Source organism: Zalophus californianus, chromosome 3, assembly GCF_009762305.2.
Source record: "Zalophus californianus isolate mZalCal1 chromosome 3, mZalCal1.pri.v2, whole genome shotgun sequence".
NCBI lineage: Eukaryota > Metazoa > Chordata > Mammalia > Carnivora > Otariidae > Zalophus > Zalophus californianus.
Genome location: NC_045597.1, coordinates 88,868,052 through 90,021,484, shown reverse-complemented (window position 1 = coordinate 90,021,484; position 1,153,433 = coordinate 88,868,052). Strand labels below are relative to the sequence as shown.

The window sequence follows — 1,153,433 nt, the reverse complement described above, 5'->3', positions numbered from 1 at the left end:
TCCACATTTTGAAATAATTTGTAGTTTACAACACATTTTGATATATGTCATATAATTTACAATCTCATAATAGCCTTATGGAATATATGCTACTAATGTTTTTTGTTATCATTTTCATTTATGATTAAGATTAGTGAATTTATGTATCTGATCAAGGTTTAGCAGGTAATAAATCATATAGGCAGGACTTAAACCATACCTTTTAATCTAAATTCAGATTTTTTTCAAAACAGCATAGATCCTGACAGAAGATGTTATGTAGACAATCTGAGATGGAAGTTTTACCCATAAAATATTGGAAGTAAACTGTGGCTACAATAATCAAAGATTTCCATAAAAAATTCCTATTCTATGCCCCTGCTATAATTTGATGGGTTTTGAAGAGTAAAGCTTTTTGCCATAAGCAAAAATAGGGGAGGATAGTGGACTGGAAAAGTTAAAGAAAAATTAAACTCATATTTTGATCAAAATTTAAACCTTTCATAACCAAGATATGTGTCATTTCTGACAAAATATGAAATTAAACTCTGTAACGATATAAGTGGCATATTACATAAAATTGTGGTGCCTAGTGAAAGTGGCAGTAGATTTTGTAATCTAGTTTGGAAAATGACAAATTTCATATAATAGCATTTTCTCTGTAAAAGATAAAACTGCATAAACATAAAGAAAAAAAAAACAGTGCTTAAAAATCCAGAGTAAAATATTTAGCAGATATAGTCCATTGCAATCAATAAAATATTTATATACAGAATCTGTTTTCCTATTTGACTCAAATACATACTTGTAGCACATACTATTTTTAATGCTCTTATTTCCTTTATTATAATTTAGAACTTGCTCTGCAGGTCAAATGGCAATGTGTTTTTGAGTTTTTCTCTCCATTATCTCCTCAAAATAAAATAAAATATGGAGTTTCTGATGTTAAATGCCTCAGTCCAGCAGTTAGAAATTTTCCCTAAGGAGAGAAAAGGAAAGAAGTCAAAGAGAAAAAAAGTCAAAGTTTTACAGAAGCATGTATATATTTTCCCCTGAAACCTAATGGAACAACACTGGCAATATGGGTATATGAGCTAACTCTGATCTCTTAAGATGCAATTATTCATGTATTTGTGTACTGTTTAAATAGATTTATTACTCTGATTTCCAATTCCTAAAACTTTCAGGCTCCTCACAGTTGTATTTAACACCTTCCAGTTTAGATGCTGGTGCATGTTAAGAATTTGCATCCATTCTGGATTAAATAAAAACCTGATAAAATATGATAAAGCATGTCAGACTTCCCACCATCCATCTCCACAAAATCACATAACCTCATTAGACATGTTTAAAGGTTAATCACTGATATTCTCTCTGCCTTAAAATACAAATTGGTAGTTACCAAAAAAAGATATTTATAAAAATAATATTTCATATGCATACTTCATTCTTTTTCCAGCTCCTTTGTATCTGTCTAATTCACCTCCACAATTCACCATAAGAACTAGAAAAAGTATCTCAGTTCCCATTTGACACATACAGAAATTGAGGCCAGGTTCATGGCAAAGTTAATAACATGTATCCTGATACCAAGTTCAATGTATGGCAATTAGCTTCTGTATAAATTATTAGAATGATGAAGAAGATGGGTGAAAATATTGATAAGAGCAAATGCTGAAGTGGATGAAATAATGATGAAAATTAGTTGGAACTCTCATAAATGACTGTTGACAAAGTGAAGTGTTATAGCCACTATGGAAATCAGATGGCTTTCTCTTATAACATTTGACATACAGTTACCTTATAATCCAGCAAGCCTACTCCTGGGTTTATCCAAGAGAAATGACAACTTACCTTCACACAAAAACGTGTACATGAATGCATGTAGCAGCTCTATTCATAATCATCCTAAAGTAGAAATGGTGTAAATGCCCTCCAACGGTTGAAAGAATAAAGTATGGTCCATCTATACAAGGGAATACTACCAAGTACATCAGAAAAAAACTACTGTTGTATACAATTTACAATGAATCTCAAAGTTGAGTGAAAGAAGTCCATTTCAACCAGTTACACATTGTGTGTTTTCAATTATGTGACAGTCCCCAAAAGGAAATACTAGTTGGCAAAAAACAAATAAGTAGTTTTCAGGGGTTATGAGTGGGAAGGATAGTGCAACTACTAAGGATAACATGAGGAAGGACTTTGGGTTGATGAAACTGTTTTGATTCCTGACTGTGCTGGTGGCTACAGGAATCTATAGGGTGCTGAAATTTGTCAAAGTATATTTAAAAAAATCCATTTTATCATAAGATAATTTAAAAGCTATTATTAGGGGCACCTGGGTGGCTCAGTCATTAAGCGTCTGCCTTTGGCTCAGGTCATGATACCAGGATCCAGGGATTGAGCCCCATCTTGGGCTCCCTGCTCAGTGGGAAGCCTGCTTCTCCCTCTCCCACTCCCCCCGTTTGTGTTCTCTCTCTCGCTGTGTCTCTCTATCAAATAAATAAATAAAATCTTTAAAATATAAAAATAAAATAAAAGCTATAATTAAAAAATAACTGCATTTTTTTACCACTGCTGTTCAACATAGTACTAGAAGTGCTACCCTCAGCAATCAGAAAACAAAAAGAAACAAAAGGCATCTGAATCAGCAAAGAAGAAGTCAAACTCTCACTCTTTGTAGATGACATGATACTCTATGTGGAAAACCCAAAAGACTCCACCCCAAAATCGCTAGAACTCATACAGGAATTCAGTAAAGTGGAATGATATAAAACCAATGCACAAAAATCAGTTGCATTTCTATACACCAACAATGAGACAGAAGGAAGAGAAATTAAGGAATCAATCCCATTTACAATTGCACCCAAAACCATAAAATACCTAGGAGTAAGAATAGGAATAGACCTAACTGAAGAGGCAAAGGATCTATACTCAGAAAACTACAGAATACTCATGAAAGAAATTGAGGAAGACACAAAGAAATGAAAAAAAAATGTCCCATGCTCATGGATTGGAAGAACAAATAATGTGAAAATGCCTATGCTGCCTAGAGTAATCTACACATTCAATGCAATCCCTATCAAAATACCATCGACATTTTTCACAGAGCTGGAACAAATAATCCTAAAATTTGTATGGAACCAGAAAAGACCCCAAATATCCAGAGGAATCTTGAAAAAGAAAACCAAAACTGGTGGTATCACAATGCTGGACTTAAAGCTATATTCCAAAGCTATAATCATCAAGACAGTATGGTACTGGCACAAAAACTGTCACATAGATCAATGGAACAGAATAGAGAGCCCAGAAATGGACCCTTAACTCTATGGTCAACTAATCTTCAACAAAGCAGGAAAGAATATCCAATGGAAAAAAAGACAGTTCTTCAAAAAATGGTGTTAGGAAAATTGGACAGCCATGTGTAGAAGAATGAAACTGGACCATTTCCTCACACCATACAGAAAAATAGACTCAAAATGGATGAAAGACCTAAATGTGAGACAGGAATCCATCAAAATCCTAGAGGCAAACACAGGCAGCAACCTCTTCGACCTCGGCCACAGCAATTTCTTGCTAGACATATCTCCAAAGTCAAGTGAGACAAAGGCAAAAATGAACTATTAGAATTTCATCAAGGTAAAAAGCTTTTGCAAAGGAAACAGTTGATAAAACTAAAAGACAACTGACAGAATGGGAAAAGATATTTGCAAATGACATATCAGATAAAGGGCTAGTATCCAAAATCTATAAATAACTTATCAAACTCAACACCTAAAGAATAATCCAATCAAGAAGTTGGCAGAAAACATGAACAGACATTTTTCCAAAGAAGACATCCAAATGGCCAACAGGCACATGAAAAAGTGCTCTTTTTCCAAAAAATGGAATCTTGCCATTTGTAATGACATGGATGGAATTAGAGGGTATTATGCTAAGTGAAATAAGTCAATCAGAGAAAGACAATTACCAAATGATCTCACTGATATGTGGAATTTAAGAAACAAGGATCATAGGTATAGAGAGGAAAAAATGAAACAAGATGAAACAGGAGAGGGAGACAAACCATAAGAGACTCTTAATCATAGGAAACAAACTGAAGGATGCAGGAGGGGAGGGAGGTGGAGGGATGGAATAACTGGGTGATAGACATTCTGGAGGGTATGTGTTGTAATGAGCATTGGGTATTATATAAGACTGATGAATCACAGACCTGTATCCCTGAAACAAATAACAAATAATACATTAAAAAATAACTACATTTAAAAAAAAACTGTGTATGGGCAGTATAGGTCAAGGCAAATTTAATTGATTGTCTAGTATATTTTGCCGGAGTAAATATATCTACAGTATAAATAACAAAAACAAATTGAATATTTTTTTGGTCAAATTTGGAATATTTTTTAAAACAAGTAAAGGAAAATTACATAAATGATATAATCAGTGAAGTATCATTTTTAATCATAGTCAGTATTTTCCTGATATCTTATGAGACTCCAGATGAACCTTTTTAACCCAGATAGATGGCTGTCAATGTAGGTGTTATGCATTCAAAATAACCCACATTTGGAGGGACTATGTTCTTTACTTTTTAAAAATCCATAGCTGAACAGTTTTAAGAGAATTTGTCACTGATGCTGGGAGAGAAGCTAGAAATAATATTCTCAAAGAAGCAGATTCAAAATAATAAATAGAAATGCCCTGAAAGATTGTGGACTGATTAAAGAAGAATTATCCTCTGTTCTCCCCTCCAGGATTCTGAAATTTGCAGCAGGTGCCCATAAATATTGAAGACAGATTCATGAATTCCCCAGGGGCATTCATTCACAGTTCTATATTATTTCTGATTAACATGCTAATGAAGAGTGATCTAACTCAATAGTAATATGTTAACATTCAGAAAACAAACTGATAATATTCTGTGGATAAATTCAGATCTCATTTAAACGGTTTCCTTTCTATCAGATTATTTTGGGTCAACAAATAATCAGGTAGAAGTTGCTTCATTTGTGGCTTTTAAATTATAGTTTTTAAATGCACAAATAATTGAGGTGAACAAAATCTACGTTATAATATTGGGGATTCATGGAGCACCTCGGTGGCTCAGTCCTTAAGCTTCTGCCTTCAGCTCAGGTCATGATCCCAGGGTTCTGGGGTAGAGCCCTGCATCAGGCTCCCTGCTCTGCAGGAAGCCTGCTTCTCCCTCTCCCTCTCCTCCTACTTGTGTTTCCTCTCTCCTCGTGTCTCTCTCTGTCAAATAAATAAATAAAATCTTTAAGAAATAATAATAATTTTGGGGATTCAATGGGATAGATATCTAAAGAATGGATTTACTAATAAATGATAGAAAGGAATACCCCACCAAAAAGCAAACTTCTGTGGACTTAACAATTTTATTAATATATAATTCATATGACATACAATTTACTTATTTTAATATACAGTAAATTATAGCATATTTACAGACTTGGGCTTCCATCACTACAATGTAATTTTAGAACATTTTTAATGTTCCAAAAAGTAATGTTATGTCCATTCGCAGTAAGTTTCCATACCCCCCACCCCAAGGAAATAATTAATTTACTCTTCATCTCTATAGATTTGCCTGTTGCAGGCAATGTGTGAACATGTGTTTTGTGTGAATATATGTTTTTGTCCTCTTGTATAGATACTTTAGAGTGTAATTTCTGGGTCTTATTGTAACTCTGGGTTTAACATTTTGGGAAAATATCAAACTGTTTTGAATGTACCATTAAAAATGGTACCATTTTACATATGTACCAGTAAATTCTAAGGACTGTAATTTCTCCACATCTTGCCAACACTTATTATTATTATTATTTTTAAATTTATAACCATTTTGGTGGGTGTGAAGTGGTATCTCATTGTGGGTTTAATTTTCATTTCTCTAATAACTAATCATATTGGATTATCATTTGCTAATTGGCCATTTTTTATTGTGTTATATGCTTCCATATTATTAAGCTGTAAGCATTCTTCATATTCAGGATATAAGTCCCTTCTTAGATAAATGATTTCTAAGTATTTTCTCCCTGTCGGTGGATTGACTTTTCACTATCTCCTGCTGGACTTTGGAATGCAAAAGTTTTACATTTTGATGATCAAGAAACGTAAGATGTATGCAGACTATGCACATTAAAGGGTCATGTAAATTCTAGTATTTTTGTAATTTCATATTAGACCGAATTATGAACACAAATGTCTATTCTTTAGTATGAATTTTGTGCTGAGCTAAAAGGTAGTGTGTGAGCAATAGTGAACTGCTGCTGCTACAACACATGCTGATGAGGTTTTAGTCCAGCTTTCTGGCAGCTTTATTTTCACCTGTATAACTGTGTGTCTGTCTTATTGAGACTCCTAAAATCAGGGGATGGTGGAGAAAAGAAATGCGGAAATACTTACAGCTCTTCTAGTATTCCAGTTCTCTCCCTTCCACATGTGAAGATTACACTCCTTCATCCTTCTAAAGCTCTTCCCATGTCATGTGAACAGAAGCACCAACAGCATTTCAACTGTTTGTTAATAATGATTATCATGTATTTTTCCTTTTGCCATGCAGGTTAGCAATGTTCTAGAGAGACACTGTCCTCACAGACTGCGTTCTAGACTGAAGATGACATGGAACAGAGCCCCCAGTTCACTTTAAATGGACATGTGTAAGAGATAATCCTTTGTTGCTTCAAGAAACTGAAATTTCATAGTTGTTCATTTTTGCAGTGTCACCTCGCTTCCCTGACTTGGCAATTGCAAAATATATTAAGCACACATCTCCCATGGCAATGAATCATATTTTCTTACTATTAAATCGGTATTTTATCTCAATTTTGCAAATAAGAAAACTGACATTTTATAGGTTATAGTGCCTTGGGCATTTTAGTAAATTCCCCTAAACCTGACTTGTCTGAATTTAAAAGCTCACATTCCAGGGGCACCTGGGTGGTTCAGTCGTTAAGCGTCTGCCTTTGGCTCAGGTCATGATCCCAGGGTCCTGGGATCGAGCCCCGCATCGGGCTCCCTGCTCAGTGGGGGGCCTGCTTCTCCCTCTCCCACTCCCCCTGCTTGTGTTCCCTCTCTCGCTGTCTCTCTCTGTGTCAATTAAGTAAATAAATAAAATCTTTAAAAAATAAAAAAAATAAAAGCTCACATTCCACAAAACTCTGCTTTCTGGGCCCATGAGTATTTATGGAAAAAACAACACCTAGAATCACCATGACTGGAAATTCAAGTGCTATTACTATGTTTTGTTTTATCTACTTCCATCTCTTAAAATAACATCTCTGTTACAGATTCCTTAATTAATTTGGATCCAGATATTTATAAAATTGGATTTCATATACTAGAGTTATGATCCCCTATCCAGAAAACAAACAAAAAACAACAAAATGAAATAAAAGCTGTGTTTTGCAGTCTATTTTAAAAAAAGATTTTATTTACTTATTTGTCAGAGACAGAGAGAGCACAAGCAGGGGGAGCGACAGGCTGGCAGCGAAGCAGACTCCCCGCTGAGCAGGGAGCCCCATAAGGTCCTCGATCCCAGGGTCCTTGCATCATCACCTGAGCCAAAGGCAGACAGAAGCTTAACCAACTGAGCCACCCAGGTGTCCCTGCAGTCTCTTTTTTGATGAAAAACATATTAGACTTAAATTAAAAACACAGGAAGACAAGAAGCCTATTTGGCTGAATATTTCATTTGCAGACAAATAAAAATCTATAGAAATTTAAAAGTCAGTGAGGCCTGCACAAGGAATTAGAGACACTTGAACTCCAGATGCATATAGGAAGCAAAGCAGAGAGAGCAGGAAATCAAGCACACTTAAAGCACTAAGGCAAAGTCTTTCCCCCAAAAACCAAGTGCAGGATCTCTGACAGTTATATGGTTCTGCCTTGTGATTGATGAAATAATATGTACTATCAAAGAAAATTCTGTTACCTGTGTCACGAGACTTTATCGTATCAAGAAATAGATTGTAGGATTTGTGTTGTTGTTTGGTAGATTTTGCTTATTTTTTTACACAAATTGAAAGAAGAAGCTATGAGGCTGTCTGGGAGACATGCAAATTCAATGACTGAGCTATGTGGGAAAAGAGGAAAATATTCTGTGCATGCATGTGTGTATAGGCATGCTGTGTGTGCTTGTGTGTATGTGGTTTCTTAGAGACATATTTGCATGCAGACAGAAATGGAGATAGAGTGAGCACAAATCTAAAACCACCACTTAGGAGGTGCATTTTGGGGTGGAACAGATGTGGGAAGAGAGGTGGGAGCAGTTGCCTTAATCCCATTATTTCCCAGTTAAGGAGAAGCCTGCAACAGGGAAAGAACATGAGTTGGGAATTAGGCTTACTCATTTTGAATCCTTTTTGTTTGTTTTTAATTCATCTGGCAAAGTAGTTTACTTCCTTTGCAAGTTCGTTGTGCAAATTAAAAGAGTTCATCTTGTAATATGCCTGGCATAATGCCTGGCACAGAATTTACACTTACACAAGTGCTTGGGCAACAATGGTTATTATAGATGAGAGGACAGTCACACTGAAAGTTTCATTTCCTCCCCTGTAAACTAATGATAGAAATATTCTGCTGGTTGTAGTGAATACATTGAGTAATATGTGTAAAATGGCAGATAGCATTAGCCACTCTCCCTTTACAAGCACACACACACACACACACACACACACACACACACACACACACACAGAATGTTTTACTTTTTTTCCCACATAGCTTGATCATTGAATTTAAACTTATCTCAGATAGCCACATAGCTTCTTTTTCCAATTTATGTAAATCAAATGTTGCCCCTATCATTAAACAAGAAAAATCCTTTCCAAGGGTAATATTAAACTTTATGTGACAAATAAATAAATTTAGGTCTTTTCTCAGTTTATTGCTAAATTCAAATTTTCTGACAAAAGCAAAACAATACAAAAACTAGGAGGTCTTCTTAGAATAATCCTGGCACTCAGAGTTTTATACAAGTTTGGCCATAGCATTCTGCTCTCCTTCTTCCATTTTGTGCTAAACTCTCATCTGAACTTTTAGTCCTACCAGTTGTATCTATTTACCTTTCTTATACATGAATCACACATTGGACTTCTGAATGCAAAGTTCTGTTTTACTCTACCCTCTGTGCTTGCAAAGCTCTCATGTATTTCTGTGACTTGTTCACTTGACCATCCCTTCTTTCCCTAACCAGGGAAGGAATAGCAGCAGTGGGAATGCAGTCACCACTATATCTTGCAAAGAATAAAACACAATAATTGACATAACCTACATGATAAACATATGCTTCGATATAATTTAATTTTATCTTTGGATGGGGAATCATATATGTTAGTCCTTGTAAAGTCCTGATTAAAAAGACTTTGTAATCAGAATCAATCAGGTTTTAATCCCAGCTCTGTCACATATTAGATGTGTGTCTGTGAAGAGAGCTGTGGAAACCTCAATTTACTTATCTATAAAATGGGGATACTAGCCTTTAGCTCTACATTCTATTGTGAGGATTAAAATGGATGAAAGACCTCCATCCATCAAAATCCTAGAGGAGAACACAGGCTACAACCTGTGTTCCATCTAAATCCTAGAGGAGAACACAGGCAAAAACCTCTTCGACCTCAGCCACAGCAACTTCTTCCTAGAAACATTGCCAAAGGCAAGGGAAGCAAGGGCAAAAATGAACTATTGGAATTTCATCAAGATTAAAAGCTTTTGCACAGCACAGGAAACAGTCAACAAAACCAAAAGACAACTGAGAGAATGGGAGAAGATATGTGCAAATGATATATCAGATAAAGGGCTAGTATCCAAAATCTATAAAGAACTTACCAAACCCAACACCCAAAGAACAAATAATCCAATCAAGAAATGGGCAGAAAACATGAACAGACATTTTTCCAAAGAAGACATCCAAATGGCCCACAGACACATGAAAAAGTACCCAACATTGCTTGGCATCAGGGAAATCCAAATCAACACCTCAATGAGATACCACCTCACACCAGTCAGAATGGCTGAAATTAACAGGTCAGAAAATGATAGATGTTAACAGGGATGCAGAGAAAGGGAACCCTCCTACACTGTTGGTGGGAATGCAAGCTGGTGCAGCCACTCTGGAAAACAGTCTGGAGGTTCCTCAAAAAGTTGAAAATAAAGCTACCTTAGGACCCAGCAATTGTGCTACTGGATATTTACCCCAAAGATACAAATGTAGTGATCTGAAGGGGTAGGTGCACCCCAATGTTCATAGGAGCAATGTCACAATAGCCAAACTATGGAAAGAGCCAAGATGTCCATCGACAGATGAATGGATAAAGGAGATATGGTATATATATACAATGGAATATTAGGCAGCAATCAAAAAAATGAATCTTGCCATTTGCAATGACGTGGATGGAACTAGAGGGTATTATGCTCAGTGAAATAAGTAAATCAGAGAAAGACATGTATCATAAGATCTCACTGATATGAGGAATTCTTAATCTCAGGAAACAAACTGAGGGTTGTTGGAGTGGTGGGGGTTGGGAAGGATGGGGCGGCTGGGTGATAGACATTGGGGAGGGTATGTGCTATGGTGAGTGCTGTGAATTGTGTAAGACTAATGAATCACAGACCTGTACCTCTGAAACAAATAATACATTATATGTTAAAAAAAAAAAAAGGAGATAGTAGGAAGGGAGAAATGAAGGGAGGGGAATTCGGTGGGGGAGACAAACCCTGAGAGACTATGGACTCTGAGAAACAAACTGAGGGTTTTAGAGAAAGGGAGATGGGGGGATGGATGAACCCAGTGAAGGGTATTAAGGAGGGCACATGCTGCATGGAGCACTGAGTGTTATATGCAAACAACGAATCATGGATCACTACATCAAAAACTAATGATGTAATGTATGGTGACTAACATAATAAAATAAAATTAATTTAAAAAATAGTCTAGTTTTTGATGTAGTGTTCCATGATTCGTTGTTTGCATATAACACCCAGTGCCCCATTCAGTACGTGCCCTCTTTAATACCCAGCACCAGGCTAATCCATCCCCCCACCCTCCTCCCCTCTAGAACCCTCAGTTTGTTTCTCAGAGTCCATAGTCTCTCATGGTTCATCTCCCCCACCAAATCCCCCCCCCCTTCATTTTTCCCCTCCTGCTACTTTTTTTTTTTTTTTAACATATAATGTATTATTTGTTTCAGAGGTACAGATCTGTGATTCAACAGTCTTGCACAATTCACAGCGCTCACCATAGCACATACCCTGCTGTATGGTGAATAACATAACATAATAAAATTTAAAAAAAGAAAAAATAGTCTATTGTGAGGATTAAAGTATGATTTTCTAACATGTCTAATCTGCAAAGTGCTGTTCAGTAACCTGGATTTTACCTTTGACAGATGAAGGAACAATGCTTAGGTAAAATGATAAGGTCAAGGTCACACAGCTTGTTAATTACAAAGTCAAGAGACATAATATCTAATCTCCTTTATAAGATTACTTCTTGCTGTTCAATTTACATAAACCTGAAATTTTTCCTCATGTGGGAGCCAATCTCCTTTTTTTTTTTTTAAGATTTTATTTATTTATTTGACAGGGAGAGACATAGCAAGAGAGTGAACACAAGCAGGGGGAGTAGGAGAGGGAGAAGCAGGCTTCCTGCAGAGCAGGGGGACCAATGCGGGGCTCGATCCCAGGACCCTGGGATCATGACTTGAGCCGAAGGCAGACGCTTAAGGACTGAGCCACCCAGGCGCCCGGAGCCAATCTCTTTTGTGCTGCCAATTGAAGTTTATTTATAGTCTGACCTAAAGAACCCTTATTTTTAAATTGCTTAGTTATTTAACGTATTACATTTACAAGATTTAATTAATATCTTAGGTATCCAAGTTTATAATTTGGATTATATGTCATTGTTATAGGGTGACCATATGTAACTATGGTCCAAAACAGGACACTTTTGATAGTGAAAGATGGTGAGACTGGTACTAAGCCAGATGGAATGTCAGGACAACTTATGTGGAAGGGAACTGTTCTGAGCAAGGTAGAACACATAATTACTCCATTTTCAGAATGAGAATAAGATCAAGGTGGCAATCTTAGAAAAAAAAAATAACACAACTTTAAATAAGTCTAATAATACCTAAATTGAATGGAAGATGTAAGAAAAAGAAACACCTTGGGTGAATCATTAACTTATAACTATGATTATTATTCTGAGTTTTGTGAAATGTCCTAGCTAACATATTCGATAATATTATCAAAGAGCAATGTCTATGTCAGTTACTCAGTAACAAATGGGCAAACTGTTTCTTCAAAATGTACTAATGAATCTTCAATGTCATAAGCTTGTGCAAGTTAATTCTCTGACATCAGTATCTGGGAAGTGTGCATATGTGGGTTGGGAAATACACCGTTGTTTAAGAGATGAGCAGAAAAGTCATCTTAACCTTTAGTTTCCTTCAAGTTTCCAGACCTTACAATGTGCTCATAAAATGACTAAATCTCTTTTTATTTTTTCTTTAATTAGAAAAAAACACATCTGTGCCTCTCAGTGTCTGGCTTTTACAGAGCATATGTGCTCATGTCCTCAATATCTTGGGCACTGATTTGTCATGAGAATGAATTTTCTAGCTCTCTTCTAGTAACCTCTTTGGCTATTACTGACTTTGTAAGAGCAAGAAAAAAAAAACATTTTAAAAGTCAAATAGTTAAATCTTTGAGATTTAAAAATCACAATGCCTGTACATAAGAAAATTGAACTAATAAGGGTGACCTAAAATAAATATTGTTTCAAAATTATCATAGCAAGTTTAATTAACTAACATACACACATCCACCATTGCCTGATATATATCTTTTCAGAGAAATTGTGTGGATATGGTTTTCTGCCCGTGTTTCCTCCATGATGAAGACTGACCCAAAGTCTGTCTTATTCACTGTCATCTAAGGCCCTAATCTTGAGAGTCACTTATGTATTTGTTGATGTGTGAGAATGAGTTAATGCAGTGGGTGAATTACAGAGTTCCATTAGGGATGGCTATAGTTGAAAACCCACTCCTTTCCTGTATCGAACTTGGACAGGAGTTGCTTTGTGAGTCAAGCCAGAGTTTCCTCACTGTTTTAGTCACTCAATAAACACGGTTTTTATTCTCTTCCTGAACAAGTTACGCCCTGCCCAACCTATCCCCTAGGCTTTGGGGCATGATCTACTACAGTTGACAGTTGTCAATGAAGCATATAATCTGTGTCCTAGACATATTTAATTGATCCTTGTTGGAAGGAAGGAAAAATTAAAGAAATAAAATTAAAACAATAGAGAAAACAGAAAAGGACAAATTCTTATGTGACAGGACTTTTGTATATGTTATTTCACATAATCTTCACAAAATATTTTATACTCTTATAATCCCTTATTATATATTAAATATTAATATTATAAAATATGTATGATGAATGCAGTATTAAAATGCTAGAGATCCAGTAACTTCCACTTTACACATGAGAAAACTGGGACTCAGAAATGTAATGAGCACTGGGTGTTATATGCAACCGATAAATCAAAGAACTCTACCTCTGAAACTAATAATGCACTATATGTTGATTAATTGAATGTAAATAAAAATAAAAACAGAAATAAATAAATAAATAAGGAATATTAAGTGATTTGCCTAAAGTTATACACAAGTTTACAATATGCAGAAATTGTATCTGTCTCATTCAGAGTCATACTCTTGTCAAAATGCCGCTTAGCTTTTCCTAGGAAAAGGCACATTGTGGATTAGAAGTTCTGGAAGCTTGGAAAAACAGATGCTAAACTGAAGCAACTAGAAGAATAAATGAAGATTTACTAATCTCTCCCACCTGATTCTTCATCTTGTCACTGACAGCACAGAACTTGGGAGGTCAAGCAAGATCACTCAAAAAAAAAAAAAAAATCCGTATGTAACTTTGGGAAGTAATCTCTGTAATTCTCTTTTGTATACATGGATTTGGCAATATATATATAGACTCAACAGCTATATTTTATCAAGTTTTGCCCAAAAAAAGGAGGAAAGAAAGAAAAGGGAAGGGAGGAAGAAAGGAAGGAAGGAAGGAAGGAAGGAAGGGAGGGAGGGAGGGAGGATGGAAGAAAGAAATCTTTCCACTGTGGTATTCCCTGGTTTCCTCCAGAGCTTGGAAGCATTTTTTTCCCCAACATCTTATGATTTTATGCTTTCTGCAAAGATCTTTATTTGTTAAGTGTCTAAGAACATTTGCTTATATAAAGGGAGCCTTAAAGTATTAGATATTAAATGTTTGCCTGTTTTAGAGAAACATGGATCTTTTGGAATAAGTAGTTATGCCACCAGCAAAAAAAAAAAAAAAAAAAAACATATTGAATAATAAAATGTTCACAGTGCCCAGTATTTTTTGTAACTCTAAATTTATTTATAGATTTTGACTTTCTAATAGTAGTCAGTGCATCTCGGTTTTATGGCATGCAAAGGCACCCAGAGGGATAATTCATTCTAATCATATTTAGCATCTTAGAAATAACCACACAAACAAATCAGCCAGCCCCTCACATTGTAAACACTGGGTAGACAGATGATTACATTGCTAAGTTATTTTACCTTGAAACTAATTCTCACTGGCTGAAATGCTGATTTCTTTTCTACAAACTGCATTTCTTTCAGTGTAAAATACATTTTTAGAATCTACTAACTTTGAGACAATGTTTGAATATCTCTTTTTCTTTTTACATTATTGATTGGCCATACAATCTGTCTAAGAAAGGACCAGATATTTTATAATAAAATTTCAGGTAAGTCCAAAAAAAGTGAATGCATGTAAGAATAAAACAGAATAAAAATAAGGAAGTAGGAGAAAAAATATGTTTAAATTAAATCACATACATACATCTTTAGTTATTTGCCATCTCAAAAAAGAAACCCAATGTGTTATATAGTTCCATAGGAAAAGTAGATAACTCGGTCAGAGCCTGTAAATGAAATCCCTCATAATCTTGTGTACTTCATCATTTTTTTGTTAGTTTGTACCAAACACCTGTGTTATAACCATATTTATAATTCTCAAAATTTATCTTCTTAAATAAGAATCATAAATAGAAGGGAAGATGGCATATTAATTAATTTATATATGTATTTCTACTACCAAATACAAAGGAAGCTGTGCCCTTTTTTATTTGCTGTTGTTGTTATACCTCCAATACAGTTTCTTGAAAGGCCAAGGAGTGGAAACTGTTATTGAACCAACCCCAAAATAGGTAATTATATGAGAAAGATGCTCATTAGAAACTGAGGCCATAGGTAGGGCAATGCAGCCAAATAATGAAAACCTGAAAATGAGGAAGCCAGGGAAATGGAAAACCTAATTCCACTCGCCACCTGCACTCTAATTGGCTGTCTCCAAGTAGTTAAACCTAACTAGAAGTTGGATGACCTAGAAGCTTCTGCTACAGCCCATAGAAATCAGCCCACCAAGATACAGAACAGCATGATCAAGGGTGGAATGTGGATCCAGTACAATATGGAAATGCAAAGTTAGAAGAATAGCCTAGACACTCATCAAGAATTTCTAGTTGGAAGGATTTGTCCTAACAAATGTAATGATTTCTTATAAAGCTACAGTAATTAAGACAGAATGGCACTGGCATAAATTAGGTAATTAGAGCAATGGAACAGAATTAAGAGATTAGAAACAGATTCATGCATAGGTAGCTTTTTGGAGCAGTAAAAATAAGATAATATTTTCCATAAATGGTGTTGCAACCACTGGATATAGTATGGAAAAATTGAAACTTTTATTCAATGCATAGTGCAAAAAGACTGGAAAGGCTGAAAAAATATTCATATCCAGATTGTATAAGTAATATCTTTATATCAATGAGAAATAGACAATCTAATTATAAAGCAGCCAACATCCTTAAAAATATACTTTATAAAATCTGGCTGCTCAATTAGCTGAGCAGTATATGAAAAAATACTCAAGAATCATTTACCCACAAAAACAGGAGGGGATGGAGATTTTAAGGATCAAGATACATGTTGGTGGTTATACATGTGGGAAGAGTCTAATAGTTATCTTGCAATTACTTCTATTTTCTCACTGAAATAAGAAACAAAGTTAATGGCTAAGAGTAAGGATAGTGAGAGGAAGTGCCAGAATAATTTCCTAGAAATAGCCTATCAAGACTGAAAGAAGAGACAGAAAATCTGAATAGACAAATAACAAGGTGATTGACTCAGTAACAAAAACTCCCAAACCAAGAAAAGCCCAAAACCAGATCCTTTCTCAGATGACTTTTATCAAACATTTAAAGGAGAAGGAATCTGAATCAGAAAGAAAGATTCAAAATTGTCTCTGTCTTCAGATGACATGATCTAAAAATAGGAAACCCTAAAACCTCCACAATAAAATTATTAGAATTAATAAGTAAACTTAGTAAATTTGCAGGATACAGAATCAACACACATAAATCAGTTATGTACACTAACAACAAACTATCTGGAAAAGAAATAATGGAAATAATCTCACTCACTATAGCATCAAAAACAATAAAGTACTTAGAAATAAATTCATTCAAGGAGATGAAAGAGCTGTACACTGAAACCTATAGGATATCACTGAAAGAAATTGAAGAAAGATATGAATTAAGAAAAAATAAAAAATAAATTGAAAGATATATCATGTTCATAGATTGGAAGAACGAGTGATGCTAAAATGTCCATACTACACAAAGCCATCTACAGAGTCAGTGTGATCTCTATCATGATTCAATCTTTTTTTTTTTCAGAAATAAAAAAAAATCCTAAAACCTGTACAGAACCACAAAATATGCCAAATAACAAAAGCAATCATAAGAAGAGAAACAAAACTGGAAGAATCATGCTGCCTGAATTCACACAAAGCTATAGAAATCAAAATAGTGTGGTACTGACATTAATATAGACACATAAACCAATAGAATAGAATATAGAACCCAGAAATAAACCCATGAATATACAATAAAGTAATGCTCAACAAAGTTGTCAAGAATATCCAATGGGAAAAGTTAGTCTCTTCAATAAATAGTGTTTGGAAACTAGATATTCATATGCAAAAGAGTGAAACTGGACCACCGAAATAGGCTAAATACTTAAAAGGAAGACCTGAAACCATAAAACTCCTAGAAGAAAACACAGAGAAAAACTCCTTGGCATGGGTCTTGGCAATGACTTTTGGATGTGACACTAAAAGCACAAGAAACAAAAACAAAAATAAATAAGAAGGACTACATCAAACAAAAACCTTCTGCACAGCAAAAGAAATGATCAATGAAATGAAAAGACAACCTATTGAAAAAGTACTTGCAAATTATATTTCTGATAAGAGGTCAATATCTAAAATGTATAAAAGCCTCATATAATTCAATAGCTAAAGCCAAATAGCACAATTTTAAAAAAAATGAGCAAAATACTTGGATAGATACTTCTCAAAAAAGATATCCAAATGATTAACAAGTACATGAAAAGGTGCTTGACATCACTCATCATCAGGGAAAGGGAAACCAAAACCCAGTGCAGTATCACCTCACATCTGTTAGAATTGCTATGATCAAAATAGAAGAGACAACACATGCTGGTGAGGATGTGGAGAAATAAGAACCCTGTGCACTGTTCCTGGGAATGTAAATTTGTGTAGCCATTATAGAAATCAGTATGAAGTTTCCTAGAAAGCTAAAAACAGAACTAACATATGATCCAGAAATACTACTTCTGAGTTTATATCTGAGGAGCTGAAATCACTGTCTTGAAGAGATATGTGCTCCCCCACATTTATTGCAGCATTATGTACATGAAGCCAAGACATGGAAACAACCTAAGTGTCCATTGACAGATGAATGGATAAAGAAAGTCTCTCTCTCTCTCTCTCTCTCTCTCACACACACACACACATACACACACACACATATCATTCAGCCATAAAAAAGGAGGAAAATCTGCTCTATGTGACAGATGAACTTTTTAAGCATTGTGCTAAGTGAAAAACTCAGAGAAAAACAATTACTACATGATCTCACTCATATGTGGAAAGTAAAAGAAAGCAGGTCATAGAAATAAAGAGTAGATTGGTTGTTGCCAGGAGTGGGAGTGAGGAAGAAATGGTTTAATGTGGTCAAAGGATTTAAAATTCTGGTTATAAGATGAATAAGTTCTGAGAATCTAAGACACAGCATGATGACTATAGGTAACCATACTCTATTGTATCCTTGAAAGATGCTAGGAGAGTGGATCTTAAAAGTTCTCAACATATACACACTCACAGGAAGGGTTAAGTATGCGAGGTATCAGGAGGCTTAACTATCCTTACTGCGGTAATCATTTTGCAATATATACGTATATAAAATCATCACATTGGACAGTGGTGCACTTTACATATACACAATGTTACATATTAGCTATATCCCAATAAAGCTGAAAAAAATGAAAAGAAAGTACTCAGCTTTTGAGAAGGTTAAAGAGATGTGGTTTCTTCAAGGGAAAGCAATGTCAAGGTTCAGGAAATGTTCAAAGTGAATAAAGAGGTCCAGCGTGCTGATAACTCACTGGGTAGAATGCAGTCACATAAGAACATGTGAGTGTGATTCAGGGACGGTAACAGTGAAATAATGGTGGCAGCATCAAGATAGAATTTTAAGCCAGAGCCAGAAGGAGATTTTCCACTGCATTGAAAGTATCCTATGAATTAAAGAGGAATCCTAGGTGATTCCATATATTTGAGCTCGAGCCTCTAAATTAATACTGTTATTGACTGAGATGAGAAAAGCTGAGAGAATGACAAGATAGAGAGGGGTATAGGAATAAAGATTTGAGCATATGGACTTTTAGATGCCTATTGGCAGGGAGTTGCTGAAAAGCAAATGGGTGCAAAAGGTCAAGAAAGCAGTTGGCGGCATCAGCATATATCCAGAGTATATTTTTACATTTTTTTATTGTGAAATATACTTATAGAAAAGGACATAAAATCAATATGCAAACTTAAGCAGATATCAGTAAAGCAAATACCCATTTGTCACCCTTCAGATAAAGAAATGGAACATTGTCAGAACCCTAGAGTCCCCCTACTCTTGATACCCTTAACTGAACCTCTCTCTCACACCAACCAGAAGAAAGCAAATTCCTGAAATATGTGATACTAAATTACTTGTTTGCTTTATAATGTTCACATCTGTCAAGGCACTTCTAAACAACATAAGTTAATTTTGTTTTTTGAAATTTACATGAATGGAATTATACTGTATGTATGCGATTTAATTTTGTTTCTTTTGCTCAGTATTAGTCTAGCCAAGACACTTAGGTGATAGAAGGCATCCAAATGGGAAAAGACAAAATAAAATTATCTCTTTTTGTAAATAACATGGTCTCATATATAGAAATAAGAGTCTCTTTCTTGGTTTCCTTCTCTCTTTTTTCCCTTCACTCATTTGTTTTATTTCTTAAAACCCACATATGAATGAAGTAATATGGTATCTGTCTTTCTCTGACTGACTTGTTTTGCTTAGCATAATACAATCTAGTTCCATCCATGTCATTATAAATGACAAGATTTCATTCTTTTTTATGGTTGAGTAATATTCCATTGTGTGTGTGTGTGTGTGTGTGTGTGTGTGTGTGTGTGTGTGTGTACTATTTCTTTATCCATTCATCCATCGATGGACACTCGGGCTGTTTCCATAATTTGGCTCTTGTAGGTAATGCTGCTATAAACATCAGGGTGCATGTGTCCCTTTGTATTAGTATTTTTTGTATTCTTTGGGTAAATACATAGCAGTACAATTGCTGGATCATAGGGTAGTTCTTTTTAAATGTTTTGAGGAACCTCCATATGTTTTCCAGAGTGGCTGCACCATTTTGCATTCCCAACAGTGCAAGAGGTTTTCCCTTCCTCTGCATCCTTGCCAACTCCTATTGTTCTTGTGCTGTTGATTTTAGCCATTCTGGCAGGTGTGAGGTGACATCTCATTGAGGTTTCGATTTGAATTTCCCTGATGATGAGTGATGTTGAGCATCTTTTCATATGTCTGTTGGCCATCTGGATGTCTTCTTTGGAGAACTATCTGTTCATGTCTTCTGCCCATTTTTTAACCGGATTGTTTTTTGGGTGTTGAGTTTTATAATTCTTTATTATTTTGAATTTCATCTATATTTTCAAATCAAGTTCAAAATATTTATAATACAATCTTTTTAATTTGCAAACCATTTTATCAATATCCTGTTTTTTTTCATTCCTGGCATTGTTTATTTCTGCCTTATTTCTTCTTTATAGAAGAACCTTGAAATTTAATGTCACTTTTAAATATGTCTACTTTTGGCTTTGTTGATCCACTCCATTATATTTGTTTTCCATGTCCTTAATTTATATTTTTAACTTTATTAATCTCTTATGTATAGTTTGTGTTTGTACTGCAGTTCTTTTTAAGGCTTTTAGAAGTGGATATTTAGCTCATTAATTTCAATACTACTTTTCAGATAAATACATATAAGCCTAATTATTTCCTCTAATTACTTTTAGTTGTATCATATAAGTTTTTGTTCACAATATTTTTGTCATTCATTTAAACATATTTCCAAAATTTATCTTTGACACATAATTTATTTAAAACTTTATTTTAAAATTTCCAAATAGGTGCACCTGGGTGGTTCAGTTGGTTAAGAGACTGCCTTTGGCTCAAGTCATGATCCTGGAGTCCTGGGATCAAGTCCCATATTGGGCTCCCTCCTCAGCAGGGAGTCAGCTTCTCCCTCTGACCCTTCCCCCCTCATGCTCTCTCTCTCTCTGTCTCTCTCATTCTCTCTCTCAAATAAATAAAATAAAATATTTTTAAAAATAAAAAATAAAATTTCCAAATATTTGAATCTTCCTAGTTATTTTTTTAGTTTTTTTATTTCTATGTCAATTGCATTGTGATCAGATAACATGTTCTATATAATTTAAAGTAATTGAAATTTACTGAGACTTGCCTTATGACCACTGTAATAGTTTTTGTAAACATTTAGTATGTGCTTGAAAATACTGTGTTTTCTACACATTGTTGAGAAGCAAGAGCAAATAGGAAGACAGCACCCACTATCCTCTTCTTGGCAATAAGTATTTAGATAAAGAAGGAAGAGATTGCAAATATGCATATTGATCACCAGATTCAAGAGGCAGTTCACAGGGCTCTACCAAGGCCATATGTCAGATTATAAGAAAGTAAATTTATATTATATTTATGTTTATTATTATATTTAATTACGTAGGGGTTTTAGGCTGCATCACTGATAAATAATCAAGAGATGGGGTCCAAGTTGGTAGACCTTCAGTACAAGACAGCTAACCTTGGCTCTTAGTTCTGTGCCACCGCTTAAGCATTCATGGTTACAGGATCCCTGACATGATCAGGAAGCTAGAGTCCAAGCCTTGCTTTTATGAATCTGTGATATGTTGAACCAATGGCTTGAGCCTCCAACTTTAGAATTCTACCAGAATCAGTTGCTTTAGCACTTCAGCTAAAATTTATTTGCATGGAGTTCTGCAGAAGATCAGTTGTCCTTAGACCAGCCTAAAGAACTCAGTTTTGAAAAAAATGACCCACATGGATCCACATATGGTATGTCAAGTTTAAATTTGCCTTCTATATTGATTTTTTTATACTGGGTGATTATTTTCTGCTTATTCTAACTTATTCTCTGTGTTACTGAAAGGAGTTTTTTTTTTTTTTTAGATTTTATTTATTTATTTGAGAGAGAGAGAGAGTGCAAGCATAAGCTAGGGGAGGGGCAGAGACCCTGCTGAGTGTGGAGCCTGACATGAGGCTTGATCCCAGGAGCTTGAGATCATGACATGTCAATTAAGCACATGAAAAGAGTTTCAATGACATTGGCTGACAGGGTTTTCAAATTAACCTATAATCATATAACACTGCACACCTATTAGTAAGGCTAAAACAAAATAGTGACAACAACAAATACTCCAAGGATGTGGAAAAACCACATCCCTCATACATTGCTTATTGGAATGTAAAATATAACAGCCACCTTGGAAAACAATCTGACAGTTTCTTATAAAATACATAATTGGCATTCAAGTCAGAGAAAAGAAAACTTTTTTCATAAACTTGTGCACAAATATCTACAGGAGCTTTATTCATAATAACTCCAGACAGGAAACAACCCAGTTTTTCAATACATGAGAGCTGTTTAAATTATTCTTTAAGACTGTAGTACATTCATATTTTGTAATACTACTAAGAAATAAAAGGGAATAAATTACTGATACACACAATGATCTGGATAAATGGACAGTTAGTTATGTTGAGTAAAAAAAGACAGCCCCAAATTAACATATATTATTTCATTTATGTAACATTCTTTATTATTAATTATTTATTTCTTAATTCAGTATAATTAACTTGCAGTGTCATATTAGTTTTAAGTGTACAATATAGTGATTCAACATTACTCAGTGCTCATCATGATAAGTGTACTCTTTATCTCCTTCACCTATTTCACCACCCCCCTACAATCTCCTTCCCCTCTGGAAGAGGGTATATAACATTCTTGAAATAATAAAATTATAGAAAATTATAGAAAAATAAAAAAATAATAAAATTATAACAAAGGTTTGTGGTTGTCATGTCTCATATAGGGGTGATAGCAGAAGGGTAGTGAGTTTGACTAAAGAGGGGAATCCTGTGGTAATGGAAATGTTCTATATTTTGACTGTATTAATGGGAATATCCTGATTATAATATAGTACAATGTAAGATGGCATTATTAAGTAAACCTAGGTAAAAGGTACATGGGATCTCTATTATTTCTTGCTCCAAGTGAACCTACAACTATCTTTAAACAAAAAGTTTAATTTTAAAAAATGTAGGAAAATAGAAGGGAGGATTGAGAAAGATGAATAAGTGTTTTAAAATAGCAAAGAGCAAAAGAAATTATTAATATACTTGAGACCTTTCTCTGAAAAATACAGCATAATTATTTGATAGAACATATTTGAGCTGATCTTCAAATGTATATAGGTCCCAGATGATCAACAGAATCTCAAAAAGGAACAAAGTTGAATTACTCACACTTCCCAATTTCAAAATTATTACAAAGCTTTAGGAAACACAATAGTGTAGCAGTGATATAAGGATAGACATATAGAACAATGTTAAGTGTTCATACAAGGGTGCTAAGACCATTCAGTGAAGAAAGCCAGTCTATTCAACAAATGGTGCTGGGACAACTGAATATCCACATGCAGAAGGGTGAAGTTGGACCTTCTCTCATACCATATACAAACAAACAACTCAACATGGATCAATAACCTGAATACAAGAGTTAAAACTAGGAAACTGTTAGAAGAAAGCAGAGGAATGCATCTTCATGACCTCACATTTGGCAATGGAATCTTAGACTTGACCAAAAGCATGAGCAATAAAAGAAAAAAAAAACAAGATAAATTAGACTTCATGAAATTTAAAAACTTATGTGCATCAAAGGACATTTCAAGAAAGTGAAAAGACAGCTTACAAAATGGGGGAAGATAATTTGCAAATCATGTATTTGACAGACATCTTACTCTGGACTGAGTATTGTATTCCAGTGTCCATTACATGGTATTTGCAGGTGCAGCCTTTAGGAGATATTTAGGTTTAAATGAGGCCATGAAGATGGGTGGACTCCTGTGATAGCATTAGTGTCCTGATCAGATGAGGAAGAGACCAGAACAATCTCTCTTCTTCATGTGAAAATACAGAAAGAAGGCAGCCGTCTGTTAACCAGAAAAAGGGCCCTTGCCTGACACAGAACCTGATGGTGCCTTGAATTTGGACATCCTGGCCTCCAGAATTTTGAGAAATAAATGTGTGTTGTTTAAGTCACCCAATCTGTAGCATTTTGTTATAGTAGCCCAAACTGACTAAGACAGCTCTAGTACCTAGAATATATAAATAAATTGTACAGCTTAACAAGAAGACAGAAAATTAAGAAATTGAACATTTAGTATAGGAGTTAAGTAAGACATTTCTCCAAAGAAGATATAAAAATACTCAACAAGCCCAGGAAAGGATGTTCAGCATTATTAGTCATTATGGAAATGCAAGTCAAAATCACAATATGTTAACACTTCACACCCACCAGAGTAGTTATAATAATATTTAGAAAAATAAAAACAGAAAATAACAAGTTTTGGTTAGAGCCTGGAGAAATTAGAACCCTGTGCACTGCTGATAGGGTTGTAAATTAATTCAGCTACTACAGAAAATGGTTTGGTGGTTCCTCAGAAAGTTAGACACAGAATTAATATGGCCTAGCAATTCCATACCTAAATATGTAACTAAAGGAATTAAAAACATTTATGCAAGTAAATACATGTATGTACACTTGTGTTCATAGCAGTACTATTCACAATAGCTAAAAAGTGGAAATGGCCCAAATGGACATAAATTTTATGGATGTATCAACAAATCATACTGTATTCATACAATGAGATATTATTCAGCCATGGAAATTAATAAAGTACTGATACATGCAACAACATGAAAGAATCTTGAAAACACGCTAAGTGAATGAAGCCTGAAAGTCACATATAATTCTATTTTTATGAAATATCCAGAATAAGTAAATCTATAGAGATACAATACACATTGGTGGTTGCCAGATGCTGAGGAGAGGGTGGAATGGTGAGCATGTGCTTGCTGACTGTGGTGTTTCCTTTCAGTGTAACAAAGTCTGGTAATAAATACAGCTGATGGTTACACAACATTGTTCACTTTAAAATCCTTAATTTTATGTTACGCATATTTCAGCTTAATAATTTTTTAAAAGATTTATATGAAACCTACCAAAAAAAGATATTTCTAGTGAAATTTAATTTTTTGAGGCGAGAGACCCTTTGAATAGATTGTAAAAAGAAAGAAAGAAAGAAAAACAAAGCACAATAAGAAAACTGCAATCCAATCTAACTTGTGAATACTAATACAATACAAATAAACCCAGAATTACCCTGGAATCTCCAGCTGTATATTAAAAACATATTAGTCTATGACCAAATAAGATTACTTTGAGAAATTTCTGAAAATATAGGAAAACTCTTAAAAATAATCAGTTTAACACACACAAAAATACAACAATATACTTAATCATGGGAAGTAAAAATAATTGCATTAACAATTCGAATAAGAACATATTTTCTCCATTGATGTAACAAGATAAGAATATAAAATGAAAGTTTATTTACAGAACAGAAAAACAGGAACAACAATCTATTTCTTTTCTGATAATGTGATAATATAGAAAAATCTAAGTAAACCAGCTGAAAATTATTACAAGAAATAATATATATTATTAAAGGGCCAGATTCATTAGGAGGGCCATATTTTATGTAATAATTTTCTTTACACTAAATATTGAAAGAAGAAGATAAACTTTACAGCCCAGCAAAACATATCTGTGGGCAAGATTTAATTCTCAATCTGATAATTGTTAATTTTTGGCCACATGATAGTTAACATTTTTCCTACATTATAACTTACAAATTTGAGATTTAAAAATATTATATAATGTTTATAAATCGATATTGTGTCAGAACCAGTATTTATATCCTTATCTTTCTGAAACCAAATCATGGGTTACAATTATTAATCTAACTTCTAGCAAGAAATTATTAAAGAGGACTGAATAATGGGTATTCACTCCTGTGTACCTATGTAATTTTAAGAGAAAATAAACATTTGGAATCCTACAGAAAAAAAAAATCCACATTAGTGGTAGTGTTTAGTCACCAAATTCCTCCTTCCCTTCCTTTCTTCCTTCCTTCCTTCCTTCCTTCCTTCCTTCCTTCGTTCGTTCCTTCCTTCCTTCTTCCTTCCTTCCTTCCTTCCTTCCTTCCTTCCTTCCTTCCTTCCTTCCTTCCTTCCTTCTTCCCTCCTTCCATCTCTCCCACCTTCCCCTTCTTCCATCCTCCCATTTCCTCCCTCCTTTCTCTCTCTCTTTCTCACACTCTGTTACCATCTCTATCTCTTTCTCTTCCTTTGATTTTTGTGAGGGAGGAGTTCTTCAGAAGAACTGCTCTAGTCTAGGCTGATGAAAGTGTACTCCCCAGCACTACATAGTCACACATAGCCTAAAGTCATGCAAAATATTCAGAGGTTACCAAGAAAGAATGATAGCAATTGGGACAAATGTAGAGAAAGATGATAGTGGATTGTTTATCAAAGCCAAAAAATGAAACTGAAAATTCAAAGTATAAGCACTTTCTGAGACTTTGAAGAAATGACAAGAATGTTATCTTAGGGTGTGCTAAGTGCCCTAAAAGTCCAAGAATCAAATTTAATGGTGCAGGCAAGTCATGCCTTTAATGTTCATACTTTTCTTTAACATCTTTCCAGTTGCTGTGTTATGAGACTGTACTTTAGTGAGGCCAGGGGCAAAAAACTTGTGCAATTAATGCAATTCATCAAGAGATGGAAAAGAGCCACTAAAAAAGTATAATTACCTAAATACTTGCCAGTGATATCATCTTTGCTACAGCAGTATTGTTCAAGGAGATGAAAAGAGCCTTAAGCGAGTTCTACAAAATTTGTGACAAAGGGAAAATTCAGGCTATAATGCATTTTATTGTAATAAACAGACCTCATCTAAATTAAATTAAATAAACAAATAAAATAAGAATTTTTGTCATACCATTTATCAGAACTGAATTCTAAAAGAAGATAATTCAACATATCTGTCAAGTACATATCCAAAGTATTAATTTTTTCAAAATTAAAATAGATATGTTTTTATGATGAAGAGGTTTTACATTTATCTTTCTACATGTATCGGTCTCAGAAGTGGAACAGTAGTGGTTTACTTGCCATCATGAAAGATAATGATATTAGCATATTTGCATTCCTTGCACACTGTGCACCCCCACACCTATTGGTTTCATGGGCATCCAATGGGATTATTTTTCTCCAAAAGAATGAAATTTAAATTATTTTATGACATATGGCTATTATTTTAAGAATTAAAATGTGTATTATGTATTATAATATATCATAGATATAAACTCAGTTTCATTTTTAAATGTACAACGTATTTTCTGTAAGTCATTTCACATACAAATTCCTGCTCCTTCTGAATAGGTTTCATGATCAAGCTTGAAGTGCTTGTTGTTCATTTTTCTCCATTAAAAACCAATAGTAATAAAGAGGAGAGGGAAGAGGGTGGAAGAGTAGGGGATCCATGTTTGATCTGGTCCTTGAATTTAGCTAGTTATCTATCAAGTCATTCTGAAAACATGTGAATTCAACCTGAGATATAAAAAAAAGAAAAAAAACAAGAATTTTGCAATTCTACAAGTAGAAAAGTGACTTTTTGCAAGCATGAAAAGCCTTCAGGGAACAAAAGCCACATAGAGCAACGTGAAGCAACTTACACTGAGCCTGGCCCCCTGGCAAGGGGTGATGTAACTCTACCCAGGCAAAGACACCTGGAAATCAGTGTAACAGGCCCCTCCTCCAGAAGATCAGCAGGGACATCATAGGAATACCAAGTTTATGGATCACTCAGAACTGAAAAACTGCACTAGGGCAAAATAGGATATAGAATTTGAGGTTTTTTTCTCATGGGTCTTAATCTTCCAGTTTAAATTTTCTTTTTTCTTTTTTTTCTTTTTAACAAGTTTCTTATTTTATTAACTCTTTTTTTAAGCCTTTTTAAAATTTTCATTTTTACATTTACATTGTGTAGATATATACTTCATTTTCAGCTTCCTTTCAATGTATTCAATTTTATCTTTGTATATATATGTTTTTCTTTCTTTACAATTTTGGGATTTACTGCCTTCTAACAAGCAGACTAAAATATACCCAGGACCAAGTGGATCACCCTGTTTTGTCCACCTGTGAGATTATATCCCCCCTACTTTTTTTTTCTTTTCTTTTTTGGTTTCTGACCTCTTTGGACTTGTCTAGTGTGTATTTTTCTGGGGTTATGGCTGATATTTTTGATTTTGTTCCCACATTTATCTTTTCTTCTCTGGACAAAATGAGTAGAAGAAGAAATTAACAACAAAAGAAATAACCAGAAGTAATGTTTTCTGCCATAGATATAATCAATATGGATATAAGTAAAATATCAGAACTAGAATTCAGAATAACAATTATAAAGTTACTAGCTGGGCTTGAAAAAAACATAGAAGACACTAGAGAATCTCTCAATGCCGAAATAAAATCTAACAAGGCCAAAATTAAAAGTGCTTTAAGTGAGTTAAAGTCTAAAATGGATGCTCTAACAGCTATGGTAAATGAGATAAAAGAGAGTCAGTGACATAGAAGACAAAAGGAATGAAAGGAAAGAAGCTGAGGAAAAGAGGGAAAAACAACTAATGGATCATGAGGAGGCTTTGAGAAGTCAGCAACACTATAAAGCAAAACAATATTCAAATTATTGGAGACACAGAGGAAGGAAAAAGAGAGACGGACAGAAGGTATATTTGAGCAAATCATAGGTGAGAAGTTGCTTAAATGGGTGAAGGAAACAGGCATTCAAGTTGAGGAGGTACAGAGAACCCCCCTCAAAATCAATAAAAATAGATTGACACCTGGACATAAAATAGTGAAGCTTGTGAATTTCAGAGATAAAGAGAAAATCCTGAAAGCAGATCGAAACAAGAGGTCTTTAACATACCAGAGTATGAACATTAGATTGGCAGCAGACCTATCCACAAAGACTTGGCAAGCAAGAAAGGGCTGGCATGATATATTCAGGATACTGAGAAAAACATGCAGCCAAGAATACTTTAACCAACAAGGCTGTCATTCAGAATGGGAAGACAGATAAAGAGCTTCCAGGATAAACAGAAACTAAAAGAATTTGTGACCCCTAAAGTAGCCCTGCAGGAAGTATTAAAGGGGATCTTGTAAGTGAAGGGATAGCCCATAGACCAGAAAGACACCAAGACAATATACAGGAACAGGGACTTTATAGGTAATATTATGGCATTAAATTCATATCTTTCAAAAGTTACTCTGAATTTAAATGGGGTGAATGCTTCAATCAAAAGATACAAGGTATCAGATTGGATAAAAAAGCACAACCCATCCATATGTTGTCTACAAGAGACTCATTTTAGACCCAAAGATACCTCCAGATTGAAAGTGAGGGGGAGAGAACCATTTATCATGATAATGGACATCAAAAGAAAGCTGGGGTAGGAATCCTTGTATCAGACAAATTAGATTTTAAACCAAAGACTGTAGTAAGGGATGAAGAGAGACAGTATATCACACTATCCAACAAGAAGATTTAACAATTATAAATATTTATACTCCTAACTTGGGAGCACCAAATTATAGAATCCAATTAATAACAAAATTAAAGAAACAAATCAATAACAATACAATATTAGTAAGGAACTTTAACACCTCACTCACAGAAATGGACAGATCATCTAATCAGAAGATCAACAAGGAAACAAGGGCTTTGAATAACACACTAGACCAGATGGACTTCACAGATATATACAGAGCATTCCATCCTAAAGTGACAGAATACACATTCTTCTCTAGTGCACATGGAACATTCTCCAGAATTGATCACATACTGAGTCACAAATCAGGTCTCAACTGGTACCAAAAGATTAGGATTATGCCCTGCATATTTTCAGACCACAATGCTTTGAAATTGGAACTCATACACAAGAGGAAATTGGGAAGGAACTCAAATATTTGGAGGTTAAAGAGCATCCTACTAAAGAATGAATGGGTCAACCAGAAAATTAAAGAAGAATTAAAAAAAATCATGGAAACAAATGAAAATGAAACACAACTGTTCAAAACCTTTGGGATGCAGCAAAGGCAGTCCTAAGAGGGAAGTACATAACAATACAAGTGTTTCCAAGAAATTAGAAAATCTCAAATACACAAGCTAATCTTACACCTAAAGGAGCTGGAGAAAGAACAGCAAATAAAGCCTAAACCAAGCAGGACAAGCGAAATAATAAAGATTAGAGCAGAAAACAATGAAATACAAACCAAAAGAATAGTAGCACAGATCAATGAAACTAAAAGCATGATTTTTGAAAAAAAATAATAAGATTGATACACCCTTAGCCAGACTTACCAAAAAGGAAAGAGAAAGGACCCAAATTAATAAAATCATGAATGAAAGAAGAGAGATGGAACATATTATGAGCAACTATATGCCAACAAAGCAGGTAATCTGGAAGAAATGGATGTGTTCCTAGAAACTTATAAACTACCAAAACTGAAACAGGAAGAAGTATAAAACCTGAAAAGACACATAACCAGCAAGGAAATTGAAACAGTAATAAAAAATCTCCCAACAAGTAAGAGTCCACGGCCCAATGGCTTCCCAGGGGAATTTTACCAAACATTTAAAGATTTAATACCTATTCTTCTGAACCTGTTTCAAAAAATAGGAAGGGAAGGAAAACTTCCAAACTCGTTCTATGAGGCCAGTACTACCCTCATCCCAAAACCAGGCAAAGACCTCACCAAAAAGGAGAATTACAGACCAATATCCCTGATGAATACGGATGCCAAAATTCTCACCAAGATACTAGCCAATAGGATCCAATAGTACCTTAAAAGTATTATTCACCACGACCAAGTGGGATTTTTTCCTGGGATGCAAGGGTGGTTCAACATTCAGAAATCAATCAATGTGATAGAACACATTAATAAAAGAAAGGACAAGAACCATATGATCTTCTCAATTGATGCAGAAAAAGCATTTGACAAAATACAGCATCCTTTCTTGATTAAAACTCTCCATAGTGTAGGGATGGAGGGAACATACCTCAATATCATAAAAGCCATCAAAGAAAAGCCCACAGCCAATGTCATTTTCAATGGGGAAAAAAACAACTTTTCCCCTAAGGTCAGGAACATGACAGGGATACCCAGTCTCACCACTTTCGTTCAACATAGTACTAAAAGTCCTAGCCTCAGCAATCAGAAGACAAAAAGAAATAAAAGGCATCTGAATCAGCAAAGAAGAAGTCAAACTCTCACTCTTTGCAGATGACATGATACTCTATGTGGAAAACCCAAAAGACTCCACCCCAAAATTGCAAGAACTCATAGGAATTCAGCATCGTGGCATGATATAAAACCAATGCACAGAAATCAGTTGCATTTCTATACACCAATGAGACAGATGAAAGGGAAATTAAGGAATCAATCCCATTTACAATTGTACCCAAAACCATAAGATACCTAGGAATAAACCTAACAGAAGAGACAAAGGATCTGTACTCAGAAAACTACAGAATACTCATGGAAGAAATTAAAGAAGGCATAAAAAATGGAAAAAAGTTCTATGCTCATGGAATGGAAGAACAAATTTTGTTAAAACGCCTATGCTACCCATAGCAATCTACACATCTAATGCAATCCCTATCAAAATACCATCAACATTTTTCACAGAGCTGGAACAAATCATCTTAAAATTTGTATGGAATCAAAAAAGACCCCAAATAGCCAAAGTAATGATGAAAAAGAAATACAAAGCTGGTGGCATCACAATGCTGGACTTCAAGCTATATTACAAAATTGTAATCCTCAAGACAGTATGGTACTGGCACAAAAACAATCACATAGATCAATGGAACACAGTAGAGAACCCAGAAATAGGCCCTCAACTCCATGGTCAACTAATCTTGTATAAAGCAGGAAACAAGATCCAATGGAAAAAGGATAGTCTCTTCAATAAATGGTGCTGGAAAAATTGGACAGCCATGTGTAGAAGAATGAAACGACCATTTTCTTATACCATACACAAAAATAAACTCAAAATGGATGAAAGACCTAAATGTGAGAAAGGAATCCATCAAAATCCTATAGGGGAACACAGGCAGCAACCTCTCTGACCTTGGCAGCAACAACTTCTTTCTAGACATATCTCCTAAGGCAAGGGAAACAAAAGCAAAAAATGAACAATTGGGACTTCATCAAGATAAAAAGCTTTTGCACATCAAAGGAAGCAGTCAACAAAACTAAAAGGCAACCTACAGAATAGGACAAGATATTTGCAAATGTCATATCAGATAAAGGGCTAGTATCTAAGATCTATAAAGAACTTATGAGTCTCAACACCCAAAAAACAAACAATCCATTAAAAAATGGGCAGAAGAATAGCTACAATAAAAAACACAAGAAATAATAAATGTTGGCCAGAATGTGGAGAAAAAGGAACCCTTGTGTGCTGTTTGTGGGAATGCAAACTAGTACAACCACTGTGGAAGACAGTATGGAGATTCCTCAGAAGATTAAAAATAGAACTACACTATGGTCCAGTAATTCTACTACTGGGTATTTGCCCAAAGAATACAAAACACTAATTCAAAAAGATATAAGCACGTCTATATTTATTGTAGCATTATTTAAATAGCCAAATTATGGAAGCAGCCCAAGGGTCCATTGATAGATGAATGGATAAAGAAGAGGTGGAATATATACACAATGGACTATTACTCAAACATAAAAAAAGAATGAAATCTTGCCATTTGTAACTAAATGGATGGAGCTAGAGAGTATAATGCTAAGTGAAATTAGTCAGAGAAAGACATCATAAGATTTCAGTCATATGTGGAATTTAAGAAACAAAATACACAACAAAAAAAGAGAAAAATAAATGGACTCTTAACTATACAGAATAAACTGATGGTTACCAGAGGGGAGGGGGTGTGGGGGACGAGTGAAATGGGTGAAGGAAATTAAAGGGTGCACTTATTATGATGAACACTGAATAATGTATAGAATTGTTGAATCACTGTATTGTACACCTGAAACATATAACACTGTATGTTGACTACACTGGAATTAAAGTAAAAAATATACTCATCTCAAAAAAAAAACAAAAACAAAAAGAATTTGGCAGAAGACATGAACAAATATTTCTCCAAGGAAGAAGTACAAATGACCAACAGACACATGAAAAAAATGCCCCACATCACTTGGCATCAGGGAAATACAAATGAAAACCATGAGATACTATCTCACACCAGTCAGAATGGCTAAAATTAACAAGTCAGGAAACAACAAATATTGGCAAGGATGCAGAGAAAAGGGAATCCCCTACACTGTTGGTGGGAATGCAAGCTGGCGCAGCCACTCTGGAAAACAACATGGAAGTACCTCAAAAAATTAAAAATAGAGCTACCCTATGAACCAGCAATCACACTACTAGGTGCGATTAGGTAAATACTAGGTATTTACCCCAATGATACAAATGTAGTGATCTGAAGGGGTACCCGCACCCCAGGATTTATAGCAGCAATGTCCACAATAGCCAACACGATAGCTAAACTATGGAAAGAACTGAGATGTCCATCAACAGGTGAATGGATAAAGAAGATATGATTTGATTATATATATAGATAGATAGATAGATAGATAGATAGATAGATAGATAGATACAGGGATATTACTCAGCCATCAGAAAGGATGAATACTTACCATTTACATCGATGTGGGTGGAACTGGAGGGTATTATGCTGAGGGAAATAAATCAATCTGAGAAGGGCAATTATCATATGGTTTCACTCATATGTGAAGTATAAGAAACAGTGCAGAGGATCATAGGGGAAGGGAGGGAAAACTGAATGGGAAGTCATCAGAGAGTGAGAAAAGGCATAAGAAACTTAACTATAGGAAACAAACTGGGGGTTGCTGGAAGGGTGGTGGGTGAGGGGATGGGAAAACTGGGTGATGGGCATTAACAGGGGGGCATGTGATATGATGAGTACTAGGTGTGATATGCAACTGATGAATTATTGAACTCTACATCTGAAATTAATGAGGTACTATATGTTGCCTAATTGAATTTAAAATTAAAAAAAACAATGGTAATAAAGCTATTGGATCTTTTCATACTTAGGAATGTCTTTGCTGGGGGTTCACATGTGTACAACTACTTAAATGCATGTGGAAATCTCAGTTCAACACAGGTATCTCTTCAAAGCTGTACATTCTATTCTACTTCATTCTGGAATATGAATATGATGTAATTGAATAGAAGTCTGGGAACAGCCTATATTTGTTTTTCCTTTTAGTCCAGTCTCAATATTTGTAGGATTTTTTTTCATTATGCTTAAAATTAAATACTTTCTCAAAAATATAACTTCATACATGTTACTCCTACTTATCCTGGAGAATTACTAGACAGTTTATGAACAAATTCTGTTAGTACATGAAATTTTTCTATTTTATTTGGGAAAATTGTTCTGTTTATTATTATGTTCTCTGTTGGAGAATCTCAAACTTCATAAATTTAACTTTCTATTGTCTGTTTTCTTTGAGATACTCTCCTTGAAATCACTAGTGCTGATGCCATATTATATTCTGTGATCATATTATCTGAATATGTGAGTTGTTCTATTTGCTCACATAAATATGTTTTTTAAAAGATTTATTTATTTATTTTAGAGAGCGAGCATGCACAAAGTTGGAGAGGGGCAGAGGGAGAGAATCTTCAAGCAGACTCCCCATTGAACACTGAGCCAGATGTGGGGGTTCAATCCCATGACCCTGAGATCATGACTTGAGTGGAAACTGAGAATCAGACACGTAACCAACTGAGCCACCCAGGTGCCCCACAAATAGATGTATTTTTAGTCTACATTCTTAACATTGTAACTTTTCTCTATTGCTTCACAGTGTTAAGATTTTAGTTATTTTCCTTTAGAGAGTAACATACTTTCTGCCTAAAGTTATATTCTTTTCTAGAACTGAATTGTCCCAAACTCTGTATGGTTCTCTGAAAAAAAATACACCTTTTTTAAAAATTTTCTTTTTTGAAGTGATTTTTATAGCTCCTGTGGATTGTTTATATTGTTTGTTCATCTCTGAGTAGAAACATATCTAACCAAGTCTTCCTTTTTCTCTGAAAAGATTCTTCTAGGCAACTTTGTTTACCATCATATCACTTCAGTCTCCCTGGTGGAATAAAGGTAAAGGGCAAGTGCCTCAGATTTCTTATATAGGGCTACTTACCACCTGTACCGCCAGAAGCTCAGCCGTTCTGTAGCTTGCCATAACAGAAGTTTGTCCCCTGCCTCAGAACAATACAGTGTTGGTGTTCCTGGTCTGAGGTAATCAAGGAATCTTGGCCTCTTCCATCTTGTAGCCATAGGATTCTCTAGGGCCCAGCTTTTTTGTTTTCAAACAGCTAGCAGCAGCAGAGGAGGATATGGAGAAAATGCCTTGGTGGAGAATAACACTCTTTGCATTTGCTAGCATTTAATTAGATAACCTATCCCTTTAGTCACACTTAGAAATGGGGGAGAGGGGCTGGTAAATGTTGTATCTTCCTGGGGAGCTTCTTTGTATGTCTATTTACCAATATATTGGAAGGGAGGGGTACACATGCTGATGGACAGCTTCTACTAAGGAAGACAAGCCAAAACCCGATCCAGTCACAAGAGCCAGCTCAGAGTTCAGGCTTTCTGGGTGATGTGCAGTCCTCTCATTCAGTTCTGGGTGTGGCTTGATATGTCATTTTATCCCTCACTGTCAAAGTAGGAAAAAGACAAGATGGACTACAATAACCCCTCCTCCCCCATTCAAAGAAGGGAAGAATGTGTCCATGGTGAGTTAAATACCTGCCCGGCAAGTGTTATGAAGACCCCTGCCCTGGCAGTGGGGGAAGTTCCTTGTTTGGATGCTGCTTCTGCTCCCTGGGACTAACTATTTTGTCCAGGTTTCTCCAAATGCCCTTGGCACTGCCTTCTGGATTGAAATTCTTTGTCTTTCATGTAGCGCTTTCCAAGGTGGTTACTGGGGAGTATGCATTCTTTGGAGGACATACAGCCCCCTATTTGTACCATGTTATTGTGCAACTGTTTTCGGCTCTGAACACACCCTTCTACCTTCTGCTTTGTGATACTGATGCTGGCACTATGCAAGCCACAGTTCCGCTTTGCCAGCTGGCTCCCTGTTCATTGCTGCCGATAGGGGCAGTGAAGGAAACCTGTGAGGCAGAAGTAGCAAGAAAAAACATTCTTTCCTGTCTGTACCCCAGGAGTGTTTCTTCACCACAGCTGTAATATTCCTTCTTCCTGCTGAATCCCTAGAGTTTGGCATTTGTCCAACACTTGCAGATATAGCTAAGTTGCACATCCCTCAGAGACACAAACATCAGCCCAGCAGTTCCTCCACCTCACAGGTATGGAGCCCCTCCTCGAAAAGCTAAGTTTTAATGATTTCAACCTTTTTACTTTGTTCCTCCAGCTCTAGGGATAATAGCTGCCTCCTGAAGTGACTGCCTCTAAAAATATCTTAGTCTTGTCTCTTTTTCATCTTTTTAGTTATCCAGCTAACAACTTTATATCTGATGAGCAACTCTTTATATTGCATTATCTTTGTTAAGATGGCCCTAATGATTTCATCCTGCTGACTAGACCATAGCTGATGTAGACATGGGTACCAGAACAAGTACTAAGAAGTGGAAACTTGAAGATGGGGTTGGGCATATTAGTTGGGGTATATCCTCGGGTTTGAACACAGCATTGGCTCCTTGCCAATGGGTAATCAGATTTTCCCTAATCCATGGAATATCATGGGACCAGTATTAACCAAAATTTCACCCATAGTTATTATGATAAATGAGAACTAAAAAAATTGCCTTGGGTGACCAGGGGGTTGCTGTTATTCATCAGTTATGATGACTACAAGACATGGCATGTGACAGATTTTTATGATTATTATGGAGCATTTACAGAAAAATTACAAACTAAGGTCATTAGACTCAAGTCACAGAGAATGAGAGTGCTTCTAAGGAAACCCTAAATTCTCCCTTTTTTCTTTTTTTTAAGATTTTATTTATTTATTTGACAGAGAGAGAGATAGCAAGAGCAAGAACACAAGCAAGAAGAGTGGGAGAGGGAGAAGCAGGCTTCCCGTGGAGCAGAGAGCATGGGCTTGATCCCAGGATGCTGGGATCATGACCTGAGCCAAAGCCAGACACTTAACAACTGAGCCAGCCAGGTGCCCCGTTTTTTTTTTTTTTTCTTTTTCTTTTTTCTTATAGACAAAGTAATAGTATTTCTGAAAATGATACCAAATTTAATTGTGTCGGTTATAGAATTACAATGTAATCCGAATTCACAGCCTTGCCAATCTTTAATGTAGAAATTAGAGCATGTCTGAAACTTAGAACAAGGACTTCTGGTTCAATTCAGATAAAGCTAAGAATCTTGGAAGTCCAACTCACTGTAACTTTCCATTGACATAGAGGCACCTTTCCCTAGCAAGTCTGAGAAAACTAATCTTTTTCTTTAAAACCTTATAGTAAATTTATCTAGGGCAGATGCTTTATATAGAAATATCAATTATCCCCAAGAGCCCATCCCAAACAATCTTTGCTCCTATTGGCCCCACAACTATGGTAATATCTTAGCATGTTCCAGGAGTCAATTACAAAATCTGATCTGGTAAGGAATAAGTTACACATCCAAAGTATTACAAGATTTTATTGATTTAATTAAGCAGAAACTTCAAGAATATGTGTATTGTCATTCAAAAATGTTAGACTGAGGAGTACAGAATGCAAAACTGGAACAAATGTTTTTTGTTTTTTTGTTTTTTATTTGTTTTGGTTTTAACTTCAGGTTTTTATATGTGTACATTTCCTAGAGATTCTAGGAATGTGTTCATTTCATTTGGTTAATTGACTGAGCTTGGCTTAGCAATAACTGATATTCAATGAGGTTGAGATGTTAGAATTTCCTTTGCAAACATGGAGGAAGATATCTAACAGCTTAGGGAGATAGAAATGTCAGAGAGGATTTTTCATATGCATTCCCTTACCTCACCTCCAAAGAGAGCCCAGAGACCACTCTCCTCAGTAAGGCATTGAAAAATCTGGTAGCGAGGGAAAGCTCTAGGGTGCTGTCCTGTCTTGGCCAGGAATAATGATGGCAAAGGCCACCATTAAACTGCCTGAATTCAATGAGAGTTATAAAACCTCAGAGTAGCAGAGGCCAAATTATAATGTTTTATTATTAAAGATAAGGCAGGTGTATTTATCTGAATGGTCAGAAAGTACCAAACAGTTATCAGAATGTTTAACTGCAGGATCTTGATCAGTAGCTCATTTATGACAGTGTTCCTAGGAATGAAATAGATGGGTATTTCCCTTCTGTAATGGGAAAAAAAATCTGTCCAGTGGCCAGAAACATGAACTGATCACCACAATGAAGAGTCACACCTTTTCACCCTATTTTCAAATCTAACCCAGTTTGCAGTTTTCATGATTGAAGGAAAGGCTGATTTCCCTTGAGTAAACCTCTGCAGTTCTGTCACTGTAAATCATCTCAGCCTTCTTCTGAGAAATTTATAACTAATTACTTGAGTAACTGTGTCTTAGAGAAAAGGGATATGTAGATTTTTTTATGATATGTAGATTTTCTAAGAGATTACTAGACACTAGTCCTGTGTCACTAATCCCTGGGTACTGAGTCCTAGCCACTGTAGTCCATGGTTTAAAGGGCGGTTATGGTGGAGTTTTGGTCAAGTCCAACTAAGAGTGTGTCATGCTCCTAGTAGGTCTGCATATCCCTCCTGTGGTTATTTCCCCACTTACTGAATATACACTTGGAATGGCCATTCTTAGAAGACAGTAGAATGCTCCCATTAAATCACAGGATTTTCTACAAGGCTCACGTTCTTTTTGGTAATCTATTTCCTTCAGGAACAATGTAGGCTTCTGATCTATTTGCATCCTATCTGTTCAAAATCCCAGGACACACATTAAAAGTTATCACTTAGACCTAAACAAAGCTTTCAAATGTTTTTGTGCTTCCTTACCTTATTTAGAGGGCTGAAATAAGTTAAGAGGTGCTATCATAGGATCATCTAAAAGAAATAGGCTATAATGAGGAGACATTACCCTTAATCTAATCTGCCCTTCCAATTTATAGAGGGAAAATATTTTATCAAATATTTTACCTATTTATTATCATAGGCCACTAAATTTAACATCCGTGATTTTTTTTTTTTTACTCCCTACCTGAGGAGAGGGTATGAGGAGCAGGGACTGTCGAGCATACAACTCTATTACCCAGAGTCCCTGGCTATGCTGTCACTGCCTGGATTAGGAGCTAGAAAAAAGTGTGTATTGTCTGAAAGCCAAAGAAAGCTGGGGCTCCTGGGTGGCTCAATCAGTTAAGCATATGCCTACAGCTCAAGTCATGATCCCGGGATCATGGGATCCAGTCCCGCATCAGGCTCCCTGCTCAGTGGAGAGTCTGTTCCTCCCTCTCTCTCCGCCCTTCACCCCTGCATATTCTCTCTCTCTCTTTTAAATAAATAAATAATAAATAATAAATAAATAAATAAATAAATAAATAAATAAATAAATAAATAAAATATAAAAACATAATAAGCCAAAGGAAGCTGTGTCCTACAGGAAGCTAGAACCACAAGGAGTCATCCAGGGGAGAAAGTGTGCTCTGCAGGAGCCTAGTGCCCTAGAATCATGAAGAAACAATCCTTTCTTCTTCCACTGATCCTCATGTGCTTTCTATTGCAAGGCTTGACATTGTGCCACTGGCACAAGAAATATTTGCAGGACCCTGCTGCATTACAACAAAGCAGGCAAAAGCATCAATTTATAGTTGAGAGACAAAAAGTGGCATAGCTGGCAGTAACGCATCACCTCTATTCATGTAACTCTTGCAAAAACTGGTCAGTGACATGGTTACATTCAGATAGGAAGGGACTGAGAAAATGTGCTTTCTGAATGGGCAGCCTTTTCTCAATAAACACTATGCTCTGGGACTGAGAAATGGATTTTTTGTGGAAGCAACCATTTCTGGTACAATTCAAGTTATCCATGCATTTATCAGCTTGTTGGGGATTGAGAGTATATGAGACTTAGAGGTTTTTATTTATGTTCATTCTATTGAAATGTATGATAAATCAACTGTGGATTCAGCTTGCTGATATTAGGAGCTTCAGAATCACACTAGTATCCATTTTCCTGCTTTGGTGTGAGTCAATCTCTTTAGTGAGAAGTTGAGAGAGGAAAAAATCAGAACCTCTATCCTTTCTGATTGAGAACTAGCATGTAGTTCTCTTTGCTGCTACAGCAAAGTCTGCAGTTATGAAAGCGGTTCCCACTAAAATATTTTCTGGTTCTACAAGAGCTCCCCACTGACACTGGACTCCCCTATGTACCATCCTTGATGCCAGTTTTCGTACTTTCATACTGAGGCTACTAATCATTTTTCTTAAATCCCTACACTGACTTCTTGAATAATATACTCCCTCTTAAGAAAAAGAATTATATTCCTAATAAAGTTTTGGTCCTAATTTTCCTTATGTTTGGTCACATTTTCAGATTCTTGGGGGTTTCCTGTTTTAAAAGTCAGTTTAATTATTGCATTATTACTAGGAATTATTTACTTACTTTCAATTAAGTTAATTCAATGAAAAGCTAATTGTGGGACAGAATTGTATTAATTGTTGTTAAGTTTGTATATAGAAGAAAAGTAATCCTCAATGATCTTATAATACAGAAGGATCTACTATTAATTTTAAGGGCATGTCTTTATAGTTCCTTTTTCTGTACAATTTTAATATATTTTAATTTATGCTAAAATAAAGTTTATCTTTTTAAAAGTAGGATACAATATTAAATCCTTGTAAACATAGATTGTAGTGTTTGCATAGCAATTGCTAATATTAGTATGCCATGTTTGAAGTAGTCACTCTACTACATTTGGAGTTTGTATTGGACCTGATTTTTCTCTATTATGCCTAACATTGTGATAGGTTTACAAATAAAGCAAAAACAAATACTGGTTCCCCTAAATTAAAATCATCTAAAAACAAATTAACAAGTGTCAAATTTCAAAATTAAAAATTATGAAATGTTTAGGTCTTGATATATATTGACAATTATTTTCTAAAATAATTTTTCAACTTGGAGTGCCTGAGTGGCTCAGTTGGTTAAAAATCCAACTCTTGATTTTGGCTAACATCATGATCTCAGGGTCGTGGGATTGAGCCCTGCATCAGGCTCTGCACTCAGCAGGGAGTCTGCTTGAAATTCTCTCTCTCCCTCTCTCTCTGCCCCGTCTGCCCACCTCCATGCAGTCTCTCTCTCTCTCTCTCAAATGAATAAATAAATCCTTAAAAAATAGTAATGATAACTTTTCATTTTAATAAGAATTATGACATCATTTTAATGAAATCATCACCAGCACTAACACATGTTTTAAATGTCCACCTGCTTGAACTGATATTGTCAACTTTGTAATACACTTTGCACCCATTATCATCCTAAACACCTGCTGTTAGAAATTTCTATCATGTAACATTGCAACTATCTATCTCTGAATGTCCCCATCTCTCCCCATTTGTTTGGGAGATTATCTCATATCTTTTCTTTAATATTGATATTTTTTATTTCCTCCCTGAGAAGTAACTAGGAAAATAAAACTAGTACTTCTGACATTAGGTGTACTTGATTTTTTCATATGTAAGGAGTCTTCTGATACTCTTGATATTTAAGAATGACAATGTTTCCTATATGAAATTCTATGTAAGAATAAAAGAATTAGCTGTGTCCTGAAAAAATATATAGGACTCATGGTAATGACACTGGGTTTGTTGGGCACCCGTTTGCCAAATACTTGGTAGAAATTATCATATTCAAGTTTTAAAATTACTTTGAAATAGTGTTAACTCGGGTACGGCATATGCTGTTTTCACGGATACCCACATTCAATGAACTCAACAGAGTGTAGTAGTCATCAGCTTCTTAGCCAACATCCACAGTTGGCTCATATGCTTGCCATTGACTCACTAGCAATACATCTTATAACCTTCAATGACTCTCAGCCAGGGAATGATGCCACCTTTTTTCAGGAAATAATTTCTACCGCATAATGTCACCCCCCCTACACAAAACAAAACAAAACAAAACAAAACAAAAAACAAACACTTATGATTCTTTCAGCTGGCTAAGTGGATCCTCTGTAGGTTCCTCCTGGCTTACTCTGCCACTACTGGAGGGTCAGTTTGGAAAGATGACCTCATTCACATATCCAAAAGTTGCCACTGTCTGTTGGCCAGGGAGTCTTGGTTTCTCCTTCATATGGACTCTCATACTCAGTAGGTTAGTTTGCTTCTGTCATGAAGGTCTTAGGACAGCATTTCGAGAAATTGAGAATAGAAGATGCAAGGCCACTTAAGATCTAGTCTCAGAAACTGTCTAACACCATTTTTGTTAAATTGTATTGGTCAGTCAAGGAGAATCACAAAGGCAGCCCACATCCAAGGAGTGGGAATTCCAATCCTCCACCTCTGGATTGGAAAAGTGGCAAAGTTACATTGAAATGGCCATGAATATCTGATTGGAAAGAATTTGTCACCATATTTTGCAATCTATCTTGGAACTTGTCTGACCACAAATATTGATATTTCTCTCATTAAAAATTCACTCACAGGACCCATAAGTTTCATCCAATTATGGTATTGGGCTCAAAAATCCAGTACCTTATGATCTGAATCTGGCTCATATACAGATGAGGCTTCTTGGGTATAGCTCCTCTTGATCCAGAAACCTATAAACTAAGAAAACAAGTTAACTACCTCACCCCCGCTTCCCAATACACAATGATGGAATGGGACAGGATAATCATTAGAGATTCACATTCAAAAAAGAAGAGTAGGACAATGTAGTAATCACCAATTTATAGCAATTTGGAAATTCAGTCAGACACATATTGCCAGTTCTCTACTCTGAGAGCTTGGTATGATTCTTGATAAAGACCTTTTTTATTCCCTCTAGGGGTACTTTTCTAGTGCATTTTTCCAAATACCTCTTGCCTCTTCCCTCTTGAATCATCAAAGAGATCTTTTTTAACATAAAAATAGTTTAATTTATGACTGCAGTATTTTCTCAGCATACTTTCTGACCATATAAATTTGGTGAAAAATGTCTCTTTTTATTTTGAACTATCTCAGTTTATTTTAATGTAAACTGACACTGTTTTCAATAATACAACTCTATTTTGAAGTATGTGGGTTTCCTAGAAATCTGATTGTCATTTCCCCATGCCTCAGTAGACACATCCGTAATTGTTTTGAAAACAATCATTCTACTTTAGGCCATGTGTGATGTTGCTGTGGGGTTACATACTATGTTTCTAATTTTATAAACACCTTTTTAGCTGTAAATTGTTAGTATGCCTTTCTTAAATTTCCCAGAGTGCTTAATAAAGAGCTTTCTGCTTTGTTTTCAATTTCTTTTTTTTTTTTTTTGCCTCAGGGTTTATTCTTACTTGGGAATCTCTTCTGGGCTGACATGAGATGAGAAACAGCTTTATTTCCAATTCAAACATATGCTGGATCTTCTCGATATTTTTCTATATTCTGCTTGAGAACTAAACATTTCCTTCATAAGTTCATTTCTGTTTCACATGCCTTATAATAGTAATTCAAAAATATTCAGCTGCCACTTTCAGTAGTGTGCCTGGAAATCTCTATAGCCAGTTTCATGTATTTGTTAATTACATGTCCAATATTCCACACTACCATAGAAGACAATTCACCAATTGTTCTGCCACTACTGAGCACCAGTTTCCCTCTTTCCAGTCTCAGAGAACAAGTTTCTCACCACTTTTCCAGCCTCAGTGCATTTTCTGGTCCCACAGTGAATACCACATTTGAGGTGTCTGTTCAGCCAGCACCACATTTCCTGATACCAACTATGGTAACATATATAAAAGCACCTCAAAACTCAGTGAATTAAAACTGCAACTACCATTTATGTCTTCACAATTTTCCATTTGGTCTTAGGCTTAGCTGGGTGCCTTATCTCTGTTCCATTTGGCTCAGTCATGCATTCCTAGTAATTGGCTGGAGCACAAATCTGCTATTCCAGCTGGCATGACTGCCATGCTAGGATCTTGTTGTTCCTTTCTCTATTCTTGGGTCCTTTTATTCCCCAGGGCTTTTCTTTCCGTGGCTTTTCATCTTCAAGGAGATTCCTTTAAATGGCATCTCAGAGCAGTAAAAGCAAAAACAGTAGCTGTAAAACCACTTGTGGCCCAGGATTGGAATTTTCACAATGACATTTTAACATTCTACTATGGAAGGAAGTCATGGATCAGGCCAGCTTCATTGTGGAAGGGCAGTACACAAGGGGGTCAATTTAGCAAGATGTTGCCCTGGAACAAGGGACATTTTATAGTTCTTTAGGAGATATATAGATCTATCTATCTATCTATCTATCTATCTATCTATCTATCTATCTATCTATATATGTATAGTTTTAAATATCCTTCTAGAGATTACATAAATAGGGACAATTCCATTATAACCAATTCCTAAAATGGCTAAGAATATTAACCAAGTAATCAAATATTTGTAGAGAAGAATAGCATAATGGTTAAAATTATAAGCTAGAGATGGAATGCCCTGCATCCTCGGTTGTCTACTTGTTGTTACATGCTTGTGCTTATTGCTCTTTGAGTCTCAATTTTTTTTTTTATCTGCACAATGGAATGGGAAAGCTAATAACTATAACCTATCTTATAGATGAAATGAAAAAGTTTGTAGAATAGTTTCTGGCATAAGGTAACCTTCTTCAGCTATACATTGTACAAGTGTATGCTTAAACTGGAAGTAGATGAGAGGAAGCAAAAACAAAATTATAGCTGAGGGTTTAAATGTTTTGATAAATGTATTTTCAAGATCCTAGGGAAGCTCTAACGTGGGGCATGCAAAGAAGATTGGGAGCACCGCTCTAAAATATGAGTGGGAATAAATGGAAGGAAAAGTGGCACCGTGGAACCCTGGGAGAAAAACCAGCTTGTGGAAATGCAGGGCAGGGAAACTAGTGGGGCAGAGTCATGGCTTAACAGCAGGGGAGGATCAGGGATGAAGGCAAGTGTCAAAAGGGTCCTGTGGCCTTGATAGAGTATTTCCCTCCCCTCTCATATTTATGGAGAGCTATGGATATATCTTATGTAGAGTAATTTCATACATAGATTTGTATTTTAGAAGAACATCCTGTCAGCAAAGTGATAAAGGATTTTAAAGACCCTTGGAAATAGAATCTCTGTAACCTGGTGCCTGGTTGGATGGTGCCGTTTGCAAGTGAGAAGAAAGAGTTGACGTTTTAATGTATAAGAAAAGATTTTTATATACGTACTGTTTCTTGGTAACATAGCTGCTGCATAAAATGAGGTATATGTGCACACTTATGAATATGAAAGAGTTTTCCAAAAAGTAATACAAGCCTACAGGCATTTATACAAAATCTTGAAATACATAAAGCTCAAAAAACAAAAAACTTTCTTTTGACAACAAAAGCTCACTCTACTTGACATTTGTGGTAAAACTGTGACCGATATGTAGTATTTATTATTAAATTTTCCCACTTAAGTAATAGTTATACCTTTGCGATTTATTTTTTAATACAGGGTATATATATTATAAAAATATATATACTGTATTACCATTCTAAAACACAATATATGTATTTATATGTATATGAATTCAGAAATGCTTCTGGTCCCAGGAGTTTCTGACAAAAGATTATGTCTCTGTGCTATATAATTATAAGAATTTAATAGCATTATTATCCAAGTCAGAGCAAGAAAAGCAGTCAAAATATCAAATTAAATGCATTTCAAATGGAGAAAAGGAATTATTTCTATACACCTTACATCATCTAGAGCCAGATATAGTTAATTTCCAATCTGGATGACAACACCAAATTCTGCCTAACCTTGTTACATTTAATCATGACTCCAGCAAAGCAGTTTGAATAAACAAGTGTGTTATGACTGTCATATCTTGTTAAAAGGAGATAAAAACACAGAGCTGGGAGAGATCACTGCATATGGTCAGGAGATTGTAAAAGAAAGTACTAACTAAAAACCAGAAGAAGAGCCCACAGCGTTTTTCTCAAACCATCTGCTTACAAACTGGCACTCCAGTGCTTGCAAGATCATTATAAATTTAGAAAGATCCCTATGTATTTTCATATCATTTAAAATAGTTAAGATGTCATTAATATAGGGAAGTGTTTGCAATGATTGCATGCAGCAGTCATGACATGAGTCAGACATGGGGCTCAATCCCAGGACCCCAAGATCATGACATGAGCTGAAAACAGACACTTAACCAGCTGAGCCATCCAGGAGCCCCTGACTCTTCTGAAATTTAAAAGGTCTCAGGAGAATGGACCTGAATTGCCTTCAACCCATTTTATATCTTTCATGGCACCTGTGACTTGCAGGTTTGGCATCAACAACTCTTCCTGGTTGTATTCATTTTTGACTTTCTTCTAGACTTTTGAGGGATCAGTGAAGTCACACATAGGCTGTTAACTATTAATAATACCTGATATTCACCTTATTCATCTTGGTCAGCCATGACCATGTGAGCACACACACGTTTTTCTAAGCGTACATGAGATTTAAGGTGTTTGTGATCCCTCTCTTGATGTACCAAAACATTTCCAATTTCCCTATTAAAGTAGCTTATATTGAGTCCCATAACATACTATAATTTTATTCCATCACATAAATTTTTCTTTGGTGGGGCACCTGAGTGGCTCAGTCAGTTAAGCGTCTGACTCTTGGTTTCAGTTCAGGTCATGATCTCGGGGTCATAAGATTGAGCACCATGTCTGGCTCCACATTCAGTGGGGAGTCTGTTTGAGGTTCTCTCTCCCTCTGTCCCCCCCGCCAAAATAAATGAATAAATGTTTAAAAAATTTCTTTGGCCTTCTAGAATTAATTGAACATATCTTTCATAGATAAAAATATGGGATGACAGATGCATATTATGCTATCAGAGACCAGTCAAATCTGAGAATCTCCTTACATAACTTTCTCATATGAATTGGCTAGATAGAACATTTTTGAGGCATCATTTTGCTCTCAAAATTTATAAATGGATTCATTGCTTTCCTGGAAATCATGCTGTGGAGAAGTCTAACATCACGGTGGTGTCTCCTCTCTGACCTTCTGTTTGTGCTCATGCTTAAAGAACTCATTATTAACCTTGAAGTTCATGGCTTTCACCAGGATTTATATGTTTTCAAATTTGCTGATGTGTGCAGTGAAACAATATTACCAGGAAATACATCTGAAAAACAGTTTTCATGGTCTCATAATTTGATAAATGGATTATACTGTATCACCATTCCTGAAGAACTATGGTACACACTAACATGTCAAGCTGTGAAAAATACTGCCGTCAAGAAACCTGGGGAATCCTGGCTCTATCTGATGTTCTCCCAACTCTTTTAAATATTCAAACACTTGTTTCCTATCATTTTTAGCCACATCCATGAACTAATCATTCTTTTTTAAATTTTTTAAAACTAATCATTCTTTTAAGAAATCTTTTGTAAGTATTAGTACCTTTAAGTAATTTTTGATACCTTTTTCAATATATAAATCCCCATATTATGTTTCAGTGGAAAAGTTTTGTTATACTGCATTATCAATTATTGTTTCTATTTTGGTCTTTCTTATACCTTCAGCAACATTTGACATCCTTTTCCTCTCCTGTATTTCCAACATCATTTCCTCCTTGTGTGTTTCCATAACGTTCCAAAGTTCAACCCTAAAATCACATGGATCAGTCAAATTTCTTGTTTTTTTTTTTATTTTTTAAAGATTTTTTTTTATTTATTTATTTGAGACAGAAAGAATGAGAGAGACAGAGCACATGAGAGGGGGGAGGGTCAGAGGGAGAAGCAGACTCCCCGCTGAGCGGGGAGCCTGATGCGGGACTCGATCCAGGGACTCCAGGATCATGACCTGAGCCGAAGGCAGTCGTTTAACCAACTGAGCCACCCAGGCGCCCCAAATTTCTTGGTTTTAGACAACAGAAATGAACTTTTCACAAAATTCAGCAGAAAGGGTATTTGTATAAAGCATATTCAAATACTGAAATTTCTCCCTGAAGCAATGAGTGAACCAGACACAAAGAGTTTGCAGGAACAGATGGTAGCAAAGCACAGATAAGAATATGACCAGAGACCATCTGACGTAGACACTGCATGACCACCCTGGCCACTGGACACTCACCTGGGTAACTGTTGCCAATGCTCCTGGACATGCAAGAGTGTCCTCTGGGGCTCTGCTCTCCAGGACTTTTGCTGCCACACTACTGAATCCTGGATCTACTAGAAATCTCTCCAAAAAAAAAAAAAAACCCTAACTTTTCTATGGGGCAATATCCCATTCAAATTCCTGAGCCATGCTATCAACTTGGCTAACTTCAGCTACATGACCTCACTACGTGGCAGACACAAGAGGGGGGGATATAGACCCTTCTTTAAGAGGAACAGGGCTTTGTCTCTCTCTCATTTTGAGATCTCTCCAAATTTAAGGGGTGCTTTTTGATGAGGCAAAGACACACACAGCAATGTCCATTAAATCACTAATTTGCTTTTTGAATTATCCTTTTTAAGGATATGTGTAATGTGAATTTTTTATAATTATGTTGATGCATATTGATTTTATAACATTCTTTATATTATCTAGCTTATTTGTTTTAAATTTCTGCTTGCCTTTCAATTAACTTTTCACCTCACACTGTTATCCTATCTTATCTCTCATTTTGTAGAATCCATGCTCCATAAATTTGACTAAGATAACAACAGATGCTGTTTAAAGTTTACTCCTCTTCCCTACAGTGAAGCTCTTGAAAAATATGTACTTCTGCCTTTTATTGTTATGTTTTGCCTCTTTGACATAATTGAAGATTTCCTTTGGTTTAATATTATTTTTTCCATCTTCATTCATCCTCTTAAAATGAGATAACTGTTAAGATTTAGTGTCTGCTCCTAAAACAAAGTAAGGATAATTGTCTTTGATATGTCACATTTACATTTAGATGTCTCCTCTTGTATCTGTGGCTGGGGAGCTGATTCAGCAGCCCAGGATATGTACAAAGGGCCAGAGTCACAGGGAATTGACCAAGGGAAATTCATGACCCCTGCCAGGTACCAAATCTCATGAGGCTTATATGCTTTCTTGCCACTGTCATCTTCAGTATCAAGGAATAGCATGTAGTCTTTCTGAAGAAACTCTTGTCATTTCTGCAACCTCCCATCAAGTTTGTTTGGTGACTTCCTCCCTGTGCTAACACCTGTCTCAACAGAAAAGAACACTGTCATGTCTCCAAAGATGCCACAGGGGGCCATTCCATCGTTCATGGATTCATGACTTACTGAATCCTGGGTTTACCTGGATTATTTTGCACTCATTTTCCAAACCCATTCTTGAAAATGCCCCCTGCTGCCATCTAAAGGGCAAGGACATCCCACTTTTTCTCCATCAAGAGCCATAACTGATACCCTCCTTTTAGGTGGAGTCCATTCCTTAGACCTCCCCCTCAATTCTGACTGTCATTAGTCCAAGTGCTACTGCCTGTTCACCAGGGCAGCACATTTCTATTCTGGGAAAAATCATTCTCTTGCCTCCACAGCCAACCAATTCCATGGTTTTTATTCACTGAATCCAAGTAGCACATTCTCCAGATATTTCAGCCTCCTCTCTCCATTCCAAACTCTAGAGAACTCATGAAATCCAGAACTTTTTTTTCAGTTAATTCCTGTCTTCATAAAGAAAGAAATGGTCAACTAATATTCGACAAAGCAGGAAAGAATGTCCAATGGAAAAAAGACAGTCTCTTCAACAAATGGTGTTGGGAAAATTGGACAGCCACATGAAGAAGAATGAAACTGGACCATTTCCTTACACCACACACAAAAATAGACTCCAAATGGTTGAAAGACCTAAACTTGAGATAGGAGTCCATCAAAATCCTAAAGGAGAACACAGGCAGCAACCTCTTCGACCTCAGCCGCAGCAACTTCTTCCTAGAAACATCACCAAAGGCAAGGGAAGCAAGGGCAAAAATGAACTATTGGGATTTCCTCAAGATAAAAAGCTTTTGCACAGCAAAAGAAACAGTCCACAAAATCAAAAGACAACCGACAGAATGGGAGAAAATATTTGCAAATGACATATCAGATAAAGGGCTAGTATCCAAAATCTATAAAGAACTTATCCAACTCAACACCCAAAGAACAAAAAATCCAATCAAGAAATGGGCAGAAGACACGAACAGACATTTTTCCAAAGAAGACATCCAAATGGCCCACAGACACATGAAAAAGTGCTCACCATCACTCAGCATCAGGGAAATCCCAATCAAAACCTCAATGAGATACCACCTCACACCAGTCAGAATGGCTAAAATTAACAAGTCAGGAAACGACAGATGTTGGCGGGGATGTGGTGAAAGCGGAACCCTCCTACACTGTTGGTGGGAATGCAAGCTGGTGCAGCCACTCTGGAAAACAGTATGGAGGTTCCTCAAACAGTTGAAAATAGAACTACCATACGATCCAGCAATTGCACTACTGGGTATTTACCACAAAGATACAAATGTAGGGATCCGAAGGGGTACGTGCACCCCAATGTTTATAGCAGCAATGTCCACAGTAGCCAAACTGTGGAAAGAGCCAAAATGTCCATCGACAGATGAATGGATAAAGAAGAAGTGGTATATATACACAATGGAATATTATGCAGCCATCAAGAAAAAACGTCATTTGCAATGACGTGGATGGAACTAGAGGGTATTATGCTAAGCAAAATAAGTAAATCAGAGAAAGACATGTATATGATCTCACTGATATGAAGAATTCTTAATCTCAGGAAACAAACCGAAGGTTGCTGGAGTGGTAGGGGGTGGGAAGGATGGGGCGGCTGGGTGATAGACATTGGGGAGGGTACGGGCTATAGTGAGTGCTGTGAATTGTGTAAGACTGTTGAATCACAGAGTGTACCTCTGAAACAAATAATACATTATATGTTAAAAAAAAAGAAGATAGTAGGAAGGGAAAAATGAAAGGGGGTGAATCAGAGGGGGAGATGAACCATGAGAGACTATGGACTCTGAGAAACAAACTGAGGGTTCTAGAGGGGAGGGGGGTCGGGGGATGGGTTAGCCTGGTGATGGGTATAAAGAGGGCATGTACTGAATGGAGCACTGGGTGTTATACGCAAGCAATGAATCATGGAACACTACATCAAAAACTAATGATGTAATGTATGGTGATTAACATAACATAATAATAATAAAAAATCATAAAAGAAGAAACTAATGATTTAATGTGTGGTGATTAACATAACATAATAATAATAAAAATCGTAAAAAATTAATGATGTAATGTATGGTGATTAACATAACATAATAAAATTTTTAAAAATCAGAAAAAAACAAAATAACCAATGAAAAGCAGAGTATCAATATTACAAGTGTGAAGAAGAAATGCACATTGTTGTTATGTATGATGTGCTCTGGTGGCATTCCTATTCTCCCTTCTTTGCCCTCGTGTACTATTTAGGAAATACAGACAAATTTCTGTGCTATGTCTTCCCCCAAACACACACACAAAGGCAAAGGAAGTAAAACTGCTTTTTAAAGATCTATCCTATTATTAAAGAATATATTAAAAATTTGAGAAAAAAAGAAATTTCAGTCCTTATCCTTTCTCAGAGGTAGTGGTATATGAATATCACCTGTCTTTAGTTTCCAGTAGAGAGAGGATTATTTTCACATTCTTATTTTTTATTGCTGCACATCTACTTGCTCCCAAGCTTTCCCCACATTTGGATCTGTATAAACTTCTCAGCATTCTCATTGGATTTCATACATTTCCTTCCTTGTAAATAAATTGCAATTTTTAGGCCTTTGATTCTTGACTTTACTAGTTTTATATATATATATATATATATATATATATACATATATATATATATATTTTAACATTCACATTTACTTATACTTCAATATTTATGCCAATTCAGAAAAATTACCTTTTTACTGTTTGACTTAACTGTAAATCATTGGATTGGCTTAGCTCAGTCTTACAGACCATTGTGACATTTTCTACACTTTGTTTTCATTGTTCTGATAATTTTTTAAACAACCTCTACCCTTGCGTTTTGCATTTCAGGCTTTCTTTGTTTTGCAGTTCAGGCTTTCTACATCCTTCTAGATTCTTGATGAAAGTGCTAAATATAATAGTGACAATGACAAAAGTGCAGGCCATGTCATAAGAGCCCTTCTTCCATGCGTTACATTTCTAGTCACCACAATTACTACCTTTCTTCACCTTATTTCTAAGAGTGGTTTGTAATGTGGTAGGTTTTGATTATTAATAACTTTGGTTAAAGTATGATAGAATTTTCCAAAAAAATCTTCCAAATGTTATCTCATCACAAAGGAAAAAAAATTAATGACTCCATGATCTTCCTTAGTGAGTTTAACTTTCTTTTCTTAGTATGCATAAAAAGCAGTATCAATAACTTGTCTAGAACTCTATTGTTTCTGCATTCTAATTTGTGCCATGTGTTCGATACATCTGACTTTTATCATGATTTTTTATTGAAGTATAATCGATATACAATGTTCCATTAATTTCAGGTGTGCAATATAGTGACTTAAGAACACTATACATTATGCTATGCTCACCACAAGTGTTTTCATGATTTCTTAAAAGATCAGACCTATAATATTTTTATTGCTTTTTTTAAAGTAACCTGGTACAGAAGCCCTCGGGTGGCTGAGTTGGTTAAGCATCCGACTCTTGATTCACCTCAGATCTTGATCTCAGGGTTGTAATTTCAAGCCCCACATCGGGCTCCACACTGGGCATGGAGCCTACTTAAAAATAAATAAATAAATAAATAAATAAATAAATAAATAAATAAATAAATAAATAAAATTAAAAAAATAAAGTAACCTGGCAGAAAAAACAGTTTCATATTTTGAAACTGTTGCAATATGATGTCTCGATTATATAGGTGCCAGGGATTGGTTGTTTTTAACTGAGCAAAATCTTCTCTGAACAGAAATAACCTCACCTAGCAATAAACATTTTTTTTCCTGATAGAATACAATATTGATGAAGAAGCAAATTCAGTAGTTGTTTTTCATGGCAAAATGGGGTAAATTCCAATGATTCCACAATCTGACCTGATCATTCTGAACATAATTGTTTAATGAAAGATCAGTTTAGAATCTTTTGACATTTTAGAATGTACAAGATGTTCTTAATAGAGTCATTGTGAAGAATTAATCCTTTGAAAAAAATGTATGTTTAATTCTTGGTCACATTGGGAAGAAGGAAGAGAAATAGGATGGCTGAAGAAGGCCATTTAGCAAAGGTGTCATTTCTAAGACTTTAAGGAAAAATAACTTTATGCATTACTTAGTTGATTATTAGTTTCATTTTTAAATTGGCCAGTAAATTAATACAAGGCATATTATAAACTACAGGCAAACTTCAGTACATTTTGTGGAGTGTGCTTTTTGGAAAATTGTTTTTTTTTATTTTATTTTCAGTGAAAGCAAATCCTCAAGTAGGCATAGCCATGAGCAGCCACAATACACAGGCTACTTAGCATTAAGCGTTTCTGGTTCAATTTAAAGGCAGTTTGTGCTTGTCCTGCTTTCTGCAAAGTTCCCAAACTAAGACAGTGGTGGGCTGAAGTACACAAAGGAGTGAGACTTATTTCATTTTCTATTTCTTATGGAAAATTAAACATACTAAAATATTTAGGAAAATGTATGAGCATTCTTAGGTTACTAGATCCTTCTTTCAAAAAGAGAATAAGTACATGAATGTAGCATATAAGTAATGAAAACTTAAGGATCTAGATAAAATATTTAACATATCAAATGTTGAAAACAATTATTAAATACAGAAAAAAAACATCAAAACCGCTGCTAAAATACTGACCATTGAAAAATCAAAGTTGAAATATCTCTGAGGTCAAACATAACCATTAAGTTAGAGACATCACTGGAAACATAGCTATGGGCTAGATGTGATGAATGGACAGAATAGCAGGAATTTCTGAGTGGACTTTTCTTCTAGGTATGGAGAAGGTGTGGAGAGAATGGCAGAAGCAGCAAGGAAATAGTTCTGAAAGACAGGGGATCCCCATCCTCATCATTTTCACTGGTTCCACCAGTGAGAGTCTGCAACCTAAGCTAACATATCCCCAGTAAAGGGTGCTTTAATTTTGTTTTATTTTCATACACCTATATATAATTATTCATATCAACAAATATGTGGGTTTTTTTGAAAATCCTGTGAGTATTAACAAGATTATTGGTAAGAGTATAAAATTAAAATAATCTAAATGTCTAACAAAAATATATTTCAGCATATTTACTCAGTGAACTATCAGGCTGTGATTCAAGTCAAGTGGTTGTTCATATCTGATAATAATTACATGTGAAAATATTTATGATGTGTAATTATAAAGTTAAAGTGGTTGTGTTTGGTTATCAAATTATGATCCTTTTTGGTTTGAGGATACTTATCCAGTTATGTTAACAAATATCTAATAAAGTATGCAGTAGCAATACAAAAAACATAACACATTGAATGTATATTATTAAATAAGTCAGTCTGAACAAGCAACATGCTTTATGATCCCAACTATATGACATTCTGGAAAAAGCTAAACTATGGAGACAGTAAGAAGATCAGTGGTTGTGAGGGTTCGTGGGTAAGGCATAGGAAGGGAAGGATGAATAGACCAAGCCCAGTGGATTTTCAGGGCATTGAAAATACTCTACATTACATAATAACAATGGAGACATGACATTATATATTTGTCCAAACCCATAGAATGTGTAGCAGCAACAGGGAACTGCAATGTAAATTATGGACTTTGAGTAATTTTGATATGTCACTGTAAATCCATCAATTGTAACAACTGTACACTGGTGGGGAATGTTGATAATGAGGGAGACTATGCATGTGTGGAGGCAGGGCATATTTGAGAAAGCTTTGTATCATCCTTCTAATTTTGCTGAGAACCTAAGACTGCTCTAAAAAAAAACAAAGATTTAATTAAAAATGTTAATACAGATTCTGTTAAAGCACATTAGTTAAAGTAATAACTCCAGGTACTGTTCCAAATAAACCCCCAAGCCCTAGGGTTGAAACATAATCGAACATTGCAGTAATTTAGACTATTTTTAGCAATAAATAACATATTTATAAGACAGATAGCAACCAACTAACATATGTATTTAGATCTTAACATATTATAAGTATTCTACATATTCTATCTCCAATTTCAGTACTTCATGCCAATATACATTATTATATATTCTTTATAAATATGAAAACTAAGGGTCAGAAAACTTAAGTAACTTGCCCAAGATCATATTGCAATTAAATAGAAAAGCCTGGATTCAAATCCATATCTGTGTGACTCCAAGTTCACTTCCTTTTCCACATGGAACGTTCATCCATCCATAAGCCAGTATCGTCATAGTAAAAATGAAGAAACTCAAGGTGACATTGCTCAAGACTTCATTCATGATGCCTTGAGAAAGAAGAAAATATATCTTCACTTTGTCCAATGTTGGGACCTGTTTTCACAAAACTTCAAGCCCCCCACTATGAGAAGGTCTCCATCTGATTAGCTATCACCATCTCCTGATTTACAATAGCCATTAGTTGGGGCAAGTCACTTTTACAGGCATCTATGTTCCAGTGAAGTGATCTGTCCATGGCCATATATAATTATAGTCCAATTGGATCAGGCAAGGACCATCCAACTGCCCAGACATTCATTTTATTATCAGCCTTGATTTGAGCTTTAATTAAATAATAATTTATTCAGTACCTCCTTCAAAGCAGCCTGCTGCGATTAATACTCATACATCACTTCAAGTGTCTATACATACTGTGGGAACTCAATAAATGGCTCTGACTAACTTCATGCCTGGTGGAAAGAGAAATATTGTTGAGGCAGTTGAGATGGAAACAAACCCAGTTGTGTGATATGCAAGATTGAATCAGTTGATCTTTTCATTAGTTAACACAGGGACACAGCTAGGCATCAAATGAGAGGCAACAGTTCAAAGCCATGTAATATCAGAAGCAGCTATATACCCCTAACTACTGTGCCCACTGGCTTATTTCCCATGTCCTTACAAAGATCAGCTATGGCATTTTCACAAACATGCTGGCATTTGACATAGCAGGCTTCCCTGGGGCTAGTTGCATGGTGACCCTGAACTGAAGCTCCATCAGCCACTGCAAGATAGCACTCTTTCCCCTAAACACTGGAATCCACACAGGAATGGCAAAAGCATGCTGTTGACATATAATAACATCATGCCATTTATTTCTAGGGAAAGGAGTTAAGATATGTCTGCAGTGGAGGGAGTTCACTAGCTCCATGCACACCATCTGCATTCTACAGATAAGGATATAAACACCCAATTATAAATAAAACATAAATAAAACAAATGAAGGTAGCCGGATCACATGCACACCATACATACAAAGGTACAAAGCATGAACCATTATAACTGAGAAGTATAAATGGCAATGAATATTTAAGAAGGGACTTACCTATATCAATGGGTCAAATAGATAAAAAGCCAGTGATTTATCACCAAAATGATGCTTGGGTAAATATAAAACACCTAAGAATGGATTAAACACAAAGCCATCTCTACTTGCATCTTTGAATTCCTTGCTTCTGAGAGAAATAGGGATTATTCTGCTCCCTCATCTCCATTCCCAAAATCTCCCTTACACTCTCCTTCAGCCAAAGGCAACTATGATTCCTCTTCCTGTGGGCACACATCTCATATTTCTGCTCTCAGATTAACTAGCAGGTTCATTTAATCATAGAGTTTCATGAACTTTCCCTTAAGAATTGAAGCTAAGGGATAATGGGAACAACACTGGATTCCTTTCTTATGTGAGAATATTTATATTTATATATATTTTTTTCTTTTTCAGAAATGGAGCCAGGTTCTTTTCCTAACTAGACAGCTTTTATAAGCTCCTGAGGTTTATCCAGAATTGCAAAGCTGTGGAGGTCATTGTAAACTATAGAGACTAACCAGGATGTATAATAATGATGGTGTCTTGCCAAGCTTCATGACAGAAGGAACCGTGACAAAGATTTTTTGGAATCCATAAGCACCAGTAGATAATATTTTGTAAGTACAGGGGTTCTCCAAAAGTTCTCCCTGACTGTTATTCCCCATTTTGGTAAAGGAAAACTTTAGTTCACTAGCTGTTTAAAGCCAAAAACCCAGAATTACTTTGATTTCTTTCTTTTACTCCTGCTATACATTAAAACCATCAGCAAATACTGTGAGCTTTGCCTTCAGATTGTGTTCTTGTAGGCCAACTACTCTCTAACTTCTCTGCTACCAGCCTAATTGGAGCCTCAGTCATCCTTTGTCTGGAATGTTGGCAATAACATCTAAACTTATCTCTTTTCCCAACATGGCCGCCCTGCACTCCTTCTCAACGTATGACCTAGCACTATTCTCTTAAAACATAAAAGAGTTATTATATTATGGGATCCTTTTGCTTAAAAGCCCTTAAGAACTTTGATTTCATTTAGAGAAAACACAAAGACCCGATTACGGTCGAAAAGACACTAAATGACCTGGCCCCTCCCTACCTTTCTGTCTTCACTAATGTGGCCTTAACTCTTCTTTGTCACCCTATTTAGACTGGATTCCTATCACAGGCAGTCTCCCACCTCAGTGCTTGTTTGTATTTTATTCTCTCTCCTGGGACTTTGCTATAAGAGTAATCTGCACATTCACAGTTTTGTGCAACTATTTATTTCCAGTCGATTTTCATCATTCCAAGCAGAAATTCAGTACCAATTACACAATATCCCCTTCCCTCCAGGACCTCATAACCTCTACTCTATTTTATGCCTCTTTGAATTTACCCCATGCAAATGGGCTTATACAATATTCAACCTCTTCTGTCTAGCTTATTTCACTTAGCAAACATTTTCAGGGTTTATATATGTGTTTGTAGGTGTCAGAATTTTATACCCTTTTAAGGCTGAATAATGTTTCCTTGTACACATATTTCACATTTTGCTTATCTATGTATCTGTTGTTGGCCGTTTGGAATGTTTTCAACTTTGGGCTATTGTGAGTAATGCTGCTATGGACTTTGGAACACAAGCATCTGATCAAGTTCCTGCTTTCAATTCCTTTGGGTATATACCAGAAGCTGAATCACATGGTAATTAAATGTTGAATTTTTTGAGAAACAGCAAAACTGTGACACCCTAAGCATTCCAATTTCTCCACATCCTTACTAAGGTTTGGTATTTTCCATTTTGTTGATAATAGTCATCCTAAGGGCACCTGGATGGCACATTCGGATAGGCATCAGACTCTTGATTTCGGCTGAGGTCATGATCTCAGGGTGGTGAGATGGAGCCCCGCCTGAGTCGGGGTCCGTGGTCAGTGGGGAGTCTGCTTGGGATTCTCTCTCTTCCTCTCCCTCTGCCCCTCCCCCCTTATGTTCACTCTCCCTCTAAAATAAATAAATAAATATTTAAAAAAAACGATAATAGTCATCCGAATAGGGATGACATGGTATCATATCATGGTTTTTATTTTCATTTCCTTAATGACTAGTGATGTTGCACATCTTTTCATGAGCTTATAGGTCATTTGCTTATCATATTTGGAGAAATATCTGTTTACATTCTTTGCCCATTTTTAATATGGGTTCTTTGCTTTTGCTGTTGAGTTTGAGGAGTTTGTATATAGCCTGGATAATAACATTTAATATATATAAGATTAGAAATATTTTCTCCCACTACATTGATTGTTTTTTTCCCCGATATTGACAATGCCCTTTGATGGCCTTTGATGCACAAACTTTTTAATTTTGATGTGGTCCGCTTTATCATTTTTTTTTCTTTTGTTGCCTGGGCTTTTGCTGTCAAAGCCAAGAAATCATTGCCAAATTCAATTTTATGAACATTTTCCCCCATGTGTGTATGAATTTTATACTTTTAGTTTTTATTCTACGGTTTTGATCTATTGTCATCTAAGTTTTGTGTGTGCCATCATGTAAGTGTTCAAATGTATGCTTTTGCCTGTAGATATCCAACTTTCTAAGCATCATTTGTTGAAGACTGTCCTTTTTTATTGAATGATTTTGGTACCCTTGTTGAAAATCATTTGACCATATATGTGAGGTTTATTTCTGGTTTCCCTAATATATTTCTTTGGTATATGTGTTTTCTTATACAAGTACCACACTGTATTATCTACTGCAGCTTTCTAGTAAGTTTTGAAATTTAGAAATGTGTGAGTCCTCCAAATCTGTTCATTATTCTAGATATTTTTTAGCTACTCCAGATCCCCTGAGAGTGAATTTTAGGATTTTTTTTTCAATTTATATACAAAATTCCCAATGAGATTTGATAAAAATTGAATTGAATATGTAGATCATTTGGGGCAGTAATTTCATTATAACACTATTCAATCTAATCTATGAGCATGGGTTATCTTCTCATTTATTATGTCTTCTTTAATTTCTTTCAGCAGTGGTTTATAACTTTCAATGTATGCCTTTTCAATTCCTTAAATTTATTCCTACAGTTTTCATTCTTTTTGGTGCTATGGTAAATGGAATTGCTTTCTTAGTTTACTTTTCAGATTGTTTATTGTTAGTGTTTAGAAACAGAACTGACTTTTCTGTTTGTATTTTGTATTCTGCAAACTGGCTGAATTTATTAACTCCCACATTTTTTTTAACGGCATCTTTAGGGTTTTCCACATATGAGAGCTGGTCATCTGCAAACAAAATTTTAATTACTTAATTCCAGTTTGGAAGTTTCTTTATTTTTCCTTTTCTTTTTTTCTCTTCTCTTCTCTTTCTTTTTTCAGCTAAGTGCTCTGGCTAAAAATTCCCATGCTATGTTGAACAGAAATGGCAGAAGTGGACATCCTTGTCTTATTCTTAAACTTGAGGATAGCTTTCATTCTTTCACCACTTTGCATGACATTACCTGTCAGTTTTTCATATATGATCATGTTTAGGCTGTTTTCTTCTATTCTTAGTTTGTTGAAAAGTTTTATAAAAAAAAGATGTTGAATTTTTGTCAGTTTTTTTTCTTCTTTTCTTTTTTTTATTATGTTCAATTAGCCAACATATAGTACATCTTTAGTTTTTGATGTAGTGTTCAACGATTCATTAGTTGAGTATAACACCCAGTGCTCATCACAACAAACGTCATTTTTTTCTGTATCAATTTAGAGTATAATGTAGGATTTTTATCTTTAATCCATTAATGTACTATATCACATCTATTGAATTCCATATGTTGAACCTCCCTGTGTTATAGGAATAAATACAACTTCACCATGATTATAATCCTTTTAACACACTGCTGGGTTGGTATGCTAACATTTTATTAATTTTTAAGTGAATATTCTTCAGGATTTTATTTAAATTTCAGTTAGCTAGTGTACAATGTAATATTAGTTTCAGGTATACAATATAGTAATTCAACCCCCATACAACACCCAGTGCTCATCACAGCAAGTGCATTCCTTAATGTCCATCACATATTTAACCCATTCCCCCCAACCACCCCCCACTCTTCCCTTCTGGTAACCATCAGCTTTTTCTCTATAGGTAAAAGTCTGTTTCTTGACTTGCCTCTGTCTCTCTTTTTTTCCCTTTGCTCATTTGTTTTGTTTCTTAAATTCCACATGTGAGTGAAATGATAAGGTATTTATTTTTCTCTGACCACCTTATTTTGCTTGGCGTAATACTCTCTAGCTCCATCCATGTCCTTGCAAATGGCAAGATTTCATTCATTTTATGACTAAGTAATATTCCATTGTGGGGATTATATATATATATATATATATATATATATATATATATATATATATATATATCACGTCTTCTTTGTCCATTCATCAGTCAGTGGACACTTGGGCTCTTTCCATAATTTGGCTATTGTAGGTAATGCTGCTATAAACATCAGGGTGCATATACCCCTTTGAATTAGCATTTTTGTACTCTTTGGGTAAATACTTCATAGTGCAATTGCTGGTTTGTAGGTAGTTCTATTTTTAACTTTTTGAGGAACCTCCATACTGTTTTCCAGAGTGGCTGCACCAGTTTGAGTTTCCACCAACATACAAGAGGGTTCCCCTTTCTCCACACCCTTGCCAACACCTGTTGTTCTTTGTGTTGTTGATTTTAGCCATTCTGACAGGTGTGAGGTGATATCTCATTGTAGTTTTGATTTGTATTTCCCTGATGATCAGTGATGTTGAGCATCTTTTCATGTGTCTGTTGGCCATCTGAATGTATTCTTTGAAAAAATGTTTATTCATGTCTTCTGCCCATTTTTAATTGAATTTTTCTTTTTTAGGCAATGAGTGTTATAATTTCTTTATATATTTCAGATACTAACCCTTTGTCAGATACACCATTTGAAAATATCTTCTCCCATATTGTAGGCTGCCTTTTAGATTTATTGATTGTTTCCTGTGCAGAAGCTTTTTATTTTCAACAGATGGTGTTGGGAAAACTGGACAGCAACATGCAAAAGAATGAAACTGGACTACTTTCTTACACCATTCACAAAAATAAATTCCCAAAATAGATTAAAGACCTAAATGTGACACCTGAACCATAAAAATCCTACAGGAGACCACAGGTAGTAACCTCATTGACATCAGCCATAGCAACTTCTTTCTAGATATGTCTCCTGAAGGAAGGAAAACAAAAACAAAAATAACTATTAGGACTTCATCAAAATAAATCAACTTTCTTAGGGGATATTGCTCTATAGTTTTTGTCGTTGTTGTTGTTGTTGTTGTTTATTTGTTTCTCATGAAATGCCTTTGTGTAACTTTGGGATCAGATCAGGGTAATGCTGACCTCATAGAATGAATGAAAAATGTTCTATTCCATTCAATACTTTGGAAGAGTTTGAGGAGGATTGGTGTTAAATCTTTAAATGAAGTGAGACTATTTGGCCCAAAGTGTTTCTTTATTGAGAGGTTTTGATTACTGATTTAATCCTTTTACTATTTGTAGATCTATTAAAATTTTATATTTCTTCAGAGTTTAGTTTTGGCACATTGTATTCTTTGTATTTTTCTAGGAACATGTCCATTTCATCTTTGTTATCCAATGTCTTGGCATAAATTTGTTTAAATTATATTCTTAAAATCCCTGTTAATTCTGTTCAGTAGAGAAGTACTAACTTTTATTTCTGATTTTATAAATTTGAATCTTTTCCTTTTTATTAGTCAATTTAGCTAATGGTTTTTAAGAATACTGTTGTTCTCTTCAATAAGACAACTTTGGTTGTATTGATCTTTCTCTATTGATTTTCTAATCTCAATCATATTTATCTTTGGTGTAAGTTTTATTTATTTCCTTTCTTCTGCAAGCTTTGGTTTTAGTTGGCTCTTTTTTTCTTCTAGTTCATTAAGGTGTAAATTTAGGCTTAACATATGTATTTACAGGTATAAATTTCCTTCTTATCACTACACTCACTGTATTCCATAAATTTTGGCATGTTGTGTTTTGTGTTTTCATGTTATTTGTCTCCAGATATGTTCTAATTTTTCTTGTGATTTTGTCTTTGACTAATTGGTTGTTTATGGTGTGTTATTTAGTTTTCACATACTTGCAAATTGTCCAGTTGGTTTTTTTTGTTGTTGTTGTTTTGTTTTTTTCTGCTGTTGAATTTAGTCTCAATCCATTGTGGTCAGAAAAGATACTATATAAGATTTCCATGTCTATAAATTTTTTGAGATGTGTTTTGTGGCCTAAAAATGTTAGACTTCTTTGTGGCCTAACTTGTTTTTTGCTCTTCCTGGAGAATGTTTATTGTGCACTTGAAAAAAAAAGTGTATTGTTGGTAGAGTGTTTTATGTATGCTTACTAGGTATAGTTTATTCATAGACTTCTTTGATCCTCTATTTTCTTATTGATCTTCTCACTAGATATTCTATTCATTTTTGAAAGTAGTGTATGGAAGTTTTTTACATATTACTGTAGAATTCATTCTCCTGTCAATTCTATTTTTGCTTTATGTATTTTTTGTTCTCTGATATCTGATGCATTATTATATCTTCTTGGTGAATTGACAATTTTTTAATATAAAATATCCTTTTGTCTCTTAAAAATATTTGATATAAGGTTTATTTTGTCTGATAGTAGTATAGCCACCACAGCTGTCTTTTAGTTACTGTTTGCATAGAATGTCTTTTTCATCCTCTCACTTCCAATGTATTTTATCTATTTAAATCATTTTGACCTGTTTAGATCTACAGCAGTTTCTTGTAGATAACAGAGACTTGGATCATGAGCATTTGTGTATTCTACCAGTATTTGCATTTTTACTGCAAAAAAATACACTTTTACATTTCAAGCAATTACTGATATGGAAGGAATTAATTCTTTCATTTTGCTGTTTGTTTTGTGTATGCTTAATAGTTTTTGAACTTCATTAAGTCCATTACTGCTTTTCATTTTTAGTTGTTTTCTTTTTTTTTTTTATCAGTGATACATCTTGATTCCCTTATCATTTTATTCTATGGATATTCTATAGATATTTAGTTTCTTGCTACTATGAGGATTACAAATAACATCCTGAAATTGTATCAATTTATTTCAAATTGATGCCAACTTAACTTCAATTGCATACAAAACTGTAATTCTATTCAACTATGTCCCCTACCCATTTGTGTTATTGGGTATAAAGGTATAACCCAAAATTACATTTTTATACATTATGTGTCTAATGACAGATTTATAATTATTTTACAAATTTGTAAATTCTATAGTACATAAAAAGTGGAGTTATAAAACAAAATTGCAACAATATTCACTTTTTTATTTCCCTATGTATTTACTTTTACCATAGATCTTTTTATATTTATACGGGTTTGAATTAATTTCTAGCATCCTTTTATTTGAAGTTGAAAGATTTCCTTAGCCTTCTTATAAAGCAGGTCTAGAGGTAATGAACTCACACAGCCTTTTCTTTATCTGGGACTATCTTAATTTCTCTTTCAGTTTTGAAGGACAACTTTATTGATATAGAATTATCAGTGACAAATTTTTGTTTCTTTCTTTTGTTTTTGTTTTTGTTTTCCCCTTCAAGATTTTAAATATATTATTCCACCCACTTCCTGCCTCCAACGTTTCTGGTGAGAAACTGACTGAAAACATTATTGACAAACCCTTTTATGTGAGTTACTTATCTCTGGCTGCTTTCACGATTTTCTCTTTATCTTTGATGTTTGACATTTGGGTTGCAGTGTGCCTTGGTGTGAGTATCTTTGAGTTTATTCTACTTTAGATTTGTTGAGTTTGTAGAATAGTGTCATTCATGTAATTTGGAAAGTATGCAGACATTATTTTTTTGAATATTCTTCTGCCACCTTTCTCTCTCTTTTTTTTCCGGGATTCCTACAATGTATATATTGGTCTGTGCTGTGGAATTCCACAAATCCCTTAGGCTCTCTTCACTTCTTTATTATTATTTTTTTTTCTTTTTGTTGCTCAGATTTGGTAATTCCAGTTGTCATCTTATTTCATGTTTGCTGATTCTTGCAAATTCTCTAATATTCTTTTGAATCCCTCTTATATAATTTCCACTTCAGTTATTTGACTTTTCTGTTCCAGAATTACTTGTTGGCTTCTTTTTATTATTTTTATCCCTTTACTGATATTATCATTTTGTTCATACATTTTTCCTTCTTTGTCCATGTCATCCTTTAGCTCTTCAAACACCTTTAACACAGTTGTTTTGAAGTCTTTGTCTAGTAATTCCAGTATCTTAGTTTTCTCAAGTATATTTTCCATAGATTTATTACATTACTTTGAATGGGTCAAACTTTCTTTTTTTTGGGGGGGGGTCAAACTTTCTTGTTGCATTGTATACATTACAATTTTATGTTGAAAATAGGACATTTGAATCAAATTCTTCCGATTCTAATGGGTTTGCTGTTTTAAAAGTCACTGTATAAATTAGCATGAAATGGAAGCTTCTTGGGTTCAATATTCAGAAAAAAAATCAATTCCTACCTTATTTATAGTCAATATAAATAGAGGGTGGATTAAAAATCTAATGTAAGGGGCGCCTGGGTGGCTCAGTCAGTTAAGCGTCTGCCTTTGGCTCAGGTCATGATCCCGGGGTCCTGGGATTGAGCCCCGCATCAGGCTCCTTGCTCTGTGGGGAGCCTGCTTCTCCCTCTCCTCCCCATTTGTGCTCTCTCTCACTATCTCTGCCTCTCTCTCTCAAATAAATAAATGAAATCTAAAAAAAAAGAACCTAATGTAAAATATAGAATCATAAAACATCAAGAAAAATTTTGTAAATTGCATTGAGTTTGTACATGACTAAGATATTAGTGAGCAAGACAAAAACTCAGAAGTTATGATTTGACTATATAAAAAACTAAAAGAGTTGAACAGCAAAATGTAAAATAAATAAATAAATAATAAATAACAAAAGCTATATACTGGAAGAAAATACTTTCTTCCAATAGAGCTAACACATACTAGAATTAATATCTAAAATTTATGAGTTCTTCAAAAGAAAAGAAAGGCAACAAATAAACCAAAAGATAAATTGACAAAGGATAAAAACTGACAATTCCACAGAATAAAACATACGTAAGGCCTGAATATGTGAAAAGATGCCCCATTTTACTAGTAATTAAGAAAGAGCAAATTAAATTAACAAAGTCTATCCAGATTGGTAAAATTTGTCAAAGTTTGGTAATATTGAGGGTTGTCATGGGGATGTGGAAATAGAGTGGCTATTTCATAAATTGTACATGCAGAGTAAAAATTAGTTCAGCCACTTTGGATTTTCAATATGCTTAGCCTTTGACTTAGAAATTGTATTTTTCAGAGTTTGTCCAGAGAAATATGTATGCAGATAAACATGGAAATAATCTATGAGAGAACAAACTGAACATAGTAAAATAAATAACAATATAGCTATTGTTAGGAATAATGAGTCATTAAAAAGAATGTATGAAGTTTGTATATATTGAAACAGAAAGTTAGGTAAGCTTTATGTTAAAAGCAGAGTGACAGTGAAATACAAATGCTGAGATTCATGTGTGCCTAGAACAAAAATGTTTGGGAAAATGTAGTCCTATTAACTGTAGATATCTTTATTTTTTTCTCTCTCTCTTTTTTTAATTTTATTATGTTATATTAGTCACCGTACAAATGGAGCACTGGATGTTATACAAAAACAATGGATTGTGGATCACTACATCAAAAACTAATGATGGGGACGCCTGGGTGGCTCAGTCAGTTAAGTGTCTGCCTTCGGCTCAGGTCATGATCCCAGGGCCCTGGGATCTAGTCCCACATCAGGCTCCTTGCTCAGCGGGGGGCCTGCTTCTCCCTCTGCCTGCCACTCCCCCTGCTTGTACTGTCACACTCTCTCTCTCTCTCTCTAGCAAATAAACAAATAAAATCTTAAAAAAAAGCTAATGATATATTGTATGGTGTAAATATCTTCAAAATTAGTGTTTGAAGAGAGGAAATGGGCTTGGGCAAGTAGGAAGAGAGCTGATGGAGAATTATTACTTTTGCTCCACATTTTTCTGTATTGTTCTTAACATAAGCATATATCTATCCTGTAATGAAAATGAAAAAGCTGAATAATATAAAATATTATCTAATGATAGGTATGTACTGCACATTAGGAAAGGACAGAGGCCATCTCAAACTGTCAGAAAAGAAGTTCCTAGAAAAGTTGGTTTAAGTAAAAAGAGCAGAGGGGTAACATTTTCTGAAAAGTCTGTGCTCTACAAACAGGCTTTAAATACTTTTGATTAGTATGATTATTAAATACTGTAGACGTGTATATCTACATGAGTATATGAGTATATGAGTATAAATACTATAAATATCCTAAGATCACGCTTGCCTGTATCCTTGAATTGTATCAGAAACTTCCATATGAAATACAGAATTTGTCTATGAAAGTATATATGTGTGCTTGTGAGTGTATTCATGAATTTAAGATTAGAGACTTAAAAATATATATTGTTTATTTATCACTTACTGATGAGGCAGAACTTCAAAGTATTTCCTCTTTAACTTGTGCTCTCTACCTTACTATTGCTTGAGGCCTGCTGATATTTATTTCCAAATAAATTGTGGATATAAAACAACAAAGAAATGATGTTTTCCCTAGATATGCAGCAATTGAAAAAGACGCTTTTGATCATTTTGGAAAAAACTAAAATTCTTCTGTCTCCATTAAATTTGATTTTTTTTTTCCTCTAAGGCCTTTTACAGTGTAGTTGTAAGATTGACTACCAATAGCTCTCCATAGGTGTATTTATTGAATTTAGCAGTTTCATTTTGTTGTCAGAAATGTCATAATTGTGAAAAATGGCAAAAATATAATAAAATATAGATAGAAACGGCCTGATCCTGTCATCTCTGGAAATGTTTTTTGTAGGCCTTAAATTTCGATCCTGACTCTACTTTGGTCTGTTCAGTGTTGATGGAACAATGAAATGCAGACCTTACTAGCCAAGGAAAATACTACTCGAATCATCAGGTAGGTGTGTGGCAGGCAGCCATACAGGAATTTAGGCTCAATAAATATAAAAATCCATGCAAAGGGAGAGGCAGGGAACCCCAGAACACCATTGCTGTGGACAGCATCTGTTTATTTTGCCAATGGCCAAAGGCAAGTTCAAAGCTCTACAGCTCTTGAGAGAACTGAATACACAAGATTTTTCATTTATTTCAATAGATCTAATCTAGAAGTCCTATCTGTCTCTTAAACTCAGTTTCTAACCAAAACTGCTTCTCTATTGCTGGAAAAGTAATTGTTCACAGTAACTCTTTTTTAGTTAAGAATTTTTCAAAGTACTAGCATATCAGAGCTATGTAGTATCTGCAAAGATTAATAAATTATCTTCTGTGTTTTAGAGATGGGGACACCTACATGCAGTAGAGGTTACCTGACTTGCCTAGATTCATAGCAAATTGGTGGCAAACATGAGACCATGCCCAGGGTGTTTTCATTCACAGTCCAGGGCTTTTTTTTTTTTTTTTTTGGAACCATGCTAGTTTATCATAATGAAATGTAAATTCCAGAAACCATTAACAAAGAAGGGGAAAAAGAAGAAGGTTTTATATGAAACAAAGGAATGGACAGAGAAGGAGAGAAGAGGGCATGAAGGCGAAGGGAAAACAAGATTGAAAATAAGATGAAATTAGAGAAAAAAATGGAATCAAAATTAAGTAAATCCATTATCAGGTGCTGTTAAAATAATGCATAGAATATAAAGGTTCAGGCACCATTCCCTAAGATATAATCCACTCCAAAAACCTGTATTGAGGATCTACTATGCTGTATGAAAAGATACCAAAAGAACACAAAAAATTAGGACTGTGGTATGCCCACCCTAGCAAGAAAGTCAGACAGCAACCTTCTGTCAATTCCATGTCAAGCTTTTCCAAATAATCAAGTTAGTTTTTATAACATAAAATGTAAAAATGGGGAGGGAGGGAAGGAGGGAGAGAAAGAGACAGACAGACAGAGAAACAGAGAGAGAAAGAGAGACAGAGAGGAATACAGAAGGAAATAAAGCTGTTTTTTTATTGCACTCATTTGGAATTTGTTCAAGTAATATTAATTTAAATTACATAAAGCACAGAAAATTTTGGAAACAACCACATCCAGTCGGAGGAGAATAATGCAACCATATTAGACAAGGAGTTACTAGCAGGGAGTGTTCAGGATTCCATTAACATCAGTCTAGAAGGTTTATGCAGTGTAGATTAATGCAGTGCATTATTAAGTGGAAATCAGTTCAGAGAGCTTCTACTGTAAATGACCAATAACCATATGTTGCCCTTTCAGCTCTAGCTTTCTGAAATAGTTCTGGAAATGAACTCAGTTGGGAGGCATTCTTCTAAGTGATTTAAAAGAATGAATTTAGAAGCCTCAAATGTATTCTGGCTGTGAATAAACCTTGTTCTAAATCCAGAAAAGATAATTTTCTCCCTTCGAGATGACACCTAAGTGTGGGAAACCTCATCTTCCAGCCGCCAGTCAGAGTGAATTCAGCGCACCATCAGCTAGGATTATAGGCTCTATGTCTGGCATTCTTTCATATGATATCTGTAAGATGTGAGCCAAGCTTTTCATAATGTTTTTCTCCAAGTTTAAGGCAAAGTAGCTAGGTCGGATGTAATATGAGTTGTCCAAAATTATCCTTTTGGATCACTGAGCATTCTTGGTGATAGAAAACATAAATTTGATAAAAATTAGCTCCAAGTTTCTGAAGAAACAGATAAAAACCAGTATTTTTCAGGATCTGATTACTACGTCCAAATATGCATGCATCTGTGTCCACAGATGTGTGTGTTTATGTGCACATTGCTTGTGTCCATTTCTTCATAAAACCCCACTCTAAAAATTGAAAGAAGCTAAGCAATAATTGGAATAAGTACTCATTTTATAAAAATGTTCATTAAATATTTGCTGAAATAAAAGCTTCATATGTGTACTTGCAGTTCCACTGAAACATACTTAGCTCTCTAGGACCACATTAGTGTAAATAACTTGGGATTGATGCCCACCATTAATCTTGGCTCACCATCCACAGGAAATATAATTGAAGGACAAGAAAGCTTAAGAGGACACAAGTCCATACAGGTATTTGTACTGGACTCTTCTTACTTTACTCATAATCTTCTTTCCTTCTCTGATCCAGTCCCACCCTATATTTGAATGGAATTATTATTCAACTATCAATCACAGAGGGCCTACTATGTGCCTTTTGAGTATTTGAATAATACATATGCATTTTAATTTTTAAAGCATTTTTGATACATTTCTTATTTTCTAGATAAGGGGGAAAATCAATTTAACTAGGTCATAAACAACTGTGACTGGAAACATCTACTAACTCCAAAATCCATGGTTTCCCAGATTGAGTCTTATGTCCCCAGGGGACATGGGATTTCCACTCACTGTTTTTTTTCTCTAATTTAATGCATATGAGTAACTTAGCTTAATGCTAGCCTTTTGGCTAGCTCTATTTCTTTCTTTCTTGGTTCTGCAGAATTAAGTTAGTGATATACAAATTCATATGCAATTAGGGAAAAGAAGACACTATGTGCATTCTGAGATTTCCTTTTGTTTGTATAATAAGCACAGCTAAATTCCTATATATATATATATATATATATATATATATATATGGATGCTGCAGGAAAAGGCCACATCATGATGTTTTCATACAAATAATTCAAAAATATTATGCTTGGGTTGGTGTTCCTAACCCAGTTTTGTCCTGTAGATCTCCAAATGGGAGTCCTAGCTACAAAATAGGCAAAATAATTCATCAGAAGTAAAGAGATTAATGGCATGTTTTGGCTTCACACTTACTCCTATGTTTAACATTCAACAAATATACATAACTGCCTCCTAAATTGGGGATGGCACCATGTCCAGGGTCTCAGAATGGCTACATTGTTTGTATGGAGGTTTCCTCTAACCCTGGGAGCTGCGTTGGTCAAATTTAATTAACCAGCTGTGCCACTCTTTCAATTTAAAAAATAAGTTTCAAAAAAACAAAAGCATCTCTTTCCAGTCTCTCGTTTATTTGCTGTTCTCATATTAATATTAATAATATATTTTGTGCATGATTGGGTACTATCCTATCCAAATGAAGATGATTTCAGGAATTGTGCTCTTTCTGTTTATAAATGGATGTTTTTGATATATTTAAACAGACTTAGATATTTCTGTTCATTCACTGCCCATTATTACTACTTTTTAAACAATGAATTATGTTTTTTCCATATAACAATAGAAAGCTTCCTTATGTCAAAATGCACTATAAACAAAGGAAATTAGGAAAAATATTTGCTAACATAATAAAATTAATATTATTAACACAATTTTACAAATCAGGAAGAGACACATTCCTATATTAAATGAGAAAAAGACAGTGTGTGACACACACACAGACTCAAAGTAAAAAAGACCTAAAACATGAAGAACCATAAAACCTCACTAGAAATAAAAGAAATGCAAATTAAATAACAGTGGGCTTCTCTTTCTCTGCCAAATGAGCATTTATTCAGAGTGATGCTCAATGTTGATGACAGTACAAAAAAAAAAATCTTTCATACCGGTTTTAACAATCAATTTTAGAATGTTTTAAAACTGATCGGTTGGGCGCCTGGGTGGCTCAGTTGTTAGGCGTCTGCCTTCGGCTCAGGTCATGATCCCAGGGTCCTGTGATCGAGTCCCACACCGGGCTCCCTGCTCAGCGGGAAGCCTGCTTCTCCCTCTCCTGCTCCCCCTGCTTGTGTTCCCTCTCTCGCTGTGTCTGTCTCTGTCAAATAAATAAAATCTTTAAAAAAAATAAAAAAAAACAAAAAAAATAAAACTGATCGGTTTTTACACTTCCTTAAAATCACATAGATTTGGGGTGCCTGGGTAGCTCAGTGAGTTAAGCATCTGCCTTCAGCTCGGGTCTTGATCCCAGGGTCTGGGGACCAAGCCCCACATCAGTTTCCCAGCTCAGCAGGGAGTCTGTTTCTCTCTCTCCCCCTACCCCTCTCCCCAGCTCATGCTCTCTTTTGCTCTCTCTCTCTCAAATAAATAAATAAAATCTTAAAAACAAATAAAATCACATAGATTGGAAAAGTCTCTTATTTTTTCTTTATCAGCAGTATTATCCAATTTTTCTATGATAAATATGTATCCTTTTTTATAATTAACAATGTACATACATGCATTTTTTAAAAATTTTATATAAATGGAAGGGAAGATGAGGAGAAGATGTTCATTGTTTTCTTGTTTTATTGTGGTAAAATACACATAACAAAAATTTTACCATCTTTTCCATTTTTTAAGTAAACAGTTCAGTAGTATTAAACAGATTCATGTTGTTGTGCAACTACCACCATCTGTTCCCATAACTCTTTTCAACTTGTAAAACTGAAACTCTATACCTATTGAACAGTAACTATACATCCCCCTAATACATTATTTTTTAAGATATTTACTAAGTATCTGCTATGTGCCAGGCATTGTGCTAGCTACTGGATATGCAGTGTAATTAAGAAAAATCATCTTTGCTCTCATAAAGCTTAAATCTAATAGAGGGCTTCAGCTCTGACAAGTAAAGGGCATGGAAGTCATAACTCATATCCTTGTAAGAAATAGCCAGATGAATGGAAAATCTCTGACATTTCTTGGATCCACCAGAAAATTATAGCTGCAGGGCAAACTTCCACCTCCAGGGAGTCACAGCTGAGAACTACTTAGGTGGAACAGAAGCTACTGAGGAATCAACTAATAGGAGCATTTGATTGGTAATTTTGATAAATAGCTGGAAGCTGAGTGTAGGATTAGTGTGAGAATGAGAAACTCTTGACGCTACAGTCTAAAGGGGGCCCCTACACTTTCGCATGTTTTACCTCCAGACACCCCACCAAGTTCTCACAGTGAGAATTTTAAAAATGTACCAACCTTTGTGTGGATATACACCATGAATTTTTAGCTAGAACACCAAAAACATGATCCTTCAGAAAAAATTAATAATTTGAATTTTAGTAAATTTAAACCTTCTGCTCTAAGAAAGAATATTATTAAGGGAATGAAAGGACAAACCACAGATTCAGATAAATTATTTGCAAATACATATTTGATAAAGGGTTTGTTTCCAGAATATAGGGATAACTTATAACTCAACAATAAGAACATAAATAACTCAGTTAAAAAATGGGCAAAAAATATTTAACTAAAGGTGTTGTACAGATGGGAAATAAATATATGAAGAGATGTTTGATATTGTTAGCCACTAATTAATTGCAAATTAAAATAATAGTTTGACACTGTAGCCTATTAGAATGGCTAAAACAAGCAAACAAACAAAAACTGGAAATACTAATTGCTAGCAAGGATGAGGAGCAACAGTAACTCTCATTCACTGCTGGTAGGAATGAAAATGAAAAATGATGCAACCACTTTGGAAGGTATTTTGGTACTTACAAAGCTAAATGTAGATTTACTATATAATCCAGCAATTGTCTTCCTATTGATTTGTCCTCATCTGATTTGAAATCTTGTGCCCAAAAAGAAAAAAAAAAATCTGCATACAAATTTCTATAGCAGCTTTATTTATTATTGCCCCAAACTGGAAGCCACCAAGATATCTTTCAGGGTATTGGTTACTGATTCACTCTCCTTATTAGATATATGTACATTCAGATATTCTATTTCTTCATGATTCATTCTTTTTTTTTAAGATTTTATTTATTTATTTGAGAGAGAGAGAATGAGAGATAGAGAGCACGAGAGGGAAGAGGGTCAGAGGGAGAAGCAGACTCCCTGCTGAGCAGGGAGCCCGATGTGGGACTCGATCCCAGGACTCCAGGATCATGACCTGAGCCGAAGGCAGTCGCTTAACCAACTGAGCCACCCAGGCGCCCTCTTCATGATTCATTCTTGATAGGTTTTGTGATTCTAGAAATGTGTCCATTTCATCCAGGTTACCCAATTCACTGGCAAATAATTACTCATAGTGCTGTCCTATTTTTTTATTTCTGTAAAATTGGTAGTAATATTCCTAATTTCACTTCTGATTTTAGTAATTTGAGTCTTCTATCTCTTACTAAATCTAATTAAGTTTGTCAATTTTATTAATCTTTTCAAAGAACCAATTTTTGGTTTCCTTGATTTTCTTTCCTGTTTTTCTATTCTCTATTTTACTTACCTCTGATCTAATTGTTATTTCCTCTCTTCTGCTACTTTGATTTTAGTTTGATACTATTTTTCTACTTCCTGAAGGTACACATTTAGGTTTATAAATTGAGATATTTCTTACACATTTCCTTCTTAGAACTACTTACACTGGCTTCAGTAAGTTGGTATGTTGTCTTTTATTTTCACTTGTCTTAAGGCATTTTCTAATTATTCAGATAATTTTTCTTCGATCCATTCATTGTTTGAATGTGTTGTATAACTTCCATATATTTGTGAATTTTTCAGTATTCCTACCTTTAGATATCTCATTTTATGCCATTGTGATATAGAAAGATACTTTGAAAAATACCAATCTTTTCTAATGTCTTAAGATTGATTTGTGCTGTAACACATGGTCTCTTAAAAAAATGATCAATGTACACATGAGAAAATTATGCTTGCTGCTGTGGTTTGGTGGTGTATTCTGTATGTGTCTGTTAGACATGTAGTGTGGTTAAAGTCTTCTATTTCCCTATTGATCTTCTATCTGGTAATTCTATCCATTATTGAAAGTGGGATATTCAATGTTTATGCAGAAACCTCCATTTCTCCATTCAGTTCTGCTAGGCTTTGCTTCCCAGTCATTTGTATTCTAATGTTGGGTGTATATATTTTTATAATTCTCATATTTTATTGATTACTGCCTCTTTGATAAACATACAATGTCTTTCTTTGTCTCTTATAATAGTTTTTGACTTAAAGTCTATTTTGTCTAATATTAGTATAGAGGCCCAGTTCTCCTGTGTGCCCTCTCTTTTACTATTTATGTGATGGGTCTTTTTCCATTCTTTCAGTTTTAACCTACTTGTGTCTTCAGATATAAAATTAGCCCTTTTGTGAGCATTATAGAGTTGGATTTTTTTAACACGTCATCAATTTAAATTTTTTGACAGAGGATTTTAATCGATTTACTTTTAAAGTAATTACTAATAAAGAGAAGTTACTTTTGCCATTTTATTATTTTTTGTTTTACATTTTTTTTGCCCCTCATTTTCCTTATTACTGCCTTCTTTTGTGTATAGTTTTTTTTTTCCCTAGTGACAAGGCTTTTGTTTATCTAGGAATGACTTAAATTATTCATTATTTTTTCAAGAAAGTTTCCCGGGATAGAGAATCTTTTTTTCTCCCCAATAATTTAAACATAACATCACACTGTCCTCAGGCATTCAAGGTTTGCTAAGAAATCTACTGATAATCTTCCTGAAGATTCCCTTTTAAGTGACAAATCACTAGTCTCCTGCTGCCTTCAAGATCTTCTCTTTGTCTTTATTTTTTGAAAGCTGGATTATAATGCATCTTAGTGTGAGTATCTTTGGGTTTATCCCACTTGGATTTCATTGAGTCTCTTGGATTTTAAGATCCATCTTTCCTTAATTTGAAGATGTTTTCTGCCATTATTTTTTGAAATAATCTGCCTGCCCTCCTCTCTCTCAGATCTTCTTGTGAGACTTCCATAATGCATGTATTGTTCTTTTTTTTATTTTATTATGTTATGCTAATGACCATACACATTAGTTTTTGATGTAGTGTTTGCATATAACACCCAGTGCTCCATTCAGTACAAGCCCTCTTTAATACCCATCACCAGGCTAACCCATCCACCCACCCGCCTCCCCTCTAGATCCCTCAGTTTGTTTCTCAGAGTCCATAAACTCTCATGGTTCCTCTCCCTCTCTGATTCTCCCCTTTCAATTTTTCCCTTCCTGCTATCTTTTTTTTTTTTAAACATATACTGTATTATTGTTTCAGAATTACCAGTCTGTAATTCAACAGTCTTACACAATTCATAGTGCTCCCCATAGTACATAACCTTCCCAATGTCTATCACCCAGCCACCCCATCCCTCCCAAGCCCCAACAATCCAGCAACACTCAGTTTGTTTCCCGAGATTAAGAATTCTTCATATCAGTGAGTTCATATGATACATGTCTTTCTCTGATTGACTTATTTAGCTGAGCATAATACACTCCAATTCCATCCACGTCATTACAAATGGCAAGATTTCATTCCTTTTGATGGCTGCATAATATTCCATTATATAAAACATATGTGTTTTATACATATACCACATCTTCTTTATCCATTTATCTGTCGATGGACATCTTGGCTCTTTCCATAGCTTGGCTATTGTGGACACTGCTGTTATGAACATCGGGGTGCATGTACCCCATTGGATCTCTACATTTGTATCTTTGGGGTCAATACCCAGTAGTGCAATTGCTGGATCGTATGGTAGCTCTATTTTCAACTTTTTGAGGAACCTCTAGACTGTTTTCCAGAGTGGCTGCACCAGCTTGCATTCCCACCAAAAGTGTAGGAGGGTTCCCCTTTCTCTGCATCCCTGCCAACATCTGTCCTTCCCTGACTTGTTAATTTTAGCCATTCTGACTGGTGTGAGGTGATATCTCATTGAGGTTTTGATTTGGATTTCCCTGATGCCGAGCGATTTTGAGCACTTTTTCATGTGTCTGTTGGCCATTTTGATGTCTTTTTTGGAAAAATGTCTGTTCATGACTTCTGCACATTTCTTGATTTGGTCATTTGTTATTTGGGTGTTGAGTTTGATAAGTTCTTTATAGATTTTGGATACTAGCCCTTTATCTGATATGTCATTTGCAAATATCTTCTCCTATTCTGTCAGTTGTCTTTTGGTTTTGTTGACTGTTTCTTTTGCTGTGCAAAAGCTTTTTAAGTTGATGAAGTCCCAATAGTTCATTATTGCCCTTGCTTCCCTTGCCTTTGGCAATGTTTCTAGGAATTCTTTCCTGCTTTGTCAAAGACTAGTTGACCATAGATTTGAGGGTCCATTTCTAGGCTCTCTTTTCTGTTCCATTGATCTATGTGTCTGTTTTTAGGACAGTACCATACTGTCTTGGTGATTACAGCTTGGTAATAGAGCTTGAAGTCTGGAATTGTGATGCCGCCAGCTTTACATTTCTTTTTCAACATCCCTCTGGCTCTTTGGGGTCTTTTCTGGTTCCATTCAAATTTTAGTATTATTTGTTACATTTCTTTGAAAAAAGTGGATGGTATTTTGATAGGGATTACATTAAATGTGTAGATAGCTCTAGGTAGCATTGACATCTTCACAATATTTGTTCTTCCAATCCATGAGCATGGAAGGTTTTTCCATTCCTTTCTGTCTTCCTCAATTTCTTTCATGAGTATTTTATAGTTTTCTGAGTACAGATTCTTTGCCTCTTTGGTTAGATTATTCCTAGGTATCTTATCGTTTTGGGTGCAATTGTAAAAGGGATCGACTCCTTAATTTCTCTTTCTTCTGTCTTGTTGTTGGTGTATAGCAATGCCACTGATTTCTGTGCATTGATTTTATATTCTGCCACTTGACTGAATTCCTGTATGAGTTCTAGCATTTTGGGATGGAGCCTTTTGGGTTTTCCACATAAAGTACCATATCATCTGCAAGGAGTGAGAGTTTGACTTCTTCTTTGCCATTTCGGATGCCTTTTATTTCTTTTTGCTGTCTGATTGCTGTGGCTAGGACTTCTAATAACTATTTCGAATAGCAGTAGTAATAGTGGACATCCCTGCCACATTCCTGACCTTAGGGGGAAAGCTCTCAGTTTCTCCCCATTGAGAATGATATTCACTGTGGATTTTTCATAGATGGCTTTTATGATATTGAGGTATGCACCCTCTATCCCTATACTCTGAAGAGTCTTGATCAAGAAAGGATGCTGTTCTTTGTCAAATGCTTTTTCTGCATCTTTTGAGAGGATCATATGGTTCTTGTCTTTTCTTTTATTAATGTATTGAAACACATTGATTGATTTGTGGATGTTGAACCAACCTTGCAGCCCAGGAATAAATCCCACTTAGTCATGGTGAATAATCCTTTAATGTACTGTTGGACCCTATTGGCTAGTATTTTGGTGAGCATTTCTGCATCCATGTTCAACAGGGATATTGTTCTGTGGTTCTTTTTGATGGGGTCTTTGGTTTTGGGATCAAGGTAATGGTGGCCTCATAAAATGAGTTTGGACGTTTTCCTTCCATTTCTATTTTTTGGAACAGTTTCAGGAGAATAGGTTATTTCTTCTTTAAATGTTTGGTAGAATTCCCCTGGGAAGCCATCTGGCCCTGGGCTTTTGTTTGTTCGGAGATTTTTGATGACTGCTTCAATTTCCTTAGTGGTTATAGGTCTGTTCAGGTTTTCTATTTCTTCCTGGTTCAGTTTTGGTAGTTTATACATCTCTAGGAATTCATCCATTTCTTCCAGGTTATCTAATTTGCTGGCATGTAGTTGCTCATAATACGTTCTTATAATTGTTTGTATTTCTTCGGTGTTGATTGTGCTCTCTCCTCTTTCATTCATGATTTTATTTATTTGTGTCCTTTCTCTTCTTTTTTTGATAAGTATGGCCAGGGGCTTATCAATCATGTTCATTCTTTCAAAGAATCAGCTCCTAGTTTCGTTGATCAGTTCTACTGTTCTTTTGGTTTCTATTTCATTGATTTCTGCTCTGATCTTTATTATTTCTTTTCTCCTGCTGAATTTAGACTTTATTTGCTGTTCTTCCTCCAGCTCCTTTAGGTGTAGGGTTAGGTTGTGTATTTGAGACCTTTCTTGTTTCTTGAGAAAGGCTTGTATTGCTACATACTTTCCTCTTAGGACTGCCTTGGCTGCATCCCAAAGATTTTGAACAGTTGTGTTTTCATTTTCATTGTTTTCCATGAATTTTTTAAAATTTTTCTTTAATTTCCTGGTTGACCCATTCATTCTTTGGTAAGATGCTCTTTAGCCTCCATTTATTTGAGTTCTTTCCAACTTTCCTCTTGTGATTGAGTTCTAGTTGCAGAATTTTGTGGTCTTAAAATATGCAGGGAATGATCCCAATGTTTTGGTACTGGTTGAGACCTGATTTGTGACCTAGGATGTGATCTATTCTGGAGAATGTTCCATAGGCACTGAAGAAGAATGTGTATTCTGTTGCTTTGGGATGGAATGTTCTGAATATGTCTGTGAAGTCCATTTGGTCCAGTGTGTCATTTAAAGTCTTATTTCCTTGTTGATCTTTTGCTTAGATGATCTGTCCATTTCAGTGAGGATGGTGTTAAAATCTCCCACTATTATTGTATTGTTGTCGATGTGGTTGTTTTTGTAATTAATTGGCTTATATAATTGGCTGCTCCCATGTTAGGGGTAGATATTTACAATTGTTAGATCTTCTTGTTGGATAAACCCTTTAAGTATGATATAGTGTCCTTCATCTCTTATTACAGTCTGGTTTAAAAACTAATTTGTGTGATATAAGGATTACCACCCCAGCTTTCTTTTGGTGTCCTTTAGCATGGTAAATTGTTTTCTATCCCCTCACTTTCAATGTGGGGGTGTCTTTGGGTCTAAAATGAGTCTCTTGCAGGCAGCATATTGATGGGTCTTGTTTTTTATCCAATCTGATACCGCTTGTCTTTTGATTGGGGCATTTAGCCCATTTACATTCAGGGTAACTATTGAAAGATTTGAATTTACTGCCATTGTATTGCCTGTAAGGTGACTGTTACTGTATATTGTCTGTATTGCTTTTTGGTCTATGTTACTTTTAGGTTCTCTTTGCTTAGAGGACCCCTTTCAATATTTCTTGTAGGGCTGGTTTCATGTTTGCAAATTCCTTAATTTTTTGTTTGTCCTGGAAGCTTTTTTATTTCTCCTTCTATTTTCAATGACAGCCTAGCTGGATATAGTATTCTTGCCTGCATATTTTTCTTATTTAGTGCTCTGAATATATCATGCCAGTTTTGCCAGGTCTCTGTGGATATGTCTGTTGCCAATCTAAGGTTTCTAAAATTGTAGGTTACAAATCTCTTCTCCCAAGCTGCTTTCAGGATTTTTTCTTTGTCTCTGAGACTCGTAAGTTTTACTATTAGGTGTTGGGGTGTTGACCTATTTTTATTGATTTTGTAGGGGTTTCTCTGTGTCTCCTGGATTTTGGTGCCTCTTTCCTTCCCCAAATTAGGGAAGTTCTCTGTTATAATTTGCTCCAATATACCATCTGCCCCTCTCTCTCTTTCTTCTTTTTCTGGGATCCTATTATTCTAATATTGTTTTGTCTTATGGTATCACTTATGTCTCGAATTCTGCCCTCGTGATCCAGTAGTTGTTTATCTCTCTTTTTCTCAGCTTCTTTATTTTCCATCATTTCGTCTTCTATATCACTAATTGTCTTTTCTTCCTCATTTATCCTAGCAGTTAGAGCCTACATTTTTTATTGCCTTTTTGATTTCGACTTGGTTAGATTTTAGTTCTTTTATTTCTCTAGAAAGGGTTTCTCTAATATCTTCCATGCTTTTTTCAAGCCCAGCTAGTATCTTTAAAATTGTCATTCTGAACTCTAGTTCCGACATCTTACTAATGTCCATATTAATTAGGTCCCTGGCAGTTGGTACTGCCTCTTGTTCTTTTTTTGAGGTAATTTTTTTCCATCTTGTCATTTTGTCCAGAGGAGAAGTGATGAATGAGAGAACAAAATGTTAATAGGGTAACAACAACCCCAGAAAAATATCCACTAAACAAATCAGAAGAGATCTGAAACCAGGGAAAAGAAAGGGAAAGAAAGAAAAAAGAAAAGAGAAAAAAAGATAATAAAAGAAAAAACAAACAAACAAAAACAAAATATGATTAAATATGATCAGGCTGGTGCATAGAACAGTGCCACACTCTAGATTTTGGGTGTATTTTGGTCTGTTAGAAGAAAGTGCCTCCCAAAATTTTAAAGAAAGTAAAACTTATATTGTACAAAAATAAGGATTGATACAATTCATTGATACAATGAAGGGATGGAATATGACTGTAAAGATGAAAATTATAAAAGATTTTATAAAAGGAATTGATAAGAAGTTGGTTTAAAAAAGAAAGAAGAGGATTAAAAAAAGAAACAAAATGTGATCAGGTAGGAGACTAGGACAAAGCCATACACTAGAGATTTAGGGTATATTTTGGTCTGTTAGAAGAAACTGTATCCCAAAATTTTAAAGAGAGAACAACTAATATATATATATATACCAAAAATTAGGTTCAGTACTATGAAGGGATAGAATATGACTCTAAAAATGTAAAATAAAAAAGATTTTTTTTAAGAAAAAGGATTGATAAGATGTTGGTTGAAAAAGGGAAAAATAAAAATTCAAAAAGAAAAAAAAAAGAAAATAAAAAAATTAACTTTGAAAGACTAAAGAATCATGGGGAAAAAGCCATGAATTCTATGTGCTGCATTCCCCTATTGCTGGTGTTCTGCCATTCTCATTGATCAGTAAACTTGGTCTTGGCAGGCTGTTCTTGCTGATCTTCTGGGGGAGGGGCCTTTTGCCGTGGTTCTCAAATGTCTTTGTCGGAGGCGGAATTGCTTTGCACTTGCTGGCGTCCTGGCAAAGTAATCTGCTCGGGTTTGCTCTTGGGAGCTTATGTTCCCTGCAAGCTCTCCCTACAGCTTTGGAGGACAAGAGTGAAAATGGTGGCCTCCCAATCTCCACCCTGGAGCCAATGAGCTCCCAGAGAAAAACAGTCAATCACTCCCTTCTCCCTGGTCTCCAGCCGCATTCCGTGCTCACCTGGCCTGTGACCGAGCATTTTTATCTCTGGCACACTACCCTGTTTGGAGTCTCTAAACTCAGCAGATTCCTGCAGTGCGCTCCCACACCGTTCCTCTCGGGGGAGGAAGGTGAGTCTCCTCGGACCAGGCACTTGTTGGGTCCCTGCTGGAGGAGTAGTGGCCCAGCTGTGCTGCGGATCACAGTTTATGGCAACCCCGAAGTGAGAGTCCACTCCTCTGCTCCGTCTCTGTAGTCAGCTTCCCCACTCCGATACCTGGGAACTCTGCCACACTCAGGCTCCCCTGGTCTTCCTGTGATCCTGAGGGTCCTGAGACCACACTGTCCCACGAGGGTTCCACCCCCTGCTTAGCCACTGGAGCGACCTCCATCAGTGGAGCAGACTTCTAAAAGTTCTGATTTTGTGCTCTGCTGTTCTATCACTTGCCAGTAGCAGCTGACAGAGGCTCCCTCCCCTTGTGGTCTATCTTCCTGAATACCACCTCGGATTCACTTCTCCACATGTCCTACTTTCCAGAAAGTTGTTGCTTTTCTGTTCAGAGAGTTGCTGGTATTCTTTTCTTCAATCTCCTTTTGAGTTCGTAGGTGTTCAGAATGGTTTGATCCCTATCTAGCTGAATTCCTGGGACCAGACAAAATTTAGGTCTCCAACTCCTCTGCCATCTTGCTCCTCTCTGTATTGATCTTTTTTATAGTATGCCGTAAGTCCCTTTTTTTCTCTTCTTCACTCTTTTTTTTCTTTCTGTCTTTAGCCTCAATAATATTAATTTTCCTGTCCTCAAGTTTACTAATTATTTTTATCTGACTACTCAAAATACTCAATTATTATGCTATCTTAGCTCCAGATATTCTGTTTGGTTCATTTTATCATTTCTATTTCTTTGTTGACATTCCCATTTTGTTCATACATTGTATTCCTGATTTCCTGTAGTTCTTTTCTATGTTTCCTTTAGCTCTTTAAATAAAGTTAAGACACTTGTTTTAAAGTCTTTTCCTGGTAATTTTAATGTCTATACTTCCTCAGAGTAGATTTTTATAAATTTGTTTTGTCCGTTTGATTGAATCATGCTTTCCTGTTTCTTTGTAGTGTTTGTGTGTGTGTGTGTGTGTGTGTGTGTGTGTGTGTGTGTGTGTGTTTAGTGAAAATTATTGATTGAGAAAACAGTAGCCACAGTTCCTAGTTTTTGCAGATTGGTTCCATGCCAAGGCAGTCCGTCTCTGGCTGGGCCTTCTCTAAGCCTAGGGATCCCAATGTTTGGGAATATTTGAAACATTCCCAAATATGTTCTGAACATAATTTTTTTACTGTGTCTGCATGTATCTTTCTTAATTTCCCCATATATATGACTGTTTTTGAACAACATAAATGTCAGATATCTCAGCCCAGCATCTCATGGCATCAGATGGTCAACTGTATTCCTCTAACCATTATCTCTTGATCTTTTATTCCAGGTGTCTGCAGTGCTCCTATAGCTCTCATGACGAGGGGGTGTTTGCTTTTCTCTGCTTGAGATTTGAGTTAAGCATGCCAGAAACTTGTCTTTCAGGAAGCACTTAGACATGTTAAAACTTTGAAAATAAAGTCTGATTGGCTCACTACTGTTGAAAGGAACTGGGTTATCACCTTCTCCAGAACAAGGTTATGCCTTACCACACTGAGAAATTGTGGGGCAAATGTGAATAAAGATGCCACATTTTTTTCCTTTTATTTTTAAGATGGCTTTTTCTTTATCAGGTATTCAATTGGTTATTATACACATTTCACTGTTTGCCAGAATTTCTATCACATTACCTCAGCCGATTTCTTATTGTTTTATGGTGTTTTCATGGGAGAATGAAGCTTTAGAGCTTCCTTGTCCATCATTTTGCCATCACTTCCCCAATTAGCCTAAACACGTGTCCTGTTACTGAAATAATTATGAGGAAGGCATTTGCCAAAACGTGTCGCTACTGCTGTGTGTGTGTGTGCGTGTGTGTGTGTCTATATTTCTAGCAAAAGCACATATGGAGTTGCAACAAATTACATTTATGAATGGAAAGATGTGATCTTTTGTTGTACTTCTTGTTGGAATGTTCAAGTCCACAACCATTTTTTTTTAAGTACTAGAGAAGTGGCCAGGCATTGTGCTGGGAACAAAGTATACAAGGGGAGATAGGATCAAATTAACTTCTAAGGTGTTTCATAGATTAAAATTAACATCTGAAGATTTCACAGGCAGATGAACACATTTTATTATAGTTTGAGAGCTGCCACATAAGGAAAATGTACAGGAGGTGGGTATGAGGGGATAAGGAGGAAGTCCTTTGTTTTGGTTAGTGTTGTGGTAATGTCAGGAAAGAGTCCCAGAAAAGCAATACCTCAACCAAGTTTGAAATATAAATCACTGTTTTTCTTCAGAGTTTATATAGGGTCTGCTGACAAGAAAACAGCATTGCAAAGGGCATCTGTGTTGAATTTAAGAGGATTCACTTATTTATTAAAAAGTGTTTATTGAGTAGTTACCATATTTCAGGCACTGCTCTAGGTGTTAGAAAGGCAGAAGTAAAAAAAAAAAGAAAAAGCAAAGTACCCAAATATATAAAATTTAAATTCTATTTGAATAGAAGATAAAAGTTAGTGATAACATTCTCCTTTGGTTATCAGGAAACGTTTTGCTGAGGAAGTAATACTGAGAAAAGTCTTGCAAAAAGTGAGGAAATAAACTATATGAATATCTGAGGGAAAATTAACACTAACTGAGAGTACCATAATTGTAATGATTTTGTAGGTGACGTATCCTTGGCTCATTAAAGGGACAACAAAAGTTCTAGGTGCCAGAAATAGAAAGTGGAAGGAAATGAAATCACTGAGGTAAGCAGGTCACATAGCACCTTTTTGGCCTTGTTGTGTTATAAGTCTGAAAGTAGACCATAATCATGCCATTGTACTGTGGAATTGGTTGGGAAATTGGTGGTCAGAGCAATGGAGTGGAGAGTTAGATAAAACTCACACAGCAAAACCTGAGTAGCTGGTAGTCATTCTGAATTTACATGGAAATATTCACATGCTTAGAAATACCATGTGGACAGAGGTCAGCTGGAAGCAAGCAGATCAGCCAGCAAGATATGTGTGTGTGTGTGTTTTTTTAATTTTTATATTTTATTTATTTAATACATATTGATATCCATATTGATATTTATATACATACAGAACTCTTTCTATCTCCCCACCACCCCCCACACACAGCAGCAGCACTTAAAGATGCTTTGAGAGTAAAGCTTTAGCCTCCCAAAGTTTTCTTTATTTTTTTCTTCTCTCTCTCTTTGGAGCCTCCTACATTTCCATGAGAATTCCCAAACCCTTTCTTATCAAGATGAAATCTTAAGTAATAATAGGGTCTTTGCTATATAAATGTAGGCTCAAATCCAATATCTAATTGCACCATACAACTATATTGCCACCCAATAAATTCTTCTTGGTTAGAAGTCCATGAGCTGGAATTTGTTTTACTGTGAACCTAAGTGGATAATGGTTAGGATGTGAGATACAGAGCGGTGTACATTTTCTACTGGCAGATGAAACACACAGTTAGTATACCAGCTGAACAAGGATACCAAAATAGTGAGAATTTTGTTATTAAAACCTCCAGGGGAAAATATTTTTTAAATCTGGTTTAGTCTTAGTCTATTTATTTGGATATTTGGGGGATGGGTAGGGGAAAGATAAGATTATTAATCGTTTTGTCAACTTGTGGCCTCCAGAGTCTTTCCATTGGTCTGATACAGTAACGAAAATGCGGACATGGAAGCAGCAGATTGAGTGATAATACAGAATGAACAAAACCTGTGTTTGGAAAAAGTAGCCTTGAAGAATAAAAGACAAATACATTCCTTACAATACCAATTAGAAGGAAGAGAAAATACCTACTAAAGTAGAGAGATTAAACTAAACAGCTGGCCCAATCTATGTCCCCAGGAATATTGTTCAAAAGAATACTAAAGCATGTATAAAAAAAATTAAAAACATGTTCATGTCAGTTTGAGACACTCTGAATATAATAGTTATTCTTTATTTTATTTCTTACTAAATATGTTTCTCAGCACTTATGATATGCTAATGACCATCCATGTGAACAGGCAAGTTGGGATAGAGAATACAGCATTTCCTCTAATAAAATTACTATCATCCTGATTCCCTGGGAATATTCATTAGCACCCGTTAAAAGTGGTATCTGCAATGCCAAATTTGAGAAATTTTTGGACAGATAGTGTTTTTCTAGAAATGGAAAGCTAGTTTTACCCTTGCAATCCTCTACAAGGATGAGGATTCTTTTGGAATAGACTCTCTCCTTAGAGCAATTTACCATTAACTTCTTTTTCTTTCCCCAGCTTCACTGAGATATAATTAACATTGTGCAAGTTTAAAGTGTTCAGTGTGTTGATTTCATGCATTTATATATTGCAAAATGATTACCACAGTAGGGTTGGTTAACACCCCCATCACCTCCCATAATTACCAATTCCTTTTTTTGGTGAGAACAATTAAGTTGCTGCTCTCTTAGCAACCCTCAAGTACATAAGACAGTATTGTTAACTATAATCACCCTGCTGTATACTAGTTGGATTATCTGGATTAGTTATCCAGAATTTATTTCTCTTACAACTGGATGTTTATAACATTTGACCAACATTAACATCTTAAGCTAGTTTTTCTAAAATTTGGTATTTATTAACTGAAACTTGTATTATTTCTAGCATTTAATGAAGGCTGATACTATGTATTTTATTAGGAACACGAATTTTTTTATAAGTTGCATGCCTCCTCTTGTTGTACACATTTATAAATAAAATGCCTGCAGTTTATGAAAATATACATTGTTAAGATTGGTTTAAGGTAGTCACGGTTATCAATTCCTAGAGCTATATATAAATGAACTTTAAAATATTTTTGCAGAATTAGATTTCCTATTGCTGTTCCAGTATAATTGCTATCCTGTAAACGTATAGATTTTTTTTTTTTTAATTCTCTGGCATCAGTAAGTTCTTACTTCCCTAAAATATAGGAAGAGGGGTGTAATGGACCCAGAGTCTTTTACCTGGCTTTAGGAGGGTGGCCAAGGAAAAAACAAGCAACAAAAAACAAACAAAAAAACCCACACACCAAAAAAAAAAAAAAAAAACGAGGCACACACACACACCACCACCACCACCAACAACAACAACAAAAAAGAAAACTGGTCAAGAACCACTAATTCACAGTTACCACATATATGCCTGTATGTTAGCCATGCTGGAGAATATTCCTGAAATTCAAAGAGGTCCTTCTCAACTGTCTTATCTATAAAGCTGCACCTACATTCTCTGTCATCATGCTTGCTTTTCCTCCTCTTTTTTCTCCCCAAATACATGTCAGTACTTGCAATTTGCTTATTTGGTTTTTAAATTAATTTATTTTCTCATCTCCCTTTTTAAAGCAAACTTTATATGGATGCCTTACTCTGTCACATTTATCACTAAACTCCTGGTTTCTAGGATAGTGACTGGCACAGACTAGAAAATAATTACATACATATTTTGCAGGAAGGATGAACGAGAAAGAGGAAGAGAATAAAGAAAGGTGAAAGGTGAGAAGGGAAATTAGAAACAGAAGGAAGGAAGAGAAAAAGAGAAAATTGAAGGGAAAAAGGGACAGACACAAGTAAAGGAGAAAAAGGAGAGAGCAAAAATCGTCAGTGTCTCATACTTTTTTGTACACTGGTAATGCCCAGCATAATATTTAGCACAGCATCTTTCTTATATAGGCCAATAACCTGAAAATAACCTGAAAGCAAGACTTCAGTATCTTGCTCATTGCATTTCTCCCTTGTATTTTGCATTCAACATGCACCAACTCTTCAAGGCTCTTCAATTTTATGATGTCTTTCCCCTTTTCTCTCCAATCCTTTGCTATCCTCCTCTTCTAGGTCTCTTTGTACCACATAAGCCCCAGAAAGATGGCCTTTTAACAAGTATCCCTTCTTACACAAAATCCAGCCAGGTTATTTGTCCTATAGCACAGATCAATTCATGCCCATTCAAAAAAAAATTAAAAGTCCTTAATTCTGTAGAGAATAGGGCTGAGTCTTCTTATGCTCACATCCAATAGATTTTTTCATAAAACTACCCACCAGATTTTCTACTTGATTTTTTACCAATAGTGGTAAAACACGTGGGCTCTGGACACAGACAAAAACAAGCAAACAAAAAGCCTACTCTGAGGTCATGTGGTTTGTTTTCCATGCTTCCAACTTTCACATAGGAAAGAAAATGCATATAAAAGATGTACCTCTATTACAAAGTTGTTGCCATGATCATGTGCTGGATCTCTGGATTTAGTGTATGAAGGGGGATTGTCAGTAATTTATATCTGATTCACTCCATTAATAAGTCTCAGCATTAGAAAGAAACAGACACTAAATGCACGCCAAATGTTCTCCAAGCCCTAGACATTTCAAACAGTGGAAAGGCACAGTCCAGGAGTCTCTTTTAAGTGTCCCATAGGTGTGATTTTCTTTGAGTTGTATAATCTCTATCCAGTCTGTTTGCTTAAAGAAAGCTGGCAGTTCCAGAGATAATTACCAGCCCAGGGTGGTTCTATAATCCTTTCTCAGTCATCATTTCTTTAAATAGGCTCATTTTCTTCCTAGATATTCTGTTTGTGTTTCAGAATGGAATTAGTTTTCTATTTTTAATAGTCTCAATATTTAGGAACAATTTATATAAAGAGCCCTTAAAATGAATACTGAATTCATAAAACTCAAATCTATAATATTTAAAGAGGCCACTTGCTTTTATTTTAAAGCAGGTGTCACAAAAAGAGCATGGGCACTTCTGCTTTCAAAGTCAATTTCTGCTTTGTATTATCTGTGATGTCTGTGCATGGCTTGGTTCATTGTGTGAGCCATGGTTTATCCATCAGAGAGGCAGGAGTTATAATTATATAATAATGGGCTTCTAAGACTCTACAGAGCTCCAAGATGATGTTTGAAGAAGTAGGAGGATGATCAGTAAACGGTGACTATTATAGTCATTAATTTCAAACATGGGTTGATTTTGAAGTACAAAATATCTTAGCTAATTTGGGTCAAATGATTTGCTTTTCCTTCTATCAGTCACGTTTTTTACACAGATAGAAGACATTGACAAAGTGGGAGGTTAGAATATCAGAGACAGAAAACTAATATAAAACTCATATTTATTCCTAATATTTAACCAAGCTGTGCACAGATATCAAAGATAAATTATTCCTTACTGACTTCATACCAACTTTTTATTTTAAATACTTTATCATCATGTTTATCAAGTTATTTAATATTGGATTTCCACCAATTTTAATAAGATTTTTACGTAAATTGTCTCATTGAAGCCACATTGATTTCTGGAGAAAAGAGGCTAGCTTTAACATGCCACTTTGTAAAGGCTTCTTTGCCCCTAAATCTCTCCAAATCTATGCTGCTTATAATCCTAAACACTCAGTGACTAGATTCCTATACTCTTTCTCTTCTTAAATTTGAAAATATTTTCAAGAGCTAGGTATTGGTCAAAAGTATATTTCTATGAATTAGCAGATTAGATATCCAAGAACACAGGATGGCAAGTGATAGTATAAAACTTATCAAAGAACTCAGTGCAAAGCAGTGTCTACAAGCTCAAACTACCTCTTACTTGCATTCAATTGTTGACACATATGATGTGGGTAAGCAAGTACAGAGTTGAGGGAAGAAGTCTCTCTGGGAATGAGTCATGCAAAAGACCCCAAAGAGAGGTGGGTCTAATCAAGAAATACATTTTATATTAATTCTGATGGACAGGGAGAGGTGGGAAGGATTCATGGGCATGCTGTTCCTCTAAAGGTTTTTCTCAAATGAAGATAAAGAGTGAGAGGCAGAAAGCTCTTGTGTGTACCTCTTGGACATCATTTCTAACAGTCACATTGATAGTCTTGACTTTTTTTTTTTTTTTCTGGAACAGACAGGAGGCAAGATTGCTAAGGTCCTTTCTATAATGGCCTAATCAGTACATTTCAAGTGTCATTATAGTGAAGTATCAAGTATAGAGGGAGTTCTATAATTTTCTTTATTAACAGACAAAGAAATAGGAAGGATAAGTTTAAAATCTCTGCTTAAAGAATGGTAGAACTGAATGAATAATGGTACAGCTCTGTTCATGCCTGAATTGTACCTCTGGGAGTTTAATTTCACTGCTTTTACACAGTGACCCTTTAAACTATAAAAACTGAAAAAAAAAGTCTCTTTATATCACATTATTAACCCCAGAGAGCTGCCCACGTGAGCCCAGAATGGAGCACAAAGAGAGCAGCATTTATGTTGAAATTTTGTCACATTAAAAGATTTCAGGCTGATTTGGGGAATTGTCAATTTAGAGCTTAGGTCTTCAGCTGCTGAGAAGCAGGATGAGCTGTCAAGGAATTGAATCAGGAATGGAAGCCAAGAGTGATTTTACAGATGGAATTCAATACATACAATCTAATACATATTACTTGCCCATCCAGCGAAAGACTGATCTGCACTGCATTGGATACAGAAGGGAGCAGGATTGGACAATCCAGTAGGACACAGTAGTGGAACCCAGCCTGGTTGGAAAACCTGGCTCCCCCCCCACCCCCGCCCGGAGGGAGCTCCTTTCACTCTGAATGCATTCAACATTGTATCACTACAGTTTTTCTTCTGCAAGAATTACCTACATACCTTTCACAACTGTGGTGTGTTTTTTTAAAAATGTAAGTCTAGACTAGAAGGCTTAAATTTAAGCCTTGCGAGTTAAATATAATCTACGGGCTTCTTTTGTTTATGTGTTTGCTTGTTTAATTGAATCCTATTAGGTGGAAAACTCATTCTTTGTTTAAAACATCATCATTACTATTCTATCGTTTTCCATCATCCAGTGCTGAAAGTGTGTGAGTGCAATTCCCAATAGATTATAAGCTCCTTTATAGGAGTTACATTTTTGGATTGTGATTTTAGGTTTTCCATTTTTAATTGTTCACAGGCATTAAGTACGTTCACATTTTTTTAGCAACCATCACCACCATCTATTTCCAGAATTTTTTTTTATCTTCTCTAACTGAAACTCTGTACCCATTAAACACTGACAAACAACTCATTGTTCCTTTCTCTTGCCCCTGACAAGCACCATTCTACTTTCTCTCTATATGGTTTTTATTACTTTAGATATCTCAAATAAGAGGAATTATTGTACCATTGTGATTGGTTGATTTCACTTAGCATGATATCCTTGAGGTTCATTGATGTTGTAGAATGCATTAGATTTTTTTTTAATTTTAAGGCTAAATAAAATCCATTGTTTTATATACCACATTTTGTTTATCAATTCACATGTTGATGGATACCTGGGTTGTTTCTACCTTTCGACTACTGAGAATAATGCTGCTATAAACATGAGTGTACAACTATCTTTTTGAATCCATACTCTTAACTATTTTAGGTACAAGCCTCAAAATGAAATTACTGAGTAATATGTTAATTCTATGTTTAATTTTATGAAAAACCACCACACAGTTTTCCATAGCAGCTGCAACATTTTACATTCCTACCAGCTGTAGGCAACATTTCCAATTACTACACACACTCAACAAAACTTATTTTCTCTTCTTTTTGGTCTTATAATAACCATCCATCCCAGTGGGTGTGAAGTGGTATCTTGCTGTGGTTTTGATTTACATTTCCCTAATGAGCAGGGATATGGAGCATCTTCTAATGTGCTTATCAGCCACTAATATATCTTCTTTGGACAAATTGTTATCTGAGTCCTTTGCCCACTTTTGAATTTTGAGTCCTTTGCCCACTTTTGAATTTTGTTGTTCTGTTGAGTTTTAGAAGTTCTATGTGTATGCTGGATATTAATTCCTAAAAGACGTGATTTTTAAATGTCTTCTCAAATTCTAGGAGTTGCCTTTTTAATTGGTTTATATTGTCTTTTGATGTGCAAAAGTTTTACATTTTGATGAGGTCCAATTTGTCTATGTTTTTCTTTTGTTGTCTGTGCCTTTATTGTCATATCCAAGACATTTTTACCATATCCAGTGTCATAAAGATTTCCCTGTCTTTGTCTGATGGTTTTAGAATTTTCGTTTTTACATTTATGTCTTTAAGCCATTTTGTGTATAGTGTAAAGACTCATCCTATTTTTTTTTTTTTTGCATGTGGATATCCAGTTTTCCCCACACCATTTATTTAAAAAGATGTTCTTTTCCCATTGAATGGTCTTAGAACTCTTGATGAGAATCACTTGCCCATAAATGTAAGGCTTTATTTCTGGGCAATCTATTCTATTCCATTGGTCTATATGTCTTTTTTATTCTAGCACTGCACCCTTTTGATGACCATAGCTTTGTAGTAAGTATATAAATCAGGAGGTGTGAGGCCTCCAACTTTGCTCTTTTTCAAGATTGTTTTGGCTACCTAGGATTCCTTGAGACTTTATATGAATTTTAAGATGGATATTTCTATTCTTGCAAAAAATATATAATTTTTGATAAGTTTAGTATCGAATTTGTTCATTTGGGTACTATTGACATCTTAACAATATTAAGTGTTTCAACCCATGAACATAAGATGTCTTTCCATTTAGTGTTTACCTTAAATTTTTTTCAAGAACATTTTATAGATTTCAGTGTATAAGTATGCTCCTTGGTTAAGTTTACTTCTAAGTATTTTATTCCTATTGAAGCTCTTATGAATGTAATCGTTTTCTTAATTTCATTTTCAGATTGTTCACTGTTAGTGTATAAAAATGAAACTGAATTTTTTGTGTTGAATTTCACAGAATTCATTTATTATTTTTTTTCCAGTTGTGTGTGTGTGTGTGTGGGTGTGTGTGTAGAATATTTAGAGTTTTCTGCCTATAAGATTATGTATTTGCAAACTGAGATAATTTTACTTCTTCCTTTCCAATTTGAATTTTTTTAATTTTTATTTTTTTGCCTAAATGATCTGGTTAGAATATCTAGTACTATATCAAATAGAACTCAAAAGTAGTCACACTTAACATTGTTCTTGATCTTAGGGAAAACATCTTTCAACTCTGATGACTGTGGGATTTTGCAAAAATTCCCTATATCATGTTAAGGAGGTTTCCTTTTATTCATGGTGTATTGAGTAGTTTTTGTTTGTTTGGTTGGTTGGTTTGTATGGCTTTTTTTAAAAATTAGGATAGGGTATTGAATTTTGTCAAATGCTATTAGTTTTAATTGGTTGTAGTGTTAAGTCTTCTATATCCTTATTTTTTTTTAAGATTTTATTTATTTATTTGACAGAGACAGAGACAGCGAGAGCAGGAACACAAGCAGGGGGAGTGGGAGAGGGAGAAGCAGGCTTCCCACGGAGCAGGGAGCCCAATGTGGGACTTGATCCCAGGACCCTGGGATCATGACCTGAGCCAAAGGCAGACGCTTAATGACTGAGCCACCCAGGCGCCCTCTATATACTTATTTTTTAACATCAGTTTTGTTCATTTCATAAATAATATACATTCACTGCAGAAAACATGGAAAACAGAAATTTATATAGTATAGTCATTGTTAATACTTAGGTGGATATTTTTTTCTGAACTCAGATAAACATGACACTATGTTGTACACAATATTGTGTCACATGTTTTCATTGATACTCTGTCTGGTTGGTCTATCCGTTATTGAAAGTAAGGTATTGAAGTCATTTTCTATTATTGTAGAGCTGTCTATTTATCTCTTCAATTCTGTCAGGGTTTACTTCATATATTTTGGAACTCTAATTTTTAGTATAAGTACAATTTTAATTGCTATATTTTCTTAGTTAATTTACAAATTTTAACATTAAATAATGTCTTTTTCTGTCTCTTGCTACAGTTTTTGACTAAAAGACTCTTTTGTCTGATGTTAGTATAGCCATCCCTGCTCTTTTAATTAGTATTTGCATGGAGCTTTTTTTTCATTTTTTCAATTTCAACCTATGAATGTCCTTAGATCTAAAGTTAGACTCTTGCAGACAGCTTGTAGTTGGGTCCTATTTTTTATTCATCCATCCAGTTACATCTTTTGATTAGAGAATTTAATCCATTTACATTTAAAATTACTGCTGATAGGGAATGAACTTACTTTTGATATTTGTTATTTGCTCTGTGTGTGTCTTTTAGCTTCTTATCCTACATTTCCTCTATTGCTGCTTTCTTATTTGCTTAAATTTTTTTGTAGTGACATATTTTGATTCCCTTTTCATTCTTTTTGCATATAGTCTATAGATATATTATTTATATCATAAAGATTGGCATATAGATTTCATATGACAATCTAAAGTTTTTAATCTCTATTTTAAATTGATACCAAATTAAGTTAATTGCATATAAAAACTTTACTGACAGTTCAACCTCCCCTGCACTTTATGATATTGATGTCACAAACTACATCATTATACATATGCACCCATTAATAGAGATTTTATAGTATTCTATACGCATTTGTCTTTAAAATTTTGTATAAGATAAAATGTGGAGTCATAAATCAAAATTATGATTTTACTGGTTTTTATATTTGTCCATGTATGTATACCTTTAACAGAGAATTCATATTTTCACGTGACTAACAGTCTAGTTTCATTTCATTTCAACTTGAAGGACTACATTTAGTACTTCTAGTAGTTCAGGTGTAGTGGTAATGAAAACCTTCAACTTTTATTTATTTTTAAAATGCTTTAATTTCTGTTTGAAGGACAGTTTTGGCAGATACAGAATTCTAGGTTGATAGTTTTTTCTTTAACTCACTTAACATAGATCACCTCAATGCCTTCTGGCTTCCAAGGATTTTGTTGAGAAATTTGCTGATGTTTCTTAAACATCACTTTTTTAAGTGACAAGTTACTACTATTGTACCTTTCAAGATTCTCTCTTTGCTTTGTATCTCAAACTGTTTGATTTTAGTATGTTTCTGTGTGGTCTCTTTGGGTTTATCTTACTTGAATTTCATTGAGCTTCTTGGATTTGAAAATTCATGTCTCCCCTCAAATTTGGGATGTTTCTAGCTATTACATTCAAATAGTCTCTGCCCCTATCTGTCTCTGTTCTCCTCCTACCATAATGTATGTATTGGTTGACTTGATCATAACTCACAATCACTTCATCCCATATTACTGTTCTTTTTCTTTTTTTTCTTTTCTGAGACTCAGTAATTTTAATTGTCCTATCCCCAGTTTTTCTTATTCTTTCTTCAGCCTATTTGATCCCTCCCTCATGAATGTTTAAATTGTTATTGTATTTTTCAGTTCCAGAATTTCTATTCACCTCCTTTTTTCAAATAATGTTTATCTTTTTGTTGACATCTGTTTTCTTATGTAATTTTCATGATTTTCTTTGATTCTTTATCAATGTATTTCTTTAGCTATTTAAGCATACTAAAGCAGTTGTTTTACAGTATTTGTCTAGCAAGTGTGATGCCTGTGTTTTTTCAGAGATGGTTTCTGGAGACTTTTTTTTTTTTAATGATTGTGGATTCAAATCCCAGCCACTCCATACTTACTGTGTAATTTTGGCCAGTTACTTAGATTCTTTCTGCCTCAGTTTCTTTTTTTTTTAAGATTTTATTTATTTATTTGACAGAGAGAGACACAGCGAGAGAGGGAACACAAGCAGGGGGAGTGGGAGAGGGAGAAGCAGGCTTCCTGCCGAGCAGGGAGCCAGATGCGGGGCTTGATCCCCAGGACCCTGGGATCATGACCTGAGCTGAAGGCAGATGCTTAACAACTGAGCCACCTAGGTGCACCTCTCTCCCTCAGTTTCTTAACTATGAAATTGAAATAGTACCTACTTCATAGGCTTCTTCTAAGGATTAAAAGAGTTTAAAATTTCAATGTCTCCTAAAGCACACAATAATGTTCATATATATGCTAATTCATAATATACTTAACGTTTTTGTGCAAATTCTTCCTTTAAAAATAGATTTCCCTGTCTTCTTTTTCTTAACTGAAAGCCCCTCTGACAAATCTGCCAATAAAAATTATCTTTCACTCTTCAAGACTTCTTCCTGAAGCCTTCCCTGATCCCTTATTGAAGTCCTGATCTACCTGCCAATCCTAGTTTTTCTTCTTTAAGACTTCACTGCTGCATGACTTTCTCACAGTATTGCTCTTCCTCTTCATTTACTAACTTATTTTAAAAATAGTTCCTAATTGATTGAAACCTACCTTTTTTCCAGATACTATACTTTTGTTACCTAAATAACTTTTTTCAATGTTTCTTATTATGTTCAGTTAGCTAACATATAGTACATCATTAGTTTTTTTTATTATGTTATGTTAATCACCATACATTACATCATTAGTCTTGATGTAGTGTTGAACGATTCATTAGTTGCGTATAACACCCAGTGCTCACCATAACACATGCCCTCCTTAATACCCAATCACCTGGTTTACTCTTGATTTCAGCTCAGGTCATGATCTCAGGGTCCTGAAATCAAGTTCCACATAGGGCCCCATGATCAGTGCAAGTTTGCTTAAGATTCTCTCTCTCTCTCTGCCCCTCCCCTTGCTCATGCACTTTCTCTTTCTTTAAAAATAAATAAATAAAATATTTTTTAAAAAGAAAATGGCTACAGGGGCACCTGGGTGGCTCAGTCATTAAGCGTCTGCCTTCAGTGCACGTCATGATCCCAGGGTCCTGGGATTGAGCCCCGCATCTGGCTCCTTGCTCAATGGAGAGCCTTCTTCTCCCTTTCCCTCCTCCTTCTGCTCTGCCTACTTGTGCTTCTCTCTATCTCTCTGTCAAATAAATAAATAAAATCTTAAAAAAAAAGAAAGAAAGAAAATGGCTACATACAAATGATAGGAAAGTTTGTGGAAATTTTATTCACTCTTAGCACATGCCCTCCCTCCTGTGGTATGATGAAGAAGCCCAATTCCTGGTTCCCTCTCTTAGACAGGAAGGAGCAGAGAAGAGTTTATTTTCAAAAATCTAAACTTTCCATGGTGTGCCTTAGGGACTTGTTTGTTTTGCCTGACTGGGAGCTTAGATAAGGAAAGGCAACACAGCTCAGATTTCAGGCTGGGAAAGTCCACGGAAAGAGGAGGTTGACAACACCATCTGTGACAGCTTCAGGAGGACTATAAACACATGAAGAAACCTGAAACAAGAGACTGTGACTAGAGAAATACAATCAAACCCGTAAGGCCCTGAGAAGGAATTGAAGTTAGACTTTGGGAAATTAAGATCTTTAAAAGCCACTGTGTACATGAGGGATTTTTTGTAAAGCACACACAGTCCTACACAAGATGATTCTGGAAAAAAGACATGAGACAATCTTAAGCCTTCACCCAGAGTTGATCCCAAGGTTACAACATGCCCCTATTCATTAGTGAAGTTCTTTCCTGCCAATCTGCTAAGACTCTAAGAGGTGGCTGTTTTCCAACTTTGAAAGAAAACATCTTCAGGCATACAAAAAAGCAGGAAAATAGAAATCATTTAAAATTACAGTCATAAGTGATATTTGGTAATGATTGTAATTGTTTATTTAAATTAAATTAAATTTAAAAGTTAAAGTTTCAAAGAACAGAGAGTCTGGCCTGTTTTGTTTTTGATTTGTTTAAATATTTATTTATTTATCATTTGGAAGGAGGGGCAGAAGGAAAGGGAGAGAGAATCTCAGCAGACTCCCCATTGAACATGGAGCCAAACGTGGGGCTCAACTGTGATCATGAGTTGAACTGAAACCAAGGGTCCAATGCTTAGCCTACTGAGCCACCCAGGCACCCCTGGCCTGTTTTTGAATAAACTTCAAAGTGGTCCTTTGAACAACAGTTTCACAGAAGAAGAACAAGTGTTGGGTGTTTATATTTAGCTAACTCAGAAAGAATTTAATTCTACCTCTGACTGCCCCCTTTAATCTGGTTACTTTGTCAAGTCTACCCAACCCCAACATAATTCAGTTCAGTCACCATTTGGCATTGGCTCTTTTGCCAGGCATCTACCATTCTGCTTGGCAGTGAGGGTTCAGCAATGACTGCACATACAGCATGGTCTGGCAGACCCTCTAGTCTAGTAGAGATAAGCATGAAGATTTTCTGAGCAATTGATATTTGCTTTAGTGTAGAAGGATAGAGATATTTACAGACCAGCTCTGGAATCAGTGAGAAGTCCTGCCTCCTCATGCTGCTCATACAATCTCTGGGCTTCTGAGATGCCCTAGATTTCCATATTGTAATCTGAATATTTCTTTTCATCTAATGTTTAGGTTTTGGAGAAACTTGACAAGGCAGAACACAACTGAAGAACTTAATTTATCTGATAAACATTCAAAATTCATTATAGAATTTGTGAAACATATTGTAAGGTTATAGTGAAATAGGTTAACTCCGATGTTAATTTCCCCATTGTTATAGCCTATAGAGCATTCTTCACACTCTCATTTTATTCCCTGTAGAAATGTTCCTAATTTCTATATATCCCCAGCAATATGATAGTTTTATGTTTATTCTGATTCTGAGGTTTTTTTTTTCCTCCTGAATACATTACTAAAGTGTCAACTCATGGTTATATTCCCAGTGGCCCCTTTTCAATCAGCCCTGCTGTTAGGCTTTTTCTTTTGACTGCCACTGAACTACTCAAAACTTAGTGATGTGAAGAGATTATATTGCAGTAAATTCAATATTAGACATTTCTATGATTAAAAAATCACCCTTAAAGGTGGTTTAAGATGGTGGAATAGGAAAATCCTGAGCTCAGCAACTCCAGTGGACACAACAAATACATAGCTATATATGGAAAATTTACTTCAAAAAGAACTTGAGAACTTTCCGAACACCTGTTCTACAACAAAGGATGGAAGGACCACACTGAGATAGGTAGGAGAAGCAGAGAAACATTTGTACTCACAACTCCACCCCTGAGGTAGCAACCCACAATTTGTAAGAATCTCAAAAAACAAACATATATAAATGGAGTTTCTTCTACAGAGTAACACCACACCAGGAACTCCAACCCTCAGTTCTCACAAGCCCCCAAAACATCTGGCTTTGGAAAGCTATGATTACATTCAAGAGCTGTAGAGAATGAAATTTCTGCTCTTTCAATTAGCAATAATCGTGCCTTGGATAAACCTCATTGGCTACGATACTGCCACTGCTCAAAGCTAAGTTTCTGCTCTTTAAGGGCTTGTGTGCAGACCCATTTCCATCAGGACCCAAGACAAAAAGCAGCAGTTTGAAAAGAGCCTAGACTGTAAGTAAAGAAGAATCACTTGCTAAACTGCCATAGGGGCAGAAGTCTGTTGGGACTCTCCAGAAACAGAACTCTGGTAGATGACGTATTTCTGGGCCCCCTCTACATTACCAGCACTGAGGTTGGTGGGCACCATTTTTGCACCTTCACTCTAATGACCTAACAGCAGCAGGTGAATCCTCCTGCTCCCCCCACCACTCATGCAGTATTTCAGGCATGGAGAGTGAGCAAATCCACACCCCCTTGCTGCTTGTGCTGCTCCAACTGGCACAGCAAGTGAAGAGACATGTCCTTCCCCACCACACACCACTCATGCAGCCCCAATGGATAGATATAGCAGGTGAGAAGTCCTGCCTCCCCATGCTGCTCATGCAATCTCAACAGAGCCAACAAGTTCACCAGCCCACATAGAGGACTCCCCTTGAGTATCCAACTCAAATCACTAGGGAGAATTTTATTGCTGGACCACACAAGTTGTAAACAAGCAGAGTGAACACAAGAGAAAACCAAGCACTATGGAAAGGTTAAATGATAAGGAACATATTTTACACAGAGCCATTCCTTCAAGACAAAGAGAGAGAGCTGTTTCACATAATACACAGAAACACGGAGAATCAAGCAAAATGAAGAAATAGAGAAATATGTTCCCAATAGCACCTAAATGATACAATAGAATGGATCAGTGACCTAGAAGACAGGGTAATGGAAATCACTCAAATAGAACAGGAAAAAGAAATTAATAATAACAATAATAAGATCTTAAGGGATTGGTGGGACATCATCAAGTGTATTAACATTTACTTTATAGGAGTCTCAGAGGAGAGGAGAGAAAGAAATGGGCAGAAATCTTATTTGAAGAAATAATGGCTAAAAGCTTTCCTAGCCCAAGGAAGGAAATAGACATCTAGCTTCAGAAAGCCCAGAGAGAGTACTAAGCAAGATGAATCCAAAGAGATCCACACCAAGACATATTATAATTAAAATGTCAAAAGATAAAGATAAAGAAAAAAACCTTATAAGTAGCAAGAGAAAAATAACTAATACACGGGAAACCCTGCAAGACTATCAGCAGATTTTTTCAGTTGTGACTTTGCAAGGACTCAGTCCTGGGGCTCCAGGATCATGATCTGAGCTGAAGGTAATCACTTAACCAACTGAGCCATCCAGGCACCTACCTTATAAGAATTGTTAAAGGAATTTTTTTAAGCTACAAAGAAAAGGATATAACCAGAAAATATATGAAAGAAAAGAATCTCACTGGTAAAGTAAATATATAGTAAATGTATTGGATCTAACCACTTATATAGCTAGCATGAATGCTAAAGGCAAATATAGTGAAATCAACTATAACTATGATAAGTAAAGGATATACAAAATAAAGAGATGTAAAATATGACATCAAAATCATGAAATGTGGGTGGGGGGAGTAAAAAGCAGTGCTTTTATAATGTGGTTCAACTTAAAATAGACTGATTGTATTATATATATTATATATATAATATTAATATATATTAAATACACTACATATTATTATATATTTTATATTTATATATTATACTATATATGCTATTATGCTATATTATATATATGTGTATATATATGCATATATATATATATAATTTGATATTATATACGAACCTCATGGTAACACAAACCAAAAACCTATAATAGATACACAAAAAAATAAGAAAGAAATCTAAACATAACACTAAAGAAAGTCATTAAACTGCAAAGGAAGAGAGCAAGAGAAGAATAAAGGAATGAAGAAGAACTACAAAAAAAAAACAATGAAAAAAATACATATATATTTCATTTATATATATGGAATGTTATATTACTCAGCCACAAAAAATGTATGAAATCTTGCATTTGTGACAATATGGATGGACTTAGAGTGTATTGTGCTAAGTGAAATAAGTCATACACAGAAAGAAAAATAGCACATGATTTTATTTACATATGGAATATATAAAACAAAACAAATAAGCAAAACAAAACAAGAACAGAAACATTGACAGGGGGAACAGACTGATAGTTTCCTGAGAAGAAGTTGGAGGGTGGGTGAAATGAGTGAAGAGGTTCAAGAGGTACAAACTTTTAGTTATAAAATAAATTAGTCATGGGATGTAATGTGTAGCATGGGGGATATAGATAATAATTTTGTATTAATTTTGTATGTTACAGAGGGTAACTAGACTTATAAGGTGGTCGTTTTGTAATGTATATAGCTGTCAAATCACTGTGCTGTATACCTAATACTAATATAATACCACATGTCAATTATACTTCAATGAAAATTTCACTGTCATTTCCCAAATTCGAAGTATAGATTCTTGCATGTTCTCTCCTCCCCATGTTTCAATCCTCTCTTCTAATCCCCAGGCTTCAGTACCCATTTCTAGTTGGATGATTTGTTCATATATGAATCTTTGTTCTTTTGTCTAGACTAGAGATAACTTAGGCTCCTAGAGTTTTATCTGCTCCCCCAAGCATCATTTAATAATATTTCTAAAAGAAAGAGAAATTCTGGGCACTAACTTCAAGATGATATACAGGTTTACTTTTCTACAGTATGTAAGTAAACAGATGACTTAACAATAACAGTCACATATATACCTTGTCTCCCAGATGGACTCTATATTCTTTGTGAATGATATTCATATTTTAAACTCCTTTGAATCCTATATTTCATTTAAAATCGCACTCTAAACACACTACTCATGGAAGGCGGAGAATGTTCTGCATGCTAAGAGAACATATGTTATCCTTTTGGTTGCAACAGCAGAATGTAGGAGGTAAAATCCTATAGAAAAACAAGCTTTTGAGTTAAGTTCTATTAGCTGTTTATTGTATGAATTTGGGGTAAATCATTTAACTATTCTGCACTTTAGTGTCTTCATTAGTCAAATTTATTCTATATGTCTCAGAAATGGGAGAATTAAATTAGGTAAGAAGTCAAAATACAATTATGTTTCTTTCTTTCTCTTCACTGTATATAGTTTTGTGAATCAAAAAAAAGTATAAAATGAAAAATTTTAGGTGCTCATCATGGCCATCAAGCCAATGTAAAGGGAAACTTTTGGTTGAGAGTCTGGGTATTATGTCTTTGTTGCCCTTCAGCCAACTTGCATTCACTTCGGACAGCAGTGTGTTGATCATGTTTCTAGCTTCTGTAAAAATGATGTTTTAACATCTGCCCTACATGGATATGCTGGATACACTTGGTCTGGGACAACATGATAATATGCCTCAGTTTCCTGCCCTTGACTTCCTGTCTCCCTTATGGTTCTCTTCCTCCTCAGGAGCCCTCCTCTCAAGGGCATAATTTTCAAATACAAAATCAACCAATCCAGAATTCACACCCCAACCACCTCCTTTATCAGGCTCTCAAACTCCAGCCACTATACACTTATACTAGGTACCAGACAACAGGGGACAGCTGCCAGGCTTCAGAAAGCCTGTTGAAATTATTCAAATTAGCCAATGCTAAAACTGCTTACACTGCCTTACCTGTTTTTCCTGCATAAATCACAACTAAAGCTCTTAATCACAGTTCTCCCTTTTTCTTCTGCCTTATACCAATCCTGGTGATTCCCCTTTTGCTCCATGACCCCCTTTCACCCCCATGCCATGATATTCACTCCTCCCCTTGGGATCTGTGAGTAAGCAAACTATCTTTTTAATGACAATCCTCTCCTGATCTATTGTTCTTACTATACCTCAATTTTCTAGTAATACACTTTATTTTAAAACATACTGTCAGCATAAACCAGTGAGGTACCAATGGGAGCCTCTAATTCCTCCTGTGCCATTAAGCCAATTAATCCAAGTTGACTTTTTCTCTTAACTAGATTTCTGAAAATGAATTAGATTGGCCTATAATTATATGATTTATTTCATTTATGAAGAACACTCAGTATTTGGTTTCTTGTTGGATCTTAATATTGTTATTTTTATTATTTTTGAATATATAATGATCACACAGGCTCTAATGGAACTCAAACACCAGTAGGGGAGACACACACACGTGCATGCATGTGCACACACACACACACACACACACACAAAACAAAGATGTGGGTATATGACATACCAGAGAGTTGGTTTAAGAAGAGCTTTGTTGCTTCTCTCTCATCAACCATAGAGTCTTCTGGGAAAAAAAAAGAAAGCAACAAAATATGTATATTCTTCTAAAATCCACAGAAGTCGGCTCAACTGGCATAGTTTTGATATGAAATTTGATAATAGACACATTTATACTGATTAGTGACCAATCTCCCATGTTAAACATAGTTGGAGAGAAAAAAATAAGTATCTAACTTAGGAATAATGCAATATTAGGATACTGAAGTTGAAAATGGAACTAACTGGAAATGTAATAAAATATTTCTTCTTTAATGTATTGGAGAGATATTATAGTGCATGTAATATATGTTCAAAGTGTAGGAAATACCATATCATTCATTTGTTCACCTATGAAATATTTACTAAGAAGCTACTGGTTATGCATATATGGGATATGATGAAGAGTCAGAGTTCCCATGTGAAGGCATTTACAACAGAAGTGAGGGTATCATATAGAGACAGACACATCAATACAACACAAGGACAGCCACACATAAAATGTCTTGAAGGAAACACCAAGAAGGGAAATTAGAGTAGACAGAGAGTCCTAAAGGCCTTCTAAAGGAAAAGATACTTGAAAGGAGTCTGAAAGAAGTAAATGGCATTATTCTCACTGAGATTCCTGGTACACCTAACACCTAAGCAAAACAGACAGTCTGAGAACACAAGGGAATGAGAAGACTAGGAATATCTTCTAGAGAAATTTTTATATAGTTTGCTAATCAGAATCTTAGCAACTTATTCTTCCTTTTATAGATAAAGATTTGCTGAGACCTGGGGAGGTCAAGTGACTTGCTAAGGGCTACACAACTAATTAGCTCCTTAGCCAGAACCAGACTTTCTGCCTCCTAACTCGACAGCATGTGGCAGAAACTGAAGCCAAACAGAAAAAGTAAAAGGGCTATAACATAATGGTGAGGTATCTTAGGGACATGTTCTTATCCTGGAGTCTTTTTCAAGGCTTTGTGCTGCCAAATGTGTTTGGGAATAGATTCATTTCCCTGTCCCCATGTATTCTCAGAAGGTTACATGCAATTGACCCTACTAGGAGAAACCCACAGGTGACAGGAAAGCATCACTGCAAAGAAATCAGCTCACATATGGTGTCACTAAATAGAGAAAACAAAACTTTAAATCAAGGTTAGAAGAATTTTTTATTTTTTTTAAAGATTTTTTTATTTATTTGACAGAGAGATAGAGAGCCCAATTAGGCAGAGTGGCAGGCAGAGGGAGAGGGAGAAGGAGGCTCTCTGCTGAGCAGGGAGCCAGACGTGGGGCTCGATCCCAGGACCCCAGGATCATGATCTGAGCCGAAGGCATCCACTTAACCAACTGAGCCACCCAAGTGCCCCAGAAGAATTTTTTAAATAGTCAGAAACTTAGACAACAAATATCACATTGACTTAGTAGTTTCTTCTCTCATTCTTTCCAGAATATATGTTAACACAATAGAAGAAGATATTTTTTTCTTTCTGTTTTTGCCTACATAGGGACAGGAAGTATAGCTTTAGTTTTGTTAGTTGTGTCTTCAAAAAGCTAAGGCTAGTACATAGTTTTCCCTTACATAAATAACACTTTTATTAATCATTTAAAGCAGTCACTCAGAAAATAGTGATTGAGTACTTACCAGTAAGACTTGCATTGTGCTACCATTTGAGATAGACCATTATTAAGCTCTCTCTTCATTGAGAGCTTAATATCTCTTATGGTTGGAGGGGGAAAAACATAAAAACCAAAGACCAGCCTGTCTCTCAGCCTGTGAAATATCCCACCTCTATCAGCCTTAGTTGGGTTTACTCTAATGATTGCTTTAAAATTCAACTCAGGCATCACCCTCTCTTCCTTTTCTTGGCCTACCCTTCCCAAAATGTGTCATGTGTTCTTCTGTGCTCTTGACATCAGTCTTATGTATTTCAATAGTACTAACTGAATCAGACTGTGATCATAGGTGTCTTTCTTTCTCATTAGATTGTTATCTCCCGAAGGTCAAGAAATATATTTTATTTTATTCACTTTACATACTGAATAAAATAATATAAAGTGTTGTAGATGTCCAAACAATGATTAACTGAAGAAAATTAAACACCTGCCCAACAGCTATACAATTTATATAGGTGGGGATTGTGTCATATTCATTTTGGCATCTGAGACAATTCTGAGCTTCATACAGAGTAGGAACTCAATAATTTTGATGAATAAGTGTGAATGAATGAAAGGCAAACTGAGGCGGGGAAATATTATATGTAACTGATAATAAAGAAGAAAGATGTTAATGTTAACTAAAACAACAACAAAGGAAGTTTCTAGATAATGAGAAGGTATTAACTGAACCTTGGAAGACCCTAGATTTGGATGGACATTCAAGGAAAGGGTCAGGAACTTCAAGTGGGAGATAACTAATACAAAGATATATTAGTGAGAATGAACCCAGAATATCTGAAAATTGGTCGATTAGAATATTGCCATATGGGTTGGGCAAATATGAACAGGCAAATCTACACAAGCTTCACATGCCATATCTTACAGGTCCTTAATGATATATTATGAGAAACATTAAATAAATACAGATTAATACTTACATTTTAATCAATCAAACACAGTTATTGCCTAGTGATGCAATGACAAGTTTCTACAACAGTCTTTCATGAGGTTAATCTCTACTCTTTTAATTAACACTAAATGGAGATACAGATTTGTTAATAGACTTTTCACACTCCACAAGATGTAGCAATGTGGAAAATTAGCAGTTAATAAAACTTCTTTGGCAATATTATCTAAAAATACATAAGGTTTCATGAATATGACCTAGACACCGATATTTTGGTTCAATCATGTAACTTCTGTTAAAAGTCAATTAAAGAAATTTACCAGACCAGAAGATTTTGACCTTGCCTATCCATGACTATATGATCTGACTAGGTTATATCCAAGGATATCGAGTAACTTCCTCCAGAAAAGCCAGCATATGCATTGGAACCAGATGAGTCTCCTTTCAAATACCCACTTCACGGCTTTCTATTACAGAAGATACTTAACATGTTTGAGATTGATTCTCATCTATAAATACCTACTTTGTGATACTCAGCTCAAAGGATTACTGTCAAGATTAAAAGAAATAATGTATATAAACTGTTGAGTATAGTATCTGGAAAATATTGGCCACCAATAAATGCAATTATTTTTCATAATTCATTTATTTTATTTATTATAATTCACTTATTTATTGACATTCATGTATTTCTCCATTCATATATTTAGTCTGATAACTATGTGTGTTTAGTTCTGTTGTTATGTGCTAGTGATACATCACTAAATTGAACAGACAAAATCATCCCTACTCTCCTTTGCTTATATTCTGTAGGGGAGAGGGAGAGGAAATAACAACCCCAGTGAGATAAAGAAGTAAACCATATAGTATCTAATATAAATGGTAATTACTGGGGAAGGGAGATAAAGCAGGGGAAAAGACAAGGAGTGTCAGACACAGAGGGGTTACAATTTTAAATAAGGTAATCAGCGAGTGACTCCCTAAAAACTGACAGTGAGCCCACACTTTTAAGAGGATGAAAGAATGAGCCATTCATGTGTCAGAGAGAACATTCCAGAGAAAAGACAATGCTATAGAACTGGGGTTAGCCAGACCTCATCCAAAGACAGCAAAGAAAATGGTGTGGTTGGAGCACAGGGAGCTGGGGAAACCTGAAGATGACTTCAGAGAGGGAGTGGGGACAGACAGTTAAAAAATCAGTGGCTTTGGCTTTATTTCTGGGTCACATGGGAAGAGTGGAGGAAACTGAGCAGAGAGGTGGTGTCACCTGACAGCTGATAGGTTTTAATATGGTGGTTCTGGCTGCCTTGTGAGAGCAGACTACAGGGAGCAAGAACTCTAGTTATGATAAGGGTGAGGACAGTGGAAGGACTAAAACGGGTCAGATTCTGGATATAGTGCAGATATACTCAACATAGAATATGAGAAAAAGGACAGTGTCAAGAGCGACAGCAAGGTATATTTGTCAGGGCAACTGGGTGTCTCAGTCATTTGAGCATTTGACTCTTGGTTTTGACGAAGGTCATGATCTCAGGATCCTGAGATCAGCCCCGCATAGGGCTCCACCCTCAATGGGGAGTCTGTTTGAGATTCCCTCTCTCCCTTTGCCCCTCCTCCCACTCACATGCTCTCTCTAAAGTAAGTAAATATGTCTTCATTAAAAAAATAAAGTGATAGCATGGTCTTTGGTCAAAACCACTAGAAGAAAGGAATTGCCTTAAGAGGTATATGGAAAACAGTGGAAGAAAAAATCACATCCTTCTGCAGCCCTCCTGCCTCCCTCCCAAAACTGAAAATTCTGCAAAAGGCTATATTATGTCTATATTTCACCTGTATCTCTAAGAGGTCCAGAAAAAGTGCTGGTCTCATAGCCAGTGGTCAATACATACTTGAACAGTACAAAACTAACTTTTGTTATAGTGTCTCTATGGCACCATACTATGTGCCATATACACATAAGAATCTCATAAACATTATTCCATTTAATGTTTGAAGTGTTCGTGACATTGTTTTATTACTATGTAAAACATGAGACTCTTGATGATCTGTCTACACATTCCATTAAAATTGTGAGTGACTTTTGGCATCTGAAGCATATGATGTTATTATCGAAATGTTTCCCAGAACCATAGAATCAGAAGTTTTTGTTTCAAGCCTTAAGAATCTGAATTTTTAACAAGGGCATATGATGATATTAATACACTCCCAAATTTTAGAATCACTATTTCAAAGCATAGCTGGCTGAATGATGGATGATTGTAAAAGAATAAGGGGATAGTATAGGGTGCCTGGGTGGCTCATTTGGTTGGGCGACTGCCTTCGGCTCAGGTTATGATCCTGGAGTCCCGGAATTGAGTCCCACTTCGGGCTCCCTGCTCAGCAGGAAGACTGCTTCTCCCTCTGACCCTCCCCACTCTCATGCTCTCTCTCTATCTCATTCTATCTCTCAAATAAATAAAATCTTTAAAAAAAAAAAGAATAAAGGGATAGTATAGATGATCCTCCCTATTAACCATAATTGCACTCCATTATTGCTATAGTTCTAGCCATCACTTTATTTTTATTGCAGATATATGAATATGGATGTCTCTAGAATATATCTGCATATAGCTTATTACTTTATCACTGAAAAGTTGTGTCAATGTAGGTAAGTCACAACCTCTAGAATAATGCATTCTAGATTTTATAAGATTATATGCAAAGTGTCTAAACCACACCCTCTATTTATAGGTGAGCAAAAGTAATTGGCTTACCAGGTAAGATATTGTTCTTTTAGAGGAAAAACACTTAAACCCACAAGTGATATCAGTTCTTGATATCATTTTATAATAATCAGTGTTTAATAGATAATATTGGTAGTTTTTTCTTTAATAACAAAAACTTTTGACAATTTCAACCTGAGAGAAGGCATATATTTTCTTTTTAAAAACATCAGAATTGAGGATTGACTTTTGGGGGAATAAAGAATTCACTATAAAGAAACAGAAGGGAATTATTACTTAAATAAAATTAAAAAAACAGGAACTATATTTAGTTTTGTTATTCAAACTGCTTGTTAATCATTCCCTGTCTACCACCCACCATGCTCACTCATTGTTGAATTAGAAAACCATAGACATATCCTGGCTGCAGATTTAGCTCTGCAAACAATCCAGATAGTTTTGATAAAATTAGGAATTTAATGAAAGTTATTCTATTATGCTCACCAATGGCAGTCTAAGATTGGAAGATTGAGTACAGTTTGTGCCTGTGGCATCTTTTTCGAGAGTTAGATCAACTTCAGCAATGATTTAAGTCCTTTCCTGTACATTATAGTTTCCACTGAACTAGATCTTTATACATTCACTAAAGCAGACTTTTCTAATTTGTGTTCTAAGGGACACTAATTCCAGATAATGCCCTGAGGTCAAAAGAATATAGAAAATATGTTGTCTCTTAGAGTATAACATACAATCTAGCAAAATAAAGGGTCTGAGACATCCTGCAATAAATGAATATGTTTGATTTTATTGAACTCAGTGTTACCCAATCTTATTGTATCATGGAATCATTTGCCACCCAACAGGGCAGCAAAATGGAATATCATGAAAAGCACTTGAGAAGCACCATTTTTAGCTTAATTTACAGGTAACTTTGACTGTTAAGTATCAGAAATATGCTAGAATATATACAGTTGCCATATCACTTCAGAACTACAGGGATTTACCAAGTATTACTTCTCAAGATTAAATGTTCTATAAACTTATCATACTGCGTATAGTCACTGATTCTACTATGTTCTAGCCACTTTGGTAGGCACTGGGGATGCAGTAGAGAATATAATTTCTCAGCAAGTGACAAAAATAGGGGAAGGGGTGACAGTTGACAGTTAACAGCTAGAGTTGTGATAAGGTTTAAAACAAATAATGCATGTGAAGACCAGTGTCTGGCAGTTGGTGTATGCCCAACTGTTATTTTCTCTCCTTTCTTCTTCCCTCAATATTGAGAAGTAGCAATGCATGAAGAGGTGAGCAATAGACATTAAAAAAGGTCTTGGTAAGAGCTTAGTACCAACTCTCAGAGTGTGTCTATGGAAAATAAGCAGAGAACTCAAATTCAGAGGTGGACATAAGGTGGATACAGAGTAGACTCAGGAGCAAAGATATGTGCGTGGCAATGTTGTCCCAAAAAGGACTGGAGGTAGCAGTTTGGGGGCAGGAAGGAAGCCCTGTCATCCCCATTCCTTGCCCCCCACCCTAGTATTAGAAAAAAGATGAGATTTCTAGTCAAGGATATTAATAAGTGAAAAAAGAGAACTAATTTTGTGAAAATGTAGCAGCCAAGCCAGGAAAGGTAATCTTCCATTTACTGAAAGAAGAGAAGATGATCAGTGTATGATTCACATGGGCTGACCTGATATGGAGACCATGGGTACTAAGTTGCAATTTCCTAAAAGTCCAGAGTCAATCAACATCATGCCTGGGACAGAACTCCAGGTAGGGGACCAAAGGACCTCCAAGCCATTTTGTTGATGTTGATTTGTTAAAGCATATCAACTGGCTCTAAGATCTGTGACTGTCAACCCATCAGGAGAAAAGAGAAGTCAAACAGTCCAAAACAATGAGCTCTAAACTTTTAGACTCTAAGTTGAAATGAGAGTAGTTAAGGTTATAAAGAAAAGTCAGGGTGGGCAGAGCAAGATGGCGGGGGAGTAGGAGACCTGGATTTCGTCTGGTTTCAGGAATTCAGCTGAATAGAGATCAAACCATTCTGAACATCTATGAACTCAACAGGAGATCAAAGAAAAGAATAACAACTCTCTGAACAGAAAAGTGACCACTTTCTGGAAGGTAGGATGTGTGGAGAAGTGAATACGAGGCAATATTCAGGAGGATAGATGGCTGGAGCGGGGGCCTCTGTCAGCCGGTTCTGGCAAGTGATAGAGCCGCGGAGCACAAAATTGGAACTTTTAGAAATTGTCTCCACTGAGGGACGTTGCTCCAGTGGCTAAGCGAGGAGTGGAACCCTCATGGGACAGTGTGGTCTCAGGACCCTCGGGGTCACAGAAAGACTGGGGATACCTGAGTGTGGCAGAGCCCCCAGGTATCGGAGCAGGGAAGCCGGCTGGAGAGACGGAGCCGATGCGCGGGCTCTCAGCTCAGGGTTGCCATAAAATGTGGTCCGCAGCACAGTCGGGCCACTGATCCTCCAGCAGAGACCCAACAAGTGGCAGATCTGGGGAGACTCCCCTTCCTCCCCCAGACTCCACACTGACGGGTGCCAGAGATAGAAATGCTCAGCCACAGGCTGGGTGAGCACGGAGAGCAGCCAGAGACCAGGGAGACGGGAGTGACTGACTGCTTTTCTCTGGGGGTGCACTGAGGAGTGGGGCCCTGAGTTCTTGGCTCTTCCCGGGTGGAGATTCGGAGGCCGCCATTTTCACTCTCATCCCCCAAAGCAGTACAGAAAGCTTTCAGGGAACAAAAGCTCCCGAGAGCAAACCTGAGCAGATTACTTAGCCCGGACCTGCAAGGGTGGGGCAATTCCGCCTCTAGCAAAGACATATGGGAACAACGGCAACAGGCCCCTCCCCCAGAAGATCGGCACGAACACACAGCCAAGACCAAGTTTACTGATCAATGAGAATGGCAGAACTCCAGCGCTAGGGGAATACTGCACATAGAATACATGGCTTTTTTTTTACCATGATTCATTAGTCTTTCAAAGTTAATTTTTTTAACTGTTTTATTTTTGAATTTTTCTTTTTCCCTTTTTCAACCAACATCTTACCAATCTCTTTTAAAAAAAATTATTTTTCATTTTTAGAGTCATATAGTAACACTTCATAGTAGTTACCCTTATTTTTGGCATATATATATAAGTTGTTCTCTCTTTAAAATTTTGACATACGGTTTCTTATAAGAGATCAATTCCATCCCTTCATTGTATCAACCCTTATTTTGTACATATATAAGTCTTTCTTTTTTAAAATTTTAGGAAGCACTTTCTTCTAACAGAAGGGAAGTTCTCTGCTATAATTTGCTCCAATATAACTTCTGCCCCTCTCTCTCTTTCTTCTTCTTCTGGGATCCCAATTATTCTAATGTTGTTTCTCTCGAATTCTGCCCTTGTGATCCAGTAGTTATTTCTCTCTCTTTTTCTCAGCTTCTGTATTTTCCATCATTTGGTCTTCTATATCGATAACTCTTTCTTCTGCCTCATTTATCCTAGCAGTTAGTGCCCCCATTTTTTATTGCACCTCATTAATAGCCTTTTTGATTTTGACTTGGTTAGACTGTAGTTCTTTTATTTCTCCAGGAAGGGTTTCTCTAATAACATCCATGCTTTTTTTAAGCCCAGCTAGTATCTTTAAAATTATGATTCTGAACTCTAGGTCTGACATCTTACTAATGTGCGTATTGATTAGGTCCCTGGCATGCAGTACTACCTCTTGTTCTTTTTGTTGAGGTGATTTTTTTGTCTTGTCATTTTGTCCAGAGGAGAATAGATGAATGAGAGAACAAAATGCTAGCAGGTTAACAACATCCCCAGAAAATATACACTAAACAAATCAGAAAATACCAAAAGTCGGGGAAAAGAAAGGGAAAGAAAGAAAAAGAAAGAGAAAAAAAAGAAAAGGAAAAAGATAAAAACAAACAAAAACAGAACAAAAGAATAAAAAAGAATATGATCAAATATGATTAGACTAGTGCATAGATCGGTGCCACACATTAGACTTTGGGTCTAGGATAAATGAGGCAGAAGAGAGAATCAGCAATATAGAAGACCAAATGATGGAAAATAAAGAAGCTGAGAAAAAGAGAGATAAACAAATACTGGATCACGAGGGCAGAATTTGAGAGATAAGTGATACGATAAGATGAAACAACATTAGAATAATTGGGATCCCAGAAGAAGAAGAAAGAGAGAGAGGGGCAGAAGGTATATTGGAGCAAATTATAGCAGAGAACTTCTCTAATGTGGGGAAGGAAACAGGCATCAAAATCCAGAAGGCACAGAGAACCCCTCTCAAAATCAATAAAAATCGGTCAACACCCTGACATCTAATAGTAAAATTTACAAGTCTCAGAGACAAAGAGAAAATCCTGAAAGCAGCTCAGCAGAAGAGATATGTAACCTATAATGATAGAAACATTAGATTGGCAACAGACATATCCACAGAGACCTGGCAGGCCAGAAAGGACTGGCATGATATATTCAGAGCACTAAACGAGAAAAATATGCAGCCAAGAATACTATATCCAGCTAGGCTGTCATTGAAAATAGAAGGAGAGATAAAAAGCTTCCAAGACAAACAAAAACTAAAGGAATTTGCAAACCCGAAACCAACCCTCCAAGAAATATTGAAAGGGGTCCTCTAAGCAAAGAGAGAGCCTAAAAGTAGCATAGACCAGAGAGGAACACAGACAATATACACTAAGAGTCAGCATACAGGCGATATAATAGCACTAAATTCGTATCTTTCAATAGTTACCCTCAATGTAAATGGGCTAAATGCCCCAATCAAAAGACACAAGCTATCAGATTGGATTAAAAAACAAGATCCATCGATATGCTTTCTGCAAGAGACTCATTTTAGGCCCAAAGACACCTTCAAATTGAAAGTGAGGAGCTAGAAAATATTTACAATGCTAATGGACACCAAAAGAAAGCTGGGGTTGCAATCCTTATATCAGACAAATTAGATTTTAAAACAAAGACTATAATAAGAGATGAGGAAGGACACTATATCCTACTTAAGGGTCTATCCAACAAGAAGATCTAACAATTGTAAATATCTATGCCCCGAACATGGGAGCAGCCAAGTATATAAGCCAATTAATAACAAAACCAAAGAAACACATTGACAACAACACAATAACAGTGGGGGACCTTAACACTTCCCTGACTGAAATGGACAGATCATTTAAGCAAAAGATCAACAAGGAAATAAAGACTTTAAATGACACGCTGGACCAAATGGACTTCACAGACATATTCAGAACATTCCATCCCAAAGCAACAGAATACACATTCTTCTCTAGTGCCCATGGAACATTCTCCAGAATAGATCACATCCTAGGTCACAAATCAGGTCTCAACCGGTACCAAAAGATTGGGATCATTCCCTGCATATTTTCAGACCACAATGCTTTGAAACTAGAACTCAATCACAAGAGGAAAGACAGAAAGGATTCAAATATATGGAGGCTAAAGAGCATCCTACTAAAGAATGAATGGGTCAACCAGGAAATTAAAGAAAAATTTGAAAAATTCATGGAAACAAATGAAAATGCAAACAAAACTGTTCAAAATCTTTGGAATGCAGCCAAGGCAGTCCTAAAAGGAAAGTATGTAGCAATACAAGCCTTTCTCAAGAAACAAGAAAGGTCTCAAATAAACAACCTAACCCTACACCAAAAGGAGCTAGAGAAAAAAAGGGAAATGAACCCTAAACCCAGCAGGAGAAGAGAAATAATAAAGATCAGAGCAGAAATCAATGAAATAGAAACCAAAATAACAGTAGAACAGATCAATGAACTAGGAGGTGATTCTTTGAAAGAATTAACAAGATTGATAAAACCCTGGCCAGACTTATCAAAAAGAAAAGAGAAATGACCCAAATCAACAAAATCATGAATGAAAGAGGAAAGATCACAACCAACAACAAAGAAATACAAACAATTATAAGAACATATCATGAGCAAATATATGCCAGCGAATTAGAAAACCTGGAAGAAATGGATGCATTCCTAGAGAGGTATCAGCTACAAAAATTGAACCAGAAAGAAACAAAAAACCTGAACAGACCTATAACCACTAAGGAAATTAAAGCAGTTGTCCAAAATCTCCCAACAAACAAAAGCCCAGGGCCAGATGGCTTCCCAGGGGAATTCTACCAAACATTTGAAAAAGAATTAATACCTATTCTCCAGAAACTGTTCCAAAAATAGAAATGGAAGGTAAACTTCCAAACTCATTTTATGAGACCACCATTACCTTGATCCCAAAGCCAGACAAAGACCCCACCAAAAAGGAGAATTACAGACCAATATACTTGATGAACATGGATGCAAAAATTCTCACCAAAATACTAGCCAATAGGATCCAAGAGTACATTAAAAGATTATTCAACATGAGCAAGTGTGATTTATTCCTGGGCTGCAGGTTGGTTCAACATCTGCAAATCAAACAACGTAATACAATATATTAACAAAAGAAAGAACAAGAACCATATGATCCTCTCAATAGATGCAGAAAAAGCATTTCACAAAGTATGCCATCCTTTCTTTTTTTTAATTTTTTATTGTTATGTTAATCACCATACATTACATCATTAGTTTTTGATGTAGTGTTCCATGATTCATTGTTTGTGCATAACAAGCAGTGTTCCACACAGAATGTGCCCTCTTTAATACCCATCAACAGGCTAACACCTCCGCTCACCCTCCTCCCCTCTAGAACCCTCAGTTTGTTTTTCAGAGTCCATCCTCTTTCATGGTTCGTCTGCCCCTCCGACTTAATCCCCTTCATTATAACCCTCCTGCTATCTTCTTCTTTTTGTTTTTTCTTAACATATGTTGCATTATTTGTTTCAGAACTACATATCTGTGATTCAACAGTCTTGCACAATCCACACCGCTTACCATAGCACATACCCTCCCCAATGTCTATCACCCAGCCACCCCATCCCTCCCACCCGCCACCACTCCAGGAACACTCCATTTGTTTCCTGAGATTAAGAATTCCTCATATCAGTGCGGTCATATGATACAAGGTATTTTCTGATTGACTTATTTCACTCAGCATAACACCCTCCAGTTCCACCCACGTCACTGCAAATAGCAAGATCTCATTCCTTTTGATGGCTGCATAATATTCCATTGTGTATATATACCACCTCTTCTTTAGCCATTTATCTGTCAATGGACATCTTGGCTCTATCCACAGTTTGGCTATTGTGGGCATTGCTGCTATAAACATTGGGGTGCACATACCGCTTCGGATCCCTACGTTTGTCTCTTTGTGGTAAATACCCAATAGTGCAATTGCTGGATCATATGGTGGCTCTATTTTCAACTGTTCGAGGAACCTCCATACTGTTTTCCAGAGTGGTTACACCAGCTTGCATTCTCACCAAGAGTGTAGGAGGGTTCCCCTTTCTCTGCATCCCCACAAACATCTGTCTTTTCCTGACTTGTTAAATTTAGGCATTCTGACTGGTGTGAGGTGGTATCTCATTGAGGTTTTGATTTGGATTTCCCTGATGCCGAGCGATGTTGAGCACTTTTTCATGTGCCTGTTGGCCATTTGGATATCTTCTTTGGAAAAATGTCTGTTCATGTCTTCTGCCCATTTCTGGACTGGGTTATTTGTTCTTTGGGTGTTGAGTTTGATAAGTTCTTTATAGATTTTGGATACTAGCCCTTTATCTGATATGTCATTTGCAAATATTTTCTCCCATTCTGTCGGTTGTCTTTTGGTTTTGTGGACTGTTTCTTTTGCTGTGCAAAAGCGTTTTATCTTGATGAAATCCCAATAGTTCATTTTTGCCCTTGCTTCCCTTGCCTTTGGCGATGTTTCTAGGAAGAAGTTGCTGTGGCTGAGGTCGAAGAGGTTGCTGCCTGTGTTCTCCTTTAGGATTTGGATGGACTCCTGTCTCACGTTTAAGTCTTTCAACCATTTGGAGTCTATTTTTGTGTGTGGTGTAAGGAAATGATCCAGTTTCATTCTTCTGCATGTGGCTGTCCAATTTTCCCAACACCATTTGTTGAAGAGACTGTCTTTTTTCCATTGGACATTCTTTCCTGCTTTGTCAAAGATTAGTTGACCATAGAGTTGAGGGTTCCTTTCTGGGGTCTCTATTCTGTTCCATTGATCGATGTGTCTGTTTCTGTGCCAGTACCTTACTGTCTTGATGATGACAGCTTTGTAATAGAGCTGGAAGTCCGGAATTGTGATGCCGCCAGCTTTGCTTTTCTTTTTCAATATTCCTCTGGCTATTTGGGGTCTCTTCTGGTTCCATACAAATTTTAGGATTCCTTGTTCCATTTCTTTGAAAAAAGTGGTTGTTATTTTGATGGGGATTGCACTGATGTGTAGATTGCTCTAGGTAGCATTGACATCTTCATAAAGTTTGTTCTTCCAATCCATGAGCATGGAATGTTTTCCCATTTCTTTGTGTCTTCTTCAATTCCCTTCATGAGGATTTTATAGTTTTCTCAGTACAGATTCTTTGCCTCTTTGGTTATATTTATTCCTAGGTATCTTACGGTTTTGGTGCAATTGTAAATGGGATCGACTCTTTGATTTCTCTCTCTTCTGTCTTGTTGTTGGTGTATAGGAATGCCACTGATTTTTGTGCATTGATTTTATATCCTGCTACTTTACTGAATTCCTGTATGAGTTCTAGCAGTTTTGGGGTGGAGTCTTTTGGGTTTTCCACATAAAGTATCATATCATCAAGTGTGAGAGTTTGACTTCTTCTTTGCCGATTTGGATGCCTTTCATTTATGTTTGTTGTCTTATCGCTGTGGCTAGGACTTCTAATACTTTGTTGAATAACAGTGGTGATAGTGGACATCCCTGTCATGTTCCTGACCTTAGGGGAAAAGCTCTCAGCTTTTCCCCATTGAGAATGATATTCACTGTAGGTTTTCCATAGATGGCTTTTATGATATTGAGGTATGTACCCTCTATCCCTATACTCTGAAGAGTTTTGTTCAAGAAAGGATGCTGTACTTTGTCAAATGCTTTTTCTGCATCTATTGAGAGGATCATATGATTCTTGTTCTTTCTTTTCTTAATGTATTGTATCACGTTGATTGATTTGCGGATGTTGAACCAACCTTGGAGCCCAGGGATAAATCCCACTTGGTCATGGTGAATAATCCTTTGAATGTACTGTTGGATCCTATTGGCTAGTATTTTGGTAAGAATTTTTGCACCCATGTTCATCAAGGATATTGGTCTGTAATTCTCCTTTTTGATGGGGTTTTTGTCTGGTTTGGGGATCAAGGTAATGGTGGCCTCATAAAATGAGTTTCGAAGTTTTCCTTCCATTTCTATTTTTTGGAATGGTTTCAGGAGAATAGGTATAAATTCTTCTTTAAATGTCTCATAGAATTCCCCTGGGAAGCCATCTGGCCCTGGGCTTTTGTATCTTGGGAGATTTTTGATGACTGCTTCAATTTCCTTAGTGGTTATAGGTCTGTTCAGGTTTGCTATTTCTTCCTGGTTCAATTTTTGTAGTTAATACATCTCTAGGAATGTACCCCTTTCTCCCAGGTTATCTAATTTGCTGCCATAGAGTTGCTCAAAAGATGTTCTTATAATTGTTTGTATTTCTTTGGTGTTGGTTGTGATCTCTCCCTTTCATTCATGATTTTGTTGATTTGGGTCATTTCTGTTTTCTCTTTCATAAATCTGGCCAGGGGTTTATCAATCTTGTTAATTCTTTCAAAGAACCAGCTCCTCGTTTCGTTGATCTCTTCTACTGTTCTTTTGGTTTCTAGTTCATTGATTTCTGCTCTGATCCTTATTATTTCTCTTCTCCTGCTCGGTTTAGGCTTTATTTGCTGTTCTTTCTCCAGCTCCTTTAGGTATAGGATTAGGTTGTGTATTTGAGACCTTTCTTGTTTCTTGAGAAATGCTTGTATTGCTATATACTTTCCTCTCAGGACTGCCTTTGCTGTATCCCAAAGATTTTGAACAGTTGTGTTTGCATTTTCATTGCTTTCCATGAATTTTTTAATTCTTCATTTATTTCCTGGTTGACCCATTCATTCTTTAGTAGGATGCTCTTTAGCCTCCATGTATTTGAGTTCTTCCGAATTTCCTCTTGTGATTGAGTTCTAGTTTCAAAGCATTGTGGTCTGAAAATATGCAGGGAATAATCCCAATCTTTGGGTACCGGTTGAGACCTGATTTGTGACCTAGGATGTGATCTATTCTGGAGAATGTTCCATGGGCACTAGAGAAGAATGTGTATTCTGTTGCTTTGGGATGGAATGTTCTGAATATGTCTGTGAAGTCCATTTGGTCCAGTGTGTCATTTAAAGTCTTTATTTCTTTGTTGATCTTTTGCTTAGATGATCTCTCCATTTCAGTCAGGGAAGTGTTAAAGTCCCCCACTATTATTTTTGTTGTTGTTGTTAATGTGTTTCTTTTGTTTTGTTATTAATTGGCTTATATACTTGGCTGCTCCCATGTTAGGGGCATAGATATTTACAATTGTTAGATCTTCTTGTTGTTTAGACCCTTTAAGTAGGATATAGTGTCCTTCTTCATCTCTTATTATAGTCTTTGTTTTAATATCTAATTTGTCTGATATAAGGATTGACACCCCAGTTTTCTTTTGGTGTCCATTAACATGGTAAATTGTTTTCCACCCCCTCACTTTCAATCTGGGGGTGTCTTTTGTTCTAAATTGAGTCTCCTGCAGACAGCATATTGATGGGTCTTGTTTTTTAATCCAATTTGATAGCCTGTGTCTTTTGATTGGGGCATTTAGCCCATTTACATTAAGGGTAACTATTGAAAGGTATGATTTTATTGCCATTTTATTGTCTGTAGGTGACTGTTATTGTATATTGTCTGTGTTCCTTTCTTGTCTATGCTGCTTTTAGGCTCTTTCTTTGCTTAGAGGACCCCTTTCAATATTTCTTGTAGGACTGTTTTCGTGTTTGCAAATTCCTTTAGTTTTTGTTTGTTCTGGAAGCTTTTTATCTCTCCTTCCATTTTCAATGTCATCCTAGCTGGATATAGTATTCTTGGCTGCATATTTTTCTCATTTAGTGCTCTGAAGATCTCATGCCAGTCCTTTCTAGCCTGCCAGGTCTCTGTGGATAATTCTGTTGCCAATCTAATATTTCTACCATTATAGGTTATATACCTCTTCTCCCAAGCTGCTTTATACAATACAGAAAAAAAACAGAATATGATCAAATATGAACAGGCTAGTGCATAGATCAGTGCCACAGACTAGATTTTGGGCGTATTTTGGTCTGTTAGAAAAAAGTGCCTCCCAAAATTTTAAAGGAAGAAAGACTTATATATGTAGAAAACAAGGATTGATACAATGAAGGGATGGAAGATGACTGTAAAGATTAAAATTATAAAAGATTTTATAAGGAATTGATAAGAAGTTGTTTGAAAAAAGAAAGAAGATGTTTAAAAAAAAAAAGGAAAAAATGGGAGAGAATGTGATCAGGCAGGAGACTAGAACAAAGCCATACACTAATGATTTAGGTATATTTTGATCTGTTAGAAGAAACTGTATCTTAAAATTTTAAAGAGAGAACAACTTATATATATATGCCAAAAATAAGGGTAACTACTATGAAGGGATAAAATGTGACTCTAAAAATGAAAAATAAATTTTTTTTAAGAAAGGGATTGATAAGATGTTGGTTGAAAAAGGGAAAAAGAAAAAAAAAACAGTTAAAAAAATTAAGTTTGAAAAACTAATGAATCATGGTAAAAAAAAGCCATGAATTCTATGTGCAGTATTCTCCTAGCTCTGGAGTTCTCCCGTTCTCCTTGATTGGTAAACTTGGTCTTGGCTTGCTGGCTGTTCCTGCTGATCTTCTGGGGGAGTGCCTTTTGTCGTGGTTCCCAAATATCTTTGCCGGTGGCGGAATTGCCCTGCCCTTGTCGGTCTAGGCTAAGCAAGCTGCTCAGGTTTGCTCTCAGGAGTTTTGTTCCCTGCAAGCTCTCGGTACAGCTTTGGAGGACCAGGGTGAAAACGGTGGCCTCCCAATCTCCACCTGGAGGAGCTGAGAACTTGGGGCCCCGCTCCTCAGTGCGCCCCCAGAGAAAAGCAGTCACTTCCATCTCCCTAGTCTCTGGCCGCACTCCGTGCTCACCCGGCCTGTGACCGAGCGTTTCTATCTCTGGCACCCACACTGTGTTGGGTCTCCAAACCCAGCAGATCCCTGCGGTGCACTCCTGTGCCACTCCTCCCCGGGGAAGAAGGGGAGTCTCCCCGGATCTGCCGCTTGTTGGGTCCCTGCTGGAGGAGCAGTGGCCCAAATGGGTCGCGGATCACAGTTTATGGCAACCCCGAGCTGAGAGCCCACGCCTCGGTCCGTCTCTGCACCCGGCTTCCCGCTCCAATACCTGGGAACTCTGCTGCCCTCAGGCACCACCGGTTTTTCTGTGACCCCGAGGGTCCTGAAACCACACTTTCCCGTGAGGGTTCCACCCTCCCCCCGCTTAGCCACTGGGGCGACGTCCCTCAGCAGAGCCGACTTCTAAAAGTTCCAATTTTGTGCTCCACGGCTCTATCACTTGCCAGAAGCGGCAGAGGCCCCCTCCCCCGCCATCTATCCTCCCAACTATCGCCTCGGATTCACTTCTCCAAACGTCCTACCTTCCAGTAAGTGGTCGCTTCTCTGTTCAGAGAGTTGTTGTTACTCTCTTCTTCGATTTCCTGTTGAGTTCGTAGGTGTTCAGAATGGTTTGATCCTTATTCATCTGAATTCCTGAGACCAGATAAATCCAGGTCTCCTACTCCTCTGTCATCTTGCTCCGCCCCCCCAGTACAGCATCCTTTCTTAATCAAAACTCTTCAGAGTATAGGCATAGAGGGTACATACCTCAATACCATAAAAGCCATCTATGAAAATCCTACAGTGGATATCATTCTCAATGGGGAAAAGCTGAGAGCTTTTCCCCTAAGGTCAGGAACGCAGCAGGATGTCCACTTTCACCACTGCTACTCAACATAGTGTTAGAAGTCCTAGCCACAGCAATCAGACAACAAAAAGAAATCAAAGGCACCCAAATCGGCAAATAGGAAGTCAAACTCTCACTCTTTGCAGATGATATGATACTTTATGTGGACAACCCAAAAGACTCCACCCCAAAACTGCTAGAACTCATACAGGAATTCAGTCAAGAGCAGGATATAAAATCAATGCACAGAAATCAGTGGCATTCCTATACACCAACAACAAAACAGAAGACAGACAAATTAAGGCATTGATCCCATTTACAATTGCACACAAAACCATAAGATACCTAGGAATAAATCTCACCAAAGAGGCAAAGGATCCGTACTCAGAAAATAATAAAATACTCATGAAAGAAATTGAAGAAGACACAAAGAAATGGAAAACCTTTCCATGCTCATGGATTAGAAGAACAAACATTGTGAAGATGTCAATGCTACCTAGAACAATCTACACATTCAATGCAATCCCCATCAAAATACCATCCACTTTTTTCAAAGAAATGGAACAAATAATCCTAAAATTTATATGAAACCAAAGGAGACCCCGAATAGCCAGAGGAATGTTGAAAAAGAAAAACAAAGCTGGCGGCATCACATTACAGACTTCAAGCTCTATTACAAAGCTATCATCATCAGGACAGTATGGTACTGTCATAAAAACAGACACATACATCAATGGAACACAATAGAGAGCCCAGAAATGGACCCTGAACTCTATGGTCAACTAATCTTTGACAAAGCAGGAAAGAATGTCCAATGGAATAAAGACAGTCTCTTCAACAAATGATGTTGGGAAAATTGGACAGCCACATTCAGAAGACTGAAACTGGACCATTTCCTTACACCACACACAAAAATAGACTCCAAATGGTTGAACCTAAATGTGAGTCATGAGTCCATCAAAATCCTAAAGGAGAACACAGGCAGCAACCTCTTCGACCTCAGCCACAGCAACCTCTTCCTAGAAACATTGCCAAAGGCAAGGGAAGCAAGGGCAAAAATGAACTACTGGGATTTCGTCAAGATAAAACGCTTTTGCATAGCAAAAGAAAGTCTACAAAACCAAAAGACAACCGACAGAATGGGAGAAAATATTTGCAAATGACATATCAGATAAAGGGCTAGTATCCAAAATCTATAAAGAACTTATCAAACTCAACCCCCATAGAACAAATAATCCAGTCAAGAAATGGGCAGAAGACATGAACAGACATTTTTCTAAAGAAGACATCCAAATGGCCAAGAGACACGTGAAAAAGTGCTCAACATTGCTCGGCATCAGGGAAATCCAAATCAAAACCTCAATGAGATTCCATCTCATACCCGTCAGAATGGCTAAAATTAACAAGTCAGGAAATGACAGATGTTGGTAGGGATGCAGAGAAAGGGGAACCCTCCTACACTGTTGGTGGGAATGCAAGCTGGTGCAACCCCTCTGGAAAACTTATGGAGGTTCCTCAAACAGTTGAAAATAGAGCTACCATACGATCCAGCAATTGCACTACTGGGTATTTACCACAAAGATACAAATGTAGGGATCCGAAGGGGTACGTGCACCCCAATGTTTATAGCAACAATGCCCACAACAGCCAAACTGTGGATAGAGCCAAGATGTCCATCGACAGATGAATGGTTAAAGAAGAGGTGGTATATATACACAATGGAATATTATGCAGCCATCAAAAGGAATGAGATTTTTGCCATTTGCAACAACGTGGATGGAACTGGAGGGTGTTATGCTGAGTGAAATAAGTCAATCAGAGAAAGACATGTATCATATGACCTCACTGATATGAGGAATTCTTAATCTCACAAAAGAAACTGAGTGTTGCTGGAGTGGTGGTGGTTTGGTAGGGATGGGTTGGCTGGGTGATAGTCACTGGGGAAGTTATGGGCTATTGTGAATGCTGTGAATTGTGCAAGACTGTTGAATCAGAGATCTGTACCTCTGAAACAAATAATGCAATATATGTTAAGGAAAAAAAAAAGAAGATAGCAGGAGGGGAAGAATGAACGGGAGTAAATCAGAGGGGGAGACGAACCATTAGAGATGATGGACTCTGAAAAACAAACTGAGGGTTCTAGAGGGGAGGGGGATGGGGGAATGTGTTAGCCTGGTGATGGGTATTAAAGAGGGCACATTCTGCGTGGAGCACTGGGTATTATGCACAAACAATGAATCATGGAACACTACATCAAAAACTAATAATGTAATATATGGTGATTAACATAACAATAAAATATTTAAAGAAGGAAAAAAAAAGTGAAGTCAGGAATAAAACCAAAATGTTAGAGTCCCCCAAGACAGCCTATTGGGCCTGTTTTCTGCTTTTTATCCTGGGTGTCCTGGGTATGCACCTGCATGAGTGCACACATGCGTGCACACACACACATTAGCTACACCCCCATGGTAAACTTTAAGCAAGTTACCCCAACTGCAGTAGATAGTGTCCCATGAAGGGGTTATATGTAAACTTAGTGACGTGAAGAATTATTTTTTAACATATAGATTGTTGGCAAATTTTTCTTTTTCTACCAAAGTAGGGGACAAGGCAGATTTTTACACATACCTACCATATTTTCTTTTCTTGAAGATATGTTACTGTATCAAACAGAAGTTGTCAGGAAAAAACTCTTGTTTTCTAGGTTTGCAAAATAAATATGATTTGACATTGACACATTTCTATTATTCTCTCTCTCTTCTAGTTTCTATATTTATGGCTCAGGTTGGGGAGAGGGGATCTAGCTACTACCCCCAACTTCCTAAATCCCTCTGCTTTGGATGTCTACTCAGGCATCTCCTCTTCATTGATGCATCTGTTTTAAAAGTTCTCTTCCTCTTCTCCCACTCTCAAATGCTCATTTCTTTGGTAAGGTGTTATAGAGAAATATGGTTGATTAAAATAGTTTGTGTTAAAGTGTGAATGACTCATAACTTATTTGGTGCACCAATGGGTGTTGCATCTTAATGAACACCTTTCTGGCAATGATAGTGGAAGTAAAGTATTTCATATGAAAAAGAAGAAGAAAGAACCTGCCTAGAATTTTCTAAACTTCATTATTTAATACAAGTGTTCATTTTTAGTCTAGGTATTGACAGCTGGTATGAAATTTGAGGTACTTTAAAGGAAAAGAGAGGGGGATAGAATTTGGGTCTAGAATGATCTATATAATCACTTTAATTCTGTTTTATTTGGGCTTCTCATAACTGGCTTTACCAAGAAAAACTTCTGCGAGAAGCAAACATTAACAATTCCAACAGAGCAGTGAAACTCTAAGAAGTACAACTAATGGAGAATCCATACAGAAATAATGAGCTATGAGTTTCAATTCTTGTCAAGCTAATGCTGCATCCTTATGACAGAAACACTAATCAAGTTTAGAACATCCGGTTCATTTCCAATTGTTTTCTTAAGTAACCAAATTAGTCACCCATACAATATTAAATCTCTTGTTCATTATCCATAAAATGTTTTGCTTTATTTTTGGATAGAAGTTGCTGAAATTAAACAGAGAGTGACACATAAAGCTATAACTAGTTTTCCTGTAAATGGATATCTTAGTATGGCATTTATTTTCCCTTTCTCAAATGCAGTTGACTTCACACACATCATAATTCCTGCAGGGAATTCAATCTTGATACTCAAAACAGAAACATTCCTGCAAGTTTTATTGCCCTGTATTATCTAGTGTGATTCTCATCTTCCTGAAAGTTCAGCCACTTTGCTAGGTAAAGGACCAATCCTCTTGAATTGATTATCCTCTCGTTAATTTAAGCATGAGTGTGCATGTGTAGGTTGGATATTTAATGGAGGATCAGACTGAGAGCTGGGTCAGAATCAGGACTATGACTCCATATACTGAAACTAAATCAGGATCTGATTCTTTGGGCTATCACAGAGCATACTGGAGATTAAGGGGAAGGAGGTGAAGTGGATGGCAGAGAAGGAAACTAAGTTTTTGTAATAGGCTTGAAATAGATGAAGAAAGCTTACAAATCAACCTACGCTGCAAATAGAGGGCAGGACCGACCTGGTTGGTGCAAGGGATATAGTCAAAAGAGGGTGTCCTTTCTGCAAGGCCTCCAGGGTCATCTTGGAGAAAGGACCAGGAAACCCTGTATGTCTGATAGTGAGGCAAGATTACTGCTCAGAGTCGACGATTACTGCACCTTTGTAAATAATATAAGCAAATTAAAGGTATAAACTTCCATCGTATATCTATGATGACTTTCCAAATGACTCTCTCTCTGAGGCTGTACTTCCTGAGAAAAGGAATGGTTAGTCATAAAGAGAATTTCATACAAGCTGTTTCCCCAGGTCGTAGATCAACTACTTGGAGAAGAGCTATTTGTTGACTTCAATACTCATATCTGTCATGTTCAGCATCTCTCTTCACAGCACAGGATAGTGGCAGCTCTTGTCCTCTTTGTTTACTTGTTCTTAATGTTTCATGTCCTTACCAGATACAGTCTTTCTTTAGTTACATTAAGCTTATCACTTAAGCTATAACCAAGTAGCTGTGTCTATCCATTTAGGAAATGCTATGAGTCTTCCTAGGTATTAGGAATTTACTTTGGAGAAATGGCAACAATATTTACTTTATCTCCAAGAGTTTGAAAAGCACTTACTTTTATCTCCAGATGTTGCTTTCAGCGGCCCAAATCCTCTAGTTAGTAAACAATGTTAGAGACACTCAGAGTGGCCAAATCTATTGATAGACTACAGGGTGCTCCGTTTTGGACACAGAAGTTTAATGAGCAATATCATACACTGCCCACTGACCTCATAAAAGCATCAAATATCATTAGGCTTTAATTTGGCAGCCCCTCTGCAGGGTTGATTGCCATGAGAAGTTCAGAGAGAACCTCAAGCTATTGGATTATGCTGGAAAATGTCATCCACAACTGGTAACACCATAAAATATGCTAACCTCAGCTGGGCCCCACTGAACCTTAATATCCCTTTTATTCATCTCCAGTTGGCTTCTCAACATACCTCTGGCAAAGGGGTTTCACTATTTCCAATGCTAAAATCCTCTCATTCGCCACAGATGGAAAATTTACTAGCACTTCCCCAAGACTACCAAGGCCTTTCTATATACCTTTTCTACTTCAAAATGATCTTCCTTGTCTATTTTATCCTTCCTTCAATCCTTCTTTTCTCTACCTTCCTTGGTTTTTCTGCTGTTTCCTTCCATTTTTATTTAAATTTAATAAGCACTTACTCTGTGGTTTCTTAATCCAGGGGTTTATAATCTAATGCAAAATCCCTTCTGTCTCAAAGTAAATGCCCCTCTTCTTTCTAAAATGAGAATTAAAGACTTAAATTAGGTGTAATTTCTTCTGAGAAGTGTTCTCTGAACTATCTAGGCTGACTTGGATTCTCCCTTTCTGTGCAGTCAGAGACCACATGCTGACTCTTAGCAAATTCAACTGTAATTACCACTCACTGTTACATGGCTGGCTCCACTCACTTGTGATCTCTTTGAAGAGACTAGCTGGCTGCCTTTGGTTATTCTTATGCTTTTTATAGCATCAGGCACAGAGCAAGTTCTCAACAAATATGTGTTGGATCACTAAAACACACACACAATCAAGCAAAAATTATTTCTGATCCTTTTCTATGCTTTGTTCACGAACAAAGTATTCCCTGTCTTTACCTGGAACACACCCCATATTCCCACCATCTTCTTTTTTAGCTCAATATATGCTTATCCCCCCCGATTTAAAAAAAAAAAATCTTCCCAATCCTCCTAATAACTCAAAATATACTTCATCACTTGGGAGCATAATTTCTATTTGTTCTCTCCACTTTATCACCTTTAATTCACCATTCTACTCCAGTGGCTTCTCAAACTGTGTCTCCCAGAAAGGCATCATTGACATCTCCTGAAAACACATTACACATGCAAATTCTTGGTCTCTATCTAAGAACTAGCAGATCAGAAACTCTAGGGTGGGGCCCAGCCATCTATATTTGAATAAGTTCTCCCAGTGATACCAAAGCATGCTAATGTTTGAGAGCCACTGTTTTTTAATTTTTCCCCATACGATTAAAGACCTTGATTTTGTTGTCAAATTAAATGCAACTTTTTAGTTTTCTTCCTAATGGATATTTAGAAAACATTCATAGAGTTCAATAATACATCATATAGTATAAACAACAACATACAGTTAAAATAGTACTTAGAAGAAAATTTATACCATTAATTGAAATTATTAAAAGATTGTTTCTTATTTTTCTCCATAAGTATTTGGAGGGTCTTTTTTTTAAAGATTTTATGTATTTATTTGACTGAGAGAGAAGCAGGCTCCCTGCTAAGCAGGGAGAACAACATGGGACTTGATCCCAGGACCCTGGGATCATGACCTGAGCTGAAGGCAGACGCTTAACCGACAGAGCCACCCAGGTGCCCTAAAGTATCTTTGTTTCTAAATATTTGAGGAAAGTTTTTATTGGTTTCTAATTTTATTTCATTGTGATCAGAAAATAAGATGTATATGAATATCCTTTGTTATTTTTTGATATTTTCTTTGTGACCTAGTACATGATCATTTTTCCTTTTGTGCTTGAAAATAATGTGTTTTCTATAAATTGTTGGTTATAGTTCTCTACCTATGCTGTATTAGGATTGATGATATGGTTGTTAAAATCTTCTATAGCCTTACTAGGTTTTTAGGTTGTTGTCATACGGAAGTTAATATTACTGACACTAATTGTGAATTTGTTAATTTCTACTTCAAATTCTGTTATTTTTTACTTTGTGTAGTTTAATACTATATTATTATGTACATAAAATTTTATATTTCTTTATATTTTATTGGTACATTATTTTTAGTATTTATTCCCCCACTTTATCTGTAAATGTATTTTGCCTTACTATTATTAATATAGCTCTACTAATATCTTGATCATTATTGAATTGTTAGATATTTTTCCTTTTATTTGTGTGTGTGTGCTTTAGAAGAAATTAGTAATGTGAATTCAGTCAAGCTTAACGTAAAGAAAAAGCATTCTAATTTTAAAAAAGTGTCTTTTTGGTAGGGGTGATATAAAATGAAAAACAAGGCATTATTATGGCAAGAGGAATAAAAGTTAAAAATAGTATGGAAAGATGGGGAACCTGGGTGGCTCAGTCCAATAAGCCACTGACTCTTGAGAGAGAGAACATGCATGCGCACAAGTGCACATGAGTGGAGGAGAGGGGGGGGAGAGGGGAGAGAGAATCTTAAGCAGGTTCCGTGCCTACGGTGGAACCCATTGAGGAGGTGGATCCCATCACCCTGAGATCATGCCCATGCATGTTCTCTTTCTAAAAAAAAAAAAAAAAAAAGTAGGGAAGAGATGGGTGTGCTAAAAAATGAAAGTGCTGAAATAGAAAAGAACCTTGAAATGATTAAAGTAAAGGCAGAGGAAAAAGACAAATAGATTAATAGAAATAAACTATAAAAGACGTCAGGACAAAGAAGAACTGTATCCCAGGTCCTGGCACTTCAGCTACAAAGAGCACTGAACATTACCCCTTGGGTGTGGTGAGGGGTTCCCCAGTTATTGGAGCTGTTCCTCTGGAGCAGGGTAGGGAGGACCCCAGAAGGGACAGCAGTCACAGATAAATGAGCAAAGTAAAGACAAGTACAGGCAATTTTTATGAGCTGTTGCACTATCAAAATAATAATGATAAAAAAATGTTTAAATCAATTGGTCATAAAAATTAACTCACTTATAGGGAAAACACAAGTGTAGTTTGCAGGAAGAAAGTGGAATGACATGGGAGGAGAGAATATTGTGGCAAATAATACTCCCAGTCAATCTTTCTTGACTGAAAGAGGACATGAAAGTTATAATTAATGTATAACAACTTGGTAATGTAGACAGTATGAGTGTAACTTTCTTTAAAAGAAATAAAAATTGGGCGCCTGTGTGGCTCACTCGTTAAGCGTCTGCCTTCAGCTCAGGTCATGATCCCAGGGTCCTGGGATCGAGTCCCACATCGGGCTCCCTGTTCAGCGGGAAGCCTGCTTCTCCCTCTCCCACTCCCCCTGCTTATGTTCCTGCTCTCGCTGTTTCTCTCTGTCAAATAAATAAATAAAATCTTTTAAAAACAAAAAAAAAAAATAAAAGAAATAAAAATTGTTAGAATCCAACCAACCTAAATGGCTGTGGTAAAAGTGCCATCTTAACTACAGAAGATAAGAAGCCACACGTCCAAGTATCCAAGCAATTTTAAATGGCAAAATAAATTTATATTTAGCCAGGTTTTCCTTATATATGTAAAAAAACAACATAGAGACAAGGCCAATAACACAAGAAATCAGAATATGCCACATCTGATCTATTTTTATAATGGCTATATTGTGATGACCTAGGAAAAATATAAGCCTAAAAATAAATGCCTGAGGAATGAAAAAGCTACGGCAAACAAACAGGCAGTGAATATTTCATGCCCTGAGATATTGAAATAAGTTTAAAACTATCTGGTAATTACACTTACAAGAAAGAATGCAAATGTTCTGAAATCTAACAGGGTTAATTTTTTTTCTTTTTACTTAACTAAAAAAATATAGAGGTCAGAGGATGGAAGAGGTGAAAAATCTTATGGTGACTATTTTTTCAAGTTCTGAGGTAGGCAGAAAATCGCTGTATGTAAAATTTAAATATGTAGTAAATGTGTAATCATTGTAAATGGAAAATACTAATGCTTTATAATAATTTTTCTAATTAAAGAGGTATTTTAGAAATTGATATTTCTTGCTTTGATTAAATATTTATCTTACATTTATCCATTTTTAAAAATTCACCTTTGTTTTGTTATTTTCAAATTGATGATATATATGAAGTGATAAAATTATTTCTAAATGCCTGTTAAGCTACTTATGAATACTTATAAATCCCTTTCTGTATCTACCCATAATAAGATTTTTGGAATGTTAATAATAATTTATGCTAGATGATGGCATTTTTATCCTCTCGTTTTCTTTTTCTGTACTTTTCAATACTGTTGAGATTTTGTTGATGTTGTTAATAAGGAGCAGGAGCCAGCTTTATAAAATTACAGTCTCTTAATTTTTATGAAATATAATACATTTATTATAAAATAAATTTTGAAACCACAAAAGAATGCAGGTATTTTGTATTCATTCTACCTGGTACCCAATTTACTTTCTTAGAAAATCCTTAGCTCCCCTCCACTGTCTTCAGTATAGAACTGGGGTGACTCCTTAAGCCACAGGCAAGTCTGTCAAACCCACTTCATCTCTCCTGGTGCTAAAATATGTCAATTGGCTTTGAGTTGGTGAAATTAGAATATACATATTGAAGTGACTGCATAGCTGCAAACTCTATCCCACTCATTTCTTTAAAACAAAATGAGGCTTTCATTGACACAAGTCAGTTATTCATGAGATGAGCTCACCCTGGCGGAGAAGATAAAAGATGATGTAATTTCTGATCCAGTACCCTTGAGGTGATGGTAAAGAAGTCATTGGATGCAGGCACTCTGGAAAACAGTATGGAGTTTCCTCAAAAAGTTGAAAATAGAGCTACCCTATGACCCAGCAATTGCACTACTGGGTATTTACCCCAAAGATACAAATGTAGGGATCTGAAGGGGTACATGCACCCCGATATTTATAGCAGCAATGTCCACAATAGCCAAACTATGGAAAGAGCCAAATGTCCATCGACAGATGAATGGATAAAGAAGATGTGGTATATATTTACAATGGAATATTATGCAGCCATCAAAAAGAATGAAATTTTGCCATTTGCAATGACGTGGTTGGAACTGGAGGGTATTATGCTGAGAGAAATAAGCCAATCAGAGAAAGACATGTATCATATGACCTCACTGATATGAGGAATTCTTAATCTCAGGAAATCCACTGAGGGTTGCTGAAGTGGTGGGGGGTGGGAGGGATGGGGTGGCTGGGTGATGGAAATTGGGGAGGATATGTGCTATGGTGAGTGCTGTGAATTGTGTGAGACTGTTGAATTACAGACCTGTACCTCTGAAACAAATAATACATTATATGTTTAAAAAAGAAGAAGAAGAAGAAGAAGAAGATAGCAGGAAGGGAAAAGTGAAGGGGGGGAAATAGGAGGGGGAGATGAACCATGAGAGACTATGGACTCTGAGAAACAAACTGAGGGTTCTAGAGGGGAGGGGTGTAGGGGGATGGGTTAGCCTGGTGCTGGGTATTAAAGAGGGCACGTATTGAATGGAGCACTGGGTGTTATATGCAAACAATGAATCATGGAACACTACATCAAAAGCTAATGATGTAATGTATGGTGATTAACATAACATAATAAAATAAAAAATAAATAAAAATAAATAAAAAGGAAAAAATAATTTAAAAAAAGAAGTCATTGGGTGTCATGTAAGCAATAGAAAATGCAGGATTGGGTGGGAGCTCAGGGTTGGCACTATACATTAGGGAACATGAGAGCAGTGGACTCACTCTAAGTGAGACAAAGCTGTCCAAGTGGTTTGTGGGAGTCAAGCCGGGTGCAGAGATTCTCCAGGGTCCACCAGCATGGGCAAGTATCACAGGATGTTATCATTATTTTCTGTTAGCAGCTTCTCTTCCACAGTCATTGAAGGGCAGAAGATCCTATCAAGACTGCCATGGAGTACTGTGTGTAATTAACACATATAAATTAACACCAGTGCAAAGCAACTGTATTTCTACCAGAAATTTCAAATGTTAGGTTATTCTTTCACGTCTTGTGGTATATATACTGGTTTTAATGTTTCTTTCAAGCTCTGTAAATCTGTGTCAGGATAATCAAAGAGGAAAGCACGAATGTATATTTCATTCCACTGAAACATGTATATAAAGGTCTCAGGCATTCTTGGGTGTTGACTGAAAGTTTCATATTTACTAGGAAATCAGAATGATAGAATCAGGATTGGTGAAGCAGAAAGTTTCCCAGATGATCCTCTTATAGACCAGAATGTTACTAAAAATAATTACTAAATAATTCAGTTGTTTTGTTTGCAGCTTTTTTCTTTCATCACTCCAGCTTAACATTTTGCCATACTTCATGGTACTTAGTAACTTGGGCTCCAAAAATAATAGCAGAAAATGACACTACCATTTGGTGGAGCAAACATGGACATTAGGAGAAAAAAAAATAAAACCGAATGAGATTCAAATACCAATTCCACCATTTAATGGCTGTGTGACATTAGGAAAGAAGCTCACCTTTCCCATTACAGTTTTCTATGTAGCAACATGGGGTCATGCCCATCACACACAGGGGTTGCAAAGATGATATGTGTGCAGAGACCTTAGACTGTAGTAAGGGCTTAATAAGTGAAAGCTACTGTTGCAATAGATAGCAGAAAAATTATATTTTGAAAGTTTTGCCCCTTTAAGTGATGCATAATTTGACATTCCAAAATCCTTATAAATTTTAGCATTTTTTTATTAGCATCCTCATTTCATTAGCAGATGTACTGTCATCGGCACATGCTGCTATTTCTTAGGTAGGAACATTTGCTTTCAGCTTATTTGGCTGACATTCTCAGTTATATCCTGACTATGATCTCACATTCTGTCCCTGAAGTACTGAGCACTCAAAAGCACACTCGTTTTTTTGCATGAAACAGACATGAGTATAATTGCACAGTTGTTGATGACATAAAACAGTCATCAATATGGTTTATTCATCTAATCCAAATAAGTTATGTATCCTGGATTAGATTCAACTAGATAAATCTCCCTTTCAAACCCAAATTCTTAAAACAATTTGGATAAAGAGTAAAGCACAGATCGGACCACGTGTTTCCCCCTGTTTGCAATTTCTCCTCCACTGTAACTCAGCTTATACCTGGAACACCAATGCTTCCATTCAATAACATCTTAAAAATTTTAAAAATACCCATGTGTGAGGCAATGTGTTAAATGATGTATATACATTAACGTATTCAATCCTTACAACAATCTTGCAAGGTTAGTATGTCTGTTTTAAAGTGAGAAAATTGAGGTTCAAAGGGTTTATATAATCTGTCAGATATCGCACAGCCAGAAACCAGCAGAGCTAGACTTTAAGTTCATGTTTTTCTGACCCTTTAGCCCCAGAGGTTTTATAGTACAGAGCACAGCAAAATTATGGTCACTAAAACATTGTTTTCCCCCCATATAATTTTCCAATCAAATACCCATCACTGACTCCTCATTGCCTAAGAGGAAAAGGTCACATGTTTAGATCGTTTATAATCTTAACTCAAACTTTGGTTCAGTTTAATTAAATTACCTATGATGTCAAAGAAGGCAACCTGTCTTCTGGCAAGCCTGTGTCCCTCACTCTAGTAAGCCCCTGGTGTTCTGAACCCACTCTGGAAAGAAATATGTAAATCAAATCTATCTCAAGCCAGGATGACTCAGATGATTTCACAGGGAGAAGGACCTACAGAAAATATTAGGAGGCAGTAATTAAGGACATCTTTAGAACACCATATAGCTCCCTATTTTATTTCTTCATTTTTCTTCTTATGGTGAATACTTCCAATGTTCTTTTTATCTACAATAGCTAGGGCATTTTTTTTTTTTTTGATATGGAACATGATGCAAGATAGAAAACACAATCTTTGGCGCTAATAACTTTTGATTCATTTCGAATTTTCATTAAGTACATAGTACAGGCATATGCTAGTTTTGATGGAGTGCATGGTTAAATTAAATACTTCCTTTTGTTTAAGAATGGGATACGAAGACAATGTCATTATTTATTTATTTAGTATTTTTTAAAAGATTTTTATTTATTTATTTGACAGAGAAACACAGCCAGAGAGGGAACAGAAGCAGGGGGAGTGGGAGCGGGAGAAGCAGGCTTCCTGCAGAGCAAGGAGCCCGATATGGGACTCGATCCCAGGACCCTGGGATCATGACCTGAGCCAAAGGCAGACACTTAACGACTGAGCCACACAGGTGCCCGACAATGTCATTATTTAGACAAACTGTTTTCAACTATGGGCATGCTTGCTTGGCGCTAGATGCTCCTTTAAGCCACAGTGAAAGGGCTGAGAATGAGAGATGGCATCCAAAAGCAAACTGACCATACAGAAATAGACTCACTTCTAGTCAACCCCCAACTGGGTCCCACATTCATTCCAATTATGAATTTCAATTTTGGAATTTCATAAGTTGACTTCATCAGAGTAATTGATGATTGGATTCAAGTGTACTTACGTAAACTGAATTTACTTGACTCACATGTATAAATTATACTTCAGGGTGACTTTTATAATTGAAGTTTTTTTTTTCCTTTCCTATGACTGAAATATTTGTCCCACATTCAAGTCCCTTCCCTTCTGAAGTCAGGGCCTCTGAAAATTGAATTCACAATAAAAATGTTGAAGCAAAGGAAAATAGATAGTCTCTGGGTAATATTTATTGGATCTATGGTAAACTTTGTTGAAAAAAGTTTTCTCCACAATAGGATATACCACCATGGGGCTCAGAATATCTAGGCCAGGACAGTCCCCTGTATTTTTATAAATAATTACCCCTGTAATGATAACACTGCTTAAGAACCATTTTACTCATTTCCTTTTTTTTTTCTTTGCAGTTGACTTCTGCAAATGACTGGATCTCACTCCCTGTGGAAGGAATCTGTGGGCATCCACACAGTTGCCCTGATGGAAAGGGGTACCAGTGTGTGGGTGGGTGTTCACTGGTAGGAGAGAATCCAGGCTTGTTCTACAATAGCTCGTCTCATTCTCTACCTTCCAAGGGGACTCCTACTTTGTGACCTTGACTCTTGAACTTTTGCCATGAAGAATAGAATGAAAATACCAAAGGAAGCAGGTCCCTGAGAGTACGTGAGAGCCAGGGCTGGATGAGTTTTTCAGCCCAGGTGAAACCATTCACCCTGTAAGAACTCCTTACTTGACATGTAGCATGCACTGGCTTTATTTGAAGGGAAAACAATTGGATTTTTAAAAGCTTACAAAACAGGACTATTTTTGTTGTTGTGAAATTATGCATCTTTTCTATGAAGAAACACAAATAGAACACATAAATTTGAAATTCTATTTGATTTCTAGACTTAACAAAATTAAAAATTAATCCTCTATTCATTTTTAGCCTGATACTACCTTACCATTGCACTTGTCCGGTACAGCCCACTTTTTCAGTGTACTCAATGCATCGTTTTGTTGTTATATATTATTGCAAAATGCATATGTTGTTTGCACACTTTTTAAATTTATATAATATTATATTAGATAATACATAATTTCTTTGAATTTTTTAATCATTTATGCTTTCATTAGTGACACTAATGTAATGCAGCAAAAAAAAAAATACTCTTAAATGTTTACTTGCCCATTCTCCTGGTTCTAGCCATACAGATTGCTCCCAATTCTCAGACACTATACATAATTCTCCAATTAACATTTTTGTATATATTCCTTTATGGACCTAAGTGAAAATTTATTTGATGTATATACACAGGGATATATTTGAGATATATACCTAGAAGTGGAATTGTCAAGTTAAAATATATGCATATATTTAATGTAACTGCCAGTACCCACTGCAAACACTGGGCTTTCAGCATCTTTATAATCTTTGTCAGATTAATAGGTTACAACCTAGTGTTTCAATAGGTATTTTAATATTAGATGGTGTTATTTTAACTATCTTGATAATTTTTATTTTTTATTATTTTTAAGAATTTTTTAATTTATTTTATTTATTTGAAAGAGAGACAGAGCTAAGGAAAGAGAGCACAGGCAGGGAGAAGAGGGAGAAGCAGGCTCCCTGCCAAGCGGGGAGCCAGATGCGGGACTCGATTCTAGGACTCCGGGATCATGACCCAAGCGGAAGGCAGACGCTAAACCGACTGAGCCACCCTGGTGCCCCTATCTTGAGAATTTTTAACTGAATAATGTAGGTTACGGTTTTATAAGGACTACAACTCTATACTTCCAATTAGGGTAAAGCAAACAAGGACAATTCTAGTCAAGGGAAAGTTTGAAGCCTACGTTTAACTAGTTTTGGTTTGTAAGATAAAAAGAAGGCAAAAGTCAAAGAACTCAAGTAGGCAATTGAGAGCTTAGCATAGTGGTTTTCAAACGTATAATGACCAACATACCATTTCATAATAAATGTTTCATAATGCCCCTTTACTATATTCAGGTGGAACTTACAGGTAATGTAACTTACCAACACAATAGTTTTAAACTATTGCTCTAAGACTAATATAAAGGAGAAACAAAAAGAACGTAGTTTATAATGAAATAGTATGCTTTTCAACTTGCAAATGACCAGAAAGCCCTAGTAAAGGAGACATAAACGAATAAATGTTTGCATCTGTACACTGAATGATAATGAAATGACAGCTCTAGAAGCTGCCTGAAACAGGTGTATTTTATTAGCAATTCAAATAGTACAACATTGTTGCTCATGATGTGCTTTTCCAAAAGAGTGAACAATTCCTGGCAGCATTCTTAACAACAACAACAAAAAGTAAAATCTTGCCTCAATTTATAGGTTAGTTGCATTCATGAAAAAAGTTAGAAATATTAAAACCATGAAAAACAAAACCCTATGTTTTCTAAATGTAAAATGGATTTAGCTTCTAGGCTCAAAATTTTTGAACAAGTTTTTCCTCCTGTATGAACGCCCATTCAGATATTTGAAAATGATGCAGAAAGCAGGGTAATTCATTCTGGGGGATCTTTCCATGCTCTACTATGTTTGTCTTGCCCATTAAACCACCAGCAACACCCCTCGATAAACCAAAACATCCCCCAGATGTGGAAAACTATTGGCCTGGCTGAGTGATGCTTGAAATCAAATCTAAACATGTCATTACTATTTTAAGTGTGGTTAAATCTTCTTAACCTAGCAAGTCACTAATCAGTTACTGTTCAAGCTGAGCAAATACCAACATCTAATTGCTCAGTCTAAATAAATCACGTACAGAAAACCAAGATGTGTGTATGAGAATAAACAACTAAATTTGTTAAGGTCAGGGTCAACATCTGTCTTTTCATCTATGATAGAAGTAATAGTTGCCAATAATAGGGAATATAGCTTTTTGATCTATTCAGGTTTGGTTTCTAATCTGATTCTCTCTGTAGGATATAAAATCAATCAAGTTACATATCCTCTGTAAAGCTCTGACCCAACTTGATAGACCGGGTTGTTGATATTTGAAACACTGTGTTGTTTAGTACAAACAAAATAATATATGCACTACCATGCCCCAGAGAAGACAGCAAATGAAGGTCACTGTACTTCCAATGATAGATAACTATTTCTGCAGGTGGACTTCATGTCATTGACTGCAGGAATTGTGTCTGCATGGCTTCATCTCAGTAAGTATACAATGAGTTCTGTGGATTGATCCACTTCTAACTAATTATAGACAGAACAATTTAAAGTAAATTCTGCTTTAGAAGCTCTACTTTGTATTGACACAAAAGAGAAAAAGAAAGATTATTGAGAAGAAATATTTAGCAAGAAAGAGGGCAAGTGAAACTTTTTGAACACTGGGGTTAGGTCTTTGCTCCCTGATTCATTCTGTAGTGTTTCATGAGTCTTTGGAAGGCTGAGCAACTTGAGTTTCACATTAGATGTCTAACATCTCTTAAAACACTGCACAAGAAGGATGACATTCCTGCAGTTGTTCTTCATTCTCTAAAGCATCCATTGTGTGTGTGTGTGCGTGTGTACATTTAAAGTGCATCTGTCTATTTAACTTTATGATGAGCTTTAGATTTTTAATGTATTTAAGTCTCCTGGCTCCCTTATGTGGATTCTGTTATAGTGTGCTATTTAAGAATTTATTTTTTTCAAGTAATCACTTCATCTGTCATATTTCACGTATCATATGGAGTTGGTCCTAAGGTTTCATCTTCCAAAACTCCTTTTGAGAGAGCACTCTTACACAGGAGCTACATTTTAATATTTACCTACAATGCCATTTAAACGATTCATACATTTTAGAGCAACAGGAACAGCTCCAGCAAGCACATGGACCCTTTCCAATAGTCTACAATCCATTGATGCAATGCAATATCATAAAGAGAGTGGTTTTCATCCAATTTCCCCTTTGGGAACTAACAACAATAGCAAGTTTTGTAAAGCATTTATGTAGTGGTTGGAGATCCTGAGATGAAAAATGTAGGGGAAGAGAAAAGCATTATAAGTGAGTACGGTGGCTTTTATCTTTTAAAAGTACAGTATGATCTTTGCTTTCTGCATCTCTTCAGCTGGGCACGACGGTATAGGGGAGGAGTGTGGGAGTGGAGAGGCACACAAGTGTAAGGAAGGGAGGCGGGCACAGGGAGATGAAAAGAGAAGTGGAGGTTCAAAAGCTTTTTTCCAGACTACAAAACAAGAAGCTTCTTACCATTAGACAAATTTATGAATGAATTTGATGCTCTTTTATCTTGTTGTTGCTTTTCAACCGTTGAGAGTGTTTAGGGGCAGACACAGCTGTCTGCACTGAGACCATCTGTTTGTTTTAACAGAACACTGCATTCAAAGCCTGCCCAATATCAAGAGTTCAGATGGTCTTCTGCCTTCACCTGGAGCGGAAAATAACCCAATCTCACACCTCCACTGCTGCAAAAGTATGTGACTAATTATGGGACAGAGTTTCTGAGGCAAGGCCACATGTAGCTGAAAATGTAGAAAAACAGGATATTAAGAGCCTGAAATTTGGATGAAGATACCAGTATTACCGAAGAAATTCACTGCAATAAGACCAGATTGGTCATGAGGATAAAAAATAAAAATAGAATGTACTTTTGAACTGGTAAATGGGAATGTCAAATTTAGAGAAATCAAGTTAGGCAAATCTTGGGACAAGGGAGTTTCGGCAGATCTATCGAAATCATAAAGACCAGAAGTATCAGTCAAAATAGAAAGGAAGAGAGGAAAATCAAATTTTTACTCCATACAGATGGCTAGACCCTGTGCTAAGGCCTTTGTTTTTAACACTTCGGTGGTCCTCAAAACGTGGCTGCATGGGCATTGCCTGGGTTCTCTGCATAATTGCCAATTCTTAGGTTCCACCCCACACCTGGACTCAGAACTTCTAGGGCAAGCCAGGAAAATTCTGCCTTAACAAATCTTCAGGAGATTCTGATGTGCCTCCAATTTGAGAAACTCAGTGTTAATTTATGTAATCTTCACAACAGCTCTGCAAGCTAAGTATTGTTTAGATTGATTTTTAAAATAAGGAAGCAACTCAGTGAGATTAGGGAACATGTAAAATGTTCACATCAGGGCCAATTTTCACACCCAGATCTGTCTTACTTTTGAACCTGCTTCCTGTCTGATATTTCCCACACTGTTTCCCAATAGGCACTATAAATATCTGGTATGGATGTAAGAGGAGGAGAGGTATTATATAATCAACCAAGGTATGAAGGCTCAGTGAAGAGGTAGTAGGAGTTAGGCAAGGAATTAAAAAGTTTAAGACTGTAAGGGTTTTGGATTCTGACAACAGAATCCTTAGAATTGGGTACCCATAGTAAAAGATTAGAACACATTACCCACAACAAACATCCAAACACTGAGCCCAAAGCCCTTCTGAACCAGTATCTCTCTGTCCAGAGTAATGATTTTCAGTGTGCCCTGGACTATCAGTATTACTTAGGAATTTGTCACAAATTCAAACTCTGTGCCCAAGGAAGAGTCTCACATGGAGCAGAACAGCCTTTATCTTAGCAAACTCTCCAGGAGACCAAGATGCATGCCGAAGTTAAACTACTGAACTGGAGCCAAAATTGGGCTCTGAGTCAAGATGTCCATCGACAGATGAATGGATAAAGAAGATGTGGTATATATACACAATGGAATATTATGCAGCCATCAAAAGGAATGAGATCTTGCCATTTGCAAGGACGTGGATGGAACTGGGGGGTGTTATGCTGAGTGAAATAAGTCAATCAGAGAAAGACATGTATCATATGACCTCACTGATATGAGGAATTCTTAATCTCAGGAAACAAACTGAGGGTTGCTGGAGCGGTGGGGGGTGGGAGGGATGGGGTGGCTGGGTGATAGACATTGGGGAGGGTATGTGCTATGGTGAACGCTGGAAATTGTGTAAGACTGATGAATCACAGATCTGTACTTCTGAAACAAATAATGCAAAATATGTTAAGAAAAAAGAAAAAGAAGAAGATAGCAGGAGGGGAAGAATGAAGGGAAGTAAGTCGGAGGGGAGACAAACCATGAGAGACGATGGACTCTGAAAAACAAACTGAGGGTTCTAGAGAGGAGGAGGGTGGGGGGGTGGGTTATCCTGGTGATGGGTATTAAAGAGGGCACATTCTGCGTGGAGCACTGGGTGTTATGCACAAACAATGAATCATGGAACAGTACATCAAGAACTAATGATGTAATGTATGGTGATTAACATAACAATAAAAATTTAAAAAAAATATTGGGCTCTGAGTGAGGACAGAAGAGAGGTCACAAGGAGGTAATTAGTAATTCAGTGGATTGGATGAGCAAAGAAAGTGTAGGAAGCAAGCCAGTCTAAAACGTGGGGCTGCAGGAAAGAAAAACAAGGAACCTACAGAAAAGCAAGATAGGCCTAGGGAAAAGAGTTGGGGCACATCAGTTTTCTTTTCCTCTAGCATCTTCTTTCTGCTTGATCAATGCAAACTATGTGTCAAAGGGTAATTTATTCACTGTTAGTGAAGCAGTTAACGGTGTCATTATTTTGTTCTGAATAAGATATTATACACTTATTATTTTATGTATATAACAGAGCTTGAAATTAACACTATCATCAGACTGAGACTCACGGACTTTGCCTCCAGCCCTGGCAGGAAGTGTCCTTCTATAGAGGGAGTATCCTCTATCAGTGGGGATGCTCCCAGAGTTGCTGCATGATAGACTCAGAAACAATTAGGTTCCTAAAGCCATTATCATTTTTTCTATTAGAGCTTGTTGTCAAGGTCTGTAATCATCATTTTTCAGTTTATGAGTTTATTTTCCTGGTTAGTGAGGTTAGTTTTAGGAAAAGGAACACGTCTGAACGACCTAGCTCATTATGGAGTAAAATAAACATAAGCGCTCCACCTTGGATCCTTTTCTATATATTCAAGTAGGGCTATTTCCCCCAAAACACAGACCCTAGCCACACTTTGTAATTTAAGAGGTGATATAAAATCAAAACACAATGAGATTTGGCACCAGGGGAATATAGATCTTTAGCACATTAACAAACTAGAGTGCCCTGAGGAAGTTTCTTGATTCTTGGAGCCTCTCTTATCTCAGAAGTACATCAGGAATAATGAAACCTAACATAACCATTGTTTGAGGTAGCCAAACATGATAACAAATATAAACAGAATGGAACAAAATAATAGCTAGCTTTTACTGAGCACCTACTCTAATATACACTTGCTCAAGTTATTTTTTTAAATTTTTTACCCTAGACCTTCTCAAACATTTCCACTATAATAACTTTAATAGCAAAGGGAATAGAAATGATACCACAACAATCCAGAGACAGAGCCCAACATGGCCTACAGATAGCATTAAGTTTGTATGAATACATGTCTTTTTGTGTTAATTTTTATGTGAATTATAAATGTAACTCTGGAATATAATCCTATTTCTTTTTATTAAAATATTTTTTAATTATTTAATCCAAGTAAATAAGTAATCAGAGATACGCTACTTTTACCCCTGGCTTCAGTTACAATGAATGGTAACAAAAACTAATTGGAAAGCAGAGTGTGTCTTTCTTCCCAGGGACTTGGTGAAAGGCTTCCCTTGCATTATCTTGTTCAATAATTGCAATGATCTCATGTGGTGAATTCCACTGTTATTCCCACTTTATAGTTAAAGACAATGCACATTCAGAGGTTAAGTAAACTTCTCAAGATTGCAAATGTTGAAAGAGGTCATAATTTGAACCCAGGTGGTCAGCCTACAGACATCAGGTTCTATCTCACATCCCAATGGAGGTTTTATTCTCCTTTGATTTATCTTCTCACCTATACACATTTATTTCTGAGTTCTACGTAGAACTCAATTGTTTTTCTAGGGTCTATTTCATTTATTCCTGTTCTATTTTTTCCATTCCCTTCCTTCTGCTACCTTTTGTCTTAGTTTGTTCTTTTTTTAGTTCCTTGAGTTACAAGGTTGGGTTGTTTATTTGAGATCTGTCTTAATTCCTAATATAGGCATTTATAGATTTAATCTTCCCTCTTAGAATTGTTTTTGCTGCATTTCATTAATTTTGGTATGTTGTTTCCGTCTTCATTTGCCTTAAGATTTTTTTCTACTTCATAAGGAGTATATTGTTTAATTTCCACATAATTTTGAGTTTTTTCCATTTTTAAATAGATAAAGTTAGTAAAATTTTAGCTACACCAAGAAAAAAAAGATAGAAGCCTCAAATAAAACTATAGGTGAAAGAGGAGACATTACACCAAATAGCACAGAAATACAAAGGATGATAAAAGATTGCTATGAATAATTACACACCAACAAATCAGATAACCTAGAAGAAATGAATACATTCCTAGAAACATACCTGAACCTGAATCATAAAGTAATAGAAAATCTGAAAGACCAATAACAAGTGAGGAGATTAAGGCAGTAATCAAAAACTTCCAAACAAACAAAAAAAAAAGCCAAGGCCTGAGGCTTCACTGGTGAATTCTACTGAGCATTTATAAAAGAATTAACACCAATCCTCCCCAAATTCCTCCAAAAATGAAGAGCAAGGAATACTTCCAAACTCACTTAATAAGGCCAGAGTTACTGTGAAAAGAAAGCCAGAAAGAAAACTACATGTCAATATGCCCGATGACCACAGGTACAAAAATCATCACCAAAATACTAACAAACTGAATTGAAATACACATTAAAATGATCATATATCATGATCAAGTGGAATTTATCCTTGGAATGCAAAGATGGTTAAACATACACAAATCAATAAATATGATCCTTAACAGAATGGAGGATAAAAATCACATGATCATCTTAATAAGATGCCGGGAAAAAAAAAAAAAAAAACTTGACATAACTCAACATGCTTTCATGATAAAAACTCTCAACAAATTAGGTACAGGAGGAATGTACCTCAACATAATAAAGACCATAGATGACAAGTCCACAGTTAACACCATAGTCAAAGGTGAAAATTCAGTTTTCTTTTTTTTTAAGATTTCATTTATTTATTTGACAGAGAGAGACACAGCGAGAGAGGGAACACAAGAAGGGGGAGTGGGAGAGGGAGAAGCAGGCTTCCCGCGGAGCAGGGAGCCCGATGCGGGGCTCGATCCCAGGACCCTGGGATCATGACCTGAGCCGAAGGCAGATGCTTAACGATTGAGCCACCCGGGCATCCCAAAACTCAAAGTTTTCTTCTAAGATTGGAAATAAGACAAGAATGCTCACTGTCACCACTTCTACTCAATATAGCACCGGAAGTCCTGGCGAGAGCAATTAGATGGGAAAAACAAATAAAAAGCATCAAAATTGAAAAGAAAGAAGTAAAATTGTGCCTGTCTGTAGATGATGTGATCTTATATATAGAAAACTTTAAGGGCTCTGCTAAAATAAATGTTAGCACTAATAAACAATTTCAGTAGAGTTGCAGAATAAAAATTTGACATGCAAAAATGAATTGCACTTCTATACACTAACAAGAAAATATCACGGAGGACCATAGGGGAGGGGAGGGAAAACTGAAGGGGGAGATATCAGAGAGGGAGATGAACCATGAGAGACTATGGTCCCTAGGAAATAAATTGAGGATTTCAGAGGGGAGAGGGGTGGGGGTATGGGTTACAGGGTGATGGGTGTTAAGGAGGGCACATGTTGTGATGAGCACTGGGTGTTATACGCAACTAATGAATCATTGAACACTATATCAAAAACTAATGATGTACTATACAGTGGCTAACTGAACATAATAAAAACAAAGAAATAAAAGGTATACAAATTGAAAAGAAAAGAAAATATGCAAAAAAAGAAATTTAGAAAATAATCCCATTTATAATAGTCCCAAGAATCATGGAACACTACATCAAAAACTAATGATGTAATGTATGGTGATTAACATAACAATAAAAAAGTTATCACAAAAAAAGTGTATCAGAGGGGAAAAAAAAAGAAATAAACTTAACAAAGGAGGTGAAAAATCCATGAAGTGAGAGTTTAACCTCTTCTTTGCCAACTTGAATGCCTTTTACATCTTTTTGTTGTCTCCTGAGGCTAGGACCTCTAGTACTATGTTGAACAACAGTGGTGAGAGTGGGCATCCATGTTGTGTTCCTGACCTTAGGAGAAAAGCTTTCAGTTTTTCCCCATTGAGAATGATATTTGCTGTGGGCTTTTCATACATGACTTTTATGATATTGAGGTATGTTCCCTCTATCCCTACACAGTGGAGAGTTTTAATCAAGAAAGGATACTGTATTTTGTCAAATGCTTTTTCTGCATCAGTTGAGAGGATCATATATTTCTTGTCCTTTATTGTATTAATGTGATGTATCATGTTGATTGATTGCCGAATGTTGAACCACCTTTGCATCCCACAAATAAATCCCACTCGGTCGTGGTGAATAAGCCTTTTAATGTACTGTTGGATCCTAATGGCTAGTATCTTGGTGAGAATTTTTGCATCCATGTTCTTCAGGGATATTCATCTGTAATTTTCCTTTTTGGTGGGGTCAGCCACTCTGGAAAATGGTATGTAAGTTCCTCAAGAAGTTAAAAATAGAGCTACCCTACTACCCAGAAATTGCACTACTAGGTATTTACCTCAATGATACAAATGTAGTGATCCAAAGGGGCACCTGCACCCCAATGTTCATAGCAGCAATGTCCACAATAGCCAAACTGTGGAAAGAGCCAAGATGTCCATTGACAGATGAATGGATAAAGAAGATGTAGTATATATATGCAATGGAATATGACTCAGCCATCAGAAAGGATGAATACTTACCATTTACATCAACGTGGATGGGTATTATGCTGAGTGAAATAAGTCAATCAGAGAAAGACAATTATCATATGGTTTCACTTATATGTGGAATATAAGAAATAGGGCAGAGGACCATAGGGGAAGGGAGAGAAAACAGAATGGGAAGTCATCAGAGAGGGAGAAAAAACATGTGAGACTCTTAAATATAGGAAACAAACTGAGGGTTGCTGGGGCAGAGGTCAGTGGGGGCTGGGGTAAATGGTGATGGGCATTAAGGAAGGTACATGATGCGATGAGCACTGGGTGTTATACAAAACTGATAAATTATTGAACACTACATCTGAAACTAATGATGTACTATCTGTTGGCTAATTAAATTTACATTTTAAAAAAAGGAGGTGAAAAATCTGTTCACTGGAATGAAATTGAAGATGACACAAATAAATGGAAAGATATCTTTTGTGTTCATAGACTGGAATAACTAACATTGTTAAAATGCTCATACTAGCCAAAGAAACCTACAGACTTAATGTAACCTCTATCAAAATTCCAATGTCATTTTTCACAAAGTAGAAAAAATAATATCAGAATTGATGTAGAATCATAAAATCCCTGAATAGCCAAAGGGATCTTAAGCATAAAGAACAAAGCTGGAGTCATCATGCTTCTTCATTTCAAAATATACTACAAAGCCATAGTAATCAAAACAACATGTTACTCACATAGAAACTGGTATATAGACCAATAGAACAAAATAGAGAACCCGGAAATATGTCCATGCCTTTATGGTCAATTTATTTTCAACAAAGTTGAACACAAGGGATAAGGAGAGTTTCTTTCATAAATGGTGTTGGGAAAACTGGATATCAACGTGCAAAAGAAACTCTTATCTCATAGCATATACAAAAATTGACTCAAAATGTGTGAAAGACTTACATGTGAGTCCTAAAAATTTAAAACTATTAGAATAAAGCATGGGGGAAAACTTTATGACATTGGTATGGGCTGTGATTTTACAGATATGACCCTAAAGTCACAGGCAACAAAAACAAAAATAGACAAATAGTATTGTATAAAACTAAGACACTCTGCACAGTAAAGAAAATAATCGACAGAGTGAAGAGACAGCCTATGGAATGGGAGAAATATTTTCAAATCATACATCTGATAAAAATTAGTATCCAAAATATATAAGGAATTCATAAAACTCAATAGCAATAATAAAAAAAGAACAATTTGAAAATAGGCAAAGGACCTGAATAGATATTTCTTAAAAAAAGACATATAAATGGCCAACAGGCATATGAAAAAATCCTAAGTATCATTAACTTCAGGAAAATACAAATCAAAAAACAGAACAAGAGATAACCTCACATCTGTTAGAAACTAAAGATAAGAAACTGTTAGAAATTAAAGATAAGTATTGGCAAGGATATGAACAAAAGAGAGCCCTTACAAATTGTTGGTGGGAATGTACATTACTACAGCCATTATGGAAAACAGTATAGAAAATTTTTAAAAAATTCTCAGAAAATTTAAAAGAAATACAACTTTTATGATTCAGCGATACTACTTCTGGATATATATCCAGAAGAAATGACATCAGTATCTTGAGATATAAGCAGTCCCATGTTCATTGCAACATTATTCACAATAGCCAAGACATGGAAATCAACCTAAGTGTTTATCACATTTGCAACCATATGGGTGAAACTTGATCACATAATGCTAAGTGAAAGAAGCCAGGCATAGGAAAAAATGAACAAACAAAGCAAACAAAACAAACAAACAAACAAAACCCTGCATGATCTCACTCATGTATGGAATCTTTCAATTTCATAGAAGAGAACAGAATGGCTATTTTGAGGGGCTGTGTGGGGGAAATGACAGATGATCAAAATATACAAAGTGTCTGTTGTGCAAGATGAATAGATCCTGTAGATTTAATTTACAGCATGATGACTACAGTTTAATTAAACTATATTGTGTACTCAGAATTTACTGAGAGTAGACTTTGAAAGTTCTCACCACACACACAAAAATAACTATGTGAAGTAATGAAAATGTTAATTACCTTGATTGTGGTAATCATTACATGATGTATACATATATCAAAATATTTTGCAAAGTAAATATATACAATTTTTGAAAGTTATATCACAGTAAAGCTGGAAACTAGTTTTTCAAAATCTTTCCGTATTCTCCATTCTCACCACTCCTGCTTTTGTTTAGAATTTCCTCACTCTGCAATGAATTACAAGTAAGTAAGCAGTTATTATAAGTTAATTATTTCTATAATTGAAGATGGTAAAATTTGTTGCATAATTCATAACAAATAACTTGATAAGTAATAAATAGTACAATCTAACACCAAGATAAATACTTTATACATAAAAAGGCCTTCAATAAATGTTTGCTGAATTTAATAAAAGCTTGTAAGGAAAGCAAGTTAATAAACTAATTTAGTTATCTTAGAAGAAACTACCATATAGAATTATTATAGTAACTGATTGTAACCCAAATATATTTTTTAAATAACTTCCCAAAGTGCCTTAAATTCCTTCAATGTAATTCAAGCTGGTCATTCACTCCACCATTCATTCTTTCATTTATTGAACATTTATCTGCTGAAACATTTATCTATGCTGAATCCAAGAAATAAAAAGGAGAATCAAACACAGTATTTGCCTTTCAGAAATCACAACTTGGTTAGATTACTGATATAATTTGTTTAATTGTTTTGTGATCTAAAACGAATGAAGCTATTTTTACAATCGTTCCACATAATAAGTTGGTTAAATGAGGAGGATTTGAAGTAGGCTTGTCAGATTTAGCGAATAAAAATAGCATGCAATACATTTGAATTTCACATAAGTAATGTATTTTTTTTTTTTTAGTGTAAGTATGTCTCATAAAACCTGGGCTATACTTACATAAGATATTATTTTTTTTAATCTGGAATTCAAATGTATCTGTGTGTCCTGTATTTTATCTGGAGACCCTAGTTCGGGGGCTTTTATAATCACGTTCCCTTTTTAATAGAGTTGTAAAGTTGTACAGAAAGAAGCAGAGCCCACTGAAGCCTCTTACCCACGGTGCACAAACCACAGAGTCTCAGCACCTTAAACAAAACTAATGAGGTTTTGAGACCCTTGTATGAAAGCCATTTTTCTCCAGGAAAATTATATACCCTGTCAGACATATTTTCCACTCAGAGAGCAATAGTTTTCTCATTTAAGTATGCCTGTCAGGGATGCAGTGATATTTTTAATATCATATTTCACTCAAGGATTTCAAAGTACTTTAGAAATAATTACATTATTAATGCCTTTGTGACCCCCCGTGAAGTAGCTAGGGGGCATGTATTATTTATAATTACATTATGGCTGGAGAAACTGAGATAAAGAAAGGCTTAATGGTTCGATCAAGGTCATGGAATAAATCACCAGTGAAGCCAAGCACAGAACTTACAACTGGGTGAGTAGTACAGTTCTGTGCACTTGGCGGGGGGGGGGGGGGGGGGGGGCGGGGGGGGAGTGGTCACCAGGGATAAAATTTGGTGGAGGCTTTGAAATAGAGGGGAATCATAATCACAATAAACTGGGATTATTATGTATGTTCTTTCCTTGTCCCTGCTCCTCTCCTGCCCCATCCTGTCGCATGGCAGGTGACATGAGAGATAAAGAACTTCAGGATGTGACATGATCTGTGCTCTGGTCCTCATTCTAATCAGATGAGGGAGACATTAGAACCAAATAAGGTCAGTTTCAGTACTAGCCTTGTCACTGAACTAGTTGTGTAACACCTAACTCGATGTGCAACCCTGAGACAGCCACCAAAGTTTTCCAGCTTCAGGGTCCTAATCTCTATTATAAAAATATTACTATCAATTTTGACATATTGTGCCATTATCAATGTGATTCATAAAAGACTTAGCAAATTGTGAATAAATATTTTGACCAAATAAGCTAAAATCAAATATTTACATAATTTCTCCTTTTCTCTGGTTCTTGGTTTCATCAGAAGAGGAAAATGATGACATTAGGAACAGATGACCTCAGAGATCTTCTCTGGCTTTAAGATAATATGACTTTATGGATTGGAAGCTTTGGAAAAATCATGGAGGTTCACTTTAAAACAATGCGAGGTCTATAAGCTGTTTATTAAATGACTTCAATTCTGTATGATTCTGGTGCAGTGATGCTGCTACTGATAATCCATGTGCAGGGTGCAGGTATCGTTCTTTTACACACACATAAGCACCCTCTGATAGCTTAAGGTTTATTTTTGACATTAAATAGAACCCTTTTTTAATCTCAGAAAGCCCTCAAGTTAGGGTATTTACATTCAAGCTGTGGCTGTAAAAAGCAGGGTGTCTCTGCCTGGAACCAATTTCTCTGCATGTTGAACAACCCAGAAACAGCCTGGACTTTGGAGATAGACCTTCATTTGACCTTGGGTGGGACAGTTAACTGCCCTGAGCCTTGCTCAGTTACTTTTATATATGAAAAGATGTAATATGATCTAACTTATAAGTTTGTTATAAGAATGAAATGACACAGTAAAAATGTTCTCTTACATAACTTTCCATTTTAATTAAATTTCCAATGAGATGAGTTGGAAGACCTCCTTCCTATATGCAGGTCTTTTCAGGGACACTCTAGCAATGAACAAATATAGAACTGTATTTTTTTAGAGATTCATTCCATTCATCCATTCTCTCATTCATTCATTCCTAAGAATGTTCTCGTTTTTTTTATTTAAAAACAATAGCAAGTTGTTACAAAGAAGGGCATTTTCTCAGAACTAATATATGTTATTTTTTTCTTAACAGTTCAACATTTGGAAATGCATGCTTATAAGATAAAGTATCCTTTAATTTTTCCATTATCAGTCAACTAATCTACCCACAATTTGAAATGTCTTCTCAATTTGTAGTGATGTGCCAAATGAGAATAAGAGAAAAAAGAAAAGGTAGGAAGGTACAAAATTGGTAGCAAGTTTGCACACATATGCATGCATGCGCACACCCACACACACACACTTAAAAAGAAAACATTGTATTGAAATAACATATTATTTTAAGTAACTGCTTACAAAATCTAGAATAATGATTCGCCTTTCAAATCCCATTTCTATAATCTTACCTACCTTTACTCATGCTATTTCAGCACCTCCCACATCAGATAGAACTCCTGTCTCATGTGGGGAATATAGGCCTGACTGTTTACCAGGGCAGCAAAACACAAAATTGCATAAGACGATCGTCTCCCATGTGGCACCATGATCCCTGGGCCACCCTGCTTGCCACATGTGAAGGCCACCCTCTCTCCCCTTGTCAGTTTCCTAGCTGTGACACCCAGGTCGATCAGTCCAGCTCCATCCAGTACCACTCTCATCCATCTTATGCTCCTTTCCACTGCTCTGCTTTCTCACTTCATGGCCAACAAACTATGAGGACTTCTTCTACATGAGGCTGGTTCATGCCTCTGTGCTTTTGCTAGTGCTGCTGTCTCTGTTCCTGACACCACTCCCAACACTCTTCATTTCCTCTGATGCTCCTTTACTCAGGTTCTATTATTTCCATAAAGACTTCCATGGCCCCTTGCGCTGGCCTAGACACACTTTCTGTTGTGAGCTGCGATCCATGATGCCTCAGTCAGAGCACCTACTACCATATTGACTGCCTATGAGCTTAGGAAGGTCATGGCTATGAGCAGCCACGGTTTTGTTTGTTTTGTTTTGTTTTAATTTCTGAATTCCCACTGCCTGGCATGTGAAAGCTAAATATATGGTATATGAGTGAAACACTGGGTTCATGAAAGAACATATTCATTGATGTCTTCCATAGAGAACTCTGTAGCAAATCTGTAGGATGAGCAGGAGCTTATGAAGAGGTCCTGCATGAAGAACTGGCCAAACATAAGTAAAAGCAAGAGGATCATGTTGAAATGAACCAAAAAGTCTTTCTCAGGAGCCTGGGTGTAATATATATGGAGAGTAAGTGTTTGGCGTTGGAGGCAGAAGCCAGAAAGACTCAAGTACAAAAAGCAGTATGTGTGCCATGAATTATAAGAAATCACCTGCAGGGGCTCCTGAGTGGCTCAGATGGTTAAGCCTCTGACTCTTGGTTTCGGCTCTGGTCATGATCTCATGGGTTGTGAGATCCAGCCCCACATCAGGCTCTGTGCTCAGTAGGAAGTCTGCTTGAGCTTCTTTCCCTCTGCCTCCCCCCACCACTCTCTCTCTGTCTCAAATAAATAAATATTTAAAAACAAAGAAATCATCTGCAATGTGGGTGTGATACATGTACCTGCCTCATAGGTATGTTTCAAGAATTCAAGAAATGCATTTAAGACACTTAGCATGGTGCCTGGCTCCAAGAAAGCAGTCAGAAAATGCTAATAATAATAATAACTATTATATTTTTAATTATAGACTTTCATGAAGATGCCCTCTGTGCCTAAACTTTCATGATATCCTATGGTAAATCTATTATATCCCTTATTAGTGATTTAATGATCTATTGATTGAAAAAATCCACTTGCCACATATATATTGAGTGCCCATGATATCTCAAGCACTCTTCTTGGTATTTATTTTATCCCCTATGTGATAAGCTTTTTGTGACTATATTTTTTATTGAAGTTAACTGACATAATACATTAGTTTTGGGTATACAATATAGTTTACTTATGTACATTATTAAGTGATCACTACATAAATCTAGCTACCATCTGTTACCAAAGTTGTTACAATTTTATTAACTATATTCCCTATGTTGTACACTGCATCCCTGTGTCTTACTTATTGCATAACAGGAAGTTTGTACTTTTTAATTCCCTTCCCCTATTTTGCCCACCAACTCCCCCTCCCCCTCTGGCAAGCATCAGTTTGTTCTCTGTATCTATGAGTCTTTCTCTGTTTCTCCTGTTCATTTGTTTGTTTTCTAGATTTTGCATATAACTGAAATCATATGGTATTTGTCTTTTTCTGTCTGACTTCTTTCACTTAGCATAAGTTGTTGCATCCACGTTGTTGCAGATGGCAGGATTTCATTCTTTTCATGGTTGAGCAATATTCCATTGTATATATACATACCACATCTTTATCATTCATCTATTGATGGGCAATAGAGACTATCCAGTATGATTAAGAGTTTTCTTTTTTTTTTTCCCAAGAGGTTCCTAGTTTTCCCAAAGTTGCGAGCAGATCACTAAGATTCTCTGACATTTCCAGGGTTATTATCAAAAAAGGATCCCAGTCTTTGCCTTTGCGGGAAAACAGGATCACACTGGATGAAAGATGTGTGTGACCTTTCTTGAATATTAATTCACAAATTTGTGTTAGTGTCTACTATGCGTTGGCAATTTCTTAGGCACAAGGGATAAGAATAAAAAAACCTTGAGAGAATATAAAAGGGGCACCTAACAGGAAGGGAAGGAGTGGGACAGGAATACTTTCCTAGAGGAGGTGATGGCTAAAATAAATTTTGAAAAAATTTAGTGTTAATGAGATAGTAAAGGAGAAGTTTTCAGGAATAAAGAATAGTGCTTTGAAGGCAAAAGATATAAAACAGCAAAATGCACTGAATTGATTATCCATGCATAATTTACATGTTTAACTGCAATATGCAACATTATTATATACATCCATCTATCTATTTTAGACAATTAGATTTAAGAGAGGTGAAAATCCAAAAGAATATATTTTGATGCATAATGCCCATATTTATTATCAGTCCCAATTTCTTGATGAAGCAATTTGACCTGTAATAACTTCACTCCACTTATCTCTCTAGCTTCCTACTTCCCTCTTCCCTAATGCTAGTCATTAATTTGGATGTGGGCATATTTTTTTTCTATGAAGGACCAGATAGTAAATATTTTAGATTTTGTGGGCCAAGCAAACTTTGTTGTGACTACTCAACTCTGTTTTTGCGTGAAAGCAGCTATAGGCAGTACACAAACATATGGGCATGGCTGTGTTCCAGGAACACTCTTTTCATGGACTCTGATATTTGAATTTCATGTAACTTTCACATGTTATTAAATTGTATTTTCTTTTGACTTGTTTTTCAATTATTTGTAAATGTAGAAAAGTTTGTTAGCATGTCGGATGTAAAAAAACAAGTGACAGACTGGATTTGGGCCTCAGAACATAGTTTACCAGCTCCTGTTTTAGAAAATTATTACAACTTCATGGTTCCAAGTTAAAGCAGAAGGCTGCTGGCATGGAATTTACTCCCAACTCAGTCACTTTATTAACTTTGTCATCTTGAACTTGTTAGAGTTTTAGTAGCTTGCTTGAGATCATCCCCCTATAGGTGATAGGGAGTCATTTAAAGATTTTAAACAGGACAGCAGTGTAATATGATTTGCATTTTAGAAAAGGCTTTTGAACTAAATAGTGGAATTTAAACAAGAGGGGGCCAGCTGGATAAACAAAGGATGGTTAGGAAGAATTATAAAACAGATTTTATTCATTTTATTAGCTATTCTCATTGTTATATCTGAAATCAGAATATACTCTATTTAATTGTTTTATGTATCTATACTAAACTTGCTATGTTCTTTTTTCTAATGTCATTTACAAATATGTTGTATTTTCCATTGCAAAGTAATTAAAGGTCAACTGTGTGTGATGACCTTGTGAGTATCACATTTGATAGGAATGGATTCAGAACCTGTGAACTGCAAATAGGAATGCTTTTGTAAAGCATTTTTACCAGGAACATGGACCATCTGTTTCCTTGGGTGATACAGTATCTCAGCCCACAGTGTGGTTCCAAATGAGTAATGGAGATTGGTTTTTACAAGTCAGCTTTATCTGTTGCAGCAATGATTAATAGCCCCATGGTCCACCTTGCTTACAAAAAGGGAGAAACATGTGAAAACAATTTTGTATCTGAGTGAGATGAAACCAAATTTTGCAAATAAGATTAAAGTCAACATACACAGATGCCATTGAGTTTGGAGCTTTTCCTTATCATTCTGCTTAAGGGAAAGAATGTGGGCATTGGAGACTTTATGTCTTGGGTTATGAAACAGATTATGCCTTTAATGTGGCCTCTGACAAATCACCTAACATCACTGAACCTTCATTTCATCTCTGTGAAATGAGGACACAATTACATTTCTTATGCCGTTTGAGTAAACATTTATCATTTTGCATTTATAGGGTCTAGAATATGGTAAGCTACAGAATATTCAATAAGGTATTTAGGGTTTTTTTGCAATGATCTGTGTGACGGTGAGGGTGTGTGTGTGCGTGTGTGTGTGTGTGTGTGTGTGTGTGTGTGTGTGTTGGGCATACGCCTAACTCCATTCCAGTCCAAAAAGTTCTTATTCTAAATTAGCTCTCAATTGGGACCCAATGACCTTCATGTCCCTGAAGCAGACTTTTTCTCCCCACTTACTTTATTTAACTTTTAAGCACTATCTATTATTTAAAAAAATTATACCCCCTTGGCTTCTTGAATACCACATTCTTTTGCTTTTATTCCTATTTCTCTGATATCTCTCTCTCTCCTTTTACTCTCTCTCTCTCTTCCTCTTCTTTTTTCCTTCAATAAAAGGCCATTAAACACTGGACCTCTTTAAGGCTCAGTCCTAAGGCATTATTTCTTTTATCCTGTGTTCTAACCCTAGAAAACATTATTTGTGCTCATGATTTAAAATGTTGTCTATACCCAGATGACTTACAATATATGTCTCTAATGCAGAATTCTCTTTTGTGCTCTAGAATTAATTAAAACCTAGTGATCACATGATACCTCTCTTTGGTTGACTAATTCATCAATTTAAATTCCTTCAATCTCAGTATGTTTGCTCTGTTCCCTATAGTGTTGTGACAGTCTTTCTGTTACACAACATCCCTGATACCTCTTGCTCTCTCACCCCACAAACCCCATCCACCATCAAGTTTTATCAGTTTTTCTCCCCAAATATTTTTATACCAGGGTTTTCAACCTTAACACCATTGATCTTTTGGGCTGGATGATTCTATATTGTGGGGTACTATCCTATGCATTGTAGGAGGCATAGCCTCATCCCAGACCTCTACCACTAGAGGTCCTCCCAAGTTCTGACAAACGAAATTACTCCAGACATTGCCAAATATCCTGGTTTGGGAGTATAGAGCAAAGTTGCTTCCGGTTGAGAATCATGGTGTATCCATCCATTTCTGTCCAACTCACTTTGATCCTTTAGACGAAGCTTGTATCTCCCTTCACTGGATGGTGGAAATAGCCTTCTAATTGGGTCCCCACATCTACTGTTCTACTCTCTCCTTACACTGTAGGGACAGTTTAGTCTGGGAGTTCACAGTGTGAGTGCTGAAGTCTGATAGCTGGAGTCCGCTCTGCCACACTTTTGCTGTGTGAATTTGAGCAAGATAATTGCTCTATTCCTCAATTTCCTCACTCTTACAGTGTGGATAACAATACAAACCCTGTAGGGAATCATGAGCATCCAAAGAATAACACACACATAGTGCTCAGAACAGTGTCTGGCATAGGGTAAACTCTCAATGAATATTAGCCATAATAGAATGATCTTTTGAAAATGGAAATCGATAATTTAAACTCTTTACTAAAAAAAAAAAAATATGCTGCATTCAATTTCATGGCTCTTAGGATTAAGAAAAAAAAAAAAAGAGTCATTAACATGGCCGACGGAGGGCGCCTGGGTGGCTCAGTTGGTTAAGCAACTGCCTTCGGCTCAGGTCATGATCCTGGAGTCCTGGGATCGAGTCCCACATCGGGCTCCCTGCTCGGCGGGGAGTCTGCTTCTCCCTATGACCCTCTTCCCTCTCATGCTCTCTATCTCTCATTCTCTCTCTCTAATAAATAAATAAGATCTTTAAAAAAAAAAAAACATGGCCGACAGAATCACCTGACATTTTCCCTATGTATCTCTCTAGTCTAAGGTTGCACAAAGCTTCCTCTTGATACCTAGCCCCAGATGCTTTGTTTGTATATTTTTCTTTGTTTCATGTTTTGTATGTTCATGATACAAGTATCATTAATACTTCAGCCTCAAAGTCTTTGCACCTGCTCTTCTTTCTGGATCACCTTCCTTCCCCTAACCATATACTCATTGCCTCAATAACCTCTACTCTTCCTTGTGTTTCTGTCCAACCAATCACCACTTCTTCAAGGAACCTTCTCGGGTACCCATGACTAGATCCATTGTCCTTATTTGACCAGCCTATAGCCCTTCATACTTGCTTTTCACATTTACTAATTTGTTTCATGTGATTCTTTGTTAAATGTGCACTTTCTCCACTAGACTGTACACTCTTTGAGAACAAGTTTCTTTATTGATTTTAGTTTTGCTTACTTATTAGATCCATGTGCCACATAATTCATGCCTGGACTTACAGACATTCAAGAAATATTTTGTGTTTAATGAAATATATAATTTTATAACTGATTAAATGACTTTATAGTTATAAAATTAATGTATGTTGCTTTGTAATAAAGACAGATGTCTTTGCTAAGTTTCCTGAGAAAAACAAAGACTGAGAAAAAGCCTTACATATAGGAAGTTTATCCAAAGATATATTATCCAGCTGATTACCACTGTGGGCAGCTATGATCCTGCTAGGGAACCTATAGAGAAAGCAGCTGGGAATTACCTAGCCAGTTAATAGAAAAGGGGTCATTTATCTACCAGTTACTATTGCCTATGCTCACATGTCCACAGCATGAGTACTAACTTCCTCATATACCTGTTTTTTGTTTTTTTGTTTTTTTCCACATGCACCAAGAAGCTGAATGGATGCCTGTGTGGCAAAATCAGAGAATATATAGAACAGAAAGCAAAATAGCTGAAGAGCAAACACTGATGTCTAATCACTTCAATTTATATTTCTAGTATTTCTGTGAAGTCACATTTTCATGTATTTATTGGCTATTTTCTTGTTCATACTATGTGCAAATGAGTTGCTTGTCTTGTCTATTCACAATTTTAGCAGATCTTTTCTAGAGAGATAATGCAATCTCTTTGTCTCTCATCTTATTTTAATATAGTCAAATCTGGTAGTTTGTGCTTTATACATTTTTGGTTCCTTCTCTTGCTTCCTGACACCAAGGGAATAAAATAATTAGATTTTTTTTCTAAAAGGCTTATACAAGATACGTTATCTTTTTTATTCAAATATTTGATCCACTAAGAATTTATTTTGGTGCATCTAAGCAATGCATGAGTGATTCAGATCTTTCTCATCCTTGGCAACATTTGGTTATGACTATTTTTAAAAAGCCATTCTGATAGGTGTTTAGTGATATCTCATTGCAGTTTTAATTTGCATTTCGCTAATAGCCAACAGTGTTGGACTTTTTTATGTGTTTATTCATCAGCTGTATTTACTCTTCCATGAAATGTCTGTTTATGTATTTTTTTTCATTTCCTAATTGGATTCTTTGTGGATATTTTTTTTTTCCTTTCCTATTTTTTTTAACACTGTTGAGTTTTGGGAGTTCTTTATACATTTTAATTACTAGGTTATTTTTGCTGGATATGTAGTTTGCAAATATTTTCTCCTACTCTTTAAGCTTGCCTTTGTCCATTTAATGGGATAATTCACAAAGCAAGAATTTTTAATTTTTTGAGGTCTAATTTATCACTTTTTCCTCATATGGATCGTCCTCTCCCCTGAAGTACTCTCTACATTCGCTGTTTAGATTCTCATCAACCACCTCAAAATACAAACGTATAGCTCATAAATGCCATTAGTTACTATGTAGACCTCATTAGCTCTTGTTTTATTTCCCTTGTCTATCAATGATAAATAAAAGTTTATGTATAAACAATCCATACATTCATTGAGATATGAGAGACCTAGAAAGAATTCCACGCCATTGTTGAGCCATAGGGTTATACAGCACACAGCTAATTCTACTCAACCAGAGGCATGCGGTTAGGGACAAGAAAAAGAAAAAAAAATGTATTAACACTACATATCTTAACCAGATTATAAGTAACTATTAGAAATGTCACGTAAGTATTAAGTGAATGATCTAGTGAAGATAAGTTGTAGACATTTAGAGTGAAAAGATTATTGCTAGGATAAATTATCCAAGAAGAGAATCTGTTTCATTAGATTCAGGGTTTAGAATATTAGTTTTCCCATCATTCTACCGTAGAGTCAAATACAATCTTGTACACGAATGAAGTAACCCCAGCATTGATTTCACATTTGAAGAAATACTAGTAATGAGGATGAACACAAAGGAGTAGAGGAAATAGGAGATTCATGTTGCCTCTCTGAGAAGAATAATCTAGCTCAGCACACAAAACCTAAAGGCTGTGGGAACTCTAGGGCCATTCTAAAAGTGTTGTATCAGTTGGAGAGATAAGTATTACATTTCACAGAGAAAACAATACAATGAACCTTGTTAGTAAGTATAAGAGATGAATCTGAAAGAGTTAAGGTGAACTTGTCTTCAAATAGCAAAGAAGGAGTAAGACCTGTGGCTGAAGTTAGATTCAGTTGGGGAAAATTGTTTAAGCAAAGTTTCAGGGGTAAAGGGCACAAGAGCAATGGCTTTAAAACTGAAATCAGGCCATTTAGTAACTTGGCTTCATTTAGCTTAAATGCATTTAATGAATATTTCTCCAATTCCAGCTATGTGCTTGTCAGTTACTAGACATTGGAACTATGAAGAGGAAAACCACAGTAAAGGTTGTTAAATAATATTTTAGTATATCAGAGGAGATGATCAGCTAAAAGTAGTAAAAATCCAATTATAATGACAATGTGCAATAACAGAAATTGTAAGAGCAAATAGTTTCTATTAATTAAGTGGATTATAAGCATGACTTTTAATGAATACAAGAGCCTGGTATCTATAATCCCTTTTCTTTTCTTTTTTTTTTTTTTTATGTTATGTTAGTCACCATACAGTACATCATTAGTTTTTGATGTAGTGTTCCATGATTCATTATTTGCATATAACACCCAGTGCTCATTACAACATGTGCCCTCCTTAATACCCATCACCAGGCTCACCCATCCCATCACCCCCCTCCCCTCTGAGACTCTCAGATTGTTTCCCAGAGTCCATAGTCTTTCATGGTTCATCTCTCCCTCCGATTCCCCCCTTCATTTTTCCCTTCCTTCCCCTAATGTCCTCCATGCTATTCTTTATGTTCCACAAATAAGTGAAACCATATGATAATTGACTTTCTCTGCTTGACTTATTTCACTTAGCATAATCTCCTCCAGTCCCATCCCTGTTGATGTAAAAGTTGGGTATTCATCCTTTCTGATGGCTGAGTAATATTCCATTGTATATATGGACCACATCTTCTTTATCCATTCGTCTGTTGAAGGGCATCTCGGCTCCTTCCACAGTTTGGCTATTGTGGACAGTGCTGCTATGAACATTGGGGTGCATGTGGCCCTTCTTTTCACTATATCTGTATCTTTGGGGTAAATGTTTATAATCCCTTTTCTAAGTGAGAACAAAGATTGTGTTAGTTTTACTTTCTTGACACGACCTGCTTTACTTGCCACTCTCATAATTCTTCCTGGTCCTTATGATGCATATGTTCCAAACAATATTTTTTTCTTGGGGTTTGCAAACATCTTTCCCTTGTTCTCTCTTGCATCCACCGCAATCAGGTTTTGTGGAGAGCTTGTGTCCACAAAAGCTCTCTCTGTCTTTTCGTTCCCTATGGACCTTTGATTACTCCAGCACCACTTCCTGAAAAGGATATCTTTATTCCACTGAATTGCCTTTGTACCTTTGTCAAAACACAGCTGAGCATATTTAGGTGGGTCTATTGTTGCATTCTCTGTTCTGTTTCACTGACCTCAGTGCCTCTCCCTCTACCAAGACTACCTTATCTTAATTAGTCTAGATAAATATTAGGTCTTCCATAAGAGTAGTGTGATTTTTCCCACTTTACTCTCCTTTTACAAGATTTTCTTTTTAGTTACTCTAGTGCCCTCTCATATAGATTTCATATAAATTCTAATGTCTTTTCATATAAACACAATCAAAAATTTGTTTTTGTCTGCAAAAGAAAAACATCTTACTGGGATTTTAGTAGAAATTGGATTAGGCTTATAGATAATGTTGGGGAGAATTGGCAGTATGTTGAATCTTACCTATAAACATGATATTTCTCCATTTGTTTAGGCCTTTTCTTTCTTTTAGCAGCATTTAATATTTTTCAGCATGCATATCTATATATATTTTGTTACGGGTATACCTGGCTATTCCATTTTCTTATAATGATTGTAAATGGTATTTTGTTTTTTTAACTTGATTTTCACATGTTTATTTTTACTATATAGAAATGTGTCTGGATTTTGTGTATTGGTCTTGGATGTTGCGACCTAGCCAAACTCATGTATTCATTCTAGAATTTGGTTTTTACAGATTCTTTGGGATTTTTTCATGCACACAGTGAAGTCGTCTATAAATAGAAGTAGTTTTTATCTCTTCCTAATATGAAGGCTTTTAATTTTTATTACCTTAATGCAGTGGCTAGAAATGTCGTTACTGTGTTGAATGAGAATGGTGAGAGCAAACTTCCTTACTGTGTTCCCAACGCTAGAAAGCATTCAGTCTTTTGTCTTTAAGAGGGATGCTATCTTTAGAATTTTTGTAGACACCCTTCAGAAAATGGAGATAATCTCTCTCTATTCCTAATTTGTGGAGAGTTGCTCATTATAAATAGGTTTTGACTCTTGTCAAATGCTTCATCCACATTAATTCACATGTGCATATGATTTCTCTTCTTTAGCCTGAAAATTAGTTTATTTGTTTTTTGTCTGCCATAGATAATTTTATATCACCTTAATTTTTGAAAACATGTCCAATGGCTAAACATCTAATGTTTCTTGCCTAAATTCCCTGCCACTACCTTTTGGCTTCTACTATTTCTGAGTAGAAGACAAACATCTTTATTTTTGTTTTCCTGAATGTCATGTGTCCAATTCCTTGGCTGATTTATAGATTTTCATTTTATCTTGGGTTTTTAGAAGTTCATCTCTGATGTGCCTAAGTAGTATTTATCTTGTTTGGAGTTTATTGCTGCTCTTGGATCTGTGGGTTTATTTCCTTCATCATTAAAAAATGTATATCTCTATCCCTCTCACATCTCCTACTGGGACTTTAATTGCAAGTGCGTTAGGCCATTTAATATTCTCCCACAAGTCTCAGATAGTCTGTTTGGTTCTTTAAAATCTATTTTGGGGGCACCTGGGTGGCTCAGTCGTTAAGTGTCTGCTTTCGGCTCAGGTCATGATCCCAGGGTCCTGGGATCGAGCCCCACATCGGGCTCCCTGCTCAGCAGGAATCCTGCTTCTCCCTCTCCCACTCCCCCTGCTTGTGTTCCTGCCCTCACTATCTCTCTCTCTGTCAAATAAATAAAATCTTTAAAAATAAAATAAAATAAAATAATAAAATAAAATAAAATAAAATAAAATAATCTATTTTGGTCTTCATATATCAGTTCCATGATCCTTTTTCTTTGTTGTGTCTGGACTACTGTCAAGTCTATCAAATGACTGTTCATTTCTAATGTATTTTTTTAATTCTAAAGTTGTCATTAATTATTTTTTGTAGTTTCCCTTGAGTTGCTGAAATTCCTTATCTGATCCTATATATCACTTTTCTTTTCCACTTGGCTTTATTATATAGTTACCATAGTTACTTTAAAACCCTTCATTAGGCTGCTGTCCAGCACCAAGGAATGGTCTTGGATGTTTTGTGAAAACTTCTATGACTTTATCATTTATTCCTGAGTCTCTTCTGTACTGCTGCCTGCAGTGTAAGGTCCATAGAAAAAACAAAAGTGCTGATTGTTGTAGATTCACTCTGTGGTCAGGATATCTGGGAACTCTCATTCCTCACACAAGACCTCACAGGGTCATTTAAAGGTAGGCCTTTTCTTCAATTCCTTCTTTTATGATTGCTCCTTCTGGCTCTGAACCACCCATGGGTCTCTAGACTCCTAAGAACAGCCTCATCTGTTCAGAAATTTAGCTCATTTATGTTTCTTTGTGTCTTCTGCCTTCTGATTAAGTATCTTTTTGTCATTTTAAGATCAGTGGGCCAGTCTTCTGCAACTTTTTATAAATTAGGAAAAAAGGTCCAGAGTGATCTTTTAAAATAAAAATCTTATCACAGGATTCTTCTCAAAGTCTTTACAGATAACCTACTACTAGATAGCTTATCTTCTCTAAGCCAGAACCAAAATCTTTAGAACTTTCTTCCAGACCAGTAAGACCTGAGCTTCTATTAACTGTCTGATCTCATTTGTTCCTAGTCTCCTCACGACTAACTCATTCTGCCCCCACTGATTTCTCTGTTATTCCTCTGACACACTAGGCACATTCCCAAATTTGCAATCATTTCTCCTGCCAGGAATACTCCTGGCCAATACCAGCATGGATTACCCTTGACCTCCTTCAAATTTAAAAAACAAAACAAAACAAAATAAAACAACCACAAAACAAGAGCAACAAAAAGAAAAAAAAAAGGAAAGAAAGGGAAAAAAATTTAAAAAGAAGAGCCTTCTCACAGTGATTTTTCCTGACTACACTATTTAAAATCAGACCTCCCCTTCTTTGAAATGTATTTGCTCTTCTTCTTTTTGCTTTCATTTTCTCCATAGCATTTATCACCTTTATATATAAGGTAGTGTAGTGTATGTGAGGGGTGTGTGTATGTAATTTACCAGTTTATTATCTTCTTTCCCCAACTGAATGTAAGTTTCACTCATGCAGGGATTTTTGCCTATTTTGTCTCTGCTGTATCTACAACCCTTTAAACAATGCCTGCATGTAGTAGGTGTTTGATAAATATTGTAAAATGAGCAACTAGTTAACACATAGTTTGAAAACATGATAATGTCTTACATGTCCAAACCTTATTCATTATAATCTGGTTAGTCATTTGTGACCACTAAAGAAGGCCTGAGTTTTAATATGACATTGTGAACAAGGAAACACCCTTGTCAACTTGACAAATTAAAGCTTCTACTAATTTTACTCTTACTGAACCAGTGTGCCTGATTTGTATGTATAACTGGATATTTCCTTAGAAATTCTTTTTTTTAAGAGTTTTTATTTATTTATTTGAGAGACAGAATAAGATAGAGAGCATGAGGGGGGGGAGGGTCAGAGGGAGAAGCAGACTCCCTGCTGAGCAGGGAGCCCGATACAGGACTCGATCCCAGGACTACAGGATCATGACCTGAGTCGAAGGCAGTCGCCTAACCAACTGAGCCACCCGGGCGCCCTGGATACCTCCTTAGAAATTCTAGGAATACTGAGGAGATTAATGAGGTAAAACATAAAGTATTTTATTTCCTCTTAAGAAAATATGCTATGCGTATGTCTGTGCAACCTACATAATAGGTAATACAACCAAGTAAGTAAGCCTCATGATCAAACGAAGACATACAATTGATTTATTCGGAGAACTTAAACCGACTTTTCAAAAACCTAATGAATGGAAAAATAGAAACTCAGGAAAATAATCCTTAGTAATTTTTCCCACATTTTACATTAAACTTACAGGACTACATGAAGTATTCAGATTCATTGGGATAATTCCTGACTCCATGTTTTGCTGCCCTTAATTTGTTTGATGCGCCTCGGTTGCCTTGACACCTAGCCTCTCCATGTGAGAATGGTGGCTGGATTCGATTTCAGAGCTCCTATGGCTGCAGCAGGGATCTCAAAGAAGTGAACTTTGACATCAGTAAGTCCTGGTTTATAACCCAAGTTCCGTATGTTACTAACTGTGGAACTTCCTCTAGCTCCAGTTTCTTTATCTGAAAGTGAAATTATTGACCTTGTAGGACTAATATGTGGATTAGTAATAGCAGGTGTAAAGAATTGTGCACATCATAGGGACTCATCTGATGGTAGCAGATGCTGTCCTAAATGTTTCCTATGGAGACATGTGCTTATACTTAGTCTAAGAACAGTACATAGAGGCTAAATATGCAAATATTCTGGCTATAAGACTTCTCCAACTCTTGAAAGACCTCTGAGCCTTGGAGGCAAGCTAGAGATTTTATAGGACTGAAGATACATGATGCTTAATGTATATTTGTGCCAACAATGAAAATATAAACTAACAACTTGGAGATGTTTTAAAATATAATTATTTTTAAATCATTTTATTCATGATTGTAGAAATATTTATGCCATATCTATAATTATAATAATATATACATATTATTAAATAACATGTGTTCTGTAACATATAACTTATAATATGTAAGAATCATAATATACTAACATGTAAATAAATATACATATATACATAATATGTTATATATAATTATAACATAAAATGTATATTTCTTATACATATTATATATAATATATAATAATATATTTAAGAAAAAGAAATCATGTGTACATTAGTTAATATTCACTGAGATTTTTCTAGGCTCTTCTATACATAGGAATCATCAAAACACATCAAAACAACCCAATTCTGTCTAGCAAAAGAGGAGGAGGGCATACTTGAAGAGTAAGTGGAAAGCAGTGAAGAGGGGAAGGAGGCTGTGCCAAGTTAATGCACATACCACACATATGTTCATGTGAGAAGAAAAAAAATGAATTGAAATGTGAAAAATGTGCAGCTATAGACTTTAAATACGTTTATCTTTGCAATTTGTCTTCTATCAGTGTCCTTATTTTGCCTATGAGTAAACCAAAGAACAGAAAGCTGAAGTATTTGTCCCAGTTCACACAACTAGTAAGTGGTGGAGTCAGGTACAAACCCAAGCAACAGGACTCCACACCTTTAAAACCAAATATGCATTTAAGACTATCTATATACTTACATTTTTATTTTTTAGAATATCAATAAGTAAAGTGGTATATCATTGTCTTCCTCTCTTTGTGATTGACAGTGTTTATTAACATATTAAGGCTCTCTGTAATAAAAATAAACCATTTAGCTTTAACAGTTAAAGAAACAAACTTATTTATGTGTGGAAAGAATAAATATTTCCTTTCTTCACCTATCAAGAGTCCTCCTCAGTATGGTATTTCTTTAATAGTACCTTGGGGAGTATGACTTGAGGTCATTCTCAAATTAGGACCCAGGGGTGATGCCAGCAAATTTCCTTCTACGGGAAGATTCAGCACACTAATTAGCTTTGTGGCACTGGTAATACCTTCATTCATTTCAGACCTTCCTTGGCACCTTTTCTGACATAGTCCTGATGCAGATGTAATTTTTTGTTTCCTTCTCAACATTGGTCAAACTGGGGAACTTTAACTTACAGGCTGTGGGTATTATGCTACAATGTTTTTCCATTAAGTAAACCCAATTCTAAGCATACTTATCAATAAGAAATATGCAGGAAATATTTCAAATTCAGGGTTTAATATTTGGCATGTGTTAAGATTCCTAGTTGAAATTTTGCAAAAGAAACGTTGAACTCAAAATAAGTCAGCCTGTTGTCTAACTGGGAACACACTGGGTGTCTGGGAGAACAGTCTAAGCTAAGTCAACAGTTTGACTTAGCTTCCCACTTTCCTCTAAGCTAAGTCAATTTGCAGCTTCTGTTGCAAATGAGGCAGAGGGCACAGCTGACAGAGTGGAAAGCAGTGAAGGGCGAAACTATACAATTTGTGCATGCTCATCACATGTCCCTGTAAGAAGAGGAAAATGAATGGGACTGTGAAGATTCACATGGCTAAGTTTAGAAATCTGTCTTTGTTCTTGGACAGGTCATGTTACAGCTCAGTGCCTCAGGTTCTTTATCTGTAAAATGGGTTCCCACATTTTTCTGTTTCTACTTTTAACTTGATAGCTTGTACTAGAGAACACTTTGTCTACAGGTCCACCCTAGTTCCTTCTAAGAACTTTTAAGCAACTTACCAAAAGTGTGAATAATTAAGATAAAACAAATTTTTAAACTCAAAGAAAAGTCAAAATGAAGTATTCGACCACAGTGAAAGTGAGCACATAGAAACACATGCATGCAGCAAGGACTTGCACAATTCTTAAAGATGGACTATTAGCTTAGTTCAGAATTTCCTAGAAGCTAATGCCAATAGAACAACTGGAGGTCACAAGTTTCATGTTGTCAAAAGCACCACTTTCTGGTGCTTTGAAGCAGGAAGGCATTTTTAGTGAAAGTATGTGGAATAAAACAAGTGCAGGCTCCCTGCAAGGGGCTGCACACATTGTTCTGGCAACAGCAGGAAATTGGTGCATGATCCAGCATCACATTTCTGTGAACAGCTCTTCAACCTGTATTCTCTTGCATCCATTGTAAACATATGTGGCAGATTTGATGACATCTCCACAATTAATATACTAGACACAAGACTTGCAAAGCAGCTATTTCTAATAAAATTGATCACAAAATTCAGCTCTATATTTAGTTGTTGTAATTGTTCAAGGTCACTGGTTGAAATCCCTAACGACAAGCATATTAACTTGGGTTTATTGCTCAAATAAACACAGGCAGCATGGCCTCTACCAGCAAAATGTTTCTGATTTGGAGGAAAATAAACTACTTGACTTTAAATACCATTATGGACACTTAAGAGAATGCTTAAGTGACCTTTATAGTTTAGTATGCCCTTTATTACCTATGCTCTGCAGGAAATGTGCTTTCTCCACTCCCTGTTTTAAGAAAGCAATAGTAGAGAGAACATTCCACCTGCTGGTCTTGTGACTCTGATCTTCCCTGCTCCCATCACAGGATGCTCAACTGTATGAAAAATTCAATGGTGTCTGACTTGTGTATGTACTGATAATTAATATTGAATTTATTTTATTCCTTTAAGAAATACTCACCGGGTGGCTACTATTCCAGGTACCAACCTAGACATCGAAGAAGAAATAGAAAGGCCATGGTTATTATCTAATGATGATGTACTTTAAACCTGTAAAATAGACTGTAAATACTAGTTACTATTGTTATTGCTTACAGACAATGCTGATGTTTTAACTAGAACAGGAATAATGGAGATATCAGATCTGATTATGAGTAAAGTTATGGTGATTAGTATCTCCCAAACTCTTCTCATCTGCTCATTGGTTTGGAAAAGTGGATGGCAAAATCTATGCAGCTACAATTTGCTTGAAATGTAGGAATCTGTATCAGAGATGCCCATGAGATTTCATTTCCTTTAAGATATATCTGAATTGTTCATATCCGTTCATAAACAATTCAGTAGCATTGTGCTAGGTGATCTAATATATACAAAAAATTACAGAACATACTCCATATCCTAATTTGATGGAATAGATATAGTCCCTTTAAAATGTTAATTATGAGGAATTATGAAATTACTTATTTATCAGAACGTCCTGTGGAGTATATCATGACTTCCTCTATGTATGGAAACTTTTTGAAATAGTCCTTCCTTGCTCTAGGCAGATGCAACTTTATACTAGGACACACAGTTTGAGTAGCCAGCATGCACTGGGCTGCTTTTCCCACTCACCCCACTGGCGGGACAGCTTTGGACAGGTCCCAAAATACAGGGGAGTATGTGCAATCCTGAGTTAGTGCCACTAGAGTGGATGCCAGAGTAGTAAAATATTAATTAGAAAATCAGTAAAGCAATATTCGTCTTAAGATATTCAAAGAAGAGCTCTCTTTGGGCTTTTTTTTTTTTTCTTTCCAGGAAGACTTTATAAAAGATGAAGAAAAAGTTATTGCATTTTGAAGAATAGGTAGGATAGTCACATAGGTAGAAAAAACCGTAGAGATACTTTCAGTTGGTTAGAGGAAACAGAGTGAGCAAAAACTATGAAGATAGGACAGGGAATTTGTGAGAACAGCTGGTAAAAGCCTTTGGTTGGAACTCTTGTATTGAGTGTGAGAATGAGGATAAGAGAGGAAATGCAGCTTGCTGCCAGCTGACAGAGAACTTTGAATATTAAAATAAAGAATTTAAACTCTACCCTTTAGGCAACAGCAAATCATTGAAGCATTTTGAGAAAATGATTGATATAATTAAAAGGAATCATTTTGGAAAATAGCAGTACAATACAAAAGAATTTTTTCCATTTAAAATGAAAATCAGTAATGGTTGCTCCTGAGAAATGCTAAACTGCTGATAAGGTAAATAAAATCATGACTAATTCAACTACAGTGAGGTAATGAGTACGGAGGCTTCAGTGTACTTAAATCTAGATTCCTTCCATGCATATAGTGCATTTTGCAATTATATAAGTGTATATGTTATAAAAATGATGTCACACTGTGCATAATATTTTAAAGATACTTTGTCCTTGAGCCAAGTAATATGGATTTATACATTTATAAGGAGCATATTGAACTGCATATAAGTTATACACACACACGTGTGTGTGAGTTCAACTTAATTATAAGCAATAGAAACATAAACTGTCATTTGTACCCACTGTGAAACCTGGAAGAAGACTGAGGATCTGGACACAGGCAAACTTCTACCACAACTGACTAAAAACAAAGAATAAATAAATTCAGAAAAAATATTGGGTTTGAAAAATCGAAAATAATTCTGGATATATAATTGAGATTTAAAAATCAGAAGAAGAAATTATGAACACCTTCAAATAATACATAAGCCAAAGGTAAAAATAACAGTTTCTATCAATGTATCATTATAAATTATCTACACAAAAATATAAAAATCTGATATATCCAAAGCCATAAAAAAATTAAATCAGCAAGCAAAAGTTACCGTAAAATATTATTTGTTAGTTCAAAATGTTTTATAAGCTAGTGTTAGGAAACCTTCAAGAAAGTAGTAATTCCTACATTGTACATTTTATTCAGAAAAACACAGTATGAATATTTGTTTAATAAATAAAAGGAAATGGCTAACAAACTTTATAAGGATAGAATAAGATTTAAATCAAACAAAATAAAAATAGTTAAAATATATAAATGTTAGACCAACTCTCTTCCTGAAAAAATGCATTAATAATAATTATAAAAATAGAAAAAACATAACATTTCAATTATAATAGTTTATTTAATCCTTAAAAATCCACTGTGAGTTAAATGATATTATTTTACTTTTTATAAAGAAGTGACCTAAGTGACAAGGAGATTAAATACTTTTGCTCATGTCCCACTTACTTTTGATAGAACCAGGTAGTCTAAGAAAAATATGTGTTTCTACTCATTTTGTTATATTTCACTTCCATATTAAATAAAATATGCTAAATCAAACACAACAGTATATTTGGAAAAATATTTTAAGTTCAAATAGGCTTTATCCCAAGCATATGATGTATTTCAAGAAAATATAATATATTTATGTAATATGTATTATTAATAGATTGGGGAGAAAATGTAATTGTATCAATACATGATGATAAAACACTTGATAAAACCCACAGCTAACATCACATTTAATGGGGAAAGACTAAAAGTTTCCCCCTAAATTCAAAAACAACACTAGGATGGCCACTCTCATTACTTCTATTTAATATTTTACAAAGATTGTAGCCAAGGCAATTATGCAAGAACAGAAAAAAAAAGATATTAAGATTGGAGAGGAGGGAATAAAACTCTATTTTCATATGACATGATCTTGTGTATAGAAACATATAAAATGTTTCTCAGAAACGTATAAACATGTAAGAAAATTTAGAGCTAATAAATAAGTTCAGCAAGGTTTCAGGATACAATATCAATATACAAATTTAGTAGTGATTTTATACACTAGAAATTAATAATCTGGAAATGAAATTAAGAAAGCAATTTAATTTACAATAAGCAAAAAATAATAAATTAAGTAGAAATAAAAGAAGTACAAAACTTATACAGTAAAAATTATACATCACTGAAAGAAATTTTAAAAATACTAAATACATAAAAAGATGTACCATATTCATGGACTGGAAGATTTAATATTATTAAAATGGCAATCCTGTTCAAATTGATCTACAGATACAATACAATTTCTATCAAAACCAGCAAGGTTCCAGAATAGCCAAAATAATAATAAAAAAGAACAAAATTAGAAGACTCACACCTCCTGAATTCAAAACTTACCACAAAGCTAAAAAATTAATTCTGTGTGTTATTGGATTAAGAGTAGACAAATGAATTAATGGAATAAAAATCAGTGTTCAGAAATAACACCATACATTTTTTGGAAACTAATTTTTGACAAGGGTGCCAAGACAACTCAGTAGGAGGAAGAATAGTCTTTTCAATAATTAGTGCTAGGGGACAGCTAGTAGTCTCATGCAAAGAATGAAGTTGGACTCCTACCTTACACCATATACAAAAATTAACTAAAATATTAAAAAAAAACTATAAGAGCTAAAACAATAAAACTCTTAGAATAAAACAGATGTGTAAATATTTGTAACCTTGAATTAGGTAATGGTTTCTTAGATATAATTCCTACAGCCCAAATATACAAAGAAAAAACAGATAAATTAGATTTCACCAAAATTAAAAATTTTTCCATCTCAAGGGCACTATCAAGAAAATGAAAAACTATCCACAGAAACAGTGAAGATATTTGCAATTCATATATCTGATGAGTTTCACATCCAGAATATATTACGAATTCTCATAACACAACAAAGAGACAACCACCCAATTAGAAAATAAGGAAACGAGTTGAATAGACAATTCTCAAAATATACAAATAGCCAATAACGGCATACAAACAGGCAAAACATCACAAGCCATCAGGTAAATACTTATTAAAGCCACAGTGAAATGATACTTTGTACCCATCAAGATGGCAATAGTCAATAAAGTCAGAGAATAAAAAGTGTTGCCATGTATGTAGAGAAATTAGAATCCTCATCTATTCCTTGTTGAAACATAAAACGGAAGTGATGCACATTGGGGAGGATATATACTATGGTGAAAGCTGTGAATTGTGTAAGACTGATGAATCACAGACCTGTACTCCTGAAACAAATACTACATTACATCTTAACAAACAAACGAAAAAAAAACAAAAGAAAAAAGATAAATAAAAATAATAAAAAATAAAATGCGTTTAAGATTTAAATAATTCCATACCTAAGAATTTATGCTAAAGATATAATCAAGTATCTGTACAAAGATTAATCTGTAAGATTGTCAATCATAGCATTATTCATAGTAAAATAATTGAAAAACTAAATGTTCAATAAAAATGGATTAATAAAAAAAAGAAACATAAAATGGTGAAGCTCCTCTGTAAAACAATTTGTCAATTCCTCAAAAAGCCAAATGTAGAGTTAGAATATGACCCAACAATTTCACTACTAGGTATATATTTCTAATATAATTGAAAACATATGTTTACACAAAGAAAACCATGTATATGAATGTTCATAACATTATTCATAATAGCTCCAAATGGAAACAACTCGGATGTCCAACAACTAAGAAATGGGTAAACAAATTGTGTTATATCCATACAGTGGAACACTGTTTAACCATTAAAATAAATAAAATAGTATATGCGCTACAATACAGACTAATTTTTAAACATTATGCTAAGTGAAAGAAGCCAGACATAAAAGGCCACATATGGTATAATTTCATATAAATGAATTGTCCAGAAAAAGCAGATCTAAGAGACTGAAATCAGACTAGTGGCAGCCAGGGCTGGGGGAGGGAAGAATTAAGCATAACTGCTAGTGGATATGGAGTTTTTCTTCTGGAGTAATAAAAATATTCTGAGCATTAAATAGTGGTGATAGTTATACAACCTTGTGAATATACTAAAAACCAAATAAGTGCAAAAACCATAAACTTCAATAGGGTGAATGTCATGGTATGTGAATTATATATCAAAAAAAAAAAGATGCCAAATCTAAATGTGAAGTGTGATTCCAGATTGCATCATGGAGCAGAAATATAAATTTTGCTCTATCAGACATTTTTGAGACAATCTACAAAACTTGAAATCTGTACTGTAGCCAATAGCATTGTATTAATATTAAGTTTCTAGGGATAATTTGGGGAGCTGCACTGACATACTTAATGGGAAAGGAGTACAGTGATTGCTGCCTGCTCTCTAATGAATCAGAAAGAGAATAATAAAATTGAATGTGACAAAATGTCAGCAATTGTGGAATCCAGGTGAAGGACAAAAGGAAATTCTTGGTACTTTTCTTGTCATTTTTATGTAAATTTAAAGTTTTTTTTTTCAAAATAAACATGCTTGCCATAAAGTCAAAAAACAAGTGGGAAAAAAAAAGGAAAGAAAAAAAGAAAATTTATCTAGTAGCATGTGGATATGGTCCTTTCTAAAAAGAGGAGATGTTGAATTCAATGATTCTTTAAGGTTGCTGGAAGCTTTGTCAGCCTGCTGTTAGCAGTAAACTCATAACATGTTAGATTAGCTGTTGAAAAATAATGTCCACTATTTTGTTAAGGAAAAACAAGACAGTTACCTGATGGACTTATAAAATTAATTTTACTATCAATATTTGAATTTGTTTACATTGGTGAAGTTTATAAAAGATTGATGATAATTTTGTGATTCAAATGAACTTCACTTGGAATTCAAGAGAAATGAAACGAATTATGGATTGATAAAATATCACGATTAAATATTGATACAGTGATTATGTTTACATTTCCTGACTTTGCTTTATTTTACTTATTAGTAGTGTTTCTAAATCACCAAATATTAATAATTTATTTTCAAGTCTCAGTTTTTTCCCCTAACTCTATGAATTATTGCATGATTGTTGACATAGCTTTAAATTTCAATTTTTCATCACAAGATTATAGTAGATATTCTGAATGTGTTTGTAGTAAAGCTGAGAAGAAAGTACAGATGATTAAAATAATTCATTTTTATCTACTCTCAGATGAAAATAAAAATTCATCTTCACTTTCTCTCCATTAGCCATACTGATATTTCTCTTACATTGAGAAATGTCTGACCGTCAGGGAAGTGGATTGACACTGAAAGACAAAAGAGAGGACATCCCAGTCCTGCCCAGCACTTTTAGGTCACCAGATGTGCTCTTGCACTGAATATCTGGCACCTCAATCCTTCACAGCTTTAATCTGTACTGCATACCCTGGCCTTCCTTTCTCTCCATTTTTCTCATTTTTCCCCACCCTTCTAGCTTCTGAACTTATTTCTCACCAAAGGCATTAGAAGACACTTCATAACTCACACTATATACTTATAATATTCCAGGGTTTGAGTTAAGCATCACATCATGTAATCCTCACAAACATTATCTCATTTTTTTTCTGACAAAAAATAAGGCAAAGCAGATGGGTTTCCAATTCTGTCAGCGTGGAATAGTCCCATTCCTCATGGATCTTCCCCCACACAAGGAAAAAGGCCTGCACATAAAGCAACAAACAAGCATGGGAAGTCTCTAAAAGGTGGGAAAAGGAAAACATGCTGCTTTGAGAATGGAGGACTTGAGAATAGCATAGCAGGGGTTCCCTGGATTACTTGTTGCCCTACAGAAGCATCCCATCTTGAACCACCAGTAGGAAAACAGGACAACCCAACATTAGATGTTTTCTAGTAATCTGTTTTCTACTCTAGCTAAATACCAACAGAAAAACCAGGATGTTGCCTTCCCTCCCCACTATGGTTTCATTGGGACTGAGCAAGAAGCTGATGGTTTTTCTTCCACTTCATCCTCTCTTCTTCCATTCTTCCTACCCTCCCAAGCAGGTAGAGTGTTTCTCAGATTAGCTCCATTTAATTTAAAGTTCCTGAAAGAGAATTCATTGGGCCTAGATTGTTTCTCTGGAGAATTTTACCAAACATTTAAAGAAAACTCAATACCCATTTTATACAATTATGCCAGAAAATAGAAGAGGAGGAAACACTTCTCAAGCCATTTTCATGAGGCTAGTATTATTTTGTTACCAAAACCAGACTAAGACAGTACAAAAAGAAAAAAAAAAAAAAAACTCTATGGATAATATCTCTCATGAACTTAGATGCAGAAGTTCTCAACAAAATATAGCAAATCCAATCCAGCAATGTGTACAAAGAATATACATATATGATTATCAAGCAGGATTTATTCCAGTTATGCTAAACAATGTTTGGCATATGTTTCAACATTCAAAAACCAATCTTTATAATCTACCATCTATATAAACAGACTAAAGAAATCTTATGATGATATCAATTGATAAAGAAGTAGTATTTTACGAAGGGGACTGAGCAAGATGGAGGAGGAGTAGGAGACCTGGATTTCATCTGGTCTCAGGAATTCAGCTGGATAGAGATAAAACCATTCTGAACACATATGAACTCAGTAGAAGATCAAAGAAAAGAATAGCAACAACTCTCTGAACAGAGAAGCGACCACTTACTGGAAGGTAGGACGTGCGGAGAAGTGAATCCCAGGCGATATTTGGGAGGATAGGCGGCGGGGGAGGGGGCCTCCGTCGGCCGCTTCTGGCAAGTGTTAGAGCCGCAGAGCACAAAATCGGAACTTTTGGAAGTCAGATCCGCTGAGGGACGTCACTCCAGTGGCTAAGCGGGGGGTGGAACCCTCGCAGGACAGTGTGGTCTCAGGACCCTCGGGGTCGTAGAAAGACCGGGGGTGCCTGAGTACAGCACAGCTCTCAGGTATCAGAGAGGGGAAGTCAGCAGCAGAGATGGAGCCCAGGCGTGGGCTTTCAGCTCGGGGTTGCCATAAACCATGATCTGCAGCACAGTCGGGCCACTGCTCCTCCAGCAGAGACCCAAGAAGCGGCAGAGCCAGGGAGACTCCCCTTCTTCGCCCAGGAGGAGCGGCGCGGAAGCGCACTGCACCCATCTGCTGGGTGTGGAGACTCCACACCGAGCCGGGTGCCAGAGATAGAAACGCTCAGTCACAGGCCGGGTGAGCATGGAGTGCAGCCGGAGACAGGGTACACGGGAGTGATTGACTGTTTTGCTCTGGGGGCGCACTGAGGAGTGGGGCCCGAGTGCTTGGCTCCTCCAGGCGGAGATTCGGAGGCCACCATTTTCACTCTTCTCCTCCAAAGCAGTAGGAGAGCTTGCAGGGAACAAAAGCTCCCAAGAGCAAACCCAAGCAGATTACTTAGCCGGGACCAACAAGGGCAGGGCAATTCCACCTCTGGCAAAGACATTTGGGAACCACAGCAACAGGCCCCTCCCCCAGAAGAACAGCACCAACAGCCAGCCAAGACCAAGTTTACCGATCCAGGAGAACGGGAGAACTCCAGCGCTAGGGGAATATTGCACATAGAATTCATGGCTTTTTTACCATGACTCATTAGTCTTTCAAAGTTAATTTTTTAACTGTTTTTTTTTAATTTTTCTTTTTCCCTTTTTCAACCAACATCTTATCAATCCCTTTTTTAAAAAAAACATTTTTATTTTTCATTTTTAGAGTCATATTCTATCCCTTCATAATAGTTACCCTTATTTTTGACATATATATATAAGTTATCCTCTCTTTAAAATTTTGAGATACAGTTTCTTCTAATGGATCAAAATATACCCTAAATCACTAGTGTATGGCTTTGTTCTAGTCTCCTGCCTGATCACATTCTCTCACCTTTTTTTTTTAAATCTTCTCTCTTTCTTCAAACAACTTCTTATCTTATCAATTCCTTTTGTAAAATCTTTTATAATTTTCATCTTTACAGTCATATTCTATCCCTTCATTGTATCAACCCTTATTTTGTACATATATAAGTCTTTCTCTATTTAAAATTTTAGGAGGCACTTTCTCCTAACAGACCAAAATACACCAAAATCTAGTGTGTGGCACAGATCTATGCACTAGTCTGATCATATTTAATCATATTCTGGTTTTTTTTTTTGTTCTCTTCTGTTTTTGTTTGTTTTTATCTTTATCTTTCTCTTTTTTTCCCTCTTTTTTTCTTTCTTTCCCTTTCTTTGCCCCTGGTTTCAGGTCTTTTCTGATTTGTTTAGAGTATATTTTCTGGGGACATTATTCCCCTGTTAGCATTTTGTTCTCTCATTCATCTATTCTCCTCTGGACAAAATGACAAGATGAAAAAAATCACATCTGCAAAACAACAAGAGTGGTACCGTCTGCCAGGGACCTACCTAATACAGACATTAGTACGATGTTGGACCTAGAATTCAGAATCATGATTAAAGATACAAGCTGGGCTTGAAAAAAACATGGACGTTACTAGAGAAACCCTTCCTGGAGAAATAAAAGAACTAAAATCTAACCAAGGCAAAATCAAAAAGGCTATTAATGAGGTGCAATAAAAAATGGGGGCACTAACTGCTAGGATAAATGAGGCAGAAAAGAGAATCAGCAAAATAGAAGACCAAATGATGGAAAATAAAGAAGCTGAGAAAAAGAGAGATAAACAACTACAGGATCACGAGGGCAGAATTCGAGAGTTAAGTGATACTATAAGATGAAACAACATTAGAATAATTGGGATCCCAGAAGAAGAAGAAAAAGAGAGGGGGACAGAAGGTATATTGGAGCAAATTATAGCAGAGAGCTTCTCTAATATGGGGAAGGAAACAGGCATCAAAATCCAGGAGGCACAGAGAACCCTTATCAAAATCAATAAAAATAGGTCAACACCCCAACATCTAATAGTAAAACTTACGAGTCTCAGAGACAAAGAGAAAATCTTGAAAGCAGCTCAGCAGAAGAGATATGTAACCTAAAATGGTAGAGAGATGGGCAACAGACCTATCCACAGAGACCTGGCAGGCCAGAAAGGACTAGCGTGGTATCTTCAGAGCACTAAATGAGAAAAATATGCAGCAAAGAATACTATATCCACCTAGGCTGACACTGAAAATAGAAGGAGAGAGAAAAAGCTTCCAAGACAAACAAAAACTAAAGGAATTTGAAAACACGAAACCAGCCCTCAAGGAAATATTGAAAGGGGTCTGCTAAGCAAAGAGAGAGTCTAAAAGCAGCATAGACCAGAAAGGAATACAGAAAACACACAGTAACAGTCACCTTATAGGCAATACAATGGCACTAAATTCATATCTTTCAATAGTTACCCTGAATGTAAATGGGCTCAATGCCCCAATCAAAAGAGACAGGCTATCAGATTGGATTAAAAAACAAGACCCATCAACATGCTGTCTGCAAGAGACTCATTTTAGACCCAAAGACACCCCCAGATTGAAAGTGAGGGGGTGGAAAACACCATGCTAATGGACACCAAAAGAAAGCTGAGGTGGCAATCCTTATATCAGATAAATTAGATTTTAAAACAAAGACTGTAATAAGAGATGAAGAAGGACACTATAACCCACCTAAAGGGTCTATCCAACAAAAAGATCTAACAATTGTAAATATCTATGCCCCTAAAATGGGAGCAACCAATTTTATAAGGCAATTAATAACAAAAACGAAGAAACACATTGACAACAATACAATAAGAGTGGGATATTTTAACACCCCCCTGACTGGAATGGACAGATCATCTAAACAAAAGATCAACAAGGAAATAAAGACTTTAAATGACACACTGGACCAAATGGACTTCACAGACATATTCAGAACATTCCATCCCAAAGCAACGGAATACACATTCTTCTCTGGTGCCCATGGAACATTCTCCAGAATTGATCACATCCTAGGTCACAAATCATGTCTCAACCAGGACCAAAAGATTGGGATTATTCCCTGCATGTTTTCAGACCACAGTGCTTTGAAATTAGCACTCAATCATAAGAGTAAAGTCGGAAAGAACTAAAATATATGGAGGCTAAAGAGCATCCTACTAAAGAATGAATGGGTCAACCAGGAAATTAATGAAGAATTAAAAAATTCCTGGAAACAAATGAAAATGCAAACACAACTGTTCAAAAACTTTGGGATACAGCAAAGGCAGTCCTAAGAGGAAAGTATATAGCAATACAAGCCTTTCTCAAGAAACAAGAAAGGTCTCAAATACACAACCTAACCCTACACCTAAAGGAGTTAGAGAAAAAACAGCAAATAAACCCTTAACCCAGCAGGAGAAGAGAAATAATAAAGATCAGAGCAGAAATCGATGAAATAGAAACCAAAAGAACAGTAGAACAGATCAACGAAACTAGGAGATGATTCTTTGAAAGAATTAACAAGATTGATAAACCCCTGGCCAGACTTATCAAAAAAAAAAAAAAAAAAGAGAGAAACGACCGAAATCAACAAAGTCATGAATGAAAGAGGAGAGATCACAACCGACACCAAAGAAATACAAACAATTATAAGAACATATTATGAGCCAATCTATGGCAGCAAATTAGATAACCTGGAAGAAATGGGTGCATTCCTAGAGAGGTATCAACTACCAAAATTGAACCAGGAAGAAATAGAAAACTTGAACAGACATATAACCACTAAGGATATTGAAGCAGTCATCAAAAATCTCCCAACAAACAAAAGCCCAGGGCCAGATGGCTTCACAGGGGAATTCTACCAAACATTTAAAGAAGAATTAATACCTATTCTCCTGAAACTGTTCCAAAAAATAGAAATGGAAAGAGAACTTCCAACCTCATTTTATGAGGCCACCATTACCTTGAACCCAAAACCAAAGACCCCATCAAAAAGGAGAATTACAGACCAATATCCTTGATGAACATGGATGCAAAAATTCTCACCAAAATACTAGCCAATAAGATCCAACAGTACATTAAAAGGATTATTCACCATGACCAAGTGGGATTTATCCCTGGGCTGCAAGGTTGCTTCAACACCCGCTAATCAATCAACGTGATACAATATATTAACAAAAGAAAGAACAAGAATCATATGATCCTCTCAATAGATGCAGAAAAAGCATTTGACAAAGTACAGCATCCTTTCTTGATCAAAACTCTTCAGAGTATAGGGATAGAGGGTACACACCTCAATATCATAAAAGCCATCTATGGAAAACCTACAGCGAATATCATTCTCAATGGGGAAAAGCTGAGAGCTTTCCCCCTAAGGTCAGGAACCCGGCAGGGATTTCCACTATCACCACTGCTATTTAACATAGTATTAGAAGTCTTAGCCACAGCAATCAGACAACAAAAAGAAATCAAAGGCATCCAAATCAGCAAAGAGGAATCAAACTCTCACTCTTTGCAGTTGATATGATACTTTATGTGGAAAACCCAAAGAATATACCCCAAAACTGCTAGAACTCATTCAGGAATTCAGTCAAGTGGCAGGATATAAAATCAATGCACAGAAATCAGTGGCATTCCTATACACCAACAACAAGACAGAAGAGAGACAAATTAAGGAGTTGATCCTATTTACAATTGCACCCAAAACCATAAGATACCTAGGAATAAATCTAACCAAAGAGGCAAAGGATCTTTACTCAGAAAACTATAAAATTCTCATGAAAGAAATCGAAGAAGACACAAAGAAATGGAAAAACGTTCCATGCTCATGGATTGGAAGAACAAACTTTGTGAAGATGTCAATGCTACCTAGAGCCATCTACACATTCAATGCAATCTCCATCAAAATACGATCCACTTTTTTCAAAGAAATGGAACAAATAATCCTAAAATTTGTATGGAACCAGAAGAGACCCCGAATAGCCAGAGGAATCTTGAAAAAGAAAAGCAAAGCTGGCGGCATCACAATTCCGGACTTCCAGCTCTATTACAAAGCTGTCATCCTCAGGACAGTATGGTACTGGCACAAAAACAGACACATAGATCAATGGAACAGAATAGAGAGCCCAGAAATGGACCCTCAACTCTATGGTCAACTCAGCTTTGACAAAGCAGCAAAGAATGTCCAATGGAAAAAAGACAGTCTCTTCAATAATGGCATTGGGAAAATTGGACAGCCACATGCAGAAGAATGAAACTGGACCATTTCCTTATACCACACACAAAAATAGACTCCAAATGGTTGAAAGACCTAAATGTGAGACAGGAGTCCATCAAAATCCTAATGGAGAACACAGGCAGCAACCTCTTCGACCTCAGCCACAGCAACTTCTTCCTAGAAACATTGCCAAAGGCAAGGGAAGCAAGGGCAAAAATGAACTATTGGGATTTCATCAAGATAAAAAGCTTTTGCACAGCAAAAAAAAAAAAAAAAAAAAAAACGGTCAACAAAACCAAAAGACAACCAACAGAATGGGAGAAATATTTGGAAACGACATATCAGATAAAGGGCTAGTATCCAAAATCTATAAAGAACTTATCCAACTCAACACCCAAAGAACAAATAATCCAATCAAGAAATGGGCAGAAGACATGAACGGACATTTTTCCAAAGAAAACATCCAAGTGGCCAACAGACACATGAAAAATGCTCAACATCGCTCGGCATCAGGGAAATGCAAATCAAAACCTCAATGAGATACCACCTCACACCAGTCAGAATGGCTAAAATTAACAAGTCAGGAAATGACAGATGTTGGCGGGGATGTGGAGAAATGGGAACCCTCCTACACTGTTGGTGGGAATGCCAGCTGGTGCAACCCGTCTGGAAAACAGTATGGAGGTTCCTCAAATAGTTGAAAATAGAGCTACCATACGATCCAGCAATTGCACTACTGGGTATTTACCACAAAGATACAAATGTAGGGATCTAAAGGGGTACATGCACCCCAATGTTTATAGCAGCAATATCCACAATAGCCAAACTGTGGAAAGAGCCAAGAGGTGCTTTGACAGATGAATGGCTAAAGAAGAGGTGGTATATATATACACAATGGAATATTATGCAGCCATCAAAAGGAATGAGATCTTGCCATTTGCAACCACGTGGATGGAACTGGAGGGTACTATGGTGAGTGAAATAAGTCAATCAGAGAAAGATATGTATCATATGACCTTACTGATATGTGGAATTCTTAATCTCAGGAAACAAACTGAGGTTTGCTGGAGTGGTGGGGTCGTGGGAGGGATGGGGTGGCTGGGTGATAGACATTGGAGAGGGCATGTGCTATGGTGAGCACTGTGAAGTGGAAGACTGCTGAATCACAGATCTGTTCCTCTGAACCAAATAATGCAATATATGTTAAGAAAAAAAAAGAAGAAGAAGATAGCGGGAGGGGAAGAATGAAAGGGAGTAAATTGGAGGGGGAGACGAACCATGAGAGATGATGGACTCTGAAAAACAAACTGAGGGTTCTAGAGGGGAGGGCCTGGGGGGATGGGTTAACCTGGTGATGGGTATTAAAGAGGGCATGTTCTGCATGGAGCACTGGGTATTATGTGCAAACAATGAATCATGGAACACTACATCAAAAACTAATGATGTAATGTATGGTGATTAATATAATATAATAAAAAAATAAAAAAAGAAATGCACTTGTAATTAGCACTCAGTGTTATATACAAGTGATGACTCACTAAATTCTACCCCTGAAACTAATACTACATTTTATGTTAAGTAATTTAAATTTAAATAAAATCTTGAAAGAAAAGAAAAAAGATAGAAATATATAGACAGGAAATAAGTAAATAAAACTGCTCCTATATGCTGATGGTATGAATGTATATTAAAAATATATAGGGAACTAAGAAGAACCAGAGTAAAACCCTAGAACTAATTAGTAGTTCAGCAAGGTCATAGGATACAAGACCAACACACAAAACGTAATCACATTTCTATATACTAACAATGAACATGAAAACCAAAATTAAACACACAATACCATTTGTAATTACTGCATAGCAAATTAAAAACATAGTTGTAAACTTAATAAAACATATATAGAATCTGTATGTTAAAAATTAGAAACTGCTGATAAAAAAAATGTTAATCTAAATAAATATGTGTTCAAGATCCATGGCTCTGTCAATTCTCCCCAAGCTGATCATTACATTATTGCAATTCTTATCAAAATCCCAGCAAGTATTTTTGCAAAGATAAACAAATAATAAAATCTACACAAAAAGTCACACATCTTGCAATAGCTAAAACAAACTTAACAAAGAAAAATATAGTGGGAGGAATCTCTGTACCTAACATAAGGCCTGATATGTATCTACAGATATATATCAAGGCAGTGTGATGTTGGAAGAATAGAAAACACATAGGTCAATGAAACAAAACAAGATAACCCAGAAGCAGAACCATACAAATATGCCCAAATGATTTGTTGTCAAAAATGTAAAGAAGAAAACAAACAAACAAACAAAACACAATTCCGTGGAGGAAAGCCTCTTAGCATCATGACCTGAGCCAAAATCAAGAGTCGGACAGAGCCAACTGGGCCACCCAGGTGTCCTCCATAAACAAAATTTTTAAAAGAACTTCAGCCTAAACCTCACATTGTACAAAAAATTGATGCAAAATGTATCCCAAATTTAAATGTAAAAGATAAAATTATAAAAGTCTTAGACAAAACTAGAAAAATATCTTAGGATCCAAGATCCAGGCAAAGATTTCTTAGACTTGACACCAAAAGCATGATCCATAAAAGTAAGAATCCAGCAGTTGTACCTCATCACACTTAAAAATATTTGTTCTACAAAAGACCATGTTAACAGGGGAAAAAAAAAAGTGAAGCTACAGAATGGGATAAACTATTTGCAAATAACATATCTGACAAAGGACTTTTGTCTAAAATAGACCCAAAAAATCAAAATTCAATAATATGGAAACAATTCATTTAGAAAATGGGCAAAAGATATGAATAGACATTTCACCAAAGAATATATATAAATATAAAATAAGCACATACAAATATTCAACGTCATCATCAGTCATAGAAATGTAAATTAAAACCCCAATGAATTTTCACTTTGCACTTATCACAAAGGCTGAAATTAAAAATAATAACCTCAACATCAAATATTCATGAGGATATAGGAAAACTAGATCATTCATATGTTGTTGGTGGGATTATGCAATGGTACAGTGATTCTGAAAAACAGGTTGTTAGTTTCTTATAAAACGAATTATGTAAGAACCAAATGACACAATTGCATAATTGGCCATTTATCCCCAAGAACTGAAAATTTATGTTCACCCAAAAACCTGTACACAATTATTCCAAGCAGATCCATTCATAATTGCCAAGAACTGGAGATAATAAAGACATTCTTTAATGGGTGATTGGTTAAATATCCTGGGGTTCAACCATATCAGGGAATACTACTCAGTAACAAACTCCTGATGCACACAACAACTTGGATAAATTTCTATGTATTTTCTGAGTAGGGGAGAAAAGCCAACACCAAAAGTTTATACATCCTATGATTCATTTATATGACATTCTTACAAATTAGTTGTTGCTGGCGTTCAGGGACCAGAAGAGGGAGGTGGGAAGAAGATGAATGTAGTGCTAAAAAACAACAGGAAAAATCCTTGTAGTAATGGATCTGTTCTGTGTCTTGACTCTATCAATGTCAATATTCCAGTTGTGATATTTTACTCTAGTGTTGCATGATGTTACCATTAGGGGAAACTGGGTGTATTAGTTTTCTAGGGCTGCCATAACAAAATACCACAGACTTGATGACTTAAACAACAGAAATTTATTTTCTTGCAGTTCTAAAGGCTGAAATTCTGAGATTAAGGTGTCAGCAGGTATGGTTTCACCAGAGAAGGTTCTGCCTCCTCTCCCCTTGGCTTGAAGATGTCCACCTTCTCCCTTTGACTTCACATGATCTTTCCTCTATGCCTGTGTCCTGATGTCCTCTTCTTATAAGGACACCAATCAGACTGAAGTAAGGCCCACCCAAGGGATCTCATTTTAATTACCTATTTAACAACCCTATCTTCAAAACAGATACATTTTGATGTATTGAGTGTTAGGGCTTCAAAATATGAATTCTGAGGGACACAACCCAGCCCATAACACCGGGTAAAGGGTATGTGTATTTTTATGAATTATTTCCTGTATTATTTCTTATAACTACATGTAAATTTGTAATTATCATCTCAAAATAGTTTTATTTAAAAATAATGTGAATCATTATTATACCTCATTCTATTAAGAAAATGATTGGAACCCAGAGCACTGCAGTTACTTTGAAGTTACAGGCATTGCAAGGTATCAACAGGCTATGATTTATGTATTCCATTCCATTGAGGTTTTAATAGATATCTAATAAGTATCTGGTGTGTCAAGTGGCATACTAGTTTTTTAAGATATAGAGATGAGTAAGAGCTAAGTAGCTGTGATGGTTAATTTCATGTGTCAACTTGAGTGGGCTATGGTATGCCCAGATATTGGTCACATGTTATTCTAGATGTTTTTGTTCTTAGATACCCATGATGGTGTTTTTAGATGAGATTAACATTTCAATTAGAAGACTGAGTAAATCAGATTGCCCTCCCTAATGTGGCTTGTCCTCATCTAATCAGTTGAAGGCCTGAATGGAACAAAAAATCTGATCCTCTCCCAAGTAAGAAAGAATTCTTTCTGTCTGCCTGACTTCAAACTGGTATACCTGCTTGTTGTTTTTTGTTTGTTTGTTTGTTTGTTTGTTTGTTTTTTGTTTTTGCCTTTGTTCTCAAACTGAAACATGGGCTCTTTCTAGGTCTGCAGCTGGTAACTTCAGACTAGAACTATACCATCAGCTCTCCTGAGCTCTCAGCTTGCTGACCCACTTTGTAGATTTTGGGGCTTGCCAGCCTCCATAATTGTGAATCAATCCTTATGATAAAACTTTTTATACACACACACGTGCACACTCATGTGCACACATGCACACACACACACACACACACACACACACATCTCCTAATGGTTCTGTTTCTCTGAAGGACCCTAGGCAATACACTAATTCAGTGTCCATAGTATTCTCTTCAAATGGAAGATTGATTTTCCCACACTCAGTTCTCCAGGGGTTATCTCTTTATCCTTGTCTCACTTAAGCACACCTGGGCAGTGGAGTGCTGTAAGTTTCTCAAGACTTGGCTCCCTGAGGAATTGCATACAGTTCTTAGATACTCTGAGCACTTGAGTCCATCCTTTGTGTTGGCTGTGACATTATTCCTGTAGTGTCCCACTTCCTGTCTGGAATGAACATCACTGGAAACATGTGATTCAAGCTAAATTCTCCCCATCAGAGCCCGGTTTGAATGAAGCTCCCTGAGAGGACATATACACTGAGCGTGTTTATGCGGTATTGCCAATACCTAGAATAGCATATGTTTGGAAGTCACTAGGTAGAGAGACGTAAATAGAAAGATAGATGATGATAGATAGATAGATGGATAGATAGATAGATGATAAAATGATTGCTTGATAGAGTGATAAGCCCTATCTATATTTTGAATGAATAAGTCTTTTTGCATATAAGCAAATTTATATCTAGAATGAGTTTGTGAGTCATGTTGAGTCTTATCTAGAAGTAGGTGTGTCAAAAAGAGGTTGCAGGTGGCAGATAGGTACTTTCTTCCATAGGCTATTTTATTATACTAGGTTCCAAAAGGACCAATGATTGTACCCTCATCCAAAGCCTTTCTTCTTTAGTCAATGATATATGCTGGCTTTGAAAACAGGACAGTTTTCTGCCTCAAACAATTTTGGTCCTGTGTGGCATGCCTGCCTCCATACTTGCTCAATGTTATTTTTTTTTTTTTATCAGTTAAAGGTTTGTTCAAGTTAATTTTTCCAGAGGTGAGTTGTCAATATTTGCAGAAGTCCTAAGAGGAACAAGTTAGAAGCGGGGCACTGTGGCACTATGAAACCAAACACCCTAGAGGGGCATACATACGTGAAATGTTTGAAGAGCACACTTCATTGGAGTGCCTGGGTGGCTCAGTTGGTTAAGCGTCTGCCTTTGGCTCAGGTCATGATCCCAGGGTCCTGGGATCAAGGCCCATGTTGGGCTCCCTGCTCAAGGGGGGCCTGCTTCTCCCTCTCCCTCCTCCCTTCCCCCTGCTTGTGCTTTCGCACTCTCTCTCTCTAATAAATAAGTAAAATCTTAAAAAAAAAAAAGAACAGCACACTTCATCTTTCACAGTGCGCTCATACCCGCATTTCTCAATAACCATGGGGCACATCATACATCATCCATATAACATTCCTCAACTACGAGACACATTGACTTGCTTGCCAAGAGCTATGATTGCTCTCTTTACTATTCTAGCACTAGAGTAGCAGGATTCTTTGATTGAATTGAGGTAACCAGTCTCTTTAATATATGTTTAAGAAATCCAGCCCACAATCTTATTTAGAAATCTCCTGAGGCAGACAAATAGTCAAGCATATGATTCTTCCTTTTCCCTTAGCAATCAAAATGGTCATCATTCAAGATTCCTTACAATAGGATGAGTGAATGTCAATATTATTTTTGCTACAATGTCGCTGTATTATTAATAATCATTTCCTGTGTGCTGGGGCTGGCCCAGGCTTGAAATCTGTGAGTTGTTCTGATGAGAACACAAAATGGGAGTGGGATGGGGAGACTGTCATTTGCTTAGAAAGTGTGGCTGTCCAGAGTTGAGTACATGGATCCTGGAGGAATAGATTAGGATTCAGAAAACAGAAGTTGTCGCAACAGTAACTGGGGGAGTCTGTGAGGGAAGATAGTGTGTCTTCATTTTTCTCTTCTGTCCAAAGTTGATAACTTCTATAATCGCCTTCTACTTCTTTTCCAGTGCTTCAAATTTAACTGTCCTAACCCCTAAACCTAATCCAATTTACACACTCCCTCCCTGACAGAAAAAAAATAAAATAAAAAGAATTGGCAAAATATTTCAAACATACAGTTACAGGAAATAATATAACAAGTACATATCAGGTAGATGTGACACATGTTTGCCCTTAGTAATAATGTTTCCAATTCTTCTTTGAAAGAAACACAACAGTTGAAATCTTCTTTCTAACTCGAAATTGACATTTCCCTCCCATGCCCTCCCATGCCCTCCAGAACAGCAGGTGACTGAAGCTGGTGCTACCAGCTCTCTGTATGTTTAATAATTTTACTCCATATATAAGTTATACAATCACTGTAGTATTATTTGGCGTGTTTTGAAACATATAGTAGTGTAAATCTCTCTATATGTTCATTTGCATCTTCTTTTCTGTAATGTTTCAAATATATTTTTAAAGATGAAAGGTGCTTGCATTTCCATCCTTCTAAAATGCTAGTGCTATCATGTAAATCCCTGGATATAACTATTCAGAAATCTTTCTCACAACATGAACTTAAGTCTTTCTAACATGGCATAAAAGACAAGGACAGTAATTACATAATTGATATCTAAGTCCTTGGCCCTGGGTCACAGTGTTGAAAAACATTTTGTAAATGGATAAATGGCCTCCTGTATCCAACTTACATGGTTAAGTCAAAGAGTAAATGAAGCAATGGAAGTGTAATTGCTTTAAAAGGCTCAAAGTTCAAAATAAAAAAGGTCATGTGTACACTCTCAGTGGCTGAAATAATAATAATAATAATAATTAATAATAATAATATTGCTGAAATCATATATCCTTACTGCACTGTGTGAGAATTGCTCTCAGCTTTCTTACCCCTGCAGCCAGGTTATCTGTGGTGCTACAAAAATATATCCAGGATGAGAAGCAGATCCACAAAGATGCTTCATAGTTGCACTGCAATATCACTCATTATTGACTCTATGGTGGTGAGGAAAATTCCTGGTAAAGTTGGCACTATTTTCTTGTACTTTAGATTAAAAACAGTGCTAGACATCATGTAATTCTGTTTAGATGTTTGTATCGAAACATATCTCACTTTTGATTGCTTATAAATCTTAGGGTATTCTCATATAATTCTCATTAATTATGAGAAAAACAGTCACAATTTGCACACTCACTCTTGCTATGGACTCCTGGAGACCCACATTTGCACTATCTAATTTTATAGCTGGACCATGTTTTGAATGTTTGCAGTTCTGCAACCAGTACTCCTGCCAGCAACTTGTCTTCCTCTGGCAGACACACCTCACTTTCCAGTGCTTGCTTTTCATTCCATATGAGTTTTAATTTCATTTTGTAGTGATTATGGCTTTGAAATAAACATGTGCCTCCACTTCCCCACAGCCCTTCTGCACAGATTATACCTTCCTTTAAGTAGCTCCTCTTCTTCTCTTGGGTGCCTCTCCTCAAGCTTACCCTATGGTCTATTCCATGACAGGTGTGCCAGTTTTAAACTCTTCTCTCTCACCTTCAAACCTGCAGTTTATACTCTGCTGTGTGATGCCGGAACCGAGTCTCAAAACCACATTGAAACTGTACCAGCAGCTTCCTGTTTGGCTCTTCCCATAGGGAATGCAGAGGACTCCGCAAGGTCTAGAGAGAGAAGAGACTGGCTCCACCTCTCCTCTTCCTGTTCCTCTGAGGATAACACCAACATTGCTTCTTCACTTTGGCGGCTGTGGTTTACACTAGGAATAGTCATTTAATTCAATTTTCAGTGTTTCCAACATTTACAAGACTAGTGTCATGGTATCCCCTCAGGCCCCCTCCTCAGATGTCTCAGCCACAGGGAACCTTCAGAGACACCAGTTCTGGCCTAGCCCATTCATAGCAATTGGAGTTCAGCACTGCGGAGTTCCTACTCCAGGTTTCTAAATTTAAATAATCCCAGCTCCATCTGCTTTGCTTAGCCAGCCCTAGAGGTGGCAATTACCTCATCAAAATCTTAGTGTTCTCTTTCTACATTTTTAATTTTTATTCCTAGTTAATTCTTTATAATTACATTTTTTCCTCTGATAAGATATCTAATATGCTTTCTATCTCCAACCTACACTCACCATGATTAGGGAAATTAGTAAGAGTAATCTCAGGAAATAGACCAACAAAAATGAGATTCAGGGAGGGTTTAATGTGAAGCTGTGTATTTCTGTAAAAAGCAAAATAGTAGTAAACATTTTTAGCCTCTTGGGCCATAAAATCACTGTCACAACAACTTAATTCTGTTATCACATGATGGAAGTTCTATGTAATATGTAAATAAGTAGATGTGGCCAAATTTGACCTATTGACTATCATTTGGAAAACCCTGGTTAATGGAAAGAGATCCAGAGTGGATTCTGGAGACAAAAGGTCTAGGCCCGGGATGGTTGAAAACAAGGTCTATGTCTATGACCTCCTCTCAAAAAGCAGAGTTTGGAGATCAAATATCTCAGAACTCTTCTTCATCTCTGTATTTCTATGAGTTTAGAATTATTCACTTAACTTAATTATGTATCCATGGGTAAGATTTGGCACAAAAAAATGGCTGTAGTAATTAACAGTAATTGTAGGAGCTCCACTGACCTGCTCCCCAGTAAAACTAGAAAAATAATGACAAAAAAAGCAACCATTTAAAGTCTTTGGAAACAGTCTTAAAAGTATACTGCAAATGAAAAATATATCTATTCAAGCAAAGCTACTAAAATTCAGTAAAAACAGAAAGAGTCTGTGGTATTTGGGGGAAAAAAAAGACATTAAGGGAGAAATCTGGGAAACTTGAGAATATATGGAGATTGAAAAACAAATTCTTAAGGGGGCGTAGCAAGATGGCGGAGGAGTACGAGACCTGGATTTCATCTGGTCTCAGGAATTCAGCTGAATAGGGATGAAACCATTCTGAACACCTACGAACTAAACAAGAGACCGAAGAAGAGAGTAGCAACAACTCTCCGAACAGAAAAGCGACCACTTTCTGGAAGGTAGGACGTGCGGAGAATGAATCCGAGGCGGTATTCGGGAGGATAGATGGCGGGGGAAGGGGGCCTCCGTCGGCCGCTTCTGGCAAGTGATAGAGTCACAGAGCACAAAATCGGAACTTTTAGAAGCCAGCTCGGCAGAGGGACGTCGCTCCAGTGGCTAAGCAGGAGGTGGAAACCTCGCGGGACAGTGTGGTCTCAGGACCCTCGGGGTCACAGAAAGACCGGGGGTGCCTGAGTGCGGCAGAGCTCCCAGGTATCGCAGCGGGGAACCCGGCTGCAGAGACGGAGCCGAGGTGCGGGCTCTCAGCTCGGGGTTGCCATAAACTGGGATCCGCGGCACAGTCGGACCACTGCTCCTCCAGCAGGGACCCAAAAAGTGGCAGATCCGGGGAGACTCCCCTCCCTCCCCCAGGAGGAATGGCACAGGAGCACACCACAGGGATCTGCTGGGTTTGGAGACTCCACACAGGGTCGGGTGCCAGGGACAGAAATGCTCCGTCACAGGCCGGGTGAGCACGGAGTGTGGCCGGAGACCAGGTACACGGGAGTGACTGCTTTTCTCTGGGGGCGCACTGAGGAGCGGGACCCTGAGTTCTCAGCTCCTCCGAGTGGAGATTGAGAGGCCACCATTTTCACCCTGGTCCTCCAAAGCTGTACCAGAGCTTGCAGGGAACAAAAGCTCCTGAGAGTAAACCCGAGCAGCTTGCTTAGCCCAGACCGACAAGGGCGGGGCAATTCAGCCTCCGGGAAAGACATTTGGGAACCACGGCAACAGGCCCCTCCCCCAGAAGATCAGCAGGAACAGCCAGCAAGCCAAGACCAAGTTTACCGATCAAGGAGAATGGGAGAACTCCAGCGCTAGGGAAATACTGCACATAGAATTCATGGCTTTTTTTTTTTTTACCATGATTTATTAGTTTTTCAAAGTTAATTTTTTAACTTTTTTAATTTTTCTTTTTCCCTTTTTCAACCAACATTTTATCAATCCCTTTTTTAAAAAAAAAAACATTTTTTTATTTTTCATTTTTGGAGTCATATTTTATCCCTTCATAGTAGTTACCCTTATTTTTGGCATATATATATAAGTTGTTCTCTCTTTAAAATTTTGAGATACAGTTTCTTCTAGCAGATCAAAACATACCCTAAATCACTAGTGTATGGCTTTGTTCCACTCTCCTGCCTGATCACATTCTCTCCCTTTTTTATCTCTTTTTTTTAAAATATTATTCTTTCTTTTTTCGAAAACTTCTTATCTTATCAATTCCTTTAATAAAATCTTTTATAATTTTCATCTTTACAATCATCTTCCATCCCTTCATTGTATCAACCCTTATTTTGTACATATATGTCTTTCTCCCTTTAAAATTTTAGGAGGCACTTTTCTCTAACAGACGAAAATACGCCCAAAATATTGTGTGTGGCATTGATCTATGCACTAGACTGATCATATTTAATCATATTCTGTTTTTTTTTGTATTGTTCTGTTTTTGTTTTTATCTTTTTCTTTTTGTTTTCTTTTTCCTCTTTCTTTTCTTTCTTTCCCTTTCTTTTCCCCTGGTTTCACGTCTTTACTGATTTGTGTAGAGTATATTTGCTGGGGACGTTTTTAACCTCATCGCATTTTGTTTTCTCATTAATCTATTCTCCTCTGGACAAAATGACAAGACAAAAGAAATCACCTCAGCAAAAAGAACAAGAGATAGTACCATCAGCCAGGGACCTACTGAATACGGACATTAGTACGATGTCAGACCTAGAGTTCAGAATCATGATTTTAAAGTTACTACCTGGGCTGGAAAAAAGTGTGGAAGTTATTAGAGAAACCCTTTCTGGATAAATAAAAGAACTAAAACCTAACCAAGCCGAAATCAAAAGGCTATTAATGAGGTGCAATAAAAAATGGGGGCACTAACTGCTAGGATAAGTGAGGGAGAAGAGAGAATCAGCGATATAGAAGACCAAATGATGAAAAATAAAGAGGCTGAGAAAAAGAGAGATAAACAACTACAGGATCACGAGGGCAGTATTCGAGAGATAAGCGATACGATTAGACGAAACAACAGTAGAATAATTGGGATCCCAGGAGAAGAAGAAAGAGGGAGAGGGGCAGAAGGTATACTGGAGCAAATAATAGCAGAGAACTTCCCTAACGTGAGGAAGGAAACAGGCATCAAAATCCAGGAGGCACAGAGAACCCCTCTCAAAATCAATAAAAATAGGTCAACACCCCGACATCTAATAGTAAAACTTACAAGTCTCAGAGACAAAGAGAAATCCTGAAAGCAGCTCAGGAGAAGAGATATGTAACCTACAATGGTAGAAATATTAGATTGGCAACGGACCTATCCACAGAGACCTGGCAGGCCAGAAAGGACTGGCATGATATCTTCAGAGCACTAAACGAGAAAAATATGCAACCAAGAATACTATAACCAGCTAGGCCTTCATTAAAATTTGAAGGAGAGATAAAAAGCTTCCAGGAAAAACAAAAACGAAAGGAATTTGCAAACACGAAACCAGCCCTCCAAGAAATATTGAAAGGGGTCCTCTAAGCAAAGAGAGAGACTAAAATCAGCATAGATCAGAAAGGAACACAGACAATATACAGTAACAGTCACCTTACAGGCCATACAATGGCACTAAATTCATACCTTTCAATAGTTACACTGAATGTAAATGGGCTAAATGCCCCAATCAAAAGACACACGCTATCAGATTGGATTAAAAAACAAGAGCCATCAATATGCTGTCCACAAGAGGCTCATTTTAGACCCAAAGTGACCCCCAGATTGAAAGGGAGGGGGTGGAAAAATATTTACCATGCTAATGGACATCAATAGAAAGCTGGGGTGCTAATCCTTATATCAGACAAATTAGATTTTAAAACAAAGAACGTAACAAGAGATGAGGAAGGACACTATATCCTACTTAAAGGGTCTATCCAACAAGAAGATCTAACAATGGTAAATATCTATGCCCCTAACATGGGAGCAGCCAATTATATAAGGCATTTAATTACAAAAGCGAAGAAACACATTGACAACAATACAATAATAGTGGGGGACATTAACACCCCCCTGACTGGAATGGACAGATCATCTAAGCAAAAGAACAACAAGGAAATAAAGACTTTAAATGACACCCTGGACCAAATGGACTTGACCGACATATTCAGAACATTCCATCCCAAAGCAATGGAATACACGTTCTTCTCCAGCACCCAAGGAACATTCTCCAGAATTGATCACATCCTAGGTCACAAATCAGATCTCAACTGGTACCAAAAGATTTGGATTATTCCCTGCATATTTTCAGACCACAATGCTTTGAAACTAGAACTCAATCACATGAGGAAACTCAGAAAGAACTCAAATGAATGGAGGCTAAAGAGCATCCTACTAAAGAATGAATGGGTCAACCAGGAAATTAAAGAAGAATTAAAAAATTCATGGAAACCAATGAAAATGAAAACACAACTGTTCAAAATCTTTGGGATACAGCAAAGGCAGTCCTGAGAGGAAAGTATATAGCAATACAAGCCTTTCTAAAGGAACAAGAAAGGTCTCAAATACACAACCTAATCCTATACCTAAAGGAGCTGGAGAAAGAACAGCAAATAAAGCCTAAACCCAGCAGGAGAAGAGAAATAATAAGGATCAGAGCAGAAATCAATGAAGTAGAAACCAAAAGAACAGTAGAACAGATCAACGAAACTAGGAACTGGTTCTTTGAAAGAATTAACAAGATTGATAAACCCCTAGCCAGACTTATCAAAAAGAAAAGAGAAATGACCCAAATCAACAAAATCATGAATAAAAGAGGAGAGATCACAACCAACACCAAAGAAATACAAACAATTATAAGAACATCTTTTGAGCAACTCTATGGCAGCAAATTAGATAACCTGGAAGAAAAGGATGCATTCCTAGAGATGTATCAACTACCAAAACTGAACCAGGAAGAAATAGAAAACCTGAAAAGACCTATAACCACTAAGAAAATTGAAGCAGTCATCAAAAATCTCCCAACATACAAAAGCCCAGGGCCAGATGGCTTCCCAGGGGAATTCTATGAGACATTTAAAGAAGAATTTATACCTATTCTCCTGAAACTCTTCCAAAAAATAGAAATGGAAGAAGAACTTCCAAACTCATTTTATGAGGCCACCATTACCTTGATCCCAAAACCAGACAAAGACCCCATCAAAAAGGAGAATTAGAGACCAATATCCTTGATGAACATGGATGCAAAAATTCTCAGCAAAATACTAGCCAATGGGATCCAACAGGACATTCAAAGGATTATTCACCATGACCAAGTGGGATTTATCCCTGGGCTGCAAGTCCGGGTCAACATCCGCAAATCAATCAACGTGATACAATACATTAACAAAAGCAAGAACAAGAATCATATGATCCTCTCAATAGATGCAGAAAAAGCATTTGACAAAGTACAGCATCCTTTCTTTATCATAACTCTTCAGAGTATAGGGATAGAGGGTACATACCTCAATATCATAAAAGCCATCTATGGAAAACCTACAGCGAATATCATTCTCAATGGGGAAAAGCTGAGAGCTTTTCCCCTAAGGTCAGGAACGTGACAGGGATGTCCACTATCACCATTGTTATTCAACATATTATTAGAAGTCCTAGCCACAGCAATCAGACAACAAAAAGAAATCAAAGGCATCCCAATCGGCAAAGAAGAAGTCAAACTCTCACTCTTTACAGATGATATGATACTGTATGTGGAAAACCCAAAAGACTCTACCCCAAAACTGCTAGAACTTATACAGGAATTCAGTAAAGTAGCAGGATATAAAATCAATGCACAGAAATCAGTGGCATTCCTATACACCAACAACAAGACAGAAGAGAGACAAATCAAGGAGTCGATCCCATTTACAATTGCACCCAAAACCATAAGATACCTAGGAATAAATTTAACCAAAGAGGCAAAGTATGTGTACTCAGAAAACTATAAAATACTCATGAAAGAAACTGAGGAAGACACAAAGAAATGGAAAAATGTTCAATGTTCATGGATTGGAAGAACAAACTTTGTGAAGATGTCAATGTTACCTAGAGCCATCTACACATTCAATGCGATCCCCATCAAAATACCATCCACTTTTTTCAAAGAAATGGAATAAATAATCCTAAAATTTGTATGGAACCAGAAGTGACCCCTAATAGCCAGAGGAATATTGAAAAAGAAAAGCAAAGCTGGCGGCATCACAATTCCGGACTTCCAGCTTTATTACAAAGCTGTCCTCTTCAAGACAGTATGGTAGTGGCACAAAAACAGACACATAGATCAATGGAACAGAATCGAGAGCCCAGAAATGGACCCTCAACTCTATGGTCAACTAATCTTTGACAAAGCAGGAAAGAATGTCCAATGGCAAAAAGACAGTCTCTTCAACAAATGGTGTTGGGAAAATTGGACAGCCACATGCAGAAGAATGAAACTGGACCATTTCCTTACACCACACACAAAAATAGACTCCAAATGGTTGAAAGACCTAAACGTGAGACAGGAGTCCATCCAAATCCTAAAGGAGAACACAGGTAGCAACCTTTTCGACCTTAGCCGCAGCAACTTCTTCCTAGAAACATCGCCAAATGCACGGGAAGCCAGGGCAAAAATGAACTATTGGGATTTCATCAAGATAAAAAGCTTTTGCACAGCAAAAGAAACAGTCCACAAAACCAAAAGACAACCGACAGAATGGGAGAAAATATTTGCAAATGACATATCAGATAAAGGGCTAGTATCCAAAATCTATATTGAACTTATCAAACTCAACACCCAAAGAACAACTAATCCAATCAAGAAATGGGCAGAAGACATGAACAGACATTTTTCCAAAGAAGACATCCAAATGGCCAACAGACACATGAAAAAGTGTGCAACATCGCTCAGCATCAGTGAAATCCAAATCAGAACCTCAATGCGATACCACCTCACACCCGTCAGAATGGCTAAAATTAACAAGTCAGGAAATGACAGATTTTGGCAGGGATGTGGAGAAAGGGGAACCCTCCTACACTGTTGGTGGGAATGCCAGCTGGTGCAACCCCTCTGGAAAACAGTATGGAGTTTCCTCAAACAGTTGAAAATACAGCTACCATAGGATCCAGCAATTGCACTACTGGGTATTTACCCCAAAGATACAAATGTAGGGATCCGAAGGGTTACGTGCACCCCAATGTTTATAGCAGCAATGTCCACAATAGCCAAACTGTGGAAAGGGCCAAGATGTCCATCAACCGCTGAATGGATAAAGAAGAGGTGGTATATATACAGAATGGAATATTATGCAGCCATCAAAAGGAATGAGATCTTGCCATTTGCAACGACGTGGATGGAACTGTGGGGTGTTATGCCGAGTGAAATAAGTCATTCAGAGAAAGACATGTATCATATGACCTCACTGATATGAGAAATTCTTAATCTCAGGAAACAAACTGAGTGTTGCTGGAGTGGCAGGGGGTGGGACTGATGGGGTGGCTGGGTGATAGATATTGGGGAGCCTATGTGCTACGGTGCACGCTGTGAATTGTGCAAGACTGTTGAATCACAGATCTGTACTTCTGAAACAAATAATGCAACATATGTTAAGAAAAAAGAAAAAGAAAAAGATAGCTGGAGGGGAAGAATGAAGGGGTGTAATTCGGAGGGGGAGACGAACCATGAGAGAGGATGGACTCTGAAAAACAAACTGAGGGTTCTAGAGGCGATGAGTGTGGGTGGATGGGTTAGTCTGGTGATGGGTATTAAAGAAGGCAAATTCTGCATGGAGCACTGGGTGTTGTGCACGAACAATAAATCATGGAACACTACATCAAGAACTAATGATGTAATGTATGGTGATTAACATAACAATAAAAAAATTAAAAAAAAAGAAAGAAAAACACATTCTTAAATAGCCAATGAGTCAAAGAAGAAATCACATTTGCTCAGTCCGTGATCTCAGGGTCAGATGGAGCCCTTCATTGGGCTCTGTGCTCAGCAGGGAGTTGGCTTGAGAATTCTGTCCCTTCTCCTTCTGCCCCTTCCCCAACTCATGCATACACATTCCCTCTCTCTCTCAAATAAATAAATATATCTTAAACATTTGGAAATAAGAAAATACTTTGAGATAAATGAAAATGAAGACACAATCTCCTAAAACATGTAAAGATATACATAAATCAATGTAAATATCTATGGTAATAAAGAAGAAAGCTCTCAAAGTAGTAACCTAATATTTCACCTAAAAACCTGGAGAAAAGAATAGCAATTTAAAAACTAAAACAAGCAGAAGGAGAAGTAATAAATGTTAGAGCAAAAATTAATGAAGTAAAAATAATCAATTTAAAGAAAACTGGTTCTTTGAAAAGATCAACAAAATTGACAATGCTTTCACTGTATTGAAGACTCAAGTAACTATGAACAGAAAGGAAAGAAGGGCCATTACTAATGACCTTACAGAAATAAAAAGAATCATGAAGGAATACTGTAAATAGTTGTATGCCTATAATTCAGATAATTTAAATAAAATGGGTAAATTTCTAGAAATATATAAGTTACTGAAATTTGACTGAAGAAGTAGACAATCTGAGTAGACTGATTAAAAGAACGGATTAGGAATCATAACTTATCCCAGCACACACAAAAAGCCACCCAAAAGGTTTCACTGATGAATTATTCCAAACATTTAAGAAGAACTAGTACAACTTTCTCATAATATCTTTTATTTTAAAGAAGATTTTATTTATTTATTTGAGAGAGAGCAAGAGAGCATAAGCAGGGGGAGCAGCAAAGGGAGAGGGAGAAGCAGGTTTCTACTTGGGGCTCGATCCCAGGACCCTGAGATCATGACCTAAGCCAAAGGCAGACTTTTAACTGACTGAGCCACCCAGGCAACGCTTTCATAATATCTTTCAAAAAGCAGAAGAGGAGTAAATATTTCCCATCATTTTATTAGGCTGCTTTTACCTTGCTATCAAAACCAGACAATGACATTACAAGAAAAGAAAACAACAGACCACTACCACTTCTGAGTGTAGTCTCAAAATTCTCAGCAAAATATTAGCAAACCAAACTAGTATCCTATAAAAAGAATTATACACCATGACCAAGTAGGAATTCAAGTTTGCTTTAATATCTAGAAATGAATTAATACATCATATCAATAGAATACAAAAGAGAAGACACATGTTGATCTGAATAGATTCAGAAAAGCCATTTAACAAAATCCAACACCTGTTCATGATAAAAAAAACTCTCAAGAAACTAGAAGAAGAAAACATCCCTAACCTGCTAAAAGGCACATAGGAAAAACAACAACAACAACAACAACAAACCATACACAGCAAAAATCATACTCAATGCTGGAAGACTGGCTTTCCCCCATAAGTCTAGAAATAAGACAAGGATGTCTGCTATCATCATTTCTATTTAACCCATCCATTGTAGATTTTAGCCAAGCAACTTAGGCAATAAGAAGTATTAAAAGTCATCCAGATTGAAAAAGAAGTGAAATTATCTCTATTTGAGGGTAAAAGAATCTTGTAAGAAGAAAATCCAAAGGCATCCACTAAAACATTAGAATTAATAGATGAGTTCTGCAAGTTTGAAGGACAAGGTCAGTATACAAAAACCAATTTTATTTCCATAAACCTGTAATGAACAATGTGAAAAGGAAATTAAGAAAACAATTCCATTTACTATAGTATAAAAGGAATAAAATAATTAGAAGTAAATTTCATAAAAGAAGTTCAAAACTCATACTCTGAAAAGCATAAAGCTTTGTTTAAAGGTATCTTTAAAATATATTAAAAAAATGGAAAAATATTCTACATTCATGGACCAGAAGACATCAGTGTTAATATGACAATAGTTCCCAACTGTCTTCTTTGTAGAAATTGACACTTTGATTCTAAAATTCATCCAGAATTGCAAGGGACCTAGAATACTCAAAAGAGTATTTTAAGAAATAATAAATTTGGATGATTCACACTTTCCAATTTTAAGACTTACTACAAAACTACAATAATCACAAAACCATGATACTGGCCTAAGAATAGACATATGGAACAATGGAATCGAAGTGAAAGTCCTATTGTAACACTTATATTTATCATCAACTTATTTTTGACAAGAGGGCCAAGAGCATTCAATGGGAAAAGAGCAGTCTTTTCAACAAATGATACTAAGACCACTGGCTAGCCATACATAAAAGAATGCAATTAGATCCTTACTTCATCCCACATTAAAACATTAACTCATATGGATCAAAGGCCAAAATGTAAGAGCTAAAATTAAAATTCTTAGAATAAATCATGGTATTTAATCTTCATGACCTTGGGTTGGACCTTAGATGGGTTCTTAGATATAACACCAAAAGCAGGAACAACAAAAGTAAAAATAAATAAATTGAACTTTATTACAATTAAAAACATTTATGTTTCAAAGGACACTATAAAGAAAGTGAAAAACCACCCCACAGAATGGAAGCAAATATTTGTAAATCATATCTGAAAAGAGACTTATATCTACAACATATAAAGAACTCGTACAACTCCCAATAAAATCCATATCAAAGGGGAGAGCAGAGTACAGGTTTCCAGTTATGGAATGAATAAGTCATGGAATAAAAGGTACAGCATAAGAAATATAGTTAAATGTATTGTAATAGCACTGTACAGTGACAGGTGGTAGCTATGCATGCGGTAAACACAGCACAACATATAGAGTTGTTGAATTGCTATATTGTACACCTGAAGCTAACATAACATCATGTGTCAACTATAATCAAATAAACATTTAAAAAATAATATATATTTTGTTTTTTTTAAGATTTTATTTATTTGACAGAGAGAGACACAGTGAGAGAGTGAACACAAGCATGGGGAGTGGGAGAGGGAGAAGCAGGCTTCCTGCAGAGCAGGGAGCCCGATGCGGGGCCTGATCCCAGGGCCCTGGGATCATGACCCAAGCTGAAGGCAGACGCTTAACAACTGAGCCACCCAGGTGCCCCCAAAATAATATATATTTCAACACAAAGACACAAAACATGCAGATGATCTGAATAAATATTCCTCTGAAGATAAATTGCTGGGAAGTATGTGAAAAATGTTTGACATTATTTGCCACAATAAGATACTATTTCACAAGAACTTAGATGACTAGAATCAAGAAGTAAGATGATAGCAAGTATTGGCAAGGATGTGCATCACACTGGATACCTGGGTGGATCAGCCAGTTAAGCATCTACCTTCAGCTCAGGTCATGATCCCAGGGTCCTGGGATGGAGTCCCGCATTGCGGGGCGGGGGGGGGGGGTCCCTGCTCATTGGGGAGCCTGCTTCTCCCTTTGCCTGCTGCTCCCCCTGCTTGTGCTCTCTCTCATAAATAAATAATAAATAAAATCTTAAAAAAAGAAGAGAAAAAAAATGATGTGCCTTACTCACTCTGGTGGAAATATAAAATGATGCAGCCACTTCTGCAAGTAGTTGGCAGTTCTTCAAACAATTAAACATCAAGTTACTGTGTGACCCAACAATTTCCTTCCTAGAGAACTCTACACCCAAAGGGAATGAAATATGTCTACACAAAACTTTTACATGAATGATTATAGCAACATAATGACTAATATCCAAAAGTTAGAAACCACTGAAATGTCTGCTGAATAATGACTGGATTTAAGAGATGTGGTATATCCATATGAAGGTATATCTTTTGGTCATAAAATGGAACGCAGTACTGATACATGCTCTACGTTGATGACAACATCATAAGTGAAAGAAGCTAGTAACAAAAGACCACATAATATATGATTCCATTTATATGAAATTCCTATGAAATATGAAACCTATAGATAAAGAAAATGCATGAGTGGTTACTTAGGACCAGGGCAGGATGAGATAAGGAAGTGATAGCTGGAGTATATGAGGTTTCTTTCTGAGGTGATGAAAATGTTCTGAAATTTGACTGTAGTGATAGTTGAACATCCCTGTGAAAGTACTAAAACCATTGATTTGTATACTTTAAATGGATGCAATATATGGCAGGTGAATCACAGCTTGATAAAGTTGTTAAGATATTAGCTGTGATGGGAATCTGGACAGAGGTCTAAGCAAAAGGAGTTACCTTAAATCATTGCATATTCAGTTAGCTTATGTGGTTTGTTGTAGTCTTTGAATCCGGATGACTTCCGCAGTTCAGAAGACTCAAAGCAGGAAAAGAGTTGAGGGTATCTAGGAGGTGTCATTTTGATCCACTTAAAGGGCATTTGATCTTCTCGGTGATAGGGGCAGAAGTTGGGGATAGGAAAGCCTGTCTTTTTAACCCGCAGCACTTGAAATTGTTGACTGCTTCCTGGCTTGTGTTGTGTGAAATGACGGACCCCTGGTCCATTTATGTGGGCTTCAGAGGTCTGCATGATCAGGAGCTCTTTGCAGAGGCCGGACCAGATGCCTCCACAAACTGCCAGAGGGTATGCTGGCTGCTATCCCTCATCTTTTCCTTCTATTCAGAAAACCACCACTGCCTTTTTCTGTAGTTACCTCCCTGTCAAGTTTTAATAGACTGCAGTATTTGTTAGGCCTTGTGAGCTGAATCTTATTTCTCCCTGGGAGTTAGATAAACAAAACTGTCCACTTTGCTTCTCTTCCCTATCTGTGTCTCCACTCTGCCGGTCATTTCCATTAACTCTGGCTTATAAGACATCCACTGCTTTGCTTCTGGCTTAAATTTTCCTACAATTTAGTAATATTTGGGCAGTGGCCCCATTCTGGAATGCTAACCGGTACATAAAATGCACTCTGAGATGCTTTAACTAATGCAGTCTATGAGGAGGAGCCAGTAAGCCTTTAGGATGGGGACTTCATCTTAATGATTACCTCTGCAGTCCTCAGGAGAATGACTGGCTCATGGCAGGCTTTGGGTGCATACGTGATGAACAGAACTGAGATTTTATCAAAGGCTTGACAAGAGGAGTGGGGCAGTTTTTTGGGGCTAGTGAGTGTTGACAAGATTCTCAAGAATCACACGCCCGCTGTATCTTTACATGAATAGTTAAACCTGACCATGTTACTCCCAGATATAATTACAAAAGGATTCCCAGACTAAACTTTCATTGTGTTTATTTTTTCTGAAACATTAGAGTTACCTACAACTGTAGGGATCCAACATGAGACATTATACTTTGTGATATTTCTGAACATTAATTTCTTTTCCTGTTGTGGAGTCTTGGATTACATAGCTATGGGCATTCTAAAAATCAATCCATCAGTGAATAAAAATGCTGACATTGTTTTACCAAAATTGCTTTTGTAATTAAGGAGTGTATGTTTTGCCTCAAATGTTTCCAAACCAAGGAAATAGCCTGTGGGGTAAACTGGGACATGGGTTGCATTTTCTCCACCAAATAAATTAGTATAAATGAGAAACTGATAAAGTAATTCATTAGAAGTCAACTCTAAAACTCCTAATGTTCCTTGTGACTATGAATCCAAATGCTCACAGTCTATTTTCTCAGCTCACATAAGAAAGGCAATTAAAATTAACTCCTGTAAGCTGTGACCTGCTAGGTTTTATGGCTCTGAGGCTGGACAAGCAGACTATTTAATGGTAAAGAGAACCTACTATGGAATTCCACACACTTTGAGTGGAGTCCTGGATCCACTATTTATTAGCTGAATGAACTTGAAGAGTTTTACTTTTCTGGATCGCAGTAGTTGAATCTATAAGATGAAAGGAAGAACAGAACCTTTGGTATAAAGTAGTTATACGAATTAAACAGAGAATAAATATAAAGCATTTAGCACAATCCCTGGCACGTGTAAAGCATTCATGAAATGTCTGTCATTATTATCATTCCTTGGACAATGTGCAAAAGAATATTCAATTTAGTGCATAAAAGTGACTAATGCAGATCATGAGAAGTGAGGCCATGAGTGAGCACTTTGACCACCTTTATTTTGGTTTCAAAAATAATAATTTTTATCATGAAACATAGTCATTTCTCATTAAACAATTTGCTTAATAAATGTAGAAATACAGAAAATATATAAGTAAAACTTTAAAAGGAAGAGTCCCACAATTTGAAGAATGTAACTGTTAATGTTTTGTTATATAACTTTTTTCAGCCTTCTTGGGGGTGTGTGTGTGTTACAGTTTCATTTTGCTTTTTTTTAAGACTTAATGTTTCTTAGAGAGGTTTTAGGCTTAGAACAAAATTGAGAGAAAGGTACAGAGATTTCCCATATATCCTTATATCCCCCACAAATTCCTCTCCCATTATCAACATCACTCACTAGAGTAGTACATTTTTTACAACTGATGAACCCTACCTTGATACATCATAATCTCTTAAGGTTATGTTTATTTTTTATTTTATTTTTTTAAAGTTTATTTTTTATTTTTTTAAAGATTTTATTTATTTTATTTGAGAGAGAGAACGAGAGAGAGAGAGCACATGAGAGGGGGAGGGTCAGAGGGAGAAGCAGACTCCCCGCTGAGCAGGGAGCCCGATGCGGGGACTCGATCCCGGAACTCCAGGATCATGACCTGAGCCGAAGGCAGTCGCTTAACCAACTGAGCCACCCAGGCGCCCGGTCCACAGTTTACATTAGGGTTCACTCTTGGTGTTGTATATGGTATGGGTTTGGACAAATGTATAATGTTATCTATTCTTCATTATGGTATCATGTAACCTATTTTCACTGCTCTAAATAGCCTCTGTGTTCTGCCTGTTCATCCCTTCCTGCTCCAGTCCCAACCCCTGGCAACCACTGGTCCTTTTACTGTTTCCATAGTCTTATATTTTACAGTATAACATATAGTTGGAATCATGCAGTATATAGCCTTTTCAAATTTGCTTCTTCACTTAATAGTATGCATTTAATGTTCCTCCATGTTTTTAAATGGCTTGTTAGGGCTGAATAATATTCCATTGTTTGAAAGAACCACAGTTGATTTATTTATTTACCAACAAAATGATATTTTGGTTGCTTTCAAGTTTGGGTAATTATTACTAAGGCTGTTATAAACATCCATTTGTAGGTTTTTGTGTGGACATAAGTTTTCAACTCCAATAGGTAAATACCAAGGAATATGATTGCTAGATTGTATGATAAGAGTATGTTTCATTTTGTATGAAACCACAAAACTGTTGTTCAAAGAGGTTGTACCATTTTGCTTTCCCACCAGCACTGAATGAGAATTCCTGTTGCTCTACATCCTTACCAATATTTGCTATTGTCCCTTTTCTGGATTTTGGCCATTCTAAATAGGTGTGTAGGAGTATTTCCTTGTTCTAATTTGCATTTCCCTGATGACATATGATGTGGATGTTTTGAAGTTTTGATCACACTTAATATACATCTTTTATTTAATTTCCCAGGATTTTTGCAAATTCCTCACAAAGACTTTTTTAAGAGCTTCTGATTAAAATGGGTGGGAGAGCACAGAGGATTGTGATTAAAGATGGGCTAACTTTGGAATCAGGCAAACCTGAGATCAGATCCTGGCTCTGAAGCTTTCTATGAATGAAGATACTCATTACTTTTAATGTCCAGTCTTAGAATAAAATGTGGTTAGCATATAATTCTAAATTAAAGATTCATGGGATATTTAAATGAAATAGTACATTTATTTTTATTTATTTTAAAGATTTTATTTATTTATTTGACAGAGAGAGACACAGCAAGAGAGGGAACACAAGCAGGGGGAGTGGGAGAGGGAGAAGCAGGCTTTCCGCTGAGTGGGGAGCTTGATGTGGGGCTCAATCCCAGGACCCTGGGATCATGACCTGAGCCGAAAGCAGACACTTAACAACTGAACACCCAGGTGCTCCTAGTACATTTAAAATATATAGTAAAATTGCTTGCTCAAAGGACTTTTCTAGTAAATAACAGCCATAATATTTATCGTAATTTAAACAATTATGCCCTATCTCATATATCCATTGCTTCCTCTTGCCCTCCCAGGACTTTTTTAGTATTTAATTAGCAACATGATGACTACTTTTGCACATGAGGCTTTTTTACGATGTAGATTTTTTTGTTAAAGCTGCAGGACTTTTGGGGGGCGGAGCAAGATGGCGGAGGAGTAGGAGACCTGGATTTCATCTGGTCTCAGGAATTCAGCTGAATAGGGATCAAACCATTCTGAACACCTATGAACTCAACAGGAGACTGAAGAAGAGAGTAGCAACAACTCTCTGAACAGAGAAGTGACCACTTACTGGAAGGTAGGACATGCGGAGAAGTGAATCCGAGGTGATATTCGGGAGGATAGACAGTGGGAGAGGGGCCCTCCGTCGGCCGCTTCTGGCAAGTGATAGAGCCGTGGAGCACAAAATCGGAACTTTTAGAGGCTGGCTCCACTGAGGGACGTCGCTCCAGTGGCTAAGATGGGCGGTGCAACCCTCGCGGGACAGTGTGGTCCCAGGACCCTTGGGGTCACAGAAAGACCGGGGGTGCCTGAGGGCAGCAGAGCTCCCAGGTATTGGAGCGGGGAAGCCGGCTGCAAAGACGGAGCTGAGGCGTGGGCTCTCAGCTCGGGGTTGCCATAAACTATGATCCGCGGCCCAGTTGGGCCACTGATCCTCCAGCAGGGACCCAGCAAGCGGCAGATCCGGGGAGACTCCCCTCCCTCCCCTGGGAGGAGTGGCGTGGGAGCGCACTGCAGGGATCTGCTGGGTTTGGAGACTCCACACATGGTCGGGTGCCAGAGATAGCAACGCTCGGTCACAGGCAGGGTGAGCACAGAGTGTGGCCAGAGACCAGGGAGACGGGAGTGATTGCTTTATCTCTGGGGGCGCACTGAGGAGCGGGGCCCCGAGTTCTCAGCTCCTCCGAGTGGGGATTGGGAGGCCACTATTTTCACCCTGGTCCTCCAAAGCCGTACCAGAGCTTGCAGGGAAAAAAATCTCCTGAGAGCAAACCCGAGCAGCTTGCTTAGCCCAGACCGACAAGGGCCGGGCAATTCCGCCTCTGGCAAAGATATTTGGGAACCACGAAAAGAGGCCCCTCCCCCAGAAGATCAGCAGGAACAGCCAGCAAGCCAAGACCAAGTTTACCGATCAAGGAGAATGGGAGAACTCCAGTGCTAGGGGAATACTGCACATAGAATTCATGGCTTTTTTTTTTTTACCATGATTTATTAGTTTTTCAAAGTTAATTTTTTAACTGTTTTTTTTTAATTTTTCTTTTTCCCTTTTTTCAACCAACATCTTATGAATCCCTTTTTATAAAAAAAACATTTTTTTATTTTTCATTTTTAGACTCATATTTTATCCCTTCATAGTAGTTACCCTTATTTTTGGCATATATATATAAGTTGTTCTCTCTTTAAAATTTTGAGATACAGTTTCTTCTAACAGATCAAAAAATACCCTAAATCACTAGTGTATGGCTTTGTTCTACTCTCCTGCCTGATCACATTCTCTCCCTTTTCTCGTTTTTTTTTTTTAAATCTTCTTTCTTTTTTCAAACAACTTATCTTATCAATTCCTTTTATAAAATCTTTTATAATTTTCATCTTTACAATCATCTTCCACCCCTTCATTTTATCAACCCTTATTTTGTACATATATAAGGCTTTCTTCCTTTAAAAATTTAGGAGGCACTTTTTTCTAACAGACTAAAATACGCCCAAAATCTAGTGTGTGGCACTGATCTATGCACTAGCCTGATCATATTTGATCATATTCTTTTTTTCTTTGTCCTGTTTTTGTTTTTATCCTTTTTTTTTCTTTTTTTTTTCCTCTTTCTCTTTTCTTTCTTTCCCTTTCTTTTCCCCTGGTTTCAGGTCTTCTCTAATTTGTATACAGTATATTTGCTGGGGACGTTGTTAACCTGTTAGCATTCTGTTCTCTCATTCAACTATTCTCTGGACAAAATGACAAGATGAAAAAAATCACCTCAGCAAAAAGAACAAGAGGTAGTACCATCAGCCAGGGACCTACTCAATACGGACATTAGTAAGATGTCGGACCTAGAGTTCAGAATCATGACTTTAAAGATACTAGCTGGGCTTGAAAAAGGCGTGGAAGTTATTAGAGAAACCCTTTCTGGAGAAATAAAAGAACTAAAATCTAACCAAGTCGAAATCAAAAAGGCTATTAATGAGGTGCAATAAAAAATGGGGGCACTAACTGCTAGGATAAGTGAGGGAGAAGAGAGAATCAGCGATATAGAAGACCAAATGATGAAAAATAAAGAGGCTGAGAAAAAGAGAGATAAACAACTACAGGATCACGAGGGCAGAATTCGAGAGATAAGTGATATGATTAGACAAAACAACATTAGAATAACTGGGATCCCAATAGAAGAAGAAAGAGGGAGATGGGTAGAAGGTATACTGGAGCAAATAATAGCAGAGAACTTCCCTAACGTGAGGAAGGAAACAAGCATCAAAATCCAGGAGGCACAGAGAACCCCTCTCAAAATCAATAAAAATAGGTCAACACCCTAACATCTAATACTAAAACTTACAAGTCTCAGAGACAAAGAGAAAATCCTGAAAGCAGCTCAGGAGAAGAGATATGTAACCTACAATGGTAGAAATATTAGACTGGCAACAGACCTATCCACAGAGACCTGGCAAGCCAGAAAGGACTGGCATGATATCTTCAGAGAACTAAACGAGAAAAATATGCAGCCAAGAATACTATATCCAGCTAGGCCTTCATTGAAATTTGAAGGAGAGATAAAAAGCTTCCAGGACAAACAAAAACTAAAGGAATTTGCAAACACGAAACCAGCCCTCCAAGAAATATTGAAAGGGGTCCCCTAAGCAAAGAGGGAGCCTAAAAGGAGCATAGATCAGAAAGGAACAGAGACAATATACAGTAACAGTCACCTTACAGGCCATACAATGGCATTAAATTCATACCTTTCAATAGTTACACTGAATGTAAATGGGCTAAATGCCCCAATCAAAAGACACAGGCTATCAGATTGGATTAAAAAACATGACCCATCAATATGCTGTCCGCAAGAGACTGATTTTAGACCCAAAGACACCCCCAGATTGAAAGTGAGGGTGTGGAAAACCATTTACCATGCTAAAGGACACCAAAAGAAAGCTGGGGTGGCAATCCTTATATCAGACAAATTAGATTTTAAAACAAAGAATGTAATAAGAGATGAGGAAGGACACTATATCCTACTTAAAGGGTCTATCCAACAAGAAGATCTAACAGTTGTAAATATCTATGCCCCTAACATGGGAGCAGCCACTTATATAAGCCAATTAATAAAAAAAGTGAAGAAACACATTGACAAAAATAAAATAATACTGGGGGAATTTAACAGCCCCCTTACTGAAATGGACAGATCATCTAAGCAAAAGCTCAACAAGGAAATAAAGACTTTAAATGACACACTGGACCAAATGGACTTGACCGACATATTCAGAACATTCCATCCCAAAGCAACGGAATACACATTCTTCTCTGGTGCCCATGGAACATTCTCCAGAATTGATCACATCCTAGGTCACAAATCAGATCTCAACTGGTACCAAAAGTTTGGGATTATTCCCTGCATATTTTCAGACCACTTTGAAACTAGAACTAAATCACAGAGGAAAGTTGGAAAGAACTCAAATACAGGGAGGCTAAAGAGCATCGTACTAAAGAATGAATGGGTCAACCAGGAAATTAAAGAAGAATTAAAAAAATTCATGGAAACCAATGAAAATGAAAACACAACTGTTCAAAATCTTTGGGATACAGCAAAGGCAGTCCTAAGAGGAAAGTATATAGCAATACAAGCCTTTCTCAAGAAACAAGAAAGGTCTCAAATGCACAACCTAATCCTACACCTAAAGGAGCTGGAGAAAGAACCGCAAATAAAGCCTAAACCCAACAGGAGAAGAGAAATAATAAGGATCAGAGCAGAAATCAATGAAATAGAAACCAAAAGAAAGGTAGAACAGATCAACGAAACTAGGAGCTGGTTCTCTGAAAGAATTAACAAGATTGATAAACCCCTGGCCAGACTTATCAAAAAGAAAAGAGAAATGACCCAAATCAACAAAGTCATGAATGAAAGAGGGGAGATCACAACCAACACCAAAGAAATACAAACAAGTATAAAAACATATTATGAGCAACCCTATGCCAGCAAATTAGATAACCTGGAAGAAATGGGCGCATTCCTAGAGATGTATCAACTACCAAAACTGAACCAGGAAGAAATAGAAAACCTAAACAGACCTATAACCACTAAGAAAATTGAAGCAGTTATCAGAAATCTCCCAACATACAAAAGCCCAGGGGCAGACAGCTTCCCAGGGGAATTCTATCAGAAGTTTAAAGAAGAATTAATATCTATTCTCCTGAAACTGTTCCAAAAAATAGAAATGGAAGGAAAACTTCCAAACTCATTTTATGAGGCCACCATTACCTTGATCCCAAAACCAGATAAAGTCCCCATCAAAAAGGAGAATTACAGACCAATATCCTTGAACATGGATGCAAAAATTCTCACCAAAATACTAGCCAATGGGATCCAACAGTACATTAAAAGGATTATTCACCATGACCAAGTGGGATTTATCCCTGGGCTGTAAGGCCGGGTCAACCTCCGCAAATCAATCAATGTGATACAATACATTAACAAAAGAAAGAACAAGAATCATATGATCCTCTCAATAGATGCAGAAAAAGCATTTGACAAAGTATAGCATCTTTCTTGATCAAAACTCTTCAGAGTATAGGGATAGAGGGTACATACCTCAATATCATAAAAGCCATCTATGGAAAACCTACAACGAATATCATTCTCAATGGGGAAAAGCTGAGAGCTTTTCCCCTAAGGTCAGGAATGCGGCATGGATGTCCACTATCACCACTGCTATTCAACATAGTATTAGAAGTCCTAGCCACAGCAATCCGACAACAAAAAGAAATCAAGGGCATCCAAATCGGCAAGGGGGAGGTCAAACTCTCACTCTTCGCAGATGATATGATACTGTATGTGGAAAACCCAAAGGACTCCACCCCAAAACTGCTAGAACTCATACAGGAATTCAAGAAAGTAGCAGGATATAAAATCAATACACAGAAATCAGTGGCATTCCCATACACCAACAACGAGACAGAAGAGAGACAAATCAAGGAGTCGATCCCATTTACAATTGCACCCAAAACCATAAGATACCTAGGAATAAATGTAACCAAAGAGGCAAAGGATCTGTACTCAGAAAACTTTAAAATACTCATGAAACAAATCGAAGAAGACACAAAGAAATGGAAAAACGTTACATGCTCATGGACTGGAAGAACCAACATTGTGAAGATGTCAATGTTACCTAGAGCAATCTACACATTCAATGCAATCCCCATCAAAATTCCATCCACTTTTTTCAAAGAAATGGAACAAATAATCCTAAAATTTGTATGGAACCAGAAGAGACCCCGAATAGCCAGAGGAATCTTGAAAAAGAAAAGCAAAGCTGGCGGCATCACAATTCCGGACTTCCAGCTCTATTACAAAGCTGTCATCCTCAGGACAGTATGGTACTGGCACAAAAACAGACACATAGACCAATGGAACAGAATCGAGAGCCCAGAAATGGACCCTCAACTCTATGGTCAACTCATCTTTGACAAAGCAGCAAAGAATGTCCAATGGAAAAAAGACAGTCTCTTCAACAAATGGTGTTGGGAAAATTGGACATCCACATGCAGAAGAATGATACTGGACCATTTCCTTACACCACACACAAAATTAGACTCCAAATGGTTGAAAGACCTAAACGTGAGACAGGTGTCCATCAAAATCCTAAAGGAGAACAGAGGCAGCAACCTCTTCGACCTCAGCCGCAGCAACTTCTTCCTAGAAACATTGCCAAAGGCAAGGGAAGCCAGGGCAAAAATGAACTATTGGGATTTCATCAAGATAAAAAGCTTTTGCACAGCAAAAGAAACAGTCCACAAAACCAAAAGACAACCGACAGAATGGGAGAAAATATTTGCAAATGACATATCAGATAAAGGGCTAGTATCCAAAATCTATAAAGAACTTATCAAACTCATCACCCAAAGAACAACTAATCCAATCAAGAAATGGGCAGAAGACATGAACAGACATTTTTCCAAAGAAGACATCCAAATGGCCAACAGACGCATGAAAAAGTGCTCAACATCCCTCGGCATCAGGGAAATCCAAAGCAGAACCTCAATGAGATACCACCTCACTCCAGTCAGAATGGCTAAAATTAACAAGTCAGGAAACGACAGATGTTGGTGGGGATGTGGAGAAACGGGAACCCACTTACACTGTTGGTGGGAATGCCAGCTGGTGCAAACCCTCTGGAAAACAGTATGGAGGTTCCTCAAACAGTTGAAAATAGAGCTACCATATGATCCAGCAATTGCACTACTGGGTATTTAGTATAAAGATACAAATGTAGGGATTCGAAGTGGTTCATGCACCCCTATGTTTATAGCAGCAATGTCCACAATAGCCAAACTGTGGAAAGAGCCAAGATGTCCATTGACAGATGAATGGATAAAGAAGAGGTGGTATATATACAGAATGGAATATTATGCAGCCATCAAAAGGAAAGAGATCTTGCCATTTGCAATGATGTGCATGGAACTGGAGGGTGTTATGCTTAGTGAAATAAGTCAATCAGAGAAAGACATGTATTATATGACCTCACTGATTTGAGGAATTCTTAATCTCAGGAAACAAACTGAGTGTTGCTGGAGTGATGAGGGGTGGGAGGGATGTGGTGTCTGGGTGATACACATGGGGGAGGGTATGTGTTATGGTGAGCGCTGTGAATTGTGCAAGACTGTTGAATCACAGATCTGTACTTCTGAAACAAATAATGCAACATATGTTAAGAAAAAAGAAGAAGATAGCAGGAGGGGAAGACTGAAGCGGAGTAAGTCGGAGGGGGAGATGAACCATGAGATACGATGGACTCTGAAAAACAAACTGAGGGTTCTAGAGCGGAGGAGGGTGGCGGGATGGGTTAGCCTGGTGATGGGTATTAAAGAGGGCACATTCTGTGTGGAGCACTGGGTGTTATGCACAAACAATGAATCATAGAACACTACATCAAGAACTAATGATGTAATGTATGGTGATTAACATAACAATAAAATTTTTTTTAAAAAGCTGCAGGACTTTTTTGAAGCTCTAATTCACATTTTGCATATGTCTGGCTGCCTTTTTACCGTCACAGTAGCAAAGACCAAATAAGTATGTGGTTTTATTCCCATTAGCACATAGCCAGTATGACATCACAGACAGACATGATAAAGTGTGGTCTAGAATCCAAGCATCTTGGTTTCCAATTCTTAGCTCATTCTATTAAACTCATTCTGTATAGCCCTTGCAGAAGGGCAGATGATTTTTCATGCCTTCCTGTGTGGCTCATAGCAACCTGAGATCTCTTCCTCTTCTTGTAAGTAAACCACTCCTATTGGATTAGGTCCCCACCCTTATGTCCTCATTTAACCTTACTTACCTACTTAAAGATGTTATCTCCAAATGCAGTTACACTGGGGGATAAACCTTCAACATATGAATTTTAGAGAGGACACAATTCAGTTTATAACATATCACTACATAAGGCTCAAGAGTATTCTATACTTCTATGAAAACATGGTCAAAATAGTGTTAGTACATTATGGCACAATAAAAAAAAAAAACATTGTTTTAATTTCATTGGATTATATTTAGTTTTTATTTTTGTTTTTTGGCACTGTGTACAGAGGTCATAAAACAAACAAACAATACTGAAAACTAAATATTAGACATCAGAGTTCTAGAAAATCTTTTGACATTCTTTCCATTGGGAATTCCTCACTAGTTGCCTCTATATGCACAACCCTGATTTTCATCATTGCCGGGCTCCTCCTCTCTGACTCTCCTCTGAATCTAGTGCTCAGTTTTCCATTATTGCTGACCCTCCCTAAGCCTTGTCTCGTCTCTGATTTGAAAAAAGTGAGCTGTGTCCTGCTTTCAGTGTCTCCACCAGACCTTATGCTAAATAATTGTCACCTTCCATTCACTACACAGGTTCTTAGAGCATTTTCCTAAACAAAGAGCCAAATACGAGAGAAAGGAATTAGTTCCAGCCCTAGCAGAGGGAAGGTGATACTGTCAACTTTGATTTTCTATGGATTTTAAGTCGATAAAATGGTGATTGGAGACAATACAACTGAGGCTTAGGGTTGCTTTAAAAATAACTTGAGAAACTCTGGGGGCACTCTTAACCTGGGGGTTGAGTTAAGCATGAGACTCTTGGTTTTGGCTCAGGTCGTGATCTCAGGGTCATGAGATTGAGCCGTGAGTCAGGCTCTTCTCTCAGAGCAGAGTCTGCTTGAGATTCTCTCTCCCTTCCCCTCCCTCTGCCACTCCTGCTCTTGTTCTCTCTCTCACTTTCTAAAATGAAAAAAAAAAAAAAACCCTTAAAAAAACAATTTGAGAAACTCTGAAACACAAAGGAATATGTCATATTGTGTAGAAATAAAACAAAAGTTTCATTCTTAAGCTGTATGATAAACTCTGATATTTTCTACTCCATTGCATATGCTGTTTTGACCATTAAATGGTTTTACAATCTCAAATGGGTTGTGACCTACAGATTGGAAAACATTAGCTTAAGGACATTAAATTAACAAAAATCCAAGGGCTACTCAGTGTTGGAGACAGAATTCCAACATTAGCTTCTCCAGATTGAAAGCCTGTACAAGCACTATTAAAAACATGAAAAGTTTATGTCTTCTCCAGGGGATGAACAATGTATTCATGACTCTGCAGGAGTTTTCAGTGGAAGCAGTTCACAGAGAAGTAAAGAAAGAGTTTCCACCCTTTACCCAGAATTTCTCATGCCTGCCTGGGAGGGTGACTGGCTTCTTGAAATGGGAATGCAGACGTGGTTAGGCAGTTCACTTTGAAGATGTTTTCACAACTGCTCTTTTAAAGCAGTTTTATAAAAACTCAATGCTGTCCTTAGAACTGTGATCCTTGCACAGGGGTGATATCATAGCTCATTAGGGTTGTGCAAGTTTTAATAAAAAGAGGAAAAACTGCATGGTGTACTTAATGCCATGAGTTTAATACCATGATAAGTACCTACATAGATTTTTTTTTTCTCTCCATTAGAACTGCACCAATCTTGGCTTAAGTATACATGCATACACATAACACACACATACACACAAAACTATCTCACAAATAAAAATATTTTATCCCCAATGTCCAAAGGCCAAATGGAATATATGTAGCAAATATTATGGAATAAGGCAGAAGTAGAATAGGGGCCAAGAATTTAGGACAGAAATTGCAAATAGAAATAGCTCCTTTGCTTTGTCCATACTTCTAAACTAAGAGCTGCTTCTAGGGCCCAGCCCCCACAGTGACAGAGGAAGCACTCACTTATGGAGATAACAAGGAGACAGACTCCAGCTTCACCCACACATCTCCCACTGCCCCATCACTGAAATATGAAGGACCACCTATAGTGGTTTCCTCTCCTGGGTTAGATTAGACATTGACCCTGAAATGAAATGGCACTTAAGTCACAAAGGGTGGTCTCCATGGAACAGTGGACTCAAGACAACATGAACACCATTTGGCAAGAATGGTACAACAGATGGGATAGGCAGGAAGACATAAAGGAAAACATATATATGCCATAACATTTCAAATGTCAAGAATAGGCTTTTCTATTTTCTTTTGTCTCTTCACAATAAAATGAGAGAGATTCAACAAGTCATCCCATATGACCCCTCAAATGATGTCTGAAGCTATTCCACCACATCATCCCAAACCAGCTATCAAACTGGATGTGGTGAAGAACCCTCACTGTTTAAAAAAATTCAATCCCGCTGATGGATTTTGTAAAACACAAATCAACCTGGAGAATTTGTTCATTTTAATTTCCATAAAATATCTAAACACTTATCTTATTTTCTCTACTTATCTCATCTTGGACTGTTATAAAAAGTTACAGCACTCATGCAACTTTGTTTGAACACCTCCAGCATTACCACAAAGATCACTCTGTCTTGAGACAAGGTGATTGCATTTCTGCACCTTCACAGAGTGAAGACCATGTGTCAGGCATTCAGCTGGGTGAAGGAGATACAAATCTTAGTAAACAGGATCTGTGTGGAGGGGTTCTCAGCCCAGCCCAGAAACGTGAAGGTTTGGGGAAAACTCCAGAAGAAAGCCTCCAGAGCTGTCTTGGAAGAATAAGAACTAATCATATATGATACAGGGAAGTTCTGTTTTGAGCAGAACAAACAGCATAACATAAACATATATTTTCCTAAACATATGAAAACATTAACCAGTATGCAAAAAACTACAAGCAGTTTGGTGCACAGGAGTTTAAAAGCTCTCAGTCCCTCTACACACACATACACACCTCTCTCTCTCTCATATAGAGGCATATTGGTCTCTCTGTAGCTTCTACTTGCTGATCCCAGTTATACTTGTGGGGGCCAATATCACTTAGGGATTTTATCATCGCTAAGGGCCAAAAGAAAAGAGAGAAAGAGAAATGGGGGGAGGTATGGCAGGAAGGGAGCTAGGACAGAAATAAAGGAAGCAAGAAATCTTAAATTAAATTGCTCTAAAAAAAAAGAAAGTGAATTGTGTTAAATCTCACAGAAAGGGCAATATTTTCCATTCCTCAAATCTCCCGTCAATTTCTCATTGGTTTAATTAGCTACATTTCCTTAATCTAATCATTCTGCCAGAGCAATGTGGGCTATGCATACAATTGGAATTTCGCACATTCTTCTCCTAGAGCTGTCTCCAGTGAATCCCACCTAAATCACATAATTGCTAATTAGAAAAGAGAATTCTCTGAACAAAAATCAGGATACATTCTGGAAAGGAGAATGGATATGGGTCAGGGCCAAGTGAGGGCCACAATAGGTCTCCCAGCATGTTCTAACCCTTCTTACACATGGCAGGATTGCAAATATTTGAAGCATTTTTGAGCATTCCTTTGGGTTAAATTAACACAGTGTCTTTAAATGCGCCCTATATTTCAGGTTCCCTCAATATCTTAGTGACCATATTTAAGAAGATAAGTATACCAAAATATCTCATGTTTAAAAAAGGAGAAATGGAAACTTTTCAGTGACTTCCTGGAGGCTCTTAGAATCATGCTCACAAGGTCTAATGTGACCCAAAAGGCCCCCCTGATAAATCTCGCCCCCACATCCAAACTCTCCTCTGCCATACTGCCTCTTAGCTCGGACTATTCCCACTATTCTCGCCTGGCTGTCCAAGTCCAAATCCTCCCCTGCCCTGGACCTTGTGCATGTGCCTTTCTTGTGCTCAAAACACTCCTTGTGCCCCCATTTGCCTAATCACCCCCCAACTTCACCTGTACCTAGCTGATCTTTGATTAGCTCAGATTCGATGTCCCCTCTTTAGAGAGAGTACCTCTCCCCCTCCAGTCCAGGTTCAGTCTTTCTAGTATATGTTCACACTGAGTTCACTCACACTCTTTTGCTTTCCTCTTTTGTAAAGTAGTTGATAAGAATTGTAACTACATAATAATTGTGATATCTCACTCCCCACCCCCACCCCCGGATGAAAGCTCTATGAAACTAGGGAACCTGTCTGTTTGGTCTTCCTAGACATAGTATAGTGCTTCTCCATATTTGCCATGTAACCAATATTTGCAAATGAGTATGAGAATCTGTCAACTAACATTAATAAGAAGTATAATTTCCTGAGTACTTACTATGTGAATGTTTAGAGAACAATATTATGAAAAATGAAAGACAAGATTAACTAACTTGTCTAGGGGGACACAGTTTAGCAAGCAGCTGAGCTGGAATTTGAAGAGTGACAGCTCAATCACAGAGTGCATGTACTTATCTACCATACTCTGCTACCTCTCAGTTACTAATTGTAATAAAAACCCAACACCATCAGAAAACTAGAATCATGGCTCTCTTTTCCCCAATCTGGACTTAAGCCTCTCTGACTCTCACACTGCTTCAATTTATTTAACTTTCCAGAGCCTTTATTGGGAAAGGAAGGATGGGGTTTGGATCAGAAAATTGGAAGCCCATGTCCTGGAAAGTCTTAACAATGAAGTGACCTATGGAAACAGTACTCCATCGCTTCCCTGGCTGCCCAGAGCCTTGACTCTGGGGACAAAGTCCATGAGACAGGCAGCTCTGTAACTTCTTGTTTTGGGGACAGGAAAGCAGGGAAGGCAATGTTCTGCAATCTCTGGCATTGATGGTATGGAACACTAAAGGTATGATGAGACTTCAGTCCCTCAACATTTCCCACCATCATCATTGCTAGCTTCTATACTGAGGATTTTATATCATCCCTTAGTTTACGGGGTAGGAGAGAAGAGAGATTCTACAAGATGGCCATTTGATCCCACCGGGAGAAATGGCCGTCATGCAACTCTGCTAATCCCCTAATACCATAGATCAGACATTTCCCTTTTTTTTTCACATTTTATTTTGTTATTATTTTTTTCATCATGATCAGTGTAGTTTTTACTCCCCATAAACTATGTCCCCCATCCACCTACCCACCTCCCCTCTGGTTACCATCAGTTTGTTCTCTATAGTTAAGAGAGACTTCTTTTTTTTTTCTTCTTCTTCTTTTTAAATCGATGGATTATGCTGAAAACACAGAGCATAAATATGTGAGGAGGAAATTTTGAAACATTCTCTTGCCTACAGGAAATATAATTTCTTAGAAAAGGAAATCATTTTGTTTGGGGAAAATGCCTGGATAAGCTGTGGGGGAGGAAAGGAGAAGCCTGAAGTTGTGAATGTTGGCAGGAAGCAAATAAGAATAGGAAAAGCTCAAGGGCTCCGCTCCACAGCATTGGCACACTTGCTTTGTGCTCAGTGAGTGAGGGACAAAGGCTGGGGGGAGGCTGAGAAAGATGTGTGCAGTGGTGAGAACAGGAGGCACTTGAAGCTGGGTACTCTACTCTGCAGGGAGAAGCAAGTAGAAAAAGGCCAAGTAGAAGGCTGACCGAAGGCCATTTTAAACCAGAGGATAATTAATGTTCCATTTGGGGAGTTTTGCACAGCTGTGATGGGCATCTGCCCCCTCTTACACCTCACCTCAATTCCAATAAAGTCTACTGCACACACATACGCCATAGTTTATATTTTTTGCATTGTCTTTTAGGTTGTGTCATTTTATCTGTGATAAAGTATGGAAAGGTGCAGTTTCCTGTCTGGAGTGAGCAAGAAACAGCATGTGCCAAAGAACAAGACATAGAGATTTAATTAGGAGGAAGTGGGGAATTTGAGGCCCAAGAGCCTGTAATTTGATGCCAGCTAGAATTCTAGAAAATTACAGACGAGAATTTATATTTTTTTCAGGTTTGGGATTGGTCCATCTGATTCTGTTTAGATGTCCAAGTGACCAAGATCTCTACCTTACAAGTGAATTAAAATTAATGATTGTTTTATGCACACTGACATTGCTTTGTCCTACTTGTCTGCCCACACTAGAACCACAGTAAGGTTCCAGGCTCAGAAGGGACACACTGTATTTACACACTCTGACTATGAAAGCCTGTTGAGAATAAAAGTGTCAACTGAAGCATTCTCTATCAACATGCTGATTGTTGGTTAACATTTAGCTATACACACATACAGGGCAGTATGGCTACTGGAAGATAGACATAAACTTTGAACCTAAGTGTGCCTGTCCAAAACTCCAATCGCTATTTACCAACTATACCTCAAGGTGATCTAAAAACAAATTTTAGAAAACGAAAAGCTTAAAAGTATCATTTGAATCACTCACTTTGAAAAGAGAGAGGAGGCTTAGTCACATTCACCAGCCTAGGAAGATCAGTGTCCAGTAGGTCCAAAGGGGTTGTTTTCTTACTGACGCAAAGCTAAACATAATGAGAAAAGAAGAAAAGCAACTTGGAAATCTTTTTTTTTCTTTCTTTTTCCTTTTAGGAAAAAAGGAAGTTGGGAAATACATCTACTTTAACTTCTTTTTACTCCCCTCTACCTTCCATCCTGTGACCAACTTGACAAAAGTTTCTCATTGACTGTTTTCATTCCTGAAAATAATTATACTATTGTTGTAGCATGGAGATCGAAGGTCTACATTTTGGTAGTGAGAAGGAAAGAAGGAAGGAAGGAAGGAAGGAAGGAAGGAAGGAAGGAAGGAAGGAAGGAAGGAAGGGAAGGAGGGAGGAAGGGAGGGAAAGAGTGAGGGAAGAAAGAAAGGGGGGAGGACTGGAGGAGAGAAGGGAGAAGGGAAGGAAGGAGTAATCAGCACTCAGATCAAGAATATCAACAGTACCTCAGAAGTCCCCTCAGCCCACCTCTGGGTTACTATATCTTTCCCAAGAAATTAATAGGCAATTTTGCCTCTTTTTGAACTTAAAAAAATAAAAGCATATGGTATATCTTTTTATTCAAAATTATTTTCTTGAGATTCATGTGTATTGTAAAGTATGATTGTAGTTCATTTATTTTCATGGTAATAGGCTGCTCCATAAATATAAAATTCATTAATCAGTTTACAGTTTACAGACATTTGAGCTGGTCTCTCTCTCTCCCTCTCTCTCTCTCACAGCTACTGTGATTAGTGCTGCTATAAATATATTTGCATATGTTGGAGAACTATTTTATTCCTTACCTGGAGTTATGTGACATTATCAATTATAACTTCATCTCTCTTCCCATAATACAGTGGCTTCACAAATACATTATTATTTGATGATTTGTCTTTAGCATATGATTCCCTAGAAAATTTGTTATCAGCTACATTTTATGAAAACAAAATTTGTGTCCTTCTTAAAGATGTGATTTTTGGCAACTCTTTTGTTCTTAAGGATTCTCTAAAAGGTGGCAGAATGCTGTTCTTACATAAGGATAATTGGCAGCTAAAGAGCATTACAAAAGATATGAGTCCCAGGAGTGATTTATTTACTCAGGCTTTGCTATAAATTAAAACACCATGGAAGAGTGAATACTATCATTCTAAAGGTAGATGTTAGTTAGAAATAACAGGAATAATATGATAATAAAATCATGTAATAATAATAATGATGATGCAAGCTAGAATTTATTGAAATAGGTAGCATGGCACAGTGGTCAATAGAAAGGGATTGGACCCAGACTTCTTGGTTAGAATCATAAGTCTCAATTCTGCCACTTTCTAGCTATATGAACTTGTTGTGCCTCAGTTTTATTATGTGGGATATGGAGAGTAACAACAGGACCTATTTCAGACGCTGTTGATTAAATGAAATACCATGTGTAAAGGACAAAGACCAATGTTTGAAATAGAGGAAATGTTGCACATGTATTAAGATTTATCACTGGGGCACCTGGGTAGCTCAGTAGGTTTAGCATCCAACTCTTGATTTTGGTTCAGGTCATGATCTCTGGGTCATGAGATCAAGCCCCATGGTGGGCTCTGCACTCAGCGGAAAGTCAGCTTGAGATTCTCTCTCTTCTCTCCCTCTGCCCCTCCTTTCTCTCTCTCAAATAAATAAATTAAAACTTTAAAAACAAGAGTTATATTATTATGATTTTTGAGCATGTATACACATTATTTCTAAATCCTTTTATAACCTCTCAAGATAGCTATCACTATCCCTAAACTTATACAAAGTGCCTTTTTTTCTAATGTCATATTTAATTTTCTGGTCTGCTGTGCTTCATATGGTTTCTTTAAAAAAAGTATCATGTATCATATGTCATTAATGTGCCTTTTTCAGTGCCTCTCTTTACTGGATACTTTCCACCTGCATTGTCTCAGAGCATCAAGGGCAATTCTAGGTGGAATTTTCTTATAGCCTGCTTTACAGATTGAGTTATGAAGGCCCATATAAGTTAAATAACTTACCCAAGGCAGTCTGGTCTCAGGAATTCAGCTGAATAGGGATCAAACCATTCTGAACACCTACGAACTCAACAGGAGATCGAAGAGGAGAGTAGCAACAACTCTCTGAACAGAGAAGCAACCACATACTGGAAGCAAGGACCCAACAAGCGGCAGAGCCGGGGAGACTCCCCTTTCTCCCCAGGGAGGAGCGGCGCGGGAAGGCACCACAGGGATCTGCTGGGTTTGGAGACTCCACACAGGGTCAGGTGCCTGAGATACAAACGCTCGGTCACAGACCGGGTGAGCACGGAGTGCGACCGGAGACCAGGAAGACGGGAGTGACTGCTTTTCTCTGGGGGCGCACTGAGGAGCGGGGCCCCGAGTTCTCAGCTCCTCCGGGTTGAGATTGGGAGGCCATCATTTTCACCCTGGTCCTCCAAAGCTGTACCGAGAGCTTGCAGGGAACAAAAGCTCCTGAGAGCAAACCCGAGCAGCTTGCTTAGCCCAGACCGACAAGGGCGGGGCAATTCAGCCTCCGGCAAAGACATTTGGAAACCACGGCAACAGGCCCCTCCCCCAGAAGATCAGCACGAACAGCCAGCAAGCCAAGACCAAGTTTACCGATCAAGGAGAACGGAAGAACTCCAGTGCTAGGGGAATACTGCACATACAATTCATGTTTTTTTTTTTTTTTTACCATGATTCATTAGTTCATCAAAGTTAATTTTTTAATTGTTTTTTTTAATTTTTCTTTTTCCCTTTTTCAACCAACATCTTATCAATCCCTTTAAAAAAAACATTTTTTATTTTTCATTTTTAGAGTCATATTTTATCCCTTCATAGTAGTTAGCCTTATTTTTGGCATATATATATAAGTTGTTCTCTCTTTAAAATTTTGAGATACAGTTTCTTCTAACAGATCAAAATATACCCTAAATCACTAGTGTAAGTCTTTGTTCTACTCTCCTGCCTGATCACATTCTCTCCCTTTTTCTTTTTTTTTTAAATCTTCTTCTTTTTTTTTCAAACAACTTATCTTATCAATTCCTTTTATAAAATCTTTTATAATTTTCATCTTTACACTCATCTTCCATCCCTTCATTGTATCAACCCTTATTTTGTACATATATGTCTTTCTTCCTTTAAAATTTTAGGAGGCACTTTTTTCTAACAGACCAAAATACGCCCAAAATCTAGTGTGTGGCACTGATCTATGCACTGGCCTGATCATATTTGATCATATTCTGTTTTTGTATTGTTCTGTTTTTGTTTTTACCTTTTTTTCTTTTTTTTTCTCTTTTTTCTTTCTTTCCCTTTCTTTTCCCCTGGTTTCAGGTCTTTTCTGATTTGTATACAGTATATTTGCTGGGGACGTTGTTAACCTGTTAGCATTCTGTTCTGTCATTCATCTATTCTCCTCTGGACAAAATGACAAGACGAAAAAAATCACCTCAGCAAAAAGAACAAGAGGTATTACCATCACCAAGGGACCTACTCAATACGGACATTAGTAAGATGTCGGACCTAGAGTTCAGAATCATGACATTAAAGATACTAGCTGGGCTTGAAAAAAGCGTGGAAGTTATTAGAGAAACCCTTTCTGGAGAAATAAAAGAACTAAAATCTAACCAAGTCAAAATCAAAAAGGCTATTGATGGGGTGCAATAAAAAATGGAGGCACTAACTGCTAGGATAAATGAAGCAGAAGAGAGAATCAGCAATATAGAAGACCAAATGACAAAAAATAAAGAGGCTGAGAAAAAGAGAGATAAACAACTACAGGAACACAAGGGCAGAATTCGAGAGATAAGTGATACGATAAGACGAAACAACATTAGAATAATTGGGATCCCAGTAGACGAAGAAAGAGAGAGGGGCAGAAGGTATATTGGAGCAAATAATAGCAGAGAACTTCTCTAATGTGAGGAAAGAAACAGGCATCAAAATCCAGGAGGCACAGAAAACCCCTCTAAAATGAATAATAATAGGTCAACACCCCAACATCTAATAATAAAACTTACGAGTCTCAGAGACAAAGAGAAAATCCTGAAAGCAGCTCAGGAGAAGAGATATGTAACTTAAAATGGTAGAAATATTAGATTGGCAACAGACCTATCCACAGAGACCTGGCAAGCCAGAAAGGACTGGCAAGATATCTTCAGAGCACTAAACGAGAAAAATATGCAGCCAAGAATACTATATCCAGCTAGGCTGTCATTGAAAATAGAAGGAGAGATAAAAAGCTTCCAGGACAAACAAAAACTAAAGGAATTTGCAAACACAAAACCAGCCCTCCAAGAAATATTGAAAGGGGTCCTCTAAGCAAAGGGAGAGCCTAAAAGCAGCATAGATCAGAAAGGAACACAGACAATATACAGTAACAATCACCTTACAGGCAATACAATGGCACTAAATTCATACCTTTCTATAGTTACCCTAAATGTAAATGGGCTCAGTGCCCCAATCAAAAGACACTGGCTATCAGATTGGATTAAAAAAGAAGACCCATCAATATGCTGTCTGCAAGAGACTCATTTTAGACTCAAAGACACCCCCATATTGAAAGTGAGGGGGTGGAAAACCCCCTGGGATTTATCCCAGGCTGCAAGGCTGGTTCAACATCCACAAATCAATCAACGTGATACAATACATTAACAAAAGAAAGAACAAGAATCATATGACCCTCTCAAAGCATGCAGAAAAAGCATTTGACAAAGTACAGCATCCTTTCTTGATCAAAAGTCCTCAGAGTATAGGGATAGAGGGTACATATCTTAATATCATAAAAGCCATCTATGAAAAACCTACAGCGAATATCATTATCAATGGGGGAAAGCTGAGAGCTTTTCCCCTAGGGTCAGGAACGCGGCAGGGATGTCCACTATCACCACTGCTATTCAACATAGTATTAGAAGTCCTAGCCACAGCAATCAGACAACAAAAAGAAATCAAAGGCATCCCAATCGGCAAAGAAGAAGTCAAACTCTCACTCTTTGTAGATGATATGATACTGTATGTGGAAAACGCAAAAGACTCTACCCCAAAACTGCTATAACTCATACAGGAATTCAGGAAAGTAGCAGGATATAAAATCAATGCACAGAAGTCAGTGGCATTCCTATACACCAACAACAAGACAGAAGAGAGACAAATCAAGGAGTCGATCCCATTTACAATTACACCCAAAACCATAAGATATCTAGGAATAAATGTAACCAAAGAGGCAAAGGATCTGTACTCAGAAAACTATAAAATACTCATGAAACAAATTGAAGAAGACACAAAGAAATGGAAAAACGTTCCATGCTCATGGATTGGGAGAACCAACATTGTGAGGATGTCAATGCTACCTAGAGCCATCTACACATTCAGTGCAATCCCCATTAAAATACCGTCCACTTTTTTCAATGAAATGGAACAAATAATCCTCAAATTTCTATGGAATCAGAGAGACCCCGAATAGCCAGAGGAATCTTGAAAAAGAAAAGCAAAGCTGGTGGCATCACAATTCCGGACTTCCAGCTCTATTACAAAGCTGTCATCATCAAGACAGTATGGTAGTGGCACAAAAACAGACACATAGATCAATGGAACAGAATCGAGAGCCCAGAAATGGACCCTCAACTCTATGGTCAACTTATCTTTGACAAAGCAGGAAAGAATATCCAATGGAAAAAAGACAGTCTCTTCAACAAATGGTGTTGGGAAAATTGGACAGCCACGTGCAGAAGAATGAAACTGGACCATTTCCTTACACCACACACAAAAATAGACTCCAAATGGTTGAAAGACCTAAACGTGAGACAGGTGTCCATCAAAATCCTAAAGGAGAACACAGGCAGCAACCTCTTCGACCTCAGCCGCAGCAACTTCTTCCTAGAAACATTGCCAAAGGCAAGGGAAGCAGGGGCAAAAATGAACTATTGGGATTTCATCAAAATAAAAAGCTTTTCACAGCAAAAGAAACAGTCCACAAAATCAAAAGACAACCGACAAAATGGGAGAAAATATTTGCAAATGACATATCAGATAAAGGGCTAGTATCCAAAATCTATATTGAACTTATCAAACTCAACACCCAAAGAACAACTAATCCAATCAAGAAATGGGCAGAAGACATGAACAGACATTTTTCCAAAGAAGACATCCAAATGGCCAACAGACGCATGAAAAAGTGCTCAACATCGCTCAGCATCAGGGAAATCCAAATCAAAACCTCAATGAGATACCACCTCACACCAGGCAGAATGGCTAAAATTAACAAGTCAGGAAACGACAGATGTTGGTGGGGATGTGGAGAAAGGGGAACCCTCCTACACTGTTGGTGGGAATGCCAGCTGGTGCAACCCCTCTGGAAAACAGTAAGGAGGTTCCTCAAACAGTTGAAAATAGAGCTACCATAGGATCCAGCAATTGCACTACTGGGTATTTACCCCAAAGATACAAATGTAGGGATCCGAAGGGGTACGTGCACCCCAATGTTTATAGCAGCAAGATCCACAATAGCCAAACTGTGGAGGGAGCCAAGATGTCCATCAGCAGATGAATGGATAAAGAAGAAGTGGTATATATACACAATGGAATATTATGCAGCCATCAAAAGGAATGAGTTCTTGCCATTTGCAACGACGTGCATGGAACTGGAGGGTGTTATGTTGAGTTAAATAAGTCAATCAGAGAAAGACATGTATCATATGACTTCACTGATTTGAGGAATTCTTAATCTCAGGAAACAAACTGAGTGTTGCTGGAGTGATGAGGGGTGGGAGGGATGGGGTGGCTGGGTGATAGACATTGGGGAGGGTATGTGCTATGGTGCGCGCTGTGAATTGTGCAAGACTGTTGAATCACAGATCTGTACTTCTGAAACAAATAATGCAACATATGTTAAGAAAAAAGAAAAAGAAGAAGACAGCAGGAGGGGAAAAATGAAGGGGAGTAAGTTGGAGGGGGAGACGAACCATGAGAGAGGATGGACTCTGAAAAACAAACTGAGAGTTCTAGAGGGGAGGAGTGTAGGGGAATGGTTTAGCCTGGTGATGGGTATTAAAGAGGGCACATTCTGCATGTAGCACTGGGTGTTATGCACAAACAATGAATCATGGAACACTACATCAAAAATTAATGATGCAATATATGGTGATTAACATAACAATAAAAAATTAAAAAAAAATAACTTACCCAAGGCTTTACAGCTTATTAGGTAACCAAATTGTTGTCTTCTTTCCTGCAGGCCAAGTGGTCTTTTCCTATTTCTTGCTGCCCCCTGCGGCTTAATGGAAAAATTAAGTCTTCAGTGAGTTTGAGTATTATGAACTAGTCTTAATACTCTGAGTTAGTTGGGTACTGATGTTCTAGATCATCATTTCTGGACTGCCACAGCAACAAAGTCTTGCCCAAATTGTCAGGCCAAATTTTGATTTCGAATTTTGGTGATTTGAAATGCCATAACTAGTAGAGAAAATAAAATCAAAACAATGCATATGATGACATGAATATTTTTGTCTTTTCTGTGCAGGATTTTTAAACTATATTGAAGCTCACATCAGTTATAACTTAAAAAATAGTTAATAGTGAATTAAGAGATTCTATTTCTGGTAAAGATGAGTAAGTGAGATGTCGATGTGTCTCCCACTAAATGCAACCAAAAGTCTGAACTGAATGTATCAAGAAACCATCTGAGAACTGTAAAATAAATAATGGCAGAAAGATTATGGTCAAAAGTGTGATGTTTGGTGCTATTACTGAACTGTCAGTAAGTTTCTCTTTTTTATTTCTTTCAGTTTTTCCTAGCCTGGAATCAAAGACAGCATGCTGCTAAGAGTGTACACCCAGTGTGAATGGAAGGAACTTCAGAAGAATCTCTTTGTATAAGTATTGGGACAGGGAGTACATATGGGAAAGATATGATAAGAGAAGACCCACTAATTTTTCGTTGTTCCCTCCTAAGCTGGCTCCTGGGCAACTCACAGGGGCACAGAAGCACCAGCTACTTGGAAGACACCTAAAATTCCAAGACAGAAGTATCCATGGTCTCAAAAGGGGGCAGGGGATCCCTCTTGTCTAGAGACAGAAATAGTCACAGAACGTTTATGACAGAATAAGATTACGTCCAGGTTTTGCTGTCAGGAAGTCAGAACATGGATCTCCTGGTACAAGAAAGTTTCAAGGAAATTAGAGAAGAGAGACATTTCAAGAAAATGATCTCATACGGTTGTGTGTGAACGACAGAATTCCTCCTCAATCTGTGCATGCATCCATCTATACAACACACCAAATAGTCTGGGAACTGAACTAAAGCACCAACCACCACTCAGGTCCTAGACTGGCCATCGAGTGGCCAGAGGGGAAAAATCCTGAATAAAACAACCAAACCTCTGAAAACTGATCTGACATGGGCGTTGGAGCCCTCAGGCATGGAGGGACTTGGCTGCTGAATGTAAGGCAGGCGATTGCCTACTAAAACAGAAAGATCAACATTGTCAATAGGACTCTGAGACTCATAGTATCTAATAATAGACAGATGTAATCCATAACTTCTCAGTCTATGTCAGCACAGGAAATCTTGACATCTGGCAAGGGTGAGAAAAACCAAAGCAACAGCAAACTGATGTCAACTCTGAGATGACATAGATGTTAGAATTATCAGGAAAATATTTTGAAGCAGCTATTATTAACATGATCCAAGAAGTCAGGTTGGATGCTTTTGAGACAATTGAAAAGATATAAGGTCTCAGAATAAAAAATAGAAAATAGGAAAAGAAACAAAATAAAACATTTACAAATGAAAAATATAATAGCACATTAAAAAATACTGGATAGGCTCAGTAGCGGATGGAGATACCAGAGGAAATAATTTGTAAATTTGAAGATACGTCAATAGAAATGATCTACTATGAAAGAAAGAGGTGGGGGAGAATGAAAATATTAACAGAGCCTCAGGGACCTGTGAGATAAAACCAAAGATCTAGCCTTTATGTTACCAGAGTCCCAGAAGCAAGGAGAAAAAGCAAGAAAAGCAGGGTCAAGGGAAAAAACAAATAAATAAAGGAATAATGTCTGAAATAAGATGGCAAAATATCTGAATTAAAAGATGTAAATATGTCACTGAATCCCAAGCAAAATAAATTTAAAAATATCCATTCTTTGATACATCATGAGACAACTGAACATTTTAAAATATATTTTAAAATGTGAAAGAACCTAAAGAAAAAATAAAGCATTACTTATGGGGGCACAATAATTCAAATGGTTGTGGATTTCTTAAAAAAAAAAAAAGACAAGAAGGGTTAAAACAGTTTAACATTTTTATTTTACTTTTTAAAGATTTTATTCATTTATTTGACAGAGAGAGAGAGAGAACAGAGGGAGAGTGAGAGGGAGAAGCAGACTCCCCACTGAGTGGGGGCGCCCGATGCAAGGCTCGATTCCAGGACCCTGAGATCATGACCTGAGCTGAAGGTAGCCAGATAACCAACTGAGTCACCCAGGTGCCCCCAATTTAACATTTTTATTTTTATTTTTATTTTTATTTTTTTATTTTTTTTTAAGATTTTATTTATTTATTGGACAGAGAGAGACAGCGAGAGCAGGAACACAAGCAGGGGGAGTGGGAGAGGGAGAAGCAGGCTTCCTGCTGAGCAGGGAGCCCGATGTGGGACTCGATCCCAGGACCCTGGGATCATGACCTGAGCCGAAGGCAGACGCTTAACGACTGAGCCACCCAGGCACCCCCCCAATTTAACATTTTTAAAGTAGTAACCAGAAAGAGCTGTGAACACAAAATCTCTATCTCTCAAAAAATACCTTTAAGGAATAAAGGGGTAATAAAGAAATTTTTAGATAAAGGAAAAGTGATAACATTTGTTAGCAGCAGATCTGCTTTATAAGAAATGCTAAAGTGGGGGGGGGGGGCCCTGGGTGGCTCTGTCGGTTCAGTGACCTACTCTTGGCTTAGGCTCAGGTCATGACATCAGATCGAGCACCCAGTGATTCCGCACTTAGCGGGGAGGTTCTCCCTCTGCCCCTCTCCCCCTTCTCTCTCTCTCTCAAAAAAGAAAAAAAAAAGTGGTCTAAACACCATGTCACAGTGGATAGATAAAAGGATGAAATTATACACTGTTTCCAAGAAACTCACTATAAATGCAATAGTAAAAGTAAAGGACAGAAAATGGTATAGGATGCAAAAACTAATGAGAAGGAAACAGAAGTGATGGGAGATAATCTCCCTGGGTATTTTGCATTTCTGTGCCTCTTGCAAGCCAGACACTGACTGACCTTTGTTTCAAACTATTTTTTTCTATAGTGAATGGTCTTGGGAGATAGACACAGTGTCTTACTCTGAGCCAAAAGGCAGGCATATCACTGTCAATCTTGAAAGATGAGTGTGGTCTCCACTCAGGCTTCCTTACCTGGAACACAAACTGATGCTTATGCAAGTGTCCTCTGGCTCCCCTCATGTCTTCCTGTGGGAATGGGGGTTTGGGAACCTGAACCTAATAGTCTGGATACTGCAATTTCTGTGAGACATAAATTGCCCTTAATCTCTGACTCAATATTGTGTTTTCCATCAACATTCATGGAACTGTGGCAAACTATTAGCTTGCAAGTAAAATAAAGTCTCAGATTCTCACAGCTCTTGACGTGGAATGGCTAATTAGTATGAAACAAAGTATACTTCAGAACAAGAAAAAGATTAGGGATAAAGAGACATCTTACATAATGAAAAGCATGTCAGTTCACCAAGAGGACATATGGATCCTGAATGATACAGAATAACAGAGCCTCAAAATACATGAAAAAAAGCTGATAAAACAAAAAGGGAAAGTGAACAGATGTACAAGTATACTCGGAAACATCAATATTCTTCTCATTAATAGATAAAATCATATTAGAAAAGATATATAACAACTAAACAATACAATCAACCATTTGGAACCTTGTTGACATTCACAAAACACTCCATATAACAACAGCAAAACACAAATTATTTTCATGTGTACATGGAACCTTGACAAAGATAAACCATATCTTGGGTTATAAAATATCCTTACCACATTTAAAACACTTAAAATCGTATTTCAAGTACATCACCTGAGTATAATGAAATTAAGCTGAATATTAATAACAGAAAGAGATATGAAAAAAATCTCCAAATATGTGGAAATGAAACAACATTTCTCAATGATCCATCAGTCAGGGGGAGGAGTTAGGGTGGGGGTGGGAAGGGGGGTTGTGAATGGAACCATATAGTCTAAAAAGATGATTAATTTTCTTGTATAGAAATTTAAACATTTATAACAAAAAGGTGAAAAACCATAGCTACTGTAGACAAAGAGGCAAAAATATATCCATTATTGACAAATTTATTTTTAGCCAGTAGCCATATCACCTTATATGGAATTTTGAGTCTCTGTAGAGCATAGCACACAGGTATCACCCCTCTGGAAATGGCCAAAGGAGCAGTGCTTCCGGAGTTATAATGCAGCTTTAACTGATTACAAGGGGACCTGAAGGCCTAAGGTAAATTGAAAATGGCAATGTTAATCAACAAAATATCGGTACATTGAATACACTTGTGAAAGCACCCATTATTCTCATGGCAAAGACCTTATTTATGTATAAAATAATAAGAATGGAGGCTCTGGAGAAAACAGAATACACTACTTACTGGCTTATGATCCTAAACTGTTACATAAAATCCCTGAGCCTTAGCTTCTTCATTTTAAAAATGGGGCTGATAGTAGTAACTATTTCACTGAGCTGTAGGAAAGAGAAAATTAAATCTGTATCAAGTGCTTAGAACAGGGCCTGAAACAGTAAAAAGTCAATATATCTTAGCTGTTACGGTAAGCTGAATAATGCCTATCAAATATGTCCACATCCCAGTCTCCAGTACCCAAGAATATGCTACTTTTCATGGCAGAAGGGACTCTGTAGATGTGATTACATTCAGGATATTCAGAGTATCCTGAATTACTCAGATGGGCCCAATGTAATGGCAAGGGTCCTTTCCTGCAAGTGAAAGAGGGAGGTCTGAGGGTCAGAGTCAGAGAGTTCAGAAGATGCTCTGCTGTATACTTTGAAGTTAGGGGAAAGAGCAAAGGAATCAGGTGACCCTTAGAAGATGGAAAAAGCAAAGAAATGGGTTTTCCCCTGGAGAATCCAGAAGGAGCACAACCCATCGACACCTTGGTTTTAGCCCAGGGAGACCCATTTCAGACTTTCAGTATCCTTTTAAAATTTCAATTAAAAACCCACTCCAGGTAAAACTGTCTTTTTACCCTTACAAAAATAAAGATCTCCTATTTTCTTCCCCTTAAGTGTCTTCTTCTGTAGTAAAACGAGTCAAGTGACAAATGACAGCATCATAACAACCACCACCCCACCCTCGCCCCAGGTATGAGAAATCATGCTTCCCTAGACCTTTTCAGGAAGCAGGGCCCAGTTGGGCCAGGATTCACTGCTGCTTGCCACCTGGTGGACATTTGCTCTCACTACAAAATAATTTCAAATCCCTGCTTTTAAAAGCATCTCTGATCAATAACTTTAAGTCCTTGTCTGTGTTTTCTGCCAGTGAGTAGAGATCTACTGACAGGAGGACAGCTATAAGTGTACTTCATTACCCCTTACTTTGGGAGAAAAAAAAGATCTATATTCAGTAAGTAATTAGATGCCTGGCAGTTACAATTTCTTAGATGTTCTCAAAGACCCTAAATACTACCCAGTGGATCACTATCGCTGAAACTTGCATTTCTCATGGCTCTAAATAAAAATGTTACTACCTGTTGATTATTTTTTCAAAAACGATTTCATATCCTCCAGTAGAGCCGAAGTATTCAAAGTCTATATATTTCAATTTCCTTGAACAAACCCAAACAAGCCACACCCGACCCTTGACCTAGATCCTCTTTATGTGTCCATTCTCATCTTTGATCATTTTTTAAATTTTTTTTATTGTTATATTTGATCATTTTTTCAAACTTCATTACATCCATCCTTCATAGGATCCCTTAGCCATAGTATATAATTCATAATTGCCTGCTATGGACTGAATGTTTGCAATTCTCCCCAATTCACAGGTTGAAACTTAATCCCTAATGTGAGGGTATTTGGGAATGAGGTCGCTCCCACTTAATTCTGTGGAGGTAATTAGGTAACAAAAGTGAAGTTATCAGAATCATAAGGGGATGAGTGCCTTTAGAAGAAGAGATAGCAAGCAAGAGTGTTTACTTCCTCTCTCTCTGTTTTCAACCCTACAGCAATGTGTCCATCTGCAAAGCAGATGTGATTTGAATTCAAATTCAAGTAAAGTATCGCTGCCTCAATCCCATCTGAAACTCTGTTTTATTTATCATACTTATTGAAAATACACTTTTGAGACTTTTTATAATACATCTTGAAGGCATTTTTGCCACATCCCATTGAAATTCTAACCTCTTTAGAATGGGGGTGGTACTTTCAAGACATTAGTTATTGTTAAATGTGCCTATCAACAGTGACAGGCAGCTGAAGGTAATGTTCTTTGGGAGGAGAACAACATGGGGAAAAGGGACTCAAAAATAGAGAGAACAGAATATGAAAAGGCAAAAGTAGCAAAATAGTAAAAACAAATATTTCTAACAACACAGCTTTGCCTAGCAAGAGATCTTCCTCTTGCTCAAGGACCTATAACGAATATTTTTTTTTTTAAATACAGACATGAATTCCATTCAATTCAAATTAAACTGCAACTTCTTCTACTTCTAAAGACTTGAATGAGAGAAAGTTATTCATACTCTCTGTGCTTCAGCTTTCATAATAAAAAAAAGGGGACACAAAGTGTATTTTGTAGGGGTTCTCTGGGGTATGATACACACATGATGCTTGCCTTGCACGATGCTGGAGTGAACAGCAGAAACTCAATAAATGGTATGCTATAAATCCCTTCTGCCCTGTGCTCAAGGCTGTTCATGATGTGTCAGCAATCTATCTGATATTTTGTCCAACTTCTTGCCAACAACAGAGGTTAACATCCATTTCCTTTTTATTTCTTCATGCATTTGACCACCGTAACTTTCCACATGCCATTCCTGTATCAAATGTGCCAAGCAGATAACTCCCAAGCTTTCCTCTTAACACAGAATTGTGCATGGATTTTAGAGAGAGCATGGGTGTTGGGGTGTTCATTGCAATTTGGGGTGAAGAAACAGGAACATTTCCTTGTTAATTGGATTTTGGAAACCTCTTACTTTGCCAACTAAATGTCTGGCTAAGTATATGCTCAGGAAGTTTAGACTATTTCACATTTATTGGGTGTCTTCAATGTACAAGGCTCAGAGCTGTTTTGTCTATCATCTCTAGCATTACAGGGAGGAAAGTTAACAGTTAAACATTATACTACATTTTTCTACAGTACCTTTCCATTTCACCAGAGTTAAGCTCTGAATTCACTTAAATGGTAAGTAGCCTGAGCACGGACATATATCTGTTGCCCAAAAGAAGTAGACTACATTCCAAGAAACTCTGACATCAACTCGCAGGAAGAAAATGTTCCCTAGGTTGAATTAACCATTGCCATTGTAAGGCTGAAGCACAGAGATACTTCAGGGGCCTTGGTTTTTCATTAAGAAATCTGCTGATGGAGTTTGGTTTGGCCTGAGCTTGAGCTCAGTGCTCATAATATCCTGTTCTAACTCAAAATCAAATATAAGTCAATCAAAAATTATTTTGGGCCTGCACTATGTGCAATTGCTAGGAAGGCATGATGGGGATGCAGTTAAGTCTGATAATGTGCCTGCTAAGCTGCCTGCATTCTCACAACACAACTAAAAGGGCAACTCCATGTACAACATCTATTTATCCCAATTTAGGGTATTCATGTACTCGGGGTTGTCTACCACAATTATCATCCTAGGATGATAACCGTGTGGTACCATGGACACATTCTTTTAAAGAAATTTTTAGCTTCTGAGTCAAACTTTTGATGAGTTTAACATTACCTTAGAAATATACTAAACAGCTAAGGAAATCATCAGTTGGAATTACATAATCTCTCTCCCTCTCTCAAAATGTACTGAGTTCATAGAAAAATACAAGGAAATCTATTCCCCAAACCCCAGTACATATGACATGTATACACACGCATATGTGCACACACACACACATACATATTCAAATAGAAAGTATCTGAAGGGCACCTGGGTGGATCAGTAGCTTAAGCATCAGACTCTTGGTTTCAGCTCAGGTCATGATCTCAGGGTCCTGGGATCGAGCCCTGAGTCAGGCTCTGTGCTGGAGTCTGCTTGTTCCTCTCCCTCTGTCCTTCCCTCCCTTCATTCCCTCTCACTCTCTCTCTCAAATAAATAAATAAAATCTTTTTTAAAAAGTATTTGAAAATCCTACATGTGGGATACTATGACAAAATTGGATTCATCTCTGAAAACTGTTCTGAGTCCTTTGCGAGGGCTAAGTGCTTCTATTCTAGTGCTTCCCTAGCATTCTGTGCCTTTTTCTATCAAAACAAGAATTATATTTAATTATTATTTATTTTAGCATAAATATGCACAGGCTCCTATATTTTGAGATCATAGCTATGTTTTATTCACCTTAAGTTCTCCTCAGCAAATCACACAGGATTTGGCATACAGGTTGTGCTCAAGAAATATAAGTAAAACTACAAGTGAAAAAAATAAATTCAATGTTCAATAAATGTTAGAGACATTAACCACTCATGAAATTTTGAGGGTAAGGTAATCAGTGTGTGATGAAGTTAGGAAGGACATATAAAGGAGATGAGAATAGGTTAGCTGTTAAGGATTTGTGAGGAATTTATATTCATCCATGTTAAGTTTAAATGGCATTTTGAGTTCCATTTTTTTTTTTTAAGATTTTATTTATTTGACAGAGAGAGACACAGCGAGAGAGGGAACACGCGCAGGGGGAGTGGGAGAGGGAGAAGCGGGCTTCCCGCAGAGCAGGGAGCCCGATGTGGGGCTGGATCCCAGGACCCTGGGATCATGACCTGGGCCGAAGGCAGACACTTAACGACTGAGCCACCCAGGTGCCCCTTGAGTTCCATTTTTAATTCTTAATTTATCCATTCACTCAAACATATATATTGTTTCTTTTCCATACCAAATCTCATAGTGAGTCCTAGGTTTACAGAAACAAGTAAGGGAGGCTCTTGAGGATAGGAATGTATCCTTAAGAAATGTACAAACTAACAATTGTATTTGTTGGACAATGACATATTAATTTAAATAGGTTCCTATTTAAAAACCCAAAGAAGAGGAAGTATTATCTTTAACTGATGATGTGAAAACACCAAGGCTCAGGGAATTTAAGTGATAAATCCTACACCCGAAAGGGCTTAATTTGGTATTCAAACCCAAGACTTCCTAGCCCTGAAGCTGTTTATTTTTTTCTACTACTTCCATAAACAGGAAGTTGTGGGTAGGTAAAGGGAACTGAACCGAAAGCCAGTGAGAAACATGCCATTTCTATAATAAGGTATATAGTAGTGAGCACCAATTTTGTTTCAGGAGTGATACATTAGGGATATACTTATTGACCACCCTGAGCAGCTCCTCCTGAGCAGCCAATTTAGGTGCCAAGGCAGTTAAAAATAGGTTCTCTAGACATTTTCTTTCGCTCTAGCTCCAGGAGCTGACCACATACTTCACCTCACCCCCAATTAGTTCTCAGTACAAAAGCACTTTGGCTACCAGCCATTTCTAGAACCAGGGAAGCAGACTTCAGACCCAGCCTGAGCATAATTCCAAAAACAACACCATAAGGGGAATGATGTGGAGTGGAGAACGTGGGCCGGGTGGAGAGAGGTCATCCGACAGCATCATCCACAGTTCATTTGCCGTTAATAACAAGGCAGCCTGCTTTCCTGGGCCTGCTCCAACCTGCTAATAGGTACTCTCTGGGGATGGTCTCAGCCCTCCTCCTCCGGCAGAGTGGAGCCACTGCCAGGGCATCTATGGACTTGACCTCTCATTTCTAACAACAGGACTCTATAGAGTTCTAACCTTTGGGCACTCCTCCATTCCAACGGAAGAATTCTGGCTTCCTGGCCCTTCTTGTCTTCTGTATTCCTCATAAATGAAGACATTTAATATGTCATTCTAATTCTCTTCTGTTTTCCGTTTAAACATTCTCTTTATTAGAAGCACAAGAAATTGATTTAACTAAAAGGTTAATACCAGAGCAATCTAATCTTCATTCCCCACCCTTCTCATCTGATTTATCTGGAGTTGTAGCATACATGAGAAATCACACAGAAGGAAAAGGGAAAACACATCAGGCTAGTTTTATAACTATATAAATCAAAGGACAGCTGGGGAGGGCTTGGTATAGTGAACACCGCACTTTGAATGGAGATTTTTAGATTTATAACTCAGCAAGAATCTCATCACAAGGTACTTTGGACAAGTCCCTTCCCTTTCTACAGTTCATTTTTCTGATCTGTTAAATGAGTGGGGTTTTCCAAACTTGCCTAATTATGAAGATCATATAAGATACTTGTCAAAAATAGATTTCCAGGACCCACCTCAGGTGAACTAAATCTGAATCTTCAAAGAGGAGGAGGTCACCTTAGGTGTTAATCATGGTCAGATGAGCTCAGAACACTCTGGGCAAATGGGTCCTGTGCTCTTGTCCATCTCTGATATCTTGTCCACATCTGATCGTGATTCTAAGGTACTGTTACATTGGGTTATAAATAGAAACAGAATCAAGGGTTCAGGTTGTTTTTTTTTTTTTTCCAAAACGCCTTTGAAGGTGCTAGGATACAGAAGCCAGAATGCTTATCCAGGTCATGATCAGCCCTATAAAAATTCAGAAGACAAACAATTTATTGTATATCCTCCCCAAACTGCCCTTTATACATTCACCACTCTTTCTCTGTTGCTTGCCTCTTTGGCCGAGATGCTATTTGGCCCAAAGCTGACTCCTGCTTTATCTAGACTGCCCATCATGTCTGCTCCAAGGACTAGTACCCCCTTCTCCCAGCCATCCTTCCCTTTCTGTTCCCTATGAAACTATTCTCAGCTCTGTCTCACTAGACAGTATCTGAGAACCAATTAGTATTTATATGTTAATAACTAGTTTGGGTGTAATGTATTTCCTCAGGCAGAGTATTTGCATTTTAACTAGATATATCACCTAAACTTGAAAGAATTATTCTCTGTTGGAATTTTGAACAACATGCACAATCTGGTGTGGAGATATTTGGGGCCAATGGGTTGCTTCTGACATGCTAAATCACAACATACCATCATGGAAGAAAATGCATTAATGGGGCTTTATTTTTTAATACTTTGATGTGTATAGAAGATTTAGCTACTAGGCTAAAAATCTCTCTGCCTCATCCACATGGAAAGGAATTTTGAAAATTTAATAAAAAATCCATTTAGCCCTTTCTGATATTACCAACCAAGCTACTCCCCTTGCCCCCCAGTAACGAGCATCCCTAAACCTTAGCTTTTTCCAACAATGAAGTCTGATTTTCCACAACACAAATCTAAGAATAAATTAGAACCTTATGAAATATGTGTATCTTTGAAATAGAAAGGAAATATGATTGTAAGTGTCAAAACCACAGGTAACCATGTTTGAAAATAATGTGGTGTACTTTTTTTTCCATAAAGCTGAATGGACACTCTTGATTTTTTAAACAATGTTTGTAACATTAAGATCGAATGCCTGAGGATTTTCCTATGTACAGAATAGAAAACAATGGGAGGATAATGTTACTGGGAGAGACAAAATTTAAAGGAATATATTTTCACCAGTATTCATCTTACAAAGTTCACGTAAAACCTGACAGGAAGGCCAAGCACAAGTGTTTTTTGGTTCTGTAAAGAAATGCACAATGTCTCAGTACCTAGGTTCTAAACACAGACTCCCTAGACTGGAATGGTGGCCTGCCACTTTTAAACTCTGAGTCCATGGGTAAGCAGATTGATACCCTATGCCTTAGATTCTTTATTTATAAAGCATTAAAATATTACCTACTCAATAGGATTCCTGTGAAGAATCAATGAGATCATGCATATAGGAAGCTCAGAATAATTGTTTGGCACCCACTTATCACGGAATGTTAGTGACAAGTGTTATTATCATTACTCAACAGGCTTTTTACCCGGAGGAGTTATTAACTGGGAGCAATCTTTGCAAATCGAAGTTCTTAATTCCTGTCTATCACTTTGATCCCAATCATGACCAACTTCCTTACAAAATGTTGAAAAATAAAGGAAGTCTCAAAACCCTTTTCACCCTTAAGGCTTAAACCTGGCAGAGTCTTGTCCTAAGCCACATGCTCTAGGCCTTCTCTCCCTTCAGCCTCGACCCAGCCTGGCAGGATCCTTCCTGATCTTCCCTTCCCAGCCCCTTACAAGTCAAGAAGAGAAGCCCCAGGAGAAGAGCAAGAAAACTCCGTCTCCTTGTCCCCTACAGCTTCCACCAGTGAAAAGTGTGGACCAGAATATTCATTGGTGGTAAATTTGTGACTTTAATTCTCCATGTGTCCATTTTCATTTATTCCTTATTGCTTTTAATGTGAGTTAAATGTGTATCCTTTGAGAAGTCAATAACTATTGAGAGCCAACTTTGTGGCAAGCACCATCTTAAGAAGTAAAGGTATATTGATGAAAAAGACAAATAGGATTCTCACTCACTGACCTTGATAGTAAAGAAAGAAAATATATTTTTTTCAAAAAAATACAAATGATTAAACCATCATAGGTATGATAAGTATGAAAAAGGAACAGTAGAGGTGGTCTAATATAGTCAGGATAGTTGAGAAAAGAACATATAAATTGGACATGGTAAAGATAAGTCGCAGTTGACAAGTTGGAATAAAGAGAAAAGCCATTTTGGGGGGGTGGAGCAGGATGGCGGAGGAGTACGAGACCTGGATGTCGTCTGGTCTCAGGAATTCAGCTGAATAGGGATCAAACCATTCTGAAAACCTATGAACTCAACACGAGATCGAAGAAGAGAGTAACAACAACTCTGAATAGAGAAGCGACCACTTACTGGAAGGACAAAATGACAAGACGAAAAAAATCACCTCAGCAAAAAGATCAAGAGGTAGTACTGTCTACCAGGGACCTACTCAATACTGTCATTAGTACGATGTTGGACCTAGAGTTCAGAATCATGACTTTAAAGATACTAGCTGGGCTTGAAAAAAGCGTGGAAGTTATTAGAGAAACCCTTTCTGGAGAAATAAAAGAACTAAAATCTAAACAAGTCGAAATCAAATAGGCTATTGATGAGGTGCAATCAAAAATGGGATCACTAACTGCTAGGATAAATGAGGCAGAAGAGAGAATCAGCGATATAGAAGACCAAATGATGGAAAATAAAGAGGCTGAGAAAAAGAGAGATAAACAACTACAGGATCACGAGGGCAGAATTCGAGAGATAAGCGATACGATAAGATGAAACATTAGAATAATTGGGATCCCAGAAGAAGAGAGAAGGGGCAAAAGGTATTTTGGAGCAAATTATAGCAGAGAACTTCCCTAATGTGGGGAAGGAAACAGGCATCAAAATCCAGGAGGCACAGAGAACCCCTCTCAAAATCAATAAAAATAGGTCAACACCCCAACATCTAATAGTAAAACTTACGAGTCTCAGAGACAAAGAGAAAATCCTGAAAGCAGCTCAGAAGAGATATGTAACCTACAATGGTAGAAACATTAGACTGGCAACAGAACTATCCACAGAGACCTGGCAGGCCAGAAAGGACTGGCATGATATCTTCAGAGAAATAAACGGGAAAAATGTGCAGCCAAAAATACTATATCCAGCTAGGCTGTCATTGAAAATAGAAGGAGAGGTAAAAAGCTTCCAGGACAAACAAAAACAAAAGGAATTTGCAAACACGAAACCAGCCCTACAAGAAATATTGAAAGGGGTCCTCTAAGCAAAGAGAGAGCCTAAAAGCAGCATAGATCAGAAAGGAACAGAGACAATATACAGTCACAGTCACCTTACAGGCAATAGAATGGCACTAAATTCATACCTTTCAATAGTTACCCTGAATCGAAATGGGCTCAATGCCCCAATCAAAAGACACAGGCTATCAGATTGGATTAAAAAACAAGACCCATCAATATGCTGTCTGCAAGAGACTCATTTAAACCCAAAGTCACCCCCAGATTGAATGTGAGGGGGTGGAAAACCATTTACCATGCTAAAGGACACCAAAAGAAAGCTGGGGTGGCAATTCTTACATCAGACAAATTAGATTTTAAAACAAAGACTGTAATGAGAGATGAAGGACACTATATCTTACTTAAAGGGTCTATCCAACAAGAAGATCTAACAATTGTAAATATCTATGCCCTAACATGGGAGCAGCCAATTATATAAGCCAATTAATAACAAAACCAAAGAAACAGATTGACAACAATACAATAATAGTGGGGGACTTTAACACCCCCTGACTGAAATGGACAGATCATCTAAGCAAAAGCTCAACAAGGAAATAAAGACTTTAAATGACACACTGGACCAAATGGACTTCACACACATATTCAGAACATTCCATCCCAAAGCAACGGAATACACATTCTTCTCTGGTGCCCATGGAACATTCTCCAGAATTGATCACATCCTAGGTCACAAATCAAGTCTCAAATGATACCAAAAGATTGGGATTATTATCTGCATATTTTCAGACCACTTTAAAACTAGAACTAAATCACATGAGGACAGTTGGAAAGAACTCAAATACAGGGAGGCTAAAGAGCATCGTACTAAAGAATGAATGGGTCAACCAGGAAATTAAAGAAGAATTAAAAGAATTCATGCTAACCAATGAAAATGAAAACATAACTGTTCAAAATCTTTGGGATGCAGCAAAGGCAGTCCTAAGAGGAAAGTATATAGCAATACAAGCCTTTCTCAAGAAACAAGAAAGGTCTCAAAAACACAACCTAACCCAAAGGAGATAGAGAAAGAACAGCAAATAAAGCCTAAACTCAGCAGGAGAAGAGATATCATAAAGATCAGAGCAGAAATCAATGAACTAGAAACCAAAAGAACAGTAGAACAGATCAACGAAACTAGGAGCTGGTTCTTTGAAAGAATTAACAAGATTGATAAACCCCTGGTCAGACTTATCAAAAGGAAAGAGAAATTACCCAAATCAACAAAATCATGAATGAAAGAGGAGAGATCACAACCAACACCAAAGAAATACAAACAATTATAAGAACATATTATGAGCAATTCTATGCCAGCAAATTGGATAACCTGGAAGAAATGGGTGCATTCCTAGAAACGTATCAACTACCAAAATTAAAGCAGGAAGAAATAGAAAACCTGAACAGACCTATAACCACGAAGAAAATTGAAGCAGTCACCAGAAATCTCCCAACAAACAAAAACCCAGGGCCAGATGGCTTCCCAGGGGAATTCTACCAAACATTTAAAGAAGAATTAATACCTATTCTCCTGAAACTGTTCCAAAAAGTAGAAATGGAAGGAAAACTACCAAACTCATTTTATGAGGCCACCATTACCTTGATCCGAAACCAGACAAAGACCCCATCAAAAGGACTTACAAACCAATATCCTTGTTGAACATGGATGCAAAAATTCTCACCAAAATACTAACCAATAGAATCCAACAGTACATTAAAAGGATTATTTACCATGACCAAGTGGGATTTATCCCTAGGCTGCAAGGTTGGTGCAACATCTGCAAATCAATCAACGTGTACAGTACATTAACAAAAGAAAGAACAAGAATCATATGATCCTCTCAATAGATGCAGAAAAAGCATTTGACAAAGTATAACATCCTTTCTTGATCAAAACTCCTCAGAGTATAGGGATAGAGGGTACATACCTCAATATCATAAAAGCCATCTATGGAAAACCTACAGTGATTATCATTCTCAATGGGGAAAAGCTGAGAGCTTTTCCCCTAAGATCAGGAACACAGCAGGATGTCCACTATCACCACTGCTATTCAACATAGTATTAGAAGTCCTACCACAGCAATCAGACAACAAAAAGAAATCAAAGGCATCCAAATTGGCAAAGAGGAAGTCAAACTCACACTCTTTGCAGATGATATGATACTGTACGTGGAAAACCCAAAAGACTCCACCCCAAAACTGCTAGAACTCATACAGGAACTCAGGAAAGTAGCAGAATATAAAATCAATGCACAGAAATCAGTGACATTCCTATACACCAACAACAAGACAGAAGAGAGACAAATCAAGGAGTCGATCCCATTTACAATTGCACCCAAAACCATAAGATACCTAGGAATAAATTTAACCAAAGAGGCAAAAGATCTGTACTCAGAAAACTATAAAATATTCATGAAAGAAATTGAAGAAGACACAAAGAAATGGAAAAACGTTCCATGCTCATGGATTGGAAGAATCAATATTGTGAAGATGTCAATGCTATCTAGAGCAATCTACATATTTAATGCAATCCCCATCAAACTACCATCCATTTTTTTCAAAGAAATGGAACAAATAATCCTAAAATTTGTATGGAACCAGAAGAGACCCCGAATAGCCAGAGGAATCTTGAAAAAGAAAAGCAAAGCTGGTGGCATCACAATTCCGGACTTCCAGCTCTATTACAAAGCTGTCATCATCAAGAGAGTATGGTCCTGGCACAAAAACAGACACATAGATCAATGGAACAGAATCGAGAGCCCAGAAATAGACCCTCAATTCTATGGTCAACCAATCTTTGACAAAGCAGGAAAGAATGTTCAATGGAATAAAGACAGTCTCTTCCACAAATGGTGCTGAGAAAATTGGACAGCCACAAGCAGAAGAATGAAACTGGACCATTTCCTTACACCACACACAAAAATAGACTCCAAATGGTTGAAAGACTTAAACGTGAGCCAGGAGTCCATCAAAATCCTAAAAGAGAACACAGGCAGCAACCTCTTCGACCTCAGCCACAGCAACTTCTTCCTAGAAACATCGCCAAAGGCAAGGGAAGCAGGGGCAAAAATGAACTATTGGGATTTCATCAAGATAAAAAGCTTTTGCACAGCAAAAGAAGCAGTCCACAAAACCAAAAGACAACTGACAGAATGGGAGAAGATTATTTGCAAATGACATATCAGATAAAGGGCTAGTATCCAAGATCTATAAAGAACTTATCAAACTCAACACCCAAAGAACAACTAATCCAATCAAGAAATGGGCAGAAGACATGAACAGACATTTTTCCAAATAAGATCCAAACGGCCAACAGACGCATGAAAAAGTGCTCAACATCGCTCGGCATCAGGGAAATCCAAATCAAAACCTCAATGAGATACCACCTCACACCCATCAGAATGGCTAAAGTTAACAAGTCAGGAAAGGACAGATGTTGGTGGGGATGTGGAGAAAGGGGAGCCCTCCTACACTGTTGGTAGGAATGCAAGCTGGTGCAACCACTCTGGAAAACAGTAAGGAGGTTCCTCAAAAAGTTGAAAATAGAGCTACCATAGGATCCAGCAATTGCACTACTGGGTATTTACCCCAAACATACAAATGTAGGGATCCGAAGGGGTACCCCAATGTTTATAGCAGCAATGTCCACAATAGCCAAACTGGAAAGAGCCAAGATGTCCATCAACGGATGAATGGATAAAGAAGAAGTGGTATATATACACAAGGGAATATTATGCAGCCATAAAAAGGAATGAGATCTTGCCATTTGCAACGACATGGATGGAACTGGAGGATGTTATGCTGAGTGAAATAAGTCAATCAGAGAAAGTCGTGTATCATATGACCTCGCTGACATGAGGGATTTTTAACCTCAGGAAACAAACTGAGTGTTGCTGGAGTGGTGGGGGGTGGGAGGGATGGGGTGTCTGGGTGATAGACATTGGGGAGGTTATGTGCCTTGGTGAGCACTGTGAATTTTGCAAGACTGTTGAATCACAGATCTGTACTTCTGAAACAAATAATGCAATATATGTTAAGGAAAAAAAAAAGAAGAAGAAGATAGCAGGAGGGGAAGAATGAAGGGGAGTAAGGCGGAGGGGGAGATGAACCATGAGAGACGATGGAGTCTGAAAAACAAACTGAGGTTTCTAGACGGGAGGGGGTTGGGGGGATGGGTAGCCTAGTGATGGGTATTAAAGAGGGCACGTTCTGTGTGGAGCACTGGGTGTTATGCACAAACAATGAATCATGGAACACCACATCAAAACGTAATGATGTAATGCATGATGATTAACATAACAATAAAAAATAAAAAAAGAGAAAAGGCATTTTATTTAGAAGATATAAGGAGGCCATGTGAAGGAAAACATAACATTCAAAAGCATGATGCACAAAAGGAATGGAGGACAAAGCAAACATGTACAGAGAGAAGCAGAGCCAGCTCCTTTATGGCCTGGGAGACCATGTTAAAGATGTGAATGCCATACCTATGTGGTATTTGTCAAGAAGCTAGTTTAAATTAATCCCTGTCTCTCAAAGATTCCTCAATTTATTTCTTAGTCTTCAGGATCTCAAGGATATCTGCTCTTCCAATATTGTAAGGCTGAATTTCTGGAATCACTGTTCTATTTCTGCTTGACACCTGAGCCATTCCTTCCTGAGATGATGTTTTTTATTTTTTCTGCAATGCCTTTCCAAATGCATTCTGTAAATATTAATTCCCCTCTGATATATTAGCTCATATATGGATCATTAAAAATGCCTCTTGACTTCTTTCCCAGTAACTAATCTCTGCTATTGTAATGCAGCTTCCATTTCCCTACCTGATTAAGATCATGAAAACACAATTCTGATCCCGTTTATTTTTTAAGTATCTTCATATATGACAAGAAGAGCATTTATGTAATGAGTATCCATTCCATTCTGTGCCAGACGTGGTTTCTTGTGTTATCTCATGTAGTCCTTATAGCAATATGATAAATAATCACCCTATCTAATTCATAAGCCTCTCAGATATAGGGATGCTGAGCAACTTTTTCCAAGTTAGACAGTATTAAATGGCAGGGCTAGCCTTGAGGCTGTGGACTGCCTTGATTCCAAATCTCATTTTATTCCCTCCCATGCTTACCCCTGAAAGAGTTAAATGATGGATGCAATCTGTAAACTCTAAGCAATTAAACCCACTGGAGTCCTGTGAATGGTTCAGATTTTGCTCACTGCAGATACGGTTTGTCTGAATTAAAATGTCTGAGTCCCAGGCATCTTGGTGTCCTTAAAATCACTGCAATTTAACACATCTTCTAGATATATTTAGAATATCAAATTGTAGGATTTTTTTTTTTTTTTTTGCTAGCTTTTGTCCCATTTCTCCTTAATAGAAATCTGGCAAGGATAAGTTTGGGTGAAAAGAGGGAAGCCTCTTTCAAGTGCAAAAATGACACCACACCACAAACTACAACCTGATGATCACATTATTAAAAGCCTTAATTTAAAGAACTGGTAGAAATAACACTAAGGTGTGTGTGTGTGTGTGTGTGTGTGTGTGTGTGTGTGTTTGTGTGTGTGTGTTACAGTTTTTATTTAATTGAGAGAGAGAGAGAGAGAGTGCACAAGCAGAGGGATGGGCAGAGGGAGAGAGAGGATCCTCAAGGAGAGTCCCCACTGAGTGCAGAGCACCTACTGAGTGAGCAGAGCCCAACACAGGCTCAATCCCAGGACCTAAGATCATGAAATGAGCAGAAGTTGGAGGTTTAACTGACTGAGCTACCCAGGAGCCCCCCCCCGCCTTTTTTAATGTAGCAATTTTGTCTCACTCCTTTTCTCATTTCTTAATTCACACTGCAATACTTTTAGATTTTTTTTTTTAACAGGCAATGCTGTTGTTTGGAACACTCAGTTCACACTCTATCTTTTCCAGTTCTTTCACACTTCCAGAAAAACTTTGCTTAAAACTGCCATTTATATGTCTTAGATCTTAATGTACTACATCTCCTCTTCTGAATTTTAATCTCTTAGTGACTATCTTTCTGAAAAAGAAATATCCCAAAATAAATATTAAAAAATAATCAGCCAATCTGTGCTCACTCAGAGTGTCTGAAATGTAGTAGACATGTGTAATGTTTATAAATGAAACAAAATAATATGAGCTATGATTTTCTGTGACCACACCATTGAGCCAGTCAGCCCTTGTTTTGCAAACTAATGAGAACTGGTCATTTCAGGTTTAAATTTTTGTTCTGGTTTAAAATAATAGAAAACTATAGAAAATGTGGAACATTCAATAAACTAGAAAAACCCCATCAACAAAAGATAAATATTTTCCACTTTTATGTTCATATATTTTAGAGAGCTGCTAATAAATATTGCACACATGATGTATATTGATTTTCTTCTTAAAAATACAAAGAGGTATTTCTAATATCTTTGCAAATATCATTAATGAGTATCATATTTTAATCCATCATGCATTAATTTACTTAACCAATCTGCTATGGTTAAGCATTTATCTCTCTTTTATGTTCTTGCAGGGTAAATACAACTCTGGCATGCATATCTCTCTAGTGATATTTCCTTAGAACTGATCCCAAAATTGGTATTTCTGAGTTAAAGTTTAGTGCTGCTTCCAAGCCTCCAAATACACATTAGAGAATATTTTCCAAAATGGTTGTACAATTTTAGGATTTCAACAGTGAATGACTGATAGTCATTTCACTCTAGCAAATGCTGAGGTTGATTAGAACATGGAACATCAGTTGGAGAGCAAGGTGGCAGAGGAGTAGGAGACCTAAATTTCATCTGGTCCCAGGAATTAAGCTAGATAGGGATCAAACCATTCTGAACACCTATGAACTCAACAGGAGATCTAAGAAAAGAATAGCAGCAACTCTCTGAACAGAAAAGCGACCACTTTCTGGAAGGTAGGACGTGCGGAGAAGTGAATCCGAGGCAATATTCGGGAAGATAGAGGGTGGGGGAGGGGGCCTCCATCAACTACTACTGGCAAGTGATAGAACAGCAGAGCACAAAATCAGAACTTTTAGAAGTCATTTCTGCTGAGGGACGTTGCTCCAGTGTCTAAGCGGGAGGTGAAACCCTCGCTGGGACAGAGTGGTCTCAGGACCCTCAGGGTCACAGAAAGCTGCCATTTTCATTCTCGTCCTCCAAAGCTGTATGGCAATCTTGCAGGGAACAAAACCTCCCCAGAGCAAAGGAGAGCAGATTACTTAGCCTGGATCCGGCAAGGGCGGGGCAATTCTACCGCCGGCAAAGACATTTGGGAACCATGGCAATAGGCCCCTCCTCCAGAAGATCAGCAAGAAGGCCCACCAAGACCAAGTTTACTGATCAATGAGAACAGGAGAACTCCAGCGCGAGGGGAATACTGCACACAGAATTCATGGCATTTTCCCATGACTCTTTAGTCTTTCAAAGTTAATTTTTTTTAAAGATTTTATTTATTTATTTTGAGAGAGAGAATGAGAGAGAGAGAGCATGAGAGGGGGGAGGGTCAGAGGGAGAAGCAGACTCCCCGCTGAGCAGGGAGCCCGATGTGGGACTCGATCCTGGGACTCCAGGATCATGACCTGAGCCGAAGGCAGTCGCGCAACGAACTGATCCACCCAGGCGCCCCAAAGTTAATTTTTTTAACTTTCTTTTTCTTTTTCTTGTTTTTTTTTGAATTTTTATTTTTCCCATTTTCAACCAACATCTTACCAATCCCTTCTTTAAAAATCTTCTTTATTCATTTTTAGAGTCATATTCTATACCTTCATAATAGTTAACATTGTTTTTGATATATATATATAAGTTGTTCTCTCTTTAAAATTTTGGGATACAGTTTCTTCTAACAGACCCAAATATACTTTAAATCTTTAGTGTATGGTTTTATTCTAGTCTTCTTCCTGATCACATTCTCTCCCTTTTTTTTAAAATCCTCTTCTTTCTAATTTCAACCAACTTCTTATAAATTCCTTTTATCCAATCTTTTATAATTTTCATCTTTACAGTCATATTCCATCCCTTCATCCTATCAACCCTTATTTTTGTACATAGATACGTTTTTCTTTCTTTAAAATTTTGGGAGGCACTTTCTTCTAACAGAACAAAATATGCCCAAAATCTAGTGTGTGGCACTAATCTATGCACCAGCCTGATCATATCTGATCATATTCTGGTTTTTTGTTTGTTTGTTTTTATCTTTATCTTTTTCTTTTTTCTTCTTTTCCCTTTCATTTCCCCCAGCTTCAGGTCTCTTCTGATTTGTTTAGTGTATATTTTTCTGGGGTCGTTGTTACCCTATTAGCATTTTGTTCTCTCCTTCATCTATTCTCCCCTGGCCAAAATGACAAGACGGAAAAAATCACCTCAAAAAAAAGAAAAAGAGGCAGTACCGACTGCCAGAGACCTAATCAATATGGACATTAATAAGATGTAGGAACTAGGGAGTTCAGAATGACGATTTTAAAGATACTAGCTGGGCTTGAAAAAAGCATGGAAGACATTAGAGGAACCCTCTCTAGAGAAATAAAAGACCTAAAATCTAACCAAGTCAAAATCAAAAAGGCTATTAATGAAGTGCAATAAAAAATGGAGGCTCTAACTGCTAGGATAACTGAGACAGAAGAGATAATTAGTGATATAGAAGACCAAATGATGGAAAATAAAGAAGATGAAAAAAAGAGATAAACAACTACTGGATCACGAGGGCAGAATTCGAGAGATAAGCGATACCATAAGACGAAACAATATAAAAATAATTGGGATCCCAGAAGACGAAGAAAGAGAAGAGGGGCAGAAAGTATATTGGAGCAAATTATAGCAGAGAATTTCCTTAATTTGAGGAAGTAAACAGGCATCAAAATCCAGGAGGCATAGAGAACCCCTCTCAAAATCAATAAAAATAGGTCAACACCCCGACATCTAATAGTAAAACTTACGAGTCTCAGAGACAAAAAAAAAATCCTGAAAGCAGCTCGGGACAAGAGATTTGTAACCTACAATGGTAGAAATATCAGATTGGCAACAGACCTATCCACAGAGACCTGGCAGGCCAGAACGGACTGGCATGATATCTTCAGAGCACTAAATGAGAAAAATACGCAGCCAGGAATACTATATCCAGCTAGACTGTCATTGAAAAGATAAGGAGAGAAAAAAAGCTTCCAGGACAAACAAAGACTAAAGGAATTTGCAAACACGAAACCAGCCCTACAAGAAATATTGAAAGGGGTCCTCTAAGCAAAGAGAGAGCCTAAAAGTAAAATAGACCAAAAAGGAACACAGACAATATACAGAAACAGTCACCTTACAGACAATACAATGGCACTAAATTCATATCTTTCAATAGTTACCCTGAATGTTAATGGGCTAAAGGTCCCAATCAAAAGACACAGTTTATCAGATTGGATAAAAAAACAAGACCCATTGATATGCTGCCTGCAAGAGACTCATTTTAGACCCAAAGACATCCCAAGATTGAAAGTGAGGGGATGGAAAACCATTTACCATGCTAATGGACACCAAGAGAAAGCTGGGGTGGCAATCCTTATATCAGACAAATTAGGTTTTAAACCAAGGACCATAAAAGGAGATGAGGAAGGACACTATATTATATTTAAAGTGTCTATCCAACACGAAGATCTAACAATTGTAAATATTTATGCCCCTAACATGGGGGCAGCCAATTATATAAGCCAATTAATAACAAAATCAAAGAAACACATCGACAACAATACAATAATAGTGGGGTACTTTAACATCCCCCTCACTGAAATGGACAGATCATCAAAGCAAAAGATCAACAAGGAAATAAAGACTTTAAATGACACACTGGACCAAATGGAATTCATAGATATATTCAGAACATTCCATCCCAAACAAACAGAATACACATTCTTCTCTAGTGCTCATGGGACATTGTCCAGAATAGATCACTTCCTAGGTCACACATAGGGTCTCAACCAGTACCAAAAGATTGGGATCATTCCCTGCATATTTTCAGACCAGAGTGCTTTGAAACTAGAACTCAATCACAAGAGGAAAGTCAGAAAGAACTCAAATACATGGAGGCTAAAAAGCATCCTACTAAAGAATAAATTGGTCCACTAGGAAATTAAGAAGAATTAAAAAAAAATCATGGAAACAAATGAAAATGAAAACACAAGTGTTCAAAAACTTTGGGATACAGCAAAGGCAGTCCTAAGAGGAAAGTATATTGCAATATAAGCCTTACTCAAGAAACAAGAAAGGTTTCAAATACACAACCTAACTCTACAACTAAAGGAGCTGGAGAAAGAACAGCAAATAAAGCCTAAACCCAGCAGGAGAAGAGAAATAATAAAGATCAGGGCAGAAATCAAGGAAATAGAAACCAAAAGAACAGTAGAACAGATCAATGAAACAAGGAGCTGGTTCTTTGGAAGAATTAACAAAATTGATAAACCCCTGACCAGACTTACCAAAAATAAAAGAGAAATGACCCAAATCAACAAAATCATGAATGAAAGAGGAGAGATCACAACCAACACCAAAGAAGTAAAACACATATAAGAATATACTATGAGCAACTCTATGCCAGCAAATTAGATAATCTGGAAGAAATGGATGCATTCTTAGAGATGTATCAACTAGCAAAACTGAACCAGGAAGAAATAGAAAACTTGAAAAGACCTATAACCACTAAGGAAATTGAAGCAGTCATCAAAAATCTCCCAACAAACAAAAGACCAGGGCCAGATGGCTTCCCATGGGAATTCCATATAAGAGACATTGTTAGAGAACAATTTAAAGAATTAATTTTTTTAATTTAAAGAAACATTTAAAGAATTAATACCTATTCTCTTGAAACTGTTCCAAAAAATAGAAATGGAAGGAAAACTTCCAAACTCGTTTTATGAGGCCACCATTACCTTGATCTCCAAACCAGACAAAGACCCCATCAAAAAGGAGAATTACAGACCAATATCCTTGATCTACATGGATGCAAAAATTCTCACCAAAATACTAGTCAATAGGATACAACAGTGCACTAAAAGGATTATTCACCATGACTAAGTGGGATTTATCCCGGGCTGCAAGGTGGTTCAACATCTGCAAATCAATCAATGTGATATAATACATTAATAAATGAAAGAATGAGAGCCATATGATCTTCTCAATAGATGCAGAAAAAGCATTTGACTAAGTACAGAATCCTTTCCTGATCAAAACTTTTCAGAATATAGGGATACAGGTTAAATACCACAATATCATAAAAGGCCATCTATGAAAAATCCACAGCAAATTCATTCTCAATGGAGAAAAACAGACAGCATTCCCCCTAAGGTCAGGAACACGGCAGGGATGTCCGCTATCACCACTGCTATTTAACATAGTTTAGAAGTCGTAGCCACAGCAATCAGACAACAAAAAGAAATCAAAGACATCCAAATCGGCAAAGAAGTCAAACTCTCACTGTTTGCAGATGATATGATACCTTATGTGGAAACCCCAAAAGACTCCCCCTCAAAACCGCTAGAACTCATACAGGAATTCAATAAAGTGGCAGGATATAAAATCAACACACAGAAATCAGTGGCATTCCTATACACCAACAACAAGACAGAAGACAGAGAAATTAAGAAATTTATCCCATTTAAAATTGCACCCAAAACCATAAGATAGCTAGGAATAAATCTAACCAAAGAGGCAAAGGATTCATACTCAGAAAACTATAAAATACTCGTGAGAGAAATTGAGGAAGACACAAATGGAAAAATTTTCCATGCTCATGGATTGGAAGAAAAATATTGTGAAGATGTCAATGCTACCTTGAGCCATCTACACATTTAATGCAATCCCTATCAAAATGCCATCCACTTTTTTCAAAGAAATGGAACAAATAATCCTAAAATTTGTATGGAATCAGAAAAGACCCCAAATAGCTAGAGGTATGTTGAAAAAGAAAAGCAAAGCTGGTGGCATCACAATTCTGAACTTCAAGCTCTATTACAAAGCTGTAATCACGACAGTATGGTACTGGCACAAAAACAGACACATATATCAATGGAACAGAATTGAGAACCCAGAAATGGACCCTCAACTCTATGATCAACTAATATTCAACAAATCAGGAAAGAACGTCCAATGAAAAAAAGACAGTCTCTTCAGCAATGGTGTTGGGAAAATTGGACAGCCACATGCAGAAGAATGAAACTGAACATTTCCTTACACCACACATAAAAATAGACACAAAATAGTTGAAAGACCTAAATGTGAGACAGGAGTCCATCAAAATTCTAATGGAGAACACAGGCTGCAACCTTTTCCACCTCAGCCACAGCAGCTTCTTCCTAGAAATATCGCCAAAGGCAAGGAAGGGAAGCAAGGGTAAAAATGAATTAGTGGGACTTCATCAAGATAAAAAGCTTTTGCACAGCAAAAGAAACAGTCAACAAAACCAAAAGACAACTGACAAATGGGAGAAGATATTGCAAATGACATATCAGATAAAGGGCTAGTATCCAAAATCTATAAAGATCTTATCAAACTCAACATCCAAAGAACAGATGATCCAATTAAGAAATGGGCAGAAGACATGAATGGACATTTTTCCGAAGAAGACATCCAAATGGCCAACAGACACATGAAAAAGTGCTCAACATTGCTCGGCATCAGGGAAATCCAAATCAAAACCTCAATGAGATACCACCTCACACTGGTCAGAATGGCTAAAGTTAACAAGTCAAGAAACGACAGATGTTGGCGGGAATGGGGGGAAAGGGGAACCCTCCTACACTGTTGGTGGGAATGCAACCTGGTGCAGCCACTCTGGAAAACAGTATGGAGGTTCCTCAAACAGTTGAAAATAGAGCTACCATATGACCCAGCAATTGAACTAGTGGGTATTTACCCCAAAGATACAAATGTAGGGATCCGAAGGGGTACGTTCACCCTGATGTTTATAGCAGCAATGTCCACAATAGCCAAACTGTGGAAAGAGCCAAGATGTCCATCCACAGATGAATGGATAAAGAAGAAGTGCTATATATATATATACAATGGAATATTATAAAGCCATCAAAAAGAATGAAATCTTGCCCTTTGCAACGACGTGGATAGAACTGGAGGGTATTATGCTGAGTCAAATAAGTCAATCAGAGGAAGACGTGTATCATATGACCTCACTGATATGAGGAATTCTTAATCTCAGGAAACAAACTGAAGGTTGCTGGAGTGGTGGGGGGGTGGGAGGGATGGGGTGGCTGGGTGATAGACATTGGGGAGGGTATAAGCTATGGTGAGCGCTTTGAAGTGTGCAAGACTGTTGAATCACAGACCTGCACCCCTGAAACAAATAATACATTATATGTTAAAAAAATAAATAAATAAAACAAGAAGAAGATAGCAGGAAGTGAAAAATGAAGGGGGCGGATATCGGAGGGGGAAATGAACCATGAGAGACTATGGACTCTGAGAAACAAACTGAGGGTTCTAGAGGGGAGGGGGTGGGGGGATGGGTTAGCCTGGTGATGGGTATTAAAGAGGGCAGGTACTGCATGGAGCACTGGGTGTTATACGCAAACAATGAATCATGGAACACTACATCAAAAACTAATGATGTAATGTATGGTGATTAATATAACATAATTAAAAAAGAACTTGTAACATCTTTCATTGATCACTAGTTTATAGTAAACATATCTGGTGTATTTAGTATTTTGTTAAGTGCTGGTATTTTTAATATGCTTACACATGCAATATTTAATTCATGGTGTCTTAAAAAAAAAAAAAGATGGAGAAGCTCTTGTTGGACTCATGAATAGGTGGAGCATTTGAGGCCAATTACAATAAATCGCCTAAGGTCACTCAGTGGAGGAGCTGAGAGTTAGGTCACATCTGCAATGCTCAGCCTGGTCCTTTTCTTTCTAGCCCATCAGGCCTTGTCTTAATGAGCACCTCTGTGCATTCTGTGCAGACAAGAGTCACACTTCCCTACAGCATTAAGTCAGGTGCATGGCCTCCATTTAGCTACTATGTTTCTGTCAAACACATCCATTATGATGGGTCCCGCTAAATCCTTTAAGATTATGTCCAGGGCCATATTGATATAAAATACTGCCAAGAGCTGAGATAACCCTTTAAATTATTGGGCCATTTACAGAAAGAGGAAACTGAGGAAGAGACATGTGCCAGATTCATAACAATCCAGGATACTGGTTCATGTTCATCACTGTTAGTATACCTCATGTGTACATGAAGGAAGTATAGCACAGACCCACGTGTGTGCCTCACACACAGCACAAACCAATCATATTGATTTTCTCAGGTTTCCCTTCGTATTGTCTTCCTTGGACACACATTGTTACTTTGAACTCAGAAATATGCAATAAAATCTCACTTCTACCTCTCACTTCTCACAACAGGCCTCCTCATCTGTAGCTTGATTTTATATCATGAACATTTTATGCTAACATTTTAATTAATGTGTTCATCATCAGTTGTTTTCTTTTGCTCTATGATCAATCCATTGCTACATTTTGAAATTATTTTTAGACCACTAATGGATATAACAATACTAAAGAAAATTTTCTAAAAGGAAATTCTGGCAATGTTTCATCCTAGCATGCCTCTTTCAATGTTTGTCCATATGTACATTATATGTGCATATTTTTAAAATTTTGAATCTACCTTGTATGCTAATTTCCCTTCATATGTCACGCAATTTGGGGCCTATATTTTCTCCATAATTATGGTTTGTAATGGCTGTGTAAAATTTCGTTGTATTTTGGGGTGCATGGGTAGCTCAGTTGGTTGAGTATCAGACTCGTGATTTCAGCTCTGGTCATGACCTCAGCATAGTGAAATTGAGGCCCCCCTGCCCCATGGGGCTCCATCCTGGACATGGAGCCTGCTTGGGATTATCTCTCTTCCTCTCTCTCTCTCTGCCCCTACTCCCCAGTTTGCGCTCTCTCGTGCTCTTTCTCTCAAAAAAAAAAAAAAAAACATTGCATGCAGTGTTTGCTTCAGCAGAATATATACTAAAATTTCATTGTATGTGTATACAAAGATTATTTGCTATACATCATATTGAATAAGCAGACTGTATACATATTTTACTCTTAAAAAGAAAGCTATAATAAATAATAAATATCCTTGTGTATTTTTAGGATTCTGTATTTAAGAAAACTTCCTCATGATAAGTTCTATATTTAGAAGATTCTCCCCAAGGCCACTTCACAAAAGTGACATCACAGGGTAACAAATTATGCACATTTGGCAATTCTTGATCTGTATATCATAGTTACCTTCCCAGAGGACAGTGCTCTTTCTATTCATTTTTTTTCTCCAAGTTTTATTTAAATTCCACTTAGTTAATATATGGTGTGATATTATTTTCAGGTATAGAGCTTAGTGATTTGACACTTAGAACACCCAGTGCTCATCACAAGTGCCCTCCTTAATCCCCATTACCCCACCCCCCACCCACCTCCCCTCTGGTAACCATGAGTTTGTTCTCTAGAGTTAAGAATCTACTTCCTGGTTTGCCTTCCTCCCCCTCCCCCAATATTCATTTGTTTTGTTTCTTAAATTCCACGTATGAGTGAAATCATATGGTATTTGTTTTTCTCTGACTGACTTATTTCACTTAACATAGTACAGTCTAGCTCCATCTATGTCATTGCAAATGACATAGATATATATATATATCTATACTCTAATTCTTTAGAGTTTTCTGTATATAAGACCATGTCATTCTTTTTTATGGCTGAGTAATATTCGCTTTTCACTAGACTGGTCCCCAGGCTGCTGTGACTCAGAAGAGAAAGCCATCTGAAACAATATGTTTTCCTAACCTTTCATACTTTGAGCCCAGTGAGACTGGAGAATGCGTGATAAGTAGGAGAATGCCTTCAAGAAACAATCAACCCTTTTTTTATGAAAATGCTAGAATCTGGACCAAATGTTGGATTTGACAATTTGCCCACAGCTATATACACAGACCATTATTTCCTATAGTAGGTTTTGAAGAAGACATATCTGTGGCTATTGTTCTACTCACCTAATCCTTTAACATTTCTATATGTAGTCTATTTAGAATTATGTAACATGTTAACTATCATGGGGCCTTAGGGACAGTAAGTGTTTGCCTAGTTCTTGTGTAAAAGATCATGTCTTAAGTCACTTAAGTTCAAAAGAATATTCTGTGAAAATTATCAAGGGAAACCTTACTAAAGTGGACACAGGAAGCTAAAAGGGATAGTAGTGTCACTCAGTGTCAATTAAAGGAAGGACCATCAATTACAGATCCCAACGGGAGAATCATCAACAGGAAAGAGCCATCACAGGCTCCAACAGGATAGATGTACATTGAATTTTCTACAAGAAATCAACTACCACTGCAATTCAGTCAGTGAGAAACCACCAACCCTTTTAACTTTTGCTTTTCTTTATGAACTTTCATTCAAAACAACCCTTCGCAACTTCCTCCTTATTCTCCATAAAATAGCATTCATCTCCAGTGGCCATTCGACTTGCCTTAGTTTGCATGTTCCAAATTGCAATTCTCTGTTATTCCCAGCAGGGGGTAGAATTTGCTGGTAAAATAAGTCACTTATTTTTCAAGGTTCACAGTTTTATGTAGTTATAAACAATGAAAAGATCTGTAGGTTGGTCTTTAGCGTTTAAAATCTCTTCAAAGAAATGACTTGATTGTTTGCAAAATCATTTTCATAATTGGCCAAAATCTACTTCTGTTGCTTTGGGAATTTAAGAAGTTGGGGAAAACACGACTGGAATTAACTTTCCTTTTTAAGTAGCTCACTGAACTAGCCAAACATTGGTTGCTGTGTTCCCATCCAGGCTGAAACTACTATAAGCAAATTTGAAGGGAGGAAACCAAAAATATTATTGCAAATAATTAAAAGTTAAGACATTCAAAAATTGTGTTTTTTTTCTATTTCTTTACAAAAATGCCATTGGAATTTTGATAAGGCTTGAATAAGTCTGTAGATTGCTTTGAGTAGTTTGGACACCTTAAAAATATTAAGTCTTCCAATACATATGAACAGGATATCATATATTTATTTATATTTTCTTTAATTTTAAAATCGATATTTTGTGATTTTTGTGTACCAGTATTTTGTCTCTGTATTTAGGTTTATCCCTAAGTATTTTATTCTTTTTGGTGCTATCGTAAATGAGGTTTTTTTCCTAATTTTATTTTCAGGTAATTCATTGTTGGTGTATAAAAAGGCCAATTGATTTTTTAAATTTTTATTGTTATGTTAATCACCATACATTACATCATTTGTTTTTGCCAATTGATTTTTTTATATATATTTTGGTTTTATCCTGCATCACTGTTGAATTCATTTATTAGTTCTAACTCCCCACCCCCCCACCCCACTGTGGAGTCTTCAGAGTTTTCTGTATATAAGACCATGTCATCTGCAAACAGGGACAATGCTATTTCTTCTTTCCTGACTTGAATGCTTTTTATTTGCTTTTCTTGCCTAATTGCTCTGGCTAGAACTTCCTATACTAAGTTAGATAAAAGTGATGAGAATAGGCATTTTAGTTTTTCACTATTGAATATGATGCTAGCTGTAAGCTTTCATATGTGTCCTTTATTATGTTGAGGTAATTTTCTTTTATTTCTAATTTTTGAAGTTTTATCATGAGAATATATTGAATTTTATCAATGCTTTTTCTGATCTATTTAGATAACCATGCAGGTTTTATCCTTCTTCTGTCAATGGGGTATATCACATGAATTCGTTTTTGTATGTTGAAACATCTTTGCATCCCAGGCTTAAATCCTACTTGGTCATTCTCTGTGATGCTTTTATTGTGTTGTTGAATTCAATTTGCTAGTGTTTTGTTAAGGACTTTTTCATCTACATTTATTAGTATACTGGCCTATTGTTTTCTTTTCTTGTAATAACTTAGTTTGGCTTTTGTATCGGGGTAATGCTAACCTCATAAAATGAGTTTGAAACTGTTCCTTGTCAATTTTCTGGAAGAATTTGAGAAAAATTGCTGTTAATTCTCTTTTATTTATTTATTTATTTTTGACCATATGGGTATTTTATTTTTTAAATTATGTTATATTAATCACCATACATTACATCATTACTTTTTGGTGTAGCGTTCCTTGATTCATTGTTTGCATATAACACCCAGTGCTCCATTCAGTACATGCCCTCCTTAATACCCATCACCAGGCTAACCCATCCCCCCACCCCCCTCACCTCTAGAACCCTCAGTCTGTTTCTCAGAGTCCGTAGTTTCTCATGGTTCATCTCCCCCTCCGATTTCCCCCCCTTCATTTTTCACTTCCCGCTATCTTCTTCTTTTTTTAACATATAATGTATTATTTGTTTCAGAGTTACAGGTCTGTGATTCAACAGTCTTATACAATTCACAGCACTCACCATAACACATACCCTCCCCAATGTCGATCACCCAGCCACCCCACCCCTCCCATCCCCCACCACTCCAGCAACCCTCAGTTTGCTTCCTGAGATTAAGAATTCCTCATATCAGTGAGGTCATATGATACATGTCTTTCTCTGATTGACTTATTTCACTCAGCATAACACCCTTCAGTTCTATCCATGTTGTTGCAAAGGGCAAGATTTCATTCCTTTTGATGGCTGCATAATATTCCATTGTGTATATATACCACTTCTTCTTTATCCATTCATCTGCTGATGGACATCTTGGCTCTTTCCATAGTTTGGCTATTGTGGACATTGCTGTTGTAACACGTAACCCTTCGGATCCCTACATTTGTATCTTTGGGGTAAATACCCACTAGTTCAATTGCTGGATCGTATGATATATGGTAGCTTTATTTTCAACTTTTTGAGGAACCTCCGTACTGTTTTCCAGAGTGGCTGCACCGGCTTGCATTCCCACCAAGAGTGTACGAGGGTTCCCCTTTCTCCACATCCTCTCCAACATCTGTCATTTCCTGACTTGTTAATTTTAGCCATTCTGACTGGTGTGAGGCAGTATCTCATTGAGGTTTTGATTTGGATTTCCCTGATGCCGAGTGATGTTGAACACTTTTTCATGCATCTGTTAGTCATTTGGATGTCTTTTTTGGAAAAAGTTTGTTCATGTCTTCTGCCCATTTCTTGATTGGATTAGTTGTTCTTTGGGTGTTGAGTTTGATAAGTTCTTTATAGATTTTGGATACTAGCCCTTTATCTGATATGTCATTTGCAAATAATCTTCTCCCATTCTGTCGGTTGTCTTTTGGTTTTGTTGACTGTTTCTTTTGCTGTGCAAAAGCTTTTTATTTTTATGAAGTCCCAATATTTCATTTTTGCCCTTGCTTTCCTTGTCTTTGGCGATATTTCAAGGAAGAAGTTGCTGCGGCTGAGGTGGAAGAGGTTGCTGCCTGTGTTCTCCTTTAGGATTTTGATGGACTCCTGTCTCACATTTAGGTCTTTCAACCATTTTGAGCCTATTTTTGTGTGTGGTGTAAGGAAACGGTCCAGTTTCATTCTTCTGCATGTCCAATTTTCCCAACACCATTTGCTGAAGAGACTGTCTTTTTTCCATTGGACATTCTTTCCTTCTTTGTTGAAGATTGGTTCACCAACGATATGATACTTTATGTGGAAAACCCAAAAGACTCCACCCCAAAACTGCTAGAACTCATACAGGAATTCAGGAAAGTGGCAGGATATAAAATCAACACACAGAAATCAGTGGCATTCTTATACACCAACAACAAGACAGAAGACAGAGAAATTAAGGAGTCAATCCCATTTACAACTGCACCCAAAACCATAAGATACCTAGGAATAAATCTAACCAAAGAGGCAAAGGATCCATACTCAGAAAACTATAAAATACTCATGAAAGAAATTGAGGAAGACACAAAGAAATGGAAAAACGTTCCATGCCCATGGATTGGAAGAACAAATATTGTGAAGATGTCAATGTTACCTAGAGCCATCTACACATTCAATGCAATCCCTATCAAAATACTATCCACTTTTTTCAAAGAAATGGAACAAATAATCTTATAATTTGTATGGAACCAGAAAAGACCCCAAATAGCCAGAGGAATGTTAATTCTCTTTTAAATGTTTGATAGAATTTACCAGTAAAACCACCTAGTTCTGAGCTTTTATTCATATATATATGTATTTAAATCCTGATTTAATCTCCTTACTAGCTACAGGTCTGTTTAAACTTTCTGTTGATTCAGGATTCAATCTTGGTAGGTTGTATTTTCCCAAAATTTATTTATTTATTTTAGTTTATCCATTTTCTTGGTATGTTATTGCTCATATTAATTTCTTCTAATCCATTTTGTATTTCTGTGACATCAGATTTAATATCTCATCTTCATTTCTGATTGTATTTATTATAGTCCCTCTCATTTTTCTCTGTCTAGCTAAAGGTTTGCTAATTATATCTTTTCAAAAAACCAGCTCAGTTTTATTGATTTTTTTCTATTCTCTATTTTGTTTATTTCTACCTTTTGTTCTTTTATTTTTGCTCTTCTTTTTTATACCTTTCTAAAATTCACAAGGAACCCAAAGGATCTTGAATAGCCAAATCAATTTGAGAACGAACAAAACTGAAGGCATCATATTTTCTGATTTCATAATATATTACAAAGCTAAATTAATCAAAACAGTGTGGTGCTGTCATAATGACAGACATATAAACCCAATAAAACAGAATAGAGAACACAGATATAAGTATGCACATATATGGTCAACTGATTTTTGACACGGATATCAAGACTATACAATAGGGAAAGGATAGTTTCTTCAACAAATGATGCCAGGAAAACTGGATATGCACAAGAAAGCAAAACAAAACAAAAAGCCCAAAAGAAGAAAGAAAGAAAGAAAGAGAGAGAGAGAGAGAGAGAGAAAGAAAGAAAGAAAGAAAGAAAGAAAGAAAGAAAGAAAGAAAGAAAGAAAGAGGAAGAAAGGGAGGAGGAAAGGGAGGGAGGGAAGGAGGGAGGAAGGAAAGAGGGAAGGAAGGAAGGAAGGAAGGAAAGAAGGAAGGAAAGAAGAAAGGAAGGAAGGAAAAAGGGAGGAAGGTAGGTAGGGAAGGAAGAAAGAAAAAGAAAGAAATCCTTATTTCATACCACACACAAAATCAACTCAAAATAAATTAAAAACTTAAATATTAGATTCCTAGAAGAAACTGCAAAACTCCTATAAGAAAACGTAGGGGGAATGCTTCATGACATTAGCCTTAACAATGATTTCATGGATAAGACACCAAAAGCACAGCCAGCAAAAGCAAAAATAGCCAAGTAGGACTAAATCAAGCAAAAGCATCTGCATAGCAAAGGAAATACTCAACAGATTCAAAAGACTTCCTGTAGAATGGAAGAAAATATTTTTAAACTGTATATTTGACAAGTTAATTTCCAAAATTTATAAGGAAATCCTACATCTCAACAGCAAAAAATCTAATAACCCAATTTAAAAAACGAACAAACCTGTTTAAGAAAAGTTTAAAAACCCAATTCATGGTTAAAGACATGAATGGACATTTCCCCAAAGAAGACATACAAATAGCCTACAGATATATGAAAAAAATTCTCAATGTCACTAATTATCAAATTCAAATCAAAACTGCAATGCAATATCATGTCATACCTGTTGAAATGGCTATTGTAAAAAAAACTCCAAAGACAATAAATTTGATGAAGTTATAAAGAAACTGGAACACTTGTACACTGTTAATGAAACTGTATAATGGTACAGTCTCTATGAAAAACTGTATGGAGATTCCTCAAAAACCTAAAAAATGGAGATACCATATGATTTAGCAATCCCACTTCTGGGTATTTATCCAGAAGAACCGAAATCACAATCTTGAAGAAATATTAGCACTCCATGTTCATTGCAGTGCACTCCACAATAGCTAAGATATGGCAATAACCAAATGTCCAATGACAGATGAATGGATAAGAACACACACACACACACACACACACACACACACACACACACACACACACACACAGACACACACACACACTGGAGTATCATTTAGCCTTTAAAAAGAAAAGAAATTCCCATTATGTAACAATATGGATGAACCTTGAAGACATTATACTAAATAAAATAAGGCAGTCACAGAACAAATACTGCATAATTCCACTTCTATGAAGTCTCTAAAATGGTCAAACTCATAGGATCAGATAGTGGAATGGTAGTTACTAAAGCCTTACTAAAGAGAGGGGAAAAGGGGGGAGGGTGTTGATAGTCAATGGGCATGAGGTTTCAGTTATGCAAGATGAATAAATTCTGGAGATCTACTGTAGAACATTGTGCCTATAGTTAAGAATACTGTCTTGTGTATTTAACATTTTCTTAAGATGGCAGATCTCATTTTGAGTGTTCTTACCATAATAACATAAAATTTAATAGATTTTAAAATATTGCCATGTCATGTATTCCCATTCTCTAATAGTGATATCTATAGTCTCTTCTAAGCCTAAACATAAAAATGATTTTACTTCAGCTTAACATTTTGTCTTCTGCACTCATATCCCCTTTCTGACTAATCAGAAATATAAACAACATTGACATATTTACTACTACATATACTACTTATTCTTCTCATTGTGTCTGTATGCATCCCAGGCACAAAATATTTATTCTAGTTTACTAGAAAGGTTCATATTTTACCCAGCACATGGCACACAGACTCATAACTTTGGGCTTTTGCTTTCTCCTGAAATTCCCTCCTTTGCTTCCATAACAGATGAACTTTTGCTCATCAGCTCTGGATTAAAAAAAAAAAAAAATTGTCTTGCTGAGTTTCAGGAAGGCAGAGTCCATTTCTTCCTGCTCTAGCTTTCCCTGATACATTGATCATTTGGTATATATTTAGTGGTTATGGTGTCTGCCTTACTATCCACCAGTGGGAGCAGTTTGGGAGCAGAGAACATGGCTTATTCATCCTATAGCTAGGGCAGATTTCATGTTGACCTGGCACCTGGTAGGTGTTCAATATGTTTGTTGAATGTATAAACTCCAAATGGTTTGACTCCTCCTATCACAGACTAAACTCCACACAGTAAAACGTCTAGAACTACATTACTCATGGAGTCCTCAGGACTCTGATGACACATCAAAAACATCAAACATGTCTATGGAAATTGCCCAAAAAGAAAATATGTGTCATTTTTGATCAATGTCCCCAGTGATCTACTGCTGTGCAGAATTGACCCATGTAAGCAGAAATCGGTATAATTTCATAAGTCTGATAATAGAAGCAAATAGCCTGCATTCCTAAATCAGTCTAAGTAGGGAAATTTGAACTTTGGTAAATTAAACCAAAGTTACCAAGGTCTTTAATATCCTTCTTAGTTACAACACATTATTAAGTATGGTATCATCTTTCCCTGTTTCACTCTAACACATTTGGTCTGGGCTGGCTTCATTTTTTGTTTAATAGTAGAACAAATACCATTACAGAGTTATGCAAATGGTTCAAAATTGTGAGCTGAAATAATTAAAGTCCCGCATATGAAAAGCTTGATCAAGATTAAACTGTATATAAACTTTATTCATACACACCTTTTCCCCAAAATCTAATTGAATTCTATCCAATCCTATAGATCTAAAGTTGCACACTAGCAATTCATAGACTCATGCTGAATCATGTTCTCATTTTCAACCAATGAAAAATTGCTAGCAAACCAAGATGTGGATTTTGAAACCCATTAATCAGGTTTTCTAACAAATGAGGGGGGGAGAAAAGATGGTAATACCATTTTACATAGAATTCCAAGAATATGGTAAGAACATTCTTGAGAAACCAACTAAAGTTTCTCCATTCTCAATACAGTTATGGACAAAATGCTTTCTGGAGTTTTAAGTGGGATGACTCTTTCCTAAACCAGGAAATATCATCATACCAAGAAGAGAGAATTGTGCATTAAGAAGTGAAGATACAGAGTTAGTAAATTCCGAGCAATGGAATTTCCTTGAGAAGTATTTGTCTAGTAAATTCGGCACCAAACTTTTGAACTGATCATCTATAAACTTAATCTTCCCCAATCTCTAGTCATTTTGACCAAAATCACTGAGCTACAACTTTTTGCTTTTACTCTGAAGTCCTCTTTAAAAAAAAAAAAAAAGTCCTCTCTAAATAAATTGTTTTCCATCTGTCTTTTTCCCATTATAAATTTTTAAGACAGACTTTATTATGCTAGCTCATTCTGGCTGTATTGAAAACAAATTCTTTTTGAGGATGAGGTATCATCATTTTGATTCTGAAACTTTCTATTAATTCTTCAGAAAATAAGTCATTGTCCACCAGAAACGAATTGTCAGACAAATATAAAACACAGAAAATTTGCCTTGCGCACATTCTACAGTCTTGTTTCCCCAGGGAAATATGTTTATTGTTGATAACTATGATATTGCTATCCCTATGAAACTTTGCTATGTGAAAGACATTGAATGGTCCCAAAGAGGACTTGTTGGAAGTTAAATCAACATATTTAACAGCACCAAATTGTGAATAACAATAACTGTTTCATGAGCACTTCAAGCACTAAGCCCTGCATTTCATTTGTAAATTGTCACAACCACCTTGTCATTTGGAGCCATTCCATTTTACGGTTAAAAAGAATTCAAATAATTTGTCCTCTATCATATGTCTAAAGTGAGATGAAAACTTAATATATGACTGATATTCTGGACGCCAAATCTCAAACCCATAAGCTTATTTCTTTGAGCAAGGTGGTAGATGATGTGGTAAACAAAGGCAGAAGAAAAATTATTAAATTTCCTTAGTACCTACAGCCCACTGAAAGTCTTGAAACAGGCAGAGGGACATTCCTCTAGGGACTCAACTGCCTCGATGTCCACACCTTGCTAAGGGCAAAGGCCCACTAAGCCCAACCCCCAACCCATCCTGTAAGTCTGCTTTAACATGTAAAAATTCCTTCAGAAATTATCTTTTATCTCTAAACCCCCAAGATATGTGTTGGTAATCACCCCCTAAGCAATGGCCCACTGATATACATCTGAAGAATCTCATGACTAAGGTCTTATTAGATGGTAATAAATGACATTTTCCCAACAATAGCTAGCCCCCTCAAGGTCTTGGAAACCTTGTTTCCAAATTCCTCAGATTGTTAAACTATCCCTAACTGCCTCCCAGCTTGAGAGCACATAATGGGCCGCTCCTCATGACCCTGGTGCAGCTCTTTCTGCCCATGGGTCCTGTCCCCATGCTTTAATGAAATCACATTTTTGCACCAAAGATGTCTCAGCTTCGAACCCTGATGTCTTTCCTACATCATTAGAGATATCTAAAGTGAACACAAATGTTGAAAAGAGGAGTACACATTATCTCCTTGTAACTACAAATGTATCTCTGAGAAATGACCTGACATCTGAAGCCAAATAACTGCAAAATATGAAACCATGAGTCACTTCCTTCCTTTAAAAAAAATAATTAAAAATCCCTACTTTACCTTTACTATCTTCCACAACAGACATCAAACCCATAACAATCTTTCTACGGGCTGACTCTCAGCTAAATCACTTTTGCATTTGGAGACCACTAGTAGTTCTGGTTGTCTTCCTCCTAGCCATTCTGCTCCCCCCATTCAAGTTCCTTAAACACACCCTCCTCCTCCCAAAGCCCTCAGATCACTTTGTAAGTTACTTTCCCTAGGAAACTCCCTGGCCTCAAGAGAGGTCAAGCACTCTTCTAGGTGTGAGTTCTTAGCATGTTGGATTTGTTCTCCTTGGCATGTAATGCAATTGTAATTGGTTGTCAGACAGGGACAAAATGCAGCTCTCCCTTGACTTATCTTTTTTTTAAGATTTTATTTATTTATTTGACAGAGAGAGATAGCGAGAGCAGGAACAGAAGCAAGAGGAGTGGGAGAGGGAGAAGCAGGCTTACTGCCAAGCAGGGAGCCCAGTGCAGGGCTCAATCCCAGGACCCTGGGATCATGACCTGAGCCAAAGGCAGACACTTAAAGACTGAGCCACCCAGGCGCCCCAATCTCCCTTAACTTATGATGGGGTTATGTCTTGACAAACCCATGATAAGTTGAAAATATCATAAGTCAAAAATGTCTTTAATATACCTAACCCACACCGTATCTTAGCCCAGCCTAACTTAAGCATGCTCAGAACACTTATATTTGCCTACAATTGGACCAAATCATCTAACACAGAGGCTACTTTATAACAAAGTATAATATATAAAGTTGAATGTCTCATGTAATTTATTGAATACTATACTGAAAGTGAAAAGCAGAATGGTTGTAAAGGTATAGAATGTATCAATTGTTTACCCTCATGATCACTTTGCTGACTGGGAGCTATGGTTGACTGTCGCTGCCTAGGATCATGAGAGAAGATTGTTACCATATTATCAGTAGCCCAGGAAAAGAGAAATTTGAAATTTGAAATACCATTTCTACTGACTGTCACTTTCAGACATCATAAAATGAAAAAAAAATATATAAATTGAACCAACTTAATGCAGGAACCATATGTATAATAAACCATGAGTATTCATGAGCTTTCACTGCTATTCTATGCCTGCCACTTTCTGGACCTTCCCTTATGTTGATCTGGAGTTGGATGGATCAGGAAACTAGAGGAACTGTAGAAGGTTATGGCCATAGAAGGAAGGGGAGGAGGGACACAGAGTATGTATTGTTAAGTAAATGGGGTAAATTTTTAAAAAATGCTAAAAGTAAAATGTATATAGGAGTTTTTTTTTTGCCATTATATAACTTTGAAAGTATGCCACAATAAATACCAAAATGTAAAAACCAAAAGAACAACAACAACAAAAAACAAAAACATGCAGTCAATAAACAACAGGAGATTTTTAGAAGATAATCAAAATTGCTCAATAATCTCCAAAGATTAAAAGAATGAGAATGAATGCATTTTATACTTCTAAGGGAAGTGAAATAATGTGAAGATCCAAAATCTACACATTCAACACAAAAGTTTTTTTTTTTTAATTAACATATAATGTATTATTTGTTTCAGAGGTACAGGTCTGTGATTCGTCAGTCTTACACAATTCACAGCACTCACCATAGCACATACCCTCCCCAATGTCCATCACTCAGCCACCCCATTCCTCCTACTCCCCTCCACTCCAGCAACCCTCAGTTTGTTTCCTGAGATTAAGAGTCTCTTATGGTTTGTCTGCCTCTCTGGTTTCATCACGTTTCATTTTTCCCTACCTTCCCCTATGATCCTCTGTTTTGTTTCTCAGATTCCTCATATCAGTGAGATCATATGATACTTGTCTTTCTGTGATTGACTTATTTCGCTTAGCATAATACCCTATAGTTCCATCCATGTGGTTGCAAATGGCAAGATTTCATTTTTTTGATGGTTGTGTAATATTCCATTGTAGATATATACCACTTCTTTATGCATTCATCTGTTGATAGACCTCTAGGGTCTTTCCCTAGTTTGGCTATTGTGGACATTGTTGCTATAAACATTTGAGTGCACATACCCTTTCAGATCACTACATTAGTATCTTTGGGGTAAATACCCAGTAGTATACTGTTTTCCAGAGTGGCTGCACCAACTTGGATTCCCAACAGTGTAGGAGAGTTCCCCTTTCTCTGCATTCCCACCAACATCTGTCATTTCCTGACTTGTTAATTTTAGCCATTCTGACTGGTGAGAGGTGGTATCTCATTGAGGTTTTGATTTGGATTTCCCTGATGCTGAGTGATTTTGACCAATTTATCATGTGTCTATTGGACATTTGGATGTCTTCTTTGCAGAAATGTCTGTTCATGTCTTCTGCCCATTTCTCGATCGGATTAGTTGTTCTTTGGGTGTTGAGTTTGATAAGTTCTTTATAGATTTTGGATACTAGCCATTTATCTGATATGTCATTTGCAAATATCTTCTCCCATTCTGTCGGTTGTCTTTTGGTTTTGTTGACTGTTTCCTTTGCTGTGCAAAAGCTTTTTATCTTGGTGAGGTCCCGATAGTTCATTTTTGCCCTTGCTTCCCTTGCCTTTGGCGATGTTTCTAGGAAGAAGTTGCTGCGGTTGAGGTCGAAGAAGTTGATGCCTGTGTTCTCCTCAAGGATTTTGATGGATTCTTGTCTCACATTTAGATCTTTCAACCATTTTGTGTCTATTTTTGTGTGTGATATAAGGAAATGGTGCAATTTCATTCTTTTCATTCTTCTGCATGTGGCTGTCCAATTTTCCCAACACCATTGTTGAAGAGACTGTCTTTTTTCCACTGGACATTCTTTCCTGATTTGTTGAAGATTAGTTGACCATAGAGTTAAGAGTCCATTTCTGGGCTCTCGATTCTGTTCCATTAATCTATGTGTCTGTTTTTGTGCCAGTACCATACTGTCTTGATTACAGCTTTGTAATAGAGCTTGAAGTCCGGAATTGTGATGCCACCAGCTTTGCTTTTCTTTTTCAATATTCCTCTGGCTATTTGGGGTCTTTACTGGTTCCATACAAATTTTAGGATTATTTGTTCCATTTCTTTGAAAAAAGTGGATGGTAGTTTGATAGGGATTGCTTTGAATGTGTAGATAGCTCTAGGTAGCACTGACGTCTTCACAATATTTGTTCTTCCAATCCATGAGCATGGAACGTTTTTCCATTCTTTTGTGTCTTCTTCAATTTCTTTCATGAGTATTCTATAGTTTTCCAAGTACAGATCCTTTGCCTCTTTGGTTAGATTTATTCCTAGGTACCTTATGGTTTGTGTGCAGTTGTAAATGGGATCGACTCCTTAATTTCTCTGTCTTCTGTCTTGTTGTTGGTGTATAGAAATGCAACTGATTTATGTGCATTGATTTTATATCCTGCCACTTTACTGAATTTCTGTATGAGTTTTAGCAGTTTTGGGGTGGAATCTTATAGTTTTTCCACATAAAGTATATCATCTGCAAAAAGTGAGAGTTTCACTTCTTCTTTGTTGATTCGGATGCCTTTTGTTTCTTTTTGTTGCCTGATTGCTGAGGGTAGGACATCTAGTACTAAGTTGAACAGCAGTGGTGATAGTGGATATCCCTGCCGCGTTCCTGACCTTAGGGGAAAAGCTCTCAGTTTTTCCCCATCGAGTATGATATTTGCTGGGGGTTTTTCATAGATGTCTTTTATGATATTGAGTTATGAACCCCTTATCCCTACACTGAAGTGTTTTAATCAAGAAAAATGTTCTTTGTCAAATGCTTTTTCTGCATCTATTGAGAGATTCATATGGTTCTTGTTTTTTCTTTTATTAACGTATCGTATCACACTGATTGATTTGCAGATGTTGAACCAAACTTGCAGCTCAGGAATAAATCCCACTTCGTCGTGGTGAATAATCCTTTTAGTGCACTGTTGGATCCTATTGGCTAGTATTGTGGTGAGAATTTTTTCATCCATGTTCGTCAGGGATATTGGTCTGTAGTTCTCCTTTTTGATGGGGTTTTTGTCTGGTTTGGGGATCAAGGTAATGGTGGCCTCATAAAATGAGTTTTGAAGTTTCCCTTTCATTTCTATTTTTTGGAACAGTTTCAGAAGAATAGGTCTTAATTCTTCTTTAAATGTTTGGTAGAATTCCCCTGGGAAGCCATATGGCCCTGGGCCCTTGTTTGTTGGGAGATTTTTGATGACTGCTTCAATTTCCTTAGTGGTTATAGGTCTGTTCAGGTTTTCTATTTCTTCCTGGTTCAGTTTTGGGAGTTGATACATCTCTAGGAATGCATCCATTTCTTCCAGGTTATCTAATTTACTGGCGTTGCTCATAATATATCCTTATAATTGTTTTATTTCTTTGGTGTTGGTTGTGATCTCTCCTCTTTCATTCATGGTTTTATTTATTTGGGTCATTTCTCTTTTCCTTTTGATAAGTCTGGCCAGTGGTTTATCAATCTTGTTAATTCCTTCAAAGAACCAGCTCCTAGTTTTATTGATCTGTTCTACTGTTCTTCAGGTTTCTATTTCACTGATTTCTGCTCTGATCTTTATTATTTCCTTTCTCCTGTTGGGTTTAGGCTTTATTTGCTATTCTTTCTCCAACTCCTTAAGTGTAGGGTTAGTTTGTGTATTTGAGATCTTTCTTGTTTCTTGAGAAAGGCTTGTATTACTATATACTTCTCTCTTAGGACGACCTTTGCTGCTTTCCCAAAGATTTTGAACAGTTGTGTTTTCATTTTCATTTGTTTCTATGAATTTTTTTTAATTCTTCTTTAATTTCCTGGTTTACCCATTCATTCTTTAGTAAGATGCTCTTTAGCCTCCATATATTTGAGTTCTATCCAACATTCCTCTTGTGATTGAGTTCTAGTTTCAAAGCATTGTGGTCTGCAAATATACAGGGAATGATTCCAATCTTTTGGTACTGGTTGAGACCTGATTTGTGACCCAGGATGTGACCTATTCTGGAGAATGTTCCATGTGCACTCCTGAAGAATGTGTATTCTGTTGCTTTGGGATGGAATGTTATGAATATATCTGTTAAGTCCATATTGTCCAGTGTGTCATTAAAACCTTTATTTCCTTGTTCATCTTTTTCTTGATTGGATGATCTGTCCATTTCAGTGAGGAGGGGTGTTAAAGTCCCTTACTCTTATTGTATTATTGTGTTTCTATGTATGATGTGTTTCTATGATTTTGTTATTAATTACCTTATATATTCGGCTGTTCCCATGTTAGAGGCATAGATATTTAAAATTGTTAGATATTGTTGTAGTGTCCTTCATCATCTCTTATTATAGTCTTTGATTTAAAATCTGATTTGTCTGATATAAGAATTGGCACCCCAGTTTTCTTTTGATGTCCATTAACATGGTAAATTCTTTTCCATCCCCTCACTTTAAATCTGGAGGTGTCTTTGGGTCTAAAATGAGTCTCTTGGAGACAGCATATCAGTGGGTCTTGTTTTTTCATCCAATCTGATACCCTGTGTCTTTTGATTGGGGCATTTAGCTCATTTACATTTCAGTTAACTATGGAAAGATATGAATTTAATACCATTGTATTGCCTGTAAGGTGACGGTTTCTGTATATTGTCTCTATTCTTTTCTGGTCTATGTTACTTTTAGGCTGTCTTTTTGCTTAGAGGACCCCTTTCAATATTTCCTGTAGGGCTGGTTTGGTGTTTGTAAATTCTTTTAGTTTTTGTTTATCTTGGAAGTTTTTTATCTCTCCTTCTATTTTCAATGACAGCCTAACTGGATATAGTATTCTTGGCTGCATATTTTTCTCATTTAGTGCTCTGAATATATCATGCCTGTCCTTTCTGGCCTGCCAGTTCTCTGTGGATATGTCTGCTGCCAACCTAATATTTCTACCATTGTAGGTTTTAGATCTCTGGTCCCTTGCTGCTCTCAGGATTTTCTCTTTGTCTCTGAGACTTATGAGTTTTACTATTAGATGTCAGTGTTTTGACCTATTTTTATTGATTTTGAGAGGGGTTCTCTGTGCCGCCTGGATCTTGATGCTTGTTTCCTTCCCCAAATTAGGGATGTTCTCTACTATAATTTTCTCCAATATACCTTCTGCCCCCTCTCTCTTTCTTCTTCTTCTGGAATCCCAATTATCCTAATGTTGTTTTGCTTTATTGTATCACTTATCTCTCTGATTCTCTCCTCATGATCCAGTAGTTGTTTATCTCTTTTTCTCAGCTTCTGTATTTGCCATCATTTGTTCTTCTATATCACTAATTCTCTCTTCTGTCTCCTTTATCTTAACAGTTAGAGCTTCTATTTTGTTTGCACCTCATTAATAGCCTTTTTGATTTTGACTTGGTTAGATTTTAGTTCTTTCATTTCTCCAGAAGGAGATTCTCTAATATCTTCTATGCTTTTATGAAGCCCAACTAGGATGTTTATAATTGTCATTCTGAACTCGAGTTCTGACATCTTACTAATGTCTGCATTAATTTGGTCCCTGGCAGTTGGTACTTCCTCTTTTTCTTTCTTTCTTTTTTTTTTAGATGAGGTTTTCTGTCTTGTCATTTTGTCCAGAGGAGAATAAATGAATGAGAGAAAAAAATGCTAAAAAAGTGCTAAAAGGGTAACAACAGCCCCCCAAAAATATACACTAAACAAATCAGAAGAGACCTAAACAAGGGGGAATAGAAAGGGGGAAATAAAAATATGATCAGACTGGTGAATAGAACATAGCCACACACTAGATTTTGGGTGTATTTTGGTCTGTTAGAAGAATTTGTCTCACAAAATTTTAAAGAAAGAAAAACTTATATATATACAAAATAAGGGTTAATGCAATGAAGGGATGGAATATGACTGTAAAGATGAAAATTAAAAAAGACTTTAAAAAAAGAATTGATAAGATAAGAAGTTGGTTGAAAAAATGAAAAAAATAGGAGGATGAATGTGATCAGGCAGGAGACTAGGACAAAGTCATACACTAGATTTAGGGTATAATTTGTTCTGTTAGAAGAAACTGATTTTAAAATTTTAAAGAAAGAAAAACTTATGTATATATAGAATATGACTGTAAAAATGAAAAATTACAAGGATTATAAAAAAGGAATTGATAAGATGCTAGTTGAAAAAGGAAAGAAGAAAAATTCAACTAAAAAATAGAAAAAGAAAAAATAAAGACAATTTAAAAAATTAACTTTGAAAGACTAAAGCATCATGGGAAAAAGCCATGAATCCTATGTAACCCAGGGTTTTGCCATTCTCACTGATCAGTTAACTTGGTCTTGGCTGGATGTTCTTGCTGATCTTCTGAGGGAGAGGCCTTTTGCAGTGATTCTCAAATGTCTTTGCCTGAGGCGGAATTACACCACCATTGTCAGGGGCCAGGCTAAGTAATCTGCTTGGGTTTGCTCTCGGTAGCTTTTGTTCCATGAGAGCTTTCTTTACAGCTTTGGAGGACCAGAGTGAAATTGATGGCCTCTCAATCTCTGGTCCTCGAGGAGTCGAGAACTTAGGGCCCCACTCCTCAGTAAGCCCTCAGAGAAAAGCAGTCAATCACTCCTGTCTCCCTGTTCTCAGGCCGCACTCCATGCTCACCCAGCCTGTGACCGAGCATTTCTATCTTTGGCACACGACCCCATGTGGAGTCTCCAAACCCAGCAGATCTCTGTGGTGCGCTCCAGCACTGCTCCTCCCAGGGGAGGAAGGGGAGTCTCTCCGGATCTGCTGCTTGTTGGGTCCCTGCTGCAGGAGCAGTGGCCCAACTGTGCTGCAGATCACAGTTTATGGCAACCCCAAGCTGAGAGCCCGCTCCTCGGCTCTGTCTCTGCAGCCGGCTTCCCTGCTCCAATCCCTGGGAGCTCTGCCACACTCAGGCACCCCTGGTCTTTCTGTGACCCCGAGGGTCATGAGACCACACTGCCCTAGCAAGGGTTCCACTCCCCACCTAGCCACTGGAGTGACATCCCTCAGTGGGGCAGACTTCTAAAAGTTCCGATTTTGTGCTCTGCTGCTTTATCACTTGCTGGTAGCTGGCTGATGGAGGCTCCCTCACCCCGTGGTCTATCTTCCTAAATATCGCCTTGGATTCACTTCTCCATACATCCTACCTTCCAGAAAGTGGTCGCTTTTCTGTTCAGAGAGTTGCTGCTATTCTTTTCTTCAATCTCCTGTTGAGTTTATAGGTGTTCTGAATGGTTTGATAACTATCTAGGTGAATTCCTGGGACCAGATGAAATTTAGGTCAGCTACTCCTCCACCATCTTGCCTCTCCCCAACAGAAATGTTTTTAACCCAATCTAATTACCATCAATAAATCTACATATCCTGCCTAGATTTTCTAAGACTCGAGTGATTATTTTGCTAGTCAGCTTATCCCACAGTATCTGATACATCAAAGGGTCTTGATAAAAAAGAAAAAAAAATATCTGAATGAATAAACTATATTACATCCTCCATTATATAGTACTTCTGTACCTTGTATTCTGCTCCTGTGTTGCACCTAGTAGACTCTATCAGGGGTCAGTAAAGAGTCATCTAATAAATAATTTAGACTTTGCAGATCATATAATTTCCATGGAAACTTCTCAGCTCTGCAATCATAATGCAAAGGCAGCCTTAGATAACATGTAAACAAATTATCTAGGTTGTATTAAAAAAAAAGAAAAGAGAGAGAGAAAGAAGGAAGGAAGGAAGGAAGGAAGAGAAAGAAAGAAAGAAAGAAAGAAAGAAAGAAAGAAAGAAAGAAAGAAAGAAAGAAAGAAAAAGAAAAAAAGAAAGAAAGAATGGAAGGGAGGGAGGGAGGGAGGGAGGAAGGAAGGAAGGAAGGAAGGAAAGAAGAAGAAATTATTTGTAGACTCTGAAATTTATTTATAGGCTAAAACTTTGTAGACACTGAAATTTGCATTTCATGTAATTTGAAAGTGTCGTGATACACTACTCTTTGTTTGATTCTTTTCAGCCATTAGAAAATGTATAAAAAAAATTCATAGCTTGTGTACTGTTCAAACACAAACAACAGGCCAGTTCTGAACTATGGCCTAAGGTTTCCCAAACCCTTGTCTCTATCATTTTTTTTTGTTTATATACCAATCATCTTTCTTAAAATGTATAATGCTTTTGAACAGTTACTATCTATGTAACCCCATCATCTAATTATACATCGGTAGATTTATAATTGGATCCCAAATACAGATGTCATGTGATTTAAACCAAGACACATTCCACTTAAATGAATTCACATAACTGACTCTTAATGCAAACATCCCTATTTTAACAATTTTGAATGGAAAATGTCTTAAGTCATATGTACATATTATTTTGACCTTTAAAGAGAGTTTCTTTTATGCTGAAACAAAGGAAAAATTGTATTTACGATATAGCAAAGTTCCCTGCAATTTGAAGGCATTTATCTTCATAACTATGCCACAATTTCCTCAAAATCGCAGATTATCCTTAATTAAGCTAGTATGTGCCGTTTCTAAAACAAGGCTAGAACAGAGAAGACACTTAGTAGATAGTGATTGACACTATCTGACACTTTATACCTAAAGTAAAAATGAGGCTATACAGAAAAATATAGAAAAAAATACAGAGTCAAAATGTCTATATCACTACACATATATGCAACATTGAAGATATTTTTTTCTAAATTCTACAGGTTTGAGTGATTAAAAACTCTAAGTTTTGGGGCGCCTGGGTGGCTCAGTTGGTTAAGTGACGGCCTTCGGCTCAGGTCATGATCCTGAAGTCCCGGGATCGAGTCCCGCATCGGGCTTCCTGCTCAGCGGGGAGTCTGCTTCTCCCTCTGACCCTCTTCCCTCTCATGCTTTCTATCTCTCATTCTCTCTCTCTCTCAAATAAATAAATAAAATCTTAAAAAAAAAAACTCTAAGTTTTTCATTGAAAGTGAGAGGTGGCATATTTAATTTTTAATAAAGATAAAAATAATTAAGATAATGGATTTTATTCAATATGTTTGATCATAACTTTTATTATTCTTGGTCATGCATGATTTCTTAGTGGACATAATGTCAGAGAAAAATCGGAGGAAAAATTTAAAGTCATCAATAGATTTGGTTTTATTCCATTACCCTCTTTAGCATCCTCTCTCCACCCTCCCCCAAATGAACAATAATCCAGCAACCTACAAAATTTCCCAAGCTGCTGCTTCAAATCTGCTCTGGGTTTTTTTCTTCCCACTAGTCGACACACCCCCTGCTGGCTCTAGGCTAACATTCATTCCACCTTATTAGAAATACCAATAAAAAGCAAATTATAGATGTTTTCGACCGTATTTTCTATGCTGATTTAAATGCAAAAGGGACAAAAGGACATAAATGCTAAGGATTAGGTTACATAATAAAATAATCTTTTGAAATCAGCCCTTTCTCCTTCCAAATAAATCTATTTCCTGAAAAATATACCTTTAGGAAATGTTAAAATTTTGTAGAAGAATTTTCATAGTAGTGCTTACCACAGGTCTTATGTTCAGATGTCAGCCTGACTTACTTAAAGATCAGGGGAGTACCTGGAACTGAAGAGATTACCGCTGCTCTTCATTAATTTTCTTTAACCAAGTTAGTAAGAGCAAGTTGGCTTTAGAGACAGCTATTCCCTGAGAGACAGAAGCAGGGCAGTCGTAACCCAAAGAATTTTTTTTTTTATAGTAGAAATCAAATTGTTGGTCATACTGGAGATCATATGAGCAAGTTAAATGGCATATCTTAATTGTTTTTATCTTTATTAAAAAATAAATATGCCACATATGCCACACACACACACACACACACACACACACACACACACGATTAATAGATGTATTTCATTTCTAAGCATTGGTGGTACTAGTGAGGACATGCTATACCTAAACTCTGGAACCAGAACCTCTGCATTTCAGCGCACTAGCTTTGTGTTTTGGACAATGTTACTTAAATTTCACGACCCTCAGTATCCTCATCTGCCAAATGTAGCTAATGATATTTCCTTCAGAATTTTGCCATGAATTCTAAAAAGAGAAAACAAAGTCACAATGCCTACTGCAGGTTAATATTTAATACATGTCCTGTTTTCCTCTAGAGAACCTAACTAGCAGTGGCTTGAACAATACGGACATTTATTGTTCCAGAGTAGAAGCAACTCAATATTGTCATCAATACCCATGACATGTCTGTTTTTGGCCATGTCATTGTCCGGGCCATCCCATCATATTCCCAAGCTGCTACTAGAGTTACAAACCTTATGCCCTCATGAGATATTGACAATGCAGTGGGGAAAGCTGCAGGGACAACAGGATTTTTATTCGTGCTCCTCTCCCTCTTCTGAGAAGAAAAGCTCTCCTTCCCATTGTATGTTATTGGTCAGAAGTGGGTCACAAGGCAAGTACCAGATGATCACTCTCAAAGTGAAATGTACTTGTAAAGGCTTAGTCAAATCGTGATTCCTTGGATAGTCTGTTTTGCCATCAAGGAAGAAGTTGCAAATGGTTGTTGGTCAAGAAACCAATGATGTCTGTCACTTCAGTGGGCTTGAAAACTATAGATTTAGTGGTTTCTCTCCTATAAGCATCCATTACTTATGTTTGCATACATTATCTCCCTATCTAGAAATTGAGAGAAGTGTAAGAACCTTGAAGACAGGACCAGGCCAACTCTTTCTATGGCACCTATTTAATCAAAAGGAATGATACATGTCTAGGCACATTAACGTTGCTCAGTAAATTAATGGTGGTTGATTGAATTATTGTGATGCCTTTAAGCAATGAATTATGTATATTTCCCATAGAATGGGTAAAGTTTTTAGATACTCACATGTATTTTTACTCCAGAGATGAACTGGCAGATAAAATGCATGAGAAATCCAGTGGTTAGAGACTGAATAAATGGTCTTCTTTGGACTAAGGCATGCTATGTATAACTTGTGCCTATATAATAAAAATGTTTTTACATGTATAATTCTATTCACCATGCCAAAATACCTAAGCCAGAAATTATCATAATTTACAGATGTGGAAGCTGAATCTCAAAAGATCACATTATTTACTCGAGTTCTCGTACCTAGTAAGCTGCAAAGTCAAGGCTAATGTTCAGGTTTTCTTTCTTTTTTTTTTTAAGATTTTATTTATTTGAGAGAGAATGAGAGATAGAGAGCACGAGAGGGAAGAGGGTCAGAGGGAGAAGCAGACTCCCTGCCGAGCAGGGAGCCCGATGTGGGACTCGATCCTGGGACTCCAGGATCATGACCTGAGCCGAAGGCAGTCGCTTAACCAACTGAGCCACCCAGGCGCCCAAATGTTCAGGTTTTCTGATTCTAAGCTCAGAACACTTTTCATTAAACTCCAAACAGGTTTGTCCTGAAACATGATATATACCACAAATGACTTCTCAGGGATGGTAAGGAGGACTCCCCTCAGAAAGAGCCAGAACTAAGTGAAGAAGAAAGATCTTTTTCTTGACATGTGTTTCTGGATGTGCCATGCCTGGGATTGTACAAATATAATTACATACATACGTTAGAGGGTGAATTCCTCCCCCCAAAAAAATAAATCCAAGTATTTGGAAATATACATCTAGGAAAAATGAACTTTAAAGGTATTAACCTAAACTGCATTCTTGTTGATTTTGCATGTAATTGACATCTTGATTTGCAAAGTAAAGAAGAGTAAATGCCCTCAAAGGAGCCTCTGAATTCTGGTACAATGGGTGAATAGGGGTGAGGGTAGGGGGTAGATGTAGCCTTTTAAAAAGCTGACAAGGCCTTTTTGTAGCTAATATTATTCATTCATCAGATTTTTTTTTGAAAACCTAGATGTATGCTGAAGACTCAGAATTGAACATTCATTGATAAATTACTCCTGTGAAACTACTCAGAGTTAGGAAAACATATGTGAACAGAAATATTGCACAGTAATCACTAAAGACTTCAAGGGAGTTGTGGTAGCTGAATTTGGAGTGGGATGGTGAGCAAAAATTAGCCATTTAGGATGAAGTAATCCATAGAAGGAAGAAAGAGTAATATGTGTAAACAGCAAGAAATATTACCAGCTGAGAAACATGCATTGGTACATAACATAGGTACTTGAATAACAATCTTCATGGCCCAGGGTGACTCAAATCCCTTTACCCCCAAAGAGACAACCACTTCATTATGCCAACTGCAAGTTTTCTTTCCCAGAGTAAGCAATCTTTGTCAACTTAAAAACTCCTATTGCACTTATTATCTGAGCCATTTGGCGCTTAATCACATGCTAACTTGTATCGTTACCTTAACTTTTTAATGTGTTTACATCATACTTTCCCAGATCATTTCTAGCTCCATGAGAGCAGGAACAGATTTCCTATTTCCTACATCCTACAAGTGTAGCATGTTACTGGCCCCATGCTCCAAAAAGGAAAAAAATTAAAAAAAAAAGAGAGAAAAAGAAAGAAAACATTTTTTTAAAGAAGTAAGGGTGAAAGGAAAAATATTAAATTAACTTTCTGCCACATCAATACTTTTAAAAAACTCTATTTTAAAGATATGAATGGCAGCAGAAATCATCCTTCCATCTTTACAACAAACCATAAATATGTGAAGTTGAAATAATCTAAAAATACTGATACTCACAACAGTGTAACCTATTGTGACCAATGCCGACTCTTCCCCCATATGTTACAGGTACCCACATGTCACAGTGAATTTGACTTATTAGCTCTCTAAAGATAAAGGAAAAAAGATGAAGAGTTTTCATTTTAAAGTGCCATATGGGTTGGGGCCATTAATCCTGTATGATAGTTAATGTGTCAATATCTGTCTCCTTTTAGGATCGCATCTGTAAAATGGAGATGACCAAACATTCTTGCTACATACCTCATAGGAGGATTACAAAACCAATGAGGTAAACCACTTGTTGAATATTCCAAGGCTAAGATTCCAGCAGATGAATGTTCCTTTCTCCTCTATTAAAGGGAAAGAAATAGAAGGGCCCGAGGGAAAATCAAAGGGACATGAACATCACATCCTGTCCACTTCATTCGTTTTTTAAGATTTTGGACAAAAGTTTGTCTTGAGAAGATGTTCAGATTTATCATTCTAAAATGCAGGCATTTGAGGATTTCAATTATCCGTTTCCCCCCATTTCCTGTTAACAATCAATCTGCTCTATCTATCCATAATTTTTAAGCTTCTTCAAAGCAAGGCACTCTTCAAGTATGAGTTCTTCTTCTATATAAAGTAACATGGGGGAAATGGGGCAATTATTCAGCTTCTACTCCAGCATTTGAAAGGTGGATTTATCAGACTAAAAGGTTTACAAAAGAATTTCAAAAGGTAAATATCAATCTGGCTGAGAAGAGTCTTAACAGTGATTAATATTCTACAGCTAATAAAAACTTGTTGGCAAAATGCCCCCAGAAGATGGCATTGTTTACACTATTGTCTAAGAGGAACAGCTGTTTACCCCTCACTCCATTCAGAGCTGCAGTATTCTTACTGAAATGTTAACAAATCTTAGACAAATGTCTGCTGTTTAAGGCTCAAAGTTGCTCTGAGAACAGGTGTATTTGAGAGAGAGAGAAAAAAGCTACAACTGTAAATAGGGCTTTAAATTAGGTGCAATTTATATAGTATACACTAGGTTTGCATATGGGCATCTAAATGCAGAGTTCCAATACTTACTAATATCTAGAAGATTATTCACAGTTTGGGAGCTTCATGTAACAATTTCCCTGATTGTCTTTTAATATATATTTTGAGCACATTTTATTGACATAGATAGATTCAATTTTAGGTCGTTGTGACAGGAAATGAATCCCATATCTTCCATAATTAAAACAAATATTTTATTTATCTAAATAGTTTTGGATTGGTGCAAAAGGTGGGATGATGTCGTGGAGCATTAAACTCAGCGAACAAAGACTTGTATTCCCTGGGAATCATTTTCCCATTTGTAAAAAGAGAGGTCTTAAAGTTTTGGCAAAGTTATGGAGCTAAAGGAAATCTCACACACTGCTAATGGGGGAAGGGTGTGAATTGCTAACATCATTTTATAGAGCAACTGGAGAGACCCACTAAAGCTGAAGATAAGCATTCCTTATGATCCGGAAATTCTACTCCTAAGTACATATTTGAGAAATGCTAAGGGACAGGTGCAAGAGTGTATAGTTAATGTTGAGGGGAAAAAAAAAAAGACTCTGGAGAGTTGTCTGGTGCCTCAGTCAGTTTGGCCTTTGACTCTTGATTTTGGTTCAGGTCATGATCTCAGGGTCTTGAGCTCCAGCCCCACATAGGGCTCCAATACTGGGAATGAGGCCTGCTTAAGATTCTCTCTTTCCCTCAGCTCTGCCCCCCTAAAAAGAAAGAAAGGAAAAGGAAAAAACAAACAAACAAAAAACTGGACATCATCTGTAGATTCATAAGCAGTAGAATTAATGAATAAATTGTGGCATATTTATAAAATGAAATATAATACAGCAGTTAAAATGAAAGAATTAGCACTACATGTATCTAAATGCATAAATTCAAAAACTATAATGTTGAGTAAAGTGCAGGTGTAAAATGAAACATTTATATATTAATTAAAGACAACCAAAGTGATACCATATATTGTTTAGGGATGTAAATATGTGTGGTAAATGTATAAAAACATGATGTATAAGAATGAAAAAGAAAGTGTTTGCTTCTAGGTATGGTAGGAGATAAATGGGATCAGGCAAGAAGGCAAAAGCAACTTAAATTATATTTGTACTATTTTATTTCTTCTAAAACATATCTAAATGTTAAAGAACATACAAAGCTGGATAATGGTGCGTATTTTTTCTAGACTCTAGTATGATCAAACTAGCCACGTAGGTATTTTTAAACCTGAAATGCTCAAAGGCCACAGATGGGTGGCAGCCGTTTGGGGTCCTCAGGAGAAGGAAAGACAGGCCTGATCAGCTTGACTTGGAACACCAAGGCCCCTCCTTACTCAGATCCCTGCCAACTGGGCAGCTTTTTGGATCATCGGAAGCTTTGATCTGTTGTGATTCACCATCTCCTGGGGATGGCCCTTCTTCCACAGGTAAAGCCTATGCTGGAGAAGTCTTCTGGTTGCCCAAGAATCTAGTAGCTAACATAATTATTTTCAGTTAGAAGCTTATAGACAAGGTGCACTGGGGTGGCTTAGTTGGTTGCTTTTGGCTCAGGTCATGATCCCTGGGCCTTGGAATTGAGCCCCACCTTCCTGCTCACCAGGGAGTCTGCTTCCCTCACTTCCTCTTCCCCTCTCCCCCTCTGCCCACCACTTACTCCCTGCTGTGCTCTCTTTCTTTCTCTCTCAAATAAATAAATAAATAAATAAAATCTTAAAAAAAAAAGCTTACAGACAAGAGGGTCATTGTAAGTTACAGATGAAAGGCCCCTCAGAATTCTTTTTTTCTCTAATAAAATAATGGTGTTACAAAACCAATTGTCATTCAACTACCTTTTAGTATTCCAATGCAGTGAGTCCAGCTCTAACCAAAACCACAAAGTTAACCTCAGGATTCATGCAGAAGCTGCATGAAACCCAACTCAATCAAGACCAAAGGTTGTTGTCAAGACTCTATAGTGTGAAATAAGTCTGTCTGGGCGCTGATGCTGCAGGGGGGTGGGGGGAGGAGAAGAGGAGACATCAACTTCCTCTGAAGTGACTCTACCCCTAATTTGATTGTAAGCTTCACATAGGATAGATCATTATGGTCCCTCCTTTTGTTAAGGTTTGACAGCTCTCTGACAGCTTCCAATAAAAACAAAATAAATTGATAGGGTAAAGCAGGAGAGTCCCCAGATGTAAACTAGAAGCCAAAGACAGAACCAGAGTTTCCAATAGGAAGCTTCTAGGAAGAAATCAGAACTATTCTTTACCCCCTTTTAAAATTTAAATCCTTCCATGGGAGGGGGAGGGGGGAGGCGGGCTCAGATCTCCAATCTTTGGAGCCAACAAGGACCCCCACCCTGACTCGCATCATTTATCACTGAGAGACCTAATTTGTCTCTCCCTCTCTCGGGAACCTAAAGCCCTGGACACCTTGCAGTACTCGCCCCAAGCTACGTGCCAGTAGCGAGGAGGGAGGCGTGGATGTGGTCGCCCTGAAAGTGCGAACGACTGGAGCGAGGCGCAGGGTCGAAGAGCAGGGACGCGGATGTAACGTTAAACAGCTAAATCAGAAATCCCAATATCAATACCCGTCAGCCTTCCACGGTAGGAAACAAACACGGTGGAAAAAATCGCGCATCACTCAATAATTCGTCTTCCCTCTCCTTTCCAAAAAAAAAAAAAACAAAAAAAAAAAAAAAAACAAAAAAGGCATCTCGTTAGCTCGTTGCCAAGCTTTCCATGGGAAATTCGCTCTTGCTGATGCGTTCTGTCTTCCAACTCCTTTCAGCATCCCTCGGGCAGCGATGTTCTTGAAAAACCTGGTTGAAATGTCAGTGCTTCTTCGCGGTCCCCCGAGCTGAGGCAGGGCGGGAGGCAGAGGAGGGGTGGAGAGGGGAGGGGAGCGAGACGCGCCCACGGGAGAGGGACCCCGGCCCCCGGGCTGTGGAAGCGCACGAGGGCCTGGAGCAGGGCGCCCGATGCGCGGCGAGGACCCGCCCAGGCAGCTCTTATAGGAGAGCGCGGGGCGGGCCTGGCCGGGGGCGGTGCCGCGCGCCCAGCTCGCCTATAAGGAGCTGCCGGCCGGGGTGCGGAGTCCAGCGCCGGCGGCCGAGGTGCAGTGGCAGTCCGCCCGGCTCGGAGCCTGGTGTTGCAGTGGGGTTTGAATTTGTACCTTTAAGGAGCGGGGAGAGGAGGAAGAGGCGGGCGAGGAGGGCGAGTACAGCAAGCGGCAGTTGCGGGGACCGTAGCTTCAGCCGCAGCTCCGAGGCAGAGCCCGCTACGCTTTCGGTGGAGCGTCTGGACACGGGATGGAGTGAAGCCTCGAGTGCCTCTCCTACGGGGGGTGGGAGGGTGTCAGGCGGTGCCGAGGAGAGAGGGAGAGAGAGAGAGAGAAAGAAGAAGAAGCCGCGGCTGGCGCCTGCGAATTTGGGATTCAATCGGGAGGGACCGCTTACTCGGGGGAAATGGATTCTGTACCGAGGCTGACCAGCGTTTTTACTTTGCTGTTCTCCGGCTTGTGGCATTTAGGATTAACAGCGACAAATTGTGAGTACCAGGAGCTGGGGGCGGGTAGGCGAGGTGGGAATCGCTAGCGTTGGGGAGAGACACTCAACTGTCCAAGCATGTTCAATTGTGTCTGCTCTGGGCAGAGGAGAAGGGGGCAAATGCTGATTGGTGTGGTTCTATCACTCAAACCATCCCAAAAGTTAGCAGAGCTAGGATGAGCCAGCCCCGCTGAATTTCCTGCCCTTCTCCCCGAATCGCAAAGTTCGGGGAGAAGGGAAGGTTCTCTTCCTTAAGCCTCATGCCGGGTCCGCGTTCTATGCCTGCCTGGTCTCAGCCACAGCTTTTCCGGAGAAGGGCCCCGGGTTCAGATTGTATGCACTGAGGGCTGAGCTTCTAGGGAGAGAAAGATGCTCCCAGCCACCGCACTCGGTGACAGTGGCTCGTCTCTGAATGCGGCTGCCTGGGATTTGCAATATGCCCAGTACCTCACTAGACATGGCTTTCAGCTATCCCCTAGGCAGGAGGCTCCAGTTGGGGTATCTTGCAACCAATAGGCATCGGTTTAATAGGGTTGGGAGTTTTGGACTAAGAGTCATGGCCCAATGTAGTCAAACCACAAGATCAATGGCTGCCCCTGTTACAGGAGGAAGAGCTTTGATGCACACTCCACCCCCAAAATCTTTGTGCCAAAGAACACATAATGAGTATGCACTAAGTGTTCACTCTGTCATCCAAGCTCTAACCTCAGCAAGTGCAGGGCATTTAATTTAATAGGCAGGAAGGCTGGACACCTGGGGATCTGCCACCTGCACTGTGTATTTAAAGAACCCAGTTCGTCAAAGTTGAATAAATCGCTAGAGCCATCAGAGGTTCAAGCTCAATTGCTCAGCTGCCTCTCTAGGCAGAGAGAGGGAAGTTTTTCCAGCTTGGAAACTCCTAAATGAGAAAGAACGCAATTAAGCCATCTGTGTTGTTTCCAAAGATGGTTTATCAAGGTTCCTTGAGTTTCTGGGCTTGCTCTTCTGTCTGCTAACCCCACGAGGAACCTCAGAAATGCTTAACTGTATTGGAACATAACATCACTCTTAGAGAAAGATAGGAAGACTACTTTGTACTTGGGAGTCGCCTTACATTCCTCCCCACCCTCTTAGGTTCTCTTGAGTAAGAGATACTCAACCAGAGTTTCACCTCAAGGGAAGACAATTAGACAAATGTTGTTTCGTGAAAATGGTTCAAAGCACAACCAGTGTTTCTGTGATTGGAAGTTTTGGAGTTTCAGAATCTATAGTTAGTGGTAATGCCTTACAAAGATTTTATTAAAGTTTCTATTCTAAAGGAGTGCTGAAGAGGTCAATCTTTCTAAAAGGGAGAAGCCAGAGGGACTTAGTGTAGAAATCATTTCAGAGAATAGGTAGGAAAAGGTTAGAATCTGATGTTTCTTTTCTCTTTCTCCTCCTCCTCCTCCTCCTCCTCCTCCTCCTCCTCCCCTTCCTCCTCCTCCTCCTCTTTCTTCTTTTAAGTGAAATTGTTCCCATGGTGCTTTGGAAAAACATCTAAGTGTTTTAGTTAGAGGAAGTTAGGCAGGTGCTGAGCTAGCCTCTCTACCTCCTAAAACACTAGAGGTCAGTATTGTCCTAATGATGCAAAGGTGTAGCAGTGAAAGAGCTGTTTTTCCTTTAGCACATTTACCTATCTGGAAATAGTGAATATTTTGAAGATCCACAAAGGTGGGGTGGAGAATAAGGGTAAAATAGATAGAACATATTCTATAGGAATATGGTTGGGACTTCCTTATGTAGCATCTTTTCTTAAGAGCAAGAAAAAAAAATTGTAGAATGTCAATTTCTGTAAATTAATTGAATTATGGTTAATATGTTGTAATAATGCTCATAAAACCTAAATGGCGTGGATTTAAGGCTCATGCTTATCATTACTGATGCAGCAATAAAGCTAATTCTCAATATTTAAAATGAAACTTTGTGATAATGAGGTTTAGTATTTCATCAGTGACAGTTTAATTTCCTTATTTCCAATCAACATTTCAATTGAATGAATGCTACTTGCTAAATATTTTGGTGTCAGTGTTCTTAAAGAATAATGATAAATGTTTTTTATTATGCTGAACAAAATGTATTAATTCAATAGCGTGGCAGCAGAAAATTACTTCTCAACTCAGTTTATCTTGGTGGTCTTCAGATCCTGTAATGCAGAGCCTCTAAGGGAAAAACATTAGCATTCCACAATTCGTCTAGACTTCAACTGTCTACATACTTTATCCATTAAATTTAGGGCTTTGATTTACTATTTATCTATAATTCATTAACGTTTATATGCATGTGTTGAGGAAGATAAATCTCCTTTCAAATAGTCAGTTTGTATAAGTATACAGATTATTTGGAGAATTTTTTTTCAAGAAGATTTTTATTTTTTGAGATAACATTTTATGTCATTTGTGAAAGTATCCCAAACGTGGTTTATTTACCCAAGACGCTCCATGGTATGCCTGTGAACTTTGTTCAAATAAAAACAACTTTTAATTGTTTGTATTATTCTAATAATAATATGTTGTTATTACTATTGTTGCATGTAGAATGTGTATGTGTGTGTGTGTGTTTAATTTTCTTATAATTTGACCAAAACTTGGGCATTTGTCTGCAAGAGAGAAATGAATGCTTACCCAATTATAGATTTGATAAGTTTCTAATTAAACAAAATTAAAGTCAGGTTAGAAGGCCAGCTACAGAATAGATATTATGAATCTGTGCGGAGAACAAAATTATCAACCAGTAATAAAAACTCTGGAAATTCCCCCATTCCAGATTTTCAGGATATTAAGTAGCTACAGCATTTCCTTTGGGTTTACCCTGAGGGAATTAGTTAATTTTGAATGTAGCTATGATAGGCCAGTGTTAAATGAAAAACCATTTTACATATAATATCAGCTCCTTTGACATAGGAAGAAATGATGTGACTTGATAGTTGGTTCAAGTTAAACTAGGGGTTTGAAATGCTGACGTGTTTTAGCCCTGGTTATGCCACAGCTAACATGTCAAATGTCCGTGCAGTTAAACAACTTTGCCGTGCTCACAGGCTTGGGTATAAAACAGCAATTGAGATATGTGTTTTCTCCCAAACAGAACAGCAGCTTGGTATTTTACTGAGAAGATTCTTCAAATATTAGGTACGATCATGCAAGATAATGACTATGATAATGCAAGAAATTGCTTTCAGAAGATAAGAACAATGCATGGGATACTTACAGGGTCACTCTTCACTTTATTTTTGCCAATAATCAGATGTTATGTGATTATGACTGTCTTAATTTTGACCCAGTAAGTCACTTTGATCTCCAAGCATCTTAACTGTTTGGTGCTACATATCAGGTTCACAGAGATAACAGCCTTGAGAAAGAAATCAAAAACTCTTTATTCTATGATGATGCCTTTCATCACAGACAGAACCTCATGTAAAATATATGAGGATGTCAGTCATATTATAAACATCTTTAAATAAAGAGATGCAATATACCTTGAGTCATCTGAAGCTTATGCACAAACCCAATCAATAGGTAATATTATAAATAAACAAATATCAGGCTGACTTTTTTCAGCAGGAAAGTGTTTGTGGAATACTTTTGTGGCAATTATAGTCAGCAGAAGTGAAGGATGCACTATAATGCTCATTTGAAGAGAGTCCTAAAGATTTCCCCATGGTTGAATGGACTTATCTTTGACAATCCATGTGAATTCTCTTTCCCTTCTATTCCTCATACCCCCCATTTCCAAACCAGATTTCCACTATTGGAACATGTAAATGAAAAACTAGAAGAACAATGTCCACACCAGGGTACAGAATTATGAGAAAATTACTTTCCATTAGAATAACCTCACTCCAGCCCCTATTCTCATTCAAATGAATGACTGTCTTTTAAGTTGAAGGTTTCTTTTTTTTTTTACCCCCCCCCACTCTTCCCAGTTGCCTCTTCTTTCTTTGGTAGGACCCAGTTTCCTTACCTACATCGCTTTACTTTTCAGTGCTCATTTGTTACAAAACAAAGTATTATGATATCATTTGAAATGTTCCTAAAAGCTTTAGTTGCTGATCCAAAGCCCTTTAGTTTGTATGCCAGAACTTTGCTGAAATATGGCTTGTATATACAAAGCTGATTATCCTCACTAGTTAGGAAGACGGGAAGAGAGTCTACTTGCCACAAAGATCATTATATAGTAGTCATTCATTCAACGGAATTTTGGTTTGAAGATTCACTGTACTCATTTGGAGCTAGTAATGACATTTTTAATATGTAAGGGAAGATGTCTTCATTCATCAAAATTCTGACACTTTCTAGAAAGTGTCCTTGTGTAGGTTATCGACTTATCCTAATGATTGTGGTGTATTAATTAAAGGAGTTGGATCAAATGGTTATTAAGGTCCTATCTAGTCCTAATGTATTTTTGTCTTTACTGATGTTACCTACTTACTGGTCATTCCATTTGGATACTTCTGGGATGGTTGTACTCAAAATTGTTAAGCAATGATATTTAGAATAACAACATAATAGGGTCTTAATTCCTACTAACTGCTGTGCACTTTGTATCTCTCACTTCCTATGCTATGTGCACATAATTTGGCAGGGCAGTACATCTAGGTAGACTTTATTAAATTCAGTTTACAGATGAGTAAATTTAAGGTTAATAGAAGTTAATAATTTTCCTAGGATCATAAAGCTATGCAATGAAAAAAAAATATCAGGATCTGGACCTCTATCTCCAAAGATCAGAGTCTGCAAGATATGAAATTATTCCCATGCATTCAGTTGGGGGCTGTGTGTGAGCTGGCAAGTTGCCTTGGAATCCCTATGGTTAGTCTGTATAGCTCTATCCATAGCAAAGGGCAGGGAGGTAGCAGTTGCCACCAGAGCCAACTCCTAAGTTATAGCTTACCAAAAAAAAAAAAAAAAAAGGAATGTAGATTTAATGCAAGATGCCTAATATCACAATGGTCAAAAGTAAGAGGCCTCATATCTGGGTGAGCACCAGATGCTTTAATTTCCTTTTACAAGTTTCAGTAAAAAACTGGATAGGGGAAGGGCATAGCCTTGATAAAGACTTGTGACCACACGCGCGCACACACACACACACACACACACACACACACACACACACAACACCATGGACGCTACCTCTGTTGGCATCATGTCTTCTGAGTCTCTAGATGTCAGACCAAATGTATTAATTAAATAGTAGGTATGAGCTCCTTCTCCCTGCACAGGACTGCTCCTAATCTGGCCCTGCCTACTGCTCTAAACTGCATGTCTGCCATTCCGGTCCTGTCCCCTAATTTTCATTTAGGGAACTCCACGTTCTACAAACAAGCCATGCTATCCTCCATCCCCCTTGCATTTATTTGCGTATGTTATCTGCTTGATCTAGTTACCTTTTCCAATTTTTACACACCTTCACTTTCTCCCAGGTATACACACACACACACACACACACACACACACACACAGAGGCTTTCCCCATACTGGGCCAAATGGCCCTATGTATGACTAAGTATATTTCCATAGCACTTTCTTAGAATCCGTGTCTCCCCAAGTAGTTGCAAAGCTCCTTGATTATCATATTTCATTTCAATGTCTATATTCAACACAAAAAACACTGGGTGAATGAATGGATGAGAGAATCAGTGAATGGTTTCTAATTAAGAATTTTCATTTCTAAACAAAAAAATATATTTCTATGGCCCAACAGGGGGGCTAGAGTCTTTTTAAATATATTTGGTTTATTTTGTTTTTAACTGGCAAGTATTACTTATTATTGTTTTGGAAATGCTAAGAAGATCTGACCTCAGTACCAAGTTTGAGCTAATTTAATTAACTTGCTTTTGCAATTTTAACGAACATTTCCTATATAGGTGAAAATACAAAAATATATAACTATAAAAATCTTTCTTCATAGCCCAGAGTTCAGTATAAAAAGGAACACTTTGAATGCTTTTTAATAGGGTGTTAGTAGTAAATTACTGGAAAGATTGTGTTTTATTGCAAACCGACAACATGACCGTGATAACACTGTCCTGAGCCTCTGATATCCTCTCTCTAAGCTGTGGTTGGAAGATTTAAGTGTTAATAGTTTGTGTGTGTTACTCATTTGAAAAACTTATTGAAGAAATGTGTCCCACCTGAAGGCTTTCTTTCCTAAACTCCAGTTTTTCTAGAAATAGGAGAAATAAAGATAAATAAGAAGATACAGTCTACGATCTTAAGGAACTTTGAAAATGGACATCCAAAAAATATATCTTTAATCATGTCAATGTGATAAATGCTGTAACATAGATAAGCGCAAGGTATAACATGAGGCATCAAATGAGCATCTCAAACTGGCTGGGGCATCAAGGCAGGCTCTTGGAGGGAAGTGAGATGGAAGGTAGGACTTGAACAAAGTCAGACTTCACTCACTGGAGAAATGGGGAGAGGTTCTCACAGGCTTTTTGTGTGAAGGCTTAAGGGTGAGATGTGTTGTAGTGACTACTTGAGGGAGCAGCTTATAGGCAGAGGTTTAGAAAAAGAAATGAGAGAATTTGGTAAGTGGGGGTGGAGGGTCTTATTTTTACTGTTCAAGCTATGAAGCTTCATTGAAGGATTTTGTATATGTAATTAGATAATACAGAATCAGATATTTGTTTAAAAAATCATCATGTGAAGGATAGACCAGCCCGGGCCAACACTTAGCAGTGAGAAAAACTAGTTAAGAGCTTATCACAATAACCCAGGCGATAATAAATAAGAGGCTGAAGAAGGAGGTTTCAGAATCTGCAAAGGTCACAAAGAACCAGAAAGAAAATAATGGCCAAGTACATTGAAAACATAGGGATATATAAACTAGTAAACTCACAGAAGGCACAGATTTGTGGTTAAAATATATTCCATAGCTGCTCCCATTGTTTTTGACAAATGAGAGCTATAGATGCTAGAAAAGGTGCTCTGTTCTCTGAAATGAAGTTCTTCTCTGGGAATACCAAATAACCATATTCTCAGAGCAGTATATTTCATATCTGCATGACACTATATAGCATATGCTGTCTGTATCCATCATTCTGATGCATCTTCTAGTCTGTAAATTATGCCGATTTTTGTCAGCAGAGTGAGAACTAGTCATTAAGAAATGTGTAATTAAACTTCAGTGTTTCTGTTCTTGATCCCCTTCTGGCAGGGGGTAAACTGGGGATCATTCCTACTATCAGTGGTTGCTCTTTGGAAAGAGAAACAAGGGGAAGTTGTGTGTGCCACGTTGATCTGCTATCATTGGTAATTGATTTGCCGGCATAAATTCCATGTCTCTACATTTCTAATTGCTTTTGTGCATATTCTTGGGGGTTGATTAATGCCATCTGTTCACTGGATCAGCTGAATTGATTGAGTTTTAGAGGATGACAACAGTAATGTTGAAGATAGGGGAAAAAAATGAAAGCGAAATGCTAAAACACACTCATGATGTATATTATTTTTAACTATCCACCTTTGGAAACAGAAATATCCCTTTGAAGACAGTCCAAGGCAAATAGCAGTTTAAAGACATTCGCCTAACAGACAGATGCTTGTAGGTGTTAGTCTAGGCCACTGTTTGCTGAATATACACGTTCAGCTCTCTCCCTCTGCACCCCCTGCCCGGTCCCTCTCTCCCTCCCTCTGGCTTACCCTTCCTCCCTTTTCCACTCCTCTCTCTGTCATGTGGCCATGTATTTTTGGTATTACCATTGGCTCTTCTCTGAGCTCATGATTGTGTTCAGATGTGAGAGGAGGGGAGGAAAAAAAAAAAGTCTGTTGGATTCAAGTGTTTCCTTGTTATAAACTACGTGGGCACAGTCACCAAATGTGAAGCCTCCCATCAAGACCTATTCTAAGGGTAGGCCTGACAGGGATCTGCCACCCACAGGACACTTGGGAAAGCCCACTTGATTCCAACACCCCCTACCCATCTGTCCCCAAACAACTCTTTCGCCAACTCCATCAGTGCCCCGAATCTGTAAATATGGGGGAAAGCCTTTCAGTGCATGGAGCTAAACCTTAAGACACAAAGCCCCACTGGGAAAGAAAATATTGGGATGCATATCCATGCTGAACTGTTCTTGACTGAGAGGAACAGACCTTTTCCACAGAACAAAGCAAAACAAAAAGTTAATGGAAGAGAAGGTGCTGGGTATCTGAAGGAGACGGAGAGAATGTTCTGAGTGGGGGAGGGCAAAGAATAGGGATGTTCAAGGTGTCTAAGACAAGTGTTGCCAACTTCCTGATTTTACCCAGGACCTTCCATAATCCAAGCAGGTGGGAAATGGGGTGGTGAAGGAGAGTGGAAAGGGTGTAGGTCACAGAGTTCTGGGTTGATTTAATTCTCACTCAGTGAACCTTTCCTATGGATATTAACATGGACCTTGTAGAGTTAATACGAGGATAACATGAATTACTCTGTATAAAATGTACATGATGTGGGAATTAATAGTTAAACCTGTTATAATTGCTAATGAACCTCAACACGGATTCTCTCAAAATCAGTTATAATACAAATTAGGGCAAAGATGTTTCCATTCTCAAGCAAAGGTAGACGAGCTCACTGTCCCTTCTTCTGGGTGAGCAGACAGCTGAGCGATTGCCCAGGCAAATAGAAACTTGTTCTCATTTTAATTCCAATGTCAAGAGGACTGTGGGCAGAATCCGTCTCCACCTGACAGAAACATGACTGTCTGGATTCTTCATTTGATTCCTGAGCTCTGTCAGAGTATGACCACTGCTTCTGGGCCGTGGCCAGTGAACCTGCTCGCTGAAAAGCTCACAAAGGGAACCCCATAAGAGAGTGGAACTAGGGTGTTCATCTAGAAAATTAAGGAGAACATCTCCAGAAAAGTGAGCAGACCCTTGCAGATAATGTCAGCATTATCTGCTGGGCAGAGTATGTGTGAAGTATTCCCAGTGTCTGAAGCAGGAGGCTCAGGCAGGAGTTTGGGAGAAGGTTCCTCTCCTGTACCGCTGAATCCTGCATTGGGTGGATAAATAATAGACATGCTCTTGTTAATGTTGAGTTAAAAATCAGGTGCTGGTACAATGGTTGGTGTATTATAAGTGCTTCTTCCATTTTCAAGTGAATCATTCATTCATTCATTGATTCAAAAAATAGCAGCCTTTCCTGTTCCCAGATCTTTTCTCTCTGCTTCCTTGTCTTCAGTGTTTCTTCCCCTTTGTCCCAACTCACCTGCTTCCTGACACTCCTTCTTTTTCTTTCTTTGTCCCCATCCCTCCCTTTTTCTACTCTTTTCCTCTTCTTTTCTCTATCTCTGCCTCTCTTCCTTCACTGGGCCTGTCTCAATCAACATTTACTAAATGACTCCTTTTTATGTGTTAATGCCGACGCTAACACTTTTCAAACTTTTCCATTTAAGTGCCTCTCCCTGGAAAAAAATAGAAAATAAATAAAGAGTGCAGGAAAACCCAGGAGATTATGGATTCCCCCTCAAGTAGCCACTGAAGCATGTAATTTCTTGAATTTGTGTCTTAAGCTCTCAGACACATTTGCATTCTGCTCTGCATTATAACCATGTTTATATTACCATAAAAAATAGTGTCCCAAGACCTCCAATTAAAAATTGATGGGCAAAGTTGATTCACTTAACCCATGGCAGAGGGCCACATATGCCCGGAGGCTCAGGTCTGAGCTTTTGAGCTCTCTCTCCCTGCATATGCCTTCCAGGTTTCCTACATGAAGAACAGCTCTCCTGTCTCTCACCTTGGAACAACAGCAGCTTCATTTGCCATCAACTGTGACCGGTCTGTGAGCTGCACATTACGATTAATCAGTAATGGAAGGTGAGAAGGGATTTTCAGTTCACAGGAGGAAAGAAAACCCACAAGCCTACGAAGTGAATGGAAACGGAGCTGTTTGGAGGGGCTGTGGGCAAACAGTCTGCGTAGCCCCCTCCAGGTCTGGGCTGCACCCCCTACAGTTACCGGGCAATGTTCTGCCACATACATGGGGTTTACCTTTGAGTGAATGAGCTCTGCCAGGTGACAGGATTGGGGTCAACAGGGGCAGATTCTTTCTGATTGGAGACAGGCTGAGCTCACCAGGATATTAAAAGAGAGATTAATGCCTCTCATTCTACAACAATCAGGAACCTTTTGACACAATCAAAAGAAATGAATCCAGAAGATTGGAATGTTGGAACACTGGAGATTAGAGATAAAGTGAAGTAATGTGTTTCTTCATTAGCAGGGTTTCCAAACCTCCACCCAGTGCCAGGGGTGGTACCTTATGAGGGCTCATTCTTTTTTTTTTTTTTTAAAGATTTTATTTATTTAAGAGAGAGAGAATGAGAGATAGAGAGCACGAGAGGGAAGAGGGTCAGAGGGAGAAGCAGACTCCCTGCTGAGCAGGGAGCCCGATGTGGGACTCAATCCTGGGACTCCAGGATCATGACCTGAGCCGAAGGCAGTCGCTCAACCAACTGAACCACCCAGGCGCCCATGAGGGCTCATTCTGTTCCTAACCACAGCCATCGTCCTCTCCATTATAGACTGAGGATGTGCTGGCTTGGATGGTCAGGTTATTTAACCAAGATCAAATAGCTACGAGGTGGTCTTCCTGGGATTATAGTCCATGTTTCCCCAACTGCAAAGTCTGTACTTGCTTTCATTCTGCTTGCTGTTTCCTTGAACCCAAAGCCAAGGCTGAGCCATCCTTGAACTCAAGTTGATGCTCAGCCTTGCAGAGCAAGCCTTCTCTCTGATCCAGGGTGAGAAAACCCTTGTCAGGCTAGACCTACAGATTCCTCCCGGTCTGCAGGTCATTTTTTCCTAACTTTGTGGGCCATCCTTTCCCCTACATCCAGAAATCCCTGTGGCAAACAGCTCCTGTACATCTAACCATTTGTAAAAGCTGATTGAATTACTCATTAAAGCTTGTGCCATCAACTCTCTCTGGCAGGTTTAACAGGTGCATACCCAGGACCATTATTCTTTGCCACAGACTAGGTGCGATGATGAGCATCTGCCCTGCTGTTCTTGTAATGTCTGCTTGATAGAAGAGGACCGGCCGTTATGTGAACTTCCTTTTATCACAAGCTGTGTGGACAGCCAGGCCAGGCAGCGGTTTGCTTTATTCTCCAGCTCTCCTGCACTTGTCGCTTCGATCTGGGCTATTGCTTGGCTCGGCTGTGAGGTGTGTCTTTGTGTGTCTCCTTTGTCCTCTTTTTCAGCTATTTTCTTGTCTCAGTGCAAAGTAACTCATCTGATGACCAGCACCCTCTCAGTCTTGCCTCTTTTCCTCTATCAGTGGCTGTCAGGAAAAGAAACAGAGAATCCCGAAATAACTCACGTGGAGGCAATTCATAGATGCTGTGTTCTAGCTCTCAGAAATAATCAGTGTTTCAAAGAATGAGGCCTTAAATATTAAAACTTATTTCAGGAGCAGGAGTTTTTGGCTTCCAAAATGAATTCTTACATAGACTTTCTGGATGCAAAAGAAATGACAAAGATTGCTGTTTGGGGGAAATGGGGCGAGGAGGTAGAGAATTCCACTGCTCGATCTACTCTGATTCTTCATAGACGTACCATGTGAATGAAGCCTCAGCCTTAACTGCAGGAATCTCTAAGTTTGTAATTGTATGCAGATGTGATTAGGCATAGGACAATTTTGAAGAAGAGGGGGAAGTGCCTTCCACAGTAGCCAACATTTGGCTGGAGTGCCAGCAGCAAATCCGCCTTGGGCGCTCACCACTTGCATCTGCTTGCAACAGTCAATGATCTGCTGTTGAGGTTATGAAATATTTTAAATATTATCTCTGCCCAGGTGCCTATTTTTAACCCCTTGAAAATTTATTTTTGTCCTGATGCTATTTTATAGAGGTCTTAGGACAAGGGAACCTTATTGGCATTTATAGATTGGAAAAGAGAGTAGCTTATCCAGGACATGTCTTTTCATTTTGATCTCCTCAGTGAACAGTCAGTAGCTCTTCTTATTAAAATATATATATATAATTTTGTGAGGGCCCTTGAATTATCCACCTCCATCCCAGATATTCCCTGGGGACCTTCTCAAAAGACGGGATTTCATGTTAGCCATACAGAAGGCAAATAGCAAAATAACTACTTGCTAGATTGAATTAAACATAGACACTTTACATGAAACCCAAGTGCAGACAGCAAGCCTGGATGAGGGACAGGAATAGAGGCAAATCCCTGAATGTGGCCCTCAGTTCACCATGTGTTGATAGAGGCATAATCTCATGCCTTCTGCCTCTTAAATTTCGTGAGAAAAATAGACCTTCAGTCTCCACCGGTGAGGCCTTCTCAGTGTGCTCCCTAATGTTAATTAATGTGGCTAGGAGTGGTAAAGGTACACAAATTAAATAAAATTGTTGCATGTCTGGATTCAGCCTTGGTTCCTGATTCTTATTAGCTTCTTAATTGTAATCACATCCTTCTGTGTTTGCTTACAGTTCCATACATTAGAAAATCACGTTGCATTTAGATCTGCACTGTATTTATATAGGAAAATAAAACCCCTAGTGAACTCCAAATGCTCTTGCTCTGCACGCTTAATAGAATTTAAGATAATAAATAATTTAAGATAATATGTATGCACACACATATGTATTATACATTTGAGTTTCCATTCATGGTTAATACACCAGGTAGAGTTTTACATGTGTATACACTCTATGCAAACTGCCTATTCTGGCAAATGTCAAAATTTATTATCCCCCAAGTCAATATTGATTTGGGTGTCACCTTTGTGAATATTTACTTCTGTAGATAATGAATTGAAATGGGCATTTGGATGGAAATTAATATCTATTTATTTTCTGAAATCGAGTATGTTTTGCCGCAAAGGTGGACAAATACTGGAGGGAGGCATGCAGACATGTTCCACTGTAGCTGCTCTGTTTCAGGACAGTGTTCAAGTAAGCATCCTTTGCATTCCAATTTACTGTGGTTATTTTTTTTTTTTTTTATAGTTCTTTCACATGGTTCCTTTACCTAATGGACAGAAAGCAAATCTTCAAATATATTCAGCTTGACATTTTGGTAACAGAATCGGGAGATAATGATACTTGAGCATATAGATAAGTATACATGGGATTAATGAACCCCTTGGCCTTGGAATTTATTTAGGCCAAGATACTATTACCTGAGAAACACAAAGCTCCTTCAACAATGATATAATTAAATGAAGAATACAGGAAGAGACATAAAATTATAAAGGGGTTCTTTTGGTTTTGAGATACTGAGTTTTTGTCTTGAAATAACCTTATGAGACATCATGTGATTTGAAGCCTGCGTGTGTGGGTGTGTGTGTGTGTGTGTGTGTGAAATTCTTGCTTCTATAAAAGTTAGTACCACATGTTTTGGCACCTTTTAACTATATCAAACCAGGTTAATATTCTTACTAAAATTATGAGTCTACAATAGAAATAATTCCTGTTGTTCTTGTCATCACTGTTTTATCAATTTGGGGTGTTGAGTTACCAAATACACACACACATACACACACACACACATGTTGATTGATGTTCTAACTTAATAAGAACTGATAAGACAAATGAAAGTATAATTGTGACAGGTGCTGTGTGCTGCCTTATATGCATGGCATCTAGATATGCTTTTCTATACAAATATTCACCCACATTGTATTCCTGATTTTGTCCTTTATAAACAAGATGGATTAGTTTAGCTGTCATGTCAGCAAATCTTTTCCTGCCGTTAATGGTTTGATAAAAGATCTGGACTTAGGAAAGAATATCATAATTAAACACAGACCGTGGCTTAGTAGTCAAGGGAATAAACCACTGTGAAAATTCATTAGTAAAGTTAATCCAAGAAACACTGGAGCAAGTGAAACAAAATCAATTTAAGGGGAGAATGTATAACTCTATTGATGTTCTCAGCCTTCTTGATACATTGTTTGGGGTAAAGATTTCTATGTTTTCTGTATAAATATCAATTTTATTGGAAAATTCCATTTGACTTATTGGGTTCCTGTAGCTAAGTGTTTTGTGACTTCATTGGGGAAATGATGTCATTTTGTATATGGAGAAATAAAAATACCTCACTTGGTGTCCAATGAAACTCTCATTTTACACACCTTCCAATTCTCATTCCAGATTAGAAATCAAAGCCAAGATGACACCTCTGCTTTTTTTTGTGCTAGGAAAATTTAATTCCTAGAAGAAGCCAAAGACATTGGGAGGTTCTTTTGTCATTGTTTACATGTGCTTTTGCACACACGCCTACATGAGACACATAAGTGCTCAATGTCAATTAGTTTAGTTTACGCTTCTCTTTAAAAAAAACAAAAATCATCCTGGTTGTGTAGATCAGTAGTTCTCAACTGGAAGTGGTTTTGCCTCAGGAAACATTTATCAATGTCTGGAGATGTTTTCAGCTGCCCCATCTGGAGTCTTGCTATTGCATCTAGTGGGTAGAGAAGTGGGGATATTAGTAAGCATGCAACAATGCACAGGAATGCACCCCACAAAAGATAAGCAGATAAATATCTAGCCCAAAATGTCATGATAGCCAAAGTCTGAAAAACTGTTTAGATTTGTCAGTTATTTATGGAGCATCATGTGTTAATTGAAAAGACAACACACACACACACACACACACACACACACACACACACACACGCACACACACACACTAAGGCTTTCTTCTAACATCTAGCTCTTAGAAAGACCTTTAGAATGGAAGATGAAATATCCTGGTCCGGATTTTGCCACTTACTGGCTGTATGATTTTGTGCTCATCCTTCCACATTTTTCCCAAATAAGGATAATGATATCTGCCCTATCTGCTATTGTAAATAACAAATGAGATAAGTAGTGTCTTTGGAGAAGCTGCAAATGCATATTTTTGATATATTGATATTTAGTATAAATTTTAAAATAAATTTATTTATTTATTTATTTATTTTAGTTTTTGGAGAAATAATGGTCTGGCTGTACTGTCCTGGTAGGCCTTAGATAAACAAAGGCTAATAGGGGGAGATAGAGGCACAATGTGAATAGGGATGAAGGGGACGTATCCTGGACTGGGAATGGCAAGATAAACCTCACACCATTTTTCTAATTACCTTGTGGTTCAATTTTAACTCTTATCTTGAAAGTCATCTGGTCATGCCCCCTTAGTCAGAGTGTCATGGTGCTATCATGCAGTAGTGAAAATCTCTTTCATAGCAAAACATTCTCTAATTTTTTTCCTTTTTTTTTCTTTTTAAAGCACCCTCCTCTGGCACACATATATATTTGGGGAGTTCTGGGAACAAACAAAAATTTCCAAAGTGGTCTATGGAGGTGCTTCCTGACACTCAGGAAAGGCAATGAACCAATCTATTCAGATGACATTTTCTACTTCAACTAGCAACTCAGAGATCAGTTAGATAAGGATTCTGGGTTTGATTGCTTATCTGCTCCGATCAAATCTTCAATTTTTTAAAAGCAATTAAAGCAGATATACAGTATTTAATTTGCCTTCTCAATGGAAATGGGATGATTGGCCTTGGCCTCTACTGGATGTCTGCTTTTTGATAAAAGCTTGTTATAGAAGTCAGAAAATGCAGAATTGGCAAAGAGACCTTTGAAGTTATATAATCCAGTCATAACCTGTATAACCTATGTAGATCTCCACATTCCCTATGAGTATTCCAGACAGTTGGCAACTCCACTGTACTTCTTTCATAGGACTGCTCATTTTCCTCCCCCCAAATTATAATTAATAGGGCATCCTTTCTTTAAGCCTACCTCCATGCACCACCAAACCACTGCCCTTAGCTCCGCTCACTGGGGCATCTCAAACCAAGTGCCCTCCTTCTTCATCATGATTTTTCTGCAAATCCATAAGGATGGCATCTCCATTTATCATGGTCTTCTAAACTCTTCTTTTCCTTTATTTTTCCTACTGCATGTTTCCCCCTCCTTGCACTTCCCACCATCATGTTCCCTTATTCTGTACATACTCTACTTTGACAATGCTATATTTAAAATATAATGTCCAGGGGGAAAATATAAAGTATAATGTCCAGAATAGAATGCAGTTATTCCTCCAGACTTGTCTTACTGATCTGTGGGAGCCACAGTGTGATGGCCATTAGGAAACTTGGATCTCAGAGGAGATTCAGAAAGATTTGACAACATAAGGCTTTCAGTCGAAAATGAATCAAGCTAACAAGCACCAGATAGCTGTGTTGTCTAAAGGCCATCAATATCTTTTCTTTCTCCCTCTCACTGCTTTCACTTAATTTGCCCTCCATTGATATAAATGGTTCTCTTCACTCTGTTCAAGGATATCTTGCAAAAGTTTTTCTTAGTGGTTCCTCCTAAATTGAGTAAACTAGAAACTCTCATCTTAACCTCTATCTTCAGAGATCTCCACAGTCCAGTTCTCAACTTCTCTTCTCTGGACTTCGTTACTATTTCTTTCCTTTAAACCCTTAAAGCCTATACAATATATATTACGTTTTTATGTCGTCTCTGTTTATAGTACTAGTAGCTACCATGATTGACTGCTTACTGTGTGCCAGGCCTTGTCATTAACATGCATCCCCACTAATCGGCCCCACTACCTTATATGGTTAACGTTTGCTAAGAAACTTACAGTTTAGAGAGAGGGCTGAGTAATCTACCCAAGTCCATACAAGCATGAAGCAGTTGACCTGAAATCCAGAGCTGGTCTGTGATTCCGAAGCACTTTATTCTTTACACTGAGAAGAGAATTTTAGACCCTTGGTAGGAGCTGAGGTCCTAACAGGTTCTCAATATATTCTGACTGCAGGAAATCACATTCTGGTTACTGGAAGAAATTACACTCTTTCCCCCCCAATTTTTGGAATACAGTTCCAAACTATGAACTGATTTTTGCTTTTAGTGAAGAAATACATTCAACTTCTGAGTATAAACCATGGCTACTTTGGCAGTGGAAGACAGAGAATCCCACCAGCAGAACCTTGGAATGTTCTGCTCTTCCAAGGCCATGTTTATGGAGATGGTGTCTGTATTGACCCCTAGGCAGTAGCCCCCTCTGTGATTTTACTCTTGCATAAATTTTTCATAAAGCCCTATGGTTGTTCCTATCTCCTCTACTGTCATGATGCTGGATGCTGTGAAATGATCACAGCATTTTGGGGGACACATATCACTCAGGGTCACCTCATCTCTGAACCCAAGCTTCTCAACTGTGGCTTTAGCTCTACTCACACCACAGAAGGAAGCAGTGATAATGAAGAAATACACACACTGACACACACACGTCAGTTTGTTTCCTGGAGAACAATTCGTGCAAAGGTTAAGAAATGCACATTATTTTAATATTAAAGAAAATACAGATATGTTCTGGAATAGGATATAAAATATCATGGAATTTTCAAATGAAACCTCAGATCTCAAACATGTCTCTGGCTTTAAAATGTGTATCCAGTCAAGGTTTATCAGTTCACCCTTCTCTGATTTCTGGACTCCTTAGGGAAAAACTTGGTAGAGTTTCCCTGAGTCCATTTCTCTGGGCCAACATTAAGCCTTTCAAGCTTGGGCTTCAGTTGAAAATGTCTTGAAACACTGTTTTCCCTCCTTTAAGACAGAGTTACTAGATTGTGTTTACATTCTGTTACAAAAGAATAACATTATAGCTGTGTGTGACTGATTTCTCCTTACCTTCTGATAAAAAGGCACTGTGTGGGTAATGATAATATTAATACTCTTTTTATTCTAATATCCATTTTTTAATTTTTTAATTTTTAAAAATATTTTATTTATTTGAGAGAGAGAGAGGAAGAGAGCTTGAGTGGGGTGGGGTAGGGCAGAGGGAGAGGGAGAAGCAAATCCCTCGCTGAGCAGGGACCCCAACTCTGGCTCAATCCCAGGACCCTGGGATCATGACTTGAGCCAAAGGCAGAAACCTAACCAACTGAGCCACTCAGGCGCCCCTCTATTACCAATTTTTAAACATATCTCCATTACTGGCTTTATGTGTTAGGAAAGAAAGTGGAACAAAGTGATATTGACAGAAAGCCCATATTTCTGCCCCAGCTCCCCACCCATCCCACCAACCTCCTCACAGAAAGTCTGGCAGGGACTCTGCATTAGCACTCTTCAGGATTTCCATTTTGTGTTTAAAAGGTGCTGTGAATCCCCTGAAATTGTGCAGGAATTGCCGTGTTTGTGTATGCATCTGTGCATTTTTCTTGGATAAAGGGCTTATATTTCACCTGATTTCCAAAACACGTCCATGACCCAGAAAAGATGAAGAGAGATTTTGAGAGCCTCATTACCCTGTATGCCCTCAGGGAGAGGAGGATGGGAAGGTCTTATTCTAAATGCCAGTGATTGTGAAATTTTTCTAAACGTGCATGAGTGGCATGTTCTTTCCCAGCTTCTGACAGGATGGGTGTGAGCTCTGTGGGGACTGGCTGGAGGGTGTGGAGGGGGGGATCTGTGTGAGAAGGAGCCCCTCAAAGGGGAAGAGCCAGGCAGAATCTTAACAGCAAAGACAAAGAAAGGGGAACTTTGAGATTTCACAATTTTGCCAGTGGCCAAATATGCACATGGCAAACAAGTGGAATTTATACAGATGAACATTTTTATTACTAAGAAAGGAGATTTTAAAAAGAACTTATTCAGAGCCTGTCCCTTTGTCTTTTCCAACCCCTCCCCTGTTATCCCTTCACAAAAGAGAAAAAGACAGAAAGAAGAGAACAGCTTAATGTCTAGCATTTGCAAGTCTCTGAATATCCACCTGAAAACAGCTACCCCCCACGGAGATATCACTGAACCTTAATCATTTCCCATTGCTTGAAAAGAAAGATGGCTGAGGTATCCATTTTTTCCTTCAAATGTCAGGTGCCCACAGCAATTAACTAATCACACTCCTACCAGGTCAAGTTACAGAGTGAGGTACATTTCATACAAGAAAAGAAGACAATTGGGTCGTTAATGCTGAGGGAACTTTCTAGAGACAGAGAAATGAAGAAAGGTTTTCACAATAGGCAAAGGCTCCCCTGGAGTGTCTTGACAACCCCTGAGTAATCCTGTGCCTTGAGACTCAGAAGCCAGGAAATAAGGGTTGAGGTTGGGTTGTAGCCTTGGGCACACATTTTTATTAGGTTAGTACTGGAATGGCCTTTAAAATCTTCAGTGTAAGAGATTTCTTTGATACTGAAACCTCAAAAATCCCTAAGACTAAGCATTGGGAGAGCTGCTTGTTCAAATCATCCTTCCCCAGTATCTATCATGGCCTAAAAATTGAGTGTTATTATGTGACAGCAGTAATATGAACAAAGAGGGTGAGGAAGACCTAACATTTATGGGACATTATAGACCAAAACAATCCTGTCATTTACATCTGCTAGCACACAATCTTTGTAATAACCCTGCATGCTAAGGATATGTCTAACCTGAGTTTACAGACATGGAAACAGAGGCACAGAGAGGTTAAATCACTTGTCTGAGGTCACGCAGCTAGGAAGTGGAAATGCCAGCTCAGGCAGTCTGGCTCCAGGGCCAAAATCTTTGTGTCTGAGGTTGGGTTATGATCTTTATTCAAAGAAGGAGAAAATGAAGCTAATCATTAGTGACCATCATTAGTGGTGAAGAAGCTTACCCAGGGTTTATCACTGGTTCACAGAGAGCTTGGCTTTGACCTAGGTCTGTCTGGCTGTTCATGACTTTTCCCGTGCAATATTCCTTCACAGAACGTGGTTCTTGCATATCATTATATGGAAATTCAGCCCTAGAGGGGCTACTGGTTCCTACTTTTGGTGCCTGAACATGGGGCCAAGCAGAAAGGCTGTAGCTCAGCTGGACTCTGTTAAGCCCATGACCCTGGAATTCCTGGGTCTCTTGTGCATTCAAGAGCAGTCAGTGACTCAGCTATGCAAGGTGTAAGGAAGAGGCTCCTTACTCAGAAATGTGGAGTCTTCCACAAGCCAGCTGCTCTCCCTTTTCAGCCCTATCTATCAAGCCCCTATTGTGTGGGGTCAGCATGCAGTAGTGGTAAAGAGCCAGACCTTGCAGTGTGATACTGTAATGAAGACAAAATATTATTTCCTCTACATGTCTAGGTTTTTGACTAACCCCTACAGCCCCATAATAAAAGACAGATTAGCATGAGCAAAAGACCCCCAGAAGTTTAATAACATAACCCCACATATACGTGGGAGATAGCAGGGAAAACTGAGTAACTCCCCAAAATGGCTCAAGCCTTCACCATAAATACTTTCTTCAGCTAAAGACAAAAGAAAGGTGTTGGGGATGGGAGAGGCCAATTATGGGGAAGGGGTCACCGGGAAAAGCACAGTAAACAAGGGTAAAGTGGCTGTGCGGATTTAATTCTTTGCCATCTTCATTGATAAGCATTCCCAGAATTTTAGCCCTCTTCCTCTTCCTGGAACAGAAAGGGAGACACCCTTGCAAATGGAGATTTTTCCTTATAATTGTGACTGTCTCTTTCAAGAGGATAACCTCTACTGGGTTTCCAGAGCTGCTTCTGTGTCTGCTGTTTCTTAAAAATAACTAGCTCAAGATAATCCTTATGCAAATAGACATATTTGGGGGTAGCATGTTCTGCTCCCCTTAAGCACATAGAGGTCTGGATCGGAGAGGCCCATGGAGCTCTGTTTCTGGAACTCTCATTGCTTTCATACTGTTCCCCAGCCCTGCCTATAGGGAGTGCATGTGCACATATGCGAGGGTGCTTACACCCATCTCAATCACAGCCATTCCCAAGCCTATGCAGAAACTTTCATTTCTTTCTGTTTCTCTGAGTCCTTTATGCATTTTTCTGCCCGTATTACTAGTTTTCCTGTTATGCATGTCTCTAATATCCCCACCCAATAGATTGTTCCTTGAAACTAGAACTACTTACTCATCTTTGTACTAGTGGTCATCGGCTCCCACTAAACTGGCAGCATGGGGTAGTGAAGGCATGCTTTAAAGTCATACAGACCTGGGGTCAAAACCTAGCTCTACTCTAGGAATGCCACCTTGGGAAAAACCTCAGGTAAAATGAGAATTCCTCTCCTCTCCCCGCTCACATTTATTGAACGCATCCCTGCCAGATACAACGCTCATTTGTCATTTAATGATGACTCTTTCCTTTATCTCTGCATCTAGTAAGTGCTCAGTAGTTTTATTGGTTCTTCCTAAGGTACCAAGAATTAAAGTTGTAGTACTTTTGTCTGTCTCTAATTTCTATTTAGAGGTTTGTTAGCTGGGTCAGGGCACAGGGGTCCATGGACATCTGGGAGGTAGATGCAAACTTCCTTAAATTATGTGTGAAGTTATTTGAGTGTACTGTTGAATTCATCATACCTTCTAATGGGGACAAGTTAAAAAATGGTGAGGTTAATAAGCCTTCCTCTGGTGCCACCACAGCCCTCTGGGTTTGTCTTCTCATTCCCTCTGAATGTCCTGCAGTGACATAGAGGGAATGTAGTAGAACATTTATTGTCACCGAGAAACCCCCATCTCGGTCTTTGGAGGCAAAAAATGCCAACGATTTGAGAAGATATGGTGCTTTATTTGCATCTCATGAGTCAAGCAGAGGTGGTGGTAGTTCCTGCATAAATCTTAAGCTAATGTTCAAAGATGACTCTGGTGTTTATTGGCAACCTAGTCAAAAGTGTGGTGTATAATTTTCACCCTTCAAAGTACAGACCTGTATTTTTCAAACCAGAATAAAATTGTCAGGCCTGCTGTATTTTCTGCTAGATGAAACAAAATTATAAAAACATAAATAAACAAACAAACAAACAAACACATGCTTAGGGGTGAGTTGTATCTGAGTTTAAATGTGGGCTCTGTTATAATCTCTAGATTGGGAACTTCCTGAGCTTCATCAAGAGGATGACGATAATATCTACCCTTTATGATTAAGGAGAGAGTTAAAGGAGCTACCTTTTACAATATACTTTAAGTATGGTGCTTAGCTTCCAGTAGGTGCTTACCTAGTAGGAGAGATTCTTGGCTTAAAGTCTACGGGCTTAACCACTAGGCTGCACTGCCTTGCTTTGAGAGATAGTATTAAAAACAACTGTGATTATCAAGAATAAATAATTAGGTTGTGTTAGTAAGATCTTAGAAACGAAGGCAGATTGGGGGTCACAGTAATAAATATGCTTGTGGGGTGTCTGGACCTGTCCTGACAAACTCCCTAGCACATTTGGTCACCTTCCATCTGCCCTTGCCTCTGTGTGCTACTCTTTCTCCTGATGCGGTGCCTTTGACACACCAGTAAGAATGTTGAACAGTTTTGGGCCCCCAGTTCCTCTCAGATTTCAAGGCATAGCTCTGGACTTTTATGGAGACTACTTTTGAATGAATTTCAATTTCTCTGAAATATCAATCTCTCAAAATGTCTGCAGCTTTGGTTACACTTGGCACATTCTGCTCCGGCACTGGCAAGTACTGAAATAAAATTTATAGGAGGAACCAGCTCAGAGACACAGTCTCTCTTCAGAGTGTGTTATTTCTGAATGAAATAGGCACCAGGAGAAAATCAGCAGTGCTTAATCTTAGGCATGTGGAAAGTTCTCCTGGACTGTAACATGTTAAATGTCCATGGTCAAAACCTGAAAAGAGAAGTGTGCACAATTTTTCAGTTACTCTAACTTTACAGACAGCTGAGGTAGGATAGGACCAGGTATAATGGCATGTGACAAAGTATTTCCTGGTGACATTACAGCCTATGTGTGCATCTACAAGAGTGAGGCCTTACCAATGACAAAACCTAGTTTTCTTTCCGTCTCTTCTCTCTTCTCAAAACAAACATGCACACACACACAGTCCTTGTAGATAAACACCAAATGTCTCACTAGACACAAAGACATAGTTCAAAGTTTAATTGTTTCTGGATAAAGACCTGATGCAAAGACTCCCCCTAATAGAAGTGCTTCTGAGAGATCCTTCACTTGGCTCCTCCCGAGTGCTCGGTACTGCCTTTCTTTTGCCTCTAAAGCACTGTGTTAATAGCAAGGGCAACTCTAGGGTCGTACCATTTATCTAGAATATATTGAAAATCATTGTTGCCTCTGGTGCTGTGCTATGGATTATGGGCATTCTTTTTTGGTTCCTGGACTCAATTCCAATGTGGGGGTGGGGTCTTCTACACACAACACCAAGCAATTCTCAGACATCAACAGGGTGTCCAATAATTCAACTCAAATCTGACACTCTGTACTGGAGATAGCATCAGACCCCACAGGTTAAGGGTTCAGTCCTACAAGAGTGCCCTCCCCTCCCTTCAGAGCTGGTTGCATGTCTCGGATGGTTACTTGTGTTTCTGACTGATGGCTACAGATTGGCAATTCCGATGGTTTCCTCCTCAGGTGTGATTAATTTACTAGAGTGGCTCTTTGAACTCAGGGAAACATATGCTTTTTTTTTAATTTATTTTTTTATTTTTTTTAAATATTTTATTTATTTATTTGAGAGAGAGAGAATGAGAGATAGAGAGCATTAGAGGGAAGAGGGTCAGAGGGAGAAGCATACTCCCTGCTGAGCAGGGAGCCTGATGTGGGACTCCATCCCAGGACTCCAGGATCATGACCTGAGCCGAAGGCAGTTGCTTAACCAACTGAACCACCCAGGCACCCTCAGGGAAACATATACTTACAGTTACCAGTTTATTAAAGGGCATGAATCCACAGCCAGATGAAGAGATGCATGGGGTGAGGTATGGGGAAAGGGCACAGAGCTTTCATGCTTTCTCTAGGCACAGTACTTTCTGTAATATCCATGTGTTCATCAACCTGGGAGCTCTCTGGGCCCAGTCCTCCTGAGTTCTTATGGAGATGTCATTATATAGTCATCATTGAGTGTCATTGGCCATTGGCTGATTCAATTCCAGCCCCTCTCCCTTCCCTGGAAAGGGTGATTAGGACCCAAAATTACATCCCTCTAAGCACATGGTTGATCCTCCTGGCAACCAGCCCCTGCCATTGGGTGGGCTCCAGAATTCAACTTCATTAAGAATAAGATGCACATTTCACCTTCATGGCTCTGAAATGTTTTCAGGGACTGTGGATGAACACCAAAAATATCTGAATGTGCAAATATATATTTCATATAAATCACTGTATCACAGGCATTTAAAATGGTGTATCATGTGGGCCCTGATCTTAATGACCTTTTTACCTCTTGAATAAGCTAAAGCTAATTTTAGCAATAAATTATATACTTTGTAACAGGGGAACAGGGAGGATTAAAAAGAGTATTGATTTGGGGATTACATAGATTTGAGGTTGAATTCCAACCCACATAATCTACATAAATGTTGCCATGGTGCTCCAGTTGTTTCATGTGCAAAACGGTTGTGATAATGCCCATCTCACAGAGCTTTGGGAAGGGTCAAGTGAGACATCCAGTTTACCTGCCTGACACAGTCACTCAGAAATGTTAGGATTGTTTTGCTTTATTTTATTTTCTTGTGGCATTCGTTTTGCAATGGAAAGTAGAACAAGGTTTCTCAGACTATCTGTGATGAAGGACCAGTCCCTCCTACATCTCTCCTTCTGGCCCCATCCATCACAGACTAAAATTTTTGTAAAACACAACAAAATGGATTACTGAAAAAGTTAAATGAAGAAAATGCCAAAGATATAAAAAAAATACAAGCCAAATTTTTACCATTAGATTCCACATGGAGAAAATTATGCAGCCAGGTTGCTATAGGTTTCTAAATGCTCATGGGGGAAGTTCTGCACCTATCCCATCCTGGACTGGTAGCAGAGGGTCCCTGGGCCTGACATGGTCTGCAGTGGGGTCTGCAGATCACACTTTGAGTAGCACAAACTGAAAGAGAGAGATGGTGTCCTTAATGTGATTAAAAGTGGAAATCACTGAGTTACTCTGTTTGAAACCTTTATGTTATGCTAACATATCCAGAGAGACCCATCTTCATTTGCAAGTGATGATAAAAAAACTGACCCAAGGAAGTAACCATGCACACACAGGTGTCAAGGACAAGAGCAGGGGACTACTCGGAGGATAGTCACCAGGCACAGCAGGAGAGATGAAGGAATTAGAGACAGCCGGGGCTTTCCACTTAGTCCCTTTCAACCAAGCTTCCAGGTAATCTTAGCACAGAGGAAGTGGAAATTAATGCATGTGTTTCGACGTGCAGAACTTTTTGTGTTTTATAGATTTTTCATTCCAAAGATTCCATTCAGTAATTATTAATGATCCTTTTGCTTTCTGGAGGGGGTGGAGATCAGTGGGCCTATGGTGTGAGCTTCCGTCTCCTGCCTATTTCAAGGGCCTCTTCCACTTGAATTCAAATGATCTAAATACACATTGGTCTATGCCACGCCCCCCTCGGCAGCTTCAAGACCCCCGAGGCCTGGTCCTGGCTGACCTCCGCTTTCCTCTGAAAGCACTTGCCTGGCATTCAGTGTTCTAATTGTTCTGAATCCTTGGCAGTTCCCTGTCCACACCTCACTCCTGCATTCCTGTGTGCCTTCTTTTGTTCATGCTTTTCCCACTGTGTAGCCCAGCATTGACCCCTCCTTGTCTGCCTGACTTCTAGTTATCCTTCAAGAACAACTTCAGCTGTCCTCCAGAATGTCTGCCCTGACTCTCCCTCCCTCATTCTGAGTGAGATGTCCCTGCTCTGTGGGCCCTTTCTTTCCTCTGCATACCTTGCCTGCTGAACCGACCACATTATTCTGCCACCATCTGTTTGTTCTCATTTCTTATTCATCGACAAATGCCCAATAAATGTTTGAGAAGTGACCATAACTGAGGTAGCTGTCATGGCCATGTTGAGAGGCACTCAAGGATAGACCTGCATACTGATAAGCCAAAAACCATAATTTATTGAGCAAATTTGGCTGAGGCAAAGCAGAACCGAAGATCATCAGATTCACCTATCAGTTAAATATGTAATCAAGGCAATCTCTGTACGCGGCTCTTCTATTTCTTTGCCCTCGTTCCCCTTTGACATAAACTAAATACTTATACATACATTTTAAGCCAAATTAATTGAGCACTATCAGTCACCAGCACAAAGGTCTCCACTTTGGGGCAGCAAAGAGCATGAGAGATATTAGGATCTGTCTAGAATAATGGAGAGAGCCCCCGGGTTTGATCGGAATTTTGGCCTTGCTACTTTCAAGCTCAACAGATTGTTGACCTTTCTGAATCTCTGTTTCTTGAACCAAAAACACAGAGTAATAACCTATGTCAAAATAGGGTTATTTTGAGGGTTAAGTGGCATGATTTACATAAACACCTGGTACGGTGTCAGACACAATAAATGGTAGCCATTATGATTATAGGCAACTCTTTATTTATATTCTCTTTAAAAGCTTGCTTTATGTTACTCTGTTATATCATTTCTTATAGTCTAATGTTGCATTGCCAGAAACAAAATTTAGGGGGAATAAACTTATTATTTTATAAGTTTAATGGGCTCCAGAATTCAACTTCATTAAGAATAAGATGCACATTCTTATTCATTAAGACTAAGATGCACAGCATGCCTTTACTCTTCTTAAAATCTTCTCTAGCGATTATAATAAACATTTCATCTTAGGAAGTATTTCTTCACCTTTCCCCTATAATGAAGATGTTAGAGAATCTGAGTTTTACCAAATTGTGGAACTCCTGCTGAGGAACAAGGATTAAATGAAACAAAGGCAGGAAAAGATGCCAAATGACTTACTGGAGGAAAAGGGCTTCATACTGGCATCAGAGAACAGTATAAACTGGACAGGGACAGGGATCATGGCTACAGACACAGAGACAGATGCCTCACCTAGCTTAGAGGACCACTAAAGATGCAAGAGGGCCAATAAAATTCCTCCATTTGTACATAAAAAAAGAAACATGTACCCTTTGCCATCTCCCATGAAACTATGTGCTCTTGGCTTTTTGTCCGGATGCTTGGATTGTTTTTCTTTTTAACTTATGTGTATGGGGGGAGGAGGGATATGGGCGTTTGGAAAGTGGGAAAATGCTTTTGGTTTTTCCAGGAATGTGATGTGGTAGAAATATTAAGCAGGGTTAAAAATATTAAAGAATGTATTATAGCTGATGCAGTAGGGTCCTTGGGCTCCTGGGACCCTGTTTTCCAGACACCAGGAAAAGTGAAGCTAGATCATGCTTCAGAAGGAGAAAGGACTGCAGTGACTTGTCCAGGTGGACCAGCTGGCCATGGGCATCACTCCACCTCCAGTAGCCTGGCTGGAATTTGCTGGAAGCAAGACTCATGAAAAAAGAAGAGACAGACAAAGAATACAAAACTAATTTGAAAAGATAAATGGACCCCTATGTTTATTGTAGCAGTATTTACAATAGCCAAATTATGGAAACAAACCAAGTGCCCATCTATACATAAATGGATAAAGAAGAGTAGTATATGTATATACAATGGAATACTACTCAGCCATTAAAAAAGAATGAGATTTTTGTCATTTGCAACAACATGGATGAATCTAAAGAGTATAACACTAAGTGAAATAAGTCAGAGAAGGACAAATACTGTATGATCTCACTCATATGTGGAATTTAAGAAACAAGACAAATGAAGAAAGACAGAAAGAGATAAGCCAAAAAACAGACTCTTAAATATAGAGAACCAACTGGTGGTTGCCCGAGAGGAGATAGGTGGGAGGAATGGGTGAAATGGGTGAAATGGGTGAAATGGGTGAAATGGGTGGGGGCAATGGGTGGAATAAGGGGATTAAGAGCACACTGATCATGATGAGCACTGGGTAATGTATGGAATTGTTGAATCACTATTTTGTACACCTGAAACTACTATAACACTGTATATTAACTACAGCGGAATTAAAATAAAAAAATAAATAATAAATAAATAAAAAAGAGGGGGGTAGAAAGCCCAAGGAGGGAAGGATGCACAAAATAAGTTTAAATACCTTGGGATTTTATTGCCGCCCAAATCCCAGAATTATCGCAGTAGATCCTGGCCCCAGGTATATTGGTAGTCTGAGACTATTCCTTATAGCTCTTAGAGCTATGAAAGCTACATAACGCACTTCACCAAAGTTCTTTCTTTCCTTTGGTTCATTGGTAAAATTACCTTTCCTCATTTAGATGAAAGAAGTATTTGACTTCTCAGTTTTCTTCCCTACAACTGCCCCAGCATTGACTCCTTTATTTCCAGAAATCATTTCTGCCATTAGGACAAAGAGAGTAGCTCTTCTTGTTGTATGCAAAAGGGCACTCGTTAGAAAGTGATTATTGATGATTTCCCACTAATTATGTACCTAAGAAAGTTTATGGACTGGAACCAGATGGGTGGGTGGGAGTGTGGACTTGGAAGCCTCTGCTTCTTACTTATGTGACCTTGGCCAAAATGAGCATATTGCTACCTATTTGAAGATTAGATAGAGTGTATGTAAAGTCTCTTTCCAACTCAGACAAGGAGTCAACCAATTTATTTTTCTCCTTTCCACGACATCGTGGGATATAGCTGAACATGAACATCTTTAAGCCTAAAGCAGGACCCTTAGTGAAGTAAATAGTGATTGTCTACTTTGGAAACACTTGACAAAGGATGAAGTCCAACTTCTTCAGCTAGACTGGAAATCTTTTCAGGAGCTAAGAATCATCTAACTCCACTCTCCAACATTCCCCAACAGTATCCCTTTCCTCTTCATAACTCCTTCAACACTTCCATGTTTATTTATAGCCTTTAGCCTTTCCACATTTCTTGGTTGCTCTTTCCTCTTGCAATATTTTTCTTCTTCTCTTCCACCAGTTCACATTCTGTTGAACTTTTAAAGTTTCACCTCCAACCTCACCCTTTCATGAATCCTCCCCAGAATGTCCTCATGCAGCTATTCCTAACTAGTGTATGTGATCCTCCTGGTGGAACACAGAGCTTGTCTAAAGTGGACATCAGGTTTTGCCATAAATTGCTGAGAGTTACCTGACCATGGAAAGTGAGGGCATTCCAGGTCCTTTGGCCCCTTCCTGAGCTGGACCATTTAAACTCCTTGGCCTTATTTCTACATGCCCTTGCTAACCCACCACTCAATGTCCTCTAAGGGGTTATTCACATTTTCATTTCATTTTATTCCAGCTCCTATTTTTACCACCAGATCTCATTATTTTCAGCAAATGTCTCCTAAGTCAGTGAGAAAATGGAAAAATAAAGCCCTCTCTCTGGGGAGACCTTCCTGAACTCTTCCCGTCCCTATCTAGCAAGACAATATTTGTGTCCTTTATTCCTTCTCCTTCACCATTCAAATGTCTACTGTAAGGGCTCCGAATTCCACTCCCCTGTGACTGTACAAATAAACACGCATCTCTCCTACACCTTCTTCTCCTCCCTCTCTACTGTCTCTTTCCCCTTTGAATGGAAGCATAGTTCTATTCTTCTTTCTCAATTTAACATCCCTTCATCTCATGTTGTTTTCAGACACCAAGTGTTAGAAGGAATCATTGATGTGAAATGTCTCTTGTCTATCACCTGTTATTCACCCTTCCACTTGTTGGGCATGAGTCCCCTGACATTTCCTTCACAGGCAGCATGTGATAGAGGATGGGCTATAGGCTTCCAGACTGAGCAGAGGTGAGGCTGAAGTGAGACTTCTCCTCTCATGGGCCATGTGACTGTGGGCAATTTAATAAGTCTCTTTTTTGTCTCAGCATCTTCCATAAATCTGGAGTAAGCATGCTGTCATGTAGTCAGGGTGAGAATGCAAATGATAACATCATCAGGTAGAACATAGAGGCTCTTGGCACTTTGTGTCTTTATGAATCTGACATCCCATAAGAATTTTCACACTACAGAAAGTCTCTTTTGGAATTCACTTTACTTCACTTTACTTATTACCTGTCTCCTAATTTTTCTCCTTTTTTTTTTCTGGTTATTCCCTCAATTTTTTTTTTTTTTCCAAGCTACTATCTTCTATCAAACATTGTCTTCTCCAAAACTCTATGGATGCCTTTGTTTTCCTTGCTTTTTTGTGTTCTTTACTCATTCGGACTCTGACTTTAACTGATATTTAATAGTTTGACAATTTTTAGATGTTCATATCCAATGCTGATCTCCTGAGCTCTGTTACATGAACTGACATCACAATCTGGAAGAAGCGTAGGCAAAGAAAGCTCACTCTGAGCTCATCTCTCCCTAATCAAGCTCCCACATTGTCCTGTCTTCCCTCACTGTATGATAGCACCACTTTTCAAGAGTCATCCTTGACTCTTTCCTTTTCTTTGTCCCCTACATAAATTAACAAGTTCAGCCTTACTTAATGCATGTATCACTACTTACCTGGATTATAGCAATAACTTACTAAGGAGTCATTCTGCCTCCCATTTGCCTAATGTTTTTTGAGTGTCCAAACCAATCTGCAATTTATTTTACCAAAATGAAACTTTAAGTGGATAAACATGGCCAAATTTCCCAGTTAAAAATTTTTCAGGAGTTCCTGCTTAATAGAGGATTGGGATGCTGGAAGTACAGAAGTACCAGAAGTAATATAGCCTGGAGTGATTGTTTATAATGCTGATTTCCAGACTTAAACTCACAGTATTTCCTGGCTGGGTGATATTTACACACTAAAATTTGGGAACAACTAACTCCAGAATAAAGATCAGATCCCATAGAATGTTACATAAGGCTTTGGATAATTTAGCCTCTGACTGACTTTCCAACCTCACTGTCAACCATCCGGCCATATCACTTACATGCTCATCACATGGTCTAATCCTTCATTCCACTATAACTTTGTATAATGTCAGAGTCCTGCCACTCCTGGTTCACATTCCACATTTGTTCATCCTTCTAAGACTAGCTCACCTCAATCATCTTCCCCTTAGCAAGGCTTCCCAGAAACTCTTTACTCACCACCCATTCAATCTGAGATAAATGTCCATCTTTCATGCTTCCGTAATCCAAGGCATCATTAGGTCACAATCCCTTTCCTTCTTCTGCTATCCCCAAAGTCAACAATAATTTTTGCACATATATCACTGTCATTAATTGTTTATTTGTCTGTTTTTCTCACCAGCCTAGAAAAGTCCTAGCACTTGAAAAAGATGAATGGCATGTATTAGGTCCTAAAATATTATTTGTTAATTGAAGAGGTTTATCTCTTTCAATCAATATGTCTATTGGCTGTCTCCTACCAGTCCTGTGGGCTAAATCTTGTCTATCAGTGACCTTCCGAAATTCAAGTAGTAACCTTGTGTGGAAGGTTTTCATCCTCCTCTCCAGTTCTGCTACTTCTAAGCAAGTGCTTTTGTAAGCTGCTTCCCGCTGATACAGTCTGCCAGGGATATTTGACTGGCCTTGTGCCTATTCCCCTGGTATTGTGAAAAGTAAATTATTGTCCCACCTGGTGATGAAATTATTTCTTATTTCACAGGCTTCTTTTTTAAGTCATAGAAGTAAAATTATTATAAGGAATATTATTGCCAACAATGTTATTGAAATTTTAGGTGCTAATGTATTTATTGTTCCTTGTTTGTGTGATAAGTCATGGAAATAAAATGTATTTTCAGTAACACTAGTGCATTTTTAATTTATTATATTTATTTTTTACTCTTACCTTAAGTAGTAAAAGTTACCCTTAGCAGTGTTACTAACATTTTCAAAAACTAATGGACTCATTAGATTTGTTTGTATTTTAAAGTCATGACTATAAAACGGATTCACTGGTTTTTTAAAATGATGTATATACATCACATTCCTGTGAGCAATAAATAAAATAATGGAAAGCCTCTAATCCTATGAATATCCTCAGAAAATTATGCTTTTGTTTTTTGTCCCTAAAGGGAAACCATGCTACACTTAAATGAGCAGAGCCTTTCAAATCAGACTAGGTTTGGGTCCTGGCTCTCTAAGCTATTAGCATGATCTTCAGATTTTCCTTCTATAAAATGGAGGTAATGATATGAACTTTGTAGGGATGTGGTAGTGTAGGTAAAAATAACCCGTAGTGCTTATTGCTTATTGTGATACCTGGCACATATCAGGCACTCAATACATATATTTCCTGTCTTTTTATCTGTTTTCTATCATGGTGGGGGGCAGACTTGTTTTTCATAGATCCATTAAGGAGCTGAGAAACCACTATTTTGGTGGCTCTGGCACTGCTTTGTCAGCCTTGATTATCTTCTGTCTGTCATCAATGTAAAATTATTCAATATACCTGTGACTCTGGTCTCTCAACAAGATGCAAGTTTGTCAAGGACAAGAGTCTATGAATGCCAACACAGAGTGTGCTCAGTAATAAAAATATTGGATGAATGCAATAAAAAATGCAGGAATAGCATTATGTAAGGGAGGCGACATTGTGCTTGAAAAAAATAATTCTCCTTCTCACAAACATGGTTTTCTTAAATAATGAAGTTACAAATGGAGATGCTTCAGATCTTTTCCGATTCTAATGGTCAATAACTTGTAAGATGTTTTTCTGTTGTTGACTGATATCCATAACTTTTAAGGCTCAACACATATGTGTAGCTGAAGGAGGGTTTTATTTTATTGTGTGTAGGGTGGCCCTCTTACCTTTCCTGAACTTAAGCACAAAGTGGAATTAAAGGCTGAGAGATACCAGTACAAGAAATCCATTGACTATGAAGACATCTGTCATGATTAATCAGGCTAAGCAATTCTCAATAAGGAAAGCATGAGTGAGTTTGTTTTGCTGCAAAGACATGCCCTGATCACATTAATTTGGGAGGCAGCTGGAGGTGGCAACTTACCAGGGGAAAACAGATTGGGGGACCTATGAAATTATTCAGATGCTCATAGGAGACTCTTCCTGTAATCCACAGGCAAGCCTATTCTTACAGCTGAGAAGCAGAGTTATAGAAAAGTCCTGTCAGAAATTGTAACCCCAGGTATTCAAAAGCATGAACACAAGGAGTCTACGTATGAGACACCTGTGTGAATGCCTGCCTTATGGGCTTATGTGGATAGGGAAGGGCCTTCAGGGGACAGAAAAATAAATAAATAAAAATAAATAAATAAAATTTAGCGCTGGGCAGATTTTATTTTGAATCCTGGCTCTGCCACTTTCTGGCTATGTGAGCTTCTGCAAGTCATGTGAATTTGGTGTTCACATCTGTAAAATAGAAACAATAAGCCATACTTCACAGTTATTATAAGGATTAAGTGAGACCAAATTCTTTTACATGTGGTTGATAAAAAGGAAAGTCCTCACCCTACCCACTCCTATTTCTAGGTAGTTAGGAATATGATTTAATAAACATTTAAAAGTTCTTTACAAAATTATCTCCCCCATAATCATATAGAGTGCCAGAAATTTTCACCATGGTCATTATGCTCTTATGGTTAAAACAAGGAAGCTCCTTTTTAAAATGCAATACTCCCCTCAGGGGAAAGATGACATATTATAACATAATAATCTTTAAATTCAGATAAATATTTTGGTGGCATCTGGACCTCCAGTGGGCTCTTAAAAGGCTTGGTCTCAGAGAAAGGAAAGTCTGGTGATGAGGAAGTAAGGGCACATTAGTAACATAGGGGATTCTCTGGATGCTGCCCCAAAAGTCAAGGCCCCCAAATCCATAGAGATTTATCATCCAAGGTGTGGGGGTAATGAGGTTTATCTTGCCTCACTGGGAACCTTGCTGGTGTATATGCCATATGCCACCCTTTACACCTCCAGATTGAGTTCATCAAGAACATGAAAAATTTCCATTTCATCTTTGTATTGCCAGTGTCTAGAAGAGAGCCTGATACAGAGTAAGTCCTCAATAAATATTTATCCAATTAGGTCAAAGTGAGACTTCTATATAGAAGAAGACTCCAGCAGAGATCCAAAGACCTTAATTTACTTTAGAAAATGAAAATCACAGCTAAGCATAGTATTCCTCAGAGACTACAGCAATAGACTTTCATCTGGAACCTCATGGATGGTGTTTTTCCAGTTCTTTTATAGTTTGTTTTTTTCTGATATTATTGTCACAGATGTTTCTCAGTGCCAGGAGCTTCAGGTCCACATTTTTCCTCCTGGAACACAAGACCTTTTAAATCTGACTCTGTCCTCCTTAGACAACTTTGTCTGCCAAATTTTATTCTGGTCTTTCTGGTGTCTTCATCTCATGCTTGCTCTTATGGTCCCATAATTCAAGTCTGTTGTGTCTTTCCTTCTCCCAAAATGGCCTTCTGCCCCTACCTCTGGTCCAGCCTATCTAGGTCATCACAGGGCCCAACACAGCTGTCTTCTCTGTTTTCTCCTGCACTTAACCAACCCCATGCCATTTCACATTTCCTTAACTCATCGCTTCCCTAATTGATTTGTGTGTGGCTGCTGTACCTCTCAAAATAGATTAGAGAGGAATAATGCCTACCTGTGGAGCTGTGGTGAGGATTAAGTGAGGCAACAAATGAGACAAAGTTTAGCTCAATAAATAGTTCTGATCTTCCTCCTTTCCTTCCTTAACTCTTCACATAGTGTCTTAACATCATCTAGACTTTGGAGATTGTATATTTCAACATACAACAAAAAATACATTCTACAGCATTGCTTCACACAATGTTTCACATCACAGAGCACAGAAAATCAAAATTCAGCATGGACCCCTAGGTAAAGGCAAAGGCAGCTCTTGGTCATAAACAATTGGCCAGAGACTTGGTCCATCCCTGCCTTTCTACTCAAGAACTGAGAGAATTAAGGCTTTGGTCCTTCTGTGACCCAATGGTGGCATACTGACCACTAGAGTGCTCAATGGCTGAGAGCAGTACCTCCCTCAGAAATAACACTGCTATTGAGAATGCTGGCTTTTACCTTAAGTTGAACCAGAGTTTTCCTCTAAGATCAATGAATCCTTGTTTGGACTTTCTAAAACAATTATAGAAATTAAGTTTAAACCCCTCCTCTTCCAAAAAAAATATTTTCCACATTAAAAACAAAGAAAATTCTCTCAAGGTGCTCACCCCCCTTATCCTACAGTTTGGAAGCCGCATAGCTTACTCTGGAATTCCACGGTTAGTACAGAATCCCACAGCCACTCCAAGAGCCCTGCAATTACTCCAGAACCCCAGAGTTAATCCACAGTCTCACAGCTACTCCAGCAACACCTCATAAAATTCCATTTTCAGACCTCTCACATCCCTGGCCCATTTTCCTCTGTGTTTACCATGCATACTGCTTTCTCATTGGATAGAGAATTTATTGATATAAGCAATTATTATATTGTCCAGGAGTGTGTTTGGCACTACAGTAACGTCTCTGTAATTTCCTAGAACTGTGTATACAGTGTAGGGAAATGGCCTGCCTTCTATGTGAGTCCCTATCCAAACATCACCTCACTGGTAGCTGGGACCCCATTTTAATCAACTGTTTTCACTGGAGTACCTATTACAGTCTCTAACACTTAGTAGGTGCTCAACAAATGCTTCCCAAACTCAACTAAGAATTCTCATAGCATGTGACATGGTTAAAGATGGGGTGGGGGCCACAGATTTAGAGCTAGAGGAGGAGAAACTTCTATACTGTACGTGTAGGAAATCCTAATACTGAATCGGAGCCAAGCTGAGTAGAATGCAAAAAAGATAGAGGCTTCTTTGTTCTGTGGGGGTTTTTGTTGTTGTTTTTGAAGAAACTCACAGAGGGTTCTTCTGACATCTTTCCATGGAGGAGCCAGAATTCATATTTATCTCTCCACATTGACAGAAAGGACTCTGGGAGGATGTATCACATTTACTCATTTGTGAATTCATCTAATTAATGACTAAAAAGAGTTCTAATCTTAGTGATGAGAGATGCAGGTTCTTACGGGGTTTTTGTTTGTTTGTTTTATTTTGTTATGCTTTTGTTTCTTTTTCTGGGTTCTAATGTTTTTCTCTTAGTGGTTGTGTTGTAGCAGAAAGATCAAGAGAAACTTGGGGCCAGTCATATCTTTTTTTTTTTTTTAATTCTCCATAAAGCCTAAAAATGATACAACCAAAGTATAAGCTCAGAAGTACTAATTTATGAATCAGTAGAAATCACAACACATAGTAAATGGTCATTAGACTCTGCACTTGGAGTTACAAGATCATGTCATACTTCCAGTTTCGTCATGTCCAGTTATGTCCTCTTAGACCAGTTAGTGTACATTTCTAAGTGTAACTTTCCTGTTTCTTAAATAGGAATATCGATTTAGATAATTCCTAAGATTCCTTACAACTTTGGTATTCTGATGCTAAATTCTATAATTCCAATTTAAGTGACTTCAAATGTATTTACTGAAACCTTTATGTTTAGCAAAACCAGCCACAAAATAAGAAGTTCTGGTTCCTGTTCCTACTGAGTTATCATCTGGAAAGAGAAGTTTAAAGTACAAGAAACATTAAATGAGAATTAGGCTCAGCTTGATTTACAGTACTCAACACATGTTTCTCACATTCAGCACACACTCTTTAAGTTCTTTTATATGCCAGGCACTACAGTAAGTGCCTGGAATACAAAGGGAAAAAAAAGACAAAGTCTTTGCCTGGATATAGTAACACAAACAGGCAGTTATTCAAATAATTGTTAATTTCAATATAAGCCATTTAAAATATAGCATTCATAATAAGCATAAGATATAAGAGGATTATAAAGGAGTAGGCTTTCGAGGTTACCCCTGTTGTATCCTGTGAGATGGGATGGCTTCTTTTCAATAAGATGAAATAAAAATTGCAACAAAAAATAATCAATTTATGCTTCTTTTCCATTGGCTGTAACTTCATCTCATGCTCACTTACAGCTGTAATATAGACTTTAGTTGTGTAAACTTAACAGAAATCTATTAGAGGGTTGGTAAGTCAATTATATCACTGCCACAACATGGTCTTATCCTGGGCGGGACGAGGGGGGAGGGGAGGTTCCCATGATTAAAATCTGGCAGCTATGCAGGATTCATTGGCTGAATAGAGTAGGGATAGATGTGGGAGATGTGCAGAGGAGTAATTTTGAGCATAGCATACCAGTTAGGGAGCTACCAAAATCATCTAGCCAAGAGATTAGAGTCTTTGTTAATATGAAAGCCATTAGGATAGAGAGCAAGGTCAAGATGCAGATTCTGATCCAAGAAAGAGTCAGACAGAAATAAACCCAAAGAGGTCTAGGTTGAGAAGAAGGTATGGGGAATTTTTCATTTCCAGGCTTGATGGACCTCACATCTCAAGACATTAGTGAAGCTGTCAAAGTAGTAGGGAAAATCTGGGCATAGGACATGCCACACTGGGTAAATAGTTTAAGGCAAGTATAGTATTTTCATACAAGTGCTAGAGATTTTGTTCAGGGATGGATAGGAATATTGCTCATTTGGGCCAATGAGATGCAAGGCAGAATCTGCCAGTTTTTTTGGGAAAGAGAAGCTAGGATCTTTCTCTTGCTGGAAATGACAAGAAAATATGTTGTTCCCAGTGCTGCAGGAAACTATCTTATAAGCACTTATAAAACCAGACTTAGGATGAAGCTGATGCTTATAGAAAGAAGGGAAGTATGGAAAGAAACTACCTATTTGATTATGTAATGCAGTGGCTAAATCAATTAACTTTAAGACTATTCTCCCTTTGGATTTCTGGATATCTAAGATGAAATCCTCCTGCATTGTTTAAGTGCATCAGAATTGGGGTTTCTACTAAGAGTAGAAAGCATAAAACTGATACTGTGAACAGGCCCCACACTGGTATTAAAGGTCAAGAATTAAGAACACTGTCTGATTAAGTTCGATAGTTGTAGGGTTAATATAATTTGTTTTTCAGGTATAGTAGGAAGAATCCAGGCAAGGATCCATAGGCCTTCCTTTCTTTCATTCAACATGTCCAATCAATCACAAATCCTGTCAAGTCTGTGATCCTCCTATGTCTTACTTTGCTCCAGATCTAATGAGGCCAACCCAGTGCCAATGGTCACCTTTGCACACCAGGATCACTACTCCGCTGCAGGCTCCTTACTGGTTTCCTATATCCATCCACTTTTCATTCCTCTACTTTATTCCCTACCATATAAATCTGACCTCATCATTCCCTGGCTTAAAGAACATTTTCAGTGATAGCTCATTGCTCATTGATAAACTCAAAACTCTTTAAAATAGCTTATGAAAATGTCAGTAATCAGGTTTCTGTCTACTAATCCTACATCATTCATTATTCACCATTCCTCTATCTTCCATGACTAGATTCTGGGTTTTAGCCATTCTGAATCTCTTTGAAATCCTACTAATACATGTGAGTCCTCACATGCTTTTAATCTCCAGACATGCTTTTCACAGGGAAAGTCAGGCATGTCATGCCCTCATGGCATTCTGACTCCTGACATTCTTCGGGTTTTGGTTAAAATGTCAGTTTTTGTGAAAATTCTCTTCTGACTCTAGTTTAGATTGCTTCCTTCTGCTAGAAATTCTCATAGTACTGTATGCACTTTGTCCCATTCTAGTATAATTAGTTGTTTGTTTCTATTCATTCCTGTAGGTTCTAGTATGTCTTGTTCACAGTTGTAATCCCCAGTGCCCACCTACAGTGAGTACTCTATACTTACTGAAGAGATGAATCATTTGAGGCCACGGGTAATCAAGCAGACAATCCTTAACAAGGCAGTCATGTTAGGGCAGACACAGACACTGATGATAAGTAAAAGTGTAGTTTGGCAAAAGAATAACAATTCATTACTCAATATTCTGTCCTAAGAGTGAGCAAATGACAAGCATTAAAAAAAAAAAAAAATATATATATATATATATATATATATATATATATATATATATATAACACACTGGTAAGTTCCCAAAAGCAGACCCTGAACCATGTCATTACTCCTGGCCAATTTCTCTCCAATTGTCCAACCTGGTCCCTATGTGCTGCAGAGGTAATTATTCAACCCAATTATGTGGATACTTAGAACTGGAGAACTGCCCGCAGTCAAAGGTGAGCCTATAGTGTCAGTATAGAAGTGAATGGGTCACAAAGAGCTGGGGTCAGAAGCCAACATGACTAATTTCAAGCTGTGTTACTTTGGTCAAGTTTCTAAAACCCCCCAAGTGTCTGTTTCCACATCTTGAAAGTGAAAGAATATTAATTCTTCAAAGAGTTGTACAAATGCAGACTTTGTATGCATAACAGAAACTATAATGCACTGAAAAATGAAGCTTGTCATTAAAATAACACAAAAGATCCAAATTTAGAACACGGGAAGAATGGCAGTGGCAACCAACAGAAATAGGAATTCAAGTGCTGAGCAATAGCCACTTTGTCTCATGGTTGGTGTTCTCAGTTTAACATGGGTGAGCTACAATCCACAAACTAGATGACTCATAATCAAAAGTAAAAAAAAAAAAAAATCCAATTTAGTTCACAGTGTTGATACTAATGTTAGTCTCCGTCTGGAGGTTTATCAGCTTAAAGTCCATCTGCTTTATAACGCTAAAAAAGGACGATGTATTCACAGTCTGATTTCAGTTTCAAATTGAGAAATACTTTCTGGAGCTATTAACAGTAAATGGATACGCTCTCGAGGTAGAATATCAAAGTAGCCACTGCAACAGTCAGAGGAATGTCTCTCTGCTACTGCTTGAGTGCTTGGATCCAAAACTCTAAACTCAGCTACCATGGGAACTGTGGTGGGTGCATCAGGGACTGGGGGTGGGGGAGCCTGCTGGTAAGTGGGGTGCAGCATGACAGACAGCGTTTCTTTTCTTCTTATTCCTTGAAGAAGGTTATGGACAGTAGATATTCCCGCTAAGCCTCTGGAATGCTTGTGTTTAATCCCACTTTAGCTTTTTTTTTTTAAGATTTTATTTATTTATTTGTCAGAGAGAGAGACAGAACACAAGCAGGGGAAGAGGCAGGCAGAGGGAGAAGCAGGCTCCCCGCCGAGCAAGGAGCCCGATGTGGGACTCGATCCCAGGACGCTGGGATCATGACCTGAGCTGAAGGCAGCCTCTTAACCGACTGAGCCACCCAGGAGTCCCTCACTTTAGCTTTGAGCAAAGGATAAAACCAGTTTACTTTTGGAAAATTGTCACAGTTCTTGAAATTTAAGATAAGCTTTGTTGTAATATTTCGTTGAGATTAGGATATGCATATTTAATCTAGTGATGAGTTTTTTTCTCTTTGAAGACTTATTAAATTAGTGACATTCCATTGAATCAATGGCATCTGAGCATTGAATGAAAATGGCATATACTCTTCTGGTGGCCAAATTGCTCATCATTAGGAGAAGATACAATCCTTTTATTGTGCTCGGGAACTTCGATGAGGAGACACGTCACCTGGTCAGTGTTCCTATATCCCTCCTCTGTCTTACTTTCTTGTCCTGAACGTACTTATAAATGGCACTCAACCCAGACAGTTTTTAATAAAAATACTTGTATTGTTTTCTCATTATTAAAAAATCAGGACATTGGCAAGCACAAACAAAAAGCAGATGAAAATAAACACTAGAAACCCACTACCCAGACAAAACTATGAATCATGCCTTGGACCATATGCTTATGAATAATTTTTATGCCCTGTCAAAATTATTTAATGGTACTGGGTTTTTAATATTTCAATACATGTGAAGACATTTCTAGGTCAATACATTTGTTTATAACCACATTTTAAATGGTCAGATACTATTCCACTATGAAAATATGCCACCATTTGTAACCAAGTGCCCCAATTTAAGTGATGACACTATGTTGTAATAGTTCTATTCACCTGTTTGTGTAAATTATGAGCACCTATAAGACAGGAGACTTGTCTTATTCAGATTTTTATTCCAGCTGCCTTGTACTTGTAGGTACTTGATAAATGTTTTTGGATTTGAATTAACTCTACAAACAAGAAGATACTTGGGATACAAAATCCAGGAAGATAAGAAATTAGTTTCCTATGGCTGCTGTAACAAATGAGCACAAACTGGATTTCTTAAAGCAACAGGAATTTATTGTCTCACAATCTGGAATCCAGAAGTCTGATATTAGTATCACTTGGGCCAAAAAATGAGGTGTTGGTGGCAGGATAAGCTCCCCCGTCCCTGCCCCAGAGACTCGAGGGGAGGATTTGTTTCTTGCTTCTTCCATCTTCTAGAGACAGCCAGCTTTCCTTGGCTGTGGGGCTGCATCTCTCCAGTCTCTCCGTCTGAAATCACACTGCCTGTGCCTCTTCTGTGTGTAAAATGTCCCTCTGCATCCCTCGTATGAAGGATAAAGGTGGTTGCATTTAGGTCCCATCCATGTAATCCAAGATAATCTCTCCATCTCAATATCCTTAACTTCATCACATCTGTGAAGACTCTTCTGTTTTTTTGTCCTATCAGGAAAATTTACAAGTTCCAGAAATTAGGACGTGGATATCTTTTTTTTTCTTTTGCGGAGGAGGATGTTTTTTAGCTCACCATTAATAATACACAAATTCAGCTATAGCTTTTAATCATAGATTATATTTTTGAAGGAAAAGAGTTCTTAATATTTGTTATGTGCCTGGTATTGTTAATATTATTCCAAATTGTCATTCGCTGTGGGCAAAGCACTTTGCATAGTGCATCTCATTTAGTCTTCAGAGCAATGCAGACATTTCGTCTTTTGTCTGTGCAAGTTCAAACTGTGCAAAGCGGACTCAATGGCCAGTGGGGAAAAGTACAATTATTCTGTGGCTTTTTAAAATTTTTTATAAAGATTCTATTTATTTATTTGAGGGAAAGAGAGAGAGTGAGCACGAGACAGGGGGCGGGCATTAGGGACAGAAGGAGAGGGAGAAGCAGGCTCCCCACTGATCAGGGAGCCAGACTCCGGGGCTCCAGTGCAGGACCCTGGGATCATGACCTGAGCTGAAAGCAGCTGCTTAACCAAGTGAGCCACCCAGGTGCCCTTGTTCTGTGACTTTTAAAAATTACTTGCAAACATTAAAAGACATTCTCATAGTTTTAAAAAGTATAGGGAAAATAGTTAAAATAATAATTAGCTAGCATACTTTATTTTGAAATACTAGAAACACAGGGAATCAATGTGTTTCTTCTTTCTTTGCAAAAAAACTTACCAAGAACAGTTGGAGCAGTGTTAGCCTTCTTCACTCTACTGCTTATAGTACGAAACAGGCATCTTTTCCATGCCTTGGTGGATTGACAAACTCCTTTCTCAGTTTGGATCAGCTTTTAACATTTTATTGTTTGTCATTTCAATGTTGCAAAATATCTCTGAGGGTCTCTTATTTATGTATATATTGAAGTATAGTTGACACATGATGTTACATTAGTTACTGGTGTAGGACATATTGATTCAACAAGTCTATGCCTTATGCTGTGCTCACCACAAGGGTAGCTACCATCTGTCACCATTCAATGCTATTACAATATTGTTGACTCTATTCCCTATGCGGTACGTTTTAACCCTGTCACTTATTTATGCCATAACTAGAAGCCTGTACTTCCCACTTCCCTTCACCTATTTTACTCACAACCCTACCCCCTTCCCTCTGGCAACCATCACTTTGCTCTCTGTATTTATGGGTCTGTTACTGCTTTTTATTTGTTTTTTAAAATTCCACATCTAAGTGAAACCATATGGTATTTGCCTTTCTCTGTCTGACTTATTTCACTTAACATCCGACTCTGAGGTGTTCCTTAATATGGCTTTTTCCATCATTGTCACTTCCTCTGGAACAACTTCATCTCATTTATCATGACACCTTTTCTTCATTTATGTTGATAAGTTTGCCTTCCGTAGAGTCCTCTGGCTTCATGTGGAGTCTCTTGAAGAGCAGCATGTCAACATTCCCAAGGGCAGCTCTTGGCTTTATAGTTCCATTCACATTCAATTTGCATTTCATTTCCAGTGTCACCACTTTTCATTTCTTTACCACACTTGCATTTTTGTTGCCCAATTTCCTCCTTCAAATACCCACATTTTTAAGATATAACCTTCCTTGTATCACTGGAACAAGGAAGAAACACAGTCATCCTCCTGGCTGTCTTCATGTGAACTAAATAATAGGCACAGTGACTTTGAGAGACATGATGCGATTGGCCTTTGACCACACTGCCCATCTGTTATGTGTGTGATGATGTGAGGACTCAGGAGCTAGTAGCCAAGTTTTGGCTTTATGCAGTTACTCACACTTAATATACCATGGGAACTGAAATTTGAACCATGTCATTGGAGGACTTCGTTATTTACTTAAATGGTGGTAAGTCAAAAGTGTGCATGCCAGAAACATGCAAAGTGAGGATGCTTCTGATCTGAAGTGGGGACTATTATTTTGCCCATTTTATGAAAGAGGAAATTGAGCCAGAACAGATTAAATGATTTACCCAAGGTATTAAGTGGTAAAGCCAGAATTAAAATCCAGGCAGCTTCACTCCTTACCACAGCTTCACCTTCACACTTTTGAGCTTCAGCCTGAGTCCCATATCCACAGCCTTCTCAACAACCAGATAAATTCTGATGGCTAATCTCAGTCACTTCTGCCTCTTGGGGACAATAGTTCATTCTGCAGCAACTTTATTTCAGCAAGGACCCAATCTTCTGCTATTATTAGAGCCTCCAGCTTCTCCATTTTCATGAGCAACTATAGTGTATGTATGACAATGTCCACATTTGATGTTTCTTCTTGTATCCTCCATCCCCTGACTGTGCCCACTTGTTTGAAAACTTCAAGCTTGTCCCTCAGTCTCTTCCTTCAGTTAACTGTATTGGACCCAATGTCAATTCCCCTTTGGCTCTTGTTTCTTTTCCACAAACACCTTCTTGGTACCTTTGATGTTTCCCCTCACTGATTTCTGCCAGCAGAAGAGAAATACATGCAACCCTCTTTTCTTCCCAAGTAGTTCCTTTGCATTTTTCCATTTTCAGGAGAGTATACCAAGCCTCATTCTCTGACTACGGGTTGAAATAAGCCTGAGTATTTGGGACTGGAAGGAACCAAAATAGTGCACAATTGTTGAAAAGACTGAAAGAGATAAAGCCATCTCTTCTGTTCAGATAGCTAGCATCTACGCTTTTCACGATGCCAATGTGACCAATGTCTTCTCTGATTTCATTACCATTTTCCAGAAAGAATAACAAACTAAAAAGATTAGGGCTTAAAGGGGGGATTAGTGTTTGTTCCTAAGTGGTGATGCTAGAGTTGGAGCCAGCATAATATAGAAGAAACAGCCGCAGGTATGAGATGCACAGGCCAGCTCCATCACCTAACATCTCTGTGGCTTAGGGAAAGGCTGAGCATTTTAAAATCTCCTCTATAGGGGCACCTGAGTGGCTCAGTCATTAAGCATCTGCTTTTGGCTTGGGGTCTTGGTCCCAGGGTCCTGGGATCGAGTCCTGCATCGGGCTTCCTGCTCAGCGGGAAGCCTGCTTCTCCCTCTCCCATTCCCTCTGCTTGTGTTCCCTCTCTTGCTGTGTCTTTCTCTGTCAAATAAATAAATAAAATATTTTTTAAAAATCTCCTCTATAAAGAAAAGCTCAAACTCTCATTAGGCAGTAAGAATTAAAAGATGGTTTATGTAAAGGTTCTTGTTATGAGGACTTAGAGAATGGGACACAGTGGCATGCATACATTATGCACATTTTTTTCATTCATTCATTTATTCATTTAGAAATATTTTCTCATATCCCCCCAAATCTGTGCTCCAATAATTCTTGTGAGCAAGTTCATAGACCAGCTTATTAACTATATCCTGGGCAGCATGCTTCCAAATGACTTTGAATATAGCCCTTTCAATTTGACAGGTGTAGCCAGAGAACTTCAATTAGAATTATAAACTTGGGAAGAAATCTTTGGCAGTAGCTTGTCCTACTAAGCCAAGCTACTTGACAATCCACAAGTAATCTCCCAAATTCACACTCTAGCTCTAGTTTCCTGATATTTATGTTGTCACAAATTATTGAGAGACCTTGCTTGAGAAAGCCTTATGTATACCTGTAACCTGATAGCAATATCTGATGAATATGCATAGGTAAGGGTATATTGGCATAGGTTCTGGGCCCTATAGAACCCTAGAGGTTCTGCAGGAACCCCCCTCCCCACCTTTTGTCACCCAGGGTCTGACCGAAAGCCTTTGTCCATGTTCTTTCAGGTTCGTATCTGTGTTTAGTGTCCTCTCAAACGTAGTCATGCCTTGGGTTTGAACTGTCCTTCTGACTCTGATTAAACAGATGGATAAAATGAGATTTTAAAGATCTGATCCCGGCTTTAGAGAAAGTAGGTTGAGTCAAGCCAGATTCTTTCTGGCTTGTAATACAACTTGACTTGAATCAACCTTTCAGAGTTAGGGGTTTGATACTGCTCTAAAAGGATTCTGAGCTATACCATCAGGATATTTTGAGTGTATTCGGACATGGTTCTCCATTTCCTTACAAAGCCCACTGCAAGTTTACATGGTGGTGGGGAGGGTTGAAAGAGCAAGGACAATGGAGTCAAACATATTATTTGTTGAGTTAGCTCAAGTAATGTATGTTGACTCCAAAAATTAAATGTTAGAAAATATAGAGAAAAAATAAAAATGGTAAACAGAATCCAAAATTCTACCCATAAAACGGCAACTACTCTTTAAATTGTAGTATATAGCCATCAAATTTTATTTTTTTATGGTCATGTATACCTTACTCATGTAGACGATATATTTACAAATAAGATCATAGTCTACATATTGAACTGTAGCCTGTTATTTTTATTCAACAATATGGTATGAACATCCTTCTACATCTATAAATATATTTCATATTTTTATGGGTTCATAACAGTTTATTGTGTATAGGCACAATGATTTTGTTTGCACACATCTTTAATTATACCCTTCAGAGAAACCCCTAGGAAAAAAATTCTGGATTAAATTCTATAATATTATTCTAAGCTGCAAAGGGCTATGAACTGGCCTGGGTTTGAATTTCAATTAATTTGCTATCATTATGATATTTGTTCTTAGTTTGACACTATTTTTGTCCCAACACATTGGTTTTACCCTATATATAGTGACAGAGTCTTCAACTAGGAACACTTTTTATTATTTGATCAATTATTTGATATGTACTGTGTATTCCACTAGAGATAGAATATACTTCTGTCATTTAGTTCTCTTCTCTTAATTCATGTTACACTGATGGTAGAGATTGAGACAAGGATTTGGGTGCAGGTAGTTTATTTGCGAGGTGATCCCAGAAAGAATGAGTAAGGGAGTGGAAAGAGTAATATAGAAAAGAAGGGGAAGCCAACATAAAGGACAATGGCCTGGTAGCTTCTATATGAAATGGGGATTCACTTCTGTGGTATCTCTGTGAAGAGAATAATTTCCAATTGTCTGTTCTGAGGACAGGAAGTTGGGGATTTATTCACCATTTGAAGATTGCCTCTTCGGGCATTAATTCCTCTGAACATGTAGGAGATCCAAAAGCTCAGGAAAAGACACAAGGCTGGACTTAGAAATTGAGACTCCATCAGTGTAAGTCTGAGCTTAGATAAATTTGTCCACTGCAGTTGTGGTTGAACTTCTGAGTAGGATGTGATTTCCAGCAGCAAAATCATTTGCTACATTATTCCAAAATAACAGACAAGATCTCAGAGAAATTAATTATTTTCCTGAGAATACTTGGATAGTAATTGGCAGATACAATCTTCAGTTCTGGTTTCCTGACTCCTGGTTCTTCCCATCATACCACATTGCCTCCAAAAATTGCTAGCACTTTATGCTTGTGTGGGAGCTCTAGGCATTTTGCTCTCTTCCATAGCTCCATTGGGCATACCACAGTGGCTTGCCCTGAGCACCATTCATCAACTTCTAAATCTCCTATAACTTCAGTACTTGGACATAGGGTCTTCATCTTTTTTTCTTTTGCAACCCCTAGTTTCCCACATAGTAAAGATAATGTGCTGTGTATTTTATTTCAAGCAGTGGTTTGCAATATATTGATGGGTTGTGAAATTAGTTTAGTGGACCTCATCTAGAATTTTAAAAATGAAATAGATGAGAAAAATGTTGCAAGTGCATGGGTTCTATCATTTCAAAAATGTGTGTGTGTGTGTGTGTGTATCTACAAGGAGCTTATTTCATATAACATATCTTTGATAAGAAACTTACTTTGGTGCTTGATAATGTTTAAAACACCTGGGGTGAAATTCCAGTGCCACTACACATTACTTGGATGTGTCTTATTCTTCCTATCTATAAATATTACCAACCTGAAGGGCTGTTGAGGAGAATAAATGGATTACTATATATAAAGTGTTAAGAACAGTGTCTGGCACATTAAGATCAATAGGTAAATGTTATTATTATTTCAAACATTCAATCAATCCATGAAATTTTTGTGCAATCTTTTGTTCAATATGGAACAAGGGAGATGAAAATCATCAACATTTTCAAGTGTTTGGACAGACATTATTAGGATGGAATTAAAATAAAAATTTCCTGGGGCACCTGGGTGCCTCAGTCAGTTAAGCCTCTGCCTTTGGCTCAGGTCATGATCTCCAGGTCCTGGGATCGAATCCTGTGTCAGGCTCCGGGCTCAGTGAGAGGTCTGCTTTCCCCCTCCCTCTGTCTCTTCCGCCTGCTCATGAAATGCCTCTTTCTCTCTCAAATGAATAAATAAAATCTTTAAAAAAATAAAGCATAAAATAAAAATTTCCTGCAATCTTCCAACTGTTCCTCATTAGGAAATGAGGAACTATATACATATATATATATATAATACTACATACACAGTATTTATTAATGTGTTTATTAATTTAAACTGGGCATACCTTAAGAAAATTAATGTAAACATTTTACATCAGCAAGCTAAACTCCATTCAAAAAATACGCATTTTGTCCAGTATCCTGGAGGATAAATAATCTGTATAATATGGCCTATGTCATAAATAGTCTTGCAGTCTAAACAAATAACTCTTAAATTGTCATAAACTAAAACTGAATTATACTTTCTAGCTCAGAAAGAACACTGTAAACTGGGATTCTTGACTATGACCTCAAAACCTTGAATAAGTATGGGTGTGCTCTGTTTTTATAGTCTAAGGTAGTCATTCCTGAATAGAGTGTACATCAAACTCATCTGGGGGGTTATTAAGAGCAGTTTCCCAATTGCACTGGACCAATTGTATAGGAAACCGCGAGAGAGCCCTCAAATCCATTGTGTAAATAGTATTCTTGGGAGGTGACATTGGATCCAAAAATAAACAGTTTTGAGAATTGAATTTGCTGATTGCTCTTTCTTAGGTTGAAATAATGTCATTGCGATTATTTTTAGTACAACTGCAACAATTATACAATAAGTTGATTTCCACGGGTCCTCCAAAACCAACCTCAGAAAATCATGGATCTTAAGATCCTGAAATGTCAAGAAAGGATCAATTTTCAGACCTTTTCCAGAAGGTCAACTGTGATAAGAACCTTTCTTCCAACATCTCCGATGCATTTTGTTAGATCTGACTGGACTTATAGTGATAAACAGCCATGTGTTTCTAGTGAAAACCTACAGTCGCCTTCATAATCAGCCTCCAAAACTGTCATAGTCATGAACCATCTATACTCTTATTTACTTATAGTTTTCTTTAAAAAATGTCTTTTAAAAACTGGATATATTTTAATAGAGAATGTATATATCCTATTTTAAGTGAAAAATTGTATTATTAGATGTACTATTTTCATTTTTCTAATACATATACATATGAGAACATAACAATTAGCATGAAATATGTTAGTTCTCATACCACCTAAAATCGTCTGTATGAACCACCCTTTGGGAAACCCTCTTTATAAGTAAGAAGAAATAAGCTCCCATTTGTCTTGCCTAACAGCCCTTCAAATACATATACCTGCTAACATTTCTCCTCTCCAGGCTAAATTTCCATAATTTAACTACTCCTCATATGAAATGACTTCCTGACTACTCTCTATCCTATCAACCTTTTTTAGCTGCTCTCTGGTTTGTCAAAATAGCTTTTAAAATGTAAGGTGTTAATTTATGACTTGTCTTTGGAAAATATAAGCATTCCACTATAGCTTCCTTTCCTGCACTGCAAACCTAAGGGACCCTCTTCTGTAAAGTGTAAAGGAATCAGTGGAATTTCTTACAGTGCAGGGAATTTCTCTGTTTCTTCGTTAGGGGATCGGATAGTGAGAGTTTGCCTTTATATGAGGACATTGGGCGAAATATCAAATGTACTTTTTCCAGTGATAAATACCATAAGGCAAATATCCCACACATTCAAAATTTTAATTATTTTTTTAAATTTTGAGATAACTGTAGATTCATAAGCAGTTGTAAGAAATAATACATAGAAATCTTATATACCTTTTACCGGTTTTTCCCAATGGTAACATCTTCCAAAAACTATACATCACAATAAGGATAATGACATTAATACAATCAAAATATAGAAAATTTCTGTCACCACAAGGATCCTTCCTATCACCCCATTCAAGTAAAGTTCCTCCCAACCTGAATTTCTCCTTACCTCCTGGCAACCACTAAAACCTTTATTCCAGTAATTTGTGTCATATCAACAGGGGTAAATGAATGGAATCCTACATTATGCACATTTTGGGATTAGCTTTTATCACTTAACGTAATCCTCTTGAGATTTATATATCAATAATTCTTCCTTTTTCATTGTTGAGTAGTTTTCCATGTTATGAATGCACCACTCTTTGTTTAACCATATACCTATGAAAGGAGAATTAGGTTATTTGCAATTTTTGGCTATTACAAATAAAGATGATATAAAATTCAAGTGCTTGTTTTTTGTGTGAATGTATTTTATTTTTATTTCTTTGAGATAAATTCTCAGAAGTACAATTGGTGGGCCATATGGTAGTAGCATATTTACTTTTTGAAAATGCTGCCAAAATGTATTCCAGATGTCTGTACCATTTTACCTTCCCATCAGCAATGTGTGAATGATCCAATTTCTCCACATCCTTGACAGCATTTGGTGTTGTCACTATCTTTTATTTTAGACATTCTGATAGCTGGGTAGTGAGATCTCATTGTGGTTTTAATCAGCACTCCCCTACTGCCTAATAATGTTGAACATCCTTCTTGGGCTTATTTGCTATCTGACTATCTTGTTTGGTGAAATTTATTTTTATATCTTTTGCTCGATTATAATTTGTTTACCCACTATTGACTTATGAAAGTTAGTTGTATGGGGTGCCTGGATGACTCAGTTGGTTAAGCGACTGCCTTCGGCTCAGGTCATGATCCAGGAGTCCCTGGATCGAGTCCCACATCAGGCTCCCTGCTCGGCAGAGAGTCTGCTTCTCCCTCTGACCTTCCCCCCTCTCATGTGCTCTCGCTCTCTCATTCTGTCTCAAAAAAAAAAAAAAAAAAAGAAAGTTAGTTGTATGTTCTAGATACTATTCCTTTATTGGATGTGTGGTTTGAAACTATTTTTTCTCACTTAATAACTTGTTTTTCAAAACCACTATGGGGTATTTTGTGGAGAAGTTTTTAATCTGGATGAAGTCAAATTTATCTTTATGAATTATGCTTTTGATGTGAAGTCTAAGAACTCTAATCTTAAATCCTGTTGATTTTCTGCATTTTTTTAAAAGTTTTATAGTGTTTTGCTTATATTTAAATTTATTTAAAAAACAATAAATTAATTACTAATTTATGATCCATTATGAATTAATTTTTATTTACAATGTGAGAATTTAGTCAAGTTAAGTTTATTTCATTTTGTTTTGTTTTGTCTATGGATGTTCAATTTCTCCAGCACCATTTGCTTAAAAGATTGTTTTTTTCTCCATTGAGTTACTTCTGAGTCTTTGTCAAAAATCAGTTGGGCAATATTTGCGTGGGTCTATTTCTGAGTTCTTTTTTTATTCCATTGATCTATATGTTTATCCCTTCACTAATGTCACTGTCTTATTTGCTAAAGGTATAACAAATCTTGAAATTGACTAGAATGATTCTTCCCACTTTGGTCTGTATTTTTTGTGTGTGTCCAAAATTGTTTCAGCTATTCTGATTCCTTTGCTGTTCTATATAAATTTTAGAATAATCTTGTCCATATATGACCCCCCCCAAAAATTGCTAGGAATTTAATATAAATTGTGCTAAATCTGTATATTGATTTGGGGAGATTTGACATCTATGCTATGTTGAGTCTTTCAATCCATGTACACTGTATATAACTATCTCTCCATTTTATATAGATTTTCTTTGATTTTTTTCATTGCTGTTTTGTAGTTGTCAGGATATAACCCCTGTTCATGTTGTTTTTTTTTTTTAAAGATTTTATTTATTTATTTCAGAGAGAGAGAGAATGAGAGATAGAAAGCACAAGAGGGAAGAGGGTCAGAGGGAGAAGCAGACTCCCTGCTGAGCAGGGAGCCCGATGCGGGACTCGATCCCGGGACTCCAGGATCATGACCTGAGCCGAAGGCAGTTGCTTAACCAACTGAGCCACCCAGGCGCCCCCCTGTTCATGTTTTGTTAGATTTAAATGTAACTACTAATTTTTGAGTGATTACTAATGGTATGGTATTATATTTTTATTTTCATTTTAGTTCATGTGTTCATTGATAGTATATAGAATATGCAATTGATATTTTATGTTGATTCTGTAATCTCATTGGACTCACTTATTAATGCTAGGGATCTTATTTGTAGATTTTCACCTCTTTGCTCTGGCTACTATTTCCAGCATTATGGTGAGCAAGAGTGGTAAGGCCCGACATTTTTGCTTTGTCTCCCATCTTAGGGGGAGAACATTTAGTTTTTCACCATTAAGCATGTTAGCTGTAGGTTTTTGTCAATGCCATTTATGAAGTTGAGAAAGATCCTCCTCTATTTTTATTTTCTGAGAGTTTTTGTTATGAGTGAATGTTACATTTTATGAAATACTTTCACTTCATTGATTTACATTATTATGTGATATTCTTCTTTAGCCTATTTATACATTAGTTTACCTTGTTTGATTTTCAAATATTTAACCAGCTTCACATCCCTGAGGGTGGAGGAGGGAAATTCTGGTCAGTAATCATATACAATTATTTTTATATATTGCTGAGTTCTACTTGCAATTTTTTTCTTAGAGATTTTTGCATTTGTACTCATGAGGAATATATATGTATATACACATATAACAACTGTTATGTAGGGATTTCATATATGCTCATATAAAATTAATATAAAATAAATAGTGAAGAGATTCCCTCTTCTCTATTTCCCAGAAGAGATTGTGTAGAATTGATGTTGATTCATCTCTAATCCTTTGGTAAAATCCTTCCCTGAAACTCTCTGGGTTTGGAGATTTCTTCTCTGGGGGAGTTTTGAAAATTATGAATTCAAGTTTCTTAATAGGCATAGGACTATCCAAATCATATATTTCATCTATGTTGAGTTGTGGTAGTTTGTGTTTTTCTCAGAAATTGACCATTTCATAAGTTTCAAATTTATGAGATATGGAATTTAAAAATATATCCCCTTATTCTTTTGATGTTTGTAGTGATAGCCCCTGTTTCATTTCTGATAGTGCCTCTTCTCTCTTTAATTTTGCTAGAGTTTTCTCAGTCGCATGGATTTTTTCAAAGACTTAGCTTTTTGCTTCATCGGTTTTCTCTGATTTTTTTTTTCTTTTCAATTTCTTTGATTCATGCTCTTTAATGTTGTTGGTAGTATTTTTTATCCTGTCATTTCTGTACTTTCTTTTCTCTCTTTAAGTTTTCGAGGTTGGAGCTTATATTATTGATTTGAACTCTTTTCTGAAGCATGTAGTTAGTCCTCTAAATTTCCCTCTTAGCCATATGCCACAAACTTTGACATGTTGTAATTTTTTTTTTTTTTTTTTTTTTTTTACTCAGCTCAATATATTTTTGATTGTCTTTGAAACTTCCTTTTTGACCCTATGGATTATTTAGGACAATGTTTTAGAAATTCCAAGTATTTGGAGATTCTCCTGTTTCTTTCTGTTGCTGACTAGTTCTATTCCATTGTGGTCAGAAAACAGGCACTATTTGATTTTAGTTCTTTTAAATTTGTTGTGGTCTGCTTTATTGCCCAGCATATGGTCTATCTTAGAACTTGAAAAGTATATATATTTGGCTGTTGTTGTTTGATGGTGTTGTGAAGTTTTTCTATGACCTCACTGATATTCTGTCTTGTTCTATTAATTATTTAGAGAATGGTGTTAAAGTCCCCAACTATGACTGGATTTGTCTATATCTCCTTTTAGTTCTGACAGTATTTGCTTCACATATTTTGTAGTTCTCTTGTTTGCTATGTACAAGTTTATGATGCTATATCTTTTTTGTGCATTGACCCTTTTATCATCATATAATATTCCTCACTGGTTGTGGCAATTTTCTTTGCTCTGAAGTGTACTTTATTTATATTAATATAGTCCTTCCTGTTTTCCTTTGGTATTTTCATAGTATATCTTTATATTTCTACATATATATTTATATTTATATTATTTATATTTATATTTTCAACCTGCCTATACTGCTATAGCTATAGTAAGGTTTTATAAACAGCATAGTTTGGTGACGATATATAATCCACCTTGTTAATCTGTCTTTTGATTCGTGTATTAAAACCATTTATATTTGATTTTAACATTGATATATTAGGGCTTAACATTTAACATTTGTTTTATGTTTTCTTGTCTTCCTGTGGATTACTTGAACATTTTTTTGAATTCCATTGTGATTTGTCTATAGTGCTTTTAAGTGTATTTCTTTATATAGCTTTATTAGTGGTTATCTAGGTGTTACATTATATATAAGTAATTTATCAGAGTCTATTGGTGTCATCATTTTACCAGAGTAAGTGAAGCATGGAAAGCTAACTTCCTTTTAAGTTCCTTTAGTCTCATCTATTTATAATATACTTATTTTAAATATTCCCTTCACATATATTTAGAACCACATAAGACAGTGTTAAGATTTTTGCTTCAATTGTTAAAGATAATTTAGAAAACTCAAGAGGAGGAGAGCCCATTGAATTGACCTACAGTTTTGCTTACCGTGTTATTTTTTTTCCTCTCTGATGTTCCAGGGTTCCTTCTTTTATCATTTTCTTTCTGTTTAGATAACATTGTCTAGTCATTCTTTTAGGTAGATCTGCTGGTGACAAAATATCTTAATTTCCCCTTTTTCTTTATTTCCTCTTGATTCTTTATTTCCTCCTAATTGTTGAAGAATATTTTTGCTGGGTTAAGGATTATGATTGATAGTTCTTTTCTTGAGCATGTAAAAAATATTGTGTCACTTATTTTCTGGCCTCTGTGGTTTCTTTTATTTTTTTAAGATTTTATTTATTTATTTGACAGAGAGAGAGATAGCGAGAGAAGGAACATAAGCAGGGGAGTAGGAGAGGGAGAAGCAGGGTTCCCCGCGGAGCAGGGAGCCTGATGTGGGGCTCGATCCCAGGACCCTGGGATCATGACCTGAGCCGAAGGCAGACGCTTAATGACTGAACCTTCCAGGCGCCCTGGCCTCTGTGGTTTCTGATGAATAAAATGTTGTCACTTTAATTGTTTGTTTGTTTGTTTTCTTTATTGGTAAGGTGTCATTTTCCTCTGACTGCTTTCAATAATTTTTCTTTGGCTTTTGTTTTGAAGTTTAATTAGGATGTGCTTTGATATGGATTTCTTTGTGTCCATCCTATCTGAAGTTTACTCAGCTTTTTGAATCTGTAGATTTATGTCTTTTGCCAAATTTGGGAAATTTTCATCTATTATTTCTTTGAATTCTTTTTCAGCACCACCCACTTTCTTTTCTTCTCTTACGGTCATGATACAGGTGTTAAATGTTATTTATAGACTCTAGGTCACTGAAGTTCTATTTTTACTTTTTTTTCAATTTATTTTCTGTTTATCAGATTGGGTAAATTTTACTGGCCTTTCTTCCAATTTTTGATTCTTTTCTCTGTATCTTTTCTTTTTTAAAATTAATTAATTAATTATTTCAGAGAGAGAGAGAGAGAGCACACACAGGGGGAGTGGCAGAGGGAGAGAATCTCAAGCAGACTCTGTGCTGAGGGGAAAACATGATGCAGGACTTGATCTCACAACCCCAAGATCATGACCTGAGTTGAAATCGATTTGGATGTTTAACCAACTGAGCCACCCAGGAACCCCTCCTTTGTCTCTTTTCTTTTGCTGTTGAGGCTATCCACTGAAATTTTAATTTCAGTATTGAGTTTTTGTAGTTTAATATTTTCGTTTGGTTATTTTTCTGTCTTCTATTTGTTGATAACTTTTTTTTGCTGAAGCTTTCTAATTTTTCATTTGTTTGAAGTCTATTCATAAATGATCATTGAAACATTTTTATCATGGCTGCTTTTAAATATTTACCAGATAACTCTAATGTATATCATCTTGGTGTTGGCATCTATTTTTTTTTTTTTTAATTCAGTTTAACTAAGAAGTTCTTGGTATAATGAGCAATTTCCAATTTAAACTTAGATGCTTTTATATTATGTTATGACACTTTTGATCATATTTAAATTTTCTGTTTTAAGTGGCTTTTTGTGACACTGTTTTGTCAGTCAAAAGGAAGAGCACCATCTCATGGGAATGTAGAAACCAAGGTTTCTCTACTCAGCTTCCAAAACTGGCACCTGACTCAAGGGCTCCTCATTACTGGTAGGCAGGGGTAAGAATTCTGGTTCCCGAGGTGGTGCCGCTGAAACTGTGGGTGGAGAGTTGCTTCCTGCCATTGGGATAAAAGTCCTGGCTTCCTAACTGGCCTTCTTTGATCCCACCTTGGTGCCTCATTATAGTCGGATAAGGGTGGAAGTATAGTTTTTCCACTTAGCCTTTGCATGGGAGAAATGGGGCCTTGTTTTTTCCTGTGGTTTTTGGCTAGAACAAAGTAGTTATTGTCATTAAGTTTTCTGACTTGCTAGGTTGCTCTTTTCCTGGTCCATTGCCTGGAGAAAACAGGCTTTTGCTGGGGTGTTATTTTGTTTATCCCTATAAACATTTCCTGGTTGCCAGCTTCTTCACCTCCATGTTTGAGGTATGTGAGGCAATGAGAAATCTCAGGGCACTCACCACTGTGTCCTTCCTCAGGTTTCAAGTTCCCTAGCTGGTCTGCTTTTTTCTCTCCAACTTGTTTTAGTTATAATGTCCAGAATTTTCCATCGTACTTAGTGGGAGGAGTAAGAAAAAGTATGTCTACTCCATCTTCTTGGAAGCTGAAGACCCCCAGTCTTTTTTAAGTGCAAAAGGAGAAAACAAACATTTTGATGGATTACTATATCCCAGGCATTTGACTTGCATCTCATTTCATATTTTCCCCACTCTCCTTGTGTTTTCCCAAGTGTACATATGAAGTGTTCTGGTTCCAGAAAGTATAAGAAACTTGTCCTAGGTCACACAGATAGAACATGAAATAGCTGGAATTCAGGGCCCTTATGTGGCTAATTTACCAGCCTATGCTTTACTCACTATGTTTTGTGCCCTCTTTCAATGCTCATATATTTTCAGAGTAGCAAAAGCTTTGTAAAACAGTTTAGCAGAAATCATTCTCCAGTGTTATAATAACTTTGTGAAGTCAGTTAGAGAAGGAATTATTAATCAAAATTATAGAAATTTGAGAATAAAGAAACCTAAAAGGTAATTTAATTTTCCCAAAGGGTAATTGTTTAGGTTCAAAATATGTTTCCTAATCCAGATCTCCTTGATCCATGGTGCACCTTCTGCTACAACAAAGGGACAGTGAATTAATCCATTAATCCAATTATTTAATTGAACACAGCTTAGTTGAGCACAGCTCTACAGAGATAATAGAATGTTTACAAAGGCGTTGGCTTCCTGGAATGTTCTGACCTCACCTGATCCCAGCCTTTGAGTCCATTCATGGTCATCCTTCAAATCTCAGCCTCCAAGCTATGAAGCATAACCACAGCTACCTTTGTACGTATGTCATTATGATGGTCATCTCATACTGCTATGGCTTCTCTGTGAATCTGCCTTTCCCCCTGAAAGCAGGGTCATTGAGAGAAAACTCAAATTTCATCTTTACAATCCTAGCACCCTGTACTGGCCTACCATCACATGGTAAGGACTCAAGAAACAATATTGATTGAATATATGGATAAGGAAAGAAAGCATAATTGGCCCAATCATATATTTGTGTAAAGGTATTTTGTGATTGTTTTATGTAGTAAAAATATACTGCCTACGTTGAAAATAATTGGAGATGATTTTAAAACTACACAAATTATCAGCCCCATCATGCTCTAATTTTTATCTAATCTTTCTCAAAAAAAAAAAAAAGAGCCAATTACTTTTGATGAGAATGTTTGTTTTTTTTCCCTGGTAAAAATACCAATAAGAAAACCTGCAAAGCGCTGCCCGAGCATAAACTTTCTCATAGGATTATATTGATTACTTTACCTAGGGTTAAAGGTAAAGCCACTGATTTTCCCCATTATTTATCAAGTATTTTAATGATTAATTCCTGTATGTTGAACAAAATCCCAAAGGCTAGAGTAACAAAAGAAGAAACATATTGTATGGACCTTCCTTTCATGTTATTCACATTGTAGTTTACATGGTTTCTATTGGAGAAAATACATGTTTTCTATTGAAGAAAAAAATGAGAGGGGAAAAAAAATAAGACTGGAAATGGAGCACTGGCTTGTGTAGGGTATGTTACATAAACACAGTGGTAGCCCAAAAAGGAAAAGAAGGAAATTTGCATTAATTGCCTACCATGTAGTAGCCATGATTCACAACACCTTAAATGCTATCGCTCAGAAAAACCCTTCAAAATAGGTGTCAGTCTCCTTTTATACATATGAGAAATCTGAGACTTTGGGAAGCTGAATAACTTGCTTAATGCTACACATTAACTGAAAGGGCCAGGATCAAATGAGGTTTGAAATAAAATCTATTCTCTGTAGAACACATCAAGCCCATTGAGCTGAATAAGCAGTGAGGATGTGATTAATAATAGGTATTTTAGAAATTAAGAGAAGAATGAGCAGAAAAGGGAAGAAAAGAAGTCTGTATAGAGGAAGTGTGGAGATTAAGATGTGTAGGGTTTGGATGCATGGAAAAGAGAAGATGGAGGAAAGGCCTGGCCAGAGGCATGAAAAGACCCTTCAAACAAGGAAGAGCAGATATGGATAGAGATGCATGGGAAGTGAATGAGGCCTCTCTCAGGAGGGTCTGATCATGAACAGAGGCCTATAAATTGGACATGATGGAAAGACAACTAGAAGGACATCAGAGACTTTTGGTCAGAAGGGTGGTATAATTTTGTTCTGATTCAGTGGCTAACATGGCAGTTCAGGCAAAATGGCTCAGAAAAAATGCATATTCCCAGGGAGGAAGAACAACTAGGGACAGGGGATATTTATCCAGGCCTGGTTTCAGAGAGGAAGGAAGGAGGGATTGTTGCTGGGAAGGATGCCCCCCCCCCCCCCCCCCCCCCCCCGCTGGATCTAGGTAGGGACTGAATGAGAGGGGATGGCAGGCATGACTTGCATAGCTCACACCTGCCTGGTTGTTAGAGCAGGAGAAACACGTGGTGGGGAAAACGCCTGCAGTTGTGACCTCGCCACGTACTAGTTTGTGATCTGAGAATGTTATTTTACCACTCTAAACCTCTTTATGGGTCCTTCATCACTAAAATGAGAATATAAGACCCATACCACAGGGTTACTAGCAAAATAAATAAAATATGTAAAGCACCTGGACCGTACAGCCTCCCAACAACGGCAAGTTTATATCCTTGGATGAATGGTGGAGCTTTTCACAGGGAGAAGAAACACAGAAGAGTGGGCAGAAGTTGAGCGTGACTTGGGAGGCCTGATTTGTGTTTGTGTAAGAAGCCCACACTCATTTGGAGGGAGACACTTGATGTGGACCCTAAGGTAGACCAGGGCCCCTAATCATGAAGTCAGATAACGGTCTCTTTGCCCTAAGATTCTCAGGTAAAAATAGCACAGAGCTGTCTGTGCCTGTGATACTGCACATGGCATCTGCTGAAAACCCAAAGTAAGTCTAATACATACCACCCCAAGCCCCAGGGAAATGTGGCGCCTTCTGCTTTGCCTATGGCATATCCACGGCTTCTGTGCCATTTCAGTGTCAATCTGGGCTAGTACCCTTTAGAACTTAGATGAATAATAGTCACTACATCACTTTTTTTTTTCTTTTTTATTAAGGGTTTATTTATTTTAGAGAGAGAGAGCAAGAGAGAAGGGGAGGGAGAAAGAACAGAGGGAGAGGGAGAGAGAGAATCTCAAGCAGATTCTGAACTGATTGTGGAGCTCCATCTCATGACCCTGAGATCACAACCTGACCCCAAACCAAAAGTTGGGAGCTTAACCAACTGCACCACCCAGGCATCCCAGTCTCTACATTACTTATAATGCCCTCTTATATTTTTTATCATATTATGCTTTCTGAACTCCTCCTCCTCCTCCTCTTCCTCCTCCTCCTTCTTCCTCCTTCTTGTTCTTCTTCTTCTTGTTCTTGTTGTCTTCTTCTTTCTTTCTTCTTGTTCTTCTTGTTCTTGTTCTTCTTCTTCTTCCTCTTCTTTTCCACCATCTCTGGGCCTTACAATTATCCTCTTGCAATGCTAGGCTGTATTATATAGGGAGGTAAACTAAGCCACAGGAAGGCGAAGGGATTTGGTTGGGTTATAGAATTGTGGAGGACACTGAGGATCCAAAGAAATGAGAGTCATCACCTGTCTCAGGGGCTGGCAAACATTGTAAAGGGCCAGCTAGCAAATATTCTAGGCTTTGTAGGCTCTCTATCCTGTCTTTTACCTATTCTCCTCCCCCTCCTCCTCTTTCTTCTCCTCCCTTTTCTTTGATAATTCTTAAACTTAAGAAAGATAAAGAAAAAATACTTTAAAAACTTAAAGATCATTCTGGCTTGCAGGTTGTACAAGCCGAATTTGGCCCAAAAGCTACAGTTTGCCAACTCTGAGCTAGTTCAAACATTTCATTTGATAGGTGAGGTAACAAAGAAATAGATTTAGTGAGGTGTCCATCTGATGAGGTGATGGTCAGCTGGCTAGAGAGTGACAGAGCTGGGCTAGACCCAATGTTTCCTTGTCACCATAATTCACTGTCTTGGATACTTGCCAATTGTGGAAATAGTTACTTACCTATTTAAAGTCCAAGTAGGACCACTTGAAGGGCCATTGGGGATTGGGACAGCAGGCCTTGCTTCTCCCCTTCTGTGCCTGTCCTCATTAATCATTTCCTTATACAGTTATTCATTGCCTTAGGCCACATAATATTTGAGGTTGTATACAAAAGCACAAATAACCCAAATTAATTGAAAAAAGATGAAGCTATCACATGAGGCACAAAATAAAATAAGAAAATAAGAATGTCAAAAAGATTAGCAGGAGGGAGTTTTGCCTTGAACTTCGGAGTACTTATTGCAGAGTGAGATTCATGGTTAGTCACAAAAGCCCATGTCCAAAAGATTAAAAAGAATCAGTTGTTTGTTGCAACACACATTTTCATAGTTTTGCAATTCACCGGGAGCTCCACATGAAGAGTGCAGTATGTGACAAGTGACCCAGGCTGCAGGGAATAGAACTCCCTGCCCTCTGGCCTTTAGCCTCGCTGCAGCTGTAAGGTTTGAGATAATGAGGAGGAAGGTGGGGCGGGTGGTAGTTAGAAGAGCATACTCCCACCCCTCTGGCTGTGTAACCACTCTCCTTCTGGTCTGAAGACTTTATGAGCCAGACCTTGTCAGAAAGACCATCTCCAAAGTGGAGGAAGAAGGATAATAAAATATGGGCCAAGCCAAAGCCTTCCACATCAAAACAATTCTTATTATGGGCAGAGGCTTCACGGCCACTCATTGTTTTCATTCAAATTACCAAACACTCTGCACATAGTAGGTACATAAAGCTACTGGATTTCTTGTCCACTCTGTCCTGATGTCCACCCCTTCCCAATCTGTCTGAGGGTTTTCAGTGTTTCAAGACAACATTTACTGATGTTTTCACCTAGTCTCGTGACTGTCCCATCATCTTACTGTATGATGAGATGAAGGCCAGTCTCAAGTTGGCGAGGCCCAACATGCACATCTGGAAGCATCTGAGATGTTCCTCCTGAGTCTTTGCCCTCGCATACACAGTTTCCTCCTCTTTCCATGGGCTGCTTCCTTCTCAGGGGACATTTGTTTATTCCTTCTTTGTTCCACTTTCTCAAGCTAGGTGCATGCATAATCCCTCATCCTAAACCAATGTACTAACCATTTGGAGCCTGTCTGTCCTCTAAGCTCTCATTTTCCAGGCATTGCTTTATCCCATCTGCTCCTTCTCAGAACCATAGTCCTTAGTTTACCTTCTCCATTTGGATATCTTGCGGTTTCTCCAAGATTTACACCTCAAGTTATGCTGTGCAAACAGGCTGGGAATGGTAATGGAGGGGGCGTGTCATTCCTTCAGTGGATATTTAGTGAACGCATTTGGGGCTCTTGGAATATAGTGGCAAACAAGGCAAGTATTAGTGATCCACTTATAATTATAGAGAGCATAATTCATTTAAGTATTTTCAGGCTTGTACATTTAATTATCCCCCTATCAAAGTAGTGAACTAATGGGGACTTTACTTTCACTTACCATTTCAACAACGTGAGCTCACTTCTTTGGGTAGTCAGTATCCTTCTGTTCCCATTAAACACCTGGTACTCCAACAGTCTTTCGTGATGTTCCAGGATATTTGCAGTGCAACTTTATCTCCACTCATAGAACAAAGGGCATCATCTCTTGCCAACATAATCCTTGTCAGCAAGTGGGAATAGGATTAGGGAAAGGAGGCTTTTCAGCATAGCACAAATCCAGATTATGCAAATGGCTGGATTTCACAACATCTTCATTTTGTTCGTGTTTTTTTATTTCATAATTATTATCACATAAGAGGCTGGAATTTTTTTCTTTTTTTTTTTGGCCAGACTATGCCCTGTGGAATTAGGTAAGCCCGTGTTGAAATCTTATTCCGGTGTATTCTTGCTATGTGGTTTTGACAAGTACCTTGACCTTTCTCCTCCTCCATGTCCTTATCTGTGACATGAGAAATAATAATAGCTACCCTAAGGCCTGTGGTAAGGAGAAGTAAATAGATGTGAAGTCTCTAGTCGAGGCTAGCATGTGATCAATGTTCAATAAATGGTACCTATTATGATTACTCACTGTAGAATTTTGGCTTGCATTTTGAAGGAGTGATGATTATTTCAGCGTCAGCGGCTCAGTACTGATTTGGTATCAGATGAATGCTTGATGATTCTCTGTGAACGCTTGAATATGAATGATTAGACGGTAGATGTTCAGGTTAGTGGAGTAGAATATGGGATCTTTTCCTTTTAGGGAAATTGTGCACCCATAGTCACATTAAAAATTAAAGAACATTTGACATTGTAAAAGGGAAAGCACAACAAAGCCACAGTCGGTATTTCATCTTGCTAAATGTCCACTTTGGACTTCTTATTTTCACACTCTCTCTAATCTCTGTATACTGGTATAAGATAGGGGAAATAGCTCATGGGATATCGACCACAATAATAATCGCATTGCATTTACATGCCAGCTCGATGGGGGTGAAAATAAAATGTTTATTTCAACTCAGCTTTATTGTACATGATTTGTATTACTGATATCACAGCTCCAGTGTTGAAAACCAAGCTTGGAAATTTGCAAATGCTACTAAATTATGGGGAACAACAAATAATGAGGTACAGTGCATTGTGATGGAGGAGAAATTTGCTCATTTGTGCACCTCAGGCTAGCAGAGAGCTAATGGATGGCAAATACAGTTTGGTGTAGATAAATGTTGAATAATGAGTTTTGAAACACAGACTAAAGAGAAGTGATGCCTAATGAATTGGAAGTCCTTCCGTACAATGAACCAGAGAAGGTTGGTGAGTTATTAGAGGGGATGGTCTAAACTGAAAACTCAAAGTGTACCTCCTTTGTAGAGAATGGCAGGAGTGGTCACCAGAAGGAAGGAATGCTTTGGACAACTGGCATTTCAGAGAATAGAGAGAGCAGGGACTTTGAGTCAGGCCTATGTGAATTTAAGGCCTGCTCTGTCATTTTCCAAACTCATGTGATTTGGGACAATTCTATTCACCTAGCCAAACACTATTTCCCTCTGATAATAGGAATAGTAATATCTACCAAGGCTGTTGGTATGGTGTTGTTAGTTGAGCACTGTGTAATATGCCTCAGCTGAGCGGGCATTCCCCACATCCGATACAGGGTAAGTTAATACATTTATCACAAAAGTGTTCTTGCAGATGGTTCTAAAACTTTATATTTTTTTATCAATATATTATAAAGCATTTCAAATAGATGGAGGTATAGTATGTTGAGAAGGGAGGCTCTTTTTCTATATTGTCAAAGGCACCATAGGAAATAATGGCAGCCCCAAAAATTACATGGTTCTAGGTATGCATAATGCCTAGTACAAGGAAGTACAAAGTGAGGGGCCATTTTGGGAATGAAATGTGGGCACAAGCTCTAATGTGTCAGGATTGACATTGCCCACCAATAAGATGGTGGCATCACCAGGGATCTATGTGGGACTATGGAATATTACAGGGTAAATGAACCCATTGAGTGCCCCAAGACCAATCAACCAGGTGTATCCTGACTGCCCTCCTTCTTCACAATCCTCCCTTTAAATGCTGCAGTGCAATTGTCAATTTAGCTGTCTGGTCTTTTCCTGAAATGTGAGCTTCTTGCAAGGATGAGGGCAAATCCCAATGTCCCTGTTTCCACAGGAAAATACCTGAACATATTAAATACTGGTTTAATTGTTTCCAAATCAGTCGCGAATGAATCTTCTGCTTCTTTCCATTGGAAATAAAATAATACTGCTAGGGTTAGTTTTCTTTTTTCTAACGTGTCTTTTTTTTTTTTTTTTCATGTGCACCTTTTTTTTTCTCCTCTTTATTTTTGGTTTTGTCAGCTTTTACTGAAGGCCCATTATGTGATAGTCATTGTGGTAAACACTCTTCTGTCCTTATTTTATTTAAACTTTAAAACAAACTTATAAGATAAATACATCAGCCCCATTCTCCAGATGAAAAAAATGAAAAAAAAAAATTGAGGCTTAGAGAGGAAAAGAATAACTGCCCAAAGTTGCAGAGTCAGCAGATATCAGAGCAGAGACTCAAAGCTGAATCCACCTGTGCCCAAACTGCTCTCAAACCCTACTCCTTAGGATCCTTAATAGTCTTGCTCTGAGCCTTCTCCCCACCCTGCTCTCCAAAATCACACCAATATTTTCCTGTTAACATTGACCTACACGTGTTAAGTATTTGTACCTCACTTTGTCCTATTCCATTGTGTATATATATATATATATATATATATTTAAAGATTTTATTTATTTGAGAGAGAGAGAGAGAAAATGAGAGAGAGAGAAAGCACATGAGAAGGGGCAGGGTCAGAGGGAGAAGCAGACTCCCTGCCGAGCAGGGAGCCCGATGCGGGACTCGAACCGGGGACTCCAGGATCATGACCTGAGCCGAAGGCAGTCGCTCAGCCAACTGAGCCACCCAGGCATCCTCTATTCCATTATATTACTCCCATATACACTCAGTGGCCTGTGAGTAATTCAACTTTCACTAATTGTCTCTAGTTCCCATTTGTGTTTAGATGAGTAACCTACCTAATCGGTCTTAATTTTGTCCCATTTTATATCTACCCATCAAAACACATTTGTGTGGGGCATATGGGGACCCTGCTAAAAGAATTACAAGGAGTTCCCTTTGGGCAAGAATTATGCATGAGAAAATTGAGTTTAGTTTCATCACTCTCATGCAAAAACTTCCATTGGATTCTTTCTGCTGATTTCATCAGTTCCATTGCTTGCAAGTTAGGAGCCTTTCCTTTGGGGTCTAGACACCATTTCCAAGCATATTTCTTTCATATTCCCTGACATAAACTCTTGTGTGACCCTCCCTGATTAACCTATTCTTTTCAAGGATAGGAAGCATGTCCTGGTCATTCCAATGAGCTACTTGGTGAAATTTATTTACAAGTATGCATGGATTGTTTTCCTCTCTGTAACCCAAATAAGCCAGATCTTCTCATTTATCCACATTATTTCTCTGGCTGGATTGTCATTACACTTCTCTGCCATCCAAACATGACCCATACCTCCTCATAACTAGAATGTGGGTGTTCTTTTAGAGCTAATGGAACATGTTCATGTATATTATCTCACCAAATTCTCAAAATATCACTCTGAGAAAAACGTAGTAAGCATTTTTATTTTCCAGGTGAGGCATGTAGAGGTTATGTGACTGGCCCAGGGGTTGCCAAACTAATGTTTGGTTTTCTGACAGAGCTATTCTGATTCTAAAGTCCACCTTTTAGAATTCTGCCATGCTGCCTCTGCCTGGTTCCAGCTGCACCATGATACCTTTGCTTCTAACCACCCCCTCCTCTTGACTTCTTCATCCTCTGATGACAAATACAGGCATCCTCTTCAGTCCACCAGTGTTATGACTGTATGAGCAACCAAGTAAGCACACAAAGTAAAACAGCGTGCATGTTTTGCAAACACAGATTAAAAACAAGTCCATTCCTCTCCTATATTCTCCCACCTTCACCTTTTAATCAAGCTTCTCTTTGAAGACATTCTGGCAATACCAGAGCCTATGTTGTCTTACCGTGCCAGTAACACTTAACACATACCACCCTGCAGTGAATGATCAGGTCCTTCCCCTCCATTTTCTCTTTGCTTTACCTAAAGAACAGGGGAGATAACCCTAAAGCACATATCCTAAATTGGGATAGTGGAGGAGGATCTGAATAATTTAAGCCATTAATAGCAATTAAATTTACTCACTACTTACCATCTCCTAGAGATGGTTCTAATGATATTTTGTGTATTGAGTCATTTAACCTTCACATCAATGCCAAGAGGTGATGTACTATTTGTATCCCCATTTTACAGATGAAGAAACTAAAGCACAAGTAAAAAAATTCTTGTCCAAAGGCAAAGCTAGAGTTGGGATACATATTAAGACTATTCTACCCTAGAGGTCTGTGCTTTAGGCACCTATCTGTGCCTAGGATAGGTTAGAATTGAAAGAACAAAAAATAAAACCAAAAAGAAAAAAAAAAAACTAGCAAGATGTCAACTTGGAGAATGGCTTAGAGCTCTACGCAAAGTGATTTTATTCCTTTGTGAAAAGTCAGAAAGGGGTATAAGATGTCAGCAGCCCTATGGCAGCAATTTCACATGTGAAAGGGAATCAAGTGTGTGTCAGCAACATTGGTCTGAGGACACTTGGCACCAACTGCCCCATTAGCAGAAGTAATAATAATACCATCTACCATTTATTGACTAATTCCTAAGACTTTTGATGTCTCCCTACCAGATCCTTTGTGCAGCCCTCAAGAACCTCCACAATTCAGAACCGTCTCACTTTTTCAGACTCCTCTCCCACTTTGTCCCTCCTCATGCCATAAGCTCTGATAAAAACATGGTGTTCACTGCTTCCACTGCACCCTAATGTTTGAGGGCATTACTTATGCTCTTTTTTGCCTGAAAGGACCTTCATGTTCTCTGTGCCTGAACAACTCAGCTCAATTCAGCTATAATCCAATCTAGGAAGTCTCCTCTGGGCACACAGGTTGGAGTGAGATCTCTTTCCTCTGACCTCTAGAGCACCAAGTCCTCACATTCGTCTGGATATTTACTTATTGTAAGGATCTTGTCAGTTTGTATATCTGTCATTAACCGTGTAGCAAGATCCTTGAGGGCGAATCTGCTGTAATCACTTTTGTGTCCTATCATCTAACACAGTACCTAACACATGCTAAGTATGCAAAAGAGACTCAATTATGTATCAGATCCAAGTATGGTAACTTGAATCCAGCTCTCATCTTAACAGAGCCTCACGAATGTGGCATTACCAAACCAACTTTACACATGAAGAAACATAAGCTCAGAGAAATCAAAGAACATATTCAAAATTGCATCTAATAAGCAATACATATAATAAGGAAGTGATAGAAACAGGAAGGGCTCAAACCTGGTACCAATCAGTCTGGCATTGGTTCCCAGGTTAGCACACTGCACCACACTGACTTTCTCCCCACAAGTGAGATGAGTTTGGGAAACTAAGCAAAAGAATCATGAATCATGAGAATCAATGGAGCTGATACATAGAATAGGAGGGCAGCTTTTGAAAGACTTATAGGCATTCCCTTCTTATCACCCGTGGTTTAGCTAGGAAAGGGGTGTGCCTGTAGAACTTGGCCAAGCCTAATTCACAGTAGTAAGGAGGTAAGAGAGCCCTGGGATGGGCCACATTAATGATGTTCCTCATGAAAATGAAAATAGTCATAGCTAATATTTCCTATCACGTACTATGGCATTGATGGTTTTAATTGATTTACATGTATGATAGATTTCCTTTATAAAACAGGTACTGTCCTGATTTATTAAATGAGAAAACCAAGAGAAATTAAGTGACATTACAATTTAGATGTGCTAAGTGAAAGAACCAGATTCCTAAACTCAAACTCAGACTGTCTGACCTCAGATCTTAAACCCATGACGAGAGAATCCTACACTGTCTGACTGGGGTTGACCTCTAAGGAGGTGCTGACTCTGAGCTATGTCAGAATCCCAGACAAGGGCAGACAAAGGATGATGCCACCAGACAGGGCAGGATGTATTTGAGGTGGATTCAGAATTTGCACTGGGAATTCCCAGCATGCATTGCAGCTTCCTTTTTAACACAGGACTTGACTTGGGGGTAGAAATGCTAAAGAGCAAATCTGGATAAGGTATTACTCTGATAATGGAATAGATCCCAAAATTTTATTTGAAAACTTATTTAATTCAGCAATTTGCTCACTCTAGTCCTTATAAATCCATGGACGGGAATTCCTAGGGACTGTGCCAATACACCTCTGATATTTGAACCAAGACAGAAGCAGCAAGTCAATGTTATCATGGAGTACTTAAATGGCCACACCACACTGATCACTTATTTGAGGCCTTTTTGCAAATAGAAGTAGGTCAATTGTATTAGACATGTGCTTTATTTAACATGGATCAGTAGTTCTGTCTCAAACCAAGCATAGCTTCCTTATGCCTTCTCTCTCTCACAGGGTAGTGGGGTCCCTGGCGCATATCCCTGTCAGACCACTGCCAGCTCCCGAAACAGTTGCTTACATCTTCTTGGATCCACTGCACATGTTAAAGACAACCATGACCTCCCTGTAAACCGAACCCCTTATAAACACTGAGGCTTCCTGATCTGTTCCGCCACCATCCAAACCAGAATTAAATATCAAGGAAACAAAATACATTGTACTTTTTAGAAGTGACCTTTGAGTTCTCTTTTGCAAATATTAAAAACGATGCCACAGGCACAGAAACTCATCCCAATCTCTTGGGTCACTTTTCAGTGAAATAAAAAGTAAGTAAACCTCTACATGAAACATATGAAGAAAGTACAAAACTACTGGCAAAAATTGCTGAATAATAAAATAGAGAAATTTAAATCATCCTCAGGGGATAATTATATCCTGGACTCGGGTTGACTTAGCAGATGAAAAGAGCACAAGGCAACAAGGAAAGCGACCAGGGTCTTTATCCTGAGTCTGCCCAACCATTGGCTTTGTGGCTGCACCTCAGGCAGCCAGCAGACTCTTTGGTGTTCAAACATTACTCTTCTGCTGCAGAGAAATGGTAATAACAACAGAGGTCACAGAAGTGGACCTGAATGCATGAGAAAGCCCACTAATCTGTCTCTGTCTCTCTATTCTCATTGTGTTAATTCAAATGGAGATCATACCCCACTCCCCAGTACCAAGAATGGAGTTTTCTTCTGATGGAAAGTTGATCTCTCCACTGGTGCTCTGGAAACGGACTCCCATTCCCTTGGGGAAATCTAGCCTGGGAAACTTACTGAACTTCTCTAAACTCTGGACTGACTATCTATGAGTTTGGATTTAAAGTATTATCTACTTCACAGCACTGTTGTAATGATAAATGAGGTAAATCAGGTAAAGCACTTGAAACAGTGCTTGACACATTCAAAATACGCAATAAGTATTAGCTTTTATTATTTCTGGCTCTTATTACTCCACATATAAGAAATTTCTAAAAAAAATTTCAGGTATCTATCATCTTAAATATGTATATATGATATAAACATAGTATGTTATATATATAGTTATATATATAATTTATTACATAAAATTATTATTAAAATATAACCTATGAGGTTTCTTTTCTTTTGGATTGTACATATAAGTGAGATCATACAGTATTTGTCTTCCTCTGACTTATTTCAGAAATAGCTTTGTATAGCTTGCTGTGGTAATCTTTTTACAATATATGCGTGTAGGCCTCAAATTTTTACAGTGATATATATCAATTATATCTCAGTAAAACTGAAGAAAAACTTTAGTTAATCATAGTAATAAATATAAAGGATATAGATCTTATCTCTTTAGACACTTCTCCTCCTCTAGCTACAAGCTATCTTATTTCTTCATTTTCTTGTATAGCCAGACTTCTTGACTAGGTCCTTAGCATTGACAATCTTCTTTTTTCTATTTTTTAAGGCAAAATAAAAATATAACAAACCCCGTGTAATTCTTACTCAGATTCTCAATTATCGACTCAAGTTTCATCCAGTTGATCAATTTCCCATCTTGTGCATCATTTTGAAGCAAATTACTGACATATAATTTGCCCTTAAATGTCAGTAGGTGTCATTGAGAGGATTATTGTTTCTATTTTTTTAATTTCCATTCATTCATCTAGAGGGGTACACTTGTCCATTCCAGACATAGTTGTGATGAACAGACTGGTAGATCATTCTCAATTCTCTGGGAAGTAGTGTGTGATTTAGCCATTCTGTTTCAATTGCTTCCTTTTTTTTTTTTTTTAAAGTTTTTGGGTTTTTGTTTTTGTTTTTCTAAGCAAGGTAGCTACAGTTTCCACATTGTCCAGTCTAATGGAAATTTTTCTGTCCCAACTGTATTTGATTTTCTGAGGCCTTTTAATACTTTACAGTGAGATAGGGCTAAACTAACATTAACATCTGAGATAAGTTACCTAGCCTTGTTAACGTTTATTTTTTTAAAGCTTTAAAATGGGGGAACGTTATAAAGCATCATATAACATAATTCTTGGCATAAGTACCTACTCTATGAGAAGTAACATTATTAATACTATTTAATTTTCCATTTGGCTTCCATGGTGCCTCACCCTCTTTGTTTACTTCCTACCCATCATATCTTCAAATCACTTCACAGCCTTAGGCTTTGTCAAGGTTGTATTGACATTGGAACCTGGGCCTTATTTCTTGGCATTCTACATAATTATCTTGGGGGAGCTCAGAGTCATTGCTTTAGCATCAAGTCCATGTATATGGCCTGATTCTCTTTGGCCTGGTTCCCCTTCATTCGCTCTCAATGGGTACTTCCACTTGGATAATCTCACAAGCTCCCAATTTTTTTTTTAAGATTTTATTTATGGGCACCTGGGTGGCTCAGTCGGTTAAGCATCTGACTCTGGCTAAGGTCATGATCCCACAGTTCCAAGATGGAGCTCCAAGTCAGGCTCCTTGCTCAGGGGGGAACTTGTTTCTCTGTCTGCCGCTCCCCCTGCTTGTGCATACTCACTCTCTTTTACACGCTCTCCCCCTCTCTCTGACAAATAAATGATCTTAAGAATATATTTTATTTTTTCATTTGAGAGAGAGAGAGTGAGCAGGAGGGAGAGGGAGAGAGAATCTGAAGCAGACTCTGCACTGAGCAGAGCCTGACTTGGGGCTCCATCCACAACTGTCAGTTCATGACCTGAGCCAAAACCAAGAGTCTGATGCTTAACTGACTAAGTCACCCAGGTGTCTCCACAAGCTCCCAAATTAAACATTCTCAAGTAAAATTTGTCACCTTTCACTCCAAACTACTTCTCTATGAATTATCTCGGTTATCCCAGTAACTTTACTGAATCACATATGCAGCATTATTTTTTGTGCTATACTTGGGAAACAGGGATGAGAAAAAAATATTACTTTGATTTTCTTGCTAATGAATATTTCTGAGGACACAAGGTATTCCTATACCATGTTTTTAATCCTTCACCCTACCATGCTAGCATTGCTTATGCTCAGTTGTCACTGTGTATTTGCTTCTTCCCTCCCACAGACTCACAGCTCCTTCTAGGGAATAAGTTTTTATTTTTTCTAATCCCAGTGTCTAGCTCAGTGCCTGGCACACAGTTTCAAATTAATTCCCATATTAGATTATTTTTATGTTATTATGTGAAGTTGAGACCTCACGTGGGGAGACAATGGCAAAGTCTGGTTTCTATAGCTTTTATAGCTGTGGAAAGCACTTGTGAATGCCTGGGTTAATTGCACTTTCAAGGTAAATGTAAAAAAGAGATAAGGCTAGAGGTAATTCATTTGGTTAAAGATGGAGTAGCTCCAGTTTTGCCATCATCATCATCAACCTTCAATTAAGAGAAAAATATGCATGCTCATTAGCTCCTTTATTCTCATACAATTTATTAAATTGTATAGATTCAAACTCATCAAAGTACATGTCAAATATGCTCAGTTTTTGTATATCAATTATAGCTTCAGAAAGCTATTAAAAATAAATAAAAGAATGGCAATAAAAACTCCACTTAGTATAGGAAAGCCCATTAATTGCAGTGACAAATGTTAACAAAATTTTCTCCTCCCCCCAAAGAGATTGAGAAACTGGAAGGAGAAATGAGATATGCATATAAATGAGTATATGTGAAAAGCATCCTCCATTGAAGAGAAGTGGCAGGAGTTTTCAGGGAGCAGACAGAATCTCAGATGTACAAATCAGGGGAGGCAGAGTGCCTGGGTGGCTCAGTCAGTTAAGCATCTGCCTTCGGCTCAGGTCATGATCCCAGGGTCCTGGGATAGAGTCCCTCTTCAGCTCCCTGCTCAGCAGGAAGTCTGCTTCTCCCTCTCCATCTCCCCCTCTCCCTTGCTCGTGCTCTCTCTCTCAAATAAATAAATAAAAGCTTTAAAAAAAATCAGGGGAAGCTTGGAAAGTGAATGTGAACTGGCTTTCAGCATAGCAGGAATGGCAACATGCAGAAATAGGCATGGTGGGAGTAAATGTGAAAATCCATGTGTGAGCAATAAAATGAGAAAGCAGTGGATTCAAGGATGCATGTATGTTTGCCAACAAGTGGGTATTTTGGTATCATTGGAGTGGAGGAGGATCCACATGGAATGAAATGGATGCTGAATTTTGATGCAGAGGTTGCCTGGCCTGTGGATGGTTTTGAGTACCATGTGAGGGATGTGGATCTTGGAGGACTATGGAATATACACATTATGTTTGGGGAGAAGAGTGACAATTGTGATATAAGCGACTGCCTTCGGCTCAGGTCATGATCCTGGAGTTCCAGAATCAAGTCCCGCATCGGGCTCCCTGCTCAGCGGGGAGTCTGCTTCTCCCTCTGACCCCCCCTCCTCTCATGTGCTCTCTCTCTCTCATTCTCTCTCTCAAACAAATAAATAAAATCTTTAAAGAAAAAAGAATATTGTGTATTATTTGCATGTGTATAAATGCCCCAAATAAATGTTGGTTTATTAGCTTAGGATAAATAAATTAAAAAATATATATATATATATTCAGTCATATGTATATCAGAATTCCCTACTCTATGGTATATAGTTATCTATGGCAAAGTGCAATAATTTTCTACAGTTTTGTTTTATCCTCTGGACCCCATCCCCAACACAGGCAGCGTGCATTCCCATTTGGAGGGTCTGATACTTTGTATAAATAAGAAAGGCTTTAGAAGTTATATTCGGTTTCCCAGACCTGATAGGAATTTTAGTCTATGATTTTCTCAGTGAAAAAACAGAACAAAACAAAACAAAATGAAACATAGTAGCTTATCATACTGGTCGCTTTATTTTGTTGGGAGTAGGGTTGCTATTGTCCTTATTTTTATTTATTTTTGAAAAATTAATACAATCATGTTGTATACTGTTAGAAATGTATATGAAGATGGGGAGATAAAAGTCCTCCTGACATACCTATCTCCTACAAAATCAGGTCCCCTCCCTGGAAGCAACCCAATCTACAATGTACAGTTCAGAGATATTCTACAAGTATTCAAACATATATAGATATTTTTAATACACACGTATTGGTATAAAGATGAATTGTTTTGCATCTTGCTTTTCTCACTTAACAACATATCTCTGTGATCCTTTCAGATCAATGCATATAGAACTTCTTCATTCTTTGTTAGGATGCAGAAAATTACCTTGTGTAGGTGTATTATCATTTCTTTAACCTGTCTTTCACTAATAGCCGTTTAGATTGCGATTAATCACTGCCATTAAAAACAATGTTGCAGGAAATAACTCTGCACATTCCACAGTTTGCAAATGTTTGAGTACATGTATAAGAAATTTCTAGAAGTGGGGTTGCTGAGTCAAAACATATGAACGCTTGCTATTTTTAGAGATAGTGCCAAATTGTCCTCTAGAGAATTTTTACCAATATATACACTCCAACCAGCAATTAAAAGACTGGCTTTTTCCAAACACTTTCATGAAGTAGTTTTATTAATCTTTCTGATCTATTCAAGTCTAATTAAAGAAAAAATGGTATCTTGCTCTAATTAATTGGCATCTTCTCTCAGCTTTGCTTTATCTGGATCCTTTAAATATTAATATGTTTGGTGTTCATGATTGTCATTTTCTAAATATTCAGCATTTTTTAGTATTTATTATTCACTCTTTAACATGGGAGTTGTTTTAGCACATTGTTGTCTTTTGCTGTTTTTTCTTGTTGTTATTCATTTTCCCAGTGGAGGAGTTAATTGATTTCCTAGCTTTTATATTGATTCTAGTTTTGCCCTGTTGTGATCACAGAATATGGTCTGAATTATTTCTGTTTGAAAATATATTGAGAGTTTCCTAGTGGTCATTTATTTGGAATGCTCTATGGATCATCTGAAAAAAATATTTACTCACAGTTATGAAGTTACAAAGGTTAAAATAGATCTATTACACCTGCTTTTTAAATTATATTATTTCAGTCATCTATATACTTCTTTTGGCCAACTTGATATTTCATGAAATGAAAGAGGGGAATCACATTCTACTATCAATTTTTTCTGTGTATTTTTCCACAGGCCTTCATTTCTTTTTCTTGATACATCTTCTTTTTCTAGGAATTAGGCCTGCACAGATGTAGGAGAAGTGGGGAAGTGAAGGGCAGCAGCGAAAGTGGGAGGGAGTGGGAGGGTCAGAACGTCAGAAGGTGCCCCCACGGACCAGCCCTCCTGAAACCCCAGTGCAGAAGACAGTGGAGACTTTCAGACACCTCTGAGGAACCATCACGTTCAGTCACTGAAGTGGGACTGAAATGGGAGCTCAGGGAGAACAGAGCAGGTGGCCTCATCTAGTGAGCGCTTCTGTGGGTCCATAGTCAGCCTCTGGTGATGTGCTCAGGATTGGACTTGATAGTCAACAGGGCTAGCAGTGGGGAACAGCTGGATCTGGAGAGGAGGACATTGAAGACAACTGGAGCCCATACCACCTGTCTGTCTTTAGACCTAACCATGAAGACCTTCCAGAGGACACCTTCTAGTCCACCTCCCAAATCCACCTGATGTGATCCTTCTGACACAGAGAGCCATATAGGAAAGGGAAATCTGGAGAAATATTATTTCCTGACTTAACAGGATTGGTTCAGTACAATACAGCTCACTTTGCTCATTATCTTATTTTTAAACTCTAAATTATTTACTATAGGTGTGTCTCTCATATACAATATAAAATTGGGGTTTGCTTTTGTCCAATTTTGGAATGACTTTTTTTTTTCATTTAATAGGTGAGTTTAGCTATATAGAATTTATTGCATGGCAGAAATATTTTTTGTTAGTTCCTCAAATATTTTCCATATAAGTTTATTCCTTGTAGCATTAGAAAAATACTTCTCGAAGTAGTCTATAAGTTCTCGGCTTAGTTTTATTTATTTGTTTATTTAAATATTTTGTTTATTTAAGATAGAGAATGAAGTGGGGGGGAGAAGCAGGCTCCCTGCTGAGCAGGGAGCCAGACACAGGGCTTGATTCTAGGACCCCAGGAACACAACCTGAGCTGGAGGCAGACACTTAACCCACTGAGACACCCCTTGGCTTTGTTTTAGTGACGTATCTGTTCGTGAGTGTGTGTGTGCGTGCACGCGTGTGCAGGCACAGGAGCAGAGTGGATATTTATTCTGAGTAATTTGGAAGGCTAACATCTTTGCTCTAGTAGTTAACTCTGGAGCAATGATTTTATATAATATCCTTCATCCTCTCTTTCATTAAAGAAAAACCTCTGGTTATGATCTGATTAGATTAATATTTCCTCTACCTCACACTTACCTGTCACCACCTGATCTTAGTATATTATGTGCTCTTTCTCAGTGTTTACATTTATAACATTAAATATACTTATTCCCCTATTACTTGAGGTTTTGGTGTTTAACAGTAGTCTGTAAAGAATGACTTCCTCTCACCTTCTAATACTTTAGCCCTCCTAAACTTTCTTTTTTTACATCTCTCTCTGTACTGTTAGTGTTTGTAACATAGTTTGCATTTCTTTTTTTTTTTAAGATTTTATTTTTTATTTAGAGAGAGAGTGTGAGTGGGGGGAGGGACAGAGGGAGAGAGAATCCCAAGCAGACTCTGGGTGGGGCGCAGAGCCCAACGTGGGATTCCATCTCACCACCCCAAATATCATGACCCCAGCTAAAACCAAGAATAAAATTAGCCCAACTAACAGAGTTACCCAGTGCCCCCATAATTTGCATTTCTTATACTGTTGCTTCTTAATGCTTTCATGTCATTTCTCAGAAAAGAAGAGGAAATGCCTACTTCACTCTGTCTACACACACTAGAAGCACATGGGTAATTTTTAATATGTTCAAAATAAATGATTCCCAAATTTGATCGTTTAGATGATATTAAAACCAGTTTATCTGCCACAAAGCATGCTGCTTGCTGCTTTTAGTCACATATAAGTTTGTGGAAACTCTGCAGTGGTGAACCACCTTTTCAGTACAGATATAATAGCGATTTCCTTAATACATTTCAGAAACCAAAAAGTAATCAGAAAATGTGTTTTCCAAGTTGAGGTCATAAAGCTCATGCATGTGCCTTGCAGGAGATTTCCTTAGTCTCTTGCTTCAACCGGTGTCCTCTTTATGCGCCCACAAGTCTAAAAAACCGGATTATTACCAAATTCCCATCACATTAAAAGCACAAAATCAGAATTTTCAAGAAATGTATCGAGTAAAGCTTACATCCTGGCAGAAAGCTAGGAGATCCCAGGAAACATAACAATACAAGGTCATCAGGACCAGCTTCATGATTATGCGCCAGTGTGTTCACACAGAGCCCCATCCCCAGAAGAATTTCTACTTGGGTACCCTCAAAATTATTAATAACCTTACCTTTGAATTTATAATTTGTAAGTAATGTCTAATGGGACAAAGAAGCATGTGCAGGGGGCTTAGAACCTCAGCTCACAGATGGATTTTGAGCTGCCAACTCTCCCACCCACTGATGCTCTAGGCTCCCACTCCTGGCATCCACATAGGTACAGCTGCCACCCTCCACTCATGGCAGGACTGGGGCACACACATGAAGAGAGTTAGGAATAAACACACATTTCATGGCATCTTGAGGTAGGGTATGACAGAGCTGTCCCTGTGCCATGTGGGTAACATGAAGGCACATTACACAGGTGACTCAGTGGAGGCAAGCCAAGTATATCCTGGAACAGACTTTCTGATCCCTTAGGGGTTGCCTACCTGCCATAAATTGGCATGCATGCCCTTGGGAAGGGAACACCAATTTTCTCACTAAGGCCTGGGCATAGTGCATCTGTTAGGCAGCTGGAAGGAGGGGTAAACGGACAGCTGGTGAACCCACGAGCACCTGTGAGAGTCTGTACTCACCCAGCAAGTATCCCTTTGCCTGGCATAGTGTGACATTAAATAAAAAACACTGTAACAGGTCAAACACACTAGGAAGAAAAGAAAATATGTGTATATGTATTTTTAGCACTTTTAATGGACCTTTTTCTGTTTAATTTTTAAAGAAAGGACACAGATTTTTATTTTGCGATGGCCTTCTCAAAGCATGTATTCAGCTCTGCAAGTAGTTTAGGTACAAGACAAACTGTTTTACTAATGGTTCTAACGTTTACTGCTTAATTCCATGAAATTATAATAAGTGCTCAAAAACACTATTACAGGTTACATTCTGGACCCTGAACACATGGAGAGGCAGGAATCAGGGTTTTGTTGTTTGCTTACTTCAGTAGGTCCAGTCATTTGTAGAACAACTCTCCAGGTTTTGATTGTCTTGCTGTCAGCTCAGTGGAAGCATCTGGATTCCTATTTGCGTCATCTTCCCATTAAATCATCTGTACATATGCATGGACTTCCTCCTTGGAACTAAGCACAAGGCTTCCTATTTGGGAGTGGGCGGGATATGCAAGGATAGGTAACATGCTGAACAGAGATTCCACTTGTGAAGCTCTCTGTGGGCTCCTACTGTCAGTGAATCCACAGGCATGTAGTTGGCACTATGTTTGGCCCTGGGAGTGGGGAGATTAAGACAATAAAAAAACTTTGTTGTCTTTGGGAACTTGGAGTCAAACTGGCAGCTAAGCACATATGCACATTAAAGAAAAACAAACAAAAAATATAATACATTCATGATGCTGTCAAATGAGCTATGCTGTCAAAGAGCTACAGGAAAGAGAAAACTCTGCTTTTCGAACACCTGCCATACACAGGGCACAGTGCTAGCATTTTATATACATGATTTCATTTCTTCCTTCTACCCACCCTGAGAGATGGCTATAGGTATCTTCATTTTACAGACAATGCACCTGAGTCGCATACCACTTAGGTTGCTCCCCAGGGTCACACAAGTGGTTGGCATTCCACGGCAGATCTATGTGACCTCAAAGCATTCTACTTTAAGAGTGTACCTCCCAAGGACAACTGTCTCTACTTATTCGGTACATTTACCGTTCAAAGAACTCTTCATCTATTACCTCATTTGATCTTCACAAAGGCCCTTGATAGAGAGCTCACCACCAGAAAGGGGAGCTGGGGACATAGAGGGGGTGAAAGACCCAAGTTCATTATCCATTCACATGTGTGGCTCCTCTGATCTCCCATGATCTCTACTTGTCTGGTAAATGAATGAACTGAAAAATGACTGTATAATCAAAGTGCAATTTGTCCAGAGTGGTACTGTATGAATAATTTATGTAGCATAAATACTGCTGGATGGAGCACTTAACTAAACCCTTGATCAGATGCCTGTTATTATCCGGCTGGCAGACAATCAAAAAATGAAATGAAATTTGGGCAAATTCCATACACACTTGGGAAAGGCCAGAGAGAGCAAAGGAAGAACAGAAAAAAAAAAAAAAAAAGAGGGGGAAGTATTGAGAGTTTAAAGTGAATGTAGATTTCTGGGACTGCTGGAAGCCCATTATGAAAACTGGCTAAAGCATCATAGCATATCTTAGAGTGAAATTATGTGTAGTGACTGTGATTGCAGATCAACCAGAGCCTCCTTTCTGGCTATGAGATGGGGTTGGGTGTCTCCTCCATTTTCTGCCTGTAGCGACTGATTCTGACATTGTCCCCGGGCTCCATAACACCCGTACACTGATAAATAGGAGTCTGTTATAGTATATATTTGACAATTCATGGAAGATAAAATTATTGATCTGAGGCCCTCAAATCATAGTACCCTCACCTCCTGCTCCATGAGTGATGTGGATACCTGGAAACAGCCCTCATGAAGAAATTACAAGATGCCTGAAACAAAACCAGAAGGGCAGCCATGATAAGAAATACTGAATGTTCAAAACTCTGAGGCCCTGGGCAGATGATACATTGGGAGTGTCATAAAAATTTCTGTAATGCCATATTGTCTTCTTTCTGGCCTTTGTCCACATTAATCATAGAGTAAGTCTCTCTTCCAAGTAATAGCTTTAATTTCTGACTTCACAGTTTCTCCAAACCCAGAGCTCTGAGTCACCAGCCTGTGTCTGTCCAGGGATTTTTCATCACTGTGTAGTTCAGCACACCCACTGCTATGGTGCTGCTCAGTCCCCTCCCACTTCTGTCCCATCCCCAGAGACATCCCTGATAGGAGACAACACCTGCAGTGATTTATTCCTCACTGAACATCAGAGTCCCACCTACTGGAGTTTTCTGGAATCTTGTGCTGCTATAATATAATAGTAGTATCTGATGTGTCTTCCCAAGGAAATTTAAACATCTAGAGGGCTAACACAGGACACGTCTTTTCCATTCAGGTTTTTGTATGTAAACCTGGCTTGCCCAGTTGTCAAGCTAAAAGAACGAACCAATACCTGTCACTGGCTGGCTTCTTTAATATTCACAAGGGTTATCTTCTAGTTCACTCACTTTGGTTTGTCATTCCTTGGTATTATTTTCCCTAGTTCTCAAAGAATGATTTCCCATTCTAGTCCCTAGTACTGCCTTAGATTTTCCTTGAGTTGACTGTGTACCTTGACCTGATGTTCAGATCGGATCCAGAGCTCTGTCTCAAACATGAAACATTGTTCTCCCTCTGATTAAAAGCCTCAAAATTCCATCTATGAGATGTTCTGACCACCTGCCTTGCTCAAAGGACCCATGTCATCTGAGCCAGCTTGTCACACTCCTTTTAAAGAGGACAATTAAGTTTGATGTCATCTTTCTTTACAATATAAAAATGCTTAGCTTAATGATGTCATTAGCTATGTAGGTACCATTCATATCAAGGAAAAAAAATATCACTGCCACCCAAAAGACCTAGGCCCCCATACCACCTCCTCCTCTTCCTAAAAGACAAACACCTCCCCTGCTGTTGTAGTAACCATTTTCATGTTTGTTTGTTTGTTTTTGTAGTTTTATCTATGCAGAAAGCATCCTTAAGCACCGTACCTTTTTAACTCTATAAATAGAATCATTTTGTATTTGGCTTCTTTTGTTGCATATTATTTTCTTTTGAGATCTTTCAAGTTGTTATTTGCAACTGTAGTTCATTAATTAATTTCCAATAGTAGTTAGGGAAAGATTCACTAAAGAAGATTGCATACACAACTGCCAGAGGGTCTAAATTTTTTTAAATCCTGACAGTATCAAGACCAATAATATCAGGTGCTATCCTGCCAGTGGGAATATAAATATATACAGACACTTTGGAAACCAGATTGCTAGTACATATGGAAATGTGAGATGTGTGCATACCCATGGCCTGTGACTTAGCAATTCTGCTCCTCGATCTCCAACCCCCAGAAAGGCAGACCCAGTTTATACCAAGCATCATACACAAGAATGATCATAGCATTACTCACAGTATCAAAAACTGGAAACACTCCAAACAAATCAAGAGTAAGAGATATATTATTACATTCATACAATGAATTATAATGTGTGAGAAATCTTTGAGTTTTAAAGCTTTTTGTGTATCTGGGCTGCCTGTGTGGCTTAGTTGATTAAGCATCTGCCTTCAGTTCAGGTCATGATCCCAGGGTCCCGGGATCAAGGCTGGTGCTGGGCTCCCTGCTCAGTGGGGAGTCTGCTTCTCTCTCTCTCCCTCTCCCTCCGCCCCTCCCCCACAATCGTGCTGGCTCTCTCTCCAATAAATAAATAAATAAATAAAATCTTTAAAGTTTTTTTTACGTACTTTTAAAAAAAATTTAAAACTTTTTTTTATGTACTTTTCTGACAGGTGTTATATTTCTCACAAAGACAAAAAATAAAACCTTCATTTAACAAATTTAAGTAGAAGGAGCACTCTACACCCCCATGCTGGGTAAATAAACTACTAGGTCTGTTCAAGTCGGCCCATTTTTCTATTGTATTATATACATTTTTTTTTCTATTTATCGGAATTCTATATAAATTCTAGATAGAAGCCTTTGGTCTATCATGTGTCACAAACATCTCCTCCCATCCTATTGTTTGTTCACTCTTTTAATTAAGTTCAAACAGAAGTTGTTAATTTTAATGATTTAGTTCAGCAATGTTTTTCTTTACAGCATCTTATATCTTATTTAAGAAATCATAAGATATTCTGTCATCTACAAGCTTTATGTTTTACCTTTCACATTTGTATCTATCATCCTTCTGGACTCTATTTTTGTGGGTGATGTGGAGTGAGGTCACATTTTCTTTTATTTTTTCCAATTGTCCCAGAATCGTTGAAAAGACCATCATGTTTCCACAGCTCCACTGTGTCACCTTTGCTATAAATCAATTGTCTACATGTAGGGGTCTATTTCTAGGTTTCTGATTCTCTTCCACTGGTCTATTTGTCTAACCTTGAGCCAATATCACATGGTCTTAATTATTGTAGTTATAATAATTATTGATAGATGAGGGAACAAGTCCTCCCACAGTATTCAAGAGCAGCATTAGCTGTTGATGTTTTTTGTTGTTGTTGTTGTTTGAAATTTCCATATAAATTTTAGAATAAACTTGTCAAGTTCCAAAACAAAATGACTTGCAATATCGGTCAGGATTACACTGAATCAATAGACCAATTTGGGAATAAGTGACATCTTTAAAACATTAAGTCATGAGCCAATGAATTTCGTTTGTCTATCCCTCTCTTTTCATTTATTCAAGTCTTCTTGTATATTTCTCTCAATAATAGTTTTCTACGTAGAAGACTGTACTTCTTTTGTTAGATTTATTCTTTTAGGTATTTTGTATTTTTGAGGCTGTTATAAATTGTATCTAATTTTCAAGTATCTTCTCCTAATTATTTGTTGCCAGCACACAGAATTAAGTGTATTCTAGTAAGTTGACCTTGAATCCATCAGCCTTGCTAACTTCATCAATCCTAATCATTCACCTATGGATACATATTTTTTATGTATATAATTATAGCACACATGATTAATGGCAGTTATATATTTTCCTTTTTGATCTTAATGTTTAAATCATTCTGTACTGCATTGGATAGGTCTTTTAGTACAATGTTCAGTAGAGGTGAACAATGGGCACTCTTAATTCCTGATCTCAAAATAATAGCTTTCAAAATTTCATCAGTAAATATGATGTCTGTTTACATTTTTTATAGATTCCTTTTATCAGATAAGGAATTTCCTTTCATATATGCAATATTCTCTATATATATATGTAATTGTCAAGTGCTTTTTCTACATCTAAGAGGATATTTTCATTTTTTGTTTATATAATTAATTCCACTGATTAATTTTCAAATGTTAAATCAACCTTGCTTGCACTCTAAAATACATCCAAACTGCTCATGAGTAATATTTATATATAAATATTTATATTATATATATATATACACACATATATAATGGAATGGCATGAAACTATGATAATAGTATATGATTATTATGGTGTTATGTCATGACATATAAAATCAAGATTTATATATATCCTTTTTAGATATTGCTAATTCAGTTTTGAATGTATCTCTGCATTTGCTCTCAATTAACAAAAATCCAAAACAATGAAGACAAATGTTGACTTATTCAAAGGGCTGGTTTCTTTAGGTATAAATAAAGAACTGACAGGAAGGAAAATGTGAGAGCAGTTACTTCCAAAGGAAGGCTCAGACAAGACTGTATCTCGGATTGTGGGTCCTATCCTCTGCTTTTAGAACAGAGTGGACAGCAGGAGTTCAAACTAGAAAATGTTGGACAGGGGGCACTGCCTGAGAGGGTGTGAGTCCTCCCACCTCAGCCCGCACAGCAGGAGCACATGACCTGTTACTTTCCTCAGGGTTGCAGGAGGACAGGGGGTGACTTCTCTTCTGCCCGGTTATTGACAGAAAGGAATTTGAGAGAAGGGAAGAGGTGACAGGAGCTGTGCTAGTAGCTGGGAATCCTCAGTTTACTTAATTATATCCATGTACTCGGTCCCTTGAGGTGAGTGTTGTTGCTCTCCACTTTGGTGGCTCAACATGGGCTTCCTGGCTGTTCACGGAGCACCACAGGTACTTAGAGTTCTCTCAAGACGGTTGTGCTCCTCTTAGAAGATGAACTCTTTCTTTCTTACATGATTTAAAATGTGTAGCCCAGAACTTCTAGACATTTTGGGCTGTTTCTATTATGAATTTTGCATTTGTTTATTAATAACTGTCTAGTATCTGAGTTTCTGTTAACACTACCTTAAAGAATGGCTATTCTTCAGGCTCAATGTCCCCTGTGACCTTCTTCCTACATCATCCTACTTAGTTATGTATTTCAGGGTTGCATATATTTCCCCATCAAACTTGGTTCTAAATCCAGTACAGCTTATTGCAACAGAACTAGAATCTCAGGTGAGAGAAGGCAGGCCAGGACTTTTAAGAAAATGAAACATGGTTACAACTATTTATTTATTTATTTATTTATTTATTTATTTATTTATTTATTAAACCATGAGCGACTCTGGACTCCGGGAACCAAACTGAGGGTTACAGAAGGGAGGAGGCTGGGGGGATGGGGTATGGGTATTAAGGAGGGTACATGTGGTGATGAGCACTGGGTGTTATATGCAACTAATGAATCACTGAACACAACATCAAAAAACCAATGATGTACTATATGCTGGCTAATTGAACATAATAATAAAAAAAATAACATTACTTGTGAGTTAAAAAAATAAAAAGAAAAAAGTAAACATGGTTACTATTTTATTTATCTATCTATCTATTTATTTATTTATTTAAAGATTTTATTTATTTGACAGAGACCGACACAGCGAGAGAGGGAACACAAGCAGGGGGAGTGGGAGAGGGAGAAGCAGGCTTCCCGCGGAGCAGGGAGCCCGATGTGGGGCTCGATCCCAGGACCCTGGGATCATGACCTGAGCCGAAGGCAGACACTTAACAACTGAGCCACCCAGTCGCCCCTATTTATTTTTTTTAAATGGTTACAGTTTTAAACACAAGTCTTTGGCATGTTTTGCCAGTGTTTCCATTTTATTGCCCTTAAATTTCTAAGAGATTTCTTGAGTTACTTCTCCCCTACCTGCTTCCCCAAAGAGTGCTACAGACTAACAGTATCAACATAATTCTCAAAGTGTTGCTTCAGCATTACCTTCTCCTTACTTCCTTGTGATTTTCTGGTTTGGCTTTCAGAGGATGCAAACCAAATCAACAATTTCAGTCATCCTAGGGCAGATATCTGAGGCTGACTCTTCCCCTTTACCTAAAGCTTCACCTCTTCTCGAAACTTCCTCATTCCACTTTCCCAGATGATATTTCTCTATCACTATTTAGCATACTATATATTTTGTTTAATTAACTTATCCCATCTCCCTTCCCTTACCAGAATATAAACTCTATAGAGGCAGAGATTTGACTATAGGTATCCCCAATGCCTAAAACAGTACATGGCATTTATAGCATATACTCAAAAAATATTTGTCAAGATAATTTCGTCAATTTAAAACAAAATGCATTGAATTCTAAATTATCTAGGCTAGTTTGGGGTGAGGAATTAGGTTGAAGGATGGGAGAAAGGAATATTCAAACAATCTGTAATGAAATATACTGATTCAATGAGTATTTAACACTAATCAAATAGTACTCTCATCCCAAGAAGGACTTGTCCCAGAGAAGTGAATATACTTCTGTAATATCTATTCCTTCAGGAACCTTTACTGATCTTATCTCCTATCTTGTACTCAAGCACAAATCTGACTAAATCACTGAGAGCAGTGGTCCTCAAATGCAAATTCTTTGTCCCTGCCCCAGGGTGACTAAACCAGAAACTCGGAGAGTGGGATTCTTTTTTTTTTTTTTTTTTTTTTTTTTTTTTTAATTTTTTTATTGTTATGTTAATCACCATATATTACATCATTAGTTTTTGGTGCAGTGTTCCATGATTCATTGTTTGTTCATAACACCCAGTGCTCCATGCAGAACGTGCCCTCCTCAATACCCATCACCAGGCTAACCCATACCCCCACCCCCCTCCCCTCTAGAACCCTCAGTTTGTTTTTCAGAGTCCATCATCTCTCATGGTTCGTTTCCCCCTCTGACATACTCCCCTTTTCTTCCTCTCCTGTTATCTTCTTTTCCTTTTTTCTTAAAATATGTTGCGTTATTTGTTTCAGAAGTACAGATCTGTGATTCAACAGTCTTGCACAATTCACAGCGCTCACCGTAGCACATACCCTCCCCAATGTCTATCACCCAGCCACCCCATCCCTCCCACCCCCAACCATCGGAGAGTGGGATTCTGAGCAAACGGGCTTTAGGCTCCCCAAAGAGTTCTGATTCATGCTCAAGTTTGAGAACCATGCTCAAGATGGAGAATTCTCTTCTTTAAAAAGAGAGACCCCTGCTTTATCTTAAAATCGTCATCCTGTTTCTGTTCTGAGAGGGGATTTAAAAAAAGAAGATCATGACTATGCAACATATTCATATAAATATGTATATGTATACACACATTAAATACGCACACAGGCATTTAAAAGCTAAATGTACATCCTCCACTGTTTTGATAATTGAAGAGCGTTAAAAGCTGCAATACCTGCCTCAGATTGTCATTTGTGCAAGCTACACGTCTTGCATTCAACTTAGAAAAGCTGACAAGTTATTCTCAGGCCTGTCCCTTCTAGAGGACACCTCTGTCACAGGGCTGATTGAAGGGATAGGAAAGAGGGTGCAAAAATAATGAGGCTTATTTCCCAGTCAGGAAGTGACATGACAGTAAGCCAGTTTGCTTCTTAAATCATAGTGACTAGGTCTACCTGGGGGAATTCTGTGCTTTACAGAGAACATGGAAGGAGTGTTTTGGAGGGGGATAAGGGTAGTGGGTAGTGGAAGCTCAAAGAAAAATAGCTCTCTGATAGAGCTCATGCTTCTTCATCCAAGCTGCCTATTCTATGACTTATGGAAACCTGGTATTGATACTTTAGGGAGATGAGTGGGGTGAGGAGAATTGATACGTGCTAAATGCCCACTATGGACTGAGTGTTTACATGTGTATCTCAATCTTCATAATGACGTATTGTCTAAAATTACATTTCCATTTTAGAGAAGGAAGCTGAAGTTTAGAGTGACCATACAATTTGTCCAGGATCATAGATCTAGTCAATGGGGTCATTCATATAACAATTACTGTATGCTTATTGTTGAACACTCTAAGGCAGTGATTCTCAAACTTAGAACCATCTCAAGGGCTTAAAACATACTCATAGGTAGGGTCCAACCTATAGTTTCTGATTTAATTGTTCTGTAGAACAACCTGGGCATGGGAATATTGAAAGGGTCCTCAGATCACTGGACTACACAGCCAGTTTGAGGACCTCTGCTCTGAGGATAGAGCATCAGCTTTAGTGGATGTCAGAGTCTAATAAAAGTGACAGATACAGCAGTTATGGTATAGAGCCAGACGTGGTGTCTAATAATAACAGTGACCTGAAGGTGCCATGGGAGCACACAGTAGTTGCTCCTCAACCAGGCTACTCATCACTGCCCAGAATGTAAGCAGACTTACTAAGAACAGAAAGACAAAGAAGGAGAAGGGACATTTGTGGCAGAAATGGAGTTTACATAAAATGGGGAGGAACAAAAATGAGCTAGAGAGAACTAGTTTGGCACCCTTGGAGCATGAGGAAATGACAGGTGAGGGGAAGGAAAATAACCAGGTCTGGGCAAGTATTTCTAAAGAACTTGAGGCATAAGCGGTATCTTAAAAGATGGATAGAATATGAAGAGCCTTAGAGGAAATGAGGTTAGATTTAGGAGAAACTAGAGTTATGAAGAAATTAGGAATTATCTAATTTGATCAGCTCATTTTACAAATGAGGAAGCTGAGGGGCAGAAGTGTTAGTCAACCTGTCCCAAGCCAACAACCAAATCATGTCAGGGGTAGAGCCCCCATATAGACTTGGGAGACTTCCAGGCAAGTTTCAACCACTGAAGTGCCATCAGGAGAAGTTACATTAATGAAAGCAGAATGATCCTTGTGTGTCTGAGTGAGAATACTGGTTTTACAGAGAAAAGTAGACACTAACTGAATGGAGACAAATATGCTTTTATCTTGTTGTATGACCTCAAAAAAGTCCCCAGGCATGCATTCACCCACATTCTGGTCTTGTTTCCAAAGATGCTTTTATTATTTTTTTAATTTTTTAAAATACAGGTGTACATGGGAGGTCTTATGTGTTCAATCTACTCTCTCTGACTTCAGTGTGGTATAACTTAATAGATTTTAGGAACACCATAGTGGATTTGGGATATTCGGACCATCCAATATGTTCCTAGTCTTTGCTACCTCCATCTTACTGGCAGTGTTTCTTCACCTTGAAAGGATGGGAGCTTTTGGTATTGGTGCTCCACCCACTCCACACACACACACACACACACACACACACACACACACACACACACAGGTGTGCAAATACATCCATGGCCTTTGCTTTGAATTAAGAGTTTTCATAAGCCTCCCGTGAGTATCTTAACTCAGTCTACATTAGGTACAGACTGACCGTTTAAAGCACATTTCATCAATGCAAATCATTGATGAAAAAAATGCAACACTTCCTTCCCAGCTGGTTTTCTAGCACATTTTTTCATTTTCCTTCCCTGCTTCACATACTTATTTTCATCCCCGAAATATTTCAGAGGTTTTCTCTTTCTCTGTATTTTGGTTTCATTTAAGTCTGCACAGTCAACACAATTACTGCTTATGTCTGGCTTCCAGGACTTTTATCATTATTGAGGAGAAATGCAAAACCAAAAGCACATGCCTTTGTGGTCAAATGCTGAATTGGGCTTTAAAAGAGTCTACATTTGAGAAAGTTCTGGCATATCTTGAGTCATGAGATGTTACCAGAGGAAATGAGGTAAGGAACTCATTGTCCCCATGCCCCAAACCAACCTGAATTATCCAAGGCACCGAATTTTTACAACCCCCATCAGGACCTGAAGCTTTCCCTACCACTGCAACCCCCATGTTGATCTTTCCCTTATCTGAACAGCAGCTGAGTATTATAGTGTGTACCAAACAATTTAGCACTTAGTGCTAATTAAATGAGGTTAAATAAAATCACTTTTGTAGAAATGCCTGCTGTGAACTATAGTAGACAGATGCATGGGACTATTACCACCATTAATTAGGTTAATTGCCTTTTGTACGTTCATTCTTTCTCTTTGACTCTTTTGTAAGCTCTCTACTGGTTTATATCAGCTAATTCATGGTGGAAAGACAGAAGATGCTAACTATCTGTGGATTGATGAAAGATGGAATTTCTTGGAGTGTCTGATCCATGGCTCCTTATAGAAGGTAGTCTCATTTCCTCTTGCCACCATTTTCTCCTTGAAAATTCTCGCTCATCCCTGCAAAGAGAACGATGCCAGAACTCTAGTCAGCTATATTTAGACAGCCAGAAATGAAATAACTGTAACATGATTGATAACCTTAAGTCCAGGGAAATGATATTACTAATTAAATCGTGAAACATTAGGCAGGCTGTCAAGCACAGATATATTTAAAGTCATAACAGCTCTTGCTTATTTTTACAGTGTTTGCATATTGAATGATTCCGGTAAAATTATTCCTATTTATCAGACCAAGTATAAAGTGCCCATTTCCATGGTATCTGCAAGCATAACAGGCAATCTAAGAGAAATCAGGGTCCAAGAGAGCAATACAGAGAACTAGTCAGGTTCTATGAATCTGAGTGTCACTCAATTTTGGAATTAGAAAATCTAAAACTTTATAACATCTAGAAACAAAGCGTGTGGGTGAGATAAGGTGGAAGGGAAAGATAGAAGTAACCAAGCTACAATTTACTGAATGCCTGTTTTGTGCCAGGCTCATTCACAGATTACTAACCTTACCAGTCCCATTTCACAGATGAGAAAACCCAAACACAGAGATGGGAAAAGGAAGAAAAAGCAAACAAAGATCATCTTCCTCATATGATGCAACTAACAAGGGGCAGACCACACTTCAAACTCAGGGGTCTCTGAAGCCAATGTCAGAGCTCCTTCTGCTAGTTGAATTCCACTTCCTCTGAAGGATCTTCCTTCCATGCTTGCTACCTTTATATCTCATAAAACCCTTAAGTTTGATGATAAGAAAGGCTAAGAAAAAATTATCTCACATGAAAGAGTAGGTGAGGGTATAACTCTTCTTCAGAAGTGACCGCATTCATGAGTTAAATCCTTTTAAGGGATAAATCTCTAAAGCCAGGGAGGAGTGAAGAGCACTTTGTGGGCTCTAGGGTGAAGCAGAACTTTTGTCCCACTGGCAAGTCAGACAGAGGATGGTGTGACCACTGACATACTACTCCTTAATTAGAGGAGTCCTTGCCCCTTCTCTAGAATGGGGTAATGATACCTACTTTGATTGTGTTTAAGAAGATTGAATGGAGATAATGGTAAGATATCTACAAGATGAGAAAGGGAAGGGGAAGAAGGGGAGAGAGCTGGACTTCCCAACATTTCCAAAATTGCATTCCTGTGAATGTTTGCTTATTCTCTGTTTAAAGATGGCCTTTGATATTGCATATTGTACAAATTTTGGCAAACATAATAGGCACATCCTGCTCCAGCACAAGGTATTAGATTGAACATAATAAAATTGTGGTTTAAGATGAAAGTCCGAAAATCATGTTAAATAGGATAAGGAAGCCTTAATTGAAGCTCCAGCATCCAGATAAACCTCTTTATCTAGGTTTGTTATTTTCCCCTCTGATCTGGAGGGAAGGAGGACCCCAGCTGACCTAGTTTACATTCATTCTAACAGGCTTTCTGTCACTGTTGCAAATGAGTAAACAGATACTGTCCCTAATCCTGAGTGCTGCAGAATCAGAGTGAATTACATGCACAGAGGTAAAGAAAGGTCTTCTGGCATTAAATCCCTGTCTGGGACCTCATCTTCATTCCATTTGGATTGTCAACTTGCCAAATTCAAGGCTACAAGCTATTGTTGTGATTAGACTTTGAAAACCTTCTTCTGATTTCTCTATTTCTGTGACAAGGATTTGCTACTTAAAATTATAAATTGCAAATATATTGCCAGGGTCTGGATCTGATCATCTTTCATTTCCTCCCTAAGCTCCAAGAAATTGCTTTTGTTTTCAGTGTTGAATTTGGGTGGTTTTAAAGTGCTAATTCTGATATGAGCGAGCAGGGGAGGGAACGAGAAGGAAGTGCAGACCCTTTTGTCCTTGGGCAGCAAGGGTCCTTCCCAAGGCCAGTGCTGCGTCTTTGGCCCGACGTGACTCTTAGCCTCAACATCTACAGCACTGCTATGCAGACTTCCATCCAGTCACCCATCCCCTTCTTTTACCCAAGCTGATTGTTTCACATGCAATGACTGCCTTTTGGCCTATCCATGCAGCGGCCATATACTTTTGAGGGTGAAAGGAAAACAGTTAATTATTATGCCTGAAAAAGATGCATAAACAGATCCATCTGGGCCAGCCAGGATATCCTCGTCACCTCACTTATGCTACCCTCCTCTCCAGTATTCTCTGACACCCCCCCCAAATATTCATTGTGAGCCCCAGGTTCTACTTGATATTTAATCCTTTCGTTTTCTGCATTTTTTTAATACTCTGAATATATACTTTATCTCAACAACTAGGCTTTTAACTTCAGCATAAAGACGTTCCTCCTTTAGTGCCTAATAAAGTGTTATGGGGTGGTCAGAGTAGACTTTCAAACACTGAATAAATAAATACACATCAATTAAAACTATTTTGGATGGTTTCCGCATTTTTTTTTTTTTTTGTAAATGAAAAAGAAGAAAGGTGTTGCTGGTATAATAGTAGCAATCCCCAGAAGGATAAAAATGCCAAGAATAATATTCATCATGTTCCCATAAACATTAGTAGCAGCAGCTGCTTTTGAAGTTTGATTTCTTCAGAAAAATCTAATAACTAGGGTACTAGTTGACCTGTTTTCTATTAATATGAGTACCTGTGTTTTAGTAAAAGGAGCACTGGCCTAAGGACATGAGTTGACTTGGATTATAATCAACTCTGATGGAACGGCTGTGTAACATTAATGTGTTATTTCAAGTTGATGGGGCTCCACTTTTCTGATCTCTTTATTGGGTTAATAAAGCAGATCTTTTCTTTTCTCTAATTCACAGCCATGCTGTGATGATGCATTTGATACTATGACCATTAAGATCACATTCTAAATGGGAGATGCTTTATTGTTCATCCTATATAGGAAAGTCGTAGAATGTTTGTGATACAGGACAATTAGTTATTCCTAACTTCACTTGCAGATAAGGAGGTTAGAGATGAAGGGTTAAAAAAGATGACCACTTTTGTAACTGCCAGAGCTGGGATTCAATCTCAGGCTCATCGTACTCTGTAATCAGGAACTGAATTGTGTCATTGCTTCAGCAAACCCAACCATTTCCTGATGCGTAAGTGATTGGAAGGTAATAGATTGGAAATTGATCTCAGGACTCATTTAGCTGCAGTGGTTCCATGCAGATTCAATCCAAATGTGTTTTTGTAGGTACAGCTGCAAGACATTGCTTTTATTTCTCTATTGAGGAAAGTGGGTGGTTTCTATGCAGAAGCTAAATGAAAGCCTTTTAGAGGAAAAGAAAAAAAAAAAGTCCCACCGGTATCTTACAAGCATTCCTTTGTTTACATAGTTTTCCTTCCCACTACACACGTTTTAGAAAGTGATTCCATCTCTTACGAACCGCCCCCCGCCTTTTAGATAAGCAAGGACAAGGACAATGTTTCATTTAGCTTTCTGTTCTGATACTGTGCCTCAAGCACAGGCACGTCAGGGTTATGTGTAAAGATTGGATGAAAACCAAGGGTCCGGTCCTTTCCAGGTAAGACATCAAAGCGGCATGAGCAGAAGTATATTCATAAGTATCTATTTAGTCTATTGAAAGTTTAGTCTATTGAGTGTTTACTTTCTTTGAGGGGAAGAAAAGGATTACTTAGGGGTATCCTGCTCTACCTTGGCAGAATAAAGGAGAATATTTAAATGTGCTATACAAGCAGTGCCATTAGGTTGAAAGGAGCCTGTTTTCAGAGCACAACTGAGCAAGAAAGATGTTGACACACCCAAAGGGCACTGAAACATCTCCCATGGCCATAGTCAGAGGAGATGCTGTAACAGAATGGGGGTCTCAGAGAACACAAAAGCAGGGAGGTAAAGCTAGAGAGACACAGAAGAGAAGCAGCCTTGCCCAGAGTCAGCCAAAAAAGACTGGGGCTGTATCAGTGATCAACCATCAGGACCTGAAGAAAGAGGCAGGCATCCAAACTGTGAAGAGGCCACACATTGAATCTCAAGCGTGCTGGTGCTGAGGCTATGTAACAATTATCTTGTTCCTGAGTAGAAAGGCCTGGATTTGTGGGCAGAACCTATTGCTTCTCTGTTACAGATTGCTGACTGTAAGAGCCCACAACCTTGCAGGTGGTGCTCCCTATAATGAATGGGCATGGTCACTCTCAACAAATCCTTCTGTTGGCTTCAGGAACTGCAGAGTTTATGGCTTGTGTTATTATAGTTAGATATTTGAATATAGTGTGACATGCCCAGCTAATAGAGTTAAGATTTTCTTGCACAGATAGATATTCCCTATGGAATATGGTCTTACTGTGACTTGCATTTATCTGGCCATATTACATAATATACTTCCAAATCAGTCATCTGACTTTTCCATTCAAATGATTCGGTGAGATAAATAGAATCAACTTTATTGACCCCATTTTATAGATCAGCTGCTTGGTTAATTATTATTGCTCCTGGCAATATCCAAATATTCAAACCGCATGAACATTAAGTAATTGTGATAAAATAGTAGTAATGCTAAAATAACAATGTTAACTAATAACTAATATCTAATGAGCACTCACGATGTGTCAGGCACTTGGCTAACAATTATCTCCATTTCTCCCCTGTAAATTAGAGATATAATTACTGTCTCGTCAATTTCACAGGGCTGTTGAAGAGTTAGATGCTGTAAGGCATGGCCAAGTGTGTTGGCATGTTAAATACCACTCAATAATAAGTGTTCACTTATCAGCCTGTCAACTGTACAAACACACTCCTCTCCCTTGCTCACTGAATCAACTGTCAGTTTTACTTTTCTCAGGGATCTCTACTTACATTTCTCTCTTTAACTCCTTAATAATGATACCAATAGAGCAATAAGAGGGAGCATAATAATAGTGCATTTATTCCATTGTGGAAGCCTGTCTGGTTTACAAAGCATTTTATATATTTGATCTACAAACCATCCCTGTGAAGAGGATAGATCAGATATCATAATCCTCATTTTCCAGAAGACGTGGCAGAAAGGCGGGAAGACTGACTTTTCTAATTCACGTCAGTAGCAAAGTGGAACTCACACCCAGAGTTTTGTCATTCTCCTCCACAGCTGCCTCTGCTTTAAGTGCCTGTTCCTCTCCCTTCTAAGTCCTTTTTGTCCAGAAAAAGTGCCTGGAAGAGTCCCTCAGCCTTCTTCAAAGCTTCTTACATCAACAGCTTCTGCAATGTCACTTACTGCCCCAGGTGATCTGAGCTCCCAGACAGTCTGGAGGAGGCTGTCCTACAGTGATCATTTCTTGTGCTACTTTTCTCTGGAGGACCTGGTCACACAGATGGGGGCCCAGGGGTCACATCACTCTCTCTACATGAAATGCTCTTACCATGCTTATCTTGATGGAGTGTTAGAAGATGCAGCTCAAGTGTTTCCTCTCCTGTGAAGCCATTGCCAACAATCTTTCTTCATCAAGCCCTGCTCTCTGGGCATCCCTTTTGTACCCAGCACTGATTTTTCTGTGAAGCTGGGCCATGCTTTCCTTCCCTCACGTAGTCACAGATCTGTCCCGTGGGGTACACTGTGGGGTCCTTGAGAGGCGGTACCACACCTTAGCTTGTCTGCGTGTCCATACTCTAGCACAGTAGATGCCAAACCCCCGGTAAATTTTTGAAATGAATGAATAGAAAAATAAACAAACCAATACATAAAACCTGCTGTCCCTGTTAAAGAACAAAGTGTCTTTTGCTCCGGTAAATGCCCTGTGCTCTGACTGAAGCTGAAATGGTGAAAGCAGGCCCCTCTTATGTCGTGGGTCCTTAATTGCTGTTCTTCCCCGCAACATTACCAGTGTAATGTGCTAATTCTTCCTACATGTCACCTGAATGCATTTTCAAGTGTGTGTGAAGCCTAATTCTGGTTTCACTCATTTGTAAAGACTAAAGGTGAGATGTTGTGACAGTTTCACCTCCGTGAATCGATGAGTTTCTTTGGGGTTCATTCCACGGGGCCATTAGTTACCCCCTCTCACCCTTATTCTCTTCCTGTAGTGAAAAGGAAAAATTACAAGGACAATGTGACTCTCTCCATTAAAGGGAAAGAGGTGAGACGATTAAAAAATGCTTCCCAGACTAATTAGCTCAAGGAAAAGAAAAGGGGGGGAAAAAGATGTGTAAGTTTTCCTTGGCATTTACATTAATGAACTGGGGTTCCAGACGGTAACCGTGGGGTCTATTAATAAAAACTAGTTTGGAAACAACATTGTAGTGGGTTCTTTTATATGGCAATCTCTTCTTCAGAATGCTTCCTATTAGTAAAATACCCCCCGCAAGGGGTCTGGCACAGTGCTATTTCTATCGCGTAAAATCCATATTGTCTACTTCTAGTCAATAAAACACACTATCTAATAAAACTCAATTGTGCACGGTCCTGGGGCCTGGGAATCATGTAGATAATTGAAATGAAAGACACAGAAATAAAGAAATTGGCTGTAGTCAATAGTTCTAACGATCTGCCCCACCTGGTGTTACCTGCCTTTCTCACCATTCTTTCCCGATCTTAGCAGCCAGTATTCCTCAACAGTCCCCCTGACCTGACCATACCCCAAAGCTGCATCCTTGTGGAAGGCTTGTTATATTGCAGAAAGAGCGCTGAGTTTCACAATCAGACCCACTAGATTTCACATTGTGATCTTTCCTCTTCCCGGGTGTGTGAGCTGGCATTTTATGCCCTCATTTCACTTCCTTCATTTGTATAATTAGGATAAAAATATCTACCATAAGATTATTGGGAGAATTGAATTAAATTGAAAGGGACAAGGGCTGCCAGCAGGACTCACTCAGCTCCATCTTAATTCCCATTTCTTTCCCTTTGAAGCAGAGAGGTCCTCAGTAGAAAGGCAAGAGGGACGAGAAGAGCCTCAAAAACGCAAAAATTGTATAATCGTTTTCTGCATGAGCTAACGGATGGCCAGGCTTTTCACCTCTTCTGAAGCTTTATAATTATAATTTTCTGAGGATTCATATTTGCAGGAGAGTAGGGCATTTCCCAAGCCAGCTCTAGTTGAGGGCCAGGTGTGTATCCAGAAAGCAAGATGAATGCTGGCGGCTGATGATTCAGCTTCGCATCGAGGCTCAGCCATGGAGAAGAGGAGGAAACTGGGCAGTCTTACACCTCTTCAGTTCTCAATCTTTCCCTGTATGAAGTGATGTATGCTTAATGGCCTCCTTTGCTCTGTGTTTCTATTATGCCTATCTACACTGGATTGGTAAGGAAGGGCTTGAAGAGAGATAAGAAAAAACATGAATGGACAGCTTGAAGGGTCCTAAAAATAACTTAAAGCATATCTTGCAGATATTGTAGGTTTGACCTCAGAGCACCACACTTAAGTGAGTATTGATATAAGGCAAATGAAATGAATTTTTTGGTTTCCCAGTGCAAAAGTAATATTTATGTTAGTCTATTAAGTGTCTAATAAGCTTATTAATCTATTAATTATGTATAGAAAAACAATATACACACTTTAATTAAAAAATTCTTTATTGCTGAAAATGCTAACCATCATCTGAGCTCTTAGTGAGTTGTAATCATTGATCACAGATCACAATAGCAAAGACAATAATAATGAAAAAGTTAGATATATGGCAAGAATTATCAAAATGTGACATAGAGACACAAAGCAAGCAAATACTGTTGGGAAAATGGCACTCATAGATTTGCTTAATGAAGGATTGCCACAATCCTTTAATTTGTAAAAAAAAAAAAATTATCTCTGAAGCACAGTTAAGTGAAGTGCAATAAAGCAATGTTTGCCTCTATATTTGTCAAAGGGATGTCTCTTTCCCTGTGAAGCTGCAAATATGAGTCCCTCTACTGACTTTCCACTCCTATTCCTTTCTCTACACCTACTATACACACCAACATTTAGATCTGCACCTTTACTCACATCCACATCCATGGATGAAGAAAAATCCTACAAAAAACGAGGTATGGAGACCGAGGTTTTGTTTGTTTTGTTTTCTTTCTAAGTTGTTTACACAGACTGTGATTCTTGTGTCCTGTAATTCATGCTGCTCTTTGCCCTACAGATTTCATTTATTCTTATTTCATCCTCTAAATCTAGGGCAAGCACAGCTTCTCTCATGAAGATATATCGATGGCCTTGATCTTTATTTATCATGCAATTCTCTGAACTTCTGCTAATGTATCATGGTGGCAGCCATGAACCCTAAATCTATATGAACTGACTAACATTTGATGAGAATTGCTGAAATTGTGTCATAATCTGTGGCATGTGGTCTTCATGCTTAGATAATCTGTTGCTCATTTCCAATTAAATACAGTTCCCCATTTTTAAGGGTATAGTCTTATCATGTAATAATCTGAGGCTTTCAAGGATGGGGGCCATGGGCGTTCCATCCCAGTCCTTCACATTTTGAGCTTTTCCATTGCTGCATGCTTAGGGTGACTGGAATGGGTAGAGGAACTAACAACTGGGGGAGAAAGTGAAACAATGAGTGCCAGCCATAGCGCAAAGATATGCACCTGTGCAAGCGTGTGTGTGTGTGTGTGTGTGTGTGTGCGCGCGCGCGCGCGTGTGTGTGTGTGTGTGTGTGTGTATATGTTTGTGCTAGAAACCGACAGAATCAAGCTGGAATGCTGGAATTGCTGGCTGGGAGCAGTGGACCTCTTTTATACACATTGCTTAGATTAACAGTCAAGTCCTCTAGGAATTGTCCCTTCATCAGGAAAACTGTGGCCATTTTAAACAACATGCTTTTCTTCCTATGTGCTCTATGCCCTTTTGCCACTGTATATCCTATAGTGTGTCCTTTGGGGATGCCCTGTCCCAACTTCTTTAGGGACTTAATCATAGCATCCTCTATGAGGGGTGACTCCTTCTTATCTAGGTTGGGTAAGATGTCCTTCTCGTGGGTTATCCTGTCTCTTATTTTATTTTTTCTTTAGCATGACTCATATTGCATTCTATGTGCATGGCTGTCTTCTTCACCAGGTCATGAATTCAAGGGTCAGATGGCCCTTTTCATCTTCACATTCCATTGCCTAGAATAGGTTCCCCCTCAACATTGACATTCCATCAGTGTTCTTTGAATGTGTGAATGAATGAATAAACAGATACTTAAAGCCACCTATTACACTTTATGATGTTATTTTTCCTCTGTTAATTTTTTTCAAATTTTCTCTTCATGTTAATTTTAACCAGATTTTATTTGTACATAAAAGAAAGGAAAGAAAGAAGGAAAAGCTTGATTCTGGCTGGATCCACACATGGCTTGGTGTAAAGAAAACCCCACTGAAATCTATTGACCATGAATGGTAATCTAACAAAAATTCTGAGCCCATTCACTAATTATGTAGCTTTAATAGCTCAGAACAAAATCACATGAGTGATGTCCAATTCTAGGGAAATTTTTATTCATAAATATTCATGCTTTGAACACATACAAAAGACATGGCTCTTTTGGATGCTTTAAGAGAATAAAAGATGAAACTAAAACCAGTCTATAAGTTTAAGAAGCTTATACTCTGTAAGGAGAATCAGGCAGGTGTGTATATCAGTGTTATTGCTAGGTATAGAAATACTGTCCAAAGCTTTAGAGATTAAGATGAATTTGAACTTGCCACTGAAGATATGGCAAAACATGCGGAGAATTTGGTGGCCATTCTGGGTTAAAAGAAATCACAGGATCATGGTAACAAGAGGGTTCTGAGCCTGGAGCCCAATATTGTTTTGCTGAAGTAAACAGCATGTGAAGAAGCATCCTGGGATAGAAACCAGAAGGTAAGCCAAGAGGATACCCTGCCAAGGACTTCTCTGTCCCACTTAATCCATATTTGGGGGTCAATTCAGTTTTGATGGATTTTGTGGAAAACTTCAGCAGTGAACACAGATTTCCTCAATGAAAAATGAAGAATTGAAAAACGTTAGCTCCAAGAGAAATGTTAAAGATTATCTATTGCATATGAGGAAGCTGGGGGAGTGAAGGACAAAGGCCCCATACCCCCCTCTCGATGTCAGCATCTCACAGGAGATTGTGATCAGTGTTGGATAGAAGCCAGGTACTCACTAGAGATGAAATGTCTCTTTGCTCCTTTTCCCTTTGCCTCTTCACTTGTCCTTTCCTCCACAATAGCAACCAAGGAAGAGCAGAGGGGTGAGCATATGCCAAGGTCTACTGGTTCCTTAAAAACATTTTTGTCATGATTCCATATGGAGCAATTATCAATATCTTGTTTTCTTTCAAGGTTCTTAAAATCACCCAACAGTAGTGCTCTAGAGGATCTTGCATTCTTAATGGGGCAGTATTGAAAGAAGTTTTGATGTGAAAGTTATTTCATATCACAGCATATTTGTGACTTTTAGGGATAGGTAAGCATGCCTTTTCATAAAGACCTTAAATTCTGTTTCTTTCACTTAAGGGTTTCTTTAAGATTAGCCATTTTGTCCCTCAACTGCCATACATTGAAACTTCAACTGTTCTGGCATTGTTGGAATGTCTGGAGCGATAGAGGAAGCTGGGCTCTACTCACAAAACCAAATTGAAGAATTAGTCCCTGAGGTTGAAAGAAAACCTATTTAATTTGATTATTGACAGAAGAATAAGTGGCTCTATTACTTCAGACTAATCTCCTTAATATGGTGTATATGAACCCACATGATTTGATTCTCTCCAGCTGCTTCCTTCCCTCCAGTCTCTCCCTTTCATCTCTCTCTCTCTCTCTCTGTCTCTCTCTCTCTCTCTCACACAGCTGTGTGTCAGCTCTCTAGAATTACTCATAATTCCACAAGAAGCTATGTTCTGCCCACCACAGCAAAGGTTTCCTCTCCAGAACACTTTTTTTGCATAACCCCTATTAGCCCTGTGGGATGGCATTAGGGTGCCATATACTGTGATGGGTTCCTTTCTACTTCACCCCTACAGCTCTTCAGACTTCCTTTCTTCCTGGAAATGAACCTGTCATAGTAATTATTCATTTACTTATTTTATTTTTTTCTTATTAGGCTAAGAGCCACTTCTAGGTAAAGGCCATGATTTTTATCTTTCATCAAGAAATCCTAGCATATTTCTAACACAATAAATGGTGTAGAATAAAGTATTTAATATAAAAACTTTCTATTTCTGCACACCACAACACACATGCACACACACACAGAGTCCCAAGAATTGAGGAACTCCACAAAATGCCATCTGATCATCTTCATGCCATTGAGCAAAGACTTATTGTTAGTTGAAACATACTAAAGATGGGGCACCTGGGTGGCTCAGTCATTAGGAGTATGCCTTCAGCTCAGGTCATGATCCCAGGGTCCTGGGATCGAGCCCCGCATCAGGCTCCCCACTCTGCGGGAAGCCTGCTTCTCCCTCTCCTGCTCCCCCTGCTTCTGTTCCCTCTCTGGCTGTCTCTCTCTCTGTCAAATAAATAAAATCTTTAAAAAAAAAAAGAAAAAGAAACATACTAAAGATAAGAGAAGTTAAAAGAATCTCCTGACATACATCCAGCACCTGAAAAAGTAGTGGGGTGGTTTGCTCTGTGACATTGCTTCTCTTACTGTAGCCTTTTTTGACTACCCTTCACCTCTTCAGAGGAAGAACGATGAGGTCTCACTCAGTGTTAATACTCAGAGATAGTATAGTTGTCACATGAGGAAGGCTTCAATTTGCTCATGTTCAGTGTTCTCTTTAGAGTGGCAAAGGAGACTCTGGTCTATAATTATCTACTTCCTTCAGTTTCTCATTAGTACTTGCTGTTGCTGAATAGAGATAAGTCTATTTTTGAGAATTCTGGTCCCAATCATTGTTATTAATTATAGGGAGGATTTGATGTTTTTAAGTATTTTTAATGGAATTTTGAGCTTTGGATTTCATGGGATGAATTGCAATTTAATACATGTTGCTGGTGACTGTAAATCGTACACAGCTGACACAAATTTTTATTGTTGGTGTGTTGAATTAATAACACCTTGCTGTTGTACAGCAATTTTTACTTTAAAAGGTCTTTCATGAGAACTGTTTTATCTTCAGAATAGCCCATTTAAAGCAGTAGGGGAGAGGTCACCGTACCCATTAACAAAGAGAAAGGGAAACTGAGGAGCAGAGGAACAGATGGGTATTTGAAGCCAGGAAGCTGGTGCCAGCTCTCCTGACACCTGGGCAGGTGTACTTTCCACTGGAAGCTGCCACTTTGGTTTGCTTCCTAGTTGCTAAATGCCCAGATCCTTAATGTGCCAAAATCATTCATCTGCTAAGTTTTGTTCCAAGGCATGTGCATGCGCTCATGCACGTGTGCACATGCACACACGTGCGCGCACACACACACACACACACACACACATACCCCACCTCTCCTGTTGCTTCCTGAAGGAGGGGTAGAACTCAAGTATATTAGAAATTTTTCAAGTCAGATTCAATTTCTTTCAATGGTAATAAGCTTAACATCCTGGCCCTTTCAGGTAGGAGTCCTACTTCTAGAAATCTTCTCTAAATAGAGACATGTGAGCTGATTTTGATGTTCATCTCAGAATTATGAAAGCAAATATTTGGAAAATGGACTCCAACATTAGATGAATATTTAAATAATTTATATTGTATCCAAATGCCAGAATTGTATAAAGCTGTTAAATTTCATACTTACCAAGAATATTTCGCAAAGATGGGAAATGCTTTGTGACTGAACCTTAAATAAATTAAGAATAAATAAAAATAAAAAAGATACATCAAACTGTTATTAGTATTGTCTATCATAGGCTTATGGATGATTTATTTTCTTCTTTCTTTGTTTTAGTTATAACATTTTAAACTTATCATTTGAGTAATAAGAATTTTATTTTATTTTATTTTATTTTATTATGTTATGTTAGTCACCATACAATACATCATTAATTTTTGATGTAGTGATCCACGATTCATTGTTTTCGTATAACACTCTGGGCTATTTATCAAAACAATAAACTAAACTAATGTATTCTTTCATTCATTGTGTTTTATGGAGCTCCTCTTAGGGCCACTCTTCTAAGGAGATGGGGTACATCGATCCCTGCCCCGTGGAGCTCACATTTGGGTGATTGGGAGGTGGGGGGTGCCCAATTCAGATAATTAACAATAAACATACCAAATAAATGCCATAGCATTTATTTATCTACAAACATTTTATAATGCTTTCTCTGTGCCAGGTGCTACTAGTTCTAACTAATTAGGGGATATGAGAAATACAAGATACAGAGTTTTCAGGTGAGGGAAAGTTGCAATTTAAAAACGTGGTGATCAGAGTCAGGCTCATCATCAAGAGGGTCATAAAATAAATGAGAGCCTTCACCAAAACAAAACCCCATTTTTGAGACCTTGGCAACAGGTTTGTTTTCAGAATTTTTTAAAATGTAGAGGAAGAATTCAATTATGACTGCATTATCTGTATTCAGAACTGTCTTTGTATTGTATGCTAACTAATGCTCCAGTGAGGTCTAAGGTAGTATTCTTTTTTTAAATCTTTTTCCAGTTTTTATTTAAATTCCAATTAGTTAACATACTTTATAATACTAGTTTCAGGTGTAGAATTTAGTGATTCATCATCTTAATACAACATCTAGTGCTCATCACAAGTGCCCTCCTTCATACCCATCACCCATTTAACCCATCCTCCTGTTCTTTTTTTTTAAATTATGTTATGTTAATCACCATACATCATTAGTTTTCTTAATCAAACACATTAATATTTCTATAGGAAAATACATGAATTTTCACACAAAGTGGAATAAATAAAGAGTATGTTAGCCTACATTAGTTCAGGTTAGGTTTCTTCATCAAATGAGCTATAGGAAAAAGTGGTTTAATTTCAGATCTTTTTGGATTTCAGAAATGTAGACGGGGTTGTGAAATTATAATACGCAGAGTTTGGTTGAAGCTCTGCCATCTGAAATAACCCTTCATAGTTATTGCCATAAAACTGCACCATCTTGTTCCAGATGTCTTTCTGACAAAACTGCACCCTTGGGGTAGACTTGGCAATAGTTCAGATGTTAGTAGATGAACCTGGAGCCCAGGTGGGCCAGGCTTTGGACCAAAGAGAATTCCTGCTTTGCAAAGAGGCTTGAGCTAGCCTACCTCCTTGATTGTTCTCTACTTTAAGAAGATCCCAGTCCATCAGAGCATAAATATACTGCATAATCTCTTGATGCCTGTCTTCAAGAGTGATTATTCCAAAGGGAGTACACTGATACAGATGCTGGAAAGATGTTGGGTAAAAAACACCCTTTGCCTTTGTGAACGTGATCTTGATACATGTGAAGGATTCAATAAATATGAGTTAAAGGGATTTTTGAATAAATGAAGATGCCTGGCTGCATGCACTTCCACCCATGCTGCCCAAGCCTTGCCCCACCCCAGGGTCTCCCAGTTTAACTGTCTCATGTCTTCAAGGGTTATGAGTTACTTTAATATATTATTTACTGTTCAAATCACTCCTAGTAAGCATGCTTTCCAAAACTTCCAGGACATTGCCTGATTTAAATATTCTCACTTAGTTTTGGTTTACATATCCCAAGAGCTAATTCAGAAAATAATTTACCATGGAAATGCCATGAAGCAAGGGACTTGTGTTGTTCTTGTTCTGTTATACCCTCAGTTCCTTAAATTGTGCCTATAAAATAGTAGGAATTATACACACACACACATACACCACATAGGGAATAAATTAATCTTATCAACAGTATTTCTTGAACATATTGAATTCTTATAAAATTGTGGGCAAATATACAATTTTTTTTTAAGATTTTATTTATTTATTTGAGAGAGAGAGAATGAGAGATAGAGAACACGAGAGGGAAGAGGGTCAGAGGGAGAAGCAGACTCCCTGCCGAGCAGGGAGCCCAATGTGGGACTCGATCCCGGGACTCCAGGATCATGACCTGAGCCGAAGGCAGTCGCTTAACCAACTGAGCCACCCAGGCGCCCCAAATATACAATTTTTAACTTTTGTTAATCATATGCACTGTTTTCATGGAACACTTCAAGGCTGTGAGTGTTCCATTAAATTCTTCTTTATTTCGGCCAGACCACATAACCCCCTTCAGTCTGTCTGCACACATATCTCCCACTCTACTCCACCACTTTTCCAGTAATTACATTACTTTGAGTCCTTTTTATTTTTTTTAAAGATTTTATTTATTTATTTGAGAGAGAGAGAATGAGAAAGAGAGGGTCAGAGGGAGAAGCAGACTTCCTGCTGAGCAGGGAGCCCAATGTGGGACTCGATCCCGGGACTCCAGGATCATGAACTGAGCCAAAGGCAGTCGCTTAACCAACTGAGCCACCCAGGTGCCCCATGAGTCCTTATATATTACATTTAATTTTGATAAATGAGTAAGGAGAGAATGTGGCGGTTTAGACATTACATTTCGATGCTTATCATTACAAAGAAGACTTAAATGCAGGAAGGAGAGGAAATAGGACTTTGCTACCATGTGATCCAAGGAAGTGCCTGTCACAGAGGAAGCAGACCCAGAAAAAGACCAACTTTATTCTGATGGTAGTGAAAATGGAGGTTGATATCACAAACAAGTCAGTTTTATGGCTGCCTTATCTGGATTCAGAACTCTCTTTAAGATGTGTCACCAAGGCAAACAGCATGATTTTCTATATTACTTCTCCATGGCTAAGAAATTTTCTTCAAATAGAAGGAAAAATAAACAACAACAACAAAACTGAACAATTTTTAAGGGCCATTATGAGTTCTGAGAGCTGCATGGGATGAGTAGTGAGAATCCAAGGGAGAAATCATGGCATCCAGGCAGCCTGCACTCTTTCTCCTTTTGTGACCCTGACTACAAAATAAAATCCTAGAGCTTTAACAGAACCAACAAACACTAGACAACTTTCATCTGGTGAGGCCACCTGTGCATCTTTTGTTGCTGCCTAAACAATCCCCTTGTCATCCATGAACAGCAGAGAGGCAGACTCTTGGCCCTCCCAGACCAATCCTGCTGGCAATGAGAGGGTCCTGACTTTTGGCTTTTAGGCAGGTCTTGCTGCTGTTCAATAATCTCTGTGTTAGCAGTTGAAAATCTAAGCTTCTGTCTCTTGTGATTAACTCTGTATCATTCCAAAAACTCTTCGGAATGGTGGAGTGGGGAAGGAAGTCCTTAATTCTCTCTACTTTAAAAAAAAAAAATACTGTGGAAAGTAAAGGACTTAACTCCCAATCAAAATATCTATTTTTTTTCTACAAGGGCCTGCAAAATTTATCTCTGATTAAAAAAATACAACTAGAAAGTATATGTTTGCTATGATATCAAAACATTTAAAAATTTTGGCATCTATTATATTTGTCATTGTGTTGAATAACTGAGACTTGAAATATAGTGACCCATAGTTCTAAATGTGCCCAATGTGTGATCTCAGCTTCAACTTATTAATTTAATGCATTCATTTACTGCCTTCCTTAATGGAGGTTGTAGTTCCATGCCAGGGTTTCTGCCAGTAACTTATAAATTGGCTATAAATATGAATTATAGGATCAAATAATCTTGATATTGGATAGTGGATACTGAGTAGTTGTTACTTAGCACCCTCTCCCTCCCCCAGAGAGCTCTATGTCCTTCTTTTGATATATCCAGGTCTATTCTTTTTTTAAAATGCCTATTTAACAACTACTGCTTGCCCAGGTGTTAAGCTCTGTGCTGGATATCCACAAGTGAGTAACAGAGAATCAGGATGTGAGAAGTTATTCTGCAGGCAGCACACAGGGAGTTCCAAGTAGAGGACTTGATCTGGAATGGGATGTCCTAGCTAACACCCCAGAGTGGGACAGAAAATGGAAGTCTCCAAGAGGAGGAGGAACATATATCAAGAGCTTTAGGAGAAAGAGACTTCCATGGAAAGAACTCCAGGGTGACAAATAGATTGTTGAGTACAACGGGGAGAGGCAGTCCATGACTCAGGGTGAATTGGTCTGGAGCACATACTGGAAAGCATTGTGGCTGATATCAGGAGCTTGGGCTGCATCTTAAGAGCAATGCCAAGCCATGGAAGGTTTCTAAACAGAAGTGACAGAAACACATTCACCCTCCTGTGTCCTCTAAGCGCATCCTTTTTTGCCCGCTCACATGGTCACTGTCCCTTCTCCGACCACCCTCTTGAGCACCCAGGACTTGTTCAGTGTTGCTAACCTTGCCAGGAGGACTTGGAAGAATGATGAACCAAGTTTAAAAATCTGTTCTGCCACTTACTGGTTGTGTGATTTTCGACATTGCGTTGCTAAGATGTTCTTCCTTAATTGGACCTCCTAATGGGCTACTAATTAAGTCTATGTTTCAACACTTTAAAAATGTTCTCCTCTGTTGTCGTTGTCATATGAATTTCAATTAAATGTCTTAACTCACTGGCCTTATGCCCTTAAGCGGATTGCCAAGATGAATTCATTTAAAACTATGTATATCTACATTTTGAGACTGCTGTGTCAGAAATATAACCCCTAGGACCTAGGTTTATGAAGTTGTCTCTTATAGATAACGATGCACCCTTGTCTCTTCAGCCTAAATAATCTCGATTTATCCTTCTGCCTAGGTGGGCAAAGCTCTCAGACACAGGGATCAAGAACGCCTACTGTTAGCATGCACATGCTCTGCAGGTGTTTGCACCAAAGGTACATGTGTCCTCAGTCATATAATGATGCATCAATTGTCTGGTGAACATCTGATGCTTACTGTTATTAGGAAAGTACCACTTTGTAAAGGGTAGGTGAGAAGAAGTGGGGCAAGGGAAATAAATGCATGGGACACCCACTAAAAGCACAATGGCTAGGTGCTTCCCATGTTGTGACTCAATGAGTTAAACTTGACCAACATTATGTGAAGTAGGTGGTGGCAGGTGCATCTTATAGATAAAGATGTGGAACCTGAGGGGTACAGCAACTTGCTGAATGCACTCTAGCTTATACAAAACAGTGTACGTGTGTAGGGCAGTCATGAAACAAGGTTTGTCTGACTGTCCCATTCATGCTCCTGATGTGAGTGTTTCCCCCTTGAAGTGACCCAACAATGAAAGTAGATCATGATTTAGCTATCGTTTACTGAATGTATACTACATGTCTGTCACTGTGCTAAGATATTCTGTTCACTATCCCATGGACTCACTTACCACAGAGGTGGACGGTTCTATTGTTATCCAAATTTTGCAGATGAAGGAATTTGAGACCCTGGCAGGTGAAGCCAAGAGCCCAAGGCCTCAGAGTTGTTAAGTAGCAGAGCTGGAATCACCTGCCTTTTGCCAACTTTGTTCTTAATTGGTCCACCTAAGCACAACAATATAATCATTATATACATCATATGGAATTAAAATTGATATATCCCTCAGAGTTGATCCCTGTTAATAAGGATCAGAGGAGATTTTGTTGCGGGAGAGGGAGGCAGGTATGGAATTAGTAGCTGGAGAAAATACAGAAAGGCAGAGAGGAAAATGGAGGGCATTCCAAGCAAGACATCACAAGGCAGGGTGTAGGAGAAGAACATGACAGATTTGAGGAACCTTGAAGAGAACAGACAAGCCAAGTTCTAAATTTCAGTTTTGAAGAAAATAGCTGGTAATCCTATCCTATAATAGCGTGTACTGCTTGGTAATCATATTTCATATTTCTCCTCTAGTTCCCTATTAAAAGAAAGTTGTAACTCAGAGACAGGCAAATGAAAATCATCCTCATTTATCAACTTTGGTTTCTATGGAAACTATTGGTGAGGCTCTGTACAAAATCCTGGAATCAAGGTCATCTAGACCATCCCTGGGGTTAATTCCACTTAGAATATTCCAGGAGTGATTAGCCAACCTAAAACTACTCAGGCTAAGGCTGGAAGTTGAGATCAAGATTACTGACAGATTTATAAAAATTTAACCCTTCATACCATAATGACATGATTTAAATAATTCATACCATCCATTGATTTTCTGAAGAAGAGAGAAAGGATAATGACATTGATCACAAAGTAGAAAAAATAGAAAACTAGACAAAAATATAGAGACAAAATGTAGGGAGGGTATGTACAATAAATGCTGCTTAATAAATATTTAAAATGATAGTCTTTATCATTTAGAGAGGACATAGAATGCTGGCTTAGAGTGTGACCCCTGGCATCAAACCATGCTGGACTCAGATCCCGATTTGGCTGCCTGATAACTGAGTGCAATGCAACAGCTAGGTAACCTTCAGAACCTTCCATTTTATCTGAATATTTGGGATATAGTCCCCCTTAGTTACGAGATTTGCTCGCTGGTTGACTTTCCTCATTGTGGTGTGGGCTTCACCAAGCCCAAATGAGCCTAGTTTGGATTCCCCCAGAGAAGACTCTGAGATAGTTATTCAGCTGCAAGGAGTTTGTTTGGGAGGTAAAGGGAACAGCTGTAGGGGGCCTGGAAGTGAGACAGAGAAGAGAAAGAAGAAAATGGGTATTAACTAATGGAGGTAGGGAGAGGTGGTGGGAACTTAATTCCACTAGAAAAACTGTGAGGCCTGATTGTAGAACACACACCTCAGATTCACCCCTCTATGGGATGAGTGAGTTCCCATCCATCCTGGTTTGAGGTATACTTCCAAGGAACAACAGTGCTCTGGCACTTCTGGCCTGCCATGTGTTGTGTAAAGAGGACTCTCATGGGAACACAAAGTCTTCAGATGGTGAAAAGCAGTTGCTGCAGTGAGACGTCTGATGTGTTGAAGTGTTAGGGGTGAGGGTTATGGGTGGGCACCACTAACAGCTGCAACTCTCCCTACCTCAGTGCAAAGAATTGGGCCTCCAGTATTTGCTCCATTAATATCTGTCAACAGGGCGACAAATAAGATGAATTCATTCTCTAGCCCTGTGGTTCTTTATCTGGTTGCACACTGGAATCAGATGGGGAACTTTTAAATATCCTAATGTCTAGGCTCCACTGTGGATCCATTAAACCAGAATCTGTGGGGTGAGACCCCAGTCTCAGAACTTTTAATATCTGGGACTGAGAACCGCTGCTATTGTTCAAGTAATGTGTGAATTCTTTCTATAAAATCCTTGACAGGTAACCCATACAAGCCTCTTTTTGAAATACTTCATGAAGAAAGACTTTGCTATTCTCAGAAGCAAATCATTCCCTTTTCTGATAGAACTAATTGTTCCAATGTTTTTATACTTATGTTGGCCAAAACTTGCCTCTGTACCTTCCATCAGTCATCCTAGCTCTGCACTTCGGAACAATGAAATGAGTCTATTCCATTTTCTACATGACTGCCCTGTAGATATTCAAAGGCGGTGATAATGCCCCAACTTGACCTTCGTTTTTACACTCTGAACACTCTTAGCGCTTTCAACAACCACTATTCAACCTCCTCTAATCATATTTGAGTTTGCCAAGTGGAACTTTTATCCTTTGGAATTCTCAAATGAACCCATGATCTATGTCTGCACATGGAAATATAAAGAGGACCATGTGTTAAATGAAGTGTGTGTGTGTGTGTGTGTGCATGTGTGTGCGCATGAGCATGTGTGTAAAATGTTATAAATGATGGGTCCACTTAAATTATATCCACTTTAATTGGATTATTAGGAAAAATAGGATTTTCACTCTTTCTTTCCCATCTCCCAGAAGCTGCCTCTTCTAACCATGTTTATTTTTCTCCCTTGGCTAATTTGTTTAGAGACTTCAATCCTTACATTTCTTTTCAGCGTGATGCAGATGTATTTTTAACATGCATAACAGGGATAGAGGAGAGGGGAAGGGTTTACACTGAGGTCTGTCACCCTTTTGGATTCAGTCCTTTTGGATTCATGAACTCAATCAATTAATTAATTAATTAACCTTTGAGAGAAAGAGAATAAATGGCTGTGGTTTTCCAGGGTAAGCCATTGTTAGCTCAGTGACCAAGTCCACTGAAAATTTGGAGCAAGAGCAGTGGGGCTTCTTCTGGACAAGTACAATGGGAAAAGCTTTTGCTGCTCTAGAGACAGTGTGCTTGCCTGGCCACGCTCTCCATGACACACAACAAGACTCCAGCTGGCTTTGGAAAGTGCTTCTAAAAGAAGGTTTTGGGAGAAGTAGATTTGTGCCAGTTAATGTAACATGATCTCAGAAAACACAGACAAATAAAATTGGCAGATGACTGCAATCAACAGTCTCTGTCTGTAAATAGGATTGAGACTTGAAGACTCTCATGGTCAAGTCTGAAAAACAGAAACAGGTAGTTGGGTATACTGGCAAGGCTAAGGGCGGATGGTAGGAGGACAGTAGAGATGCTTCGAGAGCAAGAGGATAGACTTGAATCAGAAAGGCAGCACTTTGACCCCAGATCCGACATGATCATCAGAATGACCTGAGGGTGATCTTGCTTTCCAAGCTTCAGGTTATGCATCTTTGAAAGGAAGGAAAGTAATGACCAGTAGGCCAATGCCCAACCACGCCCAGCAATTACTGTAGGAATGGCAGATCTGATGTCTGTGTCAGGCCCAGAGTAGGGCCCACTGAATGTGAGCATTTTGCCTAATCCTTAAGAGTCCATAGACCTAAAAACTCTGGCTGGGGCAAACCCTAGCTCCATCAATGCCCCCAGCAATGTGATTGATCCAGGAAAGTCCCTTATCATCTCCGTGCCTCAGCAACCTCTTCTGTAAAATAAGATGACAACAAAATCAACCTTACAGATATTGTGAGGACTGAGTGATCTAATATGTATGCAAAGCTTATGGAGCAGAGCCTGGTGCATAATAAGCATGCAAAAGACTTTGCTAGTATTTAAGGATCTGTCCCCAAGTGTTCCCATTAGTTCAAAAACCTTTGAGGCTCAGGTCTTTTTTTTTTTTTTTTCAAGTGTGAAACAGAAAGGGGGCATTAGAATCATTTTTGGTGATTCTCTATTTATTGCAGCTTTTGATAAGTTGCACTGGGAATACAGTTTTATGTTGGGTCTTGCTCACAGCTGTCTTCTTCTTAAGAACGGAGCCTGGGTCTTACCTTTCCAACCCAACAAGGTTGGCATTTGGTATTTCTTCCTATTGATAATGTGAACCTGAATTGCCCCTTTTAGGTGGGAAGCAGGTATTCTGGAGGTATGTTGCATATGGCCAAGAGACTGTCTGTTGATGACTGAGGCAGTGAGCTGTCTTCAGTGCCCACAGGAATCTTCCAGTTCACCCCTTCACACACACACACACGTCTCCTCATTCAAGTAAGAACTCCTTATAGTGGTCAGCACAGATCTGAGATGAAAGTTTATATGAAGTGGCTCAGAGACACATATATTTTATGGGTTTTACTGCCTACTCTCCACAGTCCTATTGGGAACAGCTGCTTTTAACATTGACATCGCACTTGTGACATTGTGTAACTCTTGGGATACAAAACTCATTTCAGGGTAAAAAAATCTGAACATTGTTGGTTGGTTGGCTTTTCCACTCAGATTAAAAAAAAAATGGGTGATAACTCACTTTATGAGTTGAAGTTTTGGAACTGTTCTTTTTGATCAGGGGTCCACAAACTTTTTCTAAATTGCCAGATAGTAAATATTTTAGGCATTGCAGGCCATATGGTCTTTGTCACAATGATTCACTCTGCTGTTATAGCAGGAAAACCATACACAATATGTAAATGAATGGATATGTCACTGTTCCAATAAAATTCTATTTACAAAAATAGGTGGAAGGCTAGATTTGGCCCGTGGGTCATAGTTTGCCAACCTCTGTACTTACTCAGTGAAAACATCAGTGTGAATATTCTGTCCCTGTTTTGTCACTAACCAGCCCTGAGGCCATAGTGAAGTAAGTCATTTAACCTTTCTGGGTCCCAGGGTTCCTCATCGGAAAATGAAGACACCGAACAATGTGCCTTATGTTTCCTTCTACAGCTAATATGTGATGTTCTGTGATTCCAGTTGTGACACTTCAAAGGCTTAGCTGAATCCCAAGCAGACAAGGATAAAAAGGTTATGGTCCCCTTTTGAAAGGCAACTGTCACATTTGAGTTCATTACCAAATATCAACAAACCGCATGTCTGCCTATATGAAAGAATCAAGGATTCTAGGGATTCCACAAGAAAAAAAAGAGTTCATCCAGGTTTTGAAGGACTTGAAGGATACTTATCTGGAGGGATGAATACATTTGAAGAATGAGGATAGGAAAGTCTACCACTTATTTAGAGCTTCCCAAACACTAAACGGTATTCCCATTTTTCACAGAAACTGTTTATGGAGATATCAGCATTCCTAACTGAAGAAGCTGAGACTATGCACAGTCAGGAAACATACACTAATCACTTTATACCAAGTAAATGGCAGAGCTTTGAATCCATATCTACTAAATCCCATGTTTTTATCATGTCAGATTTTCCTAAGCTAATGGAGAAAAAGGCAGTTATTGCCACCAAGGAAATGAAAAAAACCCAAAGCTACGGTGGGCAGGAGCAGGCCAACATTAGGGTCATTAAATTAACAAGCTGGGTACCTCTCTTCTCCAACAATCAATTCCTCAGTGGTAGATATCACATGTTTTATTTCTCTTCTCTCCAATGGTGTCTTTACCATTTTTTTTTTTTTTTTAAGCTTGAGAGCAATTGACCATGGTACATAAGCAACAAACTATAAAAACTGAGCATGCAGGTGAGGAGAATATTGGCATAATCAAGTAAAACTTACAACAGAGTTAATTTGACACACACCTAATGATATACATAATGCAATTTTGAGGCATGATAATTAAGTATAAATGGTAAGCTGTGACATAAATGACTTCAATTAGTATTGCTTCTGCACAGACAGGCCCTGTGTTAAATTTTACTTTTCTCACTTTGTTGGTTCTTTGGCATTTATAAATTATCATCATTGTTGACAGAGTTTAAAATTGGAGAATGTGAGGCTTTGGGAATTTGTGGCCAAAGGCCATATTTATTTGATTTTATGTGTTTGCTTATATTTTTTGTTTATATTATACACTGTCAATTTCACAAAGGCTTTGCGGATTATCTGCAATGGCCATATATAATGCAACAGGAAAATATATAAATTCAATGATAAACAAAAAAGCAGGATCAGAGGAAATATCAATGAGAAAAAGAAATCTAGACCATGAAAGAGGCTAAAAGTTGGCTATGTTTCTTGGAGCAATGGAGAGATGATAATAACTTTTGTGAACTGAGTGCCTAGTACATCATATATTCTAATTATCTTAACAACTCTGCAAAGTAGATATTCTAAATCCCATTTTACATACAGGTCAGAGAGACAAAAATATGTTTACTAAGTTCATTCAGCTAGTAAATTAATAGAGCTGAGGTGAAAACTCGGTCTGCATGAGCTCAGACTCATAGTCTACTTTGCTGGGTAGGAGACCAGTGGAGGGGAGACAATGATGTGGGCGATGATGAGACTGGGATTTGGAGGAAATAAACTGAATCTCAGCATCTAGACTAGTGAGGAAGTCAGGCCAGAAGTCAGCTGCCTTGCGAGGTTCATGCACATATACATACTAATGGGCGCCACAGGAAAAGCCATTCTGGAGACTAGGACTTAGCAGGCACTCAGCGTTTATATAGTGATTTATCAACAGAAGTGGATGTCAAAAAATTCAAAAAGGTATTAAGTATGTAAGTGTCAATTTACTAGCATTATTGCATGTTCATTTTAGTTTGGAGCACTTCCTTACTTTAAAGAGACTGCTATACTTAAAAAAAAAATCTTGAAAGGAGATTTCTGTGCTTATTGCAAATGTGCAGGGAAAACAAAAAACAAGAAACAAAACAAAACAAAAAAACAACTAAAGGAAATGGTAACTGCCTTACATTGAAAAGGGTTAATAATGCCATGGCCTATGACCACCCTCCAATTAAAAAACAAACAAAAAACAGACAAACAAAAAACCAAAACAATAACAACAACAAACATTAAACAATCTTGATAATTAAATTTCAGAAATCTTTCCAAAATTCGTCCATAGATTTAACAGATGATTATGGGTGATTAGAAAATGTCTCAAGGTGAGATGACATTTGAAACGTATACTTATCTTGAGATTTCAAGAGTTAAGAAAAAGTGAGCAAAGGGAAATTACTTTTTTAAAAAGTAGCAGATGCACACGTCATGTGCAGTCACTGTGAGGGTACAACATGCCTCTCTGGAGTCACAATGAAGTTCTGTGCCATTGATTTGAATGGCCTTGGACAGCTCTTCACTCTTCTGTACACATGTTCCAATCTGTAAAAATCCCTCCAAGTAAAGATTACATAACATAGGGAACTTAAAAGTTCACAGCACTGAGTCTGGCACATAATAAGTGCTCAATAAATATCAGTTCTTTTTATTCTGAATATTGAATGAAAGGAAGGATATGTCTATATGGGGAGCAGGGCACTGGATTTGGGATATGTAAATACGTCATTAAGAGTACTTTTTGTAGCCAAAATTTTAGTTGCTCTTATCTCCCTCCTTATAAAAGTATTATTTTTGTTTTTTGTTGGTTTGTTTGTTTAAAAGATTTATTTGTTTGTTTGTTTGAGAGAGAGAGACAGAGAGTGAACATGGGGGCAGGGGGTGGGCAGAGGGAAAGGAGAAAATTTCAAGCAGACTCCCTGCTGAGGGCAGCCTGATGAGGAGCTCAATCCCAAGACGCTGAGATCATGATATGAGCCAAAATCAAGAGCTGGACGCTTAAGCGCCTGAGCCATCCAGGCACCCCTAAGAGTATTATTTTTGAACGGCAACAAGAAAAATGCTTAAAAAACTCACATTAAAAGTAGTTAGTCCATATTGCATATTTAATTTGTACTTTATTGGCATTCCTCCATTTAATATTTATAACAAAATTATGAGGTAGTTCCTCTTATCATTTGCATTTTACAAACAGTAAATCAAGACACCAAGAGGCTAAATGATTCACCAGATGGTGAAGGTGTCAGGGCTGGGCTTTACACCTACATGGTCCGATGTAGCTAGTTTGACTACAGGTTAGTTTTACTCAAGTTGTCCACACTAGGCAGATAAAATCTTTATCATTGACTTGGGAATGTTGGTGCTGTTGTTAAAATTGAAGAAATGTGATTATCTGTGTTTATTAAAAAACTGTCTTACTCTCTCATCCATAGTTTGAAATGAAGGGAGAAAAGTAGAAATAAAAATAAAGGTAAGATAATTAATGCCCCCTCCCCAGGATTTTATGTAAGATTAAGAAAATAGAAAAACACTAATTGATTCCATTTTGAAAACTAAGCTAAGAATTATTTGGTTAATCTATGACTATATGGATTAGTAACTATAATAATCATAATAATCACAAATGTACCATAGAGTGTATTTCAAGGATGCATCTCATGCAGGCTACCATGGCTTCTGCTCCTCCCTGCACCTCCTCACATTGTTAAATACTACTAACCTGGTAGAAACCCCAAAGATAAGCAGGGCACTTTGAAACCAAGTGTTCTGTAAGGTAAATGTTACCCTTCAAAGTTGAGAATAAAAAGAGGGAGCTCAAGTTGCTAATGCGAGTGGACTTCCAAAATATTATTTAACTGTCAGGTTCTTGAACTATTCCTATGATCATAATACATTTGGAATTATGGGATTTTAAATCTGGGGACAGCCCACAGGGCTTGTTTGATACCATTTATCTTCTCATTTCACAAGTGGGGGGACAAAAACCTAGAAATGGGAGCAAGGGGAACTAAGGGCAGAGCCAAAACAGAATGAACATAGCATGACCACCATGTTTGCTATTTCAACCATACCACACCGGTCCCAGCTCCACTCCCCAGGCAGCAACAAGGACAGGGACATGCGGTCTCAAGGCCTAGGAAGTCTAGCTAGAGAAGTAGTTCCTCTGTTTGTATCAAGTCATCATCACAGTCATAAATCAGAAGGAAACTATCTTAGCTGTCTACCACAGAGAGTTTCCATTTACAGTAAATGTCAAGATGGGATCATGGTGCCTTGAAGAGTCAGGCATTGGGGGGAGGGGTCTGCGTCTTATCTGCATGAAGATACTTCAGGACAGAAATGCTGGTTGTCAGGGCCCATCACTGATGTGAACCTAAACAAGAAAACTCTATTTACCTTCCCTTCTTAAAGGTCAATAAAAGCAATATTGACTTTGCTTAAAGCTCCCATTTTGAAATCAATGTAGTTTCCTCCCTTACATGTGTACTACAGAAAAGCCACCACCTCCAATGACAACCCTCAAAACTGTATATCTCTCCCTCTTCTCTTCTCTTCTCTTACCTCTGTCTCTCATCTCATTTTCCAACTTAAGGAGAGGAGAAAAGAAAATAACATTTATTCTTCTTCCATAAAAAAAAAAAATCTGTCTTTTATCTTCAAGTTATTTTCTCTGCATGAATCTTTGACATAATTGGAATCTCTCCTAACAACATTCACAACTTAATTATTTTTATTCTCTGTTCTAAGGTTTCTTACTCTACTCTTCACTTACTCAGTTGGAATCCACAAAACGTTTCTTTTCTTACATCTGTGTTTATTCACAGCATTTGTTTTCAGTGGATTTCAAAACATGACTGTTCTCCTTGTGTTTTGGCTCTGAAAACATCAATGTGCATGCCAAATGTTAGAGAATGTACCTGGATCCTTGAAATCACTTGGCCATTCATGAAAAGAAATTTATGCAGGTCAGACTTACTCAGACAGCATTCTAAGTGCTTAGATACAGCTGTGAACCCAGCAATAACCTTGCCCTCATGGAACTTATATTCCAGTGAGGGAGATGAGCAATAAGAAAATACAGAGATAATATACTGTTAGATAACTCTATGTGATAAAAAGAGGAAAAACTCAACGTAGAGACTCATTTTATTTTATTAAAGATGTATTTGTTTTAGAGAGAGAGCACACTCACTTGCGAGCAGGGAGAGGGACAGAAGGAGAGGGAGACAAGCAGACTTCTCACTGAGTGGGGAGCTCAACTTGGGGCTCAGTCCCAAAATGCTGAGATCATGACCTGAGCTGAAATCAAGAGTCAGATGCTCCACTGACAGAGCCACCCAGGCACACCAGGCACTCTATTTTAGATAATGATTTATAATATCGACTCTTTGAGGAAATGATATTTGATCAATAAAGTGAGGGAACAAGGTTTGGAAGAAGAAAATTTTCACTGGAAAGGGCAGTTCATGAGACTAAGACACCCTTGGTTAATTGGAGGAACTTCACAAATGCCAACGTGATTGGAAAGGCAGAAAGGATAGGTAGAGAGGGAGAAGAGGGCTAGGCAGGGACAGATTATATAGGGCCACATAAATCTCATGAAAGAATTTGGATTTTATTCTAGGTGGGAGGAGAAGCCTTTGGGGTTTAAAAGACACAGTTCAAATGTTCTCAAGCACACCTAGGCAACACCGTAGAGAGACCTTACTGGGGAAGAGAGAGGCTGCAGGTTTGTCCTAAGCTATTGGTGGGTGGGTGGAAGGGTGAGTAGTGAGTCTATATAGGGGAGGGTACAGGTGGACTGTGCAGCATGAAGTGTGGTGGGGCCAGACAGAATTGGGCTTGCACCTCAGATTGCAACCTGTGCTTGGGCTGACTTAATATCTATACACACTTGGACAAGGAGCTTGACCTCAACTGTGAAGTGTAGTACTGTTGCCTACTCTGCAGGGATATTAAGAGCCATCATGATATAATACAAACAGAGCATGGGGAAGAACAATTTTTTTTTAAGATTTTATTTATTTATCTCAGAGAGAGAGAGCATGCGTGTGCACTAGTGATGAGGGAAGGGGTAGAGGGAGAGGGAGAAACAGGTTCCCTGCTGATACTGGGCTAGATGCCAGGACCCTGAGATCATGACCTGAACCAAAGGCAGACACTTAACCAACTGAGCCACACAGGAGCCCCTGGAAGAGCAATTCATGTAATTAATGTAAAAGGCATATTCTTTTGAGTCAACAGACCAGGATTTGAATCTTAGTTTAACTAGTCATACTTGCTGGGTGCATGACTTTGTTGTTGTTGTTGTTTGTTTGTTTGCGTTAGTTAAGATTTTCCCCTCCCTTAAAATATGTGTAAAATTATATCCATCTTGCATTGTTGTTTTGAGAATTAAAGCCATGTGTGGAAGCACCTAAGGTAGGGTAGATTCAATTTAGTACCCGCATGATTTTGGACTGGTTACCTTAATTTCTCTTTCCTCCAGTTTCTTCTTCTAGAACATGTAAATGTCTGATGTTTGTGAAGATCAAATAAAAGAATACATCTGTAACGTTTACCAGAATATAGTTTGTGTTAAAAAAATGCAAGATGATATAATACTTAACATCAGCACCTTCTTTTCACTGCCGTTGCCCCATGCTTATGAAACAAATTTTCTTGCTGAAGATCTAGTGTATAAATGGCTTTCGATGCACAGCCTAATGGATATCTGCAATCCTCTTTCTCTGCCTTTACATCACCAAAACCTTGAGAAGTGGAATAGCATGCTAGCTCAAGGACACTAGACAGAACTTGAAATGATCTTCGTCTGCCTCTGTCACTACCTACCTGCCCATGGAAGAGACCCTTTCCATCTAAGTACCATTACACCCATTGGTGTCTTTCATTCATTTATTCCACACACATTCAAGGGTCCATTATGTTTCAGGGCACTAGACAATGAAAAAGATGCTAATAATAATAATAATAATAATAATAGCAATAATAATAATAAAAGCAAGGATATGTGATATCTATCTTGGAAATATACATAGTTCAGGGCAGAAGTCCCAATCTAATGGCCCGTAGGTGTCTCATGGATGGTCCATGCATAAAGATGTTTTATTATCATTTCCCAGATTTAAAATCAGGGATTTTTTTTTAACATTAGGAGCCCCAGTCTATTGACTTTTCTTGTAAAAATATGAATATTTTACAACAGTTATATGCAGCAGTATAGCAGCTGTCTCTGTCCATGAGGCATGGGCCCTTCATTAAGACACAACCCCAAAAACCCCTATTTTCTTTTAACACCCAGCTCCCTCTTTCACCCATATTACCCAATGGGTACACAGGATTCTAAGTGTGAAACCTTGGTTGACTGTAAGAAAGAATGTGATATAGACATGGAGACTCTCCAAAAATCCAGGTCATAGAATTCATTTTTTCTGGTTGAAACATGAATGTTAATTTTCCAAACAAAATTCTCCAAACAGCCAATTATTTGGGCTGTGATTTGCCTGCTTTGCTTCATCATCTATTGCTCCTATGGCTTAACTCTGTGAGCTTGTAAATAGGACATGGATTGAATTACACAGACTGTTGTTTTGTTTAAAACTGATGTGCCATAATCCTGATTAAAGCATCATGTGGGAGATTTTACAAAAATAATTATATGCAGTTCTCATTAGAGAGAGTAAGAACCTAAATCGCATTTAATGATCTAAAGCTTGGAACTCGTTACACTTACTTACCTCGGGGTTTGAGTACAGGGAGCCCAAGGATGAGGAAATGGACATCACTGCCCTGCATACTTGATCAGGTCTTGGACCAACAGAAGAGCTTAGGCCAGTTGATATAAAAATCTTGTCTGGCTTCATTAGCTATCATTTAGCTAGTTATTGCCAGTTTTCCCTTTTACCTTGCTCTCTTATTGGCTCCCAATTTTACTTATTCTAAATGGTGGTGGCAGTTCTACTATAGTGCCTGAAACCCAAGTTAATTAACAAAAGCCACCAAAAGAAAGAAATCTACTATTTCCAACCCCTGGAATTTCTTTCCGGGAAGTGTTGGCCACTAGGAGGAATAAATGGGACAACCAGGACATACGATTAAAATATTTACATTAACCAAGATTACACCATTGGGAGTGATGAGGGGTCTGCAGAATCCAAGGAATTCCCAAGCTTGAGACACAGCCTACTCCCTTTGTCTTTGGACAAAACTTCCTCAATTTCCTCTCTAAACCTTCTCCCAAGATGGAGTGGGCAGGTCAAGTACTGCTCAGTTCCTATTTCCTGTTCCTTTTCTCATTTTAGTGTTACTTGCAAATGGAGGCAGTCTCTAACCAAGGAAGCAAAACCATGGCCCCTGGGAAGTTCAAGGCTAAGGCTTTGGTTCTACGTGGTCAAACACCAGTGGATTTTTTTTTTTATTCATCTTGTCTCCTGTATTTATGAAGATAAAAATTCTTCATTATTCTCCTTATATTTTGTCCCATTATCTCCCTTAAATTCTTCAGATTAACACATTCTATTTCGTAAACTATGTATCATATCTCTCTTTCTTTTAAAATAAAATATTTCTAATTAATACACAAGAATACCCTCTTAAGTTTCTCCTCCCACCCAAAGATTTACATTTAAGTGAAATTCTATAGTTTATGGTAACCATACACAATTCAGGAAAAAAAACAAAAATCTTGCTTCTGCTCTTCAAAAAATGTTTGACAGGTGGTGTCCGTTTAATATATTTCCATATGTGACTGAAGAGTTGCAATCATAAGAGATTAAAAAAAAGTTTCTCTTACACTCCAGAGCCCATTTTTACTTGGCAGTTTCAACTCTACTTATCACTTAGACTTGTCAAGTCAAAAACAAAACAAATTTTTTAAAAGGTTCCCACTTTTCTCCACACTGGATAAAAATTCCTGAAAAAAAACCAAAATTTTCCCCACTTTTTTTTTTTTTTAAGCATAAACACAAGGTAGCAAGTTTGTATGTGGAGAAACTGATTTCATTACCGTGTAGTCTTTGTAGGATTCTGAAAGCAATCACAAGGTGGTGGAGAACAGATTGTGCCTTTACATCTCCAGTTAGGCTGGTGGCAGAGAACCTATCCAGGCTGGACCTTCAGGGGCAGCTGGGCTTCTTCCATGCAGAGTCAGAACTCCTCTGAAGTACAGGAGGACCAGCCCAGTCCTCAAGAGTCCAGAAAGGTCAGACACAGAGAACTACTTTCCCTTTCTGCGTGTGGATTGCTGACATCTGAGATTTGTTGAAGGAAGAGGAAGAAAATCCCAAGTAGTGCAAGGCCAAAGCAGGCAGTCAAACACATCTATAGCAAAAAGAAGAAAAGGAGGGAGCAAGGAAAGGAGGAGGAAATGTAGGGAGGAAGAAGGGAAACAGGGCCAGCAAGGAGGAGAAGACTAGAAGCATTCTAATTTTCAGCCTTTTCTGGGTGTGTGATCTGGGGCCAGGCAGTTCCTTGCTGCAAAAGAGGCAGAGATGCCCTAAATTTATGAAAAGATCATTGGTTTCCTTCATATCTCCTGAAAATTGTTCTCATTGTAAATTATTAATCATATCAAAGAGCAGAAAGCTGTTTTTTTAAATTATTAAATTATTATTGACTATATTCCCCTATGCGTCACTTTTCATCCCCGTGACTTATTTATTTTATGCCTAGAAGTTTGTACCTCTTAATCCCCTTCACCCATTTTGTGATTCCCTCCCCCCTTCCCTCTGGCAACCACCAGGTTGTTTTCTGTCTTTATGAGTCTATTTCTGTTTGTTTATAAGCTTGTTTTGTTGGCAAGGGCTCTTATGTTTACAGTGCACAATACAGAATCGACGGGACTCTAATAATTTCCTAAAAGTTTACACAGAAACCAGGCAAAGAGTGTACACAGCCCTTGGGCTCTTGAGGGCAAAAGGGAAACTCTTGACTGATAAAACATTGTTCCCAATTTTCAAGATTTTCTCAATATAGGCTCTGTTTGTTTGGTACTAGTCATGACACACATAGGCCTAGTGTCCCTAGACCCAAATAGCTCAGTTTATGGCGCAGAAAGTCCTTTTTCTACTAAACTTTCAGGTTTGGGTTGAGAGAGCCCTTGTAGCAAATCTGTCCGGATATGGTAGAAAGAAAGGGTAAGTTAAGAAATGTTGTCTTGATTTTCTCAGAAGTCTGCCAGAATATCCTGTGTGGGATGAGATTTGACCCACATAGAGAGAAGAGCAAGCAAAGGAACAGCAACTGGAATTGCTTAGCATCATCTGTATTGCGGGAACATTAACACTCATCACCAGCTGCCTCAAATCCTCTGCATAAAGAGATGGAGTATAAATAAATACAAATAGCAATTATTATTATCTTTACCATTGAGTGATGCATATTTCTCACCCCAAACCAAGCTGAGCATTTATACATTAGTAAAGACTGTGAATTGGGGATACGGACTATCTAGTGCTTTGCGGTGGATGCAAACTCTTAAAGATCAGTCGGTGAGACCTTCCCTACCACCCAAATTGCATACCTGATCACATTGCCCTCCTCAGTGGGATCCAAAGAGGCCCCTCCACCCCAAAAGCCCACCTTGGAATCAACAGGCCGGCTATTTCTATACTCAGCTCTGCCTCCTTCCCCTTTTCTTCTTGGTTTTCTTCACTGTTTTATTTACATTCGTGTCTTCTTTCCACCAGACTGTAAGCTTCCTTGAGTGTTGAGGTGGACATTATTGATTGCGCCCTTCACAGTATTACTCTTCTGCAATGGGAAGATATCACGTAAAGCGCTGAGGAGGTAGTGGGGGGCTTTCTGTCTTTCAGTATTGGCTGTGGTGGTTGGTATTCCAGTGGGGCTGAGCTTTAGACTGGCATGGGGAAGGTAGAGATGCAGGTCACAGTGCAGCACTAAGCAAGTGTCCACTCACACAAAGGATCCATGGACGCAACTAAAAAGACGAGTCCCATTCATCCATAAGGGAAAATTAATTGTGAGGATGAAGGATAAGCACAATAAAGAAAAGGCCTCTCTTTGAAAGAAAACTTTAATATGGGCACAATTTCTGTAAAAATCCTCGACTTATAGATAGAAACTGCAAAGACGACATTTGTTGTAAACTTTCATGGAACACTGGACAAAATATAGTTATTAATTTTTAGAAAAATGATAACTAGTAACACTGTGGTGCATTTCCCACTGGAAAGCTCCATTTTTTTCTTTCTTTTTTTTTTTATTATGTTATGTTAGTCACCATGCAGTACATCATTACTTTTTGGTGTAGTGTTCCATGATTCCTTGTTTGTGCATAACACCCAGTGCTCCATGAAATGCGTGCCCTCCTTAAAACCCATCACCAGGCTAACCCATCCTCACTCTCCTTTCCCCTCTAAAACCTTGAGTTTGAAAGCTCCCTTTCTAAGATCCAAGAACACTAGCCCATTAGCAAGGATTAGAGTGCCCCAGCAATTTAAATATAGTGTCCAAATATCCCTATTTTGTTTTTGTTTTCAGGGTGCAGACCAAGATGATGGTGTATGTAGAGCCTTTACTCAGTTTTAGGCTCAGCATTAACTCTATAGCTGATATGAAAGAGAGTTGTGGGACGGCCATAGCGTCTGGTTCCAGAAGTCAGGGTCACTTTGAACTGAGGTCCAACACTCACCACATCACATAGATCTGGCTTGCTCTTTTCGTCACGTGGGAAAAGATGGCAGGCAAAACCTGGTCAGGAGCAGCACCAATGGAAAAAAATCTCTGTGTAGCGAAGGCCAAACTGACACGACAGGGTATTTAAGGGAGCCAGGTGACATCTTCACACTTGGGAGGGAGAAAAGGCAGGGCAGCAAACCAGGACAGGCATGCTAACAAGTGATCCCGGGTCTGAGGACCGGAACAGAGAAAATAAACAGAGGTAGGTGGCATATGGAAACAGTTATGAAGGAATCTGCTTTAAAGCTTCACATGCCTTAAATTTTCACTTTTTTTTTCCTGAAAGAGTTGACTTTTTTTTTTAAGATTTTATTTATTAATTTGACAGAGAGACACAGCGAGAGAGGGAACACAAGCAGGGGGAGTGGGAGAGGGAGAAGCAGGCTTCCCGCCGAGCAGGGAGCCCGATGCGGGGCTCCATCCCAGGACCCTGGGATCATGACCTGAGCCGAAGGCAAATGCTTAATGACTGAGCCACCCAGGTGCCCCGAGAAAGAGTTGACTTCTGTTTCAGTCGCTGACTTAACCTTTACATTTCTCTCTGAGAGTTACCTTGGGAGAAGCCCAATAAGATTTGACTTGTTCATCTGGCATGATTTAGTACCTGAGTTAGCTTTTCAGAAATCTTGCCAATATTAGCATTGTGTGCAGACGCTTTTCAAATGAGTGGTGCCCTGGGACACTGATGGAGATGGCACTATTAAATCATACAGCAGTGTCCTCTGCCACTCTGAAAGGCAGACAGTGGGGCAGGGCTTCCCGAAGCCATCCTCCGCTTGACAACGGGGGCTCGTCCCAGAGTGTCCTCAGTAAACTTCCATGGCAGTGAGGAGCTGTGAGGTGAGTGCAGGGTGGAGACAGGGCAGGGTCAGTCAGGGTGGCTGCTATGGGCCACAGTGAGCTGTGAAGTGTCTCCCATAGCATGTGGACACCCCCCTCCGTGGCAAAGAGTGACTGAGGGCTGAGGTGGACAAAGGATTGATAAGAAGACAAAGGATTGGTAAGGAGCATGGGAGGACATGCCGCCTGACACAGAGTGTATAGAAGGGCACAGTGGAAAGACAGAGCTCACAGACTTTGTGGCATGCCCCTTCCAGTTGAATGACCTTGAGTCAATTATCCAGACCTCCCTGAATTTCAGTCTCATCACTCTCAAATAAGAAACTCAGCAGGCTCCTGTGGCCATGTTCCTATCCATTTGCATTTGAGAAGCCCCTTTCTTCCTTTCTGACTCCTCTACCCCCACCATCTAGGTGGACTTCCCTATCTCTAAGTTGCTGGGAACTATAGCAACAACCCCATGTGGCTGTCACTCAGATAGAAAGACAGTTATTGCTTTTTCAAACCAGGATAGAATTACAGCAGGGATATATAATGTTAGCTTCCATCGAGTAATTTCAGATATCGTGTTGGTTCCTCTGCCTTCCACAAACGCTCTCTTTCCCTGCCCACTGGCCTGACGCTACCTCTTCTCCTTGAACAAGGTCAGATAAAGGAGCTGCATTTAATTCATGTTATTTATTGAACACACAAATTACAGTATTCCGATTTGCCAGCTGCAAAGTGCCCTTGCAGTTTTTGATCATTGGGGGGCTGACATAACACGATCCCTGCCCCCCCTCAGCACACAGCTAATTTGAGCTGTATTCTTTAGACGTGAAAAAGGTGAAGGACTTGTGACAACAACTCCTGGCTGGACACCAAGAGTCACTGAAAGGCAGAGGAATGGTGGTGAAGGCTGTCTGGCTTTAAACAGGCCTCAGCAGAAATCTTGGGATCATCGAGCTAGCTAGAGCTGTCCTCGGAGGCCAGATGATACATACTGTTTTTGCTTTTATCTCAGACTCTTGACCTTCTCCTATTTCTGGTTTTGGAATTTATTGTTTCCCTGGAGTTGGGGCCTGTCTACTAGAGCTAAAGACAAGGTGTCCTCACCATGGTGGGCATTCAGTAGAGTAAAAGTCAAGCTGTTCTGGTACATGTGGTAAATGCTAAAACAGGCCTCTCTGAGGAAATGGTCTAGAACGGTTTTCTGTCAGCCAAACTTGGTGGTGGTTCATGTTCTTTATCAGCAAAGAGCAGCACAATGACCTCCCCACCTACGTGCAAGACACTGTCTCTGCTGGCCAATTTATCAGCCCAGTAGCTTGCTATGTTCATTTGTTGTTGTATGCTCAAAGCCTGGTCACAGCATCTACCATTAATGACACCAAAATGTTTAATAACAGTAATTACTGGTTAACTGTTCTATTTACTTTTCTCTATTAGGATTTGATTCAATATCGTTTACTATTCTTTTTTCCCCCCCTAAGCACTCAAAATTTCTATATGCCATTTCCTCATGTTAAAAACAAATTATCTAGAGGAAGGCTGCATTTCCCTCTCAAAACAGCAGGGAAAATGGTAGGAATTTTTAAGTGTAATGGGAAACATATACACAATGAAATGGGCATTATTATTATTGTTATTAATTTGGGGTAAGCTGTTAAATAATGTTTTTGTATTTTTCAGATTATAAAGGTAACACAAGCTCAATTTAGAAAGTTTATAAATTACAAAAAAATTTAGAAAATACATAACACCTATAATGGAATTTCCGAGAATACCTTAACATTTTGATTCCATGGCATTTATTTTGCTGTGTTTTTAAATGCAATCTCTCTCTCTCTCACTCTCTCTCTCTCTCTCTCTCTCTATATATATATATATGTATAGATGATAGATAGATACATGATAGATAATAGATGATAGATAGATGATAGATTAGATAGATGATATAGAGAGCTAGAGGATAGATGATAGATAGATGATATAGATAGATATGCATGAATTGTTAGCTTTAGAATATACACTTGTGTATGTACCACAGAAATGGAAACTACATATACATATGCATATATATATATATATATATATATATACACGTGTGTATTCATAGAAACCCACATGTTCGAAATTCAGTATCTTGATTTTTTATACTTTATCTTATATTATGATCCTCTCCCCTGACATTAAATGGTCCTCAAAACTAAATTTTAAAATGTTTTTAATTTATCAGAATGCAAACTCACACACTTGAGTCCTCGAGGCTGAAAATTCTGTGTCCACAGGAGAGTTTGCTCTGTCCTTCTCCTTCCGTTCGGGAACCTTTCTCTTCGGATCTCTTCATTGCCCGCTCCCCCATCCCTGGTCTAAAAGAGTGAGTGTGCCTTCCAGCATGTGCTCCGGGAGACTTCAGGCCACTAAAACACAAGGAGATATTTGGGCTAAATTCTGGAATGCCTTTGCAATAGTGGATTAAAAATCCTTCCTACTTTCTATGTCAACTATTCAGATTTTTTTGTTGTTGTTGTCGCTGGTAATGATTTATTTTTCCTTATTGTTCCCCTTCTTTGGCAGCCATTTTTGTCACATCTTATCACGTCTGTGTACATGGAACAAATGCCTTTTCTTTAATATTGCCTCCCTTTTGACTGAATCCGTTATGTGTATAGAAATTAACACCCTCACCCAACCCAGGCCTTTGCTAGGATATAAATCAGTTTTTAAAAATTCTTTCTTAGTGTCTAATTTCTTTCTTTTAAACACAACTGTTGCTTTCCACTAGACCTTATTCATATTCTTGATATTATCATGCAGTTGCTGAGATTAGAAACTGGAGTATCATTCTAAAGTAGAGTCTGACCACAAAATTTAGGGGCTAGTTGGTGTTTTCCCCCATACTGAAATATCCTATAGTTATTCTGACATCTAGCTTAATGTTACAGTTTTAATATTCCTTGTACACCACCATGTAGCTTGTGTTCCACTAAGACCACCAAATCCACTTTGGTCTCATTCCCTTAGACATAGTACTTATTCTCCATCTTAGGTTTGAAATGCTTTTGTTACTGTGATGCTGGTGGTGGTAGTTGTTTTCATTTGTTTTAACTCCTGACATTAAAGCAAACTTTTAAGGTACATTTTTCTTTTTTAGATTATTGGTAGTTTGCTCATTATCACAGGATTGCTATAATTCAGAAGTAGATCTCCAGAGCAGTAGTTTGAATTAAAAAAAAAAAAGGATGTATAAAAAAGCTCTCAAATTTTAGGGCTCTCCCAAGAAAGACTGTGTCAAAATTAGTTTCTCACCCAACCCAATCCCCTCTTACTGTTCCTTGTGCCCCTGGCCTGGCACACACATGCATCTATGCTCACTCTGTAGCTTTAATCAGATATTAGGACAGTCTATACCACAAGATCAATTTTACATAAGGGAATGTGTGCATTCTTTTTTCTTTTTCTTTAATCACAAAACAATGACATCCAAATGTTTCTTAGAGTGATTACATTATTGTCAGAGACTGCATTCTACAAAACCAGGAGTGATCAACATTCCAGATGAAGATGCTTCCTTTAATTATATGAAATGTCAGTCTGCAAGTCACATGGAGAGGAAGGGGGAGTTTTATTTCAACTCACTCAAAGACAGATGCACTTCCAGCTTCCAACTATTAAAATCCAAACCCTGTGGCTCTAGCAGAATTAATAGGATTCCGATGCATTCCTGATAGGTTTGACTCCTAGATTTCAGTGGTTGGCGCCATGCCTGTGCTTGATGCTCCTCATCTGCTCATTTCTGCTCCCCTAGGACAAGGCTATTTCAGAGTACACATTTTATATTTTCATCAAAACTAGTGAGGGTGTCTCTGAAAAACAAATCTGTGGTATTTTTTTTCCTGCCAATGTGATTTGGATGATTTCACAGTAAATAAAAGAGATGAAAAGACATGATTTGAGAAACACTAAGACTATAAATGGGGGGGGGTGTTTGGTTTTTGGTATCTTTTCCAACAATTAATTTCATGAAAGAATTTTCTGATAGTTTACAAACAATGCATGAAAATGCACAATGGTCTTTGACAGGACTTCAAAGAGCCTGCAGAGCTGAGATGATTTCCATCACAGAAAATCAATTTCCTGTAAATGGTGAAGAAGCAACGATTTTAGGCCAACATCAGATAGGATTCTCGAGAGTCTATTTTCTGCTTGTTTTCTGGAAGCACTCAATGGAAATTTGAAATAGATATATTGTACCATCTTTTAATTTCTCCTTTTTCTTTCCATCATATTCAGTGATATCAAATTTCATATTTTATGTATATTTTTAGACCTAGTTTTCTTCCACAAAGAATGTAGCACAGTTAAATACATATTGGGTGTACCCTCTTTTCAGTCTAAACATAAGTGCTAGTGAGAGATGGAGAAAAGATAAATGTGCACTAATAAGTCCCAATTACTGTCCCCCACCAATCTTCCTGTTGTCAGGATCGTAAATCCTAAATCATACAAATTGAAAACAAAATGGGGGATTTAGAAAACCTTACCTAAATAAGGTTAAAATCACATTTAGTGGCACCTGGTGCCTCAGTTGGTTAAGTATCTGACTTAGGTTCAGGTCATGATCTCAGGGTCCTGGGGCGGAGCCCCTGTCAGCCTCCCCATTCAGCGGGAAGTCTGCTTCTCCCTCTCCCCCATCCCTCCTCCCGCTTGCACTCTCTCTCTCTCTTTCTAACTTATGGTTTGGAAATGTTTACCTTTTCTGGGCTCTGGATTTCAGGAAATGAAAATTGCCCCCCTTTTAATTCTAGGGCTTGTGTAAGTAACAGGAAATGCCCTGCTCTGCCAGCTCATTTCCTCTTATTGTTCATTTTCAATGGGCTCCTCAGCTACATTTTTGTGCCACCCTCTTCCCTCAGATGTACTGGGCCTGGTAAAAGCCAGCAGCTTCCATTGGAAAAGAGCTGGGTTGGAGATATCAAGAACTGTATGAATTCCCCTTCTGTAAGGGAAAGTGAAGGGGAGTTATAAAGAAACTAGAAATTTTCATCTACCAAAGTCCAGGCATTTAGATAGATACATTAAAGGAAAACAAAAACAGACCTTTTAAAAAGATTTCAATGTAACTTTATATTTCATTTAACTTAAATATTTATTTTGTATTTCTATTTATATTTTAATGTAATTCTATATATTTTATAAAATCCTTGACGTTTCCTTGAATAGTTGCAGCAATTAGTACAGTGCCTTGCTTTGGGAGCTCAGTGAAAAATTATTGAATGAATAAAGATAGAGTATAAGAATTTCTGTGTTCCAAAGAGTGATTTTATTATATTTCTGAGTCAAAGTTTATAGTATGTAGGAAATCCTTCCCTTGCACATAATCAAGCTTTGGCAATTTAGGATCAATTTAGTATATTGAGCATCATGAAGATATTCTAGGAATATGTTACCTATATGCAAAGAAACCTATATGCAGGTGTTCCTTTTTCCTTCATTCTTTTGTTGTTGGTCTAGAGCTAGCTATCATCTATATCTCTCAATACGTTTTCATACCAATACGTTGGTCTAGAGCTAGCTATCATCTATATCTCTCAATACGTTTTCATTCTAGAAGCATTTGGACTCTTTGATCTAGCAAACAGGTCAGTGGGGACAGTACCTTGGCAAGTTACTTTGTTTTATGTGTTCTATTCTTTTTTTATGTAATGAAAGTCATATATCTGCCTGCATCGCAAGTTTGTGGTAAGAAGCAAGTAAGATTATCAATGCATTCTGAGATGTAGAAAGTGTTTTATATTTATAAGGCAGTATTATTTACACAATTGTGATCATAGTATTAGTTAAGTGGTAGACCTATATTAACAAACAGATTAGGATGCTCTTTTCCACACCTTCTATCTTGATCAAATCAGTAGCTGTTTTGGCTCTTAAGATATTTTGAGATTTGAAGTTGGCTATGGGACAGAAGGGTATGTCATAAATCTAAAAAGAAAGTCATTCAAACAACTAAGTACAGTTTTGACTTGACTTTAGTTATGTATAATCTAGGTAGATTCAAGACTACACCTTTCTAAGTATGATTCCTTCCCCAAGGAATCGGATTTAAGAACACATTTTTAGCCATTACATTTTCTCTCATTCTCCCAGTGTGACAGAAAAGTAGAAATGTGTTTGTTCCTTATCTGCCAACATAGTATTTATTTATAGGAACACATTTATCTGCCCTGGAAATCACCCTCACGTTCTCCTCAAAGGAAATACCGAAAGGTAATTATCTCAAACACAGTTATATATTCTTCATTATATGTAATGGTTGGTGAGATTGTAGACAGTATCTCATTTAGTTCTCAAAGTATTTCTCACAGGGAGATAAATTACACCAATTTTAGAGATGAAGAAACTGAGACCCAGGAAGATGAAGTAAGTCACTGAAACTCACAAGGCTGTCAGGAAATTCCAATTGGACCCCAAGTTTCTTGGACTGCCAATCCCATGCATCTTTGCTTCCCAATTCTCTGGGAAGCTTAAAGCTTGTATCACTCAAATTAGGCATGTTGACTTTGGCACAACAAAGTCCTGGAACCTACTTCATCACTGACAAATCCAGGAAATAATCCTTCTGCCTCATCCCTCTGGTTCTTTAACCACGTGTTTTCACCTAAGTATTTGCCAGTTGCTTAAAAGCGTGTCTACCAAAATTCTCTAATGTGTTTACACTTGCCAAAAGTCTGCCATTGTAACGCTACCTTCACATTCTTACATTTAAGTCATTCTTTATCTCCAAGATACTAACTTTCCTCTGACCTCATCTTCTGCCTGTGTCTTGAGTCCCAACAGTCTCAGGGGTGCTGTCTTCTCTCTTCCTGCCAGAAGCTTTCTGCCATTTTGTTCCCTACCAGCAAAATTTTTTCACTTTTGCACTTCCAAATTTTCTACGCTTAAATTTTGCCTTCCTTACCATGAAACCTCTGCATATTGGATGCAGAAATTTTGTTACTCATTCTCATAAGTAGCAAAGAGGTAACAAATCAATCACTCAGTATGGAAGATGCTCTACATTTTGCTTATTCATTTTTGTGACTTGTGCTGGCCTTTCAGTATTTGGCTTATACATCACTTCTACCAAGAATTCTACATGATATATATGTCACTGATATCATCAGTATGATTTAGACTTTTCTTCTCTACAGCCATTTATTTCTATATCCCTACTACTGGACATAGTGATTAGTGTTTTATAAACATCCATTAATGAAAGAATGAGTGAACATTTGGATGAATGAATGAAATATATGTCCATAAATGAGAGGTTGCTTTAAAATTCTCTATTTCTCTGATCCAATTTATAATGTCACCTCAAAATAAACACATTGTCTGCTAATTATTTTATGGTAACCTTGAAACCCGTGAAAGATTTTCCTTCTTAACTACTTTCAATAAAGAGTAAAAATGTCTATTTTCTTTTGAAATATGTTCAAGTCTTATGAAAAGTTGAAAATGAAATGTACGTTCAATGTGTTGTAATCTAGTAGAATCAATTGATATTGAATTTATGTCGCTGTGCTTCTTCTGGGTTGAATAGCTGCCTTTCAGAAATCATCATCCATTGCATTAATCAATCTAATCAAATAGTAAATCACAGTCAATCCTTTCTCACTTGACAAATGTATGAAACATAGTTAATGTATTTCACTGCAACCCCACATGGTCTATTTCTATTTTTTTTATAAAAGGTTATAATGAGGTTGACTTAGTTTATTCATACATTCATTCAACACCCCCCCCTTTTTGGTGTAAGGTACAAGGAACTTCTCAAAGGCTGAGGGTGAAGAGATAAAATATAACATCCACCCCCTCAGATGTTCACTATCAAGGTAGAGAAGTAGATAAGTAGATAATTACAACAGATTATGTTATTGGGTCTAAGAGAGATAGATACCCAGGATTTTATGACAAAGAGCAGAAGGAAAAGCCATGTGGATCAGGGAATTGGGAGGATTCCAGAGAAAGTTATATTTTTGCTAAAGGTGAGATGCTGGCAGGTTATGGAGGTGAGGGGGGTTGAGGAAGCATTTGAAGGAGAGAAAGCAGTCTGAGCAAAGACAAATAGACAAGAATGACAGAGACATGTTTGGGACTGAAAATATATCAGCTGGATGAGAGGAACATTGGAATTGCATATCTGAGAGAAGGGAAGGCAATACAGCTAGAAATATATGCAGGAACTCCTTCAAAAGGACCACATGTGCCCTTTCCAGCATTGTCTGGGGGAGGGAGGTGGAGTTATACAGAGGAGCAGTGTGATTCAGAAGAGCACTCTGAAGCAGCACTCTGGTAGATTTGTCAGATAAAATATGATTAAATTCCAGATAAATAATGAATAACTTTTTAGTATAAGCACATTCCAAGTATTGTGTAAGACATACACTAAAATGTTCTTCATTGTTGACCTGAAATTCAGCTTTAACGGGGTACCCTGTATTGTCACATGTTCAATCTGACAGCCTTACTCTGGTGGCAGAGTGGAGAATGAATTGAAGAAAAAACAAGGTGGTAAGGACAATTTGGGGGATAGGTTACTAAAAATCTCGAATTACCTTTTGAGCCACAGTGGCAAGGGGGATGCCCTGTGCTAGATTTCAGAATGTGGGCCATCTTGTGATGGTTACTGAGACTCAGAGAGGTACAGCTTGAAGAGAAAGTTGCCTTTAGATCTTTAGACCTTATTTGGACGTCAGTGGATTTTTGGAACGAGTAACTTTACTGGCCAGGGTTGACACATGATCCACTGGGGAGATTGTGGCATGTATGCATGCCTGCCTTGAAGACTGAGGCAACATAAATGCTGTGGTAAGGAAACCAAGGGATACAAAAACCCAGTGTGCTATCTTGGTCTTAGGGAGACATTCTCAAACATGTATCATATTGGTGTTTTCCTCTCCTACTCACCATCTCACATCTATACCCAATGGTCTCATAGTCAGGGATCAGTTATTATTAACCCAAACGGACAGATAAGGAAATGGGCATATGTAGAAGGACTCTGCCTTCGATCACCATTTGCTATTCAAATTCCAGTTGTAATGCCACATTTCCCACGAAAATTTTCATTGTTTGCAGTTTACTCTCCCTGCCACTTACAATGTTAGCAATTTTATTTATTTATTTATTTATTTTTAAAGATTTTATTTATTTATTTGAGAGAGAGAGAATGAGAGATAGAGAGCACGAGAGGGAAGAGGGTCAGAGGGAGAAGCAGACTCCCTGCTGAGCAGGGAGCCCGATGCGGGACTCGATCCCAGGACTCCAGGATCATGACCTGAGCCGAAGGCAGTCGCTTAACCAACGGAGCCACCCAGGCGCCCAATGTTAGCAATTTTAAAAAATATTTTATTGTTTTTAATTAATCTCTATACTCAGCATAGGGTTGGAACTTACAACCCAGAGATCAAGGGTCACATGCCCTACTGACTGAGCCAGGCACCCCAATGTCAACAGTATTAAGTCCAACATAAGGCTGCTCTCTCTGATCTTATTTGATTTCATCTTATGCATTCATATTGCCAGTCACTAGCCTATAAGCTGCCAAAAGGCAAGGGCAGATTCTCAAATTTATCTGGAAACTTCTATAGTAGCTTAGTGCATGTTAGGCATTTAAAAGGCTCTTAGTAAATGTTTCATTATTAGATTAGCATTGGCATAGCCAGAAATAAAACTTTCTTGATTTGCAGCCTTTTTCTTTTCTGGGTTATCCTCATACCCCTTTTTTGTTCCAGCATTTGTAGAACCAGGCAGACATATGTTTGTGATCAGAGCAAACACAGAAACTGTAGGCCCAAGTACTATTCAGAAGTTATTTCATTTGCCCCCCAGAATTAATGCAGGGCTGGGTCTCAACTGCACTAAAGGGACAGTGTCTATGTAAACTGCACGAGGATTCAGTTTAGATGAGTGACAAAGTGAGAGGTCTATACCTGGCCTATGCTTAGCCTCCTAAGGTGGCTTCCTCCAGCTCTTGGATCCTTTCCACCAGCACTAGAGGTGTGACTTTAGTCCTCCTTGGTCACTACTCAGGTTCTAGAAGTTCTGAGCTGGCAGGGCACCTGGGTGGCTCAGTTGGTTAAGTGTCTGCTTTCGGCTCAGATCATGATCCTGGAATCCCAGGATCAAGTCCTAAGTCTGGCTCCCTGCTGAGCAGGCAGTCTCCTTCTCCTTCTGCCCTTCACCCTGCTCGTGCCCTCTCACACTCTCTCACTCTCTCAAATAAATAAATAAAATCTTAAAAAAAAAAAAAAAGAAGTTCTGAGCTAGGAAACAGTGTGAGCAGGGTCCCTCTGCATGCCAAATGGGTCTATGCACCAACTAGTTATCTGTCCTTAACTAAAGGGCCATTGCTTTACATTTATGAACATATTCATTTTATTTATTTGTTAATATAGGAGCATATGTGTATACACCTCTAAATAAAATATGTGCAAAGTACATTTACTATATATTATATAGAACAGACATTTTCATCCTAAAGTGTAATTCAGAATTCCCTAGAAGACTTGTTAAAACAAACTTTCTGGATCTCAGGATTTCTGATTCAGTTAGTCTGGGTGAGGTCTGAGAATTTGCAGGTGTAACAAGTTCCCAGGTGATGCTGATTATACTAATCCAGGACCACATTTTGAGATCAATGGGTATATAGTCTTATATTTTTTGTGCATGTGTCTTGTACACATTGGTTACATATGCATGCATCTCTTCCATAGTTGTGTATTATGAGTAGAGACAAATTAGTATACATATGCTTATCTATGTATGTAAATATACACACATATAAATATATACAAATAATATGCATATTCATAACATTGTTTATATGTGAATATAAATGTATGCAAATGCATATGCAAGTGTATAAGCCCAAATATATAATTTTATTTATTTATATAGATGCACACACATTTTATACATAAAAATATGATCATAAGTATGCTTGTAGGTAATGCTTACACTGTGTGTGTGCATGCGTATATTATCAATGTGTCTTTCCCTTTTACAACAAAACCCTTAGTCAGTCAGACATAGAACTTCATATTTTATGTTAAACTCATCATTAGAAGCACTGGGTTAAGTGTTCCAACCTGAGGCAGAGATATCTTCATGCTGGTCCTCTTAAACTTTATTAGTGGGATGATCTTTTCAATTTCTCTGGAGTCTCTTACACATGTGCCATATTTCACATATGTAAGTGCTGAATTAAACAAGCTCCATGTTCTTTTAGAACCACTAGGGCCCTCCTGTGAACTCAAATTTCAATCATTTCACTTTTTTTTTTTTTTTTTTTTTTGCCTTCCTTTCAAGAGATAGTGCAGTCTTTCTGGCATTTAACTGGCAAAATTAATGAAAATGTAGTACAAACTCCATGTGCTGTGTGCTCCTGGGTCCTATCTCCTCCCTCTGCTGACAATGTCTGTTTTTGTCAAAGGCAAATATTGTCTCTAGAGGAGAAGGAAATGAGAACCGTGAGTTTTGAGGCCTGATGCTTAGGAGGGCAGAGGTAGAAGTGAAGGAAATGAAAGCACCAGGTTTACCAGACTGCATGAGGCACTCGGTATAATAATAGGTTTTCTCTACTCCACCCTTATCCTCCCTGCTCCAATGTTCTTCCAATACAATGGAAGAGAGGAAGGAATAACCTGGAAGAAGATAAGAAAATGCAGAGGGAAAAGATTTCTCTGCGTTTCTCGAATGTGATCATGCTCTGCTTCTATCTCATGACACCATATTGCAATAAATATTGTCCTTACCGTAGAACTATCTGAGCTGAGCTTCAGAGTCTTGTAGTAGCATGCTCAAGGACTCTCAACTAAAAGTAGAAGAGCCAGAATTTGAATGAAGATCTGTCTGATTTCAAAGCATAGACCCAGAAATTTTGATTAGGGCCTTCCTGAAACAATATGCAAGAGAGGCCCAGATAATAATTCAATATCCCTGGGAATTTATCAAAGTACACGTTTGCCCATGGGAATGAGAGGAGCAATAGGAGACCTACTGGAATTGTGCATTTTGAAGTAGGAAAATAAACTTGGGATATGAGTGATGGGAGGGTGGGTATGTGTGATGGGCTGTCAGCAACAGTGGTTATCAAATACAATGTGGTGCATTGGCCAACGGGGATTTTCTTTGGTGTGAAGTCTGAAGTTCATGTACTTTTACGCCCATAGCTTTAATTGGGGTTTGGCTTGTGATAAATTCACAATAAACAATCATTGAGTTAATTGCCAATTTGAGTTGGCCTTGTTTAAAGGTAGTCTCTCCTGACCTGTTCTCTTTTAACAAGGGATAATATTTTATTTCATAAAATGAGATAATTTGAATGTAAATAATGCAGAGAGAGAAAACATTGACTCAGCACCTGAAAGTATAAATAATCAATGGAGGACTATCTTCTGAGATTATGGTTTATTAGAGAGGTAGAGAAGGACACTGAATATCCCATCAGGGAGCCAGAAGAGGCACAAAAATGAAAGAATCTAGTGGTATCAGGTAAAATGTTCTGATTTCACTAATGTTTTGGGAGGGATCTGATATTTTGAGGTGACTTTAGACAAAGGAAAGGTGAGGGGTGGCTTTTGGAACAGGGAGATCTATGGATAGTGGCTTTCCTGGCAGTCTCTCTATCTGGGTACCTTGCTTTTAGACTCTTCACTCAAGCATAAAGGATATCTATCATTGACCCATGCAGAAACAAGAGATCCTGAAGGTAGAGAAAACACTGAATCAGCTAAATTTGTGCTTCCAATGATACTGGGGGAAGTTTGGAAATCAAACCCTCTAACAAAACCCAGAGTAAATCCTCAAAATTAAACAACTATTTGAAAGATTTATTCTCACACATACACACAAAAGGGAAGTAAGAAAGAAAGAGAAGGAGAGACATAGAATTATTTCAACACCAACCAGAATTAAAGAGTATGCCTTGGACCTTCTGCTGTCATGAAGAATGAGATTAGTTGTGGCCTGAGGGATTTTACATCTGGATGTCTTAAAGTCTGGTCTAGATGATTGAACTCGAGACCATGTATAATAGGATTTCAGTATTTTGGAGATTAAGCCTTTCATGAGTTCTTTATATGTTTTTTTCCATCAAGCATCAAACTGAAATGAACAAAAATGTTTAAGAAATGCATATTCTAATCATGTACATCCTCTGGATGATTAGGAAGTGTCATTTTAAATTTTAATTCCTGTTATTCATACAAAAAATATTTGTTGAGCACTTGTGTCAGGTACTGTTTTAGATGCTTGAAATATAGGACGCCTGGGTGGCTCAGTCAGTTAAACGTCTGTCTTCAGTTCAGGTCATGATCCCAGGGTCCTGGGATTGAGTCCTACATCGGGCTCCCTGCTCAGTGGGGAGTCTGCTTCTCCCTCTCCCTCTGCCTGCCACTCCCCCTGCTTGTGCTCTCTCTCTGTCTCTGACAAGTAAATAAATAAAATCTTTAAAATAAAAATTCTGGAGATACACCAGTAAAGAATGCAGAAATCTTTGACCTTGTGGAACTTATAATCTGGTGGAAGAAAATAAACAAAATAAATCTGTAAAATATGTAATATTCTGGACACTTTACATCAAAAACCCTCATAAAGTCTTCTCCCAGGCTTTGTTCGTCAGGGTGTCTCCAGCAGCCATTGTTAATCTTGAGAGGAGTGAAAGCCGTGTTGTCTAGAATAGTTCTCACACATCTGCTCTGCAATTTCCTTGTCCCTGGACCCTGGACAAGTCATTGATACACCCTCAGCCTCAATTACTGCAGCCCTAGTATCATGGTTATTATATTTACCTTAAAATTATTGAGAGTTTTATGGGAGATAATGTATGTGGAGAAATATGAATATAACTAGTGATGAGGGGAGCCCTGGGTAATTGTCATTAACACATTTTTATCAACATAATTAACTCAGAATAACCAAGGAGAAAATTTCCTTTTATCTATCTCATTTTGTTTTGTCTTGTTTGTTTGTATTTAATCGGCTGGACAGAGGTCTATATCTTAAGAATTGGCAGGACACTTGTCATTAGGTTGTTAATCAATTCCAAAGCACCTTGTAAGGTCACTGGATTGTTATTCTAAATTTATAAGTGATAATGAGCAGGCACCACTTCCATACCTGGCTTTCCGTAGGCCTTTCATGCTCCCTTTGAACATGTCTTTTAACCTCATCAAGGCTTTTGCATCCAGAAAATTAGAAAAGAATACCAACTTGCCTATTTGTGGGAACTTAGAATTGAAGCTTCTCTCCAAAGAGGAAAAAGAAATACAAAGTCTTCATGCTTGAATTAAAATTATAACCTTCATGGGGTGCCTGGGTGTCTCAGTTAGTTAAGCGTCTGTCTTTAACTCAGGTCATGATCCCAGGGTCCTGGGATCAAGCCCCTAGTCAGGCTTCTTGCTCTGTGGGGAGCCTGCTTCTCCCTCTCCCTCTGTCTGCTGCCCCTCCCACTTGTGCTCTCTAACTCTATCAAATGAACAAATAAAATCTTTCAAAAAAATTACAACCTTCATATGTTTTGCTAGACCACTTTTCCTAAGTGCCCTTAAGGGTAAGCTTTCTCTCTCTTTGTTCCATAATGTGTATGTTATTTAAAGAATTTATTGCTTTGCTGATCTGAATAGGGATATGATATGAGCCACTATTAAGCTAACTATTGGTAGCAATGATCTTTATGAGAAAACTTCAAGGGTATTTGGAGAAGTCTAACAGTACCTGTTTTATGAGTTAAACACAACAGTGATAGTAACCAACAAGAAAATAACCATTAAGAAGGAGGAGGGATTAGTGTAGTTTCAAATAACACACTTTCCCCATGTGTGAGCAGAACTCAACTGACACCACACTGGCCCCATGGACAGGATCAAGTATCCCTAATCTTAAAGTCAGATATATCCCTTCCTTGCAAATAAACACTTCTTAGTGTATCAATTAATCAAAACTGTGTGTAGCAAGAGAAAAATAAAATCTCAATTAAGATACTTGCACTCTTTGACAACATGCAATTCCTGCAGGATATCCACTTCTTTGAAGCTGCTTCTTTTTCATTAAAAAAGAAATGAAGATGTAGCAACAGATGCCCATCTCATTACTAAAATCATAAGATATCTAATAATTAATACCACTGTTAATAATATATACATAAATATTACATGTCTATGTGTGTGTGTATATATATATATGTAAATTCCATGTCTTTGTGGGCTTTGTTCTAAGTATTTTCTCCATCTTTCCTCATTTATAAAAACTATTGGCTATGTGTTATTTTCCGTAACATCAATTTTTAAAAGATTTATTTATTTATTGAGAGAGAGAGCGAGCACATGAATGGGGGTGGGGAGAGGCAGAGGGAGAGAGAGAGTCCTCAAGCAGACTCCTCAGTAAGCACAGAGCCCCAGGTCACATGGCTTGATCTCAGGATCCTGAGATCGTTACCTGAGCCAAAATCCAAAGTCTGATACTCAACAACTGAACCACCCAGGTACCCCTCCCCCTTGGCATCAGTTTTATAACTCTTCTCCTGCTCTGGGATGATACCACTCAACAAGATGTTTATTTTCAGCCTGCATCAACATTGGATGAAAATGGTACAAGCTTGACTTTTTGTGACACAATTTATTGGAACTCAAAAAGTTCAATACATACTTGTACTTTTTGTGGATTTTGTTCTATTTTTGTTGGTGTCTTTAGAGAAATGTTGGTGTCTTCTTAGAGCAATACATCTGGGTTTTCTGGGTTTTCTGACTAAAGGCTTGAAAAAGACTGAGTGATCACTTTATTCTACCCATTTCCTTAGGCCAACAGATATGCATGACACAGAACTGGATATATATATATATATATATATATATATATATATATATAAGCTTTTTTGGTGTGTGGGGAAAACCTCAAAGGACAAGGATTTTATGAACTGCCTTTGTTGTGCATTTCAGTTTGTGCTTGCCCCTTTGGGTTTTTGAACCTCCATGTTCCCACATATGCTTCTTTCATTGAAGAAGTTGTACTTGTGTTCTTTTTTTCTCTTTTGAACAAATTTATAAAAATGCTTCTAGTTCTTGAAAAAAAAATTAAGTAGGCTTCATGTCCAGCATGGGCCCCAATACAGGACTTGAACTCATGACCCTGAGACAAAACCTGAGCTGACATGAAGAGCCAGACACTTAACCATCTGAGCCCCTCACGGGACTCCAGTTCTTGAAATTCTTGAAAATACTCCAGTTTATGATCAATTACAAAACTGTGACATTAGCATTAACCAGTGTATTAAGAACAATTCAAATGTTTGTATCCCATGTCAGCAATCCCAAAATCTCTAACTTCCATCACACACTTTCAACTCTCCTCATGTCAGCCCAAGTCAGAGACTACAAAGCCTCAGCTTTAATCTACTCTACAAAATCTTCTGTATAAGGATTTATACCCTTATGAAGATCAGTAAGTGCAACTGTTATGTGATTATTCTTCCATTTAGAATAATTGAGATTGCATTAAATTGACCTTTTAAGTTTAGTTGCTTTTCCAGTTTGAAAACACAAGACTACAGATTCATAGCCCAAATGTTCTGTTTTCCAAGAGAAATATAGTAAAAAGGAGGGTAATGTGGCTTATATCACATGGCTTCTTATACACAAAGTGAGGAATAAAATTCAGGTTTCCTCTTTCTGGTCTTAGTACCATTACACAATTTTTAGTCTTTAAGTTTTTTTTTTTAAATACATTACTAATAATTTGTTCTTAATTCCCCTTTCTTAAAAAGAGGCATAATCCTCCAAAAGAAAGTTTTATCAGTATAGTGTTTAGAAAAGCCATATTTTTTGGCAAATGTTGAGGTTGATTGAAATGGAAGTCTCAGGGGAAATCCGGCTTAACAAGTTAGTAAAGGGCAAGTGTATTTATTAGTATGAATGATAATTGTATTCAGACTGAAGAACAGATGCTCTCCTTCCACTGTGGAGTGCTTGATGTTATGAGAATCCAGAGGTTAGTCCCTATTGAGAAACTAGAGTTTCTGGTTTTAAAATCTGGATAATTTGAGTCAGTATTCTAAACATTAACCACTGCTTGGGGCGCCTGGGTGGCTCAGTCGTTAAATTTCTGCCTTCAGCTCAGGTCATGATCCCAGGGTCCTGGGATTGAGCCCTGTATCGGGCTCCCTGCTCCGCAGGAAGCCTGCTTCTCCCTCTCCCACTCCCCATGCTTGTGTTCCCTCTCTAGCTGTGTCTCTCTCTCTCTGTCAAATAAATAAAAACTTTAAAAAAAAAAAAAAAAAAAAAAAAAACATTAACCACTGCTCTGAAAATGGTTCTTTTGCCTAGGTTACCTTTTCAAGTTAGAAGTGGTAATGAACATAGATTATATGCTGATTTAAAGGCTATTAACCAGATTTCTAAAGGCAAAAAAAAACCCTATTTTTTTCTTTTATTTCATTTTATAACTAACAGCTCTGACTTTTTTTCCTGAAGCAAAATAAACAAGGATGAAAGTATTCATTAGTACATGTAAATCAATAGCTTTAGCTCACATCTTTTTTATTCAGAATGAAAATTTTTGATGTATCCAGATGTATAATGGAAGGTCATATGTATTGTTAAATCAATATATTTTTATAGAGTCAAACTAGACCCAGAACTTGTTCTATTTCTTAATCCTCTAACATTTGAGTGTCACCAAAGAATAATTTTAACTCTCTGTAAATAAAATTGTCCAAGACACATCCCACTTTTCAACTACTGTTGAGGTTTAAGAGACTTTATTTCTAGGTATGAATGCATGTACCTTTCATACTTTGCTATATTGGAACAAGAGTGACTCTGGTTTACAATAGAAATTAATTATGTTTAAATAAGTAGAAGAGATGTGATATTTTATATTCAGACAGTGAAATCTCCCATTTAGAGTTAACCCCTCATATTTATATGTGGAATAAAAAAGAAAAAGAAAAAAATCGTTTTTTAAAAGATTTATTTATTTATTTATTTATTTTTTATTTATTTATGAGAGAGAGTGCAGGAAAGAGAGCTAAAGACAACAGGAGCAGGGAGGAGAGGGAGAAGCCGGCTCCCCGCTGAGCAGGGAGCCCAAGTGGGGCTTAATCCCATCACCCTGATATCATGACCTGAGCCAAGGCAGATGCTTAACCTACTGAGCCACCCAGGCGCCCTGAAAATAAATCTTTTGCAAGCATTACATAGTTTCCTTGGATGTCCTAATATTTGAGGAGTTATTATCTGAAGTCTCTCCAGTTGATACTACTTGGAAGAGAGGTTTATATGCCTTTGGGGCCTTCACTGGATAGAACATACAAGATAATGGAATTATGCCTTTGAAGGGAGCTATAAGGAGAACCAGAGGCAGAGCAAAAGGATTCAGACTCAACATTTATACATTCATTCAACAGAGAGGCATGGGTGCCCATGAGACATGAAATCTGTACTGGAGAACAAGGAGAAGAAAATGCAGATTTCATCAAAAGAAGGAAAGATATGGACAAATACATTTCTAAATATGGCAGTGTAATAGGTTAGATGACACAGGCAATCATAGAAGAATCCCTAAAACTGACTGGTCTGTCACCAGAGGGTTTAAACCCTTTTGGGTAGGGCGGTGGTTGGAAAGATGCCCCCTTCAACAAGCAAGCAGAGGCTTGTTTGCTCAGGCTCCACCCCCTCCACTGCTCTCCAGTTAACTTCCAAGGGTACCCCCTTCCTTCTTCCATGTCCTCTCCTGGGAATGTGGTGGCAATGAAAGACTGAGCAAACAGCATCTACTTGGGATATTGAGGAGTTATTCAGGCAGAGTGGGTGACTAGGATTTTCAGGAAGAAGAACAGCATTCCAAGGCCAGGGAGACAGGAAAGAACTGGCCCACTCAGATAACTGAGTTACTTGATGTGCCTGGTGGAAAAAAAAAAAAAAAAGGAAGAAAATGGAGGGATCAGGTGAGGAAAAGCTCCGGCAGGGCCATAATTGATGCCATAGTTGATATACTAAGGATTTGACCTGTTTTTAAAAAGCCATGAGGAACCATTGATGAATTTTAATGTGAGTTACATAAAAAGACACAAAAAATAAACTGCTAATTTGTCACAGGAAGATTACAAAACCGCCTTCCTTAGGGTGCTTTAATGAGCTGCAGTCACTTCAGTTTTGGACCTTGTGTACTTGGGTAGGTGACCTGTGATGGGGAATCTGTGAAGTTCTTTCACTGCTGTGAAAAATAGCTTAAGTGTTGAATGGAATGCTTTCTGCTGGCTCTGCATATCCACTCTCCACCCTTCCCTGGCTCTGGCCCTGGGGGCCTAACTAACTTCGTCAGTTGTTCTTTCTCTATGGCTTGGCTGGGATCTGTCCCCACAGGCATGAGGAGGAGACACAGGGCTGAGGGAGAATGTGGTCAGAATGTTTATTTACTGCACAGTCCATTCCTATTCCCTGCTACCCCAGCTGGCTGCCTGACCTTAGAAGAGGCCCTCCCCACTGCCCTCATTTTCACTCCCCACTGCCCTTTGCAGCCCTTCCTGGCTTACCCATGCACATCTTCCAAGCTGACCTCTGCCACTATGGATGACTCATGGTACTCTGTCACCCTCCCCACACTGCAAAGGCAGTCCTTTTGTTATATTCTCCTCCATGCATTTCCAAGTGCCATCTGCTTCTTGCCAGCACCCAGACTAAATAGTGATGTCTAATTACATTTCATGTCTAAAATGTCAAAACAGAACTCCACAATGCTCTACCTGTAAGCATCTGCATCATCTCAGTTTTGGCAACTCCATCCTACCAGCTGTCAAACAGAAGATCTCAGAGCCCCCCATACTGCAACTACCCTTGTTCTCCTATGTACCACATATAATCTGTTAGGAAATCACATTGGCTCTATCTTTGAAATGCAAGCTTGCCTCTTCTCAACCAGCCTCTTGGGTGCCATTCAGGTTGGCACCATCATAGTGCCTTGCCTGGATTAGTACTGTAGTGCCTCACATGATCCCCTTGCAGCTACACTGGCCTTCTGATAGCTTATGCCCAATATAGTAATTGTACAACTGAATCACAGTATAATATAGAACATGTCACTCCATAAAACCTCCCGCCACTGGCTCTCCTCCCACTCAAAGTGGCCAAAAAGGCCCTCATGATCTGGCCCATGACTGCACAGACCCCTTGTTCTGTTCCTTTCTCCCTCAGTGTTAGCCACACCACCTACAATCTGCTGGACTTTGGTCCATCAATTCCCATACCTACTTATCCTTCCCTTAGATATCCTCTGGGCTACCACCCTCAACTCTCGGTAGATGGTATGGTCACAAGAAGCCCTACCCTGACCACACTATTTAGTACTGTACCTCATTTCTTCCTTCCCTAGCACCCTTCCTCCTCTTTGTCTTGTTCTACTTTTTTTTGTTTGTTTGTTTTGCAGCATGTATCATTTTGAAGCATTCATGTATTAGTTCCCTAGGGCTGCCATAACAAATTACCAATAATCAGGCAGCCTAAAACAACACCAATTTATTGGCTCACAGTTCTGGAGGCTAAAAGTTCTAAATCCACATGTCAGCAATGCCATGCTTCCTCTGAAGTCTCTAAGGAGAGGATCTATCCTTCTCTCTGCTAGTTTCTGGCAGCCTCAGGCTTTCTCTGGTGTGTGGAAGTGTAATTCCAATTTCTGCCTTTGTCTTCATGTGGCCATCTCCTCTCTGAGTCTTTGGGTCTCTATGTCATCATATATATTTTTCCTGTGTGTCTGTGTGTCTAAATGTCCCTCTTTTTAGAAGGACACCAGTCATACTGGATTAAGGCCCATCCTCCCTAATTACCTTATCTTCACTTGATTAAATTAAATTTTCATGGGTCCCTGGGTGGCTCAGTCATTGAGCATCTGCTTTCGGCTCAGGTCATGATCCCAGGGTCTGGGGATTGAGTCCCACATTGGGGGGGGGGTCCCTTCCTCAGTGGCAAGCCTGCTTTTCCTTCTCCCACTCCCCCTGTTTCTCTTCCCTCTCTCACTGTCTATCTGTCAAAAAAATAAAATCTTAAAAAAAATAAAAAAAATTAAATCCTCAAAGACCCAATTTTGAGTAAGTTTGCATTCACAGTACTGTGGATTAGATCTTCACCAGATTTTTTGTGTGTATGTGGGAGGGGAGGAGGGGACACAATTCAACCTATAACACATAGTTTTCTTATTTATTGTGTGAATTGTTTATTGTCTGTCTTCATGGGCCAAGAGTTAAGATTTCTCAGAGTAAGGATCTTTGTCTCCTTTATTCATTAATTCTAAGTATTAAGTCCACTGATCAAGTATCTAAGGTTGTGTGGGCACATAATGAGTGCTCAATAGATATCTGTTGAATGAAGGAAAAGTCTGAGTAACAGGCTATTTTACAGATAAGTGTGAATGGAATTTTATGCTATATAGAAAAAGAAAAGTCTCGAAACTCTGGATTGGCAACCTTAAGTTTTGAAAAGCAAAACACTTTGCTTAAGATTGAAAAAGACATCGGCTTGGAGCAAGATTGTGGAGGAGTAGGAGACCTGGATTTTGTCTGGTCTCAGGAATTCAGCTGAATAGGGATCAAACCATTCTGAACACCTACGAACTCAACAGGAGATCGAAGAAGAGAGTAGCAACAACTCTCTGAACAGAAAAGTGACCACTTTCTGGAAGGTAGGACATGCGGAGAAGTGAATCCGAGGCGATATTCGGTAGGATAGACGGCGGGGGAGGGGGCCTCCGTCGGCTGCTTCTGGCAAGTGATAGAGCCGCAGAGTACAAAATCGGAACTTTTAGAAGTCGGCTCCGCTGAGGGACGTCACTCCAGTGGCTAAGCGGGAGGTGGAAACCTCGCGGTACAGTGTGGACTCAGGACCCTCGGGGTCACAGAAAGACTGGGGGTGCCTGAGTGCAGCAGAGCTCCCAGGTATCGGAGCGGGGAAGCCGGCTGCAGAGACGGAGCCGAGGCGCGGGCTCGCAGCTTGGGGGGGGCCATAAACTGTGATCCACGGCCCACTCGGGCCACTGCGCCTCCAGCAGGGACCCAACAAGCAGCAGAGCGGGGGAGACTCCCCTCCCTCCCCCAGGAGGAACGGCACAGGAGGACACCGCAGGGATCTGCTGGGTTTGGAGACTCCACACAGGGTCGGGTGCCAGAGATAGAAATGCTCGGTCACAGGCTGGGTGAGCACGGAGTGCGGCCGGAGACCGGGGAGACAGTAGTGATTGACTGCTTTTCTCTGGGGGCGCACTGAGGAGCGGGGCCCCGAGTTCTCAGCTCCTCTGGGCAGAGAGTGGGAGGCCACCATTTTCAACCTGGTCCTCCAAAGCTGTGCCGAGAGTTTGCAGGGAACAAAAGCTCCTGAGAGCAAACCCGAGCAGCTTGCTTAGCCCGGACCGACAAGGGCGGGGCAATTCTGTCACTGGCAAAGACATTTGGGAACCACGGCAACAGGCCCCTCCCCCAGAAGATCAGCACGAACAGCCAGCAAGCCAAGCAAGTTTACCGATCAAGGAGAACGGGAGAACTCCAGCGCTAGGGGAATACTGCACATAGAATTCATGGCTTTTTTACCATGATTCATTAGTTTTTCAACGTTAATTTTTTAACTGTTTTATTTTTTTTTAATTTTTCTTTTTCCCTTTTTCAACCAACATCTTATCAATCCCTTTTTTAAAATAAACATTTTTTTTTCATTTTTATAGTCATATTTTATCCCTTCTTAGTAGTTACCCTTATTTTTGGCATGTATATATAACTTCTTCTCTCTTTAAAATTTTGATATACAGTTTCTCTAACAGATCAAAATATACCCTAAATCACTAGTGTATGGCTTTGTTCTACTCTCCTGCCTGATCACAGTCTCTCCCATTTTTCTCTTTTCTTTTTTCTTTTTTTTAATCTTCTTCTTTCTTCTTTCAAACAACTTCTTATCAATTCTGTTTATAAAATCTTTTATAAGTTTCATCTTTACAGTCATCTTCCATCCCTTAATTGTATCAACCCTTATTTTGTACATATATAAGTCTTTCTTCCTTTAAAATTTTAGGGGGCACTTTCTTCTAACAGACCAAAATACACCCAAAATCTAGTGTGTGGCACTGATCTATGTACTCGCCTGATCATATTTGATCATATTCTGTTTTTTTTTTTTGTTTTGTTCTGTTTTTGCTTGTTTTTATCTTTATCTTTTTCTTTTTTTCCTCTTTCTTTTTTCTTTCTTTCCCTTTCTTTTCCCCTGGTTTCAGGTCTTTTCTGATTTGTATAAAGTATATTTGCTGGGGATGTTCTTAACCTGTTAGCATTTTGTTCTCTCATTTATCTGTACTCCTCTGGACAAAATGACAAGAAGAAAAAAATCACCTCAGCAAAAAGAACAAGAGGTAGTACCGTCTGCCAGGGACCTACTCAATACGGACATTAGTACAATGTCAGACCTAGAGTTCAGAATCACGACTTTAAAGATACTAGCTGGGCTTGAAAAAAGCGTGGAAGTTATTAGAGAAACGCTTTCTGGAGAAATAAAAGAACTAAAATCTAACCAAGTCGAATCAAAAAGGCTATTAATGAGGTGCAATAAAAAATGGGGCACTAACTGGTAGGATAAATGAGGCAGAAGAGAGAATCAGTGATATAGAAGACCAAATGATGGAAAATAAAGAGGCTGAGAAAAAGAAAGAGAAACAACTACAGGATCACGAGGGGAGAATTGGAGAAATAAGTGATACGATAAGACGAAACAACATTAGAATAATTGGGATTCCAGAAGAAGAAGAAAGAGAGAGAAGGGCAGAAGGAATATTGGAGCAAATTATAGCAGAGAATTTCCCTAATGTGGGGAGGAAACAGGCATCAAAATCCAGGAGGCACAGAGAACCCCCCTCAAAATCAATAAAAATAGGTCAACACCACGACATCTAATAGTAAAACTTAGGAGTCTCAGAGACAAAGAGAAAATCCTGAAAGCAGCTCGGGAGAAGAGGTATGTAACCTACAATGGTAGAAACATTAGATTGGCAACAGACCTATCCACAGAGACCTGGCAGGCCAGAAAGGACTGGCATGATATCTTTAGAGCACTAAATGAGAAAAAAATGCAGCCAAGAATACTATATCCAGCAAGGCTGTCATTGAAAATAGAAGGAGAGGTAAAAAGCTTCCAGGACAAACAAAAACTAAAGGAATTTGCAAACACAAAACCAGCCCTAAAAGAAATATTGAAAGGGGTCCTCTAAGCAAAGAGAGAGCCTAAAAGAGGCATAGATCAGAAAGGAACACAGACAATATACAGTCACAGTCACCTTACAGGTAATACAATGGAACTAAATTCATATCTTTCAATAGTTACCCTGAATGTAAATGGGCTGAATGCCCCAATCAAAAGACACAGGCTATCAGATTGGAATAAAAAACAAGACCCATCAATATGTTGTCTGCAAGAGACTCATTTTAGACCCAAAGACACCCCCAGATTGAAAGTGAGGGGGTGGAAAACAATTTACCATGCTGATGGACACGGAAAGAAAGCTGGGGTGGCAATTTTGATATCAGACAAATTAGATTTTAAAACAAAGATTGTAATAAGAGATGAAGAAGGACACTATTTCTTACTTAAAGGGCCTATTCAACAAGAAGACCTAACAATGGTAAATATCTATGCCCCTAACATGGGAGCAGCCACTTTTATAAGGCAATTAATAACAAAAGCAAAGAAACACATTGACAAAAATACAATAATAGTGGGGGACTTTAACACCCCCCTGACTGAAATGGACAGATCATCTAAGCAAAAGATCAACAAGGAAATAAAGACTTTAAATGACACACTGGACCAAATGGACTTTACAGACATATTCAGAACATTCCATCCCAAAGCAACGGAATACACATTCTTCTCTAGTGCCCATGGAACATTCTCCAGAATTGATGACATCCTAGGTCACAAATCAGGTCTCAACTGATACCAAAAGATTGGGATTATTCCTTGCATATTCAGACCACAGTGCTTTGAAACTAGAACTCAATCACAAGAGGAAAGTTGGAAAGAACTCAAATACATGGAGGCTAAAGAGCATCCTACTGAAGAATGAATGGGTCAACCAGGAAATTAAAGAAGAATTTAAGAAATTCATGGAAACCAATGAAAATGAAAACACAACTGTTCAAAATCTTTGGGATACAGCAAAGGCAGTCTTGAGAGGAAAGTATAGAGCAATACAAGCCTTTCTCAAGAAACAAGAAAGGTCTCAAATACACAACCTAAGCCTACACCTAAAGGAGATAGAGAAAGAACAACAAATAAAGCCTAAACCCAGCAGGAGAAGAGAAATAATAAAGATCAGAGCAGAAATCAATGAACTAGAAACCGAAAGAACAGTAGAGCAGATCAACGAAACTAGGAGCTGGTTCTTTGAAAGAATTTACAAGATTGATAAACCCCTGGCCAGACTCATCAACAAGAAAAGAGAAATGACCCAAATCAACAAAATCATGAATGAAAGATGAGAGATCACAACCAACACCAAAGAAATACAAACAATTATAAGAACATATTATGAGCAACTCTATGCCAGCAAATTAGATAACCTGGAAGAAATGGGTGCATTCCTAGAGATGTATCAACTACCAAAACTGAACCAGGAAGAAATAGAAAACTTGAACAGACCTAGAACCACTAAGGAAATTGAAGCAGTCATCAAAAATCTCCCAAGAAACAAAAGCCCAGGGCCAGATGGCTTCCCAGGGGAATTCTATCAGACGTTTAAAGAAGAATTAATACCTATTCTTCTGAAACTGTTCCAAAAAATAGAAATGGAAGGAAAACTTCCAAACTCATTTTATGAGGCCACCATTACCTTGATCCCCAAATCAGACAAAGACCCCATGAAAAAGGAGAATTACAGACCAATAACCTTGATGAACATGGATGCAAAAATTCTCACCAAAATACTAGCCAATAGGATCCAACAGTACATTCAAAGTATTATTCACCATGATCAAGTGGGATTTATCCCTGGGCTGCAAGGTTGGTTCAACATCTGCAAATCAATCAACGTGATATAATACATTAAGAAAAGAAAGAACAAGAATCATATGATCCTCTCAATAGATGCAGAAAAAGCATTTGACAAAGTACAGCATCCTTTCTTGATCAAAACTCTTCAGAGTATAGGGATAGAGCGTACATACCTCAATATCATAAAAGCCATCTATGAAAAACCTACAGTGAATATCATTCTCAACGGGGAAAACCTGAGAGCTTTTCCCCTAAGGTCAGGAACTCGGCAGGGATGTCCACTATCACCACTGCTACTCAAGATAGTATTAGAAATCCTAGCCACAGCAATCAGACAACAAAAAGAAATCAAAGGCATCCAAATCGGCAAAGAAGAAGTCAAACTCTCACTCTTTGCAGATGATATGATACTGTATGTGGAAAACCCAAAAGACTCCACCCCAAAACTGCTAGAACTCATACAGGAATTCAGTAAAGTAGCAGGATATAAAATCAATGCACAGAAATCAGTGGCATTCCTATACACCAACAACAAGACAGAAGAGAGACAAATCAAGGAGTCGATCCCGTTTACAATTGCACCCAAAACCATAAGATACCTAGGAATAAATTTAACCAAAGAGGCAAAGGATCTGTACTCAGAAAACTATAAAATACTCATGAGAGAAATTGAAGAAGACTCAAAGAAATGGAAAAACGTTCCATGCTCATGGATTGGAAGAACAAAGATTGTGAAGATGTCAATGCTACCTAGAGCAATCTACACATTCAGCGCAATCCCCATTAAAATACCATCCACTTTTTTCAAAGAAATGGAACAAATAATCCTAAAATTTATATGGAACCAGAACAGACCCTGAATAGCCAGAGGAATATTGAAAAAGAAAAGCAGGGCGCCTGGGTGGCTCAGTTGGTTAAGCGACTGCCTTTGGCTCAGGTCATGATCCTGGAGTCCTGGGATCGAGTCCCGCATCGGGCTCCCTGCTCAGCGGGGAGTCTGCTTCTCCCTCTGACCCTCCCCCCTCTCATGTGCTTTCTCTCTCATTCTCTCTCTCTCAAATAAAGGAATAAAATCTTAAAAAAAAAAAAAAGAAAAGCAAAGCTGGCGGCCTCACAAGTCCAGACTTCCAGCTGTATTACAAATTGTCATCATCAAGACAGTATGGTACTGGCACAAAAACAGACACATAGATCAATGGAACAGAATAGAGAGTCCAGAAATGGACCCTCAACTCTATGGTCAACTCATCTTTGACAAAGCAGGAAAGAATGTCCAATGGAATAAAGACAGTCTCTTCAACAAATGGTGTTGGGGAAATTGGACAGCCACATGCAGAAGAATGAAACTGGACCATTTCCTTACACCACACACAAAATTAGACTTCAAATGGTTGAAAGACCTAAACGTGAGCCAGGAGTCCATCAAAATCCTAAAGGAGAATACAGGTAGCAACCTCTTCGACCTCAGGTGCAGCAACTTCTTCCTAGAAACATTGCCATAGGCAAGGGAAGCAAGGGCAAAAATGAACTATTGGGATTTCATCAAGATAAAAAGCTTTTGCACAGCAAAAGAAACAGTCCACAAAACCAAAAGACAACCGACAGAATGGGAGAAAATATTTGCAAATGACATATCAGATAAAGGGCTAGTATCCAAAATCTATAAAGAACTTATCAACCTCAACACCCATAGAACATCTTATCCAATCAAGAAATGGGCAGAAGCCATGAACAGACATTTTTCCAAAGAAGACATCCAAATGGCCAACAGACACATGAAAAAGTGCTCAACATCGCTCGGCATCAGGGAAATCCAAATCAAAACCTCAATGAGATACCACCTCACACCAGTCAGAATGGCTAGAATTAACAAGTCAGGAAACGACAGATGTTGGCGGGGATGTGGAGAAAGGGGAACCCTCCTACACTGTTAGTGGGAATGGAAGCTGGTGCAACTACTCTGGAAAACAGTATGGAGCTTCCTCAAACAGTTGAAAATAGAGCTACCATAGGATCCAGCAATTGCACTACTGGGTATTTACCCCAAAGATACGAATGTAGGGATCCGAAGGGGTACGTGCACCCCAATGTTTATAGCAGCAATGTCCACAATAGCCAAACTATGGAAAGGGCCAAGATGTCCATCAACCGATGAATGGATAAAGAAGAAGTGGTATATATACACAATGGAATATTATGCAGCCATCAAAAAGAATGAGATCTTGCCATTTGCAACGACATGGATGGAACTGGAGGGTGTTTTGCTGAGTGAAATAAGTCAATCAGAGAAAGACATGTATCATAGGACCTTGCTGATATGAGGAATTTTTAACCTCGAGAAACAAACTGAGATTTGCTGGAGTGGTGGGGGGTGGGAGGGATGGGGTGCCTGGGTGACAGACATTGGGGAGGGTATGTGCTATGGTGAGCGCTGTGAATTGTGCAAGACTGATGAATCACAGATCAGTACTTCTGAAACAAATAATGCAATATATGTTAAGAAAAAAAAAAGAAGAAGATAACTGGAGGGGAAGAATGAAGGGGAGTAAGTCGTACAGGGAGACGAACCATGAGAGACGATGGACTCTGAAAAACAAACTAAGGTTTCTAGAGGGGAGGGGTTCGGGGGGATGGGTTAGCCTGGTAATGGGTATTAAAGAGTGCACGTTCTGCGTGGAGCACTGGGTGTTATGCACAAAGAATGAATATTGGAACACTACATAAAAAACTAATGATATATGGTGATTAACATAAGAATAAAAAAATTTAAAAAAAGATTTAAAAAGACATCAAACCATGAAAATTTTCACTTAGAAAGCAGTACCTCACTGGACATGGTGGATCCACATTTTACTCTCATGATATATTTTCCATATTTTACAACCTGTTCATGTAATTTGAAACACTTATTTTTAAGTGAATCCATGTTGCTTACATCTCTGAATTTCAGACCTGGGATTTGACTCTTCAGCAGATGGTTGATATGTACCTTGGGGAGGAAGGCAAGGTGGGAGGGTAGAGGTGGAGACAGGAGGTACAAAACTCAGCCATGAGCATGCTTCAGCAATAAAGGGAAGTAAGATGTGGCAGGACCCTGTGTGACACTGGCCTCACCGCTTTCCTCCACTTCTGGGTCATAAGTGGCTTAATCAAGCTTAGCCAGGCATCTCTCTGCCTATTGCTCTGTGCCTGTTTGCTGCACATGGACCCACCTCTCACTCCTCCTGGGCCTGTGGGTGCATCTAGATCCGTTCGTGGGTTCCAGGACACAGCTGTTGGAGCATCTCTTCATTTCAAATTGCTGCCCAACCTCTCCCCCAGTTTGTTCTCCTGAGGGCTACTGAGGCTTTCCAACACTTAATGTATCAGCACACTCTTCACACTGTCCCTAGATGATTCAGTCAGCTATGGAGGAGCCGAAGCAGGAGCAAACAGCTGTCATATATATTAATGAAACTCGAACTGCACATATTACAGATATAAACCAGGTCCCTCATATATGGGTGCATCATGTCTTCATATAACCCAATAGGGTCTGGATCTTGAACATGTGGTCATTAGACAAAGATGCATTCACTGGGCCTCCATAGGCTTCCTATAGTAAGTAATTTCAAATATTTGAAGATAGTTCACATCAATTATTAAACCAGAGGATAAAAGTCTATATTACTTGTAAGTAAAAATGTACCCATGAAAAAACTTAGAATAGTTTTTATAAATTTATAACAATGATATGATAATAATATATAATATACAAATATGTGCTATGCAACATAATATAACATTATATATAACAGTATACACAACGTAATGACATATATATGACATATAAGATTATCACATTATAATGATAGTTCCATTAATTCATTACTCCTCCAAGAAAGGATTTTTTTTCAACATTAGACACAAAAAGAAAAATTAATAAATGAATGACAGGAGGCAGAAGTTATCTGGTGTCTCAATTCAGTAAAGGATTGTTGTAAAAATATATAAGGGTCCCTGCATACCAAAAAATAAGGCCTGAAAGGACAACCATTCCAATAGGAATAGGCCAAATATAGATCATGGGCACTTTTAGAAGAACTTAAAAAGCATAAAAAGCATCTGAAGAAGAGCTCAATCTTTTTAAAGCTCAGTAATGTAAATTTAACCAACAATAAGACGTTACTTAATGTCGATAAAACTGGAAAGAAGCAGACACCTGAGTAAGGTCAAGGGTTGGATGGACAAGGTGGCCATGGCAGTGTGGGCTGGTGTAACTTTGCTCGGGAGCCAGCTGTCGAGGATGCTCACTCCACTGTGATTCCACATTCCTGTCCTGAGCGTGTTGTCCTAGAGAAAGTCTCACTCAGGTCCATGGAGGCATGCTCCTGACAATATTTGTTTTAGTGCTTTTTAGGATGTTAGGGAGCAGGTGGGAGGTTCGGCACCCCTTGCTGCAAAAGTGGTTGGGTAAATATGGTCAGTGAACACCCTAGAGCAAAGGTAAGCACACTTGTTCCATGAAGCGTCTGGAAGTAAATATATTTGGCTTTGTGAGCCAGAGTGTCTCTCTTGCCATCGCTCAACACTGACACTGTAGCATGAAAACAGTCTCATTGACATGACCCAAAGAAGTGGATATGGATGTGATCTACGAAATAGCGTTTACAAAAATAGGCAGTGGGTTGTATTTGGCCTGGACTATAGTTAGTCCTTTCCTATATGACTAACTCTGTTTATAAAATTGTGTTAAATATATACACATGGTAAAAAAAAAAAAAAGAAGTAGCAAGACTCAATATAATAAAAGATCCACATTAATCATATATGAGTGAGTGCTTCTGGGGAATGGAGAGAAAATAAGGGTGATATAGCAAAGACTGAGAGGTGGGGCAGTGATGAAAATGAACCTAGAAATAAGGAATATCTCAATATTTTGTACTTAACATTCAGTTTGTTTTTTCTAAACAAGGGCAAACAAGCTACAGTTTTGAATAAGGAGCTTTAATTTGCTCACAACTTCCAGAACTGAAGTACATGTAAGCACAGCCGGGTACCTGCTGTGGGTTAACAGGACACGTGGGCCACTGCTTTGATGTTGTACCTAACTGCAGCGGGGAATTGAAGTACTTCGTGCAAAGTCATTTTTAGTGCCCTTCTTTTGAAAAATAAATGGCACTAGGTAAAAATAGCAGCTTTTTTTTTTTCTTGATCAGGAAATAATAATTTGAAAAATGCCCAAGGGGAATAGAAAATTGTCAGGCTGCATGTACAATGGCTTAAGTTGTTCAAGATATCACCTCTGATAAAGAAGAAATGGAACTCTGTCTTACAAGAAACCAAACTGTGTCGGTATGGGAGATGTGGTAAGGGAGAAGCGTGAAACAATGGTTAAAAGCAAGGGATGGGAGTCAATTTGGGATTCATATCCTGGATCTTCCACTTTCTAGTTAAATTATTTAAACTTGGTCAGTCTCTGTTTCCTCACGTTAAGATAAAGATACCTTGGGGGATTGTTTTAAGGGTGAGAAGCTCAAATAAAAAAAAAATAGGATGGGCATACAGGAATAACATAGTAGTACTCTTATCATGGAAGATGTATTAATTGTTTGTATGAGTAGCAATTCCTCATTTCTGTCTTTCTCCAGGTTTCCATGCAATGATTGTATACTCATTAACAGGGAGATGATTGTTGCCACAAAAGTATGGTGTATTTTATAGAAGAACTACCAACATATTGTCTTGAACTCCAAAGCATCTAAAAAGCATCCCAGTTCCCTTTGTAAAATATGCACAAAATATTTTTATTTTTTTAAAGATTTTATTTATTTATTTGAAAGAGAAAGAGGGAGAGCACAGAGGGAGAGTAAGGGAGAAGTAGACTCCCCACTGAGCCGAAGGCAGATGCTGAGTCACCCAGGTGCCCCACTCACAAAATATTTTTAAAGAGATTAACTCAAAGAAAACGCCATGTTAATAAAGTAATTAATTAATTAGAAAATTAGTAAAATGCAAAGGAGCACACCATGATGGGTGAAGGTCACCCAGGGTCATCCATGACTCCTCTGTCTCAAAAAGGGAATAACAAGCTGCAGACTGTCATCTGCTTTAGTCTTTTCCAAGGACTAAAGTTGCAAGACTTGGAGACAATGTTGACTTTTCCTAAAGATTCAGCCCCAGCCCAATTCCCAGCGTCTTTTGGCACTGACACAGGTAGTGAGCACATACCCACCACCAAGCCTCCAGGTGAAATGATAGGTGGTCTGGATAAATGGCATTAATGCAGAGTCTCATGTTCCCAAATCTGTTCTAAATAACATATATATATATATATATACTCCATTCTCACGTTAAATATTTATTTCACCTCTAAAATTATTTTTTATTAAATTGAGAGTTTATTTAAAAAAAACTTTAAATTTTGTGAAATAGGAATAATAAACAGTGCATACATATCTATATGCTCACCATCTCAATTCAGGGAAAATGACATAGTCATCATGTGAGAATCTGCCTGTGGACCTCCTCTCTGCAGTTCTTCTCTTTCTTCCACCTGTGTAAGTATTCCATGTCCTGAGAAGTTTTGTGTTTATCGTTCCCTTGTTTTTCTTTAAGAAGATTTTACCACCTACACTCTATTTTTGGTTTTTGTGATTTGAAACTTCATATGAATAGATTAAATCACCATATCTTCTTCCACATCTTGACTCTTCACTCAGTATTATTTTTTTAATTCCATAGATGTTTTTCGCAGGTAGCTTTAGTTTACTTTCCACGTGGAATGATTTTCCTTTGCAACAATACACAACTGTCTATCCTTTCTGCTGTTAGTTGACATTTGTGTTGCTCTGGGTTTTCTGCTATGCCATGGTGAATAACTTTGCACATGTCCTCGTACACTTGGGAAGACATTTGTTGAGAGTATGCACTGAGCAAGGGGATTTTGTGCTCATAAATTGTGCATGTCTTTAACTTTGTTGACAATATCAAGTCATTGTCCAAAATGTTTGTACTAACTCACAAGCAATTTGTAAGCCTTCCAATTGATATTTATCCTCATCAAAACTTGTCAAAAATTTTGTTTTGTCTCAAAATGGAGAGTGTTAAATGGTGTTTCGTTTCCATTTTCATTTCCCTAAATACTAATGAGATTTTGTTGTTGTTGTTGTTAAGTCTATGAGCCATTTGAGTCTTTTTTTAAAAGATGCTCTCCACATATTTTTCATTGGCCCATATGCCTTTTTAAAATTTATTTGTAGGCATTATTTATATATTCTGAATTCTATTATTTTGTCAGTTAGATGGTTGTCAAAATTACCTCCCAATCTGGGGCTTGTATTTTTACTCTGCTTTTTATGGATTTTTTTAAATGAACAGAAGTTATTAATTTTTATATAAGGGATTTAATCCTTCATTTCTTTGATAATTTGAATTTCTTGTGTTTTGTTAAGAAATAGTTTTCTACCTCAAAGTCATAAAAATGTTCTCATACTATTTTATAAAATATATTTTTTTAGTATTGTCTTTTACATTTAAATCTTTAATCTACCTGGAATATATTTTTTATATATGGAGTGAGAAGAGGTTTGTCCAATTTCATATATTTCCACATGAATATTTTTTCAGCACCATGAATTGTAAACTCTGTTCCTTCCCTACTGACTCACATGACCAATTCTATAATAAATCAAGTCTCCACATATTTCAGGGGCTGTGTCAGTTTGATTGATTGATTCTTGATTTATTTATTTATTTTTGGATTGGTATTATTCTATCTCATGCCAATACTCATACCACCTTAATTACTACAGATTTTTAAATAATGATTTATATATACCAAAGCATTTTCACTCAGTTTATGTTTCTTATTTGGGAATATCTCAGCTATTGGGCTCTTCTAAATAAATGTTAATATCAGCTTGCCAGAGTCATAAAAGGAAGGAAGGAAGGAAGAGAGACAGGAGGGAAAGAAATTCAGATGTGGCTTTTAGGATTGATGTTTCAATAAATTTATAGAACTCTTTAGAGAGTAGTACAATTGCCAGTTTTATAATACTGAGTCTTCCTAATTTCTCTCTATTTACCGGGGTCTTTTAAAACATCTTTCAAACTTGTTTTATAATTTTCTCACTGTTTTATTACATTTATTGCAAGCTGCTTGAGACTATCATAAACTTTGTTTTTAAAATCATATTTTCAATTATTTGCAGCTGGTGTGTATAAACACAATTGATTTTTGTACATCGATTTTATGTCTAGCAACTTGAGTGCTCCTATTAATGCTAATAATTTCTATGCAGATTGTTGACAGTTTTGTTCTAACAATTTCTACATAGACTGTTTATGGTTTTCTAAGTATACATTCATCTCACAGCAGATAATGAGGGCTGTTCTCCCTCCTTTCTAATGACCAAAAATTATTTTCCTCTTTCTTGCCGCTCTGCGTAGAGTAAGAACTGTTCACAATGGGTATGTTGGTCTTGTTTATGATCCTGGAGAAATGCTTTCCTGAGTTGATCACTGAGGATCGCTTTTTCTCTAGGTTTGGCATCCATACCCTTCTATTTTAATTTGCTACAAGTTTTTGTCAGGAATAGATGTTGAAATATTTTTACTGGGTAAAGAATTTTGATATTTCCTATATATTAACCAATCATATTATTTTTCCCCTTTTATACCTTAATTTCATAAATCATTTTTAAAAACTTTCTAACATGAACAGTCTTTTTTGTTTCTTAAGAGTTTATTCATTTATTTTAGGGAGAGAGAGTGTACAAGCAAGGGGGAGGGGCAGAATGAGAAAGAGAAGAAGACTCCTGCTGAGCAGGGAGCCCAACACCGGGGCAAGATCTCAGGACCTGGATCAAGACCTGAGCTGAAGGCAGATGCTTAACCGATTGAGCCACTCAGGTGCCCCTAACATGAACAGTCTTGTCATGTTGACTATTGCTGAACACTCTGTAGGATTCGCTCTACTTGATCAAGCGCTGGGCTCTCCTTAGGATTTGCCTGACATGGCCATGCTGATAATCTTTAATACATTGCCGGATCTGCTCTGGATTCTTCCCTCAGTGGTGATGAGAGTGGCCTAGAACTTTCTTTCACTGTCTTTGTTGAGTTTCAGTAGTTTCTGTTAGTGTCAGAGAATTAGCTGTAGGGTTACTTCATCATTTATGCTCTGGACAGATTTATGGAAGACCAGAATGATTGTTTTCTTTGTTTGTTTTGTTTTGTTTTGTTTTTGATAATTTGGTAGAAATCTGTTAAACTATCTAATACACACACACACACACACACACACACACACACACACTGATTATGTAACATTTTCCCAAGATATTTCCCTTTAACTGGGTTTTCAAATTTACTGGCATAATGTTCAGAATATCTTCTTAATAACTTGAAAATCCCTTCTGCACCTTCAGTCACACCGTATTTTCAACCCCTAGCTTTATTCAGGAGCTGCAGGCATTTCTGTCTGATCTTGAATTTCTTACCCCTCTACCTGGGTCTTGAACCTCTTGTCCAGAAATTGTCCACGCTCCAGCTGCTTCCAATCTGCTTCTCTAACACCTAACTACTGACTGAAACCTGGATTCCCCGCAGCTTGGCCACGCTGTCTTAAGGATCCCTCTCTATCCATCCTGTGGAGCAGGGCCCTCTTCAAGCTGGACCTTCTCTGAGGCCAAAAGCCCTCTGGATTCAGTCCATGCAGTATCAACACTTTTCGCAGCATCTATTTTGGCTACAGACATAGGTGGTGACCTGCCTTGCTTCATTTTTCTCCCTTTCCTGGACTTCTCCTTCATGACTGCTGAGAGTAGACAAGCATGGCTTAGAAATAAAACTCAATCCTGCTACTATTCATATTCCAAATGATCCTGAAAGTGAGAAGTTTCTAAGAAAATTTATGTCTGGAAAATTAGTGTTTCTTTTATTCTTTCCTTCCTTCCCTCCCTCCCTCCTTTTTTCCCTCCCTCCCTTCTTCCCTCCTTCCCTCCTTCTTTCCTTCCTTCATTCTTTCCTCTCTTTCTTTCTTTTTTTTTGTGGGAGGGGCTGTGAAGCTGCTGAGTGATTTGCTGTAGGGCAATGATCAGCAGAGATTTGAGTTAAATATAGATTCACTTACATTTTGGAATGCTTGGCTCTTTTTTTTAAGATTTTATTTATTTTTTGACAGAGAGGTAGAGAGCACAAGTAGGCAGAGCGGCAGGCAGAGGGAGAGGGAGAAGCAGGCTTCCCACTGAGCAGGGAGCCGGATGTGATGAGGCAGACGCTTAACCGACTGAGCCACCCCTGGAATGCTTGGCTCTTTACAACAATCATTTCAAAATGAGTCAAAAAAGTCATTTGTATTACTACTTTTTATCTTCTTTTAAAAGCTAGTGTACTGTTTAATGTTAGTTGTAGTGCCAAGCAAATCAAGAAATACCTTTATCTTAAGTCTATGAGAATTGAAAGAAGAAAAGGAGAGGGATAAATTTTGGATAAAATTTTGATAAATTTTGACAAAAACCCAGAGATATCTGTGCAATTCTATGTGAAACAATTTATCTTGGTCAATTTTTAAGTTCCTCCTCCTCCAGTGAATACATAGGTCCATGTATTTCTTGAAACATCTTTCAGCCCATTCTTCCTCTAGAGGGGACCATATTGGATCTTTTTTATTAGTCATGGAGGAAAGAGTGCAGGCATATGTTTTCCACAGGTCAGCAGCCTACAGAAATGAAGACATGTATCTCATCCTTCTATGTGACATCAGAGTACAAAACAGTATCTGGCACTGGCATAATAGTCTTTAAAGATAACTAAATTGGGATGGCAGATAAAAATCTTCAGGGAGAGCCTTCCAAAGCCCTCTTTTAAGTAGGTGCACTACTTATAAACCTAGCCAAGAAAAAATACAAACATGATTAAAGTATCCCAATTTATAATTATGAAAATGATATTAATCAATCAAGTAATCAGGAGATATTTGACCATAATTGCCTTTGGAAAAAGAACAAGAATGAGCAATTACTAAACCCTTACAATAAATGAAGTCCTTTATATGTTACCACATTTAATTTTCCTCAAAACAATCACACTAAAAAAGGGTAATTATCTCATTTTATGCCAAAGGAAACAAAGTTCGTAAAGGTTAAATAAATTATTCAGAGGCATACCTCTGAAACCCTGTTCCTTTTACATGATACCAGTCCCCCATGGGGCTCACCATTAGGCTGGATTACAGAAGCATGTGTAGGTCTCTTCCTGAGGCTGAACATCTAATTGGGGTGACAGTAATTATCATGTGTAGCCGTAAGTGACAGGAACTACCCATACCCTGGTTCCAAAGCAGGGAACAAGAATTCGATCAGTATATTCAGGGATGGTATTTGAAATTGAGCCAAAAGATTAGGACTTTGCATACTTGGATTTGCTCTCAAAAGTCTACTATATAGTTTTACAGAAGCAATATTTTAGGACACATTCCATATTCCATAGTATTGTTTCACCTGAGGTACCAAAATTCGCAAAGAACTGTAGACTCAGCCCATTAGTCTCATCATGAATATTGTTTTCCCTTTTCCTTTCCCTTTGCCCCAAAACAGTGTTTGCATAATTGAGGTCTGATCCATTTATTTTATCTTTTTAAAGATTTTATTCATTTATTTGACAGAGAGAGACACAGAGAGAGAGGGTACACAAGCAGGGGGAGTGGGAGATGGAGAAGCAGGCTTCCCGCTGAGCAGGGAGCCCTATGCGGGGCTCAATCCCAGGACCCTGGGACCAAGACCCCAAGCTGAAAGCAGACGCTTAATGACTGAGCCACCCAGGCTCCCCTTAGGTCTGATCCATTTTTGAAAAGAAATGTATTGAAGCATATTTTAAAGATCTATGTTGTAACATAAAACCGTCTGATTCTAATTCAAATATTCATATAATTATGTGTATGCTCTAAATTTCCAGAGATAGCTAATATGAAAAATATTAATATAATCATTTAAAACTTTTTCAAGGGCTCCTGGGTGGCTCAGTTGGTTAAGTGACTGCCTTCGGCTCAGGTCATGATCCTGGAGTCCCGGGATCGAGTCCCACATCAGGCTCCCTGCTCAGCAGGGAGTCTGCTTCTCCCTCTGACCCTCTCCCCTCTCATGCTCTCTCTCTATCTCATTCTCTCTCTCAAATAAATAAATAAAATCTTTAAAAAAATAAAAAATAAAACTTTTTCAAATCAAGGGAGAAGGATGTATTCTATCATTTAATTAATGTCCCTATAATTCTGGACTGAGGCTTCTCCCAGTTTCCTATTCTCAAGAGGACTGTTACAGTGATAATTCAAATTCCATTATAGCTATACTGGAAATGGATTGTGGGAGTGTCACCGAGGCCTCACAAAAGTGATTCAATGGCCATCCTTAGAGCTTTCAGAAAAAGGGCTTGATTTTTACATGCTGGTTTCATGTTAGTATCTCTTCAGTAGTATAAAGTTAAAGCACAAAAACTCATGCAGGTCTGTGAGTGGGAACCTGCTGGTCAGGTGAGGCTGGACTCTAGAGGAAAGAGAAGGGCCAGTTCAGGAGCTAAGTTTGTGTGCCATCTTTCTGGTTAAGCCAGTAGACAGAATCTGAGGGTCCAGAGCCATGTTGTATGGGAAGATCCTCAAAAGCCAAGGTAAACTCCTGTGGAGGTCAGAAAGTTCAGGACATCAAAATACTAGAGGAGAACATAGGCAGTAACCTCTTTAACATCAGCCACAGCAACTTCTTTCAAGATACATCTCCAAAGGCTAGTGAAACAAAAGCAAAAATGAACTTTTGGCACTTCACCAAGATAAAAAGCTTCTGCACAGCAAAAGAAACAGTCAACAAAACAAAGAGGCAACCCACAGAATGGGAGAAGATATTTGCAAATGACACTAGAGATAAAGGGCTGGTATCCAAGATCTATAGAGAACTTCTCAATCTCAACACCCAAAAAATAAATAGTCATGTCATAAAATGGGCAGAAGATATGAATGGACACTTCTCTGAAGAAGACATACAAATGGCTAACAGACACATGAAAAAATGTTCATCATCATTAGCCCTCAGGGAAATTCAAATCAAAGCCACATTGAGATACCACCTTACACCAGTCAGAATGGCAAAAATTGACAGGTCAAGAAACAACAAATGTTGGAGAGGTTGTGGAGAAAGGGGAACCCTCTTACACTGTTGGTGGGAATGCAAGTTGGTATAGCCACTTTGGAAAAGAGTGTGGAGGTGCCTCAAAAAATTAAAAATAGAGCTACCCTATGACTCAGCAATTGCACTCCTGGGTATTTACCTCAAAGACACAGATGTAGTGAAAAGAAGGGCCATATGCACCCCAATGTTCACAGCAACAATGTCTGCAATAGCCAAACTGTGGAAAGAGCCAAGATGGCCTTTAACAGATGAATGGATAAAGAAGATGTGGTCCATATATACAATGGAATATTACTCAGCCATCAGAAAGGATGAATACCCAAATTTTACATCAACATGGATGGGACTGGAGGAGATTATGCTAAGTGAAATAAGTCAAGCAGAGAAAGTCGATTATCAAATGGTTTCACTTATTTGTGGAACATAAGGAATAGCATGGAGGACATTAGGAGAAGGAAGGGAAGAATGAAGGGGAGTAAGTTGGAGGGGGAGACGAACCATGAGAGACTATGGACTCTGAGAAACAAACAGGGTTCTCGAGGTGAAGGGGGAGTGGGGATTGGTTAGCCTGGTGATGGGTATTAAGGAGGGCATGTACTGCATGGAGCACTGGGTGTTATATGAAAACAATGAATCGTGGAACACTACATCAAAAACTAACTATGCAATGTATGGTGATTAATATAACATAAAAAAAAAAAAAAAGGAAACCTCAGAGTTGGCTTTTGGACAGGAGTCTGCTTCTCCCCAGGTTGCCAGTCTCCTGAATAAAGCTCAAATTCCTTTCCCATAAAAAAACAAAAACAAAAACAAAAACTAATGATGTATTGTATGGTGACTAACATAACATAATAAAATTAAATTAAAAAATGAAGGCATTAACTGCTATGGAGAGATTATATTTGAAAAAGAAATAATAAAAAAAAGAAAGTTCAGGACAGCAGGAGGACTTATATCTTGAGATGTCACAGAAGACAAAAATTCTAAATTTCAGGAGTGTGAAACAAATTAGTTGCTGTGCCAGGAGCAGAGGCAGTAGAGTGGACCTCACTCTAAGTCAGTAATCACTCTCCTTTTACCTCCTCCATGTGTCCAGTTGGCTTTGTAGACCCTGGGTATATAGTTGTGGGTTTGACCAGGATAACTCTAAATTCCAGGTAATAGAATCTCCGAAAGGGATTTGGATGAGGTCTTCCTGAGGAAGTTTTAGTAGTGGACCTTTACATACGCCTACTGATTTAGTTAATTTTTGGTTTCGATATACTCTCACAAGTGTTGTAATAGCACTTGGCAGAGTGTATGTAAAGATCATTTGTATTTTTTCTAAAGATTCCAAGATTCCAAGTTCGGTCAAGATATTGAGGAAAAATGAACAGAATGAATTGAAGGGTCCTGGATTAATTCTGCAGGATGGTAATAAGGTATTTATTGCTAGCAGTCACTGGACAGATTTAGGCACATCCAAGCTCTGTGACCTTGGGCAAGTTACTTAAATACTCTGAAATTATTTCCTTATTAAACCAGAAAAATAATTCCTAATTCATAATTAGTATTAGGAGGAAGCAATGAGGTAATTAATGTAAATCCCCTGTCACAGTATGCTGTTGTCTGAATTCCATAAGTAGTGTATTCTGTTGTAATGCTGGTAGTTACAGCAACTGGAACAGTATACAGATGGCCTATGTTGCAAGGCACTTTGTGATAGGAAAGGAAACTTTATCCGTATAACTTTTCCATGCTGATAATCTTCCCTTCTCTTCATCTATCATTCTTTTTTCTTCCACCATGGGGCGAGATAGCTTTGCCAAGCACTCTCTGTGTGTTAGATAGATTCCAGAGGTCCAAATCAGCCAGTGGGGGCGGTTACATGAAATAGTAAAATGAGATCAAGCTACAAGACAGAGGTCACTTGTGTCCTAGGGCTTTCTTGACCCAAATGTGGCATCAGAGATCTGGGAGTTTGATCTTGAATCAGGATCTATTCCAGGGAGTAGTACCCCAGGAAATCAAAAGCAGACACCTGGACTGTAATAGGCCACAGAAACCATGAGGATATTGAAATGGGGTTAAGTACTACAGGTAAATGACAAAAGTAGAATTCCATCAGGGTCCAACTGTTTTGAAGGCACAGACACAGCAGGAAAAAATAAATACTATCCAGTCCAAACATCAGTACAAATTAAACATGAACAAATGACTAAATTTTTTCAACTTGTCAGTATTCATATAGATTCAGTCCAAGTCTGTGTGGCAAATATAGTATTTAGTATCAAATGGCATGCATTCACATTTTCTTAGTACACTAAATTTACTCCCCAATTAAAATTCCATTTAAACAAACCAGAATGCCTTCCTCGCACATCATAGTGACTCTAAGGAACTAGACTTTGTGACCCAGTTCATCAAAATGCACTTGAAAAATTCTGTCTGGAACTCTCAGACCAATGCTATGCATTAAAGGTTTTATTTTTTTCATTCTGTCTTTTCTCTTCCAAGACTTGACTCATAACCACTTGAGATAGAGCTAAAGCTGACAGAGAAACTGAAAATCCTCTGCCTTCTTGCCCGCAGGAAATGCTTGGCAGGAGATTTCCAGGCTGTGCTGTCATCAAAGCTAAACTTAACCTTGTTCAGGAAAAGAACCCTTCACTTTCAAACCAACTCCTTGTCAGACCCATTCAACTTGTAGAGTACAATGTTGGGGGGGCGGAAAGGAAGGAAAAATAGCAATGAATGCATTTCAGTTTGTTTCAGTTTGAGGATATTGAGTCTTGAAATGATGACTTCTCATGTTTTGCAATGACATTAAAGTTAAATGTCTTGGTTCACGGCCACTTACCATTCCCTTCATCTCCATTAATCTTTGCTCACAGTTTTGAAATATACCACTTTCTGTCTTGAGCAATGAAATGAAATTTTCCCAGGGTTATAATTGCTTTCCAGTGTGTCTTTTCTCATGTTATTTGACTGCTAAAGATTTCCTCCAAAATGGGAGATATTTAGTGAACACAGTACAATGTATTTCCCTGCTATTTTTAATCTGTTCATGCATAATTTGAAGGGTGGGGTATGGGGAAAAATGGAAATTGAACTCATCTGACCGTGACAGATTTGCAAACCCTGAATACAACTCAAACTTTATCGATGCTTTTAAATTACAACACCAAATACCTGGACATGTCCATATAACATTTATAGCATTTTCTGTCTTCATAGCTACAGCCAACATTTGCTTAAGAGTCACAATTTTAAGTCAGGATGAGCAAGAAGAGCATTTTATAAGGAAAAGTAGAACACGCTGAAACATTTTGCCTGGAACAAGCTTTTATTTTTAGCCTGTCCCCAAAAAAATCATTATCTAGAGGCCTGAAATGTCTCAAAAAATCATTATATTTGAGTGCCTGGCAGGTCATCTCATAGAGTCCTGCAGGATCAGATCATATTTGGTATCAGATGGGTAAGCTCTCTGGATCACAAAAACAATTGGTAAAATAGATTGTCTATTGGAACCTACCCCTTTTTCTGTATTCGGATGAGCAAACATTTTCTAGAGATGTTTTAACAAATGGCACACCACACTTTGATCCAGTAAATTATATCCAGGATTTTTATTGAGTTATATAAAAGATAGCATTTCCAAAATTGAAATCTGGTAATCTGAGGGGCTCAGAATAATTAATATCTGTCTACATATAATAAATGAAGATTTTCTCTCTACTGCTGTATCTTGGATATGTTTTGTATGAGTGATAGCGTAGAGAGGGTAGCAAAGAAAAAAGGGCCAGATTTGAGACTTAGCTCTGAACTCTGCTTGGTACCCTCCCTTGCAGTGAGAAAATTATTTTTAGAAGAGAATAAAAACATAAGGTAGAGCCATCCATCATCAATTAAAGGGAACCAGCTGGTAAGCAGGGACCACTAATGCCAGTTAATTGGCCACCCTTGCCTAGTGTCCATTCTCAAATCCTAAAAGCAATATTAAGTGAGGCTTAGTGATAAAATAAGGGGGATAATCATTGAAAATGGGAAGTATTTTCACTTCAAAAATTTTAGGATTCAAGTTTATGCATTCTCTAAACATCATTTCCTTACTCAAAATCCATACAGGGGCTTACTGGATAATTATAATGTTATAGTTACCATTAATTGAGCACTTTTATCTACCAAGCATTATTTTCTCTGTTGCTTGTTCATAAAAATCCTAATTTGTCACAATCTCCCTGTGGAGAATAAGCATCTCCATCACCAGTTTCCAGAGAGGGAAAGGATTTGTCTAAATGTACCAAGTAAGTTTGTAGAACAACCAAATGGACAGGCAAGGTGATGCGACCCACAGCAGTAATGTTTTTATTCTACTTGATACTTCCACACTCATTGGACTTACACGGTCAGGATCCCCTCCATATTTACTGGTCTCCAAACCTTGCTTTCTTTACCAGCAGCATTGGGGTGGTGGGCATGTTTGAGGCTAGAACAAGTACTTTGGAGAGATGTCTTTGTCTTCCCAGCTAACACTTGTGTGTCATTGATAACTGTGCTTCTCACCTGTTAGATGGCCAACTTTATGGCTATCCTACTCACCTGAGACATCTTTTCCCAAAGATTAATTAAAAAGGGTATTTGAAAAATCACACACAGATAAAAATAGTAATGATGATCTTATCAAAGTTCTCTTCAAGCACTCAATTTTGATTTCACTGCCTTATATGACTTGGGCAAAGTCTTTACTGTTGCCCAGACATTTCCCATTTTAGAAAGCTGCCCAGTTCCTACTCAGATTTTTAATCTGGATTTAAGACTCGCCTTCATTTATCTAAGATTCTATTCAACAAATAATTACTGAACTACTGATCTGTGATCATCACTGTGAAAGGCAATGAGGATAGGAAATAAGACATGGTCCCAGCTCTCAAAGGGCTTGATGCCCCAGATGCAACAATATCATCAAAATAAAAGCCCGATGCTGTGCTAGGTCCTTCTACTGAGGTGGAGTATAAGACATAAAAGACCCCCAAAGGAGGAAGCACTTCTCTCTGCCTGAAGAGATCAAGGCATACTCTGGGAGCATTTGCATCCTGTGCAGGGAACAGGAGTTGAGGGGTGGGCAAGAGGAAGGTGATGTGGAGGGCATTCAGGACAAAGTCACATATAGAGGGGCACAGAAGTATGCACAGCATGTCCAGAAAGATATCAAGAAATTGGCAATTTCGAGCACAGACTGAGAAATAAGGAGTGCTAGGAGATAAAATAACCAACAGTCTGATTATGAATGGATATAGAGGGGCAAGGAACTAGAATTGTCTGAAAGCATGAGGGAACTAACTACCTCAGGTCAATTTGATGTTTCTTTTTTACTGAACATAGTACTCACTGCTCAGTTCTCTCTTTGGACAACTGATGTGTCATTTTATAACATTATATGACTTGACATGTGATATGTGTGTGTGTGTATGTGTGTGTGTATTATTCCTATGACACTACTTCTTATATTTATTGAAAAAGAAGATGAAGAGTGTTAACTCTACTTTGGAAATTATTTTAATGTGTGGAAATTCATCACTGTTTTGCTTGATTTAAATTTGTTAATTTTAGAAACTGATTTGTAAGCTTCCAGGTCTCTAGAATGACAAAGCAGAAAGTCATTGAGACCAGAAACCTTGAAGTTATCCTTTATTCTTACCTCCCTTTCCATGCACCAAGCAATGATGATTCTTATATGATGTACCTCAATTTCCTTACTTTTTCTCCATGCCAATTGCCATTGTTTTAGTTCAGGCCCCTATTATCTCTTCTTTACTATTTCCATAGGCCTTGATTGATTCTCTCCTCTCACTACTCTGCACCCATCCTTACCCCAGACATGCATGCACGAATATGCTCCATTCTCTATGCTGACACCAAAACAAACTTTCCAAAATACAAATTGGGGAGACTCTCTTGCCCAGAGCAGTGTTCTCACATTTTTAAGCTTCTGATCTAAAGGCACAAACATGGCAGGACCATTTTTTAATGTGCTTAATTTTTAAAAAAATAAGTCAAATATAAGGACCAGAAAGAAATCCAAACATTTTCTACAGCCCCATTCTTTGTAATGTTATCTAAGAGCTATGCATCATGTTCCTCTTAAAACTCACTGGTATATGGGCACCTGGGTGGCTCATTTGGTTAAGTGTCTACCATCTGCCATCAGTTCCAGTTGTGATCCTTGGGTCCTGGGATTGAACACAGCATCAGACTCCCTGCTCAGCGGGGAGCCTGCTTCTCCCTTCGCCCCTCCCCTTGCTCATGCTTTTTCTGTCTCTGTCTCTGTCTCTGTCTCTCTGTCTCTCTCTCTTAAATAAGTAAATAAAATTAAAAAAAAAAAAAGACTCACCAGTATAATGGACCAGAGAGCATGATGCCTGGCACATTGTGCTTAAGAACTGTTATTGAATGCAAGAAAAAAAAAAGTGATAAAACTTAGAAAGTGTACTGGGTTTGGTCTTGGAGCATAAGTAATGCATAAACAGAATAGCTCTTGGTACAGAATTATCTCAAGAGCCCTGAAATGCTGATAAAGAAGCAGTGTTAAAACCATCTTGATGGGAAAAGTCTAAAATACATAATAAAGTGTAAAAAATGTCATTTGTCAAATGCAATGACTGCAACTGGAGAGGGTGAGCTTGAATCTGAGGTAGAAAGAGTGACAGCAAGTGAAGGAATGAACACATATCTAGCCATGTGCCAACCACTGGGTTAAATATTTTACATGAATTGTCTCTTTTTGTTCTCATAACAAGCCTGTGTATACTTATTATCCCCATTATACATAGAGAAGACTGAGATTAAATAACATCCCGAAGGATGTATAATTAGTAAGCTATGGAGTCAGGATCTGAATTCAGACTGGGCTGGAATCCAATGTCTGGGCTCTTTCCAAATATACTACAGTCTCCAACTGGTCCAGAAAGAACACACACACACACACACACACACACACACAGAGCCAGATTATGATCTTGAAAGACTACTGATTCTGTCTCTGGGCTGTCATTATTTTTTCATCTAAAAGACCAATAAAGATCAATATTTGTTCACATTATCCATGTTTATCCCATCCACTCATAAATGGTTGGCATCGACCTCATTGGGTTGTGCTGTCAGCCAGCTGGCCAATTTCCAACCCAAGCCTATCTTTTTTAATCAGGCCTTCTCCCTCAATTCCAATGAGCAGATTGATGACACACAGAGATGTTGGTGTTTCCTTTAGAAACTCTGTGCCTATACCCATTAAAGATGAAGAGGGTTTTGCAAATGTCTAAGGATTGATTGATCTGCACTTTAAAATCAGGGTTTTCAGAGTAACCAGAATTTTCAATGTAATTTAGAATTACTTGATGCAGGATCAGGAGTAGCTACTGGAAGTTTAGCTTCATTGTATTCAAAGAAAGAATAAATATCTACTGAAAAAGACACAGCTCCAGAAAATAAATTTGAGCATTGAATTGGCAGAAACACTATCTTCATAATTCTTCATTTGTCTCTATTCTTTCACCTTAATATTCCATGCATAATCCTTTAAGCAATGCACTTTTTAAAATAAAAAGACATAATCTGTACTTTTAATTTTTTAAACCTGTGATCTTATTTTTCCTATTTTCATAATCTTCATTCTATATATCCCACTCATTCAATTTTTAGCTTTACTTAAAAACCTAATAAATTCCAAACCTGATTGACACTGTACTTTGCAATGATGTGTGTGTGTGTGTGCTGTGAGTTGTGTGTAATGTTGATAGGTGTGTTCTATGTGGAGTATTGATAGTTGCGGATGGGAAGAAAGGAATAGAGGTGTATAGAAAAAAGTTGGATTTAGATTTTTAATAGGTAAAATTTAATTATTTCAAAGTTTCGCTTTTCTTTATCATTTGCTTTTAAGAATAATCTAGTCACCAATATCAGCTTCTCATATTCAAGAAATTTCTAATCCTTTTTATTTATGAATCTTGCCTTTTCTACCCATCAAAGATTTCATGTCTTCTAGCTAAGCCAGCTCCTCTATGAAGCAACATTCATAATCCTAAAGGTTTAATAACTTCAGCATATTTGAATTTAGACACCACAAGTCATGTTTTTGGGGGTCATGGTTCTTGTTCTCTGATGGAAGCTGATCTCAGCAACAGGCTTCTTACTCTTGACTCTGCTGACTGGATCTCAGTTTCTGATTCTTTGACCCCATCAATGACACCCTGACCTTATGCTCAGCTGGGACCTCTTATGTGCTCAAAACACTCTCTTTGTTCCTTCATCTTTGTGATGCCACATCTGGAAGCCAAAGTTGAGGCTAACATACTAGTAGGGCTTGGCGAGAGAAACACGTTGAAAAGAGGGGTTTAAAACTGATGACTGAATGAGGATAGACACAAGTGGTAAACTGGGAAGGTGGTTGCAAAAAATGTAACATGGTGTTCAAAAAACCTGGTATGGGACCAAGTAGTGGACAAGCGAGAGGAAAAAAAATGAGTGCAAATCTGAGAGATCTTTCCTTCAACAGTTTATTCAACAAATATTGAACATAAATGTAGTACTGGACACTACGTGCTAGAGTAAAATAATATCCTCGCTCTACCAGATATTTGTATGCTTTACATCACCCCATGATTAGTATGTATATCATATGCCTCACACATGAGGGACTTAAGAAACACTTCTTCAGTTAGATTGAGTCATTGATAAAATCTATTTAAGGTTAGAATAGAAAAATAAAGTGGTCAATTGTGAACCCAATATTCCTAAACTGAGAATCAAAAAAAAAAATCCATCAGTGGCAGTCTGGGGGTGAAATGGAGTAATATGAGAGGAAAACAACTTAGAAAAACATATTTAGAGGGATATTTTGAGTTTGGGCTAATTATGGGACGTTCATGTGGGGACATTCTTAAAAATCCAAGAAGGGCTAAATTCACATAAGACAGTCAAATGGAGGACTCGCCCCTGCGCATCTAGGAGGCATTCCTGCTGTCATTTTTAGGAATTGGAAGCCAATTTTCAAACAGACAATATGCAAAGAATCACACTGACCTTGGTTCAAAGCCCAGCATAGATATTGACTAGAGTGTGAAATAGACTAAAACCCTTGTGGCTGCCTCATCCAAACAGTAGGAATGATGGTTTCTCTCTTGTTGACATCCTAGACAGACAGCTGTGCCAGAGGCTGACACTGCTGCCTTGCTGGTATACTTACTGTGTTTGATTATGACATAGTCCTAGCAAACCACTTACAATTGAACGACAGTACCTCCAAATCAAATCTAACATAAAATTGTGAATAGAATTTCTTTTAAGGTGGGAAAATATCCCAGAGTTCTCTTGTCAATCCCTAGACAGGACTAGCCTCTCCTCCTAGAAGCTCCTGTAGCCTGCTGGCCCCCATCCATCACCAATCACCAGGGCAGCACAGCAAGTGGAGTGCCCATCTCCCCCGTTTGAGGAATTTGCTCTAATTGCCTTTACTACCTTTAAAGCCTGACAGACACTCAGATGCTGAGAATGCGCCTCAGTTAAGGTTTGTTGATTGAACAAATGAACAATAATCCCTGCCATTTACAGTTGAGGAATCTGAAACAAAGAAAGGTAAAATGAGAGCATGTTCACAGGGAAGGTAGAAGAGAGCCCAGGATTCCTGGATCCCAGGTCAAAGGTCTTTTGCATGGAATTGTTCATAAATATAAGGAGCTTCTTAAAAATATATATATCTATATATAGATATCTATATATAGATTATCTTTCAACCCAAAGTAGATGCTTGGTTTCTTGAGCTCAGGAACTGTGTCTTTGACTTTAATTCTGTCTTCCTACAACAAAGAGCACAACCATGTGTATTCAGCAGGTCTTCAAAAGGCAGAGGCTGCATTAAATTGGAGATGGATGTCAGGACAGAGAAAGTTTAACCTTTTCATGACTCATTTTAGAGAGCCATGTTTCTTGTTCTGTTCATTATGAAATAATTTATTTTTTAGGATTTCATGGTGGAAAATGGGGACGGGGTCAGATTCAAGAGTAATATTAGAGTATTTATTTTTGTTGTTTACTAAGTGAAATTATAGGTAGCAAGGGGAAAAATAAATGAAGCTAAAAGCATGAGTTGTCACTTCTAAGCACTGTTGTAGGCACTACACAAAATGCATGCTTTATGTCTTTTAAACAAAGTAGGCCATTAAGTGTGCAATGCTAAGAGGAATTTTATCTCACCTATAAATACAAGTGAATCTTTTAAGCTCCAAATCCCCATATACAGACAATTTACTGTGGTAATCAAGATGATACTCACAATTTAACTTTGGGGCCATCTGTTACTCTATTGGTAATTTAATAATAATGAATAAAAATATATGTTGGTAACAAAAAATGATACTTAAAGTAGAATCATAAAGAGTTAATGACAATTTCTAAAAAGCTGTCTAAATATCATATTTACTCAAAATTCTCTTTTGTGCATTTACCTTTTAATTAATGATAGAAGACCTTTGGTATATAACTGTACATATATATTAAAGAATGAAAAATCCCCACTTCTTCATACTGAAAATATCAGGTAAAATGCTTGACTTGAGGAGCCACACAAATATTCATAAAGAAACAAGTCACTTTTCTTTTTCTCTTCTTATTTTTTTAATCCTCCCTTTATTTTTTTTTCTTTTTGGTATTGAAGGAAGAAATAAGAAGGCAAGAAAAACAGAGAAAACATTCAAATTCTTTTGAAAATCCTAGGCTATTCTTCACTGTTTTTTTTTTTTTCTTCTGTTATCTAGGAGATGCAACTCTGCCCTTCCTTTTGCACAAAGAAAGTTATTCATTAAAACAAATGTTATGAAAAATAATGTAATAATGATTACCGGACTTATGCAGACATGGCAGGTAACTCTGAGCCAGTGGTCACCATCTGGGAGTAAGGAAATCTGAGCTTTGGTCCAGGCTAGTCCCTCAGTGAACTGAATAATCCTGAGCAGACTCATTATCTCCCTAAACCCTGAGGTCCTCATTTGTAAAGTGAAGGGCTTGAATTTCACCACCTCAGAGGTTCCTTGAGTTTTGGTATCCTCTTAGTCTATGAATGTAAGGCTAAGTCATTTGCAAATAAGAATGGTGTTGTTCAGCAGTTACTGATTAGAAATAGCTGAGCTACTTTCCATCATACTCATAGGCATGGATTTTTGTCTGCCTGGGCATGGGGTGGAGTAGGAAGTGGCCTTTACCTTATAAAGGAAAACAGTAAAGATGGCAAAGAGGTTATCTGCTGAGGAAAAATGGAGAATTAATAAGTCACACATGAGTTTGCATTTTTTAATAATAGCCTTTTAACTTTATCTCCTTTTTGCAAAAAAAAAATCTTTTATTTTTTTAAAGATTTATTTATTTATTTGAGAGAGAGAGAGAGACAGAGCACCCGAGCAAGAGAGGGAGGGGCTGAGGAAGAGGGAGAGAGAAGTGTGGAGTCCAATATGGGGCTTGATCTCAGGACTCTGAGATGATAACCTGAGCCAAAACCAAGAGTCCAACACAACCAACTGAGCCACCCAGGCAACCCTGTGAAATATCTTTTAAAGACAAGCCCCATCCATGGGCTTTTTAAGAGTGTGTTTTGAAAATATTCTACTATGCCAATGCATCCATCAAGTGTGGAAAATGATATTCTAGTAAAATTATGAAGGTCTGTCTCAGGTTGTGTGTCCTCTTGAAAGCCTGACTTTAGTCCCTTAGTGTGTTTTCCCCAAATTTCAAACATCCCTCTGCCCACCTGAGTTTCTTCACCCTTTCCTCTTTCCTCATGTAAATACAGATAAACATCCACTGCACTTTTGGAGGAACTGACTGTTGGATTTAGTGTTGTGCAGACATACTGTCAGAAGGCAGAGATATGAGTGGTGCCTAAAATGTAATGACAACATGGGTTTGCTTATTTAAAGCCTGCAGGAATGGTGGAGCAGATGGTGCTTTGTTTCTTTCCTTCCCAGCCATGTGTTTGGTGTGATGTTGGCCCAGTCTCGGCAAGGCTGCTGATCCACAGAGTGGGAGGACTGCCCCATACAATGTTGTTCTCACTCTCCGGTGATTCTTCACCCCCTCGTTTCCCCTCCATTTCATATTCTTCTTCTCATCTGGCCCTTTGTCAACCTTTAGTGCAAAATAGCTATTGGTGACATCAATTATTGAGTAGGTATTGTGACATAGAGACAAGGTCTCAGAAATAAAATTGTTGAAAAGGTTGTTCTTGATTATGGCAAATATTACAGACAATTATTATAGTGCTTCCTGGTTTTATTCTGTGCTTTACCCTTTAAAGGGGATTTTCCTCCATATTTTCCCATATCTTCTCATTCTTTTCTAAGACGATTTTGTGGCTGGATGTGTAGAGATGACAGTCTTGATTTTACAGACAAAGGAGATACTGCTTAGTACATATGACTGTATTAAGTGGAGTCACCAAGGCAAGAGAAGAAACCAATCTAGAATGACGAGCTTCTAGCTTTAGCCTTCCTGATAATTTCCACTATTCCTGATGGTCCCAAATCATGAACTAAAATATGTATAAACTGTTCTCATTTATGCTAGATCATTTCTCTTCTGCTTTAAGAATAGGACAGATGTCTAAAAATAATGCACTCTTTTGGATTTAGAATGGTTATACAGGCAAATTCCTAATTCCCAATGACCAGGATTAATTTGATTAGAGGCCTGGTTTATTCTCAATTTAGGTGACATTGAGAAGACAGAGGGAGCTACGTACTAGCTGGGGAGGAGAGGTGTTTCTTCCTTTCCAATTTGAAATTTTCCCATTATTTTCACTTTTAGGGGTAGGACAATATTCAACCATGTTATCTAAAAGCCATTCTTGCAATGCATTGAGTCTGTGATGAGAGGAGTCCTGAACAATTTCCTTTGGACCTTCCCTTTAGCACAGATCTTTTACAATGGGTTTACTAATTTCCAAAGTGGAAGCACTGATTCCATAAACTGAGATACAAGGAAGGAACAATTTGGAAGAGGAAATGGCTAGTGGGGAAAATGGCAGTTGGGGTCACGAGGCCAAGAAGCTTTGGAAGCTAATCTCTCCCTGAGGCCAGCAACTTGTGAAAGGGAAGACTGCACAGGGCTGGAGGAGATGGAGCAGATCACTTGCCTAGATGTCTATAGAGTTGGGTCCCCATTTTACTGGCTTGGGTGTAACCCTGGTGAAATTCTCGTAAACCTTCTAATCAGATTTACTTATTATTTATTTATTTATGTATGTATGCATTTATTTATTTATTCTTTCTATTTCTCAAAGGTCTCTGAGCTCTGTGAGGTCTGAGATTCAATTTTACTCAATTCTATCCCCAGTGCTTGTCCAAGATCAAGCATAAAGTATGTCCTTATAAATACTTTTTGGACTGAATTAAATTGAAACAATTCAGTCTCTTCTATTCCTACTTTAGGAGAAACATAAGGTTAGGGGCACAAAGCTCAAATGTCACTGGCAACATCTTAAAAATATCCTAAGGACCTAATAAAAGTGGTAACATTGCATTATACATGCTATATGTTTAAGGAATACTTAAATGCTATAATAAACATGGTACTTAAAAAGAATCTTAAACTTGCTTGTGGAGGTGGGTGTCAGATGGGTTGTGAGCTATCAGAAGTAGTGTGAGGAGTGTTACCTGAAATTGGAAGATGGTTTAACTACAGATGCAGAGAGGTGTGGCTCCTAGCATAGCTGCGAAGTCTGATGTGGTGTGGTATTTGTTGTGGGCATGTGTACGGGTATAGTGTATTTCCATGGGGCTCAGTTCGACTGAGTTCAGTTTCCTATATTCACCTAATGTTTCCTGATGATGAGAAGGGTATAAGCAAATGTAAGATCTGAATCACATCCAAATTGTTTGCTAATATATAAATAGTGTAACCAATCTGTGTTTCCAAATAAACATACTGGAAGTGTGTATGCACCTCCCCTCACCTGCATCTTATGCCTGGAATAAAGTGGCCCTGAGCTCTGCTTTCTTTCTTTCTTTTTTTTTAAAGATTTTATTTATTTATTTGAGAGACATACAGAGAGAGAGAGAGCACAAGTGGGGAAGGAGGGAGAGGGAGAAGCAGACTCCCCTGCTGAGCAGGGAGCCCAATGTGGGGTTTGATCCCAGGACCCTAGGATCATGAACCAAGCAGAAGGCAGACACTTAACCAACTGAGCTACTCAGGCACCCCGTGAGCTCTGCTTTCTATTCGCAGAATGACCATAACTGCAGAGGTGTCCTTGCTATGATTTTTAATGTCATTCCTCTTAGTGAGGATCTGGCTCTATTTTCTGTTTGTCAAATACCTAAAAATATTTTTCAAACATTTGTGTTTGGGGAAAAACTCAAAATACACTTTGCCAGTTGATTTTTTAACACATTTAACAAACAAAAATTCAATCCTTATGTTTCTCATTAATTTCCCTGGAGTTAGATGAAATAGTCCTCTCTTAGAATTTTCTAGATAAACAAAGAGCCTCCTATCCAATGTACATTAAAAAAAAAAAAGAAACAAATCGGTTTTCTTGAGAGCCTTTAATACATGAAGTTTACCTTCAAACTGAATGACATAAAATCATGTTTGAATGAGATATGTCTAGATTCAATGATATCATTTTGCAATGTCCTGAAAAGTCAGTTGTGTACAAAATGGAAAAATAGGAAAAACATGTGGGTACTGTTGTGTGAACTAAGTCCTTCCTTCTTTCTTTCCTTCCTTCCTTCCTTCCTTCCTTCTTTCCTTCCTTCCTTCCTTCCTTCCTTCCTCCTTCCTTCCTTCCTTCCCTCCTTCCTTCTTTCCTTCCTTCCTTCCTTCCTTCGTTCCTTCCTTCCTTCCCCGTCCATTTCTTTCAACAAACCTTTATTGAAGGGTTATTATGTATCAGATTATTTGCTAAAGTCCCACAAAAAGTGTGCCATTTAGTGTAAAATGCAAACAAATGAATGGTTACAGAACATTTAGATGACCAGTTTGCTATGTGAAGAGCAGGGTCCTGTGCATGAGATTGCATGGTCAGTCTGGAGGAACAGGTCTATGTTGTCAGGACCACATCTCTCCCCATGACCCCATCCTGTTCCACATTTAGACAACATCAAAGAAACCTTAAAGATACTCCTGTTACATTAGGGAAGGGTAGAAGGACTGCTTCTGAAATAAATATCAGATTCAATATTGTACAAGATCGAGGACTATTCTCCTTTACTTTGTGGAATAGAAATTAGTTATTAGACTTAGTCTTTCAATTTCCAAAGATTTTCACACAACTGGGAGTGAGACATTCTAAACCATTCTATCCATCTAGATACACCTATGGCAGGAGTCCTCAGGGACTGAAGATGGGAGAACATGTAAACTATTGTATCTTCCCTTCAATAGTCTCCCTTCTTCTAGAATAAGCTCAAAAACCATAAATTGAAGCTTTGTTCAAGTGATTGATTAAAGGAGCAGATGATAAACAAATCAGTGAGATTTCTGGCTACACTATTTTCTAGCGTTGTGACCTTGGATACCTTTCTTAACATCTCTGAAAGTCAGTGTCTCCAACTGTGAAAGAAATTTATACCTGTCTTTCAGGACTGTGAGGAGTAAATGAAATAGCACATGGAAACAAGTGGTACTGGCCTTGTTCAGAGCAGTAGTTAAAAAATGATGGTGGCTAATGCCATGATTCCTCTCTTTACGGGCTATATCTTGCTAATAGAATTTGCTTTCTTTCTCTCTTATCGTTATAGACAACTGTGATGACCCGTTAGCATCCCTACTCTCTCCAATGGCTTTTTCCAGTTCCTCAGACCTCACGGGTACTCATAGCCCAGCTCAACTCAACCGAAGAGTTGGTGAGTAAGGTGACTGAAACTCTAAAGGCAAGCCCTGAATAAGCACAGTGTGGGGAAATGGAAGAAAGAGAGTGCTTCCATTCACTGGGATCGTGTCCAAGAGCACTGTTCAGAAGAAGAATGGGAAGAGAGGGTTAAAATGGAATTAAACCATGTTTCCCTATGCATAATGGATATCAACGTATGCTGGTTCTTATCTCCCCAACCCACAATATTCTTCTCTGATTATTATGAGAGGCCTTTGTGAAATTAAGTTTTTTAATTGCTTTCTTTTTGTATTTCATGTATCTAACATAAATAGCTGCCAAAATATATTATTACAGTAGCATGTTTATAATAAACATGAATTAAATCTACTGATATATTCCCTTCAATAACTTCAAGTAAGAAAATGCAAATAATGTGTAAGCCTACCAGCTAGAGATAGCTGTGGTTAAATGTTGGGTGTGTATCTTTACAACATATGATGGAAGTAAGAGAAGACGACACTTAACTGATTTCTTACGTGAAATGTCTTTAACAAATATAATGTTGGGTATCTAGATAGATATATTTTTAATCAGATTTGGTTGACTTTTATGATATATATATGTATATGTACACATATACATATATATATAGTTGTATAATTGAACTTTTTACTTTTTAAAGATTGTTAAAATTTATTTTTTTACTTTTTAAGATTATTAACGTCTGATTATATTTGTATGTTTTTATATCTAGGGAACATTATAAACTCTTTTTCAAGTTGAGAAAAAAAATGGATACACAACTTTAAGAGGTATACTGATCTGTTAAGAGTTCATATTAATTAACCCTGACTATATCTTCTCATTGATAATATGAGGCCCATCATATTAGTAAGTTTTCCAGTATTGGCCCATCTTTGCATTCTGGAATAAGCTATAACTGGTCATTGTGTTATAGATATGAAGTGCAGAATGATTTTACTTTTTCTTTTTTTTTTAAAGATTTTATTTATTTATTTGAGAGAGAGAGAATGAGAGATAGAGAGCACGAGAAGGAAGAGGGTCAGAGGGAGAAGCAGACTCCCTGCTGAGCGGGGAGCCCGATGTGGGACTCGATCCTGGGACTTCAGGATCATGACCTGAGCCGAAGGCAGTCGCTTAACCAACTGAGCCACCCAGGTGCCCTGATTTTACTTTTCACCATTTTATTTTTCTAACTTGTTGACATTTTGATTTATAATTTTGAATTTTCATTAATCATGAGGGTGATTTGGAATTTTTGTTTGTACATTTGATATTTGTTTTGTACTACATTTCACAGGTATTCTGTTATAATGGGATCAGTAATTTAAGTTAGCAAGTTGTATGGTTGTGTTAAGAAAGGAGTTTAAGAATGCTAAAAGAGACTCTTAACTAAGGGAACAAACTGAGGGTTGCTGAAGGGGAGTTGGATGGTGGCATGGAGTAACTGGGTGATGGACATTAAGGAGGAGTATGTGATGTAATGAGCACTGGGTGTTATATGCCACTGATGAATGACTAAATTCTACCCCTGAAGTTAATAATATACTACATGTTAATTACATTGAATTTAAATAAAACATAAATTTTAAAGAATGCTATTCTAAAGGAAAAAGAATAACCAATCAAAGACCCAGCAGGAAAATATTAATAACAATTGTGTACTAACACTACCTTTTTGCTGAATACCATGGGCCAAGAATTTTATAAAGCATTTCACCTATATTAAGATATTTTTCTTCAGAAAGATACTAAAAGATGAGTAGTATTACCTTTTAATTTCAGATAGGGTTGCTGAGGCTCAGAAAAGTTGTGTAACTTGCTTAAAACCACACAGTTAGGAAGGGGAGATGCTTTGATTCAAATCCAAGTCATTCAAAACCAAGTTTTGCTCCTAACCACCCCATGAGCAAATTGGTTCACTAACATGGGTTAAAAGGGCTATATTAGAAAGAGACTTGGAAACAAATTGGTCAGGGTTCGAGTCCTGTCTATGGCATTTGCTTGCCAACTCTGTGATTGTCTACAAATCACCAACCTCTTCTTGACCTCAGTTCTTTATCTGTAAAGTGAATAAGTAATGCCTGCCTTGACACATTATGTGCAGACGGAGGGAGAATTTCACATTCAAAAGATACTTCTCACTGCAGGGTAGAGAGCTGGACTGGAGCAGGGAGGTTCACTTGCCATTTCAGGAAGAAACACAGATTGGAAGATTTTAATATGGTTTTCCGATGGGGCATCCAGGGCCAGAGTTTTTCCAATCCCATCCAACTGTACATTGACAGAAAGTCATTACTGCCTAGTAGCACCTGGGCAGTTTCTGGGGAAGCTCTGAGTCTGATCATATGTCAGTTTGTCCCCTAGTGGACAGATATTGACAGAGCACAGATGTCTCTGCTCCAATTTATTATAATTATCTTGCTCACTAGGGAATCTGTGTGCCTGAGCCCAAGGACAGCATGAGTGTGTGCAGAGAGGATGTTGACCTCTCTTTCTTCTCCCAACTAGAGTCTAAATCAGGAAGGCCATGCAGGAAATTCACTCTCAGAAAGTTGAGATACATTGGCCTAGAATTCATCCTCTAGCAAACCTGCCAGGGCTGGCAGCCTCCCCTTCACTCCCTGGGTCCAACCATTGCCCTCAGGGGGAATTTAACACAGCCTCAAGGAGAGGTTCGATCACTGGTTCTTATCCAAGAGCTGTACATTTGAATCACCTGGATAGCTTTATAAGTAACACTGCCTGAGCTCATACCTCAGATATTCTGAATTAATTGTCTGAAATGGGGCCCAAGGGTGGATATTGATGAAGTAAAGAAATACAAGCTTTCCAGCTGATTCTGAAATGCAACAAGAGTTCCAAACTGCTCGGTTGATGAATTCATAAATAAGAAATGCTTCTATTAATGTTTATTGAGCACCTACTATGTGCTAGGCACTCTGTTAGAACTGCAGCACATAGTTGGCAAAAATAGGCACAAATACTATTCGTAAAGAGTTTACATGGATAGTGTGGGGGCGGAGCAAGATGGTGGAGGAGTAGGAGACCTGGATTTCGTCTGGTCTCAGGAATTCAGCTGAATAGGGATCAAACCATTCTGAACACCTACGAACTCAACAGGAGATCGAAGAAAAGAATAGCAACAACTCTCTGAACAGAAAAGCAACAACTTTCTGGAAGGTAGGACGTGCGGAGAAGTGAATCCGAGGCAATATTCAGGAAGATAGACGGCGGGGGAGGGGGCCTCTGTCAGCCACTGCTGGCAAGTGATAGAGCCCTGGAGAACAAAATCTGGAATATTTAGAAGTCTGCTCTGCTGAGGGGCGTTGCTCCAGTGGCTAAGCGGGGGGTGGGGGGGTGGGGTGGGGGGGTGGAACCCTCGCGGGACAGTGTGGTCTCAGGACCCTCAGGGTCACAGAAAGACCAGGAGTGCCTGAGTGCGGCAGAGCTCCCAGGGATTGGAGCGGGGAAGCCGGCTGCAGAGACAGAGCCGAGGCGTGGGCTGTCAGCTCGGGGTTGACATAAACCGTGCTCTGTGGCACAGTCGGGCCACTGCTTCTCCAGTAGGGACCCAACAAGCGGCAGATCTGGGGAGACTCCCCTTCCTCCCATGGGAGGAGCGGCGCGGGAGCGCACCGCAGGGATCTGCTGCCTTTGGAGACTCCACATAGGGTCCTATGCCAGAGATAAAAATGCTCAGTCACAGGCTGGGTGAGGATGGACTGTGGCTGGAGACCGGGGAGACGGGAGTGACTGCTTTTCTCTGGGGGCGCACTGAGGAGCAGGACCCGAGTTCTCGGTTCCTCTCAGGCAGAGATTGGGGGCCGCCATCTTCACTCTCATCCTCCAAAGCTGTACGGGAAGCTTCCAGGGAACAAAAGCTCCCGAGAGCAAACCCAAACAGATTACTTAGCCTGGACTGGCAAAGGCAGGGCAATTCCTCCTCTGGCAAAGACGTTTGGGAACCACGGCAACAGGCCCGTCCCCCAGAAGATCAGCAAGAACAGCCAGCCAAGACCAAGTTTACCGATCAATGAGAATGGCAGAACTCGAGAGCTAGGGGAATACTGCACATAGAATCCATGGCTTTTCACCATGATTCTTTAGTCTTTCAAAATTAATTTTTTAACTGTCTTTTTTTTTTGAATTTGTCTTTTTCCCTTTTTCAACTAACATCTTATCAATCCCTTTTTTAAAAAAACATTTTTATTTTTCATTTTTAGAGTCATATTCTATCCCTTCATAGTAGTTACCCTTATTTTTGGCATATATATATATATATATATATATATATATATATATATATATATATGTTGTTCTCTCTTTAAAATTTTGAGATACAGTTTCTTCTAACATCTCAAAAATTACCCTAAATCTCTAGTGTATGGCTTTGTTCTAGTCTCCCGCCTGATCACATTCTACCCCCCTGCCTTTTTTTGAATCCTCTTCTTTCCTTTTTCAAACAACTTCTTATCAATTCCTTTTATAAAATTTTTTACACTTTTCATCTTTACATTCATATTCCGTCCCTTCATCGTATCAGCCCTTATTTTGTACATATATAAGTTTTTCTTTCTTTAAAATTTTGGGAGGCACTTTCATCTAAGAGTCAAAAATATGCCCCAAATCTAGTGTGTGGCACTAATCTATGCACCAGCCTGATCATATTTGATCATATTCTTTATTTTGTTGTGTTCTGTCTTTGTTTGTTTTCATCTTTTTCTTTTCCTTTTTTTTTTCCTTTTTCTTTTTTCTTTCTTTCCCTTTCTTTTCCCCCAGTTTCAGGTCTTTTCTGATTTGTTTAGGGTATATTTTCTGGGGATGATTTTACCCTGTTAGCATTTTGTTTTCTCACTCATCTATTCTTCTCTGGACAAAATGACAGATGAAAAAAATCACCTCAGCAAAACAACAAGAGTGGTGCCGTCTGCCAGGGATCCACTCAATAGGGACATTAGTACGATGTTGGACCTAGAGTTCAGAATCATGATTTTAAAGATACTAGGTGGGCTTGAAAAAAGCATGGACGTTATTAGATAAACCATTCCTGGAGAAATAAGAGAACTAAAATCTAACCAAGGCAAAATCAAAAGGCTATTAATGAGGTGCAATAAAAAATGGGGGCACTAACTGCTAGGATAAATGAGGCAGAAGAGAGAATCAGTGATATAGAAGACCAAATGATGGAAAATAAAGAAGCTGAGAAAAAGAGAGATAAACAACTACAGGATCACGAGGACAGAATTTGAGAGATAAGTGATACGATAAGATGAAACAACATTAGAATAATTGGGATCCCAGAGGAAGAAGAAAGAGAGAGAGGGGCAGAAGGTATATTGGAGCAAATTATACCAGAGAACTTCTCTAATGTGGGGAAGGAAACAGGCATCAAAATCCAGGAGGCACAGAGAAGCCCTCTCAAAATCAATAAAAATAGGTCAACACCCCGACATCTAATAGTAAAACTTACGAGTCTCAGAGACAAAGAGAAAATCTTGAAAGCAGCTCAGCAGAAGAGATATGTAACCTAAAATGGTAGAGAGATGGGCAACAGACCTATCCACAGAGACCTGGCAGGCCAGAAAGGACTAGCGTGGTATCTTCAGAGCACTAAATGAGAAAATATGCAGCAAAGAATACTATATCCACCTAGGCTGACACTGAAAATAGAAGGAGAGAGAAAAAGCTTCCAAGACAAACAAAAACTAAAGGAATTTGAAAACACGAAACCAGCCCTCCAGGAAATATTAAAAGGGGTCCGCTAAGCAAAGAGAGAGCCTAAAAGCAGCATAGACCAGAAAGGAGTACAGAAAATACACAGTAACAGTCACCTTACAGGCAATACAATGGCACTAAATTCATATCTTTCAATAGTTACCCTGAATGTAAATGGGCTAAATGCCCCAATCAAAAGACACAGGCTATCAGACTGGATTAAAATCAAGACCCATCAATATGCTGTCTGCAAGGGACTCATTTTAGACCCAAAGACACCCCCAGATTGAAAGTGAGGGGGTGCAAAACCATTTACCATGCTAATGGACACCAAAAGAAAGCAGGGGTGGCAATCCTCATATCAGACAAATTAGATTTTAAAACAAAGACTGTAATAAGAGATGAGGAAGGACACTATAACCTACCTAAATAGTCTATCCAACAAAAAGATCTAACAATTGTAAATATCTATGCCTCTAACATGGGAACAGCTAATTATATAAGGCAATTAATAGCAAAAGCAAAGAACACATTGACAACAATACAATAATAGTGGGATATTTTAACACCCCACTGACTGGAATGGACAGATCATCTAAGCAAAAGATCAACAAGGAAATAAAGACTTTAAATGACACACTGGGCCAAATGGACTTCACAGACATATTCAGAACATTCCATCCCAAAGCATCGGAATACACATTCTTCTCTAGTGCCCATGGAACATTCTCCAGAACTGATCACATGCTAGGTCACAAATCAGGTCTCAACCAGTACCAAAAGATTGGGATTATTCCCTGCTATTTTCAGACCACACTGCTTTGAAACTAGAACTCAATCACAAGAGGAAAGTCAGAAAGAACTCAAATACATGGAGGCTAGAGAGCATCCTACTAAAGAATGAATGAGTCAACCAGGAAATTAAAGAAGAATTAAAAAAATTCATGGAAACCAATGAAAATGAAAACACAACTGTCCAAAATCTTTGGGATGCAGCAAAAGCAGTCCTAAGAGGAAAGTATATAGCAATACAAGCCTTTCTCAAGAAACAAGAAAGGTCTTAAATACACAACCTAACCCTACACCTAAAGGAGCTAGAGAAAAAAACAGCAAATAAAGCCTAAACCCAGCAGGAAAAGAGAAATAATAAAGATTGGATCACAAATCAACGAAATAGAAACTGAAAGAACAGTAGAACAGATCAAAGAAACTAGGAGCTGGTTCTTTGAAAGAATTAACAAGATTGATAAACCCCTGGCCAGACTTATCAAAAGAAAAAGAGAAATGACCCAAATCAACAAAATCATGAATGAAGGAGGAGAGATCACAACCAACACAAAAGAAATTATAAGAACATATTATGAGCAACTCTATGCCAGCAAATTAGATAACCTGGAAGAAATGGATGCATTCCTAGAGATGTATCAACTACCAAAACTGAACCAGGAAGAAATAGAAAACCTGAACAGACCTATGACCACTAAGGAAATTGAAGCAGTCATCAAAAATCTCCCAACAAACAAGTGCCCAGGGCCAGATGGCTTCCAAGGGGAATTCTACCAAACATTTCAAGAAGGATAATACCTATTCTCCTGAAACTGTTCCAAAAAATAGAAATGGAAAGAAAACTTCCAAACTCATTTTATGAGGCCACCATTACCTTGATCTCAAAACCAGACAAAGACCCCATCAAAAAGGAGAATTACAGACCAATATCCTTGATGAACATGGATCCAAAAATTCTCACCAAAATACTAGCCAATGAGATCCAACAGTACATTAAAGGGATTATTCACCACAACCAATGGGATTTATCCCTGGGTTGCAAGGTTGGTACAACCTCCACAAATCATTAACATTATACAATACATTAACAAAAGAAAGATCAAGAATCATATTCCTCTCAATAGATGCAGAAAAAGCATTTGACAAAGTATAGCATTCTTTCTTGATCAAAACTCTTCAGAGTATAGGGATAGAGGGTACATACCTCAGTATCATAAAAGCCATCTATGATAAATCCACAGTGAATATCATTCTCAATGGGGAAAAGCTGAGAGCTTTCCCCCTAAGGTCAGGAACCCTGCAGGGATGTCCACTATCACCACTGGTATTCAACATAATATTAGAAGTCCTAGCCACAGCAATCAGACAACAAAAAGAAATCAAAGGCATCCAAATCGGCAAAGAAGAAGTCAAACTCTCACTCTTTGCAGATGATAAGATACTTTATGTGGAAAACCCAAAAGACTCCACCCCAAAACTGCTAGAACTCATACAGGAATGCAGTAAAGTAGCAGGATATAAAATCAATGTACAGATATCAATGGCATTCCTTTACACCAACAATAAGATAGAAGAAAGAGAAATTAAAGAGTCAATCCCATTTACAATTGCACCCAAAACCATAAGATACCTAGGAATAAATCTAACCAAGGAGGCATAGGATCTGTACTCAGAAAACTATAAAATACTCATGAAAGAAATTGAGAAAGACACAAAGAAATGGAAAAACGTTCCATGCTCATGGATTGGAAGAACAAAGATTGTGAAGATGTCAATGCTACCTAGAGCAATCTGCACATTAAATGCAATCCCCGTCAAAATACCATCAAGTTTTTTCAAAGAAATGGAACAAATAATTGTAAAATTTGTATGGAACATGAAAAGACCCCGAATAGCCAGAGGAATGTTGAAAAAGAAAATCATAGCTGGCAGCATCAAATTCCGGACTTCCAGCTCTATTACAAAGCTGTCATCATCAAGACAGTATGGTCCTGGCACAAAAACAGACACATAGATCAATGGGACAGAATTGAGAGCCCAGAAATGGACCCTGAACTCTATGGTCAACTAATCTTCGACAAAGCAGGAAAGAATGTCGAATGGAAAAAAGACAGTCTCTTCAACAAATGGTGTTGGGAAAATTGGACAGCCACATGCAGAATAATGAAACTGGATCATTTCTATATACCACAGACAAAAATAGACTCCAAATGTTTGGAAGACCTAAATGTGAGACAGGAGTCCATCAAAATCCTTGAGGAGAACACAGGCAGCAACCTCTTCGACCTCCCCGCAGCAACTTCTTCCTAGAAATATCACCAAGGGCAATGAAAGCAAGGGCAAAAATGAACTATTGGGACCTCATCAACATAAAAAGCTTTTGTACAGCAAAAGAAATAGTCAACTAAACCAAAAGACAACCGACAGAATGGGAGAAGATATTTGCAAATGACATATCAGAGAAAGGTCTAGTATCCAAAATCTATAAAGAACTTATCAAGCTCAACACCCAAAGAACAAATAATCCAATCAAGAAATGGGCAGAAGACATGAACAGACATTTTTCCAAAGAAGACATCCAAATGGCCAACAGACATATGAAAAAGTGCTCAACATCGCTCGGTATCAGAGAAATCCAAATCAAAACCTCACTGAGATACCACTTCATACCAGTCAGAATGGCTAAAATTAACAAGTCAGGAAACGACAGATGTTGGCGGGGATGTGGAGAAAGGGGAACCCTCCTACACTGTTGGTGGGAATGCAAGCTGGTGCAGCCACTCTGGAAAACAGTAAATAGGGTCCTCATAATGCTGAAAGTAGAACTACCATATGATCCAGCAATTCCACTAGTGGGTATTTACCCGAACGATACAAATGTAGGGATCTGAAGGGGTATCTTTACCCCGATGTTTATAGCAGCAATGTCCACAATAGCCAAACTGTGGAAAGAGCCAAGATGTCCATCGACAGATGAATGGATAAAGAAGAAGTGGTATAGGTGCCTGGGTGGCTCAGTTGGTTAAGCGATTGCCTTTGGCTCAGGTCATGATCCTGGAGTCACGGGATCGAGTGCCACATCGTGCTCCCTGCTCAGCGGGGAATCTGCTTCTCTCTCTGACCCTCTTCCCTCTCGTGCTCTCTGTCTCTCACTCTCTCCTTCTCAAATAAATAAATAAAATCTTTTTTTAAAAAAAAAGAAGTGATATATATATATACTGGAATATTATGCAGCCATCAAAAGGAATGAGATCTTGCCATTTTCATTGACGTGGATGGAATTGGAGGGTGTTATGCTGAGTGAAATAAGTCAATCAGAGAAAGACATGTATCATATGACCTCACTGATATGAGGAATTCTTAATCTTAGGAAACAAAGTGAGGTTTGCTGGAGTGTGGGTGGGTGGGAGGGTGGGGTCGCTGGGTGATAGACATTGGTGAGGGTATGTGCTATGGTGAGCGCTGTGTTGAATCACAGATCTGTACCTCTGAAACAAATAATGTAATATATGTTAAGGAAAAAAAGAGAAGTTAGCAGGAGGGGAAGAATGAAGGGGGGAATCAGAGGGGAAATGAACTATGAGAGTCGATGGACTCTGAAAAACAACCTCAGGGTTCTAGAGGTGAGGGGGTTGGGAGGATGGGTTAGCCGGGTGATGGGTATTAAAGAGGGCACGTTCTTCATGGAGCACTGGGTGTTATGCACAAACAATGAATCATGGAACACTACATCAAAAACTAATAATGTAGTGGATGGTGATTAACATAATAAAAAATTTTATAAAAGTTTACATGGATAGTGTAAATTAGCATATAAGTAATTAATAGCTAACATTTGTTGTTAGTGATAATATTGATATTATTATTTTTATATATGCAATATAAATAATGTGCACATATATAGTAGGATAGTTAGATAGCCAATTATATGCATATAGTTATATATATACACACAAAGTAATCTTTTTTAAGAGTTTTAGTCTCTTTTTTTTTTAAAGATTTTATTTATTCATTTGAGACACAGAGATACAGAGAGAGAGAGAAAGCATGAGCAGGGAGAGAGGGAGAAGGAGAAGCAGGCTCCTCACTGAGCCAGGAGCCTGATGTGGGGCTCGATCCCAGGATCCTGGGATCATGACCTGAGCCGAAGGCAGACGCTTAACCATCTGAGCCACCCAGGCGCCCCCACACAAAGTAATCTATAAAGAGGTGGATGTATACAGGGTTGGAGACATATATATATATATATATATATACACATATATATATATATATATATTCTCCTTATAGTGTTTTATTAATTAACAAATTTATTCATTCATTCATTCATTTTTTTAAAGATTTTATTTATTATTTGAGAGAGAAAAAGCATGAGTGTGGGGAGGTGCGTGATGGGAGAGGAAGAAGCAGACTCCCTGCTGAGCAGAGAGCCAGACCCAGGACCCCGATATCATGACCTGAGTGGAAGGCAGATGTTTAACCGACTGAGCCACCCAGGTGCTCCAAGTGCTGGATATTTTTTTTCATAACATACTCCATCCATTCATTCACTCATTCATTCATTCACTTCATTCATTCACTTATCACAGTAGTTCATGAATTCCTTCTACTCTACCCCATTCAGACTTCTGTATGTTTATAAAGAAACTTCCTGGTATGCCACCCAAGATGAAATCCAGGTTGTAAAATCTTGACTTTCATGAAACTATGTCTCCCTCATATGGAATGTGTTCAACAGCATCCTTGTATCTATTCACCTTTGAGCTATTTCCCAAAGAGGAACTTTCCTGCAAGTCCTGAGCACCATTTAAAACTGCTCACTCCTGGCAACCATATACACCTTTGGCATACATGTAACATAGGTAACGAAGGACCACTTTACCCCTGTGTGTGCTCAGAACTCAAGCATGCACATCTCTGACCTATACACAGGAAGAAAGGCTGTCCTACTAGTATGTTTGTCATGTCAGAAGCAGAGATCAATTCAATAGTTGAAAAGAAGACTATAGGAAAGGTATGCTGATGAACATCCTCAGACCGAGTAAAGCAAATGTCATGAGTTCTGTCGGTGACAAAGTAATCTTTCTAAAAAAACAAAAACAAAAACAAAAACAAAAACAACCCACCCTTGGAAACAGCCTTTGCCCTGAGGTACTACTATGGGATCCAAAGTCTGGGCAACCCACCAAACTGGGAGGGAGATTGGGTGGTTAGTGCCCGCTTTAATAGTGTTCACACTGCTATCTCATCTCAGAAAGGGATTTGCCAAATAGAATTTTTGTTCTCTCCCTCCACACATCCTTCAACCCTTTCTCATCCACACACAAAGAAATAAAAAGCAAAAAAAAAAGAGACCTAATTACTTTTTAAAAAACACGACAAAATACATTAAATGGGGGGTCAGATCACTATTAACTTAGGTTACCAAGTCAATCTATATAATTGTGGCTTAGGAGGGATCTGACTTTGTCAAATGTGATTTGTTTTGTGGCAAGAAAGCTTTTGATCTGGGTTTTAAAGTGAGCTGGGCTGGAGAAGCACTTACTGTCAGCAGGAAGTGCAGAGCTGGTGGCACAGCATGAAACCACCGAACTGTGGGTTAGACCTGATCCAAAGTGAGGGGAAGGTTTTAAGTTACTTTATATGATTAAAGGGCAAATAAGAATAGACATCACTGGCCCCGTGAAAGGAGAGGTTTGTATTTTTCTTTCCCCATCCCTCTTTCCCCCATGCACCGTTTTGCAATTACTTTTACCATTTGTACCTTGAAATTTTAATCTCTCTTCCTCACTTGATATATTTTTTAGATGTCTGCCTGTGTGAGCTGAGATTGTATGTTTCTGGCATGACAATTTTGTTGCCATGGAGAATCTGATTTTTTATGTCAAGGCCTTTTTAGCTTCCTGGGCTCGTGGACAAGTGAAGAGGCTCAAAACACTTGCCCCCATTTGGCACAGATTCCGTGCACACTTTTTTTTTATTTTCTCCTTGGGCAGCACTGGTTGCAAAAAGCTAAGGACCCCTGAAGGTCTTTGGAAATTGGTTTTCAGTTTGGTGTCACTGGTCCTTCTGTAAGGAGAAGTGGATTTGGAACAATTCAGGCATCAGGGTTCTCGCAATTGCCATGATATCGGCTATCTGGGGACTTGTTCCAGATAGCTAGGTGACAATCCTGAGGGTCCAATTTCACACACAGCACCAAGATGCCTGCTTGCAAATGACAGCACCAGTCTCCCATCTGAATTGATCGAGCCAAGAGTGATATGGATATCATTGAATCTGTTTAAAAAGACAGTGAGACATGCAGAATTCTGTCACTGCATTTCCTCTTCTCCACTTGAAGGGTTCTTTCCTTGTTTTCAGCTCTTTTCCTTTCTTTTCTCCTGCCCTCACTCTTCCACACCCCCCAGCATGACCAGCGTCAAGTTCTGTGCTTTCCTTTGTGGCCTTCTGCTCTCCTCACTACTTAAAGTGTGGTCTCTGTGTGGATCCTCAGGCATCACCTGGGAGCTTGTTAGAAATGCAGAATCTCAGCCTCTGCCCCCAAACTTCTGGTCAGAACCTGTGCTTTAGATACAGTTGCATTTACACAGTCCAATTTGATCTTCTCCTCCTTCAATCCTTAACTTCTGTGCCTTTTTCAGCTCTGGATCTCAGAGATGGGTGCCAGGGGGATGGGAGGAAATCAAAGTTATCTAAGTTATTATGAATAAGAAACAGTGCTCGAAACCAAGAAGTAGAAACTTAAGCTCTATTTGTGTCATTATATCAGTACTCTGAGTTGGTAGCATTCACATTTTTAAGGATGAGGAAATAAATTCAGAGAGGTCAAGTCACTGACCTAAGGATACACAGCTAATTATTTGGAATTGAATCTAGTTCTGTCTACCCCAGGTTAACTAATATCTTTATTCACGTTGATTTGAGATCTTAATCTGAGTAAAGGTGGGGTTGGCATAATAGTCACCCTTTTCAGGTCATTTTGGCAGTTCAAGTGGTATTACCAGTATTTGAACCACAAAGACTGGATTTTCAGGCATCAAGGAAAAAAGAGAGATATGTGCCTCCCCCATGCCCCTGAAATCATACTATGGCCTAATAGGCCTGTGGGCAAAACCCTGACCTAGATATTTAAACAATGCCCTAGGCCTCTTCTCTGACTAGGACAGCAATAGATCATTGAGAGGTACAGAATAGAAATCTTCTGCTATTTAACTCTTTTTTTAAGGTTTTATTCATTTATTTGTCAGAGAGAGATATAGCAAGAGAGGGAACACAAGCAGGGGGAGTGAGAGAGGGAGAAGCAGGACTCCTGCAGAGCAGGGAGCCCAATGCGGGGCTCGATCCCAGGACCCTGGAATCATGACCTGAGCCAAAGGCAGACGCTTAACAAGCCACCCAGGTGCCCCGAAATCTGCTATTTAATAGGAGCCTTGGGACCCTGTCTCAATGTAGACAAATCCAATGTGATGACCCTATCTCTCTTCAGCTAGGATAACTGCAAAACACAATGCTGTTAAGAGTGGAAGAAGGAATCATGAACACTTTTGCTCACTAATAATATAATTCAGAGCTTCTAAACATCAACATTCGGCAAAATGAGAGTGATAGATAAATCCATGTAATTGACCCTTTACTTTTTCTTCTGGTAGCCGGTCACTTCCTTTGAAATGCCAAGCTGAGATTATTTCTAAGTAGCACTCTGTAAAATGCTAACTCAAGCAATCACCTATGTGATACCACTAACACTTCGCTAAGAGACAAGATCTTCAGTTTACCAGTTCACTGCTTTTAACTTAAAGCATTGTAACTTAAAAAATATAGTAATGCAACTAAGGGCAGTGTAATTAATGACATATATCCATCTAGCGATTGACAGTTTACCTGTATTTGTAATGAAGATCACACCCAAGTGGAAATAAGTTGTATTTGAATAGCATATTGTATGGTGGATACTTTCGCTTTGTCTAACCTGGAGTAGTTAGGTAGGGTCTACTCAATTCATTTGTTTAAAATCTATCTAGAAATCTTTCACTTAAGACATTGTGGAAATGCCACTAAACAGATGAGCTAAGGATTATTAAATCCACCATATGGAGTGAAAATGATAACATATAACCAACTCCAAGAAACCAGAAAACAGAAGTTAATATAAACAAGCAGTTCATCTTTCTCCAGGATTCCAGTTTGGATGCTCAATATTCTGTGGTGGTCCCTTCCTTGGAGGCCCGTTTCAAGTGTCTCAAACTAAACTTCTCTTAGTTAGACTTGTCTGTGCAATCACTTACTTGTGTCTGGACTTTATTTTGCTAATCAATGTACATGTTTCGTAAAAATCCAGATTTTATAAGAGAATCCATGTCATTTGTTTTGCTAAGGACTTGCTTCTAATCAATTCCTTCCACAAAAGTATTCAGAGCAATTGGTATTATCCCTTAAGATATTTCTGGTAGGGTAAATTTGTATGCAAATAACAGAAAACTCACTAGCTTGAAAAAAAAAACTCAGTAGCGTGAAAAATATTAAATGATTGAAGCTAGGTGCATGGAAATTGAGAGGTGTCCATACTTCTATTTCTTGAACAGCACAGTAGTCGCAAGGGTGTTCTCCCTGGAATAGCTTATTAAGCTAAGTATTCGGTTTGTGAGGTTTTTCTGTATCTGGTGCTTTATTCTACTTTTTTCTAAAGGAATAAAAATAAAATTTATTACCCTACATCAAAGGAAGTCCTCAGAGCACAGGCTCCAGAGATGGTGGATTCAGTTCAACAATGCCATCCTCAAGAGCCACATCCTTCTCCAGCTAATATGCCCACCCAACATCTCAGCCAGACTCAACAACATTCTGGGAAACAGAAAGCATAGACTCCTAATGCTTGCTTTTAAGCCATCAAATTTGATTCTTTAGAACAACAGCATGCTGAATATCACCTCAGAATTTGTTAACAAAAATGTAGATTGTCTGGACTTATCCCAGACCTGCTGGACCAGGAATTCTGGCAGTAGGACCTAAGAACCTAAGAACCACTGATTCTGATGTGCTCAGGTTTGAGAACCATGGCATAGAGCTGTGAGACACTTCCAGGACCCAAGCCTGCCTAAACACTCAGCTTTCACATCACCAGCAGTTTTTCCTCTGTCCAACTAGCCATAATTGGGTCATATGTCCACTCCCGGACCCAATCACAGTCAAGGGTGATGGAATTACCTTGACTGGCTTTAGACTAATAATCTGGTATGAAGTAAGAGAATAACTATTTTTCTTCTTTCTCCTCTCTCTCTCTCAAGCTAGATCTCCTAAAATTTTGATGGGTTATGTTGCACATCTTCCAGTCAAAGGAGTAACTTCCTAATGGGCTGAACTGATGCCAGAGTTAATTTTTGGAACCCAAAATGAAGCTTTTGAAGTAGCAATTAAACACATTTTTATTTAACCATTTTGTGGCCATAGTCATAAAACCTTTGAGTAGACAAATATTATCTTGATCCTTGATTCTTGCTAGAGTGGACACTTAACTATATTATTTTTATAGAAATAGAGAAATTACTTGCCCAAAGTCATGGAGTCAAAGGTGACTCTTTCAACTCATGCACCAGACTTAGACTAGGCACTGTCTTTCGAATAAAACTGGCCCAGGAAACCAAGATAAATGCAGTATATGAGTTGTGCAAAAAGTATGCTGCTCATGAGAGAAAAGTTTTAAGTGCTAATGCCAACAATATGAGATCTGCAGGTTTAAATGACTTTCAATTCCATTGCTCCATTTTCCCTTCAAAAATCTTCGGAGACTCATTTTTTTCTCTATATGCCTAAAAATAGGAAGAGTGTCTTACCTTGATCCTCAATCTTTTATACTGCTTTACTCATGGATGGAACTCAATAATTTTATATCCATTAAATGAGGAATAAATAATCCACTAAAAGCTCCCCCAGGCCTGAGCAGCCAATGTGTAGAGTTAAATTGTATTAATCTGACAAATTAAATAGAACTCAGCTTCCACCACTTTATAAGAGAAATTCTAGAGCAGTGCTAGCCAATAGAAATTTCTGCAAAGATGGAATATTCTTTAGCTGTGCTATCTAATAAGGTACCCATGAGGTACACATGGCCTTTGAAATGTGGCTAGGGCTACTTAAGAACTGAAAATTTAAGTCAAGCTAATTTAAATTTAAAGAGCTATATGTGGTTAGTAGCTCTCACATTGAACAGTATAGTTCTACAGTCTTTTCTAGTTTTATATACATGACCTTCTCACCTGGGTGTTTTTGTGTGTATGTGAATCAAGCCTTGACCTGCAAGGGGCATAAATGTGAGATATCCTCCCTGGGACTGACCTCCAAACTTTCCAAACCCCAAATGCCCTCCTGCTGATTTCCCTCACTTCCTGTATAACTTCTGAACTGTGAAATGTGCATCCTGATATACTTTTCTGATCAATGAAGGCCTTAATGGCTCCACTCTTCACAAGGGAAGTACTCACTGTAGGACATCACAGCTGAACTGAGTAATGAGCATTAGAACCCTTCAGAGTAATAACACAGCTATCTCCGATAAACGCAGACACACACGTGTGTGAACAAGTATACACACTGTAACAAGGGCTGTCAGAGCCCATATCTCCTGGACCTCACCACTTTCAGTACAAGGACATCAGAAAAGCTGAGCTGACATGGGACTTCCAATTTAAATTATTTGCAGGGGAGTGATTTCTAGAGACAGGTTGCGAGGGAAGAAAGGGGCGGGGGGAGCTAGCAAGAAATGTGGTCTCAACTGAGGCCTAGCTTCCTTCTGATGCCAAGAGGAGGTTCAGGACCACAGATTCCACCATAAATATCAGCCATGTCTTGAGACAATGGGATTGACTTTTGGAACTTTGTAGCAGTCCACCACTGGCTGAGATGAGAATGGGGAAGTGGCAGCTTCCTGGGCAAGCATGCTTCTGTTTGGCAAAGGGTAAATCTCTGGAGAAGAGGACAGACAGTTCTAGTTGTCAGCCTGAATGCACAGTTGGGGGATGAATCCATCTGCTAAGGAAGACCAGCGGGGAACCTTGAGGCTATTCCCCCAACATAACCACTTTCAACCCCAACAACTACACCTTCCCTACTCTACCTGAGGGCTCTCTTTCTGCCTGCCATGTGTTTCAAGCAATACTTGACTGAGTTGGGATATATGTATGTGTATATATATATATATATATATATATATATATATATATATATATATATATAATATATATTGTGATAACACTTGAAATAGAACCCTAAATTGCATCCTGCACTGATGGGTTGAAGCTCATCCACAGGTAGGCTGGCTTGCTGATGTGCCAAGGATTGGCGCTCCTTCCTTCCCTGTCTCAGCTCCATCTGCCTAACCCAACTTCCTGGGGTCAATTCCCAAATAAACTACTTACACTCAAATCCATGCCTTGTAATTGACTTCTGGGGAACCCAAGCCAAGAGAGCCACTGTCACCCTGACATTACTCTTGAGGCAGCCTCAGTTATGACTGGATCTGAATCAGATCCCGATTCTACCCTCCCTTTCATGAGTCTCCTCTTATGATCCCCTTTGGTTTTCTCTGAAAATTGGCCTTAGTAGGGACAGTTCAGGTTTTCCAACAGGTTTTTATCTGTTTTGAAACCCACAGGGTGTTTGGTCAGGTTCCCACTTTCTTTTACCCCAAGAGGCTCCTTATTGCCTAAATAAATATGCAGATAAAAGTATGGGAGCCCTGGCCAGGGCTGGCCTGCAACACCTGGGTCCTACCACACCTGCCCAGTAGCAGAAGGATGATGCCCAGGCTTCCAGCCAACATCCTCACCAGCCTTGGAAATCCCTGCCCAGCCACAGGTCCTGTTATAAATGGATGATAACAACTCTGTGCATGGAGGAGCAGGAATCCCTCCTGAATGCTGTGTGCAAGTTTGTGACCCCACTCTTACCCATACTATATAATGTTAAATATTTATGGGGCAGTGTCTCTCCCTTTCTCATTACTATCTCTTGTCCCTGAAAAATCTTGAAACTTTGCTTACATAGGCATCAAATATTTAATAATTAATGATGCAGCTAGTAATTCAAGCTAACCTCCCAGTCATTTGTGACAATGTGCTTGTAGCTTTTTAGGGCCTTGAGTAAATCTGGGGAAAGGCACATGCCTAAGAAACCTATTCCCTTGTAGGGTTTATTTTAGGGTTTTTAAAAATGGCTGTGTACTTTCAACAGATTAGGTGTGAAAATGCTGTGTGTGTGTGTGTGTGTGTGTGTGACTATTCTAGTTCCTGTTGGTCTTGTACTAAATTGACTCTCTTTTTGAATTGTAGTTGTAAAATTTTGCTGAGCAGAGGGCTATATATAATCCATTTTGTCCCCATTTCCAGTGTGCGACATCAATCAACTCTTACTTCCTTTTCTGAGTTAGAAGTGGAAATAAACTATAGAAATGATCCTGAAAGTATAGTGCCCTTCAACAGATGAATGGATAAAGAAGATGTGGTCCATATATATAATGGAAGATTACTCAGCCATCAGAAAAGATGAATACCCAACTTTTATATCAACATGGATGGGACTGGAGGAGATTATGCTAAGTGAAAAAAGTCAAGCAGAGAAAGTCAATTACCATATGGTTTCACTTATTTGTGGAACATAAGGAATAGTATTGAAGACATTAGGAGAAGGAAGGGAAAAATGAAAGGGGGGGAATTGGAGGGAGAGATGAACCATGAGAGACTATGGACTCTGAGAAACAAATTGAGGGTTTTACAGGGGGTGGGGTGGGGCGATGGGTTAGCCCGGTGATGGGTATTAAGGAGGGCATGTACTACATGGAGCACTGGGTGTTATATGAAAACAATGAATTGTGGATCACCACATCAAAAACTAATGATGTATTGTATGGTGACTAACATAATAAAATAAAAAAATAAAATAAAATAGAAGTGGAACTAAGTGTAGAAACTGAGGAATTCCTCCATTTTCTACCAGTTATTCTGTTTCATGCTTAGAGCCTACCCTATCATGTGAAGTGAGGAATAAGCATCATGGTATAAAGGGCTGAGGAGGGAGCTGCTGGGAGTCAGAAGATCTGTTTGTCTTGTCTTAGTTTAAACCTTGTTTAGAATTCTCCATGAGGATAATTTTTTTAAGATTTTATTCATTTATTTGACAGAGAGAGACACAGTGAGAGAGGGAACATAAGCAGGGGGAATGGGAGAGGGAGAAGCAGGCTTCCCACCGAGCAGGGAGCCTGATGCGGGGCTCAGTCCCAGGACCCTGGGATCATGACCTGAGCCAAAGGAAGACGCTTAACGACTGAGCCACCCAGGTGCCCCATAAGGATAATTTCTAAGACTGAAGACACTTGTCCCCAATGAAACCTCAGGAAGGACGAGACATCAGAAGGACTGGGTTGGAGAACAGTCTCTCACCACCATAAACTGGTTGACCCTTTGAGGCTGCTTTATTCTCTCATAAATCGAAGTTAAAAATATATTGTTGATTGCTATGGGAATCGGGTGAGATATTCAAAGCAAAATGTGAAGTGTGAATCGTGTTTCTCATGAGAATGGCTATTTTGGAAAAGAGAAATGAGCAGGGGAAGGGTTTTCTGTCCATCCTCTTCAGAGGTGGTGTTGTCAAGTGGTTAAGTGTTTGGGCTCTGGGTCCTGGTTTTGTGGGTTCGAATCCCTTGTTCTGCCACTTACTAGTTGTGTGATCTTGGAAAAGCTGTCCAACCTTTCTGTCCTCAGTGTCACCACCTTTAAAATGGGCATAATAATAATATCTATCATATAGAGCTACTGTGATGGTGAATGAGTCAGTGTGTGCCAAGTACGCAGGGTGGTGCTGAGCAGTTAGCAAGGACCACCCATCAGCTAATAGTGTGTATGAATGAACACTCCAAGGGCGTGCAGGATGGGGGTGATGAGAAGGAGCAAAAGGGTTAACTGGGGGTGTAAGTAACTATTCAAGCAAGAGCTGACGTGGATATTTCTCAATTCACAATTTTTCAGATTTCCTTGGCAATTGTTAAGTTTGAATTTAACTACACATCTGTGTTTGGTGTGGGGAGTTGGGGGACAAATGAGACAAGGGTGTCCATTTTTAGGGTCCAGAGGTAATTTCAGGTTGTTATTTTTTGTTACTGTTGTTGCTGATATCAAAAATAGCATGTAGGATTTAAGCTATTTTGGATGACTACATAGATAAATAAAACAACTCTTACCGGAAAAATATTAGAACTAAAATTGTAGAAGCTGTCTCATCCAGTTTTTCCCAAGCCACTCAGCATATCAAGAACAACTTTCTAAAAATCAGATTCCCAGGTTAGGCCCTTGAATGAGTTATCAAGGAGAAAGCCAAGAACGTGTACTGTCATCTTCACAAGCCCTCCAAGGTGTTTCTGATGATTGAGCCCCTTGAAGAATTTCTCATCCAGTCTAACCTCAGGAGCAGAACTATGTCTTGAACCAGGTCTCTTATGGCTTTCAGTCTGTAATTTCCTTTTCCCATCTTCTTCCCAAAAGTGACATAAGGCAAATGTAGTGTTCAGGACTTGGGATGTGCTAAGATATAGTGTGGAAATCATTCAGGACCCCATGTCTGAAAACTATTGGAAAATTCTAGATGATATTAAAATCTAAAGTGAAGTTAGTTTTCCTTTAAAATCTTCCCTTTAAGAGAATTTAAATTATCTTAAATTTAAATTGAAGGGATTATGGGAATTGCAGTTCATAATCATTGATACCTCAGCCACAATTACAGACAGCCCTGCCTTAGTTTACACCTTTGATTTGCCAAACACAGGTATCTGTGTGTATGTTACATCCCCAATTTAGAGAATAATTCAGAAACAGAAAGCTAGTGTGGGCATGGTGTGTGTTTAGAGTAGCTGCAAATAGTATCTTTAGGCTTCTCTCATCATTTTGAAAACACATTTATTGTTTGGTGCAAGGAACAAAATGTTTTCCATAGCAACCACGGCAACCCTGGATGCCTGGCCTATTAGCTGTAATGCAGGGAACATCTTCAACAGCAGGGAAATAATTCTTGGCAATTATCACCCAGATAGTATCCCTTTGTTGTAAGAGCTTAGTCTGAAGCTTCTGGGTTTTTTAAACCCAGAAAATTTAAAAATTTTTAAAATTAAAAAAAAATTTAAACATTTTTAACTTAATGTGTTAATGCAGGTGAACAGCAACAATTCCATTTCGGTTAATTTCAGGGTGATTAATAAGCCAAGGATTTTACTGTGGGCAAAAGGAAGATGCGATTTTCTTTGGACAAATTTGAAGAAATCTTCTAGCATTAACTCTCCCTCTTTTGTTTTGTCTTGTTTTGTGGTTTGGTTTGGTTTTTGGTCAGTCTACTCTGATTTTATGCTTTGCGAGGTGACAGGGAGAGTTCCTTGTCATTTTGTTTTTTCTCTTCCATTCTTAACATAAATTCTTATCATATATGAGTATGAGAATAATTAGAATAAATGAAGAAAAAATCTTAAAGCATGACTAGGAAGTCTGGCTGTGGATTATTGAGGATAAAAGAGAAATAGTTAATGTTTGAGGGTTTTTATTTCAAAAATAGTGATGATCACATAAAAAGTCACAAGTTCTCACCAGCTGTCCAATTGCTGTACATATTCTTTATGCAATAAATCAAATAAATATGAATAATGTGAGTCTCCATTTATATAAGAAAGACATGCTGATAATAGAAAATATGTTACAGGCAAAAGCATAAAAGGATGAAATCACTCATATTTTTATCGCTCAGAAGAAATCACCATACAAATTTCTCTTCTATCATGTTTTAACACTGTTGAGATAAAAGTTTATACAACCTTGCTTTTTTTCACTTAAGAAGAAAGAAGGCTCGGGGCGCCTGGGTAGCTCAGTTGGTTAAGCGACTGCCTTCGGCTCAGGTCATGATCCTGGAGTCCCGTGATCGAGTCCTGCATTGGGCTCCCTGCTTGGCAGGGAGTCTGCTTCTCCCTCTGACCCTCCCCCCTCTCATGTGCTCTCTCTCTCTCTCTCATTCTTTCTCTCAAATAAATAAATAAAATCTTTAAAAAAAAAAGAAGAAAGAAGGTTCATAAATGGGCAGGAGGAGAAATTGAATGGAAATAAAGAGTAGGCTCAGAGTCATTTTGGACTTTTTAATTTTTTTTTTAATGTAAAAGCTCTTCTTAAGCCTCCCTGTCAGTTGTGAGAAGTTGAGAGAAGGTAGTCCAGACTGGGAATTGTGGACAGGTTAGTGAAGAAAGAGCTGGTTGATAAAAATGTCCGGAAGGATCTGGCATGTCAGAATCTCTGCTCAAATGCCTCCTCCCAGTGCCTTTCCTCTTTATTGATTTTATGGGTTTTTAGAAACCTTTTTTTTTTTTTTTCCTGCTACATAATATTCTCAAAGAGCTATGCTTGAATCCCAAGTGTTAGGTGTTCTAAACTTGCTGGATCGCATTCTCCTGAACTATATAATGGCAATTGTGCTATTTATTTCACAAGATATTATGTATGTTTTAAAGTAGGCTGAACTGCAGTATCAAAAAAATTCTAATGTTCAATGTCTTTTTTTTAAAGATTTTATTTATTTATTTGAGAGAGAGAATGAGAGATAGAGAGCATGAGAGGGAAGAGGGTCAGAGGGAGAAGCAGGCTCCCTGCTGAGCAGGGAGTCCGATGTGGGACTCGATCCTGGGACTCCAGGATCATGACCTGAGCCGAAGGCAGTCGCTTAACCAACTGAGCCACCCAGGCACCCTCTAATGTTCAATGTCTTAAACAACATAGATGTTTAGTTCTTGTTGATATTATTATTTGGGTCAGGCATTCAAGTAGACAGATGCTTTTCTTCATGTGATGATATGGGATTCCAGGATGTTTCCATGTTGTTGTTTTGCCATCAACTAGAGCCTTGGTGCCAACTGCATCCATCAGTGATAGAAGGGGAAACAAGTGGGGAAGAGACCAGTTGGCTTGGAAGTGGCATGTCTTCTTCCTAGTCACATTTTGATTGGAGAGAACTTATTGCTGTGGCTATAAGTATAATAGGATGGAGAGAGAAATGAAATGAAATTTCACATCTACCACAGAAGAAGAAAAATGGATATTAAGGAAATCAGCCATATCTGCCACTGTATCCACATCTTGTGAAACACTTAATAAAATACATTTCACAATAGATGCTGAGCATGTTCCTTCTCTTCCTGTCCATGAATTTCAGTCTTCTCAGGAATGTGAAAAAAAAAAATCAAACAAAAACTTAACAGTGGTAGCTATTAGGAGAGAATCAACACACAACTTGTAGTATGTGCCTATGACTAAAGTAGGGTCCACCTCACATCCTCCATGTCTTGTGTCTACATGTCCACTTCCATTGATGATAGGCTTTCTGCACTGGGGAGCCAGGACTCAGAAAATTTCTCGATTACCAAGGAGAAGTCCCATTGACTCCTTCTGAGATAGTGAGAAAGTAGACCGGGACATTACTAAAATGATTTTCAATGACATAGCTTGAAATCAAAAGGGATTATTGATTAAGTCCTCTAAATTGAAAATTTAATTAACTCCCCAACTTGATACCCTGAGCAAGGTGCTTCACAAAGGTGTTGTTTCTCTCTCATCCCCACCCATGGCATACACATTCTGCCTTTCCAGGATTCCACTCAGTATTTGGAAGATTTATGAACTCTTGGGTCACTAAAAATGATTATTGACTTCGTTATTCCTATGTGAAATGAATACAGAAGACTGAGGCCACATGTCTTCCAACTGAGCAAGAGCTAATATTGATCTTCTGCAAAGTTCCAGGGTATCAAATAATGAACTTCTAGGGCCCAAAATTTTTGTCCCCTGTAAGAATATTTTTGTGTGTCAAGTATACTGAATCCCACGTAGATCCAGAAACGTGGTACACTGTCTCATGTCCCTCTGAGATTTTATGTATGCTGTTCCCATGTCCCTGTCTGATCTCTCCAACGTTTTCTCTCTTTAACCTTGTTTGCCTGCAACATTGTCATACCTGCTTCTTCAGCTCTACTGTCTCATCATCACTGTCTCAAGGCTTTTCTGATCACTTACTGAGACATTATGTCCTCTGTTTTCCTGTCACATCTTGTGTTTGCCTTTCATAAACCTTCCCATCACATCACATTGAACATTTTTATTTGCATGTTTTTCTTTCTTCAGTACCCAGAATGCTCCAGGTGCTCCGTGAACATCGGTCGAATGGATGAGACAGAGTCAAAGATATAGTCAATGATCTTTGATCTTTGTATCCACAGCAAAAATGTCTGGGCCATGGTAGAGGGAGGGATGAAAGAGTAGAGAAAAGAAGGAAGGAAGGAGATCTCAGTCAGGCAGAAGATAGAAAGCATGTTACAAGATTAAGGCTGTAAGAAGATAAAAATAAAAAAATAGTACCGGTTATACTAGGAATCCAGAAAATGGGAACGAATGCCCAAGGAAAGACAGGAGGAGTTACAGAAGGAACAGCGTGGGTTCAAGATGAATCTTGAACCATAAAGGAGAATAGGATGGAAGAGGAGAATGGAAATCAAGCCACGCAAGGACGAGCAGGGCACAGTGGGGGGTAAAGACATCTTAGCAGCACACCATTTCACTTCTCTTTGAGAGCTGAGCATTGCAGCCATGTGGGATGTTACTACTGCTCTCTCTCTGATCTTCTTCCAGGAACTGGTGGTTGGTCTCCAGCAGATTCCAATGCTCAACAGTGGCTCCAGATGGACCTGGGAAACAGGGTAGAGATTACAGCAGTAGCCACGCAGGGAAGATACGGAAGCTCTGACTGGGTGACGAGTTACAGCCTGATGTTCAGTGACACAGGACGCAACTGGAAACAGTATAAGCAAGAAGACAGCATCTGGGTAGGACATCTTTTCTCTTCCAATGAATGAATCTGAGATGTAATAATGGTAACCAGTGAGCATTTCTATCATTTTCCTCTACCCAGATTCTTGGTAGCTTAATAACTGTGGAGTGTCCATTCAGAAATAATTAGATGGTATATGAGTCCTATCTCCAGCATGGCTCCAGTTCCAAGGGAAATTAGGATGCCTGTTGCAAAAAAGTTTCATGTTTTCCTCCTCTTCTGGTAACTTAAGTAATTCACTGACCGGGTCTCAATTCTTCATCTATAAAAACAGAAGGATACTGCAAGAGTCTGATTGTTAATGAGAATGTATTGATTTATTGGGTATGTATTTATTTACTCACTTGTTCATTATGTACCAGGTACTTCGCACACCTCCTAATGACCCAGCGAGCTCAGTTATATAATCTGACCAAAACTGAACAATCCGTAAAAATCTCAGCATGAGAATCTGTAGTCTGGTCTGACTTTAAAGACACTGTACTCAATAGCCTCTATTCAAGATTTGAAAACAATTAAAAGGTTTAAAAAGACAAGACAAATATAAAATGTAGAATCATTCTGACATTAGAAACAATCTTCGCCTAGGAAGTGAAGGACAGTGTGCTCCAAGCTGTGAAAAAGAACTTTCCGCCCCCACCCCAAGGCCCAAACTCTTGAGCTCCGGCGTAGTGAAAGCTGTCCCCAGACTGAGGTTAGAAAGGGAGGCCAAGGCACAGAGCAAGAGGCACCTGGAGGAGGCACCAGAAACTCATGCACTAAATAAAATAATGCATTACTTTACATTGCTTACAATTTAAGGAAAAACATCTCCAAATATTTATTTTTCCCTAAATGTACATAAGATTGAAGATTTGGCAATTGATAGAGTAGTCTGTCCTTCTCATATTCTCCCTACTTGTTTTCCCCATTAAATTAATGCCACCTATGGTTTCAAATTGCTGTTGTCTATATTTTTCTGTGTTGGCCCCACCAGTTGGAAACAGATTTCTATTTTATGTTCATCGTTATTTGATAATCGCCATACTCATCAATATTGCTAATTGAAAATAATAGTAAACTGAGGATTGGGATTAGTTATGGCAGATTGAATCTTGAGAATACTATTATTATCATCTTTATTCTGGGTTGCCTATAATATTAGGTTGTAATATTTACAGAAAGCACGGGTTTTCTTCATTTTAAAAATTGGATTTTAAGGGGCATCTGGCTGGCTCAGTCAGAACAGCATGCAACCCTTGATTTTAGGATCGTGAGTTTGAGCCCCACATTGTGGGTAGAAATTACTCAAATAAATAAAACTTAATTTTTTTAAAAGGCTTTGTGGGGGACTATTCTATTTTTTCACTCAATTTTGAAGCCTCCATAAATTTTTACAGGTTTTTGTTTTCTTTTGTTTTGCTTTTAGTTTGAAATGAAAAATAAGCACACCTTCCATTTTGAAGAACAATTTTAAGGTTTTATGTTGACTTGAGAAGGACAAATAGATGTGGGATTATTTATTTTCTTTGACATTTTCAATCAGAACCAGTTGTTTTTCAGAAAGAATTGCAGTTTTGAATTATTTTGTCTAAATATTTTTATTGAGGTATAACTGATATGCAATAGTATATTCATTTCAGGTATACAACATATGATTCAACATTTGTCTACATTGCAAGATGGTTATCACAATAAGTCTAGTTGCCATCTGTCACCATACAATACAATTGTCCGTATAATATCATTGTCTGTATTCTCCATGCTGTACATTACATCCCCCTGATTTTTTTATTTTATAATTGGAAGATTGTACTTCTTGATTTCTTTCACCCATTTTGTCCATACCCCAAATCCCTCCCTTCTGGCAACACCAATCTGTTCTCAATATCTAAGAGTCTAGATTTTGTTTCTTTTGTTTGTTTGCTTTGTTTTTTAGATTCCACATGGTAAGTGAAATCACGTGGTATTTGTCTTCCTCTCATTGACTTATATTACTTAGCATAATACCATCATGGGCCATCTTTATCCATTCATCCATTGATGTACACTTGGGTTGTTAGCATATCTTGGCTATTGTACATAATACTGCAGTGAACATAGGGGTGTGTTATTTTTCTGAATTAGCATTTTCATTTTTTTGATAGATATCCAGTAATGGAATTGCAGGATCATATGGTCATTCTATTTTTAATTTTTTTGAAGCATCTCCATGCTGTTTTCTATAGTGGCTGCGCCAGTTTGCATTCTCAGCAACAGTGCATGAGTGTTGCTTGTTCTCCACAGCCTTGCCAACACTTGTTATTTCTTGTCTTTTTGATAATAACTACTCTGACAAGTGTAAGTGATAGCTTATTGTGGTTTTGATTTGCATTTCCTTGATGATTAGTGATGTTGAGCATCTTTTCATGTACTTGTTGGTCATCTGTGTGTCTCCTTTGGAAAAATGTCCATTCAGATTTCCTGCCCATGTTTTAATCAATTTTTTTTATTGTTCTCATTGAGTTGTATGAGTTCTCTCTATATTTTGGGTATTAGCCTGTTATCAGATATATGATTTCCAAATATCTTCTCCCATTCAGTAGGTTGACTTTTGGTTTTGTTAATGGTTTCCTTTGCTGTGCAGAAGCTTTTTAGTTTAATGCCCTATTTGTTTATTTTACTTTTGTTGCCCTTGCCTTTAGAGTCAGTTCCAAATATACGTACACACACACACACACACACACACACACACACACACACACAACTGATGTGAAAGAGCTTACAATTCATATTTTCTTCTAGGATTTTTATGGATTTGGGTCTCACAGTCAAGCCTTAAATCTATTTTAAATTAATTTGTGTGTATTTTATAAGATATTTGTCCAGTTTCATTCTTTTGCATGTAGCTCTCCAGTTCTCCCAGCACCATTTGTTGAAGACACAGTCTTTTCTCCATCATATATTTTGCCTAATTTTTCATAAATTAGTTAACCATATATGCGTGGGGTTATCTCTGGGCTCTCTATTTTGTCCCATTGATCTTTGTGTCTGTTTTTATGCCAACATCATACCATATTTTGATTACTATAGTTTTGTAGTATGGTTTGAAATCAGGAAGCATGATGCCTCCAATTTTGCTCTTTCTCAAAATTGCTATTTGGGGTCTCTTGTGGTTCCACATATAATTTAGAATTCTTCTTTCTACTTCTATGAAAAATGCCATTGGAATTTTGATAGGAATTGCACTGAATCTATAGACTGTTTTGGGTATCTGGACATTTTAACATGATTAATTCTTCAAATCCATAAGCATGAAATATCTTTCCATTTCTTTCTGTCCTCAGTTTCTTTCATCAGGGTCTTATAGTTTTAAGTGTCTTCCACTTTAAGTCTTCCACTTCTTACATTAAATTTATTACTAGGTATTTTGTTCCTTCTGATGCAACTGTAAGTGGATATATTTTTTTTTCTTTCTGATACTTTGTTACCAGTTTGTAGAAGCACAACAAATTTTTGCACATAATTGTTATGCCTACTGTTTGCAATACTATGTTGAATGAAAATGGGGAGAGTGGACATCCTTAGGAGGAAAAGCTTTCAGCTTTACACTGTTGAAAATGATATTAGCTGTGGGTTTGTTATATATGACCTTTATTGGGTTGTAGTCCCTTCCCACTATACCTCTTTGTTGAGAGTTTTTATCATAAATGGATGTTAAATATCATCAAATGGTTTTTCTGCATCTATTGAGTTGATCATATGATTTCTAGCTTTCGCTTTTGTTAATGTGGTGGACCACATTGATTTGTAGATGTTGAATCTTGCATCTGTGTGATAAATCCCACTTGATAATGGTATATGATCCTTTTAATGCATTGTTACATTCAGTTTGCTAATATTTTGTTGAGGATTCTTGCATTTATGTTCATTGGGGATATTGGCCTGTAATTTTCTTTTTTGTGTTGTCTTTGTCCAGTTTTGGTATCAGGGTAATTAATGCTGGCCTCATAAAATGAGTTTGGAAGCATTCCCTGTTCTTTACTTTTTTGGAAGTTTGAGAATAGGTATTAAATCTTTGAATGTTTGGTAGAATTAACCAATGAAGCTATCTAGTCCTGGACTTTTGTTTGTTGGAAAATTTTTGATTGTTGATTCAATCTCCTTACTAGTAATTGATCTGTTCAGATTTTCTAGTTCTTCATGATTCAGCCTTGGATGAAACTAAGTTTCTAGGGATTTTACCATTTCTACTAGGTTGTCTGATCTGTTGGCATGTAATCGTTCATAGTAGTCTTTAACAATCCCTTTTATTTCTGTGGTATGAGTTGTAACTTCTCCTTCATTTCTGATTTTATTTGAGCCCTTTCTCTTCTTTTTGTGGTGAGTCTAGCTAAAGGTTTGTCAGTTTTGTTTGTCTTTTTAAATAACCAGTTCCTAGTTTCATTGATGTTTTCTATTGTTTGGGGGTTTTTCTTCGTTTGTTTGTTTTGTTTTGTTTTTATTTCACTTATTTCCACTCTGATATTTATTATTTCCCTCTTTCTACTAATTTTGAATTTTCTTTCTTCTTTTTTTTTTTTTGAGTTCCTATAGGTGTCAAGGTAAATTATTTATGTGAGTTTTCTTTGTTTCTTGAGTTAGGCCTGTATTACTATGAACTTCAGTCTTGGAATCTCTGTTCCTGCATCCCATAGATTTTGGCATGTTATATTTCTGTTTTCATTTGTCTCTAGATTTTTTTCTCTTTTGATTTCCTGTATGATCCAGTAGTAGTTCACTAACAAGTTGTTTAATTTCCATTCATTTGTAGTTTTTCTAGTTTTCTTCTTGTAATTGAATTTTTTTAGGATTTTCAGTATTTATTTATTTATTTATTTATTTATTTATTTATTTATTTATTTGAGAGAGAGAGAGAGAGAGCTTATGAGTGGGGCGTGGGGAGAGGAGCAGAGGGAGAGGACACCAAACAGACTCTGTGCTGAGCATGGAGCCTGACTCAAGGCTCAATCCCATGACCCGACGATTATGACCTGAGCTGAAATCAAGAGTCGGATGCTTAACCAACTGAGCCACCCAGGTGCCCCTTGTAATTGAGTTCTAGTTTCATACCGTTGTTGTCAGGTAAGATGTTTGATATGATTTCAGTTTTCTTGAATTTACTGAGATTTGTTTTGAGGCTTAACATGTGAGATACCCTAGAGAATGTTCCATGTGCTTTTTATAAGAATGTGTATCCTGCTGCTTTTGAATGGAATATTCTATCTATACCTGTTAAGTTCTTCTGGTGTAATGTGCCATTTAAGGCTGATGTTTCCTTATTGATTTTCTGTCTGAATAATCTATCTATTGATGTAAGTGAGGGTTAGATTCCCCTACTATTATTATATTGCTGTCAATTTCTACCTTTAAGTCTATTAATATTTGCTTTGTATATTGGGTGCTCCTATGCATGGTGCATAGAATTTTATGTTATATCTTCTTCTTTTGATTCTTTTACCATTATGTTCTGCCCCCTTTCTCTTTTAGCACAGTCTTTGTTTTAAAGTCTATTTTGTCTGAGCATAGCTACACCAGCTTTATTTTGTTTTCCATTTATATGTAATCTTTTTTCATCCCTTAACTTTCAGTCATTATTGCTTTATCTCTGAAGTGTCTTGTAGACAGCATATAGAGGCATGAGGCTCACATGAGACTGACCCAAGCTCATACTGGTGGTACGAGAATACAAAACTTCTTTCTATTTCTCCTTTATCGCACCTGATTATTTTTAAGTTTCACAAAATTGATTTACTTTTTTTACCTTAAATGTAAACTTTATTGTAAAAGTAATGTTAAGCCCTATTGTTTTATTCACACGTCGCTAAAGTATGAGTGAGAACATAGCCATAATATCGCACTGTGTTTCTATAGTGTATGGATGGAACTCAAACTCTGAAGCAGCATGCCCATCAAAGAGAGGCTCAGTATTTTGCCAAATGTACATATGTAAAATATGACTTGTGCTTAATATTCATTATTATTTCCACAAGATTATACTGCTGGATGAATAGATTACATTGAGAAGTTTTATTTACTCATTTTAAATTTAAAATTAAAAGTAAGATTATAGATTTACCAGAATTAAGCCTGATAAACAAGATGAGAGCAATGGCCAAACAAGAGATTTTTATAAAACTCTCTAAATTTTTCTATTTAACTTTTCATAAAAAGCCAATACCTAAAAACATCAATATCAAGTACTGAATTAAGGATGATGTATCATGGAAGTAGAGAATCTCTTGAATGAGACTTTCACATGGTCTTTTGAAGATCTTCAATTTTCAGATGATATGGAGTTTACAAATTCAGATGACATTGCGTTAGCAAACAATACAACTGAGGGCATGCCATGGATGGGAAATCAATTTACCAGTACTCAAGAGATTTATTTTATTTTACAAAGTTCATTCAGAATAAGAATCCTGAAAATATATCTATCTATACAATGTACAATATCAAATATTCATGCCCTAAAAATCAATTTGAAGAATTTCTGATCTGGTACTGAATGTAATGTTCATGAATGAGGCTGCCAAGCAGCCGCTTAGAGATGAATCATGATTTATGAACAAGCCAGAGTTCCCCACTTCACTAAATAATCAGGTGTGAAGTTCTCGGGGACAAACTTAGTGATAATTTTAGTATCTTAGCAGATTTAAAATCTCTTCCTGGTTGGCTTGTAGACATGCCAAGAAAATACAAATATTAAGATTCTAACTCTGAGCAGCAACATTAGCCCTATGTTCAGTAAAGTAGATAAATGTATTTGGAACAAAGGGACTTCTAATTAAATCCACACAGACCAAAGTCCCATTACCACTCATCTGGAAAGATAGGCTCATAGAAACACTTACTGTCTCAAATCTATGCCTGAATTACTACTTCAGTTCTGAGTCCCTCCTATATGGACCACTGGGGGAGACAAGAAGCTTAACATAGTCCACCTATGTTTCCCACATACAGCATGCACGTGTTCTAAAAACACATTGCCCTCTATGTGCATTGACATGTTCCTTTATTTTCTGATATTTGTCACTCTGAAATTTCAAAGACAGCCACTTGTGCCTGTGTTTTAGTATATGGTATCCTATTTTTAAATCACATTATCCACATTGCTCATGTATGTGTACAAGTCAGTTAGGATCCTTTCCTCTTCTCACCTAAGATAGAATGTCTCCATCTTTTGATCTATTATAAAATTTCAGGAAAATTTTCACTTGTCTTTTTCTTGAGGTCTTTTGCTTTTCCCCCCACATTTCTGGGTAAATCAACTGTGCCAGGTGCATTAGCTATAGATGCAAAAGCCTTATATGATGATTCAATAATATATGTTTCATTTTCAATATCCTTTCTGATGGCAAGTTTCATACCCATTCCAGCTACAGCAGCATATCAGGGTAATGTTTTTAGTTAATGGACTCACAAGTATTTAATAAGTTCTTATTAGGACAGGGTAAGAAGCAAGTGCAAGAATCCTCAACCCATAATTTAGGCCCTGCCAGTACATGCTAAATATGCATTTCACTCATCTCAAAGTTAATTTCCATTGTCATAGCTCCGAGATTCCACCACCCTTACCAGATTTCTTGGATGTAAAATATGATATATGTCACAATTCTCTTACCCATTTGTATCCATGAACTTCACCACCAGAAACCTACAGTGTACAAAAGACAAAGCCGAAGTCCCCAAACTCATCTTACACCTGATCTCCAGTCGCCCATCTCAACCGTGTTTAGTTTATAAATAAAATTCTTTTTACTGAGGCATATTGGATAAAATATTTGCCTTTTCTGACTACTTTTACACATATATGAAAGTGTTCATAAAACCTCTTTCTGTAATTCAACTCTAAGTCCCTCCTTCTTAGAGATTTTAATGTTACCTAGAAATTTCAGTAACTTTTAAACCTCTCCTACTGCATTTTATTTGATGATGACAGAAAATAAGAACTGGAACCAATCTATAAGAATCCCAGATTTTTCAAATTTCTCTTCTAATCATTTGCTCTTTCCTCCCTAAGTTTAATCCTATTATCGATGTTAAAGCTCTATTCATCTTTGTAGAAAAACTTACTCTACTCATCTTTTCCAGAGATAATCTAATGAGCCCCTCTCAGGTATTGGTTTTAAACAAGTATCTGTTGTTGGTGGATCCCTCAGTATTGACCATGAAGATATTAGTGGTCTGTTTTACCTACAGGTTTGCTCACTTCTTCCTAGTCTCCATTTAATTAGTCATTCACAATCAACCTCTGCTGAATACAGGTCATAGATTTTGAGATGGCTGCATTCTAATCAGTCTTCATGCCATAATATAGGAAGGTTCCCTCATGAAGGATGCAAGGACCACAGTGATATAGACCACTGGGGGAGACAAGAAGCTTAAAAAGTTGAGGTCATGACTAAAGCAAGGAACTTTGCAGTTCTGGCACCTACAAATGAAATAATATCAGTTCAGAATACATCCAAAGGGTTGTAGAGAATTGAGTTGATTCCTCTGGGGTCTATATTCCAGGAGGCCCAATGCAATGAAGGGGCTACTCTATCCAGCACTCAATATGAATAGGCACTTGGCTAAGATTACTGAAGATATTGTCTAATACCTTCTAAATAAGCTAAATGAATTGTTTCTATCTTAAGGGGGAAAGTTGAGGTTTAGAAGGGCCAAGGAACTTGGTCCGTATCACAGAAGTAGTAAAGTGATGGACCAAGATGCAAACCCAACTCTGTTTGTCCATAAAGCCTAAGCACCTAAATCACCAGATAATACTTTAGGGTAGTGGTTGATGGCATAAGAATTAAAACCCAATATTCTCAGACAAGGGGCTGGTGCAAACTGGGCTGGAATCAGGGCACATTCTGGTCCAGTGGCTAAGTAAGCCTGCTAAGTGAAACCAAAGTGGAAATTCAAGTTTCATTTGGGCTGAACCAGCATGGTGAGCCTTGGGGGAAATCTTGGTGGACATGGCAATGCCCAGAAGGTATCTCTAACATATGACATCTTTAAGGTATCCCTAACACATCACGAGTTTCAGATTCTTCCTGCTTGGCTCTACAGTCAGCGGTATGCTCAGAAAGAGGTTTAGAACTAGATTTCTGGCCTATGTCTTCTGTTGATGATTTTGCAAAACAGATCATCAGAACTGGAGTTGGGAGAGACTGATGTATACAAACTCAAAATATGTCTTCCTTGAGTGTTAATGCATTGAAACCCAGTTATTTGCTCATGCAACGGGTAATGAAAATGTCTACCTCTTCCCCTACAGAATGGTCTTTCAAATCTTTTTTTTTTCCTTAAGATTTTATTTATTTATTTGAGAGAGAGTGTGAGACAGATCAAGAGGGAGAAGGAGAAGCATACTCGCCACTGAGCAGAGAGCCCAATGCAGAGCTCAATCCCAGGATCCTGGGTCCATGACCTGAGCCAAAGGCAGATGCTCAACTGACTGAGCCACCCAGGCATTCCTCTTTCAAATCTTCTAACAACTGGAGGCTTTGATTCCTTTCCTTCACTGATGCAGTTTCCATGCCAGTAGACCTGCTCACTGATAGCCAATAACACATGACAGATTCCACCCTCCTCCCTAGCCCATCACTCCCCTCTGAATATACTGTATATTACTGATAATCAGCTTACAGTTTTCTGAAAATCATGTTGCCTCTACCCAAATCCATCAGGAATCTAGTCCTTTATTTTAGAATCCTTTGGCCTGTATGATAAGGTGGTCTATGATTTCCTATAGCTTTATGGAATCCATCTTAATATAAAGGGCTTGCATATGTTACCCAATAATTTTCTCAAACAGATCAATTGAAACAATGGACTATACATTAAGCTCATTATTCCCCTCATTTCACCTTGAGTGACTTCTGAACTCTGGGGCATGTTCTCTGATCTTTATGATTCATACACATTTATTTTGCCAATTTGGTCTAGAACCAAATTGAGTTTGGTTCTAGAGTATTGATCACTGTTTGATATAGTATTTTAAGCCTACCAATTTCAGAAAACAATTCGAGAGTGAGAATCTCATGACCTTCAACATATATCTTTTAAACTCTCATTATACGCCAGGCAGTGTGCTAGGTGTTAGGCATAAAAAAGGGGCTTTCGGGTGTGCTTAATCCCTTCCATGGATGTGCAGAGCCATCAAGGAGAAGGTAAATGACATTGAAACAGAGCATGTGTGTACAAGCAGCACTGATGGCCATCCAGGAGCATGAAGCTTCAAGAAGGGGTGCTGGTGAGTAGAGAGTGCAAGGGACAAAGATGAGTCCAAAGGGCAGGGACCACGTTCAAGTTGCTTTGGCTTCCCAGCAACTACAGAAGCCTGTATGCCTAATACAAACCCAAAAAATATAGGAAGGGAGGAAGAGAAAGTCATAGGAAGGGAGAAATATTCACAACAGGGTAAGTGCTATAAGTAAAATCCGAAAGGAAGATGTATAAAATATAAACAAATTATTAAAGGAAGATGTATAAGATGTATCTGAGATATGCAGAATTAATAAATTTAGATACAAGATTTCCCTGGTCAAATCTATGAGTTAAACCTGGAGAGCAAGGCTGGCTAGATATTGTGGACTACTAGCACGCACATATCTTCTTTAGCTATAGATCAAGAAAGTAAGTCATTATGTCTTTATGTACTTTGTTTTGATGGGTTTTTTTCTGTTTTTTTTTCTTGGTTGTTAAATAACAAAGACCACATATAAGAGAATGCCATCAAATATTTTTTCAAGATTTTGTTAATGGTTTTCTCCTTGGCTCTCTCTCATATACATATAAGCTTTTAATGTAGATATTTATTTCATAGTTGGTCATAACTAAAAGCGCAGTTAAGAAGTTAGCCTCTGGTTAGAATGTTGCCTCTGACTTAATGGAGACCACTGGTGAAAAAGTGAGACCAACAGAAACAAAGAGTGAAGGGAAATGTGGAGGCTTTTGATTAGAGTCACATTCCAGTTTCACAATTGATTGCTTATATGACCTTGAAAATATCACTTAATTTTATTATAATGATTCTTCCCATCCATAGCAGGCATATATCTAGAAACTTCGAGGCCTTTTGCATCTCTTCCTCTATACTTCCCTGCTTGGAATCCTTGGTTTATGGGCTGCTCTGTGGATTGTAATAAGAAAGACCTGGCAATAAAGCCTGAGCTTCACTAGGGATCCAGCTTAAAACAAACAAGGCCCCCTCAGAGTTTGATATCTCCTGTGAATCATCCCCATAGTTTTGTTCTGAGCACTTTTTGTTGACCTTAGATTCTCTTATCTCTGGATGAGGCTCTGCAGTAAAGGGAAGAAGGAACAACTGGCCAATCGCATTGTGCAAGCAACAGCTGGTCTTTACCCCAGAATCAGCAGGCTTCCCTCCAGCCCTCTGACTCCACATGAGCCCATGAAAGTTCCACAATGATGCCCATCTGTTTTCCCTTCTTAATGTTAGAATTTGCCAAGTTGTTTCAGAGAACTTCCCAACATGGGGTCTAGCCTCTTTAAGGAGTAAATACTTTCACACATTTACACATGTGGCATTTAAACACATCACATGGACAGGGAGTCAACATGTAGTCTTCAGGATTAATATTCATGTGGACACTTTCTCGGGGAGAGCAGATGTTTGCAGTCTCCTACAAACTGGTTGCATTTGTAATGGGATGAGGTCCAGCAGCTGATCATCAAAAGAAGGGGGGTAATCTGGTCAAAATTAATTCTTCTAAACCCACTGCTATTAAATTAAACTTATTGTTAAAGTCCTTAGCAGTTCACAGGAAACTTCACTTATAAGTGTATTTCCGATATATATAAACCAGTTAGGTTTTGGAGACACCCACCTTAGATTTGGAGAAATTGAAGTCAATATCTCAACTTTAACATGTAGCAGAGCATTAGATTTTTTATGTGACTATATTGAATTATTTTAGCAAAGTATAGTGATTGAGGGGAAGAAATCTAATTAACTACATTTTATTCATTTAGTCTTTAACTATCATGATTTTTTTCCTTTTTTTTCCCTCCTTTGATTATATCAGTCCTTGAAGTTTGGCAGCTCAAAATTCTGTTATGGCTTTGATAAATGATTTAATCCATAGACGTCTCAGTTCCCTCCTCTGCAAAGTGGGTATATGAATGTTCTTACTTAATGTGGTCTGTGAAAGCTTCTCAAAAATAAATGTGCCTCAAAATGTCCCACAGAGCATAAAGGAAAGATTACTGGGCCCCACCTGCCAAGCTTCTAATCCAGTAAATTTGGGATGGAGCAGAAAATTTACATTTGTTAGGAAATCCCAAATAATCCTGGTGCTGCTGGTCAGGGACCTTACTTTGAGGACCACCATGTAAACTGTAAATGGGTTAATGTGTATAAACTATACACAATGCTAAATAAATAAAGGTTAGATATTACTATCACTATTGAAGGTAGGTGTATGTGAGGCATCTGGTGAAGATACCCAGAGGAAACTGGCTCTCAGTTTTCTTTCTTTTGAGCTTTGTACACAAAATGGAAAGCAATCTTAAAAGTCTTTTTTTTTCCCCCAATAAACTAAATACTCAGTGGAGAAAGTAAGATCTCCTTGTGGTTACAGCCAAAGATAGTTACCCACCCAGGCTCATTAAAAACAATTAGCTGGGAGTCCTGGTAGCAGACAGAAGAGCTAGAGGAAGAGCCTGGGGGAGTTACTGACGCCTAAAGAAAAAGGCTCTGGGCCAAAGTCTGACGCCCCGGGTGCCTATTTGGCTCTAGTCAATGGAAGGATTCCAGGCCTGGCAGGGACCTCACGGAGGCAAAGAGTCTCTCAAGTGTTCTTTGAAAAGTCCAAAAGAAAGCAAGCTTCATTAAGTTTATGATTACAATGATTGCAGTTGATAGTAAAGACAGAAACATAATCTAGTCAGTGCAGGTTTCGATTCCTGTTAAGTATCCTTTCCAGTTCTGTTTGCCTTTATGTTAATAAGAAAAAGGAGAGAGAATCAGCAAAATATGAGTGTGAGCAGGAGTCGATCTTGTGTTTCAAATCCCTGGCCAAATGTTACTGATCATGTGGGACAGCATCCTTCCCCCTGTCATGTCACCCAGGGCACTGCTCCTGCTGGAGCAGCTGTCTCAGCTAGAGAAGGAACCGCATGGTATCACTAAATTTGTCTAGACTCTAGCCTGATAAATAATTCTCCAGTTTCACTACTCAATAATTATTTGGAAATTAATTCACAAGTCTATACAAAAAAAAAAAGCAGTGCCTTTTTGGGAGGTCTTATTTTGTTTTTAAGCATTGGAAGAAGAGAGAGGGAATCATAAAAATCAGGCTGGAATTATTTTGGCCAGTGGGAAAGATGTACTTGCAGAAAAAAAAAATCTGTAGCAGAGAATCATGAACCCCTAACATCCGGTCTTATTTAATTGTAACTTAGGATATCAAACATCTGTTAGGCACATTCTGCATGCAGTAAATTAAGGGGACTTCAAGAGTAGAATTTAGAAATTCCTAGTCAAAGGTAAGATAAATGCCTGGAAAGGTACATAATGGAAGAATATGCACAGATGGGCATATAGATGAGAGCGTGAAGTTTCTGACTTGTCAGTAGAGTAAGTGCTATGAGTTTTCCCCCCCCCAGCAGTTATTTTGATCTTGTAATGGTTCTTCTACAGTTTTGTCCTATCTGTCCTCATTTATGACACCCTTCAATAATCGGCAGCCAAAGTTCCATGAGTGGACTTCAAAACAAAGTGGAAGGAACCAATGAGATAAGGACTGAGTCGATACACATGAACAAGTTAGTGCTATGATCTAAATACACCGGCTGCCTGTGTGTGGTAGCTTCTGTGACTGGGAAAGAGTCTGAGCCAGGTGGGAGAAAAGGGAGTGCTGTGTGGGAAGAGAGGTCCCTGATACAAAGCTGCATTTACTCTGAGGGGTGGGTTCTTTCTGTCTTCAGTTTCTACAGCCAGGCTGCCCCTCACTGTTCCGCACCTAGTGCATATTTCTGTGTGGTGTCATGTTGTGTTTCAGACATTGTGTTTACATGAGCGTTATAAGCATGTGAGAATTTCAGAGGGTTTGTGTGTAAACAGAGACAGCACCAAACCATCGCTTGGGAAGGGCATCCTAAGCCACCTGGATAAACAGATAATTTGAGGAAAGATCCTGTTCTCGCCAGCCAAGCTTGGCTTGGAGGCCTGTCACTCAATCCCCACTCCATCAAGCAGGCTGCCCCTACACCAATCATATCGCCAAATGCATACATAGCTGGCACCGCTGGGGTAGATGGTATCTCCAAGTGCACCACACGTGGTTCACCGGTGATGACCACCCGCTCTGCCAGTGAGCCCCGGGCTTCTCTCTGAGACAGCTCTGGGAGAGACAGATGCTCTGGACGCCCCTGAGTCCTGTTGCTCCTTCCTTGGTGGGAATTCTAATCTGTTGCTTCTGATTCCTCCAAACACCCTTCCTTCATTCCACATTTTGTGTTCGACTTTGCTTTTGACACGGATTTCTCACTTAATAAATCATTTCTGAAACGATTAAATGACAACTCAATAAATGGCTTTGTCAGTGTCATGCAATGAAAAGCCAAATTATCATGCTAGAGAATGTAGCATCTTTCTTCTTATAACATCGTAAAGAGGTTTTAAAAATAACTACACAGTCACAAAAAATGTTTCAGGTATTTAAGTTTGCAAAATCAATAAGAATATTCTGTAAATTTCTTTCTGGAAACTTGAAACCTTACAGGTGACCTTATTTATTCATAAATATATGAATGAAACTCCTGTGTTAAGAGTGTGATCCTATTATTTAAACTAGAGTTGATAAATTACATTGATATATATGCGTATGTACAGATGCATGCATATTAGTATTTAAATATATATTATATATATAAATTTATAGATTTAAATTATATGAATATACTTCTAGATTTAAATATATGTACATTTATCTTTAAGTAAATTTAAATATATGTGTCATATATATGTGTATATAGATATATATCATATATCTTTAAATCTTAGCGTGTTTTATCTTGATTTCTCCATAATTATAAATTCTGATCTTTCAAATATTTTACCTGAATGCCAGGTATTAGAGGATTTAGAAGAATTTTGCTCCATTTACTTTGTGTTAAAATGTTGATGTTGGAAATAGATGTCACAACAGTAGTAATACATAAATTATGCCAAATTATTGTAAAGTCTTGTTGCTCATTGCCAAAATCTTATTAAGGTGCAACAAATTAGTACAGTACTTTAATGACATGATGGCCAAGCTGGACTCTACCTTTTGTAATAGATGTTACTTTTAAATGAGAGGCACTATTAGATGGGATTGCAGATGTAGATACAGATACATGCAATGATATATATATATATATATATATATATCAAAAGTATATATATATATATATTTTTTTTTTGCCCGAAACCATCCTCCAAGCATATTAGAAACAATGGCACTAGCAACACGTATTGAGTGTCTACCATGAGCCACATTTGTGCTGATAGCTTTTTATAAACACTGCAAAGGAGAGGTCATCCCTACTTAGAGATGAGAACAGAGGGCTCACAATGTTAATCATGAAGAACCCAGCCTGATGTGAGTAGCAGGACTGAGACTTGAAACAGGCTTGTGTCCTTCCCATTGCACAACTCATTCATAATTAACAAAAGTACTACCTGCTTCCTAACACAGATGTGGCAGCTGCCTTACTTTAAAATGTAGCAATCACAAGAATTCTTTGAAATAATCACAATTCTTGGGGCTCCTGGGTGGCTCAGTTGGTTTAGCATCTGCCTTCGGCGTGGGTCCTGATCTCAGGGTCTTAGGATCAAGCTCCACATTGGTCTCTGTGCTCAGCGACAGGTCTGCTTCTCCCTCTCTCTCTCCCTCTGTGATCTCTCTTGCTTTTGCTCTCTCTCAAAGAAATAAATAAAATCTTAAAAAAAGAAAGAATCTTAATTCTCTGTTTCCTCTAATCAAGATGACCCCTGATGAAGGAACATATTAAGGGTTTGTTGAGTGTATTGCTCTGTTGTTCAATGACTTACATGATTTCCTTATTTAAACATGAAAAAGAAGCCAAAGGAAATAAATTAATGTGCTTTGGACAAAATTGGGCAGTACTTATCAGAGTTCTTGAAGACTAGATACTGATAAAGAGAGTGGACTCTAAATTAGTTCTTTTCCACTTAGAAATACCTTTGCTTATTCAGCACTAGATACAGTGCTGCCAGTAATTGAGACAGCACCATGGATTCAGATAAGATAAGGATGCAGGAAGACAGATTTTTATTTTATTTTATTTAGTTTTAAAGCTTAAGTACAGTTGACATGCAATGTTGCATTTGTCGTAGGTGTACGACAGAGTGATTCAACATCTCTATATGCTGTGCTCACTAAAAGTGTGGCCACCATCCATCAGGGAAGGTGGATTTTTGATTCAAACTGGGTCTGGATTACTGTTTCATTTGAGTCTCTTAATTTAAGAGTGCTCTAAAAAATTCTGCTTTATGGACAGATTTGGAACATGAATTTTGGATTGAGGCAAATCTGAGTGTGAATCCCTGCTGCTTACTAACATTGTCAACCTTGAGCAGCATTTTATGTCTCTGAGCCTTTAAGTTCACATCTCTAAAAGTTTATAAAACCTACCTCTGAGTGATACAAGAATCCACTGACGTATCAATCTATGTAGAACCCCCGTGTCCCTGACATAAAAGAAGCATTCAAATTAGCAATCTGAATCTTTATTGGAAGCAACTTGGATTGTTGACTAAGACTGTGTCCGACTTCCAAAAGGCACCCTTTTTTCCCTTCAAACGTTAGGTGATAAGTGCAGTCAACATAGCCCTGCTTGCGTTCCCAGTATATTATCTAGGCCAGTGGCATTTGCCAGTTCTTGAAGCCATGACATACTAGGTGCCTGCTGGTGAGAGACGAGTGGTGCCTTTGAGACTCTGAATAGTCAAGCATTTCCCCCTTCGGGCCCTGTGCTGCTGCTTGACTTGGTCCCAGGATGAATGAAGTGTCTGCCATTCTTGTGCATAGACACAGGTTACTAAGTGATAACAGAAAATGTAAGTGGGTCTGGAAAAAAGGTAAACCACCTGGAGGCCCAGGGATTTAACACCGAGCAGATTTTTAGTCACTGATATTTTGTTTAAATCAGTTCCCAGAAAAGTAATGTCAGCATAGTTTAAAAATAAAACCTGGGGCCTTGGTTGAGGCTGGAACCCAGAATCTCAGGAACCATGCATCAACATCCATTCTCACAAAGCCAGGTAATAGCAAAGCATTGTTTGTTCATTTCAGAATGAGTTGGCTAGCCAGTCAAAATGAGTCAGTCAAAATACTGACTTTTGCCTGATTTCCAGAAGCACAAGCTTGTTTTGCAATTTGTTTTACTACTGACATAGATTCTTTAACCTCCTTCCACTAAATAAAGATACTGTCACAGCAAAGATTTCCAGGTGCACAACATGTTATTACCCAAAGTCTCAGGTAGCAGCAGGTTCTGGACAAAGAGGTAGGAGATAAGACGTAAAGAAAGGAGGTAGGGAGATATTGGGGAAGTAACAGATTCTGGACAGGGTATAGGAATAGGGACTCAAAAAAGATCTGGATGGTGTTTAAGACACCCAATTCAGAACCATCTCTATCTAGTGAGACTTAAAGAACCTTTCAAAAGAGGTACCAAGGAGAATGAACACAGGATTTGGAATTAAGGAATCTATGTCCCCATCCTGACACTTTCCCTAATTGTGGGTGCACATCTTTAGGGACACTTAAGCTCTCTGAGCCCCCAAGAGTATGTCTTATTCCAACATGAGCACCTTGTCCAGGCACACAGTAGGTATTTAATAAATCCTGGCTGTAATTGCTATATCATTTCCAACAAGTACTAATGGAGTATATATTGTGATAAGTCACAGGATTGAATTTTGGAAAAAAACACATATTATCCTTTATTGGTCCAGAAAATAAAGACATGCCATATGTTTGGCTGAAATTCAGGACTTGTGTTGGGCACAAAGGAGATAAGCCTGGATGGGCTGATGCACCTTCTGGATTTGTTCAGGTAAATTTCTTGTTTACACTGGCTTGCACCTGCAAGTTTTAATTGAGTCACCTTTCGCTCTCAAAAGTGTTTTGTTTTGGATGATAAATTATATGGTCAGTATGCTTCAAGGGTCCATTAATTTGGCATAAGCAGATTATAATTAACTCAGGAGAAAAGAAGACTAAGGTAATGTAATACCTTTTGAGTGTGTGTGACCAGAGAATGGGTAGTGATATTAATAGATGTTGGATGATCCTTACCCTCATGTTAATTCAGGAGATGGCCAGCATTTTTTTAAAGAGTTTAAACATAAAGCATGATGAAAGAATGACCATAGATAAAATTTTGGTTTTAAGCCTCCAGTGGTCTTAAAGTTCAAGGTCTTTAGTAATCTATATAACATTAGTGTGAGCAATAATGCAGCATTTAGAGAAACCCTAATTTCTAAGGAGTTCCTGCAGGACATTTGTTAGGATTATTAAGGAGAGAGCTTAGCTGCCTCAATTAATTTTTACTAAAGGCAAAATTAGTTTATTTGGGAGAAAGATGTCTACTGGAATGTGTATCAGCCTGTAACGGACAGATACACTTAGTTTTAAAGCTTCAGAGGAGGGGCGCCTGGATAGCTCAGTCAGTTAAGCCTCTGACTCTTGATTTCTGCTCAGGTCCTGAGATCGGGCCCCCATGTGGAAACTGGCATCAGGCACTGCACTCAGAGCAGAATCTGCTTGAGATTCTCTCTTCCTCTCCCTTTGCCTCCCCCGACTCGTGAGCTCTCTCTCCCTCTCTCTCTCTCTCAATACATACATAAAATCTTTAAAAATACATACATACATACATAAACAAATACATAAATAAATAAATAAAAATAAAGCTTCAGAGGAATCAAGTTATTCTTCCATACAGTGGAAGTGTATATAGGGACCACAAAATTAAAGTATCTTCTTTTGGTCACTTTTTAACTTGAGCACAGACTTGTAATGGGCTGAATAATGCCCCTCCCCTATTCCAGATCAACCAGGAACCTTAGAATGTGGTCTGCTTTGTACATAAGGTCTTTGTGGATGTAAGTAGTTAAGGATCTTGAGGTGAGATCATCCTGGAATTAGAGAGAGCTGTAAATCCAGTGACTGGTGTCCTAATACAAAGAGGGGAGGACACCAAGAAACACAAGGAAGGTCATACAAACATGAGGACAGAGACTGGAGTGACACAGCTATGAGCCAAGGAACACCAAGGATTTCCAGGAGCCACCAATAGCGAGGAAGAGGCAAGGAAGGGATCTTCACTAGAGCTTTCAAGGAGAGCCCCACCATGCCAACACTTTGTGTTGTACTTCTGGCTTCCAGGACCATGAGAGAATAATTTTATTTTGTTTTCAGCTTCTCAGTTTGTGGGAATTTGTGCGGCAGCCCTATTACAAAGCATGTACAAGTTTGTGAAATGTACTATGACTCCACACATATAACCCTGAGCTTGTCTACCAGAATGTGGTTCATTCTGTGCATAGCAGCCCTTGTATAACAACATCCCCGATTGGGGCGCCTGGGTGGCTCAGTCGGTTAATCGTCTGCCTTCGGCTCAGGTCATGATCCTGGGGTCCTGGGATTGAGCCCCACATCGGGCTCCTAGCTCAGCAGGAAGTTAGCTTCTCCCTCACCCTCTGCTGCTCCCCTCCCACTCTCTCTCTCTCTCTCTCAGATGAATAGATAAAATCTTAAAAAAAAGTTAAAACATGGGGTGCCTGGGTGGCTCAGTCAGTTAAGCATCTGCGTTCGACTCAGGTCATGATCCCAGGGTCCTGGGATTGAGTCCCGCATCGGGCTCCCTGCTCGGCGGGAAGCCTGCTTCTCCCTCTCCCACTCCCCTGCTTGTGTTCCCTCTCTCACTGTGTCTCTCTCTGTCAAATAAACAAATAAAATCTTTTAAAAATAAGTTAAAACAAACAAACAAACAACCTCCCCGACTCACCCACAGCACCTAGCACAATGACACCACTGGTTCCACAGAGCCATACTGGCTATGCATTTTAATCCTTTTCTACCATTAAGCTTTTACTCATAGTAACACCAGCATCTGCAATTCTTCTTCACCCCCCCCCCACCTGCATGTCCCCTCAATGCATACACCTCTACCTCCAGAAATTATCTCTCTTCTTTTGAAATCCAGGGCAAATATAATCCCAGATCCACAGTGACACTTCTGATTCAGTCTCTTCAGGGGGAAGTGATCTCTTTTTTTTTTTTTAAAGATTTTATTTATTTATTTGAGAGAGAGAGAATGAGAGATAGAGAGCATGAGAGGGAAGAGGGTCAGAGGGAGAAGCAGACTCCCCGCTGAGCGGGGAGCCCGATGCGGGACTTGATCCCAGGACTCCAGGATCATGACCTGAGCCGAAGGCAGTCGCTTAACCAACTGAGCCACCCAGGCGCCCCGGGGAAGTGATCTCTTACAGATCTATGTTCCCTTCCCACTTTATTGGTTCATCTCTTAGGATTTATAGAAATTCTTCTTTATATTTTGTTATAATCCCTTCAAATGTTGTTCCATGTGAGCTAGTCTTGTCCAAAAAAACTAAACAGGGTATGTTTGGAAGACAGACCCCAGTCTTATTTGTATCTCCATCTTTGTACTTTGCCTTGCACAAAGTAAATGATCAACAGTAATCTTCTGACTGTTTGCCCTGACTACTTCATTCCACAGTGATAAAACTGAAATGTTCTCTAAAATTACTTTTCCATCATTATAAATTTGACTTGAAAGCCATGCAATCGATGCATTTGCAAGGGATTATCTGTTGCCCATAGCTCATTAAGGCTGTCCTCATAAAGCACACACATTTCATAGAAATAGCCATATGTAAGACCCTAAGTAAAAAAGTGACCCATGCAAATGGCCTGGCATAAGGAAAATACCCACAACAATGTAGTTCATGCAATGACTCTGCTGGATGGCTACAGATCTGAGATGTGGGTGATGGATGAGCTAACTTGAAGAAGGCAGCCAGAGCTGTCAGGGGAAAGAAGAGGGTGCAATGCCTCATTAATTTGTTCCCAGCAAACAATTTTCAAGGATTAGCCACATACTGGTGCTCCTAGAATATGCTCTTTGTAAATGGAACAAAGATGATATGACAGGCATTTCAAAACAGTAATCACTGGATTAATGACACTGCTGAGGAACTAGGACTCATTATACCTAATTTAGAAGATTGTGACTATGTTGCATAGATGAGTTACAAGGTGGCATTTGGGCCAAGTGGCTGGACAAATGCAAAATGACATTATAGTGCCCCTTTGGATGTCTTAAATATATAGCACCTTCTCTCATCCTTCATTATTTGAAGACTACAGAATAATATTGCATATTGAAGTGTACCAGTTCAAACTGAGTCCTCCTCTATGCTGCGCTACAAGAAGACATTGGCCACCTGGTTGATAAACAACATTCCAGGAAAATGTGATATTGTAACAATGCTATCACAGTGCTATACTTAAACAGACTTCATCAGACAAAAAGTAACATTGTGAAAAAGAGAATATCATGGCAGCTGTCTTCTGAGACTTACATGTCTTCCTACAACAATGCAAGTATTCATCAGTGGTGGTCTGACATTAAACAATGTAATGCGATTTTATTTTTTGTTTTTATTTACATTTCAATTAGTTAACATACAGTGTAATACTAATTTCAGGTGTACAAGTTAGTGATTTAATACTTCCATACAGTACCTGATGCTCATCACAGCAAGTGCCCTCCTTAATCCCCACCACCTATCCCCCCCCATCCCCCAAACTACCTCCCCTCTGGTAAACATCACTTTTTTCTCTATAGTAAAAAGTCCGTTTCTTGGTTAACCTCTCTCTCTGTCTTTCTCCCCCGTTCTGCTTGTTTGTTTTGTTTCTTAAATTCCACATATAAGTTAAATCATATGGTATTTGTCTTTCTCTGATTTATTTAGTTTAGCATAATACTCTCTAGATCCATTCATGTCATTGCAACTGGCAAAATTTCATTATTTTTTTATGGCTGAGTAATATTCCAGTTTATGTATATACTACCTCTTCTTTAGCTATTTATCAGTCAGTGGATGCTTGGGTTGTTGCCATTGTTTGATTACTGTAGATAATGCTACTACAAACATCAAGTTGCCTGTATCCCCTTGGATTAGTATTTTTGTATTCTTTGCATAAATATCTAGTAGTACAATTACTGGATGACAGAGTAGTTGTATTTTCAACTTTTTGAGGGACCTTCGTACTGTTTTCCGAATGGCTGCAATGTAAAGTGATTCTAAGTGCATATATCCATAACCAGTAATATTTCCAATAGCATAACTTAATATGCTCCATAATACAAAACACTTTGATGACACAGGTAGATTCTTAGAGTTTAAAAGGAAATGTTCATTCATCTATGAATAGAAGAAGAGCTACATGCTGAAATTAAACCACCATGCAATGAAACATAGAATCCCTTGCCTGCAGATCTGACACCAGGTAAATGTAATAGATAATCATACATGCACACAATACACACACACATGCACACACACGCACACACACACATACACAGAAAAAATGAATACAATTTTCTTTTTTAAAATGTTTTTTAAAGATTTTATTTATTTATTTGACAGAGAGAGACGTAGTGAGAGAGGAAACACAAGCAGGGGGAGTAGGAGAGGGAGAAGCAGGCTTCCCGTGGAGCAGGGAGCCCGATGCGGGGTTCGATCCCAAGACCCTGGGATCACGACCTGAGCCGAAGGCAGACGCTTAATGACTGAGCCACCCAGGCGCCCCTACAATTTTCACATCTTAAATAATTTTGACAAATTATTAGGTTTACCTAAGAATTATCCCCTTCCATAATGTCATTTTAAAATAGCTTAAGAAACAGTATTATTTTGTATTTACTTTTTCTGTAGGAATGCATCCCTCATTGTATTCTTCATTTAATTTTATATAATTTACATAAAATACATTTAAAATAAAACTAGAGAGTGCAAGGGGTTCACTGTATCAGAAATTTCATGACGGTAACGGAAAATCTGAAATGCCATCCTGAAGAGTGATGCACATGGATACGAAGATTCACGGCAGCCATCTTTAGTGGGTAATTCAGTTAATCTAGTAACTGGAGGGGTTGTGAGCTTCCTGTGTTGGGATTTGCTTAAATATAGAGATCTCTAAAATAGATATCCCCCCAGCAGAATTAATCACCTCCATATTCTCCTACTACTGCTTCTTAAAGAGGACCTATCACACGCTATTCTAATAACCTTTTTGTTTGTCTCTCTCCCCAAAAGAGAGTGAGCTTTGAGAGGTGGCAGAAACTGAGATTTAGGGAGGAAGATCAGTGAAGAAGGATGAAAATGATAATGGCAACAAGTCACAGGGGCAGTGGCTATAGTATTTCCCCATTTCCCCATTTCCAGGGGAGCCTGCCCCGTGCACACATCTGTCCCTTTGCTTCCTGAGCTCCCAGTGTCCAGATCTGTGGCAAAGGAAGCTCTCCTCTGGGGATGCGGTCCACCTGCCTGCTTCCTGTCACAATGTTTGCCTTGTAACCAGGCCACTCTGTACTTGGGAGCTGCAGGCGAGATGCTATTTCTGCAGTGACATTTCCTTCTTTCTTGGCTGTCAAAGCAGAAGCTGTTCAGGTACCAATCCTCAGACTCTTGAATAAGAGAAAAATTGCTATGTAGGGAGTTGGAAGGGTGCAGGTGGGATCCAAGCAGGGTTTTCTAACTGCAAGGGTCAGAGAAGCATGAAGATATTGGGCAAGTACAGCTTTCAGTTTCATTGTGATTGTGATAGCTGCTTATTAGATATTTACAGCCCACCCATTCTAAGCAGAGGAGGGAAGATGGCTTATAAAAGTGTATGTAATAAGCAGGTATGAAATGAAGCAGTAGGGCAATCACCGAAAGGAAGAATTAATTGTACAAAAACAAAATAAATCCAACGTAAGGTTAATACAACAAATTAGATTGAATATATAGGTTTCCCTATGATGAGTAGCATCTTTGCTAACATGCTATTGCATATGAAATACAAACATCATTCTGCAAATTTAAGAAATCAGGATAGAAATATTAGCAATCTGTCCCCTGATCCCTTTTTACTTCTATCAAACCAGATAGACACCATGTAGGTCAGTGAAAGAGAGGCGTTTTGTTGTTGTTGTCTGTTTTGTTTCCTTTTGTTTTGTGTATCATAGCATAGAATTTACCCAAAAGCCTTCTGGGTAGCAGCAACAAGTGGGGCGGCTTCACCTGTCAGTGAATGGCCCAGAATGCTCATGCCAGCACTGAACAGGAGGTGGAGGAGGCAGGTGGACAGCAGTAGGACATGTGAGGTAAGGTCTTCCTCTGAGAAATTCCACCTGGACCTATGCCCTTGTTCTTAAAATATACAGAACGTGAACCATATACATTTATCTCGTTCACCATTGGGGGATACATGATCCAAGGTCTCTATGGTAAAATTCAAGGACCATCTCTACCTTCTTCCAAAAATTTAATTGGGTTCATGACCAACACATCTTAGTGATCCTGACTGAGTTTTCCAAAGGTCGTAAATGATTTGGAAGCTCCTTGCTCTCCACTGACACTCTTTTGTATATGACAAGTGCTCCCCAAATCCTCCTGAAGGTGACGTGAGGATACGGCCAGAAAAAGCATGGGGTATATGTCCATAAAGCCTTCACTTTGAATCTCAGCATCCCTGCCACCAAATGCCCTGTGCCCTTAGACCAGTTATTTACACTGCTGCCCTACCCAATTTCCTTTTCTATGAAATGCAAATCACAGTGTCTCCTATGTCACATCATTGGGGGATATGAGATATCTGTCACAAAATACGTGGTCGATGGATGATGGGCATTATTAATCACTTTTGCTGTATGCTAACCCATTTTGCCATATACAAGAAGATAATATTTTCAATCTCTAGATGCCAGAGTAGTAGAAACCAGCCTGCCCTTAGGACCTATCTGGATACTCAAATTATAGGCATGGATAAGACATTTCTAAGTTGGTTAACAGAATGAGTTCATTTAAACCATGTAAATAGTCAAACCTATTCTTGTAAATAACTGCCAAAACTAGGCTTTTCCTATAAAACAATGCAGAAATAATCCTCTGGTTGACAGTCTTTGAGTAAACTAAATGATGCCCAAATACACACACACACACACACACACACACACACACACACACACACACACACACACACACACCCTGATCTCCATGCCCAGTGATCAATATCAGAATTAGATCCCAAGACACCAGAACTAGAAATATGGATCCTTTCTGAGGCAACATGAATGTGAGCAGCCTATCAGGGTTCCTTGGGGAAACTCTAGAATCAGATGTTTGAGAGAGAGTATCCACACCAAGGCCTAAAGCCCAGAACCATAGCTGAATTTAGTTGTCAAATGGAGATTTCAGACTCATGGAGGGTAGAATGGAGTGAAACCAGATCTGGTCCAAGGTAGGAGGGTCCTAGATGACCACCTCCTGCTATCTCTGGTGGCTTTATGAACTTACTCAAAGCCCAGAGGCAGATCAGATAATTAGCAAACCAAAGGCAGCCCTAGTCATTCTTGTTATTTTACGTGCAGGTATCACTGTAGCAGAATCTCTCTATAATACTGTTGTGTGAGTGTGTGCATAGGTGAGTGTGTGCATAGGTGTGTGCATAGGTAAGTGTGCCTGTGTGTTTCTGTCTGTGTCTGTGTATTTGAGGACGCAACAATTCCTTTCAACAAAGTTTCCAGACAGGGACAATGATGAATGCTTCCAGCCTCTCTCACAGTTTGTGGAGTGGCACAGCATGCTGCCCCCACCCTGGCAGAGAAAAGTCTCTGAAGAAAGCCCCCACTGTGTGCACTTGGCCATCTGGAGTCCCTGAAGTGAGAACCATGACATTCTAGCGCGGCCCGTTAATTTCTGTTTGCCTCATCCCTTAGTGTCAGTTTCACTTTCTCCATCCAGTAAGGTCCAAATGGATGGCAGGGCACCTCCACACACTCTGGTTTTGCTAATAATGGTCCGCGGACTACACTAATGTGGTCATTATCCCCCCTCATGTTCGTGGGATGCAAATTGCCACTTTAACATCCATCGCTTCTGTCTTCAGCCACCACTATCCTTCATACCAACCGTTCTTAGAACCCAAGAAATTCTGTCTAAAAAGAGGTCATTGTGCCCATGCTTCCCACAAGCATTCAGAGATGAAAGGGTACTGAGGGCAACATGCCTGAGAGATTATAGCAAGTTAGGGAAGAGAGGAGGCCCTCTGGCAAGGTTTTTAGATGCAGCAAATGAAACTAATTCATGAGTAAAGGACCCTGACATGAAATTGCAGCTGGTGCAGTGCATGTGTACCGTCTGGCTTATCTAGGTGACAGAGGGCCGGTTTGGGAGCCTGGGATCTGTCTTCTGCTCCAGCAGCTTCGGCTGGACGACACAAAATTAATGGGCCTTCACATTTCCATTCGCAGCGTGAGAATGGTAAAAAATAACGGAGTCAGTCAGTCAGGATTTGGGTCAGTGCAAAGTCAAACAACCAAGCAAATATCCAACAGCCACAGGGAGAAAGACCACACAGTCTCAAATGTGCCTGGTGTTGACAACCTTCTCTCTGTGCCCAGCACACAGACTATGCTAATGAGTTCCCCCTCTGGGGTGCCACCATCAGGCTTAGCTGTGTGCCTTTGAACTGTTGCTTAATCTCCCCAAATCTTAGTTTCTCCATCTATAAAAATAAACAAAATTACTGACCCCAGGAGACTGATGTGATTATTAAGTCTTATCTCCTGAGCCTCCTATGTGGTAAGTGCTCAACCTATGGTTACTGATAGTACTTTACAGAATCGGATGGAAGTTTCAGAAGTTTGAGGTATCTTAGCTATGATAGTCCAGCATTATCATGCCTGCTAACCAGTTAGAATTTCCTAGGTGTACGTGACTAGAAATGACCATTTTTATTTTTTATTTTTTTATTTTTAATTGTTATGTTAATCACCATACATTACATCATTAGTTTTTGATGTAGTGTTCCATGATTCATTGTTTGTGCATAACACCCAGTGCTCCATGCAGAATATGCCCTCCTTAATATCCATCACCAGGCTAACCCATCCTCCCACCCCCTCCCCTCTAGAACCCCCAGTCCATTTCTCAGAGTCCTTCGTCTCTCATGGTTCGTCTCCCCCTCCTATTTACCCCCCTTCATTCTTCCCCTCCTGCTATCTTCTTTTTTTTTTCCTTAACATATATTGCATTATTTGGTTCAGAGGTACAGATCTGTGATTCAACAGTCCTGCACAATTCACAGCACTCACCATAGCACATACCCTCCCCAATGTCTATCACCCAGCCACCCCATCTCTCCCACCCCCACCACTCCAGCAAACCTCAGTTTGTTTCCTGAGATTAAGAATTCCTCATATCAGTGAGGTCATATGGTACATGTCTTTCTCTGATTGACTTATTTCACTCAGCATAACACTCCAGTTCCATCCACATCATTGCAAATGGCAAGATCTCATTCCTTTTGATGGCTGCATAATATTCCATTGTGTATATATACCACTTCTTCTTTATCCATTCATCTGTCGATGGATATCTTGGCTCTTTCCACAGTTTGGCTATTGTGGACATTGCTGCTATAAACATTGGGGTGCATGTACTCCTTCAGATCCCTACATTTGTATCTTTGGGGTAAATACCCAGTAGTGCAATAACTGGATCATATGGTAGCTCTATTTTCAACTGTTTGAGGAAGTTCCATACTGTTTTCCAGAGTGGTTGCACCAACTTGCATTCCCACCAACAGTGTAGGAGGGTTCCCCTTTCTCCAAATCCCCGCCAACATCTGTCATTTCCTGAATTGTTAATTTTAGCCATTCTGACTGGTGTGAGGTGGAATCTCATTGAGGTTTTGATTTGGATTTTCCTGATGCCGAGCGATGTTGACCATTTTTCATGTGTCTGTTGGCCATTAGATGTCCTCTTTGGAAAAATGTCTGTTCATGTCTTCTGCCCATTTCTTGATTGGATTATTTATTCTTTGGGTGTTGAGTTTGATAAGTTCTTTATAGATTTTGGATACTAGCCCTTTATCTGATATGTGATTTGCAAATATTTTCTCCCTTTCTGTCGGTTGTCTTTTGGTCTTGTTGACTGTTTCTTTTGCTGTGCAAAAGGTTTTTATCTTGATGAAATCCCAATAGTTCATTTTTGCCCTTGCTTCCCTTGCCTTTGGTGATGTTTCCAGGAATAAGTTACTGCGGCTGAGGTCGAAGAGTTTGCTGCCTGTGTTCTCCTTTAGGATTTTGATGGACACCTGTCTCACGTTTAGGTCTTTCAACCATTTGGAGTCTATTTTTGTGTGTGGTGTAAGGAAATGGTCCAGTTTCATTCTTCTGCATGTGGCTGTCCATTTTCCCAACACCATTTGTTGAGGAGACGGTCTTTTTTCCATTGGACATTCTTTCCTGCTTTGTCAAAGATGAGTTGACCATAGAGTTGAGGGTCCATTTCTGAGCTCTCTATTCTGTTCCATTGATCTATGTGTCAGTTTTTGTGTCAGTACCATACTGTCTTGATGATGACAGCTTTGTAATAGAGCTGGAAGTCCAGAAATGTGATGCCACCAGCTTTGCTTTTCTTTTTCAAGATTCCTCTGGCTATTCGGGGTCTCTTCTGGTTCCATACAAATTTTAGGATTATTTGTCCCATTTCTTTGAAAAAAGTGGATGGTAATTTGATGGGGATTGCATTGAATGTGTAGATTGCTCTAGGTAGCATTGACATCTTCACAATGTTTGTTCTTCCAATCCATGAGCATGGAATGTTTTTCCATTTTTTTGTGTGTGTCTTCCTCAATTTCTTTCATGAGTATTTTATAGTTTTCTGAGTAGAGATCCTTTGCCTCTTTGGTTAAATTTATTCCTAGGTATCTTATGGTTTTGGGTGCAATTGTAAATGGGATCGACTCCTTAATTCGTCTCTCTTCTGTCTTGTTGTTGGTGTATAGGAATGCCAATGATTTCTGTGCATTGATTTTATATCCTGCCACTTGAATGAATTCCTGTTGAGTTCTAGCAGTTTTGGGGTGGAGTCGTTTGGGTTTTCCACATAAAGTATCATATCATCTGCAAAGAGTGAGAGTTTTACTTCCTCTTTGCCGATTTGGATGCCTTTGATTTCTTTTTGTTGTCTGACTGCTGTGGCTAGGACTTCTAATACTATGTTGAATAGCGGTGGTGATACTGGGTATCCCTGCCGCATTCCTGACCTTAGGGGGAAGCTCTCAGCTTTTCCCTATTGAGAATGATATTCGCTGTAGGTTTTTCATAGATGGCTTTTATGATATTGAGGTATGTACCCTCTATCCCTATACTCTGAAGAGTTTTGATCAAGAAAGGATGCTGTACTTTGTCAAATGCTTTTTCTGCATCTATTGAGAGGATCATATGATTCTTGTTCTTTCCTTTGTTAACATATTGTATCACGTTGATTGATTTGCGATGTTGAACCAACCTTGCAGCCCAGGGATAAAACCCACTTGGTCTTTGTGAATAATATTTTTAATGTACTGTTGGATCCTACTGGCTAGTATTTTGGTGAGAAATTTTGCATCCATGTTCATCAAGGATATTGGTCTGTAATTCTTTTTGATGGGGTCTTTGTCTGGTTTGGGGATCAAGGTAATGGTGGCCTCATAACATGAGTTTGGATGCTTTCCTTCCATTTCTATTTTTTGGAACAGTTTCAGTAGAATAGGTATTAATTCTTCTTGAAACGTTTGGTAGAACTCCACTGGGAAGCAATCTGGCCCTGGGCTTTTGTTTTTTGGGAGATTTTTGATGACTGCTTCAATTTCCTTAGTGGTTATAGGTCTGTTCAGGTTTTCTATTTCTTCCTGGTTTAATTTTGGTAGTTGATACATCTCTAGGAATGCATCCATTTCTTCCAGATTATCTAAATTGCTGGCATAGAGTTGCTCATAATAAGTTCTTATAATTGTTTGTATTTTTTTGGTGTTTGTTGTGATCTCTCCTCTTTCATTCATGATTTTGTTGATTTGGGTCATTTCTCTTTTTTTTTTTGATAAGTCTGGCCAGGGGTTTATCAATCTTTTTATTTCTTTCAAAGAACCAGCTCCTAGTTTCGTTGATCTGTTCTAATGTTCTTTTGGTTTCTATCTCATTGATTTCTGCTCTTATCTTTATTATTTTTTTCTTCTCCTGCTGGGTTTAGGCTTTATTTGCTGTTTTTCCTCTAGCTCCTTTAGGTGTAGGGTTAGGTTGTGTATTTGAGACCTTTCTTGTTTCTTGAGAAAGGCTTGTATTGCTCTATACTTTCCTCTTAGGACTCCTTTGCTGTATCCCAAATATTTTGAACAATTTTGTTTTCATTTTCATTCATTTCCATGAATTTCTTAAATTCTTCTTTAATTTCCTGGTTGACCCACTCATTCTTTAGTAGGATGCTCTCTAACCTCCATATATTTGAGTTCTTTCCGACTTTCCTCTTGTGATTGAGTTCTAGTTTCAAAGCAGTGTGGTCTGAAAATAGCAGGGAATAATCCCAATCTTTTGGTACTGGTTGAGACCTGATTTGTGACCTTGTATGTGATCTATTCTGGAGAATGTTCCATGGGCACTAGAGAAGAATGTGTATTCCGTTGCTTTGGGATGGAATGTTCTGAATATGTCTGTGAAGTCCATTTGATCCAGTTTGTCATTTAAAGTTTCTATTTCCTTGTTGATCTTTTGCTTAGATGATCTGTCCATTTCAGTCAGGAGAGTGTTAACGTCCCCCACTATTATTGTATTTTTGTCAATGTGTTTCTTTGCTTTTGTTATTAATTGGCTTATATAATTGGCTGCTCCCATGTTAGGGGCATAGATATTTACAATTGTTAGATCTTCTTGTTGGATAGACCTTTTAAGTAAGATATAGTGTCCTTCTTCATCCCTTATTACAGTCTTTGTTTTAAAATCTAATTTGTCTTATATAAGAATTGCCACCCCAGCTTTCTTTTCATTTCCATTAGCATGGTAAATGGTTTTCCACCCCCTCACTTTCAATCTGGGGGTGTCTTTGGTTCTAAAATTAGTCTCTTGTAGACAGCATATTGAATGGGTCTTGTTTTTTAATCCAATCTGATAGGCTGTGTCTTTTGATTGGGGCATTTAACCCATTAACTTTCAGGGTAACCTTTGAAAGGTATGAATTCAGTGCCTTTGTATTGCCTTTAAGTTGACTGTTACTGTATATTGTCTGTCTTCCCTTCTGGTCTATGCTACTTTTAGGCTCTCTGTTTGCTTAGGGCACCCCTTTCAATGTTTCTTTTAGGGCTGTTTGTGTTTGCAAATTCCTTTAGTTTTTGTTTGTCCTGGAAGCTTTTTATCTCTCCTTCTATTTTCAATGACAGCCTAGCTGGATATAGTATTCTTGGCTGCATATTTTTCTCGTTTAGTGCTCTGAAGATATCATGCCGGTCCTTTCTGGCCTGCCAGGTCTCTGTGGATAGTTTTGTTGCCAATCTAATGTTTCTACCATTATAGATTACGTATCTCTTCTCCTGAGCTGCTTTCAAGATTTTCTCTTTGTCTCTGAGACTCATAAGTTTTACTATTTGATGTCAGCATGTTGACCTATTTTTATTGATTTTGAGAGGGGTTCCCTGTGCCTCCTGGAATTTGATGCCTGTTTCCTTCCCCACATTAGGGAATTTCTCTGCTATAATTTGCTCCAGTATACCTTCTGCCCCTCTCTCTCTTTCTTCTTCCTCTGGGATCCCAATTATTCTAATGTTGTTTCGTCTTGTGGTATGGCTTATCTCTCGAATTCTGCCCTCGTGATCCAGTAGTTGTTTATCTCTCTTTTTCTCAGCTTCTTTATTTTCCATCATTTGGTCTTCTATATCGCTAATTCTCACTTCTGCCTCTTTTATCATAGCAGTTAGTGCCCCCATTTTTGATTGCACCTCATTAACAGCCTTTTTGATTTTGATTTGGGTAGATTTTAGTTCTTTTATTTCTCCAGGAAGGGTGTCTCTAATAACTTGCATGGTTTTTTCAAGTCCAGCTAGTATCTTTAAAATCATGATTCTGAGCTCTAGGCCTGACATCGTACTAATGTCCGTATTGAGTAGGTCCCGGGAGATGGTACTACCTCTTATTCTTTTTGTTGAGGTGATTTTTTCCGTCTTGTCATTTTGTCCAGAGGATAATAGATGAATGAGAGAACAAAATCCTAACGGGTTAACAACGTCCCCAGCAAATACACTCTAAACAAATCAGTAAAGACCTGAAACCAGGGGAAAAGAGAGGGAAAGAAAGAAAAAAGAAAGAAAAAAATGAAAAAGAAAAAGATAAAAACAAACAAAAACAGAACAAAACAAAAAAAAAAAAACAGAATATGGTCAAATATGATCAGGCTAGTGCATAGATCAGTGCCACACACTAGATTTTGGGCGTATTTTGGTCTGTTAGAAGAAAGTGGCTTCAAAATTTTAAAGAAAGAAAGACTTTTATATGTACAAAATAAGGATTGATACAATGAAGGGATGGAAGATGAGTGTAAAGATGAAAATTATAAAATTTTATAAAAGGAATTGATAAGAAGCTGTTTGAAAAAAGAAAGAAGTAGATTAAAAAAAAAGAAAAAAAAAGGGAGAGAATGTGATCAGGCAGGAGAGTAGAACAAAGCCATACACTAGTGATTTAGGGTATATTTTGATCTGTTAGAAGAAACTGTATCTCAAAATTTTAAAGAGAGAACAACTTATATATATATGCCAAAAATAAGGGTATCTACTATGAAGGGATAGAATATGACTCTAAAAATGAAAAATAAAGTTTTTTTTTCAAAAAAGGATTGATAAGATGTTGGTTGAAAAAGGGATAAAGAAAAATTCAAAAAAAAATCTCTTAAAAAAATTAACTTTGAAAAACTAATGAAACATGGTAAAAAAGCCATGTATTCTATGTGCAGTATTCCCCTCACGCTGGAGTTCTCCTCTTCTCCTTGATCGGTAAACTTGTTCTTGGCTGGCTGTTTGTGCTGATCTGGGGGAGGGGCCTGTTGCTGTGGTTCCCAAATGTCTTTGCCGGAGGCGGAATTGCCCCGCCCTTGTCCGTCTGGGCTAAGCAATCTGCTCGGGTTTGGTCTCAGGAGCTCTTGTTCCCTGCAAGCTCTCGTACAGCTTTGGAGGATGAGAGTGAAAATGGTGGCCTCCCAATCTCCGCCTGGTGGAGCTGGGAACTCGGGGCCCCACTCCTCCATGTGCGCCCAGAGAAAAGCAGTCAGTCACTCCCATGTCCCCAGTCTTAGGTCGCAGTCCGTGCTCACCCGGCCTGTGACCGAGCGTTTCTATCTCTGGCACCCGACTCCGTGTGGAGTTTCCAAACCCAGCAGATCCCTGCAGTAGGCTCCCGCGCCGCTCCTCCTGGGGGAGGGAGGGGAGTCTCCCCGGATCTGCCGCTTGTTGGTTCCCTGCTGGAGGAGCAGTGGCCCGACTGTGTTGCCGATCACAATTTATGGCAACCCCAAGCTGAAAGCCCGCACCTCAGCTCCATCTCTGCAGCCGGCTTCCCCGCTCTGATACCTGGGAGCTCTGCTGCACTCAGTCACCCCTGGTCTTTCTGTGACCCTGAGGGTCCTGAGACCACACTGTCCCATGAGGGTTCCTCCCCCAGCTTAGCCACTGGAGCGACGTCCCTCAGCGGAGCTGACTTCTAAAATTTCCGATTTTGTGCTCCGCGGCTCTAGCACTTGCCAGAAGTGGCCGACGGAGGCCCCCTCCCCCCCATCTATCCTCCCGAATATCGCCTCGGATTCACTTTTCCATACGTCCTACCTTCCGCTAAGTGGTCGCTTTTCTGTTCAGATTGTTGCTGCTATTCTTCTCTTCGATCTCCTGTTGAGTTCGTAGGTTTTCAGAATGGTTTGATCCCTATTCAGCTGAATTCCTGAGACCAGACGAAATCCAGGTCTCCTACTCCTCCGCCATCTTGCTCCGCCCCCTCCTAGAAATGACCATTTTTAAAAAGTGAATTGACGTTATTAAACTAGATGAAATCAACCTCTTTGCACTTAAACAGACACAATATCAATTTCTTTGCAGTCTTTGGAAACTGATTTTGCTCACTTGACCCCGGGAGAGAATTAAATTTCACCTTCCAAAAAAAAGTTAGTCTACCCTAAGAATGATTTATGAATAGGTCTCTGATGCATAAAATCCATTTTCTTCAGTGCATTTGTCAAAAGATTTTCCAATGAGTGTCTTGTGTAGGACTTGGTTAGTGTAATCCCCTCAGCTGCCCATGCAGGAGGCGTATTTTTGCTGACAATTTCTTTTGACAGGTCTTGGGATGATCATATTTGACTGATGTGTTGTTGTTCTTCCTTTAACTCCTGCACTATGAACTTTATATCAAGTTTTACTTCCCTGAATATTAATGCTCGGGTCTTCATGTGCAGATGAAGCGAAGCTGTAAAACTCAGTCCCGTCAGCCAATTAGGATTCATCTGACAAACGACACTTTGTCTTTTGTGTGCAAACCCAGCAACAGTGAAAAGACAGCATCTTGTTTGCCTTTCCAAAAATACACCCCCATAGAACAGAAATTACATATGCTTTTTGCTGGCTTAAGCATAATATGGATTTATTATATGGGGAAGATGGATGAAAGATTTTTTTTTTTAACGTGTGGTGCAGGCTTTAAAATTATTTACTGTCCTCATTATCATTAGGAAGAGGGTGTTATCTGATCTATCTTTCCAGGTTTTTATGGCAAAACTCTATTTTAAGATTCATAATTTTTAAGCATTGCCTGTTCCCTGCACAAAACACGCACGCTGCATGGGAAAGAGTGACGTCTGACAGATGTCCAGTTGCTTTCACAAAAGCATATTTGAAAAGTTGAGAACATGTTTTCTAACAGAACCCAAAAACTGAGTCCTAAACAAAGTGGATGCTGCTGAGAAGAGTGTTTGGAAAAGAATGGCTGCTGAATTTATGTAGTGGGGACATTTAAAGTAAAAATTCAAATCTTCACCTTTGGGGTCATGGTGATTAATTTCCATTCCAAATGTAACTCTTCTTATAGGCAAGAAATCCAGTAAATATTCCCCTGTGACCAACAACCCCGTGAGCTGTTGGCAGAATTAATAAACCTGTCAGGATTTCTTTGGAATAGTGCACGTCTCTCTGTATGTCATTTAATTGTGAAGTATAAATATGCATATGGCACATCCAAGAAGACTAAATATATTAGTCTTTAGGGCCTCAGCTCCTGTTTCTGTACTCATTTATCAATTTTGATTAAATTAGGGGAGAGGATTTTGATACAAAAATATATAAAATTTATGTAGTTTTCCAGGAGAATGAGTTGCATTGTTTATACAATCTAAGTGTCCAGGGAGAAATATATATTTTACTAATATGCAGCCTTGGATAATGTAAAATGTTCTGTATATAAGATTATGTTCACAGCTTGGGAGAATTTGGGGAAAATGCTCCTGGCAAGCAAACTGTTTTTGAGAAGAAAAAGTAGAATAGCCAGGAGCAGAGGGAAAACGTAATGCAACTTAGCTTCTGGTGTTTTTAAATATGCAGCTTCTAACACTGATTCTCAATCCAAGGGAGGCTTCTCTCAGAAAGATTCTGGGTATGCAGAGGGAAGGGATGTCTAGATTGAGGGAGAAAGCTTCTGGTTGTCAAGATCAAGCTCAGTTCTTCAAAGCAATGCTTTCAGTACAAATGGATCTTATTTAAAAAGAGATTGGCTTGTCCTTTTCTGAGTGAACCTGGGTCCTCCCACCCATCTGAGTGCTCCCCTGACTAGTTGAACTACCTTGTCTTTGGAATGATAGATACTGGCACAGACAGGAATAAGTCAGTGTTTTGTGACTCTCAATAATGTTTTTGCATTGAAACAGTCAAGAAAGAAGACTATCTTTTAAAAAGAGTAATAAGACATGTGTAAGTGGATATAATTGAATTTTATTAAAATCCAGGTATTGAAGTATTTTTGCTTTGTTTTGATTAGTTTGTTTTGTTTTTACTCTCCTTTCCAGACTTGAGTATTAGTTTGGAAGAGAAGGTTAATACATTTTATTAACTGACCAGTTAACCTATGGTTTGTGTTGTTACAAATATTATAAAATTAACTACAAGCACATTGTAGAGATTATTGTTCCATTTTATAGATTAAAGAATTGTAGTGCATAGACATTAATCCAGTTACTTCAAGTCATGCAGTGAAGCAGTACTTTCCCTGACGATGATGGGGCCTGGGGCAAAATTATATCATGTTGCACCATATGCCTCCATATATGAAAGTTATAAATCATGTCAATGAACCGTGAAGTAAGTTGTGCTCTCTTTGTTAATAAATATACTTTCATAACAACATGGAAGTCCAGGTTCAAATCAGAACATGTGGTACACCCCACCCTCTTCCCTTCTGACTGGGCATAGTTTGTATTTCCGGGCTCTGCCCATGTGTCTCCCCATGCTCAGCTGACCCTTACTCATGCCCACACTATTCTTGTGGCCTGGCCCATTTTCTCTGAGGAGGATGAGCCTGGGAGGGGCCTGCACACCTCCAGGAAGTGGGCTTGGGGTGATTCAGTCAGGGAATTTTCAAATCTGGATACCTGAAAGAATGAGGGTCTAGACTAGGATGGAGGGGGTTATGGGTTACCCAGGCTCCTAGTGAGTTCACCACCTGCCTGGTCCCAGAGTCTTCATCTCTAGGGAGGAAGTCCTGAGAAGGAATGCCAGCTAGAGTAGGGTCCCTGTAAAGCATGGAGCCTGGGACAGGGGACCTCCTACTTGGTCTAAGGGAGATACTACAGCTTGGATGTACTGATAAAAATGAACTGATTGGAACTAAGGTCATGTGACTTGAAAGCTGGTATCTTATACATTCTACCTTGCTGACTTCCTAGGGCTTTAAATGAAAAAGTTAAAAAAATAAACATGTAAATTTGTCTCTCTGACAATTTGAGGACTTCATTTCACATGAACAAAATGAAAAGATTTCAAGAGTCAAGCCACAGTGCAAAGCTTTTGTGTCCCCGTGTGCCCTTGAGAAGTGACCAGGGGCCCAAAATCAGGGCCTTCGTTAAACTAAGCTAGATTTCTTTCTTTGGGGTCTTCTCGAATTGAGCCTTAGGAACACCTCAGGACCACTTATCTGCTAGTAGTGCCTCAGATAAGATATTCAGGGCTCTGCAGATTTCCCAGCTGTGCTTCCAGCGAGCGATAGGAGTTTTGGGATGCTTTGTGTCTGCAATCACTGGGAAAGAGAGGTCATGATAAGCACCAGGGAGAGGGATTTTTCTCGCCTGTAGTCTGAACACAGAAAGTGATAAGAGAGAAAGGCCTCTGCAGACTGACCCTAAAAGCAAATGCAAGCTGAACAAAAGGAAGCCCTGAATGTAAGAAGATAAGGCAGTTGCACAATTGGTAACTGGCTGTGGAATATCCATCCATTCAAGTCACAACCGTATCCTACAGCATACAGTGGAGCAAAAAAAAAAAAAAAAATATATATATATATATATATATATAATAAGAAAAAGTCTCAAGGTCTCCACTATTAAAATAGGTCAGAACATCCAATCAGATTTAAATAAAATAAGGCTAAAACCTAAGTCAATTGGAAAATGGAAGGCATTGTTTGATCAGATAGATAGCCTGCTTTCTCAAACTGTGTCCATGGGTATTAATGAGGACACAGCAGTGCTAGATAAGAGGAAGCAAAATGGTCCTTACATTAAAAAATGTACAAGTATAAATAAGATGTCACTAGGTAATTTGTAAAAACAAGATTTTGGATTATGCAGGAGGGAGCATGATGGTGATACCCGCCCCCCCAACAACTATGAGCTACAAATCACAGGCACACCCCTCCTTTGCAAGCAGAGCTTTTAGGTGAGTGTCTGGCCGAGGCCAGTGTGTAGGACGCCCCAGTCTTAGCCCCTGTGTGCTCAGTGACAGCCCAGAATGATCTCTGTCCAACAAGCACCATATTCCAGTTCTGTGAGTTTTGAAAGAGGAGAATGAAAATTTCTGTTCCATGCATGGCCTGGCAACTTTTAAGTTTGTAAATCAAATGAGTTTGTGTCTTTTTAGACCAAGGCAAAATGTCACCACATCAAAATATCTAATAAAAACATTATGTCAAATATTCCTGTTCCAAACAGTATTGCAGGGGCCATATCAACATGACTGAATCAAAATATAAGACTTCTTTCTTCTACCCCAGTTCTTACCCTGTTAAAATAGGCATGCTTACCATACTATATACCGGGTTTTGTGTTCCCGAGTTGTGCTCGTCAGTGCTGTGAAGCAGAGCTTCTTGGCTGATGAATTATGGGAAGGAGTAGGTTATTTTTATATTGAGCCATTGATTCTCAGTCCTTGGAGCTACTGGGTAGGGCTTAGGGAGAGCTCCTGTTCCAATGACCAAGAACCTCATACTGTACTGTGCAAGCATAATTATTGTGTGTTGTGATCTGAAAAGGGTTGGGGGACAGTGGCAGACTGAGTCTGGAGAAAGGAAAGGTGAAATTGGGTTGAATAAATCAGAGAAAATGTACAGAAGAGGTAGATTTTGACATATGTGTACTTGGGAGAGGCACTGACAGAGGGAAGGGGATAGATTGCACAAGATGGGAATAACAAGAGACATAGTTGGGAGGGTACAATTAGAAGGTGGGAAGGAACGAGTGGGGGGTGACATTATGAAGGGGTCCTTCCAGGCTACAGGACAAGAGCTGAGCCCAGCCCTCTGGTCCAAAGGGTCTGAGAGTGGGGTATGGCAAGGTGGCTGAAGGAGGAGGTCTCGGGGCAAAGATGCAACATGATGAAAATGGGGTTCGGGAAAGTGAACCCTTAAACTGCAGGCATAGAGAACAGATGGGAAAAGAAGGAAATGGAGTCTGGGAAATCTGATAAGGGTCGCTGAATCTATACTTTTTCGGTTTTCATCTAAAATTTAGCATCGAAAAGACACAGCTTTAGTTTTCTCCTTCTTTTCAAATTGATGTTATGTATTAAAAAAAAAAAATAGTTTCCCGCTTGAGAATTTCATCATCTTCATTTTGTTTTTAGGTTTTAACTTGTGTGCGCCTTTTTTTTTTTTTTTTTGACAAAGACAGACACAGCAGAAGAGGGAACACAAGCAGGGGGAGCGCAAGAGGGAGAAGCAGGCTTCCTGCCGAGCAGGGAGCCCGATATGGGACTCAATCCCAGGACCCTGGGATGATGATCTGAGCCGAAGGCAGACACTTAAAGACTGAGCCACCCAGGCGCCCCATAAACTTGCTTTTCTTGTCCCTCCATATTTGAGACTTCGCTATAGATAGCTATCATCAAAAATTAAGCAGAGACAGAGCTTATTTCTAAGATATTTTTAGTTTTCCCATCCCTGATCTGGACTTTGGTTTTTGTTTATTTTCTTTAGTTCAGATAAGATGGATTGCTTTGGCTTATGAAGTGAGTACTTTCTCCAGTAATAAACTTTACTTTTAAATATGTTATGAAAGTGGATTGAAATGGACTTTAATAGGAACTACTGTAGCATATATGCACCAGACATTTTTATACAGAATGTGCTTATGGAAACGGAATCTGAAGCATGAAAACTTTCCAGAAACCATCTGCTCTGCCCCCCACCTCTTTAGAGGAGGAGAGAAAAAAAGAAAGAGAGAGAGAGAGAGAGACAGCATGCTTAATCATAAAATTTTAGAGTAAAATAATGTAACTCTAGTTTTATCATTGCACAGAAGAGAAAGAAGGAGTAGGTGAATAAAATAAATTTTAATACAGCTTCCTTGCCACTTATTAGCTGTGGGTTGATCATCAAATGGCCTAAGTTCTCTGAGTCTATTTCCTCATCTGTGAAATTAGGTAATAGTGTCTACCTTACAAGACTGGTGGAACGATTAAATAGCATAGTGTATGTAAAACACCACTTATGAAGTAAGTGTTCAATAAATTATACCTATACATAATTATTTTATTCATAAAAATAAATTGGAAACATGACAGCAAAGATCCTCATGTTTTATTTGGAGAAGTAAAGAATCCAATGCATGAATCTAACTATTCAAAGCATGAAAGACTATCTCTAAGCATTGGATGAGCAAATGCATGAGCTTGTAGGTCATTTCCTCATGATCCTTAGCTTTTGATCTTGTTCTCCAAAGGAAATGTTAAAACATAGAAGGAGTGGTGATAGTCTAGATTCTGATACTTACTAGCTATGTATCCTTAAGAAAGTTATTTAAATTTTCTATCTAAGAGATTTATAAATATTAAATACAATAGTGTACAACATATCCAGATTAATGACTCTCACATATTGTGTTCTATAGGCATTAGTTCCCTATCCTAGCACCCCACCCCTAACCTTAGAATGCTACCAGACTTTCCTACTCTCCAAGGTTATTTGGGGTTCACAAGAGATAGTGGGTGACATAGCAGTATATATGCATGACTATACATATGTGAACTTAAAATTAAAAAGAGTTATCAGGGATGCCTGAGTGGCTCAGTCAGTTAAACATCTGCCTTTGCCTCAGGTCATGATACCAGTGTCCCAGGATCAAATCCCGCATCAGGCTCCTTGCTTGGCAGGGAACCTGCTTCTCCCTCTGCCTGCAGCTCCCCCTGCTTATGCTCTAACTCTCTTTCTCTGACAAATAAATAAATAAAATCTTAAAAAATAAAAAATAAAAAGAATTATCAGAGATTGGTGTCCTGATGTGGAATAATGGATGAGCAATGGATACCCTGATAAGTTAAGAGAGAGATAGTTGTCCAGGTTTCCCCATGTTAAATATATGTTCTGCTTCCTCATTGAATCTATCAGTGTCTAGACTTGATACATAAACACTTTTCTCAGCCTGACCACTGAAAGGGCTGTCCTGAACAATTCAAATCTCTTTCCCACACACAGAATAGGTATAAAATGTGTTTCCACGCTGGATGCCATATTTGCCAATGGGCTCCAAAGGACCAAAAGAAATATCCTCCTCACTCCTGCCTGCCAGGCTGGTTCATCTTCCAGCTCACTTCAGTGGTCTCACCAAAGAACCCCAGAGGAAAACAAGTTGGGGTGTCACTGGTTAAGTCTCCTTTATGATAAAAATGTGTGCCCTTTTTAATATACTGCTTATCTTCACATTAACTCTGAAACAGACATTATTTACACCAATATTTTGGATTTTGGCACTGACGCTCCAAAAGGTAAGTAACTTGTCTGAAGTATACATGGCAGAGGAAATGGTATAGTTGCAAGGATTTGTGTGATTATGAAGAAATAGGCCTGCACTGCCCAAAAGAAATAGAATGCAAGCTACATACGCAATTACATTTTCTAGTAGATTCATTAAAAAAACAAAAAAAGTTGACATTATTTTAATCATATACTTTATTTAACCCAATAAGCCCCAATATTATTTCAATATATAATAATGTAAAATTATGAATCAGATATTTTGCTTTTTTGAATTTAGTCTTTAGGGGCGCCTGGGTGGCTCAGTCATTAAGGGTCTACCTTCGGCTCAGGTCATGATCTCAGGGTCCTGGGATCGAGCCCCACATCGGGCTCCCTGCTCAAAGGGAAGCCTGCTTCTCTCTCCCACTGCCCCTGCTTGTGTTCCCTCTCTCCCTGTCTCTCTCTCTCTGTCAAATAAATAAACAAAGCTAATTGGGTATGTTACAGCATCATGAGCACATCTCTTTTTTTAACTTCTTTTTTTAGATATGTTTGACATACAAAAAGCTGTACATAATTAATGTAGGCATATTGATGAGTTTGGAGTTAAGTATACATTCATGAGACTATCACCATAGTCTATGCCATAAGCATATCCATGACTCCAAAAATTTCTTCCCACCCTCTATTATGATTTTGCATTGGGAGATAATCACAGTCAATATAAAATCTACTCTCAACAAATTTTAAGTATACAATATGGAATTATTAGCTAAGGTTCCATTGCTGTATAGTAGAACCTAGAACTTATTCATCTTGCATAACCGAAAATTTTTTCCCTTTGACTAAGACTTTCCTCAGCCTCTGGCAACCACCATTCTACTCTCTGCTTCTGTGAGTTTGGATATTTTAAATGCCTCCTGTAAGTAGTATCACATAGTATTTTGTCATTCCATGTCTGGCTTATTTCACTTAGCATAATGTCCTCCAGCTTCCTCCAAGTTGTCACGAATAACAGGATTTCCTTCTTTTTTAAGGCTCAGTAATATTACCTTGTATGTATATGTCACATTTCCTTTATCCATTCATTTGTCAATGACATTTAGGTTGCTTCCTTGTCTTGGTTATTGTGAATAATGCTGAAGTGAATATGAGAGTACAAATATCTCTTTGGGATCCTGATTTCAATTCTTTTGGATTTATACTTAGAAATGGGAATGCTGGATCACAAGGTACTTCTATTTTTACTTTTTTGACTAACCTCTATTATTTTTTTTCCATAATGGCTGCACGAATTTACATTCCCACCAGCAGTGCCCAAGGGTTCCACTTCCTCATTCTTGACGACCCTTATTATATTTTGTGTTTGTTTTTTCTATACTGTGTAACTTTCTCCTTTTTCAGTTTGTCCTCGAGGCACAAAATATAACATCAGATTTATCCAAATTTGGTGAAATATTGAGTCAATGTGGTGAACCAAAATTAGTCAGATTGACTGTTTGCCTGAATGGGTTAATTGGCCAATCCAATAACAGCTTATAGAAGTAGTTACAGAATCAAACACAAGTTGGGTCCTTCATTGCTTGAACAGAAAGTACAGTCTCTCAGGGATAAGAGATGCTCATAGGCTGTCCTTTGGGACTCTTCACCTCTTTCTGAGCATCCGTACCCTCTTTTCCATCTCCAGGCTGGTCTAGGGACCAATATTTATAAGTGAGGTAAAATTAATCCTTTTTATTTTGCCTCCTCTTATTTGATATTATATGCTGGTGATTGAAAACAGACTTCTTTAGACAAGGTTATGCATCATTTTATTTTTGCCAACTGAGACACCCCACAATCTGTGTGGGAACAGGATATAAGTTAGGTGATCTTGTCCTTTGTGTACTCCCTCAGCAAGAAAGTTACAGGGATCATCCAGATTCCCACTAAAGCTGATGAATGATTCTGGGTTATCTTTGCATCTGAACTTGGGAGAAGCAAGATGTGAACAGCAAAACAAGAGGTCGTTCTGAGGGCTTATCATGCGTATTTTGTGTTTTTGGTGATAGCTATCCTAACTGGCATGGGGTGATATCTCATTATAGTTTTATTTGTATTTCTGCAATTATTAGTAATATCAAGCACCTTTTCATATACTTGTTGGCCATTTGTATGTCTTCTCTGGAAAAAGGTCTACTCAGTGTATTTGCCCACTTTTTAATCAGTTTATTGTTTTTGCAATTGAGCTGTAGGAATTCCCTATATATTTTGAATATTAATCCTTTATTGGATATATGGCTTACAAATATTTTCTGTAGGTTGCCTTTTCATATTGCTGATTATTTCCTTTGTTGTACAGAAGATTTTCAGTTTGATGTAGCTCCACTTGTCCATTTTTTTTTCTTTTGTTGCCTGTGCTTTTTGATGCCATATCCAGGAAATCATCACCAAGACTAATTTCAAGAAACTTTTCCCCTATGCGTTCTAGGATTTTTATGGTTTCAGGTCTTACATTTAAATTCTTAATCCATTTTGAATCAAAGTGATTGACAGATTTAATGCAATCCCTATCAAAACCTCAATGTCATTTTTTACAGATTTAGAAAGAAAAATCCTAAAATTTATATGGAACTATGAAAGACCCAATTATTCAAAGCAATTTTGAACAAGAAGAACAAAACTGGAGGCAACATACTTCCTTATTTCAAAATATATTGCAAAGCTTCAGTAATCAAAATAGTACGGTAATGGCATAAAAACAGACATATAAACAAATGAAACAGAACTGAGAGCCCAGAAATAAACCCATGCATATACATTCAACTGATTTGCAACAAGAGTGCCAAGAATACACATTGGGGAAAAGATAGTTTTTTCAACAGATGGTGTTGGGAAAACTGGATGTCCACATGCAAAAGAATAAAATTGGATGCTTATCTTATGAGATATCCCAAAAGTGCATCTTAATTTAAACTAACAATATATATCAATTGCTCAATGACTGCATGTGAAAAGACCAGGTAGATAATTTCACTATAGGGTGCTACTTCTCTATCCATCCTTCCTCTTTTGACACATTCTGCAAAGAGCATCTAAATTAAACTACACTTTAATTTTCTGATGCTTGTGGAGGTTTGAAAGGAACCAAAAGTGAAAGAAAACAATCTTTCTTCCCTGTATTTTCCCACCATATTGAGTTTCTCAATATCATTGTCAGAATATGTGTTCTACTACCATTATCTTATGTGTTCCATTCAGTCAGTCCAAACGACACACCTACTTATGAACTACAGACCCCAGCATGCTCACCTTGACCTGAGTTCCTACTTTCAAATATAGCACATAGGGATCTCCAACATGGGCCCAGATCCCACCTAATTATCTTCATGGCTCCACCATCTCCTGGCTGTTGATGCCTTGTATTGATACATTTTTGTTTATTTGAATTTCTAACCCATTGTTTGATCTTAATCTCTGGTCATTTTGTAACCCATAATCCCTCCTCTTGCGGCTGCCTTTATTCTTGACCCACTGCTTCCTGCTTCCCTTACCTTCTGAGAGAAGTACCTCTCCACCATAAATTCTCCAACATGGCATCAGGCAACGTGCTTGACCCATGGGACTATTCTTCAGTCTTGCCCATCATTTCTAGTATTCTTGGCAATTGTTGCTTGCTCACTGGGCTTCAGACCTCCATACTCTGCAAGATCTGTCATTTGAAGCCTTCCCCAATGGCCTTTCAGGGACTCCTGCTTTGCACCTGGTTGTCAGGCTTTCTCTTCATTTGAATCCCCCTGTGACTCTTAGTTGCCTTGCCAAGCTTTTAGGCCAGTGAAACTATCTAATGTCTGCCAAGTGGAAAGTTTTTTTTTTTTTTTTGGTTGTTCTTTTTCCCCTTAATTTCAAGTGCTATGAGTTTTCTCAGAAATAAGCCTATCATCCTTATTCAGCAAACTTCACACAGAAATATTCTGTACTCCTGGGAAATATTTTAAGAGCCACAAAAGCCAAAGGTATATGAGGACAAATTTTTAAACAAAAGATTCCCCGTGAATTTTGATTTATTGTGTGTGATAGAATGCAGTTCTGAAGTTAACAAGTGCAGGAAACTAAGAAGTAAAAATGAGTGAAAATTAATATTGCATGCCTTCCAGTCAGTTAAGCATGCTTCTGATATGAAATGAATTAAAAACAAATGACCTGGAAAACATTATGGAGTTTTCTCAAAAGTTAAAAATAGAGCTACTCTACGACCCAACAATTAAACTACTAGGTATTTATCCAAAGGATACAAACATAGTGATCCGAAGGGGTATGTGCATCCCAATATTTATAGCAGCAATGTCCACAATAGCCAAACTACGAAAAGGGCCCAGATGGTCATCGACAGATGAATGGATAAAGAAGATGTGGAATATATATATGTATATATAATGGAATATTACTCAGCCATCAAAAATAATGAAATCTTGACATTTGCAATAATGTGGATGGAAGTAGAAGGTATTATGCTAAGCGAAATAAGTCAGAAAAAGTCAAATACCATATGATTTCACTCATGTGGAATTTAAGAAACAGAACAGATGAGCATAGGGGAAGGAAAGGAAAAAATAATAAGATGAAAACAGAGAGGGTGGCAATTCATAAGAGACTCTTTGCTCTAGGAAACAAACTAAGGGTTTCTGGAGGAGAGGTGGGTGGGAAGATGGGGTAATTGGGTGAATGGACATTAAGAAGGGCACTTGAAGTAATGAGCACTGAGTGTTGTATACAACTGATGAATCACTAAATTCTACCTCTGAAACTAATAATACACTATATGTTAGTTAAATTGAATTTAAATTAAAATTAAAAATTAAAATAAATAAAAACAGTAGACCTTAACAGGCAAGATTTTCTCTCTGATTTTAAACTTAAAGAAAGTTTATCTACTGATCCAATTAAAAACCTAATAAAAATGGATAAATCTATCTCTTAGTTGTGATGCATGAAAATATCCCCTTGATTTGTTTAAATTATATCTATGTCAAACAAATATAAAAATATGGATCCATCAAAATCTGGACATGTTTGGATAATAGACCCAATCTAAGGAGAGGACATTTGGGCCCAAACTTCCAATATTTCAAGTTCAGTCTTGGTGAAAACTACTTTCCCATTTACGGGATTTAGCAGTTTTTACTAAGTCTATAGTAGGTAATAGTAAAATGAGTAGCATGCTTTTTTCCCCCAAATTCACTCATGGGAAGGGCTTCAGTACTCTTCTTCTCTGGGTTGGTAAGGAAAACTCTTAGCTGGGGGATTATTCAGGTGTTACACCTGTAAAGAGTAGTATAGAAAGATGAATGTGCACCCAGGGGGAAAGCAACAGCACAGTGAGCACATTAAAGCCAAGTCACATGGAAAAATTTGAAAAATCCTGCACATGTCCACTCTAAAGACTCCTATTTTGGCAGGACTCAGAGTAGATGATCCATCAGCCTGACCAGTTGATGCTGCAGATACATGATGGGGGGGTTAATATTAATGACCTTGAAGAGCCCCTCCAGCCTTGAGATTCATTATAAAATATTCCTCTCCCACAACCACATGTAAAATATAAATGTTGTTTCATGAAACACAACCAAGAGAAGACTGCTTTTAACCATGCCAGAAAAGGGAATTCCTGCTAGTGAAGAGTTTGTGCTTTGACCTGGGGCTTGTTCTTCTATAAATAATCAGCAATGAACATAGATATGCAAGGCAGGGTCAGCTCCAGCACATTTTCCTGGCCTCATCTCATTAGATGAAGGGTGGAAAACCAGGCTCTCTGTGGCATTGGGCAAGGAAACTTTTATTGATTGCACTTTGTCATGAGGAATCTGCAGCCAAAGAAGAGAAACTCTGGGCGTCCTATAAACTGGAACTCCTGGTCTTGCATTTGCCATATTTGCAAAATGGATACAATATACAGGAGCTATGCAGAAACCTAAATAGTCCATATCCTTATTCCTGTCTCCAGGAAACCCCAATATTTATTTCCTTTATAAGTGATTGGGTAAAAACGAATCCTCATTAACTTTCAGCTCCAAAAGATTTACTACAGACCACTGTGTTACATCAAAATAAATATTGAGCCAACCATCCTTTTTTAATTATTATTTTTGTTATTATTATTATCAACAATGACCTTAGCGCATCAATTAGGAATAGGTTTATCTACTTGCAAGAACAGGTTTAATGGGATGGGGGAGGAATGTGTGTATGTATGTGTAATTATTTACTTGTCTTTGGCCATCAGAAATCCCATGACAGGCAATTCAGAGCTGGTAGAGCAAATGTCAAGTAACTAGTAAGTGAAGGAGCTAGAATTCGAATCCTGATTCATGTCAGGTCAGGGCCCATGCATTTGCAATCATCACCATGTTGATATACAGAAGAGACCAGCCTCAGGAAATGGGTCATCCCATGACTGACTTTGTTACCTTCCTGCCAAGTGTCCCTATGTTCCCAGCAGATGAAACAACAATGTTCATATTGTGTTAGGCAGCCAGTGCCAATTCACCTTCCAGTGAATATTTGCAGCATCTTCATTAGATGTGATTAAAGCTATGAAAGCTGAAGGAAATTTTAGGGCTGAGATGGCATATTTTATAAATACAGATAAAGACAATGCTTAACTTAGATGGGATAATAAGATCATTGGATTTGTACAAACTATCCAAGATCATCAAGTTTAATAGACCCAATGCTATATTTAAGAGGAGACATTGAAAATAACACGTTTATAATAAGGTATAAGCAGATTCTGCTCATTTAATTAATTCCCACCAAAGGAATCCCAAATTATTTTCAAAAGAAAAATACTGAAGAAAATGTGGTAATTCAACAAAAAAATAAGGCATTACTTCTACTGAGAAGTAATCTAAACAGGTTTTAGAAAACATTTACCTTTGCCTAATTATTCTTTATAGTCAACTTTATATGAAAATGATGAAATCTTAACACCCCAGATGGCCAATCATGTGTTTGCTTATCCGTCCACAATCAAAACAAAGCTTCAGACAGTCAATGACTTCAACATTTTCTACAAATTAGAAGAAATTTTGAGTGCTTGCTTCAGCAGCACATATACTAAAATAGAAGAAACTTTGAATAAACAGGACTCAAGTGGCTGATACAGTACTTTTCCTGAGAGATCAAACTTAGAAGTTAAGATAATTTTGAATCGTATCATTCTAAGCCATGACTTCTCACTGAAAAATGGTACCTTTGACAAACAGCCCAAATTAGATAAGAGATATGTACCCTATTGAACTACATCTTCTATCTCTTTTACTAATGTTTTGAGTGAAGCTTTTTTCCCCCCTTCATGCAATCCTCTTATTCTTTTCCTCTTTAAATTATGTCCCAAGTTCTGTATGAGGAAACATATGTCCTTGAAGAGTGCTTCTAAGTCATCATAGAACCTATTTATGCCTCAGGTTATGATATGTGTAAATTTAATTTCTATCCTTTTCTTCACTTCTATATTCAATATTTACTGAACACTCACTAGGTGTCAATAGCTTGGCATCATTCTTTCTAGGGAATAAAAAAGATGGGTTCTGGAAGTGCCATTGTTTGCTGCTCCAAAGCCCAGATGGAGCTAATCCTAGCTTGAGCATATACAAATGTTTCCAGGGATTGTCTTGGTTTATGGCTAGTGTCTGAGCCTAATTATGTCTGTGCTGTTTTTTTTTTTTTTTTCATCTTCAAGTGTTTCAGTTTGGAGGATAAATTATATGTTTATCCTAGTTAAAACCATAGGAAATGTGGATTCTTAAGTCGGTGACCATGTTAGCATACCTACTTATGTGTAGTCTCTAATAGGTAAAAAAAAAAAAAAACCTCAAATCACATGATTTGACAATCCCATGCTATTGTTCGGGAAGTTCGGGAAAAGAAGAATAAAGTTGGAGGTTTCACACTCCCTGATTTCAAACTTTATTACAAACCTACAGTAATCAAAACAGTATGGTTTTGGCATAAAAACAGACACATAGATTAATGTACCAGTATAGAGAGCCCAGAAATAAGCCCAGGAATATGTGGTCAATTAATTTAAGACAAAGGATCCAAGAATATACAATAGGGAAAGGTTAATGTCTTCATAGGCATATACTATGGTGCTGGGAAAACTGGACAGCCACATGCAAAACAGTGAAACTGGACCACCATCTTAAACCATACACAAAAGTAAACTCCAAATGGATTAAGAACTTGAACGCAAGACTTGAGCCCATAAAACTCCTAGAAGAAAACATGGGTGATAAGCTCTTTGACATAGGTCTTGGCAATGATTTCATGAATCTAACACCAAAAACAAAAGTGAACAAGTGGGAATGCATTAAGCTAAAAAGATTTTGCACAGCAGAGGAAACCATCCGCAAAATAAAAAAGACAACCTACTGAATAGGAGAAATATCTGACAAGAGGTTACTATCCGAAATATATAAAAACTCTTACAACTGAAAAAAAAATAACTCAGAGGATCTGAATAGACATTTTTCCAAAGAAGGTGTAACAACAGTAAGTGAAAGGTCAACAGTAAGTGAAAAGGTATTCAACATCACTAATCATCAGGAAATGCAAATCAAAAACCACAATAAGATGTGACCTCACACCTGTCAAATGGTTCATTTCAAATAGACTAGAAATAACAAGTACTGGTGCAAATGTGAAGAAAGGGAACCCTTGTGTCCTGTTGGTGGAAATGTAAACTATTACAGCCACTGTGGAAAACAGTATGGAAAAAAAAAAGAAAAGAAAAAGAAAACAGTATGGAGGTTCCTCAAAAATTTAAAAATAAGATCCAGCAATTCCAATTCTTGGTATTTATCCAAAGAAAATAAAAACACCAATTGAAAAATATATATGACTCTCCATGTTCTTTGCAGCATTGTTTATAATAGTCAAGATATGGAAACAGCCTAAGCATCCATCCATGAATGAATGGATAAAGGTGTGGTATATATACATAATGGAATTTTTTATTTAAATTCAAATAGCCAACATATAGTACACCATTAGTTTCAGATGTAGAGTTCTGTAATTCATCAATTGCATACAACACTCAGTGCTTATCACATCATGTGCCCTACTTGAAGCCTGTCACCCAGTACATAATGGAATATCATTTAAATAAAAAATAATGTAATTTTACCACTTGCCACAACATGGATGGAATTTGAGGGAATTATGCTAAGTGAATAAAGTCAGACAGAAAAAGACAAATATGATCTCTTATCATATGTGATATATATATATATATCTCCATAGCTACACGAAACAGACAGGTGGTTGTCAGAGATGGGGGGCAGATAACAAAAAACCTCAGATCATGATTTGACAAGTTAGTGCCATTATTCACATATGGATTCAAGCTCCAATGCCTGCAAAAAGCAAAGTAACCGCCTAGAATGCTCTACACAGAGCACACACCTAGAATGCTCCACACATGGTTAGCTGGTAGAAGAGAAGTAAAAATAGCTAACATTTATTTTTTGACTATATACTATGTTCCCTGGCTGTGCTAAGGGCCCTTGACCACCATCTAACCCTCAGGAATAGTCCTATGGGGTGGGATTGATTATTTCCAATTTCTTTTTGAGGATATTAAGGTTCTGATAGGTGAAGGTGCCAATTATAACCTCACTGGAACTGAACTAGGTGATGATGTATATGGATTCACTGTATTAAAACAGTTCTACTCACAAATTACACAGAACCTGTTCCCACTTGGTTGTGGTGGGGACAATGAGCTGGGAGAGAGGAATAGAGTCACAGTCACTGTATTTGATGAGTTGGTGTGGTTTTGCACTCTCTGCTGACATCTGTTGGATTCAGGGACTCATTCCATCTTTCACTCTTACTACACACCCTCTAACCTCCTTACCTCCCCAATCCCTGTATATGCACATTACTTATTTGTCACCAAAAAGTAATGCGTATTTAAATTTTGCCCCATTCCTTTCTGATTTCTAGCATTATCTGAGTGTATATCTGAGTGTATAGCTTAAACATCTATTGAGCATTTGCTTGTAGAAAATGTAACATTCCCCGCCCTTATCAGAGACTTCCTATTGTGTTGGGTTTCAAGATCTCATTGATATCCTTAACCTCCCACTCTCTTTTTAAAACTTCTTTTTCCCCCAGATTTATTGAGATACAATTGACATATAACAGTGTGTGTTACAAAGTTACAAAGTATACAAAGTGTTGACTTGATACAACTTCCATATTGCAAAATGATTACCATCATTACATTAGCTACCACCTCCACCAAATCACATAATTACTATTTCTTTTTTGTCCTGAAAACATTTAAGATCTACTCTTTTAATACCTTTCAAGATTTTAAATGGCTCAGCTGCCTCCTCTGTGATCACTGCTTGCTAAAATTTCTACACAACACAATATAAACAAAACTGTTAATTGCATAGCATCGACTTTTACTAAAACTTTGGTGACCATGTAGAGTGATCATAGTATCAGAAAGACACAATGAAGCATTGAAGCCTGGATGTCACTCTCCCCATAATCATCAGCTGTTCTCCAGCTTTGGGTCTCTAACTGGCCTGTGCCTTCAGAAGCCCCATTGTCCCCTGAAAACATCTCATCTTCAAATCAAGCCCCTTCCCTTATCTGATCTTTTTTACGTGGCCCTGGGTCCCAGGGGAAAAACAAACAAACAAACAAACAAACAAAAAACAGATTTTGATTTCACCTGCAGTTCTTAAACAGCTCCAAAAATAACAAACAAAATCTCTCTACCACAGAAAAACCACTTCATCCGAAAAAAAGAAGATGCTTTTTCTTGTTATTAAACCCTAGAGGTTAACTTCCTTTATCTAGACCTTCCCATAACCAACATGTTCACTGAGCTATTTTCCTAAACAGATAAATAAGCTTCTCTTCTGCTACTGCTCTGGAACAAGGAGATGCTGAAATCAGCTTTTAAACTAGCAATTTTCTTCTAATGATAGAAATGAAATATATTTAATGAATCACTAAAAATGTATTTATTGAGTACCTGTAATTCTCCAGCAATGTGGGGAAGATTATGGGGCTATAAAACAGGATAATATATGGATCCTCAAGGAGCTTTCAAGTCAGTTGAAGAGCACAAATCCTCAAAGAACAGAGAGAAAGGAGGAAGAGGGTAAAAAGGCTAAGCGTTTCTCCCACACTCCCTTCTCCTACCTACTTAGACAAAACTTGTTTGAAGATAAAAGGAAAGCGTCTTTGGAAGGAAATATACCCTTTAAACTTCAAATAAATTAATTGAAATTAATTCAATGCTTATTTATTCCCCAAACCCCCATCCCTTGAGTAAGTGATGGCACCCAGAGATTTTGCAAAAAAGAGCATTTTAAATTGCTAATTCGAGAAGTACTTTATTGAGCACAATGGAAGTAGAAAATATAGACGGATGAAAAATAATTTACCATGGAAAGATTAAGGTGAGTGATTTCTTCTCAAAAAGAGATACTACTGTTTTGTTGTGATTGCACAGGAAGGTATTTAAGACTATCATCCCTATAAAGCTAGGGTCATCCTGTAGTTCAACCTCAAGGAAAAGCCAGCTAATTGAAGAGACTTGGCAAATGTGGATTCTCCTGGGACCAATTAGATAAGAATAGGAGAAATGAGCTTTTGCTTTCTTTTGTGGCGGTTTCACAAACTGGCTGCAGGGTTGTTGCTGACCAAGTATGGAAGCCAGATGGGACCTTTTAAGCAAGAAAGCAAAAAACATCTTTCTTTTACGGCCCTACTTCCATTAAGCTCAGGTTAAAGACCTAGGTCTTTGAGTACGGAACAGAGTCACTTCCCTCATGCTAGCAGGTAACTCCTCCCAGGCATCCCTATGGCATTTGCCTGCAGGCAGGTTACACCTTCACTCTCACACAAAAACAATATCATTATCCCCTCCCCTTTTTTGAGGCTGAATCATCTGAGATGTGAAGATTCAAAGCAGTGTGGTTTCCAGGCTTTTAAGACAGAGATGTTTCAAAGGTTAAACAAATCACATAAGTGGAGATTCTAAGTGTAGACCCTCAATAAGAGCAAAACAAATTATTGGTGGCCAAACAAAGGGCTTTGGAATCAGATTCATTTATGTTTGGATCCTAGCTTTTCAGTAAACTAGCTGAGTGACTGGGGCTAATGTCTAGCTCATTACTATAAGTGTTAGTATACTTAACTTCTAAAATGGGAATAATAGCAGGTTCCGAGGTTCAGAATTGATGGGTATAGAGAATCAGGTGTTTAATAAGCAATGGTCATGGGCATCTGGGTGTTTCAGTGAGTTGGGAGACCACCTTCAGCTCGGGTCATGATCCTGAAGTCCCGGGATCGAGTCCCTTGTCAGGGTCCCTGCTCAGTGGGGAGTCTGCTTCTCCTTCTGACCCTCCCCCCCCCTTGTACTCTCTTTCTCACTCTCTCTTTAAATAAATAAAATCTTTAAAATAAGTAAATAAATAAATAAATAAATAAAATCTTCAGAAAAATTAAGCTATGGCCATGTGGTTGAAATAAAAGTGATATAGCAACCTGGACTTATTTTCCCTTCATTCATCATTGGAATTGTCTGTGATGGTTGGTATATGGCATGCATGCGAAAGAGCATTCACAGCCAGCAGTCTCTGAGAGGTTCACATCTCTCCAGCGTATATAATCATAGCATCAAGCACCTCTCCTCAATGTATCACAGTTGGAGTTTTCTATTTATTCCTGCATGTAGTTAAAGTGTGTCTCCTTCCATATTGTATGTACCCTCCTTAAGGGCAAGTACCATTTTGGCTTTGTTTTTATGCAGTGGCATGAGCAGCCCCAGGGCATTGGCACACGCAGATTATGATCAAATAAAATTTTAAAACCTTCCCTTCCAATCTCACAGGTGAGAAAGCTGAGGCTCTGAAGGAATAATTTTCTTGAAGTAACTTAGGTCTTAGGTCTTAGGTCTTAGGCGGAGAACCTGCGATTCAGACCTAAAAGTGATACTCAAGAGTCAATATGGTTTCTGGTAAGATAGACAATATCACATTACAATTATTTTTATTTATTATTATTATTATTAATTTTTATTTATAGACAAGTAAACAGAAGCTTATAGGATATTAAATAATTTTCCCAGGCAGTGCTGGGGCTCAAACCTAGGCTTCCAATTAGATGCCTACAGCTCCTTCCCAGTAACCTACTTCCCGTTCACCATGAAAACTATTCTCAGGATATTGCTAGAGCCTTCCTTAACGGTCCTCTGCTGGCTGTGCAAGGTTTGCTTGGTCCAAGAAGGAGTGATTCTTTTTTACTTTCTCCCAATGATCTGGAGGAGCCAGTCCTACCAGAATCTTGGATTGGCACTGGCTGGGGAGATGGGATTCAGCTGCCACCTGCTTGCTTGTTGTAGTTTCTGCTGGAGGGCATTTTCTCTGAATATTTTTGACAGGCGGTCAGGCCTTTTTATTAAGTGAAAGTGAGCCTAGGGATCCACCACAGTGGAGTGTGGGAGTGTGATGCTATCGGGAAGTTAAGTAAAAGAGGTTGCAAGATTCACCAGCTCAGGAGCAGAGGGTTGAGCAGTCTGCCCATAGGGTCTGCTGGCCCACCCACATGAGTGCCGAGCTAGAATGATCCTGATGGGTGTGCCTTTGGAGTCTGGGGTGGGATCTGTGAATCTCTGGCTGTTGTAAGCCAAGCAGGGATGCAGGCTCAAATACTTCAAGTGTCACTGGTTCAGCCTGCCAAGTGAAATAAACTCAGGAAACTACAGGAAACCTACTCTGTCTTGGCAATCTTAATTTTTGCTATGAAGCTCTGGGTTGTCCACAGCTATTGTTGGTAGTTCCTGTGGGCTAGCCCAGTACCTGTACATAACTTCTATTCAAATCTAGGATGAATCAGTATTTCTGAAATATCAAAATGGTAGAAATATCAAAATATTTTCTTTTCAATTAGCAAAATACCAAAGCTATCCAAATAGTCCCCATAACTTTGTGTCTATTGTGTCACTTCCCCAGGAACCCCCAGTCTTCTCTGATCCAGCCATGACCCATCTGGAAACTGGTCCCTGTACTTTGATACTGGAACCCTGATGGGCAACGATTTATTATTCTAAATACTACTGTGCTTTTGAAATTGCTTTGACATATCTGGTTTCTCTGCTAGACTGTCAACTCCTTGAGGGCAAGAATAGTGCTTAGCTCACTTGTTTAGCCCTAATATCTAGCACAGAAGTTGGGAACACCCTATGTTTTCAAAAAAAAAAATTGGAGACACAGAGCGACTTTTTAGTAGTTTTCTATTTTAAAACAGGTTAGTGCTTGATGTATGAATAGACACTCAGTGGTGTGGCTGTGTTTTCTCTTCCTCCAGGACCATGGCAAGTTTCAGTTTGTAAGATCACAGGGAGTGTTCTCTTTGTTGTTCGTTACTATCTGGATACTTCTGTAATACTGGAGTCCCGCAGTTCCACAAGGAGAGTTGCCCCGGATAATTAGTTTCATGAACCGCAGCCACTTTGGCTGCGTTCCCCTCTCCTGGCACTCCTGGAAATATCTGGGACCTAGGATATGCTTTCTTTCCATAGAATTATCTCAAATGAAAGTAACTATACACTATGAAATATATACATTAAACAGTAGGAGACTAGGTTATATAGAGTCATTTAAAATTGCTGGCCAGCTTTTATATGGCTTTCATCTCATCCACAGTGTTGGACTTTGTGTCCTTCCTTGTGCTCATAAATGGAATCCTGGATGTGTAAGGCTTGTCAAAATCATTTCACACATTCACAGCTCCCAGAACATCATTGAATGCAGGGAGTTTGGTCATTGGATACCTTTTCATCTGGAGTAATAAAATATGTTGTTATTAGTAATTTTTATTTACTGAATAAATATTATTTTTATGTAGTGAATGCTTTTTGTTTATTGATCTCCTTCCATACGGCAAGCCAACACACTGCTTTTACTTTGATCATAATACTCTAAGCTCAGTATTCTTATCCTCCTTTTACCTATGAGAAAACCAAAAGCCAGAGAAATTAACTAATTTCCCCAAGGCCCTCCAGATACTAATTGGTGGTTCTGGGATTCATCTTGAGTCTGCCTGGCTCCAGCCTGCTAATGCCTTTCCCCTGGTACTGCCATGTTTTCATTCCCAGTGACCCAAACCTTCCCCAGGACAGCCTGCTTCTCCTGACCAACACAAACTCAACCTTGATAGCAGGCAAGCCATCCTCACAGCTACAACCTGGAACAATGACTGTCAAAATCTGGGAACCTTAGAATTACTGAGCGAGTTGCAAAAATTACAGGTGCTTCCAGATAGTCTGTCGGGAGTGGTCTGGAGTGGGCCTGAACACCTGGGTTTGTGTTGTGTGTGTGTGTTTTTTTTTTAATTTTCTTTCTTTCTTTTTTTTCTTTCTTTCTCTTTCTTTCTTTCTTTCTTTCTTTCTTTCTTTCTTTCTTTCTTTCTTTCTTTCTTTCTTTCTTTCTTTCTTTCTTTCTTTCTTTCTTTCTTTCTTCCTTCCTTCCTTCCTTCCTTCCTTCCTTCCTTCCTTTCTTTTTTACAAATTCATAACTTTATTTCTTTTATTATGTTATCTTAGTCACCATCCATTCCGATATGCAGCAAAGTCAGAACCTCTGTTCTAGTGCAGTAGCACCCCAAGTGGAGTGTGCACATGAACCTTCTGGGGATTTGTTAAGGATGCTCCTGGATCTGTAGAACTGGCATTGGGCCCGAGGTTCTGCATTTCCAAAAAGCCCTTGTGACCCTGATGCTGCCGGTCCAACTTGTTGTTAGCAAGGCCCCAGAACTTCCACTGTTTCTCCCACCAGCGGACCTCATCTTCTCCTTTTTTTAAATTTTTTTTAAATTTTTTTATTTTTTAAAGATTTTATTTATTTATTCATGAGAGACACAGAGAGAAAGAGAGAGAGAGAGGCAGAGGGAGAAGCAGGCTCCCAAGGAGCAGGGAGCCTGATGCGGGACTCGATCCCAGGACTCTGGGATCATGACCTGAGCCGAAGGCAGACGCTTAACCATCTGAGCCACCCAGGCGCCCTGGACCTCATCTTCTCCTGTTTGCTCTCCTCCTGGGAGAAATTCTCCTGCCAGTGGTTTGCACTGAGTTCTAGGCCTCTCTCTTTCAGCAGACCTGGGAAAGCTCTGGTTTCCACTAACACAACCCTTCAGCCCAGTGGATAGAGGGTGGTGAGTAATGAAGCCCAGGTCACAAGTTCAGTGCCCAAGTTCAATGCCCACAGGGATCAGTTAGCTTTTCTCCGCTCCTAGCCACAGTCTCCAGGCCAGTCATCGCACACATGTGTGTGATTGGCCCTGAGGGATGGATGCTTCATCTACCATGCACGAAACACTCGAAACACTCACCAGAAAAGCAGCCGCTGTCTGATTCCTCCCCACGGACATCATCTTGATAGGAAGGAAGCATTCAACGATATTAGCTATCACTGGGTGCTTTCGTGTCCTAGGCGCCGTGCTAAACACTAGAATCTTCATAACAGTCTATGAGGTACGTGGTCTCATTACCCCCGCTTCAAAAATGAGGAAGTTGCACTCATGGTTTTAATGTTTTGATTAAACACACACACACACACACACACACACACACAGCAACTGGTAAGCACCTGGAATTTCTAGGACTCAGGCTAGTGTGCTACATGCTATAGAGCATAAATTAGGGTAATAAATCATCTGTAATCTTCTAAGGTTAGAAACTTTAAAATCCATTCTTCTAGGCTCCATCTTGCTTCTTGATTCCCCTTAATTTATAATGATGACAACTGCCTCACTGTTTTTAGAGAAGCATGAATCAGACTGTCCTTATATTAAAACAAACAAACAAACTGAATAAATCTGTAATATTGGGAGTGTTTTACCTACATCCAAGATGAACATCAAGTGTATCCACAGATTTAACCACATAATAAAGGCCCTGGTTTTTCTGACATACCTGTCTTAGACCTTTTTGATTTGTCCTAATTTTACAAGAAATACATCTAGGTTAGGAGCCCAGGAGTTTCTCCATTCAAATTTAGGTTTGATTCTTACGTGTCTGACTAGTGGGGTCAGCTTTATTTTCATACGTTAAGGAATTACTAATTTGGACATAGGTGTTTTGTTTTTAAGCATCGAATTCAAGAGGAAGCTGCATTTGTTTTGCCTCAGTGATCAGAAGTATATATTTTTAAAATTTATAGTGAATATTGAATGCTAACAAAGGGGAAAAATTGTGATCCTGGTCAGGTCTAAAGTCTGTATTATTTAGCACTAAAGCCAAGTTGCTAAAAATTAAGTAGTAGACCACACAACTTTTTGGAGGTATTCCCTATTATATTTTCCTATTAAGTGCATCAGTTACTCTGAATCAAGGCAATCAATTAGTCAGTACATTTTTTATTGACAATTCTGTATACTGGGTACTGTCTTAAGCCCTAAAAATTGAAGCAGTCAGGCATATGGCTTGCCCACAGAGAGATTATGTCCTTCCTTATAAATGGAAAATTTTATTTTTTTATGGAATGTTTCCTTGCTATTTCTAAGGTGTCTTTTATCCTCTTTTAATGGAAGACTTATAAATTCTGATAAATACTTTGTTCTTGAGCTAGTATTCCTCAAGATATTTCAGGTGATGATAAAAAATAAAACTCGTAGGTCCCTACTATTTTAACTGAAATATCTCCCTCTCACAAACCGAAATCTTTCTTATGATTGTCCAACCCCTCCACCTGCTTTATTTCTTTGTTGGTATTTTATCACCCTCTGAGATTAGTTATTAGTACCTTTACACACTCTACCTATGTTCCCTGCACTGGATGTAAGCTCTATGGCCAAAGACGTTTTTGTCTAGTTTAGTGGTATGTCATTATAACCAGGAACACTATCTGGAAAATAGGAGGCACTCAACAAATATTCCTTGGAAGGGTGGGTGGATGAATGAATGAATGAATAAATAAATATTTGCCATGGATTCAGCACAAGAAATCCATCACTTCAAAATGGATCAGTACAAGAAATCCATCCTACATTGGATGAGAGGTTATTAAAGATGGCTTTTTAGGATTCTTTATCTATAACCATAAGATCTGAGGATTTTACAGTTCAGTCCCCAGATGACCATTAATAATAGTCATTTATTGACCGTGCAGTATGTGATTAAGGTGGCTTTGTGGTTAATAGTAGAAGGACACTGTAGTCGTATCAAAAGAGCATTCAGTATTGACATTCAGTGTTAGGCTATGTTTCAGTATTTGAAGACTTCTGGTGTAAAACATTTTTTTAATTTTCTTTTGTACCAACTGAAGACCATTTCATTTATTACCGACACCTTCCTTTTTTTGCCAGGGACCCAAAATTATTATGTCCTGAATTGTTAATAAGGATTGTTTTTAATCAAGTTGGTGACTAGATTACTACTAACAACAAACCAGAGGAATGAATGAACGGCAAATTGTCAACTTGAAAATCAGTGACAATAGGTATAAAATTGGTTGCACATGTTTTAAGCGTATGGCCATTTAAAGGAGTATGTTTAAAAAGTATGAAAATTAGGAGTTTATGTATGCAAATTTGTCACCAGTCCCCATAATTTTAAACAAAAACTAATGCTTGAAGAATAAGCAAATTGGTTTGGTTTTAGAAGAAGTAAAAGAAAGCAAAACCCATGCATTTTTTTTTTTTTTTTTTTTTAGCAATTACCATGACAAATGCCCACCATGTAGCTAGATAGTGGGCAAAGTGGACCAGGCACTAAATATATTTATTATTTCTATAAACTAGATACATCATAACCATATCACAAATGAAACTGAGGGCCAGAGAGATAAAAGAAATAATGAGAAACTGAATCTGGATTTTGAACCAGATATGCTCACTCTGCTATGGTCTATGCATGCTGCAACACTGCCTCCTGTGGTCTAAGCTGAAATTACATACAATAATTTATAACATGCACACATGATCTATATAAAAGATTATTACACATAAAAGATTACACATTATATATGTGCATATATATATATATATATATATATAACAGTGGTAAGATTATGAGTGACTATTTTCTTTTTTTAAATTTTCTTTTATTATGTTATGTTAATCACCATACATTGCATCATTAGTTTTTGATGTAGTGTTCCATGATTTATTATTTGCATATAACACCCAGTGCTCCACGCAGTATGTGCCCTCCTTAATACCGATCACCAAGCTGACCCCCCACACCCCTCCCTCTAGAACCCTCAGTTTGTTTCTCAGAGTCCATAGTCTCTCGTGGTTCGTCTCCCCCTCCAATTCCCCCCCTTCATTCCTCCGCTCCTGCTATCTTCTTCTTCTTCCTCTTCTTTTTTTTTTTTAACATATAATGTATTATTTGTTTCAAAGATACAGGTCTGTGATTCAACAGTGCTCCATGGGCATTCGAGAAGAATGTGTATTCTGTTGCTTTGGGATGGAATGTTCTGAATATGTCTGTGAAGTCCATTTGATCCAGTGTGTCATTTAAAGTCTTTATTTCTTTGTTGATCTTTTGCTTAGATGATCTGTCCATTTCAGTGAGGGGGGTGTTAAAGTCCCCCACTATTATTGTATTGTTGTCAATGTGTTTCTTTGCTTTTGTTATTAATTGGCTTATGTAATTGGCTGTTCCCCTATTAGGGGCATAGATATTTATAATTGTTAGATCTTCTTGTTGGATAGACACTTTAAGTATGATATAGTGTCCTTCCTTATCTCTTATTATACTCTTTGGTTTAAAATATAATTTGTGGGGCGCCTGGGTGGCTCAGTTGGTTTGGTGACTGCCTTTGGGTCAGGTCATGATCCTGGAGTCCCGGGATCGAGTCCCATGTCGGGCTCCACGCTTGGCAGGGAGTCTGCTTCTCCCTCTGACCCTCCCTCCTCTCATGCTCTCTCTCTCTCTCATTCTCTCTCTCTAATAAATAAATAAAATCTTAAAAAAATTAAAAAAAAATCTAATTTGTCTGATATAAAGATTGCCACCCCGGCTTTATTTTGGTGTCCGTTCACATGGTAAATTGTTTTCCACCCCCTTTCAATCTGGCGGTGTCTTTATGTCTAAAATGAGTCTCTTGCAGACAACATATCGATGGGTCTTGTATTTTTTATCCAATCTGATACCCTGTGTCTTTTGATTGGGGAATTTAGCCCATTTACATTCACGGTAACTATTGAAAGTTATGAATTTAGTGTCAGTGTATTGTCTGTAAGATGACTGTTACTGTATATTGGCTGTGTTCCTTTCTAGTCTATGTTACTTTTAGGCTCTCTTTTTGCTTAGAGGACCCCTTTCAATATTCCTTGTAGGGCTGCTTTTGTGTTTGCAAATTCCTTTAGTTTTTATTTGTCCTGGAAGATTTTATCTCTCCTTCTATTTTCTTTTTTTTTCTCCTTCTATATCCTTTTTTAATTTTTTAAAAATTTTTTATTGTTATGTTAATCACCATACATTACATCATTAGTTCTTGATGTAGAGTTCCATGATTCATTGTTTGTGCATAACACCCAGTGCTCCATGCAGACTGTGCCCTCTTTAATACCCAACACCAGGCTAACCCATCCCCCTACCCTCCTCCCCTCTAGAACCCTCAGTTTGTTTTTCAGAGTCCATCATCTCTCCCTCCGACTTACTCCCCCTCATTCTTCCCCCCCTGCTATCTTCTTCTTTTTCTTTTTTCTTAACATATCCTTCTATTTTCAATGACAGCCTAGCTGGATATAGTATTCTTGGCTGCATATTTTTCTCATTTAGTGCTCTGAAGATATCATGCCAGTCCTTTCTGTCCTGCCAGGTCTCAGTGGATAGGTCTGTTGTCAATCTAATGTTTCTATCATTGTAGGTTACAGATCTCTTCTCCTGAGCTGCTTCAGGATTTTCTATTTGTCTCTGAGACTCGTAAGTTTTACTATTAGATGTCGGGGTGTTGATCTATTTTTATTGATTTTGAGGGGAGTTCTCTCTGCCTCCTGGATTTGGATGCCTGTTTCCTTCCCCAAATTAGGGAAGTTTTCTGCTATAATTTGCTCCAATATACCTTCTGCCCCTCTCTCTCTTTCTTCTTCTTCTGGGATCCCAATTATTCTAATATTGTTCCATCTTATGGTGTCACTTATCTCTCGAATTCTGCCCTCGTGATCCAGTCGTTTATCTCTTATTCTCAGCTTCTTTATTTTCCATCATTTGGTCTTGTATATCACTAATTCTCTTTTCTGCTTCATTTATCCTAGCAGTTAGTGCCCCCATTTTTGATTGCACCTCATTAATAGCCTTTTTGTTTCGATTTGGGTAGATTTTAGTTCTTTTATTTCTCCAGAGAGGGTTTCTCTAACATCTTCCATACTTTTTTCAAGCCCAGCTAGTATCTTTAAAATCATCATTTTGAACTCTAGTTCCGACATCTTACTATTGTCCATATTGTTTAGGTCCCTGGCAGTCGGTATTGCCTCTTGTTCTTTTTTTTGAGCTGATTTTTTCCATCTTGTCATTTTGTTCAGAGGAGAATAGGTGAATGAGAGAACAAAATGCTAAAAGGTAACAACGTCCCCAGAAAAATATACACTAAACAAATCAGAAGAGACCTGAAACTGGGGGAAAAGAAAGGGAAAGAAAGAAAAAAGAAAATGAAAAGAAAAAGAAAAAGATAAAAACAAACAAACAAACAAAAACCCAGAATATGATCAAATATGATCAGGCTGGTGCATAGATCAGTGCCACGCACTAGATTTTGGGTGTATTTTGGTCTGTTAGAAGAAAGTGCCTCCCAAAATTTTAAAGAAAGAAAAATTTATATATGTACAAAAGTAAGGGTTGATAGGATGAAGGGATGGAATATGACCATAAAGATGAAATTATAAAAGATTTTATAAAAGGAATTGATAAGATAAGAGGTTGGTTGAAAAAAAAAAGAAGAGGATTAAAAAAAAAGGGGGAAGAGAATATGATGAGGCAGGAAACTAGAACAAAGGCATACACTAGAGATTTAGGGTATATTTTGGTCTATTAGAAGAAACTGTATCCCAAAATTTTAAAGAGAGAACAACATATATATATATATATATATATATATATACACACACATATATACCAAAATAAGGTTAACTGCTATGAAGGGATAAAATATGATTGTAAAAATGAAAAATAAAAAAAAATTAAAAAAGAGGGGTGCCTGGGTGGCTCAGTTGGTTAAGCCGCTGCCTTCAGCCCAGGTCATGATTCCAGAGTCCTGGGATCGAGCCCCACATTGGGCTCCTTGCTCTGTGGGGAGCCTGCTTCTCCCTCTCCCTCTGCCTGCGGCTCCCCCTGCTTGTCATCTCTCTCTCTCACTGTCTCTCTCTCTCACTGTCTCTCTCTCTGTGTCAAATAAATAAATAAAATCTTAAAAAAAATTTTTTTAAAAAGGGATTGATAAGATGTTGGCTGAAAAAGGGAAAAAGAAAATTTCAAAAAAGAAAGTTAAACAAAAATTAATGTTGAAAGACTAAAGAATCATGGGGAAAAAGCCATGAATTCTATGTGGAATATTCCCCTAGTACTGGAGTTCTGCTGTTCTCATTGATTGGTAAACTTGGTCTTGGCTGGATGTTTTTGCCGTTCTTCTCGGAGAGGGGTCTGTTGCCGTGGTTCCCAAATGTCTTTGCCAGAGTTGGAATTGCTCTGCCCCTGCCCAGTCAGGGATAAGTAAGCTGCTTGAATTTGCTCTCGGGAGCTTTTGTTCCCTGCAAGCTTTCCATACAGCTTTGGAGGATGAGAGTGAAAATGGCGGCCTCCCAATCTCTGCCCTGGAGGAGCCGAGAACCCACTCCTCAGTGAGGCCCCAGAGAAAAGCAGTCAATACTCTTGTCTCCCTGGTCTCCGGCTGCACTCTGTGCCCACCCTGCCTGTGACCAAGCGTTTCTATCTTTGGCACACAACCCCGTGTGGAGTCTCCAAACCCAGCAGATTCCTGCGGTGCGCTCCTCTGCTGCTCCTCCTGGGGGAGGAAGGGGTGTCTCCCCATATCTGCCACTTTTTGGTTCCCTGCTGGTGAGAAGTGGCCTGACTGTGCCACAGGTCACGGTTTATGGCAACCCTGAGCTGAGAGCCCGCTCCTCATCTCCTTCTCTGCAGCCGGCTTCCCTGCTCCGATACCTGGGAGCTCTGCTGCATTCAGGTACCCCCGGTCTTTCTATGACCCCGAGGGTCCTGAGACCACACTGTCCCAGCGAGGGTTCCACCCCCTGCTTAGCCACTGGAGTGACATCCCTCAGTGGAACCGACTTCTCAAAGTTCCGATTTTGTGCTCTGCTCTCTATCACTTGCCAGTAGTGGCTAATGGAGGCCCCCTCCCCTGCCGTCTATCTTCCCGAATATCGCCTTGGATTTACTTCTCTGCACATCCTACCTTCCAGAAAGTGGTAACTTTTCTGTTCAGAGAGTTGCTGCTATTCTTTTCTTGGATCTCCTGTTTAGTTTGTAGGTGTTCAGAATGGTTTTATCCCTATCTAGCTGAATTCCTGGGACCGGATGAAATTTAGGTCTCCTACTCCTCTGCCATCTTGCTCCTCTAGTGATTCTTTATTTTCTAATTTCTTTTTTTATTTTCTAATTTCTGTTTATTGTCCAAATTTGTACAAAGAATATAAGTTAATTTTTACATTTGTATTTAAAAATATCCATTGGGTGCTCTGGAGGTATCTATAGATCTTTGGAGACTTATTTCAAAGGGTGTTAATCATGCTTACCCCAACTGTGTCTTGGAACTGCTGCAAGAAGCAGAATATTAGCCTAATGGATCACTGGTCAGCCTCAGTGCCATATATTTGAAGATAAACTACTCATCAAGTTAAATCCAATGTGACTTCTACTTTTGTAGCACTTCCTGCAACTCAGTGCCTAATAGAATGCCGTATTCAAATAACATTGCACTATTTAATGTGTTTTTCCCAGTGAGTTGAGTTTGGAAATCACTATATAAGTTATTACTACAATTATTTTCCACCTTCATCTGCCAAAAGAAAGAGAAATCAATTCAGTCCATATCTTGACTGCAAGGCTGTTGTAAAAGATCCATTGTCTGCACCTATTCTATGCATGAATTTTTGAAATTGAACCCAGTGATGCAACATAAATTTTAGGAAAGTGATCTTCAACAGCCAGGCACGCCCCAGGACTATTTGAAATATGATTTGGGAAACTCCATTTCAATTTCCATTACTCACAGCTCTTCACCTTTGCTTAGGCAGGTTCTAGACCAAATGTTCTCACTGAATAGCTCTGTCATCTTCAGTAGATCGCTTGGTCTCCGTTCCAGTTTCTAATTGTGTAAAGTAGAAATGGTCACATCTGCAGTTTATTCATCACATCTGCCTTTTGTGATTGCCATTGGTCCTGGTGGTGTGAGAAGAACCTGTGGGTCTTGCATGGTCCTGAACAGCGAAGTTATCTACATCAGAATGTCCCTGCCTTCTGAGTCCATGACTTACTTACTTTATGCATCGGTATGCCCCTGGACTTCCTGAAGCCTCAGTTTCCCTTTCTTTAAAGTAGGGATTATATATAATGCCTCAGAGTCATTCTGGATAGGAAATAAAAACTATGGGTAAGTAACTTGGTTAAATGAGAGTTACAGAATGAGTTCTCCACTGATGGCAGATGACAACTATCCAAAGATGTACAAGCAAATCATTTTTAATGTTGGTTCTTATGTTTAGGTTTTGTTATTGTGTGTTTTTGTTGCTTGATATGATAAAATGCATGCATATATGTGTATTAGGTATTTATTATTGAAAATGGACAAAAAACAATCAGGCTGGGATCCATAATCCTATCACTGTCATTGACTATCATTTTATTTATTTTTATTTTTATTTTTTAAATATTTATTTATTTATTTGAGAGAGAGAGAATGAGAGAGATAGAGCACAAGATGGGGGAGTGTTAGAGGGAGAAGCAGACTCCCTGCTGAGCAGGGAGACCAATGCGGGACTCGATTCTAGGACTCCAGGATCATGACCTGAGCCAAAGGCAGACGCTTAACCAACTGAGACACCCAGGTGCCCCTTTGACTATCATTTTAAACTTACTGTTAACATTTTGGTGTTTCTCTGTTTCATTTATGTTAATTCTGGAGGTATTTTTACAGATAAAGTCATATATAATTATATAAGTTTTATTGTATCTTCTTCATCAACTAAGTACTTAATCTTGTTATTACAAATACTGCCAATTTTTAATTACTATTTTCATTATGTAAGTAATTATGCGTATATATTCTTTATTTAGAAACTACAAATAGCAAAATTAGAAAATTATAATTATTCTTAATTCCATAGGCCAGAGATAGCGACTGCTAACATTTTAAGATATTTTCTTCTGGTCTTTTTTTAGATGTATATATTTATGTTAATATAAAATATCAGCAATTATAAGACCTACCACTATTTCCTAAGAAAGAAAAGAAATGCTACCAAAATGTGTCAATACACATTGTTTTTTTATCGCTAAGAACTTTCATTTTGCATGTCTACCTGACCCTCTTTTTTATTTTTATATTTTTTCCACTTCTTTTTTTTTAGGATACATGCTTTTTCATCTTTATTAGAAATCCCCAAAATATTTTTCAAAGTGGCTGAAGCAATTTACACACTCACCAACAATGTATGAGTTCCTATTGGTCAACCTTCTGGCGCATGATACTGTTTAACTTCCTTTTTTTATTATGTTATGTTAATTGCCATACATTACATCATTAATTTTTGATGTAGTGTTCCATGATTCATTGTTTGCATATAACACCCAGTGCTCCATGCAGAACGTGCCCTCTTTAATATCCATCATGAGGCTAACCCACCCCCCCAGAACCCTCAGTTTGTTTTTCAGAGTCCATAGTCTCTCATCGTTCATCTCCCCCTCCGATTTCCCCCCTTCATTCTTCCCCTCCTGCTATCTTCTTCTTGTTCTTCTTTTTTTTTTTTTAACATATAATGTATTATTTGTTTCAGAGGTACAGGTCTGTGATTCAACAGTCTTACACAATTCACAGTACTCACCAAAGCACATACCCTCCCCAATATCTATCACCCAGCAACCCCATCCCTCCCACCCCCCACCACTCCAGCAACCCTCAGTTTGTTTCCTGAGATTAAAAATTCCTCATATCAGTGAGGTCATATGATATATGTCTTTCTCTGATTGACTTATTTCGCTCAGCATAACACCCTCCAGTTCCATCCACATCATTGCAAATGGCAAGATTTCATTCCTTTTGATGGCTGCATAATATTCCATTGTATATATATACCACATCTTCTTTATCCATTTATCTGTCGATGGACATCTTGACTCTTTCCAGTTTGGCTATTGTGGACATTGGGGACCCTCTTTTTTAAAGATTGATTTATTTATTTGAGAGAGAGAGTGAGAAAGAGCAGGGGAAGGGTCAGAGAGAGAGGGAGAGAGAGAATCTCCAGCAGACTCCTCGCTGAGTGTGGAGCCCAACAGAGGTTCAATCGTAGGTCCCTGAGGTCATGACCTGAGCTGAAATCAAGAGCCAGATATTTAACCAACTGAACCATGCAGGCACCCTTTAAATGATCTTCTTAAATTATATGGGTGGAGATTTTTTATCATGGTATCATTCTTTACATAAAAAAAGAGATGGAAAATAAAATTGATAAGATATTCAAAAACTCCTGCACCTTCAGAGTCTATCTGTCTTGAGTCATCTTTGACACATCCATGCTTGTGTCCAATATAATGCCATCTTCTGTGCTGTTGCACTTTCAATGCTGAATGATAGTATATTATTTTAAAACCATTTTAAGCAGCAGTTCAACTAAAGCCATGTGGTACCAACAATGCACATAACTCATATAGTGACAAAATATGCACCTGCTCTGTTCAAATCTACATAATCTTTTTGTGGCCAGCACAATTCCATGATGGACAACCATGAGTCATTGATGAGAAGATGAGCCCCAATTTCAGGCATACTGCAGATGAAAAAGCCAGATGGCTTAGAACTACTGGAAAAGGAATATTTTACATAATTTTTCTGTTACAGCATTTTATTTAGTTTTATCTTTTTGTTTTTTTTAAATTTCCATTCAATATTAAATTGGGAACATTTCCCAGTATATTTAAACTCTTTAGACCATCATTTCTTTCAAAGCATTCAACAAATGTAGAGCCAAAGAACCTTAGCTTTTGATGCTTTTAGAAAATTACCATTATTGAAAACAAAACTTGCAAACAGGAATATATTAAAAATTATTTCTACAAAAGCAAGGGAGGAACTGGACAAGTTAAGTGATGAACATTCAAATGTGTACAAAATTTAATTTTAAAACTCCATAATTGAATGTTGTAATATCTTGACTTCTGGGAAGAATATTTTGATGAAGTGCCTATTTTTAATTAGATGAATTCATATTCTGTATAAGAAGGAAATGAAATTGAAAAAACCTATTATTTCACATAAATCTAAATCCTATAAAACATTCAAGAGAATCATAGAGGCAATTTATTTGACAAGTTTTGTTGTGAAAAATATCTGTCAGAGAAAGATTCTGTGAAAGGAAGCGAAAATACTGTATATATAAATTATTTGGGCTCAAATATATAAACATTTCTACACAAAGAAATATTGGGATTCAGAATATCCTCCATTTAGCAAGTTTGCTCTGAATATGTCAATAATTTCTTATACATAAACTATAATTATGAAGAAAGCTGTAATTGTATATTTTAAAATATTATGATATGACCATATTAAAAAAAGTAAATTTTTCCAAAATGTAATAATAAGGTATTATATACAGACTGAGCTAAGGAACTAAGTATATGAATAAACAATAATCATTTTGTTTATTTTGCTTTTAATATTCAAATCATTCGTATCAAGCTTTAAAAAACGTAAATATACTAGATCATTGTTATTTTTACTTTTTAGAAATAATTTAAAGAGCAAAAATAGTTTATGTTCTTAATTTTACAAAGCTTACCAGTTATTATATATTACATTTAGCTATTATATTTTATATACTATTAAATTTTATTAAACACTGATTTGTTATTTAGTAAATAAATATTTGATCATTTACTTTAAATAATAACATATATTAAATAATAGACTTAATAAATAATAATATTTTAAAATCTTCCTTACACCAGAAATTAATCCCTCTTAGGATCTGTAATAAGATATTTAATCCTCCCCATTGTAAAGCATTTAGGATGCTGCCATGTACCCTATTGTACTGATTATTACATATATTAAACAGATATCTCTCCATATGAAATCCTGATCATTTTGTTTGGATAGCTTCCAAGTAGTGGAATTTCTTATAATATGAACATTTTATATCTTACAATGTGAACATTTTAAAATTAAATTGCATTAAATTCTTTTCAAAGATTGAATATATTCTCCAAATATCAGGAAATAACAGTAATAAAAATCCAATGCATAATTTAAAAAAAGAAATTATTTAAAATAGGTTTTAAATAACTAAAAGAATATCAATAACACATCTCAGGAAGATAATGTTAAGCAAATAATTTGAATGGTACTTGTGAAAATTATTTAAAATAAGTATATTTTTGTTCAATCAGTTATATTTTTAAAACCAGGGGAGTCATTGAGCACTTGTCATGTTCCCGGAGTTATGCATAACTCTAGATATCAAGGTAAATAAGACACAGACTTTGTCCTTAAGGTATTCTTCTGGTGGTGGCCAAAACACAAACAGCAGAGATGAGTACCACAAACACTTGCAATTGTTAAAATAACAGAGCACAATAAATAAAATCTTTAAAAAAAATCTTTAAAATAACAGAGCACCTGAGTTCAGTGAGCACAGAGGGTGGCCTGCCCTTCTGCTGAAGAGTGGATATGATGATGATGGAGCATATGCCTGGCAGATTTCATAAACAGCATGGCAGAAGAGCTGAGACTGGAAGGCTGAATAGTTTGATAGCAGAGATGAGGGAAAGTATACATACAGAAGAACAATATGGACAGTCTTCAGATTAGGAAAAGCATAGCGTTTTTGAGAAACAGAGAGAGGATTGTTAAGTTGAACTTAGCACAGCATGGAGCTGGAAGAGAAGAGGGGGTGGGCCAGGAGCAGGGTGTTCAGATCGAAGGTGAGATAAGTCTTATTTCTCTTACTATGGATGCTGTCATTGTGTGAACTCACACTTTTGTGGCTAAGACTGCCACTGGTGCTACTATTCATATAATATAGTCATTCAAGATTTATTTATTGATACCTTATTTTCTGTGTCCTGGACACAATGCTAATCCCCAGAAATAACACTGGGCACAGCAGATATGCATGATGGCAATAAATGTGTACAGTAATATGACAATTTAAAATAATGACAAGAGTTAGAAGAAAAGGGTAGAATTTTATTTTTTTATTATTTTTTAAAGGGTAGAATTGGAAAGAATGTTTGGCTGATTTGCAACAATGTGGACAGAAATAGAGGGTATTATGCTGAGCAAAATTAGAGAAAGATAAATACTCATATGTAGAAATTAAGAAACAAAACAGATGGACATAGGGGAAGGGAAGGAAAAATTAAAGCAGATGAAAATTGAGAGGAAGGCAAACCATCAGAGAGGCTGAACTCTAGGAGAAAAACTGAGGGTTGCTGGAGGGGAGATGGGTGGGGGAAAGGGATAATTGGGTGATGGGCATTAAGGAGGGCACTGGATATAATGAGCACTGGCTGTTATATGCCCCTGATGAATCACTAAATTCTACCTCTGAAACTAATTAAAAAAAAAATAAAAGAAAGAAAGAAAGAATGCTTGGCTGGAGTTAGATGTGAAATATTCTGGATCAAGAGGTTAGGGAAGGCCTCCCTTGAAAAGGTGATATAAGGAATATAGCAAAACGCTAGTAAGAGTTTAGCCTTCTTTAGTAGTACCAGAGGAAATCTAGTCCAGACGGTAAGAATGGCAAAATAGCAAGGGAAAATGCCGTGGGGCAGGGGCAGCCCTGGCATGTTTGAAGACCTGGAATGAAAGCCAGTGATTGAATTTCAGGAGCTAAATAAGAATGAGAAGGGTAGGGGCACCTGGATGACTCAGTCGTTAAGCATCTGCCTTCGGCTCAGGTCATGATCCCAGGGTCCTGGGATGGAGCCCAGCATCGGGCTCCCTGCTCAGCGCGAAGCCTGCTTCTCCCTCTCCCACTCCCTCTGCTTGTGTTCCTTCTCTCTCTGTGTCTCTCTCTGTCAAATAAATAAATAAAATCTTAAACAAACAAACAAAAAAGAATGAGAAGGGTAGAAGAGGATGTAGAGATAAAGAGTAGAATGACTTTAGAGCTTATAGATCTTGGTGAGGGGTTTGAATGTTAAACTAAATGTTATGGACAGCTACTGGATTTTTCTAGAGTGAAATGATGTGATTTTTAAGAGTCTATTTTCTTGTAATATTGTTCTTGCTCTAATGTATAAGGGAGTATATGCTACATGTATGTGTCTCTGAATAATGAATCTCCTGTTTAAATTTAATATTAGAAGTTGTAAATTTGTGTAAAACTAGAGCTTGAACATGGTTCTCAAATCTTTTTTTTTTTTTTTTTTTAGTAACTATGAAGATCATTCTGGATTACTTTGTTCTGTTGAAAAAAAAATGTTCTGAAGAAAAAAACTTCTCTCTGAAGTTTTGAACACTTGGGCTCAATTTGGGCAGAGGTGGGATGAGTTACCCATGTGGGGCCAGTGGTGTGGTGTAGAGAACACAGGTCTACCTTGGAAGGCTTTCGTTTTATTTTAGCCTTATAAACTTGAGTGTAGAATGGAGCCTTACAACAGTTTTTCTTTGAGTATATTATTACTTCAGAAATGAGTTAATTTCCCCTTTGATTGTCCTTATGTCAGTGGTTACTACCATTTTGACTTTGATTTTGCCTCAGTCTCTTTCAAGGAGGTAATCATCTGCACAAAATGAGCAACTAAAAATATCCTGTAGGCCAATAAAAAGTAACTAAAATTTGTGGATAATCCTCTCCTAAGTAGTATGTTTGTATATTCAACAAAGAAAGTCTTAGAAAATAATGATACACATTTATATCACACCTTCCCTTTTATTAATATTTTGGTCTATTTGCTTCCTGTCTTTTCTCCTGGAATGCTTTATATAGTTTTGTTCATATCATATAGGCTGCTATTCACTTGATTATAATGCTAGTGCACATTTTATGCTATTTGTTAAAGTAATTAATGCTAGCTGCCCACAACAGAAAAGCACCTTGGAAATCTCGGCAGCTTAATGCCACAAAGATTTATTTCTCAAGTCACTTCAAAAGTGATTGGGTGATCATCCACCATCTTGTACCATTCCATTTAAAAGAAGCACCTTGCAAAGTTGCAATGACGAGGAAAAAAATGGGAGGGTGCATGCAAGCACACTAGTTCTTAATTGACCAGAAATGGCCAAAAAGAAAAAAAATTTTCTAACAGTTCACTGGGCTGATGTGGCTTCATGTCTAAGTACAATGGAGGGCAGGGGATGTTTGACGAGCACTGTCTCCGTCACTGCCTGCCCTTCAGTTACCAAATATCTGCCACTCTCTTACACACATACACTCTGACTCTCCTATCTCACCACACATGGGAATTTCCAGACCCTTCCTGAAGGAAGACATTTCATGGTCTCATTCATTCACCCAATTCCAGGTGTCTGGTGTTGTCTCCATAAAGTCTGTATGTGTGTGGCTTCTTTTGGTACAGAGATCTTCAATTTAAGAACAAAGGAAAAAATGAATATTGACTTTTTTCCTCATCATCACCATTCACACATCATAATTTATACACACATATGTACAACCAGTGGGCAAAGGTGGAGCAGAAACAAAACAGTGACTATGGACACCATCATCCAGAGAGGGGACGACTGGGGAAAATGACACAGTACACACCACGGTCACTGGCTTGTGGCCTTTCTGCTGTCCTGCAATCCAAATGCTGAAAAGTCCTCCTACCCTGGAAGATGGAGGCTTGATTTGGTCTCTCAAATAGCTCCTTCATCAATCAGTATCTCGACTCTTCAACTCCTCTCTAGAAGGCTTTTCCTATCTTATCTTCCGTGGCATCAGCAAAAATGAGCATCAGGGGATATGTCCATTTTGGGGGCTATAAAGCTTTCTCATCTCATTTTCTGTTCTCAGAAAGTTGGAGCTACCAAGAATATTTTAAGGAACAAATACTAAAAGGCTTTTTTGTTCCAAATCCATGATATGTTTATATATTTACATTTATATTTGCCTCAAAAACTAGAAAATTTCTGATCAATATACTTCCCTTTAGTTGTATGTGCTAGTAAGCATGCCTAAAGTTCTTTCTGAAGTATATCTTGTGTCTCAGAAGTCCTATTCTCAAAGCTTCTCTCTCTCAACTCAATGGCAAATACTATCTGGAAAAATACATGGAAATGGTACATACTTAATCTGATCTTTGCCTTGATTTGCTTTACCTAACTAAGCGGTCTTACTGGACCTTTGTCACTCAAAGTCTTTGTAAAGGCCCATTATTGTTTGTGTGTGTGTGTAACTAGAAGCACTCAAGTTTTTCCAATCAGGAGGACCTCGAATTTTAGTAATCCTCTAAGTCCTTTATTTCTGCATATAAACTCGTAGATTCTTTCCTGAGTCTCTTTCCTCTAAACCTTAGCAAACACAGCCAATATACACTTCTCATATTCCAATTCCCAACCTCTTCCCTACGATGTAAGTCCACTGTGTGTATGGTTGGGCTTTCAGGTTAATGATTTCACTAAATGTTTCACCACCGCCAAACATAGATCTCTATCTTTTCCACTTCCAGTATCAGACTCTGTACTACCCCTCAAAGAATCACTAAGCCTGGCCACCAACATACAATTAGTGACTTATTCTTTCTTTTTCTTCCTGTTATTTCTTTTGCAGTAGCTCTTCACTTCAAGATACTGATTTCTGTACGAATCTAAGTAACCAAAACTAACTTCTCACAAAGGGCGAACTTCTGAAATATCAATGTGAAATGCAACACTTTGTTCCTCACACCTTTTTTTAAAGGTGTTTATAAATCTTTTTTTAAAGATATAATTTATTTATTTGAGAGAGAGAAAGAGAGAGCACGTGCAGATGTGCACATATGCACGTGAGAGAGAGTGGGGGAGGGGCAGAAGGAGAGGGAGAGAATCTCACACAAACTCCCTGCTGACTGTGGAGCACACCACAGGGCTCAGTCTCAAGACCCTGAGATCAGAACCTGGGCCAAAATCAAGAATCCAACACTACTGAGTGAGCCACCTAGGTGCCCCATTCCTCACACTTTCCTTGGGTGTGGATGAGGCAGGCTTCTTTCATCTAGTCTATTTGTCATGATGGCCAAGAGCTTGCTCCATACTTGATATGCACCACATTCCCTTGTGTCTATTTGCAGGAACTAGTTTGATGGCCCCAATATAAACTTAAGTGTGGCTGGGGAATTTAGGGAAACACATGTAATATTTGGTTAAGTCTCAACTGCATTATTGTGAACCAGTTTATCTTTTTAAAAGTGCTTTCTCGGGCACCTGGGTGGCTCAGTTGGTTAAGCGACTGCCTTCGGCTCAGGTCATGATCCTGGAGTCCTGGGATCGAGTCCCGCATCGGGCTCCCTGCTGAGCAGGGAGTCTGTTTCTGCATCTGACCCTCCCCCCTCTCATGTTCTCTCTCTATATCTCATTCTCTCTCTCAAATAAATAAATAAATAAATAAATCTTTAAAAAAATAAAAAAAAATAAAAGTGCCTTCTCATCTGTGATTTAATATGAATTTCAAGTTTTTCTTAGAATTGAGGCAGGAAACTCATGACTTGGTCCAGCTTAGTGTATAAGAAAAGCTGTGGGGCTATATACTTGTCTTTGCACTAGCTTTTGTAGTATGTTCTCTTATCTTAGGTTTAGCACACATAGAAATCTGTTTTCTTAATTCTCCAAAAAAAGTCATTGGGCCCAAACATTCCTACAATCATGAAGGTACAAAACCACAGGAAAGATAAATAATTCCAATAAACTATGGCAACTACTAAGGGAACCCATAGCTGAGTCCCCTTAGTCTGTGGGCTAGGAAGTGTCTCCTGGAGTAAGGGGCATTTAAGCGGATATGCTAGGGATAGGTAGAAATGAATCATTTGAAACTCAGAGAGGAGGAGAGTGGTCCAGAGATAGAGTAGGCAAAGAGGAAGAAGGAACATGAATCCTTGGTATAATGAAAGAAGGTCAGCAGGGGGATAAGCTGAAGGCAAAGGAGGCAGCAGTGGGAAGGGAAAACAGGCAGAGAGCCCAAATGAAAGGTCTGGTAGGCTCTGTTAAGGACTTGAGAGTTTATCCTGAGGACAGAAGATTTAGCAAACCATGGCTAGGAGCTGTTCACTCCTCTGCCTTCCTCCATTGCACTGCTGGCTATGTGAACTTAGAAACATGTTTGGCCTGAGGGCTGACAGCAGTATTTTAGGACACAGGTTTTCCAGCTGGTTCTTCAAAGGTAATCTGAGGGCCAAAGGACCTGACTCTCCTGCAGTCTTAACCTTGAAAACTTGGGCAGAAAAGCACTTATCCATCAGATCGAGTTTCAGGAACTATAGAACCTAGGCAGTCTGTTCAGAATGTATTTCTGCTCTGGAGGTAAATGTACCTTCAAATACCTTTGTATAGGGTATAAAAGTAAAAAGTAAAAAACAAAAATTGTATCTTTTCTTTTTTTCATTTCTTAAATGAGCTCCTCTGAAGAAGTTGCAGTAGCTAAGGGCACACTTGTTTCTTCTCCAACTTGTGATTTAGCAATTATGTGATTAAGCATTGCAGGTTTTACAAGGACATCAGTCTGTTATTGCTACAACCACTAAAGCTTCTGCTTTGATGATGGACTATATAACACTTGCAAATGATAGTCTTTGAATCTTTATTTTCTTTGCAGAGGCAGTGTGCAAGCTCCAAAAACTGGATAGCTGTACTTGCTAAATGCAGTAGAGTATTGATCACACTCTTAAACTATCATGCCTTCTGCAATTTGTGAACTAACATTGCACTATTCATTTTGCCTGTATCTATCACACTTGATTGTTGCCTTCATCTTCCTTCCCTCCTACACCCAGATATATGAAGGGAAATCACTAATGCAGAATTTAGGCATAATGTGGTATTATTGGTTTTCCTACCATAGTTCAATTTTATTCATATTATTCTGGAAAATGATTTTTCATTTATTACATGTATTGTTTTATTATTAGACTATACTGCTCAGCTTGGCTTACTATCTTTGGTTCTGCCTGACACTCACCCACACACTATTCAGTGAAAGCAAGAATGACACCCACTCATATCTCATGCATTGTGAGCATTCTAAAGACTTAGTCCCAAGAGCTTCTGTTTGGACACCATTTTGCATTCAGTCCTTGCTCCTGGTATGTTATGAGGCCTATGGTGATAGGCCTGACCTTTTGCTCTTGCCAATTTGTCTCTGATCTGTCTGGGGACTAATCTTTGGGTCTACCTGAAGCACTCCATTTCAGATTATTTGGGGGAGGATACCCACCAGAGATGACTCCTCTGGAAAGGAAAAAAAAAAAAAAACTTACTGAAGTAAGACTATTTGCTTTTAAGGATGATGATGATGATGATGATGATGGTAAAAAGCATGCTTTCTTTAGCCCTTTGCTCTGTTTTGCATTTATGTAACCATTTCTCCATCTGTGGATTTGGTCTCTTCCCTCCATCAAAGCAGTTCTAGGCCTAAGTAAGCAAGTGTGGTGTAAAGAATATTTATTTTAGAAAGAAGTTAACTCAGGGGCACCTGGGTGGCTCAGTCAGTTGAGTGTCTGACTCTTGATTTCAGCTCAGGTCATGATCTCTGGGTGATGAGATGGAGCCCCACGTGGAGCTTCATGCTGGGAGTGGAGTCTGCTTAAGGTTCTCTCTCCCTCTCCCTCTGTCCCTCTCCACCCCACATGCTCTCTTGCTCTCCTTCTCTCTCTGAAAGAAAGAAAAAAAGAAAGAAAGAAGTTAAGTCAATATCAGATTCATTTTTTTCCTCTTTATAATATCCCTCATCTCCAGATATCTGGGGAGGATCATGTCCTTCTATGCTCAGAGCTTCTGCCTAAGAATTGAATTCTTTGTTGTTCTTTGTTTTCAGCATTCTGACTACATATGTTTGATCTTTGCCCACAGAAAAATACAAATATCCACCTACTTGTTTCTTCCTCAGCAAATCTATCTTCTTATATTTGACTGCAGTTCAATGTGAATTATGTTTTCTACCAGTTTTCTCTGTGTTGTGGCAACACCCTCCTTCCCTCTCATGAATAGTTGGGAGGTCGATTTTGTCATGTCGTTTAAGGCCTGCTTTATCATTTACCAGTATGTGGGGAAGAGGGAGGCAGAAGCCTAACATCACTTCCCAGAATTGACTCAAACGGGGCAGTGCCTGTTTGGACACACAGCCAGATGGTTTGAATGATATACATGTAAATTTATGTGTTCAATCATGGCACACATTTTCTAAATGGTGATTTTCAAAACTAGATGGTTTCACCTTGCAAACTCTTGTGCAGATGTTTATAGCAGACAGATAAAGCCGCTGCTCACCCATGACACAGTCACAGAAGTGTCTGACCCTTCCTCTGAGGCTAAAAGCAGCTGTTGATGTAGGCCACAACAATCAAGACAGGTGTTCAACTTAGAAACAAACAATTGCTAAAAATATTATCTCTGCCTGTGTCTATAAAACAGCAACACATTGAAGTGAGTTGTAGTTCCCAGCTATTCATGGCACTAAATGTATGAATTATCTGAAAGAAATGAAAACTATTGCAAGGGCATCCCCTTTGGGCTTAATTGTTTTGACATGGTGAGGCATGACCTAATTCACTTCTCCAGACCATTGTCATTATCATTATCACCATCATCTTCATCCCCTTAATTTTCATCATAATTTCTATTTGTGCTGAGAACTATGCTAAGGGCTGGGAATAAATGATAAACAAGACAGTCAAAAGCCTGGTTTTATCAATTATATGTTCTAACAAGAAGAATAATTAAGGAAATAATAAGGCAAATAAGTAGAAACATAAATAATTTTAATTACTATGCTAAGAAGAAGTATTTTAGGCAGAGAAAATTCATTACTTGAACACTTGACCTCAGCTGAAGTATCAAGAAAGGCCTCTCTGAGGCAGTGGCATTTAAGCCAAGATCCAACATAGAAGAAGGAATAATGCTGGGGAGAAAAGTGGAATAGTAGGTCCAGAGAGGGAACAGACCTTGTGAATACCCTGAACCAAGAGGAGCTCATTAAATTTGCAGAAGTTAGAGGAGCTAGCGGGGAAAGGGCCAGATCCTTCAGGTTCCTGATGGCAAAGATAAGTTCTGAGAGACCTGGACAACTATCAAAGGATATTAAGTGGGGAGTGGTATGATTAGTGATTAGCCCCCCCCCCCACCTTCCCATTTAAAATAACATTCTGGCTTAGTGTGGAGAGTAAGGTAGAGGGAAGCAAGAGTAGTTATGAGAACATAAGGAAGGAAACTTTTATCCATGAAAAATGTCAGGAGCATCTTTCAGACCATACCTCTAAGCATGTCCAGTGACTTTTTAATTTGTTTTCTGTGTTTCCAAAAATATTCATGAGTCCTAGGTGTTTTCATGAACCTGACTTCAGTCACTCAGCCACTCATTCAGCCTCACTTTATTATGCACTGACCTTGTGTGAGGCACTGGGGTTCAGGGAGGAAATGCACAACCCTAACCCCCAAGGAGCACTCTGGGAGGGGTAGGCATGTGAATTATAGTATGACAGGTGCCATCACAAGAGGAGGCAGGAAAACTATGGTCGCGATGGAAAAGGTACCTAACTAGGTATTGATCCAGAAATGTAATGCTGTAGATGCATAGAACTAAAGTGAGAATCAAAATTAGCCAGGTATCTCTGGTAGTTATTTTTTTTTTAAAGACTTTTTTTTTAAGATTTTATTTATTTATTTGAGAGAGAGAGAATGAGAGACAGAACAAGAGGGAAGAGGGTCAGAGGGAGAAGCAGACTCCCCGCTGAGCAGGGAGCCCGATATGGGACTCGATCCCGGGACTCCAGGATCATGACCTGAGCCGAAGGCAGTCGCTTAACCAACTGAGCCACCCAGGCGCCCTGGTAGTTATTGACTGTTTTCTATAAGTTGTTAGTTTGGGACTTCAAAGAATTGAAGACAAACCTCCCAAATGCTACTTTTAATTATATCCTCTTTTGGGGCTTCAAAAAAAAAGAATATCATGTTTAAATCTGCATTTATCACTCACAATAGTAATTGCTTATATATGCCCTTGTAGAGTTTCCCAAATCTGGTTTTAATCAGACCTTATTTTTCTTGCCCAAACTCATTTTCCACAGCTTTTTCAGTCCTGCCTCTTTCTTGTGTTTTACTCTATCTCCTTAATACATTTTTTTAGTCAAAGAACATGAGATTGTATTTGATAGAACCTCAACTGGAACGGTTAATGAAAGAAGGAACATGATTGGTTTATATAGCTGATAATTGAAGACTGTACCAGTTTCAGGCAACCTGGGATATGGAAATCAAATAATGCCCTGCAGACTTGGTCTCTCTCCCTCCCCAGCCACTCTCATTTGCTCCCACTCTCATACACATGGTCACTTTCTCTAGCTCCCATGTCTGCTGCACTCACAGGCAGACCTTTCCTCAAGAAGGCAAGCTAGCCATGCACTGTCCCAAGATTACAGCCTAGCAGTGTATCCAACACAGGTGAAATCATCTTTTCTTTCCAAGTGGTTCTACCAAAGTCCAGAAGTGAGCCCCATATGGTCACATCCAGGTTGGAGAATTAATGATTCTATACAGGAGTATGACCTATGCTGGCTGGCCAGATCTCAGCCACATATACTACATGCATGCATCCATGAAAGAGTAGGAGTGTGGTGATATCTGCTCCACACAGATGGAGGGGATTAACAGTGGATGTGGTGCAAATTCTCCAGGAGAGTGCTGAAGTGTCAACATCTGAATGGGGAGAAATATAGAGCAGGGTCTGCTACACTTCTCACAGAATATACCTGCTCACTCTGATCTCCCATTTTTGCTAATTTGGTTTTTCATCAAAGTCTCTTCCTCCAATGGAAGCAGGGATGAAGAAGATTCACCCTTGAAATCACCCACATTCGTTACATCTATAATTCTTGCTGGGCATTGATTCCACTTTTGCTTTTTGGCACTAGCATTTTATCTTGGACCTGAAATCTGTAGAGTTAAGGGCTTTTGTCTTCAACCCCAGCTACTATTATTATTTTTTTCCCTTTGGTTGCATTCTGAATATACTATGGGGTATTCTGGTCATCCCTGGAAAGAGTGATCATTGCTTTTGGGATTATTCTGGAAAGAATAACTTTATATACCAGAAACCAGGGACTCAAAAGGTAGGAAGAGAAGGACTTGCATCTTGAGCCAAAATGACAAAAGTTGAAGATCGCTAAAGGACAGTGAATGCTCCATTGGTGTTTCCTAGGTCTCCAGCAAAGAAGGGGAGACACTGGTAGGGGAAGCAAATTGATGCTTTAGCAACCAGATCTCATGGTTTCTTGATACATATTGCTTTATTTCCCCATTGGTTCTCTATAGCTTCAGCAGAGTCTTCTCCAAAACCTTTCTGGGAGCTGGTTAGAAATGCAGAATTTTAAACCCCATGCCAGGCCTACTGAATCAGAATCTATAATATATAACAAGGCTTATAGGTGATTTGTAAGCACTTAATAGTTAGATAAACATTGCTCTGAAAGTTTTAGTCTTGAGTACACTGCTTCAGGGTATAGGGAGAGATTCAAGTTTCTACATTTGACCATAATATTAATGGGACATACATATTTAGAAAGCTCTCCCCACAGCGATGTGATTTCAAGGAAGAAATGCTGAGCCTACATGAAAGTCCTTTCCCTGCATGAAAACTCTCCCTTCTTTGCCAGTATTGGGAGACTTGTTTTTTAAAAAAGAAAGTTATATTTTGTTACATATAAATGAAGGTTCATTGTGACCTCACAAGCCTGAGTGCCAGTCTAGGTCTCTTACCCATGGTTCTGATTCTACTTCCAAACCCTTTCCCCAGGCTCTGCCCTAGTTTCTAACATGATTCTTTATTACCTGCTCAGTTAATGGACTGAATTTATTCATTTTCCATTTTCTTTGGCAAGAGTTGCCAATTCAATGTTGCTAACTAAAATCAAACCAGATGTGCTAAGAATTTTATTGACTATTTTATGTAACTACTTGAATTTCCAGAAGGCTCAAATCAAATTCACAGAAAATTAAAGCATAGGAATCTTAAGCCAGAAACTATTTAAATAGGCTTAAAAGGTTAGCACAGGAAAAGTACAGGATCAGTGTTTGAGTGATAGAATAAGAACTTAAGCTGAATGAGGGAGAGAAAACCTGCCTCTTGATCTATAGATTTATCTCCTTCATGAAGTATCAACTGTTTTACTGTTTGGGGAATTAAAAATGAACTAATATATAAATATAAAGGCACCAAATTGGCAAACCTCCCACACATTATATTGAAAAATCATTCTGTAGGTTTGTAGGATTTGAAAACAGAGACTGTGCAGTAGGGAAAAAGCATGTGAATGAGGCTGAGTTGGTTTCCAATCCTCATGAACCATGCATTTGGGCAAGTAACTTTGGTTCTCAGATTGGCTTCCTTATCTACAAAATGAAAATAATAATAAAATATATAAAGATCTGTTGTATAGATTAAATGAGATTATTTCTTTATAGAGCCCACCATATGCTACAGATATTCAGTAAAGCGGAGCTAGGAACGTCAGGAGAGAAAGTCTGTAAGAGAAGTAATTTTAGGAGAAAGACACTGCATGGGCACATTTGTCAATCGACTTAAAGAATTAAAAGAGAAGGTCATCTCCTTCTTTGAGACTCCATATTTGAGACTCACAGACAGCCTTTGAAGTAGCAAAGATAGATATTCTTCCAACTTAATAGATGCAGATGGGACACAAGCAACAATGAGATTAAGTGACTGCCTTAAGGCCCCCAGCCCTTCCATTGAAGAGTCAGTGCTGTACCCCAGCTTCTAGACTTTGACATTCTGGGGCTTTTAACTAGTGGGGTGCTTCCTGGGCTTTAGCTACTCTGCATCAGGCATCCTTTAGGGGTCAGCCTATGTGTGTGTGTGCATGTGTGTGCATGCACAAGGGCATTTGTGATTGTGACTTTGTGATTGTGTGTCTGTGTTTTAATGGGTGAGGAAGGAAGGAGGAAGAAGGTGCCAGGTGATAAAGAAAACACGCAAATGTGTGGCACTTCTTACTTAACGGGTTGGTAAACTCTTTCCCCTCTATTAATAATAACCTTTATCTTTACATCCCTTCAGAAGGAAAGGTCAAGATGGGCTAGAATCATAACTTACCATTATAATTTAATTCCCTTCCTTCCTCTGCTGCCCCCTTTACTGTACTCAACCCCTCCCTTAATGAGCCCTTGGAGAGAGTGAGAAAAGAAAACAGGCCTCATCAATTTCCCTAATGACCCTTTCAAAACCCCTTTTTGTTAAAAATTTTATTTTTAGATCTTTTCAAACAATGTTCCTATTAGAGGGTTGTCAAAGGCCCCATAGGATTTATGGAAACTTTCATAAAGAAAAATAGGCAATGATTTCAAGGACAGTGTCAAATGTCATAAAAAGAGCTATTTTTAAAGTTATGGTTAAGTAGACAAAGTTTCATTACGTAGTTAACTAGATTCGCTGTGGGAGCTTGAGGTTGGCGGGAGCATGGTATACTGTAGCAGGCTTAGTTTTGAATCCTGATAGTTACTGGCCCTGCGCCCTTATGCAGGTGCCTAAGGACTCTGAGGACAAAGCCCTCTCCTTTAAAGTTCCTTTACTGTTTTTTTTTTTTTTTTTGGATTAAAACAAGGCAGCTTTTATAGATAAAACTCAGTACATATCCCTAGTAGTTAGAAAGTCATCCAACAACTATTGAGTTCCTTCACTCTGATCATGTTTGAGAACTTCAAGTCTTATTTGAGTTCTCCTCAAAATCTCTTCAGATAAGTTATTTTCTTCTTTTTTTCCTCTTAAACTGTATCTAGTAGACTTTTTTTTGTTGTTGTTGTTGTTGTTACCTATAGGAAGCTGTTCAGGCTACCATAACAAAATACCAGAGATTGGATGATTTAAATTTATTTCTCACTGTTCTGGAGCCTGGGAGGGCCAAGATCAAGGTGTCAGCCCTTTCAGTTCCTGGTGAGGAATCTCCTCTTGGCTTGTAGATAGCTGCCTTCTTTTTTTTTTTTTTTTTTTAAAGATTTTATTTATTTATTCATGAAAGACAGAGAAAGAGAGAGGCAGAGGAAGAAGCAGGCTCCTAAGGAGCAGGGAGCCCGACATGGGACTCGATCCCAGGACCCTGGGACCATGACCTGAGCCGAAGGCAGATGCTCAACCATCTGAGCCACCCAGGCGCCCGATAGCTGCCTTCTTGATGTGCACTCACACAGCCTTTCTGTGATGCATGCTGGTGAAGCAAGAAAGAGCAGGATCTCTGCTCCTTCCACTTTTCTTTTAAGACCTTTGTTTTTTTGTTTTTTTTTTTTAAGATTTTATTTATTTATTTGAGAGAGAGACAGAGAGAAAGAGAGTGCAGGAGTGAGGTGAGGGGCAGAGGGAGAAGCAGACTCCCTGCTGAGCAGGGGGCCTAATATGGGGCTTGATCCCAGGACCCTGGGATCATGACCTGAGCTGAAGGCAGACCCTTAACTGACTGAGCCACCCAGGTGCCCCTGCCCCTTTCACTTCTTATGAGGCCATCAATCCTGTCGGATCAGGGCCCAACTCTTATGACATCATCCAACTTCAATTCCATCCTAAAAGCCCTATCTCTAAATATAGTCACATTAGGAGTTAGGGCTTCAACATATGAATTGGGCCGGGGATGTACAGCTCATAAACCACAGTACTACCCAACTCCCAAACTGCAGTCCTCAGGTTCTGTGATTTTTCTCATGTAGCTACAGGAAGAAGTTTATCATTTGCACAAGTCACCTAATGGTAACGTGTACTCATTCAATAAAACTTCATTAATAACCTGCTGTCTGGTGGGCTTTATACTAGGATCTGGATTATTCTCATTAATAAGACATGATCTCCATCTTATGAAATCTATTTTTTTAAAATTTTATTTATTTATTTGAGAGAGAGAATGAGAGAGAGAGAGAGAGAGCACAAGAGGGGGGAGCAGGAGAGGGAGAAGCACACTTCCCACTGAGCAGGGACCCCGATGCGGGACTCGATCCTGGGACTCCAGGATCATGACCTGAGCCGAAGGCAGCTGCTTAACCAACTGAGCCATCCAGGCGCCCTCCATCTTATGAAATCTAATAGGAGAGAGAGAGACACTTAAAAATAGAAGCAACAGAATATTGCCGATGTGATCACAGAAATAGGTTGATAGTATTGTGGGGTACAAAGAATGGAGACTTATTTATGGCTGAAAAGGAAGAATCCAGGGAGTCTTGAATTATCTGTAGGAAGGGATGTGGAGAGAGAATGGAAGGCAAGAAGCAGCCTAGTGGTAGGAAGGCAATAGACAACCTGCAGACAATTTGGAGGATCTAGAAGTTGGGATTGGAAGTAGGTGACTCAGTGAGCCATAAAACCAGCATTTCAGATGGGAACTGGTTTATATGTCTTGCTGAAGAACAACTACTTTGTCCTTGATGGCATTAAATATATTTTTACAATAAAGTATTGTGCTTGAAACAAAAATTGGGTTGGAGATATGTGGAATTGGGACAAGAGTGGGCTTTGCAATTGAGTAAGAATGTAGTGTTATAATTGCTGGTGATCAGTCCTTTCACCAGGGGACTGTTGAATGAATAGGACCCAGGCCTCTGAATGGGTTGGAAATTACAGTGTATCCATTTGTACCATTGTATCAAGAAACCATTTGTCATTGTTTTTCAATTAACCTTGTGCCATCATAGATATTTAAGAGTTACTCAGGCTTATGCATTCAATTCATACCAAAAACAGTCTATGAGGTAATTGCTTTCAATTATTATATGATTAATCACTAGTCAGTTGGCTATAAAATAATTTTAAGTTACTTTTGTGAATCAGATTATTAAATATATTCGTAACAGAAGAGGCAAAAGTTCTAGATTCTCCCTTACCACACACATACACAAAATTATTCAGGATTGGAATTCATTAGACATAGTCAACCCTCAGCCCTGTCACTGGTTGGTACATTAGGCCAGAAGCCCACCCAAGAAAGAGATGAAGAGTAACTAACAGATAATCAAGCTCTAAGGACTCTGTTTTCAGAATTGCCTAGAGACCCAAAATTTGGTTTTTGCTCCTTATACATCTTTCTCTATCTTAATATATTAATTTTTGTCTCTTGAAAACACAAACAGAAATTTTTGATTTCATTCTCACACTCCTTCCACCCTTGACACTTATCGACAATATGAGGTTTGTGGTATTGTCTGGATCATCCCACTCTTGTCCATGTGGCTAACTGGGGATACTGAATACACCCCAGGTTAGCTAGCCCCAAGAGAATAATTTGGAATCCAACAAAGCCATGGGACCAGCAGGGGCAGTGGGTTGTAGTGGTTTGGTGTGGGTGGGGGATACCAGAAATCAAATCCAGATCATTCCTGTTCTCCATTCAATTGTTAATGGTTTGCCTGGGACATCAAAATTTATATTTACAGATAAACTTATTACTTCCTTCATTTTGTCATCTTTAGTGGTAGAGCTAAATAGTGGACCTCAATAGCTTTTCTTAATAACCAAAAACATACTATATTATATTCCTTGTCCTTCAAAGCAGCTTTTGATTTGTTGCCCCAAAGGATCCCTTCAGAAATACTGTGGATGGGTGATTTGTAGGAAAGCCAAGATTCTGTATATTTTCCATGTACTGGATTCACAAAGAATAATGTGATCATGATGCCTTGTTTTCTCAAGCTTTCAGATGTGAGGGCGTGGAGCTGGCAACTTGCAATCTCTTGCTACTTCATCTGAATTACTTAAATGGGGACTTTCTGTCTGCATTCTATTACTGATTTTTGTGTCTCACAACCAGCAGTTTCCAAATCTTCACGGGTAAGAAGACATAGCTCAAATTAGAAAACGCCTTGCCAAAGCCCGTAAGAATAGCCATCTCTCCATGATTTGCAATGACTTGTTTGAATCTCCATAGTGGGCCCCGAGAGACCCATATTTTTTCTTTGGGAGCAAGCACAACACTGAGTTGTGTCATGATTTTCGCTGAGGAGACACACTGAGGCACCAATTGACTGAATTATTTTCATGCAGATAATGTATTTAGGGGCCTCCAGCTTCTCCCAGTCTGAGCTCAGGATTCCCAGTTTGATATTTTAAATTAATAATATTCGTGGGTTTACTTTTCCATTTATAAAATTAATACATGCTCATTTTTAAAAAATATAACATATATAGTGGAAAATAAAAATCTCTCACAATCTCAGTTATTTTGGTGTTTAATGACCACCCATATACGTTTTTACTCAACCATCCATTTATCCATCCATCCATCCATCTACTTGTGCATATCCAGCTTTGTTTAAGAATGTATTTAAGACAGCTAACTTTATATTATGAACATTTCCACATCAAATTATTGAAATATACATCAAAAATAATTTTCTTATCTGTGACATTTTTTACTTTAAAATATATAGAGAGAAAAAGTTGAAAGGGAAATGTATCTGAATATGTATACAGTATATGTGTATGTGTGTAAATGTTGTGCATAATGCATACAATAGGCAAATAAGCCTTTCTGTTTCCTTGGTTGGTCTTGAACTCTGCTTTGCCTGTGCAATTCTTCCTTCAATAAGAGGAAAACTTGATTCTGTAGAGTGTATAATTTTAAGGTTGAAAGTGAGCTCAGAGACCATCTGGCCCTGTGGTTTTCAAATCTCAAGGGTTCCAAAAAGGTGCCTCAGGGGTTGCCTTGGGCAACAGGGCTTCACCTCTTGTTGCCTGAGCTGCGCCACTTCTGTTTTATAAATAGCGTTGTTTCACAGAACAATTTATTTAAATTTGTGTGTATGTGTATGCCTATGTGTATGTGTAAAGCTTTCTACTACTTAAAAAAAAAAAAAGTCCTTGAAACTGTTGATCTTGTCCAACTCCTTCCTCAAGGTGGTTGCCTTTCCTGCCACAGGCCTGTCAGATAGCCCTTTAGATGCCACTTAATCCCCCCTCCCTGCAGCAATTTCAGCTAACCATAGAAATATAGAAGCTCTCTCCCTAGGACAGGGGCCTGAATGATTTAAGAAAAACCTACCATCTCTTGCCAGTGATTTATAGTTCAGGAATCCAGGTATATGTTTCCTTGTGGGTCAATTATATGAACAGTAGGAGAAGAATTTCGCTAAGAGCTTTTGAGAAAAAGTTTCCTCAGCTTTGACAAAACAAACATATAAAACAGAAGAGACAAACCCTCTTCCTATCTTGCTGAAGTGTGGCCTGGAACAACTGTTGTACCTCCCAAGTCAGCCTACGGAAGGGTTAGAAACAGAGGAAGACAGGGTTCAGAGAACTACCTGGATGTGGAAACAGACCAGCCCAGGTGAATTGCCCTACTTCCCATCCTTCCCTGCCCCACCCTCAAAGCCCCACTATGACGTTTTATTGCCATAATGAAACAGGCCAGTGGGAGTTGGGTGTTCTGGTGCACATCTGCTGATGTACAATGTGAGCCCCACTATGCCCGCAGATTGAAGGCTTGCAGACAAGCTCAGACACCTGATGAGTGTTTCATAGCGAGCTGGGCTGAGGCCAGAGGACTCAGATATGATTCCAAGTAGAATCACCTACTGTTTATTCATTTGAAAGTTGCTGACTGATAGTCATCAGTCTATATCTCGGCTGGCACATGAGCAAATTGGTGATAAATACCTACGCAATAACTAAGTGACAGAATTGTAAAGGGCTCACATTCAAGCTCTTGAAGTATCATGCAAAATGTGAGGTGGCATTCTCACGGCCATGGTGACTGGACTGCTCTAATCATAGCTATCATTTCAGGGCTCTTTTCTGTATGTCCGGGTCTCCACAAAATACTTGCCTTTCATGCTCACACAAAACCCATGTTGTAGGTATAAGCCCTCAATTTTATATCTGAAACTCTTAGGACCAGTGTTTTAGAATCCAGAATGTCCTGGGTTTTAGAAAGGTTACGAGAAGCATGTGCTATTTATAATGTTCCATCTTCTCTGCGATCTGGGCAACACATCATTTCCAAATACATTAATATTTCTACCAAAGAATATATGACTATTCACATTAAATGATTTTCATTAAAAACCTCACATTGTTACAGGGCTGATGCTACCTTTGGGATAAATTCAGGTCAGATTTTGCAACCAAATGAATTAATAATGCTACCAGTAATGATAATGATAATAATTTTCAGACCATTTTGAAAATCAGAATTGTGGACTGTGTTATATTTATCCCATTTCACAGATGAAAAACTAAAGCATGCAAAGGTTAAGCAAATTTCCTCACATCACACCGCTTTTAAGTGGAGAAGCTGAAATTGAATCCAAGTTGTTGGTTCCAGAAGCTCAGCACTCAAGCACCCTGCAAGCCCTTTTTCAAAAAGTTTGCCTGGGCAGGTTTCTCTGTTTCCAGCCTCACAGTTAATATAATAATCTACATTACCTTTTTAAGAGGAATTTTAGAACATCAGAACTATGTTAAAGAAATCTCAGCAATTAGCCTCTGGAGCAGAAGGATAAACAAATACATTTTTATACCTTTGCTGCTTCCATATTTTCTGTCCCTATGTTTGGTAAAAAGAAGTTAGACACTTATTAAAGTGTCAGAGAGACACACACACAAAAAAATCTGAGAGAGGCAACAAGCACAGATATAAGCACAGGTGCCAATTTGGTGGTCATTGAAGTCACTGATTTAAACTACAGACATGCACATATATATTTAAATTCATACACATATTATATATACATCTTCATATTTACAGGATATGTGTGTGCCTGTTTTTATATATGTGTACGTGTTACCTCTTAATGTACCAGAATCTGTGTGTGTGTGTGTGTGTGTGTGTGTGTGTGTGTTACTTATTATGTACCAGAACCTGGGCCCTATAGGGATGTGGAACTGGCAATATGGTAGAGACAGATAAGCAGATAACACTCACATTTTTTAATTGCAATATGTGCCATAAATCCTAGAGTGGAATGTGTGCAAGTCTTCATAGGAGAAATGAAAAGGAAGACCTGTCCAGTAAGTTTTTCTCAGAAGACACAGCATTGTAGCAAGACAAGGAAGAAGAGCTGACCCTTGTCTGGAGGAAGGGAAATAGCCAAAAGTGCTTGCAGTCCGTGGAAGCAGTGGACACAGGTGTATCCCGTTCAGTGCTGCTTCACCACAGAGCTGCAGGGAGGGCTGTTGATGGGGAGAAGCAAACAGGGGCCAAATCATAAAGGCCTCTTTTGTTTGAAGCAGCGCCACTCTTTTTGTGTTAAAGTTAATATCTCAACCTTAAATAATCTTAAGCTAAAGATCACTGTGAAAATATGCCTTTATTCAAAGAGCATATGTATTTATACCACCCATTTTTATAAAGCCCTGAGCTAACAGTATGACTTACATAATCAGCAATTCCTCAATGTATGGATGAATCTGTCTTACGTTCCAGGTACAAAGCATTGACTTGTGATCAGGAAATAATGAGATAATTATATTACTTTATGCTCCGCAGTCAGGCTTTATCATTTTTAAAGAATGTCTAAAATTCTATTAAGCTTAATTGTTGCAGCTATTAATAACCCAAGGGAAGAGTTTGGAAAACAGCACTTAAAGTTTCACTTTAGTGATTCAGATCATGTCTGAGAATAAGGATCTTTATAAAATCCTGGGGCAGAATACTTTTGTAGAATTTCAGCTTATTCCAGTGTGAATAGCTGGCCACAAAACCACTCTGTTCCCTAAGCCAGAAGCCTAGGAGTCTCCTTCACCTTTTCTCAACCCTCCCTTCCAATCAATTTGTTGTTTCTCTCTCTTAAGCATGTCTCCCTCCCTTTCTCTCAAACCTGTTGCCCGTATTATAATTACAGAATCCACATATCCTCGCTGTCCATCATGACTCAGCTCCCCATGAAGCTTTCCTGCACCTTCTCCTCTACCTGAGCAGAACCGATCACTCATATCTGAAACTCCCACAACAGCTTGGGGGCTATTTTTCATTACGTCTGTCTCCTCTCATTGACTATGTATGTTTGCCTTTTGAAAGCAAAGACGGGTAGTGCGTTCACTTTTTCTCCTTGCACTTGACATGTGGCACACTCCCAACACAAGATGATCAGCCAGCATTTGTTGAGTGAGTGACAAAACATCTATAAATGTTTTCCTGCCTCGTAGTTCTATTCTTTAATTTCTGTAAATGGTTTTTCCATTAATTAACATGCTCATTAATACACAGGCCAAAGCAGATGGCAATTCTTTGCTCTTGGGATTTTTAGGACGTTAATATGGTAAATGGCAAGAATGTGTACAAACAACTAATTTTCAACATGACATCAAGAAAATGAAGAGGTCTCATAGGTTCCTGAGGAATACCTCAAAGACTTTTTCCTGTCAGGATTCTGCCTCCTGGCAACGTGAAGAGAAAGTAGACTCTAAACTGGGAAGGTCAATATAGGGGCATGACCTCACATTTCAGTATAGTCTTAAGTATGCCTGATTTTTGTCTTCATTTTGGTGATGTGTCTGTTTATTTCTTCGGTGCTTGGTGTGTGTGAGTGTGTGTGTGTGAGTGTGTGTGTGTGTGTGTGTGTGTGAGAGTCTCTGTGTGAGTGTGGGTGTGTGTGCGTGGGTGTGGGTGAGTGTGTGGGTGTGAGTGTGGGTGAGTGTGGTTGTGTGTGGGTGAGTGTGTGTGAGTGTGGGTTCCCATCCAAGCTTCCTTGGTAGAGTTGTGTTACAGTCTTTTTAACCATCATCTCCTTGTAAACATTCACTTGGTTTCTCTTCAGGTCCAAACACGCAATGCTGCCATAAGTACCTGTGCAGTGACAGCCATACATGCTGCTGCTTCTATTTCTATGGCTTACCTTCCCTGGAGTGAGTTTTCTGCACTCTTAAGTATGTGTATGTTTAATGGAAATATATGTTGATAGATTGATTTCCTAAAAGATTGAAACAATACTCATTTTCTCCAGCAGTACAGAAGTGGACCCACCCTTCTCCCTGCCTGCTCACCAATCAGCACTAGTCGTCAAGGCTCTACTTTTTTTTTTCCATTCTAATAGAGCTAAAGAGCCGCCCCACTGTCACCATAATTTGCATTTCCCTGACTAGCTGTGATGTTGAAGAGCTGGCTTAATGGAGTATCTAAGTGGAGTAGCATGACATCAGACACCTGTGGGGCCCCACATCACTACTCCACTGCCACCTTTAATTTCTGGAGCATCTGCTTTGGACACTTCAGTGCCGGCACTGACTCACCTCATCTCATGAATTAAGGCAATGTCCTAGGCTGTAAGTCCTCTGTCTTTTCATCAAATAAGCTTTCCCTGTATCCCAAATCATCATCATCATTGTCATCATCATCATCATAAAATATATGAGGATTTGGATATTTTGTTCAGTGTCATTCAGAGGAAAAAAAAAACTATATTCATGATTGAATTGTTTTTTGAGTGTTCCTCACATTTTATATTTGTGGGCATTTGTGTGTTGAGTCTGTGTGCCCTCCAAATAGAAAACTGGATATGTGTTCACTGGTGGACTATGCATTTCTCATGTCACATTGAGTATTCTTGGTTTTTAGGAATGTGCCACAATAGGCAAAGAGATTTGGTATGAAATGGATGACTGCAGGTTTTAGTTTAAGGGAAAATAGGATGCTCTGTGAGGGAGATTGGAGTCACTGCATTCTGGGACTGAACTCCAGGACCCAGACAAGCAGTCATTCTGGAGCTCTTATGGAGTCTTTAAAATCAGGCTACTACAATATAGCTCCACAGAGGATGAGCTGGAGAAAATAAGTTTACAATGAAGCAAGAAGGATGTAGGGACATTTTGTTTTTAAGATCTTATTTATTTGAGAGAGAAACAGAGAGAGCTTGGGAGAGGGCGAGAGGGAGAAGCAAACTCCCCACTGAGCATAGAGCCCAACATGGGGCTTGATCCCAGGACCCTGAAATCATGACCTAAGCCGAAGAAGTCAGACACTTAACCAACTGTGCCACCTAGGTGCCCCAATGTAGGGGTGATTCTGTGTTGGGGCTAAAAATCAAAGAAAGGATTAGAACTTTTTTTCACCTTGTCCTTTTATCATCTAACAAGTGGGAAAAATATTAAGTCCTTTTTGACTTTTTTGAAAATATTTTTCCATTATAAAAGAACATATGCTCATTAGAAGAAATCTGAAAAATAATTTTTTAAAGATTTTATTTATTTATTTGACAGAGAGAGAGAGACACAGCGAGAGAGGGAACATGAGCAGGGGGAGTGGGAGAGGGAGAAGCAGGCTTCTGGCAGAGCAGGGAGCCTGATGCGGGGCTCAATCCCAGGACCCTGGGATCATAACCTGAGCCGAAGGCAGATGCTTAATGACTGAGCCACCCAGGCGCCCCTGAAAAATAATTTTTAATGGATATCTAGCAGTGATAGTTTGGAAATTGTGTTTTTCAAGCGAGTTTGATTGGAAGTTAGTGGAAATGCCTCCCAGATTCTGGTATTGGGTTGACTGTCAGTCCCAGTTTTCAGTATGACTTTTTTATGTATTCTGGATTTTAAAAATATGAATAAATAGAAAATTGGGGCAGATTCTATTGGAGTCTATTGAATTTGAGGCTCTAAATTTAAAGTCTAACATTCTTGTATTGTTTTTATAAGCCATTTTCACACCGATTTATTTTTCAAAACAGATCTGCAAAGACAAAAAAATTATTCTCATTTGATAGATGATAAATTTAGAATGTGCTAAGGCCAGTTACATTTGATAGATGTTAGTGATGTCTGTAATTTCTAGTTCTGTCAGAAGTCAGGGAAGTCATTCACTAGCTTGTATTAGTCTGTCTTGTATTATAAGCTTGAGAGTTTACCATCCGTAGTTACCTAGGTTAGTCTAAGAAATTTTGTGATAGCCAAATACCAGATAAGACAGGCAGGTGATGTAAAGGGACTAAAGGGCAAAAGAGTAAAGGAATAAAAGGGTAATAAAATGATTTTGACAACCCATATTAAGACAACATGAATAACGATAATAATGAAAATCAGGATGGTAAGTATGTGTGTAAAATGGCTATTCAGTAGAGCTGGTTTGACTTTGTTTGGGGACTCTCAGCTGAAAAATTGATTGATACGCATTTTATCAGCTGTTTTTGTTTTGCAATGTCCTCCCTGTTCAGCTGGAATTTTCTGTGTAAAAATGTCCACGGAGTAGGTGCTCAAATAGACAAAAGCATCAATTCCTCCTGGATTATAAACCTTGCCTGGTAGAACTGCAGTCCACTAGCATCCTTGTGCTGCCTGTTTAAAATTTCAGGCATTCAAAATTATGCTTCCAATAAACTTTAACTGAGCATCTAATATGTGGCTAGCACTGTACAGGTGCTTCAATACATAATGTTGCCGCATATGCCCAGATGGGTCATAGACACCTTCCCAGGGTAGGCACTTGATCTGGGCACTGAAGTGCCCATAGAAATCAAGAACTTAAAAAAAAAGTATCTTAGACCCTTAATTCTTAGCCCTTTAGTTGCCTGATTTGATCTTAAGGCTATAGAGAAGTCCTAAAACAGAATTTTCACAGACTCAAGTCTATACCTAATTTTATATGCAAACGTGAGTAAGGTCTTGGTATAAGTGTGAGAATCCTCAGTGTCCTATGAGTCATAAAATTCAACAACACATCTCTTGCATCAACTAAGCTACCCAAGGGAATCAAGAATAGCAAAGCAGCCAGGAAGAGGGGTTCTATCTATAAAAGGAGGTGATGGCACATAGGGGCCTAGTCCCTGGGAGATAGAGATGCCCAGCCAGTGGAGATGGGAGTGTCATGTGTGTATAGATGTAACACAAGCAAAGGGCTAGCTTAATCATGCCTGCCAACCCCAGCCTCCTGGGGAGGCTTTGAGAATTATCTAGATAGTGCTTATCAACATGGTGGCAATAGCTTAGGTAGGAAAACATTACCTCATCCTAGTATTGCTCATAGACCTTCAGTTACTCCTTCAATTACTTAAATTGAAAGTCAGAATGAAAGGGAAAACATTATGAACTTTGTGTATGTGTCTAGATGTGTATATGTGTCCGTGCGTATGTGAAAGAAGGAGATGGAGAACAGAGAGAAAAAGAGATTTGAAGTGAGTTATAGGGGTAGAAAGAGATTCCTTCCCAATCGAATATTTTATTTTCTAACTATTCACATGTCGAAAATAAGGACGAGGATGCGGAAGTAGGAATCCAACTACTTTAACTCAAATTTATTTGGACTCATAGAAGAATTCATAACTGTCAACCTTCCCTGGAAAGTGAGCTGCCCTGACTGGGCCCCATTTCCCTCAGTTTGAAAACACAGTATTTGTGTTGGGATCTGGAGGTCCAATTTGGGACAAGTACTAGATAGAATCTGGACCAAAAGAAAAAAAAAAAGACAGACCCAGAAATGGATGCATTAATTGACATTCATTAACCTATTTTTTAATTGATCATTTAATACATATCAAGCACTGTGACAGACAGTGAGGATGGCGGATGAACAAAAGAGATATGGCCCAATTCTAGAGTACCCAGAGCCAGAGTGGATGTGAAGTCGCATTGACAATGATTATGGAAGGCAGGGCCTAGCAATTGAATTTCTAGGTCCATAGGTGTATATGTCAGATCGAAATGGGTCTATGGAAAGCTAAAACAAAGTCAGAGAAAATAGGACTGAAAGGAAGGTTGCAAAAGGGAATGAGCAGATCTGTGGCCATTGAAAGGCAAGATACAGAGAGAATGCGTGGATTGCTCATGTGTATAGTTCATTGGATCCGCAACGCTTGAGGGTTCGGGTAAAAAGTGGTGAGTCAGTTTAGATATATGCTAACCCCTGGGGGTTTGAGAGTGAAATGAGTTACTTCCTTCAAGGAGTGTGTGGTCCAAGGAGCCAGGCAGTCCTGTCAGCTGACAACCTCAAAGCAACATGGTGTGTACAATGGAAGCAAGAGACTGCAAGTAGGATTGCTGACCAGAGAGATGGGGAAGGAAAGAGGGCATCCTGAAGACCTCGAGGGGCAGAAAAGGAAAATTAATTCTTCACAATGGAAAGGGAGCCATTTGTAAAAGAAGTTCCCACCAACCTCAAGGGTTTTGTAGTTCTATGACTTTGAAGGCAATTAACTAGATCTTCTAGAAATCCTTTGAGTGGGAATGACATAAGCACACAGTTTATGAAATACTGCTTTATTATAGCTCAAGCAGGGTAGTTTGAAAATGAATGGAAAAAGAGACAGAACCATTCATTTGGCAACAGGGTTTCCAAGAATGGGTGGTGAGAGACTGAACTGGTATCATGACTCTTTATATGGAAGGGAAGAAGCATATTCTATGATATGATGGAATCCTGTAAAAGCTTTATCTCATCAATGATATGTGACTCCATGAAGGTTTTGGTGTTTTGTTTTGTTTTGTTTTGTTTTGTTTGTTTCTTTTTAGCCCATAGTGCAACAGGTTAGAAAGTATTAATCTTGGAGTCAAAAATTTCTTCCGACCTCCAAGTCTGGCACTCATTAACATAATTGAAGACATTGATCAAGTCTCTTCTCCTGCTTGGGCTCTTATTTCTCCATAAGATGAAAAAGGGAAATGAGCACATTTCCAAGCTTCCTTCCCAGTTGAATATTTTATATTCTAAGTATTCACATGTCGAAAATAAGGATGAGGATGCAGAAGTAGGAATCTGACTACTTTAACTCAAATTTATTTAGAGTCATAGAAGAAACCATAACTGTCAACGTTCCCTGGAAAGTGAGCTACCCTGATGGGGCCCCATTCCCCTCACCTACCTCTAATGTGGGTGGGGCAATTTAGGGTTTTGTACTGAGACAATATACATGAGCCACACCAGCCAGAAGCTTAAGATTTAAGCACAGCCACTCTGGCTCCAACAATGAAAACACACAATGAGTATAAGGAGGATAAATGCAGATAACAAACAAGTAATAAATAGGATTAAATGTTTGCAGAATATATCAGAGTGGAGTGCAGTCATGGGACAGAGCCAAGAGAACATTTAAGTTTAGACACAAGAGGGTAGGCAAGGAGGCAAGGAGGCGGGTAGGGGGAATAAGGTTTCTTTGTAAGGCTCATCGTGAAGAATGCATTCCTAGTGAGCCTGTGCATGGGGCTTAAAAGTCCTGATAAGCTATGTGCATGGCCTTCACAAAATACATTTCCTCCATGAAGTTGTACTACAATTAGGAAGTTTTCAGTATGATTTTTAAAGCAGCGAGCTTGCTTTTTTGGCTAAAAACTAGTGGCGTGTATTTGCATGTGCAAGTGCACACATGATGGTTATGGGAGTAAACCCCTAAAGTAAAGCATCAAGTTTTTATACATGGCCCCAACTCTGAGTATTAAGCATTTGTTTCACAGAGACTGTGAATCAATTAGAATTATACTATATTGGAAAGGAAGTTTATTAAAGCAATTAAATACAGACTCTGGAGGCAGATTTCTTGGTTGAAATCCCTGTTCTGAAATTTATTATTAGCTGTGTGACCTAAGCACATGGCACTTAGCTTTCCTCTGCTTCACCTTCCTTGTGCATAAAATGAGTATTATAAAAATGCTTCACACACAAGATTGTCGTGAGAATTAAGTAAGTGTTCCATAAAACAAAAACAAAAACGAAAACTTAGAGCAGGGCCTAAGTTTGTGCTCAAAACTGCTGAAAGCTTTAATGGAAAGAGTTTTAAAAAAACATGTAAGATGCATAGTTCTAGGGAAAACAAAGTGTTTTTTTTTTTCAGTTAGTTTAATTTCAGGTCCTACAATACATGTTATATTTTGAAGGACAAATACTACTCTCATTTTTCTTATATCATGTAGAAGACAAAGAAGGTCTAGGAACTGTTCTCCTTATAGTGGAAATTTCACAGGGGAAATAATAGTTTCTAAATTGCAGATTTTATATTCTTTTCTGTTCTTCAAACCAGTAGTTTTGTGTTCACTCCCCCTCCCCAAGTGAGGCTCTGAGCTACTAGCTCACCTTGCTCACATCATGGAAACTGCTCATAATATCTTGCTTTTACTCAGAATTCTATGAGCTCATTCAAATCTTGGTCTTAGCCCAGAGCTCTATCCAAAAAAAAAAAAAAAAAATCTTCCTTTTTGTTCTCTAAATTAGTGACTTCTCCCTCCTCACCCTTCAGGAGTTTCCCACTTTTTATCACTCCTTTTAAATGCATATAAGCATTTTCCTTTTGCAAGATCTCTCCTCAAAGAAATGCAAATGGATGCAAGGATTCAATCCCTGCAGAGGGTATAGAGAAGACTGGAGTATGCAAGACAATACAATTTTTGCTGAAAACTTCTAATAAGACTGGCTGAGGCAAATACTTCTGTAACAGAAATATAAAAGGAAAGCTAGGGAGATCCAGAGGATGAAATTTTTAATCTAGATAATGTGAGAATAAAAGTTTTCGTGGAAAAGATACTGTTGAAATTGAACCCTGAAGATGGGCATGACTTGGTTTTATGGATATGGTAGAGGGGGAGGAACCTCCCAGTGGGTGGAACATCATGAGTGGGGCCAGAAAAGGGGTGGATAGTCAGAGGGGTCCTATTCCCAGAACAGCCAATGACCCCTTCTGTCTGAGACTTGGGAATGCATGCGGGGGGTCAGAGTTAGATGAGGCTGCAGAGAAGGGAAGAGCACAATCCTCTTGATGGATGCTTTATACTTTATTCTGTATTATCTGATCATACCCCAACTTTGAGAAGTAAATTTCACATCCATTTTACCTGAAGGAAATCACTGGAGTGTTGAAAATCATGCCAAAGATTGCTCAGCTAGAACGTGATAGACCTCTTTGGCTCCTTCCATCCTACGCTGAATGGTCAGAAATGTTTCAATAATGAGTTATATTAGGTCGTTGACCTTTTTGAAGCAGGAGTGTAATGTGATTAAAGCTGTAGATGAAGATAAATCCTGTAGAAGTCTGTTGACCAGCTTGGAGAAGAGAAAGAAAAGAGGTGGGAGACCAGTTGTGAAAGCAATATAGTCATACAAGGAAAAGTAAACTTGGGCCAGAAATACCTGAATACTGTGGGAAAGGAAAGCAGAGGATAACTGTGTGTAACCTTGCAGTTACAAAGGCCTTTGGATCTAAGGCAATGCAGTCCTTTGACTTTAAGCCATTGAAGGTTTTGTTGTAGCTGGTAGAGTTTGAATGCACTTACCTCCTACAATATTTTAACTATGTCAGAATATGTATTTTAGTCACCTCCATTATGGGGTGGTCAGGCAGGCTTCTAAGATATAATATCCTCTCGCTCATATTTTGCTCTATTCCTGTGACCCAAATAAAAACTCAGTGGAAACCAGGACAATATTGTAGCAAGCTCATTATCAGTTGTGTGGAGGTGGAGACCTGCTGTCATTAGCATGGGGGAGGACAGATGCTAAAATCTGACTTTCCCAAAGAGGAATTAAACAGCAGATTGAATAGGGGCTTAGAACTGAACAGAAGTGGAAAGAAGTCTTATGAAATCATCAGCATTCATAAGTAAAATAATGTAGTGGATGTATTTGCAATACAGATCTAACTCTCTTCATATGTCCTTACGTTTATGTAAGGAAAAATATAAATTTTAAAAATAACCATTATTTTTCAAAGTGTTTTTCATATCCACCATCTCATTTACTCATCATCATAATTGGAATAGAGCAAAGAAGAAAGTGAGGACCAAAACGCCGAATGACTTTGCCAAGATACAGCCAACATTCTTCCTGATTCAGTATGGCCTCCTTTCCTTTTTGAATTCAGTAAAATGATCCTCCCCCCCATCGAGTTCTAGCTTTTTTCCCACCCACTCACATACATTTACTCAATCAACGTGAAGTAGTTACTAAAACAGAAATAGCAGTAAGGAAAATACCAAGTGTCTTGACCTTGCTATACTCTGAAGATGACAGAGCATAAGACAAGTTCCAAACATGTGGATCTGTTGGTTTTAAATCAACAGCTTGCCACACCAGTGAGTTGAGATCAATTTTAAATCGTACAGCAAATATTTTTCTATCATAATCATGTGTTAAAGTTTGTGACTGATTTACTTTTTAAAATAAACTAAGGTACATTCAAGGTTATCTCAATAGTATCTCTAGAATAAATATTACTCTCACTCACTTGCTTACTTGAATTCCAATGTATTTTCTTCCGTGGGCAAAAAAAGCCTGGCATTGTAGTGAACAAAATAGAGAAATATTTAAAACTCCAGCACTGGAGAAGTAACTGTCACTGAGCCACAGTATGAGTCTTGAAGTTCAAAATTATTAGCAGGATTGTGAGTTGTGATTGTTATGGTTAACTGGTTCCTTCTTCATTTTAACCATGGATAGATTTTTAATCTGGGAGAAAGTAAGTTGGAGGACAAAATAATGTCCTGTAAATAATGCATCAGTATTACATATGAGTATAAACACTACAAGTGTATCAATTAGCAACAACACAGACCCTATGACTCGAACATGAAATGCAAAGGGTGACATAGATGGACATTGTAAAAGTGCTATCAAGTTAATAACATGTTAAAATGTGTAAATTCTACTGATTATAATTTTAAAACATAAACTACAAGTGATTATTGTTTAAGACTTGCTCTTCTAATTAATATTAGGTAAAGTGGAATGCTAGGGAAGAATATCAAGGTTTGTTTTTAATAACTGAAATCATAATTACTTATTAAATAAATTTTGAAGATATTCTACTGATTTCAATACTGAGATGCTTGTAAATAACTGTATATAGCATCACTAAAATCCAGTACAATAAGATAATACATTTGTGTTGTTTTAAGCCACTGAGAGTTTGTGGAAATTTGTTACCTCAGCAATGGGAAACTAATACATTTGTCAAAGTCTGAATGCTTCTTTAACTTTTTCTCAGCCCAGCCTTCTGCTCTTTAGGGGGACCCCTGGCAGAAGAAAAGCTATGGCTTCCTTAAATGTTTATTGTTTCTCTTCCTTCCTACCCCTTCTTAACTGGTGAACAAGAAGGAGCCCTGAAGAGTGAAGGGGAAAGATAAAAAGAAACTTCTTAATGGTTGATGGTTAAGGGCTGGTCACTGACTCCCAAGGAAGCCTCCTGGAGCAGGAGTTCAGGTCCAAGAACACTTCTGGAAAAACAGACAGATGAGAGGAGGGCAGGGAGAGGCTTATAGAGTTCCACAGAAGAAAGCTGTGAAGCAAGATCTGATTCCTTTTATCTGTTTTCCCTCAATTAACTATGTTTGCATTTTTGAGGTGAGCAGGGATGGCCAAAGGCTGGCCCATCATTCGTACATCTCCACGGTGAGGGTACATGGTAGCCTGCTCTCTCACACTTACCTTGTATTCAGGGTGTCCTACTTCGGCTGATATTTCTACTTAATATCACATACCATTTAACCCAGACACTTTATCAGCTGCTAATTTAAAATTAACATTGTAAATAATGCCCTTTCCTGCCATCATTTTAGGCATTCAGAAAGGTGAATATGTAAGTGTGTCTGTATGTTTACATATACACTCAAATGGACACAAACAACTCACACTTGTAATTCGTCCTGCTTAAAGTTTTTACCATAAGAGTCCACATACTACTTCTACATAGACCCTTACAGGAGGGAAAACGGAGAGTGAAAAAGACGTGCATACCTGTGCCTTCCAGAATTCGTGATCTACATCCTTAAAAACACTTGCTATTGTCTGTTTTTTTGGTTTTAGATTTTAATCATACTACCTGGTGTAAAGTGGTACATCATTGTGGTTTTGATTTAGATTTCTCTAATGACTAAGGATGCTGAGCATCTTGTCATGTGCTTATTGACCATTTGTAGATATTCTTTGGAGGAAAGTCTATTCAAATTATTTGCCCATGTTCAAACCGGGTTATCTTTTTATCGTTGACTTGTAATGGATACGGGACCCATATCAGATATATGATTGCAAATATTTTCTCCCATTTTATGAACCATCTTTTCACTTTCTTATTATTGATTTTTAATCCACAATTTAAAAAAATAATAAAGTCCAATTTCTCTACTTTTTTTTCTTTTGTCACTTTTGCTTTTGGTGTCATGGTAAGAAGTTGCTCTCTAATCCATATTTACACCATATCTTTTTCTGAGAGTTTTATAGTTTCAGCTCCTACATTTAGGTCATAGATCCATTTGATGCAAATTTTTCTGGATGGTATAATAGGGAGATCTAAATATTTTCTTCCGCATGTGGAATCCAGTTGTCCTGGCACCATTTCTTGCAATGACTGTTCTTTCTCCATTGAATCATCTTGGTATCTTTGTCAAAATCAGCGTAAGGGTTTATTTCAGGACTCTTTTTTTTAAAGATTTTATTTTTATTTATTTATTTATTTATTTATTTATTTATTTATTTATTTATTTATTTAAAAAAGAGAGCATGAGATCAAGAGTGTGCCTACACACACACACACACACACACACACACACACACACACACACACACACACAGGAGCCAGGGGTTGGGGGAGGGCCAGAGGGAGAAGGAGAGAATATCCAGCCAACTCCCATATTAGCACAGAGCCTGAAATACTTGAGACAAAACCAAGAGTCGGAGAATTAACTGACTGAGCGACCCAGGGAACCCTATTACAGGACTCTTAATTCTATTCCATTTATCTGTAGTTCTGTCTTTATTCCAGGACCACACTGTCATGTTTACTATAGCTTTGTAGGAGTTTTGAAATTGAGAAGTATGAGTTTTCCAATTTTGTTCTTCTTTTTCATTATTGTTTTGACTATTCAGGGTGCTGAATTTTAGTATCAACTTATATATTTTTCCAAAAATAAAAAAGTCCACACTTCAGTAGGGATTGCATTGAATCTGTTGATCAACTCAAGAAGTATTGCCATCCTAACAATATGAAGTATTTCAATCCATGAAAACAGTATGTCTTTCCACTTGTTCAGATGTTTTATTTCTTTCAACAATGTTTTGTAGTTTTCAGTGTACGCATCTCATACTTCTTTTGTTAGCATTTTTTTTTACTATATTGTAAATCATTTTCTCAATTTCACTTTCTGATTGTTCATTGCTAATGTATGAAAATAAAATTGAGCTTTTGTATGTTGATCTTGGTTACTAGTCTTGCTGAATTCAATCTCTACAGTGTGTGTGTATGTCATTCAGGGCTTTTTACATAGAAGTTCCTCTGAGCTGTAAACAGAGATAGTTTTACTCCTTTCTCTCCGATCTGAAAACATTTCATTTCATTTTCTTACCAAATTGCTGACCTAGAACCTACGTGAATCAAAGTGAGGAGAGGGGCATCATTGTCTTGTTTCTAAATGTAGGAGAAAAGCTTTCAGTCTGTCACTATTTAATATAGTGTTGGTTATATTTTTAGTAGATGCCCTTTATCAATCTGAGGAAATAGGAGACATTTTTAAAGGGATTTTCTAATAATAAATCTTCATTTTTAATTATTAAAAATGCATGATGATTATATTAAATTTAGAAAATGCAGACATGTAGAAAGAATATTTTGAATCAATCATCAGCACACTACATAAACCGAACCATCGTTAACGTTCAATCTGTCACACACCAAGAGGAAAATATTAGACTTCAAGCTTTGTCCCTAGTTTTCACTTTTGTAGATAATATTTTAATTAATATATTTGTGTACATTACATTTTTACCATTATTATGAATTATTTTTGAAAGATTTCTAGAAGTTGTGCTTTAAGATCAAAGAACATAAATATTGTGTGTGTTTTCAATTTCTTATCTATCTCTGTTATCTATTTGCTATCATTTGTCTATCTGTCATCTACCTATCTCTCCCTTTATCATATATATATATATATTAAGTATCTAGCTGCATATATAATTTTCTCTATATATCTATGTATGTAAATACATATAAAATTAAAATTTATTTTCAGGATTTTTTTTAAGATTTTTATTTATTTGACAAAGAGAGACACAGCAAGAGAGGGAGGAGGGGGAGTGGGAGAGGGAGAAGCAGGCTTCCCGCTGAGCAGGGAGCCCGATGCAGGGCTCCATCCCAGGACCCCGGGATCATGACCTGAGCAGAAGGCAGATGTTTAACTACTGAGCCACCCAGGGGCCCCTATTTTCAGGAATTCTTGTTTCAATCTATACTCCTCTCAGAAGTGTGTGTGTTCATGCTTTGGTATCCTATAAACATTTGGTATTATCTTCTCTTTATTTTAATATTTGCTAATTTAACAAGTAGAAATTGTATAGAATTGTTGCTTTGATCTGGCATCTCCAGTTTAAAATGTTACTTTGAACTACATATTTCCCAGATTGTGTGAGCCATTCAATTTTCTCCCTTTATGAATTGTTGTTCATGTCCTTTACACCTCTCTATTAGGTTGTTAATGCTTTCTCTTAAGTTGTTTGAGCCCTGTATATAATAAAAGCACCACTCCTTTGTCTACCATAACTATAAGAAGACTGACTCTTTTTAAAATATTAGAAATTATACTTCCAATTAAGTAGCATTTCCTTCAAAATAGTCACTATGGGAAATTACACTTATTTTGATGATATTTCCATTTATTATAACACTGTGACATATTTTCATTGTAGAATGACCTTACAATCTCTAATGCAAACCATAGAATTAACCCAGCCTTTTTCATCATTGTGAACCCAATTCAGTGTAACCAGGTTGCTCATTCACCTATTTCCCAGACTTGATTTTGAAATGACTTCTGGCTATTTCTAAACTAAAATCCACTTTGAAAGGATGAATATTTGCTGCTATTGGTAGCATCAAAAAGATGAGATCTTAGTTCCAAAGTAAATTTGTTAGAAAGAAAAAGAATTATAAACTCTTAAGTAAGCTTAAAATTATCAGGAAAATTTAATCTCCTCCTACCCATGACTACTTGAAATGTTAAAATATTCCTTATGCTGTCTGATACTTTTAAATACCCATGTAAATATGCATTTTATAGAAATACAAATGATTTGTTCCTTTTTTTTTAAGATTTTATTTATTTATTTATTTGACAGAGAGAGACACAGCAAGAGAGGGAACACAAGCAGGGGGAGTGGGAGAGGGAGAAGCAGGCTTCCTGCCAAGCAGGGAGCCTGATGTGGGGCTTGATCCCAGGACCCTGGGATCATGACCTGAGTGGAAGGCAGATGCTTAACGACTGAGCCACCGAGACGCCCCTCTTCCTTGTTTTATTTTTTTTATTTTTATTTTTTTTTTAATTTATTTGAGAGAGAGAGAGAATGAGAGAGAGCACGAGAAGGGGGAGGGTCAGAGGGAGAAGCAAGCTCCCCGCTGAGCAGGGAGCCCGATGTGGGACTCGATCCTAGATCTCCAGGATCATGACCTGAGCTGAAGGCAGTTGCTTAACCAACTGAGCCACCCAGGTGCCCGCCCCTGTTCCTTGTTTTAATCCCTCATTTCTTCTTGTCAGTTTTTACACCTCTACACTCATAAAATGTTGGTGTTTTCTTTTCACATTTCTTTAACAAATATACTCAAGGCTATCAACATTTTCCACATCTCTTAAAAAACAAATTTCAATATCTAGAGTTTGTGAGGAGACATGACTTTAGTAACTTTAAAAAAGAATAAGAAGATGTGATTTTTTTTTTGCTGGCTTATCTACAATTTCTGGATCAATTAATGGAAATTTATTGAGTCTATATTACATGTAAGATTCTATACATCCTACCCAGATGCAAATGCTTAAGAGTAAAATGCCTGGACCCCCAAAATACACATAATGAAGTCTTTGTGCATTCTAAGAAAGTAGCTATGACTGTTTACCTTATGGCCTTGTCTTTCAAAGACTTCTCTTTCAGTGTTTTACCTGATATTTTAAAAATACAGACAAGCCAAGCTTTTGTGTGTCTCCCCAAAGAGACTCCTGCCCTGAACATCATTAGAAATGTTTCCCTTTAAACTTTCTGTTTTCCCAAAGACTTCAACTTACACTGCCTTATACTCTTCTGTATCATCCCCAGACTTCACCTTATCTGTACACCACAGATAGTGCCTTTGATAGTTACATTTCTCTAGAGAAGAGAACAAGTTTTGAACATCAAACCAAGAACTTATTCCTTTTGGGGGTTGGGGGAAGTGTTTGCAGAAGTGTCATAGAAAAGATGTTTCTTAAAACCAAAGATATTCTTTACATTCTTTCCCTAACACTTTGCAGATCCTTGAGAGTGTCCTGGTTTCAGAGATGATCCCTTTCAAGGCAACCTCTTTCTGTCACCTCAGTGCTGGGGTTAATGTCAAGACAGAGGCCAAGTATTGGGATAGTTCTTTCTGTTCTGTGGCTACATGCCCCATCTTTACTGTCTGTCCACCATTTGTCAAGCTCACTTTCTGTGGCAGTCAGGCAGGTGCCCCTGGCAGTGCTCTCGTTGGTGTGATAGAAGCATCATGATCTCATCTCTAACCTCAGCCACAGGCAGGGAGACCAATGAAAGGTGCAAAGCATGGGTTCAAATGAGTATAATAAAAAATCTCATCTGAATGATTTTTCAAGGCACAAAGTACATGTTGATGGTTGGGGATTGGAGGAAGATAACAGAACAAAAAAGATTGAGGAAGCAGAAAGAATAAGAGGAGCAGAAGGACAGTCTTGAAGAATAAGAAAGAATTGTTTTCCCACATCTGTTGAGTAATCTGTCTAGGTATAGTTAAAGGATCTGGGAAAATTGTATACTAATCTGTAGTGCCAAAGAATATTTTGCTTGGTATTAAAGGAGATTGACAGTTACTCATTCATCAGATGTCTATTATATTACTTATAATTAATTTTATAATGATAATACATAAGTAAAAGGAATAAATACTCAGCTCTAAAAGCTGATATTTACATGGAGGAGTAAATTAGTACCCAATTTAATATGGTAACTACAGGGGTAGAGCTAGGGAAGAAACACAGAGGAGAGGTACACTGAGCATAATCCTGGGAGTAGGGGAAGGATTCCAAGAATAGGCAACACTGACCTGTAGTAGTAGGATGAAGTTATAATTCTAGAGAAAATTTCTGGAGAACGCCAGTGCACTTCTGCCCCTGATGTACAAATAAGAGGTTCACATAAGACAATTATTTGCTACAATGTCCTTTCCTCATTTCACCAAATCCATCTGAAATAAACATTGTTATGAAGATCCATTTTCCTATGACACATGATGTTTTCTACTGGTTGTCATACTGAGAAGAAAATTATAAAGGGAGAAAGAAGGATATTAATATTAAGCATGTATTATGCGTGCAACACAGTCTTACCCATGGGGAGTCCTTATATCAGAAGACCATTCTCTACATGAATATTTCACACATGAGGAACTGAACCTCACTTTAGTTAAGCAGCTTACAAAGGGTACATATAGAAGGCAAGGGCTGGAGCTCTTCCTAGCACCTTGGAAATAGAGAAATGCCATGTCTGGAGGAAAGACTCTGGTCTTACAACTACTGGTTGGGACATCTGCCACTAACCAGTTGTGCAAGTTAAGGGAGTCCCTTTCTCTAAGCTTTTGCAGCTGTTTTGTAAAGCAAGGACATCAACCCAAAGGTGCTGTAAATATAGAAGTATAGAGAAAGTTTTGTGGGTTTTTTTTTTTTCTGGCATCTCTAGTGAAAACTATGATTTTATAAGCACATTTCCGGATAAAAGTTTAGGCTCCAGGGCCTAAATATAGGTTGAATTTCTGTGCTTATGAGACAAAAGAAAAATATTTGGTGTTGCTTCAGAGTGTGAGTAGAGCCAGCAGGATAATTGAAAGCTGGAAATCCATGAATTGACCCTTCCTTCAAACTCCACAAATCCTTGGTAAAGTTATTAAACTCATAAAATACTTGGGTAAAGGTGTTCACTTTTGTTTTCTTTATAATACGAAGAAAGACCAATAAAGTGGTTGCGTTTCAGGCCTGGATCAAGGTGCAGCAGAACTGAAGCAAGATGTCCAGTCATAGAACATAGACAAAGAGAAAACCAAAAGGGAAAGAAATGTGCTGGACCCTCAAACAGCCACAGAGCTGGGTTTTTAGGGAAAAGAGAGACTTAACTGATGTCTTGCAAAATGCTACAACGATCACAATAGATGACAGATGGAGAAAACATATTTTCAATGTAAGATAACACTACCTATGATCAATTATGATCAATACAATGAGTTTGATGTGCTGTGCCTCATTCTCAGGGACTTAGGGTGTTGTTAGGAATCTAAGATCAGTCTTGGACTCTGTCTTTCTCAACTTCTCACAAAAAGAAAAACAGAGAGAGAAAGAAAGTGAAAGTCAGAATAGCATCTAGGAAGACAATGTGGCATTAAACTTATTCCCTGAATCTCCCTAAATCAGTCCATGTTCTCTACTCTCCATATATATCATCTTTCTCCTCATCATTTTTTCTTTCTTTTCTGTATAATTTATGTTTTCTAAAAGAAGTGAGTGATAATTTCAAAACTTAAAAATAGACATTTAAATATATGTGTACAAAAAAGGATCAGAGGATAAATGTTCTAAAATCTATACAAAGTCTGTTTTATTTTGGAAAATGGGCCAACTAGGTGAATTTTTAAAGTCTACTATTCTTATTTTCCATATCCCTTTAGGGAATAGGTATAATTGTGGCCATCAGTGGAAACCTCATTTTGATTTTATAAAGAATACATAACAAAAGATATGTACAAGCTTTCAAGCCTTCTTTTCCTACTCTTAACTTTTGCAAGAGTACAATTTGTGTGCAAGAGAATATGCTGGTGGAAGGGAGTAGAGGCGGTCAGTGTGATAGCAAACAGTCCTACAGCAGCAGCACCACTTCTGTTCCATGGAAAGAACTTTTTCACATCAACTCTTGGTGCTACATGAGCCAACTTTGATAGAAAACCTATGAAAGCTGAGTGACTTTACAGTAGTCCATCTCATCATAAATGTATGATCTTTACAGCCAGGGTCCATTTTTATTTTCCAACTTATGAGATCTAAACACAGAGATGAAGCTTGGATCTCTCTAATTTGTGTTTACTAGACATGATAAAAAGCCACAGATATCCAAGAGGAGGGAGGGTATTTCCATGGTTGGAAAGACTGTAGCTGTGAGCTTCATTTTACATTTGGCATATCCAGTGTCAACAAGGACTGATGTGATGCCAGGATAATGTATCTGCCAATGACCTGGAAGTATCTCTAGCTTTCCCTCATGAATTTCATAATTCTGTAGATGTTAAGAGTAGGTGATAAATAATGCTTGCAGATGAAACATAAGCACAATTTCCTCTCTCTAAGCCTTGGTAGTACGGATCAGTATATTATGACCAAATGACAGAATTAAGATTGTTGCATGATTTGAAAACTATCTTTAGTAAAACCATTATAAAATATGATAAAATCATAACAAATTCTTTGAAGATGTAAACATTAAAGATAATATCTTGTTTCTATTAAAATATGTACACATTCAATTATTTTAGCACTTCTCTTTAGAAATATCCTGACAGATGTTGATGCATAGAAACCCAACAACTTAAATTTCATGAAGAAGAAACAGTTAAGTACTACTGAAAGCAGTATTATGTGCCTATGAGTTTCCAGAATCTTATCTCTCTGTTTTGTTTCTTATCATAAATTCAACAAGTAGTTCAGCTTACTTTTATATCACTCGCAATTATTACAAAATCTAGGCTCCCGGTCTGATTTCTTTTTTTTAAGATTTTATTTATTTATTTGAGAGAGAGAGAGATAGGAGAGACAGAGCAGGCAAGAAAGAGCTAGCAGGAGCAGGGGAGAAGGGCAGAGGGAGAGGGAGAAGCAAACTCGCTGCTGAGCAAGGAGCTGGACCTGGAGCTTCATCCCAGGAACCCAGGGATCACAACCTGAGCCTAAGGCAGACACTTAACCAACTGAACCACCCAGGTGCCCCTGTTCTGATTTCTTTAACCATTGTTTACCTCAGTAACTTTGGGCACATCTTTGAGCTTCTCTACCAGGAATGATTTCAGTGCATAAAGTCAGCAAAAGAACACTGGGCTGTGAGGGAATAAACATCTTAGCAACCCGGCTGTCAGTTTTAATTGTTTCAACCCTCCAGGTCCAGGCTTAGGTTTGACCATACTGAGAGTGCTCCTGTATCTCCTCGGTCCAGCTCCATTAACTCACTCTATACTTGACTGCATAGCAATGGATTTTATGTCGGGCAAGCACCCATTGCATTGTCAATAAGTAACTGACTACATTTGATTTGTCTGTACATATTCAATCACTGTTCAATATGTTTTTATGACCACACCTACTGTGTGTCAGTCAGTCTTTTTCTAGGAGTTCAAGATACAGCAGAAAACAATAAAAAACGTGGCTTATGGTAGCGTGAAAAAAACAGACACTAAACAAATACACAAATAAGTTTTACTCATTTCAGTTTTATGAAAGGACTATGGTTATTTGTAATGCCTTACATTAATTACCCTGTTGCTGGCTATCAATCAGGATATGTGCAGATGTAATTCCACTATAAATCATATTTTGTCACTTCTTTCTTCATTGTCTCCGTGGATACCTCAGCCTTTGGGTTCTCCTCTTGTATTGGTGGTAGATCCTTATAATTGATTGCAAAATTAGTTTCTTTTCTCCTACTTGATCTCAACTATTCTCATATTCCCAAATATATATCTCCAAGTAGACCCCCTCCTGACCTCTAGACCCATAAGTCCACCTGCCTTCTCAAAATCTCCCTTGTAAGGACTCAGCACTCCTGAAACAAAATGACTTCCTCTCCAAACTGGCTCCACCCTCAGCCTTTGAAATCTTAGTGGATGGCAACTCAATCCTTCCAGCAGCCCCCAAACCTTAGCTATATCCTTGCAACTTTTCTCTCCCTCATATAACTCATAGTAATCCATCAGTTCTTCCTTCAAAAATATCCCCCTAACTTCCACCACCCCATCACTACCCCTTGCTCAAAGCCACTGTCACCTTTCCTCTCACAATGTCATTGCCTCCCTCTTTATTTCTCTGCAATCTATTCTCCACCCAGAAGTCTGAGGCAACCCTTTATAGCTCATGTCAGATTATGTCTCTCCTCTGTTCAATCCCAAGCAGTGGCTCCCGATTGAACTCAGAACAGTAAAAGACAAAGTCCTTAGAACTTTGGCTTATAAAGACATACATGCTACACATAACTTCCTGAGACCTCTCTGGTCTTGCTGTTCTTTTACCCCACCCACATTGGCTGCCTTCCTCCTGCTGGAACACACCAGAGCCTTTGCTCTGGCTGCTTCTTATTTCTGGATCACTTCTCTGGTAACATATGGCTCACTCTCTACTCCTTTAAACCTCTGCTCAGATCTCGCTCATTCAATAGATCCTCCCATGATGAACCTCTTTCATGTTGCAAACTGTCCCCATTCACCTATGACCTCTGGCTTTCCTTACCCTGAATAGCTTTTTCTTCGTCCATAGCACCTGTACCCTTCTATCATACTATTTCATTGACTTCTGTTTCTGTCTGGCTAGAATCTAATCTCCAAGAGAGCATAAATCTTTTTCTGATTTGTACGTTGCTATACCACAGATGTCTTGAAGAATATCTGGTACAGAGTAGGTACTCAAGGAACATTCAGTGAACAAACAAATGGATGAAAAAATCAATACTTAGTTATTTTTTTAATTTCTAAAGGAGGAAACTGATGCCATAATATTGGTTAATTACCCGAATTAGGATCCTTAGACTACTCTGAATTCAGATAGTGACCGCACAAAGTAGAATACCAGAAAGAAAAAAAAGAAAGGTACAAGAGGAGAGAAAGGAAATCAATGATGGATAATACAGAACTTTGGTTCTAACAGTTGTGAGACAAAGCAGTTAATTTCTTAAGGTATTCTTCATCACCTCCTTCCTTCTCACATGGTGTATAGCACATGGTAGCGACAAAATAAATGTTTGCTGAACTAAACTGAAATTCTAGAAGAGATATGAATTAACTACCAACAATGACCACAAAGTTGATATAACACTAGTTAGTGGTTCTTGAATGGATTTTTCCAAGAAATATTAAAAATCCTAATAGATATTCCTTATAATAGGAAGAATGTTAATGGGGAATCTACTTGGGGGAATTTTTGCATACTTGGCCACTTGTTGGAAATGCATGATTCACATGAATCAAGTTAGATTTCAGGGTCATATTGCAACAAGGAAACTAATTTAGTAAACTTTAGCTAATTATTTTCTGAATGTCTCACACAGCATTGGTGCATGGTGTTGGAAACATTGGAAAGGGTGGTCTTGAATTTTTTCTTTCAATAGTAACACTACAGGGAAACAGAACAAAAGTTAGACTTTAAATTCAGACACCTGAATTTAAGCTCTAGTTTTACTACTTAGAGAAGTTTTCCTGGGAAGTCCTTTCTACTTTGTGAGGCTCACTGTTAATCTGAAACATGAAATTGTTAATGAACTTTTTCACCAGATGGTTGTGGGAATTATAGGGGCCAACTGATAGGCTTTCCCTTCCTTCTCCTCTTTATTCTCCTCCTCCTCTTCATTAAGCGTTATTTCTTTTAGTCAAATGTATTCAATGTAAAAGTTTAACAAAACACAATCACACTCAATTCTAATCAACACTGAAATTTATGGGGGAAGACTGGCAGTGGCCATCTTGGGGCATTCATAGGAAAAATAATGCAGGTGAGTATCCTTTATATTGCAAAGTCTGCAGCCTCAGGAGAAGGAAGTCAACCCTGGGCTGAAGCCCTGGTTCCAGAGAAACTTTCTCTGAAGAGAAGTGGCAGCCTGAGCTTCACACAATCTTACTTCTCAAATGTTATTCTAAAGACAAATCACGGGGCGCCTGGGTGGCTCAGTCACTGGGTGTCTGCCTTTGGCTCAGGTCATGATCCCAGGGTCCTGGGATCAAGCCCCGCATCGGGCTCCCTGCTCAGCCAGAAGCCTGCTTCTCCCTCTCCCACTCCCCTGCTTGTGTTCCCTCTCAAGCTCTCTCTCTCTGTCAAATAAATAAATCTTAAAAAAAAAAAAAAAAGACAAATCACAGCAGCAGAATTCACCAGCCATTTCTTCCTCCAGGAACATAAGGACATACTCCAATTACAAGTCTAATAGAAAATGTATCTATCCTCACCAATAAAATATTTTAGTTAGGATTATTGATTTAAAGCTATTCATTTTCTGGACACTCTAGGATACCCTCTAATCCTCTGTCTTTGGAAACTTTGTAAGGTCGAGAACATTTCCCCATTTTCAAAATGCAGAAATTGAGGCTTAAAGAGGACTAATAATTAATTAGTCTCATGTCACCCGGATCATCAGTGGCTGAGTCAGGATTCAAGCCTTCATCAGTCTGCCTCCAAAGTTCATAGTCTTCAGATTTTTAATTATAGTCAATGGCAAACTTGATATATCACTTCTTAAAATTTGTTAGTACCCCCCAGGACCAACAGGAACCCCAGAGCAAACGGAGTAAGAGCTAGGAGAAAACAAAATGTGATGTTGAAATCTCTATGCCTGTGAACGGAAAATTCTTTGTGATATAGCTAGACTAAAAGTCACGCATTATATATTCATGATTTATCCTGGATTACCAGAAGGCTGCACACATCTCCTTTCATTGTAGCAATAATAAGGAAATGGGATGTCTCTGGTGTTTGATTCTCACCATGATAGTTTCATTAATTCTGAAATTAGCAAAATGCTGGCAGAAGAGATCAATATCATATGCAGAATAATAATTGCTATACCTGGCACACATACATGATAAAGAACCAGCACAGAGATTGTCTAAGATTACAGAAAACGAGGCAGAGTGACATATTTAAGGCCATGACTCTGTGCTCATTGTGTTTCCTCTTTACCAGATACAACATGTCCCGTATTGAGGCACAGGAGTCTTTACTTGTGACTTGGTTTTTGTTAATGTCTTTATTCTCAGGATCTAGTTAGTATTTGCCACATAATAGGTTCTGGATAAATATGCAATGTTGAATAGGTCAATTAATATTGACCAGCATGTGCATATGCCAGGGAATTAGTGCTCCAGACTAGACAGGTAGACTGGATGTTGGTCTTGTTGCCTGGGAAACAGACTTTGGAACAGAGATTAGTGTGTAGGAAGATTATTGGAAGGCGCTTTGGAAGTCAGGAGCAGCTGAAGGGAAGAAAAGGCAGCATGGCTAGCCAGAGGGAGAGGCTGGGCTGTGATGTAACCATAGTCAAAGCCATAGCCGAGCTCACAGAAGCTCTAGACCTGGGAGAGCCATCGGAGTTGTCCAAATTGAGAAAAGGGGGCTGAGCCTTACTCTAGTCTCTCACAGATGTGGACCAGTCTTAAGGTGCAGACCCTAGGGAGGAGACATGACCTTGGACAAGGAGGTTCTATTCCACCAGGGCAAATCCCAGGGACACACCTAGCCAAAGGCTGTCTATTGCAACATCCTCATCAGCTGAGAGAATGAGAGTCTCAATCCCGAGTGGGGATTGGGCCCTTAGGGCTCAGGACCTATCACAGGTACCACTGGTAATGAAGTCAATGTCGTGAATGAGTCAAGGTACTCATTCTTTACACAGTCAGAAGAAAGAAAAAAGTATGGTTGACCTTTGAACAAGGTGGGGGTCGGAGCACTGACCCCAAGACAGTCAAAAATCTGCCTATAACTTTTGACTCCTCAAATCTTTACCAATAGTATACTGTTGACTGGAAGCTTTACCGATACCTTAACAGTCCCCTAACGTACTTTTTATGTTATAGGTATCTTATTCTGTATTCTTACTATAAATTAATCTAGAAAAAAAGGAAATGTTGGAAATGGGAATACATTTACAGTAGTGTATGTATATTATTGAAAAAGAATTCACACACAAAAAAGACAAAGACAAAGAATTCACATGCAGGTAAGTGGGGCCGGGGGCGGGGCGACAGAGGGGTGAGGCTGCAGGGAGGGACCTCACCTCGGGAGGGCTCTGGACCACAGCCCCCAGAGCCTTTGCTAACCAGTCCCCTGAGGCCTGCCAGCAGCAGCTGCCTACAGCACAGTACAGCTGCCCCATCTGCCTTGAGTTGTACCACCAGTCCCGGGCTCTGGCACCTGAGACCACATGTGAGTGCTGTGGCCCGTTGGAGGTGGCAGGGTGGAGTTGGGGCGCTGCTCGGGACAGGTGACCAGACCTGGGAGGAACCAAGGCCTGAGACCGCCCCAGTGCATCCCAGCAGCAGGCCTGCGGAGGCCTAGGGCCAAGGGCTCTAGGGCACAGGGCAACCAGCGCTGCGCCATCCCTGCCATCTGGGAACGTTCTGCATCAGCCTAGCCCCCTGTCCACCAGTCCTGGTGCTAGACCTGACCACCCCAGGGGCACTCCCCGGGGACTTTCAGGCCGGCCTGGGCCTGGTCCAGGGGCTGCTAATGGCTGGACCACACCTCCTGGGCACTGAGCGGGCAGCAAGTGCCACCCCTGCACCGGTCTCCTCCATTGGATCCCTTGGAAACTAGGTGGGTAATTGCAAATAAATGCCTGGTGGCTCTTGCTGTCACCTCTTAAAAAAAAAAAAAATACTCCATGTTTAAGTGGACCCGTGCAATTCAAACCTGTGTTGTTCAAGGGTTAATTGCAGTTAGAAGTTCAGAATGACTCTTTATGATAATTATTAGTTTAAGGTTGGGACTTTTGCTTCCTGAACAGAGACACATGCATTTGAACTGGTGAAGGCAGAGAGGGGTAAGGAGAAACCTTGGCCTAGGGGCTGGAGGCTTGGTTTCTGATTCCAGTCGTCCACCTGCAGCATGATCATATGCACACTACTAGCCTCCTGGCCTCCATTTCATATCTGAAAGCTGTATGTTGGCAAAAATTGATTTCTGAGGGCCTTGGGTTTTAAACTGTGCTCCCTCTGAACCACAGAAAGGATTTGGCTCCCTGATGTGATGGAAAATTATAAAATTCACAAAACCTTCTAAAATGCTAACTCTTTTATTATGGCTATTTAATGACCTTCATTCAAAGAGCAATTACTTAGGGGAAGAAATCAATTCTTAGAAGGGGACTAACAGATAATTTCTGAATGCACTTGCTTTTCAGCACTGAATCTGAGCAGGTATTTTGTTCCCGTCAAATATATATCACATGCATGGTGTGCAGCACAAATCTGCCAGTGCTTTACACTGCATGGTTTTCAAATGTGTATTTATAATTCATTTATATGGAACAATAGTTGATTTTTTTCACATTAAAAAATGTAAATACTGGCAAAATTCCCTGACTAGCCCATGTATTAGCCTTTTAAGCTTATATTGAAACAAACAGTTGTAGTGATAAATAGCAAGTTTGATTGGTGAAATACTAAGAATTAATATAAGGGAAACACGCAAAGATATACCTTTAAAATCTACCTTCCAAAACTTGATCATAATAAGAGCTATGCAAAATGAAACTATGCTGGAAAGCCATTTCCCCCTGTCTGATTGGCATACAGATCAAAAGGCTTTATAACACAGTATGCTGGTAGGGGTGTAAGGAAAGCCACTTTCTCAGCTTTGCTGGTCAGAGTGAAAATTGGTGCAGCCTCCAAAGAAATCAATTTGGCGATATCCATCAAAGTTGCAAATGTGCACACTCTCACCCAGCAATTTCATTTCTAGAAATTTATCTTAGAAATATACATCACATGGGCAAACTAATGGAATAAATTAGTTTACAACTTTTCCTGTAATAACAGAAGAATGGGAGCAAATCAAATTTCCATCATCAGTAGAAGAGTGAGATATAATTGAAAACACAAAGATATTAAATAGAATAAGGAAGTATCTTATATGCTGATATGGAAAGATATCCAAAATATATTATTCATTGAAAAAAGGAAGATGTAAAACAGTTTATATAGGGTAATATCATCTGTGTAAAAATACATATCTTTTTGGTATAGGCATCAGGTATCACTGGAAAGATACAGAAGAAATTAGACATTGTCACTTCTGGGCAAACAAGCTGAACGGCTGGCAATGCATGCAGGGTTGGGAGAGAAATCTTTATTGAAAACCCATTCACCTTTTAGCCATGTTTAAAAAAGTGCTTAGCCATGGGGAATTAGTGTCTGTATAAACCAAAAACATTGTTTTGGAGAGCTTAAGAAAGCTGGTAGTTTGAAGAAAAGCTGATTTAATTAGAAAGGGATAAGAGGGAGAAAAAGAAGGGCTGTGGGAACTTGGTAGCCCCTGCCTGGATGAGCCTGGTGGTTCCACTGGGTCTCAGGGTTTTCCCAGAGCACTGGGGACAGTGGGGAGAAAGCGTGATTCTTGGGGAAAGGGAACAAGTGAGCTACACTTGTCATCCCGTTGTTTCAGAAGAGTCAGAGACTCATAATCTCAGTGTCTTTGAAGGATTCTGTATATTTGCACAGAAAAAAATCTTGGACACTACTGAACCTAGAAGAAAGATAACTTGAGTAGAAATCAGGAGATACTAGTTCTAATTGCAAGCAGTCAGCTATGTGGTTTTAGTTGTATCATTTAATCTCATGGTTCTTAACTCTTGCTAAGATTGGTTATAACTGGAGAGCTTTTAAAAAATATACCCATGCTGGAGGCCTCACCTCAAACCAATTAAAACAGAATCTCTAACATAGGCACTGATATTTTTAAAAAGAGTCCCAAGTGATTTCAAATTGGAGCCAGGGTAAAAAAACTTTTTTTTTTTTTTCTTGCTTCAGTTGTATAACTTGTCAAATTGTGATTTCTAAGCATCAAATGAAATAATGATAATAAACAAACCAATAAATGGTCAGTGACACATTTTTACTCCATAAAATGTTCTAAGAATAAGGAGACACTTCTAAAGAGTTTGCCACAGTTATCAGCACATAAAAAGTGTTCAGCAAACGGTATATATACATATATTAAGTGTATGTTTTAAAAAATGTCGATGGGACAAATGTAAGGAGGTCCTATTTACACCTGTAGCAATTATACTATATGCACAGCAAAATCCAGTAAAAGCAGTTTCCTCAGGCTTAGTAGAAAAAGCATCAAATTAAAAATCAGAGCCGTCTTGGGTCAATTGCACTAGTTACACATTCTCATTCTTTTTTTAAAGGTTCAGTAATATTCCATTGTCTTTATTCCACATCTTCTTTACGCATCCATCTATCAATGGACACTTGGTTTGCTTCAATATCTTGACTATTGTAAATAATGTTCCAATAAACACTGCAGGGCATATATATTTTTGAATTAATGTTTTTGTTTTCTTTGGGTAAAAACACAGTAGTGGAACTACAGGATCATATGACAAATCTTTTGTTTTTTTTTAAATTTTTCCACTTTTATTGAGAAATGATTGGCATACATCACTGTATAATATGATGGTTTGATTTACATATATTATGAAATGGTTACTACAATAGGTTCAGTAATACTCATCTTGTCTTATAGATACAGTAAAAAAAGAAAAAAGAATAAAGAAAAAAATTCTCCTTATGATGAGAACTCTTAGGATTTACTCTCTTGACAATTTTTCTATCTGTACCATAGAGCAGTGTTAACTGTAGTCATCATGTTGTACATCACATCCCCGGTACTTATTTATCTTATAAGTGGAAATTTGTACCTTTTGACCATCTTCCTCAGTTTCCCTTTCCCTGGCCCCCCTTCTCTGGTAAGCACAAATCTGTTTTATTGTTCTATGAGTTTGGTATTTTGTTTTCTGTTTCCTTAGATTCTACGTATAAGTGAGATCATATAGTGTTTGTCTTTCTCTGACTTATTTCACTTAGCATAATTCCTTCAAGGTCCATCCATGTTTCTGTATGTATATATGTATACCACAACTTCTTTACGCATTCATCCATTGATGGACTCTAGATTGTTTCCCATGTATTGGCTAATATAAATAATACTGCTATGAACACGGGTGTGCAGATATATTTTACAGTTATTTTTTTCCTTCCCTTTGGGTATATTCCCAAAAGTGGAATTGCTGGATCATATGGTACTACTGGTTTTAATTTTTTGGGAAACTCCATACCGTTTTCCTAGTGGCTGCGCCAAGTTACAATCCCACCAACAGTGCAAGAGTTTCCTTTTCTCCACATTCACACCAGCATTTATTATCTCTTGTCTTTTTGATTATCATTCTAACAGGTATAATGACTTTAATTTGCATTTCCCTAATGACTAGTGACCTTGAGCATCTTTTCATATACTTGTTGGCCTTGCATATATATTTTTTGGAGAAATTTCTGTTCAGTGGACAAATCTTGAGACTGTGTAGTCCTTGAGAGAAACCTGAACTCTTGGATATTTGGGTCATTTTAATTTCTTACTTCCCACTCCAAATCAAGGGAAAGGGAACTAGGGAAATAAAGTTGGATATAAAGTACAAACTGCTGGTTATGGATTTGATATTTGACATCACAATTTGATTTTTTTTTTTAGAATCATGCTGTAGATGCCCTCAGCTGAAGATTGAGTGTACCTCAAGGGGTATGGGAAGGATATGTTTGCTCTGACATTTGAAATCTTATCAGAATTGTCTTAGTCTACCAAAATATGGCATGAGAGATAAAATATCTAATTAAAATAACTATTATATAAAATAGAGAAGCTTTTACCAAAGTGTCCTTTTGGGAAACATTACCATAAGATCAAAGAAACTATATGAAACATGAGAGTTCCATGATAGAGTTAGTTTGGAAAATGCTGGGTTAAATATGCCAAAGGGACTTCTGCTTTTAATCACAGAGCTTCTCATAGACTTAGCATGCTAATATGAACTGTGACTCCCCTCTGACAGATATAGCACGTGGGTTTCATAAAGTTGTGAGACTCACACAACTGAAATACTCTGAGAAACATGGCAGTCATTGGTAAGAATAAAATTGAATAACAGTAAATGTTGGGGAAAATGCTGAAGGATATAGGGAATTATAGATCTGACTTAACTTACTATAGATAAATACTCAACTTATGGGTAATGAAGACATAGATGGAATGTGTCTACACCATCCCTAGTTTCAGGGATATATCCAAAAGTACAGAGATTCTGCTGCATTGGGGAGGAATATATGTCCTAGGTTTTCAAATAGGACTGCAAAGGAGGATTTATATTTTATTGTTGAAGGGATATAATTTTTCCCTACTTAAGAGACCTGGGAAACAAGTTGCTTGGTACCAATTAGCAGCCAATTTCTGACAATGAAATGAATCAACCCTAGGATGAAGCTGTACCTATGGACAGTAGCAGAAGCAGTTGTAGAGAACTAAAGTTTCTGAAGAGATCACAGCACTACTCAGTCAATCAACCCCTAAGCTTCCCCAACTTCTGGACTTACTAATGTGTAAAGTGTTAAATTCTCTTTTATTTAAACCAATTTTAGCGTTTATGCTAACTGGCACATCCACAAATAATTACTAATATGACACTCATTAACACAGAATGAAAGACTACCTATGTCCAAAAGAATTAGAAATTTTTGGAAAAAGAAAGATGGAATTGAATATGCATGTGACAAAAATATGCTACTGTCTAAAATTCCTTAAACCTGATGGCTTGAGTAAATCTGAGGAACTTTGCATACATGCAAAACAAAGGCAACAGAAATTATATTCTTGAGGCAATATACTACCATTCAACCTCGAGACAGAGATATAGCAGTCCAAAGATAGATAACAGAATAGTCACATATGAAAGGTACCACTGTGTTGGAGCAACATCACTATTCTTGATATTAGCTTTAAGTTTCAGCATAGAGAGGAACATTTGATAAAGTTTTGATTTGCTTTACAGACAACCTCAAACTCTTGGAATGTGTAAGAAAGGATAAAGAATACCATTATTTCTTATTCACAAGAGGATGTTTATTAATTAGAAACAATAGAAAGCTCATGAAAAAGCACTGAATCTCATCTATATCAAAGATTCTAACACACTCATTCAATGGTGACCACAATCACAATTTCCAGAAAGGAGAATTACAAAGGGAATATATCAAGAAAGGTGGAACACAGTCCAACATGAAATTATGATTTAAAAAATCAGCAATGACCTTGACAAATGAATTGACAAGGAGGAACTGAAATATTTCAAGTGGTTGCATGAAGTGTTCACTATTAAACTGAGATTTTAGCAAGATGTCTATAAGTCATGTGAGAAAAGACACGTCATTAAGGATGAATACAAAAGTATGGCACAGGATTATAGAAATACTACCTAGAAGCCTAAAGCCCAGAATAAATGAGACTTTCAAAAAAGTGCAAACAAAAACGAAACAAAACAAACACTTTCAATGATGCATCTTCAGTTAAATTAGGACCTTTGTGGGATGTCTGGGTATCAGTTGGTTAAGCGTCTGCCCTCAGCTCAGGTCATGATCCCAGGGTCCCAGGATTGAGTCCTGCATCGGGTTCCCTGCTCTGCAGGGAGCCTGCTTCTCTCTCTCCCTCTGCCCACTGCTCCCCCTGCTTTCTCTCTCTCTGACAAATAATAAATAAAATTAAAAAAAATTAGGACCTATGTGATTTTATTTGTAAGGCTCTCTTTTAAATAGGTGAGTATAAATGTGGACCAAGATTTATGTACAAAGATGTTTATTACACTGTTTTTTTTAAAGATTTTTATTTATTTATTTATTTGAGAGAGAGAGAGAATGAGAGATAGAGAGCACGAGAGGGAACAGGGTCAGGGAGCGAAGCAGACTCCCCGCCAAGCAGGGACCCCGATGCGGGACTCGATCCCGGGACTCCAGGATCATGACCTGAGCCGAAGGCAGTCGCTTAACCAACTGAGCCACCCAGGTGCCCTGTTTATTACACTGTTACTTATGATAGTACAATATTGAAAGAAAACTAACAATCTAATAATGGAGATTTAGTTAAATTAATTCTAATGAATATATACAATGATATACTTACTATCTATTACTAAAATTATAATGATGAATAATTTTGCATGTGAAATTATTCCCATGATACCATGTTAGATGATAATAGCAGAATATCGTAATATATATTCAATGTAATCTCACTTTTATGTATATTTGTGTATATGTGTGTATGTGTGCACAGTAAGTAATATATTTATCTCTGGTGGTGACAAGCAGTTTTTAATTCTACAGTGACCTTATATTATAGGGGCTTGGTATTATTTTAAATAAAGACAAATTCTTTTTTTTTAAGACCTTGTTTATTTATTTGACAGAGAGAGAGACAGCAAGAGAAGGAACACAAGCAGGGGGAGTGGGGGAGGGAGAAGCATCTTCCTGCCAAGCAGGGAGTGCGATGTGGGACTCGATCCCAGGACCCTGGGATCATGACCTGAGCTGAAACCAGATGCTTAACGACTGAGCCACCCATTTTTAAAAAATAAAGACAAACTCTTAAACTTTAAATATAAAATGTGATATTTAAAAAAATGTATCAGAAAAATAAGTTTACATAGTTATATAGGAGGACTATGTTCTAATAACAATCAAATGCAAAGTGAAAATTATGTAGTGTTTTTATTTATTTAAAAATATTCTATTTATTTATTTATTTTAGAGAGAGCACAAGTCGGGGAGGGAGGGGGCAAGCAGACTTCACTCTGAGCTTGGAGCTCAATGTGGGGCTTAATCCCATGACCCTGAGATCATGACTTGAGCTGAAATCAAAAGTTGGACACTCAACAGATTGGGTCACCCAGGCACCCCTGTAGTGTTTTATCATATCTAACTTTCTTCAGATTGGTAAAAATTGAACCAACGTGATTAGTAGGGAATTGAACTTTAACTAGTAGAGAGATGATAAAAGAGATTCTAGTTGCTCAAAATTAGTTCAAAACTCCTGGATCCTATTCTCCAGACATGCTACATCCCGGGGTACTGACTGTACTTCCAGAAAGAGTCAGTACTTTTTCTCTCAAGAATTATGGAGAACAGATATACGAGAATACTAGGAATGGTCCCAAATAACCCTCATTTACAGGAAAGTAAAATAAAAGTAAGAGAGCCAATAAAATAAATGCTAGTGAATGAAATATTTTATTAGGCAAAATTATAGAATGACTCAGTTAATAAATTATGTGTGAGTGCCTTGTAAGTGAAATGCTAATTACTTCAAGCTGATAAGAGGTCATTAGGCATAAGTCAGACCTGCTCCAATAGGAATGAGCACAACTGGTGTCAAGATCTTGGTTTCTAAATACCATTCTCCAATAAACAGAGCCAGAAGGCACTTCAAGAAGTGATTGATACCAGAGCTGGGACAGAATACAAGGTGGGCCTGGAACATCTTGTGATGCCAAAAAAGTAAGGAAGTGTTGAAAAAAAGATTGGGATGTGTCACAGGGACACAGGGGCCAACCTAAAAGAGCTCCTAAAAGTTCCTAAAGCTGGAACAATTTGAGAAACATAATAAATCATGGCCATAATGGATTATAACCTATAGACTAACTAAATAACCATGAGTCCATCCTGATATAAGTAAATAATTGAATAAGTAAATATAAAGTGAGAGAAGGGACTGTTCTTTCTTATAGAAGAATTCTAATTAACAAAGAAGATTGAGTGAATCAAATAGAAAATCACCATGGGAATACCACAGTAATAAGCAGACTAGAATCATCTATGGATGCTAAAATTAGTGGGTAACGGTTTGGGGAGAGACAAGATATCTGCAAAGCCTCAAATTATCTCTCCAAAAATATTAATTACGAAGGGAAAGAAAGTATAACTTTATAATAAAGACACCTGCAGACTCCTCCATAACAGTGATCAAGGTTAGCATCACCAGTAATAAAGCATCACAATATCACCGTCCCCCAACATGATGCATTGACAAGGGCACAGTGTCACTTCTGTGGGTCTTTGCCCCAAATGTGTAACTTCAATATCATCATTAAAGAACATCAGGCCCAAATTGAGGGGCATTCTACAAGATAATGGACAAGCATTCTTTAAAGTCTGAGAGTCATGGAAGATGAGGGAAGACTATGGGACCATCACTGATTACAGGGTACAAAGGGGACATGGCAGTGGAATGGACTGGATCCTGGAGTAGAAAGGGGACAGCAGTGGAGACCCTGGTGAATTGCAATGGGAGACTACATTAGGGGTCATGGAGTGACCCCAGTGTACTTTTCTGGTTTTGGTAATTGTGCTGTGGTTATTCAAGTTGTTAAGAGCAGGGGGATCTGACTGAGCAGTGTTTAGGTACTTTCTGTATTGTTTTTACAATTTTCTTGTAAGTCTAAAATTATTTCAAAAAAAAAGTTTAGAAAAAAAAAATAGACCAGTCCAGCTTAACATGTTCTTGTATATTTATATAGATACAATTTAAAATGTACTAAATGTTAACACTGATGAATTCAAAACCGTTGACCACATAATACTTGAAATGCCTTGTTGAGAGCATCACCTTGAAGAAGCATCACCCTTAAGAAGAAATCACAAGGTTATTGCAGACCTTTGGCCTGCTGCTCAGCATTGTAATCAAGTTGGGACAGGTAGGAAGCTTGCAAATTTTTCATAAAATATAAAACTGGGAAGGAGAAAAAGTATAATAGATACTAGAACTTGGATGCCAAACTTAATGAAATGGATGAGAAAATACTGCCTTTGGTTCAAAATAATCATTCACACCAGTATGGAAATGGAAAGATGCTGGTTGTCATGAGCTCAAGTGAAGTAGAATGAGTGACAGCTGCCATTCATTTAACAAAAGTGAGTTCTCTTTATTGAAAATCCATAATGAAGAATATATAGTTTTCTTTTTAATATTATTCTCAAAGACAGAAGAGGAACAATAATAAAAGTTTACTTAAAAGATGCAGTGTGTGTGGCAGGTATGTGGTTACATTCAGAAGGAGGGGGGTGATCCCTTTGTGGCTGATTGGACAAGATTCTCTGTGCTTGGATGAGTTTTTCATGATCCCTAAGAGTCTGTCTAAACGAAAATGCTGTGACATTAGAGTATATGCTTTGTGTATGTGTGTGTGATACAAAGTTGAATGTGCAAGCGATATTATTGTTATTATAAAGTTTGACATTTGGAGGGGTGGCAGTTTGTGGGTTGCATAAATGACTTTTTGTGAGCATGCCATTCCATGTTAATATCCAATTTCTCCTCTTTCTTAAGAAGATATTTACTTTGGTGTGAGTTTCCACAAAGGGTCCGGATGGCCCAACCTTTTTTCTCTTAAGCTTAAGAAAGTAATGAGAAATGAATTAGAGTTCTTTTGATGAGTCAGGCTTCATGCCTCCAGAGAAGTGCTAGGGAAGGCACTATTGATTTATTTTCTTCATTTCCTGTATTTAAATGGAAATATTGATACCTGTAAATAGGTTTCTCCTGAGGTTTGGGGAATGTGAGGCTGTGTTTTGTATTTGAATCAAAGTAAGATTTAGATATTATAGCATTAAAGTCAGAAATGTGAGGAATTAAAATAAAAGTTTCTAGGGAGAAAGAAGCAGGAAAAAAATCTTTGCTAATAGCCTTAAAGCAGCCTGAGAAGCAGTTACTACTTTCAATGATAATGTGGTAGGCAAAACTCAAGCTTACCAAGTAGGTAACTAAGGAAGTGGTTAGTTACATTATGAACACTTTCTTCCACTTTAGAAATGATTATTTGCTTTGTAGAAGGATTTATTCTTCAAAAAGGGTCTCTTCCTATGTTTATAAAGGTTAGCATATGGGGCGCTCTTTACTTGAGAGAAAGAATAAAGAGTGTAGTGGGTGTAGAAATGAAAGAATTGTAGAGAAACATCATGGTAAGCAGCCACCAAAAATTTCTGTAAGCAAAAATAGGGGTAAGGCATCTTAAGAAACACATCACTGGAAAAAAAAGGAAATTGATTTTGGAAAAAACTTTCCAAAAAGTTAAAGAGAAAGAAGTACCTACAAATTAAACTTTCTTTTTAGTACGAGGAAACATAGGAATTTCTGATCTAAATGTATAAATGATGTTGAAAGGAAAGCTTTCATATGTACCTTATGTGCAAATCTTAAGTACTGTCTGGATTCAAGTGGGGGCTCTTGGATGGGCCGGTGGACAGCCAGCCTTTGGATTTACCCTCTTTTTTTTTTTAAAAGATTTTATTTACTTTATTTGAGAGAGAGAATGAGAGAGCGAGAGCACATGAGAGGGGGGAGGATCAGAGGGAGAAGCAGACTCCCTGCTGAGCAGGGAGCCCGATGTGGGACTCGATCCTGGAACTCCAGGATCATGACCTGAGCCGAAGGCAGTCGCTTAACCAACTGAGCCACCCAGGCACCCGGATTCACCCTCTTTGCCACTGGTGATTCTAGGACCCAATGCTAATTCCTGGAAATGTTGTTTCAGGGTTTCTAATTCCTTTGTACCATTTTGGCACCATCACATGCCATATGCTCACAAGATTTTGTACATGAGGACTGATGCTTATCTAGAATTTTTATGAGATGGTTTAAGAGGATTGAACTGGTCACACAAATACATCAAAAAAACCTTTTAATCTTTTAAATAAGGACTTCATGAAGACAACAAAAAGACTGAGAAAGAATGAACTCGCCCAAGGAATAAACCCTGTATCACATATTTAAATAATTATATATATATATAATGGAGGTGGCTATTTTTAGTATTTTTGCGTGTGTTTTTTTCCAGATATTTCTCAAAATATGCAAGCATAACCATATACATATAAATGTCAAGGGATACATATTTTTAAAATTTTTCTGTCATCACATGTACATTTGCCTGATTTTTTTTTTTTAAGATTTTATTTATTTATTTGACAGAGAGAGAGACAGCGAGAGAGGGAACACAAGCAGGGAGAGTGAGAGAGGGAGAAGCAGGCTTCCCGCTGAGCAGGGAGCCTGATGTGGGACTCGATCCCAAGACCCCAGGATCATGACCTGAGCTGAAGGCAGATGCCCAACGACTGAGCCACCCAGGCACCCCATTTTTTTTTCAATATCTTCTTACAATTCCACTCTTTGGTCTTACCACTATTTCCTTGATTTTTGGACAATCAGGTTGATTTCAACTAGGTTTTCATGTTTCAAAAATAGTGCAGACACAGTCCTTGTAAATTTTTCTTGGCATACTTGTGTGAGAAATAGCTAGAGAGTCATTTCCTAGGAGTGGAACTGTTAAGGCACTGGGTGTAAGCATTTATATATCTATTATTATTGGATGTTACTTTGTGCTGAGGTATTGTTGACCTCAGTTATTATTGACATTTGGGAACATTTGTTAATCTCTGTTTACATCTTGATAGAGAGAAACAGTGTTCCATCTCAGAATGCCAGGGGACAAGCTCATTTTGCATATGAATTATCCCACATAGGAGGCTTGCTTCTTCTAATGCCCTATGAAAAATAGCTAGTTAACTTTTTATTATTTTTATGAGGTCTGGCAGCATGCTGGTGCTGACCTCCCTGAAAATTTTACACTCAATACAAGTGTTCTAGATCCATCCCTGAGATTCTGCTCCTGTAGATGATAAATGCAGCTTCCTGAGTAGAGTTTATCCTGACCATAGGTCCATGGTTGGGCAGAAAGGTTGATGGCATAATGTATCCTATGGAATACCATAATGATATTCAGGGACAGCAGATGGTCAAGGGTGTTACAGTTAAACGTGTTGTTTCTCATACTTTGGTTGTGGAAACTTCTACCTTTAAAAATTTTTTTTAAGATTTTATTTATTTATTTGACAGAAAGAGACACAGTGAGAGAGGGAACACAAGCAGGAGAAGTGGGAGAGGGAGGAGAAGCAGACTTCCTGCAGAGTGGGGAGCCCGATGTGGGGCTCGATCCCAGGACGCTGGGATCATGACCTGAGCTGAAGGCAAACGTTTAACTGACTAATCGACCCAGGTGCCCCACTTCTACCCTTAAAATTTAAGACACAAATCAGAATTGGAATTAGGACCTGGGTTAACATATTTGTCCTATGTTTGTTTTATTGTTTTTCCTCAAGTTGGTTTTCTGTCATTCTGAATACAGTCCATTTGTTTTGTATGTCCAGAAATCCTATCCTATTTATTGATTTATTATTGGAATTAATGAAGATTTTATATAAATTTTAAGACTTGAAGATGTTATTCCAGATATTAATAGCTCTGGTTTATTAAGACTAACCATATGGCAAGAATTGCATTTTTTTAAAAAAAGATTTCCATTTATTTATGAGAGAGAGAGAGAGAGAGAGAGAGAAAGCATGAGTGGAGGGGAGGGGCAGAGGGAGAGGGAGGAGCAGACTCCCCGCTGAAGAGGGAGCCTAGGCACCTGAGGCTCCATCGATCCCAGGACCCTGAGATCATGACCTGAGCTGAAGGCAGCCACTTAATTGACTGAGCCACCCAGGCACCCCAAGAACTGCATTTTGTACATCATCTCATTCAATCCTAAAAAACAATCTTGTAATATAAGAAAACTGAGGATTTAAGAAATAAGGAAAATTGCAAGAATTGGTACATGGCTGAGCTTAAAGGTTCAAAATCATGTTCTTCTTCCTGCAATGCTCATAGTTTTTTTTTTTTACCATACTGCCCAATTTATATTGAACTTGCCCTTGAGCAGACTGGGTAGTATGATACCTCTGTACTGAGATGGAGAGGAAGAGAGATAAATGCTGTAAATCTCTGAAATCATAAAAGCATAGACTTTAGTTCATTTCCATCTTCATCAAATAAGCATATCCCTTATAGGATTTGCTATAATATCATGTATTTTAACACTTAATTACATATTTTGGTGTTAATGTTGCTCTTTTCCATTGGTTTATATCATCTCCTTCCAAATTTCTAATAAAAACTATCAATTTTTTCTCCCCCCCCATCCTTAAAGCAGTTTTGGAGCAGACAGCAAGTCTTTTTTTTTTTTTTTTTTTTTTACTTTTTAGGTCCATCTTACATTCACTTTTAATCACCATATATTACATCATTTGTTTTGGTGTAGTGTTCCATGATTCATTGTTTGTTCATAACACCCAGTGCTCCATGCAGAATGTGCCCTCTTTAATACCCATCACCAGGCTAACCCATCCCCCTACCCTCCTCCCCTCTAGAACCCTCAGTTTGTTTTTCAGAGTCCATCATCTCTCCTGGTTCGTCTCCCCCTCTGACTTACTCCCCTTCATTCTTCCTCTCCTGCTATCTTCTTCTTTTTCTTTTTTCTTAAAATATGTTGCGTTATTTGTTTCAGAAGTACAGATCTGTGATTCAACAGTCTTGCACAATTCACAGCGCTCACCGTAGCACATACCCTCCCCAATGTCTATCACCCAGCCACCCCATCCCTCCCACCCCCGACCACTCCAGCAACCCTCAGTTTGTTCCTGAGATTAAGAATTCCTCATATCAGTGAGGTCATATGATACATGTCTTTCTCTGATTGACTTATTTCACTAAGCATAACACCCTCCAGTTCCATCCACGTCGTTGCAAATGGCAAGATCTCATTCATTTTGATGGCTGCATAATATTCCATTGTGTATATATACCACTTCTTCTTTATCCATTCATCTGTCGATGGACATCTTGGCTCTTTCCACAGTTTGGCTATTGTGGACATTGCTGCTATAAACATTGGGGTGCACGTACCCCTTCGGGTCCCTACATTTGTATCTTTGGGGTAAATACCCAGTAGTGCAATTGCTGGATCGAATGGTAGCTCTAATTTCAACTGTTTGAGGAAGTTCCATACTGTTTTCCAGAGGGGTTGCACCAGCTTGCATTCCCACCAACAGTGTAGAAGGGTTCCCCTTTCTCTACATCCCCGCCAACATCTGTCGTTCCCTGACTTGTTAATTTTAACCATTCTGACTGGTGTGAGGTGGTATCTCATTGAGGTTTTGATTTGAATTTCCCTGATGCTGAGCGATGTTGACCACTTTTTCATGTGCCTGTTGGCCATTTGGATGTCTTCTTTGGAAAAATGTCTGTTCATGTTTTCTGCCCATTTCTTGATTGGATTATTTGTTCTTTGGGTATTGAGTTTGATAAGTTCTTTATAGATTTTGGATACTAGCCCTTTATCTGATATGTCATTTGCAAATATTTTCTCCCATTCTGTTGGTTGTCTTTTGGTTTTGTGGACTGTTTCTTTTGCTGTGCAAAAGTTTTTTATCTTGATGAAATCCCAATAGTTCATTTTTGGCCTGGCTTCCCGTGCCTTTGGTGATGTTTCTAGGAAGAAGTTGCTGCGGCTGAGGTCGAAGAGGTTGCTACCTGTGTTCTCCTTTAGGATTTTGATGGACTCCGGTCTCACGTTTAGGTCTTTCAACCATTTGGAGTCTATTTTTGTGTGTGGTTTAAGGAAATGGTCCAGTTTCATTCTTCTGCATGTGGCTGTCCAATTTTCCCAACACCATTTGTTGAAGAGACTGTCTTTTTTCCATTGGACATTCTTTCCTGCTTTGTCAAAGATAAGTTGACCATACAGTTGAGGGTCCATTTCTGGGCTCTCGATTCTGTTCCATTGATCTATGTGTCTGTTTTTGTGCCAGTACCATACTGTCTTGATGCTGACAGCTGTGTAATAGGGCTGGAAGTCCGGAATTGTGATGCCGCCAGCTTTGCTTTTCTTTTTCAACATTCCTCTGGCTATTCGGGGTCTCTTCTTGTTCCACACAAATTTTAGGATTATTTGTTCCATTTCTTTGAAAAAGGTAGATGGGTTTTTTGATGGGGATTGCATTGAATGTGTAGATTGCTCTAGGTAGCATTGACATCTTCACAAAGTTTGTTCTTCCAATCCATGAGCGTGGAACGTTTTCCATTTCTTTGTGTCTTCAATTTCGTTCCTGAGTATTTTATAGTTTTCTGAGTACAGATCCTTTGCCTCTGGTTAAATTTATTCCTAGGTATCTTATGGTTTTGGGTGCAATTGTGAATGGGATCGACTCCTTGATTTGTCTCTCTTCTGTCTTGTTGTTGGTGTATAGGAATGCCACTGATTTCTGTGCATTGATTTTATAGCCTGCTACTTTACTGAATGCCTGTATGAGTTCTAGCAGTTTTGGGGTGGAGTCTTTTGGGTTTCCCACATACAGTATCATATCATCTGCAAAGAGTGAGAGTTTGACTTCTTCTTTGCCGATTTGGATGCCTTTGATTTCTTTTTGTTGTCTGATTGCTGTGGCTAGGACTTCTAATACTATGTTGAATAGCAGTGGTGAGAGTGGACATCCCTGCCACGTTCCTGACCTTAGGGGAAAAGCTCTCAGCTTTTCCCCATTGAGAGTGATATTCGTTGTAGGTTTTTCGTAGATGGCTTTTATGATATTGAGGTATGTACCCTCTATCCCAGACTCTGAAGAGTTTTGATCAAGAAGGGATGCTGTACTTTGTCAAATGCTTTTTCTGCATCTATTGAGAGGATCATATGATTCTTGTTCTTTCTTTTGTTAATGTATTGTATCACGTTGATTGATTTGCGGATGTTGAACCAGCCTTGCAGCCCAGGGATAAATCCCACTTGGTCATGGTGAATAATCCTTTTAATGTACTGTTGGATCCTATTGGCTAGTATTTTGGTGAGAATTTTTGCATCCATGTTCATCAAGGATATTGGTCTGTAATTCTCCTTTTTGATGGGGTCTTTGTCTGGTTTTAGGATCAAGGTAATGGTGGCCTCATAAAATGAATTTGGAAGTCTCCCTTCCATTTCTATTTTTTGGAACAGTTTCGGGAGAATAGGTATTAATTCTTCTTTAAATGTCTGATAGAATTCCCCTGGGAAGCCATCTGGCCCTGGGCTTTTGTTTCTTGGGAGATTTTTGATGACTGCTTCAATTTCCTTAGTGGTTATAGGTCTGTTCAGGTTTTCTATTTCTTCCTGGTTCAGTTTTGGTAGTTGATACATCTCTAGGAATGCACCCATTCCTTCCAGGTTATCTAATTTGCTGGCATAGAGTTGCTCATAATATGTTCTTATAATTGTTTGTATTTCTTTGGTGTTGGTTGTGATCTCTCCTCTTTCATTCATGATTTTGTTGATATGGGTCATTTCTCTTTTCTTTTTGATCAGTCTGGCCAGGGGTTTATCAATCCTGTTAATTCTTTCAAAGAACCAGCTCCTAGTTTCGTTGATCTGTTCTACTGTTCTTTTGGTTTCTATTTCATTGATTTCTGCTCTGATCTTTATTATTTCTCTTCTTCTGCTGGGTTTAGGCTTTATTTGTTGTTCTTTCTCCAGCTCCTTTAGGTGTAGGGTTAGGTTGTGTATTTGAGACCTTTCTTGTTTCTTGAGAAAGGCTTGTATTGCTATATACTTTCCTCTCAGGACTGCCTTTGCTGTATCCCAAAGATTTTGGACAGTTGTGTTTTCATTTTCATTGGTTTCCATGAATTTTTTTAATTCTTTAATTTCCTGGTTGACCCATTCATTCTTTAGTAGGATGCTCTTTAGCCTCCATGTATTTGAGTTCTTTCCGACTTTCCTCTTGTGATTGAGTTCTAGTTTCAAAGCATTGTGGTCTGAAAATATGCAGGGAATAATCCCAATCTTTTGGTATCAGTTGAGACCTGATTTGTGACCTAGGATGTGATCAATTCTGGAGAATGTTCCATGGGCACTAGAGAAGAATGTGTATTCCATTGCTTTGGGATAGAATGTTCTGAATATGTCTGTGAAGTCCATTTGGCCCAGTGTGTCATTTAAAGTCTTTATTTCCTTGTTGATCTTTTGCTTAGATGATCTGTCCATTTCAGTTAGGGGGGTGTTAAAGTCCCCCACTATTATTTTATTGTTGTCAATGTGTTTCTTTGCTTTTGTTATTAATTGCCTTATATAATTGGCTGCTCCCATGTTCGGGGCATAGGTATTTACAATTGTTAGATCTTCTTGTTGGATAGACCCTTTAAGTAGGATATAGTGTCCTTCCTCATCTCTTATTACAGTCTTTGTTTTAAAATCTAGTTTGTCTGATATAAGGATTGCCACCCCAGCTTTCTTTTGGTGTCCATTAGCATGGTCAATGGTTTTCCACCCCCTCACTTTCAATCTGGGGGTGTCTTTGGGTCTAAAATGAATCTTTTGCAGACTGCATATTGATGGGTCTTGTTTTTTAATCCAATCTGATAGCCTGTGGCAGACAGCAAGTCTTAACACAAATATTCTTTGGGAATCTTATTAAATGCAAGGCACCATTGTAGACTCTTGGGATAGAACAATAATCAAAACAGAGTCCATGTCTTCAGAAAATTCATATTCCTCTGGAAAGAAAAAAGAAAACAAACATAGCAAAAATAAATGATTTTATATAATGATACATATCTTGCAAAAATGTAAAATACTGATCCATGGAGTAGAAAATGATTTAGAAACCAGAGAAAGGGACATTTCACTAGGGAAGGGAGAGTTGGAATCTCTGGCACTTGAGCTGGTACTTAACTGTTCAAAACAAATAGCTATGGGGGAGGAGAGTGGGTCTGAGGGAAGTGAGTTCTCTCCAGAAGAAATGTGAAGGGCAGAGAATCTGATGTGGGAGCTAGTTAGGTGTGTTTAGGGAATCAACACAGTTCTGATATAGTTGGGTGGTTGGAGACACTATGGCAGTGAGGGTCGTAGAGAACAAGGTAGACACTAGTCATGTAGGGGGCTTGTAGAACTTAGTAAAAGGTTTGGAGTTTGAACTTCATTCAATCTGGAACAGGCTGCCAACACAATGTTCTACCTGGGGGAGTGGTGTGATTTGTTTTACCTGTGAGAACAAGTTCACTGACTGGAAAATGGACAGCAGGCAGAACAAGAGTAAAAGAAAAAGGATCAGTTAGAAAGTCATTGCAGCAGCTCAAGAAAGATGTGATTATGGCTTGGATAAGAATGCAACGGTGAGGAAATTGAAAAGTGATCATATTTGATAGAGCCAATGGGAAAGGCTGATGAATTATCTCTGGTATATCAGGAAAAGACGGGAATAGGAGTATCCCCAAGACTGAGCTTCTTGAGGACATCTTCTTACGGTGGCACCATTACTGACCTGAGTAAGCGTCCAGCAAAAGATCCATTTGTTGGTGGGTGGGGAGAGAATGGAGGGTTTTATTTCAGCTCTAAAACATTTGAGCTGCCAAACTGGGAGATGTGGAGGAGGGCCTGCAAGCAGGTGTGCTAGAAAATTAGACCTACAGACACAGAGTTACTGAGCATATCAGGGGTAGTTACTGCTGTGGATGAATAAGATCATCTAGGAAAAGACTTCCCTCTTAGTGATGAAGAGAATGGGACACAGGACACTGAGCTCCAGGGCCTCCAGGGGTAGGAAGCTGGAATAGCAGGACCAGGGAGCAGACTGAGAAAGAGAGAGAGTGAAAGTTTAGGGGAGCAAGGAGGACAGGGTATCAAGGATGCAATGTGGGGAAGCAGGAAAACAGAGAAGCAGGGTGGTAGCAACAAGGGGAAGTGCAACTTAGGTCATTTTTATTATTTGCTTTATTTTGTTACTTGCTTTATAAGATGAGGGTCTTTGAGGCATACTTAACATGCCCACGTGAATGATGCAGTAGAAAGAGAAAGCTGATGACAAGGAGTAAGTTCAGAAGGGAAGGGTGGGCAGAAGGATGACGATGAGAGTGATTAGCTTGTCCCATGTGCCAAGGTGGACCCCCCAGCTCAGCTGGCTGCTCTGGACGGCAGGTGGCCTATGTGAGCTGATTCTGGCAGGGTATGGCTTTGGGGCTGGGTAGATGAGCTAGTTCTAGTCTGTTTCTGTTGTGCTCTAAAAATATGAAGGAGTCATCAGCCAAGTGTGGGAGTGAGGAGGGAATTTTGGAGGTTTGAGAAGAGAGAAGATTGCATGAAATTATCTTCTTGTAGAGTGGGAGAGTGAATTTACCCAGCGATGATTTTAAAACTCTGAACAACAGATTTGAGTTTCAATTTATTCCCCTCCCCAGCTTCTCAATCTTGCAAAAACTGCTTAAATATTTTAACTTAGTCTCTTCCATCAATACAATTAAAATAATTATTGAGAACCTTTGCATAGAAGCCCTGAGATATCAGGCACCTTCATATATACCCTTCCATTTAATCTGCACAATGAGGATAATGACGGTTACTATGAGATTATTTGGAGAAAGTAAATATATATTTGAAAGGGCAATATAAACTATTTTAAAAAAACAAGCAATTAAAATACTTTGCTACCACTTTTTTTTTTTTTTTTTTTTTTTTTTTACCCACAAATCTTATGTCAAACTATTTGGTGGTGGATTGATTCTAAGAACTCCTATTTAATTCCTATGTCAGAAGTTTGGAAATTGAACCTGTGTTTCTTTTAAAGCAAAACAAGATATTTAACACAGGAAAGACTATCTTTTTTTTTTTCCTTTTAAAGTGTTCTTTTTTTTTTTTTTTTTTAATTTTTTATTGTTATGTTAATCACCATATATTACATCATTAGTTTTTGGTGCAGTGTTCCATGATTCATTGTTTGTTCATAACACCCAGTGCTCCATGCAGAACGTGCCCTCCTCAATACCCATCACCAGGCTAACCCATCCCCCTACCCCCCTCCCCTCTAGAACCCTCAGTTTGTTTTTCAGAGTCCATCATCTCTCATGGTTCGTCTCCCCCTCTGACATACTCCCCTTTTCTTCCTCTCCTGTTATCTTCTTCTTTTTCTTTTTTCTTAAAATATGTTGCATTATTTGTTTCAGAAGTACAGATCTGTGATTCAACAGTCTTGCACAATTCACAGCGCTCACCGTAGCACATACCCTCCCCAATATCTATCACCCAGCCACCCCATCCCTCCCACCCCCAACCACTCCAGTAACACTCAGTTTCTTTCCTGAGATTAAGAATTCCTCATATCAGTGAGGTCATGTGATACATGTCTTTCTCTGATTGACTTATTTCACTCAGCATAACACCCTCCAGTTCCATCCACGTCGTTGCAAATGGCAAGATCTCATTCCTTTTGATGGCTGCATAATATTCCATTGTGTATATATACCACATCTTCTTTATCCATTCATCTGTCGATGGGCATCTTGGCTCTTTCCACAGTTTGGCTATGGTGGACATTGCTGCTATAAACATTGGGGTACACATACCCCTTCGGGTCCCTACATTTGTATCTTTGGGGTAAATACCCAGTAGTGCAATTGCTGGATCGAACGGTAGCTCTAATTTCAACTGTTTGAGGAACCTCCATACTGTTTTCCAGAGGGGTTGCACCAGCTTGCATTCCCACCAACAGTGTAGGAGGGTTCCCCTTTCTCCACATCCCCGCCAACATCTGTCGTTCCCTGACTTGTTAATTTTAGCCATTCTGACGGGTGTGAGGTGGTATCTCATTGAGGTTTTGATTTGGATTTCCCTGATGCCAAGCGATGTTGAGCACTTTTTCATGTGCCTGTTGGCCATTTGGTTGTCTTCTTTGGAGAAATGTCTATTCATGTCTTCTGCCCATTTCTTGATTGGATTATTTGTTCTTTGGGTGTTGAGTTTGATAAGTTCTTTATAGATTTTGGATACTAGTATCCTTTTAAAGTGTTCTTAACATTCCTCAAAGTCTAACATTTTCTTGAAATGAAATTAGGTTAAGTATTTTGAAATGCCAAGTTTTCAAATGCCCCGCTGCAGACCAGCTGCACAGCCTTTCCCTTTGTTTCAGTATGTTCTGCAAAGACATCTTCAGTTATGTTCTAGGCCCTCAGCCCCAGCTCCACATTCCCATGCCAAGGATCACAATGGTCCTATGCATTTCCCAGTCACCTTCTTTTCAAGGAGTTTAAAGCACTTGGCAAACATTATCTCTGGAGTAATGATAACAGTTCCTTAGGTTTGCATAGCTACAGCCTTCCCTGGAGCCTACTATCTGCATTCATATTACCTGATTTACTCTTCCATTACCATCTTGAAGCAAATGTTAGTTTCGGACGTGTGGACAGGGAAACGAGGGTCTTGAAAGTTTACAGGCATAGCTATATCATTTGCCTCTAATGTCCTTCTTCCTAACTCACCAGCTTCTAGCTGGTGAGGCCCATTGCAGCCCCTCTGCACCACGCAGCCTTCCCTAATCACTGCGGCAGTGATCGACACTGCTCCTGAACCACCTCCATCACTGTGTTGACGGCCCCAAGCACAGTGCTGCAGTGGGAGGCAATGTGTTCTGGTAGAATGGAAAACAATACACATCAGAATCAGACTGGAGCTTCAAGCAAAGCCCATCATTTGCTAGCTGTTACATAAAATCTCTGATCCTCCCTTTTCCTTATTTGTAGAAATTGCAGGGCTATTATGAAGGTCAAGACTAATTTATGCAAAACGCTTCATGAGCCTGTTTCTTACCATAATTGGGCTCAGTGAATTATAACTCATGAGCTGTAATTGACATATATTTTATCATTTGCTAATTGTTTCACATAAATATGTTTTTATCTTTTTGATAATAATAAGGTCCTGCAGGATATGATGGATACCACATTGTAAGAACTGAGTTCTTAGGTTTGACTTTGCTCACTTGCCTTCATGATTCCACATTTTCTAAGAAGTGTAACCAAGCTACATGTTTCTAGATAATACTTTAACTTGGATGCGGGGCATCACTTGTTCAGCTTTAAATGTATTACAATTTCTCCTATTATTTCCCCATTATTTACTATTAGTGGGTTATTGAGACTCCAGGTATATAATTTTCAAAATTTATTCTTTGATTATGTATTTTTATTTTCTGTCTTTGTGGTCTGTGAACATAGGTCTATATGTGTTTAATTCTTAGGAATTTATTGAAATCCCTTTTCTGACATCATGTAGGGCAGATTCTTTTTTCTTTTGGTAGGATAGGTATTTATAAATATTCCAAGCATGCCAGAGAAGAATGGGCATTCTTTGTTAAACTGACTTTACATGGCCACATTTTATCTAATTTAACCTACATATAGAATTCAGCATTTCATGTCGCTTCTCTTTCTCGTATGGAATTTGGAGATGTTATGTCCAGTGTAGGATAGAGAATAGAGAAAGGAGGTAAACTTGGGCAATAAGGAAGGGGGGGATATATACTGAATAACTATTATGTATAATAGATGTTGCATTTTTATCCCCATTTGAGATAAAAGCATATTATCTTCATTTTAAAGATTAGGGAACCAAAACTTATAAAAGGTAAGTAAGGGGGCGCCTGGGTGGCTCAGTTGGTTAAGCGACTGCCTTCGGCTCAGGTCATGATCCTGGAGTCCCGGGATCGAGTCCCGCATCGGGCTCCCTGCTCGGCGGGGAGTCTGCTTCTCCCTCTGACCCTCCTCCCTCTCGTGCTTTCTATCTCTCATTCTCTCTCTCTCTCAAATAAATAAATAAAATCTTAAAAAAAAAATAAAAGGTAAGTAAGTTTCAGTCTGAGTTCTTCTGAATCCCAAACTTAGATCCTTCTTCCAGTTAAATAGAAAAATATAGACATCTTAAATGAGCTGTGGATTTGTTTTGTTCTTCCTCTGCTATTTGACTTCTTCAGTCTTATAACCTACAAGGAAGAAGCAGGTACACTTTCAGAGCTAAAGGTGCCTCCACTCATGGTCTTCTGTTCACCTCACTTTGCCTGCCTTTCCCATCCACGGCTGTGCTCCTACAAGTGAGATTGCAGAAAAAGACCGATGCCATATGGACTCAAATTTGGGTGGGACATGTGCCTCACTGTCTTGACTATTTCTACAGAAACAGCTGGTACTTAACAAATGATTAGAGGTCACTTTGCAGATGGCAGCCATCTAGCCATGGAGCAAGAGGTCTCCACCACACCTCGTTTTTTGATATAAAAGACATTTTATTTGAACACAAATTGAAGATATAAATTAGTTTTGTAGATGTACCAGGGACGTTCAGCTTCAAAATCAGGAAACAAAAGTCTGTTGGTAGATGAGGTTGGTGGTTATGTTTGTTCTCATCACACAGGCATTAATGGGAGAGGCACACTCATTGTCATCATCATCAACATTATGTCAATAGCAATCGTGTTTCCATCACGTATTGTGGGCCAGCCACCGTGCTAAACACTGAGGAGGCATTGTTTCATTTTACCCCTATATCGATCCTGAGAGATAAATGTGTTTATTATCCCTGGCACCCGTGGCCAAACTAGGCCCTTGTTCCTCTTATCACAATTATGCCATGCAAGTATTTAGGGAATGAATGTGCAATTAACAACTACCTACCCCATAAGGCTATACCCTCTGCAGGGACAGGGTCTGTGTCTGTCTTTTCATAACTCTATTTTCAGTGCTTTGAACAATGCTGGCCACATGATTAGGCACTCAAAAATATTTTTGGGGGGGGTAAATGAATCTGCTTTTACAGATGCTTAAGTAGCAAGTAAGTGTCCGAATCAGGATACAGTTTCAGTCCCGCCTGAGCATCTTAAGAGCTACATTAAACAAATCTGTGCTTCCTTCTTGACCAAGAACGATCATATGTATCCCTTCAAGACAAGTAAAATGTCCCTTCCTGAGAACTGAGAAGATTTGTCCCAGCACTCAAGCCCCATATGGGAGCACAGTACCCTCCCCAGTCTCCACTCCCTTCTTTAGCATGCTGGGTGACAGTGTTTGTTCTCTTTTTCCTTCTTCCTTCCTTTTGACTGTGGATTTCTGCAGAATGCATCACTCACTTTGTATCTCTGTAGCGTCCAGCATGCAAACAGCATTCATGTCTGTCGGATGAATGAATGAGTGAGTGAAGAAGTGAACTTCCTGGGGGTGAATGAAGCGAATAAATGGTAGGCACATTATACTAACCAGGTTTGAGACCCTGGGTCAGACTCTTCACACTGGAAGCAACCTTGGCAATCCTCCAACCCAGTCTACCCCCTGCAGAAATCCCCCCTCCTGTGTCATCCCTGTATAGCCTTGATAGCCTGCAGGTGATGTTAGTACCTCACCATGCAGACTCTTCCATTCTAGAACAGCCTTATACCCAGGAATTCCTTCCAGTTTGTTCTATGTCTATAACTTAAAACTATACAAAGAAGGTGATTTTTCTTCAATAATGATCTGATGGTAATTTTCACCTCCCTTTTTCACCATCCTCTCTTTCATGCCTTAGGGGCCTCAGTGTTCCTCATGTGATCATTCCCAATATCCTTTCAGTCTTGTAGCCTCTTCTGATCATGCTTGGTAGGTGCTCTCCTAAAAATGCAGCAGTGCCCACCTCACCCACCCCAAATACACGCGCTTCAGATTTGACCTAAGTAGAGCCTAACTAGAAGGCCATCCCTCCACTGGGGATAGGCATTGGCTATTTTGGCTACTATATTCCATTACTAATTTTCTTACAATCCATTATTTTCAAGGAAGAGGGTTTTTGTTTTTGTTTTTTTAATTAAATCTCTGGGTTTGTACTCTGAGATCAAAACAAATAGAATGGAGGCTAATTTTGAGTTCATTCTTATCTTGGCCAGTGTTTCCTGAGAAAAACAAGCCTGAGGCCAAAGCTATTTTGACAAATGCAATTCTCAGAAAGCAAGAGTGAGGGAAAAGGGGATGGAGGAGGGGAAAGAGGGAATGCCATTACAAAGGAGTGGAATTCCAATCTGGCCACATCTCCTCAAGGCTTTCAAGGGGCCTTATGGAGCCACGGAACATCCTAACAGCATGCCTGATTACTAAGGGGGAGGGATGTATCCATCAACTCTGTGTCGTAGATCATTTACCTCTCCATGTGGTAACTCCTCACACATTCAGTTGACCATTTGTGAACACAGACTGTGCCTCTGGGGCAGGAGTGCAGAGATGCGTGGTTTGGGCTCTAGTCAAGGTGCTGTCAGGCTGTGGCTGGGAGGGCTGTGGCTGGGAGAGCAGCTGTGCTGGAGTGATCCTGCCCTACAGCAGCAGCAACCACCACAGCCACCAGAACTTGGGAGCCATGTAGAGCCCTGGAGTGGGGAGGGGGCACTCCTGCACTGTAGGTGTGGGGCTCTGAAGGGACTTCTGGATGCGACTCATCACACCTTAGTGGGTTATGTCCTTCTTCCTTCCCAGGTTTAGCAAAAAACTTGGCTTTTAAGAAGCTTAGGGAGCAAGCTTCATTTAGCTCAAACATCAATTTTCTGGGAGGGCATTTTATTTATTTATTTGAAGATTTTATTTATTTATTTGAGAGAAAGAGTGAGTGAGAGAGAGAGCACAAGCTGGAGGAGGGGGGAGAGGCAGAGAGAGAAAGAGAAGCAAACTCCCCACTGAGCAGGGAGCCTGACCTGGGACTCCATCCCAGGATCCTGGGATCATGACCTGAACCAAAGGTAGATGCTTAACTGACTGAGCCACCCAGGCGCTCCATGGGAGGGCATTCTGTGAGCCTTCATTCTAGGTCAGGTACCAGGATTATGTGCTGTCAAGGCATAGGTATGCACCTTTCCTTCCCCTTCATCATCACATATTCATGTGTGAATGAATACTACAACATATCTGTCCTGGGCCTGACTTTGACCCTAGCGCAGGGCTTAGTTTTGTTCTCACCATTATCCCCAGTGCTTCACAGAATGCCAGGCACACAAAAGGGCTCAGGGTTTATTCATTCATGAGTCGAAGTGAATAAACTATGTCCATGGGACCTGAGAGACTAAAGGAACCCATTTCTCCAAACACATCTTCTTTCCAGAACCTCAATTCAGTAGAGCCAAACTCAGTGTAGACAAATTAAAGGAAACGGAGCTGAAAAGAAAACAGAGAAACCACCTTTAATGTGGGGTAATGTTTAGGTACAGATAGGAAATGCAAACAAAAATTTTGAAAATCTAATAAAATGCATTGCTTAAATAGATAGATATATTCTTACATTTTGGGAGAAAAGGTTGTCTACTGGAAAAACCAGCATTTCACAGTTTTCCTTTCCAATCCCACTCAAAATAAAATTCTACAAGTTTTTTTATGTTGATTATTATTATTATTATTATTTTTTACCAGTAATAAGAACATAACACTTAGTGTCTTTCTTACTCTTTGACACTTTTCACAACCTCTAGTATGGTTAATTAGCCCATAGGTTATGTATCTTGCCTTCTAAAATATGCTTTTGCTTCTATGTTTTTCACACCAGGACTAGTTTTTGACAAGCAAAAGACACACATATACTTAACAAATGAATTAATTATTCACATAATAGGATTCTGGTATTAGTTCTTTGAGACCAAAAAAAAAAAAAAGAAAAAACAAAACCAAGGCATTTCTGCCTTTCACAGAAAATACAGGTGCAAACAAATGCAAAGAATTGGTAGACCCTCTTTTAAAAACAAAAACAAAAACAAAACAAAACAAAAAACTAAACAATAGCAACAGCAGTGAAAACAACAAAGCATCAGTTGGTCACTGATGTGAAGGTGAGACCCAAAGTATCTTCCAGCTAAAGAATCAGAGGTATAAGTGCCCCCAAAGCATGGCTAATCATAGCAAAAGGGAAGAGAATTTGATCTGGTTGGTCTCCCAGTTAACAAACCATGTGCTAGGCCCTCCCCCTGGCTTCAGAAAATCCAACTGCTGACCAAGTCAACTTCTAGATGCTTTTTATTTATTTATTGTGTGCGTATGTTCATGTGGGTGATTTTAGTTCCTTATCTGCATCCTCTGGTTCACCTCTCAACTGTCTACCTAACAGCTTGACAGCCAACCCCGATGAGTGACTTCTGACTTCCTAAATTTTGTAACATCTGTTCCACTAGGTAGGAAAGTTGACTTTCCAGCAGAAGGTTCTCTACTGAAAGGCCAGAGCAGCCCACCAGTCCCTGCTTTTCTCCCTGACTACACTTACTGATTCCAATCATCTTACGAGAAATGAAACCATGGAAGACAAAGACAACTGGAGATGAACGTACTGAAGAAAAATATAGCTGAATATAGTTGGAAGCACCTACCTGACTAAACTAAACTGACTACCACCTGGGAAAGATTTATTTGTGTAGCAGCTAAGGCAAAAATGATAACATGTTGAGTTGCATACTCTTCCCTGTATTAATAGAAAATACATATTCAGCTTTGCAGTAAGTTATTTTTGCTATGATTAACTCAAGAAGTAATCATTAAATCACACCTGTGCATAAAGTCATTGAATGTCACCTGGACAGTGAATTAAATGATAGTTTTACATGCCGTGCATAAAAGTTGTGATAAAAATGCTGTTCAGCAATATTTTTCCACAAGATCAGGAAAGCATATCCACTCTCTGTAAAGACAGAGAACTGGAATCAAGAGTGTTGTAAAGGCATTTCTGCAGTAAGATATAATGAGAATTTGTGCTGGACATCAGTTTTGAGAGCTGTGGGTTCACATATTATTCTGCATTGTCCAGTAGAAATGTTAAATTTTGAAGCCAAACCAGCATGGGTTTAGATCTCGATTCTATGAATTACAGGAAGTGTGCCGAGGAGAACTTACTTGAATTCTGTGGGTCTGAGTCTTCATGGAGAGATGGGTATAAATAAATCTAGGTGGCACCTGGGTGGCTCAGTCATTAACCGCCTGCCTTTGGCTCAGGTCATGATCCCAGGGTCTTGGGATCGAGCCCCACATCGGGCTCCCTGCTCTGCGGGAAGTCTGCTTCTCCCTCTCCCACTCCCCCTGCTTGTGTTCCCTCTCTTGCTGTGTCTCTCTCTGTCAAATAAATATACAAAATCTAAATCTATCTATCTATCTATCTATCTATCTATCTATCTATCTATCTATCTATCTCACAGAGACTGTTTGGGGAATTAGCTAAAGTAACAGATTTCTAGTGTGTGTGTGGGAAAATCTATTACATAATAGATGCATAATATTTGCTAAGAAGGATATAAGGAGTAAGATGTTTTGCATACTTAAGATATTTTAAATGTTAAACTATTAACATATTTATGTTAACCAGGATAGAAAATACAGAATTTTTAAACTGAAAGTAGACACAACTTGATCATAAAAATGGATGGACTTGATAAAGTCATCTTGTTGAGTTCAACTCATCGACCTGTTCACATCACTTTGTAGCTGGCTTAACTCAGGCAATAAACATAGAATAAAGTGGCCCTCTTCACTCGTTGCCCTCAGGAAATTGCCACTTGCACTGGGGGAATGGTTATGTGGCAGTCCACCTCAGCGTTTTTCTTTGTAATCTCTGAGTCTTGTTTTAGCTCTGGTGTAGAAACTCCAAACAGGAAGAGTGACAGTGTCATTAATCCAGAGCACTTGCTGTTCTTACCAAAAAAAGCAAGGTGAGACCAGGCATCAGGAACTACTGCTGAAAAAGGCCAGGAGCAAATAATCAAACATTGCTCAGAGTGAGAAAGGTGACAGAGGACATGGGTCTGGATGAAAGACAGAGCAAAGTGCCTTCTCCCATTTCTGCTTTGTGCCCAGAAACCTTAAATTGAGACATAAGGATATTTATCATGGGAACCTTTTAAAGGGCCAATTAGCATTTACTATATAACAAGACTGCTTACTGTGAAGAAATGTTAGCAGGAATGAAGAACTATAAAAGCTGACAGGGAAAAAAGGTCAAATAATCTAAACAGGATAAAATGGTATATACTCAACAATTACCCCCGATGATGGAAAGAAATGGCTTTGATTGCCTTTAAAAGGAAAACAGTTAAAAGGATGCTAATCCTTTAAGCCAGTTGTCTTTACAAGTCTCTAGGAATGGGTTAGTTAAATGAAATCTCCAAATAACTCAGTAAGTCAGTTCACAAAACCAAAATCTCTTTAATGGAGAGAGAGCTCTCATGCATTTTGACAGGCACATTGGAAATTAAGACCGAGATTATATCATAACAAAGTAAAACCATACTGAAATTTATTCACTTGATCCTGCCATCTCTTTCAGAATCCCTAGTTCCTGCTTTGAATAATTTGCTCAGATATGTTTCCTAAGTGTAATATTTGAATAAGACTGACTTTTGGTTTATATTGTTTTGTTTTTTGACCAAGAGAAAATACAGAAGAAGGAAGGAAGGAAGGAAGGAAGGAAGGAAGGAAGGAAGGAAGGAAGGAAGGAAGGACAAAAAGGAAAAAAAAATAATGCTTTGATCAGTTTGTCTTGGCAATCTGGGTATCAGGTTGACTGAGGAATTATGAAAAAGCACTTTCAATTTAACACTTTTCAGAACTCTTCCTTAAATATATTCTGGGATGTACAGACAATTGAGACTAATCTACTTGACCTCAGAACACTCCTAAAAGTTGTTTGGCTTTTTATTTTCTTTGTAACCAATTTCCAAATATTAGCTTATTTTATCTTTTGTTACTTTTTCCTCCTGATCATTTAATCTAAACATAGGAACGAGAGAACATGGTAAAGTGGGCATAGTTTTTGGTCAGATCTGAGCCCATGCCTGTATACCGTTGCACACTGTCAAGTGTGGAGACTGTGTTGTGTGGTATGCCTGAGCTCCTGGTCTGCAGGGGCCACCCTTCCCCCTAATTCCCACGTGGCGTTAGCCAAACCGTCATTTCTCATGACTTTCTCTGACCTCTAAATATTTCTGAGATGCTGAAAAATATTTACACATCCCTCAAGTCCATCCTGGTGGTTACTCTTCATTTCAGCCAGGACTCCAGGCCTTTTTGCTGTATCAGGATTTGCTGTCTCCGGGTTCCCCCAAGTGAAGATGCAGTTCCCTCGCAGAATTCTCTAATTACCAGCTAAAACTCAACTGTAGAAGTTTGGACATAAGAAGGCAGCTTGGAAATAAGTAAAAGAAAATTACAACCTAGTAAAACTTCCAACCGATTATCACATGTTAAAGATCCTAGACAAGCTTGCTCAGCACCTCCAGCTGGCTGTCCTGCAGGGCATCTCTCTCTTGCATCCCTGGTGTATCACTCTGTTGCAGGCACTCAGGTGACTGCCCTGCCCCTACAGGGTGCCTTTGACTGGACTGCTCCAAAACCAAGGGTGCCACTCCTCCCAGCTTACTCTAAGAGGGAGGACGCAGTTTCCCCCCCTCTGGGAGGAGGCTTGCTCTGGGCACAGTCAGTATGCAGAGCAACCACACAGATCTTTGTCCCAGGTGTCACCTCACCCAAACCAGATCGTGGCTTTGCTTTGAGAAGACCAAGGGGCCAAATGAAGCATTGTGCATAAAACAATTGTGCAATTTCCTTCTATACATGAATGAATCAATGTAGTCAGCTTTAAATGAGGAGTTCATCCTGGATTCCAGCCACCAAGGTTTTAAAATGTTCGGAGTAAATTAGAGAACCTTGGTAGGAGATATCACTCATATTTTAGGCCTTTCTAATACGACTTAATTGTTACAGCCATTGTGTGCTTTCTCTAGCCATTAATAAAAGAGAATACGGAGATGGAAATAGGAGAGAGAGAAATGATACATTACGAGGCCAGCTTCAGCAACACAGTCCCTGACAGAACATGGCTTAGACCCCCAGGGATAGATTGAGTCCATCCTGACCCTATCTTGACAAATGACACATTATTAATGAGAAGGAGGAGATGGATAGTGAACATGTAATGAGCATTTGCTGCATGCAGGATTACTATGTATTTTACACTTACCATCATCTTTCATCCTTACAACAGTCCTTTGATGTGCACAAGGCCCTGCCTCCCCCATTCTACAGGGGAGGAGACAAAGGCATGCACAGAGAGGTAAGGTAACTTATGGAAGCCCCACTGTGATGGAGACGAGAGTGCACTCCATTGTGTTGCATTTCACCCTTCCTTTTGAATGCACTCCTACCCTGAATCATGCATTCTGCCTACACTCCATAGGAATCTAGTAGAGCTCAGATTTAGGCTTAAAATCTGATGAAAGTGTCAAGACCCCCTGTTACAGCAGTCATTTATTTACTTTTTTTTTACATGCATATTAAAATACTTTGGATGCTACCCTTGATAAACGCTAGGGTGAAAGAGTCTTCCAAACATTAAGTTCACTCAAGGAATGTAGACTCTAATAGAGGAAACAAACATGCCCATTGATAAAGCAAAGGAAAGAACAAAGATGGAAAGCAGAGGGGGTTAGGGGGCAGCGGGGTGGGGGACTGGGTGTGTGCTCAATAAGGTCAAGGTTTAAGCACATGTTTAATACATGATATTAGACAAGTGTGGAGGTTATCAGATGGAATTATATATAAAATCTTGCACGAAAAATGTTTATTCTTTCATTGTAAAAGTTATGTATGCACATGCATTGGTTTAATACAGAAGAAAAAGTATTAAGTGCCCTGACAGTTAGAAATAACATACAATTGCAGTTCAGAGGACAGGGAGACCGTGGCTCCTGAAAAGCAACTGTGTACCCACATAAGGAGAATGGAGGCTTGAACAGATGGGCAGCCCTGTGCTCGCTCCTAGCTCCACTGTCAGGGACTCACCAGACCTCTAAGTCTGTCTCCAAAATGCTCAGAAACAACGTAGGATGGGACAAGGACTGATTGGAGAACACGTGCCTGGATCATAATCGACATCCAATAAATGGGAGCTCTCCTTCTTCTTTTGCCTAGGGAATTAGGATTCATTTAATTAACAAATTGACATTTGACATGGGTTTGAAAAATAATTATGACCTAACTAATAATAGTTATTATTTATACAGGTAATACTTTAGATCAGAACTTCATACTTGATGCAAGAACTATTCTAAGCAATATCCAAGCCATCTATATGAATATATGTATTACTTAGGATAATCCTGGCATAATATATGAGATGTGTGTGTTAACAAATACACACACAGACATGCTTGTGCACGCACACACACGCACATTTAACAATCCCAAGCAATGCATTCTTATCCTCATTTTAAACTTGGGCAGATATTAGTACAGAAAAGTTAAGTACTCGTCCGAGTCCTCACACCCAGTAAGGATTTGAACTTAGGCACATGCTCCAGAGTCTGTCCTCCTAACTCTGTACTGACATGCTGCAAAGGCATAGCAAGAAGGTACTGAAAGAAAATTCTATGTAATATCCATGGCCAACGACAATGAAGAGCCTAGTTTTTGGAGTTTACAAGGCATGCAGGGATTGTGAGAAATAAGACTCATAAAAAATAGAATTGGGTCAGCTAACAGGGCCTTGGATGCCACGTTAAAGAGCTGAAAATGCCCGTTTGACTTCGTCTAGACACAGTCAGCAATGAAGTCAGACCAAGTGTAGAATTATCAAGATGGATAGTCTGAAAATGACTATTTCATTTTGGGGATGAAGCAGAGTACAGACAGGGCTTGAGTGTTCCTTGACACAACGAGGTCCAAAGACATTACCCAAGTTTAATCCTCTGCATTCTCTGCGGAGCATGAAGACCTCCCTGGTACTTAGTTGCAGGGGCAGCTGGGAAGACAGTTAATGTTAGCAGTGGAAGCCACTGCACACAATTGGAGAAGGGCTTATCAATTTATAGGTTCTAGGTAATCTTTTTTTTTTTTTTGAAAAAGGAAGATTTTTAAAAAAAATATTTTATTTATTTATTTGACAGAGAGAGAGAGTGCGTGCACACAAGCAGGAGGAGTGGCAGGCAGAGGGAGAAGCAGACTCCCCACTGAGCAGGGAGCCTGATGAGTGGCTTGATCCCAGGACCCTAGGATTGTGACTTGAGCTAAAGGCAAACGTTTAACTGACTGAGCCACCCAGTGCCCCTGGAAAGAGGAAGTTTTAGTATATAATTCCATTCATAAGTATTATTACTCCCATTTATTTTTATTTTTATTTTTTAAAGATTTTATTTATTTATCTGACAGAGAGAGAGAGAGAATGAGAGAGCACAAGCAGGGGGAGCTGCAGAGGGAGAGGAAGTAGCAGACTCCACGCTGAGCAAGGAGCCTGATGTGAGGCTTCATCCCAGGACCCTGAGATCATGACCTGAGCTGAAGGCAGACGCTTAGTCGATTGAGCCACCCAGGCACCCCGATTACTCCCATTTAATAGATAAAGAAACCAAGATTCTGAAAGACAAAATAAATGGCCTTTGGCTATATATGAAATAATGGTAAGAGGTTGTTTTCAAGGGTACCTCCACCCAAAGCCCCGTAGCTTCATACTGCATCATGCAGTCGAGGAACCTGCAACACATCCCAAGAGGTATCAGGGATAATAAATGACATGAAGAATGAAAATATCATGCATTTCCCCCCCTGCCATATATCAGGTGCCAGAGACACAAAATGATTCAGGGTGGAGGTCCTCAAAGTGATTGCTGTCTACAGGAGGGGACCAGAATAATGCACAGGTTTTTGCCTTGTTGTTAGTGTGATGAGTGTTGCCAGCTTAAGTAAGAGGTTGGGAAGAGCATAGCAGAGATCCTTAAAGAAGGAGTTTTCAGGTGTTTGAGGGAAACTCTAGCAGAATGATACAGTAGAAGAAGGGCATGGTAAGGAGAGAAGCAGCAGGAGATGGTTTGCAAAACAGAGGGCTTTATAATAGGGAATACTAGAAATTTATCCTTGACTTTAAAGGTAATAAACTTTCTTGTAGGATTGATTAAATGGAGTAACATCAGAGGGAGAAAGATTATCTGGTGGCTATTGCAGTCACCCAGGGAAGAGTTGATGAAGGTGGTGCAGAGAAAGAAAGAAGTGAACCATACACCAGATGTTTTCTTTGTTCTAATTTACTCAGGGCCATACCTCAGGGCTTAAGCAAATATTCAGTGATTTCAAGTTATTAGCCACACTGTGAGCAGAAATTAAATATTTTTGCATATAATTTTTTCTTCCTTCCTTCCTTCCTTCCTTCCTTCCTTCCTTCCTTCCTTCCTTCCTCCCTCCTTCCTTCCTTCTACCTTCCTTTCTCCTTCATTGCTTTGTGCTTCAAGTGTTCCTTTTAAAAATGTCCACCACAGTGAGATATCACCTCATACCTGTTAGAGTGGCCGTCATTAAAAAGACAAGAGATAACTGTTGGCGAGGATGTGGAGAAAAGGGAACCCTGGTGCCCTGTTGGTGGGATTATAAACAAGCACAGCCACTATGGAAAACAGTATGGAGGATCCTCAAATAATTAGAAATAGAACCATCATATAGTCCAGCAATTCCATTTCAGGGAATATATCCAAAGGAAATGAAAACACTAATGTAAAATAAGATATCTGCACCTCCATGTTAACAGCAGCATTATTTACAATTAGCCAAGACCTGGAAACAGCCTAAGGGACCATTGGCAAATGAATGGATAAAGAAGGTGTGGGGGGGAGGGGGACTGGAGGAAGATGGTCAAAAGCTACAAAGGGAATTCCAGCTATCAGATAAATAAGTACTAGGGATGTGACTCACAGCATGATGATGGCTATGTGATATAGGAAAGTTGTTGAGAGCAAACCCTAAGAGTTTTCCTCACAAGGAATTTTTTTCTTCCTTTTTCTTTTCATTGTATTTCTGTGAGATGATGGATATTAACTAAACCTGTTGTGGAAGTCATATCACAATATAGGTAAATCAAACCACTATTCTGTACACCTTAAACTTATATAGTGATGCATATCAATTATTTCTCAGTAAAATCGGAAAAAAATGGAAATTCTGACTTTCCCTAGGAAGGATCATTGCTTCAGCTACCCATAATTTAAAAAAAAAAAAAAAAAAAAGCTGAAAGTCAGCTAAGAACAGAAATGGAACAAAGGAGGAAAGGAGAAGAGAAGCAGACCATGATAAACTTGGCCTGTAATATGGTTTTGCCAACAGCTGACAATGAGCTAACATCTCTTCAGAGTGCTAGTTTGAGATCCAAATCTCAGGAAAACGAGTAATAAAAAAAAAAAGACACATGTTGTCTGCTTTCATGCTCCTATTTCCAGAGAAATCTGCTGTCCTCAAAGGTTTCTATTTAGCGAAGTTAAAATATCTTAGCAGAAAATCAGCTACATGACAGGTGAATTGGGGCTTATCAGCTGGTGTACACATTGCTATTTGGAAGTTAGCCCATAAAGCACTGTGGAGGAAATAACGGTAAGGGCATCCTAGAACATTTTGGTCCTTGCTTGGTCCTCATAGGACTAGCATCAGGCTTAGCCTGTTCTCTGGCTAATTAAATATAAAAGACAGTGGGAACCAGACCCGCAGTCTGCAAATAGCTTGTGAGGACAGCAATTGGACCCTCACAGGCACAGAATAACATCAAGGAAGAAATATGCACAGTGTGTGTCGCCCACTCTCTCCTTGTGATACTTGTCCCTCAGGTAGTTTCTGACAGTGTGGATAGCACAGGCTTTTCTAACTATATAGATTGAGACTTCGCTGTCCCTTTGCCTCTCTGAAGGGCTCTAGTCTAGGAATTAAGAGCATTAAAGTCAAAGGACATCTCGGCTCCTTCCACAGTTTGGCTATTGTGGACATGATGAATGGATAAAGAAGATGTGGTTCATATATACAATGGAATATTACTCAGCCATTACAAAGGATGAATACCCACCATTTGCATCGACATGGATGGAACTGGAGGGGATTATGCTAAGTGAAATAAGTCAAGAAGAGAAAGACAACTATCATATGGTTTCACTCATATGTGGAATATAGGAATAGTGCAGAGGACCACAGGGGAAAGAGGGGAAAACTGAATGGGAAGAAATCGGAGAGGAAGACAAGCCATGAGGGACTCTGGACTCCGGGAAACAAACCGAGGGTTGCAGAGGGGAGAGTGGTGGGGGGATCAGGTAACCAGGTGATGGGTATTAAGGAGGGCATTTGTTGTGATGAACACTGGGTGTTATTTTTTTTTAAAGATTTTATTTTTTTGACAGAGAGAGACCCAGTGAGAGAGGGAAGACAAGCAGGGGGAGTGGGAGAGAGAGAAGCAGGCTTTCCGACTAATGAATCATTGAATACTACATCATATATTAATGATGTACTATATGTTGGCTAATTGAACATAATAATAAAAAAATTAAATTTGTTTCAAGAGGAAAAAAAAGAGCATTAAAGTCAGCTGTGGCTGGGGCGCCTGGGTGCCTCAATTGGTTACTTGAGTCTTCCTTCAGCTCAGGCCACGATCCCAGGGTCGTGGGATCAAGCCCTGCCTCGGGCTCCCTGCTTGGCAGGGAGTCTGCTGCTCCCTCTGCCTGCTACTCCCCCTGCTTGTGCTCTATATCTCTCTCTCTCAAATAAATAAGTAAAATCTTCATAAGAAATAAAATAAAGTTAGCGGTGGTAGTGGAAGGAACTCCCATATGTAGTATTGTTTCAATCCCCCCTTTGACTAATTATCTTTCATTGAGAAAATGTCTTATAAATCTTATCTTTGGCTTGTCAACCGAAAGCGGTGAATATGAAATTCTCTCAAGATGATGTTATGTGAACATTTCTATGGAGCATAATCCCTTTAAGATATTCCATGAAAAAAAAAAAAATACCAGGGTTCCATAATGAAACAAGTTAGGGGAGCAAATAGGGATCCTTCCTTCATTCAGCAGATCTTTCCGGGCCTCACCTGTGATTCCAGAAGACCCTGCTCTCTTAGAGCTTGCAGTGCATGGACAGAGAGAAACAAGTAAAGCAAGATGAGTTTAGGAAAGAAAATAAAGCAAGATAGGAAAACAGGTTGTGCTGGAGAGGGAAAAGGAGTTGGCAAGATACCCTACTAAAGCCACTGCAGTGAGCATAAAGGGACTGAAGAGCTCAACAGTCGTTCCATCTTGGTTTTCACCCATGACTTTACCCCGGACACAGTGGTTAGTCCCTTTCTATCTCTAGGCCTGGCCCTTACTGCAATGTCCCTTCACTCCAGGTCCCATAATAGAAGATCAGGCCCTCCTGGCAACCGCCAGTTTCAGATCTCCATTTTATTGAGGAGGGAGTTCAGAAAACTTCTCATTCCTTTTTCGGAAATCGGAAGAGGGCAAAGGCATTGCTTCTTTTTGTTTTCATGGAGTGTAAAAAGTCTGATTTTGCTAAGTGGGTATTTCCATTTTCTCCAGTTGTGCACTGTATGGTCAAACTGCCATGCACGTTTGTGTTCTAGCTCTCAACACAGAGATGGAAATGTAAGTAGATGACACTGTTGTCAACAGTCACTTTATTACCCCTTATACTTAATGCAGCAGAAGTCGCACAAAAAGTAGAACCTCTGAACAAACATGAACAAACACAGCGATGATGGTAGAGGAATTTGGTGTCATTCATATCTATCTATATCTATATCTATATATAGATATATATAGATATAGATATAGATATGCTCATATTTAAACAGGGTATTTATCTGTACATGCATAGTGTCCTCAACAATAATTAGGGGACTGGATCATCCAAATCCATGGACAAAAGCCATGTTTTTATTTAGCTATAGGTTGATATACCTGATTTTCACATTATTAGTTGATCATATTTTATTTTCTATAAAATGTGACTCAGGTCAATAATTGTCACAAGGAAGCTAATAGCCTAATTGTATGCATAAGGTTCCTGTTGGTCTAGGAAGAGTTTTGAGTAACTTAAATCAGAAACTTCTATCAAATCAATGATGATTTGTTGTTAAAGCTATGAGTGGGAAGAGACCAATGGTGATTTGAGAGCCCTTCAACTCCGACTTTAACATAGCTTTAGCAATGGCCTTTTCTGGTGCTTATAACTCTTGACATTCAATGAACTCTCTTTGCACTTGGGTTATTGATGGGATTGTTTTCATGCAAGTAGATTACAGAGGAACACACTGTTTCATCAAACTAGGAGAATGATGAGGAAATGGGGTATAGAATTAATCACTTTTGATGGGACAGTTGAAGGTAGAGATCCAGATATCATGGCCATGTTGTTCTGCATCTCTGAGAAACCAGCTCTTCCTGCCTGGGGCTGGGTACTGGTTTCTAAAGGCACCGGTGCCTCCAGTGGGAGAGGCATTTAATGGAGGACATTACCTTTAATCTTTCTAAGTTACTCACTAACTTCTGCTGGCAAGTCTCACTATCTCCCTTTACTGGGAATACTCAAGAATGCATGTGATGGGTTATTGCATTTGGAGACTTCATACCTGATGAGATTTTCATGCAGATAACTTTAATATCGGTAAATTAATAATAAAGTGGCCAATATTAGGACTTCACATAGGATTCTATTTTCTGAACTGGCCACACAGTAACCATGTTTCAAGAGGATGACTGGCAGTTAAGGAGAGAATAAGAGCAAAATGACAATTGACCATTGACTGCACAAGAACATGTGTGACAAAGGTTGTGTCAGGGTTCAGACGGGAATGAGGAAGCATTCATACCTCATGCTGGAGGGCATTTCTAATGCAAGAAACCAAGGTGGAAACAAATATCTCTTCAGTGATACAGTCACACAACCTGGAAAGAGCAAGAACACATCATTCCTAAAAGAAGGGAACTAGGACATGAGTGTGTGATTGTAACTAGCTAGCAGGGCTCCACCTGAGAGCCCCACTCAGCTTGTGGTCAAGGTCAAGTGGGAGTGACAGTTTTTCTCTACTGTTGCCTTGAATGCTTGAGTTGTTCTTCTACTCTGGAAGCCACACTGGCAAAGGAGGCAGAGTGGATAATGGCATGGATTAGTTTTCCTCTTTGCCAACTATTAGGATCAAGTGACAGAGGCGGGGCCCTTTTTATGCTGCTATCAAGTTCAGGGTAGTCTTCTAGCCCAATTCAATAACTGTTCATATGAAGTTCAAATAGATATATGACATCTGCACTTATAATGATTTAATGATGTCATGGACACCGTGCTACAAACCAGAGTAGAATCAAAAAGAATTCAGCCATTTGATTTTCCTTTTTAAACCCCTAAAATCTATCACTTAGGGAGTATAGTCAATGATATTGTAATAGCAATGTATGGTGACAGATGGTGGCTACACTTGTGGCGATCATGGCATAACATATGAACTTGTCAAATCACTATGTTTTACACCTGAAACTAATGTGACACTGTGTGTCAATTATACTCAAATAAAAAAATGATAAAAAAATAAGTGCTAAGAAAAAGAATTCCTGTTAGCCAATAGTGTCCAGTGCCTATACATATCTCTCTCATTTCCTTTTCTCTAAGTGCCTGCCTGAAATCCATTTCCACACATACCCCTGCATAGCAGTTGGAACACTGAAGCCTGAGTGGGTTTATCAATTTTAGTTTTAACTCTAGTTTGCATTTTAATTACCCTCTGCCTTATTAAATATATCTTATTAAATTAAAAATGTATTTCTAATTAGCTCTGAGCTGCTAGTCCTTCCTTAGCTTTAGTTTGTACTGTTTTTTTTTTTTTTTTTCTCTTGGGAAAGCCCTTTGAATGTCATTCAGAAAATTTAAGTATGATTGACAAATGCCTTACATGGGGCTTGAGGGTATTAATAAAGTCACTGCTTTAGAATATACTCTCACACAAAGATATTTTTATGCAAGAATTAGTGATTGAAATTTCTTTCTCTCTGTGTGAATGTATTGTATCTGTGAGAGTCTGTTATGTATACTGTCATATGCATATAGTATTTAATGTAAGATTCACAACTGCCTTGGAGATTTTATTTTCACTCTTCTGATGAGAAAACCAAGAGTCAAAAAAGTTGCACTCCTTTGCTCATTCATTCACTCAGTGAATTCAGCAACTTACTAATAACTGTGTGAGCTATGTCAAGGTGCTGTTTGTAATTCACTGATTTTGAGATTACTACAGTGCAAAATTTGGTTTAGGTAACCGAATGCCATTTCAACCATACTTTAAGAAATACTGTGTTCCATGCACTACTCATTCCAGTTTAAAATAAGACACAGTCTATATCCCCAAAGGAATTACAGTCCTAGTGCCTTGCTGGGGACAACAGAGCAAATCAGCAGGATGGTTAGGATTAGCCCTCAAAGCTCATCTCCTTTCTCTCCCACTCTACTGCTTCTTTTAAAAGAGACCCCTAGGCAGCATGGTGTTTGGCAGAGCACCAGACTTGAAATAGCTCTCCCTGAGGATTCCTGATATTCCCCGTCAAGGTTACAGAATTTGGTTGTTGCTCTTGTTAGTTATTGCTCAGACTGCAGTTAGGCAAATTAATGACATCTTCCCTATGATACCCAGTTGATAGCGATCTCGCTGCCATTCCAAGTCATCAGTGGGGCTGGCTCAATATGATGTATTTGTTGAAGCCAAGTGAGTTGCTCTGGTGGCAGCTAACCCATACCTTTATACTTTCCACTGATAAGTGTCAGTTACCGTCCCATCTTAGACTCCTAGTTTGTGCCTACTCTATTTAGCTGCCTAGTAAAGAGTACGAAGAGCATCAGCACCTTCAGTATGACCAATGATTCTTCCATTCAGAAGCCAAAATGTTGTTTACTGTCAGGGAATGAATGCCTAAGTGGAAGTTGCTGAATGCTGACTCAAGCACTCTCATTTTCTTCTGCATTCTCCTCCATGCTCCCCCTGGTGAGCCCCCTTCTATGTGGTTGCTTTCTCTTGTAAGCACACAGGAACTGAACTTCTGTGATCCTTACATTTCTTTAACTATAGGGGAAGACATGGGGGAAGAAAGATTGCCTAGTGTGCTGTGTTCTTATGTAGGGACAAAATCAATGAACAGTTTTGTCAAGAACCATACACATGATATTTTATAATAATAACAATAATAATAATAATGATGATGATGATGCCATTTATCCAACAGTATGACAACAGGAAAAGGTCTGTACTCAAATTCAGTATATTACTGCTTGCTGTGGGATGAGAACAAAACAAACTATTCTGAGAAATACTATCTATAATGACATTCAAAATTAACCTCTCTGATTCCCAGGGTTTGCTGGTGAGGTGGGGAACCCTATATGGGCTGGCTACACAATTATAAGATGTACTGCAGTTCAGAAAGTTTAAATGTACATGTGCACTTCCTTAGTGAGGAGGCTGGCTCAACCTTCCTAATGATACGTGCAGTGAGCTAAAATATGCAGAGGCCAGCCTAGGACGTGTCTTGCGTGGAGCAGCCCCATGAAACTGGGAGTTATTATTGTGCCAGGGGCAATACTTGGTTTCAGAAACCTGACATATGCGGTTGATAATGGGAATTAAATCAGAGTCACTGGACTTTCATCAGAGTCTCTGTAACCCAGTCTCAACTTGATAATTTCATGATTTAGGATTTATGATCCAGGGCGCCCGGGTGGCTCAGTTGGTTAAGCGACTGCCTTTGGCTCAGGTCATGATCCTGGAGTCCCGGGATCGAGTCCCACATCGGGCTCCCTGCTCAGCAGGGAGTCTGCTTCTCCCTCTGACCCTCTTCCCACTCGTGCTCTCTATCTCTCATTCTCTCTCTCTCAAATAAATAAATAAATAAATCTTAAAAAAAAAGGATTTATGATCCAATTTAAACTCTCCAAAATTAAGTTGTCTCATTTTTAAAATTAAGATAATACAGATTTTCTATCTCACAAGGATGTTCTGTTCAAGTGAGTTGATGGATGGGCTTGGTAGTCTTTTTCTGTCTCCCATCATTAAAAAGAAATACTGATCTGGTTTCTATCATCAGAGCTTAGTTCTGCCCCTTCTAGAACTTCATGAACATAGAATCATGCAGTATGCACTCTTCAGAGCTGGCTCCTTTTGCTCAACACATGGTTTGTCGTAGGTGCTATTGGTTATTTTTTACTACTGAGTAGTAATCCAATCTACTAATATTCTGAGTTTGATTTACCAGTTTTCTCACATCTTGGGATGCAAATGTAGATTTTTTTTTTTACTTGACTTCTTTCTTTTTTTTCCTTTTTTTTTTGACTTCTTTATTTTTATGTAAAAAAGCATGCAAAGCCACACACTTTCTTCTAAGGACTACTTTGGCTGTGTTCCAGAAATACTGATACAAGTATTTTTATAATTATTCAATTCAAACTATTTTCTGGATTCCATTTTGATTTCTTCTTTGACATATAGGTAATTTAGAAGTGTGTTGACTAACTTCCAAACATTTGCGGGTTTCCTAAATAATTTATTATTATTAATCCTGAACTTAATTGTGGTCAGAAAACAAAGTATGGTTCTTTATGGTATAGAATAGGGTCTTTCTTAGTGGATGTTCCATGTGTGCTTGAAAACAATGTATATAATCTACAGTGGTTCAGTCTTCTATTAAATAGTAATTAGGTTGGTTTCACTGTTAGAATATTTTATATCTTCACTGGCTTTTCCACCCACTTGTTCCATCAGTTACTGAGGGAAGATATATATTTTAATAATTTTTTATTGTTATGTTAATCACCATACAACACATCATTAGTTTTTGATATAGTGTTCCATGATTCATTGTTTGTGCATAACACCCAGTGCTCCATGCAGAATGTGCCTTCTTTAATACCCATCACCAGGCTAACCCATCCTCCCACCCCCCTCCCCTCTGGAACCCTCAGTTTGTTTTTCAGAGTCCATCATCTCTCATGGTTCGTCTCCCCCTCCGACTTACTCCCCTTCATTCTTCCCCTCCTGCTATCTTTTTTTTTTCTTAACATATATTGCATTATTTGTTTCAGAAGTACAGATCCGTGATTCATCAGTTTTGTACAACTCACAGTGCTCACCATATGTCTATCACCCCAAGTCTCCCCAATGTATATCACCCAGCCACCCAATCCCTCCCACCCCCCACCACTCCAGCAACCCTCAGTTTGTTTCCTGAGATTAACAATTCCTCATATCAGTGAGGTCATATGATACATGTCTTTCTCTGATTGACTTATTTCACTCAGCATAACATCCTCCAGTTCCATCCACGTCATTGCAAATGGCAAGATCCCATTCCTTTTTATGGCTGCATAATATTCCATTGTGTATATATACCACTTCTTCTTTATCCATTCATCTGTCGATGGACATCTTGGCTCTTTCCACAGTTTGGCTATTGTGGACATTGCTGCTATAAACATTGGGGTGCACGTACCCCTTCGGATCCCTACATTTGTATCTTTGGGGTAAATACCCAGTAGTGCAATTGCTGGTTCCTATGGTAGCTCTAATTTCAACTGTTTGAGGAACCTCCATACTGTTTTCCAGAGGGGTTGCACCAGCTTGCATTCCCACCAACAGTGTAGGAGGGTTCCCCTTTCTCCACATCCCCACCAACATCTGTCATTTCCTGACTTGTTAATTTTAGCCATTCTGACTGGTGTGAGGTGGTATCTCATGGAGGTTTTGATTTGGATTTCCCTGATGCCGAGCGATGTTGAGCACTTTTTCATGTGTCTGTTGGCCATTTGGATATCTTCTTTGGAAAAATGTCTGTTCATGTCTTCTGCCCATTTCTTGATTGGATTATTTGTTCTTTGGGTGTTGAGTTTGATAAGTCCTTTATAGATTTTGGATACTAGCCCTCTATCTGATATGTCATTTGCAAATATTTTCTCCCATTCTGTCAGTTGTCTTTTGGTTTTGTTGGCTGTTTCTTTTGCTGTGCATAAGCTTTTTATCTTGATGAGGTCCCAGTACTTCATTTTTGCCCTGGCTTCCCTTGCCTTTGGCGATGTTTTTAGGAAGAAGTTGCTGTGGCTGAGGTGGAAGAGGTTGCTGCCTGTGTTCTCCTTTAGGATTTTGATGGACTCCTGTCTCACGATTAGGTCTTTCAACCATTTGGAGTCTATTTTTGTGTGTGGTTTAAGGAAATGGTCCAGTTTCATTCTTCTGCATGTGGCTGTCCAATTCCCCCCACCCCATTTGTTGAAGAGACTGTCTTTTTTCCATTGTACATTCTTTTCTGTTTTGTCAAAGATAAGTTGACCATAGAGTTGAGGGTCCATTTCTGGGCTCTCTATTCTGTTCCATTGATCTATGTGTCTGTTTTTGTGCCACTACCATACTGTCTTGATGATGACAGCTTTGTAATAGAGCTGGAAGTCCGGAATTGTGATGCCGCCAGCTTTGCTTTTCTTTTTCAAGATTCCTCTGGCTATTAGGGGTCTCTTCTGGTTCCATACAAATTTTAGGATTATTTGTACCATTTCTTTGTAAAAGGTGGATGGTATTTTGATGGGGATTGCATTGAATGTGTAGATTGCTCTAGGTAGCACTGACATCTTCACAATGTTTGTTCTTCCAATCTATGAGCATGGAACGTTTTTCCATTTCTTTGTGTCTTCTTCAATTTCTTTCATGAGTATTTTATAGTTTTCTGAGTACAGATCCTTTGCTCTTTGGTTAGATTTATTCCTAGGTATCTTATGGTTTTGGGTGCAATTGTAAATGGGATCGACTCCTTGATTTGTCTCTCTTCTGTCTTGTTGTTGGTGTATAGGAATGCCACTGATTTCTGTACATTGATTTGTATATCCTGCTACTTTACTGAATTCTTGTATGTGTTCTAGCAGTTTTGGGGTGGAGTCTTTTGGGTTTTCCACATACAGTATCATATCATCTGCAAAGAGTGAGAGTTTGACTTCCTCTTTGCCGATTTGGATGCCTTTGATTTATTTTTGTTGTCTGACTGCTGTGGCTAGGACTTCTAATACTATGTTGAATAGCAGTGGTGACAGTGGACATCCCTGCCCCATTGCTGACCTTAGGGGAAAAGCTCTCTGCTTTTCCCCATTGAGAATGATATTCGCTGTAGGTTTTTCGTAGATGGCTTTTATGATATTGACGTATGTACATTCTATCCCTATACTCTGAAGAGTTTTGATCAAGAAAGGATGCTGTACTTTGTCAAATGCTTTTTCTGCATCTATTGAGAGGATCATATGATACTTATTCTTTCTTTTCTTAATGTATTGTATCACGTTGATTGATTTGCAGATTTTGAACCAGCCTTGCAGCCCAGGGATAAATCCCACTTGGTCATGGTGAATAATCCTCTTAATATACTGTTGGATCCTATTGGCTAGGATTTGGTGAGAATTTTTGCATCCATGTTCATCAAGGATATTGGTCTGTAATTCTCCCTTTTGATGGGGTCTTTGTCTGGTTTTGAGATCAAGGTAATGCTGGCCTCATAAAATGAATTTGGAAGTTTAAATGTCTGAAAGAATTCCCCTGGGAAGCCATCTGGCCCTGGGCTTTTGTTTCTTGGGAGATTTTTGATGACTGCTTCAATTTCCTTAGTGGTTATAGGTCTGTTCAGGTTTTCTATTTCTTCCTGGTTCAATTTTGGTAGTTGATACATCTCTAGGAATGCGCCCATTTCTTCCAGGTTATCTAATTTGCTGGCATAGAATTGCTCATAATAAGTTCTTATAATTTTTTGTATTTCCTTGGTTTGGTTGTGATCTCTCCTCTTTCATTCACGATTTTGTTGATTTGGGTCATTTCTCTTTTTTTGTTGATAAGTCTGGCCAGGGGTTTATCAATCTTGTTAATTCTTTCAAAGAACCAGCTCCTAGTTTCATTGATCTGTTCTAATGTTCTTTGGGTTTCTAGTTCATTGATTTCTGCTCTAATCTTTATTATTTCTCTTCTCCTGCTTGGTTTACACTTTATTTGCTGTTCTTTCTCCAGCTCCTTTAGGTGTAGGGTTAGGTTGTATATTTGAGACTTTTCTTGTTTCTTGAGAAAGGCTTGTATTGCTATATACATTCCTCTCAGGACTGCCTTTGCTGCATCCCAAAGATTTTGAACAATTGTGTTTTCATTTTCATTGGTTTCCATGAATTTTTTAAAATCTTCTTTAATTTCCTGGTTGACCCATTCATTCTTTACTAGGATGTTCTTTAGCCTCCATGTATTTGCGTTCTTTCCGACTTTTCTCTTGTGATTGAGTTCTAGTTTCAAAGCATTGTGGTCTGAAAATATGCAGGGAATGATCCCAATCTTTTGGTACCGGTTGAGACCTGATTTTGACCTAGGATGTGATCAATTCTGGAGAATGTTCCATGGGTACTAGAGAAGAATGTGTATTCTGTTGCTTTGGGATGGAATGTTCTGAATATGTCTGTGAAGTCCATTTGGTCCAGTGTTTCATTTAAAGTGTTTATTTCTTTGTTGATTTTTTGCTTAGATGATCTGTCCATTTCAGTTAGGGGGGTGTTAAAGTCCCCCACTATTATTTTATTGTTGTCAATGTGTTTCTTTGCTTTTGTTATTAATTGCCTTATATAATTGGCTGCTCCCACATTAGGGGCATAGATATTTACAATTGTTAGATCTTCTTGTTGGATAGACCCTTTAAGTAGGATATAGTGTCCTTCTTCATCTCTTATTACAGTCTTTGTTTTAAAATCTAATTTGTCTGATATAAGTCTTGCCACCACAGCTTTCTTTTGGTGTCCATTAGTATGGTAAATAGTTTTCCACCTCCTCACTTTCAACCCGGGGTGTCTTTCGGTCTAAAATGAGTCTCTTGCAGACAGCATATTGATGGGTCTTGTTTTTTAATCCAATCTGATAGCCTGTGTCTTTTGATTGGGGCATTGAGCCCATTTACATTCAGGGTAACTATTGAAAGGTATGAATTTAGTGCCATTGTATTGCCTGTAAGGTGACTGTGACTGTATTTTGCCTGTGTTCCTTTCTGATATATGCTGCTTTTAGGCTCTCTTTTTGCTTAGAGGACCTCTTTCAATATTTCTTGTAGGGCTGGTTTTGTGTTTGCAAATTCCTTTATTTTTTGTTTGTCCTGGAAGCTTTTACCTCTCCTTCTATTTTCAGTGAGAGCCTAGCTGGATATAGTATTCTTGGCTGCATATTTTTCTCGTTTAGTGCTCTAAAGATATCATGCCAGTCCTTTCTGGCCTCCGAGGTCTCTGTGGATAGGTCTGTTGCCAATATAATGTTTCTACCATTCTAGGTTACATATCTCTTCTCCCGAGCTGCTTTCAGGATTTTCTCTTTGTCTCTGAGACTCCTAAGTTTTACTATTAGATGTCGGGTTTTGACCTATTTTTATTGATTTTGAGAGGGGTTCTCTGTGCCTCCTGGATTTTGATGCCTGTTTCCTTCCCCACATTAGGGAAGTTCTCTGCTATAATTTGCTCCAATATACCTTCTGCCCCTCTCTCTCTTTCTTCTTCTTCTGGGATCCCAATTATTCTAATGTTGTTTTGTCTTATCGTATTGCTTATCTCTCGAATTCTGCCCTCGTGATCCTGTAGTTGTTTATCTGTCTTTTTCTCAGTCTCTTTATTTTCCATCATTTGGTCTTCTATATCGCTGATTCTTTCTTCTGCCTCATGTATCCTAGCAGTTAGTGCCCTCATTTTTGATTGCACCTCATTAATAGCCTTTTTGATTTCAACTTGGTTAGATTTTAGTTCTGTTATTTCTCCAGAAATGGTTTCTCTAATAACTTCCACGCTTTTTTCAAGCCCAGCTAGTATCTTTAAAGTCATGATTCTGAACTCTAGTTCCAACATCGTACTAATGTCAGTATTGAGAAGGTCCCTGGCAGATTGTACTACCTCTTGTTCTTTTTGCTGAGCTGATTTTTTTCATCTTGTCATTTTGTCCAGAGGTGAACAGATGAATGAGAGAACAGAATGCTAACAGGTTAACGTCTTCAGCAAATATACTCTATACAAATCAGAAAAGACCTGAAACCAGGGGACAAGAAAGGTAAAGAAAGAAGAGAAAGAAAAAAAAAAAGGAAAAAGAAAAAGATAAAAACAAACAAAAACAGAACAAAACAAAAAAAAAAACAGAATATGATCAAATATGATCAGGCTAGTGCATAGATCAGTGCCACACACTAGCTTTTGGGCATATTTTGGTCTGTTAGAAGAATGTGCCTGCTAAAATTTTAAAGGAAGAAAGACTTATATATGTCCGAAATACGGGTTGATACAATGAATGGATGGCAGATGATTGTAAAGATGAAAATTATAAAATATTTTATAAAAGGAACTGATAAGATAAGAAGTTGTTTGAAAAAAGAAGAAGATTAAAAAAAAATTAAAAAGGAAAAAAAGGGAGAGAATGTGATCAGGCAGGAGACTAGAACAAATTCATACACTAGTGATTTAGGGTATATTTTGATCTGTTAGAAGAAACTGTATCTCAAAATTTTAAAGAGAGAACAACTTATATATACATATATGCCAAAAATAAGGGTAACTACTATGAAGGGATAAAATATGACTCTATAAATGAAAAATAAAAAATGTTTTTTTTTTTAAAGGGATTTATAAGATGTTGGTTGAAAAAGGGAAAAAGAAAAACTCAAAAAAAAAACCAGTTAAAAAATTAACTTTGAAAAACTAATGAATCATGGTAAAAAAAAAATCCATGAATTCTATGTGCAGTATTCCCCTAGCGCTGGAGTTCTCCCGTTCTCCTTGATCGGTAAACTTGGTCTTGGCTTGCTGGCTGTTTGTGCTGATCTTCTGGGGGAGGGGTCTGTTGCCATGGTTCCCAAATGTCTTTGCGTAGGTGGAATTGCCCCGCCCTTGTGAGTCTGGGCTAAGCAAGCTGCTCGGGTTTGCTCTGGGAGCTTTTGTTCCCTGCAATCTATCAGCACAGCTTTGGAGGACCAGAGTGAAAATGGTGGCCTCCCAATCTCCGCCCGGAGGAGCTGAGAACCCGGGGCCCCACTCCCCCGTGCGCCCCCAGAGAAAAGCAGTCACTCCCGTCTCCCCGGTCTCCAGCCACACTCCGTGCTCACCCGGCCTGTGATAGAGCGTTTCTATGTCTGGCACCTGACCCCGTGTGGAATCTCCAAACCCAGCAGATCCCTGCGGGGCACTTCCACGCCGCTCCTCCCGGAGGAGGAAGGGGAGTCTCCCCGGCTCTGCCGCTTGTTGGGTCCCTGCTGGAGGAGCCGTAGCCCGACTGGCCGCGGATCACAGTTTATGGCAACCCTGAGCTGAGAGCCCACGCCTCGGCTCCGTCTCTGCAGCCGGCTTCCCCGCTCCGATACCTGGGAGCTCTGCCGCACTCAGGCACCCCCGGTCTTTCTGTGACCCTGAGAGTCCTGAGACGACACCGTCCCGCGAGGGTTCCATCCCCTGCTTAGCCACTGGAGCGACGTCCCTCAGCGGAGCCAGCTTCTAAAAGTTCCGATTTTGTGCTCTGCTGCTCTATCACTTGCCAGAAGCGGCCGGCGGAGGCCCCTCCCCCGCCATCTATCCTCCCGAATATCACCTCGGATTCACTTCTCCGCACGTCCCACCTTCCAGAAAGTGGTCGCTTTTCTGTTCAGAGTGTTGTTACTCTTCTTATCTTCGATCTCCTGTTGAGTTCGTAGGTGTTCAGAATGGTTTGATCCCTATTCTGCTGAATTCCTGAGACCAGACGAAATCCAGGTCTCCTACTCCTCCATCTTGATCCGCCCCCCCCCCCCCCCCCCCCCCCCCCCGCTGAGGGAAGATATTAAAAGTCAACTGTAACTGTCAGTGCTGTGTTTCTTCCCTTTTTGTTTCTGTCAGGGTTTGCTTCTTGTAATTCAAATCTCTGTTTAGAAGCAAACACATTCAGTTTTTTTTTTTTTTTTCTTCATGATGAATTGACCCTTTGTAATTTTGAAAAGTCATTATCTTGCAATACAGCCTCTTTGTCTGGTATCAATACAAATATTCCAGGTTTCGTATACCTACTGTTTGCATGTAATATCTTTCCCCATCCTTTATTTTTAACCTGTCAGTATCTTCACTATTAAAACAAAAAAGTATCATATACAAAGTACACAGATAAGCCTTACTGTTTTGTCCAGCCTGACAATTTCTAACTTTTCATTGGAGTTGTAACTCATTTTTCTTTTAATGCAATTATGTTTCATAAAAATTTTTACTAGAAATTCCTTTTTTTTCTTTTTCTTCTTTGTGATTTATTCCTTTGTTTCTCCTGTCTTATTTTGTGTTAAACTGGGATTTTTGTTGCTGATTTGTTGTTCTCATTTTATTATTATTATTATTATTATTATTCTTCAATATTCCATCATTTCTCTTTTATTGGCTTTGTGGCTATACCTTTTTGGTTTATTTTTATGCATCTTTAACTTATCATGGTTTACATCAAATTGCTATTATATCAGTTTACATAAATTGTGGGGCCTTATGTTAGTGTAATTCTATTTATCCTATATTCCATCTTTCATAGTTTTATTGACATATGTTTACTTCTATATATGTTATAAATCTCACAATACATTTTTATTTTTCCCTTAAACTGTGCATTAACTTGAGAAGTTTAGGAAAAGAAAGAAATCTAGTCTTTTATTTTTACCCACATATTTACCACTTTGAGTACTCTTCATTCCTTCCTTCCTATAACTTGACAATTCTATTTTGAATCAGTTTCTTTAGATTGTAGAATTTATTTAGCAATCTTAGCAGTGGGGGTCTGTAGGCAATAAATTATCTCAGCTTTTGTTTAATGAAACTATGTTTATTTTTTCTCCAGAACTGAAAGCTATTTTTGCTGGGTGTAGAAAGCCAGGTTGATGGTGTCCTACTTTCAGCATTGGTTGGTCTCCACCATTTCTCATGAGAAGTTGGCTGTCACCCTTATTGTTTTTCAGTTTTTATCTTCAGCACCTGAGCTGGCTTTGTTTGGGTGGGTGGTAGCGTGAATGCATCTAATAGGGGTATACATTATTCTTTGGGAAACTCCTTCCCCTAAATTCAGAATTTTCATGAGAGTCAGATTCTATATGACATATGTGAGAATAAGGATTTTCTTGGAGTAACATATGTGAATTTGCAATGATGTTTTTGAGCTTGGGCATGGGAAGGAGATGCAATAGTATCATAGACCTCACTGAGCCTCCTTTTCTCTCTGCAGACCTTTGCAGGAAACATGAATGCTGACAGCGTGATGCACCACAAGTTACTGCACTCAGTGAGAGCTCGCTTCGTTCGCTTTGTGCCCCTAGAATGGAATCCAAGTGGAAAGATTGGCATGAGGGTGGAGGTCTATGGATGCTCCTATAGTAAGTGTATAAATGTACCCTCATGCTGGTGTGTTGTGAGCAGCCTTCCCCACACGGTACTAGTTTATCTACAATTGAGTAGAACCAGTTTATCTCAATTGCCATTGAGATGGCAATCTCAATTGTTTTAATGTTCTTTCAAGTCTCTAATAGCTTCTGCACGTTTGAAAATGTAAAAAACTCTTCTGCGTAGGAATGAAGGAGCTCTGTGGTGATAACATGATAAAAGCTTAACAACAACCCAAAGTTCAAAGTTAAGAGCTCTTGGAGTTTGAGCATCATTGGTCCTCGAAGTAGAAGAGTAACCTGAGCTCCATTCTTTCCCAGAAGTGGGGTGAGGTATTATAAATTCGCCCCTCCTTCAAAACCCTGAGGAAAAAAGTTTCTCCCTCCTCACGTGTTCTAGAAGAGGAGGAAAAGGAACATATCAACCCAGTGTAACCCAAGGAATGCTTCTTTCCTGGAATTATGCTAGCCATCCATTTGTCTGTGAGTTGTTGGTACTGAATGTAGAAGTGGTGCTTAATCTTGCAAATAAGAAAGGTTGTAAACATGGGTAGAGCTGGCAATCACTCTAGAATAAAGTAACAATTATGCAAGACATGTAAGCATTCCTATAATTCTCCCCTATACACTTTATATTTAAATCTAAAATTTCATCATCATAAATTATTTTTCTACTTTAGCAGTGACACCTCCTGCTTATATGCCGAAACCCAGTGACTTCCAGTGAATAAACACACGTGATTGCTACCACTAAAATTAGTTCAACAAGTCCTGTTGAAGTGTCTATTTGGTTACATGCTTGTACTATTTTCTGTAATGTGGTCAACTGAATGCCTGTATCAGAATCATCTGGAGTTGTCCTTAAAAATGCATTTGCCTAGCCATGTCCTATACATCCTGGATTAGGATTCTGGGCATAGGGACCCAGAAAGCTGAGTATTTAACAAGCTTCCTATGGAAGCTATGGACACAGAGTGTCTAGTAAAAATAAATTTCTGCACAGAGGGGATTTACTTGTGAAATGATTGTCTTTATCTTGAACAAGGACTTCCAGAAAGAATGTGTTAATACAATAGATACATCAACAAACCATTAGGCTAGGGAAACACTGCCTTCCACAAAGCATAGAATGTCTATGAGGATATATGCTTCCTATCCCGGGATTACTGGCACACCCACAGTCTCTTGTTTCCTCTTCTCTTGATAACAGTTGTCACTACTCTGAGGTTTATTTTTACGTACAACATGAAGCTTTCATGCTGAAGTTAAAAAGATTATTTATATTATAACTTCACCAATCTATTTAACTTGTCCTCATTGTTTTCTGCCAGTCCAGCCGGTTGTCCTTGTTCTTCACGCACATTGTTCTGTGTGCGTGCACGGAAAGACTCAGAGCATCAAGTTAAATAGCAGACTGTAGGATGAAAGTGACCTTTGAGCAGCATGTTCAGCTTTTTCTGATGCTGGATCCCTTTGAAAATCTGATGGCAGTAAAGGACCCTCTCTTAAGGAAAAGTGCCCACAGTAACATTTTTTTTAAGTAGATTTTTCTACAATATTAGGAAGGGCACAGGTCTGGTAAAGCCCAATTCTTGACCAACCTAACAGCCCCTGATTTGGAATAGCCCAGTAGTACATAGATTCCTCTCCTCGGAGAGGAGAGGAATTAGAAAGAGAGATTCTATTCTATTCAGTCTGTTCACCTGTGGTGTTCAGTTTAAAGTGTCAGCTTGGCTAGGTTGCAGTCTTGCTACTCAAGCAAACATGAATTTGGGCGTTGCTGTAGTGTGGTGAACATCTACAATCACTGGACTTTAGGTAAAGGAGATTAGCCTTGATGTCTCGGTGAGCTGGATTCAGTCAGTTGAAAGCTTTTAAGATCAGAACTGATGTTTCCCTGAGGAAGAAGAATTTCTACTTATGCTGTGCAGCTTCAGCTCCTGCCAGAGTTTCCGGCCGGCCCCTCCTGACCTGACATAACAGACAAATTTTAGACTTGTCTAGCCAGCCCCGACAATTGTGTAAGCCATTCCTTGTAATATATCTGTATCTCTATCATCTCTCCCTCTCTCTCTCATCTCTCATCATCTCTGATCTATCTATCTATATCTATCATCTATCATATATCTGCATATCTATTATCTATCTCTCTATCTATCATCATCAATCACCTAACCCTATTTCTCTGGGGAGCCCCGACTAATGTAGCATGCCCCACAGAAACTATTTTCGTTAAGACCACCAATGACCTCCTCATCGCCAACTCCAATTGTCACTTCTCATATTTCTCCTTCACTCAACCTCTCAGTAGTATTTGGTTCAATTAGCCACTTTTACTTTTTAAAAACCCGGTTTCCCTTCTAGCTCACTGTGACCTATGCTAAATCTCAGGGCTCAGTCTCAACTTCTTTACAGTTCATAGTAGCTCAATCAGCTCTGTCCTCCAAAACACATCCCAAATCCGCGTACTTCTCCTTGCCTTCCAGAGCTGAAGCTTCTGTCAGTACTCACCTTGCATATTTAAGTAGACTTCCAGCTGGACTTCCTGCTCCATGCCACAGTGTCCCCCAACCTATTTAACAGGGAGCAGCCAAAGTGATCTTTATAAAAAAGAGATAAAATTGCATCATTCCCCTGCCTGCTTCACTTAAAATAAAATCGAGACTCCTTTCTGACAAGTAAGGTTTCTCATTGGATGCTCCATGCCAACCTCTTCAAATTCCTTTTACTTCTTTCTGTCCTTAGAGGCTTTCTTGCTATTCCTGGAACATGCCAGGCTTTTTCTACCTTAGGGCCTTTGCACTTTCTGTTCCCTAAGCACAGAACAGCTTTTTCCAAGAATTTACATAGTTAGTTCCTTCAGCCAATGCAATTTTCTATGCTGATGCCGCCTCTTCAGAGAAGTCCTCTCTGGTCACCCCTCTAAAGTCTCCTGCCCTACTTCCTGTGCATCAACCATCATCCCCTGGCTATATGATGTGATTTTATTTTTTTCCTGGTGCCTATCACAAACCAGAATCATGTTCTTTTGTTTTGGCTTATTTGTTTGTTGTTTGCCTCCCCAAATCCCTGAACCAGAATGTAAGTTCCATGAGAACAGGCACCTTGTCTGTTAAGTCTCAGTACCTCTTAGGTACAAATAAGTAGTTAATAAATATTTGTGGAATGAATGGATATATATATCAGTCCAATCTCAGCATGGGCAACCATGTAATTCTTCTGAAATTACTTGTTGTTAATAATCCACTGTAGTTTCTGGGGAACTATTTTTTTTTCCTATGGGTTTATAAATCCTTTTCTCAAAATTCCATGTGAATATGTTGCTCAAGATCGGTAGAACTTACAGTTCTGTAATTTCTTAAGACTTCAAGTTTTAACATTTGGAAATACCTGCACATTCATTCATTCATTCATTCCCTCATTTATTCATTCAGTTGACAACTTTATTTAGCACTTAAGATATACCAAGCATGGGTTACCTGTGTGGCTCAGTAGGTTAAGTGTCTGCCTTCAGCTCAGGTCATGATCCTGGGATCCTGAGATCGAGCCCCACGTTGGGCTCCCTGCTCAGCACAGAGTCTGCTTCTCCCTTTCTCTTTCCCTCTGCCTCTCCCCCTGCTTGTGCTCTCTCTCACTCTCTCTCTCTCAAATAAACAAATAAAATCCTAAAAAAGAAAAAAAAATACACCAAGTATCATGCAGAGCCCTAAGGGATATAAGAAATAAACAAGACCTTTTCCTGACTTTTATAAGTCCTGTATAACTTTTTTCTTTGAAACTTTTTTTTTGTGATTGCATATCATTAATTAATTATATAATTTTTTCTTTGACCTATGCCTTCTCCGACTAGACTAGAGTCTAGACTTTGAAAAGGCAGTCACTGTGCCTGTCAGGTATGTTGGGTATGTGGTATACTTTCAGTAAGCATTTGTTGAATGATTGACATTGCTGATAGTCCAAGATGGGGTAATGAGCATGTAAATAAAAACATGCCAAAAAGGATTGAATGTGCCTGGTAGGAATCTTAAAAGGGAGCCAAGTGGAGAGAGAGGACAAAGTAAGCAGGTGTCACTGTTGGTATAGAAAGATTCAGGAGATATCGTCTACCTCAGCTGGGTCTCAAAAGTTGAGTAGTGACTTCCCCGGCACAGAGGGGATCCCCAGGCAGTAGGAGGGGCTGGTACCTAGGGAGGCAGGGGCAAGGCCTCCGGGTTTTGTTGTTTTAGTGTATAAGAGGCAATGGCAGGAAAGTGGGAAATGAGGACACTTACCGCTCTCTGCCCCAGCATTTTCTTTCAGTAGCTTAAAAAATTCATCTGGCCTGTGGGAAGGAAGGCACTGAGAGTAAGAGATAGCACTTCCTCTTTTCTGAGCTCTCTTGGGCTTCACTTCCTTCTTAATATAGTCCACCCTTTCCAGGTTGAAAAGCATTCTCCCTGCTGGAGAAGTCAAAGCAGGCCTTCCCTCACTGTCTTTCAGTCATCTGTCAACATTGCAGAGTCGGCCCCAGTGGGAGGTTTTGTCCTGTTTCATGTGCTTTCTTTGGCCTTCTTTCTTTCTCCAAACCTGGCTTGAAAATCCCATGCCTGCAGATTTCTTTTGCAAACCTCAGTCACGTGATCCTGTGGGTCCTGGTACCTATGTGCCTTAGCCTGCCTACCCCTAGCCGTGCTTGTCCCTCCCCTTTCCTCAGCCAGCACCTCAGCAGCTGTTCTGGTGGTCTCCCTGCTTCGAAGACCTTCCCAAGAGGAGCACTGACTCGCCTTTCAAGGGTTCCTCATAGCATTTGGAAGAGCCCACAGTTCTCTGCCATTCTCATTTGCTGCATCCCCTATATTCAACTTCCACCTGGTGTACATGTACAGTTCCCTACAAAGACATGAGCTTTGCTCCAGATTCCATGTTTTCATATTTGCAGCTTTTTTTTTTTTTAATCCTCCTTCTCCTTCACCAGGCTGACTTCTGATTGCCCTTCAACAGCCAGATCAAATATCACCTACTTTTGAAATCTTTTTGCCTCCTGGACCTTGTCATGTGATCCCCTTTTAGGTTTTATGTTTCAGTTCTAGGTTTTATCTTGTTAAATTAAAGTCACCTGGTGCTTCTCCACCTAATCACTGTTCTGTTCTATAAGATGGGATCATGCCTTACCTTTCCGCTACCCAGAACCTAGATCAGTGTCTGACAACTGCTATATGCTCCATGAATATTTAATGTGTATTTAATTTTTAGATCTAGAGGCTAGCCATCCTCACTCATTTCTTAAAGTTTTTATTGCGTGTTTTATTTTATTGTATTTTATTGTATTCTTTTCAAATTACAATACTTTTTTTTTATAATACTCTTTCTAATGAAGGCCTCCTTTCTCTTGTGTGTGTGTGTGTATGTATGTATATATATCATAAGTAATAAAAATTATGAGCTTATTGGAATCTTCCTTATACATGGGTTTCTTCAATACCTCACACATTTTCTCCTTGAATAAGTGAGATTATCAGTGGTTGCAGTTCCCAAATTGAATGTGTTTAGAGCCTCCTTAGGCTATTCTGGTATTATGCTGCCTTAAAATCTCTAGAAGTAAAAACATATCTCCATTTTCCTTAAGTATTAATGTTTTAAAAATCTTTTCTTCTTCATCACCTTCATTCCCTTTTATTTATTTATTTTTAAAGGTTTTATTTATTTGAGAGAGAGCACACAAGTGGGGGGAGGGGCAGAGGGAGAGAGACAAGCAGATGCCCCCCTGAGCACGGATACAGGGCTCTATCCCAGGACCCTAAGATCACTACATGAGCCAAAACCAAGAGTCAGATGTTTTAACCAACTGTGCCACACAGGTGTGCCCTGCCTTCACCCCCTTTTATACATTCCAGGGTGACTGTCTCTTTTTATGGAAGTTCCCATTGCTTTCTCATCACCAGTGCCATCTTTTTGCCATGGTCACAAGGAAGTTCAAAGCAACTGATTCTTTTATGTGCTCAGATGTAAACAATGGAACAAATGGTCTGTTCTTGAAAACATGTACCTCCCAGCAAATCCTGTTGACTTCTTTGAGCTTTTGTTTTCTCATCTGCAAATCACAGTTGTAATTACTTTAAAGACTATGATGTCACTTCAGGTTTATTTTGTATCAAGCATAGAGCAGAGTATATAGTCAATAGTCTGTGTAACGGACAGCTAGTACTAGTAGTAATGTAGGTGTGTATCTAGAGGAAATCCCCATATTGCTACTACATTTTGCCTTTTGGGGAAACATTAACCTTATCCTCTATCAGACAAAGGGCCTCTTTCACATTCAGACATATTCTGCTCTTGTCTCTACTACCGCTGGGATCTCAGTTCTCAGCGTATTCAGGTTCTTTCTGTGTTCAAGAATAGCATCAAATGTGTTCTCCCATGGCATTCTACAAAGACTAGGTACAAGGTCTTCTCCTCTTAACAATTGCTACTGCTAAAAAATTCCATGGAGAACCAGGAAAATAATTTTTAACATCCTTCTAGATAGTTATTCTGAACATTTTATACCCTCTTCTTGCTGTGCACTGAGTTCATTATGGCTCTGACATATTTTCCATGTATGGGTGTTTGGCAACCAAGCTTGCTACATTACATTCTCATAAGAATCCTTGAATACCTCCTCCATTACCATTTTTCCTCCTGTGTCCCTATTGTTGTCAGATGGGGTATCTGGTTTTTGAATTTTGCATGGGTGTTTTCTCCCTCAGACCAATTTTTAGTTTGATTCGTTTTTGGCCAAACATGTTTGTGTGGATGAACCAAGTAAGTAAGTAAAAGACGTGGGTCCTGCTACATCACTGAGTTGCTGATGTAAAGATGCATGCTTGAAATAAAGATGTCAGTATAGAATTGTACAAGATAACTCATCTCCTGTTGAGACTACAAAAGAAGAGGTGGAGGAATGAGGAGCACTGTTCTGAGTTGTGAATAATGGCGACTCTTTCTGGGAGAGAGAGCCAGTATCTTCCCTGTTGGTGGCAACTTTTCCATCATTAAATAACAAATTCCATTAGAAATGTCACCATCATCATCGACATCCTCCTCCTCCACTATCATTTAATATGCTCAGTATGTGCAACACACTCCAAACCTGAACAGTCTTTCAAATTGGAATGACTGACTATTCCTATGCACTCTACAAAGAGAGACTGAAATTTATAAAGATGAAGTGTCTTTTAGATAAGTAATTTGCATCCTAAGCCAAATATTTCTTCTGAGCTCTAAAAATATATATTCATTTGCCTGATTGATATCTCAATTTGGTTATGTCATAAATAGCTCAAATTTAACATATCCCAAAGGGAACTCTTAAAAACAACTTGTGCCCTCTAACCATGTTCAGTTTCTTCTTCTTGTGGACTTCCCTATCTCAGGAGATAACACCAGTTGCCCATGTCATGGGGAACTTTCTTTAAATCTCTCCTCTCCCTTATTTACCATAGCAGATCCATCAGCAAGAGTTCTATCAGTATTACTTCCAAAATTCATCACAAATATGTCCATTTCTTTTCCTCCAGCTTGGTTCAGTTACATCTCCTATCACCTGGATTTTTAACTCAGCAACCCACTTTCAATTTTTTTTTCTTTCTTTAGTCTTTAGCATTATCTCTGCAACAGTCAGCAGGATTGTCATAAAATTCAGAGTTGAGCCATATCCTGCTGAAAACCTTTCACTGGCTTCTGCCTGCACTTAACAAAACCAAAGTCATGTGCATGAAGAGGTCTTGGAAGATCTGGCTTTCACATACTTCCCTGGCCTCACCAACCCACAATGTCCCCTCCCTACTTGGGCTCAAGTACTGTTGGCTTCTGTTCTGCCTTCTATCATGCCATGTTGCCTCTTATCTCAGGGCCCTCAAATGGGTTCTTGTCACCCATTCATCGTGTCCACAATAGCTAAACTGTGAAAGGAGCCAAGATGTCCTCCAGATGAATGGATAAAGAAAATGTCGTCCATATATACAATGGAATATTACTCAGCCATCAGAAAAGATGGATACCCAACTTTTGCATCGACATGGATGGGACTGGAGTAGATTATGCTAAGTGAAATAAGGCAAGCAGAGAAAGACAACTATCATATGGTTTCACCGCCTTGCCTTCTTGAACTCAACTCTTATAAAGGCTTATAAAGAATGGACATTTATTTCTCACAGTTTTGGAGGTTGGAAAGACCAAGATCTAGGCTTAACAAATGTGGTGTCTGATGAAGTCTCACTTCCTAGTTCATAAATGGCTGTCTTCTCATGGCAGAAGGGATAAGGGAACTCTGTGCCTCTCTTTTATAAGAGCACTAATCCCATTGATCTAATCACCTCCCCAAAATCCCACCTCCAAATACCATCACACTGGAGATAATGTTTCAATATATGCATTTTGGGGAGATACAAACATTTACCATATAGAATGAATACATACATATACACACAGAGAGAAAGAGAGAAAGAGAGAAAAAGATAGAAATAGATCGATATAGATATCTAGTAGCTATTTACAAGTGTATTTCATTGTGAATTACCTGTCTCACCTACTAGTTTTCAAGCTCCATAAGATCAAGGGCCATACCTACTTACATACCTATTCATAGCACAGAATGAGGCCCATTTAAATTAATAGCAATTGAATTTATTGAATGAACAACTTCCCCAAAATGTCGTCCATATATACAAATCTTCCAAAATGGCACAACCAGTGGGCTTCTGAGACAGGTTTTGAACCTGGTTCTGTACTGTTCCTATATCCTTGGGCTTTTCACTATGTATCTGAAAGAATTTAGTCATATGACATGGGAAAATCTTATTAGAAGGAAAGCATCATATTTAGTCTCCTAATGCCCATATTGTTGCTTTATTCACAATGCCCAAAGTGAGCAACCCTCAATTCCCGAGCATACGTAGCTAAAATGTCCAGGGACAGAGTTTAGCTACTGCCCAGTCCAGGACCTCCTTACTTCTTTACCCCTTACCTGCATTCTCAAACTTAACTTTACATAAGAATCACCTGGGGGATATGCTGTTTCTAAATACTAACTAAGGCATAATCTCTGGGTAGAGGCCCAGCAAAAGTGATTTTTTGCTATTCCTGGGTGATTGTTATATGGAGCCAGAATTTAAATCCCTATTCTCAAATTCCTCTTCTAACTATGAGAGTCACTTCATTTTTTTATCTATGTTGTCATTTTCATGCCTGTGATTACAAACTTTAAGGATTTAAAATGAAATATAGACACTATTAAAGATAGTATACAATAATATTAGATGTATGGGTATACTCACCACCAGAGATGCAAACTTAGCTTTATCACATACTGGTTGCATAATCCTGGACAATCTTGGGTCTTCTGTGGACACAGCTTCCTTTTTAATGAAAAGAGAGGTAAAAATAATGCTTATTTCTATATCCAAATTGCTTGAAAGAGTGCTTGGCATATGATAAGCATTCAAAAAGTATTAGCTATGATCATCATTATCTTTATCTGTATTTACACTGGTCACCACACTTCTCTCCATTTTTCCTTTCCCCTCTTATTCAGGACCACATTCCACCTGTACCTCAGAGGAAAGAGGTAAATTTTTTTTATATACCCTCATCAGGCCATCTGGTGACCTTAGGTTTTATACGGACTTTGTCTGGGGGCTTCTACTTGAATTCTTTTCCATATGGGAAGCTAATTAATTTTAAAATGCATTATAAATTCTGATAAGACATAATGATCTGTCAGGCTTCCCAATTTCATTAAAAATTACAACCGTTATTTTATAACTCAAGTTGTCTCCTTCCACACAAAAAAAGACTTTGCCCCTATTTGGTTAATTATGGCCAAGTGGTGTCATCCAAAATTCATCAGCCTCAGAGCTGAAGTTGTATTCTCTTTCCCTAAATAAATCTCTTTGTCATCCCGGCCTTCAGCTGCTCACTTTGTTGTTGTTATGATCTGGAGTCATTTGTCATACATGGTAGAGGCCACAAAGTAGTAAATTTCATCTTTGGCATGTTAAGGCCCATATCACAGGGGACCTCAAAAGGCCAGGTTTATAGCTATGCAAACCCTGGAGGGGACAGGATTGACAGCAGTCAGGCCTAAGGGCTTGGAGACCCCAGTCTTGGAGACCTCCATGATCTCTCATTGCAATTCTTTCATTCTATAGCAGAGGAAATTGGGGCCCAGAAAGGTCTAAAAATTTGAGTTAGTCAACTTCTTCTTTTCTCTTAGTTCATAGAAGAATAACCAAAATAAAATAAAATAAAATAAAATCTCTTCTGTGAAGAGACCAACATACGCATATATCTGCAGTAAGAACACATTAACTCAAAAACACAGTGATATTCTACTTTAAGTCAACTTTTCTGATAAATCTGGAATAAATTTTCTTATTGATTGAAGATCCTAAAAGTCTTTCAACAGAAGGTGAACATTACTCAGTAGCCCATCTCTCTGCTAGGCTTTGGAGTATAGAAACAAACAAAACAATCCCTGCCCTAGAGGAATTCAGGATTTTTAGTTGCTACAAAAGGCAAAACATGCTTCTAAACATGGAGGTTGAGGAAACCAAGTGTTTTATAAGGCTAGCAAAGGAGGGGAAATCCTCAGCTAACGATCTTTCCTGATGAATTGATGTTCTGCTGCTCCCTGTGTGCTTTGACTGAGTGTATGGCTCAGATTCCTGGTACCCCGATGCTAATGGTTGTGATTTTAAAGGGACCTTAAGTGGCAAAATGAACTAATAGTGAGATCAACCGTTTTATGCAGCAGTAGGTTTCCTTAAAAACATCAAGGACTTGCCTCCTACAGTTTTTGTTTGTTTGGTTTTTGTTGTTTTAATTAATTTTTTAAATTTTTATTTACTCTGTCCAAGTGGTCACTGGAGTGGTTTGTTCCCTGCACTGACCTCCTCGCGCTCACTTTCACAGATTGTACCCAGGTAGAATCATTAGCAAGGAGTATTCAATAACCTGCTAAATTGAAACTGTGGTGAATCTTATTTTAGAAAAAAATACCAGCTAGTTTTAGGGTGGGAAATAGCAGCTCTTTTCTCCAATTTTGACACTCCAATGTAAACGTGTCTCATTGCACAAAGACCCTTTCACAGGGAACATTTGTGCGTTGTGGCTGAAGATTATTGATGATCTGTAAGGTGAGGACACAGCTCATAATTGTGTTATGCTATTTGCACAACAAGGGCTGGATGCTCTGATTAGCCTTTGCCTTGATCATTCCTTCTGGGACCTTGTGAGAAAGATTTGTGAAGCAGTACTCCTTTAACAAAACTTTCCATTAACATGTTGCACCTCAGTGGCTGTGACCTGCCACTTCACATGGCCTCCCTATGCCTTTTACTTGGGGTGACCCCATGTTCCAGCTGGTTCTACTTAGTCCTGGTCCATGCTGTTGTCCCAGCTGAGTTACCCAATGTTTCCTTAAAGTCCCACAAGTCCTTACTTGGGCAACAAGGTATAGGGACCATAATTATGCTTTCCTTTATCACCTCTTTCTCCACCAAAACAATTCATGTCTTGGGCTTTCATGGTACTGTGTCTGAGTCCCTGGAGAGAACAACTCATGTCTCAATTATTTGCATCTCATAGCTCTGCATAGTGACCAAAAGGAGCAAAATATGACCAATATGTGCCAGTGAATTTAAGAAAAAGTAAATCAAAGAATATCTACTATTTTTTATTTTTTAAATAAATTTTATTTATTTATTTGAGAGAGAGTGAAAGAGACCTTGAGAGCAGGGTGAGGGGCAGAGGTAGAAGCAGGCTCCCCACTGAGCAGGGAGCCCGACATGAGGCTCCATCCCAAGACTCTGGGATTATGACCTGAGCCAAAGGCAGACAATTAATGGACTAAGCCACCAGTCCTATTTATTTATAATAATAATAATAATGATGATAATTATCATCATTATTATTATCATTATGTCTTATCAGAATTTATAATGCTTTTAGCGGGTTATTGAATAATTATCATTATTATCATTATTGTGATAATTATTATCATTATTATTATTGCTATTGGGTCTCTACTAATTAGTAGAAAGTTCTTTAAAATGATTACTTTATTTGGGCCTAATCTTTGGAGTTAGCGAACAGTCCAGTTGAACTACAAATGTTAAGTGTGCTCAGAGCTGTCGACATGTCTAAGATATCCAAAAAAAAACTAAGCATTTTAAAAAGGCACATCTGACTGTCAGAGCTAAAAATTCTATCTGCTAAAGTTAGGATTGGAATTCAAAGTTTTGCCTTTTTTTTTTTTTTTTGTACTATGACTGTTTTTCATGTTGTCTTCTTGAGATCTATTCTGTGTATTCCCTGCTATCATACATAGAAATGTCAGAAGTTCCATAAGGAAAGCGATTCTTGGGGGTTGTCAGTGCTAACTTTGGAAACTGACATTGCTTTCATAGTTCATCTGAGGTTATCAGGAGCTTTTTTTTTTTTTAAAGATTGTATTTATTTATTTGACAGAGAGACACAGTGAGAGAGAGAGAACACAAGCAGGGGGAGTGAGAGAGGGAGAAGCAGGCCTCCCGCTGAGCAGGGAGTCTGATGTGGGGCTCGATCCCAAGACCCTGGGATCATGACCTGAGCCGAAGGCAGACACTTAAGGACTGAGCCACCCAGGCGCCCCTATCAGGAGCTTCTGATAAGGCCTGGGAAAGTCAGGATTGGTGGAAGATCTGTGTAAACTTGAGCCGCTTGTGGAAACCTTTGTGGTTTGTGGATTGCTAGCCAAAGCCCTGGAGTCCTCAGTGCAAGTGTATAGTCTGAATAATAATAATTTTTCTTATATAATGTATCATGAGCTAAGCTTCATACTGTAATTGTATGAAAATCATGTTTACTGTGAACAACCAAAGAGTCTGAGTGGGACTAATTGTCTCAGGGTGAATCGCTGGTTTGTCCTGTCAACTTTGAGCTGAGGCTTTCCTGTCTGTGAGAAAATAGAGTCTGTGTCACGGGCCCATGCCAGAATCCTTCTCAGCTCACTTGGGGATTCTAGCTTGGAATCTTTTATTCAGTGGAGCCCTTGTTTTAGCTGGATTGTTGACAAGCTACCAACATTCATCAAATATGCCAGAGTATGCCTCCAGAACTCTGTCTTTCTCAGAAAACAAGCTATGACAGCTGGATCAGCAATTATGGGCCCAGTGGGACGTCAGCCAGCACTGGCATTTCTCAGCACCACTGGGATGGAGGGGAGTGTGTGCTGGTTTTATCTTGACCTAAAACGAGAGCTTTGTGAGCTGTAGGACCTCATCCTGAAGACTTTTTGGGTCCCCAACTGGGCTCTCCTTCATATTCTAGAGAAATCTGCCAATGTATAACCACCTTAAAAAACTACAAATTGAGTTGAATTGAATTCACGATAATGAGATCCTAAACATTGATTTTGAGAAAGAGGAAGAAATTGTCCACTCCGGGAAGTAAATATCTAACAGCTGTGTTCTAGCTAGCATTGTTGATGAAATAAGAAATGCTGAAAGAAGTAATTGGGTAACTCTGCTGGGGAGGGGTGGTATGGGTAGCCAGGACTGGAATGCGGACTGACCAAACAATACAGATGATCTTTCAAAAAAACAGAGTTTGTTCTAAAAACCAGAACTGGCCATACACTTTCCGTACCTAAAAATACTTTGACAATTATTTCTCCATTGACCTCAGGGCCACATTGAAACCCATATTATTTTTGTTTAAAGATTTTATTTATTTGAGAGAGAGAGAATGAGACAGAGAGCATGAGAGGGAAGAGGGTCAGAGGGAGAAGCTGACTCCCTGCTGAGCAGGGAGCCCGATGTGGGACTCGATCCCGGGACTCCAGGATCATGACCTGAGCCAAAGGCAGTCGCTTAACCAACTGAGCCACCCAGACGCCCAAAACCCGTATTATTTTTAACAGGATTCTCCATCATAAGAGCCCTGACTCTGTCCCCGGTCTCTGGATTCCCTACTGTCTGACATTCTGTGCTTTGGCACAGAGCTCCTCAGACATCAGCTGGCATTAGAATCACCTAGAGGGCTCAAGACAACTCAGATTTCTGGGTCCCATGCCCAGAGTTTCTGATTCCATTGGCCTGTGGTGAGGTCTGAAAACCTGAAACTCCTAACAAGCTTTTGGTGATACCAAGGCTGCTGGTGCAGAGAGCACACTGCTAGAGCTAGTCTGCCAACAAACCTGAATCCTTGCAGATCTTAGATCTGACCCAATGTCTTCTCCATGCCTCACACAGACAGCTCCTTCCCTCTGCTGGCAATGCCCTATCTCCACACGTCACCTGCCTGATCTTCACTCAGCCCTCAGGACTCGGGAGTAGCATTGTCTCCTCCTAGAGAGGGCTAGGCATCCCTCCTTTGGGAAACCCCAGCACAAAGTGCTTACCCTCTTCCCAGGGATATGTGATTGCCTGTTTGCTGTTTCTTAGTTTAGCCCTTGAGAGCAGGGACTTCTATGGAGTTTATCACTGTCTACCTGTGCTGAACACGGGCACTGCCATGTTGAAGGGGTTCAACAAATTTTGAATACAAGTGTGTCTTACTGAAATGAGACCACAGAAATAGACTAGGATAGGGGACTTGAACTTAGTGGAGATAATGAGGGTGGGGAGGGCAATGCATTTCTACTCCAAAAAAGCCTCTCAGATATTTGTGTGGTTTCCCTGGCCCTCTTAAGAAAGCACTGCTCTTAGTAAACTTGGTCTCTGAGTGAAAGAGGAAGTGCAGAAGAGCAGGGACCACAGGGAAATTCATATCAACTTTTAAGGAAAAGAAAATTTCCTACTTAACATTATCTTCGTTTTAAATTGGCATCTCCTGGGCGCCTGGGTGGCTCAGTCAGTTAAACATCTGCCTTCGGCTCAGGTCATGATCCTGGAGTCCTGGGATGGAGTCCCATATCAGGCTCCCTGCTCAATGGGGACTCTGCTTCTCCATCTCCCTGTTCCCCTCCCCCTGCTTGTGTTCTCTTGTGCCACAAGCTCTCTCTCCCTCTCAAAAAAATCAATAAAATCTTTTAAAAAATTGGCATCTCTTTTCTTATACACACATCCCCATAGGCATACATTCTCCCCAGTGCATGCTTAAGGCTCAGTGTACAAAGTCATGTACATTCTCATTAGGTATGAGATGTAAATTTCATGTAGTTCTCACACCAATCCCCTACTTTTAAGAGGAAACATTGATGGTTTCTGTGTCACACAACTCATTCCCAACTGGTATTAAGTAAGTTCACATGTGTATGCCTTTGGGCAAGGTACATAATCTTTCTGTGCTTTGGTTTCCCCATGTTATGAATGGGAAAAAAATATGGACTTTGCAGGACTGTTAAGAGCATTAAATCAGGCAATGTGTGCTAATTTGTTCCTTTATTCCCCTAGACAATGGATTACTTCATCCAGAATAAGAAATCTCTATGGGTGGTATAGAGAGGCAGAGATAAAGAACAGGAAGATACATTTAGATTTGTTAGTTACTTTCTTGGTGCCCTTAAAACTACATTCTGAGGTAATTACATACTTTTCCACCTGCCAATGAGGATCTATCTCTACACACCTTCCAACACACTCCATTTTATTTCTTTTCTTTTTTCTTTTCTTTATTTTCTCTTCTTTGCTTTCTTTTCTTTTCTTCTTATTTTTAAAGAGAATCTTCTTTCAAGTTGCTTGTAAGACAGAAAGAAGGTGTTCATGTCCATAACCAGACTCCACACCACAAACTAAGTCCTGAAAGTGCTGAATGAGAGAATCGAGACAAAGCAGTTATAATAAGATCTAAAAAGGAAAAAGCAGCATATAATAGAATTGTTTTTCTTAACAGCCACAATTTAAAAATATGGGCCTTTATTATTTTCATTTGAAATCTGCTTATCCAAGTGAAATTGGGAATGCTGGGTACTTCACACAGCTCCATACCGGGAGGAAGTATTAAGAATTCAGCTGAGAAAGGTTTTAATTCTTTTATAAATATTTTTTTTTCTTTTTTAACCCCCTGTTTCTCCTTCTGAGAAATGGTTGATGCATTTTGGGTGTGACCCCATATTATAAAGTTTCAGGGTGTTTGCCTGAGTTCCCTCAGATTGGCAAAATTTTTCTCTCATTAGCTGTTGGTGGTCTTAGGAGGAAAGCTTCCACTCTCCACCAGACCAATTCTTTGCTTTCTAAAGGGGGCCTCTCACCTTTTCACCAGTGAGCATGTGTATGTGGGTCCTGTAGGCATCATGTCCCAGGTGGCTGAGTGTGTGATTTCGCAACCAGGCTCTTCAAAGTTGGGGGCAGGTGATGTGGCAGGAAGTCAGGGGACAATCAGTAGTATTACCTTTGGGCACAGGTTACTTACTGGGTCACTAAGTCATTTCACAGGTGTTTCTGGACAGCATAATGTTCTGGGCCCTGTGTGGGGCTCTGAATTAATGAAGTGGTTAATACACCTCTGGCCCCTGCCCTTGTGGGAAGCGCTGTCATGCTGGAGAGCTGGACTATGAACACATCGGGAAACAACCAAGAATCAAATTCTTGAGATTTGGGAGGCGAATTATGAAGGAAGTAGCAGGGTGTTTAAGAGAGACTAGCTAATGGGAGGAACCTGTTAGGAAAGGCCAACCACCTGCCTGAGAGCTGAACATCAGAGCCTCATGCAAAAGGGGGCAGCCCTCGTGAAAGTGCTCAGCACACACAGAACAGGTTAAGTCAGATGGGACAGGTTGGAATCCAGCCTCTGACAGTTGCTAACTTCATACTTCCTCACCTTTTTGAACCATAGTTTCTTCATTTGCAAAATTAGAATAATAATATTATGTTCCTCATAAGTTGATTGACATTAAGTAAGTTCACATGTGGAAAAAAAAAATTACACCATTACAGGGCTCCTGATATGTGCTCTGCATATGTTGTCTGGATTAACCACCACATTGCACATGCACACACATTGAAAATACACTGTGCATAAAGGGGAGTCAGGGTTGGGGAGGGAAGTAAAAGATGAGGTGGGAAAGCAGGAAAGCCAGATCATGGGAGAGAGAATTTAATTCTTAGTGTAAAGAGAGTTCACTGAAGAGCTTTAGCGAAGACCATGTGTGATGTTATTTATGTTTTATGAGGATGAGAGAATGGTCAGAGGGAGGTAGCAAACGTTGAATCAGGGAGGGCAGTTATGAGGCTATTTTAAGAATGTGGCAAGTGATGATGTAAGCTTGAATTCATACCTGCTCAGTGTGATATGACAGACACCAGATCAAACCATGTTCTTCATATCATCTTTATCTGGCAATGCACAAATCTTTACCACTGTAGTAATGCCTTTGGATTAATGATGGATGGAGGATGGTGAAATACTGAGTGATTCTACATTTCCAAGTACAGTTTATGTAATTCTCACCACGACTTTGTAGGGTGAGCTTCTCTTAGCTCTATTGCACAGATAGGAATACTGAAGCTGAAAGAAATCAAGAACGTTGCCACAAGTCCTCCTGCTAGTAAATAGCAAGACTATAATGGAAACCTGGGGCTGTTAGACTTCAACAATGTTTTTGTTGTTTCTGTTTGTCAATTGCTTCTGTTAGCTTTAGGTTTCATGGCAATATGGAGATGTATTTTCTTTGAGGTAACCTAGGTCATCAACACTTCACTAAGTCACTAGATTAGCTAGACATTTGAGGGAGTGAAATGTAGGTCATTAATGCCATGATGGATCAGGAGAGGGGTGTGTAGGGCCCTGGAGTGGAGAGAGGAAGAGCCTGGCACTGTAGGCTGAGACATAAGGCATGAGGTGTGTCTTCAAAGCAATAACACATTCCACATTTATTCATGAAAGCATTTGTCCCACACTCATAGACAATATAGTGTTTCAGTTCTCTATTTCCATAACACTGGGTGTGACCTCTAGTTTTAGCTCAAAAGTCATATTAGCTTGGCTGTCCATAAATAGTATGTGTCATGTCTACTCGTTCAACACCAAAGTTCCTAAGGACCCAGTTCCTAACCTGGAGTCTGGTGCAGTAACAGAAGGGAACAATAAGAAGAGAACATAAATTTATAATGTATGCACCCTGAATACACAAAGAATTTCAACTAGAGTGTGAAAAGCTGAAATATGACAGAAAAGGAAAGTTGGGGCACACTTGGCATCCCCTGGGCAGTAATCCATTGAATCACAAAAAGTGGAATCGCACCATTTTGGGTGAGAAGGTGGAGTGTCAGCCACCAGGTTGTACTGGTTAGGAACTCAAGTCCCTCCAGTTATCTCAATCACTACTAACACCCCTACCATCTATTATTGATTTAACACAAACAATGTGCCAGACATGATGGCATCACTTGGTATGTATTATCTCTTTATATGTGTTATCAGACTTAACTCTTACCACAGTCTTCTCTAAAGGTTGTTAATTACTCCATTTTACAGATGAGGAAATCAAGTCTCAGAGAAATAGAGTTGCCCAAAGTGAATCAGCTAACAAGCTATGACGACCACTGTTTAAAATCCATGACCTTATCTACACTATGACTCTCATTATTCCATGATTGATCACAGGTTTTTGTCTGTAGCCTCCATCTGGTTGGGTAGGAGTTGAATTCAGGGGGCATGTGTAGGAGTAGTGATTGGCTGGTATGGGAGGGGACTAAGGGAAGTGGGAATTGGTGAAAACCTCTCTGCATCTGGAGTATTTCTTTTTAGGGTCTAAAGAGTCATCAGCAACCTTTTGGTTAGAATCACTTTGTTCCATAGGAATAAATGTGAAATTGCATTTTAAAACTAATTACAGTAAAAGTATGATTTCATTTTTACTTTCATTTCAGAATTTTGGCTTCACAAAGAATGTTTCAATTTGGGCAGCTTGAATTTGGCCAAAATAATATATTTAACTTATTGTGTATGTTCAAGCTGAGCATTTTAATTGCTTGGTGAATACTGAAAAATTGAGATTTTCTGAGTACTTGATTTCAAATAAGACTAATCCTGCCTCCTCCATATACCCATTCACCACTGTCCCACCTACATAAGATGGTATATAATAAGTCTGTTTCAAGTTATATTAAATAGCTTTACATTTTCTCTATTATAAAAGCAATAAAAGTTCTTTGTAAAAGTTTTTATAATTAAAAAAAATGGGAGAAATAATGTGAAAACAACATAGAACACCTCCCAAATAGAGTATCTATTAACTGATTTGTAAAGGCTTACTTTTTTTAGAACAGTTTTAAATTCACAGAAAAATTAGGTATGTAGATTTCCTGCATATTGCCCTGCTTCCATATGCAGAGCCTCCCTTATTATCAGCATTCCCCACTAGAGTGGAAAATTTACTACAACTGATTAACCTACACTGACATATCATTGAAAAAGAAAATCTGTGTCCTAAAATGGCCACCGAGCCAGCTAGAGAGTTCCAGTCCTTGCCCCGGGGCTCTTCTGGGTTCTTCTCGCTGCTCTGCTTCCTGCAGGTACCAAAACTACCAAGTATGTGGAAGTAGAAGTGTATAAACTGCCCCCTTTGTGCTCGGGGCTCAGACTTTTGGAGATCACTCTCCTCTGAGCCTGCCAGCGTTAAATAAACCTCTTATCCTCCAAGATCTCCCGGTGCCACTTTGTTCTTCTGTCGGGCGATCCAGTCCAGGTTCCATAACATCGTAATCACCTAAAGTTCATAATTTATATTATGGTTCACTGGTGTTGTATATTTTATGTGATTGGACAAATGTATAATGACATGGTATCTCCATCATTATAATATCATACAGAGTCTTTTCTTTTTTTTTTTAAATTCAATTATGTTATGTTAATCACCATACATTACATCATTAGTTTTTGATGTAGCGTTCCATGATTCATGATTTGCATATAACACCTAGTGCTCCATTCAATACGTGCCCTCTTTAACACTCATCACCAGGCTAACCCATCCCCCCACCCCTTCCCCTCTAGAACCCTCAGTTTGTTTCTCAGAGTCCATAGTCTCTCATGGTTCATCTTTCCCTCCAATTTCCCCCCCTTCATTTTTCCCATGCCCTATAAATCCTCTGTGCTCCATCAGTTCATCCTTCCCTTCCCCAACTCAGGCAACCACTGATCTTTTTACTGTCCCCATAATTTTGCCTTTTCTAGAACATTGTGTCATTGGAATCAAATAGTAGCCTCTTCAGATTGGTGTCTTTTACTTGGTAATATCCACTTAAGTTTTGTTCATGTTTTCTCATGGCTTGCTAGCTCATTTCTTTTTAGTGCTGAATAATACTCCACTGTCTTGATGTACCAGTTTATTTTTACATCCACCTACTAAAGGACATCTTGGTTGCTTCCAAGACTTGGCAATTATGAATAAAGCTGTTATAAACATCCATGTGCAGATTTTTGTGTGAACATAAGTTTTCAACTCCTTTGTGTAAATACCAAGCAGTTAGGTTGCTGGATAGTACGGTAAGAGTATGTTTAGTTTTGTAAGAAACCACCAAATTGTCTTCCAAAGCGGCTGCTCCATTTTGCATCCCTACCATGAATGAATGAGAGTTCCTGTTACTCCACACCCTAGCCAGCAATTTTTTTGTCAGTGTTCCATATTTAGGCCATTTAAATAGGTATACAGTGGTATCTCCTTATTGTTTTAATTATTTGCATTTTCTTAATAACATATGATGTGGAGCATCTTTTCATATACTTACATGCCATCTCTATATATTCTTTGGTGAGGTGAGAATCTCTGCTAATATTTTGGCATGAAATTTTCAGATATGTTTATACATATCCACTAAATAAGTTGATTTAGATCACAATTACTTGACTTTCTCTTTTTTTCTGCTTTAACAATAATAATTGAACATTTTTATATATAAAAATAAAATGATATATATCACTAACACAGGATAAGGCAGGGATGGTAAGCATGCCATGTATTTGCCCTCCCTATATGAACAGCAGTCTTCCTTTACTGCACATTCTTTTCCACTGAACTCAGAGAAGACCTCAGAATCTCTCTCAACACAGGTTCTATGAAGTCAGTGCTATTCAGTTAGATGTGGAATAATAGACTATATTTTTTCATCTCTAACCTTGAACCTGAGATTAAGGGATCAAGTGGCTCCAACTATCAGAACAAATTAATAATGAAGATAAATCATGAAAGATTATTACTACCAGGCATCTGGCACCATAGAGTCTGATATAGGTACTTGTGGTATTCTTACCCTGTCCCCTCAAGCAAAATATGACATATCACTAATGAGGGGTTTTAATCCCCCTAAGTCTAATTAGGTTTGGTCTAGAGTATATGCTTTCTGTTGAGGTGGGACCTTCCAAATGTCAAGAACATTCCTATAAATTGGAGAACAACAAAGATGAGAAGCAGTAAGAGCAATTATGAGAATATTCACTGATCTCTCTCTCCCTGTCCCTCTCTTTCTCTCTTTCTCTCCCTGTTCCCAGAATCAGATGTTGCTGACTTTGATGGCCGAAGCTCCCTTCTGTATAGGTTCAATCAGAAGCTGATGAGCACTCTCAAAGATGTGATCTCTCTGAAGTTCAAGAGCATGCAAGGAGATGGGGTTCTGTTCCATGGAGAAGGTCAACGTGGAGACCACATCACCCTGGAGCTCCAGAAGGGGAGGCTTGCCCTGCACCTCAACTTGGGTAGGGTCTGGTTTTGTTCCTTTCCATGTTGAGCTATCAGGAATTCTATTTTGTGGTGGGTCACAGTTTCTTATCGCTCTTGTGTGTCAGGTGGAAGTCACTGGAATACAAACTAAGTGACATTTTCTCCTTTTACATATTGAAGAAGAAAAAATAAACATTTGTGAAATAGTTAAGCCATAGATGGCATTCTTTCTAACTAGATAATATTGGTAAGTAGGGATCACTACAAGCTCATATATATTTATCTAGCTACCTATTTATCTGTTTATCTCTTTTAATACGATTTAACTTGAGCAAGTTTAACACACATGCACACATATTTTAATGAATAGAATCACAATCTATTCTGATTGGTACATTTATGAAAGTTCAGTCCCAAGAGAAAAATAGAGAAGAGGCATTTTAATTCATTTAGTTTATTTTTTGTTTTTATTTGTTTATTATTGTTATTATTATTATTATTATTATTATTATTATGGTTAAGGAGAGAGAGGGTTATATGTATAGTGGGAAAGTCTAAGTCTAAGTCTAAGTTTTTGGGCATTCCCATGTCTTTTTAAGGGAAACACTGTTTCCTTTAAGTGCCCTGGCTATGCCAGGTTGAGCCCTAGACTTGCCAAATGCCAGCTAAATTAGTATAATGTCCTGCCTCCTGTGTATTTAGGACACCCAGCATGGCCTGCCTCACCACAGGTAGGCCATCATTATAATTTCATTGTAATCAACTTCTTATCCCAGGGAAAGAGAGAGAAGGGCTCAGCCTCCTTTGTATCCTCAAAGGTACTTTTGAAGGAAGAGTGGACCAAGTGCTGAGTGCAGGGGGCAGAATTCCCAAAGGTGCAAAGGCAAACCAAAAAGCTCTTCCATAGCAAAAGAAACAAGAGAGAAAGAAAGAGAAAGAGCACCCAAGTTGAAGAAAAAGGAAGTTCCATTCCTTATGAGAATGATTCCCTGCCTCTCATTGATATTTGTTAGTATTAGGAGTGAATATTGTACTTGTGGAAGAGAATTGTCGCTAAGTATTTGTTATCAAAGTAAAGAAAGACAATCATAGCAGAACTGAGTTTGTAAGTTTAAGTTGCATGGAAAACTGAAAAAAATCTCAGATAAATACATTTTCACAATTAGAAGGAGAGACATAAGAATGAAGATTAGTGTGGACTCACCTCAAAAGCCAAACAACATAATTCTTTATTTTGAGGCATTTCTGAGTATCTTCTTAACCACCATGGTGAATATTGGCAGAGAGAACATCTGGAATCCCAAGTTTAATTCATAAAATTGACGTCTAATGCATTAGATTAAATATATATCAAAGGCATCTTTAGAAGCAGAATTTTATCCAGAAGAGAGTAGTAAGATGATTTGCTAATGACCTGATTAATTGTATTAACATACCTAAAGAAGCAACTTATCAATGAATTATCTGAAGTGTGAGCATACAAATATTAAGGAAAAATGCATCAGTTCATTAGCTGGCCTTCAATTTTCAGGAAGGGGATATGGATGAATGGAGTGCAGTCCTGCAACTGTATATGGCTCAGAGAGCATTGTGCATTGTGAGGGAAGTTACTGTTACTTGTCAATAGCAGAACAGGTGTCTTCTACTAGTTATACTGAATCTGCCAATTACTGTCATTTATATTCCAGATTAGATATGCCATTCCCCTTCCAAAGCTCTGTTCCAACATACACAATCCAATGTTGTAAACCAGTTTCACTCACAGTATTGCATGAAGGAAAGGAGGAGGTGTGTTCATGCATCAGATCTATTTTAATTGCAGACTTGTGCTAGCTATTTGTTATGGGGAAAGTCACATGACCCAGAAGTCTCTGTTTACTTATGTATAATCTGGGGCTAAGGAATAACTATCTTGCAGAGCATGGACATGAAAACCAAAAATAATATAAATGAATATTCTACGTCAGAAGTAAATATAATGAAATAGCAAAAAGCGAGGCTCTTAATATTCCTCATTTATTCAACAAAAATTATCTGAATGTCCCATATGCCAGTCTTCCTGAAAAGAAATGGTATATGAGAGAAATAAATCAATCAGAGAAAGACATGTATCATATGATCTCACTGATATCAAGAATTCTTCATCTTAGGAAACAAACTGAGGGTTGCTGGAGTGGTGGAGGGTGGGAGGGATGGGGTGGCTGGGTGATAGACACTGGGGAGGGTATGTGCTATGGTGAGTGCTGTGAATTGTGTTAAGACTGTTGAATCACAGACCCGTACCTCTGAAACAAATAATATATTATATGTTAAAAAAAAAAGAAGAAGATAGTAGGAAGGGAAAAAATGAAGGGGGGAGTGGGAGGGGGAGATGAACCATGAAAGACTATGGACTCTGAGAAACAAACTGAGGGTTCTAGAGGTGACAGGGGTGGGGGGATGGGTTAGCCTGTTGATGGGTATTAAGGAGGGAACATACTGAATGGAGCACTGGATGTTATACGCAAACAATGAATCATGGAACGCTACATCAAAAACTAATGATGTAATGTATGGTGATTAACAGAATATAATAAAATAAAAAAAGTTAAAAAAAAGAAATGGTATATAAAATGAATAAGACTTGCTCCTTGCTGTGACACATGGAAAAGAAAAGTTTTTGGTTTTTTTTCCCCCAGATTCCACGTTCACTGTATTTCTAATCATCGTGGTGACAAAGTAAAACCTCATTTAGTGAATGATTCAGTAGTAAGAATATGTTCTTTCAGTATTCTACAGTTTGAGAATTTCTTCATCTGCTTGGAAAATGAAATGTTGTGGATTTGAGTGTTCCCTGTACTTACCTGTTTGAAGCAGCCACCCAGGTTTCTTGAAGATTAGTACCAATCTTCGTGTTTTTTCTCTAGGGAGATGCTGCCACATATCAGTTCTTTAGCCCTTCATACCTCAGAAAGAGCTAACAGATCTCTCTGAAAGCACTAAGGGGAAAGGAGGATGATAATTGTTCTGATTTTCTCATAATAGAAAATCTGTAATGTAGGTTGCACAAGGGAAAGATAAGATTTGTTCATTGCTGTAGTTCCAGAATTTAGTAAAGCACCCACCTAATATAGGTACTCAAGGTAAAATGAGTACAATGTAAAAATGGGTTTCCATCTCAAATATCAGGGCCTGACACAATACACATTATTACTGTTGGGCTTGCTCACCCCCAAGACTGTGCTCCTGACTTCCCCATGAGACTCTCTCTCTCTCTTATGATGGAACCCTGATATTTACAGAATACCCACAATATGTTAGTATCCTGTCCAATCTTCAAAGCAGCCCTAATAGGTAAGTAAATATTAGCCCCAGATTACCTATAAGGAATATTAGTCTCATAAAGGATAAATCACTCTTTCAATTTACACAGCTAGCTATTAGGTATGGTCACTATTAAAATGTAGCTATATCTAATTATTTTTTACTATTTTCTTCAGGTTATAAAATATGTCAGTTTTAGAAAACCTGAAGAAAAAAAAACAAAGGTAATTATATTGAAGGAAAAGAAAAGAAGTCAACTGAAATCCTATAATTCAGTCATTTCTCCTATTAACATTTTGGCATGTTTTTCAAATGTTTTTTTCTTAATTATTTATATGAAATTTTACATATTATACAAAATTCATGTTCTTTCCATGTTGCCACACAGCTTCCAAAATGGAAAGAGTTCATATTATCCACGATCATGTTTATCTTTTTTTAAATTTTATTTAAAATCAATTAATTAACTTATACTGTATTATTAGTTTCAGAGGTAGAGTTTAGTGATTCATCAGTTGTGTATAACACCCAGTGCCCATTACATCATGCACCCTCCTTAATGTCCATCCCCCAGTTACCCCATCCCCCCACCCACCTCCCCTCCAGCAACCCTCTGTTTCCTAGAGTTAAGAGTCTCTTATGGTTTGTCTCCCTCTCTGATTGCATCTTATTTTATTTTACCCTCCCTTCCCCTATGTTCATCTGTTTTGTTTCTTAAGTTCCATGTATGAGTGAAATCATATAATTGTCTTTCTCTGATTGGCTTATGTTTATCTTTTATTTTTTTAATTTTTTTAAAGAAATGAATCAATAATGGAAGGAAAGAAGGAAGGAAGAAAGGCATGTGAAGAGGAGGGGAGGGAGGGAGGGGGAGTGAGAGGCAGAGAGGGAGGGAGGGAAGGAGGGAGAGACAGGAAGAGTGAGAGAAAGAGAAAGAGGGAGGGAAGGAATGGAGGGGAGAGAAGGAGAGAAGGTAAGAAGCAGAGAAAGAGAGGGAGGGAGGGAAGGAAAAAGGGGAAGGAGAGAGAGGGCGAGAGGGAGGGAGGAAGGAGAGGAAGAGGGAGAGAGAAGGAAGAAGGGAGGAAGAATCTGAGAATACAAGTTAGTGGGCTAAAGGATGGTGCTAGGCCAATGAAGAGGTAATTTTTCCCTTCCCAGATCCCATGGACACTCCAGCGGTGCATCCTTTAGTGACAATTATCCAGTGTGTGTCCCTTATATAATCTGACGTTACAATTCAGCAATTCTAGGAGTGGAGGGGTTCAGCACCATGGCCAGTTGCCGAGGCTGGCCTTTGGATCCATATTGGCTGTGATTCTTCGTAAGTGATGCTCTTTTCTGACTGATTCATTGCCAATTACCCCTTCTGTGGCTGACTTGGGGAGGTCAGTTCTATGGTGAAACCGACCTAGGTCATTCCCATTTAATTAATTTCTTAGGGAAGAAAAATGATTTTTTTTTCTAGAAGTACCAATGGGAAAGAGATTTCTTTTCTTAGTCCGTTCCTCTTCTCACTTTGTAACACACCTCATTCACACCACCTGTGACAGTCTGACCTCTGCAGAATTCCAACGGCACTAACCCGTACATGCAGGTGGGAGAATCAAAGAGCAGATATTACATGACTGGGAAACTGTTGTAAGAACTAAGCAAGACATCAATACTACATGTAGGTCATTCATCCTTACAAGAGTTCAGTGCCTTTGAACTGAGGCAGAATGTGCAACTGCAATGAGTACAGCTGTAGTAAAGTGAGAATCCAGGAATAGCATAAACACATGCACAGCAATGCCCTTGGGGAGGCAAGCATAGGATGCAGAGGCCAAAGCAGTTGAGTGAATAATCAACTCATTGTGATATCTTGAGATACTGGTGAAAGAATTGCACATTCTCCAAAAAGTCAAATGGACATTGACATTAGCTCTTTTGAAATCTAGACATTTGAATGAGCCAACCCACACACATGTATAAAATGTTTAACGTGTTTCTGAGTTTGTACTGAATACTATGGAAGATATTTTGAGTGCTACTGTTTTTCAAGAGCCTGCACTCGGGGCACCTGGGTGGCTCAGTCATTAAGTGTCTGCCTTCCACTCAGGTCATGATCCCAGAGTTCTGGGATCAAGCCTGGCATCGGGCTCTCTGCTCCACGGGAAGCCTGCTTCTCCCTCTCCCACTCCCCCTCCTTGTATTCTTTCTCTCATTGTGTCTCTCTGTCAAATATATAAATAAAATCTTAAAAAAAAGAGCCTGCACTTAAGCACTATACTAGATATATTAAATATGTATTCCATTTAAAGTCACATGACAGTCCTACAAACTATATCCAAACCCATTTTACAGGTGAAGGAACTGATGGTCAGTGATGTGCAGTCAGTTGCCCAAGATCACATAGTTCCATTATTGTAGACCTGGGGTTGGAACCTCCTCCAGGCCTACCCCAATGTCCTGACATTAATAATTAAAATGTTCTAAACCTTTATAAAACAATTACATATTAAATATCATGAAGTCCATGTTCATGGGTAAGCTGTGACAATGGAGTGGGGGAGAGGAGCCCAGAAATGCTTTATGGATGAACCCTGACTTAAATGGACATTTTATTATAAAAATAGTAAAGGAATTCCAGTGTTTCAAAGTGTCAGGAGATCAAGGTGCACCCCATTTTTCATTACTTTTGTTATTAATGTAACAGGAATCTGTTGAACAAGTATGTTAAGTCAGGTGCTGAACTAGCCACAGGGAGTTAAAAGTTGATTTACCAGTCCCTGATTTCAGGGAGTTCTCAACGTGGTAAAATAATTATTTCTATTTAGATTTTAACTTTGTAATATTAACTTAAAGTATATGATTCTATGCTACCAAAACCATATACCATAACTGTATTGAGATAGCATATTTTTAAGGTAGTGAAGTCACAGAAGATGGATACAAATTAGAGTCTGGACTTGAGCAACCACCCATAAATCTAGAGAGTGTTTTATTGAATGAGATTTATAAATTCCCTAACTAAAGACCTATGTTTCATTGTTTTAATGATACATAAAGATTTGTTCTGGTTTGAGTGTCAAGCCCACTGGAATCATGTTGCTTACAGTTAGTTTCTGATTTTTTTTTCCAGAAAGTCTCATTTGGGCATATGGGAGAATATTCATTAGCCCTGCATCTTTCCAAGCAAGGGTCTTTAAAATACTGGGTAACCCATGGAGTTGAAATTTGCCTTCTCATTCTAAAGCCTATGCTTCTCCTTTAGCATTGCCCCATTCTTCTTTTCTACAACTCTCTGCTTTCCATCCATCGAATTCTTTCCTGAGACTCTTCATTCCCGCTAAGCTAAGCTACATAACATACATGTATCTATGGTGGGATGCAGATGTTCAGAAGGTAAGAAACGAGGGTGAGTGGGAGTATATTTTTTTCTCAGTAAGGTAGTGGTGAGAATATTAGTGTTGGAGTCAGATAGAGCTTGATTGTCACCCTAATTCTTTGTTTTCTTGAGTAAGTCATGTGGCTTCTTTGACACAACACTTTTTGTAGGGTTTTGTTCATGAAGAATTGAAACAACATAAATAAAGTGCTCACTTTATGTGAGATGCTTAATAATATGTGAATACCAATGTTGATAATCTGAAAAACTACAAGTGGAAAGGTTAGTTCTGAAAGTCAGATGAAGTCAGGCATTGGGGACTTCCATATGAGTGCCCACCTATTTCATTAATTGTAAATGAAGGCCTTTCCACAAGTGACTTTTTGCTGAAATACAATCTTAAACAAGAGTTCCCATTCCCTTTTGTTCAGGCTATCTGAAGTTCAAAGATTGAGAAAGTTAAAGTGACATCCATGTTTGAATTGTTCAGATAAGACCAAGCAAGAAGATCTAATCAAAGAAGACTTTTGGGTGAAAACACTGTGATATGTATGTCCTTAGACAGAAGATGTTAGTTCCAAGGGTGAAGAAATTGACATGTTTACCCACAGTATGTTGGTGGGGGAGAAAGATGAAAAATTAAGTTAGAAATATTTTGGAAACATTTCAAGCTTCCTGTAAAAATTGTTATGTGCTTTAGGGCCTTGAGCAGTATTTACATTGTTTCATTTTAACTATATCTCAAATCACATGAAAACAAGTTTTTATTTAATTAGTAAAAGTGTTGTTTTTTGTTTTGTTTTTCCCCTAACATGTTCCTGGCCGGAAAGCTAACTTCTGCATATTTTTGTCTTTGACCTCTACAGTTGTCCATGGGAAATTTTATCTCACCTTAGGAAATTAGAAACTAGTTAAAGCGAGTAGGTGAATATCACTTGCCACTGAGGTAAAACTTGAGATATATAATTCAGGTTACGGAGTTTGATAATCTCTCAAGAATTAAGTTTTTCTTCATTTCTAATAATGAACATTTCTAGGTAAGATAGAACATTTCCTAGAACTAACATTCTTCTTTCTTCACAGTAACACCTAGTGTAGATACGATTCAAAACATCCTTCTTGATGAATTTCAGAAATTCCCTGTTTCCCTAATTGTTTAAACAAACTAATTTTCACTCCATTTGTTTTAATAGAAGATTTCTAGTGTTACCATGGGATAATTGATGGAGGAGTGGGTGAAATTCATTCACATTTGCCATTTTTTTTGTTGATTAAAAAGTAACTTGAACTGGAGGGGATAGTCAATAATTTACACATCACTCATATATAGTTTTCAGTGAACCAGCTATGCAGGATAACGAATTTGTTTTTAATGAAGTTTATTTATTTTTCCCATTATGAAAGATAGTTATGCCCACTATAAATACAGAGAAAACAAAAAAGAAAGAAAATGAAAGCTTCGGTTAATATTTTAATAAGTGCGTTCTTTGGTTTATTCTCACATAGTGCTCATTTGTTTCTTTTCCAAAGTTGTGATTTAGTTTTGATATGTACTTTTCTATCCTGCCTTTATATAATTTAAATCAGGAAGGTGTAAACTATTTAATATCCCTTTTATAAGTTGTTACTTTTTAATTTTATCAAAAAATGGCGATCACTACTGAGTATACGTTTGAAATTATATAAGTACTTTATAAGTATCATATAGATGTCTATGTAATATCCCATCTGCTGATTCTGCCGAAGTTTATTCAAAGTTTAATTTTTTTCCTCTCTTTCCAAATGTTCAGACTTTACTTCCAATTTTTAAATTATTAGACATTTTGAAAAAGAAATCACCATGATTCAGTTTGTTTTCTTAGAAGAGACTTCCAGAATGTTGGTGCTAGATAAAAAGTTATGAACATTTTTTTAGTCCCTCAATACTTACTGATTTATATTTTTTTCAATAATAATGGTGGGATTTTTATTTTGCATTATTTCTGGGCAATACAAAAGATTTGGCTAAATTAAGTAAACAATGTAAAGAAGGAACAATATTAATTCACTTTTGAGGGAAGGTCAAAAATTGTTATAAATATTCATGAAATTTTCATAACCTATTTTGCATGAGAAGGTAAGAGTGTTAATTAAAGCTCATGTTTTCATTAGATGCAGTAAGAGGGAAGTAGCTGCCTTTTATTTAAGAAGATACACACATTCATTCCTCTGAATCTTAGATTATCAGTGGGATTGTTGGATGGAATAGCAAACTTGCTGAGGCAAGGTTAGGGTGTGGGAGAGGAAGGCCGACTTTAACCTTGATAAGGATGTGGATGGTGTTATGAATGCTGACTCTGCTTCCTCCTGCCCAGATGTTCTGAGGCATGGAGAATGTGGTGATGATGGTGGCAGTGGATGGAAGTAGAATACGGGGACAGCAGCCAACTTGGAAATTTACTTCTTGGAGTTTTAGGATTTAAAGACACCAATATACATGCGCACTGAACCTCAGTCTGATCAATGTAACAAATCAATTCATCCAATTTAGTAGTGTTTCTTATTATATTTGAAAATTATACACTTGGTTAACTTAAAGAAATCACCCAAGGATTTAAAAACAATGGACTTGGGACATCTAGTTATCCATTTATTTATTTTTTTTAAAGATTTTATTTATTTATTTGACAGAGAGAGAGACACAGCGAGAGAGGGAACACAAGCAGGGGGAGTGGGAGAGGGAGAAGCAGGCTACCCGCTGAGCAGGGAGCCCGATGTGGGGCTCGGTCCCAGGACCCTGGGATCATGACCTGAGCCGAAGTTAGACGCTAAACGCTAAATGACTGAGCCACCCAGGCCCCCCTATAGTTAACCATTTAAAGAGATAAAATAAAGGAAGAACTCTACCTTATGTCATATACCAGAATAAAGTCCAAATGAAATGAAGTGCAAGAAAATGGGAGAATTCTTTAATGATCTCAGAAAGGGAGGTCATGTTAAACTATAACACAAATCCATAAAATAAGCCATAAAAGAAAAAGAAAATGATGGCTTTTTCAGCAAAAGAATGTCTGAATGATAAAAAAAAAATTAGAATTAAAAAACAAAGAAAAAAGGCAAAAGCAAAAGACAACAGCAAAAAGATTTTGGCACAATTAATGTTACAGAAAATGGACTAAATAGAAATCAATAAGAAAATGACAGAAAAATAAGCAAGAAATATGAGGAGATAGATCATAAAAAATAAAATGAAAATATTTTCAAACTCATTCAGTTTAAGGGAAATGTATATTAAAACTGCTAAGAAATATACTGTTTTTGCCTATCACACAGGCAGAATTCCAAAAGCTTGAACATATTTTCTAGACAAGCCTGTGGAGAAAAGTCATTCTCATAAATTGCTGGTAGGAGTTTGAATAGGCACAACTTTTGTAGGGGACAATTTGGCAGTGCCTGTCAAAATTGCAAATGGTGAACACTTTTGACCGTTCATTCCTTACCTAAGAAAGCATGCGACAGAAAGGCTTGCACACATCCAAAATGATGGCTACATACAAGGTATATCAGCAGTATTAGGTATCAACAATAGTTAGACTACCTAAATATTTATCAATAGAAAACTGGCTAATACATATAACACGTTTCATTCAATAAATACTGTGCAGCTGCAAAAAAGAATGAGACAACTTTTTATATACTAATGTAAGAAAATTCCTAGGATAGATTAAGTGAAAATGAAAAGGTCCATAAAAATGTGCATTGTATTTCACCATTAGGGTAAAAAATTAAATGAGGAGAAATAAAGAATACATATAATTGCATATATAGAGTATTGCATATATTGCCATCTATATGCATATGTAAAATGCATATATATTGCATTTATAAATTGCATATATAAAGTATATATGTACATATAAAGTATATATACACAAATACATACATATATACATGTATAAAGTATATATGGCTTGCATGTGCCTAATTTTTTTTTTTCTGGAAGGAGAAACAGGCCATTAATAACAGTGATTACCTATAGGGAATATATAGAAGATTAGCATATTGGAAACAGGGATGGGAGGAAGATTCATTACTATATCCAAAAAGTTAAATAGTTACTTTGACTCATTTATAATTAAATTTGTCTTCTGAAGCTGGAATAATAATATATAAAATATTTAAATATTTGGTTTTAATCATTTCCATTGGCTCTCTGAAAGTACTCAGTATATCACTAAAACCCACCAAAAGCAGCACATAGAATGAGTAAGTAGGGAGAAAGGATGTGATTCCTTTTCCTTTTATTCTTCTTTCTGTGACTTACAGTGGATTTACATTTTCAAATGTTTGTTTCTGACTTATTGTTAAGAAATAATTGTTAAATGATTTTTCCCCTTTTAAGAAGAAAATTGAGACACACATCAAAGTGAAACCTCTAATATTAATTTTACTTGGCTTATTACCTAGAACCAACTGTTTATAAGGCACACTAAGTTTCCTTCAATAGTTTGTTAGCTCTTGGACAAATTTTATTTTATAAATAAAGGGTGTGTGGTGTGTGTATGTTGTGTGAAGAGAAAGAGAGAGGGAGGTGTTCTAGTTTCTCTCTTTGTGTCTCATGACTGGTACCATTGTCCACCCACCTGCACAAGGAAAAAAAAAACAAAAGCAAAAACAAAACCTAGAGATCATCCTTAGGGGAGTCTCCCTTTATCTCCGCCCCTCCAATATCCAAGTGACAATATCCAAGAGAGACCACCACCATATTATCACTTGGAAATCCATCCTTCCTTCCCTCTCTTTACTTAAGGCCCTGGGTCTTTCATCTAGATTACTGTTAGTCTTACAGCCAGCCTCGCCTTCTAATCAAATTTTCGTGCAGCTGCCAAAATAATGTTTTTTATATAAGAAAAAGCAAAAAACAAAAAAAAGTTAAAGACTCTCTCTTCTCATCCTCAGTGTGATTTGAGTTCTTAATAAATTTCTTGAATGTTAATTTGAGTTGGTAATCTCTGATTTACTAATTCACCAGACGCCCATTGCTTAAAAGGAAATAAAATACACAGTTACTTCGCACACACTCCCCTCCCTAAAAGTCTTAATGGAGTCTCTCAATAAGTAAATTGATAAAAAAAAGTGTGCTGGTAGCATTAGTCCTGGATGGTATAAGCTAGGCTGGCATGATCATGATACTGCTGCATGGACTCCCCCACCATGTTTCCTTGCACCTCCGAGTCTTGGCACCTGCTTCTCCTGGCTGTGTTGGCGCTCCTTCTTCCAGCCAAATCTCAGACCTGTCACTGCTCTACTGGAGATTCACAGCTCCTTACCCTGCACTTGTTTGGCTCCTGGCACTAAACACTATATGCTACCAGCACACTTTTTATCAATTTACTTATTGAGAGACTCCATTAAGACTTTTAGGGAGGGGAGTGTGTCTTTTAACTCTGTATTTCTTTTTTATCCCCCCCCCCCCAGCCTCGGGATGCAAGTTAACTCTGTATTTCTTTTATCTCCTTTATACATCACCTGCCACTGTAGCCAAGGCAGAGGTAGATATCATTACCTTTTTATTCAAGGAAAGAAGGAAGAAAGAGGGAGAAGGAGGGGAGAAGGAAGGAAGGAAGGAAAGAAGGAAGGAAGGAAGAAGAGAAAAAAGGAAAGGATGGAGAGAGGGAAGGGAGGAGGAGGAAGAAAAAGAAAAAATAATTTTTAATCATTAGCAAAATTTGACCAACTGTGAGAACTTAAAAGTTGTTGAAGAAATAATGAACAAATTATGAAATAAAGTCAGTGATGAATGCACAATCTATCATTTTTCAGTTGCAATAAGTTTGATGCCCACCACCACCCCCATGTGAAGCAACCAAGTGTTGTTCAGTGCAGGAAGCAGTGCCTTAGGGCCATAATGGAGATGGGAGTGAGCAACCTACAGGGGAAATGGCAGCTCCTGCCCCCTTAATGCCTCACTGTTGAGCAGTCTGTTGCAGCTGTGCTAAAATGCATCTTAGGAGAGAAGTGGGACACATTTAGCTTTCAGTTTCTAAGGGCACCAAACAATAAAACGTTCACAAACTTGAAAGTTTACACATAAGTCTTAATTAATTGCATTGAACTGTTCATTTCACTAAGTCTGAGCTATTCTGAAGGGGGAAAAAATGCTGCAATTTTTTTTGACAAAAGGGTACTGGCAGGAACTTCCATAAAATTGGAGGAGGGCCAGAGGGGAGGGAGAACTAGATAGAAAAAAATGTACCTCTCTCCCTGAATCTCTCACAGCCTCTTAAGAGGTGTCTTCCAAGCTCAGTTTAGACAGAATCAGTGCATATGGCCCATGCCACAAGCAGAGTAAAAAGGGTCAAGTGGACCTGGATTTGAATGCTAGTTGCACCTCTGGGTCATGGATGCTTAACCTCACTGATCCTCAGGTTCCTTATTCGTGAAATGAGGATAATAATTTTCCCTTGGGGGATTAAAGGTGGAGGGTATAAACTTCCTATTTAAGTGCTGTTCATGTAGCAGGCACTTGAAAATGGCAGCTAAAATGATTATTTCCTCACCTTTGCCTTTACCTTCAGACTTACCTAACTCGGTGCCCACTGGCTTCCCTTTACTTATCCAGAATTTACTTTTCCTCCAAAGCATAACTCAAGATTCATTTTCTCCATTCAAAAACCACTCAAACACAAAGAATTTGTATTATTTCTAAATGTGATATTCCCTGTTTCCAATATTATTGATGGCCATTAGGATATGGTGCATTTTATTACTTAATTGTTCATGTTCTGAAAACATGTCCTTTCGCATCCAGAAAGGGGTGTGTATATCACCTGACCTAGAATTTGGTTCTGGAATCTGTGGGCAAAGCATGTTATCCCTTTACAAATCCAGCAGGGCTCTGGTCCTGGAGAGAGAGAATCATTCCTTACCTTTAGGATAGAGAGACCTGGCCTAGCTTGCAGAATATTCTAGTATGCAAGGCTGCCCTTGGGCACAGATGCCATCCAGTCTTCCTCTCCCCTTCACAGATGACAGCAAACCTCGGCTCAGCAGCAGCCCACCCTCGGCCACCCTGGGCAGTCTGCTGGATGACCAGCACTGGCACTCGGTCCTCATTGAGCGGGTCGGCAAGCAGGTGAACTTCTCTGTGGACAAGCACACACAGCACTTCCGCACCAAGGGCGAGGCGGATGCCTTAGACATCGACTATGAGGTGAGTTGACTCTCCCTGCAGGTCCCCAGGTCCCTTGCTCAACATCAGTTAAAAAAAAAAATCAGCAAACAAAAGAGCAATTGAGAGGAGATGGGGGACCCTTACAAGTCTTACCATGGGCTCATCTCCTCTGTCTAAGTCCAGGCAGCCTTCAGTGGAAAAGTCCAAGGAGGGCATCTGAGCAGTGTTTGTGGGGGGGGATGTGTCTTGGTAACAATGGGACGTTAGCAAATTGTGTGCATTTTAAAATCAAGAAATCTCCTTTTTCACTTTAAAATTTTTTGTCCTGCCTGTAGCCTTCCTGTATCACTGTGTAGTCTTGTAGTTACCCTCAGTTGTTCTTTTTTCAAAAATCAATTTCAATTAGCTGAGAAAATACAGAAATTATACTAACATAATATTATAAGTCAGGTATACCTGAAGAAAAAAAGAGAGATAAACAAAATCCAAAGGAATCTAAAATCCACACTAGCGGCATTTGTGTTTAACCTTCATTCCTATGCAAACTTTTGACAATATACGCGGTCATTTATTTCTTGCTTTCTTGTCCGAGAGCAAGAAATACACAGAGTCTACAACACAAAGAAGATATCACAGAGTTCGGCAAACTGGCAGACAAAAGTTACCCATCTTTGCGAGTAGTTCAGTTCAACAAGTGTGCCTCTGCTGTATACCAGACTTTTCTAAGCAATAAATATACAGAGATGACTGAGGCAGGGTCCTTTAGTTGGAGAAGCTTACAGAACTTTTTTGCAGGACTGTGGCATGGCCAGTTTTATGTTTTAGACTAATAATTCTGAATGTCTGTCACAGGAGTCAGCCCACTTAGCATCCCTTGGGGAATTTGTTAAAAATGAAAATACTCAGTTCCCACCCAGACCTGCTGAATCAGAAACTCTGGGAAAAGAGCTAAAAAATTTGTTTTAGAAATCCTCCAGGTGACACCCTACCATTTCAAAAGTACTATTTTAAGCAGTAAGTATAAGTCTGTAGCTTAGACTTGTGGGGAGGTGGAGGCAGGGGATTGATGTACAGATGGTGGGAAACTCTGTTAGGTGACAATTCTAGTCACCAGTGTGGTACACACTAAAACATGGAGGTGGAGATGATGAATTGAAAAAAAATTAGGGTCTGACTTACATTTATCGATCACCATCATGAGCTATAAGAAAGATTTCTTCTTTTGATCCTAACTTTAGCTTAGCATACTGTTGATAAGATATACCATTCATTAACTTCAAGAAATAATTTGTCACTCAGACTCAGAAAGATACCAGGTAGATTTTTTTTTTGATTTGCTGATAACTGGAAATCTATGAATATCAATCATCTTTCTTTATCAAGTTTAAGCGATTGAAAGTGATTTAAGTGATTGAAAAAAGAAAAAAAATTAAAGAATACACGTGACATTAAAAGAGGTATCTTTTATAAACTTGAGGACAACAGAAAACATAAAATCATCTGTAACTCTACCTGCCCAGGAGATGGTTCTAAAATTCTCCCAGTTGCCTGATTTAACCTTTATTTTCAAGCCTATGTCTACCTATCTCTCCTGTGTAGAGAATGTTTATGGGATCACAGCTGAGTGGCATTAAATTGAATGTCAGCATTTGAGGGAAATGAAATCCAGTGATGTCACTCAGTTTATGAAATTGGAACAGATTTCTTCAGGAAATGCCTGAATTTCACATTGTGAAAAGTATATAAAAGTATATAAAAGTACATAAAAAGTATCACCTAGGAAAGAAACATCTTGGAGAATTCCTTTGAAGTAACCTCTGTTTCAGAGAATTCAAGCCCCTGCCAGAGTGCCCAGCCAGCTTGTCCCAATGATCATAGAAGAAGACAGAGTGACTCTAATGGTGACATTCAAATTGACTGTACTAGAACATGAGAATTATGTGTTGAGAGGTTTCTGGGACAACTAGAGCTCTCCAGTCGTTGCAGATTCACCTTAAAGACTATGTGTGAAAAGAAAGAACTGTAGAATAGGAGTCGTAATTTCCACTTTACCACTAACTAGTTGTATAAACCCAGGAAATGAAAACTCTTAACTTCAGTTATCCAGAAGCAATAATTACACCCTATTAGCAGGAATAAAGATAAACAGAATATCTAAGTCTATAGAATATTTTGTAACAATATTGTCTATTAATGAGAATCTAGGTTATTAATTTGATTTCTGCCATGGGATCATATATGCCCATATGTGCCCTGGATACCACCAGCTAGCAGGATAACCAAAATCAGGTCCTTGGGTTCCTATGACCCACTGTCAGAGCCCTGCTGCTCTAAAGCTATGCCCTTTCAAATTTTATACCAAGGTTGATTATATTATGAAAATCTATGTTCCTCTTAAAATTTTAACATTATGAACTAATAATTGGCAAAAAAATATGGTAGCTTTCATTTTCGACTACCTTAAGGTTATCAATGAATGATATCATGCCTTTCTATGAGGCCCCCTGAGGACTTTCGTTACACTAAGATGTATTAAGTTGTTGTTTATCTTCCCACCTAGGACTGGGAATCTTCTGTCAAAAATAAATTAGATAGATAGATAGATAATGATAGATGATAGATAGATAGATGATAGATAGATAGATAGATAGATAGATAGATAGATAGATAGATAGAAGCAGAAAGAATGTAAATCCTTTGCTTCTCATTGGAATGTCATCCTAGTTCACATCACTCAGCCTATATGATTTTCTCCAAAAGCATGTGAGAAAGACTATAGCAGTTCACTTCACTTCCTGTCTGGAGCAGAAGGATTTTAGAAAAGAGATATTTTTAGGATTTTAATAAGGGCCCACTTCTCCGAGATTCATGTAATCCATTAATTCTTTTCCTATCAAAAGTGCTCAGTGATCCTGTTTACATAGCCATTTTACAAACACCAGAACTATTAAAAACATTTTTTAAAATACATGATTTTCATATTACCACATCATAAATAATGAAAAGGCTTTTTACAAAATAAAATATACATATATATTTTAATAAAAATACTTAGTTAAAAAACTATATTAAACTAAACTCTATACATATATCTTCAAATGTAAGTTTTATCAAAATTTTAAAGAAAATATGAGATAGTACTTTTTAATCAAGGATTGTGGGAGGTTCTTCTAAGTCTGACATAAATTTGAGAAACCTGGAAATAAAATATATGAAAATGTCCATATAAAATTAAAATTTTTTTCCATATAACCTTCTGTAAAAATACATATATAGTGATATCACTACCCCAATAACTTAGAAAAGTATTTCAAAATTTAATTAATAAGTAAAAATCTCCTACAAATAATTCTTAATGTATACCTTAAAGGAGAAATAAAGAAAATGAATATGTAAGAAGTACAAACTGCTCTCAAATATATGAAACAATGTTCAACTGCACTCATTAAGAAAAGGAAGGCAAATTCATGCTACAATGATATTTTTCACTTAGATTGCAAAGACGAAAAATGCTATAATGTTGGCATGTGTATGGAGAAACCAGAGCTATTTCATCCATTGTTAGTGGGATGGTAATTAATATTATATCAAAGAAAAGGCGATGTCTTCAAAATTGTAAACACATGGTCTTCAACCCAACAGTTCTGTTTCTAGCAGTTTATCCTATGGTCATAAGTAAATATGTGCAATAGGACATATGTTAGGAATAATAAAAGATTGGAAATTCCCCAGAAGTCCTTCAAAAGGGGGTTAATTAAGAATTATGCTAAGCTCCGTAGGGAAATGGCTCTGCCAGTGTGCCCTGGTGACCTCACACAGTTTATGTGGTCCACACAACCAGAGCTTTGCTCAATAGCTGATCTGAGTCTTGGCAGGATGCCTTATGATCTTCCTGAAACACCAGAGGTTGGAGGCCTGCAATTAGCAGCTTCAAGGCTGTTTCCCATTTCACTGCACCTGCCCCATGGGAGACTGTTATGACACAGTTTCTTGTTGCCTTCCAGGTTCTGATAAGACATGAGGCATTCTGTCCTGTGCTGTCAGAATAGAGCTGTGTCATCAAGAATTGCTTAGCTGAAGGACACTTCTCTTAGAACTCATGATTAAAGGACTGGCCAGACATAATACAACTGCTTATTTAGTGATTGAAATAATTAGGGTAAGATCTATAGCAACAAGGAACCCCCCAGCTTATATTGTGGTCATCTGCCCCCCCCCCCTTTTAAGCATCATTTTTTGGTGTGTGGGACAGGTGGGCAGCAGTGTTTGGCTACTCTTGCCTTTGTTGACTCTGTAAGTCACAAACTATCTGAATCTACAAGTGGTGCCTTTACCTTTACAGGTGGCTCAGGTCTTGGCTTTGGGTTCATCTTGTTTGGTGTGTGTGCTTGACAAAGCCAAACAGAAGTATTATGCAGCCATTAGAAAGAATGAGGCAGCCCTATATATCCTGATGTGGAACCATTTCTAATATAAATTGTTAAAGGAAAAGAAAAATGAAGTGCACTGCAGTATAAGAGTATCTGTGTTTAGGATTAGAAAGAAAACATGGACTTGACAGCAGACAGCATGTAGACAGAAATCTCTGGAAGTGACTAAAAGGACAGACAAGGCAGACAATAAGAGAAGGGGTTCAATGAAGAGGGAAACCTCACTTTTCACTGACTACTTGTTAAAAAACATTTTGAATTTTGTACCAAATGTAGAAGTATTTTAAGGAGAAACTGAGGCAATAGAAAGAATATATGACTTAAAAGATATTTCTTATATTTTCTGCTAAAATTACAACCTCTGATTTATATTTATTCAGTTTTTTTTCAAAAACACTTGTCACTTTAGAATGTTATTGAATTTACTTATTTTTAATTGTCTATCACCTCATCCCCACCCCAGTCATAGAATTCAAGCTCATCATAAGGGTTGATGTTTTCTTTTTTTACTTTCATTTATTTTTATAGAAATGTGTCTGGTACATAATGTGCAGTCCATAAAAACATGTTATGTAAATGAAGGAAGCTTCTTTCTGTAATTATAAGAGTAATGATTGATGCCCAACTTTGGTTTCCATAAGATGTTATTTATAGGTCTGCTATGCTTGAAGGCCACCTCTTGCCACCACCCTTACTTGACATTGCCTAAAGGACACTTCTCTTAGAACTCAGACATGATTAAAGGACTGGCCAGACATAATACAACTACTTACTTAGTGATCAAAATAACCACAGATCACTAAGGAAACGGTTTTCCAGATCATGTGGCAGTGTAATTATTATTGATCCTTTTTTCTATGGAAACTCAGTTGCAAGGCTAAAGTAGAAGGCCTATGTGGAGGAAAATAAATGAAAGAAAATAAAATAAGGAAAAAGAAAATAAGTAGATGAAAAGTGGAAATAAAGAAGAAGAAAATGGAAGGGAAAAAACATGAAATACTACTTTGTTGGCATTTTGTGATTTTGTTTTATCTCTGAAGGAACTATGTGAGGGAAATTATTATGTCTTATGTACATAAACATAAAACCAAGACAAGGGAGGCTGATGACCAGCCCCCAATCCCCATTTCCCAGTAGTTATTGCGTAATGCAAAAAAGATTTGAGCTCAGCTCTGTGCAGCTGCTCAACCCGAGATCCCTCTGGCGACCAGGCATTCTCTCTGAAGGTGTAATAATCCTTCAAGATACAAGCACGTGTTCTTGTCCTGATTCTGGCCTCTGCATGTATTCAAGACCTGAAGCCACATTAATCCCTGTTATTTTTCTTTCTGCTTTTAAATTTAACATTGTTATGATTTGTGGATTTTCTAATGTTGTGTTTCCCCAAGTTTTATAACAGCAAACTGGAATATAAAAACTTCTCTTAAATGCAGATTAAAAGTAAACTAATTGTGTTGAATATGATGGAGGGAGTATTTCAATATTACCATTATGCCACAAAGGAAAAAAAAAAATCTTTGTTTTTATTAACATGAACTAAAAGAACAAATTAAAAAAATTCCTTCTTATTTTATTTCAGCTGCTATTGGTGGAGGTGGTAGAGGTTTTAATTATCTGATAAGACATCTTGAGGCTGGCTGAATTTGGGCTGAATTATTATAACCATCAATAAAATATTATAGAATTAGCCAGGCCACGGTTGAATATGTGTAGAGCCTGAGGCAAGAGTACAAATGAAGGCGCACATACCATAAGTTTAAATATTTAAAGTGTTACAAATAAGCTAACAAACTGTTGAATACAATATGGTTCTATTCTCCTGTTTTGACAAATGTACCTTCCCAGCCATATCCCATATGTTCATGCCCTGTCCATGGTATAAACAGCTATCCCCAGGCCACTGCTCAGACCTGTCAGCCCATGGTCCATTCTCAGGAGGGCAGATGGGGAGAGAGACATTCAGGCCCTCAAAGTACTTTCAGAACTGTTTAAGCAAGAAGCTCTGGGATGTTTTGTAGGAAGATCATGGTTTATAAGGGTGGTAGCAGCTTCCTATAGCTGTTTCTCCTTGACTCCACCATGAGGAAGAATGGAACTGGAGAATGGTCAAAGTGGAGCCCTCCTAGGTGCCTAAGTTGTATGGGGGATACTGAAGTTAGGATGTCAAATGAACTCTTTGTTTGAATGCTAAAACATACAAAATTTAACCCATTGTCCAAAAACCTAAGGTAAAGTATTGTAAGTTCACTCAGACAAAACCAATTATAAACACGTGGTGAACCAATTGGGCTGTGTCAGTCCCCAATGTCTATGAGTCTGTAAAAAGATACCCATTTAGGGGTACCTGGATGGCTCAGTGGGTTAAGCATCTGACTCTTGGTTTCCACTTATGTCATGATTTCCAGGGCATGAGATTAAGCCCCATGTTGGGCTCCACACTCAGTGTGGAGTCTGCTTGAGATTCTTTGTCTTCCTCTCCCTCTGACCCTCCCCTGCTCTCTTTCTCTTTCTCTCTCTCTCTAAAATAATAAATAAATAAACCTTTAAAAAATTCCATCAGTGTTCCCTCATATTCAATGCAGGGCTGTGTCTGGGTCAGATATTGCTCACCTTTCTGTCCACAGTAAAACAGACATAAGGACATTTCTTATCAAGAAATACGGGGACACTGGGAATTTGTGAAAGAATAGGTTATAGAAGCAATGAAGAGGAGGTATTTTTGGTTAACATGTAACCAATTACCTCCTCTCAATATGTGACCCTGAAGTAGGCACAAAAATAAGACATCATATGTACCATATGCTTTTTAAATTTAAAGAGATCAGACATTCCAAAGAAGTTACAAACTGAGTCATTGATCAAGTCAAATAGTAGAGCAGAAGTCCTAAAATGGTGACCCTGGGGAAGATTTGGACTGCTATTATCTCACTTGGCCTATTTTTTTTTTCTTTTGTTCTTAACTATTTGAATTTGGGCTAATATTTAAAAATCAAGAGATTTCACAGGAAAATTGGGATTTCTGATTTCATTTGAAATGGCAGAAACTCATCAACCTTTGAGAACATTCCAAGGTCAGTGATGGACTCCTCTTCCATAAAGACCATGAACTCTACATATGGCTCAACAAACACAAAGCCAGTGCGAGTTTTAAAGATTGAAAAAGAAGACACCTGTTTGAGTCTATTTTCATACACTCTGTATTACAAAGTGGACTATCAGAGCAAAAGTGAGACAAATAGTCACAAACGAGAAACTTCAAAAGTATCAGAAATCCAAGTCTGACAGAAAAAGGAATCTTCCAGACAGGAAGACTCCCAAATTTAAACAGGGCCAGGGAAAAAGCCAGTGAGGAGGAATGAACTCATTGCCATGGAAGTAACATCAAAGATTGAAAAAGATAGAAGCAAATGCCAGACAAAGAAGAGGAATGAGATCAAAGGAAGAGAGAGTGGGAGATTCTGGGACCTCATACATTTAATATCAAAGCAGGCTTTCTTCTGGGAGTCATCTAGTAGGAGACCACCTGTGACACCAGCAAACCCAACAGGTTACCAGATGGACTATGTTGCCTAAGACACTGAGACTGTGAGTGAAACTTTACAATCTAACACCTGGTTTTGTTGACTACTAAGATCAATGAAAGGAACACTATGCAATTTGCCAAGACCAAACAAACAAGAAAAGTAAGCAAAGAAAGCAGCTGAATTGACCAAAAGGACAATAAGGCAAAAGCAACTTTAGAAGTAAATTGCTGTTGTTCTTTTTTTAAGCAACTCAACAAATATTTGTTGGATTGTGTTTGAATCATACCTCTTGCATTAAATATTAAAAGGTGAATAAGATACTGTCTGTGTCCCTGAGAAACATTTTTAGAGTGATATTTCAAAACATTCAATAAATATTTATTCAGCATCTATTATATATCAGGCATCATTTTAATCATATTCATTGGAAAATTGGAATATGTCAAGGAAAAGAACAAGGAAGTTTACCCTCCTGGTGCTTTCATTTTAGTAGGAGAGACAAACCATAAGCAGTAAATATAACAAATAAGTAAATTACACATGCGAAGGGAAGAAGAATAAAAAATATATCTAGGTAATGGATTGGAAGTTCCAGAGATGAAGGGAGGGGCACGTGGGTGTCTCAGTTGGCTGAGCATCTGACTCTTGATTTAGGCTCAAGTCATGATCTCAGGGTTGTGATACTGAGCCCTGCATTGGGCTTCATGCTGAGCATGGAGCCTGCTTGAGGTTCTGTCTCTCCCTTTCCCTCTGCCCCCACCCTGGCATGTGTATGTGCTCCCTCTCTCTCTCTATCAAAAAATAAATAAAATAAAATAAAATAATTTTTAAAAAGATGAAGGGAAACAGGTTGCAATTTTGGATATGTTGATCAGGGTAGACATCATTGAGATGATATCAAATGAACAAAGACTTTAAAAAAAAGAAGTGAGGTTTTATTTTTTAAGATTTTATTTATTTATTCGACAAAGAGATAGAGAGCACAAGTAGGCAGAGCACCAGGCAGCGGGAGAGGGAGGAGCAGACTTCCCACTTAGCAGGGAGCCCAACATGGAGCTCGATCCCAGGACCCTGGGATCATGACCTGAGCCGAAGTCAGCCGCTTAACTGACTGAGCCACCCAGGTGCCCCAAGAAGTGAGTTTGTTAAAGGCTATTTAGAAAAAATAAAATAAATAAATAAAAATAAAGGCTATTTGGAAAGAACTGGCTTAGGGCATCTGGCTCCCTTACACTGTAACAACTATGCAGTGTTATATGAGACCATGAGTTAACAGAAGCTGGACTTCCAGCTCTGTGATCCATATCTTGAAGGTCCTTGGGCTACATCATACAGATGATGCACCCTGAAATATAATCTCTGTTCAATATCATCAATATCTGCCCCAAGGTGAAATATGCTGTAGTCTGAATGGATGGGCAGGATCATAACATCAGAATCCTAGAGAATCAAATTAGCAAATGAAGAGGTTCATGGAGGACAGCCAGGTTTGTCTTGAAAGCAAAGATTAATTCAACAAGACTCATTAAAGTTTGAAAGAAATACATGGGCAATTGTAAACACAATAATGATATGTGAGGCAATAAAAAGAAGTTTGTACAACACAGACAATTGAAGTAACCGAAAAAAATAGGATAGAAATTCAGGAAATCAAACAAACAAACCAAAAACAATACTTTATATAATAATGACTGAATAAAAGAAATGCAGAACATGAACCTGAGAAGATATTCCCACTACTTGCAGAACAAGTGATACAGAATTTTACACTGAACTGTATAATTACTAGTCTTCCTAAATTTGAAAAGAAAATTGAATGTAGACAATAACCATAAAGTTCTATCATGGTCTCCCTTTCTCTTTATTTTCCACTCAATATAAATGGGAAGCTAGAACCAACCAGTGGGCCTTTTTAAAGGAACACACAGCATATTAATTTCCAGTGTTCTGAATATCTGAAAACCAGAACAAGGCTTCTACAGGTTCTTAGGGGAAAGTTTGTCTGTCTGTTTATTAATTCAAAACAAAGAAAAGGGGGGGCGGAGCAAGATGGCAGAGGAGTAGGAGACCTGGATTTCATCTGGTCTCAGGAATTCAGCTGGATAGAGATCAAACCATTCCGAAAACCTACGAACTCAACAGGAGATTGAAGAAAAGAATAGCAACAACTCTGAACAGAAAAGCGACCACTTTCTGGAAGGTAGGACATGTGGAGAAGTGAACCCAAGGCGATATTAGGGAGGATAGATGGAGGGGGTGGGGACCTCTTTTGGCCGCTTCTGCCAAGTGATAGAGCAGCGGAGCACAAAATCAGAACTTTTAAAGAAGACGGCTCCACTGAGGGATGTCACTCCAGTGGCTAAGCGGGGGGTGGAACCCTCACGGGACAGTGTGGTCTCAGGACGCTTGGGGTCACAGAAAGACTGGGGGTGCCTGAGTGCAGCAGAGCTCCCAGGTATCGGAGCGGGGAAGCCAGCTGCAGAGACGAAGCCAAGGTGTGGGCACTCAGCTCGGGGTTGCCATAAACTGTGATCAGTGACACAGTTCGGCCACTGCTCCTCCAGCAGGGACCCAACAACTGGCAGAGCTGGGGAGACTCCCCTTCCTACCCTGGGAGGAGTGGCGCGGAAGCGCACTGCAGGGATCTGCTGGGGTTGGAGACAACACACCGAGTCTGGTGCCAGAGATAGAAACACTTGGTTACAGGCCGGGTGAGCACATAGTGTGGCCAGAGACAGGGGAGACGGGAGTGATTGACGGCTTTTCTCTGGGGGCGCACTGAGGAGTGGGGCCCCGAGGCCTCAGCTCCTCAGGGGTGGAGATTAGGAGGCCGCCATTTTCACTCTCGTCCTCCAAAGCTGTACCGAAAGCTTGCAGGGAACAAAAGCTCCTGAGAGCAAACCTGAGCAGATTACTTAGCTGGACAACAAGGGCAGGGCAATTCAGCCTCAGCAAAGACATTTGGGAACCACGGCAACAGGTCCCTCCCCCAGAAGATCAACACAAAAAGCCAGCCAAGACCAAGTTTACAAATCAATGAGAATGGCAGAAATCCAGCGCTAAGGGAATACTGCACATAGAATTCATGGCTTTTTTACCATGATTCTTTAGACTTCAAAGTTATTTTTTTTAACTGTCTTTTTTTTTTTAATTTTTCTTTTTCCCTTTTTCAGCCAACATCTTATCAATCCTTTTTAAAAAAAAAAACATTTTTATTTTTCATTTTTAGAATCATATTCTATCCCTTCATAGTAGTTACCCTTATTTTTGGCATATATATATAAGTTGTTTTCTCTTTAAAATTTTGAGATACAGTTTCTTCTAACAGATCAAAATATACCCTAAATCTCGAGTGTATGGCTATGTTCTAGTCTCCTGCCTGATCACCTTCTCTCCCCCCCATTTTTTTCTTTCTTTTTTTAAATCCTCTTCTTTCTTTTTTCAAACAACTTATCAATTCCTTTTATAAAACTTTTTATAAATTTCATCTTAACAGTCATATTCCATCCCTTCATCATATCAACCCTTATTTTGTACATATATAAGTCTTTCTTTCTTTAGAATTTTGGGAGGCACTTTCTTCTAACAGACCAATATACACCCAAAATCTAATGTGTGGCACTGATCTATGTACCAGCCTGATCATATTTGATCATATTCAGTTTTTGGTTTGTTTTGTTCTGTTTTTGTTCATTTTTATCTTTATCTTTCTCTCTTTTTCTTCTCTTCCTTTTTTCTTTCTTTCCCTTTCTTTTTCCTGGTTTCAGGCCTTTTCCGATTTGTTTAGAGTATATTTCCTGGGTACGTTGTTACCCTGTTAGCATTTTGTTCTCTCTTTCATCTATTCTCCTCTGGACAAAATGACAAGACAGAAAAAAATCAACTTAACAAAAAGAACAAGAGGTTCTACTGACTGCCAGCGACCTACTCAATACGGACATTAGTATGATGTCGGACCTAGAGTTCAGAATCATGATTTTAAAGATACTAGCTGGGCTTGAAAAAAAGCATGGAATTTATTAGAGAAACGCTTTCTGGAGAAATAAAAGAACTAAAATCTAACCAAGTTGAAATCAAAAAGGATATTATTGAGGTGGAATCAAAAATGGGTGCAAAAACTGCTAGGACAAATGAGGTAGAACAGAGAATCAGCGGTATAGAAGACCAAATGATGGAAAATAAAGAGGCTGAGAAAAAGAGAGATAAACAAATAATGGATCACAAGGGTGGATTTCGAGAGATAAGCAATACCGTAAGATGAAACAACATTAGAATAATTGGGACCCAGAAGAAGAAGAAGAAAGAGAGAGAGGGGCAGAAAGTATATTGGAGCAAATTATAGCAGAGAACTTCCCTAATGTGAGGAAGGAAACAGGCATCAAAATCCAGGAGGCACAGAGGACCCCTCTCAAAATCAATAAAAATAGGTCAACACCTCGACATCTAATAGTAAAACTTACGAGTCTCAGAGACAAAGAGAAAATCCTGAAAGCAGCTCGGGACAAGAGATATGTCACCTATAATGGTAGAAACATTATATTGGCAACAGACCTATCCACAGAGACCTGGCAGGTCAGAAAGGACTGACATGATATATTCAGAGCACTAAATGAGAAAAATATGCAGCCAAGAATATTATATCCAAGTAGGCTGTGATTGAAAATAGCAGGAGAGATAAAAAGATTCTAGGACAAACAGAAACTAAAGGAATTTGCAAACACGAAACCAGCCCTACAAGAAATATTGAAAGGGGTCCTCTAAGCAAAGAGAGAGCCTAAAAGCAGCATAGGTCAGAAAGGAACACAGACAAAATACAGTAACAGTCACCTTACAGGCAATACAATGAAACTAAATTCCTCTTTCAATAGTTACCCTGAATGTAAATGGGCTCAATGCCCAATCAAGAGACACAGGCTATCAGATTGGATAAAAAACAAGACCCATCAATATGCTGTCTGCAAGAGACTCATTTTAGACCCAAAGACACCCCCACATTGAAAGTGAGGGGGTGGAAAATCATTTACCATACTAAGGGACACCAAAAGAAAGCTGGGGTGGCAATCCTTATATCAGACAAATTAGATTTTAAACCAAAGACTGTAATAAGAGATAAGGAAGGACACTATATCCTCTTTAAAGTGTCTATCCAACAAGAAGATCTAACAATTATAAATATCTATTCCCCTAAAATGGGAGCAGCCAATTATATAAGGAAATTAAAAACAAAAGCAAAGAAACACATTGACAACAATACAATAATAGTGGGGGACTTTAACAGCCCCCTGACTGAAAAGGACAGATCATTTAAGCAAAAGATCAACAAGGAAATAAAGACTTTAAATGACACAATGGAACAAATGGACTTCACCGACATATTCACAACATTCCATCCCTAAGCAACGGAATACACATTCTTCTCTAGTGCGCATGGAACATTCTCCAGAATTGATCACATCCTAGGTAACAAATCAGGTCTCAACCAGTACCAAAAGTTTGAGATTATTCCGTGCATATTTTCAGACCATAGTGCTTTGAAATTAGAACTCAATCACAAGAGGAAAGTCAGAAAGAATTCAAATACATGGAGGCTAAAGAGCATCCTAATATAGAATGAATGGGTCAACCAAGAAATTATAGAAGAATTTAAAAAATTGATGGAAGGGGGCGCCTGGGTGGCTCAGTTGGTTAAGCGACTGCCTTCGGCTCAGGTCACGATCCTGGAGTCCAGGGATCGAGTCCCGCATCGGGCTCGCTGCTCAACAGAGAGTCTGCTTCTCCCTCTGACCCTCTCCCCTCTCATGTGCTCTCTCTCTCTCTCATTCTCGCTCTCTCAAATGAATAAATAAATAAAATCTTTAAAAAAAATCATGGAAACAAATGAAAATGAAACTACAACTGTTCAAAATCTTTGCGATGCAGCAGAGGCAGTCCTAAGAGGAAAGTATCTAGCAATACTGGCCTTTCTCAAGAAACAAGAAAGGTCTCAAATACACAACCTAACCCTACACCTAAAGGAGCTGGAGAAAGAACAGCAAATAAAGCCTATACCCAGCAGGAGAAGAGAAATAATAAAGATCAGAGCACAAATGAATGAAATAGAAACCAAAAGAACAGTAGAACAGATAACGAAACTAGGAGCTGGTTCTTTGAAAGAATTAACAAGATTGATAAACCTCTGGCCAGACTTATCAACAAGAAAAGAGAAATGACCCAAATCAACAAAATCATGAATGAAAGAGGAGAGACCACAACCAACACCAAAGAAATACAAACAATTATAAGAACATATTATGAGCAACTCTATGCCAGCAAATTAGATAAACTGGAAGAAATGGATGCATTCCTAGTGATGCATCAACTACCAGAACTGAAGCAGGAAGAAATAGAAAACCTGAACAGACCTATAAACACTAAGGAAATTGAAGCAGTCATCAAAAATCTCCCAACAAACAAAAGCCCAGGGCCAGATGGCTTCCCAGGGGAATTCTACCCTGGCAATTCCCTAAAAATTTAAAGAAGAATTAATACCTATTCTTCTGAAACTCTTCCAAAAATTGGAAATGGAAGGAAAACTTCCAAACTCATTTTATGAGGCCACCATTACCTTGATCCCAAAACCAGACAAAGACCCCATCAAAAAGGAGAATTACAGACCAATATCCTTGATGAACATGGATGCAAAAATTCTCACCAAAATACTAGCCAATAGGATCCAACAGTACATTAAAAGGATTCTTCACCACGACCAAGTGAGATTTATCCCTGGGCTACAAGGTTGGTTCAACATCTGCAAATCAATCAACGTGATACAATACATTAAGAAAGAAAGAAAAAGAATCATATGATCCTCTCAATAGATGCAGAAAAAGCATTTGACAAAGTACAGCATTCTTTCTTGACCAAAACTCTTCAGAGTATAGGGATAGAGGGTACATACCTCAATATCATAAAAACCATCTATGAAAAACCTACAGCGAATATCATTCTCAATGGGGAAAAACTGAGAGCTTTCCCCCTAAGGTCAGGAATGGGGCAGGGATGTCCACTATCACCACTGCTATTCCTCACAGTATTAGAAGTCCTAGCCACAGCAATGAGACAACAAAAAGAAATCAAAGGCATCCAAATTGGCAAAGAAGAAGTCAAACTCTCACTCTTTGCAGATGATATGATACTGTATGTGGAAAACCCAAAAGACTCCACAGCAAAACTGTTAGAACTCATACAGGAATTCAGTAAAGTAGCAGGATATAAAATCAATGCACAGAAATCAGTGGCATCCCTATACACCAACAACAAGACAGAAGAGAGACAAATCAAGGAGTCGATCCCATTTACAATTGCACCCAAAACCATAAGATACCTAGAAACAAATCTAACCAAAGAGGCGAAGGATCTGTACTCAGAAAACTATAAAATACTCATGAAAGGGATTGAGGAAGACACAAAGAAATGGAAAAATGTTTCATGCTCATGGATTGGAAGAACAGATATTGTGAACATGTCAATGCTACCTAGAGCAATCTACACATTCAATGCAATCCCCTTCAAAATACCATCTGCTTTTGTCAAAGAAATGGAACAAATAATCCTAAAACTTGTATGGAACCAGAAAAGACCCTGAATAGTCAGAGGAATGTTGAAAAAGAAAAGCAAAGCTGGTGGCATCACAATTCCATATTTCCAGCTCTATTACAAAGCTGTCATCATCAAGACAGCATGGTACTGGCACAAAAACAGACACAGAGATCAATGGAACAGAATAGAGAGCCCAGAAATGGACCCTCAACTCTATGGTCAACTCATCTTTGACAAAGCAGGAAAGAATGTCCAATGGAATAAAGACAGTCTCTTCAACAAATGGTGTTGGGAAAATTGGATAGCCACATGCAGAAGAATGAAACTAGACCATTTCCTTACACCACACACAAAAATAGACTCAAAATGGTTGAAAGACCTAAATGTGAGACAGGAGTCCATCAAAATCCTAAAGGAGAACACAGGCAGTAACCTCTTCAACCTCAGCCACAGTACTTCTTCCTAGAAACATCGCCAAAGGGAAGGGAAGCAAGGGCAAAGATTAACTATTGGGATTTCATCAAGATAAAAAGCTTTTTCACAGCAAAAGGAACAGTCAATCAAACCAAAAGACAACTGACAGAATGGGAGAAGATATTTGCAAATGACATATCAGATAAAGGGCTAGTATCCAAAATCTATAAAGAACTTATCAAATTCAACACCCAAGGAACAAATGATCCAATCAGGAAATGGGCAGAAGTCATGAACAAACATTTTCCAAAGAAGACATCTAAATGGCCAACAGACACATGAAAAAGTGTTCAACATCGCTCGGCATCAGGGAAATCCAAATCAAAACCTCAATGAGATACCACCTCACACCAGTCTGCATGGCTAAAATTAACAAATCAAGAAATGAAAGATTTTGGCGGGGATGTGGAGAAAGGGGAACCCTCCTACACTGTTGGTGGGAATGCAAGCCTGAGCAGCCTTCTGGAAAACAGTGTGGAGGTTCCTCAAACAGTTGAAAATAGAGCTACCATACGATCCAGCAATTGCACTCCTGGGTATTTACCCCAAAGATAAAAATATAGGGATCTGAAGGGGTACGTGCACCTTGATGTTTATAGCAGTAATGTCCACAATAGCCAAACTATGGAAAGAGCCAAGATGTCCATCGACAGAGGAATGGATAAAGAAGTAGTGGTATATATATATAATGGAATATTATGCAGCCATCAAAAGGAATGAGATCTTTCCATTTGCATTGATGTGGATGGAACTGGATTGTGTTATGTTGAATGAAATAAGTCAATCAGAGAGAGACATGTGTCATATGACCTTACTGATATGAGGAATTCTTAATCTCAGGAAACAACCTGAGGTTTGCTGGTCTGGGGCTGTGGTGGGAGATATGGGTTGGCTGGGTGATAGACAATGGGAAGTGTATGTGCTATGGGGAGCGCTGTGAATTGTGCAAGACTGTTGAATCACAGATCTGTACCTCTGAAAGAAATAATGCAATATATGTTTAAAAAGAAGATAGCAGGAGGGGAAGAATGAAGGGGGTGAATCGGAGGGGGAGATGAAACTTGAGAGACGATGGACTCTGAAAACCAAACTGGGTTCTGGGGGGGCTGGGGGATGGTTTAGCCTGGTAATGGGTATTAACGAGGGCATGTTCTTTTTTTTTTCTTTAAAGATTTTATTTATTTGAGAGAGAGAGAATGAGAGACAGAGAATACGAGAAAGAGGGCACGTTCTGCATGCAGCACTGGGTGTTATACACAAACAATGAATAATGGAACACCACATCAAAAACTAATGATGTAATATATGGTGATTAACATAATAATAAAAAATTTAAAGACAAAACAAAGAAAAGGCACTCAATTGAATCGCCATTGAATAAAATATCAATGCATAACATCACAACCTTCAGACTGAATAATATTAGAAGAATTACTCTCCATATGTTTTTTATTCACTTCTGGAATATAATGCCACCATATTTCATTTTGGAGGAACTTCTTAACTGAGAAGTTGCTACAGCACGAACAACCTTCCTAACAACAAGTACTGTGTGCCAGGACCCATTGTCAATTCTTCAGGTGTAAGAAAGTTTTTAATTCTCATATTACCCAGTCAAGCTCAGTTGTTTATGTAACAGAAGTATTATTATTATCCTCATTTTGTATGTGAGGGTCATGAAGCCCATAGAAGTTAGCTATTTTCCCCAAGGCCCACAGTAATTGCAAAGCAGATATGGGTTTGAATCCAGTAGTAGAAGTTTCTGAAACATTGCCTTTAAACATTTGGCTATGGAAAGGGAGAAGATGAATACTGACATAATTTATAAATTTATGCAATTTTGTAACAATTGGCACATAATGTAATACCTTAAAAAGGAATTTCAAAGTGGAAAAATTGGGCAGACTGGTTAATAATAATAATAATAGTTTAAACAAAATGCAGGATAAGTTGAGGTTGAAGGATAAAAGACAATGATCTGTGCTTCACAGAAAGTAATCCAAAGTCATAGTTTGAGAAGCTAGATAATCACAGTGACGGTCTTCCAAGTCAGCATCAAAGCACAGTAAACATTGCATAGTAAACTTAAAAGTTACTTAAATTTCCTCAGGTGGCAAGTAGTCTCATTGCTCTAATAAACAAACACCAGACACACATTGTTTACAAGAAACACAGTTTTTCAGAAATAATAAAAAACAATTTTTTAATAAAAAATTTGGAATTGGGACAAAGATACACCAACTAAATTTATAGCAAAAGCAGAATTGGAAAAAATAATACCAATAATTAAAATCAGAAGATAAACAAGTCATCATAAAATAATAATCAGTGTGGTCTCTAAAAACATCCACACTAAGCAGATGTATATATCAAGAAAAATATCAATCAAATACAAAATATAACCCCAAAATACAAAACAAAATTGTCCATTCCTACTAGTTAGATATTGGTTAACACTACCCTTACATGAGCTGCTTGTGTGGCAATTTCAGGTTGTGGAGACCCAGGAGCCAAACTCAAGGAAGTGATCATTGGTTTTCCAGTTATGCTGCTAGATGAATGAACTAATAATGGGCAGCATTAAAGGAGAAAAGCCAGTGTTCCAAACTTGGGAGACAATCAGATGCTAGCTGATCTAAGCAGAATAGCTTGAGAATGAAACAATATTCAATATATAAATGATGGTTAAAATAATTTGGCCATCCCAGGTCACACAGAAGAGTGAATTTAGTGTGAATGGCTTGATGGACAGAAACGTAGTGTAGAATAATATTTTAATTTTTATTCTGTAATCAAATCAATATTATATGTGTAAGAAAGAAATTAATATATGAAGCAAATTTTTCCATTCTAATTTATCTGATAACAAACTATCTATAATTCAAGAGTACAATTATAACCCCAAATTCTCAGCTACTTGAAAAATTTGAAAATATAAAATACATCAAAAATTTACACACACACTCAAATGTGCAGAAACATAATTTTCTTTTCCCCAACTGAAGTTGATACACACATCAGCCCCTGCTTCCCCTGATGGCAGAAAAATCTAACCTTGATAATGAATGATAACTAGTTAATGCTTGTTTAAAACTTAGTGCACTCTGTAAATATTGCGTTGTATCAATGTTTCCTCTTTCCCACTTCTTCTTTCCTTTCCCCTGGGCAGAACACTGGCTGGAAGGCTTGTGTATTATCCTGAACTAGGGGAGACTTGGGAATACAGTGTTGGCTTCTGTGGCTGCTGTCCATGGTACTTGCTATGGGTTCATGCTTTGGGGTCTGGTCACTTGGACTCTCTCAGACCTCTAGATCCAGCTACCATCCTCAGTCCACCCATATCCTGCATCCTGCTCTCAGAGGCTAGGGGATCCTCAACAGTCTACTTCCCAGTATACTAGAGTGACCAGGTTATTGTGAAGAACACTCAGACCTTTCTGTATTGTCATTTACCTCAGCTGTTGATAGTCTGTCTCCCTTCTGGTGAAGTTTTGCTCTCGGACCCTGCTGAATTTGAGACATCTGTAATAAACTGTGGCTATCACTATTTGGGGAATGAGGGGCGAAATAACTATGTTTTCCAAAATCTGTCTTGTGATCAATATGAACACCTCCCCCCAACCTCGGCAGGTTTCAGTTTTGTAGAGAATCAAAGAACAGGGCCTACGCTACTGTCTAACTATATCTTGTGTCCACCAAATTTCTCCAAATGTCCCCCACCCAGGCTAGAAACAGCTTTTTTTTTTTTTTTTTGTCCTTAGTGTGACAGAAAATTACGATTTTGCAGTAGATAGTATTCTCTATACTACTTGGCTTCTAAAAAAAAAAAAGAAAAAAAAGAAAGAAAGAAATCAACCTACCCCAAATCTTTCAAACACTAATTTTTGCTATTTAAAAGATTTTTTTGTCTTTATCTCTTTTTCAAGTATTTCCCTGTGATTATTATTTTCCTAAATCACAAGTGAGTGAAGTAGAGCGTTAAAAACATTTTTACAAATTGAGAAAGGTGGCCAACATTTAAAAAAGTGTCATTATATATTTAAAATTATAAAAATGAGTAAGAACTTATGTCGACACAAAAACCTGCACATGGATGTTTGCAACAGCTTTATTCATGGTTACCAAAATTTGGAAGCAACCATGATGGCCTTTAGTAGGTGAATGGGTAAATAAACTGTGGTATATCCAGATGGAATATATTCAACATTAAAGAGAAATGAGCCATCAAGCCATGAAAAGACATGGGAAAACTTTAAATACATATTACTAAGTGAAATAGGCCAATCTGGAAAGGCTACATACTATATGATTCCAACAGTATGACATTCTGGAAAAGAGAAAATTTATGGAGACAGGAAAATGATCAACGATTGCCAGGGCTTACAGTTGGGGGGTTTGGGGGGAGGGGTGAATTGGCAGAGCTCAGAGGTTATTTTTAGTGCAGTAAAACTATTTTGTATGATACCGTACATGGCATTATACATTTGTCCAAACCCAAAGAATGCACAACACCAAGGGTGAATTGTAATGTAAACTATGGACTTTGGGTGATTACAATGTGTCAGTGTAGGTTCATCAGTTGAAACAAATGTACCATTCTGCTGAATGATGTTGATAATGAAACAATCTATGCATGTGTGAGGACAGAGGTGTATGGGAAACCTCTGAACCCTCCTCTCAATTTTGCTGTGAACCTAAACCTCTCCAACAAATTTTATTTACAAAAAAATAAGTAAAAATAACAAATATTCAATTTAGTTTTTACTAATTTATGGCAACAATTTAGAAAACAGAAAAGGATTTTTTTAATGTAACTGAATCAAATTGAAAATATTTGAATATTGCAACAGATCAACAAGGAAGATTTTATACAAGTTATCAAAGAAAGAATTTTACAAAATCTTTCTGAACTAAATAAATTCACTGGTGATTTTTAAGTTTCCCAGAGTATTCCCCAAGCTTTATGGCCATCCTTAAATAGAATCAAAGATAAACCTCCCATAGTTGTTCTCAGAGATAAATCTAAACTTGATCTAAATACTTGACAAAAGAATAAAATTAGAGCTCAAATTCATTTACTACTTAAAATACGAACACATGCATTTCAGGGCAAATGGAGCACATATGTGGTTCAAAAAGAGAATCTATTAATTTATGATCTGTTAATATAATTCAACCCATCAGGAGTTTAAACAAAATACCCTGTATTCTTATTTTATAGAGATATATTAAAAACCAATGGATAAAACAGTATTCATTTCTCAGTTCAAATAAATTAAAAAAATAAATAATTTATGTGTTAAATAGGAGTAGAAGGATATCTCTTTAATGTGATGTAGAGTCAGAATCAGTATTTTATGTACTCAGAAAATATATAAAGAATACTATTTTGGGATGCCTGGATGGCTCAGTTGGTTAAGCATCTGCCTTTGGCTCAGGTCATGATCCCAGGGTTCTGGTATCGAGCCCTGCATCAGGCTCCTTGCTCAAACAGGGAACCTGCTTCTCTGTCTCCCTCTGCCTCTCCCCTGAGCTTGTGCTCTCTCTCTTTCCCCCTTTCTCTGTCTCTCAAATAAATAAATAAATGAAATCTAAAAAAAAAAATACTATTTTTTTCCCCAAAGTTCTGTATGACACCATACATACAAACAATTTAATATCGTTTAAAAAGTTTTGGACAGGGGCACCTGGGTGGCTCAGTCTGTTGGGTGTCTGACTCTTGGCTTTGGCTCAGGTTGTGATCTCAGGGCCTAGGGCCCTGATCTCAGGTCATGGGATGGAGCCCTGCATAGGGCTCTGCACTGAGAAAGGAGTCTGCTCAAGTTTCTCTCTTCTTCTCCCTCTGCCCCTCCCTACCTTGTGCTCTCTCTCTCTCTCTCTCACTCTCTCTTGCTTTCTGTAAAATAAATATTTTAAAACTTTTGGACAGATTTTAGAAAATTTTTACAGACAGTGGAACAAGAAAAAATATATAATTATTGTCTTGGAAGAGGGTAAAGTGTTTTAAATATTGTCTCATGATTATTTCCTTTAAAAGTTCAATGATATTAGCTAAAACATACTATTTAATATAAAATTATCTGGATAGAGAAAACAATAGGATAGTCATGTAATTTATATGACACAATGTTTAATTAATGAAAACAATTCATTTATAATGGAATTTTTGAGATGTATTTGACATATATTATTTTCAGGTGTATAGCATAGTGACTCAATATGTGTATATATTGTGAAATGATCACCACCATAAGTCTTGTTAACATCCATCATGACACATAGTTACAAATTTATTTTTTGTGTGATGAGAACTTTTAAGAGCTACTCTCTTAGCAACTTTCAAACATACAATACAGAATTATTAACTATAGTCACCATGCTTTACATCACATCCTACAACTTATTTATTTTATAACTGGAAGTTTGTACCTTTTGAGTTCCTCTCTACCCCTTTCTTCCACCCCCACCCCCTGCCTCTGCGAGCCATCAATCTGTTCTCTATATCTATGAGTTCATTTGTTTCTTTTTCTTTTCTTTTCTTTTTTAGATTCCATACAGTAGCAACTTTTACATGAAATTCACAGAAATTAATTTAATGATGAATATATGAACTAGAGTAAAAAATGATAACCTTAGGTGATGGATCTCACCAAAAATATTTGAAAATAGACAAAGACATTGTGTTCTTATATAGGAAGATGAAATACTTCAAAAATATCCATTCTTCTTCAAGTAAATGTGTCAATGGAAATAACAAATTCTCAATCAAAATTCCAACAGTTTATTTGAGATAAAATAATTCTGAAATTCAACTTTAAGATAAAATATGCAAAAATATCAAATAATTGTCCTACAGAATAAAGCAATAACAAGTAAAAGTAGACAGCTGGATAAATAATCCTTATCACATATTACAATTTTTCTAAAATAGTGTGGAACTTTTGAGGAAAAAATAGATGTCTAGAAGTAGCCCTGGGTATATGAGGAGCTATTCATATGAAACAAAGGCATTCTGGTTGGGAGAACACATCTTCCTGAAACACACACCCAAGCATCGGTATGGTTTAAATTCTTTTTTTTTTTTTAAGATTTTATTTATTCATGAGAGACAGAGGGAGAGAGAGAGAGAGAAGCAGAGGGAGAAGCAACCTCCCGCTGAGTAGGGAGCCCGATGCGGGACTCGATCCCAGGACCCTGGGATCATGACCTGAGCCGAAGGCAGATGCTTAACCATCTGAGCCACCCAGGCGCCCAGTATGGTTTAAATTCTTGCCCCTGATAGAGTATGGCCAAATGAAAGCCAAGGGACAGAGTAAACCTCTATTCACCTACAGAGAGACCTAGTTTAAAAGTCTGCATTGTACCAAAAAAAGCTTATGTATATGATTATTTCCAAATTATTTTCTATAAAGACAAAAGATAGGAAATAATCCAAATATCCCACACAATTTCTTTAAAGGAAATAATCAAGAATTAATATGTGGAAACTTAGTTGTCAGTAATGGTGCTTATTAAATATGTGTGATAAAATGGGAAATGAGCATAATCCTGATTGAGAAATCAAGTTATGATGTCAACATTTCAAAGCAGTGAAGAAAATCTGGCTTACACATTGAATCCTGTTGTGATAAACATGATTATAGAAACTATCCTGTTTCTCTTGTATAATGGGAAGAATATTCACAACAAACCAAGTTTGTTTTAAATCATATTACATTATTATTTTTTAAAGATTTTATTTATTTATTTGACAGAGAGAGACACAGCGAGAGAGGGGACACAAGCAGGGGCAGTGGGAGAAGGAGAAGCAGGCTTTTTGCAGAGCAGGGAGCCCAATATGGGCTCGATCCCAGGACCCCGGGATCATGACCTGAGCCAAAGGCAGATGCTTGATGACTGAGCCACCCAGGCATCCCAGTATTACATTATTAAAGCAATTTATAATATTTTACTAGAAAGAACGGTAGTACAAAAAAATACAAAACGTGGGGCACCTGGGTGGCTCAGTTGTTAAACGGCTGCCTTCAGCTCAGGTCCTGATCCCAGGCTCTTGGGATCGAGCCCCCCATCGGGCTCCCTGCTCCGCGGGAAGCCTGCTTCTCCCTCTCCCACTCCCCCTGCTCGTGTTCCCTCTCTCGCTGTGTCTCTCTCTGTCAAATAAATAAAATCTTAAAAAAAACACAAAACGAGTATCTCACGCTCTTCCCAAAAACAATCATGATTAACAGTTCAGAGCATTTCCTCCAAGTCTATACTGTATGAACAATTCTTTGTTGTTGACATCATAACTTGATTTCTCAATCAGCATTATGCTCATTTCCCATTTTATCACACATATTTAATAAGCACCATTACTGACAACTAAGTTTCCACATATTAATTCTTGATTATTTCCTTTAAAGAAATTGTGTGGGATATTTGGATTATTTCCTATCTTTTGTCTTTATAGAAAATAATTTGGAAATAATCATATACATAAGCTTTTTTTGGTACAATGCAGACTTTTAAACTAGGTCTCTCTGTAGGTGAATAGAGGTTTACTCTGTCCCTTGGCTTTCATTTGGCCATACTCTATCAGATGTTTGCACAAGAGATAAATATAAAGTTGATGATTTTTTTAAAATTTTCCCTCCTTCTATAAATTATTGTTTTATTTAGTATTAAAAAGGTTCAGAAAGGAAGTGAAATAGTTTTGTAAAATAAGCCCTTAAAAAGAGAGCAATTATAGTTATTTTTATGTGGGCTAATCAGTATCTTTTTAAATGTGCAATCAAGTGGCATCTATAATTATTTGAGACACTTGGCTCGCACATACAATTGAAACTACTAAAATTCACTTGCTTACTTTTCTTTCCTACTCCTTTAGGGCTTATAACTAAGAGTTGATGTTTTTTCTTCTCTTCATAAAGCTTAGTTTTGGAGGAATTCCAGTACCAGGAAAACCTGGGACCTTTTTAAAGAAAAACTTCCATGGATGTATTGAAAACCTTTATTACAATGGAGTAAACATAATTGACCTGGCTAAAAGACGAAAGCATCAGATCTACACTGTGGTAAGTTAACATCTTTCTCAGCATGGTGTTTTCTAATACATTGGAGTAAGTCTTTTTCCCATCCCATCTCCTGAACCTCTTTATAATGTGTTTATATTATACTTTTTGAGGTCCTATCAGTCTCCCAGGTGGAACTGGAGAGAAGAGAAAAGGCAGGAACTGAGTCAGTATGCATTGCATTATCAGGAGTAACAATACATTAGAAGCACCTGGAGAATTCCATTTGCCTGACTATCAGTTGTGTGCTAGCTGTGGGGAGTGCTTGCAGCTTACCCTGTGTTAACATCAATCTCTTTATTATCTCTGGAAAATGCAACAGTAGAGCCACAGATTCTATTAAATTCTATAGCTTGGGAATTACATATTTGTCTCATTATTTATATTAAAATATGGAATTTTGAACAAAAGAGGTTAAACTTCTTGTGTTTTTGAGATTTCCTTTGTAGCATTTATCATGTTGGCAAGTTATATATTTTTCTAATTCATTAACATTTATCTTCCCCAATGGACTGAGGGCCAGAACTGTCTTTTTCTTTTTCACCACTGTATACCCAGTAACTAGCGGAGTGCCTTGTACATAGTAGTTACTCAATAGTGGTGTTGATATTTCCAACTATAATTATGGATTTGTTCATTTCTCCTTCCAGTTTTATCTGTTTCACTTCATATATTTTATATCTCTGTTGTTTAATACATACACAGGACTGTTGTCTTCGTGGTGGATTAACCTTTTTATCATGATGTAATATTCTCTATGATAATTATCTTTGCTCTGAAATCTACTTTATCTGATATTAATATAAACACTCCTTTTTTAATGAATGTTTATATGAACATATCATTTTTTTCATTCTTATACATTTAACTTGCCCATATCACACATTTTTAGTGAGTTTCTTGTACACAGTAAATAGTACAGTCATTTTTAAATCCACTTTGTCAATCTCTTGTGTAAATATTTTCCTTTATCTATGCCTGCTTATTATATAATTCTTTTATTATTTCCTCTCTCTACATTTAGAATCATTATCAGTGTCATTTTGCTTCAACTGTCAAACATAATTTAGAAAACTCAAGGGAAGAAAATCTATTTTACTTACTATTTTTGCTTACTGTTATTCTTTCTTCCCTCCTGAGCTTTCCAGATTCCTTCTTTTATCCTCTTATTTCTGTTTTAAACAACTTCCTCTGCCATTTTTCAAGGTGTGTGTTGGTGACAAATTCTTAGTTGTCTTTCAATCTATAATGTCTTGGTAGCCATTCCATTCTTGAAGGATACATTCTCTGTATAAAAGACTCTGGTTTTATAATTGTTTTGTTTTGTTTTTCAGTCCTTGAAAAATATTAGGCCACTTTCTTCTGGCTTCAGTGGTTTCTGGTGACAAATCCACTATTACTAAGATATTTTGCCCCATAGATAAGCTGTCATTTCTGTCTCAGTGCTTTCAAGATCTTTCTTTTGTCTTTTGTTTTCAAAAGTTTGACCATTATGTGTTGTGTGATTTCTTTAGGTTTATCTTGTTTGTATTTCATTCAGTTTCTTGAGTATGTGGGCTGCTGTCTTTCACCACACTTAGGAAGTGTTCTGCCATTTGAGTAATTTTTAGTCCTCTCTTTCTTTTCTCTTTTCTGAATTCCACAACTATGAATGCTAGAAATTTCATTATAAGCCCACAAGTTCCTGATCCTCTGTTCATATTTTCTTCTTGATTTCTTTTGTCTTTTGTTCAAGTTGAGTAATTTGATCCTCAAGTTCACTAATTCTTTTCTTATTATCTTCATTCTGTTATTGTGCATCTCTCTTAATTATTTTTAAGACTGTTATTGTATTTTTAAGTTCTAAAACTTTCATTTGGTTCTTCTTTATGTTTTCTGTTTCCTTGCTAACATTTTCTATTTTTTAGTAGATCTTTCTATTTTCTTGTCTCAAATATGTGATTATTGTTTGAAGGATTTTTTAAAATTTTTTAAAGATTTTATTTATTTGACAGAGAGATACACAGCAAGAGAGGGAACATAAGCAGGTGGAATGGGAGAAGGAGAAGCAGGCTTCCCGCCGAGCAGAGAGCTGGATGTGGGGCTCGATCCCAGGACCCTGGGACCATGACCTGAGCTGAAGGCAGATGCTTAATGACTGAGCCACCCAGGCACCCCTTGAAGGATTTTTATTATAATGGCTGCTTAAACTATTTGTCACATAATTCTAACATTATTTTTTGTCATCTCAGGGTTGGCATCTATTGATTGTCTTTTTTCATTTAATTTGAGGTCTTCCTATTTCCTGGTATGACAAGAGGATCTTTATTTTAAGCCAGTCAGTTTAGGGATTATGCTATGACCAATCATATTAGCTGTCTATTAGCTATTCTCTATTAGCTGTCTTCCTCTGACACTATTCCAGTAGGGGAGAGGGCATTTTACCTAATTTCTCCTAGGTGGGGGTAGTGTCCAGGTTTTGCACTCAGACCCCATTGACACCTAAGTGTAAGGTGGGGAGAAATGAGAGCTCCAGCTCCCCATAAACTATTCAGTGATATCTCTAACTGGCTGGCACGTGTATGAAAACCTCATTACTGTTCTCCACATGACCTCCATTGTCATCATAGTGTGTATGTGTGGGGGGATGTCCTTGTTATTACTAGACTGTGATGAAAATCATGATTTGGCACTAAAACATCTTCAACACTATCTGTGCAGGAAGTGGATGGGGTTGCTTATAACTTCTGAGTGGGGGTACATAGTCCAAGCTCTACCAGACATGTGGTTTCAACTGATACTACAGGGAGAGTCTTGCTACTCTCTGACAAGTCTTAAAGTCTCTTCTCCTTACTCAATCTTCTCTGACCCAATCTTGATCAGGGGTTTTGACAACTTGTTATAGCATGAATGAATGGAAATAGGTCCAGAATTTTTTTTGGTGTTTGGCTGGCATAGAGCAGTTATTGTCTAAAGATATTCTGTCTTACTATGCTGTCCCTTTCCTGGGCCTTTGCTTTTCAAGAGCAGGCTTCTAATTGGGATTTACTTTTTATCTGCACCAGTTGGTCTCTCCAGGTTGCTGACTTCTTCAGCAACAAGTCTAAGATGTATGAGACAAAAAGAAAATCTGGGAAATTCTTCACTATTGTTCATTGGTTCTCAAGATCCTTAAACATGTGTTCTTCTCTCTACCATTCAGAGTCTTCTTAGGTTTATTTTATACATAGTGTCCAGCAGTTTTTAGTTGTACTTAGTGGGAGTAATAGAGAAAATTACAATACTCCATCTTCCCAGAAGTGGAAGTCCTTTAAACTGACACTCTTCCAAAAGCCATGACAAGAGTAGGCCATTGCATCACTTGACAGGCAAAATCTGATTCTTTTTGTAATCTCACCAGCAGACTCTCTGGAAAACCTATGGGGCTTAAATGAGCTTGATATTTATTTTCCCCTTGATAAGTATACCTTATAATGAATATTTTATTTCATTTGGGCATTTGAATTTTATATAGGTAAAGCATTTTCTAAAATGGCCGTTGGATTCCAGGGTGTGAGATAGACTTGCTTGCTTGAGGGGAATCATATGTGGGTTAAAAATTGCAATTATTTTAAAAGGTTAGTGCCAAATTTCTGACTCCTGTAGTTTTGAAGAGTAAGGATGATACTAAGAAGGCTTTAATCCCCTGCCTCTGGTTTTAGGAGATCCAGTGACATTACTTACCCATCCTTGGCTCATGCTCAGGGATCTTGACAATTATCTTATCCACCTGTACTTAGGTTGTCCATCTCCCAAATGACCCAAAGCCCTAGATTGTTGGTGATATTTTTCTTGAGTCTCCTTCAGGAGACTTGAGCCATGTAAAATATATTCATGCCTATCCCATCCCCAATATTGCTAACAAATATTTCATAATGTACCAGTGTCATTGGTTTCAGTCTGCTTATTGGTTGTAAGATCCCATGCTACTGGGAGTTTCGTTTAGAGTAATACCATGAACATCAACACATCTGAAAGGCAAGACAGTTTACCATTGTGCAAGGAGTTGGCAGAGTGTGTTGAAATACAAGGAGCTTATGACATTTTTCACTTCTATTGTTTATAAACAGGTTCAAAAATATGTGAGCCTGAGCCTTATATGTAAATAATTAAAATCCTCATAGCTGTATTCAAAAAAGGAAATATCCATACATATTATGTGTTAGAAATGTCTTTAATGATGATATATATTTAAGAATGTGCTGGTTACACAGAGCAAGAAAAGAAGGACATAGAGAAAAATGAATTTCTGAATATTGGAAGCTTTCATCATCTCTTTTTTCTGAGAGAATGATTAACCAAAACTTTAATAAACATTTTGTTGCTTTTATACTACTTTAGCACTTACCAAGTTGCCTGAAACTTTGCTAGCATACTTCATTCCTCAGAGTTTAATTGGCTGTCGGTATTGTTAATATGAAGCACAAGGAATCCATTTAGCACTAATGTACTTGGGGGAAAAAAAATCCGAAGAAAACTGTTTTACTTTGCAGGTAGACAACCTTTAGTTTCTTTAAAACTTAAAGAAAAAAAAAAGAAACATTATTTTTATTCCAAATTGCCTTCTGTTACCTTGCTTAAGTGAGAATTCATATCACTACACAGGCACACGGACACATACACACACACACACACACACACACACACACACACACACACACACCTTTCTATACCTAGTTTTTTTTTTTTTTTTTTTTCCCTTTAGGAATTCTGTGAGGGAAGAGAAGTTTGCATTGTTAATTACAAATACAAACTCTTTTATTCCCCTACTCAGGTTTAAAGTGTTTCCCCAAAGACATAATACCAGCGTTGCTCCAAGTTACTAAGTCACTGCTGTGCTAAGTCAGGGTTTTTGAAAGGGATGGTGCTTTTGTTCTTTGCCAGTGTTCACAGACTCTCACACAGTTATTGAGTCTTGGAAAGTTCAGAGTTTAGCAGGAGAGTTGAGGAATCAACAAATCAGGAAGAAATTGTATGATAATACCCATAAATTGCAAAATGTGATTCAAGGCTCAGGGAAGGACCCGCGTTGGCCTCATTCAGCACAAACCTCTCTAGCAGGCGGCACTCAGGGAGCATCCACATTGCAATTTGTCATTCCCTTCTGTGGGACCTGCCCACTCCCTGGAGATTTAACAGCTGTTCCTTGAGGATAATTCAATTTAGTCTTTATGGCTTGATTTGACTACAAGACGATCCTCCACATCCTGAAATGCAGTAAAACTAACAGCTTAAAGTAGACATAAAAAATATCTCTCTATTCTTCCTCAGATATTTCATCCTATGCTAATACAACACCATATAATAAACAATCAGAAAGCAAATGGCCCATTGAAGTGTGTGTACAGTACCTGTAATGTGGATTATTATATACATAATATAGGAAATATATTGCCCTGCTAGTTTCCTGAAAATGATTATTTCATACCTTCCACTTCACAAGAAATGCTGCTTCCTTTCAGCTCTGTTTTCTGAGTGTTACATCCCCTCTTCTAGAGGCAGGGAGAATAATGTGATTGTTAGGTTATTGGCTGAGGTCTAACTTACTTCACTATAGGTTCTAAAATGACTTTTATTTTTCATTTAAAGGAAGAGCATAGTAGAAAAGATCTTGTTTCTTTACTTTGTCTTCAATAGAAGAGGGGAAAAAAAGCAAATGGCTAATAGCAGGACTATGGATATAGATTTGGCTTTGGAGCTAATTGACCATGTCAGTTCACTTCTGTGCCTTTGTCTCCAAATAATTGAAATTAAGGAATTGAATGGGTGATATCCAATACTAAGCACATAGAATGATACTCCCAGCCTCATGGCTGAAATTGCTTAATGCAATCCCAAAATGTGTTTCCACTCAGCCGAAAGGGAGGCCTCTCGGTCTTCTCAAACCAGCACTTGCAGTAACATAATGGCTGATAGACCAGTTACATTCCTAAATGCATAGGTTTGTATTCTATGATCCCAACAAATAAAAATGTAGATTGGTGACAGCTTAGGTTTTACTTCCTGAATCTGAAATTTAGTTTATTTCCAAACCGTGTGAACCATGAAGTGGGTTTTGAGTAAATGTATTACAAACTTGTTTACCTAAATCTTTTAAGGAAATTGAATGGTCATCTCCAGTCCAGATTTTATCAAATGATGGGCTTCATTGAAATAAAGAATGTAAAAAAGGTGTTGCCCAGTGGACTTGAGTGTAACAGGCATACAGATAGGCAAAATAGCAGGCTTCTGGGAGGTTTATTATCTCCTGTTTGCATCTGTTACCACAACACTCACTGCAGTGTGGTTGTTTATTTCTTGTAGCTCTGAAGCCAAGAAAATACACTCAGAGATAAATATAAGTGTGCACATAAGATCGCACACACACTCACATTATATATGCACACACACATGTGTGCATACATACAGAGTGACAGCAACCTTCATCCTACCTTCCTGTTACCCAGAAGTTCATGAAAATTGCTCAGAGAAAAGTCCCTAGTGTCCAATGAAGCCTATAATCTCTTCAGTTTGTCCCCAGGATCATGTTTCATCTCTGTGAGAATGCCCTGTGATAAATTATACTTTCCCTTGATGGAAGGAATCACTCAAAAAAGCAACTAATATATCATGTCTTCTCTCTCCACATTCCTACTGTCTTCCACTGTCGTTGGACCAGTCTGACAGTCTTATCACCTGCTTCTCTGTTGTATGCTCCTCATTAACCTGGAAAAATTTTTTTTCTAAATTATTAGCTTCCATAGAAGTTGCTTCCTTTCTTTTGGTGGGCACATTAAAATTGGTTTCAAAGTTGTATGAGGAATAGTGTGATGTAAAGTTAATAAACTAACAGTGGAATGGTCATTCTCTCTGAGAACCATTCTACCTTAAATCAATGTTATGACTTGTTTTTCTAAGATGACCGATTTCATAGCGCATCTAGTAAAATCATTATTTGAAGCTATTAAACAAAATTTCTTTAAAATGCTAAAATTATACATTTATATATATTTGTGATGAATATTTGGAATATACAAAGTAAAACACAAAACCAGCGGAGAGGGAAACAATGTTCTCATCTATATGTATTTTGTTTTCATATTTTAAATGTATATTTTATATAACATAGATCATATTTTACTGGCAATTTTATGTCTTGCTTCTTATGGTTAATATTTTTCTTAAAATATGTTTTGTATCTTTAAACATTTTTTTAAAGATTTTATTTATTTGAGAGAGAGAATGAGAGAGAGAGAGCACATGAGAGGAGGGAGGGTTAGAGAGAGAAGCAGACTCCCTGCTGAGCAGGGAGCCTGATGCAGGACTTGATCCTGGAACTCCAGGATCATGACCTGAGCCGAAGGCAGTCGCTTAACCAACTGAGCCACACAACTGCCCTATCTTTAATCATTTTAAAAAATATTTTATTGATTTATTTGAGAGAGAGAGAGAGAGAGAGCATGGGCAGGTGGGGGGGCAGAGGGAGAGGGAGAATAAGCCAACTTGCTGTGCAGAGAGCCCAACGTGGGGCTCGATTCCAGGATCCTGAGATCATGACCTGAGCCCAAGACAGACGCTTAATGAACTGAACCTCCCAGGTGCACCATCTTTAAAATTTTTAGTAAAAATTTTTAATCTTTTTATATATAAACATAATTTAAATATTAACTCAATCCACCGGAGTGCCTTAAAGATTCTACTGTACTTAGGGGCTCGTGGGTGGCTCAGTTGGTTACGTGTCTGAATCTTGATTTTGGCTCAGGTCATGATCTCAGGGTCCTGGGATCAAGTACCTCATTGGATTCCATGCTCAGCACAGAGTCCCCTTGTCCATTTCTCTCTGCTCCTCCCCCACCCCACACTCTCTCTCTCTCTAATAAATTTTTTTTTGCCTTTTTAAAAATTTTTTATTGTTATGTTAATCACCATACATTATATCATTAGTTTTTGATGTAGTGTTCCTTGATTCATTGTTTGTGCATAACACACAGGGCTCCAAGAAGAATGTGCCCTCTTTAATACCCATTACCAGGCTAACCCATCCCCCACCCTCCTCCCCTCCAGAACCCTCAGTTTGTTTTTCAGAGTCCATTTTGACCCAAGCCAAAGGCAGATGCTTAACCGACTGAGCCACCCAGGTGCCCCCAAACAGACTCTTAAATACAGAGAACAAACTGGTGGTTGCCAGAGGGGAAGTGGGTGGGGGGATGGATGAAATACCTACAGGGGGTTAAGAGTACATTTAATTTGATGAGCACTGAGAAATGTCTAGAATTGTAGAATCATTAGATCATACATCTGAAACTAATATAACATGGTATGTTAGTTATACCTCAACAGAAAAATTAAAAAACAAAAAGAGCAGGTCTAAATGAAACTTGAAATCAACTCAGGTTCTTTTCTTCTGCAAAACTTCCAGCTAATGAGTTGAGTGTGTTTTTTTTCTTTATGCTCTCCCACCCCCCAATAATACCAGCAATGATAATCCCTTCATTTGAAGACATCTTGTTTCAGAGAGCTGTCTTATAATCATGATGCTACACATCACGATGCTAATATCAGAGGAGAGTAAAGAGAGGTGGCAGATGGACCTGTGGTTGTGTTCACTCCTTTGTCCCTGAAACCTCTGTGAGAGGCAGACAGGGGCAGACATCATTATCCACAGTTTATACTGAACGATGCTTTATGCCCAGGACCAGGGAAAGTCAATGATAATATAGTCAGCGGCTGTGTCATTCACAGTCTTCTTCCTCTTCTTCCGGAAAGCACTACACCATCAGCTTTTATTCATTTTTATTATACATCTATTTTTTTTTTCCCTAGGGCCTTGAATGACTTTCACACCAAAGTGGCAAAAAAAAAAAAAAAATACAAGGCTGGGCAGATTCGTGAATAGCACTGCTTACCTGGGAATTGAAGACCAATGAGGTGTTTCAGAAATGGCCTCTATGTAGTTTGCCAGTTGCCAAATAAATCTCTCTGGGGTATCTCTTGCAATGTGGGAGCGTGGGGGCAGAATCCTTGCCTTCAGCCAGAGGATGCGAGATGGCAGCAGAGGCAGTGCCTGGAAGAGGCTAACTCCCTTACAGCTTCCTGGCTGTGATCTTGGCAGGAGCTCCTCACTGACCTTGTGGCTCTCAGCATGTCCAGTTGCCAGGATCTGCCTGCCAGGCTCTTCCTTCTGCATTTAAGTATGTGGCCGAGAATCTTGCACAGGGACTTTTTGTCTCCCTCAGCCTTTTGCGACCAGTGGCTCTTGTATTCGGTGATGGACCCTTCTGTGCTTGGGTTTTGAATCCTTCATAATCAGCTCCTCCAATATGCTGAAGTTTATTTGCCACAGTTTCTTGTCAACGTTTCTCTTCTAGGCAGGCCTAGATGCTTCACTGTGTCTGGAATTCACTCTATGCATACCCACTTCTAAGCCTTTTCATTCCATGTTGCTCCGGTACTGAGCTGCTTTTCTTCTTCGGCTCTTTCCTGACCTAGCCCCAAACCAAAATCCTTCTCTAAACTCACAAGTAGGGTTAACCTTCTGAATCAGGATGAGACTCAAAAGATTTAATGACTTCTTGAGGAGGAACAGAGTACTGAAGCCCCAGGGGGTGCCAACCATGGACCTTGAGTTGTTGCCTTGTGGGGAGGCCCAGAGAGAACTGGCAATCAGGCAGACAAGACCAGGTTTAGGGAGACACTTAGGATCTTTGGGGCTGTGGCTTTATAGCAAATAACTAGGAAGTTTCAAAACCTTAAAAATGGAAAAACCCTTAGGGTATACTAGTGTGAACCTGCTGCATTCCTGCCCTGCCTATGTCAACCCCAGTGGATTGTCTGTGGCTCTCTGGAGCATAGGGCTAGGGAGAATCACGGCACCAGGTCCAGTGTGTACCGAAGAAGAAGCTGCTATGATCCATAGGCAGAATCCACCATGGGTGGGTTTGGGAATGGTGCAGTGTCAAATGTGCTGTGCCTGCTAGCCTTGTGTGGCCATTCCAGATCACACCTTCTCTCACAGCACCTTTCACCACTCAGCTCCATTATGCTTTCTTTGCTGTGACACTCACACTTCTACTACATGACATAACTCAGCATTTGATTCATCATCATCATCAAAACATAGTTTATTGAGTATCTACTGTGCTCATAGCAAGTGATCCTTGCCTTCAAAGGATGGGAAACTTTAACCCTCTCTCTGCCCCAGTATCCACATACTGGGCATTGGGTAACCATTTCAGAACTCAGAATTAAGAGCTGATGCACGTACTTTGCCTGTCTCCTTATAACGTGCTTTCTAGTCTCCCAGCCACCATCTTGATGGCCAGCCCTCCTCATCTCTTCTCATTTGCCTTAATAGTTTGACATATCCTTTTTATTCATTTTGCTACCTTGATTGCTCTCAATGATTTTTTTTTAAAGATTTTATTTATTTGACAGAGAGACACACAGGTGAGAGAGGGAACACAAGCAGGGGGAGTGGGAGAGGAAGAAGCAGGCCTCCCGCGGAGCAGGGAGCCCGATGCGGGGCTCGATCCCAGGACACTGGGATCATGACCTGAGCCGAAGGCAGACGCTTAACGACTGAGCCACCCAGGCGCCCCTGCTCTCAATGATTATCAGTGATTCTCTCAATGTTTCCATTTGGTTTTATAGCTTCTTGCTTTCTTACTTTGACTACAGCCCTGCCCTCCCAACAGTGCTCCTGAGCACCATTTCCCTGCGCACTGAAAACTACTGACAAGATGCAAAATATGTTACAAGAATTAAGGAAGAGAAATCACAGGGCTAGTAGGTTCAGAAAAGACTTCATGAATGTGCAGGAACTTGATGTAGGTTTTGAAGAACAATTTGGACAATTCGAAGGTAATAAGAAGGCGTTTTGAGCAGGGGCATGGAAATTCAAAATGGGGACATAGTATTTCTGGGAAACAAAATAAACATACCTTTTTGTGCCACTAATCATGTTGAAGCGTACATAATGAAGGCACTATGTGTTGAATAAGAGTATAATCTTTGAAGGCTGTAAGATTAAATCCCACCATCACCATATAATAGCTATAGAATCCAGACAAAATTACTTGACCTCATCATATTTCAGTGTCATTATCTTCAAGGTAGAAGTAATAAATCTAATAAATACCCACTTTATAGATTGGTGACTCCTGGGATATTATAGGCATTGAATCACTAATAGCTAATAATAGTGTTATAATTATTTTTATTACCCCACTTTGTTCACCATTTCTCATTGTATGTTCCCCATGAAGACCATAGTCCTATGGCTATGTCTATCCTGTTGTGTAAATGGCCTTCTACAAGAACAACTCTAAAGATTTTAGGTCAGTGATTATTAATATTTTAGGGACCACATATCCCTTGAAGAATAAAATGAAAATCATGAAAATATTTTATGTTGTATAATGTTTTGGGAGCACTAGATACTCCTGAAGTCCAACTATAGACAGTAAGTTAAGAGCTCTGGAATACATTTTAGATTACAAAAATAATAGATAAATTCAAACTTTTCTGTGTCTTTTTAAAATTCTGTGTCTCTTTTAAATTTATAAGATCCTAATAATCTTATATAAATTCTCCTTGTTGAATCATCAGGACCTCAAGAAGTAGGGACCTGACACTGAATCTGTTCCTTGTGGGACAGCTGGACTGGCTTCTTAGAAGCTCTTCACTTTGTGCCACAAGATTTAGAAGACACCTCTGTCAAGGTCCGGGTTGTTTGAAAAGAAAAATTTATATATATATATATTTTTTAATGTTAGTAGTAAAAGGTGGTTAACTGCTAAAATGGGTAAAAGACGATTTAAACGTCCAGAAAGAGCAAGTGTAAAAAATCAGGTACTTTCTCTAGACTGCGGGAAAATAGACAGTGAAGGAACTAGTGACAAGGAAAGCTCCCCCTGCCTGCCTCTCAGGCTGAGATTCACACCTCTTCAAAGTGGATAGTTACCAGGGGACCATGCAGTCTGCTGATAGCAACAAAGCTTGCCAGGCTGCACAGGTCTAAGCTGCCTGTGGGAGCTGCTACCAGTGGGGAAAGTGTAAGCTGAGGGCGCAGCTGGAGCTCAAGTGTGCAGGATTAGTGGTTTCCCCACTGACTATCAACAATGGAGGACAGGAAGCCAGTAGAGAAGTGGGCCAAATGGTATCTCCGCGCGGTGGCTCTCTAGTGCCCTCTACTGGCAAATCCTAACATTTGGGCAGGACATGTTTACAGGGTCCAATCTTAGTGTCAAAAGCGGGCAAAGAAGGGTGGCTTTGAAGCTGAAACTCAGAAATGGATAACTGACACACTCTCTAATCTCTTTTCTTCCTTTTAAACTGTAGGTTAAAAACCAGAGGCACAGGACATCGGGAAGAGGGGGTGGGGAAGACAAAGGGAGGCACGTGCATGTTTATGTTTTAACATCACCTGAGCATAGCTTTGGGCAATCACAGCATGTCTCACAGCTGTATGAGAACAAACTCTTAAATACAGGTACAGGCTCTTGTGAGTAGGGAGGTATTAATTTATTTCATTTTGTCATGACTTATTTCCTCAATAGAAAATAGTGAAAATTTACACTTATTCTCTTTTATAGGTCCATGTAATTTATTACATGAAAAGGAATTTCTCATGCTCAAAAAGTTTGGGGTGTGCTGTAGGTAGACCTGCTTTGAATCACCCAAACAATTTACCCCTCTGATGAGTATTTACTATGCCAAAATTCTCCTAAAACTTATTCCCATATTTCACCTCAAGGTTTTCTCATGCAACTCACTACCCTCCTTTGAAATTGTTTTATTTTTTGCTATTTCTTTCCACCTTTTTTCTCTAATATCCTAGTTTAGCTCATCCTTCTGCTCCCAAGTCAGCCTTTGGGGTTATCTATTCTTAACCAAGGAGGTCAATTATTATATCCATTTCCTCCCTGACAATAAGTTCCAAAACTTACCTTGCTTCTGCCAAGGAAACAAGCCCTTTGAAGGACATTCATATTTGTCCTTATTGCCTCAATACAGTCCAGTAGCTAAATAAACATCTTCTTTTTTTAAAAATAATAAGGATAATTCAAAAATAATTTTAAAATGAAATGATTGACTAGGCCTTTAAGAAAAGTACCCTGAGATCAAGGATATGGCTAAATGGACACATTCAGCCTCCACAAGCCACAGTAGATGTGTCTGATAGAAATCCTGTGACTGAATAGATTTGGGGCTGAGGGCATGCCCTAAAATCCACCATTTACCTCAGTTTTGGATGATGCATTGTGGAAGTTTATAAGCACAGTATGGGTTTGCGGAGCACTGCACAAACATAGCTGAGAATCAGACCATGAGGACAGAGCATTCAATGCTAGTTTCTCAAGGTGAATGGAAGATCAGGCAGTTCCAGAAGATACTCTTCGTTTTATAGGCTGAGGTTTTGGTGAATGCTCATCATTCTATATTCACAGGCAAATACAATACTCCATATTGCATCAATAGCAAGAGCCTGTCCTCTATTCTTCCAAGAAACTAGAAAGCACATGAATTTTACCAGACTTTTAACTTTTAACAGTAAGTATCATGACTGGCAAAAACCATTAAGACAATCGAAGCATCTTTTTTTTTCTTTCATGTTTTTACTTATAAAATTAAGTGTTTATAACCAGGGTATGTGTCAAATTTCAGTGCTTTGGGACCAATTTCCCTACAACCTCATACCCTTTTTAAGAAGCAGTGGGTCCCCATGTTTTATAAATGTGTGAGATAATTAGAGCTGATACTGTTCTGGGAAAGCACAAGAATCACAGTCCCCCCACCAATATAATTAAATAACCAGCATATGGACCAATAAGTATTTTAAAAATTATATGTAATTCTCACTTTTCACAAGAGAATTCATGTTTACATATTATAGGAAATTTGGAAAACACAGAAAATAGAAAGAAAGAAAAAAATCACCTGCATTCCCATCCAAAAAAGGCAACCAGAAATGCTATGCCAATGTAGATTTTTCAGTCTTCTTTTTTAAAAGGAATATTCTTTCGTGTATCTTCTTTTTTTTTCCCTTCTTATCAACATAGTCTGTAATGAAAATAGTAATGTATTGAACATTTAGTATGTGCCAGACACTCTTTTCAAATATGAAAATTTATCCATTTCAATCTTTGATTCCATCCTATGAAATGGACAACTATTTGTGGTTTCATTTAGAAGTTGAGAATCATGGGTCTTAATGCTATTAAAGACAGTAGTCCAAGATACATAATTAGGAAATTTATATCTCTGGTCTTTCTTTTTTTCTTTTTTAAAGATTTTATTTGTTTGACAGAGAGAGACACAGCAAGAGAGGGGACGCAAGCAGGGGGAGTGGGAGAGGGAGAAGCAGGCTTCCCGCTGAGCAGGGAGCCCGATGCGGGGCTCGATCCCAGGACCCCGGGATCATGACCTGAGCTGAAGGCAGACGCTTAACGACTGAGCCACCCAGGTGCCCTTATCCCTGGCCTTTCTGATGCCAAATCCATGTCCATCTGCTGTGATATGCTTAATGCACATTTTACATCCTGCTCTAATCACCGAGTTTCTAAATTTTAGCTAAAGTAACATTACATCAAAAAAATGATGATCAACAAATGTTGAATAAGTGAATGGCTTTTTTTTTTTTTAATAGGAGAAGATAGGATTTGAATTCCCATCTAGGAAGCTAGCATACTACAGATCGTACGTACTTAAGAAATATTTATTTACGCTTGTACTGGGATGCTTATACCATGACAAACTTGCAGCATCTGATTAGCAGTGAGGTTGTCTCCTTATTTAACACTGGAGAGTAGAAGCATCTTCTGAAGGGAAGCTGTTCCTCTCTATACTCAGTGATCTTCACATATAAGTAAGAGATCCTTGACACCACCTAACTCTTAGCCACCTGAGGTAGAGAATTAGATGATCTTTGGGGGGTGCCTGGGTGGCCCAGTCACTTAAGAGTCTGTCTTTGGCTCAGGTCATAATCTCAGGGTCTTGGGATTAAGCCCCACATTGGGTTCCTTGTTCAGTGGGGAGTCTGCTTCTCTCTCTCCCTCTGCACGTGCTCTATCTCTCTCTCCCTCAAGTAAATAAACAAATAAGTCTTCCAAAAAATATGATCTTCAGGATATCTACTGCCACTAAGGATTTCTATGTCTCTGATGCAGAAGTGGTTCTGGTCCACAGAAAAACCACTGTATGAGTCAGGAGTTGTGGCTTCTCCATCCGATATGGTTACTATGTAGTTGGATAAACTTCGTGATTAACTTATTCTTTCTGGTACTGTGACTGAGAAACATTCCTTAGAACATCTAAAATACCTCTCAGGGGGCGCCTGGGTGGCTCAGTCGGTTAAGCATCTGCCTTCGGCTCAGGTTGTGATCTCGGGGTCCTGTTCCTCCCTCTCCTGCCTGCCACTCACCCTGCTTGTGCACTCTTTCTTTCTGTCAAATAAATAAATAAAATCCTTTAAAAATTGTCTAAAATACCTTTCAACACAAACATTTCAAAAGGAGAATTATTTAAAAACCCTCTATCACTGTATTAGTTTACAAGGACTTCCATAACAAATTACCATTGGCTGGCTTGGTTCAAACAATAGAAATTTATGTTCTCACAGTTTTAGAGAGTAGAAGTCTGAGGTCAGGTGTCAGCAGGTTTGGCTTCTCCTGAGGCCTCTCTCCTTGGCTTGCACATGGGCACCTTCTGCCCAGGTCCTTAACTGGCCTCTCCTCTTTGTCTCCAGACAGCTGATTTTTCTCTGTGTCTAATGTTCCTCTTCTTGTACGGACATCAGTTAGACAGGATTAGAGCTCACCCTAATGACCTCATACTAACTTAATCCCTTCTTTAAAGGTCTCATCTCCAAACACTGTCCCATTCTGAAGTACTGGGGGTTAGAGTTTCAACATATGAATTCTGGGGAAACACAATTTATCTCATAACAACCACTTAAAATTGTATTATCTGAAGACCACTGGAAGTACTTGTATCAGTTATCTATACCCTCCCCTGCCCCCTCAACAAAACAATAACATAGAAACTGGAAGCTCCAGGAAGTGGTTAGAGACTCAGACTATTCCACCCTTCAAGGAAGCCATTCTTACTCCGTGGCTTCTATCCTGAGAATCCCAGTAGGCTTCTGGAACTTAAGGTATCATATCTAAATGCAAAGCTTCAAAGGAGGGGAAAAAAACAGAGGCAAAGGAGTATCCCTGTCAGCTAAGTCAGCGCTTTTTAAGGCTTCCAGGAAGTCCCAACCAATGCTTCTGCCCTGCTATGCCTCGTAGACCAGACTAAGTCACCTGAGCATATAGATCTGCAGGGGGAGTTGGGACATGTAGCTACCCACTTGAACATAGTATTGCCTCAAATAAATTGGAGTTCCACTACGAGAAAGGCAAGGAGATTGGATTTTGAATAGCTAACTAGGGATCTCTGCCCACGTCTTTCTGAACAGTAAAGATCACATATATAAGAATTACAGTTACAGTTTTTAATTCGGCGTCAAGGTCTACCATCACCATTATGAGGACACTCTAATCCATTATAGTAGCCACTAGCCATGTGTGGCTATTGAACCTTTGAAGTGTGGCTAGATCAAATTCAGATGTGCTGGAAAGATTAAAAAAGAACACACACATCTCAAAAATTTTAATATTGACTACATATTTAAATAATATTTGCATGTATTGAGGTAAATAACCCAGTATTCAAATTAAAATTAAGTTAATCTCTTTCACTTTACTTCTTTCTTTTTAATATAGCCACAGAAAAAAATATTTATTTTTAAATATTTTATTTATTTATTTGAGAGAGAGAGAGAAAGAGCAAAACGAGGAAGAGAGAAGGGTATGCGGTGGGAGAGGAGGGAGGACAGAGGGAGAGGAAGAAGCAGGTTTCCAGCTGAGCAGGAAGCCTGACTCAGGGTTCCATCCCGGGACCCAGGATCCTGACCTATGCCAGGCAGACCCTTAGCCAACTGAGCCACCCAGGTGTCCCAGCTACAGAAAGTTTTAAATTACATATGTGACTCACATCATATTTCTCTTAGACAGTGTTGATCTAGCATATTCACCACCACAAATATAAGTACTACAGTTTTAGCTTCTATTTTTGAAGTTATTTTTATTAGGAAAACTCTTAAAATGTTTATTTAGAGATAATAGCAATAATCAGAATTAGATATGTTTCTTCTCATTTTTAGATCATTATTGATAAAATTGAGAAGTTGACTTTTAAATGTTTTCACTTTTGAGCTATAAATTTGCTTGATTTTCTAGGCAAGGTAAGGGTACTTGCCCTGCACACACACTTGATACTTTTCAGTCTCTTCCTAGGACACAAGAAGCCCATACTATGTTTTCAGAGCTAAGAACGTTTGTTCCTCACTGAAGTGAATTTAGTCTAAAGAGGCATCATGTACATGCTTGTAGAGTGGAAATTTGCTTTGTTTGTGGGCCAAGCTTTTTGTACAAGAAAGTTTACTCAAAAGGAGAAAGTAAACACATGCTCTCTCTCACTCTCTCTCTCTCTCTCTCTCTCTCACACACACACACACACACACACACACACACACACACTCACACATGATACTTTCTTTTGACTTTACCACCATAATGACTTGTCACCTTTGCTTACTTTGGTGGAGTAGACATATAACTAGAGATGCAATGGAGGGGACAAACAATTCTGAAATTATTCAGGTGTGGGAACAATTTGAAAACTAGTAGTCATTGGATTTCATATCCAGCTACTTCTGTCCCTTCTTGGATTAACTGCTATTATTTATTTCTCTCAATAATCCACACTAATGCCCTTGACTGATAGCAGTTACTAATTCTCAATATTGTTGTCATGAAACTTTCAAATGATACTTGAAAAACTAGTTAATTTAAACTTCCATTATAAAAGTTTTAAGTTTTCATTTTAAATAAATTTTAAATGGAGAATAAAATAATTATGTGAATAAAAATCCCCATAATTTGACAAGCCAGTTAGAGCCACTATTTAGCAAAGTAGTCTCTCTTCTATACCTACATATTTATATATAGATATATTTTATCTGATTTGTACATGCAATTTGTGTTCTGTTCATCTGATGTTATATTAAAAGCAATTTTCATACTTACCATAAAAATCATTATTAGTGGTGGCAAAATAGTATGTCATATGTATATACCATAATTTACATAACTATTCTTCTAATTTTAGAGCCAGGTTTGTATTTTTATAAATAATGGTTGCTTAGTGTGTAAATCTTGGTTTAATTTCAGATTATTTACTGAAAATAGATTTCTAGAAGTGAAAGTGTCAAAAAGGATTATTAATATTCTTAAGCTTCTTGATTCATATTTCCAAATAACTTTGCACCATATTTGGAAATAGAAATTAAAGAGTGTTCAGGGTAGTTACAGCTAAACTGAGAGTTTATCAGTTTAATCTTGGGTGCGTTTGTCATTCCCTTTCACTCCCTAGCTCCCAAGGACCGCCTCTGGGGTTTGTTTCTAGGTGAAAGAAACCACTATTCGTAAAACCTGAAACTCAGGTGGGGTGTTCATCTTTAATGCACAGGGAATAAGCATGAAATATGGGGCCAGAAACGGGCACACACAGGCATGGAACTAATACTGCATCCACAGCCAAGGAGATAAAATTGAGAGCTTGGTGAGTGGGCAAAATAGAAGAAAGTCAAGAGAGAGTCTCTGAAGCCAAAGGCAGCATGTGGCTCTCAGTGGGTCCCTGTTTACTGATATGTACATGTAGCCAGCTTGTGGAAAACTGGAGAAGCAGGCCATGTGGGGAACCACTTGCCAGTGTACCCATGCTCTTCGGCCATAAGTGGGGCATTCCCTTCATTATTAAAGATGCTTCCCCTCGGTAACCCTCAAATGAAACCAAAGGGCCATGATCTCTATCCTCGAAGGCCTTCTTTGGCAGAAACAAGATGTTACCTGTATAGACTAATGTCAGGTATCTAGTCTCCCTTAAATTCCAAAATTGTACCATGACTTTCTTTCCAGTGGTTGTCCCCCTCTGCTTTCTCATACTCGACCCCAATCCTGTTCCCACTCCCACTTCTTCCTACTTATCATCCAAATCAAAAGGTACTTCAGGAGTCCCTGTTACATGCTGTTCCATCAACGTAGACTTCTCCCTCCCGCCACCTAATCATACTTGTGATGATACATTTCATGTCCTTCATCTTATGCAGTGCAAGCTCCAGGTGTGCAAGTTCTGAGCCTACCTGTCTCCTGGGCTGTGTCCTTGCCACTAGGACTGAGCCCGGTCTATAGGAACTGCTTAATAAATATCTGTTTAAATACATAAATAAAAGAATGAAGGAGGCTATCTTTGTCTAAACATTAAAAAATACCCTAATTTGGCACCCTGCTGCTCCTAAAAATAGCTTTAGCTTACAAGGCAGCCTTTCCTCTACATTTACCGATAGCTTACCAGTCAGTCCTGGGAGTTTTCAGACAAATCAAATTAGAAATGGCTGTACTCATTTGGAAAATCAAGAACTGACTTTGAAATTTTTCCCCACAAATTAGATTGAATCAAGATCATTTTCCCCCAGCTTATAAATGCTTGATTGGCTTTGTTTGATGCTTCCTGATTGAAACTCAGCCTCGCACTGCTAGCTTTATTTTTTACTCACCAGGGTGTTGTGATGTCTGGATGATGATTAAAAACAAAACAAACACCCACAATGAAAATGTTTTGTAAATAACAGCTTAGCACAGCAATATAACCCTTAGAAGTGCACATTTAGGAAACTCTAAAACCAATCAAGGTAAGCAGAACCTCAAGATGGGTCTGCTATATTCCCTTGAGGTCTTAAAAATTGGTTTTCTGGTACAGCACGACAGCCATTCCTGACATACCATCTCTACTCAGGACCCAAGGAAGGGATGTACTGGGACTTGGCTGTGACAATATTTGAGGAATCCCAGTGGGAGTAGACTGGCTACCAATCCTCCGTCTCCCCTAGCCACTCACATAGCCTCTCTATCTAAGCTACTGCCTTGTTCCCCAGACTAGATTCAGACTCATCCTAACTTTGGTCAAGTTATTTTCCTAGCCTACTTCTATCAATGACCTCAGGTTTCTTTTCAACGGATAAATGCTGATCTACTCTTTCAATTATTTTGTTGTTGTTGTTGTTTTCCCCTCTGTTTTTCTGCAGGGGTGGGCAGAGGTGTGACAACTAGGTGCCTCCAGGGCGAGAGGCCTTGAGTTCCAGATCTGGGAGTTGGATTTCTGGATCATGCCAATCTTCCAGCTAACGCCAATCCCCAAGGCCAGCCTATCACCACATCAGAGGCTCAAGGAAGGTGTGGGCTTGCCCCTTTTGGGGAGAGTAAACTGTGAATGCACATGTGTGTTTTCTGGGGCACCTCCCTCCCCCACCACTGGGGAACCAATCCGATTGTCTGCCAAGGTTCAAGGCCACAACGTCCCAACTGCATCAGTTCCATTGCACTTCCTGCTGTGCTAGCAGGTGGCTAATAAGTCTCAGACCAGGACCTAGCAATTGTCTTACCTCTGTCCTCTCCCCAGTCGACTCTAAGCCAGGCCACGGTCTTATTGTCAGGTGGTGAGCAGCATTTGGTGGGTGAAATGAAGTCCTAGGAAAAAAAAGAGGCAGGAAGTAGTGGCAAACTGCCTGATTGAGAATGAGTTAGAGGACATTGACCTTGCAGGCTCCTCAGTTGCCTTTGATCTATGAGTTCTTTAAGACTATCATTTAAAGCAGAGGGTAACTTTCTGGTGTCTTCCACAAAATAGTTAAATGGCTTGAATCACTATCACAGGCAGGAATAGATACCTTTGAGTAGTGAAATGTGTTGGGAAGGAATGCACTTGCCAAACCAAGATAACTAGAAAAAGGTGGTGTCTATCATCACTGGTCAAAGTTTAACTGGAGAAGAATGCCCACAAGTGACAAATGCCCATGAACAATTCATCACTGATAGCCCCTTTAGTCATAACCTGTAGTCTGCAAAGCCAACACAAGTTAAGTAAGGAACAATCTTGAAATAAGGTGGATCCCTTAGCAGAAAGATAAGGAAAATGTAACACCTAGGTATAAATCCAGGCACAGTTAACTTTGGCTGCTATGGTCTAAAATGTCTCATGTACATCCATGACCTCATCTAAAATAAGCAAAAGATTATGTACAATCCTACAGCTGTGAAGTAGGCACAAATTAAGCCATTCGTGAATGTCTTTCTTCTCAGTTTTGTTAGCAAATTATGGCATTTTTCCCTGTGCTTCCTAAGGCCTGGCTAACATATCTGGTTGACCAATGAAAAAATGATGATGATTTACATGTTTAACAACATTTGACAAACAAGAGACCATTAGCTCACTGTTCATTGCATATTGGGTTGTTCCTTCTATTATGCACTCACATTTAGACCATGATGGTATTTCCTCCACTGTGTACACAGCAGAACAGCATCTTCTGAAGTTTGTCCCTCTGTATGAAAAATAAGTCTTGTTTGTGACAGTTCATCTGATTCATTCTGTGGTCACATGACAAAGACTTAAATGTATAGACTTCTCTCTGTCAGCTACTCATCACTCACAAGTCATCAGGAGACCACAGTAATTATGCTGTTACTAAAGATCTCCTTTTTGACGAACCCCTCCACCATGGAAGAAAGCCTTTAGTTGGATGGATTTTGTTTGGAATACAGTCAGCATTTGACAGACTTCTGATTTGGTGGCAGAATGACTTGGATTTATTTGGAAGGAGGCAGCTGTGTTCTCTCTTATTGTTTTCTTCTGCTTCTCATTGCATGGTCCTTGGACCAGCACCAAGTTAAGCAGGTTACATATAATTTCACTTATTTTATTATCTCCAAGAAATTGTTAAACACTGTAAATCCTGGTGCAATTCAATGTTAACCTAGCATTCTCTTTGTAAAGTGATTACGGAAACTTTTTTTGGAGAGGGGGTAGAGAGAAGAATAGTCGGTCAATTGGTTGTTACTCCCTGCTAATTATGTTTATAAAAATTGGTCATCTTTTTTTTTAAATATGAAACAATATCATTTTCTGTTTACTATATTTTAAATATATGTCATCATTTGCAGAGACCCTTGCTTTGTTCCCTGTAGTTTGAAAAGAATTGGTAGGAGAAAAGCCAAAGTGTCCTTCCTTATGCCCTGAATTATTATAAAGAAAAGTATTTTAAAATGTTAAAATGTTAATACTTGGTTACACTTCTCAACAATAGGAATGGTTCAGATGATGCCTATGCCCCACTCTAAAGAGAAGACAGATGATAAGGATGTGGGTGTTTAGTCTCAGATACCCTAGAAATGGGGAAGCAGTGGGGACCTTAAAACTAACTAGTCCAATGGTTTCAGGGCACAAAACAGGAAACTAAGACTCTAGAAGTGACTTGCCTTGGATTACCCAAAATTGGCAGAACTGGGAAAGCAGAAAAACAACCATCATGCCTAATTTGATCCCAAGTCCACTCTCTACATTTATCTTCCAAATTATAGTAGCCAAAAATAAGGATCATACAGAATATATGGGTTTTCCAGTAAATATTTATGATAAGAATCCATTTCTGCCTAAGTTGAACAGCCCGCTGCCTCTGAGTGCACACTAACATGAAGAAAAATAGGTGGGGCACTGTAAAGAAATCTAACAAAAAATAAATCTTTTCCTTCCCTGTCTGCTCATTCTTACCTGAAGTCCCTTGTTCAAACAGAGGAGAGTGGGAGCTATGCTTGATCTCCCTATCCCTTCACCCAGCATAGCACCTCCTATCAATTTTACCTGCAAAATATCTGCTTTTCTCCCTCTCCGCCTTTGCCATTCTAGATAGAGCCTTCCGTAAGCCCTCAACTGCTCTGGTCTACTAACTGCAACAGCTGCCTGAGGTGTGGCCCTTAGCCACTCATCTCCTCCTGACACAATACACTTCACTCCCTAACGACAGCCCCCTGAGGGATGCATCTGAAGCACCACACGACCGTGTATCCTAACCTCTACATCAATCTCCCTTCCCCCATTCCCACTCTCTTTTTTCCATAGCATCAAGTCCTAGTGCCTCAACATGGTCTGAAGAGTGACATGATTGTCCTTCTTTCTGTCCTTTCGACTTCATCTTGTCTGCTGACATGCTGGCTTTTGAATTGTAGTCAGCTGACCTTCTGTTGAGTCTCTGACTATGCCCGCCATACACCTTCCTGCCTCTGACCTTAGCAAATGCTTTCCCTCTGTGATCAGAAAACACACTTTCCAACTCTCCACATAGCCACTCCTGTGCCTCTGTAAAATCTTAATGCTAGTGTCACCTCCCTAAGGAGGCCTTTTGTAAGTGTCCGGATAGGATAGGCTTCCTTTGTCTAAAACCGTGTACTGCTCCTTCATAGCTATTAGTGAGGTAGGGGATTTTCTCTGCCCTCTGGAGGAAGGGCTCCTTGGGGAGGATGAATCAATGAAAAAGGTTTGCTTCCTTCTCTGACATGGACTTTGTTCTTGGGTTTCAAGTTCTGACCACCTACAGGAGGCCATCAACCTTCTCACGACAGGTGACAGTATCAGCTTTTGTTGTTTGCTGTTGTAGAACAGCATTTTTACACAGAAATGGACAATCTCTCTAAGATGGTCTATGAACATGGATCATTAGGGATTCAAAGTTCTGTGCTCCATCCGGAGTGATCACTTTTTGTCTGAGAAAGGTGGGTTGGGAAGTTCTATGTCTTAAGGGTTGTGAAGAAAAGGCCATGGTGGATCCTTGAGAAGGAATACGGATATTATCTGGGGGTCTCTAAAGGACAAATGGCTGCTCTCTCTTGGGGCCAGCACTTTTGGGTACCTCGCCTTTTGGAGGATGGACATGTATGCACATGAAAAGCATACGTGAAAGCACAGGGCACTAAGAACTGCCACCCTGGGGACAAAGGAAGGTTCCCCACTCAGGTGTTCCAGGTACCTGTGCCAGCTGTTGCCCTACTCCCAGTCTTGACTGCCAGTCAGTCATGTAGTAGAAGGTCACTATCCAACCAGGACATGGTGGAGTTGTCAGGAGAAACACATCAGGTACCAAGGATTTAGCTTCTTCAATGTAGAGTGACCTCCTTGTTGGACAGTGAAAGACCCTGCAGGTCTTGTAATTTATGGAGGGGAGAAGGGGACCCATGACAGTGATACTGACTTCTTTATCTCATCTATAGGGCCAGAGTTGGTTGATTTATGTTGAAGATTTGGCCACAGTGTGCTCCTGTGTCAGGGCACACTTTGTACCTATTACAGTCAAAATGTACATTTAAGGACTAATGCAAAGGATTTCCACCATGTTTATAACTTATCGATAATTCCTGTGCTTAATACATTGTTTTACAATGCTTGAGAAATCTTGAATAAATGTTGACTTTAATGAATTAAATGTGCAGTGGAATAAGGGGTTTGAGAAACAGAGCTTCCTTTTTGGCAGGCAGTGCGGTGGCGGTGGGGGAGATGGAATGAAAGTTGAATTAATAGATTGAAGGGGTACTTAGGGTAGAACATAGTCTGTAGACTTTTTGCCACTTTCTGTTTTGACAACATCCTAAAGTAAATTGTCTTCTTGCATGCTGTTTCTAAATCATGGTGGGTACTCCCTCAAATGCTGCCTTGAGAAGGATTCTGAAGTAACAAATGGTATTATTAAGAAAGATTAAATAATCTGCTGATTTCAAAAGTAGTACTTTTGCATTTAGCTAATGTTTTTTTCTTCCTGTCTACTGGGGCGATGGGGGTGGGGGTGGATATTGATGTTTCTCAACACTGTGACGTTTCTGCCAACAGCAAGTGTAGCTGAGATAGGATTAGAAGCAGAAATGGCAGCACAGCAGCTGTGTGATGGGGAGCTGAGCTGGAAACATTCACTTGCCAGGAGAGCTGGGTCAGATTTGTTGTGGAAAGCATTTCCCATCTACTCCTTTCTCTTCTCTCCTACTCATTTGTCCTTGGACTTGCCATCAGAGAACATAGCAGGGATATGTTTAAACAACAGGGAAGTTTGGACAGCTCAGGCAGCTGCACCAGGGAAGGTCAGCAGAGGACAGTGTGAAGGGATGTGGAGAATGGACTGGAGGAGCATGACCTGCAGTGAACCAGGGGCACCCCAGTGATTTCAATGGTGTCCTTCTCCCCAGTGAGGAAAAGTGTTGATCACCACACATGGCTTTACCTTAACCAGGGAGAATCCCTGAAGCATTGATCTAAATTTCTTGCTACCAGAATCTAGCCAGGACACTTGAATGGCCTTCAAGGGATGCTGAGTCCCCTTGTCTATTTCCTAAGTACCTGAAGTCCATTAGACATTCAGTGGACAGAGCAAGTCTGAGGAAGGGGTCTCCCAGACCTCTCAGATGTGAGTGAATTGCTCACATAAAAGGAGAATCTCAGTTTCTGTAGACCCCCACCTCCCATGGCTACAGATCCAGAGAACACCAGGGTTGAGCTAATTATTGGATTTTAAATCAATGGGGAAATGAGGCATTTTTATGACCTACTCTTCTGCCTACAACCTCATCACTACCTCCCAACCATTCCCCCTTCTGCACAGCCTCAAACTTGGGGTACAGCTTTGCTCTGGCAAATTTGTTACTAGAGGAGGTGATACTGACCTGAGAAAAAGAAAAAAAAAGGTCGAAGAGTAGTTACTATCTCTGGACTTTGCTGTAGGAACATTTGTGATTTTACTTCTTCCAAAAGACAGCTCTGCCTCAATTAATCTGACATTAGTGAGGATATTTTCATTCTTGAAAAGAAGCCCACCAGAATCTTTTTAAGATTTTATTTATTTATTTGAGAATGAGAGAGAGAGAGAGAGAGAGTGAGAGCTAGCACGAGTTGGGTGAGGGGCAGAGGGAAAGGGAGAAGCAGACTTCCCGCTGAGGGGGGAGCCAGATGACATGAGGCTCTATCTCAGGACCCTGAGATCAGGACCCGAGCAGAAGTCAGACACTTAACCAACTGAGCCCCCCATGTGCCCTAGAAAATTTTTTAAATGCAGGTTAGAACAACAATGGATATCATGAACAAATGGATAGAATTTTTAGAATGGTGTTACCTGGTGCAGAGGAAGGATGTGTCAGAGATGGTGACTAAAAGGAAAGTCTTCCGTGTCTGACAAACAGAGGTTTGTATCCCATTGTCACTGCTAAGGAGGCACATGACTTTTGTTAAGCTACTTACCTTCTGTAAGCCTAGTTTGTGAACTATTTAAATGGATGCCGTGTTACTATGCAGAATACATGAGGTATGTTTGTGAGCACTTAGCCTATTGCCAGGCGTGGTGGGGCAGTATGAACTGTAGACAATTTCTTAATGGATATTGAGGGCCTTGCCCTTTGACACATTAATTAACTTCTGGGGATCTAACCCAAAGAAGAGGAAACATCTAAATGACTACATGATTAATGCATGCGTACACTCCTAGCAGCATGGTTGATGAGTGAACCATCAGAAATATGCTATCGGTTTAAGTTTGTTTAGAGATTGCTGATTGTTTTCAGAAATGCAGGACTATCATTAACAGACATGGTTGGGACATAGGGATGTTTTTCCAAACTATGAGGATTTTGTAGTTGAACAATCAACTTGCTCCAGTACTGGGAGCTGTACTAGGTATATAACCTCCCTATCTGGACACCTGAGTAGAAAATTTGAATTCAGGCAGCCAGTCAAGCCAGGGTGTTCCCCCCTGGAAAACTTGGACCAGTTTCCCCTCACTTATGCAAATAATACTATTCTTCCTTATCTACTGATTCTAGTTGATGCACATTTAATATTCCCCACCTCTAGTCTTCCCATCTGCCCCTCCCTCCACTCCTCATGCTACTGAAAGTCGTCTTCAGTAGCTTAAAACCTGACTGTGTCACCTTATTGTTTCTAAACTTGGATGATAAACGTCAGCAAACATAAAGGGGCTTTTAAACTCTACCTCTATTCATCTTTCTGGTCTCACCTCCATCATGACCCCTGGCCCTCCCTGCATCACTTAATGTTCAGAAATGACAAGTTCCCCATAATTCCCAGGAATCCAATTTTGCTAATTTCTCTAAATTTTGCATACAACATGCCACCTGCTGAAAAGTCTAGCCAGGCACACTCACAACTCTCCTTCCCCACTTCCTTCCAGGAAAGCATCCCCTCCCTTGTGAAACCTTTACATGTTTAGTTCTTTCTTCTACCAGGCTCCCCTGGGAGCTTGTGTCTATCTCTCTTGTAGCACCTTCCAAGTCATAACAAAGTTTTTTCATGTGGATCCCTTTAAACTTTATCCCGTGCTTGGCCCATAGTTGATTTGCAGTACATATTTATTCAGTTCATGAATGCACTTGTTTTCATACCTGTTCCTTAGAAAATGTTGATGCTTCCCATCCCACCCCCTACCACAACTGGGGTCTCCAATGGCCTTCTCGCAGATAAGAGTGTGATCCATAAAACAGGAATAGAAACAGTCTCACATGTATATCTGAACAAAGCTGACATTTTCTTTTTCCTTTAAGAACTTGCAGCTGCATATAGAATGATCCTGAAATTAAGGTCAGCTCCAGGTGGTTGTTTATATCAACTGTCAGATTGCAGAATAAAAAATGGCTTTTATATGTTTGATTTTTATTGTTTTCCAGGGCAATGTCACTTTTTCCTGCTCCGAACCACAAATTGTTCCCATCACATTTGTCAACTCCAGCAGCAGTTATTTGCTGCTGCCCGGCACCCCCCAAATTGATGGGCTTTCAGTGAGTTTCCAGTTTCGAACATGGAACAAGGATGGTCTGCTTCTGTCCACAGAGCTGTCTGAGGGCTCGGGGACCCTGTTGCTGAGCCTGGAGGGTGGAACCGTGAGACTCGTGATTCAGAAAATGACCGAACGCACAGCTGAAATCCTCACAGGTACCGTCTTCTGACAACTGTTAGCTCGGTTTCTTGTTCAGCCAAGTCAAAGCACATTTGAGATTCTGACTAAAATGTGCAGAATCCAGCTCTCAGGGATGTGGGATGACCCAGTATTCACTAATTTACTCTAAGTCTGAAGAGGCCACTTTTCATAAATATATAATTTTAATATATATATATATTATTTATTTGAGAGTGGGGGTGGAGTAGAAGGGAGGGGCAGAGGGAGAAGCAGGCTCCCTGCTGGGCAGGGAGCCTGACTCAATGTGGGGCTGGATCCCAGGACCCTGAGATTAAAAACCTGAGCAGAAGGAAGACACTTAACTAACTGACAACCCAGGCGCCCTGAGATGACTTTTTTCAAAAAAAAAAAAAAAAAAAGACAAAACAAACAAACAAAAAAACACCACTGAATTCAGACATATCTATTGAAACTTTGATAAGTCTCTTAATTTCCTTATTCCTCAGCAGACTTGTTTGAGAAGTGGCAATAAGAATTCCTACCTAAATATAGCATAATAGAGACCACTTTCTGAACGTGTGGCTGCGTCTCGACAGACATGGCGTATATTATATGGAATCTTCATCATGCTCGTTGAAGGAAGGTATTTTATAGGTACTTTATAGATGAGGAAGTGAAGAGTCATGGAAGCTAAGTAACTTCCAAAAGCACATGTTAATAAGTGATGGAACAACAATTTCATCCTGAATTTGTCTGGCTTCAAAGCCTGTAGTTTCCCTGTATATCATACACACTTCCGTGGACATTTTACAGCCACCAAATATTATTTCACGTGAAAATTAGTGAGTTCAAAGAAATACTTTTTGGGGCACCTGGGTGGCTCAGGTAGTTAAATGTCTGCCTTTGGCTCTGGTCATGATCTCAGGGTCCTGGGATCCAGCCCCCTCCCTGCTCAGCAAGGAGTCTGCTTCTCCTTCTCCCTCTGACCCTCCTCCACCTTGCGCTTTCTTGTTTTGTCTCTGTCTCAAGTAAATAAACAAAAATATTTAAATTAAAAAATATTTTTAAAATATATTTTTAAGATATTAATTAAATACTGATGCATATGGCCTCTAGGTATGGCAAAACTTTTTAAACTGGTCCTCGAATAGCTAATTTTGGAAAGACTTTTAGGGCAATATACAAATTCTAATATGTAACAATACTATGGAACAGATTTATGAAGAAGTCGTGTTTTTCAAAACTCTGACTCTTCCATGTGGTATTTTTGTAACATGAGACAGTAGAACTTTCTCCCTCCTTCTCTCTGTTATCTTACTAGTGTGTCCTGTCCTTCCAGAAGTAGTACTTAGTCGACAAGTACTTACTAAAGTTAGACCATGTGCCAGGTAACATATTAGGGGCTGAGGCATGTTCCTAAGTCAACAAATCATTTGAAAAGCCTCCCTGGTTCTACAGTCTGAATCAAATACCCCTCCTCTGGGCATCCTGGGTCAATATCCATCCTGGATAACACCACATCACATTTTTTTCTTAAATGTCTTCCTTCTCCCACTGGACTGCGAGTTTTGTTATCCAAATAAATTAGAGAAAATTGATTTAAATAGTAAAGGTCATGACCTAATACTCAAGATCAGGTCAGACTGTGGGAGAGCTCATTTGCCACTTAGTGAACAAAAAGTCCACTGAATCCCTGGAATAGTAGGAGAGCCTGGGTCTGGAACTTAAGTTAAAAAGTTACCTCTTTTCCTTACTGTTCTATGACCCTGAATAAACTTCTTAACTTTTTCTTATATGTAAGTGAGAGTGTATTAGTTACTGATGGTTGTGTAACAAACTATAGCAAAATATAGTGGTTGAAAATGTTTATCGTGTTCTAGTTTATAAGAGTCAGGAATCCAGGGGCACCTTGGCTGGGTAATTCTGGCTTCAATTAAGTAGTTGGTGGGGGCTAGTGTCATCTCAAAGTTCAGCTCTGGGTAAATCTACTTCCAAGCTAACTTATGTGGCTGTTGGCAGGCCTCAGAAGATCCACTTCCAAACTTATCCCATGGCCTCTCCAGAAGGCTGCCTCATGAAATGATAGTGCTTTTATCCCAAAATGAGTGATTCAAGAAAGAGTAAGAACACTCAAAACAAAAGCCATAGTCTTTTTATAACCTAACACCAGGTGTGGCATTCCATCCCTTTACCATGCTCTGTTCAGTAGTAGAAACAAGTAAATAAGTCTAGGCCCTGCTCAAACCAAGGGCATTATACAAAGGTGTGTATATTAGGAGTCATGGATCATAACAGACCATCTCAGAGTTTGCCTAAAACATGAGATGGAAAAGATTAAAAAAAAAAAAAAGTTCTTACATCAGGAGATTGCCATGATGGTGATTAAACGAGATAATGTATCTAAAATCCTAAGCACAGTGTTAAGAAACTATTCAGCAAATTCCTTTCCCTCCCAAACTGACTCAAGACCTATAGCTAGAAGGTACCTCACGCCACAAAGTCATAAAAGCTGGGTCAATTTGTGCAGTCACAGGACTTTTATAAAATTTATAAAATTTCCAGTAATGGAGGTGAGTTAATCACTCAGAAACACAATATTTTTCATGTTCAGAGTTATAAAAGTTAGACTTCAGTCCTCCCTATTTGAAGAAGAAAAATGTGAGCTGGCACTAGGCTGTTTCTCTCTCTAATTGGCAAGATGTTTGAGTACAGAGACTTGTAGGCCTCAGGTCAATAATGCAGTTTTAATATAGGATAGGCCCTGGCGGCACTTTGCTCTAAAGCATCCAGGTGCTGCCTGTATTATTAAGCACATGTCAGTCCATTAAAACACGTTTATGACTGAGAGAAGCTGGTAAAAGCTACCACATTGCCCAGCTGCAGAAGGGGAAAAATTATCTGTTATTTCAGACCTGTCTTTCAAGAAATGAAACAAGTAAAAGGAAGTTTTAAAAATACGCTGAGTTCCTGAAGTCGGTCTCACAAAACTCTTGCTTTATTCTTTTTTTTTTTAAAGATTTTATTTATTTATTTGAGAGAGAGAATGAGAGAGAGAGAGCACATGAGAGGGAATAGGGTCAGAAAGAGAAGCAGACTCCCTGCCGAGCAGGGAGCCCGGTGCCGGACTCGATCCTGGGACTCCAGGATCATGACCTGAGATGAAGGCAGTCGCTTAACCAACTGAGCCACCCAGGCGCCCACTCTTGCTTTATTCTTTCCCCAAGAAAAATTTTTGAATTTTGGAAAATTTGAACTTCTCTCATTTTTTCTTTGAAATGGAGTTATGCTTTGTGTCTGGAATTTGTGGAATTCTTCTACCTGGGGAGGGTGGGGGAGACAAGCAAAACAAACAACAAACAAAAAGTCCATCACAAAGAGTTTTCTCATTCCTTACATTTCTGAGGAAACTTATTTTCAAAGTACTTGAGATCATAATGGCTTTGTAAGGGATGACAGTCCCATTTGAGAAAGTAAGAGGTAACGGCCATTGTCCTGATGATGTTTGAGGCCCATTGGGGCTACCTTAGACACATAGTACATCATAGAAAACAGACAGTTACAAACCACATTTTGTTAGTGGGACAGAGAATCCAAATATTTAAAGATTAATTGAAGACCAGTTCAGGTGTTTCTAACATACTGGGTCTAAAAGAGAAAGTAACCCCCATGGAAATGGAAGTGCAGAGATGCCTGGCACATTCACTCCTATTTCTAGGACTTCGTACAGTGTGCATGGCTTTTTGCTCTGGAGGTCAGGGACGGAAGTGGAAACTAAATGCATCCTCAAAGTAGAAAGCACCTGAATTCAGTTCTTCTAGGAGATGAAGTTTCCAGAAGATGAAAGACAACAGTGTAACCCTTCCCTTATATTTTTCTTTACTTGTTGTTTTCTTTACTTTTTGTTCAAGAAAGGAGATGCCCTTTCCTGAAAGCCTTATACTTGTGGAGATGAGGAAAAGTTGAGGACATCCTTTCACTTTAAGTGATGTGAGAGTAGAATCGCCAATCATTGCAGATCTCTTGCAGGTCAGGCGTTGTGTCAGGGCCTTGTCATACAATACTGCAGGGAAAAAACAATACATGAAACTTATGAAGTGGTCATTATTTTACCAACACACATAGGATGAAACTGGTAACCAAAAAATTAAGTTAAAGTGACCAAGACGGTGTTCAACCTCAGGTCTTTCTTTTGGATTCCCAAGTTCATGGTCTTTATACTGGAACTTGCTGCCACAACTATTCATATTTTATATTGTAGTTCAAATGTGAGGAAACTTTAGAAAAAAAATTACAACTATGTTCAAAAGGCTGTTAAGGTAAATAGCTATCTATTGTCTAAAGTTAGTTCTTCCCAGAACATTTTATTTGGTGGCTCCATTGACAGATTCTTGGGTTAGGTGGGATTTACACAAGATGGTGAGTCTATTGTCTTTAAGACTTCTTATATATTTTAGGTAAGTTTGCTTGTATAACATTATAAAATAAATAATCCACATCTATATATCAATAAACACACACACACACACACACACACACGAGTATTCATTAAGTATACAAGACATAAATGCTTAGTGCCAATTCCTTAGTAAGATTATCATCTAAGGACTAAGGGTGGTAAGCAGCATGAAGTACTACTAAGAGTCTATCTGCTTCCAAAGATTTTGCCCTGTATTATACAGCCTTTCCCATTCTGGTCACCCCATGCTCCAAACCCCACATGGAAATCTTGGGGCTGCTCTGGAACAGAGAGAATACCTTCAAGGTGTCCTGCTACACAGTGAGTCTTGTCATTTTTCCTTTCAGGAATCAGAAAAGATATATAGGCAAATCTTAAGTAAATGGACAAACACCTGGACTTTCTACTTTATGCATTATAAGCTCTCAGTTCTTTACTACATTCCATGAGGTGCTGTGTGTCACAGGGACTACTCCATTTCTCAAGTCCTCACCTGTCCATTGAGCAGTAGACACTCTGTTCTATTTTTTAATGTTGGAAATGGGTGCCATTTTAAAGACTCAGAGGGATGTTGAGAATGGAGATATTGTCTAAACTCATCTGAATTACTAAGAAAACAGGGAACTATATAAAGTAAAGAATATCACCTGGTCTGTTTCTTTAGAGAATCAGGGAGGAACAGTTTGAATTTTGTGTGAAACATTAAATCGTCTAGAGAAAACACTGGCATCACTATAATTATTTTAAATGTGATCTGAAATTTCAATGTTATTTTTATTTTTCTGATGGGAGAATGCTGAGAATGAAAATGGAAAAGTGGTCTGGGGGCTTTAGTCATTAAAGTTTGAAATTTGCTTTTTCTACTGTGATGCTTCTCAAAGTGTTAACTTCCCACTGAAAAGTGAGCCTGGGCAAAGAGCTTGAACTCTGGCTTTGGCATTCGGGGCTCTGGCTTATTTGGGCTCTGCATAAATGAGGAATGTGAGTAACTCTTATTCTGTTAGACCTCATTGTCCCGTTCTGCTAACGGAGAGAGTTGGTATAAAATTAGTAAAATCCCTTCTAGTCCTTTATATGAGTTCCTGAAGAACAAGAGGTCGACCCTTTTCCTTATTATCTTCAAGGAAATCATCAACCCAAGAGTCTTCTTTTGAAAACAGGGTAAAAGGCCTTCAATGGGGGTATGCAGGGCCAAGTCCCCTGTCAGAGATCATGTTTTTCAACTCCCAAAGTTGTGGTACATTTTGTGAAGTAAGAAAGGTGAACTTTGGGGTGCCTGGGTGGTTCAGTCAGTTATGATCCCAGAGTCCTGGGATCGAGCTCCATGTCCGGCTCCCTGCTCAGCAGGGAGCCTGCATCTCCCTCTCCTCTCCGCTTATGCTCTCTCTCAGTATCTCTGTCTCTCTCTCTCAAATAAATATATAACATCTTAAAAAATAATGTGAACTTAGCCTTTGTCATAAAATGATTTTTGTGAAGGAGACTTGCATGTCCCAGAAAGGTCACACATGTGACTCTCAGTGACATGTATAGTTAGGAGCCAAAGATCCCAGTATGAGAAGTTGTTTTTTGCGGGGAACCTTCTTTAAACTGAACTAGAATAGAATGTGTGTGTGTGTGTGTGTGTGTGTGTGTGTGTGTGTGTGTGTGTTGGTAAGGGGGTGATCAGAATGTATAGGGTCTTCAAACTGTGTTAAGGGTGGAACAGTTGTAAGTACTGGAGCTATTACAGGTAGGGAGAAAGCAAGACAGAGACATGACAAGAATCTTTGAATATGGGATAGGCTTTCTTATAGTCAAAGTTTTTCTATATGTTTACATGACTGCAGAAAGTAGAACAAGCACAAGTAAAGTCAAATGGCATAAGGACCATTTTTGATTTTCCATTAGAGGAATAATCTATCCGGAGCTTCCCTTGGTATCACTAGAGGGATCAAACTCAGAGTGCAGTTCTCAGGATTAAGGAATGAGTAGAACCTGGGAGATGGAAGCTGAAGTCTCCAAGTTGAGAGATGTCAACCTAACAGCTGGGCACCACTGAATGATTACAAGTTAGAAAATGGAAACTAAAAACCAGTCCACAGGCACAGAACAGAATGCTTGGGCAAGAGGAAAAATAACAAGCAAAGATCCAGAAATCAACCAGATGCCATTGAAATAGCTTCAGTTAAGGCCAAGAGCTTGTTGAGGAGGCACTTCCAGCTTACCACATTTAATTCCTAGATACTGGCCATTATGTTCATCATATTTCCTCGACCACCTTATAACTTTCAGTATTTCTATATATGGCTTGAGTAGGAAGAATTCTAGAAAGGGCATTCCAAAAATACCAATTAAGCGATCCATTCTATTCAGCTATCCATTTTCCATACTTAGGAGACTTCTGTGACTAAAGATAAGATGAAATTCTGGTGGTATAACCTTAGGTCAGCAACCATGATGGATGTTTATATGATCATTATTTAACATTGACTGTTTAAATTAAATAAGTCCTAGAACTATGGTCAACACATCCCACTTATCTTTCAGAATGCATCTCAATTGATGTTTTCTCAAGAAACCTTCCCAAAGCCAGCCAGATGCCCCATCACCCAGCCTTCTAGTTCTTCTCCTGTGTAGCATTTGCCCTAAGGATGTGTGTATGTGTGTGCATTACTTTGCTGCGACTATGGAAAGCAAACGCCACAGACTTAGGAATTTATTTTCTAATTTTCTTTTAGGAATTTATTTTCATATAGCTTATAAGGACACTAGTCATATTGGATATGAGCCCATTCATATAACCTCATTTTACCTCCATTATCTCTTTAAAGGCCCTTGTCTCCAAATACAGAATTATTCTCAGGTACTGTAAGTAAGGACCGCAGCCTATGAATTTTGGGGAGCACCATTCAGCCTGTAACAATGTATATCAATCATGTATTTATTAATTGGTTGTTCATTGCTCCCCTGACCACTGCAGTGTAAAGTTTTATGGGAACAAGAACACTGACTTGCTTATCGCTATTTGCCCAAGGCCTAGTATAGCACCTTGCTTATAACAGGTTTTCAATATCTATTTGCCCAATGTATAAGCAACTGCCTAAGTGAATAAACCAGTAAGTCAGCCTCCAAAATAATTCAGAAGGAAGTAGTTTTAACAGTGAAAGAAGAGTTAACAGTGACTTTTTAACAAACATTCATGTTACCACAATTATATGCTGCATAATGTGTCAAAACCAGGGATGAACTACACTCAGGGGAAGTAATAATTAGATAAAGGCCAGTGGAACTCCCAGAGGTCAGGGATGGCTGGGAGAGCTGCATCATGCAAGATCTAAGTGCTCACCCTAATACTTGTGGCCAGATGGTTTTAGGCTACAGCCCTGCAATTAACAGAGCTGCTCCCCAAATTTTGCCCTTTTTAATATAAGCCCTTTGTATCTAGCCACCATCTGCGCATCAAGTAAACATGATAACTTTGTGAACTTCTTCTTCTGCTTCCATTAAGTTGTCATTAATGCCTCTGATTTCAGCTAAGATAATGTTGATGAGAAAATCCCATCAGCAAGGGCAAATACATAAATAGCCATAGGGCTATGACTGTCACAACACGCTGTCTGCTGAGCACAGAGTTCAAGTTTCAGAAGACAGAAATATGATGAGGCATGCTATTTCATGGGAAACTGAGAAAGGCAATTGCCTGAGCTTCAAGCTTTCCTGCAAAGGTTGGGAATGTTTACCAAAACAATGATCTCTTGGGCATCTGCAGCTTTTTCAAGTCTGAGTAATGACAGTGGGGTCATTTTATTTCTTAACTCACTCTTCCTTCTTCACCACTCATTCAAAAGAGGAACTGAGGGAGCTAGGTTTTTATTACTACATCGGAAAACTCTAATAGTCAAACTTGATCTCACTTCCTTTGCTCTTTCCTATTTTCTGCTTTGGTAATTCTCTCATATGATTCACTTTGCCTCCATTTAATTCAGGAAGGTTGGTGCTATACTCAGACTTGAGGATGGAGGCATTGCCCACCAGGAGCTCAAAGGCACAGTTGGAAGGGATGGTCTTGAAACATTTGTAATGCAAGAAGACACATGCTCAGGATAGTAGCAGAGCATAGAGGAGAGGAACCTGGATGATTGAGAAAATAAAGGCTTTCTAGGGGCAGGGGCAACACAGCTTGGTTTTGAAGAATGTGTAGAATTTGGTCAAACAAAGAGGGAAGGGAAGGATGTTCCAATCAGAAGACAGAAGTAGGAGATTTAGAAGTGTAAGAATCCACAGGTGACTCAGGATGACTGGGTCACAGAGGGCAAAGGAGGACAGAATATAAAGCAGGATTCTGGCAGGGACATCAGAGTTTGGGCTGTATCCTGAAGTTGATAGAGAAATATCTGTCTCTGGAGCTCAGCTCAAGTTTTACCATGTTGAATTTTGAGCTGACCAATCAGGCTTATATCAAGGAAACAAGGGGGTAACCATCAACCACAAATCCATCACATTTCCCTCTCTCACTCCAGTGGATGGCAAATCCAGATGTTTTCCTTGCTTACCCTGACCAAGGATTTTCAGGATCCAGGTTACCCTGACATATGCACCAGACTTTAACAACTAGGAAAGGTTTAACTTGTGATTTATGGCCCATGCACCAGGGAGACAGACCCTGCTGCTGACACTTGGCAGTGGAAATTCAGCTGGTGAGATGCTCAATCAATCAATGATCATTTGGAGAGGACAGGATGCTGCCCTGTTGATGCTGAGGGGTATACCAAAACAGAACTCAGATTCTGACCCCCAGGAACTTGTAATCTCATCGGGGAGATGAGACTTGCAGTGATGCATTGTTAATTAATGGTAAAAAGCAGTAAATTATATGAACTAAATCCATAGATCAGACAGCAGAAGTTTTAGGAATTTGGGAGGAGAAATGACTATATTGGTCTGGTCAAGATCAACCTGCTTTGGGCGCCTGGGTGGCTCAGTTGGTTGAGCGACTGCCTTCGGCTCAGGTCATGATCCTGGAGTCCCGGGATCGAGTCCCACATCGGGCTCCCTGCTCAGCAGGGAGTCTGCTTCTCCCTCTGACCCTCTTCCCTCTCGTGCTCTCTATTTCTCATTCTCTCTCTCTCAAATAAATAAATAAAATCTTAAAAAAAAAAAAGATCAACCTGCTTTGTTCATTTCTTGGTTTATTAACTGATGCACTCAATCATTCGGCACTTGTTATATGCCCTGCACTGTGCTGATAGAAAGTCTAGTGACTATGATAGAAAGTCAAAAAAATGTATGCTTCCTAAGGCACCTGGGTGGCTCATTTGGTTAAGTGTCTGACTCTTGATTTTGGCTCAGTTCATAATCTCAGGCCCCTGAGATGGAGCCTCTTGTCAGGCTCCGTGCTCAGTTGGGATTCTCTCTCTCTCCCTCTGCTCCTCCTCCTGCTCTCTCTCTGTCTCTCAAATAAATGAATGAATGAATACATAAATAAATAAATCTTTAAAAAAAAGTATGCTTCCTGTCTTTATAGTTGAGGAGAAGAAGCTCTGGGGCAAATACTGGGTATGGGAGGATAGGGAGATTAGCTTGGATATTGGAGAGGTGGGAGTGGAGGCACCGATTAGGTAAGTGAATTCACTTGGAGCATAATGAATGCACTAGCCTAGCTGCAGTAGGGAATTTGTGTAGGAATATTGGGAAATGGGATGTAGAGGACAGATGGAGACTTGATTATAGAAGCTGTACAGTTAAGATTGCTAAGCAGTTGGAGATTGGTTCTCTGGACTCCATGACCCACTAGAAAGACATTTGCTGTGAGGTGCTACTTAGACAGTTCAATCTAGCAAGCTGCCCTGTACCAGAAATAAGTCAGAAGCTGGAAAAGAGGGAGGCCATCTTAAAAATTCCCAGCTATAGTGATAAAGGATGGAATAAAAGCTGGAGAAGGCATCTGAAGAAAAATGTGAATTCAGTATACTGCATAGGGAAGGGTTAATGAAATTTCATAATTGATGGATAAATGGTACCCAGGAAAAACAGAACTCAGGATCTAAATCGTAGCATAATGTTACTAATAATTGTAATATGCTCTTTTACGATGTGATTGACATTTTAAGACTGCTTTATTCAATTATTTATGTATTCCCCATTTTGTTCTCACAAAAATTGAAACTACCTTTGAACTATTAAGTAAAGGTAGATGTGACAGGATGTGGAAAAAAACAGCTGAATCGGGTTTTCTGGAAAAGATAAAGCCTAGAAACTTCCAAGTCAAGCCAGGCAATTCTGTCTCTTTTTTACAGATGAGGAAGCGGGTTTAGAGAGATTAAGAAGTCTGTTTAAATTCCTAGAAATTATAAGTGGCAGGGCCTTGAGAAAGGGGGAAAAGGTGAATAAAGGTATCACAGAAATCCGTGACAAGTTATTTCCAGGATTGGAAATAGAGTCTTTGGGGACTCTCCTCTGACCTGGGCTGAATCTCTGCATGCTGACCTATGGCTGTAACAACTCATGCTTAGAGGTCCTGGGACAGTCCCTCTGTTTCAAAGGTTCTGTATTCAAACCATCCAGAGAGACATTGAAATAAGATGAAATCTAAAATGCAAATACCTGTTAGGTATTTAAGGACGAGAGAAACACAGAAAGAAAGTGTGGGTGAGAGAACACCAAGGCTCTGCAGCCTCCAAAATTATTTAATATGTCACTCTCAACCAATGGAGATTCCCCATTTGCCCACCCCAGGCTCCCATCCGCCTACACTCACCCAAGGGACTTTTGTCAGTATCTGGAGAAAATTTTGGTGCTGGGAGTGGGGGGCTGTTACTGATTCTAGTGAGTTAGGGGTGCTGCTAAGCATCCCACACAAGAGGCATAGTGTATAACACCCTACCCCCATCAAAGAATTATCTGATCCAGATTATCCAATGTCAGTGTTGAGGGACTCTGTTTCAAGGAAAATCTTACTTCTATAAAAAAGTTTAGGTCTTTCAGGATAGTACTTAACTGCTCTGAATCTCAGTTCCAACAAATGTGAACTATAAGTTGCTATGAAGTTCTCATTACAAAAAATATTTAAAAAGACATATTAAGGGGCCCCTGGGTGGCGCAGTAGGTTAAGTATCCAACACTTTGTTTTGGTTCAGGTCAGGATCTCAAGAGTCCTGAGATTAAGCCCTGTGACCGGCTCCTCCATGCTCAGCAAGGAGTCTGCTTGAAATTCTCTCTCTCTCCTTCTGCCCCTCCCTCCCTTTTTCTTTCTCTCTCTCAAATAAATAAATAAATCTTTAAAAAATAAAAAAAAAAAGACATGTTAAATGCTCAATAACATTACTTATCTGGAAAAATAAAATCGAAGTAATTATTAGCTAGAATTCCAAGTTAGGTCTAAGTAGACATTCTAAGTTGACTTGCATTTAAATTCTTAGAGGCTAGAAGATCCACAAAAGGCCAGGACCAGAGTTTCAACTCTGTATTATCAAAATGGAAGTTTCCTTGTGAGAAGATGAACTGGTGTAGCCACTTTGAAAACACTCTGGCAGTTCTTCCAAAGATGAGCTATGGAGTTACATATGATCCAGCACTTCTACTCTGAGATGCACACCTAAGAAAATGGAAAGCTTAGTTCTACACAGAAATTTGCACACATGTTCACAGAAGCATTATTTATAATATCTCCAAAATGGAAACAACCCAGATGTACATCAACTGGTGAATGGATAAATAAAATGGGATCTAGGCATACAATGGAGTATCATTCAGATATGAAAGTATCCTGTAAAAGCTCCAGTGCAGGATGAACTTAAAATGTGTTAAGCAAAAGAAGCCAATCACAAAAAGGAGCCTAGTGTATGATTTCATGTATAGGAAGTTCCCAGGACAGGGACACCCATACAGACAGAAAGCAGACTAGTGGTTGACTAAGGCAGGAGGTGAGGGGGTGAGGAGATTAAGGAGGTTATGGCTACATGTTACAGCATTTAGTTTGGGGATGATGAATTGCTTTAAAATTAATCGTGTTGATGGTTGCCTAACTCTGTGAATATACTAAAAACAATTAAATCGTGCATTTTAGATAAACAAATTTCATGGTAAGTGAATTTTATCTCAGTCGAGCTGTTCCAAAAATATAAATAATGAAACACAAGGTTGAATTCAATGGCAGAAAATAGAGTTTTGCCGAAGTTATTGGCCATCAGTTCCTGGAGCAAGGCAGGGCTGGCTTTGGAGGGGTGGAGAGCAGGAGCTCAGCCTGGATCCCCGACACCACCCCTTCAATTCTGGCTCCAACTCTACTAGCCACGTGAACCTGGGCAGCTCTCTTACTTTTCCTTTTAGTATCTATAGCATGAAGACAATAAAATTTGGCCTCTTGGACCATTGTAAGAGTTAGGAATTATACATTTAGAATGCCTGGCACATCGCAATATTTGGGATAGAATGAAAATATTTCCTATCCTTTATCTCAACTTAAACAGTTTGTTAGTCTTAAAAAAATAATCATAAAAGTTGTACATTTTGCTTTTAGAAACTGAAAATTCCACTACTCTCTATAAGAAAAAAGAAAACAACTAGTCATTCCAGGTCATTCTAGTATTTTCTCTTTGTAGTAATTTTTAACAAAATGGAAACCATAACCATATATACTATTTAGCCTGAGTTTTTCACTTATCAAGATGTCACTTGCATTCCTGGACATTATAATTTTTAATGCCTACATTATATTTCATATTATTAAATATACCATGTTTGATTTAGCTAACTTGGAAATATTGGTGGTTGTGAATTTTTGCTCTTAGAAATAATGGCATCATGAACTCTTTTCACTGTAAATCTTGGCTGTAGCTCTTGTACTATTTTAGGATTAATTCTTCAGAATAAAATTTATGGGAAATGAGGTATGATATCTTTAGGGGCTTTTTTGTTTGTTTTTTGATGTTGTTTGGTATTTTGCCTTCTAGAAAGAAAGCACAAAGTTATGTTGCCTGCAATATATGAAATTACCTGTTTCCCTCTTTATCCACTTACTTGGTATATTGGTTTTTACTCTTTGTCTGGGAGGTGGCAAATATTATTTAACATCACTTATAGGTCAGAAAATTTATATTTGTCATCATCCAACAATCTTTCTAGAAACCAAATCCCACATTTTAAGCCTGGTCTCCTAAACCGTATGAATGTTTAGAACTCCAAAGTGGCCCTAATTACATCATTTTACCACCAGGGGCTTTTCCCCATCAGGTGTTTCTGGCCTCAAAGCTAGTGCTTCCCCATTCTCTCCACTGAAAACTTCTGTTCTTTCAGAACTTTTTGTCTCAGGGAGGTTTTTCCCTAATTTCTGAATAATTAATAGCATTTAAACCTGTACCTTTAAAAAGAGAATCCTTAGAAACTAAACCTTGAAGAACCTCTAGTGCTGTTATTTTGTATATATTTTATATCTATGTCTGTCTATCTATCATCTATCTATCTATCTATCTATCTATCTATCTATCTATCTATCTATCTATCTATCTATCTATCTATCATCTATAGCTATTAACAGAATGAAGTGGGAAGGAGGACCCCAGCAGAAAACAGATTTTTAGAAGGAGATATGTCACTTTGCTTGCCTTGGAATCTGTTCCCAGCTCAGCTCCTCTAAAACCAGCCTTGTTTTTCCCAGCTTCTTTTCTTCCTCTTCGGAAACCTCAAATGGTGTACTTGTTAACCCAGGCTGCACAAGGGACTCTCTGGGGATCTTTGAAACTTCCAAGGTCTGGGGCTACCCTGAAGCCTGCCTCAATTAACCTGGTGTGGGGCCCAGGGACCTGTCTTTTCAGAAGCTCCCTGGGTGCTCCCTTTGTGTGGTCAGTATCAGGAACTACTGCCCTAATAATTTTCTTCAGAAGAGTGAAGATTTCACAGGGGCTCCCCCTGTAGGGACTCAGGACCATGGAGGAAAAGATCAAAAAGATCAAACCAAAAGGAAAAGCAGACCAGAAAAGAAAAAAGAAAAAAGAAACAAAGAAACAAAGAAAGAAACAAAGAAAGAAAGAAAAGAAGAAGGAAAAAGAAAAACAACCAAGCAAACTCTCATTAATAACAATGTTAAAGAGAGCAAGTGGATAGTGAGGTGGAAAGGGGAGGGGACCCAGAATCAGAACACAAAGGCCAGTGCTCTGGCCCTGCCACTCACATGGATCAGACTTCTTCCTTTAGGCCACTTTCATCTGTAAAAGGAGGAGAGAATCTATCTCTGATTAGGTGCAACTCTCCCCTTGGCCTCTGATTCCTTCTTTACTTTAGCCCTGATGTTTAGTAGGGCACTGGGCCCTTAGGGGCTATTTTTTAAATCCTCTAAGTTGAATTATTTACTGACTCCAAACAGTCTATAGTTTGTCTGCAGATGCAGTCTCCTATATTATGCAAATACATTTCAATCAGCATGCAAATGAGAGTAAAAAGAAGTAAAGACCCACAGCTGGCTATGCCCCCCAAATGCCCCTGCCAGAAGTCAAATGTTCATCACCAGGAAACACCTGACAGAGCCTCTACCTCATTAGCAGAGTCCCTGTGGTTAGGACCCAAACTCTGGCTTTTGGGAGGAAGTAAAGCCGCCGGGTTGAGCAGCCCAAGCAGGTTTTCAGGGCTGCAGCGAAGACTGCTAGGGAGCTGGCTGGTAATGCAGGAGGGTCCCTTACATCTGGCCTGTTGTGAGCAGATGGGGCACAGCTGCCGTGGTTCAACGCAGCTGGGCCACAGCCTGGTGCTGTGCTTCTCCCTGGGCAGCTTCTCCAACCATCTGAGGGCTCAGGCGCATAAGCTTTTCAGTAACTGTTCTGAGAAGCCCTGCAGACCTCGGCTCTGATTTTCAGTGCTTGCTTCCCAGCTGGTTTCTCAGGGACTGCTCCAGTAGGCTCTACTAAGTCTGATCCCTTTTACCTCCAGGAATAGCTCTTAATCCATCTTGCTCTCCATTTGCACTGCTGCTACTTTGGCTGAAACTCTCATCATTCTGTCTCCTGGGGCCAGTGCTAGCAGGAGACCCCATCAGTTCTGCTTCCAACCTTGATTCCTCCCAGCTGTCTTCTGCCACCGGAGTCTTTGGATATGTACCTCCTGTCAGATCGTTCCCATGCTAAGGACCCCTCATGGACTCCCATTGTTCTAAAGTAGTGATTTTCATTTCTATCCATATATTAGAATCACCCAGGGAACTTTTAAAAAATTCAGATGCCTAGGGTCCCATCCCCAAAGGTTCTGATAGAATTGGATTGAATAAAGCACTCTCCAGAATCATTTATCCAAGGAAATTATGGAAATGCATTCTTTTGTTTGGCATTCCAGGCCTCTGGGTGATTGGATCCTTTCTCACTTGTCTTCCTATTGTTCTCTCTTGCTTCTCATTCCAGACCTTTGCTTTTTTGTACAGTCTCTCTGTCTCCTGGACTCTTGCTCTATGAGTAGAGAGCTCTTGTGCATTTTTCAGAACTTCCCTGAACTGTCACTGTCTCTGCTGTGAAGCCTTTTTGGGATCCTCAAATGCCATTACTTAGGCTTTCTTTCTTCTCTGCTCCCATATTACTGCACCACCCAAAATAGCAAGTGTTTTTTGCTTGCTTCTTTGTTTATCCCACTACCCTGAACTCAAAGGACAGTATTCCAATTCTTATTGCATGCATCTCTTCCATTTAACGAGAGACTATAGACACTATCTGATGTTTCTCTCCACACTTCCAGATGGGAGGGGCCATTTTGTAGTTGCTGTTCTATCCACTTCTTTTAGCTAACATCATTGTCTACTTATGATGTGACATGAACTGTTCCACATGCCCTACTGTATTAACTACTGTATAATTTTCACAATGGTGTATAAGTACAATCATTTTCCCCATTTGGCTGGGAAGAAAACTGAGGCAATAAGAATAGGAAGGCCACTCAACACATAGCAGGGCACAACAGATGTCTATTGAGTGAAAACATGTGTGTCAATGTGCTTTTTTCACAGACACATCTTTGGGACTGGACTAGTAAATAAGACTGTTTCCTTCAGTAGGGACTTGGCATCTGACAGCCTTAATAGATATACACTTTGTAGAAGGAAATAGTCCCCATCTTCATGACAAATCCCCAGATCAGTTTTCTCAATCAGATAGGCCAGCAGGGTAGTACACACCAAAGACATCTGGGGCATGAGAACAAGGGAGGAACTAACTTGTAATAAACACCTAATTCAGGGGTGCGTGGGTGGCTCAGTTGGCTAAGTGTCAGACTCTTGGCTTTGGCTCAGGTCATGATCTCAGGGTCATGGGATCAGAGCCTTGCTTTGGGCTCTGTGCTCAGTGAGGAGTCTGCTTCAGATTCTTACTCCCTCTCTGCCCCTCTATGTTCTCTCTAAATAAATAAATACATAAATAAATAAATAAATAAAATTAAAAAAATACACAACAAAACACCTACTATGCCTGCAACTGTCTTAGGAACTTCCCTGCCTGATCTCAGTTGATCCTTTTAACGATCACAGAGTAGGAATGATGATCTTTGAAGATGATAAAGCCAGAGTTCAAGGAAGGTACTAACTCAGCCAGTGTCACCTAATTAGATAAAGAAAAATGTTGGGATTGAGCTGGTCTGTTACTTCCCTCAGATGAGAGGCTGTCTCTGACTGACACGTCATTAGATTTTACCATTCTTCATCTACTTTTGCCTTTAAGAACAGTTTATTTTTTCCTAAAAAATGCAGATAAGGCATTTGTGGAAAACTGTAAGGAAACTGAAGTCGCGGGGCGCCTGGGTGGCTTAGTCGTTAAGTGTCTGCCTTTGGCTCGGGTCATGATCCCAGAGTCCTGGGATCGAGCCCCCGCATTGGGCTCCCTGCTCGGTGGAGGGGCTGCTTCCCCCTCTCCCACTCCCCCTGCTTGTGTTCCCTCTCTCACTGTGTCTCTCTCTGTCAAATAAATAAATAAAATCTTAAAAAAAAAAGAAAAAGAAAACGAAAGTTGCCTATAACCCCACCACCCAGAGATGAAATCACCAGGGATGTTTTGAAGTTTTTTGTTTTGTTTTGTTTTGTTTTTTCCTTTCAACCTTTTACTCTGCATTTATATCAAGAGGTCAATTCACATGGCCAAAACTTTTGGTTGTAGTATACAGATAAATTTGTGTTTTCCCTTTTGTTTTGAAACCAAACGTATCAGACATGGTTCAGACACTTTGAAAATAATAGAATTAAAATGGTAAACAGAGGAAGAAAGGTAAAGTTTGTTTGTGGAAATGTGGGGCTTGTGGTTTAAGCACAAGGATGCACGGGGAGTGCAGCAGGTGAGGAGGATGAGCCCTACTTGCCTCAGACCTCCCCACTCAATCATCCCTATGCTTGCCTTTCCTGTTTCTTTTGCAGGCAGCAGTTTGAATGATGGCTTGTGGCATTCAGTTAGCATCAATGCCAGAAGGGACCGCATCACTCTCTCTCTGGATAATGATGCAGCATCCCCGGCCCAGGACACCACCCGCGTGCAGATTTATTCTGGAAATAGTTACTACTTTGGAGGTAAATTCTCCAGCTTTTGAAAATAAAGGAGGGAAGGAGAACGCAGTGAACAATTATTTCACCCCGATGATTTTTTTTTTTTGTCAATTAGGCCATTCACACGCACACACACATGCGTGCACACACACACACACACACAACCACGGGTACCCATTCCCAAGCACAAAATAATGAGAAGAAAACTTTCTGACAGCTGTGCAAATATGAACTATGTAGGTCAGTACGGAGGGAAAAAAAGGAAAAAAAAATAGTTATAAGAGCCAGTGTTACATAACATGTCCAAAGGAGATTTTTGCAGCCATGCCAAGCTCTGTGATCACATTGGGAAGGAGAAAGTCAGCTGAAAACTTGGAGAATACGCACCAACAGTCAGCAGTATGTGCAAAAGGAAAAATCCAGGTGGGAGGGCACAATCAGCATGCTCCGCTTCTAGGCTATTCCTTTGCCGCTTTACTGTCTGAATCCCCTACCTGTTCCTTCCTTCCTGACATCCGTGTAGGCCATGTCAATGGAGTGGTGCTCTAAACATGGGGAAGGTTTAGAAGGCCCATGAACTTGTAGCTCCACGTGGGGCAGACAGCACAGATCCAGCTCTCTCCATTGCCGGGTGAATCCTAGGGACCTTCCCAATGACGAAAACACGGGGCAAACTGGAAAGGATGAAAAATATATGATTAGGAATTCACTGTATTTTTATGGATGATGTTCATTTGTATTTAGTTTTTTCAAGGCATTTCTTTCATTAAAATATTAGTATCTAATTTCCTAGTCACCTGTTGGTATTAAAGAAATAGTCTCTGAGAGTACACTCCATCACTGTGTGACCTTGAGCAAGACGCTGATGGTCCCTGAACTCCCTTATCTCAGACATGAGGAAGCAAAGCCAAATTGCTGGAAAACTTCAGTAAGGTCAGGGTTTAAGTGTATAGCCCAGTGCTTCCAACAGGGCAAGGAATGGACAAACTGGGCTTCGACTTTTATAAATATGGGAATGGACTAGACCTGTTCTCAGGTTGCTAATTCTTTTTTCCATTAGGAAGCTTAAAGGGAGTATCATGTAAAATTATAAAGTGCAGTCTCTCAAATAGAATTTACAAATCACTTCTCTCATGTTATGGCATGTGGTTAGGCTTTGAAATACAAAACGGGCTTTGCACAGATTTAGCGTACATATCGGGGCATCCTGGAAGAGATGCAGCGTAGAGCAATATTTTTGTGGTTTGATTTTAAGGCCCCAGGAAAGGCCTCTGTCCTTCATTCTGAATCTTCCCCGTGTATGCAAGGACAATGGATTCCTCCAAGAAGGGAGAACTTCCATTCGCTCTAAATGGTTTTTGGGTCTTACCTCATTTAATTCATGGGGTAACTTTGTGAGATAGGCAATTTTAGCCCCATTTCACAGATAATAAGACTGGTGTTTGCTGAGATGAAGTCACTTGTATAAATATTAGGACCAGGATACACTGCCAAATCTGTGTTCTCCACACCCACTAGGTTGGGACAGCAAAGGGATGCTAGCGAATGTAGCATAAAGGCTGCAGAAGAAGGTTCTCAGGGGCCCCATAGGTACATTTCACAGACAGCATAATTTTTGCACCACATGCAATGTTTCACCAACAGAGAAAGAGAAGCATTCTTGTACTTATTTCTGGGGAAAACGATGTTCATTAATGATGGCATCTGAAATGCCTCAAAGGGGAAATGTCTCCTTCCCCAAGTTTAGGGGGCGCTGGGTTTATAAAGTGAAGATTTATCTGTGATTTAAACAGTATTTAAAGAAGCGCCCCACACGTAGACTGTAAACTTAAGGGAGGTGAAAAATGAATTTGAGTAATAATAGTCAACTTACATAAATTCTTTCTACAGCTTCAATTAGAACTTGTAGCATCTCTCTTCATTTTATAGTGTGCCTGTGAGCTGTTAACCAGCTGCTGGGCTTCAGCCCAGCAGTGACTGTCTATTAGAAATGGCTGAAATAATTCCCAGTTATTTATGGGTTATTGCCATGTTTTCAAGCTTGCATTCCCATATGCTCTGAACCTATTAAAACCATCGGGATAGAGTTTATAAAGAGCACAAGCACTCGTATACCTACGTTGCTCTGTACCTGTCTTAATGAGAAGCAGGTATGTCTTGGTTGCAAGCTATGCTAAATCAGTATGCAATGCGTTTTTTTTTTTTTTTTTTTTTAAGAACGCTCTTTAAAAAGGTATGGTGTTAACCTTTCACGTGTGCTATTACAGCCCTATAACTATGTGCATTTAAACCCTTAGTTCCTTTGGTGCCAGGATTTGCTTTGTGCAACTCTTCAAAATTCCAGTTACATTCCTTTGTGTACCTTTCTCAGGAACTAAGCCTGTTAATGCTAACAATTAACCAGACAATTACTTTGCCACCATCCTTACCCAAAGCATAATTTCCTTTGAAAGTGTAATTCAGAATTGAATTGTGCATTTAGAGCATGTTTTGAGACAGAACCAAAATTCCCAAGTAGTTATAATATGTTGCCTCCTTGGGATGAGTGAAGTATACCACGCAACAGAATGGTGGATAGCTTACCAATAGGCGAAAAGAAATAGGAATGAGATAAATGTTATAGTATTGGTATTCCCTTTAACACATTTTGTTTTCTGCTCTGTACAGCGATTGAGTATGCCCCATTTTGTACCAACTCCATCCTTTCTCTGAGAATGCTAGGATTTACAACAAAAATGCGTGCACTGCTGTGAATGAAAAGGCCCTGAAATAATTAGACCTCCAGGTCCTCCATCAATAGGTCGCCAAAGAAATGACTGATCATTTCAGTATTCTTCATTTTTTTTTTCTCTGTCCCACAGGGTGCCCTGACAATCTCACCGATTCCCAATGTTTAAATCCCATTAAGGGTTTCCAAGGCTGCATGAGGCTCATCTTTATTGATAACCAGCCCAAGGACCTCATTTCAGTTCAGCAAGGTTCCCTGGGGAATTTTAGTGATTTACACATTGATCTGTGTAGCATCAAAGACAGGTAATTATTGTCTCTTCTCTGTTCTCCCACCCTCTTCCCATTCTCACTGTTCTAAATATGAGTTTCTTTAACCAAAATTCTAATCCACTGACATTAGCCATATTAGACATAATTGAGTTGCCTAATGGAAAATATTTCTGAAAGGATTTCAGGCCCAGAGAAAAATGGTTTAAATTAGTTGAGTCTCTCTTCATGTTGACTTGCAGTAAATGGGATATGCAAATTAAATCAAAATACAAATTTGTGACAGGATTAAAATTTTATGCATAAACAACATTTGATTACTTTGAAGTTAAGAGTAAAGCATAAAGGAGGGAAGGATTACTTCTCTCTTAAACCATTTTATTCTCTACTGCAGTGAGCGTCCTTTCTAATGGGGGCAAATGAGTGTCAGGCTCTCAGGGTCTAGAACAGAGGTTCAGATGGCACCAGGGGTACAGTGACTCCTGGGGCGGCTGAGCTTTGTTGTTGCTACCCCTAACCCACTGCTTCTTTGGCCCAGAAGAGAAGAGGCTGCAGACAGAGATAATCAGCATTTATACTCTGCAACTCACAAATCTAGCAAAAGCTCGGTTTCTCTTTATATTTCTTCTGGGCTCCGACTCCTCTTATAAAGTTTCTAGGTTCAAAGACATGCTGCAGAAAGTTAAAGAGTACTGATTCTGAATTTTCAGCCAGGTTTATCATGTTCTCCATGTTTTATCTCTAGCACTTACTTCCTTCATTCTCACAATTTTGCTCATCCCTGTCAAAATATCATTTATTAAATGGGTGAATAATATGTGTTAAGTCCTTGCCTATGTGTTGGTGATACAGGGTCTCTGCTCATGTCTCTTTGGGGAATAAATTAGCTGCTGCAATAAAGTGCAATAAATGCCCAAGAAGTACACCCTTATTTGTGGGACATATGGCAGCCATAACTCAGTCTGGCCTTGGGAAGAATGTGATCAAGAAGGTTTTTAGGAAGTGGTGCTGAGCTGGATCTTAAAGAACAAGCAAGACTTGTTCTCTGGATAGGTTCTCTGCATACAGTGTCGGAAATGGCAGAGAAATAGGAGAAATTATGGCTGGCAAGTATTTCATCAATTCAGGATGCTGGTTTTTCATTTTCAAATCTCTAATATTGGGATGAATTTTATAATCGATGGTGTATCATTGTTCAATCAGCAACATTTCTTTCTTAGTGGCATATAAAATAATGGTATGTCTTACAATGAAGAATGTCTTAGAGTCAATAAAATATAGCTCGGTGGAGATGGAAAGTCATTGTGGTGGAGTATGTGGTGTGAATATGGTTAGAGATGGGGTCTAGTAGCAACTATGAAGAAATTTGTGTGCCTGTGGGATGCGGCCTCATGTGCTAGGTGAGAATCAGGAAAGAAGGTATAAGACGTCCTTCCTATAAAGAGTACTCAGGAAAAAGTAAGAAGGATGGATTGAAAGAGAACCAGCCCAGAGCTGGGAAGGTAACTACCCCTGTCCAGGGGAGCAATGATGAGAAGTATCAGGTACCTCTCCTGAGCAGCACAGAAATCAGCTCTGTAGGTTGTAGTCTCCTCTGATGCTCGGAATGACCAATATAATTTGATGGAGCTTTATGTGCATGTTTTTCTGTTAATACCGCTACACATGGGATCCTCAACAAATCACACAGACTTCTTGGCTCTTCTGCTTCATTTTTGTTTTTCTATTTGACCAGCTGGAAAAGTGGGTAATAAAATGTGTGCTTCATTAGAAGATAAATTAGATTAGAGACTTCAGAATAAAAGATACTACACAGAATGGTTGCCACCCCTATAGTCTTTATTAACAATGGGGGGGGGCATCCAGCTTCACCAGCCAGTAGAGCCTTTTGCAAAGTGGAGTTCAATAGAGGGAACATTTATCAATAGGGATCTCTTATGATACTTTAATTTCTAATCAAGGACGCTCTCATTATTTTCGATTACATGAAAGTCATTGCCATCTATACTGCATCATTACTTTTGTGTAATTGTAGTCCATATAATTGTATTACATACAATTGTGTTTTGGTTAATTGTATAATAAGGGATTGTGTTTAGTTTAGTGAGTAAATGGTACGTTTTTCTTGATTTACCAGACAGCGCCTCTAACAGAAGTGGATACTGTGGTAAAAGGCTTTGCTTGATTAATTGTTTCTTGAACTTGTATTTAACATTTGTTGGAGAGGGGCAGGAGTTAGAAAAGCAGGTGGGTTCTAAGTTGTGTGTTTTATTTTTAATGTGTTGGCCAATTGAACTTGATTTAAGGGCAAAAGCAAAGTCTTTGTCTAGAGGGAGCTTGCCACTTGGGGATAGGATGGGATGTGGTGGAAGAGGTTGGGGTGGAGAAGCCTGGCTCTGTGTGTGTGTGTGTGTGTGTGTGTGTGTGTGTGTGTGTGTGTTTTCTCCTGGCTGTGTTTTTTTCTTAACTGTGCTCTATTCTGGAAAGTCTAAGAAGAACAGCCTTTTATCTGGCCTAAGAGTCTCTTCTCTCCTAGACTCAATTCTCTGCCCCTTCCTCTTAGGCTATAGAGACCCAGGCCTCCCTCCTGGCCTCTCTGTGGTTGCCCGTTCCACCCCTCCGTCTCCCTCAGAGCGAGCTGACCTGGCTGGCCGGAGAGACCCTGTCCTCTTAGTGTCCTTTAAGGCTCTCAGTGCCAGTCACTGTGGGAAAACCAAGGTAGTATTCACAGAAGATGCACAGACGTTCCAAAATTTGAAGAGTCCTCTAGTGGGGGTCCCTTAAGCAGGTTGCCTTTGAGATGGTACCTCTGTTGCCCAGCCTGAACAAATTCACAAACCAGCCATGAGACAATGCTGGTAACAGCTGGTAGGATTCCTTCTCAGGAATTAAGGAATCTAAACTAACAATTTGCATTTCAATGATGGGCAAATTACCAAGTCTTCTGGTCTCAGGGAAGAAAGGAAGTGGGGAAATTGGCCTGGTCCCCAGTTGGGCAGCCAAGAGGGCTGGCTTTAGGAGGCTCCATCTGTAGAACTGCCCAGTGCCTGGCAGTCCAAGGGTGAGTTAGGAGAAGGAGGTAGAGCACCCTTTTAGGAATCACATTTGGGACAAGACAGAGCATTCCTAGCAGATCCCACACACTTTCAATAGTCTTTCTAAACCTCTAAAATATGATGTTCATCTACTATCCCTCCTCTGTGGGCTGAACCTTCAACCTCACATTTTCCACACCCTAGACCACTGCACTTATCTCTTGTAACCCTCGTGGCAAGACATGATATTCTAAACTACATAGAACAAAGTCACCCTCAATAAATGCTTCATTCCATGAACAGCTTTATCATACCCTCAGGACACAAACCCATAGATAGGCATTGACTAAATGAGTTGGGCAGTCTTATGTATATACTTGGGTAGTGTAAGAGGTGGTAAGAGCAGCAGAAATCCTGGTAGTACATTGCTATCAGTGTCTCCATTTTTTTAAAGATAAGGCCTGGAGACATGTGTCATTTTTCCCATGATCACAGGATTAAAGTTGTGGCTGAGTTGAACACTGCTAGGTTCTCTCCCTTGTACTTCCACCCAAAAGGCACTGGCCTGGAAATGGCAGGCATTGTTGTGTCTGTGGCTCCTACACAAGCAACACCATCTTCTGTCTAACCACATAGAAGTTTTTCAGGGATAATCAGTATATTAAATTCTTTGTAAACATTAGTTGCCCTATGAGATTTCATTTAGAAGGGGGACATTCAAAGTGGTATGCAGGGTCAGGTGGGGTCTGAGTGGTCATCCAGGTCAGGAAGTTCCTCTCCCCAGGATTTTTGTTGAAAGATCTACAAAGTCAGTTAGAGGAGCCATGATCAGTCTTGCTGAGTCCAAAGTCCAGGGTAGGAGAGGCGTATCACCCAATGTTGTCTACAGATTTGATTGGCAGACTGGATCCAAGGTGTGAAGCCAAACTTGGAGGAGCAAACAGGGACACTGTCTGAGGTGGGGGCAGGTGGAAGTCACACCTAGGAGAATTCATTAATCTCAGTGCAGGTGGCAGCAAATTTGAGAGGTGATAGAATGTGTTTAATTCCCAGTCTACTACTTATGAGTTTGAGATATGATACATATTATTTAACCTTTTTGTTTCTGTTTCTTCTTTTGCAAAACTAAGATCATAAAACGTACCTTTGCAATGAGAGTTAAATGAGACAGTGTGAGAAACCAGGTGCTCAGCTGCATGTCTAGTAAGCAGTAGCTACTCAGTACATGTTCTCCATGTTAATTCCTATAGCCAAAGGTTTGCTAGCTCTCTAGATTCCATGGGGAGAGGAGAAGGCTCAGGTCTCCCTCTGAAGTTCCACCAGCCCACCATTGCCAAGTGATCCCTATAGCTTCTGGGGTGGAGCCCCATAGATATACCTCATACGTGCAGTGCCTTTGCACTTTGATTTTCACTTGTTCAGAGAAGCTGTTCCTCTGGGCCACCAACAACCACCCATTAGGAAAATGCCCATCAATTTGGGTGCCAAGATTGCAGTCTTTGGTTCTCAGGGCCTGGACAGGATAAGGAAAGCATTGGTTCTCAGGGCCTGGATAAGATAAGGAAAGTATGTGATTGATATGCCAAGGGCACAGAATTTAAGGCAGTCCTTATTTCCTGGTTCATTAACCTGTGGACCCTGACTTTACATAAACCTGGAAGTGTCTCATTAAATTTTGCAGACAAATTCCAGCATGTTTACATCAGAATAACCAGGAGGACTTCTTAAAAGCCAAATTACTGGGCCCTATCCCTAGAGTTTCTGATTTTACTGTGGTGGGCCAGGGGATTTGCATTTCTAACAAATTCCAGGGTGCTGGTGGGCTGATTGTGGGAGCAGACTTTGAGTTCTACTCCACTAAAACCTCCCATCCTGGAGGTCAAGGGATTGTGTAGATTCTATACAAAAGTGGTGTAGGTGTGGGAGAGAGGGATGGCTCCTGCTTCTACTGGGCCCCCAAGCAGCTGCCCTTCTGATCAGGATCTCACAGGGTCTCTGAAAAGTTCCAGCAGCGCTGTCTCAATGTCCATCTCCAAAGGGGTGTTGAAATCAGTCCATGGGACACTGTTGGGGGCTGGGCACAATTGAATTCCATTTCCCTCCAGACTTCCCTGGTTTTTGTCAGTCAGCTTCTCCCCTGCTTCCCATTACAAACAAAACTTTTGGGAGTATAAATGAAAACAGTCGGATCCTCAGCAGTGCCTGAGTGAAGGGAAATTTTGGTGTGGAGGGAGTGTGGGTCTTAGAATGGCTACAGCTGCCAACAAACATAAGTTGTCTTTGTGTTATCTGGGGGACAGTTTACTTGCTGGCCCTCCTGAAGTTTATAGCTCCGATCTTTCTCCCTCTACCCAAGCCTCACACCCTGTGGGTGGTAGTGGAGCCATTCTAATGAGAGTGACTCCACCCACCAAAATGTATTGCTCCAAACCTTTATAAAGATTGATAGAGACTGATTTCCTCTGGTCTCCTGGTGCCTGGCAAGGGGTCTCTGTGGTCATGTGTCCCATTTCCTGCCTCCCTTCCTCACAGAGTGATGGTATTGTGGAACCATCTTCAAAGATCATCCAGCTCTGGTTCTGCATAGAAAGTAATGGAAGTCTAAGTTGAGTGTGGTAAAGCCAGATGTGGAAGTTGGGTCTTTGCTATTGTATCCTATGGAGAATTTTTTGCTTTGACCCTTGTAAAAATGAAACAATTTGCTTGTTCCAATGAGTAAATCACATGTGAAACTCTGCTGTAAAATGTCTTGCAGACAGATTAAGTTATGAAATGTAGCTTCTCACTCCATAACCACTTCCTATTCCCCCAACACACATTCGTTTAAGAAAAGCATCTGCTAAACTCTCTGGTCAAGATTCTTACCTTCTTGGTTCAGAGTTTGGAGTGCTGTAAACACTGAGGGTGGAGAAGCATTATTTTGGATGACCTCGCATAAACAGACTTATGCTAAAAACCCACTCTGTGTGTGGGAGTCTGTTAAAAACAGTAGGCTATATAAAAAGATTACATTGCATGGTAATGCATATGTTTTAGTTCTTCTCTAAAATTGAAAGTCTTTCCATTGGGTGCCAGAAAAGCCACTGTAAGGCCAATGCCCACACAATCTGAGCTACTAACTCTAAAGTGAGAAATGCTACAATATGGTGTTCTCCTTTAACTCATGGGATGGAGCCAACATCAAAACAAGAGCACTTCTGCTGTTTTTATTTATCGTTTTAGTCGATTTCATGGAGGAAAAGGAAAGGTTATAGTTTATGTAATAGTTACTGAGCAAACATTCTCTAAATATGATTTCATTTAATTCTTTCTTCAGTCCTGCAATCCACAGAGTGGTTCTCAAAATGCAGCTCCCAGACCAGCACCTGGCAACTTGTTAGATATACATATTCTCAGGTCCCAGCCCATACCTTCTGGGTCAGAAACTGGGGGAAGGGGAGCAACCTGAGTTTTAACAAGCCCCCGCCCAGAGATTCTTATGCACATTCAGATTTGAGAATAATTAAGTTGCTCTATTATTGTTAGTTTAAGGATAAAACCACCCCTGCTTAGGAAGATTCAGCAAGCTGTCTGAGGTCACATTTTTGGTATTTGATGGAGCCAGGACTCAACTCCAGATTTTGCTGATTCTTCAATCCATAGACAGGTGGAGGGCCTATTGCCAAAAGGCCAGAGAAAGAGGAGAGATGTGTCCAGGTATTCAGAGCAAGTCAAGGGAATCACTGAGGAAATAAGATTTCAAGGACTTGATGCATGGGCTGGGTTTAGGGAGGTCAGGCAAGGCTGTTTCAGGTGGGATGGAGTGCATGATGCTGGGACTGAGAATGGGTGAGGTGCTGGGTGTTTGCCTGCATGGGAAAAACTGAACTGGCATCAATGGGTAAAAGAGAATTTAAAGTCAAGGCCATAGGGAACTTGCAGCAAACAAAACAGATTAAAATCTGAATAACAGGCCATATGAATAGCTAATCCTCAAAAAATGCTTACTGCGTGCCAGGACATTTTACGTGTGTGTGTGTGTGTGTGTGTGTGCATGTGTGTGTGTGTGATATTCTCATGACAACCCTATGAGGTGGGTAATATTAACTCCATTGTACAGAAAGAGATTGAGATAGAGTGGCACTAAGTAACTTGTTCAAGGGCACACAGCAAGTACGTGGCAGAGCCTGGCTACAAACCGAGGAGTTTTGTTGAAGAGGTTTGGCCTGTCCTTGCAGTCAACCACTTCTAACTTTGTAGTTATTCTTTAGCACGATTGCAAAGTAGAAAATGATGTGCTTTCGTCTTGTGTCCTAGTCATGAAGCTGGTTGTATTACTGCAGGAAGAGAAGGAATATAGGCCACAATGGATGGCCTCCCCACAGAAGCCTGAAGGGTTATCATCCTAGCAGCTCATTGTCACAACCTTGTGACAAACACTGATGCTCAGAGAGCTTAAAGCCTCCACCTCTATATCTTTGAACTGGTTAGGGAATGGAGGGGCCTCGGAATGATTGTCTGGAGGAGGTAGATTTTGAGTGGACTTTTTATAAGCGCCTTTCATCTAAAAAATAGTGATTTACTCATCCGCTTATTAAATGAGGTTTACTCTCCCCACCACCTATGTTAGACTTCTTTGAAAGTCAGGGGAATGACGGAGTTTGGAGGAATATAGAACTTGGCTTTGATTTGAATAAGTGACCATGAACGAGTGCATCTGTGTTTTGTTACCAACGTCATCTCTCTCATCCCTTGTTTTTACAAGAAAAGTGGATCATTATCTTGATGAAATGGTACTTCTCTCTCTACCTGTGCATGTGGAAGGGCATCAGGATGCCTTTGATTCATGGAAAACACAGAGTGCCAACAAGGCCAAAGGTGGCACTTCAGTCTGTCCCATCAGAAAGTGGTGAGACTGATTCTTCCCTCACTAACCAGCAATCTGAAATATTGATGCAGGAAACAAAGCCAGGACAATGATCTGGGTGAATGATCATAAGTGCTTCAGAGATGAAGGATTCATTCTGAGAGCTATAGTTATGAGGTTAAGGTGAGGTGTGCACCTTCAGATAGCAGTAAGAAAATGTCTTTCCAAATCAGGCAGTACTTGGAACATCTCTCCTGAGACATACTGGCTAAGAAATTCAGATGTTTTAGATGACATAGAAACCAAGGCAAACTTTTGATCTGGATCAAAACATGGGGGAAAAAAGGCTATTTTAGATTCTCAAGTCACTTCTGGCAGGCAGTGCTTATATTTAACTGTGCAGAAAACATTTCTAAATTAATAAGAAGAAAGATATTTTTCTTTCTTCCCCCCCTTCACACAATCATTACATCACTAAGCCTCACCCAACACTCTGATGAAGGCTTTCCATCTGTTTCCCCTGTTCTCCAAAGAGTGTGCCTTTCATGTGGCCTATGCCACATTCAGTTTTTTCCTCATTTACACTGATGTCCACTCATGGGGCCACTGAGACAGAGCTCTTGTCACCTTTGACACTATTTTTCCCTAGTCCAAAAGCATTCATCGGTGGCTCATTGTAAGCACTGTTTATGGACACAGTTGGAAGAGAAAAGGAGCTTAGTATGGTTTAGTTGAGGAAAAAGCAATCTGACCTGTGATAAAATGTGCTCACCTGTTTCTGCAGCAAAACCTAAATTTAAAAATTAGTTCTGTGCTATTTTTATCTTGCATTACGACATCTCACAGGAAGTTCCCGGAACTGGAATCTGGCCTCTGGGGTTTTACTGTGACCTGGACTTCTGAAGGCTGGGTTTGGCCCCGCTCCTGCTTGTGTAACATGTATGGTCGGTGTGATGATAGGCCATTGCTGTAACCATCACAAAAGGGAACGTTGGCTTTCCTGGTTAGCAGATAAGGAAAACCCACCTTTACATAAATGCAAGAATTTACCTCACAACAGAATCAAACTCAGGCTTTCAAGGTGGTGAAGCCCCTGCTCTTTACATTGAGCCTGACTTTGGACACAACCAGTTACTGAACCTCTTCCTATCTCAGCTTCCTCCATGGACAAACGGGGACAACGGATACTCTTTATCACTCTAGGGGGATAAATGGGAGCAATGTGATATTATTACTGCCTCCCTCTTGGACTTGTGGTAAGGATTGACTGAGAGAAGGAAGATAAAAGTTCTTAAAGTTAAAAGCAAGAGAGACAGAAATGGATGGGTCTGTATGTATCTCAGCAGGCCAGATTTTAGAAAACCCATATACAGGCAGAAAAAGATGACACTTTTCTGAATAATTTACCTACATACATAACCTATTTTATTTTTTGGACAAGTGATTAATGTTTTCACTTGGTTCAAGTTACAGATTTGAAATCTTCCCTCCAGGTTTATCTTCATCTTCAACAGATCGCTTTGACATGATTTACTAGGGTCGTTCTCTCCTAACATTGGGATACACTGTGGACTGATAGGAGATTATCTCAACACCTGGAAAATGCAAAGGGAAGCATTACACACCTAAAGCAGATAGTTATGCAAGAAAATATGAACATATAGTCTCTGCCCTTGTGCAATACCTCATGTGTCCAGAGCACCATTAACTTTATTATGACAACAATGTCATTATCATCTTGCTACCTGCTTTTATCCATACTGAAAAGCATGATTTTCACTATAATAATTAGGTAAGGGGCTATCCCTGCTTTCAATATTATATAATCCCAGATGGTGTTAAGCAGCTCAAGGTTTATAGATTTGACCAGATAATTTTGTTGAGAATTCCAGAACCTCCCACTCTGGAATGAGAATCAGATGCATCAGCCTCAGCATCTCAGCACAAACGTGCACACGCATTTACACACACAGTACACAAAATATGATGCTATCCAGAGAGTCCTGGTGCACATCTTGTTCCTGCTTGCTGAGAGACCATCCATCTCTACTAATCTTCCTGTGGGACCCACACATTTATTCAGCAAATCTTTTCAGAGGGCTCACTTGTGCCAGGCACATTCCCCCCCTCCACCCCGGAGATCCAAGGGTGTACACGATAGACAGTTGCTGGTTTTTCTCCTGCTGTGGTCTCCTCGTGCCCTTGGATCAGGAATCTGTATTTTACTATTGTGAGTCATTCATACATTATCCATTCATTCATTTAAATATTTTATTTGGAACATCTCTGCTGGACCAGGGGCTGGGTAGGAGCTGAGGTTGTACTTACATGCTAAACACAGTAGATTACCCCTGACTTCAGAAAGCTCCATGGAGAGAGACCGATTGACCAAATAATCTTGGACATAATCGTATGTGCTCCCAAATATGAGGACTGATATGAAGCAAATACACAGAATGCTAGGAGAGACTGAGAGGGAAGCTGGTTTTTAAGTGGGTGGGGGCCCTGTGTCAGGAAAGGGAGAAGTAGGTGTCATTGTCCTCAGAATCCGCAAACAGAACCAATCTGAATCAGTGACTTTTCTCAGAGATTTGCCCTTTCCAATGCCTCCTACAAACCTCTGGCTGGTGATTCTGATCTCAGTGTCCTGCCTGTGTGTCCTTTGCTGAAATCACTGTTTGCTGTGGGGGACTAGGTAATAAGTAGTGGAAAATTCTGCTTTCTTTCATGGGAAGAAACTTCCTAACTGGGTTTTTAACTGAAAAGAAATTCCCTAAATTTTCCCCAAACATTAGTGTGCTGGGAATTATTGACATCCCCTTAATTCACCCCAGCCCCCACATAGGCTGTCCTGGTTGCCACGGCTAATGGGTTTACCTTTACCTTCTAGTAGCACATTTCTAATATAATATAGGCTGCCTCTACGCTTAGCAAAATAGAAAAAAACAAAAAAAGTCCATGTCTTCCCATCCAAAATAAACACCGGTATAAAGGTGGGAATGATATTTCAGCTGGCACTTTGGTAAAGCCCAAGAATCTGAATATGACAGGAGGCATGTGCATTTTAAAGGTCATTCCAATTACCATGCTTACTCATGCTAAGCTGTAACTCTGGGGTTCTTGTGAGAAGATCCACACACTGGAGGAGGGGATGAGAACATGTGGTTGGCAGGCACTTGAGCAAATAGTAAGGAGGGTAATACAAATTACTATTGTTTCCAGTGATATTAAATAATTCTTCAACATCTGAAACATCTGAGAAGAAGAGGGGAGGCAAGCGTTGATAAAGAGCAGGGTGAATCCTCACAGTTCTAAAAGCTGTGATGCCGTGATGTCTTTTCCTGGAATCCACATTTTGCATGGTCATATGTGGACCCATGAGAAGAGGCCCTATGGACGAGCTCCTGGCTGCATTAAATTTCCCATTTGCAACCACTTCATTCTCCATATCATAGTGAATTCATAACACAACTTTTCTTGATAGAATTATCCTAAATGTAGAGCCACTTTCGAGACAGGGAAATAAAATAGCAGAGAACTATGCTCTTAGTGGCAATTTGCCTCATACCTTTCTCCTGCTTCCCGAAATACACATTTTATTACAAGTCTAGCTGTGGCGAAATTCAGATTCTGCACATGCACGTCACATGCCCTCTAGCACTGGATGGAGCAAGGCATTAAACACAAGCCTCCGCATCCCCCTGCTTGCCTTTTGAGGTCTTCCTTGACCTCTCCTCACTTTTCCTTCCTATTTCCCTCACCTCCTATATTAATGCATCATTCCATCTATATGCATTTACTAAACATCTGCTGTGTTCCAGAATACATATAATCTCCGCCTGCAGGAAGCTCAAGAGCAAGAAAGCCAGACAAAATAGCAGACATTGTACACAGGGACACTGGTGGCGCTTAGGGGCATGAAGTTACATCTGAGCTACCTTTTGACAGGCAAGCAGAAGTGAAAATAACAGTGGAGGGGCATTCCCAAAGAGGACATCCTCCCTGCCCCATAGCAGTGGGTTTCATTCCAGCCCCCAAGCACTTGGCTGGAGTGCCCTTCCATGTCCCTTTTGCCCAAATTCTGCCCATCTCTCAAAGACTCCTTTGGATCCCACCTACTCTGTAAAGTTCCCTGACTATGACTGATGCTCACAAAGACCTTTCCTTATGTGGATGTCTCTAGCACTTTCTTTTCTCTTTTATTTAGCCCCCAATCATGACTGTTACCTGTTTTGTATCTGTATTGTGCCTTCCCAGAGAAAGTTCTTGATGCCTACTTCTGCCTTCTGTTGAGAGCATGTGCTTTGCAATTATTGTTGAATAAATTGAACCTTCACAGCATCTGCTGTCAGTAGCTGGGGATGAATTGCATGTGTAATGGACAGAACTCAACCCTTCTCTTGGAGTTGGGTGTAGTACCTTCTCAAGAGATGGAATAAAAGTCATTCATCTTTAATATCTTTGCACATCCCAAACTCTGGGGACAGTTGCCCACGATTTGGGAATTAAAGCCCTTTACCTCTTTCTCATATTGAAAACTTCCCAGTGTGGTTTACACTGAGTATCATTCTATTTGAATAGCTAGAGTGCCTAATAAAAGCAGCTGGTGTCAGCTGTCAATGTTCACGTGGTGTTAAGTGCTCCTTCTGTAAGCACTAGCGAGCAAGAGTATTTTTGTTTAGCAAGGCCACCATAAAATTAGACAAGCAAACCATAGCAGTGTAGTTGAGCAATGTAGCCTATAAATATTACAGTGGAATGAAGCACGTGAGCACATTATCCTTATTACAATCTTATGCTTTAAGGGAAAAATAGGGGGGAAGCTGTGCAAGAAAAGCCAAGTCTGAATAGAAGCCAAGTCTAGAGAAACATACAAAATGTCTGTGCTGATTATCAAAGGATGTCACCAGTCTTCTGCTAATAGGATCTGGGGAGCATGCCTCCTGGATTCAGTGAGCTCTAAACAGCCTCTTGGAGACTGAGTTGGGAAGACTTGTAAAATTGGCATTGTTTACCTATTAGGAGTGGAATAAAAAAAAATGGTACCTAGGGGGCGCCAGTGTGTCTGTAACTCTGTCAGCTGTTTGTCTGCCAGTGAAGTCATTGAGGAAGAGTAAAGGTTTCCAGGGGAGCCCAGAGAGCAGCACTGGAATCATATACAATCCATACTCTGTCATGTCTTTATTTTTTCACTTTCTTTTTCTGAAGTGGCTGGCAGAGACTTAAACATTGTTATTATTCATTGGGCTATGTCAAATTCTTTAGTGTTTTCTAACATAGCTACTTCCAACTTTTGCCAAATGCCATCTAAAGCTTCTTTGTAATACACACACACACACACACACACATATACACACACATACACACACACGGAAGATACATTTTTTTCTTTTCCTATGAAGTTTCTCTCTTATTTGTTTCTATACTATACCTTGAATCATCTAAGTTTAGTAGAATTCAACCATGGGCTGGGTGCCATGCTAGGTTTTATCCTCTACTAATTGTCTTGTTCAAATCTATGGAGACCTACATTAAAATGTTTAAAATAAACCATTCTCATTTTATAAAGGAGGGAACTGAGGTGTTAAATGACTTTTCCAAGATTATATATATTATATAGCAAGTATTTTCATTAGAAGTTAATGGGCTCCCAAGCAACTTAGAAATAAAAGGAATAGTGTTGCCCTTTCAATTAAGCCAAACATCTCATAGGTCTTAATGGATTATCTTGAAGTTACACGTCATTTAGGTCAGGCTAAATTATACCCAAATTAATGGCATCAAATGCCCTGCATTGCTAGTACTCCTGATGTCAGAGTGAAGGACCATCATGGATCTGACTCTCCCTCCCTGGGAATGAATGAAGCCCACGGGGATGTAATATAAATGTTTGACTCAATGAATTGAATACTAATTGGACTGGACCTTGACTGCCCAATAGAGCATTGTGCAGTGATAGAAATGATCTCTTTTATGTTGTCTACACCTAATCACTAGCAGCTATGGAGAACTTGAAGTGTGGATGTTATGACCGAGGGAGTGAATTTTTAACTTAGTTTAGTTTTAATAAATTGAGATTTAGATAAGCATGTATGACTATTGCCCACCATATTGGATAATACAGGACTAGACTCTCTGCTTGTGCCAGTCCCCATGGAACTACATTTTTTTTTCCTAGTTCAGCAACCTGGGGCTGTACCTGGGGTAACTCTAAAGATTAGGTTTGGGCCTCAGAATCAACACCCGGTGAGTGGATATAATGTTAACTGTAGCAGCCCAGGCTGTGTATGACCATGGTATACCTTTCTATACCTTTCCTCAGAGACACTTATATCAGAAGAGAAAAGCTTATCACTCTTTGCTTTAATTTCTCCCAAGATCCTGGGCAGACAAGTGCTTTAAGTGTTATTCGTTCAAAATTTCAAAAACTTTATATGACTAAAAGATAACTCTACTACGTCAAGTATTCTTTTGCTGTATCTGTTGATACAAGTTCAAAATTACCTTCAAAATAAGGATATATTTTGAGCAAATATGTATTTATAATTTAATTATATATCATCAATAAGGCTTTAGTTTCTAATTTATTTTTAAAGAAGAGAATCTTCACTTTTTTTTTAATCGCAAGTATCATAGAACATGCTAGAGTTAGTTATTGATAGATCTCTAAAATCTACCTGCCTGAATCCAAGCAATTTGGAGTAAGGAGTAGACTGGGGGCCAACAAAAGCTGTGTGAGTTCACTCACACATGTGGGTTTGGATCAGTCAGTCTTTCAGAGAGTACTGGCATTAAATCCAGAAATCCTGGAACCACCCTTATTCTGATTTCAAGTTTAACTGACTGACCTTCTAATATTTTGCAATCCATGAAGCTTACTTACCTACAGGAAGAGGACATATTGGACAATCAGGTGGGAATATCAGGCTATTTGTAAATTATACTTTTCAATGTAAATCCACAAATTGGAATCCTAGTAACACCAATGTCTTGTTAGATTTGCTTGCATGAGTCATAATACTGGAGACTGACGGTCCTGGTAATCTGGGAAGATTGGATTTCAGGGCTTGCAGGGTGAGACCAACCCTTGTATGGGAGGCTTTCCAAGGTAAAAGCCACCTAATGGGTCCCTTTAGGCAAATATTTGACTTCACCTGAGTATTTGTACCAGCACAAATATCCTCAACTAAAGATACATACCAGATTGCAGATGTTAACTTAACACAATTTCCAAAGCTGCCGATGGATTAAAAGTAATCCTGGGGCACCTGGGTGGCTCAGTCTGCCTTCAGCTCAGGTCATGATCCTGGAGTCCTGGGATCTAGCCCTGCATCTGGCTTCTTGCTCAGCAGAGAGTCTGCTTCTCCCTCTGCCCCTCACCTGGCTTGTGTTCTCTCTTTTTCTTTCTCTCTCTCACTCTCTCTGTCTCTCTCAAATAAATAAATAAAATCTTTAAAAATAATTTTAAAAAGTAATCTTAAAATTTGACCCCAGCCTTATTGGAGAGTAGCTCGAAATTTTAGAATGGGTAAAAATCTCTTGAAATGCTCTTTTAAAATGCAGATTTCTGGACTCTACAACCCCAGGGATTCTGATTAAATCCAAATGAGATGCAGACATGGAATCTGTATTTTACCAAACACCCCAGGAAGTCTGTTGATCAGTCACTCAGAAATATTGTGTCAGCAGTTTAAACAAAGAAATTTCCTTATTTTGCTCATCATAATACAGTCGCATCCAGATTTTCTCTACACAGTGGGGAACAACACTCTTAGTTCTGCCTGATGTTAATGGTATTCTCTGAAAAATGATTGCTTTGTTCAAATAAGTTTGAGAAATGCTGGAGTAAGTAAAATTAAATGGGATTTTTACTGCAGGATTTCTCAATGAGTCATGTGGTGGTGGTTGTGTGTGTGTGTGTGTGTGTGAATGTGCACTATGCACTAAAGGCTGTGCAAGAGGGGAATTAATTAGAAGAAGTTCACAGCCTCACAAATATATTTGACCACCAACCCTTCTTTCCATAGACTACTCATCCACATAATAAACTTTTGGAAATGCTGCCCTGATATATAGAAAGTACATCAGAGTAAACATCAGGAGGTGGTCTGTAGTGGAGACAAAGTTGTCTCAAAAGCTAGCTTTAAAGAAAACAAGACAGTCATAAGCAGACATTAGCCTTCCTTTTTCCTTTTTCTCAATAAAACAAACATTTTTCCATTAAGGAAGAATTCCATCTAATTTTGATGTCTAGAACTTCTGCTTTTGATTTGTACACTCTGGGATTTACAGCCTGCCTTTTACACTTCTGTAATCTTAAATAAGCTGCTTAATATGGGATCCTCACTTTCCTAGAGATAGTGATAACTGCCTCACAGGATTGTTTTATGGATTAGCTGAAATAATTATTGTGATAACCTAGCACTAAGTCTAGCACACCAAGTGTAGCACTTAATAAAATGTAGGGAGGTTAACATTCTTTCACATATAAAAATATTTGGGGAAAATTCAGGCAGAAAAGGAAGAGCACAGTGTATAATTTATTTCCTAAAACTCTAGAGCTCACAGATAGGCTGCAGTGTTTGTATCCACCATGTTGGTGGCTTCAGACAATATTCCCAGGGATTCCAAGATAGAGTTTAGACTCATAGGTGAAAGAGTGCAGTGGATGACTAGCGGTATCTGCCAAAGTAGGAGGGAGTGAAAGCAACTTTTTCTTAGCCGTGCAAGAAATATTAAACACAGAAGTGCCAGGTGGCCCTCAGTCAACTAAGAACTGTCTGTCAGCATGCCATTCAATTCCAACTGAATAAAAATACAATTGTTGAGCATTTACTGTCTGAACATTGCGGTGTGGATTATCAGTTTTGAAAAGAGACAGATTAGTGTAGACTTGGAACAAGTGTTCAGTTTTAGGATATCACTTAAGCTGAGCCTAAAATGACAGAGAAGATTACATTTTTTTTTTTTTTTAGAAAAAAGACTTCATTTACTTATTTGAGAAAGAGTGAGAGAGAGAGCATGAGAAGTGGGGAGGGACAGAGGGAGAGGGAGAAGCAGATTCCACGCTGAGCAGGGAGCTGGATGTGGGGCTTGATTCCAGGACCGCAGGATCATGACCTGAGCTGAAGGCAGATGCTTAACCAACTGAGCCACGCAGGCGCCAGACAGAGAAGATTCTTATGCAAAAGTGAAAGACAGTGAATGCAGGCAGTGTGTGGATTTACGTGTTAAAATTGGGATTGCCGGCCGTCCTTTAGAGGCCATCTATAATTTTATGTGTCTAGGACCTCTTGTCCTTTATTATATGGGATTGCTCCTCCTACCTTCCCTTCCCACCACATAGGTCTGTGGAAACTCTGTTCTCTTACATGGCTCTTGGCCCTCAGCCAGAGTGGACAGATCTGTCAAACTTGGCCAAATTGGTGCCCTCTGGGGAGTCCCAACCTTGACATTAGCGAGAAAAGTTCTTTTCTAGTATAGGACATCTTAGATTGCCCAATTTGGCCATTCACAGCCATACTCCCTGCCTCAGGGGGAGAAGTTAGCATACAGGAAGAGTCAACCCACAGAGCAAAGCAAAGGACAGGGAGCAGTGAATCCATCCCCTGGTTGTATTCAGGTGCACAGACTCACCTGCTTTGCATCCCCCTTCTCCTTGATCCTTGCAGTTCCGTTCTTAACTGTGTTCTGTGAGCCTGTGTCTCCTCCTTGACCTAGGATGGCTTAAATGTTGAGTATTTTCCACTAAGATTCTACTGAATATAAGACATTTCAGATCATATTTTTCTATACTTGTGTGTTAGATAATGAAGAATCTAAACAAGCCAAAAGGAAAAAAAATACAGATATATAATGATCATAGGAAGGATTCAGTATTTTCTTTCTTTTTTGTGTTCTCCTTTATCTCCGTGTGCAAGGGTCAAAGCATTTTAGCTGAAATTGGATACAGGGCCTATGCCCAGAACAGACACAAATTCAGGGACCAAGGAAACTGTTCACTGGCTGTGGATGGTTATCACTAGCGACCACCTGTGGTCTCCAGTGGTATTACCGCTAGGCAGGGCATGACCCTTGAGGGGTTCAGGTCTCTGCTACCTTACCTCTCAAGCTGCAGACACAGAGCTTAACTCAGAGCAGTGCCTGCTCAGTTCCCTCCAGGAAGCCAGGTTAGCTCCACGAGTGGACAGGACACTGATGAAACTTAAATGAGCAAAGATGAAGTGTGACCTTTCTTAGCAGCTCCTGAGGTTAACAACAGAGAATGGAAATGTCAGATCTGCATAGACAGGGCGAGTAGCAAACTGAGCTTAGCAACTTGCAGAGCAAACCTCTCTCTTCATGTGCTGGGAGAAACATATCTGTTGCAAAAAGAAAGAAAAGAAAATACAGTCTGGGTCTGAGTCAGAAACCCCCTGCAAGTATACATGAAAAGAATAATGAGTTTGTTGACACTTATTTGTGTTCTGCCAGACCTTATTTAATTTTCAAAATGATTTAGAGATTATTTTTGCCTTGATTTTACTAAAGAGGAAACTAAAGCCCAGAAAAGCATCAATGATTTCGAGTGTGACATGAGCCAGAAAATGACAGACTAGGATTTGAACTTGGATCTCCCTAACCTGAAGTCTAGGTTGTTGGAGTGCACTGTGTCCCCTCAGTGAAGGAGCCCATGCTGTCCTTCTGCAAGGACACAAGGGGATGGTCCCAGACCAGCCCTCAGTCATAGAAGGCTCAAAAATGAGAGCCTCTGGTAGAGCCCCTAATTCTCCGGTTCTTAAACAGCAGCTCAAATTTAATTTGATAGCATGACCTTTAAAGTGAAAAATAAAAGAACCTTATAAACATGCCCAAATGGATCAACATCCCAGATAATCCAGGCCCTGCTGGTGTCCTGTCTGTTCACACTCTCTGTGGATTCCAGGGGCTATGGCAGTGACCACAACAGCCAGGGCCAGCCTGGCCAGCACTAGTATCCACTGGAAAATAAAACCTTGGAGGAGTCTGGATAATAAAACCATTTTTTTTAAGATTTCTATTTATTTATTGAGAGAGAGAGAGAGAATGGTAGGGAGAAAGCATGAGAGGGAGGAAGGTCAGAGGGAGAAGCAGACTCCCTGCTGAGCAGGGAGCCCAATGTGGGACTCGATCTTGGGACTCCAGGATCATGACCTGAGCCAAAGGCAGTCGCTCAACCAGCTGAGCCACCCAGGCACCCAAACCTGAAAGGATATTGATGAACCCAATCATAACCTGTGTCCTTCTTGTCTTGTATTTGAGAGGTTTTCCTTCTTTCTTGTTTTGGCAATGAATTTTTTTTTTTTTTATTCTGCCAAATAAAATCATAGGACTAGCTGTAAAAGATAAAAGCAATATTTGAGGATCAAATTAAATATTTCTGCACTTGGTCTATGAAAACAATGAGGCACCTTGAGCGGTCACACATTGCAGTCGTGTGTTAGCCTCAGGACTCATTTTATGTAGCTCTTCTAAATACTTAAAAATTCCTGACTCACGTAGATAAGTAGCTGCCAACAGATACAGGTTTTGAATACCTTCCCCTGAAATAGCTGATATTTTTCAATAAGATTTATCCAGAAGTGTTCAAAAGTAGGAATAATTTTTTACTTCAAATATGAGACCTATATTCATTCCTTATAAATACAAAAGCCAGATAAATGCATAGTCAGTGCTGTCGCTTTCTATAATATGACAGTTTTTTGATATCATGTTCATCCATTCATTTGTTCTTGCTCTGTTATTATGCAGTGAAAAGAGCATGTGGCTAGCAGATGTTCCTGAGCTTGGCTGAGCTTAAATGGATTTAAGTGGGTTTAAGAGTAGCAGTGGCCTCCCTTCAGCCACTCTACCTTCTGGGGCCTGAGCAGACCCCATGACACCCAGTTGGTGCTGTGCAGCATTCCTCGTCATAGATGACACTAGTATATTCTTATTCCCACGAATACACAGGGAAGGCAGAAGAAGATTGACATCAGGTCTCCAGGGTTAACCTGGAGCACACAACTAGCAAATTGCTAGTGCAGTGTATTAAAATCTGATATAGGGGTGCCAGGGTGGCTCAATCATTAAGCCTCTGACTTTAGCTCAGATCATGATCTCAGGGTCCTGTGATTAAGTCCTGTGTCAGGCTCTGCACTCTGTGGGGAGTCTGCTTGAGATTTTCTCTCCCCCTCTCCCTCCCCTTACTCTCTCTCTCAAATAAATAAATAAATCTGGTACATAACACATTGGAAAACTATCATGTTTTAATTAAAAAAAATATATATATATAAATATTTGCAAAAACAGCCCAATAACTAGAAAAGGGAGAAAAGAAACTCCATAATTTGCAACCCTTCTGACCCATCTCTACAGGATGGTTCTTGAACTTGAATTCAACTGGACCCTTGGTATTCACTGCACTGTGAGGACCAACAGCTCTGGCACCTTCAGGGAACTTATAAATGCAGAACCTCAGTCTCTACCCCAGGTCTACTGTATCACATTTTAAACAAAATTGAAGAAGCACTGAGCCAGACAATAGGATTGTCCCCATTCCTAGCTGGATATGAATGATGGTCTAAATTTTAAGAATAAGACCACTCTGGTAATCTGGAAAATTCTATTGTTTTCATTTCCTGATTAACTTTAACATAACAATTGAGATGTCATCTACATGATGCTAAACAAAATCATTCCACTGGAAGGCACACAAAACCTTTTACTTTATTGATATGTAGTAGATAAACCCAGACCAAATTTCTCTCCCATAAAGTACAGAGCCTGTCTGTAAATTGTGTGGTGTGTTTCCCTTCCAATGAAGCACTTCTAGGCCATTGAGACAAATGGATTGATTAGGGAAATTCAATTTTGTCTTAATTCATCAAAATAATCCATATCAGGGATGCCTTGGTTGCTCAGTCGGGTGAGCACCTACCTTTGGCTTGGGTCATGATCCCGGGGTCCTGGGATCAAGTCCAGTGTCAGGCTCCTTGCTTGGTGGGGAGCCTGCTTCTCCCTCTGCCTGCCGCTCTCCCTGCTTGTGCTCGTTCTCTCTCTGACAAATAAATAATTTTAAAAATTTATCCATATCAGGCTAATAGGGAATTCTCTTCCCTTGTGATTTTTTAAAAACATTATTTTGTTATTTGGAGAAAAGGGACATGTATCTTTGTAAAGTAACCAGGTAGCAATGATAGAATAGATAACACTGATATATTTTTGAATCACAACATCCTCTGCTTTGCAGAAATGGCATTTGAAAAGCACTGAGTATCTCTTGGTCATAAACTTTAGGTTTGCAGATTAATGGAAAGAGGACCTTCCTGTTTTGCCATCAAAAGCCAGGGCAGGGAGGAGGTCTGCCTACTGTGGGTGCTGGGGTCTGTCTGGAAGCTGGGCAGTACTTTGGGATCACTGATGTGCACAGCAAATTCCTTTGACCACCATTGCTTTGACGGGGATCTTCTCAGCAATGATTGACAATTGGCTCCCTGCTGTGAACTAGACCCTGGGAAATTTAGGAAACTGACTTCTGACACTTTTCTTTTTATTCACTTAATTCCTTAATGTCTGCATCTGCTGTAATTACAACAAATTTCAATTATAATGAAGATCCAACTGGGGGGGTAAAATGGGATTATGGTAATTGTTAGAATGGAGAGGCATAGAAATAGGTTTCAAAAGCTTTCAGAGAAGCTATCTGACCAAAATAAGATCAATGCAGTTGGCTGCTAATTAAAGCAAACAGACAAAGGAACTCAACCTAGCTGAATTTTAACATATGAGCTTCATTAAAAGGCTTACATTAGTCAGCTTACATTTTGAGGGCTATTGAAATGTTTTGTTCTTTTTGTCTCTAAGGAAAGCATATAGAAATTGAAACTGACCTTCAACTGTATAAAGAAGGGATGAGAATTCTTAAAAAGGGAAGTAACTCAATGGAGCATAAATACATTCAGACTCATTTATAGGTAACCATTTATCTGAACATTTGGGAATTTCAAAGGCCTGCCAATAGATGTCCTATTCATTTCAATCTGTTATGGGGAATGAGGAAGAAGGAAATTTCATACTGAGGAAAAAAATATTTCTGTGGGTGTTTATAGAAATACACTGAGTGTTTTTTTAGGCTGATCTAAACAGATGACTTCCTCTAGCTGTGTTCAGGTTGGGGATTTTTTTTGGGGGGGTGTGTATGTGTCTAAGAGCACGTGTGTTTAAATAACTGTAATAGAAGGATAGATACTCAGGGACACACAGTTAACCATTGTGCTGAGTTTCTTAGACAAAAGACCCTTTCCTTTTAATTTTTACAAGGGACTTTAAAAATTACATGGATCAATAAAGGGTCATAATGAATGTGATCATTAGGAGTATATTATCAGGTGGGCTTTGTTCCAAGGAACAGAGGCCTCACCCACTGAATTTTATTTTCACAGTTTAATGAGGGAGGTAGAAGGTAATCAGTTAGACCTGGATTTCAGTGCTCGCTCTGTTCTAGCAGGTGACCTGGGAGCTCACTGAGCCTCTGTGGCTTTATGAAGAAAACAAGATTCATTCAACCGAACCTCTTCTCTTGTCCAGCTGATCTCCTACCTGGACTGAGAATGTCTTGGGACAGGCTTCTTAGAGACCATTTCTTAAGTGAATGAGTTTCTCTTTGCTGTTGTCTAATGGCAAAATAAAATGCGAATGTAAGCCCATGTATATGTTTATTTCCAGTTTCATTATAAAGCCATGACCAACTCAGAAATAAATAAAGAGTGGGATGGTACTTTTATTCCCACATTTAACCACTATTAACAGATTACCGATTTGGACTATTTCCTTCTAGAACTTATTTTCTCTTTATAACAATGAGGGCAATAACAGCAGAAGTTACACATGATACTCTGCAATGTGCTTTCTGTACTTAATAGTTTATTACACATGTAGAACTTTCCAGTATCCTTACATAGAGATGTAGGTATTCATTTTAATTTCCTCATAAATTGCCATAGTATGGAGGCGCATCGTTTCTTTAACCATTCCCAAAATAGTGGACTATATTTCCATTTTTTAAGCTGTTGATGATTATAATAATTTTATATATATACATATATATATCTTTTTAAAAAATATGTTATCTATTTATTGATTAGAGAGGGAGAAAGAGAGAGAGCATGAGTAGGGGGAGGGGCAGAGGGAGAGGGAGAGAAAGAATCCCAAGCAGACTCCACACTCAGCGTGAAGCTTGACACAGGGCTCAAACCCACAACCCGAGATCATGACCTCAGCCAAAATCAAGTGTTGGACACTTAAATGACTGAGCCACCCAGGGGCCCCAATAATTTTGCAAATATCTTTGTGCATGTAAGAAAGTATTTCTGGGGCATTATTCCAAGAAGTGGAATTGCTAAGTCAAAATACATACATAATCAAAATTTTGGAAATGTCACTGCATAAGTGGCAATGGCCTTCACAAGTTACATGAACAGCAAGGAGTGTGACAGGGAAACACTGGCAAAGATTGTAGAGGAACAGTGTGTAAAATAAGAAAAAAATACTCTGAAAACATAAAGAAAATAAAAAGAACAACTATCTAATATTGAAAAAAATGCGAATTAAAGGAGATAATGCTTTTTTCCCCTGACACTTGCAAATTAAGAAAAATAAAATAAAATCCAAACATGGCTACTTTTAAAGAGACAGATTCACCTCAGGACTATTTAGAGGAGATGAGGACATTTGGGAGGAGAATTTGGTTAACAGATTGAATCTAAAATCTATTGTTTTCAACCTTACCTTAGGAAGGTAAGACTTAAGACCCGAATAATCAGCCAACACAGGTGTGATGAAAGTGTGGTATGCACAAAGGAGGATATTTATATGCAGGTAAGATGGTTTGAAGGTTATTTTTGTTTCAAAGAGTGATACTGAGTTTCTTAAAATTATGAACTCAAAATCTTGTTTTTTTAAAGTTTTCTTTTTTACTCTTTTAAAAATTCAGTTTATAAAATCATATTCTATTAAGTCTAGCAAGTATTAGAACTCAGGTCTAAAGACCCTTTGAATAATGTTTTTTTTTTTTTTTAAGAAGTTAAGGCACATTTATTCTTTTTTTAATTTTTTAAATTTATTTATTAGAGAGAGCGAGAGAGAATGAGAGATAGAGAGCACGAGAGGGAAGAGGGTCAGAGGGAGAAGCAGACTCTCTGCTGAGCAGGGAGCCCGATGTGGGACTCGATCCTGGGACTCCAGGATCATGACCTGAGCCGAAGGCAGTCGTTTAACCAACTGAGCCACCCAGGCGCCCCCCTTTGAATAATGTTTAATCCCATTTATGGATGTAGTTACTTAAATACCTTCAAATTTATTAAACTACATACATTAATAATATGATTTATTTACTTTCTAAATTGTACAATTTACTGCATTACAAGATAGAATGCCACAAATATTTCTGAAAGTTAAGTATCCAGAAAATGAACATTTAACTTGGTGAACTTAATTTATCTTACATGTTCTACTAGGGAAGATTTTTGAGGTCTAAATCAGTTATTCTTCACTTTTTAAATTGGAGCTTGCAAAGCTTATATTAAATAGGCCAAATTCACTTAAAAACTACAAATACCAAAGAACTGTTAAATTTTTTTTTCAAAATTTTATTATAATCTTGATACAAGAGAAAAGACCCATTTCAGGCCAATTCAAACATCCATTCTTGGGGTGCCTGGGTGGCTCAGATGGTTAGGTGTGTGTCTTTGGCTCAGGTCATGATCTCCAGATCCTGGGATCCAGCCCTGCATCAGGTTTCCAGCTCAGAGGGGAGTCTGTTTCTCCCTCTCCCACTGTCTCTCCCCCTGCTTGTGCTCTCTCGGGTCTCTTTCTCTCTCTCTTAAATGAATTAATAAAAGCTTTAAATATTAAAAAGATCCATTCTTGGCAGGAGCTGTTTTGAAGACACTTTTTTTGGGGGGGTGGTTCAAAGATATTCCTTGTTAAACTGAATTTTTAAAAAAATGTATTAATTACAATTACACTCTTTGACTTGTTACAAGACTGTTTAACTTAGTTTCCTTTTAAGGTTGGCCATCGACTGACATTGGTCTTTATCCTATTAAAGTCCATTATAAATATGCTTAGCATTTTATCAAAGTCAAGAATACTAGTTTCTTCCCAGGAAGATGTACATTACATCATACAGAAATTTCTGGCTGAGATCAGTTTTGGGACCATTTTTCTCTTTCAGTACCTTATTCCTTCTTAACCCCCAAACATTAATACTAACGTTTTGATTATCATAAACTTTTGATACTGAATTCAGAAATTTGGAGGATTAAAAATTTCATGTCTAAAGAGGAACTGACTATGCTAAGTGATGGAGATATGAGCTTGATCCTTATTGATGAGTGCTGTGTACGTATGGGTGCACGGTCAAGGGCTCCAGGACATCCTGGTGGGTGGGCCATGAAGCCCATAGCCCTGCATTCAAAGGTCAACTTTGGATCCTGAATTTATTTTCCATTTTGCTTAATAGACCTTGATGGGCTTCTTCATTTTTCTCTATTTGTAGGATTATACAATTATGAAGTTTATTTTAAATATTATGCCATCAATTTTTGGATCAGTTAAATAGCTTTGTCTAGCTTGAGATAACTTATGTGTTCTTTCTACCGAAAGCAGGCAGACTGGAAACAATCACATTAACTCATATAAGCTTAAGAAATGTAGAGGAAGTCTCTGTCATTTGAAAAAAAAAAGATTAAAAGACAAAAGAAAAGAAATCAAAGCAAGAGTAGAGCAGGGACATGGGCTGTCTTAGCAGTAGCTTTTCTTATTGTTTTAAGAATTCAACAATTTGGTCATGGAAAGGGATTGAAAATAGAATCAAAATCTCTTTTCCCCACTCTTCATCACTGAATTTATAGAATTTGTAGGATGAATTGTATGCCATTATGCTAATTATATAATAAATATATCCTTTATTCTCTAGTTCAGTTTTATTTATTGCCAATTAACCCATTTGTCACTATCATTAATACCTCTTTAGCTACCAAAAATATCTTTAAAAGCTCTAACCTCACAGCTCCAAGTTTGCGAATGAGTTTCTGGAATAAGTGGGTAACTATGTGAAGCCCCCCTCTGTCCCACTCTTTGCAGAAGTTGTGCCTTAATGCATGCTGAGAGTTCAATTTAAGGAGGTGTCCTAACAATTTGAATTGAGGGCTTTCCCCCTAAGATCGTGACAGAGTTCTCACTCTTAATGGACTTTTCTTACTTGGGTAGTCCCTCCACTCTTCTCTTTCTGAGTCATGCCTGTAATGCTCAGTTTATGCCAAGTAGGGAGAAAAAGAAACAAAACACCAGTTTACAAAAGCTGATTAAAGAATATGGAAATTATACTCATAAAACTGCCCTTGTTAAATAAGCACATTGGGGTTATGCATCTTTTATTTTGTGTGTCAGCTTTACAGATGAGTTTTTCTAATCATAATATGTATTGAACCAAAATGAATCAAGCTAGAAGCACCCATTCATTTTTTTTTCTTCTCATTTTAGGAATATTAGACTTTCCTTTACTGAAGCACTCTTTTTCTCTCTCAGAAATATGTCATTTTTTTAAAGTGACCATAAGCAATGAATTTCTATCCTACACTCTCCTTGGTAAATTGAGTTTATTAACAATGCAATACGAAGTCTATGTGAGGCTTATTAAGGATGTGTTCAAAGTGCCCAGATATTTCTTACTGTTTTCCCCAAGGCCCCTCCTACAACATGCCCAACTGAACTTGGAAATCTTGAGTTTTAAAATATTTTAAAGTGTACAATAGAGGAGAAAACATGTGTTTTCATTTATTTTTTTTATTTATAGAATGCTGTTTTAAGGAAGGTTAAGATTCTGTTAGTTGAAAATCACAGAATCCTGGCTTGAGCCAGCCCGAATGGAATGGGTTTTTTCTAGAAAGATCTCAGGTTATCTCACAGCATGTGATACAGATTAAAACCACGCCAGCCCTCAGGAAGTTCAGGGGTGCAACCAAATCTTGGAACAACAGGAACCAGCCACGCAAGTCCTGTCAGGACGCCCATCTGTCTTTTCTGCTGCATTCTGCACCCCAACATTCTCTCTCTCTTTCTTTCTTTCTCTTTCATTGCATGCAAGCTTTCTTCTTGTCGCTGAAAATGTGGCCCCTGAGAACTTCTGAGTTTTCTATTTTATAGCTTCAGCCATTAAAAGAGTCCAACATGAACCTTCTTGGTACTGAAACCAAGAGAACTATAGGATTAAATGCCTACCGACGTGGCTTTGTTCAACTTCCCAACTATATATTTTTTTAAGATTTATTTATTTGAGAGAGAAAGAGTGCAGGGAGGAGGGGCAGGGGAGAGAGAAAGTTTTCAGCAGACTCCCCACTGAGTGCGGGGCCCTACACTAGGCTCGATCTCAGGACCCTGAGATCAGGACCTGAACATAGAAAGCAAGAGCTGGGTTCTCAACTGACTGCACTACCCAGGTGCCCCTCAGTTTTCCATCTTTAAAGCAACTAAGTTTATGTTGGGGAAGGAAGGGGAGCAAATGATAGTATAATTTGCCAATCGTAGAGTGCGTGTGAGTTTGTGTGTGTGTGTGTGTGTGTGTGTGTGTGTGTGTGTGTGTGTGTGTTTGGTTACGGGGGGAAGGGGAGTGGGATGGAGTTGGATAGGGGTAAAGACAGGAGTGTAAGAACTTGACAGTTCCAGAGGGAAAATCTATCAAGAAAATGCACTGCAGGAGCAGCATAATTCAGAAGCATGGAGGTGCGGCGATGTAAGGGAAGAAAGGTGTAGGGTGAGTGGGTTTTCAGGGGCTAGCCCCATAGGTTCTCTGTCAGGGCACACCCTGAGGCAGAGGCCCTTGCTTGGAATATGTAGATGAGGACCCCGATGCTTCAAGTTTCTGTAACTCCCCACAGCACAAGAATAGTGGGGGACATGGACTTTGGTACATCTCAGTGACGAATCTGTTTCTTTCCCTTTCTACCAAGACCAAGAGCTGGGCACGGGAATCAAGAGGAAGGATAAAATCTGAATCACACGGAAGGCACACCTTGTTTTTTTTTTTTTTTTTATGTATTGAGTAGTTGGTTTCTATGAACATGTTCCAAAGAAAATTTACTAGTCCTTCCCCACCCCCTTCTGTTCTTTAAGCCATAGTTGGATACCATGGAGTTACCAATATGCTTTTCCCAAACATAAGCTCTGTCAGCACATTTGCATGTTTGCTGTGCTGAGCGGAAAATTTCTAAGAATATGTCTGAATATATGCAGGAGTATTAGTTTCTGGGCTTTGAAAAAATCATTGCTGGAGGGTTTCCTACCTATATAGGACATTTAGGATAAATCATCTAACTTTTGCTTGCCTCACATTCTCAGAAGCTACACAATGAACCCTTTTATTGTATTAGACCACTTCCATAGCTTCATTGCTCACACCTTCTCCCCTTTTAAATTCATGGGATTTTTTTCCCTGTAAAGATTGTTTCAAGAATTGCAGTATTTATCACTGCTTTCACTCTTAATTTTATTCATTACAAGTATTGAGCACTTGCCAGGTTATTTTTTTGGTCATAACAGTACCTGCCATGTAGAGACTTTAAATCATTTATGTAAGAAGTAGGGAAAATTGCCTAAAGACACCATGCAGCATATGGCTGAGCTGGGATTTGAACTCAGATATAAGTGACCCTAAAGCCCATGATCTCTGTCCAGAAGAAAGGAACATTGCCTTCACTCCCATCACCTCAAGTGATGCTTGACATCTGTCCTTCCTATCAGTTTTGTAATGTGTTTGGTTTACTTTGTCGTGGCCATGATTCATATTTTGAATTTTCACTTAATCCAGTCTCAGTCTGTTATAATCCTTTTTGTTAACCATTTGTGGTACCTTTATGATAGCCCATTAATTTTATGTACTACAACGTCCCTAAGAAATTTTCCAGTGTTGGATATTTACATTGATTCATCATGACTTCCTTGTGAATGATGATAATTAGCATACGTAGTTTTTATATTTTGAAATATATGCTTAAGATAAAGCCATTTAAGTGTGATTGAGAGGTCAAGTTCTATGAATGCTTCAGAGTATTTTTAACATGTATGGTGAAAATATTTTTCAGAATAGTCATACCGTTTTCATCATAAGTAGTAAAGGCCTCATTTTAAGGGTGGGTTGGAATTTTTTGAAATAATAGAATTTCCTTGCATATTAAATTAGCAGGTACCATCTTCTCAAATTTCATGTGCAGTTTAAAATAGATTCCTGGCCATCATCCAAAAGAGAATCATGAGGACAGTGACCTCAATTATCTACCCCTTTTCACTTCCCTTTAAAAATGTAGAACCTTTCCAAGATGTAAAATCACAATCTTTGTACATTTTGTTCTATAGTAAATGAAAAATCTTATAGATTCTGACCACTTCAAATTAACCTTAAGTCAATGGCAATTTGCCCCATTGTTGAAATGCTTAACATAATCGCTTACATCAGCTCTGAGCCTTTCATTACACAGTAGTGCTAGATGGACCCACCCCTTGTGGTAAAGCCATAGAATTATTTTACTGTTGCTCAAGTTTGACTTAGGTATAGACATATAGCAGACCGATTTCTACTATCAATTCATGCAGTTAGATATTAGACATTTTGGATTTTGTCCCTTCATTTCAACTGAGTTGGTTTATTTTGTTTGCTTTTGCTTTATCTTCCCTTAGGTGTTTGCCAAACTACTGTGAACATGGAGGAAGCTGTTCCCAGTCCTGGACTACCTTCTACTGTAACTGCAGTAACACGGGCTACACTGGTGCCACCTGCCATAACCGTGAGTAGTCATGATTTACCCACAGAATGGGCAAATATCCAGGAATACCAGTGTTAACTTCAGGATGCATTCAACATAGAGTGGGCATTTTTGTTCATTAATTCTTGAGAGACTGTTATATATGCCCATCCCACGGTGGCTGTGTGGGATAGATAGATGGATAGAAGCCATATCCTCATGGAGTTTATGGCTTCCCAGGAACACAGACAGGAAATGGAATAAGTGTTGGAGGCAGGGGTGAGACAATGTGTGTAGGCCCACAAAGGAGACCTACTAAGTCAAGTACATTGTCTAGATGGGCTCAGTTGTGCTGCTATACTAAATAATATAACATCTCAGTGACCTAAGTAACCACTGGTTGTGTCCTGCTTATGTTACATGCTCATCTCCCACTGGCAGAGGCCCCTCTTCCACTTTGTCCTCATTCTAGGATGCTCACAAATGCTCCATCACCTAGAAGGTTGCCATGGCAGAGAGAAGCACAAGGAAGCATGTGCTCACTGTTGAGAGTTTCTGCCTGGAAGTGGCAAACATCACTTCCATTCACATTCTGTTGGCCAAGTAGCATCACAAGGGCTCACCTGGATTCAAGAGGAGAGGAAGTGCAGTCTTACCATGGGATCAAAGAGAACAGAACCAGCATATGGTGCTAAATGTTGATGACTGCACATCAGTATTAGGGAGGCTTCATATAGAAGGCCTGAGCTGATTTCTGGTAGGAATGCTGCAGAAAAAGAAAAGCAAAAGCAACCTGAATTTCTAAGTGGCTTCACATGGCTGGAGAGTGCCAACAATGAGGAGAAGTGGGAAGAGACAAAGCAGGGAGTGAGGCAGGCTGGAATACACAAAGAGTAAGGGGTGAGGAGTAAAAAATAAATGAATAGCACAAGCCCTGATTACTGTAATTTTATAGTCTCGTTGGGGTCACCAAACAAAAACACATGACAAAATAGAGGTTTGCCATTTAGAGAACTGTGTGTCAAACTGTGTGAAGTGAACTGTAAATATAATTTAGAAAGACATAATCGAAGGTGGTGGCTATAGTTGTAGGAGATTTCATCGGAAATGTGAGCTGTGAAATTGACTTAGGGATAGGAGAAGGACCTGCTAGAAAAAAATGTAAGAATAAAACCAAGGAGCTGCTGAAGACTACAGTGAGATCCACTTGGGGCAAAACTCACCAGGGCTTCTTAAGTTTCTGCTGTGGCTGGGATGGCACTTAGAGATTCAGAAAATGAATGGTAGATGTCAGCAGAGCTGAGATCAGACTCTGATCCAGGGTGGGCCTTGTCATCACTCTCGTCCCTGAAGACTTCTCAGCCATTCTATGGCCTTTCTGTGCTTTGCAAGACCAATTGACCAATGATGCCCACAGAGGTGTCTAATCCAATCAGAGATGACATAGCCCAAAGGTCATCACGGGATGAAGTTACTGCTGTTGGATGCCTATGGAAATGAAAAGCACCACTTGGCTTTATAATGAGATATATTACTTACAATCTATAAGTGTTGAACCTAGTTCCAGAAATATCATCCTTAAACAGCCCAGAACAATGTATACATGCACAGACACATTGCATGATGCATATAGTACTGTCCAGATTGTCATGTCAGTGCTCTTGTAAGAAGCACAGTAGCAACGAGAATAACCACCGATGTAATAGTGAGGACCTCAAAGGACATTTAAGTCAAAGCTCCCCAATTTTTGGCCCAATCATGTGACAACATGTCTATGATTTTTCAAGCTGATTCTGTTCACTTTCTCCTAAAGTAATTTAACACTAATTTGAGGAGTTCATCTCTATGGATACTTCTTTCCTTTCATTTTCTCCATCCATCAAGGCTAAAAATAGAATATTTCCAGCTTTTTAAAAAAAGTGTGAAGTTGAAAATCAATGGAGGTGAGGTGCTGATTTTTAAAGGAACGCTGTGAAAGCTGATGAGCAGGAGACTCAACATGCAAAGTCTTAAAAAATACCATTCTGTTTTATAACACCTTCTGATTTCCCTTGCTGTGAAATTGCTCAGTGCCTATACTGTAGGTCGCAATATTGTTAAACTCTTTCTTCCCTTCTGGGCACCCGACCAGGAGAAATCAGAGGTACTTGGGTGGCTCTGAGGTTTGGCAAACACACCTGGTATACTTATGTAATTCAGGAATTTGTCACCCTCTAACTCATTTCTCCCTCTTCCCCAGTTCGGTGAGGACCATTGTTTTGAATCAGGTTTGTAAATTGAATGAATCAAGTCATTCTTTTCTGACTACAAAAGGCATGTGCCCCTGACATGGGACATAAGAGATGAGAGCTGCCATAGAATACCCTTGGGTAAAACAAAACAAGCAAGTTCGCAGCTCCACTCTTGTAGAAATGGCAGTGTCCTTGGTGTGTTGGGACATACTTCTTTGAAGCAGTCATCCATAGTCATAACGCTAAATAAAGTCTTCAGAATTATAAGACATTTATCATACTATTTAAGACTGATAATTTCTTGAGTATTCTTAGTCTTTTGCTTCTCCAAACTCTTCAGGGTGTGTTTTATTTTTTCATTATGCTTTCAAGTGAATATGAACCAACAGTGCTGAGGACAGATAGGATTAACTTCTTTCTGTCCAGTCTTTGTGGATAAGAGATGAATCTGGGTGAGGGGGATAGTATGATGGACTCTAAAATATAGCAAAATGGGAATTCCCAAAGTCTCTAGGCAGAGCATGTTGCTGTTAAAAGTCGATATATCATCATTCCATTTCAATTTTCTTTCCTCCTTACCTGATGACAAGGACTTGGGTGTACATGTTATGTTACTTTTCAAACACACATTACTCAAAACCACCTGTTCTAAAAAGAGGTGGTGAGTATGTGGACAAGTCCTACCCAATCTGGCAGCCTCCTCATATGAGGAGGAAATGTGAGACTTTCACTTATCCCATAAACTGTCACTGAACACCATTATGTCATGTCTTTATGTTGCTTTGGTTAGGAATTTGCTTCTCTATTTTGTATTTTATTCTCCAGAGGAATAACTGAAGGTATACCAATATTTGCAGTCCACCTAAGTCCTGTCAATGCAATCAATAATCAGAGCCTTCAGATGACCAGAGATGGTTACCATGGTTCTTGATTTTATACAGTGTGCAAGTTTAAAAGGTTGTGTAGTAAAAGCTAAAATTCTAAGTATTTAGGGTATATCCTACTCAAGATATACCATGAATCCACGTTAATATTAAAAGGAAGAGGTTTTGATTATGGAGCTTAATGCATACTTAGTCTACAATGTAATGATAAAGCGAGATGGATATTACTATCTCCATTTTATAGATGAACGCATTGAAGCCCAGAAAAGTTACACACCTTCCTCAAGGTCACATAGCTAGTGAAGCTGGACTTAAATGGGTGGAATCTGGCTACAATGCCAGAGTTAAGCCCTGTATCTTTGTTTTTTTTAATACTTATTTTTTAGGGGCACCTGGGTGGCTCAGTAGATTAAGTGCCCAACTCTGAATTTCTGCTCAGGTCTGATCTAAAGATGGTGAGACTGAGCCCCACAATCAGGCTCTGCACTCAGCAGGGAGTTGGAGACTGCTTGAAATTCCCTTCCTCTCCTTCTGCCCCTCCCCCTGGTTGTGTGCACACCCTGTCTCTAGCATAAATAAATATATATATTTAAAAAATACTTATTTGGTTACTGGAGAGAGAGAGACACCACAAGTATGAGTGGGGGGAGGGGCAGAGGGAGAGAATCTACAAGCAGACTCCATGCTCAGCTTGGAGCCTAACATGGGACTTGATCTCATGCACATGAGATCATGACCTGAGCCAAAACCAAAAGTTGGAAGCCCAACCAACTGAGCCACCAAGGCGCCCCAAGCCCTGTATGTTATTTCCTTTTTTCAAACAAGTAAGACATTTGCAAACCTCTCTATTGAACTTAGTGATGGGATATCCATGACTTCCTTCATATCACTTGAGACACATGAGGATTGTGATACCGTAAATGAAAATCCAATTCTAGAAGACCTACAGATAAGGAAGGTTTTGTATTCAAGAATAATCATACAATCATCATGGAAGAAAGTAGGATGAATTAGCCCTGATAGACAGCTAAAATGAATATAAGAAATAGGAAAGCCTATTGAAAACAGACAGGCAAGATCCAAGACATGATAGAAGGAATATCTATGCTGTATTTGGAAATGCTGCCTATGTTTCCCTGGATCAAGAAAAGAAAAGTAAATAGTTCTATTCATTCATTCTCAAAGCCCAAATGATATTCCTATGAAGCACTTTCCCCTTGGGGAAATCTGAGCTCACTCCCCATTAGAACCAAAGCTTTTTATGGGCTATTGCAATAGCTAAAAATACCACTTCAATAACTGCATAATAAATAATCTATTTAATGATTTTATTCAAATATTTTCATCTATATTTTTCTTTTTTGGGGGGAGATGGGACCTGTGTTGTTTCCAAATATTTATTATTGTAACCACACTGTAGTGAGCACCTACATGCTTAAATAATTTTTAAATCCCTCATTTCTATTTTTTTTTCTTAGAATGCCTTAGTAATGACATTACTGAGTCAAAGATGATGAATAGTGTTAAGGATCTTGATTCATATATTCAGCTGCTTTCCTTTTTTATTGTTATGTTAATCACCATACATTACATCATTAGTTTTTGATGTAGTGTTCCATGATTCATTGTTTGTGCATAACACCCAGTGCTCCATGCAGAACGTGCCCTCTTTAATACCCATGACCAGGCTAACCCATCCCCCCACCCCCTCCCCTCTAGAACCCTCAGTTTGTTTTTCAGAGTCCACCTTCTCTCATGGTTCGTCTCCCCCTCTGATTTCCCCCCCTTCATTCTTCCCCTCCTATCTTCTTCTTCTTTTTTTTTTTCTTAACATATATTGCATTATTTGTTTCAGAGGTACAGATCTGTGATTCAACAGTCTTGCACAATTCACAGCGCTCACCATAGCACATACCCTCCCCAATGTCTATCACCCAGCCACACCATCCCTCCCACCCTACCCCCACTCCAGCAACCCTCAGTTTGTTTCCTGAGATTAAGAATTCCTCATATCATTGAAGTCATATGATACATGTCTTTCTCTGATTGACGTATTTCACTCAGCATAACACCCTCCAGTTCCACCCACATCATTGCAAATGGCAAGATCTCATTCCTTTGGATGGCTGCATAATATTCCATTGTATATATATATACCACATCTTCTTTATCCTCTCATCTGTCGATGGACGTCGTGGCTCTTTCCACAGTTTGGCTATTGTGGACATTGCTGCTATAAACATCAGGGTGCATGTACCACTTCAGATCCCTACATTTGTATCTTTGGGGTAAATACCCAGTAGTGCAATTGCTGGATCCTATGGTAGCTCTATTTTCAACTTTTTGAGGAACCTCCATACTGTATTCCAGAGTGTTTGCACCAGCTTGCATTGCCACCAACAGTGTAGGAGGCTTCCCCTTTCTCTACAACCCCGCCAAAATCTGTCATTTCCTGACTTGTTAATTTTAGCCATTCTGACTGGTGTGAGGTGGTATCTCTTTGAGGTTTTGATTTGGATTTCCCTGATGCCGAGGAATGTTGAACACTTTTTCATGTGTCTGTGGGCCATTTGGATGTCTTTGGAAAAATGTCTGTTCATGTCTTCTGCCCATTTCCTGATTGGATCATTTGTTCTTTGGGTGTTGAGTTTGATAAGTTCTTTATAGATTTTGGATACTAGACCTTTATCTGAAATGTCATTTGCAAATATTTTTTCCCATTCTGTCGGTTGTCTTTTGGTTTTGTGGACTGTTTCTTTTGCTGTGCAAAAGCTTTTTATCTTGATGAGGTCCCAATAGTTCATTTTGGCCCTTGCTTCCCTTGCCTTTGGCAATGTTTCTAGGAAGAAGTTGCTGTGGCTGAGGTCGAATAGGTTGCTGCTTGTGTTCTCCTTTAGGATTCTGATGGACTCCTGTTTCACGTTTAGGTCGATCAACAATTCTGAGTCTATTTTTGTGTGTGGTGTAAGAAAATGGTCCAGTTTCATTCTTCTGCATGTGGCTGTCCAATTTTCCCAACCCCATTTGTTGAAAAGACTGTCTTTTTCCATTGGACATTTTTTCCTGCTTTGTCAAAGATTAGTTGACCATAGAGTTGAGGGTCCATTTCTGGGCACTCTATTCTGTTCCATTGATTTATGTGCCTGTTTTTGTGCCAGTACCATACTGTCTTGATGATTACAGCTTTGTAATTGAGCTGGAAATCCAGAATTGTGATGCCGCCAGCTTTGCTTTTCTTTTTCAACATTCCTCTGGCTATTCGGGGTCTTTTCTGGTTCCATACAAATTTTAGGATTATTTGTTCCATTTCTTTGAAAAGAGTGGATGGTATTTTGATGGGGATTGCATTGAATATGTAGATGGCTCTAGGTAGCATTGACATCTTCACAATATTTGTTCTTCCAATCCATGAGCATGGAACGTTTTTCCATTTCTTTGTGTCTTCCTCAATTTCTTTCATGAGTAATTTATACATTTCTGAGTACAGATCCTTTGCCTTTTTGGTTAGATTTATTCCTAGGTATCTTATGGTTTTGGGTGTAATTGTCAATGGGATTGATGCCTTAATTTCTCTCTCTTCTGTCTTGTTGTTGGTGTATAGGAATGCCACTGATTTCTGTGCATTGATTTTTTATCCTGCCACTTGACTGAATTCCTGTGTGAGTTCTAGCTGTTTTGGGGTGGAGTCTTTTGGCCTTTCCACATAAAGTGACATATCATCTGCAAACAGTGGGAGTTTGACTTCTTCTTTGCCGATTTGGATGCCTTTTATTTCTTTTTGTTGTCTGATTGCTGTGGCTAGGACTAATAATAATATATTGAATAGCAGTGGTAATAGTGGACATCCCTTCCACGTTCCTGACCTTAGGGGGAAAGCTCTCAGTTTTTCCCCATTGAGAATGATATTCACTGTAAGTTTGTCATAGATGGCTTTGATGATATTGAGGTATGTACCCTCTATCCCTATACTCTGAAGAGTTTGATCAAGAAAGGATGCTGTACTTCGTCATATGATTTTTCTGCATCTATTGAGAGGATCATATGGTTCTTTTTTATTGTTATGTTAATCACCATATCTTACATCATTAGTTTTTGGTGCAGTGTTCCATGAGTCATTGTTTGTTCATAACACCCAGTGCTCCATGCAGAACGTGCCCTCCTCAATACCCATCACCAGGCTAACCCATCCCCCTACCCCCCTCCCCTCTAGAACCCTCAGTTTGTTTTTCAGAGTCCATCATCTCTCATGGTTCATCTCCCCCTCTGACATACTCCCCTTTTCTTCCTCTCCTGTTATCTTCTTCTTTTTCTTTTTTCTTAAAATATGTTGTGTTATTTGTTTCAGAAGTACAGATCTGTGATTCAACAGTCTTGCACAATTCACAGTGCTCACCGTAGCACATACCCTCCCCAATGTCTATCACCCAACCACCCCATCCCTCCCACCCCCAACCACTCCAGTAACACTCAGTTTGTTTCCTGAGATTAAGAATTCCTCATATCAGTGAGGTCATGTGATACATGTCTTTCTCTGATTGACTTATTTCACTCAGCATAACACCCTCCAGTTCCATCCACGTCGTTGCAAATGGCAAGATCTCATTCCTTTTGATGGCTGCATAATATTCCATTGTGTATATATACCACATCTTCTTTATCCATTCATCTGTCGATGGGCATCTTGGCTCTTTCCACAGTTTGGCTATTGTGGACATTGCTGCTTGTTCTTTCTTTTATTTATTTGGGCCCTTTCTCTTTTCTCTTTGATAAGTCTGGCCAGGGGTTTATCAATCTTGTTAATTCTTTCAAAGAACCAGCTCCTAGTTTCGTTGATCTGTTCTACTGTTCTTTTGGTTTCTATTTAATTGATTTCTGCCCTGATCTTTATTATTTCTCTTCTCCTGCTGGGTTTAGGCTTTATTTGATGTTTTTTTCTCTAGCTTCTTTAGGTGTAGGGTTAGGTTGTGTATTTGAGACTTTTCTTGTTTCTTGAGAAAGGCTTGTATTGGTATATACTTTCGTCTCAGGACTGCCTTTGCTTCATCCCAAAGATTTTGAACAGATGTGTTTTCATTTTCATTGGTTTCCATGAATTTTTTAAATTCTTCTTTAATTTCCTGGTTGACCCATTCATTCTTTAGTAGGATGCCCTTTAGCCTCCATGTATTTGAGTTCTTTCAGACTTTCCTCTTGAGTTCTAATTTCAAAGCATTGTGGTCTGAAAATATGCAGGGAATAATCCCAATCTTTTGGTACCAGTTGAGACCTGATTTGTGACCTAGGGTGTGATCTATTCTGCAGAATGTTCCATGGGCGCTAGAGAAGAATATGTATTCCATTGCTTTGGGATGGGATGTTCTGAATATGTCTGTGAAGTCCATTTGGTCCAGTGTGTCATTTAAAGTCTTTATTTCCTTGTTGATCTTTTGCTTAGATGATCTGTCCATTTCAGTTAGGGGGGTGTTAAAGTCCCCCACTGTTATTGTATTGTTGTCAATGTGTTTCTTTGCTTTTGTTATTAATTGCCTTATATAATTGGCTGCTCCCTGTTAGGGGCATAGATATTTACAATTATTAGATCTTCCTTTTGGATAGACCCTGTAAGTAGGATATAGTGTCCTTCCTCATCTCTTATTACAGTCTTTGGCTTAAAATCTAATTTGTCTGATATAAGGATTGCCACCCCAGCTTTCTTTTGGTGTCCCTTAGCATGGTAAATGGTTTTCCACTCCCTCACTCTCAATCTGGGTGTGTCTTTGGGTCTAAAATGAGTCTCTTGCAGACAGCGTATTGATGGGTCTTGTTTTTAATCTAATCTGATAGCCTGTGTCTTTTGATTGGGGCATTTAGCCCATTTACGTTCAGGGTAACTATTGAAAGATAGGAATTTAGTGCCATTGTATTCCCCATAAGGTGACTGTTACTGTATATTGTCTGTGTTCCTTTCTGGTCTATGTTATTTTTAGGCTCTCTCTTTGCTTAGAGGACCCCTTTCAATATTTCTTCGAGGGCTGGTTTCGTGTTTGCAAATTCCTTTAGTTTTTGTTTATCCTGGAAGCTTTTTATCTCTCCTTCTATTTTCAATGACTGCCTAGCTGGATATAGTATTCTTGGCTGCATATTTTTCTCGTTTAGTGCTCTGAAGATATCATGCGAGTCCTTTCTGTCCTGCCAGGTCTCTGTGGATAGGTCTGTTGCCAATCTAATGTTTCTCCCGTAATAGGTTACCTATCTCTTGTCCTGAGCTGCTTTCAGGATTTTCTCTTTGTCTCTGAGACTCGTAAGTTTTACTATTAGATGTCTGGGTGTTGACCTATTTTTATGGATTTTGAGGGGAGCTTCTCTGTGCCTCCTGGATTTTGATGCCTGTTTCCTTCCCCAAATTAGGGAGTTTCTCTGTTATAATTTGCTCCAATATACCTTCTGCCCTCTCTCTCTCTTTCTTCTTCTTCTTCTGGGTCCCAATTATTCTAATGTTGTTTCATCTTATGGTATCGCCTATCTCTTGAATTCTGCCCTTGTGATTCAGTAGTTTTTTATCTCTCTTTTTCTCAGCTTCTTTATTTTCCATCCTTTGGTCTTCTATATTGCTGATTCTCTCTTCTGCCTCATTTATCCTAGCAGTTAGTGCCCCCATTTTTGATTGCACCTCATTAATAGCCTTTTTGATTTTGACTTGGTTAGATTTTAGTTCTTTTATTTCTCCAGAAAGGGTTTCTCTAATAAATTCCATGCTTTTTTCAAGCCCAGCTAGTACCTTTAAAATCATGATTCTGAACTCTAGGTCCGATATCATACTAATGTCCATATTGAGTATGTCCCTGGCAGACGGTACTACTTCTTGTTCTCTTTGTTGAGGTGATTTTTTCCGTCTTGTCATTTTTTCCAGAGGAGAATAGATGAATGAGAGAACAAAATGCTAACAGGTTAACAACATCCCCAGAAAAATATACTCTAATCAAATCAGAAAATACCTGAAACCAGGGGAAAAGAAAGGGAAAGAAAGATAAAAGAAAGAGAGAAAAAAAGAGAAAAAGATAAAAACAAACAAAAACTGAAGAAAACAAAACAAAAAAAAAAACAGAATATGGTCAAATATGATCAGGCTGGTGCATAGATCAGTGCCACACACTAGATTTTGGGTGTATTTTGGTCTGTTAGAAGAAAGTTTCTCACAAAATTTTAATGAAAGAAAGACTTATATATGTATAAAATAAGGGTTGATACAATGAAGGGATGGAATATGACTGTAAAGATGAAATTTATAAAAATTTTTATAAAAGGAATTGAGAAGATAAGAAGTCGTTTGAAAAAAGAAAGAAGAGGATTCAAAAAAAAAAAGAAAAAAATAAGTGAGAGAATGTGATCAGGCAGGAGACTAGAACAAAGTCATACACTAGAGATTTAGGGTATATTTTGATCTGTTAGAAGAAACTGGTATCTCAAAATTTTAAAGAAAGAACAATATGTATATATATATATATATATATATATATATATATATATGCCAAAAATAAGGGTAATTACTATGAAGGGATAGAATATGTCTCTAAAAATGAAAAATAAAAATGTTTTTTTAAAAAGGGGTTGATAAGATGTTGGTTGAAAAAGGGAAAAAGAAAAATTCAAAAAAAAGTTAAAAAAATTAACTTTGAAAAACTTAAGAATCATGGTAAAAAAGCCATGAATTCTTTTTTTTTAAATATTTTATTTATTTATTTGACAGAGAGACAGCGAGAGAGGGAACACAGCTGGGGGAGTGCGAGAGGGAGAAGCAGGCTTCCAGCCTAGCACGGAGCCCGATGCGGGACTCGATTCCAGGTCCCTGGGATCATGACCTGAGCCAAGGGCAGACGCTTAACGACTGAGCCACCCAAGCGCCCCAAAGCCAAGAATTGTATGTGCAGTATTCCCTTAGGGCTGGAGTTCTGCTGTTCTCATTGATCGGTAAACTTGGTCTATGCTGGTTGTTCGAGCTGATCTTCTGGGGGCGGGGCCTGTTGCCGTGGTTCCCAAATGCCTTTGTCGGAGGCGGAATTGCCCCACCCTTGCTGGGTCTGGGCTAAGTAATCTGCTTGGGTTTGCTCTCGGGAACTTTTGTTCCCTGCAAGCCTTTGGTACAGCTTTGGAGGACGATAGAGAAAATGGCAGCCTCCCAATCTCCGCCCCAGAGGAGCCGAGAACTTGGGGCTCCGCTCCTCAGTGCGCCCCCAGAGAAAAGCAGTCAATCACTCCCGTCTCCCTGGTCTCCAGCCGCACTCCGTGCTCACCCAGCCTGTGACCGAGCGTTTCTATCTCTGGCACCCAACTCGGTGTGCAGTCTCCAAACCCAGCAGATCCCTGTGGTGCACTCCCCCACCACTCCTCCCAGGGGAGGGAGGGGAGTCTCCCCGGATCTGCGCTTGTTGGGTCCCTGCTGGAGGAGCAGTGGACTGACTGCGCCGCGGATCACGGTTTATGGCAACCTGGACCTGAGAGCCCTAGCCTCGGTGCCGTCTCTGCAGCCGGCTTCCCCATTCCGATACCCAGGAGCTCTGCCGCACTCAGGCACCCCTGGTTTTTCTGTGACCCTGAGGGTCCTGAGACCACACTGTCCCGCAAAGATTCCACCCCCCACTTTGCCACTGGAGTGACGTCCCTCAGTGGAGCCAACTTCTTTTTTTTTTTTTTTTTAAGATTTTATTTATTTATTTGAGAGAGAGCATGAGATAGAGAGAGAGCATGAGAGGGGAGAGGGTCAGAGGGAGAAGCAGACTCCCCGCTGAACAGGGAGCCCGATGCGGGACTCAATCCCGGGACTCCAGGATCATGACCTGAGCCGAAGGCAGTCGCTTAACCAACTGAGACACCCAGGCGCCCTGGAGCCGACTTCTTAATGTTCCGATTTTGTGCTCCGCGGCTCTATCACTTGCCAGAAGCCGCCGAGGGAGGCCCCCTCCCCTGCTGTCTATCCTCTCAAATATTGCCTTGGATTCACCTCTCCGTACGTCCCACCTTCCAGAAAGTGGTAGCTTTTCTGTTCAGAGAGTTGTTGCTTCTCTCTTCTTCCGTCTCCTGTTGAGTTCGTCTGTGTTCAGAATGGTTTGATCCCTATTCAGCTGAATTCCCGAGACCAGATGAAATCCAGGTCTCCTACTCCTCCGCCATCTTTCTCCGCTCAACTTGCTTTTCTAAAGTCCTGCTACAGTTTGTACTCTGATCACTATTTTCTGATATCTTGTTTTACCTTCTTTGCCACAATTGTTTACTATAATTTATAAAACTGTTAGACATCCTTTTTTACCAAAACATTTGCATATTGAAATGGAAATTATTACTGACCCTCTTCATGAGTTCCAGATGAAGAAAAAAGTTTTGTTTGTTTGTTTTGTTTTGTTTTGTAGGTGACTTATACATAAGATCATCTCCACAGAATTTTATTTCATCACTCAACAAGTACCTTTTGTGAAAGAACATCTGGTGTCATAACTATGCATTTGATGATTCCTTTCCCATTGAGTGGACTCAATAAGTGATAGAAGTACTTACTTATCATCTTCTCTATGTCTCCTATTGACTGGTATTGTCCTTGATCTTCTCACTATGTCTGATGACATTCACATGGGCTCTTTACAGGATCTCTCCACCATTTCCCAAGCCTGTGCTAATCCCTTTTTGCAGGTCAGCCTCTGACATCCTAACAATGCCTTTTAGCTCACTTTGCAGTTGGGCAAGAGGATATCTGCTTTCTTCCTCTCCCAAGCCTGATATAGTGCTTCTTTCATTGGGCAGTCAATAGTTGGTTATTGATTAGGAGCATGTCAAGTTGTCTTGCTATCAGACTCTACACTAGTCATCACAGAGGGATAACACTTTTGCTGTTTGAGCAGTAAGTAAATGGTCCTCTAAGTGTATGGCATTTTGTGGTTGGAGCAACAGATTGGAGAGTGTAGGGGATTCTGGTAATAAGAGGTTTATTTAAAAGCATCACTTACAGCCCTTAACTTAGCAGCTCATATCAATATTATCCTGTGGGTTTCTTATTAATATCTAAAGTTAATTCATCTTCATGCTTAACCCCCAGTGCCTTCTGCAGATGTTCCCAGCTACAACTAGACACCTAAAGGAGAAAAAAAAAATAACAGTAATGAATTGTTGAATCCATGCCCTGCTTCATTTTATGACATTAACCACAGTCTTTTGTGTCATCATTATTTTTATTTATGTTAACTCCCCTACTGAGATTATAAACTCCTTTAGAGAAGGAACTGTGTCTTGTTTATATTTGTACTAAACATATCCAAGGAATTGGTGACATGAAGAGCATACCCTGTAATTGGTGACAGATGATTAAGTGGGAAAGGGTCATTCAGTGTGCCATTAGATGGGGACTCCATAAGGGCAGGGTGGTGTCTGAATCTTTTCTGTGTCTCCAGCCCCTTGTTTAATACCTGACACATAGTAGAAATCTGCTGTTTGCTGTAGACTCCAATGGATAAATGAGAGATGTGCACACAGTAATGGTGAGTTCCTGGGGCAAGGGCACTGTCACTTTCCAGGGAGGTGGGAAAATTTTCTCAGCAATTTACCTTGGAGCAGAGCCTTAAAGGATGAGAAAGAACAAGAGCAAGGAGGAGGAAGAGTGAACAACATATACAAAAGCAGAGAGACATGGTCATGCAACAAAGAGAGGACTGTCCAATGCCTAGCATGGCTAGAGTCTAAGGTGCAATGGGGGAAGATGGAGAGGCAGGAAATGCAGCCAGAGAGAGGAAGGATGATCATTTCAGAAGGAGATGGCCTCTCTGTTGAGCATTTAGGAGCCAGCCATGGATTGGTGGTTTTGCTTTATTTCTGGGGAATGACTTGCTAATATTTATTTTCTGGTTTGTTTTGCTTATCAGGGTTTGTTTTGTTTTGTTTTAAGGGAATTAGAACTGTGATGGTTTTGTAAAGTACACACTGAAGTCGGAAGATTGAGACATGGGTGCAAGGAAAAGATACTGGATGCTCTTTGCAGTTGTGTGGACAGCAAATGATGAGAGTCAGAGCAAGCTAGAAAGAAGGGACCTGACTTGAAAGGCATATCTAAAATTGGATCAAACAGACTTGAAGACAAATTGAATACAGCAAAGAGAAGGATGACTTTTAGCTTTTTAGTTTGGAAGCCTTCATGAGTGAAGAATGTAGAGACTAAGTTCCCAGGTCTGCTTGGGCCTGACAGTCTCCTGTCAAATCCAGACCCTACAACTAACTTACAAGGTGTATAACCTAGGGCAAGTGATATGAGTTCTGTGTGCTTTAAATTCCTTATTTGTGATATGGGACAAATAATAGCAGTCATGTAATGGAAATATCATGAGGATTAAATAAAATAATCCCCTAAAGAAGTTAAGCCGGCACCTGGCAAATGCAAAAAATGCCTGTTCCATGTTACCTTCTATTTGAACAGATAGAGGAGGGAATTCAGTGGGTGCTGCTCTCAGTTCAGCTTGGGGAACAGTGTCAGTCTGGAGAGGTGCTCACTGTATTGAAGTAGTTGGAAATCCCCAAGTGAAGTCTGAGAGGAAGATCAGAATTGTGAGGTGTGGAGTGGCTGAAGTCACTCAGGTGGGGCAGGCCAAGGATGGAACCTACAAAGTAAACCAATTTAAAGGACTCAAGAAGAGATACAAGTGAGACACAACTGTGAAGGAATGGTGGGGAAAGAGAAGGGAAGCCTAAGGAAAGTGGTAAGAATAGATTATAAAGAAAAGTGTCTGAGCAATAACCCCCACATTAGTTCATCATAGTGTTTGGTGATTGTTGAATGACTAGATGTGTGTTTATAAAAGAAGTGACAGAAAAGCACAATAAGGGAAAGAAAGAAACCATTTTTCTAGAGGCAGTCTGTGACTGTGGAAGTATTAGAATGCACTGGAATTGGCTGTTCCAAGAGAATTTGTGAATTGATGACTATAACAGGTGTTGTCAGGATCCAGGGGATCCCAACCCCCTATCTACCATTGAGATGATTTTATTCTCCTTTAGGAGAAAAGAGCATTATCTTTGCATTCATTAATAAACAAGTAACAGAAGACAGTATGTAAGGGTGCAGGGTGGTTGCTTCACTGTGAAAAAAGAGATCAGAACAGGCTGAGCTGGGGGGAAAGGATTCTCAAAGGATTGATCCTGCCTGTATACAAGGGCCAGATGTGGATAGGTAGAGAAGTCTTAAGAGAGTGTTTCCAGAGTGAGAACCAAAAGAAAGATTTAATATAAGGATGAGCACCGAGAATATTTGGGTTTCTCTAGAGGCACTAGCCTAGGGGCAAGGGAATGGACATTTGTTTAGCTTATTTTAAGGGCCATGAATTACATTCGGTGGCTCACCCATGTCATCTCATTTTCTGAGGCCCCTTCAGTTCTTAGGTTTGACCTAGTTAGACTGTGGCAATTCTTCAAACAACTGGGTCTTTACATGTGCAGATCTCTTGACCAAATCTCTTTTTGGCCTAAGTGACCTCATAAACTCCTGCTAGAAGACTACTGAGACCTTTCCTAGTTGCTGTTCCAATTTGCTCCTTCAGTAGCCATTCACATAGAATTTATTCCATCATATTAACATGGAAGGTTTGGTTCTTGTTTTCCTCACCAAACTGCCAATGTTCTGTGCATCCTCTTTGCATAATATATGACACATATGGTTGCATGGTAGAGGATCAGTGGATGTAAATATCTCTTTTATGGCCAAATGCTTAAAGCCACAGAGCTAGAGGAAGTGGGATTTGAACCCAGTTTGAGATGGCTTGAAAGCACTTCCTCTTCACATTACAACATCTCTAAATGGAAGAAAGCACACTCAAATATTTTATAGAACATGGCAGGATTTAAAAACAAAACTGATACAACGACTTCTTATCAGAAAGGAGGAGGAATCAAAGTTGCATACTCACCTCAAATCGATTTTTTTTCTTTTGAACACATCTCAATGATTTAAGAGGTTCCCACAGTCATTTCCTACATGTTAATTTGTTCTGTTTGTTCTTTCCTTCCTCTTTTCTCCAACTCTCCCTTCGTCTCCCCTTCCTGTCATTAATTGAGGCTAAGTAAAGCCGACTTCAAATACTTACATTGGATTGACAATGTGCAAGAAATGTAATCACAAGTTTTGGCCTTATTCCAAATCCTTAGAAGCAACAAAAGATCCCCAAATATGAAAGAATATAATTAACTGGAGATAATTTAATTGTTGATGTTGCCTTCCCTTGGAGAACCATTGATATTTACTTTGAACATTGAGCAGGAACAATGAGCATTTATTTTTAATGTATTTCAATCAACAGAAGACTAATTGCCATAGAAATATAAAGCTCTGGTATGTCCCATGAATTGGAAGTAATCTGTACTGGATACATACATATTAAACTCAATATATGAAGGCGCATTTTCCATCTGTGTTTCAGCTTTGGATCCAGACAGATCTAGGTTATATTTACTACTTTCTGGTCTTGGGGAAATTACTTAACTTTTGCAGCCTTGGTTGCTTGATCTCTAAAATAATAGTAAATCATTCAAACAGCTATTGTGTGCACTACAGCTAAGGAATGAGAAACATCTAGCACCATATTTGTAATTTGGCATTTCTAAGTTGAATGGTATCTATTATATATTTAAAATTATATTTATGGAAGTTTATGTGTATTTTTCACGTAAGAGACATTCAGTAATTTATCTGCTTATGCTAACAAGTCATATGACTGTAATTTTTTTTTATTGTAGAATGCTAAACAGATATTAGGTTCTGCACAGGCGTTACCATGAGCAAAACTGAGAAGCACTGTGTCACTGAAGAAAGCCCAAGCTGGGGCTCAAGGGGCCAGAAGTTAGATCTGTCTCTGCCACAAATGACCTTAGGCAAGTCACATACTTCATATAACCCATATTCCTCAAGGTTACAATGTGGATTATATATGGATTATACATGGTCCTTAAGAAAGATTATTTTGATCTGCTCTGACAGCATGACTCAGGGTGAGTGTGCTGACTCTCTTTAGTGTGTTGTTATCATACTGTGAAGTTGCTATTTCTCATCTTAGCCATTTCCCATGTTCTAGTTCAGGATATTATATACATAGGCCCTATAGCCCATTTCTTGACTGGTTTAGAAAACACTAAGGACTCTTTTACAGTGTTACCTCAAAAAACTTTTCAAAGTAAAACAAGTTAAAATATGAAGATGTAAAGATCACACACTTTTAAAGCTCTTGCATCTTGCCCTTGAAGTATTTGGTTGAGTTGAACTGCTGTGGTTTTCATCAGGAATGGATCAACTCAAAGAATAATAAGAGTAATAAGGAATAAGAGAATGAGAGAGACAGCATGATCATGTAATATAGTTTATCAATTTTACTTTATTTTTTAAAGATTTTTACTTATTTATTTGACAGAGACAGAGAGAGAACAAGGAGGGGGAGTGGCAGGCATAGGGAGAGGGAGGAACAGGCTACCCCCTGAGCAGAGAGCCTGACAAGGGACTCGATCCCAGGACCCTGAGATCTGGACCTGAGTTGAAGGCAGACGCTTAACCAACTGAGCCACACAGGTGCCCCTACCAATTTTACTTTAAATGATAGAGTGAGATTGGACTATCTAACATGTCATGAAACAAAGGAATTTTTAGTGTGTTCAGCTTGAACCTTGCAAAAATATTTTGACTATGTAATTTAGAGATAAAATTTAGGGAATATTTCTTTATCCATTAAAATTCCATGACACAGGGGCACCTGGGTGGCTCAGTCGTTAAGTGGCTGCCTTCAGCTCAGGTCATGATCACAGACTCCTGGGATCAAGTCCCGCATCGGGCTCCCTGCTCAGCGGGAAGCCTCCTTCTCCCTCTCCCACTCCCCCTGTTTGTGTTCCTGCTCTCCCTGTGTCTCTCTCTGTCAAATAAATAAAATCTTTAAAAAAAAATTCCATGACACAATAACACGGTGACTTATGGCAAGTTATTTCACCAATTTGAGTCTCACTTGTACCATATACCAAGGGAATATAATAGAACCTGTCCCTTATTACTCCTAAGATAAATTCATTAATCAATGGGCATGAAATCCCTTCAACAAATATGATTCTAGCTCTTCCTTATAGGTTCCTTCTTCTTACAAATGTACATCATTTTGTTTCCACTGCAACCTTGGTGAGGGACAAGGTAGTATTCAGATGAAGAACCCTAGGTTCAGAGCAGTTTAGAATGCAGAGCCCAACCACATTCAGTTACAAGACCCAAGCAGGACTAAAACCTGGATATTCTTATCATCTCAAATTTTATCAGTATATGTATCCCACAGAAGTTTAATTGGCTATATCATGCTCTAGCCAAGGTAAGTTGGTGGTGGTGAAATTCTAGGGTAATTTCAAAATTTAGTTTGTGTTACTTGTTTTCCAAAAGGAACTCTGAGTATATCACTTCTCAGCTTCAGATCTTCAGGGGCTCTCCATTATCTTAATGATAAAATCCCTGATTCTCAGCTCAGTAAGTATGGCTCTTCATCACTGGACCCTTCATAAATCACAAACAGTTTTCAGTCATGGCCCCATATGTATCCATGTTATAGTAGATCTGATTGACTTTCAGTCCTAAGCTCATCAAATTCTTTTTATCTCCATTCTTCTGACCCTGAATGTTTGTTTCCTTGTTTGTTTTTAAATAATCTCTCCACCCAACATGGGGCTTGAACCCTACAACCCTGAGATCAAGAGTCACGTGCCGTACTGCTGAGCCAGCCAGGCACCCCTGACCCTGAATGTTTTTCCTGACTTCTCCTTCCAGATAGTTCTCTACTCTGCCTTAACACGCTGCTCGGGTATCACCTTTTGATCTTTCTTTAGCATTAGTTTAAGCTCCTTGAGGATAGGCACTTGGGCTTTTCATGCCTGTGTCCTCAATACCTAGCACCAGCTCTGGAATACAGCACCTGCAAAATAAATGTTGGGAGAATGGAGTTTTAATTTTCAAATCGTTGCCTTCACTTCACTTCACTTCACTTCAGAGTTCCTTGAAGTGTATTTGTGTGTCTTTTCCACTGAAAGGAGAAAGATAAGAAACCATATAATAGCCCATGACATCTGTTAGGCTTTCTCTTTAGTCATCATGAAGAGAAACTTCCTGTTTTTAACTTGACGAGAGACCTGAGGCTCCTGCTTTGAATTCAGAGCACATTTCTTAAAGATCCCCAAGTCTAGTCCCCCATTAAGTCTCAAACTGGCTTGTAAATCACCTTTCAGGTGGTATAGTTGTAGTCACAATTTTAAGATACTAGCACAAAGAGGACATTTGGGTAAGTAAATATATGTAGAAAGCATAAAAAGGAAATAAAGCTGTCCATCGTCAGAGAGGGACATGTAACTGAGTTTATTAGTCTGTCAATGGAGGAGTTGTCAAGTTGTTTTTTGGCAGCACAGATTTCCCGCTTGCAGCTAATATGATAATGAAGACCTTGGCAATCATTCCCTTGCTCCTGTCTCCCTGATCCTGCTGTCATGATGGCTGAAAGAGGAAATGAGTGAATCCTTGTGCTAACATTTGATTTCACTGCTGCATGTTGTCTAAATGGGCATTAAGTGAAATAACTTGTTATACAACCTGCAGTCTGGGGATGCCTGGAGCTCACAGGCAATCAGACTAAGGACCTATGCTCTCTAGCTTACTCAAGAGGACTCTTCAGTCCGATGGCATTACTAGGGGATTGTCAAAAGAAGTAGACAGTAAATGTTTTTGAGTTTTCTTTTGTTTTATGAAGATCAAGCATGAAAAGAGAATTGTTTTTGAAAATTAGTCTGCCTGGGGTTCAGATCTAGGCTCTGCGAGTTACTAAATGAGTAACTAGGAAAACTTACTCAATTTCCTTGAAGCTTAGTTTTCTCATCTCTAAAATATAGAAATAATCATGTCTATGTCTTGGGATATTTTGATGATTTTTTGATGATAGATAGATCACCTCAGAGCATCAGATATAATGCCTATACAGGAGGCTCTTGATTTACTTAATTTCCTTCATAAATCATCTGTACTTTTATCTTTTATGGTCTTCTGTAGAGAGCTTTTAGATTAGTAACAGATGCTGATTTCTATGTTTGGAAGGTAACTTTCAGTACAAATACGTTATTTACATCCTTCCTCAAGTGATGCTGTAGAACCAAGGTGATCAATAACTTCTGCCATTATTGTGCCTCTCTGGTAGGCAGAAAATTTGTTTCTCTTAGAAGCTAGAATATACCTCCTATTAACTTTCTCTGATTAGTCTTTCCTGTGTCTTCAGTGAACCCACCATGGACAACCTGCCATTTAAACCCTCCTTGCCGGGTGTTGAGAACAGGACTCAACATCATTTTCTTCCCCCTGTATCACACCTCAGTTGCCTTTAATTAAGTATTATGTTAGCGGTCTCCACAGTTCTTGTAATCACTGGATTCAGAAAGTACTTAGGTAATAATACTCAGGGAAAGCAATCGCTTTTATTTACATTAAGCAATGATAGTATACTTATTATATAATAATCACAGTTGATCCCCAAATCTGTGAACATAGATGATTCCCACACATCATTTTGACTGCTGTTATATTAGAATTTAATGAAGAGACAATCTCTTCTCTTTTCAGATCACTCTTCCGTGCAACACAATATTCTATCCGGGGTGTGTAAATAAGTACCAACTCTGGGTCCAACAGTATCACTGTGGGTGATACCTGAGCAATTGAAGATTGTATTCCTGTTATTAAGGACTTTAAAATTAGCAAGAATGGTGGGGACCTATATTATATACTCAGAAAATAGTTTAAGATCATACATGGTCAAAGAATTAATTGAATATAGGTAAAGATAAAAATACAGGCATTGAGCCGAAACGACCATATGAGACATGAAGCAGGAGAGGGGAATGTTCAGTAATTCTAGACTTAAGCTACACCTGATATACAAGTGTATTCTACACAGCCAGAGAAATTGGGGAGGGGGGACAAGAATACAGGGTGAAATTAACTTGGCTGGAGTTGGGATAAATAAGGAGACTGACTTGTATAGACTGAGGTTCTTACTAACGGAGAAGAATAGTGATGATAAACACAACTGGCATTGGTCAATAGGGTTTAAGCAGAGAAACAGAATCAGGAGGAGATACATATTAAGAGATTTATTCCAAAAAGTTGACCTATGTGAGTGTGGAAGCTGGCAGGGCAAGAGTGAAGTCCACAGGGCAGGCAGTCAGGAGGGGCAGGCTGGAATCCAAGGGCAGCAGCTGGAACTACAGTCCACAAGTACAGTTTCTTCTTCTTCAGGGAAGCCACAGCTCTGCTCTTAGACCTCTCAACTGATTGAAGCAGGCTGATCCAGATATTTTAGGATGATCTCTGTTACTTACAGTCAATTGATTATGGACTTTAATCACATGTCCATAATAGTGTCACCACAGTACCTAGGTTAGTGCTTGATTGAATAACTGGGGACTATTGTCTAGCCAGGTTGACACATAAAATTGACCATTACCATTTGCCCAACTGTCATGTTGGTACCTATATTCATTTCACCATATTTGGAAATACTTCCACCATGTCATACTTCTGCTTGATATGGTACAACTGTCTTGTTACAGCCGATATCATAGAGGATTGTTTAGCACCTTAATGATAATACTAGTTACAATGTTATCACCATCAGCCCTGGTGTGACTAAGATGCTGATCAGGTGATATTTTATGCAGTCAAAACACAACTCTGTATTTGTTTCCTACCCTTGCTTTACATTTTATTTAATGAAGATAATTTCTTCTGCCTTTTGATATAATCTTGGGCAGAAGTCAGATTTTCTTCTTATTTGTAGGTGATAAACATTCTTTTGATTCCTTTATATTTATATCACAAAACATAGGCTCAATGCAAGATTTAAAAAGGACCAGTGTATGATAGACATTAATAGTTCAGTCTTCAATCAGAGATGGGTTTATAAAAAGGCCAGTGGCAGGGGAGGACCTGTGAGAGGCGAAGGGGTGTGTGGGTAGAATTAACTATTTTCACTCAGCATAATTCCCTAAACATTCATCCAGGTTGTCACCTTTTTCTTCGCTCAGTCATATTCCACGGAAGGACCAGAGTTTATGTTTCTGGATAGAGCAGCTGATTCTTCTGCTTCCTATCTGTCTGCTTTCTTCCATGATAGGATCTGTCCTGAAGGTGCTGCCTGGCTTGCCTGGTGCCTTTTGGTGAGGAAGATGAGTGTCAGCCCAGTGATGAAGGACACCCCCTCCCCTGGCCAGTAATTGGTAGTGGGGAATCCCAATGCCAGGTTCTGCCACGTACTGCCAGATTTACCTGGTGTTGTCAGAGGTGGTGTCTTTTGAGTCAGTGGACTGGGAGTCAGTGGAGAATAATCCTATCTGGACTGCCTTCTGTGCTGCATTAAGGTCAGAAAATATGGGCTTTAGGTCACCTTCTTGGGCCAGGGGCAGTTTATAGAATCCCTGTCATGCTATCCCTTCAGACTTGAGGTCCCAAACCACGTCACCCTCCTCTTTCCACATCTCAGAGTCCCCTTTGGCTACTTGCATTATTTTCTAATGTGATAGTTGTATTTAGCAAGGAAGTTCAGAGAGGAACAAATCTAAGTTATCTTATCAGAACTGGGAGCCACTCTGCGGATTTTAAGAATGTAATTAAAAATATATATATTTTATTGTTTTATTTTGGAAAGAGAGGGAGAGTGGTGGGAGGGGGCAGAGGGAGAGGGAGAGAGAGAATCTCAAGCAGACTCCTCACTGAGCATGGAGCTTAATTCAGGACTCAATCTCACAACCCTGAGACCGTAACCTGATCTAAAAACAAGAGCCAATGCTCAACCAACTGAGCCACCCAGGGCCCCAAGAATGTGATTTTAAATGTATAAAAATGATGCTTGAATTTTTTATTTAAATTTTGAATAGGTACTATGTTTACAAATCAATTCATATAAAAGTTATTCAATGAAACTCTGGTTTTTATTCCTATCTTCTATCTGCCTAGACCTGCCCCGAGGCTGTTATAGGTTACTTGTGTCTTCTACCTGAGTTTCTTTATAGAAATACAAGCAAATACAAATGCATGCTATACACACTACTTTTCAAATAGCAATCTATCTTAGAGCTCATTTTTCCATATCAGCACATAAAGAATTCCATCATTCTTTTTTCAGCTGTTTGGGATTCAGTTGTAGAGTTGTGCCATAATTCATTGCATAAAGCCCAGACTGATAGGCTTTTGTAGTTTTTTTTTTTTCTGATCCCACAGGAATAAAACCACAGTGAATAAACATGAACATATGCCATTTCATACACTTGAACGTATATCTGTAGGTTAAATTCCCAGAAGAGTGATTGCCAGGTTAAAGGACAGGTGTGATTTTGCTACATACTGCCAAATTGACTTCCTCAGGCATTCAACCAGTTCTTACTCCCATGAGCAACACGTGAGAATGCCAGTTTCTCCACATAGTCACTAACAAAAAGCGTTGTCAAAACTTTGGATTTTTGCCAGCCTGATAATTATTTCTTGAGAAAATAGAAATAACATTTTTAAAGCCCTGGCAGTGTTTAGCGAATGATAGGAGAGCCTTATGAATGTTTGGTCCTCCTCCTCACAGCTTTCAATATGCTTCATGGTTTCATTTGGTCAAGATGCTGGAAAGCCATAATCCATATCCATGTCTATGTCTACTTCTAGCCCTACGTCTATATATCTGTATGGATACCTATATCTATATCTATATCTATATATATTTTCTGCCTTTACGAAGTGTTTTAGGAATAAAAAATCTATGCATATGGAATGATTACAAAGGTTAATTCTTTGTTAAATTCTTTTGTTAAATAAGTTAAGGTTAATTCTGTTTTTTTTTTGTTTTTTTTTTGGGGGGGGGTATGTTCAATTAGCCAACATATAGTGTAAGTTAAGGTTAATTCTTAACAAAGGTTAATTCTTTGTTAAATAAGTGGAATAGATAAGATTCTAGAAATCAGAACAATATGGGGCACCTAAGGTTGGGGCACCAGTGAGGATTAGCAAGTCCTTACAGGATGCAGGTGTTTGCAGAAGTGGGGAGGGCTTAAGGAAAGGAGTCATGGTGGCAGAAGGAATGTCTCACTTCTCAAAGACTCTCACTAAAGTATCATGGCATGTTGACAGAGATGATAAAGGGGATCACAGATAGCCAATGTGCCTTGGGAGCCAATGGGGAGATCAGGTTGACTGGACAGACTTCATGGGGAAACAATGGGCAACCAAATTGGGCATCATCAGCAATTCAGGGTGGGAATAGCCTCTCTAACACTTTCCAATTCTTCAAAAGTCTTCTCTGAACAATATGGATCTTTTTATTTCTCGATTAGTAGAGATCATTTCAGGTTTTGTAATTGTAAGTTAAAATCATGTTAGGTGGGCATAAAAGTGAAAGGGGGAAAAAGTGAAGGTTGAAATAACGTCTTTGTGATAATCTTCCCTTAGTCTCCTCATTCTTCCTACTTAAAACACACACACACACACACACACACACACACACACACACACACACACCCTCCAATCTTCTAATTAGAAGATAAAGAATAAAAGGGAGTGAACAGACTCCCTTATGTGATTTCTCTAAGAAATCAAAGCTCTCTCATTTTCAATTTTCTAGCATGACAACATAAAACAATCTCATTAAGGACTTTGTGGACTATTGGTAAAGGTTAGGCAGAGTTCAGGCAGCAGTGACTGAGAAAAAGTGTTTGAGAGTTTGTACAGAAACTGGCCAACTTCAGTTAAGTTTTCCAGAAGCTGGGACTACACAAAAAAAGGAAAGTTCACAGGTAATGATCAGTCAGGAGACATTCCTTCAAACCTGAAGACCTGGCAGGTGCAGGAGGCACATATGCCCTGAAATGAAAGCTTATTAGGAAAAAAAAAATGTGAGGAAAAGATTGTCATATGTGTACATAACGGGTATCCAAGAAAGATGAAGATCATCTCTGTGGTAGCAGAGGACATCTTCCCCAAAGGTGACTGTCATGTTGTGGTATAAATAGTACCATGGGAAATCCACTCCAAAGTCCAAGAATGAGGCATATTCTTAAGCTGGGGCTCTTTTACATACAAGGAGGCAAGTTCTTAAGGTACATATTAAAATAGATGGTGAAATCACTCTACTTTAAATCTGCCTTAAAATGAATCTTGAAAGATTGACATGCACGTGATCTGGAAAGACTATAAATTGAAGTTGCTGTATAAATCCGGTGCAATTTTCAGTGCCAAGGAGTTACATTCCATCCTGAATGAGCTGGTTTTCTTTGGGTCAGAAGGCCTCAGTGGCTGTCTTGTCTGTCAGTTTGTAGGCATGCGGTTAGGGAACGGAAGCACATGCAGATAGCGAGCAGCCTCATTAGGACAACATTGAAGTGGGGGTGATGACTACTTCCGGGCTTTGTCCATTCTGGGAACCAGTATTTGACTGTAAGAGAGAGGCAGAATTCCCCAGTCAAGCCATCCACTTAAAACAGTTTCCCATCAGGAGCTTTATCTTAAGGTGTCTGATAAGGACAAAAGGATAACTGCAGACTTAATCCAATCTAGAATGGGAATTAAATTCAGTTTAATATGCATATTTATAAAAAGTGATAGTAGAATCAGTGAATGATGAGGTCAGGCTCCAGGACAACCTTGCTGGGACTAACCAACAGCTAACTAACTAACCAACAAAGTGATATTTCTCCCAGCGTCTTTCTCTCTTAGGTCCCAAACCCTCTGTGCTGTATCTTATCTGTCCCTCACTGTCTGACCAGGGATGGCATCTTCTTCCTTTAGAAACCTTTGCACAGTATGGAGGTTCCTCAAACAGTTCAAATTAGAGCTACCATTCGATCCAGCAATTGCACTACTGGGTATTTACCCCAAAGATACAAATGTAGGGACCTGAAGGGGTACGTGCACCCCAATGTTTATAGCAGCAATGTCCACAATAGCCAAACTGTGGAAAGAGCCAAGATGTCCATCGACAGATGAATGGATAAAGAAGATGTGGTATATATACACAATGGAATATTATGCAGCCAACAAAAGGAATGAGATCTTGCCATTTGCAACGACGTGGATGGAACTGGAGGGTGTTATGCTGAGTGAAATAAGTCAATCAGAGAAAGACATGTATCATATGACCTCACTGATATGAGGAATTCTTAATCTCAGGAACAAACTAAGGGTTGCTGGAGTGGTGGGGGGTGGGAGGGATGGGGTGGCTGGGTGATAGACATTGGGGAAGATATGTGCTACGGTGAGCGCTGTGAATTGTGTAAGACTGTTGAATCACAGATCTGTACTTCTGAAACAAATAACACAACATATTTTAAGAAAAAAGAAAAAGAAGAAGATAGCAGGAGAGGAAGAATGAAGGGGAGTAAGTCAGAGGGGGAGACGAACCAGGAGAGATGATGGACTCTGAAAAACAAACTGAGGTTTCTAGAGGGGAGGAGGGTAGGGGGATGGGTTAGCCTGGTGATGGGTATTAAAGAGGGCACATTCTGCATGGAGCACTGGGTGTTATGAACAAACAATGAATCATGGAACACTACACCAAAACAAATTATGTAATATATGGTGATTAACATAACAATAAAAAATTAAAAGATAAAAGAAAAAAAAGAAACCTTTGCACAGAGTTCCCATTTGGGTCTATGCAAGTGCTCAAAAAAGATTCTTTATGCAGTGAGACAATATGGCTTGTCTTGGTGGAAGTCCGCAGTTATTTCCCCTGCTCATCCCCGGCTCTGAATTCCTTTGTCCTCTCTCCTTTCCCGGAAATCCATGCCTCCTTCTCAAAGCATCTCAGAGTGTGTTTGGGAATCCTGAAGAGTTTTCCCATGGTATTTCCAATATTCCACTTTATAGCTTCTGTCTACTTTAGTTTCTGTTCTCTTCCTCTCACTTTGCCCCTCCTCAATTTCTCAGGCACCTACAACACATCAGACAGTTTAAATGCACGTTCCCATGATCCCATTTACTCTTCAAAACAAGCCCAGGAGGTAAACAGTATTATTACATTTTACAGAAGAAGAAATTGCAGTGCAGTGATAATTGGATAGCTTCTCTATCCAGTTTTCAATTTTCAAAGACACTGCCACACACATAACTTGACTTAAGAGTGAGGTCAAAGGCAGGATGAAGGTCCTTGGATACCAAGGGAAGCCTATATCAAGAGTTCAGGGCTCCTGCTTGCTTGAGAGAAGAGCTCAGACAACTTCCTAGGAGAGGTCTGCTGCCGGCTTTGCTCTTTGACCTTGGAAATGATCCACTACCCTTGCTGTTCTCAGTCTCTGTGCTCTGAGCTAGGGAAGATCAAAGCTTCAAAAGCCCCACAACTTACATAATTCTGAAGATTCCTTTTAATAATTTTTCTACATTATTTTTTTTAATTTTTTAAATTTTATTATGTTAGTCACCATACAATACATCATTAGTTTTTTATGTGGTGATCCACAATTCATTGTTTTCATATAACACCCAGTCCTCCATGCAGTACATGCCCTCCTTAATACCCATCACTGGTCTAACCAATCCCCCCTTCCCCCTCCCCTCTAAAACCCTGTTTGTTTCTCAGAGTCCATCGTCTCTCATGGTTCATCTCTCCCTCCAATCCCTCCCCCATTTTCCCCTTCCTTTTCCTAATGTCCTCCAAGCTATTCTTTATGTTCCACAGATAAGTGAAACCATATGATAATTGACTTTCTCTGCTTGACTTAATTCACTTAGCATATTCTCCTCCAGTCCCATCCAAGTTGATGTAAAAGTTGGGTATTCATCCTTTCTGATGGCTGAGTAATATTCCATTGTATATATGGACCACATCTTCTTTATCCTGAATTCATCTGTTGAAGGGCATCTTGGCTCTTTCCACAGTTTGATTATTGCAGACACTGCAGCTATGAACATTGGGGTGCATATGGCCCTTCTTTTCACTACATCTGTGTCTTTGGTGTAAATACCCAGAAGTGCAATTGCTGTGTCATAGGGTAGCTCTATTTTTAAATTTTGAGGCACCTCCACACTGTTTTCCAAAGTGGCTGTACCAACTTGCATTCCCATCAACAGTGTAAGAGGGTTCCCCTTTCTCCACAACCTCTCCAACATTTGTTGTTTCTTTCCCTGTCCATTTTTGCCATTCTAACTGGTGTAAGGTGGTATCTCAATGTGGTTTTGATTTGAATTTCCCTGATGGCTAATGATGATGAACATTTTTTCATGTGTCTGTTAACCATTTGTATGTCTTCTTTAGAGAAGTGTCTTTTCATACCTTCTGCCCACTTTTTGACTTGATTATTTGTTTTTTGGGTGTTGAGTTTGAGAAGTTCTTTATAGATCTTGGATACCAGGCCTTCATCGGTAGTGTCATTTGCAAATATCTTCTCCCATTCTGTGGGTTGCCTCTTTGTTTTGTTGACTGTTTCCTTTGCTGTGCAGAAGCTTTTTATCTTGATGAAATCCCAAAAAGTTCATTTTTGCTTTTGTTTCACTAGCTTTTGGAGATGTATCTTGAAAGAAATTGCTGTGGGCAATGCCAAAGAGGTTATTGCCTATGTTCTCCTATGGATTTTGATGGATTCCTGTCTCACATTGAGGTCTTTCATCCATTTTGAGTTTATCTTTTTGTATGGTGTTAAAGAATGGTCAAGTTTCATTCTTCTGTATATAGCTGTCCAATTTTCCCAGCACCATTTATTGAAGAGACTGTCTTTTTTCCATTGCATGTGTTTTCCTGCTTTGTCAAAGATTATTTGACCATAGAGTTGAGGGTCCATATCTGGGTTCTCTATTCTCTTCCATTGGTCTGTATGTCTGTTTTTGTGCCAGTACCATGCTGTCTTGGTGATCACTGCTTTGTAATATAGCTTGAAATCGGGCAACGTGATGCCCCCAGCTTTGTTTTTCTTTTTCAACATTTCCTTGGCGATTCGGGGTCCTATCTGATTCCATACAAATTTTAGGATTATTTGTTCCAGCACTTTGAAAAATGTTATTGGAATTTTGATTGGGATGGCATTGAAGGTATAGATTGCTCTGGGTAGCATAGACATTTTAACAATGTTTATTCCTCCGATCCATGAGCATGGAATATTTTTCCATCTTTTTGTGTCTTCTTCGATTTCTTTCTTGAGTGTTCTGTAGTTCCTAGAGTATAGATCCTTTACCTCTTTGGTTAGGTTTAGTCTGAGGTATCTTATGGTTTTTGGTGCTATTGTAAATGGAATCGTTTCTCTAATTTCTCTTTCTACAGTTATGTTGTTAGTGTATAAGAAAGCAACTGATTTCTGTGCATCGATTTTGTATCCTGCCACATTACTGAATTGCTGTATGAGTTCTAGTAATTTGGGGGTGGACTCTTTTGGGTTTTCCACGTAAAGTATCATGTCATCTGTGAAAAGAGAGAGTTTGACTTCTTCTTTTCCAATTTGAATACCTTTTATTTCTTTTTGTTTTCTTATTGCTGTTGCTAGGACTTCTAGTACAATGTTGAACAATAGTGGCGAAAGTGGGCATCCTTGATGTGTTCCTGATCTTAAGGGAAAGGCTCTCAGCTTTTCCCCATTGAGGATGATATTTGCTGTGGGTTTTTCATAGATGGATTTTATGAACTTGAGGAATGTTCCCTCTATCCCTATACTCTGAAGTTTTAATCAGGAAAGGGTGTTGTATTTTGTCAAATGCTTTTTATGCATCAACTGAGAGGACCATATGGTTCTTCTCCCTCCTCTTATTCATTTGTTCTATTACATTGATTTTTTGCAAATGTTGAACCACGCTTGCATCCTGGGGATAAATCCCACTTGATTGTGGTGGATGATCCTTTTAATGTATTGCTGGATCCTATTAGCTAGGATTTTGTTGAGGATTTTGGAATCCATATTCATCAGGGATATTGGTCTGAAATTCTCCTTTTTGATGGGGTCTTTGCGTGGTTTCGGGAATAAGGTAATCCTGGCCTCATAGAATGAGTTTGGAAGTTTTCCTTCTGTTTCTATTTTTGAAACAGCTTTAGAAGAATAGGTATTATTTCTTCTTTGAATGTTTGGTAGAATTCCCCAGGGAATCCATCAGGCCCTGGACTCTAGTTTTTTGGGAGGTTTTTGATCACTGCCTCAATCTTGTTACTGGTTATTGGCCTATTCAGGTTGACAATTTCTTCCTGTTTCAGTCTTGGCAGCTTATAGGTTTCCAGGAAGGCCTCCATTTCATCCAGATTGCTCAGTTTATTGGCATATAGTTGTTGATAATAATTTCTAATAATTGTTTCTATTTCCTTGGTGTTAGTCATGATCTCTCCCCTTTCATTCATAATTTTATTAATTTGGGTCCTTTCTCTTTTCTTTTGGATAGGTCTGGCCAGTGGTTTATTGATCTTATTAATTCTTTCAAAGAACCAACTTCTACTTTCATTGATCTGATCTACTGTGTTTCTGGTTTCTAATTCATTGATTTCTGTTCTAATTTTAATTATTTCTCTTCTAATGAGTGGCTTAGTCATCGTTTGTTGTTTTTTTTTTTTTTTTCTAATTCTTTAAGGTGTAGTGATGGTGAATTTGGGATTTTTGTATTTTTTTGAGTGAGGCTTGGATGGCTATGTATTTCCCCTTTAGGACCAACTTTGCAGTATCCCATAGGTTTTGGACCGATGTGTTTTCATTCTCATTGATTTCCATGAATTGTTTAAGTTCTTCTTTGATTTCCTGGTTGACCCAAACATTCTTGAGCAGAGTGGTTTTTAGCTTCCAAGTGTTTGAATTTCTGCCAAATTTTTTCCTATGATTGAGTTCCAGTTTTGAAGCATTGTGGTCTGAGAATATGCAGGGAATAATCTCAATCTTTTGGTATCGGTTGAGACCTGATTTGTGACCCAGTATGTGGTCTATTCTGGAGAAAATTCCATGTGTGCTCGAAAAGAATGAGTATTCTGTTGTTTTAGGGTGGAATGTTCTGTAAATATCTATGAGGTCCATCTGGTCCGGTGTATCATTCAAATCTCTTGTTTCCTTGTTGATTTTCTGCTTTGATGATCTGTCCATTGCTGAGAATGGAGTATTGAGGTCTCTGACAATTAAGGTATTGTTATCAATATGACTCTTTATTTTGGTTAACAGTTGGCTTATGTAGATGGCTGCTCCCATGTTAGGGGCATAGATATTTACAATTGTTAGATCTTTTTGTTGGATAGACCCTTTAAGAATGATATAGTGTCCTTCTGTGTCTCTAATTACAGACTTTAGTTTAAAATCTAATTTGTCTGGGGCGCCTGGGTGGCTCAGTTGTTAAGCATCTGCCTTTAGCTCAGGTCATGATCCCAGGGTCCTGGGATCAAGCCCCACATCGGGCTCCCTGCTCGGCGGGAAGACTGCTTCTCCCTCTCCCACTCCCCCTGCTTGTGTTCCCTCTCTAGCTGTCTCTCTCTGTGTGTCAAATAAATAAATAAAATCTTTAAAAAAAAATCTAATTTGTCTGATATAAGAATTGCTACCCCAGCTTTCTTTTGAGGTCCACTGGCATGGAAGATGGATCTCCTACATTATTTTTAGAATAAGAAAAGAAATCACTACAAATGACAAATTGTAAAGAATGGCACCTATCACAAACATTTCCAAATTAAAAAAATAATACTTTTTATTAACTTCCTGATATAATTTTATAGTTGTTTTATTTAGTTACATCTCTTTTGGCTGTTTTTCATTTGTCCCTCTCTTTCTCTCTTTTTTTTTAATGTTATTTATTTATTTGTCAGAGAGAGAGAGAGCACAAGCAGAAGGAGCGGCAGGCAGAGGAAGAAGCAGGCTCCCTGCAGAGCAAGGAGCCCAATGCAGGACTCGATCCCAGGACCTGAGCCGAAGGCAGGCACTTAACTGACTGAGCCTCCCAGGCATTCCTGTCTCTCTCTTTTTAAAAAGATTTTATTTATTTCTTTTTAGAGAGCAAAAGCATATGAACATGAGCAGGGGAGGGGCAGAGAGAGAGAGAGAGAGAGACTCTGAAGCAGACTCCCCACTGTGCATGGAGCCCGATGGGTTGCTCGATCCCAGGACATTGAGATTATGGACCTGAGCTAAAAGCCAGAGGCAGCTGTTGAACTGACTGAGCCATGCAGGCACTCCTTTCCTTTTTCTCTTTACAAGATATTTCTATTTATTTATTTTTTTCACAAAGAATAAAGTAGTAGTTCAGCTTTTCCTCTAGTATGGTTGATTGAAATAATTAAAAAAAGATTAGGCTGATCTTCAGATGTTTGGAGACAAACATTCAAACTTGTTTTATCCCCCATTTTTTTTTTTTTGTTATGGTAAGATACACATAACTTAAAATTTACCATCTTAGCCATTTTTAAGTGTACAGTTCAGTGGTAAAAAAATACTTTCATAATGTCGTGCAACCACCCTGACCATCAATCTCCAGAGCTCTTCTCATGTTGTAAAACTCAAATTATACAAATTAGACAAAAACTCCCATCCCTGTCTCCTATGCCACATAAATTTTATGAATGTGGTTGAAATTGGGAGAATTTCTGTCAAGTTTCACAAATTAGAAGATTTAGAAGAATTTCCTACACACAGGTTTCTGGCTGTGTACACTTAAGACCTGGTTTCTCCATGAGGACACAGACACTTCTGGTGCCGGGGGCACCTGGGTGGCTCAGTCCACTCAGTGTCTGCCTTTGGCTCAGGTCATGATCTCAGGGTCCTGGGATTCTGCTCAGCGGGGAGTCTGCTTCTTCCTCTCCTTCTACTGCTCCCCCTGCTTGTGCTCCCTTACCCTTTCTCTTTCTCTCAAATAAATAAATCAAAAATCTTAAAAAAGAAAAAAAGAAAGAAACTTCTGGTGCTGGAGGCTACAGAAGACATTCCTATTGAGATATGACTTCTGGCCCCGGCAGGGTTGCTGTTGCTTAAATTTACAGAGGGGACAGAAGGAGTGTATATGGAAGCTCCTCCCAAATCACAATGGCTAGCAGTTATGATTATGTGTGAATGTCTGCAAACCATGTGGTTATACCTCACCAATCTGCGGTTAAATACGTATCCACAGTGTACCTTCCCTTTAACTAGATCTTAAAAGTTTCTGTGGTTTCTCCAATGCTAACTGGCATGAGAAGTGTGGCAATCAGAAAGACAAGGGAAAGAGACTATAGTATTAACCAGTTGCAGTTAAATATTTTACTTTAACTAATTATAATTAAAATATCACACTTTTGGGGCACCTGGGTGGCTCAGTTGGTTAAGCGACTGCCTTCGGCTCGGGTCATGATCCTGGAGTCCCAGGATCGAGTCCCACATCGGGCTCCCTGCTCAGCGGGAAGTCTGCGTCTCCCTCTGACCCTCTTCCTTCTCGTGCTCTCTATCTCTCATTCTCTCTCTCTCAAATAAATAAATAAAATCTTTAAAAAAAATAAAATATCACACTTTTACAAATTTGGTAGCTTTATAGGTGTTAACTTGGTTTGGCTGAACTATATTTTCCAGAATTTTCTTTCCTACATGTTTCTACTTAGGAAAGGACAAAAGAGAAATACTTTTAGGGGGTTTGAATGGTGCCAGGGAGGGAGCAACATTGTGTAGTTCACTCTCACTATTGCTGATTTGGTGCCTCACCTTGCTTGCCTGGGGCAGCGGCTGTGTCCTCTACTGCTTCACCTTCCTCTGGATCCTACTTCAGCTTCTTTGACTCCTGGGCCAGGTGGGTGTGTTTAGCTCCATGACAAGAGGCCCCAGGTTTGGTAGTATACTCATACCGCTAAAGTGAGAGACAACAAGCAATCTCCTGGGTTTCAGTCCATCCTGGGCTCCAGTGCACACTCAGGGGTTCCAGAGTGCCCTTGCTTCCCCCACTGCACATCCATCTTCTGTTTTCAACTGTGCCTTCAAGTTCCAGCATCCAACAGAAAAACCACAACCTTACAGAGTTTGCTTTGTGAGCTCCCACAAATCCCATAGCAGATGCCCCCAAACAGGCCCATATAATTTCCCAATGGTCTACTTCTAATATTGAACCCCAACTGATACACAATGTTTACAAAACATGTCAACACATTGCTGGGACAGCAGTTAGGGCATTGCAAGGGGGTCCCTGGAACTTCAGCATTTTTTAGCTTTATGATATATTCACCTCTAGCCCAAAGATTTGTGTCTCCATTTCCTCTTTGGTGGTCATGTTTCAGGACGATTAGTATTCTGTGAACACTGATGATGAGAAGAATTTGTAAGCATAATCTGGTAGTAAGAATTCAGTGGGTTTTGACTTCAATATGGCTGGAAATGGGTATCCTACAGTGCACCAACGCAAGATGCCTAGTGACAAAATTAAGTATCCTCATTAAAGGGAGCTTGTTTGTTAATCTCTTTGTGTCAACTCTGTGGCCTGCACATACTTAAAAAAAACACATTTTTCATTGTAAAATGTCTTTCTCACATCTTAAAAAATAGGCATCTGCCAATTCGTACAGGAAGACACATTCTTTATGGTGTGCAGATGCAAAGTACTAATTTATTTTACAATGTGGCCTTTAGACAAAGAATTCTGGACTTGTTAACGGTGACGGTAAAATATAGACAGATAAATATTGTGTAATTATTTCCAAGGTGTCTTCAAGGAACTTTTACTAGGATTTCCCTTATTACTCTGTCTACTTGAGACCAGGTTTAGAAAGTTATGACCACAATATAACTATTTTATAAGTTTTTGTTTGTTGGTAGCATTTAGAGGAGAGAGCAAGGAATTTAGAGTCAGGGAACTGCTGTCAGATTTCCCAACCCACCCCTTACCAGTTGGGATGGCTTGGGGCAAAGCTCTCACACTCTATGAGCTCCTTTACATTATCCAAAAATAGAAATGCTTGTTACCAAGCTTGGCACTCAGGAATGTTCAAAAACTGAGCTAAAGTTTTAAGGAGCAAGGGAAAGGTAGGCTAACTAAGGTGATAGGCAACCCCCAAATCTCAGTGAATTGCTAAAATAAAAGTTTCTTTTTGTCTCACATCACACTGTAGGGGGGCTGATCTCTGGAGCCATATGGGGACTCAGTCCACTTCTCTCTTAGAGTTCCACTTCCTGCTAGGTCCTTGAGAACCTCCATTCTGCTGGTGAAGGAGAAAGAAGGTGAGAATCACATGGCAACTTTCTAACGGTTACACCAGGAAGTGGGGCACATGTCCCTATACCATTTCTGCTGGAGCAATGCTTAACTAGTCTTAGTAGCCCGTGGATGTCATGCTGTTCTACCTCTGACTTTTAAAATGTGCTGTCACTTCTACTGGGAAGGCTGCAGGATTGCTTGTCAGCCTAGGACACTTCTATTCAGCTTTTCACACCCACATCAAGTACCATCAGACTAATGCCTTCAGTAGGCTTGGGTATTCCTTTGGCCAAATGTACACTAGACTTTGTATGTTTCTTCATCATAGAACATATCATATTATACTATAAATGGTGACAAGTCTATTTCTTTGTTATTCTGTTGGAGAATAGAAATTGCTTTTTCTTCTTATGTCCCTGAAAATTAGTATAGGCTTATAGTTTTCAATATAGCAATTGCAGAACAGAAATGCTATGTAGAACAACAGATGGTGTGACTAGCACACTTACTGATCAGATAGATGTTCACCCATCAGTACTCTTGCTGGATTTAAGCCTTGGATGCACCTAGAACCTGAGCCCTCTGGGGGCTCCTACTCTGGGCTGGAGTGTTCTCAATCAACACTTGATAAATGTAATTCTATGGAACAGGAGTAAGAAGAACAGTAGGAACTGACTGATTTTGAGCACCAATTATGTGTTTGCTTGGAAATTCATTATAACCTTCTGAAGCAGATCTGGTAACACACTGTTAGGTTTAGGAAAATGTACACCTAGTGTGGTAATCAGGCTAGGTTTATAAGACTCAGAAGCAGGAAGGCTAGGGTTTTAATGTAAGACTCTTTGGCTAAAACAACAACAAACCTCTCTTTTTCACGGTATCCCTGAAGCCTACTCTCAAGGAAATTACCATTTGGTTGTGAAGTCAAGGCTTACTCCAATGGAGAAAGTGTAGACCACTCCAAACGTGATATGAGTCTACTTTTCAAAGCATGACCCCAACCAAGAGTAGGAAGATTAGGGAATGTGTGCCTCGAATCAGGTCTTGGGAGATGGATGTGGTGGGGCTTAGTTCATGTTTTCTTGCTTGCCTGGGCTAAAGAGGTTGGTAATTCTCACTTGGAGGCCCCCTCACCAGATGGCAATCTCAGTACTAAAGCCAAGGTCACTGAATAGTTTACGCTACCTTATCTTTCAAGATTACTTTCAAGCTGTATGAATCAGCCAGCATTTTGTATTCCTTATCTAGTCTGTCCACAACATCCCAGCCTGCTGCACTAGTGAAGCTTTTTTTCCGTGTAAGATGATAGGAATGCCATGAATCAGGGGTTCTTGAACACTGTGAGCCTAAGGAGAGGCCAGTTTAGCCCCAATAGAACTGAGTCTAGAGTTGACCTTAGCCTGTCTGCAAGGTTTATTTTTTATATTTTTAAGATTTTATTTATTTGACAGAGAGAGACACAGCAAGAGAGGGAACACAAGCAGGGGGAGTGGGGGAGGGAGAAGCAGGCTTCCCGCCGAGCAGGGAGCCCGATGCGGGGCTCGATCCCAGGACCCTGGGATCATGACCTGAGCCGAAGGCAGTTGCTTAACGACTGAGCCACCCAGGCGCCCCAAGTCTGCAGGGTTTATGAGTTCTTGTTTGGATTGGATTTTTGTTTTATTTTGTTTTTTGTTTTTATGTATAAAACAGTAAAACATCCTCATATCGGGGGCGCCTGGGTGGCTCAGTCGTTGAGCGTCTGTCTTCGGCTCGGGTCATGATCCCAGGGTCTTGGGATTGAGCCCCGCATCGGGCTCCCTGCTCTGCGGGAAGCCTGCTTCGCTTCTCCCTCTCCCACTCCTCCTGCTTGTGTTCCCTCTCTCACTGTGTCTCTCTCTGTCAAATAAATAAATAAAATCTTTAAAAAAATAAAAAATAAAAAAAAAACATCCTCATATCGTCACATCAAATATCACCTTAAAAGCTTCACCTCTTTATATTTTAACCTTAAGAAGGGGTAAAGTGATGTGATCAAGTTGGAAGCCCCAAGCAAATGCAAAAACAATTATCATCTATGGGTGCTTTTCCAATTTTAAGTACTTCAACAATCAAAAAGCTTTCGTTGTTATAAGTAAAGCCAGAAAGTCGCAATTAGGTGGCTAGGTCTTTCTGGGGCCCTTGGGGAACTCCCAGAGCTGTTTACAAAGATAACTGAGGGATACTAGAAAGTTTATAAATGTTTGCTGGAGACTCTGAAATTGAAATAAGTCTCTGAATACAACATTCGATTTTCTTTAAAGATTTTATTTATTTATTTGACAGAGAGAGACACAGTGAGAGAGGAAACACAAGCAGGGGGAGTGGGAGAGGGAGAAGCAGGCTTCCCTCAGAGCAGGGAGCCTGATGGGGGCTCGATCCCAGGACCCTGGGATCATGACCTGAGCCGAAGGCAGACACTTAACGACTGAGCTACCCAGGTGCCCCTCACATTTGATTTTTCATATTAAGTGTATCTGAATGAGATGCAAGACCATCTCTGTGAAGGGGAAACCTGCAGAGCACAGCCATGCCTGGGCTCAGTTATCAATTGCTGTACTGAAGTGTAGGTGAGCTCAGACAAAATCAGAGTGATCTTCTGAGACTTTGTTTATACCTCTATAAAATTGAAGCTCAATATTGCTTCATGAGGTTAGCAATCCTGCATGTAATGTGTCTAAGGCTGTGACTGGCACATAGTAGGCATCATATAGTATCAAATGGTAACTATTATCATTATGTGACCCAGTGAACTGTCCCTTTGACATTTCCTTATGCTGGATACATTTGTACTTATTGAGTGGTAGCCTGGATTTATACTGAATCTTTGTGTAATTTGAAATGGATTTTTGGATTACAGACAGACACATTTAAGGCTTAAATCTTACCATTTTATTAAAAATAATCAACTTGTAAACACTTTTTTCCTCCAAAAGAAAATAATACTTCCTCCTATTTCTCTTTAACTGATTTCTGATTAATTCTTTCCAAATGAGATGTCCAGATGTATAGAGTCCTAGATAAGCTGTAGAATAATTGTCTTCAAATCCAAACATGCATAAAAATGTCCCTGTGCCATGCTTAGGCCTCTTTTTAGAAAGACTTACAATGGCCTCTTTCTTGCTTAGATTTTCCTTCTTACTCAGGGGGACTTTTGCAATGGTCTTCTCTCTTGCCTTCCCATCCTCAGTCTAACTTATTTTAGTCTGGCTTGCAGAGAGGTCTCTTAGAAGGGCTCATCTGCTGAAAACATGTGTGGTCCTCATCAGTCCCCACAGGAGCTCTCCTAACTTGTTCATTTATATGTTTCTAAATTCACCAACAGTCATTTGTTGAACACCTACTAGGAACCATCCTACCCCCTGAAAATACAGAGACATTCAAGGTCCAATTCCCCCCAGATTTATCATATAAATGGAGAATATAACTTAACCTACACCCTCACCTGCTTAAAATCTGAGAGCAGGGCAATATCTTATTCATTTTTGTATCCCCAGCACCTAACTCTACCTAATACAGGGCTGGTATGCCATATATATTTTGATAAATTTTCAGATAAATATCTTAAATTTACTGTGTACATGTACTCAATCTTTTGTTGTTTAATTTTTTTAAATGATTTATAAATGATAACAATTGGATAGCTCCCATTGTCTGAATTCCTACTGTGGGCAAGCACCATGGCAGCCAATTTCCATATATTACCTCATCTAATTCTCATAAAAATCTTGAAAGAAGAATCAAGAGATTAAGAAACTTACCAAAGTCTTTTAAATTATGGGTAGTGTTTGAACCCAGAGCTATCAGCCTCCGAAGATTTTCTAGAAAGACATAAAGTGGTAAAATGATAAAATTATTAACCAAGAGTAGGTTCATATATTGAGTGAGCTGGTAATCACTCTTGATTTACAGGATACATGATGAACATTACTCCCTGAAAGAAGTGCAGTATCATGAAGGACAACAAAAGGGGAGCAAAAAATATATGGAGACAACATTCTGGGCAGAAATTGAAATTATTTTGTCTATGAGTATGTCAATGTCAATACTTACTGAAAAATTGAATTTTCAGCAAATGGAACAGAATTATAAAAAAAGTCACAGTAGCTGCCACTGTTTAATAAGTGTGACTTTTAAAGTTTGTTCCCTCCCTTCCTCCCCCCTTCCTTCCTTCCTCCTTCCCTCCCTCTCTCTTTCTCTTTCTTCCTTCCTTCCTCTCTCTCCCTTTCTTTCTTTCTCTTTCTTTCTTTCTTTCTTTCTTTCTTTTTCTTTCTTTCTTTCTTTCTTTCTTTCTTTCTTTCTTTCTTTCTTTCTTTCTTTCTTTCTTTCTTTCTTTCTTTCTTTCTTTCTTTCTTTCTTTCTTTCTTTCTTTCTTTCTTTCTTTCTTTCTTTTCTTTCTCCCTTTCTTTTTTTTTCTTTCTTTCTAGAACAAGGCTTCCCAAGTTTTAACTTGCAAAAGATTCACCTGGAGATCTTTTAAAAACAACAGTTTCTACAGGGCTCTGCCCAGAGATTCTGATTCAGGGTGGAGTCCATGAATTTGCAAGGCTGGTGAGCTCAGGGCGATGCCAGTTGCTGCTGGTTTAAGGAGCACGCTCAGAACCACTGCTTTAGAAGCTGTGTGTGCCCCCTGAGGTTCATGCCAGTAGCTGCCTATGGAATCCCATGGCTTAGCTTCCATGCACCTGATAAGCTAGACTTAATTCAGATGTGGATTACTAGGAAGGTTTATATTAAGCATGTTTACACACTTATCATTTACATATAACATATTATTAAGGATAATGACTATAAGTTTTATAGATTAATTTACTGGCTCACAGAGGGTCAGGATGACAACATAACAGGAGTATTAGACACAAGATTTTCTATTTAGCAACTGTTGTTCCATCTTATCTTCATTTTAATGAAATATGTTGTGGCTTCTAAGGAGAAAATGAAATATTGGTGTAGTCTCAGGTGGAGAGACTGCTGTATGAGGTTAGCGATCCTGCTAATCAGATGAACCAGAGTTCATCTGATGGGCATGTTGCTGTAGTCAGACACTGTGGGTCAAATGTAATAGACACAAGGGCTCTGATGCCGTGTGTTCTCGAGGTTTGAGGTAAATCACCTTTTGGGATCTTTCCTATGACCTAACACCCTGCCCCTTGACTTTTTTTCAGGTTTATTGAGGTCTATTTTTACATCATTAATTTCACCTGAAGTGTAGTTTGGTGGTTTTCAGTATATTTACACAGTTGCACAACCATCATCCCTACCTAATTATAAAACATTTCAATGCCCCAAAAGAAACCACATACACATTAACAGTCATTTCCCATCCCCGATGCCCACCTCTCAAACACCTACCCTCGGCTGCCAGCAGCCACTAATACACTTTCTGTATATATAGACTTGCCTCGTGTGGACATTTTAGATATATGAAATCATACAGTATGAGACCTTTCGTGACTGGTAAATTTCACTTTAACATAATGGTTTGAAGGTTCAAGGTTCATCCATGTTGTAGCATGTGTCAATACTTAACTCTTTCCTGTTGCCTAGTATTTCACTCTATGGACATACTTTGTTTCCCCATTCATCACTTGATGGGCATTGGGCTGTTCCATTGTTTTGCTATTATGAATAATGCTCCTATGAACATTCATGAACAGGTTTTTGTGTGGACATGTGTTTTCATTTCTGTAGAGGATTAGAATTATTTGGTCATATCTCCCCTTTTAAAGCTTTTTATTTTGAAATAATTCAGAGTAAATTGGAAAAAAAAAAGGTACTAGAAGGTCCTACATACCCTTCAATTTAGTTTCTGAGAGCAATTTAGTTTTTTCCAATGTTATCATCTTGTATAATTGTGGTATAATACCGAAACCAGGAAAATGACATTGATACTATGCATAGTGTTAATTCAGATTGCTCCATTTGGCATGCACTTCAGCATGTGCATGTGTGTGTGTATATTTGTGTGTGTGTGTGTGTGTGTGTGTGTGTGTGGTTCTGTGCAATCCTATCACATTTATGGATTTGTTATGGTTATGCCACCATAACCAGGGTAAGAATACTTTCATCACAAAATTCCTTCATGATGTCCCTTTATAGCCATACACTTTCCCTCATTATCCCCATTCCTAACATTTAGCCACCACTACTCTGTTTATATCTCTACTAGCCTCCTTTCCAGTATTGTGATATTACAGAATCTATGCCCATTTTCAAACTGTACCATCTATGTATAGACTGTGACATCAAAAGATCTGTTTTCTAATTTAATTTCTTGACACACTTTTTGAGGTACTGTCAGCAATCCTGTCAGTTTTAATATACTATTATTTTTTTTCTTTTCTTGTACTGAAACCAAGCAAGGCAAATTCCCACAGACCTACTGCACAAGGGGTTTGCTAAATATAATTAAATAAATGGTTCTTAAGTGCAAAATGCTTCACAAGTATTTACTTAATTACTAGAATTAATTTGATCTTATTTATGTCTGTAGGCCATGTATGTAGATCTGTAACTAAATATTCAATCCTGTGGTAAATATTAAATTGCCAGGGACATAGAAACAAAGGAAGGAAATAGGACTGAACCATTTTTAAGACCTCAAAAAATATGTACCTGTCTTGTAAGCAAGTTTCTTGTCTATTTCTATAGTTTTACAAAAGGAATATAAATGATGGGGCAGAAAAACTACAGTTCTGACCTTGGTACTTGAAAAGGTGAGATGTAAATAAAACTATTTTGCTGTCCAAATACTATCATTATCTTTAATGAGAGTGGGCATCACAAGGACATTTCAAATTGTAACTTAGGCAATAAATTAGCTGCCAGAATTAGATTCAGGCTATATTCCTTAAATATGAAAACACTGATACAACTGGTCTGTCCAGCTACATTATACATCTGTTTATATTAATATAAAAGTCTCTTCTAAAGAGTCTTAATATGTCCACTGTTGTCCTTTTCATTGAAGAACACACATCTTTGTGTGTGCCCTTAATATTAGACCTTCAAATGTAGCACATTTAACTAGTTGCTGTTTTGAGTGGAGACAACTCTTGCTCCACTGATAGATAGAGCTTCTTTTGTTTTTCATTCATAGTCCTATCTTCTTCCCAACAGGAAATGTGGTGCTTCTCCTGTAGATGACATCCAATGGCAATTTAGAGCCTATATAAGACATATAATGTCTTTTTAAAAAATATTTTATTTATTTGTTTGAGAGAGAGAATGCCAGCAGGAGCAGGAGGGGAGGGGCAGAGGGAGAGGGAGAAGCAGACTCCCCACTGAGCAGGGAGCCTGATGCAGAACTCAATCCCAGGACCCTGAGATCATGACCTGAGCTGAAGGCAGACACTTAACTGACTGAGCCACCCAGGTGCCCATATCAAGTCTTTTTAAATGAGTGAAGATGATCATAAAATTTTTCTCTTTAGCCCTAATATTGGATTAAGCCCACACTTGGCTATGATTTTCTTTCAAAATAGGCTGTTGGGTTCTAACTGCTGATATTTTATATAAAATATTGTTATTGATATTCATAAGTGAGTCTGTAGGTTTCTTTTTTGGGGTGATCTGTTAGGTTTGGGTATGACCTTTATACTATATAACACACTTGGAAAATTTCTTTTTTTTTTTTTCCTGTGCTTTGGAGTAATATAAGTAGCATTAGGCTTATCTACTTAAAAGATTCTCTTGAGAAATTATATGATTCTGCATTTTTTCCCTAGGGGAGCTCTTTAAAAACTTGTTTTCCTTTTTATTTTATAGGAATTGGTCTTTTAAATTTTTCTATCTGCATTAGGGTTAGTTTTGGTAAGCTGAAGACCCTGAATTACTTGATATCTAGAAACATGTCTTATTTAGTTTTCTGAGAGTGTAAAATGGAGTTACTGAAAAATGAGTAGGTTTTCAATAAATGTGTATGGCGTATTTGTTATGCCAGTGGCTGATCAGAGAAGCTTCTGGACTCATACCATCACCAGACCTTCAACTTTAGTGATGTGTGATCATAAGAGATCTAAAAATGCACATGGCCAGGAGTTAGAGAGGCTGAAGGAGGAGGTAGTCCATCTGGAGTAGTAGCCGGCTTGGCTTGGCTGCCCTATCAGAAGGTAAGTGACAACACGTGTGCTCTCCCAGAGTCCCTTATGCCCTGCACTACAATCATGAGATAGCTGTTCGCTGTGTCACTTCCACCTTCCAAATCTCATGTGAAATATCCCTCTCAATCACAGAATCTAAGATGACCAAGAGAAAATACTGAAAGGCACTGACATGTCTTTAGGGGTTTCCCACGAAATGGTCCAAACAGATAAACCTACAGGAAAGTATATGGAGCGCAAACCACAGACATTTTCTGAGATCAATCAGTATTTTAGAGACCACTGTTAAAATGAGGGACTATAGAAAATTACCTGACATCCCAGCACACACACACACACAAACACACACACACATATGCACACACACACACTATTTGGAGAAACTGTGTACACAGAAAAAAAGTCAAAAACAAAACTATATTATAATTAATATTCTCAGGGATATTAGAGATATATTGCATCAGTGAATCAAACATTGCATGACATTGGGGCGCCTGGGTGGCTCAGTTGGGTAAGCATTTGCCTTCCGCTCACGTCATGATCCCAGATTACTGGGATCAAGCCCAGCATCTAGCTCCCAGCTCAGAGGGGAGCCTGCTTTTCCCTCTGCCCCTCCCCCCACTCTTATGCCCTCTTCTCTCTCTCTCTCTCAAATAAATAAAAAAATCTTTAAAAAATTTCATGCTATTAAAACATATTTAAAGGGGAAAAACACTCTGGAGAATTTTTAAAAATGCTACAACAAAATATCCCTAAACTGGAAAACCCAAATGAACTTCAGTTGACTTGAAAGACATTTGTTAATATTAAATAAATTGTGGTATATCCATATCATAGTAAACCACTAAGAAATTGAACTATTGATACATGAAATGCCTTGAATGTATTTCAAGAAAATTGTGCTGAGTGAGAAAGCCAGTTTTTTTTTTTTTTTCTTTTAGAGAGGGAGATAGAGGAGGAGGGAGTGGGGATTGTGAGGGCAGCAGAGCAAGAGAGAGAGAGAGAATCCTAAGCATGCTCCATGCACAGTGCAAACCTGATTCAGGGCTCGATCTCATGACTCTGAGATCATTACCTGAGCTGAAATCAAGACTTGGAGGCTTAACCAACTGAGCCACCAAAGCGCCCTGAGAAACCCATTTTTAAGAGGGAATGCCTGGCAGGACTCCTGGGTGGTTCTGTAGGTTGAGCATCTGACTCCTGATTTTGGCTCAGGTCAAGGTCTTGGGCTTAGGGGATAGAGCCCCCAGTGGGTCTTGCACTCATCAGGGACTCTGTTTCGGATTCTTCCCCTCTGGCCCCATCCCCTGCTTGTGCTCTCTGTCTCTGTCTCTCTCTAAAATAAATAAATCTTAAAAAAAGGGGGGAATGCCTGGCATGATGGCAGTATGACCAGGAAGACAGCTGTATACCAGACAGAAACTATACCCTTCATATTGCAGCAGGTCAGAAAGATCCAGAGGATAATTTTTCAAAGAAGTTGAAATCCACAGATTACCTGAAATTCCCAGATATTAAAGTAAAATATTTATTATGAGAGACATTTTCAAACACACACACAAAATGATAGAATAGTACAGTTGTTTTTGTACCCTTCCCTCAGTTTCAACATTTATCCATATGCTGTAATTTTTGTTGTTACTATTCCCTTCATTTCTTTTTTTTTAAGATGGAGTAATGCATTTTCTTTTTTTAAATTTTAATTCCAGTATATTAGAAAAACAGTATTGTATTAGTTTTTAGTTTCAGGTGTACAATATATTGGTTCAACAATTCAATACATTACTCGGTGCTCATCACAATAAGTGTACTCTTAATCCCCTTCATCTATTTCACCCATCCTTCCACCTGCCTCCCCTCTGGTAACCAGCAGTTTGTTCTCTATATCATTAAGAATTTATTTTTGGAGGGGTGCCTCGTGGCTCAGATGGTTGGGCATCTGCCTTTGGCTTGGGTTGTGGTTCCAGGGTCCTGGGATCTAGCCCCACTGCCAGCTCCTGGCTCAGGGAGCCTGCTTCTCCCTCTGCCTCTCCCCCTGCTCCTGCTCTCTCTCTCTGTATCTCTGCGTCTTGAATAAATAAATAAAATCTTAAAAAAAAGAATTTATTTTTGGAGTTGTCTCTTTTATCTTTGTTCATTTGTGTTTTTTTTCTTTTTCTTAAATTCCACATATGAGTGAAATCATATGGTATTTGTTTTCCTCTGACTGACTTATTTCACTTTTGGAATTATACTCTCTAGATCCATCCAGATTGTTGCAAGTGGTAAGATTTCATTCTTTTTTTATGGTGGAATAATTTGCACTGTGTATATATACCACATCTTCTTTATCCATTCATCTACTAATGGACAATTGGACCACTTCTATAATTTGGCTATTGTAAAGAATGCTGCAATAAACATAAGAGTGCATATATCTTTTCAAATTAGTATTTTCATATTCTTTGGGTAAATACCCAGTGGTGGAATTATTGGATCATATGGTAGTTTTATTTTTATTTTATTTTATTTATATTTATTTTATTTCTGAGGAAATTCCATACTGTTTTTCACAGTGGCTGCATCAGTTTGCATTCCCACCAACAATGCATGAGCGTTCCTTTTTCTCCATATTCTCACCAATATTTGTTGTTTTATGTATTTTTGATTTTAGCCATCCTGACGGTTGTGAGGTGATATCTCATTGTAGTTTTGATTTTCATTTCCCTGATAATTAGTGATGTTGAGCATCTTTTCATGTGTCTATTGGAAATCTCTATGTCTTCTTTGGTGAAATGCCTCTTTATGTCTTCTGACCATTCTTAATTGGATTATTTGGTTTTATTAGATATGTCATTTGTAAATACCTTCTCCCATTCAGTAGGTTGTCTTTTAGTTTTGTTGCTTATTTTCTTTGCTGTGCAAAGGCTTTTTATTTTGATGTGGCCCCAGTAATTTATTTTTGCTTTTGTTTCCTTTGCCTCAGGAGACATATCTAGAAAAATATTGTTATAGCCCATGTCAGAGAAATTATTGCCTATGTGCTCTTCCAGGATTTTTATGGTTTCAGGTCTCACATTTAGGTCTTTAATCCATTTTGAGTTTATTTTTGTGTATAGTGTAAGAAAGGAATCCAGTTTCATTATTTTGCAAGTAGCTGTCCAGATTTCTCAACACCATTTTTTTGGAGAGAATTTTCCCATTGCATATTCTTTTTTTTAAAAGATTTTATTTATTCATTTGAGACACAGAGATACAGAGAGAGAGAGAGAGAGAGAGCATGAGAGGGGGAGAGGCAGAAGGAGAGGGAGAAGCAGGATCCCTGCTGAGCCAGGAGCCCAACGTGGGGCTAGATCCCAGGATCCTGGGATCATGACCAGAGCCAAAGGCTGAACCATCTGAGCCACCCAGGTGCCCCTCCCATTGCATATCCTTGCTTCATTTGTCAAAGATTAATTAACTATATAATCATGGGTTTATTTATGAGCTATCTGTTCTATCCCATTGATCTATGTGTCTCTTTTTGTGCTGGTACCATGGTTGTTTTGAGTACCACAACTTTGTAGTACATCTTGAAATCTGGGATTGTGATACTTATAGTTTTTTTTTTTTTTTCTAGATTGCTTTGGCTATTTCAGGGTTTCTTGTGGTTTCATACAAATTTTAAGATTGTTTGTTCTAGTTCTGTGGAAAAATGCTGTTGGTATTTTGAAAGAGATTGCATTAAATCTGGTGGTTGCCATGGGTAGTATGGACATTTTAACAATATTTGTTCTTCCAATCTGTAAGCATGGAATGTCTTTGTATTTGTTCATGTAATCTTCAATTTCCTTTATCATTGTTTTATATTTTTCATAGTACAGGCCTTTCACCTACTTGGTTAAACTTATTCTTAGATATTTTATTATTTTTGGTGAAATTATAAATGGGATTGCTTTTCAATTTCTCTTTCTGATGCTTCATTATTAGTATATAGGAATGCGACAGATTTCTGTGTATTGATTTTGTATCCTTTGACCTTACTAAATTTATTTATTAGTTCTAGTAGTTTTTATTTTATTTATTTTATTTTTTTTAAAGATTTTATTTATTTATTTGAGAGAGAGAATGGTAGAGAGCATGAGAGGGAAGAGGGTCAGAGGGAGAAGCAGACTCCCTGCTGAGCAGGGAGCCCGATGCGGGACTCGATCCTGGAACTCCAGGATCATGACCTGAGCCGAAGGCAGTCACTTAACCAACTGAGCCACCCAGGCACCCCTGTTCTAGTAGTTTTTAGATGAAATCTTTAAGGTTTTCTAAATACAGTATCCTGTCCTCTGCAAATAGTGAAATTTTACTTCTTCCTTAACAATTTAGATGTTTTTTATTTCTTTTTCTTGTCTGATTGCTGTGGCTATGTTGAAAAGTGATGAGTGTGGATATTCCTGTCTTGTTCCTGATCTTAGGAGAAAAGCTCTCAGGTTTCCCCATTGAGTATGATATGAGCTGTGGATTTTTTTTACATATGGCTTTTAGTATGTTGTGGTATTTTCCCTCTAAAGCTACTTTGTTAGGTTTTTTGTTGTTGTTGTTTTTGTTTTTGTTTTTAAGACAAAGTGAGTATGTTTGTGCAGGCAGAGAGGGGCAGAGAGAAATGAAGGGAGAATCTCATTGCGAAGCCAGTCATGGGGCTCAATCTCAAAACCCTGAGATTATGACTTGACCTGAAATCAGGAGTTGTAGCCTCAACCAGTTAAGCCACCCAGGTACCCCAAAGAATTTTTTATTATGAGTGGATATTGTACTTTGTCACATGCTTTCTCTACATCTATTGAAAATGTCATATGATTTTTATCCTTCCTCTTATTGATATGCTGTATCATGATAATTGATTTGCAATATTTTTTTTTAAGATTTTATTTATTCATTTGAGATAGAGACAGAGGGAGCACAAGTAGGGTGAGGGGCAGAAGAAGAAGGAGAAGCATGCTCCCCGCTGAGCTGAGAGCTGGAGGCGGGGCTTGATCCCAGGACCTGGAGATCTAGACCTGAGCCGAAGGCAGACGCTTAACCATCTGAGCCAACCAGGCACCCTGATTGATTTGCAATATTGAATCACTCTTGCATCCCAGGAATAAATCATGATGAATGATTTTTTAATGTATTGTTGGATTCAGTTTGCTAATATTTTGCTGAGGAGTTTTGTATCTATGTTCATCAGTGATATTGGCCTGTAGTTCTATTTATTTTTTATTGATTGATTGATTGATTGATTTAGTCATGTCTTTATTGTTTTGGTATCAGGGCAATCGTGGCTTCATAGAATGCATTTCAAATCCTTCCTTCCTCTTCTGGTTTTGAAATAGTTTGAGAAGAGTAAGTATTAATAATTCTTTAAATGTTTGATCGAATTTACCTTTGAAGCCATCTGGTCCTGGACTTTTGTTGAGAGTTTTTTGATAACTGATTCAGTTTCATTGTTGGTCATCAGTCTGTTCAAATTTTCTTTCTCTTCCTCATTCAGTTTTGGGGGGTTATATATTACTAGGAATTTATTAATTTCTTCTAGATTGTCCAATTTGTTGGCATAGAATTTTTCATAATATTCTCTAATAATCCTTTATATTCCAGTGGTGTTCATTGTTATTTCTCCTCTTTCATTTCTGATTTTGCTTATTTGAGTCCTTTCTCTCTCTTTTTATAAGTCTGGCTAAAGGTTTATCAGTTGTGTGGATCTTTTCAAAGAACCAGTTCTTGGTTTCATTGATCTGTTCTACTTTTTGTTTGTTTGTTTCTATTTTGCTTATCTCTGCTCTCATATTTATTATTTCCTTCCTTCTAGTGCTTTGGGGTTTTGTTTGTTGTTTTTCTAGTTCCTTTAGGTTTAAGATTAGGTCATTTATTTGAGATTATCTTGCTTCTTGAGGCAGGCCTGTATTGCTATAAACCTCCCTCTTAGAACAACTTTTGCTCCATCCCAAAGATTTTGGACCATTGTGTTTTCATTTTCATTTGTCTTCATGTATTTCTTGATTTCCTCTTTGATTTCTTGGTTGACCCATTCATTGTTTAGTAGCACCTTATTTAAATTCCATATATTTGTTTTGTTTTGTTTTGTTTTCAGATTTTTTCTTGTGTTTGGTTTCTAGTTTCATAGCATTCTGGTTGGAAAAGATGCATGGTATGACTTGTCATTTTGAATTTGTTGAAACTTGTTTTATGGCCTAATATGTGATCTATTCTGGTGAATATTCCATGTGCACTTGAGAAGAATGTGTATGAATATGCTTTATATGTTTTAAGATGAAATGTTCTACATATATCTGTTAGATCCATCTGGCCCAATGTGTCATTCAAAACCAGTCTTTTTGGGTGCGTGGGTGGCTCAGTTGGTTAAACAACTGCCTTTGGCTCAGATCATGATCCTGGAGTCCCAGGATTGAGTCCCGCATCCAGCTCCCTGCTCAGCAGTGAGTCTGCTTCTCCCTTTGACCCTCCCCGCTCTCATGCTCTCTCTCTCTCATTCTCTCTTTTAAATAAATAAATAAAATCTTAAAAAGAAACAGTGTTTCCTTGTTGATTTTCTGTTTGGAGGATCTATCCATTGATGTAAGTGGGGTGTTATAGTCACCTACTACTAACAATTCCTTCCTTTAACAGTTATTTTTGTATTTGGATGCTCCCATGTTGGGTGCGTAAGAATTTACAATTGTTCTATCTTCTCATTGTATCATTCCCTTTATGATCATATTGTGTCTTTGTCTCTTGTTACAGTCTGTTTTAAAGTCATTTTGTCTAATATGAGTATTGCTACCCCCCCCAGCTTTCTTTTCATTCATTTTGTGTGATAAATATTTTTCCATCCCTTTACTTCCAATCTGCATGGGTTTTTAGATCGGAAATGAGTCTTTTATAGGCAGCAAGTAGATGGGTCTTCCTTTTGTACTATGAGACATTTTAAAAACAAATTGTGTACTGATGATTTCATTACAACTACCCCAGGACGAATCTCTAACAAAGAAGACATTTTTGTCTTTTGCTACAAAACCATACTACCATTATCATACCCAACCAAAATTAAAAATAATTTCTTGATATCATCTGATACCAAATTTGATTTTACTTTATCTGCTTATCTTTTTTTTTTTTTTTATAAGTCCACACATAGTGTTTGGTATGTCTCTTGCATTCCTATCTCCTCTTTACTATTTATTTTTTTAAGAAACTGAGTCATATGTTCCCACATTCTGGATTTAGCTAACTGCATCCTTGGAGTGTGGGTGAGCATATTTCTTTGCCTCTTTCTGTAAATTAGTGTTTAAATCTCAGGGTTTGATTAGATCAGTTTCAAATTTTTGGCAAGTCCCTTGTAGTGTTGTGTATTTCTGATTATATTACATTAGAGACACCTTAATAATCACTTTAGAGGGATGCCTGGGTGGCTCAGTGGGTTAAGCGACTGCCTTCAGCTCAGGTCATGATCCCAGGGTCCTGGGATCGAGCCCCGCATCAGGCTCCATGCTCGGTGGGAAGCCTGCTTCTCCCTCTCCCACTCCCCCTGCTTGTGTTCCCTCTCTCTCTGTCTCTCTCTTTCTCTCTGTCAATTAAATAAAATCTTTTAAAAAAAGGTAGAATTTAGAATAAATTTCAAAAAAATAATCACTTTAGAGAATGTTTAGATTGATCTGTGAGTTTGGGTATTGTTAATTTAATCCATCCACTAAAAAGTCCTCTATCAACTTACATTTTTATGGAATATTAAATTACCATCAAATATATTCCATACAAGAAAGGAAGGGTATGATCTATAATTTTTTCAATTTTTAAAATAGGACTTTATTCTCTGAAATCCTCCAGAGGTGACCAATGGACTTACACAGATTAGATCAATGATAGGTAGATGATAGATAGATAGATAGATAGATAGATAGATAGATAAATAATAGATAAAAGAACAAGTAGGTTGTATATCTTCAAATATATAAATGTGGTCATTAGTCCTTTTGTACTCAAATTCTTCCATCAAATTAGCTCCTGTGCCATTTTTGACATACTCGAATTTTGATAGCTTTCTTATTTTCAAGCAAAGGAAACATTCTAATATCATTTTATTCCAAACATAAACTCAGTAAAACCCTTCTTCATTTTAGTGGGAAAATGTGTTTAGAGACCACAATCTGTGCATTAGGGTGCTTCTAGTACTTTCAGTAGTCCAAATGTGAAAATACATCATTAAAACAATTAAATAATGAGTTCATATTGATACCACCAACTCAAATTAAAATTTCAGAATTATATATTTTTTACATTTTATATTTTTATTTTATGGTAAAATTTTAGCTTCTGTTGTCATTAACAACATAATTAGCTATTAATTTTTCTTGATACATATAATAGTTTAATGAATCAATACCAATATTATTTAACAAGAAAGCCATTTAATATATTTTAAGACTTTTGTTATTTTTTTTCTAATAGATATATCCTACTGTTTCCTACTAGTCAAATTACTGTTTTCAATATATTTAAATTTATGAGTTTATAATAAAAATAAAAATATTTTTATTTTTCACTTGTGGAGGATACTAGGGGACAATTTCAGTATTTTGAAACTGATAAAGAAGCATCTTGCTTTTTTCATACACAATCTTGTAGTTTATGGTAAACTAATAATTGATCAGGAATGTTTCATTTTTATAAAATATTCCAACTAATAAATCAAGAAAGAATGATAGAATTAGATCAGCAACTTAACAACTGGTATGTTTTTGGGCAAAGTCCTTATGTTTTATGAGTTTATTTGTAGTATTTGTAAGTGGGAATGCTCGTTACCAGGCTTTGCCCTTAGGTATCTCCCTGTAACTGAACCAAAATTTCAAGAGAAAGTATATTAGGAATGGTAGGCTAACTAAGGTAGTAATCAGTCCCCAAATATTAATGCCTTAGTAAAATAAAAGGGCTTTTTTATACTCCCATTACATGGCTATGTGATCCTGTTCCATGAAGTCAAACATGATACAGTCCACCTCTATCACTCCATTTCCTTTTAGTCCCTTGCAATGCTCTATATGGATTTTGGTTAACTAAGTGATTTGCTTTGGTCAAAGTTGCATCAGCAAACATGCAATCAGAGGCCTCACAATCGCTCACCATCTTGTTGATCTTGGAGACTTTACCAATGGGAATTTGCTTGTGAGAGTATGAGAAACCACGCAGGGAGAACCAGTGCACCCCAACAAGCCCTGCTGACCTAGCAGCTAAGTGCAGATGAATGGGCAGGCCTCACAAGACATTCTGAGCCTTACCAGAAACTGCCCAGATTAACCAAGACCTGTAGAATCTTGGAATGATTGTTGTTTTAAGTCAGTTTTGGAGTAGTTTGTTATTTGGCAATGGATAACTAATACACTGAGAATATAGATGAAGCAAGATTAGCCAAATATAATAATATGATAAAATCAGGTTCATTTTATACTCTTCATTCTTTACATGAATTTCAAACATTCTATAATAAAAAGTTGAAAAGAAACTACTGAATGTCAGTATCATTTGAAACAATTTTTAGTTCATTTGTTTTAATTTCCTTTCAGTGTTTAAGAATTGCTCTTTTTTATTATATTTGATTTTTTAAATTTTTTAAAATATTTTTTTCCAAAATTTAAAATATAAATATCCAGAAAGTTCTAGCTTTCATCTCTGTCCCCTCTCCCCCATTCTTTCTCTCTCTCTCCCCTTAGATATCCATTTATATTAGTTGTTACATGACTATTTGGGGAGGCGTTTTAGAGATTTGTTAGTGAATTATTTGTGACAAATACATAGACAACTAGGCAAACAGGAAAATAAGGCAGTTATTAATTTCAAGAAAAACTACATTTGTTTGAGAAAAGGAAAATTAATCACATTATGAGATTAGCTATTTGTGAGTGGCATGTATGTTGTCACATCACTGTAAACGGTATCCATTGATCTAACTAAAATTACAATACAACTATATTGGAGATAGGGGGGATAGAAAGTTCTTTGGATGTGGGGGGTAAAGAAAAAGCCAAATTCTTATCTTTATGTTAGTAAGTGAATAAAAAACCGTGTAAATGAAAATAAACCAAGAAGTAGCAGTTTGGACATGCTATTCAGAAATACAAATAGTCAATACCAAAAGAATGAACTAAGAACTAAAAGTCATCTTCTTTGCAGAGGGTGGTGGGAACTGTTGGTTTTTCATAAGGATCTTTGTTGATTATCTTGTGAGTATATCTTTGAATCCTTACTAGTTGTATGAGGTAGGCTGTTTCTTATAGCCCCATGAAAAAAATTAATTCTTTGAGAGTTTATTACCTATCTATTGCTGTGTAATGACTTATAGCAAAACTTGGCATCTGGAAACAACAGATTATTACTTCATAGTTTACCTGGGTCCTTGAACAACTTAGATGAGTGGTTCTGGCTCAATCTCTCATGGAGCTACAATTAAGATGTCAACCAGAAATAGAGTCATTTTGGTGTTTGACTGTGGCAGTCTGCTTCAGGGCTCACTCACATGGCATGCCCAGAAGCCTCCAAGCTCACTCATGTGGACCTCCTCCAGGGTAGCCTCAGGACAGAGCAGTTGGCTTCTCTGACAGTGAATGATCCAGGAGCACCCAAGATGGAGGCCACAGCCTTTTTAAAATCTAGTCTTGGAAATGCTATCTATCACCTCTATTATAATCTGTTAGAGGCACATCCATCAGTCCAGCCTGCACTCAAAAGGAGAGCATTAATTCAAGAACAAAATTTGAATGCAAGGATGTGTATAAGATGAGGTATCTTAGGGGTTGCCTACAACAGGAGAAGTGGCTTCTCCCAGTTCCCATAAGTAAGTGTAAGCAGTAGCCTTGTGATGTAGAACCACCCAATTTGATTCCAGGGCTCATGTTCTTAACCACTATGTAACTCATATTTGTTGCCTGTGTGGTATTTACCCTGCATGTGAAAGCAGCACCTCCTTTCACACTGTTGCGATCTTGAAAGTATAGGGTGGTGGGAAGGATAATATACATACGAGCTGACTTTCATATGTGTGGCACGCACCCAGGTGTGTTAGGTTTGAGCAAACAGAAATAAGCTATATGTTATGCTCTGTATATATGATGCAAGCTATGATTCCCCCATTTACCTCTGGTTCCAAAAGTGTGCATGACTGCAAGAGAGAATTATAGGAGTACAAGGATAACCTTGAATTCACTCTAATTTATAAAAAGTAAAACCCTCTCAAGCTTTAGAACTTTATTGGTAATGAATTATCTGAGGCACCCCTCACTCTTGATCATGACAAAGTGCAGCTTCATATTTCTGGGATGGGGCATTATTCACAGGGGCATGTTGGCTAAGGTGAGGACCTGGTGCTATATCTTTAAAGCTGTTGAGAGCCACTGAAGTGTTTTAAGCATGGGAGGATGACATAATAGGATATGTACCTGCTCTTCTGAGCTATAACATTTTGTCTAAAACATCAGATGACATTCTACATTCTCATGCATGAGACAGCAGATGCCTCCTTTACACGCCACTGAATTCATTCATGTTACTGTAATGAGATTTATAAATTTCTCATATCTGCGTATTGGTCAAAGTACCCTATCTCAAGCCACCCGTGTCTGCCTCTCTCTCTGTGCACATAACCAAATTTGTGGCTACAGCCAGGCTGTGAGCTTTCTATGACACATACTGATTGCCTCATTCATGGTCTGTTGTCAGGTGGCAACCATGCTATTGACACATATTAGGAATTCAGTGAATGCTGTTAAGTCAAAATGGACTCAACTTGATTGGACGCCTGCTCTGTTTTAGGTACCGTACTGAGCTCTGGATGTACAGAAATAAGATAATGTCATTTTATTTTATTAATAAAAAATTCATGACCATATATATTCATTCAGTTTTTCATTCATTAATCAAACATTTTTGAACTGCTCTGAATGTGGCATTGTGCCAGGTGCTGGAACACAGCATCACACAGCACAGGGCCGCCGCTCTTACAGCTTCTGTGACCACCGTTGGGGACAGAAGAGTATATGATGATCCTAGCTCAGTACACTGTGTGGGCACAGAATAGGGGCTCATACATCAGCACAGAGAAGGGCCACAATTGAGGGAAGGGGAGATTTTTTGGAGGAAGTAAACTCTGAGTGGTTCAGAAGAATAGATGTCAGGATGAATGGAGGTGCGACTCCATCAAGTATTGGGACACTGGATTGGTAAGACCTGGGTGGGGGGAGTGGGAAATCAAGGCTCTAGAAGGGGAAGGGATCAACAATTAAAGTAAATATTAGTAGGAGTTACTGATCCCTCTAAAGTGATATGCAAACCAAGCAAACCTTCATCTCTGCTGTCTTTGTGTCTTTCCAGCCCTCTACGAGCAATCCTGCGAGGTGTACAGGCACCAAGGGAACACAGCTGGTTTCTTCTACATTGACTCTGATGGCAGTGGGCCACTGGGACCCCTCCAAGTATATTGCAACATCATAGGTAAGGATCAGAATCCCTACTCACTCTTAACCTAGCTATGTGATGGTACACAGCAAAAGGAAGACCACTGGAAAGGGATATGTGTAAATACAAACTTAAAGAACCAACTTCTGTATAGGGGGGATGTTATTTAAGTAAATAATAGAAATTAGCAGCTGGGTTATCTTCATTAGAGAGGAAGACTTAATGGTCTTGATCACATTCCGCTGAACCAAGAATTAACTCTGAAACATTTTCTTTAGAGCTTGGCCAGGACATTTTCTCTCTTAAAACTCAAAAGCAGAAAGAAAGGAAAAACAACTAAACAAACAAAAAACAAAACTCAAAATCAATAGGAAACCCTGACTCAGGAAGTGGGAAAGTGTGATTCATGTCTGACCCCGGGCATGGTGTGAACCCCATATGCTTTCTGAGCTTCAGTTGTTCATCAGTGAAATGGGAAAAGTAATTCCTTCCTCCCAGAGTTGAAGATAAGACACAATCATGAGTATTGGAGGAATTGTCCAGGCTACTTATCCAGTAGATGCTTAATAAGAAAAGTGAGCTATTTGCATTTTCCTGGCCACGCCTTTCTAAGTGCAGAAAGTCATACTAAGAATTAATTATTGCACAGATTTAAATACAATATACAATCACTAAGTTATTCTGAAAAATAATTCCTCAAAACCAAAACCTGATGTAATAGTTCCTTAAAAATAGAGCAATGCAAGTGCCGTCTCCACTGTGAGTGTCATTAATTGACACATACACATTTTTGTGTGTTTGTTTCAAGCTCTGGCCTTTGGAAATGACAACAGAATGTTGTAATAAAGCAGAAAAGTAGGAGGGTATTAGGGATCATTGAGTACTCAGGCCTCAGGCTTCCCTGCAACAAGGCAAGCACATTCACCGAGCTCTTTCTGTAGCCACAGGCTGGCCTGGGCACTGAGGATATGCAGAAAAATAAGACACAGCCACTCTCATTTGTGAGGCAATAATATCAGGAAAAATGCCACGTACTATCACAGGTAGAAATGCAAGCAAACCATTGCAAAACTGGTGATTATGGGCACTTAGCGATTTGTTCATCTGGATACAAACAACCACACCACACTTCTTCTGCAGAAGATGTTAGTTACACAGAATTAGATGCATTTCATTGCATTTCCTTAATACTCCGTCACTCCAAACTGCATATATGCTGGCTGCTTCTCAACTTCCCTATAACACAATTAGAAATTGTGACACTGTTTTCTTTTTCTATGTTATGGTAACCTATAGCATTAATATATAGGTGAAGAACTAGTTTTTTCCGTGGATCTTGACTATTTTCAAAATGTAATTAACACATGGAGCTCCAGTGATTCTTGTTAAAAACTCAGACTTTCTAGCTTAAGAAATTGATTTCAGTAAATGCCCTTTTACTGAGTCCCCTAAGTGATTCCAATGCAAACTGTCCCTGGTTTACTCCTTACCAAAAAACAGAGGGAGTGATTTGGCTGCAGAATAAGGGCAAGGGGATCAATGCCTGCTGATGAGAGATCAGTTGTGATTGCTTGTCTCCTACCCACTTTGGGAGCTGAACTGAGAGTTTACAAATACCATTTCTTGCACTCCTCACAATAAAAACCTGAGATAGATATTTTTATCTCTATCTTACACAGAAGGAAAGAGAATATGAGAATTTCATGACTTGCTCAAGGTAATAAATACTGGGACTAATAGTCAAGACTCAGGAAGCAAACAAAAGCTTCTGGTGCAGTAATAATTTATATCGCTCAAGCATTAACTGGATACTTTGTATTGCTTATGTTTTGCTTTAAACTGATTTTATTTTTGTTATAAAATAAGTCAATATTAATTATAGAAAATTTAACGAAAAAAGCAAGGTCTGAAGAAATTGTTAAAGTCACCTTTAAACCACAATCCACAGATTGCCATTGTTATTTTATTGTTAGGATTTCCTTGGGATTTCTTTTTTCTGTGAATGCATATGTGTGCTTCTTCTATGAATGTACATATTTTAAATATATATTTTAAAATCATGAATTTAATAGATAAGCATAGACTTGCCCTTATATCATTAAAATATACTTTGAGATTAAAATATATACATTAAATATGGCTTAAAATTATTAAACTCTTCAAAATTATGTAAGCACTGACATGGAGGGATTATTGATTCATAGGTCTCATTTACATGGTGTACCCTGCCTCTTTGGAAAGACTTTTCCTGGGGCTAATGTATGATATTTTATCCAGGAATAGCTAAAGAGGAATGCTTACTTGTATTTAAAGGTTGCTATTTTGCTGATGTAATACAGATACAAAATAGTGTCTGCATCAGTTTCTCCAGGCTGCTATAACCAATTGAGTGGCTTAAAAGTACCTGGAAGTGTATGCCTCACAGTTCCGGAGGCTGGAATTCTGTCCAAAATCAAGGTGCTGCAGGGCCACACAACCTCTGCACCCTATAGGGGGGAATCCTCTCTTGCCTCTTCTGGCTTCTGCTGGCTTGCCTAAACTTTGGGCATTCCTAGGCCTTAGCAGCAGCACTTCAGTAACTCCGTCCCCAGATTGTCACCCTGCTTCCATGTAGCCTTCTTCTCTCATGCATCTGTTTCATCTCTTCTTATAAGGATATCAGTCATATTGGATTAGAATCCACCCTAGTGGAGTATGATCTCATCTCAAGTTGATTGCACTTGCAAGGAAACTATTGCCAACAAAAGTCATGCTCACAGGTGTCAAGAGTTAGTACTTCCATGTATTTTTTGGACAGAATTCAACCCATAATGGTATCATTTCAGTCTCCTTCATGGGTTAATCATGGAGAAGACACAAAAGCAATTATAATATGAGGGTCATGGCAGGGTATGAATAGTGTTCTGGGAGCCCACTGGAGGAACACCTAACCGAGCCTCCTGTACAGTGGAAGGGATTTTGGGTAGGCAGATAATGCATGTCTCTAAGATCTGGATGGGGAGTAGGAGCTATCCAGAAAAAGGCAAAGCAGAGCATTTCCAGGAAGAACAAATGAATGTCAGGAACAGCGTTCCTGCGTCCCATAAACCTGCATATTTGTGAGGGCCACCGAACTCACCAAGATGAGTTGCAAGTTTAGAACATTGAGAAATTCATCAAACGGAATGAGTAGGAAAGGATCACATTTACCTGAGTAGGGGCAAGCAAAAGCTGTTGAAGATCCATAATATGAACTATAGTTTCCCAGCAAAGAAATCTACTAAGTCAATTCCAGGGAAAAGAAGGAATGTTTTATGATAGACAGTTGTTGAGCATGCAGACTAGTTGACTGTCCCTGAATGAAAGATGAACCGCTTTCTGAGCACTAGCCAGAAGATGCCATCCTCATATCATGCAAGGATTTTAGCAAGATTCTCTTATCTTCAGGACAGTGGAACACTCAAAGGGCTTGCTCAAATTAGGGACTGTTTAAAAAGGTGTGAGCTTACGAAAGGAAATTATGGGAAGGGGAAGAGCAGAGCTAGTAACAGAGGGGTTTTTCCCACCATCAGGCGCATAAAGGTGAAAGGAGGGAGTATTGCCGGAGTGGGAAGGAGGGCAGCATGTGGAGAAGCTGTGCCTTGAGAGAGCTATGATCTCCTGTGTGGGAATAGTTAACTAGGAGCTTGAGGAATGCTCCAACTCTCCTTGTTCTTTCCAGTCTCTTCCCTATGTCTCCACTGAGCAAACCCAGCTAGATTTCAGAAGGCAAGAACAATTGTTGATGTAATGTTTTTCATCAGCCTTCCTGGGCACAGAGAAGGCAGTAGACAGATGGAGAGTGCATTGGTGGGGGGCAAATGGAAAATATCGTTAGCCTGTGCAAAGAACTGTGCAAAGAAGACTGGGGAAACAAATGATTAGAATTCATCAAGGATCAACGATGGTAGTGAGGCAGGAGCTATCAGTGAAATCCACAAAGCATGCAAATATATGAAGATGGATTTGTTCAATAGATTTTAACCTGAAGAAGAAAGGACTCCCTTTGCAGGTTAAATGGCAGTGAGATTAAGATGAATGCAAGAGGGGTGCTTTAGTGCCTTAGTTATTTGAATATCCGACTCTTGATTTCAGCTCAGGTCATAATCTCAGAGTCATGGGATCGAGCTCCACAATGGGCTCCGAGCTCAGAGTGGGGTCTGCTTGATATTCTCTCTCTCCCTCTCCCTCTGCCCCTCCCCCCACTCTATCTCTCTCTCTCTCTCTCAAATAAATAAATAAAATATTTTAAATAAAAGATGAATGTGAGAACCACAAATTGAATGAAAGACAAAGAGAGCTAACAAATTAAAAGTTGGTAAGTCACTCAGATGGTGGATAACTGAGGGACACTGTGACCACTAAGGGAAACTATGGCATATTAAAATATAATATAGTTTTGGTAAAAGGGACATCTGGGCTCCATGCCACTACCTGGTTGTAAAAATCTCCTGTCCTGGATGTGGATAATTTTAGCCAATGTTGAGAAGTTTGTAGGCATCCTTGGCTATGTCAATCCAATTGGGCAAGTAGGGAGGAGTGCATTTAAGATAACAAGAAATCCAGGAGGACTCAGAATTAGGTTGCTGGAAGAAAATTCATTTAAGGTGAGCTTGCAGAGTGGGTTAGATACCATAAGGAAGTAAGGGAGTTCCAGGCACTGGGATCAATATAAAGGAGAAGATAGGAATGGAGAAAGACCAGGACACAGAAAGTAGTTAGTAAAAACCTGAGAAATCCGTGCAGGAAGTTGGGGTTGAAAGGTAGAAGAATGAGTCTTCTCAGGTGTTTCCTGCTTCCCTCAGTGCACTGGTTAATTTTATGTTTCACCTTGGCTGGACCATCGTACCCAGATATTTGGTCAAAAATTATCATTAATATTTCAGGGAGGGTGTTTGTTTTAGATGAGATTAACATTTTAAATCAGTGAACTGTGAGTAAAGCAGATTACCCTCCAAAACGTGGATGGGCCTCATCTGATAAGTTCAAGGCCTTGGTAGAAAAGAGACTGACCTCTACCAAGCAAAAAGAAATTCTGTCAAGAGATGGCCTTTACACTCCAACTGCAACTCTTTCTGGGTCTCCTGCTTTCTGGTTTACCCTGGAAACATTGGATTTACAAAGCCTTAATGATCCTGTGACCCAATTCCTTAAAATTGATCAATATATTGATTGAGAGAGAGATGATAGACGTAGATAGATATAGATATGGGTAGATAATTAGAGTCACATCCTGTTGGCTCTTTTTCTCTAGACAACTGGGAATAGTTTAGTGCTCCTACTCTGGCTCTCTTCTCATTTTGGTATTATTTCCACCATGACATCAATCATACCTACATTGTAACCAGTAGTGTTTACTTGTGTGTTCCCATGGATCTTTGAACTCCTTGATGGAAGATGAGGGACAGAATGTGATGAATCCTGAATCTGCTTTATGCATGCTCCAATGAGTTCAGTGTAAATGGAACTCTGAGAAATCCCAGCCAAATTAAAAATTAATTTCTACCTTTCCCCTTTTTTTCTTCCTAATCTTGCTAATTTATCTTATATTAAGGTCCTGTCCCATTAAATCAATAACAGTTTGGAACTGTGGATACTGCCTCAATGTCTGATTTAACTGGGTTTGAATCATTTCTACCACGTGCAATGTCTTCTACAAATCCAAGAGTGCAAGTACCCACATTTTCCCCATAGCCTCTGACTTCTCATGGATGGTCTTCCCCAAATCCCTTCTTTTCTTCAAACACAGGAATGACCAATGGGAATAGCACATGTTTTGGATTCACATTGGAATTCAGATTCTAGTGCTGGCACATTCCAGCTGTGTGACCTTGGACAAGTCGTTAAGCATTTCTGGATCTTGGTTTCCTTATCAGTGAAATAAAGATGTTAAAAATGGCTGCCTTTGAGATTAATGTGAGGATTAGAATATATATGCAAACTTTCCAGCCGCAAAAAGCAAATGGTCATGAATTTGGGTAACCAAACACCCTGGTGTGATTATTAATCATGCCCTCATTCTCTCTCACTGCTGTCCTAGTATAGATGATATCTATATAATCATCTGAGCTGTAAAAGATAGCTGTCTCCTTTTGCCAGCAATAGAGTCTGTGCTCCTTCTGCAGGTGCCGTGAGATTTCTGAGGGTCTAGAAGCCTGGAGGGAGCATTTGTGAGGGGAAGCCTCTAGTATTTAGAAAGCAGAATTAGAAATGTGGGGCATTCTGACAACATTTTCCTTAGAACTTGACATTTAAGCTCATTTTACGCAGTTTCCATTTTGCCATTTTTAATGTTAACAGGGCATCTTGTCAACATGTTAAAAGATGTTTCCCAGCCATACGCTGTTTTTCCTCTGTACAGTAGAATTGCATATTGATATGTAAAATTGTTTGTTTAGAACCACTAACAAAAACACATTTATTTTCTCTGTTGATGGATACAATGCCAATTTCTTGTATCTAGACCTGTACAGCAATCATCAGGCATTGCAAGGAGTTTATAAGGAATGTTTCATCAAATCTCTAAAGCAAAACTTGTTTTTCATTCTCAAAGAGCTCATAATCCATTTGCAAACCACCTTACAAGTCTCCATATCTTATCCCTCTAGTTATTATGATGCTCTGTTTCTCCTTTCTTTGGCAGCAGGCTCTGTTTTCATTAAAACTCATCAAAGCATGCATAATGGAGTAGGTAGAGAAGCTGCAATTGAAGTCTCTCTAATATTCCTGCACATAATTGTGCAGTGTGATTGCAGGTAATAGATTATCATCCAGACTATTGACAGAAAGAAACGTGTCCATTCAGTTAGGCCTAACAGCCTTGCTGTTAAAGTTAGAACAATGTCTGTGAGTTGACAGTTTGTGTATGGGCTGCACAAGGGTCTGTCGGTGTATAGGAAACAAGAGTTACCCATGACATTGCATGGAACCAACTTATAGCACATTTATCTTTCCCTGAGTTTATTAGAATGTTGTTAATTTTTGGCAGCTGTATTTTACAACAAGGAGAAGTAGAATTCAGTTGTTGCTGTCTGGCACATCTGTAATAAAGTTCTGCCCTTTTACTTCCTATTGGAATCCCCCGTTGGCTTCTAGCCCAAACATTGCACTTCACACACACACGCATGCACACACACATGCAGACATACTCGGCACAAGAAGGAAGAATTAACATCCCTGCCAAAGTCTTCTACAAGAACAATTGAAACCTTGTCTTTCATCATAAGTTAGATGGCCATCATTTCAGAAGTACGTTTGCCAAAAAGTTGTCATTTGATTTATGGACTACATGCAGTTGTGTTGGATATCTACTGGGTACTGGGTTAGTTCAAGACGTATCACTGTGAAGTACCTGGAATTGGTTTTACTTTGCAAATATGTTAATGAGGCTAATAAGTTACAGAAACAGGATTCCAATTATAGCTATCAGAACCTAAAGCTGTTCCTTTGTCTGGTGTGTTCTGTGTCTTACCAGAGGATCCTAAGGCCCAGGAAGCACTCTTTCCTCTCTTACTTTAAATCAGTATGCATCACTTGTCTGCTTGGACCAGGCAATGATGAGGCACTGAGAATATAGAAATGATTAAGATATGGTCCCCCAAGTCCACAGAGTTTATAATCCCCTGTTCTTGTGGAAAAAAAAAAAGAAAACAATGCCCAAGTCCTCAGCCTTCCCCACTCTGACTCATATTTCATACAACAGCTAGAGGAATCTTTTGAAAACATGGGTCTAACTGTGCCTTCCCCCATGCCCTTCTTCTACCTATGCAAATTCCAAGCTCCATAATCATGGCTTACAATTTTGAAGGGCATGGTTGTGAGGGTAAGTTAGTTCATTTGCATTAATTAAAAGTCTTAGAACAATTCCTGGTGCTTATTACATCCTTCAAATTATTATAATTAATATCTATCATAATTATTGTCGTGGGACCATGGGCAAGGCCCTCAATCTTTGTATCTCAATTTCTCTCTGTGTATATGAAGGGTGATGATAACACCTTTTTGTGACTGGTATGTACACAATTAAATGAGCTAACATTTAAAGAATGTCAGAGAGTGACACAGAGCAGGTAGTGTAGGAACCATAGGTCTTTCTCCTTCTCTTCTTTCCCCTTCCCTGGGAAACATGTCCACTGTGTCTCTGGGCAGCAGGATAAGCTCATCCTGGGGAGGAACCCGCAAGCTGTGTCCCCGTCCCTAGGTAGCACAAGCACCGTTTCCTGCTTGAGACTCACTCACGGGTGACATATGCGCTGTGGCTCACTAGCCATTTAATCATTTGGAGTAATACTGGTATTGTTGCTTATATTTCAGAGGGACAATTTGCTTTCTATAAATTAAGTGTTTTCCAGAGGACTGTTTTAGGCTGAAGAAGAATGGCAATTCAACAGCTTAGAGGAAGGAAACTTTTTTGAAGTATCTCTCTCCCTGTTTGATATCTTAGGCTATCAACCAAGGCTTGGTGACCTCATAGTGCTTCCAGAAGGCTGGTCTCTTATGCTAAGCTAGGGAGCAGATCTGCTTGTGTTGAATGCATGAGCATTAAAGTGGTCTCTCTGGGCTAGTGGCAGACGGCATAATCTCCTGCTAAATTGGGCCATTAAATAAAACTACTAAGTCATAAAGCTGTAGCATTACCCTGAAATTAAAGCATTGTCACCTTTGAATTGCCAAGAATTTTAACAGGCACTTAGAGAAATTCCTTTCACACACCCATTTAGCACGGCCAGTTGACTCCAATCACGTGGATGAAAACAGAAGGCTCAGGACAAAAGATGGGAGGTGACTGCAATGTGCTTTTCATTCATTTATTTGCTTATTCACTCATTCACACACACACACACACTTTACTAATGCACTCACTGATTTCTTGAATTTCTTTATTCATTTCTCATTTATTTACTCATTAATTCTCTCATGTATTTACTTCTGCATTTATTTTTCATGTTTATTATTCATTCAATCTTTGAGTCAGTCAGTCACTCAGTTATTCAGTTGGTCATTCAGAAATTAAGCCATTCACATAAACTTTTGAGAACCAACTGAGTTAGGTGACAAGTTTACAAAATGAATGTCTGTCCTTGTCCTCAAGGAACTCACGGTTGGAAGAGAGAGGCAGATACTGTGAACAGATTATTTATACATGGTGCAGAAAATAAAATAGAAGCCATAGGTGGTTCAGAAATATTACAAGGAATCAAGGGACCCAAGGACACTGGGGATGGTGGTCAGAGAAGATGTCTTTGAAAAGCTGCCCTCTGAGCTGGGTTTTGTAGTAGAAACAGCAAACATTTAACTGAACATCTACTGATATGAGGCACCACACTGGGCACTTTACATTTAGAGTATCATTCAGTTTTCTTGGCAATCATGTGATGAAAGTACCATTCTTTCCATTTTATAGAGCAGGACACTGAAATCTTGAGAAGCTGAATCACTTGTCCTGAGTCTTACAAGTTTATATATGTTGACCAGAAGTTGGAGCTAGGTCTGCGATTCCTATCCTTGGGTGCCTAAGACAGGTGACACAGGCAAAGAAAGACCCATGTGTCCAAACAGACCCTTCCTCTGGATTCCCCTGGCCTGTTCTGCCCTCACCCATCGGTCAATATCACAGTGGAAATTTCCCCAAGGAAGTGACCCTGATGGAATGAGGTCTCTATAATATCCACTTCACCTCCCTGATTATCACTTTCCTCACCTGTAAAATAGGGCTCATCATACCCACCCTTCAAAGTTTTCCAAATATTAGATGAGAATTATATCAAACAAAGGTTCTTAATTTTTATTTCCCCAAAGAATGACCTGGGATAAATGTTTAAAATTATATTTTCTAGGATATCCCCAACAATGGTTATTCAGTAGATTTAGGACAGTGATCATAAATAGCATTTTTAATAAGCACCTAAAGATATCAGACTTTGGGAAATATCTCCATAAGGTGATTAGCATAGTGCTTAACTCTTAACAACTGCCTGTCCTTATCCATCTCCCACTTCCAAGAGGGGCCTGGTCAGTGACTAAAAGAACAGTTTTTCTTAAGACCTGAACACAGAGCCTATCCTGATGCCTTCCTGGTGGACTTTTCGCAGCACATTTTTATTGCAGAGACCTGGCGAAACCCTCCCTTTAGTGCTGTGGAGATCAGGGCACAATCCGATCAACCAGTATTTATTGATACTGCCTTGTGCTCAGTGCTATGCAAGCTACTGTAAACCACTAACCTCTATGCCCAAGGTTCTCATATTTAACTTCTGGCTCTTAAAGCACTTTTATCTAAGTCATTCTATTTAAGGTCATGCAATTACCTTGTAGATTTGACAGACGTGGAATCCCAGGCACACTAACTTCTAAGAGACTCAATTTCCTCATCTGTATAATAGGGATGATCAGTTACTCTTACATCAGTGATGTTTAGATAAAATAAAATTAAATAAATAGTGTGCTTAATGCACTCAATCCAATATGTGGCATTCTCAAAGAGCTTCTGAAATAGAAGCCATCATCGGCAATTGCCATCGTCATAGGAGGACCTAGATTCTGAAGGAATTCAGAGAGAGGAGTGAAAAACAAACTGATGGTTCTAGAGGGGAGGGGGGTGGGAGGATGGGTTAGCTTGATGATGGGTATTAAAGAGGGCACATTCTGCATGGAGCATTGGGTGTTATATGCAAACTATGAATCATGGAACACTACATCAAAAACTAATGATGTAATGTATGGTGATTAACATAATTAAAAAATTCTTAAAAAAAAAAAAAAGAAAGGCTTTGTGGGAGACGTAGGACTTAGGTTTGACCTTGAAAGATAGTTGTCCCAAGGCTGGGCAGAGAGGGAAAAGAGAGGGAAAAATTAATCCTGTTGAGCTCAGCAAGGTCATGGATGTGGAGATGCAATGAGCAGGTGTCAAAGGACCCTTGATATTGTTTGAGGGCTCCTGGCTCACCCATGTATTCTGATGCAGTGATACCATTGGGGTGGACAATTGTCTTGTCTGGAAGAGTGAAATAACATGTGGGAGTAAACGTGCTTCCCAGAAATCTTGTTTGCTCTTGTTCACTTTTCCTCTGAACCCAGGATTCTAGGGAGAGATGATGAATCGAAGTCAGTCTAGACATTCCAAAAAAAAAAAAAAAAGAAAAAGGAGGCAAGATGTGCTAGCAGCTTGTGATTCCATTCTCTGTGAAGTAGGGGAATCAGGGGAGCCATTCTCTAGGAGCTTTTTTCCTATTACTCAAGTCAAGGGAGCACCCATCAGTATGCAAGTGTTTGAGTATATGTATTTGCAAGGAGAAGTTGGTAAGAGATGTTGACTGGTTAGATTGTCCATTGAGACAATTTCCCCATGGATTTAACAGTGCCAGCTCAGTATTCTGTCCAGCCCTCAAGCCTTGTTCCTGGTTCTGTTCTGGAATATCATTCCCTCACCAACTTCTTTAGACCAAGCTCTCATCCCTTTCTCTTATGAAACTTCTTTGCCTTTCACAATTCTCATGGTCCCTCCTTCAATTCATGTAATAGACAACCATGTATCAAATGTAGCATGGTCATTAAGAGAATCCAAGCACTGGTGCTTCTTAGTTTTGTCAATTCAGGTGATGTTGTTGAGTTACTCAGCTTTCCCTGTTCCTTGGTTTCCTCTTCTGTAATGAATAATAGAACTTATTTTTAAGGTGGTTATGAGGCTTATATGAGATAACTGATGCAACCTATAAGAAAAAAATGCCTGGCATTACATACCTAATACATGATAGTTATTATTACTTATTTTTACCACCATAGCCCCTGAAACCTTGACTCTGGTTTCTGGGAATGAAGTAATGCAAATAACTAATAACTTTTATGAGTGCACAACACCTGATATACTGAAAGCACTCCTGAAAATTAATTCAATAGTATTAATAAACATGCACTTGAAAATGAATGTGCTACCACGTGTGAATGGTTGAATTTGTAACTAATTTTTGTTATTTGACAATTATTTGGCTAATTAGTCCTTAGCCATATGTGTGTTGGTATAGGGCACACGCACATGAATTTGTCGGAGCACAGTAGAATTGCTTCAAGCACTTACTACAAGAGAAGTACTGTGCAAAGCATTATCTTTTTCTCACTTAAGTTTTTATTCTAAAATATTCAAATTTACAGAAAAGTTGAAAGAATACTAACATGAGCACCCATACACCTTTCACCTAGTTTCCCCAAACGTTAAAATTTTGCCACATCTGCACATTTGTACCACCCTCATCTCTGTCTTCCTCCCTCTCTCTCCCCCCTCCCCCACTTCCCTTCTTCCTGGTATAAAATGCTTATTTTCCTTTTCCTGAACTCTTTGAAAGTAAGTTGTAGACATATTGATAATTTAACCTTAAGACTTTCTGCTTATATCTTTAAGAACAAAGATATAATCGGGCGCCTGGGTGGCTCAGTTGGTTAAGCGACTGCCTTCGGCTCAAGTCATGATCCGGGAGTCCCAGGATCGAGTCCCACATCGGGCTCCCTGCTGAGCAAGGAGTCTGCTTCTTCCTCTGACCCTCCTCCCTCTCATGCGCTCTCTCTATCATTCTCTCTCTCTCAATAAATAAATAAAAATCTTTAAAAAAAAGAACAAAGATATTATCCTACAAAACCATGCATAAGAACATAAACATGAATTCAATCAGAACTCTCCAATATATAGTATGTCTTGTCCCTACATTGTCTTTTATAGCAGCATTTGTTTTTGTATATCTATTCAGGATTCAAGGAGTGTCCACATGTTGGATTTGATGGTCATATCCTTTTAGCTTGTTTTAACTGGAAAATCCTTTCCCCCAACCCGTCTCTTTTGTATAGTTTTCATCATTAACTTTTTTGAGGAATACCAGTGAGTTGTTAAGCAAAATGTGCCATATTTTTTGTTTTGGATTTTTTCTGATAATTTCTTTATTGTTGGAATACTTTGGTAGAAAACCTCAGGGGTGATGTTTGACCTCTTCAGTGTATGCCACCAGGGGGCACATTGGGGAGGTTCAGCCCCATCACTGGCTAAAACACTTTTGTCAGATCTCTGCACTGTAAAGGTGATTTATGATCAGTGGATTGTCTGTGGGGTTATATGCAGACACTGAGTGAATATTCAGTTCCCATTCATTTTCTCCTAGTCCAGAAATGACCCTGACCCATATGCTATTACACTGGAGTTTGTAAAATGTTGTTTTACTAATCCTATAATTCCTTCTGCATTTTCTGCTGTCATTTTGCATTCTTCTCTACAGAAGAGCTTTTTTTTTTTTAGAAAAGCTTTTTATTCCTTGCCCTGCCTAACCTCTCTTGTGTTGCTCTAGACTCAGATTATTTCATTTTAAAATGTTACTATTATCATTATGTTTTTTGATGTTCAAATTGCCCCAAATATAGCTAGTCCTGGTCCCACTAGTTCTGCTCCTATGTCTTTCTTACCTGTCTCCATTAATCTTGGGAGTACCTCCTTGTTTTCTAGGACCAGATATTACCTTGAACTTGCCTTGCTTAGACCCAGACTCCACTGTTTCCCAAAGAAGTAAAAGACACATTTTTGTAGCAAATGGTATTTGGAAATTAGGATCTAGGTGTTAAGTTTGCTTATTACTTCTAGTCCATTTCAGTGGACAGAACTTGAAAATGTGTGTGTGTGTGCAAGTGTGTGCACACTTGTGCTTAAGTTATGATTTCTTATGGTTATCTCTAATGCAAATAAAGCACTGTTAGATTTCCCTCATCATTCTCTCTTCCATATATATCTCTCTTCTCTCACGGTAAGAACTTGTCTCAACAATACCAATATATTTACTCATTTGTTCTACCTGACAATATACACAAAATAGTTTCAGAGTCACATCAGCCATATCGCTACCAATAACAGAGTAAAGGGTAACATTTACTGAATTTTAATTTTAGTTCTTAGAATATATTCTACCAATTGTATATGGCTAGACAGAATACTTCATTAAAAAGTTACTTGAATTAATATTTTCTTATTGGTGGGGCGCCTGGGTGGCTCACATGGCTAAGCGTCTGCCTTCGGTTCAGGTCATGATCCCAGGGTCCTGGGATCGAGACCCACATTGGGGCTCCCTGCTCAGCGGGAAGCCTGCTTCTCCCTCTCTCCCTCTCCCCTGGCTCATGCTCTCTCTCTCTCTCTGTATCTCTGTGTTTCAAATGAATAAATAAAATCTTTAAAAAAATATTTTCTTATTGGTGATTCTTTTATCTATTTAATATACAGTTAGGCTTTTTGTTTGTTGCTTAATATTCAATTTTAAAGGGTGCTTGGGTGGCTCAGTTGGCTAAACATCTGAGTCTTGGTATTGACTCAGGTCATGATCCTGATATCAAGCCCTGCATCAGGCCAGCTCTGCACTCAGTGGGGAGTCTGCTTGGGATTCTCTCCTTCTGCTTCTCCCCCAACTCATGCAGGCTCTCTCTCTCTCTCATTGTCTAAAATAAATAAATATTTAGAAAATTATTCAATTTTAAGGTTTGTCTCTTTTTATCCTTTTCATTTAATTATATATTTAATTAATGACTGCAAAATATTTACATTATAAAAACTAAATATATATATTTTATATATACTTCTATTTATATATTTACACAATATATACTTTTATATTTATATTATATATAAGGTGGCTGACCGAAGATGTCTTACTCTGTCTATTGCATTCACCCTCTTCTTACCCATATTCTCTAGGTCATCATTTATATCGGTTTATCATTCCTGTGTGTGTTTTAATTGCTTCTTTATTCTTGCACAAAATGTAGCATAGTCTTTTGTACCTTGATGCCTTGGTTTTGTCATTTAACAGTACTTCCTGAAACACATAAATCAATTTAGAAAGGTCTTGTGTGGTCTTTACTATGAGTGCATAGTATTTCACTCTGCCAATTAACTATGCTTTATTCATTCAGGAACTTTCTGATGGCTATTTGAATTCCTTTTCTTTCTTTTAGATATATTTATTTATTTGAGAGAGAGAGAAAGAGAGAGTGAGCATGGGAGGGGAGGGGTAGAGGGAGAAGGAGAGGGAGAGAGAAAATTCCAATTAGACTCCCCACTGAGTGTGGAGCCTGATGCAGAGTTTGATCTCATGATGACAAGATCATGACCTCAGCCAAAACCAAGAATTGGATGCTCAACCGATTGAGCCATCCAGGCACCCCTGAATTTTTTCTTCAATATGGTCCTCTTGCAGTAGATATTCTGGGCTACAGAGCAGAATTTCAAGTACATATCTAAACACACTTTCCAATCCTATATCACTTTCCTGCTGATTTCAGGAGCTGTCACTAGAGTCAGTGAAATCCTGGCAGTCCGTTGGATGTTTAGTTCCATGGTAAGTAAATGTCCACTCTGGGTCAAGTGTTCAGCATACAAAGATTTACAAGATCGCCTTTTGCCTTGTAGAGCTTACAGTTTAGCAGGGAGATTTGAATAAAAAATTTGTTATTATGGTTCTTGAGCAAGACCAGAACACAATGCTGGTGGAGTTAGAAGAGGCTTTCCACTGGAGAAGACACTGGTGCTTTGGCAATATCATTCATACTGTGATGAGCTCCAGAGTAGAGATGTCTGCTGAAAGAAAGATGAATAATTTCATGCTCCTCTTTGAGTTACTTTTTGTCAATCACCTATAGAACCAGAATATAAGATCCTTGAAATCTAGTACTAGACAGTCTGAGATTTAATAAAGTTTTCCTTTGTGACCTTGTAAAAGGAGATGTAAATGCTGCCCTTGGATAACCCTTCTCAGGATTATGGGAAGACCTTTGCAGTCAGCTCTTGTCCTTCCAGACTCCTGAATTCAATCTTGGCTACTTTAGCTCTTCTTAACAAAGGGATGGAAACTAATCATTCTGTACTTGTGTCCCAGATACTGGGCTATCTTGTCTCAATGTTTATCTCATTGAATCCACATGATGAAGTGTGAGGTAGAGATCACTTCTTGCTTGTATTTTGAGAAAGTAAGGTTCAGAGAGGTTGAAGAGCATGTTCAGCATCACTCAGTTAGTAAGTACTAGACATAGGAACTGGATTTAGATCTTTGTGAGGGCCAGCTTTTTCCTCACAATGCACCAAAACAGTACCTGCTACAAAGGTACTCCTACTAAAGACTTCATAAATACTTCTAACAGCAACCAAAGCCTGTCCACTGGCCCCATAGCCCTCTTCCCATCAGGTGATTTTGGTGTGGAGGCCCCTTTCTTCTCTCCCCTGTCCAGAAGGTGGGCACACCTGGTTTGTCCACACCTGCCCCTATGCCCCACACTGCCAGGCTCTCATCTTCCATGTGAACTTCTCTCCCGGAACCACCTGTGAAAGACTTGAGTTCAGGGTCCAGACACTCTGGACCTCATACCCTTGTACCCTTGTATCCTTCATCTTAACTTCCCAGTCCCTAAAATAATATTCTGCACAGTCCAGACATTTAATACATTTTCCTTGACTAAGCCAGTGAATAACAAATCAAGTATGACACAATGTGTGTGGAGTCTGGTCAACAGCGCTCCACCCCCCAAACATAAAACAGATTTCCCACATCTCTGTGATCATACCACCTATTTTAAAGCAAGACAAGAGAAAAATAATCCCCCAAAAAGGTACATAAAAAGTAAAGACTCCAGCAAAGTAGGAGAATAAATCACAGTCAAGTATGTTGTCTGGAAGTCATAAAGTGTGGCCTGCGTAGGCAGGTGGAGGAGCGGTAATGGGCAAGAGCCGGCCCCACTCCCCCATGCCCCCTGAGCTGTGGTGTCTGTGTTCCAGCTAATGCATGGTGAGCAGGGGCCCAAGCAGGGGCCATAAACCGGTAATGTGCTCCCCCCAGCAGCAAAAGGCCAGACACTGAAAGCAGCCGTGTCTGCAGTGGTTTTAGTATGGCATGGATGGATTCTTGCACAGGCAGCTGATGTAGCCATCTGGGAGGGAAAAGAGCACATGAGGGAATTTGAAGCTTTTTAAAGAGTGGGAAATTGCTTTACACCAATTGCCCCTCTTCCTTTGGTAGTTTGAAGAGAACATAGCGTTGACCCCTTCAGCACAGTTTCCCATAACTATTTCTGATAATGAAATCATCCTTTCAGATACTCCCCAAGTGGCTTCATCAGGAGGGGTGATAGCAGTGGACTTTGATTTTCTGTTTGGTACCCAAGCTCTGGGCTCAGCTCCCCCCTGTGTATTTTATTTCATTCTCACATCATCATTGCAAGTGGGTTATATCCAGCTTACAGATGAGAAGACTGAGGCTTGGGGAGGTGAAGTGTCTCTGCAAGTGTTCAGAAATCTGAGCTGGTAGTGTCGACCGAGCCTGCCAATCCCAGTGCCTTGATTTTCTCCCTTGCATCTGCCTCCATTAACCAGAGAAGCCCTTCCCAAGCTGATATTTACTCAGCAGTCATTGCCCGTGATTTAAATGGAAAGATAAGGTACAAACATATGAAAAATTAAATAAATATCAATGCAAAATGACAAGAGATGTCACTAGGCTGTACATGTGTAGATGGCAAATGAGTAGTACAGGCAATAGTTTGAGGATTATTTAAGCTGTCTTTACCCTTGGCACAGAAAATTCACTTTGTCAACATAGATAACTGTACCAGAAGTGACCCCAGGGACCTTAATATAGACTTGCTTTATTACAGTAGAAGCATAAGTGAATTGGCACACTTTTCAAAGGACTATAAGCAGCTCCCCACAGTGATTTAAGTTCAATTAAGCAGGGTATTGACAATCTGTAGACTTCCCTTCCTCCGAAGCATTGTGATAGAAAAATTGCACATTTTTTTGGCCCTACAAAGAGACAGATATGTGTGTAGAATGAGGTCTTATTAATCAGGGTTATTTCTTGTTTCTCTCTCCTTTTTTAACTTTCCTTTTGTTTGTTCTTTCTTCTGAGTGGTGATTTCCATGGTAACAGATAGAACAGCTTACATCATCTATAATTACTGCTATTATTATTAATAATAATGATCATCATAATAATAGCAATCAGATAAAATGAGAGAAAAAAACATGAAAGAAAATTAAATTGTGGCTCTGTATGTAAACAGTTTACAGCTTCTGAAATGAGAGCAAGAGGAACCAGCAGGTCATGTAGAGACCCAGGATGAGAGTTCACAGAGGTCTTTCTGGGGTGAAGACTGGAAAAAATTTCACAACAGAGATGAAGATACAGAATGTTCTAGAGCATCCTATCATTACTACTCTGCTGGCGCTTTGTGCAACCTCTTTTTTTTTCTCTTGTTGTTGATACTGTTGGTGATCATATTGAATGTGTGTGTGTGTGTGTGTTTGTGTGTGTGTGTGTGTGTGTGTGTATGTTGATCTTATAACTTGAAACTTCTTTTACATTTGGATTACTACACATGCATAGAGGAGCTGCTTTGGAAATGCTAGAAGAAAGAACCTGAAAGAAAACAAATAGTGGTGATTAACTAATCTCATCGCTTGACAATGATTTCCTGAAGTCCTAAGAAGTGCTCAATGGCAGCCTATGCTTTAGTGGTCTGAGGATGAAAGACTTCTTTAGACCCGTCCATTCTCAAGGAAAACATTGTGGTCCCTGCTGGGCAAGCTCCTGTAACATGCACTCCCAACCCTGACCCCCCACCAGACCCCTGCACAATCTCACTTATTTATTTTTTTTAATTTAATTTTTTATTTGAGGGAGAGAGAGAGAGTGCACATGAGTGGGGTGAGGAGCAGAGGGAAAAGCACGCTCTCCGCTGAGCAGGGAGCCCAAAGTGGGGCTTGATCCCAGGACTCCGGGATCATGACCTGAGGCAAAAGCAGATGCCCAATAGATTGAGCCAACCAGGCACCCCTAGCCTCACTTACTTTTAATCTCAAGAATACTTATAATAGCCTGAAACATTTGTCATTCTGGTGTACACAATCTTCACCAAAACAATGGCAAGATTTTAGAGAGTTAGGCAATGCATTTTCCTTCTGGACAGGTATCCCTGTGGATGGCACAGCACTAGCTGGGCACATATTTGAACATAAGAATGAATGATATACTTCATATTCTGGGAGATCTCGTAGCTTTAATGGGAAGATAGACTTCAAACCTAAATTCACAATGTAGTCTGAGAAATGCTTTGCTAGTCTCCATAAAATACATTGTTACGTCTGTGAAATGATGCTTTAGAATTTTATCACGTATGCTCCTTGATGCCCCATGGCCTGTAACTCCTTTATGTATAATAGTGGCAAATAACTGTTGAGGGCCTGGGCCATGAGCTCATTCACACTCATGCCAGTACATTGGGCATCCCTAAACAACATCTCCCTATTTCCTCAAAGTTCTAGTAATTGAAACAGTATAGTACTGCCATAAACAATAGACACATGGGGGGGAGGAGAAAGATGGCAGAGGAGTAGGAGACCTAAATTTCATCTGGTCCCAGGAATTCAGCTAGATAGGGATCAAACCATTCTGAACACCTATGAACTCAACAGGAGCTTGAAGAAAAGAATAGCAACAACTCTCTGAACAGAAAAGCGACCACTTTCTGGAAGGTAGGACATGCAGAGAAGTGAGTCCGAGGCGATATTCGGGAAGATAGATGGCGGGGGAAGGGGGTCTCCGTCAGCCACTACTGTCAAGTGGTAGAGCAGTGGAGCACAAAATCGGAAATTTTAAGAAGTCGACTCTGCTGAGGGACGTCGCTCCAGGGGCTAAGCGGGGGGTGGAACACTTGCTGGGACAGTGTGGCTTCAGGACCCTTGGGGTCACAGAAAGATGGGGGGTGCCTGAGTGTGGCAGAACTCCCAGGTATGGGAGCGGGGAAGCCGGCTGCAGAGATGGAACAAAGGCGTGGGCTCTCAGCTTGGGGTTGCCATAAACTGTGATCTGCAGCACAATCGGGCCACTGCTCTTCCAGGAGGGACCCAACAAGTGGCAGATTGGGGGAGACTCCCCTTCCTTCCCGGGGAGGAGCAGCGTGGGAGCGCACCGCATGGATCTACTGGGACTGGAGACTCCAAACGGGGTCCTCTGCCAGAGATAGAAACACTCGGCAACAGGCCGGGTGAGCACTGAGTGTGGCCGGAGACTGGGGAGAGGGAAGTGATTGACTGCTTTTCTCTGGGGACTCACTGAGGAATGGGGCCCCAAGTTCTCAGCTCCTCCGGGTGGAGATTGGGAGACTGTCATTTTCACTCTCATCCTCCAACGCTGTAGGGAAAGCTTGTAGGCAACAAAAGCTCCCAAGAGCAAACCCGAGCAGATTCCTTAGCTGGGACCTGGCAAGGACAGGGCAATTCCGCCTCCAGCAAAGACATCTGAGAACCCCTGCGACAGGCCCCTCCCCCAGAAGATCAGCAAGAACTGCCAGCCAAGACCAAGTTTACCAATCAATGAGAACGGCAGAACTCCAACACTAGGGGAATACTGCACATAGAATTCCTGGCTTTTTTCCCATGATTCTTGAGTCTTTCAGAGTTATTTTTTTTTAACTTTCTCTTTTTTTTTTTTTGAATTTTTCTTTCTCCCTTTTTCATCCAACATCTTATCAATCATTTTTTTAAAATCTTTTTTATTTTTCATTTTTAGAGTCATATTCTATTGCTTCATTGTAGTTAACCTGATTTTTGGTATATATGTGTGTGTGTATATTTATATATATATATATATGTGTGTGTGTGTGTGTGTGTGTGTTGTTCTCTCTTTAAAATTTTGGGTTACAGTTTCTTCTACCAGACCAAAATATACACTAAATCTATAGTTTATGGCTTTATTCTAGTCTCCTGCCTGATCACATTCTCTCCCCACCCCCCCTTTTTTTATTAAATCCTCTTCCTTCTTTTTTCAACCAACTTCTTATCAATCCCTTTTATAAAATCTTTTATAATTTTCATCTTTACAGTCATATTCCATCCCTTCATCATATTTACCCTTATTTTATACATGTTTTTCTTTCTTTAAAATTTATTTCTTTAAAACTTTAAAATAAGTTTTTCTTTCTTTTAAATATATTTTTATACATATATAAAGTTTTCTTTCTTTAAAACTTTCATCTAACAGACAAAAATATGCCCAAAATCTAGTGTGTGGCACTGATCTATGCAGAGGCATGATCATATTTTGTTTTTTTGTTTGTTTGTTTGTTTTTTTGTTATCTTTTTCTTGTTCCTTTTTTTTTTCTTTTTTCTTTCTTTCCTTTTCTTTTCCCCCAGTTTCAGGTCTCTTCTGATTTATTTAGTGTATATTTTTCTGGGGTCGTTGTTAGCCTGTTAGCATTTTGTTCTCTCATTCATCTGTTCTCCTGTGGACAAAATGACAAGATGGAAAAAAATCACCTCAAGAAAATGAACAGGAGGCAGTACCGACTGCCCAGGGACCTAATCAATATGGACATTAGTAAGATGTTGGAACTAGAGCTCAAAATGATTATTTTAAAGATACTAGCTGGGCTTGAATAAAAGCATGGAAGACATTAAAGAAACCCTTTCTGGAGAAAAAAAAGAACTAAAATCTAACCAAGTCGAAATCAAAAAGGCTATTAATTAAGGTGCAATAAAAATGGAGGCTCTAACTGTTAGGAAAAATGAGGCAGAAGAGAGAATTACTGATATAGAAGACCAAATGATGGAAAATAAAGAAGCTGAGAAAAAGAGAGATACACAACTACTGGATCACAAGGGCAGAATTCGAGAGATAAGTGATACCATAAGAAGAAACAATATTAGAATAATTGGAATCCCAGATGAAGAAGAAAGAGAGAGAGGGGCAGAAGGTATATTGGAGCAAATTAGAGAACTTCCCTAATTTGGGGAAGGAAACAGGCATCAAAATCCAGGAGGCATAGAGAACCCCCCTCAAAATCAATAAAAATAAGTCTGCACCCCGACATCTAATAGTAAAACTTATGAGTCTCAGAGACAAAGAGAAAATCCTGAAAGCAGTTCAGGACAAGAGATCTGTAACCTAAAATGGTAGAAACATTAGATTGGCAACAGACCTATTCACAGAGACTTGGCAGTCCAGAAAGGACTGGCATGATATATTCAGAGCACTAAATGAGAAAAATATGCAGCCAAGAATACTATATCCAGCTAGGCTGTCTTTGAAAATAGAAGGAGAGATTAAAAAAAAACTTCCAGGACAAACAGAAACTGATGGAATTTGCAAACACAAAACCAGCCCTACAAGAAATATTGAAAGGGGTCCTCTAAGCAAAGAGAGAGCCTAAAAGTAACATGACCAGAAAGGAACAGAGACAATATACAGGAACAGTCATTTTACAAGCAATACAATGGCACTAAATTCATATCTTTCAATAGTTACCCTGAATGTAAATGGGCTAAATGCCCCAATCAAAAGACACAGGCTATCAGAATGGATAAAAAAACAATACCCATCTATATGCTGTCTGCAAGAGGCTCGTTTTAGACCCAAAGAAACCCGCAGATTGAAAGTGAGGGGGTGGAAAACCATTTACCATGCTAATGGACACCAAAAGAAAGCTGGGGTGGCAATCCTTATATCAGACAAATTAGATTTTAAATCAAAGACTATAATAAGAGATGAGGAAGGACACTATACCCTACTTAAAGGGTCTATCCAACAAGAAGATCTAACAATTGTAAATATCTATGCCCCTAATATGGGAGTAGACAATTATATAAACTAATTAATAACAAAAGCAAAGAAACACATTGACAATAATACAATAATAGTGGGGGACTTTAACACCTCCCTCACTGAAATGGATGGATCACCTAAGCAAAAGATCAACAAGGAAATAAAGACTTTAAATGACACACTGGGCCAAATGGACTTCACAAATATATTCAGAGCATTCCATCCCAAAGCAACAGAATACACATTCTTCTCTAGTGCCCATGGAACATTCTCCAGAATTGATCACATCCTAGGTCACAAATCAGGTCTCAACTGGTACCAAAAGATAGGAATCATTCCCTGCATATTGTCAGACCACAATGCTTTGAAACTAGAACTCAATCACAAGAAGAAGGTCAGAAAGAACTCAAATACATGGAGGCTAAAGAGCATCTTACTAAAGAATGAATGGGTTAACCAGGAAATTAAAGAAGAATTTTAAAAAATCATGGAAACAAATGAAAATGAAAACACAACTGCTCAAAATCTTTGGCAAAGTTGGTTCAACATCCACAAATCAATCAATGTGATACAATACATTAATAAAAGAAAGAACAAGAACCATATGATCCTCTCAATAGATGCAGAAAAAGCATTTGACAAAGTACAGCATCCTTTCTTGATCAAAACTCTTCAGAGTATAGGGATAGAGTGTACATAAATCAATATCATAAAAGCCATCTATGAAAAACCCACAGTGAATATAATTCTCAATGGGGAAAAATGGAGAGCTTTCCCCCTAAGGGCAGGAACACGGCAGGGATGTCCACTATCACTACTGCTATTCAACATAGTATTAAGAGTCCTAGCCACAGCAATCAGAAGAGAAAAAGAAATAAAAGGCATCCAAATTGGCAAAGAAGAAGTCAAACTCTCACTCTTTGCAGATGATATCATACTTTATGTGGAAAACCCAAAAGATTGCACCCCAAAACTGCTAGAATTCATACAGGAATTCAGCCAAGTGGCAGGATATAAAATCAATGCACAGAAATCTGTGGCATTCCTATACACCAACAACAAGAGAGAAGAAAGAGAAATTAAGGAGTTGATCCCATTTACAACTGCACCCAAAACTATAAGATACCTAGGAATAAATCTAACCAAAGAGGGAAAGAATCTGTACTCAGAAAACTATAAAATACTCATGAAAGAAATTGAGGAAGACACAAAGAAATGGAAAAGTGTTCCATTCTCATGGATTGGAAGAACAAATATTGTGAAGATGTCAATGCTACTTACAGCGATCTACACATTCAATGCAATCCCCATCAAAATAGCATCCACTTTTTTCAAAGAAATGGAACAAATAATCCTAAAATTTGTATGGAACCAAAAAAGACTCTGAATAGCCAGAGGAATGTTGAAAAAGAAAAGCAAAGCTGGTGGCATCACAATTCTGGGCTTGAAGCTCTATTACAAAGCTGTCATCATCAAGACAGTATGGTACTGGCACAAAAACAGACACATAGATCAATGGAACAGAATAGAGAGCCCAGAAGTGGACCCTCAACTCTATGGTCAACTCATCTTTGACAAAGCAGGGAAGAATGTCCAGTGGAAAAAAGACTTCAACAAATGGTGTGGGGAAAATTGGATAGCCACATGCAGAAGAATGAAACTGGACCATTTCCTTACACCACACACCACTCACAAAAATAGACTCAAAATGGTTGAAAGACCTAAATGTGAGACAGGAGTCCATCAAAATCCTGAAGAACACAGGCAGCAACCTCTTCGACTTCAACTGCAGCAACTTCTTCCTAGAAACATAGCCAAAGGCAAGGGAAGCAAGCACACAAAAAAGCTATTGGGACTTCATCAGGATAAAAATCTTTTGCACAGCAAAAGAAACAGTCAACAAAACCAAAAGACAACTGACAAAATTGGAGAAGATGTTTGCAAATGTCATATCAGATAAAGGGCTAGTATCCAAAATCTATAAAGAACTTATCAAACTCAACACCCAAAGAACAAATGATCCAATCAAGAAATGGGCAGAAGACATGAACAGACATTTTTCCAAAGAAGAGATCCAAATGGCCAACAGACACCTGAAAAAGTGCTCAACATTGCTCAGCATCAGGGAAACCAAATCAAAACCTCAATGAGATACCACTTCACACCAGTCAGAATGGCTAAAATTAACAAGTCAGGAAACAACAGATGTTGGCAGGGATGAGGAGAAAGGGGAACCCTCCTACACTGCTGGTGGGAATGCAAGCTGGTGCAGCCACTCTGGAAAACAGTGTGGGGGTTCCTCAAAAAGTTGAAAATAGAGCTACCATATGATCCAGCAATTGCACTACTGGGTATTTACCCCTACCTTACAAATGTAAGGATCTGAAGGGGTACATGCACCCCAATGTTTATAGCAGCAATGTCCACAATAGCCAAACTGTGGAAAGGGCCAAGATGTCCATCAACTACTGAATGGATAAATAAGATGTTTGTATATATATATACACACACACACAACAGAATATTATGTAGCCATCAAAAAGAATAAAATCTTGCCATTTGCAAAGATGTGGATGGAACTGGAGGGTATTATGCTGAGTAAAATAAGTCAATCAGAGAAAGACATGTATCATATGACCTCACTGATATGAGGAATTCTTAATCTCAGGAAACAAACTGAGGGTTGCTGGAGTGGCAGGGAGTGTGAGGGATGGGGTGGCTGGGTGACAGACACTGGGGAGGGTATGTGCTATGGTGAGCTCTGTGTATTGTGTTAGACTGTTGAATCATAGACCTGTACCTCTGAAACAAATAATACATTATATGTTAAAAAGAAGAAGAAGATAGCAGGAAGGGAAAAATGAAGGGGGGCAAAATGGATGGAGAGACGTACCATAGGAGAATATGGACTCTGAGAAACAAACTGAAGGTTCCAGAGGGGAGGGGTTGGGGGGAATGGGTTAGCCTGGTGATGGGTATTAAAAAGGGCATGTATAGGGGTGTCTGGGTGGCTTGGTCGTTAAGCATCTGCCTTCGGCTCAGGTCATGATTCCAGGGTCCTCAGATCAAGCCCCACATCGGGCTCCCTGCTCAGTGGGAGGCCTGCTTCTCCCTCTCCCACTCCCCCTGCTTGTGTTCCCTCTCTCACTGTCTCTCTCTCTGTCAAATAAATAATAAAATAAAATAAAATAAAATAAAATAAAAATAAAAAGGGCATGTACTGCATGGAGCCCTGGGTGTTATACGCCAACAATGAATCATGGAACACTACATCAAAAACTAATGATTTAATGTATGGTGATTACCATAACATAATAATAAAATAAATAGGCACATAGACCAATAGAACAGAATGGGGAGCCCAGAATTACATCCCACAGATGTATTCAATTAGTGTTTGACAAGTGAGCTAGGAATACTCAATGGGGAAAGGATTGTCTCTTCAACAAATGGTGCTGGAGAAATTGGACAGCCACATGCAAAAAAAAAAAAAAAATGAAATTGGTTCCCTATTTGTATCACTCACAAAAACTAACTCTAAATAAATTAAAAACTTAAGCATAAGACATGATACCATAAAAATCCTAAAAACACAGGGAAGTTACTCCTTGACATTGGTCTTGGCAATCATTTTTTGACTATGACACCCAAAGTTCAAACAAGAGTAAAAATCGACAAGTGGGACTATATCAAACTAAAAACATTTCTACACAGCAATGGAAGCCATCAACAAAATAATGGAATCTATGAAATGGAAGAAAATATTTGCAAACTCTATATTAGATAAAAAAGCAAATATATAATTACTGTTACTTTATTTTTTTTAAGATTTATTTATTTATTTATTTGAGAGAGAGAATGAGAGATAGAGAGCACGAGAAGGAAGAGGGTCAGAGGGAGAAGCAGACTCCCCGCTCAGCAGGGAGCCCGATGCAGGACTCGATCCCAGGACTCCAGGATCATGACCTGAGCCGAAGGCAGTCGCTTAACCAACTGAGCCACCCAGGCGCCCTTACTGTTACTTTAAATTAACAAGATCTTTAGTGAACTGAATAAATTCCTGCTGCCCCTTCAAAAGTCTCCAAATGCAGTTTTCCCTTAAGCAGAGAATTTGTCTTGGATAATTTAATACATGTATTCCTTTGAACAAGTTAGAAAGATGGGGCTATACTTCTCATCATGGGAGTGAATGGCAGGATACATTAAGAAATAATAGAAAATAACCCAAGTAGCAAAAAATAGTATCAGAAGCAGTGTTTTTTCAGATCTCTGGGATCATGAGGACTAAGCAACACATTCCATTGACAAAATTTCAGGAAATGAAAAGGACACATATAAGTATAGAGACACATGAAACTATTCCAAAGTGAAAAGATAATTGAACAAGATGGTAACAAGTAATTTTACACAACAGCAGCTATATTACAAGAAATTGCAGTCCAGCCCACTTGTTAACTTAATTTTCTGGATGAGCTCCCCACCCTCAATTCCCTAAGAAAAAAAAAGTCCAGGTCCTCAGCCTCATGTTATAGAAAACTCTCAATGTATAGATTCTTTACTTTTTTGCTGTCGGACAGCCTATTATATGTCCATGTGAAACATGATGCTGAATCACTATATTATCATGGATAAAATGGTTGATATTAATATCCCATTTTCCAAAGTGGAAATTTCAGAGGTTAATGACTTGCCCAAAGCCTCACTGCTCACATGTAGCAGAACAGTTTCCAATCAGACAGGCAGGTTTCTAAAGTCAGGCTGTCTCATGGCACGTTGAAGCCCTAGACATTCAGTTAACAATGGACCTTCTCACACAAACCCCCTCACTTAATTTTTACAACCATCCTATAGAGCTGGTATCATTTCTGCTTTCCAGATACTACTGATGAGGAAACTGAACTTTAGAGAAGTAATGATTTGACCAAGGCTACTTAACCAGTAAGTGTCGGGGTGGCACACAAATCCAGATCTTCTAACTGCAGAGCCCAATCTGTGTCCATAAATATCCACACACCCATTGACTTAATTAACCATCTTTAACATTTAGCTTCATGGGTTCAATTTCAGTTAAAAACAGGTGTACATCCATGAATGGATTCCCACCAACATCCACCTAAAAGACTGTTCAAAATGAATATTGTTTGAAAATCCTTAGAGCTAAACTTCACATACACATTCCCTAGCTAAAACCACATGTCCCCATCTTAGACCAGACATCAGGAGCATCAGGCCCCAAGGCCAACTTCCCTGAGTGGCATTGACCCCTAGCCTTTAATGTTTTGTCAGAGTGTAGGACTTAATCTGCACCTGCTACCAATGAAAATGAGAGGGGAGAAAATAAAACAGAAAGCAAGAAGAAATAGTATCCAAATACCTCCTTCTTTTCAGTCTTTCTTTTGCTATATCCCAGGAGGAAAAAATAATCAGAGGACAAAGGGCATGTTTGAAAGGAAATCCAGCTAAGAGGCTCTAGGTTTCATGTAATCATCTCTCCTCTTGTTGCTCATACTGGGTTTTCAGGGCTTGTGATAACTTTGTGAATCATGGGGAGCACTTCAGAGCTCTTAATTATTCCTTCATATCTTCTGCATATGTGCATATATCAAAAAGTGCCAATAGTTGAGTTGTTAGAACTTCCATTCACCCTCAGTTTCCAGAAGGCAGTGCTGGCAACATTAGTGGCTTTAAGATGAAAGGTTGTCTCTCCTACACATTTTCCTTTTCCATCTTGCTAAAGATAGACTCTGATTCTGGCAAAATGAGTCAGTGAGTAAAAGAATAAGCAAATCAATGAATGAATGTATGAATAATCAGATGAATGGATATATGGATATAAGAATCTGTGTGTATTTGGAAGGAAATCTAAATTTGTTAATGATACTATTTTGACCACTTCTGGCATCAGATTGGACACAGTGAGCCTGGGGACAAGTTTATTTTCTCTCTAAGCCTTCATATATCTATAGCTCCATGTATCTGTGTTTATGTCTCTCTCTCTCTCTCTCTCCCTCTCTCTCTCTCTCTCTCTCTATATATATATATATATGTACACATACATATATATTTATCTATCTATATTGACATCTACCATGGTGGATTGTTATGTGTCCAGAGATAAGGTATAAAAATGACCTCACATGAAACAATAACACAGCATCTATACATTAGACTGGGTGGTTCTTTTCTTCTACATACCATGGATATTTCAAAACTGTCAGTCTTTATTTCTCTTTCTATCTATTGTGTTATTAAATAATTACTTTTCTTTGGTAATTTATCAGAGTTTGTCTATATCAGTACCGACATTTTTGTAGTTACGGGTTAGCTATTTGTATAATATTATTATTTTTACCAATTATAATTAATGTCTTATTATTACTTTCAAAGTCAGAACCTAATAACCTTCATTTTGATTTGTTTTTCAAACTTTATAGAAAATGTAATTCTGCCTCCATTAAACATTAGAGACATGGTTAATCACTGGGCTGGTTTTAGGAAATAGGCTGAAGATGAATCAGAATGCTTGAACAGAGTTTACTATTTTTGTTGCAAGAAATATTTCCTTTTCTGGATTTGGAAAATTCTTTAGAGATAATGGAAACCAAACTTTCTTCCTCTCCCCTCTCCTAATATAGTGAAACATAAGTGCAAGCAGTAAAGTTACTTTTCCAAAGTCACATATAGAGTTAGGGTAGAGAAAGTATTAAAACTGGGGAACTCTGTTGCCTGTGCTTTTCCTTTTTAGCTAAATATGCTGACAGCTGTGATCCTGCTTCTAAGTAGTACTAATTAATAATAGTTACTTTTAGTGTGGGCACTCATCACTATTGTCTAATAGATATTTTTTGGGTCATTTCTATACTTCCTAGACCTTGGTTTCCTCCTTTATAAAAACTAGGAGGGTGAAGTAGGAGGGAAACCACATGATAGCTATGTTTAGTTATTTTTCAGCTCTGAGAATCTATGAAGAGTAATGATGCTAATATGTGGGCAAGAGTCTCGGATGACAAAAGCTTTTTGAGTCTTCCTATTTCCTTCTATGCTTTATTTGTGAGCATGTTCAGAATGAAATTCTATGTCCAATTGCAGTAAATGTTTTAGTCTAGGTTATTAGTACAGAATGTCTGATAGATCTCAGATAGTGCCTTGCAACTTCATATGTTTGGCTGCTAGTCCATAGAAACAGCCCTACTGCTGGGATTGCTGTATTTTTCTTTTTTTTTTCTTTTTTCTGATAATAAAACTGAGCCCTAGAAAATTTCTCTCCTCTCTCCTCACCTCCCGTTCTTACCTGTGGTAGGTAAAATGTGTCCTCCAAACCTAATGTGAAGGCCCTCATCTCTGCATGTTATTTTATTGTAAACCTCTTAAAATAATTTTTTGGCAAATAGAGGAAGCATAGAGAATTGAAAAAAAAAAGGAACTTCGGTTAAGTGCCTTGTGTATATGGTGTGGATCATACAATCTTATCTTTGTTAATTAGGTATATTTTACAGGTACTTTCTATATGGAGATCTGTGTACAGCAAACATTCAATGTGACACTTGTGTTTCTGACACAGTTATCTACGCTAGTATTTGTCTTGTGGGGGAGTGTGTTCTTAGTAGCTAGAAGCCTGGGCTTTGCAGTCAGACACCCTGTGTTCCTATTCTTGCTTGGTCACTTGCTCATGGATAAGCTGCTCAGTCCTGCTCATTCACTTTTCCTTCATTTCTTTTTAATTTTAATTTTATTTTATTATGTTATATTAGTCACCATACATTACATCATTAGTTTTTGATATAGTGTTCCATGATTCATTGTTTGCATATAATACCAGTGCTCCATGCGATATGTGCCCTCCTTAATACCACCAGGCTAACCCATCACACCAACCGCTCCCCTCTAAAACCCTCAGTTTGTTTCTCAGAGTCCATAGTCTCTCATGGTTCATCTCCCACTCTGATTCCCCCCCCTTCATTTCTAACTTCCTTCCAATTTATGCAATGCCAGTTTAAAATGAGATGATGGACATTAAATGCTTAGCATAAAGGCTCCACAAATTTAGTTCCTATGATTATTAACCCCCATACTAACTCTGGGTGAAACTCTATGAGAAAGAGAAATTTTCTGGTCATTTTCATTTGCATGAGTGGAGCACTCAGGTGGATTGATTGCCCCACGTTGAGTCAAGCATCACATTGCTTGGGTGATCCTCTTCCCCACCCCTCCACCCCCAGCTTTATTGAGTTATATAAGTATGATCCTCTTTTGACCATCCTTCTAATGTCTCCTTCCTTGGGTTATGTTTTCTGGACAGAGGACAAGATTTGGACATCAGTTCAGCACAATAACACAGAGCTGACCCGTGTGCAGGGTGCGGACCCCAAGAAGCCCTATACCATGGCCTTGGATTATGGCGGCAGCATGGAGCAACTGGAAGCCATGATTGATGGCTCAGAGCACTGTGAGCAGGAGGTAGCCTACCATTGCAGAAGGTCCCGCCTGCTCAACACGCCAGGTAAGGCTCGCCCCCACTCCTTGGCATGAGTCGCACAGGGTAACCACAGATAGGCCTGGAAAACATGGAATGTCAAGGAGAGGGGTGTTTTCCCACAAGGGAGCTGCAGTGATGGTTGTTCACTGTGCAGTGGAAAGAAATGAAGTCAGGAGAGTACTGGGGATGTACTCATCCTGGCTCTGATTCCCAGATGTGACCTGAAGGAAGCCTCTCATGGTAGCCTCTCAAGGTTCCATCCTCATCTTGAAAAAGAAAATTGTGACAATACACATCCTTCAATAGTTGAGAGAATGAGAAGTTTTATGAGATTAATAGCACTAGGAGAGAGCATTGAACTAGACATAGACGATGTAGAGGTGGGAAGGGGTGTTTCTGGGAAAGGGAACATTTCCCAGAATATGAGAAAGCACGAAGGATCTTGGCATATTCACCAAAGAACAATGAGTTATGTCCAGGACAAGAGATGCAGAGGGAAGTGGTATCAGGCAAAGGGGCCAGCAGGGCAGGCAGGGACAGCCCTGTGTGTTTTCAGTACTAATGTTGCCTGGAAAGTGCAGGCCTCAGTGGAAATAACTTTTTAGAAATAAAGTTTGCTTTTAGGAAAAAAAAAATAACAAAACAAAACAAAACAAAACAAAACTTCGATGACTGCTTACCACACAGAAAAGGGTTCTTGCAGAATGTCCAGAGGATTTTGTCAAAGCTCAAGGATGCCCTGGGATTCCGTCATTTCTGTGAATATCTTCATCATTTGTATCATGGCATGTGCTGTGCGCACGCACACACACACACACACACACAAGCTGAGAATCATAGGGGTGTGGAATATCTAAGAATGGTGTCACAATCTGTCATTTCAAGAAATTTACAATCCCATGCTTGGAGGTTAGGAATTTTGAAAGGCTTGAGAAGATTAGACAGTGGAATGTCAACAAAGGAGAAGTGATAGAAGCCTAACTAAATATAACATGCCGCCTCAGTGATCTAGAATCTTTAGGAAAGACTTTGTTCCACATAAGTGAATTTTCCAGATAACTGTCACTTATCCCTTTAAGCACCAAAAATGTTTTCAAAGAATTTTTAACGATTTGAAATGAAAATCTTTCTCAAATGGATTACATGCTTCCCTGCCTTCTTAAACAGAGAGTTCTAAACATAAAATGTAACCTTTTCTTGATGACTCAGGATTATCATTGTGAAAATCAATTATTGTACTCTCCTTGGATTCAGCCATGCTCACAGGGCTGATTAGATCTGAGGCACTGGTTGCTGTCCCTCTTCCCGGCGTTCTTAGATGGTGCTGCTTGAGAGGCTCAGTGTGTATACTTGTTCATATTTCTTTCTGTCTTGGCTCTCAAGCCTACACCTGTCACTCTCGGCACGATTCAGAGTCCATGTGTCTGGAAAACTAACCTACTCTCTTTTCATTGTGTTGCTTCTAGTTTTCTAAGGATTGGGTTTGATGGAATTTTAGGAAAAATGGGATCCTGTTCATTCGGACTATGGATTTCCTTTAGTTTATGTATTATGTGATATCAATTTGGTAATACTATTGCCTTTGTACGTGTTTTTCTTTTCTTTTCTTTTCTTTCTTTTTATCTTAGCTGTGCTGAATTCCCTGAGTATATTCAATTGGGTGGGCATGGATTTGAGGCAGGCCATACTAGAGTAACTTTGCCTCCTACTATTTATAGAAACTCGTGCAAGTTGCTAAATTTCCACTAGCAATTTCAGCACCTGAGCAATTTACACGAAAATCCTCAATTAATAAGGCTGATGTGAAGACTGCAAGAAAAATGTACTCTACACTCATTAGGTGTTCAACAAACACTGGGGTCTTATTTCTTTCCTCCTTCACAGCTTCCATCCCAGCAGAGAAGGTCTAAATTTGCACTGCAATGAGAAAGAATCTCAAAGGATCACTTTATTTCTATTTTAATGGTGTAAATAGAATAATTATAATAATCATAACTCCTGCATGCAGATAATCTCACCACCCAGAGACTTGACTGTTGGATTTAGTTGTGCAGCAATCCAGATATTTTGTGTACATTCCCATTTTGTGCACATTCACAAAAACACAGTGAAAACATATTGTCTATATGTTAGGGTTGAGAATAATCATTAATCCCCTTTTCCCCCATGGTTTATGAATCAAATGAGGTAGATGAAGGGAGACAATAGGCATGTGCAGACTGTGTCAACATTTTTTTGGTGGACTGGCTTGCAGAATGTAGTGTAGACCAGGCACTGCTTGTGTGGGGGGTGGGACTACAGACAGATAGCCCCATAGAGATATGGCCCCAACCTCACACCCCTCAGTGCAGGGACAAGCACTGACTCAGTTGGGCTTACCTCACAGAAACAGAGGCAGAGACAACAATGCACACCATTGTAGGCACGTGAATTCCAGAGCCAGGGCCTAGCATACTACATTTGTTGAGCTGCTGTAACAGAATAAGACAGATTGACAGGCTTATAAAAAAAACAGAAGTTTATGTTTTGTGGTTCCAGAGGCTGGAAGTCCATGATCAGTGTGCCAGGATGGGTGGATTCTGGTGAAGGCCCTCTTCAGGTCACAGACAACTCACTTTTTGTTATATCCTCACATGCCAGAAAGAGAGTGAAAGACCTTCTTGGAGTCCCTTTTGGAAGGGCACTAATCCCATTCATGAGGGTTCCACCCTCATGATCTAATCACCTCCCAGAGGCCCACATCCTAATATCATCATATTGAGGGTTAAGTTTGCGACATATACAGTTTGGAGGGACTTTAACATTCAGTCGTTAATAGGCACATACTTGAAAAGTTGTTTTCCTCATCTTTCTAATTATTTAGGCAACCCCTTCCCCATGGGGAAGACCACAGAAAGAAGGGGGAGATGAGTAGAATCCATCTCCTCTTTACCTACCTGCTGTATGAAAGAGGTGAGCAGGTCTCTCCCATACCTGCTGAAGCCAGAGATCCCAGTGATACTGTTTTATTATCTTATTTGTCACACACACACACGCACACATGGTATATATATCTTTCCATATTAGTAAATATGACTCTATACCATAATGTTTATTAACAACAAAGTCTTCCGTATATGGACATACCACAATGGATTATTTAAAATTAACACATCTATTTTGGACATTTAGTTCTCTCTCTCTCTCTCTCTCTCCCCCTTTTTCCAATACAGATGCCGCAAGAACATTTTTTTTTTTTTTTTTGCACATAGATCTTTGAGAACAAAGCTGATTATATCCTTAGGATAAATTCCTTGAGGTGCCATTGCCAGGGCAAAGAGTGCACATATTTTTAAGCTTTTGCCATATTGACTTCTGCAACATATCAACTTTATACCAATTTATATTCCCAAGAATACTGTGGGATTGAGTACCCACTTGTTATCAACATGTATCTTATTTTCCCTTTGGTAATCTGAAAAATGCAGAAGGGGGTCAAAGACAGTTACAGTTTTGTTTAATTAAAACAATGTATAGTATGATTCCCTTAGGTTATTGGAGGGAGATACTACTGGTAGCCAGGGTTAGTAGAAGCTATAAAGTGTTATAAATTCAGGCAACTGTGGACTTAAATCAATAAGGAGAGAATGTGGAGGATGCTTTATTTGCTGTAGATTCTCCTCTGTATTACACACAATAGATAATATAGAGAGGAAATAAAAGAAGGCAAGATGAGAGAAAAATAAATAACTGTTCAAATGGCCACCAATGATGAAGCATTTCTCATGTTAGTAGCTATGTCTGGGGAGCCATATAAGAATTATCTCTAATCCAGGCAAGGGCTCTGCACAGTAAGGGTAGTTACCCCTGTCTGGCATTTCAGGAAACAGAACCTCAAAGATGGGAAGGTGCTTGATTAATGCCACTCAGCTGGGGAAGGGCAGATCAGGTTCTTGGCCCGGGCTTTACCTGTGGTCAAAGCAAGGCTGCTATTCCTGATACACCCTGCAAATCTCAAAGAGCCAGAAGTTTCTATGATCATCCTTATTTTGTAAGAAAAGGTAGATAAAGAGAGAGAGGAGCCAGAGCTCCCTCCACTTAAGCCCTGTGATTGTCTGGGCGGCTTGAATTACAGCAAATTTCTGGGTAGCTACAAAATGTTTGCAGCATCCTTGCTGAGGTGCAAGAGCTTCCAAGGCTCACGCACCCCTTCCCAGGTTGGCCTGGAGGACTCCCACAACGGCATTCCCAGAGCTTCTTTCTGTCTGCTCTCAGCTCTGGCTTTGGTTTCATTCATCTTTCATGGAGCAGCAGAGGGAAAAGGTAAAGGAAGACAGGAAGGCTAAGTTCAGGCCTGGTTGGTTCACCACTGTATTTTTCATTCAGTCAGTGACTGAACCATGACACTGTCATTTTCTGACAGTTCCCTCTGATATTCTTCCCCCGAGCTGCTGATAAGCGCCAGCCAATGGAATGTGTCATCTGTCTCTTTAACTGAAGGTTTATGCTAGAAACTCTCTGAAGGACCAGGAATTCCAAGCCACAAGGGTCCCTGGGGAGGGTGTCTTTGCTGCTCCCATGCATCCTTGTAGTTGTCTTCCCTGTGCTTCTACTTATTACCCTGAGCTTTATGCAGGGCCTGCAATCCTGTGCTACAGAGAAGTTTCCAGGAATCATCAGCCTGCCCATGCTCAGGGCACTTTGTCACCAGGAACAAGGGCTGCCCTGGTTGAGCCCAAGCCTTTGTCACTGTCAGCATCTTCATAGGAATTTTGCCTGAGGCCGGGGTCCTGAAGGTAACATGTGATGAGCATATGCAATAAAATAGAACCCAGCTCAGGAAACACTCACACAGAAGATGCAGAAAGAAATATTGAATCCACAGTCTGGAGGATGCTTTAATCATGTGGCCAATTAGCTCTATAACCCACAACTTCCCCCTGCAAGGAAGACAAGATTGAAAAGGGCATCGGAAGATAATCAGTTGGGGAAGCCCAGTGCCCAGGTCCCTGCTGGGAGTGAGGATGGAAAGTCCTGCCTATTCCAAAACTCTCTTCCATAGTCTCCATGGCACTAAGAATAACCTCATTAGATTTTCTCATTGGGGTGTATCTGGTGTATGTAGCTTTTGTACTTACCACTCTGTGAAGTAAAAGATTATTTAGGAATACCCTCCCCAATAAAGCTGTGAGCTCTCTAAGGCAGAGGTAAGAAGTCATACATGAAACATGAAACTACTGAAATGATTTGAAAATACATATGGAAATTGAGACTCCATTACTTTGAAATCTAATAGCCTTGGGACAGCTTGAGCTGGAGTTTACTTTAGTTCTGTAAAGAAAGCATTTGCCAAGCAAATCAGTCATGCAAACAAGTTTGCCATGAGGATTAGGTTCCTAATAAAACTAATTATTCAGTGCTATAGAGTGCTACAGAGTCCTCAGTTCCCTACATGTAATGGCAAACATCATTCTTATTCATACATTCATTCATTCATTCATTCATTCATGCAGGCAGTCACTTGAGTAGTTTCCACCTGGGGTCAATGGCTTTATTGTTTTAGCTAGTTGTGTTCCCATGGATTTGAAAGCACTGACATTTTATTTATGTATTTATTCTATTTCTTTTTTTTAGTGAGGGAGACGGGGAGGAGGGGAAGAGAGATAGAGAGAATCTCAAGCAGGCTCCATGCCCAGCACAGAACCTGACCTGGGCTCCATCTAATAACCCTGAGATCACGACCTGAGAGTTACATGCTTAACCAACTGAGCCACCCAGATGCCCCTGAAATCCTGTTTCTTTTAAAGTCTTCCAAACTTCCTTTTTTCTTCTCCCTCAATTAATGATATTTTTGTGAGTATACGGCTAACTGGCTATATATATATATAATATGTGATATATAGTTTGATTATATATAAATATATAGTGTAACATGTGTGAATATATATACACACTATGCAGTATGGGGTACATACTATATAATATATATTGTGGAATTGTATATATACTTATTATATACTTTTTGTATGTCCAAATGTATCTATAAATGCACTTGGGTGTATAAAACCTCATGCCCATCCATAATATTTGGCTTCAGATGTGTACAAACAAATGATCAGACTTAGAAATCTAGGTAAGGAATTGTGATGGAGAAAAGTCAAATTATGGATAGAAAAAAAGTAGCTTTTCAGGATACTCTGGGGTTTATTAAACTTAAAACTCTTTGCCCCCAATATTTGTACTAAACATTATCAATTAACAGATGATTACATTTTCTTTCAAACAATAAATATTGATTTTAATTGTGACTAAAGTATTTTGTCAAATACTTTTCTGTCCACTGGGAATGAAATACTGAAAAAATGGAGTTCCTGCTTGCCTCATTGTAGCAGGGGTATGAAAGAGACAGACCAAACACTCACGTGCACCCCCACCCCAAAACATATTCAGTTCATGAGGAACATAAGGAAGAAAAGTCAAAAAGCAAAAGAAGCCTGAAAATGACCAGGCGTGGGGAATTCTACTTCCTAAAGGGGTAAAAAAGCCTCCTGGGCTAAGAAGGGGGTGCCATAGAGTCCTGGATGAAAGGAGGGTGTGAGCCATGTGATATCTGGGACAGAAGATTCTAGGCAGAGGAATAGCAAGAGGGCCAGTGTGGCTAGTGGAGAGAGAAGAGGGAGTTAGGGTGATAGGAGAATGAAGCTGGGGTGTCCAGAGACCAGATCATGACAGGCCCAGTGCTATGGATTTTATCCTAAGTGTGCAGGGAAGTCACTGGAACACTGAAGCAAAAGATTACTCTTCTTCTTCCTGTTTCAAATCCAAAGTCTAATGTCAGTTTATTTAAGCCAGGCTAAACTGGGTATCCATAATTTGCTAAATCCATAGACATTTTAGGTCACTCCCTGTGCCTGGTGAACTAGAAATAGCTATGAGCTTCCTGAGGACAGAAACCTTGTCTTATACAGCCCTGATCCCCATAGTCTAGCTCAGCACTGTCAACAAAAGCCTCAGAGGCCCCTCTGGTTACTTCTGATTCATGGCAGTACTTTTGTATTTGTTCCCCCAATTACACTGAGTTGAGATTGCATTGGCCCCTTCACCCACTATTTTATTATTTCCTACTTACCCCCACCACACTCACAAATCCTAGAGATCTCTATTGGGGCTAGAACCCTTGTCCTCTGCAGCACACACCCTCCCTCCCTTCCTGCAACACACACACACACACACACACACACACACACACACACACACACACACGATAGACAGATAGCACTGACCCCAAAGCCCATCATGATCCTTTAATTATGCCATGTTGTCACCATACTACTTAAAACAAGAAGAAAAAGTCTCACAGTGGGAAGGAAAATAATAAGAGGAGGATTCAGGTAACCAAGGAGAGGTTCATTTTTTTAATTTTGATTATCAAATGTTATATAACAAACCACCATAAAACTTAGTGGTTTAAAGTGATGGTAATATCCATCTTGCCCACTCATCTGCAGTTTGGTCAGGTGCCAGTAGCACTTACCCATCTCTGCTCCAGCCTGGGTCACCAGAGGCTGGGTGGAGCTGGGTCTGTGGTCATCCAGGGGTTCACTCACTTAGTTGGTGTGGCTTTTGTTTGGGTCCTCAGTTGGGCATGTGGTCTTTCCATGTGGCTGCTTGGTTTTCTCATAACACAGTAGCTGGGGCTCAGGGATAAACATTCCAAGAGAGGGAGAGAGGCAGGTGGGACCCATACTGCATTTTCTTACCTAGTGTTGAAAGTCATGCATTATTATTTCTGTCACTTTCTAATTATTAGAAGATGGTCAGTCAGGCTGGCCCATGTTGAATGGGAAGCAAATTCCATTCCATCTTTTTGTGGGGCGAGTGTATGAACATGTTTTAAGACTACCATGTCTTCTTCAGAATTTTGCCTGGTTAGTCAACTAGTCTAAGGAAATAGAGCAAATAGAGGACAGAATCAGGGGTCAAACTCACGTCTCTCCAATGAGATTAGGAGCTTGTACTCTGATATCCTGCTGGCCATTGATGAGTCAGTTCTAGTTTAGGCTAGAAACGTGTCTGTCTCTCCATTTTTCCCTCTTAGGGACCTTTGTTACCTTTTTTTTTAATAAGATTTTATTTATTTATTTGATAGAGAGAGACACAGCGAGAGAGGGAACACAAACAGGGGGAGCGGGAGAGGGAGAAGCAGGCTCTCTGCGGAGCAGGGAGCCCGATGTGGGACTCGATCCCAGGACCCTGGGATCATGACGTGAGCCAAAGGCAGACTCTTAATGACTGAGCCACCCAGGTGCCCGACTTTTGTTACCCTTAAAGTAGTATGGCTAAAATGTATTGATAAGAGTTTGCCATAGGTTTTAAAAATATAAAGAGACTATCACATGAATCAAGTCAGTGCATTTTACTGTGCATGAAACCCACCTTTCCTAATGTCCTAATAATTCACTCTTGGTGTTTTGCTGGGGACATAAAGTCAAAATTAGAGGTGGGTGGATTTTACAAAAAAGACATACACCTTAGTGGAGCTAGAGATGTGGGTGTGTATCTAAGGAAAATAAAAACTATCCCACATAAATTCAAGAGATGATATGTACCTGGTTGCAAATGAATTGCTTTCCAGACCATTAATTATTTCAGTAGTCACTGTGGATTGCTCAAGAATCAACATTTGGACCCCATATGAGATAAAGATTTTATTTTTCTCACTGCTCTATGAAAGACTGCATTTGCTTAATTTATCTTGAATGTACTTATAGGAAAAAGGGCAACTTTTACATCAACATGGATGGGACTGGAGGAGATTATGCTAAGTGAAATAAGTCAAGCAGACAAAGTCAATTATCATATGGTTTCACTTATTTGTGGAACATAAGGTATAGCATGGAGGACATAGGAGAAGGAAGGGAAAAATGAAGGGGGGGAATCGGAGGGGGAGACGAGCCATGAGAGACTATGGACTCTGAGAAACAAACAGGGTTTTAGAAGGGAGAGGGGGGAGAGGGGATTGGTTAGCCCGGTGATGGGCATTAAGGAGGGCACGTACTGCATGGAGCACTGGGTGTTATGCGAAAAAAATGGATTGTGGATCACCACATCAAAAACTAATGATGTATTGTGTGGTGACTAACATAACATAATAAAATTTAAAAAAAAAAAAGGAAATCAGGCAAAGGATCCAGGTCCTGAAGTAAACACACAATAAAAAAATATATATATTAAGAGGAAAAAAAGTTCTATTTTCTAATCTTACGACATAGTATAGTGGCAGCAACTTGAAAAGAGCATGAACTTTGGAATCACAGAAAATTGTATGAAATTTTAGTTTTTCTACTTCTTAGCTCTGAGAATGTGAGCATGTTACATGAACTTTCTGAGCCTCACTTTCCTTATCTGTAAATGTAATAAGATAGACGCTGTGTCTTGCTTATAGTAGACATTCACAATACTATGGTCATTTTAATCAGTCAAGATTTTATCATACTTTCAAAAGAGCAAGGAGAATATTTCTCCTAGCTACCAGGAGAGGGTTTCAGAATCCAGCTATATGTCTGGTGAAAAGTTGAATTTTGGGATCTGCCTCTTGTTGGTTTATGGGCATACTTGCTTTTATACTGCAGTTTAGGCATTTGTAAATGTGATATTTACCCATCCAATAGCACTATCGAAAGTGTTAATGTTAAGTCTGTGCCTATCACCTCCCACTGCCAACCACTCAACTCTACTCATCTTTCTATTTTTCTCATTTCAATAAAGACCCCATCTAGTTTCTCAAGGCCAAAATCTAGGGCTCATTCCCTCTTTATCATTCTCTTTCCTATCCAGCATATCAACAAATAATCAAACTCATCAGTCAGAGAAGACTTTGACCCCAGCCTCTTCCCTTATTTCCACTGCTACCACTTAAGTTCAGACCTCATCATCTCCAGACTGGACAAGTGCATCACATCCCTGCTCCTCTCCTATCCCACCCTTATCCCAACTCCCTACAGTTTCTATCTCACACAGCAGACAATGTGATGATCTTTCCAAAATGAGATTATATAAATCTGACTTTAAACCCTTCCCAGTGCCCTTGAAACTCCTTACCGACTCCTTACCCTGGCCTACAGAGCTCTCCACTCCCCGGTTCCTGTTCTCCCACCTGCTTCCTATACATAACCCTGTATCCTTTTATTCTGCTCCTCACCAAACTAGCCCTCTACACCTTAAACTGATACAGTAGCTGCTCTTTCTATTCAAAACTTTCATTCCTCTTCCCATGCTTAGCTCTCAACTTAAATTTTATATACAACTGAAGTATAGACTCTTTATCACTTCATCCTATTTTAGTATTCTGTGTAGAGTTTATTACTACCTAGTATTTTTTATTTGTTTGTTTACTGTATACCTCTGTCAGTAGAATGTTAGCTCCATGAGGGAGAGAGCTTTTTTGACTCATTCAGCATTTTATGCCCCAAAATGCCTAGAAGAATAGCTGACACCTAGCAAACATTTAGTAAGTAGTTGCTGAATAAATACAAGACTCCACCTCAATTAATAGTATCATTAATGTCCATGTTATGTCAGAAAACCCATGATAAAACAAATGCATTTTGCTAAGCCTGCTGCAGAAACCCGTGCAAGCAGAGAGCAGTTTGTGAGTGGGAAGGGTAGGACTGAGAGATGGGAGGCACTGTCCCACTTCTGGCTCCAACACAAACTCTCTGTGACCTTGAGCAACTTACTTACAATTTAATGGGCCTCAAGTTTCTCTTCTTTAATCCTACTGGGTTATATTTGATTTTCTCCAAGTGTCCTTCCCACCGTGACACTTTATGACTATACTAACCACTACAAAGTGAATTAAAATACACATTACAGTTTATCACTTTCTTGTTACCATAAGGAGCTAGAGGAGTTGGTAAAACAAACACTAAAAAAAAAGAGGAGACTTTTCTGACTTTAAGACAATGAAATATGGTAATTTATTTATATAGTAGGTGACATTTTTAATACCTTCATGCACCTGATCTTCTCCTCAGAACATATTTTCCATATGGTAATACTGATTTGTGCAGAGAATATGTGAAACTTCCCCAAGGTCGTAACAAGTCAAGAGTAGCAGAGATAACAGTTTCTTACCTTAGAGTATGCATGTATGTATTACAGTATTTACTTTATAAACATTTCGGTGGTTGTGAGGTAGTATAGAAATGTTATGATACCAACTGCACTGATGAGTCCTGCCAGTCTACACAGAATTTGTGCATAATGGCATCTCATCTTGTTATGGAGAGTTAGGGCTGATGCTGGATTTCCGTTCTGCCTGGGCCCTCACTATAAGCATGCCAAAGGGAAGGCAGCAGTGTGCCAATGAAGAGCCCAGGCTTGGTTTGCCTTGGTTCAAGCACTTGGTCTATTGTGTGTCAGGCATTTGACCTCAGAATAGGTACTCAACATCTGCCAGCCTCAGTTTCCCAATCTCTACATCTGAAGAAAACAAAAAATAAATTAATTGTACTCACATCATTTCTAAAGATGAAAATGGTTGGAAACTTGCACTCTATAAGTTCCCAATTTGCCTAAGTTCTTTTGAAATGACAGAGGTGTCTTTCTATACCTAAATCCTATGGTCCTCTCACTTTTGCTGAGACAGGAATGCATTATGGCATTTTTATTCCTCCATGCTTTCGTGTGTGTGTGTGTGTGTGTGTGTGTGCACGCACATTCTTATGTGTGCCTGTGTGTTTGCATGCATGTGTGCGTGCCCAAGTGCAAGCATGTGTGTGTGTGTGTAGGATTTGATGAGAAATACCAAGCAGTGTGCTGGGTGGTGTACAGATGTCAAACCATAATCTTAGTATTACACAGTGGAAACATTTTAGGCTCTAAAGCCATAGATAGATAGATTATAGATAGATAGATAGATAGATAGATAGATAGATAGATAGATAGATAGATAGAAATAGATAGATGATAGATATAGATAGATAGATAGATAGATAGATAAAAATAAAAATACTGAACTCCCCCATTCTGCCACTTCCCAGTTGAGTGATCATTGTCAGGCAATATAACCAAAGTCTGAGCCACGTTTTCTCATCTACAAAATAGGTAATACATTAACCCAGCTTGTAGATAATTTCAGGGATTGTAATGCATATGTAAAAGGGTTGGCCATAGTGGCTACTACCATTTCAGGAGCCTGTGCCCTTGTCAGTAGAATTAGAGACAATATTTATAAGCCAGAAAAATAGAGAGTGCTCTGGAAAGGAAAAATCAATTCTACTTAAATGAATCTCAAAGATCTTCTGTGGAAAAGAATCACTTCTTTTTAGACACAGCATGGGTAGGAGTCACTGTGATGGAGAAGGGCATGGAGGGAGACCATTCTTACAGAATGGGAGAGAATCCTATTTAGGAATGAAGCATTTGAGGCTGTTGCTGCTTATTTCAGTGAGGAGACAGAAAGGATGGGAAAGAAGATGGGTAGGAAGGAGGGAGGGCCTTCTATGTTGTAGATACTTTGCAACAAGCTTTTGCAGATGAACTCTGTTACCTCCACTGAACTAAGACTGGAGACTGATATAATAGGAAGATTAGCCATGTGACTGTAGAGAAAACTGACTGAGGAGACTACAGACAAGGAGAGAAGTTAGGTCTTTCTCTCTGGTCAAGGAAGGATGTAAGAAGCGTGAGGTCATAGAAATAAGAAGGGAGACAAATGAATGCTTGCTCTTGATAGACAAAATAGACTTAAGGAATGCCATTCAATGGAAACATTGCAATTTTCTAATAGCTACATTATAAACATACAAAGAAAGACATGAAATGAATTTTTTTTAAAGATTTTATTTATTTATTTGAGAGAGAGAATGAGAGATAGCACGAGAGGGAAGAGGGTCAGAGGGAGAAGCAGGCTCCCTGCCTAGCAGGGAGCCCAATGAGGGACTCGATCCCGGGACTCCAGGATCATGACCTGAGCCGAAGGCAGTCGCTTAACCAACTGAGCCACCCAGGCGCCCATGAAATGAATTTTAATAGTATGTTTCATTTGTGACAATATATCCAAAATAGTATTCAATGCATAATTAACAAAGGAAAATTATTAAGATTTATTTTACATTATTTTTTATTCCAAATCTTCAAAATCTGGTGTGCATTTTGCATTTACAACACATTTTAATTCATATTGACCACATTTTAAGAGCTGAATAATTACATGTGGCTAGTGACTACTATATTGGATAAAGCAGGTCAAAATGTTTTCATTCTGGATAAGGCTTCCAATGCAAGACCAATAAACAGAAAATTTGGAGTTAAGAGGCTGGAGGGAGTTGATTCTAGTAGGGAATAAATTACATTTTGTACTAAATATGTTGATTTCGAGATATGGGATGGGCAGTCAGGTCAACAGGTGGTGCTGAAGCCTGAGGTCAGAGGTCAGAAGTGATAGGGTGGCCAGGGACCAGAGTAGGAGGAATCAGGTCCATTAAGTAGCACGGTAGGGGCATGTTGTTGAGGGGAAGCAGGTATGTGGGGGGGTGGTAGAAGAAAGCTATAAGCAGTGAGAATGGGGACCTGGGTTCATGTAATAAAGGGAGCACGGTGGGAGACAAGCAATACCTGAGCCTTGGAGCTCACATAAGTGCAGAGAGCAAAGTTTCTAAGCAACAGCCATAGGTATATTGTAGGGGGGAATCTATGCAGCTCTAAGGATGGATTACTATAAAGAATACTATACTCTCACAGTCTGAAAGTTTGGTGTAAAGGCACAGAGGGGGTCCAAAGACCCTGCATCCATATGTGGAAGACCAGCCACCAAGAGAATCAAGAAATACCATTATTACTCATTATTATAACAATAAAAACCCCAACAGTGATGCCAGCACCTGCCATCTGGTAACATATGTGCATGATCATATATATGTATACAGATATATGTATGCATACATGCATATATATATGTGTGTGTATGTATATTTACATACACACAATTTTATATTCTCACATCAACCACTGAATATGGTGTTATTATTCCAGGTATATGAATGAAGGAATGGAGACTTCAAGGTAAAGTAACTTTCCATAGGTCCTACAAGGAGGATCCAAATTCAAGTAGCTCTAACTTCAAAGCTAATGCTCCTGAAAATCAAGGACAGATGTCAGGAGAAGATGAAGGGAAAGCAGGATTAAGATCCTGAGTCCAGATACCTTGTTCTGGGTGCTGGTTTTGCCAATGAGGAAAGATGTGTTTACTGAAGAGAGCATATTGGTATAGGCTACTTGCAGCTGGTTACAATATGTCATGTGTATATACATAGGCAAAACAAACCTTACTTATATATGATATGTATACAAACCCTTACTTATATATACTCGTATGCGATATGTATACAAACCTTTACTTATGTATATCTTTATATGATATGTGTACATACATATTATGTATATATGCATTTTTCTTTTCAGGTTCCTAATAATCCCCATGTAGGAGACATTTAAAATACTTGGAATAAAAGAAAGTAACAATATTAGCGTTAAGGCTAGATTTTAAATCTAATAGCTTTAATGTGACAGGATTCTTAATACGTGTTTTGAGTTCCCAGTATAGATGGATTGTAAAACCATCTCATTTAATCTTTATGATCTCATAAGTCAAAGGTTTTTACTCATAAACAGAGGGTCAAAGATGTAAAGTAAGAACCGCATGACCCTATCCATATCTGAAAAAGATACAAAAGAGTCTAATAACACCTGTTGTGATTAAATTCAGTTTGATGGACAAATGAAAACAATCCTTGTTTTAGTCTGACAAGTCTCCAGCTACTAAGATGCCAGTTATACAACATTCCCTTGAACTGAATCAAGTCAAGACTGCATTTTGCCTAGTAAACCAGTATTATGTATACAGTCAAGTAACTACAAAACCTATCTGGGCAATCATTTCATAAGGTGTGCCCAAGAATAGAAAACTAATTCTCTCTGTGAACACGTCACTGACAGGGGAAAGAGGTCAGATAAGGAGAAAATCAGAAATTAATTTGCTGACACTCTAGCAATGCATCTGTATATTCAGGAAAGGTTTTGGATTGAGTTTAGAGAGGATAAGATGTTACAATATTGGAGTAACTGCAGAAACCACCTTGGGAGGATTAAGATAGAGAGAGGAAGGAGGGAAGGAAGGGATGAAAGAAGGGAGGGAGGGAGGGAGGAAGGAAGGAAAGGAAGAAGGAAGGAAGGAAGGAAGGAAGGCAGGACAGAGAAAAGAGAGAAAATAAGTGGGGAGGGAGAGAGGGTGAATGGCATGGAGAGAGAGGATGAGAGAGAGAGAGAGGGAAAATAAAGAAAAACAACCTTCTGGGGAATTGTCTCTGAATTAGAATACCGTATTTTGTCTCATTGTGTATCTTGAATAAAGTTGAATAGATTCTCAACTTGGAGGCATGATCCTAGGCAAAAAGCCCTATGTGATCTTCCCAAGGGCATCAAGTTATGATGCTGAAAATAAGAGTCTATGACAATAGACATGACATGACAACTATTCTAAACAACTTATCCTACAATGAAGTTCTTAAAGGGAGAAATGAATATGGTGGCAGTAGGAGCCCAGGGATGGCAATTTGTGGGCAGCTGAGAGGCACAGAAAACATTAATTTCCTCAGTGGCTGAACTGAAATAAAAATTGTTTTCCATGTGAGACTTTTCCACTTCTGAGATTTTAAGAATAACTACTTGGTCTTACTCATTTCTGAACATTTCTAGAGCCTTGCCTGACACAAAGTAGGTGCTCAAAATTATTTCTTGTATGTGAAAATCTTCTAAGAATATGATTTTTAAAAAGTACTTTGAAAACAATAATTGGCATTCCTGTATCAGACAGGATAGGTTAAATATCTGATGACCAGATACTCATCAGGGAGTGGCGGGGGGGCTCTCCTCTGTGTCTTCTCCCTCTATGACCCAGAGTGATGGAATGCCTCCCCTCAGGTGTAGCTGGTCACCTTGGAAGAGAAAAAGAGAGCTCTGGAGTGCTTCAATCCTGCTACAGCCTGGAGTGACATATGTCACTTCTGCTTCAATTCATGGTCCAGAATGAAAAACTTTGGGGAGGAAAAATAATTTCCCCTCAAAACTTTTGCGTTTCTTGGCTAAGATCCCTTTAAGAAAAGACAGATGAAAAAGAGAAAAACAGAAGTTTATCAACGTGTATCTCATGTATACATAGGAGATGCCTAGGGAAAAATGAACAATTCAAAGAAATGGCTTAGAACTCCAGCTTATAAGGTACCTTCAATGAAGAACAATAAATCTGTGGAGAAATGATAAGACAAAGGAAACCAGTTTTAGTTTCCCTAGAGTAGAGATAAAGGCTAGTTAGTAAAATCTGTTACGTAGATTCCTCGGGTGCCATTGCTAGGTTGAGAGGATCTAAAGTTGTTTCGTAATGGTTAACTTTTGTCCTCCTGGCAAAGAAGGGAGGAGGGATGCCTTTGTATATTTGTGCCCTGCTTTCAGGCAAATTTAGGGAGGACAGGGAGCTTTGTTTGTCTCTACTTCTCTGTTACCTTCAGCTTAAAATAATCCTTAGGGCAAATGGCATATTTTGAAGTGGCATATTGTGCTAGCCTTTAAATACCTATAACTCCAAGGGGACCAAGAAGTATAATGCCACCATATGCCCGGGAGGTGAAGAAGAAGAAATAATTGGTGCATAGATTCAGTGCCTATCACACAGCAGGGGGGAGGGGGAGAGGGAAGAACAGGGATGAAAAGAAGCAAAACCAAAGTCATACCCAAATTAGAATTGAAATGAAAGGGTATGCTTATAATATCACTTTTCTCATCTCCTGTAAGATGTATTAGTTTTTATATGAGACACACCAAAAAGAAAAGTGTATCAGATCTCTAAACTACTATAAGCTATTTTGAAACCTACAAGGCTATTTATAGATCCTCCTGTATGAATATATATATAGTATGAATTTTAGTTTTAGCTAAGATCGAATATTTGATTAATATCAAAATTAGCTTTACTATTTAATTAATATTACAGTTTCAGTGTTAATTCATGCTAATCTCAACATAAATTGTAGGGCTAATATTTAGAAAGTATTATAATACTCCTTTTTTTTAAATCAAAACAAATTTTCAAGTTTAATCATGTAATTAGTCAAGAAGCCCTAATTTAAGTGTGGATAAAAATGTGTCTGATTACATGTGTTTATGTATAGTTGAAAACATTATATATTTTTGATTGACACAAATGTTTTGACTCAAAGAAATGTCACACAAAAGTGTTACTTTTTTGAATCTGTTTGTCTCTGAAATATCATTTTTATATGTGTGTATTTGTGCAAATGTATAAAACAGTACATCGCAGTGCCTGTTGATATATTTTCCCTCATGCTCTGAATGCTAGCCTACTTAGTCTGGCATCTGGAGAGCCGAAAAAGCAGGTGGTACTGGACACTCCTGGCCAACAGGGCTGGTGTGCCGTACACAAATATCCCAGGGCAACAAGCACACCACCGGGTCATCTTGCACTGAGTGCATTCCAGTGGCTTGGGTTACTTTCCCACAATGGCTTCTTCTGCTGCTCCATATTTTATGTTTAGAAGAGTTGCTTTGATATTTCAAAACTTTCAGACGTGTTTAGGTGATTGGGCATGAACTGCGGCAAAGAACCAAAGGGAGATTATTACTCTGAATGTTATAAGATAAACATTTTATGGCAGCTAGAAGTGCTTTCTGAAAAAGGTGTGGAGAACACTAAAATGACCAGGTAGTTACGGATTGGTAGAAATCCTTTGATACCTTGAAGAACTTTAAACATTGTGGCGAAGATTAAAAATAATCAATAAATGAATGAAGAGAGCTGAAAGAAAAGATGTCCTGGGGTGGCTCATGCTGCAATCAATTTGAATGTGTCTCTATAGGGTCAGATAAGAACATTATCATACTGATGGAATAGCAAGAGAAAAACAATCCTGCCTCCTGAAATGAAGGACTGAAGGACGAGGGCTCTGTGTTGTCTCCGAGTGGGTACCAGAGCCAGAAACACAGAACTGTGTCCTTGATTTGATAATTTAGGTCTCTGGTGTCTTAGTGATAGCATGTTTCTCCCAGTTTCAGTACCTAAGTCTGCTCCCTCCCACCTGCTCTGTGGTACTATTTTGGTCAAAGTAAGTATAATTCCTCCTCCAGTTATTCATCATTGCCCTTGGGTCTTTGGGAGATATGTTCTTCCCTGCCTCAGGGCAACACTAATTTCATTTCTCATCCTCCATCGTGCCTGAATACACAGTTTACCTAAAGGTTAAGAATTATGAGTCTAATTAAGAGGATGGAGCAATTCCACTACATTAACATTAATAGTGCATGGAAAGCACTCCCCATGGCTTCATTTTTTAAGCAGTAGCTATTTCTATGTCTCTTCTCTCTTTCTTATTTTTCCTCCCTGCACCACTTAATGATAATCTAATGGTAGCAATGGCACCTATGTTGATAAAAGAGAAAAGGTGATAATTGTCCCTGCCTGTCTCTTTCTCATTCCCCAACTGCTAAGGGCAGCGTCCTTGAGACAAGTTTGTTTTACTGATCAAATGCAGTCCATGGGAGAAAAGGCCCAAAGGATGGGGAGTTGTCAAGAAAGCTCTGCTGCAGACAAATATGATGGAACTCATTCATCAAATGATAAAATGTGAACTTCTCTTTCAGCCTGTAATTGAAAGGTCATTATAGTAGAGAGTCCATTTTCTAAAGGTTAAAATTAAGTGACCAATGGTGATGTATCATGGAATTCCCTGGCCTTGTAACACTGCCTGCATCAGGCTCTCTTGCCCTGCTTCAAGTTTTAAACAACCAATAGGGCCTCCGAACCAACAGAGAAGCATGCTTTAGTCATATGTCTGTTCAGAAAATCCTCTGGCAACAGGAGCTTCCACAGGGAGCAAGCCTGGGAGTTCCACTATGTTGTAGATTTCCTTCAGACTTTCCTCAGGGCTCCTCCGAGGAGGAGCCAGGGTCTGAGTTCTTTAGCTACTAATTGAAAGGTTTAGGAACAACTATTTTCTTTAAAGATTTTATTTATTTATTTGAGAGAGAGAGAATGAAAGATAGAGAGCACGAGAAGGAAGAGGGTCAGAGGGAGAAGCAGACTCCCTGCTGAGCAGGGAGCCCGATGCGGGACTCCATCCCGGGACTCCAGGATCATGACCTGAGCCGAAGGCAGTCGCTTAACCAACTGAGCCACCCAGGCGCCCAGGAACAACTATTTAGCATGACATGTGTTCCAGAGGCATTGAGGGGAAAATAATAAATTGAACATATGTTGAATCATTACTAGAAGGAAAACAGTTGCCCAGGAAACTGGATGATGTGGAGTGAGCCTTCAAAAACATTTTATTTACCAAGACTTGGCAGGCTGCAGCTTATCTTCCCCCCATGGGTTCCTTCTTGTCATTTTTTTTAATGTATTATCCTTACATATTATTTATTAAATAATGTATCATTATTTAAATATTATCTATTTATTATCTTATTTCCCTCCATGGATCTTTCCTGATACTATATATTTGAGCTCAGGGATTCACAAAGCATGAAAGGCAAGAAGGTTTTATGTGGTATATTGATGGACTTTCCAAAAACATTATTTGTATTTTTGTTTTAATATATGTTAGAAGAAATACATACAATTAACATATTAACCACATATTTCAAATCTCTTGTTACTAAGAGAATAGTGTAAGTTGAAAAGAAGTCAGTAATTTTTTTAAGATTTTATTTATTTGTTAGAGAGAGACAGAGGGAGAGAGAGAGGCAGGCAGAGGGAGAAGCAGGCTCCCTGCTGAGCAAGGAGCCCAATGAGGGACTCAATCCCAGGACCCTGGGATCATGACCTGAGCTGAAGTCAGATGCTTAACCAACTGAGCCACCCAGGTGTCCCTGAAGTTGGTAAATTTAAGTTCAATTAATTTTTTAAAAAAGGTGTGAGATAATAGTCCAGGTAACAAACTCAAATTTGGTTCTGCTATGACAGAGGTTAGGAAGGGTTAAGATGCTTTTCCTTCCCCCATAGGTTGGCTATGTGACATTAGCATGTGTTACTTACTCTTGGTCCCACTTCCAGAGGTCCCTGCCCGGGACAACAGTGCTGGTGACATTTCTCCTTTCCTAGGTCTACTCCCCTGTGAAGCCCACTCTGGTCTGTGTGGGCCAAGTTAGTGTCTGCTCTTTCTGCTCTTTTTACTTGATTCATATTGTCACTGTATTAAGTATCTGCTTTTGTTGTAATGGGTTGCATACCTACAGCAAATGGTATTTATTTATATATTCTCAATGCATAGACCCGCATTGAGAATATACTACATAGTATGTTTTGCATACACAATTAATTTCTCCAGAATTTCTTTTAGGAAGCTTACCAATGATCTTCACAGTTGCCTAATTCCATGGGGATCCTGGGAGGTCTTCTCTTGATGTAACAGCATTTGGCACTCCCAGTTTGAAATACATGCCTCATTTGACATTGAAGATGCAACACTCACCTTCCTACCTGACTGTGCTTTCACTAATCTTTGCCAGTCTTTCTTTTCTCCTCACAACTAAAATAAGGGGGCATCCTTGGGGCTCAGTCCCTGGCTCTTCATTCATCTTTGGGGTTATAAACTATTCACATGCTTGAGACTCTCAAATTTAGACCTCCAACCAAGATTCATTTTCTGAACGTAAGATTCACATACCCACCTGCCTACTGGTCTTACAGTGTCCAAAAATAATTTTCTGTGGGTGCCTGGGTGTCCCAGTCAGTTAAGCATCTGCCTTTGGCTCAGGTCATGATCCCAGAATCCTGGAATCGAATCTCACATTAGGCTCCCTACTCAGCGGAGAGTCTGCTTCTCCCTCTCCCTCTGCCCTCCCCAACTCTTCATGCTTGCTCTCTCTCAAATAAATAAATAAATAAAATCTTAAAAAATAGTATTTCAAAAATAATTTTCTGATCTTCCTCCTCCATGTCTGCTGTCCAGCATTCTTGCCCAGCTCTATAAATGACAACTTACTCTGTTGGATGCTCACACCAAGAAACCCTGGAATTATACCTTGATTCCTCTTTTTCCCATGCCTGAATCCCACTATGATCAAAATGTATTGGGAATTTAACCACTGTCACCACCATGCTGGTTACTCCCTAGGGTCCAAGATGCATCATCCCTCATTGAGACTGCTATGATTGCCTCCTAAATGGATTTACTTGCTCCTTCCTATCACACCCTTCAGTTTGTTCTCAACATACAAGCCAGTGTGTGTTTCTTCCTGACACAATTATTCAGTATCTCCGTGTCTCATTTAACGTAAGACTAGTGACTTCTCAGGCCTTCTGAATTTTTGACCCACTTGATTCCTTCAGCAACTTGTTACTTTCTCTTTTTTCAATTGTAGCCATCCTAGCAGGAATGGAGTGATGATCTCATTATGGTTTTTGGTTTGCAGTTCTTTAAAAATTAATGATGCCAATCATCTTTTTCTGTTCTTGTTGGTTATTTAGATATCTTCTTTGGAGAAATGTTTGCTCAAACCCTTTGCCCAATTTTTAGTGAGATTGTTTTTTTGTCATTGAGTTATAAGAGTTACATATTCTGGACACTAGTCTCTTACCAGATATGTGATTGCAAATATTTTCTCCCATTCTCTAGTTCACTTTCTTCTTGGTGTATATCCTTTAATGTAAGGTTTCTAATGAAGTCCAATTTCTGCGTTTCTTCTTCTGTTGTTTGGACTTTTGATTTCCAAGAACTTGTTCCTCTGCCTGCAAAGTTATTTTCCAATTTACCACATGCCCTACTATTTTATCTCTTCCAGAACTTGTCATAAGTACAATATCTTAACAGGGCCTTCACTATTAACCCTATTTAAAATGGTAACCCTTTCTGGCCTCAGCACTCCCTGCCTCACTTCCCTGTTCTATTTTTCTCCATCAGTTATTTTCTCATGATGTGATTTATTTACTTATATATGCACACTTGCAGACTTAAGCTAGATAAGAAAGGGGTTAGCAGTTGATAATGTTCTGCCACAGTTCTCATGCCAGGAGCAGAGCCTGCTGCAGAGGAGGTGCTCAATGTACTGCCTGGCAAGGGAGTTCAGCCTGTTACCAGGGAGCTGATTCTTCCTGTGTGTAAGCAATTTTATGTCTCCTTGTTCACCTATCTTTGACTTCCAAATGTTACTTCATCATTTATGTAATTATCAGCATAATCATCACTATCAAGCAATATTTAGAAAGGTTCCACCTCCTCATGGTGCTAAGCTAAGTATAGCTATGGAAGCATGCATCTGGGATTTTCCAGGACAACCTCGATTTAAAAATATATTTATTAAACAATGTAACCCAGTTTTCCCTCAAAAAAAGTTAGTCATAAGAAACAGCAATTTTGCATCGCGGCTTATGAGCTGAGCTTCTGACCTTACATTGGTGTGATGGCTTTTCTGAGCTACAGTTTCCTCATCTATAAAATTAGGTTGTTGCGAGGATTAAGGAAAATCATTTCTCACAATGGGAACTGTGTGCTTAATTTCATTCGTTGGTAGGGTGGGCACAGAATACTTAAAATGGTAGCTATTATAAGAAGTATTAAGCTTATTAGTAATAATAACTATGATGTCTTGATTGAAGAATTGGAGTACTCATTCCAAAAGCATTACATCACCTTAAAAAAAAATAACTTGTGCTCAGAATGTGCTTTCTTAATGGATTTAATTTAGTGATTATGGTAGTGGTGATGGTACTGATAATGATCATTAAAATAATAAATACTGAATTAAGAATCCACAGCTCCTGACTGGGTAGTAGTAATACAGTGTCATAAACAATGTCAAGGTATTTGTGAGATACATTTTTTTTCTGCCTAATTGCCTGAGTTCCTAAATATTTCAACTAACTTATGTTTCTTTAAAGCCTCAAATATGAAGGTATATGTCATATTCCAAATAGGCTTTGTTTGTTGCGTCCCACTTATTTACAAAATAAAAGTATCTACCAGGATAATGAAAGCATAATCTAGTTATTGAATACCTACTCTGTACTAGAAAACCAGGCTAATTATTTTGTGCTTTAGATAACTTAATCATCACATGTACCATTTTTCTGATTTTATAGAGAAGCACCTGAGGCACAGAGAAAAACGAGGAATTGCTGCAGTTATATAGTTATAAAGGGGAAGTGGAAATTTCAACTCAGTTTTTTTCTTACTTCAAAGTCTAAAATATTTTCACAATGATGAGGTGCTATTTTCTTTTTTACAGTTTTATTAAAATAAATTTAACACGCCATAAAATTTGCCCAAAATCTATAGTTTGTGGTTTTGGGTATATTTAGAGTTGTAACATCACCATAGTCTAACTTTAGAACATTGTTTAACATCTCCAAAATAACACCCCCTACATATTTATAATCATTCCCCACTGCTTCATTGCCCACAATGCTCCAACCCCAGGAAATACTAATCTACTTTCTGTACTATGTACTTACCTGTTCCAGACATTTCATGTAAATGTAATCATGAAATGTTTTTTTTTTTTTTTTTTTTGTAACTGGATGTTTTTTACTTAGCATAATATTTTTAAAATTAGTTCACATTATATGGATCACATCTTCTTTATCCATTCATCTTTTGAAGGGCATCTTGGCTCTTTTCAGTTTGGCTATTGTGGACATTGCTGCTATGAACATTGGGGTGCTTATGACCCTTCTTTTAACTACATCTGTGTTTTGGGGGTAAATACCCAGGAGTGCAATTGCTGGGTCATAGGGTAGCTCTATTTTTAATTTTTTTGAGGCACCTCCACACTGTTGTCCAATGTGGCTGTACCAACTTGCATTTCCACCAACACTGTAAGAGGGTTCCCCTTTCTCCACAACCTCTCCAGCATTTGTTGTTTCTTGCCTTGTCAAATTTTGCCATTCTAATTGGTGGAAGGTGGTATCTCAATGTGATTTTGATTTGAATTTCCCTGATGGCTAATGATGATGAACATTTTTTCATGTGTCTGTTAGCAATTTGTATGTCTTCTTCAAAGAAGTGTCTGTTCATGTCTTCTGCCCATTTTTGGAATTGATTACTTGTCTTTTGAATGTTAAGTTTGAGAAGTTCTTTATAGATCTTGGATACCAGCCCTTTATCAGTAGTGTCATTTGCAAATGTCTTCTCCCATTCTGTGGGTTGCTTCTTTGTTTTGTTGACTGTTTCCTTTGTTGTGCAGAAGCTTTTTATCTTGATGAGAAGTCCAAAAAGTTCATTTTTGTTTTTGTTTCACTAGCTTTGGAGATGTATCTTGAAAGAAGTTGCTGTGGCCAATGTCGAAGAGGTTACTGCCTATGTTCTCCTCTAGGATTTTGATGGATTCCTGTCTCACATTGAGGTCTTTCATCCATTTTGAGTTTATCTTTTTGTATGGTGTTAAAGAATGGTCAAGTTTCATTCTTCTGTATATAGCTGTCCAATTTTCCCAACACCATTTATTGAAGAGACTGTCTTTTTCATTGCATATTTTTTCCTGCTTTGTTGAAGATTATTTGACCACAGATTTGAGGGTACATATCTGGGCTCTCTATTCTGTTCCATTGGTCTATATGTCTGTTTTTGTGCCAGTACCATGCTGTCTTGGTGATCACTGCCTTGGAATATAGCTTGAAATCAGGCAACGTGATACCCCCAGCTTTGTTTTTCTTTTTCAACATTTCCTTAGCGACTCAGGGTCTTTTCTGATTCCATAAAAATTGTAGGATTGTTTGTTCCAGCTCTTTGAGAAATGTCATTGGAATTTTGATCGGGATGGCATTGAAGGTATAGATTGCTCTGGGCAGCATTGAAGTTTTAACAATGTTTATTCTTCTGATCCATGAGCATGGAAAGTTTTTCCATCTTTTTGTGTCTTCTTCAATTTCTTTCATGAGTGTTCTGTAGTTCCTAGAGTATAGATCCTTTACCTCTTTTAGCCTTGTTCTGGGTATTAAGGAGGGCACGAATTGCATGGAGCACTGGGTGTTATGCACAAACAATGAATCATGGAACACTACATCAAAAACTAATGATGTAATATATGGTACTAACATAATTAAATAAATAAATAAATAAATAAATAAATAAATAAATAAATAAATAAAATACAAAGAAGAGAAAAAATAAAAAATAAATTAATTCACATTATAGGATGTATCAAGTATTTATTTTCTATTGCTAATTAATAGTCTATGCATTAATTATTAATGTTTTATTAATATATAGATATACCACATTTTGCTTATCCATTCATCAGTTTAAGAGCATTTTAAATTGTTCTCACATTTTTGGCTATTATGAATAACACCGTTATAAATATTAAGGCCAAAATAGGTTTTCCTTTCTCTTGGATTATATACATAGGAGTAGAATAAGTGGGTCATATAGAAATTATATGTTTAGCACTTTGAGGAACCACCAAACCTTTTTCCAAAGCTGCTGAACCATTTTATGTATCCATCAGCTGTGTAGGAGGCTTACCAGATATATGATTTGAAAATACCTCTCCCATCTGTAGGATGCAGTTTTTCTTCTTGATGGTGAACTTTGATGTTCAGTTTTTCATTTATTATTTTTGTTTGTTTGTTTGTTTTTAATTTCAATGAAGTCCAATTTATCTATATGTTGCTTTTGTCACTAATGATTTTGATGTCATATGTAGGAAACCATTATTTAGACCAATGTCATAAAGATTTATATCTATGATTTCCTCCAGGATTTCTATAGTTTCAGCTCTTAAATTTAGAGATATGACCCAATATCAGTTCATTTTTGTTTATGCTGTGAAGTAGGGGTTGAGTTCATTGTTTTGCATGTACTATACCAATTGAACTGGCACCATTTTGTTTAAAGGGCTAATATTTCCCATTGCACATTCTTTGAGCCCTTGTCAAAAATTATTTGATCACAAATGTGAAGATTTATTTCTGCACTCTCAATTATATTCCATTGGTCTATTCATTTGTCCTTACTCCAGTATCACAATCTCAATTACTACAGTGCTGGATTAGGTTGTGAAATGGATAAATACTAGCCCTCTAACCATTAAATCCTTTTCAAAATTGGTTTGGCTATTTTATGTCTCTTGCATTCCATGGGAATTTTTAAATTCATATGTTGTGTCAGTTTCTTAAAGAAAATTTTGATAAAGATGATGTTGGTCTATAGATTAATTTGAGAATTATCATTATCTTAAAATGTTAACTCTTCTGATACATAAATGTGGGATGTCTTTCCCTTTATTTAGATCTTCTTTAAATTATTTCAACATTATTTTCCAGTGTACAATTCTTGCAATTTTTTGTTATATTTATTTCTAGTTATAAATGTTTCTTATTTTCTTTTTCTTTTTACATATCTATTTTATTATATACTGTTTTTAATTTATTTTTATATTATTCATTGCCAGTATATAAAAATACATTTAATTCCGTATATTTATCTTCTATCCTGCCACAATCTTAAAGAAATTTATTAGTTGTATAACTCTTTATTTGACTCTTTAGTATTTTTTATACACAAGATTGTATCATCTGAAAATAGTAAGTTTTACATCTTTCTTTCTAATGTAGTTGACTATCTCTTCTTCTTGCCTGATTGCCCTACTTAGAACCCCCAGTACAATATTGAATAGAAGTAGTAAAAGTGGAGATACATCCTTGACTTGTTCCTGATCTTAGAAGGAAAGTATTCAATTTTTCTCCATTATGAATAATGGTAGCTATAGATATATCATAGGTACCCTTTATCAGGTTCAGAGAGTTTCCTTCTAAACCTGGTGTCTGGCTTTTTATTTTTTGTCTTTTTTTTAAATTATTATTATGAAAATGTATTGGGTTTTGCAAAATGCTTTGTGTGAGCTTACTGAGATGATTATATAGTTCTTTTTATTTTATTAATATTGTCTGTTATACTATCGATTTTCATATACCAATGAATTTGTCATGTTGTTTAATCTTTTTATGTCTTTGAATTTGCTTTGCTAGTATTTCCTTGGATACTTTTACATCAATATTCATCAATGATAGTGGTCTATAGATATTTTTCTTGTTATGTCTTCATTTGGGTTGAGTATCAAAGTAATGCTGGTCTCATAGAATGGATTGGGAATTGTCCCTTTTTCTCTATTTTATGGAAAAGTTTGGGAGAGGAAGATGTTAATGGTAGAACTCCTGGATAAAGCCATCAGGACCAGGGCTTATGTGTGTGTGTGTGGTTGGGGTGGGAGGAACAGATTATTTTTTGTTTGTTTTTCAGTAATTCAATCTCTTTGTTACAAGTCTATTCAAATGTTATGTTTCTTTTTGAATCAGGTTCAATATCTTTTTTGTTTCTAAGAATTTTCCATCTCATCTACATTTCTAGTCTATTTCTATATAATTATTTGTGGTATTTCGTTATTGTCATATATATTTCTGTAAGGTCAGTAGTGATGTATCTTCTTACATTCCCAATGGTAGTAATTTTAATCTTTTGTTGTTGTTGTTCTGTTCAGTATAAAGTTTTATAAAATTTGTTAATCTTTTTAAAGAATCTTTTTGTTTCTTTGATTTTTCTCTATCATTTTCCTATTACCTATTTCATTTATTTATTCATTAATCTTTATTATTTCATTTTTTCTACTTGACTTTGGCTTCGTTTGTTCTTTTCCTAGTATCTTAAGGTAAAAAGTAAGGTTGTTCATTGGAGAGTCTTCTTTCTTCTTTTCTTTTCTTTTTTTTTTAATATAGTCATCTATAGCTGTAGATTTTCTTTTTTTTTTTAAAGATTTTATTTATTTATTTGAGAGAGAGAATGAGAGATAGAGAACACGAGAGGGAAGAGGGTCAGAGGGAGAAGCAGACTCCCTGCTGAGCAGGGAGCCCGATGTGGGACTCGATCCCGGGACTCCAGGATCATGACCTGAGCCGAAGGCAGTCGCTTAACCAACTGAGCCACCCAGGCGCCTGCTGTAGATTTTCCCTCTAAGCTTTCTTTACCCACATCCTATAAATTGTCTTTTGTACTTTTGTTTTCATTTATCTCAAAGTTTTTTTCTTATTTCTTTTGTGATTTCTATTTTGACTCATTGGTTAGGAGTATGATATTTAATTTTCACTTATTTGTGAATTTCCCTATTTATTGTATTTTTTAAAGTTTTACTTTAATTGCAAGATTTTTGTATAACATACTTTGTATGATATCAGTAATTTTAAATTTATTGTGTATTGTTTATTTCCTAACATATCATCTATTTTCAAGACTGTTTATTATGTACTTGAGATTATATATTCTGCCATAATTGTTGAACATTCAAGTGATGTCTGTTAGATCTAGATGGTATTAGAGCTAGATGATGTTAGATCTAGATCTAGTTCTAGATTTAGTGGAACAGGCCTGTTCCACTGCAAAGGCTCCCTCCAGGGTTAGTTAGGGATTGGCTCTGTGTGGCTGGGGGACATAACAATACCCAGGACCCCCCGAAGCCAGAGAAGAGGGGTCTGGGATGTTTTTCAGACCAGGCGCTTACACCATCTGGTCTTCTGTTTTCTTTTTTATTTTATACCTAGTTCTATCCTTTATTAACACTGGGGTATTGAATTATCCAGTTATTATTGAATTATCTATCACTATCTATCATTCCAACTCTTTATGTTTTTGATTCAATATTTTGGGGCTCTATTGTTAGTTGTATATATGGTTGTAATTATTGTATCTTCCTAATGATTTGAACTGTTCTCATTATAAAATGCCCCCTTTCTTGTCTCTAGTAACAATTTCTTAATATTTGTTTTCTCTAATGTTAGTATAGCTATTCTACTTCTCTTTTAGCTGTGTTTGCATGGTATATATTTTCCCATCCATTTATTTACAGCATATTTATATTTTAAAATATGACAAGTGTCTCTCATAGACAACATATATTTGGATCTTGGGTTTTTTTGCATATGTCTGTACTTTTCTGTATCTATCTCTACCCTTGATTGGGTTATTTAATCTATTTCTTATGTAATGTAATTACTGATACGATAGGATATATATCTGCTTTTTTCTAATAGTTTTTAATATGTCTTAAGACCATTGCCCCTTTTTTGATTCCCGCCTTACTGTTAATTTTAGATAGTTATATTTTAGGCTATCTCTTAAATTTTTTTTTGATGTTTCTCTTACTATATGATTTGTGTCATTTTCTTACTAGTTATCTGGGGGATTACAGTTAGCATCTTAATTTAAAACAATCTAGTTTGGGTTAATACTAACTTAATTTTAATAATATACAAAAACTTTTCTATGAGATGTTTTTATTCCCCTTCCCACCTTGGTATTATCAGTGTAATACTAATTAAATCTTTATACCTTATAAACCCATCCTTATAGTTTTTTATTTATCACTTTTTTGCAATATTGCTGTTATAGTTCCTTTTAATTTTTTTTTCCTTTTAACTCTTTAGCCATGGATGTCTTTCTTTCTTTGAAATATATTTATAAACATTGGTTTAAAGGCTTTTTCTAACTAGTCTAATATTTGGGCTTCCACAGGAACAGGTTTTTTTTTTTTTTTTTTTTCCCCACAGACAGTAATTTATTCTCATGACAACTGAAGTGGGGAGAGGGAGGAGGAATATGTCACCGGCAACTTGATTTGTTTACTCCTCCCAGAAACTGGGTAGCCCTACCTCCATGATCCTGTAAGTCTTCTTTTTTTTTTTTTTTGAGTAGTGTTCCATGATTCATTCTTTGCCTATAACGCTCAGTGCTCCATTCAATATGTGTCCTCTTTAATACCCATCACCAGGCTAACCCATCCCCCAACCCGTCTCCCCTCTAGAACTCTCAGGTTGTTTCTCAGAGCCCATAGTCTCTCATGGTTCACCTCCCCCTCCAATTTCCCCCCTTCATTTTTCCCTTCCTACTATCTTCTTCTTCTTCTTCTTCTTCTTCTTTCTTCTTCTTCTTCTTCTTCTTCTTCTTCTTCTTCTTCTTCTTCTTCTTCTTTTAACATATAATGCATTATTTGTTTCAGAGGTACAGGTCTGTGATTCAACAGTCCCACACAATTCATAGCATTCACCACAGCACACACCCCCCACAATGTCCACCACCCAGCCATACCATCCCTCCCACCCCCACCACCCCAGGAAACCCACAGGTTGTTTCCTCAGACCAAGAATTCCTCATATAAGTGAGATCATATGATACATATCTTTCTCTGATTGACTTATTTCACTCAGCATAATACCCTCCAATTCCATCCACGTCATTGCAAATGGCAATATTTCATTCCTTTTGATGGCTTCATAATATTCTATTGTATATATATACACCACATCTTCTTTATCCATTCATCTGTCGAAGGACATCTTGATTCTTTCCATAGTTTGGCTATTGTGGACATTGCTGATATAAACATCAGGGTTCACATACCCCTTCGGATCACGACATTTGTATCTTTGGGGTAAATACCCAGTAGTGCAATTGCTGGGTCATATGGTAGCTCTATTTTCAACTTTTTGAGGAACCTCCATACTGTTTTCCAGAGTGGCTGCACCAGCTTGCATTCCCACCAACAGTGTAGGAGAGGTCCCCTTTCTCCCCATCCCCGCCAACATCTGTCATTTCCTGACTTGATAATTTTAGCCATTCTGACTGGTGTGAGGTGGTATCTCATTGAGGTTTTGATTTGGATTTCCCTGATGCTGAGGGATGTTCAGCACTTTTCCATGGGTCTGTCAGCCATTTGGATGTCTTCTTTGGAAAAATGTCTGTTCATGTCTTCTGCCCATTTCTTGATTGGATCATTTGTTCTTTGGGTGTTGACTTTGATAAGTTCTTTATAGATTTTGGATACTAGCCCTTTATCTGCTATGTCATTTGCAAATATCTTCCCCCATTCTCTCGGTTGTCTTTTGGTTTTGTTGACTGTTTCCTTTGCTGTGCACAAACTCTTTATCTTGATGAAGTCCCAATAGTTCATTTTTGCCCTTGCTTCCCTTGCCTTTGGCGATGTTTCTAGAAAGAAGTTGCTGTGGCTGAGGTCGAAGAGGTTGCTGCCTGTGTTCTCCTTTAGAATTTTGTTGGACTCCTGTCTCATATTTAGGTCTTTCAACCATTTTGAGTCTATTTTTGTGTGTGATATAAGGAAATGGTCCAGTTTCATTCTTCTGCATGTGGCTGTCCAATTTTCCCAACCATTTGTTGAAAAGACTGTCTTTTTTCCATTGGACATTCTTCCCTGCTTTGTCGAAGATTAGTTGACCATAGAGTTGAGGGTCCATTTCTGAGCTGTCTATTCTGTTCCACTGATCTATGTGTCTGTTTTTGTGCCGGTACCATACTGTTTTGATGATGACAGCTTTGTAATAGAGCTTGAAGTCCGGAATTGTAATGCCACCAGCTTTGCTTTTCTTTTTCAACATTCCTCCGGCTATTTGGGGTCTTTTCTGGTTCCATACAAATGGGCCATAATTTCCTGTTTATATTTTATGCTTTTTTTTTCTTAAAAAGTGGACATTTTGGATAGATACTGTGTAGCAACTCAGAATCAGCTCTCCCCTCTCCAGGTTTTGGTTTTTGTTGCCATTTTATTGTTGTTGTTTTATTGTTCACAGTGATGTTGTTTATTTAGTGACTTTACTGGACTAATTCTAAAAAGTTTATACTCCTTTTACTTTTCACACATGGTCACTGATGTTTCTACTCAGTTACCTTTTTTTTTTTTACAGCTAATGATTGGACAGTTTTCTTTAAATACTCCACACCAATGAGTCTGCTAGTCTTTGTTAAGGGTATCTGACTATGTGTTGGGGCATTACTTCATTGTAGGCAGTTTACAGCTCTGCCTTTGCCTGCATATCCTTAAAGTCAGCCATATGTGAGAAGTTAGGACAAGTTTAGGTCTTTTCTGAGAGTGTGCACAGCCCAGCACATACACATTGCCTTCTAGATTTCCAGAAATCTGCTGAAGTTTTCCAAAGCCTGCTATAGATATCTCCTCTCCCATTTTTTCCTTTTACATTTTTAGTCATCCTCTTGGTAGTCCCACCTGACATCACTGATATTAAACAATCCCTATTGATTGTTTTCAACACATACCCTCAGGATAGGGATGTTCATGTGGAGTGAGCAGTGAGTCAGATCATAATAGAGATAGGCTCTGAGACTGGATTAATTCAGGGAGTTTTCAGACAGATCAAATAGTGACAATTCTCTGGGGTGTGTCTTTTGGGAAAAACCAGACTCCTTCTACTCCCTTAAGTGGCTGTTAGGCTATGGTAGTTGTGAAGCTGTTAGTTTTCAAAGCTGCCATTGTTCTGAAGAGGAGATGAGAATAGGCAGGTTAGAACTTGTTCTTTATCAAAATTCAGTTATAGTTCTTAAATACATGCTCCTCAGATTGTTGGAAACTTTTCATTAATTTCCAGAGCTCTAGAAAAGATGATTTTTGACAATGTTCTCATTGGTTTTATGGAAGAGCAGGTTTTCACAGGTCCTTACTCCACCATTCTGGAAGTGTTTTCTTGCAGTTGGGCCCTCCTGTGAGACCTGATGCTTATATTTGCTTAAGGTGATTTCCTGTGTTGGGAGCTGCCTGGTCTAATAAGCACTCCCAATGGGAGGATAGAAAAGTATACATGATAGCAAAATTAACCCTTTGCTAAGCAAAGGAGAGGCTAAGAAGGGAAGGTACCCGATTTTGTCATGGTTTCCTCTTCTGACTATTCTCTACTTGGTATTTGGCTTCTCTGAGCTCATTTCATGCTCATGCTTATCTTTATTCCATCTCTCTCTACCCAGTATCTTTACTGTTGCTTTTTTATCCTTTTGCTAGAAAAAGAGCTTCCTCAAGGACAGGAACGATGATGACTGTCACTTTGTATCCCCATGGCTTTAATTAGGCCTGGTACACAATAGGCACTCAGTAAATGTTTATGAAATAGAATGAACTCCATACACTTTCATTTCAGAATCCCAAACTTATGTCAGGCAGGGCATGTTGAAATCCCTGCTACAAACTCATTTCCAGCAGGAAAGTAAAAAAGGGAGAAATGTCTGCAACACCCACATTCTCCTTATTAGAGGGGTGAGTGGCCTGAAGCAAAGCCCAAAAAAAAAAAAAAAGGAACAAACAAACAAAAAATACAGGCAAGGGGTTGTTAAGGCACAACAGAATGCATCTCCTCTGGTTTGGGAGGCACCTCTCTGGTAAGCAAGACAAAGGCCTGTTAAAGATCTCCTCAAGTAGTTGAACTGAGCTAAGAGCTGGTGCACACCTGGAAAAGGCAGTGTCTAAGACCCAGGAATCTTATCCTTTCCCAGTAGGGCAAGCCTGCCATGCCAGTTTTCTGTGGCTAATGAAAACAATCCCTATCTTCATTATCACCCTTCGCTTTTGATTCTAAGAGACTTCAAGGTTTACAAAACTCTCACCTACCATGATCCTCATGGTGTTCCTGTTCAGTCTCCACTTTACAGGTGAGAAGACTGAAGCTAAGGATCTTTCCTCAAATCAGTTGTCAAAATAAGTGAAAAAGCTAAGCCTAGAACCCAGATTTCTGGCCATTGGCCCCATAGCTTGTATTGTTTCTCTTAAATTCAATGCAAAATGAATTTCCTTGCTAATTCCTTGGGGTACATAACTATTCTCATTCTCAAGTGGCTTAACATCAGCTCTGTGACTGGCTCTCCCTCTCTCCATCTTTTTAGTCAATGGGAACACTAGTTGCTACAGTCTTTCACTTTGAAGTTTGAAGGAGTGGAAATTTTATCGCATGCTCAGATGGGCATCTAGATAAAGGTATATCATTTCTAGCCAGATGTCCTCAAGGTACTTGTCAAATTTCTCATTTGTGTGAGGGTCAGTCTAACTCCTCTCTGTCTTTCAAGATTCAGTTTAGATGGTATATCCTCTGAGAGCTTGTTTTGCATTCCCCAGTCTAGAAGAGAGTCCTCTTTCCTCAGCTTTCACAGCATCCCATACTTTTCTCCACAGAAACATTAGCAGTATGACTCTGTGCTGTCATTCCTTGTAGTATTTTTTTCTCCTCTTCACTTTACCAATCTGAGTCAACAGCAAGGGTAGGAAATCTAGAAAAGCTAAGAATGACTTTTTATTCCCAGCCATATTCCTGTGCCTCACACAAAGCCTGACATATTTTAGGCTCTCATCAGTGTTTTCCAAATGACTGACATTGATCTTCTCCCAGCCATCCTAGCTCTGAGTTCAATAGTCACACACTGTGAAAGCAGAGATTTCCTGGGGAAATGCATTTTGGACAAAACATTCTGGACAAAATGTTGACCATGGCCTGATTATGATGATGATGATGGTGCTTTTAATGGAACTGTAGATCTCTCCATGGTCTGCAAGATTGCAAGTTATTGGATACCAAGCCACTGAACTGAGGCAGGAGAGAAAACGGAACATCACATATATCCCTACTGTCTTCCTGAGGTTCAATAGTTTCACTTGGATAGACAATTTTCAGTTGGTTCTGTGGCTTAGGTTAATTACCAGAGTTCTGAAATGGTTGATTTTAGTCATTCTGCCTGCAGTTTTGTTGTTTTAGGGGGAGAGCGAGTTCAGCAAGGTCTTCACACTGCCATTTTGGAAGAGGTGATGATTTTATAATTTTGAAATTGTGAGAGAGTATAGGCTGAGTTTGGAATGAATTGTACCTTGTTACCAGCTACAGAAAAAGATATGGGTTAATTAGTAATGCAAAAATAAGAGGCAAGCCATTTAGGCACTCAACGAAACAAATTGTTTCAATCACTCTGTAAATATTTACTTATAGGCAAACAACTATAGTGATCATCATAAACTTCATCTATTTAAAATGATTTTATGGGTTATTTTTGCTGCAATTGGTGGTAGTAGTAGTGGTGGCAGTTGTGTGAGTGTATTGTGTATGTTTGGGGTGCTCATTTTAAGTTGAGAACATTTTATTGAGGGTAAAATCAACTATTTTCAGGGAAGCCTAGGTTGTTCAGTTGGTTAAGTGGCTGCCTTCGGCCCAGGTCATGATCCCAGCGTCCTGGGATCGAGTCCCACATCGGGCTCCTTGCTCAGTAGGGAACCTGCTTCTCCCTCTATCTCCCTCTGCTTGTGCTCTCTCTGTCAAATAAATAAAATATTTTTAAAAAATCAACTATTTTCAGAACTCAAAAGCAATAATCTGGATGTTTCCTCCAGTTAATATAAATTACTCAAGAGTCTCTGAAAGCACAGTGTGGCTGAAAATGAATATCTGCTATTGGGGGATCAACGTGCCTCACTCTTTCCCAAACACTTTGTAGCTGGGTACTTCAGACTGCTTGGTTAGTCCATTGTAAGTTCTACAAACCAGGGAATCTATGAAGCATCTTCCCATAATTACATTGGTTTTGTTGTTGTTCCATTAATCACCAGAAAGGGATATTTGTGGCTTTGCTCATCTTAAATTCTGTAATACTAAGTTATGTATATACGACATTAATCTTTCTATCATTTTCCTGATAAAAAAGGAAAGAAAATAGTCCTCTAGTCAATCCTCCAAAATGTTAGGCAACTAACATTTCTTGACTGACTAATCACCTTACTTTATTGAGTGAGTAATCATCTTATCTACACAGTACCACTGGGGAGGTAGTAAATTGTGAAATGCCACCTTGGACAACTCATTTTCTTTCTCTGCACAAGGCTTGAGGATCCTTCAAGCCAGATTGTACTGAAGAATGTCATGTTTCCAAAGGATAAGCTTTATCTTCCATGAAACAGACCATTTGCAAAATTAATAGGTAAATTAGCAAAGTGTAACAGCCCATTAGACCCACTGTCATAGTTTAGACTCTGAGCTGGGAAAGGAAGCAAAAGCTAAATGTGTAAACAGAAGTTCCCTGAAATGACAGGAGCTATCTGTCTGTGTGGAGAATTGTGGCCACTCAGTTGGAGCCCACAAACTGCTATTAACATGTGGTCCCCTTAGAGCCTCAGCACACGTGCACCAGAAGCAAGCTCTTGAGCTTTCAGACCAGAGCTAGCAATCTTACTTTGTGTGGGCTGGAAGTGTTATATTGCAGTAAAAATGCTACAGCCTACTCTACTAACCATTTCTTCATTTTTTTTTTCAAAAAGTGTCTATTGAATACTTGCAGTGTTGAAATTTTAATAGCCCTTACTATATACCAAGGCCTGCATATGGCCACTGTTTTCCACTTGGAGAGCTAACTCTCTTAATGTAAACTAGAAACTACTGCCCTCCTGATCAAAAGACTGTGGGCCATACTAGCTAAAATCAGGAACTTTGCAATCAAATAGACTACTGTGTGACCTTGGGAACTTCTTTGGCCTCTTTTTAAGTCCTACTTTCATTAGATGTAAAGTGAAGATAATCTCACATTGTGGGGTAGTTTTAATTGTAGTAATTAAAAAAAAAAAAAAGTCCAGGGGCACCTGGGTGGCTCAGTAGTTAAGCGTCTGCCCTCGGCTCAGGTCATGATCCCAGGGTCTTGGGATCGAGCCCCACATCGGGCTCCTTGCTCGGTGGGAAGCCTGCTTCTCCCTCTCCCACTCCCCCTGCTTGTGTTCCTGCTCTGGTTATCTCTCTCTCTGTCAAATAAATAAATAAAATCTTTAAAAAAGTCCATGTCAATAATAACCACAGGTAACTCTTACTGAATTCTTAGTATGCGCCAGGTCGTATGTTAAGAGATTTTTATGCACTATGTCACTTAAGTCTCACAACTAACCTGTTAAGTGGGAACTATTATTATGTATATCTTACATTTGGAGAAACTGAGGTAGGAGACATCAAACAGCTTGCCCATGGTCACTGAGCAAGTAAGCAATGGAGGTGGACTTCAGCTCTAAGCTGTCTGTCCCTAGAGCCTTGATCAGCCTTGACATTTCATCATCAGGCATTATTGTGTTTGTAAATAGTAGCTCTCAATCAGTGCAAAGTTCCTTCCTTTGCTCTTATTACCACTTCCACCTCTCCTATCTACCATAGGGATTAAAACTCTACTTGAGTACTTTTCTAGCTAACCTCTGAGGTACACTGTCTTCAAATTGGTTAATAAAGCCTCTTGATCTTCAAAATGTAAATTACTTGAGTGCTGAGGTGCACCTGGATGAAAATCCCCTTGGATGCTTCTTTTAATTCCAGCTGCCAAAGTGCAAGGGGTTCATTTCCCTTTTGCCTCTCATATAAATTAAAGAAGACACATTATTTCCATTTTCCTGTCTCAGATCTCATCTTCTTCACTATTTTGGAGGCTGTTCAGAATAAATACCATAAAATGGCTCATTTCTGCTTACACTTTATTTCTTAGTACCCACATAGATCATCTCAATCACCTATAGAAATATTTGTGTCAAAGGCTAAGGCAGCTGATAAATTTTTTTCCTTGTAGGTTATGAGTCTGAGTATCCCAGCATCTCTGCATTGAAAGAAAAATAGTTACATTTGGTGTTTGTGATGACTTGGTAGTGAAAATATTTTTACTGCCAACAAAAGCAGTTTTATGGTGTTCAATCCTGAATCACTAAAATCTGGATTTTCAGTACAGCAAATTGCACTGCTTACAACTGAGGTTTTTCAAAATGAGTGCAATTTATTATTTAGGCAGTCTTCATTGGCAAGTTTGTCTATATGGCTAATGTCTTTGAAGAGTCAACAGATATGCAACACCTAAAATGTGTGTGTGTGTGTGTGCGTGTGTGTGTGTATATGTGTGTGTGATTGACTATTCTGTGAGAAAGAGGGGATAGCATGTAAGTGGAAATGCTGATGTTGTAAACAATAAAAGGTCCAGAAGCCTCAGGTTGTAATTTCTTTAAGAGTTGTCATTTTTGCTATTGTTTCCCTGTATTTTTTTTAATTTCTTATTCCATAGTTAACTTTTAGTCTCTACAATTACATTATGAAGCTCCTACAACTGTTTTTGAAGCAATGTGATGTAGTGGGGCATTAGATCTGAGATTTAGACCTTAGTCCATCTAACTCCAAAGTTTATTGTCATACTATCCTAGACAGAAATCGATGGACACTCTTCTGCTTTTGAATGGAGACAGTGGTGTTTGGGATGGGTGACTGTGGAGGGCATATTCAATCCATTTTTTTTATTTATTAATGGGTTAATTTGGGCACAGTGTTCAGCTAAGTACTGGAAGGCTGGGACAGGTACACAGATACTAGATATTTAGGATTCAATTCCTTTAAGAAACTTAGCATATATTTTCGTAGAGTGGGGTGAAGAAATAGGCATGAAGTCAAGAAAGACTTGCAGGACAACATGACACTTATGTGAACTTATATGAAGGCTAAAAGCAAAGTGGTCTTATGCAAGTTTATAGAACTATGAACTGAAGTGGTAGATCACTTCACGTAAGACTGTAATTTATGGATGTATTAAAGGTTCTCCTGGGGCGCCTGGGTGGCTCAGTTGGTTAAGCGTCCGCCTTCAGCTCAAGTCGTGATCCCAGGGTCCTGGGATCGAGACCCGCATTGGGCTCCCTGCTCTGCGGGAAGCCTGCTTCTCCCTCTCGCACTCCCCCTGCTTGGGTTCCCTCTCTCACTATATCTCTATCTGTCAAATAAATAAATAAAATCTTTAAAAAAATAAAAAAAATATAAGTTCTCCAAAGAGGGCTCACCTGCAAAGGAAGAGGACCTGGGACAACATGGTGAGAGGTCAAGGGGATGGGGAGAGAGAGAGAGACCCAGCTTACTCAGTTCTCCAGACAAGCTCAGCTTTTCCAACATGCCAATATGCCAGTCATGGAGGTAAAGTCAACAGTCATGGGGGTGAAGTCATCTTTTTTTTTTTTTTAATATGAATGCATTTTTTTTAAAGATTTTATTTATTTATTTGAGAGAGAGAGAATGAGAGAAAGAGAGCACATGAGAGGGGGGATGATCAAAGGGCGAAGCAGACTCCCCGCCAAGCAGGGAGCCCGATGCGGGACTCGATCCAGGGACTCCAGGATCATGACCTAAGCCGGAGGCAGTCGCTTAACCAACTGAGCCACCCAGGCGACGTGGCTGGGGGGGGGAAGTCATCTTGACATTCCAACTTCAGCTGACATCTCATCACAAGTATGAGAAACTCTGAGAGTAGAAAAAGAATTGTCCAGCTGAGACCTAGTCAACCCACAGAATTGTGAGAAATAATAAAATAATTATTTAAAGCCACAAAGTGTTGGAGTAGCTGGTTATACATCAATGGATAAGTGAAACAGTGGAGCTTTGAAGGTTGGATAATTTGAATAGATAGGAATTATAAGCATGGGAGCTTATGAGAAATAATTTGATATTTATTTATTTATTATTTCTTTATTGAATTAGTTAAGATTGTAAATAAATTATTTAATTCATAATTGTCCAATAGAACTTACTGTAATGGTGCAAGTATTCTTTAGTTAACTTTTACAATATAGTGGTCACTTGCCACAGGGTGGCTATGGAGCATTTGCAGTAGGGTAACTGTGAATGAGGAATTGAAATTTTAATTTTAATTAATTTAACTTTAAACTGAAATAACTACATGCAGCTATAATATTGGACAATATAGCACTAAAGCTTTGGAAGTGGATACATTTCAGTGGTAGATGATGTTAACTCCTAGCTTTTGCAATCAGAAGTTGGGTTTGTGGGATAGGAATTAGCTGACTTTGTGGTTGTGTTCCTTCTGGGTTTGGCATTGACTAGCTGGATGTGTAGGGCCAGAGCGATATAAGGAAGGAGTGGTATATTTACTACTTAAAACACTTTAAATCAGTGAATCTCATTGTGGGATAAAAGATTGGGGTGTCCATTAACAATGGCCCACCCAAGTTGTTCTATGTGAAGGACCTAAGCACTGCATTATAAGGAGACCTCTGGCTGACATGGGTACAGGTGCAATTCATGATTAAAGCTTGTTTTTAATGATCAGTTTACTATGTCTGTGGGTAGTAAAAGAGGCCTCCTTAAAGAGTTATTAAGCATTTCATTAGGTATGTTTGATATTCTTCAGGAATATTTTTCTTCCCTTCCCTTCCTTTCCCTTCCCTTCCCTTCCCTAACCCTCCCTTCCCTTTCCATCTGAAATGCACTGCTCTGGAAGTTTCATAGGTTCATGGGTTTCCTTTTCAACCAGAATTACATTTTTCTTAAGTTCCTCCCTTGAGTGCTTAGAGAATATTGATGTGAAAGGTGGTTGGTAATCATAGGAAGCAATTTCTATATTCAGAAAGGATGGTACTTCCTGTGCATGGAAACTACAGAGAAACCTTTAAGTGGCAGACAGGAAGATCTGACTGAATTACAAAATGTCTGTCATGAAAAATAGCTATTTTTCTTTGGAGCATATATTCTCTTTTGCAAATCTACTCTTGGTTTTAGTGAATACAGAGGATCATTTGTAGTTATTAGTAAGCAGGTACATACAATTAGAGTATTGAAATCTTAGGGAATACTATGGCATCATAGTAAGTTAATTTTGCTCTATTAATACTGAGTTAGACATTTACTTATTAAAGTATTTATTCAAAAATTGAGGAATTTGTTCAAGTACATTTTACTAGCACTAATTCTGAACTAATGGGGCCCAAATACATGAAACTGCTATATTCATGAGAAGTGTGCTAGGTTCCTAGTGCCACATGCTCTCTAGACCTTAGTTCATTTTTGTATATATTAGAGGAAATATGGCTACCTAAAAGATACTCATTACTGAGATCTATCTATGATTCTCTACCCCAAATCCTATTCTTTAAGCAATAAGCTCTACAATGCTTGCCAACAACAACATCTCAAATTGGCCTTTGTTTTGTGGAAACAAAATCATGATTAAGCCTTTGGCAATGATATTTTTGGAACTGGTGGTTTATTTGTATATTTATTTATTTATTTTTAATTTTTTATTGTTATGTTAATCACCATACATTACATCATTAGTTTTTGATGTAGTGTTCCATGATTCATTGTTTGTGCATAACACCCAGTGCTCCAAGCAGAATGTGCCCTCTTTAATACCCATCACCAGGCTAACGCATCCCCCCATCCCCCTCCCCTCTAGAACCCTCAGTTTGTTTTTCAGAGTCCATCATCTCTCATGGTTCGTCTCCCCCTCTGACTTACTCTATATTTATTTTTTTAGCAAGCAGAATCCTAAGAACATTTGGGGGGCTCAAGGTAGGGGGTTTCTGTAACAGGCTAAGCAGTCATGTGCATGGTCTGGTTTGTGGTTTGGAATTCTCAGCGGAGTGGATTTGAGGGGAGAGGCTGAGGAGAGGAGCCTGGTTAGGAGCCTGATGTTGCTGTCTTAGTCAGGGTTACTAAGACCCAACCTGGGGCACTGTCATTAGCTGGGGTAGAGAATGGGGCCAATTTTAGGAAAAGTTTGTCAGCCTCTGTGACTGTGTCAGAAGATGGAGAGAGCAGGAAAGTGAGACAGAGAGAATGGCAGAATAAGTTCCAGAATTTTGGCTTCATGAAAGAGGTAAATGTTAATGCAGTTCATTCAGAGGGGAGGGAGACTCCCTAGTGTGACTGGAAATACAGTGAGTTCATTTGGGGACATGCAGTTAGCCAGTAAGTGTTATATCTTGGGGCGTGGGGAGTAATTAAAAAGCTAAGGTGTGAAATATAGCATCAGATGGACCTGTTAAGCAATAATGTATTGCCAAACTGATGAAAAGTCATTATCCTTAAATAATGGCCTGCATCTGAAAGTTAATTATTACAGGGTGAGTTTATGGGTGCCTCATGCAGACAAGGTCAATTATCTTATACCCATTTAAAATGTATTATGAATAATTCACAGGTAAAAGTTAGCTGTAAAACATGTTAAAAATAAAGGTGGGGAAAACATTGAATTCAGTGGTAATGTATTTTGATAATCAGATAGATAATTATACATGGATGATGTTCATACTTAGTATATCAAGAATTGCTCAATAGAATGAAGACGTTCAACACTTGCCACTATCCTGCTCCTGGTAATTGTGATACTATTTTTCTTAGTACGATCACTATTTTCATTTTGCATTTGATTACATCCAGCACAGTAACCATTTACCAAGCATTTATTCTTTGCCCAGCTTTATGGCTTTATGTTAACTCCCAGGGATATAATGGTTAGTAACCCAAGAGTACTGCTACTCAGGAGCTCAGTCTAGGGGCACCTAGGTGGCTCAGTCTGCCTTTGGTGTGTGCCTTCGGTATCTACCTTCGGCTCAGGTCATGATCCCAGGGTCCTGGGATCAAGCCCCGCATCGGGGTCCCTGCTCAGCAGGAGGCCTGCTTCTCCCTCTCCCACTCCCCCTGCTTGTGTTCCTGCTCTCACTGTCTATCTCTCTGTCAAATAAATAAATAAAATCTTTAAGAAAAAAAAAAAGAAGCTCAGTTAATGGAGGAGATAAATCAGTAAACAAATAATTTTAAATAAAATAATCATTGTTGGGATAGAGGTAGAGAGGCCTGGCCTTGGGAATGGTTTCTTGAGTGAGATTAGATCCAAAACAAGTCTTGAAGGACCAGTGCGAATTAGGCAAGATAAGATAAACACAGAGTATGCTGTGTCTGGGGAGTGAAGCTGAGCCAAAAGCATAGGCTCTACAGTATGAAACAGCATTGTGCATAGACATATGTGCATGTATGTATGTGTCTGGGTGTGTGTGTATGTGTAGGTGTGTGTATATATACATATGTGTTTATATGTGCCACGTGTATATGTCTATGTGTGTATGCACGTGTGTCTATGTGTACCATGTGTATGTGTCTATGTGTATGTATGCATATGTTTCCTGTGTACCATGTGTATGTGTATACATGTGTGTATATATGCATATGTGTTTGTGTATACCATGTGTATGTGTCTATGTGCATGTGTGCATATGTTTATGCATGCCATGTGTATATGTATATGTGTGTATGTATGCATATGTGTTTGTGTGTACCGTGTGTATGTGTGTATGTGCATGTGTGCATATGTTTTATGTGTGCCATGTGTATATGTATATGTGTGTATATATGCATATGTGTTTGTGTGTACCGTGTGTATGTGTGTATGTGCATGTGTGCATATGTTTTATGTGTGTCATGCGTATATGTATATGTGTGTATATATGCATATGTGTTTGTGTGTACCATGTGTATGTGTGTATGTGCATGTGTGCATATGTTTTATGTGTGCCATGCGTATATGTATATGTGTGTATATATGCATATGTGTTTGTGTGTACCGTGTGTATGTGTCTATGTGCATGTGTGCATATGTTTTATGTGTGCCATGTGTATATGTATATGTGTGTATATATGCATATGCGTTTATGTGTACCATGTGTATGTGTATATGCATGTGTGCTGTTTAGGGCAGTGGAACCAGAGGTAGCTGGTTTATCTCTTAGAGTATAGGTCAAAAGGCAGTCAGTCTCGATTTACAACCTCCATGGTGTTTTCTTTTCTCATTTCAATTGATTTTGCTCTGAGTGCTAACCCAGAGATTTCTATATCAAATAAAATTAAAATTATTGTTTCTTTTTATTTCTATTCTGCCTGCTTGTGCCCAGGGTAGGATGATGAATCCTCACACTTGTGGGAGTGAGGGAGAGACATGGAAGAGAGCCTAGAAGGGGAAGTTCTCCTGTCCTCCCTTCCCTCTCCCTCTTTTTATTACTCTTCCCTCTTTGGAAAAATTATTTATAATGAATGAATACATGTTACTTATATAACTTGAGAAGAAGTAAGAGATGCTTTTAAAATATGTTTAAAAACTTTATATTTAGCACTAATATGAATTCTTGCTTGGAGCTTAAAAAAATAACACACACACAGCAGTTTCTACATGCTTAAAATGTATTAAGTGTCCATACAGGGTTCCTTATTGAAGTTAAAAATACTTTAATTCTTGAAGGTCAAATTAATTCTTTGGATTTGTTTTAAATGAAGCTTTATTCCAGCAATCTTACTACACACTTTGTATTTGATATTTCTTCATGTACTCTTCCTTGTGCATTGTTCCTCCTTTACACCAAAGTCTCCCGAAGCAGATTTCCCCCTCACTGAGCATCATGAATAAACAAAAATGTTGAAATGTGTTTTTTTCTCAAGTGGTCATCAGTTCCCGCCTGCAGTACTTTAATTGCCTTCAAACAGATATCTCTGTTTCTTGTTTCTTGTTCACCAATTTCTGTTCTACACTGTTGCTTAAAATTCTTACCATTCTGAAATCCTGCCTCAGATCACCTTTGCCTACAGGGTGAATGCAGGATATCTTTGCATGTCACTCAAGGCCTCTGTGGCTGTTCCCTGCTGGGCCCTTCCAGCCCCTTCCCTACCTTTTGTAGGCATTCCCCTCTGGGCAGTCAAGCCTTCCTGCTTCCTCCCATTTCTACCCTGTTCTTTCTGACTAGGACACCCTACATCTGGTCCATCATGTCAACCTCTCCTTATTCATTAAGATTTTGTTCTCATATTATCTCTTCCTTAAAGCCTTCCTTTGCATCTCCTGGCAGAATCCCCCTCAGTGTGCCCCCATGGTTCTTTGATCACTCACTTTTCTAGTCTAGAACGTATTATGTTGCTGAAATTGTTTTCTTTCAGCTGCTTCTTTCTCATATCATGTGAACTTGAAGGAGACATATCTGTCTCTATCTGTGTCTCTGACATTCTAGCACAGTAACTGGCACTTACTGAAAGCTGAGTGAATAAAATGGATTATTCCTTTCCATACACTCAGTGGTCCTACTTTTCTTCAGTTAGACCATGAAATTCTGTGACCTGATGCCTCTGCACACACCATTATCTTATGGTTAATTATGTGATAAATAAATGTGGTAAGTACTGTAGTAGTAACTTGTTTGTAAAGGTGACTGCTGACAATCTCTCTCATTCCTGTATGTGCTCTTCTTACAAGCAGACAGAACCTATTTCCCTTCCCCATGAGTTTAAGCTATCTTGTTGTTATGATGACTTGCTTTGGCCACATAATTAACTCTGTGCCAATTTTCTGCCCTGGTACCAGGAAGTCTAACAGTTTTTATTTTTGTACTTTTGGAAATCTGTCTAACTTCCATGTAAAGAAGTGTGATCTGGACTATTGGATGAAAGAGGCTGTATGAGAAAAGAAAGGAACAGAAACTCTCCAGCTGTTCCAACCAGTCCAGTTGAGGCACCAGACATGTAAGTGAAGATTTTGGGCATGCTCCAGCCCAAGCCAAGTTCCCCAATTAATATGGTCACAACCAATATCACATGCAAAGAATAATAGCCCAGAAAATTGTGAAAAATTATAAATTGTTTTCCACAAAAGGTGAACAAACTGTAGCCCATGTGGCCCACTGCTTGTTTTCTTTTAATAAAGATTTATTGGAACACAGATATGCATATTTGTTTATATGTTAACTATTGGTGCTTTTGCTACCAGGACAGAATTGAGTAGTTGTGACTGAGACCAACCTTATGGTTTTCAAAGTCTAAAATATATATTATTTGGTTCTTTCCAGGAAAATGTGGGGATACTTTTTTATATTTTTTAATTTTTAATCATTTTTAGCATCTAAAAATAGCAGCTATTTATTAGATAATCAGTTTATGAGATTTATGAATCAGGAGTGCCTCAGGTGATTCTGGTTCAAGATTTCTCATGAAGTTGAAAACAAATATCTGCTGGGGCTGCATCATCTGAAGTCTTGACTGAGGCTGGAGGGGATCCCTCTTTTAAGGTACTAAAAGTGGAAATACAATAAATAATAAATACACATAAAATGCATTTTTGTTCTTATAATGAAAATGTTTTGTTGTTTTGTTTTGTTTTACTATGCTCAGATATGATCTCATTCAGTGTTCAAAATAAAAATCTCAGGAATATTGAGCAGCGGCCACGGGGTTGGCATGGTGTGCTGGGGCCTGGAGGAGGTGCTGCGTGGGGGGGGGCGGGGGGAGACAGCGGGAGGCTGTGCCTGGCAGGTTTCTGAAATAGATCGTGAACTTCAACGAGAGGATTCGGTTGGAAAATGAAAACCAGCAGACTTCAGATCATAGGCAGGAGCCAGGCAGAGTCCAGGGATTCTTGGAACATCTGTCTTCCCTTTGGAGGACACTAAGATCTATTTGAAGACAAAGGCAGTTCAATATGGCAGCAGGACTGAAGGGACACAAAGGAGTTGTTACAGTGATTTGGTGACAGTTCTTCAAACAACAGTGTCTTAGGAAAAGTGGATCAAGAAACTCCTGAACTTTTGGGTTACATTAAGTGAGAAATCAGCATGGCTCAGGCAAATCTCCTGGCTTGTGAAGGCCTAGCAGGTGTGAGTTTGGTTCCCACTGCAGTCAGCAAGAAGATGATGCTGAGCCAGATTGCCAGCAAGCAGGCCAAGAATGGAGAGCAGGCAGGTAGCCCTGATGTGCTGAGGTGCTCAAGTCAGGGCCACCGAAAAGACAGCAATAAGTCCTAGAGTCGCAAAGATGATGACAGCTTGGCTGAGGCCTCTCATTCAAAGAAGACTGTTAAAAAGGTGGTGGTAGTGGAACAGAATGGTTCTTTTCAAGTAAAGATTCCCCAAATTTTTATTTGTGAACACTGCTTTGGAGCCTTTAGGAGCAGTTACCACCTCAAGAGGCACATCCTCATTCATACTGGTGAGAAGCCATTTGAGTGTGATATAAGTGATATGTGCTTCATCCAGAAGTACCACCTGGAGTGTCACAAGCATGTGCACAGTGGCTAAAAGCCCTACCAGTGTGAACGGTGTCATCAGTGTTTTTCTCGGACAGATTGATTACTCAGACACAAACGGATGTGCCAAGGGTGCCAGTCCAAGACTTCCAACGGGCAGTTTTCTCTATAGGTGCGAGGGGCCCTGGGTGTTGGGAGTGATCAGAAGAATTTACTGAAGAGTGCACCCCCTCTGGTCTGATGGTCCCACCACCACCCCATCTGTACCTGTCCCCCTCCTGGAGGAGTGGACCCAGGAGACCAGAAGAGTGCATCAGGGGACAGCAGCCTCAGAGCCTCAGCTCTGTAAATAATCTGAGACTATGAGTATCTCGGGGAAGTTCCTACAGCATTCCTGGATGGGGAAGCTTGTCCCTGGATCCTTGGCTGAGGTTATAGGTGGAGACTGAAAGTACAGGACCAAGACTGGTGTGGCTCCCACAACCTTGGACTCCAGCTGGCAGCTGAAATGGAAAGGTTTGGGGAGAGGGATTTGTTTGTTTGTTCTGTTCTTGTTTTTGTTTATTCAAAAGCAATTTTAGCAGCTGCACTGTGGATACAGGTAATATGGAGGCATAGAACCCTGGTCAAAGCAGGGACAATGGCTGGCCCAGCCCTCCCCAGAATTGAGTTTTTAGTTGCAGTTGATCCTCAGTGTTCCACAGCCCTACACCTCACCTTCTGTTTGAAGGAGTGGAGGATCAGGGATGGCAGCTGAATTTACCTTGGTCTCCTTACACACTGTAGAAACAGAAGGAAGAATGGTGGGAGGAGCCCACAAGGGCTGGGTCCAACTAGAGTGGGCAGGTACCTCTTCCTTCCTCCGGAGAAGAGCGAGAGTTGTGCCCACGGCTGTTGCAATGGCCCAGGCCACGCTGGTACCTGATGGGGTCAGCTCAAGTGCCTTGTGGAGGGACCTTGGGTGAGACCGGCCCACGGAGTCCTTCCATGCCTTCTTTGGGCACTCCATCTTGGAGATAGTGTGTGGCTACCTCGCTGCTGTTGACTCCTGAGCCAGACAGGTTTTGAGCAGGTAGTCATGGATATCAAAGGGGGTTCTCTCTTCTTGTGCCCTCTTAGGAACAACCCGAGACTAGTCCCAAGTTGAGCAACAACTGTTCAAGAAACAAAGGAGTTTGGTGTCCCCTGACATGACTGTTGAGCAGTGTGAGCTGCTCTCCCTGACCAAGTCCTATCACTGTATTCAGGTAGAGGAGATTGGGGTGTGGCCTTTGGTCCCAAAGAATAAGATCTTCGCTTCCTTCTTAATGGCCATCCCTACCCAACAAAGAATTGGGGGGAGGGGGTGCTGCAGAGAAAGGACTGAGGAAGAAACCTATTGTAGGTTTTATTCTTAATCATATTCTTTGCTCCTCTCTGCCCCAACACCACCACCCTATCCACCCCAAAAAAAGTGATCAGGGGTATGTCTGTATGTGTGTGCGCTTGAGTGTGTTCATTGAAATGTGTGCTTGTGTTTGTATGCTTCTTGCATACATGGCATCTTATTGAGCCAAACCCTTCTCTGGCCCTCAACTCAGGGGAGGATGAGCATGAAACAGACCCCCCCCACCACCAAATCTGAGAGTGCTTGAGGTCCCAGCTGAGAAACTTGATTTAGGGGAGTGAAAGGCTTTGTTTTGGAGAGGTTTTTTGGGGGTTGATTCAACAGGCTGGTTAGGGTGTTTAACCCAAGCCAAAGCTTGTAAACATGAATTTTCTAAAGTGAAATAAAAAACCCTCTGCCTGCTATGGAAGGTTCTGGGGCTTGTTTGGCCTCCACTGTGGCCTGCCCTGACCTGTAGAGGGGAGTAATCATGGAATAATCATGGAGGCTTGGTGAACCTGACCACGCTGTCAGTGGGGATCTAAGATGGCAGCTCCAGGCAGTGTAACTTCATTTCCTAGAGGTAGGAACAGCAGCAGAAAGCTCCTGGCTGTTAGGTGTGCGGGAGGGGGGTGGGGGACTCTATACCTCTGAAATGTGAGGATTTCAGGGAAAGAAAGGTGTGGCACCCTTCAGACTTGCCCTGATGGCTCCTGAGGTCCTTTGGCAGAGACATTGGGCAGTGTTTGCTGCCTGTGCTCCTGTGGCTTTATGCTGGCACCTGCAATTGCTACGGCCCAAGGCCTAGACCTCAGTCCCTGAAGCTGCCCTGTGGTCCCCACAAGCTGGGTATCCCATGTGTGAGTGAGCCCCTTGCCTGTTAGAGACCTCTGCTGGGGCTGGAATTTATCATTCACCTCTGGGAATATATTCCTGGAAGGAAGCTACATTTAGAAAACTTTTCCCATGAGCACTTTTGAAAATAGAGGCTTCATTCCCTGCCACTTGCAGCCAATCTGTTTAGGGTCGGAGTGTGTGTGGAGAGAATCCCGAGTGACCTATGCCCCTATGTGTGCGGATGTGTGCTTAGGTCACAGTGTGCCGTGGCCCCCCCACAGCCTCAGCCTCCTGCCGGGGTGGGAGGGAGAGGGAATTTGTGAGCAGATGTGGAAAGAGCCATATCAGAAACACCCCTACCAAGGATTGGGTGTGGAGGCAACTCAGGAGCAGGTAGGTGGTTAGTTCAGTTGTCCAGGTGCTGAGGTTCTGGGGCCAAGGATGTGTGAGGAGAGAGGAGCAAAGAGGTGAAAGGAGTGATTCAGCCTCCCAGAGGGCCCAGAAGCCCCACTTACACCCCAGGGAAACCACAGACAAAGAGCGCTGTAGAGGCTTCTGGGCCCAATGCCCCAGCCCTCCTCAGCTAGTGGGGTCTAGCACTGGACAGATGCCTCAGGTGCCTTTGGAGTGAAGGGAAAGGGAGCTAGGGCAGGCTCTCAGAGACCAGGATGTGGAATTTGGGGACCTGGGAAAGAGTAGCATCAGTTCTGGGGGGCCCTTGTACCGGGCCCTACCAACCCTGCCCTTCTCTGCACCCCAACTCTTCTCCATCCACTCCCCCAACAGGCTCTTTCATCACATAGCTACTGATTGTGCCCTATGGCTTGACATTGGAGGGTTGAATAAGATGTGGGGGGTCCCGCCACAACTTCCAACCCTCTCCCCAGATGCTTTTTGCCTCTGCTGCAGTCCTGGGGCTTTTATCTTAACAATCCCTCCCAACTCTTCCTCTCTGCCCTCTCCCTCCCTCTCTCTCTTTTTTTTTTAATATATTTATTTTGCTATTGGGGGAGGGGAATATCAAATGAACAAGATCACTTTTAAATGGTAGTTTTTATAAGATGTTATAAACTTGTATCTTTTTACCATTAAAGTGCAGTGTATGTTCCTGCATGATATATTTAGGATATTTAAATAAAAAGAAAATGGGGCTTTTCTAAAAAAAAAAAAAAAATCTCAGGAATATTGCTCCTTCTCCAGAACAGTTTAACAGTGATAACCCTTTGGCATAGTTTAGTAATCAGTAATGGATCACCAGAATGAATGCTGTCAGATATCGGTTGATCCCTGCAGGGGGAAAGGGTAAAGAAAGATGTCACAGGTGATATGAGTTAGAGAGAAGACTTTGATGTACAATTATTGATGAGAGCCCGGTACATGAGAGTTGGTACAAAGAAAAATCAATACCTTTTTTTGTTCCAGATCCTTCTCTCTTTCCCTTTCTTGCTAATGTTGGAAGAGAAAGTATGAACACAGAGTAAGAGAAATTAAGTCAATATATTTCCTAATTATGTGCAGGTGATGGGATTTAAGTTGCTTTAAGTATGTTTTCTGATATTACCAAAGGGAATCCAAGAATGAACTATTCAAAAGCTAGGACAATAAGCTGTGATGGTCTCTGGGGAATGTCCAATCTGATCAATAGGCCCTTTCTTGGTTTAGCTTCTTTTGCTAGCTCTCAGCCTTTCCTTGTTATTCCCCAAAGGGGTAATCCCTCTGTTCTTTTGAAATGAGATAGATATTTTTTTTTTTTCTATGACACATGAATCTTTTCTGGTGAATTCTGGAATTCTTCACAGACAGATCTAAAGTATGGAAAGAAGGCAGTATGCCATAGTGGCAAGAACATGAGTTTTGGAGATCCATAATTCCAGGTTCGAATCCAGGCTTCACCAATCATTTGCTGTGTGTATCTGGGCAACAAATTTTAACCTTTCTGTGCATCACTTTTCTATATAGTATGGACAAAAGTGGAAACATAGTTGACACATAATATATGCTTTTTTTGTTCTTTTTATAAGGCAAATGCATTATTTTACTATGTTCAGAGATGATCTCATTCAGTATTCAAAATAAAAATCCCAGGAATATCACCGCTTCCCCAGAACAGTTTAACAGTGATAACCATTTGTTGAGAACATAATGCATCCAAGATATTGTGCCAAGCTCTGAAATTACAAAGATGAATATCATAAGTGATCAAAAAAAAAAACTCTTTAATATGAGGAATTAAATATTTTAACTGTTACATCTACTGGGATTTAGGATTAGACCACATTTTATCCAGTATTTTCTGAAATAAGAATGTAAACAACTGGGGCACATGGGTGGCTCAGTTGGTTAAGCATCTTCAGCTCAGATCATGATCCTGGAGTCCCAGAATCTAGTCCTGCATAGGGCTTCCTGCTCAGCATAGTCTGCTTTTCCCTCTGCCTCTGCCCTTCCCCCCCCAGTTGTGCTCTCTCATTCCCTCTCTCTCTCTCAAATAAATAATATAAATAGATATTATTATTATTTATTTGAGAGAGAGAACGACTGAGAGAGAGAGAGAGAGAGAGAGAGAGAGCATGAGCAGGGGGAGGGGCAGAGGCAGAGGGAGAAGCAAACTCCATGCTGAGCCAAGGATCACAACCTGAGCCAAAGGCAGATGCTTAACCAACACAGCCACCCAGGTGACTCAAATAAATAATACCTAAAAAAGTGTAAACGACTGACATCCATCAAGTGTTGACTGAGTGCCTAATTCTAAGCACTTTACATACATTAGTTTATTTCTGAGTTCCCTGTGGAGTCCATGATTGTGGCATAAGTATGCCATAGTGGGCTGTACTTTTGCTACTGAGAATCAGGTCCCTATTGCCGTATCAATGGCTAAGGCCAATCTATTTTCAATAGAATAAAACCACCCTTTCATTCTAGGTATTTTTAAAGATTTGAATTTAACATTTCATTTCATTTTATTTATTTATTTACTTATTTTTAAAGATTTTATATATTTATTTGTCAGAAAGAGAGTGAGAGAGTGAGCAAGCGCAAGCAAGGGGATTGGCAGACAGAGGGAGAAGCAGGCTCCTAACTGAGCAAGGACCTCGATTTGGGACTCAATTCCAGGACCCTGGGATCATGATCTGAGCCAAAATGCAGACACTAAACCGACTGAGCCACCCAACCATCACAAAAATGGAATTTTTATAATCACCTGTGTACAGACTTATTTGCTCTTTCTGTTCTTTCTCAGCAGTGGTTTCATTGCTGAGTTCGTACACTCTGCAGTCTCCCCTTTTAACCTCAAAAAACCCTGACTTTCCCTCTTCAGTGAACTCTTTAGTGAATTTGTTTCCAAAAGTGTATTGCCTGGCCTAGCAAATAGAGTTAGCATTGTAATTTTCTTAAAGATTTTATTTATTTATGTCTTTGAGAGAGAGAGAGAGAGAGAGCATCAGTGGGGAGGGGCAAAGGGAGAGGAAGAAGGAGACTCCCCACTGAGCAGGGAGCCCGACGTGGGGCTCCATTCCAAGACCCTGAGATCATGACCTGAGCCAAAGGCAGCTACTTAACCAAATGAGCCACTCAGGCATCCCAGCATTATAATTTTTTTAAACTTTTGTTTTATCTTTATACTCTAGTAGTTTTGTTTTATTCTTTGATGAGACATTAAGTGCAAAAATAATTTGTCTGCAGACATTAGCTTGTAAGTGGCAGGGCTGGGATTTGATCCCAAACAGTCTGGCTCTAGAATGCATAATCCTGGTATCTTACTATGCTTGCTTGCATATGGTCAAACATTAAATGCCAAGTTATTTTTTCATAGGAAAATGCCAAGTACTCCAACACAGTTTGGAATGAACTCATAATGGTATGCTTTGGTAGAAACATTGGTAAAGACCTTAATATATAAAAGATATGAGTCATTCACCATAATGCACATAAATCATACATAGACAATTTTTTTGGTGTCCATGGTAATGTTTAACAACAAGTTCTCTGGTAAAAATGTTTGTGTGTGTGTATACATGTTTATTATAAATTTACTTATATAAAGGATGCCTAGCTTACAATTTATAAATGATAATAAAAATATGTATTACTCCTATTATAAAATTCCATGTTGACATCTGATCATCTGATTCTCACAGAATGATTTTGTTGATTTTTGCCAAATTCTGATATTTATGGTCATCCTATGGTTATAGTTGATGAAAGAGTATAGGTCTAACATGAATATTGTTAATATTTTCATATATATTGAGTAAGACAAAAGTGAAATAATAAAGGCAGATGTTGAAACTTCACTTGTTAATGACACGAGCAACTTCTTTGGTGAATCAGATAATACTTTTCAAATACTAGTAACATATTTCCTCAAATTTTTGTGTCATTTAAATGTAATAGATGCAATATAACACACTAAGTTTTATCTGTATTATTGCATTTTCTACAACACTTTCTGAAGTCTAGACAATCAATTAAACAATAAATCAAGCACTGATTTATAGTGTTTGCTAGTTTTCATGGTGTGAACATGCTCACTATGGCTGATTTCATACTACCAACACAGCATCACTGAAAGTGGAGCTGGGAAGACATTCACAAAAAGCCACAAGAACATTGATAGTTTCAATGAAATGAATGAAAAATAATCATCCTTAAGTATTCTTTGTTTTTAATTTAATCATTAATTTTAAGGCTATATACTTGATTTTCTAATACTGAGTAAGTTTCACAGCTAGCTCATGAAGTTTCTGAATATTTACCAGTGCACTCTCTTGAGCCAACATAAGCTGACCGCAGAACATCTCTGGGTATCTCTGCAGAATCTGGATACAGGAAAAATATAATCTCAATTTTGACTTAGACTTTATTTTTTAAATTTATTTTATTATTTTTTAAATTTTATTATGTTATGTTTGTCACCATACAATACATCATTAGTTTTTGATGTAGTGTTCCATGATTCATTGTTTTCATATAACACCCAGTGCTCCATGCAGTACATGCCCTCCTTAATATCCATCACCAGGCTAACCCATCCCCCCACCCCCCTCCCCTCTAGAACCCTGTTTGTTTCTCAGAGTCCATAGTCTCTCATGGTTCATCTCTCCCTCTGATTCCCCCCTTCATTTTTCCCTTCCTTCTCCTAATGTCCTCTGTGCTATTCCTTATGTTCCACAAATAAGTGAAACCATATGATAACTGACTTTCTGATGGTTACCAGAGGGGAGGTACGCCTGAAACTAATATTACACTCTATGTTAAATAACTGGAACTTAAATAAAAACTAAAAAAAGAATTGAAGAATATCACTTATTCATTTAAGATGCTTCAAAAGTCAGCAAGTCAGCCTGAGCTATGGTTGTCTTCATGAGTTCATTGATTTATGGATAAAGGAAATATTTCAGGGATTTTTTAAGTGAACTCAACACCCTCGTTCCCTTTCAAGAACACAAACTCAATAATTTAAACCAGAACAGAGTACCTTGAGAGAGGTTAGGCAGAGCTAACTGACTATGGTTCTGAGGAAATAATTAGCTGTTTGCTGGTCCTTTAAAGACAACTTTTTACTGAGAGGCAGAAGGAAAAAAATAAAAAGTTTCAGGCGTACAATATAGTGATTCAACGCTTCTATACAACACCTGGTGCTCATCGTAAGTGCACCCCTTAATCTCCATCACCTATTTTCCACATCCTCCACCCACCTACCCTCTGGTAACCATCAGTTTGTTCTCTCTGTAGTTAAGAGTCTGTTTCTTGGTTTTCCTCTCTCTTTGTTTCCCCTATGATCATTTATTTCTTAAATTCCACGTATGAGTAAAATCATTATAAAATCATACAGAAAATTTTCACTGCTGTAAAAATCCTCTGTGCTCTACATATTCATCCCTCCCCAGCCCCCAACCCCTGGCAACCACTGGTCTTTTTTAAAGATCAGCATAGTTTTGCCTTTTCTAGAATGTCATATAGTTGGACTCGTATAGTAGGCAGCTTTTTCAGATTGGCTTCTTTCACTTAGTAATATGCACTTGAGGTTCCTCCATGTCTTATTATGATAGCACACTTCTTTTTAGTGCTGAATGATATTCCATTGTCTGGCTGTACCACCATTTATTTATCCATTCACCAACTGAAGGACATCTTGATTGCTTCCAAGCTTTGGCAGTGAATATGTAACTTTTTAAATAGTTATACTTTTTAGAATAATTTTAGATTTTCAGAAAAGTTGAGAAGATTAAAACAGAGTTTCTATATACCTTGTACCTAGTAGTATGATAATTTGTGTTTTTTTAAGATTTTATTTATTTATTTGAGAGAGAGAGAGAGCACATGGGCTGGGGGGAGGGGAGGGAGAGAGAGAAGCAGACTCCCCGCTGAGCACGGAGCCCAACACCACTGGGCTCATCACAGGACCTTGAGATCATGACCTGAGCAGAAGGTAGTTTCTTAACTGACTGAGCCACACAGGGGCCCCAGTATGATAATGTGTTTTAATTGATGAACCCATATTAATACATTATTATTAACAAAAGTCCATGCTTTATTTAGATTACCTTAGTTTCACCTACTATCTTTTTCTATTTCAGGATCCCATCCAGCATACCACATTACATTTACTTGTCATGTCTCCTTAGGTACCTCTTGTCTGTGACAATTTCTCAGACTTCCCTTAGTTTTGATGACCTTGACAGTTTTGAGGAGCACTGGTCAGGTGTTTTGCAGGATGATGCCCTGATTTTAAATCCAATGTTATCTCTCCATTTATTCAATACTAACTTTTTTTTAAATGACAATTTCAACAAGGCTTATCTTAAGTGAGCAATGTTAATGAATGATTTGATGGAAAAGCCCTCTCTTAATTAAAAAGGAGAAGGAGGAGGAGGAGAAGAAAAAGAAAAGAAAAGAAAAGAAAAGAAAAAAGAAAAGAAAAGAAAAGAAAAGAAAAGAAAAGAAAAGAAAAGGAAAGAAAAGAAGAAGAAGAAGAAGAAGAAGAAGAAGAAGGAGAAGAAGAAGAAAAGGAAAAAGAAAAGAGAAAAAGAAAGAGAAAAAGAAGGGGGTGGGGAAACCATCTACCTTCAAAACCCTGGCTTAAGTCCTGAGCATCCTCCAACAGATATTCCTTCATCTGGCATGTTCTCTGGAGTGCAGATACCTCCCAAGCTGAGGCAGCAAATTAGCCCTCTGTCATCTGTTAATAACCTAGCATGATTGCTTTGTTATATTTTTAACGCTCCCTACTACATACCTGATATTGTTCTATACACTTGTGTTAAGCATTGCAACAATACAATGCAGAAGGTTCAATTAATATCTTCCTTTTACCTAAGGAAACCAAAGCATATAGCATGCACCAAGATCCAGAGGAGAGACAGAGAGTGGATTCTTGGAAAACTAAAAAGTATTTCAGTGCACATGAAGCCTGGGGAAGAATGAGTGATAAATGGTGGGGCTAGCAAGATGATCAGGCACTGCATTCTAGGGACCATTTCTGGTCATGCTAAAGCCATCAAATTTTCCCCAAGGAAACAGATAATAATGAAAGGGTTGTAAAAAGGAGCATGACATGCTCTGATTTATTTTGTTAGGTAATCACTTTTCCTCCAGTGCACAGAATGGGTTTGAGATGGGCCAGACTAGAACAGGAAGGCTGTTATCTAATACGCGTGAGAGAGATGGTGGTCTACATGAAGGCAGGGCAATGGGGACATTCTTGTTTTTGGAAATTTTGCTTTGGGCAGGCCTCACTCACCCTCATTTTCTACAGATACTCCTAGAGTTGCAACTGGAAAATTCATAGATTTAATAATCCTAAAAACATTATATATGTGAATGTGTGTGTGTGTGTGTGTGTGTGTGTGTGTGTGTGTGTGTGTGTCCATCATGGAGTATTTGACTGATTGCAAATATGAATCATTTTTCATAAACTTTGGAAAACATAAATAGGATCTTTTTGTATTCTCTTCATTTCAAATTGAATCCAAATCTGAGCTGGTGTGACAAGAAATGTAGTCGTGGTGATTTTTGGGTAATGCTATCTGGGCAAGAGGAATTAGGGAAGCTCATACAGTATTCCATAATGGAGGAAGGGCTTCTAAGCTTCTGTTTATCATGGTCACCACTAATATTCTCATTGTGCAAATGAGTGCTTCCATTGCTAACTCCTTGGTGACATGGGCCAGAAACTTTGTCTTTGCTAGAAATGTTGAGGCCCAGAGTCCAGCCATCCTCAATAAACCAGGAGCTTTTCTCTCTGAAAACTTCTTGCTCCCAGCCAATCTCAGTCTTCCTGAGAGACTCACTTTGTCTTTTTCCCATGGACAAACATCTTCTCTCTTTCTCCCACTGTTTCTGCCTCTATCCCTCACAAGGAGGTGCAGCATGTGTCCCATGGAACATTCTATGATGGTGGAAATATTCTATTCTACACTGTCCAACATTGTAGCTACTGGCCCCATGTGGCTACTGATCACTTAAAATATGTCTAGTGCCAATGAGAGACTGAATATTTAATTTTAATTAATTTAAATTGAAGTTTAAATAGCCTCCCATGGCTGTTAGCTACAATATTGGACAGTATAAAACAGAGAAAAGCTAGTAAGACAGTTGTTCTAAGCAGCTTTCACTTTCCTTGAGATGCAAATCACCCCCAAGACTGGGAACACAGAGGCATGGTCACCTTCTTAGAACAGGAAGGGAAAGATACTGTTTGCTATCTCAATAAATCATCCTGACACAGATATATTCTCTTCAATCCTTACATGGTTTGGATGTAGTACCTACCTACAGGTTGGGGGAGGAGCTCAAACTAATAATTGAAGCACCATTGGGAAGCTTTTCCAAGTCCTGTGCTACACGCTCAGCACACCAACTGGAAGCCTGGCTAGAATGACACAGAGCTTCAGGACATTCAAAGGTGGGCCAGGTCAGCTTTAGCATCACTTCTGTCCACAGAGTTAAGTGAACAGGCTGTTCTATGAAATGAGATTCCTCAGGTTCCCATAACACATGCCAGATGTGCCTGCCACCTAGCCTCCCTTGCTCACTCACCAAACCCTCTCTGTGGCATCTCTCACTGCTCCTCGAAACACTTGCTTACAAAGCATAAACACCACTGCCCAGTGGTTTGCAAGCCCATAAGATTAGCTGATTGAGATGACCAAGGCCCAGCAGCTTTCACTGTGGTCATGCCAATAAAGTCACTTCCAGGCTTTTTATACACTCTTCCCAATTTTAGATTCCTATGTTTGATTTGTTTTCTTTTTCATTCTTTCTTTCTTACTATTGAGATATAATTTGATACATAAAACTCGCTATTTTAAAGTATACAATCTTTAGGGTTTTCACAAGGTGGCGTAACTATAATCAGTCTCATCCCAGAGCAACCTGACTGAGACCCCATACTCATTAGTTTCTCTCCATTCCTCTTTCCTCCCAGCCCATTTTAACCATTAATCTACTATCTTTATGGATTCATCTTACTGGATATTTCATATAAATAATAACATGGGGTATGCTGCCTTTTGTTTCTGGCTTCTTTCACTTTTTGTAATTTAATTTCATGTTTCATCCCTGTTGGAGCATGTATCAATATGTCATTCTTTTGTAAGACCAAATAATATTCCACTGTATGGACATGCAACTTTTCATTTATCCATTCAACACTTAATGAGCATTTGGGTTATTTCTACTTTGGGGCTATTGTGAATAATGCTGCTATGAAGATGATATATTTTGCATGAACATAAGTTTTCATTTCTCCTAGATGTATATCTAGAAGTGAAATGGCTGGATCATATGGTAATTCTATGTTTCAGTTTAAGGAATCACCAAACTATTTTCCTCAGGTGCTGCACCATTTTACATTTTTTATCAGCAGTGTTTGATAATTTTTCCACATTCTTGCCAATGCTTGTTAGTGTTTATCTATTTTATTATAGCCCTCCTAGTCAGTGAACTGGTATCTCATTGTGGTTTTGATTTGCATTTTCCTAATGACCAGGGATGTTAAACATCTTTTCATGGGAAAGGATTTGCTGTGTGTGTGTGTGTTTAAATTGGATTATTTTCTTTGCAGTTTTCTTTGTTGAGTTACTTATAGGAGTTCTTATATTCTGCTCATTAGACCCTTGTCAGATATATGATTTGAAGGTTTTTTTTCATTTTTTGAGTTGTCTTTTCATATTGTTTTATGATTAATTCAAGGAGAGCTTCTATTGTAAACTTTTCAAATATACATACATATAAACATTTCAAAATTGTATAGTGGACATTCATACCTATTACTCTGATTCTACAATTAATATTCTGCTCTTTTTTGCTTTATCACCTGTCTTTAATCTGCTGATATTACTTTAATTTTTCCTTCAGTCTTTCTGGACATCCCTGGTGCAAACCGTCTACTTCTTAAACTTTAATACTTCTTTTGCTCAACATCTACCAAAGCATTAAGCCATTCAAGACCAGGGTCAAGAGAACAATAGTAACAACAATAAAACCAAATTGTTCTGCTCAAAAATAAGGACATTTACTTTGAAGATTTAAATGTAAAGGGTCCTATCAGTTGTTTTAAGAATTCCATTGAGTGGGAGCACTTCCATCCTTCAGATCATTTGGGATTCAGAAGTATGATGCCCTCCTGCATCATAATGCATAATGATGAGGGTCTATTAGCGATTCCTTCTCCTTTGTTAGTGAAGGACTTCCCAGGGATAAAGGACTGATAACACCGCCCTTAACTTTGTGTGTACTCCAACAACTAAGGAGATCGCTTAAGGATGTGGACTTTTTTTAAAGGTCTTTGTGAGTGGGAAGTTATTTCCTCTAGTGCCTTTATGTCCCTGAATTTAATAGGGCCAATTCCATGGCTGTTGAGTTTACCTGCTTTATTTGCTCTAAAGAGAAATTTCAGCAGAATTTCAGAAGGGGCTGGAGAATTGCATGTCAAGCAACGCCTGCCCTATACAGTTTTGCACAGCACCGGGGAAAGAGAACTGAGATGAAATTTCCCATTATGTAAAATCAGCTATTAAGAAGATGCAAGTGATTGGCAAAGGAATGGAATGCAGTGTTAAGGAGAGTTGGCGGCAAAGTTAAAAGATTTATTTGCCCCTTTCCCCGTTCTCTTTTTCTGATCCTGTCATTTACTTCAGAGGCTATCTAAAAGCACTATTTTAAAACCAATCTGAATTTTTGAGCATTACCATCTGATGTGCTTATTTCAACATATGAACATGAGCAGATGTTTACATTATAATGTTAAATGTGCTAGCTGTGCTTATATCAGAATAAGCATCTATGCATTCTATTTAAAAGTAAAACAAAGTTTTTAAACCTCTTTGCTCTCAAACATCTGAATAAATGACACTTTCCTTCCTTTCTTCTTTTCTCTTCTCTCTTAAAAAAAAAAAAACAAGATTTCTTGGAATGATATGTGCCATTTTTGGATGTATCACAGATCAGTGCCTGATGGTGTCAGCCAGTCAATGGCGTGCTTTCATTGTGCACAGGACAAAATCAAGTTTAAGAAATTTGTCCCAGATATTTAGGCTTGAGTGTTTAAGATTTCATCCACAGCTGTGAAAGGCTGGTTATATTGCTGTAGGCAAAAGCCCATGAATTGTGATAGCTGTCACCCATTTGAATAGTCTTGTCGATCAGGCTTGCTTTTTTTTTTTTTTTTAACCCTGCTGTGGGCACAAACCAGAAGAGCAAGGATTATCCCTATTATATTGCTGTAGTTCTGTATTCTTTATTAAGATATAAAATGAAGGATTTCAATTTCCATTCTAAGAAATGCTGGAAGGTAACTTGATTCACAGGAACAGAATAGGTGACCTGGATCTAACTCAGTGGTTATAAGTGTAGGTATTCCCCCAGGGCGCTAAATAAGGGGCTTCTCTACCTGGAAAAGCAGAAGATCTGCACTGAAAAGATCATTAATGCCTACGTGAAGTTTTTTTTTTAATATCTTTTTTCCTGATTTTCCCAAAGTATTAAACAATCATAACAAAGGAGTGTTTGGGCATCAAGTGTGAAACTCATTATATCATTATTCCAGGAATATGCCAGAGGCTGTATCTGTTTTAAGCCTATCTATTTGAAAGATAAATATAATATATACAGTCCTTAAATGTTTTTATGCGGAATGTTTTTTATGTCATAGGGAAGTAATTTTAAAGTATACTTAATTGGTAGCACAGTGTACCTCATAAGAGATTTAATGTTTAATGTTTTCTCAAACATTTTAGAAAATGTTTGAGTGTAAACAAGAAAAAAAGTCAGGAGGAAAAATACCAGATTGTTTACAGTTGTCTTCTGATTATAGTGTTCTTTGCGGTGGCTACAAATACCTACATGATCTGGCTGCTTCTCTCCCTGTCCTGACTCCAACACCTAGAATCTCCTTCTCACTTGCCCTCACTTCCCAGTTAAACCAGCATGCTTGTTATTCTTTCAGCTCTTGGCTTACATCTTTGTGTCAGTTGGTCCTACTGCTTGGAACTTTCTCCCTGTGTGCAACTGCTTAGTGGTCCTCTCACTTCCTTCAAGTTTGAATCAAAAACTGCTTTGCTGTGGAATGAATATTCATATCCCCCCAAATTCTTGTTGAACCCTTTCTGATGTGATGATATTTGGAGGTGGGGCCTTCTGGAGGTGATTAGGTCATGAGGGTGGAGCCCTCATGAATTAGAGATTAGTACCCTTACAGAAAGAGACAGGAGAGAGACCATCTCTTTCTTGTCCATGCGAGGACACAGCTAGACACCCGTCTGCTGGCTTCTTGGTCTTAGATTCCAGCCTCCAGATCTATGAGAAACGTGTGTGTTTAAGCTGCCCACTCCATGGTATTTTTGTTATAGCAGCATGAACTTAGTTAAACATACTTTTTTCTAAAAGGTCTATCCTCTTAGAGATCCTTCTATTTAGTACGGCCCCTGCTTTTCCTTCTCTTCATATCTAATTCCTGTGTCTTCTACTTTCAATTTTTTTAGTACTTTCCACTTAATTTTATACTATGCAATTATATTATGCAATATATGGTTACACACACACACACACATATATATACATATATATGTATATATATATATAATAGAGTGGTGTGTGTATGTATGTGTATGTGTGTATGTGTGTGGTGGGGGGGTAACTTCCCTTTCCAGAATCTAAATTTCATTAGAACAGGTTATGTTTGTTTTTTTTTTTTTAAATCTAGTGATATATCTCATGTGCTTAGAATAGTGTCTGGTAAGCGCTTTCTAAATATTTGGTAAATGAAATGGGGTTGGCATTATGTATAATTTGTAATAAGAATAGAGTAATACAGTTTGATAAAATGATGGTTCTTTAGAAATGGAAAAGATATACTGCATAATAAAAAATAACATAAAAATCAAAGTAAAGTTTCAAGATGTTCAAATGCCTAGAAACAGACTTTGTAATTAATAAGGTAACTATTAATAAAACATGTTTTACTGCCTTGTCACCTTTCATAATATCTTTAGTTTGAAATGGATTTTCAGTGTGGCTCTTCCCCTCCAGGTTGCTGGCTTTCCCAGGTGAAGGGGAAATCTGACAGATCATTCTGCCCAGGTGCTGTCCTTCCCACCTGCACAACAGGTGCTGGGCCCAGAAGACAGTAGTGAGTCTTTGTAGGTTTGGCCTTGAAACTTGAGAATTATGAAGTGCGGTAGCTCCAATCCTCGGTTACTTCTCCATATCATACGAGATTTCATCGCTGGTGACAGACTTGGCAAAACATCAAGTATCCCCTTACCAAATGTTAGAGATAATTGGTTTTGTGTGACTTGGGGCCAATGTCCATCAGTTTAGAAAGAAAAGAAAAGATTAAAGTTCCATGTGGTTTTGACTCTTTCGTTCCTCTTAGCCACAACTGAAACCCAATGCTACTTGATAATTTCTTGATAATTTCATTTTGGGAGAATTTACATTTGCATGAGAATCTGATAATATGTGTGTTTCCTTCAAAGTATTGTTTGTTAGTCCATTGTTCATTTGCCATGAGTGTTATGGCCTTTCAAGTATCCTAGGGCAAAAGAAAAAACTTACCATTTAGTGACATTGAGGAGAGAGGTTTATAGTCCTTGTGCAATAGAGATTCCGAGAGGTGACCTGGTGATGGGGATGAGAATAAAGAGGTGGGGGAAAGGTATTTGATCCCTCCAAAAATCTCCATCAAAATCTGAAATAAAGTTTCACTTTTGACTGGGAAAAATGACATTTTTAAGTAAGTGGGAATAAAAATACTCCTAGAAATAGTTGCTCATTTATTGAGCTGCATTACACATTGTATATTATCTAAATAAATTCAGGGTGCAATAAATGTAAATAAAGTTTGAAGAAGAAAATCACCTACTCCATTACTGCTATCTCTCAGCCATTTAGGATACCGATAATCCAAATAAATAATCACCATTAGATCATGGCCAGGAATTGCTAGCACATTCAGGGATGGGGAAGGAAACAAAGATGGAAGCACCAGATTTCATTTCAGTTCTGCAGTGACTCAGCCCATGACACTGAAGAAGCCGAACACCTCTCTGTCTCATTTTCTATTGCTATAAAAGGAGCATCTCTTCCTTTAGCTTTCCCAAAAGATCAAGGTTTTCATAAAACATTTACCTAAAAATTTAATTATAAAAGTCTTTGTCATCAGCCTCTAGTATTGTAAATTTCCTTTCTGTGCAAGCAAGATTATATAAAATTATGATCCTAACTTGGATATCTTAAAGTGTAAGTGAGGATGGATAGCTTTTCATATACTAGTCAATGTTCGCAGGATAAAATTCAAAATAAAAATTGTATCCATAATGATGTAAATAGAAACTACTCATTTGTGTAAAGGAGATTCATATGTCAAGTAACTAGTTGGACCCATGTGGTGTTCTGGTGGTTGTTGTTATCGTTTGTTAAATCATCTGAGTATTTACAATTGAGCTTATAGTGTTCTTTGAGTTTATAATTAATAAATTGAAAACCAAGTGGACTTTCTTTTTCACGTCTGTTAATGTATGATCTAGACTTCAACTCAGTCAAAATGAAGATTTTTCTTTTTTTCCTTTTATTTTTATTCCAGTATAATTAATATACAGTGTTATGTTAGTTTCAGGTGTACGATCCAGTGATTCAGCAATTCTATACATTTCTCCATGCTCATAAGTGTACTCTTAATCCCCATCACCTATTTCACCCATCCTCCCACCCCTCTGATAACCATCTGTTATCTATAATCTGTTTTTTTGCTTGTCTCAGTTTTTCTTTGTTCATTTATTTTGTTTCTTAAATTTCACACATGCATGAAATCATATGGTATTTGTCTTTCTCTGAGTGACATTTCACTTAGCATTATAGCCTCTATCCAAACATGTTGTTGCAAATGGTAATATTTCACTCATTTCTTTTAGGGATGAGCAATATTCCATTGTGTGTGTGTGTTTGTGTGTGTACAACATCTTCTTTATCCATGCATCTATTGATGGATACTTAGGTTGCTTTCATAATTTGGCTATTTTAAATAATGTTGCAATAAACATAGGGGTACATATATCTTTATGAATTAGTTTTTTTCATACTCTTTGAATAAATACCCAATAGTAGAATTACTGGATTATATGGTAGTTTTTTTTTTTTATTATTTCAAAATGAACAGGATTTAATGAAGGCATTGTTTACTGAGGTGACAGCAGGAATGGGGATACAGTCACAAAGTGAAGGCACCTAGACACTAACAAAAGCAGGAGTCATCACTACCCCTGCAGTTGAAGAGGAAAGTAGTGGAAGAGGGCTATCAGATAAAAGCTGGATTCTGTTAAGAAGCTCAATCATTGATAGTTCTAACAATGCACAGGGGAAGCCAGAAAGTAATATCCTGACATCTGTCTCCTCTGAACTTCCTGCTGGTGCTTTCATTGCCAGCAGACATGGGAACCTGAGTGGGGCAGTCTGCAGAGGCAGCTCCTAAGGCCACTAAGAAGGGCAAACAAAGACAGAGAATGTATCCTGGGTGTTGAGGTACACAAGGAATAACTAGCATGAGAAGGATGTAAATCACATTGCTGTTTATTGTCATGTCAGACACTGGCATTTATGTGTCTTTCCTGGAACTAAAGTTGCAAAATAGCTTCCTGGGATTCTGTAGAGTAAGGATGCTTCAAATAGTTTCCTTGCTACTACCTGATTGCTAAGAATGAGTGTGATTCTATGTTTATGGTGGCAGTGGATTCCCACACCATCGCTTAGTGATTGTTAACTATTGGCATTAATTGCTGAGTTCTCTGAGCCGGAATTGCTCAGCAGTTGACAATTGTGGTGAATCAGCAATTACTTATGTACAGGTTTTTGTTTTGTTTTGTTTTGTTTTGTTTTTGCATGTGGTCTTATCTGACTATACAGAAGCTTCAGAAACGGGTTCTTTCTATTCTGCACTTTGGGCAGAGAGCCCAGCTTGTGACATCCTTCTCTGAACATAAAATTGTAAGGATAAATCCCTCACCATGTAGTGTTTCGTTCAACAGACCGTGGAGCACAGTCTCTCCTGGGCAAAACTGTGAAGTGGGCAATCTCTAGCATTGCTTTTATGTGATATTTCTTCTGCCCCCAGGCCTTTGTTAAAGTACCATTTCCTTGGGAAATTCCTATTGCAATTATTCACACTGAGATCTAAGCAGAGTTAACAGCCTCAAGAAGTACTGCCAGTTTCATGGGGGTGTGTGTGCTCATTTGAATAGAGATCACCAATACAACTGTCTATGGAGGCCAAGCAGCTCACATAAATGAAAGCATTTTTTTCTACAAGAACTCATTTTGTGTAAACAAAAATACTAAGGAAAAGTTATATCTTTCTCAAAAATGTAAAATTATAATTGTCATAAAGTTAAAAACATGGCTTGCATACAAATATAGAACAAATGCATGTGGAAGATTTTTATAAATCACTAATAAGGGAACCAGCAGGGTGGTAAAGTCGGTTCAAAGATCACTTGAGAACACAGATTTACAAAGTTACTCAGGAAAACATGTTAAAACAAGTTAGCTTGTTAGAGACAAAACTGGTCAAAATTTATAGGTTAATAAAACTATAACTTTTGGAGTTAGAAATCATTTTTATCTCTACTGGACAACAATCCACAAGTTAACATGTATTGTGGTCCTAATCAATAGTAAAGAACAAGTCAAACAAAGATAAATCCCTTAAAGAAATAATTAATCCCCTAGATAATTAAATAATCTTTTAAAGAATTAAATTAAGTATTGGATGGGTCTGTTAAACAATGCTTCGATATAACCTTGAAAGAGTGTTAGCCAACCTTCTGCCGTATTTCTAAGTTTCAAGTAATTTCTCTTAACGGAACATGCTGAAACAAAAAGACAAAAAAAACAAAAAAACAAAAACAAAACAAAACAAAAAAACAACAGAACATGCTGTCTTCTATTTTTCCTGAACCACAAACCACCCTGGTATTCTTTGGTTTCACAATTTTGATAGATGTACAAGTAAAAGAAATAACTACTTTCCTTTTAATTCTTCTATCAAATTACAACAATAACAACCATAAGAATAGGTCCAGATCTCACTGTTTTGCATGAAGAGATGGTAGCTGAAACCCTCCCTCAGTTCCTGAAGAGGATGTGTTGTGCTAACAGGAATCAGAAGCTCAGCTCTATCCCTAATGGAGAAAATGGTTTGTGGGAATATGGGCCCCGTGATGCTGGGTCTTTTGGATTTCCAAGTAGGCCCAGAAATCCAAACTTTTTAGGTTAAATCTCTTGATTTTTAAATGTTGGCAAATTGGTTTGAAAAGTTAAACACATGCCATAGGTCAAAAATTGCGGGCTACCACTGCTCAGGGACCTTCCATCTCAGAATTTCTTAAGTAGAACAAACTATGGTAGGGGAATTTTAGTTTATTTGATAGCTTTGATACCTTTGTATATGTGTTGTGATAGAAACCCAGTGAATATAGCCTATATAAATTTGAATCTTTCTTCTTGATGCTATTGCAGTTAGTCTCCTAGAGGATACCTCTTTCTTTCCTTCCCAAGTCCTTTGAGTTATTATCCCTTCACTTTGCAATTTCCCTTTTTTCTATAAGAGTCACTGGCGTGGCACCAACAGAACTGCCCCCTATCTCCTTGCCCTCAACATCCAAATGGTCCCTGGGTCTTTTATATACTATATCCTTTTTTTATTTTTTTAATTTATTTATTTTCTTTTTAGATTGTATTTATTTATTTATTTGAGAGAGAGAGAATGAGAGATAGAGAGCACGAGAGGGAAGAGGGTCAGAGAGAGAAGCAGACTCCCTGCTGAGCAGGGAGCCTGATGTGGGACTCGATCCCGGGACTCCAGGATCATGACCTGAGCCGAAGGCAGTCGCTTAACCAACTGAGCCACCCAGGCGCCCCTATACTATATCCTTTTATTAATTAATTAATTTTTTATTATGTTACATTAATCACCATACATTACATCAGTTTTTGATGTAGTGTTCCATGATTCATTGTTTTCGTATAACACCCAGTGCTCCATTCAGTACATGCCCTCTTTAATACCCATCACCAGGCTAACCCATCCCCCCACCCCAGAACCCTCAGTTTGTTTCTCAGAGTCCATAGTCTCTCATGGTACATCTCCCCCTCTGATTTAGCCTTAATATTCCCCAAAGCACCTGTTCTCCCCTATCTCTACCTGCTTTAGTTCAGGAACTTCTTATTTTGTATTAATTATAACAGTCAAGATGCCTGTGGACAAATGTAACAGCAAACTCAGTACAAAACAATTTAGGCAAAAAAGATTTCGTACCTCATTTACAAAAATTTTACATTTTGACAGTTCCGGGATTGTGTAAGTCAGCATCTCATCACAAACAAGTTTCTTACAATTTTTCCAATGTTTTCCTCAAGCTTCACCCTCATGATCCCCTGATGTATGTAGGAGTTCCAGCCTCTCAGCAGAAAGAATAGTGTCCATTAGCAGAACAAGGCCCTCCTCAGGACCCATTTTAAGCCCCCGGCCTGATATCATTTTACATCTTATTGGCAAGAATTGTATAATACATCCCTGTCTAAAACAATTACTGAAAAGAAATTGGATTGCATCGATCAGTTTAGGCCAGTTACAGTTTACTTTTCATCTGGGACCCACCTCTCAGAGGCTCATACAGATTGGATACATGGACCAAATAACAACAAGGACAATAATGATAGCTAAACTTGAGCATGCCAGATGCTCTGCTTGTATTACCTCATTCAATCCTCACAACAACCATTATTTGGTAGGTAGAATTATCTCCATTTTTCAGAAGTGAAAACTGAAGCTGAGAAAGTTTAAGGGTTTGAACACATTTACATAGCTATCAGGATTTATACCCAAGCTGACTGATCCAGAGTTTTGCTCTTTATTCCCATAGATCCCACCTAATATAGGTTTTATTAGCAGTGAAAGGAGGCTCTGTGGGAGGAAGTGTTACTGGATTGGGTGCCAACAGGATCTGCTGTATTTCTACCTCAATGACATTCTAATAATGTTTTTTTATTTCTAATATTGTTTCTCTTCTCACCTCCCTCTCAAACCAGCTTCCATAGTTCTACCAGAGTAAAACACAAATTTGGTCATGTTATTCCACTGATGTATAAATCTCTCAGTGTCTCACTATTGCTTTTAGGGGAAACCTCAACTTCTTTACGAGAGCACATATGGCCCATCATCATCTTACTCCCTAGTTCAGATAAACTTCTCTCCTTGAACTCTGTGCTTTAATTTTGACTAGTTAATTACAGCTTCGAGATGACAGTGTATTTGGTCACATCCCCTCTTTGCCTATATCCCTCCTCCCTCCCTCCTTCTCTTTCTTTCTTTCCTTTTTTTTTTTTTTTTTTTTTTTGGTGAGGAATATCCTTGGACTCTACTTTTCCAAGATTAAAATGTCACATCCTGGGCGCCTGGGTGGCTCAGTTGGTTAGGCGACTGCCTTCGGCTCAGGTCATGATCCTGGGGTCCTGGCATCGAGTCCCACATCAGGCTCCCTGCTCAGCGGGGAGTCTGCTTCTCCCTCTGACCCTCTTCCCTCTCGTGTTCTCTCTCTCTCTAATAAATAAATAAAATCTTAAAAAAATAAAAAAATGTCACATCCTTAGGTTTTCTTCCCTGACATAATTTCCATTCTCAATTTGATGAGCCTCATTTTTGTTCCCATAGCACTCCATGTATTATGACATATTTTGTCTTCCCGTTTATCCCTCTTTTCCAGGGCAGTGTAAATTCCTTGAGAGTAGTCACCATGCTTTATGCATCTTTATATCCATCGTGCATCTTGGTGTAAACATTTAATACATTTTCTTTTATTTTTTACAAGTTTGTATTTAAATTCTAGTTAGTTAACACATCGTGCAATATTAGTTTCAGGTGTAGAATTTAGTGCTTCAACACTTCCATACAATACCTGGTGTTCATAACAAGTGCCCTCCTTAATGCCCATCACCTATTTAACCTATCCCCCACCCATTCCCCTCTAGTAACCATCAATTTGTTCTCTACAGTTAAGAATTTGTTTCTTAGTTTTCCTCTTTTCTTTTTCCCTTCTATGTTCTTTTGTTTCTTAAATTCTGCATATGAGTGAAATCATATGGTTTTAGTCTTTCTCTGACTTATTTCACTTAACATAATACTCTCTAGCTCCATCCATGTCATTGCAAATGGCAAGATTTCATTCTTTTTTTATTTGTCAGTAGACGTTTGGGCTCTTTCCATAATTGTTCCTAATGCTGTTATAAAGATCAGTGTGCATGTATCCATTTGAATCAGTATTTTTATATCCTTTGGGTAAATACCTAGTGCAATTGTTAGGTTGTAGGGTAGTTCTATTTTCACCTTTTTGAGAAGAAAAGAGAGAAAGGGGACAGAAAATTTATTTGAGGAAATAGTAGCTGAAAACTTCCCTAATCTAGGGAAGGAAGCAGACATTCAGATCAAGAGGCACAGAAAACTCCCATCAATATCAACATTTAATACGTTTTCACTGAACAGATGCAGAGACCTTCCCTTAAGGAGCTCAGAATTTAGTGAGTTAAGATAGAAATTTGAATTAGGTATTTATACAGTAAGGGAGGTGTTAAAGTAGGCCATTTGTTTAAAAAACAGAACCTCATCACCGCTAAATACAATTACTTAATTTAACTCAGCTCTTATAACCCATGTCCATTTCCTTGATGAGTTGTTACACACACTTGGTGAAACGTAAGGGCTCCACATGGAATGGGAGAACAAATGGTTAGATTTATTCATTATTTTATACAGTGATGCTCATTTGGCCATAAATCATGGGCTAGGCGCTTGAGACATGGAAATTAAAGAAGTAAAACAATGGAGCATCTGGGTGACTCAGTCAGTTGAGCTTCCATCTCTTGATCTTGGCGCAGGTCTTTATTTCAGGGTTGTGAGTTCAAGGCCCATGTTGGGCTCCATGCCCACTTAAAAAATAATAGATAACAATAACAATAATAAATAATAATAGAAGAAAAGCTAAACAAAATGAAGTAAAACAAAACAAAAAGCCATAAGCACAGACATTGTTCTTGCAATTCACTGTCTAGGAGGAAAAGAGAAACAAGCAAATAAGTAGTAGAAGTAGGATGTGATCTACTCTGTCAGCAACATAAATCCTGGGTGGTACAGGAGCCTGAGGAAGGGTCTCTAACCAACTGGTGCATGAGGAAAGGCTGTGATACCAGAGAAGTCAAGCTTAATGATCAAGTGTGTCTGTGAGTTAACTGTCAAGAAGGGCATTCTGGTTGGACAATGCAGATATGTATCAACCTGCCTCCCTGTACATCACCATTTATATCTCCTGTGTTCCCATAGTTGACCTTAGCCCTCTGCTAAACAACTCAGCTCCAGTTTTTAACTATTGTCATCTCAAGAGGTTCATGTGCCTTTTGGCCACTGAAAACTGCTGCATTAAATAAACAATCCACACAGATTTCACACTGAGTGGTTTTCTGATTGTGGCCCCTAGTGGTTCATTGTCTGAGGACATTTCAGAAAGGGTTGTGAGATACTTGAACCTTGATCTTTGCAATGAGTATATATATATGAGTTCCATGACATTTGGGGTCCAAAACATACTGGAGTGATCATGCTATCCACTGACAATATAGAATTTATACTCATGAACTATACCAAGCCAAGAGTAAGCTACTCTAATTGTGTGTGGGGGGACCTGGTCAGGCAGAAAATCCTTGGGCCAAATGAGTGGTTTGGCAAAGTTCACCTATGCCCTTTCAGTGCCTGGGTTTGAGTCTTCACTGGGCTTATGGCATTATTTATTCTCCATTGAGGGCAGGATAGGTGTCCACTTTTCATTGTCTCTCAACTGCCTGCAATTTTGACATGAAAAAGATGGTGATGATGTGACACCTTTTTGATACTTTGGAACATTGTTTTTGGGTGGCTCAGTCATTAAGCATCTGCCTTAGGCTCAGGTCATGATCCCAGGGTCCTGGGATGGAGCCCTGAATAGGGCTCCCTGCCCAGCGGGAAGACTGCTTCTCCCTCTCCCCTCCCCCTGCTTGTGTTCCCTCTTTCCTGTCTCTCTGTCAAATAAATAAATAAAATCTTTAAAATAGAAAAAAACATTGTTTTTGTACCTAAAAATAACAATTCAAAATTTATTTTTGGTTTAAACAATTGATATTCAGTAGCTTACAGTTAAACAGACTTTAAAAACAGAATTTTTAATGCTTTTAAGTTTAGATTAAAATTTTATTCCATGTCTAAGCCTAAAATATTTTAATAATCACACTTTAAGGAACTTTGAATAAAAATTGGCTCCACTTACAAACCTCGTTAAGCACCTTTAAATGTTTCAGTATGCATTTATGAATCTACTCAATCTAATGTCCTTTTTAACTAGAGTGAAGCCTGGTAATACAAATTTTGATGTAAAACCATTGGTAATTGCCAACTTTTCTCATTCTGGTTCCTGATTCTCAAATGCTGGGGAGGAATAGGTGTCACAAATAAAGAGATTGATTTTATTGACTTCTTCTGCCCTTATTCCTGCCCTCAAGGGCAACACAAAATGGTTTTGTTTTGTTTTGGTTTTTGTTTTTTTCTGTGCTTGGACATCATGCCTGATTCTTTTCGTCATACCAACCTAACCACATATAACAAGGACTGACTAGATTTTGAGTAGAAAATAAGTCTTTTGGAAAATATAATCTAAAGAAAGCTCAGACGACTGTAGTGGTGAAAACCAGAACTTCAATTTTCAGGGCTGTAAGCTTTAGGTGTGGTCAGGTTTCAGACGTGGTGTTATTTCAAACACAAAGATATTACTACCTTCAAGTTGGTATCTAGAATTTACTATTACTGGATATTTATAAAAAGCTCTTTTGTCTTCAAAGTAAGCCCAAAGTAGTCATTTAGGGAATTCTGGACACAATATTTCTTGTGGATGTAAAGTATGTGGATATAGGGGTGCGTGGGTGGCTCAGTTAGATAAACGCGTCTGCCTTCCGCTCAGGTCATGATCTCATGGTCCTGGGATTAAGCCCTGCAGGGAGCCTGCTTCCCCTCTCCTTCTGCTGCTCTCCCTGCTTGTGCTCTCTCACTCTTTCTCTCTATTAAATAAATAAATAAAATCTTAAAATAATAAAGTATATAGATATATCATAATGTGTATTATGTGCATTTTATATTATGATGTATATTATACATTATAGTATATTAAGATGTGTAGATATAGATGTTGATATATAATATAATGTGTGATGTGTAAATTATATGTTATATATATATACCTATTATACATTATAGATATACTACATGCAATAGTTAAATATATGGTTATATTTACATAGGGCCACTTATATATTAAATATAAAATTATATTTTACTAGAACCACATATAGATAGATTTTTGACTTTTGAAACACATCTATCTAAAAATCCAGAATCCAATCTGGAAAAACCTCAACCTGTGAAGTTTCACAAAAGCATGTTCTTGACTTACAGAAAATACCTCATTGACACTTTACACATAACTCCAACACATTTTGTTTAGTAACTCTTAAGACAAATCAGAAAGTACAAGTTCACAATGGAGATGAAGAAAGACAGGACTACTAGAAGAAGAAGAGAAGACAGTAGGAAATTGTAATAAGAGACAAACATGTTCTTGTTATTGGCCACACAAATTCAGAATTATGTTCAATATTTGGTCAGATACACATGGCAGCTGAACTTAATTTCTCTGAGGAGGATGCCATTTGAGCTCCAAGCCTTCTGCCTCAACTATCCAAGCAATTGCTGTGCGTCAGACATTGGGCTAGGATACAAGAACAAGTAAGACATTCCACATGGCTCTTCTGATATTGGGATCCTGTTACTAGAAAACACATTTGATTATTGAAATAAAGAATCAAAATAGCAATGTCTTGAACACAAAACACATTTATGTCTCTCACATAATGATCCTTAGTTATTTTAGTTCAGGTTTCTTCTTTCTCATTGCTCTGCCATTCCCAAGATGTTGACCTTCTCTGCATGATCTTGGGCCTTTCACCACCATGTTCCCAAGGCTGCAGTACAGAAATAAGGGCGTGGTCCCTTCCTTTAAAGGACACAAGTCATTTATACTTATATACCACTAACCTGAACTTAGTCACATGGCTTTACCTCGCCGCAAAGAAGCATTGGAAATACAACCTTTATTTAGGTGACATACTTTCCTAAAATGCCATTGTTATAGGAAAGAAAGAATGGATATGGAGGCACAACTACCAGTCTCCATTACCTTGTCTAAGAGAGGAAGATGGACATGTGAATAAATAGACACAAATCATGACTTCCAAGTCCCCTTCTTAATGTACAAAGTTTATAAGCTTAATTCTACCCAAGGTGACCTCCCATTGAAATATACCAGAACCAATCAAAAATACAAGTTTATGACTCATCTAAAATCAAACCATACTGAGATATATGTATATATAAGTCCTGTGAGCTCTTATATTTTCAAACTCAGGTGTATTTTACTTCCTCTTTTATTTCTTAACTATAAAGTTGCATTAAAATAAAAGTCATCTGCACTCTTCCATTTATTTTCTGTATCTTTCTCTTGCCAACGGACAGTTCTTTATTTTTAAATTCTCCTCATATTCCTGCCAAGCCCCCTACACAACCACCACCAAAACCAAAATGATAAAAAATTGAAAAAAAATAAAGCAGCTCTAAATATTTAAATAAACCCCGGTACATACAGTTCTTGCTCGTGGTAATGACTCTGAATGTTTTGAACTATATTCTACTTTAAAAAGCTTGGGCAGATTAAAAATTGGTATAAAAACATTACTATAATTATTTTTCTTAAAATTGTATGACAATAAATCTACATCTATCATGTGGGAAATGCACTTATGGAATAAATCCCTTTCTGAAATTGCTGGACAAATCATGTGTAGCAGTAATAGTATTGGTAGTAATAGAAGCTATTACCTACATGATACCTGAAAACTCTAAATATCTTTAATAGGCTATCATCTTACCAATGTGCATTTGATTTTAATTTTGTAGACTATAAACAACTTAAGAGAACTGACAAATCTTTGATTTCTCTATATTCTATCAATACTTAAATAGCAATCGAACACATGCTATGTGTAAAGACCCATGCTAGATATTGGGGATGCCTAGGTGGTTGGAAAATACAAACATATACATATTTTTTTTTAGAATAAGCAACTGCTAGATGAAGAGTAAATAAGTATTGATTAGCTGACAGAGTTTTCTGGCATGGTAGCTAGTTAGGATGAGAGGAAATAAAATTAAGCTGTTGGTCTCTTTGCAATTTCCAACAACCTGTGGATAAATATTCATCTCTTGGGAAATCATTCTGCTCTAAAATAGGGCTGGTCTGGCAAAACTTCTGTGGTATTCAGTGAAGTGTTCCTTTGCCTAATTTCTTCCTGTTACTCATAATCACCCCCTGCTTAAATACTCTGGGTGCTTATCCTCTTCAACATGATTCTAAATATCTAGATGATCATCCTCCACACTTTATTTTCATTTGGCCAAGCTCCCACTATATAATTATTTTAATCAAGAGCACCATCTCCTTTAACCATGGTAGCAAATGATGCCATTTCCAGAGTAGGGTGTAAATTAAAATGGTTAGAATCCAATTTGATTTGCTGTGTGATGGTGATTCAAAGGGGATGGAGGAGAGGAGTGTATGCTGTATTTGCCACAGTGAAGTTCAGAAGCTGCATGCTGCCAGATTGGCATAATTTCTACCTATGAAAGGTTTTTCTTTCAGAATAGAATTGTGGAATTTGTATTATTGAAACATTTAGGGAGTACTTGAGTAGTGTTGAATATTGTACGTTAGCGTGTAGAATAAAAGCTCCTGCCTAGAGACACTCAATAATTGGTTTAAATGGATGATAACACAGACAATTGTAAAATAAACCATTGACTTGATGCAGTGTCTCCTAAACCACAGTGTGCATAAGAATCATCTGGGGAGCTGCTAAAATGCTGATTCAGTCAACGCGACAGAGGGCCCTGGAATCTGCAATTTAAATAATTTAAAGGCACTCTACATGATTCTGTTGCAGCTCGGATATAGATTCCAACCTTTACAGAATATTGGAAGATCTGACATCAACAATATAAGCCATGCTGGTTTAAGCGGACTGTGAAATATAGGGGAATGAGGATGGAATTTTCATAGGTCACTCTTAACTTCAAGAAGTATTTGATTTGTTCCTTTTGAAATTGATGTTTGTTTGACTGCTGAATACAAATACAAATATGTTCATACAGGGTTTTAGAGAAGTAAATACAGATGGATTGTTCCATAGTAAACATTAGACACTCCTTATGGCTGGTGATACCCAAAGTTCCAAATTGCTTGCCCTGTCCCAAAGACAGACTTGAAGTGTGAATGCAGGTTTATCCACATGGACATGACAGCACTAATTATGTGGTGACATTGCTGTCTGTCCACAGCAGTTGTTCAAACCTATGTACCGAATAAGTTAAAAGATTAACAGATGCAAAGAGGACAACAGTTTGATTGATCTCACCTAAATGCCCAAATTTCCAGTCCCACCTCATTCTGACTAAATGTGATTGAACATGAAACCTTTAAATCAGAAACATAAAAAAAAAGACAAAGACAAGTGATTATTATTTAAGCTCCCCCTCTGTGTCTAAGAAAGTGATCCTATTTGGGTTTGGTAATAAGGAAAGATGACTTTTTCTAGTTCAACTTTATAAGCCCACCCTTCCATCTAAAGTTTAATTGTATAATTTTTTAAAAGATTTTATTCATTTGTTTGACAGAGAGAGAGAGAACACACACAAGCAGGCAGAGCTGCAGGCAGAGGGAGAGGGAGAAGCAGGTTCCCTGCTGGGCAGACAGCCTAATGTGGAGCTTGATCCCAGACCCTGGGATCATGACCTGAGCAGAAGACAGACGTTTAACCGACTGAGCCACTCAGGCGCCCCGCACCCTTCCATCTAGAAAAAAGAAAAAAAGTATAAAAATCAGTCCAACAAACTTGATTTTTCAGAAGTTAACAACAGTGAACTTCCCTGACCTTTGTTTTTCTGTTATTTATTTGTTTGTTTGTTTGTTTGTTTGTTTGTTTATTTATTATTTGCATTTTCCAACTGTGGTATAATGTGTCAGGGTATAAACCATGGAAGGGAAAAATGAAAAGAGCCCAAACTGGTCCATTTATTGAGACACAAACAAACAAAAACCCAACTACTGCCTGCCGTTGCTGAGACAGTGTTGGTGATTATGCATGCTGAACATAATCCCATTGGCTGTGATGGGTTTTCATATTCTGTTTCCTTCAGGACCAAATATGTACGTTTGCTAGATCCTGGAAACATTATGGAAGTGGTATGAGGTCAGTGACTTTAAGGAATGGCATGGACTCATTAAAGGACAAGCCAGTGACTTTACTGAACAAAGTAACTGAGTGCCCCTCAAGAGAAGAGACAGAGCCCTGACAAGGATAAGAGAATAGGTGGACTCTGACAAGACCCAGTTCTTCTACCTTGGGTAAATTGTTTAACCTCCCTGAGTCTCAGTCTCTCCAGCTATCAAATGGGTCTAATGAAACTCCCTTTATAGAATATTAAAATGACATATCTAAATCACCTCTTATAATTACTAGCAAATAATACATGTGTAAGAAATATTTAATTCCTCATCGTCTCCTGTGATGTGTCTGCACCTTAGGGGACACAAAGGTTTTTAATATTGTGCTTGACACAAATGTTTTATGAATTAATGAAATAAAATTTCCTGTCTTTGAGAGATTATGATCTATAGGTAAATATGAGGGACAGCCACAAAGAATGGCCTGACCAAGTAGTAAGCTTATCACGGGATTGGAAATGGAGGGGATATCATTTGTTCTGAAATCTGGTTATTAAAAGGGATTTTAAAATGACATTTAGTTTTAATATCCTTTCCGAATTACAATTTCACAATAGAAATTTGGAAAACTTCTTGCATGAGGTGATTTTCAATGGCTGCATAATAGTTCCTTACGTGATTATGTGGCAATTTATTTAATCATTCTTCTATTGAAGGGATTTAGATTCGATCCCATTTTTTTAATTCTGAATAATACCACTGTGAACATTTTTATCAAGAAATAAAAAGTTCTTTAGAAGTAGAGTTGTAAGACTTAAAAAAAAAAAAAAAGATTGCCAGTGTTCCTCTAGAAAGTTTGTCTAATGTTTAGGACAGTGAATGGCTAAGATTTTCATATGAAAAAGATGAGGTTGGTCTTTGAAGCCCAAGTCCCAGTGGTCAGAATTTTAGTGGAGGACTGTTTGCAGTTTTCTTTGCCAGAAACATGATTTCTTTGGGGAAAGACCTAGAAAAAGAAAGGAATGTTGAATTCTTAGGTGAGTGAGATTCTCTCAGGGATGAATTCAGGATTATGAGTAGCCCAGACAATGGGAATGAGATGGGAGTGAGGCTCTTAGTGCAAAGACAGTTCTGAATTATTTGTGAATTCAATGCTGTCTATGTCCCCTGATCCCAAGGTATCTGGCTTCTCATCTTGACCCCACATGGGGAGACCAGTCCCCAAGGCTGGGCTTCCATTTCTTCATCTGTGAAAAGAGAGTGTGGGCTGCCTAGATGTCTTGTGTTGACTAATTTATTGGTTGTTTTCAGAGTTTATATCTGAAGCATTTTAACTGCTAAATATTGTCACTAAAGCTGTTGAAAAACCCAGTGGTTTCCTCTTTTGAATATTTTCTGAAAACATGTGTTCCCATTTACCCCGCCGAAGCTGAATTCAGTCACATCTGGTTGTTTCTCCCAATCTCTGTTCCGCTCTGATGAATTTAGAGTTTCTGATGAAACCAGAAATAACTTAGCAGCTGGTGGTATTTCAGGAAACAACTTTTTTTCAATTCCCAATTTTTAAATGACTCATAAAATTAAAAAAAATAAATTATTTTAAATTTTCAGGTGACTACTACTTTTATTTTTTTTATTTTTTTAAGATTATTTATTTGAGAGAGAGAGAGAGAGAGAGAGAACATGAGAGGGGGGAGGGTCAGAGGGAGCAGACTCCCCGCCAAGCAGGGAGCCCGATGTGGGACCTGATCCCGGGACTCCAGGATCATGACCTGAGCTGAAGGCAGTCGCTTAACCAACTGAGCCACCCACGCGCCCAGGTGACTACTACTTTTAGAACTAGTTTTAGTAGAAACCAGATCATGGGATATGGAAAGAGAAAAGGTAGAGCCAGGAAATTTCATTGTCCCTGAGCAAGCCTTTCTGAGAGCCTTACAGGTACAAAACGCAACTGTATCCAGAAATTAAAATGTAAAGTTTAAATCAATTTGCTATAGCAAAATATTCATTGTATGTTTCCCCCCAAAGACAGAATATATCACTTTTGTGCCTATATCTCTTTAGGTATAAAAATAGAATGCTAAATTTCTTTGAAGGCTATAATAAATTTATAATTTAGTAGATCATATTGAGAATACAATTTTTGAACCCTTATTGTTTTTTTCTTCTTTGAAATATTTTAAGGTGGCAAATATTTTCTTTACTATCAACCTAAATAATACTGTTTCACAGACTGTGGAATATTTGTCTGTCTAGCTCCCATCTTTTTGCAGCATTCATATACCTCCTGCGGTATGAAGCTGGCAAATCCTGTCAAACACATAGAAGAAGAGAGCATATTCCAGTACTCACCTTTGCCTCTGCCCAGCTCCCTCTCCATACCAGATAGAAGACAGATGTCAGTACTCAGAATTGCCAGACAGATTTCCACTTTGTTTATCTATAAGAGTCAAAGAAAGGGTTCTGGAAACAGACAAACCAAAAAAAGAAAAAGCAAAAATCCCAGAAGATATCAAAGTTAGTAGCTTTAAAAACAAACTGGAGGGATGCCTGGGTGGCTCAGTCCCTTAAGTGTCTGCCTTCAGTTCAGGTCATGATCCCAGGGTCCTGGGATCTAGTCCCACATAGGGATCCTTGCTCAGCGGGGAACCTGCATCTCCCTCTGCATGCAGCTGCCTCTGCTTGTGAGCTCTCTCTCTCTCTCTCTCTCTGACAAATAAATAAATAAAATCTTAAATGAAACAAACAACTGAAGAACTAAATTTGTTTTGCCCTATTTCCTTTCATGAATACCAGCACCTCCTTTAATACTTAAGGGACATTAGACTTACCTTCAATGTGTTAGGAATTTAAAAATTCAAAACTCTCAGGAATCAGGTGGAAATCCCAAATGGTACTGATTTCATTTGCTAGGGCTGTTATGATGAAATACCACAGACTGGGTGGCTTAAAAACAGAAATCTATTATCTTACAGTTCTTAAAATTAGAAGTCCAAGATTAAGGTGTATGCAGGGTTGGTTTCTTATTCTGAGGCCTCTCCTCTTCACTTGAAGACATCCACCTTCTTGCTGTGTCCTCACATGGTCTTTCCACTGTGCATCTGCATCCACTTTTATCTGTTCCAAAGAAGAGTCTTTATAAGGGCACCAGTCACATTAGATTAGGGCCTCACACTAACAGCCTTATTTTAATGTAACCACCTCCTTAACCTTCAGGTACTTGGTGTTGGCACTTCAACATATGAATTGGTGTGTGGTGGAGAATAATTCAGCCCGTAACAGGTATAAAGAGCTAAAAATAATTACACATCATTAATCAGTTACCAATCTTTTAAGAGAGCCTCAGAAATCATCTCAAGTCACCTGGATAGTAATGTGTGTGAGCATGTGAGTGAAGGGTCCAACTTTCCTCTTCCTTCCCTTCCCCAGTTTCAGTACACAGTGTGGATGGTGACTTCTTTGTCTCATCTGTTCTCTAAAACAGTTGGGCCTAATTCAAAGCAGCATCATGTATCACAGACCCTTGCCAGAGAATCTGTTCTCAAAGTGTCTCCTATCAATCACTTACACAGAGTGAAGCTCAGAAAAGTAGTATTGGGGGAGGAGTTTGTCTTGGGAAGGCCATGCACTCAATCTGTTCCTTAATTTCACTCTTTAGATCAAGCCTGTAATTTGAAAGCTAATCTCAACAACAGTCTCTTTGCTTTTTCCCTTTTTCCAAAGGACCTCTAAGAAATTCTTCCAAGCAAAATTCAATGTATGCCTTTTGTGGTACGCAGGCTATTGAGGACATTTTCCAGTAGATTTCTTTATGCCCTTCTATAGAGGAGCTCATATGAAAACTTACTTTCCAAACTCTGTGTACAAAAAAAAAGAAAAAAAAACTCTTTTACCTCCCTTGAGAATTGGTAAGCTTTCTTCTTTTTGTGAGTGAGAAGTGTGTCACTGATGGTATCTTTCTTGTCTCTTTTACTGACAAAATAGAATTTTACCAAATAATTTATTTCTGGAATTTTATTTTCTGCTCTTACTAGGACAATCCTAATTTATATTTTATCATGCATGTATTGGTCATTTTCTTTTTGAAAGCCACCTGAAATCAAAGAATCGAATAGAGACAAATAACATTGTTCTTTTTCTCAAAGAATTTAAAATATTTTAAAATACAGAAAATTTTACAAATACATTTTTTAATAAAAGTTCTAAATGAGTGGTAGCCATCTATAGCTGGAGTTGATCAAAGAAAGCTTCATGGAAGAGGTAACATTTGTAGTAAAAGTATGGCATTGGTGGGGGGTTGGGAGCACCTGAGTGGCTCAACTGGTTAAGCATCTGCCTTCAGCTCAGGTCATGGTCTCAGGAACCTGGGATCAAGCCCAGAGTCCAGAGTTGGGCTCCCTGCCCAACATGGAGTCTGTTTCCCTCTCTCCCTTTGCCCCTCCCCCAGCTCATGCACACATTCTCTCTCTCTTTCTCTCTCAAATAAATGAATAAGATCTTAAAAAAAAAAAAAAGTAAAGCATGGGGGGCGGAGCAAGATGGCAGAGGAGTAGGAGACCTGGATTTCATCTGGTCTCAGGAATTCAGCTGGATAGGGATCAAACCATTCTGAACACCTACGAACTCAACAGGAGATAGAAGAAAAGAATAGCAACAACTCTCTGAACAGAAAAGCGACCACCTTCTGGAAGGTAGGACGTGCGGAGAAGTGCATCCGAGGCAATATTCGGGAGGATAGACGGCGGGGGAGGGGGCCTCTGTTGGCCGCATCTGGCAAGTGATAGAGCCGTGGAGCACAAAATCTGAACTTTTAGAAGTCGGCTCCACTGAGGGATGTCGCTCCAGTGGCTAAGCTGGGGTGGGGAACCCTCGCGGGACAGTGTGGTCTCAGGACCCTTGGGGTCACAGAAAGATCGGGGATGCCTGAGTGCGGCAGAGCTCCCAGGTATGGGAGCGGGGAAACCGGCTGCAGAGACGGAGCTGAGGCGCGGGCTCTCAGCTCGGGGTTGCCATAAACTGTGATCGGCGAAACAGTTGGGCCACTGCTCCTCCAGCAGGGACTCAACAAGCAGCAGAGCCAGGGAGACTCCCCTTCCTCCCCCGGGAGGAGCGGCACGGGAGCACACCGCAGGGATCTGCTGGGTTTGGAGACTCGACTCGGGGTCGAGTGCCAGAGATAGAAACACTTGGGTCACAGGCCGGGTGAGCATGGAGTGCGGCCAGAGACCGGGGAGACGGGAGTGACTGCTTTTCTCTGGGGGCACACTGAAGATCAGGGCCCCGAGTTCGTGACTCCTCCAGGGCGGAGATTGGGAGGCCTCACCATTTTCACTGTTGTCCTCCAACGCTGTACAGAAAGCTTGCAGGGAACAAAAGCGCGCAAGAGCAAACCCAAGCAGATTGTTTAGCCCAGACCGACAAGGGCGGGGCAATTCCACCTCCGGCAAAGACATTTGGGAACCATGGCAACAGGCCCCTCCCCCCAGAAGATCAGCACGAACAGCCAGCCTAGACCAAGTTTACAATGAGAACGGCAGAACTCCAGGGCTAGGGGAATACTGCACATAGAATTCATGGCTTTTTTACCATGATTCATTAGTCTTTCAAAGTTAATTTTTTTAACTGTTTTTTTTTAATTTATCTTTTTCCATTTTTAAACCAACATTTATCAATCCCTTTTTAAAAAAAAAACATTTTTATTTTTCATTTTTAGAGTCATATTATATCCCTTCATAGTAGTTACCCTTATTTTTGCAGATATATATATAAGTTGTTCTCTCTTTAAAATTTTGAAATACAATTTCTTCTAACAGATCAAAATATACCCTAAATTTCTAGTGTATGGCTTTGTTCTAGTCTCCTGCCTGATCACATTCTCTCCCCCCAATTTTTTTTCTTTATTTCCTTTTTTTCAATCCTCTTCTTTCTTTTTTTAAACATCTTCTTATCAATTCCTTTTTTAAATTTTTTTTTAATTTTCATCTTTACAGTCATATTCCATCCCTTCATCGTATCAACACTTATTTTGTACATATATGTCTTTCTTTCTTAAAATTTTAGGAGGCACTTTCTTCTAAATACTAAAAGACTAAAATACACCCAAAATCTAATGTGTGGCACTGATCTATGCACCAGCCTGATCATATTTGTTCATAATCTGTTCTTTTTTTGTTGTGTTCTGTTTTTGTTTGTTTTTATCTTTATCTTTTTATTCTTTCTTCTCTTTCTTTCCCTTTTTTCCCCCTGGTTTCAGGTCTTTTCTGATTTGATTACAGCATATTTTCTGGGGATGTTGTTAACCTGTTAGCATTTTGTTCTCTAATTCATCTATTCTCTGGACAAAATGACAAGATGAAAAAACTCACCTCAAAAAAAACAACAAGAGCTAGTACCATCTGCCAGGGACATACTCAATATGGACATTAGTGTGATTTCGGACCTAGAGTTCAGTATCATGACTTTAAAGATACTAGCTGGGCTTGAAAAAAGCATGGAAGTTATTAGAGAAACCCTTTCTGGAGAAATAAAAGAACTGAAATCTAACCAAGTCGAAATCAAAAAGGCTATTAATGCGGTGCAATCAAAAATGGGGGCACTAAATGCTAGGATAAATGAGGCAGAAGAGAGATTCAGTGATATAGAAGACCAAATGATCGAAAATAAAGAAGCTGAGAAAAAGAGAGATAAACAACTACTGGATCACAAGGGCAGAATTCGAGAGATAAGCAATACGATAAGATGAAACAACATTAGAATAATTGGGATCCCAGAAGAAGAAGAAAGAGAAAGAAGGGCAGAAGATACATTGGAGGAAATTATAGCAGAAAACTTCCCTAATGTGAGGAAGGAAACAGGCATTAAAATCCAGGAGGCACAGAGAACCCCTCCCAAAATCCATAAAAATAGGTCAACACACTGACATCTAATAGTAAAACTTACGAGTCTCAGAGACAAAGAGAAAATCCTGAAACTGGCTCGGGAGAAGAGATATGTAACCTATAATGGTGGAAACATTAGATTGGCAACAGAGCTATCCACAGAGACCTGGCAGGCCAGAAAGGACTGGCATGATATATTCAGAGCAATAAATGAGAAAAATATGCAGCCAAGAATACTATATCCAGCTAGGCTGTCATTGAAAATAGAAGGAGAGATAAAAATCTTCCAGGACAAACAAAAAATAAGGAATTTGCAAACATGAAACCAGCCCTCCAAGAAATATTGAAAGGGGTCCTCTAAGCAAAGAGAGAGCCTAAAAGCAGCATGGACCAGAAAGGAATACAGACAATATACAGTAACAGTCACTTTAAAGGCAATTCAATGGCACTAAATTCATATCTTTCAATAGTTACCCTGAATGTAAATGGGCTAAATGCCCCAATCAAAAGACACAGGCTATCAGATGGGATTAAAAAACAAGACCCATCCATATGCTGTCTGCAAGAGGCTCATTTTAGACCCAAAGACACCCCCAGATTGAAAGTGAAGGGGTGGAAAACAATTTACCATGCTAATGGACAGCAAAAGAAAGCTGGGGTGGCAATCCTTATATCAGACAAATTAGATTTTAAAACAAAGACTGTAATAAGAGATGAGGAAGGACACTATATCCTACTTAAAGGGTCTATCCAACAAGAAGATCTAACAATTGTAAATATCTATGCCCCTAACGTGGGAGCAGCCAATTATATAAGGCAATTAATAACAAAAGCAAAGAAACACATTGACAACAATATAATAATAGTGGGGGGCTTTAACACCCCCCTGACTGAAATGGACAGATCATCTAAGCAAAAGATCAAAAGGAAATAAAGACTTTAAATGACACACTGGACCAAATGGACTTCACAGACATATTCAGAACATTCCATCCCAAAGCAACAGAATACACATTCTTCTCTAGTGCCCATGGAACATTCTCCAGAATAGATGACATCCTAGGTCACAAATCAGGTCTCAACTGGTAGCAAAAGATTGCGATTATTCCTTGCATATTTTCAGACCTCAATGTTTGAAAATAGAACTCAATCACAAGAGGAAAGTCAGAAAGAACTCAAATACATGGAGGCTAAAGAGCATCCTACTAAAGAATGAATGGGTCAACCAGGAAATTAAGAATTTAAAAAATTCATGGAAACCAATGAAAATGAAAACACAACTGTTCAAAATCTTTGGGATGCAGCAAAGCCTGTCCTGAGAGGAAAGTATATAGCAATACAAATCTTTCTCAAGAAACAAAAGGGGTCTCAAATACACAACCTAACCCTACACCTAAAGGTGCTAGAGAAAAAACAGCCAATAAAGCCTAAACCCAGCAGAAGAGAAATAATAAAGGTCAGAGCAGAAATCAATGAAATAGAAACCAAAAGAAGAGTAGAAAAGATCAATGAAACTAGGAGCTGGTTCTTTGAAAGAATTAACAAGATTGATATAACCCTGGCCAGACTTATCAAAAAGAAAAGAGAAATGACCCAAATCAACAAAATCATGAATGAAAGAGGAGATATCACAAAAAACACCAAAGAAATACAAAGAATTATAAGAACATATTGTGAACAAATCTATGCCAGTAAATTAGATAACCTGGAAGAAATGGGTGCATTCCTAGAGATGTATCAACTACCAAAACTGAACCAGGAAGAAATAGAAAACCTGAACAGACCTATAACCACTAAGGAAATTGAAGCAGTCATCAAAAATCTCCCAACAAACAAAAGCCCAGGGCCAGATGGCTTCCCAGGGGAATTCTATCAGACATTTAAAGAAGAATTAATACCTATTCTCCTGAAAGTGTTCCAAAAAATAGAAATGGAAGGAAAATTTCCAAACTCATTTTATGAGGCCACCATTACCTTGATCCCCCAACCAGACAAAGACCCCATCAAAAAGGAGAATTACAGACCAACATCCTTGATGAACATGGATGCAAAAATTCTTACCAAAATCCTAGCCTATAGGTTCCAACAGTACATTAAAAGGATTATTCACCATGACCAAGTGGGATTTATCCCTGGGCTGCAAGTTTGGTTCAACATCCACAAATCAGTCAATGTGATACAATACATTAACAAAAGAAAGAACAAGAATCATATGATCCTCTCAATAGATGCAGAGAAACATTTGACGAAGTACAGAACCTTTCTTGATCAAAACTCTTCAGAGTATAGGGATAGAGGGTACCTACCTCAATATCATAAAAGCCATCTATTCATAAAAGCCTCAATATCATAAAAGCCTACAGCGAATATCATTCTCAATGGGGAACAACTGAGAGCTTTCCCCCTAAGGTCAGGAATGCAGCAGGGATGTCCACTATCACCACTGCTGTTCAACATAGTATTAGATGTCCTAGCCACAGCAATCAGACAACAAAAAGAAATAAAGTGTAGCCAAATTGGCAAGGAGGAAGTCAAACTCTCACTCTTTGCAGACGATATGATACTTTATGTGGAAAATCCAAGACTCCACCCCAAAACTGCTAGAACTCATACAGGAATTCAGTAAAGTGGCAGGATATAAAATCAATGCACAGTAATCAGTGGCATTGGGGTGCCTGGGTGGCTCAGTTGGTTAAGCGACTGCCTTTGGCTCAGGTCATGTTCCTGGAGTTCTGGCATCGGGTCTCGCGTCGGGCTCCCTGCTCAGCAGGATGTCCGCTTCTCCCTCTGACCCCCGCTCCTCTCATGTGCTCTCTCTCTCTCTCATTCTCTCTCTCAAATAAATAAATAAAATCTTAAAAAAAAAAAAGAAATCAGTGGCATTCCTATACACCAACAACAAGACAGTAGAGAGAGAAATTAAATAGTTGATCCCATTTACAATTGCACCCAAAACCATAAGATACCTAGGGATGAATCTAACTAAAGAGGCAGAGGATCTGTACTCAGAAAACTATAAAATACTCATGAAAGAAATTGAGGAAGACACAACGAAATGGAAAAACGTTCCATGCTCATGGATTGGAAGAACAAACATTGTGAAGATGTCAATGCTACCTAGAGCCATCTACACATTCAATGCAATCCCCATCAAAATACCATTCACTTTTTTCAAAGAAATGGAACAAATCATCCTAAAATTTGTATGGAACCAGAAAAGACCCCGAATAGCCAGAGGAATGTTGAAAAAGAAAGCAAAGCTGGTGGCATCACAATTCCGGACTTCCAGCTCTATTACAAAGCTGTCCTCATCAAGACAGTATGGTACTGACGCAAAAACAGACACATAGATCAATGGAACAGAATAGAGAGCCCAGAAATGGACCTTCAACTCTATGGTCAACTGATCTTTGACAAACAGGAAAGAATGTCCAATGGAAAAAAGACAGACAGTCTGTTCAACAAATGGTGTTGGGAAAATTGGACAGCCCCATGCAGAAGAATGAAACTGGACCATTTCCTTACACCACACACAAAAATAGACTCCAAATGGTTGAAAGACCTAGATTTGAGACAGGAGTCCATCAAAATCCTAAAGGAGAACACAGGCAGCAACCTCTTTGACCTCAGCCACAGCAACTTCTTCCTAGAAACATTGCCAAAGGCAAGGGAAGCAAGGGCAAAAATGAACTATTGGGATTTCAGCAAGATAAAAAGCTTTTGCACAGCAAAAGGAACAATCAACAAAACCAAAAGACAACCGACAGAATGGGAGAAAATTGTTGCAAATGACATATCAGATAAAGGTCTAGTATCCAAAATCTATAAAGAACTTATCAAACTCAACACCCAAAGAACAAGTAATCCGATCAAGAAATGGGCAGAAGACATGAGCATTTTTCCAAAGAAGACATCCAAATGGCCAACAGACACATGAAAAAGTGCTCAACATCGCTCAGCATCAGGGAAATCCAAATCAAAACCTCAATGAGATACGACCTCACACCAGTCAGAATGGCTAAAATTTACATGTCAGGAAATGATAGATGTTTGCTGGGATGTGGAGAAAGGGGACCCTCCTACACTGTTGGTGGGAATGCAAGCTGGTGCAGCCACTCTGGAAAACAGTACGGAGGTTCCTCAAAAAGTTGAAAATAGAGCTACCATAGGATCCAGCAATTGCACTAAGGGTATTTACCCCAAAGATATAAATGTAGGGATCCGAAGGGGTATGTGTACCCCAATGTTTATAGCAGCATTGTCCACAATAGCCAAACTGTGGAAAGTGCCAAGATGTCCATCGACAGATGAATGGATAAAGGAGATGTGGTATATATACACAATGGAATATTATGCAGCCATCAAAAAGAATGAGATCTTGCCATTTGCAATGGCGTGGATGGAACTGAAGGGTGTTATGCTGATTGAAATAAGTCAATCAGAGAAAGACATGTATCATATGACCTCACTGATATGAGGAATTCTTAATCTCAGGAAACAAACTGAAGTTTGCTGGAGTGGTGGGGAATTGGAGGGATGGGGTGGCTGGGTGATAGACATTGGGGAGGGTATGTGCTATGGTGAGCGTTGTGAATTGTGCAAGATTGTTGAATCACAGATCTGTACCTTGAAACAAATAATGCAATATATGTTACGGATAAAAAAAAGAAGAAGATAGGAGGAGGGAAGAATGAAGGGGGGAAATCGGAGGGGGAGATGAGCCATGAGAGATGATGGGCTCTGAACAAGAAACTGAGGGTTCTAGAGGGGAGGCGGTTGGGGGAATGGGTTAGCCTGGTGATGGGTATTAAGGAGGGCACATTCTGCACTGGGTATTATGCACAAACAATGAATCATGGAACACTACATTAAAAACTAATGATGTAATGTATGATGATTAACATAATAATAAAAAAATTTAAAAAAGTAAAGCATGGTTATATTGGCTTAAATATTTTAAGACAATTCTAAGTCTTTTTTGAATCTTCTGAATGATCTTTTTTGGAAATCTGGTAACTCCACAAAAAGTGAGCTGACTGGTCTTTGTAATCCAATATTTAAACCAAACTGAATGGTAATTCATAATTTAACTTGTAAACCAAGATATTTTCTATTATCTTCTGTCGAATTCCAAATAGAAAGACATTTTTAGACTGCTGGTTAGGCCTTTCACCTCTTTGGCATACAAGCAGGGTTGTTTCAGGCTCCTGGACATAATCAGCTAGGCACTCCCATGAAATCACAGTCCAGAAACTACCAGACATGTCCTATGAGGTCCTCACTTGCCAAGTCACCTAGTGTCACTTCCACCCTTTCTTTTTTGAAGCTCACAGGTCCACACAGATTTAAAGGAAGAGGAGTGTCAGAGAATTTTCAGACCCTCTTTTGAAATCACCACATGTACCCCCATTTCTTACCTGAAAACACTTGTTTTCAAATATTTTTATAAAATACTTGTATTGAACGTCTCATATAAGCTAGACAGTGGTAATAGTTCATAAGAAAACGATTCAAATCCTGATGGATTTTCTGGATTGTTTTCTGTTGTAGACATTATTTTTTATCCTTGTTATAGCTACAACAAACAAACAAACAAATACTAAAAGAGCATTAATTGCAGATGAAATGAGCCATGGGAAGCTTGACTATATATGTAAATGTAATTGAAACCAAGTTTCTCTTTACACTTTTAATATTTCTGAAATTGGAATAAAACTTATAATCAATGTTGTATTTTAGTTGAACTGGTAGTAGTTTTTCTTTCTTAGTGGTACATAAAATAATGGCACAACTTATTATCTATGGCAACTAACTTTTGATGAACTATGATAGCTGTTATCCACAATTCCAGAATAACCAAAGGAACTTAGCATACAATAATACCTTCCATTTTGAGAGATTTTTCTATATAACCAGAATAAGTCCTAGATCTTAGATCTTGCTTGAACTACACTGTCCTAGAAACCTGTTAACCCTTGGTTGTTTTTTTTCCACTTTGTTAATGTGCTCATTTTTCTAATTTGATTCTAGACTTCTAAGAGCAGCCAACAATGCATTAGCTGTCTCTGACAACTGAAAGGCCCCTTAATTGACTTGTTCCTATTGACTGAGACCCTAGAAGGCAGTCTCTGTTAATGGTGTATCCGGATGGAGACAAGGACTGGGTTTGCCAGCATTGGGGCTGAGTGCTAGATGTAGTGTATCATGTTATAGTCTCATCACTTAGTTTTCCTTATGATAGCAACAAAACTACATCTTGGAAAATGAAGCCCTGCATCATGTTATTTGATAAAATATATACCTGCCTGTAAGCAATATAGCTACAAAGTTTTTGATGATGATTCTTTCTCAAATCTTCGGTAAATTATTCATCTTTTGGGAAATTGTACTGAAGTTATCATGAAAAGTGTTTGTACTGCTATACTTTTCAAATAGTTTTGTGTTTTGTGTTGTGCACTAGACATTGTGTGTGTGTGTGTGTGTGTGCACGCGTGCATGCGCACGCATGTGCACAGGGACATATACCTACAAATATATATATTTGTAGTCATTTAATGAATTATTGAGAGTCTACTATAAACTGGGTGTCTAATGATTACTAATCATCCCTGCCCTTAGGTAGATTACTGCCAACTTCTGCAACCTCATTTCTTCCTCTGCACCTTCTGTGATGTAGAAACATAGCAACTAGTATATTGGAAGTCCTGAGTGATCACTAGCCAATGTTCTCACTTTTTTATTTAGAAAATTACTTTGTATCAACATACATAATCAGTTTTTCAACTGGTCATTTTATCTATTTTTTTCAAATATAGAGTATTCTTTTAAATGGCCAATTCCTGTTCAAAAACCAAAATTACCACTTTCATGTATTTTCTGTTTGTAAAATATCTTTCAGAATAATTAAATGACCTTTGTGGTCTATCATGGAACAGAAAATCCTTGAAGGCAGGAAACTCATAGCCTTGTTTTATTTTTTGTTATGTACCCTGCAAATAACCGTAACAGGAGAGTGGTTAATAAACATTATTCAGATTTGGGGATGTGAAATAGGAGATACAGGCATGAAATCCTATTTTTATTACTATCATTATGCTGATGATCCTCTGGCCACTTCTCTCTGGTCTGCATAATTGCAGAGCTCTTCATATTTTATTCATTAGAACGGCTGCTCTGTGTCCATTCTTCTTATGTCGCTGCCTTGCATTGTTTCCAGCACGGCCTGGTGGGCGTGATCTGTGGGCTCCATCAACTTTCTGTCTGTGCCTTGTTCAGATCTCTAATGAATATTAGACTTACAGCCATCAGCTATGTTTTAAGTAGAGAAATTAATGAAGAGGGGATTTTTGTTTGTTCATTAACACTATGAAAAGCAAAGTCACTTTATCTCCTTCATGCTCTCTTTCATGAATTTGCTCACCTATTATAATTTGAAGGGAAACTTGATTCATGTAGGGATTTACATAGAGGGTTCCAGCTAGCTCTTTCTTTTTTCTTTTTTTTTTCCCTTTCTTGCTTTGTCTTCATTTTTTTAAAAAATCATAATCAGGTAATGTCTATTAAACATCAGTGAGAGAATATTATAGACAGAATTGTGAACAATTCTTGTATTTGTGATTGTGTTTATGTATTTAAGAAAGAAGAAATTAAGAATTATTTCTGGTAGTATTTCAAAAAAAGGATGGGGGAAGAGAAGGACCAAAAGAAGTAAAAAATGATTCTGGAGGGAGAGATATAAGTGAGAGGAAGGAGGGAGAGAAGATGAAATGAGAGAGAGAAAGAGAAGGGAGGAAGGGAGAGAGACAGAGGTGAAGGGAGAAGAGAGAAAGAAGGAAAAAGAAAAGGAGGATCAAAGGAGAGGAAAGAAGAAATCAAACTGACCACTCAGGCAAGAAAGGGCATGGGTGTGTGGGAGTGTTTCTTTCTAATGTTCTGCAATTTACAATTGAATCTGTAGTAGTTGATCAAAGGACAGGAAATACTGATTGCCTTATATAAACATCCTCACCCTTTATTACATGGCCCCACAAAATATACTATCAGCCCCACAAGTTTCCATAGTGTAGTGGTTATCACATTCGCCTGACACTATCAGCCCCGCAAAATATGCTATCAGCAAAAGAAATTTACAATATGGATGGAAACACTCATGCTATAAGCCACAGTGGGGTAAGTTACTATCTTAATAAATGGTAACAATCTCTTAAAGGTGATCTGTTAACATGAATGATCACAATGGCATTTTGATTAACAATGCAACATTTACTCCTCTCCCACTTCAGCACACAATTACTGGTTTATCGAGTGCTTATTTAATAGAAGATGAGGAGCTATTTGGGGAATATGTATGTGTGAATACCTCTGTGTGTATATTTTATATATATTCATGTAGGACACTAAGTAATAAATATTTTTCAGACTCTGTGAGGAAGTACTGGAAAATACTGATGGACCAGTCATATCCACCAAACAACTCAGGAAAGAATGCAAGGTTGGGAATCTAGGCTTTTTAGACATTTGTGATAAGTAATAGATGAAATATCTATGAAGAAAGACAAAGAAAACTACTCCATATCTCCAAGGGCTAGGCCCACCAAAGGGTTGTGGGTGGGAGAAATATTGGTAAAAACAGCTAAATGGATGGATGAGTAGATGGGCTAATGAGTAGATAGATGGAGTAACAGAATGGATAGATGAGTACTTCATTATCTTCCCACTGAAACAAATTAAAAGTGAGCAAGGGAGAGCCATTTGACCCAGGATAGGGAAGGTAGTAACTTTTTCTTCTGTTTTGTTTTGCTTTTTGAGTCAGAGTAGAAGAAAACTAAGAGAAGGTGAACTTGTCCTCCCTAATCTTCAAAAGTATGGAACAGAGTTTGCTAAAGAAAATGAACTGAAGTGGAATGGGGATGGGAGCTAGAGAAGGATGGATAACTGTGGGAAACACTTCTCTGGTGAATTTTCTAAGGAATTCCTGAGAAGATTAGCAGCATCAAATGTACACTAACTGGATTTATATTAAACCAAAACAAAAGAGAAGAAATTAGTTAATATATTTTTCAGTGACCTTTTCTCAGTTATAAGTTAAACTTAATTTTTAAGTATGTTTTTTATTCATATGCTTCTATCATTGTATCTTTCTTTAGCTGGAACTAATAAAACTTGATGTCTGTGTTTTGGTAATGGAATTAAATCTAAAGCTAAGGAGCTCATTAGTACTTAGCAATCTGTAGTGTCAGTCAACAAGAATTCTTCAAAAATAAAAGGAGGGTGGTATCTAAACCTTTTGAATAAGGTTCAAACCATCTAACCAATAATTCTAAAATTTCTATGTGTAAAATTTCAGTGCCATTGTTTGTTGAGTATGATAGAAATGGAGAATCTTGGACTCCACTCCATGGGAAAATACAGAGAACACTTGTTCTTACGAACACACCAAGTCATTCTGATTAAAGTCAGAACAAAACTACACTTTGAGAAATACTGATCTAAGATTTCTAGAGAGAAATTCCAATTGGTTCCTGTTTACATGATTACCCTGTCACTTCTTAAGTAACTGTTGAGCAGTTATAAAGGTTCAGGCAAACTAGCTTTCTGGAAAACAATGGTAATTAATACCATTTATGTTTCAGGTATTGTTTGATTAATTGATGGTTAGATAAATCGAAGATATACTAATATAGCTGGGAAGACAATACAGTTTGGGATATCCCCAAGAGAGTAGGGGAGACAAACTCAGTAAAAAGCCCTCCGTTTTACCAATAAAATAGTTACTTGATATATACTCTTATAATTTTGATTCAAGACCAATTACTGTGAAGACCTATGATACCCTTTCATTTCTATCTATTATAGGACTGGGTTTCATTTGATATAGTAAAAAATGGTATTGGAATTTGGAGCCGTAAGATCTAAATTCACGTCTTCCTAACTATGTGATCTTGGGAAAATTACTGTGCTTTAATTACCTTCAATTTATTTGCAAAATGAGAATAAAAATCTTCACAGAACTGGGGGCGTGGACATTGAATGAAATAAGTTAGGTAAACTTTGTTTTGAAGACTAATGTACAGAAATCCAACTTTATTTCACCGGTTAGAAAACTGAATGGCAGGTATATTTGAAATAAGAATGACCTCAGAGTTTTCTCCTGGAACCATGTTTTTCCACTAAACACTAGCCTGTTTTTTTTCCTCTTGACTCTCCACATGTTGTTTAAAATTCTACTTATATCTACTTATATCATTCCCAGTTGCTTTAAAGATAACATTCACCTTTTTTTCCCCCCTCCTCATCCACTATGTTGTGAGGTCCCTAATGGCAGGGCTCATATCTTTTTTGTGGTTTGTATTCTATCCAGACAAGTGTCTTGTCCATTGTAGGTGGTTTATGCCACTTTGTTAAACTCACAAATGAACTGGTGTGTCAACACTGTTGTGTATGGCGATCTCATTTTATGCCACATTTATAGTAACCACTTCCTCAAAGGCTTGATAGGCTCCATCACTAAAACAACAAAAATACTTGATGTCTTCAATGATGGAACAGAATGTCAAAGATGAATATACCTATAGAAAGACTAAAGGCATCATAACCATATGAATTTTTATAACAATGTATTTTTATAAAATTATTTTTAATATAATCTTGCAAAACCTTTCTGGGCTGATGTTTCTTTTTCTTGCATTTAGTCATTTGTTTATTCAGCAAATATGTATTTGGTTTTTGGCCCAAATCAGGCACATTCTACATTCTGGGGATATAGTCATAGAATGAGACTTAAAAAGCCCTTGCTTTAATCAAATGAGGGTTGACATATGAGGAACATGTTAAACAAACAAACAAACAAACAAAATACAAACAAAAGTATAGTTTCAGGAAGTGGTAAGTACTCCTAATAAAATAATTGAGTGATTTTAGAGCACTTTAAATAAGTGGGGAAGAGGTGAGATTTACTTTCAGGATCCAGTGATACAACACAAACAGCCACTGTAAAAATTCATGAGAAGACAGGTTTAGGCAGGGAAAAACAAATATAAAAAAGCACGTGTGAGGGCCCATGGTAAGGTTGGTGCAGTTGGAACAGGCTGGAGCGCCAAACAAAAATCAGGCTGAGAAGTAAGTGGGAACCAGACATGCATGGTCTTGGGGGCCAAGGTAAGGAGTTTGGATTTTAATCCTGTAGTGGGATAAAACGGAAGGATTTTAATCGGAGAGCTCAATCATCTAACATATACTTTAAAAATCCTCGTTTTCTATTATTAGAATAACTTTTAGGGGATGGAACAATAGTAGAGACAGGGATTTTACTTTTGAGTTTGTGGCAGTCACCTCTGATTGAGGCAAGAGGTCTCTGGCTTTGGCCAGGAGCTGTCATTCACTGAGTAATGTATCCTCAGGCTAATGCCTTTGTTTCCTCTTCTGTAAATGGGATAAAAGAATTTACCTCATAGGGTTGTTGTGGAGATTGAATAAACTAGGATATAAAAAGTACATAAAACTGAAATATTTTAAATGCTCAATAAACAATGGATGTTTTAAATTAGGGTTACTAGTATTGAATAGGCACATTAGCTTTAGTCCCCAGATTTTTGCAATTCTCTATCTCTATGACTGTGTGCAGATGTTAGGTGTTTTACTTTTCTTTTTTTTTTTTTTTTAAAGATTTTATTTATTTATTTGACAGAGACACAGCGAGAGAGGGAACACAAGCAGGGGGAGCGGGAGAGGGAGAAGCAGGCTTCCTGCCGAGCAGGGAGCCCGATGCGGGGCTCGATCCCAGGACCCCGGGACCATGACCTGAGCCGAAGGCAGACGCCCAACGACTGAGCCACCCAAGCGCCCCTAGGTGTTTTACTTTTCTAACTATTTCTTATCCATTATGTATTTATTTATTATTTATTTATTTATTTACTTTACTTTACTATATTAATCGGTATAGGTTAAGCTATACTATGGTAATAAATATGCCCCACCCCAAGTCTCTGGGGCTTCATACAATGATGGTTTCTTTCTTCTCACATTACAGTTTGATATGGACAGGGAACTCCTCCACCATCCTTCTCCCCCAGCATCTGAAACTACTGCTTTCAAGTTTATCTTATCAGAGAAATGGTGTATTAAACCAAAGATCTTATTTTATTAGCGATTCCCACACATTTATCATAGCTGGTCATTTTCCCCTGCAAGGGTCATATCTCCATATTTTTTGGCACATTAAAAAGTAAAAAAAAGGTCTTTGAGTCTTGTGAAGGTAAGTGTTCCAAACATGAGCCATGCAGTGATGGGCCTTAGGGACTCAGGGCCCTAAAGCCCAGGTTTGCCCTCAGTTACCGTGTGACTTGGAACAAGTCATTGAACCTTGCAAGGCCTCTTCATTATAGTCCTTAAGATAAAATATACTGCCTAATGCAAAGTATTATTATATTCTCTAACAAAACATAAGCAGTGTAAATAGAATTATTTAAGTTATTCATTTTGTCTATCTCTTTGCTTAACCAGGAAGAATCCCTGGGGCCCATTCTAGAGATTTTTGTCTAGTCCTGCTTTAAATGACCCCATCAAAGTGATTTTTATCATTTGTTTTGAGAGGGCAGTATCATTAATCTTTTTTAACTCCCCTCTTTTTGTGCTCACTTCAATTAAATAGGCAGGGAGAAGAGACCATTGAACATTATAAAAATGTTAATTCCTAATGTCACTGTATAGCTCTTAATCACACTATTAGACATATGTTCTGATTTAATGATCTTGACCAGCAAGCAGTAAGACCAAGATTGACTTTGATGAATATCTACCATTATTTTCTGATATGGATGAGGTTGTTTTTCTTCTGTTTCCTCAAAAATGATATTCTACTTAGAAAGATTATATAAAATGCTTTGTTTGGTAGTCAGAATCTTCTTTCCTAAACCAGTGCTTTGATGATTCGTATTTTGATCATACAAAGAAACATTTTGGTGCAATCACCTGTAATTATTTGCCCTTTCAACTTGGGTGGCATCTTTTGCTCCCTCTTATTTTTCAAGCCCACATGCTCAACTATAGTCAGTGAAATAGCATATCTTTAGTATGTGCAGAAATCTTATTATTTCAGACAGGTGCTTCCTAAGGATGCTGTAGTGAATTTTGGGTCTCATTTTGTGTCTCATACCTGCACAGACTCTGCCCAGTGGCATCATCCTCCTCAATGCTAAGTCTCTAGGCAAATGTCACAATTTCTATGAAATAAAACCATTTCCATGAAACCTTTCTCAGGAATCCTAGACAAAATTTGTAGTCCTTATTGTGGGCTTCCCTAGCCTTTTATTAACTGCTCTATTTTGGCCCTAATCTCGTTCTGACTTTCATTTCCCTCAGCTGTGTACATGTCCTAATGTTATGAGCTCCTTTGGGGCAGTGATAGTTTGTTAAAATTATATCACTGGGATACACACCATGACCTTAATATAGCATAGAATTAAGGAATAATTGAATGGAAGGGCACCTGGGTGGCTCAGTCATTAAGCGTCTGCCTTCAGCTCAGGTCATGATCCCAGGATCCTAGGATCGAGCCCCGCATAGGGCTCCCTGCTCAGCGGGGAATCTGCTTCTCCCTCTCCCACTCCCCTGCTTGTGTTCCCTCTCTCCCTGTCTCTCTATCAAATAAATAAAATCTTAAAAAAAAGAAATAATTGAATGGACTTATACACACATACACACGCACTATATGTATATATATATATACACATATACACACACGCATACCTAATGTCATATATACATACACACTAATTTATACCGTTATATTTAATTACATTGTTTTATAAATCAAAAATATATGTGTGATATATATAGAGATTATATTTGTATCTATATATCTATATAGTTTGATATATATCTATATCTATATATATTGATATATGTGTGATATATATATATTATATGTATATATATAAATTTAAATCTTATGTTATTCTATTAGTGGAAGCTGTGACAGGTGACAGTTTAGTGATCAGACATTACAATAATTCATCCAAAGTCCTATGCACAATTTCTAACCAAATGCATGTGTGGGAGGCATTGAGCCTAGAGAAGATGAACTAGGACCATCACCATTGGAGAAAACTGTTATCTGAAATGCAAGAAGATACAAGCACCATATTTGAAAGGGGCAAAGGTAGGTGGGAGAGTCAAGGTTCCACTGGCAATAATTGGCCCCGAGTTGGGACAGGCTCAGAGTGAACTCAGACTGGGCTCAAGTAAGGATTATGTGGGAGGAGAAGAAGGGCAACTGCAGAAGGGGACTAGGAATGACTCCCAGGGCAATCACTCAAATGTCTGCTATAACTGCTTACGTATATGGGTCAGAAGATAGATAATTAGTTGGGCCAAAACAAAACTGATATTTTTCTTTATTTTTCTCATCCACCTGTATTTCTCTTTATTTATGTTTCTGACCAAATTGCAAATCTTTTGAAAGCAGAGCCATCGACCTTTCTATTTACTGCCTTATAATCCCTACAGAATATGTTTATGTGATTGATATCTAATTTGTATTATCAGTTATTGTTACAATAGTGTTATCTAGCCAGGTGCCAAATCTCAGTGGCATACAGCATTCAATACTTAGTCTCAGCTCACATGTCTGTGCATCAGATGTGACAACTGTGCTTCATGTGCCTCATCCTGAGGCCCAAGCTGGACAGGTTGTGACTCCCTGTGACATATTCTCATGGTTGTGCCAGGGAAGATCCCCAGGGGAAAGTGGAAACATGCATAACTCTTAAGGTCTGGACTCTAAATGGACACACTGCCATTTCTGTACACATTCGATGGGCCAAAGTATGTAGCAAGAGCAAATCTAACATCAAGGGGACAGTGATGTTACTATTCCCATGAAACTACTATAACATATATTTACTGATCAGTGTAGACATTTTTAGAAGCTGTAAAATAAGTGAGCTCTGAAAGTCTTTCTGTTGGCACAATCAGTTTACAGAATTTAAGGCTATGAGCATACTACTTGTAAACTTAGAAATAAAATGAGGAAAAAACAGTAAAAACAATGACAAGAGCTCAACATGGTAGCACTGTCTCTGTATATTTTACAGAACTTCCCAGCATCGTGCTTTGTATGTTTGGAATTATGTTTGGACTGTTCATAGTAGTGGCAACAGCCAAATTCTCTTGGCTGTGGCTGTAGTTATCACTGGGAAGCTATTGTGCTTATTGTTTTCTCAATTATCAAGCCCTTAATTTAAACAATTGCAAGATTAAGGAGGGATCTCCAATTTGAATTCTGTTCAACTACTCAGTGACTAAGCCATAAAAGTGGCAGCTAACCTGCATCATAATCTGTTTTAAATTCTGACATTAGGAAAATCATAATTCGAATTAAACATGTAAAGGTTGGGTTTTTGCTTATGTGTTCTATAAAACTTATTTTGATTTTTCTCTCCTTGAACTCTGTCTCTGTGTATATCATATAAATGTCTTGCTGGAGGAAACCTCTGCTTATGCACTCATTAGCAAAACTCGTAGTTTGACCTTCTTTAATGCTTAAAATTCAAATATAATACTTTATTGATGCTGTTTATAAAGGAATTAATATAGGCTTAAATTCCTGAGGTAGAAGTGAGGATAAGGATTGCTTCTCATTTGTATCCTCTTACATCTCTCTGTCTTTCAATCTTTCTGTCCCTATCTCTCTCTCACACACACATTGCCTCTCCAAACTCAAATTCCCTTTATAAAGCATTCTACGATATGCAGTTCATTTCCATCTTCCTTTCACTCAATTGTGAGGATTATTTTCCAAGTTTATGTTGCATTACCTTCTTGAAGATAATTAGAGTAATAGGAATTTAGGGTTGGTCAATCTAAATGGGATATAAAGTACACACAGACATTTCTACATAAGCCCAAGGATAGAGAAAACCTTCAGAGTCTTGGACTTCATCCCTGCCCTGATTAAGAAAGAAAGAGTCTTCTCATGTTGAAATGACCTGAGGGGAGTTTTGTGGTAAGGAGTTATTATAGACAAACCTAAGTCTACATACCCTGAGTGTTCCACTATGTCAAATGAGTTACATGATGGTCTGTACAATTTTCTATTTTAACTTATTTGTCAAATACCATAGCCAATTTAAAACTTGGGGAACAATTCAGGTTCTAAGAAATGGATGTAAAAAAAGAAGAGAAAAGAAAACTGAGAAACTCAGAAAGGCACAGAGCTTTTGAAAGGAAGTCCAGCTACAAGGCATAAACTGTGCCTCCTAGTTTGTGTGCTGTCTTTAGCAAAACCGAGAATACTTGCAGCTGTCTTCTAGAAATTCCTGGTGGGGCAGTCCTGGGAAGGTTCTAGCAAGCAATGCTAACATTAAATTCTGCTGTGGCATTATTAGTGTGTATGAATGTGTAATAGATATATTTATTAATGTGTTGTCTTTATTTTAGTGATTGTAAGAGATTATCCATCACTTGCAATTTTCTTAATTATCACTTAAATCCTTCCGTATGTATTTTGTTGAAAGGCCCTAAGTTTTTTTTAACCATGAATTATTTCCCCACATGTCAGAGCGCAGTGGTATAACATTGGGATTAAACTCATAGACTCGGGGCGCCTGGGTGGCTCAGTCGTTAAGCTTCTGCCTTTGGCTCAGGTCATGATCCCGGGGTCCTGGGATCGAGCCCCGCATCGGGCTCCCTGCTTGGTGGGGAGCCTGCTTCTCCCTCTCCCACTCCCCCTGCTTGTGTTCCCTCTCTCGCTGTGTCTCTCTCTGTCAAATAAATAAATAAAATCTTTAAAAAAATAAAAAAATAAAAAATAAATAAACCCATAGACTCTTGGACAAGACTGCTTGGATTCAAGTCCTGACTGAACTTTCTAATTGTATGGCCCCAAGAGAGTCATTTAAACCTTCTCTGCCTCAGTCCCTTTACCTGTGAAGTGAAGGAAAATAATACCTACTTCCTAGAGACCAGTGATGTTTAAATGGGTTAATATATGTAGAGCACATCAAAATACTGCCTGTAACCTAGCACATGCTCAGTAATGTGTCCTATTGTGATTTTTATAAGCCTCATGACAAATGATTGATCTTGGTTTGGTGATATTCTATTTGGTATTAACAAAAGGTGCGTGATCACCTTCTGTGCTCACTGACACACACTGAGGTCATTCACTCTAAGCCATAAACTTTCTTAAGAGGGTTTTTTGTTCTCTCTCTCTCTCTCTCTCTATATATATATATATATATATATATGTTTATATATGATGAATTTTCCCAGACCTTGTGGTGTACATGAAGTTACATAACAATAATAATCCCAAATGCATAGAAGTAATGCAAATGAATGAAATTTCTTGGTGATTTTTTCTAAATCATGCATATACCTCTCTGAGGCCTCTGTATCTACTGCTGAGTTCCTGGTGGTGCCATACTCCAGGGGGGACTCAGTCTTCCCACATTCTTCTCCTAGGTTTTCTTGTAGAAGTCCCCTATAGCGGGTGATGTGCATGAAAACACTGCTTCTTTGACAAGAGTTTGACCCTAGAACCCTTCTGGCCCCAGAAGCACAAAGCAGTGTACGGACCTTCCTTTCTGGAGTGCATAAACTCTGTCCCTATCAGTTTAGAGTTCTGATCCATTAAGCGACACTTAAGTGTGTGTTTAGCTCCAGGACAGCCATTTGTCTTTTTTTTTTTTTTTTTTTTTGGTCAGAGAGAGAGGGAGAGCACAGCAAGGAGAGGGGCAGGCAGAGGGAGAAGCAGGCTTCCCGCTGAGTAGAGAGCCCAATGCCAGGACTCAATCCCAGGACTCTGGGATCATGATCTGAGCCAAAAGCAAACGCTTAACTGACCAAGCCACCCAGGCGTCCCACCATTTGTCTTATTCAGACCTGCCCCATATCTTTTGAATAGCATTTCTGTGTGAGTGAAAATTCACATTGTGAGTCCTGCCTCTGCAGCAAGTCAGAATCCACTTCCCCGGGCTCTTTTCCAGCTGGGATGCAGGCATGTCACCTGTGCTTCCCTAATCAGACCCCTGTGTGCAGCTCTGACTGGAGGTGAGTGCTGGGAAGCAGGCTCTGCATGGATATTCTATTCTGAGGGTTAGAATCAGGGGCCACAGAAACTTCTCTCTTTGGGGGGATGGGACCTATTGACCTGAGATCCTTAGAGAGGAGTGGTTGTGGTGCTGGCAGCGTAACATCTTTGGCTGAGTCGGTCTCCAGTATTTGACTTTCAAGGGCAGTGAGCCAGGCAGAGTTTCCTCCTCAGTCCGGTGAACAACCTGGTGAGCCCATTGCCAAAAGCCCATTTCTTCCCTGGTCATGGTTCTGTGGCTGCCTGATATCTTCTTAATAAATACCCTTTGGCTTGAAACTATCAGAAGGAATTCTTAGCCTGTAGCCAAGAACTTGATCAATATATGTTCTATTTTGCCCATTTCCTGCTACCTTTTTTTTTAAATTGAAACTTCCAGTTAGAGTTTCCTCAAAATTTTGAAAATCATAGTTTGAAAACCTGGTGATAGATTTTAGGAAATTCCTTTATTTTACTTTGATCCTACATTCACTGATCCTTTACATTGAATGTTTCCTTTGTTTGCTGTGTTATCCTCCAGATGGCCAGTCATGTGTCACTTGTTCCTCTTTGAAGTTCTGCTCAAAGTTTATTTTTTTTTAATCAATTTCTATCCTGACCACTCTAAAATTGCAGCCCACCCTTTTTGCAGCCTACCTTACCTTGGTCTTTTGTATTGTTTCCATACCTCCTGTTCCTTTCTTAATACGAAATTATTGTTGGGGTGCCTGAGTGCCTCAGTCATTTATGCATCCAACTCTTGATTTCAGCTCAGGTCATGATCACAGGATCATGAGATCAAACCCCGTGTCAGACTAAGCACTGGGCATGCAGCCGGCTTAAGATTCTCTCTCTCCTTCTCTCTCTGCTCCTCTCCATCTCCCTCCCTCTTTCTCTCTTTCAAATAAATAAATACAAATATAGGAAATTATTTAATTATTATTGTTTGTTTCCTATAATTACAATGTAAGATTTTGGGGCATGTTTTCTTTGCTTGGTTGGTTTGGTTTGTCTTAAACTGATTTATCCCAAGTACCTAGAGTATTTCCTGGAATAATATAGATCTTCAGTAAATATTTGTTGAATGAATGCATACTGAGGTATGTCTATATATTTATAATCGTGCTTTGTTCCTTCACTTTTTTTAAACACCTGGTCAGAAGAAAACAAATCCAATTTCTCCAGTGGTTGAAATGTGCAGCAGAGGTGTAGATTCCCTTCCTGACTATATCATTGGAGTCATGAATCAGGGCAAGTCCCATCCTTTTTGATCTTCAGTTTCCTTGTTTGTTATGCTTCAAAGGAAAACAAACACAAAGGTGGGACATCTGAGAGGAAAATTTAACAAAGATTCTTCTGCTTTCAAATATCTGTGTGTGTGTGTGTGTGTATTTTTCCCCTCTTTTCCCTTCCTTTCTTCTTACTCATTGACATGCATTCAGTTAACACAATTTAAAACCTTTATACTAATTTCCAGAAATGAGGAGGGGACCCCAAGCCTCAGTTCTACAAGACACTGATGGATTTGAAACAAAACAAAGCCTCTGGCTGCTGTGAAACTTCTAGGGGCTTAAGATACCAAGTGAGAATTGGTAAAACTCCTAGAAAGCAACATAGACAGCAGAACCTGTGCATAAATTTGTTGTTCAGAAATCATACCATTAGTAATGATGCTATTAATTGATTACAACCTTGGTTTAGCTCATAAACAAAAATAACCCATGATGACATTGAACATTACTATGTGATCTGGATTCAAGATTATTGGGGAGAGGCCTGAACAGTGCCAGAAGGAGGGAGAGGTGGGGAGATTTATTCCCCTTCTTTTGGACTGAAAGCCAACATTGGTAAACATAGTCATATATACAATATTTTACCCTTGTGTTCCCTGGACCCACACAGTGAGAAAATTGATCTAAGCTTATTCCACTCCCAAAAGTAGTGATCTGTGCCCTAAATAGACCCACCAGTTCTCTAGGCTACATGAGTGTGGCTTATCTAAGCTAGAATTTAGAAATAAAATAATTCATTTGAACTATTGTTCCATGATTTATAGCTGTTTGAAACTAGGGAAAATGGATTTATACCATTGAGAGTTAGTATTTAAAAAGAAGAGTCTGGTTAACAGACATTGCTAACTAGAATTCTAGTTTAAAAGATAATAAAGGGGCTTGGAACATTTTAGGCAGACTCAGGTGTGTTATTTTGGGGTGAGTATGGTCCTTCAGGCTGTCCTCCCTCTAACTCAGTAACCTAAGATACTTTTGCTTTTCACAGTATCTTCCTGATCTTTTCCTCATGACCTACTGATTCTTGGAAGCTCCAGATTGTCATTTCTCTTCCTACTTGCCTCAGTGACTTCCATAAGGATATTAGCAGTGAGAGCAATGTGGAGAATGTTGTTGCTATCTGTGCATACACAAATAATTTGTAAATTATGTGTTTGTAAATCAGGAGTTGTATGTACAATTAAATCTTGACTTAGCAAAATTCCAACCTAGTAACATCATCAGACAAGTATTATTCTACTTTAAAATGGTACATCGTTAAAAAGTGGTCCCTAATAAGCATTTCTTTCATTTTTTAAGTAATCACATGTTAAGTGCCTGTTGTATGCCAAACAGAAACAAAACAGCAATTTCCAAAGGGACCTGGACCTAACTCCGTGCAGGCTGATGATGTATAATACCTCCAACTCTGCCTATAACCTATTGCTTGGATACACTATTATCTTCTCAGTAATAACTTTAATCTACTGAAATATTCTCAATCATAAAAGAAAACTCCAACTGGTTTTACTAAACTAAGCTTTGAAAAAAAAAAAAAAAAAAAGGAAGAAAGAAATTGACAAAGACTCCAAAGTAGTTTTCTGTCAACTACATAAACCAGAAATTGGAGTTTATATATCAACTTCCTATGGGTTAAATATGACTTTCAGAAGGAATTATTTGGCCCATGGAGTACTGATCTTCAAAAGGTTTTGTTTTTTTCCCTTAAAATCTTTGAATTTGAAATACTTGTCCTCAGAGTCTATCAGAAACTGAGAACTAATACCAGGGCAATCTTGGCCCTCATGCTGTTGTTTTTCCTTTGATAGTTTTATAATGAAATAATTTTTGTATCTGTATCTTAAAAATCTTTGGTCTGCAATCTGGCCCAATTTACTTAACTATGGTACCTGTCTGATTTTAGTTTGCGACCCTGCCTCTGAACATTGTGATTGATCCACGTCCTACTGTGTGAATATTTTTCATGAAAGTGTTATGTCTGTATTTATATATGTCTATAGATATGGGTATAGATATAGATGTGTATATGGATATATATAGGTAGAGAGAGATTTGTAAGTATGTGTATATAGAGATAGATATAGATGATATAGATAGATCCATATACAGGGAGAGAGAGAGAAAGGAAGGAGGAAAGAAAGGAAGAAAAAAAAGAGAAGAAATGAGAGAGGGAGGATATATACAGATATGTGTATGTATACATACATATTGCATATATAGAGATATATATGTAATATGTGTAAATATGTACTTATTCTTCAAAACATTTCCATGTAAGCTTTTGACACCCTCTGCAAATTCTCTTGTCTTTCAGATGGAACACCATATACCTGGTGGATTGGGCGGTCCAATGAAAGGCACCCTTACTGGGGAGGTGCCCCACCTGGGGTTCAGCAGTGTGAATGTGGCCTGGATGAGAGTTGTCTGGACATTCAACACTTCTGCAATTGTGATGCCGACAAGGATGAATGGTAATGGTGATCGTGATCTTTCTGCAGTTGTGGGGGAAGCACATTAATTGATGCATAAAGTTTCCCCAAAAGAAAAAGACAAGGATGAGAAATTCAGTTATGAACTAGGTCTCCCTAATGATTGTGATTGTTTTTAACTTTGAAAATTGCCAGTTCTAGTACTTTTAGGGATATCACTGAGGTTTATAACATAAAACACGTTGTCACATCAAAACCTCCTTATAGTCTGAACATTCCATTTTGTACAATAGAATGAAATGTAGTATTAAGCTTTGTGACTTAGTTGGTGTTTCTGTAATGTGTGGACTATAGGTTCTGGGAGAGAGTGTGGGAGATAAGGATGTGCAATTGTACAGACCATATCTTCATTTTCCCATTTTCCCACTGATGTTTCAGTCACCAGGCTACCTTATCATGGAATAAAAATATAGCAAAGAAAATTTATATTTATTGAACATCTACTTACGTGCTCGCTTCGGCAGCACATATACTAAAATTGGAACGAACATGTACTTAGTTTTCACAAAAAAACTTATTAATTCCTTATAATTTTCCCACTTTTGCATCTTAAGATTGAGGAATACAGTTTACAGAGAAGTTAAATAATTTTTCCAAAGTTATACACATGTATTGGGTGACAGATCCAGAACTTGAACTCAGTTACGGCTGGGACGAGGGTCATTCTTGCTCTTCACATCATGTTGATTTCATAAGATAAAGCTTAGTTTTTGGCTTTAATATCCGTAACATCTACTTTCTCTTTGTCCTCCAGGTGAACTGCCTTGTTTTCACTGTATTATAAAAATATGCACAGAACATTTCCAAACCTGCTTTTGTTTTCACTAAATTCAAGGCATTCTTCAGTTTTAGCTTTGTAATTTTGCTTGCTTCATGAAATTCTGCTCAATTATAATTAAAAATTCCTATGTCAAGCTGCTCTCAACCCACTTGAATTTTCTTTTAAGTACATTTTCTTCACTGTTTAAATTGATAACAGCAGGGGATGTTTTGAATGAAATTTAAGGTAGAGTCAAACTCTCAATTCAATGAGGAAAAGAGCAAACACTTGCCTCCACTGGGTTCTACTAGATGGGCCACTTCTTCAGAATGTTGTAGGGCTGCTTGGGCTCCAAGACAAGTTACCTGGATGCCTTACCTGATTGTACATGGGTAAAATCAGACAAAGTTGACTGGAGGTAGTTTGGACTTCTCCATTATTTGGGCCTCCACTTTACTCTGCAGTGCTTTCTTTCATAACATCATGGAGGAGTGCAATAAAATATAACTCATATTTTGGATGGGGACTGTGTCTCTTTTAATATTATATCCCTCAAGATCTATTCCTTGTAGAAACTCAGTGGTACTTAGCTGAATAGATGAATTTAGAGGACCTTTAAGGAGGAGGGGTGACCACAAAATCGTTCCTACAAACTTGAGAGATATGTATGGAGAAGTTAAATGGTTTTGTTGCCAGGAAACTGTATTTAAAATGACCTGCAGCTTAGATTAGATTCACTTTTCTTGTGTATGATTCATTAATTCCTCTTCTCTATGCTTGATATCAGAAAATTATAGATGTATAGATCTGAATGGAAACACCTTTATTTCATTATGTATAATCAGGGAAGCTGATATGGGGCAGTAGAATATAAAGGGAAGGGGAAGTGTTTCTCCTAATTACCTTCACTCCCTTTTGGCTGAATTCTTCATTTTTGCTCACTGTTTTATTCCCTGTGATGTGGCCATTTCCATACTGAACACCACCTCAGTGTCTTTTCTTCCTAGGGAATAACCAGCCAGGGCTGGGCTTAATTTATTGAGCAATTAGGGGCAGTGGGGGAGAATGACATCACATTACTTAAAAGTGGAAAAGAAGTCACCATGTTGATGAGCTTCCACACTGTCTTCTCTGGGACTTTCCACTGACCATCTTTTACTCAGAATCCAGCCTCTTCCTCCATTGACCCACTCACTAGTTCACTAAGCTTTGAACCCTTAATATGTTGACTTGACTTCATCATCTAAGCTGTACTTAGAGGAGTGTTTCAAAATGTCCTTTCTGTCAACTCTGGCACCATCATACCTTTATCAACATAGAGGTTATTGCATATTTCATAACCCTTTCCAGTTCCTTTACAGTCAGGGAAAGACTCCATTATCTGCCACTTTCTGTGGCAAGTGACCTTTTTTAGGGGCAGCAACATTTAATTTTAGATATAAATTATGTTCAACAACCCACATTACAAGGATCAAGAGAAATGATCTGAACTTCCTTTCGTAAAGATGCCTACTTCACTGTGACGAGAATAACATGTTGATCATATCAAGGCAAAATTCAGGCAAAATCAGGGAGTTCTTTCTGTCATTCTTACGAAGGATGAGAGAAGAGGCTGAGAAGGAGAAGAAGAGGCTGAGATTCCTGATATAACTCTTCTGGATTTCACTCATTTGTCTCAGGACATCACAGCTTGTTATACATGAATCTGGAAAATACTTTGTTATAGAAGCAACTGTACTTACTAGTCCATCTGATATTTACTCATGTATCACTTGTTTACTGTGTGCCTGGTGTTTGCCAGTCAAGCAGTCTGCTGTGCAGAGAAAGTCAAGGGCATTATAGTCTCTGCCCTTGAGGAACTCACAGAACATTGAGAAAGAAAAAGCTAGTTAGTTAGCAATAAATGTATTGTGCGATGAATTTGGTAATAAATATAAGTATAGATGTGCCCAGAGCTGTGGTGGATATGGGCTGCGGTAAGTGACAGGTTTTGAAGGACCAGAGGAAGTTAGCTAAAGTTAGTGTAGTATAGGGCGCCTGGGTGGCTCAGTTGGTTAAGCGACTGCCTTCGGCTCAGGTCATGATCCCGGAGTCCTGGGATAGAGTCCCACATCAGGCTCCCGGCTCAGCGGGGAGCCTGCTTCTCCCTCTGACCTTCTCCCCTCTCATACTGTCTCTCTCTCTCTCTCTCTCTCTCTCAAATAAATAAAATTAAAAAAAAATAAAGTTAGTGTAGTATAGGTAGGTAGAACCTCCATATGCTCAGACAGGGAAATGTGAAATAATATAGAAATCACTACTTTCAAGACAGTTTGGTGTGATTATTGCCCCATATTCATGTGGGGAATTTGCAGGAGAGGAAGGCAGGAAAGAAGATCAAATCCAGATCAAGAAACTCCTTGTATGTGAACTAACAGTGAGATTCCCTTGTCTGTAACAAGATTGTGAACACAGAATATCCATTCCACCATGAAACCCAGCAGAGCCTTGTGGAAATGGATTTATTACTTATCTATTCAAGTCTATTATTTACTGTAGAAGGGAAAAGTAGAAAAGCTTACACAATTGTGAAATAGTCATTTTTTTAACATTCTTCCAAGCACATTCTTAGCTTCCATGTGGTCAAGCAGACATTCCACACATTTTTATATTTTTGTTTCAGTCCAGCATGACCCTGTTAATATCACTGGTGTTTCTATGTGCTCCTAAGTACTTACTTTGTACAGTTCCCTCAACTTTCTGCTCTTGGTCAAATTGATCAGAGCACTGATTTGGGCTGGTAGAACATCTAGCAGTTTGATATATTACAACTCCTAGGTAATATTGTTGCTGAAAAATGTTACCTAACATATACGGAAGTGTTCTTGGTATTTTATATACTGCATCTCATAGCATCATCCTACCAGCCCTTGAGGTGGGTTTTATCATCTCTTTTCCCCAGAAAAGGAAACTGAGGCTCTGGCATGCTAAGTGGCTTAGTTAAGTTCACGTGATTAAGGGGGCAGAGTAGGATCCTGCTGACTCCAAGGATGCTCTTGGTGACTACATGAAAGGAGCGACCAAAATGAGATTCTGAGTTATGACACCAGATGAGGATGCCAAAGAGACCTCACCCAGGGTTTCTCCAATCACATCACAGCAGCCCATGGGTTTCATTTTTCTGGATCAGGCTGCTCAGAGAGGTTTAGCCATCCTCTTGGCCTCTGGTAATTGACAATAATTTATTCTGTTTTAATCAAACTCTGTAACTGAATAAATTGCTGCCATATATTTCAATGAGACCAAGTAAATAAAGAAAATGATTATGGGTTGGGTGTGAGGGGAAGTGAGTCAGCTCAGAAGATGGAGGTGGATGGAGGGGAAAAAATAATTTGATGAACACCCAAAGTGTGACTTCTTCTTAGAGTAAAGGGAAGCATCAGGTAGGCATTGGAAATCAGGTATGCTACTGAGCTGACATCTCCAAGGGGTTCTGTCCCAGCCAAAGAACTAAACAGGAAGAAAAATATAAATAAATAAATAAATAAATGAGAAAACTTGAAATGAGTAACAGTTTTACAGTCAACAATTACTTGCCAAGGAACTTGTCTTCAACTTAATGGTTCAATGTGTAGAAATCCTGCCAATTGGGTGTTTTATGATCCCATTACTTCAGACTGATAGACTTCAGAGAATAGCAAAGGACACTGGGGATAGCTTCAGGCTGGAGACAGCACAGGGGCAGTGGGGTTCTGTAGGGTGGGAAACCGTCATCCAGGTAGATGGATCCAAAGATGGTTCTGTCAGCAAGTTGGAGGAGGCAAGGGGATCTTTCAAAGTATGCCTCTTGGTGGTGGCTTGCTGTCCTAATGAAGACTTCGTTCAGCGAAACAGCCAAGTAGAACCGAAACTAAGCTCTATTACTTAACGGTAGAACATCTTTTAGAATTTAGTCATAAGAAAGTACAGATATTTTTACTTGATTTTCAGTAACTTTGTTCTTTGCCTCTTGTCCTTAATACACCCTTATATAAAGTAATACGGTACAAAATAGGAAGAGAAAATGATGTAAGGTTTAAATTCTGGTTATCTGGTCATCCAAAAAAAGGGAACCTATTATTCTGTTTCTTAAAAAAAATACAAGATATTTTTAGGGTTTTTTTTTTTTCTGGATATGGAATCCTGAAGCTTCAAACCACTCTTTAGCCATTGATTCCACTTGACTACCACAGAGAAATTATTTAATAAATGGTGTCAAATCCATGAATGAACAATTGAATGACTTTTATTGGACATATTTTTACTTTTCGTAGGTCAGGCCATGGTCATTCTTGGATTAACTGATCTTTATTTCATTGTTAGCTGTTATCCACCTTTAAAACCTCACAAGAAACATTTACCCAAAGTTTAGCCTAAACTTTCCACGGCACATTCATTTTTCTTCTGGCTATCAGGGAGTAGTTAGAAATGGCCACTCTGCTCCAAAGTTATTTTTTTTTTTTAACATTCATTCATTTATTTATTTAGAGAAAGCACCCAAGCAGGGGGAGGGGCAAAGGGAGAGAATCTCAAGCAGACTCCCCACTAAGCATGGCCCCCCTATGAGATGCAGTGCTCAATTACATGACCCCAAGATCATGACCTGAGCTGAAATCAAGAGTCGGACACTTAACTGACTGAGACACCCACATAACCCCCAAAGTTATCTTTTTTTATATTTGCCTTCAACTTTTCCTTTTGGTAAATACATGTCTTATCCAGTCTCAGGAACTTGACCTTCACAAAGACCCTTCATGCCTTTCCCTTAAGATTTAATGAGACAGTTGCCTTTAGGGAGAAGATGCTGGATACATCGAAGGGGGTTAGGGTTTCCTCCCATAGGCTGTTCTTTGATTTCTCAGACCTTTCTTCAACCTTCCATCCCTGAGGTTCCCAGACTTTGTGCAGTGAGGGTGCTTCATCCTCGGTAGTGTCCTAAGATGGGGCAGGAATCCTGAATCCTTAGAGAAAGAAAAGGATCACCTCAGAATACACTAAGGCACTACCTCTTATTTATTTATTATTTCTTTATGTATTTATTTATGTATGTATGTATGTATGTATGTATTTATTTATTTATTATCTCTTCTGATTGAATTTTATTATTTATGAACCTGTTTATGAGCTATTCCACTGCCTATTGAGTTTTAGAAGTGGTTTTTTCCTAGCAGGCAGAAAGGATGAAAGCTTTATCTGGATTTTTCCTCTCACTGAATTTCTACATGCATCCAGCAATATAATCAAGGCCTGCAGCTTGTGTTAGAGAGAAGTATGCATGGCAGGCACATGGCAGGTCCTTCATGCATTAACTGCTGAGAGAATGAATGAGATAATGAATACATAGGGTTTCCTTTCTCCAGATCCTCTCTCCTTGGCCAAATATGCCCTTCACTTTCTAGTTATAGTCTGCTGTTTCATTCATTACGTTTTTACTTAAAATGTATGTCCTGGGGCAACTTGATTTTGGTTTGTTTACACTAAGTATCCCATGAGTACATTCCCAATTGTTTTTAGACAGAATGTTTTGTGGTGTATCAGATTGGAGAGAATAGAAGGCATCACATACACAAGAAAAGAAAGAACAATACAAAATTGGGGAAAAAGAACTTTTATCAGAGGTTGATAATTCAAAACCAATATATCATATCATTATTTAATAGAATTCTAGATGGAGTAAAATAGTTGAAAATACTCTAGATGCAGTAAAAAAATTCTACATGGAGTAAAAATTTTACCAAAGACAACATTTAGGATTGTTTTTTGTTTGTTTGTTTCAATTCAGTGATGCCACCATCTAGAAAACAAAACAAAGCTATAAAATACTCCTTTTAATGTTTCTAAGAAACAAAGATGTAGACTGAGACTTCTATTGCATTAGTTCTCTGTCAAGTTTTACAAATATACTATGTCTAAATTGTCTGTGGTGTCACATTACTTAGGTAATTGCAAAATTCTGAGTATCCGAAATAGAACTTGAAGTCAATATCAAGATTAAGAGTTTGCTCGTGATGTTGAACATTTTTTCATGTGTCTGTTAGCCATTTGTATGTCTTCTTTGGAGAAGTGTCTGTCCATGTCTTCTGCCCATTTCTTGACCAGATTGTTTGTTTTTTGAGTGTTGAGTTTGATGAGTTTTTTTATAGATTTTGGATACCAGCCCTTTATCTGTAATATCATTTGCGAATATCTTCTCCCATTCTGTGCATTGCCTCTTAGTTTTGTTGACTGTTTCCTTTGCTGTGGGGAAGTTTTTTTTTTAATTTTTTATTGTTATGTTAATCACCATACATTACATCATTAGATTTTGATGTAGTGTTCCATGATTCATTGTTTGTGCATAACACCCAGTGCTCCACGCAGAATGTGCCCTCTTTAATACCCATCATCAGGCTAACCCATCCCCCACCCCCACCCCTCTAGAACCCTCAGTTTGTTTTTCAGAGTCCATCATCTCTAATGGTTCGTCACCCCCTCTGACTTACTCCCCTTCATTCTTCCCCTCCTGCTATCTTCTTTTTTTTATCTTGATGAAGTCCCAAAAGTTCATTTTTGCTTTTGTTTCCCTTGCCTTTAGAGACTCATTTGTGCAGACGACCACAGGGAAGGGAGGGGAAACTGAATGGGAAGAAATCAGAGAGGGAGACAAACCATGAGAGACTGTGGACTCTGGTAACAAACTAAGGGTTACAGAAAGTAGGGGGTGAGGGGATGGGGTAGCCAGGTGATGGGTATTAAGGAGGGCACATGTTGTGATGAGCACTGGGTATTATACGCAACTAATGAATTGTTGAACAATTACATCAAAAACTAATGAGGTACTATATGTTGGCTAATTGAACATAATAATAAAAAAAAGACTAAGAATGTGCATTTACATAGTACATTTTATATAACATTTTGATTTGTACTATTATTGTATAACAACATATTATAATTATACTTAAAAATGCAATGAGTCTTTGGCTTCTATTTTAATTTGCCTACTTATCACTAAGTGTATGGCATTACTCACCTAAAGTAGTTCTTTCTCAGATCCAAATTACATGAGCTTCTTCCCTCTTTTATCTACTTGCAAGTTTGCTCACAATTGTCAGTTCTGATACCAAATTTAGGTTTCTATATTTAACAAAGCATAAGAGGAATATTTCTCTTGCTTTTTTTTTAACTTTAGGAGTTCATTTTCATAAAATAAATAAATTCTATTATATACTTACTATAAAAATTAAAATATTTCAGAAATATTTAAGTAAGAAAGTAGAATCTCCTTCCCCATCACCGCTTGGATTCCTTACTTGTACCTCATATGTAAAATATGACACCTAGAGATAATAGTTGGGCATGTAGGGCATTTCCACATATAAATATCATCCTATACATATGCCACATTTACTAAATGTGAGATCATGTTAAGCATATTATTCCACAACTTACTTTTTTCGCATAAAATAATGTCTTGGAGAGCTTTTATGTGGCATTGTTAAACAAGCATGAAAATGAGTGTATCCTGTCCATTTTAATGGCTGCAAAGTATCCACACTATGGATGTATCATAACTTATTTTACCATTCCTTTATGATAAACATTTTCCTTGTAAATGATTTTTCATTCTTAGAAAAAAAGCTGCAATGAACATTTTTGAGTCTTGATTTATACCTTTTTCCACTTTGGAAATTATTATTTCTATTGCATAGATCTCCAGCTTAAAACTGTTAAATTATCCATTTTTCTGTTTTGATGGATGTGGCCAAATTGCCGAAGGGACTTAGGGTATTACATAGACCACAAAGGGATCAGTTCAGAACTGTATGCCCTGACTCTGTGGGGTAAATGATCCTCTCTACCTGAGGAGGAATGTGCAGAACTCACTGGAGTCAAAACAGGACCACATAGAAAGACATCAGTTATAACCTCTTTTTGCTCAGAACTTGCTGGAACCTTTAGCCAAGCTCAAACAGCACGGATAGACCCCCGGTGTCATTTTTGCCATGTCTGGCACCACTTCGGAGGTCCAGGGGGACACTCTTGGCTAACTACAGATAAATCCTAGCATCTCTGCACTTGTTTTTCAAAGTGCAGAGTCTTCACTATTAAGAAAAAGAAGGAGGAAGAGAGGAAGAGTAAGAGGAGAAAATAGTTCTATCTCCCTTGCAAATCTGCCTTATAGATTTTCAGTGAAAATATCATGAACTGATACACATAATACACTTAGAATGCACACAATTGTAGCTACTTTTTCTGGCAACACTCATTTTCTGGATGTAAAATGTAATTTATCTCTAAGTAACATATTATTATGTAATGAGATGATCAAATCCTGGATTTGTCAATTATTAACTATACAGCCTAAATCGTTTTGCCTCTCTGGCCTTCAGGTTCCTTTTTATTAAAAAAAAAAAAAAAAAAAAAGAAGAAAGAAAAAGAATATCTCTGGGGATTTGGGAAGGACTGGCTGAGTTAGCAGTAATTTGTGCATCAAGTAGATGTGCCATGAATTTGGTTCTCAAAAATCTGTTAGTCATCATGTTTATTAGTTTCCCTATTTTTACAGTATCTTAAATAAAAGGTAAGGGGCAACATTGATTTATAGAAGTTAAACTAATTTCTAAGAAAAAAATACATACATCTACATCATAAAATAAATAGAATTAAATAGCCAGACAGAACAAAGCTATCATTCAGCCATTTAATTCTAGATGAAATGAGGAAAGAACAAAAACAGGGCTGTTCTCCAAAAGTTCGCTAGTGAAAATCGCCATGTAATGGATGGGTCTGCTCACAGTAGAAATAAACCAAGAGATTGCTTGTAAATGTGTAACCAAAGAGTTTGTGGGCTCCCAGAACTCCTGTCAAGGTGACCCAGGTGTAATCTCAGAGAATGCAGCACTGGAAAATGATTGCAAATTAGTAAACTGAAACCTAGTCAATTGAATTGTATCTTGTGTGAAGAAAGCCTGTATGAATGGAACGGGTATGGTCAGCCCAAGACCCGTGAGGGCAGCTCAAGGACTCAGGGCTGGTGCTGTTATTCCAGCACTGCCTGGGGAAGATGTAGACCAACTGTGGGAAGGACCAGCGTCCCCATATGCGAGAGCTGCTTTCTGTAGGAGTGAGACCAGGAGACCAGAGGAGCACCACAGTTACAGCAAAGGTGTGCTGTTCAAATCCTGGCCCCTCCATTTGCAGATGATGCACCCTGGGAAGGTTAGTCACTTCTATCAAATTCTGTTGCCTCTCCTGCACAAAGCAGGAGCTGATTACATTGCCACAGGGATGTTCAGGGGATAAAATGAGATCATGTGTAAAAATCTATTTTTACGCTCATACGGCCAAGGAAAGGCAAGAGGCACCTCCCACGCTCACATTCAGTGATAGGAGGGAGGCATTCAGCTGAGCCACAGAACCAGCAGTAGGTTCTAAGAATAGCAGCCCTAAACTCGAGGAATACATCTAACCCCTGCATCATTTATTTTTTTGAAAGACCTCTCTGTAAAAGGCAACTGTGGTTTTAATAAGCATTTTATTGTCCACTCTACTATGTTAAACATTTTGGAATTTGGACCATACCTAGAAGAGACAGAGACCTCTTATCTTAACAAGGTTTTAAGCAATACAATATGAATCATGGTTCACATTTAAGCAACAGAGTATGAAACTGGGAGTCTTATGGAGGAGAAGCAGAGTAGGAAGACAGTAGTGAGATTGGCAGCAGGAAGCCAGTGTAGGTAGCCATTGCCAAGGACCAGGCAGAGACCCTGGAGCTCCCTCAAAATAGAAGTGAGGCCAGGAGGGTGAGGCTAAGGCAGCTGGATGGAGTGACATAAAGCAGGTGAGCTTGGTGGAAGCAGTGGATCAAGAATGTGGGAGGAGTGAGAAAAAGAGGAAGGGAAGACATGTGTATGTATGGCTTCAGCCGCTGAGAGCAGGGGGCCTCATCCTTCACAGAACTGAGTAACCCAGACAAGCAAGGGAGCAGCAACAAGTGGAGGGGGTTGGGGCATATTCCTTAGAGGTGACTTAGAAGTGACTGTTGACATCCAAGGGAGGTGTTCAGTGAGCAGCTGTGTTCATTGTGTGTGTAACAGATAGGAAGGCAATACTGAAATGCTGCCACAGAGTGGAATGAGTTAGGGGCTGACATATTCCATGGAAGTTAGCAATTCTGTGAGAGGAGTTGCCTTGCCATGAAAGGAGAGAAGGCTGATTGTGGGAGTTGAGGAGGCAAGGGAGAAGAAGAGCGGGAGATAAGAGGGAAAGTGCAGACAGTTCTGGGAAGAACGTTTTTGGCTCTACTGAATGCTACTTTCATTCATATCCAGAGCAGGTTAATCAAATTATGCCTCCAAAAATCTTCATCTGTGGTAGCATTTTTTTGATTAACTTTATACTCATAAAATCTTGAGGCTCATTAATAATAAAGTAATATTGGGTAGCCTTTGGCTATATTCATATACCAAGGCCTGATTTTGTTTTTCTCACATCTATTTGAGCAGAGCACTATGGTTTCAAATTTCTAAAATATTTACTGAAGAACTATAGTTTCTAAAATGTTTAAATATTTGCAAAATATTCCCCTTCACTTTCCTTATGCTGGGAACAGAAAACAAGTCTCCAGACATGGTCTGGTCAGTGTAGGGCAGAGAGGAATGGATATGACCTCCTGGTGTGCACTTGTCTATGTTACTGCAGTCGATGCTTGCATTTGCTTTTTTTGGCAATCAAGTGACACCCAACCTTTAATCTAATCCCCTAGGTCTTTTTTATCATGAAGTCTTAAGAAGGAAGACAAATGGAAACAATCGCCTTAACCAAAGTCAGGGCAGAATTACTGGCAAGCATTAACACAGTACCTCAGACTTGCAGACTTGCTTATGGGCATCTTGCAGGTCATTCCTCCCTTGCAGCCACAGGAAGTGGAGGGCATCAGGTCACCCACTCAAGGGAAGGCTGCACAGAGGGTCTTGAGACTCATCCACTCAGATTCACACAGGGGCTTCAGAGAGTGCTAGGGTCTTCACTTTTTGCATAATTTCTACCTTATGCATAATGTGTCTTTTTGTTTGTTTTGTTTTGTTTCTTACTTTCAAGTGACTAAAAGAAATAAGCATAGAATAAGGAAACAAGAAACTCTCTTAATAGGCTCAGTGACCCAAATGACTCTGCTAAAAGAAGTTTACAGAGCAGCAGTTAACCAAAATTGATTGGTTCATGAAAAAAAAAAATCAGCATGTGACTTTTCACCACATTTACCCCAATGATTCACTAAAGAAATCAGCAGCCCGTTTTGCTCTGAAATCCTGAACCTGGTAAAATCCCAAGATGCCCATAAAGGAAGAGGAGACCACATTGCTTCTGATGTGTTTTTCTATTAGCTCATGTGTGTTTCCTGAGGACCACACATGTCTGTGCCTTGTACCCTTGGAACCTCCATAAGTTGGAGTCTCTGCCCGGCATCTGCGACTGGTCTCTGCTCATTCATGTCAACAGTGAGGCTCCCTTTCTTGCTTTTCCTTTAAAAATTCTTTGTATTTCACATTTTTATTTCAAACATTACAGGGAATTTCAGTAACTATCGAATGCCTATTTTGTGTTAGTCAGTGGGTTAATAGTTTTATATATATTATCTCTTTTGATTATACAATATCAAATTGATATCATTATCCCCATTTTAGAGATAAGGAAACTGAGGCCTAGAGTGACCTCACTGACATTTTATAAGCTAGTGTATTGAGTCACATGGATTCAACCCATAATAGTCTGGTCCAAAGGGCAAAGCTTTTTCACTACAACATAACCATTTCTGTACTTATAAAGTACGTAAGTACCCTGTACCCTTAGGAAAAATCTTGTATGTTGTTCCAAAGGAAGACAAAGTCTATAAAGTGTTTGTCCTTGAGAAAGCAAGTTCAAACAAAAGAGAAAGGAAAACAAGTTAATGTGCAGAAAGAAATGTATGGCTGTAGACTCCCTGCTTATAAATGCGTACCACCCTAATTTGTATCACTGTATATCATCTTGTACTCTAAAATCCACTCCATCATCCACCCCTCCAAATATTCTACCCATTGATGTTTGAAATGTTTGAATCATACCTGTCACTCACAAACTGAATTAAATCCAATTTTATTCTCACTGTGACTTTAAGAGAATGAATAAATATGTAATGTATCCTTGATGCTTAGTTTGTCCATAAGCTGAACACAACCCCAACCCTCACCTGCATTTTATTGGCCTGTGCAGTGTTGGTTCCCATCATACTCTTTTTATTCTTTTTAGAATTTTAAATCCATTGTCAAGATTAAAAATTTGGGAAGTTTTACGTGACCCACTTTTTTGACATTCATAAAAAGCATTATTACTTGTTACTAATGAATATCACTGTTTCCTTTAGCCAAAAAAAAAAAAATATTTTCTACCAGTTTTCTTCTCTCCCTCTCTCTTTTTCTCTTTCTCTCCCTCCCCCCCATCTCTCTCCCTCTGACAATGAAGGTATATGTCAGGTTCCATTTGTTATCCAAACCAAAGCTGGCTTCACTTGTTTTTATTACTCATCTGGCCCCTGTAAGAATTTGAGTTTGTATCTAAAAAAATGTATTTTTGGTATTGTGCCTTGCATTATCAAATTAAATATGATTTTTTTTATCTGTTACTTGGAAGAGATTTTTATTCTTCGAGGGCTATTTGTATATCCCAACGCTTTGACACAGGACATCAAATTGATGCAGACAAGATGCCATAGTGGGTAAGGGAGACAGTAGTTAGCATTGATAGACTACAGAATCTACCATTTTCACCTTGAAAATAAAAATGGAGAGAAACAAAATCCTAGAGCAATATAGTTTCTTCAGGATTACATACGGGTTTGTCTTTATTCGACTTTGATTACTTGGAATTTACTTTGAAATCTCTGCTTGAAAAGATATTGAATTATGAAGACTCAAATTTTATTCTGTGTCTTTGTAACATTCATAGATGTTCTTTCAAACAGAAACAAAAGTCTTATTCCTGATCCTTTGAATGGCCTCTAAATACAGGTACTCAAATAACAGAAAATGGATAGTGCATTTCTTTACCTTTTTGGTTACTTGACCTGAAAGGTATGTGTGCAGGTGACTATTTTATTTATTTATAACCAAGATGAATTGATATGTTTTTCTCCAAATCTCATGAGTTGGAGGCCAAACATTAACATTTAATTTTCTACAATGTTCTTTGTAGTATGAGATCTCCAATATAGAATTATAGAATTATAACTGGATGCATAAAAAGATGGATTGACTTGCCTAAGACCACAGAGGTTTTAGGGACAAAGATAAGAACTAAAATGAGTGTTGCCACTACCATTTTTGAGCATTTACCATAGATCAGGCACCATGCTAAGTGACTGTATGATCTCATTTAATTCTCTCAGTAACTCTGTGTTATAGGCTTTATCTCCATTTTAAAATTGAGGATACTGGGGAATCTCAGAAATAAAATGATTTGCCCAACCTAACACAGCTAGGAACTCGGGACTTGGGATTCCAGAACAAATATGTGTGTTTCTGAAGCTAAGTCCTTAAAGCATCACATCACACTACTCCTGCCATGCCTCCCCAGTTAAGAATTTGGGATATTATTTTCTGGTCTCTAAACTCAGAGCTGTAAATGGTATGTAAATGATGATGAAATTTAACATTGATTTTGAGTGTGTGTTGAGTGTTTTATTGATTTCTTTGTGACTACAGAGAGAGAGCCAATATGAATCTGCTCCTTTGTGTTCTTGTTATAAAATTGCTACATTATATACTTTGCCCTGAATATTGGCCAATTCCCGTGCACCAGCAAGGTGATCCATCCTGTTCTTAACTAAGGCTGTGGTGGGTGGGGAGTCCCACTCTGTGCAGTTTTCAGACTACCTCATATGACTCAGTTCAGCTCATCATTTAAAGTTGGTAGCACACCTGATGGATGGAGCATGGAAATGAAAATGTCCCATCATTTTTTCTAGCAGGCCACCTGATGTTTGGATGAGTTAAATGGAGCAAGAAAACAAAGCAAAGTTCACCTTGCACACTTAAAAAGGCTTTGAAAAAATGTGGTTACTATTTCAAGACTTGCTGTAATATAACGTATTTTGTATTCCCCACCCCCGGACTTCTTTCAGAAATTTCAGTCTTTTATTAGTCATGAGTTTCAAATTATCATGTCAGAAAGAAATGTTAGCACATAATATAGAGGCTTCTTCAAAGCATACAAATATATTTATATTTGTTAAGTTTAGACATGGCTATTTTTGGCATGCTTGTTAAATTTAGACATGGGGTAGATACCATGTATGTGATCAAGGCCCTGCCTCTTGTGCCCTGTGAGCTTAGACAAAATATCTGATATCTATCTTAGACTCAGTTTCCTCATCTGTGAATGAAAATAATAATACCCACTGCACAAGAGTGTTGTGTGGGAAAAATATCCTTATCCCCTAGTATATTTCTGGCTCAGAATAGTTATTCATTCAATACAGGTTTCTTCTCTACACTTTTCTTCTCTCAGTTGAATGATATTCCTTACCATGAGTCCGAAAACACAGCTTTAAAAAAGGGAAAAACAATAGCTTCACCCTATTTATTTTTAATTTTTTTTTGCCAAAGGGTGACTAGTTATCTATTTGCATAATTAACAAAGACAGTCATTAACTCCCAAGATCTTTAAAATATAGAGCAAAATGAAAAGCAACAAACAGGTAACTCTAAAGACTTGTTTTACCTAGAGTTAAAATGTGATAAGAAACATCCCAAGCTGATTAAAACCTGTAGGCAAGTGGCTGGAACAAGTACTGGGAGTGATTTCAAGTGAGATTTGTGGTGCCCTTTTCAAGTTAGTTACTGAGATAGCCAATCTCTGTGGAAAGAGAGCTGATGTTTAATGTTACATCAACAAGGCATTGGGCAGGTGGGATGCGTCAGCTACAACAAGCAATAGCAAGCTCTGTAAATTACCTGTGTTTCCGGAAAGACAGGGAAAATGTAAATTCCACTGGTTTTTGGAAGGTGGCCAAGGGTTTTGTAATTGGCATTCCAGTTTTTTGCATATGCTTATGAGATGAAAAGCCTTCTGGTTCCCCTCCCTGGCCTCACACCCTGCTGCTGCAACCACCCAAATCACCTTTGAAAAGAGGAGTCTTGGTAAAAGAGCCCCTATGTTACCCACATTTTCTCTCTCTTTTCTTAAATTTATGTTTTGCAGGACAAATGATACTGGCTTTCTTTCCTTCAAAGACCACTTGCCTGTCACTCAGATAGTTATCACTGATACCAACAGATCAAACTCAGAAGCTGCTTGGAGAATTGGTCCCTTGCGTTGCTATGGAGACCGTGAGTACTAAATCGAAAGAAGCTTTCTCTCTTCATTACATAAGCACAAGATGTTTATTCCCTATTCCTTTTCCCTGCAATGTCCTTCAGTCTTGAAAATTATTCACATGCCCAGTGATTTTCTACATCCCATTCTAAAACAATGAACCATGCTTAAGGGTTTTTTCATTTGCAGGGTACTTCTGGAATGCGGTGTCATTTTATACAGAAGCCTCTTACCTCCACTTTCCTACTTTCCATGCGGAGTTCAGTGCTGATATTTCCTTCTTTTTTAAAACCACGGCTCTATCGGGAGTTTTCCTAGAAAACCTTGGCATGAAAGACTTCATCCGACTTGAAATTAGCTGTAAGTGCCCTCACTTATGAATTTAACATAATGTCAACGGAAGTCCGAGTCTTATCTTTGCCACAAACAACTAGTACATGTTGATACTATCAACTATTAATGCCTCTGGAAACCTGTAAAATTAGTCATGATAATTTCTAGTTCCTTCTAATGCTTTTTGTTTTCTTATTGCTTATCTGTATTTAATCGTTCTCCCTTCAAAATGGTGCATTCTTCAAATTCTCAATAGATATCTATTACAGTGTGCTTTATCTGTCCGCGGGTACTGCTTACCTTTGACTTTTAAGCTTCCACACCCCAGAACTTTTTCACTTCAATCTCCATGGAAAGCTTAATGTATTATTATTATGCATTCTATTCATATTTAGGATCTACTTTTTGTTGTACTTTTGCTCTGAAAGTAACTTCCTGATTTATTTCCCACCATTAGGAGTGTGTGATTACAGAATTTCCATTGTCTTTCAACTACTTCACTATAAGCAGCAGTGTAGCTAAAGAATTTCACGCCCGGATATGGATCATTGTCTAACATCCCATCTCCTATATACAAGTTCTATTCAGTAATGATTATAAAGTTAAATGAAGAATAATGGAAATGTAAATGGCAAAATGTCCTCATATTGAACACCTACATGCAATAATACCAATAAAAAAATTCCAGTACAAAAAAGAAAAGACATGATGGTTCCTAATTACATTAGTCCTTTTTTTTTCCTAAATAAAAGGGACAAAAACATACCGTATATTGGTTTGTTCCAGTAATAGTCATATTAAAATTTCTTTTCCTTCAACTTTACTTCTGCATATTTGTGGATGAATTCATCAAAATCAATTGTCTTCACATATGTATGTTCAAAACAGAGTATAATCAGATTTGCCCATCTATCTTATATCGATCAAAGGATAGTTTTACTAATTTTAAATTTAAAATAATTTTTTTCACATTAAACAACAGACATGTAAATTTTAGGAAAGGTTTTAAACATAAAGATAAATTTGGTAGATATTCATAAAAATATTTTATTTTATAATAAATTCCAGAAATTGTGATTCTTTCCATGTGATTTCTTCAGGATCAATTTTAGCAACTTTTAAATATCTCTGCAATCAATACAAAAAATTCCCTAAAATATTTTCATCAGAAATTTCATCACAGGTTACTATTCTGTTTGGTAAAATCTTATATAACTGCTAAAGTTTTGCAGTTGTGTGAGTTCTCTTTGGGTGCAATCTGTGTCCACAAGCCCTGTGATAATGTGTATTCATGTGTTTCAACAGTAGATTTGAGTTAAACAAGGATAGTGCAGTAATTGTAAAAATGAGAAATCAGAAGCTGAATTCTTACTCTTAAAACTAAGCCCATATATTTGAGTCTGCATGTTCAGGAGCCAAAGGTGTATCTGAAGTTGTCTGCATTAACTTCCCTCTTGAATATAATATTTATTAAGTGGTAAGCAATAAAATGTGCTTGAGGCTTACATATACATTATTAAAAATTCATACTGACATCAGCATTTGTTAGAACTTAGACCAACAAAAGGCTTTTTTTGGTGGAGGAATGTTTTTTCACTGATACTGTTTAGAATTTCTGGTGCTTGGCAATAATAAAAGCATCTACTTTGAGTTGCTTTTGCTGGCTTTCTGATTTTCTGCACTCACTGCCCCCCCCTTATTTCTTATACACGGATGGACTGCTCCCACCAACTTGCCCTTGTTATGCCCATGACCATGATGACTTGGGCTTGTCATTAGATGTCTCATTTATCTGTGTCTACACAGATGTTTTCCATAGTTTGATGAAGGCAATTGACCCATACTGTGATAGTGATGCAACTTCATGAAATACCCTTAAAAACATTAAGTAACGTCTTGGCAACAGGAGCTTGGAAATTTGAGAGCTCCAGAGAAAGAAACAAAAGTGCTAGCTGACGGAGATGACTGAGGTGTTTGCACCAGCCCCCTGCAAATCACCAAACAGCTAAGTGTTTCTTTTGCAGTTATAGAACAATACATACAAGGAAAGAGATCTCTTTAATTGGTAGGTTTAACCTCCTTTTACTCTGACGACTTAGACTATTAATGGGAGGAAGCTCTTGTGGCTTTAGTGTGAAATAAGATCTCTCCTATCTAACTTAGCCAGGCTCTGAAAAGGTGGGGTTGAGTGCCAACCATTGCATAATATGGATATAATAACCTCAATGTAAATTTAATAAAAATCAAGCCCTAAGGCCTTTTGATTCATTAAAGCAGCAGCAAATGTCATGGCATATTATCACAAGGTAATGAGCAATGATTTAGTGTTAATTACATTTCAATGTCCGATTTGTTTGTACTTTCTGGTACTGTATTTTGTCCTTTGGGTTATACAAAAATGTTTTAAATGCAGATGGTATTTAATCTGATGAAAATTTAAAAATCCATTGATATAATTTTTTGCCATACACTTTTTCACCAGGTTGAAGGACATATATTTTTTAAAACAAGAAGATTTTATATAAAAATTTTAAAGTACAAGACTTCATATTTTTCAAAATATTGTATTTTACTATTATTATTTAAAAGAAAAAAACAAATTGAAAGGGATCTTTCATTTCTTATTAACAGGTACACTCATCCTATGCCTTTTCTATAGATAAAATTTTCAGCCTAAGGGGTTCATAACAAGATACTTCTACAGATCAGCTGCTTATAAAGGGAATGGTCTTTAAACAGAATAGATTTCTCTTCCATCTCTAAGGAGTATTTCTGTATAACTATCTGAACAGAAGCTTCCAAAGTTGATATATCCATATTGTTCAACAGGGAACAAGAAGTCTTCATGAAATTTTCAATCCATTTCCTTCTGGGTCACTTCCAACTAAAATGTGTGAGTTATGTAGCCTTGAGATTAGTCCATATTCTATGAGAAACAAGACATTTCACAGTGTCAGGTTTTAGTGGAACTGTTTCAAATGAGACTGAGGGAAAAAATGAGATATTTTGACAATGATCTCACAATGGCTGTGAGGTTGGAAACATATTTTGGAGTGGGTGAGGAGGAGCAGAGGGGAATGTCTTTTGAGAGTCAGTGTGGTGTAGTAGAAAGAGCCTATTACTTAGAACCCCAGGTGGATTCAAATTTCCATCACTCTAAGTTTAATCCTGAGCATGTTCTTCACCCCCTTCATGCTTACTTTTGCAAAATGGGGTTTATGATACCCATATGCCAATCAGATGTATTTGGCTACAATTAAATAAAATTTGATTTGAACTGGTGGGCACAAGGATGGGGATTCACCTGTACTGGGACATGTGACTAAGTCCAGAATTGATGAGACACTTTATTTCTGGTTGGATTCATCAGTTTCATAGTGTTATCTGGATTCAATTTATTTCTCTCCCTGCACTGACTTCTGAATACTTTCTTCAGTCTAAAGCAAGCTCTCCTTCAAGGGAGAGCTGCATTTCAGCTGATGGGTGAAACTCCTGATGTGCAACACCCGAACACCTCTGACCAATGCCTCTGGCCATGGAAGTAAAGACTGCAGTAGTTTTGCCAGGGCCCACCTTTACACCTGGATAGGGGTGGAGTGCGGGGGGGGGGTGTCTAACTCTCTCTAAATTCTGTAAAGGAAGAAAAATAATGTCCCTCTTAACTTCTCAGTTCTTGGCTGAGACCCCTGTAATAAAATACAGAGTAACAAGAGAAAAACTAAACAGAAGTTTACTAACATGCACACGTTGTATGTACATGGGAGATGCACTGAGAAACATAAGTAACTCAAAGAGGTGGCTTAGAACTATAGCTTATTATATAGCATGTTCAACAGAGAATAAATTTATGGAGAAATAATAGACAAAGGAAGGCAGTTTTAGGTTTCCAAGAGTAGTGATAAAGTCTAGTTAGTAAAGTTTGTTATGCAGATCCCTCTGATGACATCTCTAGACCGTTAGGGTCTAAAGTTGTCTCAAGGGGTGCCTGGGTGGCTCAGTCAGTTAAACATTTGCCTTCAGCTCAGGTCATGATCCCCAGGTCCTGGGAGCAAGCCCCATATCTGGTTCCCCGCTCAGTGGGCAGTCTGCTTCTCCCTCTCCTTCTGCCACTTCCTCTGCTTATGCTCTCTCTCTCTTTCTCTCTTCCTCTCAAATAAATAAATAAAATCTTAAAAAAATGAAGTTGTCTCCAGGCAATTAACTTTTGTCCTTCTGGTAGAGAAGGGAGGAGAGTCATCTTTGTAAATTTATGTCCTGCTTTAACAAACGGGGAGAGCAGGGAGCTTTCTATGCCTCTGCTTCTTCTCAATTGCCTTCAGCTCAAAATCGCCCTGATTTTAAAGTAGCATATTCTGGAGTGGTGTATTTTGCTAGTTTTCAAGCCCATGGAAGAAGTGAATGAGAAATGCATATTTCATATATATCTGTATATGTATTTGTTATATGATATACATATGTATATGGGGGAAAAAGAGAGAGACTTGAGTTGTGATGCTCAGCGGTATCATATCAAGAAAGTACCAAAAAAAAAAATTACCAAATAATCCTCAGATCCTCAGAGATGGTAAAGTTAATACTACTAATAATTAAATTTATACATTTATATAATATAAAATGTAACACTAAAACTAAATTGTTTAGTGTCTACTCTGATTAGACAGTGTATTACATGCTTTTCATTTATTATTCATTTTTTTCAAACAATCCTATTGATGATCATCAAGATACTGCACTATGATTTTCATTGTTCAACTCCTAGTCCAATGTATAGATGAGGAAGGTGACCCTCAGGAGACTTAGTAACAGACCGAGAGTTACACAGCTAGTAAGAGTCAGGATCCAGGATCAATCTACCTCTTTCTTCCTTAGTGCAACTCCCTATTCTGTTTTGCAAGACTGCCTCAAAACCCAAGAATGTTAGGATTCAGAGAAAATAGAATTATTTTTCTCTGTGATTTGAAATGTAAGACATTCAGGAAGTCCTCGAAATTTTATGCAAAGTATATGTCCTTTTTTCTAAGAGTTGCCTTATCTCCAGAAATATTTAATGATGTGTCATGTAGTTCATATTTCCCTTTTTATAGATGTATGCACAGAAGATCAGAGAGGCTAAGTGACTTCTTCTTTGTCCATAAATGGTCCCTGCGATCTGTCTCATGCCCAACATGGGGTCAGGGTGGAGGACATAGACATGAGCTTCTAGGAAGGGAGAGCATTATATAGGAGCCTCTACTCAGAAAGCCTCTCATCTTCTAAAATAACTTAGTAGACATTCTCTTGAACTTACAGCACTTTCCTCCACTTAGCACGTTCCTTCTTTGTCAATCTTGAAAGTACACTGTGAGCTCATTGGGTTTCATTCATCTGTGCATTCTCAGGGTCTAACACAAGACCTGGATTGGTAAAAACCTACTGAAGGGCTAAGTGACTCTATACTTTTGTCTTGAACCACAAGGGAGTAGTGATGAGGGAAGATATTTGTCAGACAGGTGGGAGAAAGAAAGGCCAGGGGTTAATTCATGCTGGAGCTAAGGGCTGACACCGGGCTCCTGGTTTTCCCCTCCAGGGCCATTGGGTAATTCACCATCCCTCCAGCAAAGGAGAGCAGACTTTGGTTTGTGTCAGGTCCCCATCCTCAGAGTCACTAGGCCATGTTGGAAGTATCACTTATTTACTTATGTTATTATTGTTCACTTGTTTCCAGGCACCTCTATTATATACACTAGCTTTGACCCCCCCAGGGGCACTGCATAGGTTTGGGGGAAGAATATTTTTTGGATAGGAAGAGTGGGTTAAAAATGAGCTCCAGAGGCACATCACCTGGATTTAAATCTTGATTCTGCTCCATCTGGGTTAGAGGAACTTGTCATCTCAGTTCTCTCAGCTGCAGTATGTTCCCTGTCTCATAAGATTATAGTGAGGCTTAAAATATTAAGGAGTTCATTCATGAAAAATGCTTTGCAGAGTGCCTGGTTTGTGGTAAGCACTCAATAAACATTAGCTCTGATTACTGCATTTTACTGACTGTCCCCCAGTTCTAGGAGGAATGGGCTGAACAAAGTATGTCTTTAATAGTAACCTAAATAAAATTAAATAGTAATAATTAAAAATATTTAATTATCAAAATTAAAAATAAATAAATTAATAATTTAATTAATTAATTTAATAAATTAATAAAATTAAAAATAATTAAATCAATAATTAATTAAAATATTTTTCAAGGAAGTTAATGTCTTGGAATAAACAAAACAAAAAAAAATCTAAAGAAAATTACAAACTTGTATTTAGTATGTGTGGTGTAACGTTTTTTTTTTTTTTAAGATTTTATTTATTTATCTGAGAGAGAGAGAATGAGAGACAGAGAGCACGAGAGGGAAGAGGGTCAGAGGGAGAAGCCGACTCCCTGCTGAGCAGGGAGCCCGATGCGGGACTCGATCCCGGGACTCCAGGATCACGACCTGAGCCGAAGGCAGTCGCTTAACCGACTGAGCCACCCAGGCGCCCCATGGTGTCACGTTTTAATGAATGAGCCTTTGGTTGAATGAGAGCTTCCTATGTACAAGCCATGGTGCCAGCTGTCCAAAAAGTGAATTTTTCATCCAGAATTTGCAGACTAGTTGGGGAGACAGACCATAAAAAGATCATTGTGCAACAGGGGGATAAATGTTGGAGCAGGGATAAGCCTGTACAGGAACCCTACCAAGGAGGGTGTGACAGGGGGTGGCGGGTAGATGCAGCAGTAGAGCCAGAGCCCCATAAAGATGTGCTGTCCATGTAGCACATAATATCCGCAAGACCAGATTTGCAGGAAGGCTTTTAGCAAAATCTTTAATGTTTTTCCTCTCCAATTCTCACCAATCTTTACCCTTGTTTTGTAGAGAGAAATAAATTGAGGTCCCAGTTATCTCGCAGTTAATGTTTATTTGATCTCAAGAAGTGCAGAGCTGCAAGGTGGCACTTGTGGCCTGAATAAGGAACAGGAAATGGCTCAAAGGGCCAACTTCATCTTATTTAATCTTTTAATTGTTGAACCCAATTTGTTTGCCTCAGTTCTGTCTCCTTTAATGCGTGGGTTTGTGAGCCAAAGCCATGTGGCTGAGTTGGTCACAGCTGTGCCGCTATAGTAATAGACAATAGCTATCACTTTGAGTACATCTTATGTGCCAGGCATGGGTCTATGAACTTCATCAGGATTAAGTCATAAACAACCTGACAGTTAGGCACCATGTTTATTCCCATTTTACAAATGAGAAAATTGAGTGGTGACAAGATCAAAAACGTGGCTCCAGGGTCCATGCTTTCAAATCCCATTTTCAGGCCTCTACTTTCCTGCCTCTCTTAATTTAGGTCAGGGCTCACCTTGACCAGAATGCAAAACAATTCAAGCTCTTAGTTACTTGAAATCCCCCCTACTGCGGGCTTCTTATACAAAGGCTGGTTTTCTGTTTGGGTTTGAAGGCTGAGGAGGGAGTGGTCCAGGGTACTATTTGACCTTTGGTATTACTGACAATTCAGTTGATGACTTTGTCAAATAAATACCCATGTCCTATTTTAGGTGTAAAAGAGAGGGGGCTGCCCAAGGTGCCGAGAAGGAAGGGAAAATCTGTCATAGGAAGGCTCCAGTGACTGAAAGGGCACTGTTTTCTCATCAACATCAATTTATAATTTGCCTCTCCACGTCCTTCAGATTTAAGAAAAACTCTTATGTAATAATGGAAGATACAAAAAGACATACTCGATAGAGAAAAATGAAGAATTCTACTTTTGGAGTCAGATTCTTTGTCTTGTCTGAGAAACTGAGAAAATTATACTTCTCTGAACTTAAGTTCTCTCACCCATAAAATGGGAATAAAAATGATGCCCTTCTCATAGGGTTATTTTGAGAATTAAAATGACAGAATCTTTGGTCAGTATTTAGTATACCACTCAGCAGAATTCATTATACCTATTGTGTTCCTGCTACTTCTCTCTCTTTCTCTCTGTCCCTCAATTGGTATGTCACCACCACCACCATCATCACCACCATCACCACCATCATCATCATCACCACCACCACCATCATCACCACCAACACCACCACTGCCCACACCACTACCACTATCATCATCATTGTCATTGGTATTATTACTCCTGACTGGCGGACCCCTGGAATGTGTGATATGCAGATTTTTATAGAAAGGTAGAAAGAGTCATGGAAGGGGGAAGGGGGCTTATGTTTGATCCCAGGCACCACTACTTGCAGTGATATGTCCTTGAGACAAACACTTAAACTTTCTGAGTCTCCTTGAAATAGAGAAAAAAAAAGTCATAAGAATAGCGTGAATGATTATAATCACATGAATTAATGAAATAACATAGAGGAGAACCCTGGACTTTCAAGGGTATGAATCCTCTCCCTGCAGGAATGTAGCAGCCTCACTAATCTAGTATCTACAGATATCCATGAAAACACACTTGAAGCCAGAATAGACCCAGAAACCCCAGAGCTTTGCACTGATTCATGTTTATCAGATTGGCATCTATGGCCCTGGCCCCTATCCTATTTCCTGAATTCTCACAATGAGTATCAACTGGACCAAAAAAAGAGTTTGGGACTTAGTATCTAGTAATTTTCACAACTAATTGGTAATTTTAATATGCAGAGATTTCAAATGAAGACCTCCTCACCTTGTATTGACTTGTAGTTATTTATACCATTCATTCAGGGTGCGCCTGTGATCTCAATGCACTGACTGACACCTCCCCTCATCTTCCTACCCATTTCCCTTTTTGGTTTCAGCTCCATCTGAGATCACTTTTGCCATTGATGTTGGGAATGGCCCCGTAGAGCTCATAGTTCACTCTCCTTCTCTTCTGAATGACAACCAATGGCATTACGTCCGGGCTGAGAGGAACCTCAAGGAGACTTCACTCCAGGTGGACAGCCTCCCAAGGATGACCAGGGAGACTTCGGAGGAAGGCCATTTCCGATTGCAGCTGAACAGCCAGTTGTTTGTAGGTAAGGGACATTTTGAGTCCCCTCTGTACTAACACCCTACAACACTTCTGTGTGGCCAGGCCCAGGGAAAATTACGATTTTGTTTCAGACCTGAGGGATGGTTAAAATATGTCATAAAGCATTTATAACTATAGATTTCATTTTACAAATTCTTCCATTCTAGCTTCATTAGCCGTAGCACTAAGAGATTATGCCACCTCTTAGAAATTCTGAGGTGGTCTCAGACTCTTTGTCTCTTTTCTCCCTGTACATATTATCTTCAGATGTCCAAAGACCCTTATTATTTTTCATTCTTATAGCCAAAATCTACCTGTAGAAAAATAATATATCAGCTATTTACACCTTAGTAGGTGTTGCCTCTAAGTCAGTGAGCCACACATCACACCCTTCCTAGTGATACCTGATTCCTGATAATTATTGATAACTGTACAATAAAATACGTTACAGAATTTCAAAGGGATGTGTCACCAGTCATATGGTGGGAGAAGGCACTACTGTTTTCCACAGGCTTCTTTGATGCTCCCTGAAATCGTATCATTTGAGCAGCTTCCTTACATTTGCACAAAAAAGCGGGCCTGGTTCCCCGGGCTCACATCCCTTCATTAGGAAGTTCCTCCTGAGACTCAGAATCAGCCCTTTAGACAAGTTGTTCTGAACTGACTGTCAGTGCTTATAGTGGGGACCAGAAAGTTTCAAATATCACTTACTGAGTCCATTCATTCATTCCATAAATAGTTACGAAGCACTGAAAACAAGTCAGGGGCCTTGTTGGATGATGGGAATTGAAAGATAAATTGTGCAATGACAATACTTTTCAAAGAGCTGTGTGTGCCTGTGTGTGTGTGTAAAAAGAGAGATGGAGAAACAGCAATAGAGAGGAAGAGAATTTAGCCACATAAGTCTAAGGTAGGAAAGGTCAGCCTCATAGCTATAAATTAGAAAGGATTTTTTGCAAGTAGGTTGAGCAGGGCTTGTAAATCCTTAAGGTACAAATTATAGCTGTAAATATTAGGGCCATTGTAATATTCTCAAAGCTAAGAAGCTGTTCTTATATAAAACTTGAAGTTCAGATGTTTAGAATAGTGATATAAGTAAGGTCCAAAATTTTCCAGTCAACCCAGATTCAATTTTCTCTCCTTATTTATTTATTTAGCCAACTCTCACTACAGAGCTTTACTACTAGTAATGAAATGCCATAAGTAATCAATGGGGGTTTCTTACAAATTTTCTTTAAATTGATTTTGTGCAACTTTTAACTCTGACAAAAGCAGTCCTAAAAGCATACCAGCTAAAAGAAAAAAAAAGTAACAGAATATGTTATATTTTGTCTTCTCAAGAGGAATCATATTTCTTTCTTCATCTGTCATGTTTTACCCATCTAGCAGAAACTATAAGTGATTAAAAGCATTTTTATGATTATAAGGCATTTACTTAATTAATAACCTTCATGAGTGATATGATTTACTCTTAAAATATTTTTGAAAATTTATATTGCTGTTTTAACTCTACTTAAACATCACATTTCATTTCTCTGAAGAAGTTTGCTAGTCATCAAGATTTAATGTCTTTTTTGGTGAAATCAATTCAAGTAGTTTGTAATTTTCATAAATTATATTCCATGCCAAAGTTTAATTTATCTTCAGGCAGGATTTATGAATCTTTCTGGCAGAAAGGTGTATATAAGATGGAATAATATTTTTTATCCTTTCATGCAAATTTCATGTCGTTATGAAATTATCATATGGCCTGAACATGTGATAAACTTTGTGCAAGTCAGAAGGGAAACGTCGCAGCTGTGTATTATGGCAGGTTTTTTTCTCCAGACATTTCAGTTAAATTGATCACAAGTGCAGGGAGTTGTAGGAGCATGTCGATGGGTCTGGAGGACATACACTGCTTGAGCTGGAGCCAAGGTCAGCTGTGGGGAGAGCACCTGCTTCTGTTATGTTTCCCTCCAGTAAGTTCCATCTCAGATGTTACTCTGCTTTATTGAATTTGTCTTAATGTACTTGAAGAAGAAAAAAACATGCTGTTGGAGGTCATTTTAGTCTGTTGGTTTGAATTCTGTTGTTTAGTGTTCAGCAATATGCCCATTTAGACATGTCAGGTGGCTAAAATTCCTGAAGTCCCAGTATTCCCATTTTGTACCATTCAATGGTCCAAAACCAAAACCAAAAAAAAAAAAAAAAAAATGTAAAACAAAACCCTTTACTTAGCTTTAGCAGCCAAAATGAAGAATTATATTCTCTATCATTCAGAAATTCAGAGACACTGGATATTTATATTTGCTAGGCAGGAAAAGATCTGATGGGTGTGTACTTCTTCCCAGGGATAGATTGAAGGTAGCAGTATTTAAATATTCATTTGGATATGCCTGTCTGGATACCTTTAGCCATTAAAGTTCTTTCTGTCAAAACAGCATCATTCAGCATTGTAATCACTAGTGTTGATGTGTGCTCATGAGTGCTTCCTGAGTACCAGAAACAGGTTGAATTTTATAGAACAGGATGTAACTCTGCACACTGCCCCTGTCATTGGAATGTGACAAGTTGAAGTGTTCATATATGAGTCAATGGATGCTGGATTCCCAGAATCAATATTTTTATTTTCAGACTTTTATCACCATGATAGTTAGGGACATTTGCAACCATGCCATCCTACTGTCACATGTCACACATGTTTTTTTATCAGAGTACGAGAAACTTCATAACACATAGAATATGAAATGTATGCTGCAAGCATGTAATTGTCTCATCATTGAAACTCTTGGAAGTATTACCCCTCTGGTTTTCTGTTCCTCACAAATGTGCCAGTCAGTGTGCAGATGAGGCAAGAAGAATCCAAGAACTAGCACCCACTGCTGAAAGTGAAATGGAGAGATGTGGGTGTGTAACCCATGTCAAGAGCAAACAGACCACAAGACATTGGTTAAAAAACACCTAGCCCCTGTGCACCCATTGTATTTATCTGCAAAATGTAAAAGAAGAGTCTGGTAACTGATCTCGCAGGATCCAAAGATCGACAACCTCCAAGTTAACGTTAGGAGTGACAATCATTCTTATCCCCATTCTCCCCAAATCTGAATTGCATCTTTCCAAATTTGCTGCAATTATAGATATTTTATAAAGATATGGGCCTGCGAGTCTCATTTTTTTACTACTTTCTTCTTAATTTTTTGGTCTTTCATGTGCTTGTGTTTTGTTTGTTGGTTTTCGTTGTTGTTTTTGGCTTAGCTGTTTACTTGTGTCAAAGCAAACTGAAGTTGCTCCCATTTTACAGCTCCTTGGGGAAAATACTACACTATGAAAGAGAACAATATGATTCTTGATAAATCATAAAGTTCGAAGAGATCCCTAAAGATGCTACTCCTGCTTCCATGCTGGTAGGGTAAAATTATTCCTATTTTCAGGTGAAGCATGCTAAACTTCTCCCAGTCAGTGGTGAAGCCAGACAGGGAGAGTGCACACACAGTAACTTTGTGTTCTGGAACTGCATAAACAGGTGCTCTGTGGCAAAATGCAGCCACACACGTGAGCTGCCAGAGAACCTATATGTGACTAGTCACTTACATTTATCCTTGTGACGTAACTCAGGAGAATGGCTTTCCTCATGCAGGCCAGTAGAGTTTTCTATTTGAGAGGATATAATGTGTCTCAAAGCGCAGGAGGACGTATGTATCCTTTTCACATTAAAAAGTAACAGAAAAATTACCTTTTAGCATATTTATTACATAAGCCATAGTGCATAGAGGATGTTACTTAACATTACATCAGTGGTGAAACCAAAAGTAAAGGAATTATTGTCTTTTCAACATCATATAAATTAACCAAAAATGTTTATTTTTTCAAAGGTAAGTCATACATCAAGTATACTTGAATTATTTTTCTTAGTAAAAAAATTGAATATGCAATTTCTGATATTCCCCATTAATAGTTAAAAATAAGAAATTGTTGTGATGAGTTTAAGAAGTTGATAAGAGACCTCATAACGCCAGCAGGGCAAATCCCAGAAATGCTGTGCTTTGTTGCTATGGGTCAAGTACCTAGAGGAGCACCCAGTGTCCACTCAATAAAAAAATTCTATGATGAAAAAAAAGAGCAGAAAACAAGATGAAACAGACAAACAAAAAACAATGATGCAGAACTACCTGCTTTTACCCCATGCATTTTCCTTCCCCAACACCACTGTTCCACCAAATCACACTTTTATAACTTGAAAGTGTTTTGAAAGAACATTGGTTCTATTTTTATATTTGGAAAAGTGAATGATTAAATCACCCCCTCCTGCAAAATTTTGTCTCTTCTTTAAGATGTTCAGACTTGAAGGCATTTAACCCATTCCAATAGCCCATTTTTAGTGTTTTCTGCCACCCAATACTCCAGAAACTTCTATGAAATGTTTATCTGCAACCCTTTCTGCTTTAAATGAAGCTCATTTCATCATATGTTGGTCTTCATTGGATTGATAATGGGTAATTGAAGGAGAATGTAAAGTTTTCTTGTTTGGTTTGATTGATTGATTGCCATTGATAAAACATATTACAAGTCATACTGTCTTTTTTAAAGGAGGGTGCAGTATGGCATATGACATCATTTTCTTCAGCAAACCCAGGGAAAGAAGCCCTGAGATTTAGACTACACAAAAACCAATGTTAGAGCAGTTGTTCTGATTCCTCTGGCACTGGCAGCCATCAAAATTTATAACTCGGTAAAAAAAAGAAAAAATAGGGCAGTGTCATTTACGTGGAGCTGGGGTGATAATCATAAAAAAAAGAAAGTAAATCCAGACCATTATGGGAAAATAAAATCAGTGCTCCCTGGATGTTCAAGGACCTGATCTAAGGGACAGAAGGGAGGTGAGAAGTTGTTTATGTGTTTTTCCAAAGCCAAGATGCCATTGAGCATTAACAATCAGGGAAAATCTGGGTCGGATAAAAGCAGACCCAGCAATGCATGCGGATGCTGGGACTCTACCTGCAGCCTAGTGAGCCTGTTTCAATTTCTCCAAGGCTTTGTCGACATAACTGAGGATTCAGAGAGGGAGGTGAGAAAGCCCTTGAGCAGAGTGATGGAGGGGAAGAAAACGTAATCGCAATCCTCTGCAAAGTGTTACTGGCAGATTTACACTCAGTTCGCATGTCGTTACCGAGTTTCTTCTGATCCAAGAAGGAAGGGATTTGGCTTCAAAATCACTTGTGTAGGGGAAGGCAATTTTGTAGAAGAGGTGAGAAGTGCCACATTTAGATCCAACTTCCTCCATCATCCATGCACCAGGTTAAATGGTGAGGGTTGTCTCAGGATCTACTTACGGTGTAGAGAGAGGCTTAGGAACCCATGGTAGATATGGGAATGTGCTGCTCAGGTCCCTCTTCAAGAAGGACTTGTTGCCCTGCCAGGGGAAGGCTGTTGGCAGTTAGTCTTCATGTGTCTACCCTTCAGGGACTGCCTCAGCTGCAGAGAAACACCTGGAAAAAGTCACATCCTTCGCTAGGGTGTCCACAATGACCATTTGAATCAAAGGTATAAAGGTTTGGCCATTTTGGCCCAAGGAGGTATAGCTCTCATGGGTTTTTTCTACTCCCACTCCACCCCTCTACCTGTGATCATACCCATCACACCAGATTATAATGATCTGGTTATTGTCTCTCTCCCCTCTAGTGGTTTCTTTGTGGACATACATAGTGCCTAGTTTATCTTTACATCCTTATGCCTGCTGCAGGTTCTCTGATACATTTTGAATTCAGTAAATGTATCATCAATTCCTGAAAGTGATTGAATGCAAAGTTCCAAATGCTGGCCCTTTTAAAATTGACTTTAGTTTAAGTCATTTACCTTTTCTGAGCCTCAGTTATTCCATCTGCCCACTGGGCTTAATAATCAATACTTCATAAGTCAGTGGAAAAGATTAAATGAACATTTTTTTTTCCTTCTACTTGGAATTCTCTGTCAAGGGTTATTAAATAGGAGTTGCAAGCAAAATATCATTTTAAATGGGAAATTATTTGTGCCCCCTCCCCGGGGGGATAAGGAGACACTGCTTTGACTGGAAATTTATGAGATTTGACATTTAAAGGACACATTCAATTAGTGCTATAGCTCCCAGGGGAGGAATCCTGCCGTACACTGGATTTTATCCCCTCTTTGCACAAATCAGCAAAATTGTCCCCACATGGTAGTGTATCTGATGTGTGAATGCCTCAAAAGCTGAGGTAAGGCCTTTATAAAAGGGAACTTTACAACTGCCGTTGTCTTAGCAACTAGCTTTCAAAGGGAAAGGGATTTTCAAAACCCCATTTCCAAATTGTTATGTGGTACGTACAAGCTTGCTCCGAGGTATTGCCACTGGATTCTCTTTGAGGTTGCTCTTGTTTTCCCTGTGCTCTGGTGGGTGAAGAGGGGCTTATTTATGGAAAATCCTGTCAGATCAGAGAAGGTGCCCAGGCCAGTCCTCCATTTGATGATTCAATGATACTCTAAGTTTTATGAAATAAACTGAAAGCAGTCCACAGCCAACACCCATTTGTGGAAACACCTAAGTAATCATGACCTTCAGCGACTGCCTTTCTCTTAGCCCATGCTGCCAGTAAGGCAGCAGCAAAAAGCCAAACCAGTTTTTGTTTTTGTATTTTTTAATTGGAATAATTTTCAGTTTTTGTTTTAATTGAAGTAATTTTTTAAGCAAAGTTTATTTTTTGTTCTTTCAAGTATCGCCTTATCCTCTCTTCTTTCCCTATCCAAATAACCCTAAGGACCAATAAGTTCTTCATAACAGATTATGCACCATTTTGCCAGATTGGGGAGAAAACACTGAAAGGTCTCTGATCCTGTCCCTCCATTTGCCACTGTGTCTTTCTTCTCTTCTCTCACTATTTTTTTTGGACACAATTCATTTAACAAATATTTTCTGAATGTATTTTGTGTTATCAGCCCTAGGATAGGTAACAAGAGCATGAAGATGAGTAAGATCCATTCGCTATTTAAGAAGTACAGGCTTTGAATGGGGAGAGGTTTTAAGCCAGGTCCCTTAGGATATGGTATGGAAGTGCGTATCCAAAGGGTGTGAGCAGGGCTAAAGAGGTGTGGCTCTCAAGTTTAACCTGGAGGCTGTTTCTGGACTATTCCACATGAAAGTGTTGTTCAACAGGCCATCTTTGGAGTTATCTGCTTTACTGGAAAGAAATTATTTGCATCTCTACTGGGTAAATGTCATCCATGTTTTTTGCTTTATTTCAAGTTTCAGGGTTTTTTTTTGGTTTTTGGGTTTTTTTGTTTTTTTTTCCTGACGAGAGAGTTGCTTCTCCCATTTGATGGTGTGTCCCTAGTCACACTGCAGCCATCACTTCCCCAAAAGAAGTTTGGAGTAACAAAGAGCTCCAAAGTGATTGCTGCAGAAATGCATCAAAGTGTGGTGTGAATGTTAAAAGATTGGACAGTGAGAACTGGTTGCCCCTGACCTGCCAATGCTACAACCTGTTTAGTGAATTGCAGCCTTTTTAAATAAATATATTTTAGGGTGTGCTGGTATCACCCATAAAATCACTCTGGGCCAGGGGAAATATTAGGGAAAATTCCTAAAGCTTATAATTATAGAACTTTTACTTTATCTCCTTTGAATGAGTCTGCGCTTTAGCTTCTGGGACACTATCTGTTCTCAGTAGGGCCATGCTGGAGAAAACTAGCCCGTGATTGTCAGGGGCCCAAGTATATGGGAAATCTAGACATTGATGCTAATGGAACAATAACTTGGCCAGGCAGCAGCTGTGAAGAATGTAGGTGCCCCAGCTGATTCTAGTAATGACCTGGGCTCATATGGTATTTCTCATCCAGTTGCTCCTGAAAGAAGGGCAATAATCTCTCCTCTTTCACAGGAGCCTTTGTAACTTTTCTTTAAAACTGTTTTGAGGGCGCCTGGGTGGCTCAGATGGTTAAGCGTCTGCCTTCGGCTCAGGTCATGATCCCAGGGTCCTGGGATCGAGTCCCGCATCGGGCTCCCTGCTCCTTGGGAGCCTGCTTCTCCCTCTGCTTCTCTCTCTCTGTCTGTCTCTCATGAATAAATAAATCTTTAAAAAAAAAAAATTTAATAAAACTGTTTTGATACTGATTTTTCATCTTCAAAAACTTTGGTAGAAGGGAGCACAATGAGGCACGAGTTGGCACTCATCTTTGCAAGATGGGAGATGATCCTTGTGTCAAAATGACTCTCTTGGTTTTTCTAAACCCATAATTAGGACTATGGGAACTTTTCTACCCCATCATCTTGATATTCTTTCAGGGGTACCTCCAAACGATATGCAAAGCAACAATCAACCACCTTGAACTACAGTGGGCTCTATTCCCTATGGCTCCACATTAGCAACAAAAACAGACCCACAATTCAAGTCCTTGCTTGTTTCTTTCCCCTCCTCCTGAATTGTAAATAATTACCAAATGTGGATTTCCACGGAATGTATATTTAGCACTCTGGGCAAAATGTTGTGCCCTGCCACCATTCTTTAAAAAGAAAGAAAATGTTTGTTTTGGGCCAGTAGTTTTGAAAACAAAACAACAAAAAAAGCAAGCCTCTTTGCAGAAAACCCAAGTATCAAGATAATTACCTCCTATACACCCTGACCCACACACCAGACACAAACATGCTGATGCTGTCAAAGGTATTCCTTAATATCCAAATACCACATGGATTAATAAATGGCTTTTAGAGATATACACAATTCTATAGCAAGGAGTTTCATTTGAAACTTGATATAACAAGTTATTTCTAAAATGACTTTTAGAAAAAGGAGACCGACAGCATTATACACAATATACATAATAAATGAAAAGATTTATTTAAAATTGTACAATCAATATACAAATACACGTTCAATGAAAATTAGTCATGAATACCTCCAAGTACCCTTAAACCCTTCTTTTTTTTTTTTAAAGATTTATTTATTTGAGAGAGAGAGAATGAGAGAGAGAGAGTACATGAGAGAGGGGAGGGTCAGAGGGAGAAACAGGCTCCTCACCGAGCAGGGAGCCCAATGCGGGACTTGATCCCAGGACTCCAGGATCATGACCTGAGCTGAACGCAGTCGCTTAACCAACTGAGCCACCCAGGCGCCCTCCAAGTACCCTTATTAGAGACAACCAATATTAGCGCCATATGAGATTTTCTAGGCATTGTTCAAGTTCTTACATACATTTAGGTACCCTTAGGAAATACTGTACAATATTATTATTTGTAGATATATTTACATAAACGATATATTCATATGTATTATGCCACAGCTTTTTCACTTTTTATTTGTTTTTGTTTGCCTTTTTTTTTTTTACCTCAAATACATCATGGAAACCATAGCATGTCAATACAAATAGCGTATTAAAACTGCTATATAGTGTTTAACCTAATATTTTCAGCTTTTGCCTATTTTGTTGCTATGTTTGTTTTATGTCTTTAATGCACCTGGAATTTGTTTAAGGTTCTGAGGTAGGATTGTGATTTTATTTGTTTTTCAAAATCATAGTTTCCCATCTCCATTTATTTCATGGTTCTTCTTTTTCCTAGTTACTTAGAGCTCCAATGTATATCATAATGTAAAAAAAAAAAAAATCTCTCTATATAAAGAGTCTATTTCTGGATTTCTTAGAAATGTCTGGATCCTTGGAGTGCTTGGCTGGCTCAGTTGGTAGAGCATGCAACTCTTGATCTTAGGGTCATGAGTTCCAACCCCACGCTGGGTGTAGAGCTTACTAAAAAGCAAAAACAGAAACAAAAACAAAACCCAGGAATTTCTGGTTTCTGTTTTATTTAAATAATTTTGTTTTTCCCAAGTACTGCACCAGCATCACACTTACAAGGTATATTTTGATACTTGAATAGGACAAGTTTTGCCCCTGTGCACATCTCACTTTTTTTTTTTAACACTGTATTAACTATTCTCAATCATTTTCCCTTCTTATGGAATTGGCTTTTCATGTTCTATGAAAATAATTTTGGGGGGCTATTGATTGGATTTTATCATGTTAAAGAAATTAGCTATACATTACTGGATCATACAGAAACATATTTTACTTCTTCAGGTATTCTTTAGGAGGGAAGGTAAAATTGTATTGTTTCCTTCATATATGCACATCTTGTTAACTTCTAGGTGTTTTGCTGCTTTTGTTATTAAATAGGATTTTTTCCTAGCTATTCCATTTTCCCGTTGGTTATTGTTGTTATATAGGACCATGATTGATTTTGTATGCTAATACTTATATCTATCCACATTCTTATACCTTTATTTTATTTAATTAATAAATTTATTTTTTAAAAGATGTTATTTATTTCAGAGAGAGAGAGAGTATGAACAGGGAAAGGGGCAGAGGGAGAGGGAGAAACAGACTCCCCACTGAGCAAGGAGCCGGATGCAGGGCTCAATCCCAGAACCCTGGGATCGTGACATGAGTCAAAGGCAGACACTTAACCGACTGAGCCACCCAGGTGCCCCACATCCTTTTATTTGAATTGTGATAATTTGTCATTATTGTTTTGGGAGGATTTTCTAGGTAGACAATTACACTATTTGTGTACATAATGAAGTATTTGTAATGACTATGTATGAGCAAAATTAATTATTTTTGGGTGTACTCAATGCCCTCAGCTCCATTTTGGGAAATTTCTTTATAAAGGTAGAATAAGGCCAATGATATTTTCATGCTCCTTGATACATAATGCTGAATTATTCTTGAGAAGTTTTTCACAGCATTCATTTCCACCAAATAGGAAATACTTTCAATCTGCTGTTAAGTGATCCTAAATTAACAATCTCTTTCTCAATTTTTTTGAGGAGGATTAGTGTTTTATTTGAGGTTCTGCAATTTATTTATTTATTTTTAAGATTTTATGTATTTATTTGAGAGACAGTGAGTGAGAGAGAACAAGCTGGAGGAGGGGCAGAGGAAGAGGGAGAAGCAGACTCCTCACTGAGCAGGGAGTCTGATGCAGGGCTGGATCCCAGGACCCTGGGATCATGACCTGAGCAGAAGGCAGAAGCTTAACCCACTGAGACACCCAGGCACCCCAAGGTTCCACAGTTTATAGTGAGGATTAAATCAGAAAGTGTCTCTGAAACACAGTGCTTGGAAAGACTTTTTAAGAAGTAAGTTCTTAGTTCAAATTGACTGTTGCATCATTATTTTACTTTTTAAACATCTAATTAGTGTCACCTGTATTATTAAATGATGTGTGTTTATTGGATTATGAGCAAGAAATCACTATATCTGGCCAAATTCAACCAGATGCATGCTTTGTTCTTAAGAAAATCATGTTTTAGAATTAAAGTTTCCACTAGGATTTCCTTCTGGTACCAAGACTCTGTCAGTTGGAGGGGTGGGATAAAAGCAGAAGATAACTGATGGTTAGTGTCTTTATATTTATTCATCATGTATATGCTAAATCTGCTGCAACTTTAGAATTTGGAATCTCGGTGGTAATTCACCTGTAGTTCAGTTGGCTATTGTAATTCATATACAAAACAGCTGCTCCAACTTCAAGGTCAAAAAACCAAGCACGAAAGGAAGAAAGATAGAAAAAAGGAAAGTTATTATTTTTGCGAGTCTGGAGTCCAAACTGGCACATTCAATGTTTTATCAGGAGTTCTCAACAAAGGAATTTTGCTTGAGCATGTGAAGGAAAGAAGCAAGCACCCAGGAGAGAAATAGAGGCTTTTGCAGTTGGTGCCAAGAACCACAAAAACATTGATATTCCTCTGAAAGTGATGAGCATTTGTGAACCTGAGACATGGAGGTTTTCTAAGACAGGCTTAGAATGATGATAGTGACATTTTTATGAGTTGATTCATACTCAGTCAAAGGAAACATCATCATAATGAACATGCTAGATACCAAGGGCCAACTGTAGTGTCTCATGTAGAATTGCTTCTAGCTAGGCCAGCCAACTAATGGTGATAGTTATCGAAGAGTGAGGTCAAACTCAAGAGAATAAATGCATGCATGTATATTACTTGCTGAAAGAAACCATGTTAGAGATAAGGGTAAGAAGGTAGAAGGATCACTTAGTTACAGTACTGACTCATTGTCTAATCAAATCATTCATTTTAGGGTTTTAGAGTTTTCAAGGTATGCAGGCTTTGAAGGTCAAGAGATCACAGTTAACACCTGACTCTGCCATATAAAATCTGTTTGATTCTTGACTCTGGCCAAAGCAATCTCTCTGGCACTATGTTTCCTCAACTAGGTCATGCAAATAATATGAAGAATACGTTCTTTTCCTTTTGGGTATTCAGTGAGTTAATAATAAAGTTTCTAGCATACAAGTATGTTTGAAATGTATTTTTTTAAGAAAAATTAGAAGCATTGTTTTGATTCTCTGTCAGCTTTCAGATTAAATGAAAGGCTCAAAAACATGACTATTAGCTGCTTTAAGGATGATGCTAGAGTTTTGTTGTTGTTCTTCTTCCTCCAATGTTTTAGTGAATTCTAGACAAGATGCATACAAGTGAAGAATAAAGTATCTTAGAGTAGCAGTTGAAAAACCAAATACCTACAAGGGCCAGAAAGGCAATATGAATGAATGAAGTGGTTCTGGTGGAGAATGTGGCCAAGTGGGGATTGGATTCCCCATCTTAAAATAACTGACTCTACCTTAAAAGAGCTGCAGCTGAGCTTTGCTATGCAGGAAAGCAGGTTTGTGGTTAACAGATTTGATTATTTCAAAGATTTATTAGAATTTTAAAATATTTCTCATTTAAAATAAAATTGGTAACTAATTAAAATAAATACTGGGAGGCAGAAGATATGTTGGGAAGGGATGTGTATATATGAGTGCAGGTGTATGTGTTTGTAATCACAGGGATAGAGTACTGTGAGCTGTAAAATTCATAGGGAAGATAACATACCACATAAATGCAAAGTGCATGAAGAGATCCAAGTCTGGTCAAGACAGACTAGAAGGGACTGGGGAGCCACTAGTAGTTCCGAAGTCCTGGTGCACTGAAGTCAGAGAAGGGAATGTGGGAGGAGGAAGCTGAAGAGGTAAGTGGTGGCCAGATCTTTCATACTGTATCATCTGTGTGATGGAATTTGAACTTGATCATGAGGAAAATCAGTAGTCTCTGAAGAGCATTAAATAGGAATGGCAGAATCAAATTTTCAAATTTGGTTGATCTTCCTGATTGCAAAGTGGTAAATGGATGAGAAAAGTCAGGACTGAGTGTAGACAGATCAATTAGAAGGTTGTTGGGAATCAAGTTGAGGTGAGGAAGATTGTACTAGGACCATGGATCTAGGTGTATAAAGAAACAGATGACACTGTATGTTAACTACACTGGAAAAAAAAAGGAAGAGGAAGAGGAAGGAGAAGAAGAAGAAGAAGCAGATGGAATCAGAGATATCTGGAAGAGCAAATCCAAAGGCGCTTTTTTGGGGAGAAAGTACTGTTGAGCGAGAAGGGGGAAGGAAGACTGTGGCTGCATCTCTGTAGAGTATTCAAGGTTCATAGAAGATTCACACCTGCAACGAAACTCTACAGAAAGCAGGTAACATCAGGAAATGGAGAGCACCAACAGCCTGACTGGGTGTGAGTGTGTAGGCGAGGAACATCTCTCTGGAAATATTCTATTCTTAGTCTACCTATTACTTCTCCATAAAGAAAAAAAGGAGCGTGACCTCTAGATTTTATCCTTTGTAAAGAATGTAAAGCAGTCAAGTGAAAACTGAAATTTAGTTCATTGTGCAATTTAGTTCATAGTTCTTTGTGTCACATGTTTTGTCAGCATCTCAGAGTGAAGTAATCCTCTTGTTTTGGATCATTCTCTCCATACTCTGTATGTCTCAAAACTCAGAGTGCATTTCTGCCAGAGAAACGACCCCAGCCACTTTCATCTCCATTTATAAACTTGTTGACAAAGTCACACATGAGAAAATGTGCAATAGATCTTGCATTCTCAACCTCTGCTAGAAGAAAAATGCCACTAACAAGATATATGAAGAGTTATTCAAATCTACCGCAGGGAGTGACTGCAAAATAAGGCGGGGGAGGGGGGATGGAATGACAAAATATTTGATTACATAAATCCTCCCTTCTTTATTCTGCACAATCTCTGGGAAAGAAATAATGAGCCTTCCTTTATGATCTGCTTGTATTTATAATTGATTTATCTTGTGGTTAAAAGGAGATTTACTCACTAAAATTGAGATAGACAGGAGAATGCAATTTGGGTTTGACCTCCTGGCCTTTTTGAATATCACTTATCAGACCTGAAAATACAGTAGAGTTTCAGCATTATTTCAGATTAAAAGATGTTTTGGAGTGTTATGTCTGTCTGTGGATGCAGCCGGTGACTGCCATCCCCATATTTATGTGTCTGTAGACCTTGTGTGATTCAGGGAAGTCGCAATACTCCCTCAACCCCATTCTATACTCCCATCAAACCCATTTCCATTATTTCCTTGTCCACGCTGCCAGGCTGACTGATGCCAGGAATGTTTAGGTTACCTAACTCATTTCTTTAACTTACTGCTTTGTTTCTTGTCTAACGTCTATATTCCTGGTCTGAGATGACACATTTAGAATTCTCATCTGTATCCACCTTGGTGGGAATATATTTTTATCTGGTCATTTGCTAGACCAAGATTTAATAGAGCTGTAGGGCTAGAAATGAATGAGGTTCAGAAACGAGAGTCGATAGATACAGAAAATAAGTGACAAGTCTGTCCTGCCCCTGTTGTTCTTGTCTCTGTTAGTATACTTTGCAGATCTTGAACACCTGAGGGTGCCTTCCATTTATTCCTGTGTGTGGACTTGAGCCCACACTGTTGAATCTGGGCTAGAGTTTGTGTCTTTAAAGGCAAGCTGGACTCATATCTTCTCTGGGATCTTCCATAATTCGGAGCACCAAACAAATACCTGCTGATGGGATTTAGCTTAATTTCCTGGCCTTTGTCTCTCAGTGCACATTTTTCTGATATCAGAGGTTTAGGCTAGTAGAGTCCTGGATTTCCAATGGTAACAAAATCCTCTGTCACTTTGAATCTACACCATTCTTGAATAATTTGTAACAAGCATTATGAATCTCTCTGAAAACTTCAGGATGTCCCTGCAGCAGAAAGTTGGGTTAGAATCCTGTTCTTTAATCCAAAAGGACAAATTTGCCTTCCAAATAATAATTTGGAGATAAGTGCTAAGATCTCTCTCTCTCTCTCTCTCTCTCTCTCTCTATATATATATATATATATATATGTAATGTACATATATAAACAACCTACTTGTCTGAGTTATTTTAAGGGCTCAGGAGAGGGCATAGCAAAGAATAATGATTGAGTATGTACTGTATTCCATGGTCTTCACTAAGCTTTACTGTAAACACACTAAACAAAATTATTCTTAATTTACAGATCAAGTAGCAAAGGCTGAGGTGATTAGTGGTCAACATGGCTAATCAGCTAGTGACATGGAGTATGACTCCATGTCTGTCTGTCCTAAAGCCTGCCCACCACCAATTTAGACAGTGCGGGCTCAAGTCCACACACAGGAATAAATGGAAGGCACCCTCAGGTGTTCAAGATCTACAAAGTATACTAACAGAGACAAGAACAACAATTATTTTCTGTATCTATCGACTCTCGTTTCTGAACCTCATTCATTTCTAGCCCTACAGCTCTATTAAATCTTGGTCTAGCAAATGACCAGATAAAAATATATTCCCACCAAGGTGGATACAGATGAGAATTCTAAATGTGTCATCTCAGACCAGGAATATAGACGTTAGACAAGAAACAAAGCAGTAAGTTAAAGAAATGAGTTAGGTAACCTAAACATTCCTGGCATCGGTCAGCCTGGCAGCGTGGACAGTGCTCATGCACTGCATGAGCAATGAAAACTTGTTGCAGTTTTCTAAATTGGTGTGCCTAACAGCTTGCTTCCAATACCATCAGAAGGGACAATCCTGCTTGAGTATTCTACTTCAGACAAAAGTCTGCTATAGACTATGTCATGACACATTTTATTTCATTTGCAAGAAACATGGCAATCTGTAGTTTCTGTCTTAAACATTGTTAACTATAGGATTCCATGTGAAATATAATCTTTTCTTTCTCCCTTCCTCCCTCCCTTCCTTCCTTCCTTCCTTCCTTCCTTCCTTCCTTCCTTCCTTCCTTCCTTCCTTCCTTCCTTCCTTCCTTCCTTCCTTCCTTCCATCTTTCCTTCCTTCCTCCTCAAAGATTTATTTATTTATTTGAAAGAGAGAGCAGAGGGAGGGGCAGAGGAAGAGAATTCTCAAGCTGACTCCCTGCTGAGCATGGAGCCAGACATGGGGCTCAATCCCAGGGCGCTGAGATCATGACCTGAGCGGAAACCAAGTCGGACACTCAACCAACTGAGACACCTAGACACTCCATTGTTTTTTTGTTTTTGTTTTATTTTGTTTTTTTGTTTGTTGTTGTTGTTGTTTGGAGTTAGGGGTGAGGAGGTTCCTTGCCTGGAAAGACATGCATTTTGCACATGCTGTTTGAATTCCTAATTCTCACTGGAAACTGTAATGGAAAAGCTCAACACAGCATGACAACAGAATAGTGCTTAACAGTTACCAGTGTCAATATTAAACCTAAAAGAATTGAACTGTATGATATCTTACTTTTTTTTCTTTTTATTTTTCACTGCGTAGGGGGAACATCATCAAGACAAAAAGGCTTTCTAGGATGCATACGCTCCTTACACTTGAATGGGCAGAAATTGGACCTGGAAGAGAGGGCAAAGGTCACATCTGGAGTCCGGCCTGGATGCCCAGGTCATTGCAGCACTTATGGTAGCATCTGCCACAATGGGGGCAAGTGTGTGGAGAAGTACAGTGGGTACTTCTGTGATTGCACCAATTCACCATATGAAGGACCCTTTTGCAAAAAAGGTACAGTAGACGCCTCTGTTTTACCCCCATGCTGTATTGCAATATCTATAAGCCATGATCAAGTCATGCCCTTAGACACTCCTTAAGTGATCTCTTACCTTCTTCAATTTTGCTCTGTGTAAAGACTCTGTGTAGCCCCTCAGCATAATTGCATATAGCCATTTTCACTGTGTGTGGACACTGGCAGTGCAACTGAACAGGATGGATAGTAACAGTGCAACACACTCTCCTTGGCTGGGGCCAGCTGAACCCTGAGAGAGGTGGACTTTCATCTCTGTCATATCAGCCCGATATCGAGGGACGCACTAATCTTTCCACTTCCAATTCCTTAGCCCATGCATTGCGCTAAGGTCCAATCTATAATGGCAGCATTATAGATTCTACCCCTGGAAGAGTCTTAGGGATGCTTGAGTCATTTTAAAGTATTTTTACAACAGGGAACTTATAGGTAAGTCAGGAGAAACAATACCATGCATCTAGTAAAATCTCCCTATTATGCAGGTGATGTGAGTGGAGTCTGAAGCTTTAAAAGCCCTGCCTGGAGATTCACATTTGGTTCATCAAGGGGCTGGGAATGGAACACAGGGATCAAAATCCCTGCCCCAGGGTCTTTCTCTATCCTCTCCTGTCTTATGAATTCATTGCATTGATAAAACTAACCATGATGGATGTATACCTTGAACAAGGAGTGATGGTCATGGTGTAAATTCTCTAGAAAAATTCAAGATAACTCTACAAACTACAAAATTGCATTATTCAATATAAAAACTTAGTATTTTTTCAAATACAAGGGCAAAAGATTAGGTCTCCTATCTATCTTTGCAGGATTTTAAAGTTTATTTTATTGATGGGAAAAAAATGTTTGTTGAGCAAATAATGTAAACAATATTTCAGGAGCAGCATTTAAACTATTAAAATAAAATGTTTTAATTACTTTGAAATACCATTTACGTTTAAACAATGATGGCAATTATACATAATTCTTGTCAATTCATTAAAACGCATTTCCCAAACACCTCTACCAAACAATGCTTTATTTAGTCCAATTTACTGTTGGAACTTAAAAACAATAGACAAAAGAAGAACACCCAGTGTTCTCATTGAAGGACTCTGTAATTTGAGCTCTTCATAATTTACACTGGCCTTCTCCACAGTTAGATTGAATTACTTGCTTATTATTGTTGAGAATCATTATACTCCTTGGGAGAAAATGAATGGTACAAATTTTAGGGCCAACAGTGTGTTGGGCCCTGCATGGAGTTTGGCATAAAGTGGCCCCATCCCCGTAGGTGTTGACCATGGGCTAAGACAAGCCAAATGCCACTGGATTTTCACATTGGGGCAGGAATCTGAATAACTGCCCCTAAAAAAATTAAATGCCACCCTTAGTCTGGGCCCACACGACCAGAAGAAGCAAATACAGAATCAACACCATCAGGCCTTCTCACAAAGGTAAACTAGCATTGTTCTATAGGATCTATACCGAAGTCCTGTGTTTGGAAAAAAAAAAAAAAAAGAAGAAGAAGAAGAAGAAGAAGAACAGTGTGATTCTACATTTCTCCAGGGACATTGCTTAGACATCTCATAGATCATATTGTTCTAAATTTAGCTTAATTTTTAATTGGCTTTTGTGTGTTTTTTTCTGAAACAACTCTGATTAATTATCTTCTGTCCATATCATCATATCTTTTGGCAGCATAGGTTGAAATAGCCTCTGTGCTCTCTCCCCACTTTTTACTTCACTCTATAAGCAAAATAGACAAATATGTGCTTAGCCTTTTCAGCTTGCTTCATATTTCACAGTTCCAAACTTTCTCCTCTTTCTCATAAATCTAAGGAAATGATTCCCTTTATATGCAGTAGCTGCAAAGTATGTAGGATGAATCTTTTAACCAAGTCTTCTAGCCATGCTAGTTGCCTGGGGAACTGGAATGGAAATAAGAGCCACTAGCTAGGAGATGATCCTAAACAAGGGTGCTTTCGACTGGGGTAGTCTCCCATGTTAACTTCCCAGGGCATATGTATTTTAGGGGGTGTAATACTAGAAATATATGGGGTAGAATTACCAATGCCTGGGCCAGAACTATGATCCATTGACCTACTCTCTGTTTCTGATTGTAGTACAGAGTAATAATAATTGTGCAATTAAATAGTAATTATTGACCACAACATACATTTCTCATGGCCAACCTAGTGGGGAAGATATTAACATATTGAGAACATTGAAGTTCACAGAGGTTGAATGACTTGCTAATAAAGGTCAGGGCTGGAGACCCATCCAGCATCTTTTTGGTTTCTTTTTTCTCTTTAACATCCTAATTTCATTCAGTATAGGAATATAGTAATAGGATTCAGTCACCTTTGTTTGTTTGTTTGTTTGTTTTTAATGTTTTGCGTGTGTCTTTTTCTTCCCTAAAATCCACTCTTTTAAATTATATAATGCCATGATTTTTAGCAATTCACAAAAGTTGCACAACCATCACTGTTATCTAATTTCAGAATATTTTCATCACCCTAAAAGGGAATCTTACACATATTAGTAGCTACCCCTCCTTCACCTCTCCCTTCTGTGCCTGGAAAAACTGATTTACTTTCTGTCACTATGGATTTACCTATTCTGGATATTTCATATAAATGGAATCATACACTATGTGGCCTTTTAATGTCTAGTTTCTTTCACTTAGCATAATGTTTCAAAGGTTCATCCATGTTGTAGCACTTAACATTTCAATATTTTGTTCCTTTTTTTATTTCCAAAGAGTATCTTATTCCATTATGTGGATGCAGCACATTTTGTTTATATATTCATCAGTTGATGGACATTGGGATGTTTCCATTTCTTTGGCTATTATAAATAATGCTGATATTGACATTCAGGTACATATTGTGTGGATTTAACTTTTTCTGTTCTCCTGGGTATATACCTAGAAGTGGGATTATTTGGGTCATATGGTAACTATATGTTTAACTTTTTGAGGATACTGGCAAACTGTTTTCAAAGTGGCTGTTCCATTTTACATTCTTACCAGCAAAGTGTAAGGATTCCAATTTCTCCACATCCTCACCAACACTTGTTATTATCCATCCTTTTGATAAAAGACATCTTATTGTGACTGTGTGAAATAGTATCTCATTGTGGTTTTGACTTGCATTTCACTAATGACTAATAACATTGGACATCTTTTCATGTTCTTATTGACTGTATACCTTCTTAGGCGAAATGTTTAAAGTGTTTGCCCATTTTTTGATTGGGTTATTTTTTCTTTTTATTGTATAGTTGTCGGAAATCTTTGCATATTTTGAATTCAATTCGCACATTAGATATATGCTTTGCAAGTATTTTCTCCTCTTTTCATTTTCTTGATAGTATCTTGTGAAGCACAAAAGTTTTAATTCTTATAACATCTGGTTCTTATTGTTTTCTTTTTGTTGCTTGTACTTTTGGTATTATATCTAACAAATCTGCCTCACTGAAGGTCACAAAGACTTATGCCCATGGTTTCTTCTAAGAGTTTTATAGTTTTGCTTTTACATTTAGTCTCTGATCCAGTTTGAGTTCATTTTGTAGATGGTGTGACATAGGGGTTCAGCATATTTAAGTATGCCTTACCAGTTGCCAAAAACCTCCCTTGAAAAGTTCTTTGATATTTACCTTCCTGCCAATGTGTATCACTTATTTTTTAACTTTTCTTTACAAAAAGACCCAATTCTTGGTGATACTAGGGAGAAGAGTTTCAGAACCCTCATGCACCCATAATCTAGCTTCAACAATGATCAACTTATGACCATTTTTATTTCATGTATATACTCACATCTTGTCCTTTATTATTTTGAAGCAAGCTTCAAATATCACATCATTTCATCTATAAATATTACAATATGTATTGCTAAGAAATAAGAGCTTATTAAAAACACAGATCCACAAGACCATCATCATCAGAAAAATGAGTAATGTCTAATATTATGAAATATCCACTCAGCATTCAAATTGCCAATTGTTTCATTTATTTTTAGTTTGATGTTCTGCTAAATTAATTACACCTTGGCTGATTTCTAGGTAATCACTAGCCTACTCATTACCTTCGCTCATTCTAATTCTAAATTCTATCACTATTATTTAGACCAGCTATTGTCCATTGAGTTCCTACTATGTGTTTTGCTTCTACATAATGTCTTCCAGTCCTTCTACCTACTGCAAGATTGAATCCATCCCTACTTGTACATGAGCTGAGGTTGAGTGGGATCCTGTGAGAGTGTTAGAGAAGGGGCAGAGCCAAGTGTCAGTTCCCATCTGTCAGACTCCACAGCTGGCTCAGAGACACACTCTCTTCAGTGCCACATTATTTCCTAGCTGTTTCTTTTAGTTCATTCCACACTTTGTTCCTGGTCAGTGTGGAGTTCCTCTTTAAGGTCTGGTCAAGCTATTGTAGCCACAGAGACCTCCAGCTCTAGGAATCATTGTTTCTGTCACACACATCACACTCCAGACTACCTTCCATTGTGTTTTGTTTTGTTTTGTTTGATACGTGTCCTTTCTTTTCGGAACATAATCAGCATAATTCTTTCCACCAAGTAGGTGCTCAATAGATAATGCTAATATTTCTTCTGTGGCCTTGGAGTAGCATGATGGTCATAGATGATCACATCCAAATTAAGATTTTTCTTCTAATGGGCCCAGCGGTTTTGTGTATTCAGACAAATCACTCAGAGAGCTTAAATATGTTCAGGGAGCTTAAACTCTTTGATTATAAAATGTAAGAAACTTAGAGAATAATAGAATCCAGGTGTTTTGCTGAAGGAAGCTTTATGTTAAAATTGACGGTATCGAAATATTAAACATTAAAATACTTAAACATTAAGAATAATTAGAACTGGGGCTAAGGGAGAAAGGAAGACGGAAATTTGGTAGGATATTTCTAGTTTAAAAGTGCTTTGTATTTTAATTTCCTGTCCTAACTATTAAGAAAAAATTGTGATATATATGCCCATATCTAATATGCTATTCATAACAGAATGCTCTGAACTACAGTTACATTTGAACACACTCACAACATCAAATAAAAGCCATTATTCTGTTAACTAGGAGATAGTAGCTCAAAATGCAGGCCAAATGTCCCTGAGGAAATTCACTCTAGGAAAGTGCTTGAATCAAGCTGATGATTAACCAGAATCCTCACTGTCACAAGTCTCTGCCGCATATCTTTGTAATCAGGAATACTAATGTAACCCGAATGATAAATGCAGAACACATTCTCTGAACCTTTAGTCAAAATGAACTGGTATTCCCAATCTGCTAAGCAATATGCATAAATATGCAACTTTAAATTTTTGGCACTCTTACAGGCTGTTACAGAATTTTCACAAAGGTAGAACAAATTTGCAATAGAATTAGGAAGGGAAAGCCAGGTTTGATTATGTTCTGGGTGCCACCAACTCAACCAGGGGATTTCATGGGGAATTAGGAAAATTCTACATCATTCCAGAAAAAGAAAAATCAATCATGCCAATATGGGTTCATGTTTATTGTGCTATCTTTATAGTAGGGGGTTGCTGTCAGATCCAAGCTATGTTGTACTATGAAGGAAACTTTCCTCCATGCCCTGATACTATATTACTGTATAGAGATAAAATTGAAGGAGAACTTAGAGCAGCCTGGATTGAAAGAAAAGAATATCTCAGCATTTGGATGGATACTCAGTCAATAAACAGATACAGTCTGTGAAGGAAACTGTGATGCGTTCAGATTAAAGTCTCTTCTAATATGAAGAGCCTACAAGATCCAACTATAGTGTCTATCTCTTATAAGTGTTCTACACACAATATCTCACTTAGCCACCCAGAAATACTGTGGAGGTGTTATGTTTCCCATTTACCAGATGACAAAACAGTCTCCACGGGGGTTCACTAACTTACCTGGGACCACACAGCTAGTATGGTATTGAATGAGGCTTCAGATCCAGAACAGAAGCCAAATCCTGTGCTCGTTCCACCAAACTAAAAGGATAACAGTTGGAGTGAGCACATGATACAGGGAAGATGGGTGATTTGTACATTCCTGCTAATTGAATGTCATTGGTTTGTAGACGCTGCCTTTTTCCATGGTGGTGGCAGAACTCCATCCAATGTGTCATGCTATAGGAATTGTATCCCATAGGAAGGCCTATTTGTTCAAGTCTTTGCTGTCTTTGGAATTGAATACCAATTCCTAGGCACCCAAAAGAAAATGGAGACTGGAGGTTAGATACCTATGCCTTTACTACTAGTTCCATAGCTTCTCTCTTTTGTTTCCACAGATCCTAATATTTTACCCAACACCATGAGAATTACCACTGCTTCTCCCAGTGTCCTATTCTCAGTAATTTAGGACCCACTCATAATCCTCCTAACACACCAGAAAAACACAAGCTGGAACCGCTAGAATCTCAGTTTTGAAACTAAGAAGGTCCCAGTAAAGTTTATCTCTACTATGCTGGAGGCAGGGACAGTTTATCTTTGCTTCTTGAGAAATCAGCCTGGCACATGGTAGTTATACGGCAAATGTATGTTAAACTGAACAAAACTTCAGGATGCAAATCTCAGCTCTCTTTTTTTAGCTATGCAACCTTGTTCAAGGTGCTTAACCCCTGCAAGCCTCATATTTCTCATCTGTAAATAAGAGTAACGACTTCTGCCACTTCAAACTTATTGTGGGAAACATATTATATAATACAGGCAAAAACCTTCATGCTGTGCTTGATGCATAGCAAACAATAAACAGTTATTGCTGTCCTGAATAATCAACTAAATGTTGCAATGTGTGCATTCCCCTCTTTTATTTTTCAGAGGTTTCTGCTGTTTTTGAGGCTGGCACTTCAGTTACTTATATGTTTCAAGAACCCTACCCAGTGACCAAAAATATAAGCCTCTCATCCTCAGCAATTTACGCAGATGCAGCTCCATCCAAGGAAAATATTGCATTTAGCTTTGTGACAGCCCAGGCGCCCAGCCTCTTGCTCTACATCAATTCTTCTTCTCAGGATTACCTGGCTGTCCTGCTCTGCAAGAATGGTGAGTACTGACAGCATGAAGTCTGATGGAGTGTCACAGTAGGCTAGAGGGACAGTGCGTGCCCTCCAGAACACTGCATAATTTCAACCTAAATTTGGTCCCACCTGGGCAGCTTAATCCTGGACCTCCAGCCAAAGCCTCGATTTTACTTTAGCTTTATGACTTGCAATTGGTATTCAGGGCCAGAGTCAATTCATTGCTGAAGTCTTAAATGCATTGCCTTTAATTTCCCTCAACTGTGTAGCAGTAATTCTTTATTATTTATTCCGTGCTGGAATCCATTAAGTGTAAAAGAGACGATCATAAGCATATGTAAATTTCAGAAGGACACTCATCACATATATCGTGTCATATTTGCTGCAGTCTCCTTTACTGAGGGCTGTTAAAACAAGTAGCAAAAATGTAGGCTGTATTAATAAGAGTTAATTGCCTAGGTCTTGGAGAGAAGTGGTGTATGTGAGTCATACCCCTGTGCAATATGGGGCATGGTGCTAAGAATCAGACTTTGAAGAGAATGTGCACAAAATGGAACATACGAAGGTTAAAGGGGTACAGGAACTGGGTCCACTTCATGCAAGGGCTGTTGAAGGACACCAGTTCTGACAGCTGTTAGGAGAAATCAGGTTTTCTTCCCTCACCGTGTAATTCCACCTCACAATGAGGAGGACTGTTGGTCAAGGGCACTGTGAGATCAAAATCTTAAGGGATGGAACAACTATTAGAACAGACAAAGAGGCAAAGATGTGGACATCCCTGTAGTCGGGTCTCAAAGAACAGGTTCCCTTGATCAAGAGTGTGTTCTTCCTCCTCTTGTAATTTGCCCTGGTACAATGAGAGGAGTCTGGGCTTTAGAACCATCCCCCAGGATGGACTGTGTTGGGGCAGAGAAGAAAGGAGGCTTGGAATATACAGCATACACTCTGCCTTCTCTAGACCTTAGGGCAGAGACTCCACAGAGACTCCAGGTATTTCTCTTGCTGTACTTTTTTTGGGGGGTGGTGGGTAGGGGATGGGTGTTATTCTTCTTTGCTTCACCTTGCCCTCTGACTATGAAACTGAAAATAAAGAATGTTGTGTGGGCCTAACACAAGGATCAAACCTGGTGGGCATGTGAGTTGAATCAGGCCTGAAGTACATTAATAATAAGTGTCCCACAGACAATAACAGGACTCATTCATTCTAAGAGCAAATGCAAGGGAAGGAAAAAAGAGAGAGGATTCCTGGTGTAGTGACTAACCACTCCAAGACTATCTGATCTTGATGAGCCTACAAAGAGAAAAGAACCACTATGGGTTATTAGACTTCTTATTTATCAGCAGACTTTTGTATGATTAGAACCATTATATTAACTTGTCATATCTTAAACTTTGTCCCCATAATGTCTCTGTGAGTTGGATAAGTCTGGCTGAGGACACTGAAGCATAGATTAACTGATTAACATAGGTCAGCCAGATAATTCATGACATGGTTGGGACCAAAGCCAGATCTCCTGATAATCAGCTTCACCATCTTTTCTCTAAGCTAGACCATTCTGCTATGATGTGGCTGGACTATAGTAAGATAGTTACAGAGCCCTGAGATGCAAGATTTTCCCCAAAGCATCTTTTAGGTGTGGTTCAATGGCACATTTTTACCAGCCAGGCTGTATCTATGGATACAGACAATGGCATAACAGGAATAACTCTCAATTTCATATACATACTACTCCATATACTCTCTCTCTCTCTCTCTACACACACACACACACACACACACATTCTGGGCACTATTCTAATTAATGTGCACAGCGCTTAATTCTTACAACAATCCTGTGTGGTTTGTGGTATTAATCTCATAGCTCCAGAAACTAAGGCATACAGACACTAAATAACTTGCTTAAAATTTCACAAGCAAGTAAGTAAAAGAGTTAGAATTCAATCCTCCCTCCCTGACTCTGGTAGCATATTTTGTGTTCTTAACCATAGCTCTAAATGAAGAGTGTTATTTATTTTTTGAAACACAGGGTGTTTTAAATAACTTGAATTTATTTAATTGTGAAGGCATTCTTGAATTTTTCCTGATCTCCTATTTTCTTATACTCTAAAGCCTCACTTCCCTGAAAGTTCTACTTGACACCATAGTCATTTGCATTTTTTAAGCCCTGGCTAAGTGCAGGAAGCAAGGAGATACTTGTGTTTTGTTTGTTTGCTTGTTTGTTTTAAGCTTAGGTCTCAGGACCAGTATGAAAAATCAGACTTCACATCTGAGTCTATAACTCACAGGAGATGGGTGTCCAGGCAGTGTCTAGTCATGTAATGCCCCTTTCCTCACTCTGCCTCAGAGAACCACTTCCCCCATTGCTCTAAGGAACTCTTATCACACTGGACGGTGGTAGATGCCTTTCTGACTTAGGATCTTGGGCATTTCCTGCCATCTTATCCTACAGAGATGCAGTGGAGATAAACACTCATTCATTCATTCTTTCAATGACTCCCACCTGCACAGTATCAGGAACTATGGAGAGCAAAAAAAATAAACAGGATGCTGTGCTGTCTAAACATGATAAGGAAAAAGAGACTCAAAAATGGCCTTACAGGGGCGCCTGGGTGGCTCAGTCGTTAAGCTTCTGCCTTTGGGCTCAGGTCATGGTCCCAGGGTCCTGGGAGGGAGGCCTGCTTCTCCCCCTCCCACTCCCACTGTTTGTGTTCCCTCTCTTGCTGTGTCTCTCTCTGTCAAATAAATAAATAAAATCTTAAAAAAAAAACTGCCTTACAGTTTTTGATGGGCAATCTAGATACATGAGGGAATCAGGTTGTACAGATTTCTCAAGCAATCTTACCAGAAGTTAGATTTTGTCTAACTTTGAGGATTAATCTCCTAGGAATTCAGGGGTTATAACAATAGGGCAAATGCTTTGAGCAAGAGTGCATTCCTTGTCATCAGAGGCCTTCAAACAGTTATTAAATAACAGTTTGTTGGAAAAAGTATAAGAATACTAGCGGTGGATAAGGGAGAAAAATAACCTCTGAGTTTCTTTCCAAGTCTGAGATTTTGTGATTCTCTATTCTTGTGTAGTCTTACATTTTTATTTCTTTCTGCTAGGAATGCATTTGTAGCCTTTGAAATGCTTCTTCAAGGAATTAAGAATTGGTATTGGTACAGCTTGTTCCCAGTATGCTCATGTTATTAAGCCACTGACCTAATTGCCAGTGAATAATATGGGGACCTTGATTCATGAGGCACTAAGAATATTTTTAATAAGACTTTGATAGACTTCAGGGAGAAATATTCCTCTGAAAATACTAATGGAAGTTAAAAATACCAACAGCTTGGAAAAAAAAAAAAAGTAGTAAGCATGGTAAAGGGTTAACTAGGGAAAGTCTTTCTCTGGAAGGATTTTCTAAGATTGATTCACACCTCTCTGAGATGAAGTTAAAAGTTTTCTGTTAGTACAGATTTCTTAACCTTTCTTTGATATAAGGCACCTCTGGGAATCTGGTGGAAATTTTGATGAGAGGATCACTCTTAAAAGGAGTCCTTTTTGTTCTCCCCAGGAGGAAGAAAATGCCCATGGCCATATCATACAAAATGGCTCCAATTTCAGCACTGTGGGTTAAGAAGCCAAGGGGTGGAGACAAGTGGATGAACTGCATAAATACTGAACAAAATCCTTGACTTGCAAATCTATTTAATATCGGTATACAGGCCAGAGGAGAGAAGAGCAGTGGGACTCAAAGTCATTCTTCCAAGTCTCTCCCTGTCAGGGTTTTGGTTTGGCATGCTTGGAATTCCTCTTTGCCCTTTTCCATTTTTCTTGAAATTTCTCCAACTAGAGACTTATTCAGGTTAAGTCATTGCTGTCTTTTCAAATGAAAAACAGATCTTTTTTCCTAAAGGAAGAAAAGGGTTTCCATTTCTGGGATGGAAGATTAGAGAATGAAAAGGAGGCATTTGAGGTTAGAGAGTCCTTAGGAGAGTGAAGGTGGTTGTGGTCCCATAGGCTGGAGCATTGGACAGCAGGCAACTTCTCAGGGATATGGCAATTGGAGGAGAAGGGGTAGATGAAGGAGGAAAGTATCCAGAGAAGGCAATGAGAATATTCTAAAGGCAATGAGAGTATTCTTAAATTTCACATTTTATTGAGTGATGGCTCTGCCTTCTGCATGGTACTATGGAGTTCTTCAAACTTGTCATTTAACAAATATTTGCAGAGTATCTACCATGTGGCAGGCACTATTTCATGCATGGGAGAGACAGATTCAGACAGCATCCTGTTCTGCTTTTAAGGATCTAGTCTGGGCACAGAGACACAACAAAGAAGGACAACAATGTGTCAGAGACGTGGGATAGAGTCTGTTCCAGGTAGATTGAGGCAAAGAAGGAAAAGAGTAACTGATTCTTTCTGGGAGGGAGGGTCACAAAAGACTTCCTGGAGATAGTAAAACTTGAGTTGGTCCATGAAAGATAAATCAGTGTTTTCCAGGCAGACATTAGATTTTTGTTTAATCAAATGAGAGGTTTCTTTGATTGTTCCTCATTTTCTCCACTTTATTTCCATTACATGTGAAATATACATGTTTTTCCAAATCATTTCCCCTTTCTACTCTTTTATCATGTGTCCTTCTTGGCTCCTTGGTAGTAAAAACAACAACAAAAAAATCAAATTTAGAATATGTGCTAAATCTAAGGCCATCAATCTATGGTGAAATCATTTGGATACAAAACCCAAACAAGGCCCCTGGGTCACCTTCCTATGGTGGCTTTTCAGCTGCCCTCCAGCACTGAATGGTTCGTCTGACTTTGCGTCAGCATTTCCTTTTTACCGATCTTTTTTTTTTTTTTTAACATATACATTCATAAGGATGCACTGTCTGCATTTGTGATTGTGTACACCTTGGAGGGAATAATGATGAACCCAGACACTTTACATTTTGAACAGACTGACTCAAGGGAGACAGGGATAAGGAGGAATCCATAGAGGGAATGTCTTCAAAGTAAAAACTTCAACAGCTGCTAACCAGGGCTGGTTTGACCCTAGACTGCTCTCTGCCTTTGCCGCTTTCTTGCAGAAGACTTTTAAAGTGTAGTGCTGCCGCCTACCACTCCCTCCCTGACACCAGCATATACTTGAGTTCCTCAGAGCATCAGGAATCCTGATAAACAGGCTGAGAAAAGCAGGTCTCCGAAGGCATCACCATGACCACTTCCGTCTCTGGGTTTGTCAGGCAACACTTTGCTGCTATTGAACTTAAAATTCCCCAATGTATTTTGATATCTGCAGGGCTGATTTTGTTCGTGCATTTCCTCCATTTCTGGGCTTTCCAATAATCTCTTGCTGGGAGGAAATACCAGGTCCTGTTGTGCTTCTCACCTCCATTTCTGAATAATGTGGTCATGACACACCATGACCTTAGAGGGAGAACAAAAATATGGACAGGCACAAAATGCATCTCCAGTATCAGACAGTTAATCCACTGTTCCAAGGGGTGGGCCTGAGTGAAGAAATGAAGGTATGGTGAATAAAACTGGATCCAGGTTGGGGCGCCTAAGTGGCTCAGTCAGTTAAGCACCTGGCTCTTGGTTTTGGCTCAGATCATGATCTCAGGGTTGTGAGATCAAACCCCTTGTCAGTCTCCATACTCAGTGTAGAGTCTGCTCAATATTCTCTCTCCCTCCCCCTCTATCCCTCTCCTGACTCCTATACTCTCTCTCTCTAAAATAAATAAATAAAATATTAAAAAAAAAAACTTGACCTAAGTCATCATTCTTGTTTTTCTTCTTTCTGTTTTCATGGATTTCTTATTTTGTGGTGTGCTCATAGGTCCCGGAAGATTGAGCCCCCCTAAAATCCATATGTTGAAGTGACTCCTAGTATTTTTAATTTTTTTTAATTTATCCATTTGAGGGAGAGAGAGACAGAGACACACACACAGAGAGAGAGAGAACACAAGAATGGGGGAAGGGGCAGAGGGAGAGAGAGAAGCAAACTCCCTACTGAGCCAGGAGCCAAAAGTGGGGCTTGAACCCAGGACCCTGGGAATATGACCTGAACTGAAGTCAGATGCTTAACTGACTGAGCCACCCAAGCTTCTCTCCTAGTATTCAGAGTAAGAAGGAAGTTAAGGTTAATTTAGGTGATAAGGAGAGAGCACTAATCTGCTAGGGTTAGTGTCCTTAAAAGAGGAGACACCAGACTTTTCTCTCTGTTGCTGTCTGTCTCAGCCATGTAAGGACACAGTGAGAAGGTGGCCATCTGCAAACCAAGAGGAGAGTCCTCACCAGCAACTAGATGGGCTGTCACCTTGACTTGCTAGCATCCAGAGCTGTGGGAAATAAATTTCTTTTGGTTGGTCTACCCAGTCTACAATATTTCGTTATAGCAGTTCGATTAGGCTAAGACAAAGATCAAATGAGATAATGTAAGAAGATGTTCTTCGTAGACTGTAAAGAACAAAACACACTATATTTTCTCATTGATAATAATAATATGAATTATCTGAATGCTTTGGTTGGCAGAGCATGAATGTGCACGTCACGATTCAGGATGATTGAGATTAAAATTTAATATAAAGAGGAGATTAAAATCACCCATTGTCTAGAGGCAGAGCATCTAATTGAGGGGACAATACCGTGAGGAAGGAGAAAGATGAGGCACAGGGTCCCCAACCTTCACGTCAGCAGCATTAGTTACATTAGGTATAGGCAGCAGCTTTTGATATACACAAGCATGAAAAAAAAAAACAAAATTTAAGAATGGTTTTCTCAAATACACTATGAACTAGATCTTCGGGGAACTAGTCTGATGTTTCTGAAGTAAAGACAGACAGACAGACAGAGACGCAAAATAACTGAAGAATAGGGTATGTGCAGGACTAAATAAGCTCTGCTCACGGTAGGGCCAGGCCCAGCAACGTATGACTGAGGAGATACAGTTAAACACTTGGGAGTGTTTAACACCTCAAGCCCTAGCCCCTCTGACTGTGGAGCTGGCTGGGCAGTAAGTGCCAGCATCAAGGAAACTAAAATGGGAAGAGCAGAGCTACTGAGTCAGTGCTCTAAGTCCCTGAGTGAAGAGCAATAATCAAAGAGTAGCATGGAATTAAGGGTAACAAAAATTACAAGTGGCACCTCAGTGGTTTAGTTGGTTAAGCATCTGACACTTGGTTTCAGCTCAGGTCATGATCTCAGGGTCGTGAAAGCCTGCATAGGGCCCCTTGCTAGGCATGAAGACTGCTTAAGAGTCTCTCTTATTCTCCCTCTGCCCCTTCCCTGCCTCCCCCAACTCACACTCTCTCTCTCTCTCTCAAAAAAATTACAAAATACAATTAACTCTATAAACATTTATTTAATACCTACTGTATTTATCTGCCAGGACTGCCATAACAAATTACCACAGACTAGGTGGCTTAATCCACAGAAATTTATTTTCTCACAGTTCTGAGGACTGGAAGTCTGATATCAATGTGCCAGCTGGGTTGGTATCCAGTGAGGGCTCTCCCACTGGGTTGCAGATGGCTCCTTTCTTACTGTGTGTTCACATGGCCATTCCTTAGTATGCATGTGCCTGAGAGAAAAAGAGCATGCTCTGGTTTCTCTTCTGAAATGGACACTCATCCTATTGAATCAGAGCCCCACCCTTATTTAACCACAATTACTTCCCTAGAGTCTCTGTTTCCAAATTCAGCCATACTGGGATTAGGGCTTCAACACATGAATTTGAGGGGGACACATATCAGTCCACAACACCTACTGTGTGCTAGATGCTGTCCTATGTGCTCATAATAGAAGAACAAATATGGTATATAGTTGGCTCCAGGGAGAATCTTGAAGTTGGATTCCATATACAATTTTCATCTTTGTAAAGTCAGCATCTAGCAGAGTACTTAGCACAGAGTTGGCCTCAGTATTCTTGGATTGAATTATACCTAACAAGTGTCAGACACCCCTCAGAATCCATGAGAGGTCTTTCAAGAATGCCAGTGGACTGTATTGGGGGAGAGAGGGCAGTTCTTCTCAGTTTATCACAAAAGGATTTCTAGTGAATATGGGCATGAACATACATTATATTAATCAAATATTATTATTCTTTATTCTGGTCTTCCTGAGATTCTATTTAGTTACTTGTGATGTACTTTTTAGAGGCAAGATTGTTTGGGCAGTGGTACTCTGTGGAGCTGACATTCTTTGATTACATTTTCCTAGGGCCTTCAGGGTCTTTGTACTTTCTCAGTTTAAAAAACTCTTAAGAAATTTTCCAAGAATTGAGCAACTGTATTTTGTTTTTGTTTTTGATTTTTTTTCCCCAGCAAGACTAGTTGCTTACAACTGTACTGTGAGAACCAAGAGAATTATTATCTGCTCTTATGCTTCATTGTTTGTAAAAAGAGAAAAGGCCTGCACTTGGTGACTTGGTTTCTTCATCTGTAAATTTGGGATAATTGCAATGGTCAAGGTTCGCACAGCACTGTTGTTGAAGATTAATAAGATCCTGTCTGTAAAGGTTTTGAAGGAACTCAGATGAAAGATGTGGGATAAATACAAAGAAGGGTTATTATAAAACAGAGCAAAACGCTGGCTGGTGACTGAGCCACCTTGATTTTTTTTTTTTTTAAAGCTAGGGTTGGAGGGAATGGGGAACTGGATGGTTAGCTTTTGAACTAGAACTCTAATTAAGGGTTTAAGAAAGTCATTGAAATCTGTGTGGAAAAAGCTTTCCTAAGAGAAAAGACATGTTTTTATTCTTCTTAGAACACTGTTCTAAGATCATTTCTCTCTTTAGTCTAAGAAATCTGTAAATACTTACATCTTGAGATGTGAAACAGTCAGCAGAAAGCCCAAGCTCAGGGTTTATTTAGTTTTCTGTGCAGTTAATTACCTTTTGTGCAGCAAGTAGGCCTTGGATTATCATTATTTCTCCTCATTCAAAGTTATTGGAGATGTGTTTCCACTTTAATAAGTAAGCTTATCCTCTCTAAGTTTAGCAATGAGGGCCCTGGACATCAAATTGCCTATTATAAAGCTGCAGTGGAGACATGGTGAGCAGGTGTTCAACCTTACGAGTCCAGTCTGAATTTCTAACACCACGCACTGGAGACCTTCCCAGCTCAAGAACACTTGATAGCAGCTAATACTTGCCAAGCACTTAATGTTAGCAGTTTTAGTTTTGCATTAGTTCATCTCATTCCCTCACAATGGCTGTGAAGTTAGTACCAACACTTCCCATTTTACAGGTGAAGAAACTTAGGCACAGAAAGGTTAAGTGACTTGTCCAAGAAGACACAGAATTGAAGCCATGAGGCTGAAAAGCAAAGCCCACTGATCTCTTTTTACCTTGTGAACTATTCTGCTCTGTTCTCTGACCTCTCATTGTTCCGTGTGCTACTCTCATGGAACCTGCCATTTTTCTCTCTGGTGTTTGGTTCAGCTTTCATTTGGGGTGTGTGCTGGGTCAGGAATGCCATATTCACTCCCTGTTGTCCTTCACAGTGCCTTGCTTCCAGAACTCTGTTTTAAAAGATGGGCCAGACAGAAAGGATGGGGCAAATATATAAGGAGGAATAAACCCCAATATTTAGAAATGCATTGCCAGTGGAAGAGGTTCACAATGAAGCACACAGGACTATCTAGTGGGAACAAACAAACAAGCAAACGAAGACAAACTAGTATTCCTGGTCGATGCTAAATTCTGTGATGCAAGTTGCAGAGTACAGCTAGAGCCCCCGCTCTGAGACTAGACAGGTAAATTTGACAATCACTGTCAATTGAAAGTTTGAAGTGAAATTGCACATGGGGGAATGTAAAAGGGATTTTAATATTATTAATAGGGATCAACAGAATTTTTCTGGTTGAGAAAAATCTCGAGTAATAAATGCCTATCCTTACTTAAACATGAGAGATAAAGACACAAATTTATTGTTGTTTTTCTTTCTACACTCCTCCACAATGACATAAGGAAATTAAAAAAATTTAAAAAAATGGTAAGAACCCCAAAAGACCAAAAAAAAAAAGAAAAAACAAAACACACACACACACAAATAAAAAACAGAACAGAGCTTAGGATGGGTAAGAAATATGAAAACATTTTTAAAAACTGAACATCAGATGGAGGAGGAAAGCTGGCTCAGTCCAAGTAACTAGGAAGGTATGCTAATGGGATGGTTTCATAGGAGACGCCCAGGCCTGAGCATTCTGTACACCATGGAGTCCGGGATGAGACATGAAGTCAGGGAAGGGAAAATGAAAAGATTTTGCAGAGAACTGTTGACCCTAAATCCCTTTTTTTCTTGTCTAGGAAGATAAGCAAGTTCTTTTTCACCTCTCTCCCAGAAGACCAGACGTATTTAGTAGCATATAGAAACTGAACCAGAGTTTCCAAAGCTGAAGGCAAGATCTAGATACAGGACTAAAGAGAGAAATGATCTGGCATTCTGTGCACTGAGGCATGAGATTCCTGGCCTTAATTTTCCCTTCTTCCAAGAGCTCTTACAGTTAAGCTTTTCTTTCTTCATGCAGGGGATGAGAGAGTTTCCCACAGAAGAACTGAACAACTCCATGAAAAATATATGTGATAACCAGAATTTTAGGGATGCCCCCATTGAAAAGAATAGTTTACTCATGTGGTCACCTAACAGTGAACCCCACCTGTTGACAAATTCTGTCCCTGCTCAAAGAATCATCAATCCAGTTTGTAGTGCTTCAGTCATAAGTGTGAACATGACGAGGACCATCAGATATTTCCATAAAACCTCCAAGATGAAAGAAAAAGATCAAAGCAGATAAATAAACACAGATTAGTGGAGAAAACAGGGATAATGCAAGAGACAGAAGAAACTAAAAATATAACATTTCAGTGATGTATGAGAATATATAAATCCATGAAACAAGAACATGATGGTTTAAAATAAAATTAGAAAACAATAAAAAATAACTCTTGGAAATGCAGTAGAGGAAATTGTTAAAAATCTGAAGTGTTGGAATATAACATTTGAGAAATCTCCCAGAGGGTTGAACAAAAATACCAAAATGTGGGCAATATGAAGACAAAAGAGAAAATTGGAGGGTAAAACATGATGTTCACTATCTAACTGGATTTATAAAAAGAGAATAGATGGGGAGAGAACATCAGTAAAGATGTACTGGAAAATACTTTATAGAATTAAAGAAATCAGATGTAAAACTTTGCTTCCTTCCCAACAAGAAGTCACACCCAAGGCAAACGCAGAACCCTAACTTTGTTAAAGACAGCATCAGGACTCAAACTAGCAAAGAACTCCTTAACAGAAACACTAGAAATTTGAAGATAATGGACAAGCATCTTCGTAATCCTAAGGGAGAATGGTTTTCAAACTGGAATGCTATGCTCAGTCAAATTATTAGTCATGTGTGAGGAAGGAATACAACCAATTTCATACATAAAAGGGTGGAGGTAGCTTGGGTGATTGTTTAAGACTCCATAAACACCTTGCTACTTGATATGCATACATTAGTTATCTAAGGTTGTATAAAAGATCACCCCAAAATTTAACACCTTTAAACAATAAAAATGTTTCCCTTTATACAGTTCTGTAAGAGGGATTGGCTTAGCTGGATGTTTCTGGCCCATGGTCTTTCATGAGATCACACCCCCTTGGCCTGGGTTGCAGTAGTCTGAAGGGACTGCCATAGTCTGAATGCCAATTACTTCCCAGCTCCATCATGTGGCTGTTGGAGGTTTCAGTCATTAGTTCTTTGACTTTTTCCACAGGGCTGCACAGACAGCATGTCATTCTGCTCCCCCAAGAGAAAATAGTGGAGGATGGCAGGTGAAAAAGAGAGAGACAGAAACAGAGAGAGGGAGTGAGAAATACACAAAAGAGAGTACCTAAGACAGAAATTGTAGTCTTTTTAGAACCTAAACTCAGCAGTGACACCTGGTACTGTGTGATGTGGGATGATATTACACAAGGTTATAATTACTAGGAGGCAGAGATCCATGGGGCCATGTTAGAGGCAGCCTGCCACAATGTGCTTCATCCAAAAAAAAAAAAAAAAGAAGTATATGTAAAAGAATGATATGAGATGGAGGAAACAGATCACCCACCACAGAATAGGCAAGGTCATTTCAGGATAACAGGTAGACTGAAATCCTAGTGAGAAATTGGTCTAGGCCAGTGGATCTCAACTGGGCATGATTTTGCCTCCCCAGCGGACAGTTGCTAATATCTGGAGACATTCTTAGCTGTCAAGATGAGAAGTGATACTCTAATGTAGTGGATAGAAGCTAGGGATGCTCCTAAACATTTTAAGGACCCAGCACAGCCTCCCTTCTCACCCCCCACCGCCACACACAAAGAATTACCTGGCTCAGAATGTCAATACCTTTAAGGTTGAGAAAACCTGGTCTTGAATAAGGCATACTGACAGAGGACTTTTGGAGGGAAACTCTTAGAGAAAATATACAAGTGATAAATACCAGAAAAGTGTGATATTTACATCAGACACAACAATATGGACTTTGAAAACCAACCTAACCAAAATTGTAGATTACCTATATTAGAGGCATTGGGAGGATGGACCCATATGTGACTGGGTCCAAGAAAGGTAATTCCTCATCTGCCATTGTTGGAAGGCAAAATATAATATTTAAAATTAATAGATCAAGAAAAAGCAATATATTTAATAAAATAAAGTTGAAGGAAAATAACAAGAAAACTAATAAAACTAGAAGTCACTGCATAGGGAGAGGAGGGCCCAGAGTAGGAAGGTGTGGGACAGGAGTTGCTTTCTCTTGTTAAGTGTTGCTATACTATTTGACTATTGAACAGTATTATTTTCATAAACAATAGTTAAATGCTGAATAAATCCATTGTTTGAACATAAAGAAAGAAGTGTACAGTTTTGTTAATAGAAAACTAGTTCTCCCCACCAGTAAATGAATATAAGTACATATAAATACTAAGTACATATAAAAAATAAAGGATATTGGTTAAAGACACATTAGAGGATTATGTCTGCACAGTTGTATATATACCCCATTTCCCTGTTTTCAATTAGTGAAGTAAGTATAGTAATGAATGGATGAAAGAATAAATGAGTGAAATAATTTAATTGGAAATATTCAGGATAACAAATTATTCTACTTTCATAACCGTTAAGCACACTTTATTGAAATGGCACATGCCAAGACCACTAGGAAGCCATATCACTGACAGATATCTTTCAGGCCTTAACTTCCAAGGGTTTGCTTGAACACGTTATGCTACTTGTTACTTCCTCAACCTCCTGTGTGGATACCTCTTCCTCAGCCTGCCCTTTACACAGTGGCTTTCTTGGGGGCAGTCCTGGCATTTTTTGGAGCAAAGATCAACCTCACTGAAATATCATCCATTCTCCTAACTTCAATTAATGATTATGCAGCTCTTTGTGGCTTTAGGAAAATTTTCCCAACTGTTTGAGGGGGCAAATTTAATTGGCTGTCCCATAGATTCCTCAAGCTCCATGTGTCCCAAATTAACCTTAAAACTCCCAGCACACACATATGCATACACACACATGCAATACACCCATACACATGCACACACACATATGGGTGTGCACACACATGCAGGCACACCCGTGTGTGTACACACACACATGCAATACACCCATACGCATGCACACGCACATATGTGTGTGCACACACATGCAGGCACACCCATGTGTGTACATGCATACAGACAAGCACACACCCATATGCATGCACACACATATGAGTGTGCACACACACGCAGGCACACCCGTGTGTGTACACGCATACACACAAGATGCACCATATGCATGCACACGCAAATATGGGTGTACACACACACACAGGCACACCCATGAGTGTACACGCATACACACAAGCACACACCCATACACATGCACACGCACATATGGGTGTGCACATACACACAGGCACACCCGTGCGTGTACACACATACACACAAGCACACACCCATACACATGCACACAGCTACATCGTCCCTTGCTTGAGTCTTTCCTTTTTCAAAGAAGTGTTCTATCCCAATCAGAGACATGCTTCACCCATATACCCCTCTTCCTTACCCCTCCAGAGTCCATCAGTCACCAAGTTTTATTCAACTCTCTTGCATCGCATTTTATCTAATTCCTCAGTCTCTTACATCTGTCACTTTTGTATACTCCCACTATGGTTATCTTTGCTCTGGCCACCCTAACCTCAGAATCAGATTACTGCAACAGTGCCCCAAAACTTCTCCCAGCCTCCAGGCCTGTGCCCTTTTAATTCATTCTTTATTCTGACCAGGGTGATCTTTTTAAAATTCAAATATATTCATGTCACTCATTTCTGATAGCTCCCACTGCCCTTGGGCTAATTTCCAAACTCGGCTCAACCCTAGGTTCTTGCTTTCCTGTGAAGTTTCAATTCTTATTATTCTCACACCCCTCTATACCCTCTCCCCATATTGAGTTATGTTCCCAGGGTTGAATGCATCATGCTGTTTCACCTCTGGGTCTTTGCACATTTTGTTACCTTTGCTTGAATCATATTTTCCTTTCCCACCTTCATCTCTTCTTTGTTGGCAAATTCTTATTTCCTCGAGTCTAAATTTAATGTCACTTCTGGGAAGCATTCTGATTCCCTCCCAAAAACTGTTAAGTGTCCTTCTACTGGGTTTCTGCAGCAGCCTGTTACTGAAATTGTCACAGTCTCTGTCTCTGTTAATTTGTTGGATCCACCACTATAACACTAATTCAAGGACACAGCACTGATCTAGCACCATTCAGGGACCCAGTGTCTACACATACCTTGTCACTACAGACAACATTTTCTAGTGAAATTGCTTGAGAGATTTTAATAAAAACAGGGAACATTTTTTTTGTTGTTGTTTAGCAAAAGAGTCTTTTCTAATGAAAAGAGCACATTCTAATGGTTCATCTTCAAAAGAGTTCACTGTCATATCTTTATGGTGCACTAAAGTGCAGCTAAGAATCAAGGAGAATAAATTAAATTGGATAACAACTTTACTTAAAAGCATGAAGCTAAAATGAGAGAAAAAACTTACAAAATAGCAAATCTTAAAAATGGATTACTCTTCTTTTCTTTCTAATTTTGATAGGGATTTTTCCTCTCAATGTACACAAAGGGTCTGAGGAAAGGTATCTTAAAAAAAGAGGCAGTTTGAAACAGATAAAATATGGCATTTAAAAATGGTAGAGGAAAAGCTGTGACCAAGTCATCAGCTTCATGATGGTACTACTGTTGGGTTTTAGTTGTTTGTGTTGCCATCCTTAGGTGGGGCCTCTAAAAGACAAACGAGATTAAAGATGAAATTCCTGATGCTTCAGATGAAAGCACAACAATAAAACTCAAAGAAACAGCACACATAAATCCCCGTTGAAGGTCCTGATTTCCAGCTCTCTGTAGCAATAACTAAGTAAGCCTGGGTGTCCTGTACCATAGGGCACCGACATTTGTCAAGCTTTCCAATAAATTGGCAATGAGAAACTAAATCCGTGCAAGGCAGGAGATAAATTAACACATAGCCAAAGTACTGGAGAAATAAGCACTAGTTTCATAGCTGAAATATTTTTTGATAAAGTAATAATCCCCCGTAATCTCTCTCTAGCTTTAAATAACAGGCGGTCTTTGTGCCAGCAGTTTAATTTTGTTGGCTGCCCTTGTCTTACAAATATATTTAGTGGAATCTGGAATATCATTTTGTTCTGAAAGCTGAAGCCTTTGTCATGCTGAATCTGGGCAAAGACAGTAAATCAAGGACAAAGTGAAAAGGAGTAGAAACGGGGTATCGAAACTTATATCCCCAGAGCGGGCAAGCTTTCTTCTCGTGCAAGCAGGTGTATTGCATCAATCATGTCTTCCTGTTAAGTGCCTGTGTTGTAATGATATTGACTTATATCTACATCGCACCCTGGTTGGCCTTGCTCCAAAGTGCTTAAGATGCATCTATGGGAAATATATTCTGAAAATAGCATCGTGAAAATATGCAACCCCCATTTTCTTCTCTTCTTTTCCTCCTCTAAGATCGTTCTTCCCAGGAAATGTCCTGAGATACCCAATCTTAGCTGCTTCTACCTGTTTTCTCACTTATATCTTACCAATTAATAAATGGCTTTTTAAAGGTAAAGGACAGGCTGCTGTAGATTTAAAATGATTAAACTGGGACTAATGGGGGGCGGAGCAAGATGGTGGAGGAGTAGGAGACCTAGATTTCGTAGGGTCTCAGGAATTCAGCTGAATAGGGATCAAACAATTCTGAACAGCTACGAACTCAACAGGAGATGGAAGAGGAGAGTAGCAACAACTCTCTGAACAGAGAAGCGACCACTTACTGGAAGGTCTTTTCTGATTTATATACAGTATATTTGCTGGGGACGTTGTAAAACTGTTAGCATTTTGTTCTCTCATTCATCTATTCTCCTCTGGACAAAATGACAAGACGAAAAAAATCACCTCAGCAAAAAGAACAAGAGGTAGTACCGTCAGGCAGGGACCTACTCAATACGGACATTAGTACGATGTCGGACCTAGAGTTCAGAATCATGACTTTAAAGATACTAGCTGGGCTTGAAAAAAGCGTGGAAGTTATTAAAGAAACCCTTTCTGGAGAAATAAAAGAACTAAAATCTAACCAAGTCGAAATCAAAAAAGCTATTGATGAGGTGCAATCAAAAATGGGGGCACTAAATGCTAGGATAAATGAGGCAGAAGAGAGAATCAGTGATATAGAAGACCAAATGATGGAAAATAAAGAGGCTGAGAAAAAGAGAGAGAAACAACTACAGGATCACGAGGGCAGAATTCGAGAGATAAGTGATACGATAAGATGAAACAACATTAGAATAATTGGGATCCCAGAAGAATAAGAGAGAGAGAGGGGGGCAGAAGGTATATTGGAGCAAATAATAGCAGAGAACTTCCCTAATGTGGGGAAGGAAACAGGCATCAAAATCCAGGAGGCACAGAGAACCCCTCTCAAAATCCATAAAAATAGGTCAACACCCCGACATCTAATAGTAAAACTTACGAGTCTCAGAGACAAAGAGAAAATCCTGAAAGCAGCTCGGGAGAAGAGATCTATAACCTACAATGTTAGAAACATTAGACTGGCAACAGACCTATCCACAGAGACCTGGCAGGCCAGAAAGGATTGGCAAGGTATCTTCAGAGCACTAAACGAGAAAAATACGCAGCCAAGAATACTATATCCAGCTAGGCTATCATTGAAAATAGAAAGAGAGATAAAAAGCTTCCAGGACAAACAAAAACTAAAGGAATTTCCAAACAAGAAACCAGCCCTCCAGGAAATATTGAAAGGGGTCCTCTAAGCAAAGAGAGAGCCTAAAAGCAGCAAAGATCAGAAAGGAACACAGACAACATACAGTTAACAGTCACCTTATAGGCAATACAATGGCACTAAATTCATACTTTCAATAGTTACCCTGAATGTAAATGGGCTAAATACCCCAATCAAAAGACACAGGCTATCAGATTGGATTAAAAAACAAGACCCATCAATATGCTGTCTGCAAGAGACTCATTTTAGACCCAAAGACACACCCAGATTGAAAGTGAGGGGGTGGAGAACCATTTACCATGCTAATGGACACCAAAAGAAAGCTGAGGTGGCAATCCTTATATCAGACAAACTAGATTTTAAAACAAAGACTGTAATAAGAGATGAGGAAGGACACTATATCCTACTTAAAGGGTCTATCCAACAAGAAGATCTAACAATTGTAAATATCTATGCCCCTAACGTGGGAGCAGCCAATTATATAAGGCAATTAATAACAAAAGCAAAGAAACACATTGACAACAATACAGTAATAGTGGGGGACTTTAACAGCCCCCTGACTGAAATGGACAGATCATCTAAGCAAAAGATCAACAAGGAAATAAAGACTTTAAATGACACACTGGACCAAATGGACTTCACAGACATTTTCAGAACATTCCATCCCAAAGCAACAGAATACACATTCTTCTCTAGTGCCCATGGAACATTCTCCAGAATTGATCACATCCTAGGTCACAAATCAGGTCTCAACCGGTACCAAAAGATTGGGATCATTCCCTGCCTATTTTCAGACCACAATGCTTTGAAACTAGAACTCAATCACAAGAGGAAAGTCAGAAAGAATCAAATACGTGGAGGCTAAAGAGCATCCTACTAAAGAATGAATGGGTCAAACAGGAAATCAAAGAAGAATTAAAAAAATTCATGCAAACCAATGAAAATGAAAACACAACTGTTCAAAATCTATGGGATACAGCAAAGGCAGTCCTGAGAGGAAAGTATAGAGCAATACAAGCCTTTCTCAAGAAACAAGAAAGGTCTCAAATACACAACCTAACCCTACACCTAAAGGAGCTGGAGAAAGAACAGCAAATAAAGCCTAAACCCAGCCGGAGAAGAGAAATAATAAAGATCAGAGCAGAAATCAATGAACTAGAAACAAAAAGAACAGTAGAACAGATCAACGAAACTAGGAGCTGGTTCTTTGAAAGAATTACCAAGATTGATAAACCCCTGGCCAGACTGATCAAAAAGAAATGAGAAATGACCCAAATCAACAAAATCATGAATGAAAGAGGAGAGATCACAACCAACACCAAAGAAATACAAACAATTCTAAGAACGTATTATGAGCAACTCTATGCCAGCAAATTAGATAACCTGGAAGAAATGGGTGCATTCCTAGAGATGTATCAACTACCAAAATTGAACCAGGAAGAAATAGAAAACCTGAACAGACCTATAACCACTAAGGAAATTGAAGCAGTCATCAAAAGTCTCCCAAGAAACAAAAGCCCAGGGCCAGATGGCTTCCCAGGGGAATTCTATCAGACATTTAAAGAAGAATTAATACCTATTCTCCTGAAACTGTTCCAAAAAATAGAAATGGAAGGAAAACTTCTGAACTCATTTTATGAGGCCAGCATTACCTTGATCCCAAAACCAGACAAAGACCCCATCAAAAAGGAGAATTACAGACCAATATCCTTGATGAACATGGATGCAAAAATTCTCACCAAAATACTAGCCAATAGGATCCAACAGTACATTAAAAGGATTATTCACCACGACCAAGTGGGATTTATCCCTGGGCTGCAAGGCTGGTTCAACATCCGCAAATCAATCAACGTGATACAATACATTAACAAAAGAAAGAACAAGAATCATATGATCCTCTCAATAGATGCAGAAAAAGCATTTGACAAAGTACAGCATCCTTTCTTGATCAAAACTCTTCAGAGTATAGGGTTAGAGGGCACATACCTAAATATCATAAAAGCCATCTATGAAAAACCTACAGTGAATATCCTTCTTAATGGGGAAAGGCGGAGAGCTTTTCCCCTAAGGTCAGGAACGCGGCAGGGATGTCCACTCTCACCACTGCTATTCAACATAGTATTAGAAGCCCTAGCCACAGCAATCAGACAACAAAAAGAAATCAAAGGCATCCAAATCAGCAAAGAGGAAGTCACACTCTCACTCTTTGCAGATGATATGATACTGTATGCGGAAAACCCAAAAGACTCCACCACAAAACTGCTAGAACTCATACAGGAACTCAGTAAAGTAGCAGGATATAAAATTAGTGCACAGAAATCAGTGGCATTCCTATACACCAACAACAAGACAGAAGAGAGACAAATCAAGGAGTCGATACCATTTACAATCGCACCCAAAACCATTAGATACCTAGGAATAAATTTAACCAAAGAGGCAAAGGATCTGTACTCAGAAAACTATAAAATACTCAGGAAAGAAATTGAAGAAGACACAAAGAAATGGAAAAACGTTCCATGCTCATGGATTGGGAGAACCAACATTGTGAAGATGTCAATGCTACCTAGAGCAATCTACACATTCAATGCAATTCCCATCAAAATACCATCCACTTTTTTCAAAGAAATGGAACAAATAATCCTAAAATTTGTATGGAACCAGAAGAGACCCCGAATAGCCAGAGGAATCTTGAAAAAGAAAAGCAAAGCTGGCGGAATCACAATTCCGGACTTCCAGCTCTATTACAAAGCTGTCCTCATCAAGACAGTATGGTACTGGCACAAAAACAGACACATAGATCAATGGAACAGAATCGAGAGCCCAGAAATGGACCCTCAACTCTATGGTCAACTTATCTTTGACAAAGCAGGAAAGAATGTCCAGGAAAAAATACAGTCTCTTGAACAAATGGTGTTGGGAGAATTGGACAGCCCCATGCAGAAGAATGAAACTGGACCATTTCCTTACACCACACACAAAAATAGACTCCAAATGGTTGAAAGACCTAAACGTGAGACAGGAGTCCATCAAAATCCTAAAGGAGAACACAGGTAGCAACATCTTCGACCTCAGCCGCAGTAACTTCTTCCTAGAAAAATCGCCAAAGGCACGGGAAGCCAGGGCAAAAATGAACTATTGGGATTTCATCAAGATAAAAAGCCTTTGCACAGCAAAAGAAACAGTCCACAAAACCAAAAGACAACCGACAGAATGGGAGAAAATATTTGCCAATGACATATCAGATAAAGGGCTAGTATCCAAAATCTATAAAGAACTTATCAAACTCAACACCCAAAGAACAAATAATCCAATCAAGAAATGGGCAGAAGACATGAACAGACATTTTTCCAAAGAAGACATCCAAATGGCCAACAGGCACATGAAAAAGTGCTCAACATCGCTCAGCATCAGGGAAATCCAAATCAAAACCTCCATGAGATACCACCTCACACCCGTCAGAATGGCTAAAATTAGCAAGTCAGGGACCGACAGATGTTGGCGGGGGTGTGGAGAAAGGGGAACCCTCCTACACTGTTGGTAGGAATGTAAGCTGGTGCAACCACTCTGGAAAACAGTATGGAGGTTCCTCAAACAGTTGAAATTAGAGGTACCATTCGATCCAGCAATTGCACTACTGTGTATTTACCACAAAGATACAAATGTAGGGACCCGAAGGGGTACGTGCACCCCAATGTTTATAGCAGCAATATCCACAATAGCCGAACTGTGGAAAGAGCCAAGATGTCCATCGACAGATGAATGGATAAAGAAGAAGTGGTATATATACACAATGGAATATTATGCAGCCATCAAAAGGAATGAGATCTTGCCATTTGCAACGACGTGGATGGAACTGGAGGGTGTTAGGCTTAGTGAAATAAGTCAGAGAAAGACCTGTATCATATGACCTCACTGATATGAGGAATTCTTAATCTCAGGAAACAAACTGAGTGTTACTGGAGTGGTTGGGGGTGGGAGGGATGGGGTGGCTGGGTGATAGACATTGGGGAGGGTATGTGCTACGGTGAGCGCTGTGAATTGTGCAAGTCTGTTGAATCACAGATCTGTACTTCTGAAACAAATAGCGCAACGTATTTTAAGAAAAAAGAAAAAGAAGAAGATAACAGGAGAGGAAGAATGAAGGGTAGTAAGTCAGAGGGGAGACGAACCATGAGAGATGATGGACTCTGAAAAACAAACGGAGGGTTCTAGAGGGGAGGAGGGTGGGGGGATGGGTTAGCCTGGTGATGGGTATTAAAGAGGGCACATTCTGCATGGAGCACTGGGTGTTATGCACAAATAATGAACCATGGAACACTACATCAAAAACTAATGATGTAATATATGGTGATTAACATAACAATAAAAAAATTTAAAAAAAGAGAAAAAAACTGGGACTAATGTACTTCATGATTTGCATTTGCCATATTGGTTATTGTTGAAAGTGGATTACGGAGAAAGAATGTTGAGTTGTTTATAGGGTGTTTGTTTTACCTGTAACAACACAAAGGGCTAAAAATTACTATGCTAGAAAGCCAGGGATCTTGGTTCTTATATTAGTTTTCCATTTCCAAGTTAGTGGCTCAAAAGAGCGCACATTTCTTATTTCACAGTTTCTTTGGGTCAGGAATACACGCACGGTGTATTTGGTCTGCTCAGAGTATCACAGGTGGGCTATGGTCTTATCAGGGACTCCACTGGGGAAAGATCTACTTCTGAGCTTCCTCAAGCTGTGGGCAGAACTCAGGTCCTTGAGGTTTTAGAGTGAAGGCCCCAGTTTCTTGCTGGCTGTTCACCAGACCTTGCTCTCAGCTCCTAAGTGCGCTGGCAGCTTCTGGCTACCTGGAACTCCCCATAGACCCTCACAGCTTACCTCTGCAAGCCAGCAAGGGAGCACCAGCAGATGTATGAATGGATGTATCTTTTATTTCTTGAATTTTTATTGTTATGTTAATCACCATACATTACATCATTAGTTTTTGATGTAGTGTCCATGATTCATTGTTTATGCATAACACCCAGTGCTCTACGCAGAACGTGCCCTCTTTAATACCCATCACCAGGCTAACCCATCCCCCCACACCCCTCCCCTCTAGAACCCTCAGTTCGTTTTTCAGTGGATGTATCTTGATATAGAATCCCAAGAGTGAAATCCTATCACCTTTGCCATTTTCTGTTTGTTAAAAGCAAGTCACAGGTCCCCACCTACACTCAAGCATTGGGATCTATATAGAGTGTGAACATGGGGTCTGCCTCGCACATTTCTAGTATTTCTTGGGCATTAAAAACTTAGTACTTTATATATTCACTCAATGCAGTAAGAATGAATGACTTAAATATGCATCAAATACAATTGATAAATCTCACAAATTTAATGTTGAAAGAAACCAGACATAAAAAAACATATCTCTGTGATTTCAATTTAAAAAATTTTAAAAACATGAAAAATTAATCTATGCCATTAGAAATCATAATAATGGTTAACCTTGGCAGGGGAATAGTGACAATAAAGGGATCTGAGTGCACCTCTGTGTTGCTAGAATACTGTCTCCTGAACTAGAAGCATTCTATTTGCAAATGGCTCAGTTTCTTTTAGGCCCCATGAATGGCATCTTATCTAAGAGTCCTTCCTGGACAACAGCCTGCAGTATTAGGACCCCAAAGAGTGGAGTTCATAAGGACCACACTGTCTCTGAGTCAGGCCATACTTTTTTCTCTCTACCTTCTACACTGCTTGGTGTTCCTTCATCATCTTATTACCTGGATATTACCTGCTATATTATACATTTATTTGTTTGTGCCTGTCATCAAAACCAGGATGTAAGCTCTGGTGATCACAAACTTTGTCTTTTGTATATTAGCGTTTAGAATGAAGCTCGCCCCATTCTAAACATTCACTAAACTATTAGTTGACTGGGTGAATGAAAGTTCAGTTTAGCTTTTATATTACTCATATTAGATCCCCAGCATCACCACTGCAGGGTTCCTGTTTTCTATTGGTCAAATATTCGTAATTAATAAGATGGCAGTGTGGGTCTGTTAGAACCCAATGACCTGAGGCTTGTTGGAGTTTTTAATCAACTGTCACCAGAGCTTCATCATAATTGTCTTTAAAATATTAGTACATAGTTGGTGATGCTGTTAATGGAACACTTACATTAAATCAGCATGCAACCTAAGGTAGAGTTAAAGTTGATTTTAAAGCAACAGTTGGTTAGTAGGACCTGATGAATTGAGATTTGTTTCAATGATTTAATACTTCAGTTTTGGGGCTAAATTTAAAAACCAGATTAGATAATGCAGAATTAAGGGAAAGAAATGAAAGCAGAAATGAAAAGAAGCAGCTCAGGAAGCCATAACAGCAAAATAGTTAAAAGAAAAAAAAAAAAAAAAAGCAATTGGGAAGCAGAATGCAAGACAAAAGAAAAATAAGAATAGCAGGGAAAAATCCATGCGACCAGGTTACGTGTTCTGCAAGCTTCTCTACCAGTGGTAACTCACCCCATAAACCAGCATACTTACCATGTGTCCTTTTCTTCAAGTTTATCTTCCTGGTCCCCATGTTTTTCCTATGCAGGCTGTGTCTTACTTATTAGACCTCTGCCTTTAGAGATGTTAGCTTGGGAAGTGTAATTGCATATCGCCTTAGGACCTTAGAGCAACACAACTGTTTGATTTGTAAACTGATAGAACTATCTGGAAAGGAGAAGGTTCTCCTCCCTTGTAGAAATGGGTGAGGTCTGGACAAAGTCATAGAATCTCCATTAGTGTGCATTGCACATTTTTCACGTACCTCTGTCCTGTTACACATCCAGGGTCAAGATATTGTCGACTGTGACTTACATTAAGACCTTAGTCTATTTATTTGCTTCAAATCACATTTGAAGGTAAATGTGATTTCAAGCGTTTGAGGTATTTTTAAAGAATCCTATGTGGAGGTCTCATCATTCTGATAATCGGGTGATTATATCCATACATACTACAGTGCTTTTGGCCTATTTTATTATCCTTTGGGAGAATGATGATTTTTCTGTTCTGGAACGATATCTAAATTGAGACCTGATTAGGAACAAGGATGGGAGTATCTGCCCTCTCTCTCCATTTCATATCCAGCCTACCCCTCATGTCAGTTGGGGAAGTAGGGGAAAGCAGAAGTAAAATTGCACAGAAGGTAGGCGAGATAGAAAGATGAAGGCGGAATGAACAAGAGGAAAAGGAGAGAGAGGAAGCCAAAGGGAGGCAATGTCATTAAAGAGGCACAGTTAGAAAAATCCTAGCAGTGGCACCCCTAAGTTGCCTAGCTTCTTGTTTCCAATCTTTGTAATCCTCCCTAAAATATGGTGGTCCCTCATATTTATTCAACAAGGTTTTATGTGCATTGTCTTTCCATCTGTATATAATGCCTGTGTTAATCTAACTATCACAACTAACACAACCCAAATCCTTAGTTCCATACTCTGTAGCCTTGGGATTTGGTAAGGCCTCCCATCTTCCTGGCTCATAGGGCATCTCAGAACTTTATTGGGTAACAGCTTCTGGCCCTCTTCTCTACTAGTTTGGTATGGGAGGTTTAGGTAGGGGAGTCTTGGAATGAGAACATCTGATTCTCCCGATTTATATTTTTCCATTAAGATTCTTCACCTTCCTTCATTACGACATTACCTATTTAACTCTTCTCTTTATCCTTTGAGACTAGCATTATGAGCAATTTTAACCAATCTATTAAATAAATCATTATAGCCATACTATTGTGTATTTATGAAACACAAATCATCTAAAGAACCACTGTAACTGCCTTTGCATGAATTGTTCATAGAAAAACCTTATGTAATTAGTAGCCCCTTGAACTAGATGCATCATTGCCATTTTTGAAAAGTATTTCTGTATCCAAAAGTTATTTAATCTTTGGTTCAAGTCAAAAAAAAAAAAAAAAGAAAGAAAAAGGGCAGGCTGCAGACAATGAAATCAGAGAAACATATCAACATCTCAAATGATTTCTAGGCAAACTCTGAGTCATTTCACTCTAAATCTGTGCTGTTTATATAGCAAATGCAGATGTTACAGTTACTCACTTCTAGAGCATTTGCTAGAAAGGCTTGGCTTATATGAAAAACTTTCCTGGGATATTCTATTAGATGGTGCATGTTTTGACTACTGACAAAGATTTTAAATTAAAACATAAACAAAAATAAAATACCAACTAGATCTCTGGCAGAACTGAGGTAGGTGTATCTTAAGGGAAAACTTCAGGAAGAAAATATTGAATAACAAGTCAATATATACTGAGCCCCATGTATACCTATGTGTGCCCAGCATGGTGCTGAAATGTGGAGAGATGGAGGTTTAGGTAGAGGTGAGGTAGAGGTTTAGGTGCATAAAACATTCTTTCTGTCCTCAAGGGGCTCATGACTTGCAGAATAAAAATGACTCAGAAGAAGAAAATGTAGTATTTATCATAAATGCTGTATTAGTGCAACCAATAATTTGTCACTAACGCAAGGAAATTCTGACAATAAAAAAGGGTGTTAATAATCATTTTAACCTCATGACTGGGGTAACTTGGGGTTATTCCTGGCACACCAATCATATGGTCACCCTACCTACCCTGATCTTTAGAGGCCATTTGTTATATATTAATGAGCTATTGTGTTTGGTGTGGAGGCCGCCTTCTAAAGCTGACCCATCAGCAAGTGCTTAGTGTCCCCTATTCACCCCTATCCCTGTGATTCTCCTTGCCACCGTCACACATTCCACCTTGACAAAGACCTTCGCCACACTATCCCTCTGCCCTATAGATTAGATGCAGAAGGAATTACAGAATAAAATTTACAAGAATCTAGGTTTAACCCTGACTTTATTGCAAACTAGGCATGCCACTTTTTCAAATCAGTGAACTCCTCCAATCTCAAGAAGGAAAACAAGTGTTCCTGCTCACATTGTTCTTTGGTGCCCCCATCAGACTAAAGAGTGGTATAGTAGATGGAAATAGGTAGACTTTAGGGATGAATCTCAGCTCTGACACTCCCTAGCTGGGTGACCTTGGATAAGTCCCTGAACACATCTGAATTGTAGCATCTCTGTTTATAATAACAGAACCACAGAGGGCAGTTCTGTGGACTGACAGCAATGATGAGTGCCTAACAGAGTGGCTACTGCAAAGTAAGTATGCAGTAATATGGTGATGAGGTGCCATCATTACTATTACTGATGTAGTTATTGACTGCACAATGGGGCTGGCAAAGCACAATAGTTCTCGTGTTCTTTTAGACAAGTGACCATATCCTTTCCCAGAACCATTTGGGAATCATTCCTTTTTTTTCCATCATTGCATGATATTTTCAATTTTCTTGCTAAAATTCCAGAAACAGTTTGCTGCTCATTCCCCTGCTTCATTCCCAAGCAGGAAGTAGCATGCTTGCTGGCAGGTGTTGGCTGTTTGACTGAAAGGAATAAACAAAAAGCTGTGATGACACAGTTTGCTAGAATGTGTTATCCATTGTGTGCAGTGGAAGGGAGTTCATTTGTAGAAGCTCTCTCTGAAGGGTGCCCAATGCAGAACAGTCAGAAGAGCCATCAGTCAGTATTGGCATCTGGTGAATGTTGGCATGGGAAAACCTGTGTCATGTCAATTATTTAAAGGATCATCTTGTCCAGAAATGGCGATTCTCATGGCAACTCCCACTGATTGGTAGTGCGCCCTGGGAGCAATTGGGAAGCTACTTGGCCCTGGCTGGAATGAGGGCGTGATTAGTGGTGTCTGCCTGGGATGGAAAGGGGAATTGTACTTGTGTTCTATTATGCCCTGCCTGTCCTACTATTAAGGATTAATTGTTTGTCCACAGGACTGTCACGTAAGCAAAACTTCTTATGCTTCATTCACTAATTTCTCCATTTTTAATAGTTCTTGTATTCCTGGATTTAACATGACTTTACAAGATCTCAAAGATCAAACAAAGAATTGTTTAATTCATGTTGTTCTTCCCTACCCAATCCCTTTTGTCCTCCTTGAAAACAACAGACTTCTATCCATGCAAATATTACAGCTACTCATATATTCATAACCATTGTAAAAATGGGAAAATGGCCAATAAAGAAGACAACAGCAAAAGCTGGGAAATATTAGATAAATGAAGATAATAATTATATAAACATTGTATATTTAGAGTTCTTGATAAAAATGCCATTTTCTGCTAAGGTCTACATACCTTCTATTTTTTTCTCATACCGTGCATAGGGTATGTTGTGATCTCTTCTCCTAAATCATAGTTGGGATAACAAATTTATACTCTTAAAGTTACTGGAAAACAGTGATTTATTTGCCTTTAATAGGAGTTACTTACTTTATTTTTCTCATCTCGAACTAATAATTGTTTGTATTCAGAGATGTGTATGTCAGCATTGGGAATCTTTCCATGTAATTGTTAATCTAAAATCCCACTTAAGCCAACTCTCCCTCAGAAAGGGTTCTTACAGGTAACAGGGTGAAGCTTTGAGAAGCCACTACAGAAATTTGATATTGACTGTAGATTGGTACCTCCCTGTGTGGGTTGAGCAGAAAGAATAAGGACATTATAGGACTGGAAGCAGAACTTCAGGGGGAGAGATGAATGCATCATGAAGGCTCTTTCTTGTTCTAATAGGAACCCTTCCCAATCAGAACAGCTTTTGAGATGGAAATAGTTGGGGGAGTTATACTTTGGGGACTGAGGGTGACTGCCCATCAGAGGTCTCCTTTTATTCTAGAATCTAGGGAAGAGGAAAGACAATATGCTTTCTGCAGAAGATCTGCTGTCATATCTACACTTCTTGGAATGACACAATTAAGCCCATCCAGGAATGTCTAGAATTAAATCCATGTGAGATATTTCTCTGGATAGAATGCCTAGTTTTATTAGAACCTCAAAAGTGCCTTTAACTGTAGAAAAATAAGAAGAATCAGGAAGGTGTTCTTATAAATAACATTGGCTTATTTAATAAAAGATAGCGAACTCAGGGATTTAAATCTCTCTTCTGGCTATTCTTGTATTTTAGTACACTTTGCTATTTTTATATAACCAAAGTACTTGTAGATTAACTTAGTTAACATAGTATTTTTAAGTGGTATTTTTAAAATCTGAATTATTTGGATTTTGAGAACTTATCCAGAGATTTATGACTACAGTAAATATTAAAAACTGAAAGAGGGGGCGCCTGAGTGGTTAAGCAACTGCCTTCGGCTCAGGTCATGATCCTGGAGTCCCAGGATCGAGTCCCGCATCTGGCTCCTTGCTCAGTGGGGAGTCTGCTTCTCCCTCCGACCCTCCCCTCTCTCATGCTCTCTCTATCTCATTCTCTCTCTCAAATAAATAAATAACATCTTTAAAATGATAAATAAAATAAAGACTGAAAGAGGTACCTTAGTTTAAGAAACTTTATGGTCAGGACACACCGGGGTGGTTTAGTAGGTTAAACATAAGACCCTTGATTTTGGCTCAGGTCATGATCTCACGGTTGTAAGATCGAGCCCCGCACAGGACTCCACACTGGGCTTGAAGCGTGCTTAGGATTCTTTCTCTCCCTCTCCCTCTGCCCCTCCCCCCAACTCACATGAGCTCTCTCTCTTTCTTTCTCAAAAATTAATTAATTAATTAATTAATTAAAGAGCAGTCTGTTAAAAAAAAAAGAAACTTTATGGTCATATCCTGTTTAAATCCTTTCCAAGGTAATTTATCTTATTTAATTTCATTTCCCAGAGTAACTAGTGAAGTTAAAAATTTTAAGTTAGTTGGATGGCTTTTTCACAGAGTCAGTTTATGCCCCATAGATGTTCAGATTTGTTGATGGAGCAAACTTAGAATTGAAAGCTGGATAAAAGTCCCTCCGCCCCCACCCCCCAAAAAAGAAAGAAATATGTACAGAGGGAGGTAAAGAAAGAAGGAGAGGAGGTCAGATGGTGAGTGCATTTCCAGGCCCAACTCCCAGCCCCTCCACAGACCCTGACTGCTTTACTCTGGAACACAGCCCAGAATACCCCCTCCTCCCTCACCCTGTTTTGCTCCCAGACCAGATATGTGATCTCAACCCAGAGGATCTCAGAGTGTGGTCTCCGGACCAGCAGCATCAGCCTCACATGGGAATTGGCTGGAAATGTATATTCCAATGCCCTACCTAGACATACTGAATTGGAAATTTGGGGTGGGGCCCAGTAATCTGTGCTTTTAGCAAGCCAGCCGGTGATTCTCACATAGGCTCCAAGTTGAGAAACACTACCTTAACCAGATATTTCCAAAACTTCCCTGTGATAGGACTCACTGGGGCAGTTGGTTAAACATATACCTTCCCAGTTCTCTTCTCGGACATTTTGATTAAGTGGGTGTGTGATGAAGCCCCCAAAATGTTGATTGTTAATGAGTATCTACAGGGATTCTCATCATCAGGAAGCTTTGGCACCACCGGGCAGGCTTTCCTCCCATATCCCATGGCACATTGCATGCTGCCCATGGGCCATGGAAATTTTCAGCCACGTGTCCCCTCAACCCTCAGTGTCCAGGCAGACCTGGGGCAGATAACATCCCTGGATCGGCCGTCTCTGAAGAGCCAAGTTGGTGCACTGCAGCATCTTTACGGATACTATGATGAGAATGTCATGACACCTTCCAGACATGACCCCTTGCCGCCTCCCCCCAGCCCCCAAATAACCCACAGGAACCATGCAAGCGCTTCCTCTCCCATCATGGTTCTGTGAGAGAGACTCAAGCCACCCAGACAGCAGCCCTTCAGCCAGGTGCCCTGGGCCTTTCAAGGGTAGAGCAGTAACTGACAACAAAGGGAAGAAGTCAGGGAGACCATAGCCCACTTATATCCTTATTTGATTTTTAAATAAAACATCACGCTCTCAGTATTTGTTTTGTGTAATACATTTGGTTTCCTTATTGCAATTATCAGCTAAATGTGACATATCCTTCTGTAAGCAGTTCCATGTCAGGATAATAAACACTAATGCTTATTGCCTGTTGTAACAGAGTAGGTCTCTGGCAGCTGTGTTCTCTTGTGTGTGTGTCTAGGTTTTCTCCTGCCTCCGCGCTGGCAGCTGTCTCATATCGAGGCTCTCCGTGCCCAGGAAGCCCTTCAGCTTACCGTCTGCAGTCGGCTCTGGTCTTGGTGAACTGTACACCATGGGTCAGGGGTGGATGAAAAGTCAGAGGAAAACTGTCTCCAAGTCAGCCCCATGTTGCCATTCCTCAGAGGTGCACTCACAGGGGGCCATGGCTAAGCCGGCTGACTTGGATGGGATGAGGAACGTTGTAGTTGACACATCACACCTGGAATCCTGATGCCACACAGCCATGACCTTGGAAGAGCTCTTTCATTTCTTGGAGACTGTTTCCATGCCACAGTTTTTGATAATGATGTCTACTCTCTCTCTCTCTCTTTTAATTCTGTTATGAAAAAGGAAGAATTTGTAGAACACCGAAAACCATACTTGCCCCATTTCCAAAAAATACAGGTTCCATTCTTCTCTTAGTCATTCCTCAGCTGTTTGTATAGTTTATTTGCCTGAGAACTGACTTCTTTAGAAGTATAATGTTAAGTATTTGCTTAACAGGGACCCACCATTTATTTGCCTTGCACACAAAAACCAAGAGGTTAAAGAGAACAAACTTATGTAGCGCTTACTACATTTCAGACACCACACCAAGTTCCATTCTATGCAATAGATACTATTATTATCATCCCAAATCACAGATGATGGAGCTGAGACAGAGCAGGTTTAAATAAATTGCTGATAAAGTCACAGATCCAAGATTTGCACCAGATATTCTGCTTTAAAATCTCTATTCTTTACTATTGATGACCCATACTTTAGCTTTGAGAGGTTCTCAGTCTAGAGCCTGAAATCTAGTGTTGTTTTTTTTCCCAAAGAAAGCCCCCCTCCACACATGCACATACATTCAGAAATGATATTTCCCTTAAAAACGAATGATGTTTCCCTTAAAAAGGAATTTTTAGACAATTGACTCTGTTGTTTCATCTCACCAGCTGTACTTTCTCTGAAGAGTGAATTTACTGAGCGCAAATCCCCAGGGAGAAATGGCTAATTAAGGCACAGGCTTCCTACCCAGCTGTTGCACACAGGGAGAGGTAGTTCATGTTTAAATATCCAGGCTGTAAAGGGGAGGTGAGGCAGCAGAAGGCCTCTGCAAGCTGCCAGGAGATATTTCTTGTTGAATGGCACTGGAAGCAGGAACTGACACAGCGCAATCTGTAAGTAACAGGACAGCGGGCTCCCCTAAATCATGTCAAGGAAGCACAGGGTAACACTGTAACCATGGATTCAAGTGCACTATGGCACTGAAGGTGCCACATAGATATCCAGGAGGTATCTCCTCAACACCGTCCTTTGTTGTACTTGCTTTCAAGATATCTTTGAAATGATTCATAATTAATACCTACTCTGAAGGGTTATTTCGGAAATTAAATAACAGTGCATACAACAGAGAGCATAACTAAAGTGATTTTTATCTATCTATTCCTATATAAATACACATATGATCAGACTATGCATACTGTGTTAGAAATATTCTCCTTTAATATGTTGTTGTGGAATCTTTCCCTATAGTTATATACTAGCAGATAAATTGTATTAGATGATAACTTGTTCACATTTTTCTTATGTTTGAATTATTAGGTTGATTTTTAATGTATTACTTCTTTTGATGTTATGATGAATTACTTACTACTGAATCTTTGGGCCTTAACTATTGCTCTGGTTAATTGCTCAATTTACATGTATGCATATTTTTCTTAAGGCCTCACATATACACTGCCGAATTGTCAAGGGTGCTGCAGAACTTGGAAAGGTCTCACGTGACACCTCTGGCCAAACTTCTAGAATGCAGAGGGCTTGCCTAGGGGTTAGCATCATTTGGGGTGGCAACATACAGAGCCACACATAGTACTAATGAGTCCAAGTCATAAAACCATAACATCCAGGGTGCCTGGGTGGCTCAGTCATTAAAGCGTCTGCCTTCGGCTCAGGTAATGATCCCAGGGTCCTGGGATCGAGCCCCGCATCGGGCTCCCTGCTCCTCAGGAAGCCTGCTTCTCCCTCTCCCACTCCCCCCTGCTTGTGTTCCCTCTCTCGCTGTCTCTCTCTCTATCAAATAAATAAATAAAATCTTAAAAAAAAAACATAAAATCCAACCCTGGTATGGCACTTAGCACCACTCTGTCCCCAGGCATGGAGCTAGGTGTCCAGTTTCTGGAAAATTAGTATTTGCTTAGTGTCTGTTATGTATTGTGCAAGGCTAGAACCTACGTTAGGTTTTTTGTTTTGTTTTGTTTTCTTTTTCAAAATCTAACAACATGTATGCAAAATAGATACTAATATTATTATTCTGGGTGCCTGGGTGGCTCAGTTGGTTAAACATTTGCCTTCAGCTCAGGTCATGATCCCAGGGTCCTGGGATTGAGCCCTGCATTCAGCTCTCTGCTCAGCAGGGAGTCTGCTTCTCCCTCTTCCTCTATGCTCTCTCTCTCTCTTAAAAAATAAAAACTTTTAAAAATATTCTTATTTTGTTTGGGGGAACAGAGAGTTTAGGTGACTTACTAAAGCTCACACAGTAAAGAATGGCTGCCTAATTCTTTCTATGTGACTGACCTAGGACAGATATACCAAGAAATTACATCTCTTGCCCCAGATCACACATGTTGGCATCAATAAGGAAGACTCTAATGTCATGGCAAGCACATTGACCCTTCTACTCTCCCAGTTAGAAGAATGACACCTCCTTCCTTCCTCTGACCTAATTGAGAGCATATCAGAGAGAGGAATGGGAGTTGGAACGGAGGTGGGTAGCCCATGGTAGGAAACTTCAACTTTGTTCAATGGTGAGACAGACAAAGATTTAAAGACGGAGAGGGTAGAAAGGAGAATGAAGAGACAGTGGAAAAAGTATAGCATTTTCCAAGGGATAAGTATAGGGGAAAAATGGCTTTATAAGCAGATTTAGGAACCTTACTTACCGCAGAACTGTGAGCAAGATTCTGGAGTCATTGGGTGTTTAGCCAGGTGCTTTGTAAAGCTCAGAGCTACACAGGATATAGTTGTGTGTTAGTAGCAGAAGTGAGAAGCTAATAAGTTAGAGCAGATATTTAAATGGTAATGTCATCTAAAAATAAAAGTGGCCTCTAAATTGAAATTGCTTCTGCCACAGAGAGCTCTCCCCCTTGCAGGTTTTTATTGTATCCATATGTTCAGATCAAACACCTGTGTCTGTTTTGTGAACTATTTATAGTGGGAATAATTGGGAATAGGGATTGGTTTTCTGTTTTGGTTTACGATTCTTCAGAGAGAATTCTTGGCACGTTTAGTCATAATGACTATCACTGTCTTTCCTGCCAGTCCTCAGGTATGGATAGTGGGGTCATTTCCCAAGTGCTGTGGTCTCCTGAGATGGGGGCTGACTGAAACATGCTGTGTCCATGGTAGCTTCTATCCATGCTCTTGAGTGCTCTGCAAATGAATTCTCCCTACATGCAGGGGAAGTATGCCTTGGGTTGTTTTGAAATTGTTTAACTATCTTCCATGAGTGTCAATGTATAAATACACTCTTACCCAAAGAGACCATAATCCCTACTGGAGTTATTAATTATACACGTATGTAGTGTTTGTATTCCAGCTTTCCCCAGGGAGCGCAAAGCACTTTGCAAATATGAATTGCAAACAATAAATAATGCCTTTGACTTCTAAGAAACTTATCTCTGAGGGTTTATGTTGATGCCTCCCTGAGCATTCTCACAAGAGTGAAGCCCTCACTTCTCTAGGGCAAGAAATCACCTCCTGTCTTCTCTTGTAAGAAAGAACAGTGGATTAATTTTACCAAAGTAGGACTGAGATATGTGAGGGAATAAATTTGTAATGATGTTTTGAAAACAGGATAGGTGACATTAAGTGGCTTTTGGAAGGAAAACATGTCTTTATACTAATATTGGGCCATCAGAAATTTTCATTAAACAGCAATAATGATGAGGGGAGGGGGCGTGTACAAAGCATGGACTACAGTGTGACAATCCCAAGGTAAGTATTGGCTCTGAAGCATCTGAGTGACTAAATCTCATCGTTGGCTAAAAGAACTCATTTCTTGCCCTACTGAAGGGAGTTATCCAAATGAAATATGTGCAGATAGGATGGACCTATTTATTTCACAGCTTGCTCTATTTTGAGTCCCTTACCCAGGGAAAGCAGCGGAAGAATTATTTGGGCCATGTTTTGGTTTAGCACAGAATCCAACCGCAACTGAATTAGTATGTAGCAAATGTGATATTTTAGGTACAGTTTTGTTTGCAAAACAGTAAATAAATAAGAATGACTGGTTGCTTTCTATATAAACCTGCTTCTTCTAGGAAATCATCTGTTCTGAAATTGCCCTTTCACTAGGCAGAAATTTGAACTTGAGATGAGGATCAGGTCTTTCAGAATTCTTCGAGACTGCTGCCTACCCAGCAAATTGTACACATTCAATTGATACCAATTGGTAATGAGACCAGCTCTCCGGGTGGCTGTTTCAGAGCTCACTGCCACTCTTGCTTCTTTCCAATTCCCCATTGTGTAAATGGAGCTCTTAAATATGGTGCTGCATTAATAGAAATCTTTGCTGAATCATTTTAAAACAACAAAAATGATGACATGGAGTATCAAGCCCAAGCCAACTAGGATGATGATATGATGATGGATCTTTTATCTTGATTCCATATGGAATTCTTGCAAAGTACATTCAGGGATTACATAATAATCAAAATAATAATTATGACATAAGCTAACATTTATGAATATCATGTTGCAGATACTCTAAAAGTACTTAATATGGTGTCAATTCTCAGAATTTCATGAAGTAAATGCTATGACTATACATATTTTGCACACACAGGAAGTGAGATATTGGGAGTTCATTCGGTTTACCTTGGGACTCTCTGGTAATATAGAGAGATATTGGGGTCTGATCCTGGCAGACCAGCTAATCATAACTATTACTCTGTCCTGCCTTTCAGAAAACATGTTGATAGGCACACAGGCTCAAGATTTGAACTGGGCCACCATGTCATGGAATTCTACAATGATTCTGTCATTTGAAGGAATATGAAGCATCTTATGAGAGAACACATATTTTATTCCCACACATTTTAACCAGTCTTTGAGCTGGAGAGCAATATCCCTAACTTACTATAAAGCAATATCATATCACACATGGCTGACTGAATCTAATTGGGTTGCAGTTCACACATCTTCCCTGTCAATGGCTCTTAGATGTCTATTTCCAGCAAATGACTTTTCCAAAATTCCAGTCCCCACATTTCTTGCTGTTTGTTGCCATCTATAACTTTATATTTATATTATAACCTTATTACATCACATAAATTTTAGTAGTTAAAACCTACTTTAAGTGTTTCATTTTAAAACTTGTTTTTCTTCTTTCCATATTGCCAGTACTGTTCAAAGCTATTAATTAATTCCTTCATTAGATGACTGTTTATTAACTACCATATACCAGATGCCTTTGATAGGTACTGAAGACACAGAGGTGAGTGAAATAGAGAGGACCTTTGTCCTCCTGGATCTTGTATTCTGTTGGAAGAGTCACATGTTAATACACTAAGAGAAATAGAACTATAAACTGCAAAAAATTTCCTGTGAGAAAATGCAGGGTATTATGAGAGCTCCTATCAAAACTGGGGGAGGGGCACAAAGAGGGCTTCCCTAGGGGAGAAGTGGTTCTCCTCAAATAGGAATGGTGGGTGGGGCTGGTTGGTTGGGTGGGTGGATTCCTGTGGAGGAGACATAGAGGAAATAGCGCCCACAGACCCTCTTAGGGGGACGGACAATGTGTGGAGGACCTGACAGATGGTCCCGCTGGCCACAGAGAATGAGGTAAATGATGTGAGAGGGGTCAGCTGGCCCAGAGCACCACCAGACCTGGAACCCTGTGGTCACGGTTCTTCTCTTTGCCTTAATACACCCAACCTTTCATCAAATCCTGCTGATCTTGGTGCTGCCCTCTCAAAATCATCTTTTCTCTTACCCAATCTGGGCTTGACTGTGCCTATAGGTCTTTAGATGGTTTGCAGGACTCCCATCCCTAGCCGTCCTAAGGCCCTGAGACCTGGAGTTTTTCTCTGCAATTTTTCCAAAATATATCCTACAATGTTCTTTCCATTAGAAACTTCACTGACTCCTCAACCCTTGCAGTATAAGCCCGGACTCATGGGACAGTATATACAACCCCTTAGCATCTGGCATAGACTGCTTTTACATGGGGAACTGAACTTCCTGTCAGAAAGTTTCCCGCTTTAAAGCTCTTTTCTCTAAACTAGAATGTATTGTCAACCATGAGGAAGTGCTTGGGGAGCTCTGGAGATCTTTGCTAAATATTGGAAAACAAAAATATAGTTATTTTATTTTTCTTTCAAGAAAAGCACACGTCTCTTTTTCAATGTTTCCATAAGTGAACAAATATATTTGATGTAGTAAAAAAGTAATATTAGCTTTCTTTTATGTACAGGCTTTCTGAAATGCATTCATTCCTTCATTTGGCAGATATTTTGGCAGCACTTACTATATGTAAAAACAGTGGAGGAAATACTTTAAAGCATGTGAACCTCTTTTGGCTGCAGTATAGGACTACAGGAGGGGGTTGGGGAGATATGGCTAACAGATTGAGATTAAGATTAGGTAATGTAAGTCTCAGGACTTAATTATGTTGCTATGTAGGGAAGATTCTTCACAGTGAGGTGAACCTGTCAGGCATGATGAAAGAAGGTAAATTTGTTGTTGATACAGGGGAAAGTGCTGGAGAAAAGGTGATCAGTGGGAAGTCCATGCATGGCTCAAGCATTTTAGAATATGGGGTAGGTGCTGGGTGGCTCAGATGGTTAAGCGTTTGCCTTCGGCTCAGGTCGTGGTCCTGGGGTCCTGGGATTGAGTCCTGCATCTGGCTCCCCGTGGGGAGCCTGGAAAAAAATAATATGGGGGGGGGATGTCCTTGAATAAGGTGGCCACCTTTCCACCTGTTACATGCTCCCATCAAAGCTAGGATAGTCCCTCTAGGTCACTAGGTCACGACACTTGTTTTGTTTATAAATTTAGATTTACTTTCCGTCTTCACTGGGAGGTGTGAGCTCCATGAGAGCAGAATCCTTGACTGTGCAGTCCCAATGTCGAGGGGGGGCGGGGAAAGGCACGCTGTAGGCATTCAATAGACAAAAATGTGGAGGCTTAATTACATGGCCTCTGATTCTTTTTTTCCTCCCAAGGACTATTATTAATGTTTGTTCTTGCTTTCTTTTCTTTCTTTCTTCCTTTTTTTTCCTCCCATAGTTCTACTACATAAAATTAATCATCTCAGTAGAGAACAAAGTTTCTTGTCTTTTCTCTTCTGTGCATGTGTAATGTGTACACCTTTTTGAGAGATTAAACTGTATAGTTAGGCAAGGGCGTGTCATATGTGTAACTGTACATGGGTTAGAGGGTGTGAGTGTGTTAGTATGTTGTGGGTACGGGGGGGGAGATGTTCTTCATTATTATTTCATTTCTGTTGTACCTGATATTCAGACAAAAGAGGTTGAGGAGAAAAATAAACTATTCTGGGCGCTAGTCTAGTCTCCTCTCTCTGTTCTGTCTAAGATCTGGAGGCAGAGACCCTTCCTCAGCTACTTATCTACCTCAAATTCATGGTAGCATGTAAACAAAGTACTATAGGCCTTGGGTTCAAAACCTCATGTTGCAACTGAGACTTCAGGTATATTTTTAATTTCCCTGAGCTTCACTTCTTCTCATTTGTGACAGAAATAATAACTATTCCAAATTGTCATGTCACAGGCTCTGACCCAGGGAAGTGGCTTGTTCTTCTTAAGAGTGGAGCAGCAATCTTTTTTTTTTTTTTTTTTTTTTTTTTTGTGGAGCAGCAATCTTGGGAAGGGGTCTTGGGGAAGAGCCAAAAGCAGGCTCTTTAAGTCTGCATCTTGAGACATCCCCATGCTACTCTACTCCTTCATCAAGAGAAATGTCTCACATAAATACACAAGAGATTTTACAAGAGGTGGCATCGGATAGGCACTCCGTAAACTTTATTTTTAACCTCTTCTCTGAGCTCATCTCTCAGACGTAAGTCACCATCTCCATGGCTAAGGCCCATGTTGGAATAAGAAACAATAAGGGATCGAGAAGGGACAACATTCTGGATAGGGTCTTCACTCCTGAACAGGTGGGACTCCCCATTGGAAGAAACTATCGGTCAGGAAAGGCCTCCGTGCAATTGTCTGTGTGCCATTAAACAGGAGCCTGTGGTTATATCTTGATGACTTTGCATTATGAAAAGTGTCTGAAGTTATTCATGAGCTAGTTACACTATTTGTTAATGGTTTTAGAAAATGGTTTAGGAAATCATCTCTAATTGACCATCATTTATATTTTCATTTATGGGAGTGCCTGAAGCCAGCACTGACTGCTCTGTAATTTGTGCACTTGGCAGGCTGCATGGCACTGATGGGCATCAGGAAAACACAAAGGCCCAGGCATGTGGGTGCCGTTCCAGCCATGCTACACCTTTCATACCTTTAAGCTTCTTTTTTTTCACCTTTAAGCTTTTTAACGAATCATCATTCTATGCTCAACATTTTTTTTTAGAAAGTTTGTTTTTTTAGATTTTATTTATTTGACAGAGAGAGCATGAAAGAGCACAAGCAGGGGCAGCTGCAGAGGGGGAGAGAGAAGCAGGCTCCCCACTGAGCAGGGAGCCCGATGGGGGGCTCGGTCTGAGAACCCTGGGATCATGATCTGAGCCGAAGGCAGACGCTTAACTGACTGAGCCACCCAGGCGCCCCTCAACATTGTTTTTTAATGTTCCTTCTTCACCATTCCCAAGTGGTGTGCACAGTATTAGATGCTAAGGATACTTTTAGACCTGATTATTAAATGCAGGCTTGTTAGCTCCCCATAATATGGATGTATTTGTGCTCTGTGTCAATCACTGCTGGCCCCAGTCCCCGGAATGACATCATTAGAAAATGTATCAGAGCTGTCATCCAGAGCTGTGTTTTTGGAAATTATCTTTATAAATAACATTTAGAAAAGGCAAAATTATGATTTGAAGAAATAATGGCTCCATATAAAGGTAATGGCTTCCTTAAGGAACACAAGGTTTATATCCCAAATTTATTATCTTCTGCTTATTTTCCACTTGCACACCTGCTTTCCATCCAACCATAGACACACACACCCTCCTCTTTTTCTTCTCCCTACCTTTTACTTGTTATTTCTTCTTTTTCCTCCTTTTTTCCTCTTGTCTGTGTGACCAAGTTTTGTGTGTTCTTTATGACTGCAGTTCAGGGTTTATCACCACCACTGGCAAGCCTTCCTTGATTTTCCAGTTTTCTTACCTGGCAGATGTGTTTCCAGAATTTGTTTTCACTGTACCGTATTAGTCTTCTTATGGTCCTGGGTCACTTGCTAGGCTGTGCATGTTTTGGGAGAAAAGGTTTGTCTTTCTTCTCTAAGCCAGTGTTCATAACACCATTCCTGGAACATCATGATGTGTCCCTTCCATCTGCTGCACATTGACGGAACGCCTACTCCTGCCAAGTTCTACACTGGGCACCATGGGAGATGGAGAAATGAGCACCAGCTTCTATTAGAGAGAAGTACTGGTTCTCAGCAGCATTTTAGCCAACCTGATAACAAGTTGCAAATCGTGACCCAGTATTTCTGTGGATTTGCATCATTTATACTGTCAGTACTTGTCATCATCAATTTTTTTAAATGTTCACAAATACATACACAGCTAACATTAGTTCCAAATATTATAAAGTTTTAAGCGCCATGATCAAAGCATCTATATTCAAAAGCAATTGGATCATAAAAAGTGAACATAAAATTTACAAAGCCACCTCATCCTGAATAAAGACTAATTACTATGTTGAGTTCTAATGACTATTGCTTTCCAACCCCATAAATCATATACAAATAAGAGAGAGCTTTTAAATGTAAGTGAACTCTAATTGGGTCTCAGCAGAAAGAAAAATAGATCTTTAGTAGCTCCATGAAACCTCTGAGCACATAAAGCACCAGCCAGTGTTTCCCATGGAGTTTTGGGGTCTGTGCCTTTTACAGATGCTGTAAAGACTGAATTCAGAGAACAAACCTGAGCCAGAGGAACCTGTTTGATTTCATTCTTCTATATAATTTGAAAAATAAAAACAAAAATAAATTAAGTTCCTAATTTTGTCATTCAGTGTATTTTTCTTTTTATTGAAAAAAGGCTGACATTCCATAATGTAAGCCATAAGAAAACAAGGGTCTGGACAGAGTACCATGGAGGAGGGGCAGTTGGTCTGTGTTTATTCCCAGTAATGGGACTCTTTTGCTATGCAAATGACTTTTGAGTTAAAAGTAAGACAGGTTGAGGAATATTTTGTGCAAACATAAACAAACAGAAGCACTGAAATAGAAGATAATTGTTACTTATTAAGGTGCTTAGAATAGGGCTGAATGAAGTAAACCAGAACCCATCACCAAATAAGCTGGAGGGAGGATTTGGTACCTGTTTATGACTTCCTCTGAGAGTTTTCAAGGTTGTTTTTGAATAAGAAATGAATTGAGCCCTAGAAAACCATCATAGCTGAGTGGATCTGGGAAAGCTCAGTGCATTGCAGTTACTGACTGATGAGAAATTCTCAAATAGCTGAGTTTTTTTTTTTTTCTTTTTTAAGGATAGCTGATTCTTTTCGGTTCTAATCTATCCTCACCTTGCCCAAGATAGAAGTAGAAAAACAACCTTAATGTTTAACTTTGCCATGGAAATTGACTTTATCTTCCATGGGGCTTGCCATTCTTTTAGTATAAATGTTTCCTTTTTCCAAGAAGCTTAAAAATATAAGATTTTTAAATTTTTATTTTAGAGACATTTCATTAAATTTAGCATTCAGTTGTGCATGCAGTGATTTGAGGACAAGCTCCAGACAATTGAGTTTGGCTTCAGAGTAGCCACAAATTGGTTTTTAGTGTTTTCTCTGTGAAGTCTGGCTAAGTAGGACTGTCATGCAGATATATGCCTTCATCCAAAGGGCTTTATTTGTATATGGTAGGTGTTACAGGAAAGATGCAAAGCATGGCTACTCTACAGGGAAATTCATATTACAGTTAGATTAGAGGGAAGATCTATGTAAAATGACTGATAACTAAATGTCCAACCAAGTTAAACAAACTATATTCTCTTTACATGTAAAATTAGTGTAAAATAATAATGTATATGTTATAATTTTTGATGTATAAAAATGAAATACAAGAAAAAATCTTAGACAATCCCTAGAACAAAATAGACAATGGATATTTTAATCCTATTGATTATACTCATACAATAACTAACATTTATAGCTGTAACAATAATTATTAAAATTATCATGATCAACTCTTAAATAGTTGCTTGCATTATATATGTTTAAGCATGGGTGAGATAAAAGAAGTATTTTTCATATATCAACAATAGTGTTCACTCATTCAATTAAAAAAATAAAAAAATATTGATTGAGCCCTCCCACTATATGCTAGGCATTTTTTTCTCAACACAGGGTATATCTTAGGAAAAAATACAAGTAAAGTTCAGTTTTCATGGAGCTTACAATTAAATGGATAAAGAAAATCACTAAACAAGTTAAAAATATATGAATTAAGAAAAGAGCAGGATGGTGATAAGTACTCTAAAAACTAATTATTTGAAAAAAACAGACCCTTCTATAGTGTCTAACCAAAATCTATGTAAAGAATATTTTTATATAGTGACTCAGAATCAGTTTGTATGACTGAAACAATATTTCCCCTAAGTATATTGAATAATACTCATATTTTTTGTTTTGGACTCTTCCATTTTATTAAATATCTGCCTTCATGGAACTTACATTCTAGTGTAGGGAGATAGGGAATAAATAATAAATATTAACAATAAGCAAAATGTTACAAGGTGATAAGCCCTGTGTGGGGAGAGGGAAGAGCAGGGTAAAGGGGTCAGGAATATGTATACGTGAGGCCAGGGCCTCACAGTTTTTAACATGACTATCAGAGAACTCTTTAAACAGGTGGTATTTGAGCAAAGCCTTGGAGGATTTGTGGGGTGGGGTTAGGATTGTTGGGGAGCCATGTGTATATCCAGAGAAAAGCAGTCCAGGCAGAGAAAACTGAGAATGGAAAGTCTGAGACAGATGTATCTTTGTGGTTTGAGAACTGTTAAGGGAAGCATTGTGACTGGACCCCAGTTAGAAGGGGGAATGGGGTAGGTGATGAGGAAAAATAAGTAATGAAAGTCATAGGACCCTACAATCACAATAAAGACATTGCCTTCTAGTCTGGGTAAGATAAGGAGTCATTGAAGTGCTTTGAGCAGGGGAGTGATTGATCTGATTTATACTGATTTATAGCAACTGATCTGTTTTATACTGATCTATATGATTTATACATCTGATTTGTTTATAACAGGATTGTTCTAGATGCTCTGGTAAGAATAATCTATAAGGTGCTAAGGATAGAAGAGGAGTAGTTAGGAGGCTATTGAAATAATCTGGATGAGAAATGTTGGCTGTTTGGATGAGTGTGCTAATAATGAAATTGATGGAGGTAAAGAAACAGTTGGACTCAGCATATATTTTGAAAGGGGTGCATAAAAGTATGTCATACCTACTAGAAATAGAGTATGAGACAAAAAGTCATGGGGTGGTTCTAAGATTTTTGTGCCAATCACCTGGAAGTAGAGGCTTGCTACTACTTGAGGTGGGAAGTTATGGAAGAAACAGGTTTAGAAGAGAGGATCATGAATTCGGTCTTGGGCATATTAAAGTTTGAGGTTATTAGGCATCTAAGTAGAGATGTTGAAAAAGTAATTGTATAAAGCAGACTGCAGGTGAGGGAAGAAGACCAATCTGGAGATATAAATTTGGAATTGGTGTACATTTAGATAATATACTGGGTTCAGTAGTGTCCCTCCAAATTCACCTCAGAACGTCAGAATGTGATTTTATGTAGAAATAGTGTCTTAACACAGCTAATTAGTTAAGATATTAAGTCATGCTGGATTAGAGTGGATTCTAAATCCAATGACTGGTGTCTTTATAAGAAGAAGGGATAATGATACATAGACTCATAGACATATGGAGACACATAGAGAGAAAGACATGTGACATGACAGTAGAAGTAGAGATTGAAATGATGCAGCTATAGGACAAGGAGCACCAAAGATTGTCAGGTCCCAGCAGAAACTAGGAAGAGGCAGGAAAGATTTTCCCCTAGCGTCTTCATGAGAAGTTTGGAAATGCTGACACTTTGCTTTCAAATGTCTGGCTTCCCAAACTATGTGTAACACCAATTCTAAGAAACCAAAAAGAGAATATTGGAACCATAACACTGGATGAGATTGTCAAGGCAGTGAGTTTTGATAGAGAAAAGTCCAGAGATTGAGACTTGGGACTTCAACATTAAGAGGGCAAGGAGAAATAGAGGAATCAGTAATGAAGAGGGAGAAGGATGGCCAGTGAAGAAGGAAGGAAACTAGGAAAGAGAATGTTCTGGAAGCTAAATGAAGAGTTTTACAGAGAAGAGAGTGACCTGTCTAGAATGTTAAGGAGATTTAAGATGGGGATTTTGAGTGGAAAATTGGATTTAGCAACATGAAGGTCATTAATGACCTTAGCAATAGAAGTTTTAGTAGAGACCCAGGGGTGAAATCTTACTGGAAGGAGTTTAAAAATAAATGGGAGAGAGGAATTGGAGACAGGAAATATAGATATAGCCTCAGAAGTTTTATTACAGATTAGAAGAGAACAGAGAAGTATGGCAATGGCTAAAGTTAAAAAGGTTGAAGTGTTTTCTTTTCATTTTTCCCCTTTAATATAGGAAAAATGCTAATGGGAATGAAGTAGTACAGAGGATGAAACAAAAAATTGTAAAGGAAGGGGGATGTTGCCTGAGTGATATCTTCAAGTACATGAGGAGGATGAGAAGGAATGCATAAAATGATATTAGGTGGAATCATAAACAGTTTATCTAAGTTAAATAATATAAGGTAGAACATATGGGTATAGAAATTGATAGGTTAGTAAATATGGTGTCAGGACATGTGGGAGTTCTTTTCTGGTTGCTTCAGTTTTCTTGGAGGAGCAGGAGACATCAGCTGAGGGTGGGGAAGAAGGCAGAGTTGGGGGCCAGAAGATAGAAGAGAAGACATTAAAGAACTGTCTGAGGCAGGAGGTACACTGACTTAGTAAATGCACTGAAAGAGAGGACATAAGAAAGACCCACTTGAAGTTGGGGATGAATATGAAGTGGCCTACGAGCAATCTGCATGATTTGTATTGTCTTCTGCCAGCTAAACTGGGCAGGAGTAGAGAAAGCATAGGTTGTGTTTTAATAGTTACAATTCTACCAAGCAGATATGTCCCTTCAGTAAAGAGTAGCCAAGGGATTTAAGACCCTGTCGGAGAGGATGATTTACAGTGATGGACCAGGCAGTTTGAGCTGGGTCAGGAGAAAAAAAGAGGATGTGAAGGGGATGAGAAACACCAAGTAGTTAGGGAGATTAATTCTTACACCAGAGATTATGGAAATATAGGCATTAGAAGAGGGAATCAGATGAGCACTGGGTGTTATATGCAACTAATGAATCATTGAACACTACATCAAAAACCAATGATGTACTATACAGTGGCTAACTGAACATAATTAAAAAAAGAAAGAAAGAGAGAGAGAGAGAGAAAGAGAGAAAGAAAGAAAGAGAGAAAGAAAGAAAGAAAGAAAGAAAGAAAGAAAGAAAGAAAGAAAGAAAGAAAGAAAGAAAGAAAGAAAGAAAGAAAGAAAGAAAAGAGTAAAAAAAAAAAAAAGGGGAGCCAGAAAGGGAGAAGGCTGTATTAAAAGAGTGAGAGGCTTTAATTGTAATTATGGAGGGGTTGAAATTATTAGCAATAACAAATACTGAGTTCTGTTTACTGATTCCATGATGCACTAATCAATCATGACAACAGTTTGGAAAACCTTGTTACATGGAGGTGCTAAGGTAAGGATGTATGGGTATAAAAGGTATGGTTGTATGGATCACATCAGATCCATGAGTGAGGAGAGAACTTTTGGCAAAGATCTGTAAGAGGAACATTACAGGTAGAGAGAAAATCAGGTGTAAGACTCTAACACAGGAGTAAACTTGTCACATAGGAGATCATAAAGTAGGTCAATAGTAGTTGGAGCTTAGTGAGCAAGGGCAAATGTGGAATGCAATAAAAACAAAGTATAGAAGAAGATCATATAAGATTTGAAGGCCATGACAAATACTTTGGATTTTATTGTAAGTGTATTGGGGAGCTATTAAAATATTTTAATCAGTGACATCAAAATTTCAAAAGCTTATTTGACTGATGTGTAGAGAATGGATAGTGTGGGGACAAGAAGTAAGACTAGAATATGGGAGATGACTTTAGATGTGTTGCAGTAGTCCAAGTGAGAGTCGGTCATAGATTAAATGAGAGTGTGGTGGTTGAGCTGGAAAGAAATGTGGAGATGCAGGATTTACTTTGTAGAGACCAGATGGTTGCTGATGACTTGTGTGTGCATCATGTATGCAGGGGTGCTAGTGAAGGAAACCAACAAAACAAGGATGACTCCTATAATTTTTTTTAAAGTTTTTATTTATTTATTTATTTGACAGAGAGACAGAGAGCACAAGCAGGCAGAGCGGCAGGCAGAGGGAAAGGGAGATGCAGGCTCTCCGCTGAGCAGGGAGCCGGATTTGGGGCTTGATCCCAGGACCCTGGGATCATGACCTGAGCCGAAGGCAAACGCTTAACTGACTGAGCCACCCAGGCACCCCTGACTCCTAGAATTTTGACATGAGCAACCAGTAGATGGGTGGTGCCACTGGGTGGGGCAGTGGAGATAGAACAGAAGCTAATTGGTGAGAATGGTCTGATTAGTAGAAGCTGAAGGTGTACAGGAAGCCACACAAGTCTGGGAGTGATAGGGACTGATAGGGAATGGAAAAGATTCAACATTGTAGAAGAGCTCCTGCTTTCAATGTGAAATGATAAAGAAAGAAACTGACAATAATCTATGGATAGAAATACAAGAATGGACTCTACAGCGTTGGTCTAGTACCTCCATGGGTGTCTCTTTTGATCTTGTGAGACCTGGTCATGCTCATGGAAGACCTTTTAGATCTGGCATGCACACTGGATGTGCAGGCTAATTTTCTTAAGATACTACTTTTGTACATCAGACTAGTCATGCATGTGTCTAAAGTCCTTTATGGGACGTGTCTTTACAAGAACAAGTCTAGATTCTTTGTCATTCTAGTGTGAGCTTCTCTACCTGGCCTCTCTACTAATCTCTTCCAAGTTCTCACTCAAGGTACAGGTCTCAAATTTTCCATCTTTCAAAATGAGAAAGTTGGTTAGGTGCATGCCTGCTAATATTCTCATCAGTGCTAATGGCCTACAGTTTTACTGCTTCAAACATGGTAAATTTCAGCAGCATTGCTCTTAAATCTCTACAACTGCCTAAGCATATCACCTTATATTTTGTTCTGTTTTATCTTCCTAGTTAACTTCTACCTTCCTGCAGCAAATCTCTTTCTCTGAAAAATACTTTATTACCTCAACCCTTTAACTGCTAATTGTTTTTGTTTTTGTTTTCAGATTTTATTTAAGTTCTAGTTAGCTAATATACAGTGCAATATCAGTTTCAGGAGAATTCGGTGATTTGTCACTTACATACATCATCATTTTGAATTCACCAAACGTGTATTCTGTATGTTCTGTCAAATCATTTACCTTTCCCTTTGCTCCACCATCCACTTCTCTGTCCATCCACTCATCCATCTAACCCACCACACATCTCTTTGGAGTCAGAGTGCTATATTGGAAGGAACATATACTTTAAAATTCTTTACCTCTGGGGCGCCTGGGTGGCTCAGATGGTTAAGCGTCTGCCTTCAGCTCAGGTCATGATCCCAGGGTCCTGGTATCGAGTCCCGCATCGGGCTCCCTGCTCCTTGGGAGCCTGCTTCTCCCTCTGCCTCTCTCTCTTTCTCTCTCGCTCTGTCTCTCATGAATAAATAAATAAAATCTTTAAAAAAAATAAAAAAATAAAATTCTTTACCTCTGAGTTTGAATCTTCTTCTCCTTCTCTAGTATTTTCTTCTTCTCCTTCTTCTCTTCTTCTTCTTCTTATTTATTTGTGTAGCTGTTTACCTCCCCGAAAATCTATTTCCTGATATGAGGATTTGATTAAAAAATATCAATATCTTGGGGCATCTGGGTGGCTCAGTCAGTTAAGCATCTGAATCTCAGCTAAGGTCTTGATCTCAGAATCTTGAGTTCAAGCCCTTCATTGGCTTCACACTGGGCATGGAGCCTACAAGAAAGAAAGAAAGGAAAAAAAAAAGAAAGAAAGAAGAAAGAAAGAAAGAAAGAAAGAAAGAAAGAAAGAAAGAAAGAAAGAAAGAAAGAAAGAAAGAAAGAAAGAAAGAAAGAGAAAGAAAGGAAGGAAGGAAGGAAGGAAGGAAGGAAGAAAAAGAAAAGAAAGAGAAAGAGAGGAGAAAGAGAAAGAAAGAAAGAAAGAAAGAAAGAAAGAAAGAAAGAAAGAAAGAAAGAAAGAAAGAAAGAGAAAAAAGAGAGAGAGAAAGAAAGAAGGAAGGAAAGAAGGATAGAAAGAAAGAAAGAGAAAACATATTTAGGGGTGGCTGGGTGGCTCAGTCAGTTAAGTGTTTGCCTTTAGGTCAGGTCATGATCCTGGAGTCCTGGGATCCAGCCCCACATTGGGCTCTCTGCTCAGCGGGGAGTCTGCTTCTCCCTCTGCCATCGCCCCCCCCCACTCATTCTCTCTTTCTCTCACTCTCTCAAATAAAATAAAATCTTAAAAAAAGAAAAGAAATATCTTTAGTACAGGATTTAATGTCTAAAATATAGTAGGCATGTATGACCTTGCTTTTGCTTTCAACTAGATTATAAACTTCTTAAAAATAGAACTATAACATTATAATTATTTGTTTATTTAGTATCTGGCACACATTAGGCATCGAGTAATTTTTTAGTTTATAATTTTGGTGCAGTGGTAATAAAATTCTCCAGAGTGGATTTTTATTAAAAAAAATATCTTCTGGAGAATTAAGATAGGAAACCCTGTGTTATACTTTGTAGACACAAAGATGAATAAGCAACTATCCTTCTTAGGGGACCTTAAGTTCAAGAGGAAACACAAAATAAACATGATGAATTGGAGGGGTGCCTGGGTGGCTCAGTTGGTTAAGTGACTGCCTTCAGCTCAGGTCATGATCCTGGAGTCCCAGGATCGAGTCCCTCATCGGGCTCCCTGCTTAGCAGAGAGTCTGCTTCTCCCTCTGACCTTCCCCCCTCTCATGCTCTGTCTCTCTCATTCTCTTTCTCAAATAAATAAATAAAATCTTAAAAAAAAATTTAAAAAAACATGATGAATTTGGTTTGTTACTAAAAGTGAGCATAGTGGCAATATAGTAAAAGAAAAGATTATGCTAGTCTTAGAGGTTAGTGAAGATCTGGGTCATGTGAGCTGGGTTTTAAAGAATGAGGAGGAGCTTGCCAGGCAGATGAGGAGACAAAGGAAAAGAAAAACACACAGAGGTAAAGAGGGGCATTATCCGGAGAGATGCTGAGTGTTCAGGTATGATTCAGATATGAAAAATATGTATGTGATAAAGTTGGAAAGGTTAAAAAAAAAGGCTTCGTATATCAGGCTAAGAAATTGGAATATATGGTGTAGAATTAAGGAGGCTTAGAATTTTTTTTAAGTGCTAGAGTCACATGACTGAATATGTATTATAATACTCACACTAATGGCAGTGTGGAAGACAGTTGAGTAGGAAGACTGGAAAAGTGGGAACCAGTTAGAAAAAAGAAAACAAAATGATGTTTTGGAATAACTGACATGGAAGAATCTTTACCCTAAGGCCCAATCCAAGGAATTCAACTAGATATTATTTGGACTTTTCAGTTTTGAGTTTCTATTTCATATTTTTCCATTTTTATGAGTAGACACTTGTCAAGCAGGATACAAATAATAAAATGACTTACAAATGGTATGTGGTGTCCTTTTGAGTATTAGAGTAGATGTGAAAATAGGGTCAACAGAGAGAAACAGAGAGAAGGTCATGTGAAGGCAAAGGACATCAGAGTGATGCATTTACAAGCCAAGGAATGCCAAGATTGCCAGCATCCACCAGAAGCTAAGATGAGGCATAAAAATATCCTAGCCTAGAGCCTTTAAGAAAACATTTTGCTCTTCTAGCATCCAGATCTATTGTCCAGAGAAAATAAATGTCTGTTGTTTAAGAAAAAAAGAAATAAAGAAAAAAGAAAGAAAATAAGTTCAACATCTTCCAAGGGGAGCTTGGCTTCTCCTTAACCTGAAGGTCTCTCTCTTCAGGCAGCTACATCCACATAGATATGTACAGAAAATCTGTCACTGATCAAATTAAAGCCTAGGCAAATCCAACTGTAAGCTTGTCAAATCTATGCACCTATGGGTATTTGGAGTGTGGGGTCCCAGTGGTCAGGACTGCAGGGAGAGACTGTTCTGTGGGCTGTCCTATGGGGTGCACATGAGTGATGCAAAGCTGTCCAGAACAGATGTAACCAAATCCTGGTAGGCTGAGTTGTTACTTTGAAGAGGCAAGGTTTTCTACTATGCTGCTGGGAGACCAAAGAGTTCTTTTGGCCAACATGAGGTTGTGGAGTAAAGGTGGGTGGAGGGAGAGAGGACAGTGGCAACAGCAGCCTAGAAGTAGCTTCCTACTCTTACTTCAACTCAAGAAGATCCAGGGTTGTTTTTATTTTTTTTTCTGTTTTCTATAAATTTCATTTTAGATTTAATTTGAATGAAGCATTCTATTTTGTTAAATATTTTATATTTTTAAGTAATCTTACACGCAGTATGGGGCTTGAACTCACAACACTGAGGTCAAGAGTTGTACACTCTATTGACTGAACTACCCAGGTGCCCAAATAGTGTTCTAATTTAAAACCAATTTGAAAAACACTGGACCAGATATATAAGGCAAATCCAGGTGCATGGGAAAGAGATAAACCTTAAATGCTAATGAGAGACAAAATTTTGAGGGCAGTTGGTTGGAATCCAAACCTGAATGAATTCCCTGAAACATCACAGCCTCAGATGCAGGAGGATAAACTAGTGCAGACACTACTAAATTCTAGAGGGGGCCTTCAGGAATTATCCAGTTCCTTAAGCATGCCACTCGTATTCTCCAGGGTTTCTCCCAACTTTGGGCCAATAAATACCAAGGTGAAACAGTTTCTAAGAATAATTCATTGGTCTCTGGATTTATTGAGAATATGTATCACCTAAATTTGTACTATTTCAGAGGAGTTATTTCTTCAGATGTAAAAATTTTCTAAGCCCCACTGAATTTGTTGGTCCTTCCTTCCTTTCTTCCTTCTTTGCTTCCTTCCTTCTTTGCTTCCTTCCTTCCTTCCTTCCTTCCTTCCTTCCTTCCTTCCTTCCTTCCTCCCTCCCTCCCTCTCCTTCCCTCCCTCCCTCCTTCCTTGCCTTCCTTCCTTGCTTCCTTCCTTTAAAATTTACTGAGTATTTGCTATGGTCCAGACACTAGGAATCTAAGATATGTGCAGATCCTCAAGGAGCTTACAGATTGTGTGAAAGACAAGTGAGTATACAAATAACACAGCCCAGTACCTGCTAGGGTAGAGATGAGCACAGGGCCTGTAGGAGTAGAAGATATTGATTGCATCAAAACTCCTAAGAAATTGAGATCAATATTTGTATGGCTCTAGAAGAACTGGTTGAAATATTTTAGACATAAACTGTGATGTTGGGGAAGCTTCAGAATACTTTCATAGGCAGAATCCCTATGAGACTATTAATATGTAAGATAGATGATTGTGAGGCAAGTGTTAGAGAAGATGTATAAAATAGAAGTGATTTTTAAAATGAACAAATGCACACAGAATATGTATGCAGATGAATTACTCAGACAGTGTGATGCTAAGAGTCCGAATACCCTCAAGGAATGTGGTACTCACCACCATACCTGACACACAATTATCACATGTCAATTTAGTTTATTGTGTTGAATTAAATATGAACATGCCCAGATTCTTAGAATTGGAAGGAGTGTGGAAGAGCATGCCATCCAACAGCCCACTAGTGCACACAATGTGTGTTTCCTTACCATAGGCTGGCTGTCGCCAGGTCCCCTTGCCCTACACCTGCACATTTGCACCACCACTGCAGCTCAACTCCTCCCAGTACCAAATATGCCACTGCTACAGACCCATTATTCATATTTAAGTGATAAAAACCCAAACAATAATAGAGCCAAAAGGAGAGAGTGAACCAGGAAAACCAGCATTAGTTATAGAGGTTCTTGTATCAGCTGATTCAATTGTGTATCATTTTAATAGGCCAAACATTTTTCTTCTATTGTGGCTTAGATTATTTTACAATCTTATTTCACATTATGTATTATGAAATTCCATGAAGGCAATTGGGAAGAAAAGGAATTATAAGAAATAGTAGGAATTGAAGAGAGAATGGAAAAGGACTCTATCTTATTAAAATTTTCACAATCCAATTACACAATAGACTTGTGATTGTTTTATTTTCCAACCTGGAATTATGGTTTTTCATCACACACACACACACACACACACACACACACACACACGCGCGCGCGCGCGCGCACTAATTTTGTACCTATACTTAGGATTTTCCGTATGGACCCAGATGCTATAGTAAAATAACATTTTTCAAAATTTGAATAATGAAATTTATATAGTATATATGATATATATATATTAATATAGTATATAGTGTACATATATTGCTATATGTATATACATGTTTATGCTATATACTATATACATAGAGTAATATAGCATTTTTCAAAATTTGAATAATGAAAGGATTGAGACATAGATCCCTAGAAAAGAGTAATGATCAACTAAAAGATAATCTGATCACATTTTTGCATTTTATGTTTATATATATATATATACAAAATCCCATGTTTAATTCTAATTTCTAATATTTTTTTTCAAGGAAGCTTACAGGTTCGCTATCAGCTAAGCAAGGAAGAAACCCAGGTTTTCAATATTGATGCAGAGAACTTTGCCAACAGAAGGATGCACCATTTGAACATTAACCGCGAGGGAAGAGAGCTTACCATTCAGGTATCTTACTTAACTTCTTCTCATTCAGTCGAATATGCTTTAGCTGTTCAGTAAAATTTTCTGAGTTTCTACCCTGAGCCAAGCATGCAGCCAAGTTCTGGGGATAGATATCAAGCACACTTGACTCCAGCTTTTGAAGAACTAGACAAAATTGAACTACTGAACTACAGTGTGTTCCCCTTTTGCTACCAGCATGAACATCTCCTGAGACTTTGTTAGAAATGCAAGTTCTTGGGCCTTACATCAGAATACTTAATCACAACTTTTTTGCAGGAGGTAGCAGGTGATTTTGAAGCCTGATCAAATTTGATAACCCTGAATTGGAGTATAAGAGGAGGACACACAGCTGAAGAGGAAATCACAAGAGACTGTCAAGGGCTAGGGGAGAAATGTGTGCAGGTGATATGGGAGCACAGATGAGGCCACTGATCTCTTCTGGGAATCAATATTTGTTTCTTGGAGAAAGTTAGGAATAAACTGAGTCATGAAGGTGAGGAGGAATTGGCTAAGTGGAGAAGAAAGAAAGAAATGCTCAGATGGTGGGTCCACGTGAGAATCAACAAAGATGTCCAGAAATGCATAGCATGTGGCAAGCACTCTGGAATTCCAGGGGTCTTGGTATAAAAGGCAGGGATCAGATGAGGGCACATGACAACAGAGAACTGGCAGAGTCCACACCATCCTATTCAGAATCATGACTTCAAATGAGTCCTTCCGTCTGCCCAGCAATTGCCTCTTATTTTTTTTAATCCATCACTCTCTTGATCTCTTAGATGATAAGTTTAAACCTCCTTCTTTCCCCTTACACCCCAACAATTACAACCCCATCTTCACTTGTATGAGATGACTTTCTTTTCTTCTTTATTGTGATAAATGTAGCATTCAGAAGACAATACCTGCACACTCTCACCACCACATTTACCAATACACATGCATTGGTGTCCAGGAACTTTGTCTCCCTCATGTTGGTGAATATGAGCAGGCAGGACTTCTTTCTAAGACTGAATCCATGACTTGTGGGACAGGTCTCATACCACACTGAAGAACATCACTCCAGCATCTCCCCTCCCTTGTCAACATTTGCCAGTTCTGTTTGGATGGCTTCCCAAAGCATAAACATGCAAGGATTGCATTCATTAAAAACACAATTACAATACAATACAACACAACACAACACAACATGACAAAAATCACTCTCTAGGTCAGGGAAGGGAACCTCTCTCTTGTCTGAATTCATGTACTGTCCCATTTTCTCTTTCAATTCAGTTTATTGCCCACATCCTTGGAAATGTTTATATATTTGGTCTTCCAAGTTGCCCTTCCTTTTTCTTAAACCAGTGAATAATTTGTTTCTGTGCTGGACTAAAATTATACTTCTAAAGACACCAGTGATCTTACAGAATCTAGCAATCTTTTCATTACTTATCTTCCCATTGACATTTGACACAATGATGCCTCTGCTCTTGAGACACATTCTTATTTAGCTTGTAGGACATCAATTTCACCTGCTGTTTCTTCTGTATCTGCTGGATGCTCATTCTCTTCTCTTCTGTTGCCTTCCCATCATTGTCTGAAGTGGAGCATCCTAGGACTCGTTTTCATTTCTTTTGTGTCTACACTCATTCTGTGTCTAATCTCATTCAGGCTCACATCTTTTTCTTAAAGATTTTATTTATTTATTTATTAGAGAGCAAGGGAGCGAGAAACAGCATGAGAGGGGAGAGGGTCAGAGGGAGAAGCAGGCTCCCCACTGAGCCGGGAGCCTGACGTGGGGCTCAATCTCTGGACTCCGGGATCATGACCTGAGCCAAAGGCAGTCGCTTAAACAACTGAGCCACCCAGGCGCCCCAGACTCGCATCTTTAAATGCCATGGAATGCTGATTAATTAATCCCAAAGCTACATTTAACTCCAATCCTTTCTCTGAATTCCAGACCTATCATTGCCGACTTGGCATATCTCTTGAATGTCTATTAACCATCTCAAATGTTACATATTTCACATTGAGTTACTGAAAATCTTTCCCCAAACACTCCCTACCCCCATAAATCTTCCACACCTCAGTTAATAGCAGCTCTATTCTGGCAACTTCTCGATCTCAACATTATGGTGTCATCTCTGATATCTCTCCTCTCACATGCAACATCCTGTGGATCAACAGCCTCTACCATGCCCCAGCCACCCTCCTATCTTCCTTGGATTATTACAGTTTACAGTTGCATCTTAATTGACAGATCTCTCCTTCACTTTTTGTTGCCCTACAACCTGTTCTCAACATAGCAGCCAGAGAGATCCTATTAAAACATTAATCAGATGGTTCTCTTCCATCCGAACACTTCAGTGGTTTTATTTCTCATGTAGAGTAAAAGCCAAAGACCTTAAGAAAAAAGTAAGTAGAGTGGAGTAAAAGCCAAAGACCTTGAGAAGCTTAAGGGGGTCTCCGTGACCCAGCCTCCACAGCTCAATTCCCATGTTACTCCCATCTATCGGTATTTTCTTTGACTCTACATTGCCACTCTGTCCTCCTTGCTGTTTCAGTGCTCTTGAACATCCTTGAATATGGTTTGCTTAGAATGCTATTGTCCATATATCTACATTACTAGTTGTACTTGCACTTCTTTCAGGACATCTCTCAAAAAGCAATTATTCTTAATGAGACCATTTTTGATCACCTTGTTTAATACAGCGAACTTGCCCTTTGACATCCACCCTACAGTGCTTAAACACAATCTAACATTCAATATAATTTATTTATTTATTTTTTTGTCTTCTCTCTCCTCTAGAGGACAGGAATTTTTTCTGTTTTCATTACCATAGAACCCCACTTTATCAAGCAGTGCCTAACATATAACAGGTACTCAATTAATATTTATGAATGAAATGAATAAATTCCACAGGGCTTAATTTATTATGTGGAGGAGATCAAATTGGCCCTGTGGAGAAAGGAAGGGAAACCATTGGATTTTAGGCAAGGGAAGTAGAATTTCATTTTCAGGGGCTCACTGTGATCACTGCATGGAAATACACATTGGGGAGTGATGAGGCATAAGACAGAGGCCAGTCAGAAAGAGATCATGAGGGCTTCAATTAGTGCAGTGGGGGAACCATGGACATAATGTGAAATGTCATAGAAGTAACATCAGTAGCATTGAGCAACCTTTTAGATGTAGGTTATGGGAGAAGTCAAAGATGACTATTAGTTTTCTTGATTGAGTGGGGGTTCAAGAATAATTGTCCAATGTGTGGTAGAAAACAATCCCTGAGTGGTTTTAATATAATGAGCTTCCCTCTAGAATTTACTCTTGAAATAAGGGGGGCACATCTTTGGAGAAAGTTTTGTTTGGTGCAAGATTGGAAGATAAAAGGGATGGGAATGATAACTTCTCATTTGAATGTCTTGACATGCAGGATGCATTCTGGTGGGCATGTGTACATATGATTCAGTTTTTCTTCTTTATATTTCCTGTATTCTTTTCCACAAATGAAAGACACGAACAGGTCAGTGAGAGAACAATAAGAGGCATTTCCTTCTCTTTTCCATAAAAAAGATTTCCACCAATCAGTTTAATAGTGAATGATAAGCACATGTTGGTTGAGAACAAATTACTTCCAAAACCTTGAGGGTGCAGAAAGAAAACTGGAGCAGAGGGGTACCTGAGTGTCTCAGTCATTAAGCATCTGCCTTCGGCACAGGTCATGATCCCAGGGTCCTGGGATGGAGCCCCATGTCGGGCTCTCTGCTCAGTGAGAAGCCTGCTTCTCCCTTTCCCATTCCCCTGCTTGTGTTCCCTCTCTCACTGTCTCTCTCTCTGTCAAATAAATAAATAAAATCTTAAAAAAAAGAAAAACTGGAGCAGAGGCTATTTTTTTAATCATTTTAAATCATTTCATTGACACAGTAACACAATACACCTGCCTCCTTGATACTCCCACCCCTCTTATCCTGTCTATATGTCTCCATCCTTCCTGCTTAGAAAAAACTGTTCAGTAAAAACAGAAAAGGATAGGCTCCTACTACATCTCCAGTCCTGCCCTTAGGCCCTGTGAATCAGAATTGATTAGAGAGAGCAGGTGGGCATCACTATCCTCAACAAATCAGAGGCATCCAGTACCTATAAACAGATTCCCTCATAACCCCCAGGCCTAGAGTTGCTATTCTTCCTCCTGTCTTTCTTTGTGATGCTGAGAAGGAGGTCATGGGGACTGGGCCTGCAATCAGGAACAAGTATTCCTGGAGATGAGTTGAGAATTGTAATTTGGCTAGTGTTTTTTAAGGTACAGGTGCCCCCCAAAATGCTCTGGTAGTGGAGGTGAACTTCAGTGTTCTTATTTAAAATGCATATGTGACATTAAACAGATAAAGCCAGTTTACCAAAATGCCAACTCATAAAGAAGTAAGTGCTAGGAACTTTTGAAACAAAGTAATTACCTCCTTTTTTCTCAAGAGATGAAGATCCTGAGGTCAAGAGAGGTATCCCTATAGGACTTGAGTGTGAATTTGTGCTCCACTACTTATATTATGTGATCTAAGACCATTACTCACTTTTCTGAGCTTCAGTCTACTGCTTTATTAAAAAAAAAAAAAAAAAAAAAAAAGACGGGCTCCTGGGTGGCTCAGTCGTTAAGCCTTTGCCTTCGGTTCAGGTCATGATCCCAGGGTCCTGGAATCGAACCCCACGTCAGGCTCCCTGTTGAGCGGGAAGCCTGCTTCTCCCTCTCCCTCTCCCCATGCTTGTGTTCCCTCTCTCGCTGTGTCTCTCTCTGTTAAATAAATAAATAAAATCTTAAAAAAAAAAGCGGGGGAATGCAAATGCAAACTGAGCTCAGTCAGTTTTTGAAAGAACATAGCTAAAAGACCAAGCATGAAGCCTAGCATGTAGGACTTACTCAAAAAAGGTTTGTTCCATTTTCTTCTTTTTTTCCAACCCATTTAAAAACTTGCAAGACCACTGGGCATCCTAGATCCTGAGTTCAACAAAGCTTCTCTACGGCCAGATTTTAAACTTTAGACATCCAATAGTGATAAAGGACTACAGACAATTCTTCACTCTTTACCACCCCACCAATTATAATTAAAAACAAAAACAATACTAAACCATAGAAACAAATAAAAGGAAATATGACAAAATAATATATTTCCCACTGAATACCTCAATGATTGCAATAGCCCATATTATAAATGTTGAAGGCCTGAAAATAAATCTCTCTAGTACACCCTTCTTTTTGTTTGTTTGTATGCTTTTGTCCTATGAATTTGCTAAGATTTTTTCAAATTGGTAACCCAGCACTTGAACCGGTCCAAATGCTTAGGTGCCATATTCCATGTTAGTGCTGGAACCCATGCCCCGACTATCCATAGTCCAGCAGTAACCTCAAGTATCGTTTGAGTCATCTTTCCTTCCTCTCCAAATACACATGGTTTTCCTAAAACTCCCTTAACTGGGTGTCATTTCCCACATCCTCTCCTTCGTTAGTCCTCGGGTTTAAGTGCTAAAGACTAGGTGAGTTCCCACGAAACAGAAGAGCAGAATAGGGATGACTCAGCTGCTTGAACAGTGAGCTCTCCCATGGGTGACATTCGCGCATGGAACCATCAAGGTTCAGGAACAACTTGCAGAGGCAGCTGATCTTGTGGACCCCGGGGAGCAGGTGAGGGGCCGAATCTAGGGGCATCTCAGCTCAACCTTCTACTGTTCTCCACTCCACCGGGAACTCTCACTCATTTCAGCATCCTCTCCAACCTGGGCAAGAGCACAGGAGGGGAGGACCCCGCCCCTACTGGAAGGGGCAGTCTTCGAGGTGAGAAGAGGCAGGAAAGAGCTCTGAAATAGGGCAAGAAGAAAACTCCTTCAGGGCAAGGACTCAACCTGAATCCATGAGCATTAAACAAATTGTGGATGGGCACCATGAGGACCAAACCCCAGTGTTGTACCTAAAGGTGTAGGGACTACCAGGCAGTGAGAAGCATCCTGGTGATGTGACCAACTATGTCACCATAGCCCCAAGATAGAAAGGGAATCAGTACAAGATGTTTATTTATTCACTCAACAAACCCATGTTAGGAGTTACTCTGCTAGTTTCTGTAAAAGGTCTTAAAGAAAACATATATTGCTAAGATGTCTGAATTCTTAAAGAGGCAATAGTTTAGTGAGGGTGGGAGGGAGAAAGAGAGAGAAGCAGGTCATTATAATGCAGCACTTTAAATTCCAAGTTAGGGGCAGAAAAAAAAGCCACCATGAGCATAGAGAAGAGTGTCACCTGATCGAACCAAGACTTCAAGGAAAGCTTTCTGGATGAGGTAGACTCATGGAGCACTTAAAATAGTGTTTGGCACATAGTAGATTCTCAGATGTTTGTTGATGAGTTTTGTTGAAAGCCAGAAGTAAAAACATATAATGATTGTCTACAGGTTGCTCAGATATCTAGAGAGGTGTGGACAAGTAAAGCAAACACCATAAAGAGTGGTGGGTGGGCCACATGACAAAGGGACACTGCTTTGTGACACTGTCTGGCCCTGGCCAAGTTATTGATCTCTAGGATATCAGTTCCTTAGTCTGTAAAACAGGTGTAATAATGCCTATTTCACAATATTATAGGGAGGCATATATTTTGAAAGATGCTTCAATATGATGTCTCATACATACCCAGAATTCAATAAATAGCAAATATTATTCCAGTCTCATTTCATAAATGAAATAGTAATAAGGTATCTAATCATGCACCAGAAGTCATAGCCAGTGACTTCTCTCACAGCAGAAACCACTACAGAACCCAGAGGATTCTAGGGGATGGTTAATCTGAGCAGAAGTGGGTGGAGGGACCGTAGGATCTAGGAAAATTGAGTATCAACCCTGGGTTAGCCGCTTCTAAGTGGAGAGTGGGGCTGGGCATACAGTTTTAAAGGTTCATAATTACCTATTCATATCATGTGAATGTTCAGTGTAGAGCCAGAAGAAATTGCAGATTTGACTAGACCAAAAAGGCTGGGAATGGATGGGTAACACTGTCTTGGAATGAGGAGGAGAAGAAGGGGATAGAGCTGGGATTAGCAGTAGGCCAGAAAAAGAGGGTGCCCTAAGGGATTATCCTGGAAATAAAGTCCTGAAGAATCCCAGTGGTGGCCTTTGCTCACCCCTGTGAGGGGTGCTTATCAGGTGTTCATGTTGGGGGCAACTCTTCTGCTGGCCTATCCTCCCAGGGTCCAGCTTTTTGTCAAACTGAAATATTTGCTCAGGAAAATCCCCCATCCACACCCGAAAAGGACCAGGTTAGAATTATTGTAGCAAAGGAGGCAGCAAGGGCCAAATGGGGAGAAGGGAGAAATGGAGATTGAGTATGTGCTTTCCTTTCAATGTCAGTCCTGCACAGCATGGTCCCAAGAAGGCGTCATTTGTTTGCTCGTTTGCAGTAAAGAACTTGGTGAGAAACTCTCAGTGGGGAGATAAATACCTGTCTAAAGCTGTACAGAATTTCCCAGGGAGAAGACTTGTATGAAAGCCTTTATTTAACCAAGAGGGAAGAAAGGAGTATTTTGCCTGCATTGTGGGAGAATTAGCGAGACATTTCTCATCTCTCCAGAGAGAAAGTCCCAAAGAGGGATCTGCTCTGTGTGTGTTTCCAAGCTCTTTCCAGATGGGAGGGTTTTATGCCCTTTACTTAAAGACCTCTTCTGATGCACCTTTGTTTTCTGTTTTCCTGCAGGTAGATCAGCAACTGCGACTCAGTTACAACTTCTCCCCAGAAGTCGAATTCAGGGCCATACGGTCACTCACCTTGGGCAAAGTCAAAGGTTTGTTCCTGCCCATTCCTTTCCAGTGGGCTTTGTTAAAATCAGTGAATAAATAAATAATTTCCATCGGGCTGGTTGGCAATTCAAATCTGGAGGCTCTTGCTCCTATAACATGCCTAGTCCTGCAGTACTCCTCCCCAGGAGGCAGGAAAGGTCTCTGAAAAGTGATGGCAGATCTAAAACCAAGGTTTCTGGTGTAGGACTTGCTGAGATATATATGTGGCAGGGTTTGGGGCTAGCATCTACTTTATAGAAGCCTGAGTAAGGCATATTAACATAGAAGTTGAGTAAAATAATTATTTACTTACTTTCTAATTAATTAATTGATTTTAGATGTTTATTTTTTACTTAAATTTTCTTAATTTTTACTTAAAGAAATTAAGGATTTGGGCTATCCAGTTATTGGATTGCTCAAATGTTTAATCTCTTCATTAATTCTTCACCAGTTGAAAGAGGATTGAAATCTCCTATAATAGTAGATTTTCTTTTTTTTCTACCAGAAGTTCTGTGAATTTTCATCTTATATACAATGAGGGTCTTTAAGAAATTTTTGTATCTTGATGAATTGAACATTTTTTTTTTTTTCATACTGAAGTGGTCTTTTTAAATTAATTGCTCCTTGGGGTTAAGTCTGTTTTGTCTGTTATTAATAAATTGGATTCATTTGTGTGGTCTATCTTTTCCCATATATTTCCTTTCAATTTTTCTTTTTCTTCCCTTTTTTCTTTCTTATTTTTTTAAATTCAATTATAATGAATATGCAGTGTCATATCCTTTTTAAGTGTGCAATATAATGATTCAGCAATTCTATACATTGCTCAGTGCTCATCACGATAAGCTTACTTTTTTTTGTTTTTCAAGATTTATTTATTTGAGAGAGAAAGAGAGACAGAGAGAGCACACGGGGGTGTGGGGATAGAGGGAGAGGGAAAGAATCTCAAGCAGACTGAGCAGGGAGCTTTATGTAAAGTTTTATCTCAGGACCCTGAGATCATGACCTGAGCTGATCTCAAGAATCAGATGCTCAACTCACTGAGCCACCCAGGCACCCCATGATTAGCATATTCTTAATCTTTCTTTTTCTTTAAGCCTGTGTGTAATCTTGTGAAGAACATATGGCTGGATTTTGTACTTTATCCAGTCTGACCATCTTTGGGTTATAAATTGGCAAATGTAAGCCTCTCTACATTTTGGGGTTGCTTGTATGGCTAGATTTGTCTCTGCTTCCTTATTTTCTATTCATTCAACTTTTTTAGGCATTTTGAGCAAGAATGCATTTAACACTGTAAATGAGTTGCTTGCAAAATTGTGGCACCCCTTCCAGTATTGGTAAATTCTTGTTGCAGTCTTTTGGAATGACTATTCAGCAGTTGTGAGGGGATTTATGGGAAGCTATTAGCTCTGAGGCCATCACTGATGAGAGGCTAGAGTCCAGAAGCCCCTGAGGCCCTAGTCCTGCAGTACTCCTCCCCAGGAGGCAGGAAAGGTCTCTGAAAAGTGATGGCAGAAGACACTTCATTTTACCATGATTTTACTTGCTGGTAGAAACAGCTGAGGAGGCATAAAAATGACTCCTGTCTCACTGCAGCCTTCCAGATCCATAAACTTATTTAATTTCCAGAACATTATGCATATCCAGAAACCCAACTGTAGTCAGGTCTGGAAAATGTCAATTTTAGCTTCCAAAATGGCAGTCGAATGAGCCAGTCACCCCTGACCAACCTCTAGATTGAATTTTGTATGTTTATTTTCTTATTTCCATCCCGCCTCCTATTAATAATCATTTTATGTTGACACCATTGTTGTTGTTGTTGTTGTTGTTGTCATTATTTACTTATTTATTTATTATTTATTTTTAGAGAGAGAGAGTGCAAGCAGGGGTGGGGAAGGGCAGAGGGAGAGGGAGAAAGAGAATCCCAAGGAGAATCCAAGCTGAGCTCAGAGACTGACATGGGGCTCAATCTCACAACCCCAATATCAAGACCCAAGCAGAAATCAGGGTTGAACACTTAAGGACTGAGACACTCAAGTGCCCTGACACTATTATTTTGATTTAGTAATGCAGTCACTAATTTACTTGTTCCTCAATCCTTCATATACTTCATAACTTTCTACTTACTACAAGGTTTAATTTCCTTCTTTCTGAAGTAAATCCTTATGAGTTTCTTTGTCTAAGTGTCCCTTCATCTGATAAAGGACTTTATCTCAACTTTATTAGTGGAAAATAATTTTGCTAGACATACAATTCAATAATAAAGGATATTTTCCTTTTGATATTGAGAGAATTATTCAGGTATATGATGGAGCTAGCTCACACTAGCACATAAGAACCTGTTATACACATCTGTGCCCAATTCTGCATTCACTAATGTTATAATCCAGTTTGAAACTGGATAAACTCGGAGTGTTTATGGAAATCAGAAATGCTACAGGTCTCTCCCACTGTTGAGGGGTAAGATTTAAATCCTCACCAGCACATCACTCTAGTCTTCTGTCTTTTGCTATTACTGTTGAAAGGTTGGCTGTCAGTCTGTCCTGCCTTTGAAAGTGCCCTGATCACCCCCACCCCCAACACCCACAAGCTACTTTTAAGGTCCTCTTTTTGCTTTAGGTGTTTTGCAGTTTTATAGCCTTGTGTCTGATAGTATATTTCTTTTAAAGTATCTCCTTTGATGTGTGTGTTTCCTCTTCGTATCTATTTATTAGCTCTTATGTATCTATCTATACCATGCGTATTATTCACATGTATCCCCATATTAATTCCCAAAAATTCTCAGCATGTCAAATCAGGCCTCTTTCTTACTCTCTCTATTCAATTATTCTAGACCCACACTAGGCAAATCTTACATTTTACATTTTTATCTTCATGTTTCTTACTGTACTTTTATAATAAATATCATTATTATTAATATTTTTGTCTATCTTGAATTCTGGGCAATGTATTGATTTTCCCATCTTCAAATTCACTAATTCTCTCTTCAGCTCTCCCTAATATCTCATCAAACCCAGTCATTGAGACATTTTTCATCAATTATCATTTTATTTCTAAAAGTTTTTATTTGTTCTTTTTCAAACACATCTGTTTATTTAGTCTGTTGTTCTCACTCATTTTACGTTTCTATATTTTTATGTCTAATTATTATGTTAATAGCTATTGAACATTTTGCCTCTGATAATCCCAATATCTGAAGTCTGTAGGGGCCTAAATCTGTGATTTTTGGTTTTCTACTCCTTTCCTATGGTTCCTTGTTCTCATGTGTGTGTGTGTCTATGTGTGTGAACACATATTTTGTTGAAATTAATTTGTAGAAACATTGGTGATCAAAAATTTGGAAGCCTTCCTCTAGGCAAAATTTGCATTTAATCCTACCAGGTACCAAGAGGTGCTACCAATTTAGGATTATTTTAAGTTCTCACTTTGGTTTTTTTGTTTGTTTGTTTTGTTTTTTTCTTTTTTCTGAAAAGAGAGTGAGTATAAGTTTGACCTGCACACCTGAATGAGAGCAAGCCTATGATTGAAGTTTCAGCAGAAATGTTGTACTATGAATTTCATATGTCATGTAATTACTTTTGTTACTTTTTTCTTTCTTTTACAATTCAAAGCTGCATCAGAAGTGGACAGGTTTTATGTTTAATCCCTTTGCTGTTAGGTGATATTCTTTTTTAGTCTTTTTTTCACTAAAGCTTCATGTGAGAGTCTCAGATTCAACATCCTCACTTGGCAAGGGCTCAAGGCTTGGATTTCTATTCTTCTACAAGATGGTACAAGTATTTCTGCATGATACAATCCTAATATTAGTTTATGGCTCACTGCCTTGGTTTTGTCCTCCTAAAACTTATGATTCTTTATTCCTGAAGTTCAGTGAGATAATAAAAGTATGTTTGTTGATTTTAATGAAGCAGAATTACATTTTAGAATATCTAGTCTATTATATGTTCTATGCTACATAAATATATATTGATTCATGTCAGCCTCACTTCAGCCAAATCAGAAGAATCTTGGGAGGAAAGATAATTAGGGTTGCATGACCACAAAATTCAATTGTTTTTCATAGCATCTGCTTTGTGCAATGGAAGTTCTAGAAACATCCACTTGTTTAAACAGTGTCCCTCCATTAGTTCTGTCACCACATAGGATGTTACTGTGGTCTTCCCATCTTTTGAATTAAATTCATAATACATGAGACCAAAAAAGTAAAACTCCAAATAAAGGTACTAAATCTCTGATGGATACCTTGTCATTTTGTTTTGGGTACTTTGTGAGGTACTTTGGAAAGAACTTGGTTAAGTTGAGGAATAATAGTAAAATTTTTTTCCTTGTGCTTACTTTTGGGGACTCCTGACTGCTGGCCTCCCTCCCCATCCAAACTGCTATTACGGACAGGACTCCCAATTAACCTCACCACTTCTGGTTTATTAGAAATCTCTAGCTGGAGGTGAAGGAGATGATATGAATGTCAACTTCATTATTAAGGAGGGACACTAATCCTGGGAATTTGTTGGGATTAAGCCTTATGCATTAGAAAGAGTATGGTGCAGGGATAGAGGTTACCGGAAGGGATGTACAGAAATGGGTGAGTGGAATTGATGGCAAATGAAACCCTACTCCACAATTTTATTTTATTTATTTTATTTTATTTATTTCTTTATTTTTTATTATGTTAATTACCATACATTACATCATTAGTTTTTGATGTAGTATTCCATGATTCATTGTTTGTGTATAACATCCAGTGCTCCATGCAGTATGTGCCCTCTTTAATACCCAACACCAGGGTAACCCATCCCCCCACCCCCTCCCCTCTAGAACCCTCAGTTTTTTCTCAGAGTCCATAGTCTCTCATGGTTCGTCTCCCCCTCTGATTCTCCCCCCTTCATTCTTCCCCTCCTGCTATCTTCTTTTTTTTTTTTTTAACATATAATATAGTATTTGTTTCAGAAGTATAGATCTGTGATTCAACAGTCTTACACAATTCACAGTGCTCACCATAGCACATACCCTCCCCAGTGTCTATCACCCAGCCACCCCATCCCTCCCACCGCTCACCACTCCAGCAACCCTCAGTTAGTTTTCTGAGATTAAGAATTCCTCATATCAGTGAGGTCATATGATACATGTCTTTCTCTGATTGACTTATTTCACTCAGCATAATACCCTCCAGTTCCATCCACATCATTGCAAATGGCAAGATTTCATTTCTTTTCATCACTGCATAATATTCCACTGTATATATATACCACTCTTCTTTATCCATTCATCTGTCAATGGACATCTTGGCTATTTCCATAGTTTGGCTATTGTGGGCATTGCTGCAAAAAACGTTGGGGTGCACGTACCCCTTCAGATCCCTACATTTGTATCTTTGTGGTAAATACCCAGTAGTGCAATTGCTGGGTCATATGGTAGCTCTATTTTCAATTTTTGAGGAACCTCCCTACTGTTTTCCAGAGTGGCTGCACCAGCCTGCATTCCCACCAACAGTCCTACTCCACAATTTTAGAAGAGCCTAGCACTCTGTTGGACATTTTCAGCTCTAAAACAAGGATGTATATGCAAGATATACATTTCATAGTAGATACCCAGGTCAAACAAGTGCAGTAAATCTATTGCCTCAGTGTTCTTCAGTATCACTAGTAGTATTCCATAAGATACAAGAACAAGTTGTTGTTGTTGTTGTTTTCATTTCATATATATATATATATATATATATATATATATATATATGAGTAAAAAAATGTTCTTTCCTGAGAATTCCTGTGATGCAAGGACTAGTTCCTGAAAATAACATATAATCATTGACATTAAAAACTGCATTTCAGATGCTCACCTCTGGTAAGTTATGGGATATTGTTAGCTTCCTTCCTTGATTTACAGACACTGTTTGACTTTTAAGGGAGATTATTTAGCTTGGTTCTATCACATCAATTAACATTAAAAAGAGAAAAATAGAGAGTATGTATTTAGGCAAGCCACCCTTTTGGACAAGATCATCTGGGTTTCTGGAAAATAACTTAATTCTTTAGAAAACATAGAAATGCATTCTTTAGATTCAAATAGCGTGACTTATCTGTGTGTTTCTAAGTCTCTGTCTGACTTGGCCTGGGCTAGAGAAGGTGTGGGCATCAGACAGATTTAGGAATTCAAAAACCTTTAGACTTCCAAGAAAAATTGCCCATTTTGGTTTCAGTTTTGTTTTAATGTTTTTTTTTTTTTCTTCTGGTCCTGGCTTTCCCTAATTTACTGTGCCAGAATATATCATTAAATTTGATTTTGACATTAAAAAAAACCCAACTATTTTTGGTAGAACTAATAATTAAGGAATATTATTATTATTATTATTTTCTTCCCAAGAGGAGCCTTCTTAACTGTACTACAGATTTGGGAAGTAACTACTTTTTAACATATGGAAACATGTTAAAGTTTAAGTGGAAAGAAATCATAGCACTGCCTTTATACCATAGCCACCAGATACTGAATAGAAACTAACATGAGACTTGCACTCAGGGCATGCTTATAGGGTTGTCTGTGTATGAAGCCAACATAATTCCATGTCTACTTGCCAATTTGAAAGGCCAAAGTTCACACCTGGCAGAGTCATTATTCTTGTGCTCTGATGGCTGTTTGCCCACGTAGCTTCAAATTTCAGTTGGTCCTAAGACGCAGTACAGAAATTGAAAGAATTCCTTCTCAACCTGCTTAAAACCCAGGTAATCTGGAAATTGCAGGGCTAGGCATGAGCACTTGCAGATGCTTTTTGGTCTATTAAAATAAAATGAGTTTTGACTGTATCTATAAAGCAGGGTTCTTGAATTCTTCCAAATCCCTCAGTTTTTTGTTTATTAGTTTGTTTTTTGAACTTCAAGCACATTGTTGAATGAATGCCCTGATTATTGTTATGTTAAATTATTTCTCAAGCATCTTATAGAAGGTGAGTTATGGCTGCCATTTTTAAGAAGCACAGCAGAATTTATGCATATAAATGAAAGGTGGGCACTTCAAAGTACTCATTTTGGAAGACTGCATATACCCTGATTTCTTTTTTGATTTTGTAGAGTTGGGTTCCCCTTATGATTCAAATCTGGTAGAGTTGATATTAAACTGAGAAGCAAAGTTAAAATGTGAAAGATGCTCAGCTTTTCAGAGGCAAAGTGACACATATTTGGTTCTCTGTTCTGTAATTGCTGTCACGTGACCACAGGGAAGTTGTCCATTCTGTCTGTAGTTCCTCATCAGTAAAATGAGGATGATGACACTTGATTTATTTAATTCATAGAGCTGTGTAAGGATTACATTTGACACTTATATACAAATCATTTGGTATTTAACACACCTCAGTAAAGTTAATTTAAGCAGTTTAAGATTGTAGGAACATAAAGAGCTGATATTTTGTTTTGTTTTAAGACTCTGGAAAGAAAACTGTAAATGTAACTTCCAGGGAGGCACACAAATATGTTCTCAATGGGCAGTTCTGAACCATGGTGGGTCTCTAAGACATGAGTGATTTGCCATCAGTTAGAGCTGTTTCAAGGGTCAAGCTCATACCAGCTTAAACAGTGGTGATAGTAGAGAATATAATAGTTGGTGAAAATGGAAGGTTCAGAGTGTAAGCTTTGTTTCAGAAGCTCAAATGTGACCATGATTTACTCTTTGTCAATCTCTCTGTTTCTTGCTCTACTTTTACCTCTGCTTATTTTTCTGTGGGGTTTCAGTCTCAGGCAGGATTTCAAGAATAACAAAGGTGGAATCAGCAACTCCAAGCTTAAATACTACCATTTCAGCCTCTGATAGAAAGAAAGCCTTTGATTTCTAAAATTTCCAAAGTCCTGGATTGACTCTCAGAGGACCAATTTGTGTCAGGTGACAATGTCAGATGATTACAATTTTAAAGTCATTGGGATACACTGAATGGCCATTGCTGAATTCAAAGCACCCAGCTAAGGCTCTAGAGAGGGTGAAGGGGTCAGCTCAGTATTAAACACATATGCTGAGAACAGGGAAGCCAAGGTGTTCTTCCTAGAAAGTGAGATGGATTGTGAGAAGGGAAAATCAGCAATAACCCAATAATGTCACTGCTTTTTCTCCATTGCATTCCTCCTCCTCTTCCTCTTCCTCCTCCTCTTCTTCTTTTTCTTCTTCCTCTTCTATTATTATTATTATTATGAGAGAGAGAGAGAGAGTGCTTGAGAAGGGGGTAGGGGCAGAGGGAGAGGGAGAGAAAAAATCTCAAGCAGGTTCCATGAGCCTGACGTTGGACTGGATTTCACAACCCTGAGATCATGAGCTAAATCAAGAGTCAGACACTTAAACAACTGAGTCACCCAGGTGCCCCCATATTCTGCTTCTTTTAAGCAAGAGAGAGGTGGATGCAGTTAGAGGACAGACTAGAAGTTGCACACAATTTGGGGACTGCATTGTGCTTGTGGGCATCAACAGTCCAAATGTGTCACAATAGAAAAGGCAGAAGTTGAAAGATACTCTTTTAAGAAGAGCATGTTACCTTCCTTGGGACAAGTTTATAGCTTCCCAAGATACTCATTTGAGGAAGTTTTCACTTTGAAGAAAGTACTCATTTCATTCATTCATTCTGAAATCATCGGTTTCCTAAAAAAATATTTAGTTTCTGTTCATTCGTAGTTCTTCAGTAAATAAAAAGATTGCCAAACCACAACCTTTTCTGACTTCTGATAATGTGTGTAATTGTCTCATACTGTGTCCAGAAATTTCTTTTGGGATACTGTTTCTCTGGCTAATAAGATGTTTCAGATTCATTAATCTAATCTGATCTCCTCATGAAGTGAATGATATGTGTTCAAGCATCCTGAAATATCAGATTTCAGTAATCATGCCAATTTCTTAAATACACACACCTCATCCTTTGTATTTTGAAGATAGCCAATATTGAATTCCAATTTGGTTATACAGGATTTGTTACCATTTCTTTTATAAACAACAAACTGTCTTTGTTCCCCATAGAGAATTTCAACAGATGATTTAGTTTCGCCTCATGCAGAAGGAATGTGTGTTATCTTCTAATTTAAGATGCAATTTTATTTTGTGTTTGAATTGAATCACATCATGATAGGAGCCTAGACTTACCCCCTGCTCTGTGCTGCTTTGCAAAAGTCTTCTTTGTAAAAGCAAAAACACGTTTTGAACAGCATGCCCCTTCATTCAATATAAGCACTTGTTTGTTCTATCTAAACTAGTATGTAATACTTGAATGAAGGAAAAGTATCTAAGATATGTTGTTTCCAAATGTAGACTATCCTCAGCTGTGAGGAGCTATTTCTAAACTATTTGAAAGAGGGGTGGTCCTTCCAGGGAAGTGTCGAACTTTGTACATCTTTGCCTGGTTCTTTTAGCTGAAGATATTTCCTGTGGTCCTACCAGAAGCACCAGGAAATGACTGTTATTGATAAAAGTTCAATCAATTTTTATCATACAAAATTTATTGAGCATTACTGTGGACCATGCAGTTTACTAGGCCACCTAGATACCCCAAAAAATCAAATGGACATACAAACTGTCCCTTGTTCTAAAGATGCTTCTTACTTTAAAATTATTCCTCTTTCAAAGGAAAGTCGTTAGGTTGAGCTTGGGAATATTAAAGTTTTTCAAGGTTTTGGAGTATCTCTTTTAGGCTATGGTAAGTACTAGTTTTTTTTCACTAATCAAATACTAATAATACTTGTATAATATTTATAGCATATTGATATTAAAAGTATAAGAACAACTGGAAAGTATTTGTAGTATTATTATTTAATAATATACTGCTCTGTGTTAGATCTAAGTTCTTATGTTAACTCATTTTATTTTCTTATTTTCCTCACAACATCTCAGGAAGGTCAGTGCTATTATATTGCTAATTTATAGGTGAGGAGACTAAGTCACAGAGGTTAAGTGACTGGCCCAATATCATAGACTTAACAATAGTAGACTTCATGTTTAAAGTCAGACCCTGGGGGCACCTAGGTGGTTCAGATGGTTAAGCGTCTGTCTTTGGCTCAGGTCATGATCCCAGGGTCCTGGGATCAAGCCCCACATCCAGCTCCTGGCTCATTGGGGAGCCTGCTTCTCCCTCTCCCTCTGCCTCTCCCCCTGCTCATGCTCTCTCTCTCTCTCTCTCTGTATCTCTGTGTCTCAAACGAATAAATAAAATCTTAAAAAAAAATCAGACCCTGTGCGTCTGGATTCCACACTCCCGATCAGTCCTGTCATAGTTTGTTTTGTAAGGAATGACAAATATTCCAGACAATGTATACTTTCTTTTTTTCTCTTAAGGACTCCTGAATTAAAGCCTTGTGTCTTTAGCTGTGGTGGGCTTAGAAGTAGAATGTATGGCCAGGTTTCAATCATGGGAACAGAATAGAATACTTATTGAAGTCAAGCTTTCGAATCAGCCCTGGGTTCTAATCATAATTCCAGCACTGACTAACTGACCTGTGTAAATTACTTAATTTTCTGAACTTCAATTTTCTCCATTAGAGATTGGCATATATTATTATAGTGCCTGTTACTCTTTGAAAGATTAAGTTATAATGAAGATAAAGTGCCTAGCATGATGTCTGACATATAATAAAAGCTCAGTAAATGTTTGCAATAATAGAAATGTTGATGATAATGATGATGATGATGAAGCTACAAGAAGCCACCCCATCTGAACTAACACCTTTTCTTTTGAAAATGGCACTAGACTCTCATATCTTCCAGACATAAATGACATTTTCCAAGGAAGGAAAAAGGCAGCTATCCACTCCTTGTATAACAAAACTTGCATTTCACTCTTCCTTCCTGCTCAGGGGAATCAGTGAATAAGATATTACATAACCTTGACTCTAACTGATGCTTGGTAAATAGCCAATTCATAGTTTTTGATTAATGAATCTTAAAAAGAGTTAAACCAGGGGTGCCTAGGTGGCTCAGTCATTAAGCGTCTGCCTTCAGCTCAGGTCATGAGCCCAGGGTCCTGGGATCGAGTCCCACATCAACCTCCCTGCTCAGCGGGAAGCCTGCTTCTCCCTCTCCCACTCCCTCTGCCAGAGTGTTTCCTCTCTCGCTGTGTCTTTCTCTGTCAAATAAATAAATAAAATCTTAAAAAAAGAGAGTTAAACCAGGCCACACCTACCTGATATTATATGCATGTATGTTCTCAACTGCTTCTGATGGATTTTAACCATGTGATAATTGGTGGATCAACTAAGCTTAAAGCATGGGATCCAGTGTGATTTTTAGAAATGTCAAGCACTACCTCCATCCCACTCTCATTCACAGTATGGAGGAATCATGTGGCTCCCGAGGCAGGACCTGAATCTTATTTATGGCATTATCTCCTTGATACTATATATATAAGGAGGCACATATTAAGTGCTCCTTAGCATTTCTTGAAGAAAAAAACATATATATAATATGTTATATAATATATATATATTATGTGTAAATATTAGAGTTACAAGGATTGAAAGGTCATTCTACTACACATTAATGGGCTCAAGGCCATGAAGCTCAATTAGCTTTGGCTTAATCTTGGATGAGAATCTCCAGGCTCCCTATACACTATGTTTTTCCTTACAGTGGTGCCTGGCAGTGAGGTGGAAAACTAATGGGCTTGGAATTAGACAGTACGGGGCTTAAATCCTATAAGAGTCACTTGCAAGCTATGTCACTACTAACTTCACTTGTTTGACCTGGTATCCTCATCTGTAGAGTAGTGGTAATACTTGCTGTATTGACTGGTGATGAAGATAACAGGTGATGTGTGTGAAGTGTCTGGCACACAGTAGTATTTGAAAACAGCAACTATTGTTAATAAGACCATACAGCCATCATGCCTATTGATTTTCTTCAGCTGGTATCCCTTTTCTTTGCCAATGGCCCTGCTATTGATTTGTTTACCCTTGGCCTGGGGGATCTGGGACAGTGTTATAAATGTGAGCATTGACAAGGTAATGAAGTGAAGGGGATCCTAGGTGAGTAATGGACTCTACAGCAGCCCTTCAGTTACCTCCCCCCAGCTCGGTGGGAATGGAGGCACTCACCTGGTCAGAAGCTGAAAGGAACAGCGGAACAAACACACATTAGAATTCTAGATGTTTTCCCAGAGAATGGAGAGAAAATCAAGGTAGAAAGAGGGTCATGGGACCACTGGTTACTCATTTAGTCTGCTGGGATTTTATTTTTGGAAGATGCCATTAACAATAATAAAATGAGTATTAAAACAGATTAAGATGCCATGAAGTTCATTTCCACTTATGAGTAATTATGAGATATCCACTTCTAGGAGAGATTTGATCTGAATCCCTGCATTTTTTCTATTTCACTTCCACAAGGATTATTCCCAAGTGATCAGTTTCAGGGCTTGACACATGTAGCTAATATGCTAATGTTCTCTACCTTTTGCTTGAGAGTCACATTGCCTGCTTTCCAGTGGGAAGGATAAATAAATAACTCTTTCTACTTAGAAAATTTCTGGCTTAAGTTGACCCCTTAAAATGAATCACAACTTTTTCTAATCTACCCAAGGCTTGGATATGTGCTTTAGCGTTCCCATCTATTTCCTTGCTTTTTCCAAAATATTTCTGTAGAATATAAACTTTGCATAGGCCATTCCACTCTTAAAAGATTAATGTTATATAAATGTTTGGAGTTAGGAAGATTACACCCAAACATTCTTTGTGGTAATTAATTCAATGCAGCTTTTGTGTACCTAATATGTAGAAGACAAGATTTTAAATGAAGCTGAGAATATTTTAAAGAGATATAGCCTAGGATCATTGCTCCCAAGATAATAAAACAGGAATCTATGCAGGTAGGACCTTTATTTAATGATTACAACATTGGGTAATTTTGCTAAGTGTTTCTAGGATTCTTAAGAGAGAGAGACCATTCCATCCAAGATGATTCAGAGTAGTGTCATGGAAGAGATCACCCTGGCCCTAGTCTTGAACCACAAAGGTGGCCTCAATAGATGGAGTGCATTTTTGGGAAGGACTGGTGTAAACCAAATAAGAATGTCAGGAGGCAAAGATACGGTGCTAGCAACAAAAATAGGCCATCTTCAGATGTTTTCTCTTTTGTGCTAGGGAGTAGAGAGCAAAAAGGCAAACAAGAAGGTCCATGTGGGAGCATATTACAGAGGACCTCCTGTGCTCTGCCAAGATGTTCAGACTTCATTCATTATATAAATGGCAGAAACCACTGAGAGGAACTCTCATGGTCAGAGCTGCTGGTGTAACTCTCTTTTATGGATAATAGGTAAGATGGAGAAGAGAGAGACTGGTGTGGAGATTATGCTAAAATCTGTCCTTTGAGTAGGAAAGGGCAATAAGACAGGAGCAGGTGCAGGGGAAGTTTATGAAGTAAAATTGGAACATCTGGGTAATTCACTGGGTAGTTGGGATAGAAGTATAAGGTGGACTGGAAAGGAGCACGAGAGAAAGGGAACTGATTTGTAGCTTTGGTCAGTCATTACAGAGGAATATCAGTCAGTTCTGGTCAGGCCTGGACTTTGGTTTATTAACTCGAGGCAGACCTTACAGTGGATTATCAAGCTAATACATTACACACTCCCTTTAAGTCTGTACTCCAGGCCTGATCAACTGCTTCTGGATTTGTGAAATCCCTATCATCAAGGACAGGGCGAAGAGCCACAGACCAGATTGTGCTGGGGAAGTCCAGTTTTGATCCTTCACAGTGCGGCGATTTCTGCATTAGTCCACTTCTGCATGGGACGTCTCTCCCCATCCTGAGTTAGCTAACAATTCTCTGGCTTGTATTTCTTATCTGTGTATGTAGCTATTTCCCTGGGGAGGACTGTAGTCTTTGAATGCAGGGACTTCTTATTATCCATATTCTTATCACTCCATGTCACAGTATTTGCCTTTGTGCTGTGTCTGTTCTCCATGTGCATTTTACAATACAGTTCTTTTGACTAGTGTATTACAGATATAGTGTTTTTTCTCAGTGCAGGAGGAAAATGCCTGTGTTCAGATTCCTGAATTTATAATCTATAATCACCATAAGGTGAACAACCATTCTGGTCTGTGGGAGACTGGGAGATTTCTAGGGACAAGGAATTCTCAGTGCTAAAACTGAAAAAAATCCTGGACAACACTGGGCAATTAGTCACTCTGTGCCATGCTCAGTTGAAGGATTTTGAATAGTTTGGAGGAACTAGACTCAGAGCTTTGGATGCCAGCTGATCAATCAGGTCTCCTGTTATTCATAGTCACAGCAGAGCCCAGCAGTCACTAACCCAACAGGCTGATCCAAGTGAGGCTGGAGAAGGAGTGAGAACAAACCAATCAGCTTACTGACTAGCACCACCCAAGCCCCTGCTGTGGTGCAGATCATGGCAGCTATGTATGCAGAGATGACTGGAGAAGGGTGTGAGGTTGCTTCTGCCCTTGCAAATCCAGTGGGCTCAGTGGAGACATGAAAGTGCATGCAAGCAGTAATCACAAAACAATTAATCTCTAACTCATGGAAATCAGACTCTAAGGGCATTAAGAGCCCAGAAACAGGAGGAATCAAAATTAAACCATCTGTAGCCAGGATACTTTTCACCTACTGATTCTGGGTGGGAGAGGTCAGGTCCTTGTTTGTGAACATATCATTCTAGCTATGCCAAGCAGGCACCTTGCAAACTCATAGGTGTCAAATGCACACAGCATGAGCTGCTCTCCATCTCTGAACAGGAAAGCTCGTATACATCTTCCATTCCGACAAGGGCTCACATTATTCAGCAAGGGCTTACAATATGTATGGAAGTTACTTTGCCATGTTATGGAAGGTGGGGTCCTTGGTTATTGGTAGAGTGATTATCCTGAGGTCTGAGTGGAATTTTTTATATATGGGAAGCTAAGATCTTGCAGATTAATATGGGGTTTCAAAATGGAGTTATCTATTCTTATCACTCTGAGTGTACTGGTTTGTGTGTGTGTGTGTGTGTGTGTGTGTGTCCCTGTGTTCTGCTTATTTCTGCATAGTTACTTTGTTCCAGCTTTTTTTTTTCTGTTATGTCATTTGATCTCCCTCATTGTGATTAGACATTTTCTCAGAGTTCAAATGTTCCCAGGCTTTTTGCCTGTATTTAAGAATGGGTTGGTGAACTGCTGTTCAATATAGTATTAGAAGTCCTACCCACAGCAATCAGACAACAAAAAGAAATCAAAGGCATCCAAATTGGCAAAGAAGAAGTCAAACTCTCATCTTTGCAGATGATATCATACTTTATGTGGAAAACCCAAAAGACTCCACCCCAAAAGTGCTAGAACTCATACAGGAATTCAGTCAAGTGACAGGATATAAAATCAATGCACAGAAATCAGTGGCATTCCTATACACCAACAACAAGACAGAAGAAAGAGAAATTAAGGGGTCGATCCCATTTACAATTGCATCCAAAACCATAAGATACCTAGGAATAAATCTAACCAAAGAGGCAAAGGATCTGTATTCAGAAAACTACAAAATACTCATGAAAGAAATTGAGGAACACACAAAGAAATGGAAAAATGTTCCATGCTTATGGATTGGAAGAACAAATATTGTGAAGATGTCAATGCTACCTAGAGCAATCTATACATTCAATGCAATCCCCATCAAAATACCATCCACTTTTTTCAAAGAAATGGAACAAATAATCCTAAAATTTGTATAGAAACAGAAAAGACCCTGAATAGCCAGAGGAGTGTTGAAAAAGAAAAGCAAAGCTGGCGGTATCACAATCCGGGCTTCAAGCTCTATTGCAAAGCTGTCATCATCAAGACAGTATGGTACTGGCACAAAAACAGACACATTGATAAATGGAACAGAATAGAGAGCCCAGAAATCGACCCTCAACTCTATGGTCAACTAATCTTTGACAAAGCAGGAAAGAATGTGCAGTGGAAAAAAGACAGTTTCTTCAACAAATGGTGTTGGGGAAATTGGACAGCCACATGCAGAAGAATTAAACTGGACCATGTCCTTACACCACATAAAAAAATAGATTCAAAATGGTTGAAAGACCTCAATGTGAGACAGGAGTCCATCAAAATCCTAAAGGAGAACACAGGCAGCAACCTCTTCGACCTCAGCTGCAGCAACTTCTTCCTAAAAACATTGCCAAAGGCAAGGGAAGCAAGGGCAAAAATGAACTATTGGGATTTCATCAAGATAAAAAGCCTTTGCACAGCAAAAGAAACAGCCAACAAAACCAAAAGACAACCGACAGAATGGAAGGAGATATTTGCAAATGACATTTCAGATAAAGGGCTAGTATCCAAAATCTATAAAGAACTTATCAAACTCAACACCCAAAGAACAAATAATCCAATCAAGAAATGGGCAGAAGACATGAACAGATGTTTTTCCAAAGAAGACATCCAAATGGCCAACAGACACATGAAAAAGTGCTCAACATTGCTCGGCATCAGGGAAATCCAAATCAAAACCTCAATGAGATACCACCTCATACCAGTCAGAACGGCTAAAATTAACAAGTCAGGAAATGACAGATGTTGGCGGGGATGCGAAGAAAGGGGAACCCTCCTACACTGTTGGTGGGAACGCAAGCTGGTGCAACCAATCTGGAAAATAATATGCAGTCCCTCAAAAAGTTGAAAATAGAGCTACCATATGATCCAGCAATTGCACTAGTGGGTATTTACCCCAAAGATACAAATGTAGGGATCTGAGGGGTACATGCACCCCAGTGCTTATAGCAGCAATGTCCACAATAGTCAAACTGTGGAAAGAGCTAAGATGTCCATCAACAGATGAATGGATAAAGAAGATGTGGTATATATATACAATGGAATATTATGCAGCCATCAAAATGAATGAGTTCTTGCCATTTGCAAGGACATGGATAGAACTGGAGGGTGTTATGCTGAGTGAAATAAGTCAATCAGAGAAAGACATGTATCATATGACCTCACTGATATGAGGAATTCTTAATCTCAGGAAACAAACTGAGCGTTGCTGGAGTGGGGGTGGGTTGGGAGGGATGGGGTGGCTGGGTGATAGACATGGGGGAGGGTATGTGCTATGGTGATCACTGTGAATTGTGCAAGACTGTTGAATCACAGATCTGTACTTCTGAAACAAAGAATACAATATATGTTAAGAAAAAAAAAGAAGAAGATAGCAGGAGTGGAAGAATGAAGGGGGGGAATTGGAGGGGGAGATGAACCACGAGAGACTATGGACTCTGAGAAACAAACTGAGGGTTCTAGAGGGGAGGGGTGTGGGGGGATGGGCTAGCTTGGTGATCGGTATTAAGGAGGGCACATACTGAATGGAGCACTGGGTCTTATACGCAAACAATGAATCATGGAACACTACATCAAAAGCTAATGATGTAATATATGGTGATTAACATGACAATAAAAAATTTAAAGAAAAAAAAGAGGGCACACACACACACACGCAAAAGAATGGTTTGGTAAGCATGTGTTGAATGGGAGCTACACTGAAGGATATGACTGGGCCTTTAATTAGAGAAACTCCAATTTCATCTTCAGGTCATTCATCTTGGGATAGCCATATCGCCAAGGAAAGACCTTTCCCGTCTCCTGCATGGAAGGAGGGAGGTCCTGAAAGTCATGATGGGGAGAACACTGGTGGGGCTCATTATCTGCTGGAGAAAAGTCCTTGTATTTCCCTTGTTTTCTGTGGTCTGAGTTGTGGGCATTTTCCTCACCTACCTGACATAATCCGCCAGTATCAAAGCACTTACTTATTCCTTTCTCCAAGAAGTATGGGCAGTTGAAGTCTAAAGCACACTGTTTGGAGTTATTTTCTCCTTCTCTAGGATTTCTGTCTTTGTGAGGGGATCACTGCAGAGTTGGCTATGACAGAACAAAAAACTTGTGGATGCCAAATATTCCAAATTTAGAACCCACTCATATCAGTCAGGCCTCAGCCAGTGAAGCGTAACTGTAGGAGATACTATATTGAGACTTAATGCAAAGATCAGGTTTCCATGATCATGGAGGCTGGGCATGAGCTCTGAAGTCCTCAGGGTGGGCCCCTGGGAAGTGTGGAGCTAGAACTCTCAAGTACTGGCTGTGCACAGTGGGATTTCTTCTTCAGCAAGCTTAAAGAGCCACTTTGCTCTTAAATCCTTGCAAACGATTGAATCAGACTCACACAGATTATCTAAGATAACCAGTCAACTGATTATGGGTTTCATTCACAGCTACAGGAGACCTTCATGGCAATAACTGGATTGGTGTTTGAATAACAGCAGACTGTTGCCTGGCCAAGGTAACATATCAATAGACCATAGTAGCACTTTATCCTTATTTTTTTTTATCAAAATCAAATTTTCATAACATAAAGTTATAATTTTAAAGTGTACAATTTAGTAATATTTATTACATTCACAATGTTGTGCAAGCGTTACTTATATACAGTTCCCAAACATCAACATAAAGGGGACCCTGAACCAGTTACAGTTACTCCCCTTTCCCCCTTCCTCCCTGCTCGAGGCAAGCACTCATCAATTTACTGTATCTACTGATTTACCTATTCAGGATATTTCATATAATAGAATCATACAGTTTGTGACCTTTGGTGTCTTGTTTTGTTTTTGTTTTTGTTTTTTCACTCAGCATAGTTTTTGAGGCTCAGCAACATTGTAGCATGTATCAGTACTTTATTCCTTTTTATGATTAAGTAGTATTCCATTGTGTGGATATACCCATTGTTTTCTTGTCTGTTTATCTGCTGATGGATATTTGGTATGTTTTTACCTTTTGGGTGCTGTGAATAGCGTGCTGTGAACATGTATGCATATGTATTTATTTGCATGCCTGTTTTCAGTTTTCTTAGTTAGATCTCTAGGAGTAGAATTGTTGTCTTTGGAAAGCACTCATACCCAAGGCTTAGCCAAACAGGGGCAATTTAAGAAATTCTGCATTGTAACCTGTTTCCCCATGCCTCCCTATCAATCCATAGACATCTTTAAAGAGCACTCCTGCTTATTGTCTTGAAGACCCTACCTGTGTGCATCCTGGAGGAGGCAAACATATCACCACATCTTATCCTCCTTTATCCTCCTAAGCCTCTGATACCAAATAATTAGAGTAAAAACATGTATCTTTCCTTGGGCTCTGCCCCTGGACACTTTAGAATTCTATGAGTCATATCTAAGTGATTAGCACTTGCAGTTTCCTTTTCAAAATGTTGGTAACATTCAAAAGCCCTGAATTCAAATTTTCAACATTTTTCCTTGGGTCGCTCATGGGCAGATACCTTCAGTGGTCATAAGAACTTTTTCTATCCAATGCTCCCACAGGCATTGAGGTATGGGTTTATCTTATTTATTTTTTTAATTTTTAATTTAATTTTATGTTTTATTACATTTATGTATGTATGTATGTATTTTTTTGAGAGAGAGAGAGAAAGCAGGGGAAGCTCAAGCAGACTCCATACTCAGGTTAGAGCGCAATGCAGGGCTCGATCCCACGATGTTGAGGAATGACCTGAGCTGAAATCAGGAGTCAGACACTCAAGTGACTGAGCCACCCATGCCTCCCTATCTTTTTTTTTTTTAATCTTAGTGGTCCCACCTCCCCAAATAGTGTTGCTAGATCTGCCCCTCTCATTCAGTAGTGAGCTATTTATTAATCATTAGCTAGGGATTCATCTGAGTAGCTGAGTGCATTCAGTGAAGCTTGCACACTTTGTAAAGGCAGAAAAGTATAGCAAGAGAGCATGAGCTCTGACACCAGCTGACCAAGCCTGAAGCTTGGTTCAAGCTTGGCTCAAACACTGGTTACTTGAGGCCTTGGCAATTTCCTTATCTAGGCCTCAGTTTTCCTATCTGTAAAGCAAGAATAATCATTGCTTACCAATCAAAATTGTTTTGATACCTAAATTATTGTGTGTGTGTGTAAGAGTATGTATGCATTATATATTTGCACACACAGTGTTTAGCACACAGTGACTGATTGATATTTCATTGCTGAATGGAAGCACAGTTACAGAAGGGGAACCTGAAAAAGGAAATAGTAGAAAGAATTCCTGTGAAATTCATGCCAGAAAGAACACGAGGCAGATGAGAAACTCCATGCCTCCTAACTTTTTCTTTTATAATATCTTCACATCTAGGTGGCTCAGTGGGTTGAACCTCTGATCTCAGGGTCATGAGATCAAACCCTGCATTGGGCTATGGGCTCTGCTTGAGGTTCTCTCTCTCCCTCTCCCTCTGCCCATATCTCTCTCTCTCTATATATATATATATAGAGAGAGAGAGACATATATATACAGACATATATATATAGACATATATATAGACATATATATATATATATATATATATAATATCTTTACTCTCTGACACGAGGTATCCCCTTATAACGATGTAGTTTTGCATAGCCAGAAGGCAGTAGGGACAGGATGGGATGAACAGGCAGGTTCAGATCCTGAAATGTCAGGACTGTTTGTTTGTTGATTTTCTGTAATATGTTAGAAAAGCATAGATGTACTGAATGATGGAGCACTGTGTGTTTACTCAAACAATGAATCATGGAATACTACATCAAAAACTAATGATGTAATGTGTGGTGATTAACATAACATAATAAAATTAAAAAAAAGAAAGGCATAGATGGTTTTAATCAGGAAGGAGATAAAATTCTCAAATACACTGTTTTGTCTTCTTTACCTAGGGAGCTCTTTCCTAAGCTGTGGTATTACATTTGTTATCATAGTGTGAGGTGTTTTTGCAGTCATATACTCAAGTGCCCCTATATGATATGGCTGATATTTATTGATCAAATTAAAATACAGATACTCTTATCTGTTACTACCAATGCCAATAATTGCTAGGATAAAAAGGGCAGCAGGTGCTTTCGCATTATAATTATGTCACACGTTTATTTTTTTTTATTTTTTCTATTTGCTCAGAATATTCATTTTGCTTTTATTAAAATATTTGGTTTAAACTAAGACAGTAATATCTCTACTGTTACCTCTTCTGTTTCTAGGATGACTGGAATAAATATTTTAAAAAGAGTTATTTATTGTTATTTTTCAATAGAATGAGTTTCAGTCAACTATCATCTACTGATCTCAGCTATTTCCCCAACTTAATTCTATGATATTTGTGAATTCCACAAGGGCAGGACTTTGGGAGTAATTGGGTTAGTTATTTTTATCCTAATTTGAGAGATGGGGAAATTAGAGTTCAGTAACTTGCCTTGTCTGAATGCCAGCTCATTTCCAGTTTCCAGCACCTGAAATCATTTTGCTGAGGGTTTTCTCTGGCTACTAAAGCATACTTTGCCTGTTTACTTGGCAGGCCAGACATTTCAGGGATTTCACGTCTGCTGAGAAAAACCCTCAGTCAATGATAACGTGATCTAGTGTATGAATACCCCAGCTCCTTTCCACCAGTCAAGATAATTCTGATGTGTGTGTGTGTGTGTGTGTGTGTGTGTGTTTTCCCTATTTTCTTCTAGTGTTTTCCCCAGAGGATCAAGTTCTAGTTGGCCTCTGGTTGGTATGATAATGCATAAATCACTGGTTTCCTTCCCACTTTTGTCTTCTCCCCCACCCTTTCAGTGTGTTCCTTCACTTCCCAAATGAAGTACTGACACTCTAGTTCTTGCCTTAAAGTCTGCTTTTGGGAGAATTCAGACTATAATGCTCAACCACCCATTCATTAATTGGCTGAAGTGATATGCAAGCCAGATTTGCCTTGCTCCAGAGATCATATTTATCCCACTATGCCATACAATTTTTAATAAAAAATATATAAAATATAACCCCATTTCACAAAACTTGTTATCTTATACAAAATAATAGCACATGAAAAGTGAAGAAGGAATGACATAGCTGAATCAAAGTAACATGTCTGCCTAAAGGCTAATTAGAAAACAGTTCTAAGGTGGTAAGTGCACGATAGAGATGTGATTGGAGGGATGGGTCATCTTCTTCCACAGGCAGGTGTGTAGGATCTTAGAGGATAATATAAAAGCTAAACATAGTTGAGTATTTACTGTGTGCCAGGCTATAAGTGAGGAACTTTACTTTCATTTTACATTTAATCCTCACACCAAGCATAAGGTAGAATCTTAAGTCTCTTATACTGGATGTCAAACTATCCCATAATTTTAATAGTTTAGTCCAACATCTATTTAAAAATATTTCATGATTTTGTGGGTCAGGAATTTGGGCAGAGCTTGCCTGATTGGTCTTTTAGCTCCTTGCAGAGTTAACTAAAGTCTCTCTGTGATATCTGGCTAATAGCTGGGCCAGTCTGAAGGATCTAAGACATATTTATTCACAAGCATGCTGCCTTGGAAGGCACATCTAGAAAGCTGAGCTCAAAAGAGCCCTTCTCTTTCTCCATTTAGTCTCAAGTTCTGTCCACATGATCTCTCTATCAGGGCAGTAGGGCTTCTTACATGATAGCTTGGGGCTCCAAGCCCCTAAGGTAGAAAGTGCCAGCCCTCTTGAAGGTTAGTCCTGGAATTGGCAATGTATCATTTGCAATGTGTTCCATTGATCAAAGCAGTCACAAGTCAACTCTCATTCAATGGGATGGGAGATAGAGGGTATGTCTCAGTGGAAGGAATGTCAACAATTGTGTCCCCTTGTAATCTATCACATGCAGGCACTCTACTCATTCCCGTTTTATAAATGAGTAAACAGCCCAAAATATAACATGTAAGTATACTAAGGACATAATGTTAATAAGTGGGAGAGTTGAATGTTGAACCCAGGGAGCAGTCTGATTTATTGGTAATGAAAACCTGTGTCTAGAGGGGAAGTTGTACAATTGTTTAATTGAATGAAAGTATAAGAAGAAAGTTTGTCTGAGGTGTTGAGTCAGAGACTGTAAAAAGCTTACATCATATTCAATATTTATTCTCCTTAATAGGACAAAATAGTGTTTTCTGTTTTGCTTGTTTGAGGGAACAGTGTTCCCGATTGTTCAGTTCATTCCCAGTCTTCTTCTTGGGGTAAAACTGGCCATACAACATTGTCCTGGACAATGAGCTCGAAGCAAAAGTCACTAGGGTTTTCCAAAAGGCCTGACTTAGCAAGTATGCACACTTTTGCCCTTCACCCTCCCTACTTTCTTCTGCCTGGAACACAGACCCGATAACTGGAGCTCCACAACTTATGTTATGAGGAGGAAGACAAAATCTCTAGTCTGTGGAGCAGGAAGTGTAAATCTAGAAAAAAATTCTGGTGATATCTGAGGCCAAGATACTAACCCTAGACTGGTTGACATCAGACTTGTTACTGAGAATAAAATAAAATATTTTGGAGCTAGTTTTTTTTTTTTTCTTTCTTTTTTTTCTCCTGATACGTGTAGTCAAATGCAAATAACTAACATGGATAATTTATGATTTTTGTACTCTCTGAGTCTGATGGAGAAAAAGGAAAGAAAATGCCACTATTTTAGCCAAACCCAAAAGCTCTGATAGAAGAACAATGATATAAATTACCAAGAACTGATGACTGAGGGCTGGGACAATTTCTTATGGGTCCCTTGCCTTACAGAGAAGTCAATGGATGAAATCTTTGTTCACATCTGGGTCAGGGAACCAGTTTGGTATCTCTTATTCTGGAGGCTACCTTGTGAATTCTGTAGGTTGTGGAGGAGGGACAAGAGACAGCCTGTAAGAGGAGGCTTCTGGGCTGGGGCCATTGCCCTGCTGGTGGATGCTGCACTGTAATTGTGATGTGCCTGTTTTAAAAGCTAAGCAAGCTCAACCTATATTGTGTACAATTTGTCCTCAATTAATATTTACTGAATTAAATATGTGGTATGATCTGAAGCAGTCTACAAAACACACTAATTCAAGATCACCTCTTGTAATGAAATCTCAGAATATGTTTCATCTTTTCATGAAATCCTTGAAGATTCATTTAAATATAAATATGCTTTTGGAGAAGAGCATAGTAACTAACCACCAAACATTACTACTTCATTAGGTTGTCAGTCAATTAACATCTCCTTTCATCAGGAAGAGTTTGGTTCTCTGGGATGAGTACTTTGCTGAAGAGGGTTAAGTTCATGAAAAAAAGACCATGTTCTGAGGAAAAAAAGCCCCACATATATAGAATGGAATTTACAGGTCTAATCACTGAACATACTTATTGAGTTTCTACATTTCCACAACTGGGCTCTTTGTCTGGAATCAAGCTTCACCACTGACTATGGAAACTTGGACAAGGGGCTTTACCTCTCTAAGCCTGAATTCCTTTATTCTGTAGCATAGATCCTATTCTATGTGATCATCACAACAGAGATGCTCATTTAGCTTGAGGAGCACAAAACCTGGTACATGCCTGAATCCCTGTGAGTGTTGCAGTGTGAGAGAGGAAGGCAATGTCATGTCCTGCAGTCTGGGACTGAGTTTACACAGGTCGGGTTCAAATGTCAGCTTTGGGCGTATTGTTTAACTTCTTTTTTTTTTTCTTTTTCTTTGTCCCCTTTTCCTAACCTTTAAAATGGGAGTAATAGCACAAATGATGTATGATTGAAGTGTCATAAGACACTTAAAATAGCATTTGGTACATATTAAGTCATATTTTTTAAGATTTTATTTATTTATTTGAGAAAGAGAGAGAGACAGAAATAGTGACAGAGATAGCAAAAGAGAGAACATGAGTGGGTAGGAGAGGGAGAAGCATGCTCTCCACTGAGCAGGGAGCCTGATGCGGGGCTCAATCACAAGACCCTGGGATCATGACCAGAGCCGAAGGCAGATGCTTAACCTACTGAGTCACCCAGGTGCCCCCTAAGTCATCTTTTCATGAGGAATATGATACAGACAGTCCTTGCTTCACACAGTACTGCAGAACAGTAAAAGTGATCACACACTGCATGTAGGACAGTTTTTAATAATTCATGAAGAAAAATTTGATAGCTCTATGACCTTTATTTTTTTCCATAGTATTAAAAGCTCTCTTAGGGAAATGAAAAAATAGTAAAACTTATATTTGTTTAGTACACAGTCACCTAAAATATTAGATATATTGAGAATTAGTGTGTTTGTAAAAGAAATGTATAAAGAGTAGTTTTCACAGTGCTTGCCTTCTTGTTGAATGGCAAATAGGGAGGGAATATCTTTTCTATGCCTTGGTGAACTGTCAGACCCCTACATTTGGATTAGCTTCTAGCATTTTATCCTTTGTGCTTTCAATGTCATGAATTGTCTTGGAGAATTCCTTTAATGTGAAGATTTCTGCTGGTACCGCTTCCCCTGAGACATTGTCATTCTTTTTGTCACAAACCCACTTCTTCATTTGTATCGATTTATATCACCTTTGCTAATTTCCTATGTCTACAGATCTAGAGTCTGTCGAAAAGTGCATGTCAGCATTTCCATGGTCAGCTATTTCTTTGTATAAATCCCTTTATATTTGAATTTAACTTTCAGTGTAATTTTTTTTTTATTTCTTTGCTGTACATTCATCTTTGTTGACCAATTCCCCCTTTTGGTTATCTATTTTTAGAAAATGTCACCTGGGCTTATCATTGAGAGATGAAGAAGTGACACAACTCTGTGCTTTGCTGTCTGTGTGGGAAATGAATACCAGATGGCCCAGTGACCAATCACCTGTAGACTTGGAAAGAAATGCTGTGATTGGTCACTAATTATGCTGAGCATCTGTAATTTACATATTTGTTTGTTGACTGAAGAGCTAGCAGGAGAATTTGTACTTTTTGTAATTATTCCCAGTCAGTCCACTATGGTCACTGAAACTTGAACTATGTTGTTTGGGGACTGGTGTTATTTACATTGTGGTAATTGAAATTTGTGCATATTGGAGCCATACCAAAGTACAGACTTTGTAATCATCAACTTTATTGAATAGAAATATTTAAATGAGAAAATTACCATTATTATATAGCCACTAAAATATTAGTATCTTAAGTATGTTTTAAAAGTAGAAACAGAACCACTTTAACAGTCACAAAAAATGTCCCTATGTGCATTATTTCCTCTTGCTGCTGTAACAAATTATCACAAACCTGGTGGCTTACAACAAGATAAATTTGTCTCATATATTTCTAGAGGTCAGAAGTGTTAAATAAGCCTTATGAGGGTAAAATTAAACAGGCCTGTGTTCCTTTTGGGAGCTTCAGGGGCAAATCTCTTTCCTTTGCCTTTTCCTTATAGTGTCGCTTGCATTCTTTAGCTTATAGAACTTGCCTCAAATTGTTTAAACTTCTTGCTTCTCTTATCACATCTCTTGCTACTGCCTTTAACCTTCTTATCTCATTCTTATATGGACGTTTGTGATTACACTGGGTTTACCTGGATAACCTAGAACAATCTTTGCATCTCAAGACCCTTAACTTAATGATATCAGCAAAGTCCCTCTTCCCACATAAAATGTCATATTCAAGGTTCTGAGGATTAGGATGTGGACTTCTTCAGGGGATTATTATTCTCTACCACACCATAGGTCTTGAAAACCAAAACATCAAAATATATATCATGATAATCTCAATTTCACCTATCAGGAAACTGAGGCCTAGAGAAATGAACTGTGTTCTTCGTGGTTATTATGTCACAAATGTTATTTTAATGCATCTGACTTATTTAATATAAAAAGTCATCAAATTGCATTTTGGGTGGTATTCTAGAGATACAAAGGCAAATACTTCCACCCTCCCCCACAAGATCCTAAGAACAGCATAGATGGTGTTAGTTTCCCATAAAGTTCAGGTGCCAGGCCCTTGTACCATGCCAATCCAGTCACTCCTATGGACACACAGCCACAGGACACAGAGTTCAGGCCTGCACTGGCCTCTGTCCCTGAGGTGCTGCTCTCCTCAGCCCCAAGCCCAGCCCTTGACCCAGTAGACCTGAAAATGGCTCCTCCTTATAGAGGTTTTCTGTAGCCTCACCGTACCACAATATATCTATAGTATACTAATTCATTGTCTAAAATTACAAGAGAAACCATTTTGTAAACTAAACAAACTATGTTGGGGGCTTAGTTATTAAGCTCTGGCGTGTGGGTTCAAAGGGATAGTATAGCACACAAGAGGAAAAATGTAATGGAAGAGTCAGGAATTCCAGCTAGAGTAACTTTGAATCCCTATGAATTTATTTTCCTCATTACAGAGAAGGTATAATTTTGCACTGCTCTGTCTTTTCCAACTTTTAAAGCTAATGTGTGCCGTTTGTCTGTATGATGCTTTACCATTTAATATGACAGATGCTCAATAATTAGTACCCGTAGTATTATTATGGAGCAGTAAAACTGATCTCCATTCAGTCCCTAAAGAATAGCTCTGTTTTTCCTTATTTAGAACAGCCAAATTTAGGTCATTCAACCTAGACATCAGATCTTTATAAAAGGTCAATAAATAGCTTATGAAAAATAACTGCCTTTTAAACTGAATGTGTGGGGGGAGGTAGGATTTTTAAAAGGTAGAACTTTATTTTGCTGAAATGACTTTTTTTATTTAATGTTATTTAGATGTGTTCTTATGTATGTATGTATATGTATATATGTGTGTGCATATATGTCTCTTGCTTGGCTTCCAGAGATTGGTTTGTGTGTATGCAACTCACAGTATTGGTTGCCTACTCACCATCCATTTTGACTTCATTCTCCCTTCCTAACAAAATTCCAATTTTATTCAAGCATTCATGCTCCTCCATGAAGTCATGTGCTCCTAGAAAGTTTTCCTCCATCTACAATCCTGGAGGATGCTTCCTAATTGGTCTGAAGCAGTGGTTTTCAAAGTTTGGTCCAGGGATCTTTGGGGGTGGAACTTGGGGGGATCCTGGGACCCTTTCAAGAATTCGCAATATTAAAACTATCTTCATTTTCATACTAGACATTATATGTCTTTGTTATGTTCTCTCACACATGTAGAATCGTGTTTTTCAGGGGCTACAAGCTGTGTGATGATATCTCTACTCAGACAACTAATAGAATGTGTGCTGTGGGTTCTTGTTTTCAAATTTCCTCAGCTTTCATTTCTAATAGAGGGGTTATTGATAGATACAAAAAGGATACAGATATACAAAAATCTCTTCCGAATTTTTATGAGTAGAAATGGGTCTTGAGACCAAAAACAGGTCTTAAGAACTTCTGGTCCAAACAAATGACTGTGGTCCATTTTTGCCAGATATTAGAGTAGGCATGATCACGTGACACAATCTGGCCAATTAGAGGACGTCTGCAGGGTAGTGGAGTAGATGTGTTTCTGAGAAAGGCTTCTTCATTCTTTTTTTTTTTTTTTATAAGATGTGTTTACTTATTTTAGAGAGAAAGCATGTGCATGGGAGCAAGGGGAAGAGAGAGAGGAAGAGAGAAACTTAAGCAGACTCTGCACTGAGCACGGAGCCCCACACGGGGCTTGACGTCACGACCCTGAGATAATGACCTGAGCCGACACCAAGGGTCTAAACCAAGAGTCCAGTGCTTAACCAACTTTGCCACCCAGATGCCCCAGGACTCTCCATTCTTAAAAAGAAACACAGGATGAGGGATGAGGCAGCCATTATTTCCCCCACTTAGACTTTGCTGGATCTGGTTGTGGGTGATGGTGTGATACCTGGAACTGCAGAGCCACCTTGCTCCAGCCTGAAGTTGAGACAGCCACAGAGGAGGAGCCTTCACCTTCCATGCCCAGAGCTCTCTTTGCCTCATTTAAATCTGTAAACAAACAAAAAAAAAAAAAAAAGAGAGAGAGAGAGAAATAACATCAACGTACTAAAGATGCTCACAATGGCTTTTACTCTTCTTGGTGCTTTTAACTCCACAACTAGCAATTCCATCATATCAGAGTAGAATATATTTTTATAGGTTATTTTGGGACTCTGTTAAAAGATTTTCTGTTAGAACATGCAGGATCCCAGTTTTGCTCATTTCCTTTAACAGAATAAACGACCTAGGTATAAATTAATACATGTGAGTTTGGTTCTGACCCCGCATCAAATAATTAGTACCTTAGGAGGGATTATTTCTGTTTCTTTGAATCCCAAAGAATGGATTTATACATCAACTTGAAAATCCCTGTCTTAAAGTCAGAAAAGTGATTTTTTCTTTGGAAAACAAGCAGAATTGGCATTGCGGGTATGAGATCTAGAATTTTTAAATTTGGATATTATTGCTAAGGTTTTACTGATTCAGTAGTCACTATCCTCGTCCATAGAGATGCGTTTGCATCAGGCACATAACTAAGCGACCCAATTAAAAATGAAAAATATAGTTCAGCTACTGAGTTGTTCAGTTCAAATAATGAATTTTTAAGTGGTAGAACTTTTGTTTACTGAACTGGCCTGGTTAATTTTAGTCTTCTTGTATCATTAGCGTATGTATGTATATATGTATGTATGTATGCATGTATGTATGTATTTTTACTCAAAGAGTCATGGAAGACCTATTATGGGCCAGACCCTGTGCCATGTGGACTCTGTCAATCATCCAACAGATTTATTTAACAACCTCTATGTCTGAAATACTATGTTAGAAAATAAGTAGTTAGTAGTAGGCGAATAAGCAACTTTCTTCATAAAACTTGTCATCTAGTGTGGTGCATAAAAGCTAAACCAATAAACACACACACAATTACAAAGTTTGAGGAAATATATTAGTAAGGAGATCATCTGGTTTCAGTGTTAGAGACTAAGAGGAAGAGAAGGGGACATGTCCTCCTTGGTAAGGTGTCTAAAGAAGTACTCACTGATGAAGGGACTTTCAGGCTGAGATTGAAGAGAAGGAGGCTGTCATGCAGTGTTTGGGAGATGCTTCCTCAACCATGTGAAGAAAAAATGCACACGACCTGACTCTTAAAGCCTAAGGGGTCACTATGAAGAGGACAGATACGATGACATATAGCAACCAAATATACATGGCCACTCAGACTCCATAAGAATAGTACATTTATTTCTAGGTAACAAGGTGTTGAAATAATAAAGAAGATATTCCATGTGCACTCTTGGCAGAGCTGTACAAAATATTAATGAACTTGGTTGGCCTCATCAAAGAGAGTTCCACATAACATGCCCTGAGTGTGAATGTGAAAATAAAGAAACTATATGCTGATCAATGGCCAGAATGAAGTTTGAAATGTATGTAAATATCTCTGATTAGGTTGTGTTACTGTTCATATTAGAAAACATTTATTTTTTTCATTCATTAATTCCTTTTAGTGTTCACTAAACACACAGTCTGTGTTTGGGCACTGTGTCCTAGTTAATGAGAATGGAAATCTGAAAAGGACAGTGCTCCTGAAAGCAGAAAGCTTCCGATCTTGTCAGGGGACAGATTGTAAACAATATCGTGAAATAAATAGGGTCATAGAAGTAAGCAAAATGCCTCTTCCTGGTTCCTGCCTATCTTTCTAACATCGTCTTGCGCTTTAATTTAAGACAGAGTTAACTTGATTTTTCAGTGTTTTGAATGTGCCAGAATTTCTTATCGTAGGCCATATAAAGGCTTTAGTGGAACACTCTGTCCACCCACTCATGCATGATTACTGTGTATTCATCACTTAAGCATTTATTTAAATACATTTATTCCAAGCCATCTTTCCTAAATCAGTGTCTCTCAGTGTTGTCCATGAAACATCCATATCATATGTGTCTAAGAATGTGCTTTAAAAATGCAAATTCTTGGATACCTTCACACCAGACCAAGCTACTGAATGATTAGAGATCCAGAAAAAAAGACATTTTCATACATTTCACTGGAAATTCTTTTGCACACTCAGTTTGATCTCTACTGTCCTAGACTGTGTTCAGGGTCTTTTCTGTGCTCCCATAGCCACAGTAATCTGCCCCTACTATTAGACTTACTGCCTGAAACCTTTGGGGGTCTGTTAAGTTAATCCTTCAAAGTAACTGAAAACTCACAGAGATAGGGAAATGTCTGCTTGCTAACAATTGTTAAGTCCACTGTCTCAGACAGAGTGTGGCTGCCATAGGTGGCCAATAAATAGATGTAAGTTTTACAGCGAAGGAGCAGATATTATCCAGGTAGTTAAGGGACAGAAAGACCTTCTAGGCAGAATGTGTGCCTGTTCAGGCAAGACGAGGCAGTTCAGGTTGTATGTAGTGCAGATGGGGTGGGTGGGTGGATGCAAGTTAACCAGTGAATGGCTGTAAGTCACGCTATAGAGGTGAGGTTTCTTTTCATGTTATCAGCAACCAATACCTACAGAAAGGTGATAAGTCTGATGTAATAGGGGAAAAAATGGACGATAAGGTCCAAGAGACCTAGGTCTCAGTCCTGGCTTGGCCATGGACTGGTTAAATTTGCAGTAAACAATTTATTGATCTTATGTCTTAGTTTTAATAACTGGTAATTGGATATAACTAACTCACCCTTTGTCAGTTCACAGGGATGAATATTTACATAAGATATACAAAATGAACATACCATGAAAATTATAAAGCATTAAGTAAATGCCAAGTATTTTTTTTTAATACTGTTTAACATTCCCCTTTAAGGATTAAAAGCTTTATCTGGGGGCTACAGTTCTTAGCCTTTCAACACTCCTGGTAGTTACATTTTCAGACTACTTCTCTCTTACATGAAAGCCACAATGAACTCTTGAGGGAAAAACTCTTTACTTGTGTATAGTGTTTATACATTCCATTAGTATCAGCTTCCTTTATTTATATTTTATGTTGGTACAATACTTTACTCTTATAAGCTCAGGTTGTATGGGGCTACATGGATTGTATTTTGACACTTTAGGATTCAAAAGTCATAATTGGCTTTTGCCATATAGCAAATGTCATGTTACATCCTAGAGCCATGTCTATTTTTGGCAAATTGCTGATCTTTTCTCTTTTTTTTTCAATCCAGAATAAACTTCCTGCCTAAAATTAGCCTGGATTGGCTCGACTACACTCTTAGAGTCAAATAGTTAAGACCATGTGAAGTCTTGTACATTCTGTGGCTAAAAGAATCCATTTCCTTTAATAGAGGGGTGTAAATTCACTTTGAAGAGATGAGTGTTTCCAAATTAATGTAGCAAGTCAAGTTGTTTTTTTTGGTTTGTTTTTTTTTGTGTTTTTTTTTTTTAACAGCAGCATTTATCATAGCCAAGATATGGAAACAACCCAAATATCCATGGACAGATGAATGGATGAAAAAGATGTGGTATACATGCATATATATATATATATATATATATATATATATATATATATATATATATATAATGGAATAATACTCAACCATAAAAAGAATGAGACCTTGCCATGTGTAGCAAGATGGATGGATCTAGATAGTCATATGCTAAGTGAAATAAGTCAGACAGAGAAAGAAAAATAACATATGACTTTATTTACATGTGTAATCTAAAAAAAACAAAACAAATGAACAAACAAAGAAATAAAACTAAATCAGACCCATAGATACAGAAAACAAATTGGTGGCTGCCAGAGGAACGGGAGGTGGAGGATGGGTAAAATAGATGAAGGGGGTTAAAAGGCACAAAATTCCAATTATAAAATAAAGAAGCCATAGGGCTGAAAAGTGCAGCATAGAGAATGTAGTCAATGATATTGTACTAACATGTGACAGATGATAACTACACTTATGGTGAGTATTCTGTAATATATATAATTGTCAATTCACTATGTTATATACCTGAGACTACTATACTAGTGTATGTCAACTCAGTTTCAGTTAAAAATAAAAAGAATTAGGGGTGACTGGGTGGCTCAGTCTGTTAAACATCTGAATCTTGGTTTCAGCTCAAGTCATGATCTCAGGGTCATGAAATCAAGCCCAGCACAGGGCTGGGCACTCAGAGGGGAGTCTGCTTCTCTCTCTCTTCCTCTCGCTCTGCCTCTCCACCCACTTGAGCTCTCTCTCTCTCTCTCTCTCTAATATAAATAAATAAATCTTAAAGAAAATAAAGGAATTGACAACAACAACAAGTTAGCATTGCTATCTCCATTCTCTGGTTTTAGAAACTAAATCCCAGAAAGTTTAATTTACTTAATACTCCACAGAAAGTGGTGGAGGTGGAATTCAAACAAGGTGTCTCCAGCAGAGGGAGGTTAATTGAACAGACAGAGTTAAACAAACAAACAAACAAACAAACCAGTAAGTTTGGCATTTCAAGTTATAAACTTAACTTTAGTTGAGCCTCAACTTTGTCACACCTTTTTAAATCTTTTAACTTTTCTGAGTGTCAGTGTCTTTCTTTGTAAATTTTAGATGATATTAACAAATATCTGGAAGAGCATTTTTTAAAGATTTTATTTATGTATTTGAGAGAGAGAGAATGAGAGATAGAGAGCACGAGAGGGAAGAGGGTCAGAGGGAGAAGCAGACTCCCTGCTGAGCAGGGAGCCCGATGTGGAACTCGATCCCAGGACTCCAGGATCATGACCTGAGCCGAAGCAGTCACTTTACCAACTGAGCCACCCAGGCGCCCTGGAAGAGCATTTGAGGGAAAAAGAAATGATACTTTAAAAACAATTATTACATAGTTATATAATAGGTACTTAATAGATGGAGACTATTAAGTATTTGCAGCTTTTAAATTTCTTTTAGCAGATGATTATTCCCTACCACATATTAGTTAACAAGGTTATAAGAAAGAAAATTAATTTGGAGTCATTCTAACATTTTTTTTATTTATTTATTTATTTATTTATTTATTTATTTATTTATTGCCTCTCCATAGATGTAAAGATCTGAGAAATCACTATATCAAACCTCATACTAGGAGTACTTTCTCCTATCAGGGATTCTTGTCTCTTCATTTCTTTTCAGAAACATCCCCAGGTTTCCATCTTTATTATACATCTAGAATAAATTCACTTTCCTAGACATAAGACTTTATTCAAAATATCTCTTCAAGGAGATAATGTCATTTTCTGTTGTTTTCCCTAATTTATTCATGTTCTTTTTCTTGTTCCTGGAGCTTGTATTCCTAACAGTCACTATAGTGATGTCCTCCAAGGACCTTGGCCCTAATATAGGCTTCTTTCTAAATGCGTTTTGGGAATCAGACCTGGCACTTTTGACTTAGACCCTTAAGGAATAGTGACAATGACATGTCACTTTCCACTGCTTTGAAATCCTACAATGCAAAAATTTCATGTCAGTTTCTGCTTTTCTTCTCCTGTCTTCTGCCTCTTCTTCTAAATGCTCTGGTCTCCAACTTTAGCCCTTGAGAATTACCAATTAGTAGTGAATGTGCATTTGGAATTATAGCTGGGTACAGTGAGGTCTAGTGTCATTTGGCAAGAGTACCCAGTCTTCATTAAAGAAAGCTTTTTGGTCTGGGAGACTGTTGCATAACAATGTTCAAAAAGTCTCTTATGAGACAGTCTTTTGAAGGCCATATTAAGAAATAAACATACGTGTGATCCTTTAATGAGTAACAAATATGTACCCCTACTGTAGGGTATTTATTGGAATATCTGGAAATAAGCAGTTTCCTCCCCCACCCCAATGTTCTTTTACCTTTGAAGAAGTGTCACTTTACATCTCTGTTGAATTTTTATCATCATTACCTGGAAAATTCTCATGGAATCTCGGACATCCAGTGGTAGGAAAAATAATGATCCACAGAGATACCCAAGTCCTAATCCTCAGAACCTGTGAATATGTTAGGTTAAGTGGCACAAAGGAGTAAGATTGCAAATGAAATTAAAGTTGCTAATCAGCTAGCTTTAAAATAGGGAGATTATCCAGGAACCTTTGAGTGAGCCCACTCTATTCACAAGAGTCTTTAAAGTGAAAAAGGGAGGCAACATAAGAGAATTAGAAGCAGGTGGAATGACACAAAGACATGTAACAGAACTGGCTTTGAAGATAGGGGGAGGGGGCAACAAGCCAAGGAATGTGGGTGGCTCATGGGAGCTAGAAAAGGCAAGGAAACGGATTATCCCCTAGAACCTCTAGAAGAAATGAAGCCTTACCAGCAGCTTGAGACCCATGTCAGGCTTCTACAGAATTATAAGACAATAAATTTGTATTGTGTTACATCATTTAATTTAAATTGTTTACATTTACAGTCATTTGTTATAATCCCTGCATAAAATTAATGCATATGGTTTCTTTCATTTTCCAGTAAGAAGAGAGGGATGATAAACTAGTGAGGTTTACATGGGTGTTAAAGGCAGAGAATGTAAGGGCAAAACTAGAGAAGGCATTATCAGGGGATGTTAATTTCTCTTTTTCTTCCATATTCTCATCACATCTCTTTCTACATTCCTGCCAAAATAATTCTCACTTAGTGATACATGGAGGCACTTTGACCATTTATGGATTTGAAATAAATTATAATCTCTGCTGGGTGGAGAGGAAAGTCCTTGCCCTTTTCCAGAAAATAAACAGATTATCATAATAAAATAACTATTTGAACCATCTATGTAGATTGAAACTGTTACACCTTATAAGAAAAAAAAGAAGCAATTCATGTGTATTGCAGTTTTATGTAATTGTATCTTAGCAATTTGTTCAAATGATCTTTGCTGAAAGAGAGAAAAGGGCTACTGAATAATCTTAATACAAATCTTAAAGAAAATAAGACATTAGATCTTGCTGAGAATCAGAAATGATTGCCTCTTTACCTTTTACAAAAACTCAAAGATACTTTGGAAGATTGCTATCAGAAAATCAGTGCACCACAATCCGTACCATCAACAGAACTAAGCAGGTAAAAATCTTGAATAGATGGTCAGTTTATACAGCCAACTTAAAACACTAAACATAAGAAACTTCTGGAAGGGCCACTTTGACTTCTATTCTCTTTGCCTCTTTTCATTTTTCCCCCCTTGTGACATTTTTGAGTGCAATATTGTAATGAGCACTGTAGTGTGCTTGAACTAATCCTCAGCATCCATAGATAGATGGTGATGGGGATACTGAAATAAATTTTATAAAACATCTATAGTGTAGAACAGATTTATTAAGTCTTTGTTACAGTTCATAAAATACATGAATGAGAATTTAGAAGTTTGAAATGTTATCTCAAAGTAGAGATGGCCCTAAGAGATTTCTATGATATGTGGTTGATAAATTGATGTTTATAGTGTGAGGTTAAGATTTAGGAAGAGAAAACCAAAAGAGATAGGGGATGGGCTCCCTTACTCAACGAATTATAAGGTAAGTTCTTTAATTTTAGACATTATTTAAAGAGGATATAGACCATAGTTTGAAAAACAAACAAACAAAAAACATAGGAGTGTCTTTCATGTTGCAGAGCATCTTGGATTGGATTCTGAAGTTGCCAAAGCCAACACTCTGGGTTTTGTTGGATGCCTGTCTTCAGTCCAGTATAACCAGGTTGCACCCCTGAAGGCGGCCCTACGTCATGCCACCATTGCACCTGTGACTGTCCATGGGACACTGACAGAATCAAGCTGTAGTTCCATAATGGATGTGGATGTGAATGCAGTGACCACGGTGCACTCTTCATCAGGTACACAGGAGAATACCCAGGGAAATTGACTTCTTCTGATAGCACTACTTTTGATATCTTCAAGAAGTTTCTAGGTTAAAGGCTAGTATTACTCAAGTCCTTACTTTATAAGATTACAGGTAGTTAAGAATTATGACTGGTTCCTCATGGTTGAATTTTATTGAATTGTATTGAATATAACCCTACTTTTAATATGATGAGTAGTTAGAACTCAAAGCATATTATAGATGATAGATAGATAGATAGATAGATAGATAGATAGATAGATAGATGATAGATAGATAGATGATAGATAGATAGATAGATAGATAGATAGATAGATAGATAGATAGATGATAGATAGATAGATAGATGATAGATAGATAATGACTACTGCTCTGAGGATCGAAGAGTTTAGGGTCAGAGAGAGGCAGGCTGGTTTTTGAACTGATATAATTCATGTGATTAAAATTAGCCTTCCATAATAATAGGAAAGCCCAGAGCATTATCATCCATACATCTTCTTTTATTTTACTACTCCCTAAAATACCTTTTCTGCCTTTATTTAGTCACCATCATCATGAGTATCTTGAAATGTCCCTGGGATTTGTTTTAATCAAGTGTGGTAATCAACTGCCAAATAAGTTATTAATCATGAAGAAAGAAGGGGGACTGAGTTTTGCTGCTGCCTACTCATCACCACGCTTGGTGTTTTCCTGGCACCAGTTAGGTGTAATAGAAGGAAACAGAATGTGACAGTTGACTAGCCTTGATTTGAATTCTGATTCTGCCATGGATGAATTGCAGAACTCCAGACAAGTTACTAAATAACTTCAGTCTGATTTCCTTATCTGTGAAGTGGGAAAAATAATACTCATGTTGTAGGTGTTTCCTGAAGATACAGGAATACTGTTGGCAGTTGCTATAGGTCCTAAAAATTCCATGTGTACTATATGCATACATATGGGTATTATTACCCCCTTTTAATACATTTGCAGATGTGCTAATTAAAAATATATCTAGCTCAATGTCACCAGGCCAACGTGTGGCAGAGCAAGATTCAAATCCAGGTCTACAAGCCTTCAAACTTGATGTTTTTTTATCTTCTACCATATATGTTAATGTACGTGTAGTGAAATCCCTCTTTCTGTCAGTGAGGGTTTCTTGGGGGTATTAATCCTCCAGCACTTTTGTCTTTCCCTGTCAATGGGTTCCAAATCCTTGTGCAGCTAAAGAACCTCCGAGGCATAGAGCATATGCATGCTTGAGGTAAGAGGCCATCACCATGGAGAGGGAGGGTCTAACAGAGCAGAGAGGGACCTCTAGGTTAGGCTGAGAGGTAAACCATAGGTGAAAGCAGATAGGGGTGGGTTCCACCATCATCTGTTTCAGCCCATTATCTTACAGCTGACATAGAAGCTAATAGTCACAGAATTATGGGGTGGAAGTTGTGTACTTTTTGTGTGTATGTTTGTTCGGGTTCATAAAAAAATGCAAACTGAGAGTACTTGGTCTAACCCACAGATGTGTCATCTCAAGTCCATATTGTACACCTCCTTCCTGTATACAGAGTGAGGAGTGAAGTGACATGTCTTTTTACTCCTTGCAGATCCCTTTGGGAAGACGGATGAGCGAGAACCAATCACTAATGCTGTTCGAAGTGACTCGGCTGTCATTGGAGGTAAATCATTCCTTGTTGCTGAAAGCAGAGGGGGCAAATGATTCTGTTCTTGGGAGAAATTTATTTGATTCCTTCCTTAATTATAGCCATCTAGTATCCAGAACCTTGCAATGATCTGTAAGACCGTGAGCCTTTTCATGAATAGTCATGGGTGCTGTATGATCAAAGGCGCCCTCTACCCCACCATCCACAGTCCATGGATGCACCCTGCCCTGATCCATCAGGCAGCTGACTACTGAGTCAACAGCTGGAACACTTACTTAGCGACAGGCAGTGTGCACCCTGTTCATCTCATCCAGCTGTCAGTTTTCCTAAAGCACAAACAAAGCACACCAATAAAACATATGGGAAGAAGCCATGTTGGGGCAGACAGATGGGTGAAGCCCCAGTCCTGTCAGTTTTCTCCACCAAGTGATTTGGGTTGGATCTAATGAGCAGGGTGAAGCCCACAGGAATGGAGTTTTGAATCCAGCAGTACATATGGTTAGAGATACAGATCTTGTCTGTTCTGCTGTGAGCTCAGCTCTCCCTCCCACCTCCCCTGTCTTTCCATCTTCTCACTGCCTGTTGGATTCACCCATTTTTGTCCTCCTTCAGCCTGGTTTCTGCCTCGAGTAGCTTGATTTTTCCCTTCTGGGCCTTGCAACACAGAATGATTCCCAAACCTTGTTTAATGTAAATGCCCATGAGATACTGAATTAATTGCCATCCAGAACCATAGCCCTAGCAGGTGACCCCCATCACTGCCTCTGGGAGGCTAGATTAACTGATCCACACCAGATGGAGTTCTTTTAAAAGTCAGCGGCATCCATTCATTTAACTTCTATATAATGAGTCTCAGCTATAGGTCAGGCCTTGTGCTAAGTATAGGGATACATGGGTGAAAGCCATGGAGGCTGTCCGCAATGAACCCGCAGCAACAACAGAACTAGTGAATGGTGTTTTGAGGGAGGAAGTACAAATGGTTGTGGGAGCACAGAGGTGCACCATTACAATGCAGTTGTGAGGAACGAAAACCATGAACTTTCCTTAAGGAAGTTCTTAAAATGTTTGACCTGAATTTCTGCTTCAGGGGAAAGAGTCCAACTTGATTTTTGTTTGGCACCAAAAAATATAGGAAAGAATGTAATGCCTGTTTCTCTTCCTACAATTTCGTATTTGTCAAGGGGAGAAAAGACTTGTGACTGCTGACATTTTCCCACCCAGTTACATGCTTCTGTGAGTCTCTAAGAGCAGGAAAGGCATCCCAATCCCTCTGGAAAACTCCTTCAACTCTGAACAGTTTGTATACTAAAGGAGTAGAAACTGATTCTGTATTTTATCTCATAAAGCTGTAGCCAAACATGGGAGTCACTCACTACGACCTAGTTTATTCATGTTTGTTAACTTAGGTGGTTTTACTCTGCCTTGTTCTAAAATAGCCAGGGAAAATGCTACATAGTGGTTTCTGAATATTAAAAAGAAAAAGAAAAGAAAGTAAACAGTCTTAATCATGGCCCCAGTTCTGATACAAATCAGTGGAAAATGTGCAGCAAATATATTTAACTTTCAAATGCCCATGCTTATGTAAATAAGAATGCAGGATGCCCAAAACTATCTTTGAAAAAGAAACACAGTTCGCCACTATCCATTCTACTTAGAAAGAAAAACAAAAACAGCAGAATGTATGTTATCTTGCGAATAAACTTATCTTTGAATATCATAAATACTTCTCATATTTTAATGTTGAAAATCCCATATGTATAGAAACATTCTCTCTTTAAAAGTCACCAGTTTCTACACTGTCACCTCTTTTTGCTGACTTTGCTCTTTGCATCCCGAGAGGCTTCGTGGCAAAGGTAGGGACAAGACCTTCGTTCAAGTCAGTGAGGGCAACTTGCCGAGTAGCTGCAGTAAAATCACAAGCAGTCAAAGCAGGCAGAAATTTGACCTAACTGGAAGAAGTCTGCTATTTCAGTTGACTCTGAATATCTGAACGACAGAAGCATACCGTTGCTGAACTGTCTCATCCCTAGCGGAGTGCACAGCAGTGTAGGAATGCCCTACTTCTTTGGCAAACACTTCATTATTAACAAGACATGTTTAGCAAAGCGAACACATACCCTAAATGAATTTACGTCAGGAGAGCATGTATTGAGGTCTGGGATACTTCACTATGGTTTTCTAGGGTGCTAAAGTAGTTCTGAAATACTCAGTTGCAAGAAATGACAAATGACTGAACATGACAAATGTGCTAATTAAATGATTCTGTCACATTCTTTAAATCAAGTCTTGAAGAAATAATTAAGAAATATTTTGCCAGTCTGAGTCCATATTGATATGATAGCATTCTCCGATTTAGACTGGTTTTCTTCCTGGCCAGTCTGAAAGAGGAGGTGTTTTAGTGACTGAAGACTGAACACATTTCAGCAGGTCTTCAGTTCTGGGCATGCAGCAGAGTTTGTTGCTGTTTGTTTTGTTTTGTTTTGTTTCGTTTTGTTTCTTTCTCCCAAGTGCCTTCCCTGTCTAGACTGAATCATCTCTTCTGAGTGTATGATCTTTGATGATTTCCTTCTCTCTTTCTTTCCTCTTTATCGACAGGAGTAATAGCGGTGGTGATATTCATCATCTTCTCTATCATCGGCATCATGACCCGGTTCCTTTACCAGCATAAGCAGTCACACCGCACTAACCAGATGAAGGAGAAGGAATACCCAGAAAATTTGGACAGTTCCTTTAGAAATGACATTGACTTGCAAAACACAGTGAGCGAGTGTAAACGGGAATATTTCATCTGAGAAACTGCAGGGTCACATAATATATTCTCTTTTGGGTTGTTGTTAAATTTTTCTCCTATCTTTTAATTTTGGTCATTCTCCTTTTCCTATCTGTTTGCCAATTATTTTTGGCACATAACTTGTATCAACCATAGCATCTATCCCCTTGATCCAGCCCGGAAGACCAGGCAGCTATGGCCACTGCCTTCCTTTCTGACAAACTTATTGTGGTGATAATGATCACTTAAGAGACTGACTTTACTCCTCTAGACAAAGAAGAGACACATGTGTGCACATGTGCATATTCAGTTCTGTGTTTCCAGTTTCTAAGTAAGATGCACTCTTTAGTTCCACAGCCATTCTGTCTTGCATTAAACCTCAGGCTTACTTTGAACCTGAGCTCTGTGATATAGGCATATGATACTCATCTTTGACATCTTCCTTCATCTCAAGTTCATTCCTACCAGGGAACTCAGGGTAAAGAAAGAAGATGCTAAAGGCCTGGTTCGCTTCAGTGGCACTTTCAAAGGAATAAGAGAAGTTTGTTTTGTGCTGATTTTCCTTACCATAGGACGCCCATTGCCCTAACTCATCACCCTTTTTCACTTTGACTCTTATCCCCTGAGTATTTCAAATATAGGATCCCTGATAGTAGTGAGCTATTGCTTTGCTCCTTTCTTACCACTCTCTCCTGGGGCTGACACTTTAGAACAGCACACAATAGCATAAACCTAGGGGAAGCATGGAAAATAGTAGCTTGAAACTAGGAGGTAAAAAAGAAAGCTGCTAGGAAGTAGATGTTCTATAATTTCAAAAATGCCTTTTCCCATTTTTAAAGAAATGTTAGCTAGGCTATTCCTGGGATTATTATACTGAGGTATATATATATATATACTGCAGCATAAAGAAATTCTAATAAAAGTCTAAAATAGTACCTAGTTCCATGAAAGAGCTTAAACCATCTTAACTGAGCTTTAAAAACAAACAAAAACAAAAACAAAATAATAATTTAAAAAACTGCATGAAAGAAGAGAAATACCAAGCAGGATTCTTCCCTTCCATCCACTCACGAAAGATCTAGTGAATAAAGTGAATGCAGGTTTCATGTTTTAAGGCAGACACAATGACCCTCCTCTGTCCATGGAGCCATTCTCTGTGAGTTTCCGGGTACACTGACTGATGGGGCATTGTGGTTTGTCTAGCGAACCCTCACTGCTTAGTTTCAGAGGAGACCATAGGTTCTACAGTACATCACATTTTCAAGTCATCTACACCCTATGTATATAATACCCCCCAACGCACATCTTTTTGTAGGCATAGAAGCCAAGATAAGATGATAGTAAGTTTCAGGGTCTTTGCCCCTCTTGATAACTAAGCTTCGAAGAAACACAGTCATTCCTTCAAGAAGGCATCTCGAACTCATCCACGAGGTGGTGATAAGAATCCTGATGATTTTTTGCTATGGCAATAAGTCTAACTTTTTGCCTCTGGGCCATCTTGGAGAAAAAGAGAAGGGGAAAATAATATCAATCCTCCAGAATGCTGGGAATGCCAATATAATGATCCACAGATGTGGAAAGTACTTGCCAATTCTCTTTACAAGACAGATTCGGTTTGGGAAACAATTACCACATCGCAGTTTGCCAGCCTTGACAGTTAGCAGACATTCCATCTTGTCCTTAGAGTGTCTATCGCCTCTGATTATTTAACACTCCCCTGCACGGCCAGGCTCCCAATGAGGAACTCATTAGCTCCATCTCATTTCAAATCCATTTCCGGCTTTTCTTTCAGTGCCCGAGCACATGGGTAAGGATTCGGCTTGTAATCATATTTCTCAACTTTAAGATGTTGTTCTAGGTATATATTTTCTTCTTAAAACTTTCTGTGGATTCTTAATCACTTCATTATATCATTTTTCTAGTAAATTTATTTAAAGTGATTCCAACATGGGCATCTTTTTTTTTTCCCTTCCAGCTTTCTTAATAAGATGAATGATCCACTAATAAGAGGAACGATCTTTAAATATTGTTTTATGCTGCCCTATCCACCCTTATTTCCAATTTTCACTTTTGAATTTTCTATTTCCATAAAAAGGCTGTATAAATCAGCCTTTTGTTTGGGTACAGAGTCCTTTGTCCCCTGAAATAAAAAAAATCACCATGAAGTGCAGTGGGTTTAGCCTGAAGCATCTCCAATAATGAATTGGAAAGGCAAAGGAAGGTGTGAGTAATAAAACTGGAACCCCTCATTATTCAAGTCTGTGAAAAGTGAGGACTATATTTTGCTGACATAGTGCTGACAGAAGAAATGGAGAACTAGCAAAGGCTAATTCAGAGTATTTGCTTTCCCCACCTACTTATATATGCTCGTAGGTAGTTCTGTAGGGTGAAGACTCTGTGAAGCTCTATCCTTGCCACATCGGCCCTGCAGAATCCACCAGCTCACCTCCCCGCGCATGTAGACGATGTATACATACACACAATGACGTATCACAGACCCAGAAACCAATGCCAAGACAGTGCAATTAGCACATCACTCTTACAAGTAGAGTCTCAGGGCTAAAGCAGAATTACATTTACAGGGTTGGATTATTTCATAACCCCAGAACACTAACTTTCACTAGATATATATGGAAACAAGCAAGCTGCTCCCCCCAAAGCAAAACACAATTTTCACTCGAAAATAAGTGCTAACTCCGCCTGTCTCTCCTCAGTGGTACCAAATCCATGTAGTTTTGTGCAATTGTTCAATTGTGTGAGTGTTTGGATCTTTGAGAGATTATAATCCAAAACAAATAGTCGTTGAAAACAGTCTCACCCCTCCTTAACCACTGGGTAAGAATAATCAAGGTTCCTGACATGCTCTGCCAGCTGGACCACCATAGTCCTCCACTGTAACCCTCAGTCCTTGGTAACTGCTGATTACAAAAAGATTTTATGGAGTGTGGTCACTTTACAGCAAAACCAAAAGTACCTGTGCAATTTACATTCTAAGGGGGATATTTTATTGTTACAATTCCCACCAAACAAGCCTTTCTTTTTATGTGAACAACAGTACATTTGCTTACCCTAAAATATATTTAATACCTACTGCATCACTCATTGTGCATATAGGTTCAACTGCCATGATCTCTATGAGAATTCATCTAGAGAATTAGACATTTGTCACTTCTCTAGATATATATTTATGAATACCTTAGCCTCTTCTATTCACTCTCAACTTCATATGGGAGATTTTAGTTTATTTATTCATATGGGACTGATTTTTTTAAAACAGTTTCTATGCTCTTTAGTAATAACAGAGATGATACTAACCTGACTTCCACCCTCTGTTAGCCCCATGCCCACCACAAGGTAGCAGGAACAGGATTGGAACTAAAGTAATAGATTGTTCCCTTTCTTAATTCATCATGAAGTATTTACTGAATGCCCAGTACTCCAAGGGTTACACTAGACATGGGTTATACAAATATAAATTATACCTTGTTCTTGCCCTTGGAGGAGCTCAAAGTCTATCAGGGCAGGTATATATTATTGTAATAGGGGTACACAAAAAGTGCTATAAAATGTAGAGCAAAGGTCCTGCACAATCATTTATGCAAAGCCTTAGCTAGAGACTTAAACAGATAAATTTATGGAAAATATTCATAACTTTTTCTTGTATATTCCACCTTCAATAAACTGCTTTGTTTCTCTTCTTCAAAGCAAATATCTATCTATCCAGGTATTTTTTTTTTCTGTAGAGGGAGATGGATTAACTCTTTAGGAACAGCAAGAAAAGATGATCTTTGTCTGTAAAGTACCTTGGAAGAAGCCCAATTCTCTCCATTCTTTCTTCATTTCAGGTTGGGGGATTCTAAAAACCCTCCTTCCCATTAGTCAGTCTTTTTTTTTTTTTTAAGATTTTATTTATTTATTTGACAGAGAGAGACACAGCGAGAGAAGGAACACAAGCAGGGGGAGCGGGAGAGGGAGAAGCAGGCTTCCTGCTGAGCAGAGAGCCCAATATGGGGCTCGATCCCAGGACCCCGGGATCATGACCTGAGCCGAAGGTAGATGCTTAATGACTGAGCCACTCAGGCGCCCTAGTCAGTCTTGACAATAATGGCTTGGGGACTCTCCATGGGGTAGGGACAGCGATCTCTACTTCCACTCCCTTCCTCCTCTTTGTTCTGTTCTTTCAAAGCCATGTGTTTATGACCTCTTGCATCTCATTTGCTCTTCCAAATATCCCTTAAGATTTCTGCTGTCCTTCCACCCCTCCTAAAACCCTTCTTTGTCCCCACAAACCATTTGACTCTATTTAGAATGATCTCTGAAAACTAGATGAAGTATCTTCTAGTAAATAACTGACTAAAAGTTGTTGTCCATCTAAGTGAGGTCTCACCTCTATGCCTTGGGTGAGTTTTGCCAATCCTGAAAGTCACAACTGTCTCTTCTCTGCAGGAAGCTCATTCACTTAGAGGTGCCACACTGGGAGGCTAAAAATAGAGTGTATTCTCCAAGATATTCAGGGAAATAGAAATCAGGCTGTTGAAATCTTTCTTATAAAAAGTCTTGACAGTTTGTCCACGAAAGCTCTGGCTTCCTTTGAATTCCCCCATAGCTGCAATCCATCAAATCCATATTGTAACACCAGCCTGCCAAGGGGAATTTGCGACAGTGTGTAGCTCTGTTACTCATTTTTCTTTAACCTAAAGGTTTTGACATACTTAGGCTTCAATTATCCTACAGGTCACAAGTGGACCTAGTAAATAAAGAGTTTTCCTTGTTCCTGCAGATGTAAAAGTGGTTAATGGAAGAAGGTATAAGCAAACTCCAAACTTTCAGTATACATGGAGGATAACTGAGTGTTATTTCATGTCTCTCATGCAGTTTGAAAATGTTTTCTTTAAAAGACACATAGTGTAATTGAATTTCTTTCACATACTGTTCTTGGTTCTTTCTCAACCTGTCCTCCCTTCCCCTCACCCATCCCCTTACTTGGTGAATATCTAGTTTGTAGATTTGGGTGTCCCCAGTTTTCATCTCTGCTCCCACAAATCCTGAATATTTGAAACTCTTAAAGGGAAAAACAGTGTAAACAGACACACAAAGACTTTGTAAAATAGGGCTGTCAGTAAAGCTTTCTCCAGGACATCCTATATACGCATCTGTTTAGTAGGGATAGACAAATTTCCTTTTGACTTGGCAGTTATTTGAAACCTTCATAGAAGGTTTTAATATTGAACTCTTGCTATGTGTGAGTGATTTTTCTCTTATTTTGCACTAAGGTACTCTGAGGAAGAACAGAAAAGCACATTTTTTTTTTAGTGAAATATTGTACTTTGTAAGCTTGTTGTCTGTCTTTTGTAATGTTTATAGACTACAAAGTGGCTGAACAGACATGAACAAGGATGAAGGCAAAAGCTGGTGTTGGTGTTTTGACCACACCTGCCGAGAACATATTGAGGAGGAAGAGGGAATCTGTGGCAACAATCAGTGACTGCCTCGGGTGTGGAGGGTCATTGCTCCCACCATGGATCAGTGGCAGCAACTCTTCCCACTTTCTTGGCTCCTTATTCAGGAGTCCCTTCAATACATTTGGATCATTGTCTTACACATTAGGGAAAGAGGCAATATCATGGAGTATGCATGAAGAATTCATTACCTACCTTTGCATGACATTTCATTGACCCTTCCCAGCCCGACTCCAACCACATCTTTTCCTTTTTCACTATTTTTATTTCATCAAGATTTTCTCAGGATGCTTTAGTTGCTATCACCACAATGATCTACCCTGCCCAGGTTGAATACCCAGAGACAATTTTAAGGAAAAGAAAATGTCAAAAAACTTTTTAGATCCACTATCTTGAATCAAAACTCCCATGTGTGGAATGCTTGAGGTCCTGAAATCAGTCTAGTGGTCCTTCTTTCCCCTTCATTGGTCCTGCCATAGGCATGACACACTATAAAAAGATATGATACTCTCCATCCCTACCAATGATTACTGTCAGGGACCCATCATCTAACACTATTTGGGAACACTGGCTTTCTCAATCTTTCCCAGTGACACAGGGAATATTTTACAAAATACCAAGATAAAATTGGGAGAGTAGTACTAGACCATGACCACAGGTGAATCTAATTGTTTCAGTAATTAAATCCTGGTATTTTCATTTGCATCCTGTTCTTTCATGCCTCAGATGCCAGCAGTAGCCTCAGAGGATATGAACAAGGTTCTGGGTATGCAAGAGGAGCATTGTATTACCCTGCAGACTCATTGGAAGGCCCATAAGTAGAAACTTTCAGTGAAATGTTAAGGTATAATATTAACAGGCATCTGCCTAGTCATATTTTTCCATTATAGTCAACCCCACCCCGAAGGCTTTACATGAAATATTAACATAGTCTCTTCTATTTGAATGGCAGTGTCAACTTGTATAACCTTGCCCTGCCTTAAATACTCATGCAAAAAATATCAAACCTTGCTTTAAAGCAGCATAGTTATAGTGTAATAGGGACTTTCGAATTAGTGAGGTCCAACACCAAGACTTTTCTCCTTCTGAAGCTGGTAGTTTACAGGCCTCCTGATACCCTGTGCTGTCTTAGGCTGTCACTTCCTTCAGTCAACTGGAAGAGGCAAAAAGGGTGCAGGTTGTCACTGGGAATACAAGTGCAGGTTAAGGGGGAACCAAGAGTCTGCCTCCAGGATTTAATAGGTAAGGAGTCAGCAAACATTTTCTGTTGAAAGCCTGGATGTTCTATACTGTCTTTGCAAACCAGATAGTCTTGGTTGCAAATACTTACTTCTGCTTTTGTAGCAGGAAGTGGGCCATACATGGACAAAGAGGCATGGCTGTGTTCCAATAAAACTTTATTTAAAAAAAACAGGCAATAGGTCAGATTTGGCCCATGGACTATGACAGAGCATTACCATGCCCATTTCAGATGGAAGATCAGTCTCTCTCTGGCATGGAGTGGCCCTCTTTTTTGAGGAATTAGAACGAGTGGGCAGATTATTTTTAACAAATAAACAATAAAATGCAAAATAACCTCTCCCCCAAAAAACTATATGTCAGACTTTTTGTTATGGCAAAAGCACAAAACAGGTCACCTCCTTTTGTAGATCTGCCAGAGTCTAGCTTTTCCTTTGGAACTTTTTTGTTCTTAAGACAGAATCCCAAGTGATGTTGCCTCATTCCAAGTCAGTTTTGTAGACCACGTAACGTCTTAATACACTGTATGGGGAAAAATAAAAGTTAGCCTTAGATTTCTTTGTTTTCTATGGTTACTGTTGTACAGAAGAAAAACTTAAACTGTAAATAATGTATATTTAATAAAGAGAGAATTTTGTATGATTTTGTGTGGAAGCCAAATGTGTCTTGCTGTGTTTTCTTGGGTTAATGAAGAGTCAAACAATTAATCCCTTAGCTCCCATTCTCATCCTTTAGACCATTAACTCCCAGACAACATGACCTATGGTGTTGCTGGAGAAACACGAAACTCCCACTCCCTGGGTTTATTGATTTCAACAGGCCTGAAAGTGCTGTCATGGGCTGTCTCATCACTCAGCTGAATTATACTCTCCTGCATGCCTGGCTTAAATGTGTACAAAAGCAAACTCATTGACTTGGTCAAAAGTCATGTTCAGGGCTCTGGAGTCATCCTGGTTTCAGCTGCCCACATGAAATCCTGGGCCTCTGTTAAGCCTTTATCAGGACCCATTTCCAGCAGCCACATTTCTTATCTCACCTTACCTTCCCTTTCTTCTCAGAGCCCCGAGCCCAACTGTACTCTATGTGTTTGAGATATTAAACATCCATTGTTATGAAATAGAACTCACTTCATATGTTGCTTATTAACACTTCTGTATATAGGGTAGTCGGTCAACAACTAGAAATTAAAACCTGGCAAAGTTTTTAAGACAGGAAAGTGACACTGTCAGATTTACCTTTTAAAAAAATCACATCTAACTTCTCAATGATGAACAGGCCATAGGGAAACAAGAGGGGAGGAGGAAAGAAGTTAGGACCCATCACTCAGATGGAGAACAATGGTGGTTTGGAGTAAGGCTGTTGTAGAAGAGATAGTAATAGTAGCTGATCCAGACAGAACCCAGAAGGCTTGCTGATGAACTCAAAGGAGATTGTGAGGGGAAGAAAGGAGTCAGAAAAAATTAGAATTTGAGGCCTAAGCAAACTGAATGGTCAGGAGCAAATAGCTTTGTTTTGGAGAATGGTGACTGGGAAATAGGAAGGGTGGATCATGAATTCAATTTGGGATTTTGTTGAGTATGAGACTCTGACTAGGCAATAAGTGGAGGTGTCAAGAGGGTATCTGGGTATATGTCTGCAGTTCAGGAATGTGGTCTGGTCTGGAAAGACACATGGGAGACATATTTATATGTATATGTATGTAGAGGTGCACACATATATGTGTATGAATGTGAGTGAGAGAGAGTCTGGTTGAGAATATCCAGAACATGAGTATAACTAGAAAATAGAGCCCGGTCTGTTAGAGGAGAAGGAGCCAGGCACTGAGGATAGAACAAGACCAGGTGACTAAGCGCTTAAAACCAAGTGCTTAAGTGGGAGGAAGTGAACAGTCCTTAAATGCTACTGAGAAGTGCATTCTCAGATGAGAATAGATAAACAACATGGGCTTTAGCAAGATTAGAGCATTGAAGACCCTTCTTAGAGCCGCTTAATAAAGAAGCAGGGAGTAAATACAATTTGGAGTCATCTGAAGGGTTGGAGAAGCTAGAGTGAAGCATGGGATAAGGCTCAAAGCCATACTTATATGGTAGAGATGCATAGACATCAGAGCCAGGCAAACCACCAAGGCTAAAATCCTATAAAATCCCATTCTCTAGTTTTTTGACTTGAAATAGATTAACCTCCATAATCCTTAGGTTTTGAAGATGTAAACTGGAAAATTAATAATAAAATATTTAGAGACCCTAAGTATCAAATGAAGTAATACATGAAAACCACTTAGCTGTGTACGGGGCAGTGGAGCCCTCCATAAAAGCTACCTGTCATTATTTATCTCTTTAACCTTTCCTAATGTTTTAAAAACAAATGACACATATCACACAGAATTTAATACAGCCAAGCATAGAAAAGACAGTTGTGCTTTGTTCTGCAAGGAGGCTCAGTAGTAGTTTGCAAGCAGATTGGACTAGGAAGAGGTCTTGAGTTCTAGCTCTGGCTCTGCTATAAAAGAAATTTTGAGAAGTCTTTCCTCACAAAAGTGGGTACATCATTGTAAATAATGAAACAAATCAATTATCTTAAATGTTTACAATAATTTTTCATATCAGAGAATTTGACCTCACAGACTTTTGGCCAGAAAGTTAGGGCTTCAAATTCCAACTCTACCAATTAGTAGCTGAAGGACAGTAAATAAATAAGTCCTTTCTCATCTCTGAGGTTCAGTGCCTCATCATTCATTGGATTTTAAAACAATACTCAGGTACTAAAAATATATTAGTTTCCCTATCCTCTTTTTCATGAGCTGCTTTCTAGTCACATGATATAATCAGAGAGTAACAAGCAAAGTTAATGAAAAACTGTGTCAATCTTATCCACTTGCCATATCTGTATTTGGTTTAAACCTGTAATATAAAAGAGAAAAAAATGTCTCTGAGGCCAAACAGACATATAATATGGGGGGGGGGGGGCAGGGAAGGAATAACTTCCTGGTATTTTTTTAAAGATTTTATTTATTTATTTGACAGAGAGAGACACAGCGAGAGAGGGAATACAAGCATTGGGAGTGGGAGAGGGAGAAGCAGGCTTCCCACCGAGCAGGGAGCCAGATGCGGGGCTCGGTCCCAGGACCTGGAATCATGACCCGAGCTGAAGGCAAATGCTTAACGACTGAGCCACCCAGGCGCCCCACCTTCATGGTATTTTTAACACAATTTTTAAACTGTATGTGAATTGATTTATTTGTCCATGACGGTTCAAAAAAGAAAACAAAAAAAAAAAACAAATCTCCAAGGGCCAACATTTGATCAGGTAGATGAGATCACAGCATCTACACATCTGAGACAGGTTGTACAGTCTCTGACACCAGTGTGCCGGCTGCTGAAAGCCCAGTCTGGAATGTGAAATCCATCCGTGGGGAGGAAACACCATCTCTAGCTAATGACAATGCTGACTAGCCAAAAAGGCAAATCCACTTCAGCCTCGCCCTCTGAGGAGCTCCAACTGTTCAAATAGGCCTTAGAGAATTAAAGCCTGTCTTAGAGCATGACTTTCACTGAACAGAGGAGAAATGCCATCAAGGGAGAACACAGGAGGATGCTCCTCACGAAAGGGCAGGTGGTAGCTCTCAAGTCCCTGACACTTTGGTTTGGAGAGTGTGACAACTTGTCCTTGTCTCCCATGGCCTTTTGTTGTGTACAAAGCTCTCATTTAAGAGATACTGACTTTATGAAGAGAACTGGCATGAGTCAAATATTCTCATACAATAGTAATGTAATAATAAAATAATTACCGATTGCTGTGGACTTAGTATATGTCAAGTACTTATACGCATTACCTTTTTTTTTGTCACAATGAAACCATTGAGAGGTATTGTTTTCCTCCTTTTTCAGACAAATAGATCTAGCATGAGAAAATTAATTTGCTAAAAGAACTGCATAGTCTTTGATGATACAGACACTTGGATTCAAAGCCCACTCTCTTATCTGTGTAGCTTTAGGCAAGGGTCTTACCCTGAGTGTGACTCAGCTTCTCATCTGGAAAATAAGAATGTTAACACCCTTTTCCCAGATTGATATAAGTAGTTAATAGAAGAGTAAGATTTAACCAATTTCAGCCTTAAAATCACATCTAGCTATTCCAACTACAGCTAAAACAAATTCAAATAATGTATTTTGACCTGGTACAACTGCTCTGTCCCTGGCTTCTACTGTTCAATGAAACCAGATGAAAATCTCCAACTTAAAAATTAAACAAAAAGGCCATAAATAGCAAATTGAGGGTTTCTCAGGCTATAACCATTTACACTGAACCAACGCTGAAACTGAGACACCAATAGAGTATGTAGGAATCATTTTGTATCTGTAGGAAACTCTCTGTAATGTACTTACTCACCCAGACAACCCCTGTGAACAGGGAATGTAGCTGATCTTGTCAGATGTCTTAAAGGGCAGAGCCTCTTCTGAAAGATAATAGCATTATTCAATGTTCACTTAAAACCAGGGCCCATAGAAAATATTTTGAGCACAGAAACTTACAACAAATAAAACCAACTGCTCCCTTCCAAGGCAGAGATCTTCCACCAACCATGGCACTATCTTGGAATTCTGGTGGGATGTTCATGTTGTAGTGTATTCCAATTGCCTGTGAATCTTCCCTTTGGATGTCTATGAAGGAGCTGGTGAGCTTATTAAGGAAACTTTAGGATGTGACATTAATTGAGAGCCTGCAATGTGCTAGATGCTGAACTTCCCATTTATGCCTTTTTATTTAAATTATAAGGAAAAGCAAAATTAAAAATAAAACTGTCAGAAATCAAATAAAAAGGGGATTGATATGCAATGTATATATATACTTTTTTAGCATTTTATCTTATACAAAAAGACCTCTTATTTTGTCATCCTTTAGATTTTGTAAGATAACTTTATAGTGTTAGTATTATAGTGTATAATATGAACTTTACTGTATATTCTGAGAGTAACCATTAATTTCCTCTCTAATTCATTCATTCAACAAATATTACTCAGCAATTGTGATGTGGATTTTGAGGAGGATGATGGGAATAATCACATAATCCTTCTGGAGTCCAGCAGATAAACAACAAGCCTATATAGCAGGTGCTATAGAGAATGTCCAGGTTCCAATTAGCACACATGATCAGGAAGCAGGAATTTGACTAAACAATGTGTGGTTTCAGTTGTGTCTTATAGGTTTAGAGGATGATCAGAAGTTAAGTTGAAAATGCCATGTAGGAGAAAGGAAATAGCATTTGAAAAAAAGACAAGAGTGAGTGTGCCAATTCAGGAAATTGGACACAGCTCAATAAGGCTTAGAATAAGGTTAGGAAGTTCTTTTTCAAAATTGACAGGCAACTCTGCAAAGATGTGACAATGACCTTTTACATCAAAGTTTCCTCATGGGATAAGGAAAGCAAAGATGACAAACAGGGGACATGCAAAAGTGAAATGGAATTATAGTTCAGTTATATCATATTCAAGTAAGCATTAGATGGAATTTGATGTCAGATTTCCATTTGGTCCCAACCCTCTCTTTTCAGCTGTGTAGACCAGGGGCAGTTGAACCACTGTTTTGAGCTTTAGGTATCTAATATATAATATGAGTTGTTATGAGTAATTAATAAAAGAAATACAAAAGTATCTTTTAAAACTATACAGAGCAGGGGCGTCTGGGTGGCTCAGTTGGTTAAGAGTTTGCCTTCGGCTCAGGTCATGATCTCAGGGTCCTGGGATTGAGTGCCGCATCAGGCTCCCTGCTAGGGCAGGAAGCCTGCTTCTCCCTCTCCCACTCCCCCTGCTTGTGTTCCCTCTCTCGCTCTCTCTCTCTGGCAAATAAATAAATAAAAATCTTTAAAAAACTATACAGAGCAATACAAATATTAGTTATTATTATTACACCTTCAAACTCAGAGTGGGAGAAAATATCCATCAAATACAGCACAGCCAGATAGTAAATATTTTGGGATTTAAGTGTTATTGTCTGTAAGCACTCAACTCTGCTCTTTTAGTATGCAAACAGCCATGGACACTGTGTAAGTGAATGAGCATGGTTGAATTCCAATAGAACTTTATATATGGAAACTAAAATTTAAATTTCATATAATTTCACATGTCATGAAATTTTATTCTTCTTTTGATTTTGTTCAACCATTTATAAATACAAAAAAAAATTGTGCTTAGCTCACAAGCTATGCAAAAACAGACAATTGGCCAGATTTGACCCATAGATCATACTTTGCAAACCCCTTAATTAGACAAACATTCATTGAATTAGTGTGAAAGGTGGAGATATAAAATATATGCTTGTTTTCTTTTGGAGACCAATACCATGAAAATGTACACAGAATGTGGAAAATAAAGCTGAGATTGTGGAGAGGTCTCTAAGATGTGTGGGATTCAAGAGATCAAGACTGCTCTTGAGTTGGTTGAATGGGGAGGGGTGTAAAGCAGAGAGGTTCCTTGGGCCACAGTTTTGACAGACATGGGCTAGATGACCTCAGTTTTATGCTTACATCAAAATGTCGCCAAGGAAATAAGAAACAAAGGAGGCTATGAATACGAAAACACTATTATGCATAAAACATATATAAATGTGAGTTACAATAGAGACTCTTTGTTATTACCTTGTTTGTTCAGCTTGAGAGACCCAAAGGAAGTTTGCAGAAGCCACAGTTTATGACCAGATTACACATTTAATTGTGTGATCAAGTTAATTAGGTTGAGCTACTGTAAAGGGAAAGAAACACTATTGTGGAGAAAGGCAGTTTTGATGATCAGCATAGATGATGTTAATGTATAGGAAGATCCATCAGACAATTTTAAGCTTCTAAAACTTTGCACTGTTTATGGGCAATGGGTATATAGTAAGATATTGATTCCTTAATCCCTTGGTGAGGAATCCCTGCTGGACTTTGGGTGGCTGGGACACTCCAGCTGGTGACCTTGTCCAAAGTTCCTAAATTGATGGCCTGCTTAAGATGGCATTGTAAGGATGGTGAATCAAATTCTATAATCCCAGATCTCCATTGTTGTGTTGGGACAGACAATACTGACAAGATAGCTAAACAGAAAGAATAAAGAAAGACTTTTTAAAGATTAAATTTAGGAAGACAACAGCTAGCAAGACAATGCTAAGCAAAGGATGTGGAGGCAGAAAAAAAAAAAGATGAAAATTTACATAAGGCAATTGGTCAAAAAGTTGTGTGCTCTTCTAGAAAAGAAGAGCTCTTAACGGAAAGCCTTAAAAATCTTGAGGGTTTGCATGACTTTTTTCACTTCTTACTTTTAACAAAACTGGATGTGAATTTTTGAGTTGAATAACTGTCAGTTTTGTTGTAAGGTCAAATCTGAATGTTGAAAGATAAAGAAGAACCAGGAACAGTGTCATATTTAAATCAGAAGAATTGAATGCCATGCCCTTCAGCCTTTCAGTGGGCTTGGCCATGATCCCTGGCATTGACCCTAACTACCTGTTTTAAAGAAGGAAACTTTCAGAAAAGTCAGAAAAATAAAAGGGGGTGAAGAAAAAGAAAGAGAAAGAAAGAAAGAAAGAAAGAAAGAAAGAAAGAAAGAAAGAAAGAAAGAAAGAAAGAAAGAAAGAAAGAAAGAAAAAGAAAAAGGGAGAAAGGGAGAGAGGAAGAAAAAGAAAATCCTAGCAAACCATCAAATAACTCATCTGGGGTAACCTAAAATGGCATGAGATATTATGGTATTAGAACACAAGATTCTGAAAGAAAGCAAACGTTTTAGGCCAATTTAATTTATTTCAGCAAAAAGGTACAAGGATATAAGAATAAGATGGAAAGAATAACAGCCATCTATCTTCTTATCAAGAAAGATTTGATCAACTCTCTCTCAAAAGACTTCTCAATAAGTGATGACAGTACAGACCTTAGTATAATATGTTGGTAGAAAAATAACTGACTTTAAGAGTGATTATTTATAACTCAGTCTCAACTAGGGCCATAAGGGTTATTTAACAATAATTAGTCCTAGATTATGTTATATTTTAAAACTTGTGATAGCTCTTCTTAAGAAATTGAGAGTACCAGGTGGAGCAAGATGGTGGAGGAGTAGGAGACCTGGCTATCGTCTGTCTCGGGAATTCAGCTGGATAGGGATCAAACCATTCTGAACACCTACGAACTCAACAGGAGATCGAAGAAAAGAATAGCAACAACTCTCTGAACAGAAAAGCGACCACTTTCTGGAAGATAGGACGTGCAGAAAAGTGAATCCGAGGCGATATTCGGGAGGATAGATGGCAGGGGAGGGGGCCTCTGTCAGCTGCTTCTGGAAAGTGATAGAGCAGAGGAGAACAAAATTAGAACATTTAGAAGTCGGCTCTGCTGAGGGACGTCGCTCCAGTGGCTAAGCGGGGAGTGGAAGCCCCTCTGGGACAGTGTGGTCTCAGGACACTCGGGGTCACAGAAAGACCGGGGGTGCCTGAGAGGGGCAGAGCTCCCAGGTATCAGAGCAGGGAAGCCGGCTGCAGAGACGGAGCTGAGGCGCGGGCTCTCAGCTCAGGGTTGCCATAAACCGTGATCCACAGCACAGTCGGGCCAGTGCTCCTCCAGCAGGGACCTAACAAGTGGCAGATCCTGGGAGACTCTCCTTCCTCCCATGGGAGGAGTGGCATGGGAGTGCACCAAGGGATCTGCTGGGTTTGGAGACTCCATACCGAGTCAGGTGCAAGAGATAGAAACGCTTGGTAACAGGCCAGGTGAGCACAGAGTGCGGCTGGAGACTGGGGAGAGAGGAGTGATTGACTGCTTTTCTCTGGCAGCTCACTGAGGAGCGGGGCCCCGGGTTCTTGGCTTCTGTAGGGCAGAGATTGGGAGGCTGCCATTTTCACTCTCGTCCTCCAAAGCTGTACCAGAATCTTGCAGGGAACAAAAGCTTCCGGAGCAAATCCAAGCAGATTACATAACCCAGACCAAGAAAGGGTGGGGCAAATCTGCCTCCGGCAAAGACTTTTGGGAACCACGGCAACAGGCCCTTTCCCCAGAAGATCCGCAACAACCGCCAGCCAAGACCAAATTTACCTATCAATGAGAATGGACGAACTCCAGAGCTAGGGGAATACTGCCCATAGAATCCATGGCTTTTTTTTTTTTTTTAAGATTTTATTTATTTATTTGAGAGAGAGAGAGAGAATGAGAGATAGCACGAGAGGGAAGAGGGTAAGAGGGAGAAGCAGACTCCCTGCCGAGCAGGGAGCCCGATGCAGGACTCAATCCTGGGACTCCCGGATCATGACCTGAGCCGAAGGCAGTCACTTAACCAACTGAGCCACCCAGGCGCCCCAAGAATCCATGGCTTTTTTACCATGATTCTTTAGTCTTTCAAAGTTAATTTTTTAACTCTCTTTTTATTTTTTGTAATTTTTCTTTTTCCCTTTTCAACCAACATCTTATCAATCCCTTTTTAAAAAAGAAACATTTTTATTTTTCATTTTTAGGGTCATATTCTATCCCTTCAAAGTAGTTACCCTTATTTTTGGCATATATATATATATATATATATATATATATATATATATATATATATATAAATATGTAGTTCTCTCTTTAATATTTTGAGATACAGTTTCTTCTAACAGATCAAAATATATCCTAAATATCTAGTGTATGGCTTTGTTCTAGTCTCCTGCCTGAACACATTCTCTCCCCTTAATTTCCATTTTTTTTAAATCCTCTTCTTTCTTTTATCAAACAACTTCTTATCAATTCCTTTTATAAAATCTTTTATAATTTTCATCTTTACAGTCATATTCCATCCCTTCAACGTATCAAACCTTATTTTTTACATATATAAGTTTTTCTTTCTTTAAAATATTGGGAGGTACTTTCTTCTAAAAGACCAAAATACACCCAAAATCTAGTGTGTGGCACTGATCTGTGCACCAGCCTGATCATCTTTGATCATATTCGGGTTTTTTTTCTTCCTTTGTTCTGTTTTTGTTTGTTTTTCTTTTTTCTTTTTTCTTTTTCATTTTTCTTTCTTTCCCTTTCTTTTCCCCCAGTTTCAGGTTTTTCTGATTTGTTTAGAGTATATTTTCTGGGGATGTTTTTACCCTGTTAGCATTATGTTCTGCATTCATCTATTTTCCTCTGGGCAAAATGACAAGATGGAAAAAATAACCTCAACAAAAAGAACAAGAGGTAGTACCGACTGCCAGGGACCTACTCAATACAGACATTAGTTTGATGCCGGATCTAGAGTTCAGAATGATGATGTTAAAGATACTAGCTGGGCATGAAAAAAGCATGGAAGTTATTGGAGAAAACCTTTCTGGAGAAATAAAAGAACTGAAATCTAACCAAGTCGAAATCAAAAAGGCTATTAATGAGGTGCAATCAAAAATGGGGGCACAAACTGCTAGGATAAATGAGGCAGAAGAGAGACTCAGTGATATAGAAGACTAAATGATGGAAAATAAAGAAGCTGAGAAAAAGAGAGATAAACAACTACTGGATCACAAGGGCAGAATTCGCGAGATAAGCAATACCATAAGATGAAACAACATTAGAATAATTGGGATCCCAGAAGAAGAAGAAAAAGAGAGAGGGGCAGAAGGTATATTGAAGCAAATTATAGCAGAGAACTTCCCTAATTTGGGGAAGGAAACAGGCATCAAAACCCAGGATGCACAGAGAACCCCTCTCAAAATCAATAAAAATAAGTCAACAACCCGACATCTAATAGTAAAACTAACGAGTCTCAGAGACGAAGAGAAAATCCTGAAAGCAGCTCAGGAGAAGAGACCTGTAACCTACAATGTAGGAACATTAGATTGGCAACAGACCTGTCCACAGAGACCTGGCAGGCCAGAGAAGACAGTCATGATATATTCAGAGCACTAAATGAGAAAAATATGCAGGCAAGAATACTATATCCAGTTAGGCTGTCATTGAAAATAGAAGGAGGGATAAAACCTTCTAGGACAAACAAAAACTAAAAGAATTTGCAAACACGAAACCAGCCCTAGAAGAAATATTGAAAGGGTTCTTCTAAGCAAAGAGAGACCATAAAAGCAACATAGACCAGAAAGGAACACAGACAATATACAGTAACAGTCACCTTACAAGCAATACAATGACACTAAATTCAGAACTTTTAATAGTTACCCTGAATGTAAACGGGCTAAATGCCCCAATCAAAAGACACAGGCTAGGGCACCTGGGTGGCTCAGTCAGTTAGGCATCTGCCTTCGGCTCAGGTCATGAACCCAGGGTCCTGGGATCGAGTCCCACATCGGGCTCCCCGCTCCGCGGGAAGCCTGCTTCTCCCTCTCCCACTCCCCCTGCTTGTGTTCCTGCTCTCACTGTCTCTCTGTCAAAAAAAAAAAAAAAGACACAGGTTATCAGATTGGATTAAAAAACAAGACCCATCCATATGCTGTCTGCAAGAGACACATTTTAGACCCAAAGACACCCCCAGATTGAAAATGAGTGTGTGCAAAACCATTTACCATGCTAATGGAAGCAAAAGAAAGCTGGGGTGGCAATTCTTATATCAAACAAATTAAATTTTAAAACAAAGACAGTATTAAGAGATGAGGAAGGACACTATATCCTACTTAAAGGGTCTATCCAACAAGAGGATCTAACAACTGAAATATCTATGCCCCTAACATGGGAGCAGCCAATTATATATGGCAGTTAATAACAAAAGCAAAGAAACCCATTGACAACAATAGAATAATAGTGGGGTACTTTAAAACCCCCCTCACTGAAATGGACAGATCATCTAAGCAAAATATCAAAAAGGAAATAAAGACTTCAAATGACACACTGGACCAAATGGACTTCTCAGACATATTCAGAACATTCCATCCCAAAGCAACAGAATACACATTCTTCTCTAGTGCCCATGGAACATTCTCCAGAATTGATCACATCCTAGGTCACAAATCAGATCTCAACCAGTACCAACAGATTGGGATTATTCCCTGCCTATTTTCAGACCACAATGCTTTGAAACTAGAACTCAATCACAAGAGGGAATTTGGAAAGAACTCAAATACATGGAGGCTAAAGAGCATCCTAATAAAGAAAAAATGGGTCAACCTGGAAATTAAAGAAGAATTAAAAAAATTCATAGAAACAAATGAAAATGAAAATACAACTGTTCAAAATCTTTGGAATGCAGCAAAGGCAGTCCTAAGAGGAAAGTATATAGCAATACAAGCCTTTCTCAAGAAATAAGTAAAGTCTCAAACACACAACCTAACACTACACCT

General features: G+C 38.4%; 1 protein-coding gene and 2 pseudogenes across 1 annotated transcript; 2 read left to right on the top strand and 1 right to left on the bottom strand.

Moving 5' to 3' along the window:
• Positions 1-98,279: 98,279 nt before the first annotated feature.
• On the bottom strand, positions 98,280-98,400 carry LOC113921065 (annotated as a pseudogene).
• A 183,722-nt stretch (positions 98,401-282,122) lies between these two features.
• On the top strand, positions 282,123-1,141,823 carry CNTNAP5 (contactin associated protein family member 5). Its single transcript, XM_027590999.2, has 24 exons — positions 282,123-282,555; positions 460,872-460,976; positions 486,166-486,359; positions 652,521-652,668; positions 674,104-674,307; positions 687,950-688,134; positions 713,011-713,154; positions 740,799-741,063; positions 758,839-758,988; positions 761,826-761,997; positions 791,575-791,681; positions 847,342-847,461; positions 878,350-878,550; positions 983,835-983,991; positions 1,000,010-1,000,137; positions 1,000,313-1,000,483; positions 1,009,236-1,009,454; positions 1,026,097-1,026,336; positions 1,033,159-1,033,383; positions 1,085,770-1,085,900; positions 1,093,601-1,093,688; positions 1,129,847-1,130,065; positions 1,131,654-1,131,725; positions 1,134,306-1,141,823. Exons 1-24 carry the CDS (start codon positions 282,474-282,476, stop codon positions 1,134,500-1,134,502), a joined length of 3,924 nt encoding a protein of 1,307 aa, XP_027446800.2. The 5' UTR covers positions 282,123-282,473; the 3' UTR covers positions 1,134,503-1,141,823.
• Positions 924,558-925,350, top strand: LOC113920712 (annotated as a pseudogene).
• Positions 1,141,824-1,153,433: the final 11,610 nt, after the last annotated feature.

What these genes read in the sequence shown, in the direction of transcription:
- CNTNAP5 (XM_027590999.2), top strand. Translation starts at nt 282,474, where the DNA reads ATGGATTCTGTACCGAGGCTGACCAGCGTTTTTACTTTGCTGTTCTCC. An exon ending in AAATAGTTACTACTTTGGAG is followed by an intron (nt 758,989 to 761,825) that starts GTAAATTCTCCA and finishes TCTGTCCCACAG; the next exon opens with GGTGCCCTGACAATCTCACC. An exon ending in GAAGAGAGCTTACCATTCAG is followed by an intron (nt 1,085,901 to 1,093,600) that starts GTATCTTACTTA and finishes GTTTTCCTGCAG; the next exon opens with GTAGATCAGCAACTGCGACT.